The sequence below is a fragment of the Canis aureus genome, chromosome 5 (genome assembly GCF_053574225.1).
Source record: "Canis aureus isolate CA01 chromosome 5, VMU_Caureus_v.1.0, whole genome shotgun sequence".
Lineage (NCBI taxonomy): Eukaryota > Metazoa > Chordata > Mammalia > Carnivora > Canidae > Canis > Canis aureus.
The window spans coordinates 54942343-55943039 of record NC_135615.1 but is presented as its reverse complement, the minus strand read 5'-3'; the positions used below and the strand labels follow the sequence as shown (position 1 = coordinate 55943039).

Genomic DNA, 1000697 nt, shown 5'->3' with positions numbered 1-1000697 from the left:
CTCGATCAAGTGCATCAACAACGTGAATAGCTTCCAGAAGCCACGTTACTGAGTCTGGTGCTTTAAGTATATGGTTTCAGTGAATTCTCACTAAGAGAAATTGATATCGTTACTTATCATTTTAATGGCCCTCAGGTCTCTTCTGCATTTCCGATTTTGGTAATCCAAAATGACCTTAGCTAGCTTAGAGCTAGATTTGGTTGTGTTTTGTTTTGTTTTGTTAATCTGTATTTTCTCTTTTTTTCTTGTTCGTTCCTGCTAGGGCTTTATCAGTCTTGATTATCTTTACTATATTTGATGTTACTGATCATTTTCTACTCTATGTATGGGCATATATTTTCATTAATTCCATTCTTAGCTATACTATTTCACTCCTTATGATTTATTTAGGTTTTATCTTCCCTTTTAGCTCCTTGGGAAGCTCAGACAATTGATTTCAGGGTTTTTTTTTTTTCTGATATATGTAAGAAAGACGATAACATTTCCAAGTCCTGCCTTAGCTGCATCCCACGCATTGATATGTTCTTTCATTTTATTCCCTTCGTATTTTCTAATTTCATTGTGATTTCTTTTTTGCCGTGAGTTATTATTATTGCCAGTTGACCGATGAAAAACTGGCATGCAGAAAAGTTTTCTCCAAATCACAGTAAACCTATGAAAACAGGTACGTCAGACTTCAAAGTCCATGACCTTCCCTATCTAATGCTCTTCCTCCATGCTATAGGAATTAAAGCAAATGAAAGGAAACCAAGTGCAGCAAATTATTGGTTAGGAAGAGGAATAAGAGAGAAGGACCTAAAAGTCAGACTAAATTTCACATCGAATGAGCCTCTAATATTATGTTACTGTTTAAAATGACTCTAGAATGTCATTTAAGGCAATGTGTCAGGTAAGGGTTAAGGAATAGTCTTTATTTATTCAGGGTTGGTTAGTCCTTTCTTTCTAAATTTTAAGTTAGCCGTAGAAAAATTAACAGAATCAGAGGAAAGGAAAATGAAAAGTTAAGGAACAGATTTACAATGTATGGGGTATTTAAGATTTTTAAAGTATGATCTATATGCTATATCATGGTAGGTGCAGCTATATCCTCTGCGCATAAAATCAATGGGTCTTGCTTTCAACAATGGCTATTTAGGTTAGTTGTAAGAGGAAAGGGTCTGAAGATTCAACGGTGTCCTGGAAAGCCGGGAAAATGTCTCATATTTATTTCTACTTAATCATCCTTGACTCAGGAAATGCCTCTTCTTTTCTTTTGGGGAACAGTGGGGGAAAAAATATCACACTGGGAGGCCGACTAACTGAGATCAAATCCCTTCTCCAACTTGTGTGAACTGAGTCCTTTTCATCACCAACTTTCAACAACAAACAATAAAACCTCGTAAAGAGATAGAGCACAAAATCAAAGCCCCTCCTTCCGCACTAAGTCTATTCCCCTCCCTAGAGGTAATGTAGTTATTAAGCTAAACTGTTTATATATATACTTTTTCACATCTATGTATGTGTGTACACAGTTACGTAGATTCCGTGTATATGCACAGACACATTCCTATCCCCCTACACACAAACATTCATACGTATAGCTTTACTGCCCATAAACAGAGTAATATTCCATTTTATTATATTGGCTTAAAACAGTGTTTATTATTTCCATTTCTCTTGGTCAGGAGTCCAGGTACAGCTTAGATGAGCTGCCTGCTTCAGGGTCGCTCAGAGGGCTGCCAAGTGTTGGCTGGGGCTGTGGCTGTGACCATCTGAAGGCCTGCCTGGAGATGGATCTGCTCCTGAGCTCAGGCATGCGGTTGTTGGCAGGATTCAATGCCTCACTAGCTGTCGGCTGCCCTCAGTTTCTTACTACAGGGCCATACACAGAATAGTATTTTACATACTAACTTTCAGTGCCATTTCCCCTTGGGGTTCTTTCCATGCAAATAGGAAGAAATCTACTTTATTTTTTAAATTACTGCACCATAACCACAGAACAATTTTATCCTGGTTCATGTGTACTTTCCCCTATCGGTGGTCCTTGAGAGATCTTTGTTTTTTCCTATTACAAATAATGTTACAATGATGATGTTTGTAAATGCTTCTTTGTGCATATAAGCATCTCTGAGCACAGATGCCTAGAAGTCCAATGGATGGTGATACATATATTTAACATTTAATGACTCCTGCCAAATTACTCTACAAAGAGAATTTAACAATTTGTACCCCCACCACATCCTTGACTGTTTCCCCACATCATAGTAAAAATCTGTTTTACTCAACAAAAGGAGAAAAATATTTATTTAAAATTGAACACTTTTTTTTAACAAACTGCATTTGTCCTTAAAATATGCCCTTTTTTTCTATTGGACTGTTGGTTTTGTCTTTGTCGGTTTGTAGGAGCTATTTATATAATCCGGATGCCTCTGTCATCAATATATGATGCTCAGTCTGTTAGTTTTTTTTTGTAAGTCCATTTATGATGTCTTTGACCATATAAAATATTAAATGTCTTATAAAATTAAATCAGTCTTCTCCCTTTATAAATGTTGTCTTCCTTAAGAAGTACCCCTCACCCAAAATCTTAAAACTATTCTCTTAATAATTTTTGTTCAATCAAGAAAGCATTTAATCCAGGAGATCAATAAAGGTTCATAAAGGAAGAAATATTTGAAATTGTCCTGGAAGAATAAATATTTTTCAATGGGCAGAAATGGAGAAAGCACAATTTACAGGAAGAGAATAGCATGAGCAAAAACACCCATAATATTGAGCTTATTCTTGAAAACAGCCAGTTGTTTACTCCTCCCTTCTTTTATGCTAAAATGCAGCTCACTGAACGCACTGTTCTGTGCCTTGCTTAACGTATCTTCAAAATATTTCCATAATAGCCATAAAGAGCATGCCCATTTCTTCTGAGAAAAGTACAGAACCCCATTGTATCATAATTTATCACTCTCCTGGTTTGTTTTTTTAATCATTCATCTATTGATGATTACTTCCAATCTTTGGGTAATAGAAATAGTACTGTAGAGAACAGTCCTGCATCTATAAAATCAGGTCTTATAGATGTCATTTTTAATAGGTCAGAGGCTGTCCATAGGATAAATCCCTAGCAAAATCACTGAGTTATAGGGTTTGCAGGTCTATAATTGTGATAGATGTTGAAAATATGCCTGCTGTTGGTGTGGTACCAATAGGTGCTCCGACCAGTAGCATTAATGGGCTGCTGATTCCTTGCAACAGAAGTATTTTCCAACTTTTGTAATTTTGCCAATTTTTAAGAAGTACATCTCTCTGAATTTTAGTTGCATTTTTGTTAAAGTGACACAGAGCATCTTATGTGTAAGGGCCATCGGCATTTCCTTTTCTATGAAGTGTCTGCTCATATCCTTTGCCTGTTTGCCTATTGGGATGGTTGGTGTTTTCTTATTGATTTATATGCATCCTTCATACTTTAGAGAACTTAGTCTTGTCATGTAATATGACTTACAAATACTTTTTCTCAGTTTGGCAATTGTTTAGTTTTATGTATTATAGATTTTGCTGTGGGAAATTTTTTTTAATGTAGTCAAATTTAACTCTTGTTTGATTTGCAGCTTATGAGTCCTATTCATATTTAGAAAGGCCTTTGCCTATTCTGAGATCATATAAGAAAAATTCTCCCACGGTTTTCTCTAGTATTTATAAGATCTCATGTTTAATATTTTGGATTTATCCAGATGAAGACTGTGAGATAGAAACCACTTATGTTTCTCCTCGCCTCCCAGCACTTACCTGATAGGAGATTTTGCAGAATTTTGTAATGGCTTGGTGACTTATCTCTCTCCCCAGGTGATTGTGAAATGTGTCACAGCAGCAACTTTGATTTCATGGCTTTATTTCCTCACCCACCCTACCCTTTTTAATCCACTTCTACCCCCATTCCAAGCTTCACCTAGTGCCTGACAATTAAACAGCTCATACTTCTACATTTCTTGGCTGCTCGGGAGGTTAAGAGTCCACCTGGGTCAAGGTGAGGCCTTCCCAGGGAGTGGCTGAAAATAAGACTGGGACGATCTCAACCAGTGCCTTTTCACCAAGCTCAAGCTCTTACCAAGTGCAAGTGCCAAGTGAGTCATTCCGACACATGTAGAGGATGGCATCCTGAGGGGAAGAGAATTATACCGGAAATAGCCAAGCTTGCTTAGAGATGGAGCTTCTCAGCCAGCACTGCAGACAAGCAGCCCCTTCCACTACAAACGGCTAAGCCGTAAGAAGCCTGGCTTGTGCAAGGTGGAAAGCTGGAGATATTAATGCAGTCTCCCTCCCCCGGGCACCAGCAGCCCCCAGGGACGAGGTATTCTAAACAGATAGTGAATGTGGATTCAACCAGTTCACAGGCAGGGGAGCCTCACTTGCTAGCAATGGTGCTCTAGGGTTTCCCCATCTCTGGATGAAACCTCTGGAAGGCACCAGGCCCAGGGAGAAGTGGCTCACTTGTCCTCTGCTGAGAACTAGCAGCGACAGCTGAGTCCCTGCCATCTGCCACACTGTTCTGAGCCCCAGGAGGGCACGGAGTTGGCTTCTGGCTCACGCTGGTCAGGAAAAATAATACACACATGCATGAATATGGTGCAAGGAACAAGAAAGGAATGCCCTGAGAAGGTTCAGGTTGCTCAAAGGAGTATTCAGGAAGAAACAGGTGCATCCAGCTGGGATGACCAAGGAAAACTCAGAAGGAGGAAGTGATACGGAAGCTTCTAGCAGCCGGTGAATGTGCTTGGCCCTGGGAGATGGGAGGACCTGAATGCCACTTTATGAGGCCATTAGGAAGAAAGAGGGGGGGGGAGTGGGGGGGGCAGAATTATTGCCCCTGGAGGGGTTCACGCCATAATCCCTGGAATTTGTGAATATGTTACTTTATCTGGCAAAAGAGACTTTGCAGTTATGGTTAATAAGGATTTTTTAAATGGGGAGATTATCCTGGATTACCTGGGTGGGCCCAATGGAACCCCAGAAGTCTTTATGAGAGGGACATAGGAGTGTCTGAGTTAGAGATGTGCAGGAAGAGAGATGTGATGAGTGGAAAGACAGAGATGGAGACTGGAAGTACACAGGTTGCTTTGAAAGTGAAGGAAGGGCCATGAGCCAAGGACTGTGGGCAGTCTCTAGAAGCCAGAAAAGGCAAGGAAATGGATTCTCCCCTAGGGCCTCCAGAAGGAACGAAACTGCTGACACCTTGATGTTAGGACTTGCAGTCCCTAGAACTGTAAAATATTAATTTTATGCTGTTTTAAAGCCCCAAAGTGGTGGCAGTTTATTGCAGCAGCAGGTAGGAAACCAACACAGGTGTTGGGCACTTTGGGAGGTAGATTCCTTGTGTAATTCCTTCTGGAAAGCTCCTACAGGGCCTGGTGTCTTAGATGACTGTGCCCCAATTCCATCCCACATTATGGGAGGGGTGATGACGATTGAGAACAGGCCAAGGACTGGGACAGCCTCCCGAGCTGCCTGATTCAGCACTTCTCACCTCTGTGCTTCCCAAGAGCACAGTCAGGGTACGTGGTATTCCTTCTCTAAATAGGTTGAAGCTGGATCAGGAACATCTGAAATCCACTGGGATTTCCATTAGCAATAAAGAAAACTATGGGCACCTTCTCTCAATTCCTACGGTCAGCAAGTATCTGATTTCGAGTTCTACCATTTTTATTTTAAGTTTTTACTTATTCATGAGAAACACAGAGAGAGGCAGAGACCCAGGCAGAGGGAGGAGCAGGCTCCCTGCAGGGAGCCTGATGCAGGACTTGATCCCAGGACCTCGGGGTCAAGCCCTGAGCCCAAGGCAGACGCTCACCCTCTGAGCCACCAGGCGCCCCAAGTTCCACCATTTCTGAAAGGAGCTTGGTTTTGTTTAGAATCCCACAGCTGCTTATGGATTAGCTGCTTTGAGACGGATTCTTTCTGTGAGAGAGCACTTTTTAAAGAGGATCGGGAAAAACAGCAATCATCTCCAGATAATAAGATTGAAAGAAAACAACTCCAGCTGTGATATCAGCACACACACCAAAAAAAAAAAAAAAAAAAGAGGTCATTTATTTGGTTACTCATCCCATCATTTAGTCCATGACCCTTTAACAAGCACCCGCCGCATACCAGGTCCTAGTGCAGTTCCTAAGCGACAGTGCTGAGAAACACAAGCTTGGTCTCTAACCCGCATAAAGCTTACTTTCCAGGGAGGAGAAGGGCAGATAGGAAAGAGCAGGGAAAATGGAGAAATGGGCATTTTAAACATTCTTTAGCCAGGTCCACTGGACAGAAAGCCGCTGAGAGAATGGTGAGGCCGCACAGATGGCACGTGGAAGGAAGCAGCAGCCCGAGGGCCCTGAACACCCTTCCCCCATCCGCAGCGGGGAGTGAGAAGCTGGCCACCCGAGAGGACACGGCCCGAGAAGTTTCGAGGGACAACAGAGTGTGGGATGAGGCCCCGACTGAGAACAGTCCCCGAGCACCAGGCATTTGTCGAGCCTTGGGGTCCGCAGCAGGCTTCGGGGACATCGTCCCCCGATGCCAGGCCTCCGCCCCCGGAGGGCAGGACCCATGCAGGAAGCTCTCTTGGACCACCACCGACACGTGTCATTGTGACCTTGAGGAAACCCAACCAAATCCTCATGTCCCAGCCCCTGAAGCCGCGTGCGCTCCTGCAATAAACAGAAACCTCCACTGCCTGTTGAGCATTGGGGACTTCAGAAGGCATTGATCATGGAGGCCGTGGCACGGGGTATGGGGGGGGTGCAAGAAGGTGCTACCTGGGGGCTCATCCTAACACGAAACCCACCGAGCTAGTGTCTGAGCCCTGGCAATTTCCCCCGGGGACCCCGGCCACCCCCAGTGACATGATGCAGGGAGTGATTACTGACAGCCGGGAGGCCAGACCAGGGCTGTGCGTCTGACTTCTTCTCACCCAACAAACAATCACTAAGTATTTAATCAACATATTGGATGGGAGGATGTCCCACTACCTAAATATAAATGATCCCTCAAACTTGGTTTATATACCATTAAAGTGTGGTGTAGACGTTAATCAAGTGAGCCTATGGTCGAAGCCCAGGCCCAGTGTTCTTTCACTCTGTGTCCGACAAGCGACCTCACCTCATTGTGTCTCGATTTCCTCATTTGAAAACTGTAGATATCTGTCGGTTCTGTGTGAGAGAGTTTAGTCATCTGTTCATTTACTCATACACCACTCATTATGAACACGTTGGTGTCAGACAGTTGCTAGGGATATGGCGTATTTACATGTCTAATTTATTTTAGAATCTTCTGGGAGATATAGGTGGTATCCATAGTTACAAAATCAATTCTAGTTTTAAATTAGTTTCACTGCGTTGACCTAGTTTTGCTGCTTTTCTGTTGTTTGTGATAGTGCCTTAAAATGTAATATACTGTAAAAAAAATGTCAAAGTATAATCCACCCGTGGTTGTATTATCTTGTCCTTCAGAGTTCTCAGGAGCCACAAAATAACTAACAACATATAATGCAAATGGCATACTGATAAAGCAACGTATATGCAGCGAACCGAAGTCAATAGATATGATCCCTGCCAAAAATGTGCTCCGGAGCGCCCTGCAAACATCTCTAAACTAAATAGGGCCACTTGGATAAAGTTCGTGAAGTACAGCAACATGACCTTGCCACTGCGTTCTCCTGACAGCGACTCCTAATTCTGTAACACGTAACAGTAGCCTGTCATCCGAAGGTTGCCATGACGTGATCGCGGGTGGCTTTCTACTCCCAGATACCAGTCGTACTAGGCCTGACCTCTAAGCCGTAAATATTTGTTTCTGCTTCTTCTGAACCCCTTCCAGAAAGAGAAAAAAATCATTCTCAGAAGGTCTATTCCAGCTCATGAATGCCCATGGGATAAACGCAGGGGCTTTGACTAAAGACATACCTCTTAGAGTGGCTGATTACCTGCCCCGGCCTTCAGGACACATGCCTGCCTGCCTGGGCATCTGCCAACATCAAACTCCTGGGGGAGTTCTCCAGGGCATCGATTTAAAGGTTTTCTTTAGTGTTGTGGGAAGACACTAAAAAAGAAAAAAAAAAAAAAAGGAAAATCAGGAAACCATGGCCATAGGTAAACATGACAAAGAGGCCTTCAAGACAGGAAGAAATTCATATTACCATCTATGTCACTCGTAAAGAAAGATCACTGTTGGAGATAACCCAAGTTGGTGAGATAACTATCACTGATCTGGGTGGAAATCGAGTATTTATAAAGAATATAAGGCTTCAAACTGCAACTTGTATTGTTTCAAATTCAAATCAAACTTTAGACATCTCATTAGAATTGTTTTAAACATGAAAAAAGATCTTTCGGCTTAAGTCTAGAGATATCACGGAATATAGATTACAACTTGTAATCACATATTTGTGAAAACTTATTAAGGTGGTTTTTTTTCAGACTTCCTGTGAACAGGTACAGTATACCAGGCACCGTTTCCAGCTTGCCTGTCACCAGTCGTATCACGTATACTTGAGACCAGAGTCAATTTTTCACCCTTTACTAAGTTACCTTATTGAAATGATATATACTTATTTGATTGAGATGATTATAGAATCAGAACAACCTACATCATCACAAACTATTCTCTACCTCCCTCAAACGACTTTTATTTTCATGAACCAGCCATTAGGAAATTCCCAAAGTTCATAGTTACTGATTCCCTTAAAATAACAATACACATGCATTACGTGTCAACATCAAAGACACATTTTAATGAAAATGTATTTTTCAAAACAAAAATTTCAGAGAGAAAAGTAGCATTGGTTTACATTTTTGCAATGGACTCTCATATCTGCCTTTGCATTCAACATGTTGCAATAAATCGTTTTGGGTTGAAAGAGGAAAGTCCAGTCTCAGAGACTGTCAGAGAAGGAGGGATATTTTAATAGCCTTTTCAAGGATATTCTTCTTAATACTATGCTAAAACTTGACAAGTGGTAGATTCCTAAAGTTCATTTCCAATGTGTAATCTGAAAGAAATCAGTGAACTTTCTGTATTTTCTTACATTAAAACCCATTGGTCTATTTGTCCCTTCGAAAGGATCTTTTCTCAATGCATGACTTTATGACATCATACAATCTGATAATTTGGGAAAGATTGATTTGCCTAGCTATGTATGTCATTCCAATTTGACAATTTCACCGTATAATATCAAAAAGTAAATTTGTTAATATCACTATCCTCCTCACCAGAGAAGTCTTTAATTATTGGGAAGCTACAAGCTCTTGTTTTCCAAAACTCTAAGATTCATCTGAAAGCTCAAATTGTAGTATTGGCTCTAAATACTGTCGGTTGTTCTCCTTGAAAGGACAAGCTCACTTTGTTCTTTTTTTTTTTTTTTTTTTGAGAAAACGTCTGCCAAATGACCACAATTTGTCAATCATTCTTTTAATAAAAAACTGCGTTCTGTGAAAAAAAGTGGCTAGTTCAGCTTGCAACTCAATCACACAAATGTTTTTCCTCTAGACAACCATCATACTTCAGTATGCAGCCCAAGTGCTTTATGTGTACCTATCTCATTACACAGAATATTAAAAAGATGTAAACTTCAGGTTGAAATTCAATAAAAATTAATCATTTTTCCTGCTTTCTCAAGGATGTCCTGCAGTCAAACTGGCATGCTCTTCTGTGCGTGGGGGCGAACGATATAATGATCACTAGTAAGTTCGGGGCCACTGCCTTGATTAATGTTAAGGAATTCACACTAAGTTTTATCCATCATTACTTTTGTACCCGAAGTGCAAATGCCAATACAGTGGGGGCGGGGGGAAGGAAATGCCATCCTAATATTACAGAAAATGTAGTCTGACCATGAAGATCCCCTGGAAGGGTGTGTCATTGACCTTTAGGGCTTCCTTGACCACGCTTTGAAACCTCTGACTTAGAACACAAATTTCTTGAAAGCAGGAACTGCTGTCTCAGTATCCATGTGTCCCCAAGACCTGAGGACACAAGATGTCCCTACAGCATCTGCATGTAAATAAATACATTCAGTAAAGATTTGCTAGACAAATGAATAAATCCAAATAATTTAATTTTCTATTTGCCTAACATTTTCCTCCCCTCTTACAGACTGTTCTGAACCTAATTTACTTTCTTTGGTGACTCAGGGTCATTACTGTGAACATTGACTGAACTACAGTGACAGCTGTTGGGATCTTGTCCCTGTAATAAATTGTCAGTATGTACTTCATGTAGGGATTTTACTCCCTCATTCTTGGTTTGTTTGCCTCCTTCACTGCTGATGGACTGGAGGCCAATCACTCAGTGATGCTGGTAATGTTATGACCTTGAAGACGTCTCTGTGGCCTCCTCCTTTTTTATGTAGTTTTTCACCTGTAAGTTTAGAATAGTAAGTGAAGTAGGCCAAAAACAGCTCCTGAGCTCTCTCTTGAATCAAGCGCATGAGCCTTGGGGTATGGATTTGCCAATATTTATTTGGTTAACCAGAGGCCTCTCTCAATTGTGTTTCTCATGCTGAGCTAACCCCTGTTTCTCTGAGACTTCAGGATAACTGAGTTTGGTATAGAGGAAGCTTTGCTATATGTGGCAATAAATAGCCCAAACACACCAATTTATAATTCGAGTCAAATAAAACCATATATCTACCGTTACAGATCTTCCTTGACGTAAGTGACGGGGTCATGCCCTGAAAAACCCATCATGGGTTGAAAATATTGTAAGCTGGAAATGCATGTAATATACCTACCCTACAGGGGCACCTGGGGGGCTCAGCAGTTGGGCACCTGCCTTTGGCTCAGGGTGTGACCCCGGGGTCCTGGGATCAAGTTCTGCATCGGGGTCCCTGCATGGGGCCTGCTTCTCCCTCTGCCTGTGTCTCTGCATCTTTCCCTGTATCTCTCATGAATAAATAAATAAAATCTTAAAAAAAAACAAACATACCTACCCTATAAAACATCATAGCTTAACCTGGCCTACCTTAAATTTGATCAGAACATTTACCTTAGCCTGCAACAGGGCAAAATCACATAGCACAAAGCCTATTTTATAATAAAGCTCTGAACATCTCATGTAAATTATCGAATACCGTACTGAGAGTGAAAAATAGAGCGGTTGTCAGTGTATTGGTCGTTTACCTTTGTGTTCACATGGCTGAGGGAGCTGAGCTCGCTCCATCATGAGTGAGTATCCACCGCATATCACCAGCCCAGAAAAAGATCAAAATTCAAAATCTGAAATACAGTGTCTACTGAACATGTATTGCTCTCGTACCATTGTAAAATTAAAAAAAAATCATAAATTGAAATAACCTAGGCCAGGCACCACCTGTAGATTTTATGTTGAGAAATCTTTGAAATGCCATAATTAAGACAAATTCAAACAACTGGAATAGGGAAAGAGGAATTACAATAGGAGTTTCAGAAGTTTCTACTTAAAGAGAATTTGAACTTCACTACTTAATCTTCAAAAATTTAACTTCTGGGGGCACCTGGTGGCTCAGTTGGTTGAGAAACCAACTATTGATTTCAGCTCAGGTCGTCATCTCTGGGGTCGTGGGATTGGAGCCCTGTGATGGGCTCTGTGCTGGGGAAGGAGTCGGCTAGACATTGTCTCCCTTCCCCAGCCCCCATTCTTAGCTCTCTAAATAGACAAAATCTTTTTTAAAAATTAAAAAATAAAAATTTATTCTTGAACTTGTGAACTCGGCTTGTACTAGAGTTTATATCTAGCCCTATTGTTTTGTAAGGTGGTTACAAATGAATAACACCTTAAACCAATTTTATTTTTTTAAACCAATTTTAAAAGGCTACTTCTAAAACTGTCGTTCATGCTTTGTGTTCATTCTTTGGTTACAAACATTTTCTGTTTTTGAATTCATTTTATTATTATTTTTAAGATATTTCCAAAGAGAAGGTTGTTATTTGAGTTCTATCAGGCCCCAAGAATGTGTTCGCGGAATATGGAATGTTACGTCTAAGTGTTTAGATGGCAAACAGCCACGAACATTTCTTTTCAGATGAAATAAATGTATGTAACAGCATTTTCATGGTTGGTGATTGCAACATTTCTCACATCTTCTTACTTGCTCCCAGAAATAGAAACGTAATTCACCTCGCATCCTCCTTGGCAGTGGTAACCCCAGGACGGCACGCAAGTAGAAGGAATTGTTGGGGTTTTGGGTTTGAGCAAGGAGAAAACTTTTGAGGCAAAGCTATAATAATTAGCCAATGTGACAAGGACTGAAAGGCAGCTGGGTGCTGGCCTTCGCTTTAGGCCACGGGGGCCCACCTGTGAGGGGCCAGCCAGTCCTTCCCCGGAGCCCTGAGGTCTCTGGATGGTGACGGGCAGGGGAGGGCCAGCCTCTGGCCTTTGGGTCTGGATTCCAGAAGAATGCAGCAGTCTCGCTTTCTCTGCAGTCTGGCCTTTCCCGTGTCAGTCACCTGTGCCAACCATGTTCAGAAGCAGGTGAGCCCCGTTGGCTCGGATCATCAGGAGGTCACAAGTGGGCTGACCCCAGGTCACGGCCCATTTCCTCGCGTCTGCAGGAGTGGTGAGTACCTAGGAAAGGTTCCCAGAACCTTGTTACAGTATATTATTGCAATGGTTCTATTTAGCTATTAGCTACTGTCATGAATCCCTTAGTCTGATTAATTTATGAATTAAACTTCATCTCAGTCCGGCAAGTGCCGTCCGGGCCTCGGGGTCCACGAAGGTCTTGGAAGGTGGTCCCACGGTCAGCGGGGCACTGCCGCAGGGGGGCCCCGTCCCTTCCCGGCCATCCCCCGGGCAGCAGCGGGCCGGCCAGGGTGCCCACGTGGCTCCCTCGTGTTTTCCAAGCTCCACAGGGCGCTGTGCGTGGCGCCGGGCCGGCTGCAGGCAGCCTGCGGGGAGCTGGGCCTGGCCCTGGGCTCGAGAGGGGCTGCGGCCGGGGAATAGGACCACGGGCAGCCCATGAGCTCCGGGGTTCGGGATGCACCAACAGCTCGATGGGCCCTTTGAGGTCCCGACAAGTACTTTTATTTAAAAGATTTTTATTTACGGGACACCCGGGGGGCTCAGTGGTGGGGCGTCTGCTTTCAGCTCAGGGCGTCCCCCGGGGTCCCAGGATCAAGTCCCATGTCGGGCTCCCTGCATGGAGCCTGCTTCTCCCTCTGCTGGGTCTCTCTCTCTCTGTGTCTCTGATGAAAAAAAAAAAAAATTATTTACTTGAGAGGGAGAGAGAGCGCACTACTGGGGAGACAGGCAGAGGGAGAAGCAGACTCCCCGCTAAGCAGGGACCACCCCCCACCCCCATGTGGGGCTCAATCCCAGGACCCTGGGGTCATGACCTGAGCCCAAGGCAGACGCTCAACCACCCAGGTGCCCCCCAACAAATACTTAAAACTCAGCTGAAAGGTGGTTTTCAAAGGCTGCCACGCCCGCTTTACCTCCATTATAGGGTCATCAAATCGTTAAACTCCCTTTTGGGATACACTGTGTCTATTGTATCCGAAAAGTTTCCTAAACTGGAGGCTGAGCCCTGGAACATGGCCTTCTGACCTCAAGGAACATCCTGCACAACCGTGACCCAGAAGGACACTACGCCTGAACCCGGGCTTTGTCTCCTCTGAGAAAGTCCTGCACACCCTGCCTGCGGCTGTGGGCCCTCCTGCAGGCCGCCTTCCCCGCTGCGGGCAGTCCCTACAAACACGTAGCCCTTCCCTGCAACCAAACCCCCAGCAGGTAGAAACGGGTGGCAAACACCATCCGAAAACCCGAGTGTGTCTAACACGAGTACATTCCTGCTGGATATGTCCCGAACTGAAAGCCAGTCGCGTTCCTAAGGGATAAGGGGCTTCTGGCTGGTTCAAGACGCTCAAACCTGGACACTAACCTTGACGGTCACCTAATCATAAGCACTTGTCAGCTGAGCCTGGTTGACTCAACGAAAAGTTTTGTGTGTTTTTTTTTTTTTGGGGGGGGGGGCTTTTGTTTTTTTGTTTTGTGTTTTTTTCCACGAAAGACTAATAAAGAGAGTTTTTCCTAAACCAGGATGAAGTCTGAGGGCCCCATCCCCGCCCAAACCTAGTGAGCCAGAAGCAGATGCAACCTCTCAGGGCACAAGTATGAGGAGCCCCTGGCTCTGAAAGATGCTCAAGAAAGCACGAAGGGTTGTTCAGGCCCTGTGCCAGAAGCGCAACTTCTAGTAGTGATTTATATCTGAATTTTTACCCAACCCCTACTATGTGCATGGCACTTATGCCAAGTTTACGAGGATGCTCTCATTTTACTCTTCACATACCTCTATAAGGGAGGTGCCGCTCATGCGCCCAGCAGATACTTCTCAGGTGCCGTTGTATAATTATCGCTGAGATGCAACAGGAAACTGAGTGAGGATGAAGTGCCTGGGGGTGCATCCCTTCCAGGGAGACAGAGCTGAACAGACAAATTTTTCCATGCAATAAATGTCATCGATCACCTATTATGTGCCAGGCGTGTGCTAGGAATGCAGCAGTGACCCAGACAAGCAAAAATACCTGCCCCCGCAGAGCGACGTTGTAGTGGGGAAGAGACGATAAACTAAAGAAATAAGTAAATTATACAGTGCGTTATGCCATAGATACCAAGGAAAGGGGGCGAGGGGAGGTCTAGGGTGCAAGTTCAGACACGGAGATAAGGAACATTCTTACTGAGCCGGTGCAAAAAAAATGGGTGAACAAGGGGACTTGGAAGGGCAGCGAATTTTGTGACAATAATAGATCAGAGTAAAGAAGGAAACTTGATTTGGGGGGAGAAGTTACCCGCGACCATCTGGCCAAGATGACCTTTCCCCGGGGTCCTGGTTGGGAGAGATGTGCGGCGCACCAGGGAGCCAGCCTGTGGCATCCCTGGGAGGAGAGGCTTCCCGGAGCTCCCGAGGCGACAGGAGCTTGGTGCGCTGGAGAAGCGGAGAGAAGGGCCGCTGCCCTGCGTCTGAGGAACACGGAGGGGGAGCCCGACGTGAAGTAAGGCGAGGCAGTAGGCGGCGGTGGAATGGTGCAGTGGATGCTCTCATTGATCCATCCTCCAAATGGGAAAACGGAGGCTTGGGGGCAGTGACATCGCGGCCACACGGATTGGGATTCGACGGGCTCCAGAGCTCATGCTTCTCACTGTTATCCACACTGGCTCACCCGATCCAGGCAGCGCACAGCTGATACACAGGGACCAGAGGAGAGATGTGGGCGCACACATTACAGGCAGTCCAGTGGTCCTGGGGGAGTCTGGAGCATAAACACACCAGGTCAGTGATGCTCCTGCAGGCTTACCTAGGGGACGGGGTCAGGGAGGCCCGGGCGCTACTCAGGGCCTAGAACAGGGCCCCTCAGTGTTAATCTGCCTCCTGGCATCCGGAGCCCCAACCAGGAGGAACCATCCCTGCAGATGCACCCGCTGGTCTCTAACCCTCGGCCTGGAGCCCTCTAGCTCTTCCTCCAGTGAAACCCCCTACGTGGTATCAATGACAGGTGCGAGCAGAACACCATGCAGCCCCAGTTCCCTACCTGCCCCCCAGGTGGGACTGCCCCGGGAATGTATGTTAGAGGAGAATGAAGGCAAGGGCGGTGAGAGGAACCACCTTTTGGATACTAACCTTGACCAATCCCTATGCCTTCTCAGAGCTTTCCAATGAAAGTATCTTTTTTTTTTTAAAGATTGTATTTTTTTATTTGATAGAGTGCACACATGCATGTGGGTGAGAGGAGCAAGGGGAGTGAAGGGGAGGGGCAGAGGGAGAAGCAACCTCCCCTAAAAGCTGAGGGGCCCAATGCGGGGTTCGATCCTAGGACCCAGAGATCATGACCTGAGCTGAATGCGGAGCCTTAGCCGCCTGAGCCACCCAGGCGCTCTGGAAAAAGTCTCTTTATAGATATAGGGTAACAACAGCAATAAGTTGCCCAAAAATAGGAGTTTGGGTTAGCCGGGAGCCAGGCTATGGGATCGGGCTGGAGGGAGGCTGGCCTACCTGCACAGTGCTGGCCGACGTGTTCTCGGACTCTGGTTGTGCCCCGTCCTTTCTGCATCTCCAGCCTCTTGACCCTGAAGTCACGTTGTACCTCGTTCTCCCCAACCTTGGCCCCTGAGCACATTTCCTCAGCATCCCCTGTGACCCCGTAATTCCAAGGTCAGCCCGGGTCCTCCTGCCCTCTACCCCCACGTTAGGCTCCCGGGCTGGGCGTCAAGCCGGCTGGCGGCCGAACCCTGCCTCTGCCCGGGTTTTTGTTCCTCTTTGGTTTGGCTTCTGATCCACCTTCCTCACCTGCTTCTTCCAGCTGTGGCTCTACTTTGGGAGGGAGAATTGATTAATTTTTTTTCCCACACAGTATTTCAAGCACATTGACGACCTGATCACAGAGAAGTCCAAGTGGGTAGCGCGAGTGGCCGGATGGGCGTGGAGGCAGTGCCTCTTTCATCCCTCCGTGGGCGATGTACCCTCGGAAGGGACCGCGGCTCCCTGCAGCTCAGAGGTTACAGAGGTCCTGAGCCTATTCAGGTTCTTGGACTCGGCCGCTAACATGCCCCTGGGCCGGTTCTCTAACCTTGCTGTGCAATCCCTAAAACGGGGTGATCATAGTACCCACTTCATAATGAGCAGTGAATAACATGAAAAACCAGGTATGGGGAATCCCTGGGTGGCTCAGCGGTTTAGCGCCTGCCTTTGGCCTAGGGCACGATCCTGGAGTCCCGGGATCGAGTCCCGGGTCAGGCTCCCGGCATGGAGCCTGCTTCTCCCTCTGCCTGTGTCTCTGCCTCCCTCATCTCTCTTTCTATGTCTATCATAAATAAATAAATCTTTAAAAAAAAACAACAACAACAGGCGCTTAGCACAGCATCGAGCACGTAGTAGGCACTCCAGAGATGTCATCTGTAGTTCCAGGGGATACGGAGAGCGTCTCACCTGCTACCAACTCGACGTCTTCTGCAAGCCTTGGGCAGTGGGGCTTGTTTCTCTTAACCTCATTTTTCACTAGACAGGATCTAGCGCTGGATGTGACCAAGTCCCCGGTACGCCTTGGTGATGAGGTTGTCATGGAAGTTAGTGCCGTTTCCCTGCCAGCCAGCCCATATTGGAAAATTATTTCTAGAATGTGGGTCACAGCCCGCTGGCAGAGAGTAAGCAAGGTACACAGTTCCAGGCTCCCGTGTGGGCCACGGTTCTGCAGAACCGGGCCGACTCCATACATTTCAAGCCACCCTAGAGAGTTCCTGCGGGCTCTGTGTTTGGATCTTGCCTTAAGCCCAGCACATGTGGTCATCGCTGATTTTTCTCCCTGAAATAAACCTTGACTTATCCTTGCTCCACTTTTCCACAACCCCATTTTTTGACCTTCAGTGTTGCTCGTCTTTACTTTCTTGGCATGGTGTTCAAGAGTATCCAGGGGTCCACTCCAAAGGATTGGCTATTTTTCAGGGTCAGTTTGTAGCCCACATGAGAGCAAAAGGTATCTTTTGCCTCTAGGGTTCATTTGCGCTCTAAATAAACTTGAGCCTATTTCCTCTGACGTAACCTCACCTACTGCTAATTCTTCTATGTTCCTGAAAACTGTATAAAAAGCCATTTCAGGGTCTCCCCTCGTTAGTACATTAACTTCAGGAGACGGGTCCAGGAATGATATCTGGCTAAGACAGTTTGTATCCTTGCTGTTTGTCTACAATCTGGCCCATAGGAACCCTCAGTAAATGTTTGTTAAATGAATAGGTCTATATTATTTTTAAAGATTTTATTTATTTATTCATGAGAGACATGGGGGGGGCGGGGTGCAGAGACACAAGCAGAGGGAGAAGCAGGCTCCATGCAGGGAGCCCAACGTGGGACTCGATCCCAGGTCTCCAGGATCACACCCTGGGCTGAAGGTGGCACTAAACCACTGGGCCACCCCAACAGGTGCGATTTTAAAGACCTCTATTTATTTCAAAATAACCAATATTTGAACATTTTGTGTTATTTAGTCCTCTGGCAACCCTACAAGCTAAGAATCCACAGGAAGCTTTTTTAGGTAATGTGGCTGTCCCAGCGTCCCGGGTTGGCCAGAGCTAGTCGGTACTTCTGCTGGGGGCTTCGGGCCTGTCTGATTTGTTAAGTTCCAGATGCATATTCACTCACTGGGGAAGTTACTTGGTGCAGAAATGTTAGAAGCTATAAATATATAGACTCTAATCAAGTCCAGGGGAATTGAAATCTAACACTGAGTAAATAAAGCCCTCACTGGAAAGCCAATAGGTTGATTAGGAAAAATTTATAAGAAGCAAGAAAAGATGATTACATCTGAGCTAATAATACATTTGGCATTTTTATAGAAATAGTCTGTGTACATGGCAAAGGAGTTCACCGGTTTTATTAACCTCATTATTCAGTGTGTTGAGTTTACAAAAATCTGGGAAGTTGATAACAGTAATTAAGCAGGGAAATGTGATAAACCCGAGAATCCAGGTGAGCTGCAAGGCCTTGGGCCAAGTGCTCTTAACCACTTGGCAGAAATATTCGTCTGCAGAAAGAAGGTAGGAAGGGAGAAGGAAAATGAGAAGAAATAATATGATTTGCCTCTAGTCATAGATTTATCCCTTTTCACCCATCGTGTCTCCAACCTGTGGCCTTAATGACCAGATTGAGTTTTATCACATTGAAAGCCATCTTGGCCCGGCTGTTTCCTTGGACTTGGTGATCAGCCTGGTGGACTGGAGCATGACCATGGCCAGTGGCCTGCGTTGGGGACTCACCCCCTGCCTCACAGTCTACACAGGCCTCCTAGATTCACCCTGCCAGAAAGCAAAGCTCACGCCACAGTGACATGGATGTGGGTGAACCCACCTAGGATCTGGTTCCGTTGCTTCCCGTTGTCTTTCCTAAAGCGTAGTCTACAGAACAAGCATCCTGGAAGGTTCTCCATGAAAGCAAGACTTCGGAGGGTTCTTGATCCTGTGCTGAGAAACAGACCGGTGCATGGAGTAATTATAGAGTCTTGGCAGGATTACAAAGTGGGGATTTTGAGATGGGAGGAGGCTCAGACAACTAGGAGTCTAAGGAAAGCCCTCACAGAGGAGGGGGCGTTGGGAAGAGCTCTGAAAGGTGTCCAGAACTCGAAAGACTGAGACAGGGCATTTAGGGAGGGTGCTGAAGGCACGGGGGCCCGTGGGAGCCACGTGTGGATGGATGCTGAGGTCATGGAGGGGATAGTGAAAGAGGAGGCTGGACAGGTACGCGGCAGCCGTAGCACGGTAGTGCTCTCATGCCACCGGGAGACAGTTGGCCGATCCTCTGAAGGCTTCTGGGTAAGAGAGAGGTCTGATGGAGGCCTGCTGAGGAACTACGGGAACCTGAGGCACCTACGTCCAGGGTTTGACAGAAAAGTAAAGGGGAAGCAGACGTGCCAAGTAATACTCTACTTGCATAGAAGTCAAGAGGAACAGGGGTGCCCGGGGGGGCCCAGCGGGGGTTACGTGTCTGGCTTTGGCTCAGGTCATGATCTTGGGGTTCTGGGATGGAGCCCCACCTCCGGCTTTGTGCTCCGTAGGGAGTCTGCTTGTCCCTCTTCCTCTCCCTTTGCCCCTCTCCCAACTCATGCTCTCTCCTTCTCTCAAATAAATAAATAGATAGATAGATAGATAGATAAATAAATAAATTCTAAAAAATAAGGAAGTCAAGAAGAATAGGAGTGAGACCCAAAGTTAGGGAGGAGGTGGAAGACACTGAAGATCAGTCAGCAGCCCCTGCACGGCCAACAATCCCCATGGTCTGCCCCTTGCCTGTCCCTCCCACCCGGTAGCTCACCATCCTAGCGCCTCTCAAAAGTTCCTTAAGGTCCTTGAACGTAAAAAAAAAAAAAAAAAAAAAAAAAGGTCCTTGAACGTGCCATACTCTCTCTGACCCCAAACCATTGCATTTTCTGCCCATTTGCTTAGAATAATGATGAAGAACATGATCATGATGACGACGGTGGTTGCTACTTACAGGATGCTTAATATGTGCTCATCACGTCTGAAGTGTTTTCTTTTCCAGAAGAACCCTCATTTTTTGACTGGTGTTATGCTTTCTCTCATTTTCTGTTGGGGCCTGGTATCGATGCTAGGGAGTACTCGATTGAGGTTGTAGGTCAAGGTGTCCAGCCGTGCTAATATTTTTGAGGCATACACCTAATTGTAACTGAGCTTCCATTAGAAAGTTTTTTAAAAAACTATATTTTGGAGTGTATGTTTCTGTGTATTCCTGTTTTGTTTTGTTTTTTTTTAAGATTTAATTTATTTAGTCATGAGAGTCGCAGAGAGAGGTGGAGACCCAGGCAGAGGGAGAAGCAGGCTCCGTGCAAGGAGCCCGATGTGGGACTCGATCCCGGGACCCCAGGATCACTCCCAGGTCTGAAGGCAGGTGCTAAACCACTGAGCCACCTAGGGATCCCCTGTGTCTTCCTGTTTTTAGAATAATTATAACTATACTAAAATGATCGGAAAATTATCTCACCGTATTGTGAATGCCCAAACACAGTGTTATTTTCTGTTCACCTTTGTTGGTATCCACGGCCTATGAAATAGTTCTTGGCACATAACAAGACGATGATCTACATCTACTGAATGCTTGAAAAATTGAATGAGGGAGAGAATAAATAGTGAAGTTTGTAGAGAGATATGCTGTGATTCCCCCGATCAGCTCCTTGTTTTCTCTTCTAGTCAAACCCACCAGAAGCACAGTCATCCACTTGCAGCGGGGTCTTTTATTCCTTTGATCTTCTTGGAGGGTCACAAGAACATGGCAGGGCAAACATAGTGAGCCCAGGACCACGTTTAGCATTCCTGCCTCCCCATGCCTGGCCCTCCAGGCTATGGGGGGCCACGTGAGAGTGTGAGTGAGGGAGAAAGAGCAGGGCTGGACACGCGTCACCAGCCCTTGCTGGTGAAAATAATTCTGAGATGATCTAATGGAGACTTGGACTCAGGGGACGCAGCCTCTGCTGTTCTGGGTTTTGTGGACACAGACCTAAAGGCCACCTGTCCTCTATAACCCCAGACTTCCAGATTTCAAGTTCCTTCCCAGGGGATGGTAAAAGGGGCGAGTCAGCTTGAATGAAGACAGTTGGGATGGAAGATAGACGTTGACCATGAGGGTTTAGGGAAGGAACCACGGCATGTGGGAAAGAGAAGCTCTTGACTCTTTGATCAACTTCCTGCAAAAACCTGCCCAAAAAAAGCAGATGTGTGTCCTCCCGTGAATTTGAAGATTGTAACTCAAAGAGAGACAATTTTGCCCATGTGTTTTTACTTTTCTTCCCCACTTATTGTCAAGATTGCCAAGAACCAGGAAAGACCAGTTCATTTCCAGTGCTGGATGGGGAGAAACTTTGCCTGAAAGTAATAGTTAAAAAAAAGTTAGTGAGTTCAAAAGGATACTTCTTTATAAGGGAAGGAAAGGGTCCGTTTTTACATGGCATTAATTCACCTGTTATTCTAGTATCTAGAAAATAGCAAATAAATAATCACCTTCAGAGAAAACCAATTTTAACATTTTTTATATATATCCTCCCTAACTCGTGTATGTGTATTGTGTATATATTTGTTATTCTTGGGCCTTCAGAGGAGCCATGCAAGTGAGAGGTCCCAAGGTTTAAGCTCCATTAGCTTCGTAGTAAATCCTGCATTTTGTGCCCTGGTTCCTTTGTCTCTTTCTCCACCTGACAGTACATGATCAACATCCATGAACTTCGCTCCCCTGTCATGTCCACAGCGAGGCTGCTGGGAATGGCTCATTTCAGTAAGCATTCCTTGCACACTCCATGTGTGCCTGGCACTGGGCCCTACAACGAGAGGAAGTTAGGTGCCATCCATATCTGCTCTCATCCACAAAGGAATCCCAGCTCACAGGCAACTCGGCCTCTTGGCTGGCATCTCCAAACGGCTTCACTTACTTCATAGCCTCCTTCCTAAAACTGAGTCCTATAAGGAGTGCCACGTACCATGTTCTCACTGTGAACGTAACCCAGCAGTTCCTCCTGGTAACTTATTTCTAGTAAAACCCTCCAAACTGGATTTCAGGAAGATAAGTTGTGCCACCTGCTACCACTTCCCACAGTCACATTGTCTTTTTTTTTTTTTTTTTTTGGCCTGAGTACACATTCCAAGAGCCTTTGTTCTCACAACATGGCTGATGGAGGGTTGGCCCAAGATCTATGAAAGATAGATGTTATTATGTCAGTGATATAAATAATGTAGCTCCAAAAATGGGGGAAATGGATTTGAAGACTCTAATTAAGTAGAATTCAAATGTGGTTTAAAGTTAATCACGATAGCTTCAGTCTGAATCTTTAAATCTTCAAGTTAGAAAGCAATTAGTCCTTCTCTACTGCATTGGAAATGCCTACCATAAGGGAAAGGGCGTGTTACCCCCAGTGAAGTGCAATAGCAGAACAGACCAGATGTCAAGTGTGTTTTCTATTTCAATATATTAACTCTAATGCTCTAAAAGCAAATGTTGGGTTGCCCTCGTTTAAGCAAGTGTGGATATATATCTAAGTTATTATGAAATGCCATTTATTATTTTTCATTTATTTTTTAAAATGTTGCATAAGTGAGGGACTCTTTCTTAGAAACCACCCAGTGCCTTATGGCCTGATGTACAGGGTTCTGTGGGCTATAGTCTCTGCAGTCCTCAGCTGACACTATTCAGAAGGAATTCTTAGGGGACCTGTTGCATGGATACTATTCAAACTCCTATGTGATGAGAATTTACCTCATTTTTAAAGACCTCCGAATAGATTATCAACTGTTCACAGTGATAAGTCCAGATTTTAGTGGGAAACTAGTGGCCAACACATTATACATTAAAAAAAAAAATAGTACAGTTTCTCAGTGGACTATTATGTGGCCACAAAAATGAGAAGGCTGCTTATGTACCGATAGCAAAAAATCTCTACTAGGTGTTGTAAAATGAAGAAAAGCGAAGTGAAGAACATAATATATACTAATGTTTGTGGAGAAGCATGAATAGATATGCATTTGTATGTGCATAAAATATCTCTGGAAGGATAAGAACACAACTGAGTGGCTAAGACACAGGTTAGGTGGACACTACATCTTTTAAAGCTTTGACCTATGTGAGACTGTATTACCTATTCAAAACTTAAATTAGAAAATAAAAATATTTGTAATCATTGCCTACAGAAGAACTACATTTTTTTTAAAGATTTTATTTATTTATTCATGAGAGAGAGAGAGAGGCAGAGACACAGGCAGGGGGAGAAGCAGGCTCCATACAGGGAGCCTGACATGGGACTCAATCCTGGGTCTCCAGGATCAGGCCCTGGGCTGAAGGCAGCGGCGCTAAACCACTGAGCCACACTGGCTGCCCAAAACCTACACTTTTTTATGCTAGAATTCAAATCTGGCTTCCGGGCCTAAACATCAGGTGCTTCTCCATCCCCTCTGTGCCTTTCCTTAGAAAAACTGACCATGAGGCAACACTGCATCTTGTTTGCCTCTTACAAGTATTGGCTTTGAGAAGTTTCTTCCTAGTAGCAACATGAATATTAAAGATTATACACGTTGTAACAAGTACAGGGGCTTTTGATCCTTGAACAAAGGACCTCTGTCTTCTGGATCATTTGTTCAGTTTTTCCTGGAGACGGCAAGATGGTCACTGATGGCTTTGCAGGAAGCTTCTCGAAGCACCAGCAAGGGAAGTCCAACTGGATCCCAAACCATCTTTCTGAATTGCTGCGATGACTGGGAGCCTCCCGTTGCCCCCAGGGGTGGCAGGGGCTGGAGTAGCCCTCAGGAAGTTACTGTGTGAGTTCCTCTAGCGGGAGCACAGGATTAACAGGGCCTCAACTTGTGACTACGGCTGGTCGGTCCTTCTGGGCAGAAATCCTTGGCCCCTGGGGGAGACCTGGCAGGAGGACATGTGGCTGCAGCAGCTCACAGAGCCCTGATGCTGAGCAAAATAGTTAAAAAATGTACATCTCTACCCAGCAGAGGCAAATGATGAGCTCTTTTTTCTTTTCCCCCAAATCTGAGATCTTTGTTATTGAAAAGTCCTACCAAAAAAAAAAATCAAAACAAGACTTGCAACCATCTTTTTTAGTTAAGAGTCTCATTGGGGATAAATCAAAGCGCTTTATAATTGTTCCCTTTCTGTGTTGTGGACTTATCAGTGAAGTTTTGTTCTCACGACGTCTTATCTACTGAAAATAAGTAGCAAATGATGACCTCGTCAATGGAAAATAAAAGGCGTTTCAGTTTATCAATAACTGGACAGTGATAAAAATAGGCCCTGAGAAGCCGCAGCTAAAATGTGCCCTGAGAGGTCCGTGCTTGTGGAGGAAATGGGTTCTTTGGCCTGTGTCTACAAGCTCCTCCGAGGCAGCTGTTCCCTAAGACCCCCTGCAGACCCCAGGCTCTTCTCCGCGTTCCTCGTCTCAGGGCATCCCGGGATTGCTGAGGAGCTCGAACGTGAGGCCTTTGCTGGGCAGGTACCACAAGCCCCTGCGCCCCTTTGGCAGCACGCACATCAGTGGCTGCCCACGACTTGCGACCCTCAGGTGTGGACACAAGTGTAGAAGCCAAAGCTCAAGGCCATTCCCTACTTGTCACTTCATACAGTGAGAATGTAAACACCAGCTTTGGAAATTTGAATTTGAGGGGGCTAACGATGAAGGCAAGGCCTTGGGGGAAGAAAAAGAATGCTAAATAAGAAAGGGGGAAAAAAAGAAAAGCTCCAAAGTTCTGCTGAATGTGAACATCAAGCATCCGTTTGTGTCTCAGCCACCTCTTGACCAAAGCACTCAATTTCTGCCCCTGAGACCCCTCGTGGGTAAAAGGGGATAAAAAATAGTTGGCTTTCGCTATTACGTGAGGTCATCGATGCCTGTAAAGCACGGGCACGTTGCATGGCACAAAGATTTTCAAAACTTGGAAGTACTTCTTAATGTGGGGAAATGGAGGAAGAAGCAAAGTATAAGGCTTGCCTTGGGAGAAGCCCAGGTTAGATCAGGGCTGGGGTCATGGTTCCAGGCACAGGCCTGGAAACCAAATGGATGCATCAGCAACAGGAAGACTGTGGGGCCCTCATTCTGTCCCCACAGCTCTGGGGAGGGCTGTCCCCACCCCAGGCCGTGGCCCTCAGGGAGTTCCCCGCCCCACCTCCTAGCCGTGCTGTCACCTGGGTTGATTGGCACAGTTATCCCACCGTAAAATCCAAGGTCACATCAAGGTCAAGATGGGCTAAGGAGTCTATGACGTTCAATGAAAATAATACAAATCATCTTGATTTAAAAAAAAAAAATGTTATAGGAAAACCCACAAACCCAAGCCATGCATCCCCTTCATATGTGACTTGATGCCTCGCTGGCCCTCCTCGCGGGACATGGGCCTCCGCGGAGCCGGGGCAGGACTCTCCTCCTTACGTCCTCCGTAACAACGCTTGAAAAGAGCTTTCCCTGGCCACTACCCGGGGACGCACAAGATGTAGAATGAGAATAAGGATGGGTTTCAGCTAAATAATTCCTTAGAAGGCACTTCAGGGCGCAAAATTGTTGCTGCCAGTTTTCGGGGCAGCAGATACCGTCCCCAGGGAAGCGAGGCCTGTGCCCAGTGCCGGGCGGCCGGCGGGTGGCGGTGCCCTTGCCCCCGAGCTCACAGGCACGGACCAGACTGGGAGCAGGTACTGGCGGGACGTTTGGAGGCCTGCTGATGGCTGGGCAGCGATGTGGGGGTCCCCGGCCTCCCCGCTACTGCTCTGCGTTTTGAGCAGGCCGCTTCGCCCAGCGCCGACGTGGCGGACACCATTTCAAGGTGTCTAACGAGTCTGCTAGTTCATTTAACAAGCGATTTGTTTATTTATTTATTTTTCTTTTTTAAGATTCTATTTATTTATTCATAAGAGACACAGAGAGAGAGAGAAGCTGAGACCCAGGCAGAGGGAGAAGCAGGCTCCCTGCGGGGAGCCCGACGTGGGACTCGATCCCATGACCCTGGGGTCACAGCCTGGGCCCCAGGCGGACGCCCAACCACTGAGCCCCCGGGAGCCCTGACAAGTGATTTGGAGCAGGTCCTGGCCGGCCGCCCCCCAACCCTGGCAAGGGCGTGAAGGAGTGTGCGACCCCGCGTGAGCTGCACGGCCACGGCCACGGCCGCTGGGCAGTTGGGCCCCACATGGGCTCCTTGTAAGGGCCTGCGTCGCCGCCTGCGTCCCTGAGCCCAGCCTGTTGGATCAAAGGTCTCCAGGCCCGGCCGGCCGCGTTGTTCAGCTTCCCAAGGCCTTAGGGACCCGCCTTGGTCCGCTGGCCTTTGTTTGTTGCTCTGCAGCCAGTTCGGGGCCTGGTTCCCGGGCGTCGGGAGGACTTGGGCAAGGCCGAGGGTTCTGGCCCCGCAGGAAGGCCGGTGAGGTGCCGAGGGCCGGGCAGTTGTGCCCGCAGCTGGAGGCTGACCGACCCGGGCTGTGCACCGGCATCTGCACGGAGCCTCCTGAACACACAATGTCTTTTAGGGGAGACCGAATGCGCGCCCTATACTATCGCTGTTACCTTTGTTTGAAAGGCCTCACCCACATTTGGGAAAATGCGGCTCATTTTGAGGACAGGCATTGCTAGAAATTTTCTGGCAGAAATAAAAGTATTCATTCTCCTTCTTCTGTGTTACTGAGCATGTCTCCTTGGTTTTGTTTTGGGTTTTTTTTTTTTTTTTTCATGGCTCTTAAAGGGCCACAGAAAATTTTTTTTAGCTTGAGAAGCAACCATGCCTTCCAGCACAATGTAGACGAGGAAGGCACCATCGGAAGGGAAAGGCGTTCCTGGCTGGGACCCCTACCTCTGCTTGCCACCCTGCGGGGGCCCTTGAGGAAGGCGAGGTAGCACCAACACCAGGGACGGGGAATTGAAGTTTGCTTAAGTCATTAACTGCGACCGGGCTGCACCTTCATGTAAGAGAAAGATGACAAGCAAAAGACAAAAACCGATTTTGCAAGCACGCAGGCAAATATTACATCACCCGTGCAGTTTTTTTGTTTGTTTTTGCAGAAGAATTTGGCATCTGGGTACCTTACAGCACAATGGAAAAGGCACTGGATTTTTAGAACATGTTTCACGCACAGTATGATCAGAAAACATATTGTCCAAAACTCAATCATGTATTTATATATATAGTTTTATAGTTATATGTATATATATGTATGTTTTATGTTTATATTGATAGGATTTTTCTTTTTTATGGGCTACCTATGAAGCCTTATTACAAATGTTTCCGTAGCACATCGTTCATCTAAAGCCATACCGATGAAAAACAATAAAAATAAAAAAATAAAGCCGTACCGAGCGAGCGAGGCAGGAAAATATCCCACGTTCTAATAAGACAGACCTCCCGACATTAGACCAAAAAAAAAAAAAAATCTACTTAACCTCTAGACGGTGATTGACATACTGGATGTATCCGCGATGAGCATTAGTACCCCGCTAGCCGTGTCTTCGCACACAGTATTGATCTGCCGGGTTCCAGCTCAGGGACCGCAGCTGCTCCCAATGACAGGGAGAAGGTGCTGAATAAGCAGAGGGAAGCGGCGCAGGCCCAGGGCCTACTGGTCCTTTTCTGCTCACGCTCACTCGGTGGCCAGTTTACGGCGGTAGCAGGGCAGGCCTGCCTGGGGCAGAAGACTGGGAAAGTGAATGCCTGACACCACCTTGAGGGGCCACCCAGGGGCCCACAGTATCAGAGCTTGGTGCCGGCCCTGGGAGCCCAGGGGGAACTCTCCTGCCTTTGTTCACAAACCGATGGAAGGTGGGCCTTCTAGGGACTTCTGTGTGTCATCGTTCTGCTGTTTTCCCTCCTGGCACCTCCGTTTCTTCATCTCTATCCACCCCTCTGAGCTGTCGTGATGACTGAATGGGATCATGTGTGTAAGCGATCAGTAGAGGGCTTGGCACGAGGTGACCACTCATAACATGGGCCCTGCTGCTGCATTATTGGTCTCTCTGGGCTGGTGAAATCAGACTGCCTCCGGGCTGATGGGGACCCCAAGGAAGGGAAAAAATAAGACCCCCTCAGACAGGCTCGCTGGTGCGTCTCGGTTTCTCTCTCTCTCTTTTTTTTAAAGATTTATTTTTATTTATTTATGATAGAGAGAGAGAGAGGCAGAGACACAGGCAGAGGGAGAAGCAGGCTCCATGCAGGGAGCCCACGCGGGACTCGATCCCGGGACTCCAGGATCGCACCCTGGGCCAAAGGCAGGCGTGAAACCGCTGAGCCACCCAGGGATCCCCTCTGTTTCTCTACCAAAGGATAGAAGAACGTGGAGCCTCCAAGGGCTGGAGTATCTGTTGGTTTCTTCAGGGCCCTGCGTTTGGAAATGCCATGTTAGGCCTTACGGTTTTATGTCTCCCAAATTGGAAAAAAGAAAAGAAAAGAAAAATGTTTTAAGCCGGGTATTTGTTCCTTGAGCAGTTCTATGTGGGACAGCATTGGGTGGGGGGAGAATGCATATATATATATATATATATATATATATATATATATATATATATATATATTCAAGCAATTAAGTTGCTTGTGGAAATGGATACGAGCAAACCCAGAAATGCAATGCGTTTTCCCACTTAGAATGAGGAACTGATTTTGACTCAACATTGCAAATACTGCATTGTTGTCCAGTTACGGAGAAGCCTAGAAACGCGCATCTAAAAATAGGGCCAGTGTTTTTTTGGATGGTTACCATCTATATCCCGTCTAAATAGGAGCGTTTTTCTTTCCCTCCAAGTAGTTGTATGTGGAGAGATGCTGAGATAGGGGAGTTTCACGTCTAATTGATGTGACAATCTCTTGCTCGAGAGCCGTTTAATGCTGTGATAGATTAAGAGCACGCTTCTTTCAACGTTCACAGCAGATCCAACAACTGGCTTTCTTCAGGCTCCTTAAAAAAACGCAATACGTGCAGAGCTGAAGGCCTGATGGCCAAAGGCTGACGTGGATTCCTTCCCCACCTCCCTGTGGCTCCTGCCTCTGCCCGGGGTGGGAGATCTTCAGCTCTCTCCATTAGAAGCTGAAGTGGGGGGATGTTTCTCTTCTACCAACTGTGCTTCGAGGTTTCATGCGTTTCTTCTGTTCTTTTGTTACTTAGCACCCCTCCAGTCTCCCCCATCCTCTGTGGCCCAAAGTCATCTGGGAGCCGCAGTCTAACTTCCCTGCAGCAGGAGAGGATTGGGAGGTTAGAGCCTCCCGCGGCTCCTTTAGCTGGGCATCAGATGCCCCGCTTTCCGAACAAGGGTGTGTTCTGAGGCTGCAGCGATGTTTTAATTTGTAGTGGTGTTTGGGGGCATCTTCTTCAGTGGCAAAGGGTCAGGGGGGCCCAGCCTCCTGCGGTGCATGGACAGTCCACACAACGAAGGGCCCTCCCAATGCCAGGAGCATCCCCATTGCTTCTTGACTCTTTTAGATTGTTTTTTGTTTGTTTGTTTGTTTTTGGTTGAGAGGGGAGGCATGTAAGCAGGATGAAGGGGGGCAGAGGGAGAGGGAGAGAGAATCTTAAGCAGGCTCAGCGTGGAGCCCAACTCAGAGCTCCATCTTACAGCCCCGAGATCATGACCCGAGCTGAAATCAAGAGTCAGACGCTGAACCAACTGAGCTACCCAGGCAGGAGCCCCTCTTCTAGACTCTTCCTAAGTCACTCTGCTTTCAGTCATAGGGCTCTCTTTCCTACCTAAGACTGACCTGTAAGGCTCCAGGCCCCTCTCTGTAGACGTTCCCCCCGCACCCCCCAGCCCCATTTCCACTAGAGGCCTAGGTAAGCCCTCTGCCTGGTAGTGTTATCTGTCTGTATAATCCCAGCATCCAATTTGGGTAAGATCCAGCTATAACTGCTGACTTCTTGCTGATGACTTTATTTATGGGCACAGAAAAAAAAAAAAAAAAAAAAACAAGACTGAGGACAAATGTCTGACCCTATTATCCACACCCCCAAGTAATATCCACACCCCCAAGTCCCTCCTCCTGGCCCTGTTCGCTCTTTCCCCTGATCTCTCACCTCTGGCCCCAGCCCCACCACTTGACCAGCTGCTTCCTTCCTGCTTCTCCCTGCTTGCCCTGTTGGGGTGGCAGCCCTTTTCTCTGCTAGTGGAGACTTTTTCTGCCTGGACTCCAAATCCACTGTTGTGGGTTTGGATGAGATATGCTCCCCTGGTGTGGTGGATTACAGATGGTTTTTATTTTCTCCTAGTTACATGATTCTAACTTTGTTTTTTAACAACGGGCACACATAGACTTACACATTCTCCTCTCTTTGTCCTTCCTCTTTAATTACATAAGGAATATATAAATACATTTTTGTTATTGGGGAAAAAAAATCAATCAACAGAGGTATTTAGAGTAGAGGGCAACCCCCTGATTTATCTTCTCCAGAATCTGTTATCAGTTTGGTGTGTATCATTCCAGAAGTTTTCTATGCATTTACCTATCGATATAAGCATATATCAGTTATAGACTCGGAAAGAAATGAAGGTTAACAAATGGTCATTTCTGGGCAGCCATGTGGTCCACCATCTTGGTTAGTTTCTATCATAAGCTTTCCTGAGATTCCCTCGTAAATGCCTACTCTGCCTTCTAGGGCCTGATTGCCCTTCTCTGGAACTGTTATTCTGGCCACCTCCATCCTTCTTCAAAGCCACTGCTTTTCCCTAAAGTCTTAGCTTTTCACAAACTCATAACTCTGCTGTATCAACACAGTTGCGTGATCTTTTCCTATTCATGCCACTACCAGATTCCTTTCTAAGGAGGGAGTCAAGAGTCAGATGTTCAGATAGTACACAGTAACATACAGGTGGCCACCAACTTCCTCTGGGGGTCTCAGGATTTTGCCTCATATGCACCTAAAGCAGTTTGCATTCATCATATATTCTCTGTAGGGTGACACCTCAATCTTCACAAGGTTTAGGGGAAGATGAGAGACATGTTTAGCACCTTTTACAGTTTATAAATAACAAAACTGTATGGTCAGTTTTTCATCCCCAGGGCAGACGGTGTCCCCTTAGACACATAGTTGAACATCTGATATGTGGAAAAATCCAACTGAGAAGCAACAGCTAAAAATAGAATTCAGAAAGCAGTGAGTCATGGCCTAAATGAACAAATACATTAAACAATATATTAAATAGAACAAACTCACCAAAGGAGCATTGAGGCTGGCTTAAGGTAATCTTCACCATTTTAGGATGAAGCTGTTAGAGGGGCTCAGGGATAGAGGAGATCAAGAACACTTTGGTGGTAACTTTATTATTTGCATTTTGGCCCCCTCTTCAAGATGTGATCTGCTCCCCTCCCTCAAACACACACTTATTTTATTCTTAAAGATTCATTGAGACTGATTTTTTTTTTCCTCCCTTAAATGGCTCTAAACCTATCTCAGAAATAGATAAACAATGTGGCTCAGTGGGCTTAGCGGGACAGTGACATCTATGCTAATCCCTGATCAGCCAGGTGCTTGCCCCCTGGGTGACCTTGAAGTAAGACCAGCCTCCCCGCTCTTTCTATTCTTCCCTTACTTCCTGAGATGGTAACACTAGCATGCTCCTCTGCCCTCCGGGGCTGTGAGGTAGGCCAACAGATGACAACATGGGAAAGCCTTTTGCAAAAAGGAAGCCCTTGGTGACACAGGCATGATTAAAAGAGACAGGTCAGCTCAGACAGGAAGCCCTAAATCCTGACTCTGGCTCCATCCCCAGTCACAACCCAATCACCCCAAGCTGGGCGTCAGGCTCTGCGCTTGCAGCTAGGAGGGGAAACAAAGATGAAATAGTCCGTCTCACTGGGCACATGCCACCAAACCACAAGAAAAATCGGACGATGGTACTGGAAAAGAACTGGTGTCACCACCAAATGTCACACAATGTAATTTCTGCACTTGGAGTTTAAAATATGTCCTAAGGCCGATTTCCCACCTCCCCAGACTGTGTGCTTTGTCAGGACTGCAGCCTTGTCCTAGAGGAAGCACTTGATTCTAGCCTACTTGGTATTACTTACTGTTTCATACACACTTGCCTCCTCTGGTGTGTTAACTCCTGGGAGAGAGTCACACGCTTCTCTTAATACCTAACAATTCACGACATATAATAATTTTTTTTTACATCTTTGAAATGTACTACATATGCCATACATTTACTCGTTTACAGTATACAATTCAATTTTTTGTACGTATTTCGTTTTTAGTATATTCACCGAGTTGTGAAGCCATCACCATAATCAATCTTAGAAACACATGTACCCTTCAGCTCACAGCCCCCAGTCTTCCCAGCCCTGGGCAACCCCTCATCGACGTTCTATCTCTATAGATTTGCCTAATCCAAACATTTCATCTGATTGGAACTAGACAATGTGTGGTCCTTTGTGTCTGACTTCTTTCACGTACAATATTTTCAAGGTTCATCCATGTTGCAGCAAGTGTCAATATTTCATTCTCTTTTATAGCTAAATAATATTCCATTGCATGAATATACCATATTGTGTTCATTCATTAAGTGACGGACATTTGGATTATTTTCATTTTGGGGCTATCACAGATAATGCTGCTATAAATGTCTGCAAGCCAGTCTTCGTGCAGATACATATGTCCATTTCTCTTCAGTGTATAGCTAGGAGTAGGACTGCTGGTCAAATGGTAACCCTATGTTGAACCTTTTGAGGAACCGTCAGGTGTTTTTCAAAGTTGCTGCATCATTTTACAATTCTATCAGCTGTGTATGAGGGTTATGACTTCTCCATGTCCTTGCCCAATTGTTATTTTTTGACATTTTGATTCCAGTCATCCTAGGGGCAGTTAAGTAGTATCTTGTGGGTTTGATTTAAATTTCCCCAATGATAAAGAAGAAGTGGTGTATATATGCAATGGAATATTACTCAGCCATCAAAAGAATGGAATCTTGCCATTTGCAATGACGTGGATGGAACTAGAGGGTATTATGCCAAGCAAAATAAGTCAGTTTGAGAAAGACAAGTATAAGATCTGACTCATATATGGAATTTAAGAAAACAGATGAACATAGGGGAAGGGAGGGAAAATAAGATGAAATCAAAGAGGGAGATAAACCATAGGAGACTTTTAACTCTAGGAAACAAACTGAGGGTCACTGGAAGGGAGATGGTGGGGGGATGGGGTAAGTAGGTGATAGGCATGAAGGAGGGCACGTGATGGAATGAGTACTGGGTGTTCTATGCAACTGATGAATCACTAAACCCTAACTTTGAGACTAATAATACAGTGTAGGTTCATTGATTTTATTTTATTTTGTTTTTTATTTTTTTAATTAATTGATTTTAAACAAAATTTTTTAAAAAAATAGATATCCCCCATGGCTAAGGATGTTGAGCTTCTTTTTGTGTGCACAAGGCCATTTGTGTATCTTCTTTGGAGAAATGTCTGTTCAAATCCTTTGTCCATCTTCTATTTATCTTTTTATTACTGAGTTGTAAGAGTTCTTTGTATATTCTATATACAAGCCCCTTATCAGATATATGTTTTGTGAATATTTTCTCCCAGTCTGTGGGTTGTCTTTTCATTTTCTTGATAGTGTCCTTTGAAGCACAAAAGTTTTTGATTTTGATGACGTCCAATTGATCTATGTTTTCTTTTGTTGAATGTGTTTTTGATGTCGTATCATAAGATTCCATTGCCAAAATCAGGGTCATGAAGATTTACCTGTATGTTTTCTCCTATGAGTTTTATGGTTTTAGCTCTTACGTTTAGATTTTTTATCTATTTTGGTTTAATTTTTGTATATGGTTATAATGACTTCTGAACACACGACTGTTAACTGTCCATTTATTATATAATTGAAAGAAAGTTCATACTGACTCATATCATTTTTTAACCCTTTGAAGAGTATTTATTTAGAGCCTACTATGCGCCAGGTACTTGGGGCACAAAGATGGGCAAAATAGTTGAACCTCGCTCTCAGTCCTTAATATAGTGGGAGAGACATTGAGTGGCATTACGTCACAAACAGCAGCAAGTGCTACAAAGAGGAAATACGAGGTGGCTTAAAAGAGTTCAGCCTGAGTACCTGATCCAGTCTGGAAGGCCAGGGAAGGCAGTGATCTGAGGGGGAGGGAAAGGGAGCTAGGTAAGTGAAGGGTGAAGGATGGAAAGAATGCTCTTGTCAGAAGAAACCATACTGAGCATGAGAGAGGGGGATGGGAAGAGATGAGCTTAGAGGAGGCAGGAGACAGAAAGAGCTAGACCCTGTATTAGTCACTTCCTATATGCCAAGTATTATAAGCTGTATTTTTTCGTTTTTTTTTTTAAAGATTTTATTTATTATTATGATAAATAATATTAATTACTTTATTATTTTTAATTATTTATTAAAATAAATATTATTTATTCACTTGAGAGAGAAAGAATAAGCAGGGGAGGAGTGGGGGAAGAGGCAGAGGGAGAAGCAGACCCCCTGCCGAGCAGGGAGCTAGACTCGGGGCTCGATTCCAGGACCCAGAGATCATGACTTGAGCCAAAGGCAGACGTTTAACTATCCGAGCCACCCAGGTGCCCCAAAAGCTATATTTTTCATAGAGTTTTCATTCCAACTCTGGGAGATAGGGGCATTAAGCATTTCATGAATTAGGGAACCATAGCTCATAGAGGTTAGGCACCTAGTAGGCCTACCCAGCTAGTGAGGGGCAGTGCTTGGACACAAACCCAGTGCTGCCGAAGTCTACATCCTGCCCTAATGGACCTGCTACATTGCCTCTGCTCAGGACGGGAGTCATCTTGTCAAGGAAACTCTGAGGTTTAGATTTAGGCAAGAGTAGCCTTCACGGACATAGTTTAGTCAAGATTTCTGTAAGAGCTAGTCTGCAAAAAGAGACAAGAGCACATACGTATAAGGCCAGAGTCTCCTGGCCTGTGAAAGTGTGGAAATGCCAGCTGCCCTAGCTCCTTAGGAAAAGCCTAGTCACCCTTGTTGTCAGTAATTCCAGCTTAACTGTCACTCTTAGCAGAGAAGACACACTCTTAGACAAAGCCCTTCGGAGTCTCAAAGCCTCTGCGTGGGGGTCACAGTGCTTTGTCTTTTAAGCGTTTGACTTGAGGCCATTCTTTGCTTACTCCTAGGACTTAAAAAACTGGACCACAACATTGGCCATTGATGGTCCTTGCCTTGACCAGAGCGGCTGATGCTTCTGGTTAAAGAAAACCAAGGAGTTAATTGTCCCCTACTCTCCAAAGTGACCTCAGCCTTGTCAAGGCAGGATTGCCAGTGTGGATACATGAATCTAAACTCTGCAGGAGCCTGGAGAGACTGATACAGCAGGAAACTCTAGACTCAGATGAAATTTCCCACCTGATTACCCAGAAGCAAGCAGGCTGGCGTGGCCGTACAGCCGTAGTGGCAGCCAAATGCCCTCCTTCTCTGCAAGTTGCAGGCTTTTAGCTTTCGGATTCTGTCCAGCTGGAAACTCAGGCAGGGATGATAAAGCAGAGCTATAGGAAAGCTTTATGAAAAACAATCTGTTAAAAGCAGACAAGGAAAGCTGTTTGTCTTAGACTACAATGCTTCTTGAAGTTTCTGTGCTTCCCTCCCCCTCCCCTGAGCCAGGAAGCCAGCAAGCTTTCCTCTGCTTATCTGTGAGTTTGAAAATGAGACTCGGGAAAACTGGCTTCAGTGATGAGCTTTTGCTCTTTCAGCACGTAACCGAGTGCGAGGACACTTCTGCTCGTGTAACTGGGCCTCCCCAACTCGTTTGTTTATTCCAGCTCTTATTTTAATTCTATGTTTTATTCTATTTTGCACTAAAGAGGCAGGGCCACAACCTCCAAATGCCAACCAAGGCCCAGGAAAGTTCCATAAATGATGGAAATTGGCTACGATTTAGGCAAAAGGGAGCAGCATAAACTGGGGGGAAAAAAATCTCCAGGGAAACTAGAGATTCTTTCTCTTGAAGGGGCAGCAGCTACTGAGCCCCAGTCCATTGTTTCCATGCAAAAACTGGGCTAGTGTTGGCGGATCTTATCATTCTGTCAAGAAATTCAGAAATCCTGAATTTTATTGGACATTTCTGTCTTCTACATGCTCGCTTCGGCAGCACATATACTAAAATGGGGCACTTTCGTTTTCCAAGGTCACAGGGGGACCAGGCCAGTTGAAGGTTTGCGATCCAGCTTCAGAGGCTACCGGCTGGCAACCTCTGGAAAACAGCAGGGGCCTGGAAAACAGAAGCTCTGTGCTAACTGTAGACCTCGAGTAAATTATCTAATCTTTGTGTCATTATCATCAATTAAAAATTTATCTATTTGAGAATTAAATGTGCTTAGAACAATGCCTAACCTATAGTTAACTCTCTACAAAGATCACTTCTATTCTACGTTGATTTCCTTTGAAAAGACAATCCTCCATCCTTGAAGAGCAGGTTTGCAGAGACTCTTCGGCTGAAAACTGCCCAGCAACAGGCCCTGCTGGGAGTGGGGCTGTGAGCTCAGCGGAGCACCGAGCACCATGTGCTTTCCTACAGCTCCTCCAAGGCCAGAAACCCAGCCCCTCCCCCACCAGGCATGCCCAGAAACTATAGATCCTGCTTTAATTACCAGCAATTAAGCCAGCTTCAGCCTGCAGTACTGGATCAGGCCCTGCCTGGTGGCCTCCTGAGGCCCTCATAGGAACACACTTCAACCCTTCAGGACTTCCTCCACCCTCAGCCATTTATTTAGTCTCTGTCCCCCCCCCACACCATGCAAACCTCCCCCCTGTCAGAAACCTGGTGAGCCAGGGAAAGCTGAAGACCCCAGTAGGGATCCTCCCTTAGCCGCTTTCTAAACCCCCACGTCCAAGGTAAACCATAGCTCACAGGATGCTCTCTGGACCCCATAATGCAAGATGGAGGCCCTGTCCTTGGCAGTATCTGTTCTTCTGGTACAATGCCTTTGTATAAGATGGGATTATTTTCCTACAACTGGGAAAGAACTAATACATTCACTCTAGTGAGAAAGAAAATTGAGAAGAAAAATAAAAGACCTAGTGTAGGAGAAAAGTGGAGTAGCAATGGTAAATGTATTTTTTTAGAGGAAGACCATCTTCATAAAAGTTGAGTGAGTCAGTTTTTGTGGTGTGGGTTGTAGAGGAAGACTGGCAATCCAGACAGTTCTCTAACCAAGCCATTCTGGTCTCAGCGGACACCTGTGCAGACTTTAAATAGCATATTGCTGAAAACCTTGGGACTCAGGCTTGGAGACAGAGGCTTTCTGAAGGGCTCTGCTTAAGTGAAGAAAGCTGGGTTTTCCCTCCCCTCGGAGTCGGCATTTCTGACTCTGGCTGAAACAGTTGAGATGAGTCCTTGTTACTGGCTTTTGTTTGCAGCATGGATCTCAAGGCTGCTCTTCCTCCCCCTGGGGATACTAAGCATGTGGCCCACACCTGCTCCAGGCTCGGGGGCCCTGAGGCCAGATGAAGTTGGTGCTCAGGGCAGCTGAGCTGCCTCCATCTGTGACCCAAGGTTACAATGAGCCTCTGGGAGGGTGAGGCAGGAACTCCCATGCTCTGCACTGCACAGATGGCTTTGTTCTATTTACACATCAGTAGTCGATGGCATTTTGCAATTCACTAGTTTAGTAGTTACTAATGTCTGTCATCCCAGTGAAAAAAACACAGACTTAATTAGAATTTAACAAAGTTTTGAAATGAAGATTGAATGTAGCTTCCTCAAATATATAAATGTTAAGCCGTGTCTGAGTCCACCTAGATAATTCAGGCAAGGACACTCAGACCACCTTGATCGGTGTGATTATCTATCTCAGCAGACTCTTGTCCTGTCTTTTCTTTTGTAAAAAATCAACCAGCTCGTAGCACAAGCTTTTGCCTCACTGAACATCTGTGTGACTGGTCACTGGGTGCTTTAGCCCTCTGTTCTTTTTCCTATCCTGTAACCTCGTTAATTTTTTTCTACCCAATGGCAGATCGACAACCTCATGGAGCATAAAGTCAGCCACCCAAGGACAAAAAGAACACGTAAATGCATACCAAGCTTGTCCAAGTCCTCATCTTTCAGAAATCATGAGACATCAATTAGATGTAAAAGTAATAAATTAGTAAAATTAATCAAAAGTAGTGGTCATTTGCAGTGGCCTGGGAAGCTGTGGCAACACCAAGTAGCAGTTCTATTACTGCTATAAAGCCCAGACTGGGGGGTATCAAAACTCACTGCACAGGAAAATTCATGCACAAATCAAAACATGTTTCTGAGAAAGTTTTTCTTTACTGTCGTGGTAAATGGGGATCACATGATGAAAGAGAATTCAGCTGGTAGGATGCTCTGTTGGGAATGTTAAGAGCCATCCCATAGGACCAGCCTGCTCTCATTTGATCGCATCCCAGATTGCAGTGGGCCTTGGGCCTCTGCTGAGAATAAATGGGGTGACTCTGTTTCCTTAGTTGCAAAATTAATGGGTTGGACTAGATACTCCCTGAAATCTTTTCTGGCTGTACTATCTTAAAGCCTACAACATCTTTTCTTCACTTACTCTCTAACCTCCTCCACATCACCCCATCTCTGCTTCACGTGATTGCACTAGGCCTGTAGCCTCACCTCCCTGGAGGATGATGAGTCAGCCAGCTGAGAGATTATCGCTTGACCGTTGGTATTTCAGCACCACGGAGAGGGATGCACACACTCAATGCTCCTCATCCTCCTTCCCCTTCACTTTGACGTGATAGGTCGTGATAGTGACGTGATAGGTCGATGTCACAGAACGCACACACACACCATTATGTTAGCCCCCCCCCTTAAGTATTCATAGACATAATGATTATATATTAAATATATCTAATTATAAATATCTATGATATAATGCATATCTATTATATAATACTCATTATATATTAGGTAATGTTATATAATGTCATTAATATGTACATGCAATACTATATAATATATGACATATGTATTATATCCAAGAAAAACCACTCACAGAAATGAAGCCATTTGATAGATACATCCAACTCTGCTCCCTTCGCCTTAACTTCGCCTTAACAATCGGATTGATTGATTAATTTTTAAAGATTTTATTTGTTTATTTGAGAGAGAGAGAGAGAGAGAGCATGAGCACAGGGGAGGGGTAGAGGGAGAAACAGACTCCCCACTGAGTAGGGAGCCTGATGCAGTGCTCAATCCTAGGACCCTGAGATCATGACCTGTGCTGAAGGCAGATGCTTCACCAACTGAGCCACCCAGGTGCCCTCAGTTTTGACATTTAAACAGAAACATTTTCTTGTGTAGCCAAGCTCCTATGCTGTTGTAGAATATTAGAGGCCAGTAGATGTTTCTTCCCAACAGAGGAAAGTCTTCTACAGTATCAATGATGGGTGGCTATCAGGCTTCTTCCTGATTATCTCCAGGCAGAGAAAGTTGGTACTTCATTGGGGATTATAAAAAAACCTATTAGAAAGGTCTTCAAGGAAGGAAGGAAGGAAGGAAGGAAAGGAAGGGAAGAAAGGAAAGGAAAGGAAGAAAGGAAAGGGAAAGGAAAGGAGTCTTACTGAGCTGAAAGCTGCTTGCTGAGTACAGCTCTAAGGCATCCATCCAGAGTATGACCACCTCTTCCATCTCCACCACTAGCCCTCTAGTCCTAGTCATCATCAGATTTCATCTGGGTTGTTGCAATGGCCTCTTAACTGGTCTTTCTGCAGCCACCTTGACCCCCTTGCAGTCTCTTTTTCATAAAGCATCCCTTTTAAAAGGATAAATCCCTAAAAATGTAAGCCATACTCATGTCACTTCACTGCTTTATACCCTCAGTTGGCTCATCATTTTTCTCAAAGTCAAATTCCTTACAATCATCTTAAAGATTTTGCATGATTTGATTCTCCTCGAAACTTCCATCACTGACTTAATCTCCTACTACTCTCTCCTTCACTCACTCTGCTGTAGCTACTTTAACCTTTTTCTCTTTCTTTCTTTCTTTTTTTTCTTCTGTCCTTCGAGTAAGCACATTCATGCATCAGTACTTTGCATTTGCTGTTTTCTATATCAGGCATGCTCTTCCTTGCCCCAAATGCCACTTTAATATTAAGGTCTTCCATAATCAACCTATTTAAGGCCCCACATATCTCTATTTCATTCTTAGGCAGTGATTGGTAAATGCTGGTAAATGTTTAGCAACTCATGGTGGGTGGGGGGTTCCTCATCTATACCACTGGCTGGTTTCTGTGATGTAAATACTCCCACTATGGCCAATTTCAAGCAGCCAGTGTAAAGTCACTGAAGGCAAAGTTGGGAAAGGCTAGCAAATGACTCTCTTCACCTGTTACAAGCCAGCTCAGCACACTACTTCAAATAAAGGAGGATACAGTACATTCCTGCGGCTAAGGGCCTTGGTAGCCATGGGTTCAGGAGAACCCCAAAGGAAGGAAAAACTCATGGGGAAGGAACATGGCTATAGTAATAGTGAGCATTCACCTTTACTTCTGTGTTTTCAGTCACTTTTGGATCACTTAGAACTGGATTTTCTGTCCACTCCTTGAATGCCATATTTTAAAAATCAAACCCTTGCCTACCCTCCCAAATTGGTTGTTTTTTCTTCTTTTTTTTTTAGAGGACCACAATTCTCTCCATCTCTGACCTCTTATTGTTTGTTATACACATGTACTCCCAGTGGTGTGACCTTCCAGGATGATACGATTGTTACGTCCTGGTATAATTCACCTATGTAGTCCTTGAGGACATAGGAATGTTCATAGATAGCTGAGTTTATCAGCAACTGTCCATTGCTCCTTTCTGCGGTCTGCCTACATCACATACCCCCGCCTTTGAGAGTTCTAGGAGCCACTGAGTTCACATCATCCCTGAGAAGTGTGGTTGGAGTGTTCTCCATCTCCAGGACCATCTAACAGGATCACCAGGACCCAACCAGAGTTGTTCCCATGAAGCCAACTCATTGATTCCTGGGATGTTTGTAGCCTCTAGGTTAAGAGTTCTAGACCAGATTGGGTCTAAAATCTTCTATCAATTCAAATACAGTATAATTAGTTTAATTATTTTATGCTCCCCTAAGCTTAGCCTCTCACTGTCTTTCAGAGACAGAGGGAGACACAGAGACACAGAGACAGAGAGAGGAGAAATTTTTCTCACTTAATTGGTCCTCTACAAGCCAAATAATGGCTCATAATTACCAAATTGCTAAAGTGTTTTTATATTCATAATATGCTCACAAACAAATGGATATGAGCTTGTAAATTGTGTTTCACTGAAGGGTATGACTAATGAGTTAATACACAAAAGCTGAAAAGAAATTTTAATATCATTGCAACTCTTTTTCTGTCATTCAGAATGTTTACTTGCAATCGTATAATACCAATAAAAAACAGCCCCCAAATAAGATGCTCAGTTTCATTTTTAAAAAAGAGAAATGAACTATTACAGTTATTTTTAAGCACTGATTTTGGACTTATTTTTCAAATGTGGTTTTTACAATGTAAATATATATACAAAATTTCAGCACTTTTTTTTTCGCTTTTGTTGCCTAGCTCCTTCACATCCTTTATTTAGAGACTTCAATATTATCTTCTGCTGCTGAAAGACAATTTAGGATTTTTTTTTTTTTTTAAAAGAACAGTCAGGGCGCCTGGATGTCTCAGTTGGTTAAACATATGACTCTTGATTTCAGCTCAGGTCATGATCCTCAGGGTCGTGAGATAGAGCCCCTTGTCAGGCTCTGCACTCAACACAAAGTCTGCTTCTCTTTCTCTCTCTCTCCCTCTGCTTCTCCTCATGCTCACAATTTGTTTCTCTGAAATAAATCTTAAAAAAGAATAGTCCTACAAATCGTCACAGACCCAGTAACAAGGAATGACTGCTCATTTATGACAAGCAGCTACATTTTAGTTATGGGAAACTGCAAGGCAAAAATACCTGATACCCTCTGGTCCCTATTGTCATCCAGCTAACTTCCACTGGTTAGTGGGAAACATTACCCAGGACAAAATAAAGGACACACTGGCTTGCTTTGTTTTTTAGATATTTATTGAGCACATCTCCCAATGCTGGTGATCCTTTTTTCCCCCCTTTCCAATATCCCAAATGGCTAAAAGTATTGTCAGCTCGTAATATAGTATTATGTCCTTATCTTATACAAAAGTTGTAGGAGACACAAGTATTTTATGATTGGCCAATGGGAGAAGAAAAAAAATGCTTACTCTTGGCTTGCGTAGGGAATAGAAATATATTTAGTTTTTCTTTTCACTCTGATCAAGAAAGTCAATCTCTATGATGTCTTTTGTGTTTGGTCATAACAATACTCAGTTGATTGGACAAAGGAATGCTACATACATGAGTTTGGGTCTGCCAAAGAGCAGAAGTCAAGGTAGGATTAGTTATACAAAAGATTTCTTGGAGTTGGGACAATGGGAAAGGCAAGGATTGCTTTCAGACTTCAGGAGAGGTCGAATACCTATAAAAGGAGAGAGAACAAGGGAAGCCTGGGTAAGAAGAGTCTCAGACCAGCCTGTAGAGAATCCTTGACACACAGTTGTCCTTGGACAAGTCCTGCATCTCACAGATTCCCCTTCCCTTACTACCCTTGCCCTGGTGGCAGAGAACATGTAGGGGTAAGCATGGCCTTGGCATGAGTGTAGAAGTAGATACAGAGAGGCAGCAGCCAGGGATTTCAGTCTCCCATGGCAGGAGATCTGAGTGATACATTTTCTCAGCTGCATAATATATCACTGTTGACTTTGAGGAAGTCTTTCACCTGCACCAAGCTTCCAGGACCTCTGTCCTGGGCAATAACTTTAGTCGTTTCTGGGAAGCAGTCTCCCCTGGACATTTCAGCAGCAGCTCTGGGTCACATGTGATGCCTCTCAGGAGCACAACGTCCCCTCTCTTCTCCATACTCAGAGTAGACATCTGGGATTTTTATTCTTTGTTTTTAATCACATTTCCTGATATTCTGAGAGGAATAGAAATGCCAGTTGCAATGAATGGCTACCCTGGTGTTGTCCAGTCACTAATGTAGAGTCACTTCTGTGACAAAATCTTTTGAGTGAAGAGGACATCTGGATGACCGAATAAGCCAAAGAACAACATTCAGGCCAGTGGCATTTATTCCCAGAATCTACCCTCCCATTGCTTCATATTTGGTAAAGAATTTATTTTGAAAACGCTTTCCCTGGAGGAACAAGTAGAACTTTTATTTGATACTCTCTCAATCGTATCAGAGATATTAGAGCCTGGAATCAAAAAAAGCTAAAACAACCCATTGTTCTTAGATGACCTTATACAATTGGACTGCCCAGCCCCAGTTGGTTTCAAGGTAACTTTTTTGGTACTTATTTTTAGCTTTGCTTAGGTGGCCTTAGGAGAAGAATGATGTCCTGCTTTAGGCCTGGCCGCAATCCGACATGTTGCCAGTGCGTAGATCTTTGTTGAAGTGTAATACTAGCAAGGAGGAGCCAGGCTAGAGAAGTCAGAGTTGGGTTCCACATAGTAGTGGTGGCTTTCACATAGATCATGGGCATTTTTCTGGAAAACAATAATAAAAGGACAGACATGGGAGCACATAACAATTAGTTATCACTAAGTTCAGTTTCTCAGTCTGTAAGTTATTCAAAAATTACTTGTTTTGTCTCCAGTATTATGACCAAAACAAACATAGTTTCTATCATATTGGCTCTAACCGGGGAAAGACAGTAATACAAACAAGCCTTCAGCCTAATTAACCTCAATGCCTTTGCCAGACTGCTGGTTGAGGCAAATATGCTATGCATGGATTTAACAAAATATTTGACAGAAGGTCTCATTTTCTTGAAGGCAAAAATGCAATGATGTGGGCTGGATAATAGTATAGTCTGATTTTTATACTTGGGTCCAAAAAATGAGCTGTTCAACAATAAAGATGATGAGGACATGCAGGCCAAGAGATTTCTTGGAAGAGACTTGGAGAGTCTGAGAAAGAACAGCCACCATGACTCAGCACTTCTCCAAGACAGCCCAAATCTACTGTGTCTGGAGCCTACAGTACAGAGGGTTCGCAGCAAACCAGAGATGCTGCAGTCAGGGGCGCAGTGGGCCAGGAAGATCGGCAAGTGTCACTTAAGAAATATCAGTGACTCCATTAGGTGTGGTCTGATACACAACCGAAGGCTTCTTAAGTCATGAATCAGAGAATTGCTATGAAAACACACCAGAGAGGGGCACCTGCGTGACTCAGTGGGTTAAGCAACTGCCTTAGGCTCAGGTCAGGATCCTGGGGTCCCGGGATGGAGCCCTGCAGCAGCTCCCTGCTCAGTGGGGAGCCTGCTTCTCCCTCTCCCCCTCTGCTGCTCCCCCTGCTTTTGTTCCCTCTCTCTCTCTCTCTGCCAAATAAATACATAAAATCTTCAAAACACACCACAGAATATTTTTTATTACAGTTTTTTGGCAGAATGCCAACAGGGAGAGGTCACAAGATATAAGCATTGCCTGGATTGTATCACAACAAACAACAAACAATATCTCGTAAGAAAATTGTTAGAATTGACAATTATATTAGGTCCAAATGTTCTTACTTTATTCAGAACAAAAATAAGAAAAATACTGAGCTGGGTAATATCTGAGGGCTGACTTCTGTGCCTGGAGATATGCTGAGTATTAAATAGGCGCTGGTTTCTTTAAGACTCTAATGGGTCCAGGATGTCAGTGCTGTTATTACCCCCATTTGCAGGGAAGACACTGAATCTTGACCAAGGCTAATAAGCAGTAAGTCAGAACACGAATCCAGGTTTGCCTGGCTCCAGAGCTTACTCTCGGCGTCGTGAAATAATACTGCCTCTTGCAAGTAAAATTTTCTTATGAACAATGATGTGAACACCACCAACTTTCTAGACACGATAAGTGCATTTTAATTAAATATTAGGGTCGTACAGAAAACACTGTCATGTATTTCCTTCAGGTAAGGTATCAGGTCTGTCCTTTTTGCTTGTTTGCTTTTAGCATAACAGGAGAGATTCTGTTATCAAAGCTGCATTCCAGAAACGTCATGACAAGCTGTACTTCCACATTTAGTGACAGTCTGATATTCTCGTTAAAAAGGAAACATCAGGTCCAAAGTGGAGTCACTTATACTAAGTCCCATGTCAGCAAACCAAGGCCTGATAACCTAACTGCAGCTTCAACCTCTTCCAGGAATATAACCATTAACCAGTCAACCCGGAGTCACCTCGTTAGCACCAGCGAGGTAATCGGCCCACCTGATACACCCTGTCTGTTCCCCTTGTGGGGGTGACCTTGGCCGAAACAATGCATTCATTTATTTTTAATTTTTATTATTGAAGTACAGTTGACATACAACATTATGTGACTTTCAGGTGTACAGTACAGTGATTTCCCAATTCTGTACATTACTCCCTGCTCCCTGTGCTGAACGTAGTCACCATCTATCCACCATACATCATTATTATAATATTATCGACCATATTTCCTAAGTTGTACTTTTCATCTCCATGACTTATTTCTTTTATAACTGGAGGTTTGTACCTCTTAATCCCCTTCACCTTTTATTCCCCCACCTCCCTCCCTTCTGGCAGCCAACAGTTCTCTGTGTTTATGAATTTATTTCTGGTTTTTTGTTGTTGTTTGTTTCTTTTTTTTTTAGAGTCTGCATATAAATGAAATCGTATGTTATTTGTCTTCTTCTGTCTGACTTATTTCACTTAGAATAATACCCTCTAGAATTGTTGCAAATGGCAAGATAGTGTATGATCCAGCAGTTCCACTACTGGGTATTTACCCAAGGAAGATAAAAACGTTAATTCAGAAACACACATGCATCCCTATGTTCACTGCAACGTTATTTACAATAGCCAAGATATAGAAGCCACCCACATGTCTATCAATAGATGACTGGATAAAGACGATGTGGTGTAGGTATATACAATGGACTGTTACTCAGCCATTAAAAAAAAGAATGAATGTGTTGTTTGCTAATTTCCTTTCCCCCTTTCCTGCCCTTAAAAACTCTTCCTTTTCTACAGCTCAGCAGATTTCTATTTGCCGGATGGGGTGCTGCCCAATCCATAAATTGTTGAATAAAGCCATTTTGATCTTTAAATGTACTCAGTTAAAATTTTGCTTTTAATGCTTTTAACATGGTTTTCTCTAAAGACCATTAATTACCTCATGTTGTATACTGCAGTCTCTCTCTCTCTCTCTTTTTTTTTTAGAAATCTAAGTCCATAGTTATTTTTCCTTTGTAGAATCTGGCTTTGTGTTGATTTATCTATCTATTTATTTATTTTTCAAGGTTTTATTTATTTATTCATGAGACAAGAGAGAGAGGCAGAGACAAGGCAGAGGGAGAAGCAGGCTCCATGCAGGGAGCCCGATGCAGGACTTGATCCTGGATCCCAGGATTACAACCTGAGCCAAAGGCAGATGCTCAACCACTGAGCCACCCAGGTGTCCCTCTTTGTGTTGGTTTAATTCAGAAAGAGTTTAAGAGGGATGCCCGGGTGGCTTGGTCGGTTGAATGTTAAACTCTTGGTTTTGGCTCAGGTCATGATCTCGAGGTCATGAGACTGAGCCCTGCATTGGACTCTGCATTCAACATGGAGTCTGCTTCAGATTCTTTCTCTCTCTCTCTCTCTCCCTCTCTCTCTGCAAAAGAAATAAATAAATAAAATCTTTTTAAAGAGAGAGTTTAAGAACAAGACCTGAATTTTCATCTAAGACTTTATTTTCTCAGAATCTGATCTATGGGAAGTGATTTTTGTCATATACATGCTCAGTATACAACAGATCGTAGTGCTCTATCACTGACGTTGCCTCCGTGACCTTTCATCCCTGAATCTTTCTGCCTAGGGGAGACAGTGTGCTCTATAGATCTCTATTCCCTTAAACCAGTTATAATGATCCATTCCTTTTGTCAGATACCCATTATCCCAATCTCCCTTGCAGTTAGTGGTGGTCATGGGATGCAATCTTCATCAGTGAGATATATGGGCGAAATCTGTTAAAAGGGTTTTAAGCAAGATTTTATTTTCCGATAATACAATAGACACAAGATAAGCTTACTGGAGCCACACCTTGGCTCGCTTCTACTTGCTTGTTATGTGAACATATTGCCTAGAAAGGCAGGCTCCATCTTGTGATCATGAGGCAATATGCTGAAGACACCTGAGCAGAAATCTAGAAAGGCCTGGATCCTCTGAAGCTGAACCAAGCCTGTCCCTCCCTACCTCCTGACTATTCATTAGATAAGGAAACCAAATTTTTAATTGCATAAGCCAGTGGTAACCAAGTTTCCTATGTCTTGGTATTAAAAGTCTTCCTAATGATTACATATCACAGATGTATATGTTAAATTTCTAAGGCAAGCTACCTCAATGACACATGTCAACGAATGGTTTGCTTGGTCAGTGCTGTCCAGATTAAGAGTCACGTGATCTTGCATTGGTGATTTCTTAACATTATTGGTTATGACAGGCCACTTCTAAAAGGCTGGTCATCATATTATAGCAAAAGTAACTATATAATACACTTATTTTTCATGAGTTTTCAATATGAAATACATTTTAGAAGAAAATCTGTCATTGATTTTTTCCTCCAAAGATCACCTGCAGACATCTGAATGAATGCTCCTGACTTGGAAAACCTGACCCAGCAAGCTCCTCTCTTCCCACATAAAGCCATCCCAGGGCTACAGCTCAGAGCGGGGGTGAGCTTGCTCATCATGGAGGGCCGCTGAGGCAGAGGGTTTATTACCTGAAGGTTGCGCTTAAGTAGTAAACTTGAACCAATCGAAAACAGAATGCTTATGAGTTCTCCATAATCATGTATTTAAAGCCACTGTGACCCACAGCCAGAGCTGTGTGGTCTGGAAGAGGATGGGTGGGAGTGCAGACCGAGGATGAAGAGAGCGCTAGGGCACAGGCTGCCTCTTTCCTCACCCGTGGGGGAGGTGTCTAGTGATTCCCCAGCAAAAAGGGATTTGAAGTTAACATCACAGCTGAGTTTCTTGTTACTTTACTATTAGACATAATTAGACATAATTTGAAAACTCTTGAGCAAAACTACATGAACTCCTTTTTTCATAGTATAGGGCTAGTAATTTCAATTAATCATCTTTTTCACCTTTGAAGCTTTTTTTAGGGATTTATTTACTTGTTTTAGAGAGAGAGCATGAGAGTGAGTTGCAAGAGGGGCAGAGGGAGAAAATCTTAAGCAGACTCCTCACGGAGCAGGGAGCCTGATGCAGGCCCATCCCACAAATCCTGAGATCATGACAACCTGAGCCCAAATCAAGAGTCAGATGCTCAACTCACTGAGCCTCCCAGGTGCCCTCACCTTTGCAAGCTTTTTTAAAATTTATTTATTTATTAAAGATTTAATTTATTTATTCATGAGAGACACAGAGGCAGAGACACAGGCAGAGGGAGAAGCAGGCGCCATACAGGGAGCCCGACGTTGGACTCGATCCCAGGACCCCAGGATCACGCCCTGAGCCTAAGGCAGATGCTCAACCCCTGAGCCACCCAGGTGCCCTTTGCAAGCTTTTAAATGAGAGAGATCCTTCACAGTGATATCTGGAACGGGTGGACCCAGTTGATCATTTCAGTCAAACTTCTTATCAGCCCCAGAGGGGGCTCTTATTTCCCCCATCCTGCTTAATGGTCTAATGTTTATAAAGCACTTCCCACTGTTTGCTTACAGTAAACACCCACAGATAGTAGCTCTCTCTCTCCTAGCCCTCACTGAAGCCTTTTTCAGCACTGCTTTTATTTCCCATGAATAACTGTCATTGCCACTAATGAGGAAGATGATGGCCCCACTGTGTACACCTGTGTTAGAGCATTCCTTAAAATGGGCCACATGCTGTGAGACAATAACAAAATTTGTCCAGCTGAGACTGAAAATCATGTTTTCTGAGGAATGGCCAATGTGCTGGGGTTGTTTGGTCTGGACTAATGAAATCTTCGGAGAAACATGTTTGAAGGATATCTTCCACCCTCTACAAGGCTGTCATGTTGCAAAGGGCTTCAACTTGTTCTCTTCGGGCCCCAGAGGACAGAAATAGGCTCAGTGAGTGAAAGGAGTACAGAAATTATTTTTTAGTCTGTCTCCTTCAGTAGTGTGATTCTCAGGAATCTTGGGCTAGCTCAAGAAAGTACTGGTATTGTTGGTTTGAAAAGTTAGGAGATGTGAAAACCAGGCCATACCCTTGCTCTAACCCAAATCAGACCACAAGGATTTCACCAAGATTTTAGAAGCTACACACTGAGCTCCACTCATAATCCCGCCCCCTTCCACGCTGTGACCTGCAGCAGAGGAGTCAGGAGATACCTCTAATCCCAGCTTGTCCCGGGCTCTGCCTTGGTGCTTGACAGCCAAAGATTCGTAACAGTCATATGAGTCTTAGTACTATGCTTTGAATAAGCAAAAATAACAAATATTAGATATGCTTAGACTGGGGGAGGGATCTGCTGGAAATAACACTGTTGTTCTCAAGCTATTTGTTGAGGTTATCTAAAAAAAAAAAAATGAGAAAGCCATGCAAATATGAAGCTATTCACGACAATTCAAAACCACCTGCCTTGAAGAAATAATCTCAGCTGAGACAGTGTGAAAATTTTCCTCCAGTTGGAGTTTTTATCCGTCCTTTCCATTTCTACCAGTGATATGGTATTTGGTAATCATATCAGTTATATGATTATTGATATTATTTTCTAACCCTCCTGCATGCTCTCTCTCCCACTAGAAGCCATTCATGTTTGTGCTTTACTGCTAGGTTCTTCATCCTTGAAACCCAGAGATCCCCAACATCCAGCAACAGTGATGAGCTTACAATGAGAGGAGAAGAGGTAGCTGATGTAGTGATGGAGAAGGTGGTCCCTCTTCCTGACCGCTGGTCCAGTGTCCTGAGATGTGACCAGGATATGAGCTCAGCTTGGGCTGCCTAAAAAGATGAAATCTCTCCTTTAAGGGAAGTCAAGGAATTTATTTAAAGTCATAATGAACGTAAGCTCATACACAGAATCCTTGAACACTTAATAGTAATAAAGGAGACTGTAGTCAGATGATCATTTTCATTAATAACTTTATTGAGGCATCATTTTCATATCATAAAACACCCAGCTTAAATCTACCACAATTTTCAGTAAGGTGACAGAGTTTGCAGCCATCACCATAGTCTAATTTCATGTCATTTTCATCGCCCTTGAAAGAAACCTTGGGTCTATTTACTGTCACTCCCCATTCCCACCTCTAATTTCCTTTCTGTCTCTGTGGGTTTCCATGTTCTGGACATTCCACATAAATGGAATTATACATATGTGTTCTTTCGCTCCTACTTCTTTGAGCATAAAATTTTTGAAGTTCATCCATGCTGTAGCATGTACCAGAATTTCATTGCTTTTTATTGCCACTCTCCCATGTTTGTCCATCCATTCATCAATTGACGGGCATTTAGGCCTTTTCCACTTTCTGCCTCTTGTGAATAATAGTGCCATGAACATTCATATATAACAGTCTTTTAAAGGGTTTATGTGAAATTTCATCCTTTCTCTTCTTTCCAGTAGACTAAAAAAGTGTCAAGGTCCAAATTCTTCCATCTGAGAGCCATTATTTGAACATATTTCCTCCTCCATGTCTTCCTTCACGTCTGCCCCTGCCCATTCTTTTCTAACAGCATCCAGTAACCAAACTACTTGCTCTTCTCCAGAGGCTTTGTACAATACACCAACATACCTATTTAAATATCATATTTCAGGCTGCATCCCGACTATTAGAATGTTCTAATCAACTTCCTTTTATTCAGTCCTACAATCTCCAGCCAATCCCTTTGGCTCCAGTCTTCTGAGGCATAGTATAAAGGTCTCTTTTTAGGACATTAAAATTTTTAGATGGAAGGATTAGCTGCCAGATAGGGACAACCAGGAGGTAAAACCAGCCACATCTTCTCCAACAGTCAGATCTTTAGCTAACTAAGTGGCTTGGATTATCCCAACTCTGATGGGAGAAGATTCGATTCTACTTTAGAAAGAAAAAAAAAATCACTCATTTAAACCTGAAGTAAGTTTACAAATGAGCAGTGCTTCTATTAAAATGATATTTAAAAATTCCCACTTCTATGCAGATCTCAGAATTTAGCACATAATCCCATCTTGTATTCCCTACAAAGAAACGTAAGATTTCCATTTATTCTAATGAAGACGTAGTTCATAATACCCAATTGGTAAACATCATAACCTTGATAGTTTAAGAAATTGGACTCCAATAACTAATAGAAAGGCTGATTTTTTTTTTATTTCTAGCCTTCGCATGTTATGTATGCATACACAAAAAACGTTAAAATTCCTCAAAATGAGCATAATTACTGATCTTTTTTCTTTTCTCTTTTAAAGATTTTTAGAATTTATTTATTTGAGAGATAGCAGAGGGAATATGAACATGAGTTGGGGGAAGCAGAGGAAGACAGACTCCCGGCTCAGTAGAGAGCCCGATGTGGGGCTTGATCCCAGGACCCCAAGATCGTGACTGGAGCCGAAGGCAGATGCTTAACTGACTGAGCCACCCAGGCACCCTTTACTGACTTTTTCTCCTAAGGAAGGATCCTTAAAGTTCTCTAAACCAAAAAACTGCTTTACCCCGTAGCCTCAAGGATAATTCCTTAGGGTGCCCACCCATGTGTGAAAGGAAGAGGTTGGCTGCGCTTACAGGCACAGCTCCAAAGGTTGAGGAGAAGCTGTGCACAGGCCCCAAGCCTGATCTCATCCCAGGTCCCCCTCAGATTTCCATCGTTAGTAATCAGCAGGTGTGTTCTAGGAGGTGGGTTCCCAGCGGTTCTCCAGAGCCCCATCCTTCTCATCAAAAAGGATATGGTGTCCCCAAAGCCCATATTTCTTTAATTAGCTTATTCAAGGAATGAGGTTGGTTATTAGTCGGTTTCTCTTTTCCAGTGTCTCTGGAGGTAGAGACTTTTGTGAGTACTGCCAAGGGAGGGAACAAACTAATTTTTCCATCTAATTTTGCTCCCCCTTAGTGGCAAGAAAAAAGTTTATCCCTCCACCCAGAAGCGAAAGAGGGGTTTAACCTTTGCCTATTGCAACCCAAAGGATGATTTTGAAGGAGATCAGTATATGCCACCTACAAATATGCCAATTTGACGTAAGGATTATTTCGAGCTGAAAGCAATTAAAAAATCAAAAGGTGCAGGAAGAGTCTCTACCTTTTTCTGTTCTGCCTAAAAGCAGGGCATAAATTTCCCCTTGTGTGGGTGTTCTTCACCCACTCCTACCACCATGCCAAGAAGAGAACATTCTTATCACTGGAGATGAGAGGTCAACAAGTTTGTGTAAATAACCCTTATCTTCAGTTAATCCCCTCAGATATTTCCCACTCACTTCCTCACAATCTTTTTTCCCTTGAAGCCCAGATCCCCTTTCCTCTGCTAAAATGGAAGAGTCCAGCCACTTTTTTTGTGAACCATGTATTTAAAATACTATAAAAGCTGCACACCTTTTCTTTGGTAACCTGTCTTTTGTTAGTTTAATTCACAGACCTCTATAATCTAAACACAGAACCTAAGAGGGTCGAGGAAAAGCTCTTTTGCCCAGAGAGTCTTCAGTTTGGATTCTGAGCATTTGTTACAGGCCAACATGGCACCTATACAAAGACATGTCCAATCTGTGAATCTCTTAGAAGGCCTCCCCCAGTGACTTTTTAATGATATGATCCATATAGTGACTTGAATCTCTCTGCTGGACCTCAACCCTGTATGAAGGTTAACATTTATTTTGAAGGATGCCTGGGTGGCTCAGTGGTTGAGCATCTGCCTTTGGCTCAGGTCATGATCCCAGGATCCTGGGATCGAGTCCCACATGGGGTTCCCTGCATGGAGCCTGCTTCTCCCTCTTCCTGTGTCTCTGCCCCTCTCTGTGCATCTCTCATGAATAAATAAATTAAATATTTTAAATATAAAATAAAATTTATTTTGAATGCCACAAGCCTGTCCAAGTTCTGCCTCAGTCTGAGTTACTGTCATAATTCAGTCCCAAATGCATAGCTCTCAGAAGTTGCCATCCTTGTTTTGGTCGTCGTGCCTCATTAGGGGTCCTACAGAGGAACTCAACGGCAGGCAGAAATTACCGTCTCTTGTGACATAGGAGTCAGAAAATCCCTTTCTGAAAAATCTTTATGAATTCTTAAATGATAATGTTTTCTCAAGTCTTTTATAGTTTTTTCTTCATCTCATGGTAAAATAAAAGCAGTTGTTCTGAATAATACAAAAAGGATGCCGTTACACAAATGTGTTGCCAATTGCAATTGGTCAATACCTTCTTGCCTTGAGAAGTTAGTCAGATGATGAGGAAGGATAGAGTGTTTGATATTTTTTTGCCTGGCTGAGTCATGAAACCTCTTGATAGGATTATTTGGGTTCTTCACGCTTATTACCATCATTCCTCAATAGTTTTGGGTTCAGAAAAGTATGAACCATATTCAGCTGTAGCTGCCCTTGTAGTAGAATTGGGTCTTGGGGAGCCAGGCCATGTGCCATCGGTGGAGCCTTGTTAGAGGAGGGAGTGAATGAGCCTCAAGCAGCCTCCACATGAGGAGTTTGTGAGGGTAGTACGTGCCTGTACTCATTGGGCACAGCACAGAGCTGTGCAGCTAGCTCACGTCCAACGTTTTCTGAAACCCCACCTTTTCATGAGCCTCTCATTAGCCTCAGGTGGCAAAAGAAAGACAGATGTGAACAATCATATTTCCGTTCAGTAAGTTCTTCAGGGAATTTACAGTGTTTTTCCTCAGTTTCATTGATTGTGCAGTTCTGGTTCCTTAGGAAATCTTGTGATTTATCCCTGCCTCTTGGCAACTTCTTATAAACAAACTGCAATCCCATCAAAAAATATTGATGGAATGATTTCAGTCCAGACCTTCAGATCAGGCTCTGATATAAACTCTGTGCTTTATTCCAGCCTGCTTTTTTATTGCCTAATGAATAGAATTTGCTTTGGGAAGACACAGACTGTCATACTTTGATTTGATTTCAAGAATTCTGAAGCATTTTCAGTGCTGGCCCAGGGAGTTTTACTATTCTCTGAGTCATGCTTTGGAAAAGGAGCTCTGTGGATACATTTTGTAAAGCATTTTTAAAGCTTTCAGGCTATCATCAATGAAAAGCTAAAATTGAGAATAATGCAAGCTTGGTTTTCATCTCATTCCATTGACCAAAGGCTTGTTTGAAGATTACCATCTGACTGACTGAGATAAAAACACATTAATTGTCCCCAAACTAAGATTGAGTCCAGCCCCGCAAATCTGGCAGCCGCATCTGGAAAGAGAGTATGAGTCTGCTTTGTGTCTTTCTCAGTCGTCACGTGCCACATTTCTAGGCAAAGGAGAAGAGTTGCCTGGAAAATGTGACTCTCCCCCTAGAGGTCTGAGGGGAGCCTAGGGTCTCCCTTTTCCCATCATCCTTTGCTCTTTTGGGTCTTTGGACAACCCTCGGCTGGCTGTGACTTGGGCTCCAGCCCTTCCCGAGCAAAGGCATTTTCAGTAAATACTGGCTTGGGTAAGTCTGTTCTTTCTGCTTGAAGGGAATCAGGAGAGGGAACAGGGGCATCCTCATATATTTTTAAGACAAGTATTTTATTTTTTCCCTAGGAGGGATTTTTTTCCTAGGAGCAGAGAGGGCAAGTTAATCCTAAAACAGTAACGATTCAGCTGAAGTATCAGAAAGAACGTTGTGTGAGATACTGACCTGCCTCCCCCAGGGAAGTGGAGTTTTCCTAGGATGAATAGGCAGTTCAATGCTGTCTGGAGGTGGGAAGATGAACTATATCACCATTCAAGTTTGCTTCTGGCTGTGGAGCTCTGTAATTTCTTCCTGGACGTGGTTTCTATTTTTGGGAGAGCAGAAAGATTTGATTTCAAAGGCAGATAGGAAAACTGCATGTGGGTGAACCTCTGGTGCAGAAATTCTTACAGGAGGTCCCCGGCCTCTAACTGAGGGGTGTCAGAGGCCTATGAACTCCTTGAAATTATATGTGAAATTGTGTTTTTGTGGAGATTAGGGAGAGAACGTTCATAGCTGCCATCAACTTCACAAGGGAGTCTATAATTAAAAGACAAAAAGAAAAAGAAAAGCAGTAAAGAATCATTGCTCCAAGGGAAGAATTTGTGCAGCGAGGATGATTAATCCCGGATATTCCTTCCCAGACCTTTGCAATTGGGTGAGAAGATGAGACAGATGGCTGGGGAGGGTGGAACAGAGTCCCCTTTGCTGACAAAGGGCCGAGCTACAGGGAAGAAAATAGAGGATGCCTCCGCCCTGATTCATCCATTCATTTGTTCGATAAATACTTATTTAACACCTATTGGGTGCCAGGCACTATCCCAGGTGTTACAGATAAAGCACTGAACAAAACAGATAAAGACTCCTGCCTGGATGCAGTGTAGATGGGCTGGGGGATGGACGGTGGCAGATAATAAATAATACACAGGAGTGTATTACATAGTGGGGCAGGGTGAAGGGGACTTACCACGTGGAGGAGAGGAGCAAGAGCGAGCCAAGGAGGCAGTTTGCATTGCTCTATAGGGCCGATCTCAAAGAGAAGGTGTTATTTGATCAAAACCTTGAGGGAGGCAAAGGAGATAGCCTTGCAGATGTCTTGTATCTGGGGGAAGAACATTCCAGCAGGGAGAACAAGCAGCATGCTCCTAAAATGGGAGGATAAGGGACTATGTGACGAACAGCAAAGAGGCCAGTAGGGATGGAACAGAGGAAACAAAGGGAAGAGTAAATAGACGAGGTAACTGGGGGAGCAGGAGGCAGACCACGGAGGGTCTGGTGATTTCCGTCAGGAGAACTTTGACTTCAACTCTAGGTGAACTGAACTCTCACCGAAGACTTGGAAGTGAGGAGTTACATGATCTGATTATGCTTTAATGGGATTAATCTGGCTGCTATTTTGAGGATAGACTAATGGGCAAAGGTGGAAACAGGGAGACCAGTAAGAAGTGATGCAGGAGAGACAGTGGTGGCTCGGGCCACGATGGCAGCAGACGCGGTGGGAAGGGACGGGTCTGGGTACACTTTGAAGAGAGAACCCACAGAACTTCCGTCTGGGTTTGGGTACGGGGTCAGCACAACTGCATCTCTCCCTTTCCCCCACTTGCTCCTCATTGGCCTGAGTGGATCCTATCTCAGCCCCCTCTCTGTCCCAGGTTGGCCCATGGTCCATGTCTATGCTGCCCAGGACCCTGGCCACCAGCTGCTTGTGGCTATGGAGCACTTAAGTGTGACTAGTCTGAGTTGAGATGTGCTTTATATATGAAATATTTATATTTTGAAGATTTAATACAGAAAAAAGGTAAAGTATTTCATGAGTAGTTTTTAAACTTTTGATTGCATGTTGACATGATATTTTAGATATGTTAGGTTAAATAAAATATAGTAAAATTAATTTTATACCTTTCTTTTTATTTTCTTAATATGATCAATAGTAAGATTTAAATTACATGTGTAGCGCACATTATGCTTTCTATTTCAGTTGGATAGCATTCTAGAGAGTTTTTGAAAGACCAGTGGTTGCATTTGAATCTAAAGTCCCTTTGGGTTCATTCTTTTGAGAATGGGAAACTGATTTGAAACACCTGCTCTGATTAAGGGCCATACATTTTCCAAAATATTGGTTGTGTAGAGCCTCACCTGCTGCTTTCTTTGAAAGAAATGGACCATTTGCTCATGTGCAGACACCCTGAGGTTGGCTCACACAGACCTCGACAGTCAACAACCGGGCCTCACCTGCAGGTGTGCTGGAGACGACCCTGCCCCCGACAGCCAGAGCTCAATTCCTCTCCACTGCCTGTAGCAACACAGCACTAAACCCCACAGTGGTGACCCCTTAGGTCCCACGACATGACCTCCAGCTTGAAATCTCTCTTCATGTTGACCTAATGACTCCATGTGGATGTCTCACCCCTGGTGGCCAGGTGGCATCTGAGCATCTCTTAGCAACAGGCGCTTGCTGGAGCTGCACGTTTCTGAATACTTCTTCCCACTTACTGTGGCGAGAGACCTCGCGTGTACAGTCTTCTCTGTTTTACACAGAGCACGATGCCGAACACAGACAGCAATTAGCAAAAGTGGGTTTAGACTCTGCGAGTCGGGATCTGAGGATAGACACATCTCCAACAAGCTTCACAGATGATGTCTGTGCTCCCTGAAGACAGAGAGCTGCCATAGAGCAATGGCATCAGGATGAAGGTCACCGTTCCCTTTCCGTCAAGAGTCTTATTTGGGGGGGCTTGGTCGAAGGTGTCCTAAATTATTCTACTCATGTGTGTGTGTGAGAGAGAGAGAGAAAGGGAGAGAGAACAATAGAAGATCAATAGGAGTGACCATGACAACAAAGCCTCCACCGATTTTTATTGTCCAGCAGGAAAACGACACCCGGGTCACAGGCAGGCCATTCTGGGCAGCTCCCGTCACAGGCCCCGGCTCTCAGGCCTCGACTCCTCCTCCTCCCAACTGCCCACCGGTGCTGCCTCCCTTGCCGCTCACGCGCAGGTAGCCCTCGTAAAGCTCCTGTTCCTCCCCACCTCTCCTCACCCTGCCCCCCAAGTCCTGCCACTTTCTTTCTAATGCTTTGTCTCTCTCTGGGGGGTAAGCAGACTGTCCCCTCTCTGAGTGTGGCTTCAGGGAATCTAACCCCCAGCCCCCCGCCTTCCGCGCAGCAGCTGGCCAAGGACCACAGCCTGCACGGCCCTGCCTGCGTTAGGGCAGGTGTTTCCGCGCCCTTGCCCGGGGGGGGCCCTGTCACTCGGCCATCTCCCGGCTCTGTGTCCCCCAGATCCTAGAGCCTTCGGGGGAGACAAAGCTTTACCCTCCTGCGGGGAAGCTGACCCACGGAGGCACGTTCCCAAATTGGTCTGTTTGCCTGCATCATCCCGTCCGAGAAGCAGGGAGCCACCAACACCTTCTTAGCTTAGAGTGGACCTGAGCCGGGGCCTCTTACCTGCGCCCTCTCAGCTCTGTCCTCTGGGGGAAGAAATGCTCTGATGTGGTCTGTGTGCCCTGAGAACAGGAACGCCGTCCCTGAGCTCTGGGAGAAGGCGAGGATGCTCCCCCGGGTGGCGGCGGGCGGGCCGAGGGCTGGGGACAGGTGGAAGGGGACCAGGCCACAGGTGGGCTGGCTCAGGCCAAGTGGGGAGCCACAATACCTGCTCTCGAGCTGTCGTCGCCCCGTCATTGCCGGGGCTGCGAGCAGGAGCCTGCTCCCTTGCAACGAGGGACAAGGGCCAGGGCCTAGGACTGGCCTGGGCTCCTGCGATCCTTTGCAAAGTGAGAGTCTGGACGTGGGCCGTGGCCCCTATTCTCTTTCTTCCCACCGTCGCTTTCTTATCAACTATTTCGAGACTGGAACATAAAACGTTTCACATTTTGTGAGATTATCCTGCTTTTTAATATTTCTGACAGGTGTCCTGCGGGTCCTTCTGGACTGGCAATCTGTCCCTTTCTTCTGTTATGCAAATGAGCTCACCCTATTTTCGTTGTCAGGGAGAGGATCAGAGATGAAAGATGTCCCTCCTAACCAAGCTCTTCTGTGGTGCTACAGACCCTGCGGAGCATCCAAAGGGGCAGACAGGCTTCAGAGCCTGCTCCTCATTACAAACCATGCCGATCCTTTCATGCTTTTACTTGCACGGGGCGCTGTTTGCGGAGCTTTTCTTACAGGAGCGCCCCTCCTGCCCCCGCCGTGGCCTGGGCAGCGGTCACCCGCCTCGGACGCTGAATACCTGCCCTTTGCCGGGGCGGAAAGCCTCTGGGAAGGCGGACTGGCAGGAGGACGGACGGGCTCCCCACCCGCAGCATCTGCACTGGCTCACCATTTAAAAGTGATACCAAATTTAAATTGCATAAGAGTAGGATATTTTCAAGCTAAGTAGTAGTATATATCTTTCAGTGCTTAGGGGCTGAGGTCGGAGTTTTGAGGCCTGCGGAAGAGCAAGAAAGTTGGAGGGAGAGAAACAGGTGTCGGCAGATCACAGAGGTGGGGTTAATTCCGTCTCTTGTACAAACCCGTCAGTATTCTCCTTCTCCCATCAAAACCACACTCTCTCTTCTGCAGTTGTGTTGCTGGTGTGAACCCATGGTGACCCTTCGAGAGGAGGAGGCAGGGCTCTAGTTGGAGGGAGTAATACAAATGCAAAAGAAACAGAGCCAAGCTCACAAAGCTGGGTCTGCCCACAAATCACTTTGAAAACTCTGGCTGCATGGGAGGGAGGTCCACGAGAAGCCGAGAAGCCAGGAACTTCTGACTCATCACTGTTGTCTCCTCCTGAATTATGGTTCCTACGACCTCAGGGCTGAAGGGGGACGTTAAGAAGGGCCAGTGTGATTCCCTCCGGCCCAGTCTTCCCTTCCCTTCCACCCTCGGGAAGCATCTTTTCAACTCTGCTTGGCTGTACCCAGGCCCCAGAAGCTCCAGCCTTCATGTTGAGAGGAAATCTGTCTTCCTGTAGCTTCTACCCTTTGGGGCTGGTGTCTCAGAGTGCTCATTGAGGTGCCTGGTGTCACTGGGGACCAGTGGCCTCGTCCAGGAAATCCACAGATGAGGAAGTCCTTTAAGGAGGGTACCTTGAAGGATGACAAAGATGTGCCTTGAGGCAACCCTTCAGGAGGTGACCTTGTGGAGCAGCCCCAAAAGGTACCCCCAAGACTGGGAGAGGCCAGCTCCAGGAAGCATTCCACCCTTCCTCTGCTACAGGCCCTCTGGCCGACACGCTGGGACGTGATCCAGCTCCATGACTAAGAGAACTGTTAGATTCTGCAGGCTTGGTAAATCTCCCAAGCTTGTTGTTATTGTTCTTAGCTTCTATTTATTCCTATAATTTGTTTCTAAAAAGATTAGTCGCAGCAAGAGCACTTTAGGGACTGACTTCCCAGAGTCAGCAGGTAGTCAAGGAAGGGGCAAGTCTGTTTGGCACTCACCACCGAGCTCGCAGAGAAAGAAAAGAGCAGAAAAGATGGTGAGATGTGGAAGGAAGGCAAGGGGGGAGTCAGGGCCGAAGGAAGGAAGGAGACAGCCACCAGCCAACCATCGCTCCAGGGTTCACGTGGTAGGAGGCCCTTGCGGCTGGCATCCCAGTTCCCATCCCGGAGACTCTTGAGCACCCCAGGTACTGGAAGGCAGTGCAGTATAGTCGTGGAGGGCCTGCTCCTCGCCAGCCATGTGAGCTAGAAAACCACGTAAGCCTCTCATATGCCCTCCTCTAACGCAGAGATTAGGACAGCGTTTACTCCACAGAAGCATTGTGAGGATTAATGAGAAGACATCTCTGGTGGGCACGGTGTCCTCTTCTCAGCATCCATTCCATTCCAGCTGCTAAAGGCTCTAAACAGTGAATAGAACCCATTGCGTCGACAGCGATTTGTTCGGAATGGGCAGCAGGCCTGCGCCAACTTGGGTCTCTCCCACCTGATGCAAATGTGGAAGCCCGCAGACCCAACTCTATGGCATCTTCTTATGGCACCTGCAGGCAACAGGACGGAAAGACCAAAGGCACCTTGGGGCTTGAGGGATAGCGGTGAGATTCTGCACAAACCCGTCCTGAAGGCTATCAATTCTCCTATTTCTTCTCGGAAGAGTCAAAATGTATCTCACACCCATTTCCTTGTTGTTTGACTCCCTTGGAATAGCGTTTTATGATGGAAGCTAGAAGCATCCACACTGATACAAACCTGTATGTAAAGCCCTTAGTAAAATGCCTGGCATGGAGTAAGCTCTTAAAACTTGTTAGCTCTGTTATTATTATTAATTATGGACAGTGTGTAGGGCACAGAAAGGAAACCATATCAGTTCAAAAGGGGTACAAAGAATGAGCTATCTCTTCTTAGGAGGTTTAAAAACAACATACAGTAATCTATTATAAGCAGGCAACAGGAAAGGTTTCTTTCCCCCTCCTGTTCCTCACCCCACCCCACCCCACCCCATCCCCGCCTCACTTTTCACTTACAGGAAAATAACTAAGAATACTAGTTGATTGAAAGGATTTAGTGAATTTTCAGCAGCAGCAACTCCCAAGCCGTGCCCTAGCCTCAGTACAGTTTCAGGCCCTCCCCTTTCTCTTGATCTTTATATTCATACAATAGAAAGAATAATAGCATGACACCCAGAAGACAGGGGTCTAGACAAAGTAGTATCTTTTTGTTTGTTTCTTTTCATGTTGAGAAGCTTTAAAAATACAGAAAAAGATAAAGGACAATATAACAAACATGTATTTAGGTTGTGTTTATTTAATACAGTAAAAATTACAGAAATTAGTTTGAAGACTCTTTGACCCTTCCCATCTTTCAGCTGATGACTATAAATATGAATGGGTTCGACTGATATTTTTATAGCCTTTCTTAATTCATGAATCCATGAATAGAGTATATTATTTTATCTGTGTTTTGAAAATTTACTTACATGGGAGGTTATGATATAGCTCAGAAACTTGTTCTTTTCATTGTTGTTTTTAGATTTATCTATGATGAACATGCAGATCTGTTTCATTGTCTGCATTCAGAGTTTCAACATACATCAATAAGAGATTTTATTTATCCATTACTTTATTAACGGACACTTAGTTATTTTCCATTTTTTTGCCAACATAAGTGTGATAGCAATGAACACCCTTGTATGTGACCCACGGTTTTAGATCTCTTTCACACTGAAATGTATAGCTTGAAGCCTAATGCATAAAACATGTAACTCATCAACACATATTTATTAAGCCTAGTTGGTATTAGGATAAAAAATTAAGTCAGAGAATCTTAATTAGCCCCTGACTTGCATAGGGACATGGTCTATAGCTTAAGGAATTGTCAGTTCAGGGAGGAGTAATTATATATACCCAAGAAAACAGCTAAAAATGCAAGGCAGGAAATCTTAAGTATCAAATTAGAAATACAGTCAGTGCTGTTAGAATTTAGAAGATACGAGTTTGAAGTAAGGTGATCAAGAAGCATCATGTTATCCTGGATCTAGAAGGATGAATAGAATTTCAATCAGCAGAAATGGGGAGGACATGCAAGGCAGGGTCCAGGATATGAATAAAGGTAAAGAAGTGGGAAGCCCTATAGAGTCTGGGCTCCAGATAAAGGGGGACAGTTCACATCCCCCATCCCAGGAGGAGTTACAAATTCAGTAGATCAGATTTAGGACAATGACTGGACCATACTTTGGTGGTGGGCAAGAACATTCCAATGTTAAAAAGTTGATGCAAGGAGTGCCTGGCTGGCTCAGTCGGAAGAAGACATGACTCTTGATCTCCAAGGCATGATCCCCACCTTGAGTATAGAAATCTCAAATAGTTTTTTAAAAAGATTTACTTATTTATTTTAGAGAGAAAGAGAGCACACAGTGGGAAAGGGAGGGCGGAGAGGGAGAGAGAGAGAGAGAGAGAGAGAGAGGGAGGGAGAGAGAGAGTCTTAAGCAGAGTTTGTGCTGAGTGCAGAGCTCCACATAGGGCTTGATCTCAAGACCCTGAGACCACAACCTGAGCTGAAACCAAGAGTCGGACATTTAACCAACTGCACCACCCAGGCACCCATTAAATAAATAAAAATTTTTAAAAATGTTGATGTGGTAAGTTGAGTATGGCACTCTCTTCTACCATTCCTGTCCACATGGCCTGATGGGAGGCTAGAGGTCACTTTTGCTTGAGAGGAGCCATCTTGCTTGCTTTCATTTCTCTTTGGTTATGAGTATTTGAATTCTCTGTCTCATTCATGTTAGGTTAGGGCCTGGTACTGAGCTTTAAGTTTGGGCTTAGAGGAGAGAGTGTCCTCTTGTAGGCTTTGGGCCTTAGGCCCAGTATTTGTCCAATTTATGAGTCAGTGCTGTAAATTGGGTACATAAGTTGACAGAGAAATTTTGTGAAAAAGATAAATGGATTTGAAAACGTAGATTTTGGGTCAGATTGTGTTAGATACTGAATGACAGACTATGGAATTATGACTGATTTCCAAGGATAATTAGGTGCCACTGAAGATGTTTGAGCAAGAGATTATGGGATCAAGGAATGGTCTAGGAAGATCAGTCTAAATGAGAAGGTAGTGAGCTAAGAGGCCACTGAGGGAAATTCAAATGTGGATGATCTGAAATTCCAATTCTGAAGGTGATAGGGGAACCAGAAAAAAAAAAAAAAAAGAAGGAATAGCTGTGAGCATTTTCTGGTTTTTGAATAGCTGGATATCCAAGTTCCTGGAAAGAAATATGATTGGGATGTTTTTCAGTTTAGGTAACAGATAATTAGCAAAAAATGTCAAGAAGAGGATTTGGGATTGATTGTTAGACATTTGAGCCACTCACATTTCAATTGGGTGATAACATCTATTAGGCTTTAGAAATGTGAGCCTGGGGGCTCATAAGAAAGATGAGGAGATGTGGGGTAATAATAAATGGAGAAATGTCTACAATGTTGCCTAGTCTTTTTATATATTTCACATAAGAATGAGTGCACTTAAAATTGCTGAATATGTCTGTCAGACACCATTCTAAGCCCTTTATGTATACTGATTCATTTGATCCTTATAAGGATCCTATGAGGTAGGCACTATTGTTATTCCAAGTTTGCAGATAAAGAAACTGAGGCTCAGAGAGTGTTACTGGCGTCCCAAATCTCTAGGTAACTGTGGATCAGGGACACAAACCCAGGTAGTCTGAACTGAGAATCTGCTCCTAACCACATTCCACTTCTTCAATATTCAGACAGCCTTGTAAATTTCACACAACAAAGTTCTAACTTTTGGATAATTCCCTACTATTGAATATCACTGCCTTTTCTGGGTTATATTAAGAATTTTTAGATAATAGGAAAGGAATAAAACTCAACTATTTCTAAGATTACTGAAAGAAAATCCCTTCTTCTGACCAGTGCAAGTGAAAGGCTTTTTAAAGAGGCTAAAAAATGTTATTTTTTGGTAGGTATTATTTTTTTTCTTCTTGAAACAGCCAATAAAAGCCCTCTTTATCAAGTTTTTCCTCTAATATCAGGAAAAAGACAAGGTTGTCTACGTTCACCACTGTTATTCAACATAGTACTGGCAATCCTGGCCACAGCAATCAGACAAGAAAAAGAAATAAGAGGCATCCATATTAATAAAGAAGTTAAACTGTCACTATTTGCAGATGACATGAAACTATACATGGAAAAACCTGAAGACTCCACCAAAAAATTCCTAAAAATAATAAATCAATTCAGTAAGTTGCAGGATACAAGTGAATATCCAGAAACCAGTAGCATTTCTATACCTGAATAATGAAGTAACAGAAAGAAATTTAAAAAACAATTCTATTTACATTTGCACTAAACAGAATAAAATCCCTAGGAATAAACTTAACTGAGGGGGTAGAATACCTGTACTCAGAAAATTATAAAGCCATGATGAAAAAAACTGGAGATAACACAAACAAATGGGAAGGTGTATCATGCTCATGGGCTGGAAGAATTAATATGTTAAAATATTATAGACGACCCAGGGCACCTGGGCTCCATCCCAAGCTAAAGAATGAACAGAAGCTGGCTGGGAAGAGCTAGGGGAAAGGATTTTTGGGCCGTCACATCAGCTTAACTAATAGCATGGCGTGTTCAGGGAGCACAAGGTAGGAGGCCAGAGAAGACAATGAAGAGGCACACGGGGGCCACACCGCAAAAGCTGTAGGTATTATGAAGAGTTTGGACTTTGTCCTGAGGGCAAAGGAGAGCACTGAAGACACTTCCCCCTGTTGGGGCTTTTCTTTTCCAGATTTATAGAAATTGAGGACTAGCATGTATATGGTAAAATGCACAAATGTAAAGTTAGGGTGACCAACCATCCTGGTTTCCCCAGGATTTTAGGTTTAAAGCCAGGACAGTGCCAAATAATCCAAGGCAAATTGGTCTTCCTATCTAAAGTGTACTGCTCAGTTCTACGGATGTATAACCATGTCTCCACCTTCCGCATCAAACCCCAGAACGCTTCCTCATGCCTCTTCTCCGTCGATATTCCTCTCTTAAAGTAAGCACTATTCCGAAATCTCTTACCAAAGGTAAGTTTTGTCTAGTTTTGAACTTTATGTGAATTTACATAGTACATTTTCTTTTGAGTCTGTAGTTTTTCTCTTTCAACTTTGTGGTCTGTGAGATTTATCTTTGCTTTTGCTATAATTCTTGCTTTTCATTGCTCTGTAATATTCTAAGAATGTATCTCAACATGCTTATCCATTCAGCTGTTAACAGGCATTTAAAGTGAGTCCAGATTTTGCAATTGTGGATAGCACTTAGGAATATTCTTATAGACATCTTTGGTGGTCATATGCAATCATTTCTGTCGGATAAATACCCAGAAGTGGAATTGGCAGGTTATAGAATATGTTTAAGTTTGGCTTTAGTAGCAAATGCCAACTTGTTTCCCAGAGTAGTTGTACCATTTTACACTTTTAGCAATAATTTGGAAAACTCTTGTTTCTGTACATTCTCATCAACACCTGGTATTGTCTTTTTAATTTTAGCCTTTCCAGTGGGTGCGAAATCATACCTCATGATTTTCATGTGTGTTTCCCTAATGACTAACGATGTTGAGAATCTTTTTATTGGCCGTTCATATGTCTTTTTGCTAAGTGTCTATTCAGGTCATTTGCCCATTTAGAAAATTAGATTGTTTGCTTTTTATTGTTATTGAGGAGTCATTTATATAGGGACACAAGTCCTTTGTGAGATATTTGTTTGTACATATTTTCTCCTAATCTGTGACTTGCTTTTACACTTTCTCAAAAGAGTCTTTTGAAGACCAAAAAGCAGAATTTTAATTTTAATTTTGATTTAAAATTTTCCCATTTTTTCCCCTGTGGTAAATGCTTTTTGTGTTGTATTTAAGAAATTGTTGCTTAACCCAGGATATGGAAATATTAATTTTCTTACAGAAGTTTTATTTTTTTCTTTTTAACACTTAGATTTTTGGTCTAGCTCAAATTTTTATTATGATATGCAGTAGGAGTTGAGATTCTTTTTTTTTTCCCCTGTATGGATGCCATGTTGTTTCCATATTATTTGTTGGAATTCTCCATGGAATTATCTTGAAGCTTTTGTCCAAAAGCAATTGACCATATATGTCTATTTATAGACTCTAATACATTCCATTAATTTATTTGTTTATCCTTATGCTAATACCACGGTGAATTTTATAATGAGTTTCAAAATCAAGTAAATATGGGTCTTCCAGATTTGTTCATTTTGTTTTCAATTTTTTGGACTATTTTGTATTCTGTGCATATAAATTTTAAAATTTTGGCAATTCCTATTTTTTAAAAAATCCTTCTGAGGTTTTGATAGGGATTGCATTTCATCTGTAGATCAATTTGAGGAAAATTGAAATCTCAACAATGGGTTGAATCTTGCAACCCATGAATTTGGTATATTTATATGTTTATTGAGGACTTAAAATTTTTTTCTCAATAATGCTTTATACATTGTAGTATACAGACATTGTGCATCTCAGATTTATTACTAGACATTTTGCTTTTTTCACTAAATGGCATTTAATTTTTTTAAAATTTTAATTGTTGCTAACATATATAAGGAATTTCTATATATATTGACCTTCTGTAGAATAATATTGTTAAACTATTAATTTTAATAGATTTTTTACTGATTCTTTTCATTTATATATACAATTAGGTAGCCTATAAATAATACTAGCCTTATTTCTTCCTTTCCAGTCATTATACCTCCTTTTTGCTAAGCTTACTGTACTTCATTGGGCCTCCAGTACAGTACTGAATAATAATGGTGAAAGTGGACATCACTGTCTTGTTGCTGAACTCATATAATAAGTATCTTGCCATCAAGTATAACATATGCCGTAGAATATTTCTTTTATCCTTAGTTTGCTGAGAATTTTTATGTTGATCAAGAATAGATGTTGAATTTTGTCAAATGATTTTTCCTACATATATTGAGATGATTATGATTTTTCTCCCCTATGTTACAGGCATAATGACTTACATTGGCTGATTTTTGTGTTAAATCACTTTTCATTTCTAGAATATAGACATTTTATATTACCTTCTTAATATATTGATAGATTTTATTGATTAAAGCTTTGAAGGTTTTATTTATTCATTCATGAGAGACACAGAGAGAGGCAGAGACACAGGCAGAGGGAGAAGCAAGCTCCATGCAGGGAGCCGGGGCCAGGACTCGATCCCAGGACCCCGGGATCAAGCCCTGAGCCAAAGGTAGAGGCTCAACCACTGAACCACCCAGGCATCCCTGATTAAAGCTTTGTTTATGATTTTTGCAACCATTCTCATAAGTGAGTTTGGTCTGTGATTTTCCTTTCTTGAAATGTCATTCTCAGATGTTAGTATCATCTCGTGAAAGTAATGTTTGTTGTATAAAATGAGCTGTGAGTTATTCGTTATTGTTCTTTTTTCTTCCTAGATGACTTTTTGTATGATTAGTATTATTTCTTCCATGAGTGTTTGGAAGAAATCACTAGGGAAGCCACTTAACATTGGAACTTTCTGTGCCTGAACATTTTAAATTAGAAATTCAAATTATTTAATAGTTATAGGAAGATTCTACTTCTCTTAGTGTTAATTTTAGGAAATTGTACTTTTTAAGAACTTTTTCAGTTCATCTAGGTTGTTAAATTTATTGGCATAAAGATGTATACTTAAAGTATTTTAGTAATTATTTAATAGTAATTAAATAGAATATACAGTGAATTAAAGACAAAGTTTTTCAATATCTATTTAAAAATAAAAAACAAATGCTAAAAGAAAAACCCACATGTAAGGATTGAAAGCAGGGGAGAAAAACCCCTATTTCTTCTACTCACTGACACCTCTGGCAACCCCAGTGTATAGATTTTTTTTCCCACACTGACCAATTCTCCAACACTCTCTGGGTGTTCCATAACTCAACTAAGTTCTCACATTTTCTACCTAGCTGCATCAGATCTCTCAAGTTAAGGGCTCAGTCCCATAAAACTTCCCCCATTAGATGCCAATGACAAGGAATGGGTTCCCAGGTTACCCATGCTTCTGTCCAACTTGGCTACAAATCAAGAGTTCCCACAAAGCCTCCCTCAGGTTTAATAATTTGCTGTAATGATTCACAGAAATTGGGCAACAGACTTGCCCTCTGTCATAACACCTAGTATCAACATAAGTCTTCTTGTTTTATTTACCTCTTTGAGATACGATCATGGCCAGATCTCTTCCAAGCAGCACTTACTGATTTAAAATTTTTATAAGATTGAGCTGAACCCTCATACATTTCCTTGGTTTGGCTCAAAGTTACATATGCTAGGAGATGGCGATGCTAAAAATCAATATGCTTTCTTTTTTAAATAGAGCTGCGTTCTTTGTCTTAGTGTATTTGCAGTCTGCTGGGCATTAGCACCTTCTTGCTGGGATGGGGCAGGGCAAGGTTTGGTGAAAATAGCTCCTTCAAACCACTTCAATTACTTTTGTCAAAAGCAAAGAATGTGGGAAGCCTGGCAACCTGGATTCATCTGGTTTCCTTTCAGTTCCTCCTCTGAACTTTAGCACTGAAAAATGCTGGAGCTAGGAGGAATTGCAGAAAGCATTTAATCCAACCCACACATTTTAGAGAGGAAGAATCAAGGCTCAGAGAAGTACAGTGACTTGCAAAGTCACCGAGCTACTTTTACATAGACCCAGGACCGGGATCCAGGCTTTTCCAATGCTCTTTCCTCTAACACCAGCACATTTGCACCACAGCATGAAAGCCAGGGCTCTATTCTTAACCTGCTTCATACTTTGGAAAAATTAAACTTTAGTTTTTGGTCCAAATGACCATTTCTTTTCTCTCTCTTTTTTTTTTAAATAGGTCCTCCTACTCTTCAGGAAATTACATTCTTTTTTTTTAAATGTTCAAAAAAATTTTTAAGGATTTTTATTTATTCATTCATGAGAGACACACACAGAGGTAGAGACACAGGCCGAGGGAGAAGCAGGCTCCATGCAGGGAGCCTGACGTGGGACTCGATCCTGGGACTCGATTCCAGGACTCGATTCCAGGACTCTAGGATCACGCCCCGGGCCGAAGGCAGGTGCTAAACCACTGAGCCACCCAGGGATTCCCCACCCCCACCCCCTGCTCAATGACCATTTCTGTTTCAAATCCCCGTCTCTGTTTACATCCTGTGTCAGCTCTGGCTCTTCATTATTATCTCTGGCTGAAGGGAGGCCAGAACCTATGCTATGCAAAGCAGAAGCAGCAGGTACTATTTGGGGTGATTTCAAGGACCAAGGGGAGAACCTCCTTCTTCCCATCTGCTTTTAGGTACCGGAAATTTTTAAAGCACAAAAACTTTTCTTTTTACAAGGAGAACCAAGGCCCATGGTGCACACATCCCTGGGAACAAAAATGTGATGGCTTCAGTCAACACTGAATAGCAAATAATTGGCATTGGATTCCTTCCCAGAAACATTTTGTTTTTTGATAGAACAGAAGATGTTGCAAAGGTCACTAAGATCCTTAGGAAGGATAGAGAGCAGTTGATTGTACTAGAAGAAAGGGATAGAGGGCATGTGCATGCACATAGGTATTCTGGGGGTGGAAGTGGGAGCTTCCAAGGACAAACTTTGTCTACAATGACAGCTTGGCCCTGCCTTGATCTTGTCTGCCAGACTGACATGCTTGCATCCTAATCCGGAGCCTGCGTGTCGGAAGCACTTCCATCCAAGGTGCCAACAAGGAATGTGGGGGAGAGGAATGTCTTCAAGCCAGTGGGCACCCAAACGAGTGTGCACCAGAGATGAGTCCTATACTCACAGAAGCTAAGCCCTATGATTGGTTCTTTATTAACAAGAGTTGTCATGAAAATTCTCCGTGCAGTGGTGCTGGCGGTGGTGAAACCGTTCTGTATGATGATATAACACACCTACCAAGAGGGAAACTTAACGTAAACTATGGACTTTGGGTGACTATGATGTGTTGGTGTAGGTTAATATTGGTCAAAAATGGACCACCCTGAGGTGGGTTCGGGGGGAATATTGATAATGGAGGAGGCTGTGTGTGTGTGTGTGTGTGTGTGTGTGAGAGAGAGAGAGAGAGAGAGAGAGAGACCTCTCTACCTTCCATTCAATTTTGAGGTAGACTCAAAACTACTCTTAAAAAAATAGTCCATTAGGGACACCTGGGTGGCTCAGCGGTTGAGCGTCTGACCCTGAGGTCCTGAGATCAAGGCCCATATCGGGCTCCCTGCAGGGAGCCTGCTTCTCCCTCTGCCTGTGTCTCTGCCTGTCTCTCTGTGTCTCTCATGAATAAATAAATAAAATCTTTTTTAAAAAAAAAAGGTGGGTTAAAAAATTCTCAGTTCACAGAGCCTGGTGGATTGGCTAGAAATTCCTACAGGGCTGAAGGGAGCACTTGATGGGATGGGCACTGGGTGTTATTCTATATGTTGGCAAATTGAACACCAGTAAAAAATAAATTAAAAAAATAAATAAAGAGGATACAACATGAAAAAAAAAAAAAGAAATTCCTGCAGGGGACACAAAGTAGAGGTAGCAGGGTGGGGTGCACTGAAGCAAATATGAAAACGAGGAAATCTAGACTCTAGTCCTAACTCTGCCACTGGCTATGAGGCCTTGACCTCCATTTCCTCAACTGTAAAATGAGAAGGGTAGGCTTGGGAACCCACAGTTGCATCATTAATATTTTCCAGATTCTTCTTTCTTGAGGGAGATACTGTGCCTGAGAATAAAGGAGTAACTAGGCACAAAGAAAAGACCCTGTTTTCTCAGTTGAGACCCTCAGAGCTTCCTCTGGTTTTGTTGGCTGAGTCCAGAGGTATGGCCACGATCCAGCCAAGGTTTTGCCCTCATCCAAGAAAGCCTCTGTGCTCTGGCCTCTACTCGGAATTGGTGTTGGGGCTCCTCAACTGGGGGCTAGAATCTCTTCTGCACCCCTCACAAGCTGGCCTCTTACCCAGAAGGACCATTATTTTCCTTGGAAGAGCTTAACCATCAGCCCAAGCCCAGGAACTTGACAGGGGGCAGGGTGCTTAGAGTCAGGCCACAAGGTCATTTGACCTCAGGCCTGTTTGGTGGTTCTTCCCCCCTTCCCTTCTCACTACTAGGCCTCCCCAGGGCTCCATCCCTAGGTCAGCATGAGTCACAGATGTGTTTATCTTTCTTTTGCAGCTCCTTAGCAGACCATGATTGCACCCAAAGCACAGTTATTTTGTAACCTCAGCCAGTGGTTCCCAGCTCTCTTCTGCCCTAGGATTCATGCTTGCACTCTGTTCCCGGGTCAGATTCCAGGCCTTCAGCGTCTTTAAGACAGAGGTAAGCGCCAGCCTGGGTGCCTGCTGGGTTGGGACCTTAGGGCCACAGCTCCCGTAGTCCCTTTATATTCAGATGAATGTTTGTGCATCTCATCTACCAGCCCTATTTGGTAGAGGCCAGAGGAGTTAAAGAACCCAGGCACCCTCTCCTCTTTAATCAGCAAAAGTATTTGATAAAAACCAAGCAAGCTCTCAAGGTCTCCCTCCTGCTTAAGTAAGTAGCAAAACAGAACACCCCAGCCCTCTATTCCGGGCTACAGGTAGGCGTGGAGGTCTCCATCCTGACCAGCTGCCTGTCCGTTTAGTACGCCTGGTAACTGAAGGAGAATTTTTTTCTTTTGGTCTCTCCATTCAAGCCACTACTCACATCTTTCTTTCTCTTTGAAGTGTTTTCATATTTCTTCTCCTCTTCACTATTCAGCTACCTTCCTTCTGACCCTCTTCACACTGCCCAAAGCATGTACCTCATGGGCTGGTTCTGGGATAGATGAGATGAGTGATACAGATTTGAGGAAAACAAGTCAGGCTAAAGTATGCGAAGCACCCCTCCACCTCAACCACACACATACAGTGCTTCCATCCCCCTGGGTTAGCCCTGGCAGTGGCCCCGGCAAGGCAGACGCTATGCCAGTGACTGAGGCTTCGGGTGAAGGGCTGCCCAGGCACTTTCCTCTCTCCTCTGAGTTTCCTGCAGAATCAGGGAACCTGGATGAGGACAGGCTGCACAGCTTTACCCAGGGTCTTTTTTGGGAAGCTGTAGTTTGGCAGCTCCATGCTGAAAAGCACCTCATTACTTGGAGAAGAGTCCTTGCATCCAAAGTTGGGGGCAGAGATTTGCTGTGCATGTAAAAATAGGCAGAGCAATTCCATGGTAAGGAGAGACGCCCCTTCTGGGGAGCTGGCCAGGCCCTCCCGCTCTAGTACATGCTCCCTGCTGGGCGGTAGCTGGCGCCTGGGACCTGGTGGACGTGTCGGGCCTTTGGTGGCACAGCCCTGAGCCTAGATGAATCTTTGCAGAAGGGGCCCCTGTTTCTGTCTGGTCACTTTCTTTCCACTCTGTTCTGTGTCATGAGCAAGACAAGGCCTGTGGCAAAAAGAACAAGTTGAAAATCCATTTAGAAAGGAGCCTATGGGGCATCTAGGTGGCTCAGCAGTTGAGCATCTGTCTACCTTTGGCTCAGGACGTGACCCTGGGGTCCTGGGATTGAGTCCCCCGTCGGGCTCCCCGCAGGGAGCCTGCTTCTCCCTCTGCCTGGGTCTCTGCCTCTCTCTGTGTCCCTCATGAATGAATGGATAAAATCTAAAAAAAAAAAAAAAAAAAAAGAAAGAAAGAAGAAAGAAAGAAAGAAAAGAAAAAGAAAAAGAAAAAGAAAAAGAAAGAAAGAAAGAAAAAGAAAGAAAGAAAGAAGCCTATTATATGTGTGCCTGTGTTATGTGTAAGTGTGTGTTACGTGTGTGTACATGTGCCTGCAGTGGGGATACTCAGCATCCATAGCTTTTATTTTAGGGTAGTACAATGTAGCAAAAACATTCTTTGGGTCTGTTTCTGCTGCCCTTTCTTTCTTTCTTTCTTTCTTTCTTTCTTTCTTTCTTTCTTTCTTTCTTTTTTTTCTTTTTTGGTTTGCTTGCCAGTTCATTTTGTTTTCTAGATTCCACATATAAGTGAAGTCATAACATATTCGTCTTCCTCTGACTTATTTCACTTAGCATGGTACCCTTGAGGTCCATCCACGTTGTCACAAATGGCAAGATCTCATTAGTTTTTGCAACTAATATTCCATTGTATGTATACATGTACGACATCCTTTTTATCCATTTATCTATTGATGGACACTTGGTTTGTTTCCCTATCGTGGCTGTTCTAAATAAGGCTGCAATAAACATAGGAGTGCATGTATCTTTTCAAATTAGTGTTTTTGTTTTCTTTGGGAAGACACCCACTAGTGATTCCTGGATCATATGGTATTTCTCTTTTAAGTTTTTTGAGGAAACCCCATACTGTTTTCCACAGTGGCTGCATCAGTTTGCACTCCCACCGATAGTGCATGAGCATTTTCTCTTCCCCACATCCTCTCCAATACTTGTTGTTTTTTGTGTTTTTGATTTTAGCCATTCTGATAGGTAGGAGATAATATCACATTTTGGTTTTGAATTGCATTTCCCTGGTGATGAGTGATGTTGAGCATCTTTCTCTGTGTCTGTTGGCCATCTGGAGGTCTTTTTTGGAGAAATGTCTATTCAGGTCCTCGGCCCATTTTTAAATTGTATTGTTTGGGTTTCTTGGGTTGAGTGGTATAAGTTATTTATATATTTTGGATATGAATCTCCTTTTTTGAGATTTTATTTATTTATTCATGAGAGACACAGAAAGAGAGCGAGGCAGAGACACAGGCAGAGGGAGAAGCAGGCTCCCTGAGGGGAGCCCGATGTGGGATACCATCCCGATACTCCGGGATCACACCCCCAGCCGAAGGTAGATGCTCAACTGCTGAGCCACCCAGGTGTCCCTGGATATGAATCAACTTTTTTTTTAAATTTTTTAAAAATTTTTATTTATTTATGATAGTCACAGAGAGAGAGAGAGAGAGAGAGAGGCAGAGACACAGGCAGAGGGAGAAGCAGGCTCCATGCACCAAGAGCCCGACGTGGGACTCGATCCCGGGTCTCCAGGATCGCACCCTGGGCCAAAGGCCCGCGCCAAACCGCTGCGCCACCCAGGGATCCCTGGATATGAATCTCCTATTGGTATGTATGGGATATGTCCTTTGCAACTATCTTCTCCCATTCACTAGGTTGTCTTTTTGTTGAATGGATGGTTTCCTTCACTGTTCAGAAGATTTTTTCAGTAGCTTATTTTTGCTTTTGTTTTTCTTGCATGAGAGGACATAGCTAGAAAAATGTTGCTAAGCTGTATGTCAAAGCAATGACTCCCTTTGTTTTCTTCTAGAAGTTTTATGGCTTCATGTCTTATACTTAGGTCTTCAGTCCATTTTAAGTTATTCCTGTGTATGGTGGAAGAAAGTGGTGCAGTTTTGTACAGCTTCATTCTTTGGCATGTAGCTGTCCAGTTCTCCCAACACCTTTTGTTAAACAGACTATCTTTTTCCCATTATATATTCTTGCCTCCTTTGTTATACATTAATTGACCATGAGTTTATTTTTGGGCTCTCAATTCCACTGAGCTATGTGTCTGTTTTTGTGCCAGTACCATACTGTTTTGATTACTGTAGGTTTGTAATGTATCTTTGAATCTGGGATTGTGATGCCTCCAATTTGGTTCTTTCTCAAGATCATTTTGGCTATTCAGGGTCACTTTGAGTTCATATGAATTTTAGTATTATTTGTGCTAGTTCTATGAAAAATACTCTTGGTATTTTGATACGGATTGCATTGAATCTGCAGGCTGCTTTGGGTAGTATGGACATTTAATAATATTAATTCTTCCAGCCCATGAACATGGTGTACTTTCCCATTTGTTTGTGTCATCTTCAGTGTCTTCATCATTGTTTTTATAGTTTTCAAAGTGCAGGTCTTTCACCTCCTTGCTTAAGTCAATTCCTAGCTATTTTATTTGTTTTGGTACAATTGGAACTTCAGTTTCCTTCCAACCCCAGTACTGCTCAGGATAAAAATAGGAACCGGCTTCCAAGGTTTGAGCAGGAAGTTGGAAAACACTCTTCCACTGTTTTCAGTAGCACCTGAAATTTTCACTATTAATCTCTTAAAGTTAAAGCATTTCCCTGTAAAACCAGTGTTTTCTGAGCTGTTACATAGGGCAGGGGCAATACATTGGCTGGACAAGGAACAATCATAATCATTTTCATGTTGTAGTTACTTCCCAGAGTTGGCCAGGACACAGAGCAAGCTCATTTTGAAGTCCAGAAGAAGAAAGAAACACGATGGTGGTAGAAAGAGGCTGAAATTTAAAGTCAGGAACCTGAGTCTATTAATAACTCTATAGTCCTATAAATAGCTTACCTTTATAACCTCATCTATAAAATGAAACGCTGTTTTTCATAGAACGGTTGTGAGAGTCAAAAGAAAGATTGCACGTGAAAGAAACTTTAAAATTATAAGTCCTATAAAAATATAAGTTATTATTGTATTTGAATTTGTAAGACATAGCTCCTTCCTTTTGCTGATTGGTCCTTCCAAGGCACTGGGCCTTTAATTCAGGTTTATACACGAGAGGGACAGTGTTGCCTATTAGCCTGCGAAAATCACAAATTTTACACTTCCTTAGGCACTTCAAGCTGATGGCCAATGGCAGTTACCTAGAGGTTTCCATGTAAGTCAAAACCCCAGGTTTGGATAATGGCCCCTTCACAATAACTGTGACCTTCATTTGCTGTACATTGGGACCTGGAACTAAGTCTGTACTTCTTTATAGAGCCTTCTAGTTCCTGAAAGGACTCAGAAATAAATATTTTAAATAAATCAAGTCACAGACTCTCCCTGATGTCATTTTGATAAATTGAGTTTTCTCACAGCCTGAAAATGAGGCTCCTAGTCACATTTTGCTCTTGGTTTCACAAAGAAACCCGTCCTGCTCACCATCTTTTAGGTAAGCATGCAATATGCTCCTTTAAGCTTTATTGAATGCATCCAAAATGGTCCAGTCTACAGTGATTAGTCCAAAAGGTAGCATCACAGGTAGCCTCATCCTCTGTCAACTTGGCAACATTTGCATCTCATTTTGGAGAAGAAAACTTGTTAATGTGTACAGGCAATAAATCCTGAAACCCATGCCTCATGTAGTTTGGCTTCAACAGCAGAAAATTAAGAACAGCTTTCCAACTAATTGGCTGAATGCAGGATTCATAAAACTTGTGAGAGTCCAGAATCACAAGGTCAGATCCCAACAGAGAGATACATGCAGAAGACATCGTAGCTTCTTTCTTCAGCGGTGGTGCCAGCAATGAGTACTAACACAGTTCGGTAATCTTCCAGGCCATTCTCTATTTTCCTTCCTTACCATAATCCCAATGCTACGTTATCTCCAAAGAGGTGGGGGCAGAGGTGCCAGTTTTCTCCAGTCTCATTCCTGCTTGAGTGTTACAGGCTGAAGCCGTGGGCTGAGACGTGAGCAAGGCTTGGGCTGTGTTAGAATGACAACCATATATTAATCTTCTACAAGATGCCCCATAGGTCAAGAACCAAACATAAAGCTAGGATTTGTGGGGCTGAGCTCCCTAAGCCAGGAACGCTGTACCATGCTCCTCTATTTCTAATACGTAGTGTTGGACAGAGATGTAGACCTGAATAATTTTACATTCCAGTATTATTTTTGCTCTTGAGATGGTGGCTTTTGGATCTGCAATACCAGATAGAATAACGTGTGGCTGCGTGTCTCTTCCTAACTCTGTATTCAGTGACATCGTGTTGGTAGTTTGAAGTCGGCCACGATGGAGGTATTTATACCACAGAAATCAGCAAGTATTACAAATGAATGCGCCCCCCCCTTTTTTTAATCCCAGATTGCTAGTTAAACGTTTATCAGCACGCTAGTGTACGAGGTCACAGAGCAGAGACAGAGAACCCAACCTGGAGGTAATAGGTGGGGAGAGAGGATGGGAAGCCCTGGCATCTGCCACTAGCTCTTTGTGCTTATTCTTAGCTTTGGTCTTGAAACATAGCCGCTGTTTATATTGGCACTTTGCTCAGCTAAAAAGCAACCAAAAACCATTTATATCTCAGCCTCCCTGAAGATTGGAGCCACATGATCCAGTTCTACTCAGGGAGGCAGAAGCAGAAATCTGCTGTGAAAGGTAGCTTCCTGCTGTGGGCACCGCCCCTTCCTCATTGGTTTTACCACGTCTTCATCCCGCCTGGGATGCTGATTGGGTTGGAACAGTCTTTGACCACAGGAGGGACCGTGAGCATGGAATGTTTCGAGAATGGCCAGGCAGGGAGACAGAGGCAGCTGGACATGGATGACACTGCGGAGCTGAGAGGCCCCAGAACTGCCCCCTTCTGGATTTCTTCTTAGGTGGAAAATAATCCCTATCTGGTTCAACTCCTCAGTGGGGTCTCTTTCCGTGTAGCCAAACACAATCTCTTACAAAGAAAGAAGACTTCCCTGAGAAGTGATGTTTGAGCTGCTGTGATGGGAAGAGCAGCTAAATGGAGCTGCTACACGTCAGCTAAATGGAGCATTTACTTAATGCCAAGTAAGCAGGTTCCCCGTGTTGCACAGCTTCCAGGTTTGCATCCTCTGAGCTCTTGACTTCTCCCTGCTAAAAATGCCTGGATTGGCAAGTGAAAGGGAAGACAACAATGAGGTCGTTAAGGCAATCACAGTTTTGTTTTCTCCCTCCGGGATCATTTCATGGACTCCTGGCAGTGGGGTTGGGCTCCCCTAGGGCAGGCTGGAAGATGAATTCAGGCTGAAACCAGCCCCCCTGGCACAGTAAGGAGCAAACTCTCTTCCTTCCTCTCTCTACCCTCATCCACCTACAACCTTCTAATCTTATTTCCAGATTCTCAGCCCCCAGGCAAATGAGTCCACCCTTTCCTGCTTGCCACAAATCAGCCTTTCCAGGGAAGGGAGAGCCTTTGGAATTCAAGTACAGAAAATCCTCATATTAAAAAAAAAAAAAAAAACCTTCAACTGGTTGCTAGGTTTTGTGTATCCTGCTTACTGAGCTCTCCTAGGAAAGAGACTCGTCTCTATAGAAACTGCCACGTCACAGGAGCTCTGAAGGGTGGCTCTGGGAGCAGTGTCTCTTCCAGAACAGACTTCCTATCAAAGCCTCTCTCTCCCTGAGATGCCTGCCTGGGGACTGGGGAGGAGGAGGACCCTGGAGTCACTGGTCGCTTTAACTCGATCTGTTTCTCTCTCTCTCTCTCTCCTTTTTTTTCTCCCTTTCCCCTTCCTTCATATTACAAACAGATGGAGGAGAAATCTCCAGTCATAAAGAGCATTTCTCCCTGTATCTCCACTTTCCTTCTTTCCCACGGGAAGATTAGGCTTTGGCCACACCCGTTTATGTAACTGGAACAGAGCGGCGGCTTGGGGGAGGGGGGAGTGCATTTGAGAAACACTCAGGGGCCCCGTCTTGTTTGTGAGGACTCAAGGCCAAAAGGCCTGCATCCCAGAAGGTCCTCGAGTCAACCCAAGCAACGTTAAGCTGAGAGAGTTTGGAATGTGTGGGACCCTCTTCTGTATCCTAGAGAGGAATCTGAGGTCATCTAGGCACGATTATTCTCCTCCCACAATAAAATATAGGTAGCCCTTGCCTTCTGTATCGGGTGATCATAGAGTTTACCTCACAAATGAGGACATCTATGGGAGGAGCTCTTAATAGTTATGGTGGGACAGTAGCCACGGAGGAGGAGTGTGTGGATTCGGGCCACTCCACCTGACACTTGGACACAGGTGCCTGAGAGGATGCCTTCCTGCACCCCGTTCCCCCCTGAAGGCTCTGATGCTCCTAAAAATGGAGAGATTTGGGAAATTGTAATTGTTTAAAACCTGGATGGGTTCAGAAGTGAAAAAACAAATGACATTGTTGAAGGGTTAGAAGATAGATGTTCCAGAAGGAAGACTTTTGCACACTAAGTCTTTCACACAATTGCATCTGAGGATAAATAGCCGTGGGCAGCGTGTGAGAGCGCGTTTCTACACGCCCCCACTGCAAGGTCTTCCTCAATCCTTCCAGCCATTGTCTCCCCAAAGTCGGTAGGACTAAGTCATTCCTACGTCTGGCTCGTCGTGCTCTGTTCACTGTGAGACTTTCGTCTCTTCAAAAATGTGGTTCTGACTTGATGAAGATAAACACCCTGACTGTAGGTTTACCTTAGGCCTGCCTGTGAGGCAGGGGCCCAGCTGAAGACGGAGGGAGCTGGCTTCTTCCGAATATGTTATAAAAATCCCTTAAGCAAATCCCCCACTGCTTTCCTTTTTCAGAAGCTCCCGCCTGTTCGGGCTCGTTAGTTTTTCCACAGCAAACTTTGGCATCAGTGAATCACTGAAAAACATTTTTTTCTTAAAGTATTGTTTTGAGGTATTAACCTAAAGCTTGGCCTAGGGGAAAATGATATCTTTATGTTGTAAGGCTGTTTTCTTATGCAGGAAATTGGTTTACCTTTCCATATTGTTTGTCTTCTCTTATGTTGTGTGTGTGTGTGTGTGTGTGTGTGTGTGTGTGTGTGTGTGTGTTTTAATACAAAATCTTGGACCACAAACCGGGACAATCTGATTTAATCTACTTGGAGCTGGGACAGTGGAAAGAGCTCAGGGGTACAGGAAGAGAGCCCAAGGGCTCAAAAGACCAACTTAGAACACTTTAACATCACTAGATTACAGATCGCTTCACATACTCATTTGCCTCACATCCTGAAATTGGGAAGCAAATATTTTTCCTAAATCACTATATTAATAATTATGGGTAAAACAGCCTTTTATGTGTTGAACCAGGAACCTGGCCAGGGGTGCTGCTCTGGACAGCAGGTGGCTAGAGACACAGGTTAGAGGCCTATAGCTCCACTGCTCACTTGCTCCATAAACTTAGAAAAACTTGACTTATTTTTCTGTTTCCCCCCCAACCATCTTTAATATATGGATTAATAATACTTCTGACCCAAAAATGTTGTGAGGATCAAATGAAATCACACATCCACTACACTTGAACCGCTGAACAATATCTAAAAGCTGTAAAACCAGGTTAAAAAGTGAGATGTCCTAATCTTTTCTGATGGGAACTCATAATATATTTTAAGTGACAAACATCTAACCTGTTGCTTTTGAAATTCAACACATCCTTGAGTTTGGGATTCTTACAGACTGAAAAAAATGATGCCTATGTTTCCAACATGCTTCAAGAAAGAAAACCAGTGGGGCACCTGGGGGCTCAGTTGGCCAAGTGTCTGCCTTCAGCTCAGGTCATGATCCTGGGGTCCTAGGATCGAGCCCTGTGTCAGGTTCCCTGTTCAGTGGAATCTGCTGCTCCCTCTCCCTGCCCCCCAATTTATGCTCTTTCTTGCTCTCTCTTTCTCTCTCTCTCTCTCTCACACATAAATAAATAAAATGTAGGAAGGAAGGAAGGGAAGGAAAGAAAACCAGTCATAGTAAGGTTATCTTTTAAGGATCACCAAACAGAAGATGACAACCATGCATTTAGTGTGATGCATCCTGGGAATATCAGAGTAAGAGAACCCTCAGCTCAATGCAGTCGGCAATACAAATGTGGGGTGCTTTGTTATATGTATGAGGTTCACTAGAGGGAAACTAAATCTCAGAATCTTCCACCTCATTTTTTTTTAAGATTTAATTTATTTGTTCATGAAAAAAACACACACAGAGAGAGAGAGAGAGAGAGAGAGAGGCAGAGACCCAGGCAGAGGGAGAAGCAAGCTCCATGCACCAAGAGCCCGACGTGGGACTCGATCCCGGGTCTCCAGGATCGCACCCTGGGCCAAAGGCAGGTGCTAAACCACTGAGTCACCCAGGGATCCCCCCCCTCCATTTATTACATGGCTCGACGCAGGAACCCCAGCGTCTGGTAACATCCACATCCACACTGTCACTTGCTGGACGTGTGAGGCTCACTGCATAATCCCCTGATGAGAAAAGTACCCACTTCATCAAGGGTGCACCCACATGCTTAAGAATAAACCGGGAAGAGTGTGGGGACCAAAGTACCACAAGGCCCTGGTTGTAGAACTTCCTGGCCAGCGGCCTAGCACAGAAACGATTCCGTTGGATACACTTGAAGTAAAAGGGAGGATCACTGGACTCTTACAGATTCGCCTACCTCATATGTGAGCAGTCTCCTCTTGAAAGGGGAAGCGGGATTCTCCTTTCCATACCCCTTCTGGCTTCACCTCATAGGCTTCAGGACTATTTATATCCTATCTATAAAGGGCCCTTAAAGCTATTCTTCATGTCTTTTTTTCTCTTTCATTTAGTCTCCTACCCTGTCTTTCTCTTCCTGAAAATATAAAATTCTATTTCATTTTCTCTTATGAATAATCACCTCCACAAGTTCCTCCGAGTTTGTTCACATTTTCTGGGAAGACCCTATCAGGGTCTTAGGTGTTAGGTGACAATAACTGCAAGTAAGTGTTCACATTCTTTGACCTGCTGAAAAAAAAGAAAGAAAGAAAGAAAGAAAGAAAGAAAGAAAGAAAGAAAGAAAGAAAGAAAGAAAGAAAGAAAGAAAAGAAAAGAAAGAAAGAAAGAAAAAGGTATTTGACCTGCTGATCCTAGCTTTGAGAAATGGTGCCAAAGTAACAACTCAAAAGAAGAAAAGGAAAAAAACGATAAATAAAAAAAGATATTGGAAAATGTCCAGTGATAGGGTCACATAAACTTGTACCGAATTTATAAGATAAAATATTGCACATTTTCAAGGGTGAAAGGGGGAGCATGTCGGTGGCCCAGTGGTTGAGCATCTGCTTTTTGCTCAGGGAGTGATCCCAGGGTCCTGGGATCGAGTCCCGCATCGGGTTCCCTGCATGGAGCCTGCTTCTTCTCCCTCTGCCTGTGTCTCTGCCTCTCTCTCTCTCTGTCTCTCATAAATAAATGGATAAAGCCTTAAAAAAAAAAAGGAAAAAAGGGAAGAATTTGTAGAAATGGTTTTAAATTGCTTCCCAGTGAAAAATAAAGAATGCAAAGTAGTACACATATTATGATTATAATTACATAGCATTTATGTTCATAAATGGAAATAATCAAATAATTAGGAGAAAACAGAACAAGAACAGGTACAGTTCTTATGGAGCTGCTTTAATAATAGGCATGAAAAGATGTTTTCACTGGTTCCCACCATGCAGCTCACCCTTCCTTCCCAGCTTCCCAGCCCATTCCAGGGGTTTTGCATCAAATAACATCAGAATTTTTGTTTGCTAAAGACCGACTATGAACTTTTGACAGCTTCCCAGTGGCAACTCCAACCATCCCAGCTGCCACTAGAATAGGATCATTCTGAGGCTTCCTATAAACATTGCACAGTTGATATTGAGTAAACGTATTTTTATAATTTAAAAAAAGTGGTGACTTTATTTCCCTAGAGCCAGACCCCTCCTCCTGAGGTTTGACAGTAGCAGTTGAGGTGGAAAGTAGAGCATGGCCTTTGTTAATATACTTAAGACTTTTTAGTGAAAAAGTTTCTTTTTACTAAAATGTCATCAATACTGTTCCCAAACTTTGATGAAAACAGAGACTTGACTCACACTGTGAATCAAAAGCATGGACAGACTATACCAGTTTGCTGGACCTCAAATGTAGTTTGTTTGTTGAATCATACAGTTAACTTTTAAAAAATAAACTATTTTAAGTTGGAACAAAATCTACTTAATAATAAAATAGGATGGGGCAGCCCGGGTGGCTCAGCGGTTTAGCGCCACTTTCAGCCCAGGGCCTGATCCTGGAGACCCAGGACCGAGTCCCACATCAGGCTCCCTGCATGGAGCCTGTTTCTCCCTCTGCCTAGGTCTTTGCCTCTCTCCTCTCTGTGTCTCTCGTGAATAAATAAATAAATAATCTTAAAGAATAATAATAATAAAATAGGACAGAAGAATTAAAATATTCTATGAAAGACAAGAATGCATGATTCAAGTTTCTATGCTTAAATCCTTTTTTTTTTTTTCTCAAAATCACATTTATTCTGCTATAGGTCGAGTCCTGAATATTGTACTTACCGCCTAGCACTAAGTATCTGTCTAAGGACTTTGGATTAACTCATTAAATATGCCAGTGACCCTAAGATTAGGTAGGATATTATCCCCATTCTACAGGTAGGAAAATTGAGGCTCAGAGAGGTCACATACAATAAGTAACTGAGCCAGGAGTCAAACCTGGGCTGTCTGGCCCTCAGGTGTGAGATCTAAACACCACATCCAGCACCTCTGTCAAATCAGTATTCTTGGCTTTGACCTCATAGTGCCCTGGCCTGGATCTCCAGAGAAGGGTCCCAGGAAAGGAGGGTGGCGGTGCAGGGGAGAAAACACACAAGGTGAGGAGCCAAAAGAACTATTGCTTGGCCAACCCAGGCAAGACCCTGAAGCCTATTTGAGTCTCAGCTTTTATATTCTTAAGCAAAATGCTTGCCTAACCTAGGCTCACACACTTGTGAAGACAAATTTTGTGAAAGAGTTAATGAAATATCAACTTGGTATACACCAAGTATTATTTCTTCCCAAAGTTAAAATTTCCAAAGGTCTGAATTGGCAATGGAAAGTTTGCTAAAATATATCACAAACCTTGCGATCTTCTCTAGTTTATTTTTAAATTTGTTAATTTATTGAAATATAATTAACATACAGTGTTATATTAGTTTCAGGTGTACAAGATAGTGATTCAATAATTCTATACATGACTCAGTGCTCATTAGGGTAAATGTACCCTTTAACCCCCATGATTTATTTCATCTCTCACGCCACCCCACTCCCTTCTGGCAACCACCACTTTGTTCACTGTATTTAAGAGTCTGGTTTTTGTTTGTCTTTTTCTTCCATCCTTTATTTGTTCATTTGTTGTATCTCTTACAACCTACATGTGAGTGAAGTCATAAGTCTTTCTCTGTCTGGCCTGTTTTACTTGGCATTATACCTTCTAGGTCTATCCATATTGCTACAAATGGCAAGATCTCATTCTTCATTATGGCTGAGTAATATTCCAACACACACACACACACATACACACACATACACACACCCCACATCTTCTTTTTCAATTCATGTATCAAGGGATACTTAGGTTGCTTCCATATTTGGGCTCTTGTAAATAATGCTGCAATAAACATAGGAGTACATATGCGTTTTTGAATTAGTGCTTTCATTTTCTTTAGATAGATACCCAGTAGTAGAATTACTGGATTGCATGGTATTTTCTACTTTTAGTTTTTTGAGAAAACTCTACTTTCCTTTTTCTTTTAAAGAATTTATTTATTTATTTATTTATTTATTTATTTATTTATTCATGAGAGAAAGAGAGAGAGAGAGGCGGAGACACAGGCAGAGGGAGAAGCAGGCTCCATGCAGGGAGCCCGACGTGGGACTCGATCCCAGGACTCCAGGATCATGCCCTGGGCTGAAGGTAGGCCCTAAACTACTGAGCCATCTATTCTATTCTATTTTCCATTCTATTTTCCACAATGGCTCCACCAATTTACATTCCCACCAAAAGTGCATGAGGATTCCATTTTCTCCAAATTCTTACCAAGAGTTGTTATTTCTTGTCCATCTGATACCAGCCATTCTGACCAGTGTAAGATGATATCTCATCGTGGTTTTGATTTGCATTTACCTGATGATGAGTGATGTTAAACATCTTTTCATGGGTGGTTGTTGTTGTTTTGACCATCTCTGTCTTTTCAGGAAAAAAAAAAAATCTAGTCAGTTCCTCTGCTCATTTCTTAATTGGATTGTTGTTGGTCTTTGGGTGTTGAGTTGTATAGTTATTTATATATTTTAGATATGAATCCCTTACTAGATGTATCACTTGCAAAAACCCTCTCCCATTCAGTAGGTTGCTTTGTCTTGATGATTCAGTTTCAAGTTGTGTACAAGGAGCTATTTGCCCCCGATTCTTATGTCTGACTCTGTCTTTTTTCTCACTCGTCAGCCTGCAAGAGGATAAATACAGAAGAGCAGAGTTAGGAAGTCTCAGTTCTTTTCTACCTGCTGTCTTCCCTTGTCGATCTCCCTGCTTTAAAATTGCTATCTCTGGGGCATCTGCGTGGCTCAGCAGTTGAGTGCCTTTAGCCCAGGTTGTGTTCCTGGGGTCCTGGGATCGAGTCCTGCATCGGGCTCCCTGCAAGGAGCCTGCTTCTCCCTCTGCCTGTGTCTCTGCCTCTCTCTGTGTGTCTCTCATGAATGAATAAGTAAAATCTTTGAAAATAAATACATAAAATTGCTATTTCTAATCTACTGTGGACTGGGAAATCAAACCAACGTTGTTGGAATCATGCCTGAAACAAGAGTAAGCATTTCTCTATGCTTTTTTGTAAGCAACAAACATTTTGTGATCTTAAAAGTAGAAAAGAGAGAAAAATACACCAAAATATTTAAGGTGGTTGACTCTCAGGGATAGGACTGGAGGGAAAATTCTTTTACTTTTTATTTAAAAATTATCCCCAATTTGTCTATTAGGAGATTTATTTCATGACAGAAAAAGGACACTGAAAAGTAAGAAGGCAGTCTAGTTCTCTAATCAGGCACAAAACCTATATTCTTCCCATATTGAGGAACTATGTTTATTTTATATGTATGTTTCTATATGCTGCATGTGTGGAGCATATGCCATTTATATACAGATATACAATATATAACATAATATATATGGGGAACCAAATATTGGCTGAGCTTCTTACTAAGGTGTAGATAGTTGTGACATGATGTATGAACAACTGCAAGTAGGGAGGGGAATAACAGAAATGAGAACTCTGAGTACCTGAAAAGACTATGAGTAGGTTTGTACTCATGGGGAGTTGGGGAGGGGAGCAATTTGAAATGAAAAGGAAAATCAGAAACAACAACTAGGAAGAAAATGGAGCTCCCAAGACGAAGTATACACTGCTACCATGACTGGCAGGCCCAATGGCTGCTGTTCATCAGACAGGGCCTTGTGTTCTCCATGCTCGTGGAGATGATCAGCCGTGTTCCCAAGTTGGGGCTGCTTTGCAATACAGGGAATCGAGGCCTGGGTTTGCTGGGATGCTGCTCTTACTTTCTAGGGCAACGACCATTTCATTCATGTCCGAGTTCTTGCTTTACAGCCTGCAGAGGACTGGGGCATCCACCAGGACCTGCTTCTCTGAAATTCCCTGGCATAAGTGTGTCTTCTACCCTGATCACCGTAAACAGGAGCAGTTGACTTTTAATTAATGGAAGCGGATGCATTTCTTTAATACACACAGAAGTAAAAGATAGATTTATGTCTTTTGCGCACACGTAGGGACAGCTTAATTTAATGGAGCTGAAGGGGGAGGGGCAAGGGTCTTAGCAAGACCCATCTGGCCCAGCTCCTATTTAGCACGGATCACTTCCCACTCATGACAGGGATGCTAATTGTGAGCGCTACTTCCAAACACCATAGGATGTGGTGTAATTACACTGTTCATAAAAGAATTCCAAACAGGGCTCTGTTTTGAATTTGATGAAACATAATGAGAAATCTCCGTGGCAGATGACAACATTCTTCTTTCAATTAATGGGATAGTTGCTCAGAGTCATCCCAAAAACCATTAGGCACTGATTAGAGAGATTTATGGCCTCTGAAAGGACCAAAACACAAATATTTTTCGACTAGAAAGTGTGGTGAAACTAGCTCCTTTGAGGACATCTGGAAGGACATTTATTTAAATGAAATGTGAAAAAAGAAAAAGAAAAAAAATGAAATGTGACTAGACAGAGGAATTTACTAGAACATTTTCCACCAAGATCTGAAAGTCAAATTGCCCAAATGCAAACCTCATTCAACCATTTCTTGGAGGGTTTCATTCATGTCTTCGATCATTCATTCATAAAAATGACCCAACAGATACTCATGGAACATTTTCATGAGTAAGGTGTAGGGCTTAGCTTGTTACACTACAATGATGAATCAGAGGGGCAGTTTTCCTTAAGAGGACTCTGTGTATTTGAAAGAAAACAGATGTGAAATTAGAAATCCTACATTCAAGTTCAAGCATTCTCCCTTGCCAGGTATGTGACTTTGAGCAAATCATTTCTCTTTGAGCCTCAAAGTCCTCAAAATGTGTCTAAGAATGCCCACCTTTCAAACCTCATAGAATTGCTCTCAGTAAGATGATATACACAACATTTGACCATAAATTGCTATATAAATGCAAGAGACCATTGATATGAAGACACTGTCCAGGAAGGGAGATTTAAAGCACATAGAAATAGCTACAACATGAGGCAAAAAGCCAATGCTATTTTAATAGCAGTACAAATTTATTTATTGGTTCAAAATATCTTTTGAGCCCTAATATGGTTGATGATGTGCTCAAATAAAATGCAAAGGAGTTTAGAAGAGGAAGAGTTATCTGCCTATTTTTCAAATGTTCCTAACCAAGAGTATTCCCCAGATTTTACAGGATTCCCACAATTATCAGTGTTGTTCTCATTCTTTCCAACTATTATAAAATATATTGTGTGCAGTCTGATTGCATTTCATTACAGAGATATGCCATTGCTCTTAAAACAGGCTTACCCCAGGGGTGCCCGCGTGGTGCATTGGATTGAGTGGCGGACTCTTGGTTTTGGCTTAGGCTGTGATCTCAGGGTCATGAGATCAAGCTTGGAGCCTGCTTTGAATTCTCTCTCTCTCCCTCTGCCTCTCCTCCCACCCCTTCTACTCTCTCTCTCTCTCTCTCTCTTTCTCTCTCTCAAATAAATATATATTTTTAAATCTTACCCCTGCCTCTCCCCCATCTTTTTCTCACCTGAAAATAGGAAGGTGAGAGGGTGGACTAGCTTTGGACATGCACTGACCCACGTGGACTCTGCCCATCCCAATCTAGTTGACCTCAGGAAAGATACCAGGGATCTTTGAGTCTCAGGATCTCCTCTGTACAATGGGGTAAAGTATACTGACTTTGTAGTGTCCTTCCTTGTGTGGTGAGAGTGGTTTTGGGGAAGCTTCTGGTTGTTGAACATGCTCACCAACTGTAACAATTGGTACTGTAACCAAGGCCATTTTAATCCAGTCTCCTCCTTTCCTCCATTCATGGAATGACTCAGGTTTTGATAGAAAATTTGATTCAACCAAGTCATAGATATTTATAGATATTTTCTTTTTTCATTTCTTGATTTGGGTGATGAAATATGAACAAATTTTTTTCAGCGGAGGGGCACCTAGGTGGCTCAGTTGGTTAAGCAACGAACTCTTGGTTTCGGCTCAGGTCATGATCTCAGGGTTGTGAGATGGACCCCATGTCAGGCTCCATACTCAGCAGGGCATCTGCTGGAGAGTTTCTCTCTGCCTCAATGTGTCCCTCCTTCCATCTTGCTCTCTTTCTCTCAAATAAATAAATAAATCTTAATTTTAAAAAAATGTTTTTTCAGTAGTCTTCAAGCCAATTATTCAAAAGATAAAGATCTGATAAGATGATCTGTTGTAGGGAGAGCACTTGGTGCTTCTTTCTTAAAGAGTTAGAGATCTCTTTTCTTTCTCACCTGTTTTTAGCATCAGTTTGTTTCTCAACCATTTCCTATATGGCTTTGTTTATACTCTTCTACGAAAGGCAGGAGATGTCACTTTTTTAGTTTGGCCTTTCTAGTTTCAATTCAATTTACATTACAGTTGACTTTTGAACACTTGGGTGAGTTGAAGCACTCCCTGCCCCACCCCATATGGTTGAAAATCCATGTGTAACTTTTGACTCCCCAAAACTCAATAGCCTACTGTGGGTTTTAGGAGGGTTTTTTTCTTCAAATTTTTGTTTAAATTCCAGTGAGTTAACATATGGGCAATATTGGTTTTGGGAGTAGAATTCAGTGATTCATCACTTACACACAACCCCCAGTGCTCATCACAACACATGCCCTCCTAATCCCCATCCCCCGTCTAGCCCATCCCCCACCCACCTCCTTCCATCAACCCTCAGTTTGTTCTCTATCATTAAGAGTCTCTTCTGGTTTGCTTCCTCCCCCTCCCCCTTTTCCCCATTCCACTATGTTGATCTGTTTTGTGTCTTAAGTTCCACATATGAGTGAAATCATGATATTTGTCTTTCTCTCTAATGACCTATTTCACTTAGCATAATACACTCTAGTTCCATCCACACCATTGCAAATGGCAAGATTTCATTCTTTTTAATGGCTGAGTAATATTCCATTTTATACACACACACACACACACACACACACACACACACACACACCCCGCATCTTCTTTATCCATTCATCAGTCAATGATTGGGCCTCTTTCCATATTTTGGCTATTGTTGATAAGCTAATAGCCTATCACTGATGAAAGCCTTAGTGATACAGTTGTTTAACACACATTTTATATGTTATATGTGTTATATACCATATTCTTACAATCAAATAAGCTAGAGAATAGAAAATATATTTACAGTACCCTATTTACTTTCTAAAATCCACATATGTGTGAACTTGTGCAACTCACATTCTTGTTGTTCAAGAGTCAAATGTACATCTTGCTTTTAAGCACATAATAAAATGCGAGTGGCAAATCATCCATTGCTTTAAAAAAGGTGCTACAGGGGCACTTGGGTGGCTCAGTGGTTGAGCGTCTGCCTTCAGCTCAAGGCGTGACCTGGGATCGAGTCCTGCATCGGGCTCCCTGCATGGAGCCTGCTTCCCCTCCCTCTGCGTATGTCTCTGCCTCTCTGTCTCTGTGTCTCTTGTGAATAAATAAATAAAATCTTTTTTTTTTTTATAAAGGTGCTAACAGAGACTGTCCTTCACCTGGTGGGTGCACAATTGAAAATAATAAATAATGGGTAAAGGAGGTGCTCTGCAGTCCATCAAGACAAGCTATAACGTATAAAGTATTAATGTTTTTTCACAACTTCCTCTGAAAGTCAAGAGGAGTGCTTCCCTTAGTGATCCCAGAGAGACTGGGGAGAAATAAGATTTGGGCCAATCCTCTCCCAATCAAGATTCAGGACCACACGTTCAATTATTGTCCTTTGCCACTCAGAAGGGAAACTTCCAAATTGGGCAGAGAACAACAATTTGATCTGACAAGTATAAGAGCTTTCACACAAGTTAATAGAACTTGGAATTATAGAGAAGCTTGAAAATAGCTTTAGACTAAACATTTTCTCCATGACAATTATTTGTTTCCTTGCAATTTTGAAAATGTCCAGAAAGTGTGTATCTGAAAGCCCTGCCCAATCACTTTGCCATCCAGTTATTTATTTATTTATTTATTTATTTATTTATTTATTTATTTATGATTTTTATTTGCTTTTTTTCTGAGGCCTCCTGTACTACTTTGGGTCCTCTGGGAAGTCGATGCCAACCAGAATAAAACATGCAGAAGGGAAGTGTTTATAAAGGGTACAGGAGAGAGGGAGCTGGAGTGAGCAGGGAGAGCCTTCAGACCCCTGTGCAGAGCTGACAGCTGTGCAAGGAAAGGGAAGAGAGGAAAACTGAATAGGGGGAGGTTTCAATGGCAGAGAAACTCTGATAACATCTCAGCCAGGCCAACAGGGAGCCCCCGTGCAAAGACCACCCATGACAGGAGTCCCACGATGGCCCAGCTCTCATCTCCTTGCTGTGCTTGGCCACTGGCTAGAAGCAACCCGTGGAGAGCAAGTTCTCAGAATGAAAGCTGCATTCGATCCAAGGTGAAAAGCTGGAGGCTTCCCAGGGACTCTCTGCGCAGAGCTGCTTCCCTTGGAGGGAGAGCTGCGTGGACTGCTTCCATGGCTGCCATTTCTACAGCTTGTGCCGTAGAGATCCGTCACCCTACTATGTCGGTAAGCAGCATCTCCGTGGTTCACACAGGCTTCTTTTCTAGAGGAGAAACCTAGAAGAGGTTAGTTGGATGAAGTAACAGTTCCATTTCTGCATTTAGTCAGTCTCCCTCATCCACTATTCACCGTAAATTCTCTTTACTTTCAGTGTCACCTGGGCAGGTCTCTATGGCTTAGCCGGTGGTAGACCCCAATCTCTCATTGCTAAGGGGTCTGAACCTCCAGCATAACGAGGCAAAGACTACTAAAAATGTCTAATTGGCTCTACTGCATTTCAGACATATTTCTTTCCATCCCCATTGTATAAGAGTAGATCGCCCTCCTCATAGGAAGCAGTTACCTCTGCCAGAATGATGACTCCCCTCCTTACCTGCTGGTCCTTGGACACCAGAAGTCCAGGGTGCCTGGGTGGAAGCAGTTATTTGGTCCTCTGACAAGAAGGTACTCTCTTCGGTGACTAGAGCCTCTAACCCTGCAAAGCCCAGAACTGTGTAATGGGAGGCACAAAATCCCATGTGGACGGGGGAGGTCACCGAGAGGGATGGTCAGTGGGGCTGCTCTTGTTTCACCCTCTCAGTTTCTCGCTGGTTCAGAACTATTCAGGTTATATTTTGACTGCAAATAGGAAAGTTAACATAGCCCTGGGGTGACATGAAATAAATCCATGAAATTCCATGTAAATGCAGGCTATTTCTAATCTTCTGATTTTTTTTTGACTGCCGTAGAAATAATGAAGACACCAAGTCGATAGCCACATACTGTCTGAGACCTTATCAATCAGCTATAGCAAAGACACCATGTCTGAAGCAACATTGTAATCAGAGCTACTATTTGATTGAGAATATGGTAGTCTATAGTCATCCATCCACCCTCTTCTAAAAAAAAAAATAAAACAACTTTGGATGTGATAATTGTTTTTATTTACTTTAGAGGCTTCCAGTTGACCTTCCCCTGTTATGCTCACTCTTAAATACAGGCCAGGAAGTCAGTACTCCAACTGCCACATACGGGTCTATGGACCCATAAACCTACTGTAAACTAGACTGGCCAGGTCTCCATTCACTAGGGGGTTATGAAAATATTTGGGGTCTGTGGTCGTCAGTGTCAACTAAGATTCCGTGTCCAGTACTTCTTAAAATGTCTGGGTATTCATCCTACCACTGTGCATTCACTCAAGTAAATGGCCATAGGTCTTCCCAAAGGAGGACTCAGGGAGTCGTCATAGTATACACTTGCTGTCATGTTGCCAGGCCCTTCTCCTGGAGATCTGGTCACCTCTTCAGTCATTGGATTTCAAATCAGAAAACTGGCTCAGGGCTACTAAACACATGATATTGACCTCTTATTGAGACGACTGCCTTCAGTCTCCTCCTCTGTTCTTTTCTTTCTCTGATTGTATTAAGCAGCACTCTTGGCTTCTCATCTGTTTGGTCATATTCCTCCCAACCATCTTCACCAGTCCCCGTGTCACATGCCCTCGACTGCCTCTCTGACACTGCAGCCTCCCAGCTTTGGTCAAATTCTGCTACTTGGCCTCTATCACTTCCAGACTCCACTTTCCATTGGCGTCAGTAAGCCCAGCTTGGCCCTGCCGCTACTGAACTTCCCAGCCTACTCCTGATGGCCCTGGTGAATGCCGTGCCCTCCGGACTCTCTGAGACAATACAGTCCTCAGGTGGGTCTTCTGATCTCACATAAAATATTGATTCTAGCATTCTTTCCCCCCTTGAGTTTTAAAACCCCTTCCTTTACCATCTGCTAGGGCATAAATAAAATTCTTGGGTGCATGCACCCAGATGCCCCATCCAAGATTTCATGGTTCAAGGTTTTCCCAGCTAGCATAACAGCCCTGTCTTTAAATATCTCTGGAGGTCTAACAAACTTGTAGACCCTAAGTCTTCTAGATCCCGAGTCTTCTCTTCAACTATGATCATTATTCCACTGCAGAGATGAGAGACTGCAAGTGTTCAGAAAGGCTGTCTGGCTCTTACACTTAGTTCTGAATTGTTTGTTAATGGCCCCCAGTTTCTAATTAGCCCTCCTCAGTGTGTCTATACAGTTTAGTAATAACTGGCCTTGGAGGTAGTATTTCCCTCATGTTTTGCCTGAGTCACTTCATTGGCAAAGACATTCTCCTCCATGGGGACATTTTTCCAGGTCACCACTCATGAAATCTTCCGCAGTGGAGGCATACCGTCTTATTCCAGGAACTATCTATGCCCCACATTTCAAATGCGCTAGCATTCTTTTTGCTAGCTATGAGGTGAGCGAGCAGTCTCCAAAACCTCACTTTATGTACCAACTGTATAAGTTTGAGTGCTCCAAGAGTGGACACCAAGATGGAATTAGACATGTTAGAGATTCACCAGGAGAATGTTTGTGAAGGAGTAGAAATAGGTGGAACTTGTCTTCAGAATGATATTTGAAAGGAGAGAGTTAAGAAAGGAGAGTAGGAAGGAGAACCCCAGACTGCAGAGCATATCTGTGTTCTAAGCCGATGAGGATCCCCAGAGCAAAGATTTCCCACTATGGGAGTCTTATGTCTAACTGGAATGTCATGGCTCTAGTGTCCCTGCTATCATCAGTCCTGGCTGGTGTCAAACCAGAGGAAGCATGGCTTCAATGTGAACTCTGTGGAGGTCCAAATTTGTAGCATCTGAAAGATACCTGCTATTTATCTTCCTTGTAGCAGGTTCTGTTGAAAGGATATCTCAGCAGCGTACCTCCATGGTTGACACATCTCCCCACAGATGTGGGAGGCCAGCTTTATGGACGTAAGGCCAATGGCCACCCTTCAGTGGGACAGAAACTTGAATAACTCTATTAGTTCTCTTTGGGTTATGTGGAAGAGTTCAAGCCATGGATGAAGCCTTCCTTGGGTCATTTTTTGGGGAATACTATACTTTACTATAATGTCTCCTGATTTCTTTGGCCCTGTCAAAATTCTAGCCCCTACAGGCCAAACTTCTGTACGTAGAATAAGATCTTCCTGTCTGCTATGCAATGAGCTGTGGCTATCTGCAGGAATGCTAGGGCCAAACCAGGTGGCCTTGGAAGCTCAACAACGTATTTTTCCCCTGAGTTCAAGGGAAAATTCAAACCCAGAAAAAGGTTGGTATATAGTGATCAAATCTGACCAAACTATTTCTCTCTAAACACCTGAGTGTAGATTTCGCTTAATTTTTAGGCTGAACACATGATATAGCCTCTCTGATAGTCCATCTTTAAAGACTTGAGGTCTAATTTGTTTGATTAAAGAAGCAAACAAATGAAGGCTTAGAAATTGAAAGCAAGTAAATCAAGTAAATTCTCCCTGAGACGAGGCTGATGAAAGAGGCTGCCTGGGCAGTCAGGTCTAAACATTGCCGTGTAGAGTGATGGGTTTTTCGGGAAGCCCATTTCAAGGGAGTTATAAATAAAACTCTCTAAAGACTGGAGCAAAAGAAAAAAACACAATCCTTAGTGAGGAGGCAGGCAAACGAGGAACGTAACACACACAGCCCCGCAGTGCATTTTCAGGAGGTTTGTGGGCTTCAGAGAGCAGGCTGGACTCTCCTTCCAGCTCGAGGGAAGACAGCGGGAAAGTTGTTGGAGGCCTGTGAGCCTTCAGCTCCTTACGTATAAGATGAAGGAAAGCACCTGTTGCTTAGTATGTGGTTAAGCGAATTAAGAAACACAACACAGGACGGCATGGTAAGCACGAACTCTGGGGTCAGAAGTCCCACCTCCAGCCCCAGGTCAACGTTGATGAAGTTGCTGAACCTGAGTCCCAGCAGCCTCTCTTCTAAACGGAGGCCCTGATACCATAGGACAGGCTGTACTCTATGCTATCTGACTTCTTTTGTTCCACTTTCTATTTTTGAGATTCACCATTTTCTCGCAGGTTTCAGTGATTTCCTCCTTTTTTTAAAATTTAATTTAATATTATTATTATTATTATTATTATTATTATTATTATTATTAGTGATTTCCTCCTATTAATGAGCAGACGACACTCAGGAATGTACCGTAACGTGTTTGTCTCTTCTTCCATTGGTAGATGTTGGAGTTGTTTCCAGATTTTGATAATCATGACTCAAGCAGCTATGAATATTCTCATAGAGGCGTTTTTGTAGACATATGTTTTCATTTCTCTGGGTAAATACCTAGGAATGGATTTCTGGGTCATAGGATAGATGTACGTTTAACTTGTTAAGAAAAGAGCCAGACATTTTTCTGAAAGGATTATGTCAGCAACACACATTCTCACTAATATTTGGTGTTAATCTTTTCAATTTTAGCCACCCTAGGGAGTGAAATAAAATCTCACTGTGTTTTTTTTTTATTTATTTTTTATTGGTGTTCAATTTGCCAACATATAGAATAACACCCAGTGCTCATCCTATCATCTCACTGTGGTTTTAACGTGCATTTCTCTATGGCTAGTAATGTTAAGGATATTTTCATGCGCCTACAGATCATTTGCACATCTTCTTTTGTCAAGTGTCCAACTCCTTATTCAATTTTTATACTGGGTTGTGCTTTTTTTAAAAAAATTATTGATACTAAGGAGTTCTTTAAATACTCTGATTACAAATCATTTGTCAGAAAATAAGCTCAGATTGGAAGAAAGCTGGGCAGTTTTTGCTGTTGGAGAAGTCCGATTTACAAATTCTTTTCTTGTGCTTTTCTTAGTGCTGTCTCCTGCCTTAAAAAAAAATTCTTTACCTACCCTAAGCTCACAAGGAACTATATTCTTCTTTCTTTCTTTAAGAGGCTTAGGAAACCTTTACCTTTAGGTATATGATTCATCTCAAGGTAAGTTTCGTTAGTATATGGCATAAGGCAGTATTTGGGGTTCATTTTTTGCTATCTGGTTATTCCAGCATTACTTGTAAAAAAGGCTTTTCCTTCCCTGTTGATTTGCTCTGCTGTCTTTATAGAAAACCAGCTGACTCTATATCTGGAATCTTACTTCTGTGCAGTTGATCTATTTGTCTATCCTTATGTCACTACCAACTGTCTTAATTACTACAGCTTTAAATTTATTCTTGAAAGTAGGGAATGTAAGTTCTCCAACTTTGTTAATCTTTTTCAAAGTTGTTTCCACTATTCTAGTTCCTTCTTATTTTTATCTAAACTTCCATATCAGCTTGACAATTTCTACCAGAAAAAAACAAAACAAAAAAAAAAACAAACAGCAAACCACTGCTGGGGTTTTAATTGGGATTACTATGAATCTTGTTTTCTTCCCACTGCATTTTTAAAATATTTATTTATTTATTCCAGTATAATTAATTACAGTGCTATATGAGTTTCAGGTATACAATATGCTGATTCAACTATCAAATACATTACACAGCGCTCATTGGGATAAGTACCCTCATAATCCCCTTCACCTATTTCACCCATCCTCCCACTTACCACCAGTTTGTTCTCTATATTTAAGTCTTTTTTCTTTTGTCTCTTTTTCCTTGTTCATTTGTTTTGTTTCTTAAATCCCACATGAGTGAAATCTTATGGTATCTATCTGCCTCTAACTGACTTATTTCACTTAGCATTATACTCTCTAGATCCATCCATGTTATTGCAAATGGCAAGATTTCCTTTTCTTTCTATGATTAATATTCCATTATATATTATATACTGCATTATATGTATTCTCTATATATTATATACATTCCATTATATATGTGTATGTATAAATAAATATATAACATAAATAATGCATCATATATTCTAGTCTATATATATTATTTACGTTCCATATATATTAGTGTCTGTGTCTATGGATGGATAGATGATAGATAGATAGATAGATAGATAGATAGATGATAGATAGATTGATAAGCACTTGGGTTGTTTCCATATCTTGGCTCTTGTAAATAAGGCTGTAGTAAATATAGGGGTACATATATCTTTTCTTTTTTTTTTCATATATCTTTTTAAATTGGTGTTTTCATATTCTTTGGCCAAATATCCAGTAGTGGAATTACTGGATCATATGGTAATTCTATTTTTAATTTTTGGAGGGATGTCCATACTGTTTCCCACCGTGGCTGCACCAGTGTGCATTCCCCCCAACAATGCACGAGGGTTCCTTTTTCTCCACATCCTCACCAATACTTGTTATTTCTTGTGTTTTTTATTTTAGCCATTCTATTCTGACAAGTGTGAGGTGGGACCTTATTGAAGTTTTGATCTGCATTTCCCTGATGATGAGTGATGTGGAGCATCTTTTCATGCGTCTGTTGGCACCTGCACGTCATCTTTGGAGAAATATCTGTTCATGTTTTCTGCCTATTTTTAATTGGATTGTTTGAGGTTTTTGCTGCTGAGTCATATAAGTTCTTTATATAGTTTGAATATTAACCCCTTGAGGGATATGTCATTTGCAAATACCTTCTCATTCTTGGTGCTTTTTCATCGGTGGTTTCCTTCACTGTGCAGAAGCTTTTTATTTTGGTGCTGTCCCAGTAGTTCCATTTTGCCTTTGTTTCCCTTGCCTCAGGGAACATTATCTAGAAAAATATTTCTACGGCTAATGTCACAGAGATTACTGCCTATGTTTTTTTTCTAGATGTTTTATGGTTTCAGATTTCACATTTAGGTCTCTAATTCATTTTGAGTTTATTTTTAGGTGTAAGAAAGTGTCCAGTTTCATTCTTTAGAATGTTGCTGTCCAGTTTTCCCAGCACCATTTGTGGAAGAGACTTTTCCCCTTTGCGTGTTCTTGCCTTCTTTGTCATAAATTAATTGACCGTAGAAGTGTGGGTTTATATCTGGACTCTGTTCCATTAATCCGTATGTATTTGTGCCGTTACCATACTGTTTTTGCTTGCTACAACTTTATAGTATAGCTTGAAATCTGGGATTTTTATACCTACACTTTTGTTCTTTTTCAGGATTGCTTTGGCTAGTCATGGTCTTTTGGGGTTCCATATAAATTTTAGGAACTCTAGTTCTGTTTTTTTAAAAAATGCTGTTGGTATTTTGGTAGGGATTCTATTAAATCTATAGATTGTTTGGGGGGAATTAAATTGAATATTTAGCAAAACTGGGAAAAAAATCATCTCTTAACAGTATTGGGTCTTATCCACCATGAATAGGGTGTATCTCTCCATTTATTTTTGTCTTCTTCATTTGTTTCACAATGTAGTTTCTAGCTTTCAGTATAGGAGTGTTACATATCTTTTCAAAAATTTAATTGTATTTAAATTCAGTTAATTAACATATAGTATATTATTAGTTTCAGAGGTAGAGTTCAGTGTTGTATATAACACCCAGTGCTCATTCTATCAAATGCCCTCCTTAATCACCCAGGTACCCCATCCCTCCACCCACTTCCCCTCCAGCAACCCTCAGGTTGTTCCCTATAGTTAAGAGTCTCTTATCGTTTGTCTCCCTTTATGATTTCATCTTATTTTATTTTTCCCTCCCTTCCCCTATGATCCTCTGTTTTGTTTCTTGAATTCCACATGAGTGAGATCATATGATAATCCTTTCTCTAATTGACTTATTCACTTAGCCTAATACCTTCTAATTCCATCCACATATTGGAAATGGTAAGATTTCACTTTTTGGTGGCTGAATAATATTCCGTGGTGTATATATACTACATCATCTTTATTCATCTGTCAATGGACATTTGGGCTCTTTTCATAGTTTGGCTGTTGTGGACAATGCTGCTAGAAACGTTGGGGTGCAGGTGCCCCTTCGGATCACTGTGTTTGTATCTTTTGGATAAATATCTAGTAGTGCAATTGCTGGGTCACATCACTCAGCATCAAGGAAATACAAAACAAAACCACAATGAGATACCACCTCACACCAGTCAGAATGGATAAAATGAACAAGCCAAGAAGCAACAAATGTTGGTGAGGATGCAGAGAAAGGGGAACCCTCCTGCACTGCTGGTGGGAATGCAAGCTGGTGCAGCCACTCTGGAAATTCCTCAAAAAGTTAAAAATAGAGCTACCCTATGACACATCTTCTGATAAACTTATTCCTCAGTATTTTATGCTTTGTAATTCTGTTGTAACTGTAAACTTTTATATTTCATTTACCAGTTTTTATTCCTAATATATAGAAATACAATTGACTTTTAGATACTGACTTTGTATCCTGTGTCCTTGCTAAAATCACTTATTAGTTTTAATAGTTTTTGGTACATTCCTTTGGAACCACATTATTTGTGTATATAACTACATCTTCTGTGAAAATGGATAGTTTTACTTCTCCTTTCCAATCCTTTTTTTAAAGATTTTATTTATTTATTCATGAGGCACACAGAGAGAGAAAAAGAGGCAGAGGGATCCCTGGGTGGCGCAGCGGTTTAGCGCCTGCCTTTGGCCCAGGGCGCGATCCTGGAGACCCGGGATCGAATCCCATATCAGGCTCCCGGTGCATAGAGCCTGCTTCTCCCTCTGCCTGTGTCTCTGCCTCTCTCTCTCTCTGTGACTATCATAAGTAAATAAATAAAAAAAATTAAAAAAAAAAAAAAAAAAAAAAAAAGAGGCAGAGACACAGGCAGAGGGAGAAGCAGGCTCCATGCAGGGAGCCCGATGTGGGACTCGATCCCGGGTCTCCAGGATCACACCCTGGGCAGAAGGCGGCGTTAACCGCTGAGCCACACAGGCTGCCCTCCAATCCTTTAAAAATTTTTTTAAAAATCTTTCCTTTTGTCGTGGCTAAGATCTCCAGTACAGGACTGAATACAAGTCATAAGAACAGATACTCTTGCTTTGTTACTGATGGCTGGGGGTGGGAGGTGGGGTAAATGCATTCAGTATTTTACTTACGTTATATGACATAAGCTATAGTTATTTTATAGATGGCTTTTATTGGGGTGAGGAAGTTTTCTTGTATGCCTGGTTTGTTGAGTTTCTACTTTTGTCATGAATGGATGTTGGAATTTGGTCAAATGCTTTTTCTGCATCTCTTGAGCTAATCATAATTTTTCTCCTGTTTCTGTTAATGTGCTTTTATTGATTTCCTAATATTAAGCCAATCCTGCCTTCCTGGAACAATCCCCCACTTGGTCTTAATGTATTATCCTCTTTGTATGTTGTTTGATTCAATTTGCTAATATTGTTAAGTATTTTTGCATCAAGGCTTAGGCGGATATTGGTCTGTAATTAATTTTTTTCAATGTCCTTGTCAGCTTTTGATATCAGGGTTATGCTGACCTCATGAAATTGGTTAGGAAATATTCCCCTTTTCCTCTCTATTCTGAAAGTTTGCATAGGATTGATATCATGTCCTACTCAGAAACGTTGGACAGAGATCCCTGGTGCAATCATGTAGTTTAGAGTTTTCTTTGTGTGAAAGTTTTAATCATAAATTGAATTTCTTCAACAGATATGTGGCTATTCAGATTTTGTATTTCTTGTGCTAGTTTTGCTGAGTTATATCTTTCAATAAATGTGTCTAGTTTAACTTAACTACCAAATTTATTGCCATTAAAATTTGTTCATAATATTTTCTTATTAGCCCTTTAATGTCTATAGGATAGTGATGTCCTCTTTGATTACTGATATTGCTAATTTATATTTTTTCTTTCTTTTTCACTATCCATCTTGCTCTGGATTCATTAATTTCATTAATTTTTTTTTCAGGGAAACAACTTTTGGTTTTGTTGATTTTGCCAGCAGTTTACAGGCTTATTGTTTTACTGATTTCCACTCTTTATGTTTTGTATATTCTATTTATTTTGGTTTAATTTGCTCTTCTTTTCCTAGCTTTTTAGGTAAGAATTTAGATTATTGACTTTATACCTTTCTTGTTGTCTAACTTTAATGCTATAAATTTCTAAGGGTTTCTAGGGCTGCATCCCACATATTTCGACACATTGTGCTCTAATTTCCATTCCCACCAATAGTGCAAGAGGGTTCCTTTTTCTCTGCATCCTTGCCAACACCTGTTGTTTCTTGTGTTGTTGATCTTGGCCATTCTGACATGTGTGAGATGATCATTCATTGTAGTTTTGATTTGCATTTCCCTAATAATGGGTAATGTTGAATGTCTTTTCATGTGTCTGTTGGCCATCTGTATGTCTTCTTTGGAGAAATGTCTGTTCATGTCTCCTGCTTATTTTTAATCAGATTATTTGGTTTTAGATTCTTAAGTTTTATATATTTATTGCTTCCTTTCTTGTTCATTCCTATTTATATATCTGTTGCTTCCTGGTTTGTCCATTTTATCCATTCTGACTGGTGTGAGGTGGTATATATATATTTGTATATTTTTTATATTTTTAAATATAATTTATATATTTATGTATTTTGGATATTCATCCTTTATGAGAGATGTCATTTGCAAATATCTTCTCTCACTCTGTTGGTTGCCTTTTAGTTTTGTTGATTGTTTCCTTTACTGTGCAGAAGTCTTTTATTTTCATGTAGTCCCAGGAGTTTTTGCTTTTGTTTTTCTTGCCACAAGAGATATAGCTAGAAAAATGTTGAGGTATTTGATGTCAGAGACATTATGGCTTATGTTCTCTTCTAGGATTTCTATGGTTTCAAGTCTCACCTTTAGGTCTTTAATCCATATTAAGTTTATTTTTGTGTCTGGTGTAAGAAAGGGGTCCAGTTTCATTCTTCTGCAGGTAGCTGTCCAGTTTTCCCAACACCATTTATTGAAATGACTTTTTCCCATTGGATACTCTTTCCTATTTTGTCAAAGATTAATTGAAAATAAATGTGGGTTTATTTCTGTTTATTTTTTCTTTTCCATTCATCTATGTGTCTATTTTTTTGCCAATACCATGCTGTTTTGATTGCTACATAACTTGTAAATAACTTAAAGTCTGGAATTGTGATACTTCCCATTTTGTTTTTGTTTTTCAAGGTTGCTTTGGCTATAAGGGGTCTTTTGGGGTTCCATAGAAATTTTAGGATTGTTCTTTCTACTTCTGTGAAAAATACTGTTGGTATTTTGATACAGATTGCATTAAATATGTAGATTGCTTTGGGTAGTATGGACATTTCAATAATATTTGTTCTTCCAATCCATGGCATGTACTGACTTTCCCTTTCTTTGTATCATCTTCAATTTCTTTCATCGGTATTTTATAGTTTTCAGAATACAGGTCTTTCACCTCCAGTTTATTCCCAGATATTTTATTGTTCGGGATGCAATAAAATTGGAATTTCTTTCTTTTTTTTTTTAATTTATGATAGTCACAGAGAGAGAGAGAGAGAGAGAGAGAGGCAGAGACATAGGAAGAGGAAGAGGAAGAGGAAGAAGCAGGCTCCACGCACCGGGAGCCCGATGTGGGATTCGATCCCGGGTCTCCAGGATCGTGCCCTGGGCCAAAGGCAGGCACTAAACCACTGCCACCCAGGGATCCCTGGAATTTCTTTCTTAATTTCACTTTCTGCTGCTTCATTATTAGTGTATAGTAATGCAGTAGATTTCTGTACATTGATTTTGTGTCCTACAGCTCTACTGAATTCATTTATCAGTTCTAGTGTTTTCTGTTGGTGTCTTTAGGTTTTCTATATACAGTATCATGTCATCTGCAAATAGTGAAATTGTACTTCTTCCTTACCAGTTTCAATGCTTTTATTCCTTTTTTTGGTCTCAGGCTAGGATTTCCAATACTATGTTGAATAAAAGTGAATATCGTTGTCATGTTCCTGACTTTAGAAGCAAAGCTCTCAGTTTTTCCCTATTGAGTATGTTGTTAGCTGTGGGTTTCTCATATAAGACCTTTATTATGTTGAGGTATATTCCCTCTAAAGCCACTTTGTTGAGTGGTTTTATCATGAATGGATGTTGTACCTTGTCAAATGCTTTTTCTGCATCTGTTGAAATGATCACATGACTTTTATCCTTTCTCTTATTGATGTGGTATATCACATTGATTTGTGAATTTTGAACCACTCTTGTATCCTGGGAATAAATCCCACTTGATCATTTTTTTTTAATTTTTATTTATTTATGATAGTCACAGAGAGAGAGAGAGAGAGAGAGAGAGAGGCAGAGACACAGGCAGAGGGAGAAGCAGGCTCCATGCACCGGGAGCCTGACGTGGGATTCGATCCCGGGTCTCCAGGATCGCGCCCTGGGCCAAAGGCAGGCGCTAAACCACTGCGCCACCCAGGGATCCCTGATCATTTTTTTTTAATGATTTTTTTAATGTATTGTTAAACTCAGTTTGTTAGTATTTTGAGGAGGATTTTTACATCTATGTTCACCACAAATATCGACCTGCAGTTCTCTTTTGTGTGTGTGGTAGCTTTTGGAAGTTTCCTTTTCTCATCTCTTTTCTTTTTTTTTTTTTTTTGAATAGTTGAGAAAAATCGGTATTAACTCTTCCTTAAATATTTGGTAGAATTAATCTGTGAAGCTGTCTGGTTCTGGTATGTTGATTGGGAGTTTTTGACTACTGATTTCAATTTCATTGCTGCAATAAGTTTGTTCAGATTTTCTTTTCCTGTTTCGGTTTTGGTAAATTATATGTTTCTAGATCTTCATTTTTTTCTAGGTTGTCCAATTTGTTGGCATATTATTTTTCATAATATTCCCCTCCAATCTTTTGTGTTTCTGTAGTATGGGTTGTTATTTCTCATTTTTCATTTCTGATTTTATTTGGGACTTTTGTTTTTTTTATCCTGGCTGGAAGTTTATCAATTTCATTGATCTTTTAAAAGAACCTGCTCCTGGGGATCCCTGAGTGACTCAGCATTTTGGTGCCTGCCTTTGGCCCAGGGCGCAATCCTGGAGTCCTGGGATCGAGTCCTGCGTCGGGCTCCCGGCATGGAGCCTGCTTCTCTCTCCTCCCGTGTCTCTGCCTCTCTCTCTCTCTCTCTCTCTCTCTCTGTGTCTATCATAAATAAATCTTTTTTTTTAAAAAAAAAGAACCTGCTCCTGGTTTCACTGGTCCATTTTATTTTATTTTTTTTTTTAGTTTCTATAATTTATTTCTGCTCTAATCTTTACTATTTCCTTCCTTCTGATGGTTTTGGATTTTTTTGTTCTTTATATTTAAAATGTGTCTCTCATAAATAACATACAAGTGGATCTTTCCTTTTTTATTCCCTCTAACAGTTTTTGCCTTTTTATTGGAGTATTTAGTCCATTTACACTGAATTTTATGGTTGGGTTTAATTTTAGCATCTTGCTACTTATTATATAAGTAAGTATCTTATATCTTTCTTGGTTCCTTTGTTTTTCTTTCATTTGCCTCCTCTTGGATTGATTGAGAATTTTTTTATATTTCATTTTACCTCACCTATTGGCTTTTCAGCTGTATGTCTTTGTTTTATATTGTTAGTGGTTGCTCTAGGAAACACAACGCCCATCCTTAACCCATTTTATCTTGATTAACGTTATATCACTTCACATGTAATGAAAGACATTTTAACAGAGCTAGTTTGGGTTCTCTGAAAAGCAGACACCAATGGGATTATTATACAATATTATGGGGAACACCTGTGAAGCATAAAGAGGGAGCAAGCGGGAGGAGGCAGCGACATCCTTTGGGCTGTGGAGGAAGAATGGGGAGGAAGAAGTTGGAGGTAGACTCTCAAATGGCAACACAGTCCTAAGGAAGTCTTGGTTAAGCTGAAGAGGAGTCCCTAAGCAAGGGTTGTCCCCTGGCTGTGTCTGGCATTAAGCCAAAATGGACTGCCTTGGGGGTCCCTGGATGGCTCAGCAGTTTAGTGCCGCCTTCGGCTCAGGGTGTGAACCTAGAGACCCAGGATGGAGTCCCACGTCGGACTCCCTGTGTGGAGCCTGCTTCTCCCTCTGCCTGTGTCTCTGCCTCTCTTTCTTTCTGTGTGTCTCTCATGAATAAATAAATAAAATCTTTAAAAAACAAAAAACCCAAAATGGACCGCCTTTAGTGCTCCTCATGATGCTGAGTCATTGGCTGGTAGCAGCCAGGGAAGGTACAACCTTGGCATAAAAACCACAGTAGACGGAAGGGGCAGTCGCTAGAAGCTGTCATTCAACTAAAGACCCCAGTAGGTCTCCCTAAAGTCAATTGGAGCAGTTCACCTCCACACTGCCATAGATCCCACTTGTGCTGTAACAGAGCCTCTTCTCCCTATTCAGGAAGCAACTCCTTCATGGTTCCTCGGGCCTCTCTCTTTCTGTAGGAACTTAGTAGAGAGAAATTAGTGGGATGGCCTGTTTTCCTTCCAGGGCCCTAAGCAAGCAGCCAGGCCATTGTACACTGTCTAGGAATCTGCAGTATTAGATTCTTACCTTGTGCTACTTCTCTTTCCACTCAAAGTGAATGACCAGGTGTGCCACTTGCCGCCCTGCCTACTGGGAAGGTTTTCACTTTTCTCCATCTTTCAAGTTCACCCTCAAATGTGGACATAATGCAGCACTCTCCGTGTTCAGCTCGCTGCCATATACTGAGTCCACTCAACTGTGCACCAAGTTCAGGCTTTTTCCTCCTCCCTCAGCTAATCATATGCAATCCTCCCTACAGCCGTAGGTGTGGCCTGGGAGATGGGTGCTGCTGCAACTACAGCGAGTGACGTGGAAGCGTGGGCCACCTGCTTGTGGAGTTAACTTGTGCTCTCCTAGGCTTAGGCTTGAGCCTGTAACATTTCCATTTTATAAAAGACTGATGTTGGGCTTGTCCAACGTTATGACTTGACAGATCTGATGGGCCCCAGATCAGCAGGGATAATTCCAGGTGCAGGATCATTTGATGCTCCAATAACCAAGCAACCACCCCAATCTATACCAGGTCCCCGTAGCATGACAAGAGCTATTTTTCAAAAGGCATGTATTTCTCTACTGCAGATGTCATGACCTTGCTCCAGAACCCCAGAGGCCTGCATTGCCATTCTCCCACAGAGGCTTGTTATAAATTTCACACTGCATCTTTTCCCACCACCAATGCTTCTAACACCAAGGGCCTGTTAGACTGCATGACCTATATGGCAAGACTGCTTGCACTGTGGCCTGAACTTGGTGCAGAGCTCTTTCATATTTGGGCCCCCCCACCCCACAAAGCTGATGGCCTTCTGTTTCACCATATATATGGGCCAGAGCAATATTCCTAGATGGGGAATGTGTTGTCTCTAGATCCGAAAGTGGCCTACCAGGCACTGTGCTTCCTTCTTTGTGGTAGGGAATGTGAGATGCCATCATTTTACTTCCGTAGAGGTAGCGTAGCCCATCCCTGACCACTAGACCCTAAAAACTTTACTAAAGGGATAGTTTCCTGAATTGTCATAGAGGTTTTCTCCCACTATCTGGAGCCCGTGGGTCTTAAACAGACTTCAGTGTACTACTTCCTTCTGCTCATTTTCCCCAATCAGCATGACGTAATAGATCAATATGATGTTCTACAGGATGTCTAGACAGTCCAGATCTCTTTGGAATATATTATGTTGGAGGGTGAGAAAGCTAACATAGCCCTGCAAATGAATATTCATTGTCCATTCCATATAAATGTGAATTCTAATCTCATTTTCTGAACTGAATAGAAAAGAACACATTCACAAAAGCAACTGACCTTATGCCACGTGTCTGAAGCCATTACTAATCCCCCCAACAAGGGTCCCCAGCTATAACACATCAGGTGTAACAAGCAGTTACAGAACAACACAAGATAAATGAGACTAAGAAAACAAATAACAAAAAGATACGTCTAAATACAAACATACCAATTAGTACATTCATGTGAATTTACTAAACACTCCAATCAAACACACAGATTGCCAGATTGGATAAAAAAGGAAGATCCAAATATATATTGTCCAGTTCTTCAGGGTGATAGAAGTATTCTAGAATTTAACCGTGGTTGGAAAACATGTACATTTTCCCAGAAGTGATCAAACCAAATACTTAAGAAGGCTGAATGCTACTGTGGATAATTTATACACAGTAGCATGAGTCTGCAATCTCCATCATGATGGATCTAGCCCAAGGGGAAGGAAAAGGAAGATAGCAGACAATATAACTGATAAAAGTAGATGAAAAAATCCTAAGCAAACTATTAACAATTCAGAAATGTGTAAAGAAAGATAAAACATCCTGACCAAGTTGAGTGTGTCCCAGGAATGGAAGACTGGCTGAACCTTAAAAAGTTGGGTCATGCAATTCATCACATTAACACATTTTAAGAGTAAATATATACGACCATCACAGGAGGTAAAGGAAGAAGAGCATTTGATAAAACATAACACCCTCTAAGCTTTAACAAAAAATAAAACTCTTATTAAATTTGGAATAACAAGAAATTTCCTTTTTTTTTAACAAGAAATTTCCTACACATAAGTTACAATAAACAACACACTTAATGGTAGGATGCTTAAAATCAGGAAGCATACAAGGAGGTCTACTTCTACTACTTCTCATCACTGGACTAGAGATCCTATCCATTCAGACTGAAAAGGGAAAGAAGTATAAATATTTGAAAAATATATGTTATTGTTACTATTGTAGGGACTATGACTGTTCAAGAAGAAATACCAAGAATCTGTAGATAATTATTAAAATAGGAAGATTAGTAGATTTTTTTAAAAATCAATATTCCCAAATCAATGGCATTTCTACATATCAGTCAAAAGATTCAATTTATTTAAGATGTTATTTGCAATAACAAAGAAACCTAAAACAGAAAAAATTTTGAAACATTTATTTACTCATGAGAGACAGAGAGAGGCAGAGACACAGGCAGAGGGAGCAGCAGGCTCCATGCAGGGAGCCCAACGTGGTACTCGATCCCAGGACCCCAGGATCACGCCCTGGGGCGAAGGCAGACGCTCAATCACTGAGCCCCCCAGGTGTCCCCAAAAAAGTAGTTTTAAAAATGGATATATATCTGCTGTTTCTGGACAAAATTATAATTATGAAAGTTTACTGAAAGAGAAGACCTAAATAGAGGAAGCCTTGTTCCATGCCGTTAGATAAGGAGACTCAGTTTCATGAAGATGTCCATTCTCTTAAAAATGTACCTCTAAAATCAGGGCAAATCCAGTCAGACAAACAGTGTGCCCAGAGTGCCTCAAAACAGACTCGTGTACACGTGGAAACTGGATTTTGAGCAACAGACGTTGCACATCAGCAGGGAAACGGTGAGCTTTGTGCAAAGGGGAAAATCTATGGCAAACGAAATCTGAGCCTTACCTCGTGCCACACCCAGAAGTCCGTGAACATGACCTAAGGCTCCAACGTGAGTGGCAAAAACGAAAGGAATTTTACACAACGTTGTAGAGGAACATCTGTGCCCTTAGCCCGGAGAGTAAATCCCCTAAACACCCGGGGCAGACCGCAGAGGGAGTAGCCCCAGGGGAGGTCAGGGCCTGCACCTCTCGCCATGCCTGCGCACATCTGCACGCACCTGCGTACACCTACAAGCACCTACACACACCTGCACACACCTGCACACACCTGCACGCACCTGCGCGCATCATCAAGCATTCCGAGCATCCCGAGCATCCCACGGCCGGAGGATGAGCTGGGGCAGAGGAAGGGCCGGCAAAGTCCAGGGGGCTGGCTCCATCCTGCACCGATGCCTACCAAGCTGTCCCCTGCTCCCGAGGGTCCAGAGCTCTGCGTGGAGGTAGCAAAAATAAATCCTTCTGTTGCTCAGGTGCCTCCAGATTCCCTGGGCTCGGAATCCGCAGCGTGAGCCACCTGTGCTGCCTGGACGACATCCAGAGCCAGCGGGGACCCTGCGGCCCTTCATCGCTGCGGCGGGGACGGCGGCCCACGGGCGCCACGGCCCCACCTCCTCCTCCTGAGGGGTCCGCAGGATTAGCAAAGCATTCGGGCGCCCTGGAGGCAGAGGCGAGGGCAGGGCCCCGCAGCTGGAAGGGGCGCGAGGACTGCACACGCGGTAGGTGTCGTTGGCGCGGCTGCCGGGCTGCTCAGCAGCCTCGCGTGCAGGCACCTAGACCCTGCGGGCTGGCACCTTGGCTCTGCCCCGTGCGTCCCTTCGGCCCCCTGTCCGTCTACACTGCATGCCCGTCAGTGCCTTTCTCAGCCTATTCCATCGGTCCATCTGCACGCCGGTTACAGATTGATTGATTGATATATTTTATTCACAAAATCTCCTCCCTGTGTCGTTCTCTTTAAGCACCCAGGCTACAGGATATCAAACAAATAGTGCTTGCCGGGAATCTGAGGGCTTGATGGAGAAGGAAGGAAGACACGCGCGTGCGCGCACACACACACACACACACACACACACACTGGTTAAGAATCTGGGTTTTGGCCTAAGATCACTCAGGTTCAAATCCCATCTGTGGCATTTCCTAGTGGTGTGGCCTTGAAAAGTCACTTAATTTTTCAAAGTTTCAACATTCTCGTCTATAAGATGGAGATATACCCATCAATCAAACATTTAGGGAGAGCACACTTTGTGGCCAGCACAGGCTGGGCACGAGGGATCTAGCTCGAGACCACAGACAAAATCCCTCCCAAGCAGACCTGGTATTCAGATCTCAACAAACGGATCTTAAACGCAAAATAAGGGATGCACAGTGTGGCAGGTAATGATGACTATGCTATGACGGAAAACAACAGGGTGAGCCCGGAATGCAGGAGGTCTCTCTACTAGCGAGGGCCGCGAACACTTGTCTGAGGCGCAGGTGTGGGGCTGCAGACGGATCACGGACGGGCCTGCCTGGAGGAAGAGCATGAGGCTCAGGAGGAAGGCCCTGAGGGGGAGAGCAAGGCCCTGAGGGAGGAGCAAGGCCCTGGGAGGGAGCAAGGCGGGGGGGGGGGGGGGGGGGGGGGTGTCAAGGCCCTGGGAGCGGGGCAAGGCCCTGGGAGGGGAGCAAGACCCTGGGGAGGGGAGCAAGGCCCTGGGGGAGGGGAGCAAGGTCCTGGGTGGGGGAGGAAGGCCCTGGGGGGGAAGAGCAAGGGCCTGGGGGTAGAGCAAGGCCCTGGGGGTGTGCAAGGCCCTGGGGGGTAAGGAGCAAGGGCCTGGGGGGAGAGCAAGGCCCTGGGAGGGAGAGCAAGGCCTTGTGGAGGAGCAAGGGCCTGGGTGGGAGCAAGGCCCTGGGGGAGCGAGGCCCTGGGAGGGGCACCCCCAGGCCAGCCCTGACAGCGGGTGGACCAGGCGGGGCTGAGCGCTGTGGGCCCTGTGGGCCCGGGGACAGGACAGACGGAGGGACGGAGGGAAGAGGAGCCAGGGCCTCGCTGGCCGTGTGGACCGAGGTAAGAGCGAGGTTGAGTGGAGGCCCTCTTGGCCTCCCTCCCGTAGGTTTGGGGTTTGGGCCAAGCAAAGTCCCGAATGCCAGGGATAGGGCGTAAGGGCTCCGGGCGCCCCCCCCCTTTGCAGCCCAGGGACAAGGAGGGCACAGCAGAGTGGTCAAAGCTTGCGCCCTCGGGACCCATCAACCTGGCAAGAGGCAGGACATGAGAATCCAGGTATAGACCCTCCCCAGATAAACACGGGGTCGACTCCTGTGAAAGCACAGACCTCTGATTTTTTTTTCCCCCCTCAAAGATTTTTTTATTTGAGATAGAGAGCAAGAGAGAGAGAGAGGGAGAGAGAAAGGGAGAGAGAGAGGTGGAGGGAGAGGGAGAGGGAGAGGGAGAAGCAGACTCTCTGTTGAGCAGGGAGCCCAACACAAGACTCGATCCCAGGACCCAGAGATCATGACCTGAGCCAGGGGCCCTCCCTGAAGTCACTGTAACACCCATGAGCGCCGACCACGGAGCTTCCCTACTCCCTGACCAGTGTCCCCGAGGCCCCGCTCAGTGCCGTGCACATAGTAGGCACCCCATGTTTGCAGAAGGCTTCTACGAACTGATTTCCTGAGAGTAGCCACCCACCCACGTGGAAGCGTTTTCAGCTTCTTGGTGCTGACCCTATTAGTTTCTCCAACTCTCAGACGCAAACAAAATGATTGCTTAGGTGTCCACGGAGCCAGTTCATTAAACGTTTAACTAGGTCCCCGAGATTCCTGGCAACTGATGACAAAGAATCTCTGAAAAGCGCTGGAGCAGTGATAAGGAAATATCAGTCACCACCTGGAAGAGGGTGGCAGGGTCCCCGTGAAAGACATCCTAGTTGTGCCCTATGGTCCCTAGCAATGGTGCCCCCACCTCATTTGCTTTGTTCAAAGCCAAGATTCAAAGAAAAGGACAGTGGAGGCCCCCAGAGGTCGCTCGGGCCAACGCTCACACGGGCCGCGCTTATATCCGGAGACCTCACAATGTGAAGGTTAAAGCAAAAAAAAAAACCCCAAAATTTATCCGATATCTTTCCCAGCCCCTCCCCCCTCAGCTAAGGACAATTACTCTCACCCTAGACGCAGAGCTGGGGATTCGTGGACATGTGGCCACGGGGCACGTGATGTCACCGCCTCACCCCACAGACACACTATTCATCTTCCCGTCAATGAGAAGCAGGGGTGGGCAGTGGGGGGGTGGGGGGATGTCCAAGAAGGGGAGGCAGCCTGCGGGGGCTGCGGGGTTGATGGTGATCCCAAGTCTCAGATACTCACAGAAGTGGGAGGAAAGTTCTTCCCAAGCTGGGGGGCCGGGCAGGTGGGGGGAGGTCTGGAAGCTCATGAAGGAGGAGGAGACCCCCCCCCAGCAAAGCCAGCCTCAAACCGAGTTGCTAGGAAACAGGAACTGGCTCTATCTGGTGGGGTCCTGGGGGTCAAGGCTACGGGACCGGAGGAGGGCTGGCGCGGAGAGAACGCATTCATGACGTCAGGGGGATAAAAGGAAACACTTGGGTTGTCAAGGTGCCAAGTTCACTTTTAAAAAGCAATATGGAAAAAATAAAATAAATAAAATAAAATAAAATAATAAAAGCAATACGGAAAAATGAAGTGGGGGCATTTGGAAAGGGGTGAGAAATGTGAGCAACAGAAATGGATGAAGGGTCACGTTGAGCTAGTCGATGAAAGGTGCCAACAAGTGTCCTCACTGCCCCCCTCACCTCCGAGCTAGAGGTCCTGACAGTACTGCCATGAACACGCCTGCCATAAGCTTTAGGGCCTGGTAGATCTCTGACACTGGTGTTCAGGAAAAGGAAAAAAACAAAAACAAAAAACAAAAAACAAAAACACGCTATAAGTAGCTGAGGGAAGCAGAACTCTAGAGCAAAAGATCAGCCTCAACCTGAAATGTTTCCTACAACACTCCCTGCATTTTCTAATCTGTGAAATAGCTGCTCATCCTGCCTGAAATCCTACTGGATAAAGATGCATATGCATCACTGTATCCCTTCTTTTCAAAAGACAAAGAACTCCCAGGATGTTAGGAGAGGGGTTTGCTAGTCATTCACACATTAGTATAAATTAGCCCACCCACTTTTCTTTCTAACATCTAGCTGAGATTATTTGCACTAAGGGAGGAGGTCTTAATTAAAAATGAAAGTTAGTGGGGGCGGGCACTTGGGTGGCTCAGTGGGTTAAGGCTCCAACTCTTGATCTTGGCTCACGTCATGATCTCAGGGTCGTTAGCATCCTCTGTCCCCCTCTCTCTCCGCCCTTCACTGCTCACTCGCTCTCAAAAAGAAAAAAAGAATGGAAGTCAGTAAGGGACTCTCCATGTGCTCACGTTTTGTTCTGACTTTATGTTCCTGCAACTTCTAAAAAGGATCCGAGGCAGCAAATATCTTTAATTTTGAGCATGGATTTTAGGGAGTAGGATGCACGTTCTGCTCTCCCCTCCCCTCCCGTACCTGGAAAGTATGGTTGGCACACGGTAGGGAAGAGATTGGGAAGGTTAAATGGAAGTGATCCCTGACGACACGCAGATGAAGTCGTCTCCTGCTGGTTAGATCCCCACACGTCGGGTCACAACAGAGTGAGCGAGGCTGCGTCAGCTGTGGAGGGTCGGCAGGGCTCCCGGGCCCACGCGTTGGCTCTGGGCTGGCTGGAGACACCCCTACTGCCAGGGCCAGAGCGCGTCCTGCCAAGGCCGGGGGGGCTGCGGGGGGGTGGCTCGGAACAGGAGAGGGAAGGAGCAAGGCCTGAGCCTAACGGTGCATGCGGCGCCTACAGGAGAGAGCAGCGTGGCCTCGGGTGCTTTCGTGCAGTCCTTGCACAGCTCGTGCCCTGATTTACATGAGGCCCACCACGGAGCCAGCTGTCTTTTTTAAAAAAAAAAAGATTTTATTTATTGATTTGAGAGAGAGCACGAGCAGAGAGTACCAGCAGGGGCAGTGGGAGAGGGAGAAGCAAGCAGACTCTCCGCGGAGCACGGAGCCCAGCGCGGCCCCTCCCGGGACCCGGGGGTCACAGTCTGAGCTGTCGGCAGCTACTCGCCGACGCAGCCGCCTGGGCGTCCCGTGGGGTTCTCTGACCCCCTCTGACTGCCTCTGCAGATTTCTTTCCACGGAGGAAATGCGCTGGTAGCGACATGCTCATCCTGGGGGGTTAGCAGCCACCAGTGCTGGTGGGTGACCTGGCGTCTGGTTGCTACGTCAAGCTCTTCTGAGTGTGTTTAACCTGGGTCAGCCCTAGACGTCAACTGGTTCTTGCTCTGAGAGCACAAGAAGCTGTGTGCACGGGACCCGATTACCGCAGACTGCCCTGGCCCAGGACTGCACTAACAAAGACACGGGGGACAGTCCCCCCTTCTTTTCCTTTCCCTCGCACCCTCCTCCTGGATCACACAGATCATCTTTCTGTTCCTAAACCCCCTCCCTCGGATCTCAATTCAGCTTCATTACAGATAAAAAGGCTGCAGTGGGATATGCCCTCCACCACCATCGTTTCTGTGTTTCGATGTTAAAATAAAAAATTATAATAAAAACATTGTTCATTCCGGGAGCTGATTCTCAACTGAATTTTGGACGGTGACCCAATGATAACGTGGGGACACTTTGTTCCTGTACATCGGTCTCCTTGTAGCCAGGGTAGCTGGCTGGGAAACACACTCCGAAAATCTCTCCGGGTGGTTTGAGAAGGGAGGAGAAGCTTCTAGAAGAAGGGGGTGGGTAGTGGAGGGGCAAGGAACGGAGAGCCAAGCACTATTCTGCACGTAGAATTTCTCCCCGGCAGGAAAGAACTGTCCGACCAGGCCCGGCCGAAGGCTTCCTGAGACAACAAGGCTGATGGTAGCAGAGGATCTTGCAACAGCCTGTGTGCATGAAGGTCACACTGTGGTCGCTGAGAAGCTGGCGGGGGAGGGGGGTCCATGAACACCACGGTCCCCGGCCGCCTGGATACCTGTGAGGCCGCCGCACCAGGCACCGTGCCCCCACCTGCCCTGGCCCCGGGGCTTGGGATGGACATGACGGGGTCACAGTGACGCCCGCACAACGGAGGGACCAAGGGGGCTTGCCTGCGAGCACCTGCGTGGGCAGGGCCACGTCCTCACCAGCCTCGCCTGGCTCAGCTGCGTGCCCTCGGGTAGGCCCGGGGCAGGGCCGCAGCGACCCCAGCAGCCGTGGGCACACACGCATGTCCGGGTCCTACACTTGCTTCTGCCTTCCCTGCCCGACAAGCTTGTGGCTCCTTTCCCGGCCGCCCCGTCGCCCACCGCACGTCTACAAAGCAAGTTTCCATGAGATTCCCGCACTCGGCACGCGTGTGTGGGCTGCCCGCTGTGCTCCAGGCCACGACGGGCGACACAGAGGCACAGGTGCAAAGTTGTAGAAGAGGGATGAGTGTGCCTGGCGGGGGGACGCAGGGTGACCCCCAGCAGGTCCGCCGCGACTGCCCCATCCCTTCTAGGAGAGGACAGCGGCGCCTCCCAGCAGGGAGGACAGAGCAGGGCAGGTGCCACCCTCAGGGGAGGTGGGTGCAGCGAGGTGGCCCCGGGAGAAGGCCACGTGCGACACGCTCGTCGTGGGAGACGGGGAGACCGGCCCGTGGCCCCAGTGGCCGGGGGTCAGAGCTGCCCCGGGGGCGCCGCGGCAGGGCTCCCGCGCTGGGGTTCCCGGGCCTCAGTGCAGTGACCGCTGTCCTTGGCTCAGCCCCTGGGCCAGCCGTCCCTGCCGGCCACTGGAGAGAAGGCATCGGGGCCCAAACCAGCCCCTGGAGCAATGGAGGCACCCTGAGGCCGCAGGTCCCTGCCCCCGGCTGACCCCAAGTCGGTGATGGCCTGACCCCCGCTGCCCAGGGCCCCTGTCCCACTTTCACCCTGTGTAACCAGGAGGCACTTTTGGACTTTGGGGCCCGCCGAGCCCAGCCGCTGTATTCCCGGGGGCAGGGGGCAGCCTCCCTACATTAGTGCCCTTCTTGCTTCACCCCCGCTCCTCTCTCTGCCTTTGGGTTTGTCAAGGGGCAAGTGGCCAAACCTGGTCTGTTGGGGACACACACACCCCCAGCCAGATGCCCCAGCACCCCGGCCACCCAGCCCTGGGGGGACAGCGCCGCCCTGGGCGTCAGCGAGATGCGGAGCTGCAGGTTTTAGAGCCCAGGGAAGGGAGTGTGAGCCCCCCTCTACAGGCCCCCCACCCCAAGCTCCTTCTCCTGGAGCCACGCTGATACAGCAGGAAATCCAGTGGTGGGTCCGGCCCGCGCACTCCTGGGCCCCAGGCCTCCCCGGACCCCCACACGGACCCGCAGACGAGCTGGCGGGCGTGGGGGACCTGTCCAAGGGGAGGCAGGAAGGCAAGGAGAGCTGTCGGTGGGGCTTTTTCTGAAGAAAACCAGGGTTCCTGCTGGAAGGGGGCAAGACAGGGCTGGGGTTTTGCAAGAAAACGCGCGCACAGATCTAAGGAGCCGTCACACAACACGGCAGGGAGACTTCCTAAGGTACCTGAGGGAGGGGAAACTGAGTCCTAAGAATGAAAAGGCCCGGGCGCCTGGGTGGCCCAGCGTCTGCCTTGGGCGGGGGCACGAGCCCGTAAGCCCTCCTCTGGGCTCCCTGCTCGGCGGGGAGTCAACTTCTCCCTCTCCCGCTGCCCGTCTCCCCACCCTCCCTCTCTCTTGCTCTCACTCTCTCTCAATTTAAAAAAAAAATCTTAAAAAAAGAAAAAAAGAATGAAAGGGCCTGCAGACACACTGAGGGGTCAGCCAGTTTGGCGGCTGCGGGGGCCGAGGGCCTGTCCCCCGCCAGGTGCATCCAGGGCTCCCGCGGGTCGGGACGCAGGGGAGACGCCCGGGTTCAGAAATGCAGGCCGAACATGAAGCAGAGACGGGGACAGGCGGCTGGAAGTGACGGGACGGGTCACTGTCATGCGGGGCGAGGTGGACGGGACGAGGCGGCGGACACCTCCCCCCCGACCCAGGTGAACAGTAGGAGCAGCCACACTAACCCACCTGGGGATGCTCTTCTAAACGAACTCACTCGAAAAAGGCTGGCCCTGGGGGTCTGGAGGGCACAGGAGGGGGTGCAACGGGCACGTGAGAAGGCAGTGGGAGGGAGCCCCGCCGTCCCAAACCTCCTGGCCCCCAGCCCGTCCCTGGGGACACCTGGCAGTCCCACGGCACTGCCCAGCCCCGCTGGGGAGGACCCAGGGCCGGACTGGATTGGGCCTCACAGGTGTGCCTGACACCCAAGACTAGGAACGGCGGCCCCTCCTCTCTCGCCTTCCAGAGACCCCAAAACCCTATTAGGATCGATAGACCCGCACTGAGGAGGGCGCGTGGTGAGAGGAGCACTGGGTGTTCTACTGTATGTTGGCAAATTGAATTTAAATAAAATATTAAATAAATAGAATCAATCAACCCAAATGAAGCTGGCCAGAATGTCAAGAAGTGAGATACGGATGACGGTAGAGTTACAAAATGAAGATAAATGCTGTGGATGGGCCCAATTAAGGTATGTATGTAGGGGTGTGTGTGTGTGTGTGTGTGTGTGCGCGTAGTTTTAAAGATTTTATTTATTTGATAGAGAACAAGCAGGGGAAGCGGCAGAGGAAGAGGGAGCAGGGACTGGGACCCCGGGATCATGACCTGAGCCGAAGGCAGACGGAGCCACCCAGGTCCCCCCTCAATTAAGGTTTTAATCATCTCTCTCAAATTCCTAGTTTCTAACTTAATTCAAAGGACACCAGTCAAGTAAGCTTCTTGGCATAGAGATTCCTAGAGTAGAAACATCTATGGCCGGATACAGTGGTCAAAGAGAAACCCAATCAAACTCCCATTTCCTGCTCCCCACTCCCCCACTGCCCCACATCCACCCCATATCCTAGGTTTAGGCTCTCTTACAGCCTGGGCTCTGTAGATTGGGGAAAATTTCACGTAAAAATAGATGATAGATAGATAGATTGATAGATAGATCGGATTAGGTTCTTCTAGAACCTATCCTAAACATCTGATCTTTGCTGGGACCCCATGATCCTTTATCCTGGGGAGGCAGAGCAAGGATGGGGATGCTCACGATACACCCACCACAACTAATCTGCACAGGACTCTTAGGCCTCTGATTCTCTCCTTACGGTTAAAGGTGAGGAAGAGACCCAGGTTCGTCAGGGAGCCCTCAGCCCTTGTCAAAATTCTCCTCATAGCTGACCACAAGCACTCTCCCTCTTTTTTTTTTTCGTGCAGTTTGGTATCAGGGGATTTTCTCCGCCCCCTTCCCATAACACCTGTGTCTGGCTCAGGAAATGTGTGGGCATGTCACAAGAGCTGCGTGACTTTAATTAACACACTCGATAGAGCACATGGGCCTCCCCAGACCATCTGGAGCTCCGAGGCACCAGGTGACGACCCACAGGGAAGTGCTAGGGTGCACACGAAGGGTGAGGCCCCCCCTAACCTCATTGTTACCTCTAGCACCAAGATTTTCAGGAATGGTAGGGGGTTGATTATATATTCAAAACTGGCCTGCTCCTCGGAGACCTCTCTTCCATCTCACACACCCTTAAAGTAGGAGCTACGATCTGCAGCCTGAAGATATTGCTAAGAGCAGCATGCTTGGGACCAGGACTTCAAGAAACTGATTATTTCAAATGAATGAGATGGTTCGAGATCTTCTCAGGGAGAGGCGCATCGTCAGAAAATATTCCGGGCCAAGAACAGAATCCCCCAGCAGAAGATGAGCCATGTCAAAAACACCCACCAATGAAGAGCGATAAAGTATGAATAATTTAGAACTCCTTGATATTATCCTGCCTACGCATCACGTACGTCTTTAATAATTAATTCAGCTCGGTCTTTAAAGAAATTCTCCCTACGTCACAAATCATTCTTTCCCTGTTACCTTTCAACAACTGGAGATCATTTCCTGTTCGGGACTCGTCCTTCCCAAGCGAGGTGCATTTATTTGTGCAGGAGACATTTTCCCACTGTCGTTGGTTTCCATGGATGTGTCCTGCACATGCTCAGTGAGCAACATGGCTCTGATCAAAATTCTCCTTAGGGTGCTCACCATTGTCAGCAACTGTTTTAGTGCTTTCTGTGTGTTGCCATAATTCCCACAGCAATTCTATTGCCTCCTATTTTCCTATTTTACAGTGGAAGAAAAGGGTTAAATGACGCGATCAGAATGCTCCCATTGCACCTGTCTACCCCCCCCCCCCGACACTGATAGATGATTGCCTGGCATATTCACCATGGGAACAACACTGGACCCTATCATATCATAACTCACATCGTAGTGTGAACAGGGCTAATTTGGTGCAGGAAAAAAAAAACTGTCTTGTTTCAAAAGAAGCTGGTCCCTTTAAATATCTGATTCTTGAATACTGCTAAATCATCTACACATGGAAAGCCTTGGGGGATGGGGAAAGGGAAATGACAGGGTAATTGAAAATAGCTAAGGGACAGTGACATCAAATGCTTCCAAAATAAAAGAGGGACATCAGCTGCGGGCCAATATTTACAGGTGTAGGCAGGGGAACTGGAGCACATTTATATTTTGCAGAAGGCAGTTGGTTCCAGAAACAGAAATTATTCCAGGAAAAGTCAGAAAGAAGACGCTGCTGTAGATGGAAGGGGGCGTTGGGTAGAAACCCCAAGTCCCAAAGAAGAATCGGATCGGGTAAATCCAGAACACTGTGACTCTAAGCAAAGTATCAATAATAGCAAAGTGGAATTTACCTAGTATTGATGCCTTGAGGCTTTGCCTCTTAAAAAAGAACCAAGAAAGTCCAAACAGAGGTGTCACATATTAAGGAACTCACATGGCTTCTTTATCGTACACTTTCATGTTCTCTTTCCCTTGAATATGCTTTTTATTTGTTTTTTTTAACTGAGATATAAAATACAAAAAAAAATGAAATGTATCTCTCTATATATCTCTATCTCTATCTACCTCAATGTAATCAAAGTCCAGATCTAGATACAAAAAATTTCTACCAGCCCAGAAAGCTCCTAGGCCATATCCACCAAACTCACTGGAAGTAAAGACTATTCTTACTTCAAATACTATTAGTTTTGAGTGTCCCGGACAAATGATAGAAATGAAATCAGACTGTATCTACTCTAGGCTCTGGCTTTTTTATTCAACATAATGTCTGTAAGACTCATCCACACTATTGTAGGTATCGGTAGTTTATTCCTTTATATTATGGTTTCATATTCCATTGTATGACCATAGTCCTACTGTACTTAGCTCTTCTCCTACTCATGGACTGTGTGGTGTTTGTTTCCAGCTTGGAGCTCTTCAGGGAACAAAAGCTGTTTTGAATTTTTTTTATGTCATTTTTTTGTTGTTATTGGACAAATGTACTCCTTTCTCTCCCATCGATCCCAAGAGCGCGATATCTGGGTGATAGCGTCGGCATGTGTCTAGCTTTGGTTGATACTTTTGGTGGACACTGCCATGGCTCCCTCGGATTGTCCTTCAAGAAGTTCCTCCTAGTGCTGGGCCTGCGGCCAGCTCTCAGCCCTCCCTGGGAATGGCGTCAACTGAAGAGTGCCTCTCCTTCAGCTCACACCTACGGCCACATGAGGGGATCTCTTAGGACCAGAAGACAGGAGAGAAGAGCCTAAGTCAAGTTCATAGATGGGTTGGTCTGAATGTGAGCACAAGCCGAAAGCCGATGACAACTCATACTCTTGAGCGAACCTGAAGGTACGAGAAGGGAGCTCTCAGGGAGAAGAACTTTGGCATGAAATCTGGTCATTCCGTTTATGTGACCAAAGAAGTGGTCAGGGGTTAAAATACACACAGATCCATGGACGGTAGCAAGTGGCTGATGCACCTGCTCAAAAGTTTGAAAGGCGACAAGGAGAAGAAGAAGAAGTCTGGGGTAGAAAGATGCAGATGGGGGCTCCCGAGTGGCTCGTGGTTTTGAGTCCTGTGCCCTTTTCTTATTGACTTGCAGGAACGCTTTGTAACTTTGGACGTGAGCCCTCTGTTGTATAAATGTACCGCAAAAAGTTTTTCCCAGCCTATGGTGGTCTGTCTTTCCCCTTTCTTCCTCACAGTATGCTGGTTTCATAAAACTAAATAGCCAAAAACCCTTTATACTTTGAAATAACCGTAGATTCCTAGATCCACGGGGTATCCCAAAGACAGCACAGGGAGGTCACTGGGTTTACCCCAACGGCTACAACTTACAGTCGTAATACGGTGATAAAACCAGCAAAGTGACACCGGCTCTTGTGTCCACAGACCTGCGCCATCTCGTCACATGCTCTGGGCTGCACAGCAGTCCCTGCGATCAGGACATGAAGCCACTCATCACTCCAAGGATCTCCTTCGTGCTACCCCCTTGTCCTCATGCCCACGCCCCCACCATCTCGGACCTCTGGCAGTCGCTGGGCTGTTCCTTACCTCTGTCAGTCACTTTAGGAACAGTATGCAATGTATAAAGACTGGCCTTTTCCCACTCAGCATAACACCCTTGAAGTCTGTCCAAGCCTATTTTTTTTTTTTTTTGTATTTAGAAAATTATGTTACTTTGCTACTTTGCGTTATCTGAGCAATCAATTATCCACTCTTTGTTATTATAAAGAGATTCTCATTGTACATTTAAAACACTGTAGTGCTGATTTCCTGGCCAGGCCTGAATGGACAGGCCCCATCTAGTGCCCACGTCTGGTCGACAGGGTGGGGAGAGCACCACAGACTCCTGTCCTACAAGTCAAGATTATTGCCGCCTCCATTTTCGGCTCCAGTCCACACGGCCCCCTTGACTTCATGCCAGGGGTAGAGAATAAGGAGACACAATGGAACCACTTGAAACTGGCTTTTTATGGTTCAGAGATAGAAAAACAGGGGTGCCTGTGTGGCTCAGCAGTTGAGCATCTGCCTTGGGCCCAGGTCATGACCCCAGGGTCCCGGAATCGAGTCCCGCATGGGGCTCCCCGCAGGGAGCCTGCTTCTCCCTTTGCCTGGGTCTCTGCTTCTGTCTCTGTGTCTCTCATGAATAAATAAATAAAAGCTTAAAGAAAAAAAGAGAGAAATAGACAAACAAAAGACTCATTTTGCTTTTAATTATGATGAGATGGGGACGCCTGGGTGGCTCAGTGGTTGAGCATCTGCCTTCAGCCCAGGGCGTGACCCTGGAGTCCCCAGATCGAGTCCCGCGTCAGGCTCCCTGCACAGACCCTGCTTCCCCCTCTATGTCTCTCCCTTACTCTCTCTCTCTGTCATGAATAAATAAATAAAATCTTTAAAAAAAAATAAGAATGATGAGACGGTTTTTCAAAATGGGGCATAGTAACAACCCCACGTGTTCTTATCACTGCAGAAGAAATTAGATCCCCTCATGAGCAAGTGCTGATGATACTCGGTCTACCACACGAGGCAACACTGCCCCGGGCCTCATGTCCCGGTCTGGCCCTACTGCTGGGCAGCTTCCTCCTTCAGGCCACAGGCCACCCCGCCCCTCGCTTCTGTGTTGTATGGGCCGAGCGCCGGATCCTGAGCTTGGATCTGTGGTTGTGCGTGCTAATCATCAGCCTGCAAATCCTCCCTGCCCTTCACTTGGAAAGGGACACACTTGGTGGTGTTTTGTTTCAATTGATTCTCTTTGCATTTCAACTGTACGTTCAATATCACAGAAGGTCATCAAAACAGCACAGGAAAGAGCCTCAGAGCCACGGAGGTGAGGGGGACGAGGAAGCTGGGGTGGCCACAGGGCGGGTGGCAGGTGTGTGAAGAACAGCAGGTCCCCAGGTCAGCTTGGGGTTCAGCTGGAGGTGGCCGGCCAGCCACGCCTAACGGGGGAACATCCCAGGAACTTCAAACCAGAAGGGCCCAGGGGCCGCTGGAGGGCAACTTGGGGCGCAGAGGGCACGGGGCCGCCTGCAGGAGGACCTCCGGGATGCCCCCCTCCCCGACACTGGGCCCCCCCCCATCCCTCCCAGTTTTTCTCTGCGCCTCAACTTACACGACCTGTGAAGGGTCTATGTTCCCTCATTCAACTGAGCAGGGATGTGACTGCCTGGGCTTACCAGGTTTCTCGAGCTTACCCCCAAGTCGGCCGCCCGCAGTCACGTCGGTGGGACTTGGGGTGCCTACCTAGGCCTGCGCCCTGTCCGCCTGCCCTGCCCGCTGCCTACACGGTGCTGGGCTGTGCCCGGCCTCCCAGTCACCATCTAAGACAAAAGAAACAAACAGGGAGCGTGGTGTCCTCCCCTTCAAAGATTCGTCCGAAGTAGAGCTGGCGGGGGGTGGGGGGGGACACTGAGGTCGCCCCCGTGACCACCCTGAACTGCCCTGGGCCTCCTTCACCGCGCCGCGCCGCCTTTCCCTTTATTGCTAAAGCTGCTAACTACACTTTCCAGCTACAGTGGGCACGTCCAGGGGACGCTCCCCACCGGGGCGCCCGGCAACTCTGGCACCCGGGCCACGGGAGCAGCAAGCCACGGTCTCTCTCCCGCGGGTGTACAGCGCAGTCCCAGCGAGCTCAGCGCCTCGCTCTGGGCCCAGGCTGCAGGAGCCACGGGGACCGTCCTCTGCCGGAGACCGAGGCTCGGCCCACAAGCCCACCAACAGCCGTGCTCACCTGGCGCCTGCCCACCATGCACCGGCCAGCGCAGGCCCCCGGCCAGGTCCAACCCGGGCAAGTGAGCACTGGCCCCCGGGTTGGAGGAAGGCACAGGGGAGAAGGGGCTAAGCAATGCCCACTCGACCTACCGCCCTGCATTCCAGAATTGTCGGGTAAGACCGTGGATGGCGCGCTGGCTGACGCCACCACCTCCTCAGAACAAGAAACTTTGCGCCCAACTTCAAAGTATCCAACACTACGTACCACCCCCAGAGGGTGCTGCACAAAATTCCCTTCTCTTGATCCAGTTATCAGAGTTCTGGACTAGGATCAATGTCCATCAACGTGACTATGGTCAAGTCCACCGATGCTTTCCCTGCTTCAAGGGCCGGGTGTGAAGAAGACAAAATGGCAAAGTGCAGTGAAGAAACCGGGGTCTACTCCAAGCTCCCAACGTCCTCGCTGCATGACTCTTGGCCGGCTGCTTAGCCTGTCCGTCTCTTTCAGTTTCCTCGTCCGTAAAGTGAGGGTGACAATGGTGACTGTGCGATGGGGTTGTTCTGAGCATTACATGGTCTCTTCGCAGGAAGGGCCTGACCCATGACTGGTAGCTGGCTGTTGCAAGGCAGGCTTGGAAAAAAAGATAGCAACGTGTGCCTCTTAGGAGAGGCAGGATGATAAAGTGGAGAGAGCTGGGATTTGGAGTCAAAAAAACTTGCGTCCAGGGGATCCCTGGGTGGCTCAGCAGTTTGGCGCCTGCCTTTGGCCCAGGGCGCGATCCTGAAGTCCCAGGATCGAGTCCCGCGTTGGGCTCCCTGCATGGAGCCTGCTTCTGCCTCTCTCTCTCTCTCTCTCTCTATCATGAATAAATAAATCTTAAAAAAAAAAAAAAACTTGTGTCGAGCCCCAGCTCCTCCATCCATACCACCCGTGACCTTCACCACGTCCCTATTTTCTCACTTACGAGATAGTGGCTCCCTCCCCTGCTGCTGTGAGAATCAGGTGATGTGCACAAAGGCACTTTTGCAAAGTGAAAATCATCAGGAAACCGTGAGCCGCTTTTATCAAATTATTCCATTTTTACCTTGCTCCTCTGACGAGGGCGGATGGAAGGCGAAGGAATTCTCTGCTGGGCATTTCCGTTTCCTCTGTAGAGATGCGCCAGCTGCACATGCATGCGTCTGAGGCTCTGGGTCCTGTACGCCGTCGCCCTCCCCAATCTAGCAGACGCCCCCGCAAGCCGGTCCTCGCCGGCGCCCAGAGAAGGAAGTATGTCCCTCTTTCCTGAGTGGGTGCTTGCGCGTTTCCTAGTTCCACCACCTTGACCGTGAATGTCTCGAGACTGCTGTCGGCCGTTCACCGTGCGCTGCCGTCTGGCCAGTGCTGCGCTCTCACTTTCTCCCTTCCCAGCCCCTAGCGAACCCCCCGCACCTCCAGTATCCCGCGGCAGCTGCTCTTGCCGAGGCCACTGACGAGTCCAGCATCGCCAAACCCAACGGTCATTGCTCAGCGAATCTTCTGGAACCTACCATCAGCTTTCTTTTAGGAGCTGAGACTACCTCCGCTTGAAAGCCTTTCTTCACCTGACCCCGGAACACCAGCCTCTTGGCGCTTCTCCCGCCCACCTGGCTGCTCCTTTCTCGTGCTCCTTCGTCGTCCTCTCAACATCACAGCCTCGGTCCCCAGATCTCCCCGCTACGTCCGCTCGCTCTCTGGGTGCTCTCACTCCGCCAAGTGGCCTCAGATACCACCCCCACGTTGACGACTCCAAAATTTAATTCTGCAACCCAGGCATCACCCCTAAACTCCAGAGTTGTAAATGCACCTGCTGCCCACGTATCACCTCCACTCGTGTGCCCGTGACATCTCAGGTGTGATGTACCCACAGCCAAGCTCCTGTTGTTCCGACTTCAACCTGCCACTTCTCAGTAAATGGCAACTGTCTTCTCCTGTATTTCAACACAGAAATACAGGAACCATCCTTGCTCCCCTCTGAAACTCCACATACAATCTGTCAGGAGTCCTGTGGGCTCCATTTTCAACGTAGATCCGGAATCTAACCTTGGCTCATTTGTCTAACACCTCTACCACGCGCTTCTTTGTCAGAGCCAGCGTCGTCTCTCGCCTCGATTGCTGACATGGTTTCCTGTCTCTGTCCTTGCACAACCCTCCTCTCCTCTCCCAAGAAGACAGATCCTCGTAGAAGATTATTCATATTACACCACTCCCTTGACAAATACCCTTCAATGGCTTTCTATCTCTTTCAGAATAAAACCCCAAGTCCTTACTCTAACCTACAAAAGCAGATTCCAGCCCTGATTTATCTCTCCCACCACCTCTTCTAACATTTTTCCTCTTGCTGTTGGTCTTTTCTGTTCCCGCCGGACTAGCCTCCTTGTGCCTCATTGGACATGCCAATGCCAACCTATTCTCACCACGGGGCCTTTGCACGTCCCAGCAATCACTGTTCCTCTTTCAAAACACTGTCGGTATAAATGCATCAGACAAAAGATGTCACCAGTGTGTGTCTTCAGTGCACCTTTAAAAGCTATTATTTTCGGGGGATCCCTGGGTGGCTCAGCAGTGCAGCATCTGCCTTCAGCCAGGGGCATGATCCTGGAGTCCTGGGATCGAGTCCTATATAGGGCTCCCTGCATGGAGCCTGCTTCTGTCTCTGCCCTCCCCCCTCCCCCTCGCTCTCACTCTCTGTGTATCTCATGGATAAATAAATAAAAATCTTTAAAAAAATTTTTTAAAGCTATTATTTTCTCCTCTGTGCCTTTTAAGACTTTCCTAAATATTTCCAACGAATGCTATGTATCTATTTTATAATCAGAACATAAATATGATTTAAATTGAAGTCAAGATCACCAAGGACAGTGCTGGTGCTTAAATACATTATAAAAAAGCGGCCTGGTACCCCATGCAGGCTCCTCGTGTGGCCACAGACAGGCCTACTCAACACCCACGGGTCTCCTGCGGGCCTGGTCCTCCCCGTTGTCTTTGTTTCTTCCACACTTCCCCCCAGTAAATGAGCTTCACACCAGGATGGTTATAACTGATCTCTGGGTGAAGATTCTGATTCACCAGACTAGACTGCAATGAAATGCTTTTTAACAAGTAATCGAGGATGATAAGTAAATTGTTATTTTCCCCTTGTGAGTGGCGTTACCTGTCATTCTAAAAATTAATCTCATTTAAGAGATGCTTAAAATACGGAGCAATACCACGGTTCTTCAGAAGAAGAGCTAATGAGTAATCTAATCTATGTGAATTCCGAATCTTGATTCTGTCAACACAGGGCTTTCCTTTAGATCTGTTAGCTATTCCCATGTCCCCTCAGCTGCTACTGAGATTTACACTCTGACTTTACAGAGTGCTCCGTGTGAAGAGGAGAAAATGCTATTGGCCTACTTACGCTTAAACAACGCAACGTCCTTTAGGTGTCTTACATGGTGAAGGTCAGAGCCGCAGGGCTGAGGAACCTCCCTGAGGTCTAGGAGGTAAGTGTCTGGAGCATATAAAAAAGGGGACTCCTGCTTGGTTTGGAAGAAAAGCGACGCCGCGTACCCGGCATCATGGCCTTGCTGGCCGTGCAGGTTTCAGCCCCCTCTGTAAACTTCCGATGTTCCCTGGAAGGCAAATGGACAAAGAACCGTGGTGGGGGGTGAGAGATGGCGCGGGGACACTTATCATGGACTTTATTATGTGTTCTAAACATCTCGTGTACATGCTTGAGGCCCTTCAGAAATATGAAATTCAAATCTGCAATCATCTGTATGCCACTCTGCAGTCTGTTCTGTTGCTCGGGGACATCTGTGGAGGGGAACAGACCTCCTAGGCTTTGTGCAGCAGCTCCAGGCCCTGTCCTGGGTTTGCACCTCTGGCTGCGGTGTTTTACCCACCCCCCCAAGCCCATCCAAGGCCTCAGAGTGCCGATGACATAAAGACGGTGAAGCCTCTGCTGGAGCTACCATAACTCGGCTGTCTCATGTCCAGGAACCGGGTCGGTGCACATCACGGGACTAGCCCCACGGCTTCAAGAACGCCACGAGATTCCACCAAAATTGACCCAAAAGACCCTCCAAATGGCTGGTCTTTCTTTCCACGGGGAGCTTGACCTCCCGCCCCTAGGGGTAGCCCAGGACCTCTTCTGCTCTTGGAACGTGATGTGTGCTCCCGCCTCCTGTACCGTGATACCTCCCAGCTCTCCTGTGACTGTCACCAGCCCAGGAACCGCGTCTGTCCAATGCATTCATGCAACTCAGAGCCCAGTGCTGTTTGGCCTGTGAAAATTCCTGGAAAATATTTGGGGGATTTTTTTTTGTTTTGTTTTTTAAGATTTTATTTATTTATTTGAGGAAGGGACAGAGAAGCAGACGCCCCGCCAAGCAGGGAGCCCCAGGGTGCAGGCCTCGATGCCAGCACCCCGAGATCACGACCGGAGCAGAAGGCAGACACTTAACTGACTGAGCCCCCCAGGCATCCCTGCTATTTCTAAGAGTAAATACTCTCGGGTGATCTGGGCTACTCTTATTGAACTACCATGACACTAAAGTCACACTCCGTGTCCTCTGCCGTGACATCTGTCTGATATTTCGCTGCTGCGGATGAAGCAAGCTTGGCGCACTGGCTGAAATTCTGGGCCTTGTGTGTGTCGTCACGCTGAGGACCGGGGCTGTCTGGAGTCTTTAGAAGAAGAATCATTACCCCAGAACGGCCTATGATCAGCTCAGCTTTAAAAATAAATATTTGCCCAATAATATGGCAGGTTTATGGGCTGCATTTAATACTGTAATGAAAAATCTCTTACTGTGTGTGTGCGAGAGAGAGAGAAGAGTTAAGGTTGCCATGGGAGCCCTTGGCACTCCTGAACCTTTATGATTATGAACAATAATTAGATGTAATGCTTTATGGTGGTGAAGCACCTCGTAGGCTCCTGATAATTGTAAGCGTTTGGCAATTAACTCACCATCCCTGAGCTTCAGGTGGGTCTAATTAGCCCCAGGAGGAGAAGCAGCCTTAAGGACGCGAGTCACGTGGGGAGAGCCACCCTGTTTTGCAGCAGCGTAGACAAAAGGAGGCCTCACCGACCCGTCCTGCGTCACCTCCATCACAAATCTCTGCCCACCCACCCCCTTCCTGGCCCGAGGCACCTTGCTCAGCCGGCTGGGTTGGGTTCACGGGGCGGGGCGGGAGTGCCTGCCTGCCCTGCGCAGAGCCAGAGCCGGGTGGGCCCGGAGCCCGAGAGTCAGGGCCGCAGCGCCCGCTTCACCGGGTGTGGACCTGCAGCCCTGCGCAGCTGTAACGGGGGACGCGGGAGGCCAGCTGGGGAACGGAGCCGGACACGGGCTGCTTGGCAGCAATCAGCGCGGCTCGGCGAATCAATACGTCCGTCCTCTTCCCCAAGCAACTGCAATTTGGGGTGCGTCCTCGGTCTGCCCACTTTTCTATTTATTGTCCCATGAAAATGCAATAGATAGCTGGGGAGGGGGGGGCTTCTAATGCCAAGTGTCCCTGACATTTTATATACACCCACGTATACAGACACATGCATATATTTGCTTCATGCAGCAGTCTCCCAGACATATGACAGAGACACATAGAAGCCCGTATACCCTACAGACATGTCATAGTATTTTATATGTATTGCAGAGGTATAGAGAATGATAATATGAATCTGTGTGTATATACACATATACATATATATATGTAGTAAGGATACTCCTGAAGTAAGTGGGTCACATGCTTTGTCATGTCCATCAAGAACTAGATCTGCAGTTTCTCCGAAAGAAAACAAAGTACAACTCTGGAAAATTTCAGCCAATACCCCCTTCTGTTTCAACTTAAATTTCCATAGACTTAATAAAAATAAAATAAAGGCATTTTAATAAAAAGTAAAATAACAAACTAAAAAGCATTTTAATAAAAAAAATAAAATAACAAATAAAATAAAGGCATCTTATTTTCCTGCCCGAAGGCTCCTGCCGTGTGTACTGCGGACAGGCCACAGCGGGGAATGTGCTGCGGCACGACCAGGCGCACACCCGACCCCCCTCTCCTACTCCTGCCCAAACTGGCCGGTGGCTCTGGCGGGGTGTGCCAACGGGCTACGGGCATGGGGGTGATGGGGACCGAGGCTGGCACGGGGACCGTCACGCCAGGCTATGCCGGGTGGGAAGCACGCCTGTTCCCCTCCGTGCACTGCTCTCCTGGACCCCTGCCCCTGCAAGACTCATGCCCGACCCGCGGGCCCACCCGCCAGCACAGGCCCACGACAGGGCGACACGACGTGGGGGCAGCGGATGAGGGGAGCCCAGTCCTCTGCTTCACTCTGGGGAGCAGGGAGGGGGGGTCTGTGTAGCACGAGGCATCTAGCACATTTTGAAAGAATGTTTTGTACCAGAAAAGCGACTTTGCTATGACTAGTCCCGTTACAGTTGTGAGACCGTCGCTCTGTAAGTACTTGGAAGGCAGGGTTAGCGTCCCCTTCGGTGACTTGCCTCTGAGTGCCAAGGGACCTCTCCAAAATTCCTAACCAAAAAAAAAAAAAAAAAAAAAAAAATCAACCCCCTGGCAACCACGCGCACCTCCCGGGTCCCAGCAAATAGAAGTGCTCACGTGCCTTGGAAGGAAGAGAGTCCTAAGTTGTTCAGGAGTCACCACGACCGGACTTCAGGGGGTGGGTGGGGGTTGCTGGAGGGACCCCAGAGAAGGCAGGGATGGGGCCATGCGCTCTATTTGAAACCCTTGCAGCCTTCCTTTTGCTGGTGGCAAGACTTGTTGTTTTTCGTGGTCCCCCCCGCGGCACCAGGCCACCCCGGGTCACCGAGGGCCAGCGAGGCCTGCCCTTCTCAGTTGTGCACAGACCCCTGGCCTGGGCTCGGGTGGGAGCAGGAAGGAGGAGAGCTGCTCTAGGGGGAAGCAAAGGCAGGCCGGCCCCTGGGAGCCGGAACAGGAGGCCAAGCGCTCCGAAAGGGCCTCCCAGGGTGTGCAGAGGCAGGTGTCCAAGGACGCGGACCCCCTGCACATCCCGAACGTGACCCTTGTAAGACTCGAGACCCTGCACATCCACTCATGTTGCTGATCAGAAGAGGTGCTGAGAGCTTGGGGCACAGAAGGGCCCGGCCTCCACGTGGGCCGCCGTCCCAACTGGCACCGCAGATCCAGGGGGAAGGAGGAAGCACCCGGGCCTTCAAGTGGAGGGCCGGCTGCCGCCTGGGGCCAAGCCACCCGCGCCCGGGCCATGGCCAGCTGGCCCCGGTGACCCTGACCTCTCCCGGCCGGGCCTACCTCACCACCCGCCACACGGTGCACCAGGCCCCGGGCCAGGTTCGTTTCCTGCCGTCTCCCGCGTCGTCCTCCCGGCAGCCTGAGGTGGGCATTAGCGCCCCCTTGCCAGGGAGGGAACGTCACCGCCAAGGTCACCTGCACAGGACGTGCCAGACACGAGGTTCCAGGACAGGTGTCTGCACCGACGCCCAGCCATCAGGGTCTCCACCCGCCGCCTGCACCCTCCCTCCCACCGTCACCTTCTTTGGACGGTGGGCTGTTCCCAGGGCTTGGACGCAAGCTTGATGATCATGACGCTGACATGTTAGCGTGGGCACTTCTTCCTGAAGCCCCCATCACCCCAGGGCTCTGCCCTGCGCCCCCGCACATCCGCGACCCACCCTGGTGGGTTTCCTCGCCGCCGTTATCCGATTGGCCTTGCCTTCGAGCCCGTGGGCAGCCTGGGGTGGGGGGAGGGCGCGGGCCCAGGGGAGACCCACTGGCAGACCCACTGGCAGACCCACTGGCAGCCTTGGCCCTCGCCCCCGCCCAGGGGCCCCCCCCGGCCTCCGCATCCCTCGGGCTCCATCCTTCCACTAACTCAGCGCCCCCGGGGCTGCTCCCGGCCCCTTCCCAGGAGTGGCCCCAGCCAGCCGGCCCCCATCCCCGCCCCCGGCCCCCCTGGGCGCGGCGCCTCTGAGGCTCCTACATCTCCAGGGGAACGGCCGTCTAGTCCCACCACGGTCCCCTGGACCTCGGGAGCCGCTCGCGACGGGTTAGGCTCAGCTTGCGGCTCCGAGGCACGGCCCACGTGTTGGGGCCACAGGGGGCGGACAGGCTGTGGGGCTCCCGCGGCAGCAGCACCCCGGTGGCCCCGAGCCCTACAACCGTGCAGCCGCAGCCCCGAGGAGACACTGAAGGGCCGCCTGGCCTTCGGGGTGGGGGGCACGGGCGGCCGCGGGGCGCTCCTGGCGGAACCACACCCAGAAACGAATCTCCTTAGACGGGAAGCAGCAGCTGGAGTTCTGAGGCCGACGACCGCCCCGACCCGACCCCGTGGAGGGAAGTTCCTTAAGGTGGGGAAGAGAAGCGCCCCGAGGCCCAGCTGCCAGGAGCTGGTGCTGCAGGAATTCGCAGAGGCCACAGGAGCCGAGGCTGCACAACGCGGCTGGGCGGGGGCCTGAGCACCAGGGGTGAGCCCCAAAGGCCGCGCCCTCCGATGCCTCGGGCTGCAGGGCAGCGAGCCTCCCGTCCCCGTCAGGTTCCAGTGCAGCCTGCAGTTGCCAAGTAGCGGGACCGCCACCAATGGGCATCAGCCGTCAGAGGGGCTCCGGCCAGGAGAACCCGAGGCCCCGGCCCCGCGCTCCCGGCAGGGCCCGGCTGCCGATCGCGGCCCTGGGGCTGAGCCCGGATGTCTTCGTTTGTTTTGAAAATCCTTTCCACATCTTTATCGTTTGTGGCAGATATTTGGTGCCCAACGGCCTTCCCTTTGGCTGTCGTCCCTCCCAGAGGTGGCCTCCGCAGCCGCCGGGCAGCCGGAGGTGACCCTGTGACCCAGCCATCACCCAGGAGCACAGCTGGGTGTTTGGAGGGAGCGGAGGAGGCTCATGAGGGCCCACCAGGTCACGGGGGCCGTCACCCCAGGCCACCCTGAGGGGCCGTCCCAAAGGAAGGCTCAGCAGTGGTGTGGCGGGAGCCGTGGGCCCGCGGGGCCAGGACAGGCGGTGGCAGGACTATCCCATCGCCAGGGCCAGGTGACCGCGGAGAAGGAGCCAAAGGCTGACCCCAAAGGACAGAGCCGTGTGGATGGCTCTGCCCCAAGAGGCAGAGCACCGCCCCCAGCGGCTCCACGACCCCGGGAGGCCAGACCCTCGGAGTCGCCTGTGTCCCTTATCCACAGACACTGTGCCTGTGCCCTTGATGCCTCTCCGGCAACCGCTGGACAAGTACATAGGTGCACGAGGCCACCCTGCCCTCGTGAGGCTTACAATCAGAGGAAACAGACGAGCACACACGGGGAGGGACCAGAGGGTTCCCCGACAGTGACCCTCACGGCAACAGCCCCAGGTACTCCAGAAATTAAAGGCAGACATTGGTCTGTCAGGGCAGCGAGACCAAAGTCGAAATTCCAGTCCCACTGCGCGTTAGCTGAGCAACCCTGGACACTCACTTCATCTTGCTGAGCCTCACTTTCCTCATCTGTAAAATGGAAATAAGAACATTTGCCCTCATGGGCTGCTTTAAAGATCACAGATACGTCACATTATTTACAAGATGGTGATAATGTCTTGTAATATGTATTACATAGCGAGTCCCGTTACATAGATTAGCTCCAGGACGTAGGTGCTCTTATCATCCCCATTATGTATGTGGGAAACTGAGTCACTAAGTTATAAATAACTTGCCCGGGGTCGGTAGCTAATAGGGGACAGAACCAGAATCGGTACCCAGACTGCTGAAAGCCGTCTTCTCCACGACGCCCTAGAGGCTGACACAGCAGGTGCTTAGCTATCTGCCACTGTCCCTACTGGGACACCATCTTCAACCACGACCACAGCACCACCATCACGAGCATGGGCCAGACTACTGGGCGACATTTCCATCGTGAGTAGCATCTGGGCCCTAAAGGTCCAAGGAAGATTGCTAGTGAAGTAAGGAGGAGAAAAGAAGAAGAGGAAGAAGAAGAAAGAAGAAGAAGAAGAGAAGGAGAAGGAGAAGGAGGAGGAGGAGGAGAAGAAGAAGAAGAAGAAGAAGAAGAAGAAGAAGAAGAAGAAGAAGAGGAGGAGGAGGAAGAGGGAGAGGAGGAAGAGGAGGAGGAGGAGGAAGAACAACAACAACAATAACAACATCGTAGGTGAAGCAACAGCACAAGCAAAGGTGAGGGTGGCCTCGGCCCCAAGAGGGCCAAGCAGACCTGCCTGGGGGAAGCATGGCATGGCCAGGGAACAATAAAAAAATTCCCAGATCGGTGGGGCTGGGGCCGGACCTTGGGCGGTGGGACACGCTAGAACCCGAGTCTTATTTTAGAAACTATGTGAGAGCAGAGGAGCCAGCCACGGCAGGAACGCCGGCATAGACCCTATTGGCGATCATGGGGTCAAAAGTGATGAAGCCACGAAACTGGAAACATGGGGCAGATGTGTCGCTGTTGGTGCCAGTTTGGTGACAGAGACAGAGGAGGACACCAAAGGGAACGAGGAAGGAGAAACTAAATACCACCCCCAGCTTTCCCGGGATGCCCCTGCGAGGCCCTCCGGTGGCCCTCCTGAAGCTCCCCATCCTGGGTGGGTGTCCCAGGTGGGACAGGCACTAGGTGGCTTGAGGCCCCACGATGCCCGAGTAGAGGACTCTTCGGTCCTCCCGGGAAGCAGACTGAAGCCCACACCAGGCCGGGGCCCTGCAACACCTCCACCTGCTGCGACAGGGACCACACACACCCTCTGGAAGTCATTTGTCAGTGATCCTTTGGTTTAGAAATCACGATAGCTTTGCTCTCTCGGTAGGACCACACACCCGTGCAGCGATACCTTGTCCAGTTGCATCCAAATAAGGTAAAAGGTGGCGTCGAGCAGATGTCGCCATGGCTCTCGATCTCTGGCCTCCGTGAGACAAAAGCTGGGACAGGACATTCCCTACCCGCCGAACCCGACTGCAGGGTCAATTGCTGCAAACTCACAGCTCATCCCCACACTATTACATTGCAAGGCCTTCTGCAGCCTGTCCCCGTCACCCAGTGAGACACCAGCTTGAGGGTTCGGACATATGAGAAGGACCGAATGATCCCCCCTCGGGGTGGAGGGCTGAGATGATGTTCACACATCCAAACAGCTGGTATCAAGTCAAAGGGACTAAAGAGCAACTGAAACCCTTTGTACAGACACAACGTCTTGACTTCTTCTCCCCTCATTTCCTCGTGGCCCGACGCCCCTGGGACAGACTCCCCACCTGGGACGGCGGAGGCTGGGGACGCTCCGTCCAGTCTGGCAGCAGGTTCCAGAGACACGGGGCCGGAGATGACTGGGGCTGTCCCCCCGCCGGGAGGCCCTGCCCGGCACTGCAGCAGCCCCACCCCGCAGCCGGTTCCTCCTGAACGGCCGAGCCCAGCTCCCAAGGCAGGGAGAAATTAGATTAGTCTGACAAGATTTGCACTGTCAGAAAGCAAGTTTTATTTTTACCCTCAAGCCCGTGATCGCCTAGGTGTCTGCAAATTGAGGAATTATTTTTACCCAGATGTAGAAATCAAGTCATTCCACTTGGCCTTCCTGCCTGTCCTTCCCACACGCCGTTGGCTCTGGTGGTTGGAGCTGGGCTCCCACTGGCCTCGGCAGTGTCTGAACTGAGCTGGAATCTTCCTGTCTGTGCTACTTCCAAACCATGCCAATCTGGGTGAGGGTTGTTTTGGGGGTTCCCCCCTCCTTTCTGGCTCTCAATTCTCTTCTCTGTAAAATACACAGGGTTAACCTAGGTGGTTTCTATGGTATGAAAGAAAAAAAAAAGACAAAGGTCTTTAAAAACATCGATTATAATGCAATCTGTTTTGTCTTTTCTCCTCCCTGTGTATAAAAAGGGCGACATCTTCTATCTATAGATCAAGAACATTTGCCACATTTTGAAAGCGTGCAGTCTTTACCAAAGGGAGGGAATAAGTAATGGACGGGGACAAATAAACAGAGAGTACAGAACATGAAACAGTCTGGTTTGCAGAGACTGAAACATCCGGCCTTTTGCTTCAAAGACTCAGCTTTGCAGACCCCTGGCTGGGCTCCCGCGCTTACACCTGGCTGGTGTACCTCTCAGCCATGAGCTTCTGGGGGAGGCCCCATCTGATGCCGTCCCTCTCTGGCTCTGCCTCCCCCCGTGACCGGACACCTTCTGGGTTATGAGCAAAGAGTCATGCTACCGAGCCTAATGTCCTATGAGATGATCTTGCTGGGCTTTCTGAGGGACCCAGGGGGCGGCAGGACGAGAATGCCACCTTCCTGACCAGCACACACACACCCAGGGTACGACAGAGGGCTGACGCTGTGATGGGATAACCACCAGCCCTCTAGCAGGTCAGAGGAGGGGGGTCAGGAGAGCTGTAATAGGTGTGGCACAGGGAACAGCCCTCCCTAACACTCCGGGAGCCAAGAAGGTTCTAGCAACCAACCGAGTGGTCTCGTTGTTCATTCATGCCTTTCTTCTACTAAGACTCATTGAGACCTACTATGCCCCAGAAAGGAGGATAAGAAAATGAATAAAACAGGACTTTGCCCTCCCAGGCACTCCTGGTAGAAAAGCTGACAATGTAATAGAGGACTAAAGTTCAAGTGCGTCACATGAGTCTACAGAGATGTGCGGCCATCATCACCATCATCCAGTTTTACAACAGTTTCACCGTCTCAAGAAAGTCCCTCTCTCTCGTGGGCAGTTAGTCCATTTCCATCCCCAGCCAACGATCTGTCTCCTTTCTATCCCCCTCTCGCCCTTGGCTACACATTACGTATCAGGGCAATCACACAATGCACAGTCGTTGTTGTCTGGCCTCCTCCACTTAGCGTAGTGATCGCGAGGCTCATCCATGTGGCAGCCTGTAGCAGAATTTCTCTTCTTTTTATAACTGAATGATAGTCCATGGTATGGATATAGCGCATTTTATTTATCTATTCACCAGCTGACTGACACAGGGATGGTCTCCCGTGTTTGGCCATATGGATCATGCTGCCATGAACATCTGTGCACGAGTCCTCATACGGACATACGTTTCCACTCTCTTGGGTGGAGACCTAGTATTAGGAATTGCTCCACTGTCTGGTAAACTCATGTCTAACTGTTTAAGAAGCTGTCAGACCATTTTCCAAAGCGGCCGTACCATGTTACACGTGGCAGGGCCCCCGTGTTCCCACATCTAAGCCAGCGTTTATTGTCACCTAATCTGACCACAGCCATTCTAATGGGGTGATGTGGCATCTTGTGGGGTTTGAGTTAGCATTTCCCTCATGACCCATGACGTCCTTAGTGACAGTTCATGTATCTTCTTTCTCCACTGAATTGCCTTACATCTTTATCAGACTCAACTGACTTTAAGGGTTTATTAATGGGCTCCCAGTTCGGCTCTGTTGAGCTCTATGCCTGTCCGTATGCCACCATTACACTGTCTTAATAATTGTATCTTTAAAAAAAAATAATTGTAGCTTTATAATAAGTCTTGAAATTGGGAAGAGAAAGTCCTCCAACTTGGTTCTTTTTTCCTTCTTCGCAAAATTGGTTATTCTACGTTTTTGCTTTCCATATAAATTTCAGGAATAGTCTGGTACCTTCTGTACATAAAAAAGGCTGGAATTTTTATAGGAATTATAGATCAACCTGGAGAAGACTGCCATCTTAATAATGTTGAGTCTTGCAATCCATAAACATGAAATATATTGCCATTTATCTAGACCTCTACTGTCCCTCAGAAGCATTTTGTAATTTTCAGGGTATAGTCTTGTGCTTCTTTTGTTAAATTTATTCCTGATCTTTTTTAATGACACTGTGAACGGAGTTGTTTTCTTTTTCTACCGTTCGTTGTTCATACATAGAAATACAATTGACTTTTGTCTCCTGTGACTTTACTGAACTTGTTTATTAATTCTAATGTATGTGTTCATTCCTTGATTGTTATCTAACCATTTTTTTAAAAGATTTTATTTATTTATTCATGAGAGATACAGAGAGAGGTAGAGACACAGGCAGAGGGAGAAGCAGGCTCCCTGCAGGGAGCCCAACGTGGGACTCGATCCCAGCACCCCGGGGGTCACGGCCTGGGCCCAAGGCAGACGCTTAACCGCTGAGCTACCCTGGCTGCTGTATCTAACCATTTTTATGATGCACAACCTAATAGTAAATAAGGCAGAAGGGAAAATGTAGGGGAAAAAAGAAAAAAAAAAAAAAGACAAAAGCTCCAGAGGCTTAGTCATCCGGGATCATTCAGGTTTAGGGATGAGCAGCACCACACATCTCAAAATACACTGACCACACCACAGTCTTAGCGGCCTGTGCCACTTAGCCTCCCCCCAAAAAAGGAAAAAAGAAATAAATCAGGTTTAATGGCTACTCTTCAAGAAAAACAAAGAAACATGTCTATCTGTCCACCTAAAAATATCATCCGTGGTATTTTTAAGGTTTGGCATTTGCCAGAATATTTTTGTCTCTTCTAGAAGATTTACTAAGAGAAGCTCTCCAAGGTATTGCTATTTTCTCTTTCTCCAGAATCCAGGATCACCTTGGCTGCCACCAGGGCCACCAGACACCTTCCCAGCAGTTCCTCGGTCTTGGAAACCTCTCAAGTTAGTTTGCCTTAGGAAGTCATCTCCCGGCCGCATGAGGAGTTTGCTAAATCTGAGCGGGGGTCTGATGCTCCTGGTCTGTGTTCTCAGGACAAGAGCCCGTGAACCAGATGCAGGGAGAAAATACTACAAAAGAAATTAGGGCAGCGCCAGTGGCGCAGTGGTTTAGCGCTGCTTGCAGCCCGGGGTGAGATCCTGGAGACCCAGGATCGAGTTCCACGTCAGGCTCCCCGCATGGAGCCTGCTTCTCCCTCTGCCTGTGTCTTTGTCTCTGTCTCTGTCTCTCTCTCTCTGTCTCTATGAATAAATAAAATCTTTAAAAAATTTTAAAAAAAAAGAAAAAAAGAAAGAAATTAATACCATGGAATGGCCTCAACGGGGAAGGGAGAGGGGAGCCGGTCTGGAGCCATTAAATGAGTCAAGTCCTCAGGCACACAGCCCTGCCCCTGCCCCTCAGCAGCCTCGCTCTGCCCGCTGGCCTCCCGCTGGGACAGGACAGACGGGCAGGGCCCGAGGGACCAGGAGGCCAGACAAGTGTAGACCTGCCCTCCGCCCAGGCCACGCGAGGAGCCAGCTGCTCCGCAGGTGCCGGGACCGCAGCTCTGTGCCTTGAGGGGCAGGTGACACTCAGAGGAGTCCCCCCACTTCCATGGGTGACATTCAGGGTCTGAAGAGGGCCCCAGATCAGCGCTCCAGGGGGACAAATGGGGCAGGGTGTGCACAGGCCTGAGAACAGAGCCACCGAGGTCCTGGGGACACGCTCCCGCCACCCATCTCGGGGGGCCACCCATCTCCGGCTCCCCCTGCCTCCCCGGGATGTCGACTCTGGCGACTGGCAGGCATCCCTACCGCGGACAGCAGTGGCCCCCTGGATGCGACGGTCCCCACCGCCGGTTCAGGTGCATCAGGCAGGAGTGGACTCCGGGCCGTCGGGGGGCCCCTCGTGCCACTGCTCCCCCTCGGGGGGAGAAGGCAGCCGTGCAAGAGGGGAAGCCAGAGCCGGGGCGCCGCACCTGCCCCAGTGGGCCAGGCGCCCCCACCCCAGCCCGCCAAGCACCTGCTCACCTCCTGCGGGCCCCCAGCACCAGACGGGGGTACGGGGTGGGCAGGGGGTGGCCGGGAGAGGCATTAGCATCAACCACAGAGGCCGGCCGATTCCTGCCCAGAAGGCCTGGGAGAGGAGCAGGGGCAAAAAACGGTGAGGGCCGACAGGTGGACAAGTGGCCGAGGTACGCACCACCGCCCACCCCACCCCCCGCAGCCCCAGGGCTCACCGGGCACCGAAGGAGCAGGCCCGGCTGCCCGGGGTCCCGCCGGGCACGTGCCCGAGGGTGACGGGGTGAGCGGGACTGGCGGGTGGTGCGGAGAGCTAACCGGAGCGCCCCAGCCAGCCAGGCCCCCCCAGCAGCTGCCAGCAGCAGCGCAGAAACCTCTCCGCTCCCAGCACCACTAGGGGCCCAGTCGTTCCCCGCGCGTGGATCTCCCCTCAGATGGCGAAACTTGACTTTCAGAACTTCAAATAACCATCCTCCAATCCACACCTGTGCCTCTCGCCATCAAAGAAGAGAGAGCGAGCCGAGCACACAGCCTGTGATCACAGCAACCCGTCCCCACGGGCCCTGACCACGTACCCGGTTCCTAACCTGCGCCGGGCCCCCGATGGTTATATAAGTGGCTCAAGCATCAGCTGTGCTCTGTAAAAGTTGGTGAGGTGGCAAAGGGTGGAAGCCGTGCACACGAGCAGCCACAAAGCGATGGGTGACGGCACCTCACATCTCTCTTTCAGGAGAGAGCTGAACCACGGGCCACGAGGATACCCTGGTGGGTGTACGTGGGCACATTTCCCAGCTCTGTCTGCAGGGAAGGCCTAGAAGCTGCGACGGCCCAGCATCCACAAAGCCTATGCTCGGATCTCAGTTTCTAAGCAGGATCCATCGATAAATACTAAAATTAGTGGGACAACCTTTCAGGAGAAATGTATCTTCAAAACGTTTATCTCCAGATTTTCTAATTATTGTGATGGTTTTAACATAAGATCACAAATTCTTTGATACCCTGCCCTGTAGGAAGTGGGAAAGGCCAGATGTAGAAACTCAGTTCTAACAAATTACACGTGGGAGGAAACAGCAACATTCCTGTGAAAAACCGGGCAAATCCCACCCTAACAAAATGATCAAGGTTAACATCACGGGTGATAAAGCATGTTGACATCCTGTGCCCACTGATATCACCAGATGGGAAGAGTGCTTCCCCCTCTGTGATGCTTTTCCAAAAATCCATAACCTCATCCTATCAATGAAAACATATCAGATAAACCCAAATTGAGGAGCATTTCATAAAACATCTGACCACTACTCTTCAAAGGTACCAAAGTCACGAAAGCCCAAGAAAGACTGAGGAAATGTTGTGGTTTGGGGGAGACTAAAAAGACAAGACGACCAAACATACTTGGATCCTGACACAGAAAAAAGACGTGAATGGAAAAACTGGGAAATTGGCATAAAATCTGCAGTTTAGTTAAGGGTATTGTATCAACGTCAGTTTCTTAGTTTGGGTCAACGTATCCTGATTACATAAGATGCTAGCATGAATGGAAGGTAGGCGAGGAGGGTAGACATTTCTGTGCGTAAGCCAACGCAAATCCTGAACTCACAGCCAAGCGTAGGTGCATGGAACACATCCCAAGGAGTATAGCAAAGCCCTTGAGAACTAGATCGTGTAAATCACCGCTCAAGTCCCAGACAACCCCGAGTGCCACATGCAAGGGGCAGCCCACAAAAGCACCGCGAAGGCTTTGAAAACTGAGTGGGCAGTGGAACCACCAGTCTCAGGACGGGCCATCTAAACCTAACTGGGTGATTGCCCGCATAAACAAAAAGCTCCACGTTCTTAGGAGGATTTTAACACGGAGTCTTACCACTTCATATACCAACTGTTCTGGTTATCATCCAAAAGTACCCAGCTTGTCAAGAACCAGGGAAAAATCTGACCAATTCTCCAAGGAAGAGACAGTCAACAGATGCCAACTCTATGATTACCTGGACATTGGAATGAGCAAATAAAGACCTTAAAGCATCTATTATCATCACTTTCCATGAGGCAAAAAGCAAATGCTCCTGAAGTGAATGAAAAATCCATAACAAAGAAACAGAAACCATAAAAAGAGAACTAAATGGAATTTTAGATGATAAATATATTATCTGAAGTAAAAACTTCACTGAAGTGACTCAAATAATTGAAGTCTGTCTTCAAAAAAAAAAAAAAAAAAAGTAAAAAGAACCAGAAAAAAGCATTACTTAATTTGAGGATACATACAGAAATTCTCTGATCTAAAGAACAGACAGAAATGCTACCAATTTCCAGACATTACTTTTGTATCCTGAGACTTTACTGAACTCATTTATTACTAATTCTAGCATTTTTTTTTTTTTGGTTGAGTCATTAGGGTTGTCTAAGTACAGAAGAAAACCCTGATGACTGCAAATAGTCATCTGCAAATAGTGACCATTTAACTTCTTTTTTTTTTACCAATATGGAGCCCTCATTTTTTTCTTGTCCTGTTGTGGCTAGGGTGGCCAGTAGCATGTTGAAGAAAAGTGGTGAGAGGGGACCTCTTTGTCTTACTCTTGATCTTAGAGGAAAAACTGCTTTTCATCAATGAGTATGATATAAGGTGTGGGTTTTATCATATTGAGGTATGTTCCCTGCTTTGTTGAGAGTCTTTATCATGAATGGATATTGAATTTTGTTAAATGCTTGCTGTGCATATTGAGATTCTAATATGATTTTCATCCTTTGTTTTGTTGATATGGTGCATCATGTCGATTGATTCATGCATAGTGAGGTATCCTTTCATCCTTGAAATAAATCCTACTTAACCTTGGTGAATGATCCTTTTAATGTATTGTTACATGCAATTTGTAATATTTTGTTCAGAATTTCTGCATCCATATTCCTCAAGGATATTGGCTTGTAGTTTTCTTTTCTTTCTTTCTTTCTTTCTTTTTTTTTTTTTTAATGGTGTTTTCATCTGGTTTGGGGATCAGGGTAATGCTGGCCTCATAGAATGTATTTGGTAGCTTTCCTTCCTCTCCTATTTTTTGGAATAGTTTGAGAAAAAAAAAACAAAGCCAATGAATAAACAAATGAAGAGAAAAATGAGACCCATAAATACAGAGAACAAACTGATGGTTGCCAGGGGGGGAGGTGGAGAGATGGGCTAAATGAACAATGCGTAGGGAGAAATACAGACTTCCAGTTATGAAACGAATAATAGAAATAAAAGGTACAGCATTGTCACAGGCAATGACATTATAAGAGCAATGTATCTTGACAAATGGTAACTACATTGTGGTGAACATAATATAATATACAGAGAAGCTGAATGACTACGTAGTGCTCTGAAACTAATGTAATATTGTATGTCAACTATACTCAAATAAAATAGAAATTAAAAAATAAAGGGCACCTGGGTGGCTCAGTTGGTTAGGTGTCCAACCTCTTTATGTCAGCTCTGGTTGTGATCCCAAGGTCATGAGACTGGGCCCCGTGTGGGGCTCTGAGCTAGGTGTGAAGGCTGCTTAGAATTCTCTCTCTCCCTCTCCCTCTGCTCTCCAACCCTGTTCACACATGTGCATGTGCACACACTCTCTCTAAAAAAATTTTTTATTTAAAAAATAAACAAAAGGTACAGAAAATAGGTTAAAAAATTAACAGAAACTCAGAATCTGTGGAACAATATAGAAAGGTGTGATGTGCATGTGCTCAGAGCCCATGAGGAAAAGAAAAAGATATTAGTATGGAAAACGTTTTTTGAAGAAATAATGACAATAAATTTCCCAAATTCAGTTAAAGACATAAATTTACAGATGCAAGAAGCTCAAGGAACATCAAACATGACCAATCCACACAAAACCATCATAATCAAACTGTAAAAAAAAAGAAAGAAAGAAAGAAAGAAAGAAAGAAAGAAAGAAAGAAATCTTGAAAGCAGAGAAAAATGACATGTTACAAGTAGGAGAATAAAAATTTTATTGTACATTTCTGACAGCAGACGTGCAGAGTAGAAAGAGAAGAACTGTCAACTCAGAATTCTACATTCCATGAAAATATCCTTTCAGAAAGGAAATAAAGATATTCTTACCAAAGGAAAACTACAAGTTTTCATTGCCAACAGACTTGCTCTAAAATAAACGTTAAGGGAAGTTCTTCGGATAGAAGGAAATGACCCCAGAGGGAAAATTAGAACTTCAGAGAAGGAAGAGCATCAGAAATGGTAAACATCTGAATAAGCATAATAAACTATTTCTTTCCTCTTAGGTTTTCAAAATATGTATGACTATGAAAAGTCATAAAATTATAACATTGTTGGGGAGTAGGGGGCTCTTAATGTTGCAGATGTAACACTTATGACATATGTATACGTATAACATAAGGGAGGAAGGGGAAAGGAACATAGAGAGTTGTGAGGTTTCTACATTCTACTTCAAATAGTCAAATATTAAATTTAAATACAATGTGAAAAGTTAGGTTTGCATATTGTCATTCCTAGAGCAACCTCCAGAAATAAATACAAGGAGATCTAGCCATGAGCACAGCTGCCTGGCCCCTTACCCTGTCTCACCTAGACAGTTCCCCTAACTGAGGCTACGGGGAGTGACCGCCCCCAGGGCTCCCCCAAACCATCCTTCTGGGGCTCACCGAGAAGCTCCTATCGCTGTCTCATTTTTTATTTTCCCCCATTACTGTGCAACAGAGGTGGTTCATAATTCGATCCATGGCCCAGTGGTGTAAGGCAGGGAAGAATGAGAGTAAATTCCGGCCCTTCCAGTCCTGTCCTCTGATCTTGCAGATGAAGAGACTGGGGGCAGACAAGGAAAGTCACGACTTGCACAAGCCCCCCGGCACACCAGCCTTGGGACCAGGCCTGGACCCAGATCGCCCAACACCAGCACGCCATTGAGAGACAAGAGCTCTGGGGCCCCTTCCCCAGCTCACTGAGAGGCCGTTTTTGTGTCCGGCTGTCCTCCAAGCCTACTGAGAACTGACACATATGCAGACTTTCGACACGTGAGGCTCTATTCTAAGTTTGTCCATCCTTCTACCTGTCTGTCCATCTTCTGCCCATTTATCTATTCACACCAAATCCTCACGTTGCCTCACCTGAAGTAGATGCTATTATTCTTCCTGTTTTACAGAAAAAGAAACTAAAACGTTGAAAGAATTAAGAAACTTGCCCAAGAGCATACACATCTACTAGATGTTGGCTCTGGATCTGAACCCAGATCTGGGTGGAGCCTGTGAGTTCTGAACTGTGACTGTCCTCCCCTCGGGAAGGTCAATCAAGAGCAGAACTCTCTATGGCATTCCATGATCCAGAAGAAAACGTACCCTTTCTGCCCCCCAACCCACATCCCACACCCCCAGGAGCATTTTAGCCTGGTGAAATCTGGTTAAAAGGTGTACAGAGAGCAGCTCTGAAGGAAGAGCTTGCAAACTAGGAGCTGCCAGGAGGTCCCAGCTGCCTGAAAGGCGTGTGAGGAGAGGTGCTGGCACTGTTACTAGGCAACCTGCCTCCCGCCTCCCGGCCTCCCAGGACTGGAGAGTTCCCCCAGGCTCCTCCGTTCTTTCCTAACAACAGCTGATGACACCAGCCCCTCCTCCCCTTCCAGCTGAGTCACTGCTGTCCCCAGTCACAGGGTGAGGGCAGTCAGGAGCTGCCCCAGGACCTCCAGTAGGGCCAGATAATGAGCCTCCAGTCTTGCCGGCGTCTAACCTCACTCCCTGGTCAAGTCCAGTCCCCTGTGACCACCAGGGAAGGGGGGGGGGGGGCGGGCAACCAAGAAGGGCATCTTGCCAAAGCATCAGCAAACCACTTTACGGGCTTGGGCCGGTCTGACCAGGGGGCAGTCAGTGACTGGCAGCCTGCTGGTGAGGTGGAGGGGGTTCTCGGCATCCCCTATCCCTGTCACTCCCCTCAGAGGTATTTGCTTCACTAGCAGTTCTGTCCAGGGACCAGCAAAGCATGGCTGCTGGTGGGGCCTCATAAATTTGTCCCTCAAGCTCCCCGGGAAGTCCGAAAGGAAGCGGATGACTCACACTGCTCTCTGTACTCCTTGTCTGATTTAACGGATTCTTTGGAGGTGAAAGGCTATTTTCACAGCCAACGATGAGAAGCCAAAAAAAAAATGAGATCATCATGACCCAGCAAAGAGGGGCAGACACTACTTCCTCCCCCAGGAAAGCCACTGAACACCACTGAGCACTCAGCGTACTTGCTCTGCCAACAAGCCCACTCGTGTTGGTGTGATTCATGGTCCAGTCTCCCCGCAGTGGCTTCGCTTAGCACCATCTTCCTCCCCCGGGGACATAACAGAGAGGCCGCTCTCTCCCACCACACTCCCCATTCAGCTCACAGACCATTCAGCCACCTTTTAAAATAGCAAGTCACACCATTTTCAGTAAACAGCCTCGCTGGAGACCTTGGATCGGCTGGATTCTCGACTTTTATAACCCACGCGTGTAACGTGCTAGAAGCCACTCCCCAGTAGGTGAATGTCATTAGGAAACACGCCAAATTTTCTTACACAGGAAGAACTAAGAAGGGGAGACAAGGAAAAAACTCCCACCTTAAGTGCCTGTTCACCACAAATCGCTCAAACACCACTTTGTGAAGGTGTTAGGCCAAGTCTTCATACCAATCAGGCCTGGAAAGGCAGTGAGAAGCCCACAGTGGTTTTCTGTTGAAAATAAAAGCTCCCTTCAGCCACACTCGAACATTTTCTCCCAGCTATTCCCAAAGTAGGACTCCAATGGCCGGGTTACTTGGGAAATACAAAGGAGGGCAGGTCGCAAATCCACTTCTCACTAGGGTTTTTTGGTTTTTGGGGGGGTTTTTTGTGGGCATCCTAGAGTGGAACCCAGAGCTCTCCTGAGGGTCCTTCAAGAAAGGAGAAGACATGTAGGTGGGGGATGCAGAGGACATGGCATGTGAGGCCTTCAGAACCGTAAATCTCTCCCACTTGATGCAGGAGGAAGTCGCATTTCTAATATACTGTCAATTTTCCAGAAATCATAGTGTCTGCCCTTCACCCATCCCAGGATCCCTGACTTGGACCCCTGCCTTAAGAGAGCGGGGCCATTTGACCAGAGCATCAGTAGAGTTCCCAGGGAGAGTGAGCACATAGCTCATTAGTATTCCATCCTTTTGGCAAAACACAAACAGGGCTGGTTTGTCTTGGTGAATGAAGCGTAGAGCTCTTACGTGGCCCTCACCCCTCAAGAAGGTATCTCACCGGGCCTAGTAGTTCTGAGGCTCTGAGTGGTCATGCTGGGTAACTTTCCTCCGGGGTAAAAGGAGATTCCCAACAACTTCTGTGCCCAGGAAAAAGAGCAAGGAAGTTCCTGGACTTCTCATTTCAATAACACTGACCCCTGCCCTTCTACCTCACACAGACACACATGAACACACCATAGTTGGTAAAAAAAAAAAAAAAAAAAAAATTGATTTGCTTTCCTAAGAAGGACCAAGATCTTCAGTTCATCCTCAGACCTTGGCCTCTATCCTCACCTCACATCCCTCAAAACCGTAATGGAGGCACAGAGGACTGAGTAAGCTTAAATGGATGACGGGGCATTCCTGACCCCATGCCCATGGCAGAAACCAAGGCAGAAGGAAGGAAAGAAGTATGAATACGTGCTCTTGGGAACCCTTGTCTGCAAGCTCTCAGACAACTCTCAGGCCATGGAATTAATCTGTCCCTAAAGGATATTTGTCCAATTGGGTTCCCCAGATAAACCCTCAGCTTCCTCACTCTCCATCTACTACAGTCACGGGGTGGGCTCACCTCCTCCAGATACCCATGAAAACCACCAATCTGTGAAGAAGAAGCAGCATTTCCTGCACCATCTGTTTTTCTTCCTGATGTTGATGTTGAGGCTGAGAAGGTGAAATGGGCAGATGGAAAACTTTTTTTTGGAATTTAATAATAAAAATAATATTGCTCTAGTTATTCCTGCTGAATAAGAAGCCATCCCCAAATTCAGTGGTTTTGGATCAAACTAATCATTGATTTTGCTCATGAATCTGTAATTTGGTCAGGGTTCCGTGGAGCCAGCTCATTTCTCTCCGTTCAGTATCAGCTGGGCAGCCTCGCTAGGACTGGGCATTCCACTCTTCCAGTGACTCATTCATGTGTCTGGCAAGATTCGCACTGTTTGTCTGTTCCTCCTCAGTCACCCTTGCCACGGGGTGACTTGGGCTTCCTGACAGCATGGAGGCTGGGCTGTAAGTGTGAGCATCCCGGGAGAAGCAAGCCAATGCTGCATCACTTTCTTATGGCCTAGCCTTAAAGGTCACCAAGTATCACTCCCCCTTATGCCACATGTCCACCCACATTCATGAAAAAAAACAGACCCATCTCTTGTGGAAGGAGAATTACTATTGCACCAGAAGAGGAGCATGTTGAATGGGAGACACCGTGACAGCCATTTTGGGGAAATACAACCTGCCATAAAAATTAGCGACAACTAATATATAATGATTCCTTACTATAGTCTACACTCTGGGGTAACGCGTTTAATGTGAATTCTCATTTTAAGTCTCACAACAAGCCTATAGAGCGGGTATTAGCAATTTCCCATTTTATAGATAAGAAGACTGAGGCTTAGAGGGAGATGAAGTAATTTCTCAGCTTGGAAGTGGCAGAGCTGGACTTGGAAGCCAGGCCCACTTGGGCCAAGGACCAGAACACACAACCACTGTGCTGCAAACCTCTCAGAACTGATGGTTAGCCTTGACTGGGACTCGCTAAAGCAATAAAATGGAAAAGAACAGAACTTGGGCATGGGAGCCAAGTTTTTAGCTCTAGCTTTGCTACTCATAATTAGAGGTGCCATTTACTCTAGGCCACATGCTATGGGAGGCACTTTATAGGCGTTATCTCACATATTTCTTAAAACGATACCGTAAGAGAGTTACTATGTGATGCCCATTTAATGAGTAAAAAAATATATAGGCTCTAAGAGGTGAAGCAACTTGCCAGAGTCGCACAGATACTAACTTACTGAACTGGGATTTAAAACTATTCCATCTTCCTCCAAGGCTCTCACTCATCTCTATCCAAGGCCAGGGTCCCCACACAACTCTCTTTACTCGCTGAGCCTTGAATACCTCACCTGTAAGAGCAGAAAGATATGGAAAGCTTTTGGCTCCAAGGGGTGGCCCTGGGCACTGAGGCCTCCAGTGTTAAATCCCTTTAAGTCATGGTTTCCCAACCTCAGCTCCACTGACATTCTGGGCTTGACAGTTCTTTGTTTTGGGGACTGTCCTGGGCATTATAGGGATTCCGGCAGCATCCCCGGCCTCTACCCACCGGATGCCAAGTGCACCTCCTTCCCCATGATGTGACAACTAAAAACGTCTCCAGATCCTGCCAAATATCCCCGGGGAGGCTGGGGGAGCTGATCTTGCCCTACCCCCCATTAAGAACCTCTGCATTAAGGTGACACTAGCGTGGCCCTGAAGTAAATCCTCACAGAGGTTCTGGTGGTCAGCATCTCCTTCCTCAGAGGCCGCTATGCTCTTCCCGGTACCATCACCAGCTGGGAGGATCAGAAGGGATCTGGATGGTATAACAAACTCCCTATTTTTCCTTTTGTCGGGTCATTCCTTCACTTTGGATTCTTACCAACTCAGAGATTGGTGGCACTCAGGTTCCAGCAGGTGCCAAATGACAGACGAAAGCACCAACGCTGGCCTTTTTTCCCTTCCTCCTCCCTTTTTCTCTCCACCCTTCCTGCTACCCTACTCTCTTTCCCCTAGTCTCCCCACACACCACATTTCTTCTGGCCGAGCTGAGGAGATGCTGTTGCCAGGAAATTGTTTGCATTCTCGGGCACAGTGCTTCCTATCAGGCCCTTTCTCTGAGTGGAGCCTGAAGAGAGCCAACTACTCGCCCCCCAGCTCCAGGCAGTCGGGCACCAAGGGTCCAGGCTAAAAAGGTACCACGAGGCAGTGCCTCCCATAGGTACTCGAGCCTGAGACCCAGCTCTCTCCCTCACCCCCTCCAGCTCTGCTCACAGAAGCTGTCAATACTGAGCACCACAAGGGAAATAGCTGAGCAATTCGCAGGACACCTCAGGACCTCTTTCCTCCAAAGAATAGAGCCCTAGAGCAGAGAGAGTTCTGAGTTCTCACTAGCTCACAAGGCTTCTGGGATGCAACCACAGGTCAGAGGTGTCTGTGCTTAGCACCTGACAGCTTTGATCCTTGGGTTCCACATCTACCCTGTGAGGGGGAGACTAAGTCCCCTTCGGTAAGAGAGCCCATTAAAGCATTTGATGCATTTTCACATCTCTCAGTTCTTTGCTTCCACGACCTAAATAGCTGACCATCACAAAGCCTGAGTACCAATCCTGGGATATGACTCGCAAACACAGCACTGGCCTTCATGTGTTTCTTTGCCAGTGTCCCCTCTCAAAAGAAATATACTCAGAAGAAAAAAAAAAGAAACATACTCAGAATTAAATATATACAGTATTTATTATTATTATTTTTTACCATTCCCCTACTGCAATTGATTCTAGGAGCCTATGTAATAAAAAGCCTAGAAGAGTCTATTTTTGCAAGCCTCAGCCCATTCTATGACATAATTGTCCTTACATAATTATCTCAGATTTGTGTCATCATTGGAACATTAGGATTTCTCCCCATGTCCTTCACTGACAGCATAATTATTTCTCTTAAACTGAGTCTACATTTTTATTAACACAGCTGATAGACATTCCCCTCCTGGTAGGCACATCTTATCGGTGACCCACAGAGAGCTTATAGTTAACGGAAGCTTTAAAGTGACTTTCACATTAACTCCTGTTAACGTGGTCGATGGTCACAAAGCCAGGCACTTGCAGTTGTTTGTTTGTCTGTTTTAACCTAAGGACTGGACTTTACATTTGTCTCTATTGAGTGTTACCTTCTTTGCTATCTATATATTTTTATCTTTTTTTTTTTTTTCCTGGATGGTTAAGCTTGGTTAAGCAGTTGATTCTTTTTTTTTTTTTTTTTCTTTCAAGATTTTTTTTTTCTTTATTTATTCATGAGACACAGCCAGAGGGAGAAGCAGGCTCCATGCAGGGAGCCCGACATGGGACTTGATCCCGGGACCCCAGGATCATGCCCTGGGCTGAAGGTGGTGCTAAACCACTGAGCCACCTGGACTGCCCAGCTATTTATATTTTTGAATCTCAGTTTCCCCTTCCAATATATTCTCATCCAAGATCTATATGATCAGGGTACTTGAAATGGAGTACTTTACTCACAATTAATATTTTGTTAATATTTTAATCAAAATATATACTAGGAAGGCAGTTTTCTTTTTTCATAAATTTATTTTTTATTGAGGCAGTCAGTTTTTAATTATCTACTAGGGACATCTGCCCATAAAAGAGTAGTCTTGCGCATATCATCCGAGCAGCTATGCATTCTTCTAAGCATGGGACCAGTGAGCCATCGTGTCAATCCCTGATACAGGATCACCTGAGGAACTTTGCCAGGAGCTTATCTGTTGGAGAATGGGGTGGGAGTTCAGAAGTTACTATGGTAAGAACTGAGCTGGGAAAGGCAACTGAGACTTTACAATGTGGACTTGAGAGCAGTAGGCTGTTGGAGAAGGGGGAGTCAACTGGGAAACTCAAATTAGAGAGACGCAGAGCTGAACACCCAACGCAAACTGAAGAGACAGGACAGATCTCAGCAGCTGGATCTGAAGCCAGTTGGAACCTTGTCCCCATGGCAACTTCTATGGAACATACAAGAAACGATGCGGATCTAAATGATGTAAAAGGGGAATGGAAAGCAAGAGAAACCACCCGACTCCAGAGGCTGATGTAAGTCGTTGGGTTTCTGAAAAGGCCTCTTTCTAAGGGTGGGACCCTCTTGCCTTAAAAGTAGCTTCCTGAGCACATGCTCAAGACACGGAATCTGACCCACATAATGTATTTCTGCAGAGCCCATGCGGGCCCCTGGTGACCACCACTCTTTTCTCTAAGTTTTGCCAAATTGTCTGATTTGTTATCTCTTCTAGGATTTTGCAGGGAATTAACATCTGTGGTTTCTAGAAACAACTTCAGGGGAAAAAAAAGAGAAACACAGGAGATTTTCTTGCCTCCAGTCATTTGGCACCTCTTCTTCTTTAAAGAGAACCAATAACAGGTTTATAACTCCAGTGCCAATCTTTGGTACCCTGTGGTATGACTCATCTGGTCTTGAAACTTGTACTCACTTTGTGCCAGTAGGTCTTCTTTCCTACCCCCTCTCCTATGTTTGGATGATGTTTTCTCTAAGCTGTTTTTATTTTGCAAATTTTCAGTTTGGAGATCCTGGTCCCTGATGGAGGAGGGAAGAAAAACAGGAAATAAGCAGTGCTGCCGGCCCTGTCATCTGTCAACATTACATCATCTGCTCCTGGCCTTTATGTCTTCATTGTTTTTCATCCCTGTGCAGCTTCCAAAAAGCCCTTGCTCTGCCCTTAACCTTTTTCCCCCGAGCCTCAGCTTGCTCTGGGATCTCACCTTTCCGGCATGATTGCTTCAGGTTTGTGTCACTCCTTTGAATTTGTCTTTGACTAGATGCACATTTTATTTTCAACAGAATAAAATGTTACCACTAATATTTTATTTAGCAACCTCTTCCATCTCTCCTACCATCGTAGAGCATCTGGCTATGAGATCTTACTTCTGTTTTTCTGATTTTAATGCTGAGCCTTCATAATCTCAGACCATACGCTAGCAGTACAGTTCTAGAAGAGCATGGCTTAGAAAAGAAATTTCAACCCCCAAAGGACATGAGATTTCAAAAGACAAAAAAAAAAAAAAAAAAAAAAAAAAAAAAGGAAAATCAGAGTAACTAGGAAAATTCGAGTACTTAAAAACCCAAATTCTCCTGACCATCTGGAATGTTTGTGAAAAATGCAAACCCTTGGCCTCACTGTGGACCCCCTGAATCACTAGGGTGGAAGCCAAGGCATTCTTTTTTTCTTTTTTTTTTTTTTTTCTTTTAGAGAGCAAGAGAAGGGGTGGAGGCACAGAGGGAGAGGGAGAGAGAAAGAATCTTAAGCAGGCTCCATGCCCAGCACAGTGCCTGATGCAGGCTCAATCTTACAACCCTAATATCATGACTTGAGCCAAAACCAAGCGTCAGACATTTGACCAACTGAGCCACCCAAGCACCCCACCAAGGCATTCGTTTTCAGACAATTTATTCAGATGTTTCTTATTTATACCAAAGTTGGACAATCACTTCATTGGAGGCCAAAGAAAGTAGAGTAAGCTTTGATGGTTGAAATGTCTTGGAAAATCAAAGCCTACCCATTTCTCTGCATACCCGCATCACTATGAATTGAAACTCTACTAATTTCAAAGGGTTTATTTCAGCCTGGGTCAGAAAGAGTTGAAACACTGGAAGAGACAAGACCCTTACTTGAGTATTAAAGGAGAAAGTCGTAGGGCCCAATTACAGAACGAGAATTTCATGCTGACATTAGAATAGTCATTCTCACATTATTCTTAAAGCATCCCCATTCCGTTGGACAAGAACTCGGTATGCACAAACTCTGATAAATATCAGGGCAGTGAACAGTGGAAACACATGAGTGTGGAGCCTGGGAGACCTGCATCATGGTACTGTCTTCCACTTCACAGTTGAGTTATTATTCAAGTTGCTTACCTAGAGACGCAAAACAGAGATAAGACTATGCTGAGTCCTGAGAGTAGGCAATATATCAATGAGTAAATAGTATAGCTGCAAAGCACGTACTGCATATCAAGTGCTCAACCTATATTTCTTTCTCTTTTTCCCTTAGGAAAATATATGCCCAGATAGGAACTGTCCTTCCCATTCCATGGAGAATTCTTTCAAAAACCTCACATCCAATTTAGTTCAGTAAAAAAAAAAAAAAAAAAAAAAAAAAAAAAAAAAACTGCCACAAACAGTCAAAAGTTCAGGACAAAATGGACTGAATATGCCTTCTTCAAGTGGAGTTCTAATTTAAGACTTGCCTTCAAATTAATTATTCATTACCTGTTCAATGTTATTGTTGCTCTATTGTAATTTCACAGAGAGGTCTCCTAATAAGGATCTAAAAATTAGAAATCTGTTCTACAACGAATCTTGGAATTCTCTTCATGAGAAAATATTCTTGGAATATGAAGGCTATGGGATTTTGGAATTCTCCCTCACACAAATTCCTTTCTTTTGAATAATATTTAATCTCTGTAACTACAGGGTGAGTCCTAGGAGACATATCTATGATTACGGTTCTGTTCTTTTTTAACTAGCAATGCCGACCGACCGACAATCCAGGGCTTAATCTGTCCATCTACACATCTGTTATGAGCTCCGTAGCACCTACTTTACTTGCTGGACCATTCCCTCAAACTCTAACAACCCCTTAGTACCCCTCCTGATACTTGTTTCCAGATTGCCAGAACTTTTCCTGGATGCCTTATGGGGAAGCCCTCCTGCAGTTAGGAAACCCAATAAGGAGTTTTGATTTGTGGTCACATGTTACATTTACAGAATGACTTCTTTGGTGGTAAGCCCTTAGGATAGAACCCTAGAGTGGAGCTTGGAGCCAGGCCATTCTGCATGAAAAACAAGGCCTAGAATGCAATTTTTTTCAGTGCCTGTTGCTGGAGGGATGGCTAATGAAGTGGCACATCATTAAGGACGCATCAAGGTGCTGTTTAAGCGTGGAACTTGTTTTCAGACTCCAAGCAAGAAGTGACCTTTTTTTCCAAAGAGGCTTAAAACTTTATTCTTATCACTATGGCACAGAGAGGGCAGCCAGAGGGCCCTGTGAAACGAATCCTTTTCATTAACAGTCAGCCGTTTTACCAACAGGGAAAGGAGGCAGCCAACATTTGCCAGGTACATTGGAGAAGAGCAGAGTTGTCTGTAAACATTCATTAGTAAGATTCACTATATAAAGCAAGTACATGAATAGAAAGAGAAGCCAGGGGGGATGGAAGGAAGGAAGGAAGGAAGGAAGGAAGGAAGGAAGGAAGGAAGGAAGGAAGGAAGGAGAGGAGACCGAGAGAAAGGGAAGGATACCTGGAGGCAGGAAGGATGGACAGATGGTTGGTTCTAGGGACAAAAGCACCAGGGGACCCACAGAAGAGGATGCAGATTACCTCGGAGCAAAGACTCATTCCTCAACCTTATTTGTTAAGGGTGACTGAATGTTCTGTGGTGAGCGGGAACTGGAGACTGATAAGAAAACCTACTGCATGTTCCTTAAAGTTCTTGCAATTAACTGCATATGTCAAATTGTATCTAATTTCCATTAATGATTCCAGTGATTCCTAACTATGTCTTCATTTTCATGACCCCTTCTGAGGATGCTCAAAGGGAGCTACCTGGCTAGGTGAACGCTACTTGTTACTCTGACGTCAAGTGTAGTAAAATCCAAGTAATCTGAGACCTTGCACATCCATTCTCAAAATTCTGTCTCAATGAGGCTTACTTCCCAAGATTCCTGGGTCTTAGAAAACAAGAAGCGGAAGCGATCCATAAAAATGAACAGAAGCTAAAAAAAAAAAAAATTAATAGAAGCTCCTAGATGTATGTTTTGGTTAGTGGTGGGGTCCTTCCACAACACTTATCCTGTAACCCTTTTACTTAATTCAGGGATCTCACATAGGAAACAGGAAGCAGCAAAGGAGTATTAGTTAAGGAAGGCAGTGATCAAGACAGTGCTGGGCGTTTAGAACTAGCTGCTCTAACGAATAAGAAAATACAAAATGTGGGACACCTGGGTGGCTCAGCGGTTTAGCACCTGCCTTTAGCCCGGAGTGTGATCCTGGAGACCCGGGATTGAGTCCCACATCAGGCTCCCTGCATGGAGCCTGCTTCTCCCTCTGCCTGTGTCTCTGCCTCTCTCTCTCTCTCTCTCTCTCTCATAAATAAAATCAGAAAGAAAGAAAGAAAGAAAGAAAGAAAGAAAGAAAGAAAGAAAGAAAGAAAGAAAGAAAGAAAGAAAGAAAGAAAGAAAGAAAGAAAGAAAGAAATGCTTCAAACACCACAGAGGTTTATTTACCTCAGACCAAGATAGACATTTCTCTTTGGAGGTTGGCTTATCTCCATTCACCTGCTGTCATTCAAAGTCTCAGACCAACATTGACTGTGCGACCCTCATTACATGGTTTCTAAGGTCATCGTAACCAGCTCCATCCCAAGATAAAGTGCATGGAGGAGTGTTTACAGGAGACTTCTATGGGCCAGGCCTTGAAATGGGACATATGACTTCTGTGCACATTCAGTTGGCTAGAACTTAGTCACATGGCATCACCTACCTGCAAGGGAGCCCGGGGAACGTGGTCTTAGACAAATGCCCAGAAACATAAGGAAGCAAGTTAGTGAGTGAATAGTTAGCTGTCTCTGACATAAAAGGTATGCATATTTATGCCCCCGTCCCTACACAAATCTAGAATAACAATGCTTCATTTCCAGAACCATGACCGAAAGTCAAAAGATGGTTACATTTACTACAATAGGAGTAGAGTAAGAGCCACTATTTACTGGACACTTACTGTGTCCTAGGACCCATGTTAAATTCACACATTATCCCATTTAATCCCCATATCAATCTTGACTTTGCAGAAAGATGACATGCTGAGAGCGGGTAAGTCACCTGCCTAGTGTCTCACACTCAGTGACAGCTGGGATTGGAACCCAGGCTAACTCTGATGGCCAGGCCCTTTACTGCCTCATTATACATTCGCCACCACATCACAGAAGGACCAAAATGTAAATCGCAATCTGCTCCAAAGTGAAGCCAGAGTTCTTCTATTTTCAACATCAGGAAAAGGAAGAAATGATCCTCAGATTTTGAAAATCCACACGTGGATGAACTTGAAATAGAAAATCAGGAAAGCCTTTGGCCAAGTTTAGAAATCCCTCGAACTCCTTGGATTCTGCTATTGAAACCTTGCTTGAGCCTTTCTGGTTTATTTTTAGTTTTTACCAGGCACCATTTCCTGGATTGGTGAAGCAGGTTTAAATATTCTTATAAGTATTTTGGACATAAGTGAGATTTTTTTTAGCTGAATGCGAAAGAAATGCAGATAACTGTGCGATGAGCATATCCAAAATAAATAAGAGCCAAATACTTAAGCAGTAAGAGGACGTATCTACCAAAGCCTGTTGGGCCTTCCTGAGGCTGGCCTTCCTGAAACCTCATGTGTTCCTACCGTCTGTTGTTCCTGGCCTGAGGCTGGAACCTGAAAACCCTATGATTTACTCAGAACCCTTTCCCAAATCTGTTTGAAACCCTAACAAGGGCCATGCAGATCCCTAAACTCTGCAAGCACTCTCATGATCCTTGTGGTTTGACCTCAGCTGCCCGTGTGGAATTCAACACCCGGGTGATCATTTAGGCCAAAGTCAGGAGATGGAAGTAGAGATCTGCACCAGAAATCCCAGGCAAGTTGGAATTGTCAATTCTGCTCACCCCTTGCCATAGGTAGCAGCTTTTGGTAACTGTTGGCCAGGCATACCCTCAGGTTTACGTTCAGTATGTCTTCACAGATGGTGGTCTGAATGCAAGAGCATCTGTCCTCCTGCTACATACCGACTGGTAAGCACCTTGCTCACCTTTTTGAGGCTGTTTGGAAAAACGATCACCCTTTACCCCTCTTGTCAGTCTCCCAGGCTTGGCCTCACTAGCTACAGGTATTAATGTGCATCATGCCATGAATCATGCTGTGAATGGAATCTTTGCCTCCCATCATAACCATAGAAATAAAAGAGGTAAAAACAAACAAATTTGCCCTGTTACCCACCATGACAAGATCACCCTTTCCTTCCATGTAACTGCTTTTTTATTAAAATAAATAGAGTGAAGTGACAACATTCTTATAATATGGCAAACTGTTTACAAAGCTGGGTGGTAGGGCAGCCCGGGTGGCTCAGCGGTTTAGCGCCGCCTTCAGCCCAGGGCATGATCCTGGAGACCCGGGATCGAGTCCCACGTTGGGCTCCCTGCATGGAGCCTGCTTCTCCCTCTGCCTGTGTCTCTGCCTCTCTCTCTCCCCTCTCTGTGTTTCTCATGAATAAATAAATAAAATTAAAAAAAAAAAAAGCTGGGTGGTATACAGGGTGATCATTATAAACTAGTCTATGCACTCATGTCATGATTTTTAAATATTCTGTAATAAATCAAATATCAAAGAGAAATAATTTAGACTGAGTTTCTTGTTTTAATTTCTAGTTCTACTAATCACCACTGGGTCCTAAGCCACAGGGAACTTAAATCCTGACAGCAACCATGTGAGCTTGGAAGGGAATCCTTCCCCATTCAACCTCTCAGATGAAACTTCAGCCTTGCTGGCCACATTGACTACAGCCTCATGAGAGATCTTAGAGTGGAGCGCCCAATTAAGGCATGCCTGCTTTCCTGACCCACAGACACTGTAAGATAACAAATGTCTGTTATTTCAGCCACTAAGTTTGTGATAATGTTACTATGCACTGAGAGATAAATGACAAGATGCTTATACCTGGAAATGGCAGGCCTCCTCTCCTTGGAGGTCATCAGTATAAGGTAACTGGGCAGTTTTAAAGAATACTTTTGCTTGAGTGTCACCCTCAGATACACTGATGTGAGTGCTCTGAGCTGTGGCCTAGAGATTAGAATTTTGAAACTGCTTAAATTATTCGATTGTACTACAGAATTTGCAAACCACTGCAAAGCTGGTTATTTCCTGTTTCCCTTCTTTTTCAGCTGTCACTTTTCTGCATTCTGAGATTTCCTCCTACAAATCACCGTCCTGCATACTCACTTCAGACTCTTTGGTCTGCCTGAGTATGTAAACAATCATTTCTTCTCTTGTACACACTCTTTCTTCAGTACTTTGTTCCAGTCAAATAGCATTGCCCACCCAGTTGTAGAGTTTCCAGAGACAGTGGCTCCCAGAAGAGGGATAAGTAGATCTCTGTACTTCTGCACCTTGACCTAATGGTAATGGTACCCAGGTGGGGAAGTGTAGGATGGCGGTGTCTGTCAAGAGGGAAGGAGGAGCGGGAAATATCAGACGGAGTATAACATTTTTGATCCATTAGTGACACATTCTGGCACAATTTAAGAAGCTGCAAGAAACCATCAAATATTCTAGCTTTTAAGTGTAACAAGTAATGAAGGAAGAGTCACCATAGTGAGCATATACAATAAATGGTAGGTCTGAAATTTTTTGGAGAAAACCATAGCCTTGTTCCTTCCCTGGGTAAAATACCAGATAGTACTCTCACTTCCTCGGTGTTTGTGTTTAAGGGCCTATGTCTGTGCATGCCTGAGTATAATATACAGAAATATCAACTGCTAAGTTATTTTTACCAGTCAAAATGACTGGTGGCTGACTTGTTCTGACTGATAAATGTGTTTCTGATTTGTCTTTGCAGCATAACACAAAGGACACTGGGCAGAAATCTGCCCAGAGCAATGTGATTATTACGTTAATGGTTTGGGACCTTGAGGGCCCCAAACCACAAGGGCACAATAACCTGACTTGAGGGAGAAAATCCTGCCCTGGCTAGAGGCCAGGGGGACAGCTGACAAGGAACATAGATCGCATGTGTACAACTGGCTTCATGCTCTGTTCTATCACCTCATGCTCTGCTGATCCCCCTGCACACAGACACCCCGGAACACCAGCCTCACTGCTGGTCTCCAGACACTACTGCTGACTATGACTGATCATTGCCTCCTCTCCCCGACCCTAGCTGCTAAACTATGCTAGAGGTGAGACATTGATTTATTACTTGTTTGCTATTAAAAGTGGCCTTTATAAAAAGGAAAGCAATTTTAACAGTGCCTTGCTGTGAGGGTTTTTATCCCTTCTTAACCCTTCCCTTGAACAAAGGAACCTCGAAATTAAAGCAGCAGCACACCTCACTCCCCACAGAGCTAAAGTGCTCTGTGTCCTATCCAAAGTGCCACCTATCAGTATAAGGTAACTGGGCAGTTTTAAATAATTATCAGAGGCAGGAAAGCAGAGTGGATGGGAACACGTGCTTTGGCATCAATAGAATAAGGTCTCCCGACTTCACAATCCCAGGGCAAGCTACTTACCTGCTCCAGGCCTCTGCTTTCTCACCTGCTAACCACAGTACCAGGCACAGGTTAAGTGCTCAAGGAATAGGAGCTATTATCATTGTTATTTATACTTTTCCACTCCGAAATGTGATCGGTTCAGAGTCACATTCACAAACTGAGTTACAGTCCACAAAGGCTGGACGATTATTGCCACCATCCCCATCCATTCCCTCAAAGAGGAAGTCGAACACAGGATAGTGACTTCACTCACTCTTAGTTACCCATCCATATATTTTTCCATGTATGGAAGTCAAAATCTCCATTTTTTCTTAACAAGTACCTATGGCATCTACAAAGCATAGTACTTGGTGCTAGAGGAGAGAAAAACACAGAAGACTTTTGAGCTTAGACGTAGATTCTTCCCCCTTCAAGCTTTCGGATGAGACCTCAGCTCTGACGACGTATTAATTACAGTCTCACGAGAAATCTTAAAGCAGAGCCCCCAATAAAGTCATGCCTGGTTTCCTAACCCACAGAAACTGTGAAATAATAAATATGTGTTTTTAAGCCACTAAGTCTGTGCTAATATTGTTACTAGAGGCACCTGCTTTAGTAGCTTATAATCTAGATGGGGAAACATAACACGTCTACTACATGTCAACAAAGAGTAGGTAATAACATTTGCCTACTGGTATAAAAATGTGTTTAATACCCAAAGTGATCTATGATTAATCACATGTAGAATTTTCACTCTTTATGAATAAATAATAAACCCTACAATACAGTATTGAGGACTTGATTGTGTGTGTTTAAATTCAGATGGTGAATGTTAAAAAAATGTTTTAAACTTTACAGAAGGTAGGTATTGTGCTATTTTTTTAGGTGGGCTTTGTGCTTATCTTTATCCACTAAACATACAAAAGAAATAGATGCGTAAGGTAAGATTTCAAAATCTATACCTACGCAAAATTTACTATTATCATAGTATTAGCTTTGGCTACCCACAGTCTAGGGACGAACACAGTTTTCATTTGCTTTGACTCATCAACCAGTTTTTAGACTAAGTAGAAGCCCGGGTGGAGTTTGAGCCATGACGCTCTGGATTCCACATTGAGAAATGATGAGGGAAGACGCCCTCCAACTCAAAGCAACTATGAAGGTTTCTCTGGCCTCCCATAATCCTCTGCTAACTGTATTATGGAAATGATGGTAATTACTTCAAAGTCCCTGGTGATTCCTATGTCTTTGGTGCCGTTCACTGTCAGTTCACCTCGGCCAACCAGCTGTCTCATGGACCTGCCTTTTGTACCAAACCTTTAATGAAACTGGCATTTGTGTCAATAAACTTTAAGCCCATCTTGCTGAGATAATTATCTGGGTCACTCAAATTTCAGCTACTTCAAATAATTATAGCCTTTTAGCCTTGAGTATAAGGTGATGATTAAAGGAGAAGGAGTCGGGGTCCCCATGCCTAAGTCAATTAGATGGAAATGCCGGCAGGTCTCAGCGCAGGTCTCTGATTTGAATGCACAAGCCTCTGGGCTATGTCAGAGCCTCACACAGAATAAGTCATTCATGGAATACACATTTGTTTGGCTGAACCACGATCTAAAACGTGGACACAACAATTTTACACATTTTAACACATTAACAATTTAACACATTAGCTGTTGAGGGGAAAAGCTATCTCACAAACACCGTCACAGAGACTGCTGTGTGCTGCAGAACACTCAGCATCAACAACCAGAGTGCAATTCCATTGTCCTTAAGAACAAAGATTATAGCAAAAACCACTATCTAGATTTCAAAGCTCTCCATATCCAGCGGCTCAAGATTGGTTTTACAGCATCACTCGATTTTCTTTCCATGGCTTGGTAAAACTTCAAGGGACCGACTTTTGGTCATTTCACGTTCATCCCTATATTCTTAATGAGACAAAACTCACTGATTACAAAAAGGACTCATGTTCTCACTTTGGTCAAAAGCTTGAAATGTTCTGGAAAAAAACTCTCTCTAGAGACCGGGAAATTGTAACACTTAAATCCCTTTCCTTCTGTGGACTGGAAAGACAAAGCCTTTTATTAATCACCCCCGCCCCCACTTGCATCTCCACCTGTCAACGTTTAAAACTGGAGACTAATGGTAGACAGGCTTCTCCTGCAGATAGTAATTGCCTTTCCAACAGAGAAGCTATCTCCAAAGCAACCGAGATATGAGCTATGAATTCAAGCTGCGACGCTCTATGTAAATTGCTTGCGATGAAATTGAAATTTCCCAAAAGAAAGCTGCACTGATTCAGTCTATTAAATGCCTTCCTACCTCAGAGGCAGGGATGCACTCCGGCAGCTAGGAAATCGCCCACACCTCGTACACGGTACACAGAGATAAGACCCAGGCGCTTTATGACCTGGTCTTAAATTTTAAAGAAATCCCATCATTATTGATAATATAATTCAATAATTGCTATTCAGTACTTAAAGCAGCCCGACTGTCCACAGCTGCCCACATTAGTTCCAAAATGAAATCATGATGTTTCATACGCCCCCATCTCACATTAGCTTGTTTTTCCCACATGGGCTTTGTCATGCTTCTGTGCAATGTATTTTTGGTCTTTGGCATGCCTTGACTACTCAGTATTAAATGTTCCCATAAATTTTTTTCTGTTTTGCTTGGTTTTTAGTTTAGGTTTTTTTTTTCCATAAACTCCTCTACCTCCAAAAAGAGGATCTAGGGCCAGATAATGTTCTGTTGTACTAAGCAATGTTATTATTGTCCGATTAATAAACGATGTGACTAAACAGCCTTGCCTTAGGGGATGAAACAGGTGAACCCTCATGAGCGTAAAATTTGGTGAACACTTGACATAGACTTCCAGGTCACTGAACCTCTCATACTTCATTTGGCCCACATCTGCCTCCATCAGCCATTACCCACCAGGCCCACCCTGTCTGGAGTCTATCCTACTCTCCCCACCCCCACCCTCTCTACACACTCCATACCTTATGCTCAGGCTCCCTCGAAATCTGCTTATGAAAATCAAAGAAGAGGGGAAAATAAACACGAGAAGTCCACTCTGAGGCACAATGTCCCGCAACATTCACTGTCCCCATCTTCTTCTATCATAGTACAATCCTTGATTTTTAGCTGGGCACATGGCTGCCCGGGGTGATACTTAGGAACAATCTATGATGAGTTCAACCAAGCCAGGGCATGTAAACGGAGGTTTCCTTTTGGCCATGTTTGGGAAATTCCATTAAAATGGGGATGCGCCCTTTGCCTCCTTTTTTTCTTGTCCTTTCCTCCATCTGATGTCTGATAGATATGGCTAGAGCTCTAGCTACCATCTTGGTACAAGAAGCCTAAAGCCATGCCCTAAATATCACAGAGAACTCTCCGGAACAGAGCCACCATACTAGCCCTGAACTGTCTACCCCCCAGACCTTACAGTGAGAAAGAAACACACTTCCAGCTTGTTTAAGCCACGATTACTTGGGACGCCCACTACTGGCAATGGCATTTGATCCTAACTATAGGCACTCTGATTTTGACTAGCACCAGAGACCAGTTTTGTTTGCACTCAAATCATGAATTTTTAAGCACTTAATAGGATCACATGCTTGACAAATATCTGGCAAACTAAAAGACAAAGCCCATTAGTAAAGAAAAAGTTCCTTTTATTCACCCAAGCCAAAAATATCAGAATTTTAACAAATGAAAACAACAAAAACAAAAGCAATCTTATTTTTTTGTAAGCAACTTGTCCTGGCACTCTAGGATCTAGGTTCAGTAGACTGTTCACCGACTATGAGATTGCATTGTCTGGGACTCACTTTGCTCATCACTTTGCCTCTTAACTCGGGGGGATGAGAAGTAGGGAGGGCCAGCACGAGAGGGGGGCCTAGCGGGTACGCCTCTAGCCCCGCAGCCATGCTTCAACCCAAGCTCCTCTACCTTTAGAATTCCACATAAGATTCTGTTTTAAAGAGTTTCACTAAGGAAATGAGAATTTTTCAAAATCCCCAGGCTAGATAGCATGTAAGTTCCCTCCTAGTCCTGACATTTTATGATGAGAAAAACTCCCCCGTGGCCACAATGAGGCAGGTGGTGGCACTGCTGTGGCATTGAGACAAATTGGGAGTGGCAGTGTCCTGGACGTGTTGCCAAAGGCAAAGCCTGAGTCATCGAAGGCAGAAGCCGGATAGGAAGATGTCAGATCCAGGGGGAAAGCGACAGTACGGGAAGGACTGGATTTTGGTTTTTTTGTTTTTTCTGTTTGGCTCCAGTTATGCACTAACTAGAAGGACGAGGACGTGTAAAGAATAGACATTTCCTTAACAGACACGTAGTAAAAGCCACATACTGATGAAGTCACGCACGATATAAATGAGCAAAGCAGATGCTTCCTGGAGGCAGCTCATCTCATTTATTCACAAGGTGCTCAACCGGAGGAACGGGGCAAGGCCTGAGTGGTGGCGGGCCCCCAGCGGAGCTTGCCAGGGGTCGGCCCGGCTGGGGACAGCGCGGGCCCTCCAGCCCCGACGCACAGGGCCCTGGCCGGGTGGCAGCTCTGCCTCCAGGAACCTCGCCCTCCGCTTCCGTCACCCCCCGAGAAGCTCTGACAACTCCCACCTCGATGCCCCAGGTTGAACAGGTGCACCGTGACGCACGGGAGCCAGGAACCAGCCCAGGGATCCTTCTGGACTCTACCCCTCGACTCAGGCGTGTGTGGAGGCGGGACCTATGGCCAGCAGCTTCCAGGGCCTTCGGAGCCTGGGTCAACACCAGCAAGCGGCCCTGGAGCAGAGGCCGCATCCACACGGCTGGCAAGCCCGGCTCAGGGCCTGGGCCTGGTGCGTCCCCTTGGTGACACTGGGAGCAGCACGCCCGCGAGGCCGGCCTGGCCGTGACTGCACCTGTCGGCCCCGCGCCAGCCGGGGCGCCTCGGTCCTGGTGCCTCTGCACGAGGCGAGGCGGAGGGTGCGCCACCGCCCAGCACGGGGAGGGAGCCCAGCCGGGCCCAGCGGCGCCCAGACCCTCCCGAGGCCTCTGCTGTCCCCCGGCAGAGGAGAGGAACGGGGTGCCCGGGCCCCCCAGGAAGCCCGCCTCGGCGGTGCCCGAGCCCCCCCCCCACCCCCCGGAGGCCTCAGCCTGCCCACCCTGGCAGCACAGGGCCCCGGGCACCTGCCTCGGCCGCCAGTCGGGAGGCCACCTCCTCAGGAGCTCCGCAGTTCTCCGGGCGCCCACCCACCCCGACAGAGTTCCTCCAAAAAATAAATGCCTGGGCCCCATGCCTTCCCTGGGGGTTCAGGATTTCTGGGGTTGGCCCGAGCCCAGTGTTGGCAACCGCTGTTGAGCAAACCTGGGCGCTCAGCACCCCCAGGCCTTGGCCTGCTTGGATGTGGTTTCACACCTGCCATGGCCCCTCTGCAGGCCTATGACCCCCTGCAGGCCTGTGACCCTCCTGCAGGCCTGTGACCCCTCCTGCAGGCCTGTGACCCTCCTGCAGGCCTGTGAGCCCCCCCGCAGGCCTATGACCCCCTGCAGGCCTGTGAGCCCCCCACAGGCCTGTGGCCCCCCCTGCAGGCCTGTGACCCCCCTGCAGGCCTGTGACCACCCCCCCGCAGGCCTGTGACCCCTCTGCAGGCCTGTGAGCCCCCCGCAGGCCTATGAGCCCCCCGCAGGCCTGTGACCCCCACGGGATAGGGCTGTGCGGCCCTCCCCACCACAGTGCCCAACAGAGTTCCTGACATTCCACAGCACGTCCAATGACGTCTGCTGAATAAAATCAAATAGTGATAACCCAGAATTCAGGGCTTTTAAAAAAAATAAAAGAAAAGCTCACCACAGCTCAACGTGATAAATCAGGTGAGATTATATGTGTGCACATGCGTGTGTGTCATGGCTGCACAGCTGAAAACACACTCCCACACAGCCCTATGGCTCCTCCTGTGAAGCAGAGCCTGTCCCCAGCTGTGGGGCCTTGGGCAAGTCACGCTCTGAGCCTCAAACGCTTCACCCTTAAAACGGGGAGAATAACGCCTCCCTCCCGAGATGGTCGAAGACTCAGTGTGACAACCCAGCACCTGGCACACGTCCTGCGAGCATCACTGTCCTTGTCCCTACCGTCTCCTCATGTTACGCAGGGTAAACCGAGGCTCAAACAGGGCAAGTGACTTGCCCACAAGATCCCGCAGGGCTACGTCCCAAACCGAGCTCTACTGGCTCCCAATCTCCTATTTTCTCGTGTATCGTGTTGCAGACATTTTTCTGATGCAGGAAGCGGCAGGCAGCCCCAGCCCAGGGTTCCAGACAGGGACACTCAGGGACAGAGGAGGGGACTTGCTGGAAGCCAATCCTGGGGAGGTTACAGAACCAGAGTCAGAGCTCACGGGGTCCCCAGGCACATGGTGTGTGCTCATGGGGGGTCCCCAGGCACACGGTGGGCATGCTCTTGGGGTCCCCAGACACACGGTGGGCGAGCTCATGGGGTCCCCAGGCACATGGTGGGCGTGCTCACGGCGGGGGGGTACCCAGACACACAGGTGTGCTCAAGGGGTCCCCAGGCACATGGTGGGCGTGCTCACGGGAGTCCCTGGGCACACGGTGGGCATGCTCACGGGGGGTGGTCCCCAGGCACACAGTGGGCATGCTCACGGGGTCCCCAGGCACATGGTAGGCGTGCTCACAGGAGTCCCCAGGCACACAGTAGGCGTGCTTACGGGGGGTCCCCAGGCACACGGTGGGCAGCTCACGGGGTCCCCAGGCACACGGTGCGTGTGCTCGCCACCTCCTGTCGCTCGCAGCCGGGGAAGCCCGCCCTCCCCATGACTCCTGGCCCCCCGGGAGCCAGGGAAAGATGAGGCTGCCCTTGGGGATCCCCCACTCTGCCCGGGCCGCCCACACTCGTTATCCGCATCCTGACGGGGAAGCTCTGGGGAGCGCTCTCCGGGGCTCTGGAGCGTTCTGCGAGGTGTAAGTAGCCACTACGAGCCTCCAGCTTGTCCAGGACGTGCGGTGGCCTCTCTCCCGGCTCAGCGGGTCACAGAGCTTCCCCCCAGGAGGAGGCTCTGCTGTCCTCTAAGGCCAAGGACGAGAGGAAACTAGACACAGCGCCCAGTAAGAGGGGGCGCGGGGCAGGAAGCCGAAACCACACCAAAATATTTCTAGCAATTATGTCTGAGTGATTTTTGTTTGTTTGTGCTGTTCCATGACTTTTTCTTTTTTTTAATAGCAAGGAGATCCTAGTTTTCCAAAGAGAGAGTGTGCGTGGCGGTGCTTTACGCTTGTCCAGGCAGGAATTCACGAAGCAGCAACTGCCTCAGCTTCTGGCTCTTCCTTCGCAGCTGCCGGGCAAGCCTGAGCTGAGGCCAAGGGGGGCGACCGGGCAGGGACACGCGGGTCCCCAGCAGAGGCACAGCCCCGGGCGCCGTTGGCCAGGTAAAGGGAGAGCCCGGCCCCAAGCGAGGCCACCTGTAGGCAGCGGCTCCTCCTCCTGCCCACCTGCCCCTGGCCAGGCCCCTTCGCCTCGACGTGCGCCCCACGACCCGCTGCAGCCAGAGGCGGGGGCCTTTCGCTTGTCCACTCAGGATCTCATCCTCCCAGATCCAGGGAGAGATCTGCAACCGGCCCCAGAGCAGCCCAGAAAGGGCCACTCCCCTGCCAGCATGCGCCAGGATCCTTGCATACCGCGGGCTGCCGTTCATCCAGCCCTGGCCGCTGCCCCGCCAAGGCCCGGGCACCGCACTAACCGGGAGCTGAGGCCACGGTGCGGGGGCTGCAGACAACACTGGACCACGGCCAACCACAGACCTCGCCTCCGATCCCCTCGAGGAATCTGCACAGCTGATATTATTTCGATTTTACGGATGAGGAAACCGAGGCTTAGAAAGATTAAACAAGTAGCTCCAGGTCACACAGCCCGAGGGAAACAGCCAGGGTCTGACCCCAGGTCCACCAGAGAACTCCAAAGTGCGCCTTCTACCACCGGCTTCATTTATTTCTTAGCAAAGGGGGGAATAGCTCCCTTGGCTCTGCGTTCCCGAGGCTTCACCAAATACGCCGAACACACTGGAAAGGATACTTCACGTTTCTTGGTACCTGCACGATGCCTAGCATAGCATCTGTTCCATGAGAGACTCCTAATAAATAGAGGAATGAATTAATTTAATGAATTATCTCACTTCGAGCCCCTGGACTCACCCACCCTTTCCATCTTCTCCCTAATTATCACCCCCCTCTCTCTCCATCACAGCCAAATTTTTTTCTAGCCATGTTCACATGCAGTTGACATAGACTATCGTGTAAGCTTAAGGAGTTCACGGTAATGACTTGGGCCACGTATGTGTCACAAAATCATTAACAACGGTAAGGTGAGTTAACACCCCCGACGCCTCACATAATGACCAACTGGTGTTTTGCAGTAAGAACATGTCAGATCTACTCTCTCCACAACTTTTTTTTTTTTAAACATTCTTTTTTTTTTTTTAGAAAGAATTTTTTTTAAAGATTGATTTATTTATTCTCGAGAGACCCACAGAGAGAGAGACAGAGACACAGGCAGAGGGAGAAGCAAGCTCCATGCAGGGAGCCCGATGTGGGACTCAATCCCGGATCCCAGGATCACGACCTGAGCCACAGGCAGACGCTCAACCGCTGAGCCACCCAGGCGTCCCTCCGCAACTTCCAAGTAGTCTATAGTACAGTGTCGTCAACCACGGGCACCGGGCTGTGTATCATGTTACACCTCCAGGACTTAGTCTTCTTACAGCAATTAGCCTATCTTGTTTTTTCACCCGAGTAGAGTTGATATATAAAGTTACCCTAGTTTCAAGCGTACAACTTAGTGAACTGACAAATTCGCCCATGATGCTGTGTCCTCCGCGAGTATAGCTGCCACCTGTCCCATTACATAGCCGTCACAATATCATGGACTCTATTCCTTATGCTCTGCTTTTTATCCTTGTGACATACTCGTCCTAGACCTGGAGGACCTTATCTCTCTCTCGCTCCCCTTTTGCTTTGCCCAATCTGCCCACAACCACTCTCCCCTGTGGCCGTCATCATTTTGTTCTCTATTTACAGTTGCGACTCTACTTTTTATTTATTCAATTTTTTTTTTAGATTCCACTTATGAGCAGAACCATATAGTATTGGTCTCTCTCAGTCTGACTTACTTCACTTAGTATAAATAATACCCTCTAGGTCCATCCATGTCGTCTCAAATGTCACAATCTCATTTTTCAAGGCTGTGTAATATTCCGTTGCATATATATACTACATTTTTCTTATCCATTCATCTCCTGATGGACACCAGGGTTGCTTCCAAATCTTGGCTGTTATAAATAATGCTACAACAAACATAAAAGTACATGGATCTTTTTGAGTGAGTGCCTTCACTTTCCCTGGGCAAGTACCCAGGAGTAAGATTATTGGATCATACAGTATTTCTAATTTTTGAGGAACCTCCACACTGTTTTCCATAATGGCTGCACCAATTCACATTCCAACCAAGAGTGCACATGGTTTCCTTTTCCTCTACATCCTCACTGACGCTCGTTTCTTTCTCACAGCCAAGATTTTAAACAATAAGCTACAATCTCTCCATCAGCTTCCTCACAGGCCTTTCCCTCTTCAGTCCTTTCTGGTCCTGCCTCCACCCCCTACCAAAAATGCTCTCTACAAGACAGTCCGTCACATTGCCATTAAACCCAGTGGGCACCTTTCCATGCCCATTTGACTTGTCCCCTCAGCAGCATGTGACACCTTGAGATGTCACTGCCTGGGCTGCCAGGACTCCAGTTTTCCTCCTTCTTCTCTGGATAGCCCTCCATGGCTCCTTTGTCATTCCTCTTCCGTGGCTCCTCAGTAAATGTGGGCATCCCCAGGGGTCCAGCCCAGCCCCACACCTACACCTGTCGCTGTCAAATCTCCATCGCCTGCCCGGAACTTTCACCCAAGACCTAGACAGAGGCTCTCTCCTCAGATTGTTGGAACCTGCACTCAAGGCTCCCTCCCACAAAGCTGTCCTCCTGCCTGTGCCTCATGCAAGAATTAATGGCATCCCTTTCATCCTGACACTGAAAACTCCTCCTCCTCCCTTCCCTCCAGTTGGCACCAGATCCTGTTGACTCTACTCCTCAGTAATGTCCTTAATTGTCCACTTCAGTCTCCCACGGCCACTACCTCCTTGCAGGGCCTCACTACCATCCCTTCAACAGCTAGCAACTGATCTCATTTTCTTCAGCCAGTCTTGCCTCCTTCAATTCATCCTCCACCCCAAGCTGGAAGGAGCTTTCAGAAATTGCAAATCTCATCACTCTGCTTTAAATTGTTTTTTCTGGATTCCTCCTTGATTCAAACTCATGATCATGGCCTCCAGCCTGATGATGACCTTTCTAGCCTCAGCAGGTGCTCTCCATTCCCATCGATGCTCTAGCAATATTAAAACAGATGTAGTTCTGGTACCATGCCCACTTCTCCACCCCAGTATATACCTTGGTACTTGCTGGTCCTGCTACTTGGAAAGCCCTCCTTTACTCCTTTTATCATTTGAGGTTTAGTTCAGGGGCAATCCCTTCTAGAAAGACCTCCCTCAACCTTCAGTCCTGAGTTTGAGGTCATCCTCTGGGCTCCCACCCTTTCCATGCATTCCTTCCTCACAACATCTAGCACACTGCTCTGCGACACCACATGTCTTATCTCCCCTATTAGACTTTAAGGTCCTCAAGGGCATGCACTGTCATTCTCATCTGTGTACTCACGGTGCCTCTTACCACCGCCAAGGTCGGTATACAGAGATGTTCAATGGAAGGATGAGTGGAAAGGTGGGCGATACGAATGAACAGAAATGACTGAGACCCCATGTAACAGGAGTTAGGGGAGCTGTCTGTCCACACCCATCCCTTGACTCCTCATCCCCCAGCAATGGAAAGAGTAACCCTGAAAAATGGCTCCAATGCCCTGTGCTAAGCAAAGTTCTAAAAGTGATCTAGGAAAAGCATATGGCACACACAAAGAAACAAAGTCTGAGAACCAGCCCCGATTTTTTAAATGGGATATGTCCAGATTGGCATGAAAAGAAATTCAGAAAATGTGATTATATACAATTTTATCCACATCTACCTTCTAGAGGAGAGCAAAGAGCAAGGTTTTCACCCAATAAATAGTCTAGATGTTCCCCTGGAAATAATGCATACGACTCCACACCAAGCCACAGGGATCTTTGACAAAGGGGAATCTCCTAAAAATATCCAAGCACCTGCTTTGCCAAGAGAAAAAAAAAAACAAAAACGTGCAGTTAATTAGTATGTTGGGAAAAGAAAGACTTCTCAAAATCATAACAGATCTTTCATCAAGGCCTGGAAATTGATAAAACCAACTGGACTGCTAGCCTCACAGTCTCCATAACGATACTGAGTTTTTCTGAGTGTGGGACGCTGGACCCCCTCTCCCAGAGCTCAACACTTCACACCACAGCTTTCCTCTCATCCTCATGACAACCCTGGGCCGACGGCAAGGCAGGCGTCTTCACCCAGAGAAAGCAGATAAGGAAAATGAACGGGAGGAAAGGAGAGGACCCTGAGCTTAGGGAAAGCTGACGCCAAATTCTCTTTCTCGGCTCTAGTTTGAAACAACGTGAAAGGAAATTTGCAACCAGCGAAGCATACGTGACGAAAACACATGCAGCATTTCTGCCTGTCTGTCAAAGGTGCCCCCAGCTACCCTCGAAGGCGGCCCTCCTCCCATCCTCTCCCTTATTCTCCTCATTCACGACACTCCAGCTCGCCCTCTGCTACTCCTGTCTATCATTCAGCAAAAAAAGGCAAAAAAGAAGGAAAAGCCCACACCTTCTTGGTCAGTGAAGAATCCCTATGTGACTCCTTCCACCGCTAGTGCCCATCTCGAACCCAGGAGGAGTTAGGTGGGGGACACGGTCACAGTTCTACAGAGACACAGAACCAAAAGGAGATATATTTAGAGAAAGGTAGATGATAGATGGATAGATAGATAAGAGAGAGAGAGAGACGGATTGCCCATTGAGGGTCTGAAAAGAACAAAAAGGATGGAGGGAGGCCAAATTCGCTCTCTGCCTGAGCTGAGACATCGATCTTCTCCCGCCCCTGGACACCAGCGCTCCTTGTTCAGGCCCTTGGACGCAGACTGGGACTGTCCCCATCAGCGCAGACGTGCACCCCCGCCTTGCGGGGCAGGCCCAGCATGACAGTTGGCCCCTCGATCTCCCCTTACCTGTAGCAGACAGACGCGGTCCTCCAATGGAGTGATTTCAGAGGCTCAAGAAACACTTCTGTTCCCAAATTTCCGCCCCGCCCGTGCCTGAAGCCTGCTGCAATGATTCCTTCCAAGTGGGTTAGGCCATTGCCCTCTGCCCACCCCGCTTCCGTCCTTAAAATGCAGATACTCCTGAGGACAGTAACACCTGACAACACATTTGCTCTCAGACTTTGGGGCGATCCAGCAAGTCTGGGTGGGGGGCCTGGGCATCAGCACGCTTTCCCACACCCAGAAGAAATTTGTGGAGGACACTCGGAGCGACATGGTCCTTAACCCACAGTGTGGTCTTCTTTTCCAGAGCTTTCCTCCCGGCGTGGCTGAGAACACAGACTGCGGGCTGGCCTGGTTTCTCAGACACTCCTGCTGCAGAGCCAGACCCCGGAACGCCGAGCAATAGGGGCCCTGCACGCCCATGTGCATTTGCACACGCGCTCACACGCGCACACACACACGCAGAGCTGCTGAATGCCGCGTCCCCCACCGCCCCTCGCCTGAACCTAGACCACCGGCCAGCCTGCCTCTGCGGCCCCAGATCCAAAACGCTGGGTAGGCCACAGCCCCCCTCCTCCCACAGACCAAAACACAGCGGAGAGGCAGGCAGCACATTCCTGCCTGAGGATACAGATCTCCGGGCTGATTAAATAAATACAGCTTAATTAAATTAAAGTCAGATCAGAACCTGCCTAAACTCGGCTGGCCGCACAGGAGAGTCCCTCATGAATGTTTCATTTTCATAAATGAATGATTATTTGTCTGCTTCGGGGCTTGCCCTGAAGGAAGCGGTGCCTCTGGGTAGAGAGGGCTCCCTCCAGTCAGAGACAAACAGTTACAGGGTATTTTTGTTTAGAGGCCCAGGAGGCTTTGGGACCTTCCTGTGGTCTTTGTGGGGAGTAAGCATCATGCCCTGGCTATGGGTACAAATGAACGTGGCCCAGGCTGCTCCCCTAAAGGCAGAGAACTGTTCAAAGCTCTGGAACAGCCACCAAGTATAGGTGGAGAGACAGAGGGAAACAGAGAAAAGGAGAGAAAAAGAGACAGAACCTGGTAAAGCTACAAACCACCTGCACATGAGGCTTTTACAATATGCTTAGCAAGTGTGGGGGGTGGGGGGGGCACCTGTTCCAGAAAATGTTCTCAAAAGAGTTAAGAGCAACAGCGCAAACCTCATGGAACAGAGAGAATTCCAGAACAGCAGGGCAAAGCTCTGCCCACGGTTGCCTTTGAGAGGCCCCCGGGGGGGCACACGGATGGCGCCTCCCAAGGGCCTGAGGCCGCTGCTGTGAGTCACCTGGGCTGGGGAAGAGCGGTGGGGGAGGCACGGCCACCGCTGCCCTGGGGACCCCGTGAACGATGGCCCCAATGCCAGCGCCCATCCCTGCCCACCTAGAAGTCCGACGGGGAGCGCCCCCGCGCACAACCGCCTGGTCTGCCCCGCTCCCGCTGCGTCTCCAGGGCTTGCCCCCCAGACCTACGGGTCCCCCCCAGCAGCCCAGGAGGGGAAGGACAGACAAGAAATGCACATTTTGCAAGTTCCAGTGAAAGCCTTTGGGGAAGGAAGCTGAAACTAATGGCAAGCCGTGGCTTTCATTCATCCGTGCTACCGTCGCTTCCATTAGCCCAGAAACGTGAGAGGGGGCCTATCACTGTCCCCTGTGTGTGCCGGTGACACTGCTGACGGTGTTATTTTCTGGCTTCCAACTTACCCTCATCAGCAGGACTTCTGCTCAAATTTCTTACAGAACTGATGGCTCATATCACCTTATAGGCTCTTTAAGCTCCACCACTGGCTTCCCACTCAGCGCATCTCTCATCCCCCCTACTGCCAACTTAGTAGCATCTGAGCAGACACAGCTGTGCCTATAATGCTGCTCACCTGTTTCCAATTCCGAGCTCTAATCTGAGACTTATCCTAGCCCAGACTCTTTCTCCAATAGCTTTCTGACCAGTAGTAGAGGTGTCTTGTCATTCTGATCAAGGGCTCCTTACCCAGTGAAGCCTTCCAGATGACTTCCCCAGTTCCATTCCCTCAAGCCCTCCAGTGATCCCAGACATGTGAGGATCCAATGAGAAAGTGCACTATACACCATGAGGCCCTCCACTGACACACTGCCCCATGGCACAGCTGGCCCTAAATTTTGAGGCACATTAAAGACACACTTAAAACCTAAAGGACCCAGGGCTTCTAGCTCAAAGGACAGACTCAACTGATAGGCTTATCTCCCCTCTCAACGAAGAAGCTAAGAGACAGAGAAGCTTAAATCAGAAGATTTAGGATTTCAAAATATTTCCGTGACACGTAAAGCATGGAAGAGTGTCAAGTAGGCTAGCACAGAGGTTGCAAAGGAGATAGAATGGAGGGCAGGCATGAGAAAGGAGGATAAAAACTGGGGATCCCTGGGTGGCTCAGCTGTTTGGCGCCTGCCTTTGGCCCAGGGCGCGATCCTGGAGTCCCAGGATCGAGTCCCACGTCAGGCTCCCGGCATGGAGCCTGCTTCTCCCTCCTCCTGTGTCTCTGCCTCTTTCTCTCTGTGTCTATCATAAAAATAAATAAATAAATAAATAAATAAATCTTTTAAAAAAAAAAGAGAGAGAGAGAGAAAGGAGGATAAAAACTAAATGAAAGTTTGTATACAGAATAACACCCTAACATGTCCCTCCACCATCTCTGTTTACAAAACATATGGTCGCCAGGCACCTACATAAAAGCACCAGAGGAAAAAAGTGCCTAAAATTAGAGTTGAAATTTTGTCTGTACAAGAAATGTGAATGAGCTTTCTGGGAAGAACTAGGGTATCAAGTGTGGGATTACTGTGTGCCACAGTAAACCCTCTCCTTCTGACATTTAGAGACCCTTTAGAGGAACAAATGGCTGCCTTCCCACTGACAAGTGGCCACAAGACTCACCAACCAACACAGGGCTCCTGGGCAGCCTTGCTACTGTCTCATTCTTAAACAGCCATCATCACCAGACTGTTGAGAGAAGCCTAAGTTGGGAAATACAAAGACTAAGACAAATAAAAGATAAAAGGACCTTGGAGGAAAAATAAAGAATAGAAGAGAACTGAAGTGTAGAAAACTCTAATATTTCCAGAGACAGAAAAAAATATGCTGAATCCATCAAATTTAAACAGAGAAAAGAGACCATCAGAGAAAAATTCTCAGAAAATATCGATATGACCATTAAAATTCTTTTAAGGTAGCAAGCACGGAAAGATTAAATTCTTGAAAATGTCCAAGAAAGTTAAACATTAAGGCAAAGAGGCAAAAGAGAGAGAAGGAGAGAGAGAAGGTACATAGTAGCAATCCAACTAATAGAATTCCCAGAAAGATGGGGATCCCTGGGTGGCTCAGCGGTTTAGTGCCTGCCTTCGGCCCAGGGTGTGATCCTGGAGTCCTGGGATCAAGTCCCACATCGGGCTCCCTGCATGGAGTCTGCTTCTCCCTCTGCCTGGGTCTCTGCCTCTTTCTCTCAGTCTGTGTCTCTCATGAATAAATAAATAAAATATTAAAAAAAAAAAAAAGGATTCCAGAAAGAGAGAAGAGAGGTGATACAAGAATGGAGATAACCAGTAAAATAACCAGAAGACCATTTCCCAAAACTAAAAAAGGGTACAAGCGTTTAGGTTGAAAGGCCTCATTTAATGTTCGGAACTAGCCATTTTTAAAAGTCTTCTGTTAAATCACATCCGTGTGACATTTTGGAACATAAGGGGCGACAATAAAACCCTCAATACAACCAGAGAAAAAGAGAAGTTCTTGGTTGCAACAGAAACAACAAAGATGATCGACATGCTAACTTAACACAAAATAGAAATGCACTGGAAGGATGTTGAGCAACCATCTATTGATGGAAGAGCTGTAGAAAGAGGCTCAGAAAACAGGCAGGAACAAAGAGAGGCCAAAAAACAAGAAGAGAGTCAAGGTCACGCTACAGAAACAGCCTAGTTCCTATGGAGCTGCCTCTCTTGCTGGGTCCTGCATACCAACGACCACTGAACTCTGAACTCTTCCTCCACCAGCAAAATAAATTTTTGAACCACTTGAACCACTCACTCCAGGTTCAGAATCCCATCGGAGAGCATCTGATTGGCTAAGCTTAGGCATATATCAGTACCCCGGATTTTAGAAGTCAGAGCGAACAACTATCTGGCCTCCTGCATAGACGTTGGAACCCCGCATCCCACCAAGACTCACACAAAGGCAGACTCCTCAAGCTTCAGGAGAAGTTCAGATGCCAAGCAGTTAACACCGAAACAATAAGTGTGCACCACAGCTCATCCCTCCAGCTTTACCATCTTTGTATATACCCCCCTCCATACCTACAACTCCCAAGCGCATATGAAAATGTTCCTACCTACCATATGCAATCATCTTCACATCCACTCTTTTCATAAAAGCAAAGTCTCATGAGTTGGTGCATCCACTAACAATTCAAGATTTTCTACATGCTGTCCATTTTTCTTCTAGCTCTATCACAATCCCTAATGATTTGTACAACTTTTGGACTAATATCCTTTGTAAAGGACAGGGAGATAAGGAGAGGTAGGAAAAAATAATTTAAATACACGCACATACCACACACATATATATAAAGTTTGGGTAAACGTTACAGTCTTCATTTCTGCAACTAATCACAAGGCCATGTGAACTTTACTCCTCCTCAGTTGTAGTACGTACATTGCGGGTAGAAAAAATAAATCTAAACTTAAGAATTTAGTCCACTGAAGACCAATCACTGCCTTCCATACGAGAGAACAAAAATCCGAAGCCATCGACCTTCCCACATGTGCCTAGCTGACCCTCTCTGAGCACCATAGTGGAGTCCCAGGGTTGTACCAACAAGCCGCACAGTAAGAAGTGGCAGTCAGCAGATCAGCCTTTGTGAAGGAAAGTGCTCCCGTTCGTGTGATTATTAAGCCCCCTCTGTAACCAGGAGTCTTTGATAAGCAGCCTCACGAAACACGAATATTCTCACAGTCTATTCACTCGAAGAAGACCAATGCATAGAATTCTTCTCCATACCCCCTGCCCTCCCGTCCTCCAGCGTTGCTCCTTTTGGATCTGAACAGGGGCCTAACAACCGTGTGCTACCCATGAAGCAGCGTACATTCTGTCCTTGGGCCGCTCTCCTTCCATACAAATGGACAACGAGATGTACTATTCAAAACTCTGCCCATTAGGAGGATTTCTCTTCCCCAATGTCCATCAGTGACCCCAAGTGAAGCTGCTGCTCCAACCTACTTCTGACTGATGACAGAGCACTGAGCTGTTCCATGAGTGCTCAGGGTTTTTGTTTTTTTTTTTTTAATATTTATTTATTCATGAGAGACACAGAGAGAGAGGCAGAGACCAGGCAGAGCCAGAAGCAGGCTCCCTGTGGGGAGCCTGATGTAGGACTCGATCCCCGGACTCTAGGATCATGCCCTGAGCTAAAGGCAGATGCTCAACCCCTGAACCACCCAGGCACCCCGAGTGCTCAGTTTTCAATACTTGCCAAACACCTTTCCCTCCCTCCTGTGGCCATAGATACATGGAGAATAACTTCCATCATTTTTTAGTCTCAGGTCCAGTCCCTGAGCACTACAGACAAGATCCCCTCCTTTATGGAGATAAATATATTTATAGAAACTCAGAGAAAGACCTTAGAGCTCCTCTGGTCCAGCTATGCCCTGACCATTTTTTCCTTCACAACTACTGACACCCCGGAGTTGACCCATTCACATAGCGTACACTCATGAGGTTGCTGACTGGCTGACATGAAAAGGTGGGTGTTAATGGCCCCAGGTGTTGCAGGTCACAGAGGCTCCCCAGTGTTTATTATATACTATTTAGAAATAAATATTACTATAGCAGGTTGGGTGACTGGGAAGCAGATTCTGAGATGGGTATTGGTGGGGAAAAGGTTAATTAAGAAAACTCTTGGGGTGTCTGGGTCTCTGTTTGTTGAGCATCTGCCTTCAGTTCAGGTCATGATGCCAAAGTCCGGGAATGAGTCCCACATCAGGCTCCCTGTCCCTCTGCCTGCCACTCCCCCTACTTGTGTGTGCACGCTCTCTCTCTCTCTCTCTGTCAAATAAATAATAAAATCTTTTATTTTTTTAATAAAATCTTTTAAAAAAGAAAAAGATGACTCTTAGTGGAATACTACTCAACTATCAAAAAATATGAAATCGGGGATCCCTGGGTGGCGCAGCGGTTTAGTGCCTGCCTTTGGTCCAGGGCGCGATCCTGGAGACCCGGGATCGAATCCCACGTCGGGCTCCCTGCATGGAGCCTGCTTCTCCCTCTGCCTATGTCTCTGCCTCTCTCTCTCTCTCTCTCTGTGTGTGACTATCATAAATAAATTTAAAAAAAAGACTTATAAAAAATATGAAATCGATATTTGCAATGACATGGATGGAACTGGAAGGTATTATGCTGAGCAAATTAAGTCTGATAAAGGCAAGTATATGATCTCACTCATTGTGGGATTCAAGAAACAAAACAGAGGATCATAGGGAAAGGGAGGAAAGAATAACACAAGACGAAATCAGAGAGGGAGACAAACCATAAAAGACTCTTAATCATAGGAAACAAATTGAGGGTTGCTGGAGGGGACGTAGGTGTGAGGATGGGGTGTCTGGGTGATGGGCATGAAGGAGGGCACGTGATGTAATGAGCACTGGGTGTGATATAAGACTGATGGATCCCTGACCTCTACCTCTGAAACCAATAATACATTATACGTTAATTGAATTTAAATTAAAAAAAAAAACTTACAGGGCAGCCCAGTGGCTCAGCGGTTTAGCCCTGCCTTCAACCCAGGGCGTGATCCTGGAGACCCGGGATCAAGTCCCACGTCGGGCTCCCTGCATGGAGCCTGCTTCTCCCTCTGCCTGTCTCTCTCATTCTCTCTCTCATTCTCTCTTTCTCTCTGTGTCTCTCATGAATAAATAAATAAAATTTTTCTAAAAAATAAATAAATAAATAAAAATTAAATAAAAATTTTTTAAAAACTTACAGAGTAGATTCATATATCCACATTGTTCTAAATAAAAGTTTTCCAATAAAACTAAATTGCATATCCATTTTTACATTTAAATTGAGTTTATAAAATTTAAAATTCAGTTCCTTGATTGCAATGGCCCCCCACTCCCCCCAAGCACTCAATCACCACATGTGGCAGCAAGTGGCTGCCATGCTAGCCAGGGCAGGCCTGTACTACAAAAGTCACATTCAAGTACTCCTTGTATTAAAAAGGATATGGTTTTGGTCTCTAAATGTCTCAATGTCCTCATCTTCAATTTGGGGCCAATGACATACAGCATATACGCAGGTCATTACCAATGAACCAAGAGCCAACTTACAAAAAAAAAAAAAGAAAGAAAGTAACACATGTCCACTTCTGCTGTAAAGCTTTTGGAGAGTCTGTGGTCCAGAAATGAGAAAATGATAAGCCAAAGAGTGGGGCCAGCCTGTAGGAGCTGACCACAGCAGATTCCAAGTAGTGTCACAGTGTCACAGGAAGACTGGCCTGCCTATAAGGTTTTACCCTGACTGAAGATCTCAACCCCTAATTCCAGAAGCTCAGAATGTCCCTCCTTTTTTTTTTTTTTTTTTTTTAAGAGACAGCAGGAGAAATTGTAGAGGAGAGGGAGAGAGCGAGCCCCAAGTAGGCTCCATGCCCCGTGCAGAGGTCAACGTGGGGCTCATTCTCATGACCCTGAGATTATGATCTGAGCGCAAATCAAGAGCCGGATGCTCCACCAACTAAACCATGAAGATCGCCCCAACCCTTTGCTTTTTTTATGGTGCTCGTGGTTCTGCAGATGCCTCTGCTGTATTTCAACAATTCAAACAACTCTTACAGATACAAGATTAATCATTCATACATCTTAGAGATAGTTTGACCAGATGGTTTTCCTCTGAGCACCTCAGTACAATTAATGGTGAATTCAAGATCTTTCAGGAATGAAAGGAAAGTTAATTCTGGGGCATAAAGCAATGTTGGGTACGGTGCCTCCTTGGGGAGCTCAGAGCAACCTGGGAGCACTCAGGACTCTGGGGCGGGGGCATCAGGAAATGGAAGGGGCACAGAAGTAGAGGAGAGGTTGGCAAGGAAAAGTCTGGGAGCCCAGTCCTGCGGTAGAAAAGATTGGACGCTCTTCCATTCTTCACCTCCTCACAGGCTTTCTCCTCCTACTTCTCCTTTCTCCTCTTCCTCCCCCATCTTCTCCTTTATCCCTCTTCCCTTTCACATTTTCTTTTCTTCTCTGGCTTCTTTGGTCCCCACTTGCCTCTTCTAAGGGCTTGCTCCTCCCAGTAACCAGGAACCAAGCTAGTATTTGCAGCAAAGCATATCTCCGCTACATAGTGACTCAAACGGCTTTTTGGGGACTATCCTGCAAAACTACCCTGGCCTAGATCATTGCTATTGCAAGAAAATGAGCCCCTAACCCCAAGGAATTATTTGCTTAGCTGGCAACTGCCTTAGCTGGCATATATATATATATATATATATATATATATATATATATGGTATACAGTGCCTTGCCCATAGTAAAGCTAATAAATATTAGTCTATAGGAAATAAATAAGGGTGTCAACATCCTTGGATGTCAGTATATTCCATCACAAAGAAGCAAACCAAGTGCATCCTGGTATGTTGAGTGGTCGTATTTAGACCAGACTGTGATTTAAATGTTTCATCCATCAAGTCAGAAGCCACCTTTTGTTATAACAACAAAAAGTTTCTCCCCATAGCGGGAGGTCATATGTTAAGTAAATTTAAAGAAATATTTTCAGCAGTAAATGTCCGTGTCTTATAACTATACCTGTCAAAATGACGAGTTCTAAAACTTCATCTAAATTCAGTTTCATATTTATAAATGGAAAGTTATTCTTCTGTTTCTGCCACATGAAAATAATCAAATGTCACATTCAAACTGGACCAAATTCCCTGGTTAAATTTTCAGATCAGTTAAGAAATATCTTTATGTAATTTGTCTAAAGTGCTGATTTAGGTTTTTTTTTTTTTTCATTTGTCCAAATATAAACTCAATGAAAATAATTCTTTTGTTCTTTGGGGGAAAAGTGCTCTGATTTGTTTTTATTGCTACGATTAATTGCATAAACGAAAGCACTGTAACAACATTAAAAGAAAAATTTGCTTGCAATTTCACCATCTCTGCAAATCAGAATGTTTTTATTCCTTTAACTTTATAACTGAAACTTCCATGCAGATAGAGACAAGACTGTCACACACGCTGATGTCATCGACAATTTAATTATGCAAACAAGCCTTCCTCAAGTATTACCATGGGTATTACCGTTCTCAGAGCTTCGTAGCTGAGAAGATCAGTGATACAGTTCATGTGAAGCCAGAGCATGAGTCTTCACAAGTTCCGGCTTGGACCTGCCCCGCACCCACGTAAGCACACCGAGGTCCCATTGAGCTCTTCCCCTGGCCCCCCACCAACTGCTGCTCCCAGATGGCAGAGTCCGATACCTGAACACTCAAGCTCTGGAGCAGGAGCCTCTGGACCGTCATCAGTACAATTCTTTGGAAATTTAAATGTACACAGAGAACTGTCATGACTGGGAAGTACTAAAGTGGACGCTGCCAATCAAAGTGATTGAACCTCTGGCCTAAGCCTGGAGGGGCCCCCACTTTTCACACTCAGATGGGACTTGCAGTGTCTGGCTGCACTCCTGTGCTGTGCTGTCCCTTGAGCCAGTTAGGAAGAATGGACTCTCTCCCTCCGTGTGATGCTGACAAGGGGGTGAGAGGAAGAAAGGACACAGCGCTCAACACAACCTTACGGAGATACACAAGTTGCTTCACAAATGTGTGCTTGTTGACCTACAGGGAGGAAAGCTACACAGTCAATAAACCCAATAAATTATTCCAAAGGAATAACATCCCAGTTACCATAATTTAGTCAAGAAATAGAACATGGGGCAGTCCTGGTGGCACAGCGGTTTAGCGCTGCTTGCAGCCCAGGGCATGATCCTGGAGACCTGGGATCAAGTCCCATGTCAGGCTCCCTGCATGGAGCCTGCTTCTCCCTCTGCCTGTGTCTCTGCCTCTCTCTCTCTCTCTCTCTCTCTCTGTCTCTCATGAATAAATAAAAAAAATAAAATCTTTTTTTAAAAAAAAAGAAATAGAACATGGGACACCTGGGAGGCTCAGTCAGTTGGGCAGCTGCCTTGGGCTCGGGTCATGATCTCAGGGTCCTGGGATTGAGCCCCGCATTGGGCTCCCTGCTCAGCAGAGAGCCTGCTTCTTTCTCCCTGTCCCTCTGCTTCTCCCCATGTTTCCTCTCTCTCTCTCTCTCTGAGTCTAATTAATTAATTAAATAAATAAAAATAAAAATAATAAATAAATAAAATCTTTAAAAAAGAAAGAAAGAGAACATTATCAAAAACCCAGAAACCCCCTCCCCCCCCCCCCCCCGTAGTCACTACCTTCTTTCTTCCCCAAAAGTGAGCACTATTCTCATTTCTAAACCCCATGCTTTTATTCAGTTTCATAGCCGGGCACCTCACCTATGGGAGGCAAATGTTCATTCTAACATCATAATTTAGATTTGCATGTTCTTGAACTTTATATAAATGCAATCGCACAGCATCCATGTTTGTGAAATCCATCCATATTGAGGAACACAGTCGTTGTTGACTCCTCTTCTACCTACGTATTCACCTGAATGAATATGTCATGCTACAGACAAGTACCTCTGCTACTACTGAAAGCCACTTAGAGTGTTCCCAGCTTTGGGCTATTACAAATGATGCAGCTATGAGCATTCTCTTGCCCGTCTCGCAGCACATATGTGTATGCATTTGTTGGGTATCTATCTAGGAATGACCTGCTAGGTCCCAGAGTATATGTAAATTTAACTTTATTGAATACTGCCTAGCTTTCCCAAAGTGGCTGTATCAATTTGCACTCCCGCAAGGAGTATATGAGAATTCCAGGGGCTCTATACCCTTAACATTTGGTATTGTCAGTCTTTCTAGTATTAGTCGTTCCAGCAAATGTGGAAGTATTGCATTGTGGTTTTTAATTTAAACATCCCTGACCACTAAAATAACTGAGCAGCTCTTCATATATTTAACAGAGATTGAATATTCTCATTTGCAAAGTTCCTGCTGCCCGTTTTTTTATTAGATGGTCTTTTTCCTACGGATATATCTTTTTATAGCCTGCAAATGACCCCTTTGCTATACACAACTGCAAATATCATCTCCTACTCTGTGACTTGCCTTTGTAACTCTTAATGGTATCTTCTGAAGAACAGAAGATCCTGATATTGTTGAGCAGGAGAGTTCAAACATTTTCATTCCTGTCTTAAAGGATCAAGGAGTAAAAGAAGAAAAATGCATTTGTGAAATGGTGATGGCGTGGAAACCTGTGCCTTGTGCACAAATTCATTAAAGCCTGATCCTGCCAGTGGGCAGAGGGGGCAGGGAGATCCAAATGTTAGTGTGGTCCAATTTATGAATCTTTATTTTCTGATTAATGTTTCTGTGTTCTGTTTATTTTTGTCTTCCCAAGATTGTGGGAACACTCTCAAATGTAATCTTTGGAAAGATTATTGTTTTACTTTTCACATTCAATCTACAATCCATCTGCAACTTCTTTGTTTTGTGAAGCAGGGGTTAAAAAATTTTTAACGGATGTCTTATTGACCCTGCACTGTTTATTCAAAACACCATCTTTTTTTCCTATTGTTCCAAAGTCTCACCTTTGTCATAAATCAGATGTCCATATACATGTAGGTCTATTTCTAAAGTATATTCTATTCCATTTGCTTTTTTAAAGCTGGGGTGGGGGGGGTAGATTGCCCCAGTAATTTAGATTACCTAAATTACTGACACTTTAAAATAAGACTTGTCATCTATTAAAGTAAATCTTCCAACTTTCTTCTTCTTCAAAAATGTATTGGTTATTCTTGGCCCTTTATAATTCCATCTAAATTTTAGAATCAAGTTTGTCATTTCTACCTGAACAGCTGCTGGAATACTCAATGAGACTACACTAAATTTATAGATGAATATGCAGAAAATTGACATCTTTATTAAGTTGAGTTATTTAGTCCATAAACATAGGCTATCCCTCCACTTACTGAAGTTTTCATTAATCTCCATCAACAAGGTTTTGTGTTTTTCTTTTTGTTTTGTTTTGTTTTGTGTTTTTCATTGGTGAAGTCTTATACATTTTTTATTAGATTACTAGGTCTTTAATACATTTTGATGTTATTATAAATGACATAGTGTTTTAGTTTTCTAATTTTTTTTCTTGGAATCAAAATAGTTTTACATATTTACCAAATCTTGCTAAATTCATTTCTTAATTTCTTAATTCATTTCTTAATTTCTTATATGTAGATTCTTTTGTGTTTTCTATATACACAATTATGTCATCTGTGATGATAGCTCCAATCATTTACCCTTGTTTGAATATTGTATTACCTTGGGGTGCCCGGGTGGCTCAATAGGTTAAGCAACTGCCTTCAGCTCAGGTCATGATCTCAGGGTCCTGGATTGAGCCCCACATGGGGCTCCCTGCTCAGAGAGAAGTCTGCTTCTCCCCTTTCCTCCCTCTCTCTCTCTGCTTGTGCTCTCTCTCTCTCTCCCTCTCAAATAAATAAATAAAATCTTTTTTAAAAATTGTGTTGCCTTATTGCACTACCTAGAATTTGCTATAGTCATAGCAAGTATACTTACCTCATTCCCAATTCCTGGACTCTAATGTTTGCAATAGGTTTTTATACATACATTTTGTCTGGTTAAAATATTTCCTTCCATTCTTAGTTTTCTCAAAAGTTGCTATTATTATAAGTATAAATGGATATTGAATTATATCCATTTTTATGCCTACCAGATAACTGTATAATTGCTTTCTATTATGTTAATGACATGAATTACATTTATTAATGTAAAATCAGTACCATATTAATAAAGTACAATCATGATATATTATCCTTTTATGTTTATTTTTTAAGATTTTAATTATTTTATATGAGAGAAAGAGACTGGGAGAGGGAGCATGAGCAGGAGGAGAGGAAGAAGAAGGCTCCCCTCTGAGCAGGAAGTCCAATGTGAGGCTTGATCCCAGACCTCTAGGATCATGACCTGAGCCAAAGGGAGATGCTTAACTGACTGAGCCACCCAGGTGCCTTTATTATTTCTTCTTATATATCACTGAATTTACTTTGCCGATATTTTGTTTAGGATTTTTGCATTTCTATTCACAAGAGAGATTACTTTGTAATTTTTATTTTTGTAGAGAAATTGTCAAGTTCTCATACCTTAAAATGAGTCGAAAAGTTTTCTTTCTATTCTCTGGAAACGTTTATATAAGAGAAGGGTTAATTTTTTTTTTCTTTTAAGGTAATTTAGAAATTTTCTGTTGAAGCTCTTTGGACTTGGAGCTTTCTTTGTGGGTTCAATTTCTTTTAGAGTTATAGGACTATTCAGATATTTTACTTTTTCTGTGTCACTTTTGGAAGTTTTTTTTCTAGCAATCAAATTCAACTAAGTTGTCAAATTTAATAGCACAAGGTTGTTCATGAGATCCTCTTATCTTTTGAATGTCTGTAATATATGTAGTTTTATCCTCTTTTTCATTTCTGGTATTACTACACTATGCCTTCTTTTTTTGTGACTGGCCTTACCAAGGGTTCATCAATTTTATCAGTCTTTTTTTTATCAAGCTTTATCAATCCCCTTTCATATGTGTTTTTGCCTACATCATTCATTTCTGCTTTTAACTTTTATATATTCTTCCTTCTGTATTCTTGGGGCTTAATTTGCTATTACGTTCCTACTTATTAAGATGAACTGAGATGATTGATTTTTCAGTCTTTCTTTTTTCCAAATATATACACTTAATGCAAAAAATTTTTCCCTAAACGTGAGGTGCCTGTGTGGCTCAGCTGGGTAAGCGACTGACTTTTGATTTCAGCTCAGGTCGTGGTCTGAAAGTCATGAGATTGAACCCCGTGATGGGCTGTGTATCAGGTGTAGAACTTGCTCCAGATTCTCTGTCTCCCTTTGCTCACCTACCCCACACTCTCTCTCACTCTCTCTTTCAAGAAAAAAAATCATTTTTTCCCTAACCATACTTAACTGCATCACACACTTCAATATGTAATATTTTAATTATCAGTCCAGTAAACATATTTTCTTATTCACTGCTAACTTGTTCTTTAACCCATCAGTCAATTAGATGTATACTGCTTAACCTCCAATTATTTAGGGATCTTCTAGTTATCTTTTTGTTATTGGTTTCTAGTTAAGTTTCAATGTGGTCAGGAAACATAATTAATATTACTTTTATTCTTTGTGGTTCACTGAGACTTGATTTACTGCTCAGCATATAATCAATTTTGATACATGTTTTATGTGCACTTAAAAATAATGTGCATTCTGTATTTGCTGGATGCCAGCTTCTATACATGTCAATTAGGTCAAGATTGTCAATCATTCCTGTTACTGAATTTTTTGTGTACTTGTTCCATCAATTTCTGAGAAAGATGTGCTAAAATTGCCCACTATGTTTGTGGATTTGTCTTGTTCTCCTTTTGTTTTTGTCAATTTTTACTAGCACTCTAGCGATAAAAGGCAAAAACAAATTTAAGCCCTAAAAACTGAGAGGCAGAGACAAAACTAACCCTATGCACAATTTAGAAAACCCAAGGAAATCAATTTTTGAAAAGATTACCAAAGAAAATAAGAAAAGCCAGTAATATTGTGAGCTGGGAAACTAATATAAATAGTCAATAGTTAGAAGCTAGAAGATCATAATAGAAGGAAAGATTCCATTTACATGGGTAATAGCTACAACAATTAAAAAAGATGAATGTCTTAGGAATAAATTCAAAAATAAATGTACAGGATGTATGCTAAAAAGCATCTTTAGAGCATTACAGAAGAACACAGCAGAACTCATAAACAAATGGGAAAGCGTAACCATACTTTTGGATAAAGATAGCCCAATGTCATTATCCTCTCTTTTATCAAGATTATGCTGATCTTCCTAATTTGACTTTTAAGTTTAGCAAATTCTTAATAAACCTGTAAATAGCTTTGTTTCAGCTAGACAAAGGAATTCTAAAGTTCATATTAGAAAATAAGAAAACAAGATTTGCAAGGGAAGCTTTGAGAAAAAGACCAAAGAAGGGGGATTATCAGAGATAAAAACATTCACCAAAGCTCCAAATTAAAGCAACATGTACTGGCTCATAAATAGATGAATAAATCAAATAAAAAAGAAAGTCCAGGAAAAGAACACAAACATCAAATCTAAATAAACTACTGAATAATAATGGGAAAACCAGGTAGCTACCTGGGATATATTAACATTGGACTCATATATTACTTTGGGTTCCATGATATGTTCCAAATGGATCAAATCTTCAAATATAAAAAATAAATCAATGAAAGTAGTAAATGAATACATGAAATAGTATTTCATAATCTTAGAGCATGGAAGGCTTTTTCACTGTCACCCAAAATCCAGAAACCAGGAAAATATATCAAAAAATTCAACTATCTAAAAAAATTTTTAAATCTCTCCCTGACAAAAGTAGCCCCACCATTAAAAAAAAAAAAAAAAAAAAAAAAAAAAACTAACAAACTGGAAAATACCATTACAACTAGTCCCAGACAAAGAAAAACCTTCCTACTATGTATAAAGCCTTAGAGATTAATAAAAGGCCAATAATTCACTAAGAAAAATGGACAAATATTATAAAAAGGCAATTCAAAAAATATGCAAATTGTTCTCAAATATATTTTTAAACACTTGATTTCACTCATAGCAAGAAACATGCAAATTAAAGCTTCCCTAAGATAACATTTTTCACCATAAAATGGGCAAAAATCCAAAATTTGACATTATGTCCTGTTGCCAAGCTATAGAAAATAGGCACTGTCATACCTTACTGATGGGAGTATAAATTTGTGCAACCCAGATGGAGGGCAATTTAGCAATAGCTATCAAAATTCCAAATGTATGTGCTCTTAGACTCAGCAACTCCACTCTGGGGAGTTTATACCTTACGGAGATATTTGCATATCTACAAAATGGCACACATAAAGTTTATTTATTGCCGCATTGCAGGCAACGGTGAGAGATTGGAGAGAACTGGGATACTTGTCAGCGGAAAGCTGGTTAAGGAAATTCAATGAAGTATTCTGTAACAATAAAAAGAAATTAAAAAGCTCTTCGTATATGGATATGGAAAACTCTCTAGGATACATTACAAAAGAGAGAAAATAATATATTTGTATGGTTAGTTACGTTTATTTTACATTTATTTTCAAAAATCTCTGCAAGGGTAAATAAAAGACCAAAAAAAGAGTGGTTATCTGGCCATTGGGGCCTGGGAAGTCAGAACATGAAAAATCAATGTGGGAAGGAGATCCTTCATTGGAAGTTTTTCATACTTTTTGATGTCTTTACCATGGAGGGATATTATTGTTCAAAGACTTTTTAAAAATAATTTAAAGCAAGGAACCACCCTAACAGTACTGTCAAATACATTTAATTCCACAAGCGGCTTAAATCCACTGCAAGTCTAGCAAGACCCTCTGTGCCATTAACAGGTACGCCCATTAGGGTGGTTTTGACCGTAGGTGGTAGAAGGCCTAAACAATGAGATGGTTATTATTTCAAATCACAAAGCATCCAAAGTCAGGCTGTCTCAGGGCTGGAACTGCCTCTGCAATTTCAGGTGTCGCCCGACCGTGGCAGCCAAAACGGACAATATGCCCACAACCTCCTGTGCACCGTGCAGAAAGCCCCAGCGGATTCCTCTCAGGTGCAACTGGCCAGTGATGTGTAACACGCCCATGCGTGAGTTTCAGGGGAGCCTGGACACAATGGCAACCGCAACAACAGTCACCACTAACATCTACTGAGTATTTCACATGTGCCAAGTGCCGTCATAAGCACTTGCCATGCCTTAACTCACGTGCTCTTCAAGGCCATCTATTAGGGGAGGTAGTATATTTATACTTATTTTACAGAGAAGGAAACTGAGGCACAGGAGAAGTTAAATAAGTCACAGTAAGAGGTGGAGCTGAGACAGACACTTTGGCAGTCTCGATCCAAAGTCACCGATCCATGCCATGGCATCCAATATGCCATGCGTATTCCCGAAGAATAAATCTTCAATTTTCAACAGAAAGAGGCTGATCCCTCAACGCAAAGAGGTCGGTTCTCCCAACAAGGAGGGATAGAGAGAAATGACAGTGGGCCACCTAGCCAGCAGTGCTCCCCCCTAGGACAGAGTGCCCGAATTGCAGCCCTCGCGTGACACACGTCCAGCCGTCGGTGACAGATACCGGGCATGCGGTGGCCACCTCTTTAGATCTGCGTCGCCAGTTATCAGACGGGAGGAGACCTCAGGATCTTTCTGGAAGGAACAGTAACAGCAGCTCCACCCAGAGAACCCTCTAAAGCAATACTCCTCAGGCCCCCAGAGCACCCTGGGATGAGCTCCAAGAACAGCCCGGCGTCTCCCCAAGGGCAAGATGACACCAGGAGGCCGAGGACCCCCACGGGAGACCCGGGGCGCCCGTGGGCTGCCACACACCTGCACAGCTGCAGGCCAAGCGTTGGCGCTGCGTCCCCCTGAGCTAAAGTGGCCCCGACGGCAGCCCAGCGCCTCCCTTGCCCCAGGCACTGCGTCCGGGGATCAGACAGCCCTTGGCCGAGCCTGGCTGTTCACAGACGCACCCCAGGGCCCCCGGCTCTGCAGCTGCTGAGACCCACGCGGGGATTCCGTGCTGCGCCGCCCGCCGGGCTCTGAGCCTCACCTGCGCCGGGAGCCCCCCTGCCAAATGGGGCGCAAACTCTTTCTTTCAAATAGCTCTTTCTTCAAAATAGAAGCTTCCACCTTCTAGGACCTTCCAGCAGCTACCCCTGCCCCCGGGTGCTAAATATACAGACCCCTCCCCCTCCACTAATCCAGTAGTTTCTCATGGCCTTGTCTTTTCCCAGAGCCAGAGACTCGGGGAGTCCGTTCCTGCCCCCCAACACCAGGCCTGGAGGGGGGGGGGACATATTCTTAGCCTTAGGGGACTTTGCTCTGCCTTAGGTACCAGCCCGGGAGCTGGATGCTTCTAGACTCTGACAAAGAGGAGCTCCGGGCGAGCAGAGACCATGAGAGAACAAAGCCCGGGAACTAGGAGCCCGTCTCCCCGTCTCCGCGTCAACCCGCAGAGCCGCTGGCCGCCTGCGGCTGCCCAGGCTTCGTCAGAGAGAGGCAGGCAGAGGAGCCGAGTGGGGGCTTCACGTGAGGAGGCCCCGGGCCGCTCAGCCGGGGAGGGCGAGGCGGGGCCGTGTCACCGAGGGATCAAGGGATCCGGCTGCCAGGTGGCCTGGGACTCCCGAATGGCAAGCGTAGGCCTTGGAAGAACAAGATGGAGCCCGTGTTGCTCCCTCGCAGCCAACCGCCTCAGGCCACAGAGAGGCCAGAGGCCTGTTCCAGAGGCCCTGGGCCGCAGGGTTGGTGACGGGATTTGCGGGAGCCAAGAGGCTTCAGTCGCTCACACCTCCCAGGCCGTGCAGGCTGCTGGAGCCACCTGCCTTTGCAGGGTCAGGACAGAAGGGCCGAAGGTACGAGAGACACGGCCACGTTCTGAGAAGCCCGCGTCAAGCTCTGTACGAGCTGCTTCCGTGGGGCCTCTGAGTGGTTCAGCGGGGCCGGCGGTGTCTGCCTCGGGGGCAGGGTCCTGGCCCCGAGCCGCTCAGCAGGGAGTCAGCTTCTCCCTCTCCCTCTCCCTCTGCCGCCCCTTCTCCCCCACCCCCACTTGGGTTCTCGGTCAAGTAAAGATCTTTAAAAAAAAAGAAAAACGGGGCCACCTGAGTGGCCCAATGGTTGAGCGTCTGCCTTCGGCTCAGGACGTGACCCCAGGGGTCTCGGGATCGAGTCCCACGTCAGGCTCCCCGCATGGAGCCTGCGTCTCCCTCTGCTGGGTCTCTGCCTCTCTCTCTGGGTCTCTCATGAATAAATACATATTTTTTAAAAAAAATAAAATTAAATGTCAAAAAACAGCTGCTTTCAGAACTCTTCAGCTGTGGTGTGGCCGCTGACCTTGGTCAAGTCAGGTCGCTTCTCTGAGCCCCCATTGCCCCATCTTTTTTTTTTTTTAAGATTTATTTATTTATTTATGATAGACATAGAGAGGAGAGAGAGAGAGAGAGAGAGAGGCAGAGACACAGGAGGAGGGATAAGCAGGCTCCATGCTGAGAGCCCGACACGGGACTCGATCCCGGGTCTCCAGGATCAGCCCTGGGCCAAAGGCAGGCGCTAAACCGCTGAGCCACCCAGGGATCCCCCCCGCCCCCATTGCCCCATCTTAAGGGAAGATGCAGATGCGGATCTCCAGGAACCCGTGCAGTTTGGAAGTTCTCAGCCTCATAAAAAGACTCTTTCCCTTTGAAGGATGAAAGTGTCTTATGTCTACCCCTGCATCTGGCTTCCGTTTCCTTCTCTTTCTCTATCGAGCCTTGCCCAGCATCTAGTGGAAATGGTAGACAGACCCCCTGTCAATGGTTGCAACAGTTTCTCACCCTTGGGTGGCCAAGATAATCAATGAGTTATTTAGAGAGTATGGTAAGCCAAATAATGCCCACCCCACAAAATGTCCATGCCAAATCCCTAGAACATGTGAATATTACACGATTCACAAAAGGGACTGAAAGGTGTGATTAGGGTTATTAATCGGTGACCTAAAAATAGGGGGAGTATCTTAAATTAATCCAGGTTGGCCCAATCTAATCATATCAGCCCTTAAAAGCAGAGAACTTATTCTGGCTGGAGGTCACTGAGATGCTGCAGAAAGGAAAAGTCAGAGAGATTTTAAGCATGAGATGGGGCCACATAGAAATCCTAGAATGGGGGATCCCTGGGTGGCGCAGCGGTTTAGCGCCTGCCTTTGGCCCAGGGCGCGATCCTGGAGACCCGGGATCGAATCCCACGTCGGGCTCCCGGTGCATGGAGCCTGCTTCTCCCTCTGCCTGTGTCTCTGCCTCTCTCTCTCTCTCTGTGACTATCATAAATAAATAAAAAAATTTAAAAAAAAAAAAAAGACCTTCAGCTTCTTAAAAAAAAAAAAAAAAAAGAAATCCTAGAATGGAAAATGGGCAGCTTAGGGTGCAAAAGACCAGTCCCTGGCTGACAGCCACCAAGAAAACAGACCTCAGTCCAACAACCATAAGGAATTGAATTCGGCCAACAACTCGAATGAACTTGGAAACAGTTCCATTCCCACAACTTCCAAAAAAGGGACAGAGCCCTGCCGATACCTGTAAGAATCTAAGCAGAGGACCTACAGAGTTATCCTGGACCCAGACTTGTGACCTATAGAACTGTGAGTCGATAATGGATATTGTTTTAAACCACTAAATCTGTGGTAATTCGTTACAGTAGCAATAAAAAATAAAAAAATAAAAAATAAAAAAAAAACTAATACACAGGCTATCACTGACAAACTGCATTACTTTATGACATGTAAAGTTTGTCCTTCCAGGATATCATCTGCTGCATCTAGAAGCAGGAGGGCAGAGCCTGGCCTAGGGCATTGAGCTCGGTTGTACTTACAGGAATTAACAAATCTCAAAGAGCCTGAAAGGAGGGGAAAGGAATGAACAGAAGGAGACAGGCAGAGAGGGAGGGAGGGTGAGTGGGGGGAGAACTGGCCCTGATATTGTTACTACTACAACTCCCATAGGCATCAAAGTTCCAAAAATGCCCTCTTTCTAATTAAGAAACGTGAAGTTGGCTGCAGTGACCATATGGAAGAGGAGAGCCAGGAGTGCCCTGGGGATGCTTTGGAATCCAGCAACTTAAATATCTGCAGAGAACATCTTGTGAGCAGCCCTGGGCTGTGGAGATGCAAATGACCCATGCTGGCTGCCAAGTGTCACCTGGGAAGCCCAGCCGGGAGAGGAGTTCCCGGCTCTCCCCCTTCTCAGTGCTCTCTCCCACAGACCAGAGTAGTAGGACACTCAGACCAAGCGGCACCCTAAAGCCTGCCCAGGGATGCTCAGCCAGGGAGGCAGGGCACCCACACCCTCTGCAGCTCTGGAGCTGCCCACCTCACCTCGGGAAGGCGTGTGAGGATGTGAGGTCCCTCTCACTCTCTCACTCTCTCCTCTTTCTTCCTCACTTCCAAGGTCAAAGTGAAAACGGAAATGAGCCCCGCTTTCTCTAGCTATCTTTACTCCAATATCCTCTCAAATTTATGTAGGGAGTTTGTACCATTAATTTCTCTTCTTCATTAACAAGAAAAAAAGAAAAGGTAAAATTAAGAGAGCATTTGAGGGTCATCTTGCTCTAGCTCTGGAATGTCACCCCCATGCCCTGCACAGAACCATACACCTCCACTCACACTCACCCTGGACTTCTGAGCCCCTCTTAACAAATTCCCAGCCTCGTCTGTAAGGAAGCAGATAACTGGGGGCACAGAGCAAACCTGACCGCAGATAACCTGCCACGGGGGAGAAAACATTCTTAGATCATCAATAGTCTTCAGGCCCTGAGAGAGGCTGGGAGTTCTTCCCGTCTGGTAAAATAATTATAATGACTGAACTCATTCTCCAAACGGCCTAAGCACCCAGCAGGGACCTACGCTCCATTTTAAAGGTCATAAAGATTGGGAATAAGAGTCCATGACCTCAGTCAATGTTTCCTGAACTTTCAGTGGATGATTTGTTCACGAACATCAGAGAGAGGAAAAGAGGAAGACGATAAGGGTTGGGCATTAGGAGGAGGTTCCCCTCCCTGGATGTTCTCTGTGCTGATAAATACCACTTCATCCACTTGTTCTTCCAAGCATTCCAAACCCCAAATTCATGTTGTGCACATATGCATGCAGATGCACGCGTGTGCACGCACACATACACAGGCACACGCATCAGCCTCCGGCTTTGTTCCTCCATGCCCAAACCCCAGCCCAACACCAACCCCACCTGCCTGGGAATGCCTCATAAAATGCTTCATAAAATGCCCCAGCCTGACGGATATCCATTTTTACATAAGAGTCAGTGTGGAAAAGGCAAGAGGTGCCAACCTCAGAGACACCAGCACCAGGCTGGAAGCAGAGCTGTGAGCGAGAGAGAACAACGGGAAACTAAGGTGGGCCCGCCAGCCACTTCTATGTCTAGGAAGGAAACCCCTCAAATGCAGTATACCCTTCTCCACACACTAAACCCTCCCTGACCCCACAGGGCCACTGCCACCCAGCCCTACTGAACCCAGGAGCCCAAATTTCTTATGTGACTTTACTCATGAGTCTTGAGTGAGGTCTCCACCTCCGCACTCGGGAGAGCGTGTCCTTGATTCGGTAGGTGTTCTTTCTCTAATGCCATCTGTCGGATGTATTCTTCTACCGAAACACAATCTGTGATGGTTTTCGGTTCTCTTTCTCTCCTGCTTCCAAACCTCATGACACATAAGAACAAGCCTTCAAAATGAGACTTTCAGCATTTGAGTCCCTGCCCTGTGAAAAACAACATTAACACCAAGCCATTATCAAGCGCCAAGCACTGTTCCAGCACTTTACACGATTCAATTCGTTTATTCCCCGTAGCAGCCCCATGAGCAAGATGTTCTTACCTTCCCCATCGCAGACTTGAGGACACAGACAAAGGAAGGTAAGTGAACTGCTGTAGTCCTGGTGCTAGTAAGCAGCAAGTCCAGGATTCGAATCCAGACAGCATGGCTCCAGAGTCCACGGCCCTAAGTCTTAACCAAGACCCTAAGTCTTTCAAGATTCCTGAGCTTTGTATCTGAGGAGCTGTGCAGCCCTCGGAAGAAGACGGCGCGGAAACAATGCAGACCAAGAGCGTACTGTCCCTAAGAGTAACGTGTCCTCTGCCAGCACAACCCCCCGCGTATTCTCTCTCCATCTCTGGCTCTCTAACAAACACACACACTCATTCTCACTCGCTCTCACGCACGCGTGCGCACACACACACACACATTCCTGCCATACCTGGGTCCGGTTCCACCATTCAGTGGGATTTAACCTTGACTCAAAGAAGTCTCAAGGCTCCATGGACACAAACACAGACCATTTTCCTGACCTTATTACCTTATGCTCTTGGGTACTGTGATGGTTCATTTTAGGTGTCAGCTTGGCAGAGGCTCTCACAGCCCCCAGAGGCCACATTTTCCTTTGAAACCAGAATTTGTGCTTCAAATGTAGAAAGAAGGCAAAGGAATTCTTTTTTTTTTTTTAAAGATTTTATTTATTTATTCATGAGAGAGACAGAAAGAGAGAGAGAGAGAGAGACACGCAAAGGCATAGGCAGAGGAAGAAGCAGGCCCCATGCAGGGAGCCTGACGTGGGACTCGATTACACCCTGGGCTGAAGGCAGCGCTAAACCACTGAGCACCCAGGCTGCCCAGGCAAAGGAGTTCTAAGGAACACAAACCACCAAGGAACTTGATCACATCCTTTCTCACTTGGTTACAGGTTACTTCCCTATGTTAATTAGCCAATTAGGGACGCCTGGGTGGCGTTCACCTTCTGCTCAGGGTGATCCTGGGGTCCAGGGATCGAGTCCCCCATCGGGCTCCCCGCAGGGACCCTGCTTCTCCCTCTGCCTGTGTCTCTGCCTCTCTCTGTGTGCTCTCATAAATAAATAAATAAATAAATAAATAAATAAATAAATAAATAAATAAAATCTTAAAAGTAATAATTGGCCACTGAGTCCCAAAATGCTGGTATATAACAAAAAAGAAGATAGGCCCATCAATCCATCACGCCTTTATCTTCAGACCTTCCCTACTTAATAGTAAGACAAAGGTGAAGAATGTTAGTCGAATGTGCACATACGAAGTGAAAACAGTGGAGCTCATTTTGTGCAGCATTTCCATTGTTCTGGTAAGAACACAATACGTATGGATGTATGAGCTACAAAACACAATTTGTGTGATTTTGGTGACTGTGTGTGAGTTAAATGTTCTTATATTTGCATTTAAAACTAGGATTATACCATATAAAGATGAACTGTAAAATTCACGCTAACAATTTAAAATTTTAATCTTTCTTCACTTAGAACAACATTAAATAGCAAATTAAAAAAAAACTAGGACAAGAGAGACTGAAAAAAAAGGAAAAAAGCTTTAAAAAAAAGAAAAGAGAAAGCTTAATATTTAGTGTATACCTTCAACAATACTTTTTTCTCCTGCTCTTTGAACAAAAGAACTCCTCCCATTTCAATTTGGCACTGGGCCCCCAAATTATGTAGCTAGCCTTAAGGAAATGAAGTCTATTCTGCTATGACGTAATAATTGAAATAATTACAATTCTTAAGAAATCACACACAATCAAAACAATGTATTATAAAAATAATTGCTTCAAGAGTGCCTGGGTGGTTCAGTCGGTTAAGCATCCTACTCTTGGTTTCGGCTCAGGTCATGATGTCAGGGTTGTGAAATCAAGCGCCTCATGGGGCTCCTCGCTCAGTGCAGAGTCTGCGTGTCCCTCTCCCTCTGCTCCTGCCCCACTCCAACCGCCCTCATGCTCTCTTTAAATGAATGAATGAATGAATGAATGAATGCTTTAAAAAAAAAAAGTTGCTTCAGAGACCATTCCCACATATGAGGACACAGCTGGAATGTGCTGGCTATAAACCAGGAAGGGACTCTCACCAGAAAGTGATCGTGCCGACACCTCGACCTTGGACTTCCCAGCCTCCAGATTGTGAGCAATAAATTTCTGTTGTTTATTTTTTTTAAAAAATTTTTTTGATTCATAGGAAATAATGAAACCACTTAAAAGTATAAAGTTGGACAAAAATAAAAACAGCTACACTAATGCTTTAGGGAAATTTGATTTTACAGTAGGTGAGCTTTGTCTTCTTCTCTTCCACAAATCTTCCCTCCTTCCTCCCTTCTTAGCCTTTTGTTTCAGGAACCTAGTACCACCCTGAAGACATGATGAATGAATTGTGAATACACAATTCCTGTCAAAACCAGCCAGATCCCAACTTCCCGACAAGCCCCCAGCCCCTTTCTGTGGTGGGTTTGCTAAGTGAAGGCCGTAGCCCACTGCAGCCTCCATTGCCCAGCCAAGCAATCTTGGTTCCTCTTTATCCCCAACTCGGTTTTCCTGTTCTATTTTGGTTCCAAAGCACAGAAGTTGATTTTAGACTCATCACGGGCATTTTCTTGTGGAATTTTTACTAATGGAAAGTTTGTAAATGTATGGCTATGACACCTAAACACCTAGCAAATTCAGCATATGAATAGCTCAACCATTTGCTCAAGAGCAAGGCCTTTCTTTTTCTCTTCCCACCAGCACTGGCGGCCATAGAGCTTCTTTGCTGTTCTTAACAGTTTTTTCACCCATTGTCATGTTAAACAAAGCAAGAAATTCATCCACAGCAAGTGTCTTCCCCTGTGGCTTTTTCCCTTTCTCTGTAGGTGCTTCTCGCTTGTTGCTATTTTTCCCCTGTCACGGTAGCTTTATCATCCACCTCCTGCTGCACTGCAAATCATCTTCCTGAAATAACATACAACTTATATCCAATTCTTATCATGATACACTGAGGGAAAATGCCTGTAATTATGACACTTTCAAAATCTTGACAGATTGAAAAGCAAGAGAACATCAAATATTGGTAATCTAGGGATGCCTGGGGGGCTCAGTGGTGAGCATCTGCCTTGGGCTCAGGTCATGACCCCGGGGTCCTGGGATCCAGTCCCACACCAGGCTCCCCACAGGGCGTCTGCTTCTCCCTCTGCCTGTGTCTCTGCCTCTGTCTGTGTCTCTCATGAACAAATAAAAATTGCTTAAAAATTAGAAATCTAGAAATCTAGGTACTCTCTCGAAAATAGCAACCCAAAAACATGAAGAAATCTTCACCAGATTCCCTCATGTTACAGTTAGGAAGGTGGTTTGTTGATCAAGTCAATGCTTCTCATCTTGCAGCTGGGAAATGTGAAGGCTGGGGCCTCAAACAACTTCTGTAAGGTCCTGAACTCCTGGGCAGCGGAGTTAGAACACAGTTATCCTGACCCTTGACTGCGACCTCTCTACCCCACCCCAATAAAACACTGTTTGTAAAAGTCATTCCTTGGGTTAACTTCTCTAAAAGGGGGCCCAAATCATGGAGAGGAAAATTCTGGGGTCTCTAACTAAATTTAATTTGAAAATGAAGTAGAAATTTCCATTGGAAGAGCTTAAAACTGTCAAAACTATCTTTAAAAAGCATTCATTTTGGGTCCCCAGTCAGCATTTGGAGTTTCATAGTATTAATAAAGTGTACTGGGACTGGCAAATGCCTTTCCTCTGTGCCCTTTTGGTGTCTTGAGCTCCATGACAAGGCTGCCATGCATCCCAACACAGGCACCTATAATCAATCCTCTAGGTGGAAAATTGCCATTTTCTGCGAGTTGATCTAATAATGACCACTTGCAGTGTGGCTAGCCATGGACTGGACACTACCTATGCTTGAAGATTAGATCCTGATTTAATGAAAAAGAAGACTCTGCCTTGGTGCTCAAAACCAGGCAGAGAAAAACAAGGACTCCAACAATTAAGCAGGATATGGTAGGGGGAGGGCCGCACCCCTCCATAAGTTGAATGCAGTAATCACTCATAAATGAGGAGGAATAACAGCTTATTTATTTATGTAGCTTATGCATTTAACCTCCAGACATTTCAGCATCAGTGAGTGGGTCAGAGATCAGAGGTACAGGGAGGGCCCTGAGGGCAAGTGAGAAATGGGGTGGGGGGAATAGCAGAAAATGGGCAAAAGAAAAAGTCGAGCCAGTTCTGAAAAAGGAAACTGCCACCACATCTCTGGCAAAGCCTTTCTCCTTGACCAAACTTCAGTCGTGGCCCCGGAGCCCTTTTCTCAACTAGGCCTTGACCTTGACCCCAGTCCTTAGCAAGAAAGCTTCTACATCAGCTTAGCAAGAACCCCCTTACTCCAAAGGTCACCCGTTAGTAATCCTGCACCCACTGACACACTCACTCTGCTCGCTGGCTATAAATCCTCAGCTATCTGTGCTGTATTTAGACTTTAGTCCAATTTCACCTCTACTGCAATAGCCTTGACACCTATTGCAATAGCCCTGAATAAAACCTTCCTACTGTTCTGACAAGTGTCAGAATAATTTTTCCTTCACCACTACTTTCAAAATCCTCAAATCCTAAGTATTCTTATACCTCTTACCAAATTCGGAGCAATGGTTTTTTAATCAAAGTAACAAAACACACTATCTTGATGAGTTGTGAAATGGGAGACAAATCATAGAGTCACAACCAAATAGAAGTTCCAGATATGATTTCCCAAGCAGTCTCGTGATCAACAAGCTCCCTGGTCTCCCAGCACCTGTATGCCTATGTGTCCCTTAGATAAGACCCCCATGGGGTTTAATAAAACCCCACTCTTTTGGCTTAAATTGGGCAATCCAGCCCTAGCCCAGGAATCCCAAAGCCCTCCATTCATGGAGCCTAAAATAGCATGTACCTCAGGTTCTCGTTCTCTCTTTCTCTCTGTCTGTCTCTCTCTCCGTGTTAGCACTCTACCTTAACCACCCCATGTGGCTCCCTGAGGCATGCCATGTACTTCCTCTAGGACCTGTAATAGACTCTTCTGTTCCAATTTCTCTTGTAACCTATTGTTGACTCACAGCTCACCACCCAGCACCCTGCTTTGCTAACAGATGCTAATTTAACCAAGTCATAACAGCCATATATAATGAGGCCAGCAGCTAGTCAGTACTCACATTGTACTCAATGGTGAAAAGCTGAAAGATTTTCCTCTAAGGCTAGGAACTAGACTAGGATGTCCACTCTTAACCACTTCTATTCAACATAATCCTAGAAGTTCTAGCACAGCAATTAGGCAAGAAAAAGAAATAAAAGGCATCCAAATCAGAAAAGAAGGAGTAAAATTGTCTGTTTTAAATGACATGATATTAAATACAGAAAACCTTAAAGACTCAATCCAAAAACTGATGGAATACAGCAAAGTGATAGGATACAAAATCAATGCACAAAAATCAATTATGGTTCTGTATACTAACAGTAAACTACCAAAAAGAGAAACTAAGAAAACAATTCCATTTATGGTAGCATCAAAAAGAATAAAATACTTAGGAATAAATATAACCAAGGAGGTGAAGATCTGTATTGTGAAAACTGTAATGCATTGATGGAAGCAATTTGAAGGAGGCACAACATAAATGGAAAGATATTCCGTGTTCGTGGATTCAAAGAATTAATATTGTTAAAATATCTATACTGATGGGATCCCTGGGTGGCGCAGCAGTTTGGCGCCTGCCTTTGGCCCAGGGCACGATCCTGGAGACCTGGGATCGAATCCCACGTCGGGCTCCCGGTGCATGGAGCCTGCTTCTCCCTCTGCCTATGTCTCTGCCCCTCTCTCTCTCTCTGTGTGTGACTATCATAAATAAAAAATTAAAAATATATATATATTTTAAAAAATATCTATACTGCCCAAGCTGATCTACAGATTCAGGACAGTCCCTATGAAAATTCTGATGGTATTTTTCACAGAAATATAAAAAACAATACTAAATTTCCTTTTTTTTAAAGATTTTATTTATTCATGAGAGACAGAGAGAGAGGCAGAGACACAGGCAGAGGGAGAAGCAGGCTCCATGCAGGGAGCCCGGTGTGGGACTCAATCCCAGAACCCCAAGATCACGACCTGAGCCAAAGGCAGATGCTCAACCACTGAGCCACCCAGGCGTCCCAACAATCCTAAATTTCTTATGGAACCACAATGACCTCAAATAACTAAAACAATCTTGAGAAAGAAGAACAAAGTTGGAGGTAACACATTTTTTATCTCCAACTATGTTACAAAGCTATAGCAACCAAAACAGTTTGGTATTAGCATAAAGAGACACGGGCACCTGGGGGGCTCAGGGGTGGAGCGCCTGCCTTCAGCTCAGAGCATGAGCCCGAGGTCCCGGGATTGAGTCCCACGTCGGGCTCCCTGCATGGAGCCTGCTTCTCTCTCGGCCTGTGTCTCTGCCTTTCTCTATGTGTATCTCATGAATAAATAAATAAAATCTTTAAAAGGAGAGAGAGAGAGAGAGAGAGAGATAGGGGCGCCAAGGTGGTGCAGTCAGTTAAGGGTCTAACTATTGGTTTCAACCCAATTAAAAAAAAATAAGTAGGATCTGAACAGACATTTTCCTGAAGAAGATATACCAATGGCTAATATTTATATGAAAAGGTACTCGGCAATACTAGGCATCCAAGAAATGCAAATCCAAACCACTATCCGATATTACCTCACATTGGTTAGGGTATCTTTTATAAAAAAGATAAAGAAATAAATGCTGGTGAGGATATCCAAAAAGGAAACACTTGTGTGTACTATTGATAGGAATGTAAACTAGTGCGGGCTCTATGAAAAAGAGTATGACATTTCCTAAAACAAAACAAAACAAAAACAGAGCTAGCATGTGATTTAGCAATCCCATTTCTGGGTTTTCCAAAAGAAATGAAATCACTATCTGAAAGAGAGGTCTGTATTTCTGTGTTCATTAGGTCATTCACAATAGCCAAGTGTCTATTGACAGATGAATGGGTTTTTTTTAAGTGGCATATATATATATATATATATATATATATATATATATATATAATACACACACACACACACACACACAGACAAACACACAATGGAATATTCTTCAGCCTTTAAAAAGAAGGAAATCCTGCCAAATGTGACATGGATAAGCCCAGAGGGCATTATAAGTCAGACCGAGAAAGTCAAATACTGCATGGTATCACTTATTTGGAGAATCTAAAAACAAAAGCAAAAGTTGAACTCTAAGAGAGATGGAATGATGATTGCCAACGGCTACAAGGTGGGGAGACTAGAGAGAGGATGGTAAAAGGTACAAAATTTCAGTTATAAGATGAATAAAGTCCAAGGACCTAATGTATAACATGATGAATATATTGTTGAAAACAATATATTATATTGTATAATTGAAATTCGCAAAGAGAATAGAACCTGAGTTCTCAACAAAAAGAAGAGTAAATGTGCAAGGTGATAGTCATAGTAATTAACTGGATGGTGGGAATGCTTTCACAAGGCATACATACATCAAACATCACATTGTACAATTTAAATATATTACGATTTATCTGTCCATTGTACCTCTGGAAAGATGGAGGTGGGGGGAGGACAGAAAATAACAGGTGTTTATAAGGATACGTAGAAATCAGAACCCTTTTGCACTGTTAATGGGAACATAAAATGGTACAGACAGGATGGAAAACGGTAGAGAGTTTCCTGAAAAAATTATAAATAAAAGTAGCGTATGATCCAGCAATCCCAATTCTGCATTTCTGAATCTATCAAAAGGAATGGAAAGCAGGATCTCAGAGAGATATTAGCAGAGTCGTGTTCACAGCAGCACTGCTCACAATAGCCATGAGGTGGAAGCAACCCCAATGTCCATCAGTGGATGAACGGATAAACTGAACGCGGCATATACACACCAGGGAATGTTAGCATCAAACTTAAAAAGGAAAGAAATTCTGTCGTATGGAACAACATTGGTTGATCTTGAGGCTATTATATACTCAGTGAAACAAGCCAGTCACAAAAACACAAATACTGTATGACTCCATATATCTAAGGTTGTCAAATTTGGGGCACCTGGGTGGCTCCATGGTGGAGCATCTGCCTTGGGCTCAGGTCGTGACCCCAGGGTCCCAGGATCAAGTCTCACATTAGGCTCCCTGCTCAGTGGAGAGCTTGCTTCTCCCTCTGCTTCTGTCTGTCTCTCTCTCTCTGTGTCTCATGAATAAATAAATAAAATCTTTTTACAAATAATAAAAATAATTTAAAAATAAATAAAGTTGTCAAATTCATAAAAACAAAAAGTAGAATGATGTCAAGGGCCAAGGGAGAGGAAACTCGGGAGTTGTTTACTAGATAGAGATGGAAAAATTCTAGAAACTTCTTGCATAATGTGAATACACTTAATATTACTGAACTATACACTTTAAAAAATGGTTAATGTGGTAGATTTCGTGCTATGTGTTTTTTTTTTTACATTCAAAAAAATTTTTAATGAAAAAAAAATCTTAAACAGTACCTGAAGTCAATCTATTGCTTCTATTCCTGGCTGGGAAATGTAATTCAGGCAGTAATTTTGGTGATTTTGTGCAAGTGCTCAGGCCACATATGATCACTCAATTCTTTGATGCCACTTGCTGGGCATCTCCCCGACATCCATCTCTCTGGTCCCCAAATCTACTATATCCCAGGAGCACCTAAGTACAGGGGCTTCCTGAACCCTTGAAATCATGTGCAAAATAACAGGTCATGCTTTGTTTTGTTTTGTTTTTCTGGTGAGACAATCCATACAAATCATCAATGACTGAAGGGAAATGACAGATTCAAAAAACAAAACCAACAAACAATCTATGCCAGGTGCCACGACTGGGTTCCCAGACGGGGACAGAGCTGGCGTGCAAACGCAAGCCTCAGTCCAAGCCCCAAACACGGGGTCACTGTGACAGCAAAGTGGAGGCACTGAGCTTTGGGGTATGATAAGACAGACAGACAGACCGACAGACAGACATGAGAAGAGAGCTCAAAGCACAAGTCATAAAACTGTTGGGAGGCCTCAGTGACCGCGTGGGTTAAAGGCCCGGCTGGGAGGGTACAAGTGGGGGTGAGCCCAGGGCAGACCCCAGCCTGACACCTTAGCGGGAATTAATTCACGTTGTCACCCTTCCCAGGAGCGTCTGCGTTTTCAGTAAACGACACAGAATTTCAGCAGCTGCGCAGGTGGAGGATCGCTTGGGATTGAGGGCTGTCTGGCCCGACGGTCAGCGCGCAGGTGGAAAAGCCATCCCGGTCTCCCCCACCGCAGACACCGCCAAGCCGAGCCCCGCGTCCTCCTGGAGCCGCGCCTCCAGGTTCTGTGGGCTGTGGGGGTGCAGGAGCTCCTGCCCGGCGTCCCGGGGAGCAAGCGGGCCCGCACCCCACACCCCCGCACCCGCACCCCGCACCCCTGCACCCGCACCACGCACCCTCCACGCACCCCCCGCACCTGCACACCCACGCACCCCACACACACCGGCACCCTCACATCCGCACCCCCGCACCAGGCACCCTCCATGCACCCCGCACCCCCGCGCACCCGCACCCCATGCCCCCGCACCCCCGTGCAACCCCGCACCCACGCAGCCCCGCGCACCCGCACCCCTGCACCCCCCACGCACCTCGCACCCCACATCCCCGCGGACCCTCACCTCGTACCTCCGCACCCCACCACCCACCCCCGAACCCAGTACCCCCGCGCACCCCGTGCTCCCGCACCCCCGCACCTGCACACCCCACGCTCCAGCACCCCCACACCCCCACCCCTGCACCCGTGCACTTCGCATCCCCGCACCCGCACGCCCAAGCACCCCACCCCCACCCCTGCACCCCGCACCCAGCGCTCACGCACCCGCACCCCTACACCCCCACATCCACGCGCCCCGCACCCCCACACTCGCGCACCCCGCACCGCGCCCCAGCACCCGCACCCCCGCACCCCCACACCTCTCCTCCCTGCACCCTCACACCCCAGCACCCTGCCCCGCGCCCCCACACCCCCACACCTCGCATCCCCACACCCCCACACTCCCGTACCCCCACCCCCACCCCTGCACCCGTGCACTTTGCATCCCCGCACCCCCACGCCCAAGCACCCCACCCCCACGCCCCCCACCCCCACCCCTGCACCCCCACATCCACGCGCCCCGCACCCCACACTCGCGCACCCCGCACCGCGCCCCAGCACCCGCACCCCCACACCTCTCCTCCCTGCACCCTCACACCCTAGCACCCTGCCCCGCGCCCCCACACCCCCACACCTCGCATCCCCACACCCCCACACCCCCACTCCCGTACCCCCACCCCCCACTCCTGCACCCGCGCCCCCGCAACTGCACCCCAGCACCCCGCAACCCCGCGCACCCCGCGCCCTCGCACCCGCATCCCTGCACCCCCACATCCGCCCACCCGGCACCCGCGCCCTCGCACCCCAGCACCCTGTCCCCGCACCCCACATCCCAGCACTCCGCCCCCGCGCCCCCACACACCCGCACCCCCACACCTCGCACCCCCGCACCCCAGCACCCCGCACCCTCGCACCCCCACACCCCGCACCCCAGCACCCCGCACCCTCGCATCCCCGCACCCCCACACTGCACACCCCAGCACCCTGCACCCCCACACCCTGGCACCCCGCACCCCAGCACCCCGGGCGAACTGGGGCCTCTTAATCAGCGCGGCGCGGGAGGCGGGGCGCAGCTGCTCCAGGCCGCTTCCCGAGCCCGCCCGGGGACTGTCATCTACAATCTGTCCCTCTCTGCAGCCGGTGACTTGTCACGTGACAGCCGCGCCCGGGGAAGCAGGATGCTCCAGACGCAAGTGTCCTTTCCCGCGACAGCTGCGGGGGGGGCGCGGGCCCCCGGGGGGGCGGGGGGTGCAGAGCCGCCCGCGGGGGGCCGGAGCGCACTAGCGCTTGCCTGCGCCGCTCGCGCCCGCTGCCCCGCGGCTTATTCCATCTTTTGCCCAAACCGCAGCTACAAAGGGGGAGCGATTCCCCTCGACCCTCGCTAATGGGTCCGGGAGGGGCGAGCGCACCGGGCGGTTGCCGTGGTAACGTCCCGCTTTATTCATAGCCCCAGGAGCTGTGCTCGGGGAGTGGGAGGTTGCGGGCAGGTTCTAAAGCGGGGAGCCGGCCCCGTTGCGCCTTCCACCTCCATTACACCTACAGCGGCCTCGCCTCCATCGCTTACATTTTAGAATTCTGCAGCTTAAAAAAAAGAAGAAAGAAAAGCAAAGCAAAGCCCAGAGAACGGTGGTAAAGAGCAAAGAGCGCTGCCCCGGGAATTACAGGACCGGGGCCCAGGCCCCCACTACCCCAATAGGCAGAGCCTGACTCCCCCGGCCTTTCCTGCCCTCATAGCCACTCCCGTGCACAGGCCCCTCTTCTAGGCTCTTCTGAGCCCCGCGCTGGACTCCCAGGTCTGCCTCCAGGCCTGCTTTCTGCTCCAACCAGAGCACGTGGCCTCCTCCCCTAGAAGCACTGGCGTGCACTCCCCAACACCCTGGAAGGTCAGGGTCACTTGTTTTTGCACCTCCTCCTGCCATCTCTGCTGAGGGAGGAGAATCCCAAGACTACAGGGTGAGCTGTTACCTGCTTCCTTTCCACCGATCATCCGCAACCAGGATGCCCTTGGCACCAGAGAGGAGGAAGAAGAGAAGGGGGGTCGGCGGGTGGGGGGAAGGAAAAGCCTGGGCAGCTAAGGCTGATAAAAGCAAAGCCATCGTGGATGTATCTTGCAAGAAGTTGCTGTGGCCAAGTTCAAAAAGGGTGTTGCCTGTGTTCTCCTCTAGGATTTTGATGGAATCTTGTCTCACATTTAGATCTTTCATCCATTTTGAGTGTATCTTTGTGTCTGGTGCAAGAGAGTGGTCTAGTTTTATTTTTCTGCATGTGGATGTCCAATTTTCCCAGCACCATTTACTCTGGGAAATGAACTAGGGGTGGTGGAAGGGGAGGAGGGCAGGCGGTTGGGGTGACTGGGTGGCGGGCACTGAGGGGGGCACTTGACAGGATGAGTACTGGGTATTATTCTGTATGTTGGCAAATTGAACACCAATTAAAAAAAATTATTAAAAAAAAAACAAAGCCATAGTTGGCATTCCCTGCCGTCTGTACCTAGACACTGATTTGGCACAGGCTGTACCCAGGCAGGTACAGGGGTTCAGGGGTAACAGGTGGGGTTCTTTGTTCTTTCTCTCTCTGCATCCTATCCGCCCTTTCTGCCTCAGAGGAGGTGGAGGTGAAAGCCACCTCAGGAAGGGGGGGGAACGTGACTTCAGAGAGGTCTCTGCCCGACTGGAAGAAGAGGAAAGACTGCCCTATACACCACCTTTGGGGAGCAGGGAGAGGAGGGGGGTGGCAAGGATTACACATATGAACATCTCTGTGGCACAACCCGGATGGAGAGGGACGGCTTTCGATGGGGTGAAGGTCTGGGGGCGCCTGGGCCGCTCAGGAGGTTAAGCGTCCAATGCTTGATTTTGGCTTTGGTCATGATCTCCGGATCGTGGGATGAAGCCCTGAGTCAGGCTGCGGGCTGGGCATAGAGCCTGCTTGAGAGTCTCTCTCTCCCTCTGCCCCTCCTCACCCTGCTTGCTAGCTCGCTCCCTCGCTCGCTCTCCCTCTCTCTCTCTCAAAAAAAGAAAAAAAATAGGTGGGCTGAAGTTCTGGCCAAAAGCAGAGAGGGGGCTTTGTGTCCCACTGTCTGTCTAAAACTCCATGAGGACAGCACCACCAGGTTGCCAAGACAGCTAGAGGGGGTGTGGACAAGTAGAGTAAAAGGGAAGGTAGGTGGGTAAAGGGCCTGAGTTTGCCTCCAGAGAAGCTTCAACAACCAGTGCTTGTCTCCTGGGTCAGGGAAGGAATCCAGAAGTTTCTCCCTGCCTGGAGGGCAGCTGATGGTAGCTGGTCACCTTAAAAGCAGAGACTGGGATCGAGGAGAGGATCAAGACTATAGCCAGGGCCTTAGGAAGATCACTTCTTGAGGGAGGAATCAACCCTAGAATGATCCAAGGTACTAAGCAAGAGTCAAAGAGAAATCAACCAAGAAGGATCATCCAAGTTCACCAGCCCCAGATTTCAGCAGCAACCCATGCAGTCACCTCAAGGCACAGACCAGTGAGGATGTAGGGGCTGCTGGGCCTAAGGATGGCTCTAACCCTATACCCAGTTACTCCCCGGGAGGAGGAGAAAAGGAAAGGAATTGGGGGAAAACCAACTTTGAGAGCTTTGTGAATACTTGGAATTGATTAAATTGTTAAAAAAAAAAAAAAAAAGACTGTTTTAAAGTGGAAAGGCTTTACAATGATTAACCACCAATGCTGTGTCTCCTCCATCATCACCTCTACCCCCACCCGTGGTGCACTGGTAACTGTTCCACAACCATCCATCCAGAGGGGGAAGGAACCCTGATCTGTGGTGTTTGCTAGTTTCTACGGCGTATTCTCACCGAGGCCAATGCCAAGCCACCAATATAATATTACCAAACATGGAGTTGGGAAGAAATGTGCGGAGGGAAGTCATTCTACAGTGTTTCTACCACAGAGATACAGTGGATGGAAATAACTCCAAGAGCATAGAGAATAGTAAAATTATTAGGAAGTGATGTTTTGTGTACTTATTATCTTTATTTCAATATCATTTCATTGTAAGTTTAAATAAGTTATATAATTTTAGATGAATTTCTAGTAATAGCTGGGTTTAACTGGCTCACAAGACTTAGAGAAATGTAACAGTTGGCTCTGGTGAGCTGGTTTGAACCTGCTCCAGCTCACCATTGCCCCCCACCCAACCCCCGTACCCCTAGGGTAGAATTCATGAGGAAATCCTCTCTTTCAGTGATTAAAAAAAAAAAAAAAAAGAAAAAGAAAGGCAACACAAAGCTACAGGTTTTTTCCAAATCTAAAGAGATATAGTAATTTTTTATCTATAATGCTTGATTCTGAGGTTGGCTGCTTTTTGTCCCAAGTATCTCAGTGACATCTCTTTTAGTTTTAACTTATACCTGGTCATACCTGGTCAACCAACCTCTGCCCTAGACCCTACACTTTGGAAGCCCCTGCTCTGGCTCTGCTTCATCTTTGCCTCTCCTCACTGGATGCAAAGTTCAAGAGGGAAAGGGGCCCACAAGAACCTCGGTCCTTCCCTTTTAACCCATCTATCGGGAATGCAGGATTCCCCTCCCGCAATGACCATGCGCCTGCTTCCAGAACTCTGCAGGCCTCTTCCCTGGATCTGTTCTCCCAAGGGCAAACTCCACTGCTGCTCGTGTGCTCACCCATTGGCTTGAGTGGTGACCAAGAGCAGGATCTTGGTGGCAGTGGATAGAGGTTGGATGTTCCAGCCAGGATATGTGTGCTATACGTGGGCAATGCCCTTCGATGGTGCTACATGGAACTAGGGATGGCATGAGAATAGGGTCTTTATGTGCACTCTTGGCCAGGGCCCCATGGGCAGTAATGGGCTCTGTGCTCTAGTCCCCAGCTCCACAGAATGTATCTTTCTTTCTACTTGCCCCTCTCATGGCTACCAGGACAGCTCCGTAAATATCACGGAAGGAGTCCCAGCCAAAAGCTGAATTTGATCATTTCTTTGGTGTGAGAGTCTAATCAGAACCTCAGCAGAGTTAACATGACTGCCCTTGAAGACCAGGCAATGACAAGTCCTACCAATGCTATGACAAGCTGTCTTAACTTGGCCTGCCACTCTCATAAGCCTGAAAAATCATCCCTAATGGCTTCAGGTCCTCCAGGAAGGTGAGAAATTGAAAACTCTATTCAGTTCAAAGAGCATTTGCTGAGTACCTATTATGGGCAAGGTACCTTTGTTGGCGCTTTATGCTTAATCATGTGAGAAAGACATTAGGCTCTGTCACCAGGGAATGTATCATATAATGCACTCAAGGAGGTAGGGCCTGATGAAATTGCACATTAAAATACTGCAACGGCAGGTAAAATTCTGTCAGTATGATAGCAGGTTAAAAAGTGCATGAGAAATTGCCAAAAACTGGAAGCAACCAAGATGTCCTTCAATGGATGAATAGGTAAACAGTGCTGTGTTCATAAAATGCAATATTATTCAACAATAAAAATAAATGAGCTATCAACCTGCAAAAAAAAAAAAAGAATCTTGAATGCATACTGATAAGGGCAAGAAGCCAATTTGAAAAGGCTACATACTATAGGATTCCCACTGTAGGACATTCTAGACAAGGCAAAACTATAGAGACAATAAAAGATCAGTGGTTGCCAGGGTTTCAGAGGGAGGGAGATGAAAAGAGAATTTTTAGAGCTGTGAAGCTGTTCTCCACGATACCGTCATGGTGGATATCTGACATTTTGCATTTGCCAAGACCCAAAGAACTGTACAATACAGAAAGTCAACCTTTGAGGTAACTGTGGACTTCAGTTAGTAATAATGTACTGATACCAGTTCAATAATTATAACAATCGTATAACAGTAATGCAAGATATTAATAAAAAAGGGAAACAGAAAACTAACAAGTGTTGGCAAGGATATGGAGAAATTAGAGCCCTTGTGCACTGCGGATAGGAATGCAAAATGGCACAGCCACTATGGAAACTGTGTAGAGGTTCTTCAAAAAAAGTCAAATTTAGGATACCATAGGATTGAGCAATCCCAATTCTGAGTATATGCCTGAAAGAATTAAAAACAAAGATGGGAACAGGTATCTATACACCTAAGTTCATGCAGCATTCTTCACAATTGTCAAAAGGTGGCAATAACCCAAATGATCACTGATGTATATAAATAAACAAAATGTGATATATGTATATAAAATAGAATATTATGCATCCTTAAAAAGAAATGGAATTCCGGCATATACCACAACATGTGTGAATCTTGAGAACATTATGCCACGTGAAATAAGCCAGACACACACACACCACACACACACATAAATATTGTTTGATCCCTCTTATATGAGGTACTAGAATGGCCAGATTCATAGAGACATAAAGTAGGGCAGAGTTAGAAAAGGGAAAAAGGAAAAGTGGGGAGTTAGTGTTTAATGGGTACAGAGTTTCAGTCTGGAAGATGGAAAAATTCAGGAGGTAGAGGGTGGTGACCGTTACATGACTGTGTGAATGTACTTAATACATCAAAAAATTACGCTTAAAAATTGTTAAAATGGTAAACTTTATGTTATGCATATTTTGCCACAATAAACAATGATAATAATAGGGGAAACTGTGTGCAGGGGTGGGGAGTATATGGGAACTCTTTGTACTATCTTCTTAATTTTTCTATGAACCTAAACGGGTCCAAAAGACGAAAGTTAGGGGCTCCTGGGTGGCTCGGTTGGTTAAGGATCTGACTCCTGATTTTGCCTTAAGTCATGATCTTGGAGTCACAGAATTGAGCCCTCTGATGGGCTCCACACAGAGCGTGGAATCTGCTTGAGACTCTCCTCTCTCTCCCTCTCCTCACCCCTCCCTCCCTCTCTTAAAAAAATGAAGTTATTGGGGATCCCTGGGTGGCGCAGCGGTTTGGCGCCTGCCTTTGGCCCAGGGCGCGATCCTGGAGACCCGGGATCGAATCCCACGTCGGGCTCCCGGTGCATGGAGCCTGCTTCTCCTGCTTCTCCTTCTGCCTATGTCTCTGCCTCTCTCTCTGTGTGTGTGTGTGACTATCATAAATAAATAAAAATTTTTAAAAAATGAAGTTATTAATTTTTTTAAAACTATATGACAGGGGCACCTGGGTGGTTCAGTAGTTGAGCATCTGCCTTTGGGTCCTAGGATCAAGTCCTGCATCGGGCTCCCAACAGGAAGCATGCTTCTCCCTCTGCCTATGTCTCTGCCTCTCTGTGTGTGTCTCTCATGAATAAATATAAATAAAATCTTTTTAAAAAGTAGTATATGAGAGCTCAAAGATCCCAACCCATCGAGAGGACAGATCCAGAAAGACCTGTGGAGAGGGCAGCTTTTGAGACAAGCCTTAAAAGATGTTCAGATTCAACAAGGAAGACGCAGAAGAGGGAAGGAGCTACAGAGCCAAGAATGTGAGTGCATGTCCAGAAAGACAGACAGAACAAAAGAAAGATGGTTGGGATGGATGATCAACTAGTCTGACTTCAGTCTATAGGGATGTAGGGGAACAAAGTGAAACATATTTAGAAACATAAGTATATTCATTAATTTTTTAAAGATAATTTATTTATTTATTCATAGAGACAGAGAGAGAGAGAGAGAGAGAGACAGGCAGAGGGAGAATCAGGCTCCATGCAGGGAGCCTGACGTGGGACTTGATCTCGGGTGTCCAGGATCACGCCCTAGGCTGCAGGCGGCGCTAAACGGCTGCACCACCGGGGCTGCCCAAGTACATTCATTAATTAAACAATAATCATTTTAAAACTCGCTACATGCCAGGCCTAGTCTCAGCCAGCGGGGCTGCACGGACCGGTCCTTGTCCGCACAGAGCTCACGTTCTAGGGGGCTCTTCTGTGCAGGTCCTCGCGGCCAGATGAGGTGCAGCTTCCATGGGATCTAAGAGCAGCAGAGTTAGCCGTTATTTTACCCTAAATTATGAAGGGTGCTGGCCCTTGAAGACTGTGACCTCCAGAGACACCTCCTTCGGCCTCTCTTGTAAGCCAAATGTGAAAGTACAAAATCATTTTTCTGGTGATTCTCAGATGTTGATGAGGAGGGGCGAGGTGTTTTCCCACCCCTCAGAAATCTGAAGGGCGACCTCAGGCTGGACTGGAAAATTAACATGCCTTTAGAGATTCTGAGATGTGTCTCTAAGACAGAATGATACCGCCCCTCCGCTCTCACACAAATTAGGAGTTGATAAAACACAACACAACACAGAGACTACCGGGACTCCTGGGTGGCTCAGTTGGTTGAGTGTCTGCCTTTGGCCCAGGTCGTGAGCCCAGGGTCCTGGGATGGAGCTCCGGGCTCCTGGCTCAGGGGGGAGCCTGCTTCTCCTCTCCTCCCTGCTCATGTGCTCTCTCACTATCTCTGTCTCTCTCTTTAACAAATAAATAAATAAAATATTTTTTTAAAAAAAAGAAAAGAAAAGCAGGGACTACTCCAGGTATTTCAAGGAATGAATTCAATTCAGGGAACTGGAGGTCTGCAGAACGGTTACTAAAGCTGAGGAAGCAGAGGTCAGGGAAAGAGGTCATTAGCTTCCAAGGAGCTAATGGAATTACAGGACGTTCAGAAAGCTCCCGCTGGTGATCCCGGCTTCCTGCAGCGCCCACAGGGATGATTTGCAGGAGGACACCCAGAGGTCACTGCACAACCTCCCATCTGCCTCCTGGCAGGGCCACAGGCTCCCCTGCTGCTACCGCAGGAGCAGTGACACTCACTGCGCAGCACTTCTTAGCGGCAGAAAATCAACCAAGAGCTCGAAGGGGGGTATGAGAAAGATAGTCCCTGGCTTCCAGCCTCCGCAATACAGAGAAGCCGGAGATGGTACTCGGGGTGAATGCTGGTCACCAGGCCCCACTCCCCTGCTGTGGCTCAAACTGTGACTCCCAAGTCCCAATTCCTAGAAGCTGAAGGGAACTATTAGGAAACAGGGATTTTGCAGATGTCATCAAGTTAGAATGAGTTCATTCTGAATGAGCGGGGGCCCCATCCGATGAATGGCGTGACCTCATAAGGAGAAGGACATTCAGACACGGATGAGGCACGACGCCAGGGGACGACGGCGATGGGGACACTGCAGCAACACGCTGAGGGCTGTCAGGAACTGCCAGCAGAGCCAGAGGAGGCCAGCAAGCATCCTTCCCTGGAGCCTTCAGAGGGAACCTGACCCTGCTGACCCCTCGGTTTCAGACTCCCAGCTGCCAAGATGGGGGGACACACGGCACCGGGTGGGGAGCCGAGGCTGGGAGGGTGAAGACGGGGGTGGGGGTGGTGAGCAACGCCTGGCGCGAAGGGTTGTCCTGCTCCGGGAGGCCATCCCGAGGGAAGCAGGCAGACGAGGAGCACGGCCCGACCCTGTAGCCCAAGCTGGACGGGAGCAGTGAAAAGATCATCTCGATCTCCAGGTTTGGAAGGTCGGGGCTTTTCTGGCCCTCGATGCCGGAGGGGACCATGTAGATGGCTCTCCTCCGCACAAGTCAGCCCAGCAGGCTTGATCTCCAACTGGTACGGCCTGCAGCTAGAAAGATCCATGATGAGAAGAGAAGGGCTGTCTTCAACCATGGCTAGTGACCAAATGTTCCTGGACCAAAGTAGCTTTAGGAGGGAAAGAATAGCCCTGCCTCTGTTTTTCCATTTTCCCCTCAAGCCACGGATTCACGAATCTTCCCTGCCCGCTCCTCGGACAACCCCTGCACAGGCCATTCTAGCTCATTTTAGCTCATTCCAGGCTCATCCTAGGCTCATCCTTTCTCAAACAGGTTTCCCAGAATGAAACAGAAAAATCCTAGGAGTTGGCGGGTTGGCCAGCAGGAAGAGAGAGGGTCTGCTTGGCTGTGTCATGTGGGTGGAGGTAAGAAATAAGACAATGCCACCAACCTACAAATACTGTGAGAGTTTAAGCTTTGGTTCTTAAAAAAAAAAAAAAAAAAATCATTTTCCTGGACTGGTATCCAAGAGGCTCTTCTCTCCACATTTCCCTGGGCAGTATTTCTCCCAGAGAGTAAATCTCAGAAATCACGAAATAAGAGAAGTAGCAACTAGAATCCCAGTCTTGGGAAGTCTGGACTGAGCGTCCACTTGTTTGTTTGTTTGTTTGTTTGTTTGTTTGTTTGTTTTGGTCATCAGACTAGGAAATAGAAATTAACTTTGCCTATTTGGCCTAATAGGAAAGCAGAGTCGCCTGGAGGCTCAACACTGAAGCCCCTGGCCCGTGGGAGAAGGGTCCAGCTGACCGTGACATGTGTTGCAAACACCCATGGTCTCCTCCACTTTAGCTGCAGAGGAGCTTGCACATTAGCCACGACCACCTCCCAGCTCACGGGGTTGGTCACATTCAGGGGTGTCCCCAGGGGCAGAAAACCTTCCTGCATTTTCCAGTAACGAGAAACCTCATCTCCAAAGACTGTCAGAGGTGGAGCTTTTCGTTGCAGGATTTCCCTGCTAAGACCCGGCAAGGCTGCTTCCTGTTCTGACCTGTCTGTGGAGGGCTGGCAAGGAAAGAGCTGCCCCCCGGGGAGCTCTCTGCCCTAAGCTGCGCCCTCCCACCCTACGCCTCTGGGGCTCATCTCTACATGACATTTATCCAGGTCTGAGTCTGGAGTCTCCTCTCTGACACCAGCCCAGGAAAATGCAGAGACAGGACCCAGGCAAGGGAGTGCACATTGGCAGGTTTTACCCAGAGGTGATCTCTTCCTCCTCATCAGAATTCATTACCATCAGGATGGCAGGCCTTCTCATTAATAATCATGACAGTGACCAGCCCTCCTCATTTATCAACTTATTGCTCATCCAAAAATGTCGAGCAATCTAATATGATTAGGGAGCTGCATGCGAGTGTCTTTTATCTCAGTCCCCTTCTGGACCATTTAAAAGTCAACCTGGCTTTGCCTTTCATAAAGCCGAATAATCACTAGTCTTTACAGGACTGTGGATGTAGGATGGCCCAGAGCAGGGCCCCAAAAAATATACAATAATGACACACCAATTATTTTGAAATGAAGCTACTTGAGAAATAGGCAGGGCAAGAATACGCAGACCCTCCTCTGTCCCCCTGAAAGGAGGAAACAAGTCCCCCATATGAAAAATCCTTTCCCTGTACTGAGATATAAAAAAAGACATCCTTACCACCAGAGATGAGAGCTTTCAAGTCAAGAACACTATAAAGACAAATTGTGTTACTTTTCTGCAATCTACTACCTCAACTTCTAAATTCTGCTTAGAATTCCTTAGGAGTTAAAGCTCCCAGACACCTGTTTTCTTGATCCTCTCAATTACTCACAAATTTATTGTCTCTTTGTCCAAAATGTTTAATACTTGCCTGCTTTGGTCCTTTCTTTGGGTCTCAATTTCGTCACTGGATCTCCGTGCACATAGAACTTTGTTTTTGTGATCCTGTTAATCTGTCTCTTATCGATTTAATTCCTAAACCAGCTAGAAGAACCCTGGTGGGAAAGAAGGAAATTCTCACCTGTTCAGAATCCTAGAGCTCAAAAATAATCTCACGATATTAGTCAACTCAGTCTCCCTGTCTCCCTTCCAGGCAGAAGTGCATGCAAGCCATTGAGTGGAGCGGTCACCTCCAATCCATACCCACAACCAAAGAGAATATGTAACAGGGAGAGGGGAAAAAAGCCTAGATAGATACAGTTATCTCATGAAAGGAGTGTGTCTCGTTATAGTTAGTGCTTTACATGTATTATCACCACTCTATGAGGTATCATTATCCCCAGTTCATTAATGTGTAAATCAAGGCAGAGAGAGAGATTAAATAACTCATCTGAACCAGTGACAGAGGTGAGATTTAAACACAGGTATTGCTATTGTCCCAGAGGGTCCTTTACTCCTGTGCTCTGTTTTGATTTTTAGAAATGGAAGGGGAGGTAGAGAGGAGGGAGGAAGGGATGAGAGAAGAAATATTTTTTAATTTAAAAAATATATGTATATTTTTTGTTTTAAAGCTATAATAACCAAGGAGACAAGGCAATTTCCCAGATCCCATATCTGCCTTCTTCCTTCTGGGTCGGAGTCCCTGGGGAGGAGTTTAGGCCTTGGGCCAACCGGAGCCACAAGCCAGGCTCACTCAGTACTATTTATAGTGCTGAGCTGTTGGGCAGATCTCTTCCAAAGGGGATGTTTCCAGCTCTTTCCAATTCAAAACAGCTCTTGACAGCCCTGGGCAATAAGTGTGTGTTTAAGTGCTTTTATTTATCAATATCCTGGGTCTCACCGGATGCATAGATTAAAACAATATTAGTCTTCCTGGTTTACTGCTTGAGTGTAATAAATTAGTAGTGGCCATGCATTTTTCTCCTTTGTGTTGTACAAGAAAGAGCTGCTGTGGTCACTGATTTTTTTTTCTACCCCTTGGAAAGATAAAATCTAACTGTAAGAATGGCTTCAGCTGTACTTGTTTTAAGCATATTCTAAGATTCCTCTTCCCCCTCAGTAAGAATTCCGGGATCACAGCAAGTCCTCTCTCCCATGTAGCTGGTGTCATGAATTATGTATACACCATCCGCCATGGGGCCCACCAGTCCCCGATATTGAAGAGTCCTGATGAAATGCTGCAGCCAGCTGAAATTGTTTTCCAAAGACTCAGACAACTGACAAAATAGCTCCAGCTGCCAAAGCCAGCCCCCTGGTAAGGAGTGTGTGTCTTTATTTGGTGAAAAGTATGAGTTTGGTAGGTCAGCCTTGGATTATCACCAAAAAATGAATTAGGAAGTAGAGGTGGAGAGGGAAAGGGGTCAAGAATGGGAGGCCCTTATATACTGTTTCTTGGGGTTTATCTTATACTAGGATGGATTTGGGGGCAGGGAAAGAATGGCAGTTGCTCTCAATTTTTCCCTTCTGGCTACATGAAATAAAAATCTGTATTAATACAAACTTTGATGGGTAACCAGTCAACCAAATGACACCAAAATGAATTTTTGAAAAGAAAGCATTGTATTGAAAAAAAGCTTTTCAAAAGAATGGCCTAGAATCTCACAGGACTTCACACAGTTCTCTGTTGCAGCATAAGACAGCACCACAATGTTGGGCTACACTACATACTTGCTATTTTCTCTGTTTTTCTAGAATTTGCAGGTAAACTTGAGATCCAGGACCTGAGAGTTGAAGTCAGCCAAGTCATGGAGCCCTCAGATTTCCTTCATATTCTCCTTATATTTTGTTTTCTTTTCCAATTACAAAACCGATATATGTTCAGTGTAGAAAATTTGGAAAATGTAATAAGAGGTATAAAGGAAGAATTACTCATAATCCGACACTAGACGTAACCACTGTTAAAACTACATGTCCCTCTTGCCTTTTTTCTTTATATACACATACATCCATACGAGCACGCCTCACTTTATTTGTACTTTGCTTTGTTGCACTTCACAGACACTGTGTTTTTTACAAAGCGAAGTTTCGTGGCAATGCTGTGCAGAGCACGCCTATCGGCGTCATTTTTCCAACAGCATTTGGAAATCTCACTTCAAATCTCTGTGTCACATTTTGGTAATTCTAAGACTATTTCTAACTGTCATTAATATATTTTTTTAAGATTTTATTTATATATTTCTGAGAGACACACAGAGAGAGGCAGAGACCCAGGCAGGAGAAGCAGGCTCCCTGTGGGGAGCCCGACATGGGACTCGATCCCAGGACCCCAGGGTCATGACCTGAGCCAAAGACAGGTGCTTAACCACTGAGCCACCCAGGCGTCCCTACTATTTTATTTCTAACAGTGACCTGTGATCAGTGATTACAACTCACTGAAAGCTTAGATGATGGTTAATATTTTTTAGAAATAAAGTATTTTTTAAATTAAGGTTATGTACACTCTTGTTTTAGACATAATGCTATTGTACACTTCACAGACTATAATACAGTGTAAACATAACTTTTATATGCGTTAGGAAACCAAAAAATTCATTTGACTTACTTTATTGCAATATTCCCTTTATTATGTGGTCTGGAACCAAACCTTCAATATCTGTGTGGTATGCCTGTAGGTGTGCACATTTTTTAAAGATTTTATGTATTGACAGAGAGAGAGCATGCATGTGCAAGTGCAAGAAGGGGAAAGGGCAGAGGGAGAGAGAGAGAGAATCTTAAGCAGACCCTACGCTGAGCATGGAGCCCATGCCCTCAATTTTTCCCTTCTGGCTACATGAAATAAAAATCTCTATTAATACAAACTTTGATGGGTAACCAACCGGTCAACCAAACAACACCAAAATGAATTTTTGAAAAGCCATATAAGGAGACTTGCCCTCCCTACTAGCTAGGGGTTAGTACCCCTAACCAAGTACTAACACCAACCACAGCCACTGTTCATATTCCAGTCAGCATCACCTTAGTTTCATTCCTCACCGTGGCCTTGGCAGTTTGCTACAGTCACAGCAGTTGAATCTAGTCTGCAGTTTGTCACATCCCTATAGGACCAGCCTCACAGCGGCCCTCAAAAACACCAGTACTAGCTGGGCAGGGCCTCCTCAAAGTTCTGGGCCGCAGCCTCTTGGACCCCTCCTTGGAGCAGAGCCATTGGGACACGCTGCGGAGTAACCCCTTCTAGCGACCTGAGTTTTGGCTTCTATTCCAAGCTCTCAACTGGAAACACTTCCAACTTCTTCCCCTGTCCCCCCAGCTGCAGAATGGTAGCAGCTACACACAGTTTCTGAGGGACCTCAGCGTTCTTTCTTTGCCGTTCTAGTTTTTCAATAACTACTTAACAATTCCTTACATTAAACTCTCTCTGATAAAATAAGATGTGTGGTTCCATCTCCTGACTGGACCCTGATTGATACATTGTAGGAAGAGCAGGTGAAAACCTTGATATTGTCCCCATTTGCCACTGACAAGACAATCAGAAGCAATGCACTTTGGTGGCTAAAATGGCAGGAATGGAGGCCATGCTCAAAGACTTAAAGAAGCCTGGGATCATGGTCCCCACCACATTTCCATTTATTCAGTAGTCTGTCTCCTAGAAAAGTCAATTGGATCATTCCGCTGATGGAGGACGACCATACCCCTAACCAAGTACTAACACCAACCACAGCCACTGTTCAGATGCAGTATCTTGATTTACTACAACAGGTCGACATGGCCTCTGGCACTTCCTATAAGGCTATTGAATTGGAAAATGTGTTCTTTTCAACCCCCACTAGAAAGGAGAGGGGGGAAAGCAGTTGGCTGTCACTTGGAACAAAGAGAAATATACATTCACAGCCATGTCCTCTGGGCTGTGTTGCCCTCTCTGCTCTGTGTCACAATAGTGTTTAACAGGATCTTGATCATCTGGATAGTCTGTGAAAGGTCTTATAGATTCATTAGACTAATGACATCATTTATTCGTGCTTGGGGAGCAGGAAGTGGTGAGTACTCTGGATGCAAAGATCAGACACATGTGGATCAGAGAGTGGGAGATACACCTCACAACCAACCAAGGCTTTGCCTTGACCAGTAGTTTTCAGGTGGGACAGTCATCTGGGACGTGTCCTGTCACTCCAAGGAAAGAACAAATGAGTGTTCTTTGTATCTTGTGCTACTAAGAAACTGACACGATGCTTAGCAGAAGTTGTCAAGTTTTGAAGACCACACACATCACACTTGAATACTGTTCCAACCCATTCGTGAGTCAGTCAGAAGGCTGTTGCTTTTGAGTGGATGTTATGGGCTATACTGTGTCCCCCAACTTTGAACCCCTAACCTTCAGTAACTGAGAACATGGCTATATTTAAAGATAGGGCCTTCAAAGAGGTGACTAAGTTAAAAATGGAAATCCCTACAGTGGGCCCTAATGCAATCTGACTGCAGTGTTTTTTGAAGAGGAAATGTAGACATACAGAGAGGCAAAAGGGCTCTCACACACACACACACACACACACACACAAGAGAGGCCCTGTGAGGACACAGAGTGAAGGTGGCCACCAACAAACCAAGGAGAGGGGCCTTGGAAGAAACCAAACCTAGAGGCACCTCGATCTTACATTTCTAGCCTCCAGAATTGTGAGACAATATTTTTCTACTATTCAAGCCACCTATCTGTGGTGTGTGGGGAAATCAGCTCTAGAAAACAGATACAATGGGCCTGGAGCAAGGGAGAGCTCAGGAGCAGGTCTAGGTGTGGCATAAGCAACCCTAGTACTTAGGCTTTATGACCAGAGTATCCTATGGTGCTAGACTCTGCAGCATCCTTGACAAACCTTAGTAGGAGATTCACAATGCAGACCCCTGACAGTCTGGAGCAAGCCCAGGCCATCTGCAGGAGAGAGCTCTTCATTACAAAGAAAGCAGCTCCTGAATGCTTCTGAGCCCATGCAGGGACTGAGCACCTGGGCAGGGTACATTGAGTGACCACACAACCAGCACCACCTTTTATGGTTTGAGTATGAACAGACCTACCCAGTCATAAGGGCTGCACAAAAGAAATTTATTATAACCTGAGACTTAGACCTCTCCAAGGTAAAGGTCTAGGTTACTCCACCAGACAAGCAACCTAAACCTGCCAAAGTGCTGGCTGAGGAGGAAGGGCTTCTACAAAGGATGGAACAGAAGGAAAATGATGAGCATCTTGGCCAAATTCTAACAGTAGATAGTGAGATCCACCTTTCTTCCTATTGTAGATTCTTTCTCTTTTTCTTTGTGACCTTGCAGAATCAGTGATGAGGTAAAGTAGCCTAACATGGGGCACAGGTAATGTGTGTGGTACAAAGCCTGGATGTTAGTCCAGATGCTGTTGGTGGCCTGCCCAGAGCCCCTCACCCTTATTGCTTCAGAGTGCATCACCTTCTCCCTGTCAAGGCCTAGATTTATTTGTCTGGGATTTTTTTCTAGCAAACAGAGCGACTCTACTCCTTTGTACAACACCCAAATGTACCAGGAAGGAGCCAGGAGCCACCTCTAATAAATGATGGGAAATTGTGTAGAAATATTCCAGCTCCCTCACCTCTGAAGTGGGATGACGCTGAGGGCCAGGCTTCAGACAGGTACTCAGAGCTCCCCAGAGGGATTGCACTCCAGTCACCTACAGTGCTATCTTGCTTGATAAAAACTTTTGTTTACTGCACTCTCTTCCCTGGGTTACTTAATCCTCTAATACCCCTTTCTATGACCATTTTCAAAGTAAATGATTGGCTATACTATCCTAATGTCCACTTCTGGGGGAACCCAAGCTAAAACAAGACACTGCACCTACCAAAATATAGACAATCTCCAACCAGTGGCACATCCCTAATTCTCTCTCATTGTTGTTCAAGATTGTTCTCTCTATGGGTGCAGGAAAATGAGGCAGTGATGGGGAAAGTGTTACCAGGCCACTTAACGATCACCCCTACAAGGTTAGGCACCTTCTCTATTTTTCTGGGGGATACAAACCCTGAGTGCCTGTCTAGAGGCAGTAGAGAGTGGAGAATGCATGCCTCCCTACATTTTTCAGTTGTCACTCTCGCCTGATCTAACACCTGGGTGTGCCACAATCATTCATTCAATCTAATCCACTTGCCTTTTCTAAAACAAGAAGGGATTCCTCCCAGATTCTGGCATTTGCCACCACTGTTCCTACTGTCATCACTGCAAATTTCCACATTTTCCCTGTCTTCATTTTCTGAGCTGTCATACACACTTTAATGAATGTTGAATGAGACTGCAAGGAGGCGGTGGTGCTGCTGGCCATATGATACTCTGATCTGAACATCTGCAGTACTCCATCTCAAGAAGCAGTGAAGTGATAAAATGGAAGATGGAATTCTTAAAGGTTCATGGAAGCCATTTCCCTGGAATGGGCCACCTTTCCATGGAGAGCCACAGTAGAAATACGTCGCCAGTAATAAGCAGCATTAGGTACAGTACCGGAAATTCAAGTCCTCATTAACGTGGTTCCTCAAATGATTCTGAAGAAAATTATTCATGAGGTACGTGAGAGAAAGACAGAGAGAGAGAAAGAGAGACAGAGCTGGGTCTACATTTCAAAGGGGACTTAAATTATAATTATTTCTCCAGGGACCTAAACTGCTCATTCAGTGATGCTTCAAATATTTTGAGAATTAAAAAAAAACTATTTCATTTGAAATTAGCATTCCCAACTATTCCATTTCTGCAAGTTGACATTTTAATGGCCAAACAATCACCGTCCTGCAGTAAATTCCAGAAAGGTAGGGGTTACTTTCCTTTTGGGCTGGGTCATGATGTGAGTGATTTTTCACTGTTTAAGTTTCATTATCATCTGGGTGACACTTCTTGTAATAATAACCTTGCTTTGTTCACCGTCTTGTCATATTTATCTTTCTTGACCAGATGCCAGTCACGCTATGACCCTGTGATAGTAGCTGGTCTGCCCTGACCTTTGCAGCTATTAAACCCAAGGGAGCTAATAAGCAATTCACACCAACCCTAATTAGCTATTTCCAACAGCTGTAGGAAAGAAGTAGGTCTAAGCCTAAGGAATCTTTCCATCATAAAAATTGAGAGAAAGTTAACTTAAGCTGGTAAAAACCAAAAAGGAAATCACCTTGGAAAACCCAAGAAGAAGAAGAAAAAAAAAAGGAAAACCCAAGAAGCTTCTCAGCCACACAGAAATCCCATTTTAGCACCTCCAAAGCCTTCCAGTGTGACTCTGAACACTTATCTGGAGATGATGATATTGGTTTAAAGATTCAAACACATATTCAGTGTGATGCATCCAAAAGGTGCTAGAAGCTGAAGAATCATGAGACCATTTAATTCTTTTTTAAAAAAAGATTTATTTATTTATTTATTCATGATAGATGTAGAGAGAGAAAGAGAGAGGCAGAGACACAGGAGGACGGAGAAGCAGGCTCCACACCAGGAGCCCGACACGGGACTCGATCCCGGGACTCCAGGACTGTGCCCCGGGCCAAAGGCAGGCGCCAAACCGCTGAGCCACCCAGGGATCTCCTCATGAGACCATTTAATGAGCTGGGTTCGCAAACAAGATATATTGCACATTTGAATATACAACATTTGGGTCACCTAGACATCTAATCTTCTTGAATCCTCCATTTAGTATTGTCTGGGAATATGTTTTAAAATCAAGTCATATAAAAAAAAATAAAGTCAAGTCATAATTACATCTTTTTATTTAGTAATGAAAATCCCATAGAATAGCATTTATTTAATTTTAATGTGCACTAAGATTACCTAGAAGGGTCATCTCAAACCTCAGATGGTCTGGGATGGGACCTAAACATCTATATTTTAAGCAAATATGGACCAACTTTATCCTGAATTTTGCTTTTAAGAGTTCCAACAAGGGACACCTGGGAGGCTCAGTTGGTTGAGCCCTGCATTGGGCTACACACTCACTACAGAGCCTGTCTAGGATATATTTTCTCTCTCTCCCTCTCTCTCTCCCTCTCTCTCTCTCTCAAAAAAGAAAAAAAAAAAAAAAAGGCCGGGGTGCCTAGGGCTTAGTCAGTTAAGCATACGACTATGGCCCAGGTCATGATCCTGGGATCCTGAGATCAAGCCTCACATAGGGTTCCCTGCTCAGTGTGGATTCTGTTTCTCCCTCTCCCTGTGCCGCTCTCCACACTCAAGTGCTCTCTCTCTATCTTAAATTAAATCTAAAAAAAATTTTTTTTTCAGGTAAAACCCAAAACTTTACTATGACTGAATATTACCACCAATGGGGAACAGATATACAAAAAGAGCATCTGAGATGTCAGGATAGGACAGATTAATTCAGCTCATAAGCCCTATGGCTACTGGAGTTTTTATCACAATTTTCAACTGGCCCCTTTTTAAAGTTTTTATTTAAATCCTAATTAATGTACAGTGCAGTATTGCTTTCGGGTGTATAATATAGTGACTCAACACTTCCATACAATACCTGATGCTCATCTCAACCAGTGCACTCCTTAATCCCCATCACCTATTTAACTCATCCCTCCACCCACCTCCCTACTGGTAAACATCAGTTTGTTCTCTGTAGTTAAAAGTCTGTTTCTTGGTTTGCTTCTCTCTTTTCTTCCCTTTGCTTATTTGTTTTGTTTCTTATATTCTACATATGAGTGAAATCACATGGTATTTGTCTTTCTCTGACTTATTTTGCTTAGCATAACACTCTCTAACTCCATCCATGTCTTTGGAAATGGCAAGATTTCATTCTCTTTGATGGCCAAGTAATATCCCACTGTATATATAAGCCACATCTTCTTTATTCATTCATCAGTCAATGGACACTTGGGCTGTTTCCGTAATTTGGCTGTTGTAGATAATGCTGCTATAAACGTCAGGGTGTGTGTATCTCTTTGAATTAGTATTTTTTTTCAACTGGTCCTTTTATACCCATACTACTTTCAATGTAAAAAATTATCTCCAGAACTAAGAAGGCAAACTTAGCCATTGAGCACCTAATTTGCAAAAAACTATTCAGGTTATTATAAGGAAGTGAGAAGTAGAGGAAGACATCCCCCATCCTCAACACATCTCCATGAAACCATAAAGAGCAATGAGATTTAAATCAGTCCCTGACATTAGAAGAGGTCCATGCAGGTAACAATGCCCACGGAGGGCTTCATGCGGAGAGGCAGGAGTTACACTGGACCTTGACTTGGTATAAAAACCGAATAGGATTAGGGAAAAGAAAGAAGAGCAATTATCCAATATCTGAATGAATATGCACATCATAAGTCTAAGCCAGATGCATCAGATTCCACCCAACTGATCAGCTTTATACGGAGACTTCAGGTTTCAAGTAACCTTAGAAGTGAAGAACTCACAAGAGACAGAAGTTGTACTAAAATCACAACCTTCAGAGTAATTTGCGGGGAGGAAAAAAAAAACAAGTAAATAGCTGGGATGAGGAATGAGTCAGGCTGGCTCTGAAACCAATGCCTGGCTCTGCTGCAGCGCATGGACCTTACATTTAACTGTTCTGTTAAACAGAACTTTAACTTTCATTTCTCCCTGTTCCTCCAAATGGGGCCAACACCACTCACGTCGTAAAGATCTCCTTGAGTCCTGAATAAATGAGAGAGATACCTGTCAAGGGCCAAGGAGTAAACCATAAAAAGATGTTTGAGGATCTACAAAAACCAAACAGTAAGGATAACCAGTAGCTAGAAGGAAGAGCTCCCCTACGTAGGGCAGCTGCTGTAGCTGACAGAGCCTGAGGCAGCCTAAGGACTGGATCAGAGGACAAAGTCGAGGGCCCCACACCCTGGGACCAGCTACCTGAGAGGAAGGTAAGAACCAGAGGCACAAGCCCCAGAAAGGATCGAGACAGGACAAAAGCAATAATTTGTCAGTATTTTCAGGGGCTTCAAGACAACTCTCCGGTCAAACTGAAAGGCGACAGGATGTGTTTGATAGCAGGGAGACAGTGGTAGACGGTGGTTAGAAAGGGACTTTCATGTTTGCTGCCAGCCTCCAACTCCCCATGGAAGGGTCTTTTCTGCTCCCTTTATGCACAGCATTTTAAGCATCATTTCCATCAATGTCCATCCAATCAGACTCAATCCCTATCCCCCCTCCACTCCTATCTGGGAATACAGATCCAAAAGGATTTAAGTAGTCAAGACAAAACTGATCATACAAATGCCTGTATAAGAAAAAGGCTGTGTGAGGGGCTCAGTCGGTTGAGCATCTGATTGATTTCGGCTCAGGTCATGTTCTCATGGGTCATGAAATGGAGGCCCCTCCTCACCCCTCCCACCCCAGTCTGGGCTCTGGACTCAGCTGGGAGTCTGCTTGAAGATTCTCTCCCTCTGCCCCTCCTCACAACTCGTGCTTGTGTGTGTGAACACACACACACAGCTCTCGCTCTGTCTCCAAAAATAAATAAATAAATCTTTAAGGAAAAAAGAAAAACACTGTGTCTCTCAATGTAAATCTCAAAAAGATTATGAATAATCAAGCAAGTACATTTCAGATTTTTCTTTTAATCCTAAACTCAAAACCTTTTAAATGCTATTTTTTGAAATAAATCTGAGGAAGAAAGCCATAGGCAGTAACATGGTGTTATCGGTCATCACTTTAGAGGTTACTTCCTTTGAGTTGCTGACTTTCAAACTGGGTATTTTAACCAGGTGAGTGGTGGTACCTGGGTTAATTATATTTTATGAGCAGAGGAACTACTCGGTATGTATAGACATTAAGTCCCCCATTTATCCTTTTATATCTTATCTGCAATGAGATCCATCAGCTATAGCTTGACAGGTTCTTGCAATGTGGACTCTACCCATCCACACATTTCTGGATGAAGCCAAAGACTCTGGGCTTCCAGCAGAAAACCTACCTATAAATTGTCGGTTGACTAGCTAACGAGCTGTGGCCCAGAGCATTTGGGGTTTTAGGGACTTCGCACAACTTGATCAAGCTGCCTGTTCATCTCAGGGCCAAAGAGGGAAACCCCAGACTAAAGACTGGTGTCTATTTAATTAATCATTTATTTTCTCATTGAGCATTTGTGGGTATGTGCCCTATGTCTTGCATTTTGCTACATGGAGACACCATGGTAGGCAAGCTACATTAAAGATTTGGTGTTTGGGGGCTCCTGAGTGGCTCAGTCAGCTAAGCATCTGCCTGCGGCCCAGGTCATGATCCCAGGATTCTGGGATCGAGCTTCACATTTAGGAAGCTCAGCAGGGAGTCTGCTTCTCCCTCAAGCTCTGTTTCTTTCCCCCTTCCCCTCCCCCCTTCCCACTCCTGCTCTGTTTCTTTCTCCCAAATAAATCTTTTTTTTTTTAATTTAAAAAAATAAAGACTTGGTGTTTTACCCAAAAGGCAAGTCACTAAAGAATTTCAGGCTAAAAAAAAAAAAAAAAAAAGAATTTCAGGCTACCAGTCAGAATAGGCTAGATTCTGCTGCAGCAACAAAGATCTCAGGGAATTGACCCAATTGAGGTTTATTTCTCACAAAGTCTTCTGTAAGGTTCTGTGAGCTCCCCAGGGCAGCTTTCCAAGAAACAACTTGGCGTCCCAGGCTGATGGAGGCCCCACTGCTTCATAGCTGCATCATCTGGAACATGAAGCCTCCACAGGAACTACAGTAGAGGAAGAGAAGCTGGAGAATCATAAAGGGGCTTCCCACTGTCTTAGCCAGGAAGTGACATGGCACATTTCATGGCCCAGAATTATTCACAAAGACCCTTCAAACTTCAATGAAGTTGAGAAGTACAATTTCCCACATGCCCAGAAGGAGGCACATGGAAATGGATTTGATGGACACACAGTTTTTTCTCTGCCACTATTGCCAAACAGCAAAAAAACGACCAGATGGAAAGAACCATTTCTGGTTATCAGACACCTGATTTGAGTTTTGAGTGAAACATTTCTTAAACATGAAAAGCTGGAACTCAGAACGCCACTCACTCTCCCCGCCAACCCCCGACTGGCCCCTGGAGGTCTGACAGATGAAGTGCCTGCACAAAGACTAGTAGAAGAATGAAAATGGAGTGTCCAGGTACCGATGACTGGGCAAGCTAGAATAGGTCAGCACAAAACTCAGCCAGAGCCAGGAAACATCTTAGGCTGGAGGCTGAAACAGGTTTCCATCTTCCTGGTCCTTCTTCCCTGAACCTGAATCTTGGGAGGCAGTGAATGTAAACCAACCCCAACAGCAGCATAGGCAAGAGCAGCAGGCCTGGCTCACCCAGCTGGATGAAGTCCCCACAGAAAGAACTGGGAGGACGGCCAGGGGCTACAGATGGTGAGTGTGATAAATTCATGATGACAGGAGTGGAGTAGGGTTCAGAGAGAGGAAAAGAAAGTTTGAGATCTGAACCATGCTTTTCAGGCACAGGTATATATGGTCAGTTGAATGTCCTGGGCATTGACCAATCAGACTGGCAGCAAAGGAAGGTCATGTGAAGGAAGGGATGGAAATTGGCCCAGAAGTATTCTTTCCATCTCTTGGAGGGAAAAGGTGGAGCAGAAGTTTATTCCTCTGCAGGTGGAGGCCCAAATATAAGGGGAGGGAAGGAGGGGGTGGGGGACAGGGAGGATGAAAAAATTTTCTCTCCTAATAAAAAGTGGGTAGTTTTTTCATGCCAATTTGTGTTTCCTTTGTTTGATTAAATCCCTTCTTCTATAGGAACTCAACAAGGCCATGGTACCCATGGCTGCAGACCAAGGCATTGGATGGCTACGTTCTCCTTCACCATCAGAGCAGCAGCCTCACCAGTGGAAGGCTGACCATTTAGAGACTTCTGGTACTGGCTCTACCAAGAACCCAAGGCCTCTACACTCAGATGTCCAAAGGAAACAAATGAGATTGGTTCTTGAGTCTTCTCATCTCTGTGTTTCCAGCATGGCCCATGGGGTATATATTAGATCATCAATAAAGCATGAGCTGAATGAAAGAGGGACCAGTGGAAAAGAATTATTTCCATCTCAGCATAGGAAGGTTACGTTCTCTGGAGGTTCATAAAATATTTTCCTGGTAGAAGAATTACCTTCTGTGCGGCTGACAGTTGGGCCAACAGCAGAAGTAACCTGGAAATGGCATCTCCTTGGAATCCCCTGACCCTCTAACCCGGTCTGTGAAACCAGGGTATTCAAGGACTGGGATCAGTGGCAAGAGTAGAATCGCAGCCTTAAACCCTCTTCTGCCCCTAGTCCGAGCCCTCCTGCTCCACGAAACCTCCTCTGACTACTCCAGGGCTCAGTGAACTTTGAACTCCTACTAATTTTCATCTGCTCTGTCCATGTAGTTCTAATTATATTTTACCTATGACCTGTTGGTATTAAAAGGTTGTACCTTTGGGGATTTTTTTTTCACGTGTCCATATTTTCTCTCTACAACTACAGTTAATACTTCGTAGTATCTACCACAATGCGTAATACATGGCAAACATTTAGTAAATATTGGTTGAATAATAAGAATAATGCAAACTGTATTGACTCTCTCCTGTACATAGGCACGAGAAAAAGTACATTATATTACTTAATTCTCAAAACAAGGTAATTTCTACTATCTTTATTTTGGGTAAGAAAACTGAGTTAAATAAGTAACTTGTCTAAAATTCATACAGTCAGGGTGAAGCTAAGCCTTGAGCCCACATCTGTCTGACTCCAGAGCTTACACCCCTAGCCACTCTGCAAATGGGCAGATAGAAGGAAAGGTTTCCTGCTTGAGATGTTCTTAAATGGTTTTCTCTAAATCGAGGCAGAAATCAGTTCTTCCAGTTTCATAAGTCAGAGGGAGATGCCCACAAATTCGTGACGGGAAGCCCACGGGGTGGCAAATACAGATCTAGTGTCTGAGCTTAATTTACTATACACCTAATCCGGCATCAGGACCACTCAAAAGTTGGCTTGAGCCATAACCATCCACATTTCCCAAACTAGCAGTCAAGGAAAGTTATTTTTAAAGTCCTAAATCTTTATAATCAACCGACTAGTATCTAATAGAAACCACATATTGCCATCTTGGTCTTCTGGATAAGATCAAGTGTATCTAATAGAAACTGTAAAGCAAAATGTTGTTGGAAAAAAAGAGATAAAAACATACATCTTGTGCTATTACCCTGGGTTAACAAGTGCTTCTGTGTTCAAAAGAGCTACGATTTTCTCTCCCTCCATATCTATGGTTGGCCTGTTTCCTGCCAGGGGATTCACTTGGCCAATAGCTCCCAGGACGCACTGGCTGGAAGGCCAGGGACTGAAGTGGCTGCTGCCCACGTCTCTGCTGCAGAGACAGCGCATGCTCGTGGGTGAAGGATCCACCCTTCCAGCGGGCAGGGAAGGCCAGCTGCATTTCAGGAGGGAAATAAAATCCAGATGTGGACAAACGGTTTCCAGCTGAGGGAGCAGGCCCCGCCGCCTGTTCAGTTGGCGGCAGAAGTAGGCATGCAACAGCTGCCCTCACCCTCGGCCTCCTCATTGGGCCTTGTCGGCCCCTGGTCCCACGGCAAGGCCAGGCTCTAACGATGGAATTTCCACTCTTTTCCACTCTGCAGGTTCCCACTTGCTGAAATGCAGACCTATTTCTACACCAAAATGAACCTTTGCGTGGAGGCTCATTTTCACTTCTTACCCACCTGGTGCAAAATCACCCAGGCTCGTAGCTCCGCGTGAAAACCTGCAGGAGCTTCTGGATAGCCCAGGCCAGCCTCTGCAGGCCTTCCTAGCAGATCCCTGGCAAAATCAAATCAGCCCAATATGCATCGTCCATACGGCTAGAAACATCTATTCAGATAAATCTCAGCCTAAAAATGAAACAGATTCTTTTTAAACAAGGCAATAGGGACCAATTGGTTTTGGCTTCCTAACAATCATCTTCTAAGGAGCCAACTCTTCATCTGTATGCCAAAAGGTAACAGACTTCACCAGAGCAGGCCTGGTGACTCAGCTGGTCCGGCCAGATGGGAGACTAGCAGATGAAGCTCAGGATTCCACTCTGGAGGAATCAGATTCTGATTTGCAGAAAAATTCAATTGTGATTTCATCCCCCAGCAAAACATAATTAGAGGACTTTCATTATCTCCTCGCATACTTGAAGCTGTGGAGAGCGCCACGTTAATATTTTTTTTTTCCTTTAGAGGTAGCTTCAGGCAGCATTGATGCCATTATAGCACCTTTCATTTTATAACACAAAATGGTTGCTCAATTTTTTACTAATTACAGGACAGTTGCTATTAATCATGAAAGGGAGGCAGTATCGGAGCCTTTGTTCTTCAAATAAAAAAACCTACAACACAATTCTTCAAATAAATAACCTAAAACACAGGTTCAGTGGCACAGCCACATACAAACATTTGCTCCCTGGAAACGCTGGGTCTTTCCATTTTTCAAACTCCATTAAGTCTGGAATGTTCTCCGTCCCTTCCTTCTGCACCTTCTCACCTGGTTAACTGCTACTCATACTTCAGATCCCAATTTAAACATCTCTTTCCTTTAGTATATGCTCTCGTGCAACCGCATACCTATTTTACACAGCACTTACCAAAATTCAAACAATACGTTTTATTTTGGGGTTTATTGAACAGCATCTATCTCCTCCACCTACTACAGGCTTTCTGAGCGTGGGTCCTGGTCAGCTCTCGCCCATCACGGCATCCTGAACACCCGGGAAAGCGCCCCACGGGATCAGCTCGCGGACTGTGTGTTGCACAAGTGGATGGAGGCGCAGACAGGTTGGCCTGCTCTCCGCGTGGCACACAGCTTTGCACGGCAACCCTCCAGGCGCTGTTGTGATGCTCAACCAGAGTCATGCACCATTGTCCATCCTTGGTGTAAAAGTGGAAACAATCAAAAGCCGGGGTCACCTCCCTCAAGTAACACCTGCTGGTGGCTGGCCACTTTGTCACCGCTGCCATGACAAAGCCTTCATTAAATAGAAAAGATCAGTCTTTCTCCAAACATGAACACACAGTGTCTATGCATATAGACTAACACTATACTATCAAATCACAGAAAAATTAACCAGCTAAGTTTTCAGCTCTTAAGCAGTGTCTGCAGCCGTAATCCTCACCCACGGAAGAGCCGAGTCACACCAAGATAAAACAAGCACCCACCCAACTTCTCAACTGGGGGAGCGTCTCTGAGATTGGGCCTCGCGAATAGCAAGTGTGCCCTTACCTGTAGCTCCTAATTGCTTCGCTATCCAATGACCTCTAATGACAACAGGAGCCAGCCAAGTAAACAAGGGCTCTGTAGAAAATCCCCAGGAAGGATTTGTAGCAGGGGTATCAACGTGAAGACACCTATGAGCTGCTGCCTCCCCTTTGATGCAGACTTTCCTAGACACTGGGTAGGCCCAGCCCCTGCAATATTGAGAAGTAGGTAAAAGGTGAGTTATATCCCCTCCCATCTCCTAACAACCCTTCCCTCTCATCTTTTCACATCCTCTCTGAGCTCAGTGCTTGCCCCCCACCCCCCATGGTCAGAACCTCCTGCCTACACCATTCACTATCCTGCCTAACCTGATCCTCTGGCCACTAACTAAACCTCGAGCTGTCTCGCTCTCTCTCCCTCCATCGCTGTCCAGGCATGAGGCCTAATCCTCTTCTATCCTTTCCTGTAACCCTCAACTGGTTCCTAGGAAACTAAGACAACCAAATGTCAATAATTAACAACAGGCAAAGTGGCACCCATGACTGCGTTGGAGTCACAAGCAGTATCACCCCCAAAAGGTAATTTTGCTAATTGTGCAATATCAGGCATCAGTTTTGAGATTGTAATGTACCCCCAAATTAGAACAAACCGAGACCTAATTTTCCTATACATAAAACCACCTCACCAGTCCCAGAGAAAAATGTTCTCTGGTATAACAAACTCCAAGAGGCTGGAATCAATCATCATTTTACTTCTGAAATTTCCAAGATTCTTTCTGCAGCTGTAGACTACCCTGAGAAGACCTACCAATGAAAAAACAAAACCAAAATGCCTGCCTATTCCCCCTGCCAGGGGATTTATCAGCTCAAACTATTTCAGAGCACAGTGGGGCCTTCTCATTTTTATCACCTTAATATACTTCTGAACCCAACGGGTACAACATAACAAAAAAAGAGAATTGGCAGTCCGCATTACAACTTCTGGAAAAACAAAAGTCACTGCTGCTCTTTTGCTTGGGTGTGGTTCTTTAATCCGCCTCTGACATCTTTGAAGCTGAAGTCCATTTCAGACAACAGAGAACAGGGTTCACGCAAGGTCAGACGAATGGCTCCTCTCTGAGCCTGCCAGTAGTGGCTAGACATCCAGTGCTAACTGTCTCGGTGAGAGGGGCATCTGAGAGCACATCATTCCTCTTCCCATCCCTGGGGGCTCCCCATCCAGACTCTCATCTGCAGCAACCTCCTGGCCGATATCCTGCCCCAAGGCCGGGGCCTCTCCCACCAATCCTACTCACTCAAGATCAGTACGATATGTCTAAAAGCAGCACAGGTGCCAGCACAGTAGAAGGTCTGAGTAAAGGTCTACTTGTTGAGAATAAATGGGAATGGGTAAAATCTTGCACCCAACCCCGAGCACTTTCTTGATCTGGGAGCATCCAACAGCTCAACAGAGATGTTGGAAGGAGGAGCTGCCATTTTGACCCAGACATTCGTGACAACAGCTCCATGTTTTTAAATCACCAAAATGGTATGCAAAACAAGTACCCCTCTAAGATAAGGTGAGATTCAGAGAAACTATGCAGCTAAAGCAGTGTGAGGCATGAGGTAGGGGTTCTGGGCTGGGGTGATGGTATCTGTTGTATCTATTACACAGACATTTTTTTAAAAACTTAGACAACACATTCTTATAGTTTAATTTTTTTTCAAAAAATGAAAAAGATTTACTTTGAAAAGTCTTCTTACCACCCTTGTCTTCTATCCACCTGTTTTCTACCATCTAAAAAAACTACTGTTATTGGTTTTTTGTATGTGAATTCCCAGAGTTTCTTTCTGTGTATGCCAAGAACATATATTATCCCCACCAAAACCTTTTTAAGCAAAAAGTAGCAAAGTATATATACTGTTCTGCACATCCATTTTAATAGTTGCACACTATTTTGTTGTATGGATGTACTATGAGTTACCATCCTCTATTGGTGAACATCCGTGTCACTTTCAATCTTTTGTTATTACAAATGGGGCTGCGATGAATACGCTTGTACAAAATTCATTTGACATCTGTGCAGGTATATCTGTAGGATGAATTCACAAAAATACAATTGCTGTGTCCTTTTCTTTAAGCTACAAGCTTAACCACCTGCTTCTCGGGCATTAAAATACCCTTGGGTCAAGATGATGGCATCAAAAGAACCACATTGAGGTTGAAAAAAGACAAGAAAACCATTTTAACGGCCTTGGCCAAGGTTGGAAAAGAGGTTGGTCAATTTTCTGCTACTACCAATCCCTTTAAGTGTTAGAGGCATCCATTGGCTTTTGGCCACTTAGAATCAAAATCCTTAAAAATGGCCTGAGTACCAAACCTTAATTGTGCATCTTCTGTTCACATTTCTCAAAAATTGATATGATCTTAGGCAAAAATTCTACACTAAATCATAGCAAGGGCTTCATGATTCCTGTTGATAGAGACTCATCATGAGCGAGGTAGGAGACATGGTGAAAAAGAAGGATGTTTGGAGGAAAAGTATGCAAATAAACACTGTAGGTGTAGACTTAGAGTATGAAACTCCTGGTGCCCCATTGCGAACATGCTCACCACCAGGCATTGGTGTGGGAGTGCTCTTTAATAACCAGGTTGTTCGATGTGTGCTATAAAAATCAAGGCAAACATATAAAAGAAATGTTCAATAAATGGAGAGACAGACGTTGTTATTAGATAAAAAGATAAAGAACATAACCAGCAATTCATCCCAGTCTCACTCCTGACCTCCTGATCCGTGAAATCTAACTTCCTACTCACCATCTTCATTCAACATTGAACTACTGATAGGCCACTCAAGAATCTGCTCTACCTACAGTATTCCCCATCACAGTTGATGACAAAGCCATTCTTCCAACCGCTCAAGCCTAAAAAGTTGGGAGTTCCTTTCAGACTCCTCTCTTTCTTCTATATCCAATATCTAGTACATGGAAACCACGTCACCATGTTGGCTCTAACTCAGAGATTATCCAGAGACTTAGCATCTCCTGCCATTGCCAGTGCCACTAGCCTGGTCATGTGGATCACTGTGTGAGCCTCCTACCTGGCCTCAATGGTTATATCCTTGCCCCCACAATCTGTTCTTTTATACAAGAGTAAGCCTTTAAAAATATAAAGCTAGGTTATCCCACACCTCTGATCATAACCCTCAAAGGGCTCCCCATTACCTCTCTAATCTCACCATTATCTACTCTCTCCCTTACCCACTCTCTTTCAGACACAAGGGACTTTGGTACAGGCCACTGCCTCTGCCTGAAACATCCTACTCATTGATGCCCCCAAAGACCTACTTCTTCACTTCCTTCAAATCCCTGTTCTACTGTCTCTTCTCAAAAAGCCCTATCCCAACCACGCTTTCAAATTAGAAAAGCTGCCTCTTCCCCTGGCCCAATTCCCTTTCCTCCTTTCCCTATCCTGCTTTTTCTTTTTTCCCCATAGCACTCATCTTCTTCCAACATACCAGTTAGGTACTTTGCTCAGTTGTTATGTTTATTTTCTCTATCTCCCCTGCTGGAGTATAAGCACCTTAACGGAAGCTCTTTTTTGTCTGTTTTGCTCACTGTTGTATCCCAAGTGCCTAAACCATGTCTGCCACATAGTGGATACTTTTTTTTTTTAAATAATACATTTATTTTTTATTGGTGTTCAATTTGCCAACATACAGAATAACACCCAGTGCTCATCCCGTCAAGTGCCCCCCTCAGTGCCCATCACCCATTCACCCCCCACCCCCCGCCCTCCTCCCCTTTCACCACCCCTAGTTCGTTTCCCAGAATTAGGAGCCTTCATGTTCTGTCTCCCTTTCTGATATTTCCCACTCATTTCTTCTCCCTTCCCTTATATTCCCTTTCACTATTATTTATATTCCCCAAATGAATGAGACCATATAATGTTTGTCCTTCTCCGATTGACTCATTTCACTCAGCATAATACCCTCCAGTTCCATCCTCGTCAAAACAAATGGTGGGTATTTGTCATTTCTAATGGCTGAGTAATATTCCATTGTGTACATAAACCACATCTTCTTTATCCATTCATCTTTCGATGGACACCGAGGCTCCTTCCACAGTTTGGCTATTGTGGACACTGCTGCTAGAAACGCAGGGACACCTGCACTCCGATGTTTCTAGCAGATACTTTAAAAAAATATTTGTAGAACAGGGGCGCCTGGGTGGCTCAGTCGGTTAAGCATCTACCTTGGGCCCATCATGATCTCGGGGTCCTAGAATGGAGCCCTGTGCTGGGCACCTTGCTCAGTGGGGAGTCTGCTTCTCCCTCTCCCTCTGTACTGCCCCCCCCACTCATGTGCGTGCTCTATCTCTCTCAAATAAATAATATCTTTTAAAAATACTCATAGAAAAAAATAAATTAAAAAAATAAAAAATATTCATAGAACAAGTGAAGGAGTTTCTACTTTGTAAATTCCTTCAAATTAGCACATACCATTCCAACAATTAGAATGTTGGGGCAAGTGTAGGATTCGGTATTTTTCTCACCAATCAACTCCTTTCGAAGACTGATTAATCCAAGGGTTCTCTCCTTGAACTTAAATAGAATTAAATCCATGTCCTAACTTGATGCTACTACCCTTAAAATTTATCTGCACCTCCGGGTTGACCAGCTATCCCAATATCAAGATCTGTTTAGCTGATCTTTTCAGTCATTGGTGATTCCTTTCCAGCACTCATCACCAATATCCTCTTCACTCTGCTAAAGCTATTAGAGCAATGACAAAGACAGGCTTAACTAGTCTTTCAAATGCTCCTGAACAAGGTACCTGTGTGGGCCCCTTAAAATACTTTCTGTGTTCTACTTGGTGACGGACACAGAAAAACACTTTATATACACGGAGATCTTATGCTTCCCTCTACTACCAGATCTGTGCCAGCTAGCTTTTACCTCTTGGGTAGACAGCATCTTGCTACTACTAGCTAATTTCTAGAAGGTAGGATTTGGGCATTTAGCACGTTTCTTTGCTTTCCCCACCAGTAGTTCCAGGTGTTTCTCAGCTCACCAGCAGAACTGCGTTGGATTCATCCTGCTTTTGGTTATAGACAGAGTATTTCAGAGTAAATACCCGCTGCTATAAACCTTCAGACAGTGGCCTGAGTGGAGGAACTTGAGCCCCGACCCATAATCTCCATCAGGCACCCTAAACAAGTATATAATCTAAGTAATAGGTGGTATGATTGCAAATGAAATGCAGGTTGGTAGAGAGTCGAGCACACAGATTTGAAGGAAGACTACACCAACGTGAGTCCTTCCTTTGCCACTTGTCTATGACCTTGGGCTAGTCACAGTTCCTCCAATGGAAATCAGAACAGCGAAACTAATAACAGAATACCTGCCATAGGATTGTTCTGAGGATTAAGTGAATCATGCCCTCCACAAAATAAATTTCTAATAAATGACACTTTAAGTTATCATGCAAGTTCTGCTGCAGAACAAGTTCACTAGCTGTCCCTCTTTGAACCAGATTGGGCCCCTAAACCCCCTTTATGTAAAAAAGTTTGGGAGAACCCTTGATTTAGGCAGGATTTGCCAAGCATTTCCTGATTTTCCACAGTTACCTCTCTACCAGCTCTTAAAAGGAGACGTCTGTTTGCCCATGTTGTAAAATTAATCGACACAGAGACACCCTCGACTTGAGCTCAGTGAGCATTTAGTAAAAAAACAAATAAGCAGAAGAGCCCAGACCATGTTCCACTGAAGGAATACCCATTCTCTGGTCTGCTGCTTTTGTGAGCAACAGTAAAGTTAGCATTTTCCGGTGGAATCTGGGAGTGAGAAGAAATCAGCCATTCTGAAGTCTCAGTTTCCACGACCAACTCATTCCCACATTTCTGCAACCCCAAATATTATCTTCTTCACTGTTGATACTTGATAAAACTCACCAGTCAAAGCATGTAAATGCAATTAAGACTTGAGGTATCTCCCATTTTCCATTTTATTCAATGATATCAATGCCAAGCAACTTCTTGAAAAGTCAGAGTTTCCAGTACTCCATGCCCAAATTTCAGACCAAGAGCTGGGAAGTGATGGAAACTCCATGCAATCCTAACCCCACACAATATCTTTGGGTTTCTAATATTTAACTCAGTGATCTCACCTGGATGTCAGAAAAATTTTATTTGGTGCAAAACTGAATGATGTTCTAAATGGATTAAAGCAGAATTTGTTTTCTCTGCCATCCTTGCCCTCCAAGAATGCATCTCATTAAGAGAAAGCAGATTACAAGGCTGATATTCTGAGTGCACTGCCAAAATCCAAGAGACTAGGAGGGGACCTGCAGACACAAAGAAGCTATCCTACTTAGAAATGCCTCACTGCAGGTTGCCAATTAAAAACCTTTGTCGCAATGCAGTCAGGCATGGAAGATGTTACGTGTTATGAGACGGTTTAGATGCACCTGTGCCCCTGTGGGTGGGTTTCTTCCAACAGTTTGGGCAGGGGTGGTATCCAGGCATCTGCTGGGAGGTGAGGAAGACCATTCTTGCCAATAACTCTTGGGACTCAAAGAAAGAGCTTGGAGAGAATGAAGAACACCAGGCTGAAACTCAGATTGTCATCCTACTAACAATCCTATTATGAAACTGTCAGTTCTCTGGGTCTCAATTTATCTTCTTCCTAGTGAAGGATTTGAGCTGGAGGATCTCCCAAATCTGTAACTCCAACCACAGGATATGGAAGACTGCTCCTTTCCACGAAGGCTCTTGGTTGTAGGATTTCTAGACCCCAGCAAACACAATCTTTAGAAATTAGCATTTTATTGATTTTGACATGTGCTGTCATTGACACTTCTGTTTTATGTTTTTTAATTAAATGTTATTATTTGCCACTGTGTCCCGAGGCCATGTGTTGGGAGTGGGTGAGATTTCATAAATCAGGCCTGGAGTTCTGTGTTGGGAGTCCATTGACTCTTCTCATGATGTCATTGTAATGATTTCCCTTCGATCAATAGAGAAGCTTTGATGTCCTCTTTACAGCTGAGAGAAGGCTTCTTTCCATTTATCTCCCACCTTTTGAAAATGCACAAAGCCCTTCTCCAAAAGCCGCCCTTCACTGATATAAAAATGAGCATTCGGTTTTGTTGTCAATGTGCTGCTATTATTAGACGCTACCGTCTCACTCAGAGCCACCCCCCTTGGAGCCGGTGAGCCTGTTTTACTCTGTGGGATGCAGTCCTGACCTAAGACTGTGCTTTTCTGTCTGTTTCTCTCTCTGCCCCATTGTGGCTCCCCCTTTGGTCCCTCCACAATTTGCTATAGGCTCTGGACTACCATTAATTTGGAACTTCCTCTAGATCCTTACATCATCAGGAACATCATTGTCACCCTCTCTACACCTTCCATGTCTGCCTTGCACAACATCAGTGCTCAATGCACATTGCTTGAATTTAATCAAGGGAAGAGAGTAGGGAATTCGCATTTCTTCCAAGTAGAATCATCCTAGAGACAGTTTAGATTCACTTCAGAGCCTGTACCCCCAACCAGGACCTTGGCTAGAGGGGAAAAGGCTATGGTGTTTGTTTGTTTTTTAAGAGAATCCTTGTATATGCTAAATCCAAAAAAAAATATGAATGTTCTAAAAAATCCCATTATATATAGTGAATTCTTGCAATACTGTGGGTGGTGGGGGATGGAGGGAGGGGAGAGATTGTCAACTGTTTTCCTCATGCTCAAAAAACCTTTCTTGAATATATATCTACATAGAAACTAGGGACCAGAGCAAATACGAGCATTCTCTCCTACTCCCCCGTCTCCCTCAATCTAAACCCAATCAATCCAACCCAGGCTCCTCTAAGAAACATGGCCTTTCCCAACACTAACATTTTCATTTTTTCCAAATTTCTAAAGTCATGGGTTTTTGCTGGATAACACTTTCATCTATTTGACAATTACTTGTAGAGCACTGTGTGCCAGGGGCTACATACCAAGCATACCACATTCATTAATTCATTTATCCTCAAAGCAATCACATCAGGTGGGCATTATTATTATTATTATTCAACCTACTGATGAGGAAACTGAGGCATAAAAGAACTAAATAACTTGGCCAAGGTCACACAGCCAGAGGGTACCAGGGTCAAGAGTGAAACCCAGGCAGTTAAGCCCCAGAGTCTATCTTTTAACCACTATTTTAACCATGGCTGCCCCCACGTTGGCCATGGATTGACCATCATATGTTTCAGGTCAGCCTGGGCTCTCCAGTTGTACTGGGAGCTTCCTGATGGGTGAGACCATGCCTCCTACTGCTTTTATCTTATCTTCCCACCATATTCATCTAATAAATATTTATTAGGCACCTTCTCTGTGTTGGAATGTTCCAGGTTCTAAGAATATAGCAATGAACCAGACTGTCAGGATCCCCATCTCATAGAGCTTACATTCTAATAGAAGGGAAAACATAAATACCCAGGTAAACAAGCTAGCTAACCCAACTGAGAAGATGGAGATCATCACAAGGGCAATGAAGAAAATGAAATAGAGTGATGGGATAAGAATGACCTGAAGCAGAGGAGCCTTTTAGATCACATGCCAAGAAAGGGTTCTCCAAGGAGATCATATCTATACTACACTACCTTGAAGAAACACAGCCAGCCCTGTGAGGATTTGAGGGAAGGGAACGCCAGGCAGAAGGTCAGCAAGTGCAAAGACCCTGAGGTTGAAACGGGTTTAGCGAATTACAGAAAAAGAAAGATGCCTAAAGAGTAGCAATCAAGTGGGAGCAGAGAGAGAAGCAGAGCTCAGATGGTGCAGGTTTCAGAAGTTTGAATCCTGTGTGCCAGGATGCAAGAAACTACATGATGTGACTCAGTACTGAATCCCACACCTGTACACCCCTGTGCTGTGAGCAAACTAGCTACCTGCACCCCCTGAGCACTGCCCCCGGGATGCCCAGTTATCACCCACAGTCACTGGTTCATTAGGCCCAGTGGTCCAACATGCAGACGTGGAATCATATTTCTGGGCTTTATCTCTGCTCTCCTGCTCACTAGTTGAGTGACTTAGGGCAAATTATTGAATTTAAGCTTCAATTTTCTGGCCCGAAGAACAGAATGATAAAGCATGTATTCCATAAGATTGCCGTGAGGATTAAATGACATGATAAGTGTCACGTGCTCTGCACCCATGGTAGCATGCAGGAAGCAAAAGCAATGTTTATGTCATCATGGTTATTTTTATTAATCTTGGTAGGAAATCAGCCCTGAAGTGTAAACTGTCTGGTAGAAAGTGCTGGAATCTCTTGCAGCAGGTATATTGGTCTGAGCTAACAACAGCAGATATAGTAACAAAGATTAAAAAGAAAAAAAAAAAAAGTAGTAGAATCCAAAACATCTACTATTTTCCAAATAACATGACCTCTGCTATTTCTTTTTCATGCAACATACTGGAAGGTTCTAATCTTATTCATTTAAAATCCTTCTCCAAGGACAAACATTAAATGGTCTCATTCATTTGGGGAATATAAAAAATAGTGAAAGGGAATAAAGGGGAAAGGAGAAAAAATGAGTGGGAAATATCAGAAAGTGAGACAGAACATGAGAGACTCCTAACTCTGGGAAACGAACTAGGGTGGTGGAAGGGGAGGTGGGCGATGGGTGGGGGTGACTGGGTGATGGGCACTGAGGTGGGTACTTAATGGGATGAGCACTGGGTGTTATTCTATATGTTGGCAAATTGAACACGAATAAAAAATAAATTTATTTATATAAATAAATAAATAAATAAATAAATAAATAAATAAATAAATAAATAAAATAAAATAAAATCCTTCTCCAAGCTCGATTCTGTTTTATGTTAGTGAATGTACCAAGACAACACCAGAAGCAGCAAGACCCGATGATGGAGAATCTCTAACTGAAAATGTAGGGCACCATGACAAGAAACAGCAATTCTTTGCCAGATGAAAAGAGACAAGCATTTAACCCCAGGAACGCTAGGGCCAGGATTTCTGTCCAGATTTCCTGAGAAAGAAAGGTTTTTGTCAAAATACAGACTAGGGAAAGCACATTCTTTTCTTTGGTAGGCCGAGATCCATTAAGAACCAAGCCCTGGCGCCATCTCCTGGCATCTCCAAAACTGGAAAACAGACTCTTACCACAAGGGACCCCACCCCCTCCTCGACAGAAATGAAGCTCAGGAGAAAAAAATTGGTAATTTCATAGCAACTTCAATGTTTTCAACCCCCTGTTAAATAACTGAATCAAGATGAGCAGATGGTAACAGTCTCAGCCGCTTGCGGTCCCCACAAGGGACAGTCCCTTTTGGGCCACCACTTCCTTTGTTTCTGTAAGAGCCTATCCCCCCACAAGGAACCCAGAGATTAGAGGTCGCACAGGGACAGACTCACCAGTATCTGGCCCCGCTCCCATCAGTGCACCCAACCTTACAAGAGGATAATCTTCTACCCAAATATATATCTTCCAGTAAGTCCACTCACAGTAGAAGCTTTGCATGAAGAAACCATGCTTGGGATCCGCCCTCAAAGAGCTGGGCTCCCAGCTCCCTGCAGAACTGCAAGTCCGAGTTTACCTCAGCACCCAGAAGCTCGTGGTAAGGTTCAGTGTGGGGTCTTGCTCTCCCTAGAGAAAGAAAGGTCAGCCACCCTTGTCGTCATGGCCATGGCACCTCCCAAGGACTCGGTGAGGGCAGACGGCTTCTGGCCCTGGGCAGCTTCAACAGTTCACACCTGGCTCTACGCTGACCTCCAACCAGGTAACTTGCATCAGCGGGCACAGAGCCTGAAGTGACTAAGAACAATAATTCTGCAGGGTTGTTGACAGAGGAGTGAACTAATATCCCAAAGAATTCAGGCTCATTTCTCTGAGCGGGAGGGTTGAGAGAAGGATAAGCAGGATAGTTCAGGAGGACAGGAAAGTTACTGGCTGGACTGGTTCCTCCCTTCTTTACGTAAGTATATGTATTTACTGATTTAAATGCTTTGAGCTCTTCCTGTTTGTCAGATACCATGATAAACACTCCACCTCAAGATCCTCACTTAATCTCAACAACGACTGATGCAATTGCTACCATTTTTGTTTCCATTTAGCAGAGAAGAAAACACACATAGAGCTTAAACAACTTGGCCCGAATCCTAGAGCAAGTCAACGGTAGAGGCAGGATTCAAACTACATACCCTCATCCCTCTTGACCACTAACATAAAGCATGTTTCAGAAACCCAAGACGTAGGCCTTTCTCAGGCACTGCAGAAAACACAGCCACTCCTTCTACCTGCAGGATGACTGGACAGGAGCAATTCTCCACAGATAAAGGTGCTCCTCAGAGCCCTCCGGAGTAAATGTGTGTGTGGCCAGAAGAAATGCATCAGCATCAGGCACCACCGACTCATCCGCCTTCTTGAACAGCACAAACCCAGTAAAAATCCTTCGTGCACTTGATGCATGTGATGCACTTACTGACCTGTAGTCCCGATCCCAGCCAGTTTCTTAGGGCACTGACGGGAATTTTCTCACACCATCCATGCCTGACAATTGATTTCTCATGGTTATTTGCAAAAGCACAACTACAAATGCTATTAACTGGTAATAAAACTAGCCAGCCATTTCTAAAACCCGGTTCTGGCAACCGCTCTGTGATCCCTGGGGACCCTTGGTTTACCAGATCTTGCTAAAGCAGATACTTATTTTTGATGCTAAAATGCCAAGGGAGGAAATTTACCTTTTGCTCTTCCCAACATTTGTAGAATGATGAAGGTCAGGAGTAAAGAGACAGTCTATTAAGAATCATAGAAAGCTCTCAGGATTCCTGATTCTATCCCATCAGCCTCAATAGATAAATTTCATACTTTTTCCAAATAACATTGTTTTTTTTTTTTGTTTTTTGGTTGGTTTCTTTTTTCCTTTGGGAAAAAAATGTAGGCCTTTAAAAGCATTCTTTAACCTTCTTTTGGGTTCCTGACACTCGTGACACACTGTGAATACCAATATGGGTCACTGTGCCCTCCTTCATGGTGCTTATAATCTAGTTACAGAGACATGACCTATACATGTAGTACCTCAAGAATAAGGCAAGGCAAGACACGGTCAGTTGTGAGATGGAGAAGTAAAGACAGTGAAGCAATCATGCTCAGAAATGGAAATGGTCAGCCTAGTGGGAGCCATCAGAGGAGAAGCCTGCCCATCCTCCCACTCACCAGCGCCTGACCGTTTTCACCTCCATGGGCCTGGGTGATCAGATCTGTAAAATGGCAGCACTCAGCCTCTCCTACAACAAATTCCTTTTGAGCACTGGCTATAAGCCAGACATTATTTGTGGTTCTGGTGATACAGTGTTGAACAAGATCATGGCCCCACTCCAATGGATTTTATGGTTTGGTGGAGGGACAGTGGAAGGCAGAGAGATGAATGGATAAATGTATGGCCTGGAAGGTAATGACAAGGGCTGTAAAGAATGGTAAATCAAGGTAAAGTGATACAGAGGCAGGGGGCAAAAGGGAAACTAGGGGGATCTCACCCACCAAATAACGTTGGAATACAGATATAGAAGATGTGAGGGAGCAACTCAAACCATCACCTGCAGGGAAAGCATTCCTGGAAAAAGGAACAGTAAGGTGAAGCCCTGACGTAGAAATGACTCAAAATGTCTGAGGAACAGCACAGACACCAGTGTGGCTGGATCACTACGGGTGTTTGGAGAATGGGAAATGAAGAGCAGTCAGGAGCCAGATCCTGAAAATAATAGGCCAGGGTAGGCCAGGGTAAGGAGTTGAGGTGAGAAGGAGGCAGGGTAAGGAGTTGAGGTGGGAAGCCCTAGGAGGCTGAAGAATGTATCCCAGAGCATCCAGACTACTTCTGATTTGAGGAGGTAGGACCCAAGCAAGATGGTCCTGAATGAGTAGGATCTAGAATAGAATCCAAATGCCAAGTATTCACATTGAGATATGGACTCCTTTGCAGTTGGGGAATGATTTAATTAAGAAAGTAACCAAACTAAGAAGAAAAAGTATCAGGGGGAAGAAGTCTGGAGACCAAGATGAATCTTAGGCAAATTTCATGAGCAAATTATAAAATACATGGTGCCTCTGACCATTGTTAAGCAGCCAGTGACCTGGTGCCGTCCCTCTTCTGTTCAAAGAGTCCCAATGTGGTGCCCTATTAGGGCCTCTCAAAGATTCATCCCTCTAAACATCAACTGGCCATTCAAAATTCACTCGTCCTATGTTTCATGGCCACTATTATCTCTACTCTAGGTAACAGGTGGGTGCCAGTGTTGAGTAAAACCACGCTAATTGGTTAGTGCTTGTCAAATTTCCTTCTCTCTATTTACTATTTCTTCCTAAGGCAGGAGAGAGAAAAATACATGGCCCCAGAATTTCTGGAAGATATAAAGTAAAGCAGCCCATTGCAAGCAAAACATTAATTGAAGGTTAGCGTTTTTATCTTAAAATTCATGTGAACATTGCATTCTATTCCAGATTTGCTTGTAAGAACTCAACGGCAATGTTTTATACTACCTAAGGAGCAAATACGAACCTGGAAGCAGATACGCCACATTTGCACCATGCTTTACCCAATGCCTAGCGCTCCATATCATATCCCTAGAGCTGGGCAAGCTCACCTTGAAAAGAATAGCTCAACCCAATTAAACTCTACTATCTTGGAGAAGAACCCCAAGCCGTTGCTACTCTCTGGGATTTCAAGGATCATAACTCCATACTGGGGGCAATGCAGGAGACAGAGGGCTCCTACAGCCGACCTAAATGTCTTCTTCAATAACATCCCTAATGCCAGCTTTATTCTACTGTTGTTTATCTTACAAAAGCACATTAACACAAGTTGGAAATACTCTGCATCTGAACCATCTCTGAACCCCAGCAGGTGATAATGTGAAGAGCGTGGCAATATAGCCATTCCATAGCCATTACCAAGTCTAAGTAAATGCCTTCAATTGCCACCTGCTCTTAGGAAGTGACGTGGTCGTTGCAATGAGTAAGGAAGCACTCATGAAGAGACTGGCACCTGTCCTATTACCTAAATGGTAGTTTTTAGCATCTCGGGGTGGGGGCGAAGGAAGGCTAGGCTTCTCATATTGTGTTTGTTTAATATTTGACAATATCTTGGCTCACACTGTGCTGGGTTTGAGATAAAATGATTACTTGGATATACACAGTTGCCCACACAGATGGGAGAAAATGTTTATTTGGAAGGGGAAAAAAAGAAATTAGAAGGAAGAAAACACCCCTCCATGATACATGCATCAATACTACTGTGATTACACAATGCTATATTAACAATATTTTGAGGGAGTTACTCTAAATAGCCATCCTTCCTTCCAACTCGGAATCCACATAATTACAGCTTTCTGGCGACCAGAAAAGGAAAGGATGCCATGTTGAATGCGGCCCACGCTTGGGGGTTGAGCGGGCTGCTGCTGTCACCTAGGGGGCACTACTGAAATGACAGCCATGGGAAGCTTCACCTACTTCCAGCCAAAGAGAAAATCTATTTACCTTTGGTGCAATTCCCATATTTCAGTTCTCTCACAGTAACAGAGATTACAATAAATAACAAACACAGAATGACTTATGTAATTCTATTTTCTCTGTACGGTACAAAACGTACTGAGGATAAAGTAAATAAATAAATATTTCATTCCCTAAATATCAAGTTTGTTGTGTTTGCAGTATAGATTACTTTCTTTTAAATTGAGGTATGGTCTGTGGCTTTTAAGCTGAATACAAATGAACATCCCAAATCCAAAGAAATTGGTGTTTTTGCTCCATGGTCCAAAAACATTCGATCTGATGACAATTTTTGTTCTTTTTTGATTAAGTTAAGCATTGACTTAGGTAGAATCCTCCAACCTAAAGATTTTAAGACTCCTTATAAATTAGGGAATTCATTGCTTAACACATAAATGAGTTTTACATTGTAAATTATATTACAAGAATATCCTAAATGATGGACTTCACAAATGAACAGAGAAAGATTCAAGAGTGGATTAGCTTTCCAAGAAACCAATCAACAAGTGGTGCCAAAACATCAAGGAAACTAACAAAATGGGAAAAACTGAATTTATGGAATCTCTGTTTTACATAGAGTACCATATCTAATCTGAAAGGAATATTTGTGATAAATCTTTTGAATTTGGGAGGAACAACCCCTCTGCCTAGTAGAATGATAAAACTGCCTTTAAGAAAACAGTTTAAAAAAAAGAAAAAAAAGAAAACAGTTTAAGATATTTAGTAAACTGAGAATAGAAGGTTATTCTCTTAATTTGATAAAAGGCCAAATTTTTAAATCTTTTATCAAAGATATTCAGCCATTATGATATTAAATGGTGAAATTTGGGACGCCTGAGTAGCTCACCGGTTGAACGCCTGCCTTTGGCCCAGGGTGTGATCCTAGAGTCCCGGGATCGAGTCCCACATCGGGCTCCCTGCAAGGAGCCTGCTTCTGCCTCTGCCTCTCTCTGTGTGTCTCTCATGAGTAAGTAAATAAAATATTTTTTAAAAATTAAGTTAAATTTAAAAATAATAAATGGTGAGATATTAGAAGCAATTAAACAATGTTTGTAATAGTGAAAAACGTGAAAAAATTTAGTATCCACCAATCAGAGAATGAGTCAATAAATTGTGGTTATTTCACAATAGAAAACTAAATAGTGCTTAAAATTAATTAAGCATGTGGACCTGTGTGGATAGTCCTTGAAAATACAACACTAGTGGGAAAACCCTGTTTCAGAACATTAAATGAAGGACGCCATTATTCATATAAGTGTCAAAAATGCACAGCATCATTCCAAATTGTTCACAGATTCATAAAAGTATATATGTATAAACTAGATTCAAACCAAATTCATGATAGCACTGCCTCTGGGCAGAGTGAGGGGAAACGGGCCTTCACCTTTATGTATAATGTTTTATTCTATTAAAAAAAAGAGGGAGAGAGAAGGGGAAAAAGCTATGAAGCAAATGTGACCAAATATTAAACATTTGTTTATTTCATATGATGGTTACGTAAGTGTTTTTCACATTATCCTTTCCTTATTCTGTTAAAAAGCAAAAGGGACCAATCAAGTTCATTATAAGATCTTTGTTATACTGTGTATAATGTGTAAGTCTGGGGCCAGAGCTAAAAAAAAATTTTTTTAAAGGAGGGGGAGTCCTAAGTGTCCTCCTTACTCCACAAAGTGCTCAGACTTTCCTCTAAATAAATTCAGATCAAATATTTCAAGAATATTGGTTTAAAGGTGCGTCAGATTCTCCCCAGGGCACTTTCAAGCCTCCTCCAGCCCTTACATGGAAACCAAGTAGTGGCACAACAAGTAGTGCCAACATCAAGTAGTGCAACAAGTAATCTCAAAACTTAAGAGACCCCTCATCATCAGGTGTTTTGGTCCAGAGCAGCTTGTTGGTATCTTGAAACTCCTAAGTTAACAACTGAAATATTCCAGTGATAAATTTTCAGAGATAAAATAAAAAATGAACTAGAAGGGCAAATGTTTCCAACTAATATATGTACTACACTCACACCCATATATTCATACATAATCCTCCTCTGTAAGTAGAAAAGACACGATGAGAATTTGGAGGACAAAACTTGTCCCTAAATTTAGGGGCTCCTGGGTGGCTCAGCAGTTGAGCATCTGCCTTTGGCTCAGGGTGTGATCCCAGCCCAGGGTCCTGGGATCGAGTCCCACATCGGGCTCCCTGCATGGAGCCTGCCTCTCCCTCTGCCTGTGTCTCTGCCTTTCTCTGTGCGTCTCTCACGAATTTAAAAAACAACAACAACAAACCACACACACACACTTCCTTAGCCATATAACCATTGCCTGAAATTCACTAAATTGCTAAACTCCCATTCTGACTTCAATGTCCGGTCATTGGAAAAAAAAAAAAAAAAACACTAGGAAAAATCACTGAAAATCTTTATTTTTATTTGAATTATAATTGTACATTTTAGTGAACAGAAAAATTCCTAATTTGTGCTCTTGTACTAACTCCCTAGAGATATAACAAAAATAGATCTATAGACTCCTATCACTTCTAAACATAGCAGATGTATTAAGAATAGGAACTTGACGCACAATGATGGAGGAAATTTTAATTTAATTCACTACCATAAATTGCCATAATGTGTTCATGCACTAGAAGCTCACTAGAGGGAATATTTCTTCAGAAATAGAAAGAAGATATGATTTAAGAGAAATGTATTTTAGGTTATTATTTCCCTACATAAGAAGCTAAAGCTTGTCCCAAAATAAATTTTGTAGTCTAGACTACAATCTACTGAGAAGTTAAGACTGTAATCGGGTTATTCCTCTTGCTTTCACCATAGAACCACTCGCAGTTGTAATGAGAATCATTCCCAAATTACAAGGCATAAAAACTGGCAGTGCCTCACATATTATTAATCTATTTGCAGATGGCACCACATTTTACAACATGATCCTATTACAAGAAATGCTGATTCTGCAAATGCTCTGCTTGTGAGCAAGAACGGAACAGTGAGAAGTCACAGAAATATTGGTTTTTTTTTAAGATTTCCACAATGTACATTAAAGGAAAAGTCCTTGAAGGTTGTAGGAAACAACTCTATCCTCCTCAAACCATTGCAAATCTTTTTGGACCAAGTGTGGATATAAACCAGTAAATATCTTTGTTGTTCCCTAATTTAATCAAAAAAGTACACAGAGGGGCGCCTGGGTGACTCAATTGATTAAGTATCTGACTCTTTATTTCAGCTCATGTCATAATCACAAGGTTATGAGATCAAACCCTGTGTCAGACTCTGGGCTGGATGTTAAGTCAGCTTGAGATTCTCTCTCCGCCTGTCCCTCTGCCCCTCCCTGTGCTCTCTCTCCCCTTCTAAAAGAACAAAAGAAAAGGGAAAAAAGAAAGAAGTATACATAATTATTTCATGGAGTGGGAACTTAAAATTGGCTAATATGTTGAAAAATTAGCAAAACATAACCAGCAAAACTTTAATTAAGATTCCTCTAGCATAGGGATCCCTGGGTGGTGCAGCGGTTTGGCGCCTGCCTTTGGCCCAGGGCGCGATCCTGGAGACCCGGGATCAAATCCCACGTCAGGCTCCCTATATGGAGCCTGCTTCTCCCTCTGCCTGTGTTGTGTCTCTGTCTCTCTCTCTCTCTCTCTCTCTCTCTCTCTCTCTCTGACTATCATGAATAAATAAATAAAATCTTTAAAAAAATACTAGCATAAAATAAAAAATACTGACTATGGAGTTGCCAAATCCAAAAATAGGCAATCTTACTGACAACAGCAAGGCTGTTGGCAGGTAATAGGAGATTCATTCCAAAAAGAGAAAGATTGAGGATTCCAATCCTTAGGTCTTTTTCTCACATCTCATATGTATGAGCTACAGTAAGTCTACAAGTTTAATGTGAACATCAAAGTGACCAGTCAATTCCTTATATTTATACTTAATGTTTAGACAGATGGAAAGCTGTCATCTTTGATTCAACATACAGCTACCGAGGACCAGCTGTTTGCACAATGCTTTGTGGTAAGAAATGTATCTGGATGAATCTTACCACAATTCCATCACCTCCCCCAGTAGGTCTTTCTAACTGTACACTAACATTTTGTCTTATTTGTTTTTAATTTAATTTTTTATCGATATCATGTAATACATGCTCATCACAAGAAACATGGAAAATACAGGAAAATAGGATAAGGGGGGATGCCATTCACAGTCGCACTAGGGTATACGTAATTATTAAAATCCATGGATTCCCTCAGAATATCTTTTCTCATTCTATGGAGATTTATCATTTCCAAATCACAGTGAAAGGAGCTTGAGTAATTTACCAATTCTGTTTTCTGTTATGTGCCTTAAAAATACCTCACTAAAAACTGGGAACTGACACAATGGAATAACATCTGCAGAATGTAATATTGTGGTGACACTACAGAGGTTGATTGTCACAGACATATTAAACTCTTTAAAAAAAAAAGATTTTATTTATTTGAGACACACAGAGAGAGCATGAGCAGGGGGAGGGGCAAGAAGAGACATCTCCTGAGTTCAATCCCTCGGGCTCAATCCCAGGACCTGAGATCATGACCTAAGCCGAACGCAGATGCTTAACTGACTGAGCCACCCAGGTTCCGCTAAATTCTTTGAGTATTAAGTGGTTACATCCTATTTATATAGAACATTGATCCAATAACAAAAATAGAGAACAGCAGCTAGAAATTTATCTCATTCAATGTTCAGAAATAAAAGGGTTAACCATTCATTCCATTATTTTCTGCACATAGGTCCTTTTTCATACCGAAATCTGATGATGACTAAATTCTTATATTTTTCCAAACTACTGTGTGAAGAGGATGCCGAAGGCTATCACTACACAGCATACTGCCACATAAAAATGCTTCTGTTCACCAATTTTGGCACACTTCTGAAATATATCAAACAATCCAGTCTTATTTCTGTCCAGGAGGCTGAGCGTCAAGGATTAGATATAAACCCAGATACATATAAGCAGCAAGATTATAGTCAACAGATTCTGAGAGCAGACATAGTGAGGCTGGCAAAGCCCCAGGCATATCCCCCTCAGAATATTTTGTTGAGGATTTTTATATAATTCCAATCACGTAATATATCTAAGATTATACAAGCTGACTTTATATAGTGATATATAACATCATAAAGCAGCTGGACCTATCAGAACACTTTAAGAACACTTTACCCGACAGTAAAAAACATACAATCTTCTCATGTGCACATGGAAATTCTCCAGAATATGTCATATGTTGTTATAAAATGAACCTCAGGAAATCTACAAGATTGAAAGTAGACATATTGCTCTCCAACCACAATGGAATGAAATGGAAATTGACAGCCCAAGGAAATTGGAAGAATTCCTAAGTGTGGAAATTAAATAACACACTCTTAAATAACCAATGGACCAAAAAGAAATTACCACAAAGGAAATTAGAAAAGCTTTAAGATGAGTGAAAATAAAAACACAGCATACAAAAATTTATGGAGTGGAGCTAAAGCAGTACTTTGTGGGAAATTTATAGCAGTAAATGCCTATATTCAAATTTTTAAAATTTCTGTTTAATAGTCTAACCTTCCATTGTAAGAAACTAAAAATGAAGGGAAAACTAAACCTAAAGCAAATAGAAAGAGGAAATAATAATATTATTAACAAGAGAAGAGAAAGACAACAGAGAAAATCAATGAAATTGAAAGCTGCTTCTTCAAAAAGATCAACAAACTGACAAACATTTAAATAGACTAACCAAGAAAAAGAAAGAGAGAAGCTCAAATTACTAAAACCAGGAATGAAATGAGTAATATAAATACTGACCTCATAAAAATGAAATGACTATAAAGAAATACAATGAACAACTGTAGAGAAACAAATAATGTAAACTAAATGAAATGGACAAATGCCTAGAAACACTTGAATGAAACGGAGTCAAGAAAAAAACAATTTGAGTAGACCCATAACAAGTCAAGAGATTGAATGTCTAATCAAAAAAATACTAGCAAAATGAAGCCCAGGATCAAATGGCTACAACAGTGAATTCTACACTATGTTGAAAGAAGAATTAGCACAAATGTTTCACAAACTCTTCTAAAATTTTGCAGAGGAAAAAACCCTCCCTAACTCATTTTAGGAGACCAGCCCTGCTCTGATACCAAAACCATAGACATTACCTGCTCAACAAAGCCCAGAGGATTTGAGCACCGCATTCCAAGAACCCACCGCGCAGGTCAGTAACCTTCCTGAGAGGACTTCGGCCCTGAGGACCAAGCGAAGTCCACTGGCCCCCAGTCTAGAAGCTGTCCCCGAGTCCAAGAACAGTGAGAATTGTAGGGTCCAATAGAAGCAATCCTGTGTGTCAGGACCCTGGAAGATGGTAGTATTTGACCAGAAGACCATGTTCCTGCGGGAGCTTTGGTTTCCTCAGGGAGCACGTTATCAGTGGGAAGAAAATATTTCCTTATAAATCTAAATATATTTTACCCTTTAGCTCTCCCATGTCTAAGTATTGGAAAAGTTTGGAAGCACTGATCACCAACTCATCACTTAGTATAAATGGCACTGTATAAAGCTTTTTGGTAATGTTGCACTTAAATGGCAGGCACTATGTAATGACTTGTGTTTATATGTGGATTTTGCCCTGAGAGAATCCAAAATACATCCTCTACTTCCAGTGAGCAGCTCCCAGGAAGATATAAACTTCTGCTTTATGATATTTCCTATGTGTAGAGCTAGGCAGGAAATAATTTTAGATCACGAATTTCTGGGGCAGCCAGGGTGGCTCAGTGGTTTAGCGCCACCTTCGGCCCAGGACCTGATCCTGGGGACCTGGGATCGAGTCCCACCTTGGGCTCCCTGCATGGAGCCTGCTTCTCCCTTTGCCTGTGTCTCTACCTCTCTCTGTGTGTGTTTCTCATGAATAGATAAATAAAAATTTTTTTAAAAAATTAAAATAATAAAAATAAAAGAATTTCTTTGAGCCAAGAGTAAAATGAAGGAAGATCATGCACACATATACACATGTGGATGTACATATGGGGGTGAGTTCATCCTTATCTTCCAGTGTGTTTTCTAAATGTTTGCCGATAGAACCTGCTCAGACTTGTGTGTGGGGGTGTTGGGAGTTGTGTGTTTATTTCCAGTGGGCCTGCTTGCAGGTACCTCAAAGATGTAGTATATCAAGTTTTCTGTCATCGTACTGTTTCTTCCTAAGACCAGTTTGCTACCATTCTTTTAATATGTGTTCTCATAAGTAAGTGAGCTTGTGTTAAAATAGGGCATTTGTTTCCTAATTTTAAAAAATCACTTTTGTGTTCTGTAAAAAACAAAACAAAACAAAAAAACAGACATTACAAAAACAGCACTAAAGACCAACATCTCTTATGAATATAGATGCAAAAATTCAACAAAATACTAACAAACTGAATCCAGTAACATATAAAAGGGATTATACACCATTACCAAGTGGGAGTCATTCTAAAAATGCAAGGTTGGTTTAATATCAGATAATCAACCAATGCAATACACTATGTTAATACAGTAAGAAAAAGGAAACCACTTGATTATGTCAATACATACAGAAAAGACATTTGACAATGAGGGTGATGGATATATTTAGAACACAGATTGTGGTGATAGTTCCATAGGTGTATACTTATCTTCAAATTCACTAGGTTGTACACACTAAATAGGTATAGGTTTCTGTATATCAATCATACCTCAATAAAGTGGGTTTTTTAAAAAATGTTGATGAAAGCCAAAGGGTGTTTCATGATATGAAAAAATGAAAAATAAAAGGGAACCTCTTCAACCTGAGAAAAAGCATCTTTAAAAAAACCTACACAGACATCACCCTTGGTAGTGAAAGACTGAATGCTTTCCCCTATAATTAATAAAAAAACAGATGTCCACTATGACCACTTCTATTTAGTGTTGTTCTAGAGGCAAATACATCTGGGCAAAAAAATAAATAAATAAATAAACAGCATCAAGACTTAAAGGAAGAAGTAGAACTATATTTAGAGATAACATGATCTCATATATAGAAAAACCTAAGGCGAGATCCCTGGGTGGCGCAGCGGTTTGGCGCCTGCCTTTGGCCCAGGGCGCGATCCTGGAGACCCGGGATCGAATCCCACATCGGGCTCCCGGTGCATGGAGCCTGTTTCTCCCTCTGCCTCTCTCTCTCTCTCTCTCTCTCTCTCCGTGACTATCATAAATAAATAAAGAAAAAAATATTAAAAAAAAAAAAAAGAAAAACCTAAGGCATGCAAAAAAAACCTATTAGAACTAATTAACATATATAGCAAGATTCAGAATATAAAATCTATATACAAAAACAAGTTGTATATCCATAGACAACAATGAACAATCCAGAAATGAAATTAAGAAAGCCATTCTATTCACAATAGCCCTAAAAAGAATAAAATCCTTCAGAATAAATTTAACAAAAAAGTGTAAGACTTGTATGCTGAAAACTACAAAAAAAAATCATTGAAAGAAATTTAAGAACATCAAAATAAATAGATATTCCATGTTCATGGATTGGGAGACTTAATATTGTTAAGATGCCAATACTTCCCAAATTGATCTACAGATTCAAGGCAATCCCTATCAAAATTCACCAGGTTTCTCTGCACAAATTGACAAGCTGATCCTAAAATTCATATGGAGGTGCAAGAAACCCAAAATAGCCAAACACTCTTGAAAAATAAAAATAAAGTTGGGGAACTCACATTTCCCAAACTTATCACCACACTATAGTAATCAAGACAGTATAGTACCAACATAAAGGTAGATGTATAGATCAATGGGATTTAATCGACAGTCCAGAAATAAGGCCGTGTCTATGGTAAACTGACTTTTGACAAAGGTGTCAACATAACTGGATGGGGAAAGAATAGTCTTTTCAATAGATGATGCTGAGACAACAAGATATACGCACACACACAAAAAAAGAAAAAACGAAGTTTGACCCCTACTTGATATAATATGTAAAAATTCACTCAAAATGAATCAAAGATCTAAATTTAAGAGCTCAAACTATAAAATTTCTTAAAAGAAATATAGGATAAATTTTCATGACCTAGGATTAGGTAATGGTTTCTTAGGTACAAAACAGAAAGCACAGCCAAAAAATTAAAAAAAAAAAAATTAACTGGATTGCATCAAAATTAAAATAATTGTGTTGCAAAATACCATCAAGAGAGTGAACGTAACTCAGAATGGGAGAAAATATTTTCAAATCACATATCTGCTAAGGGACTTCTATCTAGAATATAAAGCCACACAGTAATACAAATAATTCCATTTTTTAATAAGGGATTTTAAAAGATATTTATTCAAAGAAATACAAATGACCAAATGAGCATTAAGGAATATTCAACCTTGAAAATCTAAAAAAATCTCAACATTGCAAGTTATTGGGGAGAGGCAAAGTAAAACCACTTCTTACACACCAGGGCAGCTAAAATTTAAAAAACAAAAAACAAAAACAACCAAAAAACAGAAAACAACAAGTGTTGACAAAGGTGTGGAGAAATTAGAATCCTCATGCGCTCTGTGCGGTATTATAATCTAGTACAACTGTTTTTGGAAAATGGTTTGGCAGTTTCCAAAAATGTTAAACATGGATTTACCCACATGGCTCAGCAATTCTGCCCAAGGTATACAGAAGAGGAAAACAGAATGGAAAACAGGGGTAACCTGGTTGGCTCACCTAGAGGAACATGCAACTCTGGATCTCAGGGTCGTGAGCTCAAGGCTCATATTGAGTGAAGAGATTATTTAAATAAACAAAATTTTAAAAAAAGAAGAATTGAAAACACACACCCACACCAAAACTTGTTCTTGAATGTTCATAACAGCAAAAATGTGGAAACAATTCAAATGCCAATCAACTCATGAAGAGAAAAACAAAAGTGGTATGTCTGTACAATGGAGTATTACTTGTCTATAAAATGAATTAAATACTGACCCGTCATGCTGCAACACAAATAAACCTTGAAAATATTATGCTGATTGAAAGCAGCTAGACACAAAAGATCATACAATTTGTATGATCATGTTTATGAAGTTCCGTAATAGACAAATCCATAGAAGCAGAGGTAGATTAGCAATTGGATTACGTGAGGAGAGAACAGAGAACGATGGCGAAGGAATATGGGGTTTCTCTAGGGAGTAAAGACAATGGCCTGTAACTTTAGAGTAGTGGTGGTTGCTTAAGTTCAAATATAATTTAAAAAAAATCACTGAAATGCAGATTTTTAAAGGGCAACTTTTATGGGATGTGAATTAGTTAAAAACATTCAACATGTAATAATTTTTACACACTCAACATGGGAACCATCATAGATCACAAGAGACAACACATAGAGGGATTCCATAGCTCATCTCTCCCTGGATCCTGTATTCATCTTCCTCAATTAAAAAATACTAGAGTCATTCAGGATGAGTTATCTTTATTATTTATGTTATTAGTTTTTCGAAGTGAAAAAGCAATATATGCTTTTATTGCCTTTTATTACTCCCCAAAAAATAATCCTAGAGTTATCAAATAAAAATGCAGCAGTATTCCTTTTACCTATGACCTTCACTCCAACCACCACCTCTCTTTGAAGGCAATAAATGTTAATAATGTCCACATTCTTCCTTATGTGCAGACCAAAGCACACAAATGAAACTATTCACAACAATGAAAGGTTTTTTCCTCTGATTTTTCAACATACATTTCTCTCCAACCTGCTTCGTGGCGGCCTTTTCTATCAGTCAGCGCAGATAAATCTAACTTCTCCTTTTTAACAGCCACACAACATTCCAGAAATATGGACATACCACAGTTTATCCAACCACACTCTAGTGATAGCATTCAAGTTACTTTTGTTTTCGCTCAATATATATCTTTACACATATACATATGAACCAATTCCCTTATTTCTGTTTGGTCACACTGTTCAATCCAGGTTTTAAAGATGCAGAGAACATGACTGTGCTTAGCAAGAAAAAAAAAGGTCATTATGCTGCACTAAGCATCCTGTTCGGTGGAAACGGGGAAATGTATTTATTTCTCAGTTCTGAGTCACAACCCTGTGAATAGGTTAGGTTTTGTTTGCAAATACGTAAACAAAATACAAATTACAAGAGCTCACCAAACTAGGCATCTGTCAGAGGCCAAGGGGTGTGTCACGAGAAACACATTTCCTGGTACAGGAAAATGAGCAGCAGAGGAAGGAGGCGGCTCAGGGAAGCACTGCTGGACCAAGCTTTCTGCTTTGACTGCAAGATTCCCTGGACAACAAAGACTCCAACAGGGTTCCCTGGTTCAGGGTTCAGCTTAGGTTTGGGTTGGGCTCAGGTTAGAACCGTGAGTCATTTAGACTCATTTAATGCTCTGCTTTCCCCTCATTTAGTGCTCCACTTTGATCCTTTTCTTGGTTGACTGGAACATCTTTTTTTCAAGAAGGGAAAGTGGATGCCCTGATCCCTGCACCCTTCCTTACACATAAAAAAAATAGCTTTCTTTTTTTTTTTTTTTAAGATTTATTTATTCATCTTGGAGAGAGAGAGAGCGCCCAAGGGGAGGGACAGAGGGAGAGGGAGATGGAGTGAGACTCCTAGGCAGACCCTTGCTGACTGCACAGAGCCCCACCCAGAGGAACATGCAACTCTGGATCTCAGGTCATGACCTGAGCTGAGATCAAGAGGGGCGCGCTCAACCGCTGCACCGCTTGGTGCCCCTAAAAGTAGCTTTCTATCACCCTCACATGCAAAAGACAACATGACTTAGTGTAAATGCTTGGGTCACAGCCTTTTCTTCTCCCAAATCCTGTACATACTGCAGGTTTAGGAGTCTTCGAGCTAGCACTGATTCTGGAGACAGCTGATTTTGGTTTCTTTGCTGGTGTCATTAGAGAAGACATAGAAATCCTCAAAGTCAGGTGTGCAAGCATACAGAGTATATGGTAAACCAAACACACGCTCTCTGTCATTAAATGGCCAGCAGGTAAACGGTCTCATCTGATACATTCTCAGCTTACCCAGGTGATAGGACAAGGAAAGAACTTCCCATAAACTATGCCTCCAGGAGCATGACCTTGACGTCCGGAACTGTGAGTCCTGAAGTCACCAGACACTAAGGTCACAGCAAGTTAGCCCAAGGTGATAACTTAAAGATTTGATTTGATTATTCTCTAGCCCTACAACATTCAGTGCCACCACCAAGAGCTGCCCTACCCTACCCTCAGTGTCCCAGAACACTCCATACCCTTTACTTTTTGGCAACAGCTGCTCAGTTTGTCAGAGCGCCACCCACTTTGCTCTCGTTGACTGGGGATTGTTGGGTCCTGCAATGTGAAAGGGAATATTACCACCTTCTTCCTCATTCTGGCAGGTTCCCTAGCCACCCTCCTACCCCCAACCCTCCCCCTCACACACACACACACACACACACACACACACACACACACACACTGGATCTTCTCTTCCCTTAGGGTCTCTTGCCAAGTGCCACAAAAGTGACATTTATGGAAAGGTTATAGGGGAACTCAGAACCTAAAGGGAGTTTCACCAAGAGGCTTGAAAAGCCAGAAGTAGAGCCACTCCTGAAATTTCAGTTGCAGGAACTGACGGTGGGCATCAAGGCTCTGCACGTGGAGTTAATGAGCAGAAGAAACTGGCATCTGTCTTTGTGCTACTCTATTAAAGTCTCAGCTCCAGAGACCTTGCTCTATCAGCCTCGGCTCACATGCATACTCGTTGGCAGGAAAGGATGAAGATTCTGGACTGACATCTTGCCATGCTGACTCTCATGGGGAAGAGAAATTCCTCCAAATAGCATCAGGGTGCTGTGAGCCAAACAATGCTCAATATGTCTCTCCAATTTGTAGTTATATTGCCTTTTCCAGGAGGACGTTTGTAGAATTTTTTTTTTAACTTGTGTAATTCCAACTTGTGTAACTCCACGCCTCGGTGGCTCAGCGGTTAAGCGTCTGCCTTTGTCCCATATCACTGTCTCACTGTGTGAGAGTCCCACATCAGGCTCCCTGCATGGAGCCTGCTTCTCCCTCTGCCTGTGTCTCTGCCTCTCTCCCTCTCCTCTCTGTGTATTCTCATGAATAAATAAATAAAATCTTAAAAAAATAAATAAACCTGTGTAATTCCAAATTTTTCTCTTTGGATATATCTACCTATGGATCTCTTCTGAGACACAGAATCTTATCTGAAACACAGTGAGCAGCTTCAGCCTGGGTACTTGGATTTTATTCCATCCTTTGTTCTTACTTTAACTCCAAATTATGCTATCTTCCCTGGGAACACTAAGTATTCATATATTAGACCTTTGCTCTCACTTTCATTTACTGTTTCCTTTTGTTGGTGCTTTTTCCCTGCATCCTGGAAGAGCTTCTCAGATCTGAATCACATAACTGATTCTGATTTACATACAACCAATCACGTGCCAGTTGTGTTTTCACACCCTCATTTTACTTCAAAGTCTTCCATATTGTGTTACTAGAGATTCTAAACAATGTCCTATAATTTTCTTCTGGATCCTTTGGGCTCTTCAAAGACAGAAAAACTTCTTTGAATATCCAGGACATTATCCCTTAACCCTCACTCTGCAGTCATTTTTAATGGGCCCATATTTTGTTTTATTTGTGTTTACTCATTCTCAAATCAGGGAGTATCTTTCCAGACTCATTGAGAGCTAACAGGGAGCCATTTGCTCCTGACCCCATTCTCTGTCTACTTAGATGTCAATAGAATGATTTACCGAAATCTGTAACTAAAGGAGAGACCAATGTGCCCAGTTCAAAGCTTATTTCCCGGAGAACCAACTTGGGCAACAATCTGCTAGTCAAGTAGTATCTTTCCCCACTACCACTGTCCGGTTCTCTGAAGCTTCATTGTGATATAATACCATACCTCCCAGCAGTACCACCTAGTATCGGGGCCCTGTGTTTTAGAAAACCCCATGCTGGTCCTCTTTTGGTTGTCCCCCTCCTCACCAGTAAGAAAATCTGCAAGACCAAGGGCATGTGCACACCTAGAGCCTTACTGGACTGTGTTTATATATTCAGGACCCTGGAATTACCTACCTGAACAGCCCAAGCCTGTTTGGAGAGCCCGAATAGGCCTTTATCCTCTGGTCCACCCTTCTGAGGGTAAACCATGCCACAAGTATGTACCCTTCCAGGCCAGATGAACAGCCGAGGACAGCTGTTTGCAGAGGCTCTGGACATCCTGGCTGGGGCCTCCACAAGCATGTGCTCAAGGCTGCTTACAAAGCAAGAGGCAGTGGGGGGAAAGATGGGGGCCAAGCTAGGGGCTAATGGATCCGAGGCTAACTTTCTCCCAATCACCTATATTTCAGCATGGGATCCAAAGAGTTTTAAAACTATACTTGAACCTGGCATTCTAGATTATTCTGAAAGTATATTTGTCAAGGTAAAGGACAGAATTTATTCGATGTCGATTTATAATTTTTTAAAATAATTTCAAACATGTGGCACACAGGCTTGCATTTCTATTCCTCGCTTCAGAGCCTTCAAATATTAGGGATGGCCTAATAATTGGCTTCCAAGGCTCCTCCTGCCTCTACGCCACCCACACAGAGGCAGCTCTATTTAGAAACAGGCTAGTTCCAGAGACTCTAAGCCGTCAGTAACTAAAAAGTAACCAAGAAGGACACAGCAGCCCTCAGACGGATTACCACTGTTCTGTAATAGCTACTCTCCTCACACCCCCGACATTCTATCAGGCGTCTTTTTTCTAAAACTGAATTGTGCATTATACACCTACACTGAAAATTGGTTTAGGCAGGTTTCACGGCCCTCCCCACGACGTCCTCACTTCCCTGTTACTTCTTCATTTCCTGTTCATTATTGTCCACTGCAAACACATGATGCTGTAGACATTTTGTATGATTTGCTCCTTGTCCATCAAAAACACCCTCTCATTCAACAATTATCTCATACTTACATACAGAACCTGTCTTCTCTCACCATTTCAAGTGTATAAAATTATCTTGATTTTCATTTTCATCATAATCATTTGCCTCTTCTCACCAGAAAACTGAATGCTCTCTTGGCTTTTGTGCTTTCAGACATGACTGTACAACAATTTTTATAAAACATCTCTACAATCAGCAAACATGGCCTATAATCGACATGGTTGGTTGTGTCTGTAGAGATTCTTAATATAGTGAAGTAGCAGTTAATTCATGGTGCGATTTGGATTTGATAAAAAACATCTAATTTCTTTACTTTTATCTATTTCTTTACTTTCATCTATAATCAATCTGGTCTTCCTACCATAATTTCCCACGACGTGTTAGGAGAAGAAAATTAATCAAATGCCTAATTTATTTTATTTTATTTTTTTTTTTTTTCAAATGCCTAATTTAAAGTTTAGTTCCATCCAATAAGTTACGTTGTCCCATTAGGTAGTGTCAACCTCTTTAATAAAACAAGCAAACACTCGGTCGCTCAGATGGCTTTCCCTGTCGTTGGCTCTCCTTAGCTGCCGTCCAGATCAATAGGGGAAAGGATCTTTGTTTGCCTTACTTTGCTTACTTGGAATTCAAATATCTTTTTAAAAATAATCCAAATTTTCATTAAGCCACAAAAAAAATTTATTTGTGAATTGGGAAGATGTGCATTTGAATGCCCAACAGGCATTGTGTCGCAGCTATAACATCTAAACATCTACGGTTGATATTAAAAATAACAGAACAAAAAAAAATAACAGAACACATTTAACCCAAGCATTTCCATCTAGGGATGAAGGAAATGCATCTCCATGATGTCCCCTCCACCTATGGATGAGGAGATTATAGCCCCATGATGTAACTTTTATTTAACGTTTCCTATGTCTTTCTTTACCTCTCAGTGTGTGGCCTGGCACAGCAAACTCTACCAGAAACTAGCACTTTTTCTTTGCTTTGCTTTTTTAAGGCAAAGGGTGACACTGATACGACTTTCTTACAAATGTTGCTTGTAACTAAAATAATGTCTTCTAAGAAAATATGGTTATATCATGGGACGCCTGGGTGGCTCAGCGGTTGAGTGTCTGCGTTTGGCCCAGGGCGTGATCCTGGGGACCTGGGATAGAGTCCCATGTCGGGCTCCCTGCATGGAGCCTGTTTCTCCCTCTGCCTGTGTCTCTGCCTCTCTCTCTCTCTGTCTCTCGTGAATAAATAAATAAATAATCTTTAAATATCTCTCTATATATATAGTTATATCAAAGTTAGTTTATGAAGGATCTGTTCTTATTCACTTGTGTATAAATATTCAGCCTCTGACCTAATGTCTTAGTACTTTTTTAAATATCTTTTTTCCTTATTTTATCAAAGAAACATTACGTGTGATTTTTTTATGAAATTAAATGAAAAGCAATAATATCCTACCCTTCATCTGTTTTTCAACCATTTCTGTGTTTGACGACTCTGGTAATCACTTCCCTATCTCTAAATAATATGCTTGTCTCATGGTTTCTTGATTTATTAATGTGATTTGCAATCTATTGATTCACCACCATGAAAAATGAATATTTCACTATTTCACATTACCTCGTGCCCATCCCTCTCCTCCCCATTTTTCATATTTCAGTTTAGGTCTTCTACTGACACTCTATTCCTTTAAATAATAAATTTAAACCTCTAGCCCTTGTTTCATACACTGTAGATGTATCTCTTAACACCCTACCAGATAGAGATATTAGCAGCTCTACTCTTCCCCTCCTCCTCTACCATTCCACCTCCTACCTTTGGTCAACCATGTATTTTGCTTTTAATGGTCAATTATATCTGAAATTCATATGATTTTTGATTGTGCAATTATATTTAAGGATAGGAGAGTGGATAGCCACCAAAAGTTTTGCCTACTGTACTATGTGTAGTTCTGTTCCTCTCTTAGGTCTCTTGCACCAATAGGACAGCTCACTGGAAACTCTGTGTGGGTCAGTGGAGCCCAACAACTGGTTGACCTTACTTTAGTGCAGACAGTTAGGGTGTGTGCCAAATGCCAGTTGGGATTTAGATGGTAAATTCTTTGATTGTTGTAGTAATAAAACCCATGATATATACAAGGCATCGTGATGTCAGACCAGCAGTGCTTGATACCCCACTTTCTGATGTCCTATAAAATATGCACCAAAAAGAAAAGGACTTCACTGCCAATAGTACTTATGATTAATCATAAAAATAAAAGTTTCACGAAAGTATAGATGCACCGTCAGAAGAGACGAACTGAGAAACGAAATGCTGTGCTTCAGCAGGTCTCTGTGGTCTCTCACAGAAAGCAGAAGGAGGCTCTGTCTCTCTCTACTGTCAGGCCTAGAAAGACTCCACTGACCACAAAATAATAGATATCCCATTGCTATGCACAAATTATCTGTTTGAACTGGTGGGTACTAGGTCCTTCCATTCCCCATCAGCCATGTACACTCTCATACTTGTTGATCAACTGTAGCCACTATCAAGGTTAAGGAAGGTAACACTTCTACCGATACTAAGCCAAGCCAAGTGACCAACATCACCTGTCCGTATCACCAAAACACATCCTATAATCTGCACGCACTTAAGATGGTCCTGAAACACCATCCCGTGTACACGGTCAGGGATAAAGCAGATGAAGAGAGAGACCCAGTTGTCATGGGCACGATACTTACTTAAGAGTCTTTAATGAAATGACTGTTTAGTCAGTTCAGTCTATTATAACAAACGACCACAGGCTGAGTGGCTTACGTAAAACAGAAATTTAGATTTATCACAGTTCTGGAAGCTGGAAGTCTGGAGGTCAGGGTGCCAGCTCTTTTCCAGGTAGCAAGCTGCTGCCTTCTAGTTGTATCCTCACATGGTAGAGGGGCAGGAGAGCTCTCAGGAACCTCTTTTATAAGGACCATGTTCCCATTCTTGGAGGCTTCACCCTCAGGACCTAATTACCTCACAGAGGCCCCACTTCCTGATATCATCACATGGGATTAGAGTTTCCACATATGAATTTTGAGGGGACACATTTAGTCCACTGCAGTAATCATGCATGATGTACAAAAGAATTAGAATAGTAGAACTAGAAAAAGCAAAGACATTCTAATAACAAAAATCACCAGCTGAAACATCTGTATGAGAAGTTGAAAACCATCAAAGCCTCTTGGCTTTGAGAGATCCATCCTGAGAACAGTCGTGGCCTCAAAAAGAAAAGCCCCCCAGACAACATGCAGTGTCCTCATTTCTTCTGCAGAGGGCAGGGCAGGACCAGTTTCTTCAAGCCAGCTATAGGACTTGAAGAGAACAGGACCACTCAAACCATCCCACTGTTTCCAGGCCACTGTCCAAAGTGATGACTCTCTGCCACAGCAGGTTGATGGTGACGTTAAAAACTTCTATGACCCCAAAGACTGGGCCTGTTTCCCTGTGCTTCCTATATGAGTCAGACTTTATGAGCAAGAATTGGTGAAATAAATGTAATCAAGGCCTGCCAAGATCTCTAATTCTGGAAGTGATGAATCTGAAGGCTCTTGAGGGAGAGGGACCTGTCAGGCCCCATGATATGAAGGGGAGTTTTCCTGCTTCCTGCCTGTGGCACAACCTTCTTCATTCACATCCAAGAGTGACTAACTTTATTCCCTTCTGTACAGACAAGATTTTAGCCATAGTCTCTTTCCATAGAATATCTCTGAAGGGGCTCAGAGCATGCGTCCCCCAAATATGCCACTCTGGTACGAGGATTATTTTGAGTTGAAGGCAATGGAGAAGAAACTGACACAAGAAAAACTCTGCACTCCCTGTACCTACCAGGAAGGGCAGACTGATTCTTAATCACCAGAGACAACTTAGACTCTAACAATCCAGAGACGGCACCCAAAGAATCTACCTAACCAACTTGCTAAAAACAACCCTTATCTTCCATAGTTTCCCCTATATATTTACCTTCCCAGAATTGGCCTTTCCTAGAGGATCAAAGTCCCCTTGAGCTTGTTGCTTTCTCTTGTTACTTCGCTACAAATTCATTGCTCTTTTGTTAAGATGCTCTGTAAGCCCATGTCCTTACCATCCCTTTGAGGTATTCATCAGCGAGCTTTCCCATGTGTATGCTCAGATGCATGCATTAGTGAACTTCTGGCTGTTTTTCTTCTTTACGTTTTTAAGAATGTATTTATTTACTTCAGAGAAAGAAAGCACAAGAGGAGAAAGAAAGGAGCAGAGGCAGAGGGAGAAGCAGCCTCCCCGCTGAACAGGATCCCAACATAGGGCTCGATCCCAGGACCCCAGGATCATGACCTGAGCTGAAGGCAGACACTTAGCCCACTGAGTCACCCAGGCATCCCTGTTTTTCTCCTTTAATCTCCCTTTGGTCAGGCTAATCTGCAGAACCCTACTCAATGAACCTGGAATCGGAGAGGAAGTTTTTTCCTTCCCTACATCTCCCTCCCATCTTTCATGTCCCTCATGTTAAACAGAATTGATCATTATCATTGTCTCACTAACTTTACAGCCCAGAACTGGCAGCCCTGCATGGTGTCAGTGGCACCCAGGTCATCTGTTTGAGGCTGGCTGCACAGGTGGAAGTAGAATAGAGTCCACAGTACTGGGGATTTCTTCATGTTGGGTTTTTTAAATCCATCTCTTTCATTTTATTTACTTTCCTTTGAAAAAATGTTAATTAGGGACGCCTGGGTGGCTCAGCGGTTGAACCTCTGCCTTCAGCCCAGGGCGTGACCCCGGAGACCCAGGATCAAGTCTCCCATTGGGCTCCCCGAAGGGGGCCTGCTTCTCCTTCTGCCTGTGTCTCTGCCTCTCTGTGTATCTCTCATGAATAAATAAATAAAATCTTATTTTTAAATGTTATTTACTTTTAATTACACAAGTGAGCAGAAATACATTCCCACAGTGAAAATATTAAGTGTTGGGTTGGGGGATAGGAGGGAAAAAAAAAAAAAATATATATATATATATATATAAAATGTTACACATAGTCTGTGCTTTCCCAGAACCGCCAATCCTGGTCCCCCTGCAGTGGAAGCCACCATTACCGGTTTGTCTTGAACACTTCTGGCCACATTTCCATACCCAGAAACTCATATAGTCCTACTTATCAAAATACATAGTTTCCTTTTGTTGTTCATTGTTACTTTACGGAAGTGACATCAACAATACTTAAGGATCTGTGACTTTCTATTGTTTACTCAATAATAGGTTTCAAAAATAATAATAATAATAGGTTTCAGATACAGCTCATGCAAGTTCATAGACCGATAGATCTGCCTCATACTCTGTCCCTGCTGTATAACATTACTGTGTGTTCCCATCGTCTCTGTAAGCATCCCCTTAGTACAGGCTATTTAGGTTATTTCTAATTTTTTATTATTATAAATAGTGGAACAGAATAGCTAGGTATCAATAAGCAGTTTGCTATAATAAATTCTAAGAAGTAACATTTCTAGGCAAAAGATACACATATTCAGAAGTTTAATATGGGTTTACACCTCTCTCATCCTGGCTTGGGGAATGATGAGTAAGGAGCAGCAAAATGACAAGGGTCTAAGGTGGCCAGCTGTGACAGGCCTAGGACAACTCCGCTGCCACGGTAGTCAGAGCCTATTCCCTCAAGGGTATCTGAGGTGGGCTACTCAATGGATTTTTGAAAACCATCAGTGGACAAAGGCTACTCAAAACCTGATTTGATAGATTTGGACACGGCCGTAGAAGTCATCAGTAAAGATGCTACTAGTCACTGGCAGCAACAAACTCACCTCCACCCTGGGATCCATTCTGATGTGGCACCAACAGCTCCTTCCCTGAGTGATAAAGGCAATCCTGGGGAAATAGATGTGGATACCTCCTAAGTCCTGCAGAGGAGAAAATAAGGATTTTTTTCAGTCTTTCACTCAAGAAATAGCTGATTCATGGACAATGTGCAATAATCTGAGCACAGTGAGTACGAACTGCTAAGCTCCTTGAGACACTAGATGAAAGTATGTAGACCCCATGCACACAGCTTGATGGAGCTCATCCAATTAATGTCCAGTGCTTGACTGACCTCTCACAGGTAATGAGACATGTCATTGCAAAACTAGTGAAACTGTCAAAACGATGCATAAGCCATCAAATGGTATTTAGTCCCTGATTATGACACAAATGTGGACTTTTTAGACAAGGTGGGAAGGGCTCCTCACCTATAACTTTTTTTTTTTTTCCAAATGCACACCCTCCACACCTACTGCTGGGTTCCACTCATGGAAGCACAGCAAGCACAAACAAGTAAGTGAACAAATTGTGGAATAGCATCCTATTCACACAAAGGTACGTGATTTGGGCAAAAGGCAAGTTTTCATGTAAGGTCGACAGGAGCTTTTATCCAAGATCAATGAGATGGCAGGTGTGGAAGGTTAACCACCTGCAACTTCACAGTTAAAGAGCACCGGGGGCCATTCCCACCTCCTGATGTTGGCTGGTCATGTGATGAAGCTTACAGATTGGGCTCAAGAACATCCTCCCACTCCACAGCATGAAGAAAAGAACACGGAAAAGCTTCTTGGCTCCTCTTTACCTACTTGGCATACAATCCTATTGTTTTTTAATTAGTGTGAGTCAAGTTAGAAAGGATTCCAGCTCCACAGATTAAATACAGACACACTCAGAAATTCAACACTTGTCCCAGGAAGGTCTCCCATCCTTCCTTTAGCTGCACCATCTGAAAGACAGTTCAAGGTTCAGACCGATCTTTTGTGTTTGTTGTTTGTTTGTTTAAAGTACAGATAGTTCTGAAGAAGACGGTGGCTTGGAAGTCTTTGGGTAAAACCCTAAAGCTTGCATTCCACCAGTCTTCATAATAGTTTATGAATGAAAGAAAGTGATAGGCCCTCAGGCCCCTGGCCATGATCTGCACACTGCCTTGTACACACAGACCCTCAGTGTATGTATCAGAGCCTGGGACTCCCAGCAGCCATCATCATCAGCCTGCTTCATGGGTTGCCGTGAGAAAATAAGCTGGAGGATGTGTGTGCCAACTGTGTCTGGTATTTTACCATCGAGAACCATCACCATGTCCACGATTTTTGCCAAAAGCATTTTTGCCACCAATAGTTTCGCTGTAACTAACTGGTCATAAGGCAATTTTGGCATAAAAGATGAGGGGTTTGACAGTTTGGTTTCATTTCTCCATCAGCAAATCAACTGCCTTTGGCAGAGTTAATATATTGAAGCTAGTTTCATTTCTCTACTGATAGAGTCTCCAATTTTTTATTATGTAAACTGCATCTAGCCTTCATAATTGTCTCCGCAGTGACAAGTAGATGTGGCCATCTCAAAATCGTGATGACAATTACATATATATGGCCTTGGTAGAAAACATGTAGTGTGGAATAAGAGTGTGAAGCCAGAGTACGTACTATGCTAGAAAATTACATACCAGCTGCAATGATAACATAGCCCAGTGACAAGTGAATTACAGCATTAGCACTGAAATATTTCCCATGGAACTTTGGAAATGTCTAACAATAGACGTATATAAAAAAAATAAAATAAAATAAAATAAAAATAAATAAAAATAAAATAAACAATAGACGTATAACGACAAGCCAAAAAGGAGCAAGTGTAGAAAGGCTTTCACGACACAATACAAAGTTCAGTTACAAACAAGCATGCCAGTATTTGGTAAACTGATCTCTCTCCTAATGAAAGACTTAATAGAAGTTAAAATAAGTTAATAACTAAGTTTGTTCATTTTTTCATGTTTTGTTATGTCCTCTTTATTTTTTTTAATTTTATTTATTTATTCATGAGAGACACACAGAGAGAGAGAGAGAGAGAGAGGCAGAGACACAGGCAGAGGAGAAGCAAGCTCCATGCAGGGAGCCCAACGTGGGACCCAATCCCAGATCTCCAGGATCACGCCCCAGGCCGAAGGCGGCGCTAAACCACTGGGCCACTGGGGCTGCTCTGTTATGTCCTCTTTTTTTTTTTTTTTTTTTTTTTTAATTTATTTATGATAGTCACACACACACAGAGAGAGAGAGGCAGAGACACAGGCAGAGGGAGAAGCAGGCTCCATGCACTGGGAGCCCGAAGTGGGATTCGATCCCGGGTCTCCAGGATCACGCCCTGGGCCAAAGGCAGGCGCCAAACCGCTGCGCCACCCAGGGATCCCTGTTACTTCCTCTTTAATGTCCCTCTTTTTTCATTATGTTTTCTTCTAGGGCAAAATTGCCTTATACCCAATTAGTGATGCACTAAAAATGCAGCAAAGATGTCTATGGCAAAGATTTTTACAGGAAAACCACCTAGAACCTATACAACAACCAAAAATGTAACATTTAGTCAGTCGAGCAAGGCAAACTCTGAACTCACTCAAACAAGGAAGCTGTACACTGTTGAAATTAAGAGATAGTGCTGTTTCGACTCTTCCTTCACACCAAAAGAAGGACGAGGCAGCATGAAGTTACAGGGTTTTATTTAGTTTTTTGTTTGTTTTGTTTTGACCACTGTGTCAGGATATACAACCTTTCTGTTGAATTGACTGGCTTTCTCTCTTCAGAACTGAGCCAATGGCTTAGAATAAGGCCACCAGTGTTGGACATAACTGGCTATTTCCAGGATAATTCTAGCTGTGGATACCACGGGTATGGACCTGTGGTGGAACATGAGACCATAACTACTAGCCTGATGCTGACGAGCCAGCTACTTGGCTGCCAGATTCGGGACATGGGTAGGACGTAATGGATGGGCTCCCCCACGTGACCACCAACAGTTGTCTTAGTTTGATACTGACCAATGAAGTATCCCTAGGAATGACAACACAAATAGATTGGGGTTGAACTACAAGGGGAAAAAATGCACAAGAATGGGTCATAAGACGGGATTTTTAAAACTCTAGCTTTTAACAAAATAATAATTTTTAAATATTTATAATGGAAGTGACTTTACTTGCTTTGAAGTGGCTCCTTAATTTTTGTTTGGAATAATGCTTAGTTTTTAAGTTACAGTAATTTAATATAGTTACCATATTTTAAGTGACTTAAAAGAGTGAAGCAGCAATTTCTCTTTTTTAAGAAACAAGTAATAATTTGGCAGAGAGTTTGGTAAACTAAGGCCTGTAGACTGAATGTAGCCCATCACCTGTTTGGGTTTTATTATTATTATTATTATTATTATTATTATTATTATTTCAGAGAGAGGGGAGGGTGAGAGGGAGTGGGAGAGAGAGAATCTCAAGCAGACTCAAGTTTCCTGTTTACTGTGACAAGGGGCATCTTATCACATTTCCTGGTCATGTTTATTTCTTATCCTGTTAATTGTCTATTAATATCTTTGGCTTATTGAAAAAAAAAGATCTTATTATCTTTGAATTCATATTTCCCTGATTAGCAAAAAAAAAAAAAAAAAGTTAAGCATTTTTAAATGCTCACTGGTCATTTTTTTTACTTCAGTATTTCATATTGCCAGTTGATATCTTTTGCCAGTTTTTCTACCGTGTTGTGTGTCTTGTTCTTATTAATATTGAATTCTTAAGATTTACTATTGTTTAGGGGTCTCAAAGTGCAGTCAGCTTTCAGAAAGCAAACATAATCTGATGCAAAAATCTAAATTAAAGTCATGTCCAATCCGGTCTAAGGGTTAGCGCATTGCCCCTTGTCTGTGTTGTACACCTACAATAGAGCACAGAAAACTGCCAGATGATAAATGAGTTATCTTCTCCAGCAAATGCCACATGCCTCTTCTTTCCTCCTCTAAATAAACTGTTCAAAGAGAGAAGGAAATTGATTGTTAAAAATAGCTGTTGGTTTTATCAGCAGCACTCAATAGTCAAAATCAGTTCGAGGCTCAGATAGCAACAGCATGTATCGAACATCCTCTGTGTGTGCAGTAACGCTGGTGATTCCTTAACAATATAGCAGAGGACTTTCTGGACCCTCCAAAGAGTTGCGGGGGGTGGGTGGAGCACTGGTGCTAAGCAAGACCAGATCAGCCTGCCAAGGAAAAGATCCTAGAAGGGGTTTAAGTGGAAGCCTTTAGAGACTGTCACGGTCAATCCAAGAAAGGAGACACAGGTGACAAGTCTAAAGGTAGGAGACAAGCTAAGAACTAGGGCATGGATGGACCTGGAAAGAATAGAGAGGAGGGACTGAAGCAACATAAGCCCAGAAATCTTTCTGTTCTAGAGAGGAAGGTCCCAACCAGCTGGAAGAGCCAAGAGACACCTCCCCTGAGTCCTCAGATGGAACAGCGTGCAGGAGCTAAGCTTTAACTCTTACTGTGCAACCCAGGGAAGCCTGGGCCCCTCCTCTGGAGACAGATTCGTTGGCAGAGGGTAGAGCTCAGGCATCAGTATTTTTTAAAACCTCTCAGTAATTTTTAACCTAGAGCAAGGTTTAAGAACCACAGGCTTAAAGAATCAAACCTCTGGAGTCAAAGAATGAGATGTAGCCCCAGTCTTATATATGTTATTAACTTCTGTGCTCAGAAGCCCATTCTGGGTGGAGAGCAGTCCTGGGCCACCCAAGGACAGACCTGCGAAGGATATCAAACACAAATGCCCCAAAGGAAGAGTCTTACACCTAGAAGAACTATGGTGCCATTAATTAATCTAGGAAATATAGCCCAAGTGGCTGGTTTGAGCAGACAATAATGTGTTCCGGGTGAGAGCCCCATGAGTTTGTAGGTTACATACATGCCAATGTATCTGTTAGAAATATAGATGAATTGCTCAGAAGGGAACTCTGAGCCAAGGATGTGCATTATGAAATCACCAAGAGGGGCACCTGGGTGGCTCAGTTGGTTAAGCATCTGACTCCTGATTTCAGATCAGGTCATGATCTCAGAGTTATGAGATCAAGCTCCTCCTTGGGCACTGCCCTGGGCATGCAATCTACTTAAGATTCTCTCTTTTCTTCTCCCCCTCCCACCACCCTTCCTTTCTCTCTCTTAAAAAAAAAAAAAGAAGGAAGGAAGGAAAAGGAAAAAGAAATCACTAAGAGATGCTATGAACTGAATTTTTTCCCCTAAAGTTCATATTTTGAAACTCTAACCCACAATTGTTTGGATTTGGGGATGAGGCCTTTGGGAGATAATTAGGTTGAGATGGAGTAACAAAGGTGAGGCTCTCATGATGGCATTAGTATTCTTATAAGAAGAGACACCAGACAGTGTGCTTGCCCACCCTATGTGAAGTCACAGAAAAAAAAGGCATCTGTCTATAAGCCAGGAAGAAAGTCCTCACCAGAAACCAACCACACTGGCACCCTGATCTCAGACTTCTAGCCTCCAGAAGTGTGAGAATATAAATTTCTACAGTTTAGCCAATATTTTGTTATGGTGTTTTGTCACAGCAGGCAGAGCTGACAAGAGGCATGGGAATGGACCAGATTACACAAAGGGAGGGCAGAGAGTGAGAGAGAAATCCTTCTCTTAGTAGAACCTCAGAGAATCCTACACTGAAGGCAGGACATAGTGAAGGGATCCAGAGAAGATGCAAACAAGCCACCAGAGAAACAGAGAGAAAACTAGGAAATGTGCCAAGAGAGAAGAGACTTGAAGACCGGGGCGCTGTGCCAAGTAACTAGAGAGAAGCCCTTCAGATCTTCAGCGGTGAAGTCATCGGTGACCTCAGAGAGACAATTTCAAGGGAGAGAAGCAGACAACAGACTGCAGGAGAGACTTCTTTTTCCTTGTTGTAGTGCTCGCTGCATAAGCCTGATTAGCCAAGCGAGGGCCCTACACGTTCTGGGATACATTAGAAGCTCCTTCCACACCAGCTGGTCATCAGAATGGTCTGATGCTTGTGTCTGGAGTCCACAGAAGAGGCAAACAGTGCTCGCTTCATCCCCGAAACACGTTATCAGCCTACCTGGTCGGTCTTTTGCCCATGTCCTACGCTACTAGATGTAACCCTGTTGCTGCTGGAGGCCACCTTCCTGCTCCATCCCAATGAAATGGGGGCCTGGACCCCTTCCGCTATCTCCTGCTCCCCTTCTTGGAGCTAGCTCTTACTCCTCTGTATTAGTTTAGGTAAACCTTGGACACTGAGATGCAACCAAGAGCGACAGCCATCTCTTAGCAGCTCCGATTTCCTGCTATCTTAGGCCGACAGCAAGGTCAGAAATGTCCATGTGTCCCCTTGCATTGGGGGTTTGTGGCTGCCGTCTCATTGGTCCCCATCAGTCCCCTTCCCTATCCCACCGAAGGCCTCATGCCAGTTTACTCTTTCCCCTGTCCCCTGTCCTTCTGCTGTAGCAGCCCTACCTGCCCAGAAGTTGTGGCCCCGGCACTGAAAACACATGCCACTCACACTCTGCTCTGAGGGGCTGTCCTACGTGGCCTGAGTGCCTCGAGACCTCTGCCAGTGTAGGACTACTTCCATCACATTTTTTTTAACACTGTGAACAGACATATCAATCCATTTGTCTCAATCACAAGTCAACAGGAAAAAAAAAATCCAACACTTAACAGAGTAAAAAGGAAGTCTGTCTCCAGGCTGCAATAATCCTCTTGCTAGAACACAGACATAACAAAGCTCTCATCTCCCTCCCACTACATCCTCCCACAGAGCCAATCGCCTGTCACTCCTAGACCCTGATGATCCCACCAATGAATAAACAATTATCTGAAGCAAGTTTCCGGACCAAGCTGAGCCCACGCTGCCTGTGGCCTGATCTGTGATGAATGATCAGGGAACTTAGCAATTGCTGTGCGTCATAAATCACCCAGGGAACAATTTCATGGTGTCAACTTTTTAAAAAGTGATTTCCAAGAGGGCTTGAAGAAAAAAAAGTCCACGAGCCATTGCCACACTCCTTTAGTTTTATCGAATCCTTTGATGTGCTCAGATGAAAGACACAGTGCTGTGTAATTAACTGGAGCCTCTGGACGGTCCCCTCGGGTCAGATGGGTATTGGACCGAGCCTGGTGGGTGGTGGGCAGAGGGGAGGAGCACAGGTGTCCCAGCCCTGTTTGCAGCCCACCCCAAGGAGAGTGAAATGAGCCCTGTGTGTCTTGTCACCTCTCCCCCACAATCAGGGCAGAAATGAAATCTAAACCAGGGCCTCACCAAATATCTGAATAGAAAGAAGGGATATGATCATCCCTGGTTCTGGCAAAACTACTAACCAGCCTCAGTTTCTCCACTGGGTTTAAGGATGGATACAGCTTGGAGCAGATGCAGTCTATTTTTATACCAATACTATTCTACGCAGATGTGCACCTTTGCTTCCACTCCGGCTCCCTTCCTCTTGCCCTTGACCATTCCATCCCAATGAAATGGCCAGGAATTGTCAGCCCATTGATCTCGATAGAAGTACCTCCAAGAAACCACATTGGGCCTCCTTCCTCAAAACTTGGAAACTGCTAACTACGTCCAGTGGTCAGATTATCATTTTTTCTTCAGGTCCCAGGTATTGATCTTTTATTGTCACATCTACTTTTCTTGGCCTATTCCATATTCCTCGGGTGGGGGTGGGTGGTAAAAGGTAGAACAACATTATACTCATATATAGATAATGGGGCTCAAGTAGTCTCCTTCCTAAACTATACAGACATCTGTTCTTATCATCTCAGTAAGTTCAGCTTTGGGGCCAAGGACATGCCAATCACTTTCTGAGTTGCTTGGGCCAGAGGCTCATTAGTGGGGAAAGGAATGTGAACGGTGGCAGAGAACAGTCGCCCCTGCCCGCAGGCGAGTGCTGACAAGTGTCAGAACAGACCAGTAAAAGGTAGTGGGAGCCTGGAGTCCCATCTTGACTTTGCCCCAGAGTCCTGAGACTCCGTTCTCCCTCTGTCCCCCACCGTCTTCCTCTGTGGGATGAGAACACTGGCTGCGTCTCAGGGAGGGACAGGTTCAAGAGACCCTAACGAGGGACCTGGTCGCCGTGAACAGCCATCCTGTGTGGAACAGCACGTCCCTGTTGGTCCACGTCACCTGCCTCCCCTCAGAGACCTGGGCAGGCAGTTCCAGGAATACAGGCACCCGCAGAACCTGCCGGGTCCGGAGTCCTCCTGGGTGGCCCAGAGGCCACTCATGCTGTCACTGCTCTTAACAATACACTGCGTGTGCTTCTGTTTCCTCGGATGCTCATTTACTTAGGAAACTTAATAAAAGCCAGGCATCGTTGCCTCATTCCTGGCTCATCAAACGCAGTGAGATTCACCCCACTCACAGGACTAAGGTTTTGTGGGGAGTTTGGCTTCGGTTCAGGGGGCTAGAGGGAGGCTTAAGGCCAAGAGAAGTGAGTGGAGTGAGTGGTCCGCAAAGACTTTTGTCTGCACAAAGGGTGGGAAAACTTGAGCTCCAGGCCCGTCTTTTAACTTGCATCTCTACATAGTCCTTGTGCTTGAGTCACTTAAAAGGAGTTCTCTCGCTTGGGTAAAATTGGGCCTGTCCGGGTTCACAAAGCAATATTCTTGGACATCACTATGGAACCTGCGTCAAGCCTCCAGGAATAGAGGACGTCCTGAGTACGAGAACCTCACCCCCGACGGCTCGCCAGCTCCCTCCTCTTTTCTTTCCCAGTTCCTTCTTCAAGGGTAGCAGGGGCAGCCACTCAGGGCTGGGACCCCGATGATGAGTTCTTACTCCACAGTGACTTCCTGGAGGAAGGTGATGCTGTTTTCACTACGTTCGTAGTCATATGGTCAGAAACCCTAGAACGGCAAATCCTGCCCTGCAATGGCACCTGCCCCCCTAGCAGCAAGATTCTAGGAAAATAAACACAATATGCAATAGCAGGATGAAAGTTAAAAACCAATTAATGAGTAGTTCTCAAATGCCTGACATTCTGTAAAGAGCTCTGTGAAAAATGCCGTCAGAACAGGTAAATTCCGCTTGAGACCTTAACAGGACTCACTACTCCCTCCCCCCTCCCTAATTTGAATCTAGGGAGTAATAAACTCAGAGCCGCTTCTGGAGAGGGATAAAGAGATGAACGACACTCGGAGCCCCCAGGGATCAACATCCAACTGCTTAGATTCAACAGGAAAGAGGAAGAAGTTTACCAATTCCACAGAATAAGGTGAGTGACCAAGAACAAGACAGGTGGGGACCCAAAGAAGGCGTCTTTCAAGGCACACTGGCCCACCCGCCGGGAATTGGGATTCTGTTCATCATCAGATTAGCAAGTCTGCAGCCCTTGAGGAGGTGGGCAGAGTTCAGGGCTCTTGAGTGGGGTAAGGAGGGAACAGTGTCCCTTCCCCTACAACTTGCATCATTACTGTTTGTATCAACAAGCCTAGACAAACCCCCACGTGTATGCAGCCATTCCAGGGAACTGCTGCTTATTTACTACACTTCTCCTATGCGCGAGGCATGGCGCAGCACACTCAACCATCCAAGGAGAGCCCTCGTCCCCGGCTAGAGCTGAAGACAAGCTATTAACTTAGCCATCATTTCAGGATGCACCTGGGGTTGGGAGGGGACATTGAAACTGAGTGGAGAAGTCCCAAAGGCAAGCCCAGGCCCCAGGGATAGAGCTGCCTACACACTAGAACAGGCACTTGGCTTCCGGTTATGGGGGAAACTCTAGCTAAGAAATTTATTCTGGTACTTAGAGGGTGAGTAACCTAAAGGTGCACCACAAGTCACACGTGTGTCCTCCAAGGAGACAGGCAGGCAAAGCCCACCAGGACTGAAAGGAGGTGGTAAAAGGGAAGGAAGAAGGTAGAATGGGTGAAAAAATATTTAACATAAAATTGGAAGGTGACCAGTCGTGTTTTTTTTTTCCAAGTTGAGGATAAGTGGGGAATTGACCAGGAAAGACTGTTTCAGGCACACGCAACAGTGTGTGTGAAAGATGAGAGATGACAGGCTGTACTTAGCAGTGAAGTATCTCAAACTTGAGAAAGCAATAGAAACTTGGGAGAAAAGAGAATTTTATTTCTCTCTTAAGTAAAAGTTCAAAAGTAAATACTTCTGAGTTAATATGTCAGTTAATATGACCTGGACTTCTATCTTGCTACCCCCCCACCATATGGTCATAGAGCTACTTGACCTCTGGCCTTGGCATCTGCATCAAGGAGAATTACATGACCAGATTTGCCATTTTGGACAATTGCTATACCTGCAACATGAAGAGGGATTTGGAGGATGTAATATCTGTGCCTGTCAGTCAACCACCAAGTAATTCAAGCAAAAGATAATTGAGATCTGAGCTATGCTAAGCTGTGACAAGGCTAACTCAGGTTGTAACTAGCTTTTGCCAGAATTAGTTCAACAGAGGAAAATACTAATGACATATTAAGTGACAACATGGAATATAAAACTAAATAAAGAATTAAGACTTCTCCTGGACGCCTGGGTGGCTCAATGGTGGAACATCTGCCTTCGGCCCAGGGTGTGATCCTGAGGTCCTGGGATCAAGTCCCACATCAGGATCCCCACACGGAGCCTGCTTCTCTCTCTGCCTGTGTCTCTGCCTCTCTCTGTGTGTGTCTCATGAATAAATACATAAAATATTTGTTGAAAAAAAGAATGAAGACTTCTACCTACACCCACTTGGTAGATTAACATTCTGAGGATATTCCCTTCGGAGAACAACTAGATCCCAGATGAATGAATGACTTTCTTATGCTGTTATACAAAGAAATATAGAAGGTCTCCAAGTATACACACACACACACACACACACACAAGCGAACGCAAACACGAGATCTGTGTGCAAACTTGGGAATCGTGAAGAGTGGCCGTGCAGGCCGTGAAGAGTGGTCACAGCTTAGCATAGCTCAGATCTCAATTATCTTTTGTTTGAATTACTTGGTGGTTGACTGACAGGCACAGGTATTACGTCCTCTAAATCCTTCTTCATGTTGCAGGTATAGCAATTGTCCAAAATGGCAAATCTGGTCATGTAATTCTCCTTGATGCAGATGCCAAGGCCAGAGGTCAAGTAGCTCTATGACCATATGGTGGGGTAGCAAGATAGACGTCCAGGTCATACTAACTGACATATTAACTCAGAAGAGCAGGGTGCTACCTACAGCACATGGCCACAAAGATACTGAGCCCTGGGCCAAGATTGAGGTGGGGCAATGGCGCCTGAAACTGCTGTCTATTGAGCACAGATACTTGGGGAAGTGCAAAGTTATGCCAACTGTGATGTTTAAGCCAACAGTGAGGTCAGAGGACAGTGGGACTGTCTGACATCACGGTGCCCACGGAAGACTACCCTCACTTCTGATTCCAATGGCAAGGACTCAGGGTTTCCAAAACTAACCTGGATTTCAATAATTCCCCAGAAAGACTGAGAGAACTTACTGAAAACTGTTATATTCAGTTATGTTTTATTATAGGAAAAGGATTCCAGTTATAATAAGCCAAGGGAAAAAGCCCACAGGGCAGAGCCCAGGAAAAGTACCAGTTGTGGAGCTTCCATGGTGTGCTCCCCATCGGAGTCATGGATGCACTAGTTCCTGGCATTAATGTGCAGCATTACCTACTGAGTATTGCCATCCAGGAAAGTCCATCTAAGATTTTAGCATCTGGAGTTTTTCTTTGGTCTCAAGCACAGATAGCCCATGTGGCTACCTTTAGTCTCCATTGCGTCTCAGAGGTCAGGCTGATATTTTTAGTCTCCGTCCCTTCAAGAGGCAACACTGATACCATGTGGCCCAAAGCTCCCATTATACATCACACTGTTAGACCACCTGCTGGCCGAAGCCCGAGGCAAACACACACACTCCTATCCAGCAGGACATTACAAAGGCCCAGAGGTCACCGCCAGTAGCTGATAGAAAAGGCCAGCTGTCTCTTTAGGTTAATTCTTCACTACACAGGAAGGTTAAAGGAGTCCCATTTCAGTGGCAGCCCTTGGCCCCCAGCATCTTCAATTTAGGGCAGCAAATTAAGGTCAAGCAATAAGCTCGCAATTAAAGTTAGCCAAGCACTCGAGAAATTAAGCAACCATGTGTGAGAGCCAATAGAAACAAGTAATAGATTTAGATCTGTAAAGCCTACAAGTACTGGCACTGTCAAAATAAGAATACACACACAGAAAATATGTAAATAAACATAAGAATGCATGAATGAACTCAAACTAGAAACAAGGAACAAGACACTATTAACACTAGCAGGCACAGTTGAAAAAGAACTAGTAAAAATAAAAAGGGAATTGGTAAACCGGAAAGCAGATGTGAAGAATTTGTCCAGACCGCAGCACAGAGAGGGGAGTGTATGAAAATATGAATGAGACGAGGAGAGCTGCGCAGGATAGATTAGGAAGATCCAGGGGTTCTAAAATACACCTGGGACCTGTTTTAATCAGGTATGGTACGAATGCAGGCTCAGAAATGCACGTCACGAAGGAGGAAGTTGTTGATCTCACAGGTCCCTAGAAACTGGAGGCTCAGCATACCGCTCAGGACCAGGGGTGGTCTGGAAGCAGAGGGAGCGAGGGGAAAACATGGGCTAGAGCCTCCCCTGTAGTTACATGGAAAGAAACCCACAAGGCAGGGTAAGCAGGTGTAGCACTGACCACTTTGAATGATGCCATTGGGCTCTGGAGGTAGGTAGGTAGGTGCTGACTCTCATCTGGGACCTAATCCTGGGGTGATGAGGGCAGGGCGGGGTTTGTTCCTGAGTATAAGGCGCAGAAGGGTGTGGGCTCTGGATTGGCTGGTTTGCTCATGAACGGTAAGCTGCAGGTGAGTCACTTACTATCTCTGGGAATCAACTGAGCCCTCTCTAGAGTCAGTGTCAGCCCCACAATGTCAAAGCATCGGGAAATTAGAAAACAAAACAAGGCAAACCATGATCAATACACTCACCTATGTCTAACAGGAGTCTGAAGAAAAAGAGTAGAGAAGATCCAGGGGCGCCTGCGTGGCTCCATCGGTTGTGTCCAAGCCTTGTCGTCAGCTCAAGCTGTGACCCCAGGGTCATGAGATCAGGCCCTGCACCAGGCTCCACACTTAACACAGTCTGCTTCTCCCTCTCCCCTTCCTTGTGTATGTGTCTCTCTAATAAATAAATCTTTAAAAAAAGAAAAAAGAATAGACTGAAAAGAGGTATTTGAAGAGGTAATGACTGAAAACTTTCCCAAACTAGTAATAATCAGGAATCCACAACTCCAACATAGCATATCCCAAAAAGGACAAAGAAAAAAGAAATCCACACTGAAATACATTATGGTAATTAATAGATAGATAGATAGATAGATAGATAGATAGATGATAGATAGAAGCCGGAGAACTGATACATCACTTTCATGGTCTGAGAGCCAACTCCTCAATCGTGACAGTGCGTAGTTAAAGGACAGAGACAAGTGACAACCAGCTTAGAGCTGGACTCCCAGCAAAACTGTTTGCGGATGAGTGGGGTCCAGGCTCCAGACAAGAGAGAGTAACATATCTGCTCCGTTGCTCTCACCGGGGCAAGTCTGAGCCACGTGAGAGGGCGGGCACAGAGAGTCTGAGAACCTAAAAAGTAGCGGGGGGCTCACGGGGGCTCCGGGGGGAGGTCAGGACGTTAAGAACCAGATGGTAGTGAGTTTCCCATCTCTCTGCTCTCTCCCAGCACCTGGCCTGCACCCAACAGCGGCACCCTCTCCCGCTGGCTTGAGGACAGGGGAAGGGGAACTCTCAAAGTCAGAGAGGATGGGGGAGTCACAGGCTTCAGGCCTCCTTGCCATGCTTTCTCCTCCCAGCCCTCGGGGGTGCTGGGGACACGCACCCCATCGCACGCTGTGGGGCCCCAGGAGCGGGTCACCTGCTCTGTGAAGGTATCCCAGGTACGGCTTTTGTTGTGAACAGTAAGTCGGGTTTGTGTCTCACCCGGCAGACAGGGGGCGCCTGTCACCGTGTGTGTGTGTGTGTGTGTGTGTGTGTGTGTGTGTGTGTGTCTGTGTAGGCCTCCCAGCTTCTCATTTAACAATGATCTTCAATGTTTCTACTAGAAGATTAAAAGATAAAAAGGCTAACAATCTATAAGCTAAGCATTTAATGTAAAAAAATAGAAAATAGCAAAATGAACCCAAATAGAACAAAGGACATAACATATTTCCCTTGGTTTAGGATGCTACTATGTACGCATTGCTGTTTTGTACACCAGTTAGGAAGAGAAAAATTACCCTTAGACTCACTTAGTCACATGTCATTCAATTATTTTCCCATATGTCACTCAACTCCTGGTCATCAACGTCTGTGATGTTCCCACGTGGTATTGTTTTCCGTAAGATCAAGAATACGAGCAACACAGCCATTTGTTAAGAGAGGGGCCAGCATTGCCTTGGGGACACCGTGCAGGCCTCCAAGTCCTGATGCACACGAAGAGGAATGACAAGTGTGGTGTAACGGCTCCCTGTCCCACAACAACTAGAAGCCACACCCATGTGTCAGTTATGTTGAAATAAGAAAAACTATGTATCTCAGAGTCAATAAAACATGGAAGTAAAGAGAAAATCAGAAAAGGACACAGGCACTTGGGTGGCTCAGTCTAAGTGTCTGACTTTTGGTTTCAGCTCAGGTCAGGATCTCAAGGCTGTGGGAGCCCCATGTCGGGCTTTGTGCTCAGTAAGGAGTCTGCTTGGGATTTTCTCTCCTTTTCTCTCTTTCTCTTTCAAATAAATAAATAAATCTCTTTTTTAAAAAAGATTTTATTTATTTATTTATGAGAGACAGAGAGAGGTAGAGACACAGGCAGAGGGAGAAGCAGGCTCCATGTGGGGAGCCCCATGCGGGACTTGATCCCGGGACCCCAGGACTGTGCCCTGAGCCGAAGGCAGACGCTCAACCATTGAGCCACCCAGGCATCCCAAATAAATAAATCTTTAATAAAAAATAAATATTAAAAAATGGAGAAGAAGAGACCGCATAAGCAAAGCTAAAAATGAATTCTTTGAAAGGATTAGTAACAAACCCCTGGAGAAACTGATCTAAAACAAAATTGAAGTTCAGCATTAGTAACAAGAAAGTGAACATAACTGCACATGTGGCAGAGAGAACACAGTGAAAAGCTGCATGGTAATATGTTTTGGATTTTAGAGGAAGCAAACAACACATAAAAAAGAAAATTACTACCCTCGAATCGACAAGAAATTTAAACCCTGAATATTTCCATAAATGTTAAAGCTTTTAAATCAGCAATTAAACGTCTTCCCACAGAGAAGTCCCCAAGCCAGGTCACTTATGAGAAAGTCCTATCAAATCTCCAGGAAACAGATCATTATTATATCTCAAGCTCTTCTAGATCGTAGAGAGAGCGAGCGAACACTCCTCCATTTCAATTGGCAGGCCCAGTTATAATATGAAAACCAGGTAAGACTGGTACAAGAAAGAAAAATTATAAGCCGATCATCTTCATGAACATTTGTACAAACATGCCAAACAAAATGTTAGCAAGTGAAGTCTAGAATTAAAGAAATAAAACATTAAACCTAAGCTGGACATGTGCGGGGGACGCAAGAGTGTATTCATGCTAAGAAGATCTAAAACCATGATTCATCTTTTATGAGATTTTTTTAAATTCCAGGATAATGAACAGACGATATTAGTCTGAGGCATTCAATAAAAATCATCCAACAATTATATACAATTACTCAGTGCTTGTCCTGATGAGCGTATTTGTAATTCCCCTCACCTATTTCACCCACGCCCCACTCCCCTCCCCAGTTTGTTCTCTGTAGTTAAGAAGCTGGGGGGGGGGGGTCTTTTTCTTTCTTACATTCCATGACTCAACTCCATGACTGATTTCACCCAGTGTGATACTCTCTAGCTCCATTCACGTTGATGTAAATGGTAAGATTTCATTCTTTTTATGGCTGAGTAATATCCCAAGCTATTCATCTGCGGATGCACAGGTGGGCTGCTTCCGTATCTCGGCTATTATAAATAATGCTGAGACAAACTTAGGGGTGTGTGTATCTTTTTAGATTAGTGTTTTCCTTTTCTTTGGGTAAACACCCAGTAGGGGAATCACTGGTAATTCCATGCGGTACCCTGGAATTATACATGGCATTTCTGTTTTCAGTTTTTTGAGGAACGTCCACACTGTTTTCTGGAGCGGCTGAACCAGGTTGCATTCCCACCAACAACGGTGCACAAGGGTTTTTCTCCACATCCTCACCGACACTTGTTTCTTGTGGATTTTAGTCATTCTGATAGGTGTGAGGTGATATCACATTGCAGTTTTGATTTGCATTTCCCTTATGATGAATAACGTGAGACATCTCTTAATGTGTCTGTTGGCTGCCTGTAGGTCTTCTTTGGGAAAATGTCTATCCAGTCTATTTTTTTTATTGAATTATTTGGTTGTTTGGTGTTGACTTGTGCAAGTCCCTTACATATTTTCAATATCAACTCCATGTCAGATGTACGATTTGCAAATATCTTCTCTCATTAAATTGTTTTTTAGTTTGTTGATGGTTTCCTTTTCCCATGCAAAAGCTTTTTACTTTGATGTAGTCTCAGTAGTTTAATTTTGCTTTTATTTCCTTTGCCAAAGGAGGTAGATCTAGAAAAATGTTTGTATGGCATATGTCTGTTTTCTTTTAGGAATTTTATGGTTCCAGATCCCACAGTTTGGTCTTTAACCCATTTTGAGTTCATTTTTGTATATAGTGTAAGAAAGAGGTCCCGTTTGTCTGGTCTTCCCAAAACCATTTGTTGAAGAGACTGTCTTTTTCCCATTATATGTTCTTGCCTTCTTTGTCCTGGATTAACTGACCACCTACTCAAGGGCTTATTTCTGGACTCTAATCTGTTCCATTGATCTCTGTGGCTATTTTTGTGCCAGTATCATACTGCTTTTGGTTACTATATCTTTGTAGAGCTATACCTTTGTAGGGTTCTTGAAATATGGGACTGTGATACCTTCAGTTCAGTTCTTCTTTTTCTAGAGTGCATGGCTATATGGGGCCTTTGGTGGTTCCATACAAATCTTAGGATTATTTGTTCTAGTTCTGTGAAAAATGCTATTGGTATTTTTATAGGAATCACATTAAATCTATAGATTGTTTTGGGTAGTATGGATGCTGTAACAATATTTTTTTCTTCCAATCCGTGAGCATGCGATATCTTTTCATTTGTTTGGTGACATCTTCAATTTCTTACATCAGTGTTTTTGGTGTACAGGACTTTCATCTCCTTGGTTAAGTTTATTCCTAGGTATTTTATTATTTTTTGGTAAAATTGTAAATGAGATTGTTTCCTTCATTTCTCTTTCTGCTACTTCTGATTAATCATATTAACAGATTGAATTAAAAAGAAACCATTTCAGTAGGTTCAGGAAAAGCATTTGACAAAAGTCCATATGTATTTACAACCTATGTATGTATTCATTTATTTATTGAGAGAGCGCAAACACACATGGCATATGTGCACGTCCACAAGCCGGGGTGGGGGTGGGGGAACAGAGGGAAAAGGAGAGAGGGAATCTTAAGTAGGCTCCACACTCAGCATAGAGCCCTGGTCGGAATTCAATCTCATGACCCGGAGATGATGATCTAAGCAGAAATCAAGAGTTAGATGCTCAACTGACTGAGCCACCTAAGGACCCCATCAATGCTAAAATTTACATAGAAAAAACAAAGATTTAAGAATAACCAAGACACTCCTGAAGACAATAAGGTTGGGGAGAACTGACCCAGTAGATACCAAGGGTTTACTAAAAACGTTAGCTACTAAGACCAGTTTAGGGGCCCCTGGGTGGTCAGTCAGTCATCTGCCTTCAGCTCAGGTCATGATCCCAGGGTTCTGGGATCCAGCTCCACGTCAGGCTCCCTGTTCAGCAGGGAGTCTGCTTATCTCTCTCCCTCTTCCTCTGCTTGTGCTCATTTTCTCGCTCTGTGTGTCAAATCAATCAATCTTTAAAAAAAAAAAAAAAAAAAAAAGATCAGTTTGGCATCAGCGCAGAAACATAACCAATAAAATGAAACAGAGACCCTAGAGACAGATCTGTGAATATGTGGAATCTCTAGTATATTACAAAGATGGCATTGTAGGTCATGAGAAATAGATTCCTTTTGTCTAAATTAGAGTAAAACAGTTGCTTAGTCATGGCAGAGCATGTGCAGGTGGGGGTGAAACAGGATTTCTACCTCTGTAATCCACCAATTTCACATAGATTAAGGACTTGCATCTGAAAGGTCAAACTTGGGGGCAGCCCTGTGGCTCAGCAGTTTAGCACCGCCTTCAGCCCAAGGCCTGATCCTGGAGACCCGGGATCCAGTCCCATGTCGGGGTCCCTGCATGGAGCCTACTTCTCCCTCTGCCTGTGTCTCTGCCTCTCTCTCTCTCTCTCTCTCTCTCTGTCTCTCATGCATAAATAAGAGTCTTTAAAAAAAAAAAAAAAATGAAAGGTCAAACTTTAAAACTATTGGAAAAAAGTCAGGAACATATCTTCCCAACCTTGAGATATAAAAACTTTTTCAAACAAGACATAAAAAGTAGTAACAAAGAAAAGAGACCTGGCTACATTAAAATCAAGAGTTTCTTTTCATTAAAAGAAACATTAAAAGATGAAAAGACTGGCCACAAACTCGAAGAGCATATTTTGAACACATATTTTGAGGCAAAGATTGTATTTGGAATGTGTTTTTTAATTTCTTCAATAAAAGACAAGAATCTAATTTTTAAAAATGGACAAATAGCACAAATAGGTATTTCACAAAAGAGAAAATACAAACACACATATGAATGGACATATGAAAAACATTCTAGCTAATAACTAAAGAAATGCAGATTAAAACCACAATGATCATTTTACACCTTTTGGATTAGCAAAAAGTATGAAGTTTAGCAACTCCCAGTGTGAGGAGAGGAGTATAAATCCACGAGAACTCTCATACACTAGAAGTGGAAGAGTAGATTGATGTAAAGATTTTGAAAAACATTCTGTCGTTATTTTATACATCAGTATTTAAATTTTCTAGTAGTCATGTTTAAAAGGTAAAAAGAAAAAATAAAGTAACTACTGATAGTCCATTGCCAAAAAAAAAAAAGTACTTATAGTCTATTGCCAAAAATAAAAAATAAAAACAAATGAAAGGAAAGGAAAGGAAAGGAAAGGAAAGGAAAGGAAAGGAAACGAAAGGAAACGAAAGGAAACGAAAGGAAACGAAAGGAAACGAAAGGAAACGAAAGGAAACGAAAGGAAACGAAAGGAAAGGAAAAAAGAAACAAGGATGCCTGGCTGGCTTAGTTGGTAGAGCATGTAACTCTTGATCTCAAGGTTATGAGTTCAAGCCCCAGGTTGGGTTTAGAGCCTACTTTAAAAGAAAAAGGTGGGGGGAGGAGGTAAAAAGAAACAAATAAAACTAATTTTAATAATATATTGTATTTTACTCACTATATCCAAAATATTATCATTTCAACATGGAATCACTATAGAAAGAATTATTAACAAGACATCTTATATTCTTTTTTCATTATGAAGGAGATCAGAATATACCACTCTAGGAGCACCTGGCTGGCTCAGCTGGTGAAGCAAGCAACTTGTGACCTTGGGGTTATGAGTTCGAGCCCATCTTGGATGTAGAGATTACTTTAAAAGAATATATATACCACTCTAAAACATGCCACTTGGGCAAAGAATTATTTTTTAGCTGAAGAGAAGTAAGAAACAGTAGACTAAAAGAAAGTTCTCTTCTCTCCCCATTTCTGCTTAAAAGTAGGGCATAAATTTCCCTGTGTAAAGGTTACATAAAGTTCTGTTTGTATAGGAGCCTACCTCCCCACGTCCTGCACCACAAAAAGGAGAGCCATTCTTATCTCAGGAGACATCTTAAGATTGCATAACAAATATGACTCAACAACCCTTCTCTAGGATGTATTTTCTAGTCATCTTTCCACAATTTACCACCCCTCGTAGCCCAAACTCCTTTTGCCTTTATCTGGTCATTTCACCATAATTTTTCACCCTTTGTTACAAAGTTATACAAGCCCCTGGGTCTAACTATCACTTTGGGGTTTTGCTTCTTTCCCATGCATGTAAAAATATTAACATCAGAAAACTTTTATGTGTTTCCTCTTGTTAATCTGTCTTGTGAATTTAATTCACAGGTCTCAAATCATACACTTTAGGAGGTAGAAGTATTTTTCCTCCTCTACTGTAAGTCTTCAAAATTCATTAGGTATTGTACACACAGCGCATTTCAATCCAGAAGCTGAACTTGGAAATATTTGATCTCTATTTATATTTCATAAAGTTAATAGTTGAAAAGGGAGATTCACAGACCAAAATTGTTCCAATCGTATTTAAAAGCCATCCAATAACTCCATTGATTTTCATGTTTACATTAAATGTTTTAGTTCCTCATTCATGCTAGCTGCATTTCAAGTGCTCAGTCGCTACATGTGGCTATAGTATTGAATAATCATAGTCTTACAAAATAGAACATTCATAGACCCCTTGACTCAGTAAGCCTACTCCTAAATAAATTCCCCTGAGTAGTGGTTCTCAAACTGCAAGCAACAGAATGCTTGGAGGGCTGGTTAAAACACAGACTTCTGGGGCCCATCCCAGAGTCTCTGATTCAGCAGGTCTGGAATGAGGTTCAAGAATTTGCATTTCAGTAAATTGAACACCAATAAAAAATAAATTAAAAAAAAAAAAAAAGAATTTGCATTTCCAACCATTTCCCAGGGAATAACTGACACCACCCTGTGTGATGTACACCAGAAAGTCCCCTGCAACTCTGTCTTAGCAAAAACTAGAAACAAATGGGATGCCTGGGTGGCTCAGCGGTTGACCATCTACCTTCAGCTCAGGGCGTGATCCTGGAGTTGAGGGATCAAGTCCCACATTGGGCTCCCTGCATGGAGCCTGCTTCTCTCTCTGCCTGTGTCTCTGCCTCTGTGTGTGTGTGTGTGTGTGTGTGTGTCTCATGAATAAATAAATAAGATCTTAAAAAAAAAAAAAAAAAGAAACAACCTAGGTATCCATCAATGGAAAAATGGATTTCTGTAAAGTATGGTATAAGCCCATAATAGAATACTATACAAAACTGAAAATGATGTGTTATTGTCAAATGAAACAATAGGGATCAAACTATATCCATCTATAGAAATAGAATGTTGATCTTTTTAATAAAGCAATTTTAAGAACCCCACAGACATGCGAAACACTATTTTTATAAAACTCAGAACAAACAATATATTATTAGGACATAATTAATAGAACCATTCTTATTTTAAAAGCAAGGAAATGGGGATCCCTGGGTGGCTCAGCGGTTTAAATCTTTTTTTTTTTTTTAAACATTTTTATTTATTTATGATAGTCAGAGAGAGAGAGAGAGAGAGAGAGAGAGAGAGGCAGAGACACAGGCAGAGGGAGAAGCAGGCTCCATGCACCGGGAGCCCGACGTGGGATTCGATCCCGGGTCTCCAGGATCGCGCCCTGGGCCAAAGGCAGGCGCTAAACCGCTGCGCCACCCAGGGATCCCAGCTCAGCAGTTTAGAGCCACCTTCAGCCCAGGGCGTGATCTTGGAGACACAGGATGGAGTCCCACGTTGGGCTCCCTGCATGGAGCCTGCTTCTCCCTCTGCCTGTGTCTCTGCCTCTCTCTCTCTCTCTGTGTGACTATCATAAATAAATAAAAATTTAAAAATAAATAAATAAATAAATAAAAATAAAAGCAAGGAAATGAAAAACAAAATTTGGGATAGTGGTTACTTCAGGGGCTAGAGAGGAGGCATAAGAAAATATTCACAAGTGTTCATATTATTATGTCTTATTAATTAAATACATGTCTTATTTTTTTTAAAGATTTTATTTATTCATTCATGACAGACACAGAGAAAGAGAGATGCAGAGACACAGGCAGAGGGAGAAGCAGGCTCCATGCAGGGAGCCTGACATGGGACTCGATCCCTGGTCCCCAGGATCACACCCCGGGCTGAAGGCAGCACTAAACCACTGGGCCACTGGGGCTGCCCAAATACATGTCTTATTATGCCATTTTCATGTATAATATATATATATATATATTTTTTTTTTTTAAGATTGTATTTATCTATTCATGAGAGACACAGAGAGAGGCAAAGACACAGGCAGAGGGAGAAGCAGGCTCCATGCAGGTAGCCTGATGGGGGACTCCATCCCTGGTCTCCAGGATCAGGCCCCAGGCTGAAGGCGGCGCTAAACCACTGAGCCACCTGAGCTGCCCCATATATTTTAAAACATTATAAAAAAAAAGATAATTAAAAAAAAAGATAATTTAAATAACACTGTATAGCACATAATCCCAAAAATGTTTACAAAAATACATGTATTTATAGATGCAAGGGAAGAAAAGTCTGGAAGAAAAAAAATGTCACAATGTTAATAATGGCTATTTCTGGGTTGTAGAGTTTGGATATGTTTTTTCCTTTTGTATAATTGTATGTTCTCTACAATGAACATGCAATGATTTATAATTAAACAAGTTTCTTTGTATCTTCAACACATAAGGGATTCAACTTGCTGTACTCAGTTACTCTCCAAACCCTCCGTTCACTTCTGCACTAGCAGTACAAACCTGAAGAAGGACCCATTTCTGTTTGCTATAATAAATATCTCAGATGCCTTTACATGCTCTTATTAATAATAGTAGCAATGATAGCTGACGTGGATTAAGCACCTGCCATGTGCTCTCATGTTCTAAATATTAAATAAACTTTGGCTGAGCCTTACAAAAATTCAAGACCTAGGTGCAATTGGTTTTCTCATTTTACAAACGTACAAAAGGAGGTAAAGTGCTTACTTCAGTAGCTTGGATAAATTGCCCAAATCTGCGTAGCGCAGAAGGCGGTTTTCCATCAATATCAGCAAAGAGGAAAGCAAAAGTTGGCATTTCATAACTAAGTTCCGTTGTAGGACTCATTTTCTCAGAAGTAACTTGGTGAGATTTGTCTACGTATCAACAAAAAGTGGGGAGAGGACTCATGGAAAGTGTATTAGATTTCCTGATCTAATAAATTTGAGAAAGCAATTGTAATTACTGCTGATGACAGAACTTCCTGGCCAAAATCACTATCTGTCTCAATGAGCAGAGCTTGGCTATTCTTAGTCTAATCAAAACAAGCAGAAACCTGGATGACATCAGCAGTGGTCTGAATCAAAAGAGCCCTCAGTCTCCTCGGGCCCTGGGACTCCTGCCATTGGACTCACCTTCCAAAGAGCCCAGAGAGCATCTGCCATGCATGTTATCGAGTGCTAGACAAAGTCTCAGTGACTAGTTCCCTCGCTCTCCATGTCAGACATATTTCATCTTTCACGCTGAGATTATCAATCATCATACTTGCCAAATACAATAGAAAATAGGTGCTATTAAAAAAAAAAGAAAATAGGTGCTATTGATTTCTCTTGACATCATGCTGGGATTCTGAGACCATATTACTCCAAAAATATTGCTTTTAACCAAAAGTGTCCTGAATCATCACCAATGAGCTTGTTTAATTTTATTCTAAAAAACAAAAAACAAAAAAAAAAAAAAAAATTCTTCACTTCCTTTACCAAACCCACTGTGAAGGCCTCTTGGGAGCTTTCTATTTCTGTCTTCTTTTCTCTCTTTCCACCTTCCTCATACCTCAAGGATAACTTAGAATGTTTAAAAGCCCCAACTTCTGTCCTAAATAGGCAAAAAATTCTATTCAGTTTCATTTTAAGTTTTACCTTATTGGAAAGCCCAAGATCTTAAACCCACAATGGCAGCAAAAGTTGGGTGTATTTGTAGAGGCAGGACTAGGCAACCCAAACTGGGGTCTGACCAGGCCTAGAGTGACCATGGAAGCTGACAGCTTGAGCCAGCTGCCAGGAGGGACAGAGCCACACCACAGTCCAGAAGCTGAGGACAGAGGATAGCCTAGGCAGAGAAACAACACCCAATGGGTTCAATGTTATCACAAGGGCCCTTAAAAGTGGAAGTCAAGGAGCTCCTGGGTGATACAGTCAGTTAAATAACCAATTCTTGGTTTTGGCTCACATCGTGATCTCAGGGTTGTGAGATCAAGCCCCAGGTCAGGCCCTGCATTCAGTGTGGAGATTCTCTTGGGATTCTATTTGGGATTCTTTCTCCCTTACCCTTTGCCCCTCACCGTGCTCTCTTTCTGTCTGTCTCTCTCTCTAATAAATAAATCTTTTTTTAAAAGTGGAAGACCAAATTGGAAGAGGAAACAAAAGGATGGCAGCATAATATTGGCCTTACAGATAGAGGAAAGGAGCTATAAGCCAAAGAAAGTGAGTGGTCTCTAGAAGCTGGAAAAGGTAACAAAATTGATTTAATTGACCATTAAACTCTACCTACATACATTATCCGCACTGTCTTGTGAGTCGTGTACACGGCCCCTTATAACAAGCATTTCCCATAATCCCATTTCCTGTTCTTAGCATGTACTGATAGCCAGACCAACAAAAAGGTCTTGGTCTAGCTGTTGGTACATGCTAAGCCTGTCCCCAAGGAACAGAGAAGCACAACATATCCTTGGCCACGTGCTGGACTCCAAAATGCTACAGTTCCTCAACTACCTTATTTCTCTGACTTTGAAGAACCATTTTAAAGTATCCTCCCTTATAACAAACCAATGGCATTTCTCTTTATGCTCTGGACTTTGTGCCTATCTCTGGGCATCCAATGATGAGCAAAGTAGACGTTGTTCTTGTCCTTAGGAAGCTAATGAAAGAAATAGTAAATTATCATGTAAAAAAATAAAATAAAATACTTAGGCACTGTTTTAAGTACTTAACACACACTAACATTTTAGTTTCCCAATGATCCTGGACACTGTGATTATGTTCTATTCAAAAATGATAAAAATGAAGTTCACAGGAGTTAACCAGCTTGGCCAAGACTATCCATCTAAATAGAAATGCAGCTAGGATTCAATCCTAGGCCATCAGTGTCCAGATTTTGTGTTCTCGGCCTTTCTAATATATCACCTCTTCTTAATTCTAAGAATACAAATATTGCCTGTACTACCCATTTTTCTTTTACAGCAAGAACCATTTTATCTAGAGTGATAGACCAGAAATAAGATCACTAAGAGCAGAACAAGGGGAAAAAAATAAAAATCAGCATCAAATGCTTAACACCAAACCTAGAAGCCCAGTCTTGTTTCAGAAGAATCTGTTGTACCAGAAATGAACACCAGTGTTGTATCATCAAAACTCTGTACCATTTGCCTTACCCCAGAGAAGTATGAATCCTTTGCAGGTAACAGTGCTGGATATGCCTGCTGTAACCCCAAAAGGGATCCCTGACCAGATTCCATATATCACATTTTCTCCTAGTGCAAAAGCTTGGATCTATACTATAGACTTAACTCACAAGAAAATGCATCTGCATTTACAGTATGAGATCATTAAGAAACCTGCTTTCAGCCAAAGACTATTTCCTCTCCTCTCAAAACCCAAATATGACCAGCACTGTGGTGGACATTGCCCAAGAGCATCAGCTGCACGTGAGGTTTTAAGTATCACTGTGAGGGGGCTCTTCCAGTGTAGAAGCCCTACTCTGTGGAGGACTTCTCCCCTGAGAACATACTCAGCTCTGTCTCCAGAATACACCAGAGTGTGACTCAGGAGGAAAGCAATAGAAAAAAAAGTGTATAAGACCCTTAAATTCTCCAGCATCTGCCTGCCAAGGCCCGAGAAACCTCCACCTAGTCTCCTGTAAAACAAAGAAACATACAGGATAAAGCTAAGGCAGGATTACCAGATAGAGCTTTGACCCCAACCTCCTCTGAGAAACCCTGGTTGGACAGACTGGGCATATTTCAGAGGGTCTTGCTTCGACTGGTCTACATTGGCCTAAGCAGCCAGAATCAAAACCCTTTTGAGTGGCTTCCTTGTTCCATTGCTGTTAGCCCCATATGCTCTTTTAGTCTTAAAGAGCTCATCAGGGGTAAGAAGAGACAAGGAAAGAAAGACCTGCAGAAAACACATGCTAAAGGGGAGTCTTTCCCCTCAGGTCCCCAGGATTGGCCTCAAGCTACCTACACTGAGATCTTCCTAGAGCAGAGAGGAAGAGGAGAGACCTCCTAAGAGACAGAAGGCTCTACCTTCCATATTTAGAAAGGGAGCATTCCAAAGCATTCCAAAGCAGACATTCCAGCTGGAATAGGGAAAGTTCAGGAAGGAAAAAAAAAAAAAAAATCAAAGACTTGAACAATAATCAGAAGTGGTAACTTTCTTCCCATTTTCTCCTTTACTCCATTTTTGTGAAAAATACTAATAAAGTTAGAAACAAAAATCTTTTTAAAAAGGAAAGAAAATTTCAGCACCCAGGACACAGCTCACAGAACAATTTGTTGATTGAATGCAGGCTCACTTCTCCCCCACACAAGATAAGTGGCCAGGCTTCCAGAACAGATTCAGGATCCTATGCCTACACTGGATCAAACAAAAAGCTAGTAAAACTTTGGGTGCATTTAGCGTTAAACGCCTTCTTTGTTTTAATAGGGGGCACCGTATGTGAGACTCTACTTCCAGACACTTGATCCTTTTTGCTAAGGGGACAGGAGCAATCTGACAGTCGCTCAGCTGTAATAATGATGCTCCTTTGTTATTTCCCACAATGTCTGGAAACAAATCCTATAGAGACAAGTCACAAACACACAGAGCCTAGGAAATAATGCAGACTTTTCTTTATTCTCTGTCTTGTCTAACCTTTATTGAATACTTATTGGGTTCAGGTACTGTTCATACAATTTGTCTCATTTAGTCCTCGGGTCAACAAGACAGATCAAATCGGAAAAAAACTGCCCTCGTAGTTACCAAGAGTCATGATCTGAACAGGTAATCCATGGCTATAGGAGACAATTTCATTTGAGAGGATGTCCAGTTCTTGGTGTCACATTTTAAGAAAGTCTCCACCTGTACTAAGAACACATCTCAGTAAAAGTGACCCCATCTCCTGGCTGAAAGAATAGACCGGCTAAATCAGAGCCACATTAGCAGCACATTGATTCTAATATTCAAACAGAATTTTTACCTGCCTTATTTTATCTGATTATGCCTACTTCTACCTCCACTATCTCTGCAAAAGAAGAGTTCAAAAACATTCAAGACAAAACGCCCACCCCCGGTTTATTTATGAAATATGGTCTGTCTCCACTGAGCCTGTATTGGAGGAGGAATTACTTTTCCCTTTTCCTGAGGGACGTCATTAGCATAGTGATAATTAATGAAAGGCAGCAGCCAGAGTTTGGTAAATTATTAATGGTTTCAATCATCCGAAGAGCAGACAGCCTCTGTGTGCAGTTGTCCTTGGTGATAGCACGAGAGTACTCTGGGGAAACAGGGACAATGGACAGAAAACCAGAGCCGCGTGTTGTGTAGCTCTGCATGTATAGGTTCAGACTTTTTCATCCAAATGGAATGGGTTTTCATGCAAAAGTATTCATAGATTAAAACTGGGGGCAGATCCCTTTGGCACATGAATATTATTAGATTCTCCTTATAGAAGAGCTAAACAGAAATTAGGTCTGGACCCAAGGAGCTGTTGAAAACTTCAGAGGAAGAAAGTAGTGGGTTTTTACAGCAACCACAGAGCTTGCAGATTAGAGGGTAAAATTGAGAATTCATTAAGAGATCAATGACAAAGCGTAGTTGGAGAACGTATGCCAAAATAGGTTATTAGAGCCAAAGTGTTGGAAACAAATGTTAGAAGCTAAGATACACAAACAAAAGGAATCATAGGCAACCTGGAAAAATGAGTGATGATGCTCTTCACAGATTTCCAGGGAAGGGAGATTCAAAGCCAGTGTAGGAATCTTTCCCTTTCTGTAAGTTTACTTAGGATCCCACTTAAACAAAGCCTTCTTGTCACCTAAGATCATAAGCTCCTTGAGGGTGGCAGTTTTGACTGTTTTCTTCTCTGATGTATCACTAGAGCCTAGGACAATGCTAGACATAGAGTTAGTACTCAGAAATATTTGTTGAGTAATGAATAAGGGGATGAATAAGTGGATACAGCTATTTTACCATGCTAGATATTGGATAAAAAAGAAGTATTGAGGCCATTTCTTTCATCTTCAGTCTCTGCACCTTTTGCAGAACTTCCAACAGCACTATGTGGGGACTGAACACAATCCCCACAGGAGGTTCACAATCTTGGTGGGCCATAGGAGCTACTGCAAGAAGGCCTGGGGAAGAATGTGCCATTTTCAGTGGAAAACAAGTGGCAGTTACTAGTTATGATGACTATGTACTTGGATCTAGATTTGCTATACCTTTATTTTTTTTATAGTAAAACACCAACTCCTTGAGAAATAAGGATGTTTTCATTAATCCATTAAACAGATGTGAAAAGCAGCATTGCAAGAGAGGTGCAATCTCTTTGAAACGTGGATCAAACTCTTGAATTCAACATACTCGATATGTCTGTAAATAAACTTATGGCATGAAAAAAAAATACTGATAAGCATTTTTCCAAAAAACCACATCAATCGTTACTTTGAGTAACAAAGAATGTACTGCCCAATTCAATGGAGATCAGAAAGAGAGTAGGAAAACATACAGTGGATTTATAAATGTGAATTCGGTCGGTGGTCATGATAAAAAGTAGTTTTAACAGAGGGTTAAGAATATGAGTCAAACTGTGGTAAGTTTAAGAATGAATGGGGGTGTGTACTTTCAGGACAACTGGTGCCTTAAGTTCATACTAGTAAGTAATCCCACAAGAAGGACAGAGAAAATGGAAAAAGAAAAAAAATTAAACGATAAAGCCAGCCTCAAAAAGGAAGCTAAATGTCCCAATGGAGCAAAATGCAATGTCATAAAAAGACCAACGCTGAGAAGTTGCTTGACTCAGGGTTCAGAAGCTGGCAGGGGCAGCTAAGAGTTTGGTTCCTATCGGGTTAAAGGACTAAAACTGTTCCAAAGCAGGGTTTGAAGCAGAGCTCTTCCAATCATGAAAACAAGCTAAATTTGTTTTAATTGCTGCTGATGACTGCTGGGTCTATAGCTGATAGAAAGTCATAAATTCAGGGAAGGAGAACAGGTCTATGGCCTTGGAAACAGGAATTAGACACACCACTGGCTGAACCCGAGTCATTGCTTGGAAAAGAAGTACCAAGAAAGTTGCCCAACCGTCTGACTCTCTCTGATCCCCACGGGTCAGGAGACCCAAACCAACACTGTAAAACCTGGTTCTGGACTACAAGCCCAAGGCACTCAGGGGAGACAACACAAAAGATTACCCAAGTGCTACTTTGATTTTTAAATTTAGCCTTTAATTAATTAAAATTACAAATTCAAAAACTTAGCTGGGGACGCCTGGGTGGGTCAGTGGTTGAGCGTCTGCCTTTGGCTCAGGGGGTGACCCCGAGGTCCTGGCATCAAGTCCGTGGGGAGCCCACTTCACCCTCTGCCTATGTCTCTGCCTCTCTCTCTGTGTCTCTCATAAACAAATAATTTTTTAAAATCTATTTTTAAAAAGCAACTTAGCTCTTCCTTGTCCTATTCTTAGATCTTTTTTTTATCCTTCCTACCTAGATTTACAGTAAGCCCAACCAGGGGTGCCAGAGTGGTTCAGTCGTTTAAGCATCTGACTCTTGGTTTGGGCTCAGGTGATGATCTCAGGGTTGTGAGACTGAGATGGGGCTCAAAGGAACCCCATGTCAGGCTCCACACTCTGCGGAGTCTGCATGAGATTCTTTTACCCTCTGCCCCTCCGACTCATGCACTCTCTCTCAAATAAATAAATAATCTTTAATTAATTAAGCCCAACTGGAATCTTTCATGTCTCATCTTTCTCCAGTCACAGTTCTGAGGTCATTTAAAAATCATTAAAGAAATTGAGTTAATAATAAAAATTTCCCACTGATGAAAGAGTTGACCAGACGTCCACAGATAATCCTTCCTTACGAACTGTTTCAAAGGACCAGGAAAGTAGAGGGGAAGCAAATTCTTTAATGTACTTTTTGAGGGGACTTAGCCAAAATCAGACCGACAAGAAAACAAAATTACAAACCAATCTCTCTTAGAAATACATAAAAGACATAAAAGTTTTAGTTTTCTATGTTAACAAATCAAAGCCAAAATGTGTTACAAAATATGTCATAACTAAGTAGAGTTTATTCCATAATAGGGAAAACACCATTAGAAAATCTATCAATAAATTTGTTATGTCAAGCAGACAGGGCAAATGACCAAGTAGCACGAACAGTGTTTGGGGAGTAACTTGTAGTGGGAAGAGGAGCTGGAGCAGGTGTGTTCTCCACTGCATGCCCAGGGTAGAGAAGGATCAGATGTTAGGTCCTTGAGCTATGGGAAGGGTCAGCCAGCCACACACTTGGTGGTGCAGAGGCTACAGATGTAGGACATGGTGAAAGCTTGGACTCCAGCCCTGACCTTCCACCTCAGCACTCCACCAAGACTGATTTCTCAACCACTAGCATGTATCCATAGTGCTCTGTAGGAGGGTGACTACTTCTCCAGGATGTGCATTAAGTCAGATTATTAATAGATGAAGGAAGAAAAATAGAATTATTACCTATGAACGCAAAAAAAAGTTCTACAAAATTCAACACTCATTTATGTTTGCAAAAAAAAAAAAGCTTATCAAGCCAACAATAAAAGGAAAATTCTTCAACCTAAGAAAGAGCATGTATTTTTAAAATTTACCAAACAAAAATAAATTTCTATGAAACTTCAGAAGCATTGTCACTGAAGTCAGGAATATGAATGTCTGCCTTCACCCCTATACCACTGACATACTGACAGACCTATTCAAAGTAATAAAATATGTTAAAGTATAAGAATTTGAAAGGAAGAGAAAACTATCCTTATTTTCAGATAACACAATTGTCTACGTGGAAAATCCCAAAGAATATGTCAGAATATTTAGAACAAATAAGAAAACTACTTGGAACACTACAGAATATCAATATATAAACACGGTATATAGCATTCCTATCTATCAAAAAACCAATTATAAAATATAATAGAATTAAAAAGCATACATACCATCAGCAACAAAAAATTGGAATCCAAATAACAAATCTAAAACTTAAAAAAAGTCTAAAAATGATACTAAGGTAAAAAGTCACACATTAGGAGATATTTGCAACACTATCCAGCCAATAAGGAAGTAGTATTCGAGATACATATGAAGAACTTCTACAAGTTGATTAGGAAAAGGCAACCCAACTGAAAAATAGGCAGAGTACATGAAAAGACAATTCACAAAAGATATAAATATATGCTCATCCTTAGTAGTCAAAGGAATACAAATTAAAATAACCATGAGATACCATTGGTAAAAATGGTATCAGATTGGCCAAAAAAAATTTAAGATTTTTTTTTTTCATAAATAATCTCTACACACAATGGGAGGCCCAAACTCACAACCCCAAGATCAAGAGTCACATGCTCTTCTGACTGAGCCAGCCAGGTGTACCAGGCTGGCCAACATTTTAAAGATAACCACTCTAAGCATAGATGAGGCTCTGGAATACACCACTAGTAGGAACATAAATGGGTAAAATCATTCTAGAGAGCAAACTGGCATTATCTGGTAAAGTTGAAAATAAGCATATTGTATAACTTACCCCACAATTCCACTACTAGACCCTAGATAAACCTATACAATGCAATAAAGAGAGAGAAACCTGTGCAGGTAAGGAAGTAAGGAGAGAGAACAGGAAAAAAAGAACAAGACAGAGGAAATGATTCCTACGAGCTCTGGGCATCTGCTTCCTTACTGCACATCTATATTTCCTGCCCTCTGATCACCTTATAATAAATTCCCCCTTTAGACATAAATTCATTAGGATTGGCTTATCTATTTTTTATCACTAAATGACATCTCAGATAACTTGAGTCAAAAAGGAAATCAGATTTTAAAATTGAGTAAAAGGAGATCGGAAGATAAATAAAATGTAATCAAGGAGGGTTCAACTTCCACCCGGAACACGTGTCAAGGCAGTCTCCCCAGTGAAGGCAGCTTGTGTTAAGAGGGATTCTATTGGATAAATGTCCTCTGACTTACCAAATCTATATTGATTGCTTCGCTGAATTTTCACTTGGCCAGAGGAATGGACAAGTCACTTTACCATTAAGGCTTCTATTTCTTCATTTATAAAATGAGATTTAGGGATCCCTGGGTGGCGCAGCGGTTTAGCGCCTGCCTTTGGCCCAGGGCGCGATCCTGGAGACCCGGGATCGAATCCCACATCGGGCTCCTGGTGCATGGAGCCTGCTTCTCCCTCTGCCTATGTCTCTGCCTCTCTCTCTCTCTGTGTGTGACTATCATAAATAAATAAAAAATAATAATAATAATAATAAAATAAAATGAGATTTAATTAAGTGACCTCAAAGTTTCCTTTCAATTCTGAAATTCTGTGACCAACTCCCAAATTTTTATTTATTTATTTGTTTGTTTGTTTGTTTATTTATTTATTTATTTATTTAATTTATTTATTTATTTATGACAGACGTAGAGAAAGAGAGAGAGGCAGAGACACAGGAGGAGGGAGAAGCAGGCTCCATGCCAGGAGCCCGACATGGGACTCAATCCCGGGACTCCAGGATCACGCCCGGGCCAAAGGCAAGCGCTAAACCACTGAGCCACCCAAGGATCCCCAACCCCAAAATTATGACAATGGATAAAGTAGGACACTGTGAGAATCTCAGCAAACTCCTAATAAACCCACAAAACCCAACTGCTCTAGAACCTTAAGGTTGATGTTATAAATCATGAAAGGCGATGGAATGCATAAAGTAGCAGCTCAGCTGAGGCATGGGAGCTCAATCCATTGGAAGTGTGGCTTCAAAACTTTACAGCCTTCAAAGTATTTGCCGTCATAAAGCTCTTAAGGGATGCTGAGTGGCTCAGTTGTTAAGCATCTGACTTCCACTCAGGATATGATCCTGGGGTCCTGGGATCGAGCCCTGCATTGGGCTCCCTGCTCAGCTAGAAGTCTGCTTGTCGCTCTGCCCCTCCTTGCCATTCATGCTCACTCGCTCTCTCTCTCAATAAACAAATAGATAAATAAATAAAAACTTAAAAAAAAAGAAAACAATTAGAAACTGAATATATTTAGCTCTGGTCTCTATCCTCCCATGCCATTTTAACCATAGTTGAGGGAAAACACCATCACACATCAGGAGAGTTTGGGAAAACTACTGCTTCAGACTCTTCCTGGACAATGTCTCTAGCATCCTTCTTGTCCATCCACACCGCCCTTATCCATCCAGGCTTTCCTCACTTCTTTTCTGGCTCACGCAGTATATTCCTGCCTATGCTTTCTGTGTCCCCCTCTCTGATGCCTCCTTTGATGTGGTGTCAGAATGACCTTCCTATAACACAGCCCCGGTCATGCCCTATGAAGCCTTGGCCCTTTCACCCACAGTCATATCTGCACTTAACTTCTTGTTCACCATTTTGCACTCCACAGACTCAGTCCTCAGGCTCTTTCTAACTGCATTTTTTACACACTTTTTAAAAATATTTTATTTTTAAGTAATCTCTACACCTAACATGGGGCTCTAACACACAACCCTGAGAACAAGAGTTGCCTGCTCTACCAACTAGCCAAGCAGGTGTCCCTCCTTGCACACTTTCATTCACACTATTTCCCACATCTTAAACAAAATTTCCCCAATCTTCACATTTTGAAATATTACACATTCTTCAAAGAATACTCAAATACCACTTCCGTCTATAAGCCTTGATAATTCACCTCTGTGCCCTCTAAATTTATCCTACTCTGTCTAGTACCTAACATATCATGTCTTAAAATAAATCTGCCACATTATAGTAGAGATTAGGCTATCATCAGTTTCTATACTGCATATATATATAATTATTAAATAGATAATTTGCTTCACTTTCTTCTCAGCAGATAAGTTCATATCCTACTTCCCTTAGAAAACAGAAATAAAATAACTACCCACAACCTCTGCCAACACACATATTAAAGTCCCTTATATCTTTACATACCATACGCTCTCCTTTCTTCCCAAAGCTGTCTTTTTCCTAGCTCTGAATCCCATTCCCCCATTCCTGACAAGAGCTTCACTTCATCAATTACCTCCTCTTCCTTCTAAATGTTTGATCTCTTTCTTTTTTGCTGATTCCTCTTCTCAGTAGTTCAGGGAACATCAGTTAGAAATATCTGCATAAACTATTCTCAAGCCAAAACAGTTGTGCCGATAGACCCTCTAGACTAGAGATCCTGAACAGAGCACCTACATCTACAAAGGCAAAGGAAACAAATTAGAAACACGCATTAGCCAGGCAAGAGAGAATTATATTTAGCCAACCATCCATCAGTGAAATAAAGGACACTGAAAGCTGATGCCAGAATCACCACCCTCCCTACTCTCAGCCTTGCTTTCCCTTGAGATATTCCCGATCTATAAACATCTGCAGATTCCACTTGGTCAAGGCAAAAATGTACCTGATGGGGCCCAAAGGCGTATTTACAGAGAAAGCCACTTGACCATTCTTTATCTGGTATTCATTTTTTTCTTTTTTCTTTTTTTTAAGATTTTATTTATTTATTTGAGAAAGAGCACAAACAGGGGAAGCAGCAGAGGTAAAAGGAGAAGCAGACTCCCCACTGAGTAGGGACCCCCTGATGTGGGGCTCCTTTCCAGGACCCCGGGATCATGATCTGAGCCAAAGGCGGACACTTAACTGACTGAGCCACCCAGGCACCTCTGGTATTCATTTTCTAAGAGCCCATGGCCTCATCATGTCAACATAAATTCATAGAATTCATAAGTAGATAAAGTCATAGAATTTATTATGGCTTATATTTTTTGTTTCTTATTTATTCTCACCAAAAGACTATAAATCATTTGATTGTAAACTCAAGAACGAGGATTATGTCTGTCTTATCATTATGTTCTCAATACCCAGCACATGGAAGGCACTCAAAAAAGTGTAGAATGAATAAGACTAGCCAAAAACAAGTTCAGTAGTTCCTGTTCAGTAGTTCCTAGTAGTTCTAGGGTAGGAAGCTTCACAAAACAGTCTGAGGATATTATTTAAACTACACAATCCCAGGCAGCCTGGGTGGCTCAGCGGTTTAGGGCTGCCTTCAGCCCAGGGCCTGATCCCAGAGACCTGGGATCGAGTCCCACATCAGGCTCCCTGCAAGGAGCCTGCTTCTCCCTCTGCCTGTGTCTCTGCCTCTCTCTCTGTGTCTCTATGAATAAATAAATAAAAAATCTTTACTAAAAAATAAAAAAATAAATAAACTACACAATCCCAAATAGTCTTACCTAGTTGTCAAAGAAAAACCAGAGCTGGACCGTCATTATAACCATAGAAATAGATTTTGTTCAAGTCTACTGCAATATGGGAAAAGAGACTTCAGTACAGAACAAGGCTCAGTTCCTAATTTAGCATGGGCAAGTAAGAATTTATAGCCAAGAATTAGATGGGAAATTACTAATGGGATACATCAGGGGTCAAGGAAATTCCAGAGAAACCAACCTGACAGGATCTTTGCTAAAGACAGGCTAAAGTGCTCAGATGTCACCTGGGTGATGGTGGGAGACGAGAAGGATGGGGGGACTGTTAATAAATTGATTCAGCAGGGTGCTTGCTTTGATAGCACATATAATAAATTGATTTAGCAGTGTTCTTGCTAAAACTGGATTTTGTAAGGGAGTGCACAGAAGGAGGTCCAAGAGCCTGACTCAAGTCTGGTCAAGAAAGAATATTTTTCAATAACCAGAGTCAGATGAACCATCATCAAGCTTGTGAAGGGCATCTGGGTACCTCACTACAGCATGTGTCCCTCACAGGCCTCTGGATTCTAGCAGAGAGTGAGGGGTGAAACACCAGCAATTACCGCAGGGAAGGCAGTGGGTGCGTGTCGTTGAGAAAAATCCTCTGGTAACTTCCACCCATCACCTCTAGACCCTGTGAGAAGCATTGCTCTAGAAACATCATTCCTATGCCTGTAATGTTCTTCAGATCTTTAGATGTAGACACTTGGTCAACTCTCAGAGCCCTGATCCTTCAGCCAATCTCAGAAGATCTCTGGGGCTCTTACACAACTGACCGCCCATGGATAACTACTCTTTTTTTTTTTTTTTTTAACATTTAACATTCCTATCCTCTACCACAGAGACCTTCAGTCATTAAACATAGTAAGGCATTCTATTTGAAGAGGAAGTCTAACTGATAAAATGAGAAGGCAAAGTTACGTCCCCCAAACCACTTCAGATGAAATGTTGCTATCATTAGTACAGACTGTCATTACCACCGTGAACTTGAAATTTGGATCTCCAGACAAAACTTTTGGAAAAAGCCCGCACACTGATTCCTCATTACCAGTGCCCCATAAGTCCATATCCTTCAGTCAAATGAAACAGAGAATGGGGTGACATAGAAGTAGGGGTGAAAGAGTTAAAGGGGTTCAGAACAGAATTATTTTTTGTATTAACCATTTTTTTAAATTTTTAATTAAATTCACCAACATATAGTATAATACCCAGTGCTCATCTCATCATGTGCCCTCCTCAGTGCCCATCACCCAAAACAGATTCTTATTCCTGTCTTTTGAACCTCAAAGTCCTCCAGGAAGAGGGTCTTTTCCTCTTTGGGGAAATATTCCAGGCTGCAATAGGAAGCACCTCTCAGTGTTATCCCTCAGGGTCCTGCCTGTACACTAATCAATGATTAAAGCAATTTCCTGATCTTATTTATTTAGGACTGTCGTGAACGAGAACAGTTAAAGGACTCAAGATGAAGATTAGGATTTTAAATATTTTCTGGAAAAGTAGCAGACAATGAAACCATTAAAGAACTATTGGCAGTTTCTCAGGATTAAAATGTAAACCCATTTCAATCATAACTAAGCCTGTCAAAGAGGAATTCAAATAGCAACATGACCCCCCAAAATACATCGGCACCCGAGTGAGCTAATTTCTATTAAAGAAAGAAATGCTGGGATCCCTGGGTGGCGCAGCGGTTTAGCGCCTGCCTTTGGCCCAGGGCGGGATCCTGGAGACCCGGGATCGAATCCCACGTCGGGCTCCCGGTGCATGGAGCCTGCTTCTCCCTCTGCCTGTGTCTCTGCCTCTCTCTGTCTGTGACTATCATAAATAAATAAAAATTTAAAAAAAATACTAAAAAAAAAAAAAAAGAAAGAAAGAAGTGCTTTCTGGGGAATTTGGGAGTCCAAACAACCTGTTCAACTGCCCAGAGTGATAGGGAAGCAAAAGGCAAATAAATCTTGGGAGGCAGAGGGATTAGAGCTGAAATCATGATTTAGGATTATGTGACCTGACCAAGATGATTTCCATCATCTCTCTTGGCCTCTGCTTCCTTCTCTGAAAAATAGTAAGAATATGTATCTTGGAAGACTATTAAGGGAATGAGCCATGCTAATAACAACAATAAGAATATTGCAGATAGCAATTATGTGTGAGAATATTTTCTCTTAGCATACTCTATTTCCCCAGGAAGCAGGGGAGGGATTTTTCTTTTTTAATGCTAATATTATGCAAGTGCCTCTTGAGTTTGCATTGTGAAGCCAGAAGCACCTGTTTGTCTCACGGTGCTGCTTCTTACATGTTATTTACTCTGACTTAAACTTAGAAATGTGACCTCAGGCAAACACTCAAAAACATTTAAAGGCTACTAACCTTTACATTTAAGATTTTTATATTTCTTGAGTTGCATCTACCACCTATCATTTGTTTCCCACCCCCCCTCGAAACTATTCACTAAAATGACTATTTTTCCTTTGAAGGGATAAATTTTCCAAGATTATCTATCAAGTAGTGGGAATGATTGGGACTCATACCCTTAAAGCACCTAATACAGCCATTTCTCTTCCTTTGGACATACAATAAGCCCCAAAGAATCCATTTTCTATCAATGAATATTTTCTAATAAAAGAGTAGCCAAAACAAAAATCCCCTTTTTTTTTCAAACTGCTTTTTTTTTCTTTTTTTTTTTTTTAAGTTTTTATTTATTTATGATAGTCACAGAGAGAGAGAGAGAGAGGCAGAGACACAGGCAGAGGGAGAAGCAGGCTCCATGCACCGGGAGCCCGACGTGGGATTCGATCCCCGGTCTCCAGGATTGCGCCCTGGGCCAAAGGCAGGCACCAAACCGCTGCGCCACCCAGGGATCCCTCAAACTGCTTTCAAAGGGGCTATAGTTTGAAACAATTCATCTTTTATTATTCTCACTGTGAAAATTAAGGATTCTACTAGAGATTTTAATAAACGATATCACATCAGCTCAACTCCAACCATCTCCAATTAACACACACACACACACACACACACACACCTCCCCACTACCATCACCACCCCACACACCACTGCAATAAAAAAAAAAAAAAAAAAATAGAGTACACCAAAGCCTGTGTGGCAAACTCCCAATTAATGATGAAAACTCCTTGGAGCCAAGGTGCTGTTCTCCCAATAGACTGTTATTTTTAAAATATTTCTCTTTGAAAACAAAAGCATGATTAATTCTACCGTTCTTACTTAAATTACTTATGACATAGAAACAACAACACAGAATGAGCAATTATTAAAAACACTTTATTATGTATAATTTGTACATGCTGCAATTTGTGTCATTGAGGGTCATCTTCCAGGTTGTGACATCACCTACCAAGATTAACTAAGTCTAATTTTTATCCTGCCACACCACATACAAAAATACAATTTTCAAAGCGAAGTTCCCCTTCTTTACACAAAGATACGTAAGAGTTTGTCAGGTGGACGAGGAAAGAATACTTTGCACATGTATCAACACCATAAAAGGCATTATCTTTCACACAGTAACATCTAATGTGTTCTTTTATTTGTGAACAGCAGGAAAAGGGCCTCTTAACCCTCAGAGGGAAATGCAAACTTTGTTGCTACAGCTGAACCCCAGGGATGAAGGTGTGGTCCTCTCGGGGAAGTAGGGGCAGTGGGGATTTATGTAGGCGGGTGGACACCTCACAAACACTTCAAAAGGAAAGAATTGCAGGTGGTTCCTCTGGGACAGTCGCACAGCTTCCCAATCCTCGCTCCTTTTCTCACCGCACACCGTTCCCCAGCGTGGCACTGCAAATGATACAGTGTGTGGTCTCCCCAAATAAGCAAACCCAGGCTCCCAACAGGCCCACCTCCCCATCAACACAACGTCTGCCTCTTGGGTGAGATAGATGGAACCTATCACCATCACCAGAGGTGTAAGTACAGTCAGACCTGAAACACAGAGAGCTTTAACATTTCAGTGAGAGAACATAAAAAGGAAAAAAAAAAAAGTGATTATTGAGCCCCTCCTATTTTATTCCACTCTTTATTTTTTCAGGGATATGGTACATTATTCTGGCTCTCTGAGCTGTTTATCAAAAAGACAAATAATCAACCGGACATTTTTCTAAGAAATAAACAATAGACCTGTATTTTCTCACAACCTCTGCTCCCTGCTTTCAAGTCTCCTCATACCAATGAAGGTGTGTGTGTGTGTGTGTGTGTGTGTCTGTGTGTGACAGAGAGAGAGAGAGAGAGAGAGAGAGAGAGAAAACACAAGTGTGCATGTGTGTAATTCCCCAAGGAAAGTGACAAGCCAGAAACCAATAATTTTGACCTTAAAACATAGATCAGAAAAACTGGCAGTGCTCTAGCTGGCAAGAAGAAAACTGGAGGAACAAGCACCGAGTAGATTTAAGGGCTCCTCCAATTCAGAGAATTTTTCATGAGATGAGGAAAAGCTCATCCACAAGAAATGCTCCTTTTCACACAGACCCAAGAGCTGGTTCCTGGCACCAGCTCTTGGATCTCCCGAATGGCCCTTCCGCTCTCTGTCCTTAGAGACCAAGGGGCATGGTCTGGCGGCAGAAAACACAAGGCAGCCCGCAGAACTCTGTCAACCCATTACCTGATTTACCCACATCCTAGGGCGAAGGTCATATATCAGACTCAAGCTGGCATATCTCCTCTTGGGAAAACAGGAAGAGGGTGACCCCAAACCCTTACCATGGGGACTTGGCCGTACTTCTTCTCATAGATCGGAATACTTTTAGTCTTGAGCTTCTTCAGGACTTCCTGGAGCGCTTCGATCTGCAACACATTGCCCCCCCGCCCCGGAGCCCGAAGCTGCCGCACTGGCCGCAAGCCCAGCCCAGGTGCTCACCCCCAGCCCTAGCTACGAAGCTCCCCGCACCACACTCGGCCCGGGACTCCAAGGACGGCTTGGGTGGGTGTTCACCCAACCAGCACTGCTTCCCACACTGACCGCAACTCCCTCAGCTGCTGCGGCTCCTGTTGCTCCGAGGGCCCGGGACAAGGGATTCACTATACAAACTGCCTGAAGCAGTGGGCTCCAGACGATTTCCAGATGCAAACCAGGGCTTTACTGGTTTTTTATCTGCCTGCACCCCGGCTCTGGCAACAGGGGTGGGGAGGGAAGGAGGGAGAGAGGGAGGACGGCCACAAAGGAAAGGACCAGGCGCAGACAGTCCGGGAGGGGGGTCCGGGGGATACCCACCAGCTCCTTCTCATGGGAGGCGTCGTCCACGGCGGAGTAGATGTCCAGGGCTCGGGGCTGGAGCTCAGCATCGTCCTGGGCGCGGGCACCCAGCAGAGGCAGCAGCAAGAGCAGGGCGGCACCCAGGAGGGTCAGCGGCTGGAGGCGGGGGCTCTCCATGGTGCTGAAGTCGGTGCCGCCGAGGCACCCTGCGCTCTCGCCTTTTATAGAGAGCCCGAGCCGAGGGGGGGCGGGCGCCGAAGGAAGTGGGTGTGGAGGAGGGTCCAGGTCAGCCGTCGGTAGGCAGTGCCCCGCCACCGCTTGACATCAGTGCCCGCTGGACACCGGGCGCCCGCGAACCAAGCTCTGCGCACAGAGCCAGAGCGCGGAGAACAGGGACCCGCTCCCAGGGCTGTCAGCCCCGCAGCAAGGGATGCTCCCCCAAAGGGGCCAGAGCTGAAACGGGGGGGGGGGGGCGACAGCTGAGGGATGGAGGAGGAGGAAGAGGGGGGCGGCTAGGAAATGGAAAATGCCTTCGAGCCAAGGCACAGCAGCCGAGTCGCTCCTCATTCCCGAGCAGCAGGAGCAGCAACAGCAGCAGCAGCAAAGCAATCCACCCCGCCAGTCCTGTCACCCCAGCCCCTTAGGCGGCAGCAAGTACCGAGTGTCGCCTCTGGGCAGGCACGTTTGGTGAACGTTTTACCAGGGCACTATGTGGGGTGGGGGTGGGGAAACATAGTAAATATAACAAAGAGGAAATCATGGCCTTCCCCAGGATGAGCTCTTGATGGAACCTATGTGGTGATGAGAAAAGCAGGAAAACAGACCAACTCCAATTCGGGGGCAATGTGGCCAGCACAGAGAGCCCCATTCTGATTCCAGTCCTGGCTTCACCACTTACAAGCTGTGTGACTTTGAGCAAAATAAAGAACCTACGTGAGTGTGTGTGTCTCCTGTAAAATTGGTATTTAAATATGTGCCTCACAAGGAGGGAATGAGTTTTAAGGTGTAAAACTTCCAGCCTGTAGCACAATAAGCGCTAAGCCTCCCTGCCTCTCCTTTTTGGACTATGAGGCTGCCCAGGTAAGGGGCTGTATGCAGTATCTCAGCTTTTCCTTAGGGCAAATTCACCAGCCTTAGAAGCCCTGTTACCCACCACCCACTCCTGATATCCAAGAAGCCTGTATAGAAAGAAAGCAAAGGGAGCAAAAAATCCAAGCCCCTGATTATAGAAATATCTCTAGAGTTCAGAAGTCACTGATGGACCAGATGCTCAGTGACTTGGGAAGACTGGTTTTTAAAAGGTGGGCGTCTTTTATATTCCCCAAATGACTGGGTGACGGGCACTGAGGGGGGCACTTGATGGGAGGAGCACTGGGTATTATTCTATATGTTGGCAAATTGAACATCAATAAAAAATAAATTTATTAAAAAGAAAGAAAAAATCTAATAGTAAAAATAAAAAAATAAAAAAATAAAAGGTGGGCATCCTTATGGCCTGAATGCAAACCAAAGTTCCTGTAGGAGAGGTGTTGTTTTCTCCACTTAGACCTTCTTAATTGCCTGCCCATGGTTTCCTTCACCACATTTTTTTTCAACTCCTCCTAACCCCATTCACTTTTCTCTGTCCCAATTACTACTACCTGTTCTGGACAGTTGCCCCAACCTATATCTTGCCTACCTCCAGCTCCATCCCATCTTCTCTTGCCTTCTTCTAATCCATAATTTAGGACCAACCAGAGTATTTTTACTCTTAAAATACACGGATGGGGCAGCCCGGGTGGCTCCCCGGTTTAGCATCGCCTTCAGCCCAGGGCCGGATCCTGGAGATCCAGGATCAAGTCCCACTTCAGGCTCCCTGCATGGAGTCTGCTTCTCCCTCTGCCTGTGTGTGTGTGTGTGTGTGTGTGTGTGTGTGTGTGTGTGTCTCATGAATAAATAAATAAAATCCTAAAAAATAAATTAAAAAAATACACAGATGGCTTCCCATTTTACTAAGTACAGAACCTAAATTCCTTATCCTGACTCACAAAGTACTACATGATCTGTACCTCTCTCCAGCTTCATGTCCTACCATTCTGTCCCAGATCCCTCCATTCCAGCTTTAGTGGCCTTCTTTTTGGTCCCCTGACAGGCCAAGCTCATTCTCACTTTGAAGCTTTTGCCCTTACCATACCTGGAAAGGTCACCTGCATTTCTAAATAGTTGACTGCTCCTTATCATTTAGATCTCAATTTAAATGTTATTGACCACCCAATCTAAAATATCCACCTATTTATTGTCCCACAGGTTTATTGCTTGGTAGGTAATATGGGTCACATAATATGTGTCTGTTTACTTTGTTTTGTTTATCAAGCGTTTAATTGTTACTCAAATGCACACTGGGAAGTAATTCAAGAAGTAATATCTCTCCTGATGAGTAGCACACATATTAACAGCATCAAAATATTTTTCATTGAGTTCAATCTAACTTGAAAATTAAACTAATACCTCCCTCAGGTCTGCCATTTACACATACCTTTAGATTCTATACAACAAAACTTTAGTGATAGCACATTTTGCTGTTTAAACCTTACAGAGACATATTGGCACTTATTGTAAAAATGATCTCCAGTGATATAAGTATTCTGAACTTCAGAAGGAAAATTGCCCTAAATAGGCATTAGCCCATCCTCCTGCAAAGATGGGGATATGCCCAATGCAATAATTTTTCTCATAGAGTGTTCTGCCCAGAACACCCAAATAATAAGCTTCCTTTTGTGCTACTTCTATTGAAAAATATTCAAAAGTTCAGATCTTAATGATGTTAGGTTGGTGCTCATCTTCGTGTAAGGAGGATACCATGTTTAGTAGATGGGTTTGGAAAGGGATCCTTAGACAATCCTGTGAAGCAAGTCAGGTGTATCTTGATCATTCACATATCACAATGCTTTTTTCATCTTGGAACAGAATTATTTGATAAACTGGTTTTAGGAAGCACGTGACATAGTAACACAAAGTCCATTGTCTTCCTGAGACAACTTACCTAAGTTCAAACAGGGAGGACACAAAAGTGTGAGCTATTCTACAGTTCTAACACATGCACTATCAGGAAAATTTGTATATTCTTGCTAATTAATAATGACTCCAGAAAAAAAAAAAAGCCTACCTTTGATGCCCCCAAGCAAGTTAAGAAAAGTTATAATTGAATCTAGTCACTATTTCTAATCTCAGATATAGAAAAGGGAAGCAGATCACCTCACAAAAGATAAGCAATGACCAGTTTGTATCCACGGAGATTTACTGCTGACAAACATCTCTGAACTACTCCTCTTAAGATAAAGTAGTCTTCCAGTACTTTTCTCTCCCTCCCTTCTTCAAATTTTGAGTCATTTCTTTTCCTGTATGACCCAAAATAACCCTTGATTTTTGGATTGTCATACTACTCAAACACCAAATTACTCTGTTATCCATTAAACCCATTTCCATCATTCTGCCAACCAAGTCTTGTTCAACAGTAACAGTTCCTCAGTTTTGGTCAGGAAAACAAGAGCAAAAATAAACAAGTGGGACTGCATCAAAATAAAAAACTTCTGCACAACAAAGGAAACAATCTACAAAACTAAAAGACAGTCTATGGAATGAGAGAAGATAGTTGTTGCAAATGACATATCTGATGACGGGTTACTATCCAAAATATACATGGAAGTGATACAACTCAACATCTAAAAAACAAATAATCCAACTTAAAAATGAGAAGACATAAACAGGTATTTCTCCAAAGAAGACATCCAGATGGCCAACAGATACACAAAAAGTTGTTTGACATCACTTATCTTCAGGGAAATGCAAATCAAAACCACAATGAAGTATTACTTCATCCCTGTCAGAATGGCTAAAATAAAAAAACACAGGAAACAACAAAAGTAGGCAAGAATGTGGAGAAAGAGGAATCCTCTTGCACTGTTGGTAGGAATGCAAACTGACACAGCCACCATGGAAAACTGTAAGGAGGCTCCTCAAAAAGCTAACACTTTCCGTTATCAATGTGGCTGTAGCCATAAGTATGCTTAGACTTCAGAAGAGGCCTGCCTCCAGAGTCCTACCCTGTGGCAAGAAGGAGGTCTGGGTGGACCCCAATGCTATCAGCAATACCAACTCTCATCAGCAGGTTGAAAAACCGATCAGGGATGGGGTGATCATCCAGAAGCCTGTGACTGTCCATTCTCAGGCTCAGTGTCGGAAAAACACCTTGGCCACCAGAAAGGCAGGCATATGGGCATCAGTAAGAGAAAAGGTACTGCCAAGGTTCGAATGCCTGAGAAGGGGACTGGGCAAGGAGGATGAGAACCTCATGCTGGCTGTTTAGATGGTACCTTGTATCTAAGATTTACCGCCACATATATCACAGCCTGTACCTGGAAGTGAAGGGTGTAGCCTGTTAAAAAACAGGTGTATTTTCACCAAAAATCCCATCCACCAGCTGAGGCAGACAAAGCGCACAAGAAGCTTCTGGCTGACCAGGCTGAGGCCCACAGATCTAAGACCAAGGAAGCATACCAGTGCTGTGAAGAGCTGCTCCAGGCCAAAAAGGAGGAAATCACCACGCCTCTGTCCAAGGAGGAAGAGACCACTCTTTTGTCTGTACATAGTGGCCTCAGCAATTACACAGATCAGTTATTCAATAAAATAAGCCTTTATATGCCTCAAAAAAAATTAAATACCACATGACCCAGTAATTTCACTACTAGGAATTTACACAGAGAATACAAAAACACCATTCAAAAAGATATATGAGCCCCTATGTTTATTGCAGCATTATTTATAATTGCCAACATATGGGAGCAGTCCAAGTGTCCATCCGTAGATAATGTATAAAGAAGATGTGATACAAACACACAGAATATCACTCAGCCATAAAACAGAATGACATTTTGTCATTTGTAACCATACGGCTTTGTACTCTCTAGATCCATCTAAGTACAATAGATGAGTCAAAGTCAAATACCCTACGATTGGGGATCCCTGGGTGGCACAGCGGTTTAGCGCCTGTCTTTGGCCCAGGGCGTGATCCTGGAGACCCGGGATCGAGTCCCACGTTGGGCTCCCGGTGCATGGAGCCTGCTTCTCCCTCTGCCTGTGTCTCTGCCTCTTTCTCTCTCTCTGTATGACTATCATAAATTTTAAAAAAATTAAAAAAAAAAGAAAGATATAAATAAAAAAAAAATACCCTACGATTCCACTTACATGTGGAATTTAAGAAACAAAACAAACAAAAGAAAAAAGAGACAAACCAAAAAATAGACTCTTAACTATAGAGAACAAACTGATTGTTACCAGAGGGGAGTGGGGGGGGTGCCTACAATAGGTGAAGGGGATTGAAAGTACACTTACCATGATAAGCACTGAGCGATGTATGGAACTGTGCATTTATTGCATTGTACACCTAAAACTAATATCATGCTGTGTATTAACTATACTGGAATTAAAAAATGTTTAAACTTGCTCAGTTCTATTGACTTCTTAAATATTTTTATTTTAAAGTATTTCTCTTGGGGTGCCTGGGTGCCTCGGTCAGTTAAGCATCTGCCTTTGGCTAAGGTCATGATCCTGGAGTCCTGGGATTGAGCCCCATGTCCAGACTCCCTGATCAGCAGGGAGTCTTCTTCTCTCTCTCCCCTCTGCTCCTCTCCACCCCACTCCCTCCTCCTCTTGCTCTCTGTGTCTTATCTCTTTCAAATAAATGAAATATTTTTTTTAATGTATTTCTCTTTACTTGTATTCACTGCACTTTCCTCCAGGTTTAAACATTTTATTCTCTTTGATACACATTAATCTCTTAGGTGGCACACTTTTCATTTCTACATTGTCTGCTCCCCATCCTCCCTGTCTCCAAAAGAGTAATGACTGACATTCATCTTCTATTTACTGACTTTCAATCCATGTCCTTCCAAAGGAATGGATGCTCCCTCTTCTCTAACCAAACAACTTTATCACTATTTGGAAGAAAATAATCTGCAAATCAAGACACTTGGAGTTGATGCTATACTGGGAGGTGCTAGAGGCATAGGAAAGACTACGTGCTTCACAGACAGCCCCTGAAGGAACAAAGCAGAGAAATGAGACAAAGCTTTCCATTAATATTTTTAAGATTTCAATTTAAAAACTTTCAAATTCAGGGTGCCGGGGTGGGTCAGTTGGTTATGCATCTGCCTCTTGATCTCAGCTCAGGTCTTGATCTTGGGGTCATGAATTCAAGCCCCATGTTGGGCTCCACTTTGGAGTGGAGCCTTCTTAAGACACAAAAACAAAAAACACACAACTTTCGATTTCAAGGCTTTTCATTAAAAAAAAAAAAGTCTCAATGCTCAGTAGGTTCACAGCACTGCTAAGTACTATGAGGGCTGCAAAGATAAAGACAGAGTTCTTGCCCTTGATCATTGAGTCTGGTCATCCTTATAAATACCCAGAATATAACACCTCAGTGATGTGAGGGTCCTAATAGAGATAGGGAAGCCCCAAGAAGTCAGAGACTAATTCCCACTAGAAAGAGGAAACTTCATGAAAAAATAGAATATGAGCTGCTGGGTCTTAGAGGGTGAGTAGAATTTCAACAATAACAAACATCCCACTCTGGAGTCTTGGGGGCAAATAGGCAATGTATGCAGAGTCATGGAGGCAAGGACATCTGAGGAAACTGAGTGGCCTGGGATGCTGGAGGGTAGGGGTACACAGGGAATGTAAAAGGTGGGGAAACAAGACTGCAAAGGAACAGAACAGAAAAGGAAAATTCAGAGCAGCAACAGATCATTCCAATTTGGATCCAATGAACAAGACATAGAAGCATAGTTGAATCCAAAGGATCCCATTTTTAAAATATTAACACTAAAAGCAAAATTTTTTACTTAAAAGGTCTAGCCTAATAGAAGTAGCCCATGTCAGATATGGGGAGGTGTCAGTAATGAAGAGATACTTGCCCCAGGACAGAGAAATGTTTCTCTGATTTCTTTTGCACAGCATCCCTGCAAAGCAGCAGAAGGAATGGCACACCTAACCCAGACTTCCTGTGCCACAGGTATCCCATCTTCTCCTCTAACTTTTCTGGATCCAGAGCTCCTAAGGTTGTAGGAAGTGTGGCATCAGCACTAAAGCAGCAGACTAGGATGCCTGAAGAAATGAACTACATGACTTAACAGACGGCAATTTGAATCCTTCAACGGCTGCCCATTGCCTACAATGTCAAGTTAACTTCTCAGCATGGCGTCAAAGTTTCTCATAGTTTGATCTTGGCCCACATTTCCAATATCCTCTTCTTCCACTCCCAACCAGTCCTAGCACACATCTTCTATTTTAGTTGGCAGATATACCATGCTTATTTCTTACCTTTGCACTGATGAGAGGACTAAATTAGGTTATGCTACTATAACAAACAACCCCCAAATCTTAGTGACCTAAGGAAAAACCTCTGTTTCTCACTCATCTCACACATATATCAGGGTTAATGCAGTACTGTGTTCATCATGGTCATTCAGGGACCAAAAATGACAGGATAATCACCAGGTCTGACATTGCTGGTTGTGTTCTGGGGGTGGGTAGAGGGGGGGCACAGAAAGAACTCTGGAAAGTCTTGAACAGGCTATTAAAAGCTTTGGCCCAGAAGGATATTTCAGTTGTTTCCAACTCATCAGCCTGAAGAACTAGTCAAATGGCTCCACCAAAGTAAAGGGAGTGCAGCGTTACCGGGCCTAGACTGCAGTGACTACCACGTGCACTCTCCGTGTTCCTACTTCTGACTTTGTCCATGACCTTCTCTATGCCTGGATCCCTCCCACACCTTGAACATCTAAAAAGCTCACGTTTTAAGACCTATCTTATCTGACCCCTTCCTCATCCACTGGCCATCATACCACCAGGTTTACCTTGTCCTTTCCATAAACCTTAATACATGCACTTATTAAAACATCCAACATGCATAATATTATCATATGTCTATCTCACTTGCTAGACAAAGAAACCCTCAATGGCAAAGAATACATCTAATCACCTTGGTATTCCCAGTATTTAGCACTGTGTCCGATGAGGAGGAGAAAGTTGGGTGCTAGGAGATGAAAGATAACACTCACTTAACTGGGTGACCACGTAATCAATTAAACAATTTATTACAGAATAGATTCTTCGGGCCATGTAAAAGCACTGCCAATTTACTATCTAGAAGCCCCACTACCATCCTCTTATCAGGGAAAAAAGTGCGCCAGAGAGGGATACTTTTGTTTTACAGGTGGTCAACCTCAGAAGTAGGATTTCTGGGGTACAGACTCTGGCCTCTCTCAACATTTCCTCCAACAATTAGAGGCATATCAGTTGCAAAACGGAAAATTTTTTGCCAGGTACACAATGCGCTCTGTCACTAGGAAGAAGGGTAGAGTCTCCACACCCTTTTTATGGACTCCTTCAGTGCTCTTCCCATACACTCCATGTGGTGCGACATGGAAAGAGAACTAGGATAGGATCAAATCCTAAAGAATCTTGAGAAGTTTACAACCTGTTTCTGTTCAGTAGCATCCAGACCATAGACATGAGAAAGTGACTCCTGTGCTGGGCAGGGTTTGGCTTTTATGGCATTTAAGGTCACTTTTACAATCATGATTCTGGGACTCTTCTATGCCTCCTTGAGGACTCATTGAAGCAAAATCTATTTCTTTTGACATAAACTATAACCTCAGGAGAAAAAGAATACCATCTGGCATGATCCAAAGAGGCAGGGCCCGAGGGCAAAAGTATACTTTATAGGAAAAAGGATCCTGAACAAGTTCCTCCTTTATTCTTTAGGTAATCTGTGGCCCTGACATTTCTCTGCTGTGCATCAAAAGAAGTTTAATCTGGTTCTGGTTTTAACAAAAGATCCATCATGTTGGCCTGGCTTACCAGCTAAGTCAGGCCTAACTTTTCCCACACTGCAAGCTAGATATATTGACACTCAGATCTGTGCACTTCCCGTCAAACTGCCTCTATAAAGCCCGCCTGGCAAGACCTCTGAGACGCATGGGCTAGCAAGCATTCCTTAAGCTCCCCTGATATCTTTAGAAAGCCCATAGTGACTCTGGTTATTACTCAGAAAGGTGAGATTAGAGTAGAACTTTGAGAAGAGTGAAGCCCAGAGAACAGCAGGCTTGCCCAAGGTCATGTGTCAAGCTTTCCTCTCCTATGAATTGACTACAGGAAGACTGGTATTTGGAAATCCAGTTTAACTTTATGAATGGGATTAGAGACAAGTGAAGCTCTTATATTTCTATACGGAAGAAGCTTAGAGATCTTAAGGAAAGCAATCTCACCAGAAGACAGGTACAGAGTGGGGGATGTCCTAAAGCTGCAACTGCCACAGAGAGTTCACTGATTTATGGGGATCTTAGGGAGATGACAATGGCGATTATGGGGATATTTTTTAAAAAATCCTCCAATTTTCCTCAGTGCCTAACACTCCCTTAATTTTCTACCCTTCTCTAGGAAACACAGCTCTTCAATCATCCTCTCCTCTCAGGGTCCAGGGCCTCTATGCCCACTTGTCTGAGGGTGTCTGCACCCCCTTAACCACTGTTCAGTGGTAAATGTTATAATGTGTAACTACTCACAAGTATTTAGTGGCCCTCCCTGCAGGAGTATTATACTTTGTTTGTTTGTTTGTTTGTTTGTTTGTTTTTGTGAGAATTATACTTTGGACTCCTACAAAAGTAGATCCTTTTCAACATCTGTATGGCCATGTGACTCACTTCGGCCAATGAAATACAAGCAGAAGTATGAGGCACTGTTCTCATAGGGAAGCTTTAAAAACCAGTGCACACTTTGCCCTGACTTCCCCCCTCTTCCATGCAGATTGGCAATGTTCCAGATAGAGGCAGCTCTGTCAGCCAGTGTTATGGAGGGTTTTGGAGGGAAGAAAATGTCAAGCAGAGCTACAATCAGCCTTCATGGACATATAGGGTGAGTAAATTCAAAAATTTTGTGAATTTAAGCCACAGAGCTTTTTGGGTCGTGTGTTTCTGCAGCATAATTTAGTTTAATCAGGCCAACTCAGGTAGACAGATTACCATACCCATTAACCCATCTCATAGATAGTACTAGTTTTCTATGCTGCATTACACATTATCCCAGCATTTGGTGGCTGAAGACAATACATCTTTATTATCTCACCATTTCTGTGGGTCAAGAATCAGGCATGGCTTAGCTAAATCACCTCTTTCAGCATCAGCACAAGGCCGTAACCATAAGGTTTAACCGTCACGTGTAAGATGACTGGGGCTGCAGTCATCTCAAGGTTCAACTGGGGCAAAATCTACATCCAAGACAACTCAGTGGTTGTTGGCAAGATATCAGTGGAGGGACCTCTCATCACTTTTGCCATATTCGATTCACTGAGTCCTGCCCACACTAAAGGGCAGGAAATGACATAAGGCATGAATATCAAGAGGCAGAGATTAATGGGAACCGTATTAGAAACCATCTATCACAATGATTGTCAAAAAGAAAGTAAAAGTAAATGAACAAGAATTGTGCAAGAATCTAGGTTTGAGCGGTGAGACAAGAAAGAGAGCTGTGGAATTTTATAACTGAGGCTCTGAAGCCCAGAAAGGTTAAATATCTCGCCTAGGATATGCTGTTAGAAGTAAAGCCTGAACAAAAATTCAGATCAGCACTCTTTCCACTAGACAGTGATAAGTGAAAAATTAAATAGCAATATAAGACAAATTGCATTCAACCGAAACAGAAGCTAGGCCATCAGTTGCTAATTGAATTGTCACATAAATCATCCAGACAATGAGTGAATTAAAAGTGCAGAAAGATAGACTCTTTAGGCTAGGGGCAATCAAAGGTAGGTCATCAAATGAGCTAGACTGGGAGGGTAAAATTATTTGAGCGGAAAAGAAGGGAAAAGTGTTCTGGGCAAAGAGGCCAACCTGGGACTTCCTCAGGGGGACCCTCAGGCATCACACAGAAATGCTGATGTTTCTACTCTTCTGTCCTCAATCTTAATTCATCAAGTGGCAGACATTTTTCCAAACAGACTATCTCTGGAACATTGCACGTCAGAGGTAAGGCCACATAGAGAGACCCTTTGATTTACCCTTAGGTGAGTGGCAATTGACCTGAGGAGAAAGGATCAGAATCAACTAGAGGGGTGCCTGGGTGGCTCAGTTGGCTGGGAGTCTGCTTTCAGCTCAGGTCATGATCTCAGGGTCCTGGGACCAGGCCCCACATTGGGCTCTCTGCTCAGGGGCAAGTCAGCCTCGCCCCCTCCCTCTGCGATTTCTCTCACGAATGAACACATATTTTTAAAATTCAACTAGAAATTTTTGTTTGCAAAACTACCTATGCTCACATCCCACCTCCAAAACCTGAGGTATCAGAATGTCTGTAGAGGAGAGCAGTGGAGCTCAGGTAGCTTGAAAAGGTCACCCCAAGTGATTCTGATAGAACTCCCTGGTTAAGGAGCACTGCCATGGGGCTCTTTGCACCATCTGGCGAGGTCTCAGGGTACACACTTCGCCCTACAAAGAATCCAAGGCCAGGTTTTTTTAGGATGCCAATACCCTCCTTTATAAAACACAAACACCTTGATAGCTGATAGCCAGGCTGGATCGATGTCCTCTCCATCCAGGGGTCATGAACATACCCCAAGGGGCTTTCCAAGAGAGCTTGATGTGCAGAGATGAGCTCCCAAAATAGTAACAAGAGTAATTAAACTTTGGTGAAAGACTCATTTTTACCCACCATAGACAGATATTGTGTTCCTCATTCTATAGGTGATAAAATTGACCATTTAAGGAACTGGATCCAGGTCTGCAGGCCAGTGGGAAGGAAGTTGGACTAGATCATTTACTTTTTCAATTTTATCATCGTTTCAAAAAAGGTGGTGAGAAGGGACGCCTGGTTGGCTCAGCGGTTAAGTGCCTGCCTTTGGCTCAGGTCATGACCCTGGGTTTCTGGGATCAACTGCTGCATTGGGAACCCCGCAGGGAGCCTGCTTCTCCCTCTGCCTGTGTCTCTGCCTCTCTCTGGGTCTCTCATGAATAAGTAAAATCTTAAAAAAAAAAAAAAAGAGGTGAGAAACGAGGGAACAAAAGAGAGAGAGAAAATAAAACAAGATCTAAAATATTTTCAAATATCATAAAAAGATATTTTGTGATATCAAGATCCCCATGGTCCCCTGACAAACCACATCGTTTTTGATGGGAAACTGCAAAAACGTCAGGCTGAGTCTCCAAGTGCAAGCTCTGACTCTCCTGGTGGGAACGGGACTCTGCTTCGCGACGCTGGCCACCAGCTGTGGACCGAGGCCTTGTGTATGCACCACTGAAGATCTCCCAGGAAACCCAAGAGGCCTATGGGGGAGCTTTAGCTACTGGAAGAGCAAAGATCTCACCCTGAGCAGACGCAAACCTTCCACGCCTCACTGACAGGGAGAGAGACCCTGACAAGGCACAGCCATTAGCATTTATAAGGCTTTTCGCCCAGATGCAAATGTCATTTTGTGCCATTTGCACTGCTGACTGGGGTAGCCCACCCCCCAGAAGGCTTTGCTGCTGGACCAGCCTCCACCCAGGGCCCGCAGGAGGGTCCGAATGGACTATAAACCATAGCTTTGCCCACGGCAGCCGTCAGATACCCACGGAGACCGATCCCTCCCGGTGCTTGCTAATGAAATTTCTCCTTGGGGGATGAAAAAGTCTTCAAAGGGACCTGTCAAGTTTGTTTTATTTTTATTATTATTTTTTTAATCATTACGTTTCCTTTCCAAAGCAAGGGTGCACGAAAAAGAGCAAGCAGCCTCCAGATGCCAGGACCTGTTTCCTAGGAACCTGAAGATAGTCTGGGCGCCCAAGCATTTCAAAGGGAGGCTGAAACCATGCCTGGCTCCTTTCTGCTCTGTGCTCTTGCCCCGGGATCCTGCAGAAACACGCCAGCAAAAGCCCGGTTGCACACACGGAAACCGGGGTAAGTGAAGGGGCTGCCCAGGAGCTGGGAAACCGGTGAAAACCAATTCTGCACGCAGGACTTCAAAAGCCCATTTCTCCCACGGAGGCCCCCCGCGGGAGTGTCGTCTATGCGGAAACCCTAAACCGAGTTTGACACTAGGCCGCAAATTAGAACCACCTTGGGAGATTTTCAAAGGACACCCGCCCTCAGAGATTCTGATTCAGTTGGCGGTGGGTGGCCCGCCAGGCGGCCTTTAAATCTCGCCCAGTGGAAGCCGGACTATGGCCCTCCCTGAGCACTCGGGCCCTCCTGGCGTCTGGTGCTCATTCGGGTCGGCGCCTCCACTCCGGCCTAGGGCTGCAGATCCTGGTGTCTGGGAGGCAAGATACCAGATGACAGGGAAAGTAGATCTTCTAGCTTGTCAAAAGGAGATAGAAATTTGGACGTTTACATGAAACATCCTGATTATAGAATGCTGACAACTCTTTTAAAATCAAACTCTTTGGGGCACCCAGGTGGCTCAGTGGTTGAGCATCTGCCTTTGGCTCAGGGCGTGATCCCTGGGTTCTAGGATCAAGTCCCGCATCAGGCTCCCCAAGGTGGGCCTGCCTCTCTCTCTCTCTCTCTCTCTCTCTCTGTCTCTCTTAAAATCTTTAAAAAGATTTTTAAAACCTTTAAAAAAATAAATAAAAATAATATTGAACTCTCTGAAGGTATGTGAGGCAGCCTTGGTTTCCACCCATGGCATCTCCAACTCTGGGTCCTCAGATTACCTACATATCTCTTTCTCTCTGAGATAAACTTGCAAAACTGAAAAAAGCAAGCACATCTGCAGAGCCTGACTGCACGTCCTGGTAAGCGCTGGCCTCCTGGCAGTCAGCCCTCATCGTCGTTTACACAGATGTGTCTTTAGCTGACAGACTCGGGTTGCGGGGAGGGCACAGTAATGTCCCTATAACGAAAGATGGGCAACCCTGAGCCGGGGTCGGTTCACTAGGCCGTCACTAGACAAGAGTGTGCCACTGGGTGTTGAGCCTTTGTGTGACGATCACCGATCAGAAAGTGGTGTCCTGGAAAACAGCAAAGGCGCAAAAGCCAGACGCTTACCTGCTCTGCAGGTGGACCCCCCTGTACCGGGAAGCCAAGCCATCCTCCAAGCCTCAGGCTCTACACCCGTCAAGTGCACGTGAAAATACCTTCCCCATAAAACACACTATGGAGTTTCCTCAAAAAATTAAAAATAAGACCATTGTGATCCAGTAATTGCCCTACTGGGTTTTTACCCAAAGAACACAAAAACACTAATTCAAAAAGATACATGCAGCCCTCTGCTTATTGCAGCCTTACCTACAATAGCCCAGGTGTGGAAGCAGCCCGAGGGCCACCTGTAAATAAATAAAGATGTGGGGTGTGTGCGTGTGTGTGTATGATGGAATCTTACTCAGCCATAAAAAAAGAATGAAATCTTGCCATTTGCCAGAAAACACGGATACTAGGTAAGTCAGTCAGAGAAGGACAAGTACAGTATGATTTCGCTCGTTATGTGGAATTTAAGAAACAAAGGGAAAAGAGAAACCAAGAAACAGCCTCCTAATGCTAGAGGACAAACTGACGGTCACCCAAAGAGCTGAAGGGGGTCAAGAGTATACACTTAGCTCGATGAGCCCTGGGTAAGCACTGAATTGTTAAATGACTAAATTGTACCCCTGCAACTAGTACCACACTGTATGTTAAGTATACAGGAATTAAAATTTAAAACTTAGTTAAAATTTTAACAGTGAGACAGACAGGAAGCTTCCGGCCCGTGTGACACCTGGAACACGCTGGATAAATCCCCAACGGCGAAGGCATCCGGACTTCATGGCTCGACAAGCTCATCAGAGCATCCCCGAGGCCCCACTGTTGAAAAGTTCTTCCCGACATACGACCTAATTCTAAGGTCCGGTCATTTACGTGCGACCACAGCAGGCACGCACTCCTCTATCTGTGCAAACACGGGGCCGGTCGCCTCCTTGCCTGCCCCCCAAAACACGTCAGGTGTTCCAGGGTCTGAGCGGAGCAGCTGCGCCGGGACGCGGGGACGCCAGGAGGGCGCGGCCGGGGGACACCGAGACACCGCGTGCCGTGCACCTCCCCGGCTCCCTCAGGTACGGCCAGGTCACCCAGGAGACCAAAGGTCACCCGCGGCACTTTCCCGGCCTCTCCCCGCCCAGCCACCTTGCCTCCGGCACCTGCCACCAGCTCTGGAGTCCCCTCCCCGCTCCGTGGGCTCCGCACTCGAAACAGCAGCCGCACTTGGGGCACCGTCCTCCCCGCCCCAGCGCCATCTCCATTCGACTTAATTCCACAAACATGGGGCCCGGAGCGTCTGCCTTGGGCCCAGGGCGTGACCCCGGGGTCCCGGGATCGAGTCCCGCGTCGGGCTCTCCAGGCATGGAGCCTGCTTCTCCCTCAGCCTGGGTCTCTGCCTCTCTCTGAGTCTCTCGTGAATAAATAAAGTCTTAAAAACTTGGGATCCCTGGGTGGCGCAGCGGTTTGGCGCCTGCCTTTGGCCCAGGGCGCGATCCTGGAGACCCGGGATCGAGTCCCACGTTGGGCTCCCGGTGCATGGAGCCTGCTTCTCCCTCTGCTTGTGTCTCTGCCTCTGTCTCTCTCTCTGTGTGACTATCATAAATAAATTTAAAAAAAATTAAAAACTAATAACAACATAGCCCTCATCTCCCATTAGCTTCCCCCACGTACCTCCCAGTCCCTTCTTCACCATTTATCGTGCCTTGGAGCCCACACCCTCTATCTTTTGGTAAGGGGGGTAGACAAGCCCCCGAGGCCAACTGATCGAGGTTCACTTGCTTTGTGAACCCCCACGCAGGTAAATACTCAAAACAGTTGCGTGACATTTGTCCTGTGGACGTGCCTGTTGTCAGCTACATTTGCAGGCCCCCGGTCACTGAACCTAAGAGTCACAGAGAAGCTCTCCCCACCTTACATTCCTCCTCAGAGCAGGTTCTCGGGGACGCTGTACCAATATCCGAAACCTGAGGACCCGGAACCCTCCCTTGGAAGGTGAGAAAAGGGGGGGCGCCGGGGGGACTGTGTCTGCCTTCAGCTCGGGTCAGGATCCCAGAGGCCTGGGGTGGAGCCTGGCTGGGGGGTCCCTGCTGGGAGAGAGTCTGCTGCTCCCTCTGCCCCCGCCCCCCGCATGTGCACTCGCTCGCTCCCTAATAAATAAGTAAAATTATTTGAAAGATTTAGAATAAAGAAAAGCAAAGCTCACTGCGGTTTCGGCGACCCGGACTGACGAGGGGCCCCTCCTGTGCAGGGCGGTGGGCGGTCGCTGCACCTGCCCCTGAGCCAGGACGCCGCGGGGAGCGCGCTGTGGAGCGTCAGGCACCCATGGGACAGGTGAGCTGAGCCGGGGGAGGGGGGGCGGGGGGGACCCAGTTCCCCCGCTTAGACCCTAGAAGCGCTGCCGTTGCGCTGGGCCTGATTCCGGACCCCATCGTGGCCCACAAGATGCAGCGTGGCCTGGCCTTGCCCGCCCCCTTGTGCGATGAGCGTCTCCTAGGCTGCAGGGCCCCCCACCCCGGCCGCACTGCGTGGTTCTCCTCACTCCCCAGACCCCGGCTCTAAGGCCCCTCAGCCTGTCCCTCACCGGCTGCTATTCCTTATCACAGCATCTGCTTCTACGAATTCCCAGGACCCATGGCTCCCCGCTCCTGCCGCCGCCACCCCCACCCCCCGACTCCGTGCACGACATGGGCCGAGGAGAGCAGCCGTGGGCAGGGGGCACCGGGGCCTGGACCGTGCTGCGGCGGAGGGCGGGCGCCCCTCGGCAGGTGCACACAGCAGGTGCGCAGGGCAGGTGTGCAGGGCAGGTGCACACGGCAGGTGCGCACGGCAGGTGCACACGGCCCGCACCCTGGGCCGCCCTCGCAGCTGCGCCCCCTGGTCCCTGCCTCCCAGGCGAGCCCACGCCAAGCCTGCCGGACGCAAGTGCAAATGCCAGCCTCCCCCACCCCGTTCACCCCCGCAGCGACACCCACACCCCCACCCGCACCCGCACCCACCGAGGCTCCACACACTCCGACTGCCCGAGGCATCTCCTGCAAGGCATAGTTTACCCCCCGGTGCCCAAGGAGCCCGTGCCAGGCCTCGGCCCCCAGGAGGGGTGCAGGAGGACTCACCCCCAGAGCCGCTGCAGCGCCCGTGGCAGGGGGGGGCCCTAGGGACCTGGCACTGGACTCGCCACGCAGCGCGCGCTCCATCGGATCCGGGAAACACGCCGTGGGGATCTCCCTCCCCAGGGATCCGACGGGCGGGGCCGCGTGGGGGTCCCCCCCAGTCAAGGCCGGGCGGAGCCCACCCCAGGGCCGCACCCACCGCGCATGGTCCACAGCCCTGGGCGAGGACAGTCCCCGGGACCCGAGGGTCGCAGAAGCCGCTTGGACAGTGGCGCCCGGATGAATGGCCCTCTGCTGCGGGGAAAGGGGGCAAGTGGCTGATGGCGCTTCCTGCGCAGAGCGGGGGTCGTGGGGTCGCCGGGGGGCTCAGCTGGAGCAGAGCCAGCCTTTGGCTCAGGCCAGGATCTCAGGGTCCCGGGATCCAGTCCCACAGTGGGGCGCCCTGCGTGGAGCCTGCTTCCCCCTCTGCCTGGGTCTCTGCCTCTCTCTGTGTGTGTGTTCTCATGAATAAATGGACAAAATATTTTAAAAAAATTATTCTCCTATTTTTTACATAAGGGAACTAAGGTGCAGGGAGGTCAGGCAGTCACACAGCCTGTCACTGTGTGACATTTCCTGATCATTTCCCAGATGGCATTTCCCAGATGGGGCTCTTTGCCACGTGGCCCCATGGGTCCCTGCTGCCATCACTAGGAACTAAGGGATCAGCGAGAAACGAGAAACGCAGGGAAGGCCGTAGGCTTAAAAGCCACCATCCAGCAACCGCGGCCCATGCAGGTCGCCTTCACTCCAGCAGCCGCAGCAAGCAGCTCCCGGGTCTGCTGCCTCAAAACAAGATTTGCAGGAGCAGCGAGGGAAGTAAAGGGCAGGAAGGCACAAGCCTCAGGACCCTCACCTCCTATCTGCTTTTCGACCATCACACCGGCCGCCCAGACCTTGACCTCGAAACACTGACAGCACCAGCACTCGTCACATTTTTTCTTACTGAACCAGAAAACAACATACTTTTTAAAAGCTGCTCTCTTTCGAAGTTCTAGGCAGAGAAAGGAATGTAAAGGTGCCCTTGGGTATAACCTAGCCCCGGTTCATTTTGTGATAGAATAAAGACGAATGGCTACTGCTCACTGAGGATCTACTCTGCGCCAGATGTTCTTTTTTTTTTTTTTTTTTTAAGATTTTATTTATTCATGAGAGACACAGAGAGGGAGGCAGAGACACAAGCAGAGGGAGAAACAGGTTCCACACAGGGAGCCCGATGTGGGACTCGATCCCCGGCCTCCAGGATCAAGCCCCAGACTGAAGGCGGCGCTAAACCGCTGAGCCACCAGGGCTGCCCTGCGCCAGATGTTCTACACGCATATTCCTCTTACAAGTTCTATCACAATCATGCACACTATACCCATATTTTAATCACCATCAATTTAATAGTTAATAATCTTACTAGTTTTGAATACACCATTAAAGTGTCTTATTCATCCCTTTTAAATTATTAGCAAAATCAACAATTCAATTCTTCAACCTTTATAACAATTATAGCTTAGAATGGGGCCGGGTCCTACCAGGATGAACTCATCGAGTTCTAACAATGTTATGCTATTATCTCGTGGGGTTTGGCGGAGGGGTTGTTTGTTTGTTTTGCAGATGAGGAAACTAAGGCCCAGAGAGCTTATGTAATTTGTTTAAGGTCACGCAGCACATAAGAAGCAGAGCTGAGATTTGAACCCGAGCAATCGGATTTCAGAGGCCAAGCTTATGGCGTTCATGGTCTGTTGCTTCAAGTCCTTCACAATCCTAAAGGCTCTTAAGAGAGTAAATGATAACTGCACAAAACCAGTAATTGCAAAAAAAAAAAAAAAAAAGAATAGCATATTCAGGGAAGAGTCCACTCTGGTGACAGAATCAAAATCATATGCAATTCAGAGAAACATACACTGCATTAAGATCAGAATTGACGATATGTGCTCAATGTCACATATTACAGAGATCCTAATTTTTTAAGATAAAGCAAAGACTTGGAAATGTTCACAACACAAGCATATCTCTCTGTAATTCGATAGCACTGACATTCTAAATCAACATCTATGATGCTCGTGACGCGTATGTGGGCAGTAGCCAGTCACCTGAAACCCACACGTAGGTGAGTCTTGGGGGGAACAGGCCACAGCAAATAATCGTGGGTGTGAGACAGACACAGGCAAATGGGCACCAGAACACGCGGTGCAGCCTGCAGGGTTTGCAGGGTCCCCACAGGTGGTGGGACACTGAGGTAGAGCACAGGGCGCCTGCGGTCCCACGGTTAGACGGGCGCCAGAGCCAGCATGTGAGTCAGAGCTGATCCAAAGCCCACCTGCTCTCTGCCCCCTGACCCACCTCTCTAGAAGAATGGGTGAGGGAGACTTCATTCAGTTAGGTTTTCCTATAAAATCTTGAATTTATGTTGACATCTATCTAATCGGGAAGGGTGACACAGCCCTCACACTCAGGAAGTAGAATTTACTCGCCATTCTTGGATTAATTCTCCATCCTTTCACAGACTGGCTATTCCCAGGGGCTCTCATTTATCACACGGGCTACTATTAAAAGGATTCTTTAACTGGTTGTTTTTAGTGTAAAATTCTGTGAAGTGTGCTCTGAGTTATTTGGAATCCACATCCTACATTACCTCTGTTTATCATAAACAAACTGCTCCTTGCTCCCCTTTTTCTGGTCTTAAACCAAATGTAGAGTAAAAGAAGCCAATGGGTTTTGTGGGAAACACACCCGTAGATCTCACTAGGAACGCATTGCCCATCCTTGCCACGGTGGTGATGAACCGGACAATTCTGGGTAAGCGTGCTCTACAAAGGAGGCAAGATTAGAGAGGGAGGAGGGAGGAGGAAATGGTTAGACTTCCTTGCACCCGGGTCATACAAGCAGAAAAAATGCCCGTAAGCTGTGTGTCTTCCCTAAGGCGTTTTATTAAAAAGCACATTCTGCTTTTCTTTGCCTTTAGCCACATCCTCAAGGCAGGTGTCTGCCCTCTGCTCTGTGTCAGGGGGCTGGCCAGCCCTGAGGTCCATCGAAATCATTTCCCAGATGGCAGGCGCATGTGGGACACGATACTGGCGGTCAGGGCAGCGACTGGGCTGTGCCCGTCCCGACCGGTCCCGCCTGCGGTGGGGCCGCCCCCCACCCCCACGAAGGAGCAAGGGCCCCACTTAGTGGGCATGCTTGCTCTACTCTCTGTTGTCTGTGACTGTATCGATTTCAAGCTCCTTCAGAGACTGAGGTCAAGGCTGGGGTCAAGGCTGGGGTCGGGGTCAGGAATAGGGATGAGCCCAAACAATGCCCTGACTTTTCCTAACCCAGAGCGACTCGCCTCTTGCTCTGCATACTCAAGTGTTCCTCAGGCGGATGTCCCAGGAAGCCACGAGGGGCGGCCTATGCCAGACACCCTCTGAGACTCCCACACAGTACCGGGCGACTGGACGCAGGGAACCGTGTCGTTCGCACCTTTGCCCACATGAGAGCATGAGGAGCAGGCTGGGCCTGCACAAGCAGGCAGGCAGGCTGCACAGCCCACTACCAAGGACACAAGTCGGTCAGGTGAGCCCCCAGCACCCCTGCAGGCGTCTCGGTACAGTTGGTAGAAGCACGAAGACTAAGGGGCCAGGGATCTGGGGAGAGAAGCCCAAGCAGGGGACTGAGTGCCAAGGACAAGGTCATCACTTTCTGGACCATCCTCTCCACCCTGCGGGCCCTCAGATGTAAACAGAAGCTTCCAGAACTACCTCCGGGGACGCCAGCTGGGTCCTCAGAAGCCTGAAAAGGGTGAAGAGTGGCTAGAGCTGAATTTCCCAATGTCTTCTTGAGTCCACAGAAAGCTAAGAAGGGTCTGCTTGGGAGAGATGACCGAGTGGGCCCTGGAAGCGGACCCTGAAGACGGAACAGGCGGTCCTGTCTCCAGGCCACTGGACTTTCCACCAAAGCAGGATGACGGCCCCTGCCCTGACCACCCACACCAGAGAGGTCCTCTCCTTCCCCTCCTGCCTCCTGCCCCTTTCTCGACAATTCTTCACTAACGTGACATTGTGCAATGCTCCACCACTCGTCTAACCCTCAGGCCCGCCGGCCTGAAAGTCCTCGAGCTCTCTGACATACGGACGATTAACTGCCCCCTGGCTGGGGGAGAAGACTTACTGTGTCAGAATGAAAAAGAAATAATGTTTCAAAGCTTCTTGTCCCCACAAATCACCACACTTTCAAGTCTGCAGCAAACGTCTACAACCAAATGTCCATTAAACACATACAATCTTGAAAGCTTTTTTCTAATGGACCCTAATTCTTGCAGCAATAAAACCTGTCTGTGTGGCCAATATCCTTGTAAAAGTCCTTTCTTTGCCCTGTTGGTCTTCACATGCATCACATCCGACTCCATGCTCCATGTGGATGCATTTGTGGAGCTAGAAGACTTTTCACGTCTCCTCTGCCCGAAGTCCCTCTGGATGGCTACTAGCCACGTCCAGGGATTTTTTTCCTTTTTTTTTTTTTTTTTAAAGATTTTATTTATTTATGATAGACATAGAGAGAGAGAGAGAGAGAGAGAGAGAGAGAGAGAGAGAGGCAGAGACACAGGCAGAGGGAGAAGCAGGCTCCATGCAGGGAGCCCAACGTGGGACTCAATCCCGGGTCTCCAGGATCGCGCCCTGGGCCAAAGGCCGGCACCAAACCGCTGAGCCACCCAGGGATCCCCTTTTTTTCCATTAGCCACAGGTTATGGCCACTCTCAAAATTCATCAAGTTTATTACGTCTGTACGTCCGTACATAATGCAGTGCTTTGCATGGAACAGACTTGAGTTCAATCCCAACCCAGCAATTCTTTTTTTTTTTTTAAGATTTTATTTATTTATTCATGAGAGACACAGAGAGAGAGGGAGAGGCAGAGACACAGGCAGAAGAAGAGGCAGGCTCCATGCAGGAAGCCCAATGTGGGACCCCATCCTGGGTCTCCAGGATCACGCTCTGGGCTGAAGGCGGCGCTAAACCGCTGAGCCACCGGGGCTGCCCCCAACCCAGCAATTCTATTCTTCCTCACATGCATGAAGAGCCACATACACAGATGAATATTGCAGTCGTATTTTTAATGGAAAAACATACGAAATAACCTAAATATCCACCCCAAAAGGCATGCATTGATATGGTAAAATATTACACAATATCTCTGTTCTATGGTTAATGATTTCTTTCTTTTTTTTTTTTTTAAGATTTCATTTACTTGAGAAAGAGAGAGAGCACGAGCAGTGGGGAGGGGGGAGACGCAGAGCAGGGAGCCCAACACGGAGCTCGATCCCAGGACCCCAGGATCACAACCGGAGCTGAAGGCAGATGCTTCGTTGACTGAGTGACCCAAGTGCCCCTAGTTAATGATCTCAGGTAGACATCCCCCCACCCCCCCCGCAATGTTGGTAAGATCTGCTGGACAACACAAGAGGGATTCAGGGGAAGTTCTGCGTTACCCATCAAGATCTCCACCCCTTTTCCTAGCCATGGATGGTCAGGGGCCTCTTCAGTACAGCAGCACCAAAACTGGCTGCTATCCAGCACTTTCCAACGACTTTCTATGGACTGTATGTGTTTCAGCCCAATGTAGCCTACCAACAACCCAATAACTTGGGTTGAGACTTTTAGGACCCACATTTCACAGATAAAGAAATTAAGGCATCACAGCCCCGGTGGCGCAGCGGTTTAGCGCCGCCTGCAGCCCAGGGTGTGATCCTGGAGACCTGGGATCGAGTCCCACATCAGGCTCCTTGCATGGAGCCTGCTTCTCCCTTTGCCTGTGTCTCTGCCTCTCTCTCTCTCTCTCTCTCTCTCTCTCATAAATAAATAAATAAATCTTAAAAAAAAAAAAAAAGAAATTAAGGCATCAAGGAAACAGGAAATTTGCCCCAGGTCACACAACTAGTAATGGGGGCACTGGAATTTAACCCAGCCAGTCCAATTCTAGATGCTGCGATCCTCCTACCCTTGTGCTGTTTCTCTATTGGAATAAAAACGAACAAGTGCCAAAATAAAATGTGAGCAGGAAAGGAGGAGGATGCAATACTTTATGTAAGACCTCATTTATGGAAACTTCAAAAACACATATATATCATAATACCTACTGTTGGCTACTGATACACAAATGTATTATGTGAAACTATTTTTAAGTGGACTGTAACTCCCCAAGGTGGTTCATTAGGGAAAGAGGGGGCAACCAAGACATGGGGAGGCATCAATGAGAACAGAGGTTGAAGTCAGTCTCTAGCATTTTTTTTTTTAAGATTTTATTTATTTATTCATGAGAGACAAGAAAGGCAGAGATACAGGCAGAGGGAGAAGCAGGCTCCCTGCAGGGAGCCTGATGTGGGACTTGATCCCAGGACCCCGGGGTCACAACCTGGGCCGAAGGCAGACACCCAACTGCTGAGCCACCCAGGCGTCCCTCTAAGTATTTTTTTTCTTTAAAAAGATCTTAACTTTGATGAGTATATGAAGTTAATTCACTGCCCTTTCAGTTTTCCCAGGAGTCTAACCAAAGGTACTTATTTCCTCCCATCATTCATATTTGCAAAGTCCAGAAACCACAAACATGCTTTAATCTTATCTATTAGCATTTGCATTTTTAAGATGCAGCTTAAATGACATTTACTTAAATTTTATTAAGCTGCGCATTTTAATGGTGTGAGACTATTAGAAGGAAGAAGCCAAATAAGGTTAAAACAAATATATTTTATTCTCTTCTGGTAAAAGTAATGCAGGTTATTTTTGCAACTTCAGAAAATTCCAATATCCTCAAGAAGACGACACTCTGCTGCTACATCACTGTTTGTGTTCCTAGGTCTGTTGTTCCAGGGTCTCTTATGATTAAATATACATAGAATTTGGATGCAAAATGACATTATAAGGTATCTCTCTCCATAAACTGCTATTTTCCACTAATACAGACCCAATGTCTTTACATTTTTTTCTGCATTTTAAACAGTTGTGTCCATTTTATTCTCTCGATGCACATCTTTACCCAATGGTTATTGCCTCCCCCTCTCCCACAAAAGTTAAAAGACTTTTTCAGAAAAATGAAAGCTGGGGACGATCTGTTGCCAGCAGACCCGCATGACCAAAAAAATGTTAAAGGAAGTTCTGTGGCTGAAGGAAAATCATTCCAGATGGAAACCTCAGACCTACACAAAGGAGGGAAGAGCATCAGATGGTAAATATGTGGGTAAAACAACTTTTCTGTTGTTGGATTGTTTTTTGGCTGTTTTTTTTTTTTACAGGTCTATAAAAAATAACTTACAATTTAAAGCCCAAAGGAGTAACAACATAGTGTGGGTTGTTTTTTTATTTTATTTTATTTTATTTTATTTTATTTATGATAGTCATACAGAGAGAGAGAGAGAGAGAGAGGCAGAGACACAGGCAGAGGGAGAAGCAGGCTCCATGCACCGGGAGCCCCACGTGGGACTCGATCCCGGGTCTCCAGGATCGCGCCCTGGGCCAAAGGCAGGCGCCAAACCGCTGCGCCACCCAGGGATCCCCATATTGTGGGTTTTATAACAGATGTAAAATTAAAACACATGGCAACAATAGCACAAAAGATGGCAGGAGAGGATGGGAGCAAACTGGGGAAAGGTGCTTAATTCTGTCATGAAGTGCTTTAACGTTACTGGCAGGAAAATGTGACAAGATGTGCACAGCAAACCAACAACTGGTGTGTCAGGCATGGAAGGGCCCGTCACCAAGAGGTCCAGGCGGACTGCTGCACTACTTTCAACTGTTGCTCTTCCAGAAATGAAAATACCCTCAAACAATTCAACTCTGGCTTCATTCCTTCATCTCACCTTTCAACTCGAAAGAAAGAGGCGTCCACATCCACCTGAGCAAACTGCTGAAGAAACTGGACAGAGACCAACAGGCCACAGAGAACTGAACTAGACCAAATCCAAGTAGCCTCCTCACAAACACAAGAGCTAACCAGCGAAGCTTGGATCCTGAAGCTTTGACATTTATCCTCCTAATTTCCATTTTAGCATCATCACTATCAAAGAGACATTTTCAGTTTCACTTTGTAACACAGTTTGATGCATAATAACCCAAGTGGAACCACACTGGTATTTCAATACCGAGGGATCAATTTTTCTGAGGCTCAGTTCCTTTTTGCCTCCCTGCGTCCACAGACACAAAACCACAGTGACTTGGGCTTGAACGAGCCCTTTAGGGAACATCCAGCTGTTGATGCCAAACACTTATCAGAGCTCCAGCGACGGAAATCAAGCAGACCTTCTGAATCATCCCATCCTGCTGCTGCCTGGATACGGGCATAGCTCTGAGTGTCTCTGGCAAGTCCTCTTGCTCAGGGAGATGCAGACAGTTGCTGCAGGCCTCTGGCAATGGGGATTTTTTTTTTAAAAAAACTGTCCTTGAATCTCATAATATACAGTTATTACTCTTAGACCCACCCCAGACTTTCTTTGTGGCTTTAGACAAGCTGCCCGACCTAAAATCTGACATTAGTCACCTGGTCATTATTATATTAATATCTAACACTTGAGGCTAACTGTGCCCTCCATGGGCTCTAAGTGACTGTGTATAGTACGTATACATAATTGTTATAAATATATATAAGATAATAATGTATAATGTTCACTTAATAATGAAACTGAGACAGAGAATTTGAAAAACTTGCCCCCAAATTGTAAAGCTAACCAGTGGGGGCAAGGTCCCTGTCCAGGCGCTGGCGAGTCCAGCCGAGCCAACCTCCTTACCCTTAGGGAATGTTTTCGTGTGCTCCTTCAGCAGATATGTGTCGAGCACCGATTTGGGGCCCTGCCGGAGCCGGAGCCGGAGCCGGAGCCAGGCGCTGGGAAGACCGGGCCGCAGCAAGCAGTAGAGACCCCGGCCTCGCAGAGCCTCCACCCATGACCAGACTCCGACCGGAAGGGAGAGGGAAGCCCGGGAAGTGTAACCGGAGGGCACCTGACCTGAGGTTCCAGGGCCCGAGGTGGGCAGTGAAGGGCCCAGAGCGGGGGGTGGGGGGGTGGGGGAGCCCGCTTCCCCCCAGGGGGCCGGGGGAAGGCGCACAGGAGGGAGACCCAGGGCTGCCTGGGATGCTGCACCCCGCCCCTGGCAGCCACCTGGCCGAGAAGTGCCCCAAGCCACGCCCTGGGCCAAAGGTGGGTGTGCAGGGAGCTTGTCTGGGAGGTGCTCCTGGAAAAGCAGGGTGGGTGCAGGGGATGGAGAGAGGGAGAAGAGGCCGCAGAGTGCGGTTAACCTGAAGGCTCCCACTGTGGCCAACTGGGGATCCCGGGGGGGGGGGGGGATCAAGGGTCCACTTTAGAGCTGAAAGATTTGTTAAAAACCACCCTCCTGGGGATCCGTGGAGACTCAGGGGTTGAGCACTTGCCTTTGGCCCAGGGTGCGACCCCAGGGTCCCGGGTTCGAGTCCCACGTCGGGCTCCCTGCGTGGAGCCTGCTGCTCCCTCTGCCTTTCTCTCTCTGTGTCTCTCATGAATAAATAAATAACATCTTTTTTAAAAAGCCTCCCTCCCTCCAACAGGGTTGCCCGGGGCATCAGGCCACCAGCACCTCAGGGCCGCCCTGCACCCGGCAAAGCCCCGGGGATGAACGCAAATTCAGGCCCCCCAGCGAACCGTCTCCCGTGTGCAGCGGCCTGTGCAGCGGAATGATGGCCCTGCTCTTGCCCTATTATCCAACCCAAACTGAAATCCAAATAGGTTTTCTCCAAAATTCTAAAAGGCCTGCCAGGGATTGTGCCCTTTATCGGTAGACCATGCAAGGTACAGCAATGTACTGTGCACCTTGCAGGGGCTGCCCCAGCCGGACACCCTTCCCCCTCCCCTTGGTGCCCCCCCCCAAACTTCACTAAGAAGACAGGCCCTTCGATCATCATATGCTCCCCCACCTTGTGGGCCACCTACAAGTGATGTCTCATCACTAAGGCATCTTAAGTCCTTGCTTCTTTCTGCTCATCAGATCTAATTAACATAGTCATGAAAATAGTGACCCACTGGGGGCACCTGGATGGCTCAGTCAGTCAAGCATCTTGACTCCTGATTTCAGTTCAGGTCTTGATCTCAGGGTCTTGAGTTCAAACCCTGCGCTGGGCTCCATGTTGGGCGTGCAGCCTACTTAAAAATAAATAAAGCAAATTGCTTCCAGATGCTGTTGGTTGCACTAGATAGAAGCAAACTGCTTCTGGTGCTATTTGCAAATTGATAAAGAAAAAAAAAATTTCTGAGCCACTGTCTGCATACCAGGTACCAGGGACTACGTTCCTCTGCAGTACTGGCTCTTTCTTCCCTCACTTTTTACTGCTGCATTTTGTGTTTCTTTCCCTAATTATGTGTCCAATGACAACAAGAAGAGACTAAAGTGACTCTTGAGGACAATGGGCACCCACTTATAAGGCAATTTCCCCAACTAAAAGGATTAGTCTTCAAGCCAGAGGCTAATCAACCCAGATGCAGAAAAAATAGCCTCCTTCCACCACCAAGTCAAGTTCTGAGTAACTGGGGATTCAGCATGGTCAGCTCTATCTGAGCCCATCAGAGGTCCTCGTTCTAAGACTGAAGGTCCCGTTCCTTCTCAATGTTCTAGCTGTCCCAAGAGAGTCATGGCAGGGCTATGAATTCAGTAGAAGTTTGAGTTTTGGGAACACTTGGGTGGCTCAGTCAGTTGAATAAGTCTACGTTCAGCTTGGGCCGTGATCTCAGGGTCCTGGAATCAAACCCTGTATCAGGCTCCCTGCTCAACGGGGAGTCTGCTTCTCCCTCTGCCTCTGCCTCCTACCCCCGGTTCATGCTCTGTCTCTAATAAACAAAATATTAAAAAAAAAAAAGTTTGTGTTTCATTTTCAGCAAGACTGGCTACCGGAGAAGCTTCTGGTTCTCTATGACTAGAGCTTAGAAATGAAACCTCCAATCTTGTCATTTTCTTTCTCTTACTTTGGATCACAAAGTACCAAGAAGGATCCATCCCAGGCTACTGACCTCAGCCATCCATGCTGCCACAGTGGTCAAGAGTACAGCAGCCATTGGTTCCCCAAAGTTACTGGCTTCCATGGATGCTTCATCACAATTAACCAGGTGTGAGATAGTTTAGAGACTGAATTTGTCACCAAGTGGGTTTTGACACCAACTTAAAAAAAAAAGAAGTCTTCAAATTTCATAGCTTTCTGATTTTTTTTGAACTATAAAAGATTCTGAAAATGTGGGGAGAAGGGAAGAGAAACCACACTGAGGAGAGAAGAGGCTATGGGAGTGAGCTAAATTTTTTATTCCTTATAGCAAGAATAGACAAAGCTGAAAAGAAAATTATAAAGCAGGCCCCTATAGAGGGATATCCCCAAAAGAAGAAAACAAAACTGAAAAAAAAAAAAAAAAGAAAACAAAACAAAACTGTTTCAACATGGCTGTCCCTGTGGATAGTGGATGGACGACAAACATGAACCAGCAGACTATGATGATTTTGTTGGTTCTATTTCTTCTTTAACCATTTGGCAATATTATTCGACTTTTTTTTTTTATTCTAAAGAGCGTACGCCAGGCCCAGAGTACCCAGGTATGCCAAGGAAAGATATTTAAATTTCAACCCTAAGTGATAGGAAGCCAACAAAAGTACTTAGGAGAGTGGTATGATGGAAATGTGCTTTTTAAAAAGGTCAGCAGGGTTGGCTGTATCACTCTTTAGGTTCTATGTGGAATCTAAATAAGTTAAACTTGTAGAAACAGTAGAATAGTGGTTCCCAGGGGCCGAGGGGTGGGCATGGGGGTGGGAAATGGGGAGATGCTGGTCAAAGGGCACAGACTTTCAGTGAGAAATAAATGCACCACGGAGACCTAATGTAGAACATTGCAACCATAGTTAATAATGATGTACTTTATTCCTGACATTTGCTAACAGAGTAAATCTTAAGTGCTCTTAACACCTGCAAAAGAAAGGAAAAAATAACTATGTGAGGGAGTGGATATTAGCTTGGTCGTGGTAATCAACCGTGTACACATTTATCAAAACATGTTGTACACTTTCAGAATATACAATTTTTTTAGGGTCAATCATACCAATAAAACTGGAAAAAAGTAAAGATTTTTTTTAAGTGTATATCTAAGGCCTATAGGAGGAGTGGGGCATAGGGTGTATGGAGACTGGTCAGAGGGAAACTTGCCACATGCATGGTTTCCATAGCAGCACAGTTCAGAATCTATTTCGCCTGCAATTTCGAGTTCCAGCAGGGAGGCTACATAAACTCACCCAAGCAGACAGCACACGATTACAGGCCTTTTCTTTTATTCATTAGTCCATCAGGTATCTTTATCACCTTGGGATATGAAGACCTGCCTATGGCCCTATACTACACGCGGACCCAGTATGGATGAATCGAGGAGAGAAACTTCCATTAGGAACCTAAAGAGGACAGACACCTGAGGTTTAACAACCACATGATAGTGGTATGGACAGAATGAGGGTCTGGATGGCAACCACGTGTCTCCTCTGGGGCCCTGCAAACACCTCCATGCCCAGTCCTCTGCTGGCACACACACGTGAGACTTGCAAGGGAGGTAATCCAGGTTGAACATACTCCGTCTTTGAAAGCATCTGTAATTGGCAAATCATATTTTAAAAGATTTCCTATTAAATTTTACCCCACATGTTTATGGCAGAATGAATGGATGAAGAGAGGTAGAAACAGCTTCAAATAGTGGTTCTGTGTGTGGCTCGATGACATGACCAAAGATTCTTTCATGGTGCTCTGGCACCTTCAATAGCAATTTCATCCCCTGATGGACAGCAACAAGGCTCCACGGATCCCAAGTCACATCCTCACATGACAAGATCCAGAGGAACTCAAAAAAATAAAATGCTCTCACTTTTCCCCAGGACAAAGATATATCTCCTAGAACCATCCTTCAACCGACTTCCTCCCATTCCAACCCCTGGGCTCATTCCTGGGAAAGGGAACAAGAAACACTTTAAACCAGTCAGGCCCACCCAGAGGTGCGGGCTGACTGGCTTCCCTGAAGCACATGGATGTTTGTAAGCAGAAAAAACTGAAGTACCAAACAACAACAAAAAACAAAAACAAACAACAAAAAAACTATAGTTCTGTAGGAGAGACAACAGGGGAACGATGCGGGATAGATACCCAGCAGCATCCACTATAATATCTAACACAAGTATTTCCAGACTTAGGAGATCAGGAAATCAAATTATATTAAATTAAAATTTTGGAAAAAAAAATAAAAATTAAAAAAAAATTAAAATTTTGGTCAAAAGGAATAGAGAAAATATTAAGTTCCTGATTTGAGGAGGTGAGGGTAAGGGAAAAAATGGCACGTCAACTAATCTTCAACAAAGCAGAAAAGAATATCCAATAGAAAAGACAGTCTCTTCAACAAATGGTGCTGGGAAAATTGGACAGTAACATGCAAAACAATGAAACTGGACCAGTCTTAAACTACACAAAAATAAACTCAAAATAGATTAAAGACTTAAATATGAGACAGGAATCCATCAAAGTCCTAGAGGAGAACACAGGCAGCAACCTCTTTGACCTCAGCTGCAGCAACTTCTTGCTAGACACATCTCCAAAGACAAGGGAAAGCAAAAATGAACTACTAGGACTTCATCAGGATAAAAAGTTTTTGCACAGCAAAGGAAACAGTCGACAAAACTAAAGGTAACCTACAGAATAGGCTATTCGCAGATGACATATTGAACGAAGGGCAAGTGTCTAAAACCTATCAAGAACTTACCAAACTTAACACCCTTCCTCAAAAAAACCTAGTTAAGAAATGGACAGAAGACACGAGCATTTTCCCCAAAGAACACATACACGTGGCCAACAGACACATGAAAAAATGCTCAGTATCACTCAACATCAGGGAAATACAACTCAAAACCACAGATACCACCTCACACCAGTCAGAATGGCTAATGCTAACAACTCAGGAAACACAAGTGCCGACGAGAATGTGGAGAAAGGGGAACCCTCTTTCACTGTTGGTGGGAATGCAAACTGGTGCAGCCACTCTGGAAAATAGTGTGGAGGGTCCTCAAAAAGGTAAACATACAACCACCCTATGACCCAGCAGTTGTATCCAAAAGATATAAATGTAGTCATTTGAAGGGGCACCTGTACCCCAATGTTTATAGCAGCAATGTCCACAATAGCCAAACCACGAAAAGAGCCCAAATGTCCATCAACTGATGAATGGATAAAGATGTGGTGATTATACACACACACACACACACACACGTATATATTTATGTTTACATATAGATAAGACTATTACTCAGCCAAAAAAAGAATGAAATCTTGCCATTTGCAATGCCACGGATGGAACTAGATTCTGTTAAGTGAAATAAGTCAGAGAAAGACAAATACCGTATGATGTCACTCATATGAGGAATTTAACCAAACAGATGAATATAAGGGAAGGGAAGGAAAAATAATAAAAACGGAGGGAGGCAAACCATAAGAGACTTGTAACTCTAGGAAACAAACAGGGTTGCTGGAGGGGAGGAGGGATGGAGGGATGGGGTAACTGGGTGATGGGCATTAAGGAGGGCACGTGATGAAATGAGCAGAAGGTGTTTTATACAACTGATAAGTCACTACATTCTACCCCTGAAACTAATACTGTACTATCTGTTAACTGACTTGAATTTAAAGAACATCTTGAAAGAAAAGGAAAAAATGCCAACAGGGAAGACATGAGACCCTCGAAAGAAGTCTTTCCAGTCATCTCACCAAAATCTGGGGAGAACGCCTGCACTTTAAGAGCTCACTGGCATGTTGTATGACACTTTCAGAGATCTCAGGAATCCTCCAAAGATTTAGGAGTTGTCAGAAGGGTAGCAGGGCATGGTTAAATGAGTAAGTTAATAACAAAATAATCAGGGACAGCATGTATCAAGTACGTGCTCTGCATTAAGCACTTCACATACATTAACCCATGAAATGTTCATGAAAACCCAGTGAGAGGTTATTAGAAATGAGGAAAATGAGGCGCAGGTAGGTTACTCGCCCGATTTATAATCCTACTAATGGGCAAAGCAAGACATGAACAGGTTTATGTGATTCTGAAGCTCATGCTCTTGATCACTCATCTATAATACCTAGTTTGTAGAGAAATCTAAGCGTTGACTAAGTAAATGAAAGTATGTCCCACATCATGAGTTCTGAAGGATTCCAGCGCAGTTCTGGTCACTTGTTTTCCTCGATCATCAACTGATCAACCTTTGCCGAATACCCACCTGGACCTGAGAGCTCATCTAGGCCATCTGGCCAATCTGGGCCAGAATCCCCTACGCCTTCTGCCAAAATGTGGTCCACAGACCAGAGGCATTGGCATCGGTGGAAGCCTCCTGGAAATGCAAAATCTAAGGCCCCCCCCCAAATCTATTAGATTAGCATCTGCATTTTAATAAGACTCTCAGGTGATTCAGATGCACCCTGAAGTTTGAAGTATTGCTGCACAGCATCGCTGACACCTGGGCTCCTCTTTAATCTTTTCTCAGACAGCAGGTCTATAACCACACTGCTCTCATTCTCAGTAAATTATTACTAGAGCTCCCCTGATCATTCTACACCTTCCCCTCAGTCTGCCGTTTCAATTATAAACAACCCTTCAAATTTTGCAAACACGTATTTCATCTCCCCATAGTCCTCTCAAAGCTAAATACCCACATCCTCCAATATTTCCTAGATCATGCTGTTCGTGTGTCCCATCTCAGTGGTACCCAACCTAAGATGTGCATCAGAATGACTTGAAAATATCCAAGGGTGGATCCCAGGAATCTATATTTTACATACTCCAGATGCATGGATCTCAGGACTCAGGACCAACGCCCCACATGCCCTCATAGAGCTAAAGACGATGGTCAAGCCAAAGTATGTGCATTATTATGGCCGATGATCAGAACATACTATTTTAATTAGTGCAGCCTAAAATGTGGCCAGCTCTTTTGAGAGAGCCTCATCACAGTGAACCTCTACAAGCTGGCTGATAACCAAAAATCCAGCATCTATTCCCCGCCTCCCTCCATGAGTTGTTTCAAAGTCAGGTTTCCCTAGTTCTATGCATAAGCTTCCTATTTTCCTGAATTTAGATTTAAAACTCTGTGCTTTGTCCTCTTAAAATTCCACTTGTTTTGAATCCTTGATTTGTCACTGCCACTAGTTCTGGATCTTTATTCCATCCTTTATTGGAAAGCAATGAATGGACTCAGAAAAGTTAGACTCTAGAATCAGACGTGCTTGGATAAAATCAGATTTTGGAGACAAATGGCCCAAATGGCTATGTCCTTGTAACTTAAGAGGCCCGCTCAATGCCCAACAAGCAACATTCAGGTAACATAATACTTGCTGGATGGATTAAGGAAATAGTGACTGATGGCAGCGATACCGATATAAGACTCGTTGGATACTTATCCAAGGGAGAACAGATGAAGGTCTGAGACGAGACTAGGTCAGGGATAAAGGAGGAGGATTTAGAGAGCTCTTTGAGAGGCAGAGACAACAAGGTGTATTGGGCAATTGCATGTCAGTGTAAGGAGGAGTGAAAAGTCATGATGACGCCCCTGTTTCCGGGCTGGGCACAGAGGAGGACGTGGCTGCTGAGAGCAGGGTCGAGTGCAAACAAACCACCTCAGCCCACCCACAGGACTGCCTGAAGGCTCCAGGGGGACAGGAGCACCCTCCCACACCCATGTGTTTGATTGAAACAGGACTGATAACCTTTATGCACCTAACTCAGTGGTGACACAGATAATCATCAATTATAATCTCTGGATGAACCTTGAAGACATGATGCTAAAGGAAGTAAGCCAGACACAAAAGGATAAATATTTTATGATCCCACTTATATAAGAGACTTAGGACGGACAAATTCATAAGGACAGAAAGCAGAATAGTGTTGCCAGGGGCTGGGGAAAGGGAAGAATGGGGTGTTTGTGTCTAATGGGTACAGAGTTTCAGTTTGGGGTAATGAGTAAGTTCTGGAGTCAGGTGGTAGGATGGTGGCCCAGCAATGGGAACGTACTTAATGCCACCAAACTGTACCCTTAAGAATGGTTACAGGGCAGCCCGGTGGCTCAGCGGTTTAGCGCCGTCTTCAGCCCAGGGCCTGATCCTGGGGTCCCAGGATCGAGTCCCACGTCGGGCTCCCTGCATGGAGACTGCTTCTCCCTCTGCCTATGTCTCTGCCTCTCTCTCTGTGTCTCTCATGAATAAATAAAATCTTTAAAAAAAATAATGGTTACAATGGAAATTCTTGTTATATTTTACAATAACAAAGTGTTTTAAATGTAATCTCAAGTTATCAACCATCCATGTTGATCATTATTTTCCCTTTTTATCTGGTTAAGCTTAGTTGGGGAGTGAGGAACTGGCAAGTCCTCAGAGACTTAAATGTTCTGTTTAATTCACTGAGAAGTTACATCAAAGGCATCAGGGCATAAAAAGATGATTCAGAAAACAATTCTGTGGAAGCAAAATGTCAGCTGTTATTATACCCCATTACGTAAAAATACTTTTTCCTCCTTCTGCTTGTATGTTTTTACTCTCATCTCACGCCTTTCCATCACCTTGAATCAATCTCATTAGAATCTTCTGTTTAAGTACTTTCAGCAGCTAGCGTAACATGAGGTGCGCACCAAAGTCAAAATAAGGCAAATCTTTATTGGGGCCGTAAATCGTACCTTGAAAAAAATGTTTCTACAAACTAAAATTTAAGATTTTAAATCCATGCAAGTGTTTTGAAATGAACAGCTGCTCCATTTAGAAATCCCCTGATGTAGCTTCACCCTGTGACGTGACCCCAAGCTTTGACCTATAATCACTGATGACTGCATCCCACCCTGAGAGCCTGATTTAGTAACCTGGAGTCCCATGCGGGCATCAGGATTTTTTTTTTTTTTTTTTGTAAGCCAAGTTCCTCAGGTGATTCTAATGCTTTGCCTTGGCTTCGAACCAGTAACCAAGCTCTTAAGACAAATTCATTCTACCCTGAAAATGAGCACGAGAGAGATAATGACCTAACCCAAAATATACAAGAGTGAGAAGACTACCAAAGCAGAAATTGATCTTAGAATCCTAATGTTTTACAACCTAGGAAGGAACATCAAGACTACTTGGTGCGGTCAGGGGTTTTTTTTTTCTTTTCTTTTCCTTTTATTTTTTGGTCAGGGGTTTTCAAAGCATGATCAGTATCAGCGGGAAATGTGTTAGGAATGCAGAATCTGAGGTGGAGCCCAGCAATCGGTCATTTAGTTCTTTATCCAGCAATCTGTGTTTTAGGAAACCCTCCAGGAGATTCTGGCATCCGCTGAATTTTGAGGACCATTGTTCTAGAGCAGTGATGGGGGAGCTTTACAAAAATATCCCATCACTCCACAAAGATTCCGATTCAAGTATTTTTTTTAATCTCCTCAGCTAATTCTTATGTGAAATCAGGGTAGAGAACTAATTAAGTCCCACCCTGTACTGAGACAAGCAAAGAAGACCAGTTCAAGATTAGTTTGTCACCATCTGAACAAGAACCCAGATCCCGTAAATCCAAATTGAGCTCAGCGTCCAGTAAGTAATACTAAGTCCATTCTAGTATGGATGTAACTTATGACTCCTTCAAACACTCCATTGCTCCTTTACTTATGATAGTGCTCTGGCCCAGGAACTTGATCCTCTGCTTCTCTTGCCTATGTCCCTCATGGTGGATGGAGAGGCTTAGAAGACAAACCACATCAAAATCAAGACAGGGTAAAAATTAAAATGCCAATCGCTCCAAAATAAAAACAGGAGCCTCACAAGCATTTACATAACATCCACATAATACATTAAATTTGTTAACATTTCAAAAAAGAGATTATGGACAGTGTTTTGCATTCCTAGGAGAAGGCAGCTCCCCAACAGATCATACAGGTCTTTAAGATATCCCCAGTTCAGCCTTCTGGGTTTTGGGATGGCTGTTCTTAAATTATCGCCGATGGAAGCCTGTCAGATATTTTAGCCAGGTTTCAGTTAAAAGTAACCTAAAATCTTGCTCAGCAACACATTTCAGTGATCAAAACGTTGAAGTGGAGCTTCCCTTATAGCAGTTTTAACACTGGACCCACTGGCAGTGAGATGGATTGACTATGCTCTTACTTGAAAGCCAATACCCTCTACTTCTCAGGGGACGTGATATGCTTCAATATCCCACTGGTTTCACTCCTGAAAAGTCTTTAAAACACAGGCAGTAAAGCTTTCGTCACAGTTGAAAAGAGAGTAACTTTAGATTTCAGCCTTTGTCTTGCGGGACAGGCTACCAGCTCCTATTTGTGGCTGCAAGCCCTGGAGCCTGACTCCAGCAAGCTCACTTAGAGACCGGAGGATACAAGGCGCCAGGGCCCCGCACGCCCAGAGCCTTAGGAACCAGAGAGGCGCCGGGGACGCAGGCCTCTAACCCCCTAACCGGCCACCGACCAACTCGGCCGCTGCCTCCCCCTCTCCTTCCGCTCAAGTCGGCAGGGCCAGGCCCCAGCAAGGGCCCAGCTCTTTGTTCCCGTCTGACGAAGGGCACTGGAGAGGGTTAACACCCCGGGGTGGGGTGGGGACACAGAGCAGGCGACAACAGCCCCGTTACGAACGACCCAAGGCTCCACAGCAAGGGGCCAGGCCGCACCTACCTTGCGTGTGAACCGCCCTCACCCGGAGCCGGACACAGCAGGCCTTCAGTAAGTGTGTTCATTTGAAAAAACTAAACCCTGACAAAGCCCATCCTCCCGCGCAGGGTCCGCAGCTCACTGTCACCAGGCCAGCTGCTGCGTAGGAACAGGGCACCTGTGCGGCTCAGTGGGCTAAGTGTCTGCCTCTGGTCGTGATCCCGGGGTCCTGGACAGAGTGCGCGCTCTCTCTCTAAAACAAAAGCTTTAATAATAATAATTGTTCTTAGCACACCCTGTTTTTTCCCCAGCTTACTTCTAACAGGTCTGGTCATGTTTTCTCTTCAAGTTCTGTTAAATCCCCACCTTCCAGGGCCTTGCCCTGCCTCCAGTGCTCACCCCTCAGCCCACTCGCCTCTGTAAGTAGCAGCAATAAAGGGGGGTCTGGGGAGGTGGAGAGAAAACTTGAGTAACTGGAGGGATGTAAGGAAACAAATGCTAGGTCAGAGGGGCTGAATTTGGTCCCCGCCCATCGTCCTCAAGGTCACAGAACTTTCTGGTAGCAGAACTAGCACTCAGCTGGCCTCCTCCCTGTCTTTGCCCAGTCCTTCCACAACTGTGACGCCATCCACACGTTTATGCGGAGTCTTCGCGGCTTGTTGCTAAAGTGACCTTGTTACCTAGGCACAACTTTTAAAACTTAACGATAATGCTAGTTTCCTAAAAAGTTAAATTCTACTGGAAGTTACTGCAGCATCTGAAAGCACCAGCGTCATCATGACATTCAGCAGTACGTGTACCACAAATATATTTTTGTAGAACAGAATCCAGCAATAGGTCTTAAAAGTCTACACACACTTTGATCCAACAATCTCAGGCCTAAGAATTTATATGAATTATCAGTTATGTAAAGACCCCACAGGGTACTTAGTGCAGCATTACCCATCACAGTGAGAACCCAGAAACAACGTAAGCACCCAACAACGCGGAAGAGGTTAAATCAAACAGGACGTCCTTACACCGTAGTATCATGCAACATCACAACTGTAGATGAAGTGGCACATGACATGGAAACATGTCAATATATTTACATTACATTCTGTGAAAACGAAGATAACATTTTTTTTGTGGAAAAAAAATCCCCAAGGATTGAAAAAAATAATAGTACAGTCTATCCATGAAATTAGTAATAGTAGCGGCTATCTCTGGGTGGTTAAATTATGGAGAATTTTCACTTTCTTAACTGTCTCTAAGTTTTCTAAAAAAAAAAAAAAATGCTGGATTTTAAATCATAACGAATTCCAAAACAAACGTTATTTTTAATTACCTTAAAACATAGCAGTACGATGAAGCTATTGGAAAATGTAGGATACATTTCCTATAGAAACCTCTTGAAATTAGCCCAAACGGCCAGTTCACGTCTTACAATTAACACTTGATTACAAACCTCACCTGGATTACAAACCTCACCTTTGCCTAGAAAGGTCAAAGGTGGATAGAAATTCCATTTAGCTCCAAGAGCAACTTTATCCTCAGCATTCCAATTCTATATACAAGCAAATTTGAGGCACTTTGTATTTAAAAAATGTTTTTTCAAGTAGTTGGCGGTACTTTTTGTCAAAACAACAAAAACCTGTCATTATTAGATGCTGTTGACAATAAAAACCTGTCACTATTGGATGCTGATCATTAATTTCTAACATTTGTGAAGAAATGTTGTAAATAACCAGAGACCATTCTCTAGCTGTTTTTCCAAATACTGAATTTCAGAACCAGTAATTAAGATTTGCAAGAACTGGTTTTGGTCAGAAAAATCAGCAATCATCATTCCAGGATACCGAGCACATTTCAGAGCTAACAAGGTCTACGTGACCTCTCCCCCCAGAAAAGTCTTACGAAATCATTAAAAAACCTAACTACCCCTCTAAAGCTAATATCTAGCCTTTCTAGTTGTGCCTTACACATAAACATGCACATTTGGCAAATGGTAATTTTTTTACTTGCACATTCAGCACCATGCAACAACGCATTCTGATAGTGTAAAAAAAAACACATTTCAACACATTCTAAATTGAAATTTTTTCTTGAAAACTGAAAAATACAAGCAGTTTTGTCTCTGATTCTGTACGTAGCTACAGTGGCTCATTTAAATTAACTAGTTGCATACTACTTAAAATTCTAAGTTACTCCTATTATCCCGACTGCAATTCTCATTTATAAAAACTGAAATGTAGGAAAACAAAAATACTCTCCCTATACACACACAAAGTTCCGGGACGTGAACGTGTTAAGTAACCCACACTGTAGTAACCATTTCACAAAATATGAATCATCACAACTGCACACCTTCTCCTTACCTGTGATGTCAGTTGTGTCTCGATAAAGTTTCAAGGGAGGAGACAAGAAATGCTGCCTATTTCAGTGAACAGTTTTTTTTCTTGGATATGGATAAGCTATTTAACATAATTTAACTATTTTAGCTGTGGTATTGGTGAGGACTGTAATCTTTTTAGAGGAAACTATTTTTAGACAGGTAAAAACATTCCAAAAAAATCCATCAATCTCTGACTTGTTGATGATTCATAACCAATAAATATTGCCTACTCCGGATTTTTGAAAATTTTCGTTTTCTGACAAGGACATAAATTTTAACTGCAACTCTAGTATAATTTCCTATTTTAAAATACGTCACGTTTTTTTTTTTAAAGATTTTATTTATTTATTCACGAAAGGCAGGGACACAGGCAGAGGGAGAAGCATGCTCCATGCAGGGAGCCTGATGTGGGACTCGATCCGGGGACCCCAGGATCACGCCCTGGGCTGAAGGCGGCGCTAAACCGCTGAGCCACCCAGGCATCCCACGACATCACTCTGTTGATTCAAAAACTGGCCCCAGAACAGGGAGGCCAGGGGAGAGCGAAGCAGGCCATGCCACAGTGGTGAGCGAGGAGAGCGCTCTTGAGCAACAGGAGATCACCTCTGCGCACACGCACAGGCCAATCTTCTTTATAAAGAGGCCTCAACTGGGATCCCTGGGTGGCGCAGCGGTTTGGCGCCTGCCTTTGGCCCAGGGCGCGATCCTGGAGACCCGGGATCGAATCCCACATCGGGCTCCCGGTGCATGGAGCCTGCTTCTCCCTCTGCCTGTGTCTCTGCCTCTCTCTCTCTCTCTGTGACTATCATAAATAAATAAAAATTAAAAATAAAATAAAAAAAAAAAAAGAGGCCTCAACTGTGTTCAGATGGTCTCCACGTCGCCTTACTCTCTCCCAAGGCTACGCTCTTGAAATGGCTTCCTCTACAGAACGAGCTTTCCAAGGAAAGGGGAGGGGCGTGGAGCCGCCCACTGCACTGTTCCCTTTAGCGAGTGAAGAAGCAGTCAGGTCCTCTAGTCAGGTCTTCTCGGGGACCTCCTCCGATATCCTTCTGAAAATGTGGCCTGCCCCTGAACTGTGAACACTTATCTGGGCACATCTCAAAAAACCTAAACTGACTTCTGATACACAAATGCTGCCTAAATGGAACATCACACACAATGTTTGAAATATTTTATTAGGAAAGCACCTGATAGTTGCATCAGATCATATAATCACACAATTTTAATGTGGTCTGATGACATCCATTAAAGTATGGATTTCTCATTCATTCACCATATCATGTAAGCACCTACAAGTGCTAGGGACTGGAGGGGCAGGCGAAGCAGGAGATCCTTGCTCTCAGAGAGCTTACATCCTAACAGGAGGGCAATATTAAAGAAATGTTTGTGTTTCTCATAAATACGAAAGACAGAGAGAGTGGCTGGTGTTTTACAAGAGCACATACTGTCTGACCCAGCCCGGGGAAGTCATGGACAAAATGGTAAATGTTTAAGGGGAAGTAGAATGGTGCAGGCAGACGGATCCTTGGGGGGGGGGGGGGGGGGGGGGAGGACTCTGTAGGTTCAGGGAATGAGAAGTCCAGAGCAGCTGGAGCACCAAGGGTGAGGAAGAGTCAAAGAGATGAGACAGACGAAGGGACATGATGGCCACAATCCTGGAGACCATGGAGGGTCTCGCATTTCCACCGGGAGCCAGTGAGACATTGAAGCAAGGGGACAGCCTGACCAGACATGCACTTGGAATGAGACTAGCATGGCCAGCTACTCTCCCCACGACGGAGAGGCAGTGCAAGCTACGACTGGACACAGACCGCTTCTAAAGCCCACCGCGGCAGAGAACAAAAGTGATGGGGAATTCAAGAGACAGGAGGCAAAATCAACAGACCCTGATGATTGAATCTGAGGCTCCTGTAAGACCATCATTGTGCAGAAAACCAGGAGGGGACATACAGGTCTGGAGCTCAGGGAGATGTGTTGAGGCAGGAATCAGGTGCATTCAGGCGGCAACCAAAGCCAGAAAGGGCTAGACCAACCCAGCGAGAATAAACCAAACCATGAGAAACACATATATTTAAGAATGAGCAAAGTGCCGGGGGTTGGGGGAGAGGGAACGGGGAGTTACCAAAAACAGACGTTCAGCTCGGAATGTTGAAAAGTTGTGGAGATGGATGCGGACGATGGTAGCATAACCGTGTGAATGTTTTCAGGCCACAGAACACCTAAGAGGGTGAAAACGCTGTATTTTATGATACATACATTTTATCACAATTAAAAAAAAAGGATGAGGAGATACTTCCCTGTTATTTTTGTACTTTTTAAAGAATTTGTTCATCTTTTACTAGTGAAAAATCAGGATAAATGGTAAAGGGAGTGTAAGAGAAATCGGTAGAGGAACAGGGCCTGGCAAAGGAGATGGAACAATAAAGGCCTAAGAGGTTGGTAGAAAACCTAGAGTTACGGTCCGGACGCTAAGGAGAGCGCTGCTAGGGGGAAGCATTCCACCGCTCTTAATGGCGCAGAGAGTTCAGTCCAATAAAACCATGAAAGAACCCACTGGTTTCAGCAACGTGGAGGTCAGCCTTGGGAGGCAGCTGTTGGCAGTAGAAACCGAGGAGGAGGAGGAGGATGAAGAGAGAAGGGAGCAAACAGGACCCCGAGCGCAGACAGCAACAAATCTGACTGTTACGGGAAGGAGTGGGATGATGGCTGAAAGGCAAAGTAACAGATGCTTTTAAAAACTGTGTTAAAATCGCATCGTGCACAATCAGCAAAACATTCATTTCAGTGGAAAAGCAACTTTCGGTGAATAATCTCCATCATATCTGCAATTTATAGGTTACAGAACTTTCCCCACTATGTGTGGGTGAGGAAGGGTAACTGTAAATCATTCTCTTCATTTTATGGGGGGCAAAGGTGAACCATAGAAAAATTTCTCTGGGAAAATTGACAAGGAATTGAAGTTCATCAAATAAATATCTTCACTGATTTTTTTTAAGGTAGAAAAATACAATGTACTGTGTTAAGAAAGCAATTTTACTCTTATAGCCACATGTTGGAGAAGTCTAAAATTTTAAGGCTACTAAGTCTATTAATTTTTGGTACATGTCCAGTGGAAGACGCCGTATGTTCCAGTTACATCCTGAAGATGCCAAAGTCAGTCTTCTGGATCGGTGCGTTGAGGGCTGCACTAAGACTGAGACCTAGGACCAGTCTGGTGTCCACTGGATCAATAATCCCATCATCCCATAGCCTGATAAAAAGAACAAAACACAAGTCATTAGGAATTTATCACCAAATTACCATTTGCACAATTTATGCCCAGAGCTGCGGAGGTTATTCCTCAGGTACCATAGGGACCTACTTTGGTGTGCTACATTCTCACGACTGAGGCCACACTCAGACGAGGAGGAGAGAGAAAGGAAAATGACAGGACTTTCATCCCAGGCCCTCCCAGCACATCAGGGTGAGCTTCTGACTTTGGGAACTGCTTCAAGGAACCTCAAAATAATCCTTGATTTTAAAACATTTTTATAAAAAAAAAAATTTTTTTTACTTATTCCAGGAAAATGCCTGCTGTGCCTCTTCTGTCCATACCCGGGTACAAGTTGCCGTGTTCCTGGTAGTAACACGGAGAGGCACATGAACCCAGGTAATAACTTTAAACCAAAGTCTCTATTGGGAAAGGTGTATCTTCCCCAAACTCCCAAACTTTTAAGAAACTATGAAAATTACTGAATAGACTCCACTACATTTTCTTAATAAATGACCTTCTGTATATGTTCTTTATTTTTTGCTACAAGAGGAAAACAAGTTGTCGCTTGAAGTTGCTTACAAAAGAAACTCTGAGGTAGGAATGTGTTTGCTTTTCACTGACAACCTCAATTTTATAAAGAAACATGAATGAGAAATACTGTTTTTTAAAGGTCATTAAGTAGGTGGCAGTTTGGCTTTCTTTAAACAAACTGTCTTCGGTATCTGGACAATAGCATCAATTATTAAACCATACTTACATCGACAGGCCATGAATCAAATCTTTGCTCATAAAACATTCATAATAGGGACCCTGAAGTATCAACAGCCCATAAGGAAAGGCCATGGTTGCCATGCATGACCAGGTCGATTGATGACACTCCCTTCTGAAGCCTACAGCAGAATAATACAGCAGGCACAGTGATGCCGGGGCTGCTTCGGGGTGGTCGTTAAAAAGACCACTCCAGGTAAGAGGGGTAAAAGGACCTGATCAAATGCCTGAAAAAGTTCTGATCATAAAAAGAAGTTAGCAGAAGAAACCAGGCATGTACATGAAGGATGGAGAGAAACCCAGGTCACAGTAGCTCATCACAGACGAGCTCTCTGAAAAGATGGTTCCAACCCTCTGGTCAGCAGAGCCCAAGCAGACCAGAATTTTATTGAGAAGCTAAGATTTATTCAACCCAACAAAGGTGTCATAAACTGGCTTGAAAATCCTTTCATTTTGAAAGAAAATTGTTGTCCCCGTGCCGCCAAGGGTTTCCACAGAAGGGTTCATCATCTTTGGGTTATAGAGGAAAACCTTAGTGTCTGATATTTGTCTCCAAAGATAAATCTACCCAGGCCATTTGCTCTTCTGCCTTGAATACAGTCCATTAAAATAATACTAACGCAAGTATGAAAATAATAAGGGATTCAGTCTTTCTCAAAAGATGACGTAGCCTGGGTTGAAAAAAAAGATGCACTATTTTTCAAAGTTTAATATTTCAACTGTCCTTGTGAATTTTACTCAAAATCTTCTGCAGAAACAAAAAACTATAGGCGAGCTTACAATTTATTATTTTCTCTTATACCTTTTTGGGGGTTTTTCCATATCTTCTTTGCTTTTACTGGCTACTACAGAAGTCTATTTAAGTGATGGTAAAAAGAATGTGTTTAATGTCCCAAAGACTATAAAATACTTTGATCTTAATTAAATGAATCAATGACCTACAACAACAAAATATACCCATAAATTTGCTGGCAAAAATTCATATTAATAGGAAGAGAAATGGGCTTTCTGAAGATGTCAAATGGTGTTATTTTGAATCTGAAACTGATTATACTCTTGAGAATAAGTATGTTCAGCCCTTGTGCCCCCAGCGCGAGGAGCAGCGCCTGCCACAGACGTTGTGTTCAGATGACTCAAATAAATTTTAATTTCTTTTTTCTCTTTCCAGTTTGGTTTACCAGTAAATGACATAAATCACCGCATAACCCAATTTTAAAAGACACAAATAGTTATATGCTTTATTCCACCTGCCCAGGGGATAAAAGGAAGATAGGAAGCTGAGATTATGCCTCAGAATGAAGAACATGAACGTTGCTGAAAACAGAAGTCTGAGTGCACACACGCCAGCGAGTCTCCAGCCCGGGCAGGCCACGATCACTGATTACCTCGGTGAGCCGTGCAAGAAACAAACAGAACCAAGAGCCACAACAGCATGTGAAGGGATTACTTGGTGTTGACACACAGACCCTGGCCGTGAGTAATCACCTTCTGAATACACACACACCCTTTACACACACACCCTTGTCAGCAAGCGCCAACAAGTGTCCAACCATTCTCACATTCAAAATGGGGTAAACACGAAGTAATCAAAGGGGGTGGTATGATGGGAATCCACGTGTTTAAGCAAAAATTATAGAAGAATGAATTAAAGGTTTCAGCCTCTGTGGGTCCAGGGACCTCACCTACAAGTGGGATGAGGAAGATGGGTGGGGAGACTGCAGAATCAGACCAATGATGGTGGATCCCCAGCCCAGCCCAGGAGAAGGGGTGGTATCTCAGCAGACAGTCCCATGATAGTGGTCACAGTACAAAATTAAATGTGTCCCAACGTTCCTGTCTGGTTCCCATGAAGGCTGGACCAGCCCAACTGCCCAGATCTGTGTAAGGCTGCTGCCCTGAACCCCAGCCCTGGGCCCCACCTTGCACTGGAATAGTAAGGGTTTCCTTCTTCTTCAAACTTCTTAATGATGGGCTCTTTTAAAGCTGCTTCATCAGCACTGGACAACTGAAGAAAAAAAAAAAAAAGGACCATAAGCCATAAGTAAATCCACTGTAATAAAACAACAGACCCACTCAGGAGAACCTCAAGAAAAAAGCGCCAAGCATTTCATGAGTAATCATGTCACAACCAACATCTGCACAGTGACAGATGTGGAGTATAAGAGATGCCCGAACACTCAGGCCCTTACCTGAGACTTGAGAGTCTGGGGCGACATCCCCCTTACCAGACACAACAGCCTGAGGCGTTTTAGGGTAAGACTCAAAACCACGGGTATTGTGTTCTAGCAGGCTCCAGCAATGGATGTGAATTATACAGCATAGTGAAAGGGGGACCTTACATGTAGCACTTCCTTTTGAAGGTGGCCAAGTAGGGAATTTTCATTCAAAATAGCCAAATTCAAAGAATTTTAAGGCCTAAAGGGTAAAACATCAACCACAACTTGAATAAACCCAAATAGATGAGAGGTATTTCTCCCTAACTAAAAATTTAGTGGCTTGCTCACCAGTATTGCCAGAAACAAGTGATAATTAATTCAGATGTAAAAATCTTTATGCAAACTAATTTTGAAACCCTGAAATATATTCTATTTCTCTCTCTTTTTTTTTTTTTAGATTTTATTTATCTATTCATGAGAGATACACAGAGAGAGAGAGGCAGAGACACAGGCAGAGGGATGCAGGACTCGATCACGGGTCTCCAGGATCACACCCTGGGCCGAAGGCAGATGCTCAACTGCTGAGCCACCCAGGCATCCCCCTAAAAAGTATTTTCAACATAAAAAAGTATTTCACACCAAAAACAAATGAGTTATTTCAATAAATCCAACCTTCTTTCATGTACCTTCATAGTTTAATATCATTAATATGTCAAGAATTTGGAGAGAGAACCACTAAAGTCCTGTACTTTCCTTTCATACATAAAAATAGAACGATTTATATATTGGTCTGTCAAAGCAATCAAAGAACTTGTTAGTGAGAGACTAGTGCACTGGGCTATATGGTTTAAAATAACAGGTAGAGAGGCACCTGGGTGGCTCAGTCCCTTAAGTGCCCAACTCTTGATTTGGGCTCAGGTCAGGATCTCAGGGTCATGAGATGGAGCCCACATCAGGCTCTGCGCTCAGCACAGGTCTGCTTGAGACTCTTTGTCCCTCTGCCCTCCCACCACTCACGCTAACATGCTCTCTCTCTAAATGAAATCCTTAGAGATACATGTATCCGGGAGCATTTCGTACCCCCCACGAGCCCTAACACACGCACACACGGAAACCTTTCGTTTTGCTTGGATACTAGTCGGTACTGAAGTGAGTATGAAACCTCGGGTGAAGCCTGCAGAGTTCCTGCCGCTTGGAGAAGACAACTGAGGAAGTGGGGCACGGGTGGGATGCGTTGAGAGAGGCAGAGCCCTGCCCTGTCCTTCTTTTATCCCCACTCTGCAAACTGGACAGTTGACTGGAGGATCCCTCAAGGGAGGAATGACAGCCTTAGAAGGAAAAGCCCTGTCCACGCTATGCCCTGTTACGGTAAAACAGCACACCTAAACCATTCCAGAAACACGCACCAACCACCGGAACGTGCGATACTTGCAGAAGATAGTTTTTAAGTTATAACTCATAAAAATTAATGAAGAGGCACCTGGGTGATTCCGTAGGTTAAGCCTCCAACTCTTGATTTCAGCTCAGGCCACAATCTCAGGACCATGGGACTGAGCCCCGCACTGGGATTCTCTTCGGCTCTGCCCGGCCACCACTCCTCCCCATCCCCCACTGCACTCACGCACACACGCGCTCTCTCAGAAACAAAACTAATGAACTCGGAACTGCAGAAGGATCTCTGAGACACAAACAAAAGAATCCCCTTTGAAAACTTGCAGTGAAGAATTTGCCTTAATAAATTTTCTTGTTGTTCACTCAACCCCTAGACTGTAATGTGTCAGCCCCCAGGATGTCAGCTCCTCACGGGGGCAGGAACCACATTTTCTCTGAGTCATGTCAATTTTCTAGGGTGATTGGGAGCACGCCGGGCCCTGTGGAGTGCTCAGTACCTTTTGTTTGATGTTGCTGACGAGACCTAAAAAATAATCCCTTAAAGAGCCTACCATTAACACACAGTGAAACTAAAAGCCGCTTGCTGACCTGCCTGTCATCAAGCTGCCAGTGACCTCTCCGCGATCCTTCATTCATCATATGCACAGGATAACATCACTCATTTCTCACTTGGAGGACTGAGCCCTCCCACACAAACACACTGTGAGGGAGACACTGAAACAACAAAGTCCCACTCCTCTCAGTCATAAAATCAAAGGTGTAAGTCACATTTATTTAAGTCTCACTAACTGCAAACGACTCAGAGTCAAACGTCTCTATGCCTCGGGTGCTCACAGGCAGGGTTTCTCAAGTGTTTTCTTGGAAATTCTGAAAAAATTACATGAAGGGACCTCAAAGACGGTGGCTCTGCGAAGAGAGACAGAGCATATGTAAGTCACACTGCTCAAGGTCAGCATCTTCTAAAGGAAGCCAGGCCCCGGCGTGAGACCCTCACCCCTGAACACGGGGGGTTCCGGGCATGTGCCCCCGGCCGCGAAAGCCCTCGGTGCTAAGGGCCAAACCCAGACAAGAAGGAGAAATGGCATTTACCTGTTTCCCTTTGAGTGCTCTTTGGTTCTCTGCTACTGTGGCCAACACACTGGCCGCCTGCTCTCCTCCCATCACTGAGATGCGAGCGTTTGGCCACAGGTAGAGGAATCTTGGGCTGTGGGGGGACAGAAGAAAAAACTATCAGATTAATTCATGGAGGTTCGCACAGGCTTGTGTTTACTTCTAAATGAGTGGTTCTTTTATCTAGCTGGACATTACAAGGGGATCAAAAAACAAAAAAACACACCCAAGCCTGGAACCCACCCCAGGCTCATCTCCAGAGGTGTGGCCTCAATGTAGTGGGATTTCTACATTCTCTAGGTGATTGCGCTGTCTGCTTTGATAAATTTCATTTTCTCATTTTATCTCAATTTACTGAGCATAAAGACATTCAAATTATCCCCTTGTTATCTGCAGTCATGTCCTGTTTTCCATTTCTGATAAAAAGAATAAATAAATAAAGCCTTTCTGTTTTATTTTTTTAGTTTTACTGAGAGATTGCCAAATTTGTTAATCTTTATAAACACGACAACTCTGGGCCTGATTGTTCTATCTTAATAACATCTTGTTTTCTATTTTTCTTGCATTTAACATGCTGTTCTTTGAACTTCCTGAGCTGGCTGCCTGGCTCATTGATTTCCAGCCTTCCTTCTTTTCCAATATATATACTTATGTCTACTACACACCCGCCACAAAGCAAGACTTCAGCTGCATCACACGAGTTACGATATGTAGTATTGTCATTAGCAGCCATTTCAAAATATTTCCTGATTCCTGTTGTGGATTTCTTCCAAGTAGCACATTTAGCCTGAAAATTTCATCTCACCCCTCCATATGATACCAATTATTGTATAACCGATCAAGATCTGGGAATGTCATTCTGTGTTTCAAATAAACTGGTAACAAACTGACCATTTATACTTATGCTTGAGGTGTGATTCATTCTTTCAGAGAAGACCATGACAACCACCAACCTATATGCTCTGCCACACATCCCGTAGTTTCCAGCCCCATAAGACCCTCCAATGATGACAGTTATCTTGGGCACGTTGGCACAGGCCACAGCGGCCACCATCTTGGCACCATCCTTGGCAATTCCTTCAGCTTCATAGTCTCTACCAACCATAAATCCTAAGAGAGACAAAAGGAAAAGAGACTTATCCTCAACAAATTGTCTCAGCACAGGGGCTTGGTGATCAAAGAATGTGACACGGCAAGCCGAAGACCAAGGCCCGCGGCAAGCCCTGCTCTGAGGCCTGGTGCTCACGGGCCTGCTTCAGTACAGACACTGCTCCTTCTGGAGTGCTGCCTTAAAACTTCAATGTTTCAGAGACACTAAGAGCCTCTGCCAGGGGCTCCACCACCAGGTACAAGAATTTTTCACAATGACAAGGTTCCTCTACTTCCTCAAGCTCCCGACTCCGCTGAAGCTGCTCTTTGGCCGCATTGGGCCTTCTGGGTCTTGGGCACGTTCCTCCTCCCCTCGCAATACCCCCGTCAGACTCACTCGTTATGGGACACCTGTACAAGCTGCGGAAACCACCATACTGACGGGACAGCCCTCGCCCTCGCCGGGCCCGACGTGCTTCCCTGCAGCCCCTCTGAGCAGGGCTCTCACTAGAGCTCACAGCTTCTCTTTCCGCCTTGTCTTGACTCCCTGAAACATTCCACTGAGGAGGGCACTTGATGGGATGAGCACTGGATGTTATACTACATGTCGGCAAATTGAATTTAAAAAAAAAAAAAAAAAACAACAGAAAGCCACCTTAAACACCAGCTATCTTCAAGCTCTCATCCCTCACCCGGCAGCCCACAGCCTCTCTGTTCCCTGCGGAGGATTTTGCCTCCAAGAAGACGGTGCCACCTCCCTTGTCTTTCTCCAACCCTTCCCAGTGTTAAAAACACCACAATTGAGCTCCCTTCCTCTACTCCCATCTCTGGAAGGAAGCAGAGTTACTCAAACACTGTCGCTGAGCCCTCTTCTCTCCTCTCGGGGTGTTCTTATCTCTTCCCACAGCTTTAAGTAACATCTACACATTCTGAGGTCGCCTACATTTTCACCTTGCAGCTGACACACATTTTCTGCGCTCAAGATTTATTCAACTGCCCTCTGCATACATAGTTCCGTGAACGTCACACAAGTCTCTCAAATGCAAGGTTGCAGAATCAAACTCAACCTCTGTTCTCTGCCCCCATCGAACTGAAAAACCGAAAAACCACAAGGTAGGTGTATCTTCCAAGAAGATAATTAATTTACTGTTGGTTAATAAACCATGAACCATTATTAGAAACGAGGCTCCTGGACTAGTGAAGCCTCAGAATCCTTTTTATCTGCCCTTTAATAAGGTTTGGCACCTAAGGCCCCCTCAGGCTGCTGTCTGGATATGACGCCTCTCAAAACTCATCTAACCAAGTAGCATAAACTTAAGAGCAGCACCAGACGGTTTAAAGCCCTGCTAACTGCTATGAGCCACTCTTTTTTGTTGTTGTTTTTTTTTTTTTTTGGTGAAGGCTTCCCTGATTCTAACAAGTAATTAAGAGCCCTCCTTCCTTTGAGCCTGAGATAACTATGAATCACTTAGAAGATGGGGGGGGGGGTCAGCTAACCAATTATCTAACTGCAACATACAATACAAATAGTAGAACAAGAGAATTCTGGGGAAAAAGAAATCTACAACCATAAGAAACCTTCAAGATCGTTTCATGCACCCCATTAAGATCATGTGTGAAACATGAAATCCAGAGAGGTGATACTGATCATACCATTCTCTGGAGGCCAAACTCAAATCCCCAGACTGTTGTTCAGGATGGGCGTAGACCTTTTATAATATGTCACCTCGGGCAGAATTAACTACACAAAACAATGAGGGAAAGGGGGAGCCACAGCATGTGCTTGAAATCCTTTTGGGAAAAAAAATGCTAGGAAAGAGCTGGGTCAGAAAACACTTTCTGGCAGTGAGATCAGAGAACGTTCCTGGCGGAGAACAGAGCCCTGCTGCTGCTGCTGCTACTGCTGCTGCTGGAGGGACAGGTATGCGTGTGGAGGGGTGAAGGGAGGCCACCAGACTGTATGACGCGGAACTCGGAAACTGCTTTATCCAAATACGGATAAACTTCTCATATATTTGATTCATGAAGTGTTAACCCTTAAAGAGACTCTATGAAAAGTATCCAATAGACCTTTTTGTTATGACAGAACCATCCTGGGTCTACACGGTCCAATACCGGAGTCATACCGCATGCACAGTGCAGCTCTGGGATAACGCAACAAAACTGATTAAGCTATTGTCTTACCAGTGATGTTTTGAAGGAACAGCAGAGGAATATTCCTTTGGCAGCATACCTGGATGAAGTGAGCCCCCTGTAAGCACATGAGATCATCTTTTTAAAGGAGTTAACAAACCTGCATCCAAGCATGCACCCTGCAAACACCATACTTGGGTCAACAATAACAGAGTCCCCTGTGCTTGGCTAGTAGCAATACGACCACGCAGACCCACCGTCAGTGGCACATGTGACCCTGGTGTACTGCGCTTGTTTTGCAGTCACCTGTATGATCACTGGCACACAGCTGTAGGAACAAGGTCAATCGCTAGTGTTCTGAACAGGTTGCAACTAAAACCCAAAGACCTAAGAGAAGAACTGCTCATCTGTGGGAGCTACGAGGCAATTCTTTAGTTTTCCACTTCAAATCTCCACAGTATTCTCAGAGCCTAAGGATGTGTGCGTGTCATCCGCAGCGCTTGTAATTCAAGGATCTCATAAGAACTTTCCTAAGACATTTGATTTTTTAAATAGTGCTTTAGATAAGACAGGTTAATATAAATGTCTGTAAGAACTATTTCAAACACTAACACACACACGTCCACATGCACGTTCACACAGTGTTCAGCCTACTAAGGCATTTGGTTAAAAGTTTTAAAGCTTTTAGGCCATAAACTTTCATTCATTACTTGACCTTCAAAAGTTAATTATGTTTCAATTAAAACAGAAAATCTTGCAACACGTTTAACATTAACAGTACTTGCCTTTTTTGCCGATTCAGAAAAGAGAACTCCATTATTTCCGATGATACCTATGGGGTATCCAAATATTCTAGCAAATCCTCAAAAGAAAATTGAAAAAATATTTATTTTTTCTGAGAGCTTTTAATACACAGCTGACAGACATGGTTATGCTTCCGTAATTTCAAATCAAAGTTTAAAATGTAGAGATCATATCTAGGGTACAGAACAGCTCCTGTCACAGTTTCTTATTTCTAAGGCCCTGGAGTCTAGGTTTTTTGCTTCCTTGGATGTGTCACAGGTAAGGCTGTCACTTGTCTGACTGGCTGGTTTGGTTAGATGATGGGATTAGGGTGTCGCCCATTCATGGAACGTATGTCCACTCAGTCCCAGACGGAGGCTATTCTGGAATGCAATGGATCCCAGACGGAGGGCCCTTCAAGGCCCACATTCAGAGCTCTCCACCAGTTTCAGGTAAGTGGCTTGCTTGAAAATGGCTGAGGCGATGACACACACTTGTGGTAAAGGGGATAAAGCCAGCAAAGGCAGACTTGCTTTTAAAAACAGGAACACAGGGCAGCCCCAGTGGTGCAGCGGTTTGGCGCCGCCTGCAGCCTAGGGTGTGATCCTGGAGACCGGGGATCGAGTCCCACATCAGGTTCCCTGCATGGAGAGCCTGCTTCTCCCTCTGCCTGTGTCTCTGCCTCTCTCTCTCTGTGTCTACGAATAAATAAATAAAATCTTTAAAAAAAAAAAAAAAAAGGCAGGAACACAGTCAAGCCCAGAGGGTCATGAGTTTCAAGTAAAAAAATGGCTAAGCTTAGAAGAATGAATGTCACTCCCAGTCCCATCGCTGCTGCAAACACCCGCTGCCCATTCGCACAGACACACGGAGTAAGGGAGAAGGAAAGGAAGGGAACTGGGGACGCCTGGGGGCTCAGTGGTTGAGTGTCTGCCTTTAGCTTAGGGTGCGATCCTGGGATCTGGGTTCGAGTCCCACATCGGGCTCCCTGCAAGGAGTCTCCTTTTCCCTCTCTCTGTCTCTCATGAATAAATAAACAAAAATCTAAAAAAAAGGGGGGGGGGAAGGGAACCAGTAGTCAGTATGTGAGGGAGACACTCGAGGCGATTTCAGGAGGTTTTGTGAACCTGAACACTGTGGCTAGAGAGATCCTGAATTTCAACAAGCCTCTTTAGGACTCTAGGTAGGTGTCAAATACTTGGAAGCCAAGGTCCAAGAAGGCACGCAACCAAAGGGCCCAGAACCGGGCTCTGTCTTCAAGCTCAGGAGGTCCAGGCCGCCACTGACACATGTGTGATACGTGACACAAAGCAGGTGCTCAAAAAATTGTTGAAGAAAAATTAATGGACAAGAGAGAATGTCAATCTACTGATGCACCAGAAACACTGAGTCATTAAAAATGTGTTTTCTTTCTTTATTCTGGCCTTGTCTTGGTTTTCTTGGTCTTTCTGTCCTAAAATCCCAGCCAAAAGCCAACGCTGTCCATCTTAAACAGCAATGCCACTCACGGAGGCAACACAGAGGGGTGACGATCCCCCAAGGTCTAGCCATCCACTCTGACTTCCCTCATCCCACAAAAACAGTGAGGAGGGATTCCTGGGTGGCGCAGCGGTTTAGCGCCTGCCTTTGGCCCAGGGCGCGATCCTGGAGATCCGGGATCGAATCCCACGTCAGGCTCCCGGTGCATGGAGCCTGCTTCTCCCTCTGCCTGTGTCTCTGCCTCTCTCTCTCTCACTGTGGGCCTATCATAAATTAAAAAAAAAAAAAAATCCATTAAAAAAAAAAAGTGAGGAATCTTGCACCTGTCCTGGCAGTGTGGTAACTGCCCCTAAAGTGTTACTGCCCTGTGAGCTGTCTAGACTTTTAACCTCAGCCTGGACTAGGATCTCCAGGCACAGGGCCTGCTAAGGAGGAAACATGCCCCACTATATCAGGGACACGGAGGAAGTACCTTCACCAAACTCCTTCGGGCCAAAATGGAAAGCAGAATGTCCAAGAAACTACTAGGGCCTATGTGAGGTAAGTGCAGAGGCAGGAGGAAACTTTACAGCTGCCAGACATACCTGATCCTCAGAAAATCCATTCTTCTCCCTCCCTGCCAATACATGCTCCTCTCACCACCCCCTGCGCCCCTCTTCTCCACCTCACGCCTCTTCCCTTTCTCTGATCTTATCTGAACTCCAGCACAGTCAAGGAGGGGCACAGGCGCTACGTATATCCTTAAGTACTCTAGGGGACAAAGGTACCACAAGTCTGTCAGCAAGTCTGGGGCAAATTCATAAAAACAGACAGCAGAGACAGCCCCACCCATCTTTGGGAAAGAAGCAGAAACAGCTCTGACTTGTTTCCAACTGCTGCAGGATGAGGGTTACATCCTGAACTGTTTGGTCACAAATCCTGACTATGTATCAAACAAAAAGCTTTTAATCACTTAAACACCTCAAATACAAAAACATAAATTCCACTCCCAGTGTGAAGCCTTTTGTTGTTCATAAATCAGACCAGGAGAAAGTGCTGTGATTTATCCTTAAGCCTCAATGTATATTTGCAATTTGGATTTTTTGTAGGTTTTTTTTCCTCTGATATGTTGTCTCCAGGTTACTTACTACATTTTCTAGCTTTCATAAGACCTAATAAGATTCACAAAATTCATTTTGCCATTTGGCCAAGATAGATTATTATGGGCCTAGCATCAGTTTCAAATACCTTTCTTCAAAAGCCTACAAACTCAACACTTTAGATGAATGAACTTTTTATAAACTTTTAAAAACGTTTTGTTTTTTTCAGATTTGGTTTTCTGTCCTATAGTCTCAATCTAGTGTTTACACGATTCACTGTTAGACCTACATAGAGGTTATGGGAAGGTGTAGCTCACTTTACATCCTTCTAGGAAGCTTACATCACATAAAATCTGCTAGAATTAAAGACTAAAGAACCAAGGAAACAGTGCTGAAATTTTCAAAAATACTACAAATTATCCAGAGAAACAAAAAAAACTACAATTATTTCTACTAATTTTACTGTGATAAGAATCTTGTTTTTTCTTTTTAAGAGGAGAGAGAAGTGGGGCGAGGGGCAGATAGAGAGGGAGGAAAAGAATCTTATGCAAGCTCTATGCCCAGTAGAGCCTGACGTGGGGCTGCATCTCACAACCGTGAGATCATGACCTCAGCCAAAATCAAGAGTTGGATGCTAAAAAAAAAAAAAAAGAGTTGGATGCTTAACCGACTAAGCCACCCAGGGCCCCCCAATAAGCTTTCTATACAGTGAATGCCAAGCCCCAGACAAGGTCCAATCCCACAGCATCTAGCTGTCATCATCATAAACCCTCTCGATCTATGAAACCATTGAGCTACACATAACCTTCACAAAACAACTCCTTCTGAATAAGGACCCACACACTTGTGCTGCTCTAAATAACAAAGCTCACGCCAAGTACATCAATACCTTGAGACAAGAGATCACCTATTCTCAAAGCCATAGAAAATGTTCAGGGTACTTCGCTGGCTCAGTCGGTGGAACATATGACTCTTAATCGCAGGGTTGTGAGGTCAAGCCCAACATTGGGGATAGAGATTATTTACAAATAAAATCTTTTAAAAAAATGTTATTTTCAACTCTTTTCCTTTATACCTGTAACTAAAGTGTCTCCATATAAGGCTTTGAACTCGTTGAATCTGCTTCCATCCACGATTCTAGCAATGACCTGAGAAGAAAAATAACAATGTCCCTGAAAGGTCATATTACAAAAAGATTTTTACATTAAGACATTCATAAGGAAAACAAGTTCCCTGTTAAGTTGTCACTCTCACAGAATTTTACCCTACACAGCAAGTCTTCTCTCTAGAATTTCACTTTATACATGAGGTTAATCCTCTCAAGTCACTCCGGGCCCTGGTTTTACACTGCCCTGTAAGAGCCACAGAACCATGTAACATACCAGAAAATCAGAGAGACTATAAGGGCTGGAAGGTGGACTCACAGCTTCAGGAACTACTAAAAAATATTAGCTAAGGGTCAGGGATTCAATCATAAAGCAAGGTATAGGCTTAGAGTGAGGAGACTTAGCCTCCAAATGAAGGGATCACACAGGATTTGTGGTCCTAGAGAGAGTCTCAGTTCTCACTTCTGCAAAGGTGGGACAAAGTTATAAGGATGTGATGAACCTAAAAAGATAATGAAGACCCAGCTCTGACACCCAGGTCTACTGCTGAGAAACTAGAGTCATAGGCTGATTTCCTAAAGTCCTCTAAGCCTCAGTTTTTTCATCTAGTTAAAAAAAAAAAAAAAAAGGTAAGGGGAACCCTCTTACAATGTTGGTAGGATTGCAAACTGATGCAGCCACTCTAAAAAACAATATGGAGGTTCCTCAAAAAGTTAGAAATGAACTATCCTATGACCCAGCAATTGCATTACTAGGTATTTACCCAAAGGATACAAAAATACTGATTCGAAGGAATACGTGCACTCTGGTGTTTATAGCAACATTATCTACAATAGCCAAACTATGGAGAGAGCCCAAATGGCCACTGACTGATGAATGGATAAAGAAGATGTGGTATGCACATAAAAACTTACAAAGTTAAAAAAAAAAAAAAAGGGATCCCTGGGTGGCGCAGCGGTTTGGCGCCTGCCTTTGGCCCAGGGCGTGATCCTGGAGACCTGGGATCGAATCCCACGTCGGGCTCCCGGTGCATGGAGCCTGCTTCTCCCTCTGCCTGTGTCTCTGCCTCTCTCTCTCTATCTGTGTGTGACTATCATAAATAAATAAAAATTAAAAAAAAAAAAAAAAAGGATCATACTTTAAAAAGTGCTAACTAAAGCACACCACCTGGCCCTCACTGAAAAGTAGCTATTATTATTAAGGCTTCAATGAGGGTTCCTTGATTCTGTATCTGATATACTTGAAGGATCATCCCACATATATACATATTTAATCTAAAAGGAGTAATTACTAACCAGTTTATCCTTGGGACTCATCATATACATCAGGACTATTTCAAAGAGTTCCAAACATATTCCAGATTTGTTCAGAAACTATTTTTGATGATACACACCATTTTTCTATTTAGTTCAAACTTCCTTTTTCCTGTTAACCCCATCAAAGCTTTGTTTCTAACATTCAAAGGCTGAATGATGAATGAATTCTTCCCAACATCATTCTTTCCAAAAAGCAAGAGCTTACCTGGAATTATTTTTTATTTTCTAAAAGATTCGATAATGTAACAGGAATGTAAGTTATCTGTTCTAAACACTATGTATCTCCAAAATGGTACCTTCTAAAACACAATCAACAAATAACAACTACCATTCTTTCACACAAAAATAAATAATAAAGCCACTCAAAGAGCACAGCAAACTAGGGCCACTTAGTATGAAACTATCTTCTATTTGCTATAGGATGACCACCACCCAGCCACATATGATACATTAACTCGTCTTCACAAAGACTCAAACTTCAGGGAACAGACATAGCATTTGGTACTATACCTATTTCTAGAAGTGGAAAGCAATGCTCAGAGAGGTCCCATCCAGAACCACTGACTAGGGAAACAAGGACTACAAGTCAGCTTTCTGAATGAACATCACAGTTCTAGCTCCATAGTAAGACCTCCATACAAGGCTTATTTGCAATTATAGAAAAACATAGGGGATCCCTGGATGGCTCAGCAGTTTAGCGACTGCCTTTGGCCCGGGGAGCGATCCTGGAGTCCCGGGATCGAGTCCCACGTCAGGCTCCCTGCATGGAGCCTGCTTCTCCCTCCCCCTGTGTCTCTGCCTCTCTCTCTCTCTCTCTCTCTATGTCTATCATAAATAAACAAATCTTTAAAAAAAAAAAAAAAAAGGAAAACATAGCATATTATCATCACAATGATGAATATGAATCAGCAAAAGGTAGAAAGTCTAGGATACTATTTAAGAAGGTAAAAGTCTAGGGGCGCCTGGTGACTCAGTCAGTCCTGGGATAGAGCCCCAGGTTGTCAGACTCCCTGCTCAGCTGGGGGTCTGCTTCTCCCTTTTCCTCTGTCCCTCCCCTTTGCTTGTGCTCTCTCCTCCTTTCTCTCTCTCTAATAAATAAATAAAAGAAAAAGAAAAGAGAAAGAAAGAAAAGGAAAAGAAAAGAGAAGAAAAGAAAAGATGGGCACCTAGGTGGCTCAGTGGTTGAGCATCTGCCTTTGGCTCAGGTCCTAATCTCAGCATCTAGGGATGAAGTCCCACATTGGGCTCCCCACAGGGAGCCTGCTTCTCCCTCTGCCTATGTCTCTGTCTCTCTCTGTATTTCTCAGGAATAAATAAATAAAATCTTAAAAAAAAAAAAAAGAACAAAGAAAAGGTAAAAAGTCTATCTTTATAAAAAGACCTCCATGTAAATGAAATGGAACTACCATAAAGGCATGGATTTGCATCTGCTTTACTGATTTCTGTACCCCTGGTGTCTCAGACAATACCTTCACAGAACAAGCATTCAATAAATACTGTCAAATAAATGGAAAAAAGTGGTTATGCTTGATTCTTAGCCATTTAGCTAAGAACTCTTAGCCATTTAGAAAACCTGGCTATCTGCAACAACTCATTTTTCAAGCACGTTGGATTGTAAGTACCAAACTCTCTATGCCTGTAATTAACTGAAGAGGCAAGCTAAAATCCTAATTCTATAGCTTGCAATTAACTAAGTCACCTTCCTAAAGTGAAATACCAGCTGGAGTTCCATAAAAATCCAGGATGTTAAGAACCCACAATATAGGGGTATTGCCTAAAATAAATGTGCACATTCACAGGTGGGATATTACATTCATCAATTTGTTCAAAAAAAATATTTACTGAGTGCCTACCGTGTCACCAGGTAATATTATAGCAAATAAGACCTAGTCATGGTAAAAGGCTTCATGAAGAACTTTTAAATATTAGAGAAATGTTTATAAATTAAACTGGAAAAAGAATTTTTAAAATACACATGTGGGGGAACCTGAGTGGCTCAGTCAACTGAAAGTCTGCCTTTGGCTCAGGTCATGATCTCGGGGTCCTGGGATCAAGTACCACATTGCACTCCCTGTTCAGTGGGGAGCCTGCTTCTCCCTCTCCCTCTGTCCTCCCCACCAACCCACTTGTGCTCTCTCTCAAATAAATAAAACCTTAATTAAAAAATTAAAAAACAAATAAAAATACACATGCATATGTTTGTATGTATACACTATCACAGCTATGTAAAAATGTATACATACACAATAAGCCAAAACACCAAAATATTCGCTGCTTTCTTTGGAGGGTGGGATCATAAGCAATCTTATGTTTTTCTGCATTTTCTATAATTTTTCACACAATAACACACAATAGTTTTATAGTCAAAGGGAAAACTAACAAATATTAAGGCACAGAACCTGATACTAAGATTATTTCCCCATTTAAAAAGTACTGTCAGATATGGATAGTGAACAAAATAAGACTACATGCTATATGCATGCACTGAAAATTATTAATCGAGACCAAAGAAGACCATGTCAGCAATCTGTAACCATAGCAACATCTTCAGGTGTCATCAAAAGTCTAATCTCTGTTAAGGTCATATTGATCTGAAAGGGTGCGTTTTTTCCCTTTCAACAACTTAATGACATTTCGTCCACTTCCCAAAATAAGAACACTAAAAAGAAATAGATGAAAATTAATAAAGTTGCCTACATCATTCCTAACGTCCACAGGAATAGGGAGTCCTATTGATGAACAAAGCAAGCGTCACCACTGTGCAACGAAAACTTTCCAACCATTAAGAGATTTTTATCCCCCTCTTCCTTCTAGTAAGAGATCTTGCCCATTACATGTCACTCCCTACTGAGAGCCACAAGGGGCTCTAGGCAGGAAAGTATGGAAACCGATTTCAACCTTAAAAATGGATACACGTTAAAAAAAAGATGGATACAAATATAAAGAGACAGACAGCAGGGTTTATAGCTCACAGTTCACACTACACACCTCTCGGACATCAAACTGCCTCTTAAGGTTTGTACCAACTATTCCATACAATTCATCAGCAGGGAATAAAGGATCTTCAGAAGGTTCTATAGTAACCTGCAGAAATATAAAACAATCATATTAATCCATTTAAAGACATAATTCAAGGTAACATAAGCCAAAATGCTTTTCAAGAAAATAAAAGATACAAGAACATAACCAACTCACATCTAATTTCTTCTGATAATTTAGATTCTTCACAATCTTCCTAGTTAAGTGAAGGGCATGATAATCATCCAAAGCATAGTAATCAGTTACTCCAGACTTTCTGCAGAGTAAAGCACACTAAAATAATCAGAACAGGAAAAAGGAAAATAAATATCTTAAACCCCAAAGACCCTCTCTCATCTAAAGATGACATCATTTTTACTTCCAGAATACTTTAATAAATGTCATCTAATTTGGGATGCCTGGGTGGCTCAGTGGTTGAGCGTCTGCTTTTGGCTCAAGGTGTGATGCCGGGGTCCTGGGATCGAGTCCCACATCGGGCTCCCCAGAGGGAGTCTGCTTCTCCCTCTGCCTGTGTCTCTGCCTCTCTCTTTGAGGTCTCTTATGAATAAATAAATAAAATCTTAAAAAATAAACAAATAAAATAAACATACATCACCTGATTTGATTCTCATCGTGTCCCTGGCAAGACAGTATTATCCTTTTATTACAAAGAGGAAAACTTGAGGTCTACATAAATTAAGTACCTTGCCCTAGGACTACCAGTAGCTAGCTGTGTAAGAATCCACACCTTCTATTTCTCAATATTGACCTTCTTCTACTAGACCAGAGAGCCTTGCTGACGAGGACTTCTATTCAATGTGCATCCCATGCACCTCAAACAAAACTGTATATGATGGCAGTTCAACACCACAGATGGCACACTTCCATGATGTAGTCCATAACTACAAAGGGTCTGTAACTAACTGAGCTCCTAACAAAGATCCAACTATGGTCTCTCATTTCAGAGAGACTGCTGAGGTCCCTACTTTACAAGGTTACACCTTAAGGGTAAGCTTTCACAGGTAACTAAAGGCTTGAAGACTGTGTCTCTCAGATCAATGGCAAAAATGAGTATCACTAAAACAGAACTGTGATAAGGGCCACAGACGTTCCTGTTCAATTTCAAATTCACTGTGAATGAAGCATGGGCTTGCTCTGGTTATTAGTTTTGTTCTGATTACATGGCTTTTTATCTCATATGGAGATTTACCGATTCTATAATATGGTATTAAAAGAAACTGCACCTGGGTGGCACACCTGAATGAGCATCAGACTCTTGGTTTTGGCCCAGGCCATGATCTCAGGGTCATGGGATTGAGTCTGTTTGGGATTCTGTCTCCCTCTGCCCCTCCTCCCTTTGTATGTGCATGTGCACGCACTCTCTCTCTCTAAAATCAACTAATCAATCAGTAACTGTAGGGGCACCTGGCTGGCTCAGTCAGTGGAGCATGCAACTAACTCTTCATCTCAGGGTTGTAAGTTCAAATCGCACTTTATCCCCCCTATGGGGATAAAGATTACTTAAAAATAAACTTTTAAAAAAATAAATCAATAAAATGACTGTAAAGGCAAAAATACCTATCTGAAAAAAATAGAATTTTGGCTCATTTTATGAGTAAGGACAAATCTGTTGCAATCTAAATTGTGATGTCTCGTCTAGGGAAAATGCCTTGACAGCGGTTTCGTAGGACTGGGTTCTCATGCTGGTTTGAGGGCACTCTCCACCTCTGGATTGGGTGCTTCTAAATGAAGAGTAAAGACCATGTTTACTCCTTGCTATAGCCCTGCAACATTTTGCAAATGGTAGGCCCTTCAGTTTTTCGAACTTAACATGACATTTTATGACTAACCATACCTTTAAATGCTTCATACACCATACCAGCTATAACTGCAGACCTCTAGCTACACTGTAGTAATTCAGAAAGCAAACAGAAGCAGAAGGAACTACTTTGCAAATCAGTCAATATTTAAAAGAAAACGCTTTCTTTTAAAAACTGCCTAGTATTTACCAAAACAGCAGGAAAGGGAAGCCTCTGATGAAACACTGTATTATGGAAGTCTTTGTGTCAAATTAATTCCTCAGGACGGCTAATGAGAGAGGCTTAAATATGTATTTACAAAGAGAAGAAACCCAAAGCAATTTGTGACTACTAAATCTTATTACACTGTTCAAAAAAAAGCTGTAACCACATAATCACTGTCCTGTGATTTTAAACAGGTTATTATGAGTAATCATAGCTAGTGGTAATAGGGCACTTACCAGGCACCAGACACTGTGCTGAGGTGGGGACTGTTCTTATTTTCACTTTGCATGTGAAGTCATGAGGCTCAATGAAGTTAACTAGTTTGTCCAGCCACAAGGTAGTAAGTAAAGCAAACAGAAGACGAATTCCAGAAGCTACCCCCCTAACTCGGTATACCGCCGACAGCTTTTATGGGCACCAGATGACTTTTGTTAGAATAGTCAAGATAAAATTTTTTAAATTAATGCTCCTCAAATACTTTCATCTCGTCCTCGTTAAGCAACCACAAGCAGTGGCAGCCCACTTTGTCCCATACCCCACTCACCCTACTCTCCCTGCATTCTCGTCCCTCTAAGCTGAAACACCCAAGCCACTGTATCCCTGCCATGGTCAGTGTGATCAGAGCAATGCAGTGTGGCCACCTGTACACTTCTGCTCACTGTAAATAAACAAGTGTTCTGTTCCACACTCAGGCTCACCTTGAGCTTTTCCTGGCCAACCTAAACGCCACTCCCTTAACCACTTCTCCTAACTGGAAAATGAGAGCATGCTAGCAGATTCACTTTTGTAATTGTTTTTTAGTTCTGTTTATTTCTCTTATTTGTATAATGAAATTATTAATCCTTGAGGGCAGACACCAGGTGTAAAATTGTTCCATGTTACTCACAATACTTAGTGCCATCAATTTACCCACGGTGAACACTCAGAAAGGAACGAAGAGAAAATTGAGGCTTGTGTAGATCCCTCAAATAACGTTTCTAAAGGCGTAGCAGTGTTCTTTGATGCTAAAGTAGAATGTTTTACCTGTCTCTCTTACCTACCTACCTACCAGGCTGCTCCCACAGTCACCTGCCTCCCTGGGTTTGAGGTCTGGCAGCACAAAAAGAGGTTTATGCACCTGCAGGCCACAGAGCTCAATGATTAGATCTCCTTGCCAGGTATGCCTGGCTTCTTCAGGGACGGTCCAAGGCTCTCTTCTTTATCTACACTTAGCTTGAGGTAAGCTAGATCATCTATTCCCATAGGTTCAAATTCTACTTCTATGCTGACGATTCCCAAAAAAAGATATCCAGCACTGACTTTGGCTGCAGACTCGTCAATTAACTGCCCACTCAGCCAGCATGCCTACTTGGATGTCTCAAGCACCTCAAATATATCAGGTCCAAAAGAAACACCTGATCCCCCCACCCCATCCCCAGATCTCCTCCTCCTCCCATCCTCCCAATCTCAGGAAGTGAAATCTTTGTCACCTCACTTTCCTACAGCCTTTGTATGAAATCCACCAACAAGTCCTTCAAACCTATCTCTAAAACAGAGCTCAAAACTGATCACTTTCCATACGTGCACTACCACCAGAACCATCTAAGCCACCAGCATCTCTCACCTATTGCCACTGATAAAACTCCCTGACTGGTCCCTCAGGCAGACTCATGCCAACTCCCTAAATGTTCTGTTTAACAGCCAGAGTGACTTTCTAATGAAATATTTGATAATGGCACATCTCTCCTTAAAACTCTTCAATGGTTTCCTAATTGCTCTTAAAAAAATAAGTCCATTCTTGGGAAATATCAGAAAGGGAGACAGAACATGAGAGACTCCTAACTCTGGGAAACGAACTAGGGGTGGTAGAAAGGGAGGTGGGCGGGGGGTGGGAGTGGCTGGGTGACAGGCACTGAGGGGGGCACTTGATGGGATGAGCACTGGGTGCTATTCTATATGTTGGCAAATTGAACACCAATAAAAAATAAATTTATATAAAAAAATAAGTCCACTCTTTAATGACAAGTTATGATAAACAACAACAATAAAAATAATGGCAGTTAAGATTTATAGGTACTTATTTAAAGCAGGTATTGTTTCAAGCAGTTTACACCTATCATCTCATTTAATCCTCACAGAACTCTAGGTCTTTGTACCCCCTGAAATAGTAACCTCTAACGAATGGGCCAGGGACACGATGGAGCCAGCTCAGGACTGACTCATGAGAGCCAACTGTGTGCACCTCCTGCTGATTCCACACTCAGTGGTGTCCTGCTGGGGCCTTGCAATCAGCCTTGGTGGGATCATTTACACCATAGGCATTGGCAGATGCCACAAAGCAGGACTTTTTCCTTCCCCAGAGAACCAGCTTTTCTGCATTTACCTGATGTTGAGCATTTAGCTAAGCCGCTCCATGGTGCAGCTGCCTCAGCATCTGTTGTTTGGCTGAGCGGACTGCAGGCACATTCAACTGCCTCCAGCCCACTTGTGTAAGCATATGTGCTAGAGAGCAGCCACAGATTCCCAGCACATCCAAGTCCTCATGTGACTTCCCGAACAACCCTTGTGAGCAAGTCTCCTCTGCCTCCCAGCTCCTCCCTGTATGCCTTATGTGCATAAGACCCATGGGGAACCAAACAAAATATCAATCTTTTAACTTGAATTGACTAAACTAGCCTTGGCCTGGGAACCCCCAGGCACTCCGCTCCAACAACAGACCCGAAGAAGAAAAATGTGCGCAGGTTCTGCCTGTCTGTACTCTGCCTTGAGCTCCCAGCGTAGCCCCTCGAGGCATGCTATGGACTTCCTCCAGGTTCTGTGAGTAATAAACTTGTCCATTTCAATTTCTCCTGTGGTCTGTTGTTGCTCACCATCCAGCACTCTGTGCTCCACTTAACAAATATTAATTTAACAATGCCATGGGGTTCCTGGGTGGCTCAGTCAATTGAGCATCCAACTCCTGACTTCGGCTCAGGTCATGATCTCAGGGTCATGAGACTGAGCCTCACAACAAGCTTCATGCTAAGCATGAAGCCTGGTTGGGATTTACTCTCTCTCCCTCTCCTGCTGTCCCTCCTTACTTGTGCTCTCTAAAAATAAAATAAAATCTTTTAAAAAACCCCAAAAACCAAAGTCATAAGACCTGCACACCAGTGGGCTGGATCAGCCTTTTTTTTTTTTTTTTTTTTTAAGATTTTATTTATTTATCAGAGACATACAGAGGGAGAGAGAGAGAGGCAGAAACACAGGCAGAGGGAGAAGCAGGCTCCATGCAGGGAGCCCAAGTGGGACTCGATCCCAGGTCTCCAGGAGCACGCCCTGGGCCAAAGGCAGCGGCTAAACCACTGAACCACCCAGGGATCTCCTGGATCGACCTTCTATATGCTCTCCCTATACTTCTTTACAGGCCTTAACACATGTACACATATCATTTATCATTTTTTGGTAATTATTTATCAGCCACCTCCCTGACTAGCATGTTAAGCTCCCTGAGGTCAAAGACAATGTCTATCATATAACCTTGAACATCTAGAACAGTGTCTGCCACATAACAGGTGCTTGATGGATATTTGTTAAAGAAATGAGAAATGTGGGACGCTTAGGCAGCTTAGTGGTTGAGCGTCTGCCTTTGGCTCAGGGCGTGATCCTGGTCTGGGATCGAGTCCCACATCGGGTTCCCCTCAGGGAGTCTGCTTCTCCCTCTGCCTATGTAACTCCCTCTCTCTTTGGGTGTCTCATAAATAAATAAATAAAATCTTAAAAAAAAAAAAAAAGAAAGGAGATACCTGTCTCCCCAGTCTTTTTAGGCTATAATGTAAAAGCTGATGTTCTAGCTTAGAAATACAACTCTACAATTCAAAGAACTGAACCCTAACAATAGCTCAAGAACAGATAAACTGCGGTTGGATCTGGCAAGTTTAATTCTTAGAAAAAATAATCAAACTCTCTCTTCAACAAAGAGATGGCAATGAATCCTTGAAAGAAACAAGTGCTTCAGTCTCACCTGCAATGCAGATCGGCACCTCCAAGATCCTCAGCTGACACTTCTTCCTTGGTTGCGGCTTTCACCTACAGCAAGGATAAAAGTCCATGGTGAGTTGTGCCCAACTGAGACGTAAAAATGCTTACCTACCGTGCACGACTTCTAACCTGCCTATGCTTATTACCACTCCCTCTTCCACAGAGCTAGAGGTTTTATTTTCTTTCTCTTTTTTTACATTAAAAAAAAAAAAGTTTTTAAGTAGGCTCCACATCCAGCATGGAGCCCAGTGCAGGGATCAGACTCAAGACCCTGAGATCAAGACCTGAGCTGAGATCAAGAGGTGGACAGGACACTTAACCAGCTGAGCCACCTAGGCACCCCCAGATTTTGTTTTCTTATTCCACCTACTACTCAGCAAACCTAGAAAAAACTGTCTCTACTCTACAGATGAAAAATCTGAAGCCAGCCTAAGGAACTTCCCCACAGCTCCAGAGCAACAATGGAACCTGAAGTGAATCGGGGTATTTCCAGGCTAAACGCCTGCTCTCCTTCTCCTACCTTATGCATGTTAAAGCTTTTGTGCTATGCATATGCTCTTCCCACTGCCTGCGCTCCCTGCTCCCTGTCACTCACCTGGGGAACCCATGTGACCTTTCCTGACCTGTGCAGGACTTTTCATCATTAATGACACTCCAAAGCAATAAGAGAACAATGCTTGCTCATCTGTGGTCCAAGAATACTCCTTATGCGCCTCCAACAGGGCATCTGCAGACTGTGCATGTCAGTAATCTGCATGTGCCTCTGTTGGCTCCTTTCTACTGTGAATTCCTTGATGGCAGGAACTGTATTGTATTCGTCCCTAAAAGTTCAGTACCCTTAATGAATTAATGCCTTTTTTGGACCATCCGGAAAAACTGCAGTAACTATCACAAACTCTTAAAAGTGCAATACCTTTATGATGCCAAAAAATCTCTAAGATTACCCACATCTAAGATTCAGCAGAAAAAGTAACAAGTCAGGAAATGACAGATGTTGGTGAGGATGTGGAGAAAGGGAAACCCTATTATACTGTTGGTGGGAATGTAAGCTGCTGCAGCCACTCTGAAAAACAGAGCTACCCTATGATCCAGCAATTGCACTACTGGTTATTTACCCCAAAGATACAAATGTAGTGATCTGAAGGGCACTTGCACCCCAATGTTTATAGCAGCAATGTCCCAACAGCCAAACTAGGGGAAGAGCCCAGATGTCCATCGACAGATGAACAGACAAAGATGTGGTATTGTGTGGTGTGTCTGTGTGTATATGCAATGTACTACTCAGCCATCAAAAAAATGAAATCTTGCCATTTGCAAAGACATGGATGGAACTAAAAGGTATTATGCAAAGCAAAATAAGTCAATCAGAGAAAGATAATCATCATATGATCTAACTCATATGTGGAGTTTAAGAAACAGAGGATCATAAGGGAAGAGAAGAAAAAATAAAACATGATGAAATCAGAGAGGGAGACAAACCAGAAGAGACTCCTTTTTTTTTTTTTTTTTTTTTTTTAAGATTTTATTTATCCATTCACAAGAGAAACAGAGAGAGAGAGAGAGAGAGAGAGGCAGAAACACAGGCAGAGGGACAAGCAGGCTCCACGCAGGGAGCCCGATGCGGGACTCGATCCTGGGTCTCTAGGATCACGCCCTGGGCTGAAGGCAGAGCCAAACCACTGAGCCACCCAGACTGCCCCAGAAGAGACTCTTGATCATAGGAAACAAACTGAGGGTTGCTGGAGGGGAGGTGCATGTGGGGATGGGGTGTCTGGGTGATAGGCATTAAGGAGGGCACATGCTATAATGAGCACTGGTGTGATACAAGACTGATGAATCACTGATCTCTACCTCTGAAACTAATAATATACTATATGTTAATTAATCTAATTTAAATAAAATTTAAAAAATAAAAAATGATTCAGCAGAAAATGATCAAAATGAAAGACCTCAAGTACTATATTAAGAATGACTTCATCAGAGCCCGAGAAATTCTAACAGAAAAGAAAGAAAAACCATTTAGTAACAAATGCCAACCTGACCCCTTAGAGGAGTTGCTTACTGATTCCTACTTCTTTGGGTTGATTGATTTCTTATTCTTCAAATAGGAAAAGCTTTTGGAACAATGAACATTTATCTAAATTGCAGCACAGAAAGGACTTATTATTCACTACATCAAAAGCTCTGTCTTGGGCAACCCGGGTGGCTCAGCAGTTTAGCGCTGCCTTCGGCCCAGGGCCTGATCCTAGAGACCCGGGATCGAGTCCCACGTCGGGCTCCCTGCATGGAGCCTGCTTCTCCCTCTGCCTGTGTCTCTGCCTCTCTCTGTGTGTCTCTCATGAATAAATAAATAAAATCTTAAAAAAAAAAAAAACTCTGTCTTAAACAAAATATTATCACACAGAGAAACAATTAAAATTTTCACCTCCAATTATTCCACCCACAGAACTGAATTCTTGGTTCTCTTCCTCCCAAAATATTCAGTGTAAAATAGCCTTCAGCCCAGACAATAATTGTAAGAGGTGTTTGGATATTTAAAGTTGTATAAAGGAATAAGCCACCAATAGACTGTTTATTTCTAAGGATCTGACTAATATCAACTGATAAAATAAGGATTTGTCATTGGTTAATATTTACTGACCACCCACAACATGCTTGATACTGTGACAGGTGCAAAGATGATAAATATCAAAACAAGTTCAGAAGACACAGGAACAAAAAGCTTCTTCAAAAGCTTGTCTTAAAAAAAAAAAAAAAAAAAAAAAAGCTTGTTTTATTGGTATGCATTTTTCCAACCACTTTAAGCAACGGAAAGCTATAACAACTCAACCAGACGTTATGCATGGAATCTTTTGCAATTTTCAGTAAAACAAGTGTCAAAATTTAGAAGCCTCAAGCAGATAGATGAGATTTCTGCTGCTGCTTCCTTTTTTTTTTCTTTTTTAACCTGTAAACATGGTCTTTCAGTGTAGGCTACACAACAGAGTTCAGTTGTCTAGGAAGACTGCCGACTTTGGCTGCTAAACTGCTCCTTGCTAAGGTAAATTTGCATCCACTGACCAAACTGCATGGAGCCTGCTTAGGCTGCAAGTGCACCCTTTCCACAAACTCTTCTCTTGAAAACCGCTAGTGTTATTTCAGTATTATGATGCTACGCACAGTCCCAAAATGACGTGTTCAAATTTTAGTCCTATCTTTACTCATTCCTTAAGAAAAAACACCTAAAAACTACTGAAGGTCTGTACCCTTCACTAGACAAAGGTAAATTCCAAATGAATTCTCCTACCATTAACCAATGATAAGTATCACTCATAGCTAGAAAAATATCAAAGAATAACTGATACCACAGGTCTTTTGAATAATGCCTTGAAACTCTTATCACATTTAAAATAGCAGCTCTTGGGGACACCTGGGTGGCTCAGTGGTTGGGCATCTGCCTTTGGCTCAGGGCGGGATCCTGGAGTCCTGGGATCGAGTCCCACTCCGGCTCCCTGCATGGAGCCTGCTTCTCCCTCTGCCTGTATCTCTGGCTCTGTCTGTGTGTCTCTGGTGGATAAATAAATAAAATCTTTAAAAATAAATAAATAGAAACGACAAATACCCACCATTTGCTTCGACGTGGATGGAACTGGAGGGTATTATGCTGAGTGAAATAAGTCAATCAGAGAAGGACAAACATATGGTCTCATTCATTTGGGGAATATAAAAAATAGTGATAGGGAATAAAGGGGAAAGGAGAAAAAATGAGTGGGAAATATCAGAAAGGGAGACAGAACATGAGAGACTCCTAACTGGGAAACGAACTAGGGGTGGTAGAAGGGGAGGTGGGCGGAGGGTGGGGGTGACTGGTGACGGGCACTGAGGGGGGCACTTGATGGGATGAGTACTGGGTGTTATTCTATATGTTGGCAAATTGAACACCAATAAAAAATAAATTTATAAAATATATATATATAAATAAATATAAATAAATAAAATAAAATGGCAGCTCTTCAAACTTACCTGATCCTCAGTAAAATTTAAAATGAACATAATCATTTGGAAAATACACATACTTCACATCAAAGCAGGCACAAACTCTTTTTAACATACTTTTTAATACATTTGTGTTACTATTCCAAAACCAAAGGTGACTTTTTTGTTAGACTTTTGAAGCAATAAGCTTACTTCCTGAGACAATTCATGTACCATAAAATTCACATTTGAAGAATACAATTCAGTGGGGTTTTTTTTGTATATTCACACGGTTGTGGAACTACCAACTCCACCTAATTCCAGAAGTTTCCTCACTCCCAAAAGAAAGCCCATACTCACTACAGTCACTCTCCATTCTACCCTCCTCTTGGTCCCTGGCAACCACTTACCTACTTGCAGTCTGTATGAGTTTGCTTATTCTATATATATCATGGAAGTGGAATTTTACAATATTTTTTCCTTTTGTGTCTCACATAATGTTTTCAAGGTTCATCTATGTTGTAGCTGTGTTCTGTAGTTGTGTCAGAACTTCATTCTTTTCCATATTCCATTGTGTGGATATTACGGTTTTATAATACCCTTGACATTCTTCTTACCTATATAATATTCTTAGATTTCACTTAAATAATGGGACATTTTGTTGTATGATGTAGTAATTACGTGTGGCTTCATCTACCCTCTCTTTATCCAACTGAAGTGACACAAGCATAGCAAAGACGGCATTACTGAACATCACCAGCATGGAGCTGACCAAAGAGAAGATGGGGAAGAGCCCAAGATTACATAATCTACTCCTCAGTCCTGCAACACAGGCAGCTCACCAGTAAGGCTGCAGGATCTCACTCTCAGAAGGGCTCTGTGCTTGGCGTTTAATGGTCAATGGTTACCCTACTGAAATCCTAATCTTATCTTTAAATATGTGTTCTGTAAATGAAGTCTGATGGCACAATGGGGAGTCTGTGTTGGGGTTCAGAGCCTTGGCTCTTACTCATCTGCCTCCCATCATCTTTCTGTAAAAGGTTCTTGGCCCCCTGCTTCCCTGCCATCTGGTGCCTAGGTCCAGGGCTCTGTCCTATTTGCTCCTCCCCATCCCTGTCTTGCGACTATTACACCTATCCCCCATGGGGGCCTGGTATGGGCAAAGGGAAGATCAGAATCAGGTAGGCACTCCCTGGTGTCTCACGGTGGAGCACAGCAGCAGCATCCCTTTCCTGGGCTGGTGGTGCTGAGGTGTATTCTCCAGCATGTGACTCAGTGGAGGTACGGGTGGGAGCTAAGGGACAGCGTTTCGTCCCTTGCCCATCTGGATATCCAGCACAACCCAACATGGAGGCTGCATATCCTTGGGGGGGTCACATGTCCACCAGGAGTTGAATGGTGGGCCCACTGAAAGCACAGATGCCTGAGAAGGGGAGTAGTCTATGCTTGAAGGAGCATGTACTTAAATAGCAAATAAAAAACAGGTAAAGGTACCAAAGAAGGAAAATGTTTTATATTTTAGTACCTTTAACAGGTACTTTTTCCTCCTTTTTGAACAAGGGGTCCTGGACCTTCATTTTGCACTGCGGTCTGCAAATTATGTAGCTTGCCCTACCAGTGATTCATAAAGATTACTAGGATCAGAAATTTAGAGCACTTCTCATAGCTATTCTAACTTGTTCCTTCTTTTTTTTAACTTAACCTTTTTGAAAAGGTAATGTTTTCACAAGACTCAGAAAGTCAAAGGTCTCAAAATGTTTATGTTCAGCACACACACAAAAAGGCAAAGGTCTCTCTCCTGCCCTGTTTCAACTCCTCTGCATTAAAACTATGTTTATTGTATCTTTTCCAGAGTTTCTTTATGCATACACAAGCTTACAAATGTATAATCTGCCCCGTTTTATACAAAAGTTGACATAGTATGTGCAAGCACCTTGTTTACCAACTTCTAGTGACCCTGAGTCAAACAAAAGCACAATTGAGGTAGAAGAAAAAGTAAGTAAAAGTTTATTTCATTAGCCATTCAACAAATGATACTGGGCCAACTACATATCAACATACAGAACAATGGTGGATTCCTTCCTTAAACCTACCCAAACTAACTAAAAATGAATTATGAACCTAAAAGTAAGAGCTAAAACTTAGAAGAAACCAAAGTATTAAATCTTCATGATCTTGCAACAGGCAAAACTTTCACAGATATTACACCAAAAGCACAGCAAAGAAAAAAATGCATAAACTGAACTTTATCAAAATTAAACATTTTCATGCTTCAAAGGAAGATACCGCTAAAGAAAGTGAAGATAATTCTCAGAAAGAAAATATTTGTATCCAGAACATATAAAGAATTCTCACAATTCAACAAATAGCCCAATTTAAAATGTGGGCAAAGGGGATGCCTGGGTGGCTCAGTGATTGCGTGTCTGCCTTTGGCTCAGGGCATGATCCCAGGGTCCTGGGATCAAGTCCCACATTAGGCTCCCTACAGGAGCCTGCTTCTCTCTCTGCCTGTGTCTCTGCCTCTCTGTGTCTCTCATGAATAAATAAATAAAAATCTTTAAAAAAAAAAGTGGGCAAAGGAGCTGAATAGATATCTCTCCAAAGAAGATCTACAAACAACCAACAAGCACGTGAAAGATGCTCAACATCATTAGACATTAGGGAAATGCAAATCAAAACCTAAATGAGGGACACCTGGGTAGCTCAGCAGTTGAGCGTCTGCCTTTGGCTCAGGGCATGATCCCAGGGTCCTGGGATTGAGTCCCCATCAGGGCTCCCCGCAGGGAGCCTGCTTCTCCTTCTGCCTGTGTCTATGTCTCTGTCTTTCATGAATAAATAAATAAAATATTAAAAAACCATGTGACCTAGCAATCGTACACACTAGTATATAAACATTATAAAGGAAAACATACCCACTTAAACTTGGATATGAATGTGCATAGCAGCGTTATTCATAATATCCAAACACTGGAAACAACCCCAATGATTTATCAATGATAAATGGATAAACAAAATGCTGCCTATCCATACAATGAAATATTACTCAGCAATAAAATGAAATGAGTGGCTTCTCAAAAAATTAAAACACATAATTAATTAAACACAATCCAGCAATTCCACTTCTGAGCATATACCCAAAAAAATGAAAGCAGGGACTTAAACAGATATATTTGAACACTCATACAGCATTATTCATAATAGCCCCAAATTGGAAGCAACTCAAAAGTCCACTCATGGATGAGTTAATAAACAAAATGTTGTATATACATGCAATGGAATATTATTCAGCCTTAAAAGGAAGTTCTCATGTATGCAGCAACATGGTAAATCTTGAAGACATTATCCTGAGTAAAATATGCCAATCACAAAGGATAGATATTGTATGATTCCACTTATACAATGTACCTAACAGTAATCAAATTCATAGAAAAAAGAGAATTATAGTAGCCAGGAGCAGTGGAGATTGGAGAGAATAGGGAGTTAATGTTTTTTGGTTTTTTATAAGATTTTATTTAAAAATCTTTAAAAGCCAGAGGCAGGCACTTAACCGCTGAGCCACCCAGGCATCCCGGGAGTTAATGTTTAATGGGCACAGATTTTCAGCTGGAGCATATAAGAAAGTTCTGGAGATGGATGGTGGTGATGGTTGCACAATAATGTGAATATACTAGTGCCACAGAACTGTGCACTTAAAAGTGGTTAGAATGGGGATGTGTGGGGGCAGCCCAGGTGGCTCAGCGGTTTAGTGCCACCTTCAGCCCAGGGCCTGATCCTGAAGACCCAGGATCGAGTCCCGTGTCAGGCTCCCTGCAGGCAGCCTGCTTCTCCCTCTCCCTCTGCCTGTGCCTGTCTCTCTCTCTCTCTCTCTCTCTCTCTCTCTCTGTGTGTGTGTGTCTCATGAGTAAATAAGTAAGTAAATAAATAAAATCTTTAAAAATAAAAAATAAAAAGAATAGGGATGTGTGGGTGGCTCAGTCGGTTAAGCATCCAACTCTTGGTTTCCACTCAGGTCATGATCTCAGGGTTGTGAGATCGAGCCTCATGTCAGGCTCTGCACTCAGTGAGGAGTCTGTTTGAGGATTCTCTCCCTCTGCCTTGCCACACCCTGGTTGTGTTCTCTCTCTCTCTCTCTCTAAAAAAATAAATAGGGCAGCCCGGTTGGTTCAGCGGTTTAGCGCCACCTTCAGCCCAGGGCGTGATCCTGGAGACCCGGAATCGAGTCCCACATCGGGCTCCCTGCATGGAGCCTGCTTCTCCCTCTGCCTGTGTCTCTGCCTCTCTCTCTCTCTCCTCTCTGTGTTTCTCATGAATAAATAAATAAAATCTTTAAAAATAAAAAATAAATAAATCTTTGAAAACAATGTTTTGTTTTTTAAAACTGGTTTAAAAAATGGTTAGAAGGGTAAATTTTATATTATGTATATTTAACTTCACTCATTCACTCACTCAATCAAGACCATGTTCTTACCAACGGGGGTCCTGCCAAGAAAATGGTACCCTGCTTGCGTACAATGACGTTTTCATCAGCCATTGCAGGGACATAAGCACCACCGGCTGTACAGGAGCCCATGACCACCGCTATCTGAAATCCAAGCATACAAGAAACCCATGAAGTGCAGCTTAAACAGTTATAGTCTCTGGGTCTATCGAGCCATAAATGTTGCAGTACCAGAGGATATTATTAGCTGGTCCCTAGACTTCATTTTTAAAATGGTCCTCTAAATGTTTGGAGTATGTTCTTAACTACTTTTACCAAAGCATTCTGAAGGATTTAGGTCACATTTTTACAAAATCTATGGACAGTCTCCCTGTTGGAGAGAAGACTGGCTCTTTAGGACATTAGCCTGATCAACTAATGGAGAGAAGAAACTCTGCAATCCACCCACAGGTCAGCAAAACTCTGTTGAAACTAATAATAACCCTTCTCGATAATTACCACTTACCTCATAAGAATACAGAAATAATTCTCCAAATGAGTGTTAATACCTTGTGTTACCCAGAATATGGTATGTTCTAAATATAAAACTAACGTCTGCATACAGTTGAAAATCACATTCCAAAGCAAATCAGCTGTGTGGAACCTAAGTGATGCATATGCTGAGAGTCCACAGTGCTGTTTTCTCTACTTTTACATATATTTAAAATGTTACATAAAAAGCTTTAAAAAAAAAACAAAACAAAACTCCTGCTTAGAGATTAGTAAGACACAAAGAATAATGAATATAGGTTTGGCTGATTACCCTTGGGCAGAAATAAATAATATCAGGGCAGCCCCGGTGGCGCAGCGGTTTAGCGCCACCTTCAGCCCAGGGTGTAGTCCTGGAGACCCAGGATCAAGTCCCATGTCAGGCTCCCTGCATGGAGCCTGCTTCTCCCTCTGCCTGTGTCTCGGCCTCTCTCCCTCTCTCTGTCTCATGAATAAATAAATAAAATCTTAAAAAAAAAAAATAATAATAATATCAGAGAAAAATAAGAAAAACATGTAATGGTTATTTTCTTTTTTTTTTATTTATTTTTATTTATTTATTTACGATAGTCACACACAGAGAGAGAGAGAGAGAGAGAGAAAGGCAGAGACATAGGCAGAGGGAGAAGCAGGCTCCATGCACTGGAAGCCCAACGTGGGATTCGATCCCGGGTCTCCAGGATCGCGGCCTGGGCCAAAGGCAGGGGCTAAACCGCTGCACCACCCAGGGGTCGCCTGTAATGGTTATTTTAAGTTACCACGTGAAAGCACTTATTGCTACTAATTCCAATATTCCAACAGTTTTCTTACGGTCATACAAAGATCCATTTTGAAATAAAAATGCTACATAGTATGAATCCAAAGACGCAGGACAGCAGGAGTTAACATTTTTCTATCAAAATGGCTGTCACAAAAAGCATTCTTCTCTACTTCACGTATGTTATTAAAAATGGCTGCAACATTTCACTGTCAACATTATCACAAACATGCTTATCACATATAGTTTCTGCTTATCAATCATCCAGAAATTTATTTTCAAAATATCTATGGCAAGAAAAACTCTCACACAAGGAAAGGAGCACAGGAAATATCCACGGTAACAGTGTTCACAATAGCGAAGATATGCAAATAATCAACACATCCATCAACACATCATTTTGAATGAATCAATGAACTGTGAATAAATAAGTTCTTTAAAAATCTGAGGGAAAAAACAAATGAAACGCAAACACTTTATGTAAATCCCAGTGGAGGGTACGCGAGTGTTCCATTGTTACTGCACTATTCTCTACATTTTCTGCATGTTTGAAATATTTCATGGGCTTTTTCTTTAAGGCTTGAGGAGTAAAGAACAGCAGATACAGCTCAAACTATTTCAGTACCAAAAAAAGCAAGGAAATAGAGAAGAGTTATAGTGAGGCAAAAATCTAAAAAGGGACAAATTTCAAAAGTAAGACCTAAATAACCAAACAGGCATAGCAAGGTTCCATGAAAGCAAATTGAAAGCAAAAGGAAAAAAGAGCAACTGTCAGCAAATATTCAGAGGATGGATGGGAGGTGGGGTGGGTGAGGTACCAAGAAAAAAGAACGCAGGTTTTGAAACGTACTAAGACAATAATGAGGGAAATGAAGCTGAGTGCCATGCTATCACAGGGGGAGAAAACATTTACCAATTTAGTAGAAAAGTTTCACAAGTGAAGAGCTTACACATTAGTGCATCTACGCCAGGGAAATTTTACCATATTCCTAAAGGCACTTCGCATAGGTTTTTTTTTCCCCCCCACAAGTACTCCCAAAACCAAGGAACTCAACGATCCACTTCTCACACACACACCGACAGTGGCCCCAATGATCCCTGGCTCTCAGTAGTCATGTCCATCCAATCCCACCCTCTTAGGGTGTGGTGGATCGGGTAACAGACTTCTAGCCCACAGATTATAGCCAGTGTCACTGTGGTGTTCCAGCTATGAGACCACGTCTTGCACCTTGCCATCCCTCTCTCTTGCCCACTTGCTTGTTCGCTCTGAGGCAGCCAGCTACCACGTGCTGACTTGCTCTCTACATACAGGTGCCCACTTGGGAAGGAAGCTAGGGATGCTTTTGGCCAACAGCTCGTAAGGAACCCAGTGAGGCCTGCAGAGAGCTGGGGCAGGTCCTTCCCAGTCCAGCCTGGAGAGGACTGCAGCCACACCAGCTCAGCTGTGCCACAGACACTGCGGAGTAATAAACTGCACTTTAAAGTACCAATTGTGGGGGTGCCTGGGTGGCTCAGTTGGTTAACCGTCTGCCTTTGGCTCGGGTCATGATCTCAGGGTCCTGGGATCAAGCCCCACATGGGGCTCCCCACTCAGTGAAGAGTCCACTTCTCCCTTTCCCCAGTCTGTTTGTGCTTGCTTGCTCTCTCAAATCAATCAATCAATCCACCAAATTTGGGGTTAATTTGTTTTGCAGCGATAGATAACTAACACAGAGATCAAAAACCATCTACCTTAAGTAACTGCAACAGAGGCAAATCTGAAGCCTTGGGACAATCTTTGTTTAGAAGTACTCTGTTGTTGCTGTTCTGCAGCACATCTGTTATAAATTATTCCTCTGTTCCAGAGGGGAGACAGACCATAATCCCAGAGAGTAATGAAAAACGAAGAGACATGGGTAAACCTTGAAACCATCATAGTAAATGAAAGGAACCACTTATTATATGATCCCTTTCAAATGAAATATGTCATGGGCAAATCCGTAGAGACAGAATGTAGATGAGTGGCTTCCTGGGGCTGGAAAGATTAGATAGAAATGGGGAGTAACTGTTAATGGATACGGCATTTCCTTTTGGAGTGATGATAATGTTCTAAGATTGACTGAACTCTGTGAATATCCTAAAAACCATTGAACTGTACATATTAAGTGGGCAAGTTGTATGGTGTGTGAATTAGATCTTAATAAAGCTGTTATAAAATTTAAAAAACAAGAGCTGGAATTACTAAGTATATAACATTCAAAATTCTCAAACTTTTCATCAAGAAGAAACAGGCTACTCTGGACATGAGTGTCCCATAAACACTAAAATCTCTAAAGCAAATTCTGACAATAGAAGTAAAGAGGAAATAAAAGAACAGAGATTAGAGAAGTCACCACTGTTACAGAATCTCTTCTCATCATTTAATTCTAAGCAGATGCTCACTCATGAAACTGGGTGAATATGTCCCAAGAAGAGCCCGACCACTGTTTCTGCTCCTTCTTCTCACAAAGCACAGGAACCCCAGGGCCAAACAGCTCCAATAACTTTGTGTCCCAAAGCATTCATCTAGGGTACAACAAAGATCTCACAGGCTGAGCCACACTGGACAAATGATGTGGGAAATCCTGCTGCTCTGTCTACTAAGAGGACATGAAAAGGACATAAGTAAGGTGCAAGGGCATCACCTGTTCTGCACACACTCAGGGGAGAGATTTGGCTTGCAATGGAGGCTCAGCACAGGCACCCAATCAGGAGACCCAGGACAGTGACTTTCTTATCCGCTTCAGAACAAAGGGGAAGCCCCAAGAACTCTGTTGAGAGATGACAGCTCCCCCAGGCACCTGTGAGCAGGGCTTCCTGGGACATGGACAAACCAAGAGATCCCTCTAACAGGGTGGATGAGGGAAACAAAGGCAAGAGAGATGTAGCTTAAATTAAATCTCCTCACAGCGTGCAGCCCACTGATAGATCCTGAGACACACAGGCCATGACCTTCCTTGGAGAACTCGGGGCAGCCTTAGTGTCCTCATGTTTAAAGGGAACCTTATCTTGGCAGCAGCTAGCCCCTTGGGGTCCTGAGAGCCTCCCTTCCAGAGTCCTTGGAGACTTATGCTCTCCCTCACTCCTACTAATGGAAAAGTACATAATCAGTCACTCCTCGCACTCCCAGGGCAGCTCTTCCTGCCCACAGGTCCTGTCCTTGGGCTTCAATAAAACCACCTTTCTGCACCAAAGACATCTCAAGAATTCCTTCTTGGCTGATGAACCCAAAAACTTCCAAATTTCACCAGGGTGAGGTGATTCGAGACTTGCACCGAGAGCAAGACAGCAGCAAGAAGGTTAAGAGTGCAGTGTTTCTGAGCATTACACTACTTGCTGTCACTGCCACAGAGAGAACACACAGAAATTCTGAGTAAAAGGAAACAAGGTACTATACCACAGAGGTAAGAGTCTGCAAAAACATTCGACAAAATCTCATTACCCTCCAGGTCGTGCCTGAACAAATAGAGACTGATTCTCATTGCACCAAAACCAATTTACATATTGTAGGTCAGCAGCCTGCCCTATAGAAAGGGTCTCTGAGAGAGTCAAGAGGTTTTATACCTAATTCTGAAAAGCTATGTGAACTCTAGACCTCCATCCTTCCACTGAAAAATTGCATAAGACCCTCTAGTTCAAAGGTACGTTATGATAAATGTAATAGAACTTAGAGGGAGGAAGGTCTCAGTTGCTTGATGGAAAAGCCATTAAAAATACAGTATGTAAAAAAAAAAAAAATAGAGTATGTTTTTAGGGGCGCCTGGGTGGCTCAGTAGGTTAAGTGTCCGACTCTTGATTTCACTTCAGATCATGACCTCAGGGTTGTGAGATTGAGCCCAGCAACGGGCTCGGGGCTCTGCAAGGAGACTACTTGAGTCTCTCTCTCTCCCTCTTCCTCTGTTCCTCCTCTTGCTTGCTCTCTCTCCTTACCCACTCTTTAAAATAAATAAATAAATATTTGTAAAAAAAAAAAGTAGGGGTGCCTGGGTGGCTCAGTCAGTTAAGCGTCTGACTTCAGCTCAGGTCATGACCTCAGGATCCTGGGATCAGGCCCTGTATCAGGCTCTGCACCCAGCAGGGAGCCTGCTTCTCCCTCTCCCTCTGCCCCTACACCTACTCCTGCCCTGTCTTTCTTTCTCTCAAATAATTAAATAAGGTCTTTTTTTTTTTAAAGCAAATGCAGAAAGCAATTATGCCTGTATCACACTGTTTCCTTCGCCTACCTACAGAGTCTCCATTAAAAAATAAAAGCCACAAAATACACACATTAATTCAACAGCTGTCCAAAATTTAAGAACATTATCAATTATACTGACTGATCACACCACTGATTCTGGAGTACTCGTACTTATCTGTGCTAAATAGGCTGAAATGTGCACAGAAAACAAAGTCCACCTTACCCAGAACGTCCTGTTTCTTCCCCAATCTGTTTGTCAGCCTCAAAGCCATCAGAGTGATTTCATCCCCCGCAGGCCTTATCTGACTTCATGGGCAGGAATGCATTTTAAAAATAATGAGCAGCTCTTTCTGCCCACAGGTCCTGTCCTTGTGCTTTAATAAAACCAACTTTTTTTGCACCCAGGAAAAATAAAACAGGGGTACCTAGGTGGCACAGTCAGTTGAGCGCCCAACTCTTGATCTCAGCTCAGGTCCTGATCTCAGGTCATGAGATCAAGCCCCACTTAGGGCTCTGTGCTCAGCAAAGTCTGCTTGAGATTCTCACTCTCTCTTGCCCTTTCCCTGCTCGCTCTCACACACACACACACACACACACACACACACACAAATCATTAAAAAAAGATAGCGATATACAATGCCTATCCTAACTAAGCCCCTCAAAACAATTACTATCATCTGAAGCAAAGAAAATAAATTTTAAAAATAATGATCGAAGCCAAGAGGGGGGAAGCGAGGGGAAGGAAGGAAAGAAGAAATCAAGAATATTCTGTTCCTGGTGCACTAAAAGATTACAGTCAAACAGGACAAGAGGTGATGTGGCAAAGATGCATCTAGACCAGACCACTACTAATTTTAAAAGTTAATGGTGATGTGAGACCTAAAGAAAACAAAGATTCCACCTCTGAAGAGAATTAGAAGTCTCATACTTCAAAAGCCAGCAACATGGACCCATAGTCTGGAAAATAAAAGAAGTGTGTTCCCAAGATCATCAAGACATCACTATGGATTTGCAGAAAGCCCACAGAAGGTCTCCTCAGGACAGGAGACTCTAAGCAAGACCACCAGACACCAGTATGCCAAATCTTTAAACTTCAAAAACAAAAAAACAGGTCCTAAAGCATACCAGAAAGGAAGGAAAGATGAAACAGAAGAGAAATAGAGGCAGGTACCTTATATAACCATTTTTTCTCCTGGAGAGCAAAATCAAAAATGTTAAGCCTTTTAGGTCTGTAGGAATCTGTCTACATTTTTACCACTGCAAAGATATAGGGAACAACAGAGATAGGGCTGTCAAGATACATACATCTTAGAAGTAAGTGGATAAGTGAATTTACAATAGGCAAAGGTTAATAACATTTAACAAAAACCAACCTTGGGTAGGAAAGCAGGAACTGAATGAGTAAGGAAGCTAGTGCTCCCTATCAATATGCACACATGACGGCCTCCCTCTTTTATCTGGACTGCTGACACGACATCTAGACTGAGGAAGACCCAGATACTTCAGGGCCCTGTGAGCTGTGGCCAGAGCCACATCGGCAAGCACTCAGGAGGCTGGGCTAATGCTGGTGGCACATATCACCACAGGGTCACCTTAGACAAATCTCACCCCCAGGTTACCACGAAGAAGCTGGTACGAGACATTACCACTTAAAGAGGAATGAGAGCGTCTGTGCAACTGTCAACCTTCATAAACTGAGGACCTTCATCAGTGAGGAGACATGGGTAAAAGCTGCTAAAAACCAGAGTGGAACTGCTCCTATCGCTGATGTGGTGTGATCGGGCTACTACAGAGTTTTAAGAAATGGAAAGGTCCCAAAAGCATCTCTTCCATCACGAAGGCCAAATTCTTCAGTAGAAGAGCTGAGGAGAAGACTAAGGGTGTGCCTCTTAGTAGCTTGAAGTCACAAGGCGGGCGGGTCACTAAATGCTAACAAGTGTTTTTCAAAAACAAAAACAAAAACAAAACAAAACCCAAAATGCACATATAACATAACTGGAGTTACAACAAGTGATTGCTGGGATCCCTGGGTGGCGCAGGGGTTTGGCGCCTGCCTTTGGCCCAGGGCGTGATCCTGGAGACCCGGGATCGAATCCCACGTCAGGCTCCCGGTGCATGGAGCCTGCTTCTCCCTCTGCCTGTGTCTCTGCCTCTCTCTCTGTATGACTATCATAAATAAATTAAAAAAAAAAAAATAACAAGTGATTGTGTTATGTAATAAAGTATATAAACAAAAACTTTAAAAGGAATAATCAAGTATAAAAACTTGTTTTTATCAAGCCATCTAAGTCAAAGTTTTAAGTAAATAATAAAGCATACATTAAAATTTAAGAACTAGGGCAGTCCGGGTGGCTCAGCAGTTTGGCGCCACCTTCAGCCCAGGGCCTGATCCTGGAGTCCCGGGATCGAGTCCCATGTCAGGCTCCCTGCATGGAGCCTGCTTCTCCCTCTGTCTGTGTGTCTGCCTCTCTCTCTCTATCCCAAAAATAAAAAAATAAAAATCTTTAAAAAAAATAAAATAAAATAAAATTTAAGAACTAGTACTCAGTATGTATGTCAGGTATCACTTGAATAGTTACAAAGAATTTCACTCTTTTAATAAATATGGAGGAAGTATCTTCTGATATGGTCTCTTATCTCAAGTGGCTTAGTCAAGTCAGCAAAATTAGTCAGGACAGGGATCCCTGGGTGGTGCAGCGGTTTGGCGCCTGCCTTTGGCCCAGGGCGCGATCCTGGAGACCCGGGATCGAATCCCACATCAGGCTCCCAGTGCATGGAGCCTGCTTCTCCCTCTGCCTGTGTCTCTGCCTCTCTCTCTCTCTCTATCATAAATAAATTAAAAAAAAAAAATTAGTCAGGACACATCTATATAAAATGAATAAATGCCATTAATAAGGTATAACTCAGAAATTATGGGAGTTGGGAGGAAAAGATTACTTCCAGGAAGGGATTCTAGGAAGTCTTCCTGGAAAAGACAGCATCTGAGATGCACTTGGAAAATGAAGAGTAACTCAGACTGTAAGGAATGCAAGAGGGAGGGCCCAGCATGGACCTGAGTGGTAGTCACAAAAGGCCATGGGGCATGTGAATTACAGTGACTGGTTCTGATCAACAGCCCTTGACAGTGAGCAATAAGGCTAGAACATATGACTGGAACCAGATCACAAAGGGTCTTAAGTATCAGGCTAATAAATATGAAGTTTGCTTTGTAGAAATTGTGGTTTAGAGCCAGGGAACCAGATGAAGAATAACTTTCCAGTTAACACGTACAATGGACAGAAAAGGAGACATGAGGTAGTCGGGGACATAGGGCAGGCGAAGCTAGTGCCACAGCATAACTGGCAGCGCAGCTCTGAACTACCTGTGGTGATGGCAGTAGGAATGTAGTAGAGAGGACAAGGTGTATTATATATTGATTATCTCTCAGCACCAAAGGAGCTCCTGGGAATACAAAAATTAGGAAGACAGATAGATTTTTTTTATTTTTAACCTGAGAGGATAAGGTGGGGGCAGAAACAGAAGTCAGGAAGCCATTGAAGCTTCAATCCTAGGGATAAGACCAAGAAGGAAGAACCATCAAGACAAAACAGGGACATGGCTGAAGGAACCAGTCAGTGAAAAAGCAAACGTGCTCAAAGTCTAGTTTGAGCCTGTAAGTATTAATGGGAAATCCAAGCAGACAGAACACCCAAGGGAAAGCAGAGGTGAAATGGGAGGTCAGCAAAGATCATGGAGATGAAAGGTAGGTCCTGAGCGTTTATAAAACTGTTCAGGACAAGTTCCTGGGTGGGGTGGGGAGGATGACATGGAGACAGCGGGAAACAAGGAAAGGCCAGAGGCCTGAAGCCTAAGGAGGATCTCTAGGAAGGGAGCAAATGACAAGACCAAGGGGGCACATGGAGTGAGAATCTGGTCTCTAGGAGGCTAGCGGGAGAGTGAGCAGTCAGAAACAAAGGTCCTGGGCCAGTTGTTAAGGTTCTGTTCTATTGGCAGTATTTTTTATGCTTTTTCTTTACCCTTTAAAAACAGAAGAAGTCAATGTAGTTTATTGGCTGTGAGGGAATAAAAGGTGGATGAAAAAAAAATTAAAGTGAGAGAGAAGGTAAAAATTAAAAAAAAAAAAAAAAAAAAAAAAAGAAGGGATCCCTGGGTGGCGCAGTGGTTTGGCGCCTGCCTTTGGCCCAGGGCGCGATCCTGGAGACCCGGGATCGAATCCCACGTCGGGCTCTCGGTGCGTGGAGCCTGCTTCTCCCTCTGCCTATGTCTCTGCCTCTCTCTCTCTGTGACTATCATAAATAAATAAAAATTAAAAAAAAAAAAAAAAGTGAGAGAGAAGGGATAAATGATGAGGCACAAAGGAGAGGTTGGCATTAGGGTCATAAAGGACGAGTTCAGGCTCGGAGAGGAAGAGGGACAGTTGTTTCTGGGATAAAAGAAGGCAAAGCCACAGTGTTGTAGTTCAACAGTGCTCACACACAGCCTGACTTCTTCAATGAAGTAGAAGCAAGAGCTTCAGTGCAGACATGAGGGTTAGAGGTCACCTACTCAGGAAAAGATCAGAACAGGCACTATGGAGACTAGTTCACAATAGCAACTGGAAATTTTCCTCAAATTCCAAGAGGTTCATCAGAATAAGGAAGGTAAACTTTTACCCTAAACTTCCTACTAGAGTGAAATAGAAAAAAGATATGATAAGAGAAGTGGCTAAACTAAAGAAATACTGATATTACAATGTTTAAGGGGATCCCTGGGTGGCTCAGCGGTTTAGCACCTGCCTTTGGCCCAGAGCGTGATCCTGGAGTCCCAGGATCAAGTCCCATGTCGGGCTCCCTGCATGGAGCCTGCCTCTCCCTCTGCCTGTGTCTCTGCCTCTCTCTCTCTCTCTCTGTCTCTCATGAATGAATAAGTAAAAATCTTTAAAAAAAAAAAAAAAAACTAAGAGGCGCTAGGTATCTCAGTGGTTGAGCGACTGCCTTCAGCTCAGGTCATGATCCTGAGATCCTAGGAGTATCTCCACCTGCCTCTTCCCCCACTCATGCTCTCACTCTCACTCTCTGTCAAGTAAATAAATCTTAAAAAGAAAAGAAAAGAAAAAAAAACAAAAATAAAACAGGAAAAGGGAAAGCATTCAAATGCCCTTTAGACATTTTTAAATTTTTTTTTTTATCATAGGCAGGTCAGGTACTGCTTATTCAAAAATATATGAACATTTTCATTTTAAAAAGCCTTTTTTTTTTTTTAAAGCACTTTAAGCTGTAGCTTCCACGGGAGCAGAAATCCTACCTGGTTTTATTTACCAAAAAAGTGCTTGGTTTACAGTAGGCCGTTTACAAGCTACACAAGTGGAAAGACAGGGCAAAGAATAAGCATGCAGGGTGGCTGGTCTATAGTGGATTGAATGATGGCCTCTCAAAAATATGTCCACACCTGAATCCCTAGAACCTTTGATTATGACCTTATTTGGAAGAAGAGTCTTTGAGGATGTAATAAAGGTAAGGATCTTGAGATAAGATCATTCTGGATTCTATGGGTGGGCCTGAAATCCAATGACAAGTGTCCTTATAAGAGAGATCAGAGCCACAGAGTCACAAGCCAAAGAAACACCTGGAACACCAGAAAAGAAACTGGCAGAGGCAAGGAACACAATCTGCCCTAAAGCCTTCTTTTTTTTTTTTTTTTTTAAAGATTTATTTATTTATGATAGACATGGAGAGAGAGAGAGGCAGAGACACAGGCAGAGGGAGAAGCAGGCTCCATGCACCGGGAGCCCGACGTGCGATTCGATCCCGGGTCTCCAGGATCGCGCCCTGGGCCAAAGGCAGGCGCCAAACCGCTGCGCCACCCAGGGATCCCCTGCCCTAAAGTCTTCTGAAAGAGCCCAGCACAGATGCCTCCTTGATTTCAGACTTCCAACCTCCTAAACTTGAGAATAAATTGTTATTTTCAGCCCCTCAGTTTGTGGCAATTTGTTATGGCAGCCCTAGGAAACTAACACAAGGACCATACAACTATACAAGTTATAATACCAGATTAAATAGGCTGGTTTCCTCTCTAAAGATCACGGTAAGAATCTCATATCAGGTAATGGAAGGACCCTCTGTGCAAAAGTGAGCACAGGTGAAGTTTCTATTTATTTATTAAAAAAGAAATTTTTTTAAGATTTTATTTATTCATTCATGAAAGACATACATAGAGAATGAGAGAGAGGGCAGCCCTGGTGGCTCAGCGGTTTAGTGCCACCTTCGGCCCAGGGCGGGATCCTGGAGACCTGGGATCGAGTCCCAGGTCGGGCTCCCTGAATGGAGCCTGCTTCTCCCTCTGCCTGTGTCTCTGCCTTTCTCTCTCTCTAGGTCTCTCATGAATAAATAAATAAAATAAAATAAAAGAGAATCAGAGAGAGACAGGCAGTGACTGTCTACATACAAAGCAAGTGACTATGTATTCTATTTTTATTTATTTTCTGAGACTTATGTTGATGCATGCAATTCTACATCATTCATTTTAACGGCTAAAAATTGTATTACTCACCTCCCAATACTGGCCACTTAGATTGTTTGTTAACTTTTGCTGTGTCAATGCTACAGCAATCTTCCTTGCACCTATCTCCTCATATAGGCACTAGAGTGTCTCAGAGTATAATCCTAAAAAAGCAATTACTCAGTGCCCTTTCTTTTGAAAACTTCTTTTCCTATGGTGAACAGCCTTTATGACAGTATAAAAGTGTGCCCATAATTAAGTTCTGTTTTAAGTCATCTCAGCAAACATAGTTAAGCAAAAGCATTTAGAACAAAAAGCAGTACATTAATGATAAGTTACCTGTGCAATATTTTGAGAAGACATAATCGCCTGGTTATAGAATATACGGCCAAAGTGATCTCGATCTGGAAATATATCTGCTTGGAAAGGTAAGTTTGCTCCTCCAGAATCAACTGAAGACAAGGGAAATGACAGAAGTAAGTACATCTCTGAGTGAACAAAATACCCTATACATAGAGAGACATGTGTCAATGACAACAACAGTTCTTTTTTTTTTTTTTATTTTTTTTAAGATTTTATTTATTTAGTCATAGACACAGAGAGAGAGAGGCAGAGACACAGGCAGAGGGAGAAGCAGGCTCCACACAGGGAGCCCGATGTGGGACTCGATCCCGGGTCTCCAGGATCACACCCCAGGCTGCAGGCGGCGCCAAACCGCTGCGCCACCGGGGCTGCCCACAACAACAGTTCTTAATCACATTCACCAAAAATATGCCCCACCATTCTAAGCTATTACAGCAACTTTCTTCAGTTCTCCAACACAGCCAAAAACTTCTCTGTTTTCCCCAAATCTGTTAGGCTCTCCTCCCTGTGCAAAATTCCACTTGAAAGGTTTAGGACACTCTCTCCTTTGAGGGTGCAAGCCTCAGAAACACCATATATTCTTAACCAGTTCAGCTAAAAAAGTGACTTTCCCTCTCTTAAACCACTACAAAAATACCTACGGAATTCATGGGAAAATTTATCATATAACTGGGCATGGGACTGTTTTTACTGCAGAGCGGAGAGGGGGATAAGAGCGTCTGCTAAATTTGGAACAGAGCATGATGACTTCATAGCTGTATGATTACTGGCATGTTTCCTAGCCATCCTATGCCTCGCTTTCCTCACCTGTGAAATGACAGTGACAAAACTAGCTCTCCCAGGGAGCTGTTCCTGGGATGACATGAAATAATGTATGTAAAACACCTAGTTCAGCCCAGAGTGAGTGCACATAGCAATGCTACGAAAACTTAGCTAGTTCCAATGCCTACTACTCTTGCCTACGTACACTAAAACCTTCATTGTTATTTAATACATGACATGCTGTCTCCAATTCATTCAAGCTTTTACCCAAGACAGAGACAACATCCCCTATGGAGTTTGGCCCAGCACCTGTAAGCAGTAGGGCCTCATTTGCTGTTTTCTACACGTACAAAAAGAATTCACATTGTGAGTCAACCAGGTAAATACACTTTTGCAGGAAAAAAAAATCTCTACGTCAGGACTGTTTAAATACCCACACAAATGAATAATATACACATGCTGGCATTTCATCAACCTAAACCAATATCCAATATCCAGGTGGTATCAGTTTTAAACTGCCTTGCTTTTATGTTGCTTTTGAAATACTCTTAGACTTAAATGTATTTTTAATTTCAAATATAAATTTATTTTCATTAAAAATTTAATTTCTTTAAACTGCATTTGCTGAAATTATTCAAGTATTTAACAAAGTACCTAGCACTCAAGAGATACATAAATATTAGCTATTATTTTTTTCATAGTTTGAACTCCTTAAGGTTAAGACAAAAACAAAATACATAGAAGGAAAAAATCCACACACATGTAAAGAAAAAACTGGCATACATGAAAATACTGTCAGAGGTTATTCCTGTGATGTTATTATGGGTTCTATTTGGCAACATGGTGGTGAGATCTTTTCCTCACCCTGTGTGCTGAGCAGCAGGTAGACGGAGGCCAGGGCCTGAGGCCAGAGTAGCACCCATCTGTGAGCCCCAGGGTGGCAGTGGCAGCTCAGGGTCAGGTGAGAGAGCCCCACAGAGAAGATGCCCTTTGGCTCCAGGTAGGAGCTGCCCCCTGATTCTGTCCCAGAGCTCTTCTCTGCCCCTTGGTTTTGTTTATATAAGGCGCCCCTTCATTTTAAACGTTTTCTGCTGGGTCTCACAGATGACAGAGGAGTTCAGGACGCAGCCCCCGCTTACTAGGACTAGTTCTCAAAGAACAATTATTTCTTCTGTAATTATGGAATAAATCAACAGTTTTTAAAAAATACCCATTGCTGATATCATATATAACCTTCTAAACAGTATTGTATTTTACCAGCTAAAAATAGTTCATTTTATAACTATTGTGACTTGCCCAAGTAGATGCAGGGGAGCCTGTTTTGCATTGCAATTTCTTGCGCCCGTAAATGTTTCTTCACAGTCACTGGGTAATAGGTACCTCCTTTGATGGTGGCATCATTGGCAATAATCATGCATTCCACTCTGAAAGGTAGAATTTGATTAGGAAGAGAATAGGAGAGACTTCTTCAAAGTTTACTTATTTTTTTAATACATTATCTTATTTTATTCAAATATCAGTCCGATCACACATGGTCCAAAACACTCAAATAATAAGCCATATAGAGATGTTAAAGATTGGTCTTCAAACATTACAGACAATGATGCCACACTTGCCTATGATCTCGCCGACATAAAACCACATCCACACCTCGGTGGCCACCAAATCATTCAGCAGAGCTTCCCTGTGAACTGTTTGAAGCTACCAGTTTGAGCACTCTTGACTATTTTTTTCAAGCTGTAGCTTGAAATAGCTGTAGGGATCTCAGCAGGGGTTGGAAGAACCAGCTCAACCCTGGCATAGTGCCCAAATGTGGCCGATCGAGGCTTCAAGTAAGTGACAGCAGCATTCACCAGTGTCAGAGCCTTCTCAGCGAGGTTACGGACGAACTGGGCCATGGTTCCAGGATGGAAGTTCTGTCACCCCAGACCTTTTTCAAAGTCTAAAGGCCAATTACATCTCATTACAAGACACCCCAATACAACATTCAACTTCTAGTACATTCCACCAATGACAATCATTAGCAGACAATCTCATGATACAAAAACAAGCTTTAATCACAGTTCACACACTCACTTATGTAATAAAAAATGATCACTATGAACAACTTTACAAACTCACACTTGATTTTTAAAAAGTCATCAGTCCTGGGGGTGCCTGAGTGGCTCTCTCCATTAAGCATCTGCCTTTGACTCAAGTCAGGATCTTGGGGTCCTGGGATTGAGCCCTGGGTCAGGTTTCCTGCTCAGCAGGGAGTTTGTTTCTCCCTCTTTGCCCCTCCCCTTGCTTGTGTGCTTGCTCTCTCTCAAATAATCTCTAAAAAGTAAACAGTCATCAGTGCTGTATTAGCTGTGAAAAACTAACAACCTCAGCCACAGTTCATAAAGGTTCTTTTACAGTAAGATAATGATACAAAAAAAAAAAAAAAAAAAATCCAAGTCTCAAGAGTGAGAAAATCCATCATAGTAAACCACTAAATTTCCTTGTAGGAAGGTTATTTTGCAAAAATGAAAGTTGACACACCAAAGGAATTTATTTTTTTTACATTTTCAAAAGTTTTTCAATGCTACTACCACATGCTTTTCTATAAAACTAAAAGATGTTTAAAATACAGTATCTTGCTTAAAGTAGCAATAAAAGAAAACTATAAGAAGAGTGTATTGAAAACATATACTATAATGCATCATCAATGGTACTTTCTCACCAAGACCAGTTGGTTGAGTGTTACACCCACAAACACCACATAAAGAGCAGAATGGTGAACGCAGACCACCTGTAAGGGAAACTGCTTACCATTGCCAGGAGACGGGAAGGTCAGGGGGCTGCCTGGAAACTTGGGTGAACAGTGTGTTCTTTATAAAACTTAATCTTCTTTATGTTTACAATATTATTATTATTTTTTAAGATTTTATTTTTAAGCAATCTCTACACCCAACATGGGGCTCAAACTTACAACCCCGAGATCAAGAGTCGTATGCTCGACCAACTGAGCCAGTCAGGTACCCCTATTTATGGTTATTTTTAAAACTCTCACTTTATATTATTTTTAATTGTAAAAATCAAGTCATTGAATCCCTGTTTGCAAAGAAAGTAGGGAAGAGTGGCTGAATAGTGGCCTGAGGTAGCACTGTGCTCCCCTCACAGGGTGTGTGGCCAATTAGAGCACCAATGTTAACCACTATAAAGCATTTATCCACATTATAGTTAATATTTTAAAGTGGAATGCCAATTCTTCATGACTTTAGTAAACAAACTAGACTTCAAAGGGAATTTAAGCTTACAGTGGTTGCTAAGGCTATCATCTCATACCCCCAGAGCATATTCACGCTCTCCCGCCCTGGGGGTGGGGCCCTGCAAAAGCTCACCAAGCTCTGATACCAGAAAGGACCTATGGAGTCAGAAAAGCTGTGGTGAAATTCTGGCTCTGCCACTTGCTAGACATGTGACCTTCCGTAAGAGACGGAGCCACTTGTTTATGAAAAGGTCACAGACATGTTACAGAGTGAAAAATAAAATGAGTCCACAAAAAGACCTGCACTGTACACCTACTGGTTCTACCTACCCAGGATCTACTACTTTGGTGACAGAACTAAACTTTCTTTTTTTTTTTTTAAGATTTTATTTATTTATTCATGATAGACAGAGAGAGAGAGAGAGAGAGGCAGAGACACAGGCAGAGGCAGAAGCAGGCTCCATGCAGGGAGTGTGACGTGGAACTCACACCCGGGCTGCCCCAGGACTAAACTTTTTTTTTTTTTTTTTAATTTTTTTTATTTATTTATGATAGTCACACACAGAGAGAGAGAGAGAGGCAGAGACACAGGCAGAGGGAGAAGCAGGCTCCATGCACCGAGAGCCCGACGTGGGATTCGATCCCAGGTCTCCAGGATCGCGCCCTGGGCCAAAGGCAGGCACCAAACCGCTGCGCCACCCAGGGATCCCCTAAACTTTCTTTCAGAAACTGCCTCTTACCAAATTCATGTGGACTGACCCCCAAAGCCTATCTTCAAAGGTATATCCAAGAACCAGGCCTTTCTACCCAGAGTCCACCCTGTGGTTCAGTAATGGGCTTGGACCCCAAATCTAACCCCATACGAGCTCTCCTACTTCAGCTACTGATCCTCCGGAATAGAAACCAGGAATGCCTATGGCTAGCTCTGTCTCTGGGTTTAAAAAGCTTATCTAGGAATAAAACCAAAAACCAGTCTGTGACAACACTGTTTGAACTCCTAAGTTCCAGCGATACCCACACCTGTCAGTTAAGGGTCAATAAATCCCTCGTTTTCCTCAAACTAGTTTGAGCATCTACCATTTGCCAGAGAAAGAGTGGTGACGATACATACAAACACACTATTTACGTAAAAAAGATCCATTTAAACTATTATGAACTGCGACTTTACACCTAGTAAATAAGTGAACCTTTTTCAGTCATAATATCCAACACTACTAGCACAGCCCCTTTTCTAGGGAAAAGGGAAGTCTTTCCTTGGCCTGGGCCAAAATGGAGAGGAGTCTCGTGGGAAAAATGCATACGCTCAATATGAAACTAAGATGGTTTATAAATAAATTCTATACAAGTTTTCTCATTAAATTTCTTGAGGTCGGGCAGCCCGGGTGGCTCAAGGGTTTAGCGCAGCCTTCGGACCAGGGCCTGATCCTGGAGACCCGGGATCGAGTCCCATGTCAGGCTCCCTGCATGGAGCCTGCTTCTCCCTCTGCCTGTGTCTCTGCCTCTCTCTCTCTCTCTCTATGTCTCTCATAAATAAATAAATAAAATCTTTAAAAAAAATAAATAAAAAGACAAAAACATGTTAAAAAAAATAAAAAATAAAAATAAATTTCTTGGGGTCTATTAAGAAATGATCATGGAGGGGATCCGTGGGTGGCTCAGCAGTTTAGTGCCTGCCTTTGGCCCAGGGTGTGATCCTGGGGTCCCGGGATCAAGTTCCACATCGGGCTCCCTGCATGGGGCCTGTTTCTCCCTCTGCCTGTGTCTCTGCCTCTCTCTCCTCTGTGTGTCTCTCATGAATAAATAAATAAAATCTTGAAGGAAGGAAGGGAGGGAGGGAGGGAGGGAGGGAGGGAGGGAGGAAGGAAGGAAGGAAGGAAGGAAGGAAGGAAGGAAGGAAGGAAGGAAGGAAGGATGGATCATGGAGCCTGTATCAATATACCTAACACTACTGGAAAATATATAAAAAGAGCAATAAAGGTATAAAAGTTTTTAATGACTTTCCAAATAGCTTTGGCTCTATGAAGTTTCCAGGCTGCAAGGAAGAAAGCTTCTATCTACTCTGTTATCCACAACTGCCTGTCTACCCTCAGTGGCAAGAGTATCAACTGTATTGTAAATCTCTTAAAGGACAGAGGTGTTTCTCTTCGTTTCCTCGTTTCTTCCTCTTGTTTCAGGACAACCCTCTAATGGTAGCTACTATGACTGTTTCATTTTATAATGAATCATATTTTCCTGATGGGAAAACCAAGGTAGTGAGTGGTCAAGGAATTTGCTAAAGGTGAATGAAACAGCTACAAAATGCTGAAGCCAGGATTCTAACTGAGGCTGATAACTCCTGAACTCATACGATTCCTAAGTGCAATTCAATTTCCTTCCAAACTGAGAACCTTATAAACTGAGAACAAGGCACCAAGAAAAAAAAAATGAACATGAAAAACACAAAAAGCATCAATAATAATGAAATAGTAGTACATGCACAGGAAAAGTAGAAGGGCATGTTCCAACATGTTGACCATCATCATCACTGGAGAATAGAATTCACAGTACCTACCCTACTTACTTAGTTATTTCATGATTATGAATTTAGTTTAGCGCTGCATTGTTTATTTTTTTTAAGATTTATTTATTTATTTATGATAGAGAAAGAGAGGCAGAGACACAGGAGGAGGGAGAAGCAGGCTCCATGCCAGGAGCCCAATGTGGGACTCGATCCCAGGACTCCAGGATCGCGCCCTGGGCCAAAGGCAGGCGCCAAACGGCTGAGCCACCCAGGGATTCCCAAGTTTATTCTTTTTTTAAAGGTTTATTTGTAAGCATCCCCTAAGACTCTAAGAAAAAAAAAAGTCTTCACGCTGGGTGAATATTAAGCAAATCATAGCTTGCAAAGAGTTGTGGAGGAGTGTTGGGGATACAGGAAGGAAGAAGCTACAATGGCCAGTGGCTGTAGCTGTACCTCCCCCGAAGGCACCAATCATAGGAAGAAGGTGGAGGAACACACACCATAAACCACCATCTGTGTCAAATATAACTTTAGCAGGCTCAGGATCCAACCACCTGAGGTCCAAGCTGAGCTCCACCAGTGGCTTGATCTCAGGTAAGTTATTTACCTTGCTAAGTCATTTACCAGGCTTCCTTACCTGCCTAATGGTGATGATGACAATAATACCCATTCTCACAGAGCTGCGGTGATGGTTACAACTAACCAGTGGGAAGTGTTTATTACAATGCCTGCCGTGCTATCCTGAGATGGTAAATGTCAGGCCGTACATAAATATACACAAGTAAATTTAACTTCTAGCAATCAAGATTTCCTAAGTCTACAGTGGTTCTCAAATGTTAGCATTCGAGAAGCTTGGAGGGCTTATTAAAAGCACTGATTGCTTGGTTCCACCCTCAAAATTTGGTTTAGTTACTTCTTTTTTTTTTTTTTTTTTTTTTTTTAAGATTTTATTTATTCATGAGAGACAGAGAGAGAGAGAGAGAGGCAGAGACAGGCAGAGGGAGAAGCAGGCTCGATGTAGGGAGCCAGATGTGGGACTCAATCCCAGGACTCTAGGATCACAACCTGGGCCAAAGGCGGCACTAAATCGCTGAGCCCCCCGGGCTGCCCTAGTTACTTCTTTTTAACTAGGCTCCATTCCCAGCATGGAGCCCAATGAAGGGCTTGAACTCACAACCCTGAGATCGAGACCAGACCTAAGATCAAGACTTGGGCACTTAACCAACTGTGCCACTTACATGCCCCTAATTTGGTAACTTCATGAGAAGACCTAGTAATCTATGTTTCTTTTTTTTTTTTTCCAAAGATTTTATGTATTTATTCATGAGAGACAACACAGAGAGAGGGGCAGAGAAACAGGCAGAGGGAAAAGCAGGCTCCATGCAGGGAGCCCGACTTGGGACTCGATCCCGGGTCTCCACAGGATCACGCCCTGGGCTGAAGGCGGCGCTAAACCACTGAGCCACCCAGGCTGCGATTTTGCGTTTCTGGGCGCATGTACCGTGGGCGAACTCCTTTATCCCCCTCGGTATCCTGTGCTCGGTAAATAGGACAAAATTTTCTTTGGAGGGGGGGGTCTCTCTTTAATGAGATAGAGCAAACATCAGCAAAGTTATTTCCAGAAACTTCTAGTTCACCATAATCTATGTTTCTAACAAGTTCTAAGGTGATGCCAATGCTACCTGGGGAGCCACACTTGAAGAACAACTTCTCTATGACACTGGTTTTTCACCCTAGATATGCAAGAGATCCTTGAAAAATGATAGAAGCCAAGCCCACACCTGAAGATTCTGATTAAGGAAGAAGGCTGGGATTCAAGACCCAGGACCTGTGCTGGGTTTTCTTTCCCTCCTTCAATCTTTGTCTCTAAAGCTCCACAGGTCAATCTAATACACGTCAGGGTAGAAAGCCTTAGTCCTACAAAATACAAACAGCAGAAAACTTGCACATTCATACGCAAAGCCGTGACGTGCATTATCGAGTTGAAGTAGAATACTCACCCTGATACTCTCCCAATGCCTGTAATAATGCTACCAGCAGGGACCTCCTCATTAACATATAACTTGTAACCTGCAAACTGAGATAATTCCAGAAACGGAGACCTGAAGGGAAGAAAGGATATCGCTTGAATTAAAGTCATTAAAAAAAAAAAAAAGCATATTTAAACAGTTATACATGGAAAAGAGTGATGAGCCAATGTTTCAAGCATGCATGCTGTACACATACAAAATCTACAAAAAAAAGAATATTGACCCAAAATCTAGTGTGAATATGTTGAGGATTTACATGTTATAGCCATACAACAGAACACGAGGTACCTATTTTTAAAAGATGTTGTACAAATGTGTTTATTAGTAGGGAAAGAGACCAGCACCTAACACTCACGGAAGCTCCTACCCCACGCCAGGCTCTCTTTTAGGAGCTCCAGAAACCTGACGCATCTGTTCCTCAGAACCACCGCCTGTGGTGGAGCCTATCATGATCCCCAATGATGCATGAGGAAACTAGAGCACAGAAATTAAGTCACTTGTCTAAAGTCACACAACTAGTAAGTGGCAAAGCTGGGTTTTAATAAGCAATTTAACCCCAAAGACCAGGCTCTTTGCCAATTTATTACTCTGCCTTTCACTTACTTAAATGTCCAAGATCCAGCAAGTAGGAGGAAAAAGGTGTTATAAAATATCACATTTAGTATGATTCTGTTTCTCTAGTTAAAAAAAAAGTGTCTAAAAAAAAGGGGTACCTGGGTGGCTCAGTCAGTTAAGCAACCGACTCCTGGCTTCAACTCAGTTCTGGCTCAGGTCATGATCTCAGGGTCATGAGACTGGCCCCACAGCAGGCTCCCTGCTCAGTAGGGAGTCCACCTCCACCCGCCCAGCTCGTGCTGTCTCGCAAATAAATAAGTCTTTTTAGAAAATGTGTCTAACACCTATACACACAAGAATATTCTAGAAGGATATAAACCTCGTGTTAACAGTGCCCGTCTCCAGGTTGGGAGTACGGGTACATGTCGTAAGAAATTCTTTTGGGGTCCTCATTCCCTTTTCTCCACCTGCACTCTCCACCTCCCATTCCAATCCTTCAGGTAATCCGTTGGGTTAGCTCTGTCTTGACAACATGTCTAGTCCCTAACATTCTCATCACCTCCACTACTATGACCCTCATCCAAGTCATCACTGTATCTTCTTTAAATCACTGCCACAGTGCTCTCTAATCTCATCTTGGTGCTTCCACCCCTGCTGCCCACAGTATTCTCCCAAAACAGCAGCTACAATAACTCTTTTCAAATTCATGTCAGATAGATCATAATAGTCTCCTGTTTAAAACCCCACAGAGTCTCCTCACTTCTCCCAGATAAAAGCTGAAATTCTTACACTGACCTACAAGATCTTACAGAATTGAACCCTATCTCCTACTACTTTCCCCTTTGTGCCTTCAACCCCTAACCCACTGGCACCCAGGGTTCTCGAGTCTATCAACATACCCCACACAGTCCCACCTCCGGGCCTTGCACTGGCCATTCCTTCTGTCTGTAACACCCTTACACCAGTATTTTCAGGGCTCTCTCTCTCATTACTCCTTCAAATTGTTACTCAGATGTCATCTGCTCAATGAGGCCTATACCCTCACCAACTTACTTAAAACTACCACTTGACCCTCATCTTTCCCTTACTCTGTTCTTGCTTTTTCCCCATGACATTTATCACCTACTATACTATGTAACTTACCACAATAATCATTTATTTTCCATCCCCTCCTGCTACAATGTAAACTGCATCTAGGCAAGAACCTTTGTCCGTTTTGTTCACTGACCTATCACTAGCACCTAGCACAGTGCCTGACACTTAGTAGCCTCTCAATAAACATTTACTGTCAAATCTTACGGAAAGAACCAGAATTTAAAATCATTTATTTATAAAACTGTCTAAGCAAGTACCACAGACGAGAGAACACGGAGTTAAGCACTCGGGCTTTACCAACCCTGGGTCTATGAGATTGTCCACTCTTTCTCTGGCTAAAAGTTTTCCTCTTGATATGTGGCGTTCTCGGGCTTTCTGGCTGCCTCCTATGATAAAAAGCATGATTCGATTAGATTGACATCATGTAAGGTCTCCAATTAATTTAAGGCCAGAAAAACATAAAACAGTACCAAATAGAGCACGATTTTAAAACTTCAAAGTGTCTTTTGAGAAATGGCTAATTTTCAGATCCACTCAACTTACAAGCTTTATTTTCTGATGTACACAAATGGGAATTTAAAAAAATAAAACAAAACAAAAAACAAAAATAAATAAATAAAACAACTGATCTCTGATTTCATACATTTTCTGAATTCATTGGAAATTACTTAAACAACATAATACTTAAGTAGTAACATAAATAAGTAAATAAATAACAGTAAGTCATAGCATAGATTACCTAAATACCATACTATCTTCTCTGCAACTCCTAAGTTGTAAACACATTGTAAATACCTCCTCACCTCGTGGTTATTTATTAAGTACCTATCACAAATACCTAGCCTCTGCTACATACTACAAAATTTGAAAAATTCCAACCTTCATGTATACCAGGCAAAAAGCACTATTTTAGAAATGACCTCCACGACAAGCACCGCAGGACTTGCCTAAAGGCACGAGGCCCACGTTTCACACTGTCTCCAAATGGGAGACAGTTGCACACCTAATACATCAACTAAAATTTAGTCCACTTGTGTTAGCATCTTCACTCAGATGGTCTTTGGGGTTTCCTGCTGTTGTTCTAGACCAAGGACATGAGGGCAGGTGAGGAGCCCGCCGGGGTAACCAGGGAGGCTCTGCCTAGGTGCACAGCACACCAAAGCCCACCCGGCCACAAGGACGGCCGCTGGCTCACTGGCTCAGGAATATGGACAGCTCACTCTCAGCAAGCCAAGGGATCAGACCAGAAGCAGAAGGATCATACAGTCCCTCAGTATGTGCAGTTTCACTGCTGCCTACGAATTTTATCTTAATGTGCTCTCATGCTAATGAAGTGTTTGGCTATTTAAGAAAGCTACTTCTTTGGGGTTCTATTTTTTAGGAAAGAAAACGAGTTCTTGTCTTTTTCAAAACAAGCTCCCAAGTATTACCTTGCTTTTCAAACCAGGCTTCTTTACTCTATCCAGGGGATCTTTTTTTTTTTTTTTTTTTTTTTCTGAAGAGAAAGATGGCATAGTTCTAAGACTATATCTGCCTTAAGCTTACCAAGAAAATTCTATCACACATCTCACCTTCTTTTAAAATGAAAATAACTCTGGGAGGCAAAACTTTACTTCCAAAAGAGTGTAATGAGGTCAAATCACAATATTGTTTAAGGGGCACCTGGGTGGCTCAGTGGTTGAGCATCTGCCTTTGGCTCAGGGAGTGATCCCGGAGTCCCAGGATCAAGTCTCCCATCTGGCTCCCCATGAGCAGGGAGCCTGCTTCTCCCTCTGCCTGCGTCTCTCTCTGTCTCTCTCATGAATAAATAAATAAATAAAATCTTTAAAAAAATAATAATATTTAAAGAAAAAATGAACCTAAGGCACTGAAAGGAAAGCCAGGCCTTGGTGCGGGTTTTTGGGGAGTTGGGTGACATAAATGCCTACAAAGAGAACAGGAGGGGAGGGGTGGCAGGAGAGGGTGGCATATCACTGAGGTGATAAGATACACACACATTCTTTTGCAACAACTTAAGACAATATCACTTTTCCTTAATTCTGCCTAGAGTTCCAATTTGCAATTTGGAATAGCTAGTGAATTCCAGTTTTATTAGGAAAAATCAGAAAGAGGGTCATCCTTGATACAGATTCTCATATCATAGAATTAAGCTCCTTCCTCTGGCTTTTAAACTAGCCTAGGGTATGTGGGCAGCCACGATAATAGTGTGACACAGCACATTCGTTTTCCAAAGATTCTTCTTAAAGACCCTACACCGTCCCTATTCCCACAGACTTGGAGACAGGAGGAAAACCAGTTTCCTTCAATCTCCTACAGCATATTATACTGATTCCAATACATACATTTTGTTCACATTTTAACATCCCTGAAATCAGGAAGCATTTTGGAGTTTATGGGATCTTTTCATTGCTGTTACCAGGGGACAGTCACAACACATCTGCCTGCCTCTGGCAACACAGCACAAATGTCACTTCAACTGTGCTACACGCATTGTTAGAACTACATGCACAGAGTTAACTTCCATTTTAAAATGTCTTCGGGGGTGCCTGAGTGGCTCAGGGTGCTGGGGTCGAGCCCTGAGTTAGGCTCCTTGCTCAGCGGGGTGTCTACTTGCCCCTCTCCCTCTGTCCTTCCCTCCACTCATGCTCCCGCCCTAATAAATAAATAAAATCTTTGAAAAAATTAAATTAAATATCTTCAAAAACTACACAAGCAGGCAGCCCAGGTGGCTCAGCGTTTTAGCGCTGCCTTCAGCCCAGGGAGTGATCCTGGAGAACCGGGATCGGGTCCCGCGTCGGGCTCCCTGCATGGAGCCTGCTTCTCCCTCTGCCTGTGCCTCTGCCTCTCTCTGTCTTTCATGATTAAATAAATAAAATCTTAAAAAAAAAAAAAAAAAAAAACTGTGTCTCTGCCTCTCTCTCTCTCTGTGACTATCATAAATAAATTAAAAAAATAAAAAAAAAAGGGGGATCCCTGGGTGGCGCAGCGGTTTGGCGCCTGCCTTTGGCCCAGGGCACGATCCTGGAGATCCAGGATTGAATCCCACATCGGGCTCCCGGTGCATGGAGCCTGCTTCTCCCTCTGCCTGTGTCTCTGCCTCTCTCTCTCTCTCTGTGACTATCATAAAGAACAAAAAAAACAAAAAACAAAAAAACTGGGATCCCTGGGTGGCGCAGCGGTTTGGCGCCTGCCTTTGGCCCAGGGCGCGATCCTGGAGACTCGGGATCGAATCCCACGTCAGGGTCCCGGTGCATGGAGCCTGCTTCTCCCTCTGCCTATGTCTCTGACTCTCTCTCTCTCTCTCTCTCTCTCTCTGTGACCATCATAAATAAAAATTAAAAAACAAAACAAAACAAAAAACTACACAAGCCTTATCTTTAGGGCATTAAAAGACCCTGTTTCAGTCACCAAAACTATTTGTGTTTTTCTATATTGATAAAGTAATTATCACCCAGCTTTATAAGAACTAGGCACTTCTGAATCTTTCATAATAGCCCTTTGATTAACTTCTGTTAATCAATGTATTCAGTCTGGATATCATTGAAATACACAGTAAAAGGCGTAATCCTTTGTCCACCCACACAAATGTCCACCCACACTCCTCCTGCAACTCTACTTGCTCATACAGGAACAAAAAGGGAGATGAAAGTTTCCTGAGAAGAAATGTGAAAATCTAAACTGCTATAGTAAAAATGACAGAGATCAAGATATTCCAAATGTGTTTCCTCTCGGATCTTTTTTCTTTCTTTTTTTTCTTAAGATTTTATTTATTTATTCATGAGGGACACCGAGAGAGGCAGAGACACAGGCAGAGGGAGAAGCAGGCTCCCTGTGGAGAGCCCCATGTGGGACTCCATCCCACAACTGTAGGTTCACGACCTGCCTAAGGCAGATGCTCAACCACTGAGCCACCCGGGTGTCCACTCTTGGATATTTTCAATTAATTCTGATTAATATACTACATCAAAAGAAGACAAAATTGTGTGTTTGGAGTAATGTCTATAATTCATACATTCACTCCTAAATCTCAAGTTACAAATGAACTACTTAAAATATACAGGAAAGATTAAATAAGTGGATCAAAGTTGCTTTATTATTAGAGCAACAAATGCGTCTAGCTCACTCTCAAATTCTAAAGGACCAAAATACTGATCTTATTTCTTCCCCAATAAACTACACAAATGAAAAAAAACAAAAAATAATAATAATAAACTACACAAATGGATAGACAACTTTATGTAGATGGGCTCTCTGTCCATCTGCCATTAAATAATTACCTTGCCTCCACTCTCAAAATCCTCACAGAAAGGGGGATCCCTGGATGGCTTTAGCACCTGCCTTTGGCCCAGGGCATGATCCTGGAGTCCTGGGATCGAGTCCTGTGTCGGGCTCTCTGCGTGGAGCCTGCTTCTCCCTCTGCCTGTGTCTCTGCCTCTCTCTCCCTCTCTCTGTGTATCTCATGAATAAATAAAAAATCATTAAAAAAAATCCTCACAGAAAAAAATGATATAAATAACATTTTTATTTAAGCTAAAGAGAAACTCAAGATTTCTCTAAATTAATTCCCTAATGACTGGTCCTGGAAGTGTATCCTCTAAATGTGATAAAATCATACCTAAGAAGGCAACAGTACTATTAAATCACAGGTTTACATATAAAACAGATGTCATCTCTGAGAGCATTGGGAAGAACTCTTTTACTCTTTTTTCTCACTTACTCATTTATTTATTTTACACTCATTGAGAACTAAAAGGACAATCCAGGAGAAATCAAGGCAAAATTATTTTCCTTGTGGGCATGTTATCACTAAGGGGAGGCTGGCAAAAAAGAAATAGGCAGGTCAATATACAATATAGTATTAGGTGGTGATAAATGTGTTGAAGAAAAAAGCATAAGAGAATGAGGCATTAGGAGGTAAGCATCATCAAGAAGGGTCTGTGGGTAGGTGACTTAGTTTTCCTTTTTTTCATGTTTCATTTTTTAAATTTAAATGCAACTAATTAACATATAATGTATTACTGGTTTCAGAGATAGAGGTCAGAGATTCATCAGTCTCATGTAAGACCCAGTACTCATTAAAATACATGCTCTCCTTAATGTCCATAACCCAGTTACCCCATCCTCCCACTCTAGAGCTCTTTTTAAATGAAGGCTATAAAATTCATACAGCTCTTCCTAAGTTAGCTACTTATAATATATTAAGAAACTTATTTTGGAAATGGCTTTCAGTTTCAAGTCACCTAGGCTTCTTTTTTTTTTTTTTTTAATTTATTTATTCATGAGAAACACAGAGAGAGAGAGAGAGGCAGAGACACAGGCAGAGGGAGAAGCAGGCTCCATGCAGGGAGCTTGATGCGGGACTCGATCCTGGGTCTCCAGGATCACACCCCGGGCTGAAGGCGGCACTAAACCGCTGAGCCACCGGGGCTGCCCAAAGTCACCTACGCTTCTAAAGTAAACTGTCACATTGACCAATATGGCACTGTAGAGTTCAATGTGGTATTTGTTTATAAATTAATATTTTACATTCCCCACATGATGCAATTTCTTCCAAGCAAAAGGAGGTCTATTATGTTCACAACTTAAAAACAGAAAATATGGAAAAGAGGGAACCCTCTTGCACTGTTGGTGGGAATGCAAACTGGTGCAGCCACTCTGGAAAACTGTGTGGAGGTTCCTCAAGAAGTTAAAAACAGAGCTACCCTACGGCCCAGCAATGGCACTGCTGGGTATTTACCCCAAAGATACAGATGCAGTGAAACAGCAGGACACCTGCACCCCAATGTTTATAGCAGCAATGTCCACAATAGCCAAACTGTGGAAGGAGCCACGACATCCTTCGACAGATGATGGATAAAGAAGATGCGGTCTATGTATACAATGGAATATTACTCAGCCATTAGAAACGATGAATATCCACCATTTGCTTCGACGTGGATGGAACTGGAGGGTATTATGCTGATTGAAGTCAGTCGGAGAAGGACAGTCATCATATGGTTTCATTCATATGTGAAATATAAGACATACTGAAAGGGACTATAAAGGAAGGAGGGGAACTGAGTGGGGAAGAATGAGAGAGGAAGACAAACCATGAGAGACTCCTAACTCTGGGAGACAAAGGGTTGCAGAAGGAGGTGGGGGGTGGGGTGGAGGATGGGTTAACTGGGTAATAGGCACTGAGGAGGGCACGAGATGAGCACTGAGTATTTTACTGTATGTTGGCAAATCGAACTTAAATAAAAACAAATGCTGGGAAGCCCAGGTGGCTCGGTGGTTTAGCGCTGCCTTCGGCTCAGGGCGTGATCCCGGAGTCCCCAGGATTGAGTCTCACATCGGGCTCCCTGCACGGAGCCTGCTTCTCCCTCTGCCGGTGTCTCTGCCTCTGTCTCTCTGTGTCTCTCATGAATAAACAAATAAAATCTTTTTTAAAAAATGTAAAATACATAAAATAAAATGATAACTAAAAAAACAGAAAATAATGACACCGCAAAGTTCTTATCTCATTAGCAATAAACACATATAAGAATTATTTCCAAGTTATATAACAAAGCAAAAAATGCATAATCAGACAAAATTAGTATATAGGATGAATAAAAACAACGAACAGAAAATATTTCCAGTGCTTCAGGAGAAACAAAAATTTCAATGGATGCTATCACTGAAATAAAACTGCAAGAAGCAATACTTTAAAAAGTGATGGACCTGATATTTTACTGTTCCCCAGATAGTGGCAATGCTATAGGGGCAGAAAAATTGGCCAAGTAAGAGGAAAAAATAAAATGGCAACATCCAGAGTCAAAGCCTGCTGCTACTAGTTTTTCCTAAAACCAGTAACTATCAAGGAGCATCTTCATTAACAGCATAAAATGAAGAATAACTGAGTGCTTACCTAATCTTATTTTCTCTGCTCGTTCATGGAGTTGATCTACTAGTGCTTTCATCTGTTCATAGTTCTCCTAAAACAGAAACAAAGACAGAAAGGGAGAGTAATATTAGAAAACGATTATCTTTTCTTTTCCAGTCATAGTAAGAGTTGATGAGAACATCATGTGCCAACTCCATGTGGCTTCACGTGGGGCCACCTGCCACCCATGTGGCCTCCATCGTGTGTCACTCCATCGGATGGGAAAGAGGCATTCTCGCCTCTCCATTTCTGCCCAAGCTCCTCTTCACCACTACCTTCCCTCTCTGGTCCATGAATCCAAATCTTACCCTCTTTGAATCAGACACCATGTTCCCTCTCATCTCTAACCCCATTTCTGGTCACTCCTATTCATTTTAGCATCTTTTTTCCGTAAGCATCAAGTGAAGTTAATTGATTTCTGTTTCCCTGTTTTAAGGAACATAAGCCCTTTGAGAGTTAGAATGCCATCTTACCTTTTGTGTCCCATCAATCACTGCCCTGAGGGAGTTTCTAACCAATGCACAAACACTGACAAATTATACTTAAAAAACAGAGCCCAAAGAAAACAACAGATCCTATTTTGTTTTAAAAGGAACAAGATTCTATGTTTGCATGTCTTGAAAAATTTTCTAGGGGATCCCTGGGTGGCTCAGTGGTTTAGCGCCTGCCTTTGGCCCAGGGCGTGATCCTGGAGACCTGGGATCAAGTCCCCCATCAGGCTCCCTACATGAAGCCTGCTTCTCCCTCTGCCTCTCTCTCTCTCTCTCTCATGAATAAATAAAATATTTTAAAAAATAATAAAAATAAAAATTTTCTAGAGTAATATACAGGAAAATATAAACTGTGAGAGGTGGAAAAAGGGTAGAGGGCCTAACACATCACCGTTCTGTAAATTTTGTTTGATCAGCTCATTCTTTTAAAACAAGTAGCTAGTTATTTTTGAATATTCAGAGTTTAATCCACTAACACATTTTGCTTCCCACCATGTCTTTCACATCTCTGGTGGTTTAGTTCCTTTTACATGATGTGATACTAAGCAGCCTTCCAGCTGTTCAAAATAAAATTTTTAAAAAAGATTTTATTTACTTATTTATGAGAGACACAGAAAGGCAGAGGCACAGGCAGGCTCCCTGCGGGGAACCAGATGTGGGACTCAATCCCAGGACCCCAGGATCATGACCTGAGCCAAAGGCAGACGCTCAACCGCTGACCCAATCAGGTGTCCCCCAGCTGTTCAAAATTACATGAATTTACAGTCTGCATAGTAGAGCTCTATTATTTATTTCCTACAGCTCTAAGAGCTCCCAAGGTCAAAGTTTATGCTACATTCTCTTGCTCTGCAAAATCCAGAAAACAAAAGAGAGAAGCAGCATATTGTAAGGGAAAGAATCTTTGCCCTTAAGTAGGGAAGTCCCAACCCCTGAACAATCCCAGTCTACTGGGAATCCCTGGGTGGCTCAGCGGTTTAGCGCCTCCCTTTAGCCCAGGCCATGATCCTGGAGTCCCGGGATAGAGTCCCACATTGGGCTCCCGGCATGGAGCCTGCTTCTCCCTCCTGCTGTTTCTCTGCCTCTCTCTCTCTCATAAATAAATAAATCTTAAAAAAAAAAAAAAAAAAAGCCCTGTCTACTCACCCTGTGATCACTTCTCTTCCAGGCCCAAGCCCTGTCTGAGGGCAGATAGCCTGCCAGGAGTAAACTCCAGAATCTGCCTAGAACATTGTTTCCCAACCTTGTCTGGACACTGGAATCACTGGGAAGCTTCGAAAAATAAAAATAAACCCTCAGAGATTCTGATGTCATCATTCACACATATGGCCTGGGCATTAGGCACTTTAAAATTTCCCTGAGAGGGACGCCTGGGTGGCTCAGTGGTTGACCGTCTGCCTTCAGCTCAGGTCATGATCCTGGGGTCCCAGGATCAAGTCCCACATCAGGCTCCCTGCAGGGAGCCTGCTTCTCCCTCTGCCTGTGTCTCTGCCTCTCTCTGTGTCTTTCATGAATAAATACACAAAATCTTTTTAAAAATAAAAATAAAATAAAAGTTCCCCAAGGATTCAAATGGCCAACCAAAAATAGAGAAACACTGGCCCATAGTCTCCATTTCTAAGTTCGACTCAAGGCAAACTGGAAACCCACCCCAAAAGGGGGTTTGGTAATAGGCCAAGAGTTCTTTCATCACCAGAACCTCTTCAGATTACCATAGTGTTTGCTGATATGAATAGCATGAAGCAGTGGAAGCCAAGAACTTTGCTCACCTATTGAGCCCACGATACAGATCCTTTTCATTCACATTTGGAAAATTCAGAAACCCCTAGCTTTATGAATCGCCTTAGAAAGAAACAAAGCTCTTGCACCAAAGCATGTCTGTTCAGCCTGTCACCAAGAGGTGGCATTAGAGCAACACGTACAGTGCCACTTGACGTGAACGAAGAGACTTAAACAGCCTAACATCTCACGCCTAAAGGGAGCCACCTTTGTATGGAGAGCCTCCTGGGTTAAGAACTAGTCCTAGTAAGCGGGGGCTGCATCCTGAACTCCTCTGTCATCTGCGAGACCCAGCAGAAAACGTTTAAAATGAAGGGGCGCCTTATATAAACAAAACCAAGGGGCAGAGAAGAGCTCTGGGACAGAATCAGGGGGCAGCTCCTACCTGGAGCCAAAGGGCATCTTCTCTGTGGGGCTCTCTCACCTGACCCTGAGCTGCCACTGCCACCCTGGGGCTCACAGATGGGTGCTACTCTGGCCTCAGGCCCTGGCCTCCGTCTACCTGCTGCTCAGCACACAGGGTGAGGAAAAGATCTCACCACCATGTTGCCAAATAAAAAGGGAAGCAGATCACTCCACTGCCCAGGGAAAGTCATTTTTTGCTTATTTTCTGCTTAAAATCCATCTTGTCAACTTCTACCTTTATTCTAAGGTTAAAAATCCACCTCGTAGGTAGCTGTTTCAGAAACCTTTTTTTAAAGTATGCTCTCAGCCTAAAATGGGGCTTGAACTCATAACCCCTGGGGTCGAGTTGCATGCTGTACTGACTAGGCCAGCCAGGCACCCGCCCCTCAGGAACCCTAATCTTAAGAATCCCCACAGATGGTGAAGCACCTTCATCAGGGAGGCAGCCTTCCCAAATGCTCCATTGTTTGGAATTCTACTTTCTCTGCCACTCTCAGCTCAGTAATTTCTTCAATTCACAGACTGACTGATTCTGTGATTTTTTTTTAAGATTTTATTTATTTATTCATGAAAGACAGAGAGAGAGAAAGAGAGAGGCAGAGACACAGGAGGAGGGAAAAGCAGGCTCCATGCCGGGAGCCCGACGTGGGACTTGATCCCGGGCCTCCAGGATCGTGCCCTGGGCCAAAGGCAGGCGCTAAACCGCTGAGCCACCCAGGGATCCCCTATTTTGTTTTGTTTTTTAAAGATTTTATTTATTTATTCATGAGAGAGACACAGAGAGGCAGAGACACAGGCAGAGGAAGAAGCAGGCTCCATGCAGGGAGCCCAATGTGGGACTCGATCCTGGGACCGTGGAATCATGCCCTGAGCCGAAGGCAGACGCTCAACCGCTGAGCCAGCCAGGCGTCCCTGTTTTGTTTCTTAAATGGAGAGAGAATCTTTCTTTTTTTAGAGAGAGCTTTAAAAAAAAAAAAAAGATTTTATTTATTTATTCATGAGAAACATAGAGCAAGAGAGGCAGAGACACAGGCAGAGGGAAAAGCAGGCTCCTCGCAGGGAGCCCAACGGTGAACTTGAACCCGGGACTCCAGGATCACAACCTGGGCTGAGGTGGCACTAAACCGCTGGGCCCCCTGGGCTGCCCCAGAGAGAGAGAGAATCTTAATTAAGCAGGCTCTGTGCCCAGTGTGGAGCCTGATGTGGGGCTTGATCTTACAACCTCGTGATCATGACCTGGACAGAAATCAAGAGTTGGATGCTTAACTGAGTGAGCCACCCAGGTGCCCCATTAAGTTCCTCCATTGAACTTGGAGTCACATATTGAACAATATACATGGCCTGCCTTTTCATACAATGTATTTATCAGATTATTTTTTAATCCAACCACTAGCAAGTAAAGAGATTCAAGGTTAACAGTTTGGATGAGATTCATTTCCACAAATGCCTTAAGCTCACAATGAGCAAGTCTTTTGTCAAAAATCACAGAATCAGGGATCCCTGGGTGGCTCAGTGGTTTGGTGCCTGCCTTTGGCCCAGGGCACGATCCTGGAGGCTCGGGATCAAGTCCCACGTTGGGCTCCCGGCATGGAGCCTGCTTCTCCCTCCTCCTGTGTCTCTACCTCTCTCTCTCTCTCTATGTCTATCATAAATAAATAAATAAAATCTTAAAAACAAAACAAAACAAAACAAAACAGATGAACATAGGGGAAGGGAGGGAAAAATAAAACAAGACGAGATAGAGATAAACCGTAAGAGACTCTTAAGTCTAGGAGACAAACAGGGTTGCTGGAGGGGAGGTTGGGTGGGAGGGATGGGTTAAGTGGGTGATGGGCATTAAGGGGGGGGCATGTGATGTGATGAGCATTGGGTGTTCTATTCAACTGATGAATCACTGACCTCTACCTCTAAAATGAATAATACATTATATGTTAATTTATTTTAAACTTAAAAAATAAAAACAAATTTTTAAAATAAAGATTGTCTCCCTCTGCCCCCCCCAATAAATAAATAAATAAATAAATGGAATGTAATGCAAATGGAAAAAAAATCTGAATACCTGTTATCTCAACAAGGTATGTGAAAGGGTAACACATTTACCTAGGAATAATCCTGTTAGTTTAAAATTGATAAAATGAAGAAAAAAAGGTTTTTTCCAGTGACATATGGGGCTAATTCTGGAGCTAGTCCATCCAGTCATTTTGACATTCTATCGTCTGCTCAGCCCTGCTTAGCCCAACACACTAGGAAACAAAGACAGGTTACAGCATGGCAAAGCAAAGACGCAGGGGTTTCGCTAACATATTCCGCTCCTCTTAAATGGAGTTCTTAACTGTTAATGGAAAAACGCTGGGATGCCTGGGTTTACAAATAAATAAATAGGGACGCCTGGGTGGCTCAGTGGTGGAGCGTCTGCCTTCGGCTCAGGGCATGATCCCAGGGTCCAGGGATTGAGTCTCACATCAGGCTCCCCACAGGGACCCTGCTTCCCCCTCTGCCTGTGTCTCTACCTCTCTCTCATGAATAAATAAAATCTTTGAAAATAAGTAAATGAAATATATTTTTTTTAAAGTTAACTTTCTTCCATGGAAATTTTCAAACATATACAAAAACAAAAAGACTAGCATGGAATGCAGCCAATGTCATTCAACAATTACCCATATAAGGCCGAAGTTGTTTTTCTTGCCCCCCACCCTGAATCATTCATTCATTCATTCATTCATTCATTCATTTAGAGTGAGTGAGGCAGAGAGAGAGAGCACAAGTGGGGTGGGGGGAGCAGAGTGAGAGGGGCAAGCAGACTGCCCACTGAGCAGAGAGCCTGATCCAGCTGGCGAGACTCCATCCCAGGATCCCCCGACCCGGGCTGAAGCCAGATGCCCAACCCACTGAGCCCCTAGGCACCCCACCCTGAATTATTCTGAAGAAAATCCTAGACGTAGCACTCCATCCGTAGTCAGTGTTTCCAAATCTCCAAAAGATGAGGGCCATTCTTGATTATCAATAATCTGCTAATAACATCAAATATCCATTAGTGAAGACATTTCCTCAACTGGCAGATGGATGTTTTTTTAGTTTGCTTATTTGAATAGGATTCTATGGAAGGTCCATATACCCACAGGTGGATGATGTTTCTTAAGTCTTTTCTGAAATGTAAGTTCTCCCACCTTTTTTGGTCTTGATAGGTTCTGTGTGTCCCATAGGTTTCTCCCACTATGCTAAGTGTGTCCTCTCAGTGTCCTTTAACCAGTCCTCCTTCCCTTGCTGATGGAGAGGCTGATAGGATTCTGCTGTGCCTTTAGCTTCTTTTGTCGTCATCATCATCCACCTCCCCCCATCAAGAAGTAGCTGAGCTCCTCCACCCGCACTGTTACCTCCCAGTTTCCCATCAACTTTGTAAAACACAGGCACCAGGGTTCTAGAAGTGATGAAAAGTGGTTCCCACAGGCACAAAGGAAACAAGTAACGCTCTACTAAAGTGTACTCACACCCAAGACACCACCACTACAGCCTAGAACATTGCCCAATCTAGAACAAAGTCAATCGAAATTACAGCTAGTTACACAAGGGATCTTTACCCTAGCTAAGCCAGCCTCCCAGTCAAGAAATAAAGGAAACTGTCACTAATTGCCAAGGCTTTCTAAGGCCCACGGCCATGAGAAGTGACAGTGGGCAGGACAGATTCCTAGCCACTGAGAAAACTGGGACACCCAGGTACCCCCATCTCTTAACCCGTCATCTCCAAATCCCTAAGCCCTCTCCTCCCTAGCCCTGAACATGCCCAGCTGGAAAAGTAACATATCCTGCCCTCCTTCCATAGACATGTGTGGCCATGTGATTTAATTCTAACCAGTGAAAGGGGATCCCTGGGTGGCGCAGCGGTTTGGCGCCTGCCTTTGGCCCAGGGCGCGGTCCTGGAGACCCGGGATCGAATCCCACGTCGGGCTCTCGGTGCATGGAGCCTGCTTCTCCCTCTGCCTATGTCCCTGCCTCTCTCTCTGTGACTGTCATAAATAAATAAAAATGTTAAAAAAAAAAAAAAATTCTAACCAGTGAAGGGACGCCTGGGTGGCTCAGTGGTTGAGCATCTGCCTTGGGCTCAGGGCATGATCCGGGGGTTCCGGGATCAAGTCTTGCATCGGGGTCCCTGCTTCTCCCTCTCCCTGTGTCTCTGCCTCTGTCTCTCTCCATGAATAAATAAATAAAATCTTAAAAAAAAATTTCTAACTGGTGAAATGGAGGCAGAAGTTGTTAGGCGTGACTTCTAGAAAGGCTTCTTAAAAAAGAGAACAAGCAGGTGAAGGTGTCCTTTTGCCTACTCACCTTCTTCCTCCTTTACCTGAACTCTTACCTAATAAGTGGAGCTTAAGCAGCCACCTCGAGGGCATGAGGCTGAAAGTACTTCTTGTTCAAATTTCTTCTATCCCTCCCCTCCCTGCTAAGGTTTAATGTGAGATTATACTCCCCCCCACCTCCAGTCTATAAATCTGTCCACTGTACTCGCTTTGACCAGTGGAATGTGGGCAAAAGTGACAGTGTACTAACTGCAAGCAGAGGCTCTGAGAAGGACAGTGTTTCCATACTGTCCTCAGACTTCCATAACGAGAGGAACATCCCTCAGTAGCCACTGTCCCTTCAGTCTGGGATCTGGAATAAAAAACAAATAGAGCAGACCTGAATCTGATGCACTGCCTAGAGAGAACTGCCACAGCCAACCTACAGATGGCATGGCAAAAAGGAAATATTTGTTGTTTCGGACACAGAGATCTTGGGGCCGTCTCTTGCTGAAGCAAAGGCCGGCTAAACAGATCCTTAGATGACAATGTGGAGAGAAGGAAAAGTTATTTCCCTCCAGGTTTTTTCTTTCCTCTGTGGAAATACGTTGGTAGTTTTTAACAAGCATGAAATACTACACCAATGCCTTTTCTTTTTTTTCTTTAAAGATTTTATTTACTTATTCATGAGAGACACAGGGAGAGAGAGAGGCAGAGACAGACAGAGGGAGAAGCAGGCTCCATGCAGGGAGCCCGACGTAGGACTCGATCCTGGGTCCTCAGGATCAGGCTCTGGGCCAAGGGCAGCGCTAAACCCCTGAGCCACGCGGGCTGCCCACCAATGCCTTTTCCATCTGACCACAACTACTTCCCTCCTCCAACTGCGAGGGCACAGAATGGATCAGAACATTATTTGACACAGAGAAAGACACTCTCTGTCTTTCCTGACACTCAGGCCCACACTCCCTAATCCCTAGTTAACAGCCATCATCAAAAACATAGGCCCTAACCTGAAGCCAAAAGAAATGGCAGACTGTGAAGCTCCAGAGCCTCAAGCTCCAGGCCCTCATTCTCCCACAGAGACATCCCCACAGGATCAAAAACTAGCAAAAACAACCTTACAGGAGCTCCAAAAAAATAGCCAAAGGCCTACGGCAACCAGGAAAACACCCAGCCAAGAAGCCATGCTCAAAATGGGAGATCTATCCTTTGAACGGCCTCCACGCTGGTGATCCTAACACATCTACAGGATCTTGCTACTTCCCTACTTATGTACCTTCGCAAGCAGTCCGCAAGGTGAAATTTGAATGTGGCTTCAGCAGAGCAAGGCCCTCCACCATTTCATCTCATCTGTTCCATCAATTCCACACCCTGGTGATGACTTCCAAGTCCTCATACCTACTAGACACTTTCATGACTCCGGTCAGTCTTGCCTCTCCTCCCCTGCCCGGAAGCTGGCCAGCCCAACCACCAAGATCCAACTCACTCATCGCCCCCAACCTGCAGCTCTCTGTAACTTCCCTTTTCAAGCTTTAGACGCTGTGCTTCGCAATGCACCTGCTTTCCTATCCATCCTCCCTACATGTAGGCACCTAATTCCATGCTTACACACATACACCAAATACCTAACATATAGGGCAGCCCGGGTGGCTCAGCAGTTGAGCACCTGCCTTCAGCCCAGGTCGTGACCCCAGGGTCCTGGGATCGAGTCCTGCATCGGGCTCCCTGCATGGAGCCTGCTTCTCCCTCTGCCTGTGTCTCTCATGAATTAATAAAATCTTAAAAAAAAAAAAAAAAAAAAAACTAACATACTGCCTGACCGCAGACACTACTTAGTATTTCCGAATTAAACATTCTCTCCTGACCCCTCCCCCCCAAAAAGTAAATAAATAAAATCTAGACTCCTGGAAGCCTCTTCTCCCGTACTGTTTCTGTCTCGCCCTGCCTATCTTCTTTCAATTTAAGGAAACTGCGTAAAACATCTTTTCTGAAAATGACCCTTACGATTTTTTTTTTAAAGATGTTATTTATTTACTCATGAGAGGCACACAGAGAGAGAGAGAGGTAGAGGCACAGGCAGAGGGAACAGCAGGCTGCACGCAGGAAGCCCGACGCGGGACTCGATCCCGGGACCTAGGGTCACGCCCTGGGCTGCAGGCGGCGCTGAATCGCTGAGCCCCCCGGGCTGCCCGGCCCGTTACGACTTCAAGGCTCCCTGGACACGGACTGAAACTTTCCAGCTCGGATACTTCACGAGCTGTGTCTCTGACCTTGCCACACCAGTTCCAAGAAAGGCCGCTCAAAGATAAGCATGTTATTCTACGAACAGCTTTTCAACTGACGTCAATTAAGCGCACCCCGGGGCGACCCGGGCTAAGCCAGGCCGTCTCGGGGTTTCGGGGCAACGCCAACACCGAGCCCCCGGAGGTCCGGGGTCCGAGGCTTCAGGCAGCCGGCACGTGTAACAAGAGGCAAACACCGTCCCGGGCTAACGGGGTTTGCGATTGTTCTGCAGACTGCAAGGGCCGCCCCTGCGCCCCAGGACCACGACGCGGGATCCGCAACAACGCACAGGGCCGGGCAAGCCGACAAGTGCAGGCGGGGACCCCGGGGTCGCTGACCCAGCCTACCTGGTAGACGGCAGAGCCCAAGTCTAGCTGGGTGCCCAGCCTGCCCGGAGAGTCGCCGTGATAAGCGCGCGGCCGGGGGATGAGGGCGCGGGCGCACGGCCGTGGGGCCAACCTCAGGGCAGCCCACATGACGGCCGGCACGGAGCGACGGCTAGCGCTAGCCGCAGAGCCGCCCGGGCAGCCTCACGCTTGCTCCTCCCCCGCTCCGGCTGCCCCGCTCCGGGAGGCGGCCCCTCACCGAGCCTCCCCGCGGCCCCCGCCGACCTACACCGCTCCCGGACTCCCGCCAGCCATGGCGCGCGCCTGCGCACGCCGGGCGTCAAAGGTCGTCGCTGCGCGCCACGCCCCCTGAGCTCGGCCAATCAGGGGCAGAGGCGCAGTCCCGCGAGATCCGGTCGCCACGCGAGTTCCGGAGCTGCGCGGCCCGGGGGCGGGGCCACGGGCCGGGCTGCGCCTCCGGAAGGGCAGGGCTGGAGGGGCGGGCTTCCGTTTCTTAGGTGTGCCCTTTGGGTTCATTTTGTACCTGTTGTTTTCTTTTTGTCCTTTTTTTGTTTTGTTTTGTTTTTAGATTTTATTTATTCATGAGACACAGAGGCAGAGACACAGGCAGAGGGATAAGCAGGCTCCCTGCAGGGAACCCGATGCGGGACTTGACCCCGGGGTCACGACCTGGGCCCAAGGCAGATGCTCAACCTCTGGGCCCCCCAGGCGCCCTTTTTGCCCTCTTAATAGAAGGGGACTGGGAACTTGAAAAAATCTTACCCTTATAGGAGAGCTGGCAACCGAACAGGAATCAGGCTGTCCTAAGAAACAAAAGTCCTTAGAGGAGATGCATATTTACTCATCCAACAAATGTTTTTTTTCCCGTGTCCCCTGTGTCAGTTGCTCTTCTGGCGCTGGGTCTTAACAACTTGGCGAGTCTTCCAGCTTCCTCTTCAAGTGTTTTTGTTTGTTTCGTTTTGTTTTTGTTTTTGGCTAGTTACGATCGGCTTCTTGAGATTCCGTATTAACTTTAGTATGGGTTTTTCTGTTTTCTGCAAAAAAAAAAAAAAAAAGTCACTCGGGTTTTGATAGGGGTTACATTGATCTGTTGCTCACCATCGTTAGTGTTGACATCTTAACAGTATTAAGTTTTACAATCCATGGACACGAGATGTGTTCCCATGTATTTGTGTCTAATTTCTTTTCTCTTTTTTAAATTGTATTTACTTATTCATGAGAGACAGAGAGAGAGAGAGGCAGAGACACAGGCAGAGGGAGAAGCAGGCTCCATGCAGGGAGCCCGATGCCAGACTCGATCCCAGAACCCCGGGAATCATGCCCTAAGCTGAAGGCAGCGCTAAACCGCTGAGCCCCCTGGGTGCCCCTGTGTCTCATTTCTTTCCATAATGTTTTGTGGTTTTCATCATGCAAATCTTACACCTCCTTGGTTAATCCTATTTTATTCTCTTGAGTATTGTTGTAAGTGGGATTATCATCGTAATTTCCTTTTCAACCTGTTACTAGTGTGGAATGCAGCTGATTTTTGTGTGTTGACTTTATATCCTGCTGCTTTGTTGAATTCGTTCATTAGTTATAGAGTTTTGGAGGGGGAGGTTCTTTAGGGTTTTCTACATATTTGTCATCTGCAAAGTGATTGTTTTACTTCTCCCTTTTCGCTTTGAATGCCTTTTATTTCTCTTTATTTCTTCCCTAATTGCTCTGACTAGGTGATATTTGCTGTCCATCAAGAATATGTCAAGCTTGGAGATCAGCTCCTCCACCTTCAGTCAGAAGATGAAATTGCCATTATCTCCCCCATTAGTGGAGGGTAGTGCTCTGGAGCCACTTAGGAAAGATCTGAATGAAGTTGAAGAGAAACCTAAAGATATAATAAAATTCACTGCTGAGAACCTCTCCATAGATGAAGTCTCACAATTGGTGATTTCTTCACTCTGTGGTGCAGTCTATTTGTAGGGACTACAAGAAACAACTTTGAAGGGAAAAAAAACTCATTAGTTTAGAATATGAAGCATATCTACCGATGGCAGAAAATGAAATCAGAAAGATCTGTAGTGACATTAGGCAGAAATGGCCAAACACATAGCAGTGTTTCATAGACTTGGCTTAGTTCCAGTATCAGAAGCGAGCATTATCTTTACTGTGTCCTCGGTCCATAGGGCCTCATCCCTCCAGGCTGTGAGCTATGCCATTGATATTTTATTTATTTTTCAAGATTTCATTTTTATTTATTCATGAGAGACTGAGAGAGAGAGAGGCAGAGACACAGGCAGAGGGAGAAGCAGGCTCCAGAGGGGAAGCCCAATGTGGGACTCCATCCCGGGTTTCCAGGATCAGGCCCTGGGCTGAAGGCAGCAGTAAACTGCTGAGCCACGCGGCTGCCCTGCCATTGATACTTTAAAAGCCAAGGTGCCCATATGGAGAAAGGAAATTTATGAAGAATTATCATCATCTTGGGATGATGCTTTTGGGAGCCCGATGTGGGACTGGATCCTGGGATCCCAGGATCACACCCTGAGCTGAAGGCAGACACTCAACCTCTGAGCCACCCAGGTGCCTCGGTATTAGTTCTTTTTTAAATGTTTGGTAAGATTTACCAGTGAAGCCATAAAGTCCAGTGCTTTTCTTTGTCAGGAGGCTTTTGTTTTGGTGTTGGTTGTTTGTTATTGTTATTGTTTTTGATTACTGATTCGATCTTCTTACCATAGATCTATTCGAATTTTTTCTTTGTGAAATAGTCTTGGTAGATTTTTGTGTTGGTAGGATTTGTCCATTTCATCTAGTTACCCAGTTTGTGGGCGTACAGTTGTTCATAGTGTTCAGTTTACTTTTTCTTTTAGGGAATACAGTATGTCAACTTACAAAATGGAAATAAAGATGTTTTTACCTCTTTCTCTCATAAATGATCTCAAAGCAACAAAGGAATATAAAAAAGAATCCATATCCTACCTTCAATTAAAATAGGAGATATGGGATGCCTGGGTGCCTCAGCTGGTTAAGCAACTGACCAACTCTTGATTTTGTCTCAAGTCATGACCTCAGAGTCATGAGATTCAGGCCCTCATCAGGCTCCACACTGGGTATGAAGCCTGCTTGGGATTCTCCCTCCCTCTCTCTCTGCTCCCCTGCCCCTTAAAGGTACAGGTACATACACTCTCAATAATAATAATAATAATAATAATAATAATAATAATAATAATGGAGATATATGAAGACAGCAGGCAAAAAAATAGGAAAAATAATTTTTTTCCCCAAAGATTTTATTTATTTATTCATGATAGAAACAGAGAGAGAAAGAGAGGCAGAGACACAGGCAGAGGGAGAAGCAGGCTCCATGCCGGGAGCCCGATGCGGGACTCGATCCTGGGTCTCCAGGATCACGCCCTGGGCCAAAGGCAGGTGCCAAACCGCCGAGCCCCAGGGATCCCCGGAAAATATTTTTCCAGGGATCCCCGGAAAAATAAATTTAGAAGGAAAAGAGGAAGCTGATATCTAAGTGCTTGCACTGGAAGATTAAAAAAACAAGTAAACAAGTTGATTTGCCTCCCGGAAATCCCTACAAGGCTCGGGAATTGGTGGTACTGGAAAAAGAGGAAGGTGTGGGTGGGTGTGGGGAGCAGTGGTAGAAACCAGGAAACAATGAAAGTACTTGAAAATCTGTGTCAGAAGCAGTTAGAACCCTAGGTTTTCACTCCCACTTTGCCCAGAAGTTAGGAGATATATTTTATCTGGAGAAACTGAATCTCGGATGTTCCTTTTTTTTTTTTAAAGATAATTTATTTATTTATTCATAGAGACAGAGAGAGAGAGAGAGAGAGAGGGAGAGAGAGAAAGAGGTGCAGAGACACAGGCAGAGGGAGAAGCAGGCTCCATGCAGGGAGCCTGACGTGGTACTCAATCCCAGTCTCCAGGATCACGCCCTAGGCTGCAGACGGCGCTAAACCACTGCGCCACCGGGGCTGCCCTCGGATGTTCCAAATACAGGAACAGTAGGCAAGAGTGAAGCGCCAGATTGAAATCACCAAGATTAACTAAAAGTCTGGAGGCCAAGTCAAGAAAGCTCTGTTCCCCAATGCCCGTTTTCCTCCGAGTTCTAAAATGTTGGCTACTGGGTTTTAATAGGAAGGCATCTGGAGAAACCTTGCCACCTCACAGAAAGGATAGAGTGATATTTGAGGTTTCCCAGTGGAGAAGCACCTTGGAAAATAATACACCTACAGTGTAATCTACAAATTAACGTGTCCTATCTGCACTTCAGGAAGCTTGTAAAATCTCCCAACTTTTTAGAAACTTTCTCTAACATATGCATGGATAGCCAAGGATCAACAGGCATTGGAGCAAAGTCTTCAAAATGAAAAAGACCCCCAACACAACCAAGAAAACCTCAGAAGAAACCAGCAGTACAAGGAACAGAAGCAACTGGAACATCCTTAGAGAAATGAAAAAACATTGCACTTGTGAAACAAGAACAGGATTATGAAAAAATTTCTAAGCTTTTGGAAGTAAAAATGAGATTAAGAATTTTTTAAATCTATAAAAAGGGAAGGAAATGTGGAAATAAAATTTTAAGCCTCATTTCCAATTTAAACCTTGGCTAGAGGAATGCCTGGGTGGCTCAGTGGTTGAGCAGCTGCCTTCAGCTCAGGTTGTGATCCCAGGGTCCTGGGATCGAGTCCTGCATTAGGTTCCCTATAGGGAGCCTGCTTCTCCCTCTGCCTGTGCCTCTGCCTCACTATGTCTCTCATGAATAAATACATAAAATCCTTTAAAAAAATAAACTTTGGCTAGAAAATGTAATCAAAGCTAGAGATTACAAGCTTTGTAGACATTTAATGAGAAATTATTAGGATGGGAAAACATGTTATAAGGAGACTAGATACTCTGCTAGCCACCAAATTTATTAAATGAGAGGTTAGCAATTATTTCCTGGTTGGCATTAAATTTAAGTTTATATCTAATGTATACTTATTAAAAATTTTAATAGTTTATGCTTATCCTGTGTATCTTATTATAATTGAGTTTCTAAATCTGTTTGCTATAGTCAAATAGCGTTCTATAATATTGAAAGGCCTGCTTTAATAGAGCCAGGCTTGGTTTGAAAACATAAGACTATGAATGGATGTTATAGAAAATACCATTGTTAAAATCTTAATTGTAATAAAAAAATCAATTATTTCTTAATATCTCAGCAATAAACAATTAGAAAATAAACATTTTAAAGACCATTTATAATGGCATCAAAGAACACCAAGTACTGGGGCACCTGGCTGGCTCAGTTGGTAGACCATGCAACTCTTGATTTTGGGGTTGTAAGTTTGAGCCCCATGTTGGTGTAGAGAGTACTTAAAAATCTTAAAAAAAAAAGTACTTAGGAGTGTATCTCACAAATGAGGTGATACTATGTATTTACATAAGAGAAATAAAAACATGTCTACAAAAGAATGTTTATATAGCTTTATTTAAAAAAACAGCCAAATTTGCAAACAATCCCACAGGAAAATGGAAAGAAAATTCGGTGTGATCATATTATAATATGTTATATTCATAAAATGGAATACAACTCAGCAACAAAAGCAAACAACTACTAACAGGGATGAATCTCAAAAACATACTGAGCAAAAATAATCAGATACAAAAAAAATAAATGCATCATATGTGATTCCACAAAGTTTAACACCAGGTGAAACTACTCTTTGTGGATGACCAAGGAGAAGGGGTTTAAGGGAACTTCCTAGGGTGTTGAACATGTAAGATCTGTATATTTTATTAAATGTAAACTATGCCTGGGGCACCTGGGTGGCTCAGTCAGTGAAGTGTACCTTCAGCTCAGGTCATGATCCCGGGTCCTGGGATCAAGCCCCACATCAGGCTCCCTTCTCGGCAGGGGAGTCTGCTTCTCTCTCTCCTCTGCTGCTCCCTCTGCTTGTGCTCTCTCGATCTGTCAAATAAATAAATATGTTTCTTTAAAAAATAATAAATGCAAACTATGCCTTAAAAACACTAATAAAGAAAACAGTGTTGATTCAAAATTATGAACCAAGTCAAAGGATGATGGTTTTACCTGATGGCTCATTCTGTGATTTGATTCTACAAATGTGTTAGAAGCATCAAGACTGTCTTGGCCTTCTCTCTACCCATTCTGTGATTACCAAAGTCACTTCTGAAAAGAAATAGATGCTTACATTTTTCTCCAGAAATCAAAATTGAGACACTCTTCCCCTCCCCAAAACAGGATAACAACAACAAAAGTGAAGAAAAGAAAGGAGAGAGGGAGGAAGAAATGGGAAACAGTATAGAAAAGATAACTTACAGACCCAATAAAAGTGCTAAAAAAAATGATTAATAGAAAGGACAGACATGAGAACAGTGAAAATGGAAGGGACAAAATTATCAAAACAATAATACAAGAACATTTCCCAGAAGGGAAGTAAATGAGTTTCCCTATTAAAAAGGTCCATTAGTATTCAGCAGCATGAATGTAGGGGCAGGAAAGATGGACGGGCTTACACCAAAGTTCATTAGTGTGCAGAATATAGCAGGTCAAAACACTGTAAACAGGCAAGCCACATTCAAAGGAGAATCAGAATGGCACGAAACTTTTATTTTTATTTTTATTTTTTTTAATTTTATTTATTTATTCATGAGAGACACAGAGAGAGAGAGAGAGAGAGATGCAGAGAGAGGCAGAGGGAGAAGCAGGCTCCATGCAGGGAGCCTGATGTGGGACTTGATCCTGGGACTCCAGGATCATGCCCTGGGCCAAAGGCAGGCGCTAAATCGCTGAGCCACCCAGGGATCCCCGGCACGAAACTTTTAAACACGGACAACTGGAAGACGATGGAACATGCCTTCAAAATGACATAAAAATTATTTTCAAATTATTTAGGAATTCTATTCATAGCCCAACTAAGAGTAGAATAAATTTCAGACATTAAGTAATGTTACCACCCATGTATCCTTTTGCAGTAAATAGTTGGAACATGTACCTCCCCAAACAAATAAGGAATGACAGTGAAATGGGCTCAAGAAACATCTAAACCAGGAAAGAGAGGCAGGAGGTTCACAGAGTAATGGCACAGAGAAGTCTCATGATGACAGCTGTGTTGCACACAGAGACCTGGAAAGCCCCTAATCTAGTTCACAACAGGAAAAGCAATCTCTAGAAAGTTTTCCAGGAAAAAAAAAGGAGAAAACAGTTTAAGTGATGGTTTGACTATGTGCAAAATTATACGCAGAGGCATTTTACAGACTTGCTAGAGGGTGTGGAAAGTTAAAAGAGGGTAAAAAAAGCAAATTAAAGAGTGAAACAAATATTAACTCCAAGAAAAACAAATGCTTGTCCCATAAATGTCACCTTAGTACATAAAGTGGTACAGCACTGAATAATTACGATTAATACAGTAACAACAAATATGGATTAAACCTTAGGATTAACATATAGGAAGGGGAGAGTTTTAAGAAACCCAAAAATCTTAAGTACCAGTGACAGTCAATTAACAATGTAATGTCTCATATTTGTGAACAAGAGATAACAGAATAACCATATTTAGAAGTAGGTAATAACAGAAGAAACAGCTTGTTTGAAATCTAGCACTACTTAAGCCATGTATACTAATTTTTTAAAATGCGAAATAATGCATTACTAAAAGGTCAGTACCATGCCTACATAATAAATGGCAGCCTGTTGTTTTAAAAAAGTGAGTTCTTAAAAAGTCAGACCAGGGGTGCCTGGGTGGCTCAGGCGGTTCACCATCTGCCTTCAGCTCAGGTCATGATCTTAGGGTCCTGGGAACACGCCCTCTGTACGGCTCCTAGCTTGATGGGGAGCTTGCTTCTCCCTCTCCTGCTCCCCCTGCTTGTGTTCTTTCTTTGTCAAATAAACTTAAAAAAAAAAAATCTTAAAAAAAAAAAAAATCAGACCAGTTGTACAGAAGCCCAGTTATTCCTGGCACTGAAGCCAAAGAGAAATATTTCCTATAGATTCTCATACATAAGATATTGGGTGAAATAATTTTTTAAAACTCTGTAATATCATTATAGTAAAAATAACAATTTCTTTAGGCTTTTATTCTATTTCACGTAAAGTCCCTCAACACAAGCAGACAGAATGGAGGCAGCGCATATATATAGCTTTCTGATAATCTGACCAAATTCAAGATAAAAATTCTGTCGACTTCAAAAGTCCAGGATTCTATTATATCCAGGACTAAAGTTTCCCATTTATCTTTCTCTACAGAGAAAACAAAGTAGGAGGAAAAAAGAGCAAGAGATTGAGTTCTTTTACCTAAAAATTCATGATATAAGGAATAAATGAACAAGAAAGCAACCCTTCACAGGTCCTAAATGGGACGGAGGGGAAGTCTATTCTTTACTCTTGCAAGATCAAAAAAATTTCCTTCACAGCATGCATATAAGACAAAAGATTAATTCTTCAGTTCTATTTTTATGAAAGGAAGGAAGTATACACTATAGGAGAAAAATGGACGAGTTTTGGTTAAACATTAATATCTTTAAGTCATTAGAAAAGAAAAAGAAAAAAAACAAATAGTATAAAATAACTTTTATTTACATAATTTATATCTATAGAACATAACTGCTTTCTTTAGAACAAGAAAATTTACAAATGACAGATATTGCTTTTTTGTCAAAAACTCCTTCAAGTAAGAGTATACATAGTCACTTCTATTTCAAATAATGTGGTGGTAAACAGTGAATATTCGTATTATGTATGATCTGTGCCTCAATCATTTACCAACAATTAGGCTTTTAAAACCATCATGTTGATCACTTGCTAATATATAAGTATTCAGGACAAAAAGTCAAGAAAACAAACACCATTATTCATACCTCCTTTAAGATTTACAAAATAATTCTTCACAACATCATCTTTACATGAATCAGATATAAACAAAGGGTGTGGCTAATTCTTTCCACCTTATAAAGTAAATACAATAATTGAGTTTCTCATTTTCCCCAGATTAGCTTTAAGGATATGATAGGACAATTTAGCTTGGCTGACTTGATTCTCTTACACAATGAATGCCCAAAGATAGAATTATTTCTTATATAGTGAGAAGTTACATCTTCCATAAAATTAATTCATTGTAGATGAGCAAGAGATGGATATTAACAAAGTTAAAAAATAAATATTACACTAGGGATAAAATAATAGTTTAACTGTGGCAACCTAACATCCAAACTAACATTAAATGAAAGAAACTCTTTCAGAATATGAGACCTTAAAAAATTTATAAAAACAGGGCATTAAAATAGTAATGTGATTTACTACCATGATTTTTGTGACATATTAGTCACATGAAATAAATTAACACATACCTAATTGAGAATTTCCACTCAGATTTATAGATCCTCCTTTATGACAAAAAAGTTAAATTGTAAATTTCACTATAAAGTAATGAATAAGAAATGCTTTGATAGCAATTTTAGGATTATTGTTACACTTGCTGAGCCATATCCTATTTTACTAATGAACTTGAAAATTGGCCACTATTTTTCTCAATATACAAACACAATTATCTAAACATTAAAATATTTTCCCAGTTAAAATACTGATCATTTTGTAATGAAATCAACAGTTTTAATTGTGATGCACAACTTATAACTGTCAATGACAAATAATATGTCATAGATAAAATGTCAGCACCTGACGGTAAGAAAATTACCATCCAAAGTAGGGGTCAAACTAAAAAGCCCATTCCAGCTATGTCAACCACTTCCGTATCGTCTGTAGCTGTTTTCACACTGAAGCAGCAGAACTGAACAGTTGCCACAGAAGCCATGTGGCCCACAAATTCAAAAATACTTTGCAGAAAATGTTTCTGATTCCTGCTCTGAGGCTTTTCAAATAAAAGAATAAATCTGTTTTTAAGAAGTTTGATTGGAACCACCGAAGATTTCCTTGGGTGGAAAATGGAATTACATAAGTAAATAACAATATTTGAAAATTAAAAACAACCCTTAAATTAATACTGATGATAATCACTGTACTAAATAAAGTCTTATCATCTTATTTTCTGTTTTTTTTTTTTTAATTTTCTGTTTTAACATCACAATTATGTTCTGTGCTTAAAGGCCTATGTGTTCCCTAATCAAAATTTAATGGGGATAAAAAAAGCTATCAAGAAATTAGTTTTAAAAAAAGGAATGTGTGTGAGTGTATACGTGTGTAAAAGGGACTGAGTTTTCTATGTGAATCACCCTCATAAATTAAAGGTTTTTTTCCCCATACAAATCCTGAGATTATCCAAAAAACAAGAAAAACAAAACTTCACAGTACAAATTCAATATACTAAACTATGAGAAAAAAAATTGCATCTAAAACATATATACTATCCAAATACTTTTAGTGATATAACTTTAAATATCTTTAAAATTAAAGAGGGAAAGGGACAAACATAAATTTGTCAATGTCTTCTTTACCCATAATCTGAGTGGTGAAAATAATTAAAACTGAATATTCTTTTAAATAAAAAACTTTAAAAATAAATAAATTTTTTGATGTTTCATTTTTATAAATAAGTTTAAATACTACTTGTTCAATTAGGACTAATGTTACATCAACATGAATTAGAAAAATACATATTTTCCAGTCAAATAGCTGATAATAGAAAATTTTTAACATTTACCATACTAAAGTGGAGTTTCACAATATGCTCTCGTATACTGAGAGGCAACTGAAAAGGCCTTCAGCAAAACAAACAAAACACAAAACAAACAAAACCAAAAAAACAGAAAAAAACCTTTACAAAAGAAGTTTGTTACATGTTAAATACAATCCCACCTCCAAATATGTCGGCACTGTGATTTATACAGACATTTATCCATAATATTCCAACATGTCCATGTGTGTTCAGCACAGGAAGAGTCAAAATGTAAACAAGAGAAGCTATTTCTGTCTCAGGAACAGTCTTATTAATTGCTTTGTATTTCCAAAATGCTAAATCAATCAGAATGAAAGGAACCTCAGCAATGTTTTCCACTGATTATAAAAGCTTCAAATCAAGTTCATTAAATATTCAAAATCAATCTAAAGAAAAACAGCCATAGATGTTCTTTTCTAAATACTGCTTAGTTGATAATTTGACTCTGGAAATCCTAGATATAAAAACCAAAGCCAAAACCAAACCAAACCAAACCAAACCAAAAAAAAACAAAAAAAACAAACAAACAATTTTATTCTGTTTCATCTACTTCAATAAAGATATCATTAAAGAAATATTCAGAGACTGTGGTTGGCTCCTCTTCAGGTACCCGGTTTTGGACACTTTTACATTCTTCTTTTGGTAAGGGACGATCACAAGAAACCTAAAACGATAATTAAAAAAAATATGCAATATAACATTTATGTATTGGATAGTGATCATCTAAATTGATTCTGTCTTTGAAAATCAATACAGTGATAAATATTAAGAGCTTTAAATATGTTCATATGCTTTAACCCAAAAATTTCATGTCTATGCTTTTAGGGAAATAATACTAAACATAGTAAACATTTTATGAATAAGATAACCTTTGAAGCATTAGTTAAAATAACAAAACTGGACTCAACAAGCCTGGACATGATAATAGGCACGATTAGATTATAGTGTACACATGATCCATTATTTTACCCTAATTTCCATGAAAAAAATTTAATACAGAAAAATGTAACACTATCAAAACTATAATGAAGAATTTTAATAATCTGCATAAGAATATACAGACCCACAAAACAGAACAGTATCCCCAGGCAACTACAAAATAAAGCAATCCTATCAAAAGTTAGCCTTTTTTTTTTTTTTTAAGATTTTATTTATTCATGAGAGACACAGAGAGAAAGAGAGAGGCAGAGACACAGGTAGAGGGAGAAGCAGGCTCCATGCAAGGAGCCCAATGTGGGGCTCGATCCCGGGACTCCAGGATCACACCGTGAGCTGAAGGCAGATGCTCAACCGCTGAGCCACCCAGGCGTCGCAAAAGTTAGCCTATCTAGAAATCTATAAAAAAATTAAGACAACGTGGTATTGGCATTAGAACAGACTTATGTATTAATGAAAAATGAAGACTAGAAATAACCCCCACGCATATAACTGCAAATTCAGTATCTGAGAATAGTTAGGTTATTTAATAAATAATGTAGGACAACTGTATAACCATCTCAAAAAAAAAAAGTCGAACCTGTACCTCACCAAAATAAATTCATCTATGTAAAAATTTTTAAAAAATCTCTGCATGACAAAAACTACTGTACGTAAAATCAAAAGACAAGTGACATATAGGTTAAAAAAATTACAATCTTTATCACAAAGGTTTTTTTTTTAAGATTTTATTTATTTGACAGAGAGAGAGCAGGCACACAAGCAGGGGGAACAGCAGGCAGAGGGAGAAGCAGGCTCCCCACAGAGCAGAGAGCTCAATATGGGGCTTGATCCCAGGACCCTGGGACCATGACCTGAGCTGAAGGCAGAAGCTTAACTGACTGAGCCACCCAGGCGACCCACAAGGGTTTTCTTTAATATAAGAGCTTCTACAGATCATCAAGGAAAAGAGTAATAATGTAATTTTTAAAAAAATATCAGACATATTGGACAGATGGTTCATAGAGAATGCATAAATGATTCAAATATATGAAGACGTACTCAACCTCATTCATATGCTCATTAAATCTATGAAGAATGACAAAAGTGAAAAAAAGATCTCCAAGACATAGTGTTATAGTGAAAACAGCAAGGAAGATAACAGTATGGTATTATTTATGAAAAAAAGAAAAATATTTATATATATATATTTTTAAAGATTTATTTATTTGTGAGAGACACACAGAGAGAGAAGCAGAGACATAGGCAGAGGGGGGAAGCAGGTTCCTCGCAGGAAGCCCGATGTGGGGACTCGATCCCAGACCTCAGGATCACGCTCTGAGTCAAAGGCAGACGCTTAACTGCTGAGCCACCCAGGCATCCAAAAAAATATTTATATTTGTATACACATATTGTATGTCTGGAAAAGTAAACCTGAAGCTGATTAATACCATACACTTATAAAAAGGGGAAACTAGGAAGCTAAAGGACAGACGTGGAAAACTTCATACTGTCAACTTTTTTGGTAAATCATGAATTTTAAACCTTGGAATACATTACTTATTTCAAAAATAGTAAAATAGCAATTTGAGAATAATGTTTAGAGTCTTGCCTCATACTCTTTACAGAAGCCAAGAACCATGATTTTTTTGTTTTGTTTTTTTTTTCTAGAAAGAGTACACACACACACACACACACACACACACAAGACAGGGAAGCAGGACAGGGCCAGAGGGAGAGAGAATCCCAAGCAGGTTCCACAGAGCTCCATCTCAGGACTCTGAGGGACGACCTGAACTGAAACAAAGAGTCAGACACTTAACCAAAGGAGCCACCCAGGCACCCCTGAACAGGGTTAGCTTTAAAACTGATTACTAAATGTTTTATTATCTATGGAGAAAAACCTTCCTAATCATTTAAAGCAATATAAGAAATTGTAAAGAAGGGTAGTCCGGGTGGCTCAGTGGTTTAGCGCTGCCTTCAGTCCAGAGCCTGATCCTGGAGATCAGAGATCGAGTCCCATGTCTGGATCCCTGCATGGGGCCTGCTTCTCACCCTCTCCCTCTCTCTCTCTGTGTCTGTCCTTCATGAATAAATAAAATCTTAAAAAAAAAAAAAAAAAAGTGTAAAGAAAAAAACAGATCTGACTAAACATTTAAAGCTTATGTATAGGGCAGCCCTGGTGGATCCGAGGTTTATTACCGCCATCACCCCAAGGCATGATCCTTGAGACACGGGATTGAGTCCCATGTTGGGCTCCCTGCATGGAGCCTGCTTCTCCCCCTCTGCCTGTGTCTGTACCTCTCTTTCTCTGTGTCTCTCATGAATAAATAAAGTCTTACAAATAAATAAATAAAGCTTATGTATATACTAAAAACCCTACAAAAATTAAAAAGTAAATGAATTTTTAAAAATTACTTGCAGTAAAGAGCTAAGAGGTATGTGGCTTTCTTACATAAGAATCTCACATAAATTGGTAAAGAAAACTACCTAGATCCCAAAAGCTCTAAATCAGTGAAAGACAGGAACAAAAAAGAAAACAAAGAGAAAAAAACCTAGTAAACATATGGGAAAAACCTAGTCACTAATAACTAAAGAGGTGCAAATTAAACAAATGAAATTACATTTCCACTCTCTATTATTGTATTAAGTACAAGTATTCCTCTTGAGGCTCACGCTATCCAAGAGATGGTCACCAGCCTTTTCTGCATGGAGATCCTACGTAACCAACACCCATATTCTTTCAAAGTTTTTGAAATACTAGCTCATGTATTTTTCCTTCCCACAAATTGCCATATGAACATCTTCAGAATGCAGAGAAAGGAAACATGCAAACAAATTCTAACTTTACCATTCCTTGCCTTTTTTTTTTTTTTTTTTAGATTTTATTTATTTGAGACACACAGAGAGAGGGAGAGAGAGAGAGGCAGAGACACAGGCAGAGGGAGAAGCAGGCTCCATGCAGAGAGCCCGATGTGGGACTCGATCCCGGGTCTCCAGGATCACGGCCTGGGCTGAAGGCAGCGCTAAACTGCTAAGCCACCGGGGCTGCCCCCATTCCTTGAATTCTTATGGGTATCAGGACATCTCCCTAAATGCAAATAAAACTCTAGCACTGTTCTGTTTTGCTTCCACAGGTCAGAAAGTTCTTTGCATTAAAGGAATGGCAATTCAGCGTCCATTTATGGCTAGCTTAAACGACCTTATATTAAAGGAGCTGCTGGAACTTCCTACCTCAGCAGCTTATCTTCTTCTCTTATAGTGAGGTATGATGGGGAGGAGATAAACAGGAGATGCTCTGAAATAACTTCTGACATCCAAATGAAAGTACCAATTGGCATGTGTTTCCTAGTTGCGTATGATTTCTAGCCCATTCCATACAAATAGTAACACAGAACAGTTACCACGCACCTGAGCTGCTGAACTGTCAATACTCTCAGACTGAGTATTCACAACACTTGCAGATGGAAGCGGGTCAGAGGACTCATGGACTTTTTTCTGGCTTTCATGGAGTGGATTTGATCTTTTCAGATTCTGTCTTGGTGCAGGTATAAGAGGCCTTAGGCGTTTCTTATTAGAAACATGAGTAGGTTCATCAGACTCCAAACTATTCCTTGAACATATTAAAGACAAGAATCCCAGGGGCCTCCTGCCAGGCCTAGAAATGCAAACGTAAAGATATTTAATACCAACTTCTTCCATGATGGTTAAAATGGCACATGTGACAGATACCACCTTAGTGGCACCAGCGTATCTTCTAAATATCATTATTATTTTGATCATTGTACCAGTAGCTGCCAATGTAGAGTTTCTACCTAAAAAGTTAGTCTCAGTTAAAGTCAAGCTCTTATTATATGGAATATTGTATTTATCTGAAGAGTCTTATCAAAATGTTGACATTACTGAATTTCCTTAGATGAAACTCCTTCCCTTTACATTACTGACAGAGGAATATATTTATTTTTTTTATTTTTATTTTTTATTTATTAATGATAGTCACACACAGAAAGAGAGAGAGAGAGGCAGAGACACAGGCAGAGGGAGAAGCAGGCTCCATGCACCGGGAGCCCGACGTGGGACTCGATCCCGGGTCTCCAGGATCGTGCCCTGGGCCAAAGGCAGGCAGGCGCTAAACCGCTGTGCCACCCAGGGATCCCGAGGAGTATGTTTAGAAAACACTATCCGTAGTACTGAACTTAGTCTTTACGTATATGTCATATCTGTTGCATATATATTACATTTACGCTTTGAGAAAGAGAAAAGGAGAGAAACATTTGTTAAAGATAATCTCATGGTACCTGGTTAATGGGGTTTTTGAAGATGATGTGATGCTAGTCACTTGTTCAGACTTTGAAGCAGCACAAGTTTTCTCTTCCTTATCAGACACAATCCTCTCATCCTGAGGTAACTGTGATGTACTCTTTTCTGTATGTGTATCTGTTACTTTATCAGGAGATCCAGATCCTATATTCTGTAAAGTTGGTTCAAGTTGTTCTTTCTGAGGTTCTGGAGTTGTATGTGTGCTTCCTGAGGTAGGGAAGGTATCTTGTGCTGTGTAAGACTCCCCTTCAAAAAATGAAGACAACTGGTAAGCACAGAGAACACATACTGAAATTTATACATCCAATTGAACTGCAACATTTGAAGGAAAAATCATGACATTCTTCCATAAACCTATTGTAGTAAGAGTAGGCTAAATGATAAATTAATATGTAAGTTATCTATTAAGAACATTGTAGCTGGTAAAAAAAAGTATGGTTACAGTTTCTGCATTCAGATAAAAAATAACCGTATCAACATATCAACATATTTTGATCTGGAAAATCTTTCTCCATAAATGTATCTTCAACTAGCAAAATGAGAGTTATCACTTTCTAATCTCTAGATAAACCTAAAGAACTATAAAAACTTTTTTATGCTCAGCTTTCTAATTCCTAAAATATAGTTAAGCTTTTATAGAAAATCCTGTAGCCACATGGTTTTCTATTAATTACAAGATTAAAGTAGCTTCTTATGACTATGAAAGTGCCAAATCCAAGATCTCAGCTAAGAAGAAAAACTTCTAATAATAAAAGCAAGATTCTTGGAGAAAGCAAGCAAGACTCTTCTTTAATTCCAAATTTGAATAGATGCATCAAAAATAATCCAAAAATAGCAAAATATCACAGTAAAATTTATTTCACTTACCTGTTTCCTCGGAAACATTTATCATTTCCTTTGAGCACACCTGTTTTAAGTAAATTTACAAAAAAATAATTTAAAAATCCATTTATCATGTAAATCGTTCTTGCCTTTTTTTTTTTTTTTTTTTTTTTTAAATAAAGCAAGCATGTGAGATACAGAAAGCTATAGGGTAAAAGATATCTCCTGGAAATTCTACCAAACATATACGAAGAATACATTGCTACTGTTACTGAAACCGTTCCAGAGCACAGTGAAGGAGGGGTGAATTTCCAAATGCTTTTTATAAACCAAGATTAATATTAATTCCAATTCCAATTAATATTAATTCCAATTATAACCAGTACAAAAATATAATGAATTAGTACAAGCATAATTCAGCAACACATCGAAACACTAACACATGATAATCAAGCAGAGTTTTTTCAGGAATGCAAAGATGATTCAATATGAGAAATCTAATATAATTCAAAAGAAGTGAGGAGAAAATAGTGTCTTAATGTAGGGAAAGTGTCCAAAAATGTTCATGCTTGAAAAAAAGGCATTTTCTTAACACCATAAACTATAATTACTACAATTCAAAAACCAGAATCCCACATCATAAACACTGGAAATATTCCCTTTTAAATTAGGAATAAGAAAAAGATGTCTACTATCAGGACTATTTTCTGACATTTTTTTTAGTTTATTAGGCAATATAGAAAAAAAAGAAAGAAATTAAAGATATATAAAGTACACAAGACAAATTAAAACTGTATTTGCAGATGATATATGACTATTTACTTAGAAAGCCCAGCAGAATCAAGTGAAAATGTACTGTATATAAGGGGAATTCAGTAAGCTCTCTACATAGAAAAGAATTCAATGATAATGGCAACAAAAAAGATAAAATTCTCCTTAGGAGATAACCTAATAAGAAATGAACCAGAATTTTATTTTATTTATTTATTTAAGATTTATTTATGAGAGAGAGACAGAGAGGGGGGGGGGGGCAGACACAGGCAGAGGGAGAAGTAGGCTCCTCGCAGGGAGCCCAATGCAGGACTTGATCCTGGATCCTGGGATCAGGCCCTGAGCCAAAGGCAGATGCCCATCTGCTGAGCCACCCACGCACCCCTGGACCAGAATTTTAAAGAAGAGCTGAAAATACCATTGAGACATAAAAGAATAATTACACAAATGGAAAGTCATACTATGTTTTTGGATTAAAAAAATCCAACATCACAAATCTGACACCAATTTTCTCTATGTTAATTGGTCAAGTTAATATGATCCTAATATAGATAACAAAACGGTTTTTTATTTTCAAGCTCAGAACAATTGAATTCTAAAATTAATATAAATTTAGAAATATATACCCAACTAGGAAAAACATGAAAAAAAAAAAGTCTTGTGGAGGGGACAGAGAAACTTTCCATTTAAAATAGCAAAGCAGGGAATCCCTGGTGGCTCAGGGATTTAGTGCCTGCCTTTGGCCCAGGGCATGATCCTGGAGTCCCGGGATCAAGTCCCACATCAGGCTCCCTGCATGGAGCCTGTTTCTCCCTCTGCCTGTGTCTCTGCCTCTCTCTCTGTGTGTCTTTCATGAATAAATAAATAAATAAAATCTTAAAAAAAAAAGAAAGAAAGAGAAAGAAAGAAGAAAGAAAGAAAGAAAGAAAGAAAGAAAGAAAGAAAGAAAGAAAGAAAGAGAACAAACAAACAAACTGAATAAAATAGCAAAGCATTTAAAAACTGTAACTTAAAAAAAAAATAAAAAAAAAAATAAAAACTGTAACTTAAAACAGTGAGATACTGGCCCCAGAACAAATAGGTGAATCTCAAAGTAGAAGAAAATTCAGGAATATACCCAAATATGGGATTTAATATCCAGTAAGTATAATTTTAAATCAGTGGAGAAAAAGATGAATTTTTCAACAAAGAGTGCTGGGACAATTCGGTAGGCACCTGGAGAACATGAAGTTGGTTCCACTCTTCCTAACACCAAAATAAATTCTAACCAAATCATTAATGTTAACTCTAAGAATTTATACTTATCTTGAGGCAGACTTTGAATGTATAACAAAGTCCCCTAAAGCCATAAAGACTGAAAAATGGGATTACATAAAAATAAAAAAAGTTTGTATGTGTATGTGAATGCAGTATGTGTGCATTCTAGAATTTACAATTGTAACTTCAACCTTTTATAAGCATCCTTTTATTGTTAGAATGCTGAAAACAAAGTTTAAAAAATAAAAATCACAAGATCAAAAGACATTATACTGTTCTTACATAGTCACATCAACGTATATCTATCATTTTTAAAGGTATATTATAAACTGGGGGCCTAGTTTTGCATATAGTAATGTACTGTGATCCTTTTCTCATGTCATTAAATATACTTTTAAAACAAAAGAGAATAATAATAATGTTTGTAAGGAATGCTGATAAACTGATCAAACTGGGTTAACTGATACACAGGGATACATTAAACTTCTCTATCTTTTAAATGCTTGAAATTTTTCAGATTAAAAAATCAGGGCATCTGGCTGGCTCAGTGGGTAGATCATGAGACTCTTATCTCGGGGTTGTAAATTCAAGCCCCACATGCGTAGAGATTACTTGAAAATAAAATCTTATGCCCCCCCCGCCCCCAACCAAAATCAACCAAAAAAAGTATGCAAGAAGAAAAACTCACAAAAAGTAGTTAAAAGACAAACCGAGAAAAAATATATGCAACTCGTTCATGGACATACGATACACAGAGTTCCTCTAAACCTCTAGGAAAAAGATTAACAACACAAATGAAAAGTGGGTAAAGAATATAGAGTCATTTCACTGAGAAAGGAATACAAATGGCTCCTAAGCATATGAAAGACATTCAACCTTACTCATAGTAAGAGAAATTAAAAGCATTCTGGGATACCATCTTCCACCTATCAGATATACAAGGATACATTGCCTCTGTTGTCTGGTCTTCAACTGTCCCTGAGAATATAGATTCTAAATCAACTTTTCCGAAAATAAGTTAATTAACTTTTCCACAGTGTAGCTACATAGTGAGATAAATTATTATGCATACTGGAAACAAAAACAAGTAGGTGCTAAGAAACCGTTAACATAGTGGCTGGTGATCAAATCTACATAGTATCTTCAGGTATCTCTGAGGTAGTGATGACTAGCTAGTCAAACACAAAGAAGTTTGTGTTTGGCAAAGAGATGTCTCAGAAAGAGACCAAAAAAATAATGCTGGGGCATGAAGAAGTATGGTGCATTCAAGAAACAGAAAGATGGGGGCACCTGGGTGGCTCAATGGTTGAACTTCTGCCTTCGGCTCAGGTCATGATCCCGGGGTCCTGGAATTGAGTCCTACATCAGGCTCCCTGTAGGGAGCCTCCCCCCTTCTCCCTCTGCTATGTCTTTGCCCCTCTCTTTGTCTCATGAATAAATAAAATCTTAAAAAAAAAAAAATGGAAAGATTATCAATTCAATATGGTTAGAGAGTGAGGGACAAAGTAAGATCAGAGACAGAAACAGGTTCTGGTTTTCTTCCTAAGAGCAAGGGATAGCTTTAAGCATTGTGGTAACAGTGGTGGTGATACTACTATTACTATTTTACACAATAGGAAACTCATTCACGGAGAGAACATATCTTTACTCAGGTCCCACAGCTGTTCAAGGGTATAGCCAAGATCCAATTCTACAGGATACTTTTTTTTTTTTTAAGATTTTATTTATTTATTTATTCACAAGAGACACAGATTGAGAGAGGCAGAGACATAGGCAGAGACACAGGCAGAGGGAGAAGCAGGCTCCATGTAGGGAGCCCGACGTGGGACTTGATCCCAGGACTCCAGGATCACACCCTGGGCCAAAGGCAGGCTCTAAACCGCTGAGCCACACAGGGACCCCCTATAGGACACTTCTGGCCTTGTTCTCAGCTAATAACAGAACTGGGGATGGATTTTCCGATTAATGTCCATCAATTTTCATTTAGAACTGGTTGAAAGTGATAATCCAAAACTGGTTTTAGATGGATTATTTATGGTTAAAAGTATTGGAACTATCTTTATATAAAGAGTCTTAAGCAAGAAACAAAAACGGACCTCTTATAATATAGCCATCTTATTTGCTTGATGATTCTCTCTTACCTCAGAGGTGTAATTTTGACAATCATCTCCTGAAGTGAGTGAAGTTTTCTTGGCAGGAGGAACATGGTCACTTTCATCGAGTGTACAGTGAAATCTCTTCCTAGATGTAAGATCCAAATTAGCAGGAGGAGGCTTTTCAGAACCATCTTTTCCAGAATCAGACAAACACATGGCATCTTGACCAAATGAAGTTACTGGAAAATTCATACTGCATAGAAAATGCATACATATGAAATCAGCAAATTAGAATGTACTTAATGAGGTTAAAGGCTGAGCTATTCGAAAGAAAACTGCCAAAAAACTTCCAAGTAATTAATATGTATGTGGCCAAGGTCACAAAAATGTTAGTTTTCCAATCAATTCATACTTGAAAACTCACAACCTGAATTCCATTAATACTGAATTAAATCCAAGGTATAGAAATAGCATTTTCTTTGTCAAGTTAAACTTTTAATCTAAAATGTCTTATAAAAAAAAAAAACACACTTCAACATCTAATGCTACTTGACAATTAAGTGTCCTAAACCAGTGACTGTCTTAATACATCAATTCTATAGTAAAGAATTTATTTTTTTATATGCAGTATATGTTTTGTTTTTTGTTTTTTGTTTTTTTAAGATTTTATTTATTTATTCATGATAGTCACACAGAGAGAGACAGAGAGGCAGAGACACAGGCAGAGGGAGAAGCAGGCTCCATGCTGGGAGCCCGATGTGGGATTCGATCCCGGGTCTCCAGGATCGCGGCCCGGGCCAAAGGCAGGCGCCAAACCGCTGCGCCACCCAGGGATCCCAGCATATGTTTTTTTAAAACACATTTTATTTATTTATTCATGAGAGACAGAAAGAGAAAGAGAGAGAAAGAGAGAGAGAGAGGCAGAGGGAGAAGCAGGCTCCATGCAGAGAGCCCGACATGGGACCCAATCCCAGGTCTCCAGGATCATGCCCTGGGCCAAAGGCAGGTGCTAAACCGCTGAGCCACCCAGGGTGCCCTATAGTAAAGAATTTAAAAAGCCCAGGATCCCTGGGTGGCTCTGGTTTAGCGCCGCCTTCAGCTCAACTGCTAATTTTTTTTAGCTTTCAAAATATTTAAGATACCAAACAAGTTTCATACAAAACTATTATACGTTTAAATGGCAGCTTTATCAGGTACAAAATCAACAATTTCTTCTCTAACTTATCACATAACTATTAAATAAGATCTTCAGGACAATTACAATAATGCTTGTGAATGGCTTATTCAGTCAATACTATTCAATTCATAAAGTAATGAATTCTTTCCTCCTAGTAAAAACAGTTTAATTCCCAGGTAATATCTGGAAGTGTACATCACTATATTGTACACTGGGAATTAATACTGCACTGTATGTTAAATGGAATTTAAATAAAAAATAAAATAGTTTAGCTCAATCATTACCTCAAGTCACTCCTTCCTTCTGTATTCACGGATTTGATCAATATAGGTGCTGGCAGTAAAGGGTTTGGCATTAACTGTGCAGTGGTATCATTAAAGTCTTCTACAGCATTGGTTGGAATTTCCACCAGAGTTAAAATGAACGCTTGTTCATCCTCACCATCTTGATGTACGTTAGCAACTAGATTCACTATCAAAGTTTAATAGTAATGAAAAGATGAACTATAAAAATCATTAATTTGTTAATTTATTACATTTCTAAAAAGTCTCACTATAACTTACCCCCACAAATAAAAAACAAATTACACCCACAAAAATAAAAAGTAATTTAATAAAGGATAAGATGGTTAACCATAGAGAGGATGTGCAATTCTGAATAACAATTTTTTTTTTGTTTTTAAGACTGTCATAGACTAAAAAATTATGTTGTTTTTCATAGTCAAATGGGGTATGGGAGTAAAAGCCAAACTATTCGCTTCTGTGATCTTTATCAAAGCAAATTATCATACCTGTTAAGTCTTGAGAACTGATTACATTCTCTTGTTGTATTTCTGGCATAGTTGGTATACCCTAAAAAAATTAAAATGCAGGAATGAGGCAGACCAAATTCTAGTTGTTTTTTTTGTTTTTGTTTTTCCAAATTCTAGTTTTAAAAAGTCTTCCAGACAACTGGATATAGTAAGAATTGTTTCAAAACTCAGCAACTCTTTAACCATATACAATTTTCCAAGTGTTTTGAAACTTTTTAATTGTACCAGTAACTTCTGATTCATTTAAAGGTTTTTTTAAAATTTATCTCTTTGAGAGCAAGAGAGAGAGAGGGAGGGAAGAGAGAAAGAGAGAGAGAGAACATGCACAAAGCAGGGGGGAGGGGCAGAGAGAAATGGAGAAGCTGGCTCTCCTTTGAGCAGGGAGCCTGATGCAGGGCTTGATCCCAGGACCCTGAAATCATGACCCAAGCAGAAGGCAGACACTTAACCAAATAAGCCACCCAGGCACCTCACTTTTGATTCATTTAAATAAACATATAGGGATTACAACTAAATTGTTGAATATGTGAATTTTATGAAATTTTTTCAAAGTAACAAGAAAGGGAGATTCAAACCCCTCAACCTTCCCTCTATCCCCAGCACAGCAGCTCTTGTACTATCAGTAGGTGACACCAGAATGGAAGCGAACTGTCTCTCCTTGCCTCCAGCATTGCTCCTTCCGATCTGTTATCCACAAAATTGCAAACACTGTATTCTCTAAAATGCAATTCTTTTTTTTTTTTTTTTAAAGATTTTATTTATTTATTCATGAGAGACACAGGGAGAGAGAGAGGCAGAGACACAGGCAGAGGGAGAAGCAGGCTCCATGCAGGGAGCCTGATGTGGGACTTGAGGGGTCTCCAGGGTCATGCCCTGGGCTGAAGGCAGTACTAAACCGCTGAGCCACCAGAGCTGCCCTAAAATGCAATTCTTTTTTTTTTTTTTTTTTGCAATTCTTATTATAATTTTCCACTGCTTAAATCTGAAAACTTTCATTTTGTAACCAACAAAGTCAGTAACTGATTCCGGCAAGCATCATCAATGGATACTAGAAGTACTAGGTATAAGATTGTCGAGTCTCAAATTACTTACTAACACAGTGCATAAAACATGCTGTTATTGGAAGAAATCTGGCAGGCCCAGGCTTGCCAGTCAACATCACCAAAAATGGGACAAACTGACATTTACATGCCTATTGAGGTAATACAAAAGGAAGAACACATCAACTAAATAGTAATTGTGCCAAAATGTTCAATCTGAATCTAATACTGAGGAACAACCACAAAAATCCAGATTGTGAATTACCCTGGAATGTCAAGTTCACAAAAGAAGGTAAAGGGCAGGAAGAACTACTCTAGATGAAGAGAATAAGGAGGACTACTAAGTACAATGTGAGAGCCTTGACTGAAACTATGTTATTACATATTATTTTTAAATCCTTGTTAGATAGTACGGTAATACTGAGTGTGACAACAGTACTATCATTTCTCTGTAAGAAACATCCTTGTTGATATTAGATATAAGCTGGAGTATGTATAGGTAAAGGCTCATGTCTGCAACTTCCAAATGGTTCAGTTTCTTACAAGTACGTATCTATATAAATGGAGAGCAAGACAGAGTAAGCAAATGAAGTAAAATGTTAATAATTAACAAACCTAAGTAAAGGGCATATGAGAATTCTCTTTTATTTTTAAAAGATTTTTATTTATTTATTCATGAGAGACACACAGAGAGGCAGAGACACGGCCAGAGGGAGAAGCAGGCTCCCTGCAGGGAGCCCAATGCTCTGGGATCACGCCCCGAGCCACCCAGGATTCCCATATATGGGAATTCTATATAAGATCTCTGCAACTTTTCTATGAGTTTGAAATTATTTCAAAATAAAAAAGTTAAAATAAACAACTTGCGGGTCAGGGAAAATCCCTTAACTCTGGATATAGCCCAAACTCTTGTAACAAGTCCTAAACATTCCGTTTATGGTCTGCTCCCAGGCTACCCAGCTCATTCACCTCGAACTACTTCATTTATATCCTACTCATAACTATTTATAGTCCCTGATATGAAATGATGTTTCTTACATATTTTTTACATATGTTCCTCTCCTTTTTCCTGGCTAATTCATACCTGTTCTTCTAGATCAAGGATTCTTTCAGTCCTGGCTGCACATCAGAATAACCTGAGTAACTTTAACAGCAACAAAAAGCAAATGCCTACACCCTACTTCCAGAGACTGATTTTACTGGATTGGGTTGAGGACCACTCCTTTACAGTCTTATGCAACTTGCCTTCATAGCACCTATTCATTTAGCAACCATTCATTTACTAATCTGTTTTCCCACAACTCTGCCTCCCCACTACCTTACACAGTATCGAACATGTAGTAGTAACATCTCAAAATAATACCTGCAACATGACTGTATTTCTCAGATTCAGTGGCCAGCAAGCAGGAGGTAAATACTCTGTACAAACACTTCCTTTTTCATAACTTTCACTGGCTATTTTATCTAGGTTCCAAAGACTAAAGACACACTCAATAAAAGTTCAGTCACAATACATTCTTGCAAGGCAAAACTATAGGAAAAGAAAACAGATCCATGATTGCCAAGCAGTGGGGGTGGCAAGGGAGTGTGTGACTTAAAAAGGGCCCTGGGGCATTTGAGGGATGATGGAACTGTTAATGTGTTGCTTACATGACTATATATGTTTGTCACAACTTGTAGAAGTACACACTAAAAAGGGTGAAGTTTACTGTGTGTAAGTTATACCTTAATATTTTTTTAAATGGAGAATAAACACCCAGCCACCCCATGTTATATTGGTATTCTTTTACCTCTGACACATGAAATGTAAGCATACTGTCTCCATCAGAGTCCTCTCTCTGGGGCTCTTTGATAGAACTCTCAGTGAGACCCATATCTGAACCAAGAGTATGGGGCCTTGTCTCAGGGGAAACAACTGGAGCAACTGACAATATCTGAACCTTTTGAGATTCCTCTTCTTGATCATCATTTCTGAAAAAGAAATTAATATATATTCGACTTTCAGAGTATGTATTACAGTTCTGTATTGAAATCAAGTGGACAACTACAGCATAATGTTTAGAGCTAAGTGAGTCAAAGATTTAATGTTCAAATTTCTAAAATATTTTTAATGCAACAGAACCCCCTTTTTCCAATCAAATTCTTACAGCTGTAGCTAATGACTATAGTTGAAACAAAATCCCAGAACCTCTTTTACCTTTCAGTTAGATTTGCTTCCTGAGAAACAGTAGTCTCTTCAATACCATGTTCACATGCCAATTTATTCTGCTCCTTATTTTCCGCTGCTGTAAGTGATCCAAGGCTTTTATCTTGTAATTCCGTTGCTTCAGAAACATTTTTCTCAGGTTCTTAAACAAAAAACACACTTAAGATGTAGTCTAAAGTAATACAGCTAAAACCTCAATATAAGAAATAAGTTCTCTATTCAAAGACAGATCACTATACAGTGGCTCTTCCAAATTTCTCTTAATCCAAAAATCAAGCTTATCCACATGGAAGAAGAGTGGTACTGGCCAATGAGATTGTTGAAGCAGATGATTAATGAATCCTACACTGCACGTTTCACTGGTGGCTGCCACAACAATTTTATGTCCACTCTATGGTGATAGTAATGTAATTACAAATCCACCTACAAAACAAGTTTAGAGGAGGGTACACATGAGGTCTGGCTAGTTCTACCTTGGGCAAAGTGTTGGGGAGGGAGTTATTTTGCAAAGAATGCCCCAAAAAGAAGAAAAAAGATTTCTACATAAAAGAGTTACTTTCAACTTGCTATTAAAATATCAACAGCAATTATCACAATACTGTATCAAATAACACTAAAATTTGTATGAAACCACAAAAGACTCTAAAGACTCAAAGTAATCTTGAAAAAGAAAAACAAACTTAAGAAGTATGACAATCACAGATTTCAAGATATCCTACAAAGCTATAGTAATTAAAACAGTATTATAAAGACACAAAAGTAGATCAATGGAAGAAAAAGAGTCCAGAAGTAAACCCACAGCTATATGGCCAATTAATCTAGGACAAAGGAAGCAAGAATATACAATGGGGAAAAGACAGTCTCTTCAGTAAATGGAAATGGAAACTGGAAAGCTACATGCCAAAGAATGAAACTGGACCACCTTCTAACTCTGCACACAAAAAGTAAACTCAAATGGACTAGAGATCTAAATGTGAGATGAAACCATAAAAATCTTAGGAAAAAACCACAGGCAATAATTTCTCTTACATCAGCTATAGCAACATTTATCTAGATATGTCTCCAGAAGCAAGGGAAACAAAAGCAAAAATAAACTATTGGGACTACATCAAAATAAAAAGCTTTACAGAAAAGGAAATCATTCACAAAATGAAAAGTCAACTACTGAATAGAAATGTGCAAATGGCATATCTGATAAGGGGTTCATATACAACATATATAAAGAACTTACACAACTTAACAGCAAAAAACAAAACATTTTGATTAAAAAATGGGCACAGATGCGGCACCTGGGTGGCTCAGTTGGTTAAATGTCTGACTATCTCAGCTCAGGTCTTGATCTCAGGGTCATGAGTTCAAGCCCTGCACTGGGCTCCATTCTAGGAGTGGAGCCTAGTTAAAAAAAAAAAGGGGGGGGGGTGCATAGGATCTGCATAGACATTCTTCCAAAGAAGACATACAGATGGACAGCAAATGAAAAGATGCTCAACATCACTAATCATCAAGGAAACGCAAATCAAAACCACAAGATATCACAACAAGAATGGCTAAATACAAACACACACACATACACACAAGAAATAACAAGTGTGGATAGGGATGTAGAAAAAAAGGCATCTTGTGTACTATTAGTGAGAATGCAAATTGGTGCAGCTGCTGTGGAAAACTGTAAGGCTGTTTCTCTAAAACTTAAAAATACAAATACCATATCATTCAATAAATTCCGCTAGTAGGTATTTACACAAAGAAACCAAAAACACTAATTCAAAAGATATATGTACCACCCCGACATTTACTGTAGCATTACTTACAATAGCCAAAATACGGAAGCAACCCAAGTGTCCATTAGCACATGAATGGATAAGGAAGATGGGATATCTACACAAAATGGGAAACAACAGGAATACTACAAAGCCATTAAAAGGATGAGATTGGGCCATTTGTGACAACAGCTATAGATGGATGGACCTAGAAGGTATTATGTTAAGTGAAGTAAGTCAGAGAAATAAATACCGTATAATTTCACTCATATATGGAATCTTTAAAAAAGCAAGTGAGGAAACAAATGAAGACCATAATCATATCTACAAATAGAGAACAAACTGGTGGCTTCCAGAGGGGAAGAAGTAGGAGAATAGATAAAGTGGGTCAAAGAGTGGAAGATACAGGCTTCCAGTTATAAAATGAATAAGTCATGAGAATAAAAGGCATAGCATAGGGAATACAGTCAATGTTATTGTAATAGCATCATATAGTGAGAAATGATAGCTCTACTTGTGTAAGCATAGCATAACATACAAACTTATTGAATCACCACATTGTACACCTGAAACTAATGTAACCCTGTGTATCGACCACACTCAAATTTTTAAAAAACTGAATAAAAATATAAAAGGTAACTTCAGCCTGCACATTGAAATAGCTTCTGGGTATTTCTGAACTAAGAGTAAGTAATGAATTAACTAACTGAATCATCAGAGTTCCTGGTTGAAAGGAAATTCCAGACATCAGGAACCACAAAGTAGGGAAAAGATGATGCTAACTATCCAGATCTTCTACCTACAGGGCTTAAGACAATCTAGATAACTTATTAAGTGCACTGTTTGTCCTGCTCTTACTAGCACATAAAAGAGTTGGGCTCTTGGCAGATGGTGGGGGTTGGTATAGGAGTAGGATTCCACACGTACATCACAAGACAGTGAGGCTATTAAAAAAAATGAAAGCACTAGGTGATCACACAGAAAGATTTTTAAAATATACTAATCTTTAAATACAGAGTGCTACTATATAAAGAACTCAATTTAAAAAAAACACAAAAGGCAGCCTGGGTGGCTCAGTGGTTTAGAGCCGCCTTCAGCCCGGGGTGTGATCCTAGAGACCCAGGATAGGGATCGAATCCCACCATCAGGCTCCCTGCATAGAGCCTGCTTCTCCTTCTGCCTGTGTCTCTGCCTCTCTCTCTGTCTCTCATGAATAAATAAAATCTTAAAAAAAAAGAAAGAAAATAAATAAGCACATGAAAAGATATTCAATATCATTGGCCATGAGGGAAATAGAAATCAAAACCACAATGAGATACTAGTTTAAGTCCCCTGGCATATCTCATAACAAGTGTCTAGGAGGATATAGAAACTGAAACCGTCACAGAATGTTGGTGAAAACAGACAATGGTGGGGTACCTGGCTGGCTCTGTTGGTAGACCATGTGATTCTTGATGTGAGTTACAAGTTCAAGCCCCACACTGGGTATACATTACTTAAAAATAAAACAAAAAAATATTTTTAAAAAGAAAACCAAAGGAAATACAGAATGTTGCTACTTTCGGGGGTTTTTTTGGTGTCTTTTGTGTTTTAAAACAGTTTATTTGTTCATGAAAACACAGAGAGAGAGGCAGAGACACAGGCAGAGGGAGAAGCAGGCTCCATGCAGGGAGCCCAATGCAGAACTTGATCCCAGGACCCTGGGATCACCACCTAAGCCAAAGGCAGGTGGTCAACCACTGAGCCACCCAAGCTTCTTGATTGCTACCTCTTTTGAAACAGTATGGCAGTTCCTCAAAAAGTGAAATACAGAATTACCATATGATCCAGCAATTCCACTTGTAGGTATAAATCCAAGACAAATGAAATCTTATGTCCACACAAAAACTTACACGAGTGTCCTTAGCAGCATTACTTCTAATAGCCATAAGATAAAAAACAACCTAAATGCCCATCAACAGATGAATGAGTAAACAAAAAGTAGTATATTTATATAATGGAATATTTGGCAAGAAAAAGAAATGGACTATTTGACACATGCTACAACATAGATGAGCCTTGAAAATATGCTAAGTAAAAGAAACCAGACACAAAAGGCCACATATTATATGATTTCATCTAAACGAAATGTCCCAAATAGGCAAAGCTACAGAAGGTAGATTATTGGTTGCCTAGGGTTGAAAAGGGTTGAAGAAAAAAAAAAAAAAGAAAAGGGTTGAAGGATATGGGGAGTGCATGCTCCAACTGTTAATGGTGAAGGTTACATAACTTTTAAACACCATAAGTATACGCTTCAACTGGGTTAACTATATAGAATTATCTCAGTAAAACGGTTACTTTTACGAGCTGAACAAGGGGTGCCTGGCTAACACAGTTGCATAAGTGTTTGACTCTTAGTTTTGGCTCAAGTCATTCTCCTGAAATTATGGGATCGAGTCCTGTGTAGGGCTCCATGCTCAGCCCAGAGATTGCATGGGACTCTCTTTCCCTCTCCCTCTGCCTCTTTTTTTTTTTTTTTTTTCCCCTCTGCCTCTTGATCCCATGCTTGCTCTCTCTAATAATCTTTTAAAAATTAGTTAATTAATTAAAATAAAACAGAAGTGCTGAACATATAATGTATGATATAGTATGCTTATATTTTTGTTCTGAAAAGAATACACATATATTTTTATACATGTATGTGTGTGTATATATGTGCGTGTGAATGTATCTACGTACCCGGTCCCACATTTAGATGCTTATACGTATAAAACACTTTTGGAAGTCTACAATAAAAACATAAAGGCAGTTTACTACTAGATATAAGGTTAGGGGACTGGGAACCAAAGTTTATTAAATTTTAAACCTGTGGACAGTGTCTTATTCTTTGCCACACACGTTTATCTTTCTAAAAAAAAAATGTTTGCTTGAATATTCATGTACACAAAAAAAAAATACACAAGAAAATGTTTAATCAAGTAAATATAGCTAACTCTTGAAAAACATGGGGTTTGAGTGCAGAAAACCTCTCATGCAGTATAAAAATCTGCATATTTGATTCTCAAAAACCCTAACCACTAATAGTATACTATTGACCAGATGCCTTATTGGTGACATAGTCAACCACCACATAATTGCATGTTAAGTATATTAGATACTGTACTCTTACAATAAAGTAAACTAGAATAAAATGTTAAGAAAATCATAAGGAAGAGAGCAAATACAGTTATAATACTATACTGCATTTATTTAAAAAAAAAATCCATGTATAAGGGCACCTGGGTGGCTCAGTCAGTTAAGCATCCAACTCTTGATTTCAGCTCAGGTCATGATCTCAGGGTCAAGATCAAGCCCCACATGGGGCTCCACACTCCATATGGAGTCTGCTTGGGATTCTCATATTCCCTCTCCTTCTCCTGCTCCCTCCACTCTTGCTCTAAATAAATAAATAAAATCTTTTTAAAAATCTGGGGTGCGTTGGCTCAGATAGTTGGGCATCTGCCTTCGGCTCAGGTCATGATCTCCAGGTCCTGGGATCAAGCCCCACAGTGGGCTCCCAAGTCAGCACAGAGTCTACTTCTCCCTCTCCTTCGGCCTCTTCCTCCCCCTGCTTGTGCTTTCTCTCTCTCTCAAATGAATAGATTTTTAAAAAACTTTTAAAAAGCCACGAAGAGTGGACTCATGCAGTTCAAACGTGTGTTATTTTGGGTCAACAAAACACAAAATGATAATGAAGCTAGTTGATGCAATTATTGGTGTTTATCTTATAGTTCACTCTCCATTTTGAAACTTTTAATACTAAATTAAGATAACTTTAACCGAATATTCCACTTGAAATGTTAATGCAATTTCTCTTGTAAAAGTAATTTTGTAGCTATTTAAGGGAATAAAATTTACCTCTTTGACTTTCTATTACTTCTCCTCTGTTTACAAACAAATTGGGAGCTTCCTGATGAACATTCAACCTGTTCGTTCTCAAAGCCTTAAGATTTGGTTTAGGCTTGGGAAATCTACTTCTCATTCTCAAATTACTGGTCACATCAGAAGTTGTATTCCTAGAAAAAGAGGGGAAGAGAGAAAAATTCATCAACCATGTAAGAACTCCATCTCATTTCATACATTATGATAGTTATATGTCACCTACTCAGGTGCCACAGTATCTCTAAGTGTTCATTTTTTAATGCTGAAAACACACAGCAGTAATTTTATTCAAAATTTAGAAGGGGGATGTCTGGGTGGCTCAATGGTTGAGCGTCTGCCTTCAGCTCAGTGTGTGATCCAGGTGTCCAGGCACGAGTCCCACCCACATCTGGCTCCCTGCAAGGAGCTTACTTCTCCCTCCCCCTGTGTCTCTGCCCCTCTCGGTGTCTCTCATGAGTAAAGAAAAGAAAATCTTAAAAAAAAAAAAAGTCTAGAGAAGGGAAGAGAATCTGGACCAAATTTGGAAAACAGAGTATATTTACATAAAACTATTTCACAAAAGCTTCAAAGATGCACACATTGCATTGACTTTAATATGCAAACCAGTAGGGGTGCCTGGCTGGCTCAGTGAGTAGACACTGTGGCTTCTGATCTCAAAGTCATGAATTCAAGCCCCATGATCAGTGTAGAGTCTATTTTAAAAAAATAAATTAAAAAAAAAAAAAGGCAAGCCAGGGGCACCTGGAGGGCTCAGATGGTTAAACATCTGCCTTAGGCTCAGGTCATGATCCCAAGGTCCTGGGATCGAGCCCCCCGTCAGGCTCCCTGCTAACAGGGAGTCTGCTTATCCCTCTCACTTGTCCCCCTTTCCCTGCTCATGCTCATACACTCTCAAATAAATAAATAAAATCTTTAAAAAAAAAATGCAAACCATTACACTGAAATCAAACCAGCCAATCCTCACTTTAAAGGCTGAGAAATTAGCAATGCCTACTTCATACTTATACAAGTATTACTCAAAAGCTATTAACTAAATTGATAGTTGGTTTAAATGTATTTATTAGGGTTGGCTCATTGGTTGAGTGAGCATCTGCCTTTGGCTCAGGTCATGATCCTAGGGTCCTGGGATGGAGTGGAGTCCCCCCCATCAGGCTCCCTGCAGGGAGCCTGCTTCTCCCTCTGCCTATGTCTCTGCCTCTCATGAATAAATAAATAAAAATCTTTTTTAAAAATGTATTTATTAATTGCATACTATAAAACTCAAGAGTTTAAGAAAGCAAAATAAACCTGATTGATATAGCGTTCTCCTTTACTTTCTCCACTAAATCAGTTTCTTCTTTAGTACTTTGCTCTTCCAATACAATCTTGTTTTCTTCTAATGATGATGGAGATGTAGTACTGACAGCTGAAGAAAGTTCCTGACATTCAGGAATAATTTTGTGATTTACATTATGTGGGCTAAAAGGAACACAGCTTTTATCCTTTGAATGAACATCAAGAAGTACACATACTCCTATTACAGAAAAAAAGAGAATATTAAAAATGACCCAATACAAGTAGGTGTCCAAAGAAAATAAATCCCTCTACATTAAGCAACTGTAAAATTCTATATTATTTTTAAAGTTTACTCTTTTTGGCTCCAAATTTAAATATAGTATCATATATTTTATGCCAGAGATTTGACTTGTTCTAAGCCTAATAATTCTTAAAGACTATAATTTTTATAGGAAAAATGAATCTGTTACCTTCAGTAACTACATAGCCTCAAATAAGTTTCAAGGTAGGATTATCTTCATTTACAATTTTTCAAAACCTGCATATTATTTTCTAAAGATTTGTGACAAGCTCCAAAGTAATACTCTGTCATTGAGAAACGAACTATATATGGGCACCTGGATGGCTTAGTTGGTAGAATATGTCACTCTTGATCTTGGGGACATGAGTTTGAGCCCCACACTGGGTGTATAATCTACTCAAAAAAACAAAAAAACAAAAAAACCCCCACAAAAACAAAAAAACAAACATGAGAGAGTAAATAAGTAAATAAATAAAAATAAATAATAAAATAAATAAAAATAAAAATAAATAAAAAACCCCACAAAAACAAAAAAACAAACATGAGAGAGTAAATAAGTCTATATAAGGAACCAACCAGAAAACTCCTTGATAAATATATAGATATGGGTCTAGAAGTCTAAAGCCTCAAATAAATGGCAGGCAACTCATCTCCAGACAAAATAATGAGGACGAATATAATTAGCATAACTATCCATTTAGTATACGTAAACTAGAAGGGTCCTCAGACAGTAAAGATAATAACTTCTCCGTAAGGTTAGTCTAATACTTATGGGTTGACATATATTTTGGGTCAGTACAAAGTAACAGAATAGTCACAACTAGATTATTTCAATGACTGCTACTGTCCCTTCATACTATATTCAATTGTCAGGTAACTGTGAAGACAATCCAAAGCAGGAACTCCTTTGCTAAAGTAAACATGTATAAAGTGATCAGTGACCAATGAGATCAGTTAACCCATGTTTATGATGCTTATGTTTATCATGTTTATGATGAATAAAGTGTAAGACTCACTATATTATTCCAGGAATAAAACTTTTTAAAAATAAACCAAGTGTACTACTTTGAAATGGTGGCTACTACATCTAAAGGGGTAAGTTAGATGGATCAATACACACATATTACTTTTTTCTGGAAAAAACCAAAATTATGCCAAATGTAAAAAGCAGATACTGCCTTATTAGTCAAATGTGGGTATAATTTCTTAAAAGCCAAAAAAGGCTTTTTTTGAAGCACCTGGCTGGCTCAGTCAGTTAAGCATTTGCCTTCGACTCAGGTCATGATTCCAAGGTCCTGGGATCAAGTCCTGCTTCCAGTTGTCTGCTCAGCAGGGAGCCTCCTTATCCCTCTCTCTGTCCTTCCCCCTCATGTTCACTCTCTCGTGCTCTCTCTCTCTCTCTCAAATAAATAAAATCTTTAAAAATAAAAGGCTTTTTTTGGTAGGACTTATATTTCATCCTTACCATCACTCTGCTCTGTACCGATCTCTGACTGCAACACTAGATCTCCCATTGTAAGTAAAGTTATAGCAGCTTCAGTGCTTCCATCATTGGTACCTTGTGAGGAAATATACCAACATTAAAATAGAAAAATGAAGCTGAAAATTGAAGTTTGTTTACTTAGAAAACATTTTTAATTCAAATATTTATCCTCTAGCAACAAGTTTCAATATCCTCCATACCACTAATGTCTTACTAGGGCAATGTTTTGTTACTACAAAAAAGAAATCATTGATTGTTAGCTTTTACTCATTGAAAATGCCTCCTTCTCATTAAGTAACTTCCTACCTTCAAAGAAAGTACAACTGTGCAGATAGAGGAAATAAGTAATATTTCTTTACTAAACATTTAATTCTTAACTCACTTCATAATTATTCCAAGAATTCCAAGTTTCTCCTGGATATAACACATTCAACAGTGGAACATATTGTTCAACTCTCCAGTAAAATGATTCATTTGCTAACAAATACCAATACAAAATCACCCTGTTAGTGTTATCCAAGTAGTTTTAGCAGTTCCCTTATTAACAGTTACCTGTTTCATCTTGGATATGTTCACCTGTGTTCACTTCCTAAAAGAGGAAAAGATAAACAATGTCTTACATATTTTCCCAAATATATGTTCTGTCTCAAAAACCATGATTTTTACAGTTCTTCAATATTATTGATTATAAAGGAGTGGAAACTGTTAAACATATGTCATGATCTTATATGTAGAAAAGTCTAAGGAATAAACTAAAAAAGCTACTAGAACTAAAGAGTTCAACAAAGTTCCAGGATGTAAGACCAATATACAAAAATCAATCATATTTCTCTACATTTGCAATAAAGAACCTGAAAGCGAAATTGAAAATACAGTTCCATTCACAACAGTAACAAAAATAACATACTTGATAATAAATTTAACAAAGGAAGTGCAAAGTCTATACTGTGCAAACTATGAAACACTGTTGAAAAAAATCAAAACCTAAGTAAATGGGCAAAAACTCATGTTCATTCATTGGAAGACAATATTGTGAAGAGGGGACTAGCCCCCGCCACAAAGTGATCTACAGATTCAATGTAATCCTAATCAGAATCTTACATAATGTGCCAAAATGACAAGTTTTTAAAATCCATATGGAATTGCCAAGAGCTCCACAACAGCCAAAACAATCCTAAACAAAGAATCAAGTAGGATGACATATTCTTTCTAATTCCAAAACATTAAGCAACCATAATCAATAGAGCATCACTGGTACAAGGATAGACATATAAATCAATGGAATAGAACTGAGAATCCAGATATACAGTCAACTGATTTTTGACACGAATCCAAGATAATTCAATGGAGGAGGAGTCTTTTCAAAGAAATACTGCAACAACTGTACAGTTACACACAATGAAGAAGGACTCTAACCTCACACCATATACAAAATTTAATTCAAAATTGATTAGACTTAAATGTAAAACTATAGGAAAATCTGGGCAGCCCTGGTGGCGCAGAGGTTTAGCGCCGCCTGCAGCCCAGGGTGTGATCCTGGAGACCCAGGATCAAGTCCCACGTCGGGCTCCCTGCATGGAGCCTGCTTCTCCCTCTGCCTGTGTCTCTGCTTCTCTCTCTCTGTGTATCTCTCATGAATAAATGAATAAAATCTTTAAAAAAAAAACTATAGATTAAAAAAAAAAAACTATAGGAAAATCTATAAAACTATTAGGATGGCTCAGTTAGTTGAGCATTGACTCTTAATTTCTTAGGTCATGATTTCAGGGTCGTGAGATTGAACTCCATGTCAGGCTCTACATCCAGCTTAAGATTCTCTCTCTCCCTCTGCTCCTGCCCCCCAAACTCGGCAGGCGTGCTCTCTAAAAAAATAAAAAATAAGTAAAACTAATAGAAGAAAAATTGGAGTCAATCTTGAGGACCTTGGCTTTCACAAAGAATTCTTAGATATTACAGAAAAGCATGAGAAACAAAAAAGATAAACTGGACTTCATAACTAAAAACTTTTTTATTTAAGATTTTACTTATTTATTTGTGAGAGACAAAGAGAGAGAGAGGCAGAGACAAAGGGAGAGGGAGAAGCAGGCTCCCTGTGAGGAGCCCAATCTGGGACTCGATCCCAGCACCCTGGGATCACGACCTGAGCCAAAGGCAGACACTCAACTACTGAGCCACTCGGGTGCTTGAAATTTTGTACTTTAAAGTGAACCATCAGGATCCCCGGGTGGCGCAGCGGTTTGGCGCCTGCCTTTGGCCCAGGGCGTGATCCCGGAGACCCGGGATCAAGTCCCACATCAGGCTCCCAGTGCATGGAGCCTGCTTCTCCCTCTGCCTGTGTCTCTGCCTCTCTCTCTCTCTGTGACTATCATAAATAAATAAAAATTTAAAAAAATAAAGTGAACCATCAAGAAAATGAAAAGACAATTCACAGAATAGAGAAAATATTTGCAAACATGTAAGTGACGAAAGACTTGTATCCAGACAATGTAAGAAAATTCTTACAATTCAATAATAAAAAGACAAACCATGAATTTTAAAAAATGGGAAAAGGCTATGAATAGACATTTCTACAAAGATGATCTACAAATGGTCAATAAGCACATGAAAACATGCTTGATGTCATTAGCCATTAGGGAATAAAAATAATCAAAACCACAGGAAGGTACCATTTCATATTCACTAAAGATGGCTAGATCCAAAAAGTCAAATAAAAAGTGTTTGCAAGGATGTGAAATTGGAACCTTTATACACTGCTAGTGGGAATGTTAAAATGGTACATCAGCTTTGGAAAACAGTTTGCTACTTCCTCAAATTATTAAACACAGAGTTACCATATGAGCCAGCAATTACACTCCTGGGAAGGTATCCAAGAAATATGAAACTGTACTGTCAATAGAGAAACTTCTACATAAATGTTTACAGTAGCATTCTTTATAATAGCCAAAAGATGGAAACGACCTAAATGTTCATGAATACATGAACAGATAAACAAAATGTGGTATTATCCATATGGAGTATTACCTGACCAAAAAAAGGAATAAAGTACTAATACATGCTAGAACATGGCTGAATCTTGAAAATATTATGCCAAGTGAAAAAAGTCAGGCACAAAAGTCCATACCATATGAGTTAATTTATATGAAACATCCAGAACAGAAAAATCTATAGAGACAAAAAGTAAATTACTGGTTATCTAGTAACCAGTAGGAGGAAATAGGGAGCAACTACTTTGTGGCCACAAGGTTTCTTTCTGAGGTGACAAAAATGCTCTAAAATGGACCATGACAATGTTTGCACATATCTATAAATATACCAAAACCCACTAAATTGTACACTTTCAATGGGTGACTTATATGGTGTGTGAGTTGTATCTTAATAGTTGTTAAAGAGTATAATTCCCAGTCTTCATTTCCAAAAACAAGATAAATACTAATCAAATAAGGAAGAGTACCAAACAAAATGCAACTAAATATATTTTAAGTAATTTGTATTTAATATGGATTTAATGGAACAGAACCTTTACCTCAGTTTATAAGGATATTAAGAGTTATTCATGCATACACCAAAAATCAATACTTTCAAGCGAAATACAAAATCCATGATTATTCACCAGTTTCTACTATGGCTCCCTATAATGACAGAAATTATAGTAAGAATGGTTTGTAAACGTAAAGCTTTCTTTTTTTTTTTTTAAGATTTTATTTATTTATTCATGAGTATACACAGAGAGGAGAGAGAGAGAGATAGAGACACAGGCAGAGGGAGAAGCAGGCTTCAAGCAGGGAGCCTGACGTGGGACTCGATCCAGGGTCTCCAGGATCACACCCCGGGCTGCAGGCGGCGCTAAACCGCTGAGCCACAGGGGCTGCCCAACTTAAAGCTTTCAAAATAAACTTCCATTCATTTGAAATAAAACAAAGAGTTAAAACAAAACACATTAAAATGGATGCTTACAACAGATAATGCCTTTAAACTTTCTTCTTCTTTCATTTCCTGAGTAGTCACATCTGTGTTTGAGAGTGGATGTTCAACAACAGCTATGCATCCTATATCTGGTGCGTTCACGGTTATTTCAAGCTGTCAAAAACAAGAAGTTTCATTATTTCATTTTGGCATACCACAGTCAGTAAAACACCATGACAAGATAAAATAAAGGGTTAAACTGAAGAAACAATCCACATTCATACACAATTTAAAAATGAAATACAGTAATTCTTAGATTGACATCAACTTGGCAAAAGTTAAAACATTTAAGGTTTTCAAAGGGTCTGTGATCCTTACAAACAGTAGGCAAAATTTCCAAGGCAATTTTCTTAGTACCTAGCATTTCACTTCTACTATCCCCACTTTGGTCTACTTACCCATAATTTCTCTCATCAATCTATTTATGGAGTGCTTTCTAAAAACTAGAGGGCAATAGATACAAGGATACAAAGCTGAGTAAGGCAAGTTTGGTCTCTGCTCTCAAGGAACTCACAATCCGAGAAAAACAGACATGCAACTATCTAACTATATACATTCCTCAATGGTTTAAGAGAGAGAAGTTGAAACCCACCCTTGCACCAAGGCAACTATCCTCTCCCACAACTCCAGGATAGCCACAGCAATGGACATAAAAAAGAAAAAAATGAATTCATTCACATTTACTCATTTAGTAGTCTTTTTGGTCAAAGGCCCCTATAATCTGGGGACTAAAGGACTAAGATTTATCTCCTGACTGTATACAAGACAGTCTGGCTCTTACTCCCTTATTAACAGAGAGAGAAGTATAAAAAAATCATGATTCAGGGGCACCTGGGTGGCTCAGGTGGTTGAGCGTCTACCTTCTGCTCAGGTCATGATCCCAGGGTCCTGGGATCGAGTCTGGCATCAAGCTCCCTGCTCAATGGCAGCCTGCTTCTCCCTCTCCCTCTGTGGGCCACTCCCCCTGCTCATGCTCTGTCAAATAAATAAAATCTTGAAAAAAAAAAAAAAAAAAAGTACAATTCAACAGAAACAAAGTAAAGAGTCAAGAATGAAAATCTGGGGATCCCTGGGTGGTGCAGCGGTTTAGCGCCTGCCTTTGGCCCAGGGCGCGATCCTGGAGACCTGGGATCGAATCCTACGTCAGGCTCCCTGCATGGAGCCTGCTTCTCCCTCTGCCTGTGTCTCTGCCTCTCTGTGTGTGACTATCATGAATGGATAAATAAAATCTTAAAAAAAAAAAAAAAAAAAAAGAATGAAAATCTGCCTTCATGATATAATTACTATAGTAACACTTATGCGTCCTTTTTTCAGGAGCAAATATTAGAGAAAATCTTTGCTACTACTCTATAGACCTGGGATCAATGAAAAGGTTCAAGTGACTTGAAAAAAAATTTTTCTGAAGAGTTGAGAATGAATGATAAATGGAAATATTGTAGATATTCCACTTTTAGAACATTTTCATTACTTCAAGAACCCCATATCCATTAGTTATCACTTTTTTTTTAAGATTTTATTTATTTTTATTTATTCATGAGAGACACAGAGAGAAAGAGAGACAGAGACACAGGCAGAGGGAGAAGCAGGCTCCATGCAGGGAGCCCAATGTGGGACTCGATCCCGGGTCTCCAGGATCAGGCCCTGGGCTGAAGGTGGCGGCGCTAAACTGCTGAGCCATCTGGGCTGCCCTCACTTTTTTTTTTTTTTTTAAAGATTTTATTTATTTATTCATGAGAGATACAGAGAGAGAGGCAGAGACACAGGCAGAGGGAGAAGCAGACTTCTCACATGGAGCCCAATGTGGGACTTCATCCCGGGTCTCCAGGATCACGCCCTGGGCCAAAGGCAGATGCTCAACCACTGAGCCACCCAGGCGTCCCCAGTTATCACTCTCTTAACCCCTCATCTCCAAATCCCTAAGCCAAACCACTAATTTACTTTCTGTCTCTACAGATTTTCCTGTTTAAGACATTTCATGTGAATGGAATTATATGTGATTCTTTTGCAACTGGCTTCTTTCACTTAACAATATGCCTTTCAATCAATGAAATTTGTAAAACACAAAACATACAGCTAAATCATTTTTTATGCAGTATTAATCAGCTGTCCTTGTGATTATTAACAGTGAATAAATAAAGGTGGCTGTGGACTTCCATTTACCATAAATATGAACTTACAGATTCAATATTCTATTACTTCTGGATTCAACATTACTTGAATTGGTTTAAGTTTCCTACTTCTTTTATTTTTTTTTTTAATTTTTAAAATTTATTTATGATAGTCACAGAGAGGGGGGGGGGGTGGGGCAGAGACACAGGCAGAGGGAGATGCAGGCTCCAAGCACGGGGAGCCCGACGTGGGATTCGATCCCGGGTCTCCAGGATCACGCCCTGGGCCAAAGGGAGGTGCTAAACCGCTGCACCACCCAGGGATCCCTCCTACTTCTTTTATTATCATCATCACAACTATCTCAGCTCCAAATTCTGTTGCAAATGACTCAGAAATTATCACAAATCCTTAATACAGAAGACATGCAGTTGCGCTGCTCTTTAAGCCGAGTAATTTACTGAAAATTGAGGCAGAAACAAAGCTGGAATACTAGATCCAAGAAGCCAAAAAAGGAGCTCTTTTAACAAAATAAGTTAAATATTATGTCCCTCCACCTCCTATCCATTAGGATGGCTACTCCGGGGGAAAAAAAAGAAGAAAGAAGAAAGAAGAAAGAAGAATGTGAAGAAATCAGAAACCTTGTACACTGCTGATAGGAAGGGAAAATGATGCAACTGTTATGGAAACAGTATGGAGGTTTTTCAAAAGAGTAAAAATCGGTGTACACTTTACCATATAATACAGTGACTCCACTTCTAGGTATATGCCCCAAAGAACTGAGAACAGGGTTTAGAAAAGGCATTTGTACACCCATGTTCATAGCACCACTCTCTGCAGTACCGAAAAGATGGAAGCAATTCAACTGTCCATTGACAGATGAAAAGATAAACTGTGGCATAGTACATGATGAAATATCATTCAACCTTAAAGAAAGAACATTCTGACACATGCTACAACATGGATGAGGACAGATACTGTATGATTCTAGTTACATGAAGTACCTAAAGTCCTAAAGATGAATATAGAATAGTGCCTGCCATAAGCAAGAAGGGAGGAGGTAATGGGAATATATTGTTTAATGGGTAAAGATTTAGTTTTGCAAGACAAAAAAGTTCTGTGGATAGATGGTAGTGATGGTGCAGCACAATAATATGAATACACTTAATACCACTAAACTACACACTTTAGAATAGCTAAGATAGTAAATTTTATGTTATGTGTATTTTACCACAACTAAAAAAAGAAAAAAAAGTAATACGTCCCTTCTACTTTCTTTACCAACTAAAACTTAGCCTCAGCCTATCAGATAGTTAACAAAAAACACCTGTCAAAATGAAAAAGAGAACTTAATCAGAAAGTAGATTAATCAACTTCCACATATTAAATGAAACTAATTGTTCCTTATTATTATACTACCTCACAGTGGGCCTGGGTCATAAAGCTTAAGTAACCACAGGAGCCTCCTTCTACTTATTCCTTCAGATATCCACCAGGCCTCAAATAAATTACATACAGTAGAGGTTATTTAGAGAACAAACTTTTCAAATCAAAATAATCACTAAGAAGAAACAATACTATAAGACACACTATAAGAAAAAAAGACAAAGTTTCAAGAATTCAAAAAAACAAACCACCTCTTCCATTGTTTCCTCTATTTGAGCAGAAACAGGTTCTGGAGATCTGAGACCAATGGGAACAAACACTGGAGCTTTGTTTACTTCTTCTGGGGCAAGATGGTAACTTTCGTCTTCATAATCAGGCTCAAAATCTTCAGCATCATCTTCATCTTCTTCCTGTGAAGCCCGAAGAGTCACCAGCGTGGCCTTAGAAGCACGAGGTTCCTTCTTAGAGGTCTTACTTCGAACTCGTTTAGATCCACGCCCTCTGGTGACACTTGGTTTCATCTTGCGATGCATTCTCCTTCCACTATGATCTACCTCACACTCTGAAGCAGAGGAGATAGTTGTTCTTCGTTCCAGACCAATTTTAGAGTAATTTGATTCTTTTAACAGCTGTGGAGAGCTGGACGTTTAATCAAAATAACAGTATAGTCATTACAGGCACAAGGAGAAAGATATTGTAATGAAAACCAAATCTTAGAAAGAAGTCCCACTTCAAGCCATTAAAATGAAAACACCCACAATCCATTATGTCAAAGTTACTCTGTGAAATGAAGAAAGAAATGTACTATTACTACTAGTTTCTTATTCAGAGTTCATTCTTAGTTCTACCTACACATTTTTCATAGTAAGTTTTTAATTCTGGGGCCATTTTTTCCTTGCTATTTAAATGAGGATAAGACATGAGACTAGAAATTATTAGAAGAAAATGAGAAAAGGAAAATGATCCAGTAAAACAGAATATGGGATCAAAAAGTGATATTGGTGTATCCTAGTGGGTAAACAGACCAGGTTAAAATAAAGAAGGGAAGGCAGAAAATCCATCAGAACAAAGTTGTTTTTTAGAATTTAAGTTCCTTTTCACTCCCCTTAAAAACTATAGAACATGAGTACCCTTCACCTATGTTTATGGCCCAAATCAAACTATCACCTTAATTATTTAGGGAATAGATACTACTTTGGTCAGGTTTTTCTGCTCATGTCTAATACACTTAATATCCAGAAACTGTAAATGTAGGAAAGAAATATCTTCCTAAGAACATCAGAAAAAGGTAAACTTTAGGTAAATAAAAATCCTAAGTGGGAAAGGAACAGACCTGTAAATAAAAAACCATCTACATTTCTGTTAACAGATCTTTTTACTCTATCAATAAGTTAAGGTAGGATATCTATAAAGAGTAAGTTATTTTTATTTCTTATTCTGAAAGTATTTGTTAAATAAAACTTTACCTTGATAGTTTACTGACACATTGCTCCTCAACAACTAAAGACACAGAATTATCTCTTCCAGTTTTTTCTCCAACACTTCCTGATGGTCCAGCTTCTGAATGAGCATTTTTTTTTGCCAAACTAGCCTCTTTGGAATCTATACAATCTTTTCTTGCTGAAACTTCCGAAGATATCAGAAAACCAGCCTTTTCCTTAAATTTAAGAAGAAACAGCTAATGTTACCATAGAAACAATCTCTATGATAATTTGGTTCAGTAGCTGTGCCTAAAGCTCTAAGCTTATACACACACACACACACACACACACACGTGACTGGTTTCTAACTTTTTATAATATTAGAAGGTCATTCTATTTTTATAAAATTTACAGTACAAAAAACAAAATTTGTATTCTTAAAAATTCTCTTCTTAAGATCTTGACAAAACAGAACCCAATGATAAAAAAGTATTTTTTTCAAACTTACTTTTTGAAGATGGGTGTCAGAATCCCTTGGCTGCAGCAAATTATTTTCTGGCTTCCTTGCCTCACTCTGATCTGCTCTGTCTCTTCCAATGTCTGGTTCCTCTTTCTTACCATGTGCTCTTCCCAAATTTGGCTTAACCTTTTGGAATTGCCTTCTTACCAAATGTGCTGGACTAGGAACCGAACTTTTAGGTTCATCTCTAAAATGAAGCACAAATTATGATGAAAAACCAAAATCAGAATATTCCTTATTGATGTAACAGCTGTTATATCAAACAATTTTGAACACAAACCAATACTATTTTCAAACAACTATATATAAATTGGCTTTAAAACCAAGCACTTAGAATGAAATCACATGCTGATATAAAAACTCCAAAAGCCTTTATAATTTCCATTTTCTGTAGAGTCTGGGAAATAGTTTTACAGTAATACTAATATTTTTTTTAACTTTAATTGATTCTGGTGTGTAGCATCATAGTACTTCATGTAATTTTTCAAAGAAACAACTAGATACCAAAAAAATGAAAGTAGTTAAACATGGATTTCATAAAGTCACTTTAAACAAGTATCTTCAACTGGGCTCTGAAGCATGAGCAAATATACAATGGTCACAATATCGTTGGCCCTTCTGGTTCAAGACCAAGCTTGAAAGCCAGAATCTGTTCTTCCATCACAGGCCTTTCATTTATGGAAAAGGGTTTACAGACAGCCATGTCATAGGATCTCAAAATAATCTATTCGTATCTGCCAAATCAGAAAGACAAGGTTTGACTTTCAACAGAATAGGTATAACTCCCAAAACAACCCCTAAACAGCTAAAAATATTTTCCTGGAAAATATTTTAATAATTAACAAGAATCTGAATTCTGAATTGGGAAGCTTAAAACCAATATAAACTTGGATATTGTAAAGAAAATTAGGTATATACATATCAAGAGTTCAATGAAAGATATATGCTAGAGACTAATCTTAAGTGCAATTCTACAAAGGCAAATAAGAATAAAATAGATATATAAACCTAACATGCTACTGACAACAAAAGGAACAAGACAATACTGAACTTAGGAACAATCTAACATTAAAACTATAAAGGTTTTTACTCTGAAGAAATTACCATTCACGATAAAGCAAATAAGTGGTATAAATTTCATGAAGAGAAAAAGGTTGTTCTGGGCACCTGAGTGGCTCAGTGGTTGAGTGTCTGCCTTTGATTCAGGTTGTGATCCCAGGGTCCTGGGATGGAGTCCCACATTGGTACCCACAGGGAGCTTGCTTCTCCCTCTGCCTGTGTCTCTGCCTCTCTGAGTCTCTCATGAATAAATACATAAAATCTTAAAAAAAAAAAAAAAAAGGAGCGTGGTTTTCCATAAAAAATTAAAAGTTTGATATCTTCCAGTTGCATTTATATACTATGAGACAAAACAAACAGAAATTAAGGAATCGATCCCATTTACAACCACACCAAAAACCGTAAGATACCTAGGAATAAACCTAACCAAAGAGGCCAAGAATCTGTACTCAGAAAACCATAGAACACTCATGAAAGATATTGAGAAAGATACAAAGAAATGGAAAAACGTTCCATGCTCATGGAAGAACAAATGCTGTTAAAATGTCTACGCTACCTAGAGCAATCTATACATTCAGTGCAATCCCTATCAAAATACCATCAACTTTTTCACAGAGCTGGAACAAATAATCCTAAAATTTGTATGGAACCAGAAGACCATGAACAGCCAAAGGAATCCTGGAAAAGAAAACCAAAGCTGATGGCATCATAATGCCTCACTTCAAGCTACATTACAAGATCATGATCATCAAGATGCACAAATCAATGGAACAGAACAGAGAACCCAGAAATGAACCCTCAACTCTATGGTCAACTCATCTTTGACAAAGCAGGAAAGAACATCCCATGGAAAAAATGGAAATAAACGTCTCTCAACAAATGGCGTTGGGAAAATTGGATAGCCATGTGAAATTAGACTAAGTCCTTACACCAGACACAAAAAGAGACTCAAAATGGATGAAAGATATAAATATGAGACAGGAATCCATCAAAATCCTAGAGAACACAGGCAGCAACCTTCTTGACCTTGACTGTAGCAAGTTCTTGCTAGACATGTCTCCAAAGGCAAGGGAAACAAAGGCAAAAATGGACTACTAGGACTTCGTCTATTGAGACTTCATCAAGAGAAAAAACTTCTGCACAGCAAACAGCTGACAAAACCAAAAGGCAATCTACAGAATGGAAGAAGAAATTTGCAAATATCTTATCAGATAAAGGACTGATATCCAAAATCTATAAAGAACTTATCAAACTCAACACCCAAAGGACAAATAATCCAATCAAGAAATGGTCAGAAGATATGAACAGACATTTCTCCAAAGACATACAAATGGCCAACAGACACACGAAAAAATGCTCCCCATCACTCGGCATCAGAAAACTACAAATCAAAATCACATTGAGATACCACCTCACACTAGTCAGAATGACTAAAATTAACAAGTCAGGAAACGACAGACGGTGGTGAGGATGCGGAGAAAGGGAAACCCTATTATACTGTTGGTGGGAATGTAAGCTGCTGCAGCCACTCTGGAAAACAGAGCTACCCTACCACACAGCAATTGCACTACTGGTTATTTACCCCAAAGATACAAATATAGTGATCTGAAGGGCACTTGCACCCCAATGTTTATAGCAGCAATGTCCCAACAGCCAAACTAGGGGAAGAGCCCAGATGTCCATCAACAGATGAACAGATAAAGATATGATGTGTGTGTGTGTTATTTGTGTGTGTGTATACAATGGACTACTATTCCACCACCAAAAAAAAAGAAATCTTGTGATTTGCAATGATGTGGATGGAACTGAAGGTGTTATGCTAAGCGCAATAAGCCAATCAGAGGAAGACAATTATCTGATCTCACTCATATGGGGAATTCAACAAACAAAACAGAGGATCATGGGGGAAGGGAGGAAAAAAAGTAAAACACAATGAAATCAGAGAGGGAGACAAACCAGAAGAGACTCTTGACCATAGGAAACAAACTAAGGGTTGTTGGAGGGGAGGTGGGTGTGGGGATGGGTGTCTGGGTGATGGGCGTTAAGGAGGGTACCTGATATAATGAGCACTGGGTGTGATATAAGACTTATCACTGACCTCTACCTCTAAAACTAATAATACCGTGTTTAAATTAAAAATGTGTGGGATCCCTGGGTGGCACAGCAGTTTAGCGCCTGCCTTTGGCCCAGGGCGCGATCCTGGAGATCCGGGATCGAATCCCACGTCAGGCTCCCGGTGCATGGAGCCTGCTTCTCCCTCTGCCTGTGTCTCTGCCTCTCTCTCTCACTGTGTGCCTATCATAAATAAATAAAAATTAAAAAAAAAAAAATTAAAAAAGAAAATAAATAAATTAAAAATGTGTTGAAAAGTTTGATTTCTCTCATTAAAAGACACAGAAGTTCAAAATAAAATCTCTTGAAATATGCAGTTTCTTTTAGGATAGTCTGCCTATGTAACTACAGGAATCTGCTGGTCTGAAAGTCATAAATCCTAAAAACTTAAGTTTAAAAACTAATTTGGCAATGTTATTTTGAAAAGCCATTTAAATCCTCTAGGTCTCCCTAGTCAATTATAAATAAGAGTATATGAAAGGCTGACCTTGAAGGTCAGTGCTTCTTTAAAGGCTCACTTAGAGTCAAAATCAAATTCCTTACAATGGTCCTATATCATCTGCCATTCTCCTCGGTCAGCCTTTACACCTTCCTACATCTACTACTCTCCCTTCTCTTTCCCTGTTTCACACTAGCCCCTTTACTATTCCTCAAACAAGCCAGGCATGCTCTTGCCTTAAGTACTTTGGAACTGCTGTTCCCTCTCCCCCAGACATCCCGTGGACCTGCTATTCCTTCACTTTTTTGGGGTCCTCTCTCCATTGGTACCCTTGCAATGAGGCATTCTTTGATCACTGCTGAACAAAAAGTAGTATCAGGGCACCTGGGTAGCTCAGTTGGTTAAGAGTCTAAGTCCTGATTCTGGCTCAAGTTATGATTTCAGAGTTGTAAGACCAAGCCCTGCATGGGGCTCCGCGTTGGGGAATCTGCTTGAGATTCTTTTTCTCCCTCTGCCCCTCTCCCCACTCACTCACACAGGAGCGTGCTAAATAAATCTTTTTTTTTTTTAAAGTAGTATCAATAATAATAAAGCAAATTACAAGCAATAAATAAAAGTGGTAGTACTGAACTACACCTTTCTAGTGTAACTCATTTAAAAGATACCATTCTAAAAAAATAAAAAATAAAAAATAAAGTAAAATAAAATAAAAAATAAAAGATACCATTCTTAAAAAAAAAAAGATACCATTCTTACCATTTGGTTTGGGACACAATTCTAAATACAGCACATATTAAGTAATTCATAGTACTTCCTATTCATGAATTTAAGTAGGATATAAATTTGTAATTTGTAAATATACAAAGAACTTAAGAACTTCTGTCTAGGGATGCCTGGGTGGCTCAGGGGTTGAACATTTGCCTTTGGCTCAGATCACAATCCTGGAGTTCTAGGATAAATCCCACATTGGGCTCCCTGCATGGAGGGTGCTTCTCACTCTGCCTGTGTCTCTGCCTCTCTCTCTGTGTATCTCATGAATAAATAAAATATTAAAAAAAAAAAACAAAAAAAAAACAGAACCTCTGTCTCCTATTAAATTTAGTTTAAAAAAATTTAGTTTTAAAATAAAAAATGAAGATGCTCACTAAACTGTGGAGAAATTATAAATTAAGAGTATCAATCATACAATTCTTATAGTATTTGAAGAAGCATTTTTTTTTTTAATTATTTTTATTTATTTCTGATAGTCACAGAGAGAGAGAGAGAGGCAGAGACACAGGCAGAGGGAGAAGCAGGCTCCATACACCGGGAGCCCGACATGGGATTCGATTCTGGGTCTCCAGGATCGCGCCCTGGGCCAAAGGCAGGCGCTAAACCGCTGCGCCACCCATGAATCCCTGAAGAAGCATATTTTAAAAAAAATTTTTTTCCCCCCAGATCTCTCTGGGATCCGGCTCCGGGCTAAAGGCAGCGCTAAACCACTGAGCCACCCAGGCTGCCCAAAATATTCAATTTCATAATTAACTACTACTTTACCCTTTCACAATATTTTCTTGATGTAAAATTTTATCTTTATCTTTAAAATTGATCTTTAAAAAGTTTTATGCTTTTCTGATTAAAAGCAAACTCACGGGAACCCTGGGTGGCGCAGCGGTTTGGCGCCTGCCTTTGGCCTAGGACGCGATCCTGGAGACCCGGGATCAAATCCCACGTCGGCTCCCGGTGCATGGAGCCTGCTTCTCCCTCTGCCTATGTCTCTCTGCCTCTCTCTCTCTCTGTGTGTGACTATCATAAATAAATAAAAATTAAAAAAAAAAAAAAAAAAAAGCAAACTTACCTCATCTTTTCATCTAAAACATTTACTTTGTTAAGATGAAGAGGTTCTACAGGAACCATGTGACTCTGGTTTTCATAAATTCTATCTTCTGAAACTTTAGAGGATACAACTTCGATTTCAGTTCCAACTGGAGATTTTGGCTAAAATGACAAAAAAATAGGTTTTTGTTTTTGTTTTAACAAATGAACATATCTCCTAAAATACTTCAATCATTAAGAATGGTACTGAGTTTTTCAAAACTGGGAGTCAAACTAGGTATGCACTGTTCATTCTTTGCTGTCCAAAAGAAAATGGTCTAATTCAGAGAAAAAGTTTCAATTACTGCAATTACTATCTTTACACAATGCTTTAAAAACTAAATAACTAACTGTTGTGAACACCCACTGACCCCCCCCACCCTGCCACCAAGGGGTAAGAGAGGGTCCAAACAAGGATTACAATCACTCTAGATATAGATTTTCCCTTGGTAAATTAAAAAAGGACAAAGAAACAAGCTCTGTTGAAAAGGGCATTACACTACTTTGATGTGTATCAAAACATACATCAATAAAAGATTGGTTTAACCATCAAAGAGCAAACTGTTATGCAGCAATGAAAAATGATGTACTCTCCATAGTTCTTGACATAAAAAGTCATTTAATATATTAAGTAAAAAATAAGTCAAATAACATGCACACAATTATTTATTAATTTTTAAAATATTTTATGTTTAGGTAATGTCTACACCCAGTGGGGCTTAAACTTACAAACCCAAGATCAAGAGTTGCATGCTCTACCACCTAAGTAAGCCAGGTGCCCCAGTGATTTTATTATTTAAAGTTACATTAGTGTACACACATGTATGCATGGAGATATACCTAGTAAGGTACGTCAAAAGGTTTTCAGTGATTACCTAAGGGTGTTATGACCAGGATAATCATTATATTTTGTACTAATTGAACATTTTCACAATGAACAGGTTCATTAGTTAGGGAAAAAATATATCTATTTTCACTTTTAAAAAAAAATCCAGAATGGTAAATCTGGAACAGAACTAGGTATGTTATATACTCATTGAGCAGAGGTGTCAGATACCTATATTCTAAGCCCAGTGTGAGTTGTCATTTTGTGTTTCAAAATGCATTAAAAGGCTCAATTTAATTATGTAACAATAACTCACCACAGTCAAGAGTTTTTTAGTTTCATCTTTTTGTACAATTGTTCTTTCTTCCTTAAGGATGCCTTCAGCTTCACTTTTTCCTATCTGCCTCTGTCCAGTCTTTCTTATGTTTGGTCTGGGTCTCTGAAGTCGGCTCCTTACTATTCGAGCAGGTGGGATAATGCTTTCCTTCACTTCTTGCTGGAAAGTATTCGTATTTTGAGCCCTAAAAAAAGAGGATAGGGAGAGAGGGAACTAGATTGTAAAAAAATGAAAACTAAAATCATAAAACTTGAGTCTCCTTTCATAAACTATACATTTTTGTGCAATTAGAGGAAAACCAAATTATATTGATAAGTATATCTTCTTTTATTTAAAAAATAGTTAATTTTCAAAAGGCTATGAATTTATATGAGGTAGCTAAAAGATTCAAATTCACAGAGACAGAAAGTACAAAGGTAGCTGTCAGGGAATAGAAGAGGAGGGATGAGGTGGTCTTGTTAATGGATAGAGTTTTAGTTTGAGAAGATGAAAATGTTCAGGAGATACATGAGGTAACTGTTGCAAAACAATGCGAATGTACGATAATGCCACTAGATAACATACATAAAAAATGGTTAAAATGGTAAATAAGTCTTCTACTACAATATTTAAGAAGATAATGAATATAATCCTTACAAACATGTATTTTTAAATGCAATGATTTGTATAAATCCTTAAATAGCTAACAGTGAATACAAGCAGGGAAGCATTAAAAAGTGTAACTCAAAAAAAAAAAATAAATAAAAAGTGTAACTCAATGTGTTTTCTATTTTAGGCGGTCTGACATATGAATAAAAATAAATGAAGTAACCTTGGAGCGTCTGGGGGGCACAGTCAGTTAAGCATTCAACTCTTGGTTTCAGCTCAAGTTGTAATCTCAGGGTGAAGAGATCAATCCCCATGTAGGACTCTGAGCTTAGCGTGGAGTCTACTTATGACTCTCTCCCTCTGCCCCTCTCCCTGAGCACTTACCTCTCTCTCAAAAAAATAAATCAGGAAGGAAGGAAGGAAGGAAGGAAGGAAGGAGGGAGGGAGGGAGGGAGGGAGGGAGGGAGGGAGGGAGGGAGGGAGGGAAGGAAGGAAGGAAGGAAGGAAGGAAGGAAGGAAGGAAGGAAGGAAGGAAGGAAGGAAAAGAGAGAGAGAGAGAAAGAAAGAAAGAAAGAAAGAAAGAAAGAAAGTCAGTCAAGTATGCTTGGTATTCACTTTTAAAATATAGTAACATGGGACGCCTGGGTGGCTCAGCGGTTGAGCATCTGCCTTCAGCCCACGGTGTGATCCTGGGGTTCCAGGATCAAGTCCCACATCGGGCTCCCTGCATGGAGCCTGCTTCTCCCTCTGCCTGTGTCTCTGCCTCTCTCTGTGTCCCTCATGAATGGATAAATAAAATCTTTAAAAATAATAATAATAAATAAAATAAAGTAAAAGAAATAAAAGAAATAAATGAAATGAAATAAAGTAACAGATCTGAATAACAATGAAGAAATAGGGCAGCCCCGGTGGCGCAGCGGTTTAGCGCCGCCTGCAGCCTGGGGTGTGATCCTGGAGACCCCGGAATCGAGTCCCACATTGGGCTTCCTGCATGGAGCCTGCTTCTCCCTCTGCCTGTGTCTCTGCCTCTCTCTTCACTCTCTCTGAATGAATGAATAAATAAATCTTTAAAAAAAAAAAAGAAGAAATACTTGAAAGATTTCTCTCTCAAATTTCTTTTTTTTTTTTTTTTTTTTTTTTAAGTATAGTTTAGATTCTCGAAGTATCACTGTTTACCTCATAGAAACAACTAATTCCTTTTCCTGGGCCTTTGTAGGCTGAGCCTTCTCTTCAGGATCACAAGAACTCGCAGGTGAAAGGTCCTTTTCAGTCTGTATACATGGTAATATCACAGCCTCCTCCTGCCTGTAACCTGATTTGTCTTTTTCTCTTGATGTCGTTAGGGAAGTCACACCCTAGAAGGCCGGTAAGAAAAATTTCATCAAGGGTTGATAAAAATATAGGGAAACAAGAACTTTTATATACTACTAGCAAAATAAACTGGTCAAGTCTATATAGAAGACAACAGTATCCACCAAAAGTTTTAATTCCCAGCACTTCTACTTTTAGAAATGTATCTTATAAAAATACTCAAGTATACAGAAAATTATACACAAGGATATTTACTATACCGATTTAATAGCCCTCCAAAAAAGCAAGAACAAAATAAAAAACTGGAAACAAGACAAACTTATCAGTAGAGTATTAAATAAATTATAATTTGTTTATAATGGAAAAGTCCAAAGCCATTTAGAAGATAAATTTGTATATACGGATCCAAAAATAATACTGTATTAAGTGAAAAAATGAAAAGTTATTATGCCATTTTTGGAAAACAATGAAAATACCAACACATTTTATTATTTATATATAAATTCCTATACAGAAAGGGTTGGGTGGATATACTCAAAATAGCTACATGATTGATTAGCTTGGGAGGGAGAAATGGGACATTACAATGGACTCTCGTATTTTAGATTACAAATTTTTTCAATTGGAAATTTTTATAATCAGATAAAATAATAAAAAAAATTATACCTCTTAACATATAAGAAGAAAAAGTACAAATTGTCAAACATAGTAAGAGCTAAGCTATTCTATTTTATATTTCAATTAGCAATAATCACGCCTCAGATAAATCTCACTGGCTATGATACTGCCATTGTGCAAAGCTTATTTATTTTTAAGTAAGATCCACACCAGTCTTGAACTCACGATCCTGAAATAAAGACCTGAGCTGAAATCAGGGGTCAGATGCTTAAACAACCGAGTTACTCAGGAGCCCCAGAACTAATAAGCTACTTTAAAACATAAAAGAAGAATTTTGGGACGCCTGGGTGGCTCAGCGGGTTGAGCAGCTGCCTTCGGCTCAGAGCATGATCTTGGGTCCTGGGATGGAGTCCCACACTGGGCTCCGTGTGAGAAGCCTGCTTCTCCCTCTGCCTATCTTTGCCTCTCTCCCTCTCTCTCTGTCTCTCATAAATAAATAAAATATTTTTAAAAAAACAAAATAAAACCATAAAAGAATTTTAATCCAAAATGGTTCTTCTACAATCATTTTTTTCAAGATTTTATTTATTTATTCATGAGAGACACGGAGGGAGAGAGAGAGAGAGAGAGAGAGAGAGAGAGAGGCAGGCAGAGACATAGACAGAGGGAGAAGCAGGCTCCCTTTGTGGAGCCCAGTGCAGGACTTGATCCCAAGACACTGGGATCACCACCTGAGCCAAAGGCAGACGCTCAACCACTGAGCCACCCAGCCATCCTCCAAAATGGTACTTTTAGAAAATTCATTCTTTTATTATTTTTTGTGAACTAGTCTTTATTAATTATTGAAATATAGTTGACATACCATGCTTTATTAGTTTTACAACACAGTGACTCAACAATTTTACATTACTCAATATTCACCATGGTAAGTATAGTCACTACCTGCCACCATTCACAATTACTATATTATTAACTATATTCCCTATGCTATACTTTTTTTTCTCTGTGACCTATTTCAGGACTGAAAGTTTGTACTTCTTGAAGATTTTAAGTAATCTCTACACCTAACATGGGGTTCAAATTTATAACCCGAAGATCAAGAGTTGCATGGTTTACCAACTAAGTCAGCCAGGAGCCCTGGGAAGTTTATATCTCTTAATCCATTTTTCCTATTTCCTCCATCCTCCCACCCTCTTCTCCTCTGGCAACCACCAGTTTATTCTCTGTATTTGAGTCTGCTTCTGGTTTTTTGTTGTTTTTTAGAGTCCACATGTTAAGTGAAATTAGATGGTATTTGCCTTTCTCTGTCTGGCTTATTTCTCTTAGCATAATATTTCACTTGGCAAAATGGACTCCTAGGCCCATCCATGTTACTGTAAATGGCAACATCTCTCTTTTTTTTTTTTTTTTTTTTAATGGCTGGGTAACACTTCATTGTACATACATAACTCATTTTCCTTATCCATTCATCTATTGGTAGACACTTCGGTTGCCCTCCTATCTTGTCTACTGTAAATAATACTATGATAAACATAAGGGTCCATTAGTGGGAATGTAAATTGATGCAACCACTGTGGAAAGCAGTGTGGATGTTCTTTAAAAAATAAGGATCCAGGAATTCTAGTAGTGGACATTTGCCCAAATCTTTCCATATTCTTTTTTTTTATTATTTTTATTTATTTATTTATGATAGTCACAGAGAGAGAGAGAGAGAGAGGCAGAGACACAGGCAGAGGGAGAAACAGGCTCCATGCACAGGGAGCCCGATGTGGGATTCGATCCCGGGTCTCCAGGATTGTGCCCTGGGCCAAAGGCAGGCGCTAAACCGCTGCGCCACCCAGGGATTCCTCTTTCCATATTCTTTGGGCAAATGTCCACTACTAGAATTCCTGGATCCTTATTTTTTAAAGAACATCCAAACTGTTTTCCACAGTGGTTGCATCAATTTACATTCCCACTAATAGTGCATGACAGTTTCTCTCCACATCTTTGCCGACACTTGCTATTTCTTGTCTTTCTGATATTATTCTGTCTGATGTAAGATGATAGCTTATTGTGGTTTTGATTTGCATTTTCCTGATGATCAGCGATGTTGAGTATCTCTTCATGTACCTGTTTCCATCTATATGGCCAAAAAAAGTACTTACATGCTTAGAACAATCAACTTAAGAGTGTTAACACTTCCTTTCAAAGTTTATGATATTGTATCACACGATCTTAATTTGTTATGGACCAAGTTAACAAAGTAAATAAAATATCTCCTTTAATTCCCATCAAGCTTCTAACTCTTTATTTCACCTTAACAACCAAGTAAAATAAAGAATGACTATCAATCTCAGTTTTTCCTGTGAAGAAGCCAGCCGCATCATTGGCTACGGTCACATGATGAATAAAGGGTCAAAACTGGAGCCTAGGCTTCTTAAATTCCTTCCCATGACATATCTGCCCATTGTGAGACCTACGAGATTCTTATAAAACCACATGGCATATGAGGGACATTAAGTACAGCAAGAACAGTACCACAGGCAGCAGAAATTACAAGAGAAAATATTTGTGAAATGTTACTCCCAGTTCTTTTACTTTAATAACCATAAGAGCTAACACAAAAAACATCCACCTTGAATAGTACTCACATGTTGAGAAGGGGAAGTATTCATCTCTTCACTGCTCTGTGGTACCACAACTATCTCAGTTTTATCAGTTTCCAATTTCTTCCCACGTACATGTTTTTCTGCTTCTGTAGTCTCTCTCTTTAAAGTTGCTCTTGCTAAGTTTGGTTTTGGTCTTTTGAATCGACTTCTCACAAAAGGTGCTGGTCTAACTTCAAGTGGCTTCTGCTCTTGATGAAGAGATTTGCTTTTGGAAAAAGGATTATCAACCTTTAGAATGAGTTGAAGGGGCAATGAGAACAGAGTCGAAGGACAACTTGAGAAACTAGCAGTAAATATTAATTCTAATTCTTCACAGGAAAACAAACTAGACTATTTGGTAGATCCTGAAAAACATGACTACAATCCAAATATAAGCCTACAAATAACATCTTTGCAAAAATACAGGTTTTCTCACACCCACGTTGACATAGGATTGTGTATAACGTAAAATTCAGATGTTAGTTAATTCTCTCAATCTACTGTCACGACGACCTTAAAATTCCCTTCCAATCATCCCAAACCCAGCTTAAAATCTAGAACACTATGCTATAGAGGATAGGTCTTAAAACCTTACTTAGTTTCACACAATCTGAAACTATAACTCTAAACGCTTTGTCTTTAAAAGCACACAGATCAATACACTTGTACCTTAAATTAGTATCTGAAAACTGCTCTGGAACATCTGAAGATAGTATCCCCTGGTCTTCTGTTTTATCAGGTTCAGAAATCTGCAAAGTTTTCAAACGGCTCAAGTGATCTGATAGTTCCTTTTCAGAATTTGTTTCTTCTTCAGGTGTATGCACCATGGACAGTACTTCACTGCTAATGTTCTGGAGGAAGTCATAGAAATCAACCAAAGTAAATCAGCACAAATGGAAAATGTCACAACAGTGTGAACTTCCAGTAACTGGAAACTTTTGTTTTTTCTTAAAGATCTCATTTTTAAGTAATCTCTATACTCAACATATGGCTCAAACCTACAACCCCAAGATCAAGAGTCACATGCTTAAAAAAAAGAGGGGGTGGCAGCCTGGGTAGATCAGCGGTTTGGCGCCGCCTTCAGCCCAGGGTGTGATTCTGGAGACCCGGGATCGGGATCGAGTCCCACGTCGGGCTCCCTGCATGGAGCCTGCTTCTCCCTCTTCCTGTGTCCCTCTGTTGTCTCTCATGGATAAATAAATAAAATCTTAAAAAAAAAAAAAAAGGTTGTATGATTGATCCACCAACTGAGCTAATAACCAAGTACCTCAACTGGAAACTTTTAACAAAAGGAAATTTTAGGGGCACCTGGGTGGCTCAGTCAGTTGGGAGTCCAACTCTTGATTTCAGCTCAGGTCATGATCCCGAGGTCGTGGGATCAAGCCCCACACTGGGCTTCATGATGACCATGGAGCCTGCTTGAGATTCTGTATCTCTCTGCCCCTGTCCCATTCACACTCATTCTCACTCTTTCTAAAATAAAATTTGAAAAAAAATTTTAAATAAGAAAATTTAAAAGTGGAGTAGGGGGGCACCTGAGTGGCTCAGTCAGTTAAGCATCCAACTCTTAGTTTAGGCTCAGGTCATGATCTCAGGGTTATAAGATGGAACCCCACATTGGACTCCCTGCTCAATGCAGTCTGCTTGGGATTGTCTTTCTCTTTCTACTCCTTCCCCTTGCTCTAAATAAATAAAAACTTAGAAAGATGTGGTCAAAAGAAATAATTCTAATGTATGTTCATACTAGCGTTAGCACAAATTCAGTCCAACCCCCTACACTCCTTTTAGCTAAAAGAATAACTTCAAACTTACATTAAGAATGGTTTACTTCTCCATAATTAAATATTTTAAATTATTTTTTTAAAGATACATAGTTTAAGGTCCTAAAACATAGAATTTACAGCTGAGAAAGACTTTAAGCTTTTAGAGATTTTAAATGTTGTGGGATTTAAAAGCAATAATCACAATTTTTATTTTGATAATTTTCTATGAAAAAGTGTTCAAAATTTTATAAAGACCAGAAAAATACATACTTTGATATTTAGTGAAGGCACAGTGCTGCAGCAACTACTACTGCTTTGTATTAAACCAGTCTCAGTTTGTCTTGAGGTCTTAGTCTCCTCTGCTCCATTTTTCCTTAAAGAAATGTCTATTTTTCCAGTTTTTTCCAAATCTGCAGCCATTTCTTCAGGAGGACTAATCTCTTCTGATCTGCTTTCCCTCAAGGAAATGTCTCCTCCAGTTTCTTTCAAATCTGCTTCTGTTTCTTCAATAGCAGTTATCTTTCCTGATTCCTTTTCCATCAGAGAAAGGTTTCTTTCTTCAGTTTCTTTCAAATCAATCTCCTTTTCCCTTATGGCACTGATATCCATTGGTACCTTTTCCCTTGGGGAAGTTTCTTTTCCAATTTCTTTCCAGTCTGTCTCCATTTCACCTTGAGTCTTGACCTCTCCTTCTATGTCTATTTCTCCTTTTTCAGTTTCTTCCAAATGTATTTCTCTCTCCTCAGTGGCATCAACCATCTCTGGAACATTCTCCCTTATAGAAATCTCGCTTCTAGTTTCTTCTAAACCTGTTTCTACTTCATCTGTAGTGCTGACCTCTGGTGCATTTTCCTGTAAGGATATTTCTCTTCTTCCAGTTTCTTCCAAATTTATCACTCTTTCCTCAGTGAGCTCAGATACCTCCGATATAGTATCCTTTGGGGAAGCCTCTCTTCCAGTTTCTTCCAAATTTATCACTCTTTCCTCCATGAGCTCAGATACCTCCAATATAGTATTCCTTGGAGAAACCTCTTTTCCAGTTTCTTCCAAATTTATCACTCTTTCCTCAGTGAGCTCAGATACCTCCAATATAGTATCCCTTGGAGAAACGTCTTTTCCAGTTTCTTCCAAATTTATCACTCTTTCCTCAGTGAGCTCAGATACCTCCAATATAGTATCCCTTGGAGAAACGTCTTTTCCAGTTTCTTCCAAATTTATCACTCTTTCTTCAGTGAGCTCAGATACCTCCGATATACTATCCCTTGGAGAAACCGCTCTTCCAGTTTCTTCCAAATCTATCACTCTTTCCTCAGTGAGCTCAGATACCTCCAATATAGTATCCCTTGGGGAACCCTCTCTTCCAGTTTCTTCCAAATTTATCACTCTTTCCTCAGTAAGCTCAGATACCTCCGATGTAATATCCCTTGGGGAAACCTCTCTTCCAGTTTCCTCCAAATTTATCACTCTTTCCTCAGTGAGCTCAGATACCTCCAATGTAGTATCTCTTGGTGAAACCGCTCTTTCAGTTTCTTTCAAATTTATCACTCTTTCCTCAGTGACATCAGACACCTCTGATACACTGTCCCCTGGGGAAACTTCCCTTCCAGTTTCTTTCAAATCTGTCTCCATTTCCACACTATTATCCATTATTTCTGGTATCTTCTCTCTGGGAGAGTTGTCTCTTCCAGTTTTTTTTAAATATGACTCCATTTCCTTAGTAGTATTAGTAGTACTAGCCTCTACGGATACTCTCTCCTTTGGTAAGGTTTCTTCCACTCTCACAGTTTCCCTCAAAGGTGCCGTGAACTGTTCAGATGCAACAATCTCCTCTGACACCTCCTCCTTTGAGAAAACTTCTCTTCTTCTAGCTCCTCTTCCTATATTTGGTTTTGGTTTCTGAAATCGAGTCTTTAGAACTGGGACTTTATTATCCTCTTGAATACTAAATAATAAAAAAGAAAGACACACAATCAAATTTTAAACCATATTGCCAGCTGAAGAGAGAATGGTTGGGAAAATACTACTGAAAGACCAGGAATTCTCAAATAAAATTAATTAATTAATTAATTAATTAATTAATGCCTCAGGCAGCTCTGGGTAAAACCTAAAAATTAAAAGAGGGGGGAACACCATGTTTTGAAATTTAAAATTTTTTAAATAAATATATCAGGACGGTGGCTGATAGGTGGCTCAGCGGTTGAGTGTCTGCCTTTGACTCAGGGAATAGTGATCCCTGGGTCTAGGATCAAGTCCCACACTGGGCTCCTGTGAGGAGCCTGCTTCTCCCTTTGCCGGTCTCTCTCATGAATAAATAAATAAAATCTTTAATGAAAAATAAAATAAAATAAATATACCTACTCATACAGAGATATGTATAAAGAGAAATCAGTAAGGTCAATTAGAGTAGTGGCCAAGTGGCTCTGAACAGTCTCTAATTGTCATGCATATGATCCTTCCCAAATACTGGCCAAGTCTCCAGTCCTCTGCATTGGAGCTGGACCAATCTGTGCCTACTATGCCTACCTCTTTGCCCCTATTATCCTTTATCCAGATATATGCCTTGTCTTAAGAGTTAAGCAACAAAATTAAATGGCCAGATTTGAGCAGCATCTCAAATAGCCAGATAGAAGGAAGTATGATCTAAACAAGAGAGTAAAAAATAATAATAATAAATAAATAAATAAAAATTTAAAAAAGAGTAAAAAATAAATAAAAATAAATAAAAAAATAAACAAGAGAGTATAAGAAAGCCCAGACTTTAAATGTAAAGATTCTTAAAATTCTAGTAATAGTTGAAACTGCATAGTAGTTTGTGAGAGTCCCATTATTCTGTTCTCACTACTTTTGTATACATTGAACATTCCAAAGACATTTTCAAAAGTATTCTAATAGTTCCACTGATTTTGTTAGGTACCATCCAGAGGGGAAATAACAAATATAAAGAGCCACATGTGGCTAAGAGACGTATGAGTTTCTACATAAAATTGCTGTGAACCTTAAATAAAGGTCATATGTAGATCAATCTAATCCAAAGAAGCAAATATAATAAGCTGCATTTCACATCTGGACATATACATTTAATCTAATATGCATGTTAACTGATACTGTTAATTGCTAATTCAGGTCTAATTTTTTTTTTAATTCGGGTCTAATTTATGAGTAAATTAACTCATCAAATCACACATAACAGAAATTAGCATGAAAGCTATGACATAAATTGCCTTGAAAAATGAAGTTATATTTGTGAATATTATGTAATTTGATACAGATAACAAATCAGTATGATTTGCTTTTATTTTTTCTTGCTTTTGTTTTAATAAACAAATCAAATACTTCTAAAACTTTATACAAAATTCAAAGATTACATAACCAATAAGTTGATGCTTACCTTAGACATTCATTAACATTCATTTGAAAAAAATCATCTTCTTTCTCAGATTGTGATATGATGTCTTCAAAGTCAAAATCTTTACTTGACTTATCTTCTATTTGTTCAGGACTCTTAATAACAAACATATTTTTAAGATTTCACAATGAGCCACCCATTTATAAAAAAGTTGCATTGAAAATCTTATCCAATTTGAGTACAGGGAAAATGCTGAACATTTCAAAACTATATAATGATATTCAAGGGACACTTTTTAATATTACTTAAATATCTTTAAAAATTTCATAAGCTGCCACCTTCTACCTTATCTCAAAACCCCCATCCTTTCTCTCCTAATCAGAAACAAGTTACTACACACTCTAGTCTCATCTGTTAGAATTATTCCCAGGGGTCTATCTTCTGATTATTACCATTACAGTATAGACTTTGAGAATTATAACAAAAGAAATTCAAATCTCAAACTATGACCTGAATTCTTACTCTTAACACAAAAACTAGTTACTATGTAAATAACCTAAAATTTATAATCTTTGTTATTGGAATTCTATTTTAGAAGGAAGCTGTTTAAGCCAGAGTTAAAATTCACCTACCTAGCTATATTTTCAAAAAAGAAGTGTAATTCAAACATCTAAATGATGGACGGGGGGAGTCAAGTCAAACATAAGGTATCATCAAAGCAGATGCTCCATTATGAAAATACTCAAAATCTAGATTGTGATTAAGTGGCTTTACAAGTAGCAGAGCTACTGGCTCTGAGAGTTTTAAATACGCAATGTACACAATTGTATAGTCTTGCGGTTTAAATGGGTGGGGGTTAAAGAAGGCTTAAGCAGTTGTTTTACAAAAAAAACTGGGATGAATCAGAGTACTTACCTCTCTAGCAATACAGGATTCACTTTCATTCTTTTTTACGTTGGCCTCAATTTTTTCCTGTGATGCAAGAATTTCTTTTCTTTCAGCAGCTTTACGTACATTTGGCTTTGGCCTTTGCAATCGGCCCCTCAGTCGTGCTGGTCTGAGAGCCTTTGTTTGATCATCTTCCTGCACACAAAGTTTTTCATTCAAGCTAGAACTACAAGAGAATAAAATCATGGTTATTCTGAAATCCCATATTTGTTTTCAGTATTCCATTCTCCAAGGTATAAGTAAACAATTTGGAAAACAAATATAATAACAAGTGTCCTCAAAAACATCTTCAAAGATACATTTCTGGGCAGCCCTGGTGGCGCAGCGGTTTAGTGCCGCCTGCAGGCCGGGGTGTGATCCTGGAGACCCGGGATCGAATCCCATGTCGGGCTCCCTGCATGGGGCCTGCTTCTCCCTCTGCCTGTGTCTCTGCCTCTCTCTCTCTCGCTCTGTGTCTCTCATGAATAAATAAAAAAATAAAATAAAATCTTTTTAAAAAAAAAAGATACATTTCTATACCCTAATACTTTGGAACAAACATAATCCCGGAACCCTAAATATAAAAATCACTTGCTCACAAAACTCCAGAATCCAATGGCTCAGATTCATATTAGAATAAGAATCTACATTCCAAGTTAAATATTCCCTCTTGACATCTCCTGCTGTAAATAAAACTACCCAGCACAACCATTAATTAAGCTAACAAAACTTTGTTAAAATCTTGTTAATAAGTAGAGGAAGAAATTTAATTGTTAACTCAATGGATTTGTATCATAATTTATTTCTCCAGTAACACAAAGAACACTACTGAAATGTTTCAATACACTTATAGTTAAAAGACTACTTTTTTGGGATCCCTGGGTGGCGCAGCGGTTTGGTGCCTGCCTTTGGCCCAGGGCGCGATCCTGGAGACCAGGGATCGAATCCCACATCGGGCTTCCGGTGCATGGAGCCTGCTTCTCCCTCTGCCTATGTCTCTGCCTCTCTCTTTCTCTCTCTGTGACTATCATAAATAAATAAAAATTTAAAAAATAAAAAATAAAATAAAAAAATAAAAAAAAATAAAAGACTACTTTTTTTTAAGATTTTGTTTATTTATTCATGAGAGACAGAGAGAGGCAGAGACACAGGCAGAGGGAGTAACAGGCTCCCTGTGGGGAGCCCGATGCGGGACTTGATCCCAGGACTCCAGGATCATGCTCTGAGCCAAAGGCAGATGCCCAATTGCTGAGCCACTCAGGTGCCCCTAAAAGAAGACTTAAGTACACTAACTGGAAATAAAATTCAGACATTATCCAGTAGAGAAGTTATTACAATCACTCTTAAAAGCTACAAGTTTCTCTACTTCTAAATACTTACTTAGAAACAGTCTCAGCTTCTGGGTTCTCTCTCTCTGTTTTATCCATTCCAGAAATGTCCAATGTATTGACTTTATCCTTTTCCATGTGATTCTATAAATTCAATTTTTTACATTTTATCAACTTAACATAGAAAAGTCCAAATTTGATAAATGGAAATTAAAAACAATGAATTTCATTTTTTGTTCATAGAGTTTTAAAAATCATCAATGCAGTTGTGAATATTATAAAACACATAATCCCATCTATTACTGACAGGAGCAAAAATTGGCCTACCCTTTCTGGAAAGCCTTTTGCTTTCCAGAGCTTTAAAAATGTTCATTCCCTAATACCATTTCTAAGACTCTATTCTAAGTAAATATTCAGACAAAGTACAAGAATGTTCACGAGAACATTATATAAAATACCAAACACTATGGAGTAGACAAAATCTCCAATAATGAGTAAATGGTTAAATTCAGTTATACCCATTGACAGACTATTATGAAGTCACTGAAGACCATAGTTTCAAAGAATATTTAATAATATGGAAAAATATTCATGAAATGTTAAGCACCAAAGGGGACAAAACTGAATTAACAATACTAAATTTTGTAATAGAAAAGCTGGAAGGACATTTGCTAAAAGGTTATTTGCATCTGGATAATGAAATTACAAGTAATTTTTGTCTTAATTTTTTTTAAGATTTTATTTATTTATTTATTCATTAGAGACAAAGAGAGAGAGGCAGAGACACAGGCAGAGGGAGAAGCAGGCTCCATGCAGAGACCCTGACATGGGACTCAATCCCGGGTCTCCAGGATCACACCCTGGGCTGAAGGCAGGACCAAACCGCTGAGCCATCGGGGCTGCCCTGTCTTAATTTTTATATGAATCTTTAAAAAAAAATTTTTATATGAATCTGTAGTTTCTCAATTTTCTTGATTTTCACAAAATTATACTAACATAATTTTATTATAAAAAGTATAATAAAAAAGATACTTCACATACAAGGGGATAAAGCTAGTATTTTAAAATGTATTTTAGCAAAAATTTAAACAATATAATGCTAGCAGAAATATACATAAACAGGAACATTCATTTAGTGCCTATAGCAATGTAAATAAATTCTTTTTTTTTACTGTCATTTGACAATAACAAAAGCCAAATAAATTTAAAATACTCTGACCCATTAATCACATCTCCTTTGGAAATTTATCTTCTGCCTTTTTCCTAAAGAAATTGCTATTTAGGGATCCCTGGGTGGCGCAGCGGTTTAGCGCCTGCCTTTCGCCCAGGGCGCGATCCTGGAGACCGGGGATCGAATCCCATGTCGGGCTCCCTGCATGGAGCCTGCTTCTGCCTCTGCCTGTGTCTCTGCCTCTCTTTCTCTCTCTCTCTCTCTCTCTCTGTGACTATCATGAATAAATAAATAAAATCTTAAAAAAAAAAAAGAAATTGCTATTTACAAAATCATTTGCTCTTATTTATGGGAGTTAAAAAAATGGAAACAAATTAAATGACTACCATTAGAAAAATGCTTAGGTAAATCAATGTGTTAATCTGATACAGCTATTAAAAGATTAAGCCCAAGAAAATGTTAATTAAGTAGTTTCAGAGAAAGAAGTTTTAAATATTTTGTGTTATGATTAAAAACTACAAAAATGTTTACATACATAAAAAGAAAGACAAAGTTTATGTGAAGGATAAAGGACGTCTGTGTTTGGGGAAATGATTGTGGATATAATTTTATGTAAAAACTGGTTAAAAATGTTTTTAACACGAAGTTTATATAAATAAATGAGAGAGATCTGTTGCTAATGAGTATAATTGAAATGATTTGTCCTAGGTTCTTAAATGCATCAACAGGAAATAATTAAGACACATTTAATATTCATATGTAAGTTCTTGTATCTTTGTTTTAGTATCAGTTACACTACCATGTACTTATTTTAAGTTACACAATTTTACTCCCAACTAGGAAAAATTTTTGTGATTTTATTTTCCATAAAGTGTTTTTTAGTCCGTACCTTTTCATTTGATGTTTCTGCATGTAACGTCTTGGTCTCTGCATCTGTTTTATCTTGTGAAAGAACAGTTTTCTTCCCAACTGCCCTTGATAAATTGGGTTTAGGTCTCTGTAGTTGTCTTCTTCCTACCAGTTTAACATTTCTGGACTGATCAGTTTCCCTAAAAAACAATTATTATTTATCATTATTTAAAATGAACATTATATAATAAATTGCACTAATATGCAGGTATAATCCAACAAAATTCTCAAAATAATTCTTTAAAAACCCACTCAAAAGTAGAAAAGAAGTCCCTTAAGCTTACTTACAATAAGGATAGCAAAGACAACTGAAAGAGCCAAGAGAGGTAACTAATTTATTCTATCAGATGTTAAAAACAAGCTATTCAGCATCAATATTTTTTAAGATTTTACTTAGGGGCACCTGGGTGGCTCATTTGGTTAAGTATCTGCCTTCAGCTCAGGTCATGATCCCAAGGTTCTTCTCCCTCTCTCACTCCCCCTACTTGAGCACTATCTCTCTGTCAAATACATAAATAAAATCTTAAAAATTTTTTTTAAATTTATTGAGAGACAGCACGCACACACATAAGCAGGGGGAGCTGCAGGCAGATTATTTTAGAATTTCAGTGTAAGTCACCACTATGCATAAAATTCCTATCATGATTATACATTTGATATTAAAGAAAATTTTCTGTAATCAAATATAAAGTGATAACCTTTTATGTCACAATCAGACCACGGTACAACTATACATTAAATGGTGTACCATCCCTTTCTAATCCCTAAAGAAAACATTATCATTTCTTAAGAAATCATTACAATTTTGCAAATAAATTTTAAAATCCTACCATGTAAAATACTTACAGTGATTTATTTTTTAGGTCAACACTGCTTTCTTCTGTACAATTACTTTCAGCATTATCCACTTCACACAGTGCACTAATTACAGCTTCTGATGAAGGCAAATCTGAAGGGCTTGATTCTGAAGCTTCAGTTGCTGATGACACAGCATCTTGTTGACCACTAAGTAGATGAAAACATCAGGAAGAATAGAATCCTTAGTAATACATGTTTTATTACTACTTAAAATACTTTTCTAATATATAAAGCCACTTCGGAAAATGGTATTTCATATTTTAGAATTATCAGTATCAATATTTTGGCTTTTCTATGATCCATCTTGTACCATGTTATTAAAAACTGTACCTTCAGGAGTGCCTGAGTGGCTTGGTCTGTTAAGCATCCAACTGTTGATTTAGGCTCAGATCATATCTCAAGATCATGAGATCGAGCCCTGAGTCAGGCTCCAGAATGAGCATGGAGCCTGCTGACAATACTTTACTATAGGGAACAACCTGAGGGTTGCTAGAGGGGAGGTGGACTGGGAATGGGGTAATAGGGTAATGGGCATGATTCCCCACCCCTCATTTTTTCTATTGTCTTTTCCCAACTAATCAGTAAGAGCTCTTTAAGTATTATTTTTTTATTAGATATTACCCATAAAACATCCCAAACAGGGAACCCTGGGTGGCGCAGCGGTTTAGCGCCTGCCTTTGGCCCAGGGCGCGATCCTGGGGACCCGGGATCGAATCCCACGTCGGGCTCCCGGTGCATGGAGCCTGCTTCTCCCTCTGCCTATGTCTCTGCCTCTCTCTCTCTCTCTCTCTCTCTGTGACTATCATAAATAAATAAAAATTAAAAAAAAAAAAAATCCCAAACAGTAGCTTGTCTTTCACTTTCTCTATAAAAACTTTTACCAAATATCTGAGTTTACTGCAATCAAATTCGTCAATTTTACCTTTTAAAGTTTTGCTTTTTATATCTTAAGAAATCCTTGACATTAGAAAGATACTTCCCAACACCTTCTCTAAAAGTTTTAAAGATTTGCCTTTTACGTGTAGCCTTTAATCAATCAGAAATTTAGCATGCAGGGTGAAATAAGGATCTAACATTATTTAGTATTACTTAATATTAGATAGATCTAACATCTAATGAATAGTTCACTCAATCTTCATTCACTAATTTCTACTGCTATCTTTGCTATGTACAGATTCCTACATTTTATTCCCTAGGTTTTATATTCAGTTTTCCTGTGTCAATTTGTCCCTGGGCCAGTAATACACTGCTATAATTACTCTAGCTTTTTTTTTTTGTTTTTTTACTTTTAAAAAATATATATATGTTTTTACTCTAGCTTTAGAGTATTAATGTATTTCCTCCTCAGAAATATTTTTTTTCAAATTGTATTTACTACTCATGACCCTTTGCTCTTGTGTGATTAATAATTTTAGAATCAGCTCATTGTTTTATAAAACCAGTTAGGATATTAGTCACTACAGGGTTGTTTTTCCCCTAAAAAAAAGGCATAGTATCTTTTGCATGTAGTTTATGAAATTAGTTGTATCTCTGAAGTCATAATTTAGATGTCCATCACTTAGCAAATTAAGGACCCAAGGTCCATGGCTCAGCTTCAAAGAAACTATTAATCTTCCAAACTGATGAAAAAACTAGCACAAAGAGACAAGTGGGACAATATCAAACTAAACAGCTTCAGCACAGCAAAGGAAATAATCAACGAAATCAAAAGACAACCTATGGAATGGGAGAAAATATTTGTAAACTATCTGACACAAGCTTAATATCTAAAATATAAAAGGAATGCTATAATTCAATTAAAATAACCTAATTAAAAATATGAAAAGGAAATGAAGAGACATTTCTCCAAAGACAACACACAAACAGCCAATAAGTATATGTAAAGATCCTCAATATCACTAATTAAGGAAATGCAAATCAAAACTATAATGAAGGGGCACGTGGGTGGCTCAGTGGTTGAGCACCTGCGTTTGGCTCAGGGCGTGATCCTGGGGTCCTGGCATCGAGTCCCGCATCAGGCTCTCGGCAGCAGAGAGCCTGCTTCTCCCTCTGCCTGTGTCTCTGCCTCTCTCACTCTGTGTCTCATAAATAAATAAATTAAATAAAAATATATACATAGCAAAAACCACAATGAAGTATCACCTCACACAGGTCTGAATAACCGTTTTCAAAACACAAAGAAAATAGAAAATAACAAGTATTGGTGAGGACATGGAAAACTGGTATCTGGGACACCTGGGTGGCTCAGCAGTTGAGCGTCTGCCTTTGGCTCAGGGTGTGATCCCAGAGTTCCAGGATCGAGTCCCACATCGGGCTTCCTGCATGGAGCCTGCTTCTCTATGCCTCTGCCTCTCATGAATAAATAAATAAAATCTTAAGAAAAAAAAAAAAAGAACTGGTATCTCTGTGCACTGCTGATGGGAAGGTAAAACAGCATAGCCACTGTGACAAAGAGCAGGGAGGCTCCTCAAAAAATTAAAAATAGAGGGATGCCTGGTTGGCTCAGTCGGTAGAGCATGTGGCTCTCAATCTTGGGGTTGTGTGTATGAGCCCCACAATGGGGGTTGAGATTACCTTAAAAAAATAATAAAATATCAAAAAATTAAAAACAGAACTATATGATTCATCAATCCCTCTTCTGGGTATTTATCTATAAGAAATGGAAATAAGACCTCAAATAGCTATCTGCATTCCAATGTTTATTAGAGTAATATTTAAAAGAGCTGAGAGATGGAAACAATCTAAATGTTCACTGACAGATGAAAGAATAAAGAAAATGTGATACATGCACACGATGGAATATTATTTAGCCATAAAAAAAGAAGAAAACATCATCATATGCTGCAACACAGGTGAAACCTGAAAACATTATGCTAAGTAAAATAAGCCAGTCAGAGGCACCAGCATGGCTCAGCTGGTTAAGCATCCCACTTCTGATTTCAGCTTAGGTCATAATCTCAGGGTCATAAGATCAAGCCCTGCATCGGGCTCTGTGCTGAGAGTGGAGCCTGCTTGGGATTTTCTCTTCCTCTCTCTCCACCTCTAACTTGTGCCACCCTTGTGCTCGCTAGGAAAGGAAAAGGAAAAGGAAACGGAAAAGGAAAAAGAAACCCATGCAAACACTAACAACCATAAGACAACAGCTGTAGCAAAGTAAGCACGAAAACAAACAGCAATATCAAATAACACACACGAATGATAAAAGGGTGATTTCATCAAGATACAACAATCTTAGATATGTAGGTACCTAACAGGAGCTTCAAAAGACATGAAAAAAAAAATTGAGCAGAAAAGAGTAACAGGCAAATTCATAATTAGAGTTGGAGACTTCACACTCCCCTCTCAGTAACAGAAGATGTAAACGAAGCCAGTAAGGGTATAGAAAAATACCTTGATAAAAGCATAGGGTCAGTTCTGTTCTCAGCCTTTTCAATGGAGGATAAATCCACAATGTCATCAATGTTTTGTATGCAAGGAAGTTTCTGTTCCTTATTGCCTTCATCTTCATTTATCTCAGGCCTTAAAGACTGACCTTTATCTACAAATACAAAATGCATGTTATTCTAAAAAATGAAAACATCTACCTTTTTTTTTTAACGTCTACCTTTTAAAGCATAAATGAAGTTATATAAAATGGTCTTTTTCCCTACAAATTATTCATCCATTCCACATTTAAGTTCCTATATGCAACGCAGAGATTTTTAGAACATTAATGAAAAGTTAATCAACATAGAACTGTGTAAGTTGTAACTGTGTTTTGAGAATCAGCCCAAATTCCCTCGGTAGTCTGCAGCATTTTCCTTTCATCTTGCTTAAATTTTAAATGGTTAAATTGACTTCTATATAGATGGTTAGGAAGCTACAGGTGGACTTGCCTATTCTCCTTCTGAAGAATCGTAATTAATAACACAGGAAGAGCTATCATTTATTACTTACTAAGTGATAAAAATTTTAAGTCCAACAAATGCATTATCTCATTTAATACTGAAAATAGACCTATTAAAAGGTGTTAAACCCATCACAAAAAAAAAAAAAAAAAACCATCACAGAGAAAAAGAACCTGAGTTCAAGATCTTAGCTGACTTATCCAAGGTCATAATTAGCAAATAAAAGAGCTGGAATCTAAACCAAGGTCTATTTGATTTCCAAAATCCAACTTCCTAATTACTGAGCTTTTCTGCTTTTTATGTAATATCTTTAATAGAAAAAAACACAAAAAAGAGGGGCACCCGGGTGGCTCAGTGCTTGAGTGTCATCCTTTGGCTCAGGTCGTGATCTGGGATCAAGTCCCCACATCAGGCTTCCTGCATGGAGCCTGCTTCACCCTCTGCCTATGCCTCTGCCTCTCTCTGTGTCTCATGAATAAAATATTTAAAAGTGAAGGAAGAGAAGGAAGAGAAGGAAGAGAAGGAAGAGAAGGAAGAGAAGGAAGAGAAGTGAAGGAAGAGAAGGAAGAGAAGGAAGGAAGGAAGGAAGGAAGGAAGGAAAAGAAAGCTTATTCTAGTAGTTCTTTTAGAGAAATTAAACAACTCATTGTGGACTCTGAGGTGCTCTGTAGAGGCAGAACATGAACACCTATGATTTATTAAGAGACATAAGCAATATACAGCTAACTATATACACTGTTATGATTTCTAATCACTGTTTGGTTTTAACTAAAAATAAAAAATAAAAAATGTGGGGATCCCAGGCTCCATGTGGGGAGCCTGCTTCTCACTCTGCCTATGTCTCTGTCTCTCATGAATGAATTAAAATCTTAAAAAAAAAAAAATCAAGACCTAAGATCAAGACCTGAGCTGAAATCAAGAGGTAGATGCTTAAATGACTAAGCCACCTGGGCTCCAGAAACATATTTTAGGGAAAATCTCCCCAGTTTACTTGGTTTCCTTACCACTCGACAATAAACTTCTTTCCTTTAAACTAAAAACCAGGGATGCCTGGGTGGCTCAGCGGTTGAGCATCTATCTGTCTTTGGCTCAGGGTGTGATCCCAGAGTCCCAGGATCGAGTCCCACATCGGGCTCCCTGCATGGAACCTGCTTCTCCCTCTGCCTGTGTCTCTGCCTCTCTTTCTTTCTCTCTGTGTCTCTCATGAATAAAGTCTTTTTAAAAAAATAAAAATAAGGGATCCCTGGGTGGCTCAGTGGTTTAGCGCCACCTTCAGCTCAGAGCCTGATCCTGGAGACCCCGGATTGAGTCCCACATCAGGTTCTCTGCATGGAGCCGGCTTCGCCCTCTGCCTGTGTCTCTGCCTCTCTGTGTATCTCATGAATAAATAAATAAAATCTTAAAAAAAAAAAAAAAACCAAAGGATTTAACACAGTAACATGAATATAAAATACAAAATTTAAGCGTTATTAGTTGCTACTACCCAGCAGTATTTAAATTACACATCATACTACAATACACATCTTCTTAAGTAATACAGGGACTATTAATATATTTAAAAAACTTACTTTTGCATTTTTCTCCTGTAGAATGACCTGATTGAACAGTGGGACTTTCTGGAAGATTTTTTACTTGTTTGCCAACTTCATCCTGATTCTTTCTTCTTCTTTTCTTTTGATTTAGGTCTGGTTCTAATGCAATCTGTTCTGAATCCTGTCCTGTTAAAGTCTGAGACTCTTGTTGTCCTTCAACTATCTGAGCATCCTTTTGAGATGGTTCTGGGTCTGAAATTTTGGTGCTCAGAGATACATCTGGATCATCATTTCGTCCTTCGCTGGCAACTTTTTTCGCTTTGAAAATAAGAGATGTTGTTATAAACATAGAAATAATCTACAGAAAAATTCTTAAAGATGGAGAAGATAAATACTCGAGGATATGTGGGCAAAAGTTTGAAGACAACCTAAAACAGTCAACTGGAAATGACTCAAGAACCTTTAATATACTTATGCTATAAAACTTCTCACAACAAATAATGAAGTATACTTATAAGCAGTAACGTAAAAGATTTCAAAATCTATAGTTGCACAAAAAACTCAAGCTGCAGAAGAAGATATACATAGTATGATACCATTTTTATTAAGCAAAAATAATTACATATCTCTAAGACACACATACACTTGAACAGAAGTGTTTACTCATAGTTATTCCTAGAAAATCTGGACAATTTTGAGGGCAGGATACAATAGAGAATTCAACAAATTTATTTTCCACATCATTTATTTTTCAATGAATAATCTTTCTAACAAATATTTTTAAACCATTTCTAGTGCCCTTTTTATGAAGGGATATTAACAGTTAACTGTATCAAAAGATGAAAACAATAAATTTTTAAAAATCAAGTAAGAAAGAGCACCATGGAGACATCAAAAGCAAACATCACAACCACAGTCAACCAAGACATCTCTAAAAATACTTAATTTAAAAAATAATAAAATTCAATGTCATTTATTTTTGCTCAAAAGAAAAAAAAAGCCATAACAAGATTTTAAAACTGAAAAGGTAACACTGGATTCTCTATCAGAGTAATAAACAGTAATTTTGAAATTATGAGACTTACAATAATATATCTCAAAATTCTCACATTAAGATACAATGAGTTATGTATGCTATCACCTGTAATAGGATGATGTTAATATATCTATTTTAATATATCTCCCATAGCCAAATAAGTAAGTCAAAGAAACGACTAAAGAATGAAATAATTTTGTAGTTACCAATACTATTTTTTAAATGATACAGACATCAAGCTCCAGAAAAAAGAAATGCTGGATTACTCTGTGTAGAAGAGAGTTAATGCAGCAGACCTCACTGCTATCCCTTCAAAGACCTGCTTAAAAGGTTGGCCTCTGGGCTGTGCCTAGAAAGGTAAGGTCAGGAGAATTCACAAAAGTGGTTCACTGTGCCTCAAATGTTCATACTGGGCAGCCCCGGTGGCTCAGCAGTTTAGCGCCACCTTCAGTCCAGGGTGTGATCCCGGAGACCCAGGATCCAGTCCCGCATCAGGCTCCCTGCATGGAGCCTGCTTCTCCCTCTGCCTGTGTCTCTGCCTCTCTCTTTCCGTGTCTCTATGAATAAATTAATAAAATCTTTAAAAAATAAAAAATAAAATAAAATGTTCGTACCAACAATGTGGTTTATGCCAAACAATTATTTTTGTTTTGCGAGTTCCAAATTCCTTTTTTTTTTAAATATTTTTTTTAGTATTTTTTTAATTTTTATTTATTTATGATAGTCACAGAGAGAGAGAGAGAGAGAGAGAGAGGCAGAGACACAGGCAGAGGGAGAAGCAGGCTCCATGCACCAGGAGCCCGACATGGGATTCGATCCCGGGTCTCCAGGATCGCGCCCTGGGCCAAAGGCAGGCGCCAAACTGCTGCGCCACCCAGGGATCCGAGTTCCAAATTCCTGTATGTACAAGGCAGAGACGGTGTCTACATGACCAGTGTCCAATAAAAATCTTGGATATTGAGTTTCTTTCTTTTTTTTTTTTTTTTAAAGATTTTACTTATTTATTCATGAGATATATATAGAGAGAGAGATGGAGAGGCAGAGACACAGGCAGAGGGAGAAGCAGGCTCCATGCATGGAGCCCAACATGGGACTCGATCCCGCATCCCAGGATCACGCCCTGAGCTGAAGGTGGCGCGCTAAACCGCTGAGCCACCGGGCTGCCCGGATATTGAGTTTCTAACAAGCTTTGCTGATAGACAACTTGCTACATATCTCTTCATGACTTGCTGCTATACAAATGAAGCACATTCTGCGTGACTCTAGGGGAAAGGACTCTTGTAAGCTTGCACCTAGATTCCCCTAGACTTTGAGCCACATCTTTTCTCTCTGTTGATTTTGTTCCATATCCTTTCACTGTAACAAATCTCAGCTGTCTGTATAACCATATGCTGGATCTTATGAGTCTACTAGCAAAAAATCAAACCTAGCAGTAGTCTTGCAGACCCCCAGAGCAGGCGCTTACGGCCCCAGGTTCAAGTCCTGCCTCTGCCACTACTAAAACTGTGAGACACAAGGAAAAAGGAACAATATCTCCAGGGCTATTTCCAAGTGACAACAAATGGAAAGGGTCTGGAATGCAGACTACCTAACATACAAAATTCTCTACAGTTCCATGATTCTTTAAAGCTCTAGAATATAACCACTGTCCTCTTAGATCACAATTCAAATAATTAAGAAATTATATGTTTAAAAATAGTAAAACCTACATATAAACAAGTTTCTACCTAGTATAGGTCAACATTAACCCTTAGATATAAATTGTACTCAAACAATACAATTCAGTCAAAAGCAGAAGTATCGGAGTTCCAGTTTTTAAATATTAGAATTTTGTACCAAGTTTTATAAAGGAAAATGACAGTAAGTAACCAAACATGACACCTCCAAATTCCAATGCTCTTTTACTAGCTACAACTACACTCTAGTTCAAGAAAGATGTACAAATAACCCCACCATGCCAATCATAAAATTTACAAAGAAGTACTATTTTGGGCCAGATAACCGAAAGCCAAGAAAAATCAATTCTCCCCTATTGGATGCCCTAATGATCTCAACTACCTGAACTACAAAGGAATGCTCAAGACTTGAGTGATAAGACTCTAAGTCTGTTATTAAGTAATAGAACACACTTTCTTTTACTCTACCTTTTACATTTTTCCGTGGTTTAGAGGATTTCTTCTCCTTTACGCTCTGATTTTTAACAGATTTTTGTTTTCTTTTCTCTTCTTCAGCAAGAACTTTCTGAAGCAAATGAGCAAAAAAATCGAAGTCAAAAGGGCGCTTTTCCTCTGTTTAAAAAAAGAAAGAAAAAGAAACTTCAAGTTTTTATTTTTAAAGAAGAATTTAAGTATCATGATATGACATCAAAAGCAAATGGGCTTATGAGCAGGAGAATGGATAACCAACTCTAGTCACTATACTACAGTCAAACAAAGGAAAACTGAGCAATATAAAGAGGAATAAGCTGCAGTAGTTTAAAAAAAAATTAAAAAGGGGGATCCCTGGGTGGCTCAGCGGTTCGGCAGCTGCCTTTGGCCCAGGGCGCGATCCTGGAGTCCCAGGATGGAGTCCCGCATCGGGCTCCCGGCATGGAGCCTGCTTCTCCCTCTGCCTATCTCTCTCTCTCTCTCTATCATAAATAAATCTTTAAAAAAAATTAAAAAGGAACTACATACTGATATAAGTGATATTGTAAGAATCTTAAAAATGCTAAAAGAAGTCAGATATAAAAGAGTACAAAAAAATAAAAATAAAAAAATAAAAGAGTACATAGTGTACGATGCCATGAATAAGAAGTTCTAGTACAGGCTAAGCCAACTAACCTATGATGATTCAAATAAAAACGATGGTTGCCCTGCATCAGGATGGCTGTGGAAACTGACTAGAAAGGGATACAAGGGGCCTTTCTAGAGTGGTGAAAATGTTTCATACCTTTGTTTCAGGTGGTGGTTACACAGGTATACTCTTTGTCAAAACTCAAAATATAAATTGCACTGTAAGTATATTATCAACCAACTTTAAGACAACTTAGATGACTAATTCCTCAAAAGCCTCTCCACCACCACATGGCCTCTGTTCATTACACCCCTTTCACTATTTACCCATGTATAAGCAAACAAGTAAACAAATGAATTGCGATCAGAATCACATTTACTAAATACCTATCAACATCCATTACATAAGGAAGAGCCATGAATGGGGTGCCTTGCAGGCTCAGTCAGGAGACTGAGTCATGTGACTCTTGATCTCAAGGTCTTGAGTTCAAGGCCGTGTTACGTGTGGAGCCTACTTTAAAAAAATTTTTTTAGGGATCCCTGGGTGGCTTAGTGGTCTAGCGCCTGCCTTTGGCCCAGGGTGTGATCCTGGAGTCCCGGGATCGAGTCCCACATCAGGCTCCCTGCATGGAACCTGCTTCTCCTTCTGCCTATGTCTCTGCTTCTCTCTCATGAATAAATAAATAAAATATTTAAAAAAAAATTTTTTTAAAAAGGAGAAGGAGGGATCCCTGGGTGGCGCAGCGGTTTGGCGCCTGCCTTTGGCCTGGGGCGCGATCCTGGAGACCCGGGATCGAATCCCACATCGGGCTCCCGGTGCATGGAGCCTGCTTCTCCCTCTGCCTGTGTCTCTGCCTCTCTCTCTCTCTCTCTCTGTGACTATCATAAATAAATAAAAATTAAAAAAAAAAAACAATTTAAAAAAAAAAAAGGAGAAGGAGAGGAGGAGAACAAGACGGAGGAGAGGAAGAGAGAGCCACGAATAAATCAGGAATCAAAACATTACAGGAGTCAAATCTTTGTCTAACATCTACATCTAAAATTACAATGAATGTAGAGAAAATTATGTTCTATACACATAAGCCCCAAGATTGGTTTAATTCCAAGATGGTTACAACATGGCCTTAAAAACATATATATATCATAAAAAAGTAAATTAGCCTCAAGAAACCAACCCCAAACCTGGGATTCCTGAAGGCCCTGATTATTGTGGATTCAGCCTTTTTCTGTTCTGACCCTCCACAACAATGATTCTGAAAAATACAGCATTAAAATCATTCTCAGAGGATGGGGCACCTGGCTGTGACTCAGTCAGTAGAACATGCAGCTCTTAATCTTGGGGTTGGAGTTTAAGCCCCACGTTGGGACTAGAAATTGCTTAAATAAATAAACTTTTAAAAAATAAAATAATTTTCAAAGGAATTGAACACAGAAGTTATAAAAGAAAAAAAAAATGGGGGACTTAATTTTTTTTAATTTTCCACTACAAAGCACCCAAATCAGTGAATGTAGCTACAATAACTGTTTTAACAATGGCTCCACACCCCATAAAGCCTTTACAGATATATGGATTCTTTTTTTCTTATAATGCACTGAACATAATACACAGTTTCAGGACCACCTCTCCAAAATGGAGAGGGGTGAGGACCAAAACAATTCTTCCAGGAGCCACTCCAGGAAGGATGTCCCTGAGAATCCCGTACAACACTGGGTGTAGAGTCTAGTCATCTACCTTAGTGTCTACTCATAAAGTAAACACACATGCTATATAACATCAATCCTCAGTAGAAGTTTTGTTCTCAGATTAGCACTATAGCAAATGGACACGGAGTTCATTTATTTATAATGAAACATTGAGAACTATCTTCCACACAAAGAATATAAGTACTACTTTATTATTTTTTTAAATAAGTGTCAAATCTTTTTTTTTTTTAAGTTTACTTTTTTAGTAATCTGTACAGCCAACATGGGGCTCTAAGGCATGATCCCAAAGTCAAGAGTCACATGCTCTTCTGACTGAGCTAGCCAGGCATCCTTATAGGTACTATTTTAAACAATGCATTCAATTTTGTTTTGCTGTACAGATCCCTTAACGTTTTCCTCTGGACTCAAACAGACAAAAAAAAAGTTAATTTTAATGAGGCTATTACTTAAAAGCTGAAAAATGTATAGCACTCCTTCAAATCAGGTCAAAATTAAAATGCCATCTTTTCAGAGAAAACTTTCCTGACCACTCAATCTACACATCCACTCTTCACTCCCTCTTCTTCTTCTTAGAAATTACTCACTTTCTGCAGTTAACCATGCTTATTTTCTCCTCTCAGCTATCTAAAACAGGTTTCTCAAATGCCCTGTTTACCATTACATCCTCTGCCTAGAACATTAAGTAGCACACAGGAGGTGTTCAGTATTGTTAAATTAATGAATGACCACTAGAAGGAATCATCTATAGTATAAGTTCTTCAGAAACAACTCCTTGAATACAGATCCCTCAAAAAAAAAAAAAATTAGAAATGGTGTCTTCAGGGACACATGGATGGCTCAGTCAGTTGAGCATTCAACTCTTGATTTTGGCTCAGGTCATGATCTCAGGGTTCTGGAAGGTAGCACTGGGTTAGACAGCTTGAGATTCTCTCTCTCCCTCACTCTCTGCCCCTCCCCTAGAGAAGCTCTCTCCATCTCTCTCTAAAATAAATAAATAAATCTTAAAAAAAAAGAAAAAGAAAAAGAAATAGTTATCTTCAGTTCCTCTAACTTCTGGAACTCAGAACTCGGCTTACTTGGGCTTCCTGATGTTTTAGCTAATCCCTTGCCTATAGATCTGTTATCAGCTCCCAGACCTGCACTGCTGAAGAGAAAAATCTCCAGTCTCATTCTTCCTATGACAATAAAGAGACAAAACAAATCTAAAACACAATGAATCCAAAGATAAAAGATTGGTCATTTTTTAAGATCTCCAAGTGATAATGTTTCAAAAGAGGTCTTAATACTTACGAAAGGCTTTGTCTATTCTCCATCCATTTGTTTTCTCTTCACGTTTAAATTTATTCTGTTAATAAAAGAAGACAAAAGCCTATAGTAATTTTCTCCCATTAAAAAAGTGAAGATTATAGGGGTGCCTGGGTGGCTCAATGGTTAGGCATCTGACTCTTGATTTCTGCTCAGGTCATGATCTCAGGGTCATGAGAGAGAGTCTCATATCAGGCTCTGCACTGGGCGTGAAGTCTGTTTGAGATTCTCTCTCACTCTCCCTCTGCCCCTCCTCACTCACACGTTTTCTTTCTCTCTCTCTCTCTCTCAAAAAAATAAAAAATGGGACACCTGGGTGATTCAGTCAGTTAAGCATCTGCCTTCAGCTCAGGTAATGATGTCAGAGTCCTGGGATGGAGCTCCGGATCCGGCTCCATGCTCAGTAGGGAGCCTGCTTCTCCCTCTCCCTCCGCCACTCCCCCTACTTGTAATCTCTCTCTCAAATCAGTAAATTCGTTAAAAAGAAAAAAGATCTGAAGATCTTCAAAAAAAGCAGATTACATTTAAAAGTAAGTATTAAAACAAATTCTTATAATAACAAATGGTTCTCTTCTAAATAACGTTTGTGCCAATAGGCAAGCAACTTAAACCTTCAGTGTTTTAATAATAGGGATGAAGATTTATACTGAACTCTTTGAACCTCCTTATAATCAACAGCATAAATCAGCAACGGAAGCTAGATTTATAGAAGATACGAAAAAATAAAGCCAACTAGCCTAGTAACAAATCAAACTATCAATTAAGCTAACTAGTATTAGCACTTTAAAAACTAATATATTCTTCACATCAAGTTAAATATGTTATTATTCTAATGATTTTTATGGCATTGAGGAGAGACTGTAAAGAAGCAAAATAATTTTTAGTAAAGCTAAGTTTATCTTTTGAGTCTTCTTTATATTAAGGCACATTTCTTGATTTTCTGAAAATAAACGATCACACCATTCTAAGTTGCACTCCAGATTACTTTCATTAAGATGGAGATGGTTAAAGTTTAAGGTTCAATCCATCCTGAAGTCATTATGAAGTGTGAGAGTATACACTTGTGTTTGAGAATGTCTAATCATGCATATATATCCTGGAGAGAAGAATCACCAATTTCTCTAACAACTTCACAGGATTTTAATATCTTTTTATCTAATTGTTACTCTTTTTTCCCAGTCTTTTCTTCATAAATCTTACTGCCAAGTAACATACAACTTTTCAAAAATTATCATCTTTCTCCTACAAAGATATTATTCTTTAAACATCTCCTTGAAAAAAAAAAAAAAAAAAACCTCCTTGAAAGTTACTTCCACAAATGACAGGCTATCATCACTAAATTAAATATTCTAGGAGAAATGTCAGTAAGCTTTAGGTATTATTCAATTTTAAAACAATATTGCAGCATATTTTACATAAATGGGAATATAATTGATAACATTTTAAGACATTTTTAAAGAATGTATTATTATTCATTGAATTTATAGACAGAAACTCTTCCAGACTAAATTCCATGATTGTAAAATAAATCCCATTATATCCAACCCTAACACTGATAAAATAATTGGTTATAGACTTACTCAACACATCCAGCCACACCAAAAATTACTTTACCACTGAACAAAATAAATGAATCAACTATTTCCAAACCCTGGACAATAGCAAGAGCAAAACTACAACCCCATATTTCCGGAGAGAATGGAAATACCTAAGATGTACCAACATTCACCCTGGCTCTCTGACTGGGCTAAATTTCCTAAACAGTGAAGAGGAAATAAAGGTCAAAGAGAGGAGAGCTCTCACTGAGCTAAGGAAGTAGAGAATCGTTAGGAATTCTAGAAAGACTGCTATTTAAAAGGGGAGCCTCCCCGGTGCATGGAGCCTGCTTCTCCCTCTGCCTGTGTCTCTGCCTCTCTCTCTCTCTCTCTCTGTGACTATCATAAATAAATTAAAAAAAAAAAAAAAAAAAGGAAATAAAAGGGGAGCCTCACAAGCCCAGGAGAAGTATCCCATGGGTCCTTATTCTACATCTGGGTTCCACATGCCACAGCATGTGGCCTAGTAGAGAACTCCAGGAATGAGAGCATAACACACAGAGGTAACAGAATTCTAGCCCACACAAATGGAAAGTTAAAACCCAAACCTTTACTTCAGATACCAGAAGAGCCACCTCTTAGAGATAAGGACCAGTCTTGGAGCAGCCTTTCTCAACTGGGGTTCTAGCCATGAGAATTAGACCCTAATCCCCTAAAGAATACACTATATGTAATGAGTCACCTTCTCTTCCATGCACCTAGAACAGTACTAATATGACAGTCCTTGGAGAACTTAGAAAAAAGGAATTCAAATTCTTTTTGATGGTTCAGATGAGAAACCCAGAATAAGGATCAATCTAGATTTGCCTTATTAAAGCCTAAAACCAAGCCTTGACAGGAACAAGGAGAGCTGGGAAGACATTGGCTGCCTTTTAGAATAAAATTTAACACTCCTTAAAGGAAAAAAACAAACATAATTCAGACATTATCAAATATATCATCCACAATGTCTAGTACTCAATTTACAAAACTCCATAACATGAGAAAAGACAGAAAAATGTGATACACGAGGAAAAAAAAGGAGACTCAACAGAAATAGATCTCAACATGACATAAACATTGAAATTAGCAGACAAAAAAATTAAAGTAGCTGTTATTAATGTGTTCAATGATTTAAAGGAAAATAACAGAATGAACAGATAGGGAAATCTCAGCAGAAGAAAGGAAACTAAGAAAAATAACCAAGTGGAAATTACAGAAATAAAAAATAGAACATGAGAAACGAACCATTCACTGAATATGCTTATCTGCAGATCAAAGAAAGTAGAAGACAGTCAACTTGTGAATACAGTAATGGAAACTAACCAAGTTAAATACAAAACATAACAACAACAAAAAATCTAACAGAGCTTTAGTAGTACCCTGAAGTATAATCTTATGTACACTAACACACGTAAGTGGGATCCCAGAGAGAGAGCAAAACAATGTATCACACACAGAGGAAGAATAACATAAATATGACCGATTCTTCATCAGAAACACTGGAAGTCAGTGTACAATGGAATGACAATTTTAAAACACTGAAAGGAAAAATCCTTTAATCCTGTTAAATCACTTGGCTATCCAGCAAAATATCCTGCAAAAGTGAAGCTGAAATAGAGACCTCAGATAAATCAAAGTTGAGAGAATTTTTCAACAGCAGATCTGCCTTTCAAACCTGTAAGACATTATAAGCATAAAAAATGGTGGCTAGGGATCCCTGGGTGGCGCAGCGGTTTGGCGCCTGCCTTTGGCCCAGGGCGCGATCCTGGAGACCCGGGATCGAATCCCACATCGGGCTCCTGGTGCATGGAGCCTGCTTCTCCCTCTGCCTATGTCTCTGCCTCTCTCTCTCTCTCTCTCTCTGTGTGACTATCATAAATAAATAAAAATTAAAAAAAAATGGTGGCTAAATACTAAACGTGGCTATGTACTAAAACTAGTTTCCTTTTTCTACTCCATTTCCTTTAAAGATAAAAGACTTTAAAATAAGTTCGACATAAAACTAGGTTATGTAAAAAGTGAAATATACAATAGCACAAAGGCTGAAGGGTAAATGGAATATACTTTTAAGAGTTTATTACTTGTGGAATATGAAGTATAAAGAATGAAATTGTACAAAAGAAAAAATTAAATACAATTTATCTGAATAACCCAAAAGAAGGCAGCAAACAAGGAGTAAAAAGCAGGATAAGAGGAAAATATTGAGATGGCAGACGTAAACTCAGTCATATCAATTATTACATTAAAGTAAATGAACTAAATTATTACATGGAAATGTACAACAGACATCTCATGCTATTTTTAATCAAAGGTCAACGTAAGAATTCAATTAACATTTTTTCATGCCAGAAATGCAACCTATAACAAAATTAAATTAAAAAGCAGAGCATCAGAACTGGATAAATTGCTGTAGCCACTGGAAAATAGTGTGGATATTCTTCAAAAAAATAAAACAAAATTATCATGATACAGCAATCTTACCTCTGCATCTTTACCTGAAAGAAACAAAATCATCTTCTTGAAAAGATATACTATCCCCCATTCACTGTAACATTATTTACAAAGCCAAGACAATCTAGTGTCCAGTGACAAATGAATAAAGAAAATATGGCATATAGGTGTGTGTATAGGAATATTAGTGGTAAAGAAATCCTTCCATTTGTAACATCGTGAATTGGCACTGAAAACGTTATGCCAAGTGAAATATATCAGAGAAGGACTTATGATGTATTATCAATTCAATAAAATATTAAAAGCCAATGCACTCAAAGAACTTCAATATACATGAACTTCAATATATATTAAAAACTGATAAATAGGGTCACCTGGGTGGCTCAGTCAGTTAAGCATCTGCCTTTAGCACAGGTCATGATCTCAGGGTTTTGGGATTGAGCCCTGCGTTGGGTCTCCCTGCTCAGCAGGAGAGCCTGCTTCTCCCTCGCCCTTTGCCCTTCCCCGTCATTCGTGCTTGCTCACTCTCAAAATTTTTTTAAATCTTAAAAACAAAACAAAAAAAAAAAATCTTAAAAAAAAACAAAAAAAACTGATAGATATAAACACAGAAACAGGCAAATCTGTAATTATGGTTGCAGATGTCAATTCTTCTCTCAGTTAACTGATAGAGAACTAGATAAAACATCCAACAACTAGAGGACACACTCATTTAAAGTGCACCAGGAATACTGACCAAGATAAGTATAAAAGATTCTAAAATAAATCTCAGAAAATGGAAATCTTACAGATCGTCTTATTTCACACTCACAATGGAATTAAGGTAGAAAACAATAAGATATTTACCAATGTCCCAAATATTTGGAAATTAACACACTTCTAAATAACTGACATGTAAAGAAATCACAAGGAAGGGGCACCTGGGTGGCTCAGTGTTGAATGTCTGCCTTTGGCTCAGGTCGTGATCCTGGGATCGAGTCCCGCATCAGGCTCCCCACAGGGAGCCTGCTTCTCCCTCTGCCTATGTCTCTGCCTCTCTCTCTCTGTGTCTCTCATGAATAAATAAATAAAATCTTAAAAAAAAAAAATAGGAAAGAAATCACAAGGAAAACTAGAAAATACTTTTAACTTAATAATGAAAAAACAACCTCAAAATTTATGAAATGCAACAAAAGCAGTGCTCAGATAAAAATGTATACCTTTGAACGTCTAATTAGAAAAGAAAAAGGGGTTAAAATCAATTTTCCAAATTTTCATCTTAAGAAGCAAGAAAAATAGAGAAAATTAAAGGCACAGTAAATAAAAGAAAGGAAATGTTAAAGAGTTAAAAAAATAAAAATACACAAGCAACTAAAAACTTATAGTTAAAAGTCATTCATTAAAAATACTTTTGGAAGTCAAAATACCCTTAGCAAGAAAAAGGAAAAAGAGAGAGAGAGAGAGAGAAGGAAAATATCAATTATCAAAGAGGAAAACATTAAAATTATTAGTAAACAGTATGAAAAACTTCATGCCTATAAATTCAGCAGCTTAACATCTAAACTGACACAAGAAACTGCAAATCTAAATATACCTATAGATATTAAAGAAATGGAATGTATAATCAAATTCTTCCTGCAAAGAAAATTACAGGCCCAGATGGTTTCACTGTTGAATTCTATCAAACATTAAAGGAGAAATACCACTAATCTTAAATTTGTTCACATAAAAGAGGGAACATGTTCCAACTCAATTTCTATCCCCACAATAATCCAAAACATTTTAGACAAAGGTATTTAAAAAAACTACAGGAATGCCTGGGTGGCTCAGTGGTTGAGCATCTGCCTTCAGCTCAGGCCATGGTCCCAGGGTTGTGGGATCAAATCCCGCATCAGGCTCCCCCGTGACGAGCCTGCTTCCCCTTTGCCTATGTCTCTGCCTCTCTCTCTGTGTGTCTCAGGAGTAAACAGACAAAATGTTTGAAAAAAACAAAATTACAAGATATTTCTCATAAACAAATATGCAAAAAGCCCTCACGAAAATACAATAAAATTAAACATACCAAAGGAATAATAGAATTTTGGTTCAACATTTGAAAATCAATATAACTGACTAGTCCATTTTTACTTTTTACTCTTCTATACTTTTGCCCAAAGACCTGTTGGAACTGCACCAACCTTAGGAGAGGAATCTAAATAATTTGAGAAAAATAGTCTAGTGACAAATTTATCATTAATTACTCAGATCAGAAAGCTCCCTAGACAATCAATTTCTAGCCTTCACAGTTTAACATTTTGTTCTCTTTATAAAGATCAACATTAGGAAAAGAACATAAATAATATAAACAATTCTTCATCTTTTGCAGAAACAGAATAACAATTACACTATACAATGGTCCACTAGTAAGGATCCATGCCTAGTCTAGTTCAAGAAAAAATCTTTCATAGTATTCTTTTAATTAATGAAGCAAAAAACCCATGGTTGAATAAAGATCTCACCATAAATTAGAAATGCATTACAGCAACATAGTGTGCACTCCAAAAGAATAAAATAGAGAATGCTCATTCTTTCAGACATAATAAAGCACTAACTTGCATCATTGTTGTTAATAGTGTCCCTGACTGACTTAACAAAAGTTAAGGCAGCATAGGAAAACAATGGTTAGATGAGATAATAAGAATTATTTAACTTAGGGATCCCTGGGTGGCGCAGCGGTTTGGCGCCTGCCTTTGGCCCAGGGCGCGATCCTGGAGACCCGGGATCGAATCCCACATCAGGCTCCCGGTGCATGGAGCCTGCTTCTCCCTCTGCCTATGTCTCTGCCTCTCTCTCTTTCTCTCTCTGTGACTATCATAAATAAATAAAAATTAAAAAAAAAAAAAAAAATCTTAAGAGTGAAAATTAAAAAAAAAAAAAAAAAAAGAGTTATTTAACTTAGCGTACTTCTCTTCATGCCTTCCTAGGAAATTCAGAAATCCATTGTGTTCAGAAGCCATTCTTAACCCAAAAATTCTAGTACATTTATCTTCCCTCTCCAATATTCAGCTCTTCTTTTATCTTATATTTGGTGGTTTTAGGGGTACTCCCTCAAATCCATTTTAGAAATGGGCAAGAAAACAAATAATATGCTAAAGCTAAGGAGACTGTACTCATATTAGAATTGAGTAATACTGCATTACTTTCTGAGCTATGAAAAGGGAAAGATCTACCCAAAACATAGTAGACAACAAGAATTGACTGAGGTTTACATAAAAGTAAAAAAAAAAAAAAAAAAACCTAGTAATTTTTGGTCCTTTTCCAATCAACAAATATCCTGGGTGTACTTTACCTTAATTTCTATCCTTGCTCTGTGAGGAAAAAGCTGTCCGATCATAGAAAAGTCAGTTCCTACCATGCTGATGGCTAAAAAAAACATATCTGTTTCTGTAAAAATAAAAGATTTACAAAGAATGAAATTAAACTCAATGATTCAGAGGAAAAAAATCTTAGATTAAGTATACATTTTGGGTTAAAAATAAATGAGAGTACTTAATAGTCTTTAGGAAATATTTAGTGAATTTTATTGCAAAGAACTTCAAGAATTTAAAATATTTCTAAATTTTCATACAGAAATTAATATAAGAAATTTGTATACTCATACCAAAGCAACTGGAATAAAAAAAAGTAAAGATGACGACAACATTCTGCCTTCTGGTTTCAAAGTGTCCTTAAGAAAACTGTCAGTCACAGTCAGTATATTACTGCTTTAATGGAAGCAACCAAGATGTGCTAATTAGTATGTCTAAGAAAGTAGCTAGAAAAACACACAAGAAACCCAAACAGAATAGGATCGAGGAAGTCAGAGGAAGAAAGCATGGAATCTTTCTTGCTGCCCTCATTATTCTGTTATGTTTTTTTCCCCTCAAATGAATTATTTTTATAAGAATATGCAATACCAGGGGGCACCTGAGTGGCTCAGTCAGTTAAGCATCTTCCTTCGGTTCAGGTCACGATCCCAGGGTCCTGGGATTGAGCCCTACATCAGGCTTTGCTAGCAGGGAGTCTGCTTCTCCCTCTGACCCTCTCCCCTGCTCATGCTTGCTTGATTGCTCTCTCTCTCTCCCCCCCTCAAATAAAAACCGTAAAAATAATAAGCAATACCATTCAATAGGTATTACAGGCTTTTTTAACAGCCTGGTCTTTATTCTTAAAATTTTTATTATGCCATAAAAGTATAACATTATTGAGTATTTAAAAATATTAATTTTCCATAAAATAAGGATTTGACAGAGAGGAATACTCCAGCATGACCATAATGCTAATTCTTAAAAAGAGTACTAAGATAAAGCCAGAGATTTGGTGTTCCAAAGCATTAGGAGAGGGGGTTCCCACTGGAAGGTACCAATAAAATTAGCTAAAGAGAAAATAATATGGCTTGCATTTTATTTACTTTAAGAAAATAATTCACTTTATTTCAAATAAATAACCTACACAATTTAAAATGAAATTAGTTACCTTTATTTGACCATGGTTTAGAATAATAGTTTTTCCTAAAGCTGGAATATGTAGTTGTAGAACCACGCTCAAATATAGGGTCATTTTCCTCAACAACACAGGGTCCTTTTGTCCTTAAAACTTCTACAGTTAAACTGAAAGAAACACATTTTTAAATAGATCTGCACTAAAAACAAGAAAAAAAAATGATATTCGAATAGTTATATTTTGAAATTTACCATGGCAGACTCATATCAAAAGTATAATATATATATGAGGTATGCATATTTTCTAAGAATCCGCTAATTTTCCCTTAAAAAGTGATTGCCAAGGAATAAAAATAAATGCTAACACTTTCTCAAAATTCTTAACAGCAATATAAAATTTATAAATTATCTTTGGGCCACCAAAAAAATTTTTTGTTTTATTAACTTGGGCATGTCTCCTATATTTAATATATATTTTCATATCATGCTAGACCCAGAAGAATATCAAGAATATAAGCTTAGTAAATTGAACACCAATAAAAAATAAAAAAAAAAAAAAAAGGAATATAAGCACCTGATATTTATGTTCTATGTTCCTGCACACAAATAAGTTAAATGTTTTTAACTATTTAATGACCAGTATATCATCACAATATAAGAGAAAACACAGAAATAATTACTAATAGGATTGCATTAATGTTTTAATGTTTAATCAAAGAATTTTATATTTATAAAAAAGATTTTTTTTATAAAAAAAGATATTTTAACCAACTGTAAGAAGACTTTCTATCACCCTTTTTTATTTACTTACTTATGATTAATCTTCTTTTTATAACATACTTTGGACAAATTTCACAATGCCAAATTTGAAAATTTTAATGTTGTAACTGAGAAATGAAACTACAAGGTGAATTAAACTTTGTCAAAACAGAAATTATAGAATATTAAACCCATGATTCATTGCATTTTCATTACTTATTTCCAGACAACAAAGTATGGTATTAGTTAATAATATGAAAACATGAATTTTGACTTTGAGACTCAATTTTTGATACCTATCCATCAGCAGAGGCCAGCATATGATTAGTTCAGTAGTTCATCCCAATTATCGGTAAAGTTAGTAAAACAATGGTGGTTGGTTAATGGATGATAGGTCAAAAGTACAGTCTTCTTATATAAAACATAGCATAAAAACAGCTAAAAATTATAAATGAATCTAACTCACTTTTCCATTTACAACATCCATTAGAAAAATATAAACATCAGTGTCTAAGCAACAATAACTGATGTGGAAACACTCTCTCTGATTAGACAAAGCACATTTATTCTCAGGTTTGAAACCACAATCTGTGTTTGTTTTAACTTACCTTTCTTCATCCAAAATAATGGATCCATCTTCTGCCACTTTTACTCGAGGAACCAGCAATGGTCCATCATCCACATCATCTTCTGGTACTTCATTATCTGCAGTATCAGGAGTACTCTTACCTTCTTGTCTACCACATGTAAAAGATAGGTTAATTCATATATCCATGACAAGTATTTTCTGAATACTATGAACTCGTGAAATAAATTACTTCAAATCCAATATTCTATTTATTTCCAACTTTCCCTAAAATGTAATTAAAGATCCTACCTGGTAAGGACAGGACTAGAAGAATTTCTCTAATTCTATCCAGGAGCATTTATTAAGAACTCTATATTCTCTTTTGAAAATAGAGAATTAAACAGCCTGGGTGGCTCAGCGGTTTAGCGCCACCTTCGGCCCAGGGCGTGATCCTGGAGATCTGGGATTGAGTCTCGCATTGCGTTCCCTGCATTGGGCCTGCTTCTGTCTCTGCCTCTCTCTCTCTCTCTCTCACTCTCTGTGTGTCTATAAAATCTTTAAAAAAAAAAAAAAAAAAGAAAATAGAGAATTAAATTTTCATTTTTTAAAAATGTTTTTTAAATTTTATTTATTCATGAGAGACAGAGGGGGAGAGCAAGAGAGACAGAGAGACAGAGAGGCAGAGACACAGGAAGAGGGAGAAGCACACAAGCTCCATGCAGGGAGCCCGATGTGGGACTCGAATCCTAGTCCCCAGGATCACGCCCTGGACTGAAGGTGGTGCTAAACCGCTGAGCCACCCAGGCTGTCTAAATTCTCATTCTTTCTGTCTCAACAGAGTATCAGATAAACCAAACAGATATTGGGGAATTAAAAAAAAAAAAACCTTACAGTTATAAAGCGTTAGTTTCCAGATCATTTATTAACTCTTCATAACAACTATTGGGCATTGGTATTTTCAAACACACTTGAGGTCTGCAGTAATAAATAATCTTTGCTCTAGATTACACAACAGTAAAGGCATACCAAGAAGCTAAACACAATTTTCCAAATAATGACTCTGATTCCCAATTACCTTCCATTCAACTACATGGTTTTCCTGGGGTTTCACAGAAGCAAACATAACCTATTAATCTATAAAAATGCAACTAACTGCTAAAGTCTGAGAGTTCTGCTTTAAAACAATATAAGTTCTAAGCAAAATAGCAATCATTACTTAATAACCTTTGAAGTAACAACCAAAAAATCCCAATGTTTCTGGCAATTTTCCATAATCCTTCATCTTGAATTACAAAACTACACTAACTTCCTAGGAAGCCTCTTGGAGACATTTCTTAGTGGTAAGCTAACATTACAGGGCAGTGTGGAAGGCAACAAGAAGCTCATACCAAAAAAACAGATTCTCTAGTGGCATCAAACTATAAAAAGAAAGGTAAAGAAAAGGAAAAAGCAAAATATATAGAAGCTTGTTTGGATAGACACAGAATGGGATAAGAATGATACATTAAACAACTGGTAACATTTGTTGCCTCCATAGAAGAACAAGATGACCGGAAAACAGTTGGAAGACTTTTCTAGGTCTACTTTTGTTCCTTTTGGGTTTTGTACCATTGTATTATTCTAAAACAAAACAAAATCCTTTTTAATACTAAAAGCTTTAACTGAAATCATATGACTGGTCATTTCCATATATAATACACAAATAGTGTGGACCTTTCATCTTGATTTAAATCACACATTAACTTTAACTCTTGTGATTCTATTTAAATATTCCTAGCACATGTAACTTGACTGTAACAAAAAATATCATTTGATTTCATTTTTTAAAAACTCTACCCACCAAAAAAAAAAAAAAAAAAAACTCTACCCACCAAAGATTTTATTAAAAAAACAGTAAGATAAAACACTTACTCTCTTGTCTGGACTGGTGTCAATGATTTTTCAGTTTTCTTTTCTTGCTCCAGTGAGGAACTAAAAAAAAAAAAAGAAAGAATATTCTTTTTTAAATATGTAAAAGATTTAATATTTAACATAAAAAATATTTTAAGGTAATTTACATCATGCCTATTCCATCCAGCAACAGAAAAAGAAATTTTAACTTACTTTTTATAAAATGATACACCATAACATCATTATTAATGACAGGATGGTCCAGGAGTCAATTTCTTAGTCAAAAACCTTTATCTTCAAGTGTAAGTAATATGCAACAGCCTAAGTAAGTAATGTTTTTACTCTCCACTCTTTAGTAAAGGGCGTCTCTCCCAGTCCTGACGCCTAAAGCAACTTACATGGCTTGTCTCCCAAATCCTAGACGTCAAATAACTCAAAACCTAGGTGTTTGGCCCTTCCTTCAATAGGCCAAAGACCTGATAAACCTGAAAAAGGCTACAGTGAAAACAGGCTACTATTCCTACATCCATCTACAAAACCACCAAACATAACAATGAGACAGGCTAACTCTGACTAAAGAAGCTTTGTTCCGGGCCCTTGGGTGGCTCAGTTGGGTGGGCATCTGCCTTCAAATCAGGTCATAATATCAAGGTCCTGGGATTGAGCCCCAAGTTGGGCTCCCTGAACCCGCTTCTCCCCTCCCTCTGCCTGCCGCTCCCCATGCTTGTGTGCACGCTGTCAAATAAATAAAATCTTTAAAATTAATTAGTTAAAAAAGCTTTCTTCTTGGAGGATTTGTTAATCAAATGCCACTATAATTAGGAGATAGGACATAAAAATTAGACCATTCCTTTAGAATTGGGTTATATATAGTATATAAAGAATGGAAACCGTAATAGCAATTAGAGAAAAGTTGTTTAGTTGGTCTTACACAGCTTAGGAATATAATGAAACTTATTTTTAACCTCAGAGGTGATGGATACCAACCCAAGAAAGAAGTTACCTGAAATACCACTAAACTTTGTTAAAAAATTCTACCTAGGGCAGCCCGGGTGGATCAGCATTTTAGCGCCGCCTTCGGCCGAGGGCATGATCCTGGGGACCCGGGATTGAGTCCCACATCGGGCTCCCTGAGAGGGGCCTGCTTCTCCCTATGCCTGTGTCTTTGCCTCTCTCTCTCTCTGTCTCTGCCTCTCTCTCTCTCTCTCTGTGTCTCTCTCATGAATAAATAAAATTAAGAAAAAAATTCTACCTAAAAGAACATGGTATGTGCTATAAATTTTGTCAACACACTTTTAGAAAACACGGAAACTGTACTCTAAAAGTGGTACTTACATCACAACACACGCAAAGAAAGGAAAACAAGTAAAGTTTACTTACGTCATTGGGTTGTTATCTGGCAGGTAATATATGAAATCTCTCATAGTCATTTTTGAACGATCTGGTGGCTTCTGACTTTCATTTATGGCATATTTGTTTTTCCATTGCTTCTAGACACACAAGCACAAATGAAGACCTACTTTTATTTTACAAATATAGAAGAAATTCACATGTACTAGAATGTAAGGTATAGCCCACTATTGCATTCATTCCAAGTGATTTGTTATTCCTACCATAATCATTCATAATTTAAGGAAGAGTTTTCCTAAACTGAATATAAAGAAGTTGTAGAACATCAAGAAACCTTAGAAACTGGGGGATGCCCGGATGGCTCAGTGTTTTAGCACCTGCCTGTGTGCCAGGGCATGATCCTGGAGTCCCGGGATAGAGTCCTGTATTGGGCTCCCTGCATGGAGCTTGCTTCTCCCTCTGCCTATGTCTCTGCCTCCTCTCTCTGTGTCTCTCATGAAGAAAAAAAATAAAATCTTTAAAAAAAAAAAAAAAAAAGAATAGAAAAGAAACCTTAAAAACTAAAGTGTCTAGGACTGGATAAAAGCTCATTATATAAAAAAATAATAAAAATAATAATAATAAAACAAATAAAAAACCCTCATTATATAAAATCACCCTAATGTCTTCTAACTACAATAGTTCACTGAGAATTTATAAACATATAGCTTTTGTTGACCCTGTAATGAACTGGATTTCTGTGAATTTTATGAAATTCTTGAAGGAAATTTTTAATTTTTTAATTCCCCAGAACAAATCTACCTAAGCATATTCTATAAACATAGAACATCTTGAAACACTTAGATTTTAGAGGTTATACATTCAAAACCCCTTGATGTTTGATAAAAAGCAAATAACCTCCGTGAAGCTATTTCTGTGTAAAAAGTGACGTCTACTTCACAAATATGATAGAATTAAATAACAAACAAAGTACCAGGCTAAGTGTCTTCCTCTTAATTAAAAAGGGCATCCTATAATAAAGAGCTGACATGTGTTGGGTTCTATTTGCCAGACACTAGTCTAAATATGTTTGACATGTATTAAGTCATCTAATCTTTATAACCCTCCAATAAGATACATACCATCCTCAGTCTTACTTTGCAGATGAAGATACAGAAAAGTTAATTAAATGCACAGGTCCCATAACAGGATGACTCTAAGATTCAAATCCTAAGTATTTAACTGTAGACTTACATGCTTCACTATTGGTACCATGTTCTCTCAGAAAAATCCATTTTCAAGGGTAAAAAGAAGATGGACTCTACTATACACATACATGCAAATTCTTGCCGTTTATAATTTCCATATTGCCACCTAAGAAAATATTACGAATTCACGCTGCTCAAGTATACCTATCTTAATTCAAATTAATATAACTCGTGTCACTTAGGACATCATGAAAAATCAGATTAAAGGCTTAATTTATAAATATGCTTTGTATGCTTTCCATGTGTCTGTGTGTACACAACTTCTATCTGTGGCCTTCACCAAAAACAATAAAGATATAGATGAATATATAAAAATTAACATACTAGAGAAATTAAGTCTATTGTTCTTATTAATCAATTAACGAGATATTGATTACGCGCCATTAAATGCTATAGATATTTTTTCTCCAAATCATGCCTGACGAACATATAAACGGAATTCTAGCCAAGAAAGTAATTTTTTTTCTCCCTTACCTTCTCTTTTCTCAATTCTTCTTTTAACATTTCTCTTAGTTTCTGAGCTTTATAAATTCGGTATCTGTCTGAACATGGCTGTTTCTCTTTTGTTAAAACAGGATTTGGCTGTGGAACTTCTTGATTAACTGTAGATAAGGGATGAGATTCTGAAGGAACACTGACACCAGGCTTAACCAGAGTAGGAGGACTTGATATTCGCTTTCTTCTCTGTGAAACAGTAGAGGAAGATTTACTGGATTCTTCAACATAATTCTCACTGTCAGTCTTTTCATCACTGTTGAAATTTAAAAAAAGAAAAAAAAGGGCACCATGGATCTTTTATATTCTAGTTTCAAAAACTAATCTAATGAAAATCTTTTTTTTAATCAAATGAAAACCTAAAACAGTAAAATTTCATTATCAAAAAAATCAGTGACTTGAGATACAGATTGACGACTGCAATAAAAATTGTATTTAGTAAATGTTTTTAACAGATATGTAAATTCTAAAAAGAGACTATTAATCTTTTTTGAACTTCAAGTCCCCTAGGGCACTAGAACATATAATTTCATGCTCGTGTTAACTCCTTCAAGAAAAACAAAAGGCCAAGTTACAAATTAAAGCTTAATCACCCTATTTTGAATCATGAGATAACTGACAATCATTTTTCTAGAAAGTTTATACTGACATCCCCCTGAACTGATCTAAATTACTGAAATTTTACTCTATCAACCTAAGATCAGTCAAATCAAATATACAAAACTTCAAACTTCTAAAATATCTCTACTGCAGTATTTGAGAATATACATTTAGCTACATTAATCAAGCCAAACATTGTCTGAGGCAGAAATCATTTATCTTTGGTTGGGCATAACTACTCACACAGCTATCAAACTCCACTTAAAAACAATACTCAGTCACTCCAAATTACATATTAGGTATGTAGCTCAGATTGGATATACATATTTCAAAAATGGCCTGAAAACGGGATCTCTGGGTGGCTCAGCAGTTTAGCCCCTACCTTGGGCCCAGGGCGTGACCCTGGGGTCCCAGGATCGAGTCTCGCGTCAGGCTCCCTGCATGGAGCCTGCTTCTCCCTCTGCCTGTGTCTCTGCCTCTCTCCCTCTCTGTCTCTCATGAATAAATAAATAAAATCTTTGAAAAGAAAACAAAAAGGCCTGGGGGCAGCCCTGGTGGCTCAGCGGTTTAGCGCCGCCTTCAGCCCAGGGCCTGATCCTGGAGACCTGGGATCGAGTCCCACATCAGGCTCCCTGCGTGGAGCCTGCTTCTCCCTCTGCCTGTCTCTCTCTCTCTCTCTCTCTCTCTGTCTCTATGAATAAATAAATAAAATATTTAAAAAAAAAAAAAAAAGAAAAGAAAACAAAAAGGCCTGAAAGCAAATTAAGTCAAAGAGATAATTAGATAAGAATTAAAAGCAGTCTACATTTTTCATGTTATAATTAGTTTTATATAAAAATGGAAAATGCCTAAAACTATAGAATAACCTTTCCAAGAAATTTCCTTTTTGAAAGCCCCCCCGCGCCCCCCACCGCCCCCCCGTAATCTCTGCACTCAATGTAGGACCCAAACTTAAAATCCCAAGATCAAGAGTCTCATACTCTTCCTACTAAACCAGCCGGGCACCCAAAGAAATCTCCAATTTAAATTCTTATCTCAGCCTTTATAACCTGATCCTTGCATCATGTGCCATTTCACTCAATTTCATTGAAACTTTTTTTTTTCATTGAAACTTTAAGGACAAAACTTACATTCTTGTTTTTACCACTTACATTTATAACTGCAAACACACACACACACACACACACACACAAAACACCATACTAAACAACAAAAAAAATCTAAAGTACTCCATAAATGCCCACTGTCAAAAACCAAATATCCTCAACCTCAAATGTCTCGAATACAGAACCTCAGTAATTCATTAAATTACAATCATCACACACTAATGTGTAATTAACAGGATCTCTGCCAACTTTATTAACAATGACTAATACCTGTATTTCCTTTTTTAGAAGTTTGAAAGAAATATTCATGTAAGAAACCTGGAAATCTCTAAAGCATCACTAAGCTAGCAAAATAACACCCCGTACCCAGCACCAGTTTAGGCGAACAGAGGAAGATTGGACAAAAAAAAGGAATAAAATCTTCACCTTCCTGTCAGAGCATACAGAGAATTTACACCATCTCATTGTCATTTAATAGGGTCAGGTTTTATTGTTCTCCTCACGTATATATTATAGAAAGAGAGGCTATTAATAGCCCAACATGTCTTAACTTTACTTTGTTAATCACTACCATCACATTTACTTTAAACAATGAATTTTTTGTACACAATTATTCTGCAAGGTCCTACACAAGACAGCTTGTCAGGTTTTTCCTAAAACTCCACGACAACTCTCCAAAGCAGGTAATGTTATCTCCATTTTAACAGGTAAATAAATCCTGCCTGGCCACGTCTAGTAAACGGTTAAATAAAGAAAAAACAAAAACACCCTGAATCCAAATGTGGTCCTGGCACATGTTTTTTCCCTTCGGAAAGGCCACTCTAAAGGGGCAGGCCCTCAAACCAAAGCAAGGAACAAGAGGCAGCCCGGGTGGCTCAGCGGTTTAGCACTGTCTTGAGTCCAGGACCTGATGCTGGAGACCCAGGACTAAGTCCCGTGTCAGGCTCCCCGCATGGCGCCTGCTTCTCCCTCTGCCTGGGTCTCTGCCTCTCTCTCTGTATGTCTCATGAATAAATAAATAAAATCTTAAAAAAAAAAAAAAAAAAAAAAAGAGTGAAAATCCGTATCCTGGGACACCCGGGTGGCTCATTTGTTGAGCACCTGCCTTCAGCCCAGGGCGTGACCCCGAGGTCCCGGGATCGAGTCCCACGTCGGGCTCCCTGCATGGAGCCTGCTTCTCCCTCTGCCTGGGTCTCTGCCTCTCTCTCTGTGTCTCTGCCTCTCTCTCTCTGTCTCTCTCATGAATAAATAAATAAAATCTTTTTTTAAAAAAAGTGAAAATCCATATCCTGGGACACCCGGGTGGCCCAGCGGTTGAGCACCTGCCTTCGGCCCAGGGCGTGATCCCGGGATGGAGTCCCACATCGGGCTCCCCGCAGAGAGCCTGCTTCTCCCTCTGCCTCTCTGTCTCTCACTAAAAAATAAATAACATCTTAAAATAAAAAAAAAAAAGGCAAGGAACATCTCCCTTCCACGGCCACAAATCAGCAGAGCCGAAGTCACACTGGTCTTTTAGGGAGAAATGAGTGTTTTCAAATTTGTAGGAACTACAGCTCCTCGCTGAGGACTCCAGCGGGAGAGAAACGACGGGAAGGCCGCCCGAGCCGTGCCATGAACGACAGCACGTGTGGGCACCTTGGGCTTCCAAGTCGTCCCCTCCGGAGCTCCCACCGCTGCGGAGGACGCGGGCCGCTCCCGACCACACAGCCCACGCCTTGCGGACGGAGCCACACACTGCAGCTCGCGGCGGGCTCCCAGGGCCTCCCGCGCGCGGGTGCCGGCGGCGGAGTCCTCCACCGCGCAGCCTGCGGTCGGCTCTCGCGGGTCGGGCCCGCCGGGGTGCGCCCCTCCGCGCGCGCTTACCTGCTCCGGGGGGCCTCCGCCCGGGGCTCGCTCCCCCCGCAGGCGGCCGCCGGCACATCCGTGGACTCCGCGGGCTTCGGGGAAGGGGCCGCCGCCGGGGCCTGGGGCCCGGGCGCCTCCGGCCTGCGGTGCGCGGTGGGGGCGGTGGAAGCCCGGGCGCCTGCGGCAGGCCTGACATTCGGCTTCACGCTAAGGCGTGCCCTGCGGAACATGGCGGAGCCAGGGGGCCCGGGGAGGCGGCCCCGCGGCCGCTCTCAGCCCCGAGCCCCGGCCGCTGCCCGGGGAAGGGATTAAGAGCTACGCCCTCTCCACGCGGCCACGCCACCAGCCCCGCGGGCAGCTACCGCAGCTTCGCACCCCCGCCGCCGCCGCCTTCCTCCCGCCGCCGCCTCTTCTTCATGACCCTGCCACACTGAGAGCTAAGTCTCCGCCGTACCTCGCTTCCCCGCCCTCGGGGGGGCGCCGGAACTGATGACGCCATCAGCCAGCGCCGCGGAAGGACGTCAGACGCACGGCTCCCGGAGCCATGGTAACTGTCAAGCTACAGGGGCCCCAGCAAACCGGAAATGGGACCGCGCGGCGAAGCGTTCCTCCGTCCCACCCCCGCCGCAGGAATCCCTGCGAGTTACTGGCGGGGGCGCAGAGAGGGAGTCTTGCAAGCCGCTGGGCGCAAACCGTGAGGAGACCGGTGCAATCAGGCGGCGCCCGCCTGCTCAGCCAGAGGAGCGTGGGACTCTTGATCCGGGGGTCGTGAGTTCAGGCCCCACGCCTGGGGGGGGGGGGGGCGGGGAGGTGTTAGAGTACTTAAAATTTTTTTTTTTACTTTACAAAAATAAGGTCTTGCAGAGTAGCGCCTGTTCACCAGCACATCCCCAGAACTTAGAAACTCCAAAGTGAGTAGGGACGCCTGGGGGGCTCAGCGGTTGGGCACCTGCCTTGAGCCCAGGGCCTGATCCTGGAGTTGGGGGGGTGTCTTTCATGGGGCCCCCTGCATGGAGCCTGCTCCTCCCTCTGCCTGTGTCTCTGCCTCTCTCTCTCATGAATAAATAAAATCTTGAAAAAAAAGATATTCTAAAGTGAGTAGAACATAGATGACAAATTCAGGTGTGAAGGAATTGGTAAGTGACCTCCTCCAAGAGGAACATGTCATGGGAGGAAGACCATTCACTTTGTACCTTTGTTTACTTTTTAATGTACCTGTTCAGAAATTATTATAGCTAAAAGTATATAGTTATGTAGTAAATTAACATAAGTATTCCCTAATCTGCTTCGGGAGATGGCAGTGGAGCCATAAGCAAAGCGTTCTGGGTTGGGGAGGGAAAAAGAGTACAACAAAAGAACAAGATAACTTAAGAATTTATTAAATGCTATAAAAGAAACGTAAAGGATAGTATCACAGAGATTAAGGGAAGGCTGGCTTGCTTTAGTAGGATGGTTAGGGAAGGTTTCTATAAGGAGAGGAAAAATGGCCATAGATGACATCGGTTTTACACAGTATGGGCCAGTTCTTGCCGGCTATATAAATCCCCTGACTCATTGCAATTGCAACAGACAGGTCTGACTTCTTTCTTGGAAAGACAAGTTTTTTTTTTTTTTTTTTGAAGGACAAGATTTTACAAGAATATCTTGTTAATGACAAAATGTCAAAGGAATCTAATCCTTTATTAATTAATCCTTGCTATGTCATCAAGACAGGAGAAAGACAAGGGCTTTTCAAAGTTTAAATAACAAGGATGAAAGCATAGAAGAGAGAAGAGATTCCTCTAAGACTGGAAAGAAAATAGAGGTCTCTGGATTCTGTGGGCTCCCTCCGGTACCCTGAGGGAGTGAACAGGAATTCAGATGCTTTTTTTTTTTTTTTTTTTTTTTTTTCAGATGCTTTTAAAGAAGTTCAACAACTAGACAAAGGAACCCCCTACTGAAGATGTCTCAGGAATCCTGGAACCACCGACAGGACCACAGGGCTTTGTACGGTATATTCTGATGATGCATTGTCTTTCCCCAAACATTCCGATTCCACCTGACACTCTAGGGCATTCCCACAATTCTATAGCTAAGGCAGAGGACAATGACAAAGATTTAACTTCTCATTAGTATCAGGATGGGAACAAAGTCGGATTTCATTTTATTATTGAACTATAAAGTCAGGCACACCTGGGTGGCTCAGCTGGTTAAGCGAAAGACTCTTGATTTTGGTTCCAGTCACGACCTCTGGGTTATTAGGTCCAGCCCGGAATGGAGGCTCTGCACTCAGCTTAGAGTCCACCTATCCTTTCTTCCTCTGCTCCTCCCTCTGCACATTCACTCTCTACCCACCCCACCCTCTGTCTCAAATAAACAAAATCCTTTAAAATAATGTCCTAAGGTATTTCTTACACTCCCAAGTTTGTGGAGTAAATTCATAATGGCATCACAGTAACTTCAAAAATCTTCAGTTTTCTCTGGCAGACAATCCCAACTTTTCTTGTGTACATCAGCTGTATCCTTAACAACTTGCCATAAAAAAAAAAAAAACTCAATTAGACTGGACATTAAGACCACATACAGAAGTAAGAACGCTGCCACTTCTCTTCCAATCCCACATTCCCTTCCCATCACACAACCGAGCACAGAGACAGTAACCTAAAACTCCCAAAGTCGTGTCGACCGTGACAAAGGCCCTGGGGTCAAATGGGAAAATGAGCAGATTCAAGAGTCCGTCGTAAATCTGAATCTCCCTTGTACGAGTCCCTACCTGTTAGGTCGCTCGCTCTTAGTCTCAGGGTCTCCATCTCCTCCGTAAAATGAGAACAATGAGGTCTACCTTACAGGCTTGATGTAGGAATAGCGTAAGAAAACGTGTCAAGAGCCACAGCTGCCTGCTGCAGAGTCCCCCTCAATCTGTCCTGCCCCCTTCCCGCTCTTCCCGCTTCTGCAAGGCATACTCGAGAGAAAGTTAACGTCCTCCGTCGAACCCTTAGATACAGCTGCACTTAGTGTGGTTTCTGTCGTTAGCAAACAAATGAGGGCTGGCCAGGCACCAGCGCTCGGCCCGCAGCGGGTGACGTCCGCGGACGCCCGGCCCGCCTTCCAGGGAGCGCCCCCGGCGCGGACTCGTCTCGCCGCGAGCCTGCAGGTCCCAGCCCCAGCTCCGCGGCGGGGGCTGCCCCCGCCTCCCCGTGGCGCACGCGCAGTCGCTCGCCCTGCTCGCGGGAGGCGGGGCCACGGACGGCGGGGGCGGGGCCCGGCGGAGGATCGGCGCGGGGGCGGGGCCACGGGCGGCGCGGGGGGCGGAGCCCGGCGGAGGGTCTGCGCGGGCTCCGGGTTCCCGGGCGGCGGGTGCGGACGGCCGCTGAGCGTGCCTGGAGGCGGTTGCTCTCGCGCGGAGCTCTCTCCCCGGCGGGGTCGCCGTCGGCATGGCCCGTGAGAGTGCGGGCGGGCGGGCGGGGAGCGTCCGCGGAGGAAGCCTCGCTGCGGGGCTGGCGGGGCGCGGGGGCCGGGGCTGGCGGGGGCTGGGGAGGGGGACGCTGTCCTCTGTCCGCCGGGGACCAGGACGCTTAGCCTCGGCCGCGCCTCCGACGTGGGCCGCCGCTGCCGGGGTGCGAGCGTCCGCGGTAGAGAGCCGCTCCCGGGAGGGGGGGGACTAGAGGACCGCGGCCCCGGAGGGGCCTTAAGGACGGGAAGCCCCGACGGAGCCCGCTCCCTGGTTCTTTTGTTTGGCCCTTTCAGTCCGTCCTCCTTCCCGTCCACGCGTTTCAAAAAGGTAGAGCTGCGGACGCCCGGGGGGCTCCGCGGTGGAGCGTCTGCCTTCGTCCCAGGGCGTGACCCCGGAGTCCGGGGATCGAGTCCCGCGTCGGGCTCCCTGCACGGAGCCTGCTTCTCCCACTGCCTGGGTCTTTGCCTCTCTCGCTGTCTCATGAATAAATAAAATCTTTTAAAAAAACTAGAGCTTAGTTTGAAGCAGCGAGCCATGTGGACCGAGGAGCGGAATGCCCGTTGTGCTTACAGCCCGAGAGCACGCCGCCCGGCGGGATAACTCGCCTTAGGCGTCCACCCCACGGGCGCATCTGCTCGACAGCTACAACTTCAGATGCGTTTTTAAACGAGTGGTTTTTTGTTTTTTGAAAAACTCTTATTTATTTTCCTATGAGAGAGAAAGAGGCAGAGGGAGAAGCAGGCTCCATGCAGGGAGCCCGATGCGGGACTCCATCCCGGGCCAAAGGCAGGCGCTGAACCGCTGAGCCACCCAGGGATCTCCTAAAGTACGAGCGGCCTAACGGGATTCGTGTGGAGTTTTGAGATGGGAAAATTAGAGCAGGACTGTTTGACTTTTGTAGGAGGAAACCAGCGAGAACTCGCCCGCCAGAAAAACATGAAGAAATCCCAGGAAATTAGCAAGGGAAAAAGAAAAGAAGATAGCTTGACCACCTCTCAGAGAAAGCAGAGGTAAGTGAGTGACACTAATGGGATTTTCAAGTCACTGAAGCTGTCATTTTGGAGAATGGAAAGAAATGTTTTTTCTTTTCCCCCCGTCCTTGGTAGAACTAGTCTTAGCCTGCATAGAGGGGTAGACAGTGGAACATCTGTGCGGCGCATGCCAGAATTATGTAGCCATCCCGAACCATGGGTGAAAAATTGCCAGCTCTCAAGCTATAGTCTTTCTTTCTTTTTTTTTTTTTTTAAGATTTTATTTATTCATAGAGACAGGCAGAGACACAGGCAAAGGGAGAAGCAGGCATCATACAGAGAGCCTGATGCGGGACTCGATCCAGGGTCTTCAGGATCATGCCCTGGGCTGCAGGCGTCGCTAAACCGCTGCACACCTGGGCTGCCCTAGTCTTTTTTTTTTTTTTTTTTTTTAGGATCTTATTTTATTTTTTCATTTGTGAGCGACACAGAGGGAAAGACAGAGGGAGAAGCAGGCTCACTATGCGGAGCCCGATGCAGGACTCGATTCTGAGACCACTAAGCCACCCTGGCGTCCCTCAAACTATAGTCTTGAGGAGAATCTCATGCTGATTCATCACTACAACCCTAAGAACTTCATTTAGCAAAATAGTCGAATGCCTTGCCTATGGAGGGCACTTGTTCAGTGCTAGGGATACAGTGTTTTCAAAGTGGACACCCTACCCAAACTAGTGAAGATGACTGGTTGACTCAGTCATAGGGATAAAGGTTCTGAAGAAAACACAAGTATATGTAGCTATCTTGTCTTCCGAAGATCCTTTGTGTTGGAGAAAAATGCAGGTGCACAGCCTTGATATATGATTACTTGTGAGAAATAATACAAAACTGCTACAGAAATACCTTGGGAGTATAGCTTGAATTTTTTCAATGCATATTTATAAACGAGTTTAATTTTATTCTAAAATCAAATTTTGTCTATGTGCAACTTGGAGGTCACTTGAAGAATTGACCAGACATGCTTCAGTGGGGCTTCTCGGTTGTCCGCGAGCCTGCGTATTAGAACCACCTGGGAAACCCTGAGGGCTACTCAAGCCTGTGCCTTAAATCCAGTTCTGGTTTAATTGGTCTGGGGCTGGGCATAACAGGTGCTCTAGGTATATCTTATTGTGCCTAAGTTAAACCTGCCTTTAGAAAAAGCTCCTCAGGTGATGCTGATGGGCACCTATAGTTAAGAATCATCGTTTAGAGGCGCGTGGCTAGCTCAATTAGTGGAGCATGCAACTCTTGAGGCCTGACTTCAAGCCCCACATTGGGTTAATGATCACCTCTCTTTCTATGTTAAAGTGATGAGGTTTGCCTTCAATTTCTGTTTACCCACACTGGAGTAAAAATGAGCGTGGTACAAATCAATGAACATGAAATTTTTAATGGAGAACCCTAGTCCAGCTTGGCTCAGTAATAGTCCCTGTTAAAAGGATATCCACAGGTTAGAAAGCTCTGTGCTGGCTACTCTACGTGTATTGTCTCTCTTGTTATCCTGAAAAGCAGCATTAACCTCAATGTATAGAATAGGAAGCTGAGGCTCTGAACTTCAATAACATTGCTAAGAGTACAGCAAGCACAACAGAGCTCCATTTCTTTTTTTTTTTTTTTTTTTTTTCAGAGCTCCATTTCAAACAGAAAAATAGCTATCACTATTTTCCATGATACTTCATTTCTTTGTAGTCTTGTTTTTCCTTAATTCTCTTTGCTAATGGCTTTACAGAAATGTCTACTGTCATGGACAGAGCTACTCACCCTGAATTAAAATCTTAAACTAAATCTGTGTGATTTTTGGGAAGAGCTTGAACTTTGAAATTGGACAAGGGCAGCCCCAGTGGCTCGGAGGTTTAGCGCCGCCTTCAGCCCAGGGTGTGATCCTGGAGACCCAGGATGGATTCCCATGGCGCGCTTCCTGCATGGAGCCTGCTTCTCCCTCTGCCTCTGCCTCTCTCTTTGTGTCTCTCATGAATAAATAAGTAAAATCTTGAAAAGAAAGAAAGAGAGAGAGAGAGAAAGAAAAGGGAAAGGGAAGGAAAAGGAAAGGAAGAAATTGGACAGACTTGAATTTTATGTGATTTGAGGCAAATTATTTAGCTCTAAGCTTTTAGTTTGGTTTTTTTTTTAAATCTGAATCAGGAGAATAATAACAGAGTTGCTATAGGACTTAATCCAGAGCCAGCAAAGTGGCACATAGTGGGGATTGGTTACAAAGTCATTTCATGTATTTTTTAAAATAAGGATTTCCTGGACCATCTAGCCCAGGTAGTCTGGTTGTAGTTCACAGTTAATATGATATATGGAGGTTCAGCCAGAGACACAAAAGGTTAAGGAAATGCCCTAATATCCTTTGTTTTTTAGTGTAACCCATTTTTAAATCATTTGCTATCAGGCTTTTAGGTTTGCTATGAGGCAATTCAGTTTCTTACGGCAATATCCTAACGCTGGGTACCATTTTGGATATCTATGAGACTTAAATGCTTCTTCTATGAGACTTAAATGCTTCTTCTTTCAGGGAAAAATAGAGAACATTAACTTTGTTGACAACCAGGAGTAATTGCCATTATTTCTGTAGATAGCTACCTAATGTCAGATGTATATATTGATAGCTATTTTACAAAACAACCCAAATAAGTACTGTTCTGATTTTGAAATGTCCTTATTTGCCCAAGAATGTGGTAGCAATAGAGATGGTTTTCAAAATAAGATGTGGCTTCAGAGCCCTTCTATTCCTTGCTTTCCCATTCTGTTGCCATGAAAACAGAAAGACATGAATCTTTTATATCTTTTAATTTGTTTTTTTAATATGCTTAATGGGTTATGTATAGAAAACAAGTGACAACATACAACCAATTTCTCTATAACAACCTAACAGCCCTTTTCCCCCATTTTAGGGACTCTGAGATAATGCAACAAAAGCAGAAGGCAGCTAATGAGAAGAAGTCTATGCAGACAAGAGAAAAATGATGACTATGGAAAAACCTGGGTGCTACTGCCAACTAGGTGTATCAGGCTCTAAGGTCAAACTTTTGTGGAGCGAACAATCATATGTTATATCCTTACAAAACTATTTTAGACTTTACCTTTCAGCCTGACTTAGTGTAATGTTTCATAAGCATTCTTCAAATAATAAAACACTAACTGTGCATGTGACATATTGGTGAATGTTTTTTTTAATCAGTGAGCATTTATATAATTTAATAGAGAAGTAATCTGATGAGATAATAGAATCTCCTATAAATCTAGAATCTTTGTCATAAACTTTGTTAAAGTAAATCTTAAAGTCAACTTGATTGTATAATAGAGTTTAAAATACATTTATCTCATGTTGCTTTGTAATTAACTAGTTTGCTTGAAGAATTTACAAGATAGTGCAGTCCCACCTGGAATAACAACTAAGTGAATACAAACTAAATGAAGAGTAACTTACTGAGAAACCTCTCAGTGAGAGTTTTGCTTACAGCTTTAAAATTGTCTAGAATAAGTGCCTTTTTTTTTAAGGTTTTATTTATTTATTCATGAGAGACACAGAGAGAGGCAGAAACACAGCCAGAGGGAGGAGTAGGCTTCCTGTAGGGAGTCCAATGCAGGACTCCATCCTAGACCCCAGGATCATGACCTGAGCCAAAGACAGAAGCTCAACTGCTGAGCCACCGAGGCTGCCCAAGTACATAGTTTATTAGTGCAATGTACAAAGGATTCACTCTTTGTGTTTTAAGAGTGCCATTTTCTAAGGCTGTTCTAAGACTCTGGAAAAAAAAAATTGAGGGTTAAAAATATGGAAGTACGAGGCCCCTGGGTGGCTTAGTGGTTTAGAGCCTGCCTTTGGCCCAGGGTGTGATCCTGAGGTCCTGGGATCGAGTCCTGCGTCAGGCTCCCTGCATGGAGCCTGCTTCTCCCTCTGCCTGTGTCTCAGGCTCTCTCTTTCTCTCTCTCTCTCATATGAGTAAATTAAAAAAATCTAAAAATAAAAAAAAAAAATGGAAGTACATTAACCTGATAATCTTGAGATACGTCACTTAGCAATGATACCACCCATTAATGGAGTGGAATCCAAACTGTCTTTAATACTTAAAGACGCAAATGTGAAGTTTTTCACATTAGGTACAGCTTTTCAGTTAAAGTAAAATTTTGTTCTACTTTTTGGGGTTAAGTCTTCAAACTTTATATGATGGTAGTAATAAGAGCAAAAGGATTACAACAGCTTAAGTTACTTTCCAATAAAAGATGAAGTCTGTACCACAAAGATTTTTTATGGATCTGATTTCTGTAATCTTATCTCAAGAATTTCTACAGTGATGTCATGAGTACAAAGAATTTGTTATGCTTTCAGCTGTATACTATATTCATCACAAAAAAAGCAATTTCCTTTTTTTTTTTTTTTTTTTTAAAGATTTTTGAGAGAGAGAGAGAGGGAACATGAGAGGTGAGAGGGATCAGAGAAGCAGACTCCCCAATGAGAGGGGACTCCTGATCATGACCTGGACCAAAGGCAGAGGCTTAACTGACTGAACCACCCAGGTGCCCCACAATTTCTATGTTTAAAATACCTTATGTAGTGAAATAATTTTAAACTTTTAAAAGGTAATCCTTACAAATCTGGGGAAAACTATAATTTCCAAAACAATATGGATATTAGGATAAGAAAGATCTCTACATTGGAATTAATCATTAAGACTTAAATCCAAACTACATCTTAACAATGAATTAATTGTTAAGATAAAGGATTTGGTTTTGTTTTTTTAAAGATTTTATTTATTGAGACACAGAGAGAGGCAGAGACACAGGAAAGAGAAAGAGAAGCAGGCTCCATGCAGGGAACCCGACGTGGGACTCGATCCCGGACCTCCAGGACCACACCCCAGGCTGCAGGCGGCACTAAACTGCCACGCCACCAGGGCTGCCCCGTGCATTTGGTTTTTAACTAAAACATGACCACATATTTCCTCAAGGCAGACAGAAGACTTATCTGAGAGGAAGAAAAATAATTATGTAATATATTGACACTTTAGTTTCTTGTAGTATATTTAAGCAAGGTAACTAAAATAGGTAAACTTCTAAAGATAGTAACTGGTCAAGATATTTCTGTTAATATCTGAAAAATGAGATATTAAGGGAAAATACAGGCCTCCAGTCAGTTATGCACGAATTTTAGGTTATTCTTTTGGCATGTTGTTAAAGCAAGATAAAATTACTTAGATGAAGTAGTGCTGGCTTTACAATGTTGTTTAGAAAATACTGAATTCCATGGAACACCCTTTAGGCATTAGCAATCTTCATTAGTTCTGCTGAGAAATAAGAGGGAGCGGCTTCTACTGCCCAAGGTGGTTAACAGGTCAGCTTCTCAATTACTTGATCGCTTTTGAATATCTTTTCTATTGTATGTGTAAGAAATTGTTACCCACTTACATTATAGCTCATTTTTGAAAAATATAGCTGATTGTTGATAAGTTTTCTGACTTTTTAAATATATATATATATATTAAAGATTTATTTGTGAGAGACACAGAGAGAGAGATGCAGAGACAGGCAGAGGGAGAAGCAGGTTCCATGCAGGGTGTCTGACGTGGGACTCGACCCCAGGTCTCTAGGATCAGGCACTGGGCTGGAGGCGGTGCTAAATCACTGAGCCACCCGGACTGCCCTATTTTGTTCTTTTTCTGGATGTTTTTATGGATGGGAAGAGGTTACTCCCTTGTAGAAAGAGAATCGTTACTTATTTTCAAGTGTACCTTGTATAGAGTTTTTCTGTTTCAAGGCAGGAGTCATACAGCTGCCCTTAGCTTTGAGTCAAAAAGCTGTTTGAAAACTATTGAAGGGGGGCCGCCCCGGTGGCGCAGTGGTTTAGCGCCGCCTGCAGCCCAGGTCGTAATCCTGGAGACCCGGGATCGAGGTCCCACGTCAGGCTTCCTGCACGGAGCTTGCTTCTCCCTCTGCCTGTGTCTTTGCCTCTGTGTGTGTGTGTGTGTGTGTGTGTGTGTGTGTGTGTGTATAAACAAACAAACAAACAATTGAAGGGGCACCTGGCTGGCTCAGTCAGTAGAGCATGTGACTCTTGATCTCAGGGTTGTGAATACCACCCCCATGTTGGGTGTGGAGACTACTTAAAAATATTAAAAAAAAACAAACTATTGAACCTTAAAAAGGCTATCCCTCCTTGGGATGCCTGAGTGGCTCAGAGGCTGAGTGCCTTCCTCTGGCTTAGGTCATGATGCTGGGGTCCTAGGATTGAATCCCACATCGGGCTCCCTGCATGGAGCCTGCTTCTCCCTCTGCCTATGTCTCTGTCTCTTTTTGTGTTTCATGAATAAATATTTTAAAAATAGGCCTCTCCCCTCACAATGTATACATATGTCAAATACATCATACACCTTAAATATATACAATTTTATTGGTAAATCATACCTCGATGAAGCAGTAGGAGGGTAAAAATCCCTAAAGTGAAAACCTAATATAAAATTGACTTTGGGAGGCAGAATTTAAGATGCGTACATTTGGGCAGCTCCAGTGGCGCAGCGGTTTGGCGCCGCCTGCAGTCCAGGGTGTGATCCTGGAGACCCGGGATCGAGTCCCACATCGGGCTCCCTGCATGGAGCCTGCTTCTCCCTCTGCCTGTGTCTCTGCCTCTCTGTGTGTGTGTCTCTATGAATAAATAAATAAAATCTTAAAAAAAAAAACCTAATTAAATTGAAAAAATTAACTTTATGAACTTGTCAGCCATAGTTTTTCATTAGAACAAAATGGAGTAAGGAAATGTTTTTTTAAGATTTTATTTATTCATGAGAAACACAGAGAGAGGCAGAGACCTGGGCAGAGGGAGAAGTAGGCTCCCTGTGGGGAACCCGATGCAGGACTTGATCCCAGGACTCCAGGATTGAGTCCCCCATTGGGATCCTTGCATGGAGCCTGCTTCTCCCTCTGCCCAGGTCTCTGCCTCTCTCTCTCTTTCTGTGTGTCTCATGAATGAATGAATGAATGAATGAATGAATGAATGATTAAATAAATAAATAGAATCTTTGAATAAAAAATAAAGTCGCTTCCTGCGACTTTACCTACTAAAGTACTTGCTGTTTAGTAAACACTTATTGGAATAAATTATCTTTACAGATGGCCAAGTCATGAAAATGTCAGTGGGAAAAGAAGAATGACTCTAAGTTGCTGAAATGTACTTTCCCATAAATCGCGGCAAGGTTTAAAACTTCATATAGGCTTTTCCTTACAACTTTGCTTCTTAAAAACAAAAAACTCTTACATACCACAAAATGAGCATGAAAAGTTCACAAATAGCCTGCTTTTAAACGATTTGCCCAGGAAAATCGAGGTTTTCAAAATTTGATTTTAACATACAGAAATATTTTCCATGCCAGATACCATCCATGCTACTTTATCAATTGGACATGACTCTGCTTGCCATTGTATCCATGCAGGAACATTTCCTTGAGTATTACTGAATGGAGTTTTTTTACACAATTAAAACTATTTTTTTTCAATTTGAGAGAGATAGCAAGCCCTCAAACATGAGCAGGGGAGAGGGACAGAGGGAGAGGAAGAGACAGACTCCCTGCTGAGCAGGGATCCTGATGTGGGACTTGAACCCAGGACTGCAGTATCATGACCCAAGCCAAAGTAACCACTGGAGCCATCCAGGCGCCCCTACAGAGTTTTTTAGTTTATAAGAAATTGGCTACCAACCTGAGTATAATTGAGACAAACTCCTATTGAATACTTGTTTTTATAAACATACATTTCATGAGTAAGGCTTTTGTGAAGGCCTTGGATTGGAATGGGGGGAGTTACTGGTCAAAAAGCTCATTTGGCCTTGTTCTGCTCAAGATGACTATTAAGGTGGCTTATGAATGGACATTTAACGTAGATTATGTACTTTAATGTATGAAAAAATACAAGCACATCAAACCCGTGATTTTGGGAGACCTTGGGGCTCAGTGGTTGAGCATCTGCCTTTGCCTCAGGTTGAGATTCAGGGGTCCTGGGATCGAGTCCTGCATTGAGCTCCCCGGGTGGAGCCTGCTTCTCCCTCTACCTGTGTCTCTGCCTCTCTCTCTGTATCTCTCATGAATAAATAAATAAAAATCTTTTTAAAAAAAAAAACCCTGTGATTTGATGATATATTGAAATTTCTAGTTGCAAATAATCATTAATTATAAATAAACACGTTAGTTGCAACAGTTGAGTGGATGAGAGACTCCAGAGTCTAAGGAAAAGTTGAAGACTCAAGGCTTTGGAAAGATCAAGAGTTAGAACAGCTCCAGGAACTATGAGAATTTTTTTTTCACAATGTTGCTATCAGGGTGAAATTTTGACAACTATTTTCAGTCTTTATGTCATTCAGAGTTTCTCCAAATGAACTTGTTTGGGTTACATGCCTACTCTTCAAAAAGGGGAGGGCAGGCATCTGAGATGATATAACCAAGAGTGTATCCAGTGAGGAATAGGTGGTTCTTCTAACAAATCTGGGGTTCTCTTGCCAGAAAGTGGGGTGAATGGATGCTGGGCAGCCTAAAAGAGTCCACTACTCTCATTGCAAGGCTAAAATTAAATTTAAAAAATGTAGATACATGAATGATAAGGCAAATCATGAAGGTGGTGAGTAAAGTTCTGAAGTGTAAAATGAAGCTCATGCCATTCATACTTCTACCAGCTTTTTTTTTTTCTACCAGCTTTCAAACCCCAAAAATTCAGTGCCAACTCATTATAAAAAATTGGGGAAAATGAGCTGTAATAATTTTAGCCATGAATTAGTTACTCAGAAAACTAAACATACTATATAATCCAGTAATTGTGTTCCTGGATATTTTTTCCCAGTGAAATGATAATAAAGAGCATAATTAAGTATACATTTTTATTGACTTGTACTAGACTCTACCCAGATCAAGATCCATAGACATGGTATGCCTGGGTGGCTCAGCAGTTGAGCATCTGCCTTTGGCTGAGGGTGTGATCCTGAAGTCCTGGGATCGAGTCCCACATTGGGCTCCCTGCATGGAGCCTGCTTCTCCCTCTGCCTGTGTCTCTGCCTCTCTCTCTGTGTGTCTCTCATGAATAAATAAATAAAATCTTTATTTTAGAAAAAAGATCCATAGGCATTTCTATCACCCTAGCAGGCTCCCTTGTGACTATCACTATAGATTAGCTTTGCAGGGATCCCTGGGTGGTGCAGCGGTTTAGCGCCTGCCTTTGGCCCAGGGCGCGATCCTGGAGACCCGGGATCGAATCCCACGTCAGGCTCCCGGTGCATGGAGCCTGCTTCTCCCTCTGCCTATGTCTCTGCCTCTCTCTCTCTCTCTCTCTCTCTCTCTGACTATCCCAGTGCATGGAGCCTGCTTCTCCCTCTGCCTATGTCTCTACCTCTCTCTCTCTCTCTCTATCATAATTTTTAAAAAAAGATTAGCTTTGCATATTTTTTATTTTCACATTAGTGGAATCCTACAGTATGCACTAGGGTGAGTCTGGTTTCATTTGTTTAACATCATGTCTGTGAGAATGCTTTGTCTTTTGTGTGTCTATAGCTCCATCTTTTTCTTTGCTGTGTAGTATTCTGTTAAATAAATATACCATAAGTTAGTTACCCACTCTACTTTCCTTTTTTTTTTAATTCTTATTTATTTATGATAGTCACAGAGAGAGAGAGAGAGAGGCAGAGACACAGGCAGAGGGAGAAGCAGGCTCCATGCACCGGGATCCCGATGTGGGATTCGATCCCGGGTCTCCGGGATTGCTCCCTGGGCCAAAGGCAGGCACCAAACCGCTGCGCCACCCAGGGATCCTGCCACTCTACTTTTCGTGGATGTTTGGGTTGCTCTTAGTTTGGAGCTTTTAAGAATAATTATGCTATAGATAGATCTTTCAGTGGTCATAAATAAATATTTATTTCTAATACACACTTAAGAGTGGAATTTCTGGGTCATAGAGTGTATAAAATTGTATAGTTTTTCTTAATGCTCACCTAAGTAAGCATTTGTAAACAAACATATAACTAAGGGATGTGGAGAATTTCCTTGGGTTGTCATAATTACCACAAACTTGGTGATTTGCAACAACAAAAATTTATTCTGTCACAGTTCTATAGGCCAGAAGTCCAAAAGCAAGTTGTCACCAGGACCACATGCCCTCTGAAGATTGTATGGGAAAATCTTTGCTTGCCTCTTCCAGAAGCCTCGTGCATTATTTTGCTTGTGTCAGCATTACTCCTATCTCCATCTTCACATAGCCTTTTTTTCTCAGGCTTCTTCCTGTTATTTAGCCACCACCACTAATTCTAGAACATCTCATCACCCCAAAAGAAGCCTTGTGCCCATTAGCAGTCCCTGTTTTTCCCTCCTCCCATCCCCTCGCAACTAATCACTTTTTATCTGTATTGATTACTTATTTTGGATATTTATGTAAATGGAATATCTGGCCTTTGATGTCTGGGTTTTTCTCTTAGCATAAAGTTTTCAAGGAGGAATAATATTTTAATAAATTTAGAATGGCAGATTCTTTGTTGAAAGAATTTTAAAGCTATTTTGGGCACTAATGCAATAAACATTGGGGTGCACTGCCGCTTTGGATCACTACACTTGTATCTTTGGGGTGTATACCTAGTGCAATTGCTGGGTTGTAAAACACATGTATTTCTGATCTCCATAGAAGCCAAAGGGAAGCTGTCAAATTTCCTTGGGTAGATTTTTTATTTTTTTAAAAGATTTTATTTATTTATTCATGAGAGACACAGAGAGAGAGAGGCAGAGACACAGACAGAGAACCCGATGTCGACTCGATCCCAGGTCTCCAGGATCACACCCAGACCTGAAGGCAGTGCTAAACAGCTGAGCCACCCAGGTTGCCCTGGGTAGATTTTTTTAAAGAAAATTACTAAAAAAAAAAAAAAAATTACCAGTACATGGAATCTACATGGCAGTCTTAAGTACCTAAAGAATCTGGAAAAGTAAATGATAAATTCCTACTAAGATCTAAAATCCTGCTTGATCCGTGTAAAGATAGGGGGGAAATATGCACCTCCTTAAACATGGGACATTTGATCCCATTTTTCTTCTCTATACCATTTTCTATCCCCATACTCCCCTCCCCTCCATCCCCTGACAATTGTCAGTTCTCTGTGAATGTTTCATTCGTTTATTAGCTTTCATATATAAGTGAAGTCATATGGTATTTCTTTCTCTGACTTATTTCACTTAGCATGGTACTACTGTCTGGGTCTGTCCATGTTGTTGTAAATGGAAAGATTTCATTGTTTTTATGGCTGAATTATATTCCATCAGGCATACATGTATAAACACATGTTTATCCACTCATCTAGTGTTTGCATCAATTTATATTCTCACCAGATTCCCTTTTCTTACATCCTTACTCTCATTTAAAATATATATATATATACATATATATATACACACATACATGCATACACGTATTTGGGCAGCCCGGGTGGCTCAGCGGTTTAGCGCCTGCCTTCAGCCCAGGGTGTGATCCTGGAGACCCAGGATCAAGTCCCATGTCGGCCTCCCTGCATGGAGCATGCTTCTCCCTCTGTGTCTCTGTCTCTCTCTCTTTAAATAAATAAAATCTTAAAAAAAAAATATATATATATATATATACATATATATTTAAGAGAAAGACAACATGAGCAGGGGGAGGGGCAGAGGGAGAAGGAGATGGCGACTCCCTGCTGAGTGGGGAGCCTGATGCAGGACTGGATCCCAGGACCCTGGGATCACGACCAGAGCCGGGGACAGACGCTTAACTGCCTGAGTACCCAGGTGCCCCATCTCACTTGTTATTTCTTGTCTTTTGAAAATAGTTATTCTGGGATCCCTGGGTGGCGCAGCGGTTTAGCGCCTGCCTTTGGCCCAGGGCATGATCCTGGAGACCCAGGCTCGAATCCCATGTCGGGCTCCCGGTGCATGGAGCCTGCTTCTCCCTCTGTGTCTCTGCCTCTCTCTCTCTCTCTCTGTGTGACTATCATAAATAAATAAATGAAAATAGCTATTTTGTTTTAATAGAATAGCTCAATTTTTGTTTGAATTACATTTTCCTGATGGTTGGTGATATTGGTCACCTTTTCATGTACCTGTTGACATCTGTAGGTGTTCTTTGGAAAAATGTCCACGCACTGCCTCACCATATTTTTAATGGGATTTCTGGGTTTTTTTGCTTGTGATTTTTTTTTAACATTGAGTTGTAGGAGTTCTTTATAGATTTTGGATGTTAACCCCTCATCAGATAAATCACGTGAGAACGTCTAGGCCCTTTCGGTAGGTTTTCTTTTCCTTTTGTTGGTTTCCTTCATTGCGCAAAGCTCGTTGCAGTTCCGTTTGTTTATTTTGATCCCTTTAAAAAAAAAAAAAAGATTTTATTGATTCATGAAAGACAGAGAGAGAGACAGAGACACAAGCAAGCTCCACACAGGGAGCCCCATGCGGGACTCGATCCTGGGACTCCAGGATCACACCCTGGGCCAAAGGCAGACTCCAAACCGCTGAGCCACCCAGGGATTCCTGACCCCTTTTTAAATTTTAAATATTTACTGGAGAAGACTTGGGAGAACAGATATTAGCATAAATGTTAGGGTTAAGAAGTGGATAAAGACATGAAGTCTATTTCAAATCCGGGCAGCTGTGTAGATGCTCTGTGCCTGTTCCCTCCTCTCTCTCTTTTTGGACATCAATAGTTCATTACTTAAAAATATATAAAAATAAAAAAAATTAAAGTAATGTCTACCACCTAAGGTGGGGCTCTAACTCAGAGGCCCGAGATCCAGCCTTGCACGCTCTACCCATGGAGCCAGCCCGGGGCCTCTCATTCCTTTTTGCCCTAATTGCTGAGTAGTAGTCTATGTTACACCTGCACCACAGTAAATTTCCTTTATCATTAAAATGGGAATAGTAATCCTTCCTTTATGGGGTTGCAAAAATTAACATAAAACTTTATAAAGTGCTTTTTTAAAAAAATGGTAGCTATAGGTTACCTGTGAACCAACTTCTGTATTTCTTACCCATATTTCCTAATTTATCCGCAATGGACACTATTTTCCTTTACAAAAACATTCATTCATTCATTCATTCATTCATTCATGGGAGCCGCAGAGAGAGAGAGAGAGAGAGAGAGAGAGAGGCAGAGGCCCAGCGGAGGGAGGAGCAGGCTCCCTGCAGGGAGCCCAACGCTGAACTGGATCCCAGGACCTGGGGTCACGACCTGCGTGGAAGGCAGGTGCTCACCCGCTGAGCCCCGGGGGGGGGGGGCGGCCTGGACACTATTTTCTTTGGAAATTTGTTTAAAACAGAAACACCCTGTTCGCATCACTCTACCAACATAGGAAACGGTGAAATCAAGCAATTGAAAGGGGGCGGGACAGCAACGCGCCCGAGCGGAGCGGCGGGAGCGCTCCTACCTGGGCGGAGGCGGACGAGGACGCGGACGCCGCGTGGCTCCCCCAGGCCACCGTCCTCCGCTTCCGCTCCCAGAGGCCCGAGCGCCGGAAGTTGTCACTGCGAGGGAGACGCAGCCCACGCCGCGCACCCGGCGGTGTCCGCGCCATGGCGATGGGCGGAGGCGGCGGGCTGCCGGAGCCCGAGGACTCGGTGCTGTTCCGGCGCGGCACTGGCCAGGTGAGGCCTCCGACGGCTCCGCCTTCGGCCGGGAGCCCCGAGCGGGCTCCCGGTGGTCCCCGCCCACCCCCGCGCGGGCCCGGCGGTGGGGCAGCCGCGGCGGCCTTCTCGGTTGCTGCACCTGTACACGTTTGGGAGCATTAGCCCCGAGCTGCCCCCTCGTGCCCCTTGGGCTCCCTGGTAGCCACGAGCCGACTCCCCACCTCCTTGTGTCCCTTCTCCCTGACCGGGGAGCGTGTAGTGTGCGTGGGCCGGCCGCGGTGAGGCAGGCCGTTGAAATGATGGAGAGGAGGGTTAGGGATAACTCCGGGGTTGTCTTGAAGCGCTGAAAAGATGAAATTGCTTTTTACTGAGTTGTGCCAGGGAAGACGGCAGGTGGAGAAGGGTTTCTAAGGGGGAAGATCGACCTTGGATGAAATCTGATTGGAGTGGATTCGGATTGGGAGAGGACAAAGTTGGGGCAACGTCTGTAAATACTTCGAGTTGTAGCCTGAAGGTAGAGGAATTGGCCAATAGACGGAGGGGGAGCGAAATAAACGCGGTTCCTAATTAAGTTTCTTGTTCGTAAGAGGATAGAAGCCTGTTTCAGCATTTCGTGGGCCCGTGGGAAAGATCCGGTAAGGACGGGAAGTTTCCCGGGGTCCCGGGATCGAGTCCCGCGTCGGGCTCCCTGCACGGAGCCTGCTTCTCCCTCCGCCTCTGTCTCTCTCTCTCTCTGCCTCTCGTGAATAAATAAAATCTTTAAAATAAAATAAATTAAAAATAAAATAACTAGAAAAAAGAAGAATCGACCCTGGAATTTAAGCTAAGAGACGGAGTGAGGACCTTAGGATAGAGTAAGAGTTTAAAAAGCTGGAGGATCAGTGTTTTGTCCCAGTGAAGTGAAGTGATTGACATCATGCGGCTGCTAGAAGACGTAAGTTGCAGAGGCTAAGGTGATGGATGGTTAAAGAGGAGGATTTTTTTTTAAGTTTTTTATTTTGATTCCAGTGTCCTTAACATGGAGTGTTGTATTAGTTTCAGCTGTACAACATAGGGGTTCAGCACGTCTCTGCCTTACTCAGGGCTCATCACAGTAAGCTTACTGTCCATCCTCTTCCCCTATTTCACCATCCCCCAACTCCTCTCCCCTCTGGTAACCGTCGTGTGTTCCCAATAGTTAAGAGTCTATTTGTTGGTTTGTCCCTTTTTTTCCTCTGTTCTTTGTTTTCTTTTCAGTAGGCTCCATGCCCAACATGGGGCTTGAACTCCTTACCCTAAGATCGAGAATTGCATTTTCTACTGACTGAGCAGCTTGGTGCCCCCGTTCCTGATACTTCATTCTTTTTTATGGCTAAATAATGTTCCACTGTGTATACGTGCCACATTTTCTTTATCCGTTCATCCATCAGTGGACACTTGAGCCGCTTCCCGTGTGGCTAGCGTAAATACTGCTATTTTAATACGTGCACCTATAAACATAGGAGTGCGTGTATTCCCGTGACTTAAGAGTTTTTGTATTTTGGTGGGTAAATACCCAGTAGTGTGATTCCCAGATCATAAGGTAGTTCTGTTTTCCATAGTGGCTGCACCAATTTGCATTCCCACCAGCAGTACAAAGGTGTTCCATTTTCTGCACATGCTAACCCACATCTGTTTCTTATTTTAGCTGATAATGACAGGTGAGGTGATACCTCATTGTATGTATGGTTTTGTTTTTTAAGTAAACTCTATGCCCAATGTGGGGGTCAAACTCTTGACTCCAAGATCCAGGGTCACATACTCTACCCACTGAGCTAGCCACACACAGTACACATTATGGTTTTGTTTTTTTTTTTTTTTTTTTAATTTTTTTTTTTTTTTTTTTTTTTTTTTTTATTTATTTATGATAGTCACAGAGAGAGAGAGAGAGGCAGAGACACAGGCAGAGGGAGAAGCAGGCTCCATGCACCGGGAGCCCGACGTGGGATTCGATCCCGGGTCTCCAGGATCGTGCCCCGGGCCAAAGGCAGGCGCCAAACCGCTGCGCCACCCAGGGATCCCCACATTATGGTTTTGATTTGCATATCCCTCATCTGTCTTTGGAGAAATGACTGTTCATGTCTTCCACCCATTCTTTTTTTAGTTTTTAGCTAATTTTTAAAAAGATTTTATTTATTTATTCATGAAAAACACAGAGAAAGAGAGGCACAGACGCAGGCAGAGGGAGAAGCAGGCTCCATGCAGGGAACCCAACATGGGACTCGATCCCAGGACCCCGGGGTCACGCCCTGGGCCGAAGGCAGGCGCTCAACCACTGAGCCACCCAGGTATCCCTAGTTAATTTTTTTCTCTAAGATTTTATTTGTTTATCCATGAGAGACACACACAGAGCGAGAGAGGCAGAGGGAAAAGCAGGCTCCATACGGGGAGCCTGACGTGGGACTCGATCCCAGGACCCTGGGGTCATGCCCTGGGCCAAAGGCAGGCGCTCAACCACTGAGCCACCTGGGCTGCCCAATTTTTTTCTTTTTTAAAGATTTTATTTATTTATTCATGACAGACCCAGAGAGAGAGGCAGAGACACAGGCAGAGGGAGAAGCAGGCTCCCTGCTGGGAGCCCAATGTGGGACTCGATCCCAGGACCCCAGGGTCACTCCCTAAGCCAAAGGCAGAGGCCCAACTGCTGAGCCACCCAGGCATCTTGAGATTGTCTTTTTTTCATTGTATATTCATTTCTCCTTGGTCAAGGGTTAATTGACCACACAATTGTGAGTTTATGCTGTCTTAATTATTACCACTCTGTTTCATAACTTGAAATCTGGAATTGGGATACCTCCAGTTTTTTGTTTTTTTTTTTTCTTTTCCAAGATTGCTCTGGCTATTCAAGGTCTCTTGTAGTACCATACAATTTTGGGGTTGTTTGTTCTCGTTCTGTGAAAAATGCTGTTGATATTTTTTTTTTCTGTTAGTATTTTGGTAGGGATTACATTAGATCTGTAGATTACTTTGGGTAGTAAAGACATTTTAACGGTATTTGTTCTTCTAACCCATAAGCATGAAATGAAATGTTTTTCCATTTCTTTGTGTTATCTTGAATTTATTTCGTCAGTGTTTCACTTCTATGTTTATTGCAGCATTATTTACAGTAGCCACATTATGGAAGCAGCCCAGATGTCTACTGATGAATGGATAAAGAAAATGTGGTATTGTGCTCACTGTGGCAGCACATATACTAAAAAAAAGATGTGCTATATATACAACAGAGTATTATTCAGCTATAAAAATGAAAGAAGTCTTACCATTGCAACAACAAGGGTAGGTGTAGAGAGTATAATACTAAGTGAATTGGTCAGAGAAAGACAGATACCATATGATTTCACTCTTACATGGAATTTAAGAAAATGAATGAGGACCTGGGTGTTTCAGACTCTTGATCTCAGCTCAGTTCTCTATCTCAGAGTTGTGAGTTTAAGCCCCACATTGGGTTCCACACCTAGCTCCTTTTACTTTAAAAAAAGAAGAAGACAAAACAGAGGAAACAAGAGACAAATCAAGAAAGGCTCTTATTGGGGATCCCTGGGTGGCTCAGCGGTTTAGCGCCTGCCTTTGGCCCAGGGCATGATCCTGGAGACCTGGGATCAAGTCCCACGTCGGGCTCCCGGCATGGAGCCTGCTTCTCCCTCCTCCTGTGTCTCTGCCTCTCTCTCTCTCTCTCTATCATAAAATAAATAAATATTTATTAAAAAAAAAAAAAAAGAAAGGCTCTTATTTATTTACTTAGGATTTTATTTATTCCTGAGAGACACAGAATGAGAGGGAGAGGCAGAGACACAGGCAAAGGGAGAAGCAGGCTCCATGCGGGGAGCCCAATGTGGGACTCAGTCCTGTGACCCTGGGATCATGCCCTGAGCAGAAGACAGACACTCAACCACTGAGCCACCCAGGCGTCCCATTTTTTAATTTAAATTCAATTTGCCAACATATAGTATAACACCCAGTGCTTATCACATTATGTGCTCTCCTTAACACCTGTTACCCAGTTAACCCATCCCCCAACTCCCCTCCCCTTCTGCAACCCTTCATTTTCCAGAGTCAGAAATCTCTGATAGTTTGTCTTCCTCTCTAATTTTTCACCACTCAGTTCCCCCCCGCCTTCCCTTATGGTCCCTTTCATTATTTCTTATATTCCACATAAGACTAAAATCATTTGATAATTGTCTTTCTCCAATTAACTTATTTCATTCAGCATAATATTCTCTAGTTCCATCCACATGGATATAAATGAAAGGTATTGGTCGTTTCTAATGGCTGAGTAATAATGCATTGTATATATAGACCATGTCTTCTTTATCCATTCATCTGTCGAAGGATATCGTGGCTCCTTCCACAATTTGACTGTTGTGGACATTGCTGCTGTGAACATTGGGGTGCAGGTTTCCCATCATTTCACTACATCTGTATCTTTGGGATAAATACCCAGTAGTGCAGTTGCTGGGTTATAGGGTATTCTCAAGGAACCTCTACACTGTTTTCCAGAGTGGCTATACTTGCATTCCTGCCAACAGCGTAAGAGAGTTCCCCTCCCAGAAAGGCTCTTACCATAGAGAACAAACTGATGGTTATGAGAGGGGAGGTGGGTGGTAATGGGGATTAAAGAGTGCACCTATGATGAAGTAAAATGACTTTTTTTTAGACTTTAAGAGCACATGCACACACAAGCAGAGGAATGGGCAGAGGGACAAGCAGACTCCCCACTGAGCAGGGAGCCCTACAATGTGGGGCTCCATCCCAGGACCCTGACATCACGACCTGAGCCGAGGCAGATGCTTAACTGACTGAGCCACCCCGGCACCCCAGTAAAATGATTTTTAAAATAAACGTAGGGGTGCATATATCCTTTCAAATTAGTCTTTTTGTATTCTTTGGGTAAATACCTAGTGCAATAATTGGATCATAGGATAGTTCTTTTTGTCAGAGGCATGGGGTTGGGGAGAGGGAAAGAGCTCTATTTTTAACTTTTTTGAGAAATCTCCATACTGTTTTCCATGGTGGCTGGTCCAGTTTGCATTCCCACCAGAAGTGCATGGGGATTTCTTTTTCTCCACATCTTCACCAAACCTTGCTTCTTGTGGTTTTCATTTAGCCATTATGAATGTGAGGTGATACATCGTTGGGGTTTTGATTTGCATTTGCCTATTGGTGAGTGATGTTGAGCAATTTTTCATGTGTGTTTTGGCTCTCTGTGTCTTCCAAGAAATACCTGTTCGTGTTTTCTGCCCAGGAGAGTAGAATTCTTTAAACTGAGTTTTTGGAAGGGTTGTAGTTATTGATTACAGTAAGTAAGGACCGTAGAAGTTAGTAGCTGCGATTGAGTGATGTGCAAGATCATTGGTAGGGAGGAGTTTAAAGACCTGCAGTGATAGGGTATTGCAGGGATCATCTCCATGGGTTTTTAAATAATCAGGAATGATAGGAATAACATTGGAGAGCGTACTGGCATATAAATCTCAGGGAATGAGGAAAGATGGCTCAGATGGCTGTAGATGATTGCATGAAGAAGATTAGTAGACAGTGGAGTCTGGTAACAGGATTTTGAAAACTGTTCAAGAAGGAAGGATAGAGAAAATTCTGAAAGTGGATGTGAGGAGCAAGGAAGGTTGCTTTCCCATCTGTGGTACAATGATTTGAGGGATATTGAGAAAATATTTCATTGAGATGTCTGCAGAGAAAGAGGCATCTTTGGGGAAAGCTAGATTTTAAAGCAAGAAGATAAAGGGTTAAAGATATTGGAAGCAGGATTTGCTGATTACTGAAGACCTCACAGCAGAAGTGTCAGCTATTGAGAATTGTAGAAGATGGCAGAACTTGAGAAACTGAGGCCACTAGTGCTGACCAAGCAACAGAAATGTAAAGGCAGTGTCATGGCCTGTTCTGGCTACTGTGTAACACATCACCCAAAACTCAGTAGCTTGAAACAGTAATAATTGTACATAGTAGTTCATTTCTTTTTACTACTATAGTATCCCATTGCATTAATATACTATGATTTGTTTATTCACTTGTTTGAGGACATTTGGATTGTTTTCATTTGGGGACTGTTACTAATAGAGCTGCTGTATTAGTGGAATAGACTTTGTATGGACATAGGCTTTCATTTCTCTTGGAAATCTACTCATGGAGTAGTTGTATTTTAACTCTAGTAAGAAGCTGCCTTGGGGGGTACCTGGCTGACCAGTTAGAGCGTGTAACTCTTGATATCAGGGTCATGAGTTCAAACACCGTGTTGGATGTGTCCCACTTTTAAAAAAAGCTGCCTAGGAGTACCCTTCTCTTTGTTAAATAGGATGCTACCCATTAAATAAATCCAATTAAACCTTAAGGGGGTAGGGGGATGCCAAGCCCCTCTTCAAAGTGGTTGTACCATTTTACATTTTGACTAGCAATGTGTGATGTTTCCAGTTTTTCCACATCTTTGTTAATATTTGGAATGGTTATTCTCATTAATTTTAGACATTCTATTTTTTTTTTTTTTTAATTTTAGACATTCTAACAGATGTTACTGCCATCTCAGGATTTTATTGTTTTTAAGTTTTGTGGGGTTTTTTGTTTTTGTTTTTTAAGTAATCTCTATACCCAACGTGAGGGTCACCTCACAACTCGGATATCAAGAGTTGCAAGCTCCATGGACTGAGCCAGCTAGGCACCCCTGTGTCAGGAATTTTGCTATTATTTCCCTAATGACTGGTGATATTGATCACCATTTTATGTGCTTATTTACTATGCATATACTATCTTCTTTGACAAAGTACTGAGATCTTTTGTTATTTTTTTATCTCTTACTATTTATATAAGAGCATGAGCAAAGTGAAGCACACTCCCCACTGAGCCTAAGGGGGCTCAATCTCAGAACCCTGAGATCATGACCTGAACTGAAGTCACTTAACCACTGAGCCACCCAGGCTTCCCCTTTTGTCTGTTTTTTGGCATTTTAAAATTAGATTGTTTTTGTCAATATTTGCAGGTTCTTCAAATATGCTAGCTAGATACAAAACCTTTACCAATTAGGTAATTTGCAAATATTTTCTCCCAATGTGTGGTGTGGTTTTTCAGTCTCTTAACATCATCTTTCTAGGAAAGAAATTCCTCTAGAAAGTCAGATAACGTAAGTTCTCCAGATTTACTTTGTTTTTTCAAAATTGTTTTGACTATTCTTAGTCCTTTGTATTTCCATATGAGTTTTACAATCAGCTCATTAATTTAATAGATGTTCACTCTTGAACAACACTGGTTTGAGCTGTGCATGTCCACCTATATGTGAATTTTTTTTGCCATAAATATAGTACAGTACTATAAATGTATTTTCCTTAGGATTTTAACATTTTCTTTATTGTAAGAATACAGTGTATAATACTTATACCAAATGTGTGTTAATGGGATGTTTATGTTATCTCTTAAGGCTTTCAGTCAACAGTAGGCTATTAGTGGTTAAGGTTTTGGGAGGTCAAAAGTTAAACACAGAGGGGTGCTTGGTTGGCTTAGTCAATAGAGCATGTGACTCTTGATTTTGGGTCATGATTTCGACCCCATGTTGGGTATAGAGCCCACTTAAAAATTTTTTCTACACAGATTTTTGAATGAGGGGAGGGTTTAGGGAGGAGTCAGCGCCCCTTACCCTCTACCCTTCATTGTTCAAGGGTCAAATATACTTTACTTTTCTCTTAGAACTGCAATTAAATGTATTTGTTGCTAACCAGCATTGGATTTTCTCTTTTTAATTTTTTTAAAAGATTTTATTTATTTATTCAGAGAGAGAGGCAGAGACACAGGCAGAGGGAGAAGCAGGTTCCATGCAGGGAGCCCGACATGGGACTTGATCCCAGGACTCCAGGATCACACCCTGGGCCGAAGGCAGGCGCCAAACCGCTGCACCGCCCAGGGATTCCCCCTGGATTTTTTCTTTTTAAACCCAAGATTTCTCTATTCATATCTTCGTTGATTAAAGCTTATATTCAGGGGATCCCTGGGTGGCTCAGCAGTTTGGCACCTGCCTTTGGCCCGGGGCATGATCCTGGAGCCCCAGGATCGAGTCCCGTGTTGGGCTCCTGGCATGGAGCCTGCCTCTCCCTCTGCCTGTGTCTCTGCATCTCTCTCTCTCTATGTCTGTCATAAATAAATAAAATCTTTAAAAAAAATAATAAATAAAGCTTATATTCAGTAGATTCTTCTGCAAACACTAGTGAGTATAGTGTTTCTGCACATTGTAAATTAGTCTTGGTACTCAAAGGACAGGTAGGGTACATCACAAAATCTTCAACTCCTATTTTTTCCCATACATTTTTATGAGAAAGTCTAATAATAACTGATTTTCTTTATTTTGTAAGTGACTTGGTCTTTTTTGTTATGAGGCTCTGAAAAATTTTTTTAGAGTTTTTTGTTTTTTAAGCTCTTATACTTCTGGGACCCCCATTTATATACACATTAAATATTCTTTGCTAGTCATCCATATTTATCATTTCACTTGTTTCTTCTTTCTTTTATGTCTTTTCTTCAGTACCTCTTTTTTTGTTGTTGTTGTTTTGTTTTTTCTTCAGTACCTCTTAAATTTGCAGCCAAATGTATTCTTTGGGTACCTTGTAGGCAATGTTATTTTTTCTTCCATTTCTTTCTTGATTTTTTTTTTTAAGATTTTATTTATTTATTCATGAGAGACACAGGGAGAGAGAGGCAGAGACACAGGTAGAGGGAGAAGCAGGCTCCATGCAGGGACCCCGAAGTGGGACTTGATCCTGGGACTCCAGTATCACACCCTGGGCCAAAGGCAGCACCAAACCGCTGAGCCACCTGGGCTGCCTCTGTTTTCTTTTTGTAATTGTTACTTGGGAAGTTTTATCAGCTAAAATATTTTTTGTTATAACAGCTTTGTATAAAACTGCAGTGACTTTTCTTTTCATTTTGAAATATCCTGTTTTCCCTGATCTGACAATAACCGTTGTGATGTGAAGATTTTGAGTTGTTTGTGTTTCACTTTTAAGAATGCCCTCTCCTGGGGTGCCTGAGTGGCTCAATTATTTAAGTGTCTGACTCTTGATCTCAGCTCAGGTCTTGATCTCAGGGTCTTTTTTTTTTTTTTTTTTTTTTATTTTATTTTATTTATTTATGATAGGCACACAGTGAGAGAGAGAGAGAGAGGCAGAGACATAGGCAGAGGGAGAAGCAGGCTCCATGCACTGGGAGCCCGACGTGGGATTCGATCCCGGGTCTCCAGGATCGCGCCCTGGGCCAAAGGCACGCGCTAAACCACCGCGCCACCCAGGGATCCCGATCTCAGGGTCTTGAGTGAGTTCAAGGCCCACATTGGATGGAGCTCACTTTAAAAAAAAAAAAAAAGCCTTCTTTTGATACAGTGGAATTTTCTTTATCAGAACTACATTTTGCAGCTGCAGGGAAATTGGTATGTCTTCTAATTATGTGATTTTTTTAAAATATCTTCATTATCCTTAATTTCTGTTTGCTTTCTTGCCCTTCACCAAATCTCAAAGGAACATCTCCCCTCTCCAAGTGTAACCTTGGACAAATCAGTTACCTCTGTGATTACTTTTCTTATCTACACAAAGATTTAATGATTTTTTAAAAGGTTTTATTTACTTATTTATTCATGAGAGACACAGAGATAGAGACAGACAGGCAGAGGGAGAACCAGGCTACATGCAAGGAGCCCAATACAGGACTCAATCCCAGTACCCCAGGATCATGACCTGAGCTGAAGGCAAATGTGCAACTGCTGAGCCACCCAGGCATTCCATGATTTAATGATTTTCTTTAAAGACTTATATCAAAAAGTGAGATTAGGGACACCTGGGTAGCTCAGTGGTTCAGTGTCTACTGTTGGCTCAGGTTGTGATCCTGGGGCCCTGGGATTGCGTTCTGCATTGGGCTTCCTGCAGGGAGCCTGCTTCTCCCTCTGCCTATGTCTCTGCCTCTCTCTGTGTCTCTCATGAATAAATAAAAATCTTTTTTTTTTTTAAGTGAGATTAACAGTTGTACATGGAACCTATTTTTCTTAATATAATGGATATTATCAGCAAAGTCACCTAAACTAGTTTTACAGCTAAATGAATTTTATTACAGACTTCTTTAGAACTCCTTGATTAACATTGTACCAAATCCTAGGTACTACAGGTGTTTTGTAACTTATCTTCTCATTACCAACATTATGTATCTAAACTTATCTTAAGCTGTTATATAGAATAAACCTGATTCTAGTTGGACTTGTAGCCTCACAGATCAAAATACATTGTTTTAATTGTGGTTTAAAAGCACACACCTAACAGAATTTATCCCCTTAACCATTGAAGGAGGGAGAGAGAATCCACAAGCAGGCCCCCCTACTGAGTGCAGAGCTAGATCCTGAGATCATGATCTGAGCCACCCAGGTGCCCCAATAAAAATATCTCTCTCAGCAATGAATGCTTAGGAGATAATGGATGTTCAAAAATATATCTTTTTAAATTGAATTAAAGTAAAAATAGGAATAACTGATACCTGAGTGCTTTATTGTTTTTTAATGCGGGACTTAAACTTACAACCCTTAGATCAAGACCTGAACTGAGATCAAGAGTTGGATACTTAACCAACTGAGTCTCCCAGGCACTCCATGAATCCCCATTTTGTTTCGTTTTAATTAGAGCATGTGCATGGTGAGGAGGGGAGGGGGAAATGGAAGGAGAGGGAGAGAATCTCTGCTGATCCCAGAGCCCAACTTGGGACTTGATCTCACAACCCTGAGATCATGACCTGAATTGAAATCAGAGCCAGACGTTTAATAGCTGAACCACCCAGGCAGCCCACCACCCTCCCCGAGATTTTAAAGCTAGATGTTTTGGGGGCTCATCTCTCAGGTGCAGGTCTTAAAAGTTGAGGTGCTCAGTTTGGGCTTCAAACTCTTTGCCCTTCAGGGAGAAGCCCTGGGTTTTGAGTTTCTTCTCTATTATGGGTCCCTGCACCAGGGAGGGGTTTATGGCAAGGCTGTGTCTCCGTTTCTTTTACCACTTCAATGTAGGGTTTGTTTGTTTGTTTTCCATATTTGCCTAATGGGAATTGCTTAACTAGTTTTTAGGTGTATTTCTTTTTATTGTTTTCTCCTTAGAGGAATTTGTTCCATATGTAGCTGTAAATTTTGGTGTGCTGAAAAAAAAATTTTTTTTTTTTGGTGTGTTGGCAGATGAGTTCAGGACCTTGCTAAGTTGGTATCTTGAAACAGAGAAAATTCGTTTCTTTTAATTCAGACGTTTATTGTTGTACTTCACATCATAGTATTACATCATATGTTTTATATTTTCTTTTTGTTTCATGTGACTTTTTTTCTTTTTTTTGTGACACTGTTTTAAATTCCTATTTAGACCATCTCTCTTGAGAACAGGTAGGATGGGATCCCTGGGTGGCTCAGTTGTTGAGCATCTATCTGCCTTTGGCTCAGGGCGTGATCCTGGAGACCTGGGATCAAGTCCCACATCGGGCTCCCTGCATGGAGCCTGCTTCTCCCTCTGCCTGTGTCTCTGCCTCTCTCTCTGTGTCTCTCATGAATAAATGAATAAAATCTTAAAAAAAAAAAAAAAAGGATGATTTCATATATTTCTCAGCAATCAGTGCTTAGGAGATAATGGATATTCAAAAATAGTACTTCTTAAATTGAATTAAATTTAAGTAAAAATAGGAATTACTGATACCTGAGTGTTTTCCAGATTACTTAATACCACTCCTGTTTAAAATGAAAATTGAGGGGGATCCCTGGGTGGCTCAGTGATTTCGCGCCTGCCTTGGGCCCAGGGTGTAATCCTGGAGCCCCGGGATCGAGTCCCACATCAGGCTCCCTGCATGGAGCCTGCTTCTCCCTCTGTCTCTGCCTCTCTCTGTCTCTCATGAATAAATAAATAAATTTTTTAAAAAAATGAAAATTGATTGATCACTATTGATAATTTGCAACCCCCTGAACATTTTGGGAATTCTTTGAATGATCTAGACATAGTGTAAATGAAGGGGAAAAGAATATTCTTTAGACCACAGACTCTGTGGTCAGAATTACATTACTATAGTCTGTATAAAGTCAAGTGAATAGCCAGATATTTTCCCACACTGCCAAACAAAACCCTTTATCAGCTCTTAGAAAAGATTGAAACATGGACCCTTGGTCAGATCGACTTACTCATTAAATTGTGGAGCATTCATTTTTCAGTATATATCTTAGAACATTGACATAGGTCTAGCTTTGAGGATAATGTCACATACTTTCTAAGTAGGTAGGCTTCTTGTAGTTTTATTTAGGATTTAAAATACCTGTTTGTAGCGTAATTTCATTATGTGTGGGGTAAGATGGCTCTTGGTGCTATCTAATGTACATTTTTTGATGAAATTCATTTAAACACTAATTATTTTTGTTCTTTACCCTTCCCAGAGTGATGATTCTGACATTTGGGATGATACAGCATTGATAAAAGCTTATGATAAAGCTGTGGCTTCATTTAAGGTATGAAATATTTATTCTTTTCCTTATTTCCTCATGTTAATCATTTGGGAAAAAAATTAACTGATAACATACTTAGATGTCAAAGTACATATTATTCAGTTGTAATTTTGAAGACCAGTAGATATCATTGGTTAGTTAACTTAGCTGATCATCTTCCTTCAGAAGTTGGTAGGCTCTCTGGATGTCATCCCTTTCACAAAGGCAACTGAAGTAGAATTTTAAACATTAATTACTTTTAATGTGTTTGCATTGTATCAAACTATAGAAGTCCTCTAACTCAGATTAGTGGAAGGGAAGCCTGAGTTATAATTTTCATTTAACAAGCCTTCATTGAAATAGTAATAATACCAATAGTCTTATAATTAGCACTTGTAGAATGTTTACAACATATTATGCACCATTCTAAGTGCTTTACTTAAATTAATCCTCCCCAAATCCTGTGAGTTCATTATGAAGTCAAGTGTTCCTCATGGTAGGAATATACAATTCTTTTAGGGGATGAGTTCTGTTGTTGTGGCTCAAAAAAGACATTTACACAGTTGACCAGCGTCATCCCTTTCCTACCATGCGAGGTATTTAGTTTTTTGAGCATGATGCATGGACCATCAATAGTCCAAGAAAAGAGCATAATCTCATAGAGAGCACCAAGTAGAAAGTCCACTTCTTTCCCTCATGAGGTAAAGATCAAACCTGTATGTTATCCTTGAAGTGGAATTCAGATTTGTCAGTAATGCTTTTCTATATACCCTTAGAGTAGAAGCATGCTAATACAAGGTTCTGTAAAATGCAGATTAAAGTGGGTTTCAGCATTGGATGGAATTGACAATATTGCAGAGGGAAGTAGTCTGAGTAGAGGAAAAGATAGTTAATTTTTATTTATTTTTAAAGATTTACTTTTTCAGAAAGAGAGCAAACGAGCAGAGGGAAGGAAAAGGGGAAGGAGAGAAAGAATCCCAAGCAGACTCTATCCATGCTGAGGACAGAGCCTGATGTGGAACTCTATCTCACAACCCTGAGATCATGCCCAGAGCTGAAATCAAGAGTCAGATACTTAACCAATTAAGCCACCCAGGCACCCCGATAGTTTACTTTTAATTGTGTTAAGTTTAAAGTAAATGTAAAGATATGAAATTGGTATTTGGAGATGTTGGATTAATAAAGAAGAAATGACTGCTGGATAATAGTTTTAGAAGTCTGCTTATAGGGCAGCCAGGGTGGCTCAGCGGTTTAGCGCCGCCTTCAGCCCAGGGTGTGGTCCTGGAGACCCAGGATCTAGTCCCAAGTCCCATGTCGGACTCCCTGCATGGAGCCTGCTTCTCTCTGCCTGTGTCTCTACCTCTCTCTCTCTCTCTCTCTCTCTGTGTGTCTCTCATGAATAAATAAATTAAATTTTAAAAAAAAGTCTGCTTATATAGAAGTTATAATAGTTGATAGGAATAGATGATCATAAGCAAATAAAGAAGGATGGACAGTTGTTTTGGGGAATGCCCAAGTTTAAGACTCAATCACAGAGGTAATAAAGTTTTGAAGTTCTGCATTGCTATATCATCCAAAATGTCATGAATTTCAAGACCAACAGAATATAATATTACAAAAAGGTTGAGAGTGAGGACTTGATTAAAAGGGTCCTTAGGGCTGCTGATCGGATATATGATTCCCTCCAGAATAGTTTCTGTAGCATGTGGGAAGATGAAAAGAGGAAATAGAGGCTGTCTGAATTGATGGGGCCTTGAGATCAGCTTGCAGTGACCGGATTATATTGTTACACTTCTTTCGTGTCTTACCCTTTAACATGTACCTTTCTATTCATGTTTTCATAGCATGCGCTAAAGAATGGTGACATTTCTGAAGCTTCAGATAAACCAAAAAGCACACCTAAAAGAAAGCCTGCTAAGAAGAATAAAAGCCAAAAAAAGAATGCTACCACAGCCCTGAAGCAGGTTATTTTTAAAACATTGAGTTTGAACTTCAAAGAATTTCTTGTTACTGTTTTTAATAATAGTGAAAATCTCTTTAACTTAAATGATTAGTATGATGTTTTCCATTGACATGTAATCATAGCATTTCTAAGATAGCTATTAAACTTTCTATAGTTTAGAAACATGCATGTTAATAAGAATATAATGAAGTAAGTGGGAATGATACATTGAAGATCGTGTTTACTTTCTGTGAGGGGTGGGGTTGAGGAACCCAGTGCTATTTGGGAGGAGTAGCCTGAAACTCGGACCTGAAGCTGACTTGGCAGTGTTCTGCTTAAACTGATAGATGGCCATGCTTTTTTTTTTTTTTTTTCTTTTTTCCGTCAAAAACCATTAAACTAATATTCAGGAACCAAAAATCGGGGAGAATCTTTTGTTATTTAAAACACTAGACCGGGATCCCTGGGTGGCACAGCGGTTTAGCGGTTTAGCGCCTGCCTTTGGCCCAGGGCACCATCCTGGAGACCCGGGATCAAATCCCACGTCGGGCTCCTGGTGCATGGAGCCTGCTTCTCCCTCTGCCTGTGTCTCTGCCTCTCTCTCTCTCACTGTGTGCCTATCATAAATTAATTAATTAAAAAAATTAAAAAATAAAACACTAGACCTGGGCAGCCCTGGTGGCGCAGCGGTTTAGCGGTTTAGCGCCGCCTGCAGCCCAGGGTGTGACCCTGGAGACCTGGGATCGAGTCCCACATTGGGCTCCCTGCATGGAGCCTGCCTCTCCCCCCCCCCTCAATAAATAAATAAATAAATAATTAATTAATTAATTAATTAATTAATTAATTAATTAAAAAATAAAAATAAAACACTGGACCTGAAAGCTAAATATTTTGATGTCTCATCTGTTCCTTTAGTTTTATCATTACTAAGGGGGAAGAAAGGTAACTTTGATAAGCTCTCGCTATGTGCTGAACCAGAGTGTAGTACACTTTAGACACTTTCTCCCCTTTCTTTTCTTCACAGCAAATATATATGAGGTAGATTTTATTATAATTACTTAACAGATGAAAATGAGACCTAAAGAGATTAAGAAACTTATCCATGATTATAAAAATTGCAGAATTTGTATTTATGGCAAATATGTGGCATGAGTATGTAAACAATTATATTTATATGGGAAATTTGATTTGTTTTTTTCTCCCAAGCCTTTTCGATTATGTCATTCTGCCTTCCAGATCAGTTAGCCAGAGACTGTCCCCTCCACAACCTGCTATACCCTACCTAAACAAGATTGCAGTTTATCCTCTTTAAAAGAGATATGTACATGTATATATCTTTGGTTTCTTTTTTAGTGGAAAGTTGGTGACAAATGTTCTGCTGTTTGGTCAGAAGACGGGTGCATTTACCCAGCTACCATTGCTTCAATTGATTTTAAGAGAGAAACCTGCGTTGTGGTTTATACTGGATATGGAAATAGGGAGGAGCAAAATGTGTCTGATCTACTTTCCCCAGCCTGTGAAGTAGCAAATAATGTAGAACAGGATACTCAGGAGGTAAGGATACAGAAGAAAAAAAAAAAAAAAAAGAATTCTTAGAAGCCAAGAGGGCATGAGAAATTAAACAATTAGTTGTTAGTTTGATCTACTGAGCATTAATTTTTTTTAATGATACCTTTATAACAAGAATACGTCTATTTTTTTCTTTTTAAAGAATGAAAATGAAAGTCAAATTTCAACAGATGAAAGTGAGAACTCCTCCAGGTCTCCTGGAAATAAACCAAATAACATCAAGTCAAAAGCTGCTCCATGGAACTCTTTTCTCCCTCCACCACCCCCAATGTCAGGATCGGGACTGGGACCAGGAAAGGTAATTTCTACCCAGAAAAGGTTTCCCAGAAAATAGTTAATAATTCTAGAACTTAAAAAAAAAAAAAAAACAATACTATATTAAATGAGTTTTAGCTTTTCTACGAAACTTTTGTAGTTTTTTGTAGGTATTCTAAATCTACACTTGAAAAAAAAATTTTTTTTAAGATTTTATTTATTTATTCATGAAACACACAGAAAGGCAGAGACACCGGCAGAGGGAGAAGCAGGCTCCATGCAGGGAGCCCAGTGTGCGACTCGATCCTGGGACTCTGGGGTCACGCCCTGAGCCAAAGGCGGATGCTCAACCACTGAGCCACCCAGGCATCCACACACTTAATTCTTTACAAAGGAAATGAGATAGTAATTCAGAGTAGTTTATACTGAAAGACCTTCCTGACTTTTTTTTTTTTAAGATTTTATTTATTTATTCTTACTCTATGAGAGACACAGAGAGTGGCAGAGATACAGGCAGAGGATGAAGCAGGCTCCCTGTGGGGAGCCTGATGCAGGACTCCATCCCCAAACCCCAGGATCATGGCCTGAGCCAAAGGCAGATGCTCAACAGCTGAGCCACCCAGGTGTCCCTCCCAACTATTTTTTTACGGAGGATTGAGTATTAGACTAATAAATTTGTGAACTTAAGTTAGAAACTATTATGGTGTTTTACCGTCTAGGTGTTATACTCTAGTTCTCCACATCACTTCAGTAAGTGTATTAAAATTGGAAGAAAACACAATATTTACATCTAATATATAGATTAAATCCTTAGGTGCTCTCAGATTGTTTTATAGAGGAAAGTGTAAATATTGTTTTCCTTTATGGTTCTTTTGGTTTTAAGTAACAAAAGATTTTTAAGTTATATCATAGAACCCAAGTAGGTGTGTTTATACAGTTGTTTTGTATAAAGCATTGATTTCTTCCTGGCAGTGATAGTATTCAGACAGTAATAGTAATAAATAAAATTAAAAATCACAACTTATTAAAGCTTTTTCTGAAGATTTTCTGTGAGAGATTTTTTTTGTGTGTGTGTGAGAGATTTCTTATTAGATTTATACTATATTACAATTTCGAGAATGATTAAATTTCTTGGTTTATATATCATACTTCATTGGTTTCAGAGGGCTGATCTTTCTTATTAAATGAGGGATTTACTAATTTTTGTACAATATATGATTTACAGTAGTATATGTAACTCAAAGGATATCCATAAAAAGATTATACAGTTTAGGGCCTGGTTGGCTCAGTTGGTTAAGTATCTGCCTTTGGCTCAGGTCATAGTTCCAGGGTTCTGGGATCGAGCCCCACATCAGGCTCCCTGCTCAGCAGGGAGCCTATGTCTCCCTCTCTTTCTGCCTGCAGCTCCCACTGCTTGTGTTCTCTCTGTGTGTCAAATAAATAAATCTTAAAAAAAAAAAAAAAGGATTATACAACTTAATTAGCAAAATTGTGAGGGGCTATAGTCTTTTTTTTTTTTATTTTTTTTTATTTATTTATTTATTTTTTTTTACGTTTTTATTTATTCATGATAGTCACAGAGAGAGAGAGAGAGGCAGAGACACAGGCAGAGGGAGAAGCAGGCTCCATGTACCGGGAGCCCGACATGGGATTCGATCCTGGATCTCCAGGATTGCGCCCTGGGCCAAAGGCAGGCGCCAAACCGCTGCGCCACCCAGGGATCCCGCTATAGTCTTTTATGATTGAAATATCTTGCTAAATACCACTGTCTCTTATTTTTAAAAAAGGCGGGGGTTGGGGGGTACACCTGGGTGGCTCAGCGGTTGGGCTGCTGCCTTTGGCTCAGGTCGTGATCTTGGGATCTGGGATCAGGTCCTGCATCAGGCCTCCTACACGGAGCCTGCTTCTCTCTCTGCTTGTGTCTCTGCCTCTCTCTCTCTCAGTCTGTCTCTCTCATGAATAAATAAATAAATCTTTAAAATAAATGAATAAGTAAATAAATACCGCTGTCTCTGATTTATGAGGTAATTAGGAATCTTTCTTATTTTGAACTACTTTCTGAATGTTTAGTATAGAAAGGAAATGAGGAAAATCTAGATTTGTAAGTCTTTACTATTTGATATATGAAACTATTTCATCTTTTTTGATATGTATATTATTCTGGGTGATTATTTGACTCTGTGGTATTGAATCTTTTTCCCCCTTTCATGTGTAAATTGGTAAATTAATCTTCCTTTGAAATTGTCTTTACAGCCTGGTGTAAAATTCAGTGGCCCACCACCCCCTCCACCACCACCACACTTCCTATCATGCTGGCTGCCTCCATTTCCTTCTGGACCACCAGTAAGTGCAAAAGGATTCAGATTAAATTTTGCTTTCATACATTCTTGGGGATTTAGCAGCACATAGGTTGTTGGGAAATGTCATTTTAGACTATCCCTATGGTCACATTCTAATTGGTAAAAATTTGAACTAAACATCAGGTTTTTGTTTTTAATGCCCGTCTGCTACCCAGACTCAGTCCTCTTATTGGCCCCAACTCTGAGGCCCATATTGCCTGCTTCCTTCCTCTCAGAAATTGTTTCCCATTCTGTACGAAGGTAACTCCTATTTGAAAGGATTTAATTACACCATAAATAAGGATTAATAGCGGGCAGCTGAGTGGCTCAGTGGCTAAATATCTGCCTTTGGCTCAGATCGTGATCCTGGGATCAAGTCCCATGTCAGGCTCCCACTGTGGAGCCTGCTTCTCCCTCTGCCTGTCTCTGCCTCTCTCTGTGTGTTGCTCATGAGTAAATAAAATCTTTTTTAAAAAAAGGATTAATAGTTTGCTCTTTCCAGATATGCTTGGATGTTAACTTCACATAGACTATTTGGCTATCTAATGGTAGACTTCTGGTTATCAGTGATAGACTAGATATAAGATGCTTTGTGTTCCAGTGGGAGCAACACAGGACCTTTACTTAAAATGTTGTATGGGGAAAAAAAAATGTTGTATGGGTATTTTTCGAGTAAAACCATAAAAGTATATTTGTGACACATGGAAGGCTCAGTCTGCTGGGCATCCGATTCTTGATTTTGGTTCAAGTCGCAATCTCAGGGTTGTGGGATTGAGCCCCTTCATGGGCTCCATGCTCAGTACAGAGTCTCCTTGAGATTCTCTCCTTCTCCATCTGCCCCTATGCCCACTCGCATGCATGTATATGCTCTTTATTTATTTGGAGAGAGAGAGAGAAATAAAATCTTGGGGGGGACAAAAGTATAATATTCTTGGTCTTTTACCCATAGCTTCGTAATGGAACGATAATAATTGAAAAATGAAAGTATCTAAACATTTTATGTGATCTGTTGTCTTTTGATTTTTTTTTTTAAGATTTTATTTATTTATTGATGAAAGACACACACAGAGAGAGAGAGTGTGTGTGTAAGGCAGAGACACAGGCAGAGGGAGAAGCAGGCTCCATGCAGGGAGCCTGACGCGGGACTCCATCCTGGGTCTCCAGGATTAGACCCTGGACTGAAGGTGGCGCTAAACTGCTGAGCCAACCTGGCTGCCCTCTTATTCTTTCTTTGGAAAAAAAAAAAAAAAAGATTTTTATTATTCATGAGAGAGGCAGAGGCAGAGGCAAAAGCAGGTTCCCCATGGGGAGCCTGATATGGAACTCAGTCACAGGACCTGGGGATCACAACCTGAGCCAAAGGCAGATGCGCAACCACTGAGCCACCCAGGTGTCCCGATTCTAACTCATTTAAATTTTGTTGGGTCTTTTGTGTTGTTACTGGTTAGCTTTTTCAAAATGTCAGATGTTTTTTTTAAGTTTTAAGTAGGAAATGGCATGAAATGTAGGAAAAGATACCACTAATCCAGCATTCTCTATGTAAAATGGATGTCCAGACTTCAGTTGTTTATTGACTTTAGAATATTGACTTTCTCCGTTTCCAGATAATTCCTCCACCACCTCCGATATGTCCAGATTCTCTTGATGATGCTGATGCTTTGGGAAGTATGTTAATCTCTTGGTACATGAGTGGCTATCATACTGGTTACTATATGGTAAGTGATCACTGAGCATCTTTTCTGACAGTCACATTGTGATTATGTGACTTTGTTTTGTTTGCTTGTTTGTTTTGACTTTGTTTTGTTTGTGACTAAAAATGGTTTGTTAAGTTTGACAAATCCTAAGCGTTGAAAACTACCCCTGAGTTTAAAACTATACAGTTATTTAAGGCTTACATTATTCTTGTATTATACCTGCTAAGTGTAATTGTAGCGCATTTAAAATTTTTTCATTTTGTTATTTTGTGATTATACATTTTCTAATTTAATGATACTCTTTCTAAATTATTTTCCAATCTCATTAGTCTTTCTCTTTCAATTTGAAATAAAAATACATTGTAGGAGATAGAGAAAGAAAGACAAAGAGTGTGAGTTTCTGTGCATAGAGAAGGGTCTGAGGTGATAAAACCCAAACTGAACTTTAGGGACCGAAGCTCCAAACTTGTCCTTTTATACATCAATCTGTGGCAGACATGTTGTATTATGATTTAGCAGGAAATTTTTAGTTTTTTAAATTTAAAGTCAATAAGCTGGGGATCCCTGGGTGGCTCAGCTGTTTAGCGCCTGCCTTCGGCTCAGGGCGTGACCCCGGGGTCCCGGGATCGAGTCCCACATCAGGCTCCCTGCATGGAGCCTGCTTCTCCCTCTGCCTGTGTCTCTGCCTCTCTCTCTCTGAATAAATAGATCTTACTCCTTTGTGACTGGCTTATTTTGCTCAACACTTAGAGTAATACACGTTGTTTATAGTTATAGTTTTGTTGCATTCACCATAATCTATTTATTATTTTAACCATTGATGGACATTTGTATTATATCCATTTTGGAAAATATCCTCTGATTTTTTTTTCTATTTAAGCTTTATTGAAATAGAGTTTACATGGCATACAATTCACCTTATAAAATGTACAGCTCAGTGATTTGGGTTTTTAGTATGTTCACAATTACAAAGCCATGACTACAGTCAGTTACAGAATGTCTTCATAATGTATCCTCCTCCCCTAAAAATACTAACACGTACTCTATTTTCCAACTTTGCCAGGCCTAGGTAATGACTGACCTATTTTCTCTGTGGACTTGCTTGTTGTAGACATTTTGAATAAATTATACCATATATAGTGCTTTGTGTTTGGCTTTTTTCACTTAACGTAATGTTTTCTAGATCCATCTGTGTTGCATCTGCAACAGGATTGAGTCCAGGGCCACATGTTATATTTTATTGTCCTCTGTCTGGAGTCTTTATTACATGGTTTATTTTTTTTTATATTGTTCTCATACCGTTTACTTTGTTTTATATCTTTAAAGAATATATGTATTTCTTAATCATAAATGATACGTGAACACATTACCTTCTAAAAATTGCACAAATTAGGTATGCCTGAGTGGTTCAGTGGTTGGACGTCTCCCTTCGGCTCAGGGCATGATCCCGGAGTTCTGGGATTGAGTTCCACATCGGGCTACCTGTGGGGAGCCTGCTTCCCCCTCTGCCTCTGTGCCTTCTCTCTGTGTCTCTCATGAATGAATAAATAAAGTCATTTAAAAATTGCACAAATTACGCCACCTGGGTAGATCAGTTGGTTAAGTGTCTGCCTTCGGTGCAGGTCATGATCCCAGGGTCCTGGGATGGCATCGCACATTGGGCTCCCTGCTCATTGGGGAGTCTGTTTCTCCCTCTGCCCTTACCCCCCTTCCTTGTGATAGCTCTCTTTCTCAAATAAATCTTTTTTTTTTTTTTAAGATTTTATTTATTTATTCATGAGAGGCAGAGACACAGGCAGAGACACAGGCAGAGGAAGAAGCAGGCTCCATGCAGGGAGCCCGATGTGGGACTCAATCCCCGGTCTCCAGGATCACGCCCTGAACCGAAGGCAGACACTCAACCACTGAGCCACCCAGGCATCCCTGTATACATCTTTTTTAATAAATAAATTTTTTATATTTCACAAATTACAAATAAGACAAAAATCCCATTGGTGACCAAAGCCAGTCCCACTTCCTACCCTTTTCCATAGGTCACCACTAAAATTAGTTTGCTCTATAGCCTATCAAATCTATTTCTCTGTCTTCAAGTATGTATGAGTGGTGTTAGAAAATGTATTGTTTATGTTCCTCTCTCTTTATATAAAGACATCTTATGAGGCACCTGGATGGCTCAGTTGGTTGAGCATCCAACCCTTATTTGGGCTCAGGTCATGATTCACGTTTGTAAGATTGAGTCCTTGCTCTGCACTTAGTGGGGAGCCTGCTTCTCCTTCTCCTTTTAGTATCTGAGATAGTGCCTGATTCCTATTATGTCTGGTTCAGAGAAAGTTCATAGTTAGCTGAATGCTGAACACTAGCAAGCTTTTCCTCTGATAATTAGATAAACATTTTTATATATGAAACTTCTTATAGATTATTTCCTTTTGATATCTAGAAGTACTGTTATTTCATCAAAAAGTATAAACATTGGGCAGCTCCGGTGGTGCAGTGGCACCTTCAGTCCAGGACGTGATCCTGGAGACCCGAGATCGAGTCCCATGTCAGGCTTCCTGCATGGAGCCTGTTTCTCCCTCTGCCTGTGCCTCTGCCTCTCTCTCTCTGAATAAATAGATCTTAAAAAAAAAAAAAAAAAAAAAACCTATAAACATTTTAATAGCTTTTGAGATGGCTGACTGGCTTTCCATGATTATTTCCACATGTATTGACATTTCAAAATAGGTATTTTCCCATAGCTTTAAACTGTTACGGTCTTATTTTCTATTTTGATAGATCTAGCAACCGTTAAAATATATGAGTGTACTAACCTTTTTATTTTTTTTTTAAGAGATTTATTTATTTGTTTGGGGAGAGGCGCCTAGGTGGCTCAGTTGGTTAAGCATCTGCCTTCAGCTTAGGTCATGATCTCGGTCCTGGAATAGAGCCTCTCCCTCTGCTCATGCTCGCGTGCTCTCTGTCTCTCAAATAAATAAAAATTTAAAAAATGAGAGTAGAGGGGGAGAGAGAATATCAAGCAGACTTCTCCCTGAGCATAGAGTCCAATGCAGGGCTCAGTGTCCTGTCATCTTGAGATCATGACCTGAGCCAAAATCAGTCGGACACTTACCGACTAAGTCACCCAGGCTTCCCAACATTTTGAATATATTTAACTTGAAGTATGGCATGAATGAAAATTAGACTTGGTTAAATTATATTTTTAAGCATCGTTATGTCAAGTACTTAATTGTACTATTATTAAAACCTAGCAGATTTTTTTCTAGATGTTTAACTATGATAACCATTAAATTGCAGATGTTATAGGTTTTTTTTCATGAGTTCAAGCAACACTTGGGAATACAACCTTGTCCAGAATATTTGCCACAAAATAAGGACCAATCTATGACTAATTGTTCCTAAGAAAAGATCTTTACCTTTAGGAGTATTATTGGGGTGCCTGGCTTAGTTGGTTAAGTGTCTGCCTTCCACTCAGGTCATGTCCCAGGGTCCTGCATCAGGCTCTATACTCAGCATGGAATCTGCTTGTCCCTCTCCCTCAGTGCCCTCCCCGCCCCCCAGCTTGTGCTTTCTCAAAGAAATAAATACAATCTTTAAAAATAAAAATGCCATGGGGTACCTGGGTGACTCAATGTGTTATGTGTCTGCCTTCACTTGGGTTATCATCCTGGGGTCCTAGGATCGAGTCCCTAGGTTTGAACAGGGAGCCTGCTTCTCCCTTTCCTCTGCCTGTAGCTCCCCCTGCTTGTGCTCTCTCACCCACGTGCAAACTCTCTCTCCATCAAATAAATAAAATCTTTAAAAAATAAAAATAAGGGGCACCTAGGTGGCTTAGTCAGTTAAGCGTCTGCCTTTACCTCAGGTCATGCTTCTTGGGGAGCCAGGCTCTCCCTCTGTCTCCCTCTCTCTTTGTCTCTCATGAATAAATAAATAAAATATTTTTTAAAAAGAAAATAAGGCATCCCTGGGTGGCTCAGCGATTTAACGCTACCTTCAGCCCAGGGTGTGATCCTGGAGACCTAGGATCGAGTCCCACGTCGGGCTCCCTACATGGAGCCTGCTTCTTCCTCTGCCTGTGTCTCAGCCTCTCTGTGTGTGTGTCACTCTTGTGAATAAATAAATAAAATCTTTTTAAAATTTTTAAAATTAAATTAAAATTAAAAAATAAAGCAGCCAGTGCTCATTATGTTTTCTAACAGCTTAAATATCTTTTACCCACCATTGCCTTCAGCTAGTTTTGTTTTGTTTTGGTACAAAAAGGTGGTTTTATTAAAGCCCAGAGAACAGGACCCATGGGGGAACCTTGGGCCTTACTACCTTCCCAGCTTGATACAGGGCTCAATCTCATGACCCTGAGATCATCATAACCTGAGCCGAAATTAAGGGTTGGACACTCAGCTGACTGAGAGTCACCCAGGCACTCTTCAGCAAGCAGTACTTAACCATTGCTTTACAGAATCACGTGCCAGACAACTTTTGCGTTAGCAACCTGTTCCCAGTAAAGCAGCCAGGTAAGATTTGGGTCCACCTCTTAACCTCTAGAAATCTAGAAATCCAAGCAGAATACAAGTGACTTAAGAGTAACAAAATAGGCTATAACTTGGATACTTATTAAGAACAAATTATTTTTAATATATCTTATAGCCTCTAAGGTATAGATTAATAGTAAAGTGGGAAGCTCATAGGAGACCTGGAAGCTAGAAGAGAGGAATAGGACATTTGGATCAGGTCTGACCAGGTAAAACAAATATTTGAGTGCTGATCTTGCTTTTTTTTTTTTTTTTTTTTTAAGATTTTATTTATTTCTTCATGAGAGACACAGAGGGAGAAGCAGGCTCCCTGCGGAGAGCCCGATGAGGGACTCCATCCCAGGATCCCGGGATCATGCCCTGAGCCGAAGGCAGACACTCAAACACTGAGCCACACAGATGTCCTGCTTTTTTTTCATTTCTAAACTGTTGTTTCGTATGTAGTATTCTCCAATGGCTTTATTTTAGTAAACAAGTATGATGCAGTGTGTATTTTACTTGACAGAATTAGTAAGTTGACTCAGGAACTTCATGGGACTATGTGAAAGAAAATTTCTTAATTACAGGCCAATTGTTAGCTCTGGAATCACTTTTGAAGTACATTTGAAGGCTGTTAACTTATTTTCTGATAATACTTTGTTAAATAGAGTTAGTAAAATGTCATATGAACAAAGTGTTTATTTACATCTGTATAATATGTGTATACTATTGTTTTAAATTCCTTTATGTTGCCTTTACAGGGTTTCAAACAAAACCAAAAAGAAGGAAGGTGCTCACATTTCAATTAAGGAGTAAGTCTACCATCATTATAAAAGTGAATCTTTCATATAAGTTTCACAGTTTGTGGAAAACATGTTTAAAAATTGAAGTGTTAAAAAATGGAGAAGTTAATAAGAAAACTTAAATACATTTTTAATTAAAGTACATTTAACATACAGTGTTATATTAGTGTCAGGTGTAAAACAGTGATTCAACAATTGTACACACTGTTCAGTGCTCATCACAGGTTCAGTCATTTCACCCATGGCCTTATCAACCACCCCCCTGTCAACCACAAGTTTGCTTTCTATATTTAAGAGTCTGTTTTAGGGCACCTGGGTGACACAGTCCGTTAAGCGTCTGACTCATGGTTTAGACTCAGGTCATCATCTCAGGGTCAGGATTGTGAGATCGAGCCCCATGTCTAGCTCTGTTCAGTGCACAGTCTGCTTGAGTTTCTCTTTGTCCCTCTTCCCCTCTTGCTCATGTGTTCGCTCTCTTATTCTCTCTAAACTAAATAAATCTTTTTTTTTTAAGTGGGGTTTTTTGTTTCCTTTTTTCTTTGATCATTGGTTTTGTTTCTTGAATTCCACATATGAGTGAAATCATATGGTATTTATCTTTCTCCAACTGACTTATTTCACTTATTCTCATTACACTCTCTACATCCATCATTATTGTCTCAAATGGTGAAATCTTTTATGTCCAAGTAATATTCCATTGTGTGTGTGTATGTATGCACCACATCATCTTTATGCCTTTGCCTATCAATGAACAGTTGAGGTGCTTCCATATCTTGACTGCTGTAGGTAATGCTGTAATATACATAGGGATGCATATATCTTTTTGAATCAGTGTTTTCATTTTCTTTGGGTTACCACCTACCGGTGGACTTACTGAATCATGTGATAATTCCATTTTTAATTTTTTGAGGAATGTCCATACCGTTTTCCATAGTGGCTGTATCAGTTTGCAGTGCCAACAACAGTGCATGGGGGTTCCTTTTTCTCCACATCCATACCAGTATTTGTTATTTCTTGTGTTTTTTATTTTAGCCATTCTAACTGCTATGAGGTGCATCTCATTCTGGTTTTGAAATGCATTTCCCTGATGATTAGTGATGTTGAGCATCTTTTCATTTGTCTGTTGACTATCTTTATGTCTTCCTGTCATCTTATCATTTTTCAACTGGATTGTTTGATTTGTGTGTGTGTTGAGTTGTACACATTCTTTATATATTTTGGATATTAACCCTTAATCAAATATATCATTTGCAAATATCTTCTCCCATTCAGTAGGTTTCCTTTTTGTTTTGTTGGGTTTCTTTCACTGTGCAAAACCTTTTTATTTTGCTGTAATCTGAGTAGTTTATTTTTGTTTTTCTTTGCCTTACCAAAGGAGACATATCTAGAAAAATGTTTCTATAACCTAATGTCAGAGTGATTTCTGCCTTTGTTTTCTTCTAGGAATTTTATGGTTCAGGTCTCACATTTAGGTGTTTAATTCGTGTTGAGTTTATTTTTGTGTATAGTATAATTCTTCAGTTTCATTCTTCTGTATATAGCTGTCCAATTTTCCCAATACCATTTTCCCAATACCATTTGTTCAAGAGATTGACTTTTCTCCATTGTATATTATTGCCTCCTCTGTCAAATAATAATTTCCATGTAAGTGTGGGCTTATTTCTGGTTTCTCAGTTCTGTTCCATTGACATTGGTGTTTTGTTTGTGTGCCAGTACAGTACTGTTTAGATCAGTACAGCTTTGTAGTCTATTTTGAAATCTGAGATTGTGATGCCTCCAGTTTGATTTGTCTTTTTCAAGATTGCTTTAACTATTCAAGGTCTATTGTGTTTCCATACAAATTTTAGGATTATTTGTTATAGTTCTGTGGATGATGCTATATATTTTGATAATTATGTTTATAGATTGCTTTGGGTAGTGTAGACATTTAATATTCCCCCAGTCCAAAAAAAATATATATATATATATTCCCCCAGTCCATGAGCATGGATCATTTGCGTGATCTTCAATTTCTTTCATCGGTTTTTTATAGTTTATGGTGTACAGATCTATTTAATCCCCTTGGTTAATTTTATTCTTAAGGGTTTTATTGATTTTGGTGCAGTCGTAAATGGGATTGTTTCTTATTTTGTATTTCTGCTAGCTTATTATTACCATATAGAAATGCAACAGATTTCTGTCATTGATTTTGTATTCTGTGACTACTGAATTCATTTATAAATCCTGGTAGTTTTGTGATGTAGTCTTTAGGGTTTTCTATATTTAGTAGTATTAAATACATTTTGATGTCAAAACAATTTGATAAAAAGTTGATCTACATTCTCTCATGATGTCAAAGTATCATCTTAGCAAATAGTGGTTTGGAAAGAAAAACATCTTTATGGTAGAGAGATCCTTAGAATTAGCGATGAGATTGCACCACTGTGGTGGGGCAGCCAGACTTGGTTTTTATTTGTGATTCAGTATGAAATAGACTGAATTATCTATGAAGTGTTTTGATCAAAAGAGTTTAAGTGGAATTTAATCGAATCTAGGGAAAAGATCTACTTTTCCTTTCACTGGAAATGATTGGGGATAGAGCCACATTTGTTTCATTAAATAAGATAATTATTGCTAATTTTACAAGCTATGATGAGGGTGTTGTAATTTATAAAAGTATTTTATAAGTAATATAAAAGTAATTTATAAAAGTAATTTATATACTCAAGTATTTATAAGTGAAGTGTTATAATGTCTTGAATATCTTTTTAAATGGTTTAGCAAAATGTATGTGAATGTGCAGGAAGCATATATGACTGTTGAATCTTTGTGCTGTGCACATGGGTGTTCATTGTCCTATTTTTTCTGCTTTCTGTGTTTGAAAAGTATGTAAGAAAAAAAAAGAAAAGAAAAGTATGTAAGAAAAATGTTCAGTGTTTTAAATTAGTAAAAGCTGTGTGTCTATCATTGCATTCCTTTTTCACAGATTATCTTACGCTTTCAGTCCATATTCATCTATATTTTAAACAGATGTCATCATAGCATTTTGTGCACACGTTTATATCCTCACTTAACATGACATTTTAATGTTTTTTACATGTTATTTCTGTTGGATTGTTTGCCTACACGTTATGCCGCTGTTTGTTTAGTTAGTAGTTTTTAGCATTCTGGATAACGTTGCAGTGGGTACTTTTTTATATGTGATTCTGTTCTTTCATAGCCTTCCGGTAAATGTCTGTTGGGACTATGTAATGGAAGATTGTAGACATTATGGTTCCTGATGGATATTTCCATGTTGCTTGAGAAGCAGATTTTGAAAAATATTTTTTAAGTTTTAAAACAAGCATTGCATTCCTGGGAGGAGTATTTTTAAAATTACATAAATCATCATACTTAAAAACATAATTACCCAGGGGCACTTGGCTGGCTTAGTTGGTAGAGCATGTGACTCTTGATCATGGGGTTGTGAGTTCGAGCCCCATGTTGAGTATAGAGATTACTTAAAAATAAAATCTTAAAAAAAAAAATTTTTAAGGATAGTTACCCATAATTCATTCTTTGATTAAAGGCGTTTTCATTGAGTTGAAGTTCTTTAGCTAGGTTATTCAGCCAAGTCTAAAGAGGTAAATGGCAAAATTAGGGCCTAAATGGGCTAAAATGTTCCAGGCAGAGATTGTATAAAGCCGGACCGACCAGTAGGTCATTGTATTTCAAGGCCTAAATGGATCTACTGTCATTTCCCTGTTCCTCATGTCACTTGGCCTCCTTATTATCCACCCCCATCCATGGTAATTTCCTCCCTTTGAGTCTGCTCTCTAGTTATTTCTGTTATTATTTATGCATGCGTCTTTCCTCTATCATTAGAGGCAAGGCACTACATCTTAGTCTTAATTATTTCTTTGATATCTGGCACAGGTTCTTCAAGTCTAGGATGGGCTTAGAGCATAGACAAGAGGATGTCATAGGAAAGAGGAAATGAGGGAAGCCTGAGTGACTCAGTGTTTGAGCATCTGCCTTCGATTCAGGCGTGATCCTGGGGTCTTGGGATTGAGTCCCACATCAGGCTCCCCACAGGGCCACCCAGGTATCCCTTAAGTTTATTCTGTAGAGATCACTGTATGCTGTCATATTGCTTTCCCCAAAGAATAAACTAGTTAATAATGCCTTTATTCTTCCCACTTATCTAATTGCTAGAATATGTTTGTTATCATTTAAGAGTTATTTCTTTTTCCATTGTTATTTATAAAATACATGATCTAAAGTAGTTTGAATCTATTTTTGAACATATTACAGGTTTTCCCCAATACCTGAAAGTAGAGCATTTCTGTGAAACCTTTCATGATCTGAAATGGCATAAAGCCAAGAAGCAATTACCATTTACCATTACTTTAAATGGAAAATTTTTTAGTATCCCAAATGACAAAAATAACCACTCAGGATTTTCTGGTATCTTAGTACACAACTTGCTATCGGATGCACAGACTAAATGGAGCGCGGATGCTCACAGTTCATAAATACAGCAGCTGGATGCTGACTGAGATGCCGGGGAAGGAGCCTGGCAGTGCCTCTAGAACAGCTTCTACAAAACACATGCCAAACATGATTTTTGTTTTTTGCCTTTTTCACAAAAACGTAAATCCTCTTTGGATTTCTTTTGGTTAGTGAAAACAGGTGCTACTAGTGTAGGTCTTCAGTACAAAGCGGAGTGGCCTACCACAAACTTTTGAAAAGCATGGAGATACTTGTATTCAGTTTATTCTTTTAATTATTATTATTTTTTAAACTACATTGTTGGGGCGCCTGGGTCTCTTAGTTAGGCCTCCAACTCTTGATTTCGGCTCAAGTCATGATTTTGGGGCCATGGGGATGAGCTCTGCTCTCAACATGGTCTGCTTGTCCTTCTCCTTCTGCTCTTCCTCCAGCTCATGCACTCTGCGCATGTGCTCGCGCGCGCACGCTCTCTCTCTCTCTCATTGTGTCTCTGAAATAAATAAAAAACTACATCATTGCTTGTTATGTTGAGCAATTTGATAGGAAGATATGTGTAAATGAAGAACAGTGCAGAAATATATTAGGCTACCTGCCATTTATGTAAGTAAATGTTTGTATACATATACATGTGTGCATTGATGGTTACCTCAAGGTGATACTCAAAGTAGCTCTGAAGTGGGACTAAAGGGTACATATGCAAGGGACATTTCACAGCATACCCTTCGAAGTTTTGTGTTTGTATGTATGTGTGTGCTGTGTATGTTTAGTGAGAGTAAAAATAAATGATACGTAGTTGAAATAAATCTAAGATGTTTCTATCATCACATCTTTCAACTTTGTAAATTTTTCATTTTTCTAGGTAATTCATACAGTGTTCTCTGTGGTGAGTGCGTTTTCCTCCATGTTTTTTTGGAGAATACTCCATACCAGCATATTAAACTGCCTTGCTTTTTAAAATTGCATGATCTTTTTATATAGAGATGTGTACTATATACTTCTTTAATTGAGCTCTTATGGATGGAGTTTTAGGTTGTTCCCAATTGTTTGCTATTTAATGCCACAGTTAGTATTCTTTTACACAATTCTTTGTGTAGATTTAGGATTACCTCAATAGAATCTAGGATTCTAATCTAGATTTAGATTTTAGAATTAGCACTGCTAGATTGAAGAGAACATGCATCTTTAATCTTAATAGTTTTTTGCCATGTTACTCTCAGTAGAGACTATTAATATTCTTACCAACGTTGTTTAAAAGCTCTTGGCCACATTCTATTTAATGTCTGAAATCTTTGGATCATTGTCAATCTAATAGTTGGAAATGGTTATATAACTATAACTTTTTATGATTATAAAGTTCAGTATCTTTTCATATGTTTAAGAGCTATAGGTTTTTGCTGAAAACTTTATGAATGTCACCTTTGCCCACTTTTTTTTTTAAGATTTTATTTATTTTTTTATGAGAGACACAAAGAGAGAGAGGCAGGGACACAGGCAGAGGGAGAAGCAGGTTCCATGCAGGGAGCCTGACGTGGGACTTGATCCCAGGTCTCCATGATCACGCCCTGGACCGAAGGCAGCGCTAAACCACTGAGCCACCCGGGCTGCCCGAAAAACCAGAATTTAAAGAGAGTAAACAGAAATATGTAAAATTATAAAAGGAAAATAATCATATAGATATAGGAAATTAAACATTTCTGTCAAGATGGCAACAACGACTACACCAAAAATAAGATCAATAAAAGATAAACTAGAAACAAGTATTTGTAACTCCTATCCCAGTGGAATGGTTTCCATAACATATCAAGAATTCTTGCAAGTCAAAAAGGAAAAACATACATCCCAATTAAAAAGTGGGCAAAGGGCAGCCCTCTACCTGTGTCTCTGCCTCTCTCTCTCTCTCTCTCTCTCTCTCTGTGTCTCTCATAAATAAAATCTTTAAAAAATAATAATAATTTAAAAATAAATAAATTCTTGTTATTCGGTGCACCTGGCTCAGGTTGTGATCCCAGGGTTCTGAGATCGAGTTCTGCTTGAGCTCCCCACAGGGAGCCTGCTTCTCCCTCTGCCTGTGTCTCTCTGCCTCTCTCTGTGTGTCTCTCATGAATAAATAAATAAAATCTTAAAAAATAATAATTCTTGTTTTTCAAATTTTACATAGTTGATTCTCATTCACAGGTTGTGTATAGGCAAATTTGCCTGCTTGCTGAAATTTATCTATAATGCCCAAATCAATAATCATTGCTTTTGCCATCATTTGCAGACAAGTGCAAAGTGGCAAGAAATTGGAGTCCTCTGACACAGACATTCACAGTTGAGCTGAGCAGTGCTTGGTCTTCATCTTTCTTCTTTTAAAGACTTCATTTATTTATTTGGAGAGAGAGAGAGGGAGAGAAAGAGTGTGCGTGTGCACCAGGGGAGGGAAAGAAGATCCCAAGCAGACTCCACGCTGAGTGCAGTGCACTACCGTGAGATCATGACCTGAGCCAAAGTCATGAGTCGGATGCTTAACTGACTGAGCCACCAAGGCACCCATCTGTCACCATCTTTCTTTTTTTTTTTTAAAGATTTATTTTTATTTATTTATGATAGAGAGAGAGAGAGAGAGGGATGCAAAGAGAGAAGCAGGCTCCATGCCGGGAGCCCGACGCAGGACTCCATCCCGGGACTTCAGGATCATGCCCTGGGCCAAAGGCAGGCGCAAAACCGCCGAGCCACCCAGGGATCCCCTGTCACCATCTTTCATCTCATACTATAAACCAGCATTCCTTGCACAGCTTTTTAGTGCTACATTTTTCACATTTCTGTGCCTTTTCTCTCTTTAAGGTGACCCCCAAACTTTGTGCATTATGTTCCCAAGTGCAAGAAGGCTGTGAGGTGCCTTAGAGAAAAATACATGTGTTGGTTAAGCTTTATTCAGGCATAAGTTATAGTGCTTTTGGCTGTGATTCAGTGTTAATGAATCCTCAGTATAAAGTAACGTGTCTTTCAACAGAAACACAACATTTTAAAAGGTATTTTTATCAGTTGATAGAAATGTGACTAGAGGCTTGCCTGAACGTAGCTCTTTATATCTTCTAAAAGCAATGGCTCATTATTCACAAGTTTATTGTTGTGTTGTTGTTTTAAGATTATATTTATTCATTTGAGAGAGTATGAGTGTGAGGGGAAGGGCAAAAGGAGAGGGAGAAAACGACCCCCACTAAGCAGGGAGCCTGATATGGGACTCGATCCCAGGAGCCTGAGATCATGATTTAAGCTGAAGGCAGATGCTTCACTAGCTGAGCCACCCAGGCACCCCACAGATTCATTGTTTATAGTGACTTTTTAGGGGCACCTGGGTGGCTCAGTTGGTTAACTGTCCAACTCGTGATCTCAGCTCAGGTCTTGATCTCAGGGTTGTGAGTTCAAGCCTCACGTTGGGCTCCACTGGAGCCTGCCACCCCGACCCCCCAAAATGACTTTTTAGAACATGACTACCAGGAATAATGAGAATCAAGTGCATTTAAGTTGTTTTATAAGCAGTTTACCCAAGAATAGAGATAATGAAAATAACTTTGTTAGCAATTCCAGTGAGAATTCAGAAACCGCAAACCCAAGTTTTTATTCCATATTTTCCCGATATTTAATATGTGTGTAACATTCTTTGGATGCATCTAACTGTTCACTAGTTGTTATACATGAGCCTATAATATATTTATCTTCTAAATATTGATTCCAGATTTCAGGTACATTTTTACTGTGTTCTAGCTTATCATTACCTTGATGATTGTTCACGGATTTCATCAAAACATTTTTGAAATTTCATGGCTCATAATTTTAAGTGGACAGATTATAGCTACCTTCTTTGTTGGATTACAGCAAAAATATTTCATTTTTACATTAGCACCAGTAAGAATGATCAGTCTAATTACTGTTTTTCATTTCTGTAACATCTGTTAGCTTCCATTTACTTCTGTATACACATCTGTCTTTTATATTTGTCCACTCACAAACTTTATTAAGTGAATTTGGGTGTACAGGCATCATAAAAGGTGAATACTGGCAGGGGGCAGGAAAAAAGATGAATACTATCATGTTTTTTAACAAAGTAAGATAGTTCACATTTTTACCACAAAATATTACAATGAAATCCTTCCTGTTGAAGGATTGAATGACACTACTGTACTTCCTTTTTTGTCCTCAGAAATATATCACTTCTTGAGTTGGGAGAAAATGCACCTAGGTAGTATATACCATTTGAAGACTCATCATCTGAGATTTTTCTTATAGGGACAAGTTCACCACCACTCTTAGTCTACAGTAGGGGTCACAAATTTTTCTTAGGGGCAGCTGACTCAGAAGAGCATGTGGCTCTTGATCTGAGTCGTGAATTTGAGCCCCACATTGAGTGTAGAGATTACTTTAAAAATTTTAAAAATACGGATGCCTGAGTTCAGTCAGTTAAGCGTCTACTTTCAGCTCACGTCATGACCCTGGGGTCCTGGGATCGAGCCCTACATAGGGCTCCCTGCTCAGTGGGGAGCCTCCTTCTTCCCCTCCCTCTGAGCCTCCTTCCTGCTGTGCTCTCTAATAAATAAATGAAAATTTTAAAGAAAATAAAAATAGGGCAGCCCCTGTGGCGCAGCGGTTTAGTGCCGCCTGCAGCCTGGGGTGTGGTCCTGGAGGCCGGAGTCCCACGTTAGGCTCCCTGCATGCAGCCTGCTTCTCCCTCTGCCTGTGTCTCTGCCTCTCTCTCTCTCTCTCTCTCTCTCTCTCTCTCTCTGTGTCTATGAATAAATAAATAAAATCTTAAAAAAAAAGAAAAAGAAAAAGGGATACCTGGAGTGGCTTAGTGGTTGAGCCTTCTGCCTTTGGCCCAGGGCGTGATCCCGGAGTCCTGGGATCGAGTCCCGCATGGAGCTCCCCACAGGGAACCTGCTTATCCTTCTGTCTCTGCCTCTCTCTGTGTGTCTCTCATGAATACATAAATAAAATATTTTAAAATAATAATAAAAAGACTGAGAAATAATTAAAAATTTTTTCTCTTAAAAAAATTTTTTTTCTCTTATAGGACTGGGTAGTAAATACATTAGGCCATAGTTTTCTAACTGCTGGTCTAGATGTTGCTGTCTCTTCATATTCGTCTTCTAATTGGTTTAATAATTATGAAAATATTTCCTTTGCCAATTTTGTTCTTTATGCTATTATAGAGAATAAAAAGTCTGAACTTTTGGGGCACCTGAGTGGCTCAGTGAAGCATCTGCCTTCAGCTCAGGTCATGATCCTGGGGTCCTGGGATCAAGCGAGTTGGGCTCCCTGCTCAGTAGGAGGTCTGCTTCTCCCTCTGCTCCCCTCCACTGCCCCCCTGCTTGTGCTCATGCTCACTCGCTCTCTTTCAACTAAATAAATTCTTTTAAAAAAAAGTCTGAATTCTGTTTTCAAGGAGGGCTTAAAAAAAAAAAAAAGACCACAAGGATGAAGGACAATGTCTCCCTACTTCTGTTAAAACTTCTTCTTGAAAGAAAATCTGTACTTTGGGCAACAGAATAAGAAAACGGAAGGATGATGCAATAATGATCATCTTTTGTGATGATTTATTTCATCGTTTTAGGTGAACTCTGTCCTTGCATGTTCTTACTATTTCAGTCTTTTTTTAAAAATCATAGCTGCAGATAATCAGTGAATGTTATCTATTGTTACATGACAAAATACCCCAAAATTTACACCTTAAAATGGCACATTTATTATTTCTAGTTTTTGTTGATCAGGAGTCCAGGAGCAGCTTATTAGCTGGGTGGTTCTCATGAGACTACAGCCATCTCAAGTTTTTGCTGGGGCTGGAGGATCTGCTTCCAAGCTCACTCACTCCTTTTTGTTTGGAGACCTGAGTACCCTAGCTTCTTGGGGCTTTCCATACTCAGCCTGAGAGTCACATCATGGCAGCGGGATTCCCCAGAGTGAGTGACCCGATAAAGAGTGAGCAACACCACACCCACTTTATAAATTTTTTTAAAAATATTTTATTTATTTACTAACGAGAGACACAGAGAGGCAGAGACACAGGCAGAGGGAGAAGCAGGCCACATGCAGGGAGTCCGATGCGGGACTCGATCCCCAGACTTCAGGATCATGCTCTGAACTGAAGGCAAATGCTCAACTGCTGAGTTACTCAGGCTTCCCCACACCCACTTTAATAACTCAGTTTCTGCATCACACCCTGTCCCTTCCACCTTTTTCTATTCTTTAGAAGTAAGTCCAACTCACTGAAGTCACGGGAATAGGATGACACTGTCAACTGGAGGGGAGTATACAAGGGCATGCATACCAGAAGGCAGGTATCATTGGGGACAATCTTAAAGGCTCGCTACCACAATGAGCTACAGTAAAATAAATACAGAGATGAAGAATAATAAAATATTCAAGATAAGTGATAAAATCACTAAAATTCTATATTTTAGATTTATAAAAGAATCCAGTAGCATTATAGCATAATTGCAAGATAGGAGTTTTATCCCTATTCTTTTTTTAAAAAAAATTTTTTAAACATTTTATTTTTTTATTCGTGAGAGACACAATGAGAGAGAGAGAGGCAGAGACACAGGCAGAGGGAGAAGCAGGCTCCATGCAGGGAGCCCGACGCAGGACTCGATCCCGGGTCTCCAGGATCACACCCTGGGCTGAAGGCGGCGCTGAACTGCTGAGCCACCCGGGCTGCCCTATGTTTATTATTCTAAGTAAAGTTTCTCTGTTCTTTGGCAGACCTCTAACAAAGAGTGAGTCATGAGTCCTTACAAATTGTTACTAGAACTGCTCAAAACAGAAACTCAAAAACTAAGATAGGACCCATTGGACCCAGATGATATACCAGGAATTAATTTCCTCTTTTTGCTTTCCTTATAAATTTACAGATTCCTTCTTATGTATTTATTAAAAGATTATCATAGGACAATGAATTTTTTTCTGGACAGTGATGTATTCTGTAGATTCTGTTACATAGAATCGTTACCATTTTCTACGTACTCTAAAACTTTGAGTTTTGTTTTCAACTCTAGAAAAGTGTAGTATTTTAATTTCTTGGTGATTAGGTTTAATTACCAGTTGTATTATAGTTGGATGATGTTTGTATTGTAATCACTTGTTTTTTTAAGATTTGAGAGAGCAAGAGCGAGCATAAGCGGGGGGCAGGGGAAGGATGGGGTGGTTGAGGAGCAGAGGGAGAGGGACAAGCATACTTCCCACTGAGCAGGGATCCGGACTCTGGGCTCAATCCCAGGACCCCAGGATCATGACCTGAACCAAAGGCAGATGCTGAACCAACTGAGCCACCCAGGCGCCCTGGTTTTTTTGTTTTTAATACATGATTTTTTTTTCCCCCGAAAGATTTTATTTATTTATTTGAAAGAGAGAATAAGCAAGAAAGTGAGCGCGAGCAGAGGCAAAGCAGTGGGAGAGGGCAGACTGAGAGGGAAAAGCAGACTCTCTGCAGAGCAGAAAGTGGACGCAGCTCTATCCTGGGACTCTGGCATCATCATGACCTGAGCCAAGGCAGACACTTAACTGACTGAGCCACCCAGGATCCCCTTTAATACATAGTTTTGATCATTGTTTTATATAAATGTGTTTAATCCTGTTAGGACAGGAACCAGTGTTCCTTAAATTTTTTTGAATAATTTTGCATATTCTATGAATTTCACAATTTGTGTAATTATCCCATAAAGATTGAATTTAGTATTGCATTAAGTCTTTATATTAGCATATTTTCTTCTAGTTTTATTTATCTTGATGAGTATATTGCTTTCTGTTTTTCTTTTGATTTTATAAGAAATAGATTTTGAAACTGCATACTTATATTAGATCTTTTTTACCCCCAGATTCAGGTGCAGCTCTCTCCCAAGGAGAATGGTATTTTGATGCGCCACGGTCAATGTGAACAAAATTTCATCTTTTTCTTCATGAAGAGTTGGTTGGGTGGCACAGTCACCTGTATTTCTGCATGTTGTATGCGACTCATGCTTAAATAACAAGCTGTGTGTTTCAAGGGAATCATCAGTTTAAATAACTCAGTAATGGAAATGTGAGTAATTAACTCAGTCACATGTAGTACAGAAAAGTCAACCTGTGAAAATTTCGACTCAGCACATTTGTATATTGTAACTTCCCTAGTATAAAGTGTGTTAAGCTTTTTATTAATGCCTTTAAAATAAATGATAAATTTTTTTAACCTTGACTGAGTATTTTTCTTTAGAATATATCTGGTGAGACAAATCTGTATAAAAACGTAGGAAGAGAACTACTCGAACTTGTTTAGGTAGGGGGTAATAGTGTAAAGATATAAGCAATTATAAAGCAATGTTGTTGATAATCCAAGGTTGGGAAACAAAGCTCATGTGAAGCCGGGTGGACCCAGCCAGTCGGGGACCACAGTTCTTTTCTGCTTCTTGGAAGTCATCTTGTCAGATTGTCATCATGCCTGCCTGACGTCGCTGCCCATGCTTTTGTGCTTTCGCCACGGCCTTGCAGTTCCATCCATGGTCCATTTGACAGTATCTCCATCAGTTCAGAGTCTCAGGAGGGATAGAGAATCCTGTTGCTTCAGTTGAGTCTGAGGCTTGGTATCCGTGCGCCTGGGATTCTCTGTCGCCTTTTTATCTGTGGGAGAAGTTGTTAATATAAAAAGTTCTGTTTCCTTCAGAAGTTTCACCCAGACAAACTAAATGTACCTAACATAGTTGTAGCTACCCAGTACACATTTGTTGAATAAAATAAATATTCAATTCCTGGTAAGTAAACTTCACAGGGTGGGGTGTTTTATAGCTTAAGCTTTCTTGTTGTACAGGTGAGTAGATTTTTATTTTACTTGACACCTAGTATTTTAATCTTATTTCATTGCCTAAGTAAGTGTGCCAGCTTAAATTTAGTTACAAGGATAGCTTACTTGCGTTCTCCGACATTTTTAGAAACCCTTTTATTGTGTGTGTGTGTGTGTGTGTGTGTGTGTGTGTATTTAAATTCAATTAACATGGAATGTATTACTGGTTTCAGAGGTAGAGGTCAGGGATCCATCAGTCTTAAGTAACACCCAGTGCTAATGACATCATGTGCCCTCCTTAATGTCCATCACCCAGTTACCCCATCCACACACCCGCCTCCCCTCCAGTGATCCTCACTTTGTTTCTTATGATTAAGAGTCTCTTACAGGGAAGCCCTATTAGAATACCTAATACAGTTGGAAAGTGGTTGTAGGTTCAGGCAAGTCATTCACTTCAGCAATTATTTACTCAGTTTTATGTGCTAGGTACTCTTCTACGTGCTTGGAGATAGCAATTAAAAAAAAAAAAAAGATGAAAGTTCCTGCTTACAGCGGTCAGGACCACTGGTAAACAAGTGAAATGTATAAGGTGCCAGATAGTAATACATGCTATAGAAAAAAATGAAGTAGGGAAAGACGTTAGGCAGAGTGCAGTTGGAATGTGGATGCTTTTAAAAGAATGGCCAAGGGGCACCTGGCAAGCTCGGTCATGTGACTCTGATGTCAGGAAAGTATGTGACTGTTCATCTCAGGGTTGTAAGTTCAAGCCCCATTTTGGTAGTAGAGATTACTTAAAAATTTTTTTTTTAAAAGGGCAGCCCGGGTGGCTCAGCGGTTTAGCGCTGCCTTCAGCCCAGGGCCTGATCCTGGAGCTGCAGGATCGAGTCCCATGTCGGGTTCCCTGCATGGAGCCTGCTTCTCCCTCTGCCTGTGTCTCTGCCTCTGTGTGTGTGTGTGTGTGTCTCATGAATAAATAAATAAAATCCAAAATAATAATAAATTCATAAAAAAGAATGGCCAGGGAAGCTGAGGTAACATCTGAGCAGGGATGTGAAGGAAATGAGAGCCATTCACATAAGTAGAGAGAGCACCTCTCTGTCAAAGGAAACAAGTACAAAGGCCCTAAGGGTGAGTTTGGCATGTTCAGGGAATGGCGAAACCAGTGTGGCTGGAATGGAAGTGAGCGAGGAGGAGAGATTAAAGTGTTGGAATTACGGGAGGTAACTAGGGGTCAGGTCACATGTATGCCATTGTAAGGTCTTTTGTGTTTATATTCATCTGAGATCCATTGGAAAGTTTTGTTTTGTTTTTAGATGTATTTATTCATGAGAGACACAGGGAGGAGAGATGCAGAGACACAGGTAGAGGGAAAGCAGGCTCCCTGCAGGGAGCCCGATGCAGGACTTGATCCTGGATCCTGGGATCACACCCTGAGCTGAAGGCAAACGCTAAACCAGTGAGCCACTCAGGTGTCCCCATTGGAAAGTTTTGAACCAAAAGTATAGCATGATCTGATTTATTTTAAAATGTCTTATGACTACTACGTGTTGAAAATAGACCATAAGTATCAAGAGAGGCAGCAGGCTGACTGGTTAGTGTTTAGTAGTGGTTGGATCTGAGTGTATTTTTTAAGTAGAGCTCAGCCTTTGCCAGTAGATGACATAGGAAGAAGCAAGAGAAATCAAGGATGACTCCCTAGGTTTGGGGCCTCAACAAGTGGAAGAACAAAGGTGGAATTTAATAGAGAAGTTGGCATAAAGGGTACTTGTGGGAAAGGAAGGATAGGAGCTGGGTTTAGACAGGTAAAATCTGAGTCGAAACTCATAATACAAGAAGTTAGATATGACTCAAGATTTCAGAGGAGATAACTCTAGGAAACGAACAAGGGGTAGTGGAAGGGGAGGTAGGCGGGGGGCTGGGGTGACTGGGTGATGGGCACTGAGGGGGGCACTTGAGATGAGCACTGGGTGTTATGCTATATGTTGGCAAATTGAACTCCAAAAAATAAAAAATAAAAATAAAAGATTTCAGAGGAGAGAACTGGGCTAGAAATGAAAATGTAGAAGTTAAGTTAGCATAGACTTGGAATTTCAAGCTGTTCATCAGGACCACATCTCCAAGCAGGGTATTTCTTTTCTTTTTTTTTAAGATTTTATTTATTTATTTATTCATTCATGAAAGACACAGAGAGAGAGAGAGAGAGAGAGAGAGAGAGGCAGAGACACAGGCAGAGGGAGAAGCAGGCTCCATGCAGGGAGCCTGATGTGGGACTCGATCCCGGGACTCCAGGATCATGCCCTGGGCCGAAGGCAGGCGCTAAACCGCTGAGCCACCCAGGGATTCCCAAGCAGGGTATTTACGTAGAGATGTCAGAGAACTCTGGAATACCCCTAGCGTTCAGAGGTCAGACATGAGAAAAAGCAGTAAAGGAGACTGAAGGAAGTCTCGGTGGTTAGGAGAAAACCAGAAAGGGTCCCCGGGAAGCCAAATGAAGCATTTGAGGAGGGAGTGATGGGCCACATCTACTGGGTCAACTGTTGTTAACAAGTAATGGATGAGGAGCGAGAAGTGTTTATTGAATTGAGCGATGTCGAGCTCATCGGTAACCCTCCTGAGAGCTGCTTAGGTGGAATGAAGGGAAAAGCCTTGTGGGAGAGAACGTAAGAGCAACTGAATATAGCCCCATACGAACAACTCTCTCAAAGATTTTTATTTTATTTTATTTATTCATGAGAGACACAGAGAGGCAGAGACACAGGCAGAGGGAGAAGCAGGCTCTCTGTGGGGAGCCCGATGTGGGACTCATCCAGGGACCCCAAGATGCTTAACCCAGTGAGCCACCCAGGCATCCCTCTCAAGAAATTTTGTTTTCCTGAATTGGTTATATTTTGGTTTTAGTAAAATCATTTACAACATTTAGAGTTTTTGTGAACTTTGGTCCATTTGTATACATGTTTATGAATGTGTCAGTTGTTTAGATGAAATTTCTTACTGGAAGTCATGGTAGGGGGCAGCCCCGATGGTGCAGCGGTTTGGCGCCGCCTGCAGCCCCGGGTGTGATCCTGGAGACCCGGGATTGAGTCCCGTGTCGGGCTCCCTGCATGGAGCCTGCTTCTCCCTCTGCCTGTGTCTCTGCCTCTCTCTCTGTGTGTGTGTCTCTATGAATAAATAAATAAATTTTAAAAAAGAAAAGAAAAGAAAGTCATGGTAGGGCAGCCCGGCTGGTTTAGCGGTTTAGCGCCCCCTTCAGCCCGGGGCCTGGTCCTGGAGACCCGGGATCAAGTCCCGCGTCGGGCTCCCTACATGGAGCCTGTTTCTCCCTCTGTCTGTATCTCTGCCTCTCTCTCTGTGTGTCATAAATCAATCAATCTTAAAAAAAATAAATGAGGGCAGCCCTGGTGGTGCAGCGGTTTAGCGCCGCCTGCAGTCCAGGGTGTGATCTTGGAGACCCGGGATCGAGTCCCACGTCAGGCTCCCTGTATGGAGCCTGCTTCTCCCTCTGCCTGGGTCTCTGCCTCTCTCTGTGTGTCTCTATGAATAAGTAAATAAAATCTTAAAAAATAAATAAATAAAAATAAAAAGAAATGAAAGTCATGGTAAAAATTTGAAAAATATGGAGTTAGAATGAGAAATTGTAGGTATCGTTTGGATAAGAGGTTGAGGATCGTAGGAGATGTTTCGACGTGGGTACCATGCAAGGTTAGGGAGTTGGAGAGGATTGGAAGATGTGATCAGAAAGGGAGAAGTTTAGAAACGTCAGGCTGAGCGCCAGGGCACGGAGGGATGGCCTGGGTGTCCTGTGGAAACAATGTGGACTAGAATAAAAGGGCCCAGTACTCTTCTAGTCTAAAAATACTTTGTCGGGATCCTTGGGTGGCACAGCGGTTTAGCACCTGCCTTTGGCCCAGGGCGTGATCCTGGAGACCCGGGATCAAATCCCACGTCAGGTTCCCGGTGCATGGAGCCTGCCTCTCCCTCTGCCTATGTCTCTGCCTCTCTCTCTCTGTGTGACTATCATAAATAAATGAAAAAAAAAAAAAAAAAAGATGTTGATGGGGTTGGTTTCTTTAAAAAAATAAATAAATAAATAAATAAATAAATAAATAAATAAATAAAATAAAAATACTTTGTCATGGCCGTATTCCATTGTTTGTAAAGGGCCGGAGTTATTTTAGCTTTGCAGGTTATCTAGGATAGTCTCTGTCACCTATTTTTGAATGTAAAAATGTAAAAATGTAAAAAAAGAGTCGTAGCGCAGACTGCACAGGCTCAGGCCATACTTTGCTGCCCTGTCTTACCCTAGAAGCCCTCGTCGGAAGCTTTAGAGAGATTATTGACATTTGTTGTTTTTTTTTTTTTCTATTTGTTTTTAAAATACCACTTTTAAGATCTGCAAGAGAAAGAGGAGTCAAACCTGCCCTTCCTATCCGCGGCCTCCTGGCCCCCTCCTGGAAACCAGCCACTACCCGTCTTGTAGATCATATGTGAGAAGTTTGCTGTAACATGCGCTTGCGTATACCCCATCAGTCAAGCTTAAAATTCTAGGTTCTTTTTGCTTTAAGTCTGAATTATTTAGTAAGTATTAGTTTTATCAGGTGGTTGCTTTTCATGTCCAAATGCCCCCTTCACCACCTTCCCTGCAGTAGTAGATCTGGGCTCTGTAGAGACCTGTCGCCCCAGCAGGCACCTGGAAAGCTTGGTCACTGGGGGTCCTGGTGAGACCCAAGGAGCGAGCACCGCCCCTCCCGCCCAGCTGCTGGCAGCTCCTCCGCCCGAGATCTTTCTAGCAGCCCGTGTTGGCAAAGCCGGCACCACCGCCTGAACGGGCTCCTCTGATCCCCCCGGGCTCCCGGAGGGGCCTAGGTGGGCGAGACTGGGGGGTACAGGGGGTGGCGCTTGGTGGGGTGAGGCCTGAACTCACGGCCGAAGATTGTTGAGTGGCAGGGCCCGAGGTGGGCAGATGGCCGGGGAGTCGGGGCCCGGTCCGAGGCCTTGCCTCCCGCAGCTGAGCCGTCCTTCCCTCTGGAGGAGCCTTAACAGCACGACCGTAGGGAGTTGCCCCCAGAAGTCGGGACCCGGGAAGATCGCCTATTTCTTGCAAACCACGGCACATTCTGTAAACTGAGGCCGCTCGGGTGCTGCTGAGCCCCGGCCTCCAGGAGTCGCCGTGTGTTTCTCCCCTCAGCTCCAAGCTGCCCCGTCAGCCTGGGGCGGTCACTGTCCCCGGGGTCCCTGCTCGCCATCAGACGACACCCCGTTCTGTCCTGAATGTCACCGTGCAGACGGGACCAGAGAGGAGGAGCAGAGCACACGGTCCTGTGGCCGGCAGGGACATCGCGGAGGTTCCGGCCCCCGGTCCGTTGCGGGCTAAAGGCTGCCAGGGGCCGTCAGCGGGGAGCCTGCTGCTCCCCTGCCTGGGTCTCTGCCTCTCTCTCTCTCTCTGTCATGAATAAATAAATAAAATCTTTAAAAAACAACAACAGCAAAACAGCCTTTTGCATCAAAGACGTCTCAGGAATTCTTTCTTGGCCATCAGATCAAAACCCCAACGTCTTTCCTACATCAGTTATACTAAGTTACTGGCAAGCAGAGAAATCATAATAAAAAAAATAATATGCAGGTTTCCTGTGCTGCTCCAAAGTAGAGCAGGCCCATTTTCATAAACCAAAACAGCAGAAAGCAAAGAAGCAAATGATCGACATGGAAAACTTTCTGAGCTTCCTCAGACCCCAGAGACGACCTCTGTGAGGCTGCTCGGATCACCTCCTGCTACCGAGAGTGCAGAACAGATGGGGGGGTGGGGGGCAGACGCCCACTGACGGCCCAAGGGGACTCCGCATGGGGCCCCTCTCAGCTTGGGCGGCCCCGCGAGGACTTGCTGCGGTACGCAGGCTGGGCAATCTTTGTTCCTTTCTTTGTAAAAGTGAAAACCCTCCCTGGATCTTCTTCTTCTTCTTTTTTTTTTTTTTTTTAAGATTTATTTGTATTTATTTATTCATGATAGAGAGAGAGAGAGGCAGAGACACACAGGAGGAGGGAGAAGCAGGCTCCATGCAGGGAGCCTGATGTGGGACCCAATCCCAGGTCTCCAGGATCGCACCCTGGGCCAAAGGCAGGCGCTAAACCGCTGAGCCACCCAGGGATCCCCTCCCTGGATCTTCTAAGAGGTATTTATTTTATTTTATTTTATTTATTTTTTTTTTTTAAGAGGTATTTATTTTAGAGTGAGACAGTGAGTGCACACAAGCTGTGGGAGAGTCGGGGGGAGCAGACTCCCTGCTTGGGGTGCAGCCTGGCTCAGTGCTCCCTGCAACCTCAGGTCATGACCTGAGCTGAAGTCAAGAGTCGGCTGCTTCACCCACTAGGCCACTGGCACCTCAGGGGTCTACAGGTTAGAGAAACAGGTGGTGATGGAGGCCTCTGTAGGACTGATGAGGATGAAGGCTTGTGAGAAGTGGGATACTTGTATTTCAGCTATTGAACAAAACAACAGAACTCCCTACAAATGGAAGTTGAGGGGCACCGGAGGGCTCAGTGGCTGCCTTGGGCTCAGGGCGTGACCCTGGGGTCCCGGGATTGAGTCCCATGTCGGGCCTCCTGCAGGGAGCCTGCTTCTCCGTCTGCCTGGGTCTGTGCTTCTCTCTCTGGGTCTCTCATGAATAAATAAAATCTTTAAATATATATATAAAAAATTAAACACTGTAATTTAAAATTTTATTTAAAATTTTTAAAAGATAAACTCTAGTTCAAAACTAAGGCTCCTTCTGAGTGGTGGTAGAGTAACAAGTGGTCTGGGCAGCCGAGGGACGTCAGGCCCAGTTCCACCACGGGTGGGCTGTGACCCTTCTGTGGTCATCATGCGAAGGACCTGGGTGATCCGCTGCTGCCCGTCGGCCACCTCCTCTGGAGGCCCGGGTCAGTCGGGGTGTCCGGGGTGGGGGGGTGGGGGGGCCTGGCCACCGGGTGTCCCGGCCGCGTGCTTGGGGCCGCCCACAGGCTTCCGAGGCACCGGGGCGGGGCGCTCTCCCCAGGCCTTACCTTCGAGCCACCTTATGCTCTTGGGAGTGCGGCGCCCGGTAGGTGTGCGGGGAGACGCACTTTGTCCATCGTTTGTAGAAGCAGCGACAAGGGTAGTTTATACATTTTCTTTAATTCATGAGACGCAGAGAGGGGCGGGGCCCAGGCAGAGGGAGCAGAGGCGCCCGCGGGGAGCCGACGGACTCGATCCGGCCCCGCCGCCCTGGGCCCAGCGCGCGCCCTCGCCCCCGCGCCCGCCTCCCCCTGCTTTGCGGAGAACCCTGCAGGGGCCGCGGGGCGCCCAGGGCCGGGGAGGGGAGCGGCCCCCCGCGGCCCCCCCGCCCCGCCTCCCCGCCTCCCGCGCACCCTGCCCTCCGCCCAAGGTCACCCTGCCCTCCGCCCAAGGTCACGGCGCGGCGGGAGAGGCGCGGAGACACGAGCCCCAGGAAGGCCGAGCGCAGGCAGGGCCCAGCCGTGCAGAGGGGGGGCGGGGGAGGAGGGCGGGGGAGGGCGGGGCAGGATGAGGAGGACGGGGAGGGCGAGCAGGAGGTGGCGTCCAGTCTGACACCCCGACGCCGACGCCCCGGCACTAGAGCATCGCGAGCGGCTCGTGGCCCCCCTCCCTTCTCCCCTGCCCCCCTCCCTTCTCGCTCCCTCTCCCCTCCCCCTTCCTTTCCACTCCCAGAGGACACTGGTTTCTAAAACGGAGGAAGGAGGAGGAGGAGGAGGAGCGGGGCGAGGTGTGAAAGCGCCCCCCGCCCCCCCCCCCCCCCGCGTGCCCGGAGCGCGGCCCGGCGGGTCCGGGGCTTCCCGAAAGCTGCGCGGCGGCCCGGGACAGGGTGGCGTCGGCGCCCGCGGAACCAGCGCCCCCCTGACCCGCGGGGACCCGCCCCGCCACGCCCCTTCCCGCGCGGAGCCGGTGGAGCCGGTGCACGACCGAGCCCGGGGCGGGGACCGAGGGGCCGCCGGGCACCTCCGCCCACCGGGCCGGGCGCTTCCAGGACCCGCGCCTCGAGAACGAGAACGAGAACGACTGAGGAGTCGGGGGAGAAATCGATCCACCAAAAGTCTTCGGGGCTCCTGGGCTGCCCGCGCGGGGCCCAGGCCGTGACCCGGGTCCCGGGTTCGAGTCCCGCGTCGGGGCCCGCGGGGCGCCTGCTGCTCCCTCTGCCTGGGGCTCGGCCTCGCTCTGTCTCTCTCAGGAATAAATACGTAAAATCTTTAATAATAATAATAATATTAGGGATCCCTGGGTGGCGCAGCGGTTTGGCGCCTGCCTTCGGCCCAGGGCCTGATCCTGGAGACCCGGGATCGAGTCCCACATCAGGCTCCCTGCACAGAGCCTGCCTCTCCCTCTGCCTGGGTCTCTGCCTCTCTCTGTGTGTCTCTCATGAAGAAATTAAAAAAAAAAAAAAATTAACACCGGGTCTAGTGCGGTAGCCTTGGGCTCATTGTCTCAGCCTCCCTGCGGGGGCAGCACCCATCCCCGCAGGTGCCACCAGCTGGCGGGCCCGGTGTCCGCTGCAGGCCCCTGCCCGCATGGCCATCTGTCACCTGCGGCACCTGCTCCCCAGGCTCCTGGGCTCCAGACACCTACCCCACGAGCCCCTTGGGCCCTGAGGACAGAGGTAGGGGGTGGCGGGGGGGGGAGCGCAGCCGGGAGGGCCCATTGGGGCTAGGCCTGGCGCCCGCACCACCCAAGTGGGGCAGGAGCCCTGCGGACCCCGGGCCAGCGAGCCAGCGGCGCCCACAGCTGACCGCCCAGGCCCCAGGGACCTGCGACGGGCTGGCCCCGGGCCCAGTTGATCCTTCTCTTGGGAAAAAAATACAGTGAATGAAGTGTTTCAACTGCCTTGGAGGGGCCAGTGTGGACATCCACGCCCCAGACTCCGGCGGTGACCGTGTCACACTCCAGGATGCCCCACATCCTTCAGCTACCGGCTCCGTCTTTGCAGGGGACTTGAACTCACTTCCTGAGATGTTCGTGAAACAGGGCGGGCTTGTCCCGGGTGGACGTTGGCCTCCCGGTCTGTTCCCCACTAAGTTAGGCGCCTGGTAGGTTCAAGTCACACGCATGTAACTTCGTTTATTTATTTTTATTTTTCAAGATTTTATTTATTCATGGGAGAGAGAGGCAGAGACACAGGCAGAGGGAGAAGCAGGCTCCCTTCGGGGAAGGGTCCCGGGACCCGGGGTCACGCCCTGGGCGGAAGGGAGACGCTTGCTCAACCGCTGCGCCCCCAGGCAGCCCGGATTGGATCCTTTTAAATGTAAAATTCTACCTTCTACATATTTACTGATGACACACGATTCCTTCTGGTCCGTTTTTAACATGTGATTGTGAACCTTCTTGTCTATTATAAGGACATACTTGTATCCGCTGAACATTAGGATCCCGCCCCAGGCCGGAGGCAGGTCTAAGGTGCTGAGCCACCCAGGGATCCCCTAAAACCTGCTTTTAAATTCTGGGCACGTCTGCTACACGACGAGGGGCAGCGGTCTTCCTACCTCGGCGTCGATCACAGTCCCCGGAGGACCTGCAGAGATGCCACCTGCGGCCCGAGCCCAGGGGCCGATGCAGGTCTGTGACGGCCCAGAACGGGCCTCCCTAATGAGTTCCAGGCTTTTTAAAGTTATTTTAATTCTAGTATAGTTGTCATACAGTGTCTTATTTGACACTTAGAACTCATTTAGGATTTTATTTTCAGAGAGAGAGTGTGTGAGCGTGGTGGGGGGAGGGGCAGAGGCAAAACCTTTGTTTCGTTTACAAGATTTTTTTTTTTTAAGATTTATTTATTTATGATAGACGGGGGGAGAGAGAGAGAGAGAGGCAGAGGGAGAAGCAGGCTCCATGCAGGGAGCCCGACGCAGGACTCGATCCCGGGACTCCAGGACTGTGCCCTGGGCCAATGGCAGGCGTGAAACCGCTGAGCCACCCAGGGATCCCCTTCTTACAAGATTTTATTTGAGAGTGAACGAGTTCTCACTCGTGAGAGCACGAGCGAGAGAGCACGGGCGGGAGCACAGGGAAGAGCAGAGGCAGAAGGAGAAGCGGGCTCCCCGCTGAGCAGGGCACCGATGCGGGTGGTGCCGGGACCCCGGGACCCTGACCTGAGCCGAGGGCAGCTGCATACCCCACCCAGCACCCCCAGGAGGAGAATCTCAAGCAGACCCCACAATCCTGAGGTCATGACCTGAGCCGAAACCAAGAGCTGGGCACTTAACCGAGCCACCCGGGAACCCCTAGAACTCATTTAAAAACCCAGTTTCAGCATCAAAATATATGGCACGAGGGGAACTCTGTTCCCAGACGAGAAAGGCCTGGGCTGAGTACTGTCACTTCCCCTAAAAACCCCGTGGGTGACCCACGCGCACCTACAGAATCCCCGAGGCACACAGGACCCCGCGAGCCTCTCGGCCTCCTGGCTCAGCGTCCCCGCCGCCCCCGTTAGGCCCGCGGCATTGCCTCAGCCGGACCCCGGCGCCCGGTGCCTTTGGGGGACCCTGAGGGGACCTCCCGGCCGCCTCCCAGCTCCTCCCGGCCATTCTCAGCGCCGCCACGTCATTACCCTTCACAGGGCTGCCACTGGGCCCGAGGGTGCACTGACCCCGGTTAGGGCTTGTGGCCCTTTCTCGGGGCGCGTCCCAACGCCCAGGAGCCCCAGGGAGGTGGCCGAGTGCCAGGGTAGAGGATTAGTAACGACGCGGCTGGGCCGGATTCCCAGGACCCTGGCCTGAGGGGTCTCAAACAGCAACTTATTCAGGGGAAATAAAGAATTTAAAGCTCATAAAAGCCTCCACCGGGCCCGTCACCCCTGCAGTAGGGCGCCCCTGGGGGTGGGGGGAGAACGTGGAAAGGCGCCTCTTCCCTTATTCCAGGAGCGCGGGCTTTGGCGTGAGGATTCGGCCCCTTCAACTACATTCTTTTCATTGGCTTCACTACGGCTTCCCAGAATGCCACACACTTCATTATTCTTGACTAATTTGCTTATATGGCTCATAAAACTTGAACTCTATAAAACCATTTTTAAGAATTCTCACCCTCATCCTTGCACCCACCGGTTCTATGCCACCACCTCAGATAACCACCCTTACGCGCTCCCTGGGTATCTTGTTTTTTAAGAGCCTTATTGAGAGAAACTTCACATACCACACACCTGGACTAGCAGAGCGTACAATTCAGTAGTTTTTAGTCGGCTCCCCGAGTTGCACAGTCATTGCTACCACCGTCTTAGATTATTTCCATCGTTCCAGAAAGCGGCCGTATGCCCATTAACAGTCGCTCGTTGTCCCAGCTGTTCACAGCACTCATGCTACGATCTTTATTTTCAACAGGTCCAGAGTGATGACATCTTTTTCTTTTTTGTCCAAAAAAGCCTACTCACAACCCCAAGATCAAGCCACATGCTCTACCGACTGAGCCAGCCACGTGCCCCAAAATACAGTTTTTGGTTTCTTTGCTTTTTAAGTAATCTCTATGCCCAACGTGAGGTTTGTCATGCTTGAGCCTAGTAATTTGACTTTTTTTTCTTGGTCAATCTAGCTAAAGATTTGTTGAGTTTGTTGAACCAATTTTTGGGTTTACTGATTTTCTCTATTGTCTTCCAGTGTTTCCTTGCACTAATACAAACATATAATTTTATTTTTTCCTTCTTCCTTACATTAATAGGTAGCACATGGTATACTCTGAGCACTACCTAGTATATTCTAAAGGATGTACTTGAGGTAGAAGGAAAATGATCCTAAATAAATCTGAGATGTAGGAAGAAATGAAAAGCCACAAAAGTGGTAAATATGTTTTTTCAAATATGTAAATATGTCCTGGGGGGGATGCAAAAAGGAGGTCTTATTAAAACATGGGGACAGGACCCATGGACACAAAGAGCTGCCTATGTGTGAGATTTTATTTTTTTTAAAGATTTTATTTATTTATTCATGAGAGACAGAGGCAGAGACACAGGCAGAGGGAGAAGCAGGCTCCATGCAGGGAGCCCAACATGGGACTCGATCCCAGATCTCCAGGATCACACCCTGGACTGAAGGCGGCACCAAACCGCTGAGCCACCCGGGCTGCCCTATGTGTGAGATTTTAATAAACACTCATTGATTAACACAAGTAATAATACAAATAACAAAGGAAAGCATTATATATACAGTAACAATAATACAGAAATAAGGAGAAAGGTAAATGAGGTTTGGTGTATTACCTGGGGGAGGGGAGGGGGAATATATCAACTTTGGAGTCTTGATGTTATACGTATCAGACATACATTTTTTTGTGTGTGTGTGAGAAAGTGAGCGAGCGAGCAAGCGGAGGGACAAGGAAAGATGATCTGAAGCAGACTTTGTACTGAGCATAGAACTTGACGCGCGGCTCGATCCCAAAACCCTGAGGATCATGGTCTGAGCCGAAATCAAGAGTCGGATGCTTACCTGACTGAGACACCCAGGTACCCCAGAACACAAATTTCTGGTGCCTCCTCACATTCTGGTGGCTGCTTACTTCTTTCCCAGCCCTTGCGCGCCTCCCCATCGAAGTACACCCCGCCTATGTGTCCCGGCTGTCTCTCCACCGTCCAGAGTCAGCTGCCAAGCCACACCCCTGGGCATGAGCTCTGGCTTTTTCTTTTTTTTTCTTTTTAAAGATTTTATTTATTTATTCATGATAGGCACACAGAGAGAGAGAGACAGAGACACAGGCAGAGGGAGAAGCAGGCTCCATGCAGGGAGCCCGACGCGGGACTCGATCCCGGGTCTCCAGGATTGCGCCCTGGGCCAAAAGCAGGCGCTAAACCGCTGCGCCACCCAGGGATCCCGAGCTCTGGCTTTCTGAGCAGCTGCCGGACGACAATGGCCCAGCTGTGTGTGGCAGGCCTCGGCCAATGGGTAAGGCGCGATGAAGACGTTAGGAAATCACACGGCCCTCCTTCTTCCCTTCAAAGGACCGCTCAGAGGGTCAGTTTCTCTTTATAAACCTCCTGAGAAGTCCCGCACTCTGACTCCACGCTGCAAGCTGGGGGACACCTAGGACTTCACAGCTCGGGACCAGGTCTGGCGATGCTGGGTCACATGACATCAGGACCTGACTGACTTCCCTACACTCACGTCCCTGGACCAGCACCTCCCAATATGTCCATTTCTGTCTCAGGTTCTACTTTCTAGAGGACCTAGGGAAGTGATGCTGTGTGTTATACAGTTTAGGATAAAAGAATAAAAATAGAGCATACAATTTCCAAACTACATAAGGAAAGACATAAAATGGTGGAAGACTGTCAATACAAAAAAAAAAAAAAAAAAGGAGGGTTAGAAGAAATAGTTGAAACAAATAGCACAGAGTAAGATGGTTGACGTAAAGCCAAATATATCAGCAGGCGTATTAAACACAAAAGGACTACAATGCTTCAATTAAAGGATGATGACTGTCAGGCCAAATAAAGAAAAGAATATGAAGTAAAAGGTATGTGTTTATTATTTATTTATTTTAAAGATTTTATTTATTTATTCATGAGAGACACAGAGAGAGGCAGAGACACAGGTAGAAAGAGAAGCAGACTCCATGTAGGGAGCCCGATGTGGGACTCGATCCCGGGTCTCCAGGATCACGCCCTGGGCCGAAGGCAGGCCTAAACCGCTGCGCCACCCAGGGATCCCAAAGGTAGGTGTTTAAAAAGTCCTTAAAATAAATCTACTTTTCATAATGAATGCTAAGCATTAAGGAATCTTCCTGAATTCAATAGCTGAGCTGAGAAAGCCACACCCTGCAGGAGGAGCTCTAATGTTTGTCGCCTTCACTATTGTATATTGTGAAGTTCCGAGGGGGAAAACAACGACCAGAACCAACAGTCTCAGATCACCACGGCTGTTCCTTCATCCTAAACAAGCCAGTACTTTCTCTACAATGTCCCCTTTAGAGAAGGGACGGAGGCGGTGTCTCTAATAGATGCAACTTTGCGAGAGGTGACCGCTCAGGGCCATTCTTCTAAATCAGGTGGTCTCGTTGAAGGCATCTCCTACAAGCCCCTGCGAACCTCTGCCGACAGAACAGGAGGAGGGAAGCCAGCAGTTACCTGGTTACCTCAAGCTGTAAGCTGCTTCCACATAAAGAGCATTAGGTCCAGGCTGAGAGGAGGACTCATGGGAGAGGGATCTCTTACTTTCATTTGGCCACATTACATCTCTGTGCGTGCGGGCATGCACCTGCAACTGAGAATGGGTATGTCTGGGCTCAGTTCAGGATCTGTGAATACACACTAGGGTAGGGTTCCATTGTTTTGATTTGTTTTTTTAAAGATTTATTTATTCATGAGAGACACAGAGAGAGGCAGAGACTCAGGTAGAGGGAGAAGCAGGCTCCCTGCAGGGAGCCCAATGTGGGACTCGCCGGGGACCCCGGGGTCACGCCCTGGGCTGAAGGCAGATGCTCAACCGCTGAGCCACCCGAGTGCCCTACACGGTGTCTTTTCTGACAATGTTCTTCACTAAGAATTGTTATTTATAAAATTATAAACATCATAGTGAAACTCAATCTAGGGATCCCTGGGTGGCGCAGCGGTTTGGCGCCTGCCTTTGGCCCAGGGCGCGATCCTGGAGACCCAGGATCGAATCCCACATCAGGCTCCCGGTGCATGGAGCCTGCTTCTCCCTCTGCCTATGTCTCTGCCTCTCTCTCTCTCTCTCTGTGACTATCATAAATAAAAAAAAAAAGAAAAAAAAAAAGAAACTCAATCTAGAGTAAAGTTTGTAGATTTAAAATACATACACCTGGGCAGCCCAGGTGGCTCAGCGGTTTAGCGCCGCCTTGGGCCCAGGGCATGATCCTGGAGACCCCGGATCGAGTCCCCCGTCGGGCTCCCTGCATGGAGCCTGCTTCTCCCTCTGCCTGTGTCTCTGCCTCTTTCTCTCTCTGTGTCTCTCATTAATAAATAAATAAAATCTTAAAAAAAAATAGACCTTTGCTATGGAAACCTAAGTACTCTCAACGGGATATACCCTGGAGAGATTTCTGCCTATAATTGAACCCAAAACAGGGACCTTATCATACATCCTCATCTAAGTTTTTCTGGTGAAAACAGTGGCAAAATTGAGGGGGATTAAGTTAAATGGCCCCTGGTTATGAGCCTTAGTGACGCTACTGGAGACAGACACCACGACTCTGACTTTGTTAGCCTGAAGGAAGAGGTAGGCCAGGGTCAGATGGCAAATCCACAACACGGTGGTAATAGATACGCTCCATTACGTAAAATACTTAACCAGTCATCACAGAGGATGCAAGAGGCCTACCTCAGGGAAGGGAAGGGTTAACAAGACCTTTTCCTTCACTGCCAGTGTCCCCTTCAGTTAAGCCCTCATGGTAACTGAGGAAGGACACAGGAGTGTCACCTAGGTTCCGGGCAACTTAACTGTGGTAAAATGACTCCTGGCTACTAAAGTGTATCTGGGCTGGATGTACCATAAATACCTGCTGGGAACATCATGCTTGGGGCTCTTCTGAGGGGGGGGGGGGTCTCTCAAAACAGACACGTCCCCTGTAGGGCCCCTGGAAGTTGTACTCAGGGACTTCATGCAATAGACAGTGGCCCTGGCGGCCTGTGAAGGACCCGTCACCTGGCACCTGAACTGCAGCCGGGTGACTGCTCCAGGGCTGCGGCTGAGGAGCACTGCTCCATGCTGCCCTCCCGGCCACCCGCGGCTCCTCTTCAATATCCCCTGCAGTATACTGGTGCCATGTGCGGCCGCGGTCATCTTGTGACTGAATGTTTAGACCTAAAAAGACCCCTTTTGGTCACAGCTATGAAATAGTCGTAGATGCACGAGATGTATATTATGATTCTTTAGTTAAGCTCAGAGACCCCTAAGGTGGGTGGAACAGTAATAATTGCCTAATTATTGCTTAATTTTCATCTCCTATGAACTTAGTTAATTTTCCTTTTACACTAAAATTGAAGAAAAATAAATAATTCTGTATTTAATTATAAAGCAATGAAATTAACGTACCAATTTAATTATTACAAGTAACTTAAAAACAATAATGTATAATGACTTTGAAAACATTATAACTCAAAACAACAGAAAACCAAATTAAAAGTGAAGTACTATTGTATTCTGGGCATTTCTGTGAAGGACACAAATTTTAAAATTTAATAAAATCCCACATTTTCTTTGTTTTCCCCCCGCCCCTCCCCTCTTTAAAAGTTTATTTTAGTAATCCAACAAGGGGCTCAAACTCATAACCCTGAGATCAAGAGTCTTATGCTCTGATGAAGGACCCAGCTAGGCACCCCAATCCTAAGTCTTCTTACCAAACAGCTTCTTAAATCAGATTTTCCATCTTCATATTTTTAATTGGAGCTTCTTCTGAAGACTCATTTTATTTACAGTTGCAAATGTCCTTTTATTGCATCCACTGTCTACTAATTGCTGGAATCAAATACCTGAAGATGTTGGAATCTTATGAATACAGCCAGGACAGCAGTGGAGAGAGTCGTGAACAAAAACATCACAGTCCACACAGAAAACATTTTGGCACACGGCACAAACATAGACCTGCAGTGAAAAACAGAAAAGAAAATTTAAAAAGGAGTTTCCAAAAGTTAAGTACCACACAGCTAGAAGACATTCAAATTGCTTTGTTCTTTTCTCTATCAATTTTCCCCACGCATCTACCTAATTACTTCCAATGTACTATTTGTTCTCAAATCTAAGATGATTATTTTTCCCCCCAAAAACGCTATTCCTTACAAATGAGAAAATTACCTTGTTTTTGACTCCTTAAAGTCTCTTGTATTGTAAGGTATTTTCAATTACTTCATTTTAATTAACTATCTGAGGAAGATACATGAGCTTGAAATTAGTGCTATTTCTTTTTTTATAAAGATTTAATTTATTTATTCATAGAGATGCAGAGAGAGAGGCAGAGACACAGGCAGAGGGAGAAGCAGGCTCCATGCAGAGAGCCTGACGTGGGACTCGATCCAGGGTCTCCAGATAACGCCCTGGACTGCAGGCGGCGCTAAACCGCTGCGCCACCGGGGCTGCCCTAGTGCTAACTTCAAATGCTTACGTCATTTCTCTGATTTGATTAAAAAGAAAAGCACAAGGAAGCCTGAGTGGCTCAGTGTGTTGAGCATCTGCCTTTGGCTTGGGTTGTGATCCCAGGGACTTGGGATCAAGTCCTGCATTGGGGTCACCACATGGAGCCGCTTCTCCCTCTGCCTGTCTCTCTCTCTCTTTGGATCTCTCATGAATAAATAAATAAAATCTTTAAAAAAAAAAAAAACAGAGGACCTCACAACTGCACAAGTTATGTTCTCCTTTTATTTAACAATTAAAGAATATGGAAAAAGACACATATAAGGCAAAAAGAAAAAACCCATTATTTTATCAATATTACATATTTGGATACTGTGCCTTGGGGTGAAATTTCCAAGGCAGCATCATACAGAGATTAAAAAATTATTACATCTCAAAAAGCACAGAAGTAAAGACAATGTGTTCTTAAGAAATGTCAAATGAGTCAAAGGTGGCTCTAGTCAGGATAAAGCTACTGATGTCAAAGGGGCATGTGAAACTTACTAAAATTGTTCTATGAAATGTGAGAGTAGACCAAGCAAGCGATCCTTCCAACCGATATTTTATACAGTGCACAAAGTATAGTTTTAAATATGGATACCTAACTAAATTAATAAGAATTTAAAGCTAGATAGTGGTCTAAATTGCATCTTTACATAAGTGTATACATTCAAATTGGTCCCCTTCAAAAATTTAAAAAATATTCTCACTGGCACATTGGGAGGGAACAGCCTTTGGTCTGTAGTAGCTACCTTAAATATTAACTTAAAAATGAATTGTGACAGGGATCCCTGGGTGGCGCAGTGGTTTGGCGCCTGCCTTTGGCCCAGGGCGCGATCCTGGAGACCCGGGATCGAATCCCACGTCGGGCTCCCGGTGCATGGAGCCTGCTTCTCCCTCTGCCTGTGTCTCTGCCTCTCTCTCTCTCTCCGTGTGACTATCATAAATAATAAATAAAATTAAAAAAAAAAAATGAATTGTGACAGAGTCTAAAACACAATATGGAGAACAAGCTTTTAATTTCAAACTAAATACCATTTAGCCTGTAGACAAAAGACAGTTTAAAGTACTAAAATACTGTTATAGAAAAATTAAAATGCAGAACTATAAAGCTGACTACTGAAACCATTTTGCTCCCATTTTATCTTTCCCTACTGTTATCATACTTCCGAGGAATAACCTGATAGGAGCCTGGTTTTCAATAATGCACCAAAAACTTCTAATGCTATTTCCTCAATATTTCTTGTACAATGTTTAATATTTAGGGAGGCCTGGGTGGCTCAGTGGTTGAGCATCTGCCTTTGGCTCTGGGCGTGACCCCGGGGTCCTGGGATCAAGTCCTGCATCAAGCTCCCTGCAGGGAGCCTGCCTCTCCCTCTGTCTGGGTCTCTGCCTCTCTCTGTCTCTCTCCTGAAGAAATAAATAAAATCTTTAAAAAAACACAATTATTTAATACTTAGAAAACACATGAACTTACATGCTGGTCTTTCAATTCCCCCTGACATCCATAACAAAATCTGAAAAAGAAAGTTTAAGAATCATTTTATTAGGAATTCACTCATTAAAACAGCTCAGCAAAATCTCAGTAACAAGAATCCTATAATTAACAATTATCTTTACATACAACTTCTATGAGAAAGACAGAATTAAGAATACCAGTAACTTAAGAAAATTCTACAGTATATCCCAAGGACATCTCATAAGCAAAATTCTACTTAAAAAAATTATTTTCAGGGATCCCTGGATGGCTCAGTGGTTTGGCACCAGCCTTTGGCCCAGGGCGTGATCCTGGAGTCCCGGGATCGAGTCCCGCGTTGGGCTACCTGCATGGAGCCTGCTTCTCCCTCCTCCTGTGTCTCTGCCTCTCTCTCTTTCTCTCCCGCCCCCCTCTGTCTATCATAAATAAATAAATACATAAATACATAAATCTTTTTTTAAAAAATAAATAAAAAATAAAAAAATTATTTCCCTCAAGGTTAAATACGAGCATGCTTTCGCTACTGGGATTCTGTGAGGCAATAAAGCCTTACAGAAAATGATTTGGGGGGCGCCTGAGTGGCTCAGTCAGTTAAGTGTCTGCCTTTGGCTCAAGTTCTGATCCCAGGGTCCTGGGATGAGCCCTGCCGTTGGGGGGCTCAGCAGGGAGTCTGCTTCTCCCTCTCCCTCTGCTCCTCCCTCAGCCTATGGTCTCTTTTTTGCTCTCTCTCAAATAAAAAAAATATTCTTCAAAATAAAAGAAAGAAAAGAAAATAATCTGAGCAACCACTTTGCGACTCTCAAGAGTGAGGAGCAGACAGCTGGTACAATTCTAGACGGACAGAAGAGAAGTTAAATTATGTGTGGATGCCTAAGGGCTTAACGTTGAAGGAATGGTTTAAAAAGTTAAAAGTTTTCAAAGCTTACAAAATTAGCAGCTCTCTCCCTACCCACCCCCACTGCATTTCCAGTTCCCCAAACACTGAAAACTTTTAAAAGTCTGATAGTTACCTATGTTTACAGTGCTATTGCTTTTTTTCTTTTTTTCTGGCATTGGCTGTAAACCTCCAAATGTAGAAGATGGGAATTTAATTTTCTTTTAACCCTCTTGAATCGATAGCATATACACACACATAACTAACACCATTCTTAATTCTATATAATGAAATCATTTTGAGTAGAAGAACATTACATTTAGTTTAAGACTATATAAACACATTCAGCTGAGCCACATAACACAACTCTTCCCATCTTCAACATATTTTTTTCCTGAAGTTAATAACTATATTGTTGTTAATAACTATATTGTTGCTTAGTTTTCTACGTAATTGTTGCCAACTCAGCCCCAACCATTCCCTGAGAAATCCAAAATGTCCTCTCTCTGACTACTAACTCTGGGAAATGAATAAGGGGTAGTGGAAGGGGGGCGGGGGGGAATGGGGTGATTGGGTGAAGGGCACTGAGGGGGACACTTGACAGGATGAGCACTGGGTGTTATGCTATATGTTGGCAAATCGAACTCCAATAAAAAAAAAAAAAAAAAAAAAAAAACCTCCTCATGTGTTCACCTACATCAGAAATTCTAGTTTTCACCCTCTTGGTGACATCTCTCCTGGCACATTCTGACCCTCTCCAAGCTGGACTATTTATTCCCCATATCTGACATAAAAGTATCATTCTGGAATCTCCTTTTATCATCATCCTAGCCACATCTGAATTAGATCAATGTTCCTATTCTCTTCAGTCATACTCTTTCGCAGTTTCTTTGAATCATCTCTTTCACAGTTCTCCAGAAAGCCCCTTTTTTGAGGCCTCACAAGTCTGAAAATGTCTTTATTCTACCTACATCTAATTGATAGGTTTGCTAGGCCTGTAATTTAAATTAGTAACAACCATCCCTCCACATTTGGAAGGAAATCGCTCCCTGGCAGTATCCAGTATTGCTGAGAGGCAAAACAATTTTAATTCCAGAGTATGGGACTTAATTTTCCTCATCTAGAAATGTTTAGAGTTTTGCTGCATATTCTAAAATTTCACAACAATGAACTTCAGTGTGGGTCTGTTTTCCCTAATGGGGTGGGGCACCGGACGGTCCCTTCCAATCTACAAAGCTTCGTCCTTCAATAGTAGAAAATATCCTTTAGCTATTTCTTTCCTACGCTTTATTTGAACTTCTATTTCTCTTATTATGCTAATACTAGACCTTCTGAATAAATCCTATGGTTTTACACCACGGAAATAACCTAAGGCAGCAAATCAGGGCTTTCTCGTTGTTTTGGAGAGCCGACTGATCAGCATATAACTACAGGTACTATATACAGAGATGGGCTTAGGGAAATTAATAGATTTCTAGAGATCCAGATCTGTTTAGCAATGAGTCACTTCAGTCATAACCAAGGCATTGTACCATCTCATTTTCCATATTAGACGTAATCTTGGGGCTCCTGGGTGGCTCAGCTGGTTAGTTGTCACCTTTGGCTCGGGTCATGACCCCAGGGTGCTGGGAACGAGCCCTGCATCCCATGGGGCTCCCTGCTCTGCAGGGAGTCTGCTTCTCCCTCTCCCTCTGCTCTTCCCCTCATTTGTGCTCTCAGGTTCTCTCTGTGTCAAATAAGTAAATAAAAATCTTTAAAAAAAAAAAAAAGGAGGGGGTGGTGCGCCTGGGTAGCTCACTTGGTTAAGCCTCTGCCTTTGGCTCAGGTCATGATCCAGGATCCTGGGATCAAGCCTGGCATCGGGCTCCCCATAGGGGGTCTGCTTCTCCTTCTCCCTCTATCTCCTCCCCCCTGCTTATGCTCTGGCTCTCCTCTCTGAAATAAAATCTTAAAAAAAAAAAAAACTTGTCTTGTCCAATATGACTATCTTTTTTTTTTTTAATTTATTTATTTACGATAGTCACACGGAGAGAGAGAGAGAGAGAGGCAGAGACACAGGCAGAGAGAGAAGCAGGCTCCATGCACCGGGAGCCCGATGTGGGATTCGATCCCAGGTCTCCAGGATCGCGCCCTGAGCCAAAGGCAGGCGCCAAACCGCTGCGCCACCCAGGGATCCCTAATATGACTATCTTTTTTAATGTTGTAACAATGCATTCAAACATTACTGTATCACATATAACAGATAGAAATCAAAACTCATATACCTTTCTCCATTATGTTCTTCTAGAGGAATTTCTTGAAAAGGATCCAAAGGAAATAAATGATGGTAAGACCTTGCCAAATGTGGAGCAGACACCAAAGTAAGACCTAACAAATGAAGCAGGGAATCATGTTTAATAGTCCAGAGCTCACTAAGACAATGCCTGAAATGTCAAATAAGAGGTTAAATATTTTCAAGGTTGCCTTTTTTTTTAAGATTGCTGGTATGTATTTCCTCATTTACATATTGCTTTAAAAAGAAAATTCCAGGATAGAGTCGTACTTCTGTCACTAACTGTGTGACCTCTGTTGGCCACTTGCTTCCTTAAAAATGAAACAAAATTCTACAATTCTATTACCTGGAATTCCTCCCTGCCCTTATATATACTTATTTTATGAAGGTAAGAGCTGCAGAAACGTCAATAAGATCTACTGCAAAGCCTTTAAAGAACATACTCATTTCAGAAAGATAATCAGAAAACTGTTCCAGAATACCAGGTTTATTCTGAGAAATGGAGTACTGGGCACTCAGTAAAAAAAGTTAGCCATTTCTATTCTCACAGATTAAATTGAGAAACACAGGCGGAATTTAACATTTACATTTACTTTTTTTTTTTTAAGATTTATTTATTTATGATAGACATAGAGAGTGAGAGAGAGGCAGAGACACAGGCAGAGGGAGAAGCAGGCTCCATGCCAGGAACCTGACGTGGGACTCGATCCCGGGACTCCAGGATCGCGCCCTGGCCCAAAGGCAGGCGCTAAACCGCTGAGCCACCCAGGGATCCCCTACATTTACTTTAATAGCAATATGGGGAGGGAATCCCTGGGTGGCTCAGCAGTTCAGTGCCTGCCTTTGGCTCCGGGGTGTCATTGTGGAGACCCGGGATTGAGTCCCACATCGAGCTTCCTGCATGGAGCCTGCTTTTCCCTCTGCCTGTGTCTCTGCCTCTCTCTCTCTCTCTCTCCGTCTCTCATGAATAAATAAATAAAGTCTTAAAAACAAAAAAAAGCAATATAGGTAAGAAGTTATTCAAGATTAATTTACTAGACAGAGAACAGTTGGTCTCTTACCACAGATTTTACATTCAACTGGAAGCTCACAGTACTTTGCCCGACACTGAGGGCAGAAATACCCTCCTAATGTAAGTCCTGGCTCCGTGTTGCTATCCAGGTGCCTGTGGGAGGAAACATTAAAGTGATACAAAAAGATGTGAATGGTTATAGCAAAAAAAAAAAAAAAAAAAAGTATGCTACCCTGATTTTAAAATCATCAAGCTGGGGATCCCTGAGTATCTCAGTGGTTGAGTGCCTGCCTTCGGCCCAGGGTGTGATCCTGGAGTCTGGGGATCCAGTCCCACATCGGGCTCCCTGCATGGAGCCTGCTTCTCCCTCTGCCTGGGTCTCTGTGTCTCTCATGAATAAATAAATCTTTTTAAAAAAATTAAATAAATAAAATAAAATCATCAAGTTGTTTGACAGCTTACTTAGGCGAGGTTCATTCTTTACCTTTTTTCCTCTCTGCATTTGTTTCAAATAGTTTGCATTAATGTCTTTACTGTTTTTTTTTTTTTTCTTAAGTAATTTCCATGCCCAATGTGGAGCTCAAACTCATGACCTTGAGATCAAGAGTCTCATGCTCTCCCGACTGAGCCAGCCAGGTGCCCCAAGTGCATTAATGTCTCTGAATTCACTCTTTTCTTTAGTGACATCTGCTGTTAATCACATCCAGTATATTTTTCACTTCAGACACTGCATTTGTCTCTAGAACTTTGATTCAGGTCTTTTTCATAATAGCTGGGTCCCCCCCCCCCGTAATAGCTGTTTTAATACTTTGTCTACTAATTCTATCAACTGTGTTGTTCTTGGGTATGTTTCTGTTCTTTGATTCTCTCCTTCTTGTGGAGGATATTTTCCACCTTCTCTGCATACCCGGTCATTTTTGATTGGCTGCCAGACATTATGAATTTTTCTTTCTTTTAGGTGCTGGACTTTCTGGTATTCCCTTAAACATGTTGGGGCTTTTTCTAGAATATAGTTAAGTAACTTGGAAATAGTTTGATCTGTTCAAAACTTGCTTTTGAGTTCATTAGGCTGTCCAGAACAGCTGTTAGTCTAGGGTCATTTTGGTTCCCTCACTGTGGACTCTGTTCAATGCCCAATGTTAAGAGATCCCTCCACACTGACTGGGGGGAACATGAACTATTGCATGCCTCCTGTGAGCTCCACGGACTAGGCCACCTCTCTCCTCTTCAGGGGTTCTTTCGTGGGCCTCAGGTAGCTTCCACACGAATGTGACGATCATAACTCAGCTGATGACTCATGGGGAAGTCTCTCTGTGGTCTCAAGAGCTCTCTGTATAGCTCCTTACTTTCTAGTACTGTGCCTGGAAAACTACAGCCATTTCAGCCTCCCCAAACTCTGAATTCTGTTTCTTCACCTGAGCAAGAAATCCAGGCTCTGAGTAGATTTTCCCTCCCTGCACTGCAGCCTGGAAATTCTCTCCAGGCAGTAAGCTGCACTCACAGGGGCCACTTCATGTGTTTCAAGGATCATTACCTGCACTGGCTGTTGTCCATGTCTGAAAATCACTATTTCATGTATTTTGTCCGGTTTTGTGGCAGGAGGGAAGACGGGACATTCAGTCTCTATGGTACCCCAATAACTGGGGACACAACTCTTATTTGTGATTTTTAAGAATTACTTTCTTTAATTTAATTTTGTTTTATGATTATGTAAAGTTAAAACAAGGTATGTTCAGAAACGTCAAGGAGCCATCCCTTTGCCTTTCTCCATGCACTAGCCAGGCATACATTTTTTTATTTTACTTTCTATTTCCATTACTATTTTTGTCATTAATATAAACATATAATTATATTCAATCAAGTCTCCACCTTCTGGGCAGCCTGGGTGGCTCAGCAGTTTAGCGCCGCCTGCAGCTCAGGGTGTGATCCTGGAGACCCGGGATCGAGTCCCACATCGGGCTCCCTGCATGGAGCCTGCTTCTCCCTCTATCTGTGTCTCTGCCTCTCTCTATCTTTAAAATAAAAGATTTTATTTATTTATTCATGAGACAGAGAGAGAGAGAGAGAGAGGCAGAGACACAGACAGAGGGAGAAGCAGGCTCCATGCAGGGAGCCTGATGTGGAACTAAATCCCGGGTCTCTAGGATCACACCCCCGGCTGCAGGCAGCGCCAAACCACTTTGCCACTGGGGTTGCCCAAATAAAATATTAAAAAAAAAAAAAAGTCTCCACCTTCTTCTTAGATGAGTAGTAGCATACTACACATTTTTCTCTACCTTGCTGTTTTACTTAGCACTAATTGCCAAAGATTACTCTACAGAGTCCGTACTCCTTGCTAGTGCTACATAGAAGGTAGCCTCTTACATACGCCATTACACCCCGAGCCCTCCAACTTCAGTTTATATTTTTAAATTTATAACTTACAGGACAGAATTGAAAGTGTCAAAACATAACCACTGACAGTTTTAAGGGTTTTACTTACGCCATGCTGAAAGAGGGCTTTGCATCTTGGTCAGACAGAGAAGCGATGGTATGTTGCGGAAATCCTTGATAGAAGAAAATGTATTACTTTCTTTTTTCAAGCAAATATCAAAATTCTAGAACTAGGAACCTAAAAATGTTCCTACCAGAAAGCCCACAAAATTGTACGTTTCTTGTATTCTACTGCCCTTCAGATCTGTTTATTATAGTGAGGTCAAATTGACTGTAATTCCAGGTTATGTGAAAAATTAAAAGTGGAGAGGGCAGCCCGGGTAGCGCAGCGGTTTAGCACCACCTGCAGCCCAGGGTGTGATCCTGGGGACCCAGGATCGAGTCCCACATCAGGCTCCCTACATGGAGCCTGCTTCTTCCTCTGCCTGTGTCTCTCCCTCTCTATCGTTCATGAATAAATAAATTAATTAAAAAAAAAGAAAAATTAAAAGTGGAGAATGTGGAGGAAAGATCCATCCATACATATGATCACAGATTCTACAGATCTAAAGATCTTTAGATCTAAAGATCACAGATCCTAATTAATAACACATAGTGCTTTTTAAAAAGAAAATGTGGGTAATTTTTAACTACTTCTGACACAATGCAGGGATCTATTACATGGTTGTCCACTTTTGTTTTATATAAGCTATACTTCTACGTTTAAAATTTTGGAATGCCTAAACCCATGTACTTGGTTTTCCATGCAAATTTTTAAAAAAGATTTTATTTATTTACTTATTTATTTGAGAGAGAGAGAGTAAGAGAACACAAGCAGGGAGAGTGGCAGAGGGAGAGGGAGAAGTAGGCTCCCCACCGAGCAGGGAGCCCCATGTGGGGCTCCATCCCAGGACCTTAGGATCATGACCTGAACCGAAGGCAGACGCTTAACCAACTGAGCCACCCAAGCGCCCTCCATACATATTTTTAAATTCTGGAAACACGTCCAAAAGAAGCAGAAACCATAAAAAAGAAATTTCAGGGCAGCCCAGGTGGCTCAGCGGTTTAGCACCGCCTTCGGCCCAGGGCATGATCCTGGAGACCCGGGATCGAGTCCCACATCGGGCTCCCTGCATGGAGCCTGCTTCTCCCTCTGCCTGTGTCTCTGCCCCCACGCCCCCGCACTGGCCTCTCTCTATGGCTCTCAGGAATAAATAAATAAAATCTTAAGAAAAAAAAAAAAAAAAAACCAGGGCAGCCAGAGTGGCTCAGCGGTTTGGTGCCACCTTCAGCCCAGGGCCTGGTCCTGGAGACCTGGTATCGAGTCCCTCATCAGGCTCCCTGCATGGAGTCTGCTTCTACCTCTGCCTGTGTCTCTGTCTCTCATGAATGAATAAATAAAATCTTTTAAAAATAAAAAAATAAAAATAAAAAACTTCATTACATAAAATGTTAAGTCTATCTACATATCGAAACAACTAAGTAGAGGCACCTGGATGGCTCAGTTGGTTAAGTGTCCAACTCTTGATTTCAGCTCAGGTCATGATCTCAGGGCCATGATCGGCCTCACTCAGTGTGAAGTCTGCTTGAGATTCTCTCCTTCTGTCTCTGCCCCTCCCTGTGCTTGCATGTGCACTCTCTCTCAAATAAATAAAATCTTTAAAAATAAATATCCATTTTATTTTATTATTTTTTTTAAAGATTTTATTTATTCAGAGAGAGATGGAAAGAGCAAGAGCAGGAGGAGGGGCAGAGACAGGACAAGCAGACTCCCTGCTCAGATCAACACAGGCTTGACCTGGGGACCTGGAGATAATGACTTGAGCAGAAGTCAGATGCTTAGCCAAATGAGCCACCAAAGTGTCCCTAAATATTCATTTGAAAATAACACAAAATAAACACTTACCCATGCGAATAAGTGAACATTCAGAACTTGAGCTAGCAGGTGGAGGACTAACATGATGTGTCAGTAATTCTTTGTAATGGCTTTCATCTAAAATAACATGGTATGTGCCTAATTAGATGAAAAGTAAAAGAAAAAAATCAGTTTTCCAAACATAAGTATCGATTGTAATTTTTTTAAGAAAATATTTTAAGTAATCTCTATGCCCAACTTGGGGCTCAAACTCACAACCCCGAGATCGAATGTTGCACATTTTATCAACTCAGCCAGCCAAGCACCCCTCAATTTTAGTTCCTAATTTAGTTCATAATTTTAGTTATGTTATTCTATAAAAGTTTTAACATCTGAAAATGTACATTTTCAAAATGAGTATTTAAGTTAAATTATCATTTTTTAAAAACATCCTTTAAATGACATCTCTAAATTGACTTCTCTGGGAATAACTATAATTACAATTGAATTAAAGCCAAATTATTAGATCTTTACAAAGTATTACATATTAGTGACATTTCTAGTGTCTCAAACGTTATTAACGCATGCTCTAAACACTGAAATAACTACTGAAAAAAATCCATGCATTGTGAGACAATATCTTATAGAATCAGTGATACATTTAAGAGGACTATCCATATTATAGATTTCGGGACATGAAGTGATTTAAGTTTAGTACCTTAAAACAGATGAAAACATCCTAATTAATAAACTGCTACATCTTACATAGTAATTATAAATAAATACTGAAGAATCTAGATGTATACCGCCAGTTTCACGAGCAAGTACGGTGCAAACCCGAACCTCTGCAGATAATCCAATGACAGAAACTCTAATTTTAGCTGCCTTGAGGGTCTTCATAAAATCCATGTAAGTGAAGGGTTTGGGAGCAGAAAAAAGACATGCAAAAATTAGTATATTTGAGAAAATAATTTTCTGAAAACTAGTAATAAATTCACTACCGAATTCTCTTCAGAGCTATAAATCTGGTTTGGATTATAAAGAAATGTAGTGGTTCTACCTTGATTAGATCATAGATATTAGATGGATCACAAGTTGTGAGGCTGCTAAAGATGATTAGGACTTCTCTACTTGTATGTCCAGGCATGTGTCTACAGAAAGATAAAATATATTCCAATGAGGTATAACAAATTAATAAAAAATTTACCCAGAAAAACAGTACATGTGGTTTATATATTCAGACCACAGAATATCTCATTTGTTTTAATAATACAAAGGAATGAATTGAGTATCTCTAAATGTGCTAATGTAAATTTTTCTAAAATAAGCTACAAAAAATATTGATTCATTTATTCTTTCCATAGATTCTTACTGAATACTCTTTTAGGTTCTGGGACTAGAATGTTAAGCAAGAATGAATAAGGTTCCTGACATAATCAAACTTACAAATTAGTAGATTCGTTTTGTATGAAGTCTAAAGTGTACACTGGAAAGGATAACAATATTGCACGGATCAACTTTAAGGTGTGTCTTGACAATAGTAACATACGTCTTTTTTAAAGGCTATAATTTAACCTCATGATGATTCAGAGTCATAACATTCATAAACATTAGTGTTTGTGTATCATTCAATTATATCATAATTTATAAGACTTTAAGATGTGATGAACTGTTTTCTATGCTTTCTGGAGCAATTTTCAATTGTTTACAGCTTTCCTGCTAATATCTGTATCGTTGGGCTCTCAGAATTCATTTGTGGATGCTGCTCTTGTGCCTACCTTTAACGTGGGTGCTATCTCCTTTTCATCTACTTCAAAACTAGAAAAACGTCTGTTATATAAAGGTATAAAAATCAGGACACACTATCCAGGGATAAAAATATATAAGCTAGCACTAACAGAATATTTTGGTCTTAGCTATATTCCACATATTTGAACTTGCTGGAAAAGTGTGCTATTGATTTGCAGAGGTACTACAAAATAAGTTAAAAGTCAATAAATCTAATAAATCTAATAAATCTAATAAACTCAATTATTATATCATACAAAATTTCATATACAATGAATTTTTAACAAAATATTTTTTCAGGGGATCCCTGGGTGGCTCGGCAGTTTAGTGCCTGCCTTTGGCCCAGGGCGTGATCCTGGGGTCCCGGGATCGAGTCCCGTGTCAGGCTCCCAGCATGGAGCCTGCTTCTCCCTCCTCCTGTGTCTCTGCCTCTCTCTCTCTCTATCATGAATAAATAAATAAATCTTTAAAAATATATATATATGTTTTTTCATCAACATTTTCTTTTGAACTAATATAGCTACAGTTTTAATTATACTTTTCTAAAACCTTCAAGAATCTTATTAACTCAGACGTAAAATGAAAATTAGAAACCGACACCACACTAAACATCAGAAACATTACCTATTTCTCTTAAGTTTCATTACAGCTCAGTTTATGGAGACACCTATTAATACATTATCATCTCAATTCATTCAAAAAAATTTGACACCAATTACAAATAAAAAATGTAAAATACCAACTTTAGAGTTTGCATAGCCATGCTTAAGGAGTTATAGAGAGATGGTTCTCCGTGGCAGGTCATATCTACAGCTTTCTTCAAAGATGTTATATGTTTCCTTGGATTTCCTAAAATAGAAATGGAATAATCTACTTATAATAACATTTTATATATACATTACAGAAATTTGTTTCTCCCCAAATTTACTTATCTATATGTTGTTAAAGAACAGAAATCTCTTCAATTTATGTTTTTAGTAAATTGCACTTTTATGCATACTGAAAGATAGAATAAAAATGATCTGTTTCTATGTACTAGCACACTTTTTATTTTTAACTCATGAACCCGAAACCAAGAGTTGCACGTTCTACTGACTGAGCCAGCCAGGTGCCCTATTAGCACATGTTTGATTTTATTATTATTATTATTATTTTTAAAGATTCCATTTATTTATTCATGAGAGACACAGAGAGAGAGAGGCAGAGGGAGAAGCGGGCTCCATGCAGGGAGCCCAATGCGGGACTCAATCCCAGGACTCCAGGATCATGCCCTGGGCCAAAGGCAGGCGCCAAATCGCCGAGCCACACAGGGATCCCCGATATTTTAAATATTATTAAAGCACAAAACTTTTTCCTTTCCAGACTCATATACATTTTAACATCCCTGAAATGACGCTGTATCTTACACTCTGGCAGCCAGGGAGCTGTTGTGACACAGACGTGGCTGTCCACTCACATGCGAACCTACAAATGGCCACTGAGGTCAGCTGTTCCAATTCCATAATGTACATTATTCGTGCTATTCATGTTTAGTTTAACTGCCATTTCAAGTGTGTCTACAGAAGGTTTTTACTACGAAAAGTTATATTTCGGGCAGCTGGGTGGCTCAGCAGTTTACCACCTTCGGCCCAGGGCCTGATCCTGGAGACCCAGGATCGAGTCCTACGTCGGGCTCCCTGCATGGAGCCTGCTTCTCCCTCTGTCTGTGTCTCTGCCTCTCTCTCTCTGTGTCTTTCATGAATGAATAAATAAAAATCTTAAAAAAAAAAAAGGTTATATTTCTATGTAGAAAAGTAAGAGGCAGAGCAGGGAGGTATAAATTTATTATTAGTGAAGCAAAAATTCACTGATAGAAGAATGACTGCAATTCCCTATTTTTCTTTGGGGGATTAAAAAAAGCATTAGAGGGGCACCTGGGTAGCTCAGTGGTTGAGCATCTGTCTTAGGCCCAGGCTGTGATCCTGGGGTCCTGGGATGGAGTCCCGCATCAGGCTCCCAGCAGGGAGCCTGCTTCTCCCTCTTTCTCTGTCTCTCCCTCTCTCTGTGTGTCACTAATGAATAAATAAAATCTTAAAAAGAAAAAAATCAGAAGACCTAAGAAAGGAAGATTTCCACAAATAAACACAGCTATGCTATCTTCTGTTACCAAAATAACATCTATAAAGATTGTCTATCTCATACCAGGCAATGCATTTTTTTTGTTGTGAACAATTTGTATATATCATCTGACACTGTACCAATTTTAACTGCTACAGTGTTTTTTTCTTAATGGCTCATAAGATAAAGGTATCTTACAAATGATGGAATCTGAGATTCAATGAAATCTGGTATTCTTCAGACATTTTCTCCTATTTCAACACTGTCTTCATGTTAATAATGATAAACAAAATATCATTAAATTGATTTGATCACTAACTCATCAAACTACTATCTCCGTACTGTTGAACATTTCCCAATCTCTCACTACTGTACAAAGAGTGCATTTGTAGAATGAGAATTTTTCTTCTTTCATGTTTCTTAAGTATAAATTCCAAGGAACAACTATTTTTTTATATTTTCCAAAAAATGTAAAATAAATTCATCAATCTATCAGCATTATAAATACCAGTTTCTCCATGGATCCACAAGCAATACACTGCTTTTTAAACTTCATTTTGTGCGTTTAAAATATATAAAATAATAAACTGTTGAGCGGTTTTGCTTTGTTTTTTTGATCACTTCTTTGGCTAAAATTTCTTTTTTAATAGCTTCTTTGTTTCTGTTTTTATCCTGGTATGAATTATCTTTGTCTATTCATCTACTTGGAGCTTCTTCATGTTCTTATTTATGAGAGAGTTTTAAAATACTAATAAGCATTTGCCATTACTTAACACACATTTTAAGTATTTATTCTTGGAATCATAAAATTTTAGAAATGAAAAGTACCTCACCAAGTCCAAATCCCTCATTTCATAAGTGAGAAATGATTCTAACAAGTTAAAGATCTGCCTAAAGACAAATACCAACCATTGGCAAGATCAGCACTTAAACCTAAGTCTCTTGGCTCTCTACCTACTAGTTTTCTTTCTACTGTACCATACAAACTATCTTGTTCCTCTCCTATTGTATTGTAAGTCCGGGAAGTCCGGGAAAAGAACATACTATGTTATTATCGGTGTAGTTTATAGCAGTGATTCTATCAGAGAGATAAAGGGTGCCATCAACAGGCCTATCAGAACATCCAGAGGATTTTGCATCCCTCTACATAGGACTTCCTTGGCATCCAGAAAAAACTACTCTGAATGTGGGAAGGGTGCAGGAGGGTTGGCCATACATCCCTTCCTTAGGGAAACCATCCTTTCCTCACAGTATCATAATCCTGCTGCTTACACTGCTTCCTTCCTGCTGCAGGTACAGGCAAATAACCCAGGCCCACCAAAAAATACTTCTTTCCTCTGGCCACTTTGCTTAACGATGGGCAGATCACAAGCAGGGCCATTCAGAGACCTGTGGGGCCTGTGCTGAAGCTAAGGTTATGTGGACATGGGGCTGATAACAGACTTCTTTTTACCTCAGAAAACATTCAGAGAATGAAGCCAAACAGCCAAGAACCCCGGAAAAGACTATGGGTGAACTCAGCCCTCCTTCAGAGATAAGCCAATCATTTCCCTTATGTGTTAAAGCTAGTGTGAGGGACCCCTGGGTGGCACAGCGGTTTAGCTCCTGCCTTTGGCCCAGGGCGCGATCCTGGAGACCCGGGATCGAATCCCACGTTGGGCTCCCGGTGCATGGAGCCTGCTTCTCCCTCTGCCTGTGTCTCTGCCTCTCTCTCTCTCTCTCTGTGACTATCATAAATAAATAAAAATTTTAAAAAAATTAAAAAAAAATAAAGCTAGTGTGAGTTTTTGTTTTTCGTTTTGGTTATTCACAACTGAATTTCTTGAACACTGCAGCCTAACATACATATCAATCCTTACTGCCATCGTGAACAACCATTACTGTCGAATATATGTCATTTTGCACTAATCTGTACTGGTGAGGATGAAAGGATGAGAACTGGATTTAAGGGATAGTGTATTTCACAGAAACTAAAATAGAATTAGTCATGTGAACTTATTACAGCACATATACCAAAGCAAATAAAATCTGCACTATCTTTGAAGAGAATAAAATTCAATTAGGCATGTCATGCGAACAGAAAAACTGAATTATTAACAATAACTGCAATTCAATTTTTAAACCCTTTGCTCTTTAGAGATTTGACTTTTTATTCTTTTTATTTTTTTTAAAGATTTTATTTATTTATTCACAGAGATGCAGAGAGAGAGAGAGAGAGGCAGAGACACAGGCAGAGGGAGAAGCAGGCTCCATGCAGAGAGTCCGACATGGGACTCGATCCAGGGTCTCCAGGATCACGCCCTGGGCTTCAGGGGGCGCTAAACCGCTGCGCCACCGGAGCTGCCTGAGATTTGACTTTTAATACATTACTTTTAAGACTAAGTGTATTTTGGGAATGATTAAAATAATTTTATCTTAATACCTTCAGGATAAGAATGTGTAAGTCATAAACATTTACATTCACTGCAGTAGTGTTCATTACTGTACAGAATTTAAAGCAGTTCATCTTAGATACCAAGAATTTAATGGAGGATATAATGGAGAGGTTATTAAGTTTCACATGGAAAGCATAAAAGAAGTCTTCATTTTACTTATTAGGCAACCTTATGAACAGGGTTACAAGGTTGAATAAATAGAGCCGAGTCCTTGAGTCCTATAAAGGTAATTTTATGCATACCTGAGAGTTCGGTCAGTTTTTCAGCTCTTTTACTCTTTGTTACAATTATTCCAATCTCAAAATAAAAACAAAAATAAATTAGTTAATTATAAAAGGCATAAGTAACATGTAAGAAACTTTTTCTCATGATGTCTTTGACAGAAATTTAACTAGGAGTTCACTGTACATTATTTAACTTTTAGAGTTGCCTTGCTTTTCATTGATAAATATACCAGAAACTGGTACACAATACGGATCACTTAAAATAATTCATAGAATGTATGCCCACCATTTTAAAAATAAATATAACTGGCTGTAATATCAGAAATCTAATTCTGAATTCCATTGCTTATCTACATACCTGGCTAATAGGATTTTGATCAAAATATTCTTCTACGAAGTATTCCAACAACTGTTTAAAGAAAGCAAAAATACTAGATAAGGGCAAAATAATAACCATACAGAATATGTTTTATGAAACCTATTTATCATTTATCATGATTTTTAGGCTTAGAGATTTTCAAATATTTAGTAAAAATATTAAATAAACAAAAATAAATTTGAAAATATTCAAATAAATACAAATCACAATATTAAATAAGCCTGAATATAAAATGGTAAGCTATGAACTGGGTTTAAAAGATGGAACCGGGTGGATCCCTGGGTGGCTCAGCAGTTTAGCGCCTGCCTTTGGCCCAGGGCATGATCCTGGAGACCTGGGATCGAGTCCCACGTCAGGCTCCCTTTGAGGAGCCTGCTTCTCCCTCTACCTGTGTCTCTGCCTCTCTCTCTCTGTCTCTCATGAATAAATAAATAAAATCTAAAAAAAATAAAATAAAATAAAAGATGGAACCAGGGCACCTGGATGGCTCAGGTGGTTAAGTGTCTGACTCTTGATTTAATTTCAGGTGGTGATCTCAGGGTCATGGGACTGAGCCCCAAGTCAGGTTCTGTGTTGGGTGGGGGTCTGCTGGAGATGCTGTCTACCCCTCCTTGACTCTCTTACTAGCTTTCTCTCAAATAAATCTTCAAAGAAATAAAAAGATAAGTAAAAGATGGAACCATTTGGACATGAGACAGAAATAATCTACACATGGAAAGATCTGGGACACCTGGGGGCTCAGTGGTTGAGCATCCACCTTCAGCTCAGGTTGTGTTCCCAGGGTCCTGGGATCGAGTCCCACATCGGGCTTCCTGCATGGAGCCTGCCTCTCCCTCTGCCTGTGTCTCTGCCTCTCTCTCTCTCTGTCTCTCATCAATCAATCAGTCAATCAGTCTAAATAAACATGGAAAGATCCAATGAAGCCAGAAACAAGAATGAGAAGTGACGATGGGTTTTGATAAATTAGGAATAATTTGAATGTGTTTATTAATTAGGGGACTGATTTGAGTAAATCCAAACACAATGAAAAGGGATAACCATGTGACAAAGCAAGACCCTGACTAGGCTGGGAGGACAGAAATTAAGAGCATAAATAGGGACACCTGGGTGGCTCAGCGGTTGAGCGTCTGCCTTTGGCTCAGGGTGTGATCCTGGGGTTCTAGAATGGAGTCCTGCATCAGGCTCCCCGCATGGAGCCTGCTTCTCCCTCTGCCTGTGTCTCTGCCTCTCTCTGTGTGTTTCTCATGAATAAATGAATAAAATCTTAAAAAAAAAAAAAAAGAGAGAGAAACAAATTACTTAAAAAAAAGAGCATAAATAGCCTTTTGTTGTATCATTTTCCTAAATGATGTGGTTAAACACCTACCTAGCTCTGGTTTGTATTAACTCAAAAAAATGCATTCTGTAAAAACATTTCTTCATGGGAAGGTATAGGGAGGAGGGGAGATAGAAAAAAAGAACTATGGCCAGTCCTCGGGTGCTCCAGCATGCTAAAATTGCAGAGAGGAGCCTGAGGTGAAAATAAAAGAGACTCCATGTAACCAAAGTCAGAAGAAGGATGGTGGCGTGCTGGGTAGCTCAATACTTAGACTGTGCGAATCCTGATCGGGGTTGTGAGCTCCAGCCCCACAGCACCAGTAAGATTACTTAAAAAAAGAACAAAAACAAAAACAGACAAAAAACAAAAGAAGGGTCCCTTTCGGGAAGGAAGGAGCGGTCAACTACTTGCTGCTAAAGATAAAAAGGAGTTGAATTTCACATTCTGGAGGTTATGGTGGACCTTGAAAAAGTAGTTGTAGATAACACTCCAATTGGAGTGTGTTAAAGAGAGAATGCTCTGTCATTCAACTGTGGAGAATTGATCAAAACTGCAATAAACACACACATTTACCAAGAGAGAACATAAAGCACAAATCTAACCTAGTAAATTTAAAAAACTTGTGTATAAGAGCAGCAGCAGAGGAATCTGGAGCAGAACGGAGTCCGGGAGTAGGACCTGGCTTCTACCTCATCCTATTCCCGCGAAGCCCCATTCCTCACTGAAAAAAGTTCCAAGAAATCTCGCTAATACTCTTACTTTGGTAGAGAAGTGAAGAGAGAGAGTATATCTTATCTTTTTCTTCTTCTGCCAGGAGTTATGAATGAATAGGGAAAGAAATCAGGAACTAACATTCCTTGTCAGAAGGGAAGAATCCAAGCTTCACACTTAATTTTTTTTTTTTAAGATTTTATTTATTTATTCATGAGAGACACAGAGAGAGAGAGAGAGAGAAGCAGAGACACAGGCAGAGGGAGAAGCAGGTTCCTCGAAGGGAGCCAGACGTGGGACTCGATCCCGGGTTTCCAGGATCCCGCCCTGGGCTGAAGGCAGGTGCTCAACCACTAAACACCTGTGAAGCAGGTGCCTCATGCTTCATAATTAATGGAAAGAGTTCAAAGTCTGGGACTATCTCCTCATGGAAATGCATCATATCCTCCCTCCCTGGCCCAGTTAGTGAAACGAGACATAGACCAGTCAATAGAGTGTCAGAAGATAAAATGGAGCTCTGGAAGTTCAATGGAGTCTGCACGCCACCCATGCTGAGCTTCCCCCCTTTGGTGCACACCAAGTCATCCCAGCTACTATTCTCTTAGGTCACAGAAAAGTGGATTAAACACAAGTACCCAGGCTAAAATCAAACTTTAGAAGGGAAAACATGATCCACACAAAAACCTGTTCATGAATACTCACAGCAGCATTACTCATTATGGCCCCCAAAAGTAGAAACAACCCAAAGTTGTATACAGTGGAATACTGTTTGGCAAAATTACAGAAAGTTTGTTATAGTTTTTTTCTTTTTCTTTATAGTTTTATTTATCTAAGTAATCTCTAAACCCAACGTGGGGCTCGAACTCACGACCCTGAGATCAAGAGTCACTCACGCTGCTGACTGAGCCCAGCAGGCCCCCCTGCATTTTCTTTTTGTAATGATAAAAATGCTCTAAAATTGATTGTGGCAATAATGTTGCACAACTCTGTAATGTGAAAGAAATTTTAACAGTACACTTTAAATAAATTAATTTTATGGTAGGTGAATTGTATCTTAATAAAGATGTTACAGTAAAATAAACTTCTTTTAGAATTCAGTGTCTTTTCTCACATTTAGTATAAATTAAAATCATTTTACTATACCTTTAGGGTACAAGTCAATCTATTTGGCTTTAAATCTTGGTCTTCCATTGTTCTTGATCCATCGACTACCACATAAAGATGACGCATCTACCAAAAATAAACCACAAATAAGGACAATTTTCAAATACACTTTTGACCAGAAAGTAAAAATGGCATTTATTACATATTCTAGACACATATTTTTAATATATTCTTTGAAAATGTTGTCAAAAAAAAAAAAAGAAAAAAAAAAGAAAATGTTTGTTGTCTTACTAACATTAATTCTGTCAAGACAGAATGTTTCTCTAACCCATCTAGTTCTGTACTGGTAAAGAAAAAAAATATCAACATACCATTCCAAGCCGAACTTGTCCATGGTGTTCAAATACTCTGTTAAAATTATGCAAACGGTTTAATGGAAGGTCCTCTATTACCCAAAAAACTAATGTAACTTTTCAACTAACCTGCATTGTTTAGTGAAGTAAATTAACTTATGGGATCCACATAATTACAGGCATTTTGGATAGTCCCTGAAGACCCATTTCCCTTTTGAGGTGCTAGGCTGCTGGTCCCTTCCCCTAATTCAAGAGTTTAAAGGTCAGTTTCCCTGGAACACAGCTGAAATGAAGTACTCAGGAGTGTGTATAGGTGGACAGAAAGCTTTAAAAGAATAATTTACGGGGATCCCTGGGTGGCTCAGCAGTTTAGCACCTACCATCAGCCAATGGCACAACCCTAGAGTCCCGGGATCGAGTTCCGCATCAGGCTCCCTGCATGGAGCCTGCTTCTCCCTCTGCCTGTGTCTCTGCCTCTCTCTCTCTCTCTCTCAATCTCTCTTTCTCTGTGTCTATCATGAATAAATAAAATCTTAAAAAATAATAATAATAACTTACTTTTTGTAACACACTTAAAAAAGGTTACATACCTTTTTCTCTTTGCTTTGAAGAGAATGTCTTCTATTGTAGCTTTCAATGATCCTGACTCATCTTCTTTAAGAATCTCCCTGTAAGCAATAATTTGTTTGAAAATCCAGAAATGTATTAACTCAAGAGAAATGAAAACGGAAGTCCCCACAGAGATATGCACCTGAATGTTCACAGCTATGTTATTCGTAAAAGCCCAAAGTTGTAATCAATCTAAATGTCTATCAACCGGTGAGTGGATGAATGAAAACATGATATACAATATGTTATTCAGCAATAAAAAGGAATGCATTACTGATCCCTGCTACGGCTTGGATGAACCTTGAAAATACTGTTATGTGAAAGAAGCCAGACATAAATGGTCACATATTACATGATTACATTTACATGAAACATCTAAAAAAGGCAAATGCGTAGAGACAAAAAATAGATTAGTAGTTGTCTACAGCTGGAGGTAGGAATGAAATTGATCGCAAATGGGCATGAAGGATCTTAATGGGGTGGTAAAAATTTTCTAGAAGTGAGTTATGGTGATGATTGCACAACTTAGTAAATTTTCTAAAAATCAATGACTTATAATTGGAAACAGGTAAATTTTAATATGTCTTAAATATATTTTAATGAATTTATTTAAAAGAACCAATGACTGAAAGAGAAGAGATAAAGGTGTAGAACAACAATAAGAAACAATGTGTAAAAAAGAGGGTAATAATGCCCTACTCACCATGTCCTTTCATAGCCTCCTTCCCATCGCTTAGTTCTTTCAGGTTCTTCATCCATTTTTTCTTAAATGTATTATTCAATATCCTGTAAAATTCATTAGACTATGGGTTTACTACAAATACTTGTCACCAAATTCGTACTTTTCAATGTGAAAAGTAAAGACAGGGAAGCAAACAAAGTAAAAAACAAACAGAATGTAAGGTCATCTAATTCTTTGCAATTTATTCAATAATTGTTGAATGAAAATACTTTACAAAATCCTTATGGAACTTTTTTCCCCATTCCTAAAAAATATATGTGAACATTCACACACAAGTTGGGCATCGAGAGATAAACATCTTTTTACAATTTTTATTATTTATTTATTTATTTTTAAGAAAGATTTTATTTATTCACGATAGACATAGAGAGAGAGAGGCAGAGACGCAGGCAGAGGGAGAAGCAGGCTCCATGCTGGGAGCCCAACGCGGGACTCAATCCTGAGACTCCAGGACCATGCCCCAGGCCAAAGGCAGGCGCCAAACCGCTGAGCCACCCAGGGATCCCCTCTTTTTACAATTTTTAAAAACAAAAATGCATTATAGTCATAGAACAAGACCACAGAATTGCGGGAAGTGGTGAAGATATAGATGAAACAAGATTAGCTACAAGTGATGGTTACTATAGCTGAGTGATGGACTCATGGTGACTCACTGTACCGTCCACTTTTGTGTATGTGTGAATTTTCTCATCATCAAAAAAATTTTTTAAATAAGCTCTATGCCCAATGTGGAGCTCGAACTGATAACTCTGAGACCAACAGTCACATGCTCTATGACTGAGTCAGCTTGGTGCCCCATGAAAATCATGAGTTTTAAAAGGAAATTTATTATTTATAAATGGTAAATGCTTATGGCTAATAATTCAAACAACAATATTCAACATACATTATAAACTCAACTATTAAAAAAGGAAATGTTCAGTAATTCAATAAATAGGACATGGTTTCAGCTAGATGAAGGGTGACTGGTTTATTGCTTCTTTATTACTTTCTGTATTTTTGTATTTTTCATATGAACATGTATTTCTTTAACAATCAGGGATAAAACTGGTGGTGCGGAACTCTATTAACCATAGCCAAGTAATAAACATCCCAGTCACATCCACACTTCCATCTTCCTAAATGGAATCTCCCTCCCCAACCTACACTCTTCTTTCAGCTTCCTTCTTCCATAAATGAAGGATCAAAGGAATCCTAAGGGCCAAGAAGACATTAAGGACAAAACAAATCCCATCACTGACAGGAGCAAAATTAATTTCTGTAATAATGACCATAAGCAAGACCTTACTTTCCACTTACATCATGGTTTCTATAGAAAAATACATTTTAGGGCACCTGGATGGCTCAGTCAGTTAAGTATCGGCCTTTAGCTCAGGTCGCGATCCCAAGATCCTGGGATCAAGCCCCACATCCGGCTCCCTGCTCAACAGAGGGTCTCTGTCTCCCTCCCTCTCTGACCCTCCCCCTTGCTCATGCTTGGCCTCATCCTCCTTCTCTCAAAATAAGTAAAATCTTTTAAAATTTCTTTTAAAAAAGAAAAATCCATTTTAAAATCTAAAGAACTGACCTATTAATGGACTTCCGTAATAGAAATCTACTGACAAGTTGGAGACTGCTTTTACGGCATCCCTGCTTTCTGCGGCACCTGCTAAAATCAGGTATTACTTGCTAAAGTCCCGTTATCTCTCTCAACGGATTGACAAATCATTTCCTGGCACTGAAAGAGATCTATTCGCTCCAGGAATTCTGGTGAGTTACTTTAGTATATTCTTTGGTAGACTGTCTGAAATGATGACAAGTGACTTAATCACAAAATTTGTGTTATTTCAACACACTGTGCTGGTGCTTCTAAGTTTGATGATGAACGTGGTAACAGCAAATAGTGATTGAATTGAAGATTTTTTTTTAAAGATTTTATTTATTCACGAGAGACACAGAGAGAGAGGCAGAGACACAGGCAGAGGGAGAAGCAGGCTCCATGCTGGAAGCCCAACGCGGGACTCGATTCCAGGTCTCCAGGATCAGGCCCTGGGCTGAAAGCAGTGCTAAACCGCTGACCCACCCGGGCTGCCCCTAAATTGATCATTTTGATCCTCCATACAAGATTTTGCATTTATCGTGAATTATAAAAAGGACATACCTTACACAGTGTTCTTGATGCTTTTTAGACTCAAATCCTTAGAAAGTCACTACTGCCACCCCATCATACCAATATTCAAACTGTTTTATTTATTTATTTATTTTCAACCTGTTATTTTATTCTTAGTTCATTGCTCTTAATTTTCTGAAAGTCCATCAACCCAGTGAGAACCGATGAGCAGAAACTGCAAAGAGGAAGACTCCTGGCTCGCTCACGGATGCATCCAAGGACTGCCAAGTTAGAGCTGCCTGCAATGAATGGGAAACCACAGGGATAAGGACCCAGGTACTGAGCTCCCAGAAGTGCCGATGTTCCAAGGGAAGCTGGAAGGAAGGTAAGCCTCCTGGGGAAAGATGACCTTGGTGACCTGAGGTCCGCATCTCCTCCGAGAGCTGCTCCGTTTCCCGGGGCTCCGGCCCCCAGCGCAAGCCTAGGAGCAGCCCTACCTAGGAGCAGCCCTACCTGGAGCAGCCCCTACCTAGGTGTAGTCGCCTCCGGGAGCTCAGGACGCTGCTGCAAGCCAACCACACCTGCAGCAACGCCGCCCGCCGCCAAGCGCGCACTCCCGCCACGCCCGGCCGCGCCCTGCTGCGCATGCGCACGATCCCTGTTGCCCCACCTGGAACCGAGGCTCAAGAGGCAGCTTCACGGCGTCGCGGTCACACTCGAACCCAGGACCACAGCTCCCCAAGCTGGAGCTCGGCTCTAGGAGGGGAGAGCCGTTCCCCGGGCGGCCGCGCCAGGTGCTTCTCCGCAGCCGCCGACGGAAGCTGCCGCCCCCCGCCCCGCCGCCCGCTCCCTCGCGCCCTCAACCCGCACTCCAGTAGCGCCGCTCAGCCCCCGCCCCGCGCTCCCGCGACCGCGACCCCCACCTCCGCTCCGCCGGCAGCTCCCGCCGCGGCCCCGCCGCTCCCGGAGGCCGCCGCTCTGCCGGAAGTCCCGCCCAGGCCGCCCCGGGGACGCCGCGGAAGTCCTCCCCCCGCGCGCCGCGGCGACGCACGAACGTTCCGGGGGCCGCGAGCGTGAGCCGCGGGGGCGGGGCGCGCAGGGGGCCGAGCATCCCCGGGCCGGGTTAGGGACCACCTGTCCCGCCTCCTGCCCGCGGGGAGCGTGGGCTCCCCGGGATCTGAGGACCTTGGTGTTTGTGTATTCTTCCTAAAACGTCGGCGTGGAGGTCTCCGGCCGCGGCGGCGACCCTCTGACCCTCGGCCAGACCCTCGCCGCGCAGCGCTTCCCTGGGGGCTCCTCCGCTGCTCCTGCTCCTGCTCCTGCTCCTGCTCCTGCTCCTGCAGGTGTTTTTGGGTTTTGTTTTGTTTTGTTTTGTTTTGTTTTGTTTTGTGGGTGCACCGGGAACGCGGTGCCCGGAGAGGGGCGTCTGTATTCCCGGGTCTCGGTGCAGGATCACCTGTGCCACGCGGCCGCTTCCTTAGGGACCTGCTGGGCCGTGGTCCGTGAAACGTGGACAGGGGTTTCGCGGCATAGTTTTTAGTCCAATTTAAGAATCAAAATATATGGGATCCCTGGGTGGCGCAGCGGTTTGGCGCCTGTCTTTGGCCCGGGGCGTGATCCTGGAGACCCGGGATCGAATCCCACGTCGGGCTCCCGGTGCATGGAGCCTGCTTCTCCCTCTGCCTGTGTCTCTGCGCCTCTCCCTCTCTCTCTCTCTCTGTGACTATCATAAATAAATAAAAATTAAAAAAAAATTAAAAAAAAAAAGAATCAAAATATATCATGCAATTAGGCGCTATGAGTTCAGATTAGGTATTTCGATTCCCCTCACGGTCCTGTTCCTTCGCGGGGGGAGATGACAGCTGGGAGCGCCGCGCGAGCTGCCCCGGCCCGCAGCCCAGGCCCTGCGGCCGCCCCTGGGGGCAGGTGCCGTCCCCCCCTCGGAAACCCCAGGTCGGCGCCAACGCCCGAGATCCAGGCACCTGCCGCTGCCCAGGCCCTTGATTGCTGCTTCCTAGGCTGGCTGCTTTGGGAATTCCTGTGTCCCCAGGGCCCAGTGCATGTGGCCGGGGTCTTGTTGCCGGTCCCCTCCCCAGGGGCGGGGCGGGCGGTCGAGGGAGCTGGGCCACGCCTCTACCCTGGGTCATGGCGGGCTAGGTAGGGCTGCTCCTAGGTAGGGCTGCTGCAGGTAGGGCTGCTCCTAGGTAGGGCTGCTGCAGGTAGGGCTGCTCCTAGGTAGGGCTGCTCCTAGGTAGGGCTGCTGCAGGTAGGGCTGCTCCTAGGTAGGGCTGCTCCTAGGTAGGGCTGCTGCAGGTAGGGCTGCTCCTAGGTAGGGCTGCTCCTAGGTAGGGCTGCTGCAGGTAGGGCTGCTCCAGGTAGGGCTGCTCCTAGGTAGGGCTGCTCTGGGCTGGAGCTGTAAGGAAGGAAAAAAAAAAAAAAAGAGCCCCGGCTTCGGGCCTGATCCAGTTCCGCACTGAGTACACAGCACTTAGAAGCTAATCCTTGCCTTCGTGGAATTCTTCTGCCATGAAGATGTTCATGGAGGAAAACGTCCTGCACCAAGTGCTAGCGCCAGGAGAGAAGAGCGGAGCATAGAAGGGCCAAGGTCCCAGCCTAGAGGAAGGTAGTGGGAGGAGGCCTCACTGGGAGGGCAGGTGCACCACGACCCCACAGAGGAAGGGCATCAGCCCTTCTGACCCCTAGGGTGGGAGCTCCCAGGCAGAGGGAGCCGCAGGAGTTCAGGCCCTGGGCTGCACACGCAGGGACGTGCTTCTGGGACTGCTTGAGAAGACGGGTGGGGTGATGGCTGCTGAAATGGGGCTGGGGGGGGGAGGGCTCTGAAGGGTGTAACAACGTCGGAGGGAGGATGGTGGTTGGGACCAGGGTAGTAGGGCAGGGCAGCCGGGGAGGAGGGTGGATCCCAGATCCAGTCGGTGGGCCAGATGCCTGTGAGGGAAAAGGATCCAAGACCCAGAAGCTTTCAGTGGAGCAACAGAAAGGTTAGAGCTGCACCTTCGAGAGGCTGAGGTGGGGTAAGAGGGGCTCAGTGTGGGGCAGGTTGGAGATGCTTGAGACCCCGACAGATCAGGAATTGCTCCTGTGCGTGCAAAGTGCAGTGCCTTAAAATAGGCTCTACTGATGTCAGCCTCGGTGTCTGGCTGAGGCGACCTCAAGGAGAAGCCAAAAACAAGAAGTGGAAAACCAGTCAGAGGCCCGCGGGCAATATTTTTTAACAAATACGACAGAAACCCAGTGGATTCAGATGACCTAAGGGATTTTCCACCCGTCTACATGGGAATGCATGAGGCTGAATTTTTACAGACTGATTATACCGCGTGACACATAATTGTATATCCGAGAACTGCTTGCAAGCACGTGTACCTGTTGCTACCTGTCGCCCCATTTTTGTGTATCTAATCCCCCCTGTGAAGCTAACTTTCAGAGCAGCTTGGAACAGTATGAAATACTGTTTCCAGTAAGACAATAAATAATGCATTTACTAACCTACTTTGAAGTTGGGGGGTTTTTTTGGGGGGTTGTGTTTTTTGAAGTTGGGGTTTCTTTTTTGGGGGGGGTTGTGTTTTTGGTTTTTTTGCAGATACATTAGCATTTCCCACACTTGAGAAATGGAGAGGCAAAGTGCATCCAGAGCATCAGGAAAAGGTTACATCTAGGAGAGGAAGGGCAAGAACTGGAGCTTCTTTACTTCCCCATCAGCATAGGCTCCCCCGTGTTGCCTTTATTGCTTTGTTGGTGCCAACATCTTCCTTTGTGTTCTGCTCCCTTCAAAAACATAAACACAAGCCATGCTGCCTAATACTGGAAAGAACAGACCTGGGTTTTTGTTTTTTTTAAGATTTTATTTATTTATTCATAGAGACACAGAGAGAATGAGAGGCAGAGACACAGGCAGAGGGAGAAGCAGGCTCCACACAGAGCCCAACGTGGGACTCAATCCAGGGTCTCCAGGATCACGCCCTGGGCTGCAGGTGGCGCTAAACCGCTGCGCCACCGGGACTGCCCCAGACCTGGGTTTAAAATCAGGCCTTAAAAAAAATAAAAAATAAAAAATAAAATAAAATCAGTCCTTGCCGCACTAGCTGGGTGACCACAAGCAAGTTCCATGTACAATATGGGGATGCCTTCACCTACCCTACAGGGCTTGCACATTGCATAGTGGCGACCCTGTTAGCAGCTAGTTTTCCTCCCCCACCCCAAGACAAAGGCCTTATTATTTTCCGTGTTGTCCTTCAAAAGGAAAGTAATTGGGACACCTGGGTGGTTCAGCGATTTGGCGCCTGCCTTCAGCCCAGGGCATGTTCCTGGAGTCCTGGGATCGAGTCCTGCATCGGGCTCCCTATATGGAGCCTGCTTCTCTCTCTGCCTGTTTCTCTGCCTCTTTCTCTGTGCCTCTCATGAATAAATAAATAAAATATTTTAAAAAAAGAAAAAAGAAGAGAAATTGGCATTGCTGATTCTTTCCCAATGCCAGTCATCTTTCATTTTTGCCTCCCATACACCTTTGACTTCACAGGACTCACATTTTCTCCTTACCTGTTCTACTTTCCTGCTATCCTCCCTTTCTTCCACAAACTCTTTTTCCTTTTTCTTTTCCTCCATTCTGGTTGGCCATCCTGTTCCAAGACAGGATGCATTCCCATGGGACAGCTGGCTACAACCCCAAGCCCCAAGTATGTATCTTGTGTATCTTCACTATCCATCAGTCTGGGAAGGCTTTTTTTAATTAAACAGTTTATTTTTATTTTATGTAGGCTCCACACCCAATGTGGGGCTTGAACTCAGGACCCAGAGATCAAAAGTCCCATGTTGTACCGACTGAGCCAGCCAGGCACCGCTAGGGAAGGCCTTTTTTTCTTTTTAATGAAAAACCAGGGAAAAGACAGAAGTCCCCAGTAAGGTGTATTTGTGGAGGCTGAATTGTTCAAACTCACAACTGTGAAGTTCACTCTCCTCTGTATGGATTTTAGTCATAGATCTTTTTTTTTTTAAAGATTTTGTTTATCCATTCATAGAGACAGAGAGAGAGGCAGAGACACAGGCAGAGGGAGAAGCAGGCATCATACAGAGAGCCTGATGTGGGACTCGATCCAGGGTCTCCAGGATCACGCCCCGGGCTGCAGGCGGCGCTAAACCGCTGCGCCACCGGGGCTGCCCTAGTCATAGATCTTAACTAAGAGTGGCAACAAAGCAAAACATGCGTAACTCCATGGTAATCCCTTGCCATGACTAAGCCTGCCACAGTACTCTAATTGTGTACAAATTGGTAGAAGAAATGGATCAAACCAAGCCTAATGTTTTAACTAGTAGAACTAAGGGACAACTGTGAAAAATGAATGGAACTGTGTGTTCTTTCCCCGTGGGTATCTGGACACAGACCCCAGGGTTAATAAATTGATGAAAAGCTCAGCCAGTGTTGCTAAACTGGAATTCAGGGGGCACAACTTTGGAGATTGGGAGAGACGAACCCGCCTATTCCAATACCTTTAGATGAAACCTCAATTGCTGCAGAGACTCACTGAAAACCTCCACCATTGCTCTTAACAGCATAGAATAATCCTTATTTTGATATGTCAAGCACTTGTTCATCGTCTCTCAAGTCAACGGTGCCAAACCTAGAATTAAAAAAAAAAAAAAAAAAGGGATCCCTGGGTGGCATAGCGGTTTGGCGCCTGCCTTTGGCCCAGGGCGTGATCCTGGAGACCTGGGATCGAATCCCACATCGGGCTCCCAGTGCATGGAGCCTGCTTCTCCCTCTGCCTGTGTCTCTGCCTCTCTCTCTCTCTCTCTGTGTGACTATCATAAAAACTAAAAAAATAAAATAAAATTCAGATTATTAAAAAAGAAAAAGAAAAAAAACCCCTAGAATTTATACCCTAAACACTGCACCCAGCACAGACCAAGGACTGGGATGATACATAGACTCTTAAAACATAATTCGCTTTTTAAAAGCTTTTTCGAGTCTCGACATTCCAGCTTTCGGCAAGAGGCGTAACTGCCACGTCTATTACTTTCTGACGAGGACTATTGTCCTAAGTTCTACATTAACTACCTTCAAAACAACTACGATACCAGGTACAAGTAGCTCCCACACAAATAAGTGAACTGCAGGACTTAGCAATCTGTCCAAGGTCACGCAGCAAGTACCTGCCACAGGGCAAAGCAAGAGCAGGACAGCACATGCTGGGAAAAGCCAGCAGGTCCTGGGGCAGCAACTAGAAATCTTGGGGGGGGGACGACACACATACACTCTGTGGTAGTCCTGCTCCCCCTCGCACCCCTGCAAATCATGGTTGTCTCCATGCTTTTCTCTAACTGCAAAATGGCACTCTTAACAGTGCTATCTAAAAACTACCCACACAGGAAAAAAATTTTTAAATAAAAAAAAATAAAAACTACCCAGGTTAGGGATGTGTGGGTGGCTCAGCAGTTGGGCATCTGCATTTGGTTCAGGGTGGGATCCCAGGGTCCCTGCAGGGAGCCTACTTCTCCCTCTGCCTGGATCTCTGCCACTCTGTGTCTTTCATGAATAAAATCTTAAAAAAAACAAAAAACAAAAAAACTACCCAGGTTACTTGGGCATTTTTCTTCATAAAAACTGTTCCCATTAAAGGACATGAACAATAGGAAATGCAGGAGAAGAGACTCATCTATCCTTTCACAGAAGAGAAGTCACATTAGTGCAGAACCACAGGCTGCCAGGAGATTGGATCTCAATCCTGATTTCTCCAGCTGAGCCTTTAGAAACGTCCAGATGAGATATGTCATATCTCAGTGATGAGGCAGGGAAGATGTCTCTGTGTCAGGAACTCTGAAAGCCTCAACTGACAGCTGGAAAACCACAATTGGAGAACTCTTCTTCTGCTCCTACCCTTCTGTGCACATGCACACTCGTTCAGGTCTTTACATATACTTTCAGTATTTCATATGAAGCATTTTACATCAATTAAATGTACTTAAAATATGGTATTTTATTAATACCAGACAGAGCAATCCCATCTTACTCAACCCATGAATTTATTGATAGTCAACCTAGAGTGGGAGTACAGAATCTAAATATTCCAACAGACCAAGATCCCAATCCTACTTTAATCATTTGCTACTGTGTGACAGACCAGTTCATCTAGCACATCCTCAGTTTTCCTGTTAAATGAACATGAGAAATGATTACATGTCAACAGAATGTGATAAGGATTAAATAATTTCATATAAGTGTGTGTGTATACAATGTAACTTTTACTATAAATGCTAATAGGCTTAAATCTATTTCCAAAAATACAAGGCATATATGATAAAACTAACACCTGTTCTGAAGGGTGGACATATGTTTATAGTTTCCTATATTTAAGTTTCTTAAAATAGAAATTAAAATATTGATCTTACCTACTTTTTTATTTTAAATATTTTATTTATTTATTCATAGAGACAGAGAGAGAGAGAGAGAGAGAGGCAGAGACACAGGCAGAGGGAGAAGCAGGCTCCATGCAGAGAGCCTGACATGGGACTCGATCCGGGGTCTCCAGGATTATGCCCTGGGCTGCAGGCAGCGCTAAACTGCTGCACCACCAGGGCTGCCCCTGATCTTACCTACTTTTAATGCAGAATCACCTATGTAAAAGAACCACACTCTGCAGTTAACCTTTATAAGCGGGACCACATGCTTTCAAAATGGAATTTCTGGAATAATCCTTCATAGTAGGAAGCTGAATGCGGACATAAGAATCTCAGGTCACAGGGATCCCTGGGTGGCTCAGAGGTTTAGCACCTGCCTTTGGCCCAGGGTGTGATCCTGGAGTCCCGGGATCCAGTCCCACATCAGGCTCCCCGCATGGAGCAGGCTTCTCCCTCTGGCTGTGCCTCTGCCTCTCTCTCTCTCCTCTCTGTGTCTCTCATGAAAAAATAAATAAAATCTTTTTTTTTTTTTTTTAAAGAATCTCAGGTCAGAGATGAAAGAGACCTCTGACACCTAACCTTAACCTTTTATTTTCCAAATCAGAAATCTGTCAGTGGTTCGCCAAAATTACATCCAGCTGATTAATCCCAAGTGGTCTTTAAGTACCACAGTTGAGAAATGATTTTGCTTTATATTCAAAGTTCAATTTTATGACACAATTTTACAATGGAAATTCATGCTATTTGATTTTCTTCATTCAGCTGAATAGTTTTGTCAGAACACTGGCAAGCTTGCCGCTTTCATAATCCAAGTACGCTGACTTCCAAGAACAGAGAAATTTAGATGTTAGCGTACATAAAAAAGGAGTTAGGTTGCTCGAGAGTCTTTACCATTTGGTGTGAATCCAAAAGTATGAAAACTGCAAATGATTCCCTTTTGTAATATGTACAGCACATGGACAATTAAGAATTTCTTCAATTTGAAGAAATGAATCAATGTTATAATAGAAACATCTTAAGGTTTACCTTTGGAAAATGATTCAGACATATATATATATACTTAAATGTTTGAATTGTATGCTAAAAATTATTTAAAGATTATTCTTCAAAATTTTTCACAAAAACAGTTCTAAACTGGGGTGATAATCACAATCAACTGGACTAGCTATCTGCCCACCACTATCAGCTCATTTTACTTTACTAATAAAAATTTAAACTAAAAAAAAAAAGTGGTAAACCAAGGGCACCATCTGAAATAATTTGACATTTTAGGTTATTGCACTCTATTTCCAGACAAATCAGCCTTCTGATAACCAAAAGACTGGGAGATTTAGCAACAGCACCCAAAATAGTTGAAAACAATAACAGATAAAACTGAGTGTAATTTTCCAAAACTTAATATTAATAGCACTACTGATGTCAAACAGGTGTATGAAAGAAAGAAAACACCAGGTTTAATACCTTATAAAGTATGTACAGACCTTGAACATTGTTGTAAGATACAATTCAAGTCACAACTGAATTAGCGATGTCATCAAATACTCTGATATAATGAAAAAGTCTAGTTGGTTAAAAACAAAACAAAACAAAAATGCATGTAAACCATAAAAGATTACAAAGTACTTTAAAATACACAACAGAATTCTAACCAGGAGGTTTAAATTTTGATTCTTAATAGGTGAGCACATATTTACAATCTTTAAATTTCACAATTTGTTGTTTTTATGTGATCTTTATTATCTGGATAACATAAAACAATAAAAAGTTCTTTTAACACCATTTACACACAGGAGAAAAAAAAACAATCAGCGGGGAGGTTGGTAGAAGGCAGTAGCCATAGTAAGTAACATATGGAAGGCCTGGGACTTTATTTGTGGACTCAAGTCACAAAACAGACTTAATAACCAAAATTGCAGGCCAGGAAACAGGCAGTTTCACTTCCGAGACTTCCCTGAAGGGACGTGGTTCCCTTACCTAAAAAAGGAATGGTGATAAATAATAGTTCTGAAGGCAGAGTTCTGGGAGGAATGGAGAGATCACCTACGCGAACTAATGAGTGCACTTAGGCATTAAGGAAAGACTGCCCCAAGTGTGCAAGTTCACAGCACAAGTTCACCGTGGGACCTTCTTCCAAGGTCTAAAAACCTCCACCTATACTCAGTCCTTTAGCACAACAGCCAAAGTCTAAAGCACAGAATCCTTAATCGGGAGTGTTCAGCCCAGTTGATTATCAAAAGCTATGTGTAAAATGCTTCAATACTGATGATATTAAAGCTACCAAAACTTTGTAATGATCACAAAGATCTGGCCTCCTGGGTTCGAAATCCAAAGTCATTCTGCCTTCTGACAACGTTGCAGATATGTCAAATACTTCACAATCTCTCAAACTGTGTGGCATCTGCCTTCTATGTTTTCTGTCTATCATAGTCTCCAACCATCTTCTTGATGTGGGACAATTTGCTCTTCAACTGCTTGCAATAATTCCTCTTATTTTTGTAATCTGGAGACTAAAAAAAAAAAAAAGGAAGAAATAAATAAGGTAAATTTAACAAAATAAAAACAAATATGGCAGTTTCTCTGGGCATATAGGCAGTTGATTCTTTTTTCAATGGAGTTGAATCATTATCTTCTTCTTTTTTAGAAGTAGGTTCTACATGGAGCATGGAGCCCAACATGGGGCTTGAACTCATGACCCTGAGATTAAGACCTGAGCTAAGAGTCAGATGCTTAACCAACTGAGCCACCCAGGCAACCCTGAATCATATCTTCTAACCTGAGTTTTACAAAGCATACACTTATTTCTAGTGATTTCTAAAGTAACCCAAAAAACTTACTGACCTTTTTGCTAACACATCATCTAAAAAAAAAATCAGTAAAACACGGGTGCTTGGCCCGTTCAGTTGGTAGAGCATGTGAATCTTGGTCTTGAGGTTGGGGGTTCAAGCTCCACACTGATTGTAGAGATTACTTAAAAATAAAATCTTTAATAAAATTAGTAAAACAAAAACTGGTGATATTGGTTGACTTGGGAAACAATAAATGGGTAAATGGGGAACAAGACACTTTTTTCTTTCCTTTTTGTTTTTTATTTTTTAAGTACTCTCTACAATCACCATGAGGCTTGAACTCAAAACTCTGAGACCAAGACTCTCATGTTTTACCAACTAAGCCAGGCAGGTGCCCCACTGTATATTCTTTTTAAATATTTTTTTTTTTTTTTTTATTCATGAGAGACAGAGAGAGAGAGAGAGAGAGGCGGAGACACAGGCAGAGGGAGAAGCAGGCTCCATGCAGGGAGCCTGACGTGGGACTCGATCCCAGGTCCCCAGGATCAGGCCCTGGGCTGAAAGTGGCACTAAACCACTTGAGCCACCCGGTTTAGCAGTGGGGCTGCCCCCCACTGTATATACTTTTAAACTCTTGCATTGAAAATTATGGTGTTTTGTGATTTTTAAAAATTTTTATATAAAAATCTTTTAAAAACAAAGTTTTAGGGGCACCTGTGGTTCAATCAGTTGAGTGTCTGCCTTTGGCTCAGGTCCTGATGCCAGGGTCCTGGGATTGAGTCCTGCATCATGGTCTCTGCTCAGTGAGGTGTCTGCTTCTCCCTTTGACCCTCCCCTATCTTGTGCTCTTTCTCTCTCAATCTCTCACTCAAATAAATACAATCTTTAAAGAAAAAAAGTTATAAACCAAGAATGACTGATAATGAATGGCAAGTATTAACAAGGATATGGAGCAAAAGGAAACTACACAGCTCACTGGAAATATAAAGTGGCAAAGCAGGAGAGCTGTCTGACACTATGACACTACTTACCAAAGGTTAGACAGATACTTCCCAATGACCCTGAAATTTCACTCCCAAGTATACACCTAACAAACATGTGCACACGTACACAGACACTTAAAGCTGCATTAGTTGTAAAAGCCCTAACTTGAGGACAAACCAAACAGTGACAAACAAAAGAATGGATAAATAAGTTACCTTTTATTCACAAAGCAAAAATAAATGAACCATAGCCACACAAAAAAATATGAATGGATATTCAGAAGGAGCAAAAGACATCACATATGGGGCACCCGGATGGTTGAGTTGGTTAAGCATCCGACTTTTGGTTTCAGCTCAAGTCATGATTGCAAGGTCCTGGGATCGAGCCCTTTGTTGAACTCCACACTTAGCATGGAGCCTGCTTGTCCCTCTCCCACTGCCTCTGCCTTTTCCCGCTTTTTTGCACACTCCCTCTTTCAAATAAATAAATAAAATCGTTAAAAAAAAAAAAAAAAAAGGAAAGAAATGACACATGAAAAACCCATACTAGGGGCAGCTGGTGGCTCAGTGGTTGAGAGGCTGCGTTTGGCTCAGGGTGTGATCTCGGGGTCCTGGGATCAAGTCCCACATCAGGTCCCCACAGGGAGCCTACTTCTCCCTCTGCCTATGTCTCTGTCTCTCTGTGTCTCTCATGAATAAATAAATAAATAAAACCTTTAAAAAAATCCCTACTATATGATTCCATTTACATAAAGTTCAAAATAGGCAAACCTCATCTATGATGTTAGAAGTTGGGATGGGGGTTATCTGTGGGGAGAGGAAAAACTGGGAGGAGGCAACAAGAGAGGGTTTCCAGGTACTCTAAGAAATACATTTCTTCATCTGAGTGCTAGGTATATGGTTGTTTGGTGAAAATCTGCCAAGTTGTAGCCTCGTGCAAGTTTCTGTATGTATAATTTTAAAAAAAAAGGGGATCCCTGGGTGGCGCAGCGGTTTGGCGCCTGCCTTTGGCCCAGGGCGCGATCCTGGAGACCCGGGATCGAATCCCACATCGGGCTCCCGGTGCATGGAGCCTGTTTCTCCCTCTGCCTGTGTCTCTGCCTCTCTCTCTCTCTCACTGTGTGCTTATCATAAATAAATAAAATAAGATAAATTAAAAAAAAAGTTTAAAGTAGCTGCAAACAACAGAAATTAAGGTTCTAATTTCTGCTACCATTTTCACCATGCAGTTTTAGGGCCTTTTGTCATAGCCAGTGTTTGTGTGACAAGGTACCCGTACTCATAGTCATTCCAAAGGTTAAATAAAAAAACACATAACAGAAAAATTCTTCCTGAAGGGAATCTTACAGATATGTGATACTTACTCCCTTAACTTGCTTCAGTCTATTGTACTCATCAGCAGCAGCCTATTAATGAGAAACACAATAGAACACGTTTAGCAGGGGCATTTTCTCTTTCAAAAGTAACATGCCTGAGGTTATATTTTGGGGCTAAAACTGCCAACAATGCCGCAAATAGAGGAAATTAAAATAACTAAGTCTTTAGGCTCTTAAAACTAGTATAGGTAGCAAGAGGGGCTGAAGGAAGCCAGCAAAGAGAAATGTATGACTTATACCTCCCGTGCCGTAGCTATTTGTTTTGCTGCCTCTCATCTCTCCCCAGGCTGCTGCAGGTGCCATGCCGACACCAGAGAGACCTTCTGTAAGGCACAGCGCTCATCTGGTTATACCCCATTAAGATTATGAAACTGGTCTGAGCTTCCTAGTAACTAACTTACTATATACATTAACTTATATATACTAACATACACACCCACTAAAATACATACATATTTATCATGTATATATTAATCACATACATATTTACCATATTATATACATGCTAATATAGTACGTATATATAAAATAATTTGACCAACAAAATAAAGTAGCAGATTATAACCCAAAGTATAAAATAGACGTCTACTGAGTCAATAGTGACATATATGAATGATTAAGATAAACAGGAGGAACGGACCAATTTCTCATGCACAAGAATTCTAAATAATGTATGTGAGTACACTGCCTTTAAAGAGCTGAAGCATAATTCCCCATTCCTTAAGTGACTTTTTTCCTGAAGAGTATAGTATAGAAAGGGATTAAAAAGAGTAACTTTCACGGACAAACATTACTTCAGCCAAGTGGGGGAAAAAAAACAACCACCACCATAAACTACCGTTGAGTAAGAAAACAATAAGGATGCAAGTAAAACATAAGATAATTTTTCATCAAAGATGGTGCATGTCTAGGTGCATTTTTGCATGAAGGGGATATTTTAACAACTCATATTTGGTGACAACCAAGTGACAATATTTAAGATAGTTTATTTTTCTGTACACAATCCTATAATGTGTAATATCTTACAGAAACAATGACCTGTGTTTAAAAATAGAAAAAGTAATATAGCTCTTTTGTTTTTGTAAGTAGGAAGGGATATATGTACATAGCCTGTTGTTTTGTACTTGTTAACTACATCAGTGCACTCTTCAATTTGGAAAGACTTTCACATCCAAGATTGGATTTCAGTTATTATTCAATGAAACCAATTTGAGAGTGACCAGCAAAATTTAAATCAACAATAGAAAGGACATGATATCTTCATAGATTAAATCATATCATATGTAATATATAATTTTCAGGTTTGAATTTACCATGTACTCTTCACTTTCTTCTCTATAGTCATCCAATTCTTTATCCAGGCGAGAGAGTTCTTTATTGATCTCATCAAGTTCTGCTTGTAAGCTCTTGTATTCCTGCAGGCCAGTGTCAAAATTTCTCTTGTAGAGTTGTCTTTGTTGATCTGAAGTGATAGGTGGATATTCCCTAAAAATTGAGTTAGAAAATGACTACTTAGGACTCTGGCAGACATAAAATCCAGTGTTTAATCATCAAAGAAAATGAGCTCTTGGGATGTAGAAAATGACATTCTCCTGTTTCTGTTGCATACAGGGAGAGGGGAGGTGGGATGAAAATAAGTTTTCTCTTAAGAATGATTATATTTGGGATGCCTGAGTGGCTCAGGGGTTAAGTGTCTACCCTTGGCTCAGGTCGTGATCCCAGGGTCCTGGGATCGAGTCCCACATCAGGCTCCCCGCTCAGCAGAGAGCCTGCTTCTCCCTCTGCCTGTGTCTCTGCCTCTCCCTCTGTGTCTCTCATGAATAGAAAAGTAAAATCATTAAAAAAAAAAAATGATTATACTTTAGGGGGATCTGGGTGGCTCAGTCAGTTGAGCATCCAACTCCTTTTTTTTTTTTTTTTTAAAGAAAACACATTTTTATTTTATTTTTTTGTAAAGATTTATTTATTTATTTATTCAGAGAGAGCGAAAGAGAGGCAGAGACACAGGCAGAGAGAGAAGCAGGCTCCATGCAGGGAGCCTGACGTGGGACTCGATCCCGGGTCTCCAGGACCACACCCCGGGCTGCAGGCGGCGCTAAACCGCTGTGCCACCGGGGCTGCCAGAGCATCCAACTCTTAATTTTGGCTCCAGTCATGATCTCAGGGTTGTGAGATCAAACCCCTTCTGGAACCATGCTTAGCAGAGTCTGCTTAAGATCCTCTCTCATTCTTTCTGCTCCTCCCCCTTGTTCATACGGTCGGTCTCTCTCTCAAAAAAAAAAAAAAAAAAGTATTATACTTTATACAGCACTGCTTATGGTTTTAAAAATACTACGCTTGGGGGAGGAGGGAGGGCACCTGAGCAGCCCAGTCAGTTGAGAAGCCACCGGTTGATTTTTGGATCAGGTTCTCATGATCTCAGGGTTCTGTGATGGAGCCCTGTCACAGCTCCACAATCAACGGGGAGTCTGCTTGAGATTATCTCACTCTGCCCCACCCCCAATCCATATATACACACTCTAAAATAAATTAATCTTAAAAAAAAAAAATAAATAAGGGCAGCCCCGGTGGTGCAGCGGTTTAGCGCCGCCTGCAGCCCGGGGTGTGATCCTGGAGACCCAGGATCGAGTCCTGCATCGGGCTTCCTGCATGGAGCCTGCTTCTCCCTCTGCCTGTGTCTCTGCCTCTCTCTTTGCTCTCTCTGAATGAATAGATAAATAAATCTTAAAAAAAAAAGAAATTAAAAATAATAATAAATAAAATAAAATAAAATAATCTTTAAAAATAAATACTATGCTTAAATAATTTTTAGAAATAAAACGGAAGGGGCACCTCAAGTGGCTCAGTTAAGTGTTTGCCTTCAGCTCAGGTCATGATCTCAGGGTCCTGGATTGAGATCTGAATAAGGCTCCTGCTCTGAGTGGGGAGCCTGCTTCCCCTTCTCCCTCTGCTGCTCCCCCTGCTTGTGCTGTCTCTAATAAATAAATAAGTTCTTCAAAAACAAAGAAAACTGAAAATCATTTATGAAATTTAAGGTCCAAGTCATAGGAACTCATTCTGAATATACAACACCACATGATAATAGAATATTTATATTTCAAGTCTTAAAACTGGAATTCTGGAACACAAAGTACATTTTCATCATTGCAGGGGAGAACAGCTACTGACAGCTGGTTGTCTTCCGCTACCAAGTACAGTTTTTAGATTTTTAAAAAATTGATCTTGTTTCCTGAGCAGAAATAGTTTAAGTCCTTTGATTATAAAAGTAGACTTTAGGGACACCTGGGTGGCTCAGCGGTTTGGTGCCTGCCTTCGGCCCAGGGTGTGATCCTGGAGACCCGGGATCGAGACCCATGTCAGGCTCCATGTGTGGACCTGCCTCTCTCTCTCTGCCTGTGTCTCTGCCTCTCTCTCTCTGTATCTCTCATGAATAAATAAATAAAATCTTTTAAAAAATAAAATAAAAGTAGACTTTAAAATGTAAATGTACATAAAAAAATAAAAATGTACATGTACAAAAATATATGCTCATTGTACAAATAATATGGCAATACATTAAATTGAAAAAAGCCCTTTTACTCAGCCATTAGAAACAACAAATACCCACCATTTGCTTCAACGTGGATGGAACTGGAGGGTATTATGCTGAGTGAAGTAAGTCAATCAGAGAAGGACAAACATTATATGTTCTCATTCATTTGGGGAATATAAATAATAGTGAAAGGGAATATATGGGAAGGGAGAAGAAATGTGTGGGAAATATCAGAAAGGGAGACAGAACATAAAGACTCCTAACTCTGGGAAACGAACTAGGGGTGGTAGAAGGGGAGGAGGGCGGGGGGTGGGGGTAAATGGGTGACGGGCACTGAGGGGGGCACTTGACGGGATGAGCACTGGGTGTTATTCTCTATGTTGATAAACTGAACACCAATAAAAAATAAATTTATTATAAAAAAAATAAAGCAAACATTACCATCAAAAAAAAAAAAAAAAGAAAAGAAAAAAGCCCTCAAATTCTGTATAATTTGTATCTCTCAACATACTAGCTATTCTTTACAGATCACGGTGAGGCTATTACCTAATAATCCACTGAAAAAAATACTCTGAATTGTTTCATAGGACTAATGAACTTTATAGCAAGATGGAATTTCAACTTTTACATCTAAATTGGCCTAATATCTTCATTTTACAAAGGGAGGGAAATGAAATGATTTGCTCAAAAGAGAAATATGAATCAGGTTTTTTAAAGGTTTTTTTTTTCTTCCATGATACAAGAAAATATTTTATAGCTAGATGGCTGACGTGGCCAAGAACTTTTTTTTTTTTTTTTTTTGCAAATTTAGTTATTTATCTTAAGTGTGTGTCAGAGGGGCAGAGGGAAAGAATCTCAAACAGGCTCCCCATTGAACAGGGAGCCCCGTGTGAAGCTCGATCTCGTGACCTGAGTTGAAACCAACAGTCAGAAGCTTAACCAACTGAGCTACTCAGGTGTCCGTGGCTGAGAATTCCTGTGGGAAGAGGGGAAAGTGAGGTATGAGAACCACCAATGAGGAGATTTCAAACTATACTACGCCACTCGTCCCTCCAAGCACCCTGAGAAGCAATGTTTTTATTAACCACCATTCACACTGCAAATGTTTCTGATTGGTATTCCATTTCTCAGAATATTTGGGCATAAAAGGGCTGGCTACACATCACACAGGAGTATAGTTTGGTGATGATGAATTATAACTCGACCACAACCTTGGCCAGAACTCGAAATTGTTAACTTAATTGTTTAGAAAATTATTTGCCAAAGTCTCCCGGATTAAACTTTTTATTTTATTTTATTTTATTTTATTTATTTTTAAGATTTTATTTATGTACTTGACAGAGAGAGAGCATGCGCACGCACAAGCAGGGGGAGCAGCAGAGGGCCCAACACAGGCCTTGATCCCAGGACCTGAGCTGAAGGCAGACACTTAACCAACTGGGCCACCCCGGCGCCCCTGGATTAAACTTTTAAAAGGATCTCTGGTCTCATTGTGAAACCTTAACTTAAAAGTAAATGCCAAAACAAAGCCATAGCACTGCTCTGGGAATTTTATAATCAGTAACAGAAGTTCCTCTACACTGGTGTCTTATTTATTTGGAAGACCTTTCTTGGGTGCCTACTGGTATGAGTAAAAGCACTGGTGAAGTTCATCGGTCATTTTGTGGAAGACGCTCAAAGTATCTTTAAGACATAGTCACAGCCAAACATATCCCCTCCACGTCAGTCTTTATTTCAAAAGAGTACTACGGAAAAAAACCTAACCAAAAATTATCTCCAGGGGCGCCTGAGCGGCTCAGTCAATTAAGCATCTGCCTTTGGCTCAGGGCCTGGGATTGATCCCCATGTGGGGCGCCCAGCTCAGGGGGGAGTCTGCTTCTCCCTCTCCCTCTCCCCTTGCTTGTGCTTTCTGTCTGTCTCTCTGGAAATGAATAAAAATATCTAGGACACTGGGGTGGCTCAGATGGTTGAGCATCTGCCTTTGGCTCAGGTCATGATCGCAGAGTCCTGGGATCGAGCTCTGCATCGGCCTTCAGGTTCATGGGGAGTCTGCTTCTCCCTCTGCCTGCTGCTTTCCCTACTTGGGTTCTCTCTCTCTCGCTCTCTCTTTCTGACAAATAAATAAGTTTTTAAAAATCTTAAAAAAAAAATCCTCCCCAGTCCTGGTTGTCAAAATGACACCGCACCCCCCGACCCCAGCTGAGCCGGCAAGCGTTGGCCCAGGGCGGCTCCAGCACAAGGCCCCCCACTACCTGATCCAGTCCTCCTCCAGCTCGTCACACGACTCGCCGCCCGTCGTGTAGTCTGTCTCATAGTGGTCCTGCTCCAGCCTCTTGGGCCTTCCCGTTCTTCCTTTCGAGGGGGCCCTCTTCGAAGGTTGCTCCAAGTGCCCGCTGCTGCTGTAGCGAGGCTGCCTGAAGTCATCCGCAGGGGAGGTGGCGGGCAGCTCCTGCACCACTTCGGGGACCCTAGCGAAACAGCAATCAGATTTCAGGGACCACGAGGTATGCTGCAGCCCCTGGCCAGGGAGGGCAGAGCGAGCCCAGAGAGCAGCACAGGAAGCACGAGGAGACGTGTAGGCCCTGGTGCTCTCACTCACCAACTTCAGGGACCCAACACACAGCACGTCCCTGTGTTCAGGCTGGCACCCACTCGAGTCCTCTAGGACGCGCCACTAGCTTGAAGGTTCCAGGGTATGGGGAGCCCATTTGTAGAACCTTCTAAGCAAGATGGATCCAAGATGGGACTTTAGGAAGCCCAGGCTGATCTGAAGGAGGTGTTTACCTGACCTGAGCCAGGGACTGAACCCTCCAAAGGTGGTTGGGGAACAGAATGCTCAGGATTCTTTTCTACAGGTTCTTCCAGTTTCCTGGAATGCTGGGTGGTGAAGACAAATACCTGTACCCGTCTACCTTCAGAAGCTGGTTCTCAGAGGTAAGCATTTTAAGTATTAATTTTTAGACTCCTCTACATCAATTTTCAAGATACAAGCTTGGAAAACTAAAATATTAAACATTTAAACGACTGCTTTTGCTAATCCTATGGCCATGTAGACCGAATGGCATGGAAGGATTACCATGAGACTTATTTTCCTAGTGTAATTACTTAATATTGCATCAGATTTTTCATTGCATATGTTTCTGCCACAAGCATGAAAATGAAGCCAAACACGGAATATGGCAACTGTAAAGTACTTCTGAGTAACAGTGACGCACAGCTTAACTTTCCTTGGTCGCAGAGCTAACGAAAGAAGAGCAATGAAAGGAAGGCAAAGGACACACCCGAGACTGTCCAACATCAGCCTTGCTACTCAAATCAACTATTAAAAAACGTGTGAAGATTAGAAAACGTTGTCTCATGGCTTTCAACTTACAGGAACTATAATCTTGAGCTCTGTCTACGAGGTATATGCTGTTTTCTAGGTGATCCAGAACTGCTTGATTCAAATTGTCACAGTCTTCAGATTTCAAATTACACTTCCTGATTTCTTACAGAATCCTAAAGCTTTGGGACGCATGTGCGTGGTTGGGGGGGTGGGGGTGGTCCTGTGATTTAGGTCTTCGTCCTGAATGGATTCAGGTTATCATGGCCTGCGCGCTGTATTAATGCTACATCTAAAGGACGGAAAATGTGACTTTCTCCACGAGTCAATGAGTAACAAGTTCCTAGACACTCTGCCAAAGTTGCCAGGTATTACGCTTCTCACGTTGGTAATGCAGTAGGTATACTTAAGGGAGTAGGGGCTAGAGAGGGAGGAAGCTACCCAGCAAAAGAAATAAAAAAAAAAAACAAAACCTAAAACATGAAGACAGGCCTCCTCTCATAATTTGTTTTTAAAGATTTTATTTATTTAGTCATGAGAGACACAGAGAGAGCGGCAGAGACACAGGCAGAGGGAGAGGCAGGCTTCCTCCGGGGCTATGTATACTGTCAATAATCTTTGAACCTACTTTTAATTTTTTTAAATTTTTTTTAATTTATTTATGATAGGTACACAGTGAGAGAGAGAGAGAGGCAGAGACACAGGCAGAGGGAGAAGCAGGCTCCATGCACCAGGAGCCCAACGTGGGATTAGATCCCGGGTCTCCAGGATCGCGCCCTGGGCCAAAGGCAGGCGCTAAACCGCTGCGCCACCCAAGGATCCCCTTAATATTTTTTAAAGATTTATTTTTGTTTATTTGTGATAGACATATATATATAGAGAGAGAGAGAGGCAGAGACACAGGCAGAGGGAGAAGCAGGCTCCATGCAGGAAGCCCGACGTGGGACTCGATCCTGGGACTCCAGGATCACGCCCTGGGCCAAAGGCAGGCATGAAACAGCTGAGCCACCCAAGGATCCCCTGAACCTACTTTTATATACAAAATCTTTTTCTTTTTTTAAGACTGCACTAACACTTCAGTAAGGTGCAGGTTTTTAAATTTTTTTTTAAATTTTATTTATTTATTCACGGGAGAATAACAGAGAGAGAGGCAGAGACATAGGCAGAGGGAGAAGCAGGCTCCCTGCAGGGAAAACAATATGGGACTCGATCCCAGGACCCCGGGGTCATGCCCTGAACCAGAAGCCGACGCTCAACCACTGAGCCACCCAGGCGTCCCTTAGATACAAATTCTATGAGGTCATAATACTCACGACCCTGAAGAGGCAACCAGCTGCATGTTTTCCCTGGTATCCACCTCAGTCTCCAGGTCCAAAAGTTCACCCTTTCACAGCCCTTTTTTTTTTTTTAAAGATTCATTCATTCATTATTGAGAGAGAGAGAGAGAGAGTGTGTGTGTCTGAGAGAGACTGAGAGAGACTGAGAGGCAGAGACACAGGCAGAGGGAGAAGCAGGCTCCATGCAGGGAGCCCGATGTGGGACTCGATCCGGGACTCCAGGATCACACCCCAGGCTGCAGGCGGCACCAAACCGCTGCACCACCAGGGATGCCCAACGTCTTTCTTTTTTATTCACTTGTTTTATTCACACACACACACCTGCACATGCCATCGGTGCTCCTACCTTGCCCGGACTCTCAGTGTAGCTACTATGTGCGGTCTTCTGCCCCTGGTAGATTGCCACCTCCATGAGAACAAGAACTCGGCATTCCCAGGGCACCTAGCCAACTACGGTGTACCTGGCAGGTGTTCAAGATAATTACTGAATTGAAAATACATTCACAGGAATGCTTTCTGATGACACCCAGTAACAGTGAGGAAAGATAAACAAGGCATGATCAACATCAGTGTCCTATCAGAATAATGTCCACTATGTACATACTATTTTATTTTTAATTTTTTTAAAAAAATTATTTATTTATTTGAGAGAGAGAGACCAAGAGAGCAACAGAGGGAGAAGGAGACAGACTTCCCACCAAGCGGGGAGCCGGAGGTGGGGCTTGATCCCATGACCCTGAGACAAAAACCAAAGCCAAAATCAAGAGTGGGTGCTCAACCGACTGAGCCTGCAGAGCAGGGCTCAATCCCAGGACCCAGAGATCATGACCTGAGTCAAAGTCAGATGCTTAACTGAGCCACTCAGGCACCCCTACATGGTATTTTGAAACTGTCATCATTACTGGGGGGAATATCTAAGCCCTGTCAGTCAAAGAACACTGTCTCCCTAGACTTGGGAACAACAATGATCCAAAAAGGGCCAATCAGGAATCTTTCAGTAGATTTTACACGTTAGCTTTGGGAAAGGACATGCCATTTTCTATGTCCTGTGCCAGAAGTTCAATGTAGCCCGGAAAATGTGGACGACCATCTTCATTTATTTTTTATTTTTTTTAATTTTTTTTGCCGTCTTCCTTTAATAGAGGCTGTACCAACAACAAAGCCCACATAGTAACAGGAGCCCTGACACCTACTGAGTTCCTGGCTCATGCCATGCCTGAACTTCGACCATCCCTCGGCCTAATGGGAACCAGTGAATTCCTATGACTTGTATAAAAGTCCTAACAGATTATCCTGCTAGCTGCATATTTACTGCCACCATACAAGGTTTCATTGGCAAGGTATCAGCCTGCCTTGAAGGCTCTGTGGCATGTTGACATTCAACTTCCATGACTTTTTAAGATTTAATTTATTTGACAGAGAGAGCGAGCGAGCGAGCAAGAGAGCACAAGCAGGGGGAGATGCAGAGGGAGAGGGAGAAGCAGGCTCTCTGCTGAGCAGAGAGCCTAAGGTGGGCCTCAATCCCAGGACCCTGAGATCATGACCTGAGCCCAAGGTAGATGCATAACCAACTGAGCCACCCGGATGGCTTATACTTATAAATTAAGACCAATTTCCTTAACTTATAACAATGTATTCACCCTGGATTTGGACAGAATAATACAGAATGTACCTACCAGGGGGATATTGCCTAAATTTAATTAGAAAAAGTGGAAAAGAAACCATTTTCAATTATATTTTGCCATCTCCTAACCCAGTATTAATTCTAATTGCACTGAAATTCTAAGATACAGGGCATGTTGATGATAGGCGCAAGATGCCAGATGCAACTGTAATTACCATATAATTCCACTTCTAAGAAGTCCCAACAATAAACACAACTAACAGGTAGTTAAAGGCATCAAAACTGTGGTGGAGGGGAACGGGGATATCAGTGAGGAAGGGCACACAAGGACCGTTCAGAGTGCTTGTACATCTCTCTGTTGGCGTGGCAGTGGTAACTTCAGTGTTCACACGTGAAAAACCATCAAGGTGTATGCCCAAGACGAGTACTCTTTACTGGATGTGTTTTATGCTTCGGGGAAAGAAGTCCTCGTGTTGAGGACCTCATCCTTACCATGGACCTGAGACACAACGTTCCTGTTCTAACTTCTGCTCTATCCACTATGACAGCATGGAGAGGCACTCGTGGTCACCTTTATGAAAGCCTGGGGAGACACAGCCTATGACTGAAGGTGTAGCCCTACTCCAACCAAGTGGATGTGCTCTGAATCTTCCAGAGCACACGATACTCTGCCTTGGGTAACGCCTGGCAATTTCTATTATTCCCGAGAGGCTCCAAATTCCTTCCATCATTCGCGCACATAAATCAGGAGATAATGTCCCATCCACATCCCTTAGCACCATTTTCCTCTCCTTCTGGATTTTGAAACTAAGCATCACATGTGCATTTTCCAGACCTTCAAGAAAGTTCTGAGGTGTAGGCTGAGAATACAAATTGGTATACCCCTTAGGGGGCTACAATTTGAGTATGATTTTTTTTTTTTTAGTACACTTTCATATTGAAATAGGAAACTTCCTTCAGCTTAGCACTTCTGTTTTAAATATTTGATCTCCAGGGGCACTTGGGTGGCTCAGCGGTTGAGCATTTGCCTTTGGCTCAGGGTGTGACTCTGGGTACTGGGATCGAGTCCCACATCAGTGTCCCTGCAGGGTGCCTGCTTCTCCCTCTGCCTGTGTCTCTGGCTCTGTGTATCTCTCAGGAATAAATACATAAAATCTAAAAAATTTTTTTTCCTCCAGATATATTCACACATATATAAAGAGATAAATGCACAAGTTTATTCTCTACAGCAATGTGTAATATCAAACCATTGGCAAAAGTATGCATCAGTAAGAGACCCAAAGGTTACACTATATCCATTTGGTGGAATATCATGCAGCTATAAAACAGATCCTTAAACTTTTTGTATACTAATATGCACAATCTCAAAGACATAGTGCTAATAATGCATTTAATGTGCTAGTATTTCTTAAAGGAAGATATAACGAATGTACATTTTGGCCAGCATAAGTATTGAAAAATAACTTCTGGAAGGTAGTTTTTTTAAGGACTTTATTTATTCCTGAGAGACAGACAGAGAGGAAGAGGGATCCCCCAGGGGGATCACAATCTGAGCTGAAGGCAGATGCTTAACTGACTGAGCCATTTAGGCACCCTGGAAAGTTATAAAAGAAATTGGTGGGCGCCTGGGTGGCTCAGTCGGTTAAGTGTCTGACTCTTGATATCAGCTCAGGTTTTGATCTCAGAGTTGTAATTTCAACCCCCATACTTGAAAAAAAAAAAAAAAAAAACAGTGGTAAGCCAGCTGCCTCTAGGAATAGGAATCTTGGTAGCTGGGGACAAAAGCTATCCCTTTGTCTCTTTTAAATTTTATTATTTATTTATTTATTTATTTTCAAAAGATTTATTTATTTCTGAGAATACACAGAGAGGAGAGAGAGAAATAGAGACACAAACAGAGGGAGAAGCAGGCACCATGCAAGGAGCCTGACATGGGACTCGATCCCGGGTCTCCAGGATCAGGCCCTGGGCCAAAGGCAGCACTAAACCGCTGAGCCACCCAGGCTGCCCTCTTTTATTTTTATTTTTTTAAATAAATTTTTAATAAATAAAGATTTATTTTTATTTATTTATTTATTTTTAATAAAGATTTATTTTTATTTATTTTTAATATTTTTTTCTTTATTTATTTATGATAGTCACAGAGAGAGAGAGAGCGAGGCAGAGACACAGGCAGAGGGAGAAGCAGGCTCCATGCACCAGGAGCCCGACGTGGGATTCGATCCTGGGTCTCCAGGATCGCGCCCTGGGCCAAAGGCAGGCGCCAAACCACTGCACCACCCAGGGATCCCCTATTTATTTATTTTTAATAAATAAATTTTTAATAAAGATTTATATTTATTTATTTATTTGTTTTTAATAAATAAAGATTTATTTATTTATTCATGATAGACATACAGAGAGAGAGGCAGAGACACAGGAAGAGGGAGAAGCAGGCTCCATATGGGGGGGCCCAACATGGGACTCAATCCCGGGGCTCCAGGATCGTGCCCTGGGCCAAAGGCAGGCGCTAAACCATTGAGCCACCCAGGGATCCCCTCTCTTTTAAATTTTATGTTACAAATGTACTGGCTTATTCAAGAATAAGATTTTTATTTATTTATTTATTTATTTATTTATTTATTTATTTATTTATTTATTTTATTTTATTTTTTTTTTTTTTAAGAATAAGATTTTTAAATTGTTCCAAATGAATTTGTGAAAATATCTAGGTTTTCATGAAAAGAGACAACATGTAGAATGCTATGTCACTCAGGCTTTACAATTAGTTTGGAGGCACGGCTGATGACAAGATGCATTATAAATATGTATTATGTATGCACGGAAGTTGTGCAAATCATACCTTTAAACTTTTACAAGGATTGTGCTTCTACTATGTATACCTTTGCCTCTAACAGCCTCAAGGGCTCTGCATTTTTGTCAAAATCCAATCCAATTCCTCCAAATCATTCACAACTGAAACTAACAGCAAGGGATGCCTGGGTGGCTCAGCAGTTTAGCGCCGCCTGCAGCCAAGGGTGTGATCCTGGAGACCCAGGATCCAGTCCCATGTCGGGCTCCCTGCATGGAGGCTGCTTCTCCCTCTGCCTGTGTCTCTGCCTCTCTCTGTGTCTCTCATGAATAAATAAATAAAATCTTACAAAAAAAAAAAAAAGAAAGAAAGAAAACAATGAAAGAAAGAAACCAACAGCAAAGTCAAGCCTGAAGATCAAAACCAAATATATTGTCATCTGTTTCCAAATTCCATTCCAGGGTAATAATAAAATCTATTGTCTCAAACTGATTCCATAATTAAGTTAGCTGCTGGTGTCATCTTAAGGGGTTCCAGGTGCCCAAACTACTGTGCACCCAGGGTGGATCTCTATATAAACTGGACCACTAAATGGGAGGGGAGGGGAGGGAGGGTAGGAGTTGGGAGATAAAACTTTGAAGCAACACAAAGTTTTCCAGCAGATACACCTTTACCTTGAAACAATCAAAGCAGTTATAGGGAACATTTATTTTTTACTTTTGGTCTACAAATGAATTTGGAGTTCAAGAATTATATATGAGATGGCTGCCTGGCTCAGTTGATGGAATATACAACTTTTGATCTCACAGTTATGACTTGGAGCCCCATGGCGGGTATAGGTATTACTTAAAAATGAAATTTTTGAGCCCAGGTGGCTCAGTGGCTTAGCGCTGCCTTCAGCCCAGGGCCTGATCCTGGGGACCTGGATCGAGTCCCACGTCGGGCTCCCTGCATGGAGCCTGCTTCTCCCTCTGCCTGTGTCTCTGCCTCTCTCTCTCTCTCTCTCTCTGTTTCTCATGAATGAATAAATAAATAAAATGTTTTAAAAAAAAACACAATGGGGACACCATTTCAAGAACCATAATGGCACCCACTGCAGGCCAGAAACTCACTGTGAGATTATTCACACTACTTGTAAATCTATACTTAGAGGCTTTATCAGTTTCACTTCCTTCAGCAATGTGAAGAACCTAGCTCAGCAGGTGAGATCTCAGAATTCCTGAATTCAAACAAAGCTTCTAGTTACACAAAAATGTATGTGGCTAGGGGTGGATCAACCAGCAATCTTTCTGTTCCATTAATGAGCTCTACTAGTTACAGGCAAGAAGAAACAAAACCGCACACAGCTCTGCTTTGTATCAGTAATGTCCTTCACTCTCACCTCAACCTCAAAACTGGCAATGGGAAAGAGAACTTTTCTAGAGCAGAAAAAATCTAATGTACCCCTTTCCTATTAAACCAGCAAGAGAAAAGAATCACTTTCAGCTTAGAAGGGGAAGAAGATCCCACCAGCTGACAGTCCCACCCTCCTCATCTTCTAAGTCTCCACCAACTATGCCAAAGATCAGGTTCCAGCCTTTGGAAAATGTTAAAAAAATTTTTTTAAAGTAAATGGTAAACAGAAACAGATTTATCAACATATGGAAATATTCTTTTTTTTTTTTTTAAGAGTCATTCTATCTGAAGAAGGAAGATGCTACTTACGGTGTTGATTTATAGGAAGACTCTGGATACAACCGCTTGTCATTCACTTTACCATTGGAAGAGTACGCCATGGGACTGTCCACTCTCTCCACATAGTCAGAAGGGGGAGGAGGCATGTCTTGTGTGCCTGCAGAAACGTTTTTAACCTAGAGAAACAGCCCCGAGAGACACAATTATTATTGAGCCTGTAACTCATAATAATATATAACTAATATATAGAGAATTACCTAATAGTTATTGGGCTCATTAAATACTGTTAACCTGTCCTGTTACTGTTAGAATTAACAGTCAAATCACTATTATTTTTTAAAGATTTTATTTATTTATTCATGAGAGACACAGAGAGAGAGGCAGAGACACAGGCAGAGGGAAAGAAGCAGGCTCCCTGTGGAAAGCCAGATGTAGGACTTGATCCCAGGACCCTGGGATCACGTCCTGGGCCAAAGGGAGATGCTCAACCGCTGAGCCACCCACGCGCCCCAAGAATTTTCATTTCTAACGGGTTTTCGGGTAATGCTTATGCTGCAGTCTGGGCACCACCCTCGGAAAACAACTCATCTAGGACAAAAGACACTAGTTCTTCTTAATCCAGCCACACTACACATGGAATGTTAAAAATCACAGAAGAATTTAAGATGCTCAAACTCATTTCTGCTATAGTTCTTTAGTAAGACGTTTGTTTATTCTCCCTTAACATGCGTTCTCAATGGCTCTGTTCCTAATAGCCTACACAGTGAAGTCACAATATCATCGTCTGCCCTCTCTGCTTTCCTTCCTATTCCACTCTGATATGTAAGTGATTTTGTCCTGAGAGGTATTATACACTAGAGATAACGCATTGCTAATATGAAAGACTTCCCAAAGAACCTTTGGGAGAAAATCTTAAATATCACAAGCATAGCCAATTAGATTCCCCACATTTTTTTTTAATTTATTTTTTTAGTAATCTCTGTACCCAACACGGGGCTCAACTCACAACCCTGAGATCAAGAGCCCATGCTTTTCTGACTGAGGCAGTCAGGCACCCCTAGATTCCCAACATGAACTGTTAGATTTCATGTGGTAGATCCAACACTTTCAATTTCACCTAATAATGTTTATGTTATTAGATATTACTCTGCAAATGATTACGAAAAAAACCCCTGCTAAGGCCAGATAAGTCACTGAGTTGTTGCAAAGCAGCAGAAGTAAGGTGTAGGGAAAAAATTAAAAATAACTCCACAAAAAATATTTATGTGGAAAAGAACAACTTTTCAAAAATAAGAAGGAAGTGACTGGTTTAGCTTGGTAATGAAAACAATGACATGAGATTACCTGGGTTCACTCTACATCTGCCAACTACGAGTTCTAGAAAGCCTCCATCTCTTTTCTTCAAGAAATAAGGACACTACCATGTTTATTCAACATAGTACTGGAAGTCCTAGCTGCAGCAGACAAGAAAAACAAAAGACATTCAACTGGTAAGAAGTAAATTTTCACTATCTGCAGATGACAAGATACTATATATAGAAAATTCTAAAGACCACCAAAAACTACTAGAACTGATAAATGAACTTAGTAAAGTCACAGGATACAAAATCATCATAGACATCTGTTGCCTTTCTATACACGAATAATGAAGCAGCAGAAAGAGAAATTAAGAAAACAATCCCATTTATAATTGCACTGAAAGGAATAAAATACTTAGGAATAAACTTAATCAAAGAGGTGAAAGAGCCATACTACAAAAATCATAAAAAACTGATGAAAGAAACTGAAGATGACAAAAACAAATGGAAAGATATTTCATGATCATGGATTGGAAGAACTACTATTGTTACAATGTCCATACAACCCAAAGGCATCTACAGATGTAATGTGATCCCTATCGAAATATCAACAGCATTGTTTGTAGAACTAGAATAATACTGAAATTGGTATAGAGGCACCAAGGCTCCAAAACAGCCAAAGCAATCTTGAGAAAGAAGAACAAAACTAGAGGAATCATGACTCTGGATTTCAAGATCCAGAAAAAAAAAGCTTAAGTAATCAGAACAGTATGGTACTGGCATAAAAACAGACATGTAGGGCAGCCCGGGTGGCTCAGCGGTTTAGCGCCGCCTTCAGCCCAGGGTGGGATCCTGGAGACCCAGGATCGAGTCCCACGTCGGGCTCCCTGCATGGATCCTGCTTCTCCCTCTGCCTGTGTCTCTGCCTCTCTCTCTGTGTGTCTCATGAATAAATAAATAAAATCTTAAAAAAAAAAAAAACAACAGACATGTAGAACAGAACAGATGAGAGAGGCCAGAAATAAACCCACACTTATATGGTCAATCTACGAGACAAAGACAGTCACCCTTCAACAAACAGGGCTGGGAAAACTGGGTAGCTATGATCCAAAGAATGAAACTGGACTGCTTTCTTACACCAAACGCAAAAATAAACTCAAAAAGGCTTAAAGATCTCACTGTGAGACCGGATACCATAAAACTCCTAGAAGAGCACACAGGCAGTAATCTCTTTGATATCAGCTATAGAAACATTTTTCTAGACGTGTCTCCTGAAGCAAGGCGAACAAAAGCAAAAACAAGACTACTGGGGCTATCCCAAAATAAAAAAACTTTTGCACAGCAAAGGAAACTATCAATAAAACAAAAAGGCAACCTACTGAATGGGAGACGGCATCTGCAAATGATACATCTGATTAGGGAGTAATATCCAAAAAAATAATCTCAAGAAAAAACAAATAATCTGATTAAAAACAGGCAGAGGACCTGATAGACATTTTCCCAAAGAAGATAAACAGATGGGCAAGAGACGCGAAAAGATGCTCAATATCACTGTTCATTGGGAAATCCAAATCAAAACCACAATGAGGTATTACCTTACACCTGCCAGAATGGTGAAAATCAAAAAGAAATAATAAAATAACAACAATAAATAAAAAACCAAGACGACAAGAAATTGGTAAGGATGAGAAAAAGGAACCCTTGTGCACTGCTGAAGAGAACGCAAATTGGTACATCCACTATGGAAAACATATGGTGGTTCCTCAAAGAATTTTCAAAAAGCCATATGATCCAGTCATTCTACTATTGGCTATTTGCCCAAGGAAAACAAAAACACTAATTTGAAAAGATACATGCACCTGTTTACTACAGCATTATTTACAATAGCCAAGATATGGAAGTAACCCAAGTGTCAGCTGATAGATGAATGGATTAAAGAAGATGTGGGGGACGCTTGGGGGGCTCAGCAGTTGAGCGTCTGCCTTTGGCTCAGGGTGTGATCCTGGGGTCCCGGGATCGAGTCCTGCATTGGGCTTCCCATGGGGAACCTGCTTCTCCCTCTGCCTGTGCCTCTGCCTCTCTTTCTGTGACTCTCATGAAATAGATAGATAGATAGATAGATAGATAGATAGATAGATAGATAGATAGAGGCTATATATATATATCCAACAGAATAATATCACTCAGCCACAAAAAAAGAATGAGATCTGGCCATTTGCAACAACATGAATGGGCCTAGAGGGCATCATGCTAGTCCTATTAGTCTAGCTAGGTCAAATAAATCAGAGAGAGAGAGACCATACCATATGACAAATACCATATGACTTCACTCATATCAAATTTAAGAAGTAAAACCAAGGAACAAACAAACAAAAAAAGGAGACCAAAAACACCAGACTCTTCAATACAGGGAACAAACTTGTGGTTGCTAGAGGGGACTGGGTGGGTGGGGAGAATAAGTGAAATAAAGGGGATTAAGAGGTACACACTTCCAGTTACAAAATAAGTCGCGAAGATGGAAAGTTCGGCATGGAAAATACAATTAGATCATAATAATGTTGTTGGGTGGCTTTACTTATGATGTGAGCACTGAGTAATGTATATAGAGTTGCCGAATCATTAAGTGGTACCCCTGAAACTAATATAACACTATACGGGAATTAGACAACAACTAAAAATTCGTGGCGGGCGGATGCCCAGCTACCTACTCTGTCAGAAAGCTCTTTTTACAGTCCAATGCGATGATATTGTACTTAGCACAGGACCTCGGTGGGCACAGTGAAAATTCAGAAGATGCAGGATTCCAAAATCTGAGCCAGTGGGTCTGCACAAAGACTTTTAAGTATTTGAAGGTGAGAGCAGACTCCTATTGGGATTATTTTGCTATTAAATCCTCACGGTGAGGTTCCGCATCAACACGCACTGCACCACGCACACTGTACGCCTGGTTTTCCGACAAGCATCGCTCGGGAACACGCCCTGCTCCTTTCCTACCGTCGCAGGAACACATACCGAGATGTTTGTTGACCCAGCACGTGAAGTACACGATGCGTCCTTTATGGAGTCCCTCAAGCCAGAGAGCACTGGGACCAATTCTTTCTGAGAGTGGAGCTTGGCTGCAATGGGGCAGTTAGTGGGTGGGCTGCGAGGGAGTGTGCTGGGATGTCATCACAGCAGGGACAGACGGGAGGGACCCACTCTTGGCTCCCACTGAATTCCTACAGACTCCACACCATTGCCAAGCTTCACCAGCAAATGCTCCGCCAAGTCAAAGGCCTATTTTTATTCTGGACACTTCAACGGAATTTAAGAAGACTTCTTTGCTTAAAAAACCCATTTAATAATACTCTTCCACATTTTTCCTCGTCGCAACTTGAACTCAAGAGCTACCTAGCTCCATTGACTGCGGCAAATCCCAAATCCAAACCTTGCAAAACAGATGCCCGGGCGTCCCTGCAGACTCCCTACTGCCCTGTGCCCCTCCTTTGCTAGCGAATCCGTACTTGGGCGTCCAGTCCCGGCTCACTACCAAGCAGTGGCAGTGCCAACACCCCCTGGGGAACTTGCGCACACGCCTCTGCTGGGTGAGGCACCCACTGTCTTCCTATCTCGCTGGGCACCTGTGCACAAACCTCCCACCAGAGCACCGAGGCCTGCAAAGCCATGGTTCACATCCAGGATAACAGCCTGCACCCACGTCTCTCACTTCAGGGGGGCAAGGGACTGCTCTGAAAGCCACGACTCCCCGCCTGCTTACAATATGCCCAACGATGAAACCACAGATCACTCCGTTGGCACCTCACAGGCAGATACTATTATTCTCCTCTTAGAAATGAGGAAGCTGGGACACCTGGGGGGCTCAGTGGTTGAGCATCTACCTTTGACCCAGGGCATGACCCTGGGGTCCCGGGATCGAGTCCCACATCGGGCACCTTGCAGGGAGCCTGCTTCTCCCTCTGCCTATGTCTCTGCCTCTCTCTGTGTGGCTCTGATAAATAAGTAAATAAAATCTTAAAAAAAAAAAAAAAAAAGAAATGAGGAAGCTATGACTCAGGGAGCTCGACAACTTTTCCAAGGACCTACCCCAGGGAAAAGGGAGCATGGGACTTCAATACACAGCTCAGGGGTGCCTGGGGGGTGTGGCCGGCGAAGCATCCGACTCAGGGTCTGGGGACTGAGGCCCGCATCGGGCTCTGCGCTCAGCGTGGAGTTTGATGAGATTCTCTCCCTCTCCCTCTGCCCGTCCTGCTCATGTCTGCATGCACGAGCTCTCTCAAATTAAAAAAAAAAAAATCTAAATAAATAAATACGCACATACATACATACATGGCTGTCTTGCAAAAGCTGCCGCTAAACCCTCCCCCAACCACCCCCCCTTCCCCTGGGTCTCCAGAGCCCAGCGCAGGACAGGCCCTATCAGGAGCCCAGGGCTGGCTGCATAAAGTGACCTCATTTGTTCCTGCCGTACTTCCGTGTTGTGGGTATCAGAGCATCTTATCGAATGAGCTGCTCTGAGCTGACCTTTGGCTCCCAGAGTCAGCAGAACTGGACAGCTTGACCCCTAAGGTCACCCACCAGCACAGGGCCCCTGTTTCTCAAACCCTTTTTATGCACATGCACAGAAAATTCCAAGGCAGTGCTTGCTTTGGCAGGACCTATACTGAAGTTCAAACAATGCAGGGAAGGTTAATTATTAACTTGCCCCCCCACCCCGAGAATGATATGCAAACTTACGATGCCTTGCAGATTAAAAAAAAACCAATTCCCCAGCCAGACTGAAAGATAAATAAGCAGCAGCCTTTGTCCTTAAAAGGACCTTAAGAACCTAGAAGCGGAGGCAAAATATGTTTGTAAAACAAGGAGCAAGGTACTTTTTCCCCCTTACTACGCTTCATTTTTCCCAAAAGAAGCTAAAATCCTACTTTTCTCGTGGTACCCACGCCAGGTGAGCATAGAACCTGCTGCATTCATGGGACAGCAGCCCCGTGGGGCCTGCCCAGGGATCAGGGGCCTATACAAGGCGTCCTCAGACTGTGTTTCCTGGTGCGAGCACAGGATTTCCGAGCGTCAGTGGGGTCACGGCGTCAGTTCCCAGCCAGCCCATGTGCAGCTCAGGTTCCTGACCACGAACAAACGAACGAAACCCACAGTTCTAGGACCTGCAGGAAATTTATTTTTAATGATTTTATTTATTTATTCGATAGAGACAGAGAGAGAGAGAGAGAGAGAGAGAGAGAGACACACACACACACACACACACACACACACACACACACACACACACGGGCAGAGGGAGAGGCAGGCTCCCTGCAGGGAGCCCGAAGTGGGACTGGATCCTGGGTCTCCAGGATCACACCCTGGGCCGAAGGCGGCGCTAAACCGCTGGGAGGAGGCCATCCTCATGGCCTCCTCACTGTGACCAAACCGTCTCCACCATCTCAGGACCTAAGCTACTGGGTTATGAGCGGCCTCCCCCACTGTCTCCCCCACCCTGACTTGGTGACCTCGCAAATGGCGCAATAAGGTTAAGGTAGGTTAAGGTCACGCAGAAAGAGAACCTTCTCTCTCCCAAAACGAAGGATACAGAGAACGCTAGTCTTCACGGAAATCTGTGTCCTTTGGGATTAACCAAAAAGGAGCAATGATGGCCACTTCCACCTTCCTTCCCGCCCCGTCTTCATTCCCCGTTGACACGACACAGGGGAAAAAAGAAATCAGCAACCTGCATCGGCGGGTGGTGGCAGTATGACAAGTCCCCCACCTCCAAGAACGAAAGGGGAAGTTCATCCGAGTCACGATCACGTGCCTACACAACCTGACTGTGTTGGCACCCCGGCTGGGGGAGACAGAGGATCATCCCTGCACTCAAGCGGAGAAACTGAGCCTCGAAGGCCAAATTCATCGGTGGAAGGGGACATGGCAGAGGGAGGGTGGGAACCCTGGTCCCTGTGACTCCCAAGACCAGCTCTTTCTTTTCTTTTTTTTAAGATTTTATTTATTTACTCATGAGAGACATGGGGAGAGAGGCAGAGACCCAGACAGGGGGAGAAGCGGGCTCCACGCGGGGAGCCCGAAGCGGGACTTGAACCCGGGACCCCGGGTCACACCCTGAGCCGAGGGCAGGCGCCCGACTCTGAGTCCCCGGCGCCCCGCACAAACTCCCTGTGGCACAACAAACGCCCCCTGGGTCATGGGCGTACTCGCGCCATGCGGGCACCACGATCCCGTGGCGGGGGGGTGGGGGGGTCGGCTCACCCTTGCTCCCCCCGCCCCGACGGGCTGCTGGCGGGTCCACCTGAAGAGCTTTCCCGGCCGTTTGGGCAAGGTTGTCAGGGCTGCTGTTGACACACGATCACCGTGGATTCCACGGACTTGACACCTGAAAGGCATACGGGCTTCATCCCCGGGTGCCTCAGGGGAGCACCACCGTCCAGAGGGCCACAGAAAGCCCTTCCTGCCGGGCACTAGGAGGGGGAGCCCGGCAGACAGCAGAGCGGCAGCACCCCAACCTCGGGGCACCACCTCCACTTCTGGCTGCCTGAGGTCCACCCCTGGGCTGACTCGCCCTCACAACAGTAAGGGGCCCGACTCGTTTTTCCTGTTTCCTGCTCCTTTACACCAGACGCTCCCTCAACCAGAACCTCAAGTTGCTTCGGGAAAGTACCAGCAGCTGTCGGTCCACTCCGGGCGGGCGGAAGGCGGGTGCTGCACAGGGAGCGAACCCCACCGATGAAGGACGTGGACCAGGCCTGCGCGTCTGATTATCTTCGTCGACGGCCCGAGGATGCAGCCAACATGATGTCCCCTACCCACCGCGCGCGGCCCAACGGGGAAGGTTTTTTTTTGTTTTTTTTTTTTACAATTTTATTTCAGACAAAGAGAGAATGTAAGCGGGGTGCGGGGCAGAGGGAGAAGCAGACGCCCTGGGGGAGCCTGACGTGGGGCTCAATCCCAGGACCGCGGGATCATGGGCCGGAAGAAAGACTTGCCCGACTGAGCCCCCCGGGCGCCCAGGGAGTTCTGCAGCTCCCTTAGTTCCGAGGACTGTTCACACTTGGGGGTGCGGTAGGAAACCTTCTACTGCAGTGTTAGAGCCACAGCTTGGCCGAGACGGGCGGCTCTCAGCGGGGTGCCCGGCGGCATCATCATTGGTAGGGGAGACGTGAGGGCTCCTGAGAACGAGAAACCACGGGCAGCGGGGGGGGGGGGGGGGGCAACAGGCTGTCTTAACTGCCCCCCTGCCACGAGACCCTCAGGCTTGCTGGGTGGCAAACCACTGAGGGCGCTCACACTTTTCCTCCATGTCACCGTCAACTGTCCCGCCCAGGCCACCATACCCTCAGTTCACACTAACCGAAGCCCTGGAAACGGACGGATCTCTGCTTTCAGGCAGCCTGAAGGCCTCCACTAGCTCTAGCACCTTCTACTCCCCCCTGCCGTTCGCTGCAGCCCCCTAACGTGGCTCTCAGGATGCCCCGGCCTGCCCGCCGACCCGCTGTCACGCACCCTGGTGCCGGACGGATGGGGCTCGCCTGCTTTTGTTACATTTGGCTCACTCTGAGGCCACAGGTGACAGCAGAACCGTCCCTGGGGTGAGAACCTCGGATCCCCATAGTCTGCAGCCCACAGGACGGCTTGTGCCTCAAAGAAACTTGGCACTGGTTGGAAATTAAAAAGTGGGCAGCCCCGGTGGCTCAGCGGTTTAGCGCCTGCCTTCAGCCCGGGGTGTGATCCTGGGGTCCCGGGATCGAGTCCCACGTCGGGCTCCCTGCATGGAGCCTGCTTCTCCCTCTGCCTGGGTCTCTGCCTCTCTCTCTCTCTCTCTCTGTGTCTCTCATGAATAGATAAAATCTTTTAAAAAAATTAAAAAGCTATTCAAGTTTCTTCAGATGTCTAATGCTGATTACCAGTGCCACCCTGTCCCAGTCACCTGCCCCACACCCACCTGCCCCGCCACTCCTCTGTGCAGAGAGATAACATGCAGAGCCTGCCTGCCAACCTTCGGGAAAGCACGTGCGGTTTTATCTTGTGTCAAGCTCACCAAGAAGGAGAAGAACCAACATTAAATATATTTATATTTTGAGTAGTCTTACCCAAGCTTCCCTAGCCAGGCTCAGCACTGCCAACACCTGACCACACGCCTCACCCTCACTAAAATTTTCTATATGTTACTAAGTTACGTGCTGGTCCCGACCTGAACCCTCTAGTCATCATGGCATTTGCTTAATCTGTAGATAAAAACTTTACTTTCACTTACATATGAAGAAGCTATGAAATGAAGACAAGGCCACCCCGGGCGAAGTGATTACCTTCATCAGAGTCCAAGGAAGCCAAAAGTCACCCAACGCTGATGACACAGGACAAGGTAACAGGATGCACACACATGAGGCATCCCACCCCTTTCCCTACCCCCGGCCAGATAATCCTCACTAATTCCTACACTGATAGGTAAATGCTGGAAACTACACCACGTCAGAGCCTTAAAAACTTCTAGAAGAGAGAGAAGCTCAGGGCAGCCCGGGTGGCTCAGCGGTTTGGCGCAGCCTTTAGCTCAGGGCATGCCCTGAGTCCCGGAGACCCGGGATGGAGTCCCACATCAGGCTCCCTGCATGGAGCCTGCTTCTCCCTCTGCCTCTCTCTGCCTCCCTCTATCTGTCTCTGGTGAATAAATAAATAAAATATTTCTTTTTTTTTTAAAGAGAGAGAAAAGCTAAATAACCAACTCAGGGGCATCTGGGTGGCTCAGCGGTTGAGTGTCTGCCTCTGGCCCAGGGTGTGATCCTAGAGTCGTGGGATTGAGTCCCGCATCGGGCTCCCCACAGGGAGCCTGCTTCTCCCTCTGCCTGTGTCTCTGCCTCTCTCTCTGTCTCTCTCATGAATAATAAATAAAATCTTAAAAAAAAAAATAGGTACGGCCACATTGCCTTGTTTTTAAAAGCTGTTTTGTTCTGCTGACAGTATATCAGAGAGCTCATTTCTCAACATCTTTGCCTTTGCTCCGCTCTGGACATTACCAGTCTAGTTTTTACCAATCTGATAACTGAAAATTGAATTTTGTTTTAACTTTAAAAACTTTGTGATCTGCTTTGTATTTTTGTTACTTGATTTGTAACATGGCTTCGTTTTTCTTTTGGTTTGTCCACCGTTATTAGAGGTTTTCATACTGTGAATATCAACATTTTGTCTTATATATTGCTAATATTTCTTCACAGATCATTGTTGTTTTTTTTACAGTGTTTTTATTTTTATTTTTCAAGAGTTTCTATTTTTCCGTTTGTATGCTTATGGCTTCTGTATTTTTTGTGTGTTGTTCCTAGAGAGTTTTTTCACATCTTTGAGGTCTGAATTATAGTTTCGGGGCACCTCGTCATGAATTTAGTTAAGCATCTGACTCCTGGTTTTTGTTTCAGGTTGTGATCTCGGGTTCATGAGATCGAGCCTGGCATCAGGCTCCCCACTCCCCCTTTTTCCCCTGCCCCTGTTCCCACTCGCTCTCTCTCAAAAATAAATATTTTTTAAAAATAAAAAGATTTTTCCATATTTAAATTTTTATTTTTTTGTTGTGGATCGAACGTGTGCAGAGGGCTGAGTTAAACATATGTCAGTTCATAATGTTTTCTCATCCTTGATTGGTATAAAGTTCCTCTATTTCTGGATTTTATAATTTTAAAAATTTTAGATCTAAGAACTTTTTTTTTAAGATTTATTTATTTGTTCATGAGACAGAGAGAGGCAGAGACATAGGCAGAGGGAGAAGCAGGATCCCTGCAGGGAGCCCGATGTGGGACTCGATCCGAGGACCCCGGGATCATGACCTGAGCCGAAGGCAGACGCTCAACCTCTGAGCCACCCAGGTGCCCCAGTACCTGACAATTTAAAATTCGCAGACTCGATGAACACTTTTCAAAATCTATCATATAGGGCAGCCTGGGCAGCTCAGTGGTTTAGCGTCGCCTTCAGCCCAGGGCGTGATCCTGGAGAACTGGGATCGAGTCCCATGTCGGGCTCCCTGCATGGAGCCTGCTTCTCCCTCTGCCTGTGTCTCTGCCTCTCTCTCTGTGTCTCTCATGAATAAATAAATAAATAATTTTTAAAAAATCTATCATATAAATACCAGCAAGAGTGCATAAAGACATGTGTTCAAATGTTCACTGCATTGTTAACTCTAAGAGCAAACAACTGGAAGTAATCAAAATGTCCACAGATAGGGGAATGCATCGTGGTATCCCTATGTTATAATACCATACGGCTGCTAAAAGCAATTAGGTAAAGGTGTTATGTACTGACAGACTTAATTATTCTAAGTATTTACAAATTTAAGTCATTAGAACAACACCCTGAGCTATGCACAATGATCATCTCCGTTTTAGAGATGGCGAAACTCTAAAGACAGCAAAGACATTGCCAGGTCTCACAACACTGACAGGGCTGGATAAATAAAATCTTAAAAAAAGAAAAAAAAAAAGGAGTGAGAAAGGGTGGAGAAAGATACCTAAAAATGAGCAAATGGGAATACAAGGATGGAAAGGAGAGAGTTCCTGAAACCCTGTTTTTAAATTTTTATTTGTTATTTTTAAGTTTTTAATTTTGAGTCCAGTTAGTTAATATATAATATTATATTAGTTCCAAGAATACAATATAGTGATTCAAGGGGATCCCTGAGTGGCTCAGTGGTTTAGCGCCTGCCTTTGGCCCAGGGCATGATCCTAGAGTCCCGGGATCGAGTCCCACATAAGGCTTCCTGCCTGCTTCTCCCTCTGCCTGTATCTCTGCCTCTCTCTCTCTCATGAATAAAAATAAAAAAATCTTAAAAAAAAAAGTGATTCTAGACTTCCAGACAACACCCAGTTGCAATAAATATATAAATATATGTTTATATAAATATAGATATAAATACTCTTGCAATTTTTTTTTTAAATAGCCATTTTTGGTTTGTCTTTTTCCCCTTTGCTCATTTGTTTTGTTTTTTAATTCCACATGACATCATATGGCATTCGCCTTTCTCTGACTTATTTTGCTTAGCACTATACCCTCTAGCTCTACCTATATTATTGCAAATGGCAAGATTTCATTCTTTTTACGGCCGAATAATATTCCTGTGTGTGTGTACACATACATAACATATATTCCTTCAATAGATGGACATCTGGGCAGCTTCCATATCTTGGCTATTGTGAATAATGCTGCTATGAACATAAAGGTGCATGTATCCCTTTGTTTTTTGGGGTTTTTTAAAGATTTTATTTATTTATTCATGAGAGAGAGAGAGAGGCGGAGACACAGGCAGAGGGAGAAGCAGGCTCCATGCAGGGAGCCCGACGTGGGACTCGATCCCAGGACTCCAGGATCACGCCCTGGACCGAAGGCGGTGCTAAACTGCTGAGCCACCCGGGCTGCCCGCATGTATCCCTTTGAATTAGTGAGTGGTCTTGTATTTTTTAAGTAAATACGCAGTAGTACAATTGTTGGATAGGGTAGCTGTATTTTTTTTTAACTTTTTGAGGAACTTCTATATCGTTTCCCACAATGGTTGCACCAGTTTGCATCCCCACCAACAGTGCAAGAGGGTTTTTTTCACCAGAGCCTCACCAACACCTGTTGCTTGTGTTTTTTATTTTAGCTGTTCTGACAGGTATGAGATAATATTTCATTGTAGGCTTTTTTTTTTTCAGATTTTATTTATTTATTCATGAGAGACACAGAGAGATAGGCAGAGACAGAGGCAGAGGGAGAAGCGGGCTCCACACTGAGCGCAGAGCAGGGCTCAATCTCTGAACCTTGAGATCATGACCTGAGCCAAAGTCAGATGCTTAAGCAAGTGAGCCACCGAGACACCTCTACTGCCCATTTTTAAACTGGATTTTTTGGTTCTAATTTCTTTATAGATTTTGGATACTTTATCAGTTGTCATTTGCAAATATCTTCTCCCATTTTGTAGGCTCCCTTTTAGTTTTGTTTTGTTCACTGTATAGAAGCTTTTTTAGTTTTGTTTTGTTCACTGTATAGAAGCTTTTTTATTTTAAGATAGTCCCAATAATTATTTTTGCTTTTGTTTCCCTTGCCTCAGGAGACATATCTAGAAAAATGTTCCTACAGCCGGTGTCAGAGACATTACTGCCTGTGTTCTCCTCTAGGATTTTTATAGTTTTGACTCTCACATTTAGGTCTTTAAACCATTTTTTATGTATGGTTTGAGAAAGTGGTCCAGTTTTCCCAACACCAATTGCTGAAGAGATTGTCTTTTTCCCATTGCATATTCTTTCCTCCTTTGTTGAAGATAAATTAACCAGATAATCATAGGTTTCTTTCTGGGCAATCTCCAGTCTGTTCCATTGATCTATGGGTCTATTTTGTGGGCCAGTATCATGCTGTTTTGATTACGACAGTTTTGTAGTTATAACTTGAAGTCTGAAATTGTGACGCCTCCAGTGTCTTTTTTCTTCAAGATTGCTTTGGCTTTCTGGGGTCTTCTGTGGGTTCATACAAATTTTAGGATTATCTGTTCTACTTCTGTGAAAAATGCTGTTGGTATTTTGATAGAGATTCCATTAGACGTGTAGACTGCTTTGGGTCATACGGACATCTTTGCATTATTTGTTCTTCCAATTCATAAGCGTGGAATGTCTATTTCTTTGTGTCAACTTCAATTTTTTTCATCAATGTTTTATATTTCAGAGTACAGGTCTTTCATCTCTTTGGGAAAACCTGTTTGGTTTTGTTGTTTTTAATAATCATTCTAACCTCAGGTTTCTCATTTTGGTTTGGTTCTTTTGTTTTGTTCTTAAAGTAGGCTCTAAGCCCAGCATGGAGCCCAATGCTGGGCTCGAATTCACAATCCTGTGATTGAGACCTAAGCTGAGATCAAGACCTAAGCGGAGGGACGCTTGGGGGGCTCAGCGGCTGGGTGTCTGCCTTCGGCTTAGGGCATGATCCTGGAGTCCCGGGATCGGGTCCCACATCAGGCTCCAGAGGAGCCTGCCTCTCCCTCTATCTATGTCTCTGACTCTCCCTGTGTGTCTCTCATGAATAAATAAATAAAACCTTAAAAAAAAAAAAAAAACCTAAGCGGAGATCAAGAGTCAGCCATTTAACCAAATGGACCACTCGGGTGCCCCTCCCCAAGCTTTTTAAAGGGGGATAATCAGGAAAGTTTCTACCTTGCCCAAAAAAACAAAAATTAAAACAGTATCATACTGACAGATGCAACAACAAAAACGAATCTCACAGATACTACATTAAGTGGACACAAAAGCACATGTTATATGATTTCATTCCTACGATGTCCATGAACAAACAAAATCAATTGATGTGGGGCAGCCCGGGTGGCTCAGCAGTTTAGCACCACCACCTTCAGCCCAGGGCTGGAGACCTGGGGTTGAGTCCCACGTCGGGCTCCCTGCATGGAGCATGTTTCTCCCTGTGCCTGTGTCTCTCTGCACCCCACCCCCCCCGCCCTGCATCTCTCATGAATAAATAAAGAAAATCTTAAAAAAAAAAAAACTGATATGACAGGAAGGAGAGGGGTTACCACCCTCCAGGAGATACCGAGATAAGGCAGGAGGAACCCGTGGACATGGGAATCACCTATATCTTGATCTGGGTGAGTTATGTGTATGTGTAAAGATTCACCAAGCCCTGTAGTTGGGTGTACCTATTGTACTTTACTCTGTGCAGATAGAGTCACGTTGTACTTCAATAAAGTCAATAGTATCAAAACACGTTTGAGGAGTATTTAAGGATGTGATTAAAAGCCTAAAACATGATGTTGAATCAAAAAGTAGGATTTTATACTGAGAAGGAACATAATCATACTTCTTCTGATTTAGAGTAAGAAGGTGGGTGGGGGTTGGGGGGAAGGAATTAAAGAAAATACACCAGAATGGGAACTCAGGGTGGGAGAATGTTCTTATACTGCACTGTATTTTCAAAATTTCTAGTTACCAAACAAAATAAAATTTAAAAATACATTAAAAAATAAATATTTATATATGTATTTTAAAGATTTTATTGATTTGAGAGAGCGAGAAAGAGAGCGAGAGCGCACCAGTGCTGGGGAGGCAGAGGGACAAGCAGACTCCCCGCTGAGCAGGGAGCTGATTCAGGGTCCACTCCCAGGACCCTGGGATCATGACCTGAGCATAAGGCAGACGCTTAACCAACAGAGGCACCCCGGCGCCCCAATAAATGTATTTTTTAAAGATTTATTTATTTATTCATTCATGAGAGACACACAGACAGAAAGGCAGAGACACAGGCAGAGGGAGAAGCAGGCACCATGCAGAGAGCCCAACTAGGAACTCGATCCAGGGTCTCTAGGATCACGTCCTGGGCCAAAGGTGGCGCTAAACCGCTGAACGACCCGGGCTGCCCCTAAATGTATTTTTTTAATTCAGAAAAAGCACCATCTAAATCTGGATTTTGAGGGTATAACAGAAAAAAAATTAGCATCTGCAATTTTAATTAAAAGAACTTCAAACATCTAACATACAACAATGTTGGTACAAACTTAAGTGATTGACTACAAAGGCCACGTTAACACCCACAACTGTGTGCAAACAGGGCCTGCTTATTTTACAAAGTACAAGATATCCAGCAAAGGGAAGGGGAAAAAAAAACAACAACAACCCCAAGACTCCCTAGGAAGGCAGAAAAACCATTGTGCTTGAGATTCAGAGGCAGGAAATGAGCGAGTTGCACATTTTCCCCACACATTAATACTGAAGCGCCGAAACGTGCTTAAAACGCTTAAGGCTCAACTTTTGAGGTGCCTTTGCTCTGGAGAGTCTGATTCTAAAGATTTTAAAAATCCAGGAAAGGTAGCAAGATCTAATAAAATAATGTGTGTCTAGACTTACCCCACTATATAGGGAAGAAAGAAACTAATATTCAGTAGCTAATTAACTGTTCCTCTCGTAAGCTTTTCTTCCTCATTCCTCCCGACGCACACAAAAATCCCGTTATTGCCTATATAGAGAAATCTTATCTTAGTTCCCTACAATTAGAATTCAAATTTTATATTTCTATTTATTTTTTAAAAACTTTTTAATTTTTATTTACTTATTTTTAAAGATTTTATTTATTTATTCATGAAAGACACAGAGAGAGAGAGAGAGGCAGAGACACACGCAGAGGGAGAAGCAGGGAGCCTGATGTGGGACTCGATCTCGGGACTCCAGGATCATGCCCTAGGCCGAAGGCAGGCACCAAACCACTGAGCTACCCAGGGATCCCCCCCCCCTTTTTTTTTAATATAAAGAACTTTTTTAGAGAGAGGATTTTAAGCAGGCTCCACCCTCAGTGTGGAGCCCCACGTGGGCCTCAAATCTCACAACCCTGAGATCCTAACCTAAGTCAGAAAATCAAGAGGCAGACACTTAACCCACTGAGCCACCCAGGAGCTCCTACGATTCACATTTTATTTTTTTTATATATATATTTTTTATTTATTTATGATAGTCATACAGAGAGAGAGAGAGGCAGAGACACAGGCAGAGGGAGAAGCAGGCTCCATGCACCAGGAGCCTGACGTGGGATTCAATCCCGGGTCTCCAGGATCGCGCCCTGGGCCAAAGGCAGGCGCCAAACTGCTGCGCCACCCAGGGATCCCCCGATTCACATTTTAATCCTCACTTAGTACAAGTAATCAATGCTAGGTTTTCTATTATTCTTTTTTTTTTTAAAAGATTGTGTTTATCTATTCATGACAGACACAGAGAGAGAGAGAGGCAGAAACAGGCAGAGGGAGAAGCAGGCTCCATGCAGGGAGCCCAACCTGGGACTCGATCCCGGGTCTCCAGGATCACACCCTGGGCTGAAGGCGGCGCTAAACCGCTGGGCCACCGGGGCTGCCCTCTTTCTATTATTCTAAGAGAAGATCATTTTTTATGATATTGATTTCTAAAAACCAAAAGGAAGAACAATTGCGAATCCTACCAGGCACTTTAAATGTAGCATCAAACGTTTTCACCTCGGCAGCTATTGTTAGGAGTTGGTTGGACAGTGAGGCGGTCAGGGCCAGCATCCCCAGGAGGCAAATAGGGAGTCAGGGCAGCTAAAATGTAAGAGTGCTGACACCTGTTCTGCGGCTTAGGATTGCACTAGCATTCCATTTTTTGCAACCTTTGCAGAAATGACTTCTGCAAAATGTCCTAAAATAAGACAATGAACCACAAAGCATTTGTCAATTTCATGGGAAAAGCGGCAGTTAAGACAGAAGTCCTAAGATGTCAGGAAATAAAACCCCAAAACCATCAGCACAAGAGATATTAACCACACGTGGACACATACGTGACCAAAGCCCTGATTGCTTAACGGAGTTCCACCAAAGAGCTCATAACAATCCCTAAACTTAGAAGTTCTGAGGGTAACCCATGAGGGGGGGGTCCCCCCCTTCCTCTCTGGGAGCTCTGTACTCTTGTTCAATAAACTTTGCTTTGCTGCCCCACTCCAGCCTGTCTACCTACCTCTCCACTCTTCGAAGTGGCCTGACCCAGAAGCACAGGAACTAAGGGGACACAAATCTACTACGTGAACAGAGTGAAATGCGTGTGAGCAGAATGGCACAAGAGGGCACAGGGAGTAAACGGAAGAAACAAGAAGGAAGTCCTGAGTTCGGCAAAGCACGCTTGGGCAGGTGAGGGGACAATGGATGGAAAAGCCAAACACCCTGTGGCTGAAATCACCTCCAAAGAGCTTATTTCTAATAGCACATCTTAAGCATTTCTGTTGGGGAATCTACGAGAAGGTGCAACAACGTGAGCAACCAGCCAGGGCTGAGGCGACAGGCTGGCTCAGGTCAGCGGGCAGGTGACTCTTGATCTTACAGCTGTGGGTTCGAGCCCCACAGTGGGTGTAGAGATGACTTTAAAACAACATCCTGGGACGCCTGGGTGGCTCAGCGGTTGACCATCTGCCTTCGGCTCAGGGCGTGACCCTGGTGTACCGGGATCGAATCCCACGTTGGGCTCCCTGCATGGAGCCTGCCTCTCCCTCTGCCTGTGTCTCTGCCTCTCTCTCTGGTCTCTCATTAATAAATAAATAAAATCTTGGGAAAAAAAGGGGGGGGAATAAAAACAAAATCGTTGGGACTCCTGGGGGGGCTCAGTGTTTGAGCGTCTGTCCTCCGCTCAGGTCATGATCCTGGAGTCCTGGGATCAAGTCCCACATTGGGCTCCCCGCAGGGAGCCTACTTCTCCCTCTGCCTGTGTCTCTGCCTCTCTCTCATGAATAAATAAATAAAATCTTTAAAATAAATAAATAAATAAAATTAAAAATAACCAAAATCCTTGAAAAATAAAACTAAGAATAATAAATCCAATAAATAAATAAACAAATAAATAAAAGTAAAAAATCCTTGCTGCTTCATCATCATTATCATGTCCATAAATCATTATGGCTATCTGTTGCCCAATTATCAAAAGCACTGAGAACTGATTAAAACCGTAGGACAGTAAAAAAGAATTCAGATGAGAGGCCAAAGTTCACCACCAACTCCAACCTTACCAGCACTAGTCTCTCTTTAGTTTAGGGGATTTTTTTTTAAGGCTCTCGAAACCTTAAGTAAACAAATCCAACAGCCAGTGAAAACTGACACACCCAGAAACTCTCTGCGAAACATTTACTTCACCATTCACAATAGACGGTCCTATTCCATCTACAGGTGGCCTTGCCTGGAGCTAAAGGTCGAAAGAAAACACTCCCTAACACCTTCAGGCTTTACCGGGGAGGAAACAGAGGAGGAAAAAAAAAAACAAAAAACAAAAAAAACAAAACACCCCAGGCAGGCCTCAGGCAAGGTCAGGAACCAGGCCCCACCCTCTAAGACCCTCTAAGCAGCCTATACACACCACACCTGATTTTCCAAAGACTATTTTTGTTTTGGCTCCTTAACAAGAAGAAAATCTCATCTGCAGTTCTAGATTTCTTAAAATCAGACATACAGAATGCCAGAGCTAACAGAAGCTTCCAGATAAGCAGCGTCTTTAACCCTGACCTGACCAGCAGCCCCCCCCCCCCCCAACCTGGCCCTCTTTGCTCCACTCCCACTGGCCAGAACAAACCTACCCTGGAAGCTGCGGGGCCAGGACTCCCCACCAACCTCTGTGGCAGTCTGTGCAAAGAAACCTCTGATGGTAGTTCCTGAGGATGCTTCCAACTGCTTGCTAAAAAGGTTCCTGAGAAATAAAGTCTCATTCCAGACATCTCTAAAGACGCGTGAGGTATCCGCAAGTGCTATTTCCGTGCTAAATAGCTAATTTCCGGGATCCCTGGGTGGCGCAGCGGTTTTGGCGCAGCGGTTTAGCGCCTGCCTTTGGCCCAGGGCGTGATCCTGGACCCAGGATCGAATCCCATGTCGGGCTCCCGGTGCATGGAGCCTGCTTCTCCCTCTGCCTGTGTCTCTGCCTCTCTCTCTCTCTGTGTGACTATCATAAATAAATAAAAATTAAAAAAAAAATTTAAAAAAAAATAGCTAATTTCCAAGCTCTTTTTGGAGGGAGGGGCTTGCTAAACTTTCTGCAAATCACATCTACACATACTGGTAGAAATAACAGCACGGTCTATGCAAAAAAGGGAACTGCTCTAATCTCTGTCTGCCGTAAGTATCCACGCAGAATTAGTCACTGTGACTTGTCAGGCTGTCATCCGTGTAAAAACTTGAGACGTATGCCACCTGCTACCACTCCAGAAACACCCCTCTTAACTCAAGACAGCGAGCACCCTGAGCAAGTGTTCTCCTCCAAAATGATAACCAGGGAAATAAAAGGGGAAGGGGAGTTGTTTCGTTTTGCCAAGACCACGTTCTTTCTGTGTGATTCCTTTAGAAGCCACTTCTTTTCAGTGTGGAGGCATACTTCCTAAAAATAGAGATCTCCGGGACACCTGGGTGGCTTAGTTGGCTAAGCATCCGGACTCGATTTGACTGACCTCATAATCTCAAGGTCATGAGATCGAGCACCTTGAGGGGCTCAGTGTGGAGACTGCTTGAGACTCTCCCCTTCTACTCCAACCGCTGCTTTCGCACACACTACCCTCCCCCTAAAATAAATAAAATCTAAAAAAAAAAAAAAAAAAAAAATTCTGATTTCACCTTGCAGTAAAACAATTTCCACTTATCATCCCACCTCCTTAAGTTCTGAGTAAAACATGAGTCCACAATTTTTGCAATGTATACAAACAATAATTCCAAGCACATAGTTTCACAAAGCACTAAAAGTCAGGTTTAGAGGGAGAAGCGTGGGGGAGGGGGTTTAATAAAAGATGGGACATTTGCTTTTTTTTTTTTTTTTAACACTTACCCACTCTTCAACATTGGGGGGCTGTTCATCATAAATATGTTCCTTGTCCCACAATATATTCGACTTGTCATACCGGTCCATCTTTCTTCGAGTTTTCACAGCAAAGAAAATTATTAAAGCAAAAGCCACAATCACCATGAATCCCAGGACAATGGCAATTGCCTAAAAAGAGATTAAGGATATTGACACAGTTAGTTAGATTCTAATTGTTTACTTTATCCTAATCCACCCTCAATAAAAACCTAAAAACCTATCTGCAGTTCAAGCGATATACAACTGATAGAGTTACATTTTAGAAATATAAAAGGTAGCCCACAACAGTTGGGCTGAGGCTAGCAACACATACACAACTTGACTCAATACTCAGAACAGGCTTACAGTTAGGTACTAACTGTACCTAAATTTTATTTTTTAAGATTTTGGGCAGCCTGGGTGGCTTAGCGGTTTAGCGCTGCCTTCAGCCCAGGGCGTGATCCTAGAGTCCTGGGATCGAGTCCCACATCGGGCTCCCTGCTTGGAGCCTGCTTCTCTCTCTGCCTGTGTCTCTGCCTCTCTCTCTCTGTCTCTCATGAATAAATAAATAAAATCTTTAAAAAATATATTTTTATATTTAAAATACAAATAATTTTTATATAAAAATATTTTTTAAAGATTTTATTTGACAGAGAGACAGAGACAGAGAGAGAGAGCACACAAGCAGCAGGAGTAGCAGAGGGAGAGGGAGAAGCAGGCTCCACGCTGAGGAGGGAGCCTGAGTGGGGCTCGATCCCAGGAGCCCAGGATCATGACCTGAGTCAAAGGCAGACGCTGAATGGGACTGAGCACCCCCCGCCACCCTAATCCATCTTAAGTTATAGAAATCTAGTTTCAACACTGGAGCACCAGGTGGCCTTATGTTCATAAACAGATGAAAATGGCCAGTAAATTAACTCAATCATTGGTATCCTTCTAAAGGGCTTGGAAAATGTTATTCTCAGAAGTAGCTTTAAGTACATGACCACGTTTATGGGGTGCCAGTTGACAGAGGATGTGCCTTACCATAAATTATGCAGACATGATCTAACCACACTATGAACGAGAGAAAATGGATGAATGATTCATTTGGTCTGGCAGGTGGTTTCTGTTGTAGGAGGCTTCTGTGTGCATACAAGGAAGGGCCCTGTGACAAGGAAACCCTCCTCCTGACAGTTCTCCCAAGGTCTGCTAAGTATGTGAAGTGGTCCACTGGCCTAGAGACACTTGAAATTGAGCCCGACACCAGGATCCCGGCCTAGATTCTGCTAACAGCACCAGGTGGGTCTCTGTGCAGCTGTCTACAAGTGGTACCCTTTTTCAGCGAACACAGGTTTTGGGGCATTCAGAGGACTAAGAGAGAAGGGGGTGTGGTGACACAGGAGTACCAACCCTCAGCCCTATCCACCAGAGATAAGATTTGAATGTCAATGACAGACATTCTGAAAAGCCTACATATGGAGGGAAAACATTTCAGCCTTCAAAATAAATGATAATTACTGGAGATGATCTAACCCCCCCTAAAAATGACTCATTCAGGTAAAAGAGTAGGAATTCCTGAGTCAGTAGAAGGAGAGGGGAAAAAAAAAAAAAACAGTAGGAAAAAAAGACTAGAAATCCATCAGGAAAATATTAGCAACTTAACTAACTAATTAGCATGGAGAGAACCAAACAGACAAAAAGAATGTTGGTGAGGATGTGTAGAAACAGGAATCCTCACCCATTTCTGGTAAATGTAAAACAGACCAACCAGTTTGGAAAACGGTTTGGCAGTTCCTCAAGAGCTTAAACACAGAGACACCATAAGACCCAGCAATTCTACCCTAGGAATATCCTCAAGAGAAATTAAAATATGGGTTTGCACAAGAGCTTGTATACAAATGTTCGGAGCGTTATTCATAATAGTTAATATGGACGTAGCCCAAACGTCCATCAAATGATGAAAGGATAAATAAACTATGGTGCAGCCATAATGGCATAGTATTCAGCTATAAAAAGGAATTGATACAATGTGCCAAAACATGTATGACCCCTGAAAACTCAAGTGTGAAATGAAAGAAACCAATCATGGAGGCAGCCTGGATGACTTGGTCACAGGGAGGTGTTACTCTTGATCTTGGGGTTGTGAGCTCAAAGCCCTCGATGAGTGCAGAGGTAAATAAAACTTAGAAAAAAAAAAAAGGGGGGGCGCCTGGGTGGCTCAGCGGTTGAGCATCTGCCTTCAGGTTAGCTCGTGATCCCAGGGTCCCAGGATCGAGTCCCGCATCAGGTCCCTGCATGGAGCCTGCTTCTCCCTCTGCCTGTGTTGTGTCTCTGCCTCTCTCTCTGTGTGTGACTCTCATGAAGAAAGAAATAAAAATCTTTAAAAAAAAAAAAAAAAAAAAAGGAAGAAGCCAATTATAAAAGACCACATCCTGTGTGATTCTGTACATATGAAATATCCAGAATAAGCCAATCTAGAATAGGATTAGTGGTTGCCTAGATCTGGGAAGGGTTAGAGAAAAATGAGAAGTTACTGCTAACACGTACGAGGTTTCTTTTGAGGATAGTGAAAATGTTCTAAAGCCGACTATGGGTGATGGCTGCACAACTCTGAACATACTAAAATTTCTGAACCAAATTTCAAGTGGATGAGTTATAGGACATGTTAATACTACCTTCATAATGACACCCAGCCCCTCTCCAGATTCTGATTTAAATACAAGTAAGGCCTTATCATCACTCCTTTTTAAAAAGTTCCCAAAGGGATTCTGTTAAGCATCCCGAGAGCCTGTACCCAAAGCAGGAGCAGGGAACCAAAGACACCCATACCTCTTGGGGATCCACCACACAGTAGTGATACAAATACTGATCCATGTAGAGTCCGGTAGCTGTAGATGCATAGAACTGGTTGCACATGGCATATATCTGTGAACTGTATAAAGACCCAGAAGCCTGGGCAGTTGGATTGACTCCCATTATATAGACAATTGTAGCAATGAACATCATGACGCCCAGGAAGGCACTCAGTATTATTACAGTCAAGTAGTACCTTCTGGTTCTGGATATGTCAGACCTTATAACGCTGGTAACAAATATCACCAATGCAGCGATAAAACAAAAGGCCACCATGGCCAGGAGGAAGCCCTTTGCTGCTCTGGGATCCGTGTAGCCGCCGTAGCCGTAGCCGTAGCCAAACCCGTAGCCGTAGCCAGTCCCGTAGCTCCCGAAGCCACTTCCGTAAGGGTAGCCTATGCTACCACCCATTAAGCCAGTTCCATAGCCTCTATCCCAGGCGAGCGTGGACGCGACACAGGCAAATATGGCGATGCACATCACAATGACAAGCATGGACAGAATCCGAATTACTCCTGGAGGAGAGGTCCATTTGTAGAAGTGAAGAATTTCATCTTCTGGGTAGAAAGAATACGCCGGCTGAGAGAGCATGGGTCGGACGTGCATGTCCCCACCGTACACATCATTGCTCGGTGCATAATGATTGGGTTTGCTGAAATGCACATGAAAACACTTTCCTGTCAGTATTGTTTTGAGGTAAGCAGAAAACACATATAACACAGGCGGAATAATTTAAACCATCCATTGGCACACACACACAAAAAACAAACCAAAAACCCAACAACTGTTAAGACCACCCCAGTGCAATGGGACACTTTACGTCCCCCCATATTCAGATGTCGACCCCCTAAGCCACAATATGATGGTGTCAGGAAGCAGGTCCTGACGAGGTTATGAGCTGCAGCCCCCACGAATGGGAACAGTGCCTTCCCAAAGGAGACCCCAGAGAGCTGTCCTGGCCCTTCCACCACGTGAGTGTACAACCGCAAGTTGGCAGTCTGCAACCCAGAAGAGAGCCTGCGCTAGAACCTACCACGCAGGCCTCTGTTCTTGGACTTCCAGCCTCAAGTGTAAGAAATAAACTCATGTTTATCTGCTACCCAGTCTGCAGTCCTCTGTTATGGCTCCCTGAAGCTACGGAGACACTCACTCAACAGGAAAGGTTTCTGTGTGTCAGAATCACCAGGAGGACTTGCTAAAACACAGATTGTGGGTCCCTTACCCCAAGTCACTGATTCTGCAGGTCTGGAGTAGGACAAGTTTCCAGAGGCTGCTGCTGCGAGTCTGAGAGACCAGACGTGGACAAGGACCACTCTAATGTCTATGGAGTAAAGGTTCTAGAATTTTCTGCAAATTCAAATCACCTGAGAAATGTGTAAAATCCCCATGGGGAGCACTCCACACCAGTTAAATTGTAATCCTTGGGAAGGGGATCCAAGCAGTTTAGAACAATGATGTCAACCCTTCTGCTTGTGTGACTTGAGACCGGTGCCTTCAGATACGACAACTGCAGTGGCCCGCCCAGGGTCATGTCCAATTCCTGGCAGCCTCAGCCTCCTACCCGAGAAAGCACATTCGTTCATTCATCCCCGTGACAGCTATTGGTTGGAACCACCAGGCTAATGTGTGCACTAAGCACCGGGGACACAACAATCAACAGGAGGGTCTCACCCAGGCCCTTCACAGGTGCGAGGCAATAAGACATTAAACAAGTCACTACAAGATCTCTAGTGAATTAAGAGCTACAAAGTAAATCAAATATTCAATGAGGGCTCATCAGGGCAATGCCTAACTGGATCTTTATAAAAAAAAAAAATACCTTTCCAACTCTGGTGACTTAACCATAAACATCACATTGACGTGTGACACACTGAATCTAAGAAATGTGGGTCCTGGTGGAACAAAATTCAATTCCTAACCTCACCTCACCCCCTTTGGTTTTTGCATTATTTCCTGGGGCCACTTCTCTCTCTTTCAAAAGCAAGACATCTTACTACCAGGGGCTGCCAACCACAGAATTCAAGGAAATGGAGAAACTGGCAGGAACACTGATAAGCTGGTCTTTGAAGATGGCACGTATGAAAATCCGATAACTCATTCTATTTGGATATTTGGGATGTCTCCATCTGGAGCTGTCACGAACAATGCAGCTCTGAAAATCCTTGAATGCGTGTCCTCATACACACAGCATTTCTCTTCCTAAGCTATGTATACAGGAGAATTTTTGAGTCAATTTCTTTTTTTTTTTTACCTTGAGCTCAATGAGACAATATGGAAATGTTCTCCACAACGGTTATATCATTTTTAAAAAATGATTATATCATTTAGGATCTCAGTAACAGGGACGCCTGGGTGGCTCAGCAGTTGAGCATCTTCCTTTGGCTCAGGTTGTGATCCTGGAGTCGTGGGATTGAGTCCTGCATCGGGCTCCCCGCAGGGAGCCTGCTTCTCCCTCTGCCTGTGTCTCTGTGTCTCTCATGAATAAATAAATAAAATCTTAAAAAAAAAAACCCAACTATTAAAAAAATGAATGCAAACTATCTCAGTCAGTGTTCATATCACACATTGAAATGATATTCTGTATATATTACATTAAATATTAAATATTACAATTACATATTATATAAATAGTAAAACTATTATTAGAATGTGTTTTTAATATGGTTAGAACAAAACTATACATATGGTTCATATTTTCTTATTTCTCAATTTTTATGTACTTATTTGAGAAAGAAAGACAGCGAGTGCATGAGCAGGGAGCCCGACATGGGGCTCCATCCTAGGACCCCGGGATCATGACCTGAGCCAAAGGCAGATGTTTCACTGAGACACCAGGTGCCCCTCACATTTTATTTCTGTAGCACTCCTCTGAGGCAAAAAAAACCACATTTAATAACAAGTAAAACTGAAATGTACTGTTTAGTATATATAAAACGGTTAAAAAAAGAGAGAAAAGTGCTGGCCATTCGTCACAACGGTGGTTTCCAGGGAAAGGAGGGGACACACGGAAGGACTTGGAGATGTCTTTCTCCACTGATGATTTTGCTTTGTCTTTATTCATCATTTCATACACACATTCTGTGCTCTTTTTGATGTGTGTGTTGTATTTCACCGGTGTTTACAAAAACAACACAAAAGGAGTCTGGGGTTCACAGAGCACTGCCCGATTACTATGTTCTCTAGCATGACTTTGAGACCACATCATCACAAACTGGGTCCCTACCATGCTCAGGTGTTAAGAGGCAGCGTAACAGACGCATAACTCCCACGACAGCCATCAAAGAGTGGAGGCTACACACTACTTGAATGAAAAAAATCCCCATCAACGTGTGATAACCCATTTCAAATTTTTCACTGTTAAATTTCCAAATGACTAGGGACACCAAGAACCCTCAGGGTTGCTTCTTGCTTTGTATAATGGCAGGAATCACTCTTAAAACTGACAATGTGGAAAATATTAGGCCAAGTAAAAGAATCAGCCCCAGAGGACCATATATTGCATGATCACATTCAGAGGAAATGTGTCCAAAACGGACAAATCTAGACACAAAAAGTAGATCGGTGATGGCCCAGTACTTGGGGCAGGGTTGGGGTGGTGATGGTGGCCAATGGGACAAGGAGTGAGTGCTAGTCCACAGGGGTTCCTTTGGGAAGGGGGTGATGAAAATGTTCTAAAATTGACATGGTGGGATCCCTGGGTGGCGCAGCGGTTTGGCGCCTGCCTTTGGCCCAGGGCGCGATCCTGGAGACCCAGGATCGAATCCCACGTCGGGCTCCCGGTGCATGGAGCCTGCTTCTCCCTTTGCCTGTGTCTCTGCCTCTCTCTCTCTCTCACTGTGTGCCTATCATAAATAAATGAAAAAATAAAAAATAAATAAAAAATAAAATAAATAAAATAAAATTGACATGGTAATGGTCGTGTAACTCTGCGTATACACTAACACCACTGAGCTGTCTGCTCCAAATGGGTGAATTGGGTGGTGTGTGAACTGGATGTCAATAAAAGTACAATGAGTGAATTTCAGGATCAGTCACCTAAACAAAGCATTAATACAGAAGCTTCATATCGTTTGTGACAAAAAAAAAAAAAAAAGGAATAAATATACACACGAGTTTAAGCCTAAGCTATACAGAAGCAAACAACTGCAACAGGCGACAAGAGTCGCCTCTGCAGACAAACAGTGGCATCCTGGCATTAAGCTTCAGAGGGAAACGCACTTCCATTTCATGCCCTTTGCTTCAATCTAAATTTACAAACACACGTTATTAATATAGCAAACATTTTTTTAAAGATTTTATTTATTTATTCATGAGAGACAGAGAGAGAGAGGCAGAGACACAGGCAGAGGGAGAAGCAGGCTCCCTGTGGGGAGCCCGATGCGGGACTCAATCCCAGGACCCTGGGATCACGCCCTGAGCTGAAGGCAGATGCTCAATCACTGAGCCACCCAGGTGTCCCAATACAGCAAACACTTAACAGATGAATGTTTCAACTATACATATTGTTTTTACATATGACAGACTTCATAACAACAACAAAAACTAAAGAATTACTTACAATTCATCAGGTCTATACGGAGGTGGACTCTCAAAAGGCCTCGATGACATGGCTGATGTCAATGATCACCCAATCTTCAGGACGAGCAGGATCCCAGAGCTCCCCAAAATAAGCCAACCTAAGCAATGGAAGTAGGGGAACAGCATTATTACTGAGCTCAGTTTCCCTGCTGATCCATATCTCAACTAACTTCTCCTGATTATTCCTCTTGTCCTTCTCACTGCCATCCTTGCAAATGGGACCATCAATTCCTTGAGTACAGGAAATCACTGTACATAGGAACCATCCGGCCTGGTGGTCCTCACAGCACCAAGCACCATGCTTCGCACGCCACTGGCATACAAATACTGACTTTAATTACTAAGTTGTAGTAATAAAAATTTCATTAAGTTTTTACAGCATACATTTAAAAAAATGGTATTTTTCCAAACTATTCCTTCAAAGGACAAGAAATATAAAAGATATTTCTTAAAATATATTGTTTTTTTTTTTTAAACTTTTGGCAACACCATGTATTTACCTTTTTTGTTGTTTTGAGAGCGAGCACATATGCAAATAGGGGAAGCAGAGGGAGAAAGAATTTCAAGCATACTCCCTACAGAGCCTGACATCATGACTGAGATTATGACCGGAGCCGAAATCAAGAGTCGGGTGCTTAACCAACCCAGTGAACCACCCAGGCATCCCCATCAACAAGTACTTATTAAGCACCTACACTATACCATGGGGACCAGCAGAAGTACTTTGAAAGGTCACACACAAAAAAGAAACAACTATAACAGGCAGTTATTTAGTTATTAGGGCTATGTGATCAAGTACAGAACAGAGATAAGCAGAGAAGGACCGAGACTTAAAGCAATAGAGAAGGAAGCTGGGGGTGGAGGGCAACAAGGGTCACTTGAGCAAGACCTACAGTCTGAGCATATTAAACAGTAGGATATTTTTTCCTTCTCAAATAAGGTTCATGCAAATAAGGTATTCTGTTAGGAAAAGTAAAGAAATTCAAACTCTCTAAATTGTGTTCTTTAGAATCGATGGCAACTATCCTTCACATCCGTAAGGACAGTCAATTCCAAATTTCTCAGGATAAAATACTGCCCAAATGTAATTAGGTAAAACTTCAAGGATGGGAATCTATGAATGTTAGGGACACCAAGATCTGGGTGTAACTAGCACCCAGATGCACACACAAATGGGCAACTCTGGCCATTAGCACGTTACAGTGTTCAACAAGAGTAAAAGTCCAGACTGGCTTCCAATACGATGTTCAGAAAAAGAACATTAAAAAAAAAAAAAAAAAAAACACTGAATTTAAACACTATTAGGGGCATCGGGGTGGCTCAGTCGGTTAAGCAACTGACTCTGGACTTCCACAGCTCAGGTTGTGATCTCAGGGTCAGGAGATCAAGTCCCTGGTCAGCCTCTGTCCTTGGCACAGGGTCCGCTTGAGACTCTCTCTCTCACTTTCCCTCTGCCCCCCACCTCGACTCAGGAGCACAGGGGCGCACGGACACTAATAAATAAATCTTTAAAAAGAAAAACTGAATTTAATCATATTAAATGTACAACTTCAGTTCTGAAGCTGAATGTCAAATACTGACAAACTGACCTTAGAGGAATCTGAGCCCTGTAGCGAGAGCTCACTCATTCAAGACTGTGCCAAAAATTCCAGGCTCCATGGTAGGTTTTGTGTTTTTGTTTTTTTTTTTAAGATTTTATTTATTTATTCATGAGACACACATACTGAGACTAGGCAGAGGGAGAAGCAGGCTCCAACGCAGGGAGCCCAATGTGGGACTCGATCCCAGGACCCTGGGATCACGTCCCGAGCTGAAGGCAGACACTCAACCACCGAGTCACCCAGGTGCCCCCGTGATAGTTAAGTAATCTCTATGCCCAACGTGGAGCTCAAACTCACTACCCTGAAATCAAGAGTCACAGACTCAAAAAAAAAAAAAAAAAAAAAAAAGTCACAGACTCTACTGACAGAGCCTGCCCGGCGCCCCTCCATGGTGGTTCTTAGAAATTCTAAACTAATCCAGACTAAGGATGAAGTTCAAATTTTGTCAAAAATTCAGACACCAAAATCCCTTTCCAAACTGCTATTTCCTGGATTCAGAGGTTAGTCATCATATCTCCTCTAACACTAGAGATTTTATATCGTGAAGCAAATAACTTTAGGAAGTTTATCAAGAACAGGTCACGCCATATCGGCTTCCTGTCCTTTTCCTAGATTAACAAACTGGTAGATGAAGCCTGAGAATCTTCCGCACATCCCTGTGCACAGACGGCATGGTCAGGCCGACGCCTCTGGGACTGAAGTGTGGAATCGAAATAGGGCAAGAGAACAGACCACTTATGTCCACCTAGAGGGAGGTCGTTTTGGTGACCACAGACAAGGTGGGCTGGCATACCCAGATCTGCAGGTGACAAAACACCAGAAAGGATAACTAACTCACCGGCTGCAGGCACATCACATCCTCTGCAGGGCTGGAACAATGAGCTAAAATAAACCTAGTGTTTTTTTTTTTAATATTTTATTTATTTATTCATGAGAGACACAGAGAGAGAGAGACAGAGACATAGGCAGAGGGAGAAGCAGGCTCCCTGCGGACACCCCAATGTGGGACTTGATCCAGGGACTCCAGGATCACACCCTGGGGCCAAAGGCAGACACTAAACCACTGAGCCACTCAGGCGTCCCAACCTAGTGGTTTTAAAAGCTCACAATATGTGGGGACAAATTCTACTTCTCTTCCTTGAACCTCACTACTCTCCTATCCCCAAGCGCAGGGGATAAGCCTGACCTCCAGGCTGGAATAATTAAAAAAGATGATATATTAAGAAAGATGAGCAAAAATATTCACAGCAAGGTGGTTATCTTCAAAGTGAGACATTTTTCAGTGTTTAGGCACTTAGGTACATTGTATCCATTTTCAAATACTGGTGACACCAATAAATCCTTTTACAAACATAGACTCATTTTTTAAAAGTGCATTTCTTTGTAAGAATTCCAACAAAGTTAACAAGCTACCCCAAACTTTGGCAGTATTCACATACAGCGCTTCGATCTAGAAAAAACAAACCTTCTGCATCACCATGAGATCTGTACATCATGTTCCAACTAGGTGCCTCTCCAGGGGGTGACAGACTGACTGACCAAGAACCAGAAAAACCATGTGTTAAGACAAATGACTGAAAAAACAGGAAATGTTTGGCCTGGACAAATCAACATTAGAAGGACCACTACAGCAGCCTTTAAGTATCTGCAGAGCTGTCTTTGTAGTCCTACAAACCTTTCTTTGAAGAAAAGATACTCAGGATCAGATTTCACATCAATGTTAGGAAGCCTCTCCCTTACCCTGACTCCACACACCCTTCAAAAATAACAAGTAACAATTTGATCTCAGGCCATGTATGCAAAGCTCAAGTTGTTTGATAGTCTGGAGAGACTGTGCTGCATGAAGGAACTCTGATGTCTCCTTCAAGGCAGTATGGGACTGTGCTTTACAGTCACAGCCAAAGGTGGAAAAAAAAAAAAAAAGACCAAGAACAGACTTATCCAATCTCCAGTAGGACAATATTAACATTACTTGCTCAATAAATGTATGTTGAATGGAAGATAAAACGAAATGAATGAAAAGGATGCAGGACCTGGCCTAAGGGGCTCAATGGCCATGGTCACAGAACCTGTACCATGTGAGTAACAGGGACATAAGTCAAACAGCTGACTAAGAGGAGCTTAAGGGATACAGGAGGCTCTTCTTAGTAAACATGTAAAGTAGATTAATGTTAAAACATTAAAAAAAAAAAAAAGTTCTCTTGAAAATGTTTACTGGCCAAAGCAGTCCTAGAAGAAATCTAAGACAAAAGCCTGAAAATGCTATGCCCCTGAATACTTATTTAAATCAACTAAATAAAAGATAAAACTTTATCATATTTAAGAGCCTATTTCTTTTCAATTACACACAGCAATAATTTGCCTTTGAGAAGTTTTTTAGGGGCACCTGGGTGGCTCAGTGGTCGAGCATCTGCCTTCAGCTCAGGTCGTGATCCCGGGGTCCTGGGATTGAGTTCTGCATCGGGCTCCCTGCATGGAGCCTGCTTCTCCCTCTGTCTGTGTGTGTCTCTGCCTCTCTCTGTGTCTCATGAATAAATAAATAAAATCTTTAAAAAAAAAAAAAGAAAAGAAAAGAAATTTGTAAAAGTTGTGCCTAGTATTAAATGATTCTATTTATATTTTGGCACCTAATTAGCAAACTATCTAAAATTTTTAGATTAGGCAGCTTTTGCAATAGATAAGCTCTGTATGGGAACCTGCATTTTAAACTCTCCAGATGATTTTTAAGCACACCATGTATTTTCAGCATCGCTACCTGATTAAAGGCATCTATCCCAGAAGGGCCTTGATCTTGACATTCCCTATCTACAAATGGGCAGACACCTGCTGTTTAGCTCTTTTCTTAAATAGCCCCTCCTCAGAGGTGCCCTCCCGGTCACCCACTCCATCCACCAAACCCACTGTATTTTCAGAGCAAATTCCCTCCTAATTATTATTATTTTTTCCTTCTCTCTTTTTTAAATTTTTTAAACGGCCACCATCTCCACCCCAACTGGAATAACAGCTTTACAAGCACCTAGATGTCGGGATGCCTGAGTAGCTCAGCAGTTGAGCGCCTGCCTTCAGCTCAGGGCATCACCCCAGGGTCCCGGGATCGAGTCCCACATCAGGCTCCCGCATGGAGCCTGCTTCTCCCTCTGCCTGTGTCTCTGCCTCTCTCTCTCTGTGTGTGTGTCTCTCATGAATAAATAAAATATTTTAAAAAAACAAAAACAAAAACCAAGCATCTGGATGTCTGTCTTGATCATTACTCTTCCACCTGGTCACTAAAATCCCTGGCACAAAGTGACGATCAACCAACATCTGATTTATAAAACGAAGAGCCCACACTCTCCAGATGGGATTTCTACACGGCTGTGAATGCCTTTAGGTTCTTCACAACACTAGCGCTCGCTAAATACAATCCTGTATGCTCAACCAGATTAGTTAAGTGCTTAGAATCTCAAGGAGAGAAAAGAGTGAAACACACAATCATATGGACATCACTCCTTAGATTGTTGAAAAGCAGGATTCCAGGCCCCACATCTGACCCATGAATCAGAATCTGTGTTAATAAAACCCCCAGGTGATTCATACCATAGTCAAGATTAGGAAGCATGGGGTTAGCCTCCAGGCTAAAACAAAAGCTGTAACAAAACTCCACAAGTCTTTTTACCCCAGTATTCCCATAAATAATAACCTGGATGAAAAAAGCCTGCACGGGACTCTAATCAAGTAAGCCTTAAAATGCAATTGAAGAAAACTTCCCTTCTGGGCAGGTCAAAGATTTTCTATCAGTTAATTTATGTGGTCAAGAGCAATCTCTTGTAATTTTGAAAGGGCAGTAATTCCAACATGATCCTTAAGAGAAAAACAGGACGTTTACCGTCACCTCAAACGAGACATGGAAGTATTTTACGAGAGCGCAGGGACTAGTCAAAGGTACAGAGTTCTAGAAAAGCCCCAAGTTGCTCTGGTGTGGAATTTCAAGGGCTGCTTCTTTCCTAGCAGAGCCTCCCTGAGGAGCTGAAGCAATTTTCAAGCCACACCATTTGTAGTATTTCCCCTGGCGGTGTTTTACCTGTAAACTGGAGTTCTGGTAAGATCTACCTTTCAGAATTGGATCATGAAAGGATACAGAGGACAAGCGTCTTTTAGGACTGGGCTTGGCTCTGAGGAGGACTGCCCGGCGCTCCCCTGCCAGCCTCCCCTCCATCATCTCACCAGGGCAGCACCTACTAAATCAATGCCAAGGCCCCCACGCAGGTGCTGCTTGGGGCAGACGCTCTTCCTGTGGTCCCGCCATTTGCAAGGTCTACCTTAAATCAACAGGAAGACAAAACACACGATTCATTCGTACCGTGCAAACGAAATAAAGTTGGGGGGGGGGCGGCTTGAGAAACCGACCTGTCCTTGAAAGGACTACTTTCAATCACAGCAACAATCGCCCCAAGTGCCTTAACGGGAAGGTTCCTCTTTTCCAGGGATCCCAATAATACGTCTATTGTGCCTGAGGGCCACCGCGGCCCTGGAAGGCCGCCCCTTCCCCGCCCCGGCTCAGCGGCTGCTCGGCCAGGTGGGCGGCCCCCCGGGCTCGGGGGCTCGGGGCTCTGCAGGGCGCTGGGGGCCGGGAGCGCAGGGGTCGCGGCCCCGGGCAGGTGCATGACCAGCCGGGCCGCCCCGAGGCAGGAGCGCGGCGGGGCCGCAGGGGTCGCAGCCCCGGGCAGGTGCACGACCAGCCGGGCCGCCCCGAGGCAGGTGCGCGGCCCCGGGCAGGTGCACGGCCAGCCGGGCCGTCCCGAGGCAGGTGCGCGGCGGGGCCGCAGGGGTCGCAGCCGCGGGCAGGTGCGCGCCCCGCCGGCGGGCTCTCGGCTCCGGGGCCGCGGCGCGAACAGCTTCCCTCGAAGCGCAGCCCCGCTCGGAGCCGAATCCCCGCCCCCCCAGGCTCAAACGGACGCGGGCTCGCGGCGTGGCCACCACCGGACGCCGCCGGCCCGGCCCGGCTCCAGGACCTCCCGGACGGAGCCCGCCGCCCCTCTCCCCCCGCGACGCCCCGCGGCTGGGTGCGGCGGGCTCGCTGGGGTCGCCCCGGCCGGCGAGCGCACCCCCGGCTGCAGCCCCGCGCTCGGGACCCCGAGGAGGCGGGCGCGCCCTCTGCCCGCCGACCGCGCTGCCGGCCCGCCCGCCCCCCACAAAGCCCAAGGGTGCCCGCGCCCCCCGCCCCCAGCGCCCGCCCCTCGAAGCCTCTCCGCCCCCCGCGCTCCCGGCGGGCCCGCTCCCCCCGACTCCCGCCAGTCCCAGCCCGGAGGCGAAACCGCCACCGAAACCCGCGCCGGGCGCCACCCCCGCCCCTCCGGGACCCGAGCCTCGAGCCCGCGCGGGGACCCCGGCCGCCCCGCGCCCCCCGCCCCCGCCCCGCAGCTCACTTGGCGGCGCACCTGACGCCGAGCGCGGCCCGCACGCAGCCGGGAGCCAGCCGAGGAATGCGGCCAGCCCTTCGGCGCTCGCCGGCCCCCGCCCCCGCCCCCTCCCCTCCCCCCCCACCCCGTCCCCGGGCATGCGCACCGGCGCCCCGCCCGACCTGGAGCCGCGCGGCCCCGCGTCCGCCTCACCTGTTGCGCCGCGCGGGCCCCTGCGCTCGGGCCGCACCCCGGAGCCCCGCCGCCTCCCGCAGGGACGGAGAAGGGGGCGGTGGCCGCCGGCGGGAGAGCGCGGGGCGCCGCCTCCTCCCTCCGTGACCCCTTCACCTGAAACTCGGGTGGGCGGGGGAAGGGAGCGGTGGGGGAGGAGGCGGGAGGACCCCGCCCTGCGCCGCACACCCTCGCCCGGTGCAGTTAAAGGGACAGCGCAGCCTGGCGGCCCGGGCGCCCCGAGGTGGGGGTGGCCCCCCGAGTGCCCCCGAGGTGGCGGTGGACCTCGAGATGGGAGTGCCTCCCCGAGCGCCCTCAAAGTGGGGGTGGAACCCCCGAGCGCCCCCGAGGTGGGGGTGGACTCCCCCCAAGCGCTCCCGAGGTGGGGGTGACCCCCCAGCACCCCCGGCTGCGCGGCCGGCGTTTGGCGGAGGGGCGTTTGGCGCCGGGCGGCCGACGGAGGGGACCGACCCTGCAGGGGTCCAAGGGTGCTCCGCCCTCCTGCGCCCTCCTGACGCGAAAGGCACGACCGTGCCCAACACTTTTCTGCTCTGAAACTTTGGTTAAAATCTGCTTCTGCCTGTGTCTCTGCCTCTCTGTGTGTGAAATAAATAAATAAACAAACAAACTAAAAAAAAAAAATTTTTTTTGTTGGAAAGAAGCAGCCGTAACTGGGAGATCTCAAAAGTCGCTCGTGAATTAAGGGACTGTTTCGGAATCCTAGAGCCAGACCAAACGGAGCAGCGCTCACAGTGGTTAAATGAAGGGGAGAAGGAATACAGTGTCCTCGGTAAATTTGCCCTCAAAATAAAGTGCATTTTGGAGTTCACGTTATCACCAGCTCAAGGTTGCAAACTCTCCCCACCCCCACCCCCGCCAAGGGATTTAAACCATTTTAATATTCTCTTGGCTTTGGGAGTAAAAACACCCTCGTTCTGTGTGCTAGGTTTTATTTTTTGATTTGGAGGCTGGTTCCCTTGGAGTGTCCACTTAAGAAAATTCATGGTCTAACAGGTAACGTGCATTTTTTTTTTTAAGATTTTATTTATTTGACCAAGAGAGCACAAGCAGGGGGAACAGCAGAGAGAGAGGGAGAAACAGACTTCCGGCTGGGCAGGGACCCCAGTGAGGGGCTTGATCCCTGGACCCCTAAGCCAAGGCAGTAAGCCTAAGGACTGAACCACCCAGGCACCCCATGTATCCTTTTATTTATATATATAGTATATCAATTTGGTTTTTAAAACTGTACTGTATGGGGCAGCCCTGCTGGCTCAGGGGTTTAACACCACCTTAGGCCCAGGGTGTGATCCTGGAGGCCCCAGGCTCCCGTGTCAGGCTCACTGCATGGAGCCTGCTTCTCCCTCTGCCTGCGTCTCTGCCTCTCTCTCTCTCTCTCTCTCTCTCTCATGAATAAATAAATAAAATCTTTATTATTTTTTAAAAATATTTTATTTATTTATTCATGAGAGACACAGAGAAAGAGAGGCAGAGACGCAGGCAGAGGGAGAAGCAGGCTCCATGCAGGGAGCCCGATGTGGGACTCGATCCCGTGACTCCAGGATCACGCCCTGGGCTGAAGGCAGACGCTCAACCGCTGAGCCACCCAGGCGTCCCTAAATAAAATCTTTAAAAAAAATAAAACTGTACTGTAAGTTCCTCAATGTTAAACACAGAACTACCCTATTGTCCAGCAACGACACTACTAGATAATGACCCACAGGATGCAAAAATACAGATTCCAAGGGATACACACCCCCTGATGTTACAGCCGCACTATCAACAATAGCCAAACCATAGAGAGAGCCCCAATGGCCATCAACTGATGAACGGATAAAGATGTGAAATATAAATATATATATATGAACATTGCTAGTCATGAAAAAGAATGAAATCTTGCCATTTGCAACGACATGGATGGAGCTAGGAGGTACTATGCTAAGTGAAATAAGTCAGTCTGTGAAAGACAAATACCAGATGATTTCACTCCTATGTGGAATGTAAGAAAGATAACAGAGGCACATATGGGAAGGGCATAAAGAAAAAAAGAGAAGGAAACAAACCATAGGAGAGTCTTATCGATAAAGAACAAACTGAAGGTTGAAGGAGGGAGGGGAGTGGGGGATGGGCTAGGTGGGGGATGCAGATTGAGGAGGGCCCTTGTGATGAGCCCTGGGTGTTGTACATAAGTGACAAATCCCTGAATTCTACCCCAGAAACCAATATTGCACTGTATGTTAACTACCTAAAATTTATTTATTTATTTATTTATTTATTACCTAAAATTTAAATTTAAAAAATTATACTCCAGAATGTTGCAGTTTTAGTTCTCGCATTTAACTCTCAGGCTAGAATATAGGTCTCTTAAATTCCTGCTCTGCTTTGTGTTCCAATCTGGAATGTCAGCATTGCTAATTAATTTTTGTCCAATCCCACCCATTTCTCTGCCTTTAATTAAGTGGTTACAGATGTGACTCTCCCATAGGCAGATCTTTAGGCACAATTCAATACTTAAGGAAGTAAAAGCATAATATAAATATAAGGTATTTGAAATGATGACAGCCTTAATGCGTAATTAATCTAATTGTGTGTGTGTGTGTATGTGTGTGTAAGCCAGTGCTACAATTATTTTAGCATGACCATGTAGGTTTTGAATGATGCAGTTTAAACTGGTGTTGTTAACACTGGGGAAGTCAGGTTAATCCTCTTAATGTTCGCTGTCAGATTACTGAAATCTCCAAACATTCCATTCAGTTTATAATTAAACAAGGGAACATTTCCTAATACTCTCAGATTTATAAACACGTCTATTATTTTATAGCGTACTTTGACATGTTCTGAAGAGAACTTACAGGGTTTTTTTTCCCACTTTTTAAGAGTTGCAATGTATTTCTCATACCATACCATAAAATTCATCCTGAATTTTTTAAAGGTGTTCATACAAGTCACTGGTTTTCTGTACATTCTGCAGGTTGTACAATTACCACCACTGTATAACTCCAGAAATTTTGTGCCATTAGCAGTCACTCCATTGCCTCTTGCCTCCAGACCCTGGCAACCACTACCTTTCTTTCTGTCTCTATTGATTTATCTACTCTGGACATTTTGCAGGGTAATACATTAATGTGGATAATACATTAATACAATAATGTGATTTTATATGGATAACACAAGAGTGGCCTTTTTTGGCCTCTTAGCATAATGTTTTCAAGGTTCATTCATGTTACAGGACCCGCCTGTACTCCATTCCTTTTTTTTTTTTTTTTTTAATTTTTATTTATTTATGATAGTCACACAGAGAGAGAGAGAGGCAGAGAGGCAGAGACACAGGCAGAGAGAGAAGCAGGCTCCATGCACCGGGAGCCTGATGTGGGATTCGATCCCGGGTCTCCAGGATCATGCCCTGGGCCAAAGGCAGGCGCTAAACCGCTGCGCCACCCAGGGATCCCTCCATTCCTTTTTTATGGCTGAATAATATTTCATTTCATTGCATTGCATGGATATATACCACTGTTGTTTAAACTTTCATCAGTTGATGGACATTTGGGTTATTTCTATTGTTTGACCATTATCAATAATGTTGTTATGAACACGCAGGTGTTTGTGTGGACGTACGTTTTCAATTCTCTTGGGTGAATTAGGTTTTTAAATTAAACTTCTTGTTATTTTTAGAGACTAACTTAAGGGCGCCTGGGTGGTTCGGTCAGTTAAGCATCTGCCTTCCACTCGGGTCGTGAGCTCAGGGTCCTGGGATCGAGCCCCACATCTGGCTTCCTGCTCAGTGGGGAGTCTGCTTCCCCTCTCCCTCTACCCACCTCCCAGCTTGTGCTCTCTCTCTCTCTCTCAAATAAATTAAAAAAATTTAAAGGGACTAATTTATGCATAAAATATTATTTTTCTTATTCCCACACTAAACCGGAACCCAAAGGCATGTGTTAGGGTGGAGGGTTAGTTGCCATATTTCATTTGCTTCCCAAATTAATTCACCAACCAGTTTCTGAGGGCTTACCACGTCAACAGTAGTGAACAAAATCCAAAAGTCCCTGTCTTGGCAAAGCTTACATTTCAGTGACTGCTGAATTCATGATAATGAAATAATCAGATTTATTAAGTTAAACTATACGAATTGGTAAGTTTTATCAACATTTTAAACTACAAAATGGCATTTTCATATAGTTCAATTTAACACTGAGCTAAATTTCTATTGGAATATTGTGTATGGGACTCCTGAGTGGCTCAGAGGTTATCATCTGCCTTTGGCTCGGGGCATGATGCTGGGGGTCCTGGGATCGAGTGCCGCATCAGGCTCCCTGCATGGAGCCTGCTTCTCCCTCTGCCTCTGTCTCTGCCCGCCCCCCTCTCTCTCTGTGTCTCTCATGAATGAATAAATAAAACACTTTTTTAAAAAATTTTATTTTATTTTATTTATTTATGATAGGCACACAGTGAGAGAGAGAGAGAGGCAGAGACATAGGCAGAGGGAGAAGCAGGCTCCATGCACCGGGAGCCCAACGTGGGATTCGATCCCAGGTCTCCAGGATCGTGCCCTGGGCCAAAGGCAGGCGCCAAACCGCTGCACCACCCAGGGATCCCATAAAACACTTTTTTAAAAAGAAATATTGTGTAGTGTTTTTATTCCATTCAGGTTAACTTCCCAAACAACACTCACAACATTGAAAAATGTAAAGACGTTGTTCTTTTAACTCTTTCCTAATGGTGTGCATATTAGTTAGTAGTTGAAAATGTTCAGAAAGAAAAGCCAGTCTGAAAACTTAAACACATCATTCTTCAATAGCAAGATAAAGTTTGTTGAATGGGGCACGATGCCATGCTCAATGTAATCATGACATGCGATCATAAGTTGTGGCAATGTTTTAATTATTTTTGATCAACTATTCCTTCCGCAACTCAGTAGTGTTTTTCAACTATCGTACACTATTGAACATTATTTGATGAAAATTCTCATGACTCAGAAACCAAGTAAATATTATTCTCGGAAGACCTATGATTAGAAATTTGTTGGTTTTACATGCAATCAAATGAATGATAAGATTTAAAAAAAACAATTTTTCTTCCTTCTTTTCTGTAAAGGAGAAAGTTCAGAGCTCAAAATATGGCATCAGAAATGTGAGTTCAGATCTTTATGTTGCCACTTAGTAGCTGGATAAGATGAACACACAGGGAAATTAAACTTCACAGGCCTCTTTTTTTCTCCACTGTAAACATGGGATAGATGGTATATAGCACTCTCTTCCTAAGGTTGTTGTTTTTTTTTAAACATTCTTTTTTTAATATTATTTTTTAAAGATTTTATTTATTTATTCATGAGACACACACACACAGAGACACAGTCAGAGGGAGAAGCAGGCTCCATGCAGGGAGCCTGATGTAGGACTTGATCCCGGGTCTCCAGGATCACGCCCTGAGCTGAAGGTGGGCACTAAACCGCTGAGCCACCCGGGCTGCCCCTCTTCCTAAGGTTGTTGAGCAGCACTTGGGCCGTTCACCAAGACAGATCATATCCTGGGCCACAAGAGAGTCTCCATAAATTTAACAAGTCATTGCTGTCTCTCATCTGCCCCAAACAATCCCTGTCACATGATTCTTCCATAAATATTTGTTGGATGAGCAAATGAATACAACCCTGATTCCCCATTCTAACACACCTGTGGAGCCATGAGCCATGCCCATCTTTCAGATAATGTCCTGTCACTTGAAAACAGCACATTCCTTCACAGCATTTCAAGGCTTACATCCCTAGAACTAGGTTTCAGAGGAGAGAAGACAGCAGGATTAGAATATTTCTCCTATGCCTCACCTGCTTAGTGCACGAATGCGATGATTGGCATTTGGTCAAGGGCAACTCAGTCTGGAGTTGGTGAGGGCCTGGCCTAAAGGGCCTCTAGGTTCCCCATCCAATCATGAATGATGAGAGTCCCAGGCCCTGGAGGGTGGTTTCCTTGGACAGATTTATGGAGGAATTCTTGAGGAAGTCACTGGGAAGGCAATTTCTGAGAGGATGATGAGACATGGTGAGTAAAGCTTTATTGCCTAAATTCCTATGTATTAAGCAAGATCCTCCTGGAAGGATCCAAGGTTAAACAGAGAGAGTACCTGGATGGGAACTTCAACAAGTGGAGTGACAATAATTGCAAACACCATCACTATCCTGTGCCAGGCTCTGTTCCGTTTTATGGACTTTTTTTTTTTTTTTTTTTTGATCCTTAGAACGATCTTATGCTACAAGTAATTCCCCCGTGTGGAGATATCTAAAGCTCAGAAAGTTTCCTTCGTCTACTCAAAACGTCTGCTAATTTTAAGAGTTGGGATTCAGCCCACGTAATCTAATTCCAGAACTAATGTCTTAACAGTGTTACTATATTCTAGAACTGCTTTATTTTTTCCTCTCTAAAAAAATACTCAAATTCCTTTAAACCACCTACCCATAGAAAGACCTCAGAGTTGCAGCTATAGGGGGAAAAAACCCAAAAAACAAAAAATCCAACCCTAAAAAAAATGTCTACCATGGAGTATTATGGATGAAAATGAGCCAATTAGCAATTCTTCCAACAATGTGTTGAGTCTTTCAAATATATTGAACAAAATAAACAAGCCAACCCTCGCTCAAAAAAACACAGTATGACTCCATTTATATAAGGTTCAAAAACAGGCAAAACTACCTTGTATCACTTGGGAATTCTAAACATTAAGTGGCAAAAATACAAAGAAAAGCAAAGACATTGTTATCTTTCTTTTTTTATTTTTTTAAATTTTTAAAATTAAAAAAAATTTTTTTTCATTGTTATCTTTCTTAAGAAAATAAAGGTAAGAGTGGAAGAGAAGAGTGAGATGTGCTTGGGGTGCTGGCAATATTCCATTTACTCAGGTGCAAGCCACATGGCTATTACTTTTATAACATTTATCAAAAACTACAGGTATGTTTGATGCACTTTTTGTGGAGACTTTATCTTCCATAATGAACATTTTATTTATTTTTATTTTTTTAAGATTTTATTTATTTATTTATTCATGTTAGAAACAGAGAGGCAGAGACACAGGAAGAGGGAGAAGCAGGCTCCAGGTGGGGAGCCCAATGCGGGACTCGATCCCAGGACCCCGGGGTCACGGCCTGAGCCGAGGCAGCCACTCAACCCCTGAGCCACCCGGGTGCCCCAATAATGAATGTTCTAAAGAATACTTTAGAGGCATTCTTAACAGTTGGTTGGAGACCTACATTTAGTTTGTTTTGTTTTGTGAAAAAAATTCCTCGAATACAAGCAGAAAAGAACTTTCTAGGATCAGGGTAAATTGAGACCATCATCTGAAGGGAGAGAGGGAGGGTGTCAATCTGAGACAGAGCGCTGCCACAATTATGCGGAGGAGGCCAGAAAAGAGACGTGGGGCTGATTTGTTTGTTTTTTTTTTTTTTTTTTGGCTGATTACTGTTTTAACCGTATCGGTCATCCATTGCCCTGGGAAATTGGTCTTGCAGGTTCTTTCAGGAACTGACCTTCCTGAATCTTTCATGCTCAAAAAAAGAAAGAGGAAAAAGTAAACATTAACCAAATACTGCAAACATTGTGTTCTTATATCTAATTGTAACTTCATGGGCCTCTTTACCTCTTGTGTCCCCAAACTTAAAAGAGATACCAATAATAAGGACGCCTGGGGGGCTCGCTGGGTTGAGCGTCTGACCCTTGATTTTGGCTCAGGTTGTGGTCTCGAGGTCCTGGGATCCATCCCTGAGTCAGGATCCGCTTTCAACAGGGACCCCGCTTGAGGGTTCTCTCCCTTTCCCTCTGCACCCCCCACCCCTCCCACTCATGCTCTCTCTCTAGGATAAATAAATTAATCTTAAAAAAAAAAAAAAGGCACTGGAAATAGTCCTTAACTTATCACAAGAAATCCTAATCCTAGAAAGGTCACTGGAACCGGGATGGAACTCTTAGCCGATCACAAGCTTCCCTTGACATTTTGTTGGCGATGAGTTACAATTCTCCTTTTATTCGGTTTGGGAGCCTCTCCTGGGCAGCTTTTCTGATTTTGTTTGGGGATCAATTAGCAGAAACTTTAGGAGCCTACGACAGGAGCACTACGGCTCCTGAAATGTTGGCACTACCCCACACGGGGTGTGGCCCGGGTGGCACGTCTGCGAACTGTTCGTGGAAGGGAATATGTAGTCACTCAAAAAATATTTACTCAAAAAAAAAAAAAAAATTTACTCACTCCCAACTATACACCAGACCCCGTTCCAAGCCCTGGAGATACAATGGACTCAAGACACACAGGGCCCCTCACGGAGGCTGACATTCAGGTAGGAGAAGGCTTAAAGCAAAGATGATTAAACCAAAAGTGAACAAGAGAATAATGTCGAATAGTGATGAAGACAAAGAGGTGAAAGGGGCCGGGGCACCTGTCTCACTTCATGGAGGAACATGTGACTCTCCATCTCCAGGTTGGGAGTTCGAGCCCTGCTTTGGGGGTAGAGCTTACATAAACAAATAAACTAGCTAACTAACTTAAAACAAAAAAAGAAGAAGAAGAAGAAGAAGAAGAAGAAGAAGAAGAAGAAGAAGAAGAAGAAGAAGAAGAAGAAGAAGAAGAAGAAGAAGGAGGAGGAAGAGGAAGTGAGACGGGCGAAGGGGACAGAGAGGCCGGGAAAGGCAGTGCATGGGAGCTACCTAGGATGGCTGGACACCTGTGGCTGGAGGAGGTGACATCTGAGCTGAGACTTTAATGATGAGAAGGAGCCAGCCTTACAGAGGTCTGGGCCAGGAATATCCTAAGGCAAAACCAAAATCGAGGGCCATTTTACACCTTCAAAGAACAGGAGACCAGGAGAAGGGGACCTGAGGCCTGTGCGAGGTGGAGGGTGTTTTCATCTAACCCACCGGGAAGGCTTTGGAGTGTTTTAGCCACATTTCTTGCTTTCTTTCAGAGCAAGAAATTTATGTTTTAGCATTTGGGGGAATTGTAATTGTCGATGTAAGCATTTTCTTGTTTTTTGGTTTTTTAAAAATACTTTTGGGTAACACTTGAGGGCTTCTCTTTGAAATGCGTAGCTTCTGAACAGAAAGGACTAAACCGAACTAGAGGGCCAGGGCCATCGGAAACCAAGGGATAGGATCTCCAGAAATGCGAACCGCCTCCTACTTCTCTTCCTACACTCATCTTAATTAGAAAGATTGGTGCGAGCTGCCTCGAGAGGGCGACAGCAAGGGGACTTCTGCAATCATCATATGACTATTTTTCACACTTTTTCTATGTTTTTTGAAATTTCTCAGTGAATGAGCATGTGTTCTTTTTGACAATTAGAAAAAAGAGTTTCCTTTTCTCCTAAGTGACCGTGCTGGAAAATTCAAACTAACAAAAAAGTCGAGAACATAGCACCATGGGCTATAGCCTTCCCCTAAATTCACCAGTTGCTAAGACTGCTGATATTTGCCCTTGCGGGCACGCGTGTGCACACACACACACACGCACACGCTAATGTACGCATAGTAATTTTTTTCTCAACCACTGATACTTGTTGATCCTTTTTTGGTTCAGCCTCTTAAAACTTACTTTCAGACGGGGGGGTGGTATACCCCGCAAACTTGAGCAAGAATTCCCAAGAACCCAGACGTTGTCTTACATGTACAGCCACAGTCAGGTGTGCTGCTGTGACACGGTACGCTAGACGGGGTGTGTTATGAACAACCCAAGTTTACTTCTCAGGTTTGGAGCATGAAGTCTGAGATCAGGGCGCCAGCACGGTCAGGGGAGGGGGCAGGTCAGGTTCTGGAGAGAACCGGCTCCCTGGTTGCCAATAGCAGCTTTCTCTTGGTGGGGTGAAGAGGGCTGGCGAGCTCCCTCTGGGGCCTTCTGGGAGGGCAGGCTCATCATCCAGGAGGGGTCCACCCTCAAGACCTGGTCACCCCCCCGAAGGCCCCACCTCCCGACACCACTAGGTTGCTTAGGATTTTTTTAATGTGGGGGGGGGGCCAGTGGGGAGAGAGAAGCCTTCAGACCACAACAACCACCCCACTGTTAACAGACCCCCGAAAATGAACACTAATACATAATCTTATCTCATATGTAGGACAGGCCCACGTAGCTCCAGTTGTTCTAAAAATGTCTTTTATGGTTTGTTGTTGTTTGAAGATTTTATTATGTATTTGAGAGGAAGAAAGAGAGAGAGCTCGGGCGTGAGCCGGGAGGGGGAGAAGGTGAGGGAGAGAGTGAGAAAAGCAGGCTCCAGCTGAGCACGGGGCCTGGTGCAGGGCCCATCTCAGGATGCAGATCACTACCCGACCCCAAACCAAGAGTGGGGCGCTCAACCCCCTGGGCCACCCTCAACCAGCTCAGCCACACTCAGCCCACTGAGCCACATGGGCGCCCCTGTCGCTGATGTTGTTTTAAATGCCGGAGCCAGTCTCCATCATTCCTTGCATTTCATTGTCCTGTCTCTTCAGTCTCTTTAATTCTTGAACAGTCTCATTAACAGTTTTGTCTTTCGTGACAATGTTGTTTTTAAAAAGAATCTGGTCCAGTTGTCCTGTTGAATGTCGCACCATTGGGATTTGCATGCCCTTCCCTCAGGCCAAATGTTAGATTTAGAGGAAACTTCATTGGCAACAACACTAGACAGGTGGTGTCCTGGACTTCGTGCCCCACGTCACCATGAGGCGTGGAGGCTGTGAAGTTGTCCCAGGAGGAATGATGCTAACTTTGCATCAGGTGGTACCTTCCCTTAAAAAATTCTTGTTGTTGTTTATTTATTTATGAGACACAGAGAGAGAGAGAGAGACACAGGCAGAGGGAGAAGCAGGCTCCCTGCGGGGAGCCCGATGTGGGACTCGATCCTGGGACCCCGGGGTCACATCCTGAGCCGAAGGCAGACGCTCAACTGCTGAGCCCCCCCAGGTACCCCAGAAAGTTTCCTTTTTGTGATACAACTGTTTTCTGTGCTGCCTTTAAAAAGTCAGCCACTTCCCTTACCTGCATGATATAGGTGCCGAGTGTTTACTTACTGAGGAGGGCAGGTGATGCTGGGAGAGAGCAAAGCGTAGGTTTGTATGGGGCTCTCCTCACGCAGCCCAGGCGATGAGATGTACACTTACACAAGTAAAAACTAATAAAATAAAAGGACACGTAAGGGCTGTGTGAGCGCTGAAGGTAAGAGCGCTCTTCTTTTTTTTTTTTTTTTTAAGATTTTATCTTTTGGGATCCCTGGGTGGCGCAGCGGTTTAGCGCCTGCCTTTGGCCCAGGGCGCGATCCTGGAGACCCGGGATCGAATCCCACATCAGGCTCCCGGTGCATGGAGCCTGCTTCTCCCTCTGCCTATGTCTCTGCCTCTCTCTCTCTTTCTCTGTGTGACTAACATAAATAAATAAAATAAAATAAAATAAAATAAAAAAAAGATTTTATCTTTTTATTTATGAGAGACACAGAGAGAGACAGGTAGAGAGACAGGCAGAGGGAGAAGCAGGCTCCATGCAGGGAGCCCGATGTGGGACTTGATCCCAGGACTCCAGGATCACACCCTGGGCCAAAGGCAGAGGCCAAACCGCTGAGCTACCTGGGGATCCCCTAAGAACACTCTTCTAGGTGCAACTGCTCACCTGGCGCCCAGGTGCTCTTCCTACTCTGTCTCTGTGACTTGCCCTTTGCTCACCCTAATTCCTCTTTCTGGAATGTTCTCCTCCTGCCCTTGTGTCTGCAGGTTCATGTATTAAAACACTGCCATGGCTTTCAGACTGAGCTACCACTTGTTCTATTAAAAACAAACAAACAAACAAACAAACAAACCTTAATTTCTCCTCTTCTTTAAAAAGTGGCTTCTTGGGACACCTGGGTGGCTCGGTGGTTGAGCACCTGCCTTTGGCTCAAGGTGTGATCCTGGGGTCCCAAGATCGAGTCCCACGTCGGGCTCCGTGCATGGAGCCTGCTTCTCCCTCTGCCTATGTTTCTGCCTCTCTCTCTGTGTTTCTCATTAATAAATAAATAAAATCTTTAAGAAAATAAAAATAAGGGCAGCCCGGGTGGCTCAGGGTTTGGCGCCTGCCTTCAGCCCAGGGCGTGATCCTGGAGACCTGGGATCGAGTCCCATGTCGGGCTCCCTTCATGGAGCTTGCTTTGCCCTCTGCCTGTCTCTCTCTCTCTCTCTCTCTGTGTGTGTGTGTGTGTGTGTGTCTCATGAATAAATAATTAAAATCTTTAAAAAAAAAAAAGAAAAGAAAAAGAAAAATCAGTAAGTAAAATAAAAAGTGGCTTCTCCCCATTCGGCACACATTCCAAAATTCAATGTACCTAAATCTTTGGGCTGTTGAGTGTTAAATCACTCTCTAACTTGGATTACATGCTGAGGCCCATCCTTCTAGACTGTACGCGGATTGGAGGGGAGCTCCCCTTCGGACTTTTCTGGGCTCCCGGTGGGCCACCCTTTCTGGTACTTTGCACTTCTATTACATTGAGTAAATGGACAACCGTCAACACTTCAAAAAACTGTCCCCATTACTATCCTGGTAATGATCTCAAAGAGAAACTCTACTCTTGCCCTCTGTGCTTATTTTTTTTCCAAACATGTTCCTTACAGTAGCAAGTTAACCAGGAAGTTTCCTTTACTCCCTTCCTCTAGACAGAGGGAAAAAAATAACAGGAAACCAACCCACAGCAAACAATGAAGATGAATATCAAATATTTGTTCCTTTCCGTACAAGGGAATTATGCACAATATTAGGTCATCAGAGTGCCACTTGCAACAATCAAAGTTGCTTTGAGCTTTAAGAATTTTCAGTAGGGCAATTTGGCTATTTTTATTGACATGAGGTCAAGTAAAAAAATACAGCCTTTTGACAGAAATAAGTAGATATTATTCCAAGTGTCACCTGGAGGCTGTGCTCTCAAACTTGTGATTCCGGAACTCGGCTGCCGGGAGATGACTTCCTTTCTTTCTGTGCCCCCGTACATCGTGGGCATTGTAAGGAGAGAAATAGCAGGTGCTATCAACCAACTTTTCTGTGTCACTACAACATCACGAGTTAAATATTAACCCCATCTTGTAGATAAGAAAATCTAGTTTCATAGATGATAAAGATTTGCTTCAAATTACACAGCTAGATAAGGCTGGGGTTCAGGGATCCCTGGGTGGCGCAGCGGTTTGGCGCCTGCCTTTGACCCAGGGCGCGATCCTGGAGACCTGGGATCAAATCCCACGTTGGGCTCCCGGTGCATGGAGCCTGCTTCTCCCTCTGCCTGTGTCTCTGCCTCTCTCTCTCTCTCTCTCTCTCTCTCTCTCTCTCTCTGTGACTATCATAAATAAATAAAAAATTAAAAAAAAAAAAGGCTGGGGTTCAAAAATACACTCCTTTCTGACCCAAATCCACGCCATGATCATAGGACCGTGCTTTGTAAAGATCTTTTTAAAATGTACTTGACAGGGATCCCTGGGTGGCGCAGCGGTTTAGTGCCTGCCTTTGGCCCAGGGCGCGATCCTGGAGACCTGGGGTCGAATCCCACGTCGGGCTCCTGGTGCATGGAGCCTGCTTCTCCCTCTGCCTATGTCTCTGCCTCTCTCTCTGTGTGACTATTATAAAAAAAAAAAAATGTATTTGAGAGAGAGAGCATAAAAGAGCTGGAGCAGAGGGAGGGGCAGAGAGAGAGGGAGGAGCAGACTCCCTGCTGAGCAAGGAGCCCCACCAGGGACTCGACCCCAGGCTCATGACCTGAGCAAATACTTAACTGACTGAGCCCCCCTGGGGCCCTGGGACCGTGCCTTTTAGATGCCTGCCCCTCTACAAAACTGTGAGGTTCTTAGGTCCACAACACCCACCACAGTGGCTGGTGCAGGAACACCAAACAGAATCGAGTATTTCCCAGTTTTCGTCACCCCTTTCCTTTGCTCACTCAACATCTATTTCAGTCTTCCGTTCCCGCTCCCCAGTAGCTAGAGCCTTCAGGACAGGCTGCCTCCAGCCCAGTTTCCGGGGTGTGGTTTATGGCTAAATATAATCCCGGTTCTTTTGCCAATGATTGTCTCAGGAACTCACACCTCAAGCCACCAGCTGGAAGCTGGACTGGTCCTAAATGAGGACCTTCCTCCCTTCACTTGTGTGGCAGGTAAGGGACTCACAGCACCACAAGATCCTAGTTCGATGTCCAAATTCACTATATGGCAGTTCTGTGGCCTGAAGCAAATCACTTAACCTGCTGAGGCTTCATTTCTCTATCTAGAAAATGAGGGTGATAATTCCCACCCTGGAAGGGTTATTCCTGGCACAAAAGAAATATTCATCAACGGACATTTATTAGGTGTGTGTATTGCCTCTATCAGGACCGTTTCAGCTCCATGCAACCACATCATTTTCGAAGCACTTGAAATAATATGGCAGTGAGAGAGGGTTTTATCTCACATAACTGGAAATGCAGAGTGAGCTCTAGGCTCCAGTTCTTGGCCCTGTTGGCTCTGCCTTTTCGGGGTGTGGACTTGATATGAGGTTGTAGGATGGGTGCTGACTACCGAGGAGCAGGGTGACCAGCTTCCAGCTGGATCACAGCTCAAGAAGAGAACTATTCTAGAGTGTGATTTGTATTATACCTATAAAATAGAGGGGCGCCTGGGTGGCTTAGTTGGTTAAGTGACTGCCTTAGCTCAGCTCATGATCTCAGGGTCCGGGATCGAGTCCGTGTTGGGCTCCCCACTTGGTGGGAAGTCTGCCTCTCCCTCTCCCTCTGCCCCTCTCCATCACTGCTTCTCTCTCTCAAAATAATTTTTTAAATCTTTAAAAAAAATAAAATTAAGAAAGAAGACAATATGTGAGGTTTCCTTTGGCGGATTGCATGACTCAACAAAGTAAGAGTACACATGGGTAAGAGTAATCCATTATACACACATACAATTGCTGAAAGATAGACGCACCTAGTGACCTACCACTACCAGGATCCTCGAGGGACAAAACCATATTAGGCCTCCTAAGAAGTGGTGAAATGATGACTGAACCGTCTCCCTTCCCTTTCCTTCCCCTGTGACATCAGTCATGGCAGCAAGAGCGAAGAAAAGAAGAAGACTTCCCATGGGAACTGGACTAGAAGCCAGGAGACCCAGTTACACCAGCTAGGTAATTTTTTTAAGCTTTATTTATTTAAGAGAAAGAGCAGGTGTGCTGGGGGCGGGGCAAAGGGAGAGGGAGAAGGAGAGAAGGGGGGGTGGTGCTCTAGCCCAGCACCTTGAGAGCTTGACCTGAGCCAAAACCAAGAGTTGGTCGCTTAACCAGCTGAACTACCCAGGTGCTCCAGAAACCTGCTATGTGACTTTAAGCGAGTCATTTAATCTGTCTTTACCAGTAATGATAAAAGAATGTCTATTATATTAAAAGGTTTTATCACACATTATTTTTACTATATATTTATTGAAACGTCCATTATTATTATAAAAGGTTTGGAAAGTAGAAAGTGCCAGTAGTAGTTATTTATGCAATATTTAATTCTAAGCTGCTCATGTAGCTCAGTCTGGGGGGAATACAAGACTAATGAACGCATGATCTATGCCACGGGCGCCTGTGGTTCCTGCGCCTCTAGCTTCTGATAGGAACACACAGTTTGGGCCCCAGGTGGCTCCGTGGTTGACCATCTGCCTTTGGCTCAAGTAGTGACTCCAGGGGGTGCCTGGATCGAGGGTCCAGGGATCCAGTCCGAATGGCCCCCCCCAGGGAGCCTGCTTCTTCCTCTGTCAGTGTCTCTGCCTCTCTCTGTGTGTCTCTCATGAATAAATAAAATCTTAAAATTAAAAAAAAAAAAAACAAGGATCACATAAATATAAAAGTATCTGTTGTGAAAGGAAGATAAAAGTAAAAATGGTATCTGTCGAGTTGTTAAATACATTCCCTCATCATTCCCCCTAAAAATGCTTTTCAAACAGCTTTAAATTCCAAAGAGCACTCTACTTGCTACCCTAGCGCACTTCAGCATCCTCACACCCTGTGTAGCCTTCACATTCTTTCAGGCTTGCCTCAACAGAGCTCTGTTTTTTACTGAGACTATTTAGGCTACTTCAACCTTCTCGAAGGGTCTTTAGAGTCGACCTTGTTTTTCTGTCCTCCACTCCCTCCTCTTTCCCCACATCACACACCCTCTCCGAGTTCCTTTTGCTCTCTTAAGTGCACCTCCTACCAGGGGTGTCCACTAATCCCAAATTCCTGCGTTCAAAAATGCAGGACTTCCGGGGATCCCTGGGTGGCGCAGCGGTTTGGCGCCTGCCTTTGGCCCAGGGCGCGATCCTGGAGACCTGGGATCGAGTCCCACGTCGGGCTCCCGGTGTATGGAGCCTGCTTCTCCCTCTGCCTGTGTCTCTGTGCCTCTCTCTCTCTGTGACTATCATAAATAAATAAAAATTAAAAAAAAAATGCAGGACTTCCTTTTTTCTTTTTAAGGAGTAAATTTTTGTAGAACACCAAGTCATCAGAATTTTTTATTGTTTAGTCATTAGAATAATTAAAGGTAACTCATCTTTGCTATTCATAAACCAGAGTATTGGCCCTTCACTCAAGTTTACCCAGAACTTGATCCAGCATCATGCTGAGCAGTTGAGTTGCCAGCCAATTTGCAAAGCTCCCACTATGCAATTACCCGGATAGTTGGAATTCCTTAGTTTTCCAGCTAGAAGGTTTTGTTAGGGTGCATTATCAATGTTGACTCAGACTGGTCTCCAGGTATTAGGTTGGCTTAGTCTTTCCTTGAAATGTCAATTATTGCTAGTCTAGCTTTATCATTGTCGATTTTGTGTGTTGCTTTGCTAACCATATAGTTTTTTAAGGCTTTTTTTTTTTTTGTACCACTAACATTTTGGAGACATAATTTTCAAGGAACCAGATTTTAAGATGTGTATGGTTTGCATTCTAATAGAACTCTTTTACACCTGTATGGCTAAATCAGATGTTTTGGTAATTCCCTAGAAATGTGCGTATGACATTTCATTGTTTACATGCTTTTCATGAATTTGTGCTACTTGTATAACACATGACCTGGGATCCAGATTAAATGTAACGAAACCACTGGGTTATTTTTAAATTTAGAAGACATTGTTTTACAATAGAAAATCAATGTGAGCAAACTCATATTCTTCCGTTATCAAATAAATGCTAAGTGATTTTATGTTATGTACCTAGCAAATATCTTCCTTAATTTGTGTATGAGGAAAAGCATATTAATGATACCCTTAGTCTATAGTGTGGTATCATGTTGTGATGTAATATTGACATTTATTTTTTTGTTTAAAATATATTGCTATTTTAGAAAGGACATCAAGACTAATTACCGGGGAAAGGACAGTCTTTTCAGGGAGCCTAGGTGGCTCAGTCAATTAAGCATCTTCCGCTCAGGTCATGATCCCGGGGTCCTGGCATTGAACCCTGCATTGGGCTCCCTGTTCCAAGGGGAGATTGCTTCTGCCTCTCCCTCTGTCCCCTGCTTGTGTTCTCTATCTCAAATGAATAAATAAAATGAAAGAAAGAAAGAAAGAAAGAAAGAAAGAAAGAAAGAAAGAAAAAAGAAAAAGAAAGGTTTTTTCAACAAATGGTATTGAGAAACTGGATATCCATAGGCAAGGAAATGAAGTTGCATGCCTACATTATACTATATAAAAAAAATAACTCAAAATGGATGAAAGACTGAAAATAAGAGCTATAACTACAAAACACTTAGAAGAAAAGATAGAAGAAAAGTTTCACGACGTTGGATTTGGCAGTGGTTTCTTAGCTATGACACCAGAGGTATAGGCAACAAAAGAAAACATGGGTGAGTTGGATTTCATTAAAATTAAAACCTTTTGTGAGCCAAAGGTCACTAGCAATAGAGTAAAAAGGCAACCCAGGAATGGGAGAAAATATTTGTGAAATGTAGATCTGATAAGGGACTAATATCCAGATTATAGAAAGAAGTCCTAAAACTCAACAACAGAAAACAAACAACCCAATTAAAAAATGGGCAAAGGACTTCACAGGGCATTTTGCCAAATACACAGAAATGGCCCGATATGCACATGGAAAGATGCTCCACATCACTCATCATTAGGGAAATGCAAGTCAAATTGACAGATACCACCTTATATCCACTCTAAAAACAACCCCAGAAAACCCACTGAGCAGGGAGCCGGATGTGGGGCTTGATCCCACAGGACCCTGGGATCACAATCTGAGCCTGTGGCAGATGCTTAACTGAGTCACCTGGCACCCCTCTTATTATATAATTTTAACAAAGTATGATAAATTGTAGGGTAATGAGTAAAGAAAGGAGTTTGGCCTTCTAGGGGTGGTAAATTGTGCGGTAGTACCTAGGAACTATGTGGGGGGAAATATGGAATATAAGGGTTGTTATAGTAAAATTTGTTTGTGCAGACTCGTCTTGGCATCAACTTTCTATCTTCACTGATAAGAATGTGCTCTCCTTCCTGGTACTGCAAGGGCATCTTCTAGACACCCAGAGAATATGTTCAATTTTAGTTTTTATTGAAATTGCCAAATTGCCACCTGTAGAGGATATAGCGATTTGCACTCCTTTTGATAAAAATGTAAATGACAGTTTCCCAAACTCTGCGTTTGGGAAAACCCAATGGGTTATCAAATCTTTGGCACTCTGATAAATGACAAAATAGCATTTTGGTATAATTTTAATTTGCATTATCTGATATCAGTGAGGTAAGCTGAGCATCTTTGCATGTGTTTAAGAGCCATTTGTTATTTTTCAGTGAACAACCCCAACCCTTTGCAAATTTTCTATCGTGTTATTCATCTTTATTGATTTATAGAGACTCTATATGTTAATTAAATTAGCCCTTTGCACTATGAGTAACAGATTTTTTTTCCTGGTTTGCCATCTGTCACTTTTCTTTTGCTCTTTGGTGTTTGTTTTGGGGGGTTATGGGGGACATGGGGTATTGCATATGTTGAGCTACAGTACACTCAAATAAATTTCAGATGGATCACAGAATTACTCATAAAAAATGACAACATAAACATAAACCATGGAAAAATTTTATTTTTTATTTTTTTATTTTTTTGGAAAAATTTTATTTTAGTCTCAAAGAAGGGAAGGACTTTCTTTTTTTTCTTTCTTTTCTTTTCTTTCTTTCTTTCTTTTTTTTTTTTGTTTGTTTTTTGTTTTGGTCATAAAATATGGATATTTTATTCCAGCTCTGAGGGATGAAAAATGAAGGGTCCTAAAAAAGAAAAAGGAAAAGAAAAAGAAATGGTCCTTCTATACCCCATTCTAATTAAGTAACAGTAATTTGAAAAATCTAAAACAAATAAGTATGTGTATCTGTATAAACATTTATATACACACATTCATATTTCATCAGTATCTATGTATTCACTCTATTTTTTTAATAAAAAATTCTTAAAAATTATGAAATCCATCCCAAAACTTCTACTTCTGCCTCTTCACCAACCATTTAATATTGTTTGGATTAAATTTACAATTTGTGTTTTAATCCCTTATGTGACTGGTCAAACTGTACATTGTATTAGAAGATGTGAAGGAGGGATCCCTGGGTGGCACAGCGGTTTGGCGCCTGCCTTTGGCCCAGGGCGCGATCCTGGAGACCCGGGATCGAATCCCACGTCGGGCTCCCGGTGCATGGAGCCTGCTTCTCTCTCTCTGCCTGTGTCTCTGCCTCTCTCTCTGTGTGACTATCATAAATAAATAAAAATTAAAAAAAAAAAAGATGTGAAGGAAAAACTTTGCTTAAAAGTTATACTAAGGAAAAAAAAGTGATACTCTCTGTTACAGTTGCCCTTTACATGATTTTTTAAAAAGATTTTATTTACTTATTCATGAGAGACTCAGAGAGAGGCACACAAACACACACAGGCAGAGGGAGAAGGAGGCTCCGTATGGGGAGCAGGATGTGGGACTCCATCCCGGGACCCCAGGATCACGCTCTGGGTCAAAGGCAGGCGCTAAACTGCTGAACCACCCAGGGATCCCCATCATTTTTTTTTTCATTATTTTCAACTTCATACATCTTGCAGCTCTCTGTGCAGACTATTCAGCTTCTAGTACCTTACATATCTACATCTTCTGGGTGGGACTGCCCGTGATCCATGAGCTTGGGGTCAGGCATAAACTGTGTAGCACCTGAGGTGGATTCTGATTTTCTGTTTCGGAGATGAGTTCAATTGGCAAAGAAACTGAGTATTTCAGGCTGTCAGTTGTTTTTGCAGGTATTTCTATTTCAGCAGAATTTCCTAACTTAGATTTTTCTTTCGGTTTAGGAAAGGACTCTTTTTTGTTGATTTTTGTCCACAATGATTTAACTGCTTCATAAATTGGCTCACTTGTAGTGTATGCCTTTTTCCAAGTTACCTTTGCAATTATTACTGACTGGACTGGAGGAGCAAACAGCTGCTCCTAAAGTAGCCAGTTGGGATGCCTGGGTGGCTCAGTGGTTCAGCACCTGCCTTTGGCACAGGGCCTGATCCCAGGGTCCCAGGATCAAGTACCGCATCGGGCTACCTGTGGGGAGCCTGCTTCTCTGTCTGCCTGTGTCTCTGCCTCTCTCTCTCTGTCTCTCATGAATAAATAAATAAAATCTTAAATAATAATAATTTAAAAAAAAACCTAGAACCTTTTCTTGCTGAAACCAAGCCTGCCAATCCTGAAACAGTAATCACTCCAATTTTTGGAAGAAAATCTCGAGGTGGATTCTTCAGATAGACATACACATCTTTTCCAAATTGTACTGAATCCATTATCGCATTTTTCACAAACCCATAAGCACCCTTGCACCAGCCAATATGATGACTAGTTGTAGTGCAGATGGATGCAAAGCCCATTTGTAAACGACCAGGCTGCTCTTCAATGTATTTAGACTGGAGAGGTGGTACAGTATATATGGGAGCTGCTCTGGTTTTACTAGCTGCTTTTTGTATCCTTCTTCTTCAGCCGCATGCACAGTTATAGATGCACATATCAGACCTGCAGGTACGGGTGTCAGCTTTCCCATCCTAACAGCCACCATATCTGTGACCTTCTCCATCTAGATTTTCATATCAGGGAAGGCCTTTCTAAGAGTGAGTCAAAACCTCCTAAAGACCAATAAATTTGACTATATGAAAATAAGATATATCTTCATGGCAACATTGGATGGACTAACCTCCAGGTACCTTAGAATGTAACCTTATTTGGGAATAGAGACCTTGTAGATAGAGTTGAGATAAAATCATGTCCTACTAGGTCGGGTGGGTCCTGAACCCAACACGGCTGCCTGTCCTTATGAGAAGAGACGAGACAGAGATAGAGATGCAGGGAAGACACCATGTGACCACAGAGGCGGAAATCCATGTGCTGTAGCTGGTAGCTGGAAGCCGAGAAAGGCCCAGGATTGCCACAAACCACCAGATCCGAGGAGAGAGACAAAGAAAGACTCCCCCACCATGGGTTTCAGAGGGAACATGGCCCTGCGGTCACGTTGATTTTGGACGCCCAGCCTCCAGAGCTGCGCCACAATACATTTCTGTTGTTCTAAGCCATTCAGTGTGTAGTACTTTATTACAACGAATAGATCCAGCTTCTTTTCTGGCCTGTTCCGGAAAAGTAGTCTGATCCTACTGAAGGTTTTGCTCTTAATCACTCCGGCCGGGAAAATGCACTGAGGTGTAAAACACAAGGTACGTTTACAGAGGTTCAGAGGCTGCAAGTGGCCTTGCCTAGAAGTACTCTTACCCTGATGAGCACTGAGCACTGAAGAGAAAGGCTGAACGCTGTACTGAACACCTGAGACCAATATAACATTGGATGTTAATTTCCTGGAATCAAAAAAACAAAAAAAAATTGTTGTAAAGTGGCCCGGTGTTAGGTAGCCATGCAGCTGCTCTCTCTGCCATCCCAATTCCTCTCTGATACTCTATTTACTATTGGTCAGCTTCACTCGAATACAAACTGCGTGACAGCAGGAACCTTTTCCTTTCTGCTCACCACTGTATCCTGGGGAGATGCCCAGCGGATGGCAGATGATCCACACTCTTTGGATGATTAAGGGATAAAAATCGTAAAGAATTCCAGCCCATTGCCGACTCTGTGACCTAAGGCTCGTTATGTAGCGATTCCAACTCTGTGCGTCTTCATCTGTAAAAAGGGGAGGAGTGTGGGGGCACCTGGGTGGCTCAGTGGATGAGCGTCTGCCTTTGGCTCGGGGCGTGATCCTGGAGACCCGAGATCGAGTCCCACATCGGGCTCCCTGCATGGAGCCTGCTCCCCCTGCCTGTGTCTCTGCCTCTCTCTCTGTGTCTCTCATGAATAAATAATTTTTTTTTTTAAAGGGAGAAGTGTGTGTGCTGCGGGGTGGGAGGGGGGATGATGGGTGCCATGTGGAGTGATGGTGTTTTGGGTTTGGTTTCCTTGGGGAGCCATCAACTGGAACGTTAAGCTCTACTGGGTTCTCCACCAGAGTCTGATTTTACCAGGGTCCCCAGTGGCTACTGGAGCCTGACACAGAGTAGGTGGCCAATAAATTTTTTTTTAAGATTTTATTTATTTATTCATAGAGACACAGAGAGAGAGAGGCAGAGGCCCAGGCAGAGGGAGAAGCAGGCTCCATGCAGAGAGCCGGACGTGGGACTCGATCACAGGTCTCCAGGATCATACCCCGGGCTGCAGGTGGGACTAAACCGCTGCGCCATTGGGGCTGCCCAGGTGGTCAATAAATTGACTGAATAAATGAATAGAAGGCCTCTGGAGGCGAGGGTTTTGAGAAATATTGAGAATGGAAAACCTGGTACTCGTTTTACTGGATGTTGGGGAGAATAAAAGTAGTGACGCCACATCCTCTCTTTAGCCTTGGGAACTCATGTTAGCTGTCCACAGATTTTAAAGCTTGTGAAGAAAAGGAAATAACACTGCTCCGGGTCTTTTGAACTGGCGGGCCTTACCCTCCGATTTCCACCACCCCAGCCCCTCAGAAAAGGCATGCTTTCAAACCTGGCAAAGTAACAAAGTTTGGGGATTTTAAATGGAAACAAAAACAAACATTTACAGAGCTTTTTCTACTTCTCAGCCTCCTCCTGGCAAAGATTTAATAAGTAAATATTTGCCTTCTGTCCCCACTCCACTTTTCTCTTTACAGTTTAATATATTAAAGTGCATACGTGATAGCCAAATACATGAGATTTCAGTCCTTTTTAAATTTTTTAAAGGATTTTATTTATTTATTCATGAGAGACACAGAGGCAGAGGCAGAGACACAGGCAGCGGGAGAAGCAGGCTCCATGCAGGGAGCCCGACGTGGGACTCGATCCCTGGTCTCCAGGATCACGCCCTGGGCTGAAGGCAGACGCTCAACCACTGAGGCACCCAGGGATCCCCTTGGTAGAGTTTTTAAATCACTTTCCATCTTCTTCTTTGGAACAGATGTTGAATGATTCTAATGAAATAGCTAGATAAAAATCGCTTTCTATAAAATTAGATATAACCAATTTCTGTGTTGCTATTTTGAAAGGGTCCATCTTTGTCAGCATTGCGCAGCAGTTATCCGTAACGTTCACGCCGCTCTCTCAACACTTAAATGCTTGTATCTTGTCTTCAGTCTAAAGGCTTAAACTAGACTACAAACAAGGCAAAGGTCACAGCACAAACTAAATATTTACATTGCCTCTTAAAATAACTCTGCCACCTGCAATATTCCCATAAGACAGCATTTCTAGGGACGCCGGGGTATCTCAGGGGTTGAGCGTCTGCCTTTGGCTCAGGGTGTGATCCCAGAGACCCGGGATCGAGTTCCCCATGGGGCTCCCTGCGAGGAGCCTGCTTCTCCCTCTGCCTGTGTCTCTGCCTCTCTCTCTGTGTCTCTCATGATTAAATAAATAAAATCCTTTAAAAAAAAAAGAAAAGAAAGACAGCATTTCTAAATCCAGCTCCAAGGGTGAAAAGGATAATTGGGTATTTTTTTAAAGTTTTTAAATTTTAGCCCCCAATACTCACTTCTGAATAACTACTTTCATATTCTCTTAGTCAATATGTATATATTCATTTATTTAAGATTTTATTTAAAAAAAAAAAGATTTTATTTATTCATGAGAGACACACAGAGAAAGGCAGAGACACAGGCAGAGGGAAAAGCAGGCCCCCCACAAGGAGCCCAATGTGGGACTTGATCCCAGATCCAGCGATCACGCTCTGAGTCGAAGGCAGAGACGCTCAACTGCTGTGCCCCCTCAGGCGTCTATATATATATATATTTTTTTTTTTAAGATTTTATTTATTTATTCATGAGAAACACAGAGAGAGAGAGAGAGAGAGAGAGAGGCAGAGACACAGGTAGAGGGAGAAGCAGGCTCCACACAGGGAGCCTGATGTGGGACTCAATCCTGGGATTCCAGGATCACATCCTGAGCCAAAGGCAGGCGTTAAACTGCTGAGCCACCCAGGGATCCCCAATATTTATATATTTAAATGTCCATCCCTCAATGTCTCTGAAAGCGCTCTGCCACAATGGACTCCTAATTTCATTCTTATGTCTTACAGGATATTCACCAAGCATAGACTCTATTTGCTTCAGACTCTTTTGACCTACAAGACCTTTGAATAATACACTGGGGCACTCCTTCGCCCACTCTGAGCTGGGAACACCTCTGAAACTTCTCCCTTCATTTTGTACCACTTCTTGGACACTGAGTACATGTAGCTTAGAGTACAGAGGCCAACCGCAGGCTTGGGCACCATGGTACACAGGAAACACAGAGTCTGAAGGTACCCATCAGATTATATTATTTAATATTGTGCTTCTAAAGATAATATAATTAAGAGTATTTTCTGGAGTCTTATAGATTTTATGATGAACAAGTATGGATTCAGCCAAGTTCAAAACTAAATCAAGTCCAGAATACATAATGAACTTTTATGACTCAACAACAACAACAACAAAACCAATAAAATAGGGGCAAAGGCCTTTTTTTTTTTAAACATTTTATTTATTTATTCATGAGAGACACAGGGAGAGAGAGAGGCAGAGACATAGGCAGCGGGAGAAACTGGCTCCATGCAGGGAGCCTGATGTGGGACTCGATCCCGGGTCGCCAGGATCAGGCCCTGGGCTGAAGGCGGTGCCAAACCATTGAGCAACCCGGGCTGCCAGGGGGCAAAGGCCTTAAACAGACATTTCTCCGTGGAAGATACACATGTGACCAATAAGCACATGAAAAGATGCTCAACGTTAGTAGCCCTTAGGGAAACATAAATCAAAACCATCATGAGATATTGCGTCATACCCAATAGGATGGCCATTTGAAGAAAAAATAAAGCAACAAGTGTTGGTAAGAATGTGGAGAGATTGGAACTCATGCACTGTTAGTGGGAATCCAAGATGGTGCAACCACCATGGAAAATAGTTTAGTGGTTCCTAAAAAAAATCAAACATAGAATTACCGTATGATCCAGTGATCTCATCCCTACATATAAAACCCAAACAAGCGAAAGTGGGGATTCAAACATCTCAATAGTCATAGTAACATTATTCACTATAATAGCCAAGGGATGGAAATAATCCGCATCCAGCAACAGGTGAGTGAATAAGCAAGTACCCCATCACGAGCAAAGAGAATTCATTGGCATAAAGACAATGTTAGAAAAAAAAAGCACATTTTATGAAAAATAATAATTTATCAATGTTTTCTCCACTACCATGTATGAAGACACTGTCCTAAGTGTGCCTCACGTATTTTAGTTCAATTAATCTTTGCAAAGGCCTTAAGGGGAAAGTGATCGTATTCTCATTATACATTAAGGAACCTGAGGCACAAGGAGGTGCAGTCACTTCACTAAGGTCACACAGCAAGTAAGCGGCCTTGGCAGGATTTGGGCCCGGTACTCAGTCATTCTGCTGCAGCTTCCAACAAAGTTCCTGGGCACAAGGCGCACAAATGACTTCCGTGCAAGGAAGAAACATGCAGAGGTCTCACAAGTGGTGTGAGCAAAGCCTCTGCTTTGTACACGGGAGGTGCTTGAGTCACAGTCAAGGAACACACCTTCCAAGTACTTTTGAAGGTCACGGGGCCTAGTCGTGCCCCCTGGTCCCGTGGGCTTGCCTGGGGCAAGAGCAGCCCGCAGACACGCTTGCATGCTTGCACACCAACCACGCTGGCGGGCTTCCCACACAAACAGGACTTAGGTGGCGAGGGGGCTGCCGCTTCTCACTCCTTACGGACAGTCGGGGACACTGCGCAGAGATACCGCACAGGCCCCGATACCATAATGTCCGAAGAGAAAGGATGTTTAGGTTCGTTCGTCTGTGAGTCTTCTGTCTGGGAGCTGCTTTGGAGGAGAAGGTGAAGGGAATGGTTGGTATCTGGCATCTCAGAGGTGGGACTTGGTTCAAGGTCACAAACACAATCTTGGATTTCAAGCAGGACCCATTACGCCGACACTGGTAAGACTAGGGTGTTGCTGTAGCTATAAATGCTCTCCGGACACCAAGCAGGATGCCAAGCAGAGTTCACTTTATGAAAGGATTGCATTTCTACGTTTATATCGATGCTCTAAAGTGGGAACATATTTTTCTTCAAACACACGTGATTGTTAAAAATTGAGGTATTGCGTAGGTACAGTTAAAAAGAGCTAATTTTAGGGGCTCAGCCGGATGGATTTTTATCCAGGTACATACTCAGGTCTAAGCATCCAGATCAAGGCGTAACCCCCAGGAGGCTCCGTCATGACTCTTCCCAGCCGTCACCATCTCTTAGACGTAATCTCCATTCTGAATTCCACCAGCAGAGATTAAAATTTTAAAATAATTATTTTTATCAATATAGAACAGACATTAAGTTATCCGCAAAAAGTGAGTGAACCTTGGGCAGCCCGGGTGGCTCAGCGGTTTAGCGCCACCTTCAGCCCGGGGTGTGATCCTGGAGACCTAGGATCGAGTCCCATATAAATAAAATCTTTTTTTTTTTTGGTTTGTTTTATTTAAAAAAATTTTTTTTAATTTTTATTTATTTATGATAGTCACAGAGAGAGAGAGAGAGAGAGAGAGAGGCAGAGACACAGGCAGAGGGAGAAGCAGGCTCCATGCACCGGGAGCCCGACGTGGGATTCGATCCCGGGTCTCCAGGATCGCGCCCTGGGCCAAAGGCAGGCACTAAACCGCTGCGCCACCCAGGGATCCCTGTTTTATTTTTTAAATATTTTATTTATTTATTTATTCATGAGAGACACAAAGAGAGAGAGCGAGAGATCGGCAGAGACACAGGCAGAGGGAGAAGCAGGCTCCATGCAGGGAGCCTGATGTGGGACTCGATCCCGGGTCTCCAGGATCACACCCCGGGCTGAAGGTGGCGTTAAACCACTGAGCCACCCGGGCTGCCCCTAAATAAATAAAATCTTAAAAAAAAAAAAGTGAGTGAACCTCAAGGGTAGAGTGACATAAATATTTGAATACATATGCACCCATGTAACTACCATCAAGAACAGTATATAGAACATTCTTGTACCCCAGAATGCTCCCTCCAACCCCTTTCCAGTTAATAACAGGCTCTCTTGAAACAAATTTTTTTTTTTTTTAAAGGGGCGCCTGCCTGGCTCAGTTGGTAGAGCATGTGACCCTGATCTCAGGGTTGTGAGTTCAAGCCCCAGGTTGGGTGTGGAGACTACTTCAAAGAATAAATAAATTAAATAACTGGCTTTCCTGAAGTCATCCCTATTTATAGGTCATCCTTGTTTAATTTTGCACGTTTGGAGGCTTTAGATATATCAAATTGTGCAGCATGCATGCTTGTCCAGCTTTTGTTCAACAGTGTGTCGTGTTTTACATGTAACAGGCATTCGTCCCCTTTTTTTTATTGCTCAGTCATATCCTATGACTGTATCATAATTTATTCTTTTTTAAGAAAGATTTTAGTTATTTACTCAAGATAGATTGAGTGAGTGTGTGAGAGAGAGAGAACATATGCGTGTGCAAGAGTGTGGGGGGTGGGTGGGCCGGGATTGTGGGCAGAGGGAACGGGAGAAGCAGAGGGAGACGGAGAAGCAGAGGGAGAGGGAGAAGCAGCGGGAAAGGGAGAAGCAGAGTCCCTGCTCGACTGGGCACTCCATCCCAGGACCCTGGGATCATGACCTAAGCCAAAGGCAGACGCTTACCCAACTGAGCCATGCAGGTGCCCCTATTATAATTTATTCTTATTTTCACGACTCTACTGGGTTTTTTGCCTAATTTTATTGATTTATTGAGAGAGAGAAAGAAAGAGAAAGTGCATGTGAGTGAGGGGAGGGGCGAAGGGAGAGGATCCCAAGCAGACTCCCTGATGAGCAGGGAGCCCAGGGTGAGGCCCCATCTCACGCCCCGAGATCACAACCTGAGCCGAAAGCAAGAGTTGGACGCTCAGAGGATTGAGCCACCCAGGAGCCCCTCCACAGCCCCCCTGTTGACAGGCATCTGGGCTGGTGCCAGTTTCGGGCTACCCTGTATAAAGCTGCTGAGAACATTCTCGGACATGTCTTCTGGTAAACGTTCCTACTCGTTTTCACAAGAGGTACGGGTGTGTTGGAGCATATAATAGGAAAATTTTGACCTGTTCTGGCAAGGCCAGGAAATTACTGCACTAAAATGCCTTTTGGGTGATAGTGTTTTCTGATTTTCAAACCTAGAGTTCAGGAACACAGCTCCCATGTCTAGGAAATTAGTGGGGACCCTTCCTCCCTTTTCTCTCAGTCCTGGAAGCACTAAGGTTAAAGACATCCTGGCACTGGCCATCTTTTGTGTATCTGGATGATTCATAAATAGTAGGGTAAGTCCCTGACTATGTCCACAATTAGGACAACTACTATTCTGTGGGTGGTATTTGTTTTCCTTTGCTGTCAGCATCCAAATCCCTTCACTCACTTGGCGAGTTTCCCAAGTGATGCTTCTCTGTTGGGAGGCCCAGCCCACGTACTGAAACTTAAACGGCCCTTGCTGTCCTAGTCTCTCCTTTGTAAGCAGAGCAGGGCACGTGACTCGCTTGCCTCAAGCCACCTGTCCCTCTGAATCACCTGGATCCGAGTCACGAGTCCTTCCGGCATCCACGGATGGCAGAGTTGGTGGTGCATTTGGCACACACAGGGCATCAGGAGCAGCAGAGCTGTGCTCAGCAGAGGGGACGGGAGGTGACATTTTGGACATTGCTCCTACTGCAGAGCCTCCGATTCATCTCCTGAGCCATCCCAGCGACGCTGCAAGCTACAGAGCAGATGCTAGTGAATTCCTCTTATCCTTAAAGCAACCCACTTTCGTTTCTGTCACTTACAACTAAGAACACTCTGGCTGCTAATTCCTCCTAACCAAATTCTCCCATAAATGGTGATTACAGGGGGACACCTGGGTGGCTCAGTGGTTGAGTGTCTGCCTTTGGCCCAGGGCGTGATCCTGGAGTCCTGGGATCGAGTCCCGCATCGGGCTCCCTGCGGGGAGCCTGCTGCTCCCTCTGCCTATGTCTCTGCCTCTGTCTGTGTCTCTCATGAATAAATAAAAATTTTTTTTAAATGGTGATTACAAATATTTATTGTTTTTACTGAACAACAATAACAACAAAATCCTTACGAAGTCACAAAAGACTCTGAGGAGCCAAAGCAATCTTGAGAAAGAAGAGACAAGCTGTAGGAATCGCAACACCAGCCTTCAAGCCATACTACAAAGTTATGATAATCAAAACAGGATGGTACTGGCACAGAAAAGCAGATACACAGATCAACGGAATAGGATACAGAGCCCAATAAACCCACACTTATATGGCCAGTCTGTGACAATGAAGGCAAGAATATACAATGAGGGGGATCTCTGGGTGGCTCAGTGGTTTGGCGCCTGCCTTCGGCCCAGGGCATGATCCTGGAGTTCCGGGATCGAGTCCCATGTCGGGTTCCCTGCGTGGAGCCTGCTTCTCCCTCTGCCTGTCTCTCTCTCTCTCTCTCTCTCTGTGTGTTTCTCATGAATAAATAAAATCTTAAAAAAAAAAAAAGGATATACAATGGGAGTAAAGACAGTCTCTCCAAAAGTGGTGCTGGGAAATCTGGACAGCGACAGGCAAAGAATGAAACTGGACCGCTTAGACCAGACACAAAAATACACACAAGATGGATTAAAGAGTTAAATGTGAGACCTGAAGCCATTAGACTCCTCAAAGAAAACATAGGCAGTGTACTCATGGACATTGACCTTAGCAATATTTTCCTGGATATGTCCCATGTAAGGGAAACAAAAGCAAAAAATAAATAATTGGGGCTACGTTAAACTAAAAAACTTTTGCACAGTGAAGGAAACCATAAACAAAATGAAAACCTACTAAATTCAGCAGCAATTCAGCAACCTACTGAATGGGAGAGGATATTTAGTCACGATATAGCTGAAAAGGGGTAAATATCCTAAATATATTAAGAACTCATACAACACCAAAACCCCAAATCATCTGATTAAGAATGGGTAGAGAACCTGAATAGACTTTTAAAAATTTTTTTAAAAATTTTTAAGTAGTCTCCACACCCATCATGGTGTTCAAACTTACAAACCTCATGGGATGCTTGGGTGGCTCAGTGGTTGAGCGTCTGCCTCCCGGCTCACAGTGTGATCCTGGGGTCCTGGGATCGAATCCCACATTGGGCTCCCCACAGGGAGTCTGCTTCTCCCTCTGCCTGTGTCTCTGCCTCTCTCTGTGTCTTTCATGAATAAGTAAATAAAATCTTTAAAAAAAAAGTTAAAAAAGAAGTCCCATATGACCCAATAATTCTACTGCTGGGTATTTATCCAAAGAAAGTGAACACACCAACTTGAAAATACATATGCACCCCTACATGTATTGCAACATTATTTACAACAGCCCAGATAGGAAAGCAACCTGGGTCCATCGATAGATGAATGGATAAATAAGACGTGGTGGTGTACATGTACAACGAAATATAACTCAGCCATTAAAAAAAAAAAAAAGAATGAAATCTTGCTATTTGCAACAACGTGGACCCAGAGGGTATGATGCTAAGTGTACTAAGTCAGAGAAAGACATAGAATACCATAAAACTTCACTTACAAGTGGAAGCTAAAGACAAGGGGATCCCTGGGTGGCTCAGCGGTTTGGTGCCTGCCTTCGGCCCGGGACATGATCCTGGGGTCCCAGGATCGAGTCCCACGTCTGGCTCCCTGCATGGAGCCTGCTTCTCCCTCTGTGTCTCTGCCTCTCTCTCTCTCTCTCATGAATAAATAAATAAAATCTTAAAAAAAAAAAAAAAAAGAAAGCTAAAGACAAGCAGGAACTAATGAATATAGAAAATAAACTTGTGGTTGCTACAGGGAGTGGAGGTGAGGGGATAGGCAAAATAGGTGAGGGGAAATAAGGGTACAAACCTCATTAGAAACCAAAGAAGTCACAGAGATGAAGAGGACAGCATAGGGAACGAAGTCAGTAATATTGTAGTGACTTTGTGTGGTGACTGCACTTACCATGGAAGGCATTCCGCAATGTTTAAAACTGCTGAATCCCTATGTTGTACGCCTGAAACTAATACATCATGTTAATGATACTTCTAATAAACATTAAAAATGGATATATCATTTTCCTTGATAGCACAAAAGGGTGCTGGGTGTAAAAAGAGAAACTGCACGCTACTTACAATCCCAACTGTCCTGGTTAATGCCTAGGAGGGGTCTAACGTCTTGCAAAACTTGTAATTTCTCCAAAGCAGTGAAACGGTAGGGTTATCCATTAAACAAATCACAGGGCAAACAGAATTACGTCTTTAAATACGTATCCGGGGGTGAGGTGAGTGATAAGCTTCTCATATCTGGTGGCCTTTTTTCCCTTTGGTGTAAAGAAGAGAGGAAGGTGCCAAATCTACACCGTGTTAGTTGGAAGATATGTCTCCCGTTCTCCAGCCTTCTCGTCTCTTTTCATTCTTTGGAACTGGCATCAAACCTTGTGGCTTTGTCAAGTCAAACAGTTGAAATGGAAATGTTATTTGAATGTTTCAAAAGCCATTGTAGAGATGGTAAAGGCTGCACCAGAATATACAGATTTCCAAAGAAGCCTGGATTATAGGATCAATGCACTCATCAGTAGCTCGTTGTTGATAACAAACTGTACTTCTGCTAATGAAAAGTTCTTACCAACTACATTATCAGAACCAAAAATGTAAAATTAAATGTCAACGTTTTCACAGATAATTTTCTTTCCTTTTTTTTTTTTTAAGATTTTATTTATTTATTCGTGAGAGACACACAGAGAGAGGCAGAGACACAGGCAGAGGGAGAAGCCAGCTTCCTGCAGGGAGCCCGATGCAGGACTCGATCCCAGGACCCCGGGGTCATAACCTGAGCCAAAGGGAGATGCTCAACCACTGAGCCACCCAGGCGTCTGAGAATTTTCATTCACGGTATGATTTCAGGTATTTTTTTTTTTTTTAAATCTCATCGGCTCCCATTGCTCAGAGGAGTTAAGTGACTTGCCTAAAGTTGCACGGCTTGAACCTAGATTTAACGCCCATTCCTTGCTTTTTATAATGTGAACATCAAAAGCTTTAAAACAATTATGAATTGCATTAAAATGGAGAAAACTCTAAATTCAGAAAAATGGAATCAGCTGGCTTATTATTAGTTAAAACACAACATATTATATAATTCAAAAAAACATTTTGTGGCTACCAAAACTCTTTATGTATGTATAGAAGTACATGCCCGAGTGAGATGAGAATGGAAGGATATGCTCCAAAGTGTTACCAGGGACTATCTCTGGGGTAGAAGTATTGGCAATTTTGTGTGTGTTTGGAAGGGGAAGTATGAGCTTAGCTTCATTTTCTAAATTTTCGACAATAAACGCACGACCTATATACTGTCTGAAAAAGCCTTTTATTACTGGTATTATCAAATGGTCACTTTGATATTGTACCTTTAAAACAGCCAACTCGTTACCTACCTCAATGAAACTCAATGAAAAGTTTATTTTGAATATCCAGCCACGGCTTATCCAACCAGCACCTCCCTGGTATCTGACATACATCGCTCTAGTTTTTACAACAGTTTCATCGGGTAGTAGTAGTATCACCATGTCACAGATAAGGAAGCTGATGCTTCGAGAGGTTCAACGGTCAAGATCACACAGGAAGGAACGGAGTCTTGGTTGTAGCGAGCTCAAAAGTCCACCTTCTCCATCTGCTAGGCTGCACCATCCCTCCTACCTTTGACCACTCCCAGCTTTTCTAGGGCAGGAGAACTGCTCTATCACATGCTGGTGTCATCTCTCAGATACTTTTCTTTAAAAACACTTTTAAAGGGATGCCTGGGTGGCTCAGCCGGTAACGAGTCTGCCTTTAGCTCAGGTCATGATCCTGGGGTCCTAAGATCGAGCCCCACATCAGGTTCCTTGCCTAGGAGGGGAACCTGCTTCTCCCTCTCCCTCTCCCTCCTCCCCCTCTGCTCCTGCTGGTGGGCTCTCTCACTCACTGTCTCTCAAATAAAATCCTAAAAAAAAAAAAAACATTTAAAGTATTAAAGTAGACAATTTAAAAATGATTATATGTATCGTAAAAAGCCCAGAAAGTTATATTCCCAACAGTATATCCCACCAGGGAGTTGAATTGATAGTAGTGGGACTTTATTTATTTTTAAATAAATCCTCAACATGGGGCTTGAACTCACGACCCTGAGATCAAGAGTCCTATGCTCTACTGACTGTGCCAGCTGGGTGCCCCAAAAGTGGTGGGACTTCTTTATTTTCTAAGCTTTTCTACTTACTAGCTTTTTTTCTTTCCCTTAAAATTTTTTTCTACAATAGTTTCTTTTTTTTTTTTAAGGTGCAAATCAGAAAAAAAATTCCAGATTCTTCCTATGTTGCCTACCTTTTGAACATTGGCGCATCTCAACATCAGGTTGAATACACAAACCATTTCTAGAAATGCACATAACCAAAGCGGGTGCTTCATCGCCAAGCCGTGCTCTTCTCACACAGATCCCCCTGGACAATAGCCTCAGGTTCTCTGTGTCACCAGCTCCTGTATCTTCAGTGCTAGAACGGCATCTGGCCAACAAAAGCATTTGGCACCTAACTGGCAAAGGAATGCGTGAAGAATACGTACTTCTCTTCCTTCTAAATTTTATGTATATTGACACATTCTCATATTAAGTTTAAAGTCAGGATACATGTTAAAGTCATATGCAAGAAAGAAAAATGTACAGGGATATTATCTTTGCTTCTGGATCTCACAACATGCTAATGGTGGCTGTTGGGTTGGGTTGTATCCTCCCCCGCAAAAAAAGTTCTAACCTCTGGCACATTAAGAATGTTACTTGGAAATAAGGTGTTTCTAGGAGTGATTAGTTAAGATGAGGTCATTGGACAGAAGGTAGGTGGGTAACCCAATATGACTGCTGTCCTTAAGAGGAGACAGCCATGTGAAGACAGAGACACAGGGAAAAGGCAACGTGAACGTGGAGGACTGGGGCGATAAACACACAAGTCAAGGAACGTCAAAGATTGCCAGCAAAGTAACTTCCATAAGGTTTGAGAGGGCTTGGCTCTGCTGACACCTTGATTTCAGACTTCTGCCCCAAGAACCATGAGACAATACGTGTCTGTTGTTGTAAGCCTCTCGGCTTGCGGTACACAGTGGCCTTGGCTTTGAATTTTTGCAAATAATGGGGGAGGAGGAAATCATCACCTGAACATCATGACCTACAGGTTTCCGATGACTTTCAGTTTGTTTTCTGATAATGGGGAATATTTTCCAGAACATGCCCAGTCAACATAGGAATGCTAGAAAAACAAACAATAAAGGGTACGCAGAAAAAACAAGTCGTCGAAATTTTAATATGCCCAGGTACTGACATGAAAAAATTTAAAAAGTTACAACATTAGTTTTCAAAGATTAACGCTTACAATTATAGTAGAATCAGGCTTCACAAAGTTAAACTTCTTTAACACTTCATTTCTATACGAACCTAACTCTTTAGAATCTATCAAAATGGCATTATTTCATGGTTTTGGGTTTTTTCTTTTTCCCCTTTTTAAAAAGTATTGGTGTGCTTAAGTGAAATGTTAACATGCGGCCCTAACATATAAAAAAGAAAGTGAAGCTGTTTCAGTTAAGGGGCTTCTAGAGGGGCCTTGCACTTTCTTAGGGGTCACCTCTCAAGACACTTTAGGGCTGTAAGCTTACTCTGAGAGCCACTGCATTAAAATATCAACAATAAACACTAAATGAGATTTCAGTGATAAAGAAAAACTAGGAAGTCCATTCAATATCCAACACTTCTTAGGCCTCTGGCTTTTCCAACTGCTTCTCTTTGGTTTCATTGCTTTAGAAAATTATTTAAACAGTAATTGTTCAGATGGCAGCTATGTTATACTTTTGTGCCTAGGAATCTGTCCGCAAGGTAGATGCCGCCGAATAGGATCCATTAACAACGAAGTTTTAAAAACATTTTTTAAGGTAGTCCATTGTTCGTACTAATAGAAACAAAACACTTCTTGCAGATAAAGCGTGGCAGCCAAGATAATGCTTGGGAAGGTGAAGCATTACAATACATCAAAAGGACATTCTAAGTAAATGTAGGATCACGGAGTCTCAGCCAACAGGGGCAGGAGAGGCAACAGTGGTCACACAATCCCTGTCCTGGACGTGGACAGGAACGGCCAGGCTGTGGGGTCGGGGGACCTCTGTGATACTGACCTCAGTGGGCCCAGGACCACAGGGAAGCATCCACCTCTGGCAACAGGTGATAAGAGTTCTTGATCGCAGAAAAAGAAATCCATGAGACACATGGGCCTCCTGGGTAGCTGCTGGAGCTTGCTCATTAAGAACCCTTCCTTGGCAGTTTGTTCAAGTGACGATCGCTTCTGCAGTCTGCACCCTCTGATGGACTGTGTATAATGTACTGGGGTCTCCACTCAGTGCTTTCCAGACAGGACTCATTTCACCCTCAGAACAACCCTCTCCAAGGTAGGTACTCCTCTTAGGTCCATTTTTACAGAAAATAGGCACAGAGAGATGAGGTAACTTGCCTGAGATCATAAGACTTGAAAATGTTGATCTCGGATTCAAAGCCCTTTCAAGAGAAGGCAGGACACCTTGGCTTGGAAGAGAAATGTGTTCTAGAGAAATCCCAGGAGCCTGCCCGAGTTAAAGATGAAAAAAAGCAGCACCAGAAGTGATACGCTGTGTGCTCATCATGCTGTGAGGATGTGATCTCTAAACAAATTTTAATAGGATAGATATAAAACGTACACAGATGTAGCATTTCTTCCATCCTGAGTAAAGGCCCTCGGTAAATACGAATTTGTTTTGAAATGTCTGAAGTGAAATCGTACAAACATGGCATGATATACCAGCTAAATCAACTAGAAGCCGATGCAGGAAGCACTTGCTTCTCAGCACAGACTGGCACGAAAAGGACAGTAAATAAATATTAAGCTTAATATTAAAAAAGTGGTTTCAAATAAGGTTTAAGAATAACCTTGTACATTCCAATTCATTACTTTATCATATTCTTGGATTCTTTGCTTTATGTGAGAAAGTTTATTCTTCAGATAATCACAGCGTTCTTTTTTTTCCAGAAACGTGGGATCCTGGAAAAGAAACACAGCCATTATTTTAGCCTCTAGTTTCCTCAGTGAAGAACCTAGAAAATGTAGATTATCATCCAGAAACTGACCCTTCATAGCAGATTTTCTACAACAGGTTTGAAAATCTTCCTAATAACAGTTATGCTCTCTGCATTGTTAAAGTAGATTTTATTTTTTAGAAAACTTTTAGTTTCACAGCAAAGTTGAGTAGGAAATACAGAGAGCTGAGACAACTTTAACCTTCAGTACTTTAAAATATATTAAAAGCAAATAATACATACGGAAAAGATGAATAAAAGCTCTCTCCAGCCTCTACTGACCTATGCAATTAAGGATGGAGTAAAAAACATAAAATAATTTTTTTTGAAGGAAGTGGCAGTGAAAAGTTCTATATTGGTGCTCCTTTCTCTAGGTTGCTAGAAACCAGGTTATAACAGAATGTGTTCAGGACAGAGAGGAGAAGAAAAAGCATTCAGGAGCCACTCCTATTCTCTAGTATGTAGCATCTGAAGAAATACTAAAAACAAACGACTTTAGCTGAAAGACTCTAAGGTTTGTCAGCTGACATCACTGTATCTGGAGAGGAACATACTTTGAAAAGAAAATGATTTTTTTAAAAAGATTGTATTTATTCATTCATTAGAGATGTAGAGGGGGGAGTACAGAGACAACAGGCAGAGGGAGAAGCAGGCTCCATGCAGAGAGCCCAATGTGGGACTTTGTGGGACTTGATCCCGGGTCTCCAGGATCAGGCCCTGGGCCGAAGGGAGGCACTAAACTGCTGAGCCACCCAGGGATCCCGAAGAAAATGGTTTTACTCACGTTCTTTTTTTTCTTAAACTCTTCATGGATTCTTGAAATTCTCTCATGTTCCTAAAAATAACATATTGTAGATACTTGAATTAAGACACTTGCTTTTACACAGATTGTCTCCTAGTATCTCAGCGTACACTGGGAATTAAAACAGGGAATAATTTGTATTGAAGACTATAATGAAAATATTCATGCACTAGAATTCGATGAACTGGATGACGATTAGGGGGCTTACTACCCGCCACGCACTGGGATCTAGGGGTGAACAAGAGAGAAGGACCCGCCCGCGTGAAACCTGAACTGAATCCCAGGGCCACTGCTTGCCACTTGTCTGACGCTCAAGCCTTTTATCCTAAGACTCCGTTTCCTTACTGAGGTGGAAATAATAACCCCAAGTGCTTCATAAAGTGGTGAGAAGGTTCACATATTTGAAATGGTCCTCGTACAGTCCTTGGTATGTCATAACCACATTACACACGGGGATTAAGCGGTTGAGACTATTCGACTTTCAAAAAATAACTAGTAAGGTTCCTTCTAAGTTTTACGGTACATATGAGATTTGTTAATGGATTGAACAGTCTATCCAAAGGGAGCAGATTACTAGAGCAAGGCCCTCATTTATCCAAGGAAACTTGTGCGCTCGAGTTGTCGGACACTATAATAAATAAAATATAAAATATAATATTTTTAGTTCTACAAGCCTACCCTGAGAACATTTCTCATCACCCACCCAACATTCTTTTTGCAATATATTTTAGTTCTTCAAAGCCTCCTGCGTGAGCTTCACTGTGCTTTGATCTCGATGCCAGCATCAAGAATGACCCTGCTCATTCAGTTGTCACCTGTATGAAGAGGCCCTTAACTGGGAGTGGGCGGGCTGCCTGGGGCCAGGGGGTGCTGTGATGGAGACGCAGGCAGAGGTAAGAGCGGCAAAACTTTTCCTAGAGTCTGTCAGAGAAACTGAATTTAAGACAGCGAGGAGAAAAAAAAAAAAAGACAGCGAGGACCAGAGAGATGATTTTAAGCAATATTCCTATTTTATAGGCTTAGGAAAAGGGCACACAACCAGGTTTGTGAGAGAACTTGTGCCTCCACACCAGCCCGCTGTGCTGAACACCTTCCTGAGGCCCCGTTAGGAAATGAATGGGCCTTGCCAGCTGCAGCGGATGCCTGATGAGAAGTTGGCTTTCGTGATATAGTCACTATCTCCACTTTAGAGACGTACGTGATGAGACTCTGAGACTCGCTGTGGCCCTCGCGTTTGGCTACTTAGGTACTTACCATGCTGTGTGCAAACCAGAGGAAACGACGGTTGTTGATGCTGTATAGAAATATTGTGGGAGGACCCAGTCTCAGCCCCTCTCTAATGGGGACCCTGGCAGTCCTCAAAGACAGACCCGCATGCCCGAGACCTTGTCCACTACACAGAGCCCACAAACCAGAGCCCCGTGGGCTAGGCTCAAACTACATGGCACGATTGGATTGCTCCATGACATGTCTGTCAAGCAGCTTGCTCTCCCCAGCATGGGCCCAACCGGTTTCCTACAGCCTTGCTCAATCCTTCCTGCACTCCTCTGAGGGCCTATAAATTTGGGGGACCTTTTTGGACCTGTGGACCTTACTGACCCTTCAAATGGTACTAAGCAACCCTTGACCTGCAATATTTGCTGGATTTCTCCTGCTTCCTGGTACTGGCGTCTCATAGACAAAACCGTTCCTTTGCTCCAAGATTGGGAAAATGCTACTAGTCTAGGTATTTTCGCTTAGAGAACTTTGTAATTTATTTATTTATTTTTAAAGGATTTTATTTATTTATTCATGAGAATACACACACAGAGAGAGGCAGAGACACAGGCAGAGGGAGAAGCAGGCTCTATGCACAGAGCCCGAAGTGGGATTCGATCCCGGGTCTCCAAGATCATGCCCTGGGCTGAAAGCAGCGCTAAACCACTGAGCCACCTGGGCTGCCCGAGAACTTTGTAATTTTTTTATTAATTTTTTAAAAATTTTTATTTATTTATGATAGTCACAGAGAGAGAGAGAGAGAGAGAGAGGCAGAGACACAGGCAGAGGGAGAAGCAGGCTCCATGCACCGGGAGCCCGACGTGGGACTCGATCCCGGGTCTCCAGGATCGCGCCGTGGGCCAAAGGCAGGCGCTAAACTGCTGCGCCACCCAGGGATCCCGAGAACTTTGTAATTTAAAGTGATTTAAATGTACACTGAAGGGACACCTGGGTGGCTCAGTGGTTGAGCGTCTGCCTTTGGCTCAGAGCGTGACCCCAGGGTCCTGGGTTCAAGTCCACATTGGGCTCCCCACGGGGAGCCTGCTTCTCTGCCTGTGTCTCTGCCTCTCTCTGTGTCTCTCATGAATAAATAAAATATTTCAAATAAATAAATAAATAAATGGGTGAATTTTATGGTATGTGAACTGTGTCTCAGTAAAAAAACGTACATCTGATAAAAAAAAAAAATGCCGCTGATTATCAGGGCATTCCTCATTTCAGAAATCTTAAGATGAGAAACCCCCCACCAACTCCAGAACGGGACAGAAAGGGAGGGAGCCCCTGGTTTCCTCTGCCACCATGTCGGCGACCAGTCTGGTTGGGCCCAGCAGCTCAGATCTATGATCCATCCTCATGTACCATGCGCTCTTTGGATCTGGGGCAGTGACCACTTGGCCATCACTTAGCCCTGGACAATGCAGAGAAGGCATGACCACTGGATGCTCCCCCCTTTGTGGATAAATCTCTCTTGACTGATCTTAGTTTAAGCGTGCCATCGGTCTCCTTGGGGACCCTGATAGACTCAGTATGCATCTGAGGCAAACTCATAGTTTACTTAAATAAGAAAATAGGGGATCCCTGGGTGGCTCAGGGGTTGAGCGTCTGCCTTTGGTCCAGGGCATGACTCCAGGGTCCTGGGTTTGAGTCCCAGATCGGGCTCCCTGCATGGAGTCTGCTTCTCTTTCATCTTGTGTCTCTGCCTCTCTCTCTCTCTGTGTCTCTCATGAATAAATAAATAAAATCTTTAAAAAAATAAAAAGAAAACAATTGTTTTATGACTATTTAAACTATTTAATAATTGAGGGTAAAGGGACGCCTGGGTAGCTCAGCGGTTTGGCACCTGCCTTTGGCTCAAGGCGTGATCCTGGAGTCCTGGGATCAAGTCCCACATCGGGCTCCCTGCAGGGGGCCTGCTTCTCCCTCTGCCTGTGTCTCTGCCTCTCTTTCTCTGTGTCTCTCATGAATAAATAAAATCTTATAAAATAATAATAATAATTGAGGGTAAAAGACAGGAAACTACATAATGTGAATCGTAATCCTGACTCGTGTGCCCCTGAGGATCTCAAATAACTTTCCTAGACAGACAGCAAAGGCACAGGGTTCGTGTGGCCTCCCTGCCACCCATGGGAAGGTCAGATTCGATCCTTCCTCTGGCGGCTCCCCCCAGGTGGCTGCAGGCACTGACCTGTTGGTTTTCTGAACAACGCGGCAATCTGCTCATCACCGCATCCAGCTCATCAAACTTCCTCAGGACCGCCTGGACTTCGGCAGAGAGCTCTTTGTACTCCGAGAACTGGTCTTGGAACACAGCCTTATAGCGCTCCCGATCATCTTCTGTCTGAATCACAGGGTATTTTCTGAGTGGGGGCGAGAAAAGTTAACCAACGTTGTAACTTTTTCACTGAAAACAGGCTGAACCAGCAACAAGCTTAGCTTGCTCCTCCCTGGCCACGCAGTAGTATCTTCAGTTCAATATATTACCTCCTGGGCAACAGACAACTGTTTATATAGAAATGATTTTAAGCAGAGGGCATGGCCTTAGAGACCAACAGGAAGATGAAACGCCCATGTGGGGGCGTTTCTCTCTTTCTACCTCGAAGAAGGGTTTGGACACTCACGCCACATAGTCGGGCATCACAATGGGTTTAGGGATGTGGCCGGGAGGGATGTGCCCACTCAGGAATTCAGGTTTCATTTTTGTTGGTCTCAGTTCCTTGAAGTTAACCTCTTGGTCTCTCTGTCTGTCACCGGTGATGGCCACTTCACACTACAATTTGGGAGAAAAAGAGGATTTATTTGTAAACAGAGGCAGAGGGAGAAGGGGAAAAAAAGACCCACGAATTTATTCTTAGACGAAAACAGTGGGAAGAAGGTGGAAGCCACGATTAGTATTTCACTTGCGAAACGCATGCTTTATGGTCACAAAGCTGTTCTGAATGCCTTCGTGGCAGGTAAGGGGGACCATCTGACAGGTAAACAGCTGTGTGTGTGTCACATGCGGGTGATGAAATGTTAAATGTGGGGTCTTACACACTTTATTTAGGATTTATACCCCCAACTAGCTATAAGATAATACAAAACGTAGTTCAAAATTAGAAATTCAGGGGGATCCCTGGGTGGCTCAGCAGTTTAGTGCCTGCCTTTGGCCCAGGGCGTGATCCTGGAGTCCCGGGATGGAGTCCCATGTCGGGTTCCCTGCGTGGAGCCTGCTTCTCCCTCTGCCTGTGTCTCTGCCTTTCTGTCTTTCATGAATGAATAATAAAATCTTTTTAAAAAAATAGAAATTCAGGGGAAAGAGTGGAACAAGGCTCCTTAAGTGGAAAGAGGGAAAAAAAGGGTCCTGGGGAGCTGCATATGCACCAACCCCACGGAGTCCCCAAGTAGGTCGGAAAGGGAGGCAAGTTACACTGTTCTCACTGCCTGAGAAAGGAAAGCAAGCCAACCCGGAGGAAAGGCAGTGGAGGCCTTTCAGTTCTCCAAGAGTCCTGAACCTGTGGTGCCCTGATTGAAGTCTCCCCGATTGCCCAACGGGAAAGTTCCTTGAGGTCTTTTTGGTAAAAAATGGTACATTCAAGGGGTGCCTATGGGGTTCAGTTGGTTAAGCATCTGCCTTTAGCTCAGGTCACGATCACTGGGTCCTGAGATGGAGCCCGAGTCGGCTTCTCCATCTCCCTGTGCTGCTTCCCCCTGCTTGTGCGTGCGCGCTCTCTCTCTCACTCTCAAATAAAATAAAATAAAAAAATCTGTTTTAAAAAATGGTACATTCAAAACAGGAGAAATAGCACAAGATGAAAAGGCCCGGAGAGGAAGTTGTGGGCCACTGGCCTCCAAGTGCTAAAATACCGACGGACAGGAAGCAGGAGTGTCAACGCCCAGGGGAACCCAGTCTGGAAAGGGCAGGCTGATACGCATGTGCAGCTTTGGGGAAAGGCTGTTCAGGGACCCCAATGGGCAGGGCCCAGAACACCAACCACACCGGTGAGGCTGGTGGAAGCCGGGACAGGGGTTTCCATTTTACGCTGGAAGCAGTAAGATTCAGAGAGGTTAAGTAAATTTTCTAGGGCCTCACAGCCAGGAAGTGGAAAAGCCATGGTTAAAACCCAGAACTTCGGGGCTCCTGGGTGGCTGGCTCAGTTGGTTAAGTGTCCGCCTTCAGCTCAGGTCATGACCCTGGGAGCTTGGGATCGAGTCTGGCATCTAGCTCCCTCCTCAGTGGGGAGCCCACTTCTCCCTCCCTCTGCACCCCCCACTCCCTGCTGCCTCGTGCTCTCCCTCTCAAATAAAATAAAATCTTTAACAGTAAAATAAAATGAGGGGAGCCTCTTCTTGGCTTCAATAAATGGATTTCTATTTCAAGGCATCCCTCTTTAGCTTCTAAATATTTAACAATCCACCTGCCACACAGCTGGTGGAGGGAGCCACTAGGGAGCAAGCCAACCCTCTTGAGTTTGGCAGCAGCCCCAGGTGTCAAGCTCAGATTTCTGGGTCAAAATCATAAACTCTGCCCAGGTAAAATTTTTTTCCCCTAGGTAAAGTTTTTCAAGCAGGAACTCTTCATCTTCTTTACTTGCCCAGCCCTGATTCTAAGATTCACTTTTTAATACAAAAAGGCACTGGGTGTTATTCTCTATGTTAGTAAATTGAACACCAATAAAAAAAAAAAAATAAATAAATAAATAAATAAATAAATAAATAAATAAAAAAGGGAGCTTTAAGAAGTCAGATGATTTTCACCGGGACTATTTTATCTGCTTTAAATTTTTCTGTTTTTGTGCTCTTAAGATTTTTCTCCACTGTATTTGGGTGAAATATCACCGATCATCAGTTCAGAAATCCTCACTGAGGAAAAAAAAAAAAAAAGATCTGAAAGTACAGATAAGACAAAAGAATCAAAACCTCTTTAGGCTCTTCCTGGAAGGCTGCACTAGGCTCCAGCCCTGGGACGCGCCCCTCTCAAACAGTATTCCCGACTACAAACACACAGCCCCAGGTTTCACGGGACCTTTCTTTGCTTCTAGCGAAAACGAGTCTTGTCAGCAGGTATCAAGGAAACCTCAAGGGGGGTAAGAGAGAGTAATTAAGCACCAGGCTAAGTAATGGTATGGTTATAATTACTAAGCTTTTCAAATTAGAAAAAGAAAAAACAAACACGCTGAGGAGGGCGGTTGGGGGTTGGGCAAAATGGGTGAAAGTGAGTGGCGGGGGGGTCCCCTTCCAGTGAACTTATTTAAGTCACAGGGATAAAAAGCCCAGCGTAAGGAATGTAGTCCGTGTAAGAGTTGTGTGGGGACGGATGGCAGCTACAGCCGCAGTGAGCACGGCATAAACGTCTAGAGAAGTCGAATCACCATGTTGTACGCCTGAAACTCACTTGTCACGCCTTGATTTGTCTGTCAACTTTTAGAAAGTCTTGTGAATAGGTGATAGCATAATCTGATGTCAGGGTTAGCAAGTCAGAGTGCTAGCATGAGGAAGCAGGTTTCATATCATCCTCAGGGACTGTCTTCTAAAGTCCTTTTCAGCTGGGTATTTTCCACGCAATCAGCATTATTTTAGGACTCTCACCGGGCTGCCATGCAGCCATGACGGTCATTCCCGGCCAGGGTGGGTTCACGGGTTTCCAGGTCAGTCCCTCTGAGAGGCAGGAGTTACTGAAGGGTTAAGGCAGTAGTACTGGCAACAGGGAATGAGTATTGGCCAGCATCTGACCAAGCCATTCCCATGATGACTCCCAACTGGGAGGAGGGCTCTCTTCATTTGGTCAACTTCACCTAGGTCTTTGTACTAATACTGGAAGGCAGCCATAGAGTAAATTAAGGAAGCTGCGCTTAAATCTCAAAGGGTTAGTATTATTAATGCTTTAAACATATGCTCTACCTTGCTTGTCAATTTTATTTGAAGTTGTTTATTAATTTAAATCGTTAAAAACTTAAAAAATTTTTGAAAAGGTAATATATACATACACCTGACATATAATTTGAAAGGCCAATAGGGTATATGATGAAAAGTTAAGTCTCCTTCTCCCCTGGCTTCCCACAGTTAGGTGGTGGCCCTCCTAAAGGCAGCTGCTTTCTTACTGTCTGTTGGCCTATCTACTTGTTATATAATAGTTTAAAAGTGAGCATCCGTTTAGCTTACTCTGATATTGAGTACCACTGAGTTACAACAAGCCTAACTGAAATGCACATCCTGACAGCAATAATATATAAATATCAAAAATTAACGCACAAGGGAATCAGGAAGTTAAAACAAAGTACAATAAGATCAAAGAAAAAGCCACAGGCACATAGTAATACCACTGTAACCATAGGAACAATATGCATAGTGCATTGGCGTGTAGCTCTAGGTCCATATTGCCTTGGGATAGAGGAAGTCCTCAGTCTTCTGTAGACCACCCGAGCCCAGCCTCATTTATCCCATCCTTGGTTAGTCAAGGCTGCTCAAGTATCATGATTTCTAAAGATTTATGGATCTCGGCAAGGCTCCACTGCAAACTGCAATTCAGATAACCTAAGTGTCAGAAGTAATTTAAGGCAACTGACCCATTAAAAACTCTGGCTAATTACAGTTCCCAAAAGGGATGCCTGGGAGGCTCAGTGGTTGAGCATCTGCTTTCGGCTCAGGGCGTGATCCCTGGGTCCTGGGATCGAGTCCCGCATCGGGTTCCCTGCATGAGACTGCTTCTCCCTCTGCCTGTGTCTCTGCCTCTCTCTCTCTCTCTGTGTGTCTCTCATGAATAAATAAATAAATCTTTAAAACAAAATTACAATTCCCAAAAGATGCTCTGACAATTAAAAATGCTGAGTTTGAGACATTATCATCAATAAATTGATTTCCCCAGGAAATAGCAGGGAACATAAATCTTTTATTTTATTTTATTTTTTTGAGAAACAAGTTTAGTTTTGTAGTTCTTGCTTACTCTCTATTCCACACATACACACACAGACACTTTGTCTATGGTTTTCTTTTCCACTAGATTTGTAAACTCCCAGGAAATGGAGATGATGCACCACATAGTATTCATATCACTAGCCCACCATCTAATTGGGACATAGCTTGTTCAAGGAATGAATGTCGACACAGATGTATTCACCACAATCCCTTGGACAAAGTGTCATCTGTCCACTCCAGAAATCCCTCACTTTACTGTGAACCAAACATTTTCATATAATATTTGTGCTGGAGAATAAAGTTGAAAACAAAAAAAAACCACCTATAAAAGGTATTTTCAAAATGTACGCACTTAAAGGACTTTATAAACAAGCAATCCAGGGATGCCTGGGTGGCTCAGCAGTTGGGCGTCTGCCTTTGGCTCAGGGCATGACCCCGGGGTCCTGGGATCGAGTCCCACATCGGGCTCCCTGCAGGGAGCCTGCTTCTCCCTCTGCCTGTGTCTCTGCCCTTCTGTGTGCCTCTCATGAATAAATAAATAAAATCTTAAAAAAACAAAAACAAAAAACGAGCAATTCAATAAAAAAATGGACTGGATACAAAAAAGTTAACAGGGAAGGAAAAGCCAACATAATACATGAAAAATGCTCAATCTCACTCCTTATAAGAAAAATGCACATTATAACTACCTTAGATATTATCGTTTTTCACCTATGAGGCAACCTGGCAGTCAAAACAAGCATACACATTCATACAATGCAATACTATTTAGCTATAAAAAGAGAATCCAGTTCTTTATGTACCAGTAAGGAAACAGCTTAGAAACATAGTGTTACGAAAGAAAATATAAGGGCCATATCCATGTGTATGAGGTACTAGCATCTGTGTGTGCATGCATATATTTACACGTATGGGTAATATGAACGTACATCTGAAAGGAACCACAAGGCCCTGATGACACCAGTTCCTTCCAGTCGGGAGAGCTGTAAAGCTGAGGAACTGGCATGAGAGAAGACTTCGGACTAGAGACCCTTTGAATTCTAAACCAAGTAAACGCACTCCCTTTCCAAAGAAAAAGTTCCAAAGGCTGGATTCTCAACCTCTTACTTAGAAATAACGCCCAATATTTTAAAAAATGGACTTTTCAATGAGGTGAAATTTTGATTAAGATATATTAGGCATTTACATATACATAAATAATTGTAACGACAGCATCTCATGTAATCCTCTCAACAGACATGTGAGGTAGGGATTTATTGCTATTATTCCGACTTGACAAGAAATCAAGGCAAGGAAAGTGAGATACCTTGACCACTGCTGTGCTGTTAGTCAATTCTGGAATAGGAATTTTCTTCCTGCCACAACAGAATTTGGCATCATCTGGAAGTGAGCTGAGAAGGACGGCAAAGGACAGCAAAGGACAGCAAAGGACAGCAAAGAACTTTTAAAAAGGCTATGGAAAGTTCGAGAGAATCAGTTCTTCAGTTAAAAAAAATTAAGTATTAAATATAAAGAGAGCCAATTGCTCATGTGCATAATCTTTTTAACCCAGAGAATGAAAAGAAGCTACAAGAAGTATAAGAACTTACGGTCTTGCCCAATATACATTGTGTTTATGTCTAATTTGATCCTTTCACAATGAGAAAAAAAGCTCAAAGTTGAACTCAACATTCAGTTCGAGACTCAGTGTAACAGATTCGCTTTCAGAGACATAGTGAGGATCTGCTCCACAGGTCAACAGACCGGGGAGAAAGTATTTAGCAAATCTAGACATCAAATATAATGCGATCCTTATTCTTACCGTTTTCCTTTTTGATGGCAATGATGGTTCACTTACCTAGAACAAAAAAAAAAAAAAAAAAGAGTTAAAATGATTTTCTCAGAGGGTATGGGGCTGGTTGGAAATATTTTCATCCATTTGCATTTAAAGCCCAGTTGCCATTTCACAGACGTTGCTTCTCTACTTGACAGACGCTACTCCTCTGGATCCCGGTGTCGTCCAAGGGGCTACCAGACGTGGAGGGTGGGGGTTCACTCTAACTCCCTGCCAGGCGGGAACACACAGCACAGCTGGAATCACACACAGGACAGGGACTGACTACCAGGCAAATCGCGTTGAATCAGCTGGAGGCCACATTTATTCTTGGCTCCTATTACCTTGTGTAATTAGTTTGAAACAGTCATAGTCATAAAGTTAATAGGGGAAAAAAACCCTACAGGCCGTTATAAGTTCTCACTTTTAAGAAGTCACAGCAACACAGAGACTGGCACAAGCTCCCACGTGAGAGGTAACTCAAGTCTTTTTTTTTTTTTTTTTAAGATTTTATTTATTTAAGATTTTATTTATTATTTAAGATTTTATTTTTTTATTTATTTATTTTTTATTTTTAAGATTTTATTTATCTCATGAGAGACACAGAGAGAGAGAGAGAGAGGCAGAAACAGGCAGAGGGAGAAGCAGCCCCCATGCAGTGAGCCTGATGCGGGACTCGATCCTGGAACCCCGAGGTCACGCCCTGAACCAAAGGCTCAACGACTGAGCACCCCCAGGCGTCCCAAAATTTTAAATTCTTTATTTTGTGTATGCAGAGGTGAGTTTAAGAAATAGGCTTAATGTGCTGCGATGAATTTTTAGAAATAACTTGATTCTATGTGGAGTTCTACTGGGATTAATATATTTTGTGACAAGAGAGCATGGATCACGTTGAAACAATGTTGAGGTTCTTCCTATAACACATTAAAGTATCTTTCATACAACCAGGAAAGTTTTTCCTTGTTATGCATAAGATTCATGCAAAAGATTAGACACAAAATGTATAGGTCAGTGAGTAAATAAATAGGTTACTGAGTGAATAAAGACAGGATTTCATTTTTATCTACAGGTTTGCCTATATATATATATATATATATATAAAATTTATAATTATACAGTATGTAGGAAATCTTTGAAAAGCACAAAAAGAAAAACGCACACAATATATTGACTTAAAATTAAGAAAAAATTAATAAGATATTTTTGGTAATATAGAAATTTCTGATACAGGGGCCCCTAGGTGGCTCAGTGGTTAAGCACATCTGCCTTTGGCTCAGGGTGTGATCCTGGGGTCCTGAGGTCGAGTCCCCCATCAGGCTCCCTGCAGGGAGCCTGCTTCTCCCTCTGCCAGTATCTCTGTCTCTCTCTGTCTCCGTGAATAAAATCTTAAAAAAAAAAAAAAAAAAGAAAGAAAGAAATTACTGCTACACACTCCTCCTTAGAAGAAAACAAAACATTAACTTATTTCAGGGTATAATGAAGCTAAAAGAACACACTCTTAACATTTTTGCTACTCTTCAAATAAAATAATTTTATTATATGTGCTGCCGAAGCGAGCACTCAAATAAAATAATTTTAAATATGGCTTTTGTAGAATCTGATCCTCCAGGTATTATTATTATTATTATTATTACTAATTATTATTATTTCTCCTATTTAATTAGTTAAATCCAGAAATAAAAACAAGTGCCAGGCTCCCATTCTAATTTGGGTACACTCATCTTCCCCCAACCCCCAAATAAGAATAAAACATCCAAATGCCTGGGCAAGTGTTCACAGTGCATGTTCACTGCAACTCAGCCCTCAACACTTAAAAAAAAAAGAAAAGGGGATCCCTGGGTGGCTCAGCGGTTTGGCGCCTGCCTTTGGCGTAGGACAGGATCCTGGAGTCCCGGGATCGAGTCCCGTGTTGGCTCCCTGCGTGGAGCCTCCTTCTCCCTCAGCCTGTGTCTCTGCCTCTCTCTCTCTCTCTGTCTATCATGAATGGATAAATAAAATCTTAAAAAAAAAAAAAAGAAAAAGAAAAAATGTGGATCCCTGTATTCTTAATTTTAGTCACCGAAAGAGAGCGGCACTCATCGTAACCTGTAAATGAACACTTTCCTCCGATAACTGAAAAGGTTTTTTTTTTTAAATTTATTTTTAATTAACCTTTGCTGCACTCAAGCATCCACGCTGTCTTCAACCTTTTGCTTCCACGAGGACACGTTTACTGTACTGAAAACGGTATTATTCTCCGATGCAGAAATCGGGTAGCCGTGTTGCTCCCCTTGGGCATCGCGGCGGCAATGGTGTAGCCAATGAACCATAGATCGGATTACACATCTGGGACCTGCCTGGGGTGTCAACGACAAGTGACATGGCAGTGGCATGGGCCGTCCCACGGAAAGCAGGTTGGATACGGGGAGCTAGGAGTTTCGAATTTCAGATCGTATAAAATAAAAATTAAAATTAAAATTAAAATTAAAAAGAAAAAAGAAAAGAAAAATGAGGGGATCCCTGGGTGGCTCAGCAGTTTGGCGCCTACCTTTGGCCCAGGGCGTGATCCTGGAGACCCGGAATCGAGTCCCATGTTGGGCTCCCTGTGTGGAGCCTGCTTCTCCCTCTGCCTGTGTCTCTGCCTCTCTCTCTGTATCTCTCATGAATAAATAAATAAAATCTTAAAAAAAAATTAAAAATGATAAAATAAATAAAATAACAAATAAAATAAAGTAAAATAAAATAAAGTAAAATAAGACAAATAAAATAAAGTACAATAAAACATAAAATAAAGTAAAATAAAATAAATGAAATAAAATAAAATAAAGTAAAATACATAAAATAAAATAAAACAAATAAAATAAAGTAAAATAAAGGAAATGAAATAAATAAAATAAAAGTAAAATAAAGCAAATAAAATAAAATAAAGTAAAATAAAACAAATAAAATGAAATAAAGTAAAAAACAAAGTAAAATAAAGCAAATAAAATAAATAAAATAAAGTAAAATAAAACAAATAAAATAAATAAAATAAAATAAATAAAACAAATAAAGTAAAATAAAGTAAAATAAAGCAAATAAAATAAAATAAATAAAAAACAAATAAAACAAAAATAAAAAAATAAATGAAATAAAATAAAGTAAAATAAAGCAAATAAAATAAAATAAATGTAATAAAGTAAAATAAAACAAAATAAAGTAAAATAAAGCAAATAAAATAAAGTAAAATAAAACAAAATATATGAAATAAAGTAAAATAAAATAAAATTAAAATAAAACAAAACAAAATAAAAATAAATTAATAAACAAATAAAATAAATAAAACGAAATAAAATAACACAAGGGCTTTTATAAACACCTTGTCTTGAGGACGAGGCGTTTCGCGGGAGCGGCCCACCGGGAAGGGGAAGGGCCCGCAGGTCTCACCTCCCGCGGCTCCAGGTACTGCCTGTGCCTCCGGGCCACCTCGTGCCTCCACAGCTTCAGGCAAACCAAGGCTCCGATGAGGTAGACGATGGTGATGCCGAAGAGGAAGATGAGGGCGGCGACCTGGCCCCCCTCGACCCGGCAGAGCAGCGCGTTCATGGGCGTGTTGAACAGCGGGTAGGAGCACAGGCCCCCGCGGTTGGTGTCGTTGACGTACACGATGGCCGCGGCCATGTACAGGATAAACAGGGCGACGTTAAGGGCGAACTCCGTGAGGGGCCACCAGCTGGAGTCCAGGAGGATGGCCCGGTAGTAGGTGGTCATGCCGAGCACCAGCACGCCGACCGTGCTGACCCAGGCCAGGCCGGCGACCACGAGCACGAAGGGGGTCCTGGGGCCCCCGTAGTAGTAGCCGCCGCCCAGGCCGCCCAGGCCGCCCGCGCCGCCCAGGCCGTAGGGCTGCCCGTAGCCCACCAGGTTGTACCACTCGCTGTCCTTGTACAGGTAGGCCGTGACGCAGGCGAACACGCCGGCGCCCAGCAGCAGCTCCAGCACGCCCAGCACGCGCAGCAGGCCGGCCCACGACTTCATGAAGGAGTACCTCAGGCGCAAGTCCTCCTCCCGCTCGCTGCTCGAGCGCGCGCGGCCGCCCGGCCAACTGCAGGCGTCGGGGGCCCAGGCGGCCTCGGCGTCGCCGGCGTCTCCGTGGGACGCCCCGCGAGGGCCCGGCGGGGACGGGGAGCCGCGGCCGGGCCGCCGGGCGGGCCTCGCGGGAGAGGCCGGCGGGGAGCACTCCACTCCGTCCGAGATGTACCCGACGTCAGACCCCGCCCTGCCCCACCGCGGGGCCGCCTTCCCTCTGAAGAAGTTCTTCCAGGACTCCGGGACGAAGCGCCTCACGGGCTTGAGATCCGGGGCGATGGCCGGCTCCTCCGTGTCACTTGAGTAGAAGTCTGGGCCGAAGGGCGGCTGTAACGGGAGAGGGGGCGGCGGCAAGGGATCGGCGCTCACCGCCAGCTCGCTGTCGCCGAGCGTCCGCAGGGTACCTGTGGGGCCGTCGCCGGACGGGGACTCCCTTGGGACGCCATCGTAGTGCCTGTCCCGACTCCTGGACCTTCCATCATCCGATGACATTGGTGACCTTTACACCTGTGGCCGAGATTAAAGTCATCGCTCATGCCCAGTGAGTCATTCTTTCAGGTAGGCTTGGTTTTATTCATTTTTTTTAAGATTTTATTTATTTATTCACAAGAGATACACAGAGAGAGAGAGAGATTGACAGAAAGGCAGAGGGAGAAGCAGGCTCCATGCAGGGAGGCGGAGGTGGGACTCGATCCTGGGACCCTGGGGTCACGACCTGGGCCAAAGGTGGCACTAAACCATTAAGCCCCCCAGGGATCCCCTTGATTTTATTCACTTAATGGCAGACGACCATATTTAGGGAACCAGTATGATCATGTCTGATTGTGTCGAGACATGTAAAAATGAGAACATAAACTATTTTAAACATACCTCACATAGGAGCCAGGGATATCATCATTGTTCTCTATGATTTTAAGGGCAGTCAAAATTAAGATCTTAGTTCTGTTTTTTTTAAGATTTTATTTATTCATGAGAGACACAGAGAGAGAGAGAGAGAGAGAGAGAGGCAGAGACACAGGCAGTGAGAGAAGCAGGCTCCACGCAGGGAGCCCAATGTGGGACTCGATCCCTGGTCTCCAGGATCACACCCGGGGCTGAAGGCAGGCACTAAACTGCTGAGCCACCCAGGGATCCCCAAGATCTTAGTTCTGAGTGAAAACATTGATAAGTCTAATTTACCTGTGAGCCCTATGAACAACAAAGGGCAGAAACCATACAAGAAGCTGAATTTTAATAATGCAGGATCCCAAGACACCCCCAAGCAGAATCCTTTCCCGAAACATCGAAATCAAAATATTTAATAGTTGAGCATACCAGAGTCTGATGGGTCAGCAAATACTCTTCATTCCCCTCACCTCAAATCCTGCTCTGGAATGGCCCGGGAGACGCGGTCCGTTACACACAGGGATTGAAGCCCTTTTTTCTGAAGTCAGGAAAGTCCGTTTAGGGGAGTTGTGGCTTCCCCTCTAAAATATGAATACTTGATATTAGATTTAAAAAACTGAATTGTGAGAGGGGGAAAAAAATCACTGAAGGTTAAGATTCCACAAAAGTACAACACAGAGCCACCATGTACATCACGTGTGGAAATCTTTATAGAGCAGTCACCCAAAGGCACCTTGTTGCTGCACGGCGACACTCAAAAGTATCTCAGAGGGGCTTTGATCCACCTAAAAAATAAAGCAGAGACGGGATGAGCACTGGGTGTTATGCTATATGTTGGCAAATCGAACTCCAGTAAAAAAAAAATATACAAAAAAACCCACATCTTGTTTTTCAAAAAAATTTAAAAAGTGCTTTAAGCAATAAAAAATAAAAAATAAAGCAGAGAAAAAGCACTTTTCCTACACCTGTTGATTTCCTTCACAAAACCAGCCACTTTCTGTCGACAAAAAGAAGGACACTCTTCGCTAATGTAACTACGAGGTTTAAGGCACAATGAATTTCTCTCTCACGTTGCTTAGAAGCGAGCACTTACTGAAAACGCACTGGGCACGTAGCACTGTACTTGGCACCATGAAGGTCTCAAAGTTTAACTGGAGCATCTCACCTTTGTGGTGTTGAACCGCTTAGAAATTCCTAAGGCTTTGGTTTTTTGTTTGTTTGCTTTTTTTTTTTTTTTTTAACTGAGAGAGAGAGAGAGAGCAGAAGGAGAGGGAGGGGGAGAGAGAGAATCTTAAGCAGGCTCCACGCCCGATGTGGGGCTCGGATCTCACAACTCTGAGATCATGACCAGCTCGAGTGCCCCACTAAGGCTTTGTTTCACATTGTAAGATGGGAACCTATCACTCAACGAATATTTACCAAACACCTGCCATTACACCAGACGTCCTAAAAGTGCATCCATGAACAAAACCAACGGAAATTCCTGCACTCATGGGACTTAAATCTCAATGGGGGATGGAGGGAGGATTCCAGATAACAGATAAGGGAAATGAAATACACCGACTGGACGGTAAGGAACAAAGAATGCTGATTAAGAAAAGCACTTTGCCGGCAGGGTTTATACAATTTTAAATAGAATGACCTGGGACGTCTTCATAGAGAACGTGACGTCTGAATGTAGAAATGAAGGGGGGAAGGAGGAGGCCAGGCAGGCATCAGGGGAAGTGATCCAGGCAGATGGAAAAGCTAGTGCAAACGCCTTGCAGCAGGAGTGCCTGGCAAGTTCAAGACCTATGAAGCCCTGCAGGCCAGGGGGAGAGCAGAGAGAGAGAGAGGGTAATTGGCAGAATTAAGTCCACCTGAATTATTAGGGCCTCGAAAACAAATGGGAAGGGTTTTGGCTTTTGCTGGGAGTGAGAGAAGTCAACAGCGCGTTCTGAGTAGAGCAGTGACACGATGTGACGTGTTTTAGCAGGATCAGTCTGGATGCTATGTCCACAGCATACTCCGGGAGACAAGGGGCCAAGAGGCCTCTGACTTGGTCCAGTGGACCATGGTGGTAGCAATGGAGATAGAAAGAATTCGGGTTTTTTTTTTTTAACGCAGGGGATTAGAAAGGTTTAATTATAGAAAATTTCAATCAGGGGATCCCTGGGTGGCGCAGCGGTTTGGCGCCTGCCTTTGGCCCAGGGCGTGATCCTGGAGACCCGGGATCGAATCCCCCGTGAGACTCCCGGCGCATGGGGCCTGCTTCTCCCTCTGCCTGTGTCTCTGCCTCTCTCTCTCTCTCTCTCTCTGTATGACTATCATAAATAGGTAAATAAATAATTGAAATACGGTTTTGCTATGAAAAGTCGAACCAAAAACACAGAAGTAAGGTGAGCAAGTCTTACAGACGTCAACCTGTTTGACGCACATGCGTCTAAAGGAGATCCCATCGCTTACTTCCCCACACCAGTAAAAAAAAAAAAAAAAAAAAAGAGTGCTCCGGGCTCTAATGGATTCACCTTATCTTCACCTGTGCAGAGTGGCGCATCTGGATTAGAACACCTTATCGAGGTTTAAGGGAGAAAAATGATTTTTAAATAAAAAGCAGAAAGTCAATGTGAAGAATCATGGAATAACAAAAGACGTGCTCTTCGAAGGGGCGGCCACCCCGCCCTCACCGCGGCCGTCGGGGCGGGCACCGGGGACCGGGCTGCCCTCCTCGGGGACGCCGGGCTCGGAGCCGGAGCCGGAGGCCGCACGGACCCAGGGGCGGGTTAGCGCGCCGTGAGGCTCCGCAGGGCCCAGGGCAGCGGGAGGCCCCGGGGGTGCTCACGGCCCAGGCGCGATCGGCAGGACCCTGGGGTCCGCGCGTCCCACACACCAGCCCCTTTGCAGAGCCGACGGGACGCCCCAAAGCGAACGGAACTGAGTCGGCGCGCAGGCCGGGATCCCAGGACCCCAGCGCCGGGATCTCCGCCCCGTGCACCTGCCCGCGGCGCACCTGCCCCGGCGCCGGGCTCCCACCCCCGCCCCTCGCACCTGCCCCCAGCGCCGGGCTCCCCCACCCCCGCGCACCCGCCCGCGTTCCTCGGCGAAGGCGGGCTGCGGGAGCCCCTGCGTGTCGGCCCCGCTCCCCCGGGCCTCCCTTCTGACCGGCCTCGGCCGCAGGCTACGGCGGGGCGGAGGGACGAGCGCCGCGGGCCTCTGGTCCCCACCCGCGCACCTGTGGGGGCCGCCGGGCCCCTCCCCCCGGGTCCACTCACCTGCGCGGCCGCCGGGAGGAGCGCGCACGCCGCCCGCCGCACGGAAACCGGGCTCCGCTCCCGGGGCGGGGCCGAGGCCAGGGCGCCCCGCCCGGCTTTGTCAGCCGGACTCCCGCTCGCTCGCGGCCCGGAGGGGCGGGCCCGCCCCGCACCTCGCTGCCGCGGCGCCGGGCCCAGCTCCGCCCGCCGAGGCGCCGCCCACGCACCCCGGAAAGGCCCCGACAGGTGGGCCTAACCCTGCCGGAGTGCCCGGCGCAAGGCTGCCGTTTCTCCCGGTTTTTTGAAAACTTAACAATGGATAAAGGAGACGCATGCACTATGACCAATGATACCTCGCCGGCAATACATATTAGGAAATATTAAAAGAAGAAACGAAAAGAAATTCAACATTTTAATTTTGATATAAATTAAATACTTTCCAAAAAGCATCTAAAGTAGTCCACTGTACAGCATATAAAAATGGTATTGAGAAGTCAGAGACCATAGAGAAACTGGATAAGGCACAAGATTTATTTACACTCAATTGCATACTAAACTTTCATAATTCGTATTTACAGCCCCATAAAGTCTTAGTATTCTAAATTATTCCTTCACATTTTTTTATATTTGGCATAATGTTCAAACACACTTCATTCACACTGACCTCTCCCAACACCAGACACAAGACTAAATAAATACTAGAAAAAAAATTTGAGGCTTGATCTTCTGTTTACTTCAAAATGACAGAGAAGTCAGTTTCTTGTGCTGAAATACTACAAGAGTGGAGAATTAAACTGTCATTCACTTGAAAAGTGTATTATCTTTGTTCAGATACAACTGAGTAAAATGAACGTGAATCTGCCGGTGGCACCATTAGCAGCAGGCCGGCTTCTACGGCCCATCGCTTTCATAGTCTTCTATTACCAGCTCTTCTTCTTCCACGTCTCCTTGGCCTGAAAACGTCTGAGGCTGGCTGGCGGGCAGTTCACTTCCACTATTTTGACTCCAAGGCAGACAGCACATTTCAGGCTCAGCGGTCTGAGTGGGTTCGCCCAGGGCTTCCTCTGCAGGCTGCCCTCCATTAAGCTGGGCTTCATCTCCACTGTCAGGGTCTATCAGTCCGTGTTCCCTGTCTGTCAGGGCTTCCATTTTCAACCTGCCAGATTCAGAATACAAGCATTAATAATAACCAAAAAAGGGGATACCTTTAAATTATACCATGCATGTGAGAATTATGAAGTTTTCTCCAGTCATTCATTTATCTGGACTCTGCTCACTGTTTAGCCAAGCCCTTTAGTTTATTATTTACTTATTTAGAAAGTATTTATTTCTTCCAGAGAGAGGCAGAGACATGGGCAGAGGAAGAAGCAGGCTCCCTGCCTGGCATCAGCCTGATGCGAGACTCGATCCCAGGATCACGACTGGAGCCAAAAGCAGATAGACACTCAAGCACTGAGCCACGGAGGTGCCCCAAGCCCTTTAGTTTAATTATATAAACAAAAGCACAAGGTAAATGACAAAATGAAAAAATCATTACAACTTACAAAACAAATGACTTGATTAACGTCTTTATTAAGGAATGTTTACAAATAAAAAAGAAAAAAATAAATTGAATAGAAAAATGGGTAGGGGCACCTGGGTGGCTCAGATGGTTAAGCAACGGGCTTCTGATTTTGGATCAGGTCATTATCTCAGAGTCTTTAATATTCTCTTAATATTATTCCCTCTCTCTCTCTCCCTCTGCCCCTCCCCAACCTTGTGAGCATGGATGCGCTTGCACACTCTAAAGAAATAGAAAGATGAGTATAAAACATGGACAACTTACATAAAAAATACAAATGGTAACTAAATTGCTCAACCTAATTAATAATTTTAAAAACTAAAAAAAAAAAATAATAATAATAATTTAAAAAACTGTTAATGTAATGAACTATCATTACCATCATCTTTAAAAGTGGCAGTGACTTTTAATTTTTTTTTAATATTTTATTTGTTTGGCAGAGAGAGAGAGAGAGAGAGGACAAACAAGGGGAGTGGCAGAGGAAAGACAAGCAGTTTCCCTGCTGTGGAGGGACTTGGAGTAAGGACTAAAACCCAGGACCCTGGGATCATGACCTGAGCTAAAGGCAGGTGCTTAACCAACTGAGCCACCCAGGTGCCCCTATTAATGTTTTATTTATTAAGTAATCTTAACCCAACATTGGGCTCACACACACAACCCTGAGATCAAGAATGGCCTACGCCTCTGACTGAGCCAGCCAGGCACCCCAAAACCTTTTAAAAAGGTTTTAATAAAAACCCAGCAGTGTCAAGAGTTAGGAGAAAAGAATATACTGATACATTGTAAGTGAACATAAGATTGATAAAATATTCTTGGAAACAATCTGGCAGTATCCAGCAAAGGCTTCAGAAAAGTGTGTATCTGCTGATTAGCAACTTTATTTCTAGGAATACATCTTATGTAAATAGCATTTGATGTCCAAAATGATTAAAGCTACAAGGAAAACTATGATAAAGTTGGAAATAAGCTAAATATACAAAATAAGGTACAGGTTGTATTATAGGAAACTATAGAACTATTAAGTATTAACCTATCAAGCTAAATATTAATATTTAATATCATTAACATGAATCATTGATGTTAAATATGGTAATCATGTTTGTTTATTTACTTATTTAAGTAATCTCTATACCCAATGTGGGGCTTGAACTCACAACCCCAAGATCAAGAGTCTCATACTCTATCTTGACAGTGCCAGCCAGGCGTCCCTAAATATGGTCATCATGAATGACTGCAATTAGAAGCACTGACAAATCCTGTCTCCCAAGTTAGATCAAGTAGTTGAACCAGTACTAGCAGTTAAAAAGCCCTTTTATTAAACATTTTCAAAAGCCTGAGTATATAATTTGACCTTACAAATAACCAAGGTAGAAATGAAATATAGGTGTTGTATTAATCACTGAAATTAGCCTAGAAGTGATTTGTAATAAAATGAACAGCACAGATACAGATTTACCTCTCTATGTTTACTTTTTCTTTTTTTTTTTTTTTTAATTTTTTTTTAAATTTTTATTTATTTGTGATAGTCACAGAGAGAGAGAGAGAATGAGGCAGAGACACAGGCAGAGGGAGAAGCAGGCTCCATGCACCGGGAGCCCGATGTGGGATTCGATCCCGGGTCTCCAGGATCGCGCCCTGGGCCAAAGGCAGGCGCCAAACCGCTGCGCCACCCAGGGATCCCACTTTTTCTTTTTTTTATGTTTATTTTTTTAACAAAATTTGTCTGAATCTTTTAAGAGAAAGAAGTTAAAAAAAAAAAAGGCAGTATTTTGTGGTAGTTCCTGGTCACTGCAGGCTTTAAACACAGGCTACGAACACCTCTGGGCAGAAAAGGTGAAAAGGGGTCTCTAGATATGCAAGATTTATTAAATGGAAGATCATAAAGATTCCTTTGCTTTTATGATTCCATGATTCTATTTGGCTTGATATTCCTTTGTGAGCTAGTGAAAATATGCTGTTACATGTAATAAAATGATGGGTCTACAATGCAATCATATGGTCATTAATCACGGGGAATAATATGTATTTCTTAGATTTTACAGATAAATTTTACTGGCTGTATACTGAATGAACAACTGTCAGTGGACATTTCAGTAACAAGTCTTTGAAAATTAAAATAATCAGCTTACCTTCCAAAGTGTCGCTTCAGAGGAAGCCTTCCAATATCTTGAATAAAAGAAATTTGAGCTGAAACAAGAGATTAACAACAAAAAAAAACTTTAAAAAGACATCTCTCTGAAGAATATATACAAGTGCCCCCCCTCCCAAGAAAAAGGCCAACAAAAATATGAAGGGATGCTCAGAATCATAAATCCCTGGAAAAAAATCAAATGAAAACCACAGGATACCATTTCATATCCTTTAGGGTGTCTGTTATTTAAAAAAAGGAAAAAAAAAAAAGGTTTTGCAAAGATATGGAGAAACGGAAACCCTTGGACATTGCTGGTAGAAATGTAAAATGGGTGTAATCACTACAGAAATGGTAAGGTAGCTCCTCAAAAAATTAAAGACAGATTTACTATATGATCTAGCAATTCCACTTCTGAACATACACCCAAAAGAACTGACAGCTGGGTCTTACAGAGTAATTTTCTAGGGAGACTTCACTCGGGGTGGGGGGTGCAGCCGAGGCCCCATAGGACCCCCTACTTCCTGTGGCTAGCCAGGAATTCAGGACTCCCTCTGTCCAACCGTAGCACGAAGCTTTATCCTAGTAGCACAGCAGGCTGAGAATCCTGCCTCTTCCTGGAATGCACTGGCCCTTGCCCAAGCTCCCGCACAGGGCAGAGGGGCCCAGCCGTGATGATCAGGGGCCGCCTCCACGTGAGCACTCGCCTAGAACAGTGACATGCTACAGGGGCTCAACAGTAGGTCTGAACTGGCAGAAGAAAGTCAGTCAACCTGAACAAGACTGATAAATACTGTGTAATCCAAGAGAAGAGAAAATGGAGCAAAATGAACAAAGTTATCAGAGGAATGCTATAAGCATTCCAGCAAACACTAACAGAGGACCAGAGTGTAAGACAAAGAGAAAGGAGTAAAAAATAAATGTCTAAAATGACAGGGAAAATGACACGGTAAATAAAGAAATGGCATGAAATGATACAAAGAAAAACTAAAACGTCTTTTTTTTTTAAGTAGGCTCCACACCGAATGTGGGTCTTGAACTCCCACCCTAAGATCAAGAGTTGCATGCTCTTGGGGTACTTGGGTTGTGCAGTGGGTTGAGCGTCGGACTCTTGGTTTCAGATCAGGTCATGATGCCAAGTGTTGTGGGATGGAGCCCGAGGGCTCCGTGCTCAGTGCTGAGTCTGCTTAAAATCCTCTCTCCCCGCTCCTTCTGCCCGCCCCTCTTCCCCACCTGTCTTGTGTGTACAAATTCTCTCTCTCATAAATAAATACATACTTTTTAAAAAAAGAGTTGCATGCTCTACCAACTGAGCCAGCCAGGCACTCCCAAAACATCTTATTTTTTGCAGAATTTATAAACTTTCAAAGTTTGTAGAGATTGACCTTGAATACTTACCTTTTTAAAGATCCACTACAGAACAGAATTGGGACTTTTTAAAAAGAGCTTTTTGATATGGGAAACTAAGTTGCAATCCTATCATCTGAATTTTTAACCAGTGGGTAAATGATTCTCCAGATAATTCCAATGTAAGGTAGTCTAAACCAGTACTAGATACTAAACTGGGGAAGGTGAGAATAAACTCTGTGGTGTTGGACTGAAATTGAATGTCCTGGTGTGAACTCATGGTTTATACATACACACTTCCCGCTTTGTTCCACTGAAACAGCTCAGTCACAATGATACTCTAGGAGCAATGACATACCTAGTGCCCAGATCCTAAATTCTCTCTCTCTTTTTTTAAGTACGCTCTACATACAACACGGAGATTGAACTCACAACCCCTAGACCCTAGATCAAGAGTCACTCACTATTGGCTGAGCCAGCCAGGCACCGCCAGATCTCAAGTTCTAAATACCACTTCCACTAAAAGGAACAAACACTCCTTGAAATTCCTATTTCCAGGACTAGAGCAAAGAAAGTACAAAATGATCCTTGGATTTCTGATATTTATGAAAAAGACCTGAGAGAGTGCTCTCTGCTCTGCTTTCTCCATGTAGGAATACAAGAGGGTGGCTGTGAGGTAGGAAGGAGACCTTTACTAGACACTAGATGTGCTTGGACTTCCCAACCTCCGGAGCTGATTGAGCACTTATAAAATATGGAATGCTATCCATGGTAAGTGATATATGTCAAAGCGTATGCCTAATACTTGTTTCTGTACAGAAAAAAGTCTGGTAGAGTTCATACCAATGTTTCAAAAGGAATTGCCAGTAGTTATAGGGGACTTGTAATTTTTACTTTATATACTTCTGTACTGACTTCTTCCTTCCTTTTTAAATCAAAAACATGTATTAATTCTGGATTAAAAAATGAAGGGAAAACAACTTAGCCTCACTAGAATATAGCAATGAGTTGACCTACAGAAGGATAAAATTATAAAACACTACTTCTTGGGATAAATAAAAACTCATGTTATTACCTGGATTTCTCATTGGAATGGTTAACAAGACAAGATATGGCAACAGCTGAGTTTGGAGGCATAAAGCTGGTAAGCAGAAGTCAGAAAAAAGTGCTTTTGCTGCCAGGCAATTTTCTCGATACTGTACAGAAGAAAAGAAAAAAGATGAAGCAAAAAATAAAATTAAAAAACGTGGAGATGTATTCCTAGAAACACTAAGTTTACTATATTACAAAGTGTGATTACATGACACATACTTTTAAGACTTTATCTTTTTTGTAACTATCCTAAGCTTATTTATAATAAAGCATTCCACCTACACGACTATTCCATATTTTACATAATAGCAATCAGAATTTTTTAAGAGACTTAAGGTAGAAGGAAAAAAAAACCCTTAACAATCGAAGAAATTCTTTTTATAAGGATAACCACAAACTATGTGAGGATATTGTTTCTCAGTAAAAGAATTTCTTTGGGATGCCCGGGTGGCTCAGTGGTTGAGCATCTGCCTTTGGCTCAGGTCCTGATCCAGGGGTCCTGGGATTGAGTCCCACATTGGGCTCCCCACAGGGAGCCTGCTTCTCCTTCTGCCTGTGTCTCTGCCTCTCTCTCTCTCTCTCATGAATAAATAAAATCTTTAAAAAAACAAACAAAAACCCTACAAGGCAAAATTAATACAAGGCAAAATTAATACACATGCTGTAAAGAGAAAAGCAAGTCAATAAGGGACATAAATTGTTACACGTCATGAGATTCTTGAAGAAATCTGTTGGAAAAAATGTCTCAGTTAATGAATTAGAGGCTCATATTTAACTGTATGATTTATGACTTGGAAGACATGTTAGAGATGATGTAGTTCAGGGGCCACAAATTCAGATGCTGGAGGCGACAGGCACATATATAAATCAGTCCAGTGAGACAGCTGGGGAGGGGAGTACCCACCACTCCCACCTTCAAGGGACAGATGCTACTTGGCTTCATCAGATTGCCGCCATGAAAAATACAGACCAGTGCTGCCTTACTTTGCATTATTTTCAGGAGAGTCCAGGAATTCTGAGCTAGAAATCCATATCTGAATTATTATACTTATTTTTTAAAGACTGACAATTTATGAAAAAAACACCTTCCTGTGTGCAGTATTCAACTTTGGGGCCAGCTACTTTTTAAATTTTTAATCCAATCCTCCACATTTAAAGCTGTGGAAACTAAGTGCACATTAGATAAATATCCTGTCCAGATGGTTAGAGGTAAAGCAAGGATTTATTTTTTCTTTCTTTTGTAAAAAAAAAAAAAAAAAAAAAAAAAAAGGAATCTCTACACCCAATGGGGACTTGATTCTTTTTTTTTTTTTTTTTTAATTTTTTATTTATTTATGATAGTCACATACAGAGAGAGAGAGAGAGAGAGAGAGAGGCAGAGACACAGGCAGAGGGAGAAGCAGGCTCCATGCACCAGGAGCCTGACGTGGGATTCGATCCCGGGTCTCCAGGATCGCGCCCTGGGCCAAAGGCAGGCGCCAAACTGCTGCGCCACCCAGGGATCCCAGGGACTTGATTCTTGATTCAAGACCCTGAGATCAAGAATCACATGCTCTTCCAACTGAGCCAGCCAGGTGCCCTATTTTCAACTAAAACTAAAAGATCAGGGATCCCTGGGTGGCGCAGCGGTTTGGCGCCTGCCTTTGGCCCCGGGCGCGATCCTGGAGACCCGGGATCGAATCCCACGTTGGGCTCCCGGTGCATGGAGCCTGCTTCTCCCTCTGCCTGTGTCTCTGCGCCTCTCTCTCTCTCTCTCTGTGTAACTATCATAAATAAATAAAAACAAAAAAAAACAAAAAAAAAACTAAAAGATCATTATAATGATAGTATGAACTCAGTAACAGTCAACCAATAAATAATGTGCTTGCAAATTTTGAGTGTTTTTTTCCTTAATAATGAGGCATTTAAGAAGAGTGTCCTTTATATGTCTTACTATAATTCTAAGAAAATTGTGGGTGTTAGCAACTATTTCTTACTAATAAAAAAACACTTTTTCAAAACTTAAAAAAAAAATGACTTTACTGAGATGTACTCACATACCATGAAGTTCACCTATTAAAAGTTATGTAACTCAGGATGCCTGGGTGGCTCAGTGGTTGAGCATCTGCCTTCGGCTTGGGGCATGATCCCAGGGTCCAGGGACTGAGTCCCATATTGGGCGCCCTGCAAGGAGCCTGCTTCTCCCTCTGCCTGTGTCTCTGCCTCTCTTTCTGTGTCTCTCATGAATAAATAAATAAAAAATCTTTAAAAAGGAAAAGTATATAATTCTTTTTTTACCTTTTTATTTATGATAAACCACTGGGGTTTGTGCAAGGGTCGAAAACTTGATCCTCCTCCTTGGCAATGAGCAAATCCTCGGGCCTTGTTGGAATGTATCACACCTCTCGTAGCTATGGATGTACTATATTGCCTGAGTAAAGAACGTGTCTAAAAAAGGAGACAAAGTGTAAAATAAAGAAAATAAGAGATTTACAATTGGTATTGCTGATGTCAAAGAACCGCTAATCATATTTACTTATGTTCACTTTAAAAAAAATTATTTTAGAGAGACAGCACACACACACACACGTGGGTAGGGGGAGGAGTGGAGGGAGAGAATCCAGACTCTTTGCCAACTGCAGGCCAGATGCAGGGTTCCCGGTAACCCATGAGATCAAATTCAAGCTGAAACCAAGAGTTGGATGCTCAACCAACCAAGCACCCAGATACCCCTTGTGTATGTTTCCTTTTTCTAGTATTACCACACCCCTAAAAATAATATGCTATAAAATTACCTAAATCAAATTCAATTGAACCACAACAATCAATTGTGTAGCATCTTTTGAACTCTGGCTGGATTTTGAATGTGGATGGTGAAAACAACTTGAAATATATATATATATATATATATATATATATATATATTTTTTTTTTTTTTTTAAGATTTTATTTATTTATGAGAGAGAGAGAGAAGCACAGGCAGAAGGAGAAGCAGGCTCCATGCCGGTAGCCTGACGTGGGACTTGATCCCGGGTCTCCAGGATCCCACCCCGGGCTGAAGGCGGCACCAAACCACTGCGCCACTGGGGCTGCCTGAAATACATTTTTTTTAAAGACTTTTTTTTTAAAATTTTTTATTTATTTATGATAGTCACAGAGAGAGAGAGAGAGGCAGAGACACAGGCAGAGGGAGAAGCAGGCACCATGCACTGGGAGCCCGACGTGGGATTCGATCCCGGGTCTCCAGGATCACGCCCTGGGCCAAAGACAGGCGCTAAACCGCTGCGCCACCCAGGGATCCCAAGACTTTATTTTTTATTGCTTCTCAGCCTTTTGGCCAAGATCAAGTTAATATTTTAAGTAATCCCTACATCCAATGTGGGGCACAAACTTACAACCCCAAAGATCAAGAGTTGCATGTTCTACTGACTGAGCTAGCTAGGTGCCCCTTAAAATACATTTTTGAGACAATTAAAGAAGTCAGAATAAGGACCGTATATTACTTAATGAATGTTATTTTTCTTAAGTGTGATAAATGCTATGTGGTTGTAAAAAGGGCAATGTCCTTATATATGCTTAAGCATTAAGTGATCTGATGTTTGCAATATTTTCCCAACTACTGAGCCAAAACAAGTGTGTAAACGCAAAGAGGTTATGCAAATGTGGTAAAATGTGAAAAACTGGTGAGCAAAAGCTAAGAGTATATAAACATTCATCATACTATTCTTTCAATTTGTCTATAGGTTAGAAAATTTCAAAGTAAAAAAGAATACAAGAAGAATTAAATGCAACTGCTGAATAATGAAACTCTAAATATAATAAACCATATCATACATGTTTTTTATTATATCTTTCCTAATTTTAATTGTTAATGCTATTTCAATATTTATAACACAGAAACATTATCAAAACAGTGTTATGCAAAAGAACTTTCTATAACAGAAATATTTGTTATTTAATAAACTATTCACAGTAGCTATTCAACACAGTAGTTGCTAGCCACAGGTAGCTATCAAATGCTGGAAATGTGGCCAATGTGACTGAGAAACTGAACTTTAAAATTAAATTTAACCTAATATAAATAGTCATATGTGGCTAGTAGCTATTGCATTGATCAGAGCAGTGCTAAAATGTTAAGAAATAACACAAATTTTATAGTGAATTATTTCAAATTTGTAAAAAAATTATTTAAAAAGTAAAAGTATAAAAAGCATATTTCTTCTCCCTCTACTTTCCAATGGTTGTCAAAATTTCTGAATCTATATGTTAATTTTATAATCAGAAAATAACTTTAGAAAAGATTGGTGTGGGGCAGCCCTGGTGGCGCAGCGGTTTAGCGCCGCCTGCAGCCTGGGGTGTGATCCTAGAGACCCGGGATCGAGTCCCACGTTGGGTTCCCTGCATGGAGCCTGCTTCTCCCTCTGCCTGTGTGTCTCTATGAATAAATAAATAAAATCTTAAAAAAAAAAAAAAAAAAAAAGATTGGTGTTATCACCAAGAAAGTCAAATTGACCACTGTCAAACACTGGGATGGATGAATTAATTTCATTATTATGTTATGTAAGATGTCAAATAATGAGAAATAAAAGCAAACTTTCTCAAATCTGAGGAAACATTCATAACCAAAAACAGTTAATTCAAATGGTCTTACATTCCAGTCACCGCTGAGGATATCTGCAAAACTCAGAAAGTCACTGGCTCTCACAAGATCATCTACTTCCACGAAGAAATCTATGTAGTTTTGGTGAAGATATAAATTAAATAACTCTCCTTGCATGTGTGACATTTCTACCACTTCCTATAAAAAGAAGCATAAACATATAAGTTAGCTAAAAATGTAGGGGTTAAATGTATATAGCCACAAATGTAAATAATATATATCCTCTACGAAGTACTAAATGTTATTAAAGACTGTACCTCAGGTTGAACAAGTAAGGTATCTCGCTCATGCTCTGATAAATGTGAAGGCAATCGAGGGGAATCTAATTCTGTTAAAGATGCTCCTGTAAAAAAATTTCTAGAATTACTAAAAATAACACCACCCTATAGTTACATAGAACCACCCATATGAAGATTTTTTTCAGCACTTTAGGCACATAATACCAAACACACTAAGATGTTAAAAAAACAAAGTAACTGGAGGCTTATGTGAGTTGCTTCACTATTACCGTGCCTTGCTACACTATATATACAGTGAGTTGCCTCATTATCACTATTAACTCAAATTAGAATTCTGATGCCTGGATTATTAAACTAAATATTCCAATTCTCAAAGTGCTCTGCAGCATTTCACCTTTTCAGCTCTGAGCTGCTTTCTTCTTTGATCCTCAGTCTCAATATAAAAATCTTTACTGTTTTCTCTACTATGTAGGCTGAGATTGCTTTCTGCATGAGAGAACAGGAACCCTGTTCCCTGATACAAGAAGTTATAATGAATGTTGAGAAGGAAAACAAAGAGTAGAAGGAAAATAATTGGTGGGAATAGCCACTGAGGCTATTCAGAGGTAAGAGGATCCAAGGACAGGGGTATGTCTTCACTTTCACCTAAGTGATGCCTGTTTCATTCGGTTCGGGTGGCATGAAGTTTTCCATATAGAAATCCCAAATTTTCAACCATCTGGAAAGAAGAAACTGAGAAATATTAGCCTAAAACAAGAAGGATGCCTGCAGTGAAGAGACAATGAAGCAGAAATACAGAGAGACAATAGAGGACAAAGAGGCAAGGAAGATGAGAATATGGAAAATGGGTATAGGAGGCACCCAGAGTTTTATAGGAAGATTAAAAACAGTCATTTAGAACAAGTGGGTTTTTGGCAACCAGAAAATAGTCTCAGATAATAACAAGTGTGATAAACATGAAACTTCAGTGAATGCTTGGTTCACATACTATTTGTGACCCAGGAAAGCAGCTATTCTACAAGAGGTATGAAAAACTACCTGGGAGAAAATCAAGGACATTGTACACATAGAACTTTTCTCAATGGTCCATTATGATTATTTATTCAGTGCTGTAACAGGTAAAACGATTCCCAACTATGGCAATAGTTTCCTTCAAAATTTTGTATGAATTGTTTCAATCGATACAAAAGCATGTCTGACCCCACCACCCCAATCCTAATTCTCTTCCTTCAGGATCTGCAGATAGAGAACAATTTTTTTTTTTTTAAGATTTTATTTATTTATTCATGAGAGACTCTACAGAGAGAGAGAGGCAGAGACACAGGTAGAGGGAGAAGCAGGCTCCCTGCGGGGAGCCCGATGCAGGACTCGATCCCAGAACTCTGGGATCATGCCCTGAGCCACAGGCAGACGCTCAACCATTGAGCCACCCAGGCATCCTGAGAACTGTTATTTTCCACATAAAAAAACCAGTTTGGGATTTTATTGAAAGGAGAAACAATTTGGAAGCTTAGACATCAGTGATCCAGGTGGAAGGACTGAGGTGAAGCAGGCATTAAAGACAGGAGGGAAACAGGAGGTTGGGGGACAGAGCCAATAGTGAAGAGAAATGTAAAGAGATACAAAGTAGCCTGAAGCTACCTGGCAATTTGCCTAGGGTCCTGTGTCCAGAGTTCAGTTCTAAGGGTGCTTTGGACTACCACCAATTGTTGCTAAAATTCTAGAGAACCTGATGTCTTACCTGCAGCAAACTATCTTTTTAAAGATTTACAGTCAGGGATTGAGTCTACAGCTTTTAGATTTAATCCTGTCCATAGTCCAAAAATACTCTAAATACATTCACCTGCTCTGTCTTAGCCCTTGCCCAACAGTGTCAGACCTAGCCCTACCTGCCAAATAAGTGACATTTTCAAAAATTGGTATTTAATGTCAGTTGTAAGACTAACAGATTAAAAAAAAACCATATAGGATTCTCTTACTTTTACAATATAATATTTTCCCCAATGCTCTGAAGAGAAAGAGAGAAACATCTTTGCCACCAATAGCTTGGACTTCTTGGTTTTCAAAAATCGTATCAGTTTTTTTTCTTCGTTTTGATTTTGACAGCACAGCATCTGATTTTATTGAAGATATTCCTTTCTTCCTTGGCCATAAACTGTTTGCTCCTAAATAATATACACCCAAGAGACAATATTGAAAATAAAATTAAAATATGAAAAAACTGACAATATTTTATATACAGTAACACTAAGTATTTTAGTTAAAATATATTTTTCTAATAAATGGTAATTATAAAGTATGTGAACTGAGTAAGAGTTGGCTTTGAGTTGCTATGCTATTAAAATGGAATATAATCTCTCACAACATAGATTTCAAAGTTTCACACATAGAAATGATATATTCTCTAATACAGGCCTATCATTTTGATTTCTCATGGTACTGCTTGTGCAAGGAACTGTTTTTGGTGCATGATATGTATTAGCCAATTAAATCCTTAAAACAACTTGATTAGGGGAGAACTATTATTACGCACATTAAAGATAGGAGATATAAAGGGATTAAGTAACTGCCTCAAGATCATCAGCTAGTGAGTGATTTGAATCCAGGCCGTACAGTTCTGTAGTGCATGTTCAACAGCTATTCTGTATTACCTCTCTACTCATTTGGGCAGTCTTCAATTTATGAATAGATCTGTTTTGACATTTCATTCGTAAATCTACCCTTCAAAACCCAGAATGCATCACTTAAGTAACCTGGAAGAGCAGACAGAACATAGGATCTGGGTTTTATTTTTCTTATTGTCTATCTCATTAAGCTGGTCAAGAATTAAATGGGAAAATATATGATTGCAAATACAGTTCCTGACCCACTCAGAAAATATTTTCTTCCCTTCAAAATTTCTGAGCTCAGAATAATAACATTATAAATGGTAGTTAGGACTGTAAATTGGCTTACTTCAGACTTCTCAACCCATAATTCCAATAGTGAACTAAACACCACTTACATTTATGTGCCTGAATGAGAATTCCAGTTTCAGTTGTATTATGCTGCCTATTTACTTTTCTCTCAGTTATTTTGAAAAGGAAAGATGTAACCTAAACAAACAAGTTTCACTTGTAGGTAGATACTAGGATTTCAAATAGATTTTGAGAGCTCCAAAGATGGCTTTTAATTTTTCAAGGTCAATTCTTCAGTGTGAAATATCAAGTAAGGTGCTTGGTTAAATGTTTTCTGATGAGGACAATGTTCAAGAAACCATGTGCTATCTCTCTATATATACTTTTTAAAGATTTATTTGAGAGAGCGAGTGAGAAAGCATGCAAGCATGCGAGTGGGGGGAGGGGGCAGAGGGAGAGAATCGTCAAGCAGACTCCCTGAGTGCCAAGCCCCACATGAGGCTCCATTCCATGACCCAGAGGATCATGACCTGAGCCAAGACCAGGAGTTGGTCACTCAAGCTACTGAGCCACTCAGGTTCCCTTTTGTTTTTAAGTAGGTTCCATGCCCAATGTGGAGCCTAACACAGGGCTTGAACTCAGGACCCTGAGATCAAGACCTGAACTAAGATCAAGAGTCAGACACTGGGGCAGCCCAGATGGCTCAGTGGTTTAGCGCCGCCTTCAGCCCGGGGTGTGATCTTGGAGACTCAGGATCGAGTCCCATGTCGGGCTCCCTGCATGGAGCCTGTTTCTCCCTCTGCCTGTGTCTCTGCCTCTCTCTCTCTCTCTGTCTATCTCATGAATAAAAACAAAAGAGTCAGACACTTAACCAACTGAGCCACTAAGGAGCCTCTATGCTATCTCTATACGGCATGATACTGCACCCTTTTTTACAATAAAGGTAAATCAATTTGCTAAATTTATCATATATAAATTAAAAATAAATAAAAAGCAAACCTACCTACACACAATACCATATATTTTTTAAAAAATGTATTTATTTTGGAGAGAGAGCATGCCCACGTGCACAAAGCAGGGACGGTGAGAGGGAGAGAGAGAACCTTAAGCAGGCTCCATGTCCAGTGTAGAGCCCCACCTGGGGCTTGATCTCACAACCCTGAAATCACAACCTGAGCTGAAGAGTTGGATGCTTAACCTACTGAGCCACCGAGGAGCCCCTTAGCACAATACTTATTAAAATTCATTAACAGGGCAGCCCCAGTGGTACAGCAGTTTGGTGCCCCCCTGCAGCCCGGGGCGTGATCCTGGAGACTTGGGATGGAGTCCCACAATGGGCTCCCTGCATGGGGCCTGCTTTTCCCTCTGCCTGTGTCTCTGCCTCTCTCTGTGTGTCTCTCATGAATAAAAAAATCTTTAAAAAAATAAAATTCAGGGCAGCCCGGGTGGCTCAGGGGTTTAGCGCCGCCTTCAGCCCAGGGCCTGATCCTGGAGACCTGGGATCGAGTCCCACGTCGGGCTCCCTGCATGGAGCCTGCTTCTCCCTCTGCCTGTGTCTCTGCCTCTTTCTGTCTCTCCTCTCTGCTGTGTTGCTCATGAATAAATAAATAAAATCTTTAAAAAAAAAAATAAAAAAAAAAAATAAATAAATAAAAAAATAAAAAAATAAAATTCATTAATAGCTGACCATTTATTGACTCCTTTTTTTTTTTCCCATTCCTTAATCTATATCAACCACTGGAATACACATTCACTTTTCACACAACTCTAAGAGAGGTTCTCATACAAAAGATGAGAATATGCAGACACAAAATGATTGTCATTTGCAAGATTAATCACCAGTAAATGACAGAGGATTTTCACCCAAGAAGTCTCATCTAAATTAACTTTTAAAAAAAATTTTTATTTATTCATGAGACACAGAGAGAGAGAGAGAGAGAGAGAATGAGAGAGAGAGGCAGAGGGAGAAGGAGACTCCATGCAGGGAGCCTGACGTGGGACTCGATCCTGGGTCTCCAGGATCACACCCTGTGCTGAAGGCGGCGCTAAACCGCTGAGCTACCCGGGCTGCCCTCCAAATTAACTTTAAAAAGTAAAGTAGCAAAACCATCAGGTTTTGTCTCAGGTATACAGATACATACAATGACATGTTAACAGGGGTGCGTGTATGCATGAGTACATACATGATTTTATAGAAGTCTCAAAACAAACAGTAGATGGAGATATATATTAATTAAAAGTTAAAATGGTTTATTTTCATTTCACAAACAATTAAGAGGAAGTTAGTTACCCAAATAATGCTGTAAAAATTTATCTTTCAGTTACCTTTCGAAGAAGAAAACTGGAGGCTATTTATTGCACTTCTGATATCACCAGAACATCCTTGACAGAGCAACTCCAGAGAAGTTTTATCAGGGACAATAGTATTTCCTCCATTCTAAAATGAAAGATTAAAGCTTGAAAAAACTAGTTTCTAGGTCTTTTTATTTTTTAAGATTTTATTTATTTATTTATTTATTCATGAGAGATAGAGAGAGAGAGGCAGAAATACAGGCAGAGGGTGAAGCAGGCTGCATGCAGGAAGCCCGATGTGGGACTCGATCCCAGGTCTCCAGGATCAGGCCCTGGACTGAAGCCCAGGTAAACCGCTGAGCCACCGGGGCTGCCCTTACTTATTTAAAGTAATCTCTACACTCAACGTGGTGGCTCCAACTCAAGACCCCGAGTTCAAGAGTTGTATGATCTTCAAATGAGCCAGCCAGGCACCCCTGCATCTTGTTATTTTTTGACATTAAACTGTATTTTCTCACGTTACTAAATATTCTCACAACACTAATGATATAATACCGCACCATAATAATTGCTTCTTCTATTACTGGACTCCATTTGTTTCTAATTTTTTACTATTAATAGTTTTTATTTACTCCACTAAGTGTTGTACATAACATAATTTTGTTTAATCCTCAAAGTAACCACTCCCTTGGAGATTTCCTTCAGTTACTATCTGAGGGGTGCAAAAAAAAAAAAAAAAAAATTCCGTTTCATGTAACATCTAGTCGATTTGTAGCAGTAGGGCCCCCTAGAACCATGCTGCTGGGAGAAGTTCCATCATTATTTGAAAGACAGAAGGGCAGCCCTGGTGGCGCAGCGGTTTGGCGCCGCCTGCAGCCTGGAGTGTGATCCTGGAGACCTGGGATCGAGTCCCACATCGGGCTCCCTGCATGGAGTCTGCTTCTCCCTCTGTCTGTGTCTCTGCCTCTCTCTCTCTCTGTGCCTATTAATAAATAAATAAAACCTTTAAAAAAAAATGATGCACTAAAAATGACAACATAAAAAAATAAAAAATAAATAAATAAAAAATAAAAAATAAAAAAAAATAAAAAATAAAAAAAATAAATAAATAAAAATGACAACAACAGCGGGACACCTGGGTGGCTTAGCTATAGAGCACCTGACTTTGGCTCAGGGCATAAACCTGGGGTCCCAGGATCGAGTCTCATATCGGGCTCCCTGTGTGGAACCTGCTTCTCCTTAAATTAAATAAGTAAGTAATTAAGTAAGTAAATAAATAAATAAGACAACAGCTGTTTTACAACAATGTTAATATATAGAACACTGAACTGTACACTTAAAAAATAATTAAGATGGTATAGTTGGTAATACTGTATTATTAAATATTAAATAATACTGTTAAGAGTGTAGATCTTCGCACCACAAAAAAGAAATGGTAATTACATTAAGTGATGGAGGTGTTGTGTAATGCCACAGTGGTAATCATTGTGCAATATGTAAGTATATCAAATCAATATGCTGTACACTTTAAACTTATATGATAAGTATATCTCCACAACATCAGAAAATAAATGGTTAAGATGGTAAATTTTATGTATGTTTTTTTTACCACAATAAAAAAACCTGACAATAGGATAAAAGTAGAGTAGGACTGTTGATGAGGTACCTAGATGCCAGGAAACATTTTCTTGATAGTAGACACAATTTAGAGCACTAAAGTCAAGCAAAGACAAATTTATCTCAATGTGAAAGACAAAGCTAGGTTTTTTTTTTTTTTTTCAAAGCTAGGTTTAATAGAGAAAGGGTAAGGATTTTTAAAATCAATATTTCCTGCCTTTTCTAGAATGACAGGCCTGTTGAATATAATCAAGTATTTTAATTCTAAAAAGTGAAATAATATATGTTTCTAACTCTGCAAGTGTGGCTTTCTAAAGTTACAATATAAGGGGCGGCCCGATGGCTCAGCGGTTTGGTGCCACCTTTGGCCCAGGGTGTGATCCTAGAGGCCTGGGATCAAGTCCCATGTCAGGCTCCCTGCATGGAGCTTGCTTCTCCCTCTGCCTGTGTCTCTGCCTCTGTTTCTAATAAATAAATAAAATCTTTAAAATAAATAAATAAAATTACAATATAAGATTCAAATTAGTTTCTTAAGAGGCTTACCTTGTTAGCTTCCATTGTCACTATTCGATTAAGAAATTTCATCATAATTGTTGGTGCCACAGGGTTAAAACTGTCAAAAGTTTTATGAAGAAAGGTAGTGGTTACATGATTATTTTAAAAATACAATGTATGAACACTACAAGCAGAAGTTTACTCTTACCTAATGTTTGCTATAGCACACTCTTCCTGAATTTCTTTGGGAAACAGTAACCTTTGATTATTATCTCCACTGAGACTGTCAGAAATTATAAATATTAGAGGACATCGACCAGTGTGCACATATCTCCTAAAATAAAATACAGCAATGTTGAACTATAAACTATTGCCATTTAATTCAACGTTTGAGGAGACTTCACGGAAACTCACCTGAGAATTTCATGTAAAGTATGAGAATCTCGGTAAAACTGGTTAGGTAAATCCTATTAAAAAATAGTAAGTATTAGTTCTATTATTTTGTGGAAAAAAAAAACTTTTTTAAAGATTTTATTTATTTATTCATGAGAGACACAGAGAGAGAGAGGCAGAAACACAGACAGAGGGACCAGAAACAGGTTCCATGCAGGGAGCCTGATGTGGGACTCATTCTCAGCACTCCAGGATCATGCCCTGGGCCAAAGGCAGACACTCAACCACTGAGCCACCCGGGTGTCCCTATTCTTGTGTGAATTTTTTTTTTTTTTTTAAGATTTTATTTATTTAGGGCAACCCTGGTGGCGCTGTGGTTCAGCGCCACCTACAGCCCGGGGTGTGATCCTGGAGACCGGGGATCGAGTCCCACATCGGGTTCCCTGCATGGAGCCTGCTTCTCCCTCGGCCTGTGTCTCTGCCTCTCTCTCTCTCTCTCTCTCGCTGTGTCTATGAATAAATAAATAAAATCTTAAAAAAAAAAAGATTTTATTTATTTATTCAGAGCGGGGGGCGGGGGAGCAGAGTCACAGGCAGAGAGAGAAGCAGGCTCCATGCAGGGAGCCCAATGTGGGACTCAACCCTGGGTCTCCAGGATTAGGCCCTGGGCTGAAGGCGGTGCTAAACCGCTGAGCCACCGGGCTGTTCCTTGTGTGAATTTATACAAGATTCATATTTACCAAATTAAGGGAAAAAATGTTTCCTATTCAATGTACTATAACTAAAACTTTTATAGAAATTAAGGAAAATGTGAAAAAGTAGGTACCTTAAACAATAAAATGCATCAATGGGAAACCCAATTTTCAGATCAAATTTCTTAGGGTCACTACTAGTTACAGTATTTTCACTAAGACATCCAAATTATTGCTTTTCTACACTTAAGCCATTATAGTTTTAAAGTTCATTAATCTATAGCCACTCTATTCATGTTTACTGAAAAAGACCTGAGGTTTCTGCTATCAGGGAGCCTTCATGTTATATTTTACTACCATTAATCCTAGGGAGAAAGTTAATGCTACTATCGGTAAGATATAGCTTGCAATTATTTACTCAATAGCTACAGCAGGATCTCAAAATTTGTCCATACTTCAACCAGAATTATCCTCTTATCAGTTCTTAGATCATCTCCAAGCATTTGTAGTTTGTTATATTTTGTTGCTCTAAGTAGAAACTCCTTAAAAACTGCTATCTGAGATTGGTAGGGAAATACATGGAAGCTTGATTCTGAAAACAAAACAAAACAAAAAAAACATATTTAACACTTTCAACAAATTATGTATACATATTACACATATGTATGTAAACACATGTTTCTAAACATATTCGCATATACCTGAAGGAGCTCACAACAGTGTAGATTTTTTCTATTTAGGCAAAACTGCAGAAATTTAAAATAGGATATTCATTTCAAAAGACAAGAGTCATCATGGACAATGAATTTTCTATACCAATGAATATAATATAGAATTAACTGACTTCATGAAACAGCTGTCAATATAATAGTCACACAACTGGTAACAACATTTATATGTTTTTGCCTACACAATGAAGATACTCCAAATGAGTATGCTGACAATGAATCAATGTCAGACTTAATTCTCAAAGAATCCCATTCTCCTCTACTGGAAGAAAGCTTCCCCTCTTCTCCTGAAATTTTTTCTCTGAAATGGGTAAGTATGAAAGAAAATGCTCTCATATGGCTTCATTTGACTGCTATTCCTATTTTCTGAAGCTATTGATAGTGGGCAGAAGCCAATCTAGCAAAGGAGTGACAACATGGATTTTCCTCATAAAAACATATACCCAAAAGGATCTTAGGGAAAAAAAAAGGATCTTAGGAATCTCAAGAATATAGATGGGGAGTCTCAAACCTTTAAACATACTTTTCCCACTATTTCCACTACCTTCATAGCAAACCTTACCAGGATTAAATATCTCCTTGAAATCATCTTTTTGGAAGTCTGGTAAAATTGGATTACTCCACTCTTGTACTTGAATACCATGCTCTTTTGATAGTATTTTTACAGTTGTCGTTTTCCCACATCCAGGAGGACCTGTTATTAATAAAATAGATCCACCCTAAAACCAAATACAAACATTAATCAAAATTCAAAGTAACTGGAATGCTAGACTATTATGTTTGAATTTTCTTTCAAATACTAGTTACTTCTATAAATATTCACTTAATCTCTGGTATATCCTAATATTTCACTGATGTTAGCTGGATTATACCAGCGTTAGATAAAACAGGATAATCTTATTTCCTAAACTTTAAGCATAGCTGCTGATAATTCTTCAATTCTTATATTATGTCCCTCCCAAGGACTACTTAGACAAAACAACTAAACTTCAGCTATATTAAGGAAGTAATGTCTGAATAAAGTATTTATAGACGTTACCTGAACTCAAAATTCTACCTTAATACAGATCTCTTTGGAATTTCTTTTTTAAGGTTTTATTTATTCATGAGAGGCAGAGAGAGAGGCAGAGACACAGGCAGAAGGAGAGGCAGGCTCCCCACGGGTATCCCGATGCAGGACTTGATCACGCCCTGAACCAAAGGCAGACACTCAACCACTGAGCCAACCAGGAGTCCTGATCTCTTTGGATTATATGCATTAGTACTAAACAAGTATAATATTCTTACAGGAGGATGTTAGAATATGATTCTTTAAGAAATGTATATTAAGAAACATACTTTACAGAGCTAGAACTCCAAGAGACTATATAGGTTATAGGTCACAATAGTATCTCCTTGTATAATAAATCACATAAAAAAGTTAAAGTTTGAGCAGCCCCGATGGCCCAGCGGTTTGGCGCTACATTCAGCCCGGGGTATGATCCTGGAGACCTGGAATCGAGTCCCACATCGGGCTCCCTGCATGGAGCCTGCCTTTCCCTCTGCCTGTCTCTGCCTCTCTCTCTTTGTGTGTGTCTGTCATGAATAAATAAAATCTCTTAAAAAAAAGTTAAAGTTTAAAAAACAAAAAGTTAAAGCTAAAAAAATATCAGAAGATTTCCTACATTCTCTGGTGAGGAAATCCTTGCTCAACTGTTTACCTTTACTAACTTATAAATAAGTGCCCTAGTACTTGGCCCCAGAAGAGAACCAGTCTCACTTTTTAAAATGTATGAGTGCATGAGTCATAGTGATACCGGCCATGACTAATGATTCAATAATATATATCAAATATGGTTTCTTTAAAAACAAATATAAAACAAGTTTTTATATATATATATATATATATATATATATATATATATATATAAATTTTTTTTTTTTAAAGATTTTATTTTATTTACTCATGAGAGACACAGAGCTGGAGAGAGAGAGGCAGAGACACAGGCAGAGGGAGAAGCAGGCTCCATGCAGGGAGCCCGACGTGGGACTTGATCCTGGATCTCCAGGATCACGCTCTGGGCTGCAGGCGGCGCCAAACCGCTATGCCACCGGGGCTGCCCAACAAGTTTATATTTTGATGACTTGAGGTAAATGTGGACAGAGAAATATTGGTAGGAACCTTACTCCTTATTTCTCCTAGGAACTATGATTCACTCTTTGCTTATTGTTTCTTGTAACTTTACAGGACACACCTAATGTAAATAATGATAACTGACTACTTTCAAGCAGTAGTCTTTTATTTAAAAAAAAGATGAAGATCAAGCCTGCACACCCACATATGTTTCTTAGATAACAGAGTGAAGCATCTTGTTTTCTGACATAGTGAGTACAGCCACATAGTAAGTTTTGCTTCCAGTAAGAGAAGTGGGAGATAGTCTATCACAACACTAAAACATGAAGACTTTTGTTAATGTTTCTATCATCTACATTATAATAGTTTCCTTTTTTTAAGTTTCCTCATTTTTTTAAAGTGAAATATAAATAACATATAGCAACCTGATAGTTTCAAATGTACATCATAGTGATTCGATAGTTTTATGTGTTATAGTATGATTATCGTGGTAAGTCTGGACCATGTATCACCACACAGTCACTTGCAATATTGACTGTATCCCTTATGCTGTACATTTCCATCAAATTATAATAGTTTTACTATATTTTGAAAGATGTTTCCCTGAATAATTAAATTCAGCGAATATTTTAAGTACTTACATTTTTTTTTACTTACAATACATTTAAGAAAAAATAATTTTAGCTTCCCAAAGAAAATTCTTGAAGTTATCAAACATGTTTTTGAATAAAATGTCTTAAGATTACTGACATCATTGAATTTTTATATAAAAAAGAGTATATGATTGATGAGATTCCAAATTCTTAGAGGAAGAAAGCTTTTAAAACCGTAGAAGAAATATTTTCCCAAATACCAACATATACACACACACCTAAGTTTATTAGAATATTAACAGTAACATGTATAGATTTATTTATTTATTTTTTTTTTAATTTATGATAGGCACACAGTGAGAGAGAGAGAGGCAGAGACACAGGCAGAGGGAGAAGCAGGCTCCATGCACCGGGAGCCCGACGTGGGATTCGATCTCGGGTCTCCAAGATCGCGCCCTGGGCCAAAGGCAGGCGCCAAACCGCTGCGCCACCCAGGGATCCCATAACATGTATAGATTTAGAACATGATAATGTTTATACTTAAAAGGTACTGGCAAGTAAGAAAACATAGTGAACACTGAAATTATAAAAATATTAGCTGAGCTAAGAAAATGCCTGGATGTAAGTGCATCAGGGAAATTGCCCAAGAATCTACTCACAGAAGGGAGATTTTTATGAGCCAGTGGAGGGATACCAATGCTGACACTGCAAATCAACCTTAAATACATTATCTAAACCCTAAACCAAATGGTTAAATCCACAGACCAGACAGAAAAATACCTCGATTTAAAAAAGAGAAAGGTCTGTTAACATGAAAGGCAACTAAAACACTAACTCCTTCATGTCAAAGTTGAAAATTAAAGGCAATGAATTAAAATCTATCCTGTGTTTCCATTTGGAACTGTATTTAAAGGTAACTAGCCCGTTAGTGATGGCAAACTATTCTTCATAGAAAAATGCCAAAAAAGAAAGAAAAAAAAAATGCCAGATGGGCAGCCCAGGTGGCTCAGTGGTTTAGCGCCGCCTTCAGCCCGGGGTGTGGTCCTGGAGACCCGGGATCGAGTCCCACGTCGGGCTCCCTGCATGGAGCCTGCTTCTCCCTCTGCCTGTGTCTCTCATGAATAAATACATAAAATCTTGAAAGAAAGAAAAGAAAAGAAAAGAAAAGAAAAGAAAAGAAAAGAAAAGAAAAGAAAAGAGAAGAAAAGAAAAGAAAAATAAAGAAAAGAAAAAAAAGAAAAGAAAAGAAAAGAAAAGAAAGAAAAAAGAAAAAAGAAAAGGAAGGGAAGGGAAGGGAAAAGAAAAAGATAGATGCCAGCTAACAATTACAGAATAGAAAAAAAAAAAAAAAAAAACAATTACAGAATAGTAAAATTTAAAAATCACCATTTCACAGGGCGCCTGGGTGGCCCAGTCAGTTAAGAATCTGCCTTTGAAAAAAAAAAAAAAAAAAAAAAGGAATCTGCCTTTGCTCAAGTAATGATCCTGGGGTCATGGGATCAAGTTCTGAGTTGGGCTCCCTAACTCAGCAGAGTTGGCTTCTCCCTCTGTCCCCCTCCCCACCATTTATGCTCACTGGCTCTCAAATAAATAGAATTTTTTTTTTTAAGATTTTACTTATTTATTCACGAGAGACACACACAGAGAGAGAGAGAGAGAGTGTCACAGACACAGGCAGAGGGAGAAGCAGGCTCCATGCAGGGAGCCCAACATGGGACTCGATCCCAGGTCTCCTGGATCACACCCTGGACTGAAGGCAGCGCGAAACCACAGAGCCACCCAGGGCTGCCCAAATAAATAGAATCTTAAAAAAAAAAAAAAAAAAAAAGCCACATCACAATCTTTTTTTTTTTTTTAAGATTTTATTTATTCATGAGAGACACAGAGAGAGAGAGGCAGAGACACAGGCAGAGGGAGAAGCAGGCTCCCTGCAGGGAGCCCAATGTGGGACTTGATCCCGGGACTCCAGGATCACCCCCTGGGCTGAATGCAGCGCTAAACCGCTGAGCCACCTGGGCTGCCCCCACATCACAATCTTAACAAAATAACTGAATTCAAGCAAGGACTGAAAATGGATGCTAAAGCACTTACACTTACATGAAAGACTGCTGGGGAAACAGACATTTAACATTGTCAAATTAACTCCCCATATGTTATGTGGCAGCAGGGAAAATAATTTCACGACGAAGTTTTCTATTTTCTTAATTTAGTGATCAAACTTAATATGAAAGACAGCAGGAAAACCAAACCTGTTTTATAGTATGGTACAATATAAAATATACATAGTATTTTAAAAGTATTCTTACAAAAATGTTCAACTTGAGTCTAATCAAACCCTTGAGTCAAATTTCCAGGCTATAGGAAATACAGGATAGAAGAACAAGCTAGTCATCAAGAGGAAACCTGACAAATCTGGAATGTGACAGTTCTACAGGTCACCTGGGCTGGCCTCTTCAGTAAGGCAATGTCTTAGAGAAAAAGAGGGTAAAAGGGGACCATTCTAGATTTTAGAAGACCTAAGAAATCTAACAATCAAATGCAATGTGTGGTCCTTGATTAGATCCTGGTTGTAACAAATCTATACTATACTATACTACATATAATAAATCTATACTACATATAACATTCTGCAGACAAATGGAGAAATGTGAATATGAAATAAACATTAGGTAACCTCAAGGAATTATAATTAATTTTGTTAGAATAAGGGTACAGTTGATTATGAAAGTGCTTTACTTAAAAAAAAAGAAAAAAGTGGCATACTAATGTTTCCAGAAGTCTGAAAGAAATGTCACATATTCGTATTTTAAAATACTTTATATAAATACTTCGAAATATTTAAGAGTGGAAATGATGGGTACATAATGGGCATTATAGTATTCATTTATTATTCTATTTTCTTTTATGTTTGAAGAATCTCAAAATAAAGTTAAGTTTAAGAGAGAGAAAGAGGGATCCCTGGGTGGCGCAGCAGTTTGGCGCCTGCCTTTGGCCCAGGGCGCGATCCTGGAGACCCAGGATCGAATCCCACGTCAGGCTCCCGGTGCATGGAGCCTGCTTCTCCCTCTGCCTGTGTCTCTGCCTCTCTCTCTCTCTCTCTCTCTCTCTCTCTGTATGACTATCATAAATAAAATAAAAAAAATTTAAAAAAAAAAAATAAGAGAGAGAAAGAATATTCTAGCTTGGAGGCTAAGAGTGATCACAGAATTAGGAAGTGAAACAAAAAACATCAGCCTTAAAATGAATGATGACTGTTTTAGGCTGTATTTAGTACAAAAACTAATATGTAATTTGCCTGCTTGCTTCAGCGTAAGATAATCTGATGTGCTAAATATACTAGCACCCTAACTGGCATATTATGCTTTATAATGATGATAAGACTTAAGCAGGAAAAAGAGGTACAAGTAAAGGAGATATCTCAAAAATTTTGAGTCTTTAGCAAAGTTTATAGTAGCAAATCAGAAACTTTTTTTATCTTAGGTGATCTGGACTTAACAAAATCACCATAAAAATTTAGCTTCTTCGGGGAGCCGGGGTGGCTCAGTGGTTTAGCGCCGCCTTCAGCCCAGGGCCGGATCCTGGAGACCCAGGATCGAGTTCCACATCAGGCTCGCTGCATGGAGCCTGCTTCTCCCTCTGCTTGTGTCTCTGCCTCTCTCTCTCCCTCTCTGTGTGTCTGTCATGAATAAATAAATAAAATCTTAAAAAAAAAAAAACTTAGCTTCTTACAACCCCCTGTAAATCAGAGAAACACACGTCATGTTATATATTTTAAAAACACATTTCTTATTGAATTACCTGTTTTGGTTGCCTTTCTATGACTTTAGCTTTTAACCAGGTTTCAACCTCTTCAATTTTCTTTTTATGCACAGCAAGTTCATGCTAAAAATTTCAAGTTTAAAATAAAACATTTTAACTCAAGGATTTTTGGTATAGCAGCACATATTAATCTAAATCAAACATTTTAAATGAAAAAACTAGCAAACAACATGCTATGGGAAACAGTCTTTATTATTACACTTTTGTATATTGAAAAATTCTATTCTTAATGCTGACACCATTGTATGAGACTTTGGGGCAGGTTTGGAATTATGTAATTTTTTGAAATCCTGAAATACATTTTGGGATGTGAATAGGGAAAGATATTACATTTAAGAAAAAAATTAACAGATCAATTCTGTGTTGGGATTAAATTAAATCTAAGACAAATATCCAATGGTAATTTCAAAGTAACTTGAGAAATGCTGAGAAACAGAACATAATAAAAACTAGGAATTATCTTTTTTCTAATTAATTCAAAGCTTTTTATGAGTAATAATCTAAAAATGTACAATCTTCTCCCTCCTGAAATTAAATTATGTATGCCTGTTTGCATTGTATACAGTACCTGAGTTTCTGGTTTGTATTTATCCACCCATGGTTCATTTTCAGACAGATATTCTTTTGAATTTTCGAGACCATAAACGTGTTCTGATGGCTTTTCTCTTTTTCTAGCTGGAAATCTGCTACTTTCTAATCTCGAAGGCACATTTTTCCTTCTGTGACTTGAATTATTCACACCTAATGATGTGGCAGTAATAGAGATGCACGTACTCTCTGAAAAATCATCAAATGATGGGTCTACCCAGTCTGTTACCTGAAAAAAAGAAATCATATAAGCATTACATTATCTGCATTTATTCCCTACATAAGTACTCTACAAAAAAAAAAAATTTGACATATTTGCAACATTTTAAATAAAAACCTCAGAAACTAGTTCTTTAAATTAAGACTGCCACAGTACATATTATTTTTTTACTTCATGGTTGGTACATATACATATTTGTCCACTTGACCAGGGCAAAGACAAATGCCATATAAAGGAATATAGAATACAAACTTAATTTTTTTACTAATAATCTTCCCAGTATAAAACAGACTGATTCTTCTTAAGCTCATTTGTAGGACTGAAACATGAATATTAAAATTATGTACCAAAAAAGAAGCAAAACAAAGAAATACAATATTTTAACCACATATAACTGTACAAAGAGTAAACCTGCCTTGTCCTGGTTAATACATTCACAAACCAAGAACCATTGCATATAGCTAAATAATCCCTAGCATCTTTAGGACTTGGAGAAGATAAAGCCTAAGAATCCTAATGCTATGAATATTTTGTAAATCATGATTATATTACTCTTCAGCCCATAAAGGAAATACTATTTTCATAAAAGGGAAGCAGGCTTTCCAGGGAGGATGATTTGTTTACCAGATTCATCTAAGAAAACAAAACTGGGATAAAAGAGCAGGAAAGTCAGTGAGTCCTACCTCATGTTCTTCTGGTCTATAGAAATTGCTGATCTTTCTCTACATTTCCCTCTAACATTACCTTTTTTATTTTTTAATTTCTATTTATTTTTAAGATTTTCTTTCTTTATTTATTCATGAAAGATACACACAGAGGGAGAGAGGCAGAGACACAGGCAGAGAGAGAAGCAGGCTCCATGCAGGGAGCCCGACGCGGGAATGGATCCCGGGACCCCAGGATCACGCCCTGCGCCAAAGGCAGGAGCTAAACCACTGAGCCACCCAGGGATCCCCATCATTACCTTTTTTAAAGAATCCTTTCAAAATACACACGGAGAAAGATGATGAATCAAACAACTTAAACCCAAAACTACTTAGGAGTGTTAAAAACTTTTCTTTTAGCAAAAAATTTATTTTTTTAAAGATTTTATTTATTTATTCATGAGAGATAGAGAGAGCAAGAAGCAGAGACACAGGCAGAGGGAGAAGCAGGTTCCATGCAGGTAGCCCGATGTGGGACTCGATCCCGGGACCCAAGGATCATGCCATGGGCCAAAGGCAGGTGCTAAACCACTGAGTCACTCCGGGATCCCCAGCAACTAAAATTTTTAAGATGAATTTTCTTAACATTCCCATGCTATAAATCTAAAAATTTAGCTTAGTACATGGATTTTGAAATTCCTTGGCTGGCTAGTAGGGAGGAATCAAGATTATATTTCTCCTGAAGAATACTCAACCATAGTTGTGAACGATTTGTTACACAATGCTGAGGAAAAGCAAGCTGGGGGTTAGAACTACTTTAGGAATGAAAGTCACACTTCACACCCCCTTTAAGGAGAGAAGGTTAAGAATATTCTTGTCAGTGAGAAAAGAAATGAAGACCTATGGGGAAAAATTTCAGTCATAGCCAAATAATTAATTTCTTATTCTTCAAGACTGTCCATAATACTACAATTTTGGCTCTTTTCTTCTATTTTTAAGAATATGCGGGCATTTTTAAGAATGAGTGGCTCAGTTGGTTAAGTTTCTGCTCAGGTGGTGATCTCAGAGTCCTGGGATGGAGCCCCACCTGTGAAGTGTGCTTCTCCCTCTCCCTCTGCCTTCCCCCAGCTCCTGCTGGTGCGCTCTCAAATAAATAAACAAAATCTTAAAAAAAAAAAAAAAAAATTAGAGTATGCAGGGGTACCTGGGTGGCTAGACGGTTGAACCTTGACTCTTGGTTTCAGCTCAGGTGGTGATCTTAGGGTCGTGAGATTGAGCAGAGCCTGTTTAAGACTCTCTCTTCCTCTGCCTCTCCCCTGGCTCACTGAAACTCTCTCAAAATAAATAAATAAATCTTAAAAAAAAAAAAAAGAGTATGTAAAAATATGTTATATTAAACCTTTTGATAGCAAATCTGATCTTGCAATTCTGATCTCAAGTTACTTATACATTTTATAATTTTGTTTCTTACATAAACGTGGACTCCTATTTACTTGGGGAGGGGGGAGGGAGAAACAGTGAAGTTTAATAATTTACTTAGAATCAGAGAAAAACGGGACCCACCACTAGGAAAATAACTACCCTGTAAATGACCATGACACTGAATGACCCCCATCCTACTCTACCACTAGCCTTGCTGATAAAACATGAGTTTTACGAGGCAGGGCTTGTGGTTAAGCTTTATTTTTACTTATCTGTTTTTTTTAAGATTTTCCTTATTCATTTATTTGAGAAAGAGCGAGACAGACAGGGAGGAAAGGGGCAGAGGGGGAGGGAGAGAGAGGAAGAGAATCCTAAACAGACTCAGCACTGAGCACACAATCCACTGCAGAGCTCAATCCCACAACCCCAGAGATCATGACCTGAACCAAAACCAAGAGTCTGATGCTCAACTCACTGAGCTTCCCCCTCCTCCCTCCCCCTGTCCCGACACCTCTTGTTGTCATGCATCAACACTACCTATGACTCATATATTTCTTTTTACTGATTTTTCATTCAAGAGATTTCAGCCTTTCTTTGTGACAGAGATGGCAAACACTTTTTCAAAAATTAACGTTGTGCTGGGATCCCTGGGTGGCACAGCGGTTTGGTGCCTGCCTTTGGCCCAGGGCGTGATCCTGGAGACCCGGGATCGAGTCCCACGTCGGGCTCCTGGTGCATGGGGCCTGCTTCTCCCTCTGCCTGTGTCTCTGCCTCTCTCTCTCTCTCTCTGTGACTTTCATAAATAAATAAAAATTTAAAAAAAATTAACGTGCTTTTAGTCATTTCACGATTTATTATGACAATTTTTAGACCACTAATTAGAACGTTACTGGGCATCGCTACTTTAATGGCATTAAGAACATGCAGAAAAATCATTATTTGGAGACAATTATGACATAGCCATTTTAGCATATCATACCTTTGTGGAAGATACCTTTGGTCTAAGAAAAGTTTTTGACATTATAAACTGTAATAGCTCCCATCCGTAGTATGCAACCTGTAGTACATTAAAGTATAATTCACCTAAGGAAAACAAAAGGGGAGAGAGAGAAAAAAAAAAACTCAAATGAGGAAAAAATAGGAAACAGAAATATAGTGATATAAACCTAATATGCAGTATGATAAAGGCTCAAGAACTAGTGAGACAAAAAAAAAAAAAAGAACTAGTGAGATGACGTCAGCATAGGTGAAGGAGTCCAAAATGCTAAAATAAAGTTTACTTTAAAAAAAATAAGTAAAAATAAATAAATAAATAAATAAATAAATAAAGTCTACTTTTAATTACTATAAATGAGTCAACCCCCAAGGGGTATCAACAGCACGTGAACTCAATAATGTATTAGAGAAAGTGGAAAAAAAAAAAAAAAACTCGACATGTCACCAGTGAGAAAACCAGACAATTCTCTCTGCGTGGTTCCTGTGCTGAAAGTTTGAATTTCCCTCATTTTATTTTATTTATTTTTAATTTCCCTCATTTTAAATTACAGTTCCAGGTTACCCAAATCCCCGCAAAATTTCAAAAAAAAAAAAAAAAAAAAAAGCAACCCCAAACAGCAACCTCACCAGGTAACAAATCCACTTGTACTTACTTTGGGAAAAGACTTTAAACCTGACCGTTCATGACCCTTGTGACCGACGGGGAGAGCCGGGGGCCGCGCTGGGTCTCCGACCCCGACCGAGCCCGGCGTCCGCAGCAGCCGGGGGCTGAGCCGGGGGCTCGGGGCGTGGGGCCGGCAGGTGCGCACCCGCGGCGGAGACGCTCGGGCGGCGCGTGTAGGGCGTGCAGGCTTCCACGCGCGACCAAACCAAGCGCTCGCGGTGCGAGGGGCCTCGGCTCTGAAGGTGCACAAAACACGTACGGAGGAGCCGCCGCCGGCAGGGCTGCTCTCACGGCCGGGGCGCCAGTCGCTCTGTGAAAGCGAGACCGACAGTTACCTCCTTTCAGAAAGAAGCCGAGGGTCCCGGGTGACGTCAGGTTCCGGCGGTGGAAGCGACCCCCTCCCCCCTCGCGCCGCGGAGCCGAGGCCCGGGCGCTGCCCGCCGGGGGCCCCGAGGCGGCGAGAGCCGAGCCCCGACCGCGGCCAGCAGGGTGCACTCCCACCGCCCGGCCGCAAGGGGAGGGAAGGGCAGCTCGGAGGAGGGGCGCCGGGGACGCGGGCCGGCGCGGGGGCGGACACGGGATTCACCGCGGGGCCGCGGCCGCGGCGGCCTTACTTTCCGGGAGCTGCATCCCCTCGTGGGCGGAGAGGAGCGGACGAGCCCGGGCTCTGCTCCCGCCCAAGGACCCGCTCCCGGCCCCGCTCGGGCCCAGCGCCGAGCCTGTCGGAGGTCCCGCCCCCCGGGGGCCTTCGGGGCCGGCCGGCGCTTCCGCGACGCGCGGAGAAGGGCGGCCTCCGACGGAGCCGGGCTGGGGCGTCTCTCGCACTGCCTGACCTGGAGCGCGGCCCCGGCCTGCGCCCCGCGCCTCGGCGTCCGCGCCGCCAGCGTGCGCTCGGGGGCTCGCGGAGCGGCACTCGGGCACGGGCGGCGGGCGGGGGCCGCGAGCGCCGCGCGAGGCGGTGAAGAGCCGGGGGCCGCGGGCGCGCGCCGCAGCCCGCCCCTTCCGGCCCCTCCCGCTGTGCGTGCCGTGCGTCAGCCGCGGGCGGCCGGAGCCAGCGCGCCGAGGACCATGTTGCTCCCGAACATCCTGCTCACCGGTCAGGCGCGCGGGGGGCTGGCGGGGGGCGGGCAGGCGAGGCAGGCGGCGGGCGCCGCGTGCCGTGGGGCGGCGGGGCAGGCGGGGGGGCAGGCGGGGGGCGCCCCGGGGGTGCCGATCGGTGCTGGGTCCCGGGGTGCTGGGCGGTCCTCCGGCCGCTGCGGGGCGGGGGTGGGGGCGGGGGTTCCGCGGCTCCAGGCCGCTCGGGGGCGCGGACCGGCCCGGGTCCCCTTTCTGGACACTCCCGGATCTTACCTACCCTGGTTTTTGTTTGTAAATTTTTTTTTTTTTTTTTGCCGAGATGACGTAAGGCCCGGGCCGACCCTTGGCCGGTCTCTTAGTTCTCGGCGCCTTCCCTTCGGCCTTCCCGGGCCGTTTTGCATTTCCCTTTGTATCCGACGGTCGCTTTTGGGTCAGAGGATTCGGATATTTATGAACGTAGGGCGATTATCTTCAGCGTGTTCGTGTGTTGAGCTGGCATCGGAAGCTTTCCGACTGTGAAGTTCCCGGGGCGATAGCTGTCTTCCATACTGGTTACGTTTTTTTCTATGAATAAGTTCTTAACTTAAAAAAAAAAAAAAAGTAAAGCAAATAAACGATATTAGTTTGAGATAGCTGGGATTCTGGGAGAATCTGTTTCGGGGCGGGCGGGTCTGCAAGTCGGTATCCGAGTCACCCAGGCCCCCCTCGTGCTAAACCATTTGACACTCGGTGAGATCCTGTTAGGCGGCAGGTTTTTGAGCCGTTTGATAAGACCGCAGAGTGTATTAGTTCACAGAGGATTAATTGGGACATTTTTCATTTCAGTGTTTTTTTTTCTTTTTTTTTTTCTTAAGACCTTAAAAAGGGGAGATGGGTCGGTAAAGTCTAAGGAGCATGTTTCACGACCAGTAAGTAGTGTCCTGTGGCTTGTCTTACAGGTACCCCGGGGGTTGGAAAAACCACACTAGGCAAAGAACTTGCATCGAGATCAGGATTGAAATACATTAATGTGGGTGATTTAGCTCAAGAAGGTAAGGGATACTTTGGTGTTGGTTTTTTTCAAACAAGAGTCAATGGTAGAGTGTTTGGTGCTGTCCTTGTGAGGGGACACAAGAAGCCGAGACAGGGCAGATCGGGTGGCCCAGCAGTTTGCTTGCCTGTGGCCCAGGGCATGATCCTGGAGTCCCGGGATCGAGTCCCACGTCGGGCTCCCTGCATGGAGCCTGGTTCTCCCTCTGCCTATGTCTTTGCCTCTCTCTGTGTCTCTCATGAATAAATAAATAAAATCTTAAAAAAAAAAAAAGAAAGAAAAGAAAAGCTGAGATAGAGTGCCGTTAAGGAATCCATACTCCGTTGGGATCCCTGGAAAGAGAAAATAATAAAGTGTTTGGTACTCTGTCCCAGTGATGTTGAACTTGATCCCTCATCCTGCCCCACCCTATTGGCCAGGAGTTTTTCTGAATGGTAGTAATTGGGAAGGCTTCCTTAAAAGAGACGGACGGGACTTGGGGAGAATGTTTTTGAGGTGGGCAGACACATAAAGGTTTGCATGGTACAAAGCCTACCTGTGGAGACAATGAGTAGAGATATCACTGGAAGGACAGGTTACTTGGAGCTCAGTACGACATGACATTTCTGCAGTTTCTTTTCAGATTAGATAGTTGCATGCCCACCACAACTGCACATTATTCTACAGTGATAAATGTTTTTATTTATTTTACCCAGTTTTCCACTGCTCTTTTGTCACCTCCTTATTTGTGTCTTTAGTTTTTTTTTTTTTATTCTGTGATTTGTACAGAATAGAAATTCAATAAATTTAAGTAAAGGTAACTTCAATGTGTGCCTCATTAAAAAGATTTGACATTAAGAAATTTTAAATATATTTTCAAAAATTTAACAGTATTTAAAATTTTTAAAGTTCCTGACAGTTGCTACTACAGTAACTATTTCAGGTTTGATCTAATGTACGTATTTTTTTCAAATGATCTAAAGTCTGATCAACAGATATCATGGAGTCTGGCAAGATGGCTTCTCCCAAGAGCATGCCGAAAGATGCACAGATGATGGCACAAATCCTGAAGGATATGGGGATTACAGAATATGAACCAAGAGTTATAAATCAGATGTTGGAGTTTGCGTTCCGATATGTGACCACAATCCTAGATGATGCAAAAATTTATTCAAGCCATGCTAAGAAGGCTACTGTTGATGCAGACGATGTGCGGCTTGCCATTCAGTGTCGTGCTGATCAGTCTTTTACCTCTCCTCCCCCAAGAGATTTTTTATTGGATATTGCAAGGCAAAGAAATCAAACTCCTTTGCCGTTAATCAAGCCATATTCAGGCCCCAGGCTGCCACCTGATAGATATTGCTTGACGGCTCCAAACTATAGACTTAAGTCTTTACAAAAAAAGGCATCAACTTCTGCGGGAAGAATAACAGTTCCACGGTTAAGTGTTGGTTCTGTTACTAGCCGACCAAGTACTCCCACTCTTGGTACACCAACCCCACAAACCATGTCAGTGTCAACTAAAGTAGGGACTCCCATGTCCCTCACAGGGCAGAGGTTTACAGTACAGATGCCCACATCACAGTCCCCAACTGTAAAAGCATCAATTCCTGCCACATCCGCAGTTCAGAATGTTCTGATTAATCCATCATTAATTGGGTCCAAAAACATTCTTATCACTACAAACATGGTGTCATCACAAAATACTTCCAATGAATCATCAAATGCATTGAAAAGAAAACGAGAAGATGATGATGATGACGATGATGATGACGATGATGACTATGATAATTTGTAATCTAGCCTTGATGCTGTAACCTGTAAACTTGGTCTTAAATCCATTGTACTGAGATTAAACGTGCATGCTGGGTATTTTGAAGTTGTGTTGTAGAAAACTTAAATGGTATTTAATGAGTAAATATAGTTATCCTTTCCTATTGAGATGTTGGGTTTTCTTTAATAGGATTAGTAATGGTTATTCATTAGCCTTTAAGTGTGAAAAATAAAATTGTTGTTCATCAGTTTGGTCGTTGGTACTTTGGCAGTTATGTTTTTAGAAGCAGTTCTCTTACGTGTCACCAGCAGGAATAGCAGTGACGACAACTTAAGTTGTGGTCTATTCATAAACACTAGAGCGGTACTTCTAGTACCTTCAGATATTTAGATCACAGTATCATCCCTGGTGTATAAATCACTCTTAGGGCCTCATTGAGATTGCTGAAGTTTAACCGTGTCTTTTTTGGAGAGTCCACTTCATTTGTTTGGATTTCTCTTCAGTTACTCAGTTTCTTCCTAGGTCCTATTTATCTCTGGTTATATTTAAGGACTCTTCGTGCCTCCCAGTATGTCCCCATTTTAAAACTTAAAATTTTTTTTCCCATTATCCCATTTTGCAGGTTATTTTTGTACATCTTGGCTTTTTCATGTATTTGATAGTATCATGCTCGTATTTTTAGTCCAGGTCTGGTATTTAAGTATAGTTAAAATTTAGGGTTTTTTTTGCTGTTTTACATGGCTAGTCAGTCTCCGTTTTATACCTGTATAAAATCTGGTTTTCTTCCTTTGTCTGTTGAACTCCGTCTTTCACAAGTGATTTCAGAGTCACAGAGTTGTCAATTTCAGCTTCCCTGTTTATCTTACCCCCTGAATTTACCATTTCTAAACTTAATGAAGTTGGTATAATCTATCATGAGTAGTACTGAGAGGAACAGTAACCCTAGACGTTTGGTTCCTTTCATACATGTACTCAACACTGTTTTAGCCAGTGTGTACACCTTAGGGTGTATAGTCCCAGGTGTCCTCTGTATTTTTAAAGCATTTTTTTTTTTTAAAGATTTTATTTATCCATGTGAGAGCAAGCCTGGGTACTAGTGGGAGGAGGGGCAGAGGGAGAGGGAGAAGCAGGGAGCCTGATGAAAGGGGGATCGTGACCCAGCTGAAGGCAGATGCTTAACCAACTGAGCCACGGAGGCACCCAACATTCTCTAGATTTTATTGAAATTATTTAATGAGTTAGAATCTAAGCCTTAAAGGAAAAGTTGGGGTTCCCCCCTTAACAATACCATATGAAAGATTTCTGCCTGACTTAATATGTGTTAGATGTGGTTCTTTATAAGGTTTTTCATAATGTACCAGGCTGGTTTTGTTCACGGATGCCACTTGAATATATCTGAAAATTTAACCATAGAACATTCCAAAATAAAATCTTAATTAGAAAATACACTGAGAAAAAAAAAGAAAATACACTGAGACACCTGTCCTCGTTTTTCTCAAATAGTGATATATTTTGGGATGCCTGGGTGGCTCAGTGGTTGAACATCCGCCTTCGGCCCAGGGTATGATCCTGGGGTTCTGGGATTGAGTCCCACATCAGGCTCCACATAGGCTCCCTGTATGGAGCCTGCTTCTCCCTCTGCCTATGTCTCTGCCTCTCTCCTTGTATCTCTCATGAATAAATAAATAAAATCTTAAAAAAAAATAGTGATATATTTTAAGGGAAACCATGTAATCATCTATAAGGCAGTGGCTCTCAGGTGTGATTTTGCCCTTCAGGGGATATTTGGCAATTTCTGGAGGCTTGATAGTCAGACTGGGGTGGAGGCCAGGGATTCTTTTGAACATCCTACAATTCATAGAATATCCTCCACTCCCATAAAAGAATTACCAAGCTCAAAATGTCAGTAGTAGTGAGATTGGGACACCCTGGTATAAAGAAACAAGACCAGGGCAGCCGCCTGCAGCCCAGGGCGTGATCCTGGAGACCCGGGCTCAAGTCCCACATCAGGCTCCCTGCATGGTGCCTGCTTCTCCCTCTGCCTGTGTCTCTGCCTCTCTCTCTCTCTCCCTAGCTATGTCTCTATGAATAAATAAATAAAATCTTTAAAAGAAAAAAAAAAAAAAAAAAGACCAAAAACAAAAACCACCCTCGTTTTAAATCTATTCAAATGGAGTTTATTGCCAGTCTAGTAATCCTGTTGAATTGCTGTATTATTTGTAAGAGACCATTCTTAGGCCATTTGGAACCAAGGCAGGAAAAATTAGGTGGGGAATTTAGTTCAATAATATTGGGAATCCTGATATGGTGTGGCTAAGAATGCTTTTTTTACCTTTGTTATTCCAGTCTCAGATTCTTCCTCACTTGATAGCCTTTCCCATATGTAATCACTTAGCAACAACACCCTTAATTTTCCTTCCACATGTTTATCAGTTTTCAGCCCCTGTGGGTAAACCCCAGGAGTCCCACAGGTCTAGACAAAGTATCACATTAACTTTGGATCCATTGGAAACTGGTTGTAAACCATAGCTGAGCCCTCAACACTTAAATTTGTGATCTTTTTCTACCCCAGAAGTTGGCAAGCTGCTGCTGTTTTTTATAGGAACCACGTGAGCTGAAGACTAGCCCACAAAGCCTGAAGTATTTACTGTCTGGCGTTTTAACAGAAAAAGTTTGCCAGCCCCACTCTAACCTCGTCTTTATCTAATTTTTTACCTTCCTTGGAAGGCTTTGAAACTACCCTTTCCAGTGCTGTTGTCTCCCAGTCTGCATGTGATCCTCTCCCTCCCACCCTGTACCTCCTTCTCCTGACTTCACGCCAGCTGTGTTGTGATTTTGCCGTTCCCTTTAGTAATCTCTTTCACTCTAGACTAGTCACTCCCTTTTAAAAGAGGCTAGTTTCTAGACACCCACTAAAGGCAACTACCTTGGTAGTTGCCAGACTAATAGGCTGAAAAAGAAGCATATACTTACCTGCCCACTTTTGATTCCTGTTCCCCACACATAGAAACGCATTCTAACGCTACACAGATGCACTTGCCCTGAAAATCTTGATGGTTTGCCTGAAAAATTGCTATGGTACCCCATTCCATCTTCAAGCCCATTTCTGCTGAGTCTTACACTCTTCAGTAACTATTCCTTCCCTCCTCATTATATCCTTTTTAAAAAAAGGAGAAGGAATAAACAAGACTTGAACTTTTTTCTGTTAAAGTTCATCCTCTATAATGACATAGGTGATGAACTGGTCATAGTTTACCTTCAGCTTTCCCTGCAGCCAGTCCCTGAGGTCCCTTTCAGTCTATGCACAGCGCACTTACTGTTCCTCAGCCAAGGGAACTGATCTCCATGTCGTTATATGTACTATTCCCTTTACCTATAGATGCTTTTCCTTATTTAGTATATATACAACTCTAAAAGGCCCCAACTTGCCCCAACTAGGGCGCCTGGGTGACTCAGGTCATGATCTCCAGGTCCTGGAATCAGTCTCGCATTGGACTCCCTGCTCAGCTGGGAGTCTGCTTCTCCCTCTGCCCCTCCTCCCCTTGCTCCTCCCCACTTTCTCTCTCCCTCTCAAATATATAAATAAATAAAGTCTTTTAAGAAATTTAAAAAATACATAAAAGGCCCAACTCAAATGTCTCATCTTTAGTGCTCACTTTTCTAAGTAGAATTCATTGTGCTTTTCTCTAAACAATAAAAGGTCAGATAGCAAAGCACTGAGAACTTCTAAATCCACTAACTTCTTGTGGTAATTGCATTATAGATAAAAACTTGGATTGAGGTAAATGTGGTAAATATGTTTCCAAAGTAAGAAATCTGAGGGCACCTGGCTAGCTCAGTGAACAGAGCATACTCACATCTCAGGATTGTGAGTTCAGGTCCCATGGTAGGCATGGGGGGAGCTCCTGGATGGCTCATTCGGTTAAGAGTCTGCCTTCGGCTCAGGTCATAACCCTGGCGTCCTGAGATGGAGCCCCGCATCAGGCTCCCTGCTCAGCAGGGAGTCTGCTTCTCCCTCTCCCTTGGCCCCTGTCCCATCCCTGCTCCTGCTCTCAGCTCGCTCACTCTCTCAAATAGAATCTTTAAAAAATATTGTATAATGTAAGAAATCTGAAAATGTTTTAAGTAGTGGCAACAGCATCAAAATAGCTAGCATCCCAATATCATTAACAGCTTTTATGTGAGTTTATAAATTCTTGGATTGCAGTTAAAGAAAATGTAATGATTTTTATAGCTTGACTAACAACAGCAGGAAAGATCTTCGAGTTAAGAACTTACCTTTTTTTTTAAGATTTTATTTATTTATTCATGAGACAGACAGAGAGAGAGAGAGAGAGAGAGGGGCAGAGACACAGGCAGAGGGAGAAGCAGGCTCCACACAGGGACGCAGGGAGTCTGATGTGAGACTTGATCCCAGTTCTCCAGGATCACACCCTGGGCTGAAGGCAGCGCTAAACCACTGAGCCAGCCAGGCTGCCCAGAACTTACCATTTAACTCTGGTCCCACAATCAATTTTTCTTCTACAACTAAGGTCTCTTTAAATAAACATAAAACTTTGTTTAGAAAATAGATTTAATTTTCTAAGCTTTTGGTCATTTAATCAATTCAAGCCTTTTCATCTTTTTAAAATTAGGACTCTATACATATACAACTCTACATTTCACTTTCAACTGAAACTTTCTAAAGTAACATACGTTTTTCCCTTTTTTGGGGAAATTTGAAATGAAGTTGACAATCCAGTTCTCCACTCATTGTGGTACAGATGGTAATAATCAGTCACCTAAAATTCTGCAGTAGCCACGATCTGGTATTCCTGCTTCCTGACTGGCCTTCTTTCAACTCATTTTCTGCAGAGAAACCAAAACTATTTTTAAATATTTGTAATTGATAATGTCATTTCATGCTTAATCTGCTTTAATGATTTTATTTTGCCTTAGAATAAAGTCTAACTCTGCAACCTTAAAGGCCCTTTTTGATCTGGCTTCAATTAACCTGACCCTTTATCACCTATTTTCTAACTAGTCTAAAAGACTTTTCCCCACCCTCTCTGGCTTTGCGTATCTTTTTTCTCTGTTGGAAATAGTCTTCTCTACCTTTTTTCCCCCGGTAACTGCTCTGGTCTCCCCTTAAAAGTCACTTCCTCCAGGAAGCCTCCTCTAATATTCCATATTTATGTTCCCACATAATAGGTGTCCATGCTTTTGCTTTTATAACATGATGAATCATAACATTAAAATGTTATCCTAGTATAATTTCCAGGTTACTGATCTAATCTCTCCTTTTTCATTTTATTGTAAACTCTTTGAGGGAAAGACTGTTTGCCTCCTTGGTCATAATGAGCAGTAGTAAATCCTTACTACGTCTACAGACACTTGTACATGGTATTTGATAAGTGTTTTTTAAATGAATGTTTGAAAGCTTGGATTACATTATTCAACTACATTAACATGATTTAAGAAATACTGCATTTCAGCATTGCAGTATAAAAACTTTAATTCTAAGTTAATATTGCAGTAGCTGTCTTATTCTCGACAGCATAGATTTTTAATGATTTCACTAGTCTTGAGAGTCAAGGGTTTAAAATATGAAGGAACAAAGGGATTCCAACGTAGTACAGAATCAGCAGTAGGTATTGGGTTTTGTGGCATTGTAAAAACAATACACAGAAAAAGTACTTCAAATCCTAATTCATTTCCTTTTGTTTTTCTTCTAATCCTTGGTCCTATGGCATACAACTTTGAATTCTGCTTTTTGTTTTACCTTTTGTGTCATAAGCACTTCTCATGTGCAATCTAGTCTATGCTACATAATACTAATATTTATTTCCTTAACTTTAATTACATAATATTTCATCCAATTAGAAAACTGAGATTTAAGTATTTCCCTATTGATTGCTTTTTATCACTTCATCACTTAAAATTTTTTCAGGTGAGAAGTTAAATGGTAGAGAAACTCTGAATGAGTACAATGTTTTTCTTTTTATAATTATCTTAAAAATACATTTTCAGTGTACTGTGTAATTAATGCAACCGGCATAAAAAGGCTCATTTGAATTTGCTTCTCTTTAATAGCTGGGGAAGTCCAACATTTTTCATGGTATGTTTACTAGATATCTTTTCCATCCTGTGTGAACTCTTATTTTTTAAGTTACATATTTTTATCTGGGTTTTGAAGGTCAGTATATAATCTACGTTTCAGTATCTTGTCCTACTACAAAAATTTCTGTTATTTTTCTTGGTATATTGTTTTTCATTGAACAGAGATTTAACATTTTATGTATTTTATTCAGTCATTCACAGACTCGAATGAATCATTCCTTTAAAGATTAAATTTTCGGGGATCCCTGGGTGGCGCAGCGGTTTGGCGCCTGCCTTTTGCCCAGGGCGCGATCCTGGAGACCCGGGATTGAATCCCACGTCGGGCTCCCGGTGCATGGAGCCTGCTTCTCTCTCTCCCGGTGCATGGAGCCTGCTTCTCTCTCTGCCTCTCTCTCTCTCTCTCTCTCTTTGTGTGACTATCATAAATAAATAAAAATTTAAAGAAAAAGAAAAGAAACTAAAAAAAAAATGAAGATTCAATTTTCCACTAAGTTTTCTTTGGAATTAAAAAAATTAGCTCTTTGATCTACCTACTTTATAGGTACAGTTTTCTAAACTGTTAGCCAGTTTTCCCAATATGAAGACAGTTCAGTTTTAGCTAGAGTTTCTGGTAGTAGAGCAATAATCTAGGAAGCAAAGGCCAGACTAAGGTGCCTGGAGGTGGCTTGTGTGCCCAGAATCAGTCCATAGACCCTCCAGGCAGGACAAAGAGTTGCAGCTGCTCTGTGCCTCCCACCAGTCCTCAGGACTACCCATGAGTCACTTTAGAATTCATACTCATTTTATTTTTATTTTTATTTTTTTCCCTTTTTTTTCATACTCATTTTAACCTAATTTCAACCTTCACCAAAATATTTTTAAGATTTTATTCATTTATTTATTTTAGAGATAGAAAATGTGTGCATGTGCATAAAGGTGGGTGGGACCAGGAGAGACAGAGAATCTTGAGCTGACTCTGCTGAGCAACCCTGAGATCATGACCCGAACCAAAATCAAGAGTCAGATGCTGAACCAGCTGAGCCACCTAGGCACCCCTAACTTTCGCCAAAATATCAAAGGGAAAGATGTGGGAAGACCACAGCATGCTCTTAAAGATGGCTAAAAGGATGGTCTAAGCCTGCCTTACTGCATGTATCTTAGAGATTCAGGTTAGAGTTGGATTATGTCTCACCCTTTCTTTTTTTTTTTGTAAGATTTATTTATTTGAGAGAGCACAAGCAGGGGTGGAAGGGAGGAGCAAAGGAAGAGAGCAAGCAGATTCCCTGCTGAACAGGGAGCCCGGGGAGCTGGATGTGGGGCTTGACCCAGGGCTGGACCCTGAGATCAGGACCTGAGCAAAAGGTAGACGCTCAAACAACTGAGCCACCTAGGTGCCCCTGTGTCCCACCTTCTAAAATAAGACTTTTTTTTGTCTTTTTTTTTAAGATTTTATTTATTTATTCATGAGAGACCCAGAGAGAGGCAGAAACACAGGCAGAGGGAGAAGCAGGCTCCATGCAGGGAGCCCGACACAGGACTCGATCCTGGGTCTCCAGGATCAGGCCCTGGGCTAAAGGTGGCGCTAAGCCACTGAGCCACCTGGGCTGCCCGCAAGACTTCCTTTGAAAGCCAGTTTCGATTAGTTGGAAAATTCTTTTTTAAAATTTTATTTATTTATTCACGAGAGACACAGAGAGGCAGAGATGACACATGCAGAGGGAGAAGCAGGCTCCCTGTAGGGACCCCGATACGGGACTCGATCCCAGGACCCAAAATCACTTCCTGAGCCAAAGGCAGATGCTAAACCACTGAGCCACCCAGGTATCCCTGTTGGAAAATTCTAATGTGAGATTTAAATCTGCCTTCTTTATAACTGCCCATTATTCTTGTTTTGCCTCCTGAAGTAAGATGTTTATTTAACCTGTGGGTTTTGGGGATACTGGAAATCTAGAAGTAACAATACTGTTCAGGAACACCTAGATTTTGACTCTCCTTACCCAGACCTTATGAAGATGTGACTTCTGTGACAGAAGGTTCATTTTTAGAATCTAGAATCTGTTGTTGCTTTTACTCAGTTCCATCTCCTTAGCCTTACAAATTTGATACTATAAATTTGATATTTTGATAGCTAAAATTGGTAAAAGATAGATTGCTATTCAATTTCCTTCTAGATAAAATTCAAATTTATCAGAATCGCACTTTTTAAAAATTTTATTTATTTATTCATAGAGACAGAGAGAGAGAGGGGCAGAGGAACAGGCAGAGGGAGAAGCAGGCTCCATGCAGGGAGCCTCATGTGGGACTGGATCCAGGGTCCCCAGGATCACACCCCAGGCTGTAGGCGGCGGTAAACCGCTGCGCCACCAGGGCTCTTTATATGTGGTCTCCAGGTGATAGCTCTCATGTTAGCGCCCTCCTCAGTCTCTAAAAGGGTATTTGGGGCAGTCTGGGTGGCTCAGTGGTTTAGCGCTGCCTTCAGCCCAGGGCCTGATCCTGGAGACCTGGGATCGAGTCCCACGTTGGGCTCCCTGCATGGAGCCTGTTTCTCCCTCCACCTGTGTCTCTGCCTCTCTCTTTCTGTGTCTCTCATGAACAAATAAAATCTTAAAAAAAAATAAAAGAGTAATTGATGTATTTCTTTCCCTAGAGTTTAAAATTGATTGAAGACTTCTGAAAGTTACTTAGTAAATAATACTTTAGTAAGCCAATGTAAATCTCTTTTAGGGCAATTATATGATGGCTACGATGAAGAGTATGATTGCCCCATTTTAGATGAAGACAGAGTAAGTACAATTTTAAAAAAATAAGGTACACTTCTCTTGTTTGTTTCTAAAGGGGAGAGAGTGAGCACGAGTTGGGGTCGGGGAGACAGGAGCAGAAGGAGAGGGAGAGAGAGAATCTTAAGCAGACTCCATGTTCAGCACAGAGCCAAACCTAGGGCTTGATCTCACAACCCTGAGATCATTACTTGAGCCAAAATCAAAAGTTGGATGCTTAACCAACTGAGCCACCCAGGTGCCCCTATAAAGTATACTTAAAATTTAATAGGAAGGTTGACATTTTTTTTAAGCATTCTTTTTTCCCCTTTCTTACAGGTAGTTGATGAATTAGAAAACCAAATGAGTGAAGGTGGAGTTATTGTTGATTACCATGGTTGTGATTTCTTCCCTGAACGCTGGTTCCATATAGTTTTTGTGCTGCAAGCAGATAACAGTGTACTGTACAAAAGACTAGAAACAAGGTAAGAAAGGAAAAACACTGAATTTGTAAAGTATGATATAAACCTTTATTCAGATTCCTGAAATTGGCTAGTACCACCATGATCAAGGATTCTGTTTGAAAGTTTGGCTCTCTGTGTCTCGTTATATAACCAAGTCTGTATGGTACCAAGGTTTTGAATTCTTGAGAAAAAGATGTGTGTGTAAAACACAGGCAAGGGGCAGCCTGGGTGGCTCGGCGGTTTGGCACCACCTTTAGCCCAGGGCATGACCCCAGGGTCCCGGGATCAAGTCCCACATCGGGCTCCCTGCATGGAGCCTGCTTCTCCCTCTGCCTGTGTCTCTGCCTCTCTCTCTGTGTCTCTCATGAGTAAATAAACAAAATATTTAAAACACACACACACACACAGGCAGTAGTTTATAACTGGGTACATGAATAGTGCAGTTGACAGTTTGATTCAGTAAAATATACTATAGAGCAACCCTATTTTTTTTAAGATTTTATTTATTCATGAGAGACACAGAGAGAGAGAGGCAGAGACACAGGCAGAGGGAGAAGCAAGCTCCCTGTGGGGGATCCCAGAACCCTGGGGTTACATCCTGAGCCGAAGGCAGACATTCAACCACTGAGCCACCCAGGCGTCCCTACAGCAACCCTGTTTAATCGCGCTCTTTCCTCAGTGTAAAACCTTGCTGGGAAAACAGCGAAGCCAATAACATACTCTGACTCCTGAGTGAACGTTAACCTCTCATATCATCCCCACAACGTGAATAGGGGAGCTTATGAAAAACAGACATGACATGTCAACATTCCACAACCTTTAAAATATATTTGAGTTGGTCCCTCCACGAGAGCATCAGACTTAATCCAGAATAACCAAAAAAGAGATATTTTTATGGGAAACATTTTTCCACTGTGTTTTGATTCAAGCTGGGTAAGATGGAGATTCTAGAGGGACTTATAAGGCAGTCTCAGAAGGAAAGCTCTAAAAGTTTGCCTCTAAGTCCAGGTGTAGAATTTGTAGGTCTCACTGGTGGTAATCAGCTTGGACTAGCCATCACTGCATGGGATATTTGCAAAATCCTTGCAGCAAGGAGTGTGGCAGCAAATATACAGGGAACGTTGGAGCTATACCTAAAACTTTAATCTTTCAGCAGTGAAAAGCCATTAAAAGTATTTTATTTATTTTATTTTAATATTTTATTTTATTTTATATTTTATTTTTTATTTATTTTATTTTTTTTCCATTAAAAGTATTTTAAATGAGAACTAACAGAGACCGTAATGGTACACATTCCTTTTCTCAAGGCAATTCAAAGTTTTTATTAGCAATTATTATTTTGGAGGGCACCTGGGTGCTTCAGTCAGTTAAGCATCTGACTTTGGCTCAGGCTGTGATCTTGAGGTCCTGGGATCAAGTCCCACATGCAGCTCCCTGCTCAGTGGGGAGTCTGCTTCTTCTTCTCCCTCTGTCCATCCCCCCCTCATTCTCTCTCTCTCTCCCTCAAATAAGTAAATACAATCTTTTAGAAAAATTACTGTTTTGAGGCACCTGGCTCAGTTGGTAGAGCATGCAACTCGATCTTGGGGTTGTAAGTTTGACCCCCACTTTGAATGTAGAGATTACTTAAAAATAAAATATTAAAATTATTGTTTTATGTAAATAGCCAAGACTGACTAGGGTCTGAAAAAACTATGAGTGCGCTAGGGTTTTTTTGGGGTTTTTTTGTTTGTTTGTTTTTGCTAGGGTTTGTTGTTTTTAGCCACTGAAAAAGTTACAAATAATCACCTTTAAAAAAACAGCTTTATTTAGATAAGTTCACATACATACAATTCCATTTGAAGTATACGAATCAATGGTTTTAAGTATATTCACAGAATTATGCATCCATCATTACAACCAATTTTAGAAAAAGCTCACTGTCCCCCTCCTCCCAAAAAACCCATACCCATTAGCAAAATCCCTCATATATCCCCATTCCCTCAGTCCTAGGCAACTGCTAATTTACCTATTTCTGTGGATTTCCCTGTTCTGGACATTTGATATAAATGAAATCTTCCAATATGTGGTCTTTCGTGGCTTCTTTTATTTAGCATGTTTCAGGGTTCAGCACATATCAGTATCTCATTGGTTTTTTTTTTTTGCCAAATAATATTCCGTTGTATGGATATGCCATATTTTATTTATCCATTTATCAGATTATAGATGTCTGAATTTCCTTTTTTGGCTGTTATAAATAATACTGCTATGAACATCCATGCCTCTGGTTTTGTATGGGCATAATATGTTCATTTTTCTTGGATATGGAATTTAAGAATAGGACTGCTGGGTGTTACTGTAACTCCATGTTTAACCTTTGGAGGAACTGTTAGACTGTGTTTCCAAGTGGCTGTACCAATTCACCTTCCCAAGAGCAATGTATGAAGACTCTTATTTCCACATCTTTGTGAACACTCACTGTTTTGTCTTTTTGATAGTAGCCATCCCAGTGGATATGAAGTAGTATCTCATTGTGGTTTTTATTTGCTTTTCCTTGTTCACTAATGATGTTGAGCATTTTTTCATATGCGTATTATCCATTTTTATATGTGTTCTTGGGAGAAAGAGCCCTTCAGATCCTTTGCCCAATTTTTAATTGGGTTATTCTTCCTTTTTAATTAAGTTATAAGTTTTTTGTATTTCAGATGCAAATCTCTTATCAGATACATGATGTGCAAAAGTTTTCTCTCATTGTGGTTATGTTTTCATAAAGTTAATCACCTTTTAAGTAATTCATTTTAATCTTGTCAAAAGTTGAATTTGAATATTTTTTTATCTTTTTCATTAGCTAATTAGTTGCTTAATATATCTGTGTAAAGATCATGTGTTAATTTTTTAATATCTTTGGAATTGGGAAAGCATAGATACATGTATCTGTATGACCAAGTACCCAATTAATACATAGCATTCCTATCATAAATATGCCTTTTTTTTTTTTTAGAGATTTTATTTTTAAGTAATCTCTCCACCCAATGTGGGGCTCAGATTTACAGCCCGAAGATCAAGAGTCACATGTTCTATCAACTGACCCAGCCAGTCGCCTCCCATGATTCTTTTTTTTTTTTTTTTTTTTAAGATTTTACGTATTTATTCATGAGAGACAGAGAGAGGCAGAGACACAGGCAGAGGGAGAAGCGGGCTCCCTGCAGGGATACCGATGTGGGACTCGATCCCGGAACTCCAGGATCACGCCCTGGGCCAAAGGCAGGCGCTTGACCACTGAGCCACCCAGGTGTCCCAAATATTTCATTTTTATATGCCATCTAGTTATTTTATCTATATTTTAACTCCTCTAATTCTTTTGAAATCTAGGACCACAGCTGTAGACATATTTATCTCATAGCTCAATATCTGACGAGGTGGGTAGGTATGTTTGCTAATCGAGTGGACGACAAATTGTGGGGGGCAAATTAAGATAACTGTAAACACTGGACCTTAGTTAACCCTCTTGCCAAAAAAGTCACTCATACAGCTGCCAGTCGTCTTCTCGAGGTAAATAGACTACAAGAAGTATTTTTGCATGATTTTTCATGTATTTAAATGTGTCCAGTTTCTAGTGTGTTCCTAAAATTCTAGTTAATGTCATTCAGTTTGCTTTTTGTTTTCTTACCTTCTCATTGCCTTCCAGGGGTTATAATGAGAAGAAACTAAAAGACAATATTCAGTGTGAAATTTTTCAAGTTCTTTATGAGGAAGCATTAGCATCCTACAAAGAAGAAATAGTACATCAGCTGCCCAGTAATAAACCAGAAGATCTAGAAGATAACATCAATCAGATACTGAAGTGGATTGAGCAGTGGGTGAAGGATCATAGCTCCTGACTTACAAGACCAGCTACTTTACAACCACGGTTGTCATATCCCTGCCATATTGAATGAATTGTTCAGTTATCAGTAAAACTTATTAAAATTGTGTTGCAGGACTACTAGATGGATAGTCTAGAGATTTATATTTAGGCTTTCTTTCTCCATGAGAAAGCAAAACATTCTCAAGTATAGTGTATACAGTATCATTAAGTATCTAGAGTAAAAACTGTCATCTTAAATGCTTCAACGGCTAAAGAATAAATAAACCTGACTAAATGGGTGGCTATCTCCTCAGCTGATTATAGAAGAAAATGAAGATGATCCCTTAAAAAAAACCTTAAGACTAATGATAAATCAGAGTTTTTCATCTTTCTTTCCTTAAAATAAGAAACAGGGGGATCCCTGGGTGGCTCAGCGGTTTAGCGCTTGCCTTCGGCCAAGGACATGATCCTGGAGCCCCGGGATCGAGTCCCACGTTGGGCTCCCTGCATGGAGCCTGCTTCTCCCTCTGCCTGTGTCTCTCATGAATAAATAAATAAAATCTTAAAAAAATAAAAATAAAAAAAAATAAAAACACACAAGCAAGTGGTAATACTTATATTCTGTATAAAAATAAAAAGGGGGATCCCTGGGTGGCTCAGCGGTTTGGCGCCTGCCTTTGGCCCAGGGCGCAATCCTGGGGTCCCGGGATCAAGTCCCGTGTCGGGCTCCTGGCATGGAGCTGGCTTCTCCCTCCTCCTGTGTCTCTGCCTCTCTCTCAATCTCTGTGTCTATCATGAATAAATAAATAAATAAATAAATCTTTAAAACAAACAAACAAATAAATAAATAAATAAAAAGGTGGGGCACCTGAGTGGCTCAGGTTGTGATCCCAGGATTCTGGGATTGAGTCCTGCATCGGGCTCCCTGCTCCTCAGGGAGCCTGCTGCTTCCTCCTCTGCCTCTGCCTCTCCGTCTCATGAATAATAAATAAAATCTTCTAAAAAAATCGAAAGAAAAAATAATAAAAATAAATAAAATAAAAATAAAAAAAATCGAAAGATACAAAAGGGTATCCTGGGAAGGTTCATTTCCCTTCCAGGCCACCCCTATTCTTCGGCCACCCAGATCCCCTCCCTTTCGGAGTAATGTTACTGGTTTTCCCATGTCAGAGATTTTATGCCTGCGAACTGTGTGTACATTAGTTTCTTTAAGCATGTGGTAGTACACTGTGTGCACTGTTATGTATTTTTTCTCATTTAATGTATTTTAGAGTATATCATCCCAGAACATACGGACCTCCCTGTTCTTTTAAATTAAGATAGAATTCACCATCTAACAGTGCACAGTTGACTGGCTTCTATTCTGCTCATAAGACTGTACAGCCATGGGACGTCTAGTTGTCTCAGTGGTTGGGCGTCTGCCTTCAGCTCAGGGCGTGATCCCAGAGTCCCAGGATCGAGTTTTGCATTGGGCTCCCTGCAGGGAGCCTGCTTCTCCCTCTGCCTGTGTCTCTGCCTGTCTCTCTGTCTCTCATGAATAAATAAATGTTTAACAAAAAAAAAAAAAAAGAAAAAGATTGTACAGCCATTACATATCAACTGTCACTACCTAACTCCATATGACAGTTTTATTACCACACCCAAAAGTAGTCCCGTCCTATTAGCAATTACTTCCCATTTTTCCCTTCTCCTAGCCCCTTGGAATCATGAATTTACTTTGTTTATATGGATTTGCATATCTGGGAATTTCATATAAAAGGAATCATACAATATGTGTCTGGCTTCTCTAACTTAGCATGATGTTTTCAAGGTCATCCATGTTGTAGGCTGGAACAGCACTTCATTCCTTTTTATGATCAAATTATATTCCACTTGGGACTCCTGGGTGGTTCAGCGGTTGAGCCTTTGGGTCAGGGCGTGATCCTGGGATCGGGGATCAGGTCCTGCATTGGGCTCCCTGCGGGGGGCCTACTTTGCTCTCTGCCTCTCATGAATAAATAAGTCTTAAAAAAATAATATTCCACTGTATGTACCACATTTTGTTTACGCATTCCATCAGCTGCACAATTGGGTTGTATCCATTCTGGGTATTATGAATTATGTTACGAATATATGTGTACAGGTTCTTTTGTGTATGTAGGTTTTCAATTCTCTTGGGTATACAGTGGAATTGCTGCGTCATATTGCAACTGAGTTGAACGTTTTGAAGAAATACCAAACTGTTTCTGCAAAGTGGTTGCATTATTTAACTCCCACCATCTATGCAATAGGGATTTCATTTTTTTCACATCCTTGCCAACACTTGCTACTGTCTAGTAGCCATCCTATGGACAAAATAGTCATATTTCATTTCTGTCTTCAGTGGTCTTCATTTTGGTTCATTTGGGGGCGGGCTGGGAGGGTGAAGGGGCAGAAGCAGAGAGAGAGAATCCTAAGTCAGTTCGACCCTGAGAACATAAACTGAGGCAAAATTAAAAGTCAGAGGTTTAAGTTACTTAACCACCATACACCTTGAGCCTGTTTTCATACACCTATTAGTCATTCCTACATCTTTGGATCCCTTTTCTTTTCTTTTTTTTTTTTATTTATTTATTTAACCAATCTTTACACCCAATATGGGGGTCACACTGAACCCTGAGATTAAGAGTCCCATGATCTTCCAATTGAGCCAGCTAGGTGCCCCTGGATCCCTAATATCTTTAATATTTGCACAGAAGTCCACTTAGGATGGCTATAATCGGTTAAATCAGTTCCCTACTGATGATGGACATTAAGGTTGTTTCCAGCTTTTTACTATTACAATGTTGCTAAGAATGGTAAGAGAATAGCATGTATATATATTATCATATAACAAGCACTCCACATTTTTTTCATTTTTTAAAAGATTTTATTTATTTATTCATGAGAGATAGAGAGAGAGAGAGAGGCAGAGACACAGGCAGAGGGAGAAGCAGGCTGCATGCAGGGAGCCCGACCTGGGACTTGACCCCAGGGTCTCCAGTATCATGCCCTGGGCCAAAGGCGGCACTAAACTGCTGAGCCACCTGGGCTGTCCAACACTCACATTTCAAAAGTAAACTCTCAGGGAACCTGGGTAGTTCAGTCGGTTAAGCATCTGCCTTCTGCTCAGGTCATGATGCCAGGATCCTGGGATTGAGCCCCACATCCCACATCATTGCGGGGGGACGGGGGAGTCTGCTTCTTCCTCTGCCTCTCCCCCATGCTCTCTCTTTCAAATAAAATCTTTAAAAAAAGTGAACTCTCTCAGTACACATCTGAAGTATTATTATTTCCAGTACATGTGATGGAACCAGGTCACTTCAGTGACTTAGCCAAGATCACAGCTAGAAAGTATCAAGAGTCAGGACTCTACCTTAGCAGGCTCTACCCCATTTAGTTATGCTGCTTAATGTACATGGAACTCTGCATATGAGCAATTCTATCTGTCAAATCAATTTCTGGATAAAATTCATAGGAACGTAACATTTAGCAGATTCATTTTAATAACCATAGGTTGTCTTATATATGTGCAAGATTCCCCAAAAATGACTGAAGGGCAGTGCCTCCCAGGGTAAGTTCTTGACCTGCAGACCATTGTAACCTAGTATACAAGGAATATATACAAGCAAATGGACACTTTGAACAAATCGGGTAGATGGTGGCAAGTGCCTTACTGGAGATTCTAACAGCAGGAGAGGACAAAAGACAGAACTCTTCCTGACTATGAATATCAGAAAAGAACAAATGATGTAGGATGCAGGGCTTTGAAGAATGGGTATAGGGGTAGCCCCGGTGGCGCAGCAGTTTAGCATCACCTGCAGCCCAGGGTATGATCCTGGAGACCCCAGATCGAGTCCCACGTTGGGCTCCCTGCATGGAGCCTGCTTCTCCCTCTGTCTGTGTCTCTCATGAATAAATAAAATCTTTAAATAAAAAAAAAAAAAAGAATGAGTATGGAGGTAGAGAAGAAAGAGAACTCGGATTAGGATAATATTACAAAGGTGCTATCCAGTACTACCTGGAGTCATATCACAAAAAATGAGGATAATTACTTCATAGGACTCTTGCAAGGATTAAATGGTGTTTGGCACATACTTAGCACCATATATGTGTTTGTTACTATTTTTAGTGAAACTAATAGCTGTTTTGAAAAGACAGTATTCGTTACTGGGATTCAATGAATTATAAAATGATTGCTGATTATCTTTTTTTTTTTTAATTTATTTATTTATGATAGACACACAGAGAGAGAGAGAGGCAGAGACACAGGCAGAGGGAGAAGCAGGCTCCATGCCGGGAGCCCGATGCGGGACTCGATCCCGGGACTCCAGGATCCCACCCTGGGCCAAAGGCAGGCGCCAAACCTCTGAGCCACCCAGGGATCCTGATTGCTGATTATCTTTTTTTTTTTCGATTGCTGATTATCTTAACACTGAAATTGACTCATCATAAGTTTTCCTTCAACGGAAGGGAGATTATGATCTAATAGAGAGTCTAATGTGGACCTATACAACACCTTTTGGGAATTTTGTAAATATACTAATTTCAATCCTAGGTGAAACTTGACAATTCTTTAAACATCTTACAGTTATTTGAAGAAGGTCTTAGAAATAACCTAATTTACTGCTTGGTTTTATTCAAACCTACTTAACTTTTTTATTAAAAAGACTAATATAGGGCAGCCCCGGTGGCACAACGGTTTGGTGCCAACTGTAGCCTGGGATGTGATCCTGGAGACGATGGAGTCCCACGTCAGGCTCCCTACATGAAGCCTGCTTCTCCCTCTGTCTGTGTCTCTGCCTCTCTCTCTCTGTGTCTCTGAATAAATAAATAAAATATTTAAAAATAAATAAAAAATAAAAAGACTAATTTAAAATAAACCTAAGGAGAGGGGCACCTGGGTGGCTCAGTCAGTTAAGTGACTGCCTCCAGCTCAGGTCATGATCTCAGGGTTCTGGGGTGGAGCCCCACATGTCCCTGGTAAGCAGCGTGATTCATAATAGCCATAAACTGGAAAAAAAATCCAATGTCCATCAACTGATGAATGGCCAATAAAAGTGGTATATCCATAAAATGGAATATTATTTGGCCATAAAAAGAATGAAGTATTGCGACGCCTGGGTGGGTTAGCAGTTGAGTATCTGCCTGTGGCTCAGGTCGTGATCCCCCAGACCCAGGATCGAGTCCCACATCGGGCTCCCTGAATGGAGCCTGCTTCTCCTTCTGCCTGTGTCTCTGCCTCTTTCTCGGTCTCTCAAGAATAAATTAAATCTTTAAAAAAAAAAAGGAAGTATTAATACATGCTCCAGCATAGGTAAACCTTGAAAACATAATGCTAGGTGAAAGAAGCCAGTCACAAAACACTTTAAATTGTTTGACTCCACTTAAGGAATGTCCAAAACAGGGCTGCCCGGGCGGCTCAGGGCCACCTTTGGCCCAGGGCGGTCCTGGAAACCCGGAATCGAGTCCCACGTCGGGCTCCCTGCACGGAGCCTGCTTCTCCCTCTGCCTGTGTCTCTGCCTCTCTCTCTCGCTGTGTCTCTATTAATAAATAAATAAAATCTTTGGGAAAAAAAAAGGAAATGTCCAAAACAGGCAGCTATTTAGAGGCAGACAGGAGGGTAGTGGTTCTTCCAGGGCTTGGTCCAGTTGAAGGAGAGTGACAAGTGATTACTAATGGATAAGGGGTTTCTTTCTGGGGTGATGGAAATATTCTAAAATTGGTTGTGTTGCTGCTTACACATCTCCGTGAACCACTAACAATCACAGAGTCCTTTTTTTTTTTTTTTAAAGATTTTTTATTCCTAGAGACACAGAAAGAGAGAGGCAGAGACACAGGCAGAGGGAGAAACAGGCTCCATGCAGGGAGCCCGATGCGGGACTGGATCCTGGGTCTCCAGGATCACGCCCCGGGCTGCAGGTGGCACTAAACCACTGCGCCACCAGGGCTGCGCACAATCACAGAGTCCTATACTTTGAATTGCATGCTACGTGGATAATAGCTAAATAAAGCTGTTAAATAACAGATATCAGGGGCACCTTTGGCTCAGGTCATGGCCCTGGGGTGGTTCTTCCTCGCTTGCTCTCTTGCCCTTCTCTGTCAAGTAAATAAATATCTTTAGGAAATAAAAAAATACATATTAGGTTCGAAGTACTCAAAGGCACAGATACAAGGTTTGTTTTTTTTTAAGATCTTATTTATTTGTCCATGAGAGAGGGGGAGAAAGAGAGGGGAAGAAACCCAGGCAGAGGGAGAAGCAGGCTCCATGCAGGGAGCCCGAAGCGGGACTCGATCCCGTCACACGGGATCACGGGTCACGCCCCAGGCCGAGGGCAGGCGCTCACCCACTGAGCCCCCCGGGCGTCCCCAGATACGAGTTCTTAAAGGCGTTCAGCACACATTTGTTATGCGACGGCTCAGCAGCATCGCGCACAGTTTTGCAAACGAAGTCGGGTATTTTTTAAGTAAACGTTCCGTGCGGCTGCGTCCCAAGCTCCGCCCGCTGGAGGTCTGACAGAACACTGCCAGGGTCCGTCCGGGGGTGCGGTTCTGAGGCCCCTCCGCGGGAAGGCGGCTGCCGCGACCAGGCGACCGGTCTACGTGAGCGACGCCACTTCCGGTTCGCAAGGGTCGCCCCCACGGCCCCCGCCCGCCCGCACGTGCGCTCCGCCGGCCGGAAGGGGCCCCGAGGGGTGCGTCCGGACGCGAGGCGGGATAAACGGAGTCCGCTCCTGGGGAGAAGGGGCTTGTTCGTTTATTCCAACGCCGAGTAAATTTCAAGTCCTGCCAAGGGTCGGACACCGCCACGTCCGTCAGTTTCTGCGTGAACGTTGGATATTCGTAAATAACCGTGGAAATCCTCTCCGCGGCGGCGGCCGGTGGGGCGCGAGGGCGCGTGTCCTGAGGGCCGTGGGCACCGCTCCCGGGGGCCGCTCCCGAGGGCCCATCCCCCGCCCCCCTCGCACCCCTCACGCCCCGCGGCGGGAAGCAAGCCCGCGCTCCCGGGCCACGGGCGCCGCTAAACTTCCGCTCGCCTGCGGCTTCCTCCTACGGGCCCCATAGACGCTTCTGGTTTAAACCGCCTCATTTTACCTTGTCGAGGCACACAGGCTCTCGCTCGCCCTCTAAGCCTCGTGCCCGTCCCTAACTCGGTCCCTCGTGGGGGGCGAACCCCGGGCTGGGCGGGCGGCGGCGTCCCAGGCGGCCCCACCCTTCCTTCCACTCCGGGCGGCGCGCGGTCACGTGGCTGGAGGGGGCGCGGCAAGCGGCTGGGGGGGGGTTGCCCACGGTCACGTGACTTGAGGCGCGGGGGCGGTCGGTGCGGTTTCGTGGCCGGGTGGGCGGGGCGAGCGGTCACGTGGCTGGAGGAGGGCGGGGCGCGGGGCGAGCGGCTGGGCGCCAGGTGAGCGGGGCGCGCCGGGGGCTCGGGGCGAGCGGGGGGCGCGGGGTACCCGGTCCCCGCGGCGGGCGCTCTGGGGGCGCGGGCCCGAGCGGAGTCCTGGCGCTCGGGCCGCCTTCCCCAGGTGAGGGGCCATGAGTTCCTCTCACGTTGGAAGCCAGGAGTGGGGGGGAGCGGTGCTGTTCCCGCCGTGCCGCCGCCTCCTGTTGGTGCGGAGCCTTCGGGCCCCGGCGCGGGAAGCGCCTTGCCGCGCCCCGAGGGCCGCAGGGCAGCCCGGCTAACGCCCGTGGCGGCCGTGCCCGTGGCTTGGGTCAGCGGGCCCTCCGGTCAGCGCGGGCGCGCCGGCGCCGTCTCTGCAGCTCCACGGCCAGCTAAGGCCATGGTTCTCAAAAAGTCGAAAAACAAAGGCCGGGCCGGGCGGTGCGGCGGGTCCTCGCCGGGCAGCGGGGGTTCGAGGGGCCGCCCCTGCCGAGCCAGACAGGAACGGGCGTGTGAGCACCGGTGGGTGTGGACGCTCCCAGCGCCAGCGCCCTGGGCAGGAGCCGGCTTCCTGTCAGCTCCGCCCGACGCCTGTCTCTGGGCGGGTGAGACCAGGATACTCCTTGCAGAAGGGCCAGTGCAATAAAAATACCAGGCAGGACTGTTAGAAAGGTGCAGGGAAGGGACGCCGGGTGGCTCCGCGGTTGGGCTTCTGCCTCGCCCAGGGCGTGACCGGGGGGCCCCGGGATCGAGTCCCGCCTCGGGTCCCGGGACCCCGCGGGCGTCTCCTGCTCCCTCTGCCTGGGCCTCGGCCTCTCTCTCTGTGTCTCAGGAATAAATACAATCTTTAAGAAAATGGAAAGGTACAGGGTTGCCTGACTGGCTCGCTCAGAAGAGCACGCAACTGTTGATCCTGGGGTCGTGCGTTTGAGACCTATGTTGGGTGTAGAGTTGACCTAAATAAAAATTAAAAAAAAAAAAAAAACTTTTTTAAATGGGGCGCCTGGGTGGCCAAGTGCCTGACTCTTGGTTTCTGTTCAGATCATGAGCTCATGGACCGTGAGATTGAGCCCCGAGTCTCCCCGAACATTCTCTCCCTCTGCCCCTCCTCCCACTTGCATGTTCTCTCTAAATCTTAAAAATAATATTAAATAAAAAGGGACACTGCAGGGGTAGGAGAAGCCACGTCTGGCCCAGGGGTGTCAGGAGAGCTGCTGTAGGGAGTGGCTGTCACGAGCTGAGGGGGACTTGAGGACGCAGCATTCCCAGGGTGAAGGGCAGCAGCGCAGGCGTGAGCGGGGCTGCCCTGGCGAGGCCTGGGTGCAGGTGCCGTCCTCAAGGCAGCACAGGGCCTGTAGAGGAAGCAGTGACAGCTGAAATGGGAAGTCATAACTGGAGTCTCAGGGTGACACTTTTATGCCGTGGGAGCCACGGGGTGTCTTAGGGTGAGAGAGGGGGCACCACTGGACCCGTGCCTGGGGCAGCAGGCTAGATCCAGGAGAGACAAGAATCTCAGTGGGGACTGCAAAGTTCATATCCAAAGAAGGATCTGGTTTGGAGATATTCTGTGGGCCTGGAGCACGGCAGCTCAAGGGATCAAGGACAAGGGAAATCCCAACGTTCTGGCCTGGTCCGGCACCTGCAGAGACAGAGGACTCGGGATGGGGGGGGTGGGCAGTGCGTTGTTCTTTTTGTTTGTTTTTTAGTGCGTTTGTTTTGAAGCCCGTGTTTGAGTTGCTGGCAGGATATCCAGCTGGAAGCGTGAATGCAGTTGTGTTGACAGTGGCAGCCAAGCATGGCCAGCAGGCAGGGAGGAGGAGGAGCCTGACAGGCAGGCGTGAGGCCGTCGGTCAGTCCAGCGGGGTGGACGGGCTGAGGAGCCAGACTGGGCCTTGGACTCGGCCGTCACTTCTCAGAGAGCTGTGCGGCGCAGAAGTCGGACGGCTGGTTGCAGGCCGTTCCTCCTCTAGCCTTTCCCAGGTGACCACCTGCCCGCGTGACTTGAGGAAGTCGTGGATAGCTCGTCCAGCATGGAGAGTAAAACTGACAGGCCCCCTCATTCCTGGCAACAGCTAACAGTGAGAACTAGTGTTCTGGGGCACACTGGGAAATGCCGGTATTGGTCTAGAATCTTGGAGCCCCGAAGCACCAAAGCATCATCCTATCCAAGCCTCCCCTTTAACAAACTGATACTCTAATTCACTGAATATTAGCTTCAAATATATCGATGGCACCCAGAATAACCCTATAAAGTAGTAATGTTTAAAGCCATTTTGGGGATTGGAAAACATGCTCCAAGAAGTTAAGGGACCTGCCCAAGATCAGAGCAGTGGGTGGTGGAATGAAATTTTGAACTCAGACCTTCTCTGTCACACATCCTGCTGCCCCCCTTGGTGGTCAACGTTCAATACGTTTAAAACGGACGGAATGAATGGAACAGCAGTAATTTCAGACGTTTTCCCTTTCTTAGAAGGCATGTGTTCTAAAAGTCAGTCCGTCTGTATTACATATGAATATTAGCACGTAAAACGTGGTAAGAGTACACAGCCAGCAGTTCCCAAAGTCACAGTTTTCAAAGCGGCAGAGTACTGGGGTCATGGGAGGTTCACTGTGTGCCACGTGAACCCAGATACCTGAATTTATGTGACACATCACAAAAGGTTCTTAGCTCATCCTGCGATTGCTTACTCTTTCCTCTTGCTGCTTTTTCCCTTTGAGTTGACCAATCCCATTTTCTCCACTGCCGGCTGCCTAGCCCTGCTTGCACCTCCTTAACTGGCGTGTGAGTGCACTGATGAGCAGGAATCTGCCAGAGGTAAAGCACAGCTTCTTAGGGGATTATCCTTTGAGTCAGGAAATAACTTCCTGTCTATCTTGACAAATAAAAATAGACTTACTTATTTTGGAAATGAACTTGTGAAGGAGCCAAGATGGTTTTGTAAAAAATTTGGGGGAAAAAAATGACTTTCAGTTCTGTATGATGTCATAAGTAATAGGAACGTGGCTTATTCTGATACTAAGCTCACATTCCTCAAATGACAGCTAAGAATGTCACAGTCTCTGACATTAGGGATCAAGATTCAGAATTTGGTTCTCTCTCTTGTTAGCTATATTACTTAACTTCTCTGTGCTTAAGTGTAATTGTCTAGACTTGAACAGTAACAGTATTTTTTTTTTAAGATTTATTTATTTATTTATTCAGAGAGAGAGAGAGGCAGAGACACAGGCAGAGGAAGAAGCAGGCTCCATGCAGGAAGCCCGATGTGGGACTTGATCCCAGGTCTTCAGGATCACACCCCAGGCTGCAGGCGGCACTAAACCGCTGCACCACAGGGGCTGCCCCGAACAGTAACAGTATTATCTTGCAAAGTCAAGATTAAATAGGATGATCTAAATAAAACACTTAAATAGTGCCTAGCACACAGAAAATAAGCAACAGGTGCTATTATTACATCATTGGAAAAGAACCGGTGCTGATTTAAAGCATCTAGTTTTGGGGATCCCTGGGTGGCACAACGGTTTAGTGCCTGCCTTTGGCCCAGGGTGTGATCTTGGAGACCTGGGATCGAATCCCACATCGGGCTCTTGGTGCATGGAGCCTGCTTCTCCCTCTGCCTCTAAATTTAAAAATTTTTAAAAAGAAGGAAAATATATTTAAAAAAAGCATCTAGTTTAATAATTTTCTTTTTTTTTTTTTTAAGATTTTATTTATTCATGAGAGTCACAGAAAGAGAGAGAGAGGCAGAGACACAGGCAGAGGGAGAAGCAGGCTCCACGCAGGGAGCCTGATGTGGGACTTGATCCTCGGACTCCAGGATCATGCCCTGGGCCAAAGGGGGCGCTAAACTGCTAAGCCACCCAGGGATCCCAATAATTTTCCTATTTATGAGTTATATTCTTATAACTGATGAACACATTTCTCTTCTTGTCCCCTAATCCAGATAAAGGTCCCTTATTTGTTTAAATTTTTTTTCATATTATTGAGATATAATTTACATACAGTAAATGCACCATTGTGAGGATGATGAGTTTTGACAAACCATCTCATCCAGTCAAGATAGAAGACTTTTCTATCACCCCCAGAGAGTTTGCTCATGCTCCCTGAGGTCAGCCTGTCACCCACCCTAGGCAACCAGGATCTGTTGTCTGTTAGGTATATTAGTTTGTCCAGGATTTTGCATGGCATGTGCTTCCTGTTTGTATAATGACTCTAAGATTCATTTACATTGTTACATACGTTAGGCATTAGTTATTTATTGCTGAAGATATTATATTGTATGGACTCATCATACAGTTTTTCTGTTGATGGACATTCGGGTTTGTTTCCAATTTGAGGAATGCTGTGACCAGTTGTGCATACATCCTTGTGTGAACATGTTTCCATTTCTGTTGGGTAAATATCAGAACTGCAATTGCTGGATCACCTGTTTCAAAGAAACTGTCACACTTTCCCACAGTAGTCATACCGTCTTACACCTCTGCCAGTTCTGTGTACCCACATCCGCAGCAGCACTTAGAGTTGACAGTGGTATGCACCAGAATCTCACTGTAGTTTAAATGTACAATTCCCTGACAGCTAATGACACTGAGCATTTTTCCATCCATGTACCTTCTTTTATGATGTTATCTTTTCAAATCTTTAAGGGTCTTTGCTTTCAAATATTGAAAATATATGGTACTGAGGTGCCTGGTGGCTCAGCTGGTTAGGCATCTGCTTTCGGCTCAGGTCATGATCCCGGGGTCCTGGGATCGAGCCCCACGTCAGGCTCCTTGCTCAGTGGGGCTCCTGCTTCTCCCTCTGCGCCTCCCCCTGCTCATGCTGTCTCTCTTTCTCTCAAGTAAATAAAATCTTTAAAAAAAAAAGAAATATATGGTACTTTAATCCTAAAAACAACAGAAATCCCTTCAAACATGATCAAATTTACCTGGCATCTTTGTGTGGTTATAATAGTGGAAGATTAAAAGAAACATCTCACTAAAAAATGCAAGACTAAGACTTAATTATTTTTGAAAGTCCTGGTGAACAATTATTTAAACAGCAGGGTATTTAGAAGAGATTTTTTTTTTTTTTCTGAGTCTTGAGAAAAGGATGAGATGTTTCTAAACAACTACATCAAAACAGCTATTTTGAAAGGGCTGGTGGTGAAAGTTCTTCTCAACTATAGTCGGTACGAGAGGAACAAGGCTGAGCATTAAGATGCTCTCCAGCTACCAGGCAGGTGCCTGCAGGGGCTGGGGATCTGCACACAGGGAGGGCTCAGTGTACTGTATGGCATTTTTTTTTTTTTTTTTTTTTTTTATGATAGTCACAGAGAGAGAGAGAGAGGCAGAGACATAGGCAGAGGGAGAAGCAGGCTCCATGCACCGGTAGCCCGACGTGGGACTCGATCCTGGATCTCCAGGATCGCGCCCTGGGCCAAAGGCAGGCGCTAAACCGCTGCGCCACCCAGGGATCCCTTGTATGGCATTTTGATCTGGAATGTTTTCCTCTGGGAAGAGAGGAGGCAGTTAGCCACACGGTGTTCAGAGTGGAGTCTTGCTGGGGTGACTGTTTTTCTGCCCCGTAGGCGAGGATTTCAATTTGTTTATTCCTTCCTTCACTCACTTATTTACGAAGTATTTCTGAGCACCAGTGATGTCTTAGATCCTGTTTTCGGCACTGGGAATGCAGTGATGATGCAAACAGACAAAATTCTCTATTCTTACAGAGCCTACTTTCTACGCTGGCCCACTGGACAGGCCTGGGCGCCAGCATGGGAGAAGTTTCAGGTTGCCCTACCTTTGGGGAGGCATCATAGGCCGGTTAGAACCCACTCCTATTTTACTCAGCTCCCACTTTCCCACTACCTTTCCCCCTTTTAGTGGCCTGATTTGGAAAAATATGGAAGGGTTTTTTTTTTTTAAGATTTTTTTTTTTAAGATTTATTTATTTATTTATTTATGGATAGACATATATATATATATAGAGAGAGAGAAGCAGAGACACAGGAGGAGGGAGAAGCAGGCTCCCTGTCGGGAGCCCGACGTGGGACTTGATCCTGGGACTCCAGGATCACGCCCTGGGCCAAAGGCAGGCGCCAAACCGCTGAGCCACCCAGGGATCCCCCTGTTTTTTAAAGATTTTATGTATTCATGAGACACAGAGACCCAGGCAGGAGGGAGAAGCAGGCCCCCTGCGGGGAGCCCGACATGGGACTCGATCCCAGGACCCTGGGGTCACGGCCTGAGCTGAAGGCGGACGCTCCACTGCTGAGCCCCCCCACCCCCCACGGAAGCAGGATGAGCAGGGCAGAGCCGGAGGAGAGGCTCTGAGAGCCACACGCCCCCAACCTGCACAAGGGCCATGAGGGAACCATGGCTGGCTGGGCTCCATAGTGGCTGCATGTCCGGTTTCTGGGGCCGCCCTGAGTTTCCTCCCGCCGTCAGGCTTGTCAAGACCACGGCCCTCCTCTTTCCTGGGCCAAGGCTGAGCCGCTTTTCCCTGATCAGCGGCGGTTCAGTCAAGGCCTTCCCTGCCTCCTTGCAGTGCCCTGCAGCCTCTGAAATCGGAGGGCTGGGTCTCTTCCTCCCTGCAAGGCCCTCACCTGTTAGAGACCCTGAAGCGGACAGGCCTGCCCGCCTAGTTGGCACACCCTCCCCACCCTCCCCAGGGCCAGCCTGTCATACTGATGGTTCTAAACAAGTGCTCTTCTGAACCGCAGGTGACCTGTTCTGCCTTATGTGACTAAGGCATCTGGCCGATGAGCAGGCTGGCGAGGCCGCCGAGCGAGGCGGAGGTGCAGCCCTGGGAAACTGAGGACGACCTGGCGGATGGCGATTTAGGGTATGGCCTCGGGAGGAGGCCTGGTGCGGTTTTCCAAGCGCAAGTTTCCCAATTGTCGACATCTAGCAAAAGATCTGATGGAAAGAACTTTAGCCCTCTCCCGCTTCCAGGAAAGGGGGAAGAAAGAAGGGCCAGTTTTCAGTCTTCCAGGCATAAGAGCTTGCAGGATACTTGCCCTAAAGAATCCGGGCCTTCCTACTATGGACGCCAGAGTAGCAGTGGTAAGAATGCCTCGTGCCCTCTCCTTGACCCTCCTGTCCTATGAATCCCCTGTCCTTCCACCCTTCCAGCACAAGGTAAAGGTGACTGCAGTGGAGTTTGGAAATTCATCTCTATTCACCTCTCGGGATTGGTGACAACACAAAAGTAGCCCGTGCTTCTATTTCCAAGTGTTGTACAAATGCTGAAGTATAGTGATTACTCCATATATTAACACAGATGTTGGTGATACCAGCAATTACCTACCTTGCTCTTGGTGTGTGTATGACTCAGCGGTATGCCTCAGCCTTTTTTTTTTTTTTTTTTTAATTCATATAGTTATTGGGTACCTGTTAGATGCCAGAGGCTGTGGAGGCTCTGGGTACATGAATGAACCACAGAGTCTCCGTGTCATGAAATTGACATTCTAGTGGAGGAGAGAAAAAATTAATCTACCAGTCAACAGCTGTGTAACAGCAGGCAGTCCTAAGTGCTGGGACATGGAGTATTTGGAGGGGTGGGAGCATGCTATTTCAGGCAAGGGCCAGGCATACCTCTAAAGAGGTGGCTTCTGAGCCCCAGAATGAACTGATGTCCAAACCTGATACTTATCTGGGAAAGGTGTGCTCCAGGCAAATGTGTACCTCTGGGGTTTTTTTTTAGGAATGTCATGAAATCCTCCACCTAAAGATTAATCTTGTTCAAATGTCATCTCTACACCCAATGGGGGTAATGTAACCCTGAGATCGAGAGCCATACATTCCACTGAGTGGGCCAGCTAGATGCCCTCAAAAGATTATCATAACCAAATATAAAATTATGCTATATATTAAGGAAAGAATAAAATTCAGAATCATTGTGAGAGAATGTTACAACTCCAAAATGGTTGGGAACCCGGGGTGACTCCATGCCTCCTTGGTGGCACAGCTCTTGTCTGGCTGAATCTTTTATAATCCATGTTGTAAAAGTTCCCCCATCAAAGGGGAACAAGCACAAATTAGAACAACATGAGAATAATTTAAGAAACATGTTTTTCAGATTCACAAAAAAAACCATGTTGTTCATGAGGATCTTCTCCACCTTTCAAAATCCTTGAAATTATGATGGGATTATTTACTTGTTTTTCTTGCAGTTCCTTATCATGCATAGAGGATGGGCTCAGTTTTGCAAGCAAGATGTTGAAAACGGCACATGATGCTAAGATGCCTTTATGAGAACTGAGGAAACCACTGGGGTATAAACAAGATGTAACAGTAGAGATACGAGCTCCTGTCTTGTTGGGTCTTTTATCTCAACTTAGTGTCATCCTACATAAGGATATTGTTATTGGTTTCTTATGGCTAATAGGTAATTTCCCAATTACCACAACTGTAAATAATAATAAGATAACTTATTATCTTACACGTTTTACTGCGCCTGGAGGAACTCCCCTGGAGTTCCTTTGGAGACTCCAGAGTCCCATGCCTTTTCCAGCTTCTGCTAGAGCCTGCATGCACTCCTTGTCTGTGGCCAACCTCCTCCATCTCCGACGCCCGCCATGGCTGGTCAAGTCTTTCTCATGCTGTTTCACCCTGACGCTGACTTTCCTGCCTCTTTCATTTAGAAGGACTCTTGTTAGAACGGTGGGGTCACCTGGTTAATCCAGGATAAACCCCTAGTCCTTAGCTTAATCACACGGACAAAGTCCCTTTTGCCATGTATTCACAGGTTCTGGGGATTAAGGTGTGCTCATGGTTAGGGCCATTATTCTGCCTACCACATGTGTTACGACAGCGGAACTGGTCACTGCCAACCCAGTGTCACCTGTCCCTCTGGAACCTTGTGTCATCAGAGTAAAAACAAGATTTAGTTTTTGCCTTGATACCATCATATGGAGAGTTCAGAACAGCAAAGAAAAAACGGTTTTGAAACTTTTTAATGTCCCTCAACATACTCTTTCTAAAAAAATCTTTTCTTCCTTTCACTTCTTCTTAATCTTGCTTGTAATTTATCACTTTCATGTTTTTCTATTGCCAGTGAGACCACAATGAAAATGAAGCTCCTGGGAAGCTCAGTGTAATGTCTCAATTGATCACATTAAGGAGAGAATAATTGAAGTTACAGGAGACTTCTAGTCATTCTCCTTGGAAAGAAACTAAATTCAGGTTATTTCTTAGATATTCATATCACTGTATTGATTGTACTTAAGCCAAACACCAAAATTTACTTCACTCACCAACGTTAATTACTGTTTTGCATGTAGTAATTAACCAGTTCATTAACAGTTTTCTTAGCGTCCTTTTTTAAAGAGTGTTTTTCTTCAAAAGTTTGTGTCTTTTCATTAGTGCAGTGTTTTAACCTATTTTTTTTAATCAGTATTTGGTTTATTCCAATTCTTCCCTCCTGACAAAAAATCGTATTTGATATTTTGTAAACAGATGTCCTGTGTTCAACTAGTTAAAAAAAATTTGTTTTGTTTGTTTTTCCCTAATAGATTCAAATTCAGAATTGTCAAACGCCGAATTAAAGCAACGTCTTCATGATACTTTAGAGGTAAGTACTTTGGCTAAATAAAAATTCTCATGTGGGGGTGCCTGGGTGGCTCAGTTGGTTGAGCATCTGCCTTCGGCTCAGGTCATGATCTGGGGCCTGGGATTGAGCCCCATATCAGGCTTCCTGCTCAGTGGAGAATCTGCTTCTCCCTCTGCCCCTCCCCTCGCATGTGCTCTGTCAAATAAATAAAATCTTTTTTTTTTTTAAGATTTTATTTATTCATGAGAGAGAGAGAGAGAGAGGCAGAGACACAGGCAGAGAGAGAAGCAGGCTCCATGCAGGGAGCCTGACGTGGGACTCGATCCTGGTTCTCCAGGATCCCGCCCTGGGCTGACGGCAGTGCTAAACTGCTGAGCCACTGGGGCTGCCCTAAATGACATCTTTAAAAAAAAAAAATTCTCCAGTGAACAAAGCCCACTGATACTTTAAGTAATACTAAAATTGTCTGGAAGGCAGTTGTGGCTTTCCAGATATTTCTTGAGCCACAATATCGAGCTCTTAACTTTCAACTGGCCTCCTCCATTTCTCATTCTTCTCATCTCTCAAGAGAGCCATTCAGGGAAGCACGCCCTCCAGCTTGCCTTTCGCCCCTCATCTTTTACCACTTCTCTAATCTGCTCCTGGAGAAAAGGGTTACACACTTCCTTCTATCGTTCTTCCCTGGGTGTGTGGCTTGCAATAAACGGACTTAATTTAACCTCTTTGAAGTCAGGAGACCAGCAGGTATCCCAGGCACCCATAGTCCAGCTTGCCGGGTGTAGGAGTTTCTGTGCAGGGGTCTCTGTCTTCTGGGAAATGAGAAGCCCATCTTAATGTGTAACTCTTCCAGTGAAAGCCAGTAAGCTACTGTAATTGTTTCTTAGGGCTGCTGTAGCAAAGCACCACAAACAGGCAGCTTAAATTACAGAGATGTATCCTTTCTCTGTTCTGGAAGCCAGGAACCTGAAATCCGGGTGTCAGTTGGCCATGTGCCCTCTGACAGCTCAAAGCCTCGGTGTTTGCCCTGCTGATCTTGGCATTCCTTGGCCTACAGGTGCATCACTCCAGTCTCTGCCTCTCTTGTCACGTGGCCGCCTTGTGTGTCTGTGACCAAATTTTTCTGTCTCAGGACACCAGTCATTGGATTGGGGCCTGCCCTAATCCGGTGTGACCCAACCGTAATCTGGCTGTGTCTGCAAAGACCCTGTCTGCAAATCCAGGAGTCAGGATTTGGACTTCTTTTTACTTGGTGGGGAGGACATAATCCAACTGATAGTAGCTATTGTAGCTCTGTGGATGATTATGAGCTTATTTTAGGTGCTCTAAAGGTTATTTTCAGATTATTAGCTGTGTGGTCTAGAAGGGCAAAAGCAAATGATCTGGGCTTTCAGTCACAACTGGTGCCAGACAGTGAGTCTCAGTCTAAAGCCTGCCTGGGCTGCTTAGGAAGCTGGGAGTAATTTCCAGCCTCTTTTGTAAGGCCAGAGTGCCTAGAGTCAGAGTGCACGTTGAGCTTACATGTAAACTATCCAAATGGATCATTTTGGGCTTGCATATCTTACAGATATGTAGACTACTTTTACTTCTCTCCTCAGGAGGTAGAAATTTTAAAAACTGAACTTGAGGCATCGCAAAGACAGCTTGAAGGTAAAGAGGAAGCACTGAAAATTCTTCAGAGCATGGTAAGAAATTGTTTTCAAATTTGGTCACTTACACATTCGAATCATAGGTAACAGGGTTTTATGTTTTAAAACAAAAGCATCGGGGCACCTGGGTGGTTCAGTTTGCTTAGCGTCTACTTCTGCTCAGGTCACAATCCCAGGGTCCTGGGATCCAGGCCTGCATCAGGCTCCCTGCTTAGCAGAGTCAGCTTCTCCCTCTGCCACACCCCCCTTTGCTCCTGTTCTCAAATAAATAAAATCTTTTTTTTTTTTTTAAGATTTTATTTATTTATTCATGGGGGGGGTGGGAGAGAGAGAGAGAGAGAGAGAGGCAGATACATAGGCAAAGAGATAAGCAGGCTCCATGCAGGGAGCCCGACGCAGGACTTGATCCTGGGTCCCCAGGATCACACCCTGGGCTGAAGGTGGCACTAAATTGCTGAGCCACCCGGCCTGCCCTCCAATAAATAAAATCTTTAAAAAAAACCAATAAAGGGATCCCTGGGTGGCGCAGCGGTTTGGCGCCTGCCTTTGGCCCAGGGCGCGATCCTGGAGACCCGGGATCGAGTCCCACATCGGGCTCCCGGTGCATGGAGCCTGCTTCTCCCTCTGCCTGTGTCTCTGCCTCTCTCTCTCTCTCTGTGACTATCATAAATAAATTAAAATTAAAAAACAAAACAAAACAATAAAAGCATCAGTGCTTAATGTAGTTGTTTTTTATTGAGGTGTAGATTCTAAAGTTTCTATTGAGGTGAAATTTATATGCCATGAATTTCAATTGTTTTCAGTATATTTTTGCTAAACTTGGAGTTGCATAACTATCATCATGATCTTATTTTATTTTATTTATTTTTATTTTTATTTTATTTTTTTAAAAGATTTTATTTATTTATGAAAGACACAGAAGGAGAGAGAGAGAGGCAGAGGGAGAGGGAGAAGCAGGCTCCATGCAGGGAGCCTGATGTGGGACTCGATCCTGGGACTCCAGGATCAGGCCCTGGGCCAAAGGCAGGCCAAACCACTGAGCCACCCAGGGATCCCCATGATCTAATTTTAGAGTATTTTCAGTATTTCCCCAAAGGAATCTCTAACCTATTAGCAGTCATTCCCTATTCCCATCCCCGACCCCAGACAAACACTAATCTCCTTCCTGTCTTTTGGATTTGTGTTTTCTTTTTTTTTTTTTTTTTTAAGATTTTATTTATTTATTCATGAGAGACACAGAGATTGAGAGGCAGAGACACAGGCAGAGGGAGAAGTCAGCTCCAAGCAGGGAGCCAGACGTGGGACTCGATCCCGGGTCTCCAGGATCACGCCCCGGACTGAACGTGGCACTAAACCGCTGAGCCACCCGGGCTGCCCGGATTTGTGTTTTCTATTTCATATAAATGGAATGCTTTATTTTTATTTTTATTTTTTTAAATTTTTATTTATTTATGATAGTCACACAGAGAGAGAGAGAGGCAGAGACACAGGCAGAGAGAGAAGCAGGCTCCATGCACCGGGAGCCCGACGTGGGATTCGATCCCGGGTCTCCAGGATCGCGCCCTGGGCCAAAGGCAGGCGCCAAACCGCTGCACCACCCAGGGATCCCAAATGGAATGCTTTAATATGCGTCTGGATTCTTTAAAAAAAAAAAAAAAGTCTGGATTTCTTTAATTAACATGTTTTTGAGGCTCATGCATACTGTAGCATGTGTCAGTGTTTTCTTCTTTTTTATTGTTCAATATTCCGTTGTATGGATAGACCACATCTTGTTTATCCATTCACCATTTGATGGGCACCTACACTATTTCCTCTTTTGCGCTCTTATGAATAACACTGCTGTATTTGTTCATGCACCAGTCTTTGTGTGGAACGTTCATTCATTCATTCTCCTATTCATCAGAGTCAAACCAAGATCTTCTTTTTTTTTTTTTTAAACCAAGATCTTCTGACCCTGGAACTATCAAATTTTCCATAAAAGGTGGTCTCTGTGGAAATTCTGTGTTTTCTGTGGTCTTAAAATAAAAATGTGACCCTTACTGTGCAAAAGGAATAATGAGAAATTTAATTTATACAGGTAATGATTTTTATTTTTTCCTAGGCAATATTTGGCAAAGCCACAAGTCACACTCAAGTGGTGCTTCAAAAAACTATGGAACAAAAGAGATCCTTGGAGAAGGTATTTGCCACTTCTAGTGTAGTGTAGACTTATCCACTAAGGTCTCAAATAGGATTTCCTTTAGAAGTCACCACACTACAGGGTATGTTATTCGTGTATTCCCTCTGTTGGTTGTGCTTCTGTTTTACACAGTCCCTTCCCTTTTGGAGCCAATCCAAACCTGTTGTTAACAGGGTCAAGAATTAAGATTTTTTACTTCCTCATTCTAAGGCAGTAGGAGGCTTGCCAGGTCGTCACTTTTTCTTCTTTTTCCTTCTTTTCGTTCTCTGCTTGCCTGTCAGAGCCTGCCTCTTTCTGACCATCACATCATCACGAAGATGGTCGTAAGGAATCCCCATGGAAGGGCTTGTACCTTTGCCTCTTGTACTTTCCCTTGATGGCAGTGTCCTGGCCTCAAACTCCGAGGCGTGTTTTGCTTGTGGGTCTGAAATGGGTTGCAGGTGGCGGCCGTGAGAAATCCAGGCTCTGCGCAGTAACATTTGGAGCAGTTTCTTATAGGAAGCAAGCTTTTCTTGACTGCTGTATGTGTGGCCTGTGAGATAGGTGTTTATAGATGTCATAGACTCTTTTTGAATAGTTTCTCTTTAACCTGTTCCTGTTAAGTGATTTATTTCAGCTATTCACAATGTCCTAAAGTGATTTGTAGTAATTTTTTATGAAAAGTGCTATTTTCTTTCTATAGGAAGTAAATGCCTTGCAGTGGGAAATAGAATTTGATCAGAATAGATTTAAAAGTATAGAGGAATCATGGACCCAAAAATATGACAGGTTTGTATATTCTTATTCTATAGTTTTTCTTTGGAAATCTTTAAAGTGTGTATAATTTATATTTTTATTATTTTTAATATTTGTTTATTTGAGTAATCTCTATTCCCCTCATGGGGCTCAAACTCTTAACCCCAAGGTCAAGAATCACTCTTCTGACTGAGCCAGCCAGGCGCCCCATGAAGTATGTAGAATTCAAATATAGTTTAGGTGTTCTTTTTTTTTTTTTTTTTTTTTTATTTATGATAGTCACAGAGAGAGAGAGAGAGAGAGAGAGAGGCAGAGACATAGGCAGAGGGAGAAGCAGGCTCCATGCACCGGGAGCCCGATGTGGGATTCGATCCCGGGTCTCCAGGATCGCGCCCTGGGCCAAAGGCAGGCGCCAAACCGCTGCGCCACCCAGGGATCCCAGTTTAGGTGTTCTTTTGTGAGCTGTGAATATTATGAAAGTCTTCTTTTCCACTTATACCGGTTTCGTATTTTTGTTAGTATTTTTTTTAAATATAGTATAAACTATATATATATATATTTTTTTTTTTTAAATTTTATATGTCTCTTTAATTTTATGTGTCTCAGAGAGAGAGACACTTAAGAGAGGCAGAGACACAGGCAGAGGGAGAAGCAGGCTCCATGCAGGGAGCCCGATGTGGGACTCAATCCCGGGACCCTAGAATCACGCCCTGGGCCGAAGGCAGGCACTTAACCGCCGAGCCACTCAGGCGTCCCTAAACTATATATTTTTTAAGTAGGCTTTATGCTCACCATGAGGCTTGCACTGACAACCCCGAAATCAAGAGTTGTATGCATACCAACTGAGCCAGCCAGGCACCTCTATAAATTATGCATTTATTGTGTATATTATATATTTTTTAAAGGTTTTATGTATTTATTAGAGAGGGAGAGAAAGAGAGCATGTGTGTGTACAAGTAGGTAGAGCAGCAGGCAGAGGAAGAAGCAGGCTCCCCGCCGAGCAGAGAGCCTGATGCAGCACCTGAGCCCAAGGCAGGTGCTTAACAGACTAGGCACCAGGTGTCCCCCCTTATAAACTTTATTTTAAAAAGCATTGTAAAAAAATAAAAATAAAAAAATAAAAAGCACTGTAATAGCTTCTCGGCCTTTTGGCTAAGATAAAGTGTAGTATCTGTTCTTCTCAGTAAGAAGCAGTCTAAGAGCCATGTTTTCCAAGTTATTGTAGTGCTGGCATTTTACGAACAAATCTTTTGGGCAGTTTTTATTAGTGTGAATTTATTAGGTAATTTTAAATTATAAGATACACATATTATAAATTGAGAAATTAATTTGATAACTGGGGGTTATTATAAATAACTTTAGCACCTAATTTTTAATTCATTACTACCTTTTAATACAAGAGAACTGAACACGTACAGAAAAGTTGCAAGAATAGTACAAAGATTTCCTGTATATCTTTCTCCAAGATTCTTCAAAGTAGAACACTTTACCACATTTATCATTCCCTCTTTCTTTGTAGTTAAACATATAAAGATATCTGAGCCATTTAAGACTAAGTTGCATATAAGGCCTCATTACTCTAAATATTTACTTTGTGTTACAAAAGGGAACTTTTATGATCATACTAAAATTATCAAAATTAAGATATTAATCCAATACTTATTTAATCTCTAGCCCTTATTTAGATTCGCTAATTATCCTATTAAAATACCCCTATAGCTGGGCAGCCCGGGTGGCTCAGTGGTTTAGCACCATCTTGAGCCCAGGGCATGATCCTGGAGACCCGGGATCGAGTCCCATGTCAGGCTCCCTGAATAGAGCCTGCTTCTCCCTCTGCCTGTGTCTCTGTCTCTCTCTGTGTCTCTTGGCATTAAGATTTATTATAAATAAATAAAACCTTAAAAAAAAATTCCCCTGTAGCAAAAGAGAAAAAAAACATTCCTGTGTTCTGGGAGGCAGTCCAGAACCAAGCACTGCGTTTGGTTGTCCCATCTAAACTTGAGTCCCCTTTAATCTGAAAAAATTAGGAGGGAGGGAGGCCACAGTGAGGGGCAGGAGAAAAAAATCTGAAGTAGTTATTCGGTGTTTCTTTGTCCTCGCCATTAGTTGAGGACAGGCTGGTTACATATCCCACATTGGAGATTTCTGATATTTCTGAATTTAATTCAGTTCATGCATTTTGAGCAGTATTACCAGTGAAGCAATGTTGTGTTCTCAGAAGGCCGGTGAAGCTGATCTATCCCATTCCTAGCCTGTGAATCTTGACTACTTGGTTAAGGTGTGGTGTGTACCCTCACTCTCCACTATAAAGTCACTGTTTATTCCCCTTGTGATTAATCAGCATCTGTGGGGAGATGCTCTGAGATTGTGATTTATCAGATTTTCATCCACTAGTCTTTATATCCACAGATTTTTCTGCCTGAAGCAGTCATTACTATGATAGTCTCTTAGTCCTTCTGCATTTACTTGCTGGCATTTTACTCCAAGAAAGGGCTTTTTTTTCCTCCCATTTATTTATACCAAAATGGATTCATGAATTCTTGCATTATTCAGCTGGTTAAAAGCCATTACTATCATAACTTCTCTTGTTGCTTAAAATTTTCCAATTTGGGGGACACTTGGGTAGGGTGCAGTGGGTTACGGTCTGACTCTTGGTTTTGGCTCAGGTCACGATCTCAGGGTTGTGAGATCGAGCCCCGTGTCTAGCTCCATGCTCAACGTGGAGTCTGCTTAAGACTTTCTCCCTTAAAAAAAAAAAAAAAGTGGGGGGCACATGGGAGGCACTGTTGGTTGATGGTCTGACTCTTGGTTTTTGGCTCCGGTCATGATCTCAAGAGTTGCGAGATTGAAAAAAAAAAAAAAAAAAGGGGTGGTGAGATCCAGCCCTACGTCAGGCTCTGCACTCTGCAAGGAGTCATTGGCTTGAGCTTCTCTCCCCGTCTTATTCTGCCCCTACCCTCCCACCCCCACTTGCTTGCACTTTCTCTCTCTCAAATAAATAACTCTTTAAAAAAAAATTAAGACCTATTTGGTTTCTTTTTTCTCTTCAGTATGGTTACACTGTTCATTTATTTGTTTCTATCTGTGTTCTGGGCTTTTCTCCACCATTCTTTTTTTTTTTTTTTTTTTTAAGATTTTATTTATTTATTCATAGAGACAGAGAGAGAGAGGGAGAGGGAGAAGCAGGCTCCATGCAGGGAGCCCGATGTGGGACTGGATCCCCGGTCTCCAGGATCACACTCCAGGCTGCAGGCGGCGCCAAACCGCTGCGCCACCGGGGCTGCCCTTTCTCTGCCATTCTTCTTGATTTACTTACTCATATTGTTTATTTTTGACTTTGTAAAACACTGACATGCTTCCAAAAGTCAGAAGTATTCTGAGAGGTATACTCAGGAATGTCCTCCTCCCTGCATGCCTACTCCCCGCATTCCCGATGTCCTGCCATCCTTCCTTTTCTCACCATCTGTAGATAACAGAAATGTGCGTATGTGTCTGTTCTCTAACAACTTCTTTCTTACACCAAAGAATGGTTGGTTGGCTGTAGATACTCTTTTGCACTGTGTTTTCTACTTAACAGTAGAGTTTATCCTGGGAAACCACCCCACTGTGTGGGTGGGCCATGTGTACTCAACCATTCTCCAATGTATAGGCACTTAGATTGTTTCCAGTATTTTGCAATTATAAACAGTGCTCCAATAAACAGCCTTGACATATATACTTTTGTGAGACATACTTTTAGGGTAAATTCTTAGAAGCAGAATTGCTGGGTCAAAAGGTAAATTCATATGTATATTTATGAGATGTTATCACATGCTTCTCTATGAGGCTTGTACCACTCCACTTGCCTACCAGCAATCTATGAAAAGCGCCTCATCAAGAGAATGTATCATAAATATTAATTTTTATCAATTTGCTAGTTTTGTCTTGGTTTACGTATTTTGTTTTGGCTGCACAGACCCAGAAAAATCTTGATTCAGACACACACATTTGTACTTGTCAGTAATTGTCTTCTAGTATATTCTCCAATAAGCAGAGAGGACAACAGATACTTTATGATGAAGTCTGCACAAGAAGAGAGTGAACCAGACAGAAAAGTTAATGCATTTGACTGAGTAGGATTTTTTTTTAATTTTATCTATTTATTTACTTTTGACTAAGTGGGTATTTAAAAACTATAATATATAAGATAGCTAAAGAGGATCTAGTAAAATGTTTGTGAGCACCTGAAGAATTTTCTCATAGCCTTACAGCTACTAGAATTCAGTTTGAAAATTAAAGACACTCGGTCTTTAATTTTCAGTCTTAGAATTTGTACTAAAAAAAAAAAAAAAAAGAATTTGTACTAACAAAGGTGCTGCAGACCTTGCTTGAGAAACCTATTTCACATTTTATCAATTGGTTAAGTAATTCATGGAAAATGAATGCCTTAGATCTACATTTCACTTTTAATTGAAAAGCTTTAATTTCATGACCAACCACTGTTTTAAAGATCTAAGGCTAGTTATGAGCAGCGCATATAACATGCCCCACAAACATCACTACAAAGTATCCTGATACTTTTACCTATCAAGTTTTAAAATGACCAATCTGACTGTTGTTTTCAATTACAAAAACATCAAGCCTCTAATACTGGGCAATTTAGAACTCTTGTAAGTAACTCCCAATTTTTTTTTAAAAAAGATTTTATTTATTGGGATGGGGGGGCAGAGGGAGAGAGAATCTCAAGCAAACTCTGCTCAGCAGGAAGGCAGATACCGGGCTCTATGTCAGGACCCGGAGACCCTAAGATCGTGACCTGAGCCAACATCAAGAATTGGCCACTTAACCGACTGAACCACCCAGTTGCCCCCCCCCCATTTTTATTCAGTATATTTTCCCCCACATATCTTTTCCTTTCTTGTTTTGTTTTTTTCTTTCTTGATTTTAAAACAGATATAATTGAGATATATTTGTATCAGGTATACAACATAATGAATTCAGTATTTGTTTATATTTGCAAAATGATCAGTCTAGATAACATTTGTCACTATACATAGCGAACAAAAAGTTCTTGTGATGAGAACTTTTAAGATCTATTTTCTTAGTAACTTTTTTTTTTTAAAGATTTATTTGAGAGAGAGAACGAGCAGAGGAAAAGGGCAGAGGGTGAGGAAGTGTTCCAAGCTGACTCCGCATTAGGCACAGAGCCTGACGCAGAGCTCCATCTCACGACCCTGATATCATAACCTCAAGTCAGATGCTTAACTGAACCACCCAGGTGCCCCTGATTATTTTTAATTAATTAAGGGGGAGAGGGAGAGAGATAATCTTAAGCAGGCTCCATGCCCAGCATGGACCCTGACATGGAGCTTGATCTCACAACCCTGAGATCATGACCTGAGCTAAAATCAGGAGTCACACAGATGCTTAACCTGCTGAGCCACCCAGGCTCCCCTATTTTTATTTTATTTTAAGCAGGCTCCACACTCATTGTGGAGCTTTAACTGAGGAACCCTGAGATAAAGAGTCCTATGCTCTACCAACTGAGCCAGCTAGGGACCTGCCCCCGCCTGTTTTTATTATTTTATTTTTTATTTTTTAATTTGAGATACCTCTGATTCTTTCTCAGCTAAATATATAGGAGAATTAAGAGTGTGTTCAAAATCTTACCACACTCCTTTAAATTGTTTTTGTTTTGTGACTCACATAAGTTCTACACTGTTTTGAAGTAGGAAAATTTTTATTCGGGTTTTTGTGTTTTAATTATAGGATAAAAATATTGCCATTCAACCATGAAATGTTAATGTTTTAGTTATTTGGAGGGTACTTTTTTCCAGGCTAAACTGTGAAAATGCAGTCCTCCAAGAAGCTTTGAACATGAAAACAGAAGAAATTAAAATGCTCAAGTCAGAAAATGCACGTAAGTGGAGAGTGATACTGTGATGATTGTTTAAAATAGTATGTTAAAAGATCAGTTTTAGGGCAGCCTTGGTGGCGCAGCCCCTGGCGCCTGCAGCCCAGGATATGATCCTGAAGACCCAGGATAAAGTCCCACATCAGGCTCCCTGCATGGAGCTTGCTTCTCCCTCTGCCTGTGTCTCTGCCTCTCTCTCTCTCGTGTGTCTCTCTCATGAATAAGTAAAATCTTTAAAAAAATAAATAAATAAAAGATCAATTTTAAATAGAGTGCCCCTTGTTAAGAACATACATAATGATAGACAAGGTGCTCTTATTTTGAAGTAATACACTGTAAGGATAATAGAAGAAATGCATCATTTGGGGTGTTTGTAATTAAAAGAAAAATTTTTAGGTGAAATTCAAATAACAAAACCATTCAAAACATTCACAACATTTGCAACCATGTAGTTCCAAAAGATTTCCATCACTCCAAAACAAAACCCTGTATCTATTATTCCCCCCCATCCTCCCTTTACCCTTTAGTTTTTATACTCATTGTAAAACGGTAGAGCACCTGATGTTTGAGGAATCTGAGTAGGTGTATGTTTTACTGGAACACTAGTAGAAAAAGTATGTAACTGTATAATTATTCAGTATTTTCAAAAATGTCTTGTGACTTTATTACTAAGAAATTTTTAAGATGACTCTGAAAACTTGAAATTTTTTACAAATGTGTATATATACACATCCCTTGTTATGAGCCACCATATGTGAAAAGTTAAGGTATTTTTAATATTAAGATGGCATCAACTTTCTATAAAATTTTATTTTCTTAAAGATCTTATTTATTTATTTATGAGAGACACAGAGAGAGGCAGAGACACAGGCAGAGGGAGAAGCAGGCTCCATGCAGGGAGCCCGATGTGGGACTCGATCCCGGGTCTCCAGGATCACGCCCTGGGCTGAAGGTGGCGCCAAACTGCTAAGCCCCTCAGGGATCCCTTTTATAAAATTTTATTTTTATTTTTTTTCCTTTTATAAAATTTTAAATGTTGATTCTTCCTTCTTAGCAGAAACTTTTAAAGTAGTGGCTTGAAGGGGACAAGGTTCTAAATCAGGTCATGGGCACTTTCTGTAGTTCAGTAAGTGAACTATGGCAGAGCCCATGGGTGAGAACTGCACACAGAAGATGGTGCTTCTCAACAGCAGTGACTGAGCAGATGGGGGGGCTTCTCCTGTGTTGGGTGAGCTCAGGACAGAAGGTGCCCATGACCACATCCCCTCCCCCTCTACCAACTCATCCTGCAGTAAGAGGGGGTAAAGTTATTTTCTGCTCAGTAGACAGCAGTACCCTTCTTGTTCTAAATGTTTGGTTGAGAGCCTCTTGTGAAGTCAGCTAAAATTATGTAACTGGTACATCTGATGTTGATGTATGGGATCTCGGCATCTGGTTGTCTTCCTATCCAGCAAAGGCAAATAATTTGCATTTTTTTCTTCTCTTTGAAAATCCTACAAATTTTCTTTGCGCAAACGAAGACCAGACTTTAGTTGCAAAAATGAAGATACTTCAATGTTAAAAATGGTAATGTTTAATCCAGTGTTTCATGTACGTTATCTCCCTGGATACCCACTATTCCATCAGATTTTTTTTTTTAAGATTTTTATTTATTTATTCATGAGAGACACAGGCAGAGGGAGAAGCAGGCTCCACGCAGGGAGCCCAACATGGGACTCGATCCCGGGTCTCCAGGATCACACCCTAGGCCAAAGGCGGCACTAAACCGCTGAGCCACCCGGGCTGCCCTCCATCAGATTTTTTTGATGGGGCCCGTCTTAATAGGCAATGTCTGTGTATATGCACTGCTTAGAAGTGAGTGTATGTTGTTGCTGTAATTTCATAACTAACGCTCTCTTCTTTGGCCTTTCCTAGTTTTAAATCAACAGTATTTGGAGGCCCTTGCCATGCTTGAGGTCAAACAGCAGATGGTAGCTCAGGAAAACATATGCCATGATAAAAGTGGTTTTACCGAGGTTTCAAGTCTTGAGGTAGGTAAGCCTGTATGAAAGTTGAAAAGAGGGAAATTTTCTACTTTCCTTTTCCCCATCACCATCTGCTACATGTTCTAGAATAGCATTATACTTAGCAATTTGAGACTAAGGGTAAGAGGCCCATGTTTCCCCAGGGCCGTTCTTCAGCCTTACTGGCACCATACCTGCGCATGCATTATATTCTGGGACACAGGATGTGTGGGCCACCTCCTGCCCCTCTTACTTATTTTCATAGTTTTAGCAGAAGCTGTGGTAGCCGTGTCTCACATTACATGATCACAGGTATTTTTTACAAGTGGAAGGATGATTATTCTCCTGACATATTCTAAGTCATTCATCATCTCTGAGCATCCACGCCTCTCTGGTGGGAGCTGGTAGGAGTACGTGCTAGGCAGCAGGACCACGCTCAGTCCCAAGAACTAACACCCAGTGTTAATATTACTTCATCAGGTCACAATACTGCCAGGGACACAGAACTATAGAAAACTGGTGCCAACTTAAGGTTTTGGAGAAGGAAAAGCAGCAAGACACAATTCCTTTATGGTTTTATTGCAAGTAATAATGTTCTTTCTTCATTTGTAGTTACTTTCCACTTGCTTCCTGAAATCCTTGTCTCCACTTTCTTCTAGCTGTATTTTTCTTTCCAGTTTCTTTGAATTAGATGCTTGAATGGAAATGCGCATGTGTGCATGCATCCTGGTGTTTGTGTGCAGCCAGGCCCCGTATGGCACTTGGTAACAGGAGTAACACTTTTGCATTTACAGCTTGCTGTGCTGGGATCCTGCCTCTGCCATGGTCTCCGAGGGAGTCCCTGTGCCTGTGCCCAAATGGCAGCATCTGCTCGGAAAATGCTTCTTAAACTCAAACAGGAGGTATCGTATTATCAAAACACTAAAAGCTTTGGTTTTGTTTCTCTAGTAATAAAGGAAAATATCTGCAATAATTAGCTTCATTTTAGGAGGCATTAGCTTTGGATGTTATACTTAGTTTTATGTCCTAGAATTAACTTATAAACTGGATTTTATTCACATGGTTGCAAAATACAAATAGCACTTGGTACAATAAGGTGGCAACGTGAAGTTGTTTGCCTAAGTTTGTAGTTAATATTTCCTAAATTTATATTTTTCTCTATAAATAGATGTAAAAATTACTTTATTAGAAGAAAAATCACACTCATGCTTAAAGCCACTAGGATCCACAACACTGATAAATGGGGAGATGAACATAAAGTTTATTAGAAAAGCAGCAAGGTACAGTGGAAGGAACCTTAGTACCGCAAACCTAGGTTTTGAGTCTTAGCTCTAGAATTTTCCAGCTGTGTAGCTATGGACACATGTTAAACAGAAACTAATAACTACTTATTAGGTTGTTGTGAAAAGAGGAAGCAGACATTTAATGTTTAGCAGTTCCATGCAGATGCCTTTAAACAACCAACCTTTGGCATTTAAACAAACAACCTTTGCCATTATCTTTAGTTATAATAATAAATACAGCATATGGAACATAATTTTAATAATATTTTTCCCTTTATTTAAGTATGGGATTTAGTCTTTAGATATAGGAAAAATAACAATTAAACATTAGCAATTCATTAAGAAAAGCATTGACTACATGGATCACAGTCCGGGTCAGTTATGGCAGGTATCTAAAGGTGATACTTGTAATTATTTTCAGTGATGTCTGGAATGGCCCAGGGCGGAACTGACATGCCAGCCCTCTTGGGGCAGGACACGCACGGGGCCTGGCTAGGTAATGTGGTGAAGTCCAAGAAATGGATAACAAGGACTGGTCAGGCACCACACGGGAAAGTTCTGGTAATCTAGTTCAGAGTGGGTGGCTACTGTAGATGGAGGGGAATCAGCGAGTACTAATTAGTTTAAGCAGATGAAAGAGGTCAGACAGCACCAGACCCATGCCGGGTGGGGAGATTACATTTGCTAGTCTGACTCCGCATTCAGGCAAGAATTGTTAACGTTTTGCTTCTGAAACCTCTCAAACTTTCTTTCTAAACTAGTTGGGACTTTTACAGAAGAGTAAAGACGAAGCTTACATAATGGCAGATGCATTCAGAATTGCATTTGAGCAACAATTAATGAGGAAAAATGACCAGGCACTAAGATTGACACAAATGGATAAAATGTGTAAAAAACCAACAAAATGGATAAATTGGAAGCACCTTAAAGAGGATGGTAAATATGAATTATTAAATATGAATTATAATGGCAATAATCGGGTGTAATTTTGTTTTCGATATAATCAAAGTTGATTAAGCACAGTTGATGCAATGGAGAATATAATTGAATATTGCAAGATAGTTGTGATTTATTACAGAAGAATGGGGTCACTAAATGTAACACATGCAGATGAGGTATTAGGATCACCAAAACCTTAAATTAACAGTAGAATCTCTTTTTTACTACTCATTTGTCTCATTTAAACCAGACTGTATTTCATGGGAAAAGTTTCTAGAGTGCCAGGTGACTAAAGGGAAACTGCCTAGGAGGCAATAATGAAAATAGACCCAACATTAAATATATCTAACTAAACTTTGTTGAAATGTGTGATTCTGAAGAGATACTGAGGGGTTGAAGAAGAAATCTTAAGTTGGAAATACTAATAAAATGCTCATAAAATAAAAATGAAACAGAAGTTAAGGTTTAGATTCACAAACCTATCAAAAGCTCATTGTCATCTTTGAGTATTGTAAACAAAATCTATAAAAATGGCATAAAAGAATAAAATTACAGTTGAAGTAAATCACTCAATATAATCAAAGCAGCTGTTATTTTTTAGAAATGTTTTTCTAAATGGTCAATACCAGTTTTTATATTATTCACTGCAGCTCCTATTGCTTCAACTTAAAACTCTCAATTTCAGACTTATTAGTCAAGAAAATTACAGTGAAGCTTGTAAGTTTAAATTTTTTTTTTAAAAGATTTTATTTATTCATGAGGAACACAGAGAGAGAGGCAGAGACACAGGCAGAGGGAGAAGCAGGCTCCATGCACCAGGAGCCCGACGTGGGACTTGATCCCGGGGCTCCAAAATCACATCCTGGGCTGAAAGCAGTACTAAACTGCTGCCCTAAATGTTTTAGTATTAAAATTCTGAGATGACTATTTCTAAATATTTTTTTAATATGTCAAAATCCATTATCTTAATTCCAGTATCTCTCATTTTTAGATGAATTTGGGGAATAAGAATCTTATATTAAAATCAAACTTTTCATAATAGATGCCTATTTTCCAAGTAGTACGTATTTCTTACAGTATACTGGTTAAGCGTTTGAAATTTTAGTTTAACTAAACTTTACCTTCTCTTTGTTGAAATGGTAAAAAGTGCTAAGCTTACAGGGATAATAAATTAGAAGCAGTAAACAAGAACTGTGAAAGTAGGAGATCGTTAGGCGCTATGGACAGACTTTTCACGAGATAGAAGTCAGAGCAACACAGGAAAACCTATTTCTGAACATTCCTTCTTAAAGAGACAGTCCACGTCGTCCTGAAATTAGTTTCTGTAAGAGTTTTTCTGACATGAGACTTACAAAAGAAATCACTGCGCTGGCTAACATAATGTCTCAGCCCCCAACAGTCATTTATGGTAAATACAAAATCAGTTCTTTATATGGCTGATACTTATAATAATTAACGCCTTGGTCAAAGCTGAATGCATGGCCTCAATGTCCAGCTCAAGGTGGGTGAGTCGTCCAGAGAAATAAGCACACACAGTCCATATACTTAAGCTTTTTGGAATCGATGGAAGAGTATCTAGTCCTGTTAAGGACAACAAATGTGTAGGTCTTCGGGCAACTTTTTTTTTTTTAAAGATTTATTGATTTGAGAGCGAGAGCTCCCTCTGAGCAGGGAGCCCAGTGTGGGGCTCGATCCCAGGACTCCAGGATGGTGACCTGAACTGAAGGCAGACACTTAACCAACTTAGCTGCCCAGGTGCCTGTGGGCACCTCTTCTAAACTAGTAGGAGCTGGATTGCTAAATTTTCAAAGGTATCGTCGTTTTGAGGCTAGCCTTGGTGTTCTGTGATAGAAGGTAAAGTCAAATCCCTTTGGAAATCTGATCTTAACTGCTTGTTTTGACAGAAGTTAAGGAAAAGCATTATGGGAGAATGAAAAGGAAGGAAAAGGCATGCTTAATCTTAGGGAGTCTGCTCCATTGTCACCTGTACAGAAGGACCCCCACCCCCACCCCCTGTGCATGGAAGTTTGCCACAAGGGTAGTGGTTGGTAGAAAAATAGCTGGGTTTTCCCTAAGAGGTGGATTCATGTAGATTCATAGACATTTCAGTACCTGACTATGTATTCATTTCATATTCCAGAACTCCTGCCTTAGCTGATAGGAACCTTAAGAACTTTTCCATAAAAAATACACTTTGATATGTAAAGCTCTCGATCTGTTTTCCATTACGGCCCTGAAGAAACTGGAAGCAGAAGTCCTAGTAACTGATTCCTCTGGGAAAGGCCTTTCCAAGTCCATACAAGCGTCAACGGCTTTTTGGTCAGTTTCCTAGTGATGAGACTGATTTTATTCATGTGGTTCAATGATCTGAAGAGGAACAGGAGGACTGTCACAGGTCATTTTCTTCTATGTGGTTAATATGTGAAGGCGGCATCAACTTTTCTCACTGATATGCAGCCTAGAGGAGTTCTGAGAGAGGTTATAAGCATATTTCTTTTTCTACACTGCACACAGAGACACTGCACACAGAGACACAGATTCATCCACTCATCAAAGCTGATGAGCACAGCTTGTCTGGCTTTTCTCCTTTTGCCACAGTTGCTGGAGGAGGTCACGAGTGAGCGCCAGTCCCTGTGGTTTATCAGAATTAGGGGAAAAGGGAGAGGTCTCTTATCTGTTCTCAGTTTTCCATAAGACCATTTGTGGAGCATTCCAAAGGCATTCTTGATGTTTGTTTAAATCTGCAGTTTTTCTATGAAGAACATCGTCAGTGTATACATTTCAGGATATGGATTTTTAAACGTATCGGTACCTGGGCTAGTTTTCACAACTGTGCTATGTTTTTGTAACAAAATACAAATAAAATTTACCATCTTAACCATTTTTAAATAACATTAACTACATCCACATTGTTTTCTAACCATCATGACCCTTCATCTCTAGAACATTTTTCATCTTCCCAGACCGTTTAATGGGTAAATTCCCTTCTCCCAGCAACTCCTCCCCACCCCCACCCGCTGTGCTCTTGTTATTTAATGACACAGCAATCCTGAAGTATAGGTGCTATTATTCTCATTCTAGAGGTGAGGAAACAAAGCTCAGAGACCTTATCCAACATCATTTAGTACGCAGTTAAATGAGGATTCAAGTCCAGGTCTCTGCAGAATTTGCATAGTTCTGAGGCCATGTTTTTATTGGCTGTGCACTGTGCTCTCAAATAACAAATGACATTCAACACTGGGAGACTTCCCATACGTAACTGGATTGCTGCCTCCTCTGAAGACTGAAATGATAACGTGGGCTTCGTGCTGTTCTGGGGAGCAGCTGCTTGATGAGACAGAGTGGCCGGCAGGGCACTGCCCTGGGTCCTCACGCTGTGCACCCACCCTCTCAGCCTCCGTTTGCCATCCTGGCTCTAACGTCTGCGTTCCTCTCCCATTACACTGTAATGCTGGACTCACGAAGAGAACTACCTTCTGGCTGATTTACGAATGAATTATCCCTGCTTCATACTTACCTCTCTTCCTGGAAGTACATTAATAAGTATCTTTTCATGTCTCAGTTGGATTTGCATGTTCAATTTTAGGATTATCATCACAAGGAAGTAAGAAGACCTTAGGGCAGAAACTGTTGGGGATGCTCCCTTCAGAAAACAGTTCTAAGAAGGTGGATGACCAGAATAACCCTGAGCAAGTCTTTAAGATGCTAATAGAGTTGGTTAGTATCTTTGCTTTCCTTTTGTTAGAGGTTTTGGTTAAGCTAGTCTTTTTGCTTCCTATTAATTCAACTTTTTAAAAATGTAATTCTTTAGCACTCTATACTTGCCTTTTATGCCCTTTTCCCAGCTGAGGTACCATCCTCCAGTTTTGATCTTCATCTCCTTAAATTCCCTGCATGCTCTTCCCACTTCTCCCATCCATGTTCTTCCTGCACAAGTTTAAAGCTTCACCTCTGAAAAGAGGGGGCTCCCTGTAATTAACTGCAGGCACCTCTGTCATCTGCACTTATACATACAATCCGCGACAAGACCTTCTATTTACTTAGGAACTTTTAAAGTGTACAAGGCAACTTACACATTATATCCTTTAATCATCACTACAACCCTGAAAATCAGTCCTGTTATCCCCATTTCGTGAATGACTAAAAAGACTCATGCTATATGAACATACTTATCTATAGAAGTGTTTAAGTTGTTTATTCTCATATAAATATACAAAAACAATTTCACATAAATAACTTCATTCTCTTACAGACATAAGTACATGTTAATATTATATACACATATACGCACACGCACCATGTACATATATTTTCCCCCTCTTCGGATGACCTACAAAAGTTTGAGCATAAGGAAAGCTTTCTGTTCCTTTAAAAAAAAAAATCCTTAGAATGTGTAGCATGTTATTTGGGATCAGTAGACACCTAATTAATGTATTTTCATTGATGGACCTGACAGGTTGAAGATAGAACATTTTGAGAAAAATTCTTCTGACTATAGCTCTACAATATGTGATTTTGATTAACTGGTATATTTTTATTTTTTTAAAGACTGTTTGTTTTAGAGACCCTGTGTGTGCAAGTTGGGGGAGGGGCAGAGGGAGAGAAAATCTCTAGCAGACTCTTCAGTGAGAGCTTAACATGGGGCTCAGGGCTCAATCTTATGACCCAAGCTGAAACCAAGAGTCAGACACTTACAGGACTGAGCCCCCCAGACACCCCTAACTGGCATAATTTTATTTTCTGTATGTGCAGTTGAATGATAAAGAAGAAGCTCTGGCTCATCAAAGGAAAGTTAGTTACATGCTTGCTCGGGCACTGGAAGAGAAAAACACCACCTCAAATGTGAATAAGGAAAAAAATCCCATGAAAGACAATTTTGCATTAAAGTCCTGGGGGAAATCTTCAGAATTCCCTGTACTGCATGATCCTGTATATTCAAGCGTTCAAATTTTAAATTCCGTGGGCTGCATTTGTTCAATCCAGCACCCTCACAGAGTTCAAAACTGCACAAGAACTCTCAAGAGATCCTGTTCTTTGCCATCAAATATCATATTTTGAAGATAAACCAGTTGAAATCAGAACCAAGAGCTATTTCTATCGAGAGACTTTAAAAGACTGTACAAATGTTGCAATATCTTCAGAAATTTTGTATTTTCTGGGTATTTTTAAGTTTTAGAAGGCAGCTTAATACTTAGATACTCATTTTCTACAAGAAACTTATTAGTATCGTGTTGACGACATTACTATACTTTGGAAATTTTAAATTTTCAGTGTTTGCCAACATCTTAAAAACAACAAAAATGATTTTTAAGAAAAAGTTATTTAACTTTAGATTAACTTAAAGGGATCTCTGTCATAAGCAACAATATAAATTAATGCTCTAAGAAATAGCAATGCCTAGGAGTGACTTAATTTTTTGAAATATGTGTATCTTGTTTTATCGTATTTTTCAGGATTGTTCATTTGTCACAGGAAGTTTAAAACTAATAATTTCCTTAATTTCAATGAAGTTATTATGGTGGGACTTTGGCAGAACTATATTCCAAGCCCCGTTAATTACCTCTATAACTTTTTTTTGTTGGTGCAGTGGCACTTTGTAGCTAGAACTACACAGAATTCTAGCACTCGCACCATTATGAATTAATTAACTTCTTGTTGTAATGCTAAATTTTAAGCCATTTAATTTTTTCTTGCTTTCTATAAATGTTACATAGTAAAGATCTTTAATACCTTCTGGGGGGATCCCTGGGTGGCACAGCGGTTTAGCGCCTGCCTTTGGCCCAGGGCGCGATCCTGGAGACCCGGGATCGAGTCCCACATTGGGCTCCCTGCATGGAGCCTGCTTCTCCCTCTGCCTGTGTCTCTGCCTCTCTCTCTCTCTCTGTGACTATCATGAATAAATAAAAATCTTTGGGAAAAAAAAAAACCTTCTGGGAATGCTGCTACATTAATAACATCACTGTCATGTCAAAGGAAATGGATTACATTATCAGAAACTTTTATCTAGTTAGGATCTCTAGTAAAAGAAGATGCACGGCTTGGCTGTGTTGAATATTACTTAAGTAGATGAGGTAACAACAGGGCAAAATGAGGGAATAGAAAATATAAACTGTTTTATAGTTGTGTTAAAGCAACACCACTGGCATTAATAAATACTAATAAAAGATGAAAACCTGGCAAGTAAATTTTGAAAGAAGTAGTGATGAGGAACTACTGTTACTAGATGTTAAGAATGCACTGTCTTGACAGTAATATAAAGCTACGTTATTTAGAACAATGTGGTAACCAGCGGGTCAATGGAATAGGATAAAGACCACACACAGATTTAATACATATGACAACTTAATGTGAAATAATAGGTAAGAAAAGGGAAAGATGTGGCAATGTTCCACAATAGGAAGTGTAAAAAAGAAATCAAATACGGCTGCCCAGGTGGCTCAGCGGTTTAGCGCCTCCCTGCAGCCCACGGCGTGATCCTGGAGACCCAGGATTGAGTCCCATATCAGCCTCCCTGCATGGAGCCTGCTTCTCCCTCTGCCTGTGTCTGTGCCTCTCTCTCTCTCTGTCTCTCATGAATAAATAAATAAAATCTTTAAGGAAAAAAAAAGGTTCTTTTTTAATGTGTGTGTATAATATGTACGTGTATAATGCAAATTCATATAAACATAAAATTTGGAACACTCCAAAAGAATCTAAATCAGCATGTTCACAAGTTAGATCATATATGGTTTAGCAAATGTGAGGAACTATTCAATCATACAGAAATTTCAAAAATGTAAATTAGAATGAGATACCAAATTAGCAAAGATCACAAAATATGTGAATGACAGAGATGATGGGGTGAAACAGATCCTTTCATAGACTGGTGATGGCTGTGTGTATCTTGGGGGATATATACTCAGAAGTGAAATTGCCAGATCATATGAAGATGCTCTTTAAAAATTTAAGGAAAGGCTGTTTTCCAAAGCAGTGACACTTTTACATTCCAACCAATAGTGCACAACGATCCCAATTTCTCCACATCCTAACCAACACTTGGTATTTTCTGCGATTTTTTTTTTTTTTTTTTTTGATAGTAGTGATCCTAACAACAGGTATGAAGTGGTATCTCATTGTGGTTTTGACTTGCATTTCCCTAATGACTGGTGAAATGTTTATTCTAAAGTCCTTTGCCCATTTTTTTACTATAATTTTTTTTATTGTTGAGCTATCTTTTATCAGATATAGGATTTGCAAATAATTTCTCCTGTTGTTTTCACCCTGTGCTTATCACACTCCTTTGATACATACAAGTTTTAAATCTTGGTGTCTATTTTGTCTTTTTAATGAAAGCAAGTTCATTAAAGTTTCTCTCTTGGTAGCAAACAAGGAAACCAAACAGATTCTAAGCACAGCTGTTGGCTTGTAGATGGGAGACGCCATGTGACCAGGCCTATGGGCTGTCTTAAGAAGCTGGGAAAGGCCCCAGGCTGACAGCTAAGAAGGACAGGAAGCATGTGCATTAAAATTACATGAAATGAATGAGTTTGGAAGAATATCCTTCCCTAGAAACTCAGATAAGAGCTCAGTTCAGCTGACACCTTGATTTTAAGCTATGCAAAAAATAGAGTTGGGCCAAGTCAGACATCTGACTTACACATCTGTGAGGTAGTAAATTTATGTTATTTCAAGCTGCTACATTTATAACTTTTATGCAGCAAAAGAAAAATAACAGTCCATAAATAAAGCAAGAATATGTAGTGTTATATAAATTTAAAATATATATGTATATATATACACTAAATGGCTGTTAAACTTACACTTATATGTATTAACATGGAAGGAATTTAAAAAGTTTTGAGTAAAAAAGTGTGAGATATACAGTCTATGACTCATATAAAATTTTAAGACCCCAAACAATACTGTGTATTACTACATGTATTTTTATAAAATAGCAGTATAGTATCATGGAAGGACACACTCATTTCCTGAGAGTCACTCTCCCTTCGGGAAGGTGAAAAGGAAAAGAATGGCATGACATGTTAAAGGGACCTCAATTTCATTTTTAATTTTTTCTTTTTTTCCTATTTAGTATATATTAACATTTGTTAACTCTAGGTAGTAGGTAGATGCTACTACTACTGCTGCTTCTATTTTTAATCTGTGATGCTAAATGGGCCAGATCACCAATGTAACTGATGATTATTTTTATTAAGGTTTCCTCAACCATTTTCAATTCTACATTTCAGAGAATTGAACTTTTAATTTTACTTTTGCACTCTCATCAGAAAAATCAGAATTGTTTGTTTTAAAATACATTTAATAAAAATAATCCAGTTTTACATATTTTACATGTGTGGAATATTTACAAATTCTTTCTATAACATTTACTTAACGTTTACTATTTTTCCATTATTGGCCTTTTTGACTATTTCCTTCAGTAGTAAAATACTGTCCAGTGATCTCTGTAACTAAAAAATTAGCTTCTTGGGTAATCCTCCTAGGTGAAAAAAAAATGAGGTGGTTCACATTTAATCTTTTGGCAATTCTAACCAATCAATGCATTCCAACTACATTCATTTCACTTGCTTTGATTTACTAATAAAATTTATTAAACATTAAGCATACGGTATACTAGTAAAAATTTATGAAGAAAAGGTATACACGGTAAGTTCTCACAACTCTGAGGTGTACCCAAAAGTGCCCACGTCCTTTCAAAAAGCTTGATTTAATTATTTTCAATGGAAACTAATATTGCTAAAATAACACATTCTCTACCACACTGAGAAAAGTAAATAGCTCACAACCTACATTTCTTAGCTGCCCCTTGGTCATTAGCTATACATTACCTACTTGGGAGTTTTCTGAATTTATTTCATTTTTTATGAAAATGAAAGTTTTACCTTGTTCCAAGGCCTGTGTTCGCTTCCGTTTTGTTGCTACAGCTGGATTTGACTGCTCCTTTAAAGTTTCCAGGGGACAGTTTGGTCTTGGCAGCTGACATCCAGGTGTTGGACCTGGCCGATTACTGAAATATTTAGTTTTCAATGCCTTGAAAAAGAAAAGATACCAAGGAAAGTAGGGTTTTACGTATGTGAACTGTGTTTAAGAAAATCTAACCTCCAGAATTGTTGGGAACATTAAAAACACTATGTGAATACCCCACTTCCAAAATGAAATTTCAAGAATTTCGATGAGCCAATTATACAAATAAATACGTAACAGGTTAAGATCGGCTAATAATTTCATTACCTTAAGAAAAACACACTACTTTCTAACTTTTCTACATTAAAACAGCCTATACTATATGAAATATCCTTAGTAAGATACTGTATAATTCAGCACTCTACACTTTGGGGCTCTGGTTCAACACGTAAAGAGAACATGTTTTAAAAAAAAACTTTGTTTAAACAACATGTTTTAAAAAAAACGTTTGTCACATCTGTATGCATTCGAATGCCAAATCATGTAAATAAAAATTCTTTAAAATAGTTTTATAAAAAATGCAAAAGGTTGAAAACGATGTTTTAAAATTTAACAATCCACTGCAAATTAATAAAAATTTTACTTGGAAGGAACTGCACAAAGTTATTTCTATATATTACCTGCTCAGTGTTCAATGAGATATTTCCTTTACTTTGGTCCAAAATTCCAATAAAAATAGTTTCAAATGACAAACTTGTCAAGTTCTACTTTATCTGCATCATAGTATAGTTCAGTAACTACAATATTCCTTTTGGATACTCCTTTTAGGAACTTAAACCCATATAAACTTTTCAAGCATTTCCTCCCACATTATTTAAGACATTCCTGACTTCAAGAGTTCTATTTCTAAAATACTGCTTCTGAATCATAATAGTTCTATAACTAAATTAAGCTTATTCTGAGCTATCAGAGATCTAAGAATGGAAGATTATCTCATTCCAACTTTAAGACAGATATCCATGAGCCAGAACCCATTTTTTAAAATGCATTCTATCAAAATACAACTCAAGTTGTCACAACTAGTATTTTTCTATAAATTTTGAGTTTTTACTATTAATGAAAACAACTTTCTAGGTAATCTGAAATAGTCTCAAATTTCTTATGATAGAAGTAAGAAGTACATGTGTATGGGTGGAAAGAGAACAATGAGGTACTTGTTTGAAATGAGAAAAGTCATTCTAATGGTAAAGTATCAATGCAATTGCTGTATTAATGCAGCATCATGTACTGCCAAAAAGAGATGGTCTATAAAAGTGAATGCATTAGACAATCATTTGGTATTCTGTAATAAACTTAAGTGAAAAAAACTCCACTTTGTATCCTTGGTATATTTATTGTACATTAACACATGGTTTCTTAGATATGAAGGTTTGTGAAATTTCATTTTAATCAGGGTCTTACTTTATGAAGCCAAATCATTGTACTGTGTTGCGTTTCTGCTTTGCCCTGCCTTAATTTTAAGTGTTTGTGACATTATTCTTTTTTTGTTTTGTGCTTGTATTTAAAACAAAGAAAATGAGTTTCCCCCCACAATCTATAGGTCTTTTATTTTTGCGTTTGGTAACATTTCTTCTTTTTGAAGAGCAGATATTCTTGATCTTTGTAATTTTTTTTTGAGTTTGATTTTTATTTCCCTTAAACAAGGGTCAGTATCAATGTTTGTTCTATTTAGACTATCTTTCAATCTCTTGTAAGCATATAGTTGTATTGAGCTATACGATGAAAAAAAAAAAAAAAAAAGAAGAACTATACAATGTTTAGGGTCCCTGGCTCAGTTAGTTAGAAGAGCATGTGGCTTCTGATCTCAGGGTTTTAAGTTCAAGCCCCATACTGGGTGTAGAGATTACTTAAAAATAAAATTTTTAAAAAAGAAAAGCAAAAAAAAAGAACTATATTATTTTCTTCTCCATTATAATTTTTTGACTATGACAATGATCAGCAAGCATATTGGGATTGCATTTCACGGGGAAAAAAAAAACAACAAAACACTTTGGGTATTAGGATTAGCACAAACCTAATTGAAATACCATTATCTCAACAAGTACAGAATACTTCTTATTTTTTATTCTCTAGGTAAACTACCTGAAAAGCCAATTAATTATGAAATAAATATGTATTTATATTACATATTTTAACAAAAGTAAATTCTCCCATTATCGTGTGTGCATGATATAATTTAATACCAGTCTGGAAAAAAAAAAAAAAAATACCAGTCTGAATAGTGTTTGTAAGCTTAAGGACAAGAAAAAATTTGTTATTCCTTAAAACAAAAACACATCTTTACAGTATTTAAAGAATATTAGAAAATCTTACTAAATTCCATTTTTATTTTATCAGTGCCAGAATTAAGATTATCCCCTTATTTCCTAATATAAGAAATACATGCTAAAATACCTGTGTGGCCGTAATTCGAGTACATGGGTTAAATAAGAATAAGCCTTGTATGAGATCTAGCAAGTCGTCTCCTGCTGCAATGAAGATGTGTTGTAACGGGATTCCAGGAAAACTTTTAAATGTCACGAAATCTGGAAGACTACACATGTCCTGTAAAAATATTTATAATTCAAACTTAAAGATTGAAAGGCATATAGTTCTCAAATGAAGAACTAAAACTGTCAAATGGAGGCTATGATGAACCATATAGAAAATTTCAAGAAATCGGGATCCCTGGGTGGCGCAGCGGTTTGGCGCCTGCCTTTGGCCCAGGGCGCGATCCTGGAGACCCGGGATCGAATCCCACATCGGGCTCCCTGCATGGAGCCTGCTTCTCCCTCTGCCTGTGTCTCTGCCTCTCTCTCTCTCTCTCTCTGTGAGACTATCATAAATAAATAAAAATTAAAAAAAAAAAAATTTTTCAAGAAATCTATTTAAAAACTCCTAAAACTACTAAGTAGAACACAGTTACATGGTATAGGATAAACATACAAAAAAACAACTTGTTCTATATACTATAACAAAAGTGAATACTTTTTTTTTTTAAGATTTTATTTGTTTATTCATGGGAGACACAAAGAGAGAGAGAGAGAGACAGAGACACAGGCAAAGGGAGAAGCAGGCTCCATGCAGAGAGCCCGATGTGGGACTCAATCCTGGGTCTCCAGGATCAGGCCCTGGGCTGAAGGCGGTGCTAAACCGCTGAGCCATCCGGGCTGCCCAACAAAAGTGAATACTGAAATTAAAAATGCCATTCAGAATAACTCAAAAGAAAAAAAAGGGGGTGGGCACCTGGGCAGCCCAGTTGGTTAAGCAACCAACTTTTGTTTTTGGTTCGGGTCATGATCTCAGGGTTGGGAGCCCAAGCCTTGCATCAAGTTCCACACAGTGTGGGGCCTGCTTAGAATTCTCTCTCCCTCTGCCCTGCCCCTCTCCTGCACACATGTGCTCTCTTTCTCTCTCTCTCCCACTCTTTAAGAAAAAAAAAAAAAAAAAAGAATAACTGAACAACGAAATATGTGAAAATCTAACAAAACATGCAGGACACATATACTAAAAGCTACACAACTGGGGCACTTGGCTGGTGCAGGCAGTGAGGTGTGCAACTCCTGATTTCAGGGTTTTAAATTTGTGCCCCGTGCTGGGTGTAGAGATTACTTAAAAACAAAATCTTAAAAAACAAAACAAAACAAACAAAAAAAAAAATCCACAACTATACAACTATGCAAAGTAAATCAAAGTTCTACATAAATGAGGAGACCGGTTTCTTCAAGGATTTGAAGATTCAACTCTGTAATACAATTCCTACCAAAATTCTGACAAAATTATTACACACATTATTCTAAATGTATATTAAATGTAAATCTAAAAATTTACAATTTTATTTACGAATAAACAAGTGGGATTATCTTACTGTACTACAATACATAAAATTTAGCAACTTAAATTGGTGTAAGTTTTAACCAAGATTTAAGATTTCTTTTTTTGTTTTTGTTTTTTATTTTTATTTATTTATGATAGTCACAGAGAGAGAGAGAGGCAGAGACACAGGCAGAGGGAGAAGCAGGCTCCATGCACCGGGAGCCCGACATGGGATTCGATCCTGGGTCTCCAGGATCTTGCCCTGGGCAAAAGGCAGGCGCCCAACCGCTGCGCCACCCGGGGATCCCAGATTTCTTTTTTTGTAGACAATGTAATGGGTTAAATATATTTATAGTACTGAGACATCTTAATTGTTAGTGAAAATTCTAGAAATATACTCTAAATCCACCAAGATGTTGATAATCAAACACCAAATACCCATCAAATGAAGTATTATGAGGCTGTTTAAAAAAATCAGTAAAATACTAACTAAAAAGAGCAAGTTGGGTGCAAAAAAATTATATGGTATGGTCCCATTTTTATTAAAGAAAAGACAAAAGATGCAACTCTCTGTGTATGTGGTTTGTGTATGTATCCTCATTGCAAGACTTTTCAGCAAACTGACAGTGATTAACCTGGAATGGGAATTACTGGGATAGAGAAAGGGCAACATTACAAAGGAGGCTGGACAGTATACTGGTTTTAACTTTCTACTTGATATAAATTTTTCAGAATATATATTACTAGTAAATTAAGACAAAGAATACATTTAAGTAATACCTACATGACAGAAACATACATAATCCTAACTAACTTTCAAAGAACATGTATGAAGGCTTACAGGCCACTGTTCCTCAGTTGGTGTGCCCAAAGTTTCAAATATTCTTGTTAGTTGATCAAGGTCTGAATCTCCCGGCAAAAAAGGAACCTGAAACAGAGTAAGATGCAGTTATTTCAATGTAGTATGTAATAGTTATACAAGTAATATTATAAATTTAACAAAAAAATTAAACTAACAAAAATCAAAATGTACTCTGAAGCATACTAGATGTGGCATTAGCTCCTACCACTACTAACCTACCACCATGCTTCCCATTTTATTCACTCCTCAAATCGTTAGTAAACACCAGGCAGGGATGCCTGGGTGGCCCAGTGGTTGAGCCTCTGCCTTTGGCTCAGGGCGTGACCCCGGGATCCAGGATCAAGTCCCGCGTCAGGATCCCTACAGGGAGCCTGCTTCTCCCTCAGCCTGTGTCTCTGCCTCTCTGTGTCTCTTATGAATAAGTAAGGAAAATCTTTAAAAAAAAAAAAAAAAAACACCAGGTAATAGGCACTGTGCTAATTAATTAAACCCTAAGCATTTAAAGAAGGGAACAAGAAAGGGGCACTTGGATGGTTCAGTCGCTTGAGTGTCTTGATCTCAGCTCAGGTCTTGAGCTCAGGGTGGAGAGTTTAAGCATCACATTGGGCTCCACACTGGGCGTGGAGCATATTTACAAAAAAAAAAAAAAAAAAAAAATGTGCTCACTTCGGCAGCACATTGGAACAATACAAAAGAGATTAGAATGGCCCCTGGGCAAGGATGACACACAAATTCGCGAAGCGTTCCATGTTTTTACGCCATGTGGAACCGGAGTGTGGTGAGGGGGGAAAGTCAGGCACCTAGGGGAGGGAACCCCTCAGCCGGGTGGACCCAAGGAAATGGTCCCATTTCATACAAGCTCAGGCCTGCTGGGGCACAGGGAGGCGGGTGACATATGAAAATCACGTCCAGCACCCCTGTGCCCCCGGAGAACAGCTAAAATAGGTTCAGCCTTTTCCACCTCATCATTTCTGTAATCTGTTCTTTGATGTCTTATTTTTCACAAAGAAATTAAATGACTTTCATGAGCTTTAAAAAAAAAAAAAAGAAGGTAACAAGACCATCCTGGCTCTCCCCAAGGGTGGATGTGAGAATGCTGGTAATACCATGAAAGGGACATTTACCAGACATTTTCACTGAGAGCACAGGGTCCTAGCACACACAGAACAGCACCTAACGCACTCCAGACAGGTCAAGGAAGGCTTCCTAGGGGAACAGCAGTGAAAGTTGAAAGATGAAGATTAGCCAGAGGCAATGTGTAAGGTGGAGGAAGACTATTCTAGTTGAAGTACAGGAGCAAAGGCTAGAAGGCAGAACACTATCTATATTAGAAATCTTATTTAAGTAATATCTTGGCGTTCTATTTCTTTGAAGAGGTAGGATGGCAAATTTTAAAAGGCTAAGTGACCGCAAGCTAAAAATTAAATGCTAATAATTAAAATCCTTGCTATAGGGGATCCCTGAGTGGCGCAGTGGTTTAGCGCCTGCCTTTGGCCCAGGGCGCGATCCTGGAGACCCAGGATCGAATCCTATGTCGGGCTCCCGGTGCATGGAGCCTGCTTCTCCCTCTGCCTGTGTCTCTGGCCTCTCTCTCTCTCTCTCTCTCTCTCTCTGTGTGACTATCATAAATAAATTAAAAAAAATTTTTTTTAAATATAAATAAATAAAATAAAAATCCTTGCTACACACAAACATTTTCCACTTCATTCTCAAACATCTGTGTAAATAATAGGGTAAAAAAGAGTTTACACTGTGAATAAGAGGACTTTCACACTATTAGAGGCCTTGAAAAAAAGTTTATAAACTCAATGAGAAGATGAGATTAAGTACGAGGTCTCCAAAATTTCTATTACTGTGGACCCCTCCCACCCACCCCCAACAACCCCTGCCAAAAAAGCATTTAGCCCTGCCAAGTATCAGTTTTTTCCAATCTCACCCTTCTTGCCTTTTATGAGAAAACACATTTGGGGCTTTAAATGTTTTTCTTTTGCCAGCTGAAGCTCTGTCAACAGAAGCTGCTGGAGAAACACTACAGGAGAAGACTTTTGCTTCTTGGGTCCAGCTGGCTCGACCAGCCGGCTCCTGGAGCACTCTCGGCTCCTCTAGCAACAGGTTCCCGCACCTGTGGGCAGTTCTTTCAGCGCCCAATGCACCAAGCAGCTTCCCTCTACAGATGGTTGTACAGAAGATTGCCTCCAGAAACCCCCGGCCCCGGATGAGCTTTCCTCTGCATGCAAGAGGACAGATTTTCAACACAGTCTGCCAACACAGCTCTATAGGAACTTTTCTGTCATCCAGCAAGCCACGCTGTGCTCTCTTCAAAGAATAGCTCTCAGTCCCAGAGTCCTCTGCCGTAGGTGCTGTCTCAGTCTTAGGTTGGCTGCTCCTTGTCTATTCCTGTATTAAAATTCTTTTTTTTTAAAAGACTGAGAGAGCGACAGATAAACAGTATGCAGGGGAGGGGCAGAGGGGGTCTTAAGCAGATGCTGCACCAAGCACAGAGCCCAATGGGGGGGGCTCGATCTCACAACCCAAAGATCATGACCTATGCAGAAACCAAGAGCCAGACATGCACCACCCAGGAACCGTTCTCTTTACTTTTTATTAGTCAATCATTCATTATTGCAATCACTTATATTTCTTTTTATTAAACTTCTCTCTTGGGCAGCCTGGGTGGCTCAGCAGTTTAGCGCCACTGTCAGCCCAGGGCCTGATCCTGGAGACCCGGGATCGAGTTCCACATTGGGCTCCCTGCATGGAGCCTGCTTCTCCCTCTGCCTGTGTCTCTACATTTCTCTCTCTCTCTGTGTGTCTCTCCTGAATAAATAAAATCTTTTAAAAAGTAAATAAAAATTAAAAAAAAAATAAACTTCCTCTCTTCACTGTATGGTTTCTATTTTCTGACTGGATCCAGACTTAATACAATCCTTATATATAATACTGGACCATTTATGTATATGAAATGTACATCCAAAAAAAGAAACCTGAGGGATCCCTGGGTGGCGCAGCGGTTTGGCGCCTGCCTTTGGCCCAGGGCGCGATCCTGGAGACCCGGGATCGAGTCCCACATCGGGCTCCCGGTGCATGGAGCCTGCTTCTCCCTCTGCCTGTGTCGCTGCCTCTCTCTCTCTCTCTCTCTCTGTGACTATCATGAATAAATAAATAAAATCTTTAAAAAAAAAAAAAAAAAGAAACCTGAAGTTACACTAAGTAACACTGCATGAATATTTTTAGGCATCCTAACATTTCCTTCTTATACTGAAAAGATTATCTCCTACTTTGCAGACTACTAATATAAATTATACTGTAAGATCTGAAGAATGGGACACTCATCATTATAACCTTACTTTCCTGGGCAAGCTAGCAATTTAATCAGATTTTAAGGATGGGTGTTTGGGGAACGCCTGGGTGGATCACTGGTTGAGCATCTGCCTTCAGCTCATGTCATAACCCCAGGGTCCTGGGATCGAGTCCCACATCGGGCTTCCTGTAGGGAGCCTGCTTCTCCCTCTGCCTCTCTCTGGGAGCCTGCTTCTCCCTCTGCCTCTCTCTCTCTCTTTCATGATTAAATAAATAAAATCTTAAAAAAAAAATGGGTGTTTTGGTATGATGTACAAAAAATTTTTTTTTCCAAATATTTAAGTAATCTCTACACCCACCATGGTGCTTGAACACATGACCCTGAGATCAAGAGTCACACACTCTGGGGTGCCTGGGTGCTACAGTCATTTAGGTGTCCCACTCGTGGTTTCAGCTCAGGTTCATAATACCAAGCCCTATATCAAGCTTTGCACTCAGTGGAATCTATTTGAGATTCTCTTTCTCTCTTCCCCTGCCCCTCCTATTCACTCTAAAAGAGATAAATCTTAAAAAAATAAATAAAAGTCACACACTCCTCAGACCACGCCAGCCAGGCACCCCATGATTATAATGAGCTGCTTAATGTGTGAACTTGGATTTCTACAAATAAGTTTGCAAAAATAAACCAACTATAAAACACATTTCTGATAAAAAGTGGGAAATCTGAACATAGACCAGATGTTGATTTATACTTCCTTTTCTTCAGAGAATAATGGTATCATAATTATAAAAAATTCTTATCTTTTAGAGAAATAGTAATATGAATAAGATGGCATGTCTGGAATTTGTGGCAGAAAAAAATGTGGTGTGAGAGAATTATAAAATAAAGCTGGTCATGTGTTAAAAACTGCTGCAGCTGGTTGGTAGGCACACTGAGGATCATTTTTCCCCGAAGACTCCCCTGCTAAAGCTCTTGTCCCTCCTGCTTCAATCTTGACTAGTTGCTCTCTAGCCTGCTGCACAGCTGCTGCAGGTGTGGAATTCTATTCATCCCCTTTTTGTGTTGAATCTCATGTTCTCTAAATCCCATATCTTTCTCTTGATTTACTCTCATGTAATAGTAGAGCACAGCTTCCAAGAAATTCCTAAGAAAGGAAGGTGTAAAATTTTTAGTGTAATAAATTCTATTTATTCTCAGAGCTAACTGAAAATACAAATGGGCATGCAATTCTAGGTTGGAAATTATTTCCTTCAAAATGCATTCTACTGCCTTCCAGATTTCAGTGCTGCTTTTGGGAAGCCTGATGCCATTCTCTTCTCTAAACCTTCATTATGATTTCTATGTAACTTCTCTTTTCTCTCTGTGGAAATAAAATATTTTTCTTAAACTCTGGTACTCTGAAATTTCTCAAGATGTATTGGGATGGGTCTTTTTGCACTTTGAGTCAATTTACATCCATCAATGCTGGGCTATTTTCCTGTGAATTTCCTGTCCTACATTTTCTTCTGTTTTTTGTTATATTCTATGATCAATCCTGGATCAATCAGCTAGTTTTAGTTTTTGGTCCTATTTGATAAAAGAATACTTTCCCCTGTTTTCATTTTCTTTTAGTTATCCTATGTGAAAATTCTTCAGTATCTTTTATTCTTTGATCCTTTAGTAATAGAGCATCCTGTTCTTGTTTTACAGGTGCAGTATACTCTCTTAGTTTTCTGAAGATGTGGCGAGGGTGGAAAGTTAATTTTCTTCTGCTATTTTTCCCAAGGTTCTTTTTAAGTTAGTCTTTGACGTGGGATGCTTTCATCAAATATCTAACGATCCTTGCTGATTACCTGGTAATTCCAACAGGATGGAAGCACTCATTAAATATCTGGAAATCCCTGATAACTATGTGGTAATCGCTAACTATTCATACTCAAGGTTAAGGTACTAAAAACGTCGATTACAACTCACAGGCCTTCTCTAGAAAGACTGGGTGAGGAATTTAATGCCAATTATTTGTGGGTCTATTCTCGGGGTCATTCAGTTCTTCCAGTAATGGATCCTCTACTCTTTGGTCTGCGTTAAAGAGTTACTACAGAGTATTACGAGGCTAAAGGGTTCTGGGAGCTGGGCAGGGAATTAAATTGAAAGTTTCACAGTTCAGCATACAGACTTTCATATCATCTGCATGTTTTTACTCACATTCTCCACTGTGTCTGAGATGGTGATGCGTGGAGATTTGTGTTTCAATTTCTTTTCTAGAAGAGGGATAAGTCAGGTGGCAATAAAGGTGGAAAAGGGAAGGGACCTGGCTGTGTAGGGGGATCCTGGTATTAACTGCCCATAAAAAATTTTTTTCGACCAAGTTTTTAGACCTATACTTCATTATCATCATCAATGATCAGTGATCATAGGTGTTTCTCAATAACTGAGCACCTTCAGGATTCTGTGTGCCGAGCCACAACTGCCTTTAGTTGGCATCTTTTTCTGTAAAATTTTAGCCTTCTTAATTTCTGGTTTTACATCTGCTGGCATAGTATTTAGGGCATCTCCTAGTTTCAAAGATGGCAATATATATATATATATATATATATATATTTTTTTTTTTTTTTAAGATTTTATCCATTTACTCATGAGACACACACACACACACCCCCACACCCACACACAAAGAGACAGAGACACAGCAGAGGGAGAAGCAGGCTCCCTGCAAGGAGCCCAATGTGGGACTAGATGCAGGATCCCAGAATCATGCCCTGAGCTGAAGCAGGCGCTCAAAGCCGAGCCATCTCTAAATTATCTTTTTAGAGATAATTTATGGGGGATGGTGCTTGCCCTGCCATCTTGAAATCTTTAAGATACAATTATCACTTTATTTTGAAAATGTCTTCCCTCTATTAAGCACCAAAGCAATATTTTTAAATTCGTTTTAAGTTCACTAAGTATTTATTTGCTTATTTATTTATTTGTGAGAGAGAGAGAAGGGCAGAGACACAGGCAGAGGGAGAAGCAGGCTCCATGCAGGGAGCCCGACATGGGACTCGATCCTGAGTCTCCAGGATCACACCTTGGGCTGAAGGCAGTGCTAAACCGCTGGGCCACCAAGGCTGCCCACACCAAAGAAATATTAATGAAGAAATCCACTGCATGTCTCAGCAGGTACTAGATATAGTATGTAACCCAAGACAAACTTTTTTTTTCTAGTAATGAATAACTACTTTTAATTTTCATTTAGTAATGTGAATGGTTAAATTTAATAATCTGTATAACATATTTAAGTTCAAATGGGGCTCTTCCATAATCACTTTTTAAGGATTTTATCTATTTAATCATGAGAGACAGAGAGAGGCTGAGACACGGGCAGAGGGAAAGCAAACTCCCTGTAGGAAGCCCAAGGCAGGATTCGATCCCAGAACTCTGGGATCACGCCCTGAACCAAAGGCAAATGCCCAACCACTGAGCCACCCAGACGTCCCCCATAATCTCATTCGTAACAACTAATAGTCTTATTGATTTGCATTTGCTAAATATGGAATTTGGACTAGTGAGTCATCCATATTTAGTTAACATAAGTGAATCATGTTCAAGTAACATATCCACATATTATTGCAAACAGAAGCATTACCAAAGAAAGAGCCTGTGCTTATTTTTTTCCTGTTCTTCAACAACTTCCTAGAGGATACCAAAATTTTACCAACACAGTAAAGTAAAAATGACTAAGTATGTGAATGAAATCTTTTTAGTTTTAGGAAAAAGAATCAAATTAATCCTAAAAGGAAGAGAGACACTGAATTTAAGGGTACCATGAGTAAGGAAACCAAGAGGAACTTCTCTCTGGTTCTTTTAAATTTGACTCCATTCATAAATCTTTTTGTGTTCAGATTCATCTCTTTAAAAAATTTTGATATTGTAGAAATTTATTTTTTCTTTTTCATGTCTTTATAGGGAGCCAGGAATCATAAAGCAAATATTAGAAAATCAGTAATTTTTTAATGCGATAGCAATATAGTTTTTATTTATTTATTTTATTTCTTTATTTTTTTAAGATTTTATTTATTTATTCATAGAGATGCAGAGAGAGAGAGAGAGAAAGGCAGAGACACAAGCAGAGGGAGAAGCAGGCTCCATGCAGAGAGCCTGACGTGGGACTCGATCCAGGGTCTCCAGATCACGCCCTGGGCTGCAGGTGGCGCTAAACCACTGCTCCACCGGGGCTGCCCTATTTATTTATTTTTTAACAATATAGTTTTTAAATAACCGGAACACTTTAGCCTCTAGCACCTTGTGTATCAAGGAGCCTATGCCAAACCAAATAATGGAAGCTGCAGTCTGAGCTGATACAGCCAAAATCAAGTACTGGAATGACAGCATGCTGAAGATCAACCATATGTCAAAACATTAATTCTGCATCCTGATCATTTAAATGAAATAAAAGGCAGGCAGGCACATGTTGGTTGATCAAACTTTTGTATCACCATATTATCTCTAAAGAAGGCTCTACTACGGGTCTGAAAGATGCCCAGGTGACCTTACTCTAAGGCATAAATTGTCCTCCCTAAACTATAGACTTCTTGTTTATAAACTAAAATGGTATCTTTAAAATCGTGTAGACCAGGGCAGCCCTGGTGGCTCAGCGGTTTAGCGCCACCTACAGCTCAAGGCGTGATCCTGGAGACCCGGGATTGAGTCCCACGTCGGGCTCCCCGCATGGAGTCTGCTTCTACTCTGCCTGCGTCTCTGACCCTCTCTCTCTCCTCTCTGTGTATTCTCGTGAATAAATAAAATCTTTAAAAAAAAAATTGTGTAGACCAGATATAAGGCAGTTGCTCAGTAAATAATACCCAAGTTTATTTTTTTTAAAGATTTTTTTAAATATAAATTCTTTATTTATTCTTAGAGACAGAGAGAGAGAGAAAGAGAGAGAGAGGCAGAGGCACAGGCAGAGGGAGAAGCAGGCTCCATGCAGGGAGCCTGATATGGGACTTGATCCAGGGTCCCCAGGATCAAACCCCGGGCTGCAGGCGGCACTAAACCGCTGCGCCACCAGGGCTGCCCTTTTTTAAAGATTTTATTTATTTATTCATAAGAGAGAGAGAGAGAGAGAGAGGAGGCAGAGACACAGGCAGAGGGAAAAGCAGGCTCCACACAAGGAGCCCAATGTGGGACTCGATCCTGGGAACTCAGGTTCACACCCTGGGCCAAAGGCAGGCGCTAAACCACTGAGCCACCCAGGGATCCCCAATACCCAAGTTTAGATTTTCTGTTAGTCATTGCCTCCAAGTATGTTTAAGAAAAAGGATGTAAAAAGATCATAAATTGACCCTTTTGGCTCCCGCAGCAGCGCCATGGCGGTCGGCAAGAACAAGCGCCTTACGAAAGGCGGCAAAAAGGGAGCCAAGAAGAAAGTGGTTGATCCATTTTCTAAGAAAGATTGGTATGATGTGAAAGCGCCAGCTATGTTCAATATAAGAAATATTGGAAAAAAAAAAAAAAAGAAATATTGGAAAAACACTAGTCACAAGAACTCAAGGAACCAAAATTGCGTCTGATGGTCTCAAGGGTCGGGTTTTTGAAGTTAGCCTTGCTGATCTGCAGAATGATGAAGTTGCATTTAGGAAATTCAAGCTAATCACTGAGGATGTGCAGGGCAAAAACTGCCTGACTAATTTTCATGGCATGGATCTTACCCGTGACAAAATGTGCTCCATGGTCAAAAAATGGCAGACCATGATTGAAGCTCATGTTGATGTAAAGACTACCGATGGTTATTTGCTTTGTATATTTTGTGTTGGTTTTACTAAAAAACGCAATAATCAGATTCGGAAGACCTCTTACGCTCAGCACCAACAGGTCCGCCAAATCCGGAAAAAGATGATGGAAATCATGACCCGAGAGGTGCAAACAAATGACTTGAAAGAAGTGGTCAATAAATTGATTCCAGACAACATCAGAAAAGATATAGAAAAAGCTTGTCAGTCTATTTATCCACTCCATGTTTTTGTTAGAAAAGTAAAAATGCTGAAGAAGCCCAAGTTTGAATTGGGAAAACTCATGGAGCTTCATGGTGAAGGTAGTAGTTCTGGAAAAGCTACGGGGGATGAGACCGGTGCTAAAGTTGAACGAGCTGATGGATATGAACCACCAGTCCAAGAATCTGTTTAAAATTCAGACATTTAATGGTGACCAATAAAAACATATTTGTGATGTTTAATTTCTTATCATTCTTTTTAAATAATCAGGCTCGGTGAAGCAGATGTTTTGAACTGGCCGTGTGAACTTTTCAGAACTATTGTATGGATCTTATCCATTGCTCTTGGCTACTAAATAGCTGCAAAAGGGTAGTGATCTATTTTAAGCTGTAGTGATCTGGATGGAAGTGTTCTAGATGGTTAATAAAAGGAAACTTTAAAAAAAAAAAAGATCATAAATTGAAACGTATATTTGTGCTATTTAAGGACACAGTACCAGATTTATGCAATCCACCAGTATAAGCATTTGTGTATTCCTTTTCATTTAACAATCCAGAGGATGTTAAGAATGTAGATCAATTTGCTTCCAAAATGATTCAAACTATACTGAATACTTTGGTTTCATATTGGCTTATTTATTGTTGTTCCTGTTTTCTAGTTTAAGTAGTCTTTCAAGCTATAAAATATTTATGAAGGAAAAATAACACTTTAAGAAAGGTTGAATGCTGATAAAAGCAAACCTTTTGAACTAAGCTGCATTCAATTATTATCTGTTTGGATGGCAAGATCTCACCACAGACTCAGAACTGTGTGGAGAGCATTTCCTGTTTAAACAGGAACAGTTTAGGGATCCCTGGGTGGCGCAGCGGTTTGGCGCCTGCCTTTGGCCCAGGGCGCGATCCTGGAGACCCGGGATCGAATCCCACGTCGGGCTCCGGTGCATGGAGCCTGCTTCTCCCTCTGCCTGTGTCTCTGCTTCTCTCTCTCTCTCTCTCTGTGACTATCATAAATAAATTAAAAAAAAAAAAAATTTAAACAGGAACAGTTTAAAACAGGAAACATTTAAAAAAATAAATTAAAAAAAAATAAAACAAGGGATCCCTGGGTGGCGCAGCGGTTTGGCGCCTGCCTTTGGCCCAGTGCGCGATCCTGGAGACCCGGGATCAAATCCCATGTCGGGCTCCCGGTGCATGGAGCCTGCTTCTCCCTCTGCCTGTCTCTGCCTCTCTCTCTCTCTCTCTGTGACTATCATAAATTAAAAAAATAAAAAATAAAAAAAATAAAAAAAATAAAAAAAAATAAAACAAGAAATAGCTTCAATCGTTCAGGACAAATAGTATGGCAAAATGGTATAATTCTTCACCAATTAGAGCTGCCTTTCAAATTCCTCATAATTTTAACAATGATTTTTTAAAAATTTTTTTTACTTATTCATGAGAGACACACAGAGAGAGGCAGAGACACAGGCAGAGGGAGAAGCAGGTTCACTGCAGGGAGCCTGATGCAGGACTCAATTCCAGGACCCCAGGATCAAGATCTGAGCCAAAGGTAGACGCTCAACCACTGAACCACGCAGGTGCCCCACTTTAACAATGATTTAATCAACAGTGCCAATGGCTAGTAAGTCTGATGAGTTTTATTACAGTTATACTTCAGATTACAGAAATGATCTATAATAAAATCTTTACTGTCCTAAATGAGAGGTCTTCACATTTCACATTAACATTAACCAATAAAGTTTCAATGGAGGAGGTGGCTTTGTTTTTTTTTTAAGATTTTTAAAATTTATTTGACAGAGTGAGTGAGGGAGCACGCGCGCACAAGCAACAGAGAAAGAGCACGCACACAAGGAGAGCAGATGAGGGAGGAGCAGGCTCTCTGCTGAGCAGAGCAGGGAGCCCAATGCAGGGCTCAATCCCAGGACCCTGGGATCATGACCTGAGCCAAAGGCAGATACTTAACCAATTGAGCCACCCAGGTGCCCCGAGGTAGCTTTTTTTTTTTTTTAACTGGTCTATTGTTGGCTTTTTATTGGAAAACCAGTGCTCCTCTCTGAGAATTATCTATGGGAAGATAATCTTACACAAGTTATACAAATACCTATTACAATATTGTAGTATATACATCAATCCTAGACTTACCCTTAGAAGCAACTCTGCTAATATACAGCCAACAGCCCACATGTCGACACCTACACCATACATTCTAGCTCCAAAGAGTAACTCAGGGGCCCGATACCATCTGAAGAACAAAAAGCAAGATTGTAATTTTATGTTTACTTTTATTTTTTTTTAAAGATTTTATTTACTTATTTGACAGAGAAAACACAAGGAGGAGTGGCAGGCAGAGGGAGAAGGCTCCCCACAGAGCATGGGTCCAATGTGGGACTTGAACCCAGGACCCTGGTATCATGACCTGAGCCAAAGGCAGATGCTTTAACTGACTCAGCCACCTAGGCACCCCAAAAAACTGTAATTTTAAAATGGAATTATTGAAGTGTTTCTTGTAGAAAACTCCTAAGCAAAACATCATCCTACTGATCAACTTCACTTTTAGGGATAGATTAACTCAAGATAAACTAGCTATAAAACCAAGCAATTTCATACTAGAAATTAAACACATCCTTGGTCCATTTACTCTCCCATTCCTTGATGATTAATGCCTACTTCCTCCAGAAACTCACAACACCATTCATCCTCTAAGCCAATGACCTTATTTCCAGCTTTACTAAAAAGAATCCAAGTAATAGAAAGAAAGAAAAATTAAAAACAATTCCATGGACTCACCTATGGTCATTTGTATTTATACCATCTGCCTTCTCATCTGTAACTACAGATGAACTGTCCTGGACTGTTGTAATGCCAGTATGTCAACTTGGGGCACTAGGTACCATGCTCTCTTGCCTATTTCCAAAGATACTGAAATTCTCTTCTTCCAATATCAATGTTTTCTTCTTCACTAGACTTTTCCCACTAACGTACAAACATACCATTATTTCTTCAGTCTTAAAAAATAAACCAAAAAATTAAAGTAGCAAACAAAAACTTCTTTAGGCCCAACTTCCTCTAGCAGCTATCTCTACATTCTCTGGTTATTCTGAAAAGCTGCCTGTTTTTACTGTCTCCAATTACTATTCTCTTATCTTTTTAAACTCTTTCAGCGGGTGGCTGGCTCAGTTGATAGAGCATGTGACTCTTGATCTTGGCGTCATGAGTTCGAGCCCCACATTGGGTGGCAAGTCTACTTAAGATAAAAATGTTTTAAATTAAAATTAAATTTAAACAAGAACAAAAAAAACTTTCAATTAGGCTTTAATCCTACTACTCCACCAAAATTGCTCTTGTCAAGGTGATTAGTGATGTCCAAATCATAATTTAACAATTTTCAGTCTTCATTTTAACTTGACCTATTACTAGCACTTGGTAATACACACACACACACACACACACACATATATATATATATATATATATATATAGATATATATATATATACACACACACACATATATATACATACACACACACACACCAGAAACTGGTATATGAAAAACACTGGTAGGGCATCCCGGGTTGGCTTAGCGGTTTAGCAGCACCTTTGGCCCAGGGCATGATCCTGGAGACCCGAGATCGAATCCCACATTGGGCTCCCTGCATGGAGCCTGCTTCTCCCTCTGCCTGTGTCTCTGCCTCTCTCTCTCTGTTCTCTCTCATGAATAAATAAATAAAATCTTTCAAAAAAAGAAAAAAAAAATAAAGCACTGGTATACAATACTTATACGTGGGTCCATTTTCTTCAGTTCCAAGAGTTCCTAAATAATGTGCTGTATCTCTCCATCAAGTACATCAATAACCACTTATATCCTTTACTTCTTACTTAAGGCTCAGGTGATTGATACCCAATGAGATCTATTTTGAAAGTGCGAAGTTATTTATCTTTTTTTTTGAGAGATTTACTTATTTACTTTTGAGAGACAGCAAGCTCGCACACGTGCATGCATGCACAAGTAGGGAGAGGGGCAGAGAGAGAGAGAGGGGAAACCTCAAGGGGTAGGGCAGAGGGAGAGAGAGACTCCCAAGCAGTCTACCCACTGAGGGTAGAGCCCAAAGCAGGGCTCAGGGCTTGATCTCACAACCCTAAGTTCCCAACCTGAGCCAAAATCAAGAATCAGACACTTAACTGAGACTGAGCCACTTAGGTGCCCCAGGTGACAAAGTTATTAAAAAGAACAGAATATTTAAAGATCTTCTCAGATCCTTAAAGAATCTTGGAAATAAATAAATGACATTTGGGGATGCCTGGGTGGCTCAGTTGTTGAGGCCTACATGTGTTTGGCCCAGAGCATGATCCTGGGTTCTGGGGACTGGGTCCCTCTTTGGGCTCCCTCCATGGAGCCTGCTTCTCCCTCTGCTTATGTCTCTGCCTCTCTCTGTGTATCTCTCATGAATAAATAAATAAAATCTTAAAAAAAAAAAAACATTCTGACTAGAATTATAAAACCTACTGTCCATATATATTTCATGTGATTTTTTTTATTTTTTACATAGAAAGTATAAAAGAAAACATAAGTACAAATAATAAGATAAACCAAAATATCAATGCACTGCTTTATTCAGAAACTTTTCTTTCTTCTTTTTTTTTTTTTTAATAAAGCAGTAACAGTTTTATTAAATACAGAAAAAGTTCTCAGGGGTGAGAGAGGTCCCGACAGGGTTGCTCTATTTAGACCATTTTCATTCACACAGAGTGAAATAAAACATGAAATAAATCAGTGACTGACCAATAAAATAAACACAGGTCTCCCAAATCAGGTGAATATGTAAAAGAATAGCCACTATAGTTCCAACTTACCTAACTAAACTGTAGAAGTAGTATAAATTAGTCCCAAAAGTTATTAGACAAATGCCTGAAAACTGAGTTAGTTCAACTCCATCTGAAAAAATGTCTGTAATTATTTCATTGTGGTTAAATAAACATAACATAATCATATTTTTAGTAAAACACCACCAACAATTCCTAACTCTACTGGGATATTTCAGAGAAGCCAAACGATGCTCATTTGGGATTCATATCTATACAATAGGGGCACCTGGCTGGCTCAGTGAGTAGAGCATGTGACTCAAGATCTCAGGGTCCTGAGTTCAGCCCCATGTTATTAGGCCTACAAAAAGCTTACTTTAAAAAAACAAAAACTAAAAAAAAATAAAAATAAAAAATAAAAAATAATAAAAAAACAAAAACTAATCCTGCAAAATATAAACTTTCAGTTTTTTAAGTGATTCTTACCTGGTTACAACCTGATGTGTATAAGCTCTATTGGGGCTCCCAAATGATTTGGCCAGGCCAAAATCTGCTAGTTTTAGAACACCATTTTCATCTAGCAACAAGTTGTTTGGTTTTAGATCCTGTATCATGGAGGTTTTAAATAAACAAGTAAGCAGGAGGGAGAGAATACCATAAAAATACAATTAGTTGGCTTGACAAAACAAAACAGGGTAAAACCTCAAATTTAAACATATCAGATATAAAATCTTACCACAGCAAAAGACTGGTTTTATTACTTAGTGAGACCTTGGATTTACCTACTTCACAGGGTTGTTGTGAGGATTAAATTTAGTGTTTTTTGTAACGAGCCTACTATGACAATGAGGAATTCAATAAATAATTGCTGCTATTAATTTAGTAACAGTAATACACAGCAACTTCAGTAAATAAAAATATTATGCATTTAGAGAGAATGAGGAACATATTCCTCAAAATCTATACTAAAAAGATATTAGCAATAACCTAAAAGGGATTCCAAGTTTAAGGTACGAGAATTACTGACTATAAATTATATATTCTTAGCTATTTATCTAAATAGAGTGCCTAAAAATATCTACCTATAGAGAGTGTCAGCCTTGTTTCAATAGCTAAATATTTCTAATACTGACTCAATCATTTCAGAAACTTTATTTCATTACTTCACAGAATTTTAGAGTTACCGAAATATTGCTGTTCTAAAAATATTTTAGCAATGTATAATTTAACCCAGTCTCTCACTGTATTTTTTTTTCCTGTCACAACAGTATAGCATAAAGAATACTGGACTTAAAGCCAAAAGACCTAGATTCTAATACTCTGTTGGTTATCAGCTACTGACCTTGAAAAAACAATAACCTCGGTCAGGTGACACAGCAAATTAGCTATTCATCTATGGAAAAAAATGAAGAACCGGGCCTCTTGCATTTCTAAATTTTACATAGTATTTTACAGTCCTCATTAGCACCACCTGGTGGAATAACTGAAGGGAACACCCAGAGGAAGACGGGATAAAATGGTCCGGCTTTATTTTTAATAATATACGTATTTAGACCAAATATTTATGTAATAACTGGTTACATAAAACTTGACTAAAATGTAAAAAGTCAATCATAATTGGTTAAAAACCTTACCCTATGTAGAATCCAGTGTTGATGTAAATATTCCAACCCTTGAAGAGTCATCAACATGTAGGCTTTGATGTGTGATGGGGTCAGCACAAGACTATTATCCTTTATTATAACCTGTAAATCCAGTATATAAAATACAATTATTCCAATTAAATTACATCATATAGAATCACACACAGACATATAATGAATTTATCCATCATACGGGAGAATCTGAAGAAACACTGCCTAACTCTCCTTAGGAAGCAGTGTCAGAATTTCCAGAAACGGAATTTTCCAGTTAGGGAAAGTATCTGCTGGGGCTTTTTCTCTTCTACTTCATTGTTTAAAAGGCATTAACATGGTGAACATCTGTTGTTTCGCTTGCCCCAGGATGTACAGCCCTTCTGATAATAGCATTCAACATTCCTTTGGGAAACCACCTGTTTAAAACAGGACTGACCACTACCTGTGGCCTCTAGAGGCAGATACATGACCCAGGCATAGCCAACCACCATACTCAAGCCTGCTGTCCAGAAGACTGCTTTAGAGTTGGACATGTGATCCAAGCTAATCAAACAGGCCAAATACTTCTAGAATCAAGGGGAACAAAGCACCTTCTTTCCTTACAGATTATTAAACTCTAAGGATATAAGCCACTATATTGAGAAATTATGCCCATGAAGGAAGATAACAAAGAAAATAGAGCTGAGTTAAAGTGCACAACTGAGTTCTCATGCATTATTTGAGAACTGTGCTTAAAGCCAGTTTATTGGAAAAAAAAAAAAGCCAGTTTATTCCTAAGCTTATATGTTAGCTAGAAGTTATCATTTTCTTTTTTCAGAAATCCTATTTAGAGGGGCAGTCTGAATGGCTCAGTGATTTAACACCTGCCTTCGACCTAGGGCATGATCCTTGAGTCCCGGGATTGAGCCCCATATCGGGCTCCCTGCATGAAGCCTGCTTCTCCCTCTGCCTTGTGTCTCTGCATCTCTCATGAATAAATAAATAAAATCTTAAAAAACAAAAAAAAAAAAGGAAATCATATTTAGATAAAAGGTATCCAAATTGGCAAGAAGTAAACTTTTGGTATTTGCAGATGACATGATACTATACATAAGAAACCTTAAAGACTCCACCAAAAAACTACTAGAATTGATAAATGAATTCAGTAACGTTGCAGGACACAAATCAATACATAGAAATCTGTTGCATTTTCATATACTAATAATGAAGTAACAGAGAAATTAAGAGAACAATCCCATTTCTTAAAAAAAAAAAAAAATCAGATTTAGGCAAAATATGCCCTTTCTAGTGCACAGTTCCATGAGTTTTAACAAAGACATCCAGTTGTGTAACCATTATCATAATCAAGATAGAGTTCTTTTAACTCTCACCCATACCCCAATCGCCCCAGGCCCCTCTATGCCCAATACTTCCCTCTACTCCCAACTCTGACCACCACTGACCTGATTTCTGTTTCTTTAGTTCTTGCCTTTTCCAGAACATCATATAAATGGAATCATATAATACACAGCCTGGACTGAGCCTGAGTTCTTTCATTTAGCACAATCTATGTAATGAGATTCCTCTCTACTGTTATATACATATATGAGCAATTTATTTCTTTTTATCCCCAAACAGTATTCCATTTTAAAGATGTACCACAGTTTGTTTCTATATTAACTAGATGAAAGATATTTGGATTGTTTCAAGTTTGGGCAATAATGAACAAAAGTGAACATCTGTGTACCAATTAATTTCTGGGTAGACATATTTTTATTTCTCTTAAATACCTAGCAGTCATATTGCTAGATCATTCTTTAACAGTGTATTTCACTGTTTAAGAAACTGCCAAACTATTTTCCAAACTGGCTGTACGATTCTGCATGCTCACCAGCGGTGTATGAGAATTCCAGTTGTTGTTAGTTTTCGAGGTTCCTTAATTAGTATTAAGGAGAAGCCTAAGATCTCATTTTCTCAAAAAAAAAAAACAAAAAACAAAAAACTTGGCTGTCAAAAGGATGATATTCTGTGATAATATGGAAAAGAAACTCTAAATTCTCAAGGGCCTAATACTCATTTCTCTAAAAATAATGTCAATAAGGTAGAGGGAGCTTGGTAGATAGAAATGTTTTGAAATCCAAATCTCTGTATCTAACACTGGGAATACGGCTAAATGATTCAGAAGATCCTTTACTTAGAGGAGTACGTTCACATTCCAAAAAAATTAAATATTCCTTTGAATAACAGTACCTTCGAAAGTAGGAAATAAACAGGTTCTCTTTTGATAAAAAGAGAAAAAAAATCTCTTAGGAATCTTAATCTTACCTCTAGATCAGTTTCCATAAAATCAAAGACAAGGCTAATATTAGATTTATGCCCAAAAGCATCAAGGAGCTGCAAAGCAAAATTCAAAAAATAAATAAATAATGTGATTTTCTATAAAGTACTTGAAAATACTGTACCAACTAATTTTTAAAAATTTAAACAAGCATGAAGACTGCTGATAATACTCTGTTAAGTCTGATTTTATTAAATTTGACATTTATCCTTTTTCTTGCTAGGAATTAGTAATTTGAGGTGTAAAACTTTTTTTTTTTTTTTTTAAGATTTAAGAGAGGGACGCCTGGGTGGCTCAGCGGTTGAGTGTCTGCCTTCAGCTCAGGGCATGATCCTGAAGTTCCATGAGTCCCACAAGGGGCTCCCTGCATGGAACCTGCTTCTCCCTCTGCCTGTGTTTCTGCCTCTCTCTCTATGTCTCTCATGAATAAATAAATAAAATCTTAAAAAAAAAAAAAAAAAAAAGAAGAAGAATATTTAAGAGACAGAGAGCACAGCAAGGGGAAGGGCAGAGGCAGAGGGACAAGCAGAGTCCCTGCTGAGCAGAGAGCCAGACTCCAGGCTTGATCCCAGGAGATCCCGGGAGTTGGAGATCATGACCTAAGCCAAAGTCAGAAACGAAATCGACTAAGCCACGTAGGCGCTCCTCAACTTTACTATTTTTAAAAAGTCACTAAATACTTAAGCTCGCCCCCCAAATTTTGAGAGCTATGTTTAAGAAACAAATAATTGAAAATCTCACCTCAATCTTCAATTCTGTGCTCAGTTTTTAAGAAAATCCTATAAACAGCAATGGCAGCTATCATTCAATATATGCATTCTCTATGTCAGGCTCTATTTCCAGGTACTTTATATGCATTCAATCAACTAGTCTGGGGTGCCTGGGTGGTTCAGTTGGTTAAGTATCCACCTTTGGCTCAGGTCATGATCCTGGGGCCCAGTCCTGCATCAGGCTCCCCACTTAGTGGGGAGTCTGCTTCTCCCTCTATCTCCCTGCTTGTGATGTCTGTCTCTGTCTCTCTCTCTCTGTCTGTCTCTCTCAAATAAATAAAATCTTAAAAAAAAAAAATCAACTAGTCTTGTCACAACCCTATGAGGTAAGAATTATGGCACCGGGTTATAGGGAAGCTTACTCAAGGTCTTATACATGCTAAAGCTCTCTAGGCTTCAAAATGATTTTTGACATAATTAGGCTATATGCCAATATTAAATGTTTTAATATTTAATGCTTTTAAGACAACTGCCTACAGGACTAAAGAGAATAGAAAATACATATTATCCTGATAAACTGTAAAGCTTTTTTGCAAGGCTAACCTAAAACAATTCATCTTGCTCAGCATTCAATCAATATCTACCTCATTCAGAAATGGCAGGGTCCCAGATCCCAGAAACAACTCATATCATACTCACACCAATTATATTTGGATGGCTTAGCTCCTGTAATAATTTTATCTCTCTTAAAGCTGTTCTGTTTATACCTAGATGAAAAAGCAAAGCAAAATGTGAAAAATAATTCTGAAATCTCAAATCTCCTTACAAGCATATTTTTTGGGACAAGTTAGTCTTTCAGGAAATGGCAGTGAGTACTCCATAGAAAAATACAGGCTATTGGACAAATTGTTTGACATTTGGTTTTCTTTTATATTGCTTTATTTTGAAAATAGCTTAACAATGACCATGATAATTATTCATTTTGTAGCATATCACTTGAGAAGACTGCTGGAATAACAATGTGTCAGTGTGTAACATTAAAGGAATAAGTCAATAGCTTCCTCTTTCTTGCATTATATTAGGAACAGATTCTGGATGCTAACAGCAAAATAGTGGTAAGACAGTACCTTTCCCAATACAAAGGATAGAACTCAAAAATAAGTTCTGGTACTGCCTATTATATATAGACAGATGATGGGTTCTGTTTTATAAAAACTAGTTCTTGATGACTAAACAAGACTTAGCACACAAGGCTTTGGAAGAAGGGTAAAAACATGTTTTCTTCCATTCATCATCTATTTCAGTGTGAGCTTTCTGTACTTCCATGACCTTGTATCCTGATTTTTCAAATTAGAAGGCCAGAAAAATAAAAAACTGCTTGAAACAACATCTTAAAGAGTAATGAAAACAGCAAGACAAGCCACTATAACCTTGTTGCCTTCCATTTACTCAGATGACTTGAATGACTTACATACTCTTAACATCCAAATGGTGGGTATCACAAATATCCTGTCTCTATCCTCAGTCTCCACCCTGAGTTTACTATTCCAGCATCCCGCAATAACTCCATCTAGAATCTCTCATAATTCCAATACTTTGCTTATTTCCTTAGTGAGAATAAAAACTTTTCCTGCTCTGTCAGATTATATTAAATACTCACCATCTTTAGCTTCTGATCTATGTCCAAGTTTAATCTGGCAAAGGGGGGAAGGAACCAACACATTAAAAATATGTTAGCTTATTTAGACTTAACGCATAACATATAAACGCTTCAGAAATGTGACCACAGCAAAAACATGTAGCGACTTATATGTAACCAGTAAACAAAGAGGGAGTGGAAATCATGAATTTGAAAGGCAAAATTAACAATATAAGAAAGGACCAAGTACCTACTATTCCTTGCCCCTTAACTTTTTCAATTACACATTCAAATAACTGAATTAAGAAAATAAAGGTCTCCTTTATCTTTGCAAGATTAAATGTAGAACTGTAACTGAGGGCACATTAACAACAAAATTGTTTCAAGTTAGCTTACTTGGGAGGACATAAATGATGTTATAAACATAAAATTACATGTTTATTATGCCCCATAATATGCTCCTAAGGAACACATTTTCAAAAAGCAAAATTACAAGGGCACCTGACTGGCTTAGTTGGTTAAGTGTCTGCCTTCAGCTCAGGTCATGATCCTAGGGTCCTGAGAACAAGCGCCCCATCAGGCTCCCTGCTCAGCAGGAAGTCTGCTTCTCCCTCTCCCTCTTTGAGACTCTCCCTGCTTGTGCTCTAAGTAAATAAATAAAATCTTTAAAAAAAAAATTGAAAAAAAATTGCAAATTATGATGGATACAAAAAATGGCTAAACTGTCATCACCATTAATACAGATAAAAACCACACACACACACACAAAGCGTAAGAAATTTCATTAATAGGTTTAGGCTTACACCAGTCTCTTAGTCACTGCTTTATACAATGACTACATATAATCATAATCAAAAATACCCAAAACAAAATTTATTTCTGGAAAAACACAGCTATTCTACCTTTAAAAATATCTCCCAGATAAATGCAAACTGGTGTAGCCACCGTGAAAAACAGTATGGAGGTTCCTCAAAAAATTAAAATGTAATTACCACAGGTTTCAGTAATTCCCCTACTGTGTATTTACCAAAAAATATAAAAACACTAACTCAAAAAGATACATGCACCCTATGTTCATTGCAGCATTATTTACAAAAGCCAAACTACAAAAGCAATACAAGTGTCCATCAATAGATGAATGGATAAAGATATTATATACACACACACATACACAGGAATATTACTCAGTAACAAAAAAGAATGAAATCTTACCAGGTACAACATGGATCTTATTTCACTAAGTGAAATAAGAGAAAGACAAATAGACTATGATTACATTCATATGTGGAATTTAAGAAACCAAACAAACCAACAAAGAAAAAAGAGACAAACCAAGAAACAGACTCTTAACCATAGAGAACAAACAGATGGCTATCAGGGGGGCAGGTGGAGAGGTGGATAGGGAAAATAGGTGAAGGGGATTAAGATTACACATGATGAGCACTGAGTAATGTACAGAATTGCTGAATCACTGTGCTGTAGACCTAGAACTAATGTAACACTATATGTTAACTATACTGGAATTAAAATTTAAAAAATAAGATTCCTGATAATGATAAAAATAGATTAAAAGATATAAATTACAGAGTATCTCCCAGCAATATACTACAAACACTTACTTTTTTTTTTTTTTAAGATTTTATTTATTTATTCATGAGAGACACAGAGAGAGAAGCAGGCTCCATGTGAGGAGCCCAAAGCGGGACTTGATCCCAGATCATGCCTTGAGACGCTCAACCATGGAGTCACTCAGGCGTTCCTCTCAACAGCATTTTTTAAAGAACATTGACAAATCGATTTTAAACTTTACACAGAAATATAAAGGGCTAAGAACAATTTAAAAATTTTTTAATTCTCTAAACACAATAAAAATATATTAGTTTCATGAAGCCATCTACTTCACCACTAGGATTAAATATCAATATTTTGCCACACTTACTTCATTATTCATCTTTCCCTTTCTTATAACAAACCACAGATTTCATGAGATTTCATCCCCATGTACCTAAGTAGGCATCTCTAAAACGTAGATATTTTCAGGATTCCCTAGGTGGCTCAGCAGTTTAGCACCTGCCTTCGGCCCAGGGTGTGATCCTGGAGTCCTGGGATTGAGTCCCACATCAGGCTCCCTGCATGGAGCCTGCTTCTCCCTCTGCCTGTGTCTCTCATGAATAAATAAAATAAAATAAAATAAAATCTTTAAAAAAAAAAAAAAAGTACATATTTTCTTACTTATTCAAAATGCCATTTTCATACTTAACAAAATTAATAATGACATAGCAGTTTATCATTATTAGTATCATATCAGTTCATATCAAATTCTCCTGATTGGGGATCCCTGGATGGCTCAGCGGTTTAACGCCTGCCTTTGGCCCAGGGCACAGTCCTGGAGTCCCGGGATCGACTCCCACATCGGGATCCCGGCATGGAGTCTGCCTCTTTCTCTATATCTCTCATGAATAAATAAAATCTTTAGAAAAAAAAAATTTTCTCCTGATTGTTTGAAATTTCCCAAATGGCAGATAAAGTAGCCAAGGTAATTTTGAAGAAAAACAGGTATGTGAAACTGATCAGATTTCAAGACTTCTGAAACACAGTAGTAATTAAATACACTATAGTATTTGAGCAGGGATAGGAAAAAAAAAATCAATCCATGGGGAAAAAAAAAAAAAAACAGGGGATCCCTGGGTGGCTCAGCAGTTTAGCGCCTGCCTTTGGCCCAGGGCGCGATCCTGGAGTCCCGGGATCGAGTCCCAGGTCGGGCTCCCGGCATGGAGCCTGCTTCTCCCTCCTCCTGTATCTCTGCCTCTCTCTATGTCTATCATAAATAAATAAATAAATAAATAAATAAATAAATAATCTTAAAAAAAAGAAAACAGTGCTCAGAAATGGATCCAAGTGCATACTGGAACCTGGCATTACAACTAAATGAGAACTTGGCATCATAACTCACCAGGTAAAGGATAGACTATCAATAATGCTGGCACAACAAGGAAAAAATACTGAATCCTCATATTACACAAAATAGAAAACTTAATTCCAGATGTAATAAAGACCTAAATGTGAAAAGCAATACTTTAAAAACTGGAGATAGGCAAGCAGACAAAGAGGAAACCCATAAAGGAAAAAAATGGGTAAATTCAGTCAGAACAGGATTATAAGTTTCTGTGCCCCAGAAGACAGCATATATAAACTAAAAGTCCAGGGCAGCCCCGGTGGCTCAGTGGTTTAGCGCCGCCTTCAGCCCAGAGCATGATCCTGGAGACCTGGGATAGAGTCCCATGTCGGGCTCCCCACATGGAGCCTGCTTCTCCCTCTGCCTGTGTCTGTACCCTCTCTGTGTGTCTCTCATGAATGAATGAATGAATGAATGAATGAATGAATGAATGAATAAATAAATAAATAAATAAATAAATAAATAAATAATAAACTAAAAGTCTAGCCAAAGACTGGGAGATGATACCTGCAGTGCAATATTTCTGACAAAGGATCAATGTCCAGAATATAATAAAAAATTCCACCAAATAGGAAGAAAAAAATTCAAGCACCCTAACAGAAAAACTGATAGGAAAAAGTCTAAAAAGCCAATAAATCTAAAAAAAGACGATCAATCCAACTGGTATCCAGAAAAATATTAACTGAAATAATCATATGCCAATTTTGATCCAGGTAATTGACAAATGTTGTAAAATCTGACAATACAAACATAGTAAGAAAGTCGAGGGAGGTTAGTCCAACCACTTTGAAGAACAATCTGACAATACATGAGGAGGCTGATGCTGAATATTCCCTAAAACAGCAATAATTTACAGTTGGTTTCAAATATGGATATATTCTCTAAAGAAACTCACACGAATAGGCATGTCTGTATAACTGTATTAAGGGAAAACATAAAAAATAACAATAAAATAGCCTAAAGGTGTATCAAGAATTTGGACAAATTTTAGCGTAGTTATAGGATGGATTCTAATCACCGATGATCATAAATAAACCACATCTACATGTTTTCATGTAGAAGATTCCAGAAATAAGACTGATTCAGAAAAACAAACTAAAAAAGAATATTTATATATGGCGGGTCAGTTAGCTAGCTATTGAGAGAAACAGTCTAAAAGGCCACCAATAGAGGACTGGTTAAATAAATCAGGCAGCATAAATTCCATATGATCTTTTTAAAGAGATGAGGTAGAGATCAATGATATTTTATTTTTTTATAAATTTCAGTAGAGGGACGCTTGGGTGGCTCAGCGGTTGAGCGTCTGCCTTTGACCCAGCACGTGCTCCTGGAGACCTGGGATGGAGTCCCACATCGGGCTCTCTGTATGGAGCCTGCTTCTCCCTCTGCCTGTGTCTCTGCCTCTCGATCTGTCTCTCTCATGAATAAATAAATAAAACCTTAAAAAATTTTAATTTCAGTAGAAATGAAATATTCCACTTACCCTAAACGTATTTTAAAAGCCTAAGATACAATAGATGAAAGAACACAGAATATACATTACTTGTAAAATTAAACATTAAATGTTAGTAGTAAATGAACAAGTATAAAACTACAACAAAAAAAACTAGATAATGTCTAAAATGAAGTAGAGGCGAGCACTCAAGAAATAATGATATAAGCATAGTATTTAATGAAAAATAAATAAATACCAGAGGAAAACTATAGGAGTTGTAAGTGATTGCCCTAAGGAGTGAAAGACAGGGCTAAGAGTCAAGTACCTTAAAAAGCCTAGGCCTTTTAACTTTTATTAAAACCACAATGATGACATATCTGACATAAAAATTAAATGTAAAAGAAGATTCCATTTTGAGTAACCTTCAAGGGGTAAAAGTCTATCAAAGAGAAACAGGAAGGGCACCTGTGTGACTCAGTTGGTTAAATGTCTGCCTTGGGCTCAGGTCATGATGTCCTGGGTGCTGGGATCACCCTAGCATAGCTCCCTGTTCAGTGGCAAGCCTGCTTCTCCATCTCCCCCTGCCACTCCCCCCTCAAATGAATAAATAAAAACATTTTTTTAAATGTTACAAAAAGAAACAAGATGAATTCTAAATCCCAATTTACTTTAAAAACAAGCAAAAAAAAAAAAAAATCCCAAAATAAAACAAACTCCCTTAGGACTTTCAGACAACTACAGAACTCAGTATGACAACACTGGAAAGATTTTACCAGTCAGGTTAATACACTTTTTTTTCTAGGTTAACACATATTTTTAGTTTTATTTATTTGTCAGAGACAGCAGAAGGAGGGAGAGCAGCAGAGGGAGAAGCAGGTTCCCCACTGAGCAGGAAACCCCATGCGGGACTCAATCCCAAGACCCCAGGATCATGACCTGAGCCGAAGGCCCATGAGGCCTACGCTCAACCACTGAGCCACCAGGCGTCCCAAGTAGTACATTTTTAACATATATCTACAAATGTACTGGACATGGTTCTAAGTATAATTTGAGTGGAAGTAAACAGACAATAAGCTTACAGGTAAGAGGATTTCAAATTTTGATAAACGTCATGAAGATAATGGAGACCTACAACAAGGAACTCTGAAAGTAGGGAGGCACACCTATAGGAATTAGTGGAGGCCTCTATGTGAGAGAGATGGTCGAATGAGATCTAAAACTTGCCAAATTTTAGAGAAATATATACTCACCAGAAGGCAAGCAAATCTAATGATCCCAGGAATGAACTGAATTTAATTTGTCAGGGGACAAAAAGGTCAGTGTGGCTAATATAGTGAACCATGGGTAGAATCGAAAAGTTAACTTCAGAAAGGGTCAGAATAGACAAGGCTTTTACACAGGAGTAACTACAATGCTGGATGACACAATTCAAGTTGGAAATGAGAGGAGGGACATCAGAAAACGTAAAAAGAGGGCAGCCCGGGTGCCTCAGCGGTTCAGCGACTGCCTTCAGCTCAGGACATGACCCTGAAGTTCTGCGAGTCCCCATCAGGTCCCTACAGGGAGCCTGCCTCTCCCTCTGCCTGTGTCTCTGCCTCTCTCTCTCTCTGTCTCCTGAATAAACTCTTAAAAAAAGAGTAAAAAGATATTAATAGCAGGAATAATTATGGAGAGGACAACAAGGAGTCAGGTGCAGGTGAATCAGGGGGATAGGCTTCAAAGGGGTCAGGAATTTTGAAGGAGAAACAGGTTCAAACAGCAAGAGGAGGAATAATAAACATAATAATAAACATAAGGAGGCAGAAGTCACCTACCCCACCCACTAAACAGGCCTGGAGATGTGACAAAAACCGTCTCTCTCCGAGAGGATCACTAATTTCAGGAGCACAGGAAAGAACCAGAACCTGGCAGCAGAACGCCTGGACTTAAATTCTAGTTTGAGCAATTAGCATGTGCGTCATTCTGACAAGTTACTCGCTCTCTCTTAGTCTCAGCTACCTCCGGTGCAAAATAAACACCCTTTACCCACGTCACACGGCCAGGTGGAGGGCTAAATGAAAAAAACAAAAAAACCCCCACAAAACATAAAACAGGGTAAGGGAAAGCATCTGACAGGTAGGCACATTAGCGACATATGACCCAAGTTTCTTGAATGAATGCAAGTTAAAAAAAAAAAAAAAAAAAAAAAAACCTACTTAATTAATATTTTTAGGGACGCCCCGGCGGCTCAGTGGTTGAGCATCTGCATTCGGCCAGGGCGTGACCCCCACGTCGGGCTCCCCGCATGGGGCCTGCTTCTCCCTCTGCCTGGGTCTCTGCCTCTCTCTCTCTCTCGCTCTGTGTCTCTCATGAATAAATAAAAAACATCTCAAAAATAAAACGAAATCATTCTTAAACAACACACATCAACGTCAACGCTCACGCAGGCCTTCCAAGGAAACCCCGATGCGCGCAGCGGGCGCAGGCGTGGCGGACACAGGCGCCAGGGGAGGTCGGGGCCCCACACAACGGCGCGTGCGACCTTTCGAGACCCGAGCGCCAACCACAGACGGTCACTCACCTTCTTAATGGCGACAATTTGGTTGGTGTTCTTGTCTCGGGCCTTGTAAACCGTGGCAAACTAGAGAGAAAAACAGAACTCATCTAAGTGCCTGGGGGCTTTTTTTTTGGGGGGGGGGTCTGTGTTTTTGCCTTTTGAGCTACCGGGAGGCTCGGACCGGGCCCGCAGGGCTCTAGGGGCGGCCCGGCGGCGGCGGGCAGGGGCGAGGCCGACCCTCGGGGCGCCCCAGGCCGATCCTCGCCCCCCCCGCCCCCGCTCCAGGGCCCGCGGGGCGGCCTCGCGCACGAAGGGGCTGCCAGGCCAGGCCTCCCGCCCCCGCCCCCGCCCGAAAAGCCGCGCAGGGTCCTGTCGGTCCAGGGCCCCCCGAGCCCCGCCCGAGAGCCTTACCTGTCCCTCCCCGAGGAAGTCCAGCTTCTCATAACGCTTCGCTCGCGACTTCACGTCCACCGCCATCCGGCGCGCGAAGCCGACCCCAACCGACCGGGCAGAGCCTTCCAGACGGCGGGAATTTAAAGCCACCTTAAAGCCCCCAACAGCCACTTCCGCTGAGCGCGAGCCGGCGCTTTAGTAGCTCCGCCCCCACTTCCGGTCTGGGCTGGCGCGCCGCGCGTTCCGGCGGAAGCTGCGCGACGTAGGTCCGTTGGCTTTTCGGGGCTGTCGCCGCCCTGTCCCGCCGCAGCCGGTTGGTGCCGGGAGCGGAGCGTTGGCGCAGGTGTCTTTGTCACCTTGAGAACTTCTCAGCGCAGGTGATTCCTCCCCTGCCTCGGGCAGGTCAGCGTGGCGAGACGGTGCTCTGGGCTCGGGGCTTAGTAGGCGTGCGAGACCGGAAGTCCTGACCTATCCCCGCTCTGGCTTCCTGGAGCCTGCTCCGGGGCCTCCGTCGCCGCTGTTGCTATGGACGCTTAGAGCTGCAACAATCTCGGGTTACTTAGAAGACGGAGAGCCCAGTGGTTAGGGGCTGGGCCGGAGACCTCAGTGCAGACCCGAGGAAGCAAAATCCAGGTCAACCGAAGCAGTTCGTGCTGTGGAACAGACTGCTGGCCATCCGTTTTCCACTCTGTAAAATGGAAATAATAGGCCACATCGTAACTGGTTGTGAACATAACTGGTTTCGAGACACGCAGAAACTTTAGACATACCAAGTGCTCAATTGAGTGCGAACTATGAGCAGTACTCAAACTTGATTCTCCTGTTTTCATGCAAATCAACACATTAAACACATTAACGCACTTACTCATGGAATGTGTATTGAGTGCTTACCATGTGCCAGGCTCTGTTGTAGACTGACAGATCAGCAGGGAAAAAGACAAAGATCCATGCTTTCCAATGGAAGGAGATAAAATGTGTTATGATGGATACAGTGAAGTGCTACAGAGATAAAGCAGGGAAAGGGGATTGGGAAGGGCTTGCAGTTTAAATAGGGTGTTTGACCTGGGTAGTAGCAACTTCTTGCTAGACACGTGTCCAAAGGCAAGGGAAACAGGCAAAAATGAACTATTGGGAATTCGTCAAGATGAAAAACTTTTGTACAGCAAAGGAAAGCAGTTGAGAAAACCAAAAGACAACTCACAGAATGGAAGAAGATATTGGCAAATGTCTTATCAGATAAACGACTAATATCCAAAATCTGTAAAGAACTTATCAAACCCAATACCCAAAGAACAAATAATCCAATCAAGAAATGAGCAGAAGGGGTGCCTGGGTGGCTCAGCGGCTTGGTGCCTGCCTTTGGCCCAGAGCATGATCCTGGGGTCCCAGGATCAAGTCCCACATCAAGCTCCCTGCATGGAGCCTGCTTCTCCCTCTGCCTGTGTGTCTGCCTCTCTCTCTGTGTCTCTCATGAATAAATAAATAAAATCTTAAAAAAAAAAGAGCAGAAGACACGAACAGACATTTCTCCAAAGAAGACATATGGATGGCCAACAGACACATGAAAAAATACCCCATGTCGCTCAGCATTAGGGAACTATAAAAATCCCGATGAGATACTGCCTCACACCAGTCAGAATGACTAAAATGAACAAGTCAGGAAGCGACAGATGTTGGTGAGGATGCAGAGAAAGGGGAACTCTCTTACACTGCTGGTGGGAACACAAACTGGGTACAGCCACTCTGGAAAACAGTATGGAGGGTCCTCAAAAGCTTGCAAATAGAGCTACCTTATGACTCATCATTGCACTAGTAGGTATTTACCCCAGAGATACAAATGTGGGGATCCAAAGGAGCACCTGCACCCCAGTGGTTATAGCAGCAATGTCCACAATAACTGAACTATGGAAAGAGCCCAGCTCTCCATCGACAGATGAATGGATAAAGATGTGGTGTATATATGCAATGGAATACTACTCAGCCATCAAAAAAAATCTTGCCATTCGCAGTGACATGGATAGAACTAGACGGTACTATGTTAAGTGAAATCCATTAGAGAAAGATAATCATCTCACTTTTGTGAGATTTAAAAAACATAATGATCACAGGGGAAGGGAGGGAAAAATAAAACAAGATGAAATCAGAGAGGGAGACAAACCATGAGACTCTTAATCATAGGACACAAACTGAGGGTCACTGAAGGGGGTGGGAGGTGGGGAGATGGGGTACCTGATGATGGACCTTAAGGAGGGCACATGATATAATGAGCACTGGATATATATAAGACTGATGAATCACTAACCTATACCTCGGGAACTAATAATACATTAAATGTTAATTAAATTTAAAAAATTGAGTGTTAAAAGACATCACTAAAAAAGACACTGCAAAGAGAGACAGAGAAAAGAGAAAAGAAAAAGCCACTGCAGACTTTTTAGCAAAGTGATATGATCTGACTTAATGTTTTAGAAAATTCACTATGGTTGTTTTGTAAGACCACAATATAGACTTAGGCAAGAAAAAGCAAGGCCAGCGAAAGAATAATTGCAGTTATCCAGATGGCTATATGTCTTATCAATTTGGCTTCTAGGCAATAAGATTTGCTGATAAGGGATCCCTGGGTGGCGCAGTGGTTTAGCGCCTGCCTTTGGCCCAGGCCACGATCCTGGAGACCCAGGATCGAATCCCACGTCGGGCTCCCGGTGCATGGAGCCTGCTTCTCCCTCTGCCTATGTCTCTGCCTCTCTCTCTCTCTGTGACTATCATAAATAAAAAAATAATAAAAAAAAGCAAGGCATTAAAAAAAAAAGATTTGCTGATAAACTGGATATGGGTTGTGGAGGAAAAAATGATACTTGCAAGGTTTTGAGCTGAGGCATCTGATGTTTCTAAGAGTTGAGAATATTCATTGTTAGAGGTGTTGAAGGGAGAATATTAAGGTTCATGATTTAGTCAAGGTAATACAGAGTAAGTTCTTGCTCTGTATCTAGACTACTTATATTTGCATACTGGCCTCACGAGCATTCAGTTACCGGACTCACTACTTGAGCAAAATCTTTGACTTTATTCTTAGTTTCCTCATTTGTAATAGGACTACTGAAAGGGTTGCCACAAGGCTTTAAGTGCTTTACAATTACAAAACCCCCAGAATAATGTTTACAGTGCTAAGTTTGTTATCACATAACTATTACTAGTCACCTTCCAACTCTTTGCCACTTGGGTCTTTTTTTTTTTTTTAAGATTTTATTTATTTATTTATAGAGACACAAAGAGAGAATGAGAGGCAGAGACGAAGCAGGCTCCATGCAGAGAGCCTGACGCAGGACTGATCCAGGGTCTCCAGGATCACGCCCCCAGCTGCAGGCGGCGCCAAACCACTGTGCCACTGGGGCTGCCCGCCACTTGGGTCTTTATTGAGTTGACGTTTTCATAGGCAAAATCCTCATACATGACACAAAGCATACCATCTTTATCATTTCTCTTAACGGTACCTAGATGTACCTAATGATACACGTTATCATAGAACTTAGGTCAAAGTTCCTTCTGAAAAGGCATCACTTTATAAACGGTAATCTAACCTCACTTGTAGTAGAAATTATTTCTACCAAATGATTTCTACTAAGCTAAATAGTGAGCTAAATGTGATGTCTAGGGGAACCTGGGGGACTCAGTGCTTGAGAATCTGGCTCAGGGCCTAATCCTGGGGTCCTGGGCTCGAGTCCTGCATCCAGCTCCTCACAGGGAGCCTGCTTCCCCCTCTGCCTATGTCTCTGCCTCTTTGTGACTCTCAAGACTAAATGAAACAAAACCACAGAAATTTATTTTAAAATTAAAAATTTTGGGAAGCCCCGGTGGCGCAGCGGTTTAGCACAGCCTGCCGCCCAGGGCGTGATCCTGGAGACCCGGGATCGAGTCCCACATCAGGCTCTGCATGGAGCCTGCTTCTCCCTCTGCCTGTGTCTCTGCCTCTCTCTCTCTCTCTGCATCTCTATGAATAAATAAATAAATAAAAATCTAAAAAAAAATTAAATTTTTTTAAAATAAATGTGATGGCTAGAGGTTCCAAACTGTATTATGGCAAATGAACTCATAATCACTGCATTAGACTATGCTAAATAAGTTCCTATTTGGGGACATTTTAAGTATGGTAACAAATATAGTTATTTAGGTGTTATTCTGGGTTCATTAGGTCACCGTATGTATAAAATGCCATTCAGCATCTGTATAGCATTGTCCAGTTTACAAAGCACTTGCACATATGAGCACTAGCTAGCCTCCAAGATGGCCCAATGCGTCTTCCCTTCTGCTGTCAGGGCACTTGTGTAGTCTATTCCCACAGTGAAACAGACTGTTCTGTGTGACTTGTGGAATATGTCAGAATTGAGTGCATGTACCTTTTTTTTTTTAAGATTGTATTTATTTATTCATGAGACAGAGAGAAGCAGAGACCCAGGCAGAGGGAGAAGCAGGCTCCATGCAGGGAGCTCGACACGGGACCCCCAGGATCACGCCCTGAACTGAAGGCGGCGCTAAACCAATGAGCCACCCAGGCTGCCCCAGGGCTTCTAACTCTTAGGTAGAAAGGCACTGCTCTTTCAGCCTTGCATGCTTAGATGACTCACTCTGGGGGAAATCAGCCATCAAGCCATGAATTCAATCAGGCCGCCCCGTGAGGAGGACTATGTGGGGAGGAACTGGGGCCTCCTGCCAACAGCCAATATCAACTTGCCAGTCTAGTGAGTGAGCCACCCTGGAGGTAGAGCATCTAGCTCCAAGCAGGCCCTCGGTAACTGCAGCCCTGGCTGGAGTCCGACTGCACCTTCTGAAAGACACTGGGCATAACTGTCCAGCCAAATTACTCCAGAATTCCAGAACCAGAGATATCATGAGCTAATAAGTGATTATTGTTTTAGCCACATTTTGGGTTTTCAGTCATTAAGTTTTGATTTGCTACAGAATAATACACAATAATTGATCCTGCCTATATTATATACTGTTAGGGAGCAAAACGGAAACTTGAACAAATTCGGCAATTTTCTCATGGTTATGTACATTTAAGTGCTTAACTCCTAAAAAAAAAAAAAAAAAAAAAAAAAAGTGCTTAACTCCTAAGTGAAAATACTGGCTATTAATCTATCCTTTTTGGGAGCTCATCCTATGACACCATTTCCTACTGAAGATGCCTTTTTGCCATAGTTAAGCTGACAAATTCTGTAAATGTGATAGTTTTTCATTGCACCATTCATGGTAGGAGCTGTAATGAAGATGACCTTCAGACAGTTCTAGTATGGGGTTTCTGACTGCTGGCCCACAGTATCACACAAATCATTCTTCATTGCTTGAACCCACTCTGTTTGGGAAAGCAAAAAAATCGACCTTGGCTTCCTTTTAGTGAAGTGAAAAAAAGGAGAAAGAAGAAAATAGTGCTAATCTTTTAGAATATTTTCCAAATAAGTTTTTAAAATAATAACAGAAAAATAATGAGTCACATTGTTTTGCTGAGTCACCAAACACCTATTTCGTATTCGACTTGGGCAACATTTATACTAGGCCACGATAGAGAATTTATAAGAAAAGCAGATCAACTATGAAATAACAAAAAAAGTAAAGTTTAATCCACAGGCAACTGAGTAATATTCAATAACAATTTGACTCTAATGCCCACAAGCTACCCTTACTATTAGGGATGACTTTTTATTATTTATTTATTTATTTATTTATTTATTTATTTATTTATTTTATTTATTTTGTTTATTAGGGACGACTTCTTTAAAGCATATTCTAGATATCATTCAACGTATGGAAGAAAATTTATTTAGCTTTGTGACGCTTTAGTTTCACAATAATGCATACCCTTGGCACTGTAAGCCCCTAAAGTTCCATAAATAGCTTTAATAAGGTAAATATTTAGGTTGATTTTAAGAGGCTTTCAGACATTAAGTTTGAGAAAGTGGTTTTCAGAATTTGCATACATGACAAAACAGTAAAATAAATCAAATAGTAAGACTTAACACCCCCCCCCTTTTTTTTTAAGACTTAACACCCTTAATAACATAGTAAGTTGCAATTTCTAATCAAACATCTCTTCCTAGATTATATTCATTTTGATCTCTTATTTTCCATTTTAAACTCTGGTATTTTCTTCTGAATATAGGTTACAAATAATCTTTTGTGTTAACTCCCAGTTTTAATACCACAAAGTTCCCTGTTTTACCTTAACTGTATTTTTATCATCTAGTGTAGGATATGCTTTTTAAACTAGTTATACTCCAGTAACTTTGTGAATGAAAAAATGTTAAAAAAATAAAGAACAAATAATGGAGTCATTCTTTCACTAATCCTTATCCAGTTTCAGGAAAAATCATTCCCCCAAAGCAGCAATCTATATGGTAAATCTTTCCATGTCTGAAACAAAAGTGAAATTATGGGAAACCTATGATAGTTTACTACATATTGTATGCTTTTAATAGCTCAACACTGGTAATACTTGATAATCGAGAGTAAATTAATAGGCTAACATTTAAAAATGTATACTTTAATAAGTATATAAGCAATTAGGTAAGCTTGTGAAGAAACTGACCAAGATAACATATATTAGAAGATACAAGTGTCCATCTAAATTTTCTATATTTTTTTTCTTTTTTTTTAACAGAGTATTTATTCAAGTTGTTTACTGTATAATTTCTCATGTGCCATTTTGGAAGTTCTTTATTGTAAAGACTATTCTTTTGTCTGATGACAAACAGCAGCCACACTGTCAGTGATTATTCCGGACCTCCACGCTGAAAATGAAAAAAACAAAGCAAAAAGATTAGGTATTAACTTTACAGAAGAAATGCTTTCACAGCCACTATACAAGTTTACACCATTTTAAGCAAATGATCTTTAGGTATTTAAAAACGATTTCAGTTTTTCATTCCTCTTAAGCACTCCTATCAATATTATAAACAATTTCTGGGATCCCTGGGTGGCTCAGTGGTTCAGCGCCTCCCTTTCACCCAGGGCACGATCCTGGAGTCCCAGGATCGAGTCCCACATCGGGCTCTGCATGGAGCCTGCTTCTCCCTCTGCCTGTGTCTCTGCCTCTGTCTCTCATGAATAAATAAATAAAATTAAAAAAAAAAAAAAAAAAAAAAAAGGAAAAACAATTTCTGATCCGGAAGGGACTCAAAAGTTGACCCTGATTGATGGTCCTCAAATTTCTTGGTCTCAGCAGCCCTTCACACCTTGCCTTGGAAAACTACCAAGGACTCTACCGAGCTTTTTTCTTTCTTTTTTTTTTTTTACCGAGCTTTTTTCATGTGGCTATAGCTATTGCTACTTCCCATATTATACTTCCACACATATATTCCTTCATGTACTTTTACTGAGGGCTTGTTACATGGTGTATTTCTTATAGTCTTGGCCAACCTGACTATCTTAGTTTTAACTACGGACCCGCCATGACAAGGTGATGGAAAGAGCAAGTAAATCAGTCTATGAAATTCCAAAAGCCAAAAATGTTCACGTGTTTTGCAAGGTACTAAGATAAAGAGCAATGACGTACTTGGATAAATTCAATTTCTTCTTGAGACACAAGTTTCCTTCTGTATTTCTGAGGTAATGTTTTTATGATTTCTGCAGTATCTGGTGGACCATGATGCATCAGCAAATCGGGTGATTTACTTCCCTTAGAATGCTGTGAAATTGAAGAAGAATGAGACGGTAGTCCTGCTGATCTCAAAACTTCTGATACTGAAAAAAAAAGTAATTAGAGAAATAAATTGTTCAGGTGTCTTAAAATACTACTTTGAGTTATCTATTATTGAACGAGCAAGTCATTCTTCAAATGCTAAGTGTAGTTCTAAGAGGTGTTACTGAGTAACAGTTGGGTAGCTATATTTAATTTCATAAAACAAAGTAGCTTTAAGTGAATGAATTACTAAATCAAACAAGTCTGTAAAATAATAAAATTTCTAGATAATGGAGTTTAACCCATATGGGTCATCTACATTACTTAACTTTTGTCATATGGTGGCATTTACAGTTAAAAATTATTACACTCAAAAAAAATTGTTAAACTCCTCCCTGAATTAATGATTAAATATCTTATAATAAAAACAGGGATAATCATAATGATCACTGAGTAATGTAGAGAATTGTTAAATCACTATACTGGACACTCTAAGTTAACTATACTGGAATTAAAAAAAACACAGGGATAAAATAAAAGATCAGATAAAAGGGAGGGGTAAGAGGAAAATAGGACTGGTTTAGATTTTCAATTACTTTATAGGCAAGGATTGCTCAGGGTAAGGCAGTCTTACCTACTGAATGAATGAATAAATAAGCGAATGAAAGAAAAGTTCGGCTGGCAGAAAAATACTGTTCCTCACAATCTCTCTCCCAACCTAAACGCGGGAGAGTCTTTTAAAAGACAGAAGGAAAAAAAAAAAAAAGACAGAAGAGGGCAGCCTGGGTGGCTCAGCAGTTTAGCGCTGCCTTCGGCCCAGGGCATGATCCTGGAGACCCAGGTCGAGTCCTCGTCGGGCTCCCTGCATGGAGCCTGCTTCTCCCTCTGCCTGTGTCTCTGTCTCTCTGTGTCTCTCATAAATAAAATCTTTAAAAAAAAAGAAAAGAGAGAATAAAAGGGGATCCCTGGGTGGCTCAGAGGTTTAGGGTCTGCCTTCTGCCCAGGGCGTGATCCTGGAGTCCCGGGATCAAGTCCCGCATTCGGCTCCCTGCATGGAGCCTGCTTCTCCCTCTGCCTGACTCTCTCTCTCTCTCTCTCTCTCTCTCTGTCTCTCATAAATAAATAAAATCTTAAAAAAAAAAAAAAAAAAAAAAAGAAGAAGAAAAAAAAAACAAGACAGAAGAAAAGGGAATCCCTGGGTGGCTCAGAGGTTTAGCATCTGCCTTCCGCCCAGGGCATGATCCTGGAGTCCTGGGATCGAGTACTGCACTGGGCTCCCTACATGGAGCCTGCTTCTCCCTCTGCCTGCCTCTCTTTCTCTCTCTCTCTCTCTCTCTCTCTCTCTCTCCATGTCTCTCATGAATAAATAAATAAAATCTTAAAAAAAGAAAAAAGAAAAAAAATTCAGAGACATGTTCTGTTGAGTCACCACCTTTTTAAATGGAGGTAGCAAGTTAATTTCTACTTGCATGCCACCTAGCATACTATTGTGATCTAAGCTACAATGGTCTCTCCCTGATTTTAAAATGGGAAATAAAAAATAAAAAAATAAAAAATAAAAAAAATAAAATGGGAAATAATGCCTGTAACAGAATATTCATATATAAATATGCCTGTACATATTTATTTATTTATTTTTAAATCTGAAGTACAACTTACCATTAGGTTTAGGATTGTCTCTTCTGTCAGGGAACCTTATTAATGGTGTATGTGGCTTGACTACCTAAAGGGAAAATAAAATACATGGAAAAAAAGATGAGGCACTAAAATAGACTCATTTACTATAAAAGAAACAACCTACTGAACTTCATAGATACCTTTGTTAAAATAAACTTAGTATTTGACAGCGACCTTATTTTTTAAAAGATTTTATTTATTTGAGATAGAGCAAGAGAGTGAGCACAAGCTTGGGAGTTGAGGGCAGAGGAAGAGGGAGAAGCAGACTCCCCGCATTCCCAGGACCCTGGGATCATGCCCTGAGCCAAAGGCAGATTCTCAACTGCCCATCACTCAGGCGCCCCATTAACAGCAACTTTAAATCTTACTATTTTACTCTTCTCCAACCAGGAAAACTGGTCTATGAACTATTAATTCATTTATCTTATCTGCTCTTCATAATAACTTTGGACTTTACACATTATAAGACATTTTACTATACTACCAACAGACCTCAAAACAGCCCTATTAAAAAGATGATATACATTTATGTTATATAACATATATTGCTGAGCTGCTTGGTAAGAATTGGAAGTTTCCTGACTTTTATTTTTTTAAAAAGATTTTATTAGGCAGAGACACAGGCAAAGGGAGAAGCAGACTCCCTGAGGGGACTTGATCCCATGACCCCAGGGTCATATCCTGAACCAAAGCAGATGCCCAACCACTGAGCCACCCAGGTGCCCCATCCTGACTTGTATTGAGTGTTGTTTTCCTATTATGTCAATAACTAGCAGATATTTGGAAGAAACGGAAAAAAGCACAAATAAGAAAACACTATAATCTCCAAACCCACGTAAAACAGATTTAAACATTTGTTAACACTTTTGGTCTGAAGGCTATTCCCACAGAAATATGTATTTTTAGAATACTATTTATAACAGATATTTGCAGACTATTAATGTTTTATCCCTAAAATTCCAGAGGAACTATAGGGAGGAACTTATAGGGACCTTTAAATATGAAATTTTCTGAGACAATGCTAAGACTCAAAAACAGTACTATTTGCACCTAAGGTAATCTCTAAGTTGCTCTGTAACTAGTATATTGAAGTGTGTGTTTATCTGCAAAATATTTAGATATATGTAGTACATATATTTTATATGAGTACAGAAGTAAATAGGCTTGTTGGGATTGGCCTGAAAGCACCACCATAATTGTGCTGCTGTGAGAAAATGCTGGAATAGAGTTGTCTCCCACAGCATAGGAGCACACTCAAGTCTTTCATGTTAAAAAACAAAACTCTAGGGACGCCTGGGTGGCTCAGCAGCTGGGTGTCTGCCTTCGGCTCAGGTCATGATCCCAAGCCTGGGGATGGAGTCCCACATCGGGCCCCCTGCATGCAGCCTGCTTCTCTCTCTGCCTGTGTCTCTGCCTATGTCTCTCATGAATAAATAAACAAAAAATCTTTTAAAAAATAGAGTAAACTCTAAATATAAACACATAGAAGCAACTGTTACTGTACATGAGTTGGTAACATAACTAAGGGAATAAAAAGGCGAATCCAAGTAACTTTCATAGTGCTTAGACTCTATACTTTAGTCTAAAAGCAATGATAATAATACTAACACTAAGAAATCTTTAACTTCTTAACTGAGTAGGTTGGTATGGGTAATTGCATAAATGTAGCAATTTGGAAACCAGGTACTGCAGGACACAGGCAGAGGGAGGGGAGAAGCAGGCTCAGGATCCCGGGATCCGGGATCACGCCGAAGATGGATGCTCAACCACTGAACTACCCAAGTGTCCCATATTCTACCTTTTGTATACTCTTCCCCTTATTCCTCCATTTTAAAAGTGGTATTAGAGCCAAACAGTCAGAATAATATTATCAACAAGTCTTTCACCTGTATCTCCATTATATAATCTTAGTTGTTGCAGTCACATACTTTCAATGTTCATATCCATTTCCTATACTGAAACAACTCCAGGTATAACTAAGTATTCCTCAGCTGTCTCTCATTCTCTGGGAGATCTAGTAGGAAGGGCACCAGGGAACAATATTCCCTGAGTTATTAAAGGTGTAGAAGGATTTGTGGCCTTTACAACTTGAAGGTCAGTGTAGCTGGATGTATCTGTGGTTTATCTCTTCTTCTAAATTTTACTTATTTATTCCAGAGAGAGAGAGCGTGAATGAGTGTGGAAGCATGACTGAGGGGAGGGGCAGAGGGAGAAGCAGACTCCCTCCTGAGTAGGGAGCCCAATTCAGGCCAATCCCAGGACCCCAGGATCATGACCCAAGCCAAAGACAGACGCATAACCGACTGAGCCACACAAGTGCCCTCCTCACCTTTTCTTTCCTTAACTACCTTAAATATGTTATCCACGTGTCCTCTTTTATGAGCTATTATTGTTGAAAACTGATAACTTTTGTTCTAAGTGCTTGATCTTGTTGCCTGGATCACCCAAGAATTTTTTTTTATTTTTCTCCTTTAAAATCTAAAGATTCTAGGGACCGTTGGGTGGCTAAGTCAGTTGGGCGACTAACTCTTGGTGTCAGCTCATGACCTCAGGGCCCTGGGATCAAGTCCTGCATGGGACAGGCTCCCTCTCTTTCTGCCCTGCTACCCCCATGCACTTGTGTTCTCTCTCTCTCTCTAAAATAAATAAGTAAGGGACGTCTGGGTGGCTCAGCAGTTGACGGACTGCCTTTGACTCAGGGCGTGATCCTGGAGTCCTAGGATCAAGTTCCACTTTGGGCTGCCCACAGGGAGCCTGCTTCTCCCTCTGCCTGTGTCTCTGCCCCCCCCCCCTTTGTGTCTCTCATGAATAAATAAAATCTTTAAAATAAATAAGTAAATTTTAAAAAAGAAATCTAAAGAATCTACAGAATACATCCATTGGTCAACCACACTTGGTTAATTCTCTCAAGCTTAAGGTAAAGGTTTAAGTCTTCTTTTACATCAGGAAAGTTTTATTAACTTTTAGGTTAGGTTAGGTTTTGAGACTTGTTCTATTTGCTTTTTCAGAGACTACTTAGTATACAAAAGTTGCATCCTCCTGTTTTTCTCTACCTCTATGACTTTCTCTGAACCCTTTTAATCTTTTCCTTCATTGTTCTGTGATTTTTTTTTTCATTTTCCTCTTTTCATGCACTATTTCCTTTAGCAAAACTTGAGTTGCCTATTTACCTCTTCATTCCTTGTACTTCAGTATTTACTTTTGAAAAGCTCTTTTAGTTCTTCACTAAGTTCGGAGCTGCATTGTTCCTAAAATCTTAACCTAAAATCTAACCTCAACTACAACCTTTTAACTCCGTAACTCTGTGTAACTCTTTTCTGTTACTTCCCATTGTAAGCTTCACCAAACCCTTCAGTTCCTTGATTGTTCCTTATTCCAGTCAATTGGTTCCACCCTGACTTTACCCCCTTTCTTACCTAGCTTTGAACCCAATGTCCTCTTACTAGCACTCTCAACCTCCTTGCTGGAGGATTATCTTCACCTTACCTGTAAATCTCAAATCCTGAATGAATCCAACTACCCATCTTCTTCCCATATCTCATGCAGTCAAATGATTTTGTAAATGATAAATCATCTTTCTGATTATGATCAACCCAAACATCAAATATATATGCTTGGCATTTGGGCATTTTTATAGAAGTCTTTTTGTAGATATATGCATTTATTTCTCTTGGGTAATAAACCTGTGAGTAAAACTCCTAGGTCATAAGGTAGATATGTTTAACTACTAGAGACTCACAAAACAGATTTCCAAAGTGGCTAGAGGATAATTATACTCCTACCAGCAATGTATGAGAGTTTTAGGTTCTTCACACTGTCCTCTCCTAGTATGGGCAGTTTTTAAAATTTGCTTAACTTTGATAGATGCAGTAGTACTTCCTGATTTTAATTTGTATTTTAAGTAATGAAGTAGAAAGTCTTTTCACAGGCTTATCGCTCGTTTGTCTGTCTTGTGTTGTGCAATTTCAACTCTTTAACCCGTTTTTAAGTTGAGCTATATATTACAGATAGGTACGGTTGTACATAATGGATACGAGCCCTTTGTAAGAGGTCTTCCCTGTCCTCGCAGGACAATCGGTCAAGGCTCAATATCTACCAACTGGAATGAGTGAGGATCATTCCTTGCGGAGGGGCTGAAGGCTGAGATCTGGAATTATCTTCCAGACTCAAAAAGCTTTGAGAACAAGTCCTAAGAGATGTGCTTGTGCAAGAGGGAAATGCACGTCTCACATCAAAGTCAAAAACCATGCAATAATACGCTTTCAGAGCTGAAAGCAGATTGTGCGAAACCACCGCGAATGTGGACGTGGGGTCCCTTTACTCGCCCGCTTCGCCCCCTGAAGCCCAATCACCGCTGCAGAAGCGAACACGAAAGCGGTCGGGAGTCCGTGAGCAGCCGTGAGCGGCGTGGGGATTAAAGGGCTCCTCTAGCTACCGAAGTAAACTCAGCGGGAAAGAAAGCAAGCTTGGGAAACCAACACCTGCATCGTTAAGACGTGACAGCTGCACTTAAGTAACACCTCTGCCCCCCCGTCCCCCCGTCCCCCCGTCCCCCCGTCCAGCCGGTAGCCGGACGCTCGGATCGCTGAGGACGACGCCGGGGGGAACGCGGCTGGCAGGCCGGGGCTCCGGCCATTCCCGAGACCTTGAAGGGACGCGGGTCAGACCCGGGGTTCGCGTCCTTCCCATTGGCTGCTCGGGGGCGGTCCAGGCAGCGCCACGCGCCCATTGGCCGGACCACGGCCAGGGCAGCCCAGCCCGCAGACTGCGGGCCCCCCGGCTGCTCCGGGCCCCCGGGCGGGTACGGGTCCGGGCCCCCCGGCTGCTCCGGGCCCCGCGCTCCCGCAGCCCGGCTCGAACCCTCAGCTCCAGGCCCCGACTCCCTGACCGACCCGACGGCCACAGGTCCAGTTCCCACACAGAACCCGGGGGGGGGGGCCGGGGTCACCGCGCAGCCTCCGCCTCCGCCATTGCTATAATCGCCACCATCCCTACCGCCCACGGCGCGAAAAAGCGACCCAGTCGCCTTACCTGAACGACCCTGCTGGCGGACGCCATCTTGCTGCCCATCATGACCCCAGGCTGGGGAGGCTTCCGGGGCGCTCGCTCCGTGCGTGGATAACGGGAGCCCCGGGCGGCGGGCGGCGGGGGGCGGGCCTCCCGTGACGTCACGGGGCGGGGCGAGCGGCGCCAAGCGGGCTCCTCCTCCGCTGGGGCTGGCCCCGCCCCCGTGCCCCTCCCACCTGCCCCTGCTGACTTTGTGTCAGCTGTTCCTTCCCCGGAGAGCTTTTTTTTTTTTTTTTTTTTTTTTTAAATAATTTATTTACTTTGAGACAGAGAGAGAGGCAGAGACACAGGCAGAGGGAGAAGCAGGCTCCATGCATGGACTTGGGACTTGGGACTCGATCCCGGCACCCCGGGGTCACACCCTGGGCGGAAGGCGGCGCTAAACCGCTGGGCCACCGGGGCTGCCCTGTATTATGGTTCTTAATGTCCCTAGTTACCTGGCCTTTGACTCCCTTCTAGTTCCAGGTCCCCTGTTCTGTCATTGGCTGTAGACCCTTAGGCAAAACTCACCATGCATGATGGCCTCTTGTTGTGATTCAGTAAAAAGTACCTAAGACAATTTGTGAATTTTCTTGATAAAAAAATTTGAAACTACAAAAAAAAAATTGAAATTACATGTAATAAAGCAGATCTAACTTCTAGTTTAAAGAACACAGGTGTGAAGACGCCTAGGTGGCTCGGTGGTTGCCTTTGGCTCGGGTCTTGATCCCAGGGTTCAGGAACGGAGTCCCTCATCCGGCTTCTCCCTCTGTCTGTGTCTCTCTCTGTCCCTCATGAATAAATAAGCTTTTCAAAAAATAAAGAATACAGATGTAAAAAAATAAAGAATACAGATCTTTATATATAAAGTTATATAAGCTACTAGGAAGCAATGAGACAAGTCCTAATAGAAAACTTTGTACAAGTCATCTGGCTTAAATCAGTGACTAAAAAAAAAAATAGGGTGCCAGTGCATATAATCTCTGACGCTCAGTTCAACTCAAATATGCTAGGGTTAATGGAAAGCAGCCATAGATAATATGTACATCTATGGGCAAAGCTTTGTTCCAATAAAACTTCAATTATAAAAACAGCCAGCTGGTAAGCCATAGTTTGCTGGCCTCTGATATAGATGAACCAGCCAAACGAAGAAACTGAGCCTCACCACCAATCACATTTAAAATAATCACATTTAAAATAATCTGTTAGTAAAATATACTAACAAAAGCACCGCAGGACCAGAATTTAAGACGGACTGAGATGTAAAATGGTATTTGGGTGCCCAGCTGAGAAAGCTGCTCAGGACATAGTTCTAATACCTTCTTCAGATATGGCCAAGGCCAATAATGGAAAGGGAGAACTTAGCAAAGAGCAGAGTCAAAAAGCACAAAAGAACCTCTTCCAGGGCAGCCTGGGTGGCTCAGCGGCTTAGCACCGCCCTCAGCCCAGGGTGTGATCCTGCAGACCCCGGATCGAGTCCCCCCCCAGAGAGCCTCCTTCTCCCTCTGCCTGTGTCTCTGCCTCTCTGTGTCTCTCATGAATAAATAAAATCTTAACAAAACAAAAACCTTCTTCCAGTGAGCAGTATAAGAACCGAATCAAAAAGTGTTCCCCCTGCCTCGGAAAGGGCACCTCCTATCATCTGCCAAGCAGTATTTCAGAATTGCTAACCTTGTCCCGTATAGTATGCTGGCTGTGTGAAGCAACAGAATTTGTCTTATTCAGTTCATTAATCTCCAGATCATGAAAAGCCACATTTGGACCTGATGTGAAAGACTATCGTGAGATCCTGAACTTTGAAACTGTGATGACTGAATGAGACTGTTAACTTTCCTTTGGGAAGTGTGTCTTCTATGTGCAAAAAGGAAGTTAATATTTAAGACCAAGACTTCATACTGTGGTGGACTTTATGCTTTTCAGCAGATACCCATATTCTTTCCCCCACTATGAAACCTAGCATTCCCCTGTTGTGGGAGTATACTTTCTTGTCCCAGTGATGTTTGGCTTGGTGAAATTAGCCTTCGTGGAAATAATGTACACCTTTCCCAAGTAGAAACTTTATTTATTTATTTTTTTTTAAAGATTTTATTTATTTATGATAGTCACACAGAGAGAGAGAGAGGCAGAGACATAGGCAGAGGGAGAAGCAGGCTCCATGCAGGGAGCCCGATGTGGGACTCGATCCCCGGTCTCCAGGATCGCACCCTGGGCCAAAGGCAGGCGCCAAACCGCTGCGCCACCCAGGGATCCCCAGAAACTTTATTTTTTTAAAAAAGATTTTATTTATTTGAGAGAGAGGGAGAGCACAAGCAACGTGAGGGGCAGAGGAAGAAGCAGATGTGGGGCTTGATCCCGGGACTGGAGGATCATTACCTGAGCTAAAGGCAGATGCTTAAACCTAATGAGCCACCCAGGCACCCCTCAAGTAGAAACTTTAAAATCATTTCAGGAAAATGCAGTTTTTTAGATGATGCTGAATCTTTGTATCAGGAAGGTATTTTCCAGAATGCCTTTCCATAATAAATATATAACTTGTTGGGGCACCTGCCTGGGTGGCTCAGTTGATTAACCCTCTGATTCTTGGTTTCAGCTTGGGTCATGATCTCATGGGTGGGGGGACAGGGCCCTGCTTTGGACTCCATGTGCACTGGGAAGTCTGCTTATCCCTCTCCCTCTCCTCCCACTCATTCTCTCTCTCTCTAATAAATCAGTAAAATCTTAAAGAAAAACAATGTTGAAAACACTACGTTGTCTATAAAAATGATCAACAGTTCCAAAGTAATAAAGAACTCAAATCAGAACTTTCTCCAAAAAGGAATGGGATGCTGTAAAAAATGGCAAGTTCTATTTTTTTAAATTTACTTATATATAGTTTTAGTAACCTGTATACCCAACATGGGGCTTGAATTCAAAACTCCGAGATCAAGAGTCACATGATCACCTGAGCCAGCCAGCAAGTTCTATTTTTTCATAAGACAAAGTAACATTTACTTTTTAACTTCTAAAAGTAAAGCATAATACAGAAATACAAAATAAAAAATTCACAATTACTCTACAAGAACCACAGGCATTAGCCCTTTGGATAGGTTTATCTTTTTTATTTTTCAAGGTTGAGGTACTTTATTTGGGTTTCTGTTTAAAAATGTGGATGGGGGGCACCTGGGTGGCTCAGCGGTGGAGCACCTGGCTTTGGCCCAGGGCGTGATCCTGGAGTCCCAGAATTGAGTCCCACATCAGGCTCCCTGTATGGAGCCTGCCTCTCTCTCTGCCTCTCTCTCTGTGTGTCTCTCATGAATAAATAAATAAAAATCTTTAAAAAAAATGTGGATGGGAAAGTAAATAAATAAAGATGTGGATGGAATATGAGGGACTTGCAGAGATGTTGGCCACAGAGTACAAACATGCAGCAGTTAGATGAGTAAGTTTTTTAAGATTGAATGCACAGCATTGTGATTATAGGTAACAATATTATATACTTCAAAGTTGCTAAGAGACTTTGAAGAGAATGTTCTCACCACAAAAAAATAATTATGTGGCACAATGGAGATGTGAGCTAATGCCATGGTCATCAAATCAACCCACTGTATACCTTCAACTTATATGAAGCTATGTCAATTATATCTCTATATTTTTAAAAAAGAGAGGGAAAAAATAATCTGTGGTGAGATGAAACTAAAATGAGATTTCAATAAAATACAACTGATAGTTGGAAAAAACAAAGATGTGGATACTTTTTTCAAAAGCGCACAGAAGTATTCCAAATTATGGGGCACGGGGAGACGGGTTAAATGGGTGATGGGTATTAAGGAGAGCACTTGTGATTAGCACTGGAGTGTTCTATAGTGATGAATCACTGACTTCTACTCCTGAAACTAATATTACACTGTATGTTAACTAACTGGAGTTTAAATAAAAACTTGAAACTACAAAAAAGAAAGAAGGAAAGAAAGAAAAAAGGAGAGAAAAAAGAAGAAAAGAAAAAGTACTCCAAATGAGAGTTGGAACCGCCAGGAATGTCGTAGAAAAAAATGTCCACATTCATGTCTTTTGGGACCCTTGCAAGGCTAAGATTTTCAGATATTTTTAGAGAATGCCAGTCACTTTATCATATTTAAAAGAACAAATTCCAAGTTATAGTGTTAAGCTACAAAAGATTTATGATACTAGTTAAAAAACACTAAAAAGATTTTTGTTTGAAATATGCCACTTAAATGAGATACCAAAGACTGAAACAAAAATGTCAAAGCACAATTCTTATTAGATTGTGGCGAGATTCTTCTCAAGCTGTAGAACAATTTCCTTTAAGGTAGGATCCTCTGCCCAATTGGCTTTACTTCCTAATATGAGGTTCTGTAATAAAAAAAGAAAAAAAAATTATCTTAAAGTTATAAGTATGTTTAAAAATTTAACAAAATTTTTAAAAATCCTTTCACTAAATTTTTAAAAAGATTTTGAGAAAACAAGAGAGCACACATGTGCACACACACTGTATTTTTTTAATAGAGATATAATTGACACAGTTTCATATAAGTTGAAGGTGTACAGTGGGTTGATTTGATGACCATGGCATTAGCTTACATCTCCATTGTGTCACAAAATTATTTCTTTTTTGTGGTGAGAGCAACTTTGAAGGATATAATATATAATAATATTGTTACTTATAATCACAATGCTGTGCATTGCGTGGGGGAAGAGGAGGGAGAAGCAGGCTCGTCACTGAGCAGAGAGCCCAATGACCCTGGGATCATGACCTGCGCCAAAGGCACTTAACTGACTGAGCCACCCGGGGGCCCCTTTTTTCACTAATCTTATCAAATTTATCTTTACCAAACTAGGTGTAGGTATCTACTCCATGAAAAACTTACATTCTTGGGGCATGTGGGCGGCTCAGTTAGTTAAGGGTCTGACTTGGTTTTGGCTCATGTCCTAATCTTGCAGTAGTGAGACAGAACCACCCCTGCCCTCCTCAGCCCACCCTCAGTGAAGTTTGCTGCTTTAGATTCCCTCTCCCTCTCTGTCTGCCCCCTCCTCCCACTTATGCATGCTCTCTTTCTTTCTCAAATAAATGAATAAATAAAATCTATTTAAAAAAATAAAAAATACATTCTTGTATCCTCATTTCCACTTTCAATAAGGGCCTAGCCTTAATCCCCATAATGCTAGGGAACATGTACAATGTTTAAAATATTTTTTTTGGCTGCATCAGTTTTTGTAGATAGCTTTTACATAGTAAGGATTTTTGCAATGTATTCTAGATTAAAGAAAAAAGACTGTAGCTATGGTTCAGTCAGTTTGCACTTCTACAGTGAAAAATGGTTTAAACATACTGTTATGCCCTATTTATTAAAAAAAAACAACAAAAAACTATGGCTCAATGATACCAAGTTACATTTTTTTTTTTAAGATTTTATTTATTTATTCATGATAGAGATAGAGAGAGAGGCAGAGACACAGGCAGAGGGAGAAGCAGGCTCCATGCCGGGAGCCCGACGTGGGACTCGATCCCAGGACTCCAGGACCGCGCCCTGGGCCAAATGCAGGTGCTAAACCACTGAGCCACCCAGGGATCCCCCTGATACCAAGTTACTAATTCAAATTCTGTTTAAATAGATTTTAGAATTATATTTTTATGTATAAAAGTATTTAAACCTTTGGCCTACACATGGCACATTCTTGCTATAGGGCTAGTGTATATAAATCTAATTAAATTTACAAAAGCAAGAGGAAGTAAGCATTCAAATATGACTGAACCCATTAGGGGCATGAGCTCCTTATGTAGCCAAAGCTATACTCTGCTTAACAAAGTAATGATTTCACTAAATCAAAATTAACACTAAGAGGATATGAATAAAAATTAAGAAAGACAAAATAGGGATCCCTGGGTGGCGCAGTGGTTCGGCGCCTGCCTTTGGCCCAGGGCGCGATCCTGGAGACCCGGGATCAAATTCCACGTCGGGCTCCCGGTGCATGGAGCCTGCTTTTCCCTCTGCCTGTGTCTCTGCCTCTCTCTCTCTCTCTGTGCGACTATCATAAATAAATAAAAATTAAAAAAAAAAAAAAGACAAAATAATACAAGTACCAAAGCAGCAGGAACAACATGCCAAAGAAAATTAAAGTGATCCTGTACTTATAATGCAATCCTCCACTGGAGGCTAGTGGTGGACTTCCTTACTCCTAGTAACCCACTACTATTAAAAAGTAGATTTAAGACCTGATGAAGAGGGGCACCTGGGTGGCTTAGTTGGTTAAGTGTCCAACTCTTGGTTTTGGCTCAGGTCAAGATCTTAGGGTCATGAGATCAAGCCCACAACAGCTCTATGCTCAGTGTGGAGTTAGCTTGAGATTATTTCCCCCTACTTCTGCTATCCCTCCCTTACCCCCCGGTTATGTTCACTTCTCTTAAATTAAAAAAAAAAAAAAAAAAAAAAAAAGACTTTAGGAAGATTTTCTTATGGTCAGATAAAAGAATTCATATTCTACAAGGATATGCTTCACACATAATATTTGCTCCATGGATAATAGGCAATTTTAACTGTATATCTTCATCATTGAAATCTGGTAATTTAAGTATTTTATAGTTTGAGATATTTTATAATTCAAAAGAGCAATGAAAACTCTTCAGAATAAAGGAACACATAAAGTTTAAGAGGTGATGTACTAACAACTACCAACATTAACTGAGAATTTACTTGGACCAGACATTATGCTAAACAGATTAACATGAATTCTCTTCTTTAGCTTTTTTTTTTTTTTTTTTTTTTTTATGATAGTCACACACAGAGAGAGAGAGAGAGGCAGAGACATAGGCAGAGGGAGAAGCAGGCTCCATGCACCGGGAGCCCGACGTGGGATTCGATCCTGGGTCTCCAGGATCGCGCCCGGGGCCAAAGGCAGGCGCTAAACCGCTGCGCCACCCGGGGATCCCTCTTCTTTAGCTTTTACAAGCTCTCTTTCTAAACAGGGAAACTGATATGTAGAAAACTTTAATAATAATTTGTTCAAGATTTGCAACTATTAAGTTGCAGTAGGATCATAATTCTAGATTCCCATCACTTCCATCCATGTTTTCCCTTACCTTCCAAGTTCAAGTTCTAATACTCTCCACCCCACCATTAAACCTATCTCCACAGAGCTGATAAAAATCACCCCACTTATAAATGCCTAAGATGTAATCACAATGAAAAGTCAAAGCTTTGAACATTAAGTACACATAAGTTCTAAATATATGTAAACAGACTACTATCTAGTATTGAATTCATGATTTTTTTCAGGATCAAAGATTAACTAAAAGCAAATCTGAAAGTAACAGAACAATCATTTTTTTTTTTTTAATTTTTATTTATTTATGATAGTCACAGAGAGAGAAAGAGAGGCAGAGACACAGGCAGAGAGAAGCAGGCTCCATGCACCGGGAGCCCGACGTGGGAATCGATCCTAGGTCTCCAGGATCGCGCCCTAGGCCAAAGGCAGGCGCCAAACCGCTGCGCCACCCAGGGATCCCAACAATCATTTTTTTAACAAAAAAATTTTTAAGATTTTATTTTTATTTATTTATTCATGAGAGACACAGAGAGAGGCAGAGACACAGGCAGAGGGAGAAGCAGCCTCCCTGTGGGGAGCCCGATGTGGGACTCGATCCCAGGATGCTGGGATCACGCCCTGAGCCGGAGGCAGACACTCAACTGCTGAGCCACCCAGGCGTCCCCATCAATTTTATTTTTTTTAAAGACTTTAGGGGGATCCCTGGGTGGCTCAGCAGCTTAGCGCCCGCCTTCAGCCCAGGGCGTGATCCTGGGGTCCCGGGATCGAGTCCCACGTCGGGCTCCCTGTATGGGGCCTGCATCTCCCTCTACCTGTGTCTCTGCCTCTCTCTCTGTGTCTCTCATGAATAAATAAATAAAATCTTTAAAAAAAAAAAAAAGACTATTTATTTATTTATTTATTTATTTATTTATTTATGACAGACACACACACACACACACACACGGAGAGGCAGAGACACAGGCAGAGGGAGAAGCAGGCTCCATGCAGGAAGCCGGATGTGGGACTCGATCCCGTGACTCCAGGATCACACCCTGGGCTGAAGGCGGCACTAAACCGCTGGGCCACAGGGGCTGCCCAGAACCATCATTTTTAACAAGTTCTTTACCTCCTTTCCTAATTTATCTAAATGTTACCTGGAACACGTTTTGAATAACTGTAGTAATTTGTATCTCCATCTTCAGGTTTCGTTGCATGGCCTTTATCTTGTTTGAATTTTCCATATTGGCCAAATCATCCTTCTGTTTGTTCTTTTCAGTCTGTATTTCTAACAGTTTATTTTCTGAAGATTGTTTTAATTCTATTAGATTAAAAAAAAAAAGATACTATATATAACAACTCCTACAAACAAGAGTCTGGAAAAATAGTGAAGCAGAATAGCTCCTGACTGTTTCAGTCAACAGAAAATATTTCATAGGCATCATTTCAGGTTGCAGTTCCATTTTGATCTGAAAATGACTTGCTTGGTGAAAAATACCAATATTTTGACTTTGACACTATACTTTACTGTATTATTTGATTTTTTCCCCCTGAGAATATATTAATTTTGTGATTTAAAGTTCTAAAACAATAAAAATGAATCAAGCAAAATACATTTTATATACTATTTTTAAAGAGACCATGTGCAAAATTTTAAGAAAATTTGAAAATTAAGAAATTTCTCAATGGCTGAGATAACTGGCCTTATCAATCTCTACAGTAAGTGAAAATGTTTTCTACAGAAAACAAAAACAAAACTGTTCTACATACCTAATCTCTTCTTTCTAACATCAAGCAGTTTTTCCTCCAAATCCCAAGATTCCTGAAAAAGTGAAGGCACATTACCTAAGAACAAACCTGTAACACTTACATCACTCAATTTTATCTATTAATTCATGTTTTCCCAACCTCCAATTTTTAATCTCTTTATTTCCATACCAAAAAATAACTATATACAATATAGTTGCCAGCAACAGGTTACTGAAATCATGAGAATGCATAAGCAACCCAATGTGCAGTTACCTGGTGTGATTTCATTATTAATTTGTTTAGTTTTAATACATGTTTCATGTTATCCATGAGCACACTGAAAAGGAATAAAAAATGATTTGTTAACCTTAATTAAAATTATAAAATTAAAAAAGTAAATATTATCATGAATGAACAAATCAATTATATATTTCCTTTCATGAAATTTATTATATACTTCAATAGAAAATTATCTTTTAACAAAATAAACTAAGAAAACTTTGATGTAAAGTAAATTTCTGTTTAAAATTAGAGATGCAGGGGCACCTGGGTGGCATAGTCAGTTAAGTGTCTGACTTGGTTTCAGCTTGGGTCATGATCTCAGGGCCATGAGATCAAGTCCCATATTGAGCTCTACACTCAGCCCAGAGTCTGCTTAAGATTCTCTCTCCCTCTGCCCCTCCCCACTGTGTTCGTGCTTTCTCTCAAATAAACAAATAAATATTTAAATTAGATGCAAAAAATAAATTAACAAAAATAAAATTAGAGATGCAGTTCCCTAGAAAAATAAAAAATCTGAAATTTAGGTACGTATGAACCTTTCTAAAAATATCCTAATAATAGACTTTATTTTTAAGAGCTATTTTAGGTTCACACCACAACTGAATGGAAGGTAAGCCCATAGGCCCCTGACTCCTACCACACACAGCCTCAATTATCATCATCCTCCACCAGAAAGGTCCATTCATCACAAATGATGAATCTACATTTAACATATTATCATCCAAATCCTATAATTTATTTATTTTTTATTTTTATTTTTTTTCAAATCCCATAATTTACAGTAGGGTTCATTCTTGGTGGTGTACATTCTATGGGTTTGACAAATGTATAAAGACATGTATTCACCATTATAGCACCACAGATAATAGTACATGTATTCACCATTATAGCACCACAGATAATAGTTTCACTGAATATTCAAGCTGCTTTTTACCCTCATGTCTTCAGCAAGTATTTCTGAGTACCTACTACATGCTAGACATATGCCAGGGACCAAGATAGTAAAACAAATAAAACACCAAGAGGAAAGAATCTGCTGAAAGAGAAAAATAAATCCACAACTATAATATGGCTTCATTATAACCAGTAATAAATATGAACCACTTAAAGAGTTGTGCACAGAGTAGAACAAGGGAAACCCTTGATCTTAAACACATGAAATAATTACCTGGATTGCCTACATCAACTAGTTTGGTATAACTGGAGCCAAACAGTGTGAAATAAGACTGGGTAAGAACAATGGCTCTTATACTTCAAAGTGCCACCATCCCTTGGGAGGATGTTAAATGTGGATCACCAGGTGACCCTGACTATGCCCATTTGTCTTCAGAGACTGAGTCAGTAGGTTTGGGATGGGACCAGCAATGTGATCACCATGATAATACTAATCATTCTGGGGCAGCCCCGGTGGCGCAGCGGTTTAGCGCTGCCTGCAGCCCAGGGCGTGATCCTAGAGACCTGGGATCGAGTCCCGCATCGGGCTCCTGCATGGAGCTTGCTTCTCCCTCCTCCTGTGTCTCTGCCTCTCTCTCTCTCTGTGTCTATAATAAATAAATAAATCTTTAAAAAAAAAAATATTAATCATTCTGATAATCAGCCAGGCACGAAACACTGCACAAGTTTATTGAGGAGGCTGAAAATGTGAATCTCTGCATAGACCTGGGAAAGCTAAACTCATTTTCTACTAGTTACAGCTATACTGGTTTGTAAACTTAAAAACTTGCTTAAAGGGGATCCCTGAGTGGGTCAGAGGTTTGGCACCTGCCTTCGGCCCAGGATGTGATCCTGGAATCCTGGGATCGAGTCCCACGTCAGGCTCCCTGCATGGAGCCTGCTTCTCCCTCTGCCTATGTCTCTGTCTCTCTCTCTCATGAATAAATGAATAAAATCTTAAAAAAAAAAAAAAAAACTTGCTTAAAGGCACTACCTCAGCCTTTTTGGCCTTTCTGTTCCCTTTGGGTGTCAATCCTGTACCTCTTTAATTCAAGATTATTTTTTAAAGATTTTATTTACTGGGCAGCCCGGGGGCTCAGCAGTTTAGCGCCCCCTTCAGCCCAGGGTGTGATCCTAGAGACCTGGGATTGAATCCCATTGTCGGGCTCCCTGCATGGGGCCTGCTTCTCCCTCTGCCTGTGTCTCTGCCTCTCTCTCTCTCTGTGTGTCTCTAATAAATAAATAAAATCTTAAAAAAAAAAAAAGATTTTATTTACTTATTCATTAGAGAGAGAGAGAGGCAGAGACATAGGCAGAGGGACACCAGGCTTTCCATGGGGAGCCTGATGTGGGACTTGATCCCAGGACTCTGGGATCATGACCTGAGCTAATGGCAGACATTCAACCATTGAGCTATCCCGGCGCCCCTAACTCAAGATTGTTTAAACCTCACCCTCTACGGAGGAGCAATTGTTAGAGGTCTCAAATTCAGATTTTAGGTTTTATGTATTCCTGGAGTTAAATGGAATATAGGGAGAACGCATTATCAGCCTGAACTAAAATACTCAGGAAGGGGAAGTGTCCAGATGCATCTTAGCACTTTTACGATACAATGTAGGGAATCTTTTAATCACAAGATTTTTTTTTTTTTTTTTTTTTATGATAGTCACGAGAGAGAAGAGAGGCAGAGACATAGGCAGAGGGAGAAGTAGGCTCCATGCACCGGGAGCCTGATGTGGGATTCGATCCCCGGTTTCCAGGATCGCGCCCTGGGCCAAAGGCAGGCGCCAAACCGCTGCGCCACTGAGGGATCCCTAATCACAAGATTTTATTAGAACTTTGAGAAATAAGAACACAGGTAAGGAGGTAAGGCCCCTGAGGCCAGACACAAAGGACCAGATTATAGAGAACCTTGACTGCCAGAGTTTAATTTTATATTCCTTGGCAAATACTGTAACATATACAAGTTCATTTCTGCCAGTGAAAAACGAGGCATATACTTCTTGTCTCATTCCTCTCACTGGGTTATTGGACAAATGAGACAGCCCTATTCCTGTTTTACAGTAAATACTGAACAAAAGTTAACTTTCAAAATATTCCTTCAAAATTTTCAAACTAGGGCAGCCCGGGTGGCTCAGCGGTTTAGCACCGCCTTCAGCCTAGGGCCTGATCCTGGACACCCGGGATCGAATCCCACATCGGGCCACCTGCATGGAGCCTGCTTCTCTCTCTGCCTGTGTCTCTGCCTCTCTCTCTGTCTCTGTGTCTCTCATGAATAAATAAAACTAAAAAACTAAAAAAAATTTTTTTTTCAAACTAGCTGGCTAAAAATCTCCATTGCTTCTTAGTGTTGCAATCCAAACAAAAGGTTAGCCAGACTGTAAAAATTATAATGCGGAATATGACCCACTAAAATTCTGTCAATTTTCTTATTCCCCAGAAAAAGGTGTTTAGCACTGACAGCAAATTAAAAAAAATCAGAAAACTCAAGTCATTATGCAAATCTCCCATCTTATTCTCAGCTTTAACAAATTCAGAAAAAAAGACAAAAGAGGAAAAAAAAAAACGTACCTAGTCTTGGGGTCAATTTTCTCCAGGTTTTTTTGAAGTGCAATCGAGAGCTGCATCCTACAATGCAAGGAAAAAAGCCCGCATTTTAAAACATGGATAACATTTGTGGTTCATTGAAAAGAAAAATGTAAACATGACAAGTTAAAGATTGATTTATTCTTATTTTTTTTAAAGATTTTATTTATTTATTCATGAGAGACACAGAGAGAGAGCAAGGCAGAGACACAGGCAGAGGGAGAAGCAGGCTCCATGCAGGAAGCCCGACGTGGGACTCAATCCCAGGACTCCAGGATCACGCCCTGGGCGGAAAGCAGGCGCTAAACCGCTGAGCCACCAGGACCGCCCTTTTGATTTCTTTTTAAATGTAACGTAAACCATAAGAAGGTTTTTAAACACTACTGTATGGGAAATACTTTGATAAAGAAGTCACAGAAATGGAAAAATAACAAGATGTGGTTGTGCACGGCTAGGCTGAGGGACTGATTAGACTGGAAATCAGCCTGAGCTTTGCTCTCCAACCCATCCACCTTCGTGCAGGGCTGAGAGGAAGCATTAAGGCACCACAGAGATCAGCACAGGCCTGAAATGGAGTTGGGGAATACAAAGCCATACCTGAATGTAAACTTTAAAGGATACCTACATAAAAACAAACTGCATAAATTACTTTTAAATCCAAATAGCTAATAAGTAATAATGAAAAGGTTAGAGTCACTTCTTCCTTTCTGTCACACACAAAAAATGAATTCATTAAAATGAGATATCTTAATAGCTCTGAAGTCATCTTTAAAAATATGATCTAGGGCACATGGCTGGCTCAGTCTCTACAGCATGCAACACTTGGTTTAGAGGTGGTGAGTTCAAGCCCCAGGTAGGGCACAGAGATTACTTAAAACAAATTCATGAAAAATACATATTATCTATATAATGATAGAGGGAAAAATGTTCACTGCTAGAAGCAATCAAGAGGACTTTAACTAGTTTTCAATTAAATAAGAAATTCATCTGGAAAAAAAAAAAAAAAAAGAAATTCATCTGGGAAGGCCAGAAACACAAGGAAGTAATTTTAAGTCATTCACTTAATTGATATTAATTCAGATCACACATCTAAGAGATCACGTCTTATTAATGAATGTATACAAACACCTACCACAAAGCTTAAGAGATAGTAGAAACTCAAATATTTGTTGAATGAATTTTAAAATACAGATACAAAACCTGTATTAAAAATATATTAACTATTTGTTGGCAAATTGAACACCAATAAAAAATAAATTTATTAAAAAATAAAATAAAATAAAAAAATAAAAATAAAAATATATTAAGGGTGCCTGGCTAGCTCCATCAGTAGAGCATGAGACTCTTGATCTTGGAGTTGTGAGTTCAAACTCCATGTTGGGTGAAGAGAGGACTTAAAAATAAAATCTTCTAAAAAAATAGGAAAATGTATATATTTAAACTTGGTGACAATTCTTTTACTTGATTAATAGTTACTGCAATAATCGAATCCATATAATCCTTTGAAACACTGGATGAAATTTAAACTCACCCTTCTATTTCCTTGACTGATATTTTCTTATTAAGTCAACCTTATGTAACTACTTCAAATGAAGGTATTAATGAATGACATAACTTTTCTCTCAGGGCACAAAATTCGTTTACCCATTACCTAATGATCATTTCACTTGATGAGTCATTTAGACTAATTAAAATATTCCCTCCACCTCAAATCATACCCATTTTGCATTCAGTTCACAATGCTTATATCTAAAATGTAATAATTACCTGTCTAATGCAAGCTTTTTCATTTCAAAAGCAGTTTTCACTTCTTCAACTTCCTTTTCCAGGTCTTCAATTTTACTATCGAAGCATAAACAAAAAAATTTCAGCAATATCAAAAAAATTCCCTGTTGGCATAAATATAGAAAGTAAACCTTTGAAAAAAGTAAAATGGCCCTATCCAGATAAAATTATTCTACAGGCTCCCCACCCTGATGCATTTATAGATTAGGTAAACAGATGCCTCTGAGATACTTAACTAGTCATCTTGTGAAGGGGAATGCCAGAAGCTAATGTGACCACTCAGATACATGTTAAGTCCATCCCCTGTATCAACTTCTCAGTATATGCATGAAAAATTACTTGGAAAAATAAAGACAAAAATAAAGAAAGGTAATGGTATAAGATGGATAATAATATCAAATGTTAGTAAAAAACAAAATTCAAAAATATGACATACGCTTCAATATGCTTATCTTGTATGAGTTGTTCTGGAGTTTTTTCTTCATCTACAAAGAAATAATTTTTTGAAGTTAGTAAGAGTTTAAAAAAGTACTGTCCAAAAGATATATAACGTAAGCCACAGGGAGGGGGAAAAAAAAGTAAGCTACAAATGTAAACAACACTTTAATTTTTAATTTCCATATTAACAAACAAGTAAAAATATTTCAATGTAACTTATTTCATAAAACCAATAGATCTAAAATATGTAATTAGGGCAGCCCAGGTGGCTTAGCGGTTTAGCAATCAAGGGCCTAATTTCTGGAGACCTGGGATCGAGTCCCACATTGGGTTCCCTACATGGAGCTTGCTTCACAAACTCTGCCTGTGTCTCTGTCTCTGTCTCTCTCCCTCATGAATAAATAAATAAAATCTTTATTTATGTAATTAATTTAAAATTACTAATGAAATATTTTATAATCCTTTCTTCTGTATTTTGCATTTATAGTCCTTTTCAAGGACTAACCACATTTCAAGTGTTCAAAGGTCACATGGAGCTAGTTGCTATATGGACAAGGTAGTTTCAGAATAATGGAAAATAGAAAAGGAGTAAAATATTAACATGAGCAATGTCAAAAAGATCACCTGTATGTCTATGTGTTAGAAACAATCGGAAATCAAAAGGTAAAATTACAATGTACAATTACTTTCAAAAATATGAAATATTTAAGGATATATTTTTTAAAATTTCTATATCTCAAGACTTTTATTTTTTAAAATATTTTATTTATTCATGAGAGACTGTTCTGGAATTGGATAGTGGTAATAATTACCAATACTGTGAATATACTAAAACCTACTTAACTTGTACATTTTATGTTTTTTTATTTTTTTTTAAAGATTTACTTATTTTATTTATTTATGATAGAGAGAGAGAGAGAGGCAGAGACACAGGAGGAGGGAGAAGCAGGCTCCATGCCAGGAGCCCGACGTGGGCCTTGATCCCGGGACTCCGGCGCCCTGGGCGAAAGGCGGGCACTAAACCACTGAGCCACCCAGGGATCCCCTTAACTTGTACATTTTAAAATGAATTTTATATTATATGAATTAAATCTCTTATTAAAAGAAAGTTGTCGGGATCCCTGGGTGGCGCAGCGGTTTGGCGCCTGCCTTTGGCCCAGGGCGTGATCCTGGAGACCCGGGATCGAATCCCACGTCGGGCTCCCGGTGCATGGAGCCTGCTTCTCCCTCTGCCTGTGTCTCTGCCTCTCTCTCTCTCTGTGTGACTATCATAAAAAAAAAAATAAATAAATATTTAAAAGAAAGTTGTCAGATACACACACCACACACATAAATACATATCATACAATGCTATTTACATCAAATTCTGGAACAGTGTTGTCCAAGAGAAATTTCTGCGATGGTAGAAATGTTTAATATCTGTGCTGGCCAACAGGGTAGTCACTAGACACATGTGGCTTTTGAGTATTTGATATGTAACTAGAGTAACTAAAGAACTGAATTTAAAATATTAATTTTAATTAATTTAACTCTACAGTTAAAGGCCACATGTAACTAATGGCTACTGTACTAAATAGCACAACTCTAGAAAGCAAATCTATAATAACAGAAATTATAATGGTGGTTGCTGGGGGTAAGGGTAGGGACTGACTGTGAAGTCAAACAAGGGAGGTGTAACAGAAATATTCTATATCTTGATTATGGAAATGGTTATATTGATATATACATTTGTCAAAATTCAACAAATTGTACTCTGAAAATGGATACACTTGCTGTAAAAAAAAATCCTTCAAGCAATAAAGTAACATATTCTTTTAAGGGTAAAGTAATTTTTTTTAAGCTTTATTTATTTATTCAGAGAGAGAGAGAGGCAGAGACACAGGCAGAGGGAGAAGCAAGCTCCATGCAGGGAGCCTGACGTGGGACTCAATCCCGGGGTCTCCAGGATCACACCCCGGGCTGCAGGAGGCGCTAAACCTCTGCGCCACGGGGGCCGCCCAAACTTTTGATATCTTTCTTCGAAGATTACAACCTCACTCCTTGCCTTGAAGCTATAATCTCCTTTAGTTGTAGAAACTCTACAGTGTGCGCTATAAAGCCTACTCAAGTTTTCAGATTTCATAATTCCTTTAAAAAGGGATGATATATATAAAAAAAAAAAGGGATGATATATAGATGGAAAACAAGGACTATATGAGAAGGTGGAGAATTTCTTAACACTTGGATTTTACTTTCATGTCATCTCAAAGACACCATTGGTGATCAAAATATTTAAAGGAACCCCTCCTTGTCACACCATTACTTCCTTCATCACATTTACCACACTTAATAATGATCTTCCAAGGTTTCTTTCCTTACCTGTTTTGCTACATAGAACTTAAGCTCCACTAAGGCAAATTCTGGCTTATTCAACACGTCTCCATGCCTAGTTAAGTGTCCCTAGCAAGGACATAATGAATACTTTAAAAATGATTTGAATGAATGCAGGAATATGTACAGAGACAATTTCTCAATGGTCCAAATTACTTTCTACCTTTCCCCCTCTACCTTGTCCTCTAAGAAGATACTCTGTTTTTATTATGTGAGCTCCCATGCCAGCAAAGAATTTGGCCATATCCTACCTTTCATCTATGATGAAACATCATAGTTTAATACAAAAAGCATGGATTTTGGAAACGAAACCATTAATTCCTCCAGGTGAAGGCAGTGACCTACTGGTCATTTTTGATGAAAGCATTATTGATATAATGGAAGGTCATGGCTTTGGAGGCAGGAAGGCGGGGATCCCTGGGTGGCTCAGCGGTTTAGCGCCTTGGCCCAGGGCGCAATCCTGGAGTCCCGGGATCGAGTCCCACATCGGGCTCCCTGCAAGGAGCCTGCTTCTCCCTCTGCCTGTGTCTCTGTCCCTCTCTCTCTCTCTCTAATAAATAAATAAATAAATAAACAAACAAATAAATCTTAAAAAAAAAAAAATGGAGACAGGAAGGCCTGATTCATATGCCAGTTTCATAAATTACTAGTTAATACTAGCAGAAAAGAGGCCAGGGGGCCCATTTCTCATAGTCCTGGTTTTTGTTGTTGTTGTTGTTTTGCATAAAAAAGACTAGAAAGCCTGGAATATCAAATGGACAACACACTAGAACTGCCTTTGGATCTATGGCCTTATAAAAGAATCTGAGCAGAGCCCAAAAAGTTCCTAAGTTAAACATGTATTCAGGTGAAGTGACTAAATCATCTATGTGGCCTCCTTGGGTTTTCTGCAATTCTTGCTTCAACCTAAGTATTATTTGGATTTATTCTTTAAGTCTATTTCACAGAGAAAGAGTCAACAAAACCTCTCTTTGTGATCCAAGGGCTTAAAAATTAGGTCACAATAATAGTTATTACTTTAGGAGCCTTAAACCATTATTTTACTACTGTCTTGCTCCCTAAGCTTCTGGATTTTAAAAGTTAAATATACATTTTTCCAGGGGTAGGGTGGCTCAGTCAGTTAAGAGTCTGCTTTCACCTCAGGTCACAATCCCAGGGTCTTGGGATAGAGCTCTGCATCAAACTCCCTGCTCAGTGGGGAGTCTGCATATCCCTCTCTCTCTCCTCATACTTGTTCTTTCTTGGTCTCTCTCAAATAAATAAGTAAAAAAAAATTTTTTTTTAAGATTTTATTTATTTATGGGAGAGAGAGAGAGAGAGAGAGAGAGAGAGATAGGCAGAGACACAGGCAGAGGGAGAAGCAGGCTCCATGCAGGGAACCCGACGTGGGACTCGATCCCAGGACTCCAGGATCATGCCCTGGGTGGAAGGCAGGTGCTAAACGCTGAGCCACCCAGGGATCCCAATAAAAATTTTTTAAAAATTTAATTTTTTCAGGGTTTAAAATCAAAATTATCATTCATATCTTTAAGCTAATCTGCCTCTCATTCCTATCTTCCAGTGTTTCTCAAAGTATAGATCTTAAATCACTGGCTTAACAATCATTTGATCTAATTTAATCTCCAAGCTGTTCATAATCAAGTTCTAGGAATCCTTCCCACAGAAATTTCCCATTCTCTGATTAACAGAACCTAATTGTCTTGCATTATTATTTAGGGTTTCTATTTCCTGAATTCCTAACAAGTTCCTAAGGGACAGGGCAAGCCTGTCTTTTGCTTCTTACATAGTATAGTACAGCATTATGCTGACACTCCCATTCCCTAAATAAGCAACTTTTTGTAAAGTTGATTTTCTTTTCTCTAGAATACTGTTCATCACCACGCTCATAAAAACTTATTTGAAAATGAAAATACTTACTTGCATCAACCATTGATTTATATTCCAAGAGTTGTTGTTTTGTCTGTGCTCTTAGCCTGGAAAAGAGAAGTCATATATATATATTTTTTAAGATTTTATTTATTTATTCATGAGAGATACACACACACAGAGGCAGAGACACGGGCAGAGAGAGAAGCAGTCTCCATGCAGGGAGCCTGATGTGGGATTCGATCCGGGGACTCCAGGATCATGCCCTGAACCAAAGGCAGATGCTTAACCACTGAGCCACCTGTGTATCCGTTTTTTTTTTTTTTTTTTTTTAAGTAAACTGTACCCCAAACATGGGGCTTGAACTCAAAACCCTGACACCAAGAGTTGCACGCTCTACTGACTAAACCAGTCAGATGCCCTAGAAAGTGTTTATAGAGGTTTTACTCTTTACTATATGATAAACCAACTCACCTTTTTCAGAAGTTCATGTAATAAAATGAGTGTAAGTAAACTCAGCAATAAGTCTTCTAGTTTGACCTTATTTATTTATTTATTTATTTAAAAATTTTTATTTATTCATGAGAGATACACAGAGAGGGAAGCAGAGACACAAGGGAGGGAGAAGCAGGCTCCACACAGGGAGCCCAACATGGGACTCCATCCTGGGTCTCCAGGATCAGGCCCTGGGCTGAAGGCAGTGCTAAACCGCTGAGCCACCCTGGCTGCCCGATCTAATTTATTTAAAGTGGGTATAGAGTGTTCCAGTTGAAGATGGTGATGTAGGAAAACTATGTCCCTCTCCACAGAACACACCAAATTACATCTATTAATTGCACAATTCCTCCTGAAGAACTAAGGGCTGACTAAACACTAATGAATAACCAAAGATAGATAGAACAGAAAAACAGGGAGAGAGATGGAAACATGCCATGTTTTGAAAAAGTAACTAATATATACAGCCATAGCTCTAGTCAGCCAGCAAAACTCACCAAACACACAGTCTGCACAGGGGATACCATACACAAGATGACTCCTTCAAGTTTAGGAGAAGTACCTGTTTACCTACTCCATAGAAACAAACATAAAAACTCAAGCAAAATGGGGAGATGGAGGAATATGCTCCAAAAGAAAGAACAAGAAAACTCAGACAAAGAACTAAATGAAACAGAGGTAAACAGTAGTCTATGGCTATACCACCCTGAACGCGCCCAATCTCGTCAGAGGTAAACAGTAAGCCTGAAAAAAAATTTAAAGTAATGATTTTAAAGATACTCACTGGGCTGGAGAAAAGAGTGGAAGAACTCAGTGAGACCTTCAATAACAAGACAGAAAATATTAAAAGAAACCAATGAGAGTTGAAGAATGCAATAACTGAAAACACACACACATACATACACACACACACGAAAGTCAACAGTAGATGAAAGGATCAGAAGAATCTATCAGTGATCTGGAAGACAGGGTAATGGACAGCATACAAGCAGAAGAACTCAAAAAGTTTCAAAAATGTAAATAGATTAAGAAATCTTTTGGACAATATCAAGCAAACATTTACATTAATGGGATCCAGAAAAAGATGAGAGAGAAAGGCGTAGAAAAGTTATGTAAAGGAATAATAGCTGAAAACTTCCCTAACCTAGGAGAAGAAATAGATATCCAAGTCCAAGAAGCACAGAGTTCCAAACCAGGTAAATCCAAGGAGTTCCAGACCATAGCACATAAAAATTGAAATGTCGAAGTTTAAAAATAAAAGGAGAATTTTTAAAGCAGCAAGAGAAAAAACATAAAGTACCTAGAAGGGAAAACATGAAGATATCAGCTGATTTTTCAGCAGAAACTTTGCAGGCCAGAAAGGAGTGGCATGATAAATTCATAGTGCTGAAAGGAAAAAAAAACTACAACCAAGTACCTGCAAGGTACTCAGATTTGAGGAGAGATTGAGTTTCCTAGACAAACAAAAGATAAAGAAGTTATCACCACTAAATCAGTGTTGTAAGAAATGTTACAAGGGACTTCTTTAAGTGGAAAAGAAATGTCCAAATTAGACATAAAAAAAGATGAATAAGAAGATGTAAAATAAGACAACATATACATAAACTGTGGAGAAGGCAGTAAAAAGGGGAAAGAAGGGGGAAAAGAGATTTTTTCTTTTACTGTTTTTGCTTTTTTTAATTTTTTTTATTTATTTATGATAGTCACACACACAGAGAGAGAGAGAGAGAGAGAGAGAGGCAGAGACACAGGCAGAGGGAGAAGCAGGCTCCATGCACCGGGAGCCCGATGTGGGATTCGATCCCGGGTCTCCAGGATCGCGCCCTGGGCCAAAGGCAGGCACCAAACCGCTGCGCCACCCAGGGATCCCCATGTTTTTGCTTTTTTTAGGATGTGTTTGAACTTGTGGATGACCACCAAATTAATATGGACTGCTATTTATTTGGATCTTATATATGAACCTCATGGTAACCACAATGATAGAAACACAAAAAATAAAGAGAAAAAAGCCAAACAAAACACTAGATTCATCAATCACAAAGAAAGAGAGCAAAAGAAGAAGAAAAAGAACAAAATCCAAAGTGAGTAGAAGAAAGAAATAATACAGATCAGAGCAGAAGTAAATGACACACTGACAATAAAAAAAAAAATAAAGCAATGAAACCAAAGAACTAGTTCTTTGAAAAGATGAACAAAATTGATAAGCCCTTAGCCAGGCTCATCAAGAAAAAAAGAGAAAGGATCCAAATAAATAAAATCAGAATCAAGAGAAGTAACTACCGACACCACAGAAATACAAAAGGTTATAAGAGCATACTATGAAAAATTATATGCCAAAATAATGGACAACCTAAAAGAAATAGCTAATTCCTCAAAACACACATCTTCCAAAACTGAACCAGGAAGAAATTAAAAATCCTTAATAGGTCAATTACAATATAAGAAAATTGAATTGGGGGCAGCCCCAGTGGCACAGCGGTTTAGCACCACCTGCAACCCAGCGTGTGATCCTGGAGACCGGGGATCCAGTCCCATGTCGGGCTCACTGTGTGGAGCCTGCTTCTCCCTCTGCCTGTGTCTCTGCCTCTCTTTCTCTCTGTGTCGCTCATGAATAAATAAAGAAAATCTTAAAAAAAAAAAAAAAAAAAGAAAGAAGAAAATTGAATTGGTAATCAAAAACTCCCAAAAGGAGTGCCTGGCTTGTGTAGTCAGTTAAGTGTCCAACTCTTGGTTTTGGATCCAGTCCTGATCTCAGGGTTGTGAGATCAAGCCCTACATCGGGCTCTCCACTCAGTGTCGAGTCAGCCTGAGATTCTCTCTCCTTCTGCCTTTGCCCCTCCCAATCATGCTCTCTTTCTCTCTCTCAAATACGTAAATAAATCTTTGAAGAAAAAAAAAAAAAACAAAAAATTTCGGACTACAGCGATTCACAGATGAATCCTACCAGACATTTAAAGAAGAGTTAAGGGAGGAGGGGCAAGATGGCGGAAGAGTAGGGTCCCCAAATCACCTGTCCTCACCAAATTACCTAGATAACCTTCAAATCATCCTGAAAACCTACGAATTTGGCCTGAGATTTAAAGAGAGAACAGCTGACACGCTACAGTGAGAAGAGTTCGTGCTTCTATCAAGGTAGGAAGACGAGGAAAAAAGAAATAAACAAAAGGCCTCCAACGGGGAGGGGCCCCGCGAGGAGCCGGGCTGAGGCCGGGGCGAGTGTCCCCAGGACAGGAGAGCCTCGTCCCGGAGACGCAGGAGCTGCACCAACCTTCCCGGGCGGAAAGGGGCTCACGGGGAGTTGGAGCAGGACCCAGGAGGGCGGGGGTGCCCTCGGGCTCCCTGGGACACTAACAGACACCTGCGCCCCGGGAGAGTGCGCCGAGCTCCCTAAGGGTTGTAGCGCGCACGGCGGGACCGGAGCAGCTTGGAGGGGCTCGGGCGGCGGCTCCGGGGAGAGGCGGCTGCGCGGCCGGAGCACGAATCCAACAGCGCAGGCCGGGAGCACAGGGCGCAGGGACACAGCCCAGGATCCGGCCGCCCCCCGGGACAGGCAAAGGCCGGGAGGGCTCAGGACAGCAAGGACGCTCCTGCCCCAAGCTGAGCAGATCAGCGGCCCCGCCCCGGAGCCTCCAGGCCCTGCAGATGGAGAGCTCCGGAATTCCTGTGGGAGCTGAATCCAGGTTTCCAGACCTGGCCAGGCCACTGCGGTTGTTCCTCCTGGGGCCTCACGGGGTAAACAACCCCCACTGAGCCCCGCACCAGGCTGGGGGCAGAGCAGCTCCCCCAAGTGCTAACACCTGAAAATCAGCACAACAGGCCCCTCCCCCAGAAGACCAGCTAGAAGGACAAGTTCCAGGGGAAGTCAAGGGACTTAAAGTATACAGAATCAGAAGATACTCCCCCGTGGCTTTTTTTTTGCTTTTTGATTTGTTTGCTTCCCCCACCCTTTTTTCCCTTTCATTCTTTTTCTTTCTCTTTTTCTTCTTTTTTTTTCTTCCTTTTTTCTTTTTCTCTTTTCTTTCCTTCTTTCTCTTTTTCTCCTTTTCCCAATACAACTTCTTTTTGGCCATTCTGCACTGAGCAAAATGACTAGAAGGAAAACCTCACCTCAAAAGAAAGAATCAGAAACAGTCCTCTCTCCCAGAGTTACAAAATCTGGATTACAATTCAATGTCAGAAAGCCAATTCAGAAGCACTATCATACAGCTACTAGAAAAAAGCATAAAGGACTCAAGAGACTTCATGACTGCAGAATTTAGATCCAATCAGGCAGAATTTAAAAATCAATTGAATGAGATGCAATCCAAACTAGAAGTCTAACGACAAGGGTTAACAAGGTGGAAGAACGAGTGAGTGACATAGAAGACAAGTTGATGGCAAAGAGGGAAACTGAGGAAAAAAGAGACAGACAATTAAAAGACCATGAGGTTAGATTAAGGGAAATAAACGACAGCCTGAGGAAGAAAAACCTACATTTAATTGGGGTTCCCGAGGGGGCCGAAAGGGACAGAGGGCCAGAATATGTATTTGAACATATCATAGCTGAAAACTTTCCTAATCTGGGAAGGGAAACAGGCATTCAGATCCAGGAAATAGAGATTCCCCCCCCCCAAAAATCAATAAAAACCATTCAACACCTCGACATCTAATAGTGAAGCTTGCAAATTCCAAAGATAAAGAGAAGATCCTTAAAGCAGCAAGAGACAGGAAATCCCTGACTTTTATGGGGAGGAGTATTAGGGTAACAGCAGACCTCTCCACAGAGACCTGGCAGGCCAGAAAGGGCTGGCAGGATATATTCAGGGTCCTAAATGAGAAGAACATGCAACCAAGAATACTTTATCCAGCAAGGCTCTCATTCAAAATGGAAGGAGAGATAAAGAGCTTCCAAGACAGGCAGGAACTGAAAGAATATGTGACCTCCAAACCAGCTCTGCAAGAAATTTTAAGGGGGACTCTTAAAATCCCTTTAAGAAGAAGTTCAGTGCAACAATCCACAAAAACAAGGACTGAATAGATATCATGATGACACTAAACTCATATCTGTCAATAGTAACTCTTAACGTGAACGGGCTTAATGACCCCATCAACAGGCGCAGGGTTTCAGACTGGATAAAAAAGCAGGACCCATCTATTTGCTGTCTACAAGAGACTCATTTTAGACAGAAGGACACCTACAACCTGAAAATAAAAGGTTGGAGAACCATTTACCATTCAAATGGTCCTCAAAAGAAAGCAGGGGTAGCCATCCTTATATCAGATAAACTAAAATTTATCCCGAAGACTGTAGTGAGGGATGAAGAGGGACACTATCTCATACTTAAAGGATCTATCCAACAAGAGGACTTAACAATCCTCAATATATATGCCCCGAATGTGGGAGCTGCCAAATATTTAAACCAATTAATAACCAAAGTGAAGAAATACTTAGATAATACACTTATACTTGTTGACTTCAATCTAGCTCTTTCTATACTCGATAGGTCTTCTAAGCACAACATCTCCAAAGAAATGAGAGCTTTAAATGATACACTGGACCAGATGGATTTCACAGATATCTACAGAACTTTACATCCAAACTCAACTGAATACACATTCTTCTCAAGTGCACGTGGAGCTTTCTCCAGAGTAGACCACATACTGGGTCACAAATCGGGTCTGAACCGATACCAAAAGATTGGGATCGTCCCCTGCATATTCTCAGATCATAATGCCTTGAAATTAGAACTAAATCACAACAAGAAGTTTGGAAGGACCTCAAACACGTGGAGGTTAAGGACCATCCTGCTAAAAGATGAAAGGGTCAACCAGGAAATTAAGGAAGAATTAAAAAGATTCATGGAAACTAATGAGAATGAAGATACAACTGTTCAAAATCTTTGGGATGCAGCAAAAGCAGTCCTAAGGGGGAAATACATCGCAATACAAGCATCCATTCAAAAACTGGAAAGAACTCAAATACAAAAGCTAACCTTACACATAAAGGAGCTAGAGAAAAAACAGCAGATGGACCCCACGCCCAGCAGAAGAAGAGAGTTAATTAAAATTCGAGCAGAACTCAAGGAAATCGAGACCAGAAGAACTGTGGAACAGATCAACAGAACCAGGAGTTGGTTCTTTGAAAGAATTAATAAGATAGATAAACCATTAGCCAACCTTATTAAAAAGAAGAGAGAGGAGACTCAAATTAATAAAATCATGAATGAGAAAGGAGAGATCACTACCAACACCAAGGAAATACAAACGATTTTAAAAACATATTATGAACAGCTATACGCCAATAAATTAGGCAATCTAGAAGAAATGGACGCATTCCAGGAAAGCCACAAACTACCAAAACTGGAACAGGAAGAAATAGAAAACCTGAACAGGCCAATAACCAGGGAGGAAATTGAAGCAGTCATCAAAAACCTCCCAAGACACAAGAGTCCAGGGCCAGATGGCTTCCCAGGGGAATTCTATCAAACATTTAAAGAAGAAATCATACCTATACTACTAAAGCTGTTTGGAAAGATAGAAAGAGATGGAGTACTTCCAAATTCGTTCTATGAGGCCAGCATCACCTTAATTCCAAAACCAGACAAAGACCCCACCAAAAAGGAGAATTACAGACCAATATCCCTGATGAACATGGATGCAAAAATTCTCAACAAGATACTAGCCAATAGGATCCAACAACACATTAAGAAAATTATTCACCATGACCAAGTAGGATTTATCCCCGGGACACAAGGCTGGTTCAACACTCGTAAAACAATCAATGTGATTCATCATATCAGCAAGAGAAAAACCAAGAACCATATGATCCTCTCATTAGATGCAGAGAAAGCATTTGACAAAATACAGCATCCATTCCTGATCAAAACTCTTCAGAGTGTAGGGATAGAGGGAACTTTCTTCGACATCTTAAAAGCCATCTACGAAAAGCTCACAGCAAATATCATTCTCAATGGGGAAGCACTGGGAGCCTTTCCCCTAAGATCAGGAACAAGACAGGGATGTCCACTCTCACCACTGCTATTCAACATAGTATTGGAAGTCTTAGCCTCAGCAATCAGACAACAAAAAGACAGTAAAGGCATTCAAATTGTCAAAGAAGTCAAACTCTCCCTCTTCGCCGATGACATGATACTTTACATAGAAAACCCAAAAGCCTCCACCCCAAGATTGCTAGAACTTATACAGCAATTTGGTAGCGTGGCAGGATACAAAATCAATGCCCAGAAGTCAGTGGCATTTCTATACACTAACAATGAGACTGAAGAAAGAGAAATTAAGGAGTCAATCCCATTTACAATTACACCCAAAAGCATAAGATACCTAGGAATAAACCTAACCAAAGAGGTAAAGGATCTATACCCTAAAAACTATAGAACACTTCTGAAAGAAATTGAGGAAGACACAAAGAGATGGAAAAATATTCCATGCTCATGGATTGGCAGAATTAATATTGTGAAAATATCAATGTTACCCAGGGCAATTTACATGTTTAATGCAATCCCTATCAAAATACCATGGACTTTCTTCAGAGAGTTAGAACAAATTATTTTAAGATTTGTGTGGAATCAGAAAAGACCCCGAATAGCCAGGGGAGTTTTAAAAAAGAAAACCATATCTGGGGGCATCACAATGCCAGATTTCAGGTTGTACTACAAAGCTGTGGTCATCAAGACAGTGTGGTACTGGCACAAAAACAGACACATAGATCAATGGAACAGAATAGAGAACCCAGAAGTGGACCCTGAACTTTATGGTCAACTAATATTCGATAAAGGAGGAAAGACTATCCATTGGAAGAAAGACAGTCTCTTCAATAAATGGTGCTGGGAAAATTGGACATCCACATGCAGAAGAATGAAACTAGACCATTCTCTTACACCATACACAAAGATAAACTCAAAATGGATGAAAGATCTAAATGTGAGACAAGATTCCATCAAAATCCTAGAGGAGAACACAGGCAACACCCTTCTTGAACTTGGCCACAAGAACCATCCACGAAGGCAAAAGAAACAAAAGCAAAAATGAACTATTGGGACTTCATCAAGATAAGAAGCTTTTGCACAGCAAAGGATACAGTCAACAAAACTAAAAGACAACCTACAGAATGGGAGAAGATATTTGCAAATGACGTATCAGATAAGGGCTGGTTTCCAAGATCTATAAAGAACTTCTTAAACTCAACACCAAAGAAACAAACAATCCAATAATTGGGCAAAAGACACGAAGAGAAATCTCACAGAGGAAGACATAGACATGGCCAACAAGCACATGAGAAAATGCTCTGCATCACTTGCCATCAGGGAAATACAAATCAAAACCACGATGAGATACCACCTCACACCAGTGAGAATGGGGAAAATTAACAAGGCAGGAAACAACAAATGTTGGAGAGGATGTGGAGAAAAGGGAACCCTCTTACACTGTTGGTGGGAATGTGAACTGGTGCAGCCACTCTGGAAAACCGTGTGGAGGTTCCTCAAAGAGTTAAAAATAGATCTGCCCTACGACCCAGCAATTGCACTGTTGGGGATTCACCCCAAAGATTCAGATGCAATGAAACGCCGGGACACCTGCACCCCAATGTTTATAGCAGGAATGTCCACAATAGCCAAACTGTGGAAGGAGCCTCGGTGTCCATCAAAAGAGGAATGGATAAAGAAGATGTGGTTTATGTATACAATGGAATATTCCTCAGCCATTAGAAACGACAAATACGGGATCCCTGGGTGGCGCAGCGGTTTGGCGCCTGCCTTTGGCCCAGGGCGCGATCCTGGAGACCCGGGATCGAGTCCCACGTCGGGCTCCCGGTGCATGGAGCCTGCTTCTCCCTCTGCCTGTGTCTCTGCCTCTCTCTCTCTCTCTGTGACTATCATAAATAAATTAAAAAAAAAAAAAAAAAAGAAACGACAAATACCCACCATTTGCTTCAACGTGAATGGAACTGGAGGGTATTATGCTGAGTGAAGTAAGTCAATCGGAGAAGGACAAACAGTGTATGTTCTCATTCATTTGGGGAATATAAATAATAGTGAAAGGGAATATAAGGGAAGGGAGAAGAAATGTGTGGGAAATATCAGAAAGGGAGACAGAACATAAAGACTCCTAATTCTGGGAAACGAACTAGGGGTGGTGGAAGGGGAGGAGGGCGGGGGGTGGGGATGAGTGGGTGACGGGCACTGAGGGGGACACTTGACGGGATGAGCACTGGTTGTTATTCTGTATGTTGGTAAGTTGAACACCAATAAAAAATTATTTTATTAAAAAAAATAAATAAAAATAAAAAAATAAAACTTAAAAAAAATAAAGAAGAGTTAATACCTATTCTCAAAGTATCCAAAAAAAAAAAAAAAAAAAAAAAAGAAGAAGAAGAGAAAGGAAAACTTCCAAATACATTCTATGACACATTACCCAGATACCAAAACCAGACAAAGACACCACAAAAAAAGAAAATTACAATATATCCCAGGTGAACAAAGATGCAAAAATCCTCAACAAAATATTAGCAAACCACATACAACAACACATTAAAAAAATAATTCACCATGATCAGGTGGGATTTATTCTACAAGAGTAATTCAATATTAGCCAATCAATCAATGTCATATATCACACCTACAAAATAAAGGACAAAAATCATATGATCATCTCAATAGAGCAGAAAGAGCACTTGACAATATTCAACATTCATTCATGGTAAAAAAAAAAAGAAAAAAAAGCTCTCAACAAAATGGGGTTAGAGGGAATATACCTCAACACAATAAAGGCCTTATATAAAAAAAACCCACAGCTAACATCACACTCAATGGTGAAAAACTGAGAGCTTTCCCTCTAAGGTCAGTAACAAGAGAAGGATGTCAGTTCTCACCACTTTTTTAAAAAAAGTAATGAATTAATTTGAGAGAGAGAGAACAAGCACAGGCTAGAGGGTGGATGGAGAGAGAGAGACAATCTCAAGCAGACGCCCTGCTCAGCTTAGAGCTTGACAGGGCTTGAAATGACCTGAGCCAGAGTTGGATGCTTAACTGACTGACACACCTAGGCACCTCCACTCTCATTACTTTTATTCAACATAGTACTGGAAGTCCTCTCCACAGCAATCAGACAAGAAATAAGAGTCATCCATATTGGTAAAGAAGTTAAACTGTCACAATTTGCAGACAGCATGATACTATACACAGAAAACCCTAATGACTCAACCAAAAAATATACTAGAAGTAATAAATGAATTCAGAAAAGTGGCAGTGTACAAAATTCATACACAGAAATCAGTAGCATTTCTATATATTAACAAGGTCACAGAAAGAGAAATTTTAAAAACCACCACCATTACAATTGCACCAAAAATAAAATAAATAAAATAAAATACCCAGGAATAAACTTGACCAAAGAGGTGAAAGACCTGTACTCTGAAAACTATAAAACACTGATGAAAAAAAATGAAGATGACACAAATGGGAAGATAGTCCTGGTTCATGTATTAAAAGAATAATGCCAAAATATCCATAGTACCCAAAGCAATTTACGGATTCAAAGTAATCCCTACCAAAATACCAATAGCACTTTCTACTAAACTACAACGATCAACGCTAATATTTGTATGCGGTGGCAGGGTGGGGGTGGGGGTGCACCTGGGTGGTTCAGTCAGTTAAGCATCTGCCTTCGGCTCAGGTCATGATCAGAGTCCTGGGATTAAGCCCTAAATCGGGCTCCCTGCACAGCAAGGAGTCTGCTTCTCCCTCTGCTTCTCCTCTTCCCCCTCATCCCCACTTGTGCTCTCTTGCACTCTCTCAAGGGAATAAACAAAATCTTATAAAACAAAATAAAATTTGTATGGAACCACAGAAGATACCAAATAGCCAAAGCAATCCTGACAACAAAGCATGAACTTGGAACTATCAAGATTCCGTATAAGATTCCGTATCTCAAGATATACTATAAAGCAGGAGAGATCAAAACATTATGGTACAGGCACAAAAATAGACAAATGGATTAATGGAACAGAACAGAGACTCCAGAAATAAACCCATATTAATATGGTCAATTAATCTATGATAAAGGAAGAATATACAATAGGGGGCATGCCTGGGTGGCTCAGTGATTGAGCGTCTGCCTTTGGCTTGGGTTGTGATCCTGGGGTCCTGGGATCCAGTCCTGCATCCAGCTTCCTACAGGGAGCCTACTTCTCCCTCTGCCTGTGTCTCTGCCTCTTTCTCTGTCTCTCATGAATAAATACATAAGATCTTAAAATATATATATATGTGTGTGTGTGTGTCTTGAGACAAGGAAAACAAAAGCAAAAATAAACTGCTGGGACTACATCATAATAAAAAGTTTTAGCATAGCAATGGGAACCATGAACAAAACGAAAAGACGACCTACTGAATGGGAGAAGATATTTACAATTGATTTATTTTATAAGGGGTTAATATCCAAAAAATATAAAGAACTTATCTAACTCAACATCAAAAAAAGTCTGATTTAGAAATGGGCAGATGACCTGAATAGACATTTTTCTTTTCTTTTTTTTTTTTAAGGATTTTATTGATTTATTCATGAGAGACACAGAGACAGAGAGAGGCAGAGACACAGGCAGAGGGAGAAGCAGACTCCATGCATGGAGCCCGACGCGGGACTGGATCCCCAGTCACCAGGATCACACCCAGAGCTGAAGGCGGTGCTAAACTGCTGGGCCACCGGGGCTGCCCTGAATAGACATTTTTCTGAAGAAAACATATGGATGACCAATAATACCTGAAAAGATACTGCTCAACATAACTAATGAACAGAGAAATGCTCATTATAACCACAATGGGATATCACTCACAGTTGTCAGAATGGCTAAAATAAAAAGACAAGAAACAAGTATTGGCAAGGACGCAGAGTAAAAAGGAAACCTCCTGTACTATTGGTGGGAATATAAATTAGTACAGCCACTCTGGAAAACAGTATGGAGGTTTCTTGAAAAAGTAAAACCAGGGACGCCTGAGTGGCTCAGTGGTTGATTATCTGCCTTTGGCTCAGAGTTTGATCCTGGGGCCCTGGGATCGAGTCCTGCATTGGACTCCCTGTGAGGAGCCTGCTTCTCCCTCTGCCTTTGTCTCTGCCACTCTTTCTGTGTCTCTCATGAATAAATAAAATCTTCAACAAAAAAACAGATAAGAAAAATTAAAAATAGAACTACTCTATGATCCAGTAATTCCACTACTTGGCATTTACGAAGGAACACAAAAATACTAACTTGAAAAGATGTATGTACCCTAATGTTTACTGCAGCATTATTTACAATAACCAAGACATGGAAGCAACCTAAATACCCATCAGTAGTTGGAATGGATAAGGAGAGTTGGGTATATATATATATATATATATATATATATATATATATATATACACACACACACACCCACACACACCATGGAATATTATGCAACCATAAAATATGAGGTCGGGTCATTTGAGACAACACAATGGACCTAGAAGGTATTATGCTAAGTAAATCAGAGAAAGGCAAATTCCATGATTCCACATATAAATGGCATCTAAAAAACAAGTAAACAAAAAGTAGAATCAACACTATAAATCCAGAGAACTGATAGGTGCCAGAGAGGCAGAAGATGGGGTGGGGGTGGGGTGTATAGGCAAAACAGGGGAAGAGAAGAGGGAGGTACAGGCTTCCAGTTACGGAATAACTAAGTGACTGGAATAAAAAGAGCATGAGGAATACAATCCATGATGTTGTAAAAGTGATGCAATAGGAGAGATGCAGGAACATAGCAAAATGTATAAACTTTTCAAATCACTAAGTTGTACACTTGAAACTTATCTAACATTGTGTCAACTATGCTCCAAACTTATGGGGCTCCTGGCTGGCTCAGTTCCAGCTGTGAGTTGGGGCCTCACAGTGAGTGAGTGTAGAGATTGTTTAAAAATGAAATCTCCAGGGCACCCTGGGGGGGGGGGGTCTCAGCGGTTTAGCGCCACCTTCCGGCCGGGGTGTGATCCTGGAGACCCGAGACCCAGTCCCACATCAGGCTCCCTGCATGGAGACTGCCTCCCTCTCTCTTTCTGTGTCTCATGAATAAATAAAATCTTAAAAAAAAAAAAAAAAAAAAAAGAAAAAAATCTCTTTAAAAAAAAAAAAGCCTCAGAGGAAGATGCAACATGGACTCCAGTAGGAAAATAGCAATTATGAGGAAAAGTTAAAATCCTGATTTTTAAAATATGCCACACTGGAAGAAATATGGGCTACATAAAAAAAAAAAAAAAAAAAAAAAACATTAAACTGGTAAAAACTGCAAACACTATAACATTTAACTCTAAGAAGTTTAAAAAGTTTATAACATTCTTAGGAGATACAGAAAAACAACAAATATACGAATCCTTGGATACATCATTCATATGGTTTCCTAGCTGTCCTACGATTGTAACTAATTGAAAAGTCATACATTAAAATAAGAAAATGGGCAGTCTGGGTGGCTCAGCGGTTTAGTGTTTGCCTTGGGCCCAGGTCATGACCCCCATCCGGCTCCCTGCATGGAGCCTGCTTCTCCCTCTGCCTGGGTCTCTGCCTCTTTCTGTGTCTCTCATGAATAAATAAAACAAGTAGAAAATTGATGGATAAAATGCTAACTAGCTGTTGTCCGCTGCATGTAGTTTCATAATTCTGAAACTGCTCAGTGACTCTGAGACCTATGTAAGTAGCTAAGTAGCAGGAGATGGATTTTTAAAGCATCATGGTGTAAGATCCTCATGTTTGAAATTCCAAACGAAAAGAACAATTCCTTACAGGTTAAGAAAGTAGGCTGGCATTTTAAAACACACTCTAAAAAAAGTTTTCCCTTTTAGCTGAGATTTAAGAAAGGTGATCCTATATATTTAATATTTTACGTCATACGGGAGGTAGGAGACAATTTTTAAAGTGACATTGTAAAAAAAAAAAGTGAGACTGTGAGGTTGATTAGCCAAGACCTTTTACAGTAGCGGTAAAGCTGAAATACAGTCACAATGCTTCGGGGAGGGAGGGGAAAAAAAATCCCCTGTGATTTAGAACAGTCTTTTTTTTTCCTCTTTCCTTTTTTTCTGTAAAGGAGGAAAACAACAAATATATGATTCACACGGTCACTGTCAACTCCGACCCTGTGGCAGGAAAACTGTGTTTCAAGAAACCTTTCCGTAAGGGCACTGAAATTTGAATTTTGTATCGTTTTCACGTGTTAGTAAATATGCCCCCGGGAATTTTTTTTTTTTTTAATCCCAAACCCTTACAAACAGAAAAACTATTCTCCGCTTGGGCCCCCGGAGGGGGGAGCTCAGCGGTGGAGCTTCTGCCTTCGCCTCAGGGCGTGACCCCGGGGTCACGGGATCGAGTCCCACGTCAGGCTCCCTGCATGGAGCCGGCTTCTCCCTCTGCCTGTGTGTCTCATGAATAAATAAGATCTTAAAAAAAAACAAAACAAAAAACACCTCTTCTGAGCTTGAGGGGCCACACCAGGCTTAGTAGAACAGTATAAACATCAACCCCCTGGCAGGAAATAGAACAAAAGAAACTTCTGGATCGAAAAGGGTGTTGACCGTAAATCACGAGGGCGGGGCGAGGTCTCCCAGGCGGCTGGGCCCTCACGGGCGCCTCAGGACCGCGCGGCGCGCGTGGACGAGCAGAGCCGGGACTAGGCCGCAGGCTCGCCGCCGCGCAGCCCCGAGCCCCGAGCCCCGCCGGCCGTCCCGGGAAGCAAACCTCCGCCGCGAGGATGGAGCCGGCGCCCACGGAGCCTCGACGACGCAGGGACGCAGCCACGAAGCCACCGCGGCGGAATCCGACGGCCTCGGGCCCCGGGGGTGGGGGCAAAGGGCGCGCTCGGGGCCACGGCGGCCGCGGGAAGCACCTGAGCAGCAGGGTCAGGCGGGCCTCGGGACGCGCTGCCTGGGCGCCGGCGCCCTGCGGGGGCTCGTCGTCCCCGCCTTCCCCGCCTCCCGCGCCGCAGTCCGCGGGCTCGCCGGCCGCCTGCTCTCCCGGCCGCCGCTCCATTCTGACGCGCGCCAAGAGAAACCGCCGGCCGACTCGAGTTTCCCGCCACCGAGTCGTGGCCCGGAAAGCCTTCCCGCCTCACCCCGCCCCTTCCGGCCTCCGGCCCGCCCCTTCCGCCCCGGCCCTGGTCGCCGTGGTTACTCCTCCCATCCTGACGACCACTGTTAAGACTTGAGGTTTTTTTTTTTTTTTTTTTTAATTTTTTTTTTTTAATTTTTATTTATTTATGATAGTCACAGAGAGAGAGAGAGAGGCAGAGACACAGGCAGAGGGAGAAGCAGACTCCATGCACCGGGAGCCTGACGTGGGATTCGATCCAGGGTCTCCAGGATCGCGCCCTGGGCCAAAGGCAGGCGCTAAACCACTGCGCCACCCAGGGATCCCAAGACTTGAGGTTTTAAGCTTCGGCTGCAGCCGTTGGGGACGCTCCGCGGCTCCCGGGAACCGCCTGGAGGGAAAACTCGGACAAATATGGTCGTTCGTGCCCAGCGCTGGGACCGGGCCCCTGCGGGGCGGCGGGTGTTTTGAGCCATGTTGGCGGCCTTGGGCCCCGGTGTGCCCGGCGGGTGGCCTGGAGCAGCCGCTGGAGCCGAGCTCGCAACGCCCACCCGGGATTGGCGACGTCGCCGTCGGCGAGACTCGCACTCGCAGCCGAGCCCCAGGCGTCAGCTTGTCGACTGTGTCCCAGTGAAGCTTTATTTCAGGTGAGTGGTGAGCGGGTCATAGAGAAAATGCAGGACGTGTAAATCCCCGATTGTAGGTTTTCATGAAGGGCCGTCGCTCCGGCTTCGCAGCCACCGCCCGGGAACTGAGAGCTCGGACCCGCGGAGCCGCCTCCCCCTTCAGGGCCGGCTTCCCGAGTTCTGCTCGGCCGCCTCGCGAGTGCGCGCCCCCCTTCCTTCCTCTTCGGGATCTGGGTAACCCGCTCCCTTCCAAAGACGCGGATGTAAATAAGGCGATAGGCTCGCCATTCCGATCCCCGAGCCCCGAGCCCCTGCGGAAAAAAATGGGGTTTCATTGTTTTGCACAAAAACGGCAATGCTAATTTTTAATTTTATCCTGGATGTCTTCCAATCTCTCACATCCATCTCATCCTTTTAAGCAGTTGCCGGTCAGGTGTCCAAGGCCAAATTTGGGACCGAGACAACGTAGTTCTCCATCTGGGCAGGAATCAGTCATGGGCTGGGCTGCTTAAAAGGGACTGCTGGGTGGCTGGGACTAAGAGCACGGTAATGTAGAGAACTGACGGGTCACTGTTGGACGCCTGAAACTAATAGAACACTTAATTATCCTGGAGCTTAAAAAAAAAAAGATTGATACATGCCTCTCCCAAGTTTTGATTGTGATTTTTATTTGTAACAAAAGCCCAGGTGATGTTCATCCTGCTGTTTGGGGAAGACACTTGAGAACCACTGAGGTAATGGATTATAGTGATTCAAAAAAAAAAAAAAAAATCCAGGGACGCCTGGGTGGGCTCAGCCGTTGAGTGTCTGCCTTCAGCCCAGGGCCTCATCCTGGAGTCCCGGGATCCAGTCCAGCATCCGGCTCTCTGCATGGAGCCTGCTTCTCCCTCTGCCTGTGTCTCTGCCTCTCTCTCATGAATAAATAAAATCTTTTTTAAAAAAAACCTCTAATGTGGATTATACCACATTAATAACCCTAATCACATCATAAGCTGAAAAAGTAAATGAATTTCCACAGCCTTGCCAATTAACAATTAACAGAAGTAGAAAAAGTCCTAAGATACAAAGACTACTTAAAGCCTAACAACAAAATTATTAAATGATAAGAACACTTAAGCTGGAACAATATGGGGTCTATTACGATTATGTTTAAGATTCTAATACAACTGAATACTGTAAACATTGGGAGGAAAATTTTTTAGACTTAAGGCCTAGAAAAACTCCATTAAAAACAAATCCGGCTATTGTCAGCTGGATAAAAAAACTACAACTAGCAATACAAATAGAAGTGGGAAATAGGTCCTATTCACAATAGTGACAAAACCCTCACAAACCCAGGAATAAACTTGACAAGAAAAGATCAGCAATTATGAGATTCTCAATGGGTAAATTTTAGAATTTCAGATGTTTACAGTTTTGGGATGGAGTTGACTTTAGGACTGATAATCCGAAAGCAATTACAGAAAAAAATAAGATTTGATCACAAAAAACTTAAAAGTGTCTGCATGGCAAAAGAGCAAATGACAAAAAGGGGAAAACTTACATATTGGGAAGTAGTCAACAAAAATTTATTCAACTAGCCATCAGAATTATAAGTTACAACAGCCAACAAGATAATTTTTTTGCCAAATTCACGGAAATGGAGAATCATTACCTTCAGCTCTGGCATGGACGCAGAGAAATCCAGCGCTTTTGTACATTGCTGAGGGCACTGAAAAGTCACCTGGCAGTACCACCCAAAACTTAGAACACACAGAACCTGGAGAACCCAGCGTACAGAAAGGAAAGTATGTTATTTAATGAAAAATACTTCTGTCTGTAGGAGCAAAGAGGAAAAGCAATGTGAAGGTCACCAGCAGAATGATGGAATACGCTGCAGCACATCCGTATGATGGAATGGAATGCCCAAGTCCAGGCAAGGCCTCTACATGTTAAAAGAAATTGCTTTTGTAGAGAATGATTCCATTTCTTAGAAATTCCTCTAACAATTTAGATGCATGTCTGTGTTTATAAAAGGCATGAAGGATACATCCCAAACTGTTGGTACCTTCTGATGGATGAGATTGAGCTGTAGGAGTGGGGGGTAAGGAGTAAGTTAACTTTTTTAGATACTTCTGTATGTTTTGAGGATCCACTTTTATTTAATCAATAAAATGAAAAAGTAAAGTAGGATTAGAATATAAAGTTCTTATTTTTCCAAGTGAAAAAATTGGTACTAGCTACAATTGATAATTTAAGAAATAGTGATAGAGGTAGAAGTAAAAACTACCTAAGAGTTATGGCTACCACCCAGAAGAAACCGAAAACGGGGATTTTAGGGATTAAGTGGCAGACTTTTAAGCAGAACGAGGCTACATATTCTCCAAGATGATTTGGCTTATGAGCAGTATGCCCTACAGAAGGGCTTTAAATGCCTTCATGACCATAGTAATCCATATTAAGAAAGCAAAGCCAGATACGTAAAACAGCAACCACACAAATAACAATTACGTATGTGAGTTGGGTCCCGACAAACTGAAAAGCACTTCTTATACTCCCCATCAGACCTTTAACACAACTTTTAGGTTATCCTCAAGTAGAAAAGTAGCCACATTCAAATGAGTTAAGGTGTAAGAAGTTAAAAAGGACCACAAGCTTTATTAAAAGTAAAGGTAACATATAATATATACAGATGGCACATGGTGCCAATTTTATTTGCAGATATTACAATACTCCAATGCATGTTTACAAGTTACACCTTTGCCACAGCCTTGGCTAAATCTTGAACTAGTGCAGAATTTAGCTGTGCCAGAGTGCTGATCTTAGCATGCTTAGAGGCGGCATATTTGTTCTTGATAGTCTGGAAGAGAAAAGCATAGTAATTAATGAAGTGAAAGAGGAAAACACTGTAAGATCCAATGGTGCAGATATTCACTGAAAACATCAACTACTTAAAAATAAGCTATGCCTTGGGGCCTCTGGATGGCTCAGTTTAGGCCATGATCTCAGGGTTGTGAGACTGAGCCCTGCACTGGGGTACGTGCTGGGCATGAAGCTTGTTGAAGATTCTCTCTTCCATAAAATAAGATGAAATCAGAGAGGGAGACAAACCATGAGAAACTCCTAACTATAGGAAACAAATTGAGTTCTGAAGGGGAGAGGGAGGGAGTAACTGGGTGATGGAAATTAATTAAGCAAGGCACATGATGTAACTGATGTTACATACAACTGATGAATCACTGAACTCTACCTCTGAATGTTAATTAAAGTAAAATTTTTAAAAATTCTGTCCCCCTGCAGCCACCCCCTCCCATCTCTCTCTCTCTAAAAGAAATTTGAAAAGGAAGAAAAATAAGCCTTGCATTTGCAGATATGAAGTCTTAAGTATTTTCACTCCCCACCACCTCCCGCCTTCACCGCAACATCCTATGGTGCCCCCGACTTACCATGTGCTTTGTAAGCCCACGATTCACCATGACTATATTCTTAGCCAGGTGTTGCATAACATTTAGAAGGGATTCTTCAGTGTAGGACAGATAATGCTGTAGAGTTGGTGTCTAGGGCAACAAAAGTTAATGTTAGAAATGCTCAACAATGTTTTTCATACAATTTCTGTATATTAAAAGAGTAGGAAGAGATTCCATAGGACTGACTATAATTGAAATTTACGATAAACTTAAGATGCTTTCTTCCTCAGGTACTCTTTTTTTCATGCTTTCTCTAGGATCCTGTGCTTAAATCTATTCTACACATATGCTCAAATTCTTTGACGCCAACTTCCTCATGCATAGTTCCACTCCTAGAGCCTAGGATAGCACAGGGCACATAGGAGAAATACTTGGTGAATCAAGGATTATGAATAAACTTTTAGCATATCATTTGCTCCAAGTGTCTTTATCTGTAGAGAAGGATAAAGTTAGGTGATTAAGTGGGAGTATCCTACAAACACACAGCAAACAAGATACAATTTTTAATCATTCTCTCAGTAGATGCCCTATTTTTAGAAGCCATTTGAATCGACCTTTAATGAAAACAGTCTGGTATTCATGCAAACATCACTTACAATATAAAAGCTTAGGGTAACCAAGGTCTGTGGTACAGAGCTTACCCATTCACCATTATCGAGAATTTTCAGCGCTAAGCAAAAAGCTCCTGCTGCAATCTGAGAAGGAGGAAAGTGTACCATATCGTAGTCCAACATAGATAGCTCCATCAGGTATTTGGCCAAAGTATGTTGCTCAACATCAACCTGAAATAAAAGCCACAGCTCTCTGAACTGCTGCAGAGAATTCTGTAATTGGCAATAACCAATATGCCCATTAACTGTAATTACAAATGTTTGTCTATAAACTCTCAAACGCAACTGCCCATGGAAGGCCTTAATAAAAATATTAATATGTAGCCTGATTGGAAACAAACAATATCTTTGTCTACACATCTCATGCATTCTTTTTTAAGTCAGTTCAATGAGATCTGCTTGATTCGCAGTATTTCGTGATGTACCATACCAAAGGTTACCAAAGAAGTATGTACCTCTCCAATCTTAGATGCTCTCCGAAGGAAATGCAGGGGTAGAGGGCGGCCCAGACCAAAATTTAAAGATCTTAGAATCTTCATTTCCATCTGTCTGATTTGGTGTTTAGTGTAAGTATTGTCAGTCACAAAGGCAAAGTCACCAATTTCTGGAGGGTACATTTCCTCATATTTGCTTGCAATAAACATGGCAGTGACACCAACCAGCTGCAGCATCTTCTTGGGCACACAGTTATTCTGCAGTGGGAATTCCAACGGGATGAATAACTAATACGTACTCGAAAAAGGAGACAACAGAGCTATGAAGGGGACATGGAAAAACACTCTCACAGCACAATCTTAATTAATGACACTCTATCCAAGACAGATATTAACTGAAAAAATCTGTTTCTTAGAATTCTGCTAGGACCCTGGAAGGGAGAACCCTCAATTACTGAATTATGCTCACCTGCATGAACCGATCAATAATGGAAACAGTCATGTACATGGTCTCCTGCAGTAACCTGAATTTCATTTGAACCTGTACTAGCCAGTCAATTAGGATGGCTCTCATGTTTCCAGTGACTTCACGACCCAGTAGGTATTTTGGTTTGACTGCTTGTTCTTCCTGCAAAAGAATGATTATCCTTTAGAAGTTAAGACTTCATGTGACATTTCTGACCACAAATAGTAGTCACCACAGAATAGTAATTCAGAGTTCAGAATCTCCAACAGTCCTCAACTTAATTACTCATATGGTCACTACAAATAGCTGTCACTGTGTTAGAAAGCAAACATTAAATATGACAGTTTGACTTACTATGTTCAACCTACCATCACTGCTACCTGCCCACATTCCCACTTCATCACAAAGGTATCATGCTATCATCTCAGATCTTTTTACTTATGACTCAAACCCAAAATCTGAGCTGTATGAAGTAGAGAAAATGAACAGCAGCTACTTTCCAATCCATTGGAAATCCTGCTCTAGGAATTAAACCCCCAAAATGCCATAGAGAAAAAGACTGAACCAGCAAGGATCAATCAGCACATATGTCTCCTAAGCCCATTCAGCCTAAGTTAGAATTCTAAAAAGAATGGAGAAAAAAAAATAAAAAGAGGCAGATAAAGGGACACCTGGGTAGCTCAGTAGCTGAGCATCTGCCTTTGGCTCAGGACGTGACCTCAGGGTCCTGGAATCGAGTCCCACATCAGGCTCCCTGCATGGAGCCTACTTCTCCCTATGCCTACATCTCTGCCTCTCTGTGTCTTTCATGAATACATAAATAAATCTAAGAACTGGTAAAACAAAAAAAAAACAAACTACAGCCATAATGACAGATAAAGATATCCTTGGTTTGGTTACTGACTTTTGATGTTTGGTACTCAGTGAATGGAATTTGGAAGTGGAATCTACTATTAAGAAATGCTGCTCACACCCTGCTTGAATCATTGTAGACTGTGAGTGGAAAGTGTCTTTAACAATGTCTTAAGAGGGCAGCCCCGGTGGCGCAGTGGTTTAGCACCACCTGCAGCCCAGGGCGTGATCCTGGAGACCGTGGACAGAGTCCCACGTCAGGCTCCCTGCATGGAGCCCGCTTCTCCCTCTGCCTGTGTCTCTGCCTCTCTCTCTCTCTCTCTCTGCATCTCTATGAATAAATAAAAATCTTTAAAATATATATATATATATATATATAAAAAAAAAACAACGTCTTAAGGGTCAAATGCAGTTCAAAAAAAAAGATTCTAAAAATAATACAGACCTCAAGTTGTCTCAGATAAGCATAAATATCTTTCACGTATTCACTACAAAGGTTTGGATCAGCTCCATCTTCTGCATCTACATCATTCACTGCAAGAATTACATCAGAGAAAGCCTGACACAGATATTCTTCTGCAGGAGCACATCCAGATGTTTCCATCGGGCTTGGAGAGGGAGTATCAACCTTAAAACAAAGAGATCTTTTGAAATAATAGCAAAGAGGAGCATACAATCCAGGAATGAAGGCCCAATTACTGGAACTAACTCAGAAGACCAACTGCTAAAGAGACATATTATCATTCATGATTCATTTCTTAAAGGAAACATCTTCTTTTCACATGTATTCAATTTATCCTTAGTCCTTAGTCACAAAAAACAAAAGCCAAAACAGACTGAGCCAATTTTAAGTGAGCAGAACCTAAACCCTAATGAGTAAAACAGAGAAAAATCAAACAAAATCACATTCTAGACTTTCCTCTGAAGGGAATGACTAAATAAATAATCTCTATCAGTGTCACACGAAGTCAATCCAAATGAATGACCGTCTTTAGTCTTTATTTTATTTTATTTTTTGTCTTTAGTCTTTAATATCAAATCAAGGACTGCTTCTCACTGCCCAGGAAAACACAAGTTCTGTCCTGACTACTAAGGATTAACTGAGTTCGTTCGTTGTTACTATTAGCTATTTCCCTCAAGCTCCAGTTCTCTCTTTGCTCAAACATTTATCGAGCATTTTCTTCCAGTTAAGCTCTGTGCTAGGCACTGCCTTTATAGTGTTCTCAAAGGGGTTTAAATCTAGACGAGAAAAGTAAATGAAGTGAGGAGATTGATTCTAAGAACAAGGGTGAGGGAAGTTAGGGAAAGTTTCAAGATTTCATGCTTGAGCCGCTTTGCCAGATGAAAAGGTACAAGACAAGAGAGCGAAAAGCCTTTTTCAGCAAGTGGGAAAGCAAAGAAACAGTATGGGACCTTCAAGGAAACCTCACATAGAGTTTGGTATGGCCAATCAAAAGACTGTGCGTGCTACAGGTTTCATGTGCTATGTCCAGAATGTCAATACTAAAGCAATATCCTTGGGGATCCCTGGGTGGCTTAATGGTTTAGCGCCTGCCTTTGGCCGAGGGCGTGATCCTGGAGTCCCGGGATCGAGTCCCACATCAGGCTCCCTGCATGGAGCCTGCTTCTCCCTCTGCCTGTGTCTCTGCCCCCCCCTCCCCCGTCTGTCTCTCATGAATAAATAATAAATAAAATCTTAAAAAAAATAAATAAAAAATAAAGCAATATCCTCCAATCTCCGACTCTTAGATATAAGGAACTAGGCTGAATGACTTTTATAGATCATTTTCTCAACTGGCTTAAACTATTTGATTCTTAATTTAAAGATGTAGGGCAGGGATCCCTGGGTGGCGCAGCGGTTTGGCGCCTGCCTTTGGCCCAGGGCGTGATCCTGGAGACCCGGGATCGAGTCCCTTATCGGGCTCCCGGTGCATGGAGCCTGCTTCTCCCTCTGCCTGTGTCTCTGCCTCTCTCTCTCTATCATAATAAAAAAAAATTAAAAAAATTTAAGCAAGTGTCTTATTAAAAAATAAAATAAAATAAAAAAAATAAAGATGTAGGGCAGCTCGGGTGGCTCAATGGTTTAGCACCACCTTTAGCCCAGGGTGTGATCCTGGAGACTCAGGATCGAGTCCCATGTCGGGCTCTCTGCATGGAGCCTGCTTCTCCCTCTGCTTGTTTCTGCCTCTCTCTCTCTCTCTCTCTGTGTCTCTCATGAAGAAATAAATAAAATCTTTAAATAAATAAATAAATAAATAAATATAAAGATGTAATGGTCTTTATTAAGTGATTCATGAAGTGGGTATCATCCCACCTAGCAAGTAGAGTTGCTCCTTAACTACATTTTAAAAATTAGAGTCGCTGAGTGAAGTAAGTCAGTCGGAGAAGGACAAACATTATATGTTCTCATTCATTTGGGGAATATAAATAATAGTGAAAGGGAAAATAAGGGAAGGGAGAAGAAATGTGTGGGAAATATCAGAAAGGGAGACAGAACGTAAAGACTGCTAACTCTGGGAAACGAACTAGGGGTGGTAGAAGGGGAGGAGGGCGGGGGGTGGGAGTGAATGGGTGACGGGCACTGGGTGTTATTCTGTATGTTAGTAAATTGAACACCAATAAAAAATAAAAAATAAATAAAAAAAAAAAATAAAAAAAAAATAAAAATTAGAGTCTTGGTGGCTCAGGTCATGATCCTGGGTTCCAGATCTGGGTCCAGCCCCCACATAGGGCTTCCTGTTCAGTCTACTTTTCCCTCTGCCTCTCACCTTGCTCATTCTCACTTTCTCTCACTCTCTCAAATAAAATAAGGAAAAATAAAAACTAGAGCTTCATTAAATACAGTTCATTATAATTTCAGCAAAAGAACCCTTTCAATCCCTGGGTGACTCAGAGGTTTAGTGCTTGCCTTCGGCCCAGGGCCTGATCCTGGAGACCTGGGATCGAGTCCCACATCGGGCTCCCTGCATGGAGCCTGCTTCTCCCTCTGCCTGTCTCTGCCTCTTTCTCTCTCCCTGGGTCTCTCATGAATAAAGAAAAAAAAATCTTAAAAAAAAAAAAAAAAGCCCCTTCTAGGTGCCCTGTTTCTCCTTCCCAGGATTGGACACATTTCCCTAACTGGTATTCAAGAAGTTCTTAGTTTTTGAGGCTGTTAACTCACCTACTCTCTGAAAAGCTACATCTTTTTTCCGCTTTACACCTTTATATATCCCAGTGTTACAGGCTTATTAATTCAGTGGCCACATTAGAGAGGGAAAGGATTCAAGATAATCTGTTTCAGTCAATAAATTCTAGTCAGATGGCTTGAACTAAAGACAGTCAAACTTTTGGTTCATGCACCTATCACTCAATACCATTAATAGCAGGGAGGGGGCAGTGTACAAAATGATGAAGAGCCTAGGTTCTGAAGCCAGATGGCCATCATGGGTGCCATAGATTAGACGTGTGACTCCTTGAAAAGTTACATAAATACCTCTCTAAGCCATTATCTAAAAAGTAGAGGTAGTAATACAAGAGTCCATGTAAAGATTATGTCAGTTAAAAGCACTTCCAGCGCAGAGCAGAGACTGCTGAGCACTCTATGCTACTAGCATTACCACTTGTTCAAATGTTACTCCATGTGCTGAGAGGACAACCAACCAACACATGGAGAAAGGCAAAGTAAGTTTACCAAAATAGGCTCGGGCGAAAGTTTTTCTTCTTTAACCGGCTCAGGTTCCAGCTCTGGTTCCGGGACAGGGACAGGCTCAGGTGCCTTCTCCAGAGGCTTTGGTATTTTTTTAGCAATGACTTTTCCAGGAACCGCAGTTTTTGCTTCCTATGGGTGGAACGGAGAAAATGAGAAAATGACATGTTTTTCCATCAAGGGTTCCGGCGGTAAAGTGGACCCTCACAGAGAGGCTGGGTCAGCAAGACAATTACCTTTTTCAGAGGCAGTTTGGCCTGTGGTTGTTCACTGACTTTGTTACCAATGTCTCCCAGAGCAGTTCTTGGCCTCAGGCCGGGCTTGGAGGCTGCAGCAGAGGCCAGAGGCACCCGCTTTGCCCCTGCCATACCGATCTTCGCCTTGTTTTCAACATTCACTTTTGTGTTCTGAAAGAAACAAAACCCCCTTTTTGAGAACTGGCCCAGCCAGGTTAGAGTTAAGTCAAGGGTTGGTTAGTTAAGTTGCGGGGGGGGGGGGGGGGGGGGCGGGGGGGGCGGGACGGACGACGACACTGACTCGGAGGAAAAGCTGGCGGTAAAAAATGGGTTCTCAAGGGAAACCAGGGCTCCAGGATCTACGCTTGGGCTGTGACAAGCCCCCCTGGTCACCTATCTATTAAGGGGCTGCCTGTTGAGTCCCCGGGGAACCTAAAATATCGCCAATTTACATTTGAAAGGAAATCTGAAAAGCCTCCCAAGGCAGGCACCTTCTCTCCGGGAAGCAGGGTTAGGCGGCGGGTGGGTGGGGGCCCACTCAGGGGCGCGCTACCACTTTTTTAAAAATATGTATTATTTATTGATCCATGAGAGAGGCAGAGACCCAGGCAGGCGGGAAGCAGACGCCCTGCGGGGAGCCCGACGCGGGACTAGATCCCGGGACCCGGGGCCACGCCCTGGGCCGAGGCGGACGCCTAACCGCTGAGCCCCCAGGTGCCCCCTTTCTACCGCATTTTTACCAGAGGTTTCCCGTCGACCCTCCTCCGCCCTCCCCTCGCGCCAAGCCTGTATCCGGGCCGGCCCAGCCCAGCCCTCCGCTCCCGTCGCTCCCCACCGTGCTCGGACCCACCGAGGCCCCCATCCTCCTCCCCGAATCGCCGCCCTAGTGCCCGGGGGGGATGGGGGGGCTCGGGCAGGGCGGAGCAGGGCCGCGGCCGCCCGCAGCAGCTCACCCTGGTGACCCGGAGCGCCATGGCCGCGTCTTCACGGGGGGAGAGGAGAGCGCGGGAGCCGCCGACGAGCCGGGAGCCGGGAGCCGGGAGCCGGGAGCCGGGAGCCGAGAGCAGAGGCCCGCGGGTCAACAGCCGTTCCTCCGCAGCACGCCGGGAGGAGCCCGGCCGCCTCGGGTTTAAACCCCGCGCTGCTGCCCCCTCATTGGCCGGTTCGTGGCACTCGCTCGCTTCCCATTGGCCGCTGCCGGTTCCTCCGCGAACGCGTTTCCTGGGCGACCCCGCGGGGACGTTCGCGAGGAGGCGGGGCCTCGGCGGGGCGGGGCTTCGGGTGGGCGGGGCTTCGGGCGGGGCGGCCGCGCGGCCACCTGGAGGGGCGCTGCAGGTGCACCTGCGCGGGGCTCGGCCGCCTGGGGCCCTCGCCGTGGGCTGCTGTCCTGCGAAGGAGAGTGACGGCCGCGCGGCCCGACGTGGAGAATCTGAGGAGCAGTGCTACGTATTTTTTTTTAAGAGTTTACTTTTTTTTTTTTTTTTTTAAGAGTGTACTTATTTATTCATGAAAGGCACGGAGGGAGGCAGAGACCCCTGCAGGGAGCCGGACGCGGGACTCGATCCCCGGCCCCCGCCACCCAGGCGCCCCCAGTGCGACGTATTGTTACACACTTTCCTCTTGTGCCTGGCATGTAGCAGGAAAGGCTGATTTAATGTACATTCAGCAGCAGCCCTCTGGGTGAGGGACCAGAGCTCAGGGCGGCTCTGAGTGACTTTCCCAGGGTCACAAATTAGTAACACGGGAAATGAACTTCAGTTGCTGTTTGGCTCCCTGATGTTTCCACAACACCAATGGCCTCTTAAGAATATTGTCAGCTTCTTAACCTGACAGGTTACTTTAATCCAGTTGCTTCCCAAAGCCAATCTTTTGTTTTAGCTTTGTATTTGAAAATGATTTCAGACTTAGGGAAGTTGCAAACAAAAATACTACGAATAACACACGTATGCCTTTTGCCTAGATTCAAGTATGCTTGACATATTACCTCATTGGCTCCATCATTTACTTCTTTCTGTATATAAATATCTACATCTGTCTATAAAAATTTTCTTCCTGGGGGCACCTGGGTGGCTCAGTGGCTGACCATCTGCCTTCAGCTCAGGGTGTCACGCTAGGGTCCTGGGATCAAGTCCTGCATCCGGCTCCCCACAGGAAAGCTGCTTCTCCCTCTGCCTGTGTTTCTGCCTCTCTCTGTGTCTCTCATGAGTAAATAAATAAAATCTTTTTAAAAAATTAAATTAAAATTAATTTTTTCCTGAAACATTGGAGGGTAAGTTGATGTACTTATGGCCCTTTATCCTTAATTATTAAGGATATCCTTATCCTTAATTCTTTAGTGTGTACTGCCTATAAGAAAAGGATATATTCTCTTACATAACCACAATAGTTATTAACTTAATAAGTTTACGTTATTACAGTATTTCATGCAACTTAGTTTATACTGCAGTTTTGTCAGTTGATCTAATAAGACCCCTCATAATATTTTCCCTCCTCCAGGGCAGGATGCAGTCTAGGGCCAGATGTTACACTTAGCTTCCTTTAATCTGGAATGGTTCCCATGGCTCTTCCTACAATGCATCAGATAGCTCCCACCCTCCCAAGTACACACAAATAATAACCCAACCCAAAATGTCGATAGTGTACAAGTGCCAAACTTGAGAAATCTTGCCAACTATGTACACATCTATAGACTCATTTCTATTTGGTATGATAGTTTTTGATGCTTAATTAGCCTAAGTACCATGATCACCCCCTTTCTTTATAACACTTAAAAACTAGGGATGCCTGGGTGGCTCAGCGGTTGAGCGTCTGCCTTCTGGCTCAGGGTGTGATCCTGGAGTCCCTGAATCGAGTCCCACATTGGGCTCCCCACAGGGAGCCTGCTTCTCCCTCTTCCTATGTCTCTGCCTCTCTCTCTCTCTCTCTGTATGTGTCTCTCCTAATAAATAAATAAAATATTTAAAAACAAGTTGTGTGGGATCCCTGGGTGGCGCAGCGGTTTGGCGCCTGCCTTTGGCCCAGGGCGCGATCCTGGAGATCCGGGATCGAGTCCCACATCGGGCTCCCGGTGCATGGAGCCTGCTTCTCCCTCTGCCTGTGTCTCTGCGCCTCTCTCTCTCTCTGTGACTATCATAAATAAATAAAAATTTAAAAAAATAAAAAATAAAAAAAAAATAAAAATAAAAACAAGTTGTGTGACTTTCTCCTCAATGAACTACTCAATGTGAAGTCAATAAACTCAATGTTCTCTCCTGTGGCCAATAGCGCTAACTACATACCAGGCCCTGTTCTAAGTGCTAGGAATATAGCTCTGAACAAAACAGGGATCCTCACTTTCACAAACCTTATATTTCAGTAGGAGAAAGAAGTGAGCAGAGTGGGGGAAAAAAGAAAGAAAGAAAAAAAAAAGCCAGATGCTAGTAAGGGTTAGACAGAGAATGAAGGGAGGGTTGTAGTCACTTGGTAGCTACCTTAGACTTGGTGGTTAGGACAGTCTGGGAAAGTGATGTAACTCCTCTTAACATGAGGCTTAAATGACAAAAAAGGGAACATTCCCAATAGAGGAAATAGCTGTGAAAACCTAGCAATAGGAATGGGTTTGTCGTGTTCAGCAAAGCCAGTAAGGCTAGACGTATAGAGGACAGAGTAGAAGTGAGATTGAAGAAATTGGAAAAAATAAAATTCTACCAGTCTTTGTAGACCAAGGTAAAGAGTTTGGGCTATGGAAGTGCCTTGGAAGCCTTTGGAGGGTTTCAAGCCAAGGTGTGGTGTAATCATCCTTCAATAGAATTACTTTAGGGTTTCTGTAGAGACGATGTGTGTGGATTGGGGGCGGGGGGAGCAAGAGGAGCCCTGAAGAGTCTATCACAGCTGACTAGGCAATAGATGATGGCTTGGATGGGTACTAGTAGCACGAGACAGAAAGAGATGGATTTTGGATAAATATTGGAGGTAGATTTGTTGGGTCTTGGTGGCTTGCATACTTGGGAGCGATAACTCAGGTTTTGGCCTGAGTAACTGAAACAGAAAGACTGCCCACTTAAAGATGAGCAGCTTTTAATGGGTAGCAGGTTGTGGGTAGGAGATCAAGAATTGCGCTACATCTGGAATGCTTAAAGATATGCAAGAGGAGATGTCCACCAGGCCGACTCAGGGTGGGAGCTAATGGCTGTAGACCTGTAGATGGCATTTAAATCCCTACACAGAGGGAGGTCATCTAGAGAAGGAATGTAAAGAAGCCTACACACCAGGAGCAAGCCCTGGGGCCCTCCATGTGTAAAGATTGAAAAATAAGAGAAGCCAGTTAAGAAAATTGGGCAATAAGATCAGAGAGGTTAGGAGATCAAACAGTGGTGTCCCAGAAGAGAGAAGGCCAAGTTTCACGGAGGGAGCAGTGGGTACCATGACAGACTGAATGTACATGTCGGCTTGGTTTCTCCCCGAAGAAAGTAAAGGGATTTAAGAAAAATGGGTAACTCGCAAGGATAGGGAAGGAGACACTAAAGGCAACATTTTGGAAGCAGAAAAGCAACTCAATAAGGGGTAATGGAAGTAGCAGACAGCCCAAGAAAGTTGAAATCTAAGCTGGCAGTGGAAACCCAAGAAGCACACATTTCAGGAACTGGAGGTACCAGGAGCCTATGAAATTGGCGGTTGTAGGTGGAGCTGAAAACAGAATTAGTAGCTTCTCTCCTGCACATCTGAGTGCAGTGAGAGTGTGGCCTCTTTCTGGTCCCAGCTGACAACTGGAGGTTTATGTTCAGGGATGCTGAACTAAAGGAACTCTGGATTCAGACACCAGGCAAGATGAGGATGAAATAAAATTTTTCTTCTTTTAAGATTTTATTTATTTATTCATGAGAGACACACGGAGAGAAGCAGAGACACAGGCTCCATGCATGGAGCCCAATGTGGGACTTGATCCCGGGACGCTGGGATCATGCCCTGACCTAAAGGCAAATGCTCAACCACTGAGCCCCCCAGGAGCCCCTGAAAAAAATTTTTTTTAAATGTGACAACAACATTTCTTTCTTTCTTTCTTTTAAGATTTTATTTATTTATTCATGATAGAAATAGACAGAGAGAGAGAGAGAGAGAGAGAGGCAGAGACAGAAGCAGGCTCCATGCCGGGAGCCCAACATGGGACTTGATCCCAGGTCTCCATGGTTAACAACCTGGGCCAAAGGCAGGCGCCAAACCTCTGCGCCACCCAGGGATCCCCTGAAATAAAATTTTTTGATACCAAATGGTGAGTCCTTCAGTTTCTTTCTCCCACTCAGTCCCCTAAATGCAGGTAGCTAAGCTTATATCCTCCAAAATGAGGTAAGAGCATGATTCCCTGGGGAATGGACCAGCCCCACAAAAAAGTCGCAAAAATACTGATGGTTAGGGTGTGCAAAGAGATGAAGAGATGGTTCGGTCACCCTGAAAACAACACTCACTACTTGACATGCTTGCACACTGACCCTGAGCTTCTGATCAACATTTTAGCATCTTACTCTTCACTCTTAATGGCCAGCCAGTGAGCACCAGACATATGAGGAAATGGTCCAACTTGAAAGAGACCAAAACAACAAAAAAAGAAACTCCGTGAACAAGCAATTCAAGGAGTAGAAAGCTAAAAAATAAAAATAACTTACAACCCATATCATCAGAAAAATAAAAATAATTCACCTATAAGCAAGTTTATAAAAGAGCCCCAGAACTTAGAAATATGACAGCAAAAATTAAAAAGGCAGGGAGTTTGAAAGAAAAGAATGTTCCCAGAAAAAAAGATAAAAAGACAAAGAGACCATAGAAAAAATAAGAAAATTAGAGCTCATTCCACAATGTCTAACACACAACTAATAGTTCAAGAAAAATAGACCAGAGAAAATTCAGAGGATACCGTTAAATACATAATACCAGAAAACTGCCCAGACCCAAAGAACATTAGTTTCATGAATTCACGTCTGAGCTTTTCACAAAATAAATGAACAAATGATAGATCCCATGACACACTGTGCTGTGCTGATATATAACATTAAGAATAAAGGAAAGAACCTAAAAGGAAACAAAGTCAGATTGCATATACGAAGGATCCAGAATCAGAATGGAATTAGATTTTCAATAGTAAGGTTGAAAGCTAGAAGATTCTCAGGGAAAATGATTTTCAGTTTATAATTCTTTTTTTTTTTTAATTTTTATTTATTTATGATAGTCACAGAGAGAGAGAGAGAGAGGCAGAGACATAGGCAGAGGGAGAAGCAGGCTCCATGCACTGGGAGCCCGACGTGGGATTCGATCCCGGGTCTCCAGGATCACGCCCTGGGCCAGAGGCAGGCGCTAAACCGCTGCGCCACCCAGGGATCCCTAGTTTATAATTCTGTACCCAGACAAACCATCCAATAATCACAACATGGAATAAAGTCGTGTTCAGATTTACAACATCTAAAACATTACCGCCCCTGTACCTTTTCTTAGGAAATTATTGGTGTGTAGTCTTCTGAAACAAGGAGGAAAATTAAAAGAGTTCGATGTGGGATCTAAAACACAGCAGGAAGGCAAAAGAAATTCCAAAGACTTTGAGGATCCCAGCCTGGCTCTTTCCAGTAGACCTCGGTGCGCCTGGACGGTTTGGTCAGTTAAGCGGTGGACTCTTGATTTCCACGCAGGTCCGGGTCTGGGGTCGTGGATGGAGCCCTGCATGAGGATCCCGCTCAGTGCACAGTCTCTCTCCCTCTGCCCATCCCCTTGCTTGCACGCAGGCATGGTCTCTAAATACATACATACATACATACATACATACATACATACATAAAATCTATTAGGCCTCAAGCTAGGTCAGGCCATGGTGGAGTAGAACAAGGATGGTGGGCTCTAAAGGGGACACTCTCCAAGCAAAAAAAGAAAGAAAGAAATTAATTTATCATCTGATGTATTTGAAGGTAGTGAGCAGAGATTTACACTTCTGGTAAATTGGAGATGAATTAGTAGCAGGCACAGAAAAACACTAAGCAAATGAGAACAGACACAGCGATAGTCAAGCTAGAAGTTGTTAAAAGAAAAGATGGGAATGTAGTCCTAATAGGGTCCATAGGGCACTGTGGTAAATTACACACAGTCACAATAAGAGGAACACTGAATATTGAGTTAACCAAAAACTATGATTCAACTTGTATTGGGAAGGCGAGGAAAGAGAGAGAGGGATGCCTATGGACGTGCCTGTGTGCCGGTGTGGTGTAAAACCGCCAAACCCTCATCTTCCATTGCAAGGAGCTAGCGGGCAATCTTTAAAAACTGTACGTCCCAGGGGTGCCTGGGTGGCTCAGTCGGTTAGGCGGCTGCCTTCCGCTCAGATTATGGTCTCAGGGTCCTGGGATGCAGCCCCGGAGCCCCGGGGCGGTGTGGCTCCCTGCTCCCCACCCCCTCACCTTGTCCTCTTAAATAAATAAGTAAATCATTTTTTATTTTATTTTATTTTTTTATTTACGATAGTCACACAGAGAGAGAGAGAGGCAGAGACATAGGTAGAGGGAGAAGCAGGCTCCATGCACCGGGAGCCCAATGTAGGATTCGATCCCAGGTCTCCAGGATCACGCCCTGGGCCAAAGGCAGGCAATAAACCGCTGCGCCACCCAGGGATCCCTAAATAAGTAAATCTTAAAAAAATACCTGTGTATCCCCCAAAATAGCAGTGTAAGGATAATATTGAGATTAATGCAGTTAATTTGCAATGGCAAATTGCAGTTAGGAATAGAAAGCTGTTCCTTTTAGAGAGCAGAAATGGGGCACAAGGAGAGGTCCATTTTGTTCAATATTTTAAAGAACAATTTGACTATTTATTTATTATTTATGTTTTAAAAAGATTTTATTTATTATGAGAGACACAGAGAGAGAGAGACAGAGACAGAGACATGGGCAGAGACAGAAGCAGGCTCCATGCAGGGAGCCCCATGTGGGACTCGATCCTGGGACTCCAGGATCACACCCTGGGTTGAAGGCAGATGCCAAACCACCGAGCCACCCAGGGATTACCCCAATTTGACTTTTTTTTTCTTTTTTCTTTTTTTTTTTTCAATTTGACTTTCTAAAAGCAGGCATAGCAGACTCTGCTGTCCTGCCCACTTGTCCCTTGTGGTGTATTCAATGAACTTCTATCTGCTTTAAAAATAAACAGATAAATGAATACTCGCACATATGTAACTGGAGAAAGGGTCACATTGAAGGGAGGGAGTGGTTATGGTGGCTGAAAATCAGGGATATTCCCACTAAGACAGAGATGGAGATAGAAGTGAAAAGGACCCTGGGAATGCATGATGAAGCAATTTCTTCAGTGGGACAGGGTTCCATTGGTACAGCTAGTGTATACTTGCCTTTTTTTTTGTTATTTAAAGTAGGCTGCAGGCCCACCCTGGGGCTGGAAGTCACCACCCAGAGAGGAAGAGTCCACACTCCACCGACTGAGCCAGCCACTGCACAGCGGGCGTACCCCTGAGCTAGCTCTTACCACTGTCCCTTGAATTGTTGATAGCAGTTTTTTCTTTTTTCTTTCTTTCTTCTTTCTTTCTTTCTTTCTTTCTTTCTTTCTTTCTTTCTTTCTTTCTTTCTTCTTTCTTTCTTTCTTTCTTTTTCTTTCTTTCTTTCTTTCTTTCTTTCTTTCTTTCTTTCTTTCTTTCTTTCTTTCCTTCCTTCCTTCCTTCCTTCCTTCCTTTCTTAATTTCTCTTTCTTTCTTTCTTTCTTTCTTTCTTTCTTTCTTTCTTTCTTTCTTTCTTTCTTTTTTTTTCTTCTTTCTTTCTTCCTGGTTTTAGATGCTACACGTAACCACAGTTAAGGAGGTTATACAATAAAAATTAAGTACTCCTCCACAGTAAAAGGCTCTTGGGTGTCCTTTAAAAATATTTTCTGCACATAAAAGAGTACAAATGTTTTTTTTTTAAGTTTTATTATTATTATTTTAAAAGATTTAATTTATCTGAGAGAGAGACAGAGGAAGGGAGCCTGATGGGGAGAGAGGGAGAAGCAGGCTCCCCGCTGGGCAGGGAGCCGGATGTGGGCCTTGGATGTGGGCCGGGCCTCGATCACAAGGCTCTGGGGTCATGGCCTGAGCCCAAGGCAGACGCTTCTTCCCTGACTGAGCCATCCAGGCACCCAGTTGTATTATTTAAAAACATTAAAAAAAATTATCTATTTAATTTCAGAGAGAGGCAGAGAGAGAGAGAGAGAGAGAGAGAGTAGCAGGGGGAGAAGGAGGGGAGGCCGACTCCCCACTGAGCACGACCTGAGCTCTCACCAAGAGTCAGCTGCTTAACCGCCTAATTGAGCCACTTTGGGCACCTCCAGAAGTACAGACATTTTAAAAGAATCTTTAAATCTTTTTTTATTTCAAACTATGAATAAGTCAAGTTTGTACAACCAATACTTTTTTTTTTTTTAGTTGTCACTATGTTTTATGTCGTGGGATAACCGCTGTCAAGGTGCACATTCTTGCAGATGTGAAGATAAAGTCTTACAATACATGATTGGATTAGATAAGATTTCTGTCTCTCAGCAGCCTCTCTTCTTCCCTCCCTCCTTTGTCACAGGCGGGGTCGGGGGAGGAGGGGGACGTGGGTTTAAAAAACCAAGAGCGCATTTGCACCGGAGCTCCCCTGTGATAAGGGCCCCAGGGCAACTGGCTTAAATGACAAAGGAAAATTCTTGGCTCCCTAAAGTGGCAAGTCCTGGGAGCCCCTAGCTTCAGGGCGGCCGGTTTCAGGGGGCAAGCCCAGGAGGATGCTTCTCTGGATCTTGCTGTGCTTTCCCCTCTTGGAACTTTAAGAATTTTTAAATCTTTTTTTTTTTTTAAGATTTTATTTATTTATTCATGAGAGACAGAGACACACAGAGAGAGAGAGAGAGAGGCAGAGACCCAGGCAGAGGGAGAAGCAGGCTCCATGTAGGGAGCCTGATGTGGGATTTGATCCCGGTCTCCAGGATCACGCCCTGGGCCAAAGGCAGACGCTAAACCACTGAGCTACCCAGGGATCCCCAATGCCCTTCACCAGTTGGGGCGCTCAGGCTCTGGGACTTTACAGAAATCTTTACAGAAAAAAGGTAACAGGTTGCTGTGTTGAGAGAGCAAGAAGCTTGGAGACCCCTCTGCTTCTACTCCCGCCCTGCTGTGCGTGGGAGTGTGGGCCTGGGGGCCTGGGGAGCACCCCGATATGTTTACAGAGGAAGAGGGTGACACAACTGGTACTTGAGAAAGCAGTGAAAAACAGTTTTTGTTCTATTTAGAGTGTGGTCGATATGTATTTCAACTTTTCTTGGGCTGGCTGTCCTGCAAGAGGCTTCTCAGCAGGAGGCTGTTTGCAGTGACTGATCCCCGCTGCTACAAGGGGAACTGGGTCCTCGGCCTTGTGGTGGTTGTTCGCACCCACTGGGAGTCAGCTGCACCCCAACCGTCCCGGGGTGAAGTAGCTTGTGGCTAACCATCCTGCATTGAGAAACCTTGTTACAAACCCTATTTATTTATTTTATTTTTTTTCTTTTATTTATTATTTATGATAGTCACAGAGAGAGAGAGAGAGAGGCAGAGACATAGGCAGAGGGAGAAGCAGGCTCCAAGCACCGGGAGCCCGACGTGGGATTTGATCCCAGGTCTCCAGGATCGCGCCCTGGGCCAAAGGCAGGCGCCAAACCGCTGCGCCACCCAGGGATCCCAATCCTATTTATTTTTTAATTAATTTTCATTTTTAACGTTGTTATTGTTATTTTTTTTAGTGATCTCTGCACCCAGATTGGGGCTCGAACTTGTGACCCTGAGATCGAGAGCCGCCCGCTCGGGGACTGAGCAGGCCGGACACCCCCAAGGCCTGGCTCCCCTGCTCCTGGTGGGCGCAGGGTGCTGAGCGAGGGCAAGAGAACAGAAACGGATCAGACGGGTCAAAGGGCAAGAAGGAAGGGAGGGGTGTCGAGGCGCAGCACTCCCGTGTGGTGTGGACAGCGGAGCCGGGCTCTGCACGCTGGTGGCCGAGGGCTCGTGCACCACCTGGGGCCTCCAGGCGCCCAGCGACCTCCACAGCGGCTCTTTGCTGGAGTCGGAGGTGGGAGCAGCCGGGAGGTGCCCCCGCCGCCCTGGGGGGCTCCGAGGGAGCAAAGCCAGCGTGAGCTGTCCTGGCGTAGGCCGCGAGGCGCGGGGACCAGTGGAGCTCAACCTCACCTGACCCGCGGGCTTTTCCCCCTGGTTGTTAACAGCCTATGCCCCCTCCTCCATAAAGGCTTTTCTTTCTTTTTAAAAAAGATTTGATATATTTATTCATGAGAGACAGAGAGGGAGAGGCAGAGACACAGGCAGAGGGAGAAGCAGGCTCCATGCAGGGAGCCCGACGTAAGACTTGATCCGGGGAGCCCAGGTCACGCCCTGGGCCACAGGCAGGCGCTTAACCGCTGAGCCACCCAGGCGTCCCCAGCTTTTCTAATCTTCTCGGGAGACTCTTCTTCCTCTTCTGAGCCCAGAGCATTAGTTCATTCATCTTTCTCCTGACATGCATCTCTTCATTGGCTTTTCCCTGTTACCGATGCCCGGTAACTACTGCTTTCCCGTTGGGACAGAGGCCGGAAGGAGCTGTCATCTACCCTATTTTAAGATTTTATTTATTTATTCATGAGAGACACACACACAGAGAGAGAGAGAGAGAGAGAGAGAGAGCCAGAGACACAGGCAGAGGGAGAAGCAGGTTCCATGTAGGGAGCCCGACGTGGGACTCCATCCCGGGACTCCGGGGTCACACCCAGGGTGGAAGGCGGCGCTAAACTGCTGAGCCACCGGGGCTGTGCAGTTATGTGATGATACACACCCAGGCTGTGATAACGCCAGAGTGCTGGGAAATGGTTATGTAAACTGCTTCTTCAGTGCCTAGTATATAGTAGCTTCTAAATTAACAATCACGGGCAGCCCGGGTGGCACAGTGGTTTAGTGCGGCCTGCAGCCCAGGGCGTGATCCTGGAGAGCCAGGATTGAGTCCCACGTCGGGCTCCCTGCATGCAGCCTGCTTCTCCCTCTGCCTGTGTCTCTGCCTCTCTCTCTCTCTCTGTGTCTCTATGAATAAATTAAAAAAAAAAATCTTAAAAAAAAATTTCCTCTTAAAAAAATAATTATCACTAGCAAGTTATAAGAACATTTAAAGAAAATGCAGTAAGTTAAATTATAATTTAAAAAATTTTGACAATTATATACCTATGTTAGATGTAGACATAGAACATTCCCATCATTTCAAAAAGAGCCCCTTTGCAATAAATTCGGTCTCCCCAAGGCAGCCACGTAGTAGGCAGATTAACGAGCCACTGGCCCTCAAGATGTCTTTGCCATGCCTACAACCTGCGGATACGAACACACCTTTGGATAGGTTACATGGCAAAAGGGCTTTGGTGGCCTTGAGATAGGGACATTATCTTGGATTACTTGGATGGGCCTCATAGAACCACGAGTCCTTAGAAGTGGAAGAGGGGCCAGAAAGGTGCATCAGAGGAAGATGGAACCGTGGGCAAGGAAACAGGGCTTGAGGTAGGAGGAGCACGGGACCCACAGCTGCCGGCTTTGAAGACGGAGGATGCCAAGGAATGCAGGCGGCCTCTAGACCCTGGGAACACGAACAAAAGGGGACCTCAGTCCTACAAGCACAAGCACTGGGTTTGGCCAACACTCTGAATGAGCCAGGACGTAGACTGTCCTCCAGAACTTCCAGAAGGAAACACAGTCCCGCAGCACCTTGACTTTAGCCTAGAAAGACCCACCCTAGAGACTGCCGACTTAAACCGTCAGCATTCTGTGCTCTAGCGCTACATATTAGTCTATGTTCTTGGATTTCAGGAGTCTGGCTTTTTTCACTTGACATGTTTTTTGAGATTTACCTGTACTTTTGAAACAGTAATTTTTAAAAAATCTGAGTAGTGTTCGATTATGAATACACTGCAACTTACTTTTTATTGATGGATACATGGGTTGCTTCTGGTTTTTGGCTATCACGACTATGTACATCCTTGTACAAGTCTTTTTGTGGACACACCTTTCCATGTCTTGGGTAAACGTGACTAAATACCTAGGAGCAGAACTGTGGAGTCACAGGGTACACATGTTTAAGAGTTCTCCAGAGTGGTTGCCTCATTTCATACTCCCACCTGCACGGAGTTCCGGCTGTTTTATATCCTCACTTCACTGAACTAAGCGCTTAAATGTATTTCATCGTGTGCCTAAGTGTACCGCAACATAGAGAAGAAAAAAAACATAACAGAATACTGAATTTGTATATGCAGAAAATGTTATATCAGTCATTTCCCTCAGAAACTGTACTGTGGATACAAGGAACAAGTAAAGAAAAATTTTTGATTAAAAAATCCAATTTCGGGGCACCTGGGCAGCTCAGTGGTTGAGTGTTTGGCTTGGAGGCATGATCCCGGGGTCCTGGGTTTGAGTTTCACATCAGACTCCCTGCATGGAGACTGCTTTTCCCTCTGCCTGTGTCTCTGCCTCTGTCATTTTTAGGTTGGTTCCAATGTTTTGCTTTTAGAGACTGCTGATATGAATAGTTTTGCACAAATGCTATTTTGCATATGTGCAAATAAATATGAAGAATATATTGTAGCATGCAGGATTTCAGAATCAAAGGGTTTAAGGCATTTATAAATGTTTTTTTAAAGATTTTATTTATTTATTCATTACAGGGAGAGAGAGAGAGGCAGAGACACAGACAGAGGGAGAAGCAGGCTCCATGCAGGGAGCCCGACGTGGGACTTGATCCCAGGTCCCCAGGATCACTCCCTAAGCCTAAGGGAGGCACTCAACCACTGAGCCACCCAGGCGTCCCACATAATCTAAATTTAAAGTAAAACCAGAATCCTTAGAGAGATCTAATTATATATAGCTTCATTATTCCATTGAAATTAGGAAAGTTTAAAGTTTGATTATTAAGCACAAGTAACAATGAGTGTATATTATAACATATATAAAATCAATTCTAAGCAGAAATTACCAATCTGGAGTTCCCAAATGGTAATATGGGGAAAACAATGGCTGGAGAGAAAAGGAGAGGAGAAAAATTTATAGGTATAGTAAACAACCATTACTACCCTTCTTCTTCTTCTTCTTTTTTTTTTTTTCATTACTACCCTTCTTGGAGTGAATAAACTGTTGAACAGGCTGCTGTTTTAGGTATTATTTTGAACTTATTTATACATTTAACATGCAGTATTATCTTTTGGGATGCTGATTTTAATAGGAAAACATAGGCAAATTAATGAAAGCTACCTTTGAAGGCAGGTTTAGAATAATAATTCCTCAACTTTATTCAGTCCTTTTCAAGAACTTCCAATTCATTTCACATACATTATTCCTTCTGCTCCTCATAGCTCTATGAACTGGAGCAGATTTTATTCTCATTTTATGTACAAGGAAAAAAAAAAAGATACCCAGAGAAGATGAATTGCCTAAAGTCATAATGTTTGTATGGGCTAGAACCTATACCCTGGTACTCTTAATACTGGTTTCCCTATTTTCCATTCCCTTCAGCCCCTGCCCTATGTCTCGCCTTCTCTCTCATCAGAGTAATTTTTCTGTTGTTATACGCCTCCTAGGAAATGACAATTTTAATAATGGAACAATATTTATTGTATCTATCTACTTAAATTTTTTTTAACATATCAAAGTTGCATTAAAACATCAATATGCAATTAGTTTCCCACCACTCAAAAAATTTTAATATGTATTGAAGATTCTGGACCAGAAAATGTGTAAAGACAAAGAATATCAAAATAACTTATAACAAATTTCTGAAACCTCTCACATATTAAAATTATTAAGATAAAAATATGATTTACAATACATGTTTGCCATGTGGTATAGTTAAAAAAATAGTACACATACTAAAATTAATTCATCCTACTTATCAAAATTCCTATTATAAGAATGAAAATATTCAAATGCTTATAAATAGGTATTCAAAAGTTTTCTTTTGAATAACATTCTTTGGTGTTCATAAAGCTGCATATATTATATCTATTTATCATAGTTTTTTCAGACTATACATTCAGTTTAAATTGGAAATGAAAAAATAGGGTAAAATATCTTGATTTCATGGTGCCCAACTACTAATGGACAAGATTTACTTACTAAATTTAAAAATAACTACCTTTCTTTGATACTTCTTATAGATCTACATGTTCCAGAAATTCAAAAAATTAGGTCTAAAGGCAGAAAATTCAAATATGAGTTGACAATTATTTATGATTCTCTCAACTGGCTGTTCCACAAAATATGGAGCTAAATGAAAAGAGAACCCTAGCATTGCTTGGATACCAGCTTGACAAGCAACTTGGAATGGCAGATGCACAAGAAATGGAATATTCTACTTCAGAGGAAGAAGACAAGTGATTGAATAACATACACACCACTTAGTATAAGTTCTTTACCTAATAAAGTAATTATTCATTTGCAAATATTACCAAAAGTAAAAAAATTTATTTTACAGAGTGGTTGGTTTTTGTAATACATCAATAATGTTATATTTCCCTATTCTCACTGCTTATCTCATTTCAGTGGTTGGTTTCTCCCAAATAACTTAGTTTACATTTAAAGTGGCAATACAGCTTTTACTTAATGTATTTACGTTATAATTAGAAACCAGTTTTATATACAGAAAATCCATAAATATAGAACTTTTATTCCTATTTTATCCTAGGACTATTCAAAAATTTGACTAAAAATTTTTCATTTGGGTCTTTGTAGTAAACATGAAAATACATTATTTACAATGGAGATGCTTTCTGACAGAAAGTAAACACGCAGAAGTAATTTTGGTCTTCACTAGAATCCATCATTGTAGGTTCATTTTGAAGATGCTGTGATATATCACATTCCTCAAATTTTAAGGTTCCGTTTATACACATAATTCAAGTAATTATTTTACTTGTACTATTAATGCTTCATTCTGTATTTAAATTTCCTTTAAGAAAAATTCCTTGATCCAATAGTAGGGAGCTTTAGAATATTTCTCAAATACAGCAAAATATTTCTGTACAATTATGTGCAATCTTCTTCCTTCTGGCAAAATTATAAATACCGAGTAATCTTCATTGTTCATACCCCAGAGGTAATTCTCGAGTTATCTCACATGATGTAAGTACCATCTTTGTAGTACTTCATGGACTCCATTTGTTTTGTCATCGCTAGAACATCATGAAATCCAGTACTTAGGCCAGACATATGTTGAAAGTATGCCTCTTTTTCCACTTGAATTGTTAAATTGTTTACTCCAGCATCTTTAAGTATTCCTGTAACCTGTTACAAAAACCCATACATTTTAAAGCATTTAGATTAATAGATTTAGTGCTTATGTCTTAAATAACTGATCTCACATTTTTTTTATAGCCACAGATAGTCAAAGATAATCCTCAAAGTAAGTTTATTATTTACTTGGCCAAATGTTAGATGTAATCCTTCAGATGGCCAGTAAATTAATGACTGAACATTCAAAGTTGAAAAGGAAAATAGCCTTTATTTCCAATTTGGTAGTTTTAGAATAGGGATACAGGAACTGTTTTGATCTTACCTCCGATCACAGCATATATGTTGCCAACTTGAACAGTGATTATTATTAATCTAGATCTGTATTTATAGTAATTTATTTCTGGATAATTGATAGGGAGCCAAGGTGAATAACCAAAATTTTTTTACATCCACTTAAGCTTATCATCTAAATACTAAATCTTAATTTTATTTTAACCATTTTTGGGTAGAAAACAAATCTATATATAAAAAATGTTATATTATCCTTGCACTGCTGAAAGATTGACCTTTTTTAACAGTTAAATTATTACTGAACAGTGTAATTTATAATGTGTCCCAGTTTATGTGCGAATTAACTCAAATGATACTACTTTAAAAACAAAGATTATCACCTGCTGTACTATTCTTTGTTCCAGCACATCGGATGTCACTTGTATATGAATTGTTCCTGCCACAACACTGGCTGAATGACGCCAAAAATGAGGGTCTCGGTATGATATTAATCCTTCAATTTTCTGTATCTGTCAAATAAAAGTAGAGGTAATGTAAATGGACTTAAAGGCTAATTAACACAAAGCAATCTTTTTGGTCGAGGAACCAATATTAAGCTGATTAAAAAGTTAATAAGGAGAGCAAAGAAGCAAAGAAGAAAGAAATGAAAGCAACAAATTGTTTGTAGTAAAGGTATATTTTGAACTGGGGGTGAGGTCAGGGAAGACAGCTCTGAATAAGAAATGAATAGGGGTTACAGGTCTTCACACTCAATACCTGTATACCCATTTTCACCTCTTTAAGAGGTACTTTGCCTTTTCTAAACATTGGAGACTTTCAATGGACTACTTGGTTTCCTCACATTCATATATTGTTGGCTATACAGAGTAAACATGTTCAAAAGATATCCTCCATGTTTAACAATGGAGAAATGTTTTTTTTTTTTTTAAAGATTTATTTATTTATTTATGATAGACACACAGAGAGAGAGGCAGAGACACAGGAGGAGGGAGAAGCAGGCTCCGTGCAGGGAGCCCGATGCGGGACTCGATCCCAGGACCCCAGGATCGCGCCCTGGGCCAAAGGCAGGTGCCAAACTGCTGAGCCACCCAGGGATCCTAGAAATGTTAAAATAAGTAACAGGCAGGGCATACAATGTAACACCACACTATTAAAAAAAGATATGAAAAAAAAAAAAGGTATGAGCATTATTAATATGACATAATAGGGAAAAATGCACTTAGTACAGAATTTTTGCCATTTTTCTTTTTTTAAAAATATTTTATTTATTCATGAGAGACACACAGAGAGAGAGGCTGAGACAGAGGCAGAGGGAGAAGCAGGCTCCATGCAAGAAGCCTGATGCAGGACTCGATCCCAGGACCCTGGGATCATGCCCTGAATCGAAGGCAGAGGCTAACTGCGGAGCCACCCAGGTGTCCCTCATTAGGAGATTCTAATTAAACATGATACGCAAGGGGGCTTGGCTGGCTTAATTGGTAGGCATGTATTTCTTGATATTGGGGCTGTGAGTCTGTGGCCCACACTGTGTATATAGATTACTTAAAAAAAACAGAATCAAATTCTCTTTCTCAGGGTCTTGAGTTCAAGGCCCACGTTGGATGTGAATCTTACTTAAAAAAAAAAAAAAATGGGGGCGCCTGGCTGGCTCGTTTTTTTTTTTTTCTTTAAAGATTTTATTTATTTATTCATAAGAGACACAGATTGAGAGAGAGTCAGAGACACAGGCACAGGGAGAAGAGGCTCCCTGCAGGGAGCCTGATGTGGGACTCGATTCCAGGTCTCCAGGATCACACCCTGGGCCAAAGGCGAGCACTAAACCACTAAGCTACCCAGGGATTCCCGGCTGGCTCGGTTAGTCGAACCTGTGACTACTGATCTTTTGGGGTTGTAGGTTTGAGCCCCATGCTGGGTGAAGAGATTACCTAAAAAATATATATATATATTTTAAATTTACTTATTTTAGGGAGAGAGAGGGAAAAAGAGCATGTGAAAGAATGTGTGTGCTAGTGGGGGGAGGGGCAGAAGGGGAGGGACAGAATCTCAAGAAGCCTTCCTGCTGAGTGCAGAGCCCAGTGCGGGACTCGATCCCTGGACCCTGAGATCATGACCCGAGCCAAAATCAAGAGTTGGAGGTTTAACCAATTGAGCTACCCAGGTGCCTGTAAAAATAAAATCTTAAAAAAAAAAAAAAAAAAAGATGCAGCACACTTCTAACTAAAAACATTTATTTTGTATTTGTTTTTTCTATGAATTGCTGGTTTATAGTCTTAGTCCATTTTCCTACAAGTATCTTCTTGATTTAAAAAATTATGGATAGTCTCTGCCCGTTTATACGTGCTGCAAATATTTTCCCCTTGTCTGCCTTTTTTACTTTTCTTCCCCCTCTGTTCTTGTATTCAAAAATTTTCCATTTATGTTCAAAAGCTACTACATAAGTTTTGAAAATTAATGTTTCAGAATAACTTGCTTGGGTTTGCAGGTTCTTCATCCTTCCGTTAAAAGATGGAAAAAAGGCATCCTTTCCATGCCTCATATCTAATCAGATGTTTCTATATTAATGCATAAAAGCTTTGGAACAAATTGGTCTCAACCAGAACAGTTTATGTTAGAAAAAATTAGAGTACAAACTAATACTCAATTTTCTATGTTCAGAATGCCTGAGAAAGCATTTTGACTATTACAACAGTTTACTTAACAAAAAAGTTCAATATGAAAATGCAGGACTTGACATATTTCTTCATATCACCACCATTCCAATATTGTTTTGTGGCCCACTAGTTACCATGTACACATATATTCATCTATCCACAGGATTCGCAAATGGATCGAATTCCCACAATATTCCTTGGACATGTCTGCCACCACTTAATCTCAATGATAATTTCTGGTACATAAATTCTTTCAACTTGGGAGGGTGAGTTTTGCTCATGGTGTCTACTCAGCGAGCTCAAAGATCTGTATTTCTTATTTGTTAATGGAGTCTTCTGCTGATGGACAGGTTTCAACTAGTCCAATCTGTAGATTTTCTTCCTTCCTTTTTGGCTTCCAGCTTTTCTTCTTTTTAAAAAGGATTTTTACTTATTTGAGAGGGAGAGGGACAAGGGGCTTGATCCCAGGACCCTGAGATCACCACCCAAACTGAAGGCAGACACTTAACCGACTGAGCCATCCAGGCATCCCTTGGCTTCCAGTTTCAATTCAAGCTTATCAAAAAGGCTTTTTCTGCCTCTATGACACTAAAAATATTCTATTTTATTTTAGTGGTTTTTTTTTTATCACTTACATATTTAGTCCATTGGAAATATGTTTTGATATTGGATGGTAACGAGATACAGCTTTTCTTTCCCACCAAGTGGAAATGTTAATTAGGTCTACCCTTTCTCCCCACTGATTTGAAATGCCATCTTTTGAAAGGATAAAGAAGATGTGGTTTATGTATACAATGGAATATTACTCAGCCATTAGAAACGACAAATACCCACCATTTGCTTCAACGTGGATGGAACTGGAGGGTATTATGCTGAGTGAAGTAAGTCAATCGGAGAAGGACAAACAGTATATGTTCTCATTCATTTGGGGAATATAAATAATAGTGAAAGGGAATATAAGGGAAGGGAGAAGAAATGTGTGGGAAATATCAGAAAGGGAGACAGAACGTAAAGACTCCTAACTCTGGGAAACGAACTAGGGGTGGTGGAAGGGGAGGAGGGCGGGGGGTGGGGGTGAATGGGTGACGGGCACTGAGGGGGGCACTTGACGGGATGAGCACTGGGTGTTATTCTGTATGTTGGCAAATTGAACACCAATAAAAAATAAATTTATTATAAAAAAAATGAAATGCCAACTTTGCTACATACTGAATTCCATAAATTCTTGGGTCTGCTTCTGGACACCAATTTTTTAGAAAAAATGTCTTTAAGGTATTTTATTTATTTATTCATGAGAGACACACACACAGAGAGAGAGAGGCAGACACACAGGCAGAGGGAGAAGCAGGCTTCATGTAGGGAGCCCAATGTGGGACTCAATCTTGGGTCTCCAGGATCACGCCCTGGGTCTAAGGCACCTGGACACCAATTTTTTTTTTTTTGGACACCAATTTTTAAAAAATTGATTTGTTTACTGTTGTGCAAAAATGAAACCATTAGTTGTGTTAATTCTGTAACTTTCTAATCACGAAATGGGATCCTATTAGTTAATCCTATAATTTATGCATTTTGTTGTTGTTGTTTATTCTCAAGCGTTAACTGTATCTTAATTCATATTTTGCACATTTCCAGTTGGGTCAACTTAATTTCAAATGCTATTTTAAAAGGAAAATATATAGCAAATAAATTACACACAATACCTTTTCTAAAGCGACATGTAGTTCTTTTTCATATTCTGGTGGCAGTCTCAAAAGTAGAACCTGATAGGCATCTTTAATCAGTGGAAAAACACTGAGAAATATTAATACAGCAATAAAGAGAGAACAGAGGGGATCCGCAATGAACCATCCAAACTGCTCTATAAGAACTGTGGATACGATCACACCAATACTGCCAAGTGTGTCTGCCAAAACATGTAGAAATACACCTACGAGTAAAATATATGAAAACATTAAAAATTAAAGCACATCTAATTTAGTCCTTTTATTCATTTTATAAATATTACTGGTACCTATTATACACCTGAGATTCTGCTAGGGGATGGTACTTCAAAAACAAAACAAAACATGGTCACTGCTCTCAAGAATACACAGCATAGTGGTAAAAAAGGAAAGATATAGGCAACTCTAACACAAAAGTGACTTTAATGATGGTGTGGTTTTCCTAGAAATCACACGAGTCAAATTTTGACATTACCCAAATTACTTAAACAAGGATAAAGAATTCAACACAATAAGTGATAAATACTTCCTCTATATATTTTACAGTATAATAAAAATTTCCTAGTTCTTTTCAAGTGAAAGTTCACAATGACACAATGTTTCCCTTCCAAATAATATTTATGCAAATGTTACTATGAAAAGGGCTCCATAATACAATAACCTGTTTAAAAATTGACATTTAAGAACAGATGTCAACATTTTCTGCAGATGACTTCAGATACTTTTTAGCCACAGATTGTTTCTCAAAAATAAGACTGTACCAGAAGCCTAATATTTACTACAAATAAGACAGTGTCAACTCAGAACAGTTGAAAAGTAGGATAATATTTGCAAAGACTCACCCCTCATGTTAGCATTCATGCCTCTGCCTGTAGATCCGTGGCTGTGACCATGCCCATGGTCACTGTGTCCATGCATATGGTGGGAATGGCTGTGATCAGATGAATGACAGCTTCCCTGAGAAGCTCCGTGGTTATGGTTATGGGCATGGCTAAAGGCACAGATACCAATAAGGTTTACTATCAGCCCTCCAACTGAGACTGGCTAGTAAAAGGAGAAAAGAAAACCTTTAAATTTGTAATTTAAAAAATAAATTTTTAAAAAATTACTATATATCTACATGTTTCTATTTACAATTTTCCAAGTATCTTTGGTAAAATCTCACTATGTTCAATAATGAAATCCAAAATTTTTAAAAAGGAGATTTTGGAAGAAACATTTTAACTTTCAAGTGCCAAAGTTTTGACAAGTAGAGGAATTTGGACTTCTTTAATCAAGTGATTAAAAATATGCACTTGGTTCATAGTTTGTGAATAAGTAAGTTAATGCTAGAGTTTTCTTCTGTTTATTTATTTTTTTTCTTCTGTTTATTTTTTCAAATATTTTATTTATTTTTTTAAACAATGCTTGTTATTATTTTTTTAAATTTTTATTTATTTATGATAGTCACACACACACACAGAGAGAGAAGCAGAGACATAGGCAGAGGGAGAAGCAGGCTCCATGCATCGGGAGCCTGACGTGGGATTCGATCCCGGGTCTCCAGGATCGCGCCCTGGGCCAAAGGCAGGCGCCAAACCGCTGCACCACCCAGGGATCCCCTATTTTATTTATTTCACCAGAGACGCAGAGACCAGGCAGAGGGAGAAGCAGGCTCCACGCAGGGAGCCCAATGCGGAACTCGATCCTGAGGCTCAAGGATCACGCCATGAGCTAAAGGCAAAGGCTCACCCAGGCGTCCCTCTTTTGTCTATTTAAATAGAATTTTTAAGTATTGCTTAGTAGACCAAGTATGCAGTGTAACTGAAATCTCATTTATATTACCAGATAAATTTCTGTTTGTAAGACAATGACTATAATTTACTAACTAGTCAATTCCAAATACTTACCTTATTGTTTGTTAAATATAGTAAAATTTCCCAAAGGAAAAAGAAAGTATAATGGAAAAACAAACATGTAATAGTAATCTTTCACTTTTTAAAATTATTTATTTTTAAAAAAAGATTTTACTTATTTATTTGTGAGAGAGATGGGGGGTGGGGAGTAGAGGGAGAAGCAGACTCCATGCAGGGAGCCCGACGTGGGACTCGATCCCAGGTCCCTGGGCTGAAGGCAGCGCTAAACCTCTGAGCCATCCGGGCTGCCCTCACTTTTTTTTTTTAAAAACATTTTATTTATTCATGAGAGACACAGAGAAAGGCAGACACACAGGCAGAGGGAGAAGGCGGCTCCCTGTGGGGAGCCCAATGTGGGACTCAATTCCAGGACCCCGGGATCACGCCCTGAGCTGAAGGCAGACGCTCAACTGCTAAGCCACCCAGGGGTCCCTCACCTTTATTTTTTAGTGAACGGCATTATCTTGATTTAATAATGCCACAATAACATCTTGAAGGATAAACAAAGTTACTTACTCTTAATTATCCTCTCTTATAAAATGATTTTGGATAGTTGGTTCAGGGTGTTACTTAATTTACAAACATTACAATTTCTCCTTTAGAGAAACCCATTTGATTTATAAAAAGAATATATAAAAATAATGGGGACAGATAATTCTAATTAATTTCCAAAGATGTAAAACAAGAGATTTACCCTTCTTACTGAGGTTCAGAACATTTGTCTGTCAGAGTTTAAAATTTTAGTTTTTTATATTTTTAAAGATTTTATTTATTTATTCATGAGAGACACAGAGGGAGAGAGGCAGAGACACAGGCAGAGGGAGAAGCAGGCTGCACACAGGGAGCAGGATGTGGGACTTGATCCTGGGACTCTAGGATCACGACCTGGGCTGAAGGCAGGCGCTTAAACCACCCAGGGATCCCTTTAGTTAGCTTTATGAACTTGAAGATGGTTAATGAATTTTGAATTAAATCAAATACTGCATAGAGGCCCCATCATCTCAAATATTTCTCCTCTAAACAAATACTTCATGTAGATAGTGCCAAGTCCCCTGTAATCCAACCCCCAAGAATTAGTCACTTAAACAATGGCGTATTTTCTATGCAAATACTAAACTACATATATAAAAACCTTTTAAAACACATCACATTATAGTATTGCTTTGGAATTTTTAAAAACTACAGTTCTTAAGTACTTTTTATGCCAGTATATATAGATATGCTCCATTCCTTTTATTGGTTGCATGGTATTCTATGAATGACAGATTTAACTAGTCTTTTCTTTAGGACATTTTTTTCACCATAATGAACAGTGACACAATGAATCATGCACCTTTATGCATCTGTGCAAATATATATTTTTTGGCAAGTATTTTTGTAATAAATATTAAAGGTCAAGGATGTAAGCATTTAAAATTCAAAATAAATTTCTAAACTATAATCTAAAGCATTTTACTGATACATGCTTCCACCAACCAGATTCCTAATTACTTGTAATTATTCAACAATTAATTGCTGATTTCCTACTATAAGCCAGATGCTAGAATTTGAGTTAATGATAGACAATTTAGGTCGTGAAGAGATCACTTACATCTTTAACTGTAGAAGAATGACAGAGGAGTTATACCTCAATGTTACTTAAAAAAAAAAAGAGAAAAAGCAAGACACAAGGGAAATAGTATGAAAGGGAAATCTTCCAAACTCTGGAGAGGGAAGAAAGGGATTAATGGAAAGTATCTCACTAGCAGAGACATATCGGCAAAGTCCTGATGAAGGCTGAAAGGCAGGTGTGAGGGAAAGACAGGCCAACTACAAGAAATAGCACATGCAAAGGTTTGGAAATACAGGGAAAACATTACAGACTGCTATAGCAGAAATACAATCTACAGGGTAATTATCATTAAAATGATAATATTTTTATGATTCTATCTTTAACATTTTGTAAATTTCCTCAGGTATTTAAAAAGCACATCTTCACACAAAAACATTTATTTATTATTTTTAAAAGATTTTATTCATCTATTTGAGAGAGAGTGTGTGTGCACAAGCAAGAGAGCACAATCAAGGGGAGCAGAAGAGTGAGAGGGAGCAGGAGACTCCCCGCTGAGCAGGGAGCTCTGACATGGGGGCTGGAACTCAGGACCCTGAGACCATGACCTAAGCTGAATGCTGCTTAACTGACTGAGCCACCCAGGTGTCCCACACAAAAGCATTTGATAAGTCAGAAAGAAATCCGTATGGTTTAGATCGTCATCTAACTGTCTTACTACGAAAATATTAGAGAAAAGGATTAATTTCTAAGAGCAGTATAAATGTAAATATAAGATGTTAATTTACATTAAAAAATAAAATAAAACCTTCCTAGATCAATAACTATAGAGAGTTAAACTTTAGCATGGAAAAGGCGATAGGGGATATGAAGAGAAATTCAAACAGGAAAATAAGGACTTACTGTTAACATGTGTGTGTCTAATTCCGGAGGATCAATTAATCTAGCCACTGACTCCACAAACACGAAAAAAGCTATTACCATTAGAAAAAGTCCATTAATAAATCCAGAGAGAATTTCTATTCGGCCATACCTAAAAATGTAGAATATATTTTTATAAAAAAAAATGACAAATATTTTAAAAGTATAAATATTATGTTACATAAGAGTATACTAAGTTCAGATTTTTCAACTACGTACATAAATACGATCAGAAGATAACCAAGATCCTAAACACTACACTAATGCTGCAAGAGTCTTTCTGTACTTAAATTTGTTGCAATTTAAAATATTTATCAAAGTCCTACATAAACCCTTTCCTAATTTCTTAACAAGAAGTTCCTTCTCTTTAAGCTCTGGATGAGCTTTTGATCTCTGTCACAGCCCACAGATTCTGCTTTACATCAAAATTATTTGTATTTTTGGCTTACTGGTCTTTCAAAATATTAACAGTTGAAAAGAACTAAGTTTATAAATCTATTTAGGGTAGGTCTTATCAAAATTCTGTGTACAAATCAAAGATTCTAATATCTGTTAAACTGATTATTCAGTTAATGAAAGGATATTTCATGCATAGCCACCTTAAAATAAAGTTCTAAAAAATTATTTGTAATAAAAGTAATAAAATTTTATTCCCTAAGATGGAATCTGTCCTTAGGATTTTTTCATTGTGTTATATCACTTTGATGGTCGGTGTCCCTACCCATAGGAGAAAATCCGAGTTGCTTTCCATCTACTCATCAGGGCTGCAAAAAGTCCCATGACCAAAGCAGAGCAGTCAAAGAGCATGTGAAATCCATCTGAGATCAGACCCAGACTATTGGTCAACACGCCATAGAATAATTCCACAAAGGTAAAAAGCTAAAATAAATTTAAAGAAAGGGGAGGAATGTGTTAGGAAATATCATTTCAAGAGATTTATCAGGACTTAATCATGAGAATTTTAACTATTATGCAAACCTTACTTGAAGATTAAGTGACACTTAATTTCATTTCATATATACTGCAAGCTATTAAGCTCAATCAAATATGTTCATCTTACAAATTCTTTAAAAGGAGATAGTTTCATTTATATGTCTGTAGAACTCAATAAACTAGGATATAAAATGTTAGCAATCCATCCAGTCTATAGTGAGATCCTATGAGAAGCAGATAAAAATTTTATAGGCTACTATATTTACTGATTTGAAATAGCACACTAAACTAATGCATCTAAAATGCCTCAAAAATTGTTTGCTAAGTAAACATTTTTTTAATAGGTTGAATATAATCTTGAAATCTTCCCATCGCTGAGAGAAAATGTAATTTTAGCCCCTCTCTATCAGAAATTTAGGAATCACTAAAATTATACCAGAACTGTCAAAATTAAAAGTTTAAGCTGTTAAGATGTCACTAATATATAAAAAATCTTACCAGATTCAAACACAAGAAGTAAAAGATCTGCCTAGAGTCATTCTCCTCAAGAATTTGTTTTAGTGATTCCTTAATAAACCTAGGGATCGATTGGGAACTATGCTGGAAAGCATCACCCATGAAGTTATAAAGAGGTGTTCCTTCAGGAGAATATCCAATTAGGGTACCTTTCTGTCCTCTCTTGGAAGGAGATGATAAGATGTTGGCAGCTTTTAAAAAAGGGAAAAAAACAACAAAGTTACAAAAGTTTTATAAGCTTAACCTACCAAAACCAACACAGTATCTGTCAGCACTAAACACAAGCACTGAAGAAATTCCCAAATTAAATAATTTCAACATCAAAATGCATGAGATTAAATTTCCTAAGGAAAAATGCTCACACAAAATGAAGAATATAGCGCTCACTACCACTCCTCCAGACAGGACATGTTCAGTGCTTTCCTGGTGTGCTGCTTTGTTCATAGCTCGAAGCTGGTCTGTTATTGGATGTGTCCAAAAATTTCCAAAAAGTAGAGCACTAATAAAAATGGGAAAAGATCCATAGCGGGCACATTTGGAAACTTCCATTTTGACAGAACAAATAGAATCAACATAGAAATCCAGGATCATGACAAAAAAGATAACTGTTGTGAAAGGCATAATGAGAGAAAACCAAGACTCGACTTTACTCTAGAAATTAAAAAAAAGAAAAAAAATAGTTAGTAGTGCACAGGAATAAAGTTCACATCTTACATTTTAGTTAATCCCTTTATAGATAAACAAATGTTCTAATTCAATGATTCATAAGATGCCAAAACATAAGAGCTGTAGGATATTAGTGCATTTCCCGGTTATCCCTAAAGTATTAAAAAATAAAAGTACTATGATTTAATAATTATATAAATACCAGATGACCCACAATCCTTGTCTGTAACACATGGTATATATTAAATGGTTTTCTTAGGGGCGCCTGGGAGGCTCACTTGGTTAACGTCTGACTCTTAATTTTGGCTCAGGCCGTGACCTTAAGGTGTGAGATGGGAGCCTTGCATCAGGCTCAGCATGGAGTACGCTTGTCCCTTTACCTCTGCTCTTCACCCTGCTTGCTCATTCTCTCTAAAATAAATAAAATCTAAGTAAAAAAAAAAAACAAAAAACTAAATAAATTTCTTTCTTTCTTTTTTTTTTTTTTAAGGTTTTATTTATTTATTCCTGAGAGAGAGAGAGACAGGCAGAGACACAGGCAGGCAGAGGGAGAAGCAGGCTCCATGCAGGGAAGCCCAATGTGGGACTCGATCCCGGGTCTCCAGGATCACACCCCAGGCTGAAGGTGGTGCTAAACCACTGGGCCACCGGGGCTGCCCATAAATCAAGAGTTTCTTGAACAGATTTCTTTGGGCCACAGGAATGGAAATATAAATGTAATAGTACTTGATTTGTGTTTTCTAAACAATAAAATTTACTTCCCAAATTTTTCAACAATTACAAAAAATGCCAAGATAATTTAAGATACTTGCAAGCTTAAAGTGAAGTATAATACAATGTAGTTAACTAAAATTTTTAAGTAACAGCAATTCATTTTACTTATTACCGATAAATTCCTCTTACCTCAGTTGTCACAGAAAGAACAATGACCCATGGACACAAGAGAAGCACAGAAATAAGATGGGATAAAGCTTGAAGACGTTTGGCTCCACCAACATCTATAGAGAGTTTTCTGGAAGCTGTATGAAAACCAACTTTACAACACAAAGCCAGTACTAGCAACAACACTCCACCCTATGAGTAAAATGAGAGAAGTTTCATTAGAAACACACAGTCCAATATGCGATCCTTAAATACATAATATTTGGAGAAAATGGAGCTATTATGTTTCTTCCATATCCCAAATTACTAAACCACTTAAGTATCACGCAGTTCTGTAAATTACTGGTAACTTATTTTATTTTTTTAATATATAGTTTTTTATTGGAGTTCGATTTGCGAACTTAAGAGAACTTTTAAAGTTATAGTTGCTACTCTTGATCATTCTAGGAACAAAGAAAAGAACATACCTTGTGATCCGCCACACCTAAGAAGGCAATGGCTGTGTAAAGCATGTGAGTTAGAGCACTGTCATGATGTCCTTCAGCTAAGTGAGTTGCAATAAAGGAAAAAAAATCCCAAATATTAACTCTTTGAATCCTTAAGTTCTCCTAAAATTTTAGCTACATTATTATAGGCTAGTTTGGGGGTCCCAAACCTGTTTACTTGAGGTTGCCCTTAAATTTATTATTTATTGTCCTTAAAAACAAAACAATTAAAAATTTAATTCTGGGACATGATTTATAAATTAGAATGGCCTGTATTTCTTTTGTTGTCTCCAAAACAATTATAATAGTGCTTTAAGATACAGTTGTTAAATTTTAGTAGTTAACCGACAAAAGTGTATGCGTACAGTTGTAAGCAGGACAAAGGGACCAGAGGAAGGAAACTTCTTGGACCATTACTGTCATGGAACTAAGGCTTTTTCAGAACATCTCAAATCAGTCCTGAATCTAAGTCCTGCCCACGTAAGCCTCAGCAAAGAAGGCAGCTTAGAGATGCAGTCCCACTGTTATTAGTTAACTGATGGGCTTTCAGATAGTGTAACAGGAGGAATTAGAACTGGTGTTCCAAGGTCAGCTAAATGGAGTGGGAAGAGGTGTGTGGACAGAAAAGAACAGGCATGTCTGTCTATATGCTGCTGAACCGAGCACAAGGCATGTATGTCTGTAGAGGAAAATAAGTATATATATTTAACAGGAAAGTTGGGGGACAGCCGGGGTGGCTCAGTGGTTTAGCGCCGCCCTCAGCCCAAGGCGTGATCCTGGAGACCTGGGATCAAGTCCCACGTCAGGCTCCCTGCAGGGAGCCTGCTTCTCCCTTGTCTGTGTCTCTCTCTGTGTGTCTCTCATGAATAAATAAAATCTTAAAACAAAACAAAACAAAACCGGAAAGTTGGGGTTATAGAAGAGTGGAAGCTGAACTGGAAATAACAGTTTATTTATTTCATTTTAATTTTTTAAAAAGATTTTTCATTTATTTATTCATGAGGGGAAATAACAGTTTAGCGCAAGAGAGTGATTACCAGGTTAGGAATTTCAGTTTTTTCTTTCAGGCAAGAAGATGTCAAAGATTTTTTTTTAATTAAATCTTAAGAAAGTTTATATTTAATAATTGCAACTGACATCTAACTTGAGTATTTAAATTGTTAAATTTGTCACAAGGGATCAAACAGAGTGATTCTGTTGACTGGCAAATCAAATATTTTTTTAAGCCCCTGGCCATTCTAAAACATTCTTTCACTGTCCCTGTAGAAGATACTGATGGAAATGCTATAAAATATTTAATTTAGAATAATTTATTCATTATTTGAATACCTTCATTAATGCATGAAGTTTCATTCATGACTGATCAGTCTAATTCAATCCTCCTCCTTGTCCCATTCTGCCAGTCTTCTATTTTTCTGCAAGACTGAATTACTCCAATCTACTGTAAAAGGATACGGTGTTCAGCCATTTTAGCCATGAGATCGTCATTGTCGAAAAGCAATAAGCAGATCACAGCAATAATGAAAAAAGCAGCCCCTCTTGTCTGAAAAGGAAGAAAATATTACCAAAGCTGGCTATTTTAAGAGCTGATTTTTTTTTTAAGACCATGACTATACAAATGCTAGAGAAAAAACTTTTTCAAATAAATAAAGAAAAAATAACATAACATTAAAGCCCTTCTACTACACAATATAAAATTGCAGTATTAACAGTAAGATAAAAAAGCAAAGAGCTCCAACAGATTCTGGAGGATATTTTAAGGGCATTTAAGGCACATAATAATAGCAACCTGAACTATCTCCTTGCTAAAAGGACCAGGCAGGGCAGCCCCGGTGGCTCAGCAGTTTAGCACCGCCTTCAGCCCAGGGTGGGATCTGGAGACCCAGGACCGAGTCCCACTTTGGGCTCCCTGCATGGAGCCTGGTTCTCCCTCTGTCTGTCTCTGCCCCCCTCTTTCTATGTCTCTCATGAATGAATAAATAAAATCTTTAAAAAAATAAAAGGACCAGGCATGTTACCTTGCACAAACTCTTAATGTTTGCAGATTTTAAAAAATATATATATATATATTTTAAATATCTTTATTTTTTTTTTTTATGATAGTCACACAGAGAGAGAGAGAGAGACAGAGACACAGGCAGAGGGAGAAGCAGGCTCCATGCACCGGAAGCCCGACATGGGATCCGATCCCGGGTCTTCCAGGATCGCTCCCTGGGCCAAAGGCAGGCACCAAACCGCTGCGCCACCCAGGGATCCCCTTAAATATATTTTTTATTGAAGTTCGATTTGCCAACATGTAACACCCAGCGCTCATCCCGTCAAGTGCCCCGCTCAGTGCCCGTCACCCAGTCACCTCCACCCCCCGCCCACCTCTCCTTCCACTACCCCTTGTTTCTCAGAGTTAGGAGTCTCTCATGTTGTCTCCCTCACTGATACACTGATATTTTCCCACTCATTTTCTCTCCTTTCCCCTTTATTCCCTTTCACTATTTTTTATATTCCCCAAATGAATGGGACCATATAATGTTTGTCCTTCTCCAATTGACTTACTTCACTCAGCATAATACCCTCCAGTTCTATCCATGTTGAAGCAGAGGTGGGTATTTGTCGTTTCTAATGGCTGAGGAATATTCCATTATATATATAATGTTTGCAGAATTACTCCTCCGCAATGTTACTGTGCTTTTGGTTGAAAAGTCAAGTAGCTACAGAGTAATTAGTAGGAACTTATTTTATTCTACAACATGCAAGTGATAGAGAAGACAGTTAATTTCTAACAATATCAATATTTTAGTTACCATTCTTCTAAGGGAAAAAAACAAAGAGGGCACTTTAGGAAGGTTAGCAGAGTCATTTCTCATACCCAGTACAGGTATACAGAATTTAAAAACTGATGAATTTTTTAAGTTTATGTTCCTATTCCAGGGAAAGGAATGATTTATTAGAGATACTACTGAGAGGATATATATGATTTATATTCTCATTTCTGACTATTAGTACAGCAAATATTTTTTTGCAAAATTTTTGTTTTATTTATTTTTATTAAAATTTTAAAAGATTTATTTGAAGGAAGGGGGAAAGGGAGAGAATTTCAAGCAGATTCCACACTGAAGAAAAAGAGCCCAATACGGGGCTTGATTCATGACCCTGAGATCACAGCCTGAGCTGAAACCAAGAGTCCAACATTTAACCAAAGTTTTTTTTTTTTTTTTTTAATGTTTTAAAGTCATTTGTATTTCCTTTTGTGAGTTGCCTTTCTCTGCCCTTGGCTCATTTTTACTGAGAATCTTAAGGATTTTGCTTAACTGACCTTACTAATCTATATTTTATTTTTTAAGAGAGAAAGAGAGAGAGAGAGAGAGGCAGAGACAGGCAGAAGGAGAAGCAGGCTCCCTGCAAGGAGTCCAATGCAGGACTCTATCCTGGATCCCAGGATCATGCTCTGAGCAGAAGGCAGATGATCAACCACTGAGCCACCCAGGGCGTCCCACTAGTCTATATTTTTAAAGAAATGTAAAACTTTGACTTGTGGTAATTTTTTGTTGTTGTCTGTTGTCTGCACAGTGATTTCTGTTACGTAGAAGTTTATGATCATTATGAAGTCAAATATGCTGAGTTTTCCCATTGTGATTTTTTCCTACTGCTTTTATGCTCAGGAAGTTCTTTGCTTATAGTTAATTATTCATTTTTACTTTATATCATATATATTCATGTTTTATGTGATACATGTTTATCTCTGTATTATTTTATATATTATAGTATACCACTTTTATATTAATACTTTATGTATATTTGTATTTTATATTACACATTACAGACTTACGTTATTCAATATATTTTACAGTTATACTATATTAAGACTATATTATATTCAACATTTTTATTCACAAAGCTCTTCAAACCACTTGACATTTATTTTGGAGTACTCTACGAATGAAAGAAAAGAAACAGTGACATATGCTTTAATATTAAATATCCTATTTGAAGTCTATGGGCTGGGTAGTCTTTTTGCTCTACTTGGCATGTTATTTTGTTCACTTAATTTTATTCATCTGCCTCCATTACTTAGCCTGTAATAGCCCCTTTCAGAACAGGGACTACTACACCTTGTCTTTATTTCTTCTTTTCCCTGTAACTGGGACAATGAATCATGCACAGGAAACATTTAATTTGGTAAAACAGAAATACTGTAGGTATAAGAATTTGGAATTGCAGATTTGTAACTCATTTACCAAAAAAGGATAATACTTAAGTTACTTAAGACAAATAAGGCCTACTTGGCAAAATGTTGGATGAATGTTCATCAGACTTTATAACAAGTTTTTAGGTATCTTCCAAAAAGGGTTAAAAAGGAGGTAGGTGAGAGGCTTGGGTGCAGCATGATGGGATCTTTGTGGTGATCAGTCAGTTCCGTGTCTCAGTAAGGTCTATGGATTTTTTTTTTTTAAAGATTTTATTTATTTATTCATAGACACAGAGAGAGAGAGAGAGAGAGGCAGAGACACAGGCAGAAGGAGAAGCAGGCTCCATGCAGGGAGCCCGATGTGGGACTCGATCCCGGGTCTCCAGGATCACACCCCAGGCTGCAGGTGCTGCTAAACCGCTGCGCCACTGGGGCTGCCCCAGGTCTATGGATTATACCAATGTCAATTTCTTGGTTTTGATAGTGTACTTCAGCTGGGTAAGAAATGACCACTACAAATGAGTGAAGGGCACTCTGTGCTATTTTTGCAACCTCCTAGGAATATATGACAAATCCAGAATAAAAAGTAAAAAAAAAATTTGTTAAGAACAAGTTAAAATTAGCAGAAAAAGCCCTTACATTATTTTTTTTATTTTTATTTATTTTTATTTTTTTTATTTATGATAGTCACAGAGAGAGAGAGAGAGAGAGAGAGAGACAGGCAGAGGGAGAAGCAGGCTCCATGCACTGGGAGCCCGACGTGGGATTCGATCCCGGGTCTCCAGGATCGCACCCTGGGCCAAAGGCAGGCGCCAGACCGCTGCGCCACCCAGGGATCCCCCCTTACATTATTTTAAATGGTAAAAGAGATTATTTAATTGCTTTGGATAACATTTTACATGTATACTTTCAATTTCCAAGTAAGTAATAACAGAAAATTGTACCTTTGCTGGTCCTCCTCCAGAACTAGTGAACAAAACCGTGAGTAGTGAGATGACAACAATATCACTGTGTTCAAATAGCAGCAAAGTCCTATAAAAATACATTATTGTTCATAAAATATATCTGATCTTTATTAAGAAGCATGAATTCAAATGCAGTAAGAGAAAGTAAACATTTCTCACTGATTTCATAAAACACTGAGAAAAATAGATAGGGACAACTGTTTTGGAATTATCTACCTTTTGTCTTTATCTAAGAAAGGCTGAAACTAGGGGCACTTGGCTGGCTCAGTTGATAGAACACCCCATTCTTGATCTCGGTACTGAGGTCTAGACCCATGTTTGGCATGGAGTCTATAGATTTCAAAAAAAAAAAAAAAAAAAAGAGGAAAAAAAGGGTTGAAATGATACTACTCATAGGATTATACCACACCAATTTCTTGTATATGTGTACCAGAAAATACTTCTAAAGCTTGTTCATATCAGCTCTGTTTGCAGAATCACCAACCTAAATGTCACTGGTAACAATAAATGACAGAGTATATCCATTCAATGGATTATTGCACAGCAATAAAAATGAGTGAAATTCTATGATCATATTAAGAAATCCTGAATTATACACTTAAATGTGTTATAGACTGCATGTTTGCGTTCTCCCTAAATTCATGTTAAACCAATTTAAATGACTATGACTTAAATCATAGTCTCCAGTATGATGGTGTTTGGAAGTGGGGCCTTTGAGGTGCATAGGTTGTGAGGATGGAATCCTCCCTCATGAATGAGATTAGACTCCTCATAGTAAAGATTACAGAGTATTCCTTTTGCCGGGTCTGCCACATGAGGTTATAGAAAAAGACAGTTGTCTATGAACCAACCAGGAAGCAGTCCCTCACCAATAGTCCATCTGCCTCACCTTGATCTCCAGTCTCCAAACTGAGAAATAAATTTATGTTATTTTTTTAAAAAATATTTTATTTATTTATTCATTAGAGATACACAGAGAGATAGAGGCAGAGAAACAGGCAGAGGAAGAAGCAGGCTCCATGCAGTGAGCCTGACATGGGACTCGATCCCGGGTCTCCAGGATCAGGCCCTGGGCTGATGGCGGCGCTAAACCTCTGAGCAACCCGGGCTGCCCAAATTTGTGTTGTTTAAAAGCCACCTAGTCAGATCACCTCTCTCTGGTCTCTCATTAATAAATAAATAAAATATTAAAAAAAAAAAAAAAAGCCACCTAGTCTATGGGGTGCCTTAGTCAGTTAAGTGGCTGACTCAATTTCAGCTCAGGTCATGATCTCAGGGCCATGGGATCGAGTCCAGCACTGAGCTGTACACTCAGTGGGGAGTCTGCTTCTTTCTCCTCGCTCTCCCTCTGTCCCTTTTGCTGTTCATGCACTCTTTCTTTCTACAATAAATAAATTTTCAAAAAAAAAAAAAAAAAAAAAAAGCCAACCAGTCTATAGGGTATTTTTTTTATAGCAGCTCAATTGGACTAAAGGAACGAATCTTATGGTATATGAATCATATTTCATAATTTTGTAAAGATTTATTTATTTATTCAGAGAGAGAGAGAGAGAAAGGCAGAGACACAGGCAGAGGGAGAAGCAGGCTCCATGCAGGAAGCCCGACGTGGGACTCGATCCTGGATCCCCAGGATCACACCCCAGGCCACAGGAGGCACCAAACTGCTGCGCCACCAGGGCTGCCCGTGAATCATATTTCAAAAAACTGTCATCTGGGGCAGCCCAGGTGGCTCAGCAGTTTAGCACCGCCTTTGGCCCAAGGCCTGATCCTGGAGACCCAGGATCGAGTTCCGCGTTGGGCTCCCTACATGGAGCCTGCTTCTCTCTCTGCCTGTGTCTCTGCCTCTCTCTCTCTGACTCTAGTGAATAAATAAATAAAATCTTAAAAAACAAAAAAACCCCACAAAAAAACTGCCATCAGAATGAATGAAATATATACATATATAACATGCATCAAGAAGGGCGAGTTTCAAACATAACACTAAATGGAAAAAGTATGCTGTAGAACATACACGCAACATAATTCTATTAACACAAAGTAAGAAACTTGCAAAGTTACACATTAAAAAAAGACATACATACATACATATGTGGAAAATAAAGAAAACCAAGAAAACAAAAAACCAAATTTAAGATGCTGACTGCACTTAAGAGTAGGGGGGAGATGGGGATACAAGCAGGAGGGGCACACAGGGCTTCAAAGGTATTGGTATGGTTTTGTTTTGGGGGCTGGGTGTTGGATACATGAATATTCACTTGATTACTATTTTATTTATCTGGGGGGGGAGAGAGAGAGAGAGAGAGAGAGGAAGCATAAGTTGGGGGAGAGGCAGAGGGAAACTCAAGCCGACTCTGCGGACTGCAGAACCCAGTATGATGCATAGCTTGATCCATCACCCATGAGATCATGACCTGAGCCGACACCAAGAGTTGGATGCTTAACTAACTAGGCCACCCAGGTGCCCTCACTTTGTTATTATTTAAACCTTTTTATTCGTATTAACTTTCTTATATGTATGAAATATTTACAAAAACTGAAAAACATGATCACTAGCCAAAACAGGGCTTACAGGATCTAAATAGTAAGATTTTTAGCCACTCTTTAAAAAAATTTTCATTTTTCCTCTTAATAATCTGTAGTACAGAACACAGAAGTGGTAACTTTAATTCTATTAATTATGAGACATAATTTGTGAAAATAAATATATCAGCAGAGTAAAAGCAACCTAAAATAAGATGGCTATGGAATACTGAGTCTTTCTGATCAAGAAATTGCATGGGGTTAGGCATCCGACTCCTGATTTTAGCTCCTGAGATGGAGCTCTGCATGGGGCTCTGCACTGGGCATGGAGCCTGCTTAAGATTCTCTTCCTCTGCCCCTCCCTCTCCCTCTCTAAAAAAACCCCCACAAAACACTGTAATTGTAATTTCTTTTTTCTTTAAAAAATTTTTTTTAAAGATTTTTATTTATTTGACAGAGAAATAGAGCCAGAGAGCACAAGCAGGGGGAATGGCAGAGGGAAAGGGAGAACCAGCCTCCTTATGACCTGAGCCCAAAGCAGATGTCTGACTGAGCCATCCAGGCACCCTTCTTTTCCTTTTTTAGATAAAGAGGGAGGGTGTGCAACTTGGGGTGGGGGGTAGAGGAACAGGGAGAGAGAGAAAAATCCCAAGCAGGCTCCATATCCACTGTAGAGCCCAAATGGGGGGACCTCACAACCCTGATATTATGATCTGAGCTGAAATCAAGAGTTAGACACTTACGTAACGGAGCAACCTAGGCACCCCTGTATGGCAGCTTCTTTTTTGGTTTATTAAATTAAATTAAATTAAATTAAAATAATTTGAGAGAGAGCACACGACAGCATATGAGCAGGGGAAAGAGCAGAGGGAAAGAGGACAAGGAGATTCCAATGCTAAGCATGCAGCACAACATGGGACTTGATTCCAGGACACTGAGATCATGACTGGAGCTGCAATCAAGAGTCAGGAACTGGTGGTAGTGAGGGGTTGTAACTTAGGAAATAGAGGACTAAATAAGGAGTCAAGTAAGAATTTAATAATTTTCCGCCTTTCTTCCCGATCCTAACATGTAGGGACAGTGGTTTGATAAGGACAGTTGTTTGATAACATAAAGAACAAAACATAATTTCATTGTAAATAAATATAAATTTTAGAGACGGTAATACTACCACTCAATCATATTCAAACATAAAATGAAAAAGCTCTCCCGAGCTGAGAAAATTCAGCCAGCTTTCCTATCATTCCAGGATAGTGCTGTTGTCAAAGACAATGACATGACACTTGGAATTATGCATACTCTGCATCTGACAAAATACAGAGTAAACAAGCCAAAGAGGCTTCAAACCCAGAAGCTATTCTATTGGTTATAAGATGGGAAAGAATTTTCACAAAGCATTTCCCACTTATTATTTTCTACTCTGCTTATCCCACCAGTTCCTTCAAAATATCCTTCTTTTCACCGCTTATCTCTCATTATCATATTCCCTGCTCTCGCCCATTCAATGGCCAGGTACTTTTTCTTACACTTTTAATCAGTCAGTAAAACTCTTTAAACATAGAGAAGCATTAAAAGAATGTTAATGCACAGTTGCACGTTATAATTCCTATTAAATTAAATGGCCCTTAAGGATTTTCCCTCCTGAACTGATCTGTTTACATAAAAAGATTACTCTACATAGATCTAGGGGAATATGAGAGTTAACTCATCTTTAACCTGATGATTGACATACCATTCCCAAAATATTTGTTTATAACCATAACTTGTGTTTTCTGTGGGTATTAGAGCTGTGCAAAAAAGAAAAAAAAAGTGTTTTTAAAGATTTTGCTCTCCTACTGGTTGATTTTATTTACCATCAGACCTTTCAGTTTCTAAAAACAGTTGCTAAAAAGGATCACCAATAGGGGATCCCTGGGTGGCTCAGCGGTTTAGCGCCTGCCTTTGGCCCAGGGCATGATCCTGGAGTCCCAGGATCAAGTCCCACATCGGGCTCCCGGCATGGAGCCTGCTTCTCCCTCCTCCTGTGTCTCTGCCTCTCTCTCTTTCTCTATGTCTATCATAAATAAATAAATAAATCTTAAAAACAAAATAAAAAGGATCACCAATGGATAATAAAAAACCACCTATGCTAAAATTTCCTGAACCTGTTTAGATTCTTAACTAGTAAAATACCAGGACAGATCATGAACAATACATTTAGTGTTCACAAAAAGCTAGTCCACAAATTACACAGGTTCTCTCTCTCTTCTTTTCTATACATATAAAAATGTATGTGAGTTGTATCCAATACTATAGGAGAGAAGCATTTGCATATAACAACATAAATATTTGACACAGAATAGAAAATCAATATTCAAAATTAAGAAATATAAGTAAACATTCAAAATATGCACTTTTATTTACCTTAGTGGTCCACAAAGAGTGAGGCCAAAAAACCACAAGAGTGAAATGATACACCCAGCAACCGCATGTTTAAATATTTTGATCCACTATAGATGGAAACAAAAAGTTAAAAACTTTAATCATATATGTTTTGCTAATATCTCAACATCTTAAATAAAATACACAGGGAAAAGAAAATAATGGTAGCACTTAAATATTTTAAAGACTAAATAATTACATATTTTAAAAACATAATCACATATTTTGAAATTAAATAGAAAATGTTAAGATCCCTTGACTAAATCTAGATTTGTAAGACAGTATTCTGCTTTTCATTTTCTATATTCTTGTCTGTTGTTAGATCTTGAAATCTTTTTTGATGGAATACACATTTCTGGGGTTTTTTTCATTAGTTTCTCACTAGTTTGTTAGGAACACACGATGTTTTAGTCTTTAAATTCTTTCCCATCAGATATTCTGAGTTTCAATTACTTGAAAAGAGAGAAAAAAGGTATGATGGGGTTTAAAATATTAACCCTATTTTTAAAACATGCCTGGTCTCTAAAACAGAGGTTCATAAATTTGTCATTCTAGTGAAAAATCAAGGCACAGGTTTCTAAGTTGTGGCATAAAGCAAACTAGTAGTACGGTACGACTACTATCTAAACCATGATAATATGAGGTGACTATACAGAAGCAGGACATTTCTGGTAGGCAGCCTATACCTCAGGTGCCTAAAGAAAATAATGATGATGATGAGGGCCACAGCTAATACATATTGTATATTCACTATATGCCAGGCATTATTTCAAGAACTTTCAATGTACTAATTCATTTTTCCCTCACAGCTCCATTACAAAGGTATTATTACCTCCATTTTATAGGTGAGAAAATTGAAGGAGGGAAAAATTAAGGAACTCACTCAAAGAAAGAGTTCATAAGGAGGACAAATAGAACATGAATCTGTCTGACTCTGGAGGCCTCATTCTTAATTTCTATGCTTTATCTGCCTCCTAATGGCATTTGTCCTACACTCCTGGGCATGTCTCCAAGTCTCATTTATAAATCTTTCAGAATAGGGTTTTATATTAAAAAAAAAATTATTGTATACCTTAACATTTTCTACCTTTTTCTCCATTTTTAAACATTGTTATATTAATACTTTATTCTTGAAGCCTCGATACTGAAAGGCAAGTCAAGAGCAAGGTAACTATGGAAATGTTCTTAAATGTGTACTTAAATCATTTGTTAAGTAATCCTGATCAAGGAAAGGGCAGTGTTTCCTGGCCCAGTGACTAGCAAGCTGCTAGGAAAAAGAGGACTGTACAAAAAACTCACCTGGTGTTTGGTAATACTTTTCCCAGAAGAAAATGGCTTTTGAAACAAAACCATAAAAAATGCAGTCCTGCGAAAAACAAAACATTAATATATTAATATTTATCTTATATACAAAGTGTGATGTTATGTAAAGATACTCACTTTAAACAAACATATTACAACTTGAAAGGTAGGTTACCCTCTAAAAAAACTATACTGGAGAACAATAGTTATTCTAATAATGCTTCCACTACAACATCTGGGGAACTCTTATTTTGTAATTGCCTTCAGAACCAGTTCACAAGCCATGGAAGAAAGGGGTCTGTTTTTTCATATTTTGAAATACCCCCCCCAAATTCCTATCTTCTACAAAACTTAATAACAAAGATTGAAATAACATAAATGAAGAATATCCCTCCTTTCACATTCCCAAAATGTTTATATAAAAATGTACATACAATTGCTTACTTAAAATTTCCTAGTCAAGAATCTCCTTCCATAATTACTAAAATTAACTCCCGGGAGTCTTTAACAGATTTTTATTAACAGAGTGGTCACTATCAATCTCAACATCCAAAGAAATTTCATTCAGACAGTTTCTTACTATGTGCAGAATAGTGTAAAATTTATTTTATATGAGGACCCTGTATTGTGAAGGGAGCATAAGTGAATAAAACCCAGGACAGTTTAACTTAGAAAATAAGGAACATCTGTGCCAAGACAACTCTCAGGTACCTGCTGGAAGGCTGAACTATACCAGTGGTATGGTCTGGGAATCTCTAGAGCCTGGAGACTCTTTTAAGGAGACCATGGGGTCAAAGCTATTTTTATGAAAATACTAAGAAATTATCTGCCCTTTTCACTCTTGGGATGTACCACGGAGCTCTTCAGAGGCTAACTAATATAAGGTCCAGCACAGATTGAATGCTGAAGCAGGTACGAGAATTCAGCAATCTTCTATCAAGCTGAACATTAAAAGAAATGTGCAAAAATCACTTTAGCACAAACTACAGTACAAGTCTAGTTTTGGAAAGCTATTATACAGCAATCTTTTACAGAAAAAGTAATTCTCTTCGTACCTCTAACGTCAGGTGTTTTATTTTTAAAAAAATTTATCATACGTTTGTTAGGATGAATAAATAGCACAAAATATTTTATCTAAAATTTCCTAAAGATAATCAGTTAAAACAGGAGTTCCAAATAAATAAAACATTAAGGAAAACACACACACTCACCCAAGTTTTAATATAAAAATGAACTGAACAATGTGAACTGCTTTCAGGATATCATATGATTCAAAAAGTCCCACAGCCTTCAAAAATTTAGTGAAACATAGTAACACAATATATTTTGTTAATCTGAAAAATAAAAGCAGAAACAAGTTTCAGTATCATTAAAATCACAAAAAACTCTGTAATATATTTTTTCTTATACAATATGAATTATAAAACCCAGATATTCATATAAAAAATGAAACAAACAAAAAACCCAACTCACCATCTATGTAGCTACCTTTTTTTTTTTTTTTTTTTAGAGATTTTATTTATTCACGAGAGACAGAGAGACAGAGACAGGGACAGAGGCAGAGGGAGAAGCAGGCTCCATGCAGGGAGTCTGATGTGGGACTCAATCCCGGGACTCCAGGATCACACCCTGGGTTGAAGGCGGCGCTAAACCGCTGAGCCACTCAGGCTGCCCTCCAGATTCTTTTTAATATATAGAACATAGATAGATAGATAGACAGATAGACATAATCTGTTAAAAAAACAAAAAAGAGGCCAAACTAAAAATAAATTATGTTCTTGATTAATTGAATTGCCCAGATTACTTTGCAATCTGCTTTTTAAACTCAACAGTTACCTCAAGCAAAGAGAATACAAACACCAGACTCTTACCTGCAATGAAACTAGAAGACCACAATATAAAACGGAACAGAGGAATAGTAAACGCCTTGGGTTTACCCCTCCTCTGCTTTGCTATGTGACTGAGATGAGAATCTAAATTGAAAAGTCAAGCAACCTGCCCTACAGGGTCCTGTAAAGGCTCAGGAATCTGAAGCACCTCAGAAAGGGCTGGAAAGTTGAAAAGAGGAGCAGTATCAAGCAGTTCTCCAGGTAGTCAGATCCCCACATTACCACCCAGCACAACCAGGCAACTACTTCTCAAACACGACAGAAAACGAGGCTTAGTCTCTGGAGAGGTTTAGAGTAAGGCAAAAGAGTAGAGAGGTGAGCTAGAATAAAATCATGGAAATTAAAAGGAAATTTCCTTAACTCCACCCCATCTCTCTTTTCTCTTTTACTTCCAATATCCTAACAGCCAGGTTGCAATCTCTTAGCAGAACACTTATAGGGATCCTCTAGAGACAAGTCCCACAATGGGATTCTAGTTAGCTTTTTAGGCCTCACTCAAATATGAATGGCAAACAATGATAATCCTTTAAGATAAGCTTGAGAGACCAAACAAAAACAATAAATCTAAAAGATAAAGGGATCGTAGGTAACAGCAGAAAACAACTATAAATAATATTCTGGGACATAAGAGAATACTGAATGTGTGAAAAAGTTGGGCTGCCATAAAAAGAAAAAAAGGAGCTGTGAAAAAGAAACTGAAATTAGGGAAGAAATTACTAGTTTTTTAGCTTAATAGTCTTCTTTGATCATATACCGTCCAGCAGTAAAAAAAAATTTTTGCACATGAAATCCATTATTTATCTGTATAAGTGTGTACTACTGTACTGATGTTATATATATTATAAAACATATACAAATTTGAAAATTTAAAAAAATGAGATAAAAAGTTAAGGAATTCTTAGTATTATTTCTTTCACCCTAGCAGGATAGCTCGTGCAAGCCACTCAGGAGATGACTTTTTAAGTTTACATCAAACAGGTGTTACTAGATTAAAAACGAGATGTAGAGAAAAAAAATTAAAACAACAACAAAAAGGATGTGTGAGGGATGTCCAAGGCAGCACACTGACAGGCATAAGTCTCTATCAATGGGAGAAAAAAATACAAAAAGCAAACCCAGAAGTTTATTTTATTTTATTTTATTTTTTTTTAAACCCAGAAGTTTAAAAGAAACTCAAGTCATTCAAACAGAGTTAAAACAATTTGACGTACAATGGAGATATCAGTGTACAAAAGTATAAAAACTGATGTTTGTGTGATGGTGCTGAATTAACAAGAGCTAAACTATTATTCAATAAACAGTAATCTGATTAAGGCGGCATGAAAAAATATATTTTAGGAAGATTTTGATACAATTATTAAAATAAGTTTCAGTCCTTGAAAGAATGAATCTCAGCATATTCACCATCCAACATGGCTCATTTTCTGTTTTAGTCCAGATATCATACTAAACTGAAAAAAAAAAAAAAAAAAGATTTGGAGCAAAGTGCTTTTTCTTATCATGAACACCACCTAGGGGCCATTTATTTACTTAAAGATTTTATTTATTTATTCATGAGAGACACAGGCAGAGGGAGAGCAGGCTCCATGCAGGGAGCCTGATGTGGGACTGGATCCAGGGCTCCAGGATCATGCCCTGGGCCGAAGGCAGGTGCTAAACTGCTGAGCCACCCAGGGATCTAGGGGGCCTTTTATAGCGCAATCTAGGAATTATTTTTCCCCTGGGGATTTTAACTATGTGATAATTAATTACCCTAAAGCTAATAAAAATGTTATGAACAATTTAAGTCACATCCTAAAGCAGTTCCTATTTAACCCAGTTGTTGAATAGAATAAACTTCATTAATACTTGTTTAAAAGATCAAACGTATTTCCTGAGATGGCAAAAATGTTCTATGGCTTAGGGTGCCTGGATGGCTCAGGAGTTAAATATCTGACTCTTGATTTTGGCTGAGGTCACAACCTTAGGTTAATGGGATCAAGCTCTGTGTAGGGCTCTATAGTCAGGGAGGAGTTGGCTCAAGATTCTCTGCCCCTTCCACCTGTGTGTGATCTCTAAAAATAGATTTATAAATCTTTAAAAAAAGATTTTTATTTATTTATTCATGGGAGATAGAGATAGAGAGAGGGGTGGGGCAGAGACCCAGGCAGAGGGACAGGCAGGCTCCATGCAGGGAGCCCAATGCAGGACTGGATCCCAGGACCCCAGGATCACACCCTAAGCCAAAGGCAGATGCCCAACCGCTAAGCCATCTAGGCGTCCCAATACATACATCTTTAAGTTATACAGGTATACACATTTATGAAAAATGCAAACTTGTACTTTTTAAATCTATGCATTTTATTGTAGGTAATTAAAAAAAATTTAAAACATTTTATTTACTTATTTGAGAAAGAGCAAGTGAGAGAGAAAGAGAAAGAATGAACAAGCTGGGGGGGGGGGGGCGGAGCAAGGGAAAGGGAAAAGCGGATTTTCCTTTGAGTAGGGAACCTCCATCCCAGGATCCCAGAATCATGACCTGAGCTGAAGGCAGAGGTTTAATTAACTGATCTACTCAGGCGCCCCATACCACAGGTATATTTTATCTCAATGAAAAAAGGCGTACTGGAAAAATAATAAAGTTGTGGCTATAACAACTACAAAAAAATCAAGTGTATTTTGTTTTTGAACTCTCTGCAGACTGGCTAAAAACACAGGACAATAAGGGAAATCTACCAAATTTCTAGGAATTGTTTAGGTATGAAAGTAAATGTACATGTGCTAGAAAAAACTGAACACTAACATTTAAGAACTGAGGAAAACCTTAGAGATTCTCTGGCCCAATTCCTCTCATGTTATAGATTGGGAAGTTAAAGCCCACAAAATTAGCTAGGGTCTAGCCCATGTCTCTTAAGCGTGCACTTTTTAAATTTTAAATTTTAAGTAGGTTCCATGCCCAAGATAAGGCTTGAACTCACCACCTGGAGATCAAGAGTCACATGTTCTACCAACTAAGCCAGCCAGGTGCCCAAGTATGCTTTTTTTTTTTTTTTTTTTTTCCGAGAGAGAGCGAGAGAGAGCAAGTGCGAGCCAGGATGGGGGTAGAGGGAGAGGAAAGCAAGAATCTTAGGCAGGTTTCTTGTTGAGAAGTCCAATGTGGGGCTCAATCCCAGGACCCTGAGAGCACGACCTGAGCGGAAGGCAGATGCTTAACCGACTGAGCCACCCAGACACCCCTAAGTATGCTCTTTTTAGTATGTCACACAGAAAATCAAAGTTCATCCAAAGGCTTTGAGGGTTCCTATACTCTAAATTGTTCTCAATTATATATTCACAGTGGCCTACACAAACAGTAAAATCTTTAAACATGAAAGACAAAATGCATATTAAAACCTAAGATTAATTTCTTTCTAGGCCCATTTAAACCAGAGAAAAAAGTCATACAAGACTTTAGTACATCTAGTATACTAATGATATTATGTTAATTAAATATTCTGGTCAGCACAGCAATTCAAAACTAGCCAATGAAAGTAACAGTTGAGCTAGAAATCCACTGTTTATTAGTTCCTAACACAGGAACCAGCATTATATGTGCTCAGTAAATCTTTATCAAATGAAAGAATGCTAACTCTACAACTATACTTGTATGATAGAGCAGTACCTCATACAGTAACATATATAGTGCAATAATGTACTACATTAAGTGGCAGTCAAGCTTCTGGCAATTTGAACTATCAGCAACGCAGCCATGGACTCAGAATGAAAAGAACAGAATGAAATCAAGTAGACAGAGATACTCCAAACCTCAAGTGTCTTACCCTTTAAGCTCTTGATTAGGTGTAATAATAAGGCAGCAGGACAGAAGCAATGATAACAAAGAACAAAAATGTATACAGGAAGGGAAAAACAAAGACCAGGAAAAACCGAAGTACATTAGAAAAATCACAGTAGTCTGGGAATTCTCAATGTCAGCAAAGAGCCTTATACATTCTCCATGGGGCTAGTTAGCCATTCTCCAAATATTCTTTGCACACTTAGTATGTGCAAGATGCCATACATGGCCAATGAGGCCTAAAGGAAGATTGACAGGGTGGCTTCAAGTATAGCCTTCCCTCGTCCTGATTAAAGGGCAAGATGCAGCTGGAAATACTTCTGTCTTCTTTCTGCCTTCAAGGGAGGATTCTTTATCTAAAAAATCTTATTGAAATCTTAACATTATCTAAAAGTATTATCCATCTTCTAACAAGCCTGAATATGAAAGCCAATATACCTTGGATGGCAGAGAGCAAAGATAAGGAGTGTGGGTCCTAGATAGTATCACTGAGGTACTGAGTAAATACCTGCAACCTCTGATTTCTTTTATGTGAGAATATAACTTTATTTGTTTAAAGTTCTCTTAGGTTACTCACAACTAAACGTATTTCTAGGTGCTATCTGCGACACTTAACGTGTAATGGAGACTGTCTGCGAGGAGTCTGAGGCCTAGGGAAGACAGGCAAGCATACAAGTATCTATGTAATCCAAATAAGTAATGGAGTTTTAGTTAATTAATTTTAAAGACTTTATTTTTTTTTTGAGAGCGAGCGAGCGGGTGTGCATGAAAAAGGGGGAGAGGGAGAAGCAGCCTCCCCACTGAGCAAGGAGCCTGATGTGGGACTGGATCCCAGGACCCTGAGATCATAACCTGAGCTAAAGGCAGTTGCTTAACCAACTGTGCCATCCGGGCACCCCTGGTAATGGAGTTTTAAAAAGACAGTAGACGCAACTAACTCTTAAGTTGGTAAGCAAAGGTCCGTCTTTGGAGTTTGAGATGCGTAAGTGTGTATTAAAGACTAAGTAGGAATCTGGGGCAACTGAGTGGCTCAGTCGGTTAAGCATTTGGCTCTTGATCTTAGCTCAGGACTTGATCTCAAATTATGAGTTCAAGTCATGCTTTGGGCTCATGCTGGGTGTGGAGGCTACTTAAAAAGAAGAGTAAGCAGGAATTACAAAGCAAGAAAAGGAAAGCGTATTTCAAAGCAGAGAGGAGCATATTTGAAAATACTAGCACTAGGAACAAGCCTTTGAATAAATGACTGTGTTTCAGCTCAGTTAGCCAGATGATAGAATGCTCAGGAGTCATCAAGAGAAAGGTAAATTATATATATTTAACATACTTGTTTTAACAAGATGGGGCAATATGTGAAATTATTGCTAAGTAATTTCTGTTTAAAGTTCTTTTTTTTCTGTTTAAAGTTTTATTTATTTAAAGATTTTATTTATTTATTCACGAGAGAGACAGAGAGAGAGAGGTAGAGACACAGTCAGAGGGAGAAGCAGGCTCCACGCAGGGAGCCTGATGTGGGACTCGATCCCGAGACCCTGAGGTCACACCCTGAGCTGAAGGCAGGCACTAAACCGCTTAGCCACCAGGGATCCCCTGTTTAAAGTTTTAATAAAACTTCAAAAATCTGGCAAGTCATAAAGAATATTAATTTAAATATAACACCTTTTTTTTTTTTAAAAAAAGATTTATTAACTTTAGAGAGAAAGAGCATGAGTGGGAGGGGCAGTGAGAGAGACTCTCAGACACCACACTGAGCCTGGGGCCGGACATGGGGTGCAATCTCACGATCATGAGATCACAACCTGAGCCGAAACCAAGAGTTGGACACTCAACCAACTGCACCACTGAGGAGCCCAAGTAAAATACTTCTTTTTATTTTTAAAAATACTTCTTGATAACATTATGATTATAATCTTCCCGACACTTTATTCCTTTTTAAATTTTTTTAAAAGATTTTTTATTTATTCATAGAGACAGAGAGAGAGAGAGAGAGAGAGAGAGGCGAGACACAGGCAGAGGGAGAAGCAGGCTCCATGCAGGAAGCCCGACATGGGACTCGATCAGGGTCTCCAGGATCACGCCCTGGGCTACAGGTGGCGCTAAACCGCTGTGCCACCGGGGCTGCCTTTTTTTAATTTTTAAAATACAGAGATTATAAAAGTAATTTCTGAGCTGCTGCTTGTTATTAAAGTTTTAGATAAAAAAATCATTCCTATTTTCCTCCTCATAGGTGGCCAAGTAGTCCCTGTTCTAAATCTTTTCCTTTGCATCTTCATGTATAGACAGACACATGCTTATTTCACATATTCACATATTTACAACTGTACACATGTTTTGACATTGTTATGTGAGTTTTCCTGTAATATATGCTAAAGATTTTTGCTACCATTATTAAATCAGGAAAATTATTCTAACATTTAGTTAAAACCTGGACTCTGATTTTTAAAGTCTCATTAACGAAGTCTGCTTGGGCTATAGCTGCGACCCTAGCTAAGGCCAAATAACCATATTCTAGTTAAGTAGATATTTTTAGTTCATATTGTGCAGGGAAACAGTGAACAGCTTCATTTACTAAGAGGGAAAGATCAAGGGGGATGGCTAGGAGAGGGAGGCTCTTCAACAGGGGCAGTGGCCCTCGAGCCACTCACTCTGGGCAACTCAGGGATACACTCCACCTACTCAAATGATAAATCATTATTCCTCATTAACAAGTTCCATCAAATGTTATCACTGGTCTTTTATGTAAAGGATTACAAAAATCTCTGGTTCTCTACACCTGGAATTACTGAAACTTGGGTTTGGGTTTAAATGTGCTTCAGAGGCTTTGCCCACTGCAGCAGTTCATGGTTTCCAGTAAACAAAAAACACCCTGAGTGTGCGAAATGCGTGAGGTTTAGGACAGCTGACTCCCAGTTCAGTTATTAGTTGGGAAAGTAAAATTTTTCCTACATCCCAGTTTCGTGATCTGTGAAACCAGAGTCCTGCTATGTGAACCGCAGCACTGGTGTAAGGATAAAGTGAGGTGCTCTATTCAGAGCACAGTGAACACAGGTGTTCAACAAATGTTGACTGTCCCTCTCTTTCCTGCAAAGAGGCCTTACAGAAGCCAAATAGAAACATTTAATACAATTCTTTTTTGGAGCAGCCTGGGTGGCTCAGCGGTTTAGCGACGCCTTCAGCCTGGGGTTTGATCCTGGAGACCCGGGATCGAGTCCCACGTCTGGCTCCTTGCATGGAGCCTGCTTCTCCCTCTGCCTGTGTCTCTGCCTCTCTCTCCCTGCGTCTCTCATGAAGAATGAAAAATCTCTTCTAAAATAAATTTTGACTGTTTCCATAAAAAAGAAAAAAAAAAGCAATTCTTTTTTTGTGAATTCTGCCATCAGAATATCCACAATTAAATGATTTTTGAACTAGTTTTGTTGCGGATTATAACTAGTATTTGATTATCAGTCTACAATAAAGGAAAATTCTTAAAATTTCAACCACCCAAGTTAAATTTGATTTTGCAATGAACTACAACAGAAGGGCAGTTCTGCCACACAAATAATACAACAGGAGAGCAAAAGACTGCCACGCCTACTTATGACAGTCATCTCTCGAATAAACAACTTTAAACTCTGCTGAAAAATCATCTCCAGTCGACAGAGAAGTGGCAAGAAGTATAACCTTTACCTGGATTCCCTCACTGTTAATTGTCCCATTTGCCTTATTATCCCTCCCTCTAAATACAGGCTTTTGGCCCTCAACTATTTAAGAATAAGTTACTTACATCCATCACACTTCTAGGGCACCTGGGTGGCTCAGCGGTTTAGGGCCGCCTTCAGCCAGGGCTCACCCTGGAGACCCCGGATCGAGTCCCACGTTGGGATCCCTGCATGGAGCCTGCTTCTCCCTCTGCCTGTGTCTCTGCCTCTTCCCCTCTCTCGGTCTCTCTCATGAATAAATAAATAAAATCTTTAAGAAAAAAATCACACTTCTATATACCGGGATTTTCTAGGAATGTGGACATTTTCCTATAAAACTGGGAAAGTTGTCAACTTCAGAAAATTTAACATGGTTATGACACTTTATCGCCCGTAGTCCAGCTTAGTTAACAGACCTATTATTACTGTCCTTTACTGCGATTTTTTCCCCCTCTACCACCAAAATCTAGACCGGAGTCGCCGATGGCACTTACTGGCCCTGGCTCAGTAAACAGTATCTGACGCGCTGTTATTTGTAAGCGACTAGAAAAATCAAACCACAAAAAAGGCAGTAGATTTAAGTTCTGTTCCAGCATTTTACGCGTTCTCTCCTGTTTAACTGGAAAAGTTGTATTAGCAGTGCTGTTTCTTCCTTTCCAAAGAATTTTTCAGGACCCTCTTTACATCTCAAAACAAGTGTTCAAGAACGGGGGAAAAAAACAAAACAAAACAAAACCAAACCAAAAAACCAAACAAAACCAACTCCCCCCCCCCCCCCCAGCTCATTAAACACGAAGACTGTGAATACCAATCGCAACACCCCCCGCCGGGCCCTACAGCCTGTGCATCTCTGACCCCACCTGAGAACTGCAGACAGATCAAGGACGCGCTCGCCAGCGGTTAGTGCATTTACCGCTCGGAGGTGACCGGGGAGACGGGGAGGGGGCGGGTAAGGAGGAATTTTCTCTTTCTTCTATGACTTTTTGTAGCGTTTGAGTTTTTTTTTTTTTTTAATTTAAAAAACAAAAAAACAACGTGCACGCATTTCTCATTTAGTAATAGAATCGAGTAAGCCAGGGCAGCCCAGGTGGCTCAGCGGTTTAGCGCCGCCTGCAGCCCAGGGCCTGATCCTGCAGACCCGGGATCGAGTCCCGCGTCGGGCTCCACGTCGGGCTCCCTGAACGGGGCCTGCTTTTCCCTCTGCCTGTGTCTCTGCCTCTCTCTTGAATAAATAAAATCTTAAAAAAAGAACCAAGTAAGCCGGATCAAACACCCCGCCCCCCCGCCCCGGCAGGTGCGGGGCCAACCCGAAAACCGAGGTCGGTCCGTCCGCACTTTGGTCTCTGCGCCTGCGGACGGTGCCGCCGCCCGTGCCTCGCGCGGGGAGAGCCCTCCGGTGGCCGTGACCCGGCGGGCCGGGCAGCGGCTAACGGTCGGCCGGGAGAGCCAGGGGCTCGGGCACCGCCCCCTACAGCAGGCGACGCGGCAGCCGCTGATACACAGGGAGGCACAGGGAGCCGAGCCCACGGCGCGGCGGGCGGCGGGCGGGTCGCCGGTGCTCCGCGTCCAGGTCCGAGCCGCAGGGCGCAGGCGCGGGCCCGAGGCGCCCCGGCCACGCCGCGCACTTACCGAGCGCTGGGCACGTCCACGGGCCCGAGGCCCCCGCCGCCGCCGCTGGGGCCGGCGAGCACGTCCCCGCCGTATTTCTCCTCCATCCCGGGGCTCAGGAGCCGCCGCCGCTGCCCCCGCCGCGGAGTCTCCTCATGTCTCGCCGCCGCCGCGGATCAGCCGGCGCAGGCGCGTCACTCCCCCATGGCGGCGGCCCCGTCGGGTCCCCGCAGGCCCGGCCGCCGCCGCCACCGCCTCCCAAGCACACGCGCGTCGCGACTAGGCCGCGGGCACTTCCGGCGGCGCCGGCTTCCCCGGAGGCGCACCGCAGCGGACGTCGCCCGGCCACGTCATCCGGCCCAGCAGCCCCCGCTCCCGGGGGAGAGCCCGGGCTGCGCCTGCGCACCACGCGGCGTCCCGCGCCCCGGCCCTCCCTTAGCCCCGCCTCCCGCGGGCTCGGGCCACGCCCCCGCTCCCGTCGGCCCCGCCCGCCGTCGCCCGCCCGCCCGGCCTCACCTGTCCCTGCAGCGCCTGCAGCGCCACCTCGGGGCCGTCGGGGGTACAGAGGCTCCTGGCACCGGCAAGAGGCCGGAGGAAACGGACGACGTGGGACTCAATGGGATACAATATCTTTTTTTTTTTTTTAAGATTTAATTTATTGATTCATGAGAGACACAAAGAGAGAGAGAGAGGCAGAGACACAGGCGGAGAGAGAAGCAGGCTCCCTGCAGGGAGCCTTATGCAGGACTCCATCCCGGGACCCCAGGGTCACGACCTGAGCCAAACATATAGATGCTCAACCACTGAGCCCCCCCCCAGGTGCCCCTGGAATAGAATATCTTTTGAACTTCTGGCTGCTAAACCATGTGCTTAATCCTGGCACATCATTTAAACCTGGCCAGGTAGAAGCAGGCCTTATTAGGCTTATTTTTCTGTTGCTAAAAATTTTAGGAACGTGGGCTCTCTTATCTGTATTTGCGTGAGTCCCAACTCTGACACTTAGTAATTGTGTCACTTGGCCTTTCTGTACCTTGATTTTTTTTTTCAAATTCATAATATAGGAATAAAAATATCTATATGACAGGGTTGTTGGGAGAATTATTTATGTTGTGTGAAAAGCGACTCCAGCAGTGAATGGTACACGGCGATCCGTGAATGTTAGCTGGTATTACTCATAGAGAAATCGAGGACTGGGAGATGGAAATGGGGTTTGGAGCAGCTTACACTGCTCTATTTAGCTTGGATATACGTAAAGAGTCGTAGTAACATAAAAAAGATTGGGAAATCGCGGTGCCTGCTGGGGCTTCACAATCTATTGTGAAAATATGTATTTGAGAGCAAGGCCTGATTGGCGACATTACAGGTTTTTTTTTTTTTAATTTTATTTATTTATTTATGATAGTCACAGAGAGAGAGAGAGAGGCAGAGACACAGGCAGAGGGAGAAGCAGGTTCCATGCACCGGGAGCCCGACGTGGGACTCGATCCCGGGTCTCCAGGATCGCGCCCTGGGCCAAAGGCAGGCGCCAAACCGCTGCGCCACCCAGGGATCCCAACATTACAGGTTTAAAGGCACAAACGCTAAGGTTTTCCAAATAAGGTGTGATATGATTCACTGAGAGACAAAACCTGATCTGAAATGTGGGTAAAGTTTTGGATATGGGAGAAAAACATTGTGGGACAAAGGAAGGCATGACCTTTGAAGGCTAAAGTGACTCCAAGTAACTCCTTTTGCGGTGGGTTCTTTGTGGAGTTATTATTTTCCAATCAGAATGGGAGTGGTAATGAGTAACTATTGTGTATTGGTTTTTCTAGAACAAATTCCATTCTTTTGGAGCCCAGAGAATGAGGTAGCATACCTGACATGTATACATTGCAATTAATTTCATCCCAAGTGGAGTTTGAACTCACTTGATATTTTTGATTTGATTAGAATTATGGTGCTTTTCTTTGAGGCCAATATAAGTACATTTCCTACAAGTGTTTTTTGTAGTGAAAGGACAAGAGCCTGTATTTTCTTTCCGCCTACCCTCTTCTCAACCCATCCCAGCCTTGGCTTCTCCATCCGTCAGTCCTCTGAAATAACTCTCTCATGGATGTTTTTCAGCCATATAGTACCTCACCTCTCTAAAGCTTTCAACATGGGTGATCTCGTTCTCCTTCTCTCTTTATTTTATTTTTGAGAGAGAGACAGAATGCAGGAGGGGCAGAGGGAGAGGGAGGATCTCAAGCAGACTGCCCATTCAATGCGAAGCCCAACTGGGGGCTCATCCCATGACTCCGAGATCATGACCTGAGGAGAAATGAAGAGTCAGATGCTTAACTGAACCACCAAGGAGCCCCTCTCTCTCCTTCTTGAAACATTCCCCTTCCCTGGCTTCCAGAACTCCACATTTTGTTGTTTCAAAGGAAGCTCAAGTTCTTCATGTTGAAAAGTCAATGCATGATCTTTCCGTTCAACCTAATTCTCTTCTAATGTTTCCTACCTCATTGGATGGCACCACTTGTTCAGTTTAGCAAATCAAAAACTGAGCTATCCTCTTGTACACCTCCCCTTGTACACCAAGTCATGTCATTTGTTTACTTTCTCAATATTTCTTCTGTCAATCCCAATTTTTCCATCTCTATCACCACCATCAAATCTAGGCTACTGTCAACTTTTGATTCAGCCACTTTACTAACTCCTTAGTAGTTTTTTGCAAGTTTGTTCTTTCCCTTCTCCGATCTCTTTTCTATATTCTGCCACAGTAACAACAACGTGTAAACTTTTTTTTTTTTTTCTAGTAGTCTTCGTGCCCAGCATGGAGCCCAACTTGGGGCTTGGATGGACCACCCTGAGGTCAAGACCTGAGCTGAGATTAAGAGTCGGAGTTTCACCAAGTGAGCCACCCAAGTGCCCCTCCAAATGCAAATCTTATAATGAGTTGCGTACCACACTCTACTTTACCCTGCAGTGTTCCAGTGACTTTGCATTACTCTTAAGACAAACTTAAATTCATTCCTGAATCAATCAGGAATCCACACTGGTAACTCCAATTACAATTCAACCTTAGATGATTTATCCTAGACTTTTCCCCATCTATATTTGTACTTCTCTTCTCTGAGAATGAGAATCATTGCTCCCATTATCCTCAATATATTGGCTTATTTTCTCAGTCTTGTTATATGTAACCAATCTCCTTACCATGTGGGCCATTTCCTGTTCAGCACAACCCACTCATGCCAACCTGGGCTGGTTGAGACGTCTCCATTCCGGTTTTTGTTTTTAAAGATTTTATTGATTGATTGATTGAATGAATGAATGCTAGAAGCAGGGAGGGGCAGAGGGAGAGGGAGAGATAGAATTCAAGCAGGCTCTGTGCTGAGCACATAGCTGGTTGTGTGGCTTGAGCCCATGACCCTGAGATCAGGACCTGAATCAAAATCAAGAGTCGGTTGCTCAACTAACTGAGCTACCCGGGTGCCCCTCCATCTCAGGTTTTATTTTTTAATCTGGGTTTGACTCATTTGCACACAGTGGCAAATATGGAGATGAAACATTTTTCTAAATTTAACTTTCAATCACCTGGAAAGAGCAAGAAAGGGAACTAACTTTTTGGAGAGGCTCTGCTAAGTACTGGGATATCTCTTATTTCATTTAATTTTTAGAAGACCTTTCAAAGTTGACATTATTTTATGTGACAGAGTTTAACCCCAAAAAGGTTAAGTAAATTGTCCATTATATAATAATGGGCCAAGTGCCCGCCATTGTCAGCTGTTTTGCTGCTTTTTCCTGAGTGCATGAGTGACAACTGACTCCAGTGTCGTAAGAGGACCAGATGGGGAGGGCCTATTTCATAATCCACTTCTGGGAATCTTGATTAGAGCCTATGGTGGACATTGTCATAAGTGGCACCCTAGCACCAGCTTCTTTCCTTCCAATAAATATTTATTGAGGCAGCCCTGGTGGCTCAGCAGTTTAGCACTGCCTTCAGCCCAGGGCCTGATCCTGGAGACCCAGGATCAAGTTCCACGTCAGGCTCCCTGTATGGAGCCTGATTCTCCCTCTGCCTGTGTCTCTGCCTCTCTCTCTCTGTGTCTCTCATGAATAAATAAATAAAATCTTAAAAAAAAAGTGGAAATAGTTCCCTAGATTTTGGGCAGCCCCAGTGGCACAGCGGTTTAGCACTGCCTGCAGCCCAGGGCGTGATCCTGGGGACCCTGGATCAGGTCCCACGTCAGTCTCTCTGTATGATGCCTGCGTCTCCCTCTGCCTGTGTCTCTGCCTCTCTCTCTCTCTGTCTCTATGAATAAATAAATAAAAAATCTTTAAAAAATAAATATTTATTGAGCACTTATCATATGTGAGGTGCACTTTCAGGTACTTGTTGGGTTTCCCAGAAACAAACTCTAAGGTAAGAATTTGAATGAAAGTGATTTATTAGTAAATGTTCCCAGGAGAAACAGGATTGTGGAAGTAGAACAAGAAAGAAAGACAATCAAGGATATGAAATCAGGCAAAGTCCCATCAGGGAGCTCAGATACTGTGAGGATCACAGCTCAGAGGGTCCTGATTGGGCTGAGCTATCTTAGTGCATCTGCACTGCTATAACAAAAATAATATAAAATAGGTGGCTTATAAACAATATGCACTTATTTCTTCCAGTTCTGGAGGCTGTGAAGTCCAAGATCAAGGTGTTGGTAGCGTTAGAATCTAGTGAAGACCCACTTCCTGGTGTCACCTTTTTGCTGTGTCCTCACATGGTGGAAGAGGTGAACTGGCTTTCTGTGGTCTTTTATTTATGTATGTATTTATTTATTTATTTATTTATTTATTTATTTATTATTGGTGTTCAATTTGCCAACATATAGAATAACACCCAGTGCTCATCCCATCAAGTGCCCCCCTCAGTGCCCATCACCCAGTCACCCCCTCCCTTTTTTTTTTTTTAATAAATAAAGGCACCAGTCTGAATCATGAGGGCAGAGCTAGTAACCTAATAACCTCCCTAACACCCACCTCTTAATATCATATTGGGGGTTAGTATTTCAACATATGAATCTTGGGGGAACACAAACATTTGGGCCATAACAAGGGCCGTGGGATATTTTGGGAGCAGTTCTCTGACCAAAGAGAGGAAGGTGCTGGTTATTAGGAGTGCTCCTGGCATGTGTAAAAATGGGAAAGGGATCCAAGCGCATATGAGCAAAGAAAGACCTTACTGACAGCATCCACTACGAGGCTACAGATACTTCGGTCATTTTCCACATGGTGTGTGCTACCTTTCCAAGGTGGAAACCAGAAAACTCACATCCCTAGACTTCCTTGCTGCTAGGGTTCTGGCACATGACCTGAGTGTGGATGTATTCAGGTGAGAGCTGGCCTCAGCTGAGAAAGAAGCAAGCGAGGTTGCTCCATTTTCTTCTCTGGAGGAGGCACCCAGTACTTTGGAATAGCAATGGCAGATTTTCCTACGTCCATTCCTAAGGGCCATTGGTGTTCGCAGAGTGACCTTCATGGTGTGGTTGGGCCTCATTCCTGGTTGCCTTAGTGGCAGAGCTTGGCTCTCTGGTCCTCCAAAGTTTCTGTGAATTACTCAATATTCCTTAATTCCTGCATAATCAGAGTAGAGGTGCTTGTTTGTGACTGAGAACACTGAATGGAACAGGTGACATGGTACCAGACCTTGACTAACAACACACTGCACATAGAGTTTGTAAGTGCATTTTGTTTCAGACCAAGGAGCAGTACGATGCTCTTCAAAATCAACACCTACCATATTGCACCTTAGTGGAGAAAGCAACCCCAAACTCATCAGATGACTTCATCTGATGCCAAACGTATTCTTATCTTCTGTTCAAAGTCTGAAAAGGGGGGATCCCTGGTGGCTCAGCGGTTTGGCGCCTGCCTTTGGCCCAGGGCGCGATCCTGGAGTCCTGGGATCGAGTCCCACGTTGGGCTCCTGGCATGGAGCCTGCTTCTCCTTCCTCCTGTGTCTCTGCCTCTCTCTCTCTCTCTCATAAATAAATAAACACATAAATAAATAAATCTTAAAAAAAAGAAAAAGTCTGAAAAGGAAAGTAAGACGATGTCCAGTAATTCCACATCTGTCCTGACCAGGCAGGAAGATCAGGGGTTTGGGTGCTCTGGAATGCTCAGCGATCTTGGGCTTCATACTACAACTGAAAGCTCTACAGGGAAACAGTGGATAGCTTTAAGGATTTGAGTTCTTCGCAGTTAGGGACTGTGTGTAATGTTTTTGGCAGACATTAAATGTGAGCAGTTAAAAATGAGAAACATTATGTATAGGAACGGTGAGGAGGATGCAGATGAAGAGATGAAGATATATAGTTTATATTTACACATTTTCAACTAGCAGATCAAAATTTTATTGTGGATCTTGAAGTCTCATTGAAACGGCTCAGTAGTTGAGCCATCTGCCTTTGGCTCGGTTGTGATCCTGGTCCTGGGATCAAGTCCCGCCTTGGGCTCCCTGAAGGGAGCCTGCTTCTTCTCCCTCTACCTATGTCTCTACCTTTTTCTCTGTGTCTTTCATGAATAAATAAATAAAATCTTAAAGAAGTTATGCCCCAAGTATTTCAGGAATTGATCCTTCCATTTATCTATTCATGCACTCAGTAGTCAAAAAGGAAGTATTTATTGAAGGCCTGTAATGTGCCAGTACCAATGACTTTCCTGAGTGGAGGAAAATATAGTATTATTCTTCTTCTCAACCTGATTAGAAACTGAACTGGTAGCAATAGCTGTTGGGGAAAACAAACTGAAAAGAATCTTGTTCAGGGACAATTTTCTATAGATCTTTTCTGTTTCTGCATGTCTTCCCAGCAGAGGCATTGACAGCCTTTGTTACAGACTGTATTTTCAAGGATGTTTATATAGCAAACAGCTTTGGAAGATAGAGGTAACATCTCTTTTTGGGTCAAGGGGAAGATTTATTTGCTGACCAGGATAAAAAGGGTAATGCCTCACTGTAAGACAAAGGTTGGGGACGTTTGCTAGCAGACTCCAAAAAAGACTGGAGCGTCCTACCCTCTCAGTTGCGTGCTCAGCATCTACTTAGGCTGTCCTGCGTCACTCCCATGGGATTTGGACGGGGCGGGGGCAAAATGAAGTGATGCAAACATGAAGTTCATGCTGCCCATGTGATTAACAAAGTCCTTGGTCTCTGACCCACGAGTCTTGGTCAGACTTCTGCCAGCTACCAGGAAACTGTGGCAGGCTAATCGTGAGTTTGCAAGCAGGGTAAAACCTTAGTCCCTTCACAGTTCTTGCTACATCTTCCCATGAAAACAATGTTATTTATCTTTTAATTAGAAAAATTCATAGTACACTATCATCAGGGGTGTGGGAAAACATGTAGTCACGTTGGAAAGAAAGAAGTAAAACTATATTTGCAGATGATATAATCTTACATACAGAAAATATAAGGAATCTATTTAAAAAATGGTAGAAATAAACAAGTTGAGCAAGGCTGCAGGATACTAGATCAATATACAAAAATAAGTTTCAGGGATGCCTGGGTGGCTCAGTTGGTTAAGTGTCTGCCTTCAGCTCAAGTCATGATCCCAGAGTCCTGGCATCGAGCCCTACGTTGCACTCCTTGCTCTGTGAGGAGTCTGTTCTCCCTCTCCTCATGCCCCTCCCCTTGCTTTTGCTCCCTCTCTCTCAAATAAATAAAATATTAAAAAAAACCAAACCAAAAAAATCTAAAAATAAATTTCATTTCTATACATTTGTAACGAACAATCCAAAAATGAAATTAGGAAAACAATTCCATTTTCAATAGCATTAAAAGAATAAAATATTTAAGAATAAACTTGACCAAAGGAAATATAAAATGTGTTTTGAGAACTTTGAAACATGTTGAAAGCAATTACAGAAAATCCAAATAAATGGGGCAGTGTCCATGTTCATTTTTTAATATCATTGAAATGGCCATATTCCCAAATTGACTGGCAGGTTCAATGAAATTGGCAAGCTGATATTAAAATTTATATGGAAATTCAAGGGACCTCAAATAGCCAAAATAATATTGAGAAAGAACAGCATTGGAGGAATCACAGTTCCCGATTTCAAAGCTTACTACAAAAGGACAGTAATCAAAATTCTGTGGCACTGACCTAAGAATAGATATATACTGGGGCAGCCCGGGAGGCTCAGCAGTTTAGTGCTGCCTTCAGCCAGAGGCCTGATCCTGGAGACCTGGGATCGAGTCCCATGTCGGGCTCTCTGCATGGAGCCTGCTTCTCCTTCTGCCTGTGTCTCTGTCTCTCTCTCTCCCTGTCTCTCATGAATAAATAAATAAAATCTTACAAAAAGATCTGTAAATCAATGAAGTAGAATTAAGAGTCTAGGAGGAAACCCTCATAATTACATACAATTGATTTTCAACAAGGGTGCCAAGATAATTCAGTGGAGAATGAATAATCTGTACAACAAATAGTGTTGGGACAACTGGATAGTCATATGCAAAAGAACGATCTTGAATCCCTACCTCACACCACCAGCAAACACTAACTCCAAATATTTAAAGATCTAAATTTGAGAGCTAAAACTATAAAGTCAGAATGAAATATAGGTGTAGATCTTTGTGACCTTGAATTAGGTAATGATTTCTTAGCTATTCCATCAAAGGCACAACCCACAAAAGAAAAAGATAAACTAGATTTTTTCAAAGTAAAAAACTTTGTGCTTTAAGTGAGAAGACAATTCACAGAATGGGAGGAGATCAAATATCTGATAAGAGTCTGTGTAGATGCTACAACATGGATGAACCTTGAAAATGTGGTAAGTGAAAGAAGTCAATCACAAAAGAGCACATATTGTATGATTCCAATTATATGTAATGTCCATAATATGCAATCTATATATAATCTATATATAAGGTTAATGATTGCCTAAGGATGGGGAGTGATGGCTGATGAGTATAGTGTTTCTCTGGCGGTAATAAAAATGTTCTAAAATTGATTGTGGTGATTGTTGCACAACTCTGTAAATATACTAAAACCCATTTAATTGTAGGCTTTCAATAAGAGAATTGGATGGTATGTGAATTACATCCTTACAAAGGTATTATTTACAAATTAGGACTGTATTTTTGGATACCCCCAAAGTTAAAAAAAATAAGAGGACAAAGATTTGGGGCAATTGTATGGTTAAAAAAATTATATATCATTGCCATTTTACTTAAAACTTTTTTTTTAACCATTAAGTTTTAACATCTGATGTCATATTTCTTGGTTTTTCTCTCTCATTTTCAAGAATATGGAAATTGTTTTCTGTTCTTCTAGTTTTTCTTTTAAAGGAATTATCTTTTCTCTTACTGTTTTTTTTTAAATATTTTATTTACTTATTTATTTGAGAGAGAGTGGGGGGAGGAGGAGAAGAGGGGGAGGGAGAGAGAGACACTCTCCAGAAGATGCAGAGCCTGACATGGGGCTCCATCCCAGAACCCAGAGATCATGACCTGAGCTGAAACTAAGAGTCAGATGCTTAACCAACTGAGCCACCCAGGTGCCCTTTTTTTCTTCCTGTTAAAATAGACAGTTTGGTTCTAACAAGATATGCCTGGAAGTCAACACCAAGGAAGTCATGGCTAGCTATCCAGAAAGTCAGAGCCTGTTCTGGCTGCCCTCTCCAAGAAGCCAGCTCACACCAGTCAGGTCCAGGTCTAGGATAGCTGGTGCTGTGACAGGAACCCCCTGACTAGATTAGGAAGAAAAAGCCCCAAACCCTGCTTCCTGCCCCAAGTAAGGAGTATTCTACTGAGTTAGCAACTGTTGGTAAAAGAAATCCAACCCCCAGGGCACTCAGCTCTCTGGACCTTGGTCATGTTCCTATCTCCAGGGTGTACTTTTCACGTTAATAAACTTACCCGCATGTGTTGCTTATCTGCTATGTGGCATGTCTGTCCTTGAATTCATTCTTGGGACAAGACCAAGGACCTCTGGGGACTCTTTCAGATCTGGCTGGGTTGAGATCCCAGAGCCCAGGGTCTCCCAAGTTCATCTGGCAACATTATTGATGTATATATTTAAAGTGCTCCTGAGTGGGGTGGCGGGGGTGCAGAGGGAGAGGGAGAGAAAGAATCTTAAGCAGGCTCCATGTCCAGTATGGGGCCCCACGCAGGGCTCAATCTCACAACCCCGAGATCATGACTTGGGCCAAAATCAAGAGTTGGATGCTCAACTGACTGCCACCCAGGTGCTCTGCTCCATTATGTTTTTTTGATGCATTTCAAAGTCAACTGCAGACATTACTACACTTCCCCTAAATATACTTCAGCATGTATGTTATTAGCTAAAGTTTAGTATTTGTTTACAGATTTTTTCTTTTGATTAAAAATGCATGTACAATGAAATACACACATTTTAAGTATGTGTTTGCTGAGTTTTGACAAATACATCTGTTTTTGTAACCTGAACCCCTGTCAAGATGTGGAATATTACCACTACCCAACAAAATTCCTTCATATCCTCCTCAATCTATCTCCACCTCCACCCAACAGAGGAAACATCTATTTTAATTTTTCTTCCACCATAGATTAGATCTGTCTGTTCTAGAACTTCATATAAATGGAATCTGACAATGAATTCTTTTTTGAGTAAGACTTCTTCTGCTCAACATAGTATTTTTGGGATTCATCCATGTTGCTTTATCAGTTTATTATTTTTTGTGACTGTGCGTTTTGTCACTTTGTTCAGTGGAAGAAATAACAGTTTATTCATATTCTTACTGATGGACACTGGGTTATTCCAGTTTGGGGATATTATGAATTAACCTGCTATAAATAGTTTTGCGCAAGTCTGTGTAGACAGGGGTTTTCTTTTTTCTCAGGCAAATATCTAGGAGTAGGTATATGTATTAAGTTTATAAAAACATGCCAAATTTGTTCCAAAGTAGTTATTTTATTTATAAATCTACCAACCTTGTATGGGGTTTTTTATTTTTATTTTGTATGAGGTTTTGATTGCCTCGCCCCGCACCACATCTGGTGCTGGGCCGGCCATTCTCATAGGTGTTTACATTTAACTTATATTTCCCTGATGACTAATAAAAAGTTGAGCACTTTTTCAAATGCTTACTGGCTATTCTCAGTCTTCTTTTGAGAAATGTCTCAGTATTTCATCCAGTTTTTGATTAGGTGATTTTTTAAAAAAGATTTTATTTATTTGAGAGAGGGAGAGCCAGAGCATAAGCAGGGGGGAGGAGACAGAGGGAGAAGCAGACACCCTTGCTCACCAGGGAGCCTGACCTGGGGCTCCATCCCAGGATCCTGGGATTGTGACCTGACCTGAAGGCAGATGCTTAAGTTTAAACGATTTAGCCACCCAGAAGCCCCAGGTGATTTGTATTTTTAAACTGGATTGTAGGAGTTCTTTATATCCTGCAAATACCATTCCTGTGTCAACAAATGTTTTGCAATATTTTCTTCCAGCAAAAAAAAAAAAAAAAAAGATAAAACTTTAAAAAGATCCCATATACCCAATACTAACACTCAGGTATTTATAAATTATTTTAATAAACCTTCAAAAAAAATAGCTCAGCTTAAATTGGAGGGTTGTTCACAAGATCTCAGCTCTGATACATTGCATCATTGCTAATTAAAAAAAATATTTTATTTATTTATTCATGAGAGACAGAGAGAGAGAGGGGCAGAGACACAGGCAGAGGGAGAAGCAGGCTCCATGCACGAAGCCCGATGTGGGACTCGATCCCAGGACCCCGGGATCACACTTTGAGCCAAAGGCAGACGCTCAACCACTGAGCCACCCAGGCGTCCCATCATTGCTAATTTTAAGCAACTTTTCCCCGCTACATGATATATTCTTTCTGCTCAGGGTCAACATCTTATTTTTTTCTTTCATTGTACCTGGTAAGGTATCGTAAAGTCAATATTTACTAAGTGAATATTTTTTTCTGAGTTGAAATCCAGTAGTATTTTTATGATATGAAGAATAGGAGTTGGGGCATTTGTGTCACAGTTTCATTGTAGATAGATGATATCAGCTCTAGTCATTGTTAATTCTCTGTGGTTTGTTTGCTGTTGAATGGTCTTCAATCAGGAATGAAAGGTACCACACATTCAGAGAAGATTATTTGAGAGAGCACCTCTTCCTTTGTTGAACTCCTTAAAACTACCTTTCTATCGTTCTCTTGGGGCACTTTTCAAAAAAAGATGTTATTTATTTTTAAGTAATTTCTGCACCCAACATGGAGCCCAAACTCACAACCCCGAGTTCAAGAGTGATGCTCTGCTGACTGAGCCAGCCAGGCACCCCTCTCTTGGGGCACTTTGAAACACTGCTTGTGTGGGATCCATGTGAGCTCTGGTTTCGCCCCACACTGTAAGCCCTTAGAGGGCAAGAATATGTCCCATTGGTGCTTCCACCCTTACCACGCCCCCAGATGATTATCTAAGTGCCTTGCACATAGCAGAAGCAATAACGGCTACCAATTCAATGGCGATATAAAGTAAAAACAAAAAATCATAAAGCCAAACACACAATATACCAAGCCAAAATGAAAGAAAGATTGATGAGTGAGCTTCTCACATTTCAGATGTGACTGAGATGTGAAGGCTCGTTGGAAATGCCTTGGAGTCACAACATTCTGGAACAGAGACCAACTTTAACACTTCAACTTGTGTTTGTTCTTACCAACTGAGAACTTGCAGTTATCATTTTTGGAAATTTTGCCTTCCCAGGCTCTACTAGCCAAAAGGGTTACATCGGACTTCCTTGAGCCTGTACAAGAGGCAAAGGCAAACTACATTGCATTATCCACTTTCTTTTTTTTTTTTAAATTTTTTATTTATTTATGATAGTCACAGAGAGAGAGAGGCAGAGACATAGGCAGAGGGAGAAGCAGGCTCCATGCACCAGAAGCCTGATGTGGGACTCGATCCTGGGTCTCCAGGATCGCACCCTGGGCCAAAGGCAGGCGCCAAACCGCTGCGCCACCCAGAGATCCCCATTATCCACTTTCAAGGGAAGTCGAAGGTGGTGTAGGTAACCTGAGCCTAAAATACCCGGGTGCCCATTCTCTCATGGAAGCTGGAATAGGTTTCTAGTCATGGTCATCGTAGGGACTCTGCCATTCATTCCAGTGCAATTAACAGACATCTGTTAAACACCGTATGTCTGGGTGGCCCTGGGGAAAATACTGCCCTTAAAAAAGGGAGACGAGGAGCACCTGGGTGGCTCATTCAGTTCAGTGTCTGCCTTTGGCTCAGGTCATGATCCCGGGGTTCCTGGGATCAAGCCTCGCATGGGGCTCCCCATTCAAGCGGAGAGTCTGCTTCTCCCTCTCTCTCTGCCTGATGCTCCCCCTGCTTTTGCTCTCTCTGTCAAATGAATAAAATTGTTAAAAAAGGGTGGGGGGGGGGGAGATGAGACAGGGTCCCTGGGTGGCTTAGTCGATTATGTGTCTGACTCTTGATTTTGGCTCAGGTCGTGATCTCAGGGCTGTGAGATGGAGCCTCGAGGTGGGTTCTCTGCTGGATGTGATTCTCTCTTTCCCTCTGCCCTCCTCTCTTCTCTCCTCTAAAAAAAAAAAAAAAAAAAAAAAAAAAAAGAAGAAAGAAAGAAAAGGGAGCTGAGAACTATTTGAAACCACTAGAGGACAGTGTAATACAACAGAATCCTCCATGAATTTAGGGAGTACTTGCAAAAGCCGGGACAGGGAAAGAAGAGCACAGCAATTCTCCTGACTAGGGAGAAGGGAGGCAGGTCTGTAGCTTGATCTACTGTCAAGAAAAAATTGTGCGGATTCTTTCTTCCTGGAACACATTTCACAAGTTGGTTATATGGGACCTTTCCTGAAACCAATACGTATTTGGCTTTTTCCTGCCTCTAGCAGGTGTGTTGAACACCCCCTCCTTTGCATGCATCTGGATTTTGTTTCCATCATATATACTTTGGTTTATTCAGAGTTAGAATTCTGAGTCCTTCATAACTAACTTATCTTTGTTTTTTTGGAGTATGCTTTTCCTGCCTACGCACCTCTCACCCTACTGTTTTGGTTACAATAGGATTCAAGAATTTCTGCAGTTTCCTTTTGATGGACCTTTATACTCAAAAGGGAACCAGGACATTTATCTTGATTTTTATAGCTTATTAAAATGATTTAGCTGCATCCTTGTTAATGGCAAGTTCAGGGTACCTGGTTTTGTATTTCCACTAACTTACTATATTGAAGGTTGGCGCACAGTAGTGCTCAGGGAATGGTGCTGGGCCTTACTTAAGAGTGCAAGGGGATAGTGTGGGGCTACAGCTTGCCTGTTCACAATCCATACTCAAAATGTCATGTTCAGGGCCTCTTGCTGATGGAAATGACACCAGTGAATTCCTTATTCATAGGTGGCAACATTTGAAACCATACAATTTATGCCTCGGCCAAGAGCCAATGGATATCTTACCCAAGGCCTATCAACCTGTAGCTCAGCAGTGGTTTTCAAAGTGTGGTCTCAAGATCGGAAGCATCAGTATCACCTGGAGATTTGTCAGAAATGTAAATTATTGGACTCCTCTGGAGATCTACTGAATCAGAAACTCTGGGGGTGGCATGCAGCCATCTGTGCTTTAATAACCCTTATTAGCGATTCCAAACCCAAGTTTGAGAACCATTGGGCTGGGGCCTATAAGGCGGCATAAGGTACTAGCTAGATCAACCAAGTTTTCTCTCTCAGAAATCTGTACTGGGGTACCTGGCTGACTCAGTCAGCATGCCACTCTTGATCTCCGGGTCTTGTGTTCAAACCCCACGTTGGGCATAGATCTTACTTAGGAAAAAAAAAGAAAGAAAGAAAGAAAGAAAGAAAGAAAGAAAGAAAGAAAGAAAGAAAGAAAGAAAGGAAGGAAGGAAGGAAGGAAGGAAGGAAGGAAGAAAGAAATATTACACTGTTTTTTAAATAACTAGAATTTAAATAAAAAAAAAAAAGAATTTGTACTGGTGATTAAAGGAAAGAGACAGGCAATTGGTAATGGAAGCAGATCTGTGTTTCCCAGATAGAAGGCAGGGCATGGGTGTCAAGAGAATGTAGAAACCTGGAACTCAGAGCACAAGCTATAAGTAGAGTGAACCATGATGTAGAGAAAAGATACTCAGAGTAAGGTGGTTGGTTGATAGTTGAGCCGGAGAAACAAAGAGAGCTGCTGCAAGGATGGAGAGCCAATGAACACAGCTGCTGAGGCAACTGGGGATCTCTTGTGGCTGCAGCCTGGGTGCCTTCCAGGTGGGGGAACTACACCCCAGGGTCTGTAGTGCCTGCCGTCCAGCTGGTCCCCATGACACTTGGTTATGTAGCAGGGATTCCTTTTTTTTTTTTTTTTTTTAAGTAGGATCCATGCCCAACGGGGGGTTTGAATTCATGACCCTGAGATCAAGAGCTGCACACTCCACTGACTGAACCAGCAAGGCACTCTCCTATTTTTCTTGATTCCACATGTAATGTGCAGTAAATCCCCTCATACCCGAGGTAACTTAAAGTTGCCTGGGCACCAAACCACCTAACATGCGCAGATATTCTTGCATACTTTGCATCATGTTTTAAGTTTATGCACAATGCAAAGTTAAATCTTGTTGTGATGGGTGCGCACTAGGAAAAGTTTCTTTAAGTTGATGTACGACATCGAGCTGAATCTTAGTTTCTCATGGAAACAAAAATAATAATGGGAGGTGTTATACTTGTTTAGGAGCTTGGTTTCTTTTTTTCAATTTAAATTCAAGTTAGTTACCATAGAGTATTATTCGTTTCAGGGTACGGTTTGGTGCTTCATCAGTTGCATACAACACCCAGTGCTCATTAGGGGCTTGATTTCATTTTAAAGAAGTCATCCCCAAAAGCCATGTTTGTACAGTCCTAAGCTTTCCAAATTGTTTCCGCTGACCAAGCCGGCCACAGTAAAATACTATATAAAAGTACACTTCACATGGTATAATTGTACAGAAGCCTAGTTAAAGTTATTATTGAAGAGGAGCTGAATATGCCACCCCCAAATACGGGGCTTTGGCATGTGGATTCTTTTGAGCTGGAGGTGTTCAAGACCCAACAGACTCAGGAAAAGCTTTTTACCTCTCCCTTATCTGCCTAAAGGAATTTAGGCAGAGAGCTTGTACCAGGAAGAGAGCTATAACCAGAGATAACTTTTTACATCAGAAAGACTTATCTGCACGGCCTGGCAAACATTTGTTTACCAAACATTTGTTCTTCTGTATTCCTGTTACTTATCTGCCTTCCTTTTGAAGTCCAGGCCCATACCCCCTCCTCCTTAGCTCCCCATGGTGTGTAAGCCTCAACTGCCTGACTGCCCTTCAGTCTTGCATCATTGTGGGGCTCCACTGTATTATGTAATTAAATTTGTTTTTCTCCCCTGAATCTCTTTTATGTCTAATTATTTATTAGGCCAACCAAAGAACCTAGAAGGGAAGAAGGGAAATTTTTTCTCCTCAACATTATTGTCATAATTCTGGTCTTAGTTTTCCTAGAAACACCGGAAGATGAACATTATAATGGTCACAAATTGAAGAAATCTTCAGAGGCCCTTTGAGTAGACGTTTGCAGAGACATAGCACTCCTCAAGGAGTCCTCATGAGAAACTAATTTCTGGAGCATCTGTGAAGTTGTTTTTGCTTAATGTTCGTTTTAAATCTCATTGCAAGAGACTCCTAACTCTGGGACACGAACTAGGGGTGGTGGAAGGGGAAGTGGGCAGGGGGTGGGGGTGACTGGGTGATGGGCACTGAGGGGGGCACTTGATGGGATGAGCACTGGGTGTTATTCTATATGTTGGCAAATTGAACACCAATAAAAAATAAATTTATAAATAACAAAATAAATTTATAAAAAAAATAAATCTCATTGCAAATTTTCTCGAAGTAAGTATAGGCTCATGTGGAATTTTTTGTTTCTTTGCGGAGGGAGGGTGGGCTTAGAAACAAAAACCTTTATTCTTCCTTGAGAGGCTCTTTCATCAGCTGTTGAAGCTTCTCCTTCATCCTGGTCTGATGCCAGTGTCTGGGATCAAGAATCTCTGTCTCCTCTTCAAGGTCCTTCTAGTTGGACTAAGAATCAAATTGACACAAGACAGGAGGAAATTGAATTTCATGGTGTACGTATGAGGAATCCACACAGACATGGGAATTCCAAAGATGGGCAAAATGAGGTCTCGATGTCCTCCTGAGCTAAGGAGAAGCAGGTAGGGGTCTGGGACTTCAGAGGAAATACCTTCAGAGGAAATGCAATTCACAGGACAATGAGGAGAAGAACAGATGTTTGGCAATTAGAGGTTTGCCTTGCCAGACAGATGGGTCACTCAGATGAAATTTATCCCTGATAATAACTCTTCTTCTGGGATTTATATAGATTCTTCTAAATAGTTAAGGGAGAGGCAAGTTTCTCCTGAACCCACAGGGTCTCAGCTGCTTTCAGCTCAGTATACTCTTCATGCCAGAGTGGCCCATCTTGGGGCAGCCTGCCTGGGTCCCTACACCCACATCTATATTCAAAATGCATGAAATGCAGACAGAGACCCTGGCTTGTTTCATCCTTAGGATCACCCAGCACGGAGTTCCATCACAAGCACCAGTGAATTTGGCTTGTATGGGGGCTTGAATGCTAAATTTGAATCTGAATCCACAAAGTTTTAATTCTTCCATTTTTGACAAGCTCTGCAATTTGCTGGATAGCAGTAGATCACAAGGATCCCTAGAGTACTCTCCTATTTCATAAGCTGCTTAAGGACTTAAGTACATGCTATGAATATGATAAGAAACAAAATAAACCTATCAGAATCTATAGGTCCAAATGCATAGTATTCCTTCGAAAGTTTCTGTTTTGCGATATGCAGATAATGTTGGAAATGCTGAGAACAGTTTTGAAACCATAGAAACAATTCAGTTGGATGACGACCTAGCCAGGTCCTACCCTTCTTTCTGGGGGACAATTCAAAATTGTTTCTGTAAATGCCTAATAACTGCTCTCTAAATATAAAATAAATTATTTCTGTTCTCTCCAGAGAAGGACAGGAAGACCAAGTCTAGAAGGTGGGTATGCGAATTAGGACAGATGGCAAATGTTGTGAGCTATGACAGCATATTCTTCAGATCAAATTGATAAAGAGGATGCTGCCGGACAACCAGGCTCAATCAGATATTGGTAGGCCTGTGCTTATAGCTGACCAAGGCAGTTAGGACACATACTTGAAATAGGGGCAAGGGTGCCATTTCTTCTCTTTCTTTCTTTTTAAAATAATCTCTACACCCAACATGGGGCCCCAACATACAACCTCATGATCAAGAATCACAGGGGATCCCTGGGTGGCGCAGCGGTTTGGCGCCTGTCTTTGGCCCAGGGCGCGATCCTGGAGACCCGGGATTGAATCCCACATCGGGCTCCAGGTGCATGGAGCCTGCTTCTCCCTCTGCCTGTGTCTCTGTCTCTCTCTCTCTCTCTCCCTGTGTGACTATCACAAAAAAAAAAAAAAAAAAAAGAATCACATGCTCCACCAGCTGAGCCAGACAGGTGCCCCAACAATACCATTTCTATTGAAAATCTAATCACTGAAAGAATGAATGTGGGATTTTTTTTACTACTCAACTCAATTTTTGTCAGGCACACTAGATCTAACATAAAAAAGGGCAGTCTAGTCTGGGTTGTAGAGTTTACTAATGGCATTTAGAAAAAAATAAATCCATGGTTTGAAAAGCCCATAGGTAAATTTTGCCCAAAGTGAATGTATTTGACAGTTCTATAGATTCCTAATGTGGGGCACCTGGGGGCTCAGTTGGTTAAGCTGCCAACTCTTGGTTTTGGCTAGGGTCATGATCTTGGGGTCATGGGATCGAGCCCCACGTCCGGTTCCACACAGCACAGAGTTTGCTTGGGATTCTCTCTCTGCCCCTTGGCCTGCTCGCACGCGTGCTATCTCTCAAGAAAAGATTCCTAATGTTGGGAAGTTTCCATGGAATTGAGACCTGAATATAGGAGCAGAGTTCTCTGAATCTATGGAATTGATGGAGACATTCCTTGATGAGGAGCAAATACTCCCCATGGACCTTGTAAATCTGAAACAGATAAGAGAAATAAAGAAACCACATTTACAGCTTTGATGAATAAATTTGTCAAGGAGGGCTAGATGTTAAGTGATTAGTTTATAAGAAGCAAAGCATAAATCTCCTTTAGCTGTGGAAAGGGCCACAGAGAGAGGGTCACAGGAAAACCAGAGACAATCGTATTTGAGGCACTGGTCTGAACTTGTGTTGGAAAAGTAAGTTTTTCGTTTTGTTATTAATTGTTACCGATGTGGGAAACAAAGGTGAAAGAAAAATTAAATTTCCTTCTTACAGCCCATTGGCAAGTCCTTGAAACAGGCAGAGGGACATTTCTCTAGGAACTCAGCTGCCTCGATGTTAATTCTTTGCTAAGGGCTAAAGGCAATCTTGGCCCGAACCCCAGGATCCTGTAAGTCTACTCAAACACATAAAAATTCCTTTAGAAACTTTCTTTACTTCTACCTCCCAAGATACCCCCACAGTGCCCCCATGGGCAATCATCCCCCAAGCACATAATATGCCAATATACATATGAAGGGTCTCATGACTAAGGGCTTATTAGCCAGTATTAAATGATCTCTTCCTTTTTTTTTAAGATTTTATTTATTTATTCACGAGAGACACAGAGAGGCAGAGACCCAGGCAGAGGGAGAAGCAGGCTCCATGCAGGGAGCCCGATGTGGGACTCGATCCTGGAACCCAGGATCACGACCTGAGCCCAAGGCAGATGCTCAACCACTGAGCCACCCAGGCGTCCCTAAAGGACCTTTTACTCAGGACAGCTAACCTCCTCAAGGTCCTGGAAACCTTGCTTCCAAAATTCCTTAGAGACTTTTGTGATTCCCTAACCCGAGACTTCCGCTCTTCCTAACTGACTCCCAACTTGAAAGTATATCCTGGGCCCTTCCTCATGACCCCATTGCAGATCTTTCTGCCCACGGATCCTGTCCCTGTACTTTAATAAAACCACTTTTTTGCACCCAAGTCATCTCAAGAATTCTTACTTGGCCATTGGCTCCAAACCCCCAAATCTTTCCTACATCATTTTTTTTTTTTTTTAAATCAAGGGGGAAAAAGCTTGTAGGGCCCCACTCTCCCAGGAGCTCTGAAGTCAAAGGTGTACTTAATGAAGCAAGACACTTAGGATGTGAAGGAGCAGTTGCTTTGTGTTATCACTTATTTTGCTGTCCAAGAGTGACAAATAGGTGGAAGAGAAATGTCACAGCTGAGATATGAAATAAGGCCGATGGCCAGAGCTGGAAAGGATGACAAACTAATGCACACCCAGGTTCATGAGTCACTAGAACTTTTGTGCCTAGGTGTTCTGAATCTATGGGTTTTTTAAAATTCAGGAACATTCTGGGTATTATGTATTACCAAGTATATATGCTCTACCGCAGCCTGGGAGAGAGTTCAGGAGGAGGTGCTGCTTGCTGTTTATCTTACGCTGCAGTGCCACCTATAGGAACCACATGTACAAGCTATTAGAACCCGTTGGAGGCCTGTCTACACAATGAGAAATTACAAGATTTGAATCAGAGGTGATGGGACTTTAAAGGTCGTTGGAGCCAAATCTCTACCAAGAATCACTTTGATAACACATGTAATTAGTGGTTGTCCAACTTCTGCTTAAACCTCCTCAGCGAATGGAAACACTCCCCAAGCAGCTCATCCCATTCATATCTTCACTTAGTTCTACGTTTCACTCTGTGCTCCACCTTTCTCTTCGTCGGTCGTCGCTGGGCCTCCTGGTTCAGGAATCTTCGGGGTGAATTTGCTTCATTCTCAGGGGCATCCCTCTTTGTAGATGCTTCGGAGGTGGGCTTTGCCAATTTGGTGACTATTGCTTTACATCTTTCAAATTTTTGCTTTCTATCTCCCGTCCTCTTTTCCTCCTCTCTCTCTTTGTTCCTGTGGATTTATGCTTTTATTAAAAAAACATTCATCTACTGTTGTTTTGGTCACTTTTGGAAGAAGGAAGAAATAATAGCAAGAGGTAAAACCCATCATATTTACTTTGAAGCCAGTCATGTTTTTCTGATTCTGTTCTTATGCATTAAAGAATATAAGGGTAGTGTTTTACGTTTATTTCAATTAAAATTTTTAAAAAATTAAAAAAATATATTTTATTTATTTATTCATAGAGACACAGAGAGAGAGAGAGGCAGAGACACAGGCAGAGGGAGAAGCAGGCTCCATGCAGGGAGGCTGACGTGGGACTTGATCCCTTGTCTCCAGGATCACACCCCAGTCTGCAGGCAGCGCTAAGCCACTGAGCCACAGGGCTGCCCATAATTAAAATTTTTAAAAAAGATTTTATTTATTTGACAGAAAGCAAGAGCGAGAGCAAGAGCACAAGCAGGGGGAGCAGCAGAGGGAGAGGGAGAAGCAGGCTCTCCGCTGAGCAAGGAGCCCAATGCAGGGCTCGATCCCAGGACTCCGGGATCATGACCTGAGCCAAAGGCAGACACTTAACTGACTGAGCCACCCAAGGGCCCCATGAATCAAAACAAAATTTTAAAAAGATTTTATTTATTTATTCATGAGAGATACACAGAGAGAGGCAGAGACACAGGCAGAGGGAGAAGCAGGCAACCAAAGGCAGACACTCAACCACTGAGCCACCCAGGCATCCCAAAATTAAAAAAAATATGTATTTATTGACTTGAGAGAGAGAGAGACAGAGAGACAGAGAGAGAGAGAGACAGAGGGCACAAGCGCGGGGGGGGGGGGGTGGCAGAGGGAGAAGGAGAAGTAGGTTCCCCAATGAGGAACCCAACATAGGGCTCAATCCCAGGACCCCAGGATGACCCAAGCCAGAGGCAGACACTTAACCAACTGAGCCACTCAGGTTCCCCTCAATTAAAATTTTTTTTTGTGAAATCTAGCTGGCTGTTGTGCTTTTGAATCTTCACCCTGCCATTCAGGACACTGGCTACCTCTCCCAGTCATGGAGCAAGAGGAAAGGCAAGCTGGCCGTACGCTCGTCCATCCACTCGATGGACGGGACAAGCTGAAGACAGGATCCCGTGGCACTGGAGACTCTGGGTTGACGAGGGTTCATAACCAGCATCTCTCTTTGTGATGAACTGGGCCGCAGTCGTCCATCGTGTTCACACGGTACACATCTCTGTCAACCCCCGAGCTCAAATGCCGAAGCACAGCGTTGACAGTTTTCTCTGATTTACCAATCTGGTCGAGTTAAAAAAAAAAAAAAAAAAAAAAAAAAAGGAAGGGAAGTGCTATTAATTCATTAAATCATGACTTGTCTTTCCTGACTCCTGACTTGTCCTTCCTGACTCCTAGGCACGTTAAAGTGCTTCCTGCCCTTCTCTATGTGTTCCGAGTGATGGTTGATAACCTGTCTGAGAATTGCACTGTCCATCCCTGCCCATTTTCCAAGATTCTTCTGAGATAACAAATAGCGTGTTTTTTTTTTAAACACCATATAAGATAGTGTAATAGACTAGGATGTAGTTTGTTGGGGCCAGGAGGTTTGTACTCCTGTTGTGAACCCAGGTGCTCTCAGAATCTCTCCACCGGTTTGGATTTTTAGGTATCTCATCCAAACACTTGTTCTACTCTTTCCTGTTTCATAATATTTCTCTTTGTTACAGATGAAAGATGGAAAATAGGAGATGAAGTGTTCCACACACCACCTATCTGGCCCTATTGTTGACCTGCCACTTGTCTTGTTCTAATAACTCCTATATAATGTCAAAAAGTCATCCTTAACATTTAAAAGTTTGTAGTAAAAATTAAAAAAAATAAAAGTTTGTAGTAGACCACTTGGGTTTACAAGGAACTGTGAGTTATTCAACATTTCTGATCTTCAGTACATTGCTTTAGACTAGGCTGGTGTAGAGTGGTCTATGCTTTGTAGGGTTTAGAGTGAAGCTCTTGGCTTAGCGACCCATGATTTAAACTCAGACTCAAAGAAAGAAAAATATTTCAAAAAATTTCATTGCTTCATTAAGTTTCTACACATGGGATAGAACCTGAAGTGATTTGGCTACGTGAGGGTGTTGGATTTTTCCCACGTGCCTCTCTAGCTTCATTCTCTGCCTTTCCCCATACCATTCTCTGACATGCCAGGCTGTGTTGCCTGGATTGCATCAAAGGCACTCATGTTCCCTGGCTTTCTGCAGGAGATGAAAAGGGAGGGAGAGATGAATACAGGTCAGGGCATTTATTTCTCTGGTTCCTACCTGTGAGGTGGCTACAGGCTGTTGTGTCCCCCAGCAGGACATCCCTGCTCTTGTCTCCTTGGCCTACTTCCTATCACTCTCTCTCTTCCTAGGTTGCGGCGAGCTCCCCTTCTCCTTTTCTCTTTGGGGATACTGACAGCTCCATTCCAACAATCTTTCATGGCTCCCTTACACCCACTCACCCTTTCGGAATTAATTCCTTTTTTTTTAAATTATTTTTCTAAATTTATTTTTTATTGGTGTTCAATTTACTAACATACAGAATAAGCCCCAGTGCCCATCACCCATTCACTCCCACCCCCCGCCCTCCTCCCCTTCTACCACCCCTAGTTTGTTTTCCAGAGTTAGGAGTCTTTACGTTCTGTCTCCCTTTCTGATATTTCCCACACATTTCTTCTCCCTTCCCTTATATTCCCTTTCACTATTATTTATATTCCCCAAATGAATGAGAACATATAATGTTTGTCCTTCTCCGACTGACTTACTTCACTCAGCATAATACCCTCCAGTTCCATCCACGTCGAAGCAAATGGTGGGTATTTGTCATTTCTAATAGCTGAGTGATATTCCATTGTATACATACACCACGTCTTCTTTATCCATTCATCTTTCGTTGGACACCAAGGCTCCTTCCACAGTTTGGCTATCGTGGCCATTGCTGCTATAAACATCGGGGTGCAGGTGTCCCTGCGTTTCATTGCATTTGTATCTTTGGGGTAAATCCCCAGCAGTGCAATTGCTGGGTCGTAGGGCAGGTCTATTTTTAACTCTTTGAGGAACCTCCACACAGTTTTCCAGAGTGGCTGCACCAGTTCACATTCCCACCAACAGTGTAAGAGGGTTCCCTTTTCTCCGCATCCTCTCCAACATTTGTTGTTTCCTGCCTTGTTAATTTGCCCCATTCTCACTGGTGTGAGGTGGTGGAATTAATTCCTTGGTTAGAAAAACCTCTTCAGATTTTCCTAATTTGAGGATATCATTCATTTTTGTTTGGGGAGACAGGAGGACCTGAACGGGTACAGAAAGTTTGAAACAAGTCTGAGGGAAGGTGCTTCTTTTGTGTCAAGTTGTATTGGACCATATGTCATAATATCCTTGGGAACTCTAGGAGCTGGCCATTTGTAGAAGTTTTGCTGCATCAGAGTAAAAAATAGAAATATTTGAGGATTTATTTATTTATTTTTAGAGAGAAAGGGAGAGGGGAGGGCGGAGGGAGAGGAGAGGGAGAGAATCTTAAGCAGACTCCTTGCTCAGTGTGGAGCCCGACGCAGGGCTTGTTCTGACAGTCCTGAGATTGTGACCTGAACCGAAATGAAGAGTCAGACACTTAACTGACTGAGCCAGCCAGGTGCCTCAGGAAAATCAAGTGAGATTTTCTTCTTGTAAGAATACCTGGAGGGGCACCTGGGGGGCCCAGTGGTTGAGTGTCTGCCTTCCACTCAGGTTGTGACCCTGGGGTCCCAGGATCGAGTCCCACATCGGACTCCCTGCAGGGAGCCTGCTTCTCCCTCTGCCTGTGTCTCTGCCTCTCTCTCTGTGTCTCTCATGAATAAATAAATAAAATCTTAAAAAAAAAAGAATACCTATATAACTGGGATTTCATACTGCAGAACAGATTACTGATATTTTTGCTTCCAATGTGCTAGATAAAAATTTAAAAATTTATGTTTTTTCAGATCTATCAAATTAGTGATTTCCAGAACATATAAGAAACTCCTACAGTAAATTGAACACCAATAAAAAAAAAAATATTAAGTGCTAAAAAAAAAAAAAATAAATAAAAAGTTTAAAAAAAAAAAAAAGAAACTCCTACAAATCAATATGAAATAGACAAAATCATAGAAAAATGATCTAAGTTACAGATCGGAAATGCATGCAAAAAGGTACTCAACCTCACTAGCAATCTGGAAAACACAAACTAAAACAAGAAAGCATTCCACATGCATTAGAATGTCAAAAATAAAAAAAGTCGTATAATGTCCTGTGGGAAGTGAGTTTGAGTGTAAGCTTGTATGACGCCTTTAGAGATAATTTAGCACCATTTTGTAAAGTTTAATGAAGCATGCTATGAGATCAACGATTCTATTTGTACCTACACATTAGTTGAAGAAACTTTTTGCATATTTACACCAGGGGACATGTAAAAGGACATATACTGCAGTATTTTTGCAAAATAATAAAATTGGAAATAAGGTACATTGAGGTAATAGAAAACATATATTGGCCTCTGCCCCTGGACTGAGCTCCTAAAACCCTTGTTATTTCTTAAATGGTAAGAGTGTTAGGAACATCTCTTATTCTAGTATTTGTCCTTTACCCCAGTTCCTGAAACAGGGTACTAAATCCCTTTGAATTTCCTGGGTGACAGGAGGGTCTTTTGTTCTAAGGAGGCTCCTGGGTAGATCTTGGATGGGAGCTGGTCACCACAAAGACCAACCCATGATTAGAAGCTTGGAATTTTCAGCCCTACCTCCTACCCCTGAGATGAGAAAGGGACCAGAAGTAGAGTTAATAATTGATCATGCCTGTGTGAGGAAGCCTCCAAAAAATGACGGGAGTAAGGGGTTTGGGGAGCTTCCGGAGGAAAGAACACATACTCAGTGGGAGGGGGGCACACACCAACCCCACGGAGACGGAAGCTCCGTAGACCTCCCCCTATGTATTTCATCTGGCTGTTCTTCTGTGTCCTTCATCATACTCTTTAACAAATGGGTAAACAGAAGTGTTTATCTGAGTTCTGTGAGCTGTTCTAGCAAGTAATCAAATCCAAGGGGCAGAAGGTCACAGGAACCTCCACTTTGTAGCTAAATGAGACACAGGTCTGGGTAATCTGGGAACCTACTCTCAATTGGCACCTGGAATAGGGGAGTCTTATGGGCTGGAGCCCTTCACCTGTGGGATCTGATGCAGTTTTCAGGTAGGTAGGGTCCTAACTGAGCTAAATTGTAGGACACCCTTAGGTTCCGGTCCTCCCAAATATTCTCTCTCAGCCCCCTACCTCATCATGATTTGCCAGTTCTTCTCTCGCACAAAATCTCCCATCAGGAGCTTTCTCCTTATTAGGCAACGGCCAAAGTGAGCACACAGCACAGCCTTCTTTTAAAAAAAAATTCATTTTTGAAATATAGTTGATAGACAATGTTATATTAGTTCCAGGTGTATGAGCCAGGGATTCAACAGTACTAAATATTATGTAATGTTCACCGCAATGACTGTAGTCCCCATCTATCAGCACACGAAGGTATTTTCATCCCCGTGATTTATTCATACCTGAGACTTTCCTTTTGGTTTGTTTTTGTTTTAATTTATTTTTATTCCAATTTTTTTTTCCAATTTGTTTTTTTAAAAAAGGTTTTATTTATTTGAGAGAGCACGAGTGAGGTGGGGAAGGAACAGAGGGAGAGGGAGAGGGACAAGCAGACTCCCTGCTGAGCACAGAGCCTGACTTGGGACTTGATCCCAGGACCCTGAGATCATGACCTGAGCCAAAGTCAGGCGCTTGACCGGCTGAGCCACCCAGATGCCCCCATACCTGGAAGTCTGTACCTCTTAATCCCCTTCACCAATTTTGCTCATCCCACCAACAGCTTGTTCCCTGTATTTGTCTTTCTGGTTTGCTTGTTTTGTTTTTTAAATTCCACAAATAAAGTCATACGGTATTTATGTTTCTCATAGCAAATTCTTTTTTTTTTCTTTTTAAAGATTTTATTTATTTATTTATTTATTTATTTATGCACTAGAGGCATACCGAGAGAGGCAGAGACACAGGCAGAGGGAGAAGCAGGCTCCATGCAGGGAGCCTGATGCAGGACTCAATCCCAGGACCCTGGGATCATGCTCTGAGCCGAAGGCAGATGCTCAACCACTGAGCCCCCCAGGCGTCCCTCCATAGCAAATTCTTATACTGAATTCACTTTCTTTTTCTTTCTTGTCCTTTTCTTTATTCATTTCCATCCTCTTCTTTTTTTTTTTAAATTTATTCATGAGAGACACAGACTGAGAGAGAGAGAAAGAGGCAGAGACAGAAGCAGGCTCCATGCAGGGAGCCCGATGTAGGACTCGATCCCGGGTCTCCAGGATCACGCCCTGGGCCCAAGGCAGGCGCTAAACCGCTGAGCCACCCAGGGATCCTCTCCACCCTCTTTCCAGTTGGCCCATATTCCGCCAAAATTTTTCCAAACCCCGATGTACTGTGACTTACATTTAATGAATATTTCTTCCCATCTCTCAAAGAGAAAGTGCAATTCTGTAATTCACTTTTGAAGTCTCACCTTCCTTTTCTGCTGCTGCCTCAAGGCCCCCCATTCCCTCCGCCCTGTCTCAGCCCAGCATTTTGGGGCACATATCCTCACTGTGCTCTCTGCATTTCCAGGTAGAGGCTGCGATTTGTTTAAATCTCTTAGATTTGACAGGCTGCTTTAGTTCTAAGATTGAGAGGCCAGAGTGGCTTATTCAAGAGTAAAAGTTTCTTTTAAGTCAGAGACACGAGGAATCTTTGCAACGTGCTTTTCGAGGCACCTGAGTGTATACTCCCGAGGTCATGGAAATGAGGAAGGAAAGGAGAGAGACTTCCACTAGCTGAGATGGTCTTAGGAGTTCGGCTCCTTATCACATCAGCACACTCTCCTGTACTGGCCTTCTCTGAAAAAGGATTTCACAACATGTGCCACCTTATAACTCAACAAGAGTTGTTATTTCCTGTCAGTTTAACTTCTCCAAACTTTGGCTTAACAATAACCAGAAATTCTCAGAAACAGGAGGAGCGTGCAACCCTAGTCTTCCTCATCATCATCCTGTTATCTCCCTGGATTTCCTGAAACAATACAAATGGTTAGCTCTCAGCAGAGGCCAGAAGTTGGGACAGGGAATGGCCATCCCTCCATGGCCCTGCTGAGCTGGGTCCCTCCATTTCTTAGTCCTGCCAGCACTCACGAATCTATTATTTGACACTATTAGTGTATTTCTTTGTGACCGACATTTCCTAAATAGTTTCCTAAATTGTTTCCAACAGGCTGTTGTTCTACATCCAGTGGCAGCTAAAAAAACCCAAAAAACCCAAACCCAAACCAAACAACAAAAAAACACAAAAAGGTGCAGGTCTGTGATGACTGGTGGGTTGGCCAGGCCAAGGAGACAGAAGTGGTGCCCTTGGAAGAAGGCTGACCTTTCCCACCTCCAGGGTGGACGGGATCTCTAGGCGCAAAGAGATTATCTTATTTTCTGTTTAGGATTTGGAAGTCGTTCCCTTCAGATAAGCACGAAGAGATCCTTCCTAGCTGCCAACTTGATGATTCTGCCTAAAGTCTTGTAAACGACAACTTTGTTTATTAATGGAATCGTGCATTTGAGAGTGAAAAGTTCCAGTGTGTCCAACTTTCTGATTTTGGAGATGAGGAAAGAGGCCCAGAGATGGTAAGTGATCCCCCGATAACAGTAATATTATTTTATATTATGAAGCTCAAAAGCACCACTGCCTTCGTTTTACAGAAGAGAAAAGGGATGATCAGAGCAGTGAGGTTGACTGGCCCAGGACGACACAGAGGCTGCACTTGAAGCCGGGTCCCCCGATGCCCACTGGGATGCTCTTTGACAGACACCATAGCCTCTGGGCAGAGGAGGCGACTTTTGGAAATAGCTAGGCCTGCTGCCCAGAGCCCCACTTCACTTTTCTGCCTACATCTGCTGATCCAGAACAGTCCTAAACATGCACATGCGATTAAAAAATTCATTTGTATTTATTCGTTCTTCATTGGTGAAGCACATGGTATGTAATTCAAAGGGCACAAGAGGGCGGACGGTGAAAAAAAGTTTCCCTCACGCTCCTGTTCCCCATGTGGTTTCCCTCTCCAGCTTCCTGTGTGTCTTTTCAGATATGTGTTACTTAGATAAGCAAATACATACATATACATTTATACATTTTTAAATAAAAAATGGAAGCATACTGTACCCTGTTTTCTACCTTGCATTTAAAAAAAATTGATATATTTTGGGTATCACTCTAATCAGTGCAGACAGAGTTGCCTCCTTTTTACTGGCTGCAAGCAGTCTACTGGAAGAGGTACTATAACTTACTGATCAGTCCACTCTTTTAAAAATTTAATTTAAGGGGGCACCTGTGTGGCTCAGCAGTCGAGCATCTGTGTTTGGCTCAGGTCGTGATCCCGGGGTCCTGGAATCGAGTCCCGCATCAGGCTCCCTGCAGGAAGCCTGCTTCTCCCTCTGCCTCTCTCTGTCTCTAATGAATAAATAAATAAAATCTTAAAAAAACCCCAAAAACTTAAAAAAATTTACTTTAGTTTTTAAATTTTATTGTTTTTTATTTAAATGTTTTCAATCCACTCCACTCTTGATGCACATCAAAGTGGTCTCCATTCTGAGGCTGTTGCTATGAAGAATACAGTATACGGGGCAGCCCCGGTGGCCCAGAGGTTGAGCATCTGCCTTCAGCCCAGGGTGTGACCCTGGGGTCCCGGGATTGAGTCTCGCCTGGACTCCCGGCAGGGGGTCTGCTTCTCCCTCTGCCTCTGTCTCTGCCTCTCTCTCTGTGTCTCTCATGAATAAATAAATAAAATCTTAAAAAAATACACTATACATATTTTTGTATATATTTATTAGAACACCTAGCAGAGGTTGGTAATCTACAGCCCGTGGGCCGCTTCCAAACTGCCTTTTGGTTTTATAAATACAGTTTTATTGGGTCAGAGCCATGCCTGGTCGTTTATGCATCATCTGTGGCCGCTTTCATGCTACAACCGCGGAGGTGAGTAGTTGCAATAGCAATGCATGGCCTGGAAGCCCGAAATATTTGCTACCTGCCCCCTCTCCCCCCATTTTAAGATTTTATTTATTTACTTGAGAGGGAGCAGGAGCAGGAGCTGCAGGCCTGGATCTAAGGATGCTCAGATCATGACCTGGGCTGAGGGCAGATGCCTAAGCAGCTGAGCCACCCAGGCCCCACCTCCTGGCCCTTTAGAGAAAAGGTTTGCTGGGCTCCGATCTACAGGATAAATTCCCGTTAGTGAAATTGCTGGGTTAGGAGTTTCTCATCTCGGCTGTGCCAGTTAATGGCCCACTTCTCCTCACAGAGGTCGTTCTTGTTGATTGTCCTGCTGGCAGCGTGTTTTCCCTCGTTTTTGCACCAATGTAGGACGTGGTCATTGGACATTTGCACCAATGTTGCCAGTCTGATAAGGAGAAAAAAAATATTTCTCTGGATTTGTTTTGCATTTCTATGCTGTTGAGTGAAACCAAGCATCTTTTTTTCTGGTTGGAGAAAGGTGACACCTGTGAGGGAAAGAGAAACAAAGGTCAATGGTTAGTCCCGGGTCTCCAGTGTAAGGGAACTCGCATCACGGAGCGCATCAGCAGAGGCCCTCACCGCCACTGCCAGCGTCGGGGTCCCCTGACCCCCAGCCCCTCACCTCCTTCCTGGCCCGAAAGTGGGTCCCGAGCAGCACCTGCTTCCTCCTCTTGCCCTGATCTGGGTTCAGTCTCCATGCACCCCGAGAGCAGCTGCGAGCTGGGGAAGACGCGTTCTGGCTTCAGTCTGGGGGAAGTGGAATGAGACTGTGGGAAATTCCTGCAGCTGGGGAGGCTCTTCAGAAGGTGCTGTTCAGCCTCAAATCGATGCCATGACAAGTGCTACCCAGGGTGGGCGGGGGAGCAAATCCACTTTTTTTTTTTTTTTTTAAAGTAAGCTCCACGTCCAACGGGGGGCTTGAACTCAGCATCCTGAGATTATGAGTCATGTGCTCTCCCAACTGAGCCAGCTAGGTGCCCAGATCCGCCCTCGCTTGGGGAGGCAGAGAGGAAAGTGCTTCTTGCCCCTTGGGGTTCCGACTGTGCTGTTGAGGATGGATGTTTGGTGTTGGGAGACAGCAATGGGTGAGGCAGCCAGGGGCTGGGTGTTCCTGCCACACTCCAGAGGCATCTGCCCTCTCGCTGGCAGGCAGGGAGGGAGGCAGGGAGGCCCAGTGTTTGAAGGCCCAAGTTCCTTTGGACATTTGTCCATTAGGTGAGCATTTGCAGCTCCTACTTTTTCTGCTGTTTAGAATGGAGAAGGCTCCTTGATGGGGCGCTAAGATGCTCCGGCTGTGGGGCCAGCTGAGTCTTTTTTTCTTTTTAAAGATTTTATTTATTTATTCACCAGAGACACACAGAGGCAGAGACAGAGGCAGAGGGAGAAGCAGGCTCCCTGTGGGGAGCTGGACGGGGGACTCGATCCCAGGACCCCAGGATCACGCCCTGGGCTGAAGGCAGGTACTCTACCCGCTGAGCCGCCCAGGCATCCCCAATGGGTACAGCTCCTCAAATTTGGAAATCGGTTGCTTTGAGAATAAAATTTTCTTCCAAAAAGACAGCAAGGGACTACATGTAGGTCATAGGTGGTGAGGCTGAAGGAAGGCTCCTCAGCAACTACCTAGATCCTTAAGATATGGCGAGGCCGTAATGATATTTAAATGTGTAAAAATTAGATTTTTAAGTCCCCAGAGTGGAACTTCTGGAAAGGACCGTGCTGGAAATGTGCTCAATTAATCAATCATGCCCAATCCATTTAATGGAATAGTATGAGGCCATTAAAAGAATGTGGCACATCCGCATGTCCAGATATGGAAACTTCTCCAAGAAATCAGTAAACGGGAACATCAAGGTAAGGGATGGATGGTAAATAAGTGCCTGGGATCAGGGTTTCTAGAAGCAAAGAGAGACAGGGATTCTTGTGCTTCAAGCAGGGGTTGCTCCCAGGAGAAGGGGGGGATGGAGGGATGTGGGGATGGGGAAGGGCGAGGGACAACAGCCCAGCAAGGTGTCCAGGTCGCCTCCACGTAAGCTGTAGCCTGGCCCTGCCGGGAGCACGGGGTGTGGATTGCTCCCCTGTGCTGGCTGCAGGGTGCAAGGGAGGGTGGAAGGCTCTCCACCGAGGAGGGCGAGCGCGGCAGGTGCACCGGTCAGGCCACCTGGGCAGAGCTCCAGCTGGACCTGCTGCAGAGGAGACGCTGCCCTTTGTGGGAAAGGGTAGAAATGCCTAGAAATATGCTTGTCCGTGTGGAGACTGAGAGCAGAGGCTCTCATCCTGGAGCCCAGGGAACCCCAAGTGCTTCTGAGATAGGAACCTAGTTCAATAGAATTGGATTCTTTTTAATCCTCTGTATTTTGATCCTACGTGTCGTCAAACATTGTTCTGAGGGGCATCCACAGGCTCCCTGGATGGCTCAGGAGCGCGTGGTGCATGCACAGGAAGACATTCGAGAAGGTAGCAGGGCCTGCTTCGTGGGCAGGCCCGGGTGCACTCTTAGGGGGGTGGGCTCAGCCCAGGGCAGTCTTTGTACGCCCTTTTGCACTACTGGAATTTTTGCTGTGTACATGAATCAGATTTTTAAAAAGATAAGAGAAAAAAAAAGAAAGAAAATGTATTTTAAAAAGGAACCTACTTCTCCAAAGAACTGGGAGGAAAGAAGGGGGAAGAGCAGATATGGGGGAAAGTATCCCTCAAATGAACCTGATTGTTCCTGTGTTTTCTTTTCACTCTCATTTCCTGGGTTTTATACCACTTCCCCAACTGCTTGCTTTCCTCTTCAAAAAGTCCTGTCTGTCTTTCTAATGCTTGTTTGCGATTTTGAACCTGTTTTTGCACACTTGGGTGGAATCTGCTGAATTATCTTTTACTGATTTTTGCCCAACTCTTTTTTTTTTAAGATTAATTTATTCATTCATGACACACACACACACACACACACACACAGAGGCAGCGGGAGAAGCAGGCTCCCCAGGGGGAGCCTGATGTGGGACTTGATCTCAAGACCCTCGGATCATGACCTGAGCGGAAGGCAGATGCCCAACCACTGAGCCACCCGGGCGTCCCTTTTGCCCAACTCTTAATTGAATGATAGCTAAAGTGGATCGTCATTGTTTAGCCTATATACCTACTCTCGCCAAATAGATGGCTTTAGTCTGCATGATTTTTTTGGGTCAAAAGCATGTCTTCAGATGGAGAAAATATTTCCGTGATGAGAATGAATTTGGGGGGTGGTTTCATGCTCAAGATGGAGGTTTTTAATCAGAACACATTTGAGGACATTAGGTGTCTCCTTTGTGCACAATATACTTCCAAAGAGTCAAGATGTACTAAATTCTACCTCTCAGGATTTTAAAATGAATGTGCATTCTCCACCACTTCTGTTGCCAAGGGAGCTCACATCTGCCCTGGAAAACCTTCCTGTGGAGCGATGTCAGCAGAGATAAATGAATGAGAGTACATGCGGTTCTGTAATAATAGTGCAATTTGGATAAGGGGTGACATCATCTTTTCACTGTTGTATCTGCCAGTCTAAGTAGCAATAAGTCCAGCTGAGCTCGAGAATGAGTTGCAGGGAGAGTACACGGGCAAGGTGGGATGAAACAAAACATGGAATGGAAAATTAAATTTAAAAAGAAGGTAGCTTTGAATAGATCCAGTCCATGATATAGTTTTTCTTATGTATGGTTCTGATTTAATTACCACATCATAATTTGCCATCATGTTGGCTTATGTGGAAAGATGCAAAGCTTCTTTCCTAATGGCTGTTTTGCTATAATGCACATGGGTACCACCAGAGTATAAATAGGGACGTTGGAATTGATTTTAGTCTTTAAAGGGCACATTTAAATGCTGGCAGATAAAATGCCTTTATCAGTTCAATCTACTCACTGCGATTCCACATGCCTCACTGGTAACACGTCAAGGAGGGTTTGCTGGGTTTTATTTGGATATGGAGAGAAGAATATCACCATCCTTCGTGCTGATGCACCCTGGACACATTTTGTTTCTGGGAAGGAGCAGTATACGACTCTCTGTTGGTTCTTGGAGGGCTGGATCAGTATTTACTCATTTTTTTCCCCTCCAAGTAACAGTTTTATTGAGATAGAATTCACATACCGAAATATTGCTTCTGTTTGCTAATTTTTTATATTCCTGTTCTCTAATGTCCACGGGCATCGGATGATGAATTTCTGCAAAGGCACTGGTAGTGGTTATGAGGAATAAATACTGCAGATGAATCAAATCAAAGAATCAGATTTCAAGGCTGGATTAAGGAGTCATGAAAAGGAGAGGCAGAAATGAAGGACACAGAGAATTCTAGAAGTAAAATGAGCAGTTGGTTATTGGAAAGAAAATCTTCTGCCATTTGAATAAAGACCCAAGAGCTCTCATTGTTGGCTCCCCACATGGCTGTGTCTTTTTTGAACGGCAAGTCGCAAGATCAAGACAGTAGAAGGAACTTAGACTTTAACTAATTAGTAGTAATGGAAATACACCAAGAGATCAACAACGAATTTCCTAGGCAATTTCATTTCCAAAGCACATTCGCATGTATCACAGGTGAAGTGTTTTCTACAAACACAATTTTTAACATAGGATTTTATTTGCAGAAGCTATTTTTGTGGCCTAAGGAAGAAACAGGTCATTGAAACAGAACTTTGCTGATCTGGTTACCAAGAATTCTACAAAATGAAGAATTCTGTGGAACACATGGGATCAGAAGTTCCTGAACACGGAACAGGCATATCTGGTAATGAAAATGTTCTTTTTGGTTCAGTATTCTGTTTATGCTTTAAAAGTGTAAGCTAAGACCCCACCAAAGACTGGTAGTGAGTATTATCCTCATTTTACTGATGAGAAACATGCTTCAGAGAAAGTTGTGTTACAAGTGACAGAAAATTCAACTCAAACTGGCATGAGCTATAAAAGGTATGTGTCTTTCCACACGTGTACGTGTTTGTGTGTTTTGCTCACAGAATTGAAAAGTCTAGAGCAGGAACCAGCTTTCAGTGTGTTCATTTGATACCATCAGGGCCCGATTTCTCTAGACAGCCTCAGTTCTGTTTTCCTAAAATATATTTTTCTTCTAAGACCAGCTTTCCCCCTGAGGTGGCAAGATGGTTGTTAATAGCTCTAAATCAAGTTGAAAAAAAAGAAGAGTACCTCTTTCTGGCAGTCCCAGCAAAAGTTTAGTGATCATGTCTTATTGGCTGTGATTGGGTCACATGATCATCCCTGAATTTACTTACTGTGGCCGGAAGGTTACAGTCCTCTGATTAGCCAGGTTGTAGACAATAACTCCCAGGCTGAATACTTGGAGAGAGGGTGGGATGGCTGTCTGTAAGGGCAGGGAGGCATTCACCCAGGTTTTATTGAAATGTAATTGATAGATAACATTGTGTAAGTTAAAATTACCTAATTTTGTATTTCCAGTGTAGGCTGATTGAATGTTAATCTGATATTGACATGACTTTAAAATTTTTTTTTTATTTATTTATGATAGTCACAGAGAGAGAGAGAGAGAGAGATTGAGGCAGAGACATAGGCAGAGGGAGAAGCAGGCTCCATGCACCGGGAGCCCAACGTGGGATTCGATCCCGGGTCTCCAGGATCGCGCCCTGGGCCAAAGGCAGGCGCTAAACCGCTGTGCCACCCAGGGATCCCAACATGACTTTTTTTAGATTAAAAACATTTTTTTTTTTTTTTTGGAACTGGCTTCTAAACTTTTTGAGGGTAAGGGTTATATTTTGATAGTATTTGTGTCTTTGTGCACAGTGTTTATAGCATGTAATAAAAATTCAGGAGATACTTATTGAAATAGTTTTCCTGGTGAGATTATCAAATTAACGTGTACACTGCTATGGGAGCAGCTGGTTACTGATTCCTTATCCATCATGGTGAAAGAGAGGAGGGGAGGATGGAGAATCCATTTCTATAGGGCTTTCCAGATGATTCTTTTCAGAGCATTTAAAAATTTGCTTCAAGATTTCAGCATATAAATATCAGAAGGCAGGTTGACTAACATGTAACTCTTCAGCATATCACATATAGCCAAGGACGTGATGTTGGAGTCAACATCCATGAGAAATCTTTTGGAAGAGGAGACATACAACCATAAAAAGTCAAAAAGAATAAAATCAACAAGAATTAAAATGGAAGAGAAAGACTTTGATTAAATTGTGATGTTTCAGTTGCCTATTGCTATGTAACAAATTGCTCCAAAACAGAGTGGCTTACAACACCAGTCACTTATTATGTCTCATTATATGGGTTGCCTGGGCTAAGTGTGCTGGTTCCTCAGCTCCATTTGGTGTAACTGCAGTCATTCATGGAGCTGCATTCAGTTGGGAGCTCGGCTGGGGCTGGAACTCCTGAGAAGGCCATTTACTGTTCTTGTGATGTCTCATCAACCAGTAGTTGGCCTCACTTCTTTGCAGTATGATGGCTGGTTTCCAAGAGGAGGAAACAGAAGCTGCCAGTTCTCTTAACTGGGCTCAGAAGTGTCAGGACATCACTGCTGTTACATCTATTGGATAAGCCAAGGGACAGGACAGTCATGATTACAGAGTGAAAAAAGGAAAGTAGACTCCATCTTCCAATGTAAGGAGTGTGCAGATGGAGGGGAAGAATCGCTGGTGGCCATACTGGGGTACTTTCTACCATACTTATTTAGAGATACAGCTGGCACACACGGTAAGAAGTGGCGATGCCTTTGGGCCATCTAAACCTAAGCCTAAAAGCAACCCAAGATCCATGCAATGGAATACCATTCAGAAATAAAGAGGGGATCCCTGGGTGGCGCAGCGGTTTGGCGCCTGCCTTTGGCCCAGGGCGTGATCCTGGAGACCCGGGATCGAATCCCACATCGGGCTTCTGGTGCATGGAGCCTGCTTCTCCCTCTGCCTATGTCTCTGCCTCTCTCTCTTTCTCTCTCTGTGACTATCATAAATAAATAAAAATTAAAAAAAAAGAAATAAAGAGGAGTGAAATACTGATACATGTACAACATGGACGTACTCAAAGCCATCATGCCAAGTGGAAGAAGCCAGACACAAAATACCATGTGTTGTATGATTGCATTTGTATGAGATGTCCAGAAAAGACAACTCTAAGGAGACGAAAATAGATTAGTGGGTTCCTGGAGGTCGGAAAGGGGGTTAATTGCCAATGGACATGAGAAATCTTACTGGGGGTGATAAAAGTGCTCTAAAGCTTATTACGCTGATGGCCCCATAATTCAGGAAATTTAATGAATATCACTGAATTGTACACTTAGGAGGAGTGAATCTCACTGTATGTAAGTTATATTTCAATGAAGTTGTTAAGAAAATGCAGAATGGTGGCCTTTCATTCAAGAGACATGTTCCTGAAGGCTTTGCATAATTAAAATCTTCAGAAGGGAAGGTAATTTCCCCACCGGAATGGGTAAAGTGGAGGGGATGTATTCTCAAAGTGGAAAGCCCCACAACCTATTTTGGCTATTTTTGCTCGAAGTGCTTTTGTTCTCTTAGCCTTACATCATTCACACAATACTGTCTCCTAATTTAATAATACAGTATATCAAGGTTAGTATCTGGACTCCTTTCCTCACTTTTTGGACTGGATTAATTTTCAGTCCAAAGTCACTGATTTTCCAGTGGGTTTTTCGGTGATAGTGCCATCACTTAAGTAAACATCGGCATGACACTGTTGAAGACTATTCAGAAGATTTTAATTAAAAAAAAATTATTTATTGAGAGAGAGAGAGAGAGAGAGAGAGAGAACAAGCAGGGGGAGGGGCATAGGGAGA

General features: G+C 42.4%; 16 protein-coding genes, 12 long non-coding RNA genes, 2 other non-coding genes and 3 pseudogenes across 75 annotated transcripts; 12 read left to right on the top strand and 21 right to left on the bottom strand.

Annotated features, from left to right (window-relative positions):
- Positions 1 to 7268: 7268 nt before the first annotated feature.
- LOC144313454 (uncharacterized) lies at positions 7269 to 38645 on the bottom strand. 2 transcript variants are annotated; one of them, XR_013379098.1, is made up of 5 exons: positions 38542 to 38645; positions 35307 to 35473; positions 18821 to 18933; positions 7917 to 8052; positions 7269 to 7823 (listed from the first exon to the last, which is right to left on the bottom strand). It is a non-coding gene; the product is annotated as an uncharacterized LOC144313454 (long non-coding RNA). The 2 variants fall into 2 exon arrangements; XR_013379099.1 differs by having other exon boundaries at positions 35307 to 35457.
- Positions 38646 to 54307: 15662 nt separating this feature from the next.
- Positions 54308 to 109330, top strand: LOC144314235 (uncharacterized). The gene is made up of 3 exons (XR_013380061.1): positions 54308 to 54496; positions 71133 to 71276; positions 108218 to 109330. It is a non-coding gene; the product is annotated as an uncharacterized LOC144314235 (long non-coding RNA).
- On the bottom strand, positions 90649 to 117978 carry LOC144314234 (uncharacterized). The gene is made up of 2 exons (XR_013380060.1): positions 117691 to 117978; positions 90649 to 90725 (listed from the first exon to the last, which is right to left on the bottom strand). It is a non-coding gene; the product is annotated as an uncharacterized LOC144314234 (long non-coding RNA).
- Positions 117979 to 149250: 31272 nt separating this feature from the next.
- Positions 149251 to 158611, top strand: LOC144314233 (uncharacterized). 2 transcript variants are annotated; one of them, XR_013380058.1, is made up of 5 exons: positions 149251 to 149835; positions 150318 to 150541; positions 155534 to 155582; positions 156216 to 156548; positions 157403 to 158611. It is a non-coding gene; the product is annotated as an uncharacterized LOC144314233 (long non-coding RNA). The 2 variants fall into 2 exon arrangements; XR_013380059.1 differs by having other exon boundaries at positions 149276 to 149835; positions 156216 to 156417.
- A 145378-nt stretch (positions 158612 to 303989) lies between these two features.
- On the bottom strand, positions 303990 to 306158 carry CARTPT (CART prepropeptide). Its single transcript, XM_077896464.1, has 3 exons — positions 305953 to 306158; positions 305442 to 305525; positions 303990 to 304523 (listed from the first exon to the last, which is right to left on the bottom strand). The coding sequence occupies exons 1-3, from the start codon at positions 306109 to 306111 to the stop codon at positions 304416 to 304418; spliced, it is 351 nt and encodes a 116-aa protein (XP_077752590.1). The 5' UTR covers positions 306112 to 306158; the 3' UTR covers positions 303990 to 304415.
- A 40119-nt stretch (positions 306159 to 346277) lies between these two features.
- MCCC2 (methylcrotonyl-CoA carboxylase subunit 2) lies at positions 346278 to 419484 on the bottom strand. The gene is made up of 17 exons (XM_077898118.1): positions 419193 to 419484; positions 409602 to 409668; positions 403014 to 403098; positions 401033 to 401134; positions 394597 to 394724; positions 392515 to 392627; positions 380249 to 380362; positions 371810 to 371874; positions 365981 to 366080; positions 365774 to 365869; positions 361439 to 361511; positions 357808 to 357884; positions 357074 to 357140; positions 354754 to 354910; positions 353780 to 353894; positions 351062 to 351147; positions 346278 to 348371 (listed from the first exon to the last, which is right to left on the bottom strand). Exons 1-17 carry the CDS (start codon positions 419319 to 419321, stop codon positions 348254 to 348256), a joined length of 1692 nt encoding a protein of 563 aa, XP_077754244.1. The 5' UTR covers positions 419322 to 419484; the 3' UTR covers positions 346278 to 348253.
- On the bottom strand, positions 394764 to 395683 carry LOC144313452 (ATP synthase F(0) complex subunit g, mitochondrial pseudogene; annotated as a pseudogene).
- Positions 419485 to 425011: 5527 nt separating the features above from the next.
- Positions 425012 to 516483, bottom strand: BDP1 (BDP1 general transcription factor IIIB subunit). Of its 5 annotated transcripts, XR_013380055.1 has the most exons (40): positions 516043 to 516480; positions 512453 to 512729; positions 510762 to 510871; positions 509403 to 509462; positions 507532 to 507660; positions 506199 to 506332; positions 505033 to 505127; positions 497683 to 497737; positions 494059 to 494202; positions 490915 to 491196; positions 488850 to 488997; positions 485448 to 485606; positions 484582 to 484741; positions 482574 to 482665; positions 481182 to 481380; positions 480309 to 480421; positions 477191 to 478862; positions 475827 to 476008; positions 475161 to 475383; positions 471775 to 471953; positions 469990 to 470194; positions 468831 to 468970; positions 463372 to 463570; positions 462909 to 463099; positions 461694 to 462081; positions 457942 to 458064; positions 454540 to 454576; positions 453970 to 454062; positions 452216 to 452441; positions 450905 to 451062; positions 445260 to 445410; positions 444853 to 445033; positions 442002 to 442062; positions 441496 to 441682; positions 440080 to 440287; positions 435956 to 435995; positions 435067 to 435334; positions 434180 to 434426; positions 425254 to 425352; positions 425012 to 425130 (listed from the first exon to the last, which is right to left on the bottom strand). XR_013380055.1 is itself a non-coding variant. In XM_077898113.1 (39 exons), exons 1-39 carry the CDS (start codon positions 516252 to 516254, stop codon positions 430386 to 430388), a joined length of 7857 nt encoding a protein of 2618 aa, XP_077754239.1. In that variant the 5' UTR covers positions 516255 to 516479; the 3' UTR covers positions 427738 to 430385. The 5 variants fall into 5 exon arrangements, 4 of the variants coding, with proteins under 4 accessions (XP_077754239.1, XP_077754238.1, XP_077754240.1 ...); XM_077898113.1 differs by lacking the exons at positions 425012 to 425130; positions 425254 to 425352 and adding an exon at positions 427738 to 430517 and having other exon boundaries at positions 510762 to 510868; positions 516043 to 516479; XM_077898112.1 differs by lacking the exons at positions 425012 to 425130; positions 425254 to 425352 and adding an exon at positions 427738 to 430517 and having other exon boundaries at positions 516043 to 516478.
- Positions 472577 to 472711, bottom strand: LOC144315044 (U4 spliceosomal RNA). Its single transcript, XR_013380852.1, has one exon. It is a non-coding gene; the product is annotated as a U4 spliceosomal RNA (small nuclear RNA).
- On the top strand, positions 516307 to 523620 carry SERF1B (small EDRK-rich factor 1B). Of its 2 annotated transcripts, XR_013380056.1 has the most exons (4): positions 516307 to 516792; positions 516880 to 516935; positions 520359 to 520467; positions 523362 to 523453. XR_013380056.1 is itself a non-coding variant. In XM_077898117.1 (3 exons), exons 1-3 carry the CDS (start codon positions 519438 to 519440, stop codon positions 523432 to 523434), a joined length of 189 nt encoding a protein of 62 aa, XP_077754243.1. In that variant the 5' UTR covers positions 519289 to 519437; the 3' UTR covers positions 523435 to 523620. The 2 variants fall into 2 exon arrangements, 1 of the variants encoding a protein (XP_077754243.1); XM_077898117.1 differs by lacking the exons at positions 516307 to 516792; positions 516880 to 516935 and adding an exon at positions 519289 to 519444 and having other exon boundaries at positions 523362 to 523620.
- Positions 517919 to 519134, bottom strand: LOC144314231 (uncharacterized). The gene is made up of 3 exons (XR_013380057.1): positions 518967 to 519134; positions 518777 to 518853; positions 517919 to 518534 (listed from the first exon to the last, which is right to left on the bottom strand). It is a non-coding gene; the product is annotated as an uncharacterized LOC144314231 (long non-coding RNA).
- An 8864-nt stretch (positions 523621 to 532484) lies between the features above and the next one.
- Positions 532485 to 533995, bottom strand: LOC144314228 (uncharacterized). The gene is made up of 2 exons (XR_013380054.1): positions 533873 to 533995; positions 532485 to 532812 (listed from the first exon to the last, which is right to left on the bottom strand). It is a non-coding gene; the product is annotated as an uncharacterized LOC144314228 (long non-coding RNA).
- Positions 533932 to 572329, top strand: LOC144314226 (survival motor neuron protein). Of its 5 annotated transcripts, XR_013380051.1 has the most exons (11): positions 533932 to 534089; positions 546502 to 546573; positions 548394 to 548513; positions 549845 to 550045; positions 550203 to 550358; positions 552569 to 552658; positions 554259 to 554369; positions 559612 to 559662; positions 563548 to 563716; positions 564983 to 565006; positions 571974 to 572329. XR_013380051.1 is itself a non-coding variant. In XM_077898110.1 (10 exons), the coding sequence occupies exons 1-8, from the start codon at positions 534018 to 534020 to the stop codon at positions 559657 to 559659; spliced, it is 870 nt and encodes a 289-aa protein (XP_077754236.1). In that variant the 5' UTR covers positions 533932 to 534017; the 3' UTR covers positions 559660 to 559662; positions 564983 to 565006; positions 571974 to 572329. The 5 variants fall into 5 exon arrangements, 3 of the variants coding, with proteins under 3 accessions (XP_077754236.1, XP_077754234.1, XP_077754237.1); XR_013380052.1 differs by lacking the exon at positions 564983 to 565006; XM_077898110.1 differs by lacking the exon at positions 563548 to 563716.
- Positions 569503 to 580227, bottom strand: LOC144314227 (uncharacterized). The gene is made up of 2 exons (XR_013380053.1): positions 579950 to 580227; positions 569503 to 572751 (listed from the first exon to the last, which is right to left on the bottom strand). It is a non-coding gene; the product is annotated as an uncharacterized LOC144314227 (long non-coding RNA).
- Positions 580228 to 588867: 8640 nt separating this feature from the next.
- On the bottom strand, positions 588868 to 614777 carry GTF2H2 (general transcription factor IIH subunit 2). 3 transcript variants are annotated; one of them, XM_077898105.1, is made up of 17 exons: positions 614671 to 614777; positions 613799 to 614046; positions 611620 to 611702; positions 610898 to 610975; positions 610326 to 610362; positions 609994 to 610080; positions 606801 to 606851; positions 606461 to 606515; positions 602430 to 602535; positions 600959 to 601049; positions 600705 to 600792; positions 599950 to 600057; positions 598114 to 598177; positions 595681 to 595784; positions 594612 to 594714; positions 591474 to 591513; positions 588868 to 589471 (listed from the first exon to the last, which is right to left on the bottom strand). In XM_077898105.1, exons 3-17 carry the CDS (start codon positions 611673 to 611675, stop codon positions 589352 to 589354), a joined length of 1188 nt encoding a protein of 395 aa, XP_077754231.1. In that variant the 5' UTR covers positions 611676 to 611702; positions 613799 to 614046; positions 614671 to 614777; the 3' UTR covers positions 588868 to 589351. The 3 variants fall into 3 exon arrangements, with proteins under 3 accessions (XP_077754231.1, XP_077754232.1, XP_077754233.1); XM_077898106.1 differs by lacking the exon at positions 614671 to 614777 and adding an exon at positions 614418 to 614572; XM_077898107.1 differs by lacking the exon at positions 613799 to 614046 and having other exon boundaries at positions 614671 to 614708.
- Positions 614778 to 615518: 741 nt separating this feature from the next.
- Positions 615519 to 617254, top strand: LOC144314224 (uncharacterized). The gene is made up of 2 exons (XR_013380050.1): positions 615519 to 615951; positions 616061 to 617254. It is a non-coding gene; the product is annotated as an uncharacterized LOC144314224 (long non-coding RNA).
- Positions 617255 to 620763: 3509 nt separating this feature from the next.
- Positions 620764 to 675933, bottom strand: OCLN (occludin). 9 transcript variants are annotated; one of them, XM_077898099.1, is made up of 9 exons: positions 675793 to 675933; positions 668581 to 668698; positions 663999 to 664674; positions 661176 to 661337; positions 640613 to 640758; positions 632087 to 632302; positions 627616 to 627787; positions 626291 to 626332; positions 620764 to 623664 (listed from the first exon to the last, which is right to left on the bottom strand). In XM_077898099.1, the coding sequence occupies exons 2-9, from the start codon at positions 668628 to 668630 to the stop codon at positions 623563 to 623565; spliced, it is 1566 nt and encodes a 521-aa protein (XP_077754225.1). In that variant the 5' UTR covers positions 668631 to 668698; positions 675793 to 675933; the 3' UTR covers positions 620764 to 623562. The 9 variants fall into 9 exon arrangements, with proteins under 9 accessions (XP_077754225.1, XP_077754222.1, XP_077754223.1 ...); XM_077898096.1 differs by lacking the exon at positions 675793 to 675933 and adding an exon at positions 675619 to 675719; XM_077898097.1 differs by lacking the exon at positions 675793 to 675933 and adding an exon at positions 675607 to 675701.
- Positions 675934 to 675984: 51 nt separating this feature from the next.
- On the top strand, positions 675985 to 700741 carry LOC144313450 (uncharacterized). 2 transcript variants are annotated; one of them, XR_013379096.1, is made up of 3 exons: positions 675985 to 676824; positions 690824 to 690906; positions 700304 to 700741. It is a non-coding gene; the product is annotated as an uncharacterized LOC144313450 (long non-coding RNA). The 2 variants fall into 2 exon arrangements; XR_013379095.1 differs by lacking the exon at positions 675985 to 676824 and adding an exon at positions 684045 to 684121.
- LOC144313451 (uncharacterized) lies at positions 700144 to 707934 on the bottom strand. The gene is made up of 3 exons (XR_013379097.1): positions 707405 to 707934; positions 707235 to 707292; positions 700144 to 702530 (listed from the first exon to the last, which is right to left on the bottom strand). It is a non-coding gene; the product is annotated as an uncharacterized LOC144313451 (long non-coding RNA).
- Positions 707935 to 710572: 2638 nt separating this feature from the next.
- Positions 710573 to 731435, bottom strand: MARVELD2 (MARVEL domain containing 2). Of its 4 annotated transcripts, XM_077898071.1 has the most exons (9): positions 731332 to 731433; positions 728814 to 728865; positions 728551 to 728661; positions 726554 to 727702; positions 723137 to 723172; positions 717063 to 717211; positions 716630 to 716801; positions 713170 to 713220; positions 710573 to 712350 (listed from the first exon to the last, which is right to left on the bottom strand). In XM_077898071.1, the coding sequence occupies exons 4-9, from the start codon at positions 727685 to 727687 to the stop codon at positions 712228 to 712230; spliced, it is 1665 nt and encodes a 554-aa protein (XP_077754197.1). In that variant the 5' UTR covers positions 727688 to 727702; positions 728551 to 728661; positions 728814 to 728865; positions 731332 to 731433; the 3' UTR covers positions 710573 to 712227. The 4 variants fall into 4 exon arrangements, with proteins under 4 accessions (XP_077754197.1, XP_077754198.1, XP_077754195.1 ...); XM_077898072.1 differs by having other exon boundaries at positions 728510 to 728865; positions 731332 to 731434; XM_077898069.1 differs by having other exon boundaries at positions 728551 to 728865; positions 731332 to 731434.
- A 274-nt stretch (positions 731436 to 731709) lies between these two features.
- On the bottom strand, positions 731710 to 763257 carry RAD17 (RAD17 checkpoint clamp loader component). 4 transcript variants are annotated; one of them, XM_077898065.1, is made up of 18 exons: positions 763104 to 763257; positions 762479 to 762799; positions 761809 to 761912; positions 758524 to 758772; positions 757935 to 758018; positions 751993 to 752149; positions 751158 to 751294; positions 750032 to 750084; positions 749826 to 749951; positions 749666 to 749735; positions 747539 to 747650; positions 744296 to 744481; positions 742335 to 742420; positions 742069 to 742215; positions 739716 to 739865; positions 737422 to 737542; positions 735001 to 735058; positions 731710 to 732466 (listed from the first exon to the last, which is right to left on the bottom strand). In XM_077898065.1, exons 3-18 carry the CDS (start codon positions 761848 to 761850, stop codon positions 732202 to 732204), a joined length of 2043 nt encoding a protein of 680 aa, XP_077754191.1. In that variant the 5' UTR covers positions 761851 to 761912; positions 762479 to 762799; positions 763104 to 763257; the 3' UTR covers positions 731710 to 732201. The 4 variants fall into 4 exon arrangements, with proteins under 4 accessions (XP_077754191.1, XP_077754193.1, XP_077754192.1 ...); XM_077898067.1 differs by lacking the exon at positions 744296 to 744481; XM_077898066.1 differs by lacking the exon at positions 763104 to 763257 and having other exon boundaries at positions 762479 to 762938.
- Positions 732982 to 734994, bottom strand: LOC144314221 (uncharacterized). The gene is made up of 2 exons (XR_013380049.1): positions 733226 to 734994; positions 732982 to 733189 (listed from the first exon to the last, which is right to left on the bottom strand). It is a non-coding gene; the product is annotated as an uncharacterized LOC144314221 (long non-coding RNA).
- A 180-nt stretch (positions 763258 to 763437) lies between the features above and the next one.
- LOC144314220 (adenylate kinase isoenzyme 6) lies at positions 763438 to 780073 on the top strand. Of its 6 annotated transcripts, XM_077898094.1 has the most exons (5): positions 763438 to 763585; positions 764505 to 764597; positions 775152 to 775210; positions 775523 to 775668; positions 779315 to 780073. In XM_077898094.1, the coding sequence occupies exons 1-5, from the start codon at positions 763558 to 763560 to the stop codon at positions 779505 to 779507; spliced, it is 519 nt and encodes a 172-aa protein (XP_077754220.1). In that variant the 5' UTR covers positions 763438 to 763557; the 3' UTR covers positions 779508 to 780073. The 6 variants fall into 6 exon arrangements, with proteins under 6 accessions (XP_077754220.1, XP_077754214.1, XP_077754217.1 ...); XM_077898088.1 differs by lacking the exons at positions 775152 to 775210; positions 775523 to 775668; positions 779315 to 780073 and adding an exon at positions 765571 to 766516 and having other exon boundaries at positions 763440 to 763585; XM_077898091.1 differs by lacking the exons at positions 775152 to 775210; positions 775523 to 775668; positions 779315 to 780073 and adding an exon at positions 765559 to 766516 and having other exon boundaries at positions 763567 to 763585.
- Positions 780074 to 786153: 6080 nt separating this feature from the next.
- CCDC125 (coiled-coil domain containing 125) lies at positions 786154 to 816967 on the top strand. Of its 6 annotated transcripts, XM_077898075.1 has the most exons (13): positions 788984 to 789667; positions 792561 to 792654; positions 793554 to 793896; positions 796347 to 796405; positions 797980 to 798066; positions 800132 to 800209; positions 800892 to 800977; positions 806761 to 806843; positions 808752 to 808867; positions 809635 to 809742; positions 810885 to 811059; positions 814649 to 814779; positions 815815 to 816967. In XM_077898075.1, the coding sequence occupies exons 3-13, from the start codon at positions 793593 to 793595 to the stop codon at positions 816118 to 816120; spliced, it is 1533 nt and encodes a 510-aa protein (XP_077754201.1). In that variant the 5' UTR covers positions 788984 to 789667; positions 792561 to 792654; positions 793554 to 793592; the 3' UTR covers positions 816121 to 816967. The 6 variants fall into 6 exon arrangements, with proteins under 6 accessions (XP_077754204.1, XP_077754202.1, XP_077754203.1 ...); XM_077898078.1 differs by lacking the exons at positions 788984 to 789667; positions 792561 to 792654 and adding an exon at positions 786154 to 786285; XM_077898076.1 differs by lacking the exons at positions 788984 to 789667; positions 792561 to 792654 and adding an exon at positions 786165 to 786352.
- CDK7 (cyclin dependent kinase 7) lies at positions 789008 to 852586 on the bottom strand. Of its 8 annotated transcripts, XR_013380048.1 has the most exons (13): positions 852377 to 852582; positions 851990 to 852049; positions 845060 to 845093; positions 844099 to 844166; positions 842677 to 842745; positions 840370 to 840480; positions 839222 to 839340; positions 836077 to 836176; positions 824663 to 824749; positions 822421 to 822570; positions 819945 to 820092; positions 814888 to 815013; positions 810082 to 813814 (listed from the first exon to the last, which is right to left on the bottom strand). XR_013380048.1 is itself a non-coding variant. In XM_077898083.1 (12 exons), exons 1-12 carry the CDS (start codon positions 852440 to 852442, stop codon positions 789624 to 789626), a joined length of 1047 nt encoding a protein of 348 aa, XP_077754209.1. In that variant the 5' UTR covers positions 852443 to 852583; the 3' UTR covers positions 789008 to 789623. The 8 variants fall into 8 exon arrangements, 7 of the variants coding, with proteins under 7 accessions (XP_077754209.1, XP_077754207.1, XP_077754211.1 ...); XM_077898083.1 differs by lacking the exons at positions 810082 to 813814; positions 814888 to 815013 and adding an exon at positions 789008 to 789658 and having other exon boundaries at positions 852377 to 852583; XM_077898081.1 differs by lacking the exons at positions 810082 to 813814; positions 814888 to 815013 and adding an exon at positions 799893 to 800741 and having other exon boundaries at positions 852377 to 852586.
- LOC144315016 (U2 spliceosomal RNA) lies at positions 802077 to 802273 on the top strand. The gene has a single exon (XR_013380833.1). It is a non-coding gene; the product is annotated as a U2 spliceosomal RNA (small nuclear RNA).
- On the top strand, positions 825342 to 825438 carry LOC144314988 (U6 spliceosomal RNA; annotated as a pseudogene).
- On the top strand, positions 833290 to 834177 carry LOC144314210 (small ribosomal subunit protein eS1 pseudogene; annotated as a pseudogene).
- A 5563-nt stretch (positions 852587 to 858149) lies between the features above and the next one.
- On the bottom strand, positions 858150 to 866891 carry KGD4 (alpha-ketoglutarate dehydrogenase subunit 4). The gene is made up of 4 exons (XM_077898064.1): positions 866739 to 866891; positions 861690 to 861753; positions 859905 to 860092; positions 858150 to 859140 (listed from the first exon to the last, which is right to left on the bottom strand). Exons 1-4 carry the CDS (start codon positions 866778 to 866780, stop codon positions 859123 to 859125), a joined length of 312 nt encoding a protein of 103 aa, XP_077754190.1. The 5' UTR covers positions 866781 to 866891; the 3' UTR covers positions 858150 to 859122.
- A 4001-nt stretch (positions 866892 to 870892) lies between these two features.
- CENPH (centromere protein H) lies at positions 870893 to 901371 on the bottom strand. Its single transcript, XM_077898063.1, has 9 exons — positions 901163 to 901371; positions 885834 to 885889; positions 881545 to 881593; positions 881091 to 881165; positions 879309 to 879365; positions 875796 to 875859; positions 875544 to 875595; positions 874931 to 875094; positions 870893 to 871103 (listed from the first exon to the last, which is right to left on the bottom strand). The coding sequence occupies exons 1-9, from the start codon at positions 901303 to 901305 to the stop codon at positions 871011 to 871013; spliced, it is 753 nt and encodes a 250-aa protein (XP_077754189.1). The 5' UTR covers positions 901306 to 901371; the 3' UTR covers positions 870893 to 871010.
- Positions 901372 to 904605: 3234 nt separating this feature from the next.
- On the bottom strand, positions 904606 to 912852 carry CCNB1 (cyclin B1). The gene is made up of 9 exons (XM_077898061.1): positions 912672 to 912852; positions 911719 to 911889; positions 911468 to 911614; positions 908243 to 908425; positions 906949 to 907107; positions 906501 to 906737; positions 906076 to 906216; positions 905414 to 905524; positions 904606 to 904827 (listed from the first exon to the last, which is right to left on the bottom strand). The coding sequence occupies exons 1-9, from the start codon at positions 912690 to 912692 to the stop codon at positions 904720 to 904722; spliced, it is 1278 nt and encodes a 425-aa protein (XP_077754187.1). The 5' UTR covers positions 912693 to 912852; the 3' UTR covers positions 904606 to 904719.
- Positions 912853 to 926204: 13352 nt separating this feature from the next.
- LOC144314215 (uncharacterized) lies at positions 926205 to 940417 on the top strand. Its single transcript, XR_013380047.1, has 3 exons — positions 926205 to 927153; positions 928658 to 928732; positions 940014 to 940417. It is a non-coding gene; the product is annotated as an uncharacterized LOC144314215 (long non-coding RNA).
- Positions 927175 to 963145, bottom strand: SLC30A5 (solute carrier family 30 member 5). Its single transcript, XM_077898060.1, has 16 exons — positions 962870 to 963145; positions 953075 to 953197; positions 951861 to 951927; positions 950544 to 950629; positions 945600 to 945687; positions 941928 to 942015; positions 940455 to 940531; positions 940009 to 940179; positions 938802 to 939090; positions 938422 to 938630; positions 937712 to 937869; positions 936973 to 937102; positions 933468 to 933669; positions 932605 to 932831; positions 928634 to 928762; positions 927175 to 928013 (listed from the first exon to the last, which is right to left on the bottom strand). Exons 1-16 carry the CDS (start codon positions 962953 to 962955, stop codon positions 927843 to 927845), a joined length of 2301 nt encoding a protein of 766 aa, XP_077754186.1. The 5' UTR covers positions 962956 to 963145; the 3' UTR covers positions 927175 to 927842.
- Positions 963146 to 1000697: the final 37552 nt, after the last annotated feature.

Excerpts from the sequence above, each read along its gene's own strand:
- CARTPT (XM_077896464.1), bottom strand. The coding sequence starts at position 306,111 with ATGGAGAGCCCCCGCCTCCAGCCGCTGACCCTCCTGGGTGCCGCCCTG. Across the intron at positions 305,526-305,952 it reads CCTCCCATGAGAAGGAGCTG|ATCGAAGCGCTCCAGGAAGT; the intron begins GTGGGTATCCCC and ends AATGTGTTGCAG. Across the intron at positions 304,524-305,441 it reads AGTACGGCCAAGTCCCCATG|TGCCACGCTGGGGAACGGTG; the intron begins GTAAGGGTTTGG and ends TATCATTTGCAG.
- MCCC2 (XM_077898118.1), bottom strand. The coding sequence starts at position 419,321 with ATGTGGGCTGCCCTGAGGTTGGCCCCACGGCCGTGCGCCCGCGCCCTC. Across the intron at positions 371,875-380,248 it reads TCTTGGCAGGACCCCCGTTG|GTGAAAGCCGCAACCAAGGA; the intron begins GTAAGAACATGG and ends TCCTTGCTGTAG. Across the intron at positions 361,512-365,773 it reads GGCAGTTTGATGTCCGAGAG|GTCATTGCTAGAATCGTGGA; the intron begins GTGTGTAGTGTG and ends TTTTCTTCTCAG.
- BDP1 (XM_077898112.1), bottom strand. The coding sequence starts at position 516,254 with ATGTTCCGCAGGGCACGCCTTAGCGTGAAGCCGAATGTCAGGCCTGCC. Across the intron at positions 484,742-485,447 it reads GACCTAAAAAATAAATCACT|GGAAACTGATCAGTCCAGAA; the intron begins GTAAGTATTTTA and ends ATTGTTTTTTAG. Across the intron at positions 452,442-453,969 it reads CGGTACAGAGCAGAGTGATG|GAGTATGTGTACTTCTTGAT; the intron begins GTAAGGATGAAA and ends TTTCTGTAATAG.
- SERF1B (XM_077898117.1), top strand. Across the intron at positions 520,468-523,361 it reads ACCTCTCAGAGAAAGCAGAG|GGACTCTGAGATAATGCAAC; the intron begins GTAAGTGAGTGA and ends CCCCCATTTTAG.
- LOC144314226 (XM_077898108.1), top strand. The coding sequence starts at position 534,018 with ATGGCGATGGGCGGAGGCGGCGGGCTGCCGGAGCCCGAGGACTCGGTG. Across the intron at positions 548,514-549,844 it reads CTACCACAGCCCTGAAGCAG|TGGAAAGTTGGTGACAAATG; the intron begins GTTATTTTTAAA and ends TTTCTTTTTTAG. Across the intron at positions 552,659-554,258 it reads CATTTCCTTCTGGACCACCA|ATAATTCCTCCACCACCTCC; the intron begins GTAAGTGCAAAA and ends CTCCGTTTCCAG.
- GTF2H2 (XM_077898105.1), bottom strand. The coding sequence starts at position 611,675 with ATGGATGAAGAACCTGAAAGAACTAAGCGATGGGAAGGAGGCTATGAA. Across the intron at positions 610,081-610,325 it reads GACAAGTTCGGCTTGGAATG|ATGCGTCATCTTTATGTGGT; the intron begins GTATGTTGATAT and ends TATTTTTGGTAG. Across the intron at positions 594,715-595,680 it reads AGTTGAATGTAAAATCTGTG|GTCTTACTTTGGTGTCTGCT; the intron begins GTAAGAGACCAA and ends TTCATTTGTTAG.
- OCLN (XM_077898095.1), bottom strand. The coding sequence starts at position 665,553 with ATGACCCTGGGCGGGCCACTGCAGTTGTCGTATCTGAAGGCACCGGTC. Across the intron at positions 664,675-665,386 it reads GGATTTTACACATTTCTCAG|CAAACCCAATCATTATGCAC; the intron begins GTGATTTGAATT and ends TGTGCATTTCAG. Across the intron at positions 640,759-661,175 it reads CCCCCAATGTTGAAGAGTGG|GTTAAAAACGTTTCTGCAGG; the intron begins GTAAGTGTTAAA and ends CTGTTTCTCTAG.
- MARVELD2 (XM_077898072.1), bottom strand. The coding sequence starts at position 727,687 with ATGTCATCGGATGATGGAAGGTCCAGGAGTCGGGACAGGCACTACGAT. Across the intron at positions 716,802-717,062 it reads GTGATGCCCGACTATGTGGC|AAAATACCCTGTGATTCAGA; the intron begins GTGAGTGTCCAA and ends GCCCCCACTCAG. Across the intron at positions 712,351-713,169 it reads AGTTTAAGAAAAAAAAGAAC|GATCCCACGTTTCTGGAAAA; the intron begins GTGAGTAAAACC and ends TTTCTTTTCCAG.
- RAD17 (XM_077898065.1), bottom strand. The coding sequence starts at position 761,850 with ATGTCAAAAACTTTTCTTAGACCAAAGGTATCTTCCACAAAG. Across the intron at positions 751,295-751,992 it reads CAAGGAGATATTTAATCCTG|AATCAAGCTTCCATGTATTT; the intron begins GTAAGGTTTGCT and ends TTTTGTTTTCAG. Across the intron at positions 749,736-749,825 it reads TGTGCTATAGCAAACATTAG|TTTTAACCCTGTGGCACCAA; the intron begins GTAAGAGTAAAC and ends AACTTTTGACAG.
- LOC144314220 (XM_077898088.1), top strand. The coding sequence starts at position 763,558 with ATGTTGCTCCCGAACATCCTGCTCACCG. Across the intron at positions 763,586-764,504 it reads CCCGAACATCCTGCTCACCG|GTACCCCGGGGGTTGGAAAA; the intron begins GTCAGGCGCGCG and ends CTTGTCTTACAG. Across the intron at positions 764,598-765,570 it reads GGGTGATTTAGCTCAAGAAG|ATATCATGGAGTCTGGCAAG; the intron begins GTAAGGGATACT and ends TCTGATCAACAG.
- CCDC125 (XM_077898078.1), top strand. The coding sequence starts at position 793,593 with ATGAGCAGGCTGGCGAGGCCGCCGAGCGAGGCGGAGGTGCAGCCCTGG. Across the intron at positions 800,978-806,760 it reads TGGACCCAAAAATATGACAG|GCTAAACTGTGAAAATGCAG; the intron begins GTTTGTATATTC and ends ACTTTTTTCCAG. Across the intron at positions 806,844-808,751 it reads GCTCAAGTCAGAAAATGCAC|TTTTAAATCAACAGTATTTG; the intron begins GTAAGTGGAGAG and ends GGCCTTTCCTAG.
- CDK7 (XM_077898081.1), bottom strand. The coding sequence starts at position 852,442 with ATGGCGGTGGACGTGAAGTCGCGAGCGAAGCGTTATGAGAAGCTGGAC. Across the intron at positions 836,177-839,221 it reads ACACATCAGGTTGTAACCAG|ATGGTATCGGGCCCCTGAGT; the intron begins GTAAGAATCACT and ends TTTGTTCTTCAG. Across the intron at positions 800,742-819,944 it reads AACACAGGCCTTGGAACAAG|GCCACACATACAGCAGTCAA; the intron begins GTAAAACTTTCA and ends CCTATCTCACAG.
- KGD4 (XM_077898064.1), bottom strand. The coding sequence starts at position 866,780 with ATGATGGGCAGCAAGATGGCGTCCGCCAGCAGGGTCGTTCAG. Across the intron at positions 861,754-866,738 it reads CCGCCAGCAGGGTCGTTCAG|GTAGTCAAGCCACATACACC; the intron begins GTAAGGCGACTG and ends TTTTCCCTTTAG. Across the intron at positions 860,093-861,689 it reads AGACAATCCTAAACCTAATG|TATCAGAAGTTTTGAGATCA; the intron begins GTAAGTTGTACT and ends TTTTTTTTTCAG.
- CENPH (XM_077898063.1), bottom strand. The coding sequence starts at position 901,305 with ATGGAGCGGCGGCCGGGAGAGCAGGCGGCCGGCGAGCCCGCGGACTGC. Across the intron at positions 881,594-885,833 it reads TAAATCAATGGTTGATGCAA|ATGAAGAAAAAACTCCAGAA; the intron begins GTAAGTATTTTC and ends ATTTCTTTGTAG. Across the intron at positions 875,095-875,543 it reads TGTTAGAAAGAAGAGATTAG|AATTAAAACAATCTTCAGAA; the intron begins GTATGTAGAACA and ends TTAATCTAATAG.
- CCNB1 (XM_077898061.1), bottom strand. The coding sequence starts at position 912,692 with ATGGCGCTCCGGGTCACCAGG. Across the intron at positions 911,890-912,671 it reads TGGCGCTCCGGGTCACCAGG|AACACAAAAGTGAATGTTGA; the intron begins GTGAGCTGCTGC and ends TGTTTCTTTCAG. Across the intron at positions 907,108-908,242 it reads CTTATCTGAGACAACTTGAG|GAAGAACAAGCAGTCAAACC; the intron begins GTCTGTATTATT and ends ATTCTTTTGCAG.
- SLC30A5 (XM_077898060.1), bottom strand. The coding sequence starts at position 962,955 with ATGGAGGAGAAATACGGCGGGGACGTGCTCGCCGGCCCCAGCGGCGGC. Across the intron at positions 945,688-950,543 it reads ACTCTTTGTGGACCACTAAG|GACTTTGCTGCTATTTGAAC; the intron begins GTAAATAAAAGT and ends GTATTTTTATAG. Across the intron at positions 928,014-928,633 it reads AACAAAGAATAGTACAGCAG|GTTACAGGAATACTTAAAGA; the intron begins GTGATAATCTTT and ends TTTTTGTAACAG.